General features: G+C 33.0%; 14 protein-coding genes, 1 long non-coding RNA gene and 2 other non-coding genes across 33 annotated transcripts in view; 8 read left to right on the top strand and 9 right to left on the bottom strand.

The window, feature by feature from the left end:
* Positions 1–18,667: 18,667 nt before the first annotated feature.
* LOC113393842 (uncharacterized) lies at positions 18,668–53,419 on the bottom strand. 2 transcript variants are annotated; one of them, XM_026630931.2, is made up of 21 exons: positions 53,140–53,419; positions 31,741–32,493; positions 30,967–31,146; positions 30,110–30,261; positions 29,692–29,799; positions 28,001–28,155; positions 27,669–27,772; positions 27,310–27,493; positions 27,046–27,155; positions 26,745–26,931; positions 26,231–26,403; positions 25,696–25,859; positions 25,432–25,572; positions 24,955–25,121; positions 24,230–24,796; positions 23,923–24,034; positions 23,645–23,777; positions 23,247–23,404; positions 22,080–22,963; positions 21,303–21,631; positions 18,668–21,060 (listed from the first exon to the last, which is right to left on the bottom strand). In XM_026630931.2, the coding sequence occupies exons 1-20, from the start codon at positions 53,237–53,239 to the stop codon at positions 21,307–21,309; spliced, it is 4,857 nt and encodes a 1,618-aa protein (XP_026486716.2). In that variant the 5' UTR covers positions 53,240–53,419; the 3' UTR covers positions 18,668–21,060; positions 21,303–21,306. The 2 variants fall into 2 exon arrangements, with proteins under 2 accessions (XP_026486716.2, XP_026486725.2); XM_026630940.2 differs by having other exon boundaries at positions 27,310–27,490.
* A 1,060-nt stretch (positions 53,420–54,479) lies between these two features.
* LOC113393855 (tyrosine-protein phosphatase 69D) lies at positions 54,480–74,024 on the top strand. The gene is made up of 26 exons (XM_026630951.2): positions 54,480–54,744; positions 55,439–55,580; positions 58,311–58,582; positions 58,889–59,631; positions 60,667–60,846; positions 61,244–61,350; positions 61,796–61,940; positions 62,547–62,626; positions 62,760–62,897; positions 64,361–64,621; positions 65,040–65,164; positions 65,538–65,647; positions 65,755–65,876; positions 66,171–66,315; positions 66,820–67,005; positions 67,858–68,069; positions 68,350–68,453; positions 68,962–69,104; positions 69,266–69,457; positions 69,609–69,758; positions 70,163–70,340; positions 70,673–70,788; positions 70,900–71,031; positions 71,273–71,433; positions 71,821–71,956; positions 72,349–74,024. Exons 1-26 carry the CDS (start codon positions 54,642–54,644, stop codon positions 72,418–72,420), a joined length of 4,455 nt encoding a protein of 1,484 aa, XP_026486736.2. The 5' UTR covers positions 54,480–54,641; the 3' UTR covers positions 72,421–74,024.
* Positions 74,025–78,662: 4,638 nt separating this feature from the next.
* Positions 78,663–79,463, bottom strand: LOC113393877 (protein lethal(2)essential for life-like). Its single transcript, XM_026630988.2, has one exon. It carries the CDS (start codon positions 79,349–79,351, stop codon positions 78,812–78,814), a length of 540 nt encoding a protein of 179 aa, XP_026486773.1. The 5' UTR covers positions 79,352–79,463; the 3' UTR covers positions 78,663–78,811.
* A 1,558-nt stretch (positions 79,464–81,021) lies between these two features.
* On the top strand, positions 81,022–81,746 carry LOC113393867 (protein lethal(2)essential for life-like). The gene has a single exon (XM_026630976.2). The coding sequence runs from the start codon at positions 81,086–81,088 to the stop codon at positions 81,674–81,676; it is 591 nt and encodes a 196-aa protein (XP_026486761.2). The 5' UTR covers positions 81,022–81,085; the 3' UTR covers positions 81,677–81,746.
* Positions 81,747–83,268: 1,522 nt separating this feature from the next.
* Positions 83,269–88,934, bottom strand: LOC113393860 (protein ref(2)P-like). Its single transcript, XM_026630966.2, has 5 exons — positions 88,751–88,934; positions 88,392–88,567; positions 86,370–86,551; positions 83,690–84,095; positions 83,269–83,431 (listed from the first exon to the last, which is right to left on the bottom strand). The coding sequence occupies exons 1-5, from the start codon at positions 88,840–88,842 to the stop codon at positions 83,343–83,345; spliced, it is 945 nt and encodes a 314-aa protein (XP_026486751.2). The 5' UTR covers positions 88,843–88,934; the 3' UTR covers positions 83,269–83,342.
* Positions 88,935–89,859: 925 nt separating this feature from the next.
* LOC113393529 (titin-like) lies at positions 89,860–104,149 on the top strand. The gene is made up of 20 exons (XM_064219163.1): positions 89,860–90,088; positions 90,204–90,369; positions 91,083–91,202; positions 92,909–93,073; positions 94,897–96,112; positions 96,841–96,978; positions 97,695–97,889; positions 98,244–98,444; positions 98,877–99,006; positions 99,154–99,277; positions 99,488–100,029; positions 100,578–100,706; positions 101,368–101,592; positions 101,910–102,069; positions 102,141–102,267; positions 102,481–102,698; positions 102,789–102,864; positions 103,021–103,117; positions 103,423–103,645; positions 104,005–104,149. Exons 1-20 carry the CDS (start codon positions 90,011–90,013, stop codon positions 104,070–104,072), a joined length of 4,398 nt encoding a protein of 1,465 aa, XP_064075233.1. The 5' UTR covers positions 89,860–90,010; the 3' UTR covers positions 104,073–104,149.
* A 3,357-nt stretch (positions 104,150–107,506) lies between these two features.
* Pmca (plasma membrane calcium ATPase) lies at positions 107,507–279,665 on the bottom strand. Of its 11 annotated transcripts, none has more exons than XM_064219169.1 (25): positions 279,476–279,665; positions 229,023–229,473; positions 179,481–179,548; positions 169,258–169,465; positions 137,492–137,692; positions 135,151–135,271; positions 134,650–134,815; positions 132,184–132,277; positions 131,779–131,895; positions 130,327–130,371; positions 129,275–129,432; positions 128,698–128,913; positions 128,170–128,412; positions 127,844–128,082; positions 127,456–127,618; positions 127,011–127,112; positions 126,715–126,894; positions 126,383–126,577; positions 125,882–126,088; positions 125,429–125,627; positions 124,661–124,872; positions 124,216–124,367; positions 123,250–123,376; positions 111,786–111,854; positions 107,507–109,671 (listed from the first exon to the last, which is right to left on the bottom strand). In XM_064219169.1, exons 4-25 carry the CDS (start codon positions 169,412–169,414, stop codon positions 109,453–109,455), a joined length of 3,582 nt encoding a protein of 1,193 aa, XP_064075239.1. In that variant the 5' UTR covers positions 169,415–169,465; positions 179,481–179,548; positions 229,023–229,473; positions 279,476–279,665; the 3' UTR covers positions 107,507–109,452. The 11 variants fall into 11 exon arrangements, with proteins under 11 accessions (XP_064075239.1, XP_064075240.1, XP_064075241.1 ...); XM_064219170.1 differs by having other exon boundaries at positions 279,197–279,616; XM_064219171.1 differs by having other exon boundaries at positions 279,201–279,616.
* A 12,139-nt stretch (positions 279,666–291,804) lies between these two features.
* Positions 291,805–399,352, bottom strand: LOC113398395 (solute carrier family 41 member 1). 5 transcript variants are annotated; one of them, XM_026637121.2, is made up of 13 exons: positions 399,092–399,351; positions 362,196–362,486; positions 326,154–326,246; positions 313,484–313,614; positions 304,542–304,646; positions 301,351–301,417; positions 297,833–297,945; positions 297,176–297,320; positions 296,423–296,569; positions 295,974–296,121; positions 295,589–295,794; positions 295,183–295,331; positions 291,805–294,509 (listed from the first exon to the last, which is right to left on the bottom strand). In XM_026637121.2, exons 3-13 carry the CDS (start codon positions 326,242–326,244, stop codon positions 294,321–294,323), a joined length of 1,491 nt encoding a protein of 496 aa, XP_026492906.1. In that variant the 5' UTR covers positions 326,245–326,246; positions 362,196–362,486; positions 399,092–399,351; the 3' UTR covers positions 291,805–294,320. The 5 variants fall into 5 exon arrangements, with proteins under 5 accessions (XP_026492906.1, XP_064075250.1, XP_026492907.1 ...); XM_064219180.1 differs by having other exon boundaries at positions 362,196–362,449; positions 399,092–399,109; XM_026637122.2 differs by lacking the exon at positions 362,196–362,486 and having other exon boundaries at positions 399,092–399,352.
* Positions 394,060–394,141, top strand: Trnal-aag (transfer RNA leucine (anticodon AAG)). The gene has a single exon. It is a non-coding gene; the product is annotated as a tRNA-Leu (tRNA).
* A 5,982-nt stretch (positions 399,353–405,334) lies between the features above and the next one.
* On the top strand, positions 405,335–410,411 carry LOC113398411 (uncharacterized). Its single transcript, XM_026637145.2, has 8 exons — positions 405,335–405,472; positions 405,546–405,658; positions 405,897–406,001; positions 406,999–407,680; positions 407,987–408,164; positions 408,533–408,724; positions 409,183–409,290; positions 409,516–410,411. The coding sequence occupies exons 1-8, from the start codon at positions 405,436–405,438 to the stop codon at positions 409,805–409,807; spliced, it is 1,707 nt and encodes a 568-aa protein (XP_026492930.2). The 5' UTR covers positions 405,335–405,435; the 3' UTR covers positions 409,808–410,411.
* A 3,021-nt stretch (positions 410,412–413,432) lies between these two features.
* LOC113398380 (uncharacterized) lies at positions 413,433–1,033,319 on the bottom strand. 2 transcript variants are annotated; one of them, XM_026637094.2, is made up of 7 exons: positions 1,032,998–1,033,319; positions 830,168–830,412; positions 431,585–431,720; positions 418,696–418,835; positions 418,175–418,275; positions 417,709–417,813; positions 413,433–417,483 (listed from the first exon to the last, which is right to left on the bottom strand). In XM_026637094.2, the coding sequence occupies exons 2-7, from the start codon at positions 830,361–830,363 to the stop codon at positions 414,964–414,966; spliced, it is 3,198 nt and encodes a 1,065-aa protein (XP_026492879.2). In that variant the 5' UTR covers positions 830,364–830,412; positions 1,032,998–1,033,319; the 3' UTR covers positions 413,433–414,963. The 2 variants fall into 2 exon arrangements, with proteins under 2 accessions (XP_026492879.2, XP_026492881.2); XM_026637096.2 differs by lacking the exons at positions 830,168–830,412; positions 1,032,998–1,033,319 and adding an exon at positions 447,073–447,546.
* LOC135194162 (serine protease snake-like) lies at positions 553,089–554,384 on the top strand. The gene has a single exon (XM_064219109.1). It carries the CDS (start codon positions 553,142–553,144, stop codon positions 554,114–554,116), a length of 975 nt encoding a protein of 324 aa, XP_064075179.1. The 5' UTR covers positions 553,089–553,141; the 3' UTR covers positions 554,117–554,384.
* Positions 574,198–785,489, top strand: LOC135194169 (uncharacterized). The gene is made up of 2 exons (XR_010309691.1): positions 574,198–574,285; positions 785,357–785,489. It is a non-coding gene; the product is annotated as an uncharacterized LOC135194169 (long non-coding RNA).
* Positions 1,019,502–1,019,572, top strand: Trnag-gcc (transfer RNA glycine (anticodon GCC)). The gene has a single exon. It is a non-coding gene; the product is annotated as a tRNA-Gly (tRNA).
* Positions 1,033,320–1,049,686: 16,367 nt separating the features above from the next.
* On the bottom strand, positions 1,049,687–1,051,027 carry LOC113398403 (acetylcholine receptor subunit alpha-like 2). Its single transcript, XM_026637137.2, has one exon. The coding sequence runs from the start codon at positions 1,050,977–1,050,979 to the stop codon at positions 1,049,717–1,049,719; it is 1,263 nt and encodes a 420-aa protein (XP_026492922.2). The 5' UTR covers positions 1,050,980–1,051,027; the 3' UTR covers positions 1,049,687–1,049,716.
* Positions 1,051,028–1,054,589: 3,562 nt separating this feature from the next.
* Positions 1,054,590–1,055,841, bottom strand: LOC113398404 (acetylcholine receptor subunit beta-type lev-1-like). Its single transcript, XM_026637139.2, has one exon. The coding sequence runs from the start codon at positions 1,055,805–1,055,807 to the stop codon at positions 1,054,620–1,054,622; it is 1,188 nt and encodes a 395-aa protein (XP_026492924.2). The 5' UTR covers positions 1,055,808–1,055,841; the 3' UTR covers positions 1,054,590–1,054,619.
* A 5,799-nt stretch (positions 1,055,842–1,061,640) lies between these two features.
* The window catches only part of LOC135194166 (facilitated trehalose transporter Tret1-like), a 3,430-nt gene continuing 1,833 nt past the window's right edge, over positions 1,061,641–1,063,237 (bottom strand). Inside the window, exon 3 of the mRNA XM_064219120.1 lies at positions 1,061,641–1,063,089. Coding sequence (XP_064075190.1) covers positions 1,061,837–1,063,089 — 1,253 coding nt within the window. The 3' untranslated portion in view covers positions 1,061,641–1,061,836. The remainder of the gene's footprint in view (positions 1,063,090–1,063,237) is intronic.

The raw sequence follows: 1,063,237 nt of genomic DNA, 5'->3' as shown, positions 1-1,063,237 counted from the left end.
ATTTTCAATTTCGCGGTCACTTTCTAACTTCCTGTTAACTTCCTTGGTCCCTTTGAATTTTTTAAACAATTTAAACTATATCTTTTCAATATTATGTATAAATGTTAATCTTGAAAATTGATAATAATTGTTGCTATATTATACGCTGAATTATACAATTATATTAACCACGTAGATTGAATGTCTATACATTTGTATAACTGTCGTTGTGATTAGAGGCTAAGTTCTGTAATATACCTATTCCAAAAGCCTAAGGGACGGCTGAGTCGGATTCGGCTGGGCGATGAGAGACTTTATGACATAAAACATTCGGAAGATAATTGCTCAACCGAACCGACAAATAAATGCTTTAACTACAATTAAATGTTTCAGGTTAGTTACTTAATTGTAAATTAGTGAAGCGCCCCGCGCTCTTTCATATTATTCATGTATTGGATTTAGTAATATGTGAGGCAGGACATAAGGATTAAGGAAAGGCTTTGAATTGTATAAAATATTGTCTACGGAAATTTCTGGAAACTTCTCGCGGGAGAGTTCAATGTATGCGATTGCCACCATCTTTGACAGATCGAAGGGTTAAAAGTTTTTAAGAATGTTAACTATTTATGTGCTAGATATACATATAATCGTGTCTCTATCTATTGAATATAAGATACGACGGAGATCGTCAACATAACCTCACAGACTATGATATTGGCTTTAACTTATATAACATATGTATAACGGCTTTAAGCTAGTCAAATTCATTAAACTTGTATTTATTAACGGACGTACAGTCCTATCCTACGATTTAGCAAGATATATATATATATATTTATTTACATATTAATTTCGATATATATTCCGTAGTTGAAACGAATTATTTTGTAATTATTTCTAGTTATATTTAGTAGCGATGAATGCGTATTGCAGTTTAAAATAGGTGTTTTAATTGATAAATTAAATTTTGATTACATTTACCTGCATAGATTGTTCGCGTTTACATATCTTGGAATCTATTATAAATGTGTCTGTTACATATTAAAATAATCATATCAAAATAATATATTATTAATATCTTGTGAGGTATACCAAGTAATCGATTTGAAAATGCAATCTTCAATATATATGCAGTCAGATAAATTAGTTTCGTAACGATACTAAATTCGAAGATACCGAATAATTTTCTGCCCTGCAATCTTAGTTTTTCGTCCAGATAAGCGTAAACGTGTTACGAGTGGGGAAAATAATCCAACTGTGTAAACCCGAAACTATGACATCACCTTATGACACCCTATTGGTCTATAGATCCTTACATTTAATATATATACATATATATATAAATTAATAAAAATCATGCCGATTATTTGGAATACCTCAAAGCAACTTCTTATCATAAATAATTAGCTAAGATTAATTATATATGAATGTTACGCGGTATGGTGAATTTGACAATAATGAGACAATACACGGGATGTGTCGAATAAATTTCGACCTTATCCGTTAGGATATAGAGTTTACGAATGCGCCAGGCCGCGTTGGTATGAGTAATATACAAATAACCTAACCATAATAATTAATTAACGTTTTAAAATGTATTTTAATTGGTGTTTTTTTTTGTGAAATAAAGATAGTTTACTCCGAGCAGATTGATTTTTTATTATTACCCTTCTACCAAAATTTCACCTAGCAAAATCAAATACCTATTTGCTCTGCTATGAACGTACTTGGTATTGAACTCAGACGTAAAACGTTATTTTTCGTCGATGTATAATTTTGTTCGACACAAATACCATTTTATTATAAAAACCAACGCCGTTTGAAAAGAAACGTCAAAGTGAATCAATTTCCCGCCATAATGAGTATCTGTCAATGTCAAAGTTAACAGCTTAAAAATGTAAAATATTTATATTTGTCAAAGTCACGCATCAGTATAATAATTATATATAGACATTTTGTTACCAATATCAGGATTATTCATAATCAATGGGCTTATATTCAAATATATATATATATATATAAATATTCAAATATTATTAGATCATAAATAATTATTTATGATAAAATTTTCCTTCTACTGAGAACTATCCTAATCGATCAGCAGCATGGCTTTGTAAATAAAAAATCGACAGAAACCAATCTCTGCGAATTCGTTCATCGATTGATTACATCCATGAACAGTGGGCACCAGGTAGATGTCCTGTATACTGATTACTCCAAAGCTTTTGACAAGATCTCCCATACGCTATTAATAAAAAAAATTGAAGGGGTCGGTATACACGGCGATCTTCTACGTTGGCTGTCTTCTTATCTCTGCAACCGTAGCCAGGCTGTGACGATAAAGGGTTTTTGTTCGTCGTTTGTACCTGTAACTTCTGGTGTTCCCCAAGGTTCTCACCTCGGACCACTGCTGTTTAATGTGTTCATCAATGATATCGACGATATTATAAAACATTCTTCTTTCTTGTTATATGCAGACGATATGAAATTTTTTAGATCGGTCACGTCTTCACGTGACTGTTTATTGTTACAGGAAGATCTTGATCGGCTCTGTACATATTGCAAGGACAACTTTCTTAGTGTAAATGTGTCTAAATGTAGTATTATCGTACGAAAATTAAATCCAATCACCTACAATTATTACTTTGATTGTAATTCTTTGAATAGAGTGACCGAGTTGAGGGATCTGGGAATTTATTTAGACAATAAGCTTACATATGGGTTACATTTAACTGAAATAGCAGCTAAAGCCTATCTATCGTATGCTAGGTTTTGTTCTGAGAGTCAGCAAAGATTTTAAGTGCAACTCAACGTTTGTTCTTTTATATAATACATTGGTTCGATCTGTTTTGGAATATGGATCTATTGTTTGGACTCCACACTACAATTTATTTATTGAGATGTTAGAAAATATTCAAAGAAAATTTATAAAATACCTTAATGTTAAATGTCGTGCAACAAATGAAATTTTTACAATTACCTCACTTGGTCATCGCGTCAAACACTTAGAGATCAATTATTTTTGTTTAAATTAATAAGGAATTATATATAGATTCACCCTACCTTCTAAATTGCTTAAGATTCAAGTGTCCTAATATATGAACACGACATAAGGTTTTGTTTAGTTTGCCCTTAATAAAGTTAAATTATGCACGAAATTCTTTTATATATAGAGTCTGTAATTAAATAACACAAAATTTTCCAGTATTGATATATTTACAGAATCAGTTGCTAACTTCAGGCAATTTGTGTTAGAACCATAAAGCCTAGGTCTTTTATTTATTTATTTTAAATTTGCCTTTCTTTCATGGTTTTGTTTTTTCTTATTATTATTATATTAGATATTATAATTAATTTGTTCTGCTCGTATTATGTTTTTGTGTTATAAGTGGAAACTTTACTGGTATATGTGCTAATTTTTATGTTATAGCTTTAAGAATGACTTGTACTGTTTGTTTCCCTAATAAAGTAAAACAAAATAAAAATAAATAAATTATTCACAATTTCAATAAGTCTTTAATTTAACGAAACAATTACACTGATAAATTCACAATACAAAAACATGTAAATTACTTAATCAAATCCTTGGTGCGCGAGAAACCATTTAATGTAACCGTCGATCAAAGATGGCCGCCCGGCTACCCTAGAACGCTGACAAAATCCCATAGACCCTTTCCGACAAGTATAAAATATAAACAAGATGGGGTACCATGCGCGGTCATCTTTAATAATAATTTGTACATTTACAATTGATTGTATCAGAATACAATAATTTAGCTGTAGTTAATGTGATGTAAATTCTTGGTACGTTCTATCTCTTATACTGAAGTGGGGCTATATCTGATGGATTACATAATAATTTTTAAGTGTTCAACAATCATACTAATTTGTAAGACAAATAGTACGATGGCTTCACAAGGATTGTGTCTGTCACTCCCAATGAATCACAGTCATCTGTCTGGACTTTGAGTTTAGAAAATAAAACGTCCTTTCGCATAATTTAATAAGTAAAAAGTTTTTAAACATTAGATTTGTATTTATTTATTGTAATTAGAATAATTATCCTATTTTCACAAATAACTGTTTCCTATTTAATTGGAGATTAGTTAATATAACTCTTGGAAAATCTGTCAAAGTTGACACTTCGGCGTTGAGTTACCGTCCAATTAGTACTTGTCCATGTTCAATATAATTAACATTATCTGAGACCATATTTTTTGTTATTTAAAATTGTACGGCAACGAAGTACATAAAATAATATGGCAATATTTTTTTTTACGAAAATATGGCATAATACTTATTAGGATTAAGACAAAAAAGTGATGATGATGACCAGCCTATTTCCCCTATAGAAATATTTAATGTTTTTTTTTGACATCTTTATTACATGCGGAAAAAAAAAGATACGAGTATGTATGTATGAGAAAAAAAAAAGTTAAATGTTGTATTTAATGTTCTGTCGTACATCCTAGCGAATTAAAAATTATTATTTTTATAATAATGTTATCAATCAATTCGAAATGTTTACCATAATATTGAATCAATATTTAATTTCAGGTTTATGAATATATTCATGATATTGAATGGATTTGCGTGATTCCTTCTTTTATATTATTTTAGTACGCGACGGTATGATATTATTAATCCGTAATTCAAACGTGCGGTATTCGTTCGACGCTATATTAATATCTTATATATGTTGTGAACATGTGGTTTATCTATTTATATTCAAAAGATTTTCGAGAAATTTATTTGTTTAATTATTATTACAAAACTTAATATTAAAAAAAAATTGAATTATACGAAATTGATTTACGTGGATAGTGACATAAATTGTTTATGAGGTTAAAGAACTTTTATTACTCATAAAGAACCTTACAATTCATTTGTGCAGTGAGCAATACATATAACTTATTTACAAAGTTGGTTTCAATGGTAGAATCTATGGCAGTACATGTCAACAATGAATAATTACATTACATTACATTAACAGCCTGTAAATTACCAACTCCTGTGCTAAGGCCTCCTCTCCCTTTGAGGAGAAGGTTTGGAGCATATTCCACCACGCTGCTCCACTGCGGGTTGGTGGAATACACATGTGGCAGAATTTCGTTGAAATTAGACACATGCACGTTTCCTCACGATGTTTTCCTTCACCGCCGAGGACGAGATGAATTATAAACATAAATTAAGCAGGTGAAAATTCAGTGGTGCTTGCCTGGGATTGAACCCGAAATCATCGGTTAAGATGCACGCGTTCTAACCACTGGGCCATCTCGGCCGGTCACCAAAAAATAATAATATATCCGGGACATATCTCGATCATAAGCCCAGCGGCAGTGTTTAATTTGGATCTGCGACAGATGGACACTGCATATGGAAATGGACACGATTGCTATCGTTAAGTCAATATCGTTCTCGTCAGAGGACGGATATTGACAAATGAAACGAAGATTGTTCGAACTTTAGATTTAGGTAGTCTTATTTTTGGTGAAAGTATTTTAATTAAGACAATTTGTTGACCTTACCTAGTTACCGGCTTAATGGTCTTTTGAAGTGTCTCACTCACTCACTCACCCTTCAAACCGGAACACAACAACACTGATTTACTGGTGTTTGGCGATAAAATATCTGATGAATGGGTAGTACCTACCCGACGGCCTTGCACAAAGCCCCACCACCAAATAATTTTCGTGTAGCTATCGCGTAGCGTGTTCCTCTTCTCTTCTACTTAATAATCCTTAATAATTGTACAGCTGAAGTAATCAGGATTAGTTACTCGAAGTAAATTACATATCTATTGTTGCTATTTACTTCACTGTAACTTCCAATTTAAAGCAATCTGTATTATATGAGTTATAAAGTATTATTTATGAAGAAATTATAGTATTATATTAGAGGCAGGAAATCTTTAATAATTGCGCTGTTGAGGAACTTCGGATATCTAGGAGTCGCGGATGAAACTTGGAATTGTGGCGCGCTGTTCGAAGTGATAGAGCAGCCGAGATTAACCGGGGTGACGTGAATAGTTTTTGGCGACGGAAGAGGCAAAATTATATTCATATCTGAATGCGCTGGCATTTCCATCACTAAACACCGGCATTAGGCCTAGGATTGGTAGCGTTCGGGCTTTAGTTGTGACGCCGTTTTGCATAGCGAGCAAACCATGGCTGGGACTTGCCACCGATAGCCACTGTAGAAATGGAAATGAAGAGCACTGTATTCCGGACGAGACAGTGTTCCGATGAGCCATCCGGGGGAGAAGGTGAAAGTGAACGGCTTTCAAGTTGGAGTTCAACTTATGCTGAAGTCCACAGCGAAGGTGGAAGGAGTTGCCTTATGATGCCTGCCGCTTGCCCCGAATAGTGATGACCGCAAAATTATTACAAATAACTTCCTTATTGGATCATGGAACACTGCGTTATTAAAAAAAATTTTAAGATGATATACATATAATTTAAATGACAGTGCACTTTATATGTACAAAATGAACACACGAAATATTACCTTATTTTATTTATCCACTACTCAAACAAAATATGCTGAAATTGTATTTATTTTATATAACTAACTTAGTTTATTAATTAACTAATTTAGTTGCTCATGATACAACTGAACATGTACAAATTAATAAATATTTAAATGCATGTGACTGTTTGTTTAATAAAACTGATTCAATCTTACCATAAAGTTTTTTTTTTTTAATATAATATAATGACAATTTTCATATGTACAAATAGCGTTAGATATCATTTCAAAGTTGCAAAATTCGGCACGTTGTTTACAATTACAAAACTTTAGTTTGTTACTGAAATTGTTTGTGATTTGACGAAATATTGCTTTAATTTCAACATGATCTTGTTTCACTTGAGAATTCTTAAAAAGTTGTCAACTTATTGTACAGTTAGAAAAACATATTACATCAATTAATTACGACATTGTGAAAATATACTATATAATATCCTACCAGAGAAATTGCAGGAGACACGAAGTAGCAGGAGAATGTAAAACTGAAAACTGTCTTCGGCCTCCTTAACACGAAAACCCTTTAATTTTAACTATTACAATTTACACTCACGAGGCAGAGGTAGAAATGTTTACGACTTCTTAAGTCGTTATTATATTTCATCATTTATTAAAGTTTTAAACAAATTTTAACGAAGTAGAGCGAAACAAACGTAAAAGTTGAAGTCTTGTTAATTTGATACCAACGAAAACAAACGTATTTGTTTGGAACTTTAACTTTAGGGGAACTTTACAATCGCATGCATTTAAAAATACTTCATAATTTATAAGAGATGTGGGACAAAATTTTTTTCAATTTGACCATTTCGCAACAATATTCCAACGACAGGATCAGGAAGAGTGAAGGCAAATAAAACACATCAAATTGAAGCGACATCTTGAATAATCTATGACACTCATTTTGGATTCGCGAATAAATGTAATTTTTAACGTCAATTTGTTATCGGATCTTATCGATATTAAAGTAGTTCACATAGATTTATTAACATAAGAATTAATAACATTAAGTGATTAAATATATACAAATATGAATTAAAAATAATTACTGTATAAATCTTGACCGCGTGGAATGGTGGCAGGAATGCTAGCAGCATTACCCCGTTGAATCGCAATTCCGATCCTCTGGGCTAAAAACGAACCAGCCCTCCTCCTGTCACCAGTGGTGGTAACAAAGCGAGGTGTTATACTCTTGATGAAGCTTTAATATAAATAAAGATATTTTAATCAAGAACTGTTTGTAGTGTATAATATAACAATACTATTGGAAAATTGTTTTCAAATCAAATCAAAATATACTTTATTCAAGTAGGCTTTTACAAGCATTTTTGAATCGTCATTTAACAAACTATTTAAAGTAAAGCTACCACGAATGTAGATTCTACCGAGCAGAAACGGCAAGAAATTCAGTAGTTACTCTTTTTCAATATCTAAAAATACAGTTATGTTAGTTAAATACAACTATATATGTATGTTATGTCTCCTGTCTGCAAGTCAACACGCATTAACTCCACGCTTTTTTTTTCATCAATATACTCTTGTATCGAATAATAGGCCTTCTTTACCAATGTATTTATTACAATTGACTTGAATCTATGAAACGGCAAAGTTAAAAATGTCTGCGGAATTTTAGGTATTATAGAAGCGATACCTTGCCCCAAGAATGATTTATTGACTTTGCGGAGTCGGAAACTTGGCGTTCTAATCTTATCCTTACTTCTTTTGCACATACAATGATTATCACTGATTTTATTTTGATTTTAAAATAATCCTAATCCCATGATAATATTTTTTTGTAAATTAAATATAAAAATAATACTGTCCATACTATATTTGTGCTGCAGAAGAGGGCTATTCGCGCAATCTATAGATAACCTAGGAGCCAAGAAATCATTAGGGTATAAATTTAAAGAAATTAAGATATTAACTGTTTCTTCTCAATATATATTCTGTAATGTTTTGTATGTACGGAAAAATATTAATGTTTTTATAAGAAAATGTGATTCTCATACCATTAGTACAAGGAACAAACACAATCTTGTTACTCCTGTTACTCGACTGCATAGTCAGTAACTCTTTTGTGGGGCAGTGTATACGCTTCTACAACAGGATCCCAGAAAGCGTTCAAAATGCCTCTGTTGCCAAATTTAAAAAAATTGTTAAGGAACGCTTGTGTGCGAAAGGTTACAATACAATTAGTGAGTTTATGTTTGATAGCACACCTTGGGAATGAAACGATCGCCTCCTGGCTGTTTCTATTAATATACAATTATGTATCTAATTAATTTAACAAAAAAAAAAAAAAGACCCGCTGAGTTTCTTTCGCCGGTTCTTCTCAGGTCAGGGTGTTCCTTTTTCCGAACCGGTGGTAGTGTTTAATTTGGCCATCAATAAGTAAGTGTAATGCTTCTATGTTGGATAAAGAAATTTTGAGTTTGAGTTTGAATTATTTAAATAATTAAATAACAATTCGAAATATACCTGTATTTTTTTAAATAAAATATGAACATCATGGTTTTGAACTGAAATCTTGTACGGTAAATGATGCACCGATTTGAAAACCAGAGCGATGTAAATGATTTTAATTAAAACATTAGGAAATTTAAAATTTTAATACTAGTTTTCACTTGTTTCGGCAGCCCCTATAACTGCCAATATTTTATTTTGTCTACAAAACCACTTTAATTTAATGTTTAATTTCGAAAAATCGAAAACAATCTATTCGAAATATTTTAATTATTTTATATGAAATTATTATAAATAATAAAATTACTACGCAACATTATATTTTGGATCACGCAACGAAAGTGGCGAAAATCACAAACAGTTTACAACTGAAGTTTACCTGGTTATTTTAATCCAATACCTACATTGGATTCCGGGACCAGATATAGAGGCACAATATTTTTTTTTGTGGCTTTAATTTGTGCCAAGAAGCTACAGATTTTTTCGCCAAAGCCAAAATATCAATGAGGTACATAATATTTTGGCTCAATCGCTATGGAAAACGTCTGTCTACTGTCATAATGATTTTATTCCTCTAACTGATCTCGAATCATTAACTAAAATTAATAACGTAATGAAGTCCCAAAAAGAAAAGAAAATTGTAGTATAATAAATAATAAACTCTGTTTTTCAATGCTGTTAATTTGTATTACATAAAAAAAAAAAATCATAATCAGCCTGCAAATTTCCCACTGCTGGGCTAAGGCCTCCTCTCCCGTTGAGGAGAAGGTATGGAGCATATTCCACCACGCTGCTCAAATGCGGGTTGGTGGAATACACATGTGGCAGAATTTCGTTGAAATTAGACACATGTAGGTTTCCTCACGATGTTTTCCTTCACCGCCGAGCACGAGATGAATTATAAACACAAATTAAGCACATGAAAATTCAGTGGTGCCTGCCTGGGTTTGAACCCGAAATCATCGGTTAAGATGCACGCGTTCTAACCACTGGGCCATCTCGGCTCTATACAATTTGTATTGGATAAACTTAAATGAATGATTACAATCTGTTCATAATTCATTATGAATAAATATTTTACTTACATAGTTCATCGTTTTCGTGAGGATTTTTTTTTTTTATAAATAAATATACGACGTTGTTGTTATGTTAAAGTATTTTTAATGTTTGTAACAAATTAAATTATAATTTGAATACGTCTTCCGTGCAATAATGATATTCATTCATCTTTCGACTGTCTTTCACGTTCGTAAACAAGTCTTTTAATTTCGCCCATCTACCATACGCCCGAAAATGTTCCTTCAATGAAGTGCGCCCAATTACACATTCATTCAAAATACCTGCATACATTCAACGTGAAACGATGCTGAAGAGCGTCACGTCGCGTTACGTGAAGGTTGCGCCCACAACACCACAACCGTTCATTATGAATACTAAATATAGCAAGTAAATGTGGCTTAACTGAATATTGTTTCTAGAATTTTGTAATATCCAACTAAAGAGAATGTAGTTATAGCGAATAATACGCCAATGAATCAATGAATTGTACTTTTATGGAAAAATTAGCTAAACCCGATTTATTCGCTAAATTTATTGAACTTTATAGCAGACAAACGTCCTATTTTACCTCCTCGAAGGGTGAATTGAAAAAAAGTTAAAGATTTGTTTGGTTTTGATGACTAAGGGTTCGACATTTTTAGTGAGAACGGACATGACCAGATATGATATGACCTGGATATGGGGCTGGTACGTAATTTCTTTAAAAAAATTCGTTGAGATATTTCTAACTGCAAAATATTTAGTCTCATTCGTATTTACAGATAATAAAACAAACAATAGTATTTTCGTTATTGTAATCCTAACACAAATTCCGATCATTGACTCCGACAAGAAGTTTTTTCAAACTCTTAATTGGAGTCACCCGAAATCTGTATAAACAAAATTGTGGTCGCGCGATATCCTAATGTTGTTCGTTGGGACTATTAACGCGTCATCTCGTGACCTTTATCGCCCACGTTTGTGCCTAAAACAGCTGATTGTTGATAAAAATGATTGTAGACAAAATCTATACTAATATTATAAATGCGAAAGTAGCTCTGTCTGTCTGTGACTCTTTCACGGCCAAACCACTGAATCGAATTTGATAAAATTTTGTATGAAGCAAGCTTTAAGGACATAGGCTTTTATGTGCCTGACGGCAAACGCCTAAAACGTGAGTAACACTGCAGGTAACTATTATAGTATCTATAAATAAAATTCCATAAGCAAATAATATTACTGTGGTTTTGCGTAACATGGTATATTTTAGCATTACAGAATCATTGAGGTATAAATTTAAAGAAATCAAGTTTGTAACTGTTGCTTCTCAATATATATTCTGTAATGTTATGTATGTACGGAATAATATTAATGATTTTATGAGAAAATATGATACTTATAGCATTAGTACAAGGACCATATACCAACTTGTTACTTCTGTTCCTCGACTGCATAGAGTCAATAACTCTTTTGTGGGGCAATGTATACGGTTCTACAACAGGATCAGAAACTATACAATTAATATACAATTAATGAGTTTATGTTTGATAGCACACCTTAGAAATGAAACGATCGCCTCCTGGATATTTCTTTCCATATTGAATACATGTAAAAATTAAAATTGACAAATAAAAAACCCGTTGAGTTTCTGTCGCCGGTTCTTCTCAGGTTTCCGAACCGGTAGTAGTGTTTAATTTTAAAATCAATAAGTAATCGTAATGCTTCTATATTAAATAAAGGAATTTCAGTTTGAGTTTGAGTTCAGCGCTTTTTATGGTTCACGGTTTGGCAAAAACAAGTGATTTAAATATTAGCTTAGCAGAAACCAAGCGATTAGTAATATATTAGAGAAACAAACGACCAAGTAACGAAAAAAATGACTTTTTAACAAAGTATGAAATTTTTACCTTTCAGCGAGAGCTTTAACGGTCAAACCTTTCAACCAAAAAATACATTTGAGGTGTGCTTTTGTAGAAAATTCATTGAACTTTATTTTTTGTAAAATTCCGCACTTTTCGAGGTAAAACAATCGGGTTGACCCCCAAAGCGCATTGTTTTATATATATTTGACAAAAACCTCGAAAATTATGAGGTTTTTTACAATTTACGCTAATTTTGGTAAATTGAATTGAATTCAGTATCCCAAAAACCATAAATATAATGAGAAAAACAAATAAAGCTTGACTAAAACAAGGTTTGACGAGACTAAATGATATTTAATCAATACGGAATGGTTTAAAATAACAAGAGCGTAGTTACACGAAAAGTAGGAACGAAACAGCGACGCGATGCGCACAGCGTCAATTCCCGGTTCACTAGGTGACCGTAGGCGGGATAACCTTTGTAGGAATGAACACGAAAACGAGATGACAGACGTTCATGCTGTTGTCATATCGACACTTAAAGTTTTTATCAATTTTATTTTCGTAACATTGTATTGTCTTTTTATCGTCTTACAGGAATTGTATAGTATTTTAAACTGTACAATCTATTCTATCTATTATTCTAATACTCATAATTTTAATCCGAATTATTTGTAATACGATTGGAACCATGGTTTAACACTAGAAAGACGGCAAAATACTCTTACCAAGAAAAACGGCTAGGGGTCAAATGACCCCACGTCATAATAACAACGTATTTAATATGTGCAATGAGCATTTGATTGCAAATATGTTTGTGATCTTTAGAAAAGGCGGGATTATCATTCAAACATTAATTTGTTACGTAATAATATAGTTTTTAATAGTCGCGTTAATGACGCTTCAGAAACAGATGCGATTTTGATATTATTTTTATTTATATAAATCAAAATCAGAAAATAATTATTTATATTGTTTAAACAATACGGATGATTATTATAAGTAAGACAAATTTTTCGCTTGATTACTTTATATTAAGAATAAAAAAATACAAAAAAAATTAATAGGTTTCTGATTATAATTAATATAAAAAATAACGTAAAAAAAAGTGATCAAAATCGGAGCTGCTTCAAAAAAAAGTGATGAAAATCGGTCTTGTTTGTCTGAGAACTTTCGAAGATTGCCTGTTTTACGGCTTCATTGACGCGAATATAAAGGAAGTCTATGATTTAAATGTCATCCTGTTCGCAACTTAGGCTTACGGCAAAAATGAAGTTGAAAGTTAAGTGTGGTTAAGTGCTGCGGTGAGTTTACGTGAGGAAAGTAAAGGAGGAGCGGACTTCTAAAAGTTGACAAATTGTTTCCGAATTGTGCGAACTTGTTAGCGTAAATGACATTTGCATTTTAAACAACATAATAGAATAATTGAATAAATGACTTATATTGTTTAAATGACACATTACTAAAGTTTTTGCTCTTTTGACTCGTTTCAGTATAGCATAACTTAACAATCCAGCCAAATTATTTATTCATTTTCTTCAAGTTCACGGTTGAATAAAAATTAAAAGAACACAGAGTAGATAATTTCTTATATATTTTTACATTTCAAATAATACAGGCGGTTACATAAAAAATAAATAGGTCTTCGTATGATTTACACAGACGTGGTGTTCAAGTCTTATAATTAAAATACATTCGATAGTATACTGTACACAAACGTTATAAAGTAAAAAGAAACGTACCACTGCAGACCGACTGTCGCCAGATTTGTATCAATCACAATCGCATTCATTGAAAACGATTACAAGAACCAAAACAAGTTTAACATTTGATTTAATCTTACAATTGGTTTTCCAGAATAAGTATTGCTATTGACCAGAATAAGTCTGTTCGTCTTGATATAATTTGTGTTGTATAAAATAATATTTTAAAATTAGCTGCGCGTTTTTCGTTTACAACATTTAACGATAAATGTCGTTACAAGTAAACGTGTTCTATATCTATCTATCTATGTAATATGCGTCATTTTTCTATGCGTTGGATTAAAACATTCTTAGCATTGGATTTTCATAATTCTTCCAAGATCTAACAAAAAAAATGTTAGTAATTAGATTAAATTAATATTTAGTAACATGTTCCAAACTGTTGTAGACCAAGTTAGCTCAATTAAGTATTGAAATTAAATATATATATATTTAATAAAGACATAAATACATCAGACACGAGTGCACCATTTTCGATCATAATACGATCATATTAAAGTACATTTTTGAACTGTCATACAGAGACAACAAAATGAAAACTATGTACGATATAAAGATCTATTTATAAACCTGATATAAATGATATATTTCTATTCGTACGGTTTAATTATTTTCATTATCTGAATGTATATGACGTCATTATTTTATTGTATGAAAAGTTTAAAACATTTATCAAAGAGAGTCAGCCTTACTTCCGCGTTTATCATAAATGTAAACATTGAAATTCAATTAAACATAATTTGAAATACTATACCAATACAAAATTTCCTTAAATACTTTTATTCAACGAAAAAAAAATGGAATTGTATAATATATTACAATTATTATTAAAAAACTTCTATTGTGCTTTAAATTTGTTTTTTTTTTATGGCCTCTTATTGCGGTAAACGTAGTTGTAATTTATCTCAAATGAAATTAAATCGATAACGTATTCAAAAACAAATGTTTTTAATTAATATTTTATCAATAAAACATCATAAGTAATATTTTTGGAACGAAGTTCTTTTGCTCGGCTTACAGTAGAGTGAACTGTCAGAAATCGTCCCCTAAGGAAAAGAGTTACGTCCCCAACCCTCTTTCTAAATTTTAAATAACAATTCTTTCAATATTATTAAATTATCCTCAAAATAATATTTATTTTATTTTGTCTGGTATTATGCAAAGTATACTGCGAAAGCAACTTCGTTCCAACCGAGTCCGATTTTTAATACAATGTTTTGTATTACGAAATACAGTGTATTATACAAGACAATATAAAATATTTCTAGTTTTATTTATCAGACATAATATAAAAAGAAAGGGAACCTTTAACTACACGTTACAAAAAATATTTTTTTAAATAATGATGTCACTTTTTTTCATTTATCTATGATATATGAGCAAAGACAATATTACTTTAGTCTAGCTATGTTGTATGTGGTTGTTTAAGATATATTCGAACTAAGGTATTTTAGTTAACTTTGAAAGTTGTTCATAGTTTAGTTTCAATAAGTTGCACTATTTTGTTTTAATTTAATTTTAGTTAGTATAAAGGACACGTTATTATGAAAAAGATATTGGGGTATAGAAGAGTTAAGGGAACTGAAAATCTCTATCAAAATTTTAAAGGCTTAGTTTTACTTATATAGAAATTGGAATGTCGGATGTTAGGTAGGTTGGTTGGCACTAAATGGTAGTTTTAGTAAATAATACTAATTAATTAATAAATGCAATTGTTATACGATAAACTAAATTTTGTACTGGATAGCTGCATTTTGCGTTTTGCCTTAGAACTAATACATTCAAAATTTATAATTTTGAAGAAAAAAAAAAGAAACTGCAATTTTTTTTTTAATTTGAAAATTGAGCCAATTTTTTTTTAGGTTATATTTTTGATATTCACTAAATCTAAACACGTATTAGGTTATAACCACAACCTTTACATAATAATAAAATTCTTTGGTTATTCAAACACACGTATTTAAAAAATTATAATCGTACCATTAGATGCTTTAAATATAAGGATATTTTATAATAATAACATACATACAAGAGTTTATATTACAAATAAAAAAATGTTGTCCAACATTATTTTCACATGTCCATTACAATTATAAATTTTAAAGAACACGCATCAAAATTACGTATCACCGTAAGTCGAGTTCAATATTACACGAGTGAGTTACAAAGTCAATTATTTCAGAATAACTCTGCTGACTTCGAATATGGACACGAACGGACAGACGAGACGACAAGTCATAAATAAATAGGAATTAAAGTATAGCGATCAATATTAATACATTTCTATAAATAAATATTACCAAACTTTTTTTAATAATAAAAAAAAAAGACGTGAAACACGTTATTGAAACGACATTATAATAACGTAGCATAAGTTCGTGTTGATGTGCATTTATAATTAAAATCTTAAATTTATCAAAAAAAAAAAAAATACAAATGTGCATGACGTGTAAAAATAAATTAATTAAAAAAAAAGTGAATATGTCTAAAAATAAAATACAAAAGTATAAAAATCTTAAGTATACAAATATATTATAATTTTTAAAATCGTATCGAACGGGATTAAGACCCGTATCGATACCCTCCATCGCAACCAACGTTCCAAAGGAGCATAGTTAATATACCAATGTACACCAATACAGTTTACACTAAATAATATTCAATGCAATTCATAAATATCATACTAATGACACCATCCACAAGGCTGACTCTAAAAATTTCGAAAGATCCTTTTAACTTTTAATTAGTAATCTTATCAAATTCCCTTTACATTTAATCCTAATAATAAACAGTCGTCCGCAATACAATCTGTAGTGTGGAATATATTGTATAGGATGTAAAAAAGTAAGAAAAAATTTGCTAAGCGAAAAACACCTATATTGTATACGAAATAGAATTCAAACTAACTACGCGATTATACTTAACTAAGCCTAAAATGGCACATACAAGAGCTTCCAGCGCACAAACAGTCCGCTCATATCCATCTATATTATATGTGAGGCTACAGTCGTACCACGATAACATAGCTATGATAAGCTATACATCTATAAACTAAACACTCTTTTTATACTAAAAAATAAACTAAATTTTAAAACATATGACATTACATATAATCCATTAATAATGTAATAAGAGATAAAACAATAAAATTAAGCTCTTATTTATAGTACTTCTAAATCAGTCTAATTAGTTTGATATTCTATGCTAGCAAATTAAATGAATTGTTCCTGTTACAATTGTCGAAGGATGAAAGATAAACAAACCTTACATTTAAATACACCTTGCGATTTGCTAATAGCTCTCCTATATTATGCACTACAAACATATTTTTTATTTATAACACAACACTATTTTAACGTTTTACATCCAATTTAATTTTTTAAGTTCCAAATACAAAACTGCTTTTTTTCATGAAACCATAATGAATATTTATACATTATTATAGATCTCGACCAATGATATTCAATGTCAATTCAATGGCAATGTTTATTTATCTTTAATCCACCTACCATTGAAACAGACCGAGTCTACATCCTCGCTAAGCTGACGGTACGACTTGAGCCTAATCTCCTGTAATCGCAATATGAATGTATTATTATTGACATATTCACGATAAAAAATAAAATTTGTGCTCAACGGACTATTCGTTTAGTTTATTATGTAGATTAACTATTGCACTGGATACTTATGAATCGGTTGTAATCCAAGAGATAAACGTGTCGATTCTGTACACGGTCTCGAAGGTAAACTAAGACAACTTAAACTTTCAAGGTTATCTGTTAAAAGAGATAGAAAATATTAATGAGCTGCCACACTGTAGTCAATGTTAATAGTTTTAATCTGTGTGAAAAATTCTAACGAATCGTAACGAATCGTAACGAATCTAATTTATATCTGTATATACATATCTGTGTTAGTAAACGTCTGATAATGTTTAAAGAATTCTACAACTGAAGTGTGGGAGCATCATTATTATCAAATTAGTTTATTAAAGAGATTGTGTGCAAAAGTATCGACACCGATAAATTAATTGTTTTTCATTTCAACAGTAATGAAAATATCTGGCTTGGCGAGAAACGAATTCAAAAGTAACCTCATCGATTTTAAAGCAATTATAATATTTATATACAATCCTCCATCGTATTACGAACACTTCGCAAAGTAACATCAAGGGCAATATGTGAAGTTATATTTCATTAATTTACTGTTATTTATCTGATAAAATAAATCTCGAATTATACATAATAATGACTCAATAATATATATCAAATGATGAAACCAATAATATTTGGTTAAATATTAACAAAAAACAGAAAACTTATTCTTGAGTTGCTTCACAAGAACAATTTTTTTTTTTTTTTTGAAAAAAGAATACATTAATTTGACCCTGATGAACTAAAAAACATTCCAAAATATCTTCACAAGAATTGCCCACTGTACACCGAACATAACCTCACATCATAATTGACGGACCACTATTAAGCAGTCTTCACATTAATATATCATTAAAATACTAGATTATAATAAAAAATACTGGACCATTAAAGTGATTTAGTAGGAATTACGAATAATTTAAGAATGTGTTATTATTTAGACTCGTGGAAAATGTTCAAACGATTAAATCGTCTCACTGTTTCTATAACATAAAACAAAAAAAAAAAAATTACAAGTATAGCCAAATAAAACGAATATACTTAAAGATATAATTGCTAAAAAAATGTGTTTAGCAAAAATTTCAGCTCAATCGGTGATAAGTAGCAAGATTCCACCCGAACAAACATACATTGAAAATTAAACAAAAGTTTTTAAAAAATTGAGAAATTCCTTTTGTATATTTCAAAGTTAGAATTCTTGTAACGATGTAAATGAACACCATCTCCACCATCACAATTTAAAAAGAAAAAGATAAGTTAGTGCTTCGTTCATATTAATATTATTAAATTTTTGTACGACTACCTGAATAGGGGGTGATTTCATGGCTTCCATTACGATGAGTGCCACGTATTCCCAAAACAAAAAAAAATCATTATTTCTAACTTGAATATGAACATTTTCCACTTACTAACCATAGATACATTATATAATTAGGTATAAGATAACCGATGTCGTATAATTCATACGATATTTATTGGTTCAGTATAATTGAACTTTTTGATGGCGTATAAAATCCAGCAAGATGACGGCACTGTAAGCGGACCGCTAATGCTCGCGCATGCGCACGAAGAACGTCCGTTTCTCATGCGAGCGTGCACCCGCGCACGTTTTAGCGGACGCCCTAGACATTCATCTGATTCGGTAAGGTTGCATATTATTATTATGTAAAAATATTTGACTTATATATTTAATGTACTTCGAGGGATAAAATATATAATATTGGACTTCTGATTGAGATTGATAGACTGCGACACAGTTTAACCGATTAACATAAAATATTTCAGTATTTTTTATGGACAAAAATAGTATTAAGTCTGTTGTGACAGACAGCACAACAACGTTAAACGTCCAACTAATCACCACGCCACGAGATGGCTGTCAAAGTTGATCTAATTTTACAATAATAATAATTTTGTAATTATTGTGAAATATTTAAAAGAAACATAGATCCTCTTTTAATGGAAATTCAAAACCTTTAAGTATTATGCAAATATATATTTTTAAATAATAAATCATGACATATCAGTAATATTTTAGACACAAGTATTGAAATATAAGTTTAAAAGTAGTATATTTCCTTGTCCATTAATTTGATTCAAAAACTCATATTGCCTGGCTCATATTAAGCCTTGAAATCGAGTAGCCATATTTTAAAACCGACGAATTTAAAAATTTGCAACCTTAGAACATACCATTGAATCAGTTCATGCCCTATTTAATAACGCACACAACCACGTATTACTTCATAAGAGACAAAGACATACATTCAATATAACCTGACTCTATACAACGTCCTTTTAAATTTCAATGAATTTCATCGATTACTCAATAGAATGTAGCATTTTTTTGAATATTCATCAGCCGATATAGAGAATAGCTCTATGTTTTGTTCGCATAACCGGTGAGTATATAGGCATAAGAGGCATGCCAACGTTGGCCCAACGTTTGATATTGCATTGGCAAATACATATCTAACAATATAGTATCGGTACAACTGTTCTCCAACTACTTTGAAATCAAATCGTTACAACTCATCGATGACCGCTCACAATGTCGCTCCAAAGTCCAGCGAGTGCGAATAGATTTAAAAAAAAAATCTATAACCGGAAGACTCAGATAAAGTCGGCACTATTAAAGACAATGACAATTTAATTATAGACCCTTTTATACAAGGAAGACAAGACGACGGCAAATAAAGATAATTTTAATATCTGACAAAAAAAAGAAGAGAAAAAGTATGAAATTATCATATAATTTGATATATAACGTAATTAGTATTAACTTAAGGAAAAATAAATTAGCGTCGATCGTCAATGCTTTAAAGAAATTGCTTAAATAAAAATTCAGACTATGACACTAAGTCTATGACCACAGGATTAATTTATGTATAGAGAATTCTATGTATGTACCGGGAGAAAGTTACGTAGCCAATGATTAAGTTTTGTCAAACGATACTAGCACCTATTTCAAGGCATTACGACTTATCCACTGTCAAAACTGTCACAATTTTTACATCCTCTTTAAGCATATGATGGAAATAATGGTACCATATTGTGTATATTACGATAAAGTACCAAGTTTCAAGTATTCTTAAACTAAGCACCTATACTTGAATAGTCGAACCTTCGACTGAGCCGCTAAATCACGCGTAACATTGGCAATGCCCTTTGCCTACACTCACTTTTTAATTATATTTCCAAAATTACCAAGACCATTATATTATAATAACAATTTTGAATACATGTTTCTTACAAATTATGTAATACCATTTTACGTCTACATTATACATCGAGTCACCAAATTATTACAATATATCTACAGCCAACTTTCTATTCCCCCAAATAATTTCGGAAACAAGCTGATACGGATGCATTTATCTCACTTGTATCCTAGAAAAATCCGTCTAATCAATGTTTACATCTCCTTCTTACATTATTGTGTAGAAAAAGGCAGCTATACGTCCAAAAATTGAGTTCGTCTCGGTTACATTGAGACAAACTTTACACCAACATTGGACAAAACGGTTGATATTGGTCTGATATATTGGCCACTGCAAATTTTCGTACCAACATTATCAAAATTGTGTATTAGTTAAAGCTATTACAGAATATGGCGGTTTCTGTCGAAACTGTATCAAAGTTGGTTAGCTAATAGGAAATATGCACCAAAGTTAAAGGGTCTCTTCATAGTTACCGCACAACGCACTGAGTATTATGTTCGTAACAATTAACAATTATGCATTCTTTTATACGAGTCCGCTTGGTGTCGGCGGCGTCCTGTAAGGATACAAACATATAATTAGTGTCATAAGTTTACTGGTTCTTGATAATTTATTTAGTGGTTTTCTTTTATATTTTCAAATAGAAAAATACTGTAGTCCACATATTTATATCAAGTTTATGATATTGTTACAAATTTGACACCTACTTTTTAGACATTAGCATGAACAAATCCGTGTTTAACATACTCAGCTGACACGACCTGCAGCCTATCTACAAGAGAGCAATAAAAAGCTAACCGGTTCAGCTGGCGGGCGGCGCGGGCGCTTGCGGGGCGGGCAGAGCGTGCGCGTAGGACGCCAGCGCGCAGTAGGCGGCCAGCAGCGCGTGCGGCGCGTGCGCGGCGGCGGCGGGGGCGGCGGGGGCGGCGGGGGCGGCGGTTGCTGCGGGCGCGGGGGGCGCGGGCGGCGCAGCGCGCGCGTGCGCGTTGAGCGCGCTGCTGCAGTACAGGTCGGCGGCGCACACGCGCGGCGCGCACTCGGCGCCCGGCTCGCTCACGCGCGGGTTGCGCACGCCGCCGCACGCCGCGCTCAGCGAGCAGAACGTCAGCGCTCGCCATCCGCCGTACCTGGATGTTCGATGCGATATAGACCACCAACCCGCGGGGTAGTCGAATAGGTTCTAAGCCTTTTGCTCAGCAATGGGTCGTTTACGGGCTTTGTAGGTCTAATATGTCATATTATTCATTTATTAAATCGAAGCTTCGATTTTATGACAACAAAACATATTTCGAGTCGATTTCTTAGCCCACGTCGTTTGCCTTGAGACATATTATTTCAAAGATATGAAAAGTAAGTCCTAAATAATCAATTACACAAAATGGCAAATAACGGATTCGTTTTATTTTATGAAATAGGAGGCGGACGGGCAAGGCTTAGGTGGCCACCTAAGTTACTATGTATGCTTAGATTCACCACTCACCATTCAAACCGGAACACAATACCTGCTTGGCAAGACGGGCTTGCCTACCAACAAGCAAAAAGTTCAAAGAAAATCAAAATCGAATGAATGCTTACTTGTCAATGACTACGACTGGACCATTCTTGTATTCCATCTGACAGCCGGCTACAAATTCTATTAACGCAAACGAGTCCCTATAGGGTGCTATGAGCCTATCCAAGGCCCCTTCCCTCTCACTCTCACAGCTAGCTTGCCGCACTGCTCTAACATATTCATTGTCATCGGGCCTGCCCGCACAGTACTCAGTCGTATCACCGTGTAACCAGCCACTGCACTTAATAAACTTAACACTTAGTTGATAATCGTCCTGTAACGAATGAACACTGACATTGGTAACTTCTATAATTCTATCGGAGGGGACTTTCGGAACACTTTTAACTTTTTCAAACATATACACTGGTCTCCTTAACTCCGCTTCCTCTTCGACGGATAAGGATGGCGCGATGGGAGGTGGGGGTGGTGCCGTGTCTGGGGGAGAACCGGCGGTCCTTGATCCCCATTCAGGAAATTTGAATTTGGTTGGCGAACTGAGTTTGAAGTTTTTCAATGACATTTTGGATGGACTTCTTGGAGATTTTGGTCCATTCTTCTTTTCAGACAAAGATGAGAATAAATCTCCATTCGCTATCGATTTCCGAGCTGATAGATCTCTGCTTCCACTGAGACGTTCTAATCTCAATTCCGTTCTATCGAAGCGGTACGCTGGTTCCGATTCGTTGATTGGAGAACAATTTTCTGGTATAAGACATTCGTCGTCTGCGCACTCACTGCCCTCCTGCCTCCTGTAGCCGTTCGTCTCTGGCGTTGGTGGTGAATGGTTTTGAACTTTTCTTTCCGATCTTCTATAGGCTACATATGTGTCTTTCGAAACAAAACTCGCTCTAAAGTTCGCAACAAATAATTCCTTTTCATCTTCTGTTGGCCAGAACACGTCGCATTCCTGATAAAAATACAGTGACCTTCAGTTGCAACTCTTAAAAGTAGTCATTCATTATATGCTCACTGCTCAGTCTTAACCCTTAATTAATTCACATTGATGATAATCAGAAGAAAATAAGCAATTTATATAGACATGTTTTGTTATAAAAAAAATATATAGACAAATGAATTCTTCTGAATAGAAAGATTTCGAACCGGTGGTAGGTTTACATTTAATTTTAAAATGCCGATATAAAAATACTCGTAAGGGCATGGTCAAACGAAGGACGAGCAGGTGGACTCACGGGGTCGGGCGGCTCGTCGGCCAGCAGCAGCACGAGCTGCGCCGTGTGGTCCCACAGCAGGCGCCACAGCTCGGGCGCGCGCGCGGGGTGCTGCGCCACCGCGTACTCGCGCATGCGCCGCCGCCCGCACACCCAGCTCGCGTTCACGTACTCACTGCCTGCGCACACACACTCGTCACAGGACCTGGAGCTTGTTCACTCCAGGGAACGTAGAAAATGTTACGTACGAAGAAAATTTAAAAAAAGGTAATATTTGAAAGCAAAATCTTCATGTTTTCACTTTTGCCGACTTTTTAAGTATATTAAGTCGATATCAATTACATAAGTAATTTTATTATCACATAGAAAAAGTATACACGAACGAACTTGAAAAATAAATAATTAATAAACCAATCTACCTTCGACTCCAGGCTTAGGAACCAGCATGACTCTGGCTGAGTCTGACGGCAAGATACCACCGGGACGATTCTTCTCAGCGTTGTGAGCTGCGCGTGCGCACACACTAGACTCCACACATGATCTCGTTATCAACTGAAATGCACAAATATGATTAAATCAGAAACATGGAGCTTAAAAAACATTACAAATATAAAATAAAAACAATTTATCTTAGAACCTACAAAATCGATCAAAATCGTAAAGTTAATAATAAAGTACATATATCAAAGCAACTTACCTGGAATTGTTTCTCTAACAAGTTAACGGGAGGCGGGCCTTGGTATACCTGATGCCTGTTAGATAATGACCGCATTCGTTCCAACAACGCGTAGTTCTCAGCTCTATTTACCCTTTAAATTAAAATAAATACCAGTTTATTTGATCTATCAATTTTAAGCAAAGTTTTCGCTTCTACAAATTATAGGAGAATTTACCCTACACAGGATGTTTTAAATTAGCACCGAGGATAAGTCAATATTTCAAAACATCAATAAATCAACGGTCACTTAAACTCATAACAGCCTGTATATTCATTTAAATCTCACCTGCGCATTTCCTCTTTTTCCTGTTCGTTCATATTATTGTATGCTTGCATTTTCTTATTGTACGTGTCAGTCGTACGAGGCGCCAGATCGTACACGCCTTCCATTTCCTCCCCGTTAACCAACCCGTCTTTTTCCTGATTCAACTCACTACTCAACTCATCAGTTTTTATAGAGAGTTGACTTCCATTTTCAACTATTTGATTTTCGCTGCAGTCATTCGATCTAACGCTCGTGACGTCATTATCGAAGCCGTTCCTCAGGTCGCTCAAGCTCTTTTGTTTCGGTGGGTTAAGATCCATTACCGCGAGTTCCTCCTCCGAGATAGGCTCCAAAAGTTTCACTAGATATTCTCTAGCTTTAGCGAATTCAACTTCCGTATTGCCAGACCGTACATATTCCAGGAGGGCATCGTGTACGAAGACGTATTGCTCCTCTGTCTGTACAAGGTGATTCCTCTGTGTGCGCGCTCGGCACAGGAAGCCGAGAGGGGACAGTGTGCCTGTCAATTTTAATTGGTTCAATTGTGCGTCTATAACTATATATGTACCCGTTCGCCCCACGCCAGCACTGCAAAGATAAAAACCGAGATTACAAATCGTCTTTTTTATATTCAATTATTTATTGCCAATTTTAAAAACTGGTGTTCTTTTCAAATGTTAGTGTTCCATTATAGTTCCTCAGAGGAAGAATCTAGATAGACGTATAGAGTAGCGCGGGCGCAGCACCTGCAGTGCACGAGCACGGTGCCCGGGTCGGCGGCGGCGCGCACGAAGGGCAGCACGGCCAGCGGGTGGCGCGGCGTGCCGTGGTCGGGCCACACCGTGTAGTGGTACTGCACCACGTGCCGGCCCTCGCCGCTCGCCGCGCTCGACTCGCTGCTCAACTCGCTCCCCTGCTGGTAGCGTACAATGTTAACCTCAGTTCGACCCGGCGAAAACTCCCGGTGGTGAGTGATCACCGTAACTATTGCATACGTGCACTAGGGGACGTAAAAATCACTCCTTACGCCGCCGATGTGCTTGCAGCATAATAAGATCTAAGATGTTATATCCCACGTGCCTGATATTAGACTGGTTCACACACCCTTCGACTGCAACACATAATTACATAGTATTGATATGTGATGATTATTGGACGATAACCACATTTTAAGGCTTTCCTAGGAGACGTTCCCAGTATCTCTAGTTATAATTACGCCTCACCGATTGCGCTGCACTGCGTACGCGTAGATGTCGTACGGTGTACGCTGCCCGCACATCCTCGTACAAAAGTGTCACATGTATTCCGCCGAATTCGGCGGAACTTCCTCGCCCGCCTGCAGGCCAGTACATGTCACATTTCCGCTGAAAGAAAAATAAAATAGTATATTACAGCTATTTCCTTCTACAAAGGGGGCCAAATTAATATATAGATTACTATAGATACTTGTATAGACACAATACTAAACAAGACTGAACGACACTCACCCGTCCCCTCTCGACGAGGTTCGTGATCATAACGAGTGTGTGTACACGATGCTGCCAGATCATCCGCCAGAAGGCGTCCAAGGTGGCTGGGGTCGGTCCCTGCGTAGCGATGTATCTGCGACGCCACACTGCCCATTCCAGTTTGATTTGCCGAGGGACACCATCTGATGATGCATATTAATATATTTAATTTGTTACATTATTTAACAAAACAACAAGTCTAAAACCAAGTTGCATACTATATGATGATGTTTGTGTACTTGTATATGAAAATACAATGTTGAACTTAAGTTGTAGTTTAAGGAAAAAACCTTGGAGATTGAATGAGATACAAATAAATTGAAATAGATACAAATGAGCTAAATTTTCATCCGATACATGCTTATGACGGATGCATCCTTTATGACGGAGAACGAGATTAATTATTGTTCATCTTTCAACACAAACAAGCACACAAAAACACAAGTTATGCTTGTTCTATTTTAAGCCCACAATCTTCAATTAATATTGACGTATTCTAACCAATTAAACTCACTTATGTCCACATATACATCGTCTAGCTCCGAGTCGTCATCGCTGCGTTCGCTATCGGAGTCATCGGCCTGATCTTCCGACTCTACGATGCCGGAGAACTCGATGTTCAGGAAAGCCGATTCGATGCCCTCGGCAAGATTTGGCGGTGGTTTTGTTACTTTTACTGAGGGTTGTCTATGGAATAAAAAAAAATTTATTTATTTATTACTACACAGTTACTGATGTATCATCATCTATCTTTATTGAGAATTAGCATTTTATACGACTATTTGCTGCCCGCGGGTTCGCATTTGCATAAGGGTTTTTTTAAGTTATACTACACCCGGGGGCTCACAGTAGCCCGCGCCTATTTTCTCTTTAAAGTTTTAGTTAGGTGTGACGGTTTAGAATTTTACTTGTTTACTAAACGTGTTTTAGGGGTTAGTCGCCAGGAGTTAGGTATAAAATTTTAATGTCGCTCCTTGGAGGTCAAGCTTGCAGCGGGGAGACGGGGAGGCGGGGAGACGGGGAGGTACCTGGCGGGCTTGGCGCGGCGCTCGAGGCGGCGCTCGATGCGGCGCGCGGCGTGCGGCGACAGCGCGGGCAGCATGCCGTCGATGAAGTTGGCGTTGACGTAGTCGCAGGCGGCGCCGCGCCCCGCGCCCACGCAGCCCGCCGCGCCGCAGCGCGCGCCCGCCGACACGCACACGCGCGAGTGGTCGTCTGCGGGTCATTTTATGGTAGAGTGGATTTATTTTTCATATGATTATTGAATGTAACTTTGCTCATCACGTCAGAAACTAAAAAATAATTTTTACTCTGTGGCGATATACGTACATGCGGTGATATTCAAATATCGATTCTTAAGCCTGTTCTCCGGTCGGTAACTATGATGGCTGGTGTGTCCCAGTGCGGCCGACTTCGCTACTACGATTTCATATTCCTTGCTGCAAATAAACATTTAAACATTAACTTCCCCGACTCCGAGCAGGACAAATACCCGAAAAATATGTCTCATCTCAGACCATATTGTACAGGTTTAAAAATATATCATGAGCTGACGCAGCAGCCGAATTATGCGACTCTGCTACCAAGACCGACCTGAATCCGATATCTCCGTCTGCATGCAGCGACGCGACGTGCGCGGGAAAGTGTCGCGCGCGTACCAGCGGATGTGCTCCGCCGGCCATACGCGGAGGTCTCGCCGCACCTCCCTCCACCGCGCCCGCACCACCCGCTCCCCCCGCGCCGCCCGCGCACGTCACGAGCGGCGAACAGTTCACTACTGAGAACGAGGAAATATATCAATCTATAACTTAATGTCTTTAATAAAATTTTCTACATATTAAAATATCGACACTTAAAAATGTTATCATTTAAAATTATTAATCTGATATAAGGAAACAATCAAATTAAACATTTTTTTATATATTAAATTAGCATATAAAAAACTAACATACCAGGTTTCTTGTACGTATTGAGAGGTGCTCTGGCGGCCCTCTCACCTCCTTCTTCCAGGTAATTGTACGCCGCACTAATGCATTTACTGACTCGTGATCGACATCTGAAAAGAGTACAAATTATAAGTCCCTCCACGTATGTCCGGTAACTGTATTCAAGAATCCATTCGTATTGCTTACGTATGGTAGGTTGAGGAAAAAAATATCAATATTTTTTACCAGTCTACAGATGCTATCAGTCACTTATCGCTAGATATGACATTTGCTCCCTAATATAAATTAAAAAAAAATAGACAGCTTAATAAATAGACGTTAGTTATGTTCATTCTGACCTCCAATAAACCAAAGCAGCGCTGACAGCAGCCAGCGTAGTTAGTAAAGCGGCTGCAAGCAGCGCTACGAGAGAGTTGCCAGCTCGCTTCACTTGAGACACGTCCGCTGGTGACATCGCTTCAGAATGCGCCGCACATAGTTCGCTTGACACTTCCTGATGAGAAGAATCATTATTTTCCGGTCAAAATATTTTATTCTAAACACCATATAAAATCATTTAACTAATTAACATACAAGTCATCTTCTGTACATCTTATCAGGAGATTTACGTAACGAAATAATTAACAAACTCGTTAGTCGAAAATGCTCATCGACTAAGAACGGACTTTACTGAAAAAAACCCTCAATGTAGTCATTGTAATGTAAACGTAATATTATTTGTTACTTTTAATTAGTAGTCTTACGTCGATACAGATTATAAACCGGAGAGAAAACGCTACACCGAAAAAATGCACTAGAGCAGAACCCCAGTTAAAATTAATCAAACACAACTAAAATCCCCACCACACTCGACGACCTCTTTTTCGATATAAAACAACAAAACAAGATTTCTCTTGTTGTCTGAACAATTTATTTGTTGCAGAAAAAACGTATGTTTTAAAAAATACGACATAACAAGTGTTTAAAAATGGAAACAACTTATTTATACATATACTCGCAGGCAAACGTAAACGTATATACAGCCAAGAACTGTTTTATAAAATACACCTTTATGATCGTGCGTAACAGATTTGGAAAGCATAACGCCAATGAAAGTATTTATCATGTTATGAAACAGTTTATATTTAAAGCACATTAAGTGGTGGATCTTGTGCCTGAACCCTCGTTATTGAATCCAATCCTACTCATCAGCAAACGCTGTTCCGTCAGATTATAAGAGTGAAGGATTAGAAATATCATCTATATCCTATTCCAATGGAAGTAGGAAAAAAAAATAAACGAATCTTAAATTTACGTATATCATTCGTTTATGATTAATATATATTTATTTATAATACAACACTATTACACTTTACTACTTATTTCCACTTTAATTAACCTACTTTTAGGACTAAATCACATAAATACTATACACGAAATATACATAAATTACAAATACCTAAGTCTAGAACTAAACATTATGGTAACAAAACTATACAATTTGAGGGAGCGCTAATGTACAATAATCTACCGAGAGAAATATTTAACGAAAAATCTTTTTTGAAATTTAAGGCTAAATTAAAAATATACTGTCAAACTTTATAATTATATTTGAATGTTTGTATAAATAAGGTTACCATTAACTATATATATGTTTATTATTATGTTACTAGTTTAAGTTTCCCATGTAAGTGAACTTTGTTCTTAATGGGAAATAAATCATCTCTAATCTCAATCTCAATTTTACTTTTAATATTCCTATAACAGTTTCGTATACGTTCAAAACGCCATTTTTACGCAAATCCATAGTGAATTTCATAGATTAATCAAGCTCTCGACCAATGTTATCGCGTCAATTTGCTGTCAAATGTCGTTTATTTAGCTTTTTTCCTGTTACGGTTGGAATAGACTATATGTTAGTGCAGATACTTGTCCAATATAATATATTTTGTGTCATTTCCTAGTTTCATTTCAAGAACAGCCGTGTCCGATAACACTCAGGCCGTCATCACCGTTGTCTTTATTATATTTAGATAAACAATTAAATTACCTTCGGTGGAGACTCGGAACCATTTATAAGCGTATTCGGTCGCGTCACGGACAATGTGACGGCGTATATCTTCACTTCGTAACTCGTTACATTCCATAACTCGACTTTCTGCAAAAACAAAAAAGATGGTATTCAAATAAACAATTAGCCAATATATAATTTGTACGTACAGGAACGCGCCTCCCCACGTTTATGTTTTTGGCTACTAAAGGTACGTACACTTAAATTTCAAATTAGACCAATTGTGTCGGACTACGCGGTTGATAAACTGAATACAAATAAAGTAGTCCCAGAGTCGTATTGGAGCAGGGCTGTAGCAGTACGGCATGAACGAGCTCAAACTGAGCGATCGAAGTCCCGAGCGACGACTAGTTATCTCTAAATCTATAATAACATATTCTAATTTAAATTAACTTACAACACTGATTGTGGTTTCGATATCATCTTTGACCGTCGGCAATGTGAGTCGAGTCCTTGGCTGCTGTTCTGGTATTTTCCTCAAGGTCACAACGTATTGGTCGAGCGAGTTGTTATATTCGAGTGGTTGGCGCCACTGGAGGTATAGGATTCCTGAAAGAGACGTTTATATAATTAATCGCAAAGCCCGACAGATATTGTCCTGTATGTGTAAAGATACTAATTATCATGGCAATCGGTTGAATCGTATAGAAGTCGATGTGATACAGCGCCATCTAGCGACGAATTGCAACAAAATCTATTACCGATGAGTTATTCGTCACACCATATGAAAATCACAAAATACACTTATTTCTATTTAGTGATTGATAAATAATCCAACATATTATTTATAAGTATAAAATTATTAAGAATGCGTGCGTGGGTGCGTTTGGTTGTGTTATACTTTACAATAAAGCATTTTAGAAGAGACAAAGTTTCACGTCGATTTTTGACTCTACCGCCGTTTCAGAAAGCAGCCTCTAGCGAGAGGAAAAAGCAAGACTCTTGCATTGTTACTCAAATACAAAACAGATTTACAAAGAGGATAGTATATACAAGTTAAATAAATTTGTTTATTACGGTATATAATCTGTGATTATTATACTTGGTATTTCTTTTACTTCGTCTTTATTCATACCTAAATATTTTCAAAATTAACTGAGCAACTCATAAATTATAACATTAAAGAAATAAATTCTAATATTAAAGAAAAATTGACAAAAATAATTTAAATAGACAAGGTTTTAAACAACGACTTACATTTATCCTTGTTATTATACCGTTATTGTCGTTGAATTAATAATTTTAATTAATTACCATTTGGTTGATCACACGTCAGGTTAAGTATAATGGGTGGAGAAGGCGGTCTGACGTCAGTCAACACGTAGAGAGACTCGGATTGGGGACCGAGACGTTCTATCAGATCGGATGACATCACACCGTCCAACGGGAAGTTGTAGAATGAACGCACCCATATCTTATAGGGGGTGAACGGTTCTGTAATAAAAATATATATAATGAATACACCAATCAAAACAAAAAACAGATAATCATTAAATATAATTCAATCGAAAATATATTAGTATTTTTTAATATAATCTTTAAGTACTTTACACGTGACGATTTCACTTGATCGATTGCTTAAAGCGATTTAAAACCGTCTGAAGAGACTTGTAATCAAATTGAATATGACCATTTTACAATTTTGTATATTTAATGACAACATATTTTTTTAATTCGATTTTTTTATATAATTATGAGCCGAGATGGCCCAGTGGTTAGAACGCGTGCATCTTAACCGATGATTTCGGGTTCAAACCCAGGCAGGCACCACTGAATTTACATGTGCTTAATTTGTTTATAATTCATCTCGTGCTCGGCGGTGAAGGAAAACATCGTGAGGAAACCTGCATGTGTCTAATTTCAACGAAATTCTGCCACATGTGTATTCCACCAACGCGCATTGGAGCAGCGTGGTGGAATATGCTCCATACCTTCTCCTCAACGGGAGAGGAGGCCTTAGCCCAGCAGTGGGAAATTTACAGGCTGATTATGTTATGTTTTTATTATATAATTATAATTTCAACTTACTTAAACTTCGCAATCTAAAACCGACAACTTTAATCTGTTGCACACCGGAGGTGTTTAACAGTGTCAAATTTTTAGTCGCGTTCATGTTATCCTGCATGCCCCAATCGCTCTTGAACACGTTTCTCTTCTTTATATCATCCGACGTTGGTATCTCAGTCATCTTCGACAGATCACTGGACGCTTTCTTTATTGGAAAACCTTCTTCGTAATACAATACATATGCTATCTGTGCTACTTTCTTTGGTACGACGGGTACAGACTTCTTGTCTACTCTTATTGGGAATTCGAATACACGATGCGTCTCCGTTCCATCGATATCTCTCTCTAAACTAATCTTACCCTCGGTCACATTATCCTGCCTTCGCTTCCTGTGCCGCCGAGACCTCGTATCTCTTTTCGTTCTATAGGAATCATCGGTCAATATATAGGAATCTGAAAATTCGTCGTTATATTTCTGTTTGTCATTCTTGTACAAATTATACGAGTACTCTACGTCTTTTAATCTATCTTGTTTCACTGGTGCATCTATTATTAGACGATCATCTGTAATACCGTCAGTGATCGGTTCGTCTGCTTGCGTTTCTTTCTTAGCAACCGTTAGGTCCGGTTCTAATTTTATTGTATCCTTTTCAATATTCGTATCTATTGTTTTTCGTAGTTGAATTGTCGTGTACGTGGCTGGCGGGGCCCATAATAAATGTATCTCGTCAGCTGTCACCCTGTCTGCAGTGAGGTTTTGCGGGGCGGACGGAACTGTAACAGAATGAAATATTTATAAATAACACTTTTATTTAAAACTAATTTTTCTTACGCATAATTAAAATAGTAATGTCTTCTAAATACTATGTATTATGGTATCACTTGAGTCCGAGCCATATTTTTATAATCCGTAAGTTATAATCTATACTAATATTAGAGACGCCAAATTAACTCTGTCTATACGTTTTTAACGCTCCCACGGCTAAACCACTTAGCCGAATTTGTAAAATTTAGTATGAAGCAAACTTGAACCCTTGAAACTTGAAAAAAAGACCTAGGCTACATTTTTTAAACTTAAAACCTAAAACGAAGGCAAAGCCGCGGGCGAAAACTTGTATCTCATATTTAATAAGAACTTGTTTTTGTTCGTATTTGTACATTATAAAGATATTGGCACTCACGTTATGATCCTACCATTGGACCATAAACATTAGGTGGCGTAAATCATATTAGAAACTTATAAAAAATATATTAGAGGTATTATTGTGTACGACAGTGTTAATAGTTAATAAAAAATACTTTAGCAGTCTTGTAAGACCTCAAATTGGTGCGTGTCGTATCGAATAATTTGCAAAAAAAAAAACATACTGTAATGCAATCCGCGCATTAGCTAGCAGTTAAAGATACATTAGCAGTCTCCTTGTAAAACATCGAAACTCATCTCATAATAATCAACTAATATTATTGTAAACGGGTTTTTTTTAATAGGTACCATTTCTTGCCCCTGTCATTTTTCTTGATAAAATTGACAGCTATAGAATCCATACAGCTGTAGGAGTATGATTGCATTGATGTGTTAACTAGCAAAACCAGACAGACGTTGGTCCTATGATGTGTTTATATATCAAGTATCGATCGGAAGATGATGTGATACTGTCTCCATACGTGAGCGAACTGGCAAGGGGTCATCTGATGGCTAATAAGAACCACTTTTTGTTACATCGCCTTCGGGCACCACTTATACAAACAATAATACTACGTATGCGTGATGATTTGTGATTAGTACCCAACCAAGCCTACAAACAAAAGGGCCACCTTGTGGTGAGTGCCATCGTCTATGACCACCATAGAACCAATGCTCCACCGATCTTAGGAACTAAGATGTTGTGCCTGTATTGACACTGGCTCACCCTTCTCACCCACCCTTCGAGGCGGAACACAACAATACTACTACTGCGGTAGAATAAGTATCTGTGGAAACCGATGGTACCTACTAAGATGGGATCGCAAAGCCCTAACACCAAGTGAATATACTAAGCTTTGTATAAATCGCATACGTATGAAAAGTATAGGTAAGAGCGGTATTATTGAGAGAGATGTGTACACAAAACTGGCTATACTTGACCTAGCCCATAATCGCCTAGATAGACAGACAATGTCAACTAGACGACTTGCATCCTATCTAGGGCTCTTAAATCCGACTTGTGTCAGCATTTTAGCAGAGACTATTTCCACTGCGGTGTTTAGCGTATCCACTTAACATGACTGTGTTATTGAGTATACAATAACTTAGCAACATAACACGATTGAGTAATCTAATTAGTAGTAAAAGAGTTCTTGCCGGTTCTTATTAGCAGAATCTTCATTCCGACCGGTGGTTGATTAGTAGTTTAAATTTCGATTCAAATAAGTAAATACTTACTCTCATAAAGTATATAAATATATAAGATCAACTACGAGTTTGAATTTAATGTTGATTATTTATATAGGTTATACTTATATTGACTATTGCTAGAGGCTTCGCTCACGTTTAAGGTATTAGTCGTCAAGTTTTGGGCACAAAAAGTAGCGCATGTCTTCCATTGGAGTTCAAGCTTGTTTCAAAGCAAATTTCATTCAATTCGGTACAGTAGTTTGGCTGTGAGAGAGCAACAGACAGACATGCAGAGTTACTATCGCATTTATAATATTAGTATAGATATATACTTCAGTAGATAATAACTATATTTTATGATCTAGTGTTTCAAACATGACTAACACTCTGAGGAAACTTCATAAATGAAATATACGTTAGTCGAGTAGACTCTTTTTAATTTACATTATACTAAGCTACCAAGGTTAAGCTTCAGAACCTATCGAGACCCGGCCAGAAAAACTCAGTATACTATGTAGGAATTGTACATCCAACGAGAGTTGGTGTGGTGTCATGACCTTCCAAATGTCTTAAAATTAACATATTACGAGATAGTGCTTTTAATTTTTTTGAAATATTTACAATAATAAAATAATCATTAAACTTATATCTTATACACGGGTAAAATAAGGGACTCTATACATCTGTCGTGTTGATCAAACGAATTAAAAAAAAAAAACTTGCTTTTTCCGGCTAGTTTGTAATTCTCGGCTTTTCTCTGCTATAATATCACTCTTTTTATTGATGAAATCTACATTTAAAATCCGTTGAGTAGATTAAAAGATCTAATCGTACAAATGGTACGGAGATTGAGGCGACTATATTTTAAATATGTAGAAATAAGTTTTAGGCAAAATTTGAAAATGAATTCATTACAATTATTAGTAAATAATAACATGAGTTTCGATTTTTTTTTTTTTTTTCAATTTGTAAACTTGGACTTATTTTGATAAGCAACGACCAAACTTTTAAAGACGTAGTCTTAAATATGTTTACAAATATAAAGGAAAATTATACCATACTATCAAACCATAATATATATTATTTTATTATTGTAAACAATATAAGGAAAAAATCACCCAAGAAAAGACCATATCTCAAGACACGAACAAAGAACAAATAATGGCAGCCATTGCATATAAGAACTAATAAAATACCAACCTTATTTACTTTTAACCGAGTGTTTTATTAAACACTGATCTCTCTTTCCTTCATCATAGATTTGACATACGAAAGAACAAGACGTCGTATTGTTAAGTCCCCCTTTAAACGGTATTTATAGGTAAAGCCGTAACTATCTTACAGTAAGTTTCAGTACGCGCTAAAAACCAGCAAAGACATAGACATAGACACAGAAAGACTAGAGAGAAGAAACAGGAAGGCCAACGACAGAGAAAGACGCGAACACGTCTAGGGACAGTCATTAAAACATAATTGCCGAGGCGATTTATTTTATTCTCGATGCGTATGCTCTTCAACCTTCGCAAATACTTCGCGAAACTTCGTGTTTTTAGTACAGATTTAGGAATTTCTAAACCTATGACAGGTTTTGTTTTGTTTGAATTTCATTGTAAACTGACAACGTCTGTTCGCATCTTTTAAATATATATTTTTTTAATAAAGTCATAGCGCCGCTCTTTGACCGGCCAGTAACTTATTTCCGCTCTATAAAATTAATTATTTTTTAAATCGTAACAATTTAGTAAATTACAAGTACCCTTTTTATATGCAGCTATACCCATAATCACTGGGACAAAAATCGACTTACGCTATTAATATATAGAATATTTTTTAAATAACGGTTAAATTGTTTGCAATAACATATCTTATCTATTGCTTACATTAGCAAACACTGAACATCGATTTCATCGTTCGCTGATGCGATTGTAAATCATCCGGGAACTTAAATTTCGAATGAATTTAAAACTATTTAAAAATAGAATGACCTTAAAAATGTCTTAATTAAGAAGACAATAGTATACATAAATCACAGTTCTAATTACGTTTTTAAGCGGCCAACCTTATTATTGTTTTTGTGGTGTATAAAAACTTTTTACAATAAATATTAGATTAAGTGCCAGATAATATTAATTACCTCATCGCCAAAGGCCATTGAAGTTTTATATTATTATTAGGTAATGCCCGCCTGACGTTGCATTGCCTCTTTCATTATGTATCTGATACGATTTGCGTTAAAATATTCTCCCTGCTTATATGTATACAAGTTTTCATGGCGATTGATAAACGAAATAGAATATTATATGCTACATATGGTGACGAATTACAACAAATCAAGGCTTCCCTCACGAAGTCGTTATTTTAAAAGTAATTAATTTTAATAAAATAAACTCAACAAATAAAATCTCATTGCATTTTTTGCTGTCTGTACGTCCGTCTATCCGTCTATATATATCACGCACACAAAGACATCTTTTAAGTACGAGCGAAACTCACTCATTCGAAAACGCGGGCGACAACGATTTAACGTAACGATTTATAAAATATAGTCCCATCTTTCGCGGTATTCGGTCAAACTATGGCCGAGATGGCCCAATGGTTAAAACGCGTGCATCTTAACCGATGATTACGGGTTCAAGCCGAGGTAAGCACTACTGAATTTTCATATGCTTAATTTGTGTCTATAGTTCACGTCGTGCTCGGCGGTGAAGGAAAACATCGTGAGGAAACTCGCATGTGTCTAATTTCAACGAAATTCTGCCAAATGTGTATCCACCAACCCGCATTGGAGCAGTGTGGCGGAATAAGCTGCTAACCTTCTCCTCAAATTTACAGGCTGTTACTTTTGTACTCTATTAATCTCAATCAGTTACTTGATATGATATGATATGATGATTGAATAGGAAAAGTAATACAAACATCCATTTTAAATATGTATTATTGCAGTTTTAGATGACTGATGACGAATCTGTTGTTATACAACAAGACAGAGTCTAAAAATAAACTAATTCAAAGTAATATTATTCAAATAGACTATTAAAAATTCTTTTGATTCGTCAAGAGCTCGACACTACCGACACGAAAATATAATTTAATTTCGAAATAAATTTTATACAAAGAAAAGCCGGCACGCAGTTCAATCGTGGTAATTATAACAATTCATTTTAATAAAAAATACTTTCCGTTCTAAAAGTAATACCTCAATATTTAAAATACCTAACCAAATTATTTTGAGAGCCGGTATTAACCAACTCAAAACAAATCAAATGCAATCAATTTTATTCAAGTAAACTTCACAAGGAAGCGTTTCTGAATCGTCGATATTTAAATACTACCACCGTTTCGGAAAGCAACTTACAGCGCGAAGAAACGGCATAAAAATAGTTGCTATTTTCAAATAAAGTCAGTGTAGATACTACAAGTTACATACTTTCTTAGTTTCCAGTATATCCGATAAGGTCGGAAGCAAATTTGCATTGACGGAGCAAGGGATGGTTAAAATTTATCGCAGTGCCCGTGTCCAATATGACGACTTACGACTCCGTTTGCCAAAACGTATCGTTTCTTGATTAACCGTACATTATTAAAACAATTAGAGTCAACATATTAACAACGCCTCAATAACAACACTTAAGTCGAAAAAATAAGCAAAACTTTTATTAATATTAAAATAAAGACCTAAGAGCATAAGGCGGTAATAGACATGATAGATGTTACGAGTTTATTTTATATGTTTTAATTAAATTATAGATTAAGTTATTACGTCCTTTGTAATTAAGAGGAATTGATATTAAAGAGGCGCATAATTAATGTGTGGGTGGCAGCTACTCAAACGGACCACTTTGTCTGTTATTAAATTACTAAGTACCTGTCATTGCATGCCTTGCTTTGACTTTAAAGTACTTCTAAAATATCTCCTGTGCGCATGAAGTAGAACTATGTAATAGCCAAAAAAATAATAAATATTGTTTGAGAAAGGATTTTGTATGAATTAAATATATTCAGATTTTAATCACTTGGACCATTAATTACGATTAATTGAACTATTGTAACATTACATTAGCACCCTGTAAATTTCTCACTGCTGCGCTAAGGCCCCCTCACCATTTGAGGAGATTTGGAGCATACTCCACCACGCTGCTGAAGCTGAAGAATTTCGTTGAAATTAGACACATGTAGGTTTCCTCACGATGTTTTCCTTCACAGCTGAGCACGAGATGAATTAATGTAAACAAAAATTAAGCACATGAAAATTCAGTGGTGCCTGCCTGGGTTTGAACCCGAAATCATCGGTTAAGATGCACGCGTTCTAACCACTGGACCATCTCGGCTCAATAGTAATGTCTATTACACGTACAATGATACAAAGCGGAATAAGCGATTTGACATCGAATTGACGCAATATTATTTGTCCAAAGCTCGACTAATCTATGGTATTAGTTAAGGAAATTCGAAACAACGACATTTTAAACGTTACCGGAGCCGAAATTATCTATTATATATTATTATCGAAACTTTGGAATTAAAATTAAAGCGGATACAAGTTGAGCTGATTAGTATTGTATTATAAATCATATTAATCAAGAACTGTTAGTTGCTCACAATAAACCTGTGCCATTATCAAATCGCATGGAATACGTAAATCGAAGGCTTGTTTTAATAAATAAATAAATAAATAAATAAATAAATAAATAAATAAATAAATAAATATAAATAAATATTGGACATCACATACATTACTCTGACCCCAATGTAAGTAGCTAAAGCACTTGTGTTATGGAAAATCAGAAGTAACGACGGTATCACATACACCCAGACCCAAGACAACATAGAAAACTAATGAACTTTTTCTACATCGACTCGGCCGGGAATGGAACCCGAGACCTCGGAGCGGCGTACCCATGAAAACCGGTGTACACACTACTCGACCACGGAGGTCGTCAAAGTCGTCGGAGGTGTTTATAATAATAAATAATAATAATTTATTGGCACAAAAAGTAAATATCACAAAAGAAGCTTATATACATGACCATTAATAAATATTACTATTAGCTAATACTCTATTTAAACGTAGTTTGGCACTTTAAAAAGAGTGAAACTTATCATCCTTTATGGGTTACATAACCTGTGTTAAGGATAATTATCTTCAGCCCTTTTTGATTGGAATAGGCTATAGGTATATGTCATAAAATATAAAACATAAGAAAATGCGACATACGTCTTCAAACATCCATATGCGTAAGTATGTACTCCAGTGCATAAGTATGTACGGAAACAATAATGCACTCTTTCCCTCACTTGCATAGTCCAATGGGACAGCAATCGAACAAAAATGAGAAAAAATCAAGTACAGAACTAAAGGCGTCACGTCTTTTACGAAGGACATCACATCCAACGTCCCGACTTCGTACTGACACTGAAATAATATTTGAACAAACTTTTCTTTTTTAGCTTCTGAATTACGCCTAGTTAACAAGAAATCAGGCATTAAAAAGATACACGCATAAGTAAAGCAAAATGTATAGTATCTCCGTAAATCGATTTTCAATATTTCACGAGTGATATACGAAGCGAGTTACAGAATAGCATTTCTGATAGCGATTTAAGTGACACAACATATATATTACATTATCAACAATTCCCTCAACCTCAGGCACGCCGTCTAGATAGCCCGACGATTTAATAATAGTCATAACTAACGGAGGAAATTACATATTATCATTTCCGTTATCGATTCGTTTTATAAAACTAACACATCGATTTCCTTTAGTTTCGCCGTTCCTTTATACAATTAACGCCCAATTTTACAATAATCTTTGATTTATATTATACGATTACATATTAGAGAATCGTAGAAAACTTGTTGAACAAACGAAGGTTAGAGGTGTGAGTTGGAACTTAGAATCGTGTTTGGGACAAATGCTCAAATGGTCAAATAATTGTAACAGTATTTATAGTTTTAGAATGAATACATAAGTTACAATTCAATTCAATTCAAGTATTTCAAACCGATATTATACGATAACACAAAAAAAAAGAGTCTCAACTTTCTGACGATTATCATACTGTATTTAAATTAACAATAAATCGTTTTGAATCGTCAATATTTAAACACTGCTACCTTTTCAGAAAGCAGTATTTAGCGAGAAAAAACGGCAATAAACTCTCATTGAGATCGTACCTAATGCTATATTTATACAAGATAACTAAGTGAGACAATCCCCTTGTATATATGTATTAGTATTGTGTTTGTCTTCTAAACGTTCAGAATCCATTAACAATTGTATTAAAACTTTGTACATCTGTTTGAAAATGACTGATGTTTTTTTACATAGTACAGTGACGTATGAGTCAAAAACAATTGCAAAAAAATACCAATAAATAGCTACTTCATTAAAAAATCTTGCAATGCACATTTAAACAATTAACTGCTACTTATAACCTTTAATCTATAAGGTTATAGGTCTAAGATCGTCTCAATGTAGGATTTTTCTTGTCTGAATGAAAAGAAGATTTTGAATATTACCCTACAGCTTTAAAATACCCTAAAGCTTTAAACTCATGGGAAACTCATTTTCCCGGGATAAAAACTGTATCCTTCACGACTATCCTATAAACTATCTCGATTCGAAAACGAGGTTAATCCATTGCTGCCTAAGAGTACCCATAAAAAAATGCATTTTCACATTTATATTTTAGGAAAACCCTTCAAAGAGCTGATTTAGCATGCTCGCTGATCATATTAGAGGCTGTGTCGTATATACGCCTTTACAAACGAACCCAAATGTTCAGATCTTTTTTTAGAAACTACTCGGCCGACCGCCCGGAGCGCCACTCCAACAGAACCCTTCTTTTCCATTTATTTATGCGGTCATAAGTTGCAAAAATGTTAGCACAATACTCCATTTCAGAAAAATATATTCGAAATTCAAACTCAAACTCCATTTAAATGCGACATTAAAACCTTAATTACATTAAAGTCGTTTAAATATGGAAAGAGAGAGAAATATTTGTTTTACAGAAAACCTTTATGTTTGTTCGTATAACTAACAAAACTATAAAAAAATAAAACATTATTTACAGTATATAAATAAACTCTTTTAAATGTTATAAAAGAATAAATTTTATTCAAATTCAGAATCAAACTTGTGACCCCTTTAGTGATATCACGAATTACTTGAAGTGCACTTGAATATAGAACGAATGCGGGCTCTGCTTCAGGTGATTGAGAAGGCAACATTACGCACACAAATATACATATAGGTCTATTTACTCACGAAGACGTGCCCCTCTATTCTCTATTCCCACCATAACAGGACAAAGGCAAATAAACAACATTTGACAGCACATTGACATGCGTTTTGAACGTCGACGAAACTGTTATCGGAATTTTGGAAGTAAAATTTAAATGGAAATAAGTAGTTAAGTGTAATAGTGTTGTATTATAAATAAGGATATATTAATCATAAACTCTTAGTAGTGCACAATATAGCTGAGTTATTACAAATCTCATAAAATACGTGTATCTAAGTTTATTTACCTTTTTTCCTACTTCCATTGGAATAGGCTAAACGTTAAATTATCGGCGTTCATTGGTATGTGTGACGCCCGTGCTTATAAGATATCTTAGTGTGCGTGTGACGATTAACATAAGAGTAAAGACGCCAAAATATATATGAATCAGATCATATAGGTAAATTTGTTTTTATGTTTAACAAGGTGGAGTGGCCCTTTATGAATGTACCTACCTACCTACCTTCGTGGTGCCAATTTTACTAACAAATTGTCACTTAATCGCAATCGAATCTAAATACGTTATCATAAACGATATAAATAAGTAGAATTTGCCCTCAGCTACGATTAAGCAGATTTATATTAGAATAGAATCGGGAACGTATCAAAACGGTTGTATGTTAGTGGAGTTTAGCCCCCGGTCTTTGCCTGTTAGCCCTGGTCTATATACTAGCCTTGTATAAAGTAATACCATATAAGTGTTGGGCTAAGACCTCCTCTCTCTATAGGTTAAATAATTGGAGCTTACTCCACCACGCTGCATCAATACGAGTTGGTGAATACACATGTGGCAGAATTTCATAAAAAATAATTCACATGCAAGTTTCCTAACGATGTTTTCCTTCACCGCCGAGCACGACATGAATTATAAACACAAATTAAGCACATGAAAATTCAATAGTGCGTGCCTGGTTTTGATCCCGCAATCGTCGGTTAAGATGCACGCGTTCTAACCTCTAGACCGTCTCGGCCCTATGCCGTGTATTTACAACGTTTAAATTTGGAACTCAAAATACGCTTATTAAAGTGCTACATATACGATGTACGTATTTACTATGTACAGCGTGTCACAGCTTCCGGCTACTCCTACCAAAACTTCATACAAATAACCTTCTTTTTAAAACTCATGATTACTATTGTAACCAAATATTATTTCTGTCATACTTATTATTTACTGAACTAAAATACAACATTTCTTTATATTAGGATATATTTCGATCGTTTAAAAGTTGCTATGTTGTGACGTCACTATAACGACAAAAACTTTTTTTTTATTAAAAAAGGATGAACTCTCTTTCTAGTTGTTTTGGAAACAGAATTAACCTTATACTAAAATTGTGCAAGTCGTTTGTTCATTAATACAATGTTATAATACGTTATATAATTTTATATACGGAAACGTTTAAATTTAGAATATACATAACATACATATACGATAAGTACCTGACTAAAATGTTAATTTTAGCGTTTTTAAAATCTTAAAAAGTCGTAACATAAACTTGAATTAATACAAAATGTAACTTTTTGTAAACGTGCGATCATCGACCACAGAGATATTACATCAAATAGAAACCGCAGTTCTTGAGATTAACGCGTTCGAACATAAAAAAGGAAAAAAAATCTTTATACTGGTATAGATTATGAAATATCTTTTGTAACTGTTTCTTAGAATATCATTCGTGAAATACCTTCTAGACAGATTTATATCAACTTATAGTATTGTTACTTCACTATAAATTACTGCGAAGGAAAAAAAAACATAAGTTAAAAATAATGATAAACCAATAGTACTTCAATTATTAAACAATTATCAGTACAGATATTACAACTGCTTATTTTGATCATTTATAAAAAGAGGCACAGCTTCGCCCACATATGTTCGGTATTAAATAAAAAAAGGGAAGAAGGGAGTCTCATACATCAGTATGTGTATATATACGTTTGTTAGTATTTAAATTATTGAGGCACAGATAAAAAAAAAACATTATTCATACATAGAATATTTACTTCAGGTAACATAAGGTTTTTTTTAATCTATTTCTACTTACAAACTTCTATATTGAAGGGAGACATTGGAAACGTTGACAAATGCTCTGAGGGTCATCGATTACATTAAATCCTAGATTAACGTCCTTACTTTAAGCGTTCTTCTTTTAGTTAAACCTACTTACTTGATGGTAGGTCTTTGTGCAAGCCCGTCTAGGTAGGATACACAGTCATCATTTATTCTATCGCCTAGCAATAATATTTAGCATTATTTAAATAATTATTCCCTAAACATTTTTAGATGTATATTTTTCAAACAGATCACAATCTACAACAAAAAAATAATAATAATCTTTTTACTTGTTTTTCTAACTTAAATGAGTTGTTTGCGAGTTATACAACGAACTTACGCCAGTCCATTATCAGACTTATTACATATGGAATAAGACTACAAACAGAAAACGCATTTATCCTAAAAAAAAACATAATTATTCTTACGGATTCTATGAATCAATTAATTAAATACATTACAAACTACGTTTATAATACGTACAATACAAAAAAATATAAAATTATAAAAATTACAATATATACAGACGACCTCCGTGGTCGAGTAGTGTGTACAACGGTTTTCATGGGTACGCCACTCCGAGGCCCCGAGTTCGATTCTCGGCAGATACAATATAGAAAAAGTTCATTTTGTCTGGGTGTTTGTGGTACCGTCGTTACTTCTGATTTCCATAACACAAGTGCTTTAGCTACTTACATTGGGATCAGAGTAATGTATGTGATGTTGTCCAATATTTATTTATATATTATATATAATAAACTTAGCCGTTTTTTAATAATGTTATCTATTGATATTTCAAATATTCAAAAATGTTTCCAACATATATAATGTTGTTAACATTCAACACCAACGCTGATGTCCAATTGCAATTCTATTGCAATCTCTCGAGGGACGAATTAAAAAAAGTAGCCTATGTCCTTTCCCGGGACTCAAACTATCACCCTTACCAAAATCCATCTCAATCTATTCGTCAGTTTAAGCGTGTAGACGTTAAAGTCAGAGTTACTTTCGCATTTAAAATATTAGTATAGATTACATCAAGAAATTAATTATTTCAAATGTGATTTCTTGTTCGCTCTAATATCAATTTAGTGATACATTAATTAGCTATTTATCGTTTGCAATCTTTGTCTTGTTTTTGCATACTATATATTATGTAATCATTACATAGTATAAAACAAAGTCGTTTACCGCTGTCTGTTCCTCTGTATGCTTCGATCTTAAAATTACACAACGGATTTTGATGCGTTTTTTTAATAGATACATTCAAGAGGAAGGTTTTTATTTATAATACATGCCCAATATAGTAGAGAAACTTTGATAATTTTAGAGGTTTCTGAAGTGATGTCGTATATAAACACATTTTTTGCGCTCACATTGCAAATGCTCGCTGAACCCTACGAGATAGATCAAAATAATGTACCTACTACAGTTTTGTACACCTTAAAAAGGTCTTCCAAAAAGTCCGCGATGGTATATGTCTATCTCTTAGGATAGCCCACAACAACCATTTTTTATCCTTTACTTTTTACGAAAAATAATGACTTATTTTCGAAGCCATTTTAAGCAATACAGCATTAATCCTTATCCAATTAAGTACGTTAAATACATTGTGCATTTAATATAGATCAAAATGGCCCTTTACAGCATGTAATTTAAATGAATATTTTTGAAGATATTACAGATTTAAAACGCAGGGACGTAGCGGTTTGTATTGTCTAATGACCGAAAAACTGTGAACGTTGTTAGACATTCTGTAGTATATTTAGTATCAGCATTACAACCGTGACAAGCCGGGACGGGTCGCTAGTTAAATTCTATATTATTAGGTATATACTATGCATATGTTAGTTTTAAGTGGAAACTTGATTGGGTTATTAAAAATTGAATATAATCAATATTTTAATGAATGATAACACCTATATAGTTTCCTTCTTCGTAAATTTAATACATCCTTCTTACGGATACGGATCCTACGTACGGGTCACGGTATTCGTATCTATAATAAGATTCCACGGATCTTTCTAACTTAGCCTATTAAAAAAAATTGAAGTTCATGTTTAAATAACATTGATAAATAAGGCATATTACTCAATACAAGATTATAATGATAAAAAGCGTGGACAATTTAATAGTATTTGCCGATTACTCGGCAGGATTATAAATTTAATTGTACTCAATTGACATACACTATAATTAAAATGGTGGAAAGGGGTAACTACTGAATTTCTTGCCGATTTTTCTCAGTAGAATCTACTTTCCGAATCGGTGGTAGCTTTACACGCTATGACACGACGATTTAAAAAGGCTTTTATGTGCAGATATTCTTTAAATAAATAATATTTTTATTTTTTAATTATGTACAATTAACTGTTTGTTCCGCTAATATAATAAAAATTAGACTTTAATAATCAAAATCAATCAAAATAACACTTTATTTAAGTAGGCGTTTACAAGCACTTTTGAATCGTCATTTAACATGCTATATTAAGTGAAGCTACGGATATTAGCACCGCATAATAGGAAATAAGAGCTCAATTCAGATATATTTTGTTTTTAAATATAATACAAACTAAAATACTTAATAAACACAGATTACCAGACCCAATGAGACAATCGAATCATCGAAGAATCAAAAAAAAGTATTGGGCACTTCAGAAAAGATCTCACACGTAAACGAACAGGAACACAGACAGACTTTCCTACATTATTATACCTTCAAATTTGGAACATAACATACCAACATACAAGACAAAAAATAACGGTAAGGAAAACTTAATCCCTGAGCCAATCTTCGACCATAAAATTTGGTCGCTCCATTATTTCTTATCGCATTGCATTGTAAATAAATTCACACGAAAACGATTCTTAATCCAAACAATATACGGTTGTATATTGTTCGAATGATCCGGCAGCTATATGCAGTATCCCACCGGTACAATGAGTCAGTAATGGAAATGACCTTCCTCTCACGTAACTATACCCACATCGTCTTGACAGTTTTCGTTTTATTTATTACACCAGTGCAATGGCCGCCGGCTCTACGTTTAGGGATTACCTAAATATTTGATGTCGATCATGTTGTGATCGATTTCGACCACGGCTATTCTCTCGGGAGCCTAGCCATTTGCGCAGGACATATTATAATGCACAGATATGTGCGCTAACACAAATTGCACTCTCATATTATGCGACGGGAAATCAGATACGTCAGGAAATAATTCAGGAGCAAGACCGTGCTTACACGAGCATGAGATTTTCGATACAACGCTCCGAGACTTCAGCGTGCTACAAAGAAATTCTGAACCGAAAAATTCCATAGTATTTTATCGACCCGATTTGGTGTGAACCGCAGATCAGCGGTCTAACAAGCAGTCGAATATCTTCATTATGCCAAAATATTTGCTCGGGAAAATACTATATGCAGAATGCTACATTTTTATTTTCTTTTATAATTAACTTTATTAAAGTAACGCAAGGGCGGTGCAAGGGCTACGAAGCAAAACGACTGTGGAAGATCAACACAAACATTTATCATATTTGACGCGCCTGCTTATTGTGAATTGAAACACGTATTTTTCTGCGTTATCTAAACTAATATTATAAATGCGAAAGTAACTGTGTCTGTCTGTTGCTCTTGCTCGCCAAACCAATAGACCGAATTTGATAAAATTGGTACGAAGCACACTTGAACTCTAACAAAAATTGGCAACTTTTTTGTGGAAGACTTTACGACCACCCTCCAAATCGCGAGCAAAGCCACAAACGACAACTAGTTTTATATATTTGTGCAAATTAAACAAATATTATTAAATGGTGATGATGATGATGCTCTAAAAATTTCGATTGATTAATATGCGAACTCCTACGCCAAGCGCAATGCCGAATTAACAATGAATTCGCCATTAGTAATACATTATTAATAACTTTATTAATACACAGTTATTGTTCGTTAATAATATAGATGTTATTGACGAGAATATTTACCACACAAATATCATACAGAGATTTAATTGAAAAGTGATTCATGTTATGATGATTTGTGATGAGCAAACTATTCTTAGGACATCACAACGAATCTCAATCTCAATTTTTTTTTGTTATCGTTGACTGTCGATCACCTAAGGGCAAGTTTTAAGAAATATTTACAATTTCTTATATCGTCAATTTGTCACCTAACTTAGGAACTAAGATGTTATGTCCCTTGTGCCGGTAATTACACTGGCTCATTCACCCTCCTAACCGGAACACGAGTACTGATGTCTGGACGAAGAATATCTGAAGAGTGGGTGGTACCTACGCAGACGGGCTTGCAGGAATCCCTACCACCAAATTAAATCAGTTTCACTATTTATTGAGATTAGCGAATTCAAACGAAACATCTACCGTTTCGTATGATAGTGTACATCTCTGTGCATAAATAAAAACCGGTTGGAGGCGATAACAGCTAGCATGTCCGGAGTTCTGTAGAATTTCCCAACACGTAACATTGCATATAATAATAAATTACATTTAAAAAAACCACATTTTAATCTTATTTACATCCCGGATCCGCTAGGATATCGTCATCATTTATTTTATTATATTGAATTTCATTCTATAATAAGTATCTAATAAAAGGCATCTCGTTTTTCCCCGAACTTGAATATGTATTAGTTAACGGTGTCTATATGCATAATATCGTAACCGCAATCTTTATAGCGAAATATCCGTCTGCGTGGTTTTTAAATGTATAATATCTATTGGCTCGCCTTGGGTGAGACCGACTCGTATATCGTGGATAACGGAATGATGCTCTTTTATACCTCCTTGCCTCCTCTCTGCTGCCGATCTGTATTCCCTTGCGTGGGTATATTAAATATATTGTTGTTGTTTTTTTTATTATTTTTATTATTTTTATATTTAGAATAATATAGCACGAGGATGCAAATCACTGACTTCTTTACGATATAAAAAGTAGGATTTAATTAAATTTATTAACAAATTATTTTTTTATTTAATTTACTAAAGACTTTCATTAACCACCAATTTTATTGTTTCAAATCTGCCGAACGTAATGGCGAGATTTATTTAGAGATGTTCTGTAAAAACAAACTCTGTATCTTACTTGTAAAATTATGAAAACTTTCTTGCATTATAATACGCTATTTATATTGTGTATCCTTTTTTTACTGTTTAAATAAAAATATACTTAGATAAAATATATGAGCATTTCTTTTCGAAATGTATGAATTAAGAATAAAATTACAGCTACATTACGGGTTCAAATATTTTAAGGAATACGCTGGTGAATACTTTTTGTTGCTTACAATTGAATTTGAAGCCCCTGTATAAGAATCATCATCATCAACATCATAGGTAAACATAATTAGAACGTTTTTATTTCATATCTTATCTAGTAATGAGACCTAATAATCTAACATATATTAACAGTAGATTATCAGGATAATATATTACTCAACGCGGATTCCATAGAGTTGGTGGCTTATTTGCGCAAAGCGCAAATCTATGGGCGGTGACGATAACTTACCATCAGGTGGCTCATTTGCCCGTCTGCCAAACAATATCATAAAAAAAATATATATCCATAGGCCCATGTATTTCGACATATTGTACTTTTAATTGGCGTAATGTTTGTTTAAAACAACTGTTTCGATATTTATGCTAATTAAATATATTTGTTTAGACCAGAGACGTGGAAACAGAACCTGTCGTAGTTTTATTATATATATATATATTATATATATAGAAACTATTAATCATTAAGTAAGCCGGACTGTTGAAACCGTTAATGCGGTACCGCTGAGCACAGGATTACTCTCCTAATAAGAGAAAATCTTGGGCTTATTCCACCACAATGCCACTACGGATTTGTGAAGATACGTGCATCGTTTCATTCGATACGTGCTGGTTTTATTAAGTTTTTTTTTTAAATAATAAACACAATTTAAACATGGAAATATGAAATCTCATTGGTCAGACCTGTATCGAAAATCTTCGATTATACATCCATCTCAGCTCATTTAAATATCACATTATTAGTAATAATTCTGTGGACAGTGTGCCTGGCAACTTATACGTAAAAGCTGTCACCCTTTGATTCTGTCACTCTTCGTATGGTTATTTGGGAGTTGTTATCTGTGTATCTAGAAGAATTATATCGGTGGTATTTGTGGATGATTTTGATCCCATATATAATGTCGTTTAATCTGTAATTTTGTGATTATTCGTAAAAGTATAACTTTAATGATATTTTAATTGATATTTTAATTTCTACAAAGAGCTTCATCGTACTCATGCAAAATATGAGGGTATATAGTTGAAGAGGGAATTTTAACTCACGATACAATCCTAAAACAACACGGACCAAGCTGCAGATTAATTAAACATAATAAACTTAATCCTTACAGACATATGAAAAGATTCGGAAGTGATTAATTATTTAATTTTAAAGCTTTCGCTCAAAAAATATATAATTTTTTTATGATATCGGTAGGCGGACGAGCAAATAGGTCAGCTGATGGTAAATGGTCACTACCGCCCATAATTTAAACTTGACCAAAATACTGTAAATTACAAATTTAAATAAATATTATTTTATAAAAATAAAAACTTTATTCATACATACGGACTTTGAATACAACGTTGAATTTAATTTAATCACCACAACACCAATAGTTTAACGGCAAGAAACTCAGGATATCCTATTTTTCGACAATAAAATTACATAGTATATATAACTACATATGTAAATTAAACGATTATTTACAGTGTACGATAAGTTAACCAGCTCTCTGTCCCGGCTTCTCTTGCTTTAAAGTTCGATATAATACATATGTATTTAATTATCTTTGTGCGCTAAATATTGCACAATATCCTTGTGCAAAACAAATAAACTTCATTCAAAACATTAGTCTTCTCCAAATTTTACGTTTTTATTTTATAGTTTGGGCTTAGTGCTTTGTTAATTACTATAATTTATTTATTATTTAATATTACATAAAAAGCACCTGACTATATTAATATTATTGGTATGAGCAAGCCGTGTACATATGCTATCATGCAAATGAATGTAATCAAGTTCAAAATTGTGTAAGTCCGTAATTTTAATGTATGGTCTGATTGTATTATGCTTTTGTAACTATGAATAAATAAAGAAATAATTATCGTTCATATTATCTTTATAGAATATTTCTGTACGTCTGTATGTCACTCGTATGAATGTATGAGGTATGAACTCGTATTACTGGACCGATTTTGGTTGATGCGTGTGTGTTTGAAATTGTCCGTGGATGGTTTAGATTGTCCCGAAATGCGTATCTAAACAACCATCGTAGCGCCACCGCACTGATTTGATCGAGATCGAGAAGTAAATAAATTCCTTATTTTGCACGTATCAGGCAGCTACTACAGATTATAAATATAAGATAAACTACGTTAAGAAAATAGATACATACAAATATATATATATGCAAATGTACAAATTTTCCTATTAGACTCTTTGTATAGAAAAACCACAAGACTTAAACAAATTATATAAAAACAAGTATTATACACTTAGTGACAGTTTGATTGACACTCAGACATCATCCTATAAAAAAATAAATAATAAAAGCTAATCCTAAGTGACATTGGCGAAATAATCTGTGCCCTGTGGCACAACTAAAAGCCATTAAACTAAGCATTGAATTGAATAAAAGCTAAGACTAGACAATAATAAGACCTACTGTCTTTGAGAAAATTTGAAGTTACTTTATCCTTCACAATCACGACCATGATTTATATCATGCTATATTAGTCTGAATTCGAACCTGCAATCTCTACTTAAGATTCACATCACTAACCAATGGGCTAACTCACTCATAAAAACCAATCATTTAGAATCTTAATAACCATAACAGAAGAGCAACACCATCTATTATATCAAGTCACGCTTCAATGTTCTAACTTATTTTTACTAACCATAATAAAACTTTCGCTTTTACGAAAGTTGTTTTAATTTAATCAAGCATGAATCTGCTGTTTTCCATTCAAGCGGAAGAACAAAAGCGAAAAAAAAAACTGAAATGCATCCTTTTGTTGTCTTATGGCCTACTTACAATACAAAGAAAGAGCATGGATCGTAATAAATGGGACAATGAATATATATCCTAGAATTAAATGTGTTTTTGAGAGTATTTTTTTAAATTTGACTAATATTAATCATGTAATATTGATATATATTTTTTTATATTAAATCGGCTATTCTACCCTTAAACTGACTTGGACAGATGTATGTGATGTGATAGGTCATTGATTTAGTTTTCTGCTAATCAATTGATTAAATATATAATGTTGAAGAAAAATTTATAACGGAGAAAACATGTTTTCCTTCAAAGCAGAGTATGAAATTAATTTTAAACACAATCAATGAAAATTCAAAGGTACTTGCTCCCTTCAGGGGCTTCCCACAAACTTCGGTAAAGATTCATGAGTACAAACCACTGTACTATACAATATGAGAGTATATAATATCTCCCACCATGATTAACAATATTAAATATGCCACATTATAAGATAGACAAATAATAATAACATAAAGATATTTTAATTTATAAGCAAGAGACACCACATTACATCATTTTATCATTTACTTGTCATTTCATTCATCCACTCACCGAACGCATATTGTATGATAAAAGAATGAAATGGAATCGGAAAAATTTTATTCCGATTACAAAAAATGTTATCCAAGGATTTCTCGACCCTTGTCACATTTAAATCAAAATAAAGAGTAAATGTTATAAAGGAAAGGTATATCAAATTTTTGTTTATCATGATGTAATTGTTAGATTGCAATTTTAGGATGAGAAGAGAACAAAATTTAAAAAATATATACATTATGTCATAAATTAATTACCGAACCACCTTTCTATGAATAATTGAGGGTTTAATGTAATATGAATGTATGAGTAAGAATGATTCAATGTATTATTTCGAATTGTACTAACAACGCTGCACACAGTCCACAGAGAAACCGATTGTTGTTGTTTTTTCTGCATTAATTATATAAACACTCATAATTATGCTAATTGAAAAGAATGTTCAGGCAATGCAACTTAAATATATGAATACATTTTCATTACGAGGAATGATTTATGCTTTTTAGAGTTCAAATGTATTTGTGTCGAGGTAATCACTGAAAATTGGGTGAATCCTTTAATTAAGTGTTTTCTGCCCAATTTTTTTTTCAATTTGCCTATAATTCATTTTAAATTAAACAAAATGATAGCAGTACTTAACAAAAAAAAAAAACATTTTTTTTTTTAATACCTTTTGTCATCAAGGTATGTGCAAGTGGTGCAAACTATGTATATATAAACTAAACTACACTTAAATAATTGTTGATCAATCGGTACCTCGTAATTTTAAAGATCAGGATGTAAGGCTCTTGAAAAAAATATATAAATAAAAATTATATGGTCGTATCGATGTTTTTATTGATATATAGGTAATTTAAATTACTTAATAAATAACATTTACTGAAATACAAAATACGCGCGCAAATTCGACACAAAACTCCCCTGCCGTATATTATAGACATATTAAGATTGACAGGTCAGAAATATATAGGCGTGATCTTTTCAAAACGAATATAAACCTGATATAGGTAAATGATAGACATCACACAATAAAAGCGATGATAAATATTATTGCTTACCGTATATTTCCAAGATTTCGTTGTTAGTACCAGCATTATCACAATGAACGCACAAAATAAATACAATAAAAATGGCTCCTAACGTGTAGTGAATATACATCTTTACAGTACAATATACACGAATTTTCGTGTGAAAACAGTTCAAATAATATATAAACACCACATTTTCACATCAACTGTATGTACATGTAATCTAAGCTCATTAACTAGTCATTTATTTTTTCTAAACTATTTCAATTAATCTGCCATCGAACTAGGACCCCGCCGTCTGTCATTTGCCTTGTCAATAAACAATCAATGTTGCCAATTGCAAATTATCTTTACTTCCAAGAATTATTAGAGGGCTAAAATAGTAATATGATTTATTAAGTTTAACTTTATTTTGAAAATATTTATTACTTGTGTAGCAAATTTTAATAGACACTTTAGTATTAAATATTTTTAACTTGAACAAAGCGTTAAATGTCCTGCTATAAAAAAGATAAGAATAGGCAGGAACCCTAACTCTAGATAAATATTTTTTTATTGGATTACTTTTTTATTTATATTAGGGAGTTCAAATTTAATCGTTACAACCTTTTCTATCAATAATTGTATTCATCATCAGAAATATAACTCTAAAATTTGAGAAAGGGGTCGTATAATTAGAGATTTACAGAAAAACAATTTCATTTATTTACTGAATTTACATTAAACATTATTCATATAGTTGTCACTTAATGTTTTTCTTCAAAAGTAGTTATTACCAATATTAAAATGTGTGTAATGACTCCAAGAAAATTTGAGTACTAATAAATTCTTAATTGTTTTGAAATTAGTAGAAGAATATGACGATTTGTAATGAAGTCGTAGGAAGATATATAACAATTATAAGTCTAAATTATAAGATATATATCAGATGCTATAATAATGTACTATGACCTAGGTGAGTTTACTACTACTTAATTATCATACTTCGGCAAAGTTGCAGTACATTTCAGGTTAAAAAGTTTATTTATTTGAAAAATAATATAAGCCTGATAGATAAATAACAAAGCAAAAGAGAATTTAATTAATATTTAACAAGATAAAAGATTGTTACAAAGTCATCCTAAATTAAATGTCAAAACTTTATTTTTTCACCACCATCATAAAAGAGTGGCGAGGGTTAAGGGACTGTACTTTTTCCCTTACCAAGCCGAGATGGATAGATTTTGTAAAACATTCAAGTTTCATGATAATTTTCAAGGATTGAATAACAATTTTAGTAGCTACTCTACTACTAATTTTGTTAAGTTACACATATTGTTTGTATATAGTTACAAAAAACTACGGTTATACATGGCAACTGGCAACACTTTTCAGTGGGATTGTTTGTTCGGCTTTGGGTGTCAGCCGCTTTGTAATTTTTTATTGTGATAATTTTAGAAATAATCAGTGATATCCCTGTGTAAGTGAACTGAAGATGGTGTAGTTACCGTGCGATGAGTTTTATGTGACAAAATATAGTGTACTGTACGTAAATGGCACCGTCTGCCGCCATGACGATGGTTCACTTGGTCAGGAAGTACTTCGTAACACTTGCGCTTTATTTTGGGTGTATCGCATCGTGTTATCCAGTTTTTGGTAAGTAATAAACAATAAATGTAAATAAGACCTATAATGACTAAATGTTTACATGCACATAGTTCATTTAAAAAGTACAATTTGCGTGAAAATTACAGGAACGTATTTTTTTTTTATAAACATTTACGGTCGATCTTGCGTTGTGTAGAAAAACTTTACTGAGCAACTAAACTTACTTAAACTGATTTATAGCACTGTATTAAATATATAAGAAAATAAATATTAAGAGGTCTTCTCGCCTGTACGTCCTCTGTTCTATCTATGAAAGCTAATAAGATATAATTTTAAAATTCACATGAATTTATTCTCCTTAGGAAAAATAACTGGTTTTATCCATAGAATTTATGCCAGGTGGTTAATACCTTACCCTTGGGTAAATAACAATTTTAAATGAATTTTTACTTACAATTTAAATTATTCAAAAACATTATTAAGGACAACTTTATTGTTTACGTAAATAATAAATGTCGCTATAAAATATATTTTTTATAAATATATATATTTCAGTATTTAAATAGTATATGAATATACTATTTAAATTTATTTATTATTTTTATTTTCATGCCGTCTGATATATTTTCATTATTTTTTTTGTTAAAAATGTTTTTTATTATTAAGTAATTTAATTAATAATGTCGAATTTATTTTGGTATTATTAAATAAAATGTCAGAAAAAAATAAAAATTGTTTACAGCTCAAGATACAGCCCAGATTTTAGATCTACAATTATACAAAATAGATGTTGGTAAGGATACAAATGTCAGCTGCAGTGTTTCACCCTCTGAAGCTTCTGTGGAGTGGCTATATAACAATGAACCTATTGCAATATCTGATCGGTGAGTTGAAATTAATCTTCATTGTAAAGGCTTCTGAATTAATCAGATATAGCTGAATGATATTGCACAGTCATTTTGTATACACTTTGAAAAATAACAGCTCATAAATTTCCCTCTGCTGGGTTAAGGCATTCTCTCTCTTTGAGAAAGAGGTTTGGAGATAATTCCACCATGCTGTTCCAATGTTGGATATAGATGTGATTGAATTTAGACACATGCAGGTGTCCTTCACCACTGAGCATGAGATGAATTTTAAATGTTAATTATTCACATGGTAAATGACAGCTGCTTGACTGGGCTTGAACCCGCAATCTTTGGATAAGATGCGTGTGTTCTAATCATTCGAGGAGTGGCTTTACACAAATTAATCATCGTTTATTTATTTTGTGTATTATAAATGTGCACAATTCTATAATAAGATGTGTTTATTTATTATATATAGCATATATTGATGGTAACTAATATTTGGAAACTACCAATGTTGGTCAGTACATTTAAAAAACTTGTTTCTTTCCTCTAATTAATATATTTTTTTACTGATCTGATGTAACAGGAATTTTTCATACAAAATGGCAATATGTTAGTGCATTTTTTAATACCCTAAAAGATTAGCATAACTATTAATAACATATTTATCTAATATATATAATTGGTATTTGGCTAAATTCAATTAACATGTAGAAAATTTATTTGTGGATAGTATTTTTTAATGATAATATATTGACTTGGATGATTAATTATTGAATTACTGTTATTGATGAGAACAAGTTTTATACTAAATTGGAGTTTAGGCAGTAAGTTTTTTTCTTAATATTGTCATAATTAATATTCCATTAATCATACAGTTTATTATATCAAAAGTTAAAATCACTCTTTACAAGTAGAAATATAACAAATAAAATCATAAGGGTGTTGCGTAGCTTGTATAGGAAGGTAAAACCCACTCATCAGTTATTCTATTAGTTATTCCAAACCATAATTACAAGTTTGCCTGTATTTTGTTTTGAAGGGTGAGTGAAGGATAAGGAATGGCTTTTTTGTACGTTTTTGTAATCCCATAATTGATGTTAGACAGAACATTGACCTTTGTGTTCTGAAATTTAAAAATTAATGAAGAATCGGTTAATTAAGATACAGTATATAAAAATGATTCAACCCTTTGTAACTTAAAAGTTGCTTTAATATTTATATTGATCAAATTTAATATGGAAATACTCAAAGTTCATTATCTACGTACAAACAAACTTACGTTATCATTACAATGAAATTTAAAAATTAAATAAATTAGATGATAAAGTTTATTTTTGTAATAAGTACTGTGTTCACTACTAAGGATGTGTTGTAATCAATATTTTGTTGTAAATATTATGACTGTTAGCACCATAGTTTGGAGACATTTCAATGCATAAATATCAGTTGGACTCAAATACACCGGGACACCTCTAAATTGCATGTTATACCATGATACTCCACCATGGGTGTGGAAAGAAACTTATGCAAACTCATTACTCCCTTTGCTCATGATAGTATGAGATGAATAATAAACACAAATTTCTCAAACATTAAACCAGCTTGGAATGAACTCCGACCATTCAAGTAAATGTAAAGTTACAAGAAAAATTTAATGGTTTATCTTTGTAATTGTGAATATGATGATATAACTTACTACCTATGTAGTTTACCTGTACTAATGTTATAAAGATAAAAGCTGTTTGTTTGTATGTAGCGGTTAATCTGCGGGAACACTTGATCCAATTATAAAATTGTTTTCACTGGTAGAAAGCTATATTATACCTGAGTCCTGTAGGGTATATATGTTTATATCGTATCATTTTTTTTTTATTAATAAATTGCACCCGTGCAAAGTCGGATTGGGTCGCTAGTTGCAATTATAACATTAAGGTATGTTTTATAACCATATAGAGTTACATTAACTTTACCATACAGCTTGTGTAACATGATAGATGCTATCAGACAGACAATGTTTTTGGCTTCTTTCATTTTAAACTCTTTAGAAACCTGAAAAATTTTAAGCCAGAAAATCTTTACATCATGTAAAGATGTTTGATGTTTTTTTGTGTGAAGATTGCCTAAATGTTTGTAAGTATTTTTTTAAGCTGGTATACAAGGGTGTCATGTACTCTGGATTGTTTTGAAGTGGCAAGGGGAGTGAGTTTCTTTTGAAATTCAGAGATTTGACGAGGCGCGATTGCGTGTACACCCCTCATGTCGCTACTCAAGAATTGCCCTTGCATTTTCGATTGTAATCCAGCCCTCTCCCGACCTTTTGTTTTAAAGTACTTTGTCCGAAATATAAATCCTAAAACTACAAAAGAATAACACAGAGGTAGTTAAAATAATTACTATCAAACAAATTATTATAATCAAATAACCACAAATAACTTAATAGTTTGCAATTAAAATTCTTACTTTATTAGTCCACGTCATATTTTTCACACTAAATTTTCATATAATTTGTCGGCACTTAAGTTTGCAGAATACTTAAAACGCGCTTTACTTTTAACCACACAGTGAGTGCACTCAACATTCGAAAAGCTTAACAAGATAACAATTTTGTTGATCTATTTTAAACCTTATCAGAAACAAAACAAAGTTGAATATTTTGCTAACTAAATATGAATTAATTCTTAGGGGTGAAGAGTAATTAACCATGTGAAAGCGACTTGGCGTTATAACATCTTTCCTAATTAAAAAAATTTTTGGTCACAGATTAAAACAAGAATTTGAAGAGCGGCTGTTACAAAAAAAAGATCTAGATGGAAACCCCCAGAAGTACAAGGTTTATAATTTGACAATTGCAAATGCCACTTCCAGTGATGACGGAAATTACACATGTGTAGTTAAACTCGGCGAAATGAGGTCTGATAAAACGGTCGTTTTAGATCTCAGCTTTCCAGGAAAACTAGTCAACAAGACCATGGGACCTATCAAGCAAAACGTCACCGATCAAAATAACGTTTCTATGAAGTGTATTTTTCAGCGTAAGTGTGACTGAATTATTATTAATGTATTTTTAAATACATTAAATTGAAACGAATACATTCGGTAGATGTGTTTTGTTTTATTTATTTAAAATGGTTAGTTCACATTAAAAAAGGCGGGTTTAATGATAATGCATTTTCTACCAAAAAAGGGAGCAAATTAAAATGTATTTGTACAAAGTCACTCACAGTTTCAGTATCACTTGAGTTCGTTAATTGATTGAGTACTATAATTCCAAAGTACTGTTTTTAGAATTATATATTTTTATTGATGTTGTCGTAATCAAATTTGTTACATTATTTCAGTATACAAACCCAGCGAAGTCAGATGGTGGAAGCAAGGTAAAGACGACGAAATAATAGATTTCTCACAAAAATCAGGAAAACGTATCGATCTCAAACATATTGAGAGCGAATTCGATCTACACATCCGGAGCCCAGAAGATAACGGTACATACATTTGCGAAGTTTGGGATTCGGTTACATCGACGAATATAACCGGTGAAATTGATATCATCGTGTTCGCTGCGCCACAAGTCGTTATCGATACGGTCATACCGATCAGTGCTTCTCAACTTTTCCTCAATTGGACAATCCGTTCGTACAATTCGCCGATAAAAACGTACAGCCTCATGTACCGTCGGCTACCGTCGAACGACTTCAGTTTATACACTCGGGAAAAAATCGGTATTAAAAATATATCGTTCGTCATGGAAGGTTTAGAAAATTCCACGAAATATCAACTTAAACTTGAAGTTGCAACCACATATGGACCTAGCAAGCCGCACATATACGAATCGACAGTACGTACGTTGGATAAGGATCCAATATTTGTACCAAATATTTCGATTAACGGCTTCTCGGCAACATCAGTGACGATCGGATGGGCTCCACCACCGGAAGATATAGCGGAATTGATACATTACTATCTCTTGGAAGCGAGGAAAATGGATGAGGTGGCACCGCGAAGCGCATATCATTCTAGAGATAGTAGGAATCTACCGTACATGTTTGACAATTTGGAACCGCATAGCACATATGTGTTCAGGGTAAGTTTTAAACTGCTTCCTTACTTACTCTTGCTTTACCCCAAAAAAATCGTAAACGTCCAAATTTGAAAATCTTCTAAAAATAGTCAAATAACGTTTTTTTTTAATGAATGTATAAAGAATTGATTAATTTTTCGTTTACTCGCCAAAAAACATTTTTTTTTTAATGAATGTATAAAGATTTTTTTAATTTTTCGTTTAGTCGCCAAAAAACTTGGTTAAGAGCAAAAAAAATAGCCACAGATGTCTTAAATATCAAATTGCCAATAACAAAAGAAGATTTCTATTTGAACCCCTTACCCATAATAAAATATGACAAAGTCTTTAGTTGCAACAGCTTTTGAGCCGAATCATGCTCAGCTTAGTCTGAAAATATACTAAAGCGTAGTAGTTTCGGATTTAATCTGTACCTACTTGAACAAAGTTATTTTTTAATCTTAAAATCTCATTCTTGAGGTATGTATCTTTTGTCAATTGTTCAAGGTTGAATGTTAATACAATTTGAATATGTTTTTTTTTTTCATATTTCGAGATACGATTTGCAGCTTCATGCTTGATTTACAAAGATTGGAGATGGAATTTGTTTTTTTTTTATTACCTGTTTAAATATAATTATATTTTTTAGTTGTTTCTGCTTTTATATATTTTATGGGGGGTATTGAACCTTTTCATTTATATTTTTTACCCCAAGTATGCTCTGGTTCTCGTTTTTGTTAATTTATATAGAAGATTACTTTGTTTTTGTATAATTTAGTCTTTGTTTGTTAAAGTTTATCTACATTAAAACATTATTTTTATTTTTTGAATCTATAGCGTTAATCAATATTATAATACCATTTAATGTTAATAAATATGCATTGTTAATGTTATAATCACTTTCTATTTACATAAATTACAGGAAAAAATAATAATGCATAGCTTATTCATACATTTGCATCAGACATACACAATTAAAATTTGTTCAAATATGCAGGATATTTGTTATAATTTATTTTACAATTATAAACTATGTTTTTTTTTTCCTTGTTGTCATAGGTTTGCGCATGCTCAGACTTCACAAAGCAGTGTGGGAACTGGTCAGCGGAGATGCAAGCGGCTACATTGGACGGTATCCCGGGTCGGCCCAGCAATGTAACAGTCCATTGTGCCAGCAGTTGGATCAATCTTACATGGCAACCTCCGCTGAAACCAAATGCTGAGATTAAGGGTTATACGGTGAGCTGTTTTTGTATGTATGTGTCAGTTTAGTAACTAGTTGATTGAATTTGTATGGTGTTAATTCGTATGTTATGGTCACTGGTGAAGGGTTCTTGATTGAAACTATGTTTCAGACGAAATTTTATACAGGATAGTTTAAGAAAATATTTAATTCACATCTATACTAAAATTATAAAAGCGAATGTAACTCTGTTTGTCTGTATGTTGCTCTAACAAAACCAAACTGCTGAAACGAATTTGATGAAATTCGTTATGAACCAAACTTGAACTCTAAGAAAGTCCTTGCGAGTTCAAGCTTGGTTCCATAGATTTCTTCATACGCGATTAAAGCCGCGGGCGACAGTTAGTATTTTTTAATGTATAGTTCCTTGCCCTAAGAATGAAGTATTTTTAGATGGAGTTAACTGGAAATGCAACCTACCGAGACCGATATGGTACAGTCAAGGAAGACATGTGGGGACCTCTTACAAAGTTTAAAACGAATGATTCGAGAAGTGTGAGGTGAGTTCAATAATATCAATCATATTCAGTAAAATCTTTAGAAAAGTTGACCTCAGGCGGGTAACCGTAGAACTAATAACTAAAAACTTACAAAATATATTACATAATATTCGTTTTGTTACGAGCTCTTGAAAATAAGATAATATATTAAAATAAATTTACTACCACAGGACATCAAATACAATAATTCGTTATAAGAATAGAATTATACAAAAGAAATAATTAAATTTTCAATCCATTTCCAACGGTCATTGAACATAAACGAACTACACAATGAATATTAGAGTTTTAATGGTGACGTGGTACCACACATATAGCCTTAAAAACAACATCGGTCCAAAAGAAAATCGACTTTACGATACGCGAAATAAGGTCTAGTTTAGTCCGCACCAACGGTCACAAAGTACCCGTCGAATGTAGCTCCAATGGCGTGTGCCGGTCCCAGGTTCGAGGAGCTGCAGCCGAACATGAACTACACGGTGCGGCTGAGCGCCATGACGCGCACGCGGCGGCGCGGCGACGAGGAGCTGCGCCACTGCGCCACCGCGCCCGCGCCGCCCGACGCGCCGCCGCGCCCGCGCTGGCGGAAGGTACCGGGCCCTCTGCTGCCGGCTCCCTTACTCTTTCCACTTATTATTATGTCGATAAACTCTCTAATCCGGGGATAAAATGTAGGCATGCATCTTCGACGACTTACTTTTGTGCACTCTTTACTATCCTATACTATTGGTACTATTTGGTACCCGTGTACCAGGAGGAAGGGGTACCAAATAGTGCCTTCTCTAACCACTTTTTTATGCCATACCGTGCAACCTCTTATGCTTAATATGTGTAATTTACCTACTGCACAATTTTTAGAGCTAAACCAAAATCTCAAGTACCGATTCAAGACGGTAAAAAGTTAAGTGATTTCGTTTAAAAAAAAACAACAACGGCTCAGATTAAAAAAATTACTACTTTTTTTCTTATTCTTCTGTCGTCCAATAATTCTATACTTTTTTTCACACCTAACAATATACCTGTCATCACAAGAAAAGAAAATATTAATCGATTTCTTTTTTAACTCTACTAACGTATTTATTTATCTCGCCTGTCTAGTCTCTCGCAGGGTTTATCATTAATTCTTACTCGGAGCCCTATCGCCTCTGCATTTACAATTGTACGTATATGTACTTACGTACAATTAATGTTTTTAGGTTCGTGAAAATGATAAATACGTATTCGCCATGTACCTACCGCGAATATCGGAGCGAAATGGACCTATTTGTTGCTACAGGTAAATATTATTAAAGTCGCCAGTTCTGTTCGACAGATTTTCTTGGTTCTAAGTATTTTCTTTACCGGATCGTTGATAGTTTCTTTGACTATATATGATCCTTGATAAATAAATAAATATATTTGTAAAACAGGGTATACATGGTGCGTTTGTTACCGCATTTCGACTGGAATAACCTACCACGACCCAAGGATATAGGTATCGTTGAATATGAGGAAGCGCATGGAGTTATACCAGTTTTGGGAGCGTATATCACTGATGTTTTCTCCAAGTATGTATACATGTTTATAATAATAGTCTAAGATTATATTTGTAACGCCCACATTAAATTATTTATTCTACTGACAAATATTATTAATTTATTCTTTCAAAATTATCATTTGAATACTTTATTGAAAAGTAGATATCGCTCGCGTGTAAGGGGGAGGGGGGAGTTCGGGTGGTTGTAGGTGTTAGTTGTAAATTTGTCCATAATTTGAATTCCATTAAATTCTGTTGATTAGTGTAGCCGTGAATGCGTAACAGACATACTGTCACATTCATAATATTAGTATAGATACACATAATCAGCCTGTAAATTTCCCACTGCTGGGCTAAGGGCTCCTCTCCCGTTGAGGAGAAGTTATGGAGCATATTTCACCACGCTGCTCCAATGCGGGTTGGTGGAATACACAAGTGGCAGAATTTCGTTGAAATTAGACACATGTAGGTTTCCTCACGATGTTTTCCTTCACCGCCGAGCACGAGATGAATTATAAACACAAATTAAGCACATGAAAATTCAGTGGTGCCTGCCTGGGTTTGAACCCGAAATCATCGGTTAAGATGCACGCGTTCTAACCACTGGGCCATCTCGGCACACACATACACATGGTGTAATAATTTTATCAGTATATGGAACGGTGCTGGGCTCTACGATACGACTTTCGCCTCATATAGTCCTTACCTTGTAATCTATTCCAATCGAAGACAGAATAAAGATAAACAGATCTTAGATTTACGTGTTCCTCGCAATTTGCTAATATCTCAGCTATATTGTACCTCACTAACAGTTCCTGATTAATATCTTTATTATATTTGTAAAGCAACATTATTCCACTTCACTACTTATATCCACTTATATTTTACTTCCAAACTTACAACAACAGCTTCGTCGACATTTTTTTCAAATTCATTTTGAATATCATAGATTATTCAAGACTTCGACCAATGTTTTCGCGTCAATTAAATGTCAAATGTTATTTATTTCGCCTTTGTCCTCTTGTGATTGCAATAGGCTATAGTTTATAATGCCAGGTTATCTTTGAATATGTACCAAAATCCTTTAGTGTTTAACGTTTACCAGATCACAAACCTCTTCGTGCATCTTGTTCAGATATGAAAAACCACCATAGACAGTTTATCAATATCTCATTTAATGATTGTAGTACTTCACGAAACGAAAACGAATGCCTTTCGTGAGATCAGAGTGAGAGTCTATCCGTCTTCACCTAACTGACTTAATCGACATTGTAACCCAACATAACAATGACAACCACAGAAAAGCAACCAGCAATGACATTGACGTTTTGTGAGTTTGACAATTGACAAGCTACACGTTCTCATGAGTGACATTGACATTAAGGTTTCGCGACCTTGACAACTAACATCTAACTGTCAGTTTAGGTAACATCTTGGTTACACGCTACGAAGTATATATTATGCCAAAAATAATTCTTGACAATTCTATTACAGCGACAACTTCCCATCGGAATCTGAACTGATAATTGGGGATGGTAAAACCTACTTCAATCCAGAGGATCCAGGTCTTAACCGAGAGCCGTGTAAACGATGCCTTACGAAACCGAGACGAGCTTACGAGATCTCCCCTCCTCCTCGACTGCCCGTAACTACCACCCCAACTACAACCAGGGACGAATTCTTTGAGGACGAGATTGATACTACAGCCGAGCCGGAAGAAGAGAAGAGGGACAAAAGGTCTCCAGAATTAGAGAGGTACTTTTTTCGTATATACATAACATAAACTTATGTACAATCTTAAGGTTTAATGTCTTTGGGTATACATATGTATGTATATTTATTTTTGTGATAATTGAAGATTTGATGTATCAAACTAGTTTGGCATTTCTTATCATTGACTTATGCATTTAGTTTTTATTAATGTTTGCTTATAGTGTTACCATGAAAATCAAATTGAAACTCAAATCATATATTTTATCCAAGTAATTTCTTACAAGTTTTTTAGTATTGTTCTTTACAAGAATACTTAAGCGCCAATCTATTATCATATTCTTAACTCACTTGGAAGAATCAACATAAAAGTCTATATGTTTTGCACATATTATAAAAGATAAACATAAAGAAAACATCCGTTAAAGAAATGCATTTTGTGTAAAATTAATGATTTTTGTAGGGATTACATGAAGAATCCGATGATGATGGATAGACAGGTGGAGATTGAAATAAAAGAAGAGCTGCTAGTCAAAGATGGTCTTCTGGATCCGTCTGCTAATTACACCTTGTTCATTGAACTAATACGTATGTATTAAACTAACTCATTCAAATGGATAATTATGTTTTTCAAATTTAATTAAAAAAAAAAAAACCAGTTATTTAAATTATTTCAATAACAGTATCAGTAAACTACTCGCGAATGCCTAACCTTGCAAGGACTGTATAATTATTTTTGTTATCGGTTTTGTTGACGGTACTATGGTCCAAATCTTCAACTAAGTGTCAAGAACATAATCCAAAGTTTCATTTCAATCGAATGAATGATGTTGAAACAAAAAATCTCACTCAAAAGAATTGCAGTTTGAGTCTCGAATAAAATAAATTTTAGTTTTTTTTTTTTTTCATTAATATATTTAAAAAATCGTACATAAAGTAATGATGTTACATTTTATTTTAGCTGGTTCAGAGGAAGACGAGCCTTTATATAGCGAGTACTTGAACGTGTTAATGGCGGCTGCTACTCCAGTTGCTCCACCACCCACTACGACATTGGAGATAGCCTTACTGGTAAGTCACCATGTAAATAAACAATAGTCACGAAATCTATGTAAAAAATATCCTTCGGCTGGGAGTGGTCGAGTCATACAACAGTCGCTCAAGGTGTCGGTCCGCAGGTGACGTGTGTTGTGGCGGCGCTGGTCGTGGTGGGCGCGGCGGCGCTGTGCGTGCGGCAGGCGCGCCGCTCGCGCAAGCACCACCACCACCACGACCGCAACCCGCTGCAGGCCGCCTTCAGGTACGCGACACAAATACATAAACACACATAAATAATGCCAGTCTCTATTTCTAGTAAATATTATTTCATAAATTTAATTTTATATACAAATAATGTATTTATTATAATAATAAGGATGTAGAGTTCAGTCATTTAATTTAAAAATATAGAATTATACACTTAAAGAAAAACAAGTTTGTTATTTTTTTGCCGTACCATCTAAAATATTAACCCATTTTTTAAATTTTTTTTGAGACTACGGTTTTTTAATGCCTTAAATCATTATTGAAACTACTAACACTGTCGATGTTTCAGATATGTGGTAGACCATATTGGTGGTAGACAACAGCTGATAAGTGCAGTTCCACCTGACATGCCGCCAATCGCAAAGGAGGACCTCGCAGCTGCTTATGCTGAAAGACAAGCAGACTCTGATTACGGATTCCAGAAAGAATTTGAAGTAAATATTAATATAATAAGCTTGCTTAGATGTGTGTATGTCTATAGACGGTGGTGACTATTTACCATCAGGTGGCGCATTTGTCCGTCCGCCTACCTATATCATAAAAAAGGTTAATTATTAAAAACAAACCCTTTAAATAAAATAAAAAGCTAAAAATGTTTGTGCAAACCAAGCAATTCTATAACTCATATATTCCAAATAACTCAAATAACTAAATCACTGTTCTAACCCAGCATATTAACCCATCTTTAGTCTTTTCGAATGGAAGAAGGAATAAAATAAACAAACCTTAGATTTACGTATGCTATGCGATTCAAATCAATTCAACATATAGTTTATAAGTAGGCTCATAAAAGCACTTTTGAATCGCCATGTTAGTGTTGAATTCATGTAAAAATCACGCAAACATTTTGTTACGAAGAAATATATATTAAGAAATAAACTGCGTTTATATTTTAAAAAAACGTATATTAATATATTAATTACGAAAGCAAAATCTAGTTGTTGCAGATGCTACCCGAATGCTTCCCTGACCGAACCACGCACGCTTCAGAAGCCAGAGAGAACCAACCGAAGAACAGATATCCTGACATCAAAGCATACGACCAGACTAGAGTCAAGTTAACACAGATCGACGGAATCTCTGGATCCGACTATATTAACGCTAACTACGTCATGGGTTACAAGGTATGATATAAAACTATTTTTGAGCCAAAGCCTTTTTACTCGGCTCACAGTAGAGTGAACTGGTAGAAAATGTCACCTAAGGAAAAACCGTTGCCCCCTCCTGGTGACCTTTCTATCTCTTTCTCTATATCTCTGTCTATTAAATTATTTGGTTAAGGATTATTAAAACTTTTATTTTGTTATTGTTTTAATTCACACAATATTTAATATAATTTTTTTTCTTGACATTTAATTATTTTTAACTGCTGACATATTCCATTGAGTCTGTTTATTAAATACTTTTTTTTTACATCTAACATTTAAAACAACTGCCCTGAATAAATTAATTTGTAGCCAGTGTCTGTATATCGAAATTTGTTTAGGCATTTAAAAGTTATGGTAGAATAAAAAAAACTCACAAACACACGAGTCCTGAATATGTTTCCATTGTCCAAAAGGAGTGCTCTTTTGGACAGTTGTGTATTAAGAATATCTATATATTTACCCATATTTTAATAGTTAGGATATATATTTTAATATTATACAGGAATATTATATTCGTTTTTTTTTTTGGCTTTCTTAACAATCTCTAAATCTATTTTGCATATAGCAAATTCATAAAGGATATTATTGTTAAGGAAACGATTATGTTTTCCTTATTAAAAAAGAAATTTATCTTTAATTTTTTTCTATTAAAATACTTTTTTCTTTCCTGTCTAATCTATTTTGTCTGTCCTATTGCTAACAAAGGACCCTTCGGAACTTAGCCAGGTATTGCATGTATTCTAGCTTTATTAAATTACGGTCTCTGCTCATCTAAGAAACCTCTCGCGTGTTTCCATGATGAATAAAAATAATAAATTAATTTCACAGGAACGCAAACAGTTCATATGCGCCCAAGGTCCAACCGATACAACCGTGAATGACTTCTGGCGAATGATCTGGGAACATGGCTTGGAGCTTATCGTGATGCTGACGAACCTCGAGGAGTACTCCAAAGTGAAGTGCAGCAAATATTGGCCCGATGAAGTGAGGGGCGTCCGCGCGTTTGGCAACATCACGGTGCATCACGTGTCTGAGAAACGGTTAGTGGTGGTCGAATCGTTAAGTTTTTTCTGTGATTTTGTTTCTGTAATATAAAATTAATTTCTGAGAATATAAAATCTGAGAAGTACAAACTATATGGTTATAGGATTTTCATTTGTTATTTGATTAAACATTATTTTAAGAGCGAAATATAATTTACAATAGTCTTGTTGTGGAACTTATATTTATTTCGAGACTTCGAGGTCGGGTCTAAGGGAATCGTAGTGAAAATTAAATTCATAAATCAATGACAATTAATACTTGATCCTTTCCTAACAGCTACTCGGACTATATAGTAAGAGAGCTCAAAATCTCCAAACAACCTTTGAATGCCGACGGACAGCCTATAGTGGAAAATAACGGAATTGCGAAGAGGAATGGTGGTTTGTATTTATTTTACATAATTTTATTGTAAACATTAACTAAACATAACTAGTTTGACAGGATTAAAACCTTTTTTGCATTAGTATTACTATGACTAGCATATAAGGTTGCAGATCCAGAGATTGGGGTTCAATTTTCGTTACAGTCCCTTGACAGGAAGAAGTTATTGGGACTTTCTGTGATGATTAAATACTTAATAGCAGACTGGAGATTTGACAATGGCAGTGGCAGCACTGTCGTGTCACGGAAAGCGTAACGGATTACCGTTTGGCTTTAGGATTTTAAGAATTCAGGGAAAAGATAGGCTTGTATTTGTTTAATATACTTGTGGTCTATAATACCTCATATGGCTAATAGCCATTAAAATGGAAAATTGTTATAAGAAATAGATAGCAACATTTTTAAGTCCTGGCAATAAGCTTTTTCAAAGTTTTAAAAAGCCATATTGTTACTGAATAAAAAAAAACAACAGGATTTAATATAAGAAGAATATTAACATTATTGTAGATTGTGGTATCGGTGATGCCAGTGCTCCAACATCGCCGAGGGAGCTGAAGGGCGAGACACGACTAGTTCGACAGTACCACTTCCTCATGTGGAAGGACTTCGCGGCTCCTGAACATCCACATTCCATACTTAAATTTATCAAGGTATATGAAACGTGACGTGAGCGTGGACGTGAACTTATTACGTAAAAGCTTACTTAAAAATAGCTTACTTTACTTATTTTAATAAGTTACGTAATTTTTTTTGGATCTAATTAATTAATTATTTTCTTATATTCCCAATTTACGGATAACTGTCTATACAGAGGGTCAACGAAGCGTGGTCCAACATGGTTGGTCGGCCGGTGGTGGTCCACTGCTCGGCTGGAGTCGGACGGACTGGTACGCTGGTGGCGCTGGACTGTCTCCTGGAGCAGCTGCGTGCCACGGGTCACGCCGCCGTGTTCAACACCGTGGCCGAGCTGCGTCGCCAGCGGAACTTCCTCGTGCAATCGCTGGTAAGTAAGTGAACGAGCGAATGATTGAGTGCGTATTCACTGCCTTCCGAAGCAAATCGTGCATCCGTTGACCTTGAAAATATCACAAGAAATTACATTATATTAATGTTATAATGTTTATTCGTATGTATTTATCTTTATTTTTATGTAGAAACAATACGTCTTCGTGTATCGGGCCCTCGTTGAATACGCGCACTACGGCGACACCGAAATACCAGCGTCAAGACTGAAGAGTTCCATCGATCGTCTCCGGAACACACCAGAGGGTGCTGACAAGTGCCTAATGGAGCACGAATTCGAGGTACAAATATTATCTATATCTATTCAAATTCACCAAATATTATAAATTCTAAAACGTGTTTCTAAATGTCATACTATGTACATACATAGCAAGGGAAGCAGTACATATATTTTGTATTGACATAGTATAGATTTATTCACTTAGGCCGGTGCGCTGCTCCACGTTCAACTAAAGGTGCTACCAAAAATAAAATAAGATTGGATGTCTTGCTGTCTTTACTTCTAGTCGTCTCACGCACGTCCAAGAAATCTTTGAAGCGCGAGTATCAAAGGCACATAGTAATGCACGCCGACAATAATAGAATGTGCAGGAGAACGCCTTCGTGATTGAATATATCTATATATGAGCGAGTTTCCGAAATAGGAAAATGTCCCTGCATACTATTAACCTCTTTTCGTTTTTAGAAAATGATGGAGCCGCCCGTGGCCGAGCCCGCCAAGTCGTGCGCGGCGGGCGGCGCGGAGGAGCTGCGCGCGCGCAACCGCAGCGCCGAGTGCCTGCCCTACGACCGCAACCGCGTTATCCTGGCGCCGCTGCCCGGCCGCGACTACTCCACCTACGTCAACGCCTCCTTCATCGAAGGTCAGCGGCCTGCTGTACTGTAGTTTAACTTTTAACTGCCGATTCATAAATTCAAAATATGGCATATTATTTAACGCAAGATTATATAGATGATAACAAAGCGTGAAGCTAATACTTGTTGGCTTTCAGGCAGAATATTTTATATAATATATATAATTGTATTTAAATGACATAACTTAGTTTTTTCAAATGTTGCAAAAGAGTAACTACTGATTCTAAACCAGTGCTAACTTTGCTTTTAATACAGTTCTGTGAAATCTATGATTAAAAGGTCCTCTTAACAGCCTACTAGAATAAATCATATATGATTTTGATTGTTGTTTCTATTTCAGCTTATGACAATACAGAAGGGTTTATTATTACGCAAGATCCTCTACCCGGTACAATTATGGACTTTTGGCGAATGGTGTCCGAGCACAATGTTTCGACCATCGTTATGTTAAGCGAGGTAATTCTACTACATAAAAAGTATTTAAATACGATTCTAGAATAAAATAACTTATGTCAGTGTTCAATGTAGTGTAAATTGTTTTTTAAATAAAAATGTGGGTACTTTCAGTTGGGCGATGGCAAATGTCCACGATACTGGGATGATGGTACGGTGCAGTACGAACATATCTCTGTCGAGTACGAGGAAAGCGAATCCTGTCCGTATTACACGAGGCGTCAGTTCAGAGTTACAAACAATAAGGTGATTATTTACAATTTATTTGTTAAATAAATTAAATAACTCACAAAAGAAAAAGTTAGGTATTATTGTAGGTATGTTCTATATTCAAAAATATCTATCTAATATTTTTTGTCTAAATTACTAAATCTAAATACTAACAGTGAGCATAGTGTTCTTTATACTGCATATGATGACGTGTAGTCGGAGGTCTAGTGACCGGAGCTAAGTCGAGGTGACGGTTGTCGTGACGTGTGCGTTCCAGAGCGGCGAGTGGCGCTGCGTGCGGCACCTGCAGTACCAGGGCTGGCCCACGGCGGCGGGCCACGTGCCCGAGGTGACGCGCGGGCTGGCCGAGCTGGCGGAGCTGGCGGCGCCGCTGGAGCGCGACGAGCACTCGCACACGCCGCTGCTCGTGCACTGCCAGTCCGTACACCCTCACGCTACTACTGGCATTCACGTGCCAGATTAAACATTTCGTCAAAACATTTATATTCATATAATAACTGATTTTTATGAATAATTTAACTCAACTGCTTTATATTCAGTGTATATAAGGAGTTGATTTCTAATAGATCAACTTTTTAAAAAGCTAGAGCATCATAATATCCTAGCCTAAAATTTGCTAGTAATCAGTAAAAGCATTAAAATGTCAACACCGATTTGTAGTGGTCTCATTGCAGTTGTTGTCATCTAGTTCTTACCGAACCAGATTGCATAGATTATCCTATACTAAAAGTGATAATAATATCCCAGCGCTTAAATTAATGAAGTCTTGACGCGAGTATAAAAGAGGTTTTCGATCGTGTGCAGACTGGGCACGGAGCGCTCGTCGCTGTTCGTGGCGCTGTGCGTGCTGATCTGGCAGCTGCGCGTGGAGCGGCGCGTGGACGTGGCGTGCGTGGCGCGCAAGGTGCGATCGCAGCGGGCGCGCACCATCGACACCTTCGTGAGTACCGCACGACAATACTCTTCCTTATTCACTCGATTATGCAACGACGAGCTAATAGACCAAGCGGTGACCTGACCTGACCAAGCTGTATCCTGACCTGTGAAACTGACTGAAATACAAAAAACGAGACGGCCGTTTCGAATGATGTACCTTTCGCTATTTATAATGTATTAAAAATAAACACTAAAATAAATTAACAACAATTGAGATTATTTAAATGAAGATATGGGAAAGAAATAAAAGGGAAAGGTTATAACACTTTCTTTACGTGATGATATCTGCTTGTTCACTCTAGTGTTAACCGCGTAAGAGAACTTCGTTCCAAAAATATTATTATTTATATTTGATCTCATATAATACTGATATTTTGTAAATATATTTCTTTACAGTTGCAGTACGAATTCCTACATCGCGCCATATTAAATTATGCGGAACTACACAATCTTTTGGAGGACAGTTAAACTATTTATTAAGTGTGCTGACTATATTTTTAAATTCTGTCCTTAAATACTCTTGGAAAAAGAGTAAAGGTTCTTTGACTCACCAAAAATTGAGGCTAGCTGCCATTTTGTGCGTACATTTTTAAATACTACGCGCTATCAAGCTAAATTAAACTTTCATAATATTAATTATGGTTTAAAATTGCCTAAAAAGTAGACTTACTTGAAGCAAATACTTACAATATTTTGTTTATAAACTTATTTCATCGTGAAAATTTATTGTCCTAGTTATAAGCAATAGTAAACAGATAATTCATAAAATTTTACTAGAATAAATATAGCAATTTTGAACTCTAATTTATATGACATAAGAAATATAATCGGTTGTACGTTAATGATAAGTGTTGCCAGAACTGAATGTAGTGTAGGTGCTTGTTTATATTTCTTACGTTTACACTGCTAATGACATCCTGAATAATATATAATTTGACTTTTTTTTATTTTAAGAATATTTAATGCTTACGTAAATGACGTCATATTTGAGACAAAAAACCAAGAAACTATTATTATTATATAAGATTTACGAACGATTTTTTTAAATCATATACACGCTGTTCGCATATTCGAAAATCAATATTAAAAATTTTTGTCCTCAAATTATTGAAGTAGCGCTTAGGTAGCTAATGTTATTACCGAATTAACTTCCCAGTAGCTTTTATTGTTTGCCATAAATATTTCGTATTAAAAATGTTTTTTTTTGTAAAAGATTTAGGTAGGACTATATTTAGTTCAAGGACGACTTAGATCTGACAGCAATAAGTTGTGCTTATATAAAATTATATTCCATCGTCGACCTTTTAATATAAGTATCGATTATGTTATTATTTTGTTGGTGTGTAAGCATACCAAATAAAAAAATATGTCCAAAGAGTGTCGGAGTGTTACTGAGTTATAGTATGTATTTATTTTTAAAATCTATACGCCATATAAGCATTTTGTAATCTTTTAGTTGATATTACATTAAATACGTATAAAAATTAGGTTTTTTGAAAACCTCCGATATATTTAAGGCCCCAAAAATTATAAAATTATACAATATTCGAGCGCAAATTGAGCGGCTCGTTTGTGTGACTGTGTAAATTAATATAAAAAAAAAGATCTTAAAAAAAAATCACCCTGTAAATAGTCCATCACATACATAGGGATATATAGGGTTATCTGATATTATTGAGAATCGTCACGAAACACAGTCTCGAGGAATTTTTCGATGTATTTTCGATGTGTTTAAAATTTTTTATTTTGTTAAGTGACGGCGTTAAAGAAACTTCTTGACGCCGTACGACTATCTTGTATTTTGTAGTTAGGCTAAGTTATCAACTTAGATTTTGTATGACCTAATATAAATATACACTAAATTGGTATGTCCGTGTGAATATTATCAACTGCGATGTTTAAAATTATAAATACTAAAGTAATAATGATGATAGTTCGTTCTGATCCAAATTTGTACAAATAATTAATTAATGACAACAAAAAATATATTTTAATACCTTCTACATACTATTGTAGTTCGAAATTTTACGTGAATTTCAATAATGAATGTTATATTACGACCTAAAAAAATGTATTGTAAATGTATGTAAGATTAATGTTGCCAAAATTTTAATGAATAAGTATTCGTTTCGATATTTAAATGCAATACAGAACCAAAACTAATGTAAACAAAAATGTAACGTCACTTCACTCATTTGACCTGGATATTTCACATTAAGTGTGCCCGGAGACGTTTCTCTTTAAACTTTGTACAAATTCTGTAATGAACTTACACATATCGTCGCTGAAGTAATTTATGAAAAGTTATAATTCAGAATGTACCAGTATTATGTTTCATATGCCAACTTTCATTGTTTATACTCAAACAAACAAGATTTGATACTTGTTTGAAATTATATTGAACATCGCAGTTTTCTGATTGATAGTCGACATTTTTAGACAGTGAATTGTTTTTTTTATAAAAGTGATAACTAGTATCAAAGATTCTCTGCCCGTAGTCTTATAAAATATGATTTATCGCACTTTCTGTCCGTTGTGGACCGCTAAAGTGACGTTTAACTCTCGTAGTATATGATAAAGAACGCATCTAAGGTATATAAAAATCAATGTACAAATAATAAAAAATAAAGGAGAAAGAGAGACTCAGATCGTCTGAAACGCCTTTACATTGCGTGACGTATTCTGCCAGTTCACTCTACTGTAAGCTGCGTAAAAAGAGCAAAAAGAGAATAGACGGCATTGACTTTTCTGTAACATTGCGGACACCGAATCTTTAATACTATAATATATTTAACAATGATATAATTATAAATGAAAATGTATTACAACATTCCAGAACTTTCTCGTATTGAAACGAAGTTGTTTCCATTTTAAACTTCTAAGTTGTAACAGTTGTTATTGTAAAAGGTCGTATGTAAAATTTAAAATTCAAAACGTATTTCATACTTGGAACTATTGTAGAGTTTTCAATAAATACGACATGACACATCAAAGAAACATTTATATAAGGATAAATTTAATTCATTAATTTTTATACATGAGAAAATAGGACCAAATTATTACGTGGAGTACTGAACTCTTGTAAAATACCAAGTTTTTACATACGCCCTTTTCAAATAACATAAACGATAAAAAACTTATACGAAAAGTATTGTGTTATGTACTTTGGAGTTTTCTATAAAGTCATATGTATAAAGAAATTGTATAAATTGAATAGTTTGTATTATAAAAATAAATATACTGCTGACTCTTCCCATTGCAATTGTATACAATATTTTATATAAGTTTTAAATAGTGGCCTAGCCTAGACCTGATCAGGTCTCGGGTAAGTTTCTACGGCTAGACCAAATGTTGATAGTCGTGGTAACGAATGTCTAAGACATCCTTAATCTTTTTTGACTTTAAGTTTCACTATGCAAGATTTCAGCTAGCATTATTTAGAAGTATGTTGTGTATTATACCTCTTGAATCAGTGATTGAACTTCAGATAAACCATTGTTAAAACTGATATATATATTTTAAGATTATATATATTTTCCATACAGTAACCAGTTAAAATTTCTTTATATAACTTTCCTTTAAGTCTTTTTTTTTAATATTGAATGTTGAGTATTCTTGGTTCAGTTCAATTAAATTATTAAAGCATAATAGAGTCCCTGTTATGCTTTAATAATTTTCCTTTTATGTTTAATATCTTGAACTAATTTGACAGCACTAAAAATATCGCTGTACCCTTCTTATGTGTGGGAATAAAAAAGGATAGAAAGCTTTTTGATTCGTAGTGACTATCGTTTAGAATATATATATGACATATTTAAATCAATGTATTTAATGTAATTTATTAAACTTTTATTTTGATATCACACGATGACCAAATTTATATAAAATATTGTGTACGATATAAAAGGTATTATTTGCTATGGGATGTTATTAATTTTCTTAATATATTTTTTTATCTGTATTTATCTATCTATTGTCTAAATTTTACGTCGACTATAGACTGTCTTGATATGTATGATAAGTCCTAGGTAATGTATATAGGGGCGTGCGTGTTACTTCCTTATATGAGGCTCGGTTATTATGTATTTGATGCGAAATTTAATATATAGTTAAAAAAAAACTCGTAAATGTATTAAAAAATTGAGTTCCTTTCACACCGTGACCGAAGGATCTCTAAACGATTGTGTTCAGTATGATTTAGTATATTTTTTAAGGAATAGCACGCAGCCCTCCCGAGCGACTGATGAGTGTTTTAGCTTTTATGGATAAGATGTAGGAGGTTACGATTTTTTATATAAAATTAGTTTATAGGTTAGGTTACAAAATGTCCGGTAAAGAGATTCCTTGTAAAGATTGTTTGGTGTGCTTTCGAGTTTATATTTTTTTTTGGTTTAAATTTGTGGTTGTGCTTTTTTCGAAATTAAAGAGACGCACAAAAGGTTCTAAATTTTTTAATTCAATCTTTTTTTATACTAGAATGGTTTCAAACAATCTTTACATTAAATTGAATTCCAATATGGAGAGCGAAATTGATGTTTTTAACTGCTTTTGTATCTGAAATGCGCTTTTGTATTGAAAGGTGTTTCTAGTCTTCTGCTCATGCCTAAACAACCCTTTGTTACAAAAGTCATTATTGTCACTCGATGACTGTCATTTATTACGTAAGAAGGTATTTATGTTTTTTCTTTTTTAATATTCAAATTTATTCATATTGTATGTCCTGGGTGATAAGTTTCCAATCTTCCCAAGCTTCTTAGTACTATTTTGTGAGCTGGAAGTGAGCTGCAACACAATAAAATTTAATCACAATCGGATTAATGTTATAGGAAACGAATACAGGATGAGAAACATATGTTATATAATAATTATTAATGAAGATAAATTTACGCAAATTTGTACCGAATAAAAAATATTAGGCGACAAATTATGTTCTTACGTAATACCTGATCGGTCTATATACATCGCTTATCTTCAGCCCATTTATAAGAATCAAACCGCGGTGTTTACTCCTCAAAATACATTTATTTGAGTATTTAGGATTAGTTATTTACATAGCATCAAAATATACTTTATTCAAGTATCTTGCGAGCACATTTTGAAACGTCATTTTACAAAATTAAATCATAAGTAAATCAGCTGGGCTTGATAATCAGTATTATTTTTCTTTTGTTTTTGTAACATTAAGTATTATATCTGTCTTGGTAGATTCCCTCATTGCGGTTGGTCGTGTCTTTGAAAGTGCTTCAAATGATTTGTTAGCTGTTTTCATTTTTGAATGATCATGACATTTTTTTTAATTTGATTATTAATTCCGGACATTACATACAAACAAACACATTTTACCTATTTATAATGTAATAGTAGTATAGATAGTAAATTATCAAAGTGACATAATTTTTTCTTTAGTACAAGTATGGCATTATAAAAACTCCTTTGATTCTGCATTTTAAATATTTTCGGGAGTAAATATGGCGTTTCAACGAACAATATAACTGGGTTGAACGTAATACATATTATTTAATATACGTATGAATTATGTATGGAAGGTTAGGTCTTTTGTAACGTATTTTGCTACATAAGCAGATTTATAGTGATGATGAATTGTATGAAATTTTTATATGGTATATATCAAGTAAATGTCGAAGCGCTTGCATGCTTATTATGTAAATATTATATAAATTAAGCAATATGTATCACGCGCAAACCCCTCTACTGTAGTGATCTTATAAAATTTTTCTACCTAAGCATTGGCAATTATTAAACACCTGATAATATTATTTTAATTATGTTTTTATTTTTGTAAATAGATAATGCAGGTCATGTAATACGATATTTTTGAAAATATACCAATATTTAGAAATGTGTGCTGTTTTATTTTATACTAAAATAAATTAATCCAAATTTACACCAATTTGACATCATAGGCTGACAAAAGAGCTAAATAACAAAGCAGGAATTTAAAGAAGTATAGGCGTTCCTGCTTTTTTTATTGAGCTTCATGGAATTGGTTGGAATGGTGTCAAAAAATCTGATGTACTTGATCTCCAGCAACAGCAACGGGGCCTTCATTGCTACATGTGTTAACAGCTTGGTCTCGTCTCATATCACGGAATTACAGGCCGCTGCCGCGGAAGACTAAAGCGAACAGACTTACAAAATGATTTAAAAAATTTGACAACACGCTGCTGCTGGTTCATTTATTTTGCAGAGAATCAAAATTCCGTTTTAACAAGAAAATACTGATAGCGTTCATCCACGTCATCATTTATATAGTAGTTATTTTTTATTTTGATTTATATACTTACGTCAATTTAAATAAATGTGTATTGTTATTTGTAAATTATAGCGTGTAACCAGAACCAAAGGCACCACCACCAAAATCAATAGTTGCGTTGAGGTGCTCTAAGGCGAGGTCCTTCGTTGACGATTGAAGGCATCGCAGACAAGTGACCGGGATATGAGATCTCTGGAATAGCTTTAATTGTGTATCGATTTAAAGAAACTTAGATAAAGTGTTAAGAATCCCAGTTAATATTTTTTTATGACATAGAAGTATTAAAACTATTTTTTAAATAATATTAAAAGTAAGCTTAGAAGGACGCGGTCGCGATTTTCTATGACCAATTCATCTTAAAATTCTGATGCAATTTTACTAAATGATAAGTCCGAAACTTATGACAACTTATAATGCAATAATTGAAAGAAATATAATCCATGAATTTAAATTTATTACATTATGACTTAAAAATTATATTTAAACAATATAAATAATTAAAGCTTCAAATTAAACACATTAATAGTTTTATAAATTACAAAGAAAAGTATACACTACACAAGACTATATGACTATATGTTTAAATTATTCTCCGTTAGCACTAGCTTGAGAATCTTGATCCTTGATCTCCTTTCTGACAGGACCAGTCTGAGCAATGGGAATAACGCGTTCATTATTCGATACCGCTGGCTTTCTTGGTGCAATTACAGTGAGAACTCCGTCAGAAGACAGTTTCGACTGTACCGTTTCGGGATCACAGCCTTCAGGAAGCACGTATCGTCTCGTAAATTGTCGGGAAATAAAGCCATGTTCATCTTTTCTCTCCTCGTGCTTCCCTTCGATGACAATATAACCGTCGACCGTCTTCACTGTAATATCCTCTGGTGCGAAGTGCTGCACGTCTAGATTAACTTGGAATTTGTCCTTATCGCTTCTGATGGTGGAGCCGACGTCTCTAGTGGCAGCAGTTTGTTGACGCCACGGCCTGTAATAATCGCGAGAGAACAAGGGTGCGACGGCGGCCATTAGTAAGTCATCTGGTGTTAGCGCCAAACCGAAATCCTGGTCTACGATCCGGTGAGGGTGTTGAAAGTCGTAGCCGAGCAGGAAAGGTGGTAGAGACATTTTGAATTTTTTTAATATTCAATTAAGAGATTGCAGAGAATAATAGTTTAAAGATAGAGTGAATATTGCGTACACAAATTCTTTAACGTGTTCGCTCTGTATTGACTGACCGGTCGCCGGCCGGCTGAGTTTATATATCGTAATGGATGCGACATCTAGTGAGGACTAGAACAATCGACTACACTGCCGACGTATGTACTGAAACTTAATGCATACAGAGTCTGCGCAGCGCTAGAGATTTCTAGTCATTTCTCGATGTATCTAGGTTAAGTGCCAGGAATTTTATAGGCCACAATCGCTATTATTACGCAAGCAGTTATCAAAAAAATATTACAAATAATAACAAATTTATTCATTCCAAATCAAGGTATCTGCTACGAATTTAACCTATAACATGTCGTTTCAATATATGCAAGCATTAATTTTTAATAATAAGGTATGTTTTTGTAATTATATTGCAAAAAATCCAAATATCTTATCAATGAAACATTCCTTTTTGAAGCACTTACATATCACATACTATTATGCTAAGTATCTAGTCTCGTATATCTCTTAATATATGTATGACGTATTGTAAAATTATAAATATATTATAATAAAAACGACATTACTTTACCATGTAATGTATTTTTTATTCGCTACATACCGCCCTCGGGCTTATAGTCATGATTTTATGAATATAATTCGCGCGTTATAAAAATAGATCGGAATATTGTGAAAGTATATCGAAAATTAATGAAATAATGAAAATGACAGTTTTTGGGCGAAGGATCGTCGGAAGAGAATTTCTTAAAAATATTAATATTGGGTTAAGGCCTCTGTTCCAATCTGGGTGGGATACATGTGCCAGATATTCATCCAGAACATGCAGGTTTCCTCAGGATGTTTTCTTTATCGCCGATTTCGATATGAATTATAAACACAAATTAAGCACATGACAATCAAGTAATACTTTTCTAGGATTTTCGATTAAGATTCACGACTTATAATCACTGGACCATAACAGTCTTATATATTTGCAATGTAAAACAGTTTTATTAAAACAAAATGATTCAAGATTTTTATTGCCATCTTTTTAATGAATTCCTTCCAAGTCAAACAAAGAAAATACGCCAATTCTAACATGAATTGTAGTTTAATTGTATGAAAGAACTATTATTATGAAAAACATCATTAAAGTCAACTATAATTATTAAGGCCAATGTTATTTTCATCATCATTCGAACACAACTCGTATCGCAGTAGGTATTCTTATAAATAAAAATGGAAGATAGTGCGTTTTTCTGTCTTTATCAGCCTGGAAAAGTCTGGAAATCTGGAACATATTGATCGGACTTATACCTACCCTAACATTGTACGATGTATCTATTAATATTAAGGTCAGTGACATAGAGGAATGACCTATTTACCAATAGATGTCTCTTATTAAATTATGGCTATGAAGAAAATATTAAATTACATAATAAAATTGATTAGATTCATTGCACAAAAATTCTTTAAATCTCTTATCAGATATATAAAACCTGATAATTAAAATATAGGTACGTGGGCCGCTGGCAATGAACGATAACGGCCACGTCAGTTTGTCGAGAAATTTCTACCGGCCGCTAGATGGCAGGACGAATATATAAACCAAGCCGCGCTTTTCAACGGACGAGTATTTTATGTGGATTCGTAGAGTCGAGACTTTAAAGTGAACAAAGCTTTGCTTAAATAAACAAAAGAGACGTAAACATGAGTAAGTTGTTCTATTTAATTAGCTTGGCGATTGTTTTTGCCGTCGGTCGTGGCGAAGAAGAATGTCCACAAAAACAAAAAAGCGAACTTTTTGACCAAGACTTCGGACTGGCTTTAACGCCTGATGATTTACTTACTTCAATGATGTCACCGTGGATGATGAGAGATTACTACCGACCTTGGAGATACCTGGAATCGTTCACTCATGACTTGGGTTCTACTATCAAGACCGAGAAAGATATGTTTACAATTAACTTGGATGTTCAGCATTTCTCACCAAATGAGTTAACTGTTAAGACATCCGATGGTTACGTGGTCGTTGAAGCTAAGCATGAAGAAAAGAAGGATCAGCACGGATTCGTTTCCCGACAGTTTGTAAGGAAATATGCTTTGCCTGAAGGTACTGAATCCGACAACGTGGTGTCCAAACTTTCCAGCGATGGTATTCTAACAATCACAGCACCAAGAAAGGAAGTAGATGCTAAAGGAGAGAGGGTGGTGCCAATAACCCAGACGGGTCCAGTTCGCAAAGAAGCCAAGGAAAACAAAGAAGGTTCATGTTCTGCTGAAAATAAGTGTAACCACTAGTTAGATCTTTTCATAGCATTTTTGTATTCATAATTTGTTCATGTGAGTAGTATGTTACAATATATGTATGTGTTTAATATGATAAGACTGATTATTTACTACTTTCAAAATAAAGTTTTATCTGGGTAATTCATTGTTTTTTTTTTATCAATTTAAATCTTATTAACAACTAAGTAATTGAATGAAACTTAAAATAGCATTAAAAAAAATTATATATATATATATATATATATTCGTTCTTAGCTGACAACATAGTAAGCTTTCAAACTCAAACTCAAATTCCTTTATTCAATATAGAAGCATTACACTTACTTATTGATAGTCAAATTAAACACTACCACCGGTTCGGAAATAGAAACACCCTGACCTGGAGACGACGAGGAGAACCAGCGAAAGAAACTCAGCGGGTCCTCTTTTTTTGTCAATCTAATTAAATACATATATTGAATGTGAATAGAAATAGCCAATTCTTTATGGATAGATACCACACATTCATCAGACCGCCAAACAAGTACTCAGGATTGTTGTGTGCCGGTTTAAAGGGTGAATGCGCCAGTGTATGTACTGCACAAAAAAACTAAATATTTTAACTAGAAATAACTAAATGCTGGTGTGTTTTTAGTAATTGGTTGTTTAATAATTATCACACTGAGATTCTAGTCCCAACTACGTAATAATAACTCTAATATTTAACATTAAGCGGGTGTCCGTATAGATCCACGCGGATGCATATATAGATTTTCAGAAAATATATTAAGCCATTTTTTAATAAGGTTGCAAAAATACTTGACCATTTTTTGCTGTCATTTTTAATGTTGTTCGATACCATTTATATAAAAGTGAAACAATTTTGAACCGAAAAGACTTCCTTGCGGGGCACTATACAGAATATAAAATTTTGTATCAGCGTTTCAGAAACTGGAGGTAAGACAAGTAATCTGTCCATATTGACAAAAATACCCTTTCAGAGATTTCAGTTTTTTTTTATTTATAAAAAACAGCACAATATATTACGTTTCTATATTATTATAGGTCTTTAGGTTAGCCAATAGAGATCAGGCACTTCATAACAAATAAACGGAAATAGGATTTTTTTGATACTGAGTATAATTATATACATAATGTATATTTAGAAATTAAGATAAAACGCACCCCTCCTTGCAACAGATTTTTTCTGATATTTTTTTTATACGGAGTTATTAAGGTACATACTTTGTTTTAAAACTAATATTGTATCTCCACAGATACAATACAAGTTTTAATTTGCCTGAATCATCAATTATTTTTGTATTGCCAGGCATCAAAATCTAAATGTTTCCTTTGCAAATTGACGATAAGAAGTTTGCATATAAATCTAAGACCACGACTTGTTTATTTATACTGGGGGACTCTGCAGTAATAAGATCAGTATACAGTATATAATGTGTATAGTAACTAAACAAGAGTGAGAACTCAGTACTGATAATTGTAAAATATTCAATGGGTACTGTTTGTTAGTTTTGCTATCATAATTTAGACCAATCATTATGACAAAGATTAACTTGAGACAGAGACAAACATGATTAATATATATTTAAAAAAAAAAAGAAATATTTTAAGTTACTAATGTTTATTAACTATTTTACATAGAAGTAAAATAAAATTAATTCAAGCTTAAAATTATAAATTATCCATCTTTATTGGTCTGAGTCAACTCCATCATTAATTCTGATAAATCTCCACTCAACTTCATGTAGTACAGCGGTTGCGTTTGGCCTGTAATGAAATATAAGTTAAAAACATTGATTTGGTCAACGTGTTTGGTTTTGGTTATATATATTTAGTTGGATATGACAACCTTGCTTGTCACGATTTATTTTCAAGAATATAATTAGGAATTATTAAATTTTTAATGTTGTCTGATATGTATTCGCTTTTGTTGTCTCATTGTAATGTTCCACGCGCTCCATCTGCCTTTTGTTTGATTTTGAATCTGAGTGTTAAAATATTTAAAGTGATTGTTTCCGTTCTTACCCTGTGTCGCTAAAGGAGCAGACGAAGTTCCCTCAGTCTTGACATCATTCTGATCATAATCATTAACATCAGCAAAAGCTAACTCAGGAGTACTCGATACTGGTTTTGCTATTTCAATCGTCATTTCATTATCTAATTTAATCTTTTTGCTTGGAACCTCATCAGAAGTGGCCGTCGACTTTTGTTTTTTCTTTTCCTCAATCGATTTAAGAGCTCGATCAACTTCACATCTGATATCTCTCTTTACATCTTCTGAGAGATCAATACCACTATCATAGTTCCTTACTCGGATGTATTTCGTAACTGGTTCATCATCGCTGGATAAATCATTAATATTAGAATCCGGTATGACATGTTCAGCTTTGAAAAATTCTCTCCATTTACTTAGTAGATCATCTGCAACTTGCTAGAAATCAAAATCAAAATATTCTTTATTGTAGTAGGCTCATAAAATCACTTTTGAATCACGTTACAGTGTTGAATTAAATGTAAAGCTACCACCGGTTCAAAAAGTAAATTCTAACGAGAAGAACCGACCAAAAACTCAGTAATTACTTTTTTTCAATATTTTATTGAAGAGCATATCGGTAAAGAACAATTACATTTTTATACATCCCACCTTGAAATCAATAAATACTCAGAGTCCACGCTTTTTTATATATAATATAATCTTGTATTGATTATTATGCCTTATTTATCAATGTTTTTTGACATGAGCTTTAATTTTTTTAATAGGCCAAAAAATAACTGTGGAATCTTATTATAGAAACGAATACCGCTCCCCAGGAAAGATGTATTAACTTTGCGAAGATTGTCACCGTTTCTTTCGAAAAGATCTATATTATTGTTATAAACATATTGTGAAGCAAATGTATATATACCCAATCAATAAAAAGCATCCCGAAGGGAGTCTCGAGCTCCAAGATTGTAAATAGACCTAACAGCTCTTTTTTGTAGAATGAAAACAGTTTCAATATCCGCAGCGTTACCCCAAAGCAAAATGCCGTAAGACATAATGCTATGAAAGTAACCAAAGAATACTCATCGAGCAGTATCTACATCAGTTACTTGTCTAACTTTTCTAACCGCATATGGTGAGGAGCTGAGTCTCCCTGTCAGGGACGATATATGACGATTCTACTGAAGTTTTGAACATAAAGTGATTTCTAGAAATACTGTAGAGTCAGTTACATTTAGATCATAATTGTTAAATTTCAAGTTAACTACTTGAAATTTTGCTTTCTTACATTAGCTAAGGCAAACAGTACACATTTTGTCTTTTTAGTAAATAGAACTAAATTATTACTTGTAAGTCAATTTCGTATTCGTAATAATACATTGTTTACATCGTCATAATTAGGTTGTTCCCTGTCAACTTTATCATTATATATAACAAAAATAGAAAAGGGTCCAAAATGATCCTTGTGGAACGCTCATTCTTAGTACAGATCCAGACTTTATTCTATTAATAGACACCTGTTGTATTTTTTGATTCAAATATGAAGCAGTGAAATCAAGTGCTTTACCGTTAACACCGTAATGTATATGTAGCTTGTACAAATGCATTTCATGCTCTACACAATCAAACGCTTTGGATAAATCACAGAACACGCCAATAGTATTCTGTGATTTCTCCCATGTATATATGACTAAATTGTCATTCCAGCATCAGTTGGTGAGTAAAGTAAAAAACCCTAGTAAAGCCAAATTGGTTGCTATGAAAAATAGTATTTACACTTAAGTGAACAAGTTAATTTGACATATTTTTTTCAAATATTTTGTTAGTAAATAATTTTTAACTTAAGAACAATCATAAAAATCATAAAATTTTAATACAATAATGAGCAAATAAATGTCTGCAATGAGATTTCTAAATAAACTAAAACATACAATATGTTTCAAATATAATATGTATGTTTGCACATACATATACAACACTGGATTAAGTCTGGGCCTCTTTTAGATTGATTAAGCTAGTTACTGATATTCATATAAAATCTCTTGTATTATATTTAGTTATTAGTTTAATTCAATTACAGTCAATTCGGGTAACATTGAATACGTTTTGTGATTTATTTTATATTATCAGTAAGAGTTGTATGTGTACACATCCATTTTTTGGTTTAATTAGTGTTCTCATTATCTTTTTTATCACACACTAGAGAAAAAAATCATAAAAAGGATGATTAACTTCCGAAAATTGAATCTCAAATCGGGGTTCAAAGTTATCACGAATTTTGGGTAACATTGAATCATCAATTTTTGGAGACGAAAAACCTTATTTTTATAGCTTTAAGGTGGATTTTTGCTGTGTTAGACATGTTTAATTAGATAATAAATGTATGAGCTGTCAAATATGAGCTATTTCCATCAGCTTTTTTTAATATTTTGTTAAGTGCTGCCACATTCGATTTTTTTACCGTTGTAGGAGACAAAAAAAAAATAAAAATAAATCTGACGTACATAATATTTTTTTACCATAGATTTGTAAACATATTATCGGTCGTTCATCGTATTTTACGCATTCAAGGAGGAAAAATTACAAAAAAAAGCTTAGAAAAAAATTATTAAACAGTCAAATTCAAAGTTACCCGAAATTACTGTACCTGAACATTTAATTATTCTAATTATGAATAAAAATTGTTATTATAACTATATATATATTTATTCTGTTACTTACAAATTTAATTGACTTAGGTATCCTTAACATGTAATGCTGCGGATGTGAACCAAGCATTTCACACTTCTGACAGAGATCATAGTTGTCACATGTCACACATTTGTAACGAAAGCCGCAAATGGGCTCGGAGCAACTGTCACACACAACTCCTTCATGCTTCTCTGGTTCTGTATCTGTTTCATCTGTAATTTAGTTTTTTAATATTATTTTTAAGGGACATTATAAATTGTAATAAGGGGAAGTATCATACATCATCATTATAATATTTGGTGGTGTGGCTTTGTGCAAGGACATTTGGGTAGGTACAACCCACTCATCAGGTATAATACCATCAAACAGTAATACTCACTACTATTGTGTTCTGGTCTAAAGAGCAGAGCAAGAGCCAGTGTAAACTACAGCCACAGGGGACTTAACATCATAGTTTCCAAGGTTGGTGGTGCATTGGTATGTAGGGAATGTCTATAGGAGGTGGCCACCACAAACCATAAGATAACTCCATCGTACAGTCGCCTACCAGTATTATAAAAAAAAATCCAAAAAAGTTTCTACTAAATTTATAAATACTACATAAATTTTAAGAATGGCACAACTACAACTGGCAAATGGTATTGACATTTAACATTTATGCATTTATTAATAGAATAATTTAAAAATAGTGCTATTTGAGGACAAATGTCTAACTTTTCCTATAATTCCATTTTAATAATAATTAAGGTTAATATTAAGGCTGTTTTTTTATTATATGGGATTAAAGTTATTTCATAGCATATTTGAATTTTTTTTAATTCTTGAGAACAACCTAGTTTTACTGTGTTGAGTAAAATCATTATTTTAAGGTTTTCCTAATTATATAAGTTAATGTCAGTATCATTTTCAAACATATTAAAATGGTATTAAATTACTAACACAAAAAATAAAACAAATTGTTAACAAACTTTTTCCCTTCATGATCGCTACGCATTACTGACCCACAACTTCCCTGACTTTTCCAGGTTTCCACACAGATTTTAAATATAGAACAATTTGTTTTTGATAAAACTCTACTCCAGAAATAGCAATATGAGAGAATATTTGATCCTTTGATTAATGATTGATTTGATTTGCCGTGAGGAGCCGGCTACGAATAGCACCACCCCATCTCTTCCTGCGGTTGTCGTAAAAAGCGACTAAGGGATTTTATACCAGAGGATAGGCAGCAGCATCCATCTGAGTACTATAACATCATACTGATTATGGCAAAACCCCTCAATGGTTGTTGCACCAAGGTATTGGCCCCTAGTCCCCGGCGGCCCGCTATTCCTGGTTACGGTAGCGGCCATGGTAACGGCGGGATAGGAGGTGCTAAGAATCCCCGGCAGAGATCCGGCTATCACAACCGACGACAGCTGGCCCTGGCAACATATAACACGCGCACACTGCGGACTGACGAGAAGATCGTTGAACTGGAGGAAGTATTAAGCAAGTTGCATTGGGATATTATAGGATTATCTGAAGTACCAAGAGAGGGAGAGGACTCGATAATTCTCAAATCCGGTAACTTGTTTTATTTCCGGGAAGGCGACCATCTGTCACAAGTCCCTCGTGAACAACGTGGTCAAGATCGAGAGTGTGTCTACAAGGGTAGCGTACCTTATACTCAGAATTACCAAACAGTACTCGTTGAAGGTCATACAGGTTTACGTTCCGACTTCAACACACTCCGATGATGTGGTGGATTGTATGTATGAGGATATCAGCCGAGCCATGTATACCTCCAAAACTCACTACACCATTGTCATGGGAGATTTTAACGCTAAACTAGGCAAATGAAGCGGTGATGAGCTACGAGTGAATACGAGTGAAAATCTCGATTTTTTTTTAATTCACTGTTTTTTCCCAGTTTTCCCTTATTCATACATCTCACAACCATGACTTGATCAGTGATCTCTATTAACTATCAAGAGTTATCTATATTTTTCTATGAATAGGTTAATAACAGTTCAGAACATCAAAATGTTAATTAAAAAAATATATACTAACCTTGACTCATTGATCCTGGAAGACTTTTGCTAGGCACAGCATCATTACTTAGGAATCTGTTTTTGATACAATTCGGTTGAAAATGACGAGAACAGAACCTAAGTGACTTCCGAAGTCTTTCCAGGTCTTGATCCAGCAAATCATCCCTGCCAGCTAGTTTTAGCCACTGTTTCTGACTTAAAATATATATATTTTTTTTAATTTTTTGTTTAAAGAAATTGAAAATAAAAAAACAAACTTTAATGTGTTATGTTCGTCATCCTTTTATTATATTTCTTTACTTTCGAATTAGTAATCAAAACATTACTAATAAGTATTTAAATCCTTGAAATATAAAATGTTTGAAAAATATAACTTACCGGTATTTTTCTTTTGGCAAACTATAAAAATTGAGGTGTTTGTTAGCTCGGCTGTTGCGGTTACAACCTTGAACACAGCAATAGTTTACCATGTTTAAGTATGTTAATTGTCTATAAAAATATTATCTCTTCAGGTGCAAATTGGAGTAAATAATTATTTATTGAAATATCTACGTAATGCACTTTACAAAAGTTTAACTTGAATTGACGTTTGTCATTTCTGCTTATAAATATAAATAAAAAATACAAATTATCAGTGCTGCCAGATTAAACAAAATATTCTGCCTTAACAAGTATATAACAACAATGCAAATATAGCTTTGTTTTAATAAAGATTTTATGAAATCAGAAGCAACGACGATATATAATATTTATATTTTTGGTAGTAGGGCTTTGTATAATCCCGCCTGGTTAGGTACCTCATATAGGTAGGTTGAGTATACCTATATGAATTCTAACACCAAAAATTAATATTTAATATTGTCGAGTTCTGTTGTTCCGTCGATAAAATATTATTGTAGGTATGTGATATGTGATGAGCTTTAATATAGTATTGAATATTTAAATTTACTTTTTATAGGAAGTTGTTATGTACTTTGAGTATGTAATGGCGAGTAATTTAAAGCGTTTTTTATTGACAGACCGAGACAGACAAAGTTAACAAGTACCAAATTATTCGATAATAGCGATCATTTTTATTCATTTTGTTAGCAATCTAAATCCAACGATTAAAAAAAATTAGTCAATAACCAATAATTTGGTAGCACAGAAATAATAACAAATGTGTAATTATCTTTATATAGTACAAATTTATTAGAATCTTTGATTAAATTAAATTTATAAACCTATCCGATAAACAAAATAAACACAAATAAATATTTTGTTTATAATACATGGATAGCCTAATTCTAAAATATTATAATAATGTTGTTAGCTTGTTTTTCGTTACAGATTAAATAATGAAACAGGTTCAACATTAGTTTTCCTACATCTGTCACCAGCTCTATCATAATTTATAAAATAGTTTGTGATTTGTGACATTTAACATTTAATATTGTTAGTTTGTATTTTGTTAATATTCGTTTACGAAGTATGAAACTTCATAATTTTCAACTTTGTTGAAATGATTTTAGGCTTACGGTATATTGAATATATTAAAATGGGAATTCTGAATTATATTTTAAAAAAAAACTTTATTTTAAGCGATACTTTATGAGGTTATAACAAGAATACTTGTACGCAAGTGTGAAAATAGTGCAAATGGATTCCGACAAAGGTAAAAATAATGTTGCTCGGAAGGACGAGGAACCTGCACCTCCAGGAACTGAAATACCACTGGTAAGATAAAATATTTGTATTTTATTCTTTGTTTATGAATTTAAAAAAATATATTTTATATTACACTGGACGTTCTCATTATATTTAGCTCAAAAAACGATAAATTATTTTCCAGCCATTAGATCAAGAACCACCAACGCCGATTTCAACTCCAAAGACACCAAAAGTTATTTCATCAGCTAAAGGGGTAGAAAATGCGAAAAAAAGACTCAGGGCATTTTCAATTCAGAAAAAAACTCCAATCACTCCTATCTTGGTACCAAAATCGTCAGGAAGTGGAAGTAAGTAAAACTGTTGTTGTTTCTCATTATTATTGTATGTATCATTAGACACCTCATTATCTACAAATTACCTCAATTGTCTACTGACTTGATTATATGGCTACAGAAATCTTGGAAAGGATTAATCAAATCAGGCTTGGTTGGCTTGAAGGGTCAGTGAGCCAGTGTAACTACAGGCACAAGGGATATAACATCTTAGTTCCCAAGGTTGGTGGCGCATTGGTGATGTAAGGAATGATTGATATTTCTTAAAGTTCAATTGTCTAAGGGTGGCGGTGACCACTTACCATCAGGTGGCCCATTTGCTTGTCCACCTACCGATTTCATAAAAAAATAAATTGATATTATTAAGTTTAATCAAGTATTACTAGTGGACTAGAGCTATGTTTCAGTATTTACAATTTAGTGTGTCCTGGCATAGGATAGGAGTCTTCTAACTATTTTCATTGGTGTCTATCAACTGTGTGTTTTAGATTACTTATCTATATTTTGGATTGTCTTGCTTTCTCTTTATTTTTTCTTGACAATTATACAGAGTCAAGTAAATACAATAATAATCTACATTATTTGATATATTTTTTTAATTTAAAATGCCTTTTAATAATTGAACAGTTTCTCCCTTATCCCTCATAATAAACTGTACTTTTAATCAAATTTAATAAACCTACTGTTGTTGTTTAGTAATAAATTAATTTTATATATTTTTTAAAAAGGTACAACAGTATTGATTGGTAAATTGAGTAGTGTCAAAGTTACCCCAAAAGTAGAAGACCCGGAGCAGAAAAAACTACCAAAACCTCCGAAACCAGGAACTTCCAGGAAGTCCTTTCAAGGTATGTGATTTAGAATATGAAATTATATTCTAAAATGAAATGTAAACAGTTCTATCGAGAGAAATTTCTTGATGTTGTGTTTTAAATTAAGGTTTATTTTTGCCAATTTATCCTATAATTTTCCTGAAAACGGTGTTTAATGTTTTATTCATACAGAGTGTTTCTACTATCAGTGACAACTTAGTTGATGTATGTATTAGGGTATATATATTATTATGCTATAAGTATCAAGTCAAGTTTGGTACCCTAAAATATAGCAGCAGCTTCTATTGTCTCAAATAAAATAATCAGTATGTTAGTTTTAATTCATCTTTTAAAAAAAATACTATTTACATTTTACATTTTAATTGTGTTTTACGTTTTAATTTACATTTTAAATGGTGTTGAGGTTAGCTCAGGCACTAGCTGTTTATTGGAATAAGGCGAATTTGTGTTTCCGAAGTGGTTTCCTACAATATAATGTAACGTAATTTTGGCGCACGTTACATGTTTACATTCTTTTAAAGTAAATTCAACAAAATTATTGAATTTCTAAGATAAAATATAGGATGTCATCTGTCAATTGACTTTGACAACAATTTCTATTAATTTAACCATGCAATATTTAATTAGAAATTTATTTACATTTATAAAAAATTTGTCATTCAAACTTTATTCAAACCTTATTCAAACTTTATTCAAACCTTATTCTAACCTTATTCAAACTTTATTTAAACAATATTTTTCACTACTTATTTGAATTTACTGTTTAAATTAATTTATAATTATTTAGACATTTGGTTTAATCAAGTTGATAAACTTGACTTGTTTGTAACTTTAAGTAACTTAGATGTCAATTTTGAATAATTTTACCTAAAGTTGAAATTTGACACGTATTCAAATATTTTTGTTGAACTTTAAATTTTTTTTGTATATTTAGTAAATATTTGTTTAAGCTTAATTTAAACGAATGTAAACATCATGGCGCCCGATTATGTTAGCAATTAAATTTAGAATATTATAAGAAAATTAGTTTTTCATTTTTTTTGAATAAAATATTTTTGAACATAGATTTGCTGTTTTTGTAAATCTGTTTGTAATGTTAAAATAATTTATCTGACATCCGGAGCACTTTCTTTTGAGGATTTTAGTTTAAAAACTTTTCAACTCTACTGTTTTTATTTTTTTTTTGCCTCAAAGAAATTTAAATATTTTTTTATTGACAGTTCACTCGTCAATACCCACACCCAATTTTAACGTTACAATAAGTACAATAACGAGAGCCTTGATTCTATTAGAGGCTTTAAATCATTGATTGTCCATATAACTTTTATAAGGCATTTGATATATTCACATACACTTAAACACACACACCCATACAATCACTAATACATGTGCAAAATAACACTGTAACTGCACTACCATTCACACCTAACAACAAAGTCTTTGTCTCCTAATTTGTATAAATTTTTTTTTTGTTCTTCTTTTTAAATTCATTGTTTTGTTACTTTTAAATTTTATCTATCAAAACTGTGATTTGCTACTGCTGTTAACTAATATTAAGTTTGCACAAGTCAATGGAAAACAGTAATAGGTTCTATTGTCTTTGTATTGTATTTTTAATATTTATATTTGGTATTATAATGCTGTTGTTTTTCAGAAACAAATAAATAGCAGATGGACATCCTAGTCTCTTTAATACTAAAGTGAATAATAAATTATTTCAGATTCATACACAGACCTCCAAAAGAGAACTCTCGCTGAAATAGAAGATATGAAACGTAAAATGGAATTGGTTGAATTAGGCATACCCCTCGGTCTCATCTGCCCATCGTCAACCAGTGAGAAGGCTATGCCGACCAAAGCTATGCCACCTATCAAGTCATTCTTGGGTATGTTATATTTATAGTTAAATATTAATACTTGCGCTAATGTTTGCATTGAAAATTTTACTATACTTTCCCTACTACTTTAGTAGTTTTCATTCATAGCATTCATATCAAGTTTATATTGTAAAAAAAAAACTTATATTGAATGCTTCAACCCATCTGACAATTTATGTTGCAATGTTGTCTTCAGGCAAAGGAAATAATAAATTCATTTCAGTTTATTCAAATACACTTATTTTTGTACATATATATAATGTATAATAACATATTTTTTATAGTGCTATGAAAATTTACTTCCTTGTTTTTTTTGTGTCGCCTTTGCTAAATTGTTTGATGAAATATATTAAGATTTTATATCGTGTAATGCATGTAGACCGTCGCTTTCGAGTTTATAGCACGCAAAGATCACGTGCCTCCATACGACGTATCAAGCAAAATCGAACTTTTAGTAAGTTAAGCATGGCTCAAAAATGTACCATATTTGCTCATAGAATTAATGTATATAGTCAAGTCAGGGCCAGCCCTAGGAACCAATACAATCATTTATGTTCCTTAGCATTGTGATTTTCAATATGGTTCAAATTGGTGAACATTGCTCCACTAATATTTCGCGACAAAATTATGCACACAATTGAAATGTATTTTTATGTTGTACTTAAATTAAAATTTTACAATTCATCAATAAGAGTAGAATAAGTAGTAGTTGGGGCAGAGGTAAAAGTAGGTAGAACCTAATTTCAACTGAGTTTTCCATAATGGACTTATTTTCTTGCATACAGTCATTTTTTTTATCTGTGTTCTTTGATTTAAATAATATAAAAACATGATTAATATAAATAACTTTTGCTCTATCGTCTTTGTTGTCGTCTTTGAAGTTACTTTACATTCAAGTAAACAAAAAATAATAATTCGTTAAGCCTAGTCTAGACTTTCGCCGATTTTTTTTCGAAACCTTTTAAGTATTGCCCTACTCATTGTAGGAGACAATAGGAATATTTGCAATCTTTTATAAATTGTCTACGTTGGTTTTTAAAATAATTATATGATCACTATGACTATTGAAATTTTTACATTAATCCAATTTATTAGATTGGATATTATTATTGCAATATTTTGTTGAAAATTCAATGAAATTATTAATAAATATTTAATGTGAAATCTGTTTAACATAATTGCTTCTTTAATTCAATTTTATTATATATAAAATCTCTATTCGATAATGGCTAGGGCTGGTACTGATTGAAGTATAAAGTAAATTATATTATATTAGTTCATATGAGTAATTTGTAATAGAGTAGAGTTTATTTTATTCGTCTAAATAGTGCAGATTACTAAGACAAGTCTTTTTTTATTTAATCGTTTGGTATTTTTATTTCTAACATTGTGTGTGCTTTTATTGTTGATGAATATTTGTATATTTTTTGCTGTTTGTGATTGTTTTTCTTTTTGTAAAATTACTGATGCAAAAAAGTAATCCTCTTTGTTGTTTACAATTAGTTGCTTTAAATTTATATTAAGTTTTGTATTAGATGATTTGATTTGGCATTGAATAAGATTATTTATTTATTATATATTATATTAGAAGATTATTACTTTAATTATCGAGGGATGCTCGATGCGTTTCGGGAAGACTACGGTTCGTTACATTTCTCGATAAATATCGTAAGGAGAACCGGAAAAGTAATATTGATAGTAAATATCGTAGTGTATCGATATATTGTTGTTGGTACTTGTGTAATTTTAATTTGCTTTTATTACATAATTGGTTATTTTCTTTATAATATAATTGACAATATTTCTAATTATTCAAATGATATTTTCTACAGATCCAGCAAAAGTTGACGATCTAATTCGTGAAGCAAAAAAGGCAAAGCTTGAAGGAAAAGAGTTTAAGTTTGACTATCATAAGTTATTGCCTGATTACGATAATCCGTTTCAAAGGAAGAGAGATGAAGCGTCTTCTCATGACAAGGACCGTAAATCTGATCGCCGTAAAGGTGAATCAGATAAGGATAGGAGGAAAAGTGATAAATATGATTCAAGAAGACATGATTATAGGAAAGATGACATGAAATATAAGGAGAGAGATAGAGATAAACAAAAAGACAAGAGTAAAAGTAAAGAAGAAAAGACCGAAGAATCAAGAAAAATAGAGAAATCAACAGAAAAGGAAACTGACGTGAATCTCAATGATTATTTGGTATGTGACAGCTGGTCTCTAGATAACGATGACAAAAATAGTAGCTCAAGTCCTAAGGTTCAAGAGAAACCATCTAACTTCGTTGCATCGTTCACTCCTTCCACGGATATCAAGGTTACGGAACCGTCTGAACAACTGAAACTGAGTATATCCAAGAATAAAGAAATATTAAGGAATATCACACTAGATAAACCAGTTAATATGCCCGTTAAGATGGAAAAATTGCAGCCGGTAATAGATTCATTTAAATTCGAGATAGATCCAAACGATGATGAAATTCTAGATATATTTGATGAAGATTCAGGATTAGAAAAATATGCTCAGACTAAATCGAAGAAGCAATTGTTACTATATGATCCGTCTGATAAAAATGTAGATTACGGGGCAGACATATCCAAGGACACGTCTTTAGACGGTTTAAACGACGATACCTTTTTGGAATCCGTCATAAATGAAATAAAACAAGAGGATATGACCGAGGATGGCAGTCAAGATAAGGGACTCGTTGAGTACGAAATATCACCGAATAGAGAAGAAGTAAGTCCAAGGAAAACAAAAGCCGGCTCCGTGACACCAGAAATAATCGATAAATCTCGTGCTCAAAGTCAAAGGAGTGATTTTTCTGAAGGTTACAGATCATCAGACAGTTTTAATACCACTGATACGAACGAAAGTGGATACAAATCAATGGAAAATTATAGATTGTCAATAGAGAAAGAGTTGGACGAGGCACTGGATTCGAAGATGTCTAAATCAACTGTCGATTCGCTGGAAACGTGGAATTTTGTGCTCAAAATTTGCCAGCCACTTTTGTTTAGACACGATAAGAAGAAATGTTACAAGTGAGCGCCTCTTTATTATTATATATTCCTAGCTATTTATAAGAATGCTAAAAGCCGTTCGTAGAAGCTTCGGTGGATAATCAGGTATCAATTTAGAGCAAGTACCACTGGATCATTATGAGCTTATTTTTTATATATAATTGTTATTTCAAACATTATGAGATTGTAAAGTTGTTTGCATAGTCTTTGCACAGTCACAGAACATTTACAAGTTTCTTATTCATTAACTATTCTTCCGTCATGTGTTCTACTTTGGAATGCGAGCGAATCTGTGTTCAACAAGCGCCAGAGATATAACATATTAGTTCTCAAAGTTGGTCCATTTCGTTATAGCACCCTAGCGACCACAGCACTTCATATATGGAAGTGTTTGTATTTCTTACGGCGCCAATGTCTTGGGCGACGATGAGCACATCCACATACCTTTTTTTATTAAAAATTAATACAAATACTTGGTGGTAAGGCTATGTACAATCCCATCTAGTAGGTGCCACCCACACAGACTGCCAAATAGCAATCCTTAGTATTGTTTGGATACCAGGATCTTAGATTCTATAGTTAGCAGCGTATTGACTATGGATTACAATTCTTGCAGTGACGGTTGATGGTCACAGTTGACAGTTGAAGGTGACCATGTATTATGGAATATGTAATTTTTGTTTTAATCGGAATTTTTTAGCTTTTATTGCGAATCAATCAGAAAAAAATGTTTTATTTCATATTTTTAGAGAAACTCGGGCAACTCCCAAGATATGGTACACTGAGAGTCCGAAAGCATGTGCATGTGTAAAAGACCGTAGTGCTGTTTATGAGGAGCTGGAAATGTCTAAAATGAATCTAGTGGACCGAGTGTACGGATGTGATCAGTAAGTATGGATAACATAACAGTTCCCTTCATTAATATTATATTTAATTTAATAATAATAATTAATTTGCATGACATTAAGTTTTTGTACCGATGTTATTTTATATAAAATCAAATCGATTTTATTCAAGTAAACTTCACAATGAAGCGTTTTTGAATCGTCGATATTTAAATACTACTACCGTTTCGAAAAACAGTTTCCATCGAGAAGAAACGGCAAGAAACTCGCATAGTTGCTCTTTTCAAAGAAACAGATTTACAATGCTGTTATTTACAATAATTACTGTCCTGTGATGGAACCGGAGCCTATATCTAGGCGTTATAGTATATCCGTGTATATATTTCAACACTTGTACAGTCGGGGTAAGAAAAGGTTCGTCACCTTAAGATCTATTTTCGTGTGCTCAGTATGAGCGATAATCTACTCTACCGATTGAGTATGACATATTGCGTCGCAATGTACACTATTTTGAACCAAGTTATCATACTATGTTAGTTTAATTTTATGTGCAGTTTTCTGTTTAATGCTTTAATTTCAAAATCTAAGAGTTTACGACTTGATAAAGGAATGAATTTGAAAACTGACGAAGGTTTTCTTACTCTGACTGTAGCCAAGCAAATTTATCTACTTAATAAAATGTTTATGTGTACAATATTATATTGCTTCATCACGTTACAGTTACGGTCAGAAAAATAATTTTGAAATCATTTTTTAAGGATTGCTGATTCGCCATTTTCATCTGCACGCGGTTGGTATCCTCGTCACAGCTTATGTCCCACTGAGAGCAACGTTGTCCCTCTTGCCAATGAGTGGGAAGCTGAGGATAGCTTACAGGCGCACAGGACCGAGGAAAGAAGGTCGGCGACTCCTCTAAGAAACGACGAACTCTCACTCGACAGGGAGTATCAGAGGTACGTATAAAGGGTTGTTGAAGAGACGATAAATTTCTTTCAATAGTTTTTATTAATAAGTAATTTAAAAAGAAGGGAAAACTTCAAGAAATATAGTTAGTTATAGACATATAGTTCAAAAGTGACAGCAGAATGAAGCAGAATGCTTGCTAGCGTCGGTTTTGTTGCAATATAAATATATAAGACTGCACTTATGTTTGTTAAAATATATGTACATTAATATTTTATAATCATATGCGTCTAGGCATCTGCCCTGCGTAGTTAGCTAGTCCCTCTTGAATATGTCTACAATGACAGAAATCAGTCAGGAGGACAGCATCCCCATTTATTAATACTACAAATTGTTATTCGAAGGTTTATGGAAGCGGTATGGCCAGACGCCGTCGATTCCAAAATAGAAACATCAAGAAGCACGACACCGGTGAGACAGGAATCTAGGAAGAAGAAGAAAGAGGATTTAGAAAAAGAAACAGACGATAAAAAGTCTAAGAAGATAAAGTTAAGCAGCGAGGGTTGGAGCCAAGAGTCTGATATAGACGAGGAACAAGATAAAAGGTTCGACACCGATAAGTATTTTTTATTTGTAACATACTAAATCAATAGTCGCTTGCAATTTTATCATTTCTTTTGGTTCGGCACAGACTGCAAACTGTATTGAAATTAAACGGCCCTTTTACGATTTTTTTTGAAAGGTTGCCTGCCTGATAGCCCTTCTTTATTCCTCTCTATACAGCGTCCGTGCCTTTCATTACGCTTTTTTTATTATTTTTACATATTTGATCCGATTTTGAAATTTGTAGTCAGTAGTTGTGTAATGTATGTATTCAAATATACATATCTACATGGGGTATTATTTCATCTGACACATAACATTTTTTTTCGATGTTGCATCGACCATGTTTCTTTCTTCAAAGCAAGCGAATCCAATCAGACTAAACCAACCTAACCACCTCGGAATCGTATACAAAAATTGTTCTTAATTTTTAGTAACAAAGCTAAAGTAGAAAAGGAAAAGCCCAGACCTCGTAAACGAAAACATTCTACTTCGTCGATGTCCTCGTCGTTGTCAGACAGCGACGAAAACTCCGTAAAGAAAAGGAAATTGCTCAAGAAAAAGGTAACGCTACGATGGAACTTAAGACTATAATGTTAAATATCTCGATATAGTTATCTGTTAAATTTCTGATAAAATACTTTCATTAGTTTGTCTTTGAACAATTTTAGTGAAGATTCCATAAATTATATGATATGAAATGAATTTCAGGCGATGAAGAAAACAAAATCGAAGTCGGCTAAGCGTCGTCGCATAGGACGCAAAATACTTAAAAAGTTGAAACAAAAACAGAATACGCGTAAACAAAACAAGTCTTCTGAAGACGAAGATTCAGGTAAAGTATCTGAAAAGTCTGGGCGGGTATCATTCGTTTTTCTGTTTATCTGTCTCCCGCCAAATATCTACCCTATATAATGCTCTGGTTAAATTTGAATGATGAGTACGTGTAATTACGACGGGCAATGTTAAGTCCTATGACCAGCCCATTTGTTTCTCAATAAATTTTAATAAGAAAAATATTTTACGATCATTATTAACTTTGTAGATAGGAAAAAAGATAAGAAAATAAAAAAGAGGAAGCAAGAAAAGTTAAAGAAGAAGGCGCAAAAGAAAAAGAAGGTTGTTCAAACGAGTTCTTCCAGTTCATCTTCAAGTAGCGACAGCAGCAGCGAATCAGATTCGGCCAGTGAAAGGAGAGCGAAGAAGGCGAAAAAGCGAAACCAGGAGAGGAGGAAGAAAGTCAAAAAGCAACGAAAACCGTCTTCGTCAGATTCGACGCAAAGCGAAGACTTGTTTGATGTCAACATTCTTAATAATATTAAAACAGAACGTTTAACAGATGACGAGAAAGGGCAAAAGTTAATGGAGTTTTCACCTCGTCGTCAAAAACCTAGAGAGATTATAAACGTCAAAGAACTACAGAATGATTTTGTAGAGAACATACATATTAAAAAGGAAGTAGAAGAAGATCTATGTAAAGAAGTACGTAAAGAAGATACGGTTAAAACACAAACTGATCGCTTCGATGTTGATAATTTGGAACCGATTACAGAAATAAGTGCTATTGAAGAGATAGAACTGCCCGAGGTAAGGGTTTTTAATTATCTCGTAGGTGTAATTTATAAAAATAAATAAATGATCTCTCGGTATAGATATAGGCGCGGCTAAGACGTTTTGATCTGAAATATTTATATATCTATTTAAGATTACATAATCTTCAATGTTGTTTTATAATGAAATCTTTTGACCGTTGGCTTATTACTTTCAATTATCTTTATACTTTTGGAGTTCGTTTCAATTCGTTCTTTTCATCGTTTAATATTTTTTTCATATAATAATTAATCTATAAATGAGTAACTATTGAGTTTCACGCCATTTTTTGCTGAGTATAAATCTGATAGTTAATTTTTCTGAAAGGACTACTATTTGATTGTAATTTTAATGACTATGTCGTATGACTAGTAATTTTGTTTTTTTCTTTTCAATTAGACCTTAACAAGCAAGCAACAAAACGAATAGATTTGATCACCCTGGTTTTTATAAATTACTATAATATATTGGAAGTTTTTAGAATATCAGTTCTTTCAGACACTTAGTTTTTTATTGTTATTCAAAATTGGTTCGATATTTTACAGGATCCTCCGGTAGAAAACACACTCCCCAAGCCAGTCCTCGCCCCTCCCACCGTGGTTCCCGAGGCCCCCCCACCAGACGAGTCCAACATGTCTCAGTGTTCATCCCAAGAATCAGTGTGCAGTGTGAAGGTAACCTATTATTTCTAGTTTTTAATTAAGTGTTTTTTTTTAATTAACACTATCTGTTAAGAAGTTAAATCAAGTTCTAATTAGAATATATGTATTTATGTATTAATATCTCTTTTGCACATATTTGTTGATAAATGTTCTATAATTATTAAATAAAAAAAATATTTTTAGAAATAGCTTTAGATTAAGAGATATTTGTTATTTTAAATTAGTATTTAAATACTTTTACAAGGCTCTATAAGTTAACGTGTGTGATGTTATTTTTAGATTTGTAAGCATACTTGTCGATCAGTTTTAATTGTATTTATCATAAGTCATCAATTTTCTATGTTGTCTTGGGTCTGGGTGTTTGTGGTACCGCCGTTACTTCTGATTTGCCATAACACAAGTGTTTTAGCTACTTACATTGGGATCAGAGTAATGTATGTGATGTTGTCCAATATTTATTTATTTATTTATTGTTACAATAAAGTAAAACTCATTATTAAATATATTATTATTACAAATATATTGTTATACAAACATAAAATATAGGCAAGGGAAATTTGCAAGACGGTGGCTCTTCGCTGAGTTAGAGATCTCATAATATATGTATCTATTAATATATGTAAAATTACTCCGTCTACTATTGTACAATTATTATTTTTTTTTTCGAAAACAGGATGTACCGTCATACGAAAAAGACGAAAGCCATCTCCGTCCGTCATCTCAAAATTCTAACTACAGTTTCAACGATGTCATTAGTGCGAGTCAAAACGTGCTCTATCAGAAGGGAATAGAGACGGTCGCCGAGTGCGAGGACAAGTATACGGAGAGCTACGAGACCGCCAACTACGAGATGTACGAGCAACTCGCAATGGCCTACCAGAGCGACGTCGCGAGTCAGGTCAGTGGACATACTTTGTTTATTATATACAGTGTGCTCTTTATTCGTTACATCGAATGTGTTGGAAAATGTAACGAGTGAAAAATACTGGCACGTTTGAAAGCGCCTTAGAATCACGCCACCTTTCTGAACAACTATTCATTACCCCCCCCCACTTCCACATGGGCGAAAAGCGTCATGCGTTTTTTCAGCCAAAAAAAAAATGTCTGCTTACTAGCGATATTTTGGCTCACTCGCTACAGACCGAAAGATATGTTACAGAAGAGATGAGAATATATATGAGAATTTACTAATGAATGTTTTACGTGTTCCCGCAGCGCACGTGCTCGGGTGCGGAGGGGGCGGAGGGCGCGGAGGGCGCGGGCGGCTCGCGGCGCATCGAGACGGTGGTGCGCGCGCGCTGCGGCGAGATCAAGTGCGACTGGCGGCCGGGGGGTGCCCCCGCGCCGCCGCCCGCGCCCCGGCCGTCGCGCTGGGGTACGCAGCTCGCCACTCTCGCTTTGTTCTGTTTTGTATGCCCTGATTGTGACACGTCTTCCCGCTTGCAGGGCTGAAACCGGGAGAGGTGAACATCGTGTTGACCGGCGAGGGAACTCACTTTCCGGTGGAGGAGGCGCAGCCGATCTATCAGATTCAGAGCATCGCCAATCGCACAGACTCTAACACTAATACGGGGTACTAAATTTTTTAATATGAACGCTACACTAAAATTTGGTCTGCCAGCCTGCCGAGATTTTCACACGCTTAATCGCTGTTTCAGTTTGAACGATGAAATCACAAAAGTTTTTAGAGATACAACGGGTCTAACTTAATTATCAAAGTTGGCAGCGCATTGACGGTTACAGTAATAGTCGATGTCACGTTTATAATTAGTATATTTGTTTTCAGCTACGATGAAGCTTATATGGACATGTATGGAGCCTCCGATCGCTTGCAGTACGGCGATTGTTTCGCCCCCGACTTCGATACAAACACGGTTTCCGCAAACATCGCAGTCACTGCCATTGATAATATTTCTCTGACTACAAATGTCTCAGTGAAAGCGAATGTGGAAACTAGGACTAGTTCACTAGACGATAGGATTAACAAAGCATTAAGAGAAACAGGTATTAAACATTTGTTAACTAAATATAAATATGGTCCTTCGAGCCGGAATATAGAGATATTTTTCTAAGATGATTTCTGTTTTAATTCAGTACTCGGGGAAGTGGCTAATGAAGTAGAAAGCGTCGATGCTGATAAGGACGTACCTGAAAAGGGAATTTTGATCACGTAAGTTATATATGTACACGTAGAAACACTTGGACTTGGAGTTTTGTACTTTTTAGTAAATTTGTGAATTTATTATTAATGTTTTAATATTGTAAATTTGAACTGTAAATGTATATAATTTCATCATTGACGTTTATAGTATATTTATTTGAACAGCAATATATCGGAGTCTCGCAGCTCAAAGCGAGTGAGTTTCGCCGACGGATACAAGCCGGGACAGGACTCCGACGTCGAGGAACCGCCCGTGAAGAAGGTAAGCGTTTCTGTTTCATCCTTTGTTTAACTTAATGAACATTTTAATGCTACACTTTCCTTAAAAAAAATATATTTGTGTTAGTCTTGACGGACTATAGGTATAGACCGAATGGGTCGATTGGATAAAATTTAGGATAGTTGAGTTACAGCGCCACCCCAAAATACACTTTGTGCCAAAACCTTACTTAGTGCGTTCGCACGTCACAACACAAACAACAAAGGTCCATTTAAGTCTGTACGCGTCGTCGTGCAGGCCGTGGGCGCCATCATTCAGCAGCAATGATTTATCCGTGTATTCCGCAGCGCAAGAAGGCTCGGCGCTACGGCTGCGCGTGGCCGTGCCCCGCCGCGCACGCCGACCACGTGCCGCTGTGGGACGCGCTGCCGCCCCCGCCGCCGCCGCCGGGCTCGCCGCCCCCGCCGCTGCACGCCGCGCCCCCCGCGCACCTGCTGCGCGCCGCGCGCCGCCGCGCCCCACTCGCCGCCGCGCTGCCCGCGCTGCCCGCGCTGCCCGCCGGCAAGTTCGGTGAGCGACCATGCCCACCGGGGATACCGCATGCGACCGCATATTATAGTTTTTCCGCAATCATACTTTGTTTATACCGAGTATTTTTCTCTGTTTGTTTATTTTATTTATGTATCTTTAGATTTTGATCTTACAAACTATGTTATATTTACAGCTTCAATAAAGTAGTCTTATATGTTGTATAATTACTTTTGCTCTCTTTTTTACATTCTTATATGATTTTTGTTTTATTATTTGGTTTTTTATAGTGTGTCCAAAATAAGGTCGATTTTTAAATTATTTCTTTGTTAGTTAAAATATAATATTACATACACACACTTACATTTACATACAAACAAATAAAGTTTATTAATTTACAGATCCATCGATTCCGTTGCCTGGGTTCATGCCTCCGGAGCCGCCGCCCGGCCTCATTACCTTGCAGTAGTTTAAATAACATTTGATTGTTATTAATTTTAATGTTTGTATTTAAGGTATTGTAAATAAACTTACGCTTACAATTTATTCATTTTTTACAAATCCTCCCTCACCCCCTTCCTTGTATAGAGCTAACATTAGTTTTCAAGGGTGCTTGTCCCAGAATACCTTTATTTAATCTGTTTTCTAATAATTTAATCGGTTATGCGCCCTGCTCTCTGTTATCAAAATGTAAATATCAGTAAATATGGGAAATCAATCATAAATCCAAATAATATAAATTAATCAATCAATCAAATCAATATTAAAAAGGGATTCAAAATATAGCCACGTGGGACACCCATTGGACATAAACTAAACTTTCAGAATATTTTAAGAGCGCTTATTCCAATTGCCGCTTCAGTTTCTGACATTTTTAAGCTCGTGTGCGTGTAACTGCGTATGTGGGTATTAGTAGTCTTCTGTAGTCAAGCCAAGCGATATCAAGCATCGTGGTGCTATTACATTATTTATTCTGTATACATTTTCTATGGGTTTTATTTTCAATTAGTAATTTATTAGTAAAGAAAATAAAATGGCATACTCCCACAACAATCTATTTAAATTAATTAAAAACAAGTCCAATGCCATATTCACTTCTAAATCATTTGATACACAAAACTTTTAAACTTCAATGATTGGGCGACTATTGGTTTTCATAAAAGTAGGCAACGAATGTACGAGCTTTATAATGAAAGGACGTACAATAATAGTGCCACTTTTGCCAATTATGTAACTATTCAAAGATATTTAGAAATGTGCGCATTTAAAAAAAAAATTTAGAATGCACATGACAATATAAAAATGACTTGGAAAATTATTAATTGTGAAACTGGTAGGTCGGCAGTCGCAGCTCCGAATTGACCTTGAATTATAATAATAAAGTAAATAGTCAATAGGAAGTTGTCTCAATTTTTGAAAAATTTTTTGCTCAAATACCAGTTTTGACAACTAAATTACTTATTTCTTCTCCAGCTTTTGCCGAGTTATTGATCAAAGAAAGTGGAAGAGAAAACAAACTTAAATTTGACCCCTGTAAACACCAATGACATAATATGTACGTTTAAGTCATTAGACATCAAGAAAACTGCTGATCTGTGGGGTATTTCTGTAAAGGTGATAAATTCAATTATCGATGTGATTGTACCTTATCTTGCAATAATATTTAATAGTTGTGTCCAACGTGGTATATTTCCCGACCTGATGAAACACAGCAAAGTAATTCCAATATTTAAATCTGGTAGTTCTTCAGACCCCAACAACTATAGGTCAATCTCAATACTACCTACCCTCAGCAAATAGTTGAAAACATATTCTAAATCAATTATTAGCATGCTTCAACAGACATAATCTGCTTCTTAGAAAACAATTTGGAGTTGTGAGGGGTCGCTCGACTACCGAGGCAGGTTATAATAATCATAGATATTCCTTATAATCGAGCTTATAAGGAATAGTTATGAAGCCTGGTAGGAGTCACAGGATGCTTTAGGGATTTTCTGTGCCTTATCCAAAGCCTTTGATTGTGTTCAACATGAAACTCTGGTCAGTAAACTTTATCAATATGGAATTATAGATTTCGTTCGTTCGTTCGACCTTACCATTTCTTATATTCTTAAGATAAGAAGTGGGAAGGTCGTAGAAATCAGAGGGTTAACATTAAAGGAAATAGGTCTCCTGTAGTTTCAGTTGGTTTGCCCCCATAGTCCCTCCAGGATCAATCCTTGAACCTTTTATATTCCACATATACATAAATGACTTTCCCATTCTTGTTGGAATCAACATGATATAGTATTGTTTGCAATGCAATGTTACAAATGTGCAAAATGTGAAAGCTGATGTACTTATCACTGGGGAATCGATGGATCCGGTTAAGTCAGCTGAATTTATTGGCCTTACTGTTGATGCCAAGTTGCAATGGATCCCCCATTTTAACGGATTGGCGAGTAGAGTGAGTTCTGCGGCATTTGCGGTCAAAAAAATTTGATTTTTTACCGATGTTGATACGGCTCGCTTAGTATATTTCAGTTACTTTCACAGTATAATGTCTTACGGTATTATGCTTTGGGATAAAGCAACCGCTATCCATAGTATATTTGTGCTACAGAAAAAGGCTATTCGCGCAATCTATAACCTAGGAGCTAAAGAGTTATTAAGGTATACATTTAAAGAAACCAAGATATTATCTGTTGCTTCTCAATATATATTCTGTAATGTTATATATGTACGGAAATATATTAATGATTTTATGAGAAAATGTGATACTCATAGTATTGGTACAAGGAACAAACACAAACTAGTTACTCCTGTTACTCGACTGCATAGTCAGTGACTCTTTTGTGGGGCAATGTAGGTATACGATTCTATTACAGGATCCCAGAAAGCGTTCAAAATGCCAAATTTAAAAAAATGTTAATGAATGCTTGTGTGCGAAAGATTATTATACAATTAGTGAGTTTATGATTGATACGATATGAAATGATCGCCTTCTGGCTATTTCTATTCATATTCAATGTATGTAAATAATAAAATTGACAAAATAAGACTCGCTGAGTTTCTTTCGCCGTTCCGTCTCAGGTCAGGGTAGTGTTTAATTTGACAATCAATAACTCAGTGTAATGCTTCAATACCGAATAAAGGAATTTGATTTTGATGTTTTCATTTATGGAATGTTGGAAGGATAAATATGTTTGTGTATTAAGTATTGAAACGAAAGGAAATAACAACAACTATGTTATATATATTTTTTATTATTAATCTTTTATATTTTCTCAACTCCGTTATATTTTATCGCCTGGTTGCTATTGCGGCCCAATCTTTTCTTTTCTCTGTTATATCGGTTGCCATGGGCGACAGTCTCTTTTGCATAACTAATGAGTAACGTTCGGAAAAGAATGGGTCGGCTATTCAATTTTAAGGCTTGACTTGGCTTGTTTTTCATAGATGGCGCTGCTGAACTAGAGGGTGAAATTTGAAGGATGGTGCTAATTTCATCAGTAAAAACGGAATCAAAAAGTAAGACAGCCGCCTGCAAGTCGCTATTTTCAAATAACTCTGTTGATTAAATTAAGAAATCCCAATTATTAAACGCATAAACGTTAATTTCAGGTAATACCTTCTAGCTACAGTAGCACCAGTTTCGTAGTTTATGGAAAACATGTCTTGGAAAACATTTTTCGGTTGACACTTAAGGCTGAAGAAGCCATTCATACTTTGATGTGTATTCTAATTTTTATTACTGACAAGTTCCACCTTTACGTCGTAGAAGTTTTGCAGGTATTATGAAATATTATGTGTTAATGATTGTATTCCAGCAGTAATTTTTGTGATGATGTTTTTTTTCATTTGTGATGTTGTTGGTTGGTTGGATGGTTTAGTGAAAAGGTTGTGTAAATAAAACGATCGCAATAAAAACAATAAAATAGATTTTCATTTATTGTGAGACGAAAAATACAACAATGGGACTTATCACCTAAAATGGTTAGTGGCAGACTGTCATGTCAAAACAATCGGTTGTTAGGTAGGAGGCGGGCAGCCCCGCGCCCTACTACACAGTAGACTCCTAATTTTATGTCTTTCATCGGAAAACTCGTGGTACATAACGAATATCAACGAAAATATAGCAACGTTATACACAAAACTTTACCATGACCTCTCTAGTCACTGAAACCGTAACTAATATTATTATTAAACATGTGAAGTTTCAATAGTTTTCATTTTTTAACTAAGTTTTTTTAAAAAGGCTTTATTGATTCGAAGCTAATACTTGATTACTTACAAGATTGTTTAATAGTTTAGTAGTGATCGCGCCACCCGTCCGTCCGTCCGTCGCGGCCAGACGAGGGCGACGACGTCCGTCGCTCTACGCTCTAGTCGAGGCACAGCTCACGTGCAACGGAACGCGCCTACATACCTCACAAAATAAAACGTAACAACTCTCAATACCGCTACTATGAAACGTTCTATACAAAATTGAACATTGCTGATTCTCTAAGTCGCTCGATCATCATTTATTATTATTTTATATATTACTAATAAAAACAAGTGGGCTGCGAGCGGTCGGCCGCTGTCGTGCGACTGTCGGTTTAACTCGTCACTAGGTCCATTAAGTACATGTCTTACTTTATAAGTCGAAAATGCCACTGCTGCGATCCTACGTCGCCTATGTCTGCGCGGACGCGCCGCCGGCCCCGGGCGCCGTCGGCCGCGGACTGTCGTCTCAGGGACAGTGTCGGTCGCGTTCGTCGGTCAGTGTTCCGTCGTCACGCATTTCGTCGGTCGCGCGTTATATATTCGACGTTCGCGACACGGGGCCGGTGCGACGCGTCGCTATTGCTCGTAGAGAAAAAAATCCAAAACCAATTCTTTACATCGTAGACTATATTTTGTTTAATAAACTTGAAGTATTTATCAATAATCAATAAGTACATTATAATAATTGAATAATTAGTTTTTGTTTCATAAGAGACTAGCATTACAAATAAATACCTTCAGCTATACAATTTAATGTTTATTTCTATTTAAACATTTCGAAGATGTTTAAAGTGGACTACGTCGGTTTTTACACAAGAAAGCGCAAATCGGTTCTTGTATAGAAACTTTTCTGTTGATGCGTCTACGCTTCGAGATATGACTTAAATGTATACTTAGACTTAGGGGAAAAGGTTGTAAAAACAAAAAGTTATTGAAATTTATAACAAACACCTTAACTAATACTTCAATAATTTAGTTAAGTATACAAGGCGCGCGGGTGGGGCGGGGGCCGGGGAGCGCGCCGCTAATATCACTCGGCGTACGTACAAACGATGATGCTGCGCTACAAATGAAATAACTTTATACAAAAGGATGAGTCGAGGCGGCCGTGCGGACCCGCCCCCTCCCCGAGGCGCACCACAACATGTCTTTGACAAAAGCAATATAAAACATTTCATTCCGTGTAAGAGATGACACGATGCTACGCGAAAATTTTATTTTATTTTCAAAAAACACACGCCCATTCGCTCGTCCTCGCGCTTAAATCTAAAATTAATAATTAGACAATATTTTTATTTGTTCAACAGACGCGCGCGACTCGGCGCACGCGTATAATAATAAAATATTTTCAAAACAATCGAATAATTAAACACACTAGTTAACAATAACTCATGCTCAACACCGGCGGCGGCGAGCGGTCGGTCCGCGCGGGCCCGCCGGCGCCCGCCGCGGTCGAAACGAATACGCGCATGCTCGTTTTAAAAAATATCATCCTATACACGATCGTAGTCGTCGGCGCGACGGGGCAGTCGAGGCGACGGTCGAGGCGACGGTCGGAGCGGCGGGCGGCGGCGGGCGGCGGGCGTGGGCGGCGGGGGCGGTTACACGGCGGTCTCGGTGTGGCTGTGGCTCGACAGGCGCTCCACGTCCAGGTCGTGCGGCGCCAGCTGCTCGCGCGGCGCGTCCGCGTACTCCACGCTGGACGAGTGCGAGTAGCGCTTGGACAGCGCCGTCTGCTTGCGCAGCGCCTCGGCCAGCGCCGCGTCCGCCAGCGAGCCGCGCGAGTCCAGCCCCTGCCGGAACGCGTTCACCACGCGGATCTGCGCACCCAACCCACCGCTTATTCGCATCTCACACGCGAGGATATCGCGCTCTGGCTCACTTAAAAACTCACTCTTGATACACGATACTTGCATTGAGTGACAGACATTCAACTGGAGTTTGAGTGATAGAGTTGGAAAATCCAAAAACCAGACAGACTTGAAATATTTAAAAGCATCATGTATCAATCATTTTTATACTGACTCGCTCATGGACGATTTGCGTTCAATACATTATGAACGATTATGAAAATTAATATATTTCCAGGAAAAAATTTACGCACTCGTCCATCGACGAGGTAGTATGTGGAAAGACAAAAACAGAATTGCAGTCACACGTGGGTTCAATTTGGATTTTTTACAGGATGTGCCAATGGTGTGCTGCGCAACACGTAGAACGGTGAACATTTACTGGACTGAATCCGTTCCATTGGTTTTATATTTAAAAAAACATATACATTGGAACGTTTCATAAAATTAAATTTGAAATAGTGAGCCAGAGCTATACAGTTATAACAGAGTAGCGACGCCTTTTGATTCACCACAACGATATTTTCATGGCGAAAACAACAACAAAATATGCATTATTGAAAATCCAATATTTGACTGATCTCGTTAAAATTAGCTTGTTTTTGCCATGGAAACGGAAAAGAGTAAATCAGAAGGGAGCGCTCTCACATAAATGAAAAAATGTACATTGTTTGGAAAACATAAATAGAAGCACACCGAGCCATTAAAAGAAAGGCGTGAAGCGGTAGGTAATTCAAAATTCCAGTCACAGATAATCCACGCGCAGGTCCAGAGAAGGGGTTAAAAGGGCCCCCAAAAAAGGTGACTCAATGATTCTTCAATTATCGTACAGATCTTTTGACCCCCTCTCCAAATATTGTGTAAGTCCGCCATTGCAGGTCGAGGTGCCGGCGAGGCCACCCGCTTCCTCGCATGCCATGCAGTGAAATATGACCTACTTGCCCTCGTCAGTCTCTGTTCAGACATCGTCGCAATCGTTAAAAGTGGCGTGTCGGTGTCAGTGGTTCCATGCATTTATGCTCTGTGACTGCATTTCATCGACCTTCTCTATGTGAGCTACTCGCGAAGCTTACGCTACGCACATATGAAGCAACATTGACCACGTATCTGTTTGTCCCGGACATTAAGCAAAGCTATTACACCCGACGATTTAAATCTTCCCAAACCACGCGCTCTATGATGTGTCTCAGAAGCGTTATGCTACCCTTAAGGATTTTAAATCTAAAAGCCTGTATCACGATGGAGTCCAATGTTTATTTGATGAAAGCTTCCATGTCGAATCCTTGACGCGTTATGCATTTTTTATGGAGCTCTGATTTTGTTTATTTATGTGCAAAAATGAGGCAAAATAATATATACATACATCTACTTCAGCTGCTACGAATGATGATGATTTTTTTTTACATTTCGTTAAGATTATCAAAATTTATACCGAAAAAAATCTAAAAGTGCCCCAAAATCTAGTTTCATTTTTCATTCAAATAAAGTGAGAAAAATTTATATTATATATATATGAAAATATAAAACAACTAGTCTTTGATCTACAAAAGCGTTATGGTATCAGCGAATATTCGATATCAATAATTATATTCTTGAAATTCTTAAACAATATGATATCATCTTTTTGTAAAAAATACTTTATACAAAGTTAAGATAAAATGTTCACATACTTTGATTAAATCTTAAATTCAATTCCATAATATTACTCTAAATCTTTAACCATGAAAACATTGTGATCGGTGTTGGGCGGTGAATGGATGAGACATGTCGACATCAAACACATAACTTGTTCCGGAACCCTTTCGTATAACGTGGAACATGCACTTGTATCCATGCTCGTAATGAGTAGCATGCAAGCTGAACACTGACCGATTAATTTCAAATAAAGCAATAATACAATTATATATAATATACATGTTATAGATAAGAGAGAAGTTAAAGGGTCAGTGTGGAAAGAAAACGGAACAATAACGGATGAAACATTTGTAAGTAGAGTACAGTAAATAGTAAAACGAAACAGTAAGGACAAAGTAAAAACAAACGTAGTTGTGAGTGAAAGAGCAGGCTTTGTTTTATAATCTTACAGCTTGATCGGTAGAAGTCTTGCTGTAGGGCACAGGAATCAAGCGCTCTTGTAACTCGCCACCTATGACCTTCCGTGTGCAATGGGGATTCATGGAAAAGAAAACGAAAACAAGAACATGAAGTAAAAAGATATACGACACGAAGAGTGGCGGAACGCGCCTTGCGCTGAGATAACTGTGGTGCTTACGATCGAACGCTATGCAAAAATTAAAAATTTAAAAGGGTATATTTACAAATATTACAAAAAAAAAGAAAACAAGATTAAAAAATAAGAAATTAAATTATATGCACATAAAATCAAGTAAAATAAAAACTAAAGTTACTTAAAAATAAATCGATAAAAAAAATGGTCATAATAAAAAAATTAAGGTAAAAATAGCGTCCGATAGAATAGCAGTGAAAGATATTGCAGAGAGCGTTATTGAGTCGTACAAACTCGGGGACTGTCGGAAGCAGTGCCTCGCGAAGCGATATACAGGTCTCAGGGAGAAGATAAATTAAAAAATAGAGTAGGTTAACTAAAATAACGCAGGGTCTTCCTATAACCTTAAGAAGCACATTCATGGGTTGTGCACTTAATAACTATGTCTATACAATTCCATCCAGGGCTCCGTTACATCCATATTTCTTTATAAATAATAATAATAAACATAATAAAATCATAAATACAATATAAAAACATTGATCGAAATTTACATAAATAGCTCTCGATCGAAATAAATGCGAATTGAAGCTTAGCACTGATTTCAATTAAACAAATCATTTTGTTGTTCTGTGCGTGTGTGTCCGTGTTCGGTGTGTTTGCACACACAATCGTGTGTTCCATATCGATTATCTTCATGCGATACGATCTAATAAGCACACACATTTTATTGACGGAGTCGCTCACATACCAGATATCTATTATAATTGTAAAACATTTTATAACTACGTATAAATTAAAATATATAAGCACTATGAATAGGGTGATGGCAAATGAATGAACAACCTATTCTATACCGATTTTCGTCACAGATCATTTTTTCGTCCCCACATTTCTATGAATCTAACAACAAAATATACTTCGTGATACTAAATCTAAGATCAAAGCTGAGCATCTACTTCGAAACATAATTGAACAGCAAACGAAGTGTCCTCGTATTGTTGGTGAAATTTTATTAAGACTGTTAATAACTTACGTATAAATATTTTACAAATAAATAACTTATTCGTAAACGAATCAATTGCTTAATAATTTTTCACCGGCATTTCTAAGAGATCATGCTGTGTCGCTAACACTAGACAAGCTAAGCGGTCTCTAACATTGAGCTATCGTACAACAAACATTCTGGCCAATGTTGGACGAGAACATCTAACACTTGGCCAACATTAAGGACACAGTACACTTCCGTAGACGGCCAGTTACCTTATAATGCAGCTCCCAACGAGGCACGGGGTGAAATGAAAGTTACTTTGGAGTAGAGATACTTTATTACTAAGGTTTAATAAGAGACAAGAAGCAGTAGAACAGCAGAGTACCAGTTTATACCAAGTTCGTTGGTTCTGTAGCAGAAAATCATGCTCTGCTATTTTATTTTAAAGTGTTTTAATCTATTGGCGTGAAGAAAACCACTATAAGCGTAATATTAATTTTTTTTTGATAAAAGTTTAACTTTTATAACTATCACTTGGTGTACACCAAAACACGCATTAGATTTTTTTTCCATATATTTTAGCATAATATTTTCATTATTGTACCTAATCTTAATATTTTATAGCAGGCGATTATTTCACTACACAAAGTGCATTTACAGAGTTAAAAAAACGATATATTAACAACATATGTATATCATATTCAAATTGTTATATAAGTCACATCACACTTTCGAGATATTTAAATTTGCTTGAGACGGTTCCTGTTGTGGGCAAAGGGCTGGAAAATAAACAAAATAACCAAAAGAAATCGATAGACCAGGTAAGAATGATGTATAGTGTCATAGACAAACTAACTACTTTTAAATCATAGAAGATTCTATTTCTAATAAATATCTACTTCATGCATTTAATAGTAGTTTATTGAAATATTACATCGAGATATACACCGAGAAGGCTTCATTCAACTAACAGGAAAATATAGAATTACTAAAAATTCAGAGCAGCACAGCCCATACCGCAAACATTAAAGACGATTTTCTCTATATTAAACTATGTAACAATTATACACAAATTGATCGAAAACATCTAATAATGCATTCAATAAATAATAAAATAATAATAATATCAAGCAAATTTGAATATCACTTATTATTTAAAAGTTCAAAGCACTCGGTAGCAGAAAAATGTATTAATTCATAAATATGGCACATGAATTATTCGTTAGAAAATTAATATTTTCATTATAAAAATTTTTACATATGCACAACACACAACAACGTCATAGAACATCCATTAAAAACTAAAAGGAAAATGTTATTTAGAATATTTACAAAAAAGTTATTTATATAACCATTTCGTAAAAAAATAAACATAAGTGCATATAAATCACTTTTTAGCTATAAATGATTGTTTTTTTTTATTAATTTTATAGCTAAGTATTCCAATCTAAAACAGTGCACCATAAGTTTTAAATCTATATTTTATATTTTGCAAATTTTCTAATATTTTTCCTTATTCTAGTATTTTTAGTAAACATTTTCAAGTCATAATTAATTATACTACATTTACAGTTTAATAGATATTTACGGAAAAGTGAAAGATTTCTTTACGGAGATTATATTTTTAGAGAAAGATTAAAAATGTTTAAAGGCTTCGTTTATTTAATTTTTATTGGCAGTTAATATTTGATCACTTCGATACGATTATATTAAGCTTCAGCTCATTTTATTCAAAAATGTTTTTAGATTATAACTTTTTTTGGTAAACACGTTTAAATAAGTCTTCCATAATTTTGTAAAAAATTGTATAATTTTAGTGTAAAACTTTTGATGTTTTAGTCGATTTTAGTTTAGTGTTTAGTTAGTTTTAGTCATCGCTCTGATGCGACACCGGGCTGAGTGCTGGCAAGGAGCTGCCGCCGGATTGGACGCTGATCCTCCTGTGCTCCGCCAAATAATTATTGACAAATATCCTGCGGCCGGCCAATATGTCCGCTTTTTGCTGCAAAACAACATGACGCAGGCGTCAGTGAGCCGCAGCACACGGGCCTCCGCAGCTACACTACTTGTAACCAAACTGCTCGGTGTTGCCAATACGAAAAAAGAAAAAGGGTTCGCGGCATTCCAAAACCAAATATTTTAAAGAAAAACGATTATTATTATTTTTGTATTATGGTATTTTGGCGTAGAATTATAGCGTATTCTGTAAGGTTAGTAGAAAAAATTTAGTATGTTGGTTTTAGAATTCCAAAACTACTTGAAGTGAGGAATTTTAATAGCTGTTAATAGAAAATGTATTAAAAAAATTTAGGTAGCAGTTTCGTTACTAATTAAGTGCCTAAATTTAACTAGGATAGGGGCATTCACACTAGCTTGGGGGAGGGCAGTCCAGGGCATCCAGTAGCAATGAAAATATATAAAATATATTGTTTAAAGAAAAATACCGTGTTGGAAAGCTACTACTACGTAATAAGTTAACAGAATCCGGTATGTGAGCTAGAACACGACGCAGTATACTCAGTGCGGTATCGCCCCAGGTACTGTCAAATGAAATATCGGTACAATTGAAATAAATACTTTTATTAAAATGAGTTTTAATATTAAGATGATTGTATATATGCCGGTTAAGTATATAAGTATATTTAACACTAAAAGTAGTTACATGTAACTCAAAAATAAGATAATGAAATCAACTTATTAAATAAGTACTTACACAACCGAGTCAACGATAAAAATTAGAAAAAAAAAATAATAATAAATGAAAAAAAATCTACAGGTCTCCTTTTTGAGTTTTGAAATGATAAATTGTATTTAATACTTAATTTCTAGTTTTGGTGTAATAGTGGAGATATTAAATTAACGATATTTTTTTTTTGTATTTTTTTTAGCTGCTTATAAACTAAACTTAGAGGTTTGGTAGTTATTGTGATGAGAAAAGTACAATTAATTTAAGAAAAAAAAAATGAACATTGACGTTCTATGCGTATAAAGTATGTTAAAATTGAGACTCAGTTTACGCAATGTAAATAATAAATAAAATTAATATATAGCATTTATAAACTATATAATCAAATAGTCTACCAAACATCTAATTTAAATTAAAAAAAAAAAACTTGTGCATACTCACAGACATCTGTATACATGCAAAATGCTGTAACATAAGCATGATCACACTTTAAATGCGAAGCAAAAATTAATTAAGAATTACAAAAAAAAGAAAACAACATTTGTACCAAATTTAAAATAAAACATCTTCAATAGATACTCTGTACTTACAAGCTAAGAGGCAGCCATTTTGTTGACGCGCAAGTCACAAAATGGCGGCTTGCGTTATTTACCTCCGACACGAGGTGTCGGTTAGTTAAACCTACTACTGAGCGATTTCGTGTTTTGTACGTAGAAGTTAAGATCGTAAATTCATAAGCCAGAGCGTGTATGTACCGAAGACGTCAGAGAACGTGCAACACGGGCGTCATGCGTCACTACTACTGTACAGTACTTTGATTACTGACGAGTACCTACTTCGTGGTCGGGCGGCGGCTTGCAGCGAAGCCTACTCGACTCAGACCTAAACTTACCGTTAACATCTGAAATAGAGCGTTCTTTCTAAAACTGGGCGGCCCCCACCATAACAAATACTATTGAAAGAAAATGCTATGGAATTTGCTTGAAAATTTATTAATTGTAAATAGTTCTCGTAACATTTCGCATACGTTCTACAGGTTTTCGTTCAGTTCACACATCGTTCGTTAGCTCTCTCAGTCGGAAAGCGTCGTGTCCCATTCATATTAAACTTCAGGTAGGCGTATACAAGGTCAATATAGTTATTATAGATTACATAGTGATCTTCTATAAGTATAATCTGATTAAAATAACATATAGTTATTGATATATTAATTGTAGATCTAATTGTATCCCAGTTTTAGGCAGAAACAGGGTATAAGTGGTCCCAAAATTTACTATGAAACAAAACACCAAGGCTGCCGATCGGAGCTCCTCGAGGTCGTCCCACGGTCGAGGGAGCTCCTCGTACACACGTTACTACTCACACAAAAAGCTCGTGAGAATCTCATTAAGTATTATTAGTTATTTAGTAAAATTTTAAGAGTCAAAAGTTAAGATACATTTTTACTTTAAGGAGTTAAGATTAAGTTCTCGATTTTTCGTAACAGCTATACAAAATATCACTGCTCTGATATACATATAAAGACGTTCGAGAAAATTACAAACTTATTTACATACAGTATCGTCTCTAGAGTAGCAGTGTTCGTTAATTCGTCCGAGTCGGAGCGCCTCGGCGGAGTCGTTCGACCTACGCGGGCTCGGGCCGGCAGAGGCTACCTCCGAATCCTAAATACTCTCCGCGCTATGGAAACTTTAACATTACGAAACTTCAACAGGTCACAAAATAATACAAATCGAAAACGTACAGGAGCGCTCCGGCGCGGTAACAGGCACGATCGGTCTAGGAGCCTAACGACGTCGGGCCTCGCCTATCCGTACGGTTTATTGCTATCGGCTACCTAGATCTAAATTTTCAACACTTAACAAAAATCTTATCGCACTAGATCGAGACGGGTCGCGGGTCGCGAGCGCGTTAAGTACGGGCGGCTCAGAATATGGTGGTCTCGGTGCGCGGCGCGGCCGGCACGTCGTCCGCGTCGATGTAGGCGATGTCCGGCGGCGCGGCGCGCAGGCGCGAGCGCAGGCCGGCCGCCGAGTGCGCCGACAGCCGCTCCTCCAGGTCCTCGAGCGTCGACTTGAACGCGCGCACCACGCGCAGCTGCAACCAACACACGGGTGACGGCCTCCGACACACCCTCGCCCGCCACCCGCCGCGCCTACTCGCCGACTCGCCGACTCGCCACCGATACGCAAGAGTGTGGTGTGGATGTTCCGCCCGCTCGCGCCGACCGGTCGGCTCCTTCCGCGACCGCGACCGTACGGGTGCCGGCGACCGCCGCGAGATACGAGTGGCCTCGATGAGGGGAGAACTCTACATGAGATAAGAAGCGGGGAGGGGAGTGCTCGGAGTGCCAAGTATCGATAGCGCGAGTGGAGACAGGGTGCGCGGGGCGACGGTGCCAGATGAGGGCGACATCTACAGCCAGAGACGTGGGAGATGCAAACAGACGAACAGAACAGATCTATAAGGGTGCTTCCGGTGAGTCTCCGACACTGCCATCGATCACCGTTACCGACGACGTGACACATCTCGTGGTATTTAAAGCTTTAAACGAAAATAGAATATAAAGCCGTGATATTTTCGGATTTGAGTGTTTTTAAATTTTCGAAAGAGTGATCTTTTAGAAGAAGAGAACAAAAAAAACAAACAAAACGAAAAAAAAAATCAACTTAAAACGAAACAGAAAAGCCAATTATGATAGTGATTGCAGTTGCTTTAGAAAAAACCTAAAAGGTCCGTGGTCACACGTTTCTGAAAAATTTGTTTGAAATGCTTTTAACGCAAATTTAAGCGAAACTCTAAGATTACAAAACGATCGCAAACGTGACAGTGTCGAGTGACTCGCCGCAAGCGTGCCGTGTGGGAGTCAGGCACGCTAGGCGCTAACCGCTAGAGCGCTAGGGCTAGACTAGGGCTAGGCTAGGCTAGGGCTAGGGCTAGGGGTGGGTGTACCGTGAGCGTCCGTCGCACGCAGCGCGCCGCCAGCCGCCGCGCCCGCCACTACACCTCCGTCTCCAACACCGGCCGGGGCTGCCAACAACATCTCTCTACGACGCGCGGCTCGCCCCATTCGACACCGTCCTACGCCACGCAGCCCTAGCTTTACAACCGCTCGCCCAGATATGGGACAACACTCACTCTTTCCCCCCTCTTTACAAAAACCGAAGACGACTATGAGATCGATATGCCCACTGGACATATCGTCACCCTTTTTCGTCTGAACATAGTACGAGGATTTGCTCGTCCGACGTCATCTATGTAGTTGAAAATCATTGCAAGGTAAAACCATTCTGGAGTAGTTGACTTTCAACTACTTTCACATAATTTGAGCACATAGTGCAGAAAAATCAATGAAGTGATGAGACGAAGATATATTGCTCAGAGAGGAAGAATCCTGTAAATTCATAGACGGACCCGAAAGTTCTTGCTTTTAATTCGCTTGTAAGTAATGCATTGGATTTGGATACTAAGAAAACATTAATGAAATCTAATTTCTAAGTTTTAATAAATAATATCATTCCAAATAAATACTTTGTTTCAAAATTAATTTGTTGAAAGAAAAATCAATGATCGGTCAAATAAATGTTCGTATTAAACAAAAAAAAAAAACCTCGAATTCGATCTTGAAAACATGCCATCGTATGTAAAAAGGTAAAATAATTATTTAAGATGAAACAGATGACGTCGGGACGATCAAAAAATTTGTGTCCCAAAAGTATTATTAAAGAACAAAATTGTCCCCATATCTGTCGTAGCTACAAGCAGGCCAACACGGAAAAACAGACTGTTTATAGAGTATACATATAATAAAATTGTGAACAATTGGTGTCTGTACATGGAAAATTATGGGACAATTAGTGTTTGGCGATGATGTTAACGACGATGTTATAAAATTTATAAGTCGTGTCCTGTCCGCTCGTCAAAATGGCACTAATGAAGATTTGGTGAGGCGAAGAATTAATTTCAACCGGCTTTTCACAGTTTAATTTCACAGATAATACCATGTCTAGGGTCAGAGAATCGGCCAGGGAGTTGAGAGATACATTGAGTTTTTTATAATCTTGTATATACATATACATGCACACGAAAGAACGCGGGCCCAGCTGGTAACCAAACAAAAAGAGAATTGTGTCGGTGTAAAATGAGGCATGTTCGCGGCCGGTCGGCCAGTGTCACGTGATAGATATATGACTTGAAGTGCCAACGTAAACAAAAATAAACATAAAATAAACTTAATAAGAATGAGGAACTGAAAATTATAAGAGAGGAGTCGAATCGAGGCCTCAGCTACCCTGTAGATCAACTGCTACACTACGCCTAAACAACGCAGGGGAATGACACCTAGAGATGCTTGGACCAGGGTTCACTACCAATCAGTCGCCGTGATAACACCTAAAATATGCCAAAGTACAATGGCTTTAACGTCATTCACGTATTTACCATGGTTGCATTATTTATATGTGAATTTTATAGCATATTTTAAATTTTAATCTATTTCAAATTCCATACGTCTCTATGGTGGTGGCTCGCGTTTACTATCTCGCACGTTTTAGTATGGATCTTTGATGTTAACACACACACTTAAATTACTAGCATGCCATTTTTTATTTTAGTATTAAACATCCAATTTCGGGAGCCAAGGAGGAACTTGCCTACATGTTTAGTTTTTGACGATGTTAATGCTGTTCATCGACTTTATATTTTATATTTTATTTATATATTTATATTTATTTATATTTTATGCTGACGTAGTGTAGTTAATGATACAGCTATAACATCGACACAAAAAGTTAGGAAGCTACACAAAGTCACTGTTTTGGTTATATTTCCTTTTTATTCGGAACGTGTTATTTTCTACGTGTTACTCACCAAACGCCGACTCGGCAAGATGATCTTCTATATACACAATACATACGGACACTACAACAAGCCTAACAAAATACGGCAAAATAACACAATGAAGGCATCTTTCCAACGGCAAGGCAAGGCAAAACTACAGACATAAAACTCTTCGCCGTCCAGTTTGACGCTTACACCCCTGACTGACGACATACCCCCGAGACACGGCTCAAAAGGACATACACATACAAAAAGAAAAACAAAACAAAAATAAAATAAAAACAAATAAAAACACATAAAAACATTGACAATACAACGGCAAAGGAAAGAGACGGGTTCGACCGAGACGGTTAACTTGGTTAGTACGGCGAGCAATCACGGCATGCTCCAATTGGTATAAAACTAATCATTTCTTGTTCAAGAAAAATCCACGCCACACTCAAGTAAATTAACGTACTTTTAACGGCAGTAACCGAATACGATCAGATATAAAAATAATACATTTAAAATAATCAAAAAATTTGAGAAATAATTTAAATTAACAAGTTACTGCTCATTTATATCGGTAACGTATGTTAGTGGTACGGTACGCCGTGCGGACCGACAGCGGGATCGTAAACGAACGGCGTTTCAACTCATTCATTCAAACAGAGCTGGGTTGCTTTGGATCAGTAGCGAGGATGTATCGGGTTGGCGTTTCACAAGCAAAAAAAAACACTATTCATTATAATAATAAATTAAAAAACATACAAAAAATAGTAAAAAAAAAATTAAAAAAAAATCAAACAGTCAGTATGACTAAATAAAAGATAGAGAGAAAAGAAACAGTCATATTCATATCGCGATGTGGTTGATGTTGAGTGATAGTATCTATCGGGGTATAGTCATAGTAACTGTTTGAGGATACGCAATGAGGGATAAGTAACATCGTCACAGCCTACATAAATCGCATGCCAATAGGGTGAAGTGGGGGGAGGCGGTACAGTCAACACGGGTTATATAAATGATAAAAGAAATAACTATCGGGAAGCGTCAGACTGTATTTCGGTACTGCGGAACATGCATGGCCGTAACTCGCGATGTTTAGACAAACTAGTGTACTTCTAACTGGGCTGGGCCCGGTTTCATGACGTCCAGAAAGAGACAGTAATACGTGAGAGCGAGAGCTATAGACTGAAAGGTATAGTCGAGTTGAGATATTGAAAAAGCACGTAAGAGTCAAGAAACAGGATGTCATGAAACCAGGTTCGAAATTAATAGTTTTAAGATAAAATCTATTTAACATTGTTCGGTTGCCAATTTCTTATCATTCTAATTAATATTTATTTACTAATATATCAAAAATCATATCAATAAAATTAGCGATCGAACAATTTTCCACTACGTTAATGGGCCAAAATAATAGCGTAACTACTCATTACTCTGTAAAGTGTTTCTCTGTGGGCTTGGAAATAATAACTATCGTAATAGAACAGAAGTATAGGAGAGTGAGAAAAAAAATAAAAAAAAATAAACGACTTGTGAAAGTAAAACAAAAAAGAAAAACATAATTAAAATGTAACAAAATGAAAACGTACGTTAAGTCTGAAAGTTTGAATTCATTATCGATTACTTTTAACTCGAGTCGTTATACGACTGACATTACGGAACTGTGAATAATCCGGCTTACTGATTACTGTAACCAATAAATCAAATAATGTGTAACAAAATGAATTAGCGTTCTATATAATCAATTGTTCTATGACGGTCTCTATATATGATAATATGCATAGTATTGAAAAATGGTGGTTAATCGATTTGTATGCAAAAGTATTAAAATAATATATATATATATATATATAAATGGACAATAATATCGACTTAGCGTAGGATGCCCACGGTATCCGCAGTGTTGACCTGTTGATACTTGATACTGCTAGATTTAAACAGTACTGCTGTAACCTCAAAACTTATCCCTCTTTCATCTACACGATCACTTTCTGCCACTTCTATCATTGTTATTTATTCAAAATTATTTAATCATACATCGTAACTGCAATTAGTCTACTTTATAATTAATTATTTTTAATACTGACACGATTATAAAGTTAATTATTTACAGTTACGATGAATGACAAATCTCGAAATTAATTGTTCAATTAAATTTCTGTTTTTTTTTTTTTTTTTTTAATTTTATATAACCATAATTTGCAAAAGTTAATAATTAATCTTACATAGTTATGAATATTTAAAATATATTAATATAAAAAATTGCAAGATATGGTTATAAAAAAATCCTAACAATAGTTATTTAATCGTTCTTTAAAGAAGAGCTGTATAAATAACTATATAGTGTAACCTTTAGAAAATATTGCGAACAAATATAGTACCCACATAATTTCTTTTGCATTTCAGCACAATTTAAGCTCAATATAACTTTTCGGTAAAGCAAATTTTCCCACATTAACCCGGTGACCATATCAGACGCCATTTTGCTGAGAATGGCGTTTAATACGATAGACTAATTTTGCCAGAAAAGCTTTCTCGAAACGGGCGACTATGTGACGACGTTTATGTGTTAAAAATGTTCTAAAATTGTAAAGATTTTGAAGAAAAATAACAGTTTATTTTTTTTTATCTGAGACTAAATGTGAATTTTAATTTTACAAATAAATAATTATTTTATATTATCACTTAATGGACTTTGAACTGTTTTCAATGAAATTGAACCTGACGTTAAACATGTTAGGTATAGTATGCGTGCACAGAGTCGCCACACAGCCGCCGCACGCCCCCCACACGCCCCCCTCCCGCCGCGGCTCGTACCTGTGTCTGCAGGCGCGTGAGGCCGCGTATCCACAGGATCTGCCCGGCGCGGGGCTTCTTGTCGAGGTCGGCGTCGTAGTCCGGTCCGGGCTGGATGGTCTCCGGGTCGGGCTGGCCGCGGCCCCAGCTGCCGGCGGATGTAAGATTAATGGGCCGGTAGACATGTCCCGGAGGGTAAGAGACGCCTGCTTATTTCTGTGTATTCCATCACACGCTCATCGATGCCCTAAGATTGGCAAGAAATCTATTCCAAGAGAGAAGTATTCCAAGAGGCCTACCTCTATCCCTAGTTCGACAGATAACTATTGCAAATAGACATCTAAAAATTAAATTCTAGATCTAATATATATCAATCTCAGATGGGGTTCGAGCTACATTTAGAAAATTTACATAAATGATAGTCTTATAATAATTAATATATATTTACAAAGATATACTGTACGACTAACTAATTTTTACACTATATACTCTGTGGATGGCGTCTCGTGTTGAAACGTGACGTCATCAGTGTAAGGCACGTTCACTCACGCAGTCTCGCGCCTCATTTTTGTGTTCTTAGAGGAAACTTCGGTAAGAGACGTCCGCGGGGTTGGAGAGTGACTTCGACTTTTAAAGTTTATGCACCACTCACAACATCTTGGAGTTAATGGGTGTGTTAATTTACAATACATTTTATTCACTGGTAACTCTGGTATTATATCAATTACTTAATTTAACAAGAAATAGTAACAGGTCATTTTAAAAGTAACATTTTATAATATTTTGTAATACGACGGAACACCTAAGAAAAGTATATAATATATATTTTCTTTAAATTAAAATACAGAAAGCAAAGTACTTGTTTTATAAAGAAAAAAGATCGTTATAAACCGATATTGATTCAATCATTAAGTATTCTTAAAGTTTTTTAAAAGAATCGAAATATATCTTACTATATTTTCTAGTAACCACCGGTAGCTCACTCACCTGAGCTTCTTGGGTATCTTCCTAGTGGGCACTGTGGTGACGAGCTGTCCCCACACCAGCGTGCCGGCTCCGAAGAACAGGCACCACAACCACTGGTCTATCGTGAGCCCCGCCGTGCTGAACGCCATGCCGCCGAACTGGATTATTATCACCTGGAATTTGGACAGCGGTGGAATTACATTGAGTGGCGGTTACGGCGTTTCGTAACTGCAAGTTTATTACACAATACATAAATAGTACTTAAATTTGAGAATCGGTTTTATATTGTGAAGCTTAATAAATTCTAAGTGGTGTTTTAAGGATAGTTTTATAGTTCGTATCGTTGTCAATTTTATAATTTTTAGGTAAAATAACTTACCACTTGAAGTTCGAACATCTGCACCGTGTTTAATAAATCTCTTCATAGATAATCTAACTAGAAAAAACGAAATATGTCGAATGTTACCTGAGATAAAGCGGTTCCGATCCAAATAGAGTAAAAGATGGGGTTGGTAAAAAGCCCCTCGAACACATTTCTCTGGCCGTGGATCTTTCGCGCGTTGATTTCGTTGAAGAGGGTCATCATCACGAACGTGTTGAATATGATTGTGAAGTGTTGGGAGGGTTCCGAGCTGAGTTGCTGGCCACGGCCCGATGGGATGTTTAACATTCTATCGCCTGTTCCGATGAAAGTTATTTCAACCAAACTATTAAACAGTTACACTAAGTGAACTTTTTTCAAATTCTAGTCGCTATAAATTATAAATCTTGATTAATACAATAGTATTATTGTCTAATTATTAGATGGACTGACAAATGGGCTACCTGATGGTGAGTGGTCACCATCGCGCATAGACACTGGCGCCGTATGAAATATTAACCTTTCCATACGACTCCAATGCGACCAACTTTGGGAACAAAGATCACTCACCCTTCAAACGGGAAAACAAAAATATTAAGTATTGCTGTTTGGATATGGAATAGACGATGAGCGGTCGGTCCCTTGCACAAAGCCCTACCACCAAGTAATAATATGTATTATATATTTTTTGTTTTATTAATAGTTTGAAACATCTCGAGACTGCTATGAAAATTACCTACGAAAATCGGTTTTGGGTTTGGGAACCCAACTTAGAGGCTGATTATGCAGAGCTGGTACACATCACTATTAAGTTCTTGTATTTAATATTATTCTTACTCGTGAACATATTATTTGTGTTCGCGTGATACTGACCTACGAAAAGCAACATGAATATGATGAAAAGCTGGTAGAGGGCCTGTCCTAGGATGTTCTTCATCATCGTCCGGCTGATGAGCGGCTTGGTCCGTCCGTAGGGTTTGCGTTGCAACAGGTCCGGTGTCGGCATCTCGGTGGCCAGCGCGAGTGACGCCAGCGTGTCCATGATTAAGTTCACCCACAACATTTGTACGGCCTTGGGGAAACATGTATCAAGTTCTTTAACGGTTTTCATCATTACTTATAAACAATAAAATATGTTCACTTGTTAAAAAAATGTCTAAGGAATGTTCTTTTTGTTTTTAATGTGTGTTAACCATTCACTCGTATGCGAACCAACAATGTATTTACAAGGAGAGTTGGTATTAGGCATATAATAAGTTGTACATAATTTTTTTTCCTCCCCCTACAAATGGTGGTCCCATTGGGCGAACGAGTGATAGGACTCACCTTGAGCGGGCTGTCCTGGATGGCGCAGGCACCGATGAAGGCGACAATGACAGCCACCACGTTGACGGTGAGCTGGAACTGCAAGAACTTGGCGATGGAGTCGTACACGTTGCGGCCCCACATCACCGCCTTCACGATGGACGAGAAGTTGTCGTCCGTCAGGATGATGTCCGACGCCTCCTTGGCCACGTCCGTGCCGGCGATGCCCTGCGATAGAGAGCGGCGTTACTCAGATCGCTGACAATTTGACGATTTTTAACCGACTTAAAAAGTAAGGTTTTTAATGTTTCTTTGAGTCTTATTTAACTAATACGATTATGTATTAGCTGGATAACATTTAACAGGTTATAATAAATATATATCTTGACGCAAACATCAAAGCTTCAAATATTTCAACACTGTCATGAAATAACGAATTTAAAAATATCATGTAAATATCTGAAATGTACTGAAGAAATTCACTACTAATATTTACACATCATCTAATACGTGAGTACGTACCATAGCGAAGCCGACATCGGCCTTCTTCAAGGCGGGTCCGTCGTTGGTGCCGTCCCCGGTGACGGCGACCACCTCCCGCTTGTCGAACGCCTTGGACTCGATCATTCCCTTCACGAGTGTATATTTGTCGGTGGGAGACGATCGAGCCAACACACGCAACTTCGGCCACACCCTGTCCAGTAGATGTTGCTGAACCTGAGGACAAACAAGCAACAATTTAATCATAAATTAAAAAAATAACTAGCACGGACCCTTTTTGCCCACTAGTGGGACATATACTGTCTCCTTACTTATCATCGTACCACAGTGAACCAGTAGATAACGCAACTCACCTCGCCATTAGCATCTCTGATCCGCTTGTTGAACTCTTTGCCTTCCAATATGAGGAAATCATCGGTGGGTTTCAGAATACCGCACTTGACGGCTATGGAGCGGGCAGTGTTCACGTTGTCTCCGGTCACCATCCGGACAGTTATACCGGCCTTCTGGCACTTCCTGATCGCTTCTGGCACCTGAATCGAGGATAAAACGACTATTAAATAACTCACTGTACGGAAGATACTCTGATCGTCTTTGATCTGACTTATTTATTAATCATATATGTAATTCTGTGCCGATCAATACTCACCTCTGGTCTGACAGGATCCTCAATACCGACTACACACAAGCAAGTCAGGTTATTCACGATGTTGTCTTCGTCGTCCCAATTCGGTTCTTGGTCTATGTGCACCTGATAAAAAAAAAACAGTTATTTGAAACTTTGAGGCGAGCGAGATACTTGGCGTAAGACTACTCTCTAGCCTTACACCGAGTATACAGAATTGAAACTCTTGACAGTCCGATGGGATGATTCATCCCAAGCGAGAGGAAATAATTCAACTAACAGCATGTTTTAAGCACAGAAAATGCATAAAGTTATCTTCTGTTCATAGTGACAGGTACTTAGTATAATTTAAAAAAGGGTTATGTAAATTTAGATATTAACAAAAAAAATTGAGTAGGTATTGTAAGATTATTTGTCTATCTATAGGTCTATCTATGTGATGATAATATGCTGCGACTTTTCCACTGACCTGGTTGATATCCGCCTTTCCTGGCACGAAGTCCCTGTAGGCCACTGAGATGGTCCTGAGACCGTCGCAGGCCATGGGTTCGATGACCTGCTTCACGAGCCGATCTTGCATGTCGCGAGTGAACTTCTCTAGCCTGCCTTCATGACCGTAGACGAATGCACATCTGAAGACGATGGAATAGGTTAGATTAGATAAATGTATCTAAAGCAGAGGCGATCAAGTTAAAATCCGAGCAAGCACCATGAGGCGAAGGGAGTGTAATTTATTATAATTCATCTCCTGTGTCTCTTCCCTTACTCCAACTTCATAATATCAAACAATTTAATGTAAAATTGATTCAGCTTCGTTCATTATATAAATTAGATTATTTCAGTAGCAGCGAACTCACTTCTTCAAAACGATTTCCGAGGCACCCTTAGTGTAGAGGCGGTAGCCGCCCTTGTAGGGGATGACGGTGGACATGCTCTTGCGCACGGAGTTGAAGGTGTAGACGCGCGTGAAGGACTCCTCGGTGTGCCGCTCGCGCACGGCCTCGTAGCTCTGGCCCAGCGCCACCACGAACCCGAGCAGCGCGCACTCCGTCTTGTTGCCCACTTGCATCGGAGGCCCGGTCGGGTCTTGCGACGGCTGACACGTTTCAAACCAGCCAGTTAGCTCTCTAGACTATTTGTATTAAGACACGAGACAGTAGCGACGAAAACGTCTAACACTCACCATAATCCTGGAGGTGAACGCGCTGTTTACGGATATACCTTCGATCATCGTTTCCGCAACTTCCTGGGGTATATCCCTGTAGTTGGGCGTGACTTTGCAGAGCCTCTCGCAGATGTACGACTGTACGACCGTCATACGGTTAGTGGTGAGAGTACCAGTCTTGTCGGAGCAGATGGCGGTCGCGTTACCCATAGTTTCGCAGGCGTCTAAATGCCGTACCAAATTGTTGTCTTTCATCATTTTCTGAAATAGATGACATCGTTTAATACTTACCCAAATACATTTTTAATATTATTTTAATTGAAATATAATATTTATTCATTTATATTAAATATATTTATACTAACCATTAAAATAATTTACTTGACATTATTCGATTTGACCATAATATTCGACAAAAGTGGCAAAAATATTACGATGTACAATTCTCAAGATTAATAAAAGTTTTTAAGACTTCTACACTATACTTGTTATTTATAATGTATATCGTTCTTCGTCATTTTAGAAGTCTATCATTTCCTTACTAACCTTAACAGAATAAGCCAAGGATAGAGTCACAGCCAATGGTAGACCTTCCGGCACCGCCACAACCAGTACAGTCACACCGATGATAAGATGCTTCACGAGGTTGTTGATGTAAGTCGCTTTCCATTCCTTATTCTCAATCACGAAGGTATGTACGCAGAATTGGATGACTAGGATGATTACTGTTAGCACCGCGATCGTTGAACCGGCGTAACCGATCTGTTTGGAGATGGGATAAATTATAATAAAAAATTCACAACTGATCATATAGATCGCCTTTGAGTAGACTTAACAGTTTACGAGATATCGCACTCAAGACACACAAGACCCGAGCTTTCGGCACCGGAGCTTTGTGCGATATCATAGACACGAGAGTGTGTCATAGACACTACCGAGTTGCATACCGCTGGGCTGTTTTACTTGGCAGTAAAACGGTATAACTTTTTAAAAGCCCGACCGGACGATCGGACCACGAGGCAGTTGCAAATCAAGAAACTTCTGATACTTTATGAAAATAGAGTGCGTTAATGATAAAGATATTTGAGTTTAGTATATCTGAGACCTATTTCAGTAAACTCACCTGAATGGCTAGTTTGGTTAGCTTGGCCTGCAACACCGACTTCTCCTTCTTGTGCGACTCCGGAGCGGGCTTATCCGCCGCCGGAGCGGGCACGTGGTTGTCGTCTGGTCTCGCGTGGTTACCGTGACTGTTGCCCGATGCTGGTAGGTCGTCATCACCTAGTGTTGTTGCACATTTCGTCAACGAATTTATACGGATATTGCTACCGTTTGGTATTTAATTGTATGTGTTTCTGTTGTTAGGAATTTTGGGTGACTTTAATTCCAGAAACTGTTATCAAGTCGGTTGAATTTGTTTTGTGTGTATGAGATCTTATTTTTTGTTTTCTGTTTTGTACTAAGTGATTCTCTGTATTGATTATTGTGCGTTTGTATTTCTAAAACATTTATATATTGAAAAATAATACTCGCACAATATATTTAGCTAAATTTAGAACAGGCCAATTTATATCTAATACAATAAGCTCTAAATTAAGGCGAAACAATTATCACAGATTAAGCAAATTTTAATCGTTTTAATAATTATTAATTATATTAAAGCCATAATACGAAAATTACAAAATATTTACTCGAAGCCAATTTGCAAATAATTTATACCAAACAATAACAAGTACATACATTATTTTGAATTAAAATTATTTTGTTAAAATAATAATTATTATATATAATTATATAACAAAACATGCGTAAGATAGTTACATCGGTGTAAACTTTACTTACGTCCTGTAATTCTAGAGATTACATAGAAAATCTCTATCAAACATTTTAACTACATAAATCTACTAATCGTTACTAAATACAAAATGCAGTGTGTGTTCGGTGTGAAATGATTATGTTTCAATAAACAGGTAATATGCAATAAAATGTTATAAAATTAAATAAATATAATTTTTATAGCATAAGTTTATTAAGTTTTTAATTGTTGTTTTTAATTATATTAACATCAGGGACAAAAAACGATATTATTTTTTAAAGTTTATGTTTAATCTTTTTTTTTGTCCCGTGATGTGTATAAGGACTAAAAAGCGGGGCTTAGCATAGGATGTTACTTACCTGTGAGGCTCTTGCGTTGCGACTTCCGCTGCTGCTTTTTAGCTTCTACTCGGGCCAATATCACGTCCAGTCGGATTTTGTATATCCAACATTATTATACAAGCATACACATTTATGACAACGATATCATTGTTTGTACATCATGCAGTCAACACGACAGATACACGATGCAATTTAAAATGTGTATGTTTTTTTTATTAATTTTATTTCATTTAATTTTTCATCGTCGTCATGAAGGTGGGTGTGCGGCAGGCCGGGGTCAGGGGTGGAGAAAAAAAAATTTGGATGTCATTGATTGGGTCACACTATATGTCTGGTGGCGCTAAATCTATAGGGTCATTGCGCCCAAGCATTTGTGACTTGCTACTCTTGATGGTATACTCTTTTTTCGGCCTCAAATGCTCAAGCGTTGCGACTAATGCGTTTTACAGATGTATGCATTTAGGGTACAATTTTATATTTATTGTCTTTTAAACTGAAACGAGATTATTTTATATGACATATTTTAGGGTTTACAACATTCATAGGGCAGGGCCCCAGTGGGGACTAGGGATAATAAAATAGTAAAACTTATGATAACATGCTCTGACAAGACTTATTCAGGCTATTAGTCAAACACAACACGAACAACGTTCAACATGCCCGTACATTGGATATCGTTTAGAAAAAAGTGGAATATTCGTATTTAACAAATAAAATAATCTCATGACAGAAACAAAATTGATGACTTTGGGTGCAGTTATAGTGATACGATAAAACGTGGTTTGTGAATTAATTGATTTGAAATTTTTTGGATAATTTTCATCAATTTTGTTCAGAAAACATTCCATTGGGACGGGAGTGCGTTGTCAATGGTAACCATGTCGTTCGTGATGCAACTACACTCGGGTCGATGATGGAGAAGATATTTAAAAAAAGTTTCAAGAATAAATCTAAATGAATAATCCGTTTTAAGATTTAGATTTAGTTCTTCCACCATCATCGACATTGCCCTAATCAAGCATAACAGTACACTGCTCATTTAGAATTCGCTTAGCTGATAGCTATATATTAATGTTCTATTAATTTCAGCTCTATTACAAAGACATAAGGTCTTCTTTTGGTCACTAGGAAAGCAAGCACCCGTACCTCAAGCATATGTTTCATCAAGCTACATTATATAATTAAACTAAATGAGCAATGTATTTATAATAATGCTAACTATATCTGGCTGGATATTTTTGGAGGCGTTTTTCTGATTCAAGACAAATTCCATAAGTTAGTCGTTTAAAAAAATATCAAATAAATCTTCATACTAAACTTAGGAACAGTCTATAAAATGAGTTTATTCGATAGTACTTTTCAAGAAGAAACGAATTATAACGCCAAAATAATTAGTCAAAGCGGAAACAGAAAATGCCTCCGATTATCCTCTAAATCTAGGAATATACTAGCACCAGTGCGGACACTGACCTTTCTTCATCTGTTTGATCTCTTTCTCCTGCTTGTCGACCGCCGCGCCCAACAGTGTGAAGATGATACCCGCCTGCGAATTGACACCGACCGCCGTGACGAGCATTTTACCGGAGCCTGGAATTGATCAATGAGCGAATCTCTCCTAAATCTTTGAAACCTTGGAACTGTCAAACAGGTATGAGCATATTTACCATATAAGGAGATTTTTGAGTATCTGTCGGAGAACTTACTAAGTTTACCCATTTAAGGTGTTAAATGTTCCATAGAATGAAAAAAAGATGCGAGATTTAACCCAGTCAGAAGATCAGGAAAGAATGCAGAGCAATGTTTTTGAAATAATTAATCGCTCAACGATTTTTTTTCACGGTCTTTTTTACATATGTAATTGTTTACAATACATACCCTCCATAACGTGAGTACCGGATAGCACCATGGGATCAAATGATTCTCCCTTCTTAACATGGTCCGATTCACCCGTCAGGGAAGACTCGTCAATCTAAAACGAAAACGTACATTTAAATTTTCCTATCTAACAAAGGTTCATTGGCTAGTCTGGTTATGTCACATGTGTTACTGAATAAAGTTTCTGACACTTAAGTTGTTTTAATAACTTTTCTGCAGAATTTACAAAACAAGAAATTTCTAACGCTTTCAGACTTCGCAAAGAGAAAACATGCTTCCTGGAGCAAGGTACTTATTTCTATAGTAAAATTTCGCAGACATAAAACAAAAATATACTATATGGTAAAAAGGGTTGGAGTAGGTATTCATGTGTTTATGTCTTTTTAATTTCATTTGAGAGCAAGAGTATCAATTCCTTTTTATCATTTTTAATAAGCATAAATCAACAAAACTATCTAAAACTACATTTGTATGTTAAGATTATTATTTATAATATTATTTTCTGACTGGAGAATAAGTAAAGTACACAAATGATTTGTAATTATAGTATTTATCATAGAGCACACAAAGCTTATGTACATATATGGAATATGTGCCACTTCATTGGAATATATAAATTATGTTACTAGATCATTATTCAGATAAGATATACAAATAAAAGGATATAAAAATCTTGTCAACTTTGATAATAATTAAATAAAGATACTTAGATAAAAATACCGCATTCCCTTGACTCTTATCAAATAACTGTATTGTTATCAGTACGCACGTACTTTATCAGACACCTGGTCTTGAAATTGACGCAAAGTAAGTTAGTCTGATAAACAAGCAAACAGGTACAGAGATACCACTTCTAAAATTGTTACTATTAATAAACTAAAAGTAAAGTAAACAGCCTTTAAATTGCCTTTAAACGTCATACTAATAATAACTAAGCCTTTCTGTGCTCTTGTTGGTTTGCAGTTTATTCTATCACGCTGCTTTTATGTTGGTGGATACACATGTAGTACAGTTTGATTCGATACGCACAGTCATCCTTGATGTTATCCTTTACCTCAGAACGAGAGATGAGTTATAAAAACGTGCTCTTGAAAACTCAGTGCTTTGCTATCAAAGCTGGAATTTTATTCATATAATTTAGCTTTACGTTTTATTTAAGCACTTAGATATGATATAAGTTGCTTTTTGATAATAATTGATCGATAGTTTTTATTTGATAAATTTAGATAAACATTTATTCGTGATAAATAAATATATATCCATCCGCCCCGACTTCGTATAGATATAATTTATACAACGTTGGTGCACCTTAAAGTTGAAATTTCCAAAAAAACCTAGCCGATTCTTGCGTTATAAAATGCAGCTCGTGAGACTCAGTTATTTGTCTGTGCGTCGATAGTTACTCAGGACAAACCATAATATGATAAAAATAACCATAATATAAGTGAAAATATTACACGAATAATTTAACATATATCAGTATGTCAAGTGCTTTATACGGGTGTGATGTGATATGACGTCATAGCTGTGTTTAGGGAGCAATTTCGCAAGGTTACTACTAAAGTCGATACAGCAAACACTCGAGCCTCCGTCGATAACCCAATAACCCGACTTATCTGCTAATACATCGATACTGTAATACAATCTAAGGGACGTTACCAATGCGAAAAGATAAGCTGCGCGCTGAATAAGTATAATGAGGCCGATTTTTTTTTTATTATGTATTTTATAAAGTACCAAAATAACCAGACACAGTTTGCAAGTCTCAAATCAAAATACTCTTTATATATGATACGCCAATAAACACATAGTTTAGTCACGTTCAAGAAAGACCCACAAGAGGCGACCTTATCGCTAAAACAGCGATCTCTTCCAGACAACCTTAAGGAGAGAAACAGAGACAGAAAGAACTCTCCTTTCCCCTTAAACAAAAGGTTTCTGAACGATGTTATCCCTTACCGCGCAATTGCTGAATACGTATCTATAATTCAAGATGCAAATTACCCACTTAAAAATTCAGTGTACTTGCAACCTATGTTTGCATTATATATTATATACGTTTCTTATATGTATTATATCTGAAGGGCCAGCTCTGCTCATTAGGCAGGTAAGATAGCCTGCCTTGGTTTGACGTAATACAATTTATGCATTAAAATGTTATAGTCGTATTGTTCCATTCAGTTGCTATTGTATGTATGTATTTGGAGAGTTTGACAGTGTAACTACAGATGCAAGCAGGTTCGGATTTGGGGGAGTGCAACACGGGCTCTACCTATGGGGACTCCACATTATAAAAAGAATCCCATCCGTTCTTTCATAAAAGTTTAATATTCACAAAGCCCTTTATCAGATGATTATAAATTTCTCATTGTTAATTCGTATAAATAATTAGTAGGCTCGTAGTCTGATACGCCATTATATGCAGCTACAAAAATACGTCATACTATCTAGGTAACCAGTGCTCACCTTAAGATCGTTGCTCTGCAGCAGTAACCCGTCAGCGGGCAGAAGGTCGCCGTACTTGATCTGACAAATATCACCCACGACTATTTCGCTTATCGGCACCTGATTGACCTCGCCACTTCTGATCACTGCGAACTTATGTTCACCTTCTATCCGTGATTGGAGCCCTCTGAAAGTAGTGAAGGACAAATTAAAAAAAAAAGTCCTCAATAGCAATAGTTATTATCATTAATACATCTAATAAAATTATTTTGATGATGTTATGGATATAATTAGTACAGTAATGAATTAATGCCAAGGCTTTACTTATTACGTTAATACTCGCCTATCGATTGATATTCTGTGAACTGAAATCAAGTTTATTTAAAAAAAACCGGTATTGCTAACGAAGATATTCTAAAAATATAAATTAATACTTATTAACGATTTTCTGGGACGACTAGTATTTGATGGCTCGTGTCGAAACCATGATCGGAAAATAAAAAGAAAGGGACATGTACTCACCGAAATTGCCTCTCTTTCGTGTAATCATTGAACGCTGTGACTATGACGACTACTATGACAGATATTAAGATCGCCAGACCTTCGATCCATTGGTAATGACCTTCTTCTTCATCCAGATGTGCTGAAACATACCACTCAACTGTGAATACATTATTTATTTGTTGCTACAGATCTTGCAGCTCGGTGATATTAACTATTTATGAATTCTTGTTGCATTTTTTTTTTTCAAGGAAATAAGAAAGTACATTTAACAACAACAACGCTGTCATCTAAATTACAAGTACCAGAAAAAAGTTGCTCTACTTTCGAAACTTTTCAACTTTATCAACGATTCTAAAGGTTCGTCGACGACGTAAAAAAGTCCAGAGACCAAAATAATTAAAGCTGAGTGAATCGTGATTTTCATTTTACTCAGATGATAGAGTATCTACCAAGCTCGCGTTCGAGGTGTGCGAGAATTTTTAACGCGAGAATAGCATCGGAATATTTGTACGATACTTAAAAAATGTAAACAAATCTAACATTAATAATTGTCGTTCATTAAAAAAAAAAACTCGCATAACGCCCCAATGAACGTACAAACGCGGTTTTCAAATTATTATCATAAATTTAAATATAAGATTTATAAGCTGTGCGAGTTTAATTTATATTATCGGATTAATCCAGATCAGTGAATTACAATATCGGATAGTAATCTGTTCAACCAAATGATCAACTGATTGCAGTAACAATGATAATATCAACCCCATACACTTAACGAAATAGCTAAAACAAAAAAGTTTATTGTTGTAACTTCACTAAAAAAAAAAAATTGTCTTTATGTTTATTTAAATATAGAACATTAATTATTACTAATTCACATTCATGCGAATAACAGAAATAACTAGACAGAAAAAGTTTGTCTGTAAGTCGAATTAGGAAAAACATTTATTTTATCACGTACTCTACTGTAACTGTGAACGTGAACAATTAGCCATAACTTTAATCTTATTAAAAAAGCCTTGAAAATGTTATATTACTATTTGTTTATTTCATATAACATTGAGAACGATGTTTTAATACGTACGTGTCGAGCTTAGAACTGTGATAGTCACGTACAAACTAACAAAGGATCGCAATTCACGATCGAACAGCTTAATACTAGCAAAAGCGGACAGGATGATTTCGGAACGGACAGAGCCGGGGTGCATTCTACTAAAACGTGAACTACTTCTTAAAGCAAATAAAAACAAAACATGCCCTAGAAACACCATGGTATCTCGAATCGAAAAACCAGAACGAAAATTATATTATTTCAATGACATCTAATATTAAAAACGGCAACATATATACGTGACTTTGTATATTCATATTGTAAATTCGAGATAATAGACCATGGTTGGAAATTCAAGGAGGACAGATACCGATAGAATACGTAGACGCTACAACTGAACACACACTGGTTGCAGTCACTGACAGTTTGTTTTTTATCCGATGGATAAATGCGCACACATTAGGAAACGAGCAAAGTGCAGGATTTACAAAAAAACCATTATTTACATGTTCTTACCAGGGTCGTCTAATGATTCCATATTGTTATTGAAAAGAGAAAATACACTTATTAATTACAATTATTTACACTGCATCCTCTGCGCAAACTTCTCTGTTTAAACAAAACTCATTTTTTGGAAAAAGAACACCCTGACATTTTTCCATGTAATTTTCATTTTTGTCATAACCAAAATATGAACATCGCAAACAAATGCAAATTATCCTTTGATATTCAAATCGATTTGATCAAACTAAGGGCAGATATAGTATTTGGGTAAAGTTTGATGAGTTTTCAAACAACGCATTGTATTAACGTCAAATAATCATAACAATTAAGAAAGTTACGTTGGTTTTGATCAGGCTGCCAACTAGACTGCCTTTCATCCTCCCGAGACAGCCTATGAAGTTCTTTAGCTTGGTTTCACAAGTGTGGGTCGTAAAATTTTAGCCAACCGACAAAATGTCATGCCCATTCAACGGATAACATAAAAGCAATCGATGGAAAATATTTGTGGGTTCATTAAAAAAACGTTGGATCGTATTCGTTGAATTTCGAGACATATTCCTTTGTATTGCTGTGTAAATGACCCAAATTATTCTCTCTCCGATTAAACGAAATTGGAAACGAGGAATTGGACGTCTGCCCTTGGGAATATTAATAGAATGCAGATAGATTCTTTTGCAGACATTTGTTAGTTATCTCGCTGAATAACATAATCATGTTTACGGAAAATCGTCTTTATGTCGTCTTCTGAAAAGTCGTTATAGAGTTGATGTTAATGTCTTGGATAATATTTATGAATAAACTTACCAATATCGGTCTCGTCTTCGGACGGTTTGTAAAAACTCAACCCTAGCGATACCACGGCAGCTACTTCCAATATAATAAGGGTAACGTCCTGCAACGCCTCCCAGACAAGGGTTAGGAAGGTTTTGGGAGGTTTCGGCGGGATCAGGTTCGACCCGAACACTTCGCGCCTGTGTTGCAGGTCCGCTTTCGACCCGCTAAGACCTGGGGACAAAGAGAAAAAATAAATCAATTTAATTATACAAGACAACAAAATTTTTATTACACACAAGATTCATATTTTAAAATTTTGTACAATGGCATTATTTTTACTGTCCATATGTACATAAGTTAAATAAATAACTAGTAAACTACTTCGTAATGTCGACGACCCTAATCTCAGCACCAACAGTTCAATTTGAATAATTATTAGATCGTTAGACAGTTAATCTATTGCAGAAGATTATAGGCATATCGAAAACCGTGAAACGGACTAACATATACATATAACCATTATTATAATACTTTGAAGATATATATTCATATATACGAAATACACGAGTATATCATTGCACAGTGTACGTATAGAACATAGATACTTAGAAATCCTGATACGATGGTTCTCTGTTTTACGATTATTGAACTATTTTGATACATCCGTTATCGTCTACGATATTTTTAGGGCTCGTGTGGGTAAATATTTGTATTATACAATAATAATAATATTCATAGTGAAGAAAAATAAAGTTTTATTAAAAGCTGAGTTAAATTAAGATTTTTTCGCCTTTCGCCGGAGACGGTTTGCAGAATACTGCTATTACGCAGGTCGGTGTACACAAACATGACAGAACGTTTTGTCGTCCGGTTAAGATTCATATGTTCTAACGAATGAACTATCCCGAACTAAACCTAACGAAACATTTTGATAATCAATAACGTATTCAGCATGTTTCCATTGAAATTTAAAGCCTTTATGATAAAAATATTACTGAAAAATTCACAATCGCAAAGGAATATACGTAGAAATGTTGAAACAATATTTTGGCTTCAGACCAGAATAGTCACAATGCGGAATATTAATAAGTTGTCGAGATACGAAACGGAAATATGTTTGCTCTATTAAAAGCACGTTTTCAAAGACACCTTATTGCAATATATGTACATGCTATGTACGTTCGAACTTGTATCAACCCCTTTATGTAGGTACATTAATACCAATATTTTTAAACAATAGCTCAGTCCCTTCTTTATTCAAAGTATAGGGATGGTGACTGCGGCATCTTAATATTTTTCAAGAGATTGCCAAAATACAGCTAGCACCCGGGCGCTTGTTGTGCTTAAATCAGTACTGGAACAGTTTATAAGTATCCATTTAGGACGTGTTGGATGACACTCCCTTCCATCACTCTACTACGATTCACAGAAGTTACGAGCGAAAAGAGAATAAAAAGAATCCCTCAAAGTCCTTGAGCGCGATTTATTGCTACACATCAACGATTGAATGACACGTGGGTAAAAACATACTTTAACATTATATTATTATATGTGTATCAGTAGGACGATCGTGAAGAAACGGAAGAACCTATAATATTATTGATGAAACATCCTCCTCTTTATATTAAATTTTTTGCTCCAATTAATGCAATACAACATTATCTCTAAAGAAACGTCGAAAAGGTACGTTCACACTGAAATAGATCTCAATGTCTGGAAATGGCAATTGTTTTGAATCAGCCCGAGAGCAACTTTTCAATCCATTTTGTCAATACCTAATTAAATTCAATCATAATTAAGCATGCACACAGAGGAAAACGCGTATGCCTTCGTAATCTCTCGCTGTTTACCACCGTTCTCGTCAAAATTGTTTACAATTTTTGATAACTTAAAGCAATTAAAATAACCAACGCGTACTGTCAACACAAAATTTACCAATTATCCGTGGAGGCTCAGTTTAACGATTAAATAATTTAAATTTACCAACAAGTTAAAATAACGAATTGAGTTGGGGATATGAACAATTATGAATGTAACGTCAACGGATGGTGATTACGATGAACACTCAATTAATTTGCGTCACAAGTTAACAAATTTGTTATTGACGGTATAACACCAATTTTTAGACTGGATGTTAATCCGTCGTTATTAATATTACTATATTAGTCTAATTTATGTCCAAAACCACGAAGTTAGGGGGTTTCGTTGTCAGATAGAATACGACGATAATGATGATGACGTCAGCGGTCGGAGCACACACTTAACAAGTGAGTTCTCCGAACGCCTATCTTCTACCGCCAAACAGTAATTCATTGTATTTTTTGCTAAGTTTAAATAGTCAGCGAAACAGTGTACAATTTCAGTGTCTATCGACGAAGGCCTTTTCCTAGACCGCATTCCAAATATAAATAAAAAAAAAAAGTCACTAATTAACACGTAAACGCAACGAAATTATTAATTTGTGTTCCATATTAAATACGAGGCTATTGGTATATTTACGTAATATTTTACTTATAATACACTAAGTACTGACCGCGGCTTATCTTGCAACATATTTTTTTAATAATTAAAAATTTAACACCTATATAACATCTATATGTATAATAATTTTGCACATTTTTTCTAGCCCCTGGCTTCGTGGATAGTCTTAAGATGGCCGTATCCTTACTGTCTCTCCCAAGACGCATGTTTATTAAAATTAATAAGAACTAAAGGATTTTTTTTAATTTATCAATTACCTAAAAAAATAATTCGGTATAATGATATCTAATTAGGACAAACATTATCAATTGATTGAAGCTTAGCTTGGTGATCAATAACGTAATATCGATAGATTGAAATCGTCGATGACGCAATGCGAAATAATTGACTTTACTTTGATTCACGATAAATTAGAATTTAGGGCATCAAATCTATTGCCTTGAAAAAAATAATGTTATCGCTTTAATTGAAGGCAAATATTCTAATAGCTTCCTGTCGTGAACTTAATGTATTAGATTTAAATATCGTGCTGGTAAATGTAGGCACTTTCTTATGAACACATGCGATAAAATTGTAATAAAATATCGCTAAATTCGAGATACAATCTGATAGGGTTAGAGTACGTCAGCTATGTTTAAAAAAAAGCCATCGACCCGTAAGAGATTATGAGTTCATACAAGAAAATGGTACTAAAATATTGTATACTAGCTGTGCCCGCGACTTCGCTCGCGTTTGAATTTAACACTTAAAAACTTAAAATAATAACTTTATTATTTTTTTATATATAATTCTAAAATTAAATTAGCCAAGTTACTCCTTATTACATCAGATATCTTCCAGTAAAAATCCCGTCGTAATCGGTCCAGCCGTTCCAGAACTTCCAGAGATTAGCCGAAACGAACAGACAGCCAGTCAGACAAAAAAATTTATTTTGGTATATTTACCGTGCATACATTTAGTAAACGATTATTTTAATGTTACAAACAGACACTCCAATTTTAATATATGTATAGATTTCGAGATGTAATCTAGTAGATAAACGTCAGCCATCTAAAAAATACGTCAATACGTTCAATGTACATCGTAGCTAAAAAATTGTGAAACAATTTCGATCACTCCATACTCTTGACTGTCTTGTATACTGTTGTATTTCTTTTAAGATAAAATAGATTATAAATTCATTTCGAATTTAAAGAAATTAGGATCGAGTTAAATTTGTTTATATCCAGGAGTGGCTGACACGGGCTGACAATGATGATGAGGGTTGATTTTCTTTACAAATATTTGTGATCGTGTTGATATAATTTAACTCATTATAAATTTACAATTAATTATCGAAAATATTTTTATATATTACTTGGTTGTAGAGCTTTTTTCCGCGTGAGTAAATATCATCCATTCATGAAATATTCTTAGTATTGTGGTCGGTTTGAAGGGTGAGTGAGTCAGTGTAATTACCGGCACAGGGGAACATCTTAGTTCCCAAGATTTGTGGCACCTACGCGATGTAAGGAATGAAATTAATATTTCTTACAGCGTCAATGTTTTTCGTCGGTGGTTACCATTTACTCAAACTCCTTTATTCAATATACACGCATTACACTTTCTTATTGATGGTCAAATTAAACACTACCACCGGTTCGGAAAAAGGAACACCCTGACCTGAGAAGAACCGGCGAAAGAAACTCAGCGGGTCTTTTTTTTTCTTTTTGTCAAATTAATTACATACATAATTGTATATGAATAGAAACAGCCAGGAGGCGATCGTTTCATTCCCAAGGTGAAATACTATCAGGTGGTCCATTTGCTCGTCCACCTGCCTACATCATTTTTATATATTTATTACATATTACAAATACAATGCTCAAACACTTTTTTCCTTCGTCCATTATAACAATAAGTTAATAATTTAAAAGTTATCACATCTCGTTTGTTCCATTTATCTCTGAAGTTTTTAAGCGAAACTCAAATGGATACTCTTTAAGAAAGTGAGATTTAATTAATGTTTTTTTTTTTTTTACTAATTAAACTTCTCCGTAGCCAACCAGTTCACGGCCTAATAATTAACCTTCAACGTTAAAACCGTTCCGATCTGTTAACTCGAAGATTCACATTTACTTTCGTATAATATGAATTACATAAAGATAGTATTTTTTCTACTCACTTCTGTAAGCACGTCCCTCCAAGACAAGTTATCGTTTAGTGACGTTCGTGTTAAGATGTCTTAGTGTGCGTGAGACGATTAACATAAGAGTAGAGACAGCAAAAAAAAATACAAATTAGATTATATGATTACTTATTTTTAGTTTTAGGAGTAGTTTTATGTTGACGGTTTGGCCTCCCTGACTGAATGTCTATAGTTTCGTTGTATGGAATTTATTTTGATTGAAAACCCGCATGTAGGGGGTGAGTATAGGCGGTAGAGTAGGTAGTTAAGAATTGAAAGAGTAACACACAAACACTTTCGCATTTATAAAACATTATAAATGTACTGTAAATTCAAAACTTAATAAGTTAGAATTATTCTGTTATAATAATCATTCTTAACATATTTGACGCGCTTTCTTCAACATTTTCTACACATACATATAAGAGCCGAGATGGCCCAGTGGTACGTACATCTTAACCGATGATTTCGGGTTCAAACCAAGGCAAGCGCCACTGAATTTTTACGTGCTTAATTTGTGTTTATAATTCATCTCGTGATCAGCGGTGAAGAAAAACATCGTGAGGAAACCTGCACTGTCTAATTTCAACGAAATTTTGTCATATGTGAATCCACCAACCCGCCTTAGAGCAGCGTAGTGGAATATGCTCGTAACCTTCTTCTCAAAGACAGAGGAGGCCTTAACCCAGCAGTGAGAAATTTACAGGCTGTTACTATATATACTGTGTATATAAATATATAGAAAACAAAATTATAAATCGCTTATGGCGTATTCATGACCGAGTTTTCATTGACGCTACCAGGCGGAAAAACAGCTAACACTGAAAAACTCACGAGAAATTTTAATAAATACTTCGGTTCAATTTTGTTTACAGATAAAAAATACGTATCCGTAAATACCAAGTCATAATTCTCCCTTAAAATGTTCAAAATCGTGACGTCATACGCCTTTTACACGAATACCGAGATTTTATGAGGCAAATCCTGAATCAAATTAAGGAAAAACGAGTTACATATCTCACGAACACATTAACCCAAAACAATTAACGGTAAGCACGGGAAGATGAAATGGCCATAAACACGGGTATAATGACATTATCTTACTAATATTATAAATGCGGAAGTTTGGAAGAGCCGAGACGGCCCAGTGGTTAGAACGCGTGCATCTTAAATACTGGGGACGGATCCTCCGTGAATGGACGTCAAAAATTAAAACCAAGAAATAGCATATAAGACATAGTAGAACAATATGTTTACACGATCTTTCTTGGTTTGACGTTTGTTGATCTCTGATCTGATGTTGACTGATCTCTATAATTTTTTTGCCGTTATCGTATTTTTGTAAACTGGTAACAAAACAGCGCTTCAAACTGCGCAGACTGTTCCAGTTTACAGTTTACGGATATTATTTGTACAGATATGTGCGCTGGTGAGGGGAAACGTTTGGCCGAAATATTTCAAGCCACCGCCACCACTATCATCAAATTGTATCATAAAAAAAAAACAAATAGTAAATCCACGGTGGTCGAAACATACATAGCTTCACGTAATCGTATATATATTGATTTGACACAAGACAAAGGTGAAGTAAGGCTGAGGAACATAGAGGTTATAAAACGCAAATAGGACGAGAACCAAAGTTTCCACAGAGCACTTAAATATATGACGTTAGTAGATAACTTTACGTAATGGTGCAGTAGGGCATTGAACCGACGTATTTTTGTTATTAAGTTTATGATTGCTTGACAAAGTATCAGTAAGACGATGATTCAGAACGAAACAAGATTTTACATGTAATTGGTGCCTACGTCTGAAGTGTAGATTGGAATTGAGTGTTATGTGTTATAAAGTTAGATTTTCTATGATTTATTTATATAAATAACAAAAAAACTATAGAAGAAACGTGGCTTCTATCGAATTTGATAACCTTTATCCTAAGACCGAGTCCTTCCATAGATATCGGTATTGGAATAAAAATATAAACCATTACGTAGAACCCCAATACGTCACCAAGCACGGGATCCAAGATGGCTAATACATACATCTCGTATTCGTAAACTGATCATGTATCAAATTCTAAATCGTTAATAAGTGCAAAGTCATTCCAATACGTACCAGATGAATATAATAACAACGGACGAAAGAGCAAGGAATATATTCTTACCATAGAGTAAACTAAATAAAAACGTACAAAGAGTTTGTTACGAGAAAATTCTTAAGACGGCAAATGAACAATATCCGTTTGACAGGCTAAACATCATTAAAGTCGGTGGAAAGGAAAACGATCGCGCTGTCTTTATGACTTGAAATAAATATCTAAAATAAGAAACGTTACAGCGTTAGGTACGAGCTTAAATTAACTCGAAGATAATACATTACATTTGAGATGGTTCTAACGGCAACATAGTAAATGTTTCCACACACACACACACACACACAAGGGACCTTCTCTTTACTTTCTGTTACAAATAAGTAAGGAACCCATCGATCCGCTAACAACAGTTTCAGGGCGTTACTAGTACTTTATCAATTGAATGAATCAAAGTATATTATATTTCGGTTACAGTTACGTAAATAATCGTTTATGTCGTGTTTTTAATGATTACTAGTTCCAGTTTCCTTTTGTTGCTTCTATAGTAGAATCTCAAAATTATTGGACATAACTTCAGGATATGCTATCTTTTTTTATTTCCGCATAAAAGAACAAGACAGATATAGTAACGACAAACTAGTGTTGTTAATAATAATGCAAATAATACAAATGTACCATTCAAGTCAACGTTAGCTTGATAGCTCGGCGCTCTTGCAAATAGCAAGAATAGCGCTCGAAACAAGAGTACTAACTACTACGTACTACGTAACGTACTAACTAAGAACAAAAAAATAAATACTATGTTTCTTTTTGGTAATAGCATTTTTTAAACTCAAGGCGCTCAGGATGTTGCCTACTTGCCTATGAAGACGGTCCTCGCATCTATTTCAGTTTAAATTTATATTTCATCTAGCAATTAATTCAATGTAGTTCGTTACAAACTAAATTGAATTACTAGCTTACTAAGGCAGTACCTACTCAGAAGGAACAATTTAAAACTAAATGAAGGAATAGCGTAGAATATTTTAATAACGTAACATTGTTTTAAAAATATTATAATTAAACAAAATTAATTATGTTAAGATATTGACGTGAATACCTTTGGTTCTAAGTCATTTCTACAACGACTGGGGCGATACAAAACACTCAAATAACTCAGCGAAAATATGCGATGATTTAACTATCATACTGAACGATTTAGTCACATTCCTCTGACTCTAAGTCACTTAGCCCCAGTACCAGAAACAAATTTAAATTTAGAACGTATTAACGCTGAGGAGATTGATGGTACTGTTGTGAACATCTCTAGTTATAAGTAAAAACGTTTCATTGCTGATTGATATATGAGCTACAACTTCACTAACATCTCAAACTTTACTAAACAACACACACAACATTCCATCACCCTGTGCAAAAGACCAATTATATACCAAGTAATGATTTCACGAACTTGAATACAAAATATTCGACGAAGATCTACATATTATAACCAATGGCTTTAGAAGTTAAATTAAACTTTAAAACAGTTCTTCTACATAAAATGTGCATAGTAAGCTTAAAGCTCCGACGTAAACGAACACCAATAGTCATTTTCTATCTGAAGCGTCGTATTCCCAGTGGCAATATGAAATGCTGAAAGCAATTAACGGGGCAGAGAATTTATTGTTTTTATTTTCGAATCGTAAATTGTTCATTTCGCGTTCGCGACGTAAATTTTTAATCGCCTTACGTTGTACAGTTATACACAATGCTTTCTCCTTCTTTCAAATGTCAATTTACTGATGATTGAAAGAGATAAATCGTTCTATAGCCGTTCACCCGTTCTTTGATGTTTATTAGTAAGTCCGTAAGGAATCGTGTGGAGATCGCGAACGTGAGATATGACGTCCTCAGGCTACGTGGAGTTACGATATATTCCGTAAATATAAGCCGATGATTGTGTTCATTGGCGTGTCCTAGGGAAGAGGGTTAAGTACAGCAGACTGATGATAATGATGATGATGAAAGTAGTGAAACTAATAAAGCTACTGACGTACCATTGTTAAAGAACGCTTGTATGCGAAAGTTTATTATACATTCACTGAGTTAATGTTTGATAGCTCTCTTTGGGAAAGAATTGATCGCCTCCTGGCTATTTATTTTTGATACTGAACATAATAGCAGAGTTTCTTTCGCCGGTTCTTATCAAGTCAGGGTACTTCCTTTTCCGAACCGATATTAGTGTTTAATTTGACAATAAATAAGTTAGTTTCATGCTTCTATTAACATCGAATAAAGGAATTCGATTTGATTTGAACAATTTTTATGGTGTAAGTATAGAACGTACACTAATGTTATGTGTCAAAGGGTGTTTGTTGTTGCCGCTTTGATGTCGTAACGTCTCAAATGATGATAGATTGAATACAAAGCCCGAGACGGGGATATTTTCATCATAACTCAAGCGCAATCGTAGTAGTATAAGTACAAATCGAACGAGGCGCGGTCAAATGTTAATTTCATGTACATATTTTTAGCATCACCGTTAGGTTAGGTTACAAAAACTATCATTGCACACTAAATATTTGACATAGTGTATATTTTTAATATATTTCTGTTATGAATATTTAAGCAACGTACAGTCAATTCTCATTTACTTTTTTAATAACGTTGCTATCTGATAAATATTACTTAGCAATTCTGCAAGGTTACAAAATACAACATGCTTGATATTATTATTTTTTATCATAAATGTGATAGGTTTATGTATGTATATTTTATTATTAAATAATAATTAATTTGAATACGTTTTTCATGAGAGAACTGCAGCATTTTAACGTCCCACTGTTTGGCAAAATTATCTGGTACAAATTTTATGGGAATGTTGGGTACTCATGGTTGAATTTTATCCGACGCAATGTTTGAACACAAGGAAATTAATAATGAGAATTATAAACATTTGCATTATATATTAAAAAAAAAGTTTATATAAATAAAAAATCGTAAAAATTATTGTTTATTTTTATTATTTATTCGGTCATAAACAGTTCAACGAAACTTAAAAATATTTAATTTAATGACCTGTTAATATATATGTTTTACAATAGCTACCTATATGCTATAAAGATAATTTAATTGCACGTGACACGTGGGTACGATAATTAATTACTATAGTATTAAGATATGTTAAAAGATTGTAATTATTAAAAAAATTTAAATATCGAAAACTGAAATGTGTCGAATGCCGGCTTTCTGGTTGGTTTATTGTTCATTTACAGGTTCGCTCCCGGGAATTCGGTACGGATTATACAATTTCCGTCGTTTCCAGTGTTTAATACAGTTAAAACTTTGACCCGCTTATCGGACTGCGAGTGCTCGACTCGCGGTCTGGAATAATGCAGATTATGCTCAGATGTTGATGATTTATGAAGAAAATCCAACCAAAACATCCAACGTTAAATTAAATATAACTAATTAATTTTTATTTCAAAATACCTACGGATTCTCTCCTCGAAATTTATAAAGCACACTAATGTTCACCCATATTTTAAGCCCTTGAGCGTTGTATTAAAGAAAGTAGCCATGTCTTTACCCGGGAATCAAACTATCGTCATATCATTTCAACGGTTTAAGCGTGAAGATCTAACAGAGTTACTTTCGCATTTATAATATTAATAAAGATTATTATTGGCCACTTACACATATGTTGTTATGAAATATTAAAAAAAAAAAACTTGTCTTTTTTTGTTCTGTATTATAACCGCAGTCAAAATCAATGGTCCTAAAATTTCTTCTAGTGGAGATAAACAAAATGTTAATCTTTGTATGTGTGTGTGTACCATACAAGTACATAAAGACTTAACGCACACTCGTGAATAAGCTACCCTCGAACATATAAAACACCTCAGTTTCATAATTATCAAATAAGAGATACGAGTTAATCCGCATACAAAAACTAGTTAATAAGTCTTAGGAAGAGGATGTGTACACTCGAAATGAAATCGACTGTAGCTTGATAAATGTAAAATCCAGTCAATACGGTTTTAATATCGTAATGCAATTTCAACTCAAACACCATGCCATTAAGTTCAATGTTCTTTGAACGATACTGGATTGCGGAAGCATAGGCTCTGTACCAAATATATCTTTTACGCGAGATATATGGACGTCGACTGAAATACGTTATTGGAGAAGAAATTTCATTCATAACAGGATGCAATTGATATTTACGTTCATAAAATGATATTATGTAAATAGATAAGAGTTTAAAAGTCAAGTATAAATATAAGTTTGTTTATAATTCGTCTCGTGATCAACGGTGAAATATCGCGGGGTTCGCAGGTGGTATCCTGCATGTGAATCTATAAATCCACATTGAAGCAACGTGATGGAATTTATTTCAAAATATTGTTCTCAAGAAAAAAGGGGTTCCTAGCCCAGCAGGAGGTTACTTTAAGCTTAAGTGAAATGTATAATTTGATTATACAACGCCATACTTACTACTTATAATTAAGATTAATACGGAAATTGAATACGTAATAATTCTCGTATCACATTTATTTGGACGCGGCATTTTATGTGCATTTTATGCTGCGGTAATGCTTCTATTGATGACTTGGTATTCCACAAACATACGGATCGTCGAGTGCTGGATATTAATGGATTCGGTTAACCAATATATTATTATTATTAACATTACATTATGACGACCTACTGATGATAAATCTTGACGGTAAATTGTACTTTACTAGCTATCCGTCCCGTCTTCACACGGGCTTTATATACAAGAACAAACATAAAACGGAAACGATGTTATTTTGCGGCTAGGAAATTTGAAATTTTCCGCTTTTCTCTTCCATATAATATACATGTTTTATACATATAAACCTTCTTCTTGAATCACTTTATTTGATGACGAAAATTGCATTAAAATTTGCGTAGTTTAAAAGAACAAAGCATACAGACAGCGGTAAGCGACTTTGTTTTTATACTATGTAGAGATACAAAAGTTCTCGTAGGCAACATGTACATGTACATTTAAAAAATAACTTATAGTTTATTTTCGTGGATATTATTAAAAAAAGTACTCAGATATACATGATGTATAAAAATCGACGAGGTCGAGATCATGAAGTCGATGCCAATACTTTTGTGTCCTTAACACAGTCTCGTATAGAATAATATATTTAATCTTCCCAGCGTTTGCTTTACTATATATGGGCGTCGAGCAATGTGAAAGTCGTATGTCCGTATTTGACCGAATCGTTCTCAAGTCCTCCTAAACCGAAATCGAGACTTGTACTAATGTCAAGACATTCACCTTCATTACTGTATCAACGAGTTTCAATAGTAGCATCAAAGTTCGCGTACAGACAAGGCCAATAAGTTATTAATGATATTAGTAAAATAACGTTATCAATCAAATCATCAGAAACGAATAAATAGGAAATGTAATCTTTAATGTTGATTTCATACGATATCAAATGTATGTTCGTAAAATTATTCCGTAACAGTGTATATTCGGTGAGAACAAACTGACCGCAGATCACGACCGTGAATGAAATGAAGAGACAAGCGAAATCCTATACAATAGATTAATAGGTAAAACCAATTAAAAGCGTAACGTCCCAAAGCAAGCTCTTGAAGATAACAATGCCATTAGACGGTACGAAACGTCATACGTATAAAATCCAACGACTGTAAGGTTATGATATCAGCACAGTCCGAACGCATTAAGTTAAATCCTCTATATGTCCTATAACTGAAACAAATCCTTCAGTAACCACACACGAAACGGTTTACAGAACTAAATTGCTTTTCGAGAACTCCACGTTCATTAAATACTTGCGGTGAAATTAAATACAAATTTTCAATTGTTGCTTTATTAATATTTGGTTTTAAGCGAAGTGCATTTATTGACGATAAGGCATTTTTTTTTAGATATTCATATCGTCATGTCGTATATTTGTAATATATAGAAGAATTTAAAGTTTCTCGTTATTATTTTATTTATTTTAATATACATATGTTAAGAATATTTTATGTTGTAATAGACAAATATATACATCGCATCGATATTTGTTTTTAATTTCAGTATAATGTATATAACTTGCAATTTTAAAATTTGATAAATCGTTAGAAAATTTGTTTATAAAAATGTAATAAAAACAATACTAATATTTATTATAAGGATCTGGATTGTTGTGTGATTGTTTAATATATACGCCAATAAGAAGTCTAGTAATCTCGATTTTGCGTACATAGGACGCAAATCAATACAATAAATGTAAAGAAAAAAAAAACGTGACCACTGAAATGGACTGTACATAAATACACTTCATGTTACAAAAAAAACTACAGCAGACAAACTAAAAATGAAGACAGATGAAAGTAGGCTGACGTCACAGACTGAACGACTTACATTTTATAATTATTATTGTATGAGATGTCAACATAAAAGTTTTATATATATATATATGTACGCCTGGAACAAATATAACGTCACATTGACGTCTGCGAAACGTCGGACGGAAAAGACGTCACGTTACAAGATGAATATTGAATTTATATCGCACGATAACTCTCGAAGGGCTGTGATCTCAAATTGGATAAGATATTTTTAAACGGCACGTGCATGTCGTATTCATAGTACTTCCTACGACATAATATTTATGTTAATTCAGCTTCAAATATTTTTAATAATATTACCTTTATTTATATCCGTACTAATAGAGAATACTAGATATTTTATGACATCGTTATCATCACATGACCAAATTTCAAAGATTCCTATTTAAAAGTACAACTGGGATATTTGGCACGAAACCCGTAGTGAATGATAAATAGCCACAATCATTTACCAATACGTATAAAGAATAGGTACGTTCGGTTAGAAAAGCGTGTTGTACAAAACATTAATCGAGGCGGACTAGGATAAGCTTGCCAACTTTATATCAACCAAGTTGTTTGAACCGCCCCGCTTCCTCCTGCCTTTAATCAAAACATTTATATAACTGCGCACCGACGAACTGTCAGGGGTCTTGTTAGCTGGCTTTATTGCACTGGCAACAACGCCTGCCAAAGGGCTATGTAAGCAACTAACATGTGAGCGTCTTGTATACATGTATATCACGATGAAATCGAAGTTTGGCAACGCATTGAGACATGACTCTTTGGGCTTAGTGTCGAAACGTAGATATTAATCGTGTACAAAATAAACTATATAATAGAATTATGTCACACACTAAGACGTGGGATTGACGAATATAGTCGAAATGGAAATAGAATCGTTTCGACAATTTGAAATGACAAGATGCTAAGAATAAACGAATCGTGATGATGTTCACGTGAGGGGCTACTTAAGAACACGATCGTTATAACTTGCCAAATATTGCTTGATAATGACATAACTATTTATCTGATATTTCAAAAACAATCCATGATTGCGAAAAAGTACAAATAACACTACATCAAAGCAAATGATTGCTCACCTATAAAAAGAGGATTTAAGCACTTCATACACTTATGTATATAAAGCGCTTAAATGACGGTGGGAAAACTACCAGCCAAACGAATCCATACGAGGGTAGACGTCAGGCAGGCGACTGGCCTTAAATGTCTGCCAAATCCTATTTCGTGCTAGAAACGCACACAAACAAATCCAAATAAATGAAATGAGAGCAAGAGAATGTTGAAAATCAAATATTACATTACAATGCGAATTCTGCTTCATTGTACATTATCCACGAAGAATCAAAAATTTAGGTATATGGTAATATTTCTTTGGTCGTTGAATGCGTAAAGCAAATTTGAAAACTAGCTCGAAAGGTAAATCTTATCAAATGAAATCTGACGTAACTCGTCGCTCATAGCAGAGCCTAAAGCTACCGTTCTTTGCAAAAAAGCAAAGACATTTCACTTCCTATTCGAACCGAAGGTCAAGCTAAACTTACTTCAATTAACAAGTTTCTGAAGATAACGAGATTATTATCGCGAATTGAATAAGACGACATCAAGGTATTACAGACAAATCGATTTTTATTGGCCTTGTAATTAGAAAAATACTTTATGAAATCTAAAAATTTTCATAAATTTTCGATTCTGTTTCACATTATGAATGATAAATCTCTCTGTCGAAGAACTTTACAAAGAATAAGATATAATTTAAATGTTTATTATTTAATCTATGTTTGACTAAATACGACGTAAATGAAAGCAATTACAGTACCAATCGAAATAACTGTTAGTAAGCGGTTATAAAAGGCAATACAATTTCTGTTATGGAAACAATAACCAAATTGCTTAATGCAGCCCTAAGTAATACAATACGAAATGTTATTACTGTTCGAATGTTACGTTATAATTAGTTTAACGTACGGATAGGTCCACCGTTACCCGAATATAACGGCGGATTTGTATGTTCTTATTGCATTTCTGTAAATAAATCCGATACCAATCGACTATCAAGAAAAAAATTAAATCGATTTTAGACTTTTAATCAGTTATGACTTTAGATTTTTCTGTCCTTTTTTTTCAATATTCATTTAAAGTTTTCCGGCAGTGACCTCGTGATAGCTTTCGATATCATGAACCGACTGCTTCGGACGCTCCCGACCTATTTCAGTCCGCCGGCAGCGGAGCTACGTTTTAAAACAATGAACTGAGTGCGCAAGAACAGGAAAGGTATATTTCCAGGTTGTAAGTCAGAGTGGGACGAAAGCTTGGGCGGGCGTCACGCAGGGAGATCACATAGTACCCGCTGAGTTCTATTTCTGCCCGTCGCAAAACATGTCTCGGAATTCGTTTCTATGTGTCTGGGAACATTAGAAATCATGTGACTAATGACCCACAAGTTAAAAAAAAGTATTGATCAACGTGTGCAGTACACTGTAAGAGTATATTTAGAAATTTAAATAAAAAAAAAACTTTTTTTAGACATTTAATCAGATTATGATGTATTTTCATAATCATAAAATTTAAATATGATGCATCATAATGAATTCTGTAATATATTGCCTTGAGTGACATCATGAGATTACGTAAGTTATGTTAAAACAATTGCCGCCTGCCAAAATTCGTGTATAAATCAATCAGTTTGTCATCGATTGTAGCTTTGATTATAATCTTATACATCATCAATGTACTAAAAAAAAACACTCATATCGTGATCGGTAAAATGCTTGAAAAGTTCAAACAGATGTTTTTATAGAAATAAAGGAATATGTTTAAGATAAAATTTGAGAATATATACTTCTATAATGTTGCTCCGAATCTTCCACCGCGTATAAACAGAGTTAAAAATAACCGATTGTTTCCTTCAGTTTACTGTTCCCACCGCATTAACCTGTAACAGCGGTAAATAATATGATGTAGTACCTCAATAACGGGCTTGTGTAACGTATGTTGAGAACATTTTGGTTATTTGTTTTAGCCGAACGCCGGTGAGCCGGTCGTCCGTCTTTCGTTACTGTAAAGCTGCGTCTCCACCAAACGAAAATAGGCAACTTTTGTGTTGTCAAAATGCGTCGGTGACAATGTTTCTTTGAGGTGTATTAATAAACGTAACTCAACTAAAATTTACACAATATTTCCGAAGAATTACCGAAAGTTGCAAACAGTTTACAAATATTTTAATGAAATTTTACCATAAGATATAATAATACACCGTTTCACATTAATAAATTAAGATATTAACTGCTAGGTACAAGCGGTAACAATTGCAGTTCATTGTAAAGGTAGAATAATTCCGATACATTTCATTAATTTAAAATATAATAGGAACAAAAAAAATTCGAAACAAGTCTGTTGTCTGATAGTTTAAAGCGAAAAAAATAAAAAATAGATGACATTAATGAAAAACGTTCGCAAGAAAATTAAACGAAAGATCGTATTGCGGAAATGCGAGCAACAAATTTTGATGTAGCGCTGATGTGCAAGATGCTTACGATATATTTTAATCTCGGAATTAATATGAGATACGAAATACCTGCGAGCTTTCAATCATAAAGCGTTTATGCCTGGTTTGTTTCTGGTGTGCATGGTTTTAGTTACGTTCTAGGTATACATACTTTATACGCGCATGTTTCCGCTTGGTCGCTCGGCTGTCTAATGGATGTGTGCCTAACCGTAACTGTCCGCGCTTTGGGCTTCGCTAATTAGTGTTTCCTTATAAAACATTTGTACTCTAAACTATGAGATCATATCGATCAAAGGATTTCAGATTGTTTAGACAATTGATTGGTTCAGTTATTGTCACGGACATTCGGGAGTTCTATTCTATTTCGTTGCTGCAAGTTTTGTCTGCACTAGTGTTATATTTTTTATAGTTTTTTCATGGAAAATATAATCATAATTATTTTTATTCTCTCTAGATAATAGGTCGTACGACACGAGTTGGACATTAATTCTGCCGATGTAACTATTCACTCCATGAAGTCGGTGATAACATATCATTTAAAATAGTCAAACGTTAAAGTTGTAACATTTTTCTTATCTCGGTTTATCCCTCAAGACTTTGCAGACGTACAACTTGAGCACTCTTTGAAAATTACTTTTTAATAGGTTTTTAACTTCAACAATTTGCATTTATATTGAATATTTATATTTACGGTACCGTAAATAGTAGACGTTTATAATAGAATAATTATATTCATTGATTTAACTTGTTTTCCCACACATTACTACCATATAACGGTATCATAAAATCGTACTATTAATCGTTCAAATATTATTATTTTCGATGTTGATTTCTCAAATAATGCTCACCCCGTGTTAGAAAGTCAAGACTTATTTCCTTTTAACGTAACGAAATGTTACTCACGGTGGGAACATGCTGGATGTTGGGGAAATGGATGTATCCTTGTTGTGGAGTGGGGTGGAGGATCAGGGAGGTGACGTCACTGGAAATTGATCGGGAACGAAAAACGGGGCCACAACTAAGCCGGCGCCGTCGGCGAAATAAGACTATTTGTTCAACGAGTTTGCCCATATCTTTTAGTTTTGATCTGTTCACATATTTTCAGTTACAAGTTTATCTACCGATCGTAATCTATCAGATTTCTAGATACAAATAGACGTCAGTTGTTTTGTTCTATTTCTTAAATATTTCATTGATTTATTTCGTTAAAAATGTAATACTATAATACTCCTATTTATATATATTTTTAATTGTCGTTCATTTAGTTTTAATCAACGCTAATTTAAGCGACACTTGATGAAAAACTCGTTTACCGTTTTAATGATAACATATAGAAATTAACAATTATACCGTTCATATAATTTGTCAAGTATTAGAAACATAAAATATACGTTTATCCAACGAAAAACGTATATCAGACCAAAATCTGACAAAATAATTTCTGTCTGAAAAAGTAATGTTTATTGTAGTCTTTTAATAACAATAAAGGAAGTTGAATATCATGTGTTAAAAAAGTCTTTATAATAATTTTGACTTATAAAAGAAGTCGTTTTTAAAACTTGTCTACAAATAAAATCTTATTTGTTTTAATGTTATTGAAATAAATATCCAACGTGAATCATATTACAAGATTCAACAACCTCCAGTGGAAAGGTTATTTATAAAATTTAGGATGTACAAGATTAAAAAACTACTTACCTCTCAAAGACAAGGATAAAAATGAATGATTCAAGATTATATTAGTGTTTTTAAGAGCTAATTTAAAAATATTGGAATTTTATAAGTTCAGAAACCGTGAAATTAATACGTTACATTCTTAGTGGGTTGTTGTGCTTGATTATGTACTAGCATTACATTAATTATATTCGGTTTATTTGCACATAATGCTCAATTTGCTGGTAATATGGATATCGACAACTCTATCTACGTATTTGCTTTTACATATCTACGATTCTACCCGCATTCAATTTGTTATAGATTATGTGTATAATAGAGTAATAAAAAAAATATAAAATTAAGGCTGATTCACACTATGAACATATTGATACTCCGTTATGACAAAGATTCCAACACATTCATGTTAAGTATGTTTTTCTCGTATCATGGACTGTCTGATACCTTATCTATGGTCTACATTTATACTTACTAGTATTGCACCGATTGCACGTGGTTGAAATTCATTCAATTTTTATTTTACTAAAAAATCACGTTTGTTTTTGTTCGTATTATATGCATTCTCGTTCATCAGATTGAGTTAAAACATTATTCATTTGTTGGCACTCGCGTGAAGGTTCCTGGCATAGTACCATCAACGTACAATAGGTGGCGGGCGCGGCGTATCGAAGTCAAAATATAAAGACGCATTGAAAATATACTCCATAACTAGTAAAAACCAAAAATTGTATTTTACGAAATGTATTTACTTCTGTCCCTATTGGTCTCGACAGCATATCGGTTGTTAGGTCGAGTACTGAGACCCAAGTCAGATCCCAAAAGTCGACTGAAGGGTTTAAGACAGGTTCTAATCGAGTCTCCTGCAAGGTCCTCGGCTTAGGACGTGGTCGACGTCGAGAGAGCGGGACAATTTTCAATTAATATACTGATTTGGTCTTAACATAAACTCTGTCTTTGAAATCTACTCCCTTTTCAGGTCTAAGTTCTTAATAAGTTATGTATTTGTTTGCCTGCCATTTTTAAGCAATCAGTGCACTGCCATAGTTATAGGTTTGACGAGACATATCGATCCTTTAAATTGTCTTACTATTTATTGCAAATACAGACAGTATTATTAATAAATCTCTCGGCTCTGTTTGAAGGCCACAAGACTAAGGCTGATGTGATCATTCAAGAATTTATATCTAGGTTTAGTAGGTATAAATACAGCCTAAGTGGTGACGTGTCGATTACGCATAACTTAAGCGCCATTTTATGTACGACTTGTCCTTATTATGGTGCTGTTGAGATGATGTCATCCTTCGTAAATACTTCCTCGGAATGACGTCACTGTTCTTAGCACTCTTTAATTCCTTTTACGTGTGATTGGTCTTATCTATGTATTGTTCTTAGATCAAGGGCATAAAAAAGATTGCTTATTCAGAAATGGGGTCGGTTTTATTGATATTTTCTTTTATTGTGCTTGGATGTAGCGAATTATAAATATTACTCTAGATACATCAGGTGGTGGTATCAGTTTATTTATGACAAAGGTAGGCAGACGGGCTAATAGGCCACCTGATTGTATGTGGTCACCACCGCCATAGACAATGGTGCTGTAAGAAAAAATAACTATTCCATACAACTCCAATGCGCCACGAAACTTGGTAACTAAGATGGTCCCTTGTGCTTGTACTAAAACTGGCCCACTCATCCTTCAAACTGGAACACTAGTACTGAGTAATGCTGTTTGGTGAGTTACAACAAAGAGGAGACTATATATATGTATATATGGAAACTCTTATGGTAATCAGCCGAACGGAGTCGAAGTCTTACATTTACAAACAGTTATACCAAGATCCATTTATTATATTAAAGATTTTATAGAGTAATACTATTAAATCAAACAAAATGATTATCCAAATCAACTATGTTTATCAAAAACGATATACATATCCATATTTACGATTTGGAAGTAAGAGTTTTACTATCTGGCTAACTAAATTAATTTAATGATAGTGAACAATATTTGAAAGAACAATTAAACTTTTGCGTTCAAAGTATTCCAGCACGAAATGGCTATGATAGTCATTGTTTACCCTCAAAAGGAACAATGCTGCATTTCACAAAGGCGTTACTAATGAATACAAGCCTTAATATATATGAATAGTATGGTTAGTTTATATGTATGTTGCGGGTTTTGATGAAAACTTAAATGTTGCTTTCGTTGGCTCTTATATCTAAACATACAGACACACACTAAATACTAGCACGTAAACTTTTAAATAAGAAGTGTGACGAGTTTATGCGATTTTGATATATATTTAAAACAGTTAGACAGACTGGCAAATGTGTCCCTTGTTAGTAAGCGGTCACTTTCGCCCATTTAAATTGGCACTATCAAAAATATTAACAATCCCTTACGTCACCAAAGTATTGGGATCCATGTTATATCACATGGATTGTTATTCCTTTACACTGGCCCACTCACCATTCAAATCGGAACACAACAATGCTAGATATTTGTGGTAGAATACTCAGGCAGGTTTACACATATCTCCGGTACCAATCAATATCAAGTTTCCACGATTTAATATTTGTCTTCTACAGTTGTTATTACTAAAACATGTCTAGACGTGTAAGGGAGACAAACTTTCATTTTAGTTAAAGTTATAACACAAAGCGTAAACAATGGATCGCGTCCTTTATTTAAAACTCTGTAAAATATTTTATCGTTCAATTATCTTTTAGCTCTATTTAAATATCGAACGAAATTTATATTATTACTCTTAAAATTTATTAAAAATCTTTTTCAGTCAGAGTTCGTTCGCGCCATGTTAACATTATATAAGATTTTCCTTATACTTTTTGCTAATCGAAAAACAGGTCACGTGTAGGGCGGGCCTGACGTAGGACCATCTATATAACTTGTCAAACACATGCGGCAAGCAGAGTTACATAATATATATGTTTTTTTGTTACAACTCTTTTAAGTTGTTTCATGCACGATATAGGTATATAATTAAAGCCACCATGCGTAACATAACGTACCGTCTCGGGTTCGGTACAGAATTTTAGATAGCTGTGGTGGATGTAGGCCTCTGTTTCTTTTGGGGAGATTATTGGAACTTAATCCATATCACTCATCACTGCTCCAATAGAAAATTGGTGTAAGTTTACTCACAATGTATACTTTTATACTAACATATTAAGCAAATGAAACTCAAGCGGTGCTTGCTATTACTAGCTCATCTCGATGTTATATCAGATGATTGAAGTTGATATTTAATATTTCCACGCTTAATATTAACAAACTGTATACCGAACACATATTCAATTAATTGAACTTTAAACACTTTTCAGTTTGTAGGATGTATGAACTCTACACCTGAATGACGTCATCAAGAACACACACAGACATAGCGCACTCGAAGTTAATAGAGAATGACGTTTAGTTTTTTTTTGTAGTACGTTTCTTTTTATTACATAGATATATTTTTACATGTCCGTTCCATTTACAGATTGATATTTTTTTTTTCGAAACAGACATAGACAATATATATTTTTTTAATTTATATTTCCAATAATCTTATAATAACAAATTCGTGGTTAATCTTAATACTATATTAAATAAATTAAATTATTCGATTATCATGTTAGCAACATGATCAGATTCGTCGTTGAATGAAGACGGTAAACTTACCTTTTTGTGTAAATCAAACTAACTCATTCAAGTAGGTTACGAGCACTATTGAAATGTCTTTTTCAAGGATGTATTTAGATTCTACCGATAACAATCTCAGTATTTACCATTTCTGATAGTTAAATGCAATTGAATTATTATTTATTATATTATATAGACGTAATTGTCGCTTTCGTCCCCAGCCGACCTTCGATAAGATCGCGTTTCTATTCTAAGCGCTTCTGTTTGTTCTGACAATAATTTCAAGTGGATTGAAATTTTCGATGTTCAAAAATTGATTGGAATCGTACTGATTCTTCAAAAACTTGAACCGATTCAAAGATGATCGTAGAATTACTGCCATTTTCATGACATTTACAATATTGAGACGAAGATTCGTTTTGCTGTATACATTGCTATGATTTGAAATGTTAAATTCAAATGTCTAAATAAATAAACTTTAGTATATCATAATTACAGCCGTGGCTGACATTCTCAAAGGAGTCTAGCTATCTCTCTGACTCTTACCATCTGGTAGGACCGCAAATCTGACACAATCGAAAAGACTCTAAGCAAAGGGTTGGCTTTACGTATTTTTAAGGCACAGGAATTTCTCATGAAACATTAAATTCAATAACGTATAATAACACTAGTCTGTCACGATCGTGATCGGTAAACGTAGCGTTTATTAATTTAATTTATATATATATATAACCAATGAAACGTAATGAATCACCGTTGATGTAATCAAATCGACTAAGACACGTCCAACGACTGGAATCCCTTATTGTAAAAGCTTCGACTATATCAAGTGCTAGTGGAATGGAAGTAATAAAACCGAGAATAGCCGTGTGCATCGATTACCAGCTAATGCGATTTGACCAGCCTTGATATCTGGATCTATTCCGGTTAAGTCAAGTTGCGCTGGCTTGCTTTGGGATGCATTAGGAAGTCATATTTTTTATAATTGAATTGTTCTTTTGTACGAATTCATTCAAATATTACTACGATACGATTAATTCATGATTCTTGTGATATATTAAAAACAGACTGAATATGAGTTATTGATTGATTGAGAAATAATTCGTTTGCTATCTATCTATATTTATAATTTCGTTCAAGTCTGCGATAGACCCGAACCCTATCCAAAATTATAGATCGTTAAAAAAATTATGATTTTTTTTAATACACAGACAACACACATCCGCAAAATTCGTACAATCGAGATATTTCGATATTAAATCCATAAAATTCTACGAAGTTCAACGGGCGGCCATGTTTGACATTTACGGGTGCGTTCAGTATGTGTGTTCCAAATAATAATTTCGTGCAGGAGTACGGTAAATTCAATGGAAACTTATCCACAATAAAATATTAATAAATTATAAACTGTAATTGGCATTATTAATCTAATAAATATATCTTCTAACAGATTAAGTCACGAAGAATATTATCATATTGACATTGCCAGTTTGACATTTAGTTTAATCCTGTGACCTGATTCCACAAAGTTATAGGCTCTATACAAAACTCTAGTAACGAAAAAAATATTGAACAAAAATTTGAAGCTTAGGATATTACAAATGATAACGACACTGAATAAATTAATCCGATGACCACATAAAAACCGTATTACATTTCGCTTGGAGCATTACTTATTTCAATTATAGTACAAGGTCCGCATAATTTGATACGTGACAGCGTTTAGTGACGACAGTAAGTGGTGTGGACTATAGATACTGTAGTTATTATATATATTTTACTCTGGCTACTAGCGGTTACACCCGACCTACACGTCACTACTGCGTCCCCTCGGGTTGTAGCGTTTTGTTTATGTGACCTATAACCTTTCTCAATAAACAGGTTGTCCAATTCAAGAAGATCCTTTTAAATCAGCTTTATATTTACTTTTAAAAGGTTTGTGTCAGTCATCAATTTATTGTAGTATTTTATTTTTGCAATTTCTATGTAAAATACATTACAATGTAATTTTATGGACGATGGTATTTTTAATTTTGGTGTATTTATGTGTTCGTGAATACTAATCAACATCCCAAATTCACCTGCCGTCTGATCGAAAACTTTCTTACGCACAGTCATTAAAGCGTAATGGACGATTTGGCACGGTGCCATACCTTTTAAAATTTGCACCGGAGTTTTAATCTAGGTGAATGAGTGTTCCGAGCCTGGAGAAAAGATCAGTAATAAGACATTTTACGTTAGATAAAGACGTTATTTCGGAGGAAGGCGACGGAGATCATTTTTCGTTTGCTGAGAACATTTTACGACGAACAGTTGACAGGAACGATCTATCACCGGCAAAGAATAAGCAAACAAACGTCAAGGAAACAACGTCTTTATGACCAAACACAAAGGGAGCGAAACCGCTTGAAAATGAATTCACTTTAATTACAATATCATTTACAAAAGCGGACGCGAAGTTCGTGTGCATCTTTCTGACTAATTTTCATTTTATAGTTCTGTTGATAATGACATCATATTTTAAAAACACTTGTGCAAATGATTATCTGCAAATATATTTATATTCATTAAACTTTATATAATAATACACACAGCCCTGGTAAACAAGTAGAAAACATAAAAAAATTCAGAAACATTTTCGACCCGACGTTTTGAACACTATAAATACTCTATGAGTTAATTCGACGAATTTATAAAATAGTATATTAGGGTTTAAAAGAAACCGAGGAACCACTCGGCTCCCTTTCAATTATTTACTATCGCTGTTGACGTTCGGATGAACATCGCTCGCAGATTTTATTACGGATTAACGTTTATTACTACAATCGTTGTAAATGTTGATAGCAATTGTTATTACGATTTATAAAAGCACCGATAAAGCAATAATATTTATGTTTCGGAGTCGTATCGCGTGACTGGTTAAAATTATTCCGGATAAACTCATGATTACATATTTACGATACAACACATTTTATTCTATAATTGAATATTCTATTTCAGTACACGCAACTTTAGAAAGATATTTTTTTCTTATGCATATTGAAATTTAAATACATTTTGTTTATGCAATTTAAAATATTTCATCATATTAGAAGCTCATTTTTTTAATTTAAATCATGCCCAAAGTTCATATCCCTTTGTCGTTCACATATACAACAACTTTTACAAGCACTTTTGAATCGTCATTTAACAAACTATTTAAAGTAAAGCTACCACCGGTTCGGAATGTAGATTCTACCGAAAAGAACCGGCAAGAAACTCAGTAGTTACTCTAACATCTAAAAATACAGTCATGTTAGTTAAATACAATTATGATAACAATGAAAAGCGAAACATTGAAATCGGATTAATGAATATGAATTCAGTCAACGTTTCACCTTGTAAAATGAAAATAGAGCGTGATGTATATGATAGCTACCTACCCTTTCACTCATCCCTTAGCATCGAACTTGACCCAGATAATCGATGCATGTTTGATCGAAGCTGATTAAGAAATGAGGTTACTGTGTGTACTTATGTAAGCCCGTTAACCTGAGACCTAGGTCTTCGTCATGTAAAAAAAAAATCATGAATATTATAAGAACAATAGTTGTTTCATTAAGAACAGCCAATATGAGGCGGATTAGCTTCTGTCACATGAACATGGTATTATGAAAATAAATTAAGCGCATGAAAATTCTGTAGTGCCTACATGGTGTGATCCCGTCTTCTTCGGTTAAAATTGTAGTATCTCGGCTCACAAATAGAAACTAATTATCTATACTTCTATACTAATATTTTAAATTTGAAAGTCTCTGTATGTCTGTCTGTCTGTCGCTCTTTCACTACCAAACGAATGAACCGAATTTGATGAAATTTGATACGAAGGAAACTTGAACTCCAAGGAAGGACATAGACTACTTTTTTGTCTAACACATGACAACCGACTCCCTTAAACGCGAGCGAAGCCGCGGGCGACAACTATTTAAGTTATATATTAATCTAGAGCAGAAAAACAAAATAATCATTCGGAGAATAAAGTTTAAACTGTTCTAAGTTTCTCTTCTCTAAATACTGAGACTCAAGCGTTTCTAAGATAATAATTAATACAAGAAAGACGCGCGCATCGAAAACGACATTTAAATTTACATTATATTTACGGCTGCCAATATATCTCGGAAGTTAATTTATAACCATTTGGAATTATATGATAAGTAAATGAACATTATTACAGACATCGTTTTCTTTTTTTTTTAATTTTATATACATAACTGTAATACGAATAATAATTCAAGGACCCCATAGTGAAGAATGTATATATCTAGATACAATTGGATTATTAATTTATTACAACTTTTTTTCCAAACAAATAGACATCGAACGTATTGTATAAAACGATTATCCAATATCTTGAAATAGTAAATATTTATTCACGAGTTAATTTATTTGATGGGAGATCAAAACGATCGAATTCGTTGCTATGTACATAACCCAGTTCGGTAAAGTCAACGTTCTGTACATAGTATCACTCAGGCTTTAAAAAGACCTTCCGTATCGATCTGGGTTCGATGAACCGAGCTTAGCGCTTTATTCGGCAACGACAGAGAATTACCAGCGCTGACACGAAAATTAAATTGATCAGGAACAACGGCTGTAATAAATGACGCGCTATTCACGTAAGCCAGTAACGTCGCTTTTAGTTAGCCCCATTTTCGGAAACGAATGTACGTATTGTATGAGTGTATACAGGTAACTACTTGAATAAAAATGTGGCCATCACAGGACAGTTAATCAAATGACGTTTATTAATTTTTTTTTTTTTTTTTTTTTTTATTTATTTATTTATTTGATCACCAACAAAGTACACACTGATACATGACAGCACACAGTTCATAAAATAAAAAAATAAAAGAAGTGGTACCTCAATTACAGGTGATAACTGCATGAACAGTAAGGCAACATATACATTAAAGCACAAAAAAAAAAAACAAATAAAAGACTAATCAAAATTTCAAGTTACAAAACAAAAAAAACAAAAAAAAACAAAACCATGAATAAAAAATTAATAAACTAAAATAAAATAAACTAAAATAAAATATAACTAAGAAATATATATATTCTATTAATGAAGCAATTAAAGAAGTAAATAAAAATAAAGTAAATGAAATATGTAAAAATACACATAGCAACGAAGTATGTGGTGTCACGCTTACGTGTCACGTTCACACGTCAGGAGACATGAAGGCATAAGAGTGTCATCCCGTCTGCCTTCACGGCATACGAGTTGGTGTTACCAGGCGCGGCAGTAGATGTTCCTCGAAAAGTATTACCTCGAAGCTTTATTTAAATAGAAACGTTTTTTTTTTTTAAAAAGAATGAACTGATTAAAAAATTGGGTATCGAATCGATTGAAAACTCTTTATTTCATCTAATATATAACAATTTATTAAGATATCCAAACAACGGAATAATAAATTATTTAGTGCAAATATAAATAATCATGGCGATTGTTTCCAATGTGTACTAAGAAGTTTTATGAGGTCATCCGGTATCGGAAAATTTAATAATGTCGTAAAGCTCCTAATCCTGGAAAGTTATTTGTTTTGTCTTCAAATAAAGACGGCGCCTGACTCACTGTGTAAGAGTATTTGAGTTGTCGCTAATTACTTTTTGATGAGCAACGTGTGAGTAACAGAGATAATTACTTCGCCATTAAAACTACATAGCAGGTTTCCGGAGTAATTAAAACTGTAACAGAAGATTGTGCACAAGCAGATAACATGGGGAACATTAGAAGATATATTAATGTCACTGGTGCCAATTCGGCCATTCATTCGTTCAACGTATACGATATGTAAACTAAATTAATTAGACAGAACTAAATGTATTAACTAACATTTTTCTTTTAGACGACTTCGCAAAAATATGATGCAATTCGTCTTTTAAGTATATTCCTACAACTCTATCGTTTATTATCCTATATAATATTAATAATTGGGTTTGTGTCAGGTTCTATATAGTTCCAAAATGTTCACATCTTAATATCAATATTTACTTCGTGGTAGGGCTATGTGCAAGCCTATCTGGGTAATTACCACCCATCAGATATTCTACCGCCAAATAACAGTACTCTTTCAGCGCCTTTGTCTATGGGCGGTGGTGACCACTTACCATCAGGTGGCCCATATGCTCGTCCGCCAACCAATGCCATAAATATATATATATATTCAAGTTTCCCTTTGGCGTAGTACGTGGCATAGAAGTACAAGCTAATTTTTAAACTTTCCTAACTCCTGCTATATCAAACAGAATCAACAGCGTTATCAAAAAATAAAAACGACAAATTATCGATGTGGTATTATCTAATAAACAAATTATAATATGAAAGACTACTTCGTAAGTTAAGCATGTCTCTAATGCTAATAGCATAGTAACAAGTTTCTATAAATGTAAGTAGGAGAAATCAATAAATAAGCTCTGCCCATCGCGATACCGATCGTAACATTTTCCGCGCGTTGACTACGACTCACTGATAATGTCACATCGATAGCGTATCTTGGAAAGCTACTCTAAACCAAATAAGGCTATTGAGGGTGCTCTTGAGGCGAAGCTGGCAAATTTACAATTTTTCACTTTATCAATACATCATTAATTACCAATTCTGAAAAGGTCTTAAGGTCAAGTGATAAGTATAAAACTAGTTACTTTTTGATCTGTATAGATTGGTAAGTGCAGTTGAATGTCAGAAAGGTTTTTTGTACTTTAATTGCATGACAATAACTCCATCAAGGAGAACAGTATTCAAATAGCAATAAAAGGCAGAGACTCAGCGGCAGGTAGATGTTTTTTACGCTTTAGCAAAGCGAGCTACGAAATATGTAGCCGAGTTAGTATAATCCTAGTAAATATAATTATATACTACTTCATCACTGTATACGACGATGTTATAACGTTATGTTTTAGTTTTTAATTAATACATACGTAGCAATAATGGTGTAAAATATGCCCAGGATACTAACAAAAGTGTCTAGATAAAATCTTCTCTGTGGTTCGTTTATTAAGATTATTTCTCCCAAAAGAAAACTTTCTACCAAAAATTGCGAGACTCTGAATATTTAATTAATTTCTAGAATGCAGGTCGATGTACGAGACAATATATTATTTTTATATTTGAAACATGCGGGATCAGCTCTAGGGAATTACCCGTATCACTTCGCCGACTATTTTGATTAATTCTTTTAGTTGACTGGTTCAATTATGACGTCAAAATCAAAATATACTTCATTCAAGTTGGCTTTTACAAGCACTTTTAAATCGTTTAACAAACTATATTAAGTGAAGCTACCATCGGTACGGAATGCAGATTCTACCGAGAGTAACTCTTTTTCAACATTTAAAAATACAAAGTCATGTTAGTTAAACACAATTATATACCTAGTATATAAATACAAGTATATAATTCATTCTACCTGGAAGTCAACAAGTATTAGCTCCACGCTTTTTTATCATCTATATAATATTGTATTGAATAATACGCCTTCTGTACCGATGTATTTTTTACAATTTTTTTGAATTTATGAATCGGCAAAGTTAAAATATCAGCGGAATTTTATTATAGAAACGGATACCTTGCCCCAAGAATGAAAGAAGGAGTCTTAGGTCATTATAATAAAGTAGTTTTTAATCTTTATAATAATTGGATTTAATTCAAATGAGGATTGTCCTAATTTATTAATTAATAATGTACATGTCATGTCTTGATCTTTTTCCTATTTAATGTAAAAATATATAATAAATAGTTGATATCCTTGATGGGGAGCCAGGAGACTCCTAGTACAGGGCAACCTAGTTTGGGCTCCTGTCTCCCACTCACAATTCTACTTATTATCAAGACGCATTTAAACTGTAATGTCTGTAATGTGGGATAGAATAAATTATTATTATTATTTAGGGCACCATTCTCAAGGGAGACAAGCTAGGAAGAGCATACTAAATTGCACAAGTATGTGCACTATCAATTGAATTCTTATAATCCATCAAGACCAAAAATAGTTCAGGTGGAGGACCAGCGACTTTACGTACTTTCCGAGAAAAGATTGTTAACACTTTTTTCGGAAAGTTATCACTTAAGTCTGGCCCAACACGAGGTTGAACCTATGACCATTAGACGAACAACGCAAGCAATTCATACCCTGAATCTAGAGTTATATTCTCCAATTAAATGTTAAAATTGCAATGAATATATTGTTTATTCAAAATGGCTACCGACGAAAGGCTTCATAAATTGAATTAACGTTAATTCGTGTCGCATTTAAATATTCTTAGGTATGGCGTGATTATTTCGCTGACATCAAAATTTACAATTATTATTAATAATTTAGCACATTTCAATAAATAATATTTATCCTCTAGTATTACAAATGCGAAATTCAGTTTGATAGGTTTTCACGTCCAAATTACTTGATCGACCACCATGAAATTTTGCATACACGTACGGTAGAGAAAAACAATATTAACAGTCTGTAAATTTCCCACTGCTGGGCTAAGGCCTCTCCCTTTGAGGAGAAAGTTTTGGGGCATATTCCACCACGCTTCTCCAAAGCTTGTTGGTGGATACACATGTGGCCGAATTTCATTGAAATTAGACACATGCAGGTTTCCTCACAATGTTTTCCTTCACCGCCAAGCACGAGATGAATTATAAACACAAATTAAGCACATGAAAATTCAGTGGTGTTTGCCTGGATTCGAACCCGCAATCGTCAGTTAAGATGCACGCGTTCTTACCACTGGGCCATCTCGGCTCTTAAAAGAAATAAAAACCTAACCTCAAACGCGGGCGGAGCCTTGAGCGGAAACTATTACACAAGAAATGCTTTCGTTGATCGAAACTCTTGACAGTTTTTTTATTATTTCAGTCAACACCTCGAACCTTAGAAGTTGCATGAATAAATGACTAATAGATAACTGTACAATGACGGCGTCTTAAATAGGTTTATTGTTTTAGTATTCCTTTTGGTGTCTATGTAATGCTTAAACAATGCGGTCACGTGGGCATGTGTCGGATTGGTATCTAACCAATCATAATACCGTTTGAATAATAACGAAGGATTTAATTCAAATATTAATTAAAGTGCCTCGAACATGTGAATCTTACCAGAAAATAGTGGAATCAAACTCAGGCCGACATCGGTTAATTTTAGTGTTATTAATTTGTTTGTATGAAGTAATTTACTCATACAAGTTGGGGAACATTCATGAGGAATTTTGAGGTTTTGGATGAGAATCTGCTACATGTGTATCAACCAACCATCATTTGAGCAGCTTCACGCTGGCAGAACAAACACCAAAGCCATCTTCATAAGGGATTAGGAAACCTTTGACAAGCAATGTGACATTTCAATGCTGTATACTATATTTTATTATTTTAATAAAATATTGGTATATCGTTGACCTTATTCTGGGGCAAGCTTATTCTGGGGAAACTGAGTAGGTAATGTCACGCGAAGGCCGTATGCGAAGTACGCACGTCATATTTACATGAACTTTTACTACTTTTCCAATACGTGTTAACAAAAAATATTAAACAGTCTTTAATCATGGAGCGTTTTTAATATTATTTTATTTAAATTATTAAGGACTACAATATAATTGTAATAACAGACTTTAAATGGTGAATTAATAAATAAATGAATAATTACTGTTTTTTGTAATTAAATAGTTTGTCGTTGCTATTGAACAGCATATAAAGGAGACGACCATTTACGTCTGGTGTCTTTTACTTATATATAAGGTTTTGGGACTGCGTTTAGATTTATTTGAGTGCGTCTTCGAAAAATGCGGCTAGATTATATAAAGTGGTACAAACCATCTGTGGGCGATGTGTAGAGCTTTTTGCACAAATCCTGAGGTCCGCCGAGCGCGTTGATCTTGGCTAGCCCCTCGGCTCCGCGAGTTTCCATCAGCTCGCGCAGCTGCCGAAGGGTGACGCCATATTGCGCCGGCCGCCCCTCCACCGTAGCCATGGTGCCGGGCTCGCGGCCGCCGCCCGCACCACGCCCGACCACCCACTAGATCTGAAACAAAGTTTATTTTAACATAGTCAAGTATTCTTTAGAGTTTATAACAATATTTTACTTCTAATTTTTGTAACCTAGCAAACAATCTATTTTTAGAAAAATATATTACTAAGTCCGATTTATTTGGTCACGTTGATAAAATTTTCGTTCAATATTTGTCGGGTAGGTTGAAGAAACTATAGGTATAAAATATACCTAGGGAATTTTCGGATTAAAATGTCATATTCTATATTTAAATCCGTAACTACCCGTTGTAATTAAACCACCCCAGAGAGATCTGATTAACACAGATTTATGCGGTATCCAAACTGTTTTTAGAAGTGGATTCTCTGCATAATTCAAGAGCTCTTTAATTACGGTAGCATCTAACAATTCACTGTTGTTTTCTCTATCACCTCGATTGCATTTTACTGTCACGCAGTGAATAATTAAACAGGGGGAGGGAGGGAGAAAGGGAGATAGTGTGACATCCAATAGAGATAAGAGATGCGTCGCCCTACATAGTACACCAGACCGTTCAGAGGAAATTATTGACATTTTACGTCATCACATAGCGCTGAGTTGCAATAATTCTTTAGCTGTGTTATTTCTACATTTATATCAAATAATTTATTATATAAACAGGAAAAGATTAATTAGTTCAGTATCTTTTCGACGAGTTTTGAATTCACGACGATTGTATTCAATTTCATAAAAAAAAAATGGGAAGAGTAAAGAAAAAATGTTCAAGACATGAATTTTTTAGCCATAAAAATCGTATCAATTGTAATTCAATTGATTACTCGCACAACCATCCATCCAACCATAAATCTTCAAATACTAGATACTGAAACTGGATAGTGGGAAACGCAATCACTTATTAAGTAGCGTCACCATTAACCAGTCACAAAGGCATATTTCACCTATCCTCTTGATGGATCTCATAAATCTTCGAAAATACGCTTTTGGTAATTTATTGAATATTTACATTACTTGTTATATCAATGACTGACGGCCTAACCTATAAATGTTATTAAAAGGTAGTAAAGCAGTGCTATGTCTCTTTCAAATCTATGATGACAGAAAGAGACACGTCTATAATTAAAGTCATAAATGTTAAAATGCTATGTACAGCAATGAGGGAAATTATATTTTTTTCATACATCGATTCCTTATTTAATTGAAAAATATCCACCGGCAAAATTTCAATCACTGTGCGTTTTATATTCGCGTTCGAGCCAGCCAACTCAGAGGAAACGCTTTGAAGTCACGACACAGAGCAATCTAATTCCATTATAAATACAAACAGACTACAATACACGTAGCTGTTAATTAAACAGACAAAAAAAAAAAATTAAACAGAACACACCTGTAGCCTGTTAGCGGTCTTTACGACCCATAAACAGAACTGACGGATATTTGTTGCAGTACCCTGCATATTTTAGGAGAGTTAATAAAAAGCCTGTTCTCGTACGCTTTTACACGAAAAAGGGACAAACGTTACTATTGTGTGCAATAAATTTAAAAGACAACTTGCAAAATATATCGTAACTCTCTCTTTTGGCGTATTTTTAAATGGTTCAAATAAAACTTATGTTATATTTAAAATCAACTAAACGTATGGAATGGCAGGAATCGCATTTGAATGATTGAAACTTTTTAAAGAGAAGTCAAAATATAGACACGAAGAAGTTCCACTACCTTTTATGAATACACAAACGTTTCGAGAGGAAGTTTAGAATTCTCAGCTAATGGCGAAGTATAGAAATATACGCAACGTATAAACTACTTTTTAAAGTATAAAGTTAGATATGATACTCGTTGTGAAACACATTTAACGTTTCGACAGAAATTAAATGTATAAATATACATATTTTTATTATTTTCTCTCTCGATTTAAAGATAATTTTGAAAATAGAGATGAATGTAATTTTTTTGTAATTGATGTTATATTTTCATTAAATAATAATATTTACATTATAAACTGACAACAATCTAGAGAAACTAAACTACCATTGAACTTTTGGTGTGACAAACAAATTTGTAGTTTTTCTTTGTCTTTCTTTTGTTTCTTCGTATAATTACTATTAAATAAAAAAAATTTTTTAGAGATCTTATTATATAGTTATTGTGCTATTAAACTAAACACTACTAGTGGGGAGGTGACAAGTGGCACCCGCTAGTACAGCATCGAGGTTGAGTGTCTTTGAACAGCCGGCAATTAGGTCGGTTGAGTGCCTATCTTTGTTAGATTTTGCACGCTTAGTACTTCGAGTCAAGATCCTTTGAAATTCACTGATTTCTAACATTCAATGCATATAAGTAATGTAAATACAAAATTTACGTTTCCCTTAACAAGTCAGCATAATGAAGTGCTTTTCAAAATAGCGTTATTACGAACGACTTCATAGTAGAAAATATTGCGATCTACTATAAATAGTTAAGGGTTTTCAATAATCTCAGTTGCATTGGGTGTTTTGTGATTTTTTGAAAACTGTAGCTAAAGTTTGAGACTGTATTACTCTGCTGAAACAAACTTTGAGCAATTCAATAACTCGAACTTTATTTGACTTTCCTTGAAATAAACTGTTTAAGTACAGTCAGAGAATATATTGTATCTGCCAGGGGAATGGATAAAGTAATTTTAAATAAACTTATTCAAAACATCACGGTTGCTGTATCTCTTGAGATGGTTATCGAATTAATACAATAGCTAATTCAGGTGTTAATATCGCAGCATGTGTAGAATTCTGGTCAAATGGGTCAATCATCGTGTTCCAGCAAACTTGGCACGATCGGGCAAACAAACTTGATTGAAAGCGCCCCAAATCAATCTGCACTAATCGATGTTAGATCAGGTTTAAAAGAAGAATTGATACCTAAAGGTCATGTTAAAGTTTAACAAGGTGGTATTACCGTACCTGTAAGATCGATAACAGTTAAGATTAATTGAAAGATAGTACTGCAGATTTGAGAGTTAGGTTTGATTATATAATACAAAGTATTTCTATAAATAGATAGCCATGTACTGATAAATGTTTTAAATTCAAATGAAACAAAATAAATGTTCTAAAAATAAAGACTAACAATGGGACTTTTAAAGGTACAACCATTGGTCTACGGTTTCCTCCCCTTTTGATGGAAAAGTTTCTGGAGCTTATTCTAACCCGATAAAGGTTTTTATCTGACAAAAGCAGGTTAATAAATAAATAATGAGGAATTATATTATCCTTCATCAAATTCTATAATTAATAGAAGTTTAAATCTTAAAGTGAAAAGGGTAACAGAATGTAACAAATTAACGTTACATTATCCAACGCTGTGTTCTGAAACATTAATATCGCTTGCTCAATTACATTTATATACGAAAGAAGAACAAGGACAGACTTCCACTATTGTACGAATAAACAATAAATCTACAATAGATACCGAAATTACAGTTCGCATCCAGAAATACATTTGAAACACATCAATGACGCAACCGTCCAGTGAACTCTTAAAACAAAGGTAAAACTTTTCTTGAATAACAAATTCAGTTTATATTATCTGTTTTATTGTTAGACTCAGATTCCACGTAAGCCACAAATCACGGGATCTCGATTACTTTTATTCTAACTTATCCAGTTTTACTATTGTTCAAGAATAACATTGCAAATATTTTCTAAGCGTTGTTTCATTTTAATAAAATAAAACGTCTACAGTTTCTGTATTATTCAGCAAGATGTCGTAATGGCTTTCTATATTATTTTTTAAAGGATATAAAATCCCAATATTAAAGTAATGAAAATCCTTTAAAATTATTTGTTAGACAAGGTTATTAAACGAATATATATTCTACATTTTATATGATTACTTTAAACAATAACAGACGTACTGTCTGTTAATGTTTCAAAGTTGGGCTTAGGCTTTGTTTTTAGCGGCAAAACACAAAAGCACATTTAAAGCACAATTTCACTAAATTCTATCACCCATTCTAAGCACTGGATCATCTCGGCTAAAACACTATTAATTCTGAAACCTCCATATTCCTAACCAAACTAATATAAGAACCTATCGCATAAATAACATCCAAGTCATGATTTCCAATTGGAAAAACGTTACCGTTTAAAACTGGATTCCAATGAGAAAAGTCGGTAAACAACATGGCCGTTACTCTACTTGACAGAGTACTTTTGTAAATGTTGCTGTGAATTTATTGTCCTATACGAGAAACAACAAAGAGCCTACAACACATTATTGGATTAGAGAAATGACAATTTATAGCGAGTGCTATTTACTAAGTTATATAAACACGATATTTAAAAAATAAAAGGCAAGAACTATCACAAACCAAAATCTCTTTTTACCCTTAATATGTTAGCTTCATTCAAAAGAATATGGTTCGATATATTAATTAGCTCAAAAGTAGCGGAAAACATTAAATTGGTCTTACTAATGGCCTTAACCGCGAAAACCTACAATAGATGTGATGTAGAGGCGAATCGCGTGATTTCGCCGCCTTATCACGGCCACACCTGGCTTTTCGCAAATAGTCGATTGCTTTAGGCAAATTGCTAGTAAGCCTAATATAAATCTTTAGCATGACAGCAATTAATCGTAATTTGAAAATAGAATTTCATCTTGGCCAATAATTTGGAAATTCAATTAAGAATCGAAATACGATGAACCAACGAAGAAAATAAAGATGAATGGATTAAAATAGAAGTAAAGTGAGATATAGAAACAGTAATATTCTTCGATAATGTTTCCGGTGGATTGGTCCCATATGACCATATGGGTGGTTGAGGCTCTTACGTGTTTGATTTCATGCACTTTACAAAAATAACGTCTCTTAAAACAACACTATAATATGCGAACCATATTTACAAAGAAAAAATAAACTATTTTTCTTGTAACGTGAATTTACAATAAAAACTATCGAACCAATTAACAACGTTTCCTTCTTTCTTAAATAAGATTTACGAATTTACAGGCTTTTAGAATTACAAATGTTTTCAATCACACTTGTCAAAGCAAGTTAACAATTTCTTCAAGCTGCACAAGCGTGCTAGTGTGCTATAGGTACTTAAACATCATTAAGCTAACTAAACTCGGCTTGCCAACTGTGACGGTCGTTACAACAATCTTGTTATAAGTTCAAGACTTCAAGAGCGATTTAATTGAAATAGACTGAGCGAGTGTGACTATCGTGAGATCTGGCGCTTGAAGCGGTCCAAACACGAGTCAAAATAAACAGGAAGCTGAATTATCGTGGTACAGTTTATTGTTATCTGGATATTTTAGTACTTGCGGGAATCTGATAGCGAAACTAGTAATGAACTCTAGGCTAGCGCAGACAATCATTACAACAACAACGCTACAACACTAGAGGATTTAGAGGAATCATTAACAGTTGTTTAATTTGTAAATTATCTATTTCAAACTTTATTAGAATTTACTGTAAATTATCTTTTTGATTATTGCTGCTTCAATTATACTGAAGTCTAAAATACTGTTCTACCGTCATTTTTTGATTCATCGCTTAAAAAATATAATTTTTATATTAAAAATTTTTAAAGACACAATCTGTGTCTGTGTTTAATGCGGTTGTCATGGGATCCAAGATTCAAATATTAAAAATTGAAATATACATTTTCATTAGACAGCTCAGATATTGACCTATAAAGGAGATATTTGATAAAAGCTTCCAGTGGGAGTAATATCGACTTCTGAAACGATTTGATTATAAGGTAAGAAGTGTGAAAAACGAAAATAACATTTTAAAGGAAATTGCAATATCGACAAAGATGTTTGATGCATAACTGCAGGCGAAGAGACGTCTTGAACTCTAGAATTTTCTGCCTGCCATAAAGATGACTAAGCCAACTTTAATTTCTATTAAAAAAAATTCATTACAAAAAAAGTCTTCTATAGACTGAACTGAAGTAATAAGATAGCTGGTTTAATTTTGGATGACGAGCATAATGATTTTCAAGGGCTGATTTGAATTACAAACGCTCAGAATCTCTTACTTTTGATAGTTAAGAAAAATATTGTGAAAAAATATATATGCAATATTTACTTTTTCCATTTCTTTATCGTTACAGCTTCGAAAGCAAAGTGATGAAAAGCACCATCGTATTCAGGTTAGGGGAAAACGAAACCCGTTAAGAAGGTTCATTCGGAATACGCATTACGAATTTACGACTTTTGAAAAGAATATTTGTTAGTTCAGTTTTCACTGATAGATTTCTTACCTTCGTAGTTGGAAATAATAGGTTCGAATTTAAGTCTTTATTATCCCATTTAATAAATACTGTAACCGAAATGAAACCTGTTTTCTTATGTAAGACCTTTTTAAAACGGGTAATATTCCAATAATCTTTATATTTCACATGGATCAAAAGGATCTTAAAATTCAAACAGCGTTGGAGCGCGAGTCGTCCCATTGCAGCCCAACGTAACAGCATTGAACACTTTGTACGATAACATTTTCCGAACACTTTTCATATAAATTGGATACGGATGCCAACTTATTGAAGTTTATTTTCTGCTAAAATTATCGAATGAATGAGCGTTTTATAAGAAATCAAATAACATTCATAAAATTGTTTCTCTATTATTTTTTAGAAGAATTAATTTTAAATTTAATCCATGGATTTATATAATCTCATCTAAATCTCTTGAATCGGTGAATTTGATGATCATAATGTTCTAAACTATATTATTTAGCATTTAGCACACAGTAGTTTTCGTCTGTATTATACTAGAACATTGGATATTGTATTTGCAAGTTGTTTCGAGACGATCTAATATACAAATCGAAATTGCTTCAGAATGTAAAAGAAAACCAAAGTAATCAAGGGTAAGACGACCAGGCAAGCATATACTGAAAAAGGTTGATCGGTATTCAGTGCACGACCGTCGCCCCAACGGTATCACCGCTAATCACACTATCTCGTGACCTGCGGCTCCAGTACGCCTAGTAGCCAGGCATAGGCGGTAAATAGCTTAAATGTTAGATACTGAGTTCGACTGAAGCGATTTACCTTATTGGCATGAGGATCTATTTGAAGTTGTGTTAAGTCAATATGGCAACTAATTGCCATGATTTCCATCAACCATCGCAACATTTCATAATATAAATTTCTTAATTTTGAACTATTTTGCAAAATACACAAGTATACGTGATTGATGAAGTTTTCAGTTTAATCTTAAGGGTTAAAAACTTTATAAGGGTAGACAGGGTTCCCTATTTATAAGATAGAGAGCTTCATTAAAAGTTACACCATCGTTTCGACGCGTGGCTCACGGAATTGTGTTCCGTAATGCGAATAACTTTTATCCAGTGGAGGATCGATTAATTAACTGGATGAACAAAAAAAACCTCAGTAATTATATGATCGATCCGATAAACCATTTTTAAATGAGAACTTTGAGTGGCTTTCAAAGGAAAATAAGTGAAAATTTTGCTTATTCGTATCGATAACTTTTGCAGAGATTTTCGTTGGATAATGAGAGAATTTAATTTAGGATCTCAGTCAACGTTTTCATGTATATAATCAAGTTGAATATCGCTTGATTCGATATGTTTGAATTTAGCAATATTTTTATGAGACGAATTAATTTAGCGTCCTTACAAAACGAGGCCCAAGTTCTTGCTGCACAAAGCCTCCTGGAGTCAAAAAGTAAAAATTTTGGTTTTCTACCCGTTGCTGCCGTAATAAATACGAGATTATGTTATTTGTAATGAATACAAGATATATATTGAAACTCACAATATAAATTATGGTTTAAAAGAATAATTTAAAGAAACCGAATACAAATTATATAAAATTTAAACGAATAATTTGTGATAAGGAAAGGAATTCACAATTTTATTTACTAAAAAAGTTTACATTTTTGTTATATCCCTAGGGAGCCATTTACTGAAGGCTCGGTAATAATCAGGAATAAATTTTGCAACATCGTATATAATCATAAAATTATGAAAAAAAATATATTTATACTTGATGATACATTTATAGGTAATTTAGGATACTTTAGTAAAGATGCGAAATTTATTTTAAACGTGAGAATAAAGCTATTCCACCTTACAAGATAATGCGTTTGTCAATTACATAACACTTTATGAGTTCACTGACCAGGATTTAATGTAGCGTAACGTACACCGTCTAATGTCGCAGCCCTGATTACAGTTTCTTCTCATTCGTAGTTTGTACCTATTGTGTGTCGTTAAACATTTTTGTTGAAGCGTAAACGATGAAAAAGAGAAACAATAATGGCCATTCTCTTTGTTTAAGTTCTAGGTCATTATAGTTTCGTGTCCATTCTAAATAAAAGGCTTGAATCGACCTTTGTTATAAAAGAAATTGCTTCAAAATTAACGTTAAGATTAAATTAGAGATTATTAAAATTATTGTTGAGCACTTGAATATTTGCCAAATAGATTTATCCTTATATTGCGTAACAGCTTTATGTGGTAACAGTTTGCAGTTCGAATACATTATTATTTCTGCGATCATCGGTCATATTAGACATTCAAAGCGTGTGCTCTGGTAGAAATGTATGAGCGTATTTCACTGCTCAAAGTTGCATTATTCTCCCACAATATACCAATGACACCACTATTGGTAATTCACTAGAGAAAAGCTAAAATAAAACTATAGAAATGAGGAGGTAAAAGATGATAAGACAGAAGTAACAGCGAAGCCGTAAAAGAAACAATACCCGCATCAGAAATGTTGGGTCTTGCATTTGCAGAAAATGATATTATGATAAAAGATTTATCTGCTATTATTCTACAGCAAGGGATTCCATTCTTATAAATAAGTTGTAGCATTACTTAGATCCCGTTTAGCAAAGTATATTTTTTTCTTTTGTTAAACGTATCGTTCGTTTTAGTTAAAAAAAAAAGTAGTAATGGATTAGAATTTGGTATAAAATATTTTTTAAATGTTAATAAATATGATTTTTTATATTTCTAGTCATTTCTTAAAGCAAATATTTTTTTGTATGATTAATTAGCATTTCCGTCTGTTTTATAAGATGTGGCCAACGTGAACATATTTTCGAAATATCTCGACTTAAAAATGGAACCATCAAACGGCAACATACTCGAAACAGCGCCTCTATTTAGGAGCCCTAATACTAAATTCAATTTACGTATACTTCGTCCGGCAGCAAAGACGTGACAAGCATGGTCCCTGACTAACATAATTGATTAAAAGGGTCCACATTCTAATTGTCGCTAGGAGAACTGTTATCGTTAAAAGTTGTCAGACCTTCTAAAATTTACAGTGCTACATTTCCTAAAATAAATCCTTAAATTTTTATGAATACAATTTAAGCAATATTTAATATAATGAACACAAAAGAGGTATTATTCATTTATAGGTTTACTGATTTAGTGACGAAAATAGAGGCCTTTGATAAATGTCGATGTCTGGTAATCGGATATTGTATAGAAATAGTAGTGGCATGTCTAACATTAGCAGTCGAAAAGCGAGTAATATACAAACGGAATTGTTTAACCGAAAAAGTAAAATACAATAGAAGGCTAATTTTATCTCTCACTTATATAAGAACTAAACGAGGACGAGTAGTTTATTTAAAGGCTTAATATGAAATCTTTTCTTTATTTAAGATTTGAAGTGAGATAAAAGTATCATATAACAGGTAATTTTAAAAATAAATTTTCGTTTTTAGAAATAATTAATAAAACTTCAAGCATCGAATCATGATCAATATCTTATAAATGCGCAAGTGGGATGGACGGATGTTTGTAACTTACTCATGCCAGAACAGCTAAACTGGCACTAAGATCGATTATGGTCTGGAGTAGCGAATAGGTTACTTTTTTATCCCTAACACGTGTACACTCCACATCCACTAACACGCCGCGGTCAGAAACTAGTTTTCCACAAATGTAACAACGATTATTATAATCATAAGGTCAAGGCTTAACAAATTGTTCGTGGATATCGCTTATAATTTTCTTAATAGAAAGTAAATTGAAGGCACGAAAATATTCGTTCACAATGTTTATACATACCACGAGTGCGTGTCGCACCCGTCTTTCCGCCGAGGCGTATGGCTCCCTATTATGCTGCAGGTGGCGACCTGAAAAGAACAAATAAAACTTTTACATTATGTACGAAAACATCGATAAATTTCAGTTAATTTAGCGAACTACTTTGTATAAAACGTATATGACGAATATTACACGCTACGTTTTATTATTAAATCACCAGAATTCTATCGATTTAATGTTCAACGTTATGTAACTTGCGTAGGAATCGTGTGCTTATTGGATTGTGAAAATTGTCCGTGTGAATTTTCCGTTGTATTCGGCGTTTTCGGTTACATTTTGAAATCAAGACGATCAATGCAATAGCGAAGATTATTGGTTATTTATTAATCGATTTTATTGAATATATCGCTTTAAACAATATTACGTTCCATTACACGCATTAGCACGATAACAGGGAATGGTTAACAAGAAGACTTCAAAAACAGAGTAAGTTGAATACAAATTCCTGGTATTTGGATATAGATGGAATCTTTAAGTATGAGCCATGATTATGCAATGTATTTAAAGGAAATACAGTATTCCGCAGTATGTTTGAAAGGCGTTGAATAAAGAAAACACGAAGATATTGGAAACAATTGGAATAAAACCGTCTTCAGTATATTTTTCATACAGTTCAATGTTTGAATTGAAAGTACAAAAAAACAGTTCAAATTATCAATTACGGTTAACGTCTTAGGACCCGGGCAACACAAATATTTGCCTGACGCTGAGTAAAGCATTAGTTAAATATATGTACATAGGTATGTATTTTCGGAGGCTTCACTGTTCACTACGTTTAAATAATTATCTTACGTGTTTTATCCTATCGATAGGACCAATTTTTCTTTATAACATCGAGAACACATTATACACCAGGCCGGCTCGTTTAGTGGTTTTTTCAAACCATTTACAGTTTATTTAGAGTTATTTCATTTATTTTTATGTTTATGGTAAATATTGTCGGACGACCATTTGAACCCATCTGATGGTAAGTGGTCACGACCACCCATAGACAATGGCACTGTAAGAAATATTAACCATTCCTTACATCGCCAATGCGTCACCAACCTTGGGAACTAAGATGTTATGTCCCTTGTGCCTGTAGTTACACTGGCTCACTAACCCTTCAAACCAGAACACAACAATACTGAGTACTGTTGTTCGGCGATAGAATATCTGATGAGTATATTTCGTAATTTATGATTAGTATGATCCCTCACTTCAATACGTATTTAGTATAGTATTTAATAAACTGTTTTATTATTAATATCCTTCGGTTGCACTTCTATAAAATACGTTCGTTGCTATTATACAATTCAAGAATAAAAACGCTTGACAGATCACTCGCACATATTAAATTTAAAAAAAAATACCTATGACACGACCAACTTGAGTAGGAGCTTCAGCTAAAATGACTTCAATCTCCTCTTTTTCTTAGATACGATTATTTACAAGTTATCAAGATATTTCAGAGATATGACACTACTGAAAACATATTTCCACATGACATTGAATGAAAGTCACGAAATAATCACAGTGCAAATAATTAAATAGGCTGTATTTCAGTTATCAGTATACTGGTTTGTATTATAAAGTCTGAAGCAGATGCTTGTGATAATTTTAAAACATACAGGATGTACCTGATAGATAGTGTTTTATTAGCCTTGATTAGTAATCTAGTAATCATGAAAAATGTCATAGGAATGAGGTTACCAAATCACTGACAACGTTCACTATTTAAAATCTGTCTTCATTTATATAGATATATATTTTGTATTATGTTGTCAAGGCAGCAACACATTTAATACTAACAGCAGCGAAGGTCGTATTCATATAAGGGTCTTAATAATGTAGAAACCGAATATCCGTAGGATATTTTTCAATTTGCTCACGGCCTATGAATAAAAACCTTGCTATCGCGTAACCATTGATTTTTTTTTTATTAAACAAAAGCAAATATAAAACAAACAATAGTAATTATTACTAATATAAAAACGCTAGTATTGTAAGAATATTTACAACGGTCATAAAACGATCCCAGGGTTTCTGCCTTAACGACCACAGTTCCGGACATAGATGTACTAAATTGCCAAAAATTTGGCACACGGAACAGACATTCCAAATGATGCATAGAGAGACGAAACATTTTATGTAAATGGCAATACATAAACGTAAGCACAGCGGTCGAAGCCTACATTATTAAATCGTTACATCGAATTTTTAATATGCGACAAAAAAAAAATCATTTAATTCAGCTCCATTCGTTTCATAGGTTTTAAAATAAAGTTTTAATTACAGTCGTTAACTTTCATCCGTCAGAATTTATTTCTGGGTCATTTAAATTTCCGCAGAACTTCGAACTTAAACCATGATTGTAACTGATGCGAGAGTTTAACAAAAATGACGGTTCCACCTTTCCTTTGCAGATTGCCTTATTTAACTTACATTACATTAAACCAAAGAACATTTAAAACATACGCGATCTGAAGTAGACGTTTTATTCCGTAGCCCGTTTAGATCATGTTTATGATGATACTGTTGCTAGAAACGTTGCTTGCGTTATGCAGCGTGAATCAGTTCTCGACGATAGTGGAGGCGATGATGTCATTTAAAATGTCACAGTTTAGCCTCAATTTATGATGCATAGCGACATATTTACTTGTAATCGAAAACGATGCGTGTATTATTCGAAATATAACAGGAACCGATACGTTAGCAGCGTGCATTAGATTTATTATGTTAAGAGGTATATTTCGTCGAAACAAAATCGATAGATCTAGAACAACGTTCGTTTATTTTAGTGATATTATGTTTCTATAAATTACGTTGAAGATCAAAGAGCTAATCGAGGTTGTGATTTCGATACAACTCTATCCATAGACTTAAATGTTTATAGCCTTATTGTTTTTGACATAATTGAAGAAGGCTTGCAAACACAATCCCTTTACTACAATATTAAGTTACTGAAACCAACCAGTTACATAAGCATAACATACAAACAGCATCTATCTATTAATGGAGTTAGTCTCTTCCATTGTAAGCCTACCCAGTTTTGACCGACTATAAAAGTTATGTAACTTGAAATTTTTATTCGAAATTACTTTTATGCAAATTACGCAATGCTGAGTCTCTTTTAAGTTATGATAAAAGCTGAAACGAATGAATGAAACAAAAATGAACATTGAAAACTTTTTGACGAATAAAACGAAAATATTCGACAATTCACGACAGTTTTGACTCCTTAAATCTGTACCGCTACCTTTACAAATCGAGGTCTTTTAGTTTTTATTATAAATATGATGCCACCTCAGAGGAATTGATTCCTCGAAGTGGTTTCGAGCAAATCGCAAAATAGAGGAATCAATACGATGATATGAAAAGCCCCGTATCGTATTCTACAGCTTTCAAAGCAAACATTAGACCGTATTCGATTACTCTCTGACCTTTCTCGACAAATGGACGTGATATAGATCGATCCTGAGACAAATTTGGATGACTCACATCTCCTAAACCCGCCTCTCTTGGCTCGGTATATAATTATTACGCGTCTAGACAACTGGCGTCGACCAGGCGGCCTCTATGGAAATATAATGATACTGCAGTGACATTTCTCTGCAAAAATACAGCACTTTTATCCTATACAATCAATACGAATCCTAGCAACGAATATAAATTCTAATTCCGTATATTCAATAGTCACTCAAAGATCAAATATATCTAGAACGAAATAAATAATCAACGTGTATTAGATAACTACAATTCTCTGATGCATTGTATTACACGACACGCCCTTTATTCAAATTACGGTAGACTTCACGTGTTTGAAGAAATTTATTGAATATTTTGCATGTAAAAAAATTATTTTATAATAAAACTAGAATTATGGTATCCTCCGTTATCATTTTACGTAAATAATATATGAGTTTGGATTTTTTAACCGAAAACAAATCCAAAAGCAATGCGAATTAGTTTAAAGGTAGAGGTTACTAAAGAGGTTTTTTACTAAATTTATTTAAAAAAAATAATTGTCACCAAAAATCGTATGAATTAAAGAAACCACGAAAATATTAACGCTACGCACTTATTTTTTCCTTTTAATCGTAAAAGGTCTATAATATTTATAATAATTTAACATACCTGAGAGCACGTTGAGAGCACGTTGAGAGCAGTAGTAAGGCAAGAGAGTGAGGACGGAAAATGCAAAGTGCTGATGTTCCCTGACACGTCTCTTATCTCCATATCACTACACGGTTAACTAATTGTCCACTACAGCAAAGCGTATTCATGGCTTGAAGCTCTACAATCCTTTCACGCAACAAATTGGTCACCTAATTCATCAGGCACTTGAGTCATAATTGCTTGTGAATTTTCGCGCGGCACCAGGGGGACACACATTATATTATGAAATAGTAACGGGGACACGTGCTATCGCGGCAGAGAGGGACGGATTCACTGAACGTCCTTGGCGAGGGGGCGCGCGGGGCGCCTGCGGCATCAGACGATTCAATCATCCCCAGAGGGAACGAGACGGAGATATCCGATGTAGTAGCGAACGAGCGAGATGGAAGACATCGTGCTATTGACCGGCCTGAAGACTACGCCCACCCGGGCGAGAGGGGCGCGCTGATGCTCCAAGTGAAAATCGAACGTCGGCCCGGGCAGACGCGGCCGCCTGCTGCATCAAGGTTACCCCAAACCACTTATGCACTTCCTACATTCCAACGAGTCCCTTGTACTCATTACTGCTATATATTCATAAATAACGAATTATGGTGATCTTATTCGGATTAATTTTACATATTAAATTATGCAAACGTATATTCATGTATCTTTTAACGAAGTGGAGCAAATAAAAATAAATTACCTTTTATTTTTTAATTTCAAGTAAATTAACTTTTTAAAATGACCATTTTTACTCTACATTTGAACTAATAACAAGGAAACATCGCTATGAATATACTTAAAACATTACGTAATTTCTCAATAAACGTATATAAAATAGCGAGTGAGTAGATCGACAAAAACATTGACAGTTGACGCAAATTTGGGATCGGTTAGTAACCTTCGCATAAAATACTTACGTAACTGCGACCTACCTTACCGCAATGAAATCTTGCGAGGATAAATCTGACGATAATGTTGCAAGAATATTTATCAAATGCCAATGCCAGTGATCGAATGTACGATGAATGAGTAATTATTTTTATTAAAAGAAAATTTTGAATGTCATTATTGCAATTTTGGACATATATATATTTAAATATATATGTCCCAATTGTATTTTGTTAAATCAATTTAGTATTATATTATTTATACTTCATTTGCGAGTCGCACAAATATTTGACCTGAAAAAACTGATCCCATTAAATAAATCCAATTTGTTTCATCGTATTCTATGGCAATGTGGGCTTAAAAATAAATTGTGCATATATTATATTTTAGTTAGAACTAGGTCTCAAGTATTATAAAAACCAAATTTAAGGATTAAATAAAAGCAAAGCTAGGAAAACGAATACAACTGAGACGGAATTTGGTAATGTACTAAGGAATTCCTTTAAGAACAGCTATTTCCCACTGGAAGCCGGTAAAAGTCCTAGCAGTTTCTCATAAAAGGCTTAAGTATGCAAAGATGGCCGAGCCCGTCTCGTAAAAGGCAACTAGCGTTGGAGTACGCCTTGACCCGGTAATTTGGGCGTAGCTTAGATCCAAATTTGCAACCTTAATGAATAAAAATTAATACCAGACAAGAATGAATTCAAAGTACTATAAATACGCAGGATAAACATGAAGAAAAGTAAGAAGTATTAAATATAATCGTGAGAATCAAGCGAAGAGCAGGTCTAAACGAATAATAACACCATTAACGCAAGTTCACTATATTTTCCAAGAAGTACTAACTTATTAAGCTGTAGATACAACACTGTAAAATATTATATGGAATACGCTTTGAATTGTTTGTAAATATATTTCGTAATTGTAAACTTGGCACAGAATTTGCAACTATGGTGTTTACTGAATTATATATTGTTTATTCCTTAAGTCATTCCATTAAATTATAATCTCATGGGTCATTTTGTTTTCCACTTTAAAATTGTATCAAGGTTTACAAGTAGCCTTATATATATTTTCTAAAACTTTCGTATTTCGTTTTACGCAAATCAATTTATAGATGTATATAAAACCTTTTTAACGAAACGTTTAATTAAACGACACTTAATTTTTAATAGGGCATGGATAATGAATAACCACAAATATGAAAGAAAAAGGTAAAATCGTTTCATGGTGAGGCTGAGGAAAACTCTTAAATTTGGGCACCTTTTTCAAGTGGCGAACATTTATCATGTAAGCTGACGCAACACCTCCCCGACCACTCCCCAGGGAGAAATACTAAGTTTATTTCATTTCGTTTGCAGTTTGGGATATTTAGCTGGCAAACATATTTATACGTTATAATTTATCTGACATGTAGGTTTTCATATAGTAAAAGTATACAGTATATGGACATGGACCAAATATTATTTCGTTACCCAAATCCTGGTTAGCAACACTAGTTTGAATGTTTATAGTTAATCTTGGTACACGAAAACATCGCAGAAAATACAGCGAGGCATTTTCGAATCTTATTTTGATAATAATAGACGATGTTCTTGTCAGCGAGGGAGAAATTACAGCAATACTATATTTGTAACGCATAGTTAAATTAAATATTATGAAAATAAATAATAGTTTTCATAAAAAAGATCTTACAGGCACCGAGAAAGGTATATTAACATTCTGTTTATATATGTATGTTATATATGTCGTAGCAATTCTAGCTATAAAACAGTACCATTGACTGAAGCTGTTTTGATAATGCATGAATTAGTTATTTCTAATTTTATAACGAGGTTGATGAGCTCGAACATCGGTATGACAGCACACAATGAGTACTCTTTACACCTGCCAAAAACTACTTCGAGGAACCGTAGTGCTTCGTTACAAGCCGATTTATTTTCATAGAACGCGCAAAAGTAAATTTAGTTATACATTGCGGTTTAATATGTAAAGAGTGTCTTTATAAATTTCAACCAGTAGGTTGTTGAAATATTGTATAGTAAATAATTGCATGCTCATCAGTTACATTCTTAACTTCATTCTTTGGCTCGTAGCGTTACGTAATCCAACATTTTTTTTCTTTTAGAATATTTGCGCAGACGTTTTATTCGAATTAATTATATATTTCTTATTCTAATTAAAGTATCAAAGAAAATATTTTTGTAATTTTAAATATAGCTTGATTTTAAATACTCTTTTGAATATTATTCTTCAAAACATTTACTCAATATAGAAGCATTTCACTTACTTCTTGAATGTCGCTTTCAAAACTACCAGCGGTTCGGAAAAGAAAATATCCAGACTTGAGAAGAACCGGCAAATGAAACTCAGATGATGATGAGGTGCTCTTTTAAAAGCGCACAAGTGTGCGCTCACTCTTACGCAACGGAAAAGTTGTCAAGACTAGATTCGACCTGGACCCTTCAGGTTCAGGAGAAACGGCTCACTCGATTTCGAGGAACGGAACCGTTAACACTGGCGACTTCCTCTTTTGACTTGTGCTGTGAAATTATTGACAGAAAAACCAGTAGTTCCAAATATATATATACACTACATACTTGAACTATACTTGATGTAGAATTATTAAGACTTAATAACGCATCGACATGCACGATCGTAAAATCGAAGCATGTAATCTACCTATTATTGCGTAATTAATCAGTGTTACAAGTTTCAAACAATGTTATCGTTAAATACAATACTAAATATGGAACCATTTAGTTCAAGGAAGGTTATACGTTTTGTATTACCCAAAGCAATATTTATACATTTTCATCATTAACGGTTTGTTTTAGTCCTATTTATTTGAGGTCATCGTTGTATGTAAACTACATCGGAATTGGTAGATTTTTTACGGTCGGGGAAAGTCAATTCTCCTGGGTAATGCTTTTTCTGGTGGGTTGATTCAACGCCACCGTCCAAATAATAGAAAATGATGGGCTTAATAAAAAAATGCTTTAATGTTTGATCTATAAGAAAACTAGAACACAACTAATCGTAAAAATATTTTTCAAAAAAGGGCGCATATAATCTAATTTTTATAAAGCCTTTTTAATGAAAATTTTCAATTATCAAATTCATATACAGCCTTAGCCTTTTTCCAACACGTTTTTATACTTTAATATACGAAGATAAGGACACGAACTCATTGACCTTTATGTATTTTAGTACTAATGTACGTTTGAAGTGTTCATTTATTTCCGAGCATCGTTTAATATTTGGCAAAGGCTGCAATAAAGAGAACATAAAAATTAAATCACGTATAATATTTATGCTTAAAATAAAAAATATATATATAAAGATTTCGTTTCCAAAAAAATCTAAATCAGTTTTATTGACGCGATTTAAACATCTTAATTCTGACATTGACGTTTTAAGTTTTTTTACGAGTAGGCTAAGTGGGTTTAATAGGTATCTGTGAATGTCTCCCCTCGAACGTTAACTGGATATGAATGGACTGAGCGGATTGTGGTGTTGCTTATTGAATTGTGTGACACGCGAAGTCGCACAACAATGTACAACTTACCTTGTTTACAATGAAACAGTTTCCTCGCTGATATTATGTTGACCTTATTCTACCTGTTATTGAGACATCAAGATTGGTAAATAAATTAAAAATTACAAAACATAAAACGGCATCTTATTATGAAAACTAGACGAAACCGCGGCTTTACTTAAGGGAAGACTTTCGTGATAAAAGCTAACCTATATCCTATTCCGGGCCCCAAACTATTTCGATACCAAATTTTATCTAAATCGGTACAGCGGTTTAAGTGTGAAGAGGTAACAGACAGTTAGTTTCGCATTATGTTAGTAGGGATTATCCAGTTTAAACAAAAAATATATTTATGTCGCAAAAATAGAAGTAGGTATAAAATCCAGGAGCTATACTGAATTCAACGCAAAAATACATAGAAAAATTTAGAGTAGCTATTCTCATTTTTTTTAATTCGAATATTTCCAAGTAAGCCTTACTAAGAGGGTTGTCTGCGTAATAGCAAACGTTGGTACGTTGTAGTTGGACATCATCTACATCAATTAATAACGATACTCTTCCAGGGTTAATTGTAGACTGAAAATATACCGTAAGACTTTGAACACCTAGATATTTTTGGTATGTGAATGTTCTCGCGTTGATCTTAGCTGTACTAAATTTCGGTGGATTTTGTAAAATAATAGTCTTTAATTTCAAATATAATCAGTAGAAATTACATACTATTCATTTGCATATCGTAATAAAATAGAGTGCTTTTTACCTAAACCTTGCGTGATTACTAAAGAAATATTCAAGCAATGCGGTAAATTAGACCGTAAAATATTTCATACAAATACTATATTACATAAACACTGGTCGCACTTAATTAATATATTTTTTTATGTTATTGGTTGGCGGACGAGCAAATGGGCCACCTGATAGTAAGTGGTCACCACCGCCCATAGACAAAGGCGCTGTAAGAAATATTAACCATTCCTTACATCACCTATGCGCCACCAACTTTGGGAATTAAGATGTTATGTCCCTTGTGCTTGTGATTACACTGGCTCACTCATCGTTCTAACCGGAACACAACAATACATAGTACTGTTGTTTGGCGGTAGAAAATTTGATGAGTGGGTGGTACCTACCCAGACGGGATTGCACAAAGCCCTACCACCAAGAAAATCAATCATAACTATTTCGAAATCAATATGGACGCTCTTGTATCTCTAACATATCATAAACGAAAAAATCTTGAAGTATTTCGGAGCCTTTCAAAACCATTTTCATTTATAACGTTACAACCATATACGAATGCAGCAGACGCAGGTGCAGTTTGCATCATTTAAACTTTCAAGTTTCGTTTATTACAAAATCTATTATACCCACCTGCGCTAACTGCTGCAATCCGACGCCCGATTTCTCAATTCATCATCGCTGAAAATTTGTGTTGGCTCCGAATAACTTGTTTTACCAAACTCTTGTGTTTGGACAAGCTGACTGATGTAGAACGCGGATGCTTTTGAAATGTTTACGATTTTTACCATCGGCTTGGTAGCTAGATTAGACACCACTGTTAGTATCCCCTGTCTACGTCACTGATGATATTCAAAAATATCGCTGGATAAAATTTCCATTGAATTTACAATTGATAATAGCTTAACCATAAATATCATCGACGAAAATGAATTGAAGTGTGTTTAATGCTTTTGTACTAATGATAATTCCTATCGAAGAGCACACTAAACCGTATCGTGCAAATGGAATAATAACGTAGTATTTAATATTAGTATGAATATTAATTAAGTTTCAAATAATATCATCGTATTAAATTATATCCTTTCCGACGTAATCTAATGGTTTAAGGGCAGATGCTACGTCACGTTGCGAATAATGACTTGGTATCGTGTATAATTACACTACTGTGTTGTGTACTGTAATTACATTTACAACGAATTATACCCTCAAGTCAGTATTATACATCACAAACAATTTACACGTTATATTATTTATGACATTTTTGATAACATTAACATAGCAAGGTAGATCTTTAATATGTCTATTATTAGATTGTTATAATATTGAAATAATTTTCAAAAATTTTATAAAATTCTACTATACGACAATTTATAACAATAACGTATTATTTTAACCGCATTGGGCTACATAATTTAATTACTACTCACCTGCTAAATAACGATATTTGTGTGTATAGCTAACTTATATAATGGTATTTATAATAAATAAAGTAGGTTTGATCGAAAGTCAATGTTTTTTTCTATTACACATTAATAGCTCTTGAAAAAGAATAAATACATAACCATATATACTTTTCGACTAGAATTATTTTAACTAATGCTTAAAATAAGATGCTATTTCATTCCTGTGTTGCATACATGTTCTTAGCGTCTACAATTTCATGCGTGTTAAGCAATCCGAATGAAGTTTTTTCTCAGAATCACAACGTCGCTGCAGCCCATAACGTTTATATTTTTAACTTCAGAAAATTTAATTTACTTCTAACTTCCTTAAAAATAATTTATGACTTCGAAATTTGAAAAAGATTCTCAGTAACTATTTTTTCAAATTATATACAGATAAGAAATTTATTATGGTAACTACAATATAAGAAATTTAATAAACAAATAACTTATAAAATAAACAGCTTATACAAAATTCTCTTACGAGGCTTGTTTGAATTAAAGCACCAATATTAAATTTCAAACATTCGAGATAACTAAGTTGTGATCATAGTTTAAAGTTTAGTTGTGAAACAAAATTAAGTACATTTAATATATTCGCCCAAAGAGCCGTGAAGTGATTAATATTTTGATGTCTTAAAATATGTCCGGTTGTATATTATTAGTATAATCAAGATCAAACACGTATTTAGATCATTGACCTTTTATATTTCAATAAAATTACACACGCATATCGTATCCAAACGTTTGGGTATGACTTTTTTAAGAATCTATTAATAAAATTGTAACTAAGAATGATCAGTTACAATGAATAAAGAAAACCGATCAAAGATTGGTTAGTGTAAAATTATTGAATTTAAAACGTTCATAAGAAACGATGTTAGATTTTAAGGGTCTTGTGGGGTATTACACTATCATAATTCACACTCCAAACCAGAACACAGCTTTAAAAAGTTATCCTGGTTGGCGATAAAGTCACCTCCTTACCCATGAAAAATCATCGCTTGCCCAGAATTCTTCATGGGTAAGTATGTGTTTTTATTTAGATCTAGAAATTCATAACTCCGAGATGGCACCTGGTGGTCTGTATTTAAAATATTAAAAGTGATAATGTTTTCTTTATTTTTTCATTGAGGTACATGATATTATAATTTTTTAAGTATATTGTTATCAGACATAGCTGTTATCCAGATCCTCCTATCCATATGAAAGCTCTCATCGACCCATTTTCACCGAGTCACGACCTGTTCGTTTGCTCACACTCGACCCCAATATAACGTCAATTCATCAATATTCCGTCATCATTTTTTGCACCAGAAACACTTAGTCATACGTACATGGGTTTTATTTTAGAATGGTTCCACCGAAATTTGTTAATTCAGCTTCAGCATAATTTGGCTCACTTAATACAGAACGCAGAACTTTACACAATCGATTAAGTCTTTTTAGATTTCGGTATAAAAATACATGGTGTTTTTTTTTTTCATTGTGAATCTTTGAACAATATTGCAATATGGAATACGTAGTGAGAACAATTGCTTTGTTTGTATGGCACAAAATAGAACAGGGAATTGGATCAAACTAAAAAAAACCCTAGGCACAATGCCTTCGGCTTGTTGGTGAACCTTAGAAATAAGTTGTCTGGTGCCGTTTATTGTGTTCTGACAGTGATAGATTATGACAAGCGTGTTATCATGACATACTTTTACATAATTTAAATCAAATCATTTAACGAACTACCTTCGTCTTCATGGAAAATTATTTACTATTTTCTTTTATTTGGATTATTTATTGATAGAAAGAATGCAGAAAAAAATATACCGTTATTTTTTTCCTTACGATATGTAAGTTCTTGTAACGTGTCCTGAAATTTACGTGCCTGTTTTGTTCTGTATTTTTGGAGGGATGTAATGATATGCATTAAACCTGAATATTGCGGGTTCAAACTCCTGGTAGGAACCATTGAGTTTTCATGTTCTTGAATCGTGTTTCAATTCATCTCGTGCTCGGCTGTGAAGGGAAACATCGTAAAGATACATGCATTTAAGTATCTAAAGAAAGAAAAGAAAGAAATAAATGTTTATCTGATTAAGTTCTGTCAAATGTGTAAAATATGAATGACGTAGAGGACGAAATGCGATACACAAATCAATTTTATTCGTGATGAATTGCATTATAAAGGCTAAATTAAATTTTACTTTGAATTTTAAAATGCATTCGTCAAATGGGAACTTGATTGTGTTGCCAGACAAAATCACAACTAGATAAATTATTTTATTACTGATAACAGAACAACCATTCAAAAAATTAAAATCCACAAAACAAAAAAATAATCACGATCTTTTTTATATTTAAGTAAGCGAGCATTATGTAAATCTCGAAACTTGATATATTACGAAATAGCATGCTTATAAACTATGAATGAAGTTAACATAATACTTTTATTTTTACACGAAGTCGAATTTAATTAAGGACTTCTGCACGGTACACGAGGTAGAGGAGCAAGTTAAAAAAAAAAAAAATCGCATGATGTAATGGCCGGCGACCTCGAGCCAGTACCTCTTATTATATTACCGAACACGTGGGACGTCGAGACATAAAAAAATTATCTCATCGCAAGACCGGCACGCGATATTGACACATGGTGCGAGTCGAATCAGCAAGGTGGTCACTAGCGATCCTTGCAACACGTTTTCTTAAATAAGTCATTGAAATGCATTTACGCTACGCTTTATAAACAACCGATGTTGCTTGTTATAATTAAATTAAATGTCAAGTAACGATCAAATTGGAACGACAAGATTATCTTGTGTTACAGAATATAATAGTTTAATAAATATTTCGCTTTCAATTAATTTTTTTTATAATCATTATCATTAAATGGTACCGTGAGATATTTAACAACGTATTAAGGGCGATAGTTATTTAAGTTGGTTACAAGTTACTAAGACGTTAACGATTCCTATCAAGTCTGTGGCAATAACCGAGACCATTTACTTCGTCGTGACGTTGGTGATGGTAATAACAGCCACAAATAGTTCTACCTAAACTACCTTACAATTTGGTTCCCAAGTACGTTTAATACTAAATATTGATTTAATATTTATCATCTTTAAAATTTTAAACGTATCTAAATCCTTGAGAATTTTTATGTGCTAATTTACCGATTAATTCTATTCTTATGGTAAGTCGTGTTAAAATAGACGACAGTGTTTATATTTTTTTTTTACAATTCACAATGAGATATTAGCTATTTAATAAGCATTCGTGAATCATCCGACGAATAGATAGAAATGTTGTTCATCTCGAAATAATCATGATACTACACCGTTTAATCACTTTAAGTAAGATTAATGGAACACTTCCTCTTCTTTACTGTGTAAACGTATTGAATCGCTCAATACTTTGTAGTGCGTTCATGTAATAATTTAGGCATCGAAAATTTTAAATCTATATTAATGTCTGATTATTAATTAAGACTGTTACGCTTACAAAAATTTAAGTTGGAATGCGTAACTATAAAGTAGACTAAAAAATATATTATCACGGGAAGTGAACGTCCATTGTATAAAAAAAAGATAATATATACGGCCAGTACAACAAACAGACGCTGTTGCCGATAATTACCAATTGTTCGCGGCCATCTTTGCGCGTGAGTCATGCGCCCACGCTTATCAAACGAACGTAAACTATCTACTTTGAAATTTATATAAAAAACCGAGGTTTCGTGCAACGGTGTGATAGATCACTATATTAGGAACGAATCGTTCAATTTTGATATTTGTGTATTTTAACTGTCATTAAAAAAAAGGGGGTAGTTATCAATTCGGTTGTATTTTCTTTTTTATGTATGTTATCTCAAAACGCCGTCATTTATTTGCATTTGGATTTATTTTCGGATGGAAAGTTGAAAACTTCTGATTATATTCCATTTTAACTTGAAGTTTTTTTTTTAAGTTGATTATTTTTTTTTACTTTCCTTTTGATTCACAATAATGATACTTTATATTTTTTAATACAAATCATTCAGAAAAAAATGTTTTACTTTAATAAATTATGAACAATATTATTGTTAATTTCCTTATTCCAATTCGAATTATGGATAAACAACATTGTTTGACATCCTTCCTAATATAATCTTGTCATTACTCAAATTAAATATTTAAAACACAAATAATAAACAATTCCAATAATCAATATTAAGTAACTATAAAAAAATACGTTTTAAAGATTTAAGTTGTTATCGGAAACGAAAAAATTAAATCCGCACTTGCAATTAACCGTATTTCATGCCCACTTTGATGACAGCATTATTCCTTTAAATAAACAATTCCGCTGTGAAAAAATCGGTAATCTATTGAGATTAATTTCCCTTTGAAATTTAAAATTAGCTTTTGTTTAAAAAATCTTTAGACGTCATTTAATAAATGATATAAATATCCAATCTCATTCTCGGTAATGAGTTTATTTATATATACAAAAGATTACTATAAATACATTTATGGAAATCCCTTTTCGGTTCTCGTTAGAGCCCTCATGACGAAAGTTGTAGCTTTGCATTTAATTGAAACACAATTATCAATATGTTTAGTATACCGTTGATTTAGAGATTTTAATTACATTCTTCTGATACTATATGAATTAATGACATCCATAGTAATAATCAAAATATTCAACTCTGTCCGTCTGATCCGTTTTCACTTCATAGTAGCGAAATCAATATTAATTTCACATCAACTCTTTTTATAACCAATTTTTTCGTTAAATTAAATAAAGTTTCTCTCTAGTCTCAGTGTATTTAGATAATTAAGTATAATAATGATTGAAATGTTTAATATCACAATACGAAATCGGTTGAGTGCAATCCGCACTTACTTTCTTCAGTTTCTAGACGAGTTATTTCAACGAGAATCTATGTGGGTGCTTTCATATTGCACTACTTTCATTGCTTATTGCAAGTTTAATAGCAAAAAACGAAATGTAGGTAATTTATTTCCTTTTGAAGCTTAAACATATGACATTTATAATATTTTAGACTTTTATTTTTATTTTTTCATAATACATTAGCAATCAAGCAAAACCCCGCAGACATTCTATATAGAGTCTATGTATCAATAATAAAAAAATACATTTATTTATTCTTTATATATATAAAAACTACCTACCCTAGCTAGAAAAACAAAGATAAATAAAAATACTCTTGTTTTTAATCGGCTTGGATTGGAAAATTCTCGACCGTTCTCTAATATAACATGCATAAATTATACATATAAACCTTCCTCTTGAATCACTCTATTATTTGGTGAAAACTGCATTAAAATCCGTTGCACAGTTTAAAGATCTAAACGTACAACCACCGGGTAGCAAATTTGTTTTTTTTTTTAAAGTGATTATTTACATTAGTTATAACAAAATAAACCATTTATATAAAAAAAGGAATGTCATTCGCCTTTAAACAAAAAAATAATAGAAAATATTTTCGTGGTCAAATAGCACGGTGATCAGATGGTATAGAAGTTGATATGCAGCAGCGCCATCTAGCGGCGAGTTGCAACAAAGGGGGATAGAAGAAACGAGAGGAGTCGCGCGACACCTGGTTGGAGCAACAAATAATAAGAGACAGTAAAATAAATCGACAACATTTGACAATAAATAAATGTCAAAAAATTAAATTGTTATTAAAAATTCCGTGTGAATTAAAATAGTACCAAAAATAATTTTAAACCGTTCATAGAAAAGAGACAAAGAGAAAGAGAGGGAAGTTTCGCCTGGAAGAGGGATGACGATTTTTCCGTACGTCAAAATTTCTGCCAGTACATTCTTCTGTAATTCGCATAAAAGAACATCGTTCCAAAAAAACCCGTTTCCATTAAAAATGTGCCAATTTTCATCGTTATCGATCAAACTGTTTCGAAGTCTATTAATCTCGAAATATATACACCTAAATCTATTTAAAAGAATATTTCATTGATTATTTATAAACAGATGTCATCAATCAATGTGCCACAATATTGAGAATAGAAGGTTATTGTTTCGGACTCGTATTCTGCGGGTTACGTATAAGCGTCAATCAACATATCTATCAATTTTGAATAAACACGTATTTGCGTGTGCGTGTGCCTGTTGTTTGTAAGTGAAATTTACGTTTCGTAAAGACAATCAAACAAGGTTACATAGTTACACTAACACGAATTGCAGTTCGGCGTTTTAATCAATTAAGCCGTCGATCGGTCTGCCAAGAACTATGCGGGAGCCATTGCCAAACTATTTGCAGTGTCCCTCGTTAAACTTCCTCAAAACTGCCATTGTTACTTGAATTATTCAAGGATCTTTGCTTATACTTTTTCCAGGTCAAGCTGAGTCGTGGACAATATTGGAAATAAATCTGCAAACTGCTTGGGTTGACTGGAACATTGTTAGTTAAATCTTTGGGCCCAATTCTCAAGATTTAGATGATTTTAGAACTATGTTTCTAATTGTCCTAATTTGCTTTATTTGGTTCAATTATGGATCCCATTAAGCAAATATTAGACGGGTTCTTGACCTTCGTAATTGTTTCAAATAGTGATACCATTCCTTAAGCTGCGGCCTTATAAACTCGTTAAAATGACGCTAGCAATGATGTCAGATTGATTCCTAACTCTTGACCTCTTGGTAACGTGACTCATTTTAAGTGTCTGTGAAGCTGTGATAACTTGTACCCATATAAAATACTAACGAATAAAGTCCAGTCTATATCAATAATTATTCGTTATCAGAACTTTTCTTGAAGATCTTAAATAATTAAGTACTTGCACTATTTTAGATTGTGTGACTATTTGTGATTCGTGTAAATAGAACGATTGTCCCAGTTTTTTTCCTAAATTAGAACACATTTTCTAGTGTCATCTTTATATGCTGCAACTTTAAAACGTCTGTCATCGGATAACTGATTAGTACAACAATTGCGCTCATCTTGTCACGGTACTACGAGTAAGGCGAGCCTGGCCGTCACGCATACTGGGTGACGTCACCCCCCCTGAGGGTCACCCGTTTTCTATTCGCGTTATAGAGTGACGCACGCGCCGGTGACGACGCGAATGGCCCGCGCTCGCTTTTTAAAGTGTATTTATACCTCACCCCTTACCGATCGCGTAATTAATAGCATCTGGAACATCGTCACGGCGGGGTAACGGCCGTCTAGTCGCCATATTTCTGTCGAAATCGTCGCATACTCCCGGCGCCCCTCTCTCCAATACATGCACTATCCGTGCCAAAGCGTTTGCAGTGTTATTGCAAAACCGAGACATGTCGGTTTCCACATTTTTACTTTAGGCTGCATTGGTAAAAAATGCAAATTTGAAATAATTTCATAAGACTATAAATATTCTTGGAGCAGTCTTTAAAATGAAGTTCTCGGCGAAAAATATATTTTAACAACAAGCTATAAAACTGAAGCCATTTTATATGTAACATTTTAATTTCAAAGATCAAACAGATACATTATATTTTGATACATGTATAGTTAGGATTGTTGTCAGCTTGTGAACTATTATTATGACATCATAAAAAAAATTACACATACAGTTTTATTAAGATTAAATCGTGTCCAAAATTTATATGCAATTTTTGAAACAGATGTCAGGGGAGGAATTCACTGTTCACACGAAACTGATATCCGAACTGTTGCTATTTAGATTATTATTTGTATGTCATACAAATAAGAAAACTACAGCTATATGTTTAAAAAAGTTCAACTTAAATATATAATAATTTCATTTTTTAGTCCGTAACATTAAATTTAAGCATGTGCACGTATGATTTTCTCAAGGCTTATCGTCTATATGTATCCATTGCCAAAACATACCTATCAAACACAGCACTGAATATGTTGAGTGTTTTATGAGGAAATACAAAGTATGTATTCAATAATACCACGATAATAAAAATATTTCCAATCATATGTCAATATGTAACACAATGTAATAAAAACATATGCTAAGATAATATTTAAATATCAATTATTTATTTATGAAATAATTAATAATGTATACCTTAGGTAAATAGGTTGCAATGTATTACAAGCAAGATAAATTGTATGAATTAAATAATAGATTTTATGGTTATTAATCAGTCAAATTGATTGGTAACTCTGCCAGTGGCTCGCTAGTTGTATGCTTCTAATTGATATAATTTGACTTTGGAATCACAGGATTTACACTTTAATTGAATATAATATAGTTGAAAACTTAGATAAAAAATAGATTTTTATATTTATTTTAGTATCTAATTCATAAAAGATTTCGATTTTTCACTTGTGCCAATTTTAAGCTAAGATTTGAAGAACATTTTTGGTTTGGAAAATTAGTTTAAAATCAGATAATTATTGAAAATAAACTAAGAATTATATTCTAATATATATAATTATAAATTATCTATAATTTAACAATAAAAATATCCTTTATATCTAAAAATATTTATTTGAATCACATACATAATAAAGATTTAAATCCATTCAATATCACATTCTAGGAACATTATAATTTAAGGAAAAATTCTATAAAAAGAACTGGTTTAGATATACATACATATAGTGACGTAAACAGTAAATACTTGATAGTAATAATTACTAGTCTAAACGCAATTAGTTTAATGCCATCTCTGTTTAAATTTATGCTACTCGATAAAGATACAAACATATCATGTTTGTTCTGAGTCATTTATGTTATATAATAAAATATATCGACTTACAAATTTTGTAAGGCTTTTTTATAGAATTGATTATGAATTTTTCCTAATTCAATTGACATACATTCCAATAAGAAACAAAAATATATAATGATGCCATTTAGACTATTGCTTAAATATTTTCTACCAAATCTCTTAAAATAGTAAACTCTAATTAATTAGTACCTCTTTTCTTAACCCAGTTTTATAATCTGTTTCAAATATCTTAAATATAAAATCATATTACAAATTAGTTCATACATTTAACTATTACTGAATAATATAATTAACTACTTTGTGAGGGAGTGCCTTAACTTCCATTGACATTAATAATTCAAAAATGGATTGTTAATATTTGTTATATCTAAATATAGTTTATATAGTATATGTGATATGACATTATATCATATAAAATTTATTATTTGGTCTTACTTTTAAAGCATTATAAGTCACTAGTAAAAACTATTTATTAATCAGATATATGTTATTTATAGAGATACTTGTACTGTGTAAATGTGATATATATTTTTATATAATTTTTATTATTATAGTTTGTATAGTTCTTAGAAATGACCAGTATAGAAAATGCCACAATGACTAAATTTATTATTAATAATTTGATGTGTTATATGAATAATCAAATTGTTCTAGAAGTTTTTTTTCTAGTTTATATATCAATGCTGCCAAGGTGCAAAATATTCTGCCATTTTTTCAGGTTTTATAGAGATAGGTTATGTAATTAATTATTATTTTATGTTCTATGCAACTCAATATTGACATAATTGGATGAAAAAAGTAGTGTGGTTTAATGTTTCAAGTATTCGATCAATTTTAATCAAGCTTTAGTAACATAATAAAACTTATAATCTGAATATCTAATGAGTAAAATTTTGCCAGTAATGTGTATTAAATTTGCTTTGATAATGCATTATGTTTATATTATATGGAATAATTATATAACTAGTTATTTGTGGTAACATTAATACTACACATTACATACTATGATGTTTTTCTTAAAAGGGGGTAATTGGAAAATGTTTATATCATTACAAACTACTGGAATGCAATTCATGTTAAATAATATGATTAAATCAATACATCAATTGATTGTGCAAATTACATATAAATAGATATCTACTGATTATATTGTTAATTATGAAGTGATTTATTTTAAGTAAAGTGTCCCACTAACCTAACCTAACAATTATAGCAGATATTGTATAATATGCACTAATGATACGTTGTCCACGAAGCCGGTTTGTCTAGCTACGTATAATGTTCGAGTATTTATTTTTACCCGTTACGTATGTACAGCTGTCTCGATCGTCTCGCCCGGCCACCAAGGGATAAAGTAATTTTCAATAATCATACACATTCTCCCTTGAAATAACTATGAATAACTCGACATAACATCCAGTTTTGCTATATTTGGGACATGTTTTGCAGGTCCGTGAGAGAAACCGGCTGCCCTAAATAGAATATCCTATAACCCACGATATACTTGAACGGAATATGTAAATACGAGACGATAACCTACCTTTGTCGTTCCCAGCAGCACGTCACACGTTCACAAAACTATTTTCCAGCGAAAAAAAACACAAAATCCTGCACTTTACACGGCGAGAGTACACAGGGCGTGCAATCACTCAATTCACAGCCGGCAATGAATTACTCACAAATGACTAGTCGAACACTTAAGGTAAACAGAAAATACACAGATTACACTAACTTAAAATCTATGCTTTCCACAAAATACCTAATTTAACAGAAACGAAAAACGCGCCAACTGTCAAACTAAAAAACTACAAGCACCGACGCGCCGCGCTACCGCGCGGTCCGAGTCCGCTTTTCTGACTGGCGAGGCCACCGTGCCATACACGTTCCGACTCGAAACCCGTCCGTCCGTCACCACACTCTCGATGACAATCCGGCCGCTACGGCATGCTTTTGTCGCAATTTACTTTTCATTTATATAATAAAACAGCAGCAATTTCCTTATCGCATAATTGACAAAATATTTTACTAACGTTGACGTTATCTATATCTCTGTGCGACAAAATGAGATAACTGCTCAAACGTAAATTCTAGCGATAAAGTAACACGACCACGTTTAAAAGATCACGATGGACTACGAAAAAACTTGTACGCGAGTAGTCATCTGTATCTGTGCGGGATAGACGATTGCCAGACGCGCATGCGTCAGTCGAGCCGCGGGTACGACGTCAGTGAATGACAAACCCTGCGCTTGTATTAGCCGATCGATTTTAAAAGAAATGTGGTATCTTGAGCGGAACAGCGCTGATACCGCTTTTATATTTAGTACGGTAACCGTAAAGTGCACAGCGCATGCGAAAAGCTTGCCGTTTACAATTTTACTTGTACAAAACTAAATGGGTTTGTACTTCGTACAAGCAACCTAGGCACATAATATTGTATAGAAATGGAAACTGTTTAATTATTTAGAGTAGGTACACAACTAACTAGCTCGCGTGAAGCGTTGCTTTTTTAGGTATTCTTTACATAATTATGTAATTTGTTTTACTATTAATATTTGTAATTAAGCTTACCAGAATAATTATATACATACACTGTACCTACATGATCAAAAAAAAACATAAAATACTTAAAATGTACTCAAAGAATGAATACTTATGAACTGACCTTTATTTTATCTGAAACGTTAATTTACTAATACTAAGGCTTTAAAATCGATTTCTAATTTTATACATTCATATAAATTTTGATAATATTTAAGAAATAAATATAATGTTATATTATTATATTTAGTAATTTATATTTCTTACCTAGTACTGTTAACAAAAAAAATCCTTAGTAATTTCGTAAACTACGTTCTGTATTTTATATTTAAATTGAGTGAATGATGGAACATTACAGGAAAAAGATTTCTTATATAAGTTATTAAATTAAATTAATTTAAATATTCTTTGCATTAAAACTAATAATCAGTATAATTTATTTGCTTATTCATAACGTGTCGGCGGTTTGCATACCTCAGAATACAATATTAATATTTATGTATATTTGCGTGTGCTTTAATTAAATGCCTACCATTCTAAGCTCTCATAATAAATGATATAGTTATGTTTGGGTCTTCTAAGTTCTAACTACGTCTTCGTGAGAAGAAGTAGTTCTTGATTCTTTAAAGTCTTACTATAAATTGTAAAAACGGCGACCCGAAACCAAATTTCAATTTAAGTATTTGAAATTATAATGCAAATGGAACTATTAACTTGGTAAGGCTATATAATTTAAATAGTACTGGAAAAATAATAATCACTTTGAGTCTGGTTGTTCTAGTAACCAAAGCCAAAACGGTGGGTCTTTTAACTAAACATTCTATTAACTTTTCCCATTCCAAGTCCTAAAAAAGTATCTCATAATATAAAAAAGGTTTATTATCTACATTTAAAAATTATATCAATTAATTTCTAACATTTGATTTTTATGGACAGATTAAATATAAATGAATAAGTAGTTTAAGTAAAAGTATTCTGGCTATATTATAATGCCAGTATCTACACGCGAGTCACATTATGTTATTTTTTTGCATTATACGTTACGTACACTTTTTACCTCATAGAAATATTCCGTTCCATTTTTCCGAGACGAAAAAATGCACAGAGACGTATACTTCTAAACCTTTTAAACCAAGTCATACTTCAAATGGAGTCCCTTACTTTATATTTGCTACATTTTCTTTTAAAGCATTTCTTTTAGCAGTGAGCGTATTCTTACGTAAGAATAATATGAATTCGTCTTTGTACTTCAGAATAAAAATTTGTTAACAAGATCGTTTTAATAATATTTATATAAACGGTAAAATCAATTTACACAATAGGTGAATTTTATCGTTTTCGTCTTATATTATATCATAATTACTTACCTATATTTAAGCTGCAAATAATAAAACAAATTACGTGATTTTTATTAAAACGAATTAATCTATTTGGTTAGGCATCTTGGCCATTTAAATATATGTAATATTGTTACAAATATTATATTATATAATATTTGTAATTTTAATTTAATATAAAGTCCTTATCGTAATTGTATATAATATCGCGAGTTTATGAACGCGACTGTACGCGATTTATATAATTGCTTTAATTTTGAGGTACGTGATCAAATGTATTATGTATTTGTGTGTCGATGCTTGTGTACATGACTTCTAAAGTAACCGGGGCACGTGCCCCATGTGCCCTATGGTAAAGACGGTAATACGCACTGTATCGGTATTAATGCGAAATTCTACACATTTATGAATTTTAAATCCCTGTTTCTGTCACATTTATAATATTAGTATATATATATTTGGGAAGATTTTTATTTATTAATTATAATTAAAGCTAAGTCGAGATAGCCAGTTGAATAAGGTAAATTAAATCTAAGCATTATTGAATTATAAAACTTAGATTGTGCCCATTTTTTTTTCTTGTTTGGTAATGAAAAACAAATTTTAACGCAACTGTATATAACAACTCGCCGTAGAATTGCGCATCGGTATAAGTTCCAAATTCTTCACGATACAAGTAGACATGGAGGTCTTTGTGTACGAGTGACATTTATGGGCTGTTAAACAGCCTACACACCTGCCTGCAATCGGTGGCAATTTAGTGAGAGTGGTGTTGGGTGTAAAATTGGCGTCTTTTCTACAGACAATGTAGTACAATCATTTATTCGAAAATATCCACGACCATGTTTCTAATAGAAATTATACAGACGTCGGTAGTGATGAGACTATCGATTTATATTATATCGACATTTTTAAAATACTTTTTCTTTAAATTTAAATTAACAAGTAAAATCAAAAGACAGAATTGTTGCCAATAATATGTTGCAGTTATTTAAGTCTTTAAATTAAAATAAACCTTAAACAATTGTGAGCCCGTTTCTTTGACACACAGGTATTGAACGTTAAGAGAAATTTATGAGAAAAATAATAATTATTAAACATTACCTAATTCGTTATCTATTTTTAGAGTCAGTGCCTTATAACAAAACAACTATTATACCTTAATTTGCTAATATATTCAATAAATACATATACAATAAATAAAATTAGTTCACAATCAGCGTAGACATTGTTGAACATAACTTAATTTAATTATCTATAATTAAAATAATACGAGTGCCCTGCACAATACCGAAAAAATAAAAAACTTGGCCAGTATCGAACTGTGTGATGTAAGGACTCCAACGTATCAAAATCGAATACTTTATTCAAGGAGACTTTCACACTTTTGAATCGTTATTTTATAAATTATATTTTCCACCATATATCCATATCTATAAAATATTTAAAAGTTATGATGGTATAGAAAGAATCTTACATACATACATGTATGACCCTAAAAATATAACCTATTTTCGTCATGTAAAAAACTTTCATAACAGAAATCGTAGTAAAGATTTGCTTTTTTCAATAACAATCAAATACTTTTTGAGTTCCATGTCAAAAATATAACACCTACAAGTATCTATTCTTTAAGTACGAAAACAAAATTATAAAAAAATATCAATATTCTAAGAGAGATATATTTTAATAATATATATATAAAGTTTATAAAATATCTATATACTTTCTTTTTAGAAGCTTTTGCGTAGGTATTAAACAAGGTATCTATAAGTTACCGATGAAGAAAGGACAATCTTAAAACATAATAGGTATTACGGAGCTTGGAATTCAATTCTGCGTTTTATGTTATTAGACCGCATCGGGAAATCCAGAAATCCGATATTCAAACCCATAAACGTGACATTATTTTTTTTACATTCATTCTTCTTAGCAATGGCATTGGTATTATATAATACAGCCTGGAGAAGATATGTTTTGTTTTTTAACGCTATAGATCCTGAGGTACTGGATTCAAACCCCGAGTCACTCTCAGCAGTGTTTGAAAGTTCGCAGTTAAATTCTTATAACGGGGAAACAAGTAAAGTTGTATGTTCTGTGCCCAAATCCTATTGAGTCGGATTTGCCATTCCATCGAATTATGTGTCTGCACTCCTGCACCTGCGCTGCTGGTTAGTCTCTCTTAAGAATAACTTGTCCGGACAAATTGATTTAGAAGGTCTGTGGTTCGGGGAGGTTGAGTATCATATAGATTATAAAACCTGTCCAAGCTCGAGCTGGTCTCGCGCACGAAGGGTTCCTTACCATGATCTATAAAAACGGCATAAAAATCGCTTTTTTGTATGGGAACCCCCTTAAATATTTTTTAGTTTGTTGTTATAGCGGCAACAGAAATACATTGTCTGAGAAAATTTTAACTGTCTGCCAATCACGGTTCATAAGATATAGACTGATGATAAACGGAAAGGTTTAGTAATATGGTTCTGTTTCACCCTTTGGGTGCGGAACCCTAAAAAGCGTTACTACTATATAATGAGTTTCATATACATATATACTGAATTGTAAATACAATCAATACGATATTCAGCAAGCGCATGAGACTAAATTCAATCCCCAAAAATCCTTGTCAATATTTTCGTGACTCTTTAGAATAATAAATACATAATGATTATGTAATATACACGACGCCACGTGATTTTCACGCTTGGCATTTATTCAAATAAGAATCGACATAAAGTATGAGTCCACTCATTCAGTTAAGATCTTACAAATCAATAAAATTAAATATTAGTATCGATTTTCGTGTAACTTCAAAAATTAATTAGACACCAACGTAATTCATAATGAATAAAGCATTATTAAATGATTTATTTACAAACTATATAACAATTCTATTAATGGTAGGTCATTATAATACGAAAGTCTATATGCAAAGTTTACGTACCATTAGATAGCAAACTAATTATTTGTCGACCTTATTTGTATTCACAGAATTATGTATTATTATTTATTATTTAAAGAGGTAGGCCGTTGCAAATGAGCCTCGGGATAGTATTGGGTATATAAATTGACCCTGTAAGAAATATTAACCGTCTTTTCATCGTCAATGAGTATTTTCAATGAGTGTGTCATGTTTATGCACGGGCAAATTATTTAAAGAAAATTTATATATAGCATTTGAAATGCACTAAATAAAATCGAATACGCTAAGGTGGATTACAGTCCTAAGAACATAAATCCCTTTGCACACTAGTCACGTAATTAGCACTGTATTTTTATCACGCTCAAAATTAAATTAAACACTAGTAAAAATGCTGTTAAATAAAAATGACGTGATCTAAACAACTTAAGTGAGTGCAAGACCTAATTATATTGAATACTGAATTATATTCCTTATTTATAGTGTTCTAAAGTTGTTTTTATCGTATAAGATAACCAACGTCGATGTACACATGTGTTGATGTTCGTACAGTTGTCGCATAATCTATTAACGACGGGCCTTGAAGCGATTAGTGATCAAACATCACTATCTAAGCGTTGTTTCAGGTAATACTGTATTTAAGGATGGCATTTAATAAAATTATATCAATTAAATGTAAAATACTAGCTGAACCTGCGGCTTTACCCAAGCGAAATTTATAAAACACAAGCGGAAATCCTTTGGTTAATTTCTGAGGTGCGGGCTCGTATCTTAGCGTGTCGCAATTTTTTATTGAATCATTAAAATAGTCAAGTGTATGATTTCGTTATTTACACCCTGAAAGCACGGTGCGTTTCCAGAGGTCGTTTATTCCTCCCATTTTAAAATTATGGAATGATCTTCCCTCCTCAGTTCCTTCAGATCTACAATATGGCCGTCTTTAAGGGATACTAAAGAATAGTATTTTTTTTTTATATTAATAGTATACCTCGATCGGCAGTAAATAAAATCATTTATTATTATATTAACAAATAAGGAGAACAGTCGCAATGAGTTAGTCTCATTCTTGATGAAATTTGGTTGAGGGTTGGTTTTCATTGGCAGATTTTCGTCCAACATATGTGTTGCACGAGCACATGAAAATTGCTCGTCTAGGTTTGAATGCGCGTTCAAATTTTAAGATTCACGAATAATATTCCAAGATCAGGTGAAGTATTTTGTATTATAATTATAAAAATAAGTCAAACCCTATTTACAACCTTAATAAACAAAAAAAATACAACACGCACATGAAATTAACAATACATCGAAGGCCACTAAAAATATCACAATCAAGTTGTAATTTGTCAATGTCAAAGAGTTTTGATACGAAAGTTAGTTTACTAATTTCTCTAAATTTGTGTCCCCAAAATAAAACAATGCCAGCCCTATTCATCGAATACCTTGCGGAGATAGTGACGTGCGTCAGTGCTTATCACAATGAAATTAAATTACAGCAACGTAGATCTAATCAAGTGTCATTGTACAATCGTTGCATGACACTATGAAATATATTTGTCCAAACAACCTCGCTTTTTTGAAAATGGAAGAATAAAAGTCATTAAGACACGCCAAATTCGGATCGAATTTCTAAATTGAGAGGAGAAATTATACTACTTTTAAAAAATTGCGTATTTCATAAGGAACACGTGATTTAATTTTCCTGGTGAAATTTATAAAAGAAGTTTGTTTTAGTAATAAAAAATATGATGATAATATCGTCTTGACTGATTGCTGTCATGGAGGCCATTGTTAGCAGAGAGTAGACAGCTGTTCAGGATATATTGTAGCGCACAGCATAGATGCACTCTCTTGCTAATGACTTTTATGGGGATCAGATAAGTCCTAATTATATACGGACTAGATACTAGAAAAGCGCATAGATAAATTGCACCATGACCAATCTTAATTTTATATATTATTACTTCTTGAAATTTATACAATCAAATTGTGATATTTATGAGCGATATAAGGCTTCTTTTAAACTTCTAGAAACATAAAAAAGTTTTAATTCTCAAGTAAAACTTAAAACCCTAAGTATTTACAAACTTGCAATTGAATAAAAGACTTCGTCTACGGAAACCCCTTTTAAAATTAAGTCTGCAACATACATTTTCCACAGGAAATGCATACTTAAAACGTTAAAAAATGTAACCTAACCTTGTTATATAAAAATAAAGTTTTATTGAGCATAAATTTTGGTCATGAATAAAATAAATTATAAGTTTATACAGTTCAAAATAATTATTTAAGATATTGCTGACCTCTGTAACAAAGGTTTATACCTAGGTAGGAGTAGGGTACCTTTAAATCGATAAATAGGTGATCTATATAAGTAAGTGATAACGGAGATGATATTAGTCAAGCAACTATCCGTATTCATAGCAATAGTTGAATCAGCCTAAGAAGAATTTCTATATTCGAATAGGAATCGCCTGTGAACAGTTAATAATAATCGATATTTTGGTGATATGTTGAATCGATTATTTCATCATATATTTAGCATGTTTATCATTATAATTTTATTCTAGCTATTTAATCAATCGATTATTGTTAGAGTTATTGATACGATAAGTCGACTTTTGAGTTGACAATAAAGGTACAGTCACAGTACAGGTGTGAGTGGTGAAGGCCCCTCTTTTTTGGAAGAACGTTTGTAATTCCTCCGCATTGCTGTAGAACGGGTTGATGGATCCATTAAGCTGATATTTATCTGACCAATCAGATCCTTACACTGTTTTTCTTCCCATAGAGCGTTAGATGAATTAAAAACTAATTAAGAATGTGAAACTCAGTGATGTTAACCCAGATATAAAACATGGTTTTTGGTTTTAATATTATCCTAGTAGGTTCGAAAAGATTTAAGCGACGTCCGGTATTCGTTGATTAACTTGTATATGAGTAATGTGTATGTTATACCGCTATGATGATATTCAATTAAGTCGTCTTAATAAATCTGTTTAATTTTTTGGCATTCATAATGATTTTTTAGTGTCATTAAATCGATAGTATTTTTTTATGCTATAGGTGGTAAACGATTGTTACTATTCGATTCATTTAAAATAACTGTGTCTGAAATCGAGTCTTCATTAAACAAAGTCTCGAACTGTACTAAACCTAGTCCATTTCAATCCCAAAAAGACACAAGTTTGCGCGTCAACCGCCAAAAAACACACCATTCGTCGTATCTCCACGATTTGAGAACATTCTGTTAGTCGCCACAGCTAGTATCTCTCATATCAAAAAATCAATTAATCTGCACAATTTTTACTGTGCATATCACATATTATAAAGTAATTTAGTATATATGTGTATAACTAATCATATATAACTATTTGAGACCCGCTGTCTTCCAATAAACGTGAAAAGTGCCGGTTACTAAGTTTAAGAAACGTTAAACTAATAATAGATTTACATTGTAGTTATATAAATACTAAACACATTGAAACGGGAACATGAGGACGGCAGAGACGATATAGCCCCTAAATGAATTAAAGTCACTATTTTAAGCTGAGCCTTGTATAATATAACTGGTGAGCAAAAAATATGCATATATACTGACTAGCTATGTCCGTGGCTTTGTCGACGTGAAATTCAGTAGATGTCTGTAAAAGTATATACATTTATATACTCTATTTCAACCATAACAGGAAAAAAGTAAAAAAAAACAACATTTGACAGCAAATTGACGCGATATCATTGGTCGAGAGATAGATTAATCTATGATATTCACTATGGATTTACGAAAAAAATGGCGTTTTGAACGTCAACGAAACTGTTATCGGAATTTTGGAAGTAAAATTATAGTGGAAATAAGTGATTAAGAGCAATAGTGTTGTATTATAAATAAATATATATTAATCATAAACTCTTAATAGTGCACAATGTAGCTGATTAGCAAATCGCATGAATTATATTAATAAGTTCGCAGACTAATTGTGAGCAAGGCGTTATAACGCTCCCCTGCATTATAATCTATTATTATTTTCCCTTAGGTTTTGGTTCAATGTTTATAATATTAATTAAAACTATTATAATAAAATGTTGAAAATAACACTGCATCATTTTAATTAATAATTTTGAGTTCGTCTTGATAAAACAAAAGATGAATTGTTTATAAAAATCACAAAGCATGACCTCAAATCTAAAAAATATTTAAACTACAAACTCTAAAATTAAAAATATTTCAGAAACAATATGGCAGTCTTATATAACACAGTTTTATCATTATTCTTAATCATAACTCTGATAAAATAATCAATATACGTTTGCGTTACCCACATAATATACGTATATACGAGTATTTTATCAATAATTAGTTTTAATTTTTTTTTTTTAGTATATATAAATTTGATTTAATATGATAATTACTTGTTAACATATTTGATTGATGAAACAAAGTAATAGAATACATTGTTCGTGGGTAAATCGGTGGTTATTTTACTTTAACCTTGCGAAATGACGATTCGTAAGTGTTCGTAGAGTCTAGTTTAATAATAATTTGTTTTTAGATAAATATATATATAATACTAAGGATAAGAGTTTCATTGTAGACTAGCTGGTGCCCGCGACTCCGTTCGCGTGACTTTAAACCTCAAAAGTAGGAGTACTATATGGTTGACTTATTTGTGTATATTTGTGTCTGTCGTGGCATTGTATTTCCCAAATGGATTTTTTTTGAAGATTTATTTGAGTGCATTTACATCGATAAAAATGAAAACACAAACAACCGAACATTTTAAATTTACAACGTAATATTAAAATATTATGATGTATTTGTCTAACTGTATATTACACGATATTACACGTAGTGCTGTCGGGGATGAAAGCATAGATTTTTATGCAGTTGCGAACACGCAACAGAGCCGCACTAGGCTAGCCGTGTGCACTGGAAACTGGACTCCGTTAAAAGTAAACGCAAAGTTTTTTGGAAAGAAGGAATCGGGGTGTAAATATAAAATCGTCTGCGCCGTACCTATTTATATTTATTTTCAATTTATTGTATTTATTATATTGTAATATATTTCAATATTCAAATACAAAGGGATGATGTAACACCACTGGAACTTTTTAATAAGGTTTTAACCTCTTCAGCCCTGGTTGGTGGCAATGGTGAAAACTTCCGAAAAAAAAATTCCGAAATTAGCAGTAACAATCGAACAGATAAACAGACAAACATACATTAATTCCAAAAATCATATTTTTGTGATCTATTGCGGTAATAAATACAATTTTTTCTCAAATCTCTGTCATGTACAGATTTCGATCAGTTACGATTTTATTATATGTATAGATAGATAGATTCTAAAGCGTAGAGCACAAATCATAAAATTGAACTAATCTATGAAAGTATTTTACGTTAGAACTTTTGATATACGCATGCATATTTATTGCGTTTCAGTAAAATAAAAAATAAAAAAACCATTTAGCAGCTTTATAATGAAGCTAGAAAGCAGCATTCTAAGCCATAAAATATTATCTGTGGGGTATTGCGCGTAATTAAACTTCCAAGGGTATGTGTATAGTGAACGAAGTCGCCTCGATTCAAAATAGACTTTGAAACAATGCACAGACTAAACACAGAAGTCGATCTGTCTGTCTGTTTAATATATATTAACTGTTCACAGGCGTTGTGCGTTTGGTAACGGATTTAGATGACATTGGACTGTTACGACTCGATTTGATAGAGGCGAACAATTTTTATTGTTACTTATAAAACTAACCGCGTCAAATTAATTTATTGCCACTGTTATTATATAAAAATGCAAATATACATTATATATTCATTTGTCGTTAGGGAAGCTATAAAAAAGATATATATTAAAACTTTCTCTATGTCGTTTTGCAATAATTTTTTATATTATATATATTTTATGACCATCTGCGGCAAAATGTTAATTATTATAATTATTACAAATAACTTAGTCAAATATACATATTTTCGTAATTTATATACGTATTTTCGTAAATTTCCCACTGCTGGGCTTAGGCCTCTTCTCTCTTTGAGGAGAAGGTTAGGACCATATTCCACCACGCTGCTCCAATGCAGTTTGGTGAATTCACATGTGACAGAATTTCGTTGACATTACACACATGCATGTTCCCTCACGATGTTTTCCTTTACCGCCGAGCTCGAGATGAATTATAAACACAAATTACGAACATGAAATATCAATGGTGCTTGCATGTTCGTTCTAACCACTGGGCCATCTCGGTAAATACTGCAAACGGTGTTTCAAGAAACATTCTGGTGCCTCAACCATGGTCCAAGACTTGACTATCATGAATGAGACAACCGGGTTTATTGCACACCATCAACCATGGTTTAAGTCGGACCTGGTTGTTGTTGCTTGTTCGATTTTAATGAATATTTAGAAAGTTTGCTATCTATTTTGTATTAAGTATAACTAATTATGATATTGTAATTAAAATTTGTGATATTGTAATTTTATATCGATAAATAGCTCACAGATTATAAAAACATACAATACACCGTTGTATTGAGTACAGCAATGAGCGCGAGTCCAATAATAAAGTACGTATTCTATGCATAAAACATAAACATTTTAAAGTCTATGTGAAATTGTATTTTATATAAAATTACAGTTTTACATTATAACGAATCTAACTAACGCAATATAATATTTTTTCTTTATGTTTTCATGCGAGATTCAATGCAGCCAACATAAAGGACGTACATAAATAATTGCTGAGTTTTGAAAGAAATATTTCCGAATGGAAACGTAAAATTAAGCCTTTTTATAAAACAGCGTATGATGTACTCATTCTTTCTCTTATTTTTACGTTAAGATTTCAAAAGAAAAATAGATTTTCTGCTGTGTTAATAAAGTGTGATATGTTTTTTTTTATTTTTCCTTTTAATTAAGATACATTCATACGTTCATGTTTAAAAAATAGTTCGATATTGACAGTGTTACGAAGTAAATTACAACAACATTTATGAAATTAGATCTCAATAAATACTATTTGTGGATCGTATTTTTTTTTAAAACTCCGCTTGTTTTTGAGTTACCTTTTATATATCCAGTGAAAGATAATCTATATTTTAATAAAATAAATTTAATGAAATGTACATTAGCTAAGTAGCGAGCGACTTTTGATGCACGCATTCAATAAATAAAGTTCGAACGTCAGTTTATTAATTATAACTTTTAGATTCAACCGTTCGAAACAGTTGTCTCAATGTCTTGTTTTATTTATGTGGTAGTAGGAATTTTCATCCTGCCTTGTCACAGTCGGAATTAAAGTCGGAACATATTTTTTTTATTCATAAATGTTAACGTAGAACCAAAGCAATTTTGGTAATATTTTAAATGGGAGAAGTTCCTTCTTGGAGTCAATTATTATAACATTAAATTTGTTAATATGTAAAATGAAATAATTTGTACACAAAACAATAAAAATAGAAAGTTATGCAATCTCGTTGGTAAATAGTTGGTCTTGGAATTCCATGTAAATAATTAAATACATATACGATACCTACCGATTTCATAGTTCACCTGAGATCTTGCTAAAGGCGCGGATAGTACCGATAATTTACTATACACCTATTCATTACATATGTAGGAAAAAAAACCGAAATTAAATTAATGAACATAAAAGCGGGCTTTGTTCCAGTCGCATATTATATAATATCGTACATCTCACGTTGGTAAAAAGCAATATTAACATTATATCTTCTCCATAATGTGTTCTAACTGATAATTCTATCAACGCGCGCGCGCTTCCCCGGTTTACTGTTACACACTTCCGTCCCTTTTCACGAAATCACTCCCACGGATCGCAGGAAAGTCGGAGGAAAGATCACACATCAATAACTACCTACTTTCTAGTTCAATATAAATTTTTACTAAAGTTGCCGCTTTTTTTTGTTGTTAAAATATTTTCGTCCTTGCCATATTGACATGATCACCGATGAATTAAATACTGTGACAATTAAATATTTTCGATATTTTCCTATAGATTATTGTCAAGATATTATTACTTTAATCTGCCTCATTCGTTTTGCACCAATCGATTCTTAGAGATTAGATAATAATAACACGGCCTAGTATATTACTTAATATGTGTATATTTAAAAGTAAATAACCTATTAAAACAATTATTAAGCTTTCGTTAGTGATTTATTTAGTTCTACAGATATGTTGTCCGCGCTTTTGTGTCTTATTTTTAATTTGTATTTTTTTTAATTTTAATGTGTCTGCATGTTTTTATTACCAGACAGCATCATTTGTAACCTTATTTCTTAGTTGTTGCCGTATAGATGTCTGTTTAGATCGACTATTAGGTACAATACAACAAAAAAATTAAATACCCAAAATCAATTGTAATAGTATGCATGTTGTCCTTCATTTTGTTTTGTGAACCAATAAACAAAATATTATGTTAAAAATAATTGATATAATTGTAATTTATACTCTGTGGTAAAATATTATACAAACTAACATAACACTCGAATGAATTTTCGGACGAAATAATGAAAATAATCTTGTAATAATGTTCAGTGTCATTTACGTCAATTTTAAGAAAGAAATAAATAAGTATTACTATGATCGATAATAATAGTAATCCTGGATCAGTTGATAACTTATTCAGTGTTCTGACGCATTCGATCGGTTTTGACGCACTTCTTCGACTTTGATAACTTGATAAACATTTCAGTAGTGCCGCATTGTCGTTACACTTAAAATTAGTGACTTGTTTAGATATGAGATAACTGTTCAAACGTATTTGTATTATCTTTATGAGGTGTTGGTGATGTTTCAATATTTGTTTAAGCTCTTTTTTGGACGTGAGAGGTTACCGGACTGCAGCAAAACTCATTTCGAAATATGATTTGAAAATAGAACGAATAATGCTGCTTCATTGGGTTTAACTTATTCGAAACATTAAAAATTACTTTTATAATCTATTTTAGTAGTTTATTTAAAAATATATGAATGTCGTACGTGTATTTATTATATAACAAAAAATAATGTCTTCTATGAATGAATAAGTTAGATACAATTATAAAACTTTAAATATAACTTTAAACGAGATATTCGTTGATAATCTTAAGTTTCTATCATTATAAATTATAAATGTTGCATTACTTTAATTGATTAATAGAATAAGTACTTTTCGAAACGATGAAAATTATAATTATTGTGCATATATTTTGATTCTGAAACAATCATTTTTACAGTATATTTTATACAAAATAATTTAAGAAGTTAACTATGAATAAAAAAATGGAAAAGTACTTTTTTGGACGAGCGTGTTACTATTTATTGTATTTGATTATTATTATTTTTTTCACTAAACTTTTAATTAAGAGGTTATATATAATAGCATTTTGTTGCTATTTATTATTTAATAAATTATAAGTACCCGTATGAAATATTTTTGCATTTCAATATTTAATGCAATAAGTATTTTTTTATAATTCCATCGAAAAAACCAAACGTTGTATCGTTCCCTCGATAAAAAAATATTTTAAAATAATATTCCTAATCGACCAACTGCAACTATGGCATAGTATGTAATGTTATGTATTTTTAATATACATGTGATATTTTTTTATTAGGTACAGTTTATAAGGACAAAACATAATCAGTTACTTTTGGACTCGTGATTTGATACAGGCTGTTGCTTTTACTTTATACTTTAACATTATTATTATTATGATTTAACAATGTTTATGTTTAACGAAACATTTTTTTTTGCTTTGAAAATGATATTAATAAAGGAATGAATTAATGTACATTTCTCAATCGATATCGCCGTCGAGTTTGAATGCTATTTACCTACATAGTAACCTTGTTCTGTTGTTTTCTTTCGCGGAATACGTTAATATTATTCCATCGTAAGTGTGGAATACACTCTCATCCGTCAGTCATTACACTCATTTGTTTTACAGTCGATCTGAAAGCTGATCAACACAGTTCTGACTCAGCCTTTAATCAACGATAGCAAGTATTCGTATTGTGTGGATTGTAGATCATTTCTGATTAATAAGAAAATGAAATTAAGGAATTTGTTGGAAGAATTGTATAGTGTTTAGGATTTTTGATAAGTTATTGGCCTTATTCTCAATAGAATAAACTCGTGTATAAATAAATACATTACTCATTTTTTTTTAGCTAAAGTTACGGAATAGTTGTATGTACTCTATTTATGTTGATACCAGTTAAAACTTTCATATATCATCAGTTCTAAGTTTGACAATATATTTGTTTGGAAATGCGTCTGATTTTTTGTGTACGTACGCACGTATACGCAATTACGTAGCATCACACAGTTTTATTTAAAGAATATTTGCAATGCCTCAAATTAATTGAGAAATTTCTAATATTCCTATTTACCCCCCCTTTTAAGCTTATAGCTTGTGTTAGGAGTGGGTACGACAATAGCGATTTTTACATCGCCAGGCGGCCCGTAAACCATCACATCGCAGTTAGATAATTATTATATTATATTATTTATAATGAATAGTTACTTATTATCTATGAAAAATTGTTTAAATTAAACTCATTAATGTAACAGTCAATAACCGAATCACTATGAAATATTAAGCTCAATATTACAATCTCGTTTAAATGGTATTAGTATCGTAATTCGTAGTAGGTACGAGTAGTAATATACATATATTGTTAGTAGGTATTGCGTTAAATGAACTATATCTATATCTATTCTACGGACAATATTTTAGAAAAGAATTCATATTTAAATTAACTTTATAGCCATGAAACTTGATCCTTGTTTACAGATTGGACACCTAGAGCGAATTAACTTGAATACCTATAAACTTATACATGTACTTACTTGATGAGTTTAATTCGCTTTCTCATCAATATATTTGTATAAGTACTTAATAAATCCATCGAGAAAAGTCTATTGTGAAATAAAATAAATCGCTTTCAAGTAAAATGTGCTAAGATTTTATTACTATGTACCATCTACTTTATATAAATTATTGTATTTGTCGATGGTTGAAGTTGAAAGCAACCTCAGCGGCCCGGCGACGGTGACGTCATCACAGGCGCGCGCATCTGATCGATCCTACTCGCACTTTCTATCGCTGTAGCGCTGATACGTAAAAGCTAACCAAAACCCTCCAACACTTGAAGCGCTGTAAAGAAAATTTTCGACAAAAGCGGTATTTTCAAATTAGAGGAAATCGATATTTTAATTTCGACTGTATCCTTAACGCTATTAGGTACAAAATCATTTGTTTTTCTCATGAGTAGCGCTATTTCAAACGATTACGCTTACGAATTACAAACGATGTATAATTTACTAGAGTGATGTAATTAATGAACTAGCGGTGGATTTGAGTGAAAAATAAATATGACTATACTACTAAGTATAATGGTTACATAAATCTATTAGGTACTTAGTTATTAAAAATAGAATATTATAAGTATATTAAATATCAAAATTACGTCTAGTTTAAAGCATAAATTATACAAAAATTGGCGAATTTGAAATAAACAACAGACAAATATTTAGATTTATTGTGCTGTGTTACAGTCTTTACAGTGGAAGAGACTCTTGAATTCACAACTGATTTTTTATTAAACAATAAAATTATATTTACGTTTTCAAAATATCGATATAATTTTATAAATTATTAACATATTAATTTAATGTTTAAATGAAGGATTCATGTATATATATTTAAAATGCAGCTTACTTCGCTCTCAGAACTCTTGTTACGACAAAATGTTTACGCGCTTTATGAAAATTCAATATGGCGGACAAGACGGCGAACCTTCTGTGTTAATTAGGTTAGAAAATTTTGTGAATATTTTATATACTTACAATAGTAATATAATGCATAGCATTTTTTATATCATAATTATTAATTTGTCGAAATTCTAAACTGGACAGAATTTAGTTATATTTTTTCTTTCTCTTATGTGTTTTCATTGAATTCTATTTTATCGACGAATTTATTTGATATTTAAATAGTTTCCATCTTTCAACTACAGGAAACTTGAAATGAATGAATTCAGGCCGGAATTCGTATTAGTATTATTTTGATGATAAGTATTGATAGATATTTTATTCTCTAAAAAACCTTTACGAAAAAGACGATTTGACGTTTCAATAAGTAAATATTTGTTTCAACAGATTTTTTAAAATCATATGAAACCTTTTTAGTTTTTAAATGGCTGTTGGCGTTTTTCATTTTGACACTTTTGTGAAATTGTAAAGATTTTATCGTACTATTTGAACGTTTTAATAAAATAAACTTTGTATTTTTTACCCACCAGTAAGAAATTTAACTGCCTGCTTAAAAATTACGAATATTTAATTATACTTTGAAACGTCGGTTAATATTCTTTACAAGATCAGACGATTATGGAACATAGGATTAGTAAACAAAAAAAAAAAAAGTAAACTAACGTAACTAGGTACTTAAATAGGTGTCGGGGGCTCGCAAAGGCGGGCCGTCCGTCAGGGCGTCACGGTAACATGCGATCCCGTGGCGCCCGCCGAAGAGACGGAGAGGGTACCGCTGGTTTTTTGGTGGGTATTCCGGTGTACCGGGGCGCAATCGGCGTCCAGGACACCGGCGAGTCTCACATACCCCCCTCCCACTTCCACGTGGGGAGAAATGTGTAACGCGTATATGCAGCGGGTTCAAAAAAAAAAAAAAAGGTACTTAAATAGTAATAGACCGAAGTGTCTAAAAGTTAGCGTGTTGTTGCAACTCCAGCTTTCTATTTAAATAAAGTAATATGAATTTGTACACATTTATAAAAGCGTTATTAAAATGGTGAATATCTACAACGCAGTAACAATAAACTTTGAATATAATAACGGTCACACTTCCCCTTAGTCACCCATTGACCTGGATACCAAACAATTCAGTTACGACAAAACGCTAACTTTTTCTTTTTTTTATATGTATTTGTCACCCCCTTACAAATCTTAACCGTGTTAAAGTGCCTACAATTAATTTACATCACAGTTAAGCAAATAAATTTTTAACAAACAAACAATATGAAAAAAAAAACATATATTTAACGTAGAGTTTTAAATAAAGAATTTCTCATTGAATGCGTTCCTTTCATGTAGAATCATCAATATAATCTGTATCTTAACTAATCAGTATAGATATTAAAAATAAGTAGTTTTAAAAACTAATAAAACAGGAATAAAATTTACTTACATCAGGTGGTGGTACGTAGGCAAACTAATATCAGTGTTTTTTATTTGTATTTTTTATCCTGGCAATATTTTTCGGGATACTAGGAAAAAAATATTGTATTGTCATTGGTCAATTAATACGAGTATGTGTGTAAATCACATACATGCATACATTTTAAAGCGTTTTAACGAAGCGGTTATTATTATAAATATATAAGTACCTATTTAAAAAATAATGTTTAACCAAAACGATAAGTATTTTATAATCGCACATATAAACGGTCTTCATAATGATATATTCTATTTCAATGGCAGGAGGAGCTGAGATAATCAAACCTTAATTTTGCGTATTACGATTTTTTCTAAATAATGGCTCTTCTACAAACATTTCTTGATTAATATATAAATTTGTATTTATAATACAACACTATTCCTCCTAACTTTTCATAGCCACTTAAATAATACGTCCAAAGTTGCGATAACAACTTCGCGAACATTCGAAACGCAATTTTTTCAAGAATGCAATAATAAATATCCTCTACATTGTTCAAGACCCCAATGATATCACGTTATTTAAATGTCAAAGCTGTTTGTCTTTACTCCAACTGTGATTGGAACAGGCTATAGTTAATAAAGTCGTCTGTTTGCAGTTTTGTTGATAGGGGAATACGGTACAGTGGTCCCAAGGTCCGAACTCCCGAAGTGATTAGGTAGTTAACCGACAAGCGATGTCAAATCAGGCTTAATGAGACTTAGCCAATGTAATTATAGGAACAAGGAACGATGTATTTGATCAATGTCAATGAATCACAGAATGTCTCATTGCTTTGCTTTGCAAAAATATGTACTTATTTATATGCGATATTTAATATAATGTGCTTAGATGTTACACGTGAAATAATATTTTCTTATAAACAAGAAATCATTTTGTTTGATGTCAAATTAATATGGCGCTAAGGCGATAAAGCGGTCTTTGTATATGTATATATGTATACAACTACAATACAGATACTTGTAAAAAAAAATATATTATTTATAGTATAAATAAGGTCGTTGTATATTTACCTTGTATTTTTACATCATTTCGATTGTATTAACCAGCCTTAATAGGAGTAATTTAGAAAACAATAATATATTTAAAATGATACCAGCCGTCCCGTTTTCTGGAGTTTCGAACATGAGATAAATTATCATAAACAATTATTATGGTTCTATACAGCAACCTTCAATGAAACTCTTAAGTGTTCCACGCATTCGCCCATCTTGTATCTCGTTATATAACGGATCTTTTTTTAAATCTCTTTCTTGATGTCTTCGCTGTCGTACACAATCGAAATTACGACACAACAGGGAAACATCGTATATAATGCTTCCCACCATTATAAAATTGTTTCGCAAGTCTTTTTAATATTTTCTTACAAATTTCAAATATTTGTTAATACAATTTTGTACGCAGATTATGTCATTGATGGGAAGATTGCTGCTTGGCTGGTTCGTCTTTTTGCCCAGAGGATCGGATCGGAATTGCGATCCAACGAAAAAATTCTACTAACATTCTTGCCACCGTTCCACGTCCGGTCATGATGTGTACAGTGACTATTTTTAATTTTTATTTGAATACAATTAAAGCCTTAATTTTTTTTTTTTATATAAATAAAAGTAACAATTGATGTTGATTGAGGGAATGTTAATTGTATTAACAATATAGTATAGTACAACAAAACTTAGACGTAGCATCGGCAAAATTCGTAAAACCGATCACATCCGAATTAAGTACGCCTTCCCAAAACATCAACATTTATTTATTTCTTATGTGAATATGATCTTTACGCATACGTAACAACTAGTGATGTCATATAACCAAATATATTCGTCAAATTGACGCGAAAATTTACGTACAGTTGATAGCAAAATAAATGGTCACATTATTAAATTTTTATTTGTTTTTAACTGACTTCAAAAAGGTAAGTTATTTACATTTGATGGGAATGGTAGAGTACATAGCTAGTATTCAAAAATTCCAATATCCTCATTGCCAATAGCACCACTAAAATCGTCGAAAGATGAATCGCTTTTCATCGTCTTTTTAAATAACTCTTCATCAGATAATGATTCATCACTATCTGATGAAAAGTCATTCAGGTTGGTGATAAATTGATCCACATATTGATCTGTTTTATCCTCGTGTTTCATATGTTCTTTTTCACATTTTATCGCGTGATTGACTACTTTTTCCCATTCGGATACGCCAATAGATTCAAATTTCTCCATTAATAGTTCTTTGACTTTTGTTAAATTCATCGAGACATTTTTCGAACTAACGTGACCTTTAACTTGGGCCCAAATATTTTCTATTGGGTTAAATTCTGGATGATAAGAAGGTAACCGTAAAACAGAATGGCCATGTTCCGACAATATTTGATTAATTGAGTATTGAATATGATTTGCTTTGTGACGTTTAATAATTTCATACAATTCCGGTTTCAATAGATTTGATGAAAAGGGTATATTTTTAGATAAAAGCCATGATTGCATGGTTGCTTTTAGAGTACTGGAATTCGGTGAATTGTCTGTTCTTGTGTTATGGTAAGGAGCGTTACCTACGACCACTACTGTTTTAGGTCGTAAAATCGGAATGAGGTGTTGTTTTAACCATTTTTCGTAATTTTTTTTATTAATTTCGTGATGGTAATCGCCAGTACTTTGGGATGATTTGTATACTAAGAGAGCACCAGGTACAAAGCCTCTTGAGCTGCCAGCGTGCACAATGATTAATCGATCACCCTTTGAGATCGGTTTTTTTAAACCTTTCTTAGACCTATCCATCCAACTAAATTCCTTTGTATGGGTGGTGTATGTAAGTCTCATCAGTATAACTATGTTCCGACCTTCACTTTGTATCTGTCGAAGATACTTAATCCGCTGAAGTTGTACTTCATCTTTCTCAGCTAAAAGAGATCTATTATTTTCTATTTTTTTTAATTTAAAACCTAGTTCATGCAATATTCTTCTCAAAGTTTCTCGACAGCCCGTGAAATTTATGTCTTCCTTTAATTTGTTTAATAATTATTTTATTGTAGGCAACCTTTTTTCGGTAAGATGAAACTCATATATCTTCCTTCTAATGACATTATAATCAAAATCATCTAAATTTACTCGATGTACTTTATTTTTTCTACACTTTTGGGGTGAATTAAAAGGTATATGGGAGGGACCACGACTTGAACTAGTCGAAGCCGTGGCATTATAAGAAGCAGAATCAACAGCTGAACTAGTAGAAGTCAAGGCATCGTCATGCTCCTTTAAAACAGTGCTTATTGTTCTACGCGACATACCAGTTGCTTTCGCAGTTCGTTCTTGGATGTTTTGAAAGTGATCTTTTCATTTATCATGTAAATCGGCAGTAATCGGTTTTATTGAATTTGCCGATGCTACATCTAAGTTGTGTCGTACTATATTCATTTATTCTTTAACGTTTCTGATTCGCCGCCATGTTTAATTAAAATCATGTTATAACATTTATGTTATTACCTCTATAATAACGTTAAGTCTTAGATACCATATATCAGATCAGATAAAAATATACAAGGAACACTAAATTTTAATCCTCTTTGAAAAGTTTTTACTATTGCTCTTTTTAAAATTTTAAGATTGCAATAAATTATTATACAACATATAACCTTATTTGAAATATTTATATGTTAAACTATCAATAAAACAAAATGCCTTATAAGAGTGTTGAAAAAAGATAGTATAAAACCCAGAACCAGTATGGAACGCCCTTATCATAAAGCCCTTACTTTGTGAAATGTTATCAGATCATCGCCAGCTCCTCAGCCGCGCTCTTTAATTTTAAGAGCTTGTAGTAGCGAGATAAACTATACGAAGCAAGAAAGACCTTCGGTAAAATAGTTTTTGTTTTAATTCTTTTTTGCACGATGCTTTTAAACTTGTCTTTTTTACTTATAAAGAACACTTTCCTAAGATTATGATTTAGGTAACTTAACGTAAGTTTATACGTACGATAGCAGACGTCAGAGTCGGGTTTAAAGGTCTGGAGGCCCTGGGACCAACAGAGGCGTGGAGAAACTAGTAATTATATTATGAATTAATTCGAATGTTTTAATTTCAATCAGTAAGCTATAATTTATTTACGTTTAAAACAGTAATTAGTAACATTATTATAATTTGACTATATCTAGATTTGTTAACTCGTCGGAATTTCTGTTGTGGGGCCCCTCTCATGTGGAGGCCTCAAGGCAGTTGCCCCAGTTGCCCTCCCCTAAATCCGGCCCGCTAGACGTACCTATATAGTTTATAAAAATATTTTGATGTTTTTAGTTGAAATATTGACGTAGGAAATTTACTGAAATTTTATTTCTTGATTCAAAACAACTACAGCACGTGTTTAACGTCGAAATAACAATAAAGACTTCGTTTATTTTGAACATAAACATTTCCGTAAGTAAATAAATATTAACTTCATAAAAAAATAATAAAATAGAATAAGTGTATATAAATTCACAAGGTTATCGACCTCGTTCAGCTAGAGCTTGTAAAGATCAAAGTGGTGACGTTCTCAGCGTGATTATCGTTGAACAATTTAATCGGTAATAAAACTGTTGTAGACATACCCTAATCTCACGAGTACGTCCGGGGTACACGGCCCACACAGAGCACATAATGCCTGTACTAAACTTTCGTGCCCTCGAATACACGACGGAAAAAGTTAATTGAAAAAACGGAATTGTACATTTTTGCATAGAAAATCTCAAAGGAGACCAATATTTTTACAGAAACTTTTAAATAAATAACATACTCTTTATTAGCTTTTTCAGAAAACAAAACTCTAACCGTATAATTGACCGCTGGTCATCATAATCAACCTGTATCAGTCCACTGCTGGACATAGGCCTCCCCCAAGGCCCACTTGTCATAAGATATCTAATTTAAAACATTTGCAATAGTGTAATCGTACAATTCCTGTACAATAACCTATGCTTAGTCAGTGCGATGTGCTTGACTTTTTTTTATTTTTATACGTAGGTGGACGGGCAAATGGAATACCTGATGCTAAGCGGTCACCACCGTCTATAGTCATCGATGCTGTAAAAAATATTAACCATTCAGTGCATTACACCAAGCTCGGACGTGATACAAGCAAGCTTGTGATTGTAGTTACACTGGCTCACTCACCTTTAAAACCGGAATATAACAATAATAAGTATTGCTGTGTGGCGGTAGAATATCTTAACAATGGGTGGTTTAACAGCCTACCCAGAGGAGTTTGCACTAAGCCCTACCAAGTGATTAATTTAATCAATTATATCAAATATCAATCTATCGTCTTTAAACACAAAATACTGATCCATAACAAAAAGAGGAATCACGTAAAACTTCACTCTATCCAAAGAATCGGGGCACATTGTTCTTTATGTTCTGGTCCAAGTTATAAAAGTTTCATTATAATTGGAAATTTGGTTTTAATCACAATTAGCTATTTAAGGTCTTATTTAGTTCAAATATAAGAATTATATATTGTGTATTTTAATATAAACAAATAAAAATTAAAAAAAAAACTACTATATAATTCATGATTGTATTCAAAACTAAACATTATTTAAGAAGCATTAGTCAATTGTTACTGGAATGCTATGGTAAGAATATTTTCTATTTTAACATTTCAGTATTAGCGAATAATGTCGCTTTTATCTTTCCGCTTATCGCTCATACTTTAAGCCCTAACCTTATTGTTTGACGTTCCTTTGATTTATAGCTGCAACCTCGCCTTTATTTCAGTTCTCTGAAAGTCATCACAATTCTTTACGATCGCCTCGATTTTGTTTGTATGTATCGTACGCGTAGGTTAATTTGGACGGTTACGAATCGAAGTATACATAATATAATATGTAAGAGCAAATTCGCATGTTGAGTTATTTTGTGGTTATTCGAACGAAGGCGCGGCCTTACGCGGCCCACAGTAGAGTGAACGGGCGGAAATCGTCACATAAGGAAAAGGCGTTATGCCCAGGCGATTTTTCCCTCTCCCTCTTTTTCTCTATCTCATCCTATTGTATACGGTTTTATATAATGTTGTTTAAACTTGGTTATTGTTATTGGTTCAATTAAAATGGGATTTTAATAAAAAAATATTTCTTGTCACTTCTGTCACACGTTATTCTCGAACATTGTTAATTTATTTAATTGTGTATGTTATTTAATAAATAAAATATACATCCTTATTTTTTCAAAAGTATTGCTATTTATTTTATTTATATGAAGCATGTAGGTTTTGAAAATATATGTCTTTTTGTGATTTCATTGAAGCATAGACTATAACTGGAGTTCTTCTGTAAACACTCAGTAGTGCAGTGCGTAAGAAAAATTCACTTTGCTAATGGACTACACTTACTCACGATTCAAAGAGCTTTTGTTAGCATTGAGATCTTGCTCACATTTAGGCCTTGGTCGTGAAGAGAACAAAATACTAGAAGGACTTATGTTGTTTTCTTCGGTTCGGTAAAGTGGATACACCACAACGGCTGTTTATTTCGACTGATCTTGATAATTTATATATAAAGAAGAATGAAAACTCCACGCTTTTTATTATCTATGTAAACATATATAGGTACTTAGGTATTTATTATTTAATAGATAGAACTAATTGTGTTTGTTGTCGCATGTAAATATAATATACAATTCTAAATTGAATGAGCTAAAGCTGTCATAATAAGATATATGTATGCATGTAATTAAAAATTTTAAAATCGGGTTGTATTTTAGTGGATCGCTTAATAGCCTAAACTTGAGAATCAATAAAAAATTTAATGTGCCATATTGCGGCAATCATGGAAATCTATTAAACCCACATTAAAAAGTTACGGTACCTATTAGATTACTGATATAGCTATACTTATTTTTATTTTCATAAAAAAGTAACGGCTAATGTCCACTGCTGGGCTAAGGCTCTCCACTTGACGACAAGATTATACCACCAGAGAATGAGATAAATTATACACTCGAACTAAACAGTTGTTCAGTCAATGGTACAATCATCGATCAAGACTTACAAAGTTTAATATTTCTTATAACTAAATGACAGTTCTGTACAAAGATCAATATTTCGTATCGCTGTATTCCGGCTCACAGAGTGAGTAAGCCGGTTACAGATACGGGACAAAACATGTAGATATAGATTTATAATTGCTAGTCAGCATTCTAAATAATAACAAAAAGTATTTAATAAAAGATGTAAGGTGTAGCAATATAATACATGAATAAAAATTATATACTTTATAATTATTAATGGATTTAATTTAGGATATTTAGATATATATTATCTTTAGGTACTTCTGTATCAATAAAAGTTTTCCTACCCCTTTTAACTCCTACAATTGTGAAAGAGATAGCGTTATTTAAATCCTCTCAAATTAAATTTAGAATTTATGCAGAATACAATGTTCAATCTAAATCCTTCGGATATATTTATTACACGTGTGTGCACTACAAACACAAAACCACATTAGCTCAGCGTTATGGAAAAGTTCTAAGTCTTATAGTTTCTGTCTATTAGGTTGCTATTAAGAGGAGGCTTTAGTGCTACAGTCGGAAATACACGCTCTGCTTTTTCGTGTAACTCATTACAGATTTACGAGACACAGATAAAGCGAGTTTTTATACTTTTATCGCGCCCAAAAAAAAAAGTATGCAGATAGACTTCTAGGTTATGGATAATGTTTAAGCAGCATACTCTGTGGTCACTGCGCTGGCGTGCTTTATCTATACAATCAGATGTCAATGTCAAGAATATCTTTATCAGTTTGGGAGATCGATGAAAGTTTTTCCTAAAATAAGTTAAGTTGCTAAGCTAATACTTATCTAAAAATAGATAGGATATATTCATGTTAAAGTTTGCTTGTTTGAAGATAATTCGATGTTCATTTTCGAAATAAAACACATCCAAATTTTAAATCTATCACAATAAAAGACGTTTTAATTAATGTTCAAAAATCTACTAAAACGAATATATATAAAACTTTAAACATAAGATCCAGCGCGTTTTGAATAAAGTTTTAGTATTTAGTATTGATTTATTCTACTCGGTGGTAGGGCTTTGTGCAAGCCCGTCTGGGTAGGTACCACCCACTCAGATTTTCTACCGCCAAACAGCAGTATTCAGTATTGTTGTGTTACGGTTTGAAGGGTGAGTGAGCCAGTGTAACTACAGGCACAAGGGACGTATCATCTTGGTTCCCAAGGTTGGTGGCGCATTGGTGATGTAAGGAATGGTTAACTTTTCTTACAACGCCATTGTCTATGGGCGGTGGTGACCGCTTACCATCAGGTAGCCCATTTGCTCGTACGCGTACCGATACCATAAAAAAAAAAATTTTTTTGAAAAAATACATGGCAAACAACCCCTGTCGATGGTTTGCTCGTCCTGTATAAATATGGTCGTTGGTTGACTTATCATGGAAGTCCATTTAGGTATGTATTATTTGACAAATAAGGTTTTAGTAGTTAAAGGCTTACAGTAGAGTGAACTGACAGAAATCATTACGTAAGGAAAAAACGTGAAGATTTCTCTCTGTGTCGTTCTCTTATACAGTATCATATAATACTATTTTATTTTATTTTAGTCATTGTGTAATTCACACGAGATTTTAATATCATTTAATTATTATTATGTTTTTTTTTATGTCATAGGTGGCAAACGAGCAGGAGGCTCACCTGATGGAAAGTGACTACCACCGCCCATGGACATCTGCAACACCGGGGGGCTTGCAGTTGCGTTGCCGGCCTTTCAGGAAAGAGTACGCTCTTTTCTTGAAGGTTCCCAAGTCGTATCGGTTCGGAAAAACCGTCGTCGAAAGCTATTAAATTATTCTCGAACGTTTTAATTCATTTAAATTCCCCTGTTATTTAATACATAATATACATATATCGAAAGCAACTCCATTTTTACCGTTCCACGACTGACGACACCTCTGGTTTTTTTATATACTTTTTCGTAACTCGCTACTAGATGGCGCTGCCGCAAAACTTTCCCGTTCAACCGATTGCCAAGACCGAAGCATATAAAAAGCGAGTGTCTAGTTATAGTCGAGGTTATAGAATAAAACGTGAAATACAAAGGTAAAAAATACAAATTACACCAAACAAGCTTATTTTAAGTTAAATATGAAAATATAAAAGTATTTATTTAAAAAATGAAACTCGAAAGGCTTATATCGAAATATCCAAAATCCGATTTAAACTGTATATCAGATTGAATAAATCACGTTAATAAAAATATTTTTCAATACGTCCAGTTTACGTCAAGTGTGAAATTACCAAGGATAGACATTGAAATTGATGAACGGGACTGACCTAGATATCATATTGGGTTGCGAGTGACCGAGATGGATGAGTGCATTACTGCATTATGATAAACCAATTTTAATAGGTCGTTTTTGGTCATGAATACATGTAAATATTATAATACGTATATAAACAGTACCTATTGCTTTTCTTGCTCATTCTTCTTGGTAAATTTCGAACTGACGGTAGTTCTACGTTTAATTGACTGTAATTTGAAGATTCAAAGTGCATTGAGATCGTGCGTTTGTCATTGTTTGTGGTATTAGATTTAGATGAAGATGTCAATCTGGGAGTTGCAAATATCCAATTCTAAATATTTCAGTGATAATGCATTTAAGATTACTTAAATGAACTTGTTATTGATTAGTATGAGTATTCGAGTAATTGATAAAACAAGGATAAAGCACGTCATGGTTTCAGTTACCAAGATCATAAATATCATTTTATTTCCTTCCGTATATGCCGTTTCAAGAGCCGTAATTCTGACGTCGGTGTTAATTGATTATCATTCACGATTGCGATCTTGATAAAATCTGTGCTTACAAATACCATTACCTGGTTGGATATAAGATCAAGTCTGACTGTAATTTAGTATTAAAGATGACTTTTCTAACAGCAATAAAGCCGTAATATTTTGTAAACATTTTTTGGCATTATGTCAAATTGAATTTTTATAAATAATGATATTTCTTACCTTGTCGGTTTCGTCAGACCAGCGTATAATGCTGTATCTCTGGTACCCCTCCGATGCGTCGCCGCTGCCGCCGGCGCATCACACAAACCAACCTCACAGAAACACACCCCACGGTCCAACTCTTAATTATTTCAATTCCTAAGACACCTACGCTTAATGGCAGTGTTAACTATACAGCAAAACACATTTTGATAAATAAATTTAAGGCAAGTCCATTACAAATAAAGCACCCAAATGTCCTCCTAGGGAGTCCGATAGACTGTTAGGCGAATTAGGAATACGATTGGCTGGTTCTTGTCCGTCCCTGTAGCGCTATTACCTATATTCGAGATGTTCATGTGTTTTAATACGCGGCGAAGCACGCGCTCTGCACTCGCTCTGATCCATATAAGGCGTTTAAATGGTTAGGTTTGATCGTCGGTCACTTCTACATGAACCGCGGCGTGTTAATCTGAAACAATAGAAGAGAATCTTTTATATAAAAGGCTTCATAGTCTGTGCGCTAGTTAGATACAACTATTGGATATATTGTAAAGTGGAAGATACGGATTTAAATATGGTTAAGTAAATGGAAATTATCAATTGCGCTTTTTCGTTTTATATGTAAAGGATTGCAAATGTCACTTTATGATAAGAGGCCACCTCCCAGCATTGTCAAAAATGATGACCCGACCGATGTTGATCACGGCGACCATTTTCAATGGAGAAAAACAAACTGCGCAAGAGATATTGCACACAAGGGTATATTCTATGTTCCCAGTATTCAGACAGACAGGCAGATAACGAAGTGATCCCATAAGGGTTCCTTGTTTCCTTTAGAGGTTAACCCTAAAAACTACCTGAATTTCTATATCTATATAAATATCTAAACGTTAGTAGTTTCGGCATTTATGGATTTAATAAGAATGCAGCTGAAAGTACATAGAAGATTATTTGATATAGTTATTCATTGCAAACAACCGAGTAAGTTACTTGTAATAGCAAGACTGTTGTTGTTCCATGGTCTTCATAATTTTTTATGGTAATTTAATGGAATGGCTAAACTATACGAGGATTTCTGGTAAAGTATGTGGTTTTTATAATATCTATGAGAATAAGAGTTAAGATGGCCAAGTGGTTAGAACGCGTGCATCTTACAGATGATTGAAGCAGCGTGGTGGAGTCGGCTTCCAACCATCTCCTGATAAGTGGGAGGAGGCCAACCCAGCCCAGCAGTGGGGCATATACAGGCTGTTGCCATAGCAGCCTAAAGGGCTGTTATATTAAATATTATTATTTACAGTAGGCTTATTCGAAACCAGTAGTTCCCAAACTTATTTTTCTCGTGGACCGCCTATTGGCATGTGTCCATAACCACAGTTTGAAAGAAACACTAAAATATGAACTAAATTTAAATTTGTTTAATATTGGTGCTTTTTCTATCCTCAGTAACCCTACGAGTATTTCAGCAATTAAAATCTATGAATTTGTTAGTGATTCTCTTAAACTGATGAAGAAAAAAAAATTACATTTTTGCTCTTTACTATCAAAAGCAGATAAATTTTCGTGGACCCCCATTAACATCTTATGGACCCCCATTTTTTATTCACGCCTACGCAGACCCACAGCAAGTCTCCTGTGGACCCCTGGGGGTCCACCTTGGGACCACTTTGGGAAACACTGTGCTAAACTATAGAGGGTAAAAGGTTTCAATAGTAATTTGTATTTCATTTTATTGCAGTCCACTTTTTAGTATATAATAAATTTTCATGGTAATTTCATTAAAATTACTATCAATCAATAAGTCAACAAATATTTCATTCAAATAGGCTTCTATAAGCACTTTAGATATTAATTTAATGTTCACTTCGCGATATAAATTATATCGAAAAGGTTAGTAATTCAGTAGGTACTATTTTGCGAGGGCTATATTAAACAGGTGTGTTTATTATATATAGCTAGTTATCGCCCGCAGCTTCGCTCGAACATGGCATGAAAATATAATTATATAATATTGAATTTACGAGCAATTTATTTTCGATGTCGGTATTCGTTAAAGATCCACTTGCTAACTATACTAAGCCATCCCTGTGGCGCTATTATGTTTATAGCATAGTAACTGTGGTTATCAAATATTTGTTGCAGTCAATAAATCAGTATTATGCTACTGCATAGGTCCATGATACTGATTTATATAACTGTAATAGCACCTCTGATGCTGTATGACCCTATAAGTTACACTAATGTACATTGTATGTGTATGTCAAAAATGTATTTTAATTTTTTTTTTTCTAAAAATCGAACGCGTTCACATAATATCACAAGCAATGCAGGCTTTTTGGCAGTAAGGCTACGCAAATACACAACTTCGAGTAATGAAGTGAACGACCTGGAAGGAACAGAGATTTAAATATTTCGTTTGTGTGTATAAGTTAGTGTTTGACCCATCTGGTCGTACATATTTCCTTAGGTATACATAGAATACATGATAACAAAATCCTTTATAGAATTCAGTCTTATCTACACTACGTGATTTTTGCGAGGCGTTTGTGTGTTATGTGTCATTTTTCCACTCATCGTGGCGTCAAAGCGAAAAGATACCAGAGTACAGCACACCTTGGGAATGAAATGATCGCATCCAGGCTGTTTCAAATAGCTAAAATATAATAATTATTGTACATATAACAAAAAATATATCCCGCTGAGTTTCTTTCGCCGGTTCTTCTCAGGTCAGAGGTGTTAATTTCCGAACCGGTGGTAGATTTTTGACTATCAATAAGCAAGTGTAAACACTTCTATATTGAATAAAGATTTTTGACTTTGACTTTGACTATAGTTGGGATACAACACGATATAGTCGAGCTAAGTCTAAGACGAAATCCTTATACGTTATACAGGTAAACCTTGTTCATTGAATGTCGGAGGTTCGGAAAGAATCAGAAAAAAATCTGCGTAAAAAATTTACTATATTTTTATATTCCGAATATATTAATAAAACCGAGCAAGATTTTTGTTTTATTTCGAAAATGTTAATAAATATCAAGTAATAAATCGTTACTTTTATAAGATCAAAATATTTTTTTATTCAAGTAAATTCATAGCAAATTCACTTTTGAAACGTTATATGCTTCAGTGTTGAATTAAATGTGAATCTACCCCCGATTCGAAAAGTAGATTCTACCGAGGAGACACGGCGAGAAACTCAATAGTTGTTCTCTTCCACCACTTTAATTACTGAGTATGTCATTAAAGAACAATTAAATCTATCTATATCCTGCTTCGAACTTAACAAACACTAAGTCTATACTTTTTTATATTTAACATAATCTTGTATTGAATCTATGTACACTAGTAAATATTAGCTTACAAACGTATTTTCATTTCTATTAATTTAAATAAATAACAGTGATTCAAGGTATTTTGGAATAAGAACCCTATTACAATACCTGTAGAATCGTTCATTTATTTAAGTACCTGTCTAATAAGAAACAAACAGAAATATATTAAAGTTTTTGCCGACTAGTAAGGACAACAGATTATAATTTTATATGTGCATGTGTGCGATCGTATGTAATTATCTGTGTTGATGTGATAAACAGAATTCAACGAGCGAAGCCGCTGGTTCAGATACTATTGCAAATACGAGATTGCAACTTTGCTCATCAATCTTGCACGCACCACTTAACAACGCTGAATTAGCATAATTAAGAAAATTGCTTAATTTGGCTTATCGTATATTACGATAATATTTTTAGTACCTATATTCATGGATAAAATAATTAAAAGAATTTATCATAGTTTAAATTGGATGTGCATCCAAAACTATACTGAACCTTTACACTTTAATAAAATTGCATATATACTGTACATATGCAATTTTATATAATAATAGATCTATTCCCTTCCGAAGGCGCCTTTCACGCGAAATTAATTATTTTGTAATAAATATAATTTAATTTGTTTTGCCGACATTACTCTAAATCGTCTCACGCACACTAAGACGTATTTTAAGAACGAGCGTCATACACTCTTACAAATGTGCGACGATAATATTTTTACGTGAAGGGCCTCGCCTTTTTAAATTAATAGATCTATATTGGTAATCCCAAATTAATATCATTTTAAAAATATTGTGCTATAAAACTTATATTAAAAAAAAAATTATTCTAAATTTGAATTTCAAAATGAAGAAAACATTGTTATTGAGGGTAGGTGTAAATAAAAACTCACTAACAAGTTGAGTTGATAAACGAGTAACTTTAAATAACAGCAAAACATTGTTGATATAACATTTGTGCTGCCTTACTTTAAGTAACTAAGTATATTACTTTAACTTTATTTACAGGTGCAGTTGAATGAAATTTTATAATGTACCTCCTCGTAGAGGTGAAATGGCGCAGTGTCGCTTTCTATACACGTCAATTGTAACCAACTAACTGGAGTTCAATCCCGGGCTAGATCGTTTTCAATATTTTTTGATGTTACAAATTGGATTATATTTCTTAATATATAATATGAAGTAACATTTGAAAGTGTTATTACGTAAATACTAAATACATATTTATATTTTAAAAAAATGATATGACGTGGAAAATATAATTTATTTTTATAGAAATAAAATAATTGAAAACCCAAATAAAAATTACCCGAATAAATATATACTTCGTATAATTTTAACTAACTTTAAAAAAATATTCCATTCTAAGTCTAAGTAATTTTAAATTGTAATTGATAAACTTAACTAAAAGTTTACAGTGGTTAATTAACTCACAGTTCTAAATCACGCTATTAGAGTTTTTAAGTCATTTTACAACTTAACTAATATTTTGCATTGCTTTAGCGGGTGGTCCATTTCTACGCAGTAAGCCAGTACATCGAGGGGCTGGTCCGAGTCCTCGACGCCTTGTAACTGCCAACACTATCTCTTACTATATGTGTTCGTAACCATCCAAATTTAAAAAAAAAACCTGGCACTTGACCGTTTAGAGATGCTCTCAACACCACTGATGTAGAAACCATGATCACTTTTTTAAAGATTATTTTTTTTTAATTATCTCTTTTTTTTTTTAATTAATTGTTACACAAGCATTTGCATGTTCTGCTTAAGTAATTTGCATTTAAAAGTTTGATTTAGTTATCTGAGTTGACATTAAAATTATAATTAATGAATATTATTCTTAAATTTAACGATTATAAAAAAAAAACAATCTGTAATATAATTGTTTATTGGAAGTCATTATAATACGGTCATTTAAATTACGACCTTATTTTATGAGCCGGAAGTTATTATTTCAAACGTCGCCGATGGATCGTAAAATGCTGATTATTTACACAATAATAATGAATACACATATCCAGTAAGTGATTGAGTTATATTGCTCGTTGTGAGGCGCCAGGGATATAGACATTGCAAAAAAATCAATGATTTGTTTTTTTTTTTATTTGAAGTGTTCGAAGGTAAGTGCAAATCCGAGTTTTTGTCTGGGACGAGGAAAAACGAGGAAAACAGCGTAATCCAAGATGGCAGTGTTAACTACGTTTTTGCAAATATCTCTTAAAGTGTGCATCGTGTGAAAAAAAATATAGCAACGTTTGTAGAAAATTAAATTATCCCGTTCATTTAAAACTGTTTTCATTCTCAGCTGTAGTTGTAGTTTTTTTAAGGTGAGCCCCGTGAATAATTCAACTTGCGAGTTTCGTTATGCATTACGATAAAACAAAGAAGAAAATGTTAATCATCCATTTAATATTAAAAAGTTAGAGAAAGATAAATAAACTAAAATGTCCAAAAAATATGTTGATTACCAGGACTTCATTATAAAATAAATCTTTTGATCTGCGGTACCTAATAACATGACGTACTAAATAGTATCATCGATACGACTCCCCGTACTAATATTATACTAAGCCGGAATACTAATCAAATTCATAAATATAGATATAGAAAAACGTATATTTCTTTGTTTGTCTCAAACGAGTTCGTTTTCGCAAAAAATAAACAAAAGAAGTAACCAGATTCAGTTGCAGAGTCCGATTTAAAAGTCTTTTATTTAAAGGATTTTACTGTTACTTTACTTGCATGAATATAAAAATATATGTATATAAAATGTTTACAAAAACTCCCTGTTTTTGGCGGGCTTGAACCCAGAATCTTGAGATTTGCGGCCGACAAACGAAACAGTCAAATCTCGTTATTATAGTTCCGCGGTAAACGTTAGACTATGAACGCCGAAAGGTCAAGCAAACTCGAATTACATTTGAATGAATTTGAGCAGATTTCGCTATAGAATGCACAGAGGTTTCTTGCATACTGAGGGAGTTTAATATATAATTCCTTATTCAAAGCCTTGTTTCTATGATAAAAGATACAGCTTAAGACAATAATACCTGAACTAACAACTTCAATACCTTCAAACAGTAAATTAAATAAATGTTAATAATATTTAATAACAAAAATCCGATTTAAAATGTCACTTAAATAGTTTTTAACTTTTTAATTTTGAATGTTTTGTACGATTTTAAATGTTTCTTAAAATTATGATTGTTTTATATTAAGCGATTGTAAATGTTTTTTTAAGGTTTTGTTCGTTTTATATTAAAAAAAATCTTTTGGTTTTTTTCTTACATTGCTTATCCAAAGTTCGATTGTTAATTTATTCGGGTCAAATTTTGCATACTGATGAGTCTATGGAGTTAAAATTTTGAAACATGTTCGTTTATTTCCAGAGATAATAATCCATTTTTATGGTAAGCATGACCTGATTGGCCAGATGTAGGAATATTTCAGAGATAGCATAGACAAAATAAATATAAACAAAAAACGATTTTAAAAGTGATTTTATTAAATTGTTTTATAATTATTTTTAGTATTGTTTTTATTAAATGACGATTTGAAGTTAAACATTTAGTTGCAATAATTCATCACATTTATATATAGATATAGAAGTCAAGTTAAGATAAAGCTAGAAATAAAAATAAATATTCCGTCATTCGAGTGCAACAACTTATTCCTCGGCGTGTCTGTCGAGTGACTTGGTCTGACGTCACCGGGACCACGCCTACGAGCCAAGTTACGATCAAATCTCTCCGTAATATTATAAAATCTAAGAAAATGTTCATGATCATTATAAAATTGCTTTTGTACATATTCTATTGTGTGTAGTATTTGAACTATTATATAAGAACGAATATTGTATTAAATAGCGGTGTAAAAAAATGTCGAGTAAATTACTTTGTGGTACGGCTACCGACCACTCTTCAAATATTCTACCGCGAAACAGTAATACTTAGTATTGTTATGTTCCGGTTTGCGTGAGTGAGCCAGTGAAACTACAGGAACAAGATTTTAGCTCCCAAGCGTAATGGCGTATTCGCGATGTAGGAATGAATAATATTTCTAAGAGCGGCAATGTAGGGGCGTTTATGTTCACTTACCATCAGGTAGTCCCTTTGGTGCCTACCTATAATACATTTAAAAAGGCCTGGATAGTAAAATGTGGCATTTTGCGCAAATATTCGGATAAATAATAAAATAAAGGTGTGCTCACACATGGTACATGCGATAAAATAATTATAAAAAAAAAATAGTTTGTGTATTTGTTGTGATGTATTTTAGTTCCATGTTTGTAATCGCAACGACTCTTCAAATATTACCAATCTTAAATGTCTGGGTTCACCTACCCTACTATTTGTATAAAATGTAAATAAATAATAAAAGCATTCGCTTGGAGTGTTTGGTGTTAGTCCAAGTAACTGAAACGTCAGGTAAATGCTTTAGATCAAGTTTTGAATATAATTTATGCAGGAACCAAGGCGAGCATATCACTCACTCACCGGGTGAGCCATGTTACCTAATTTCCAAAATTAAAGTAAACAAAAGTATCGAGAAAAAAAATGTAAGAAAACACGCATCTGTCGGATGATATTGTGTCACATTGACATTTACAACCCGCACTAGAACAGCACATAGATATATGCTCTAAACTTTCTCCTGAAGAGGTGAGTAGGCCACGGCCCAGTAGTGATACTCACTAGCTAGTATTTAGCTAGTGAAAAATAAAACTTTTACAAGTATGGGAAATATTACACAGGAGGTCGAGAGGTGTGTTCTGACGTCACTAAGGCACCTCACTCGCGCCAAGTGTTGCAAGCACCGTCATAATTACGAGGTTAATTAAAAAAATACAGCGTAAGTATAAACCGCGGTAAGTGGTGTTTATTGTCTTGCACGACTGGTTACGTAAAAAAATTAAAACATATGTGTATAATATAAAAGAGAACTTAAAATCTAAAAGATTTTTGACGGTTAATATCTTTTTTCTTGCTTTCCTGCGACCAGCGGGATTGATTTCATGAGAACGGACGGAAGTGTGAAACGCGAAGCCGGGTGAGCTGTTTGGTTTGACCAATCAGCGCGCGCGCCAAAGCTTTGGCCGTCAGATGGTACCAACCCATTTATAAGGGGATATAACGGGAATGTTGCTTAATATCAATGTGAGACGCCACTGGTTACATCATATGCGGCTTCTGTAAGATTCATTTTTATTTTTGTTTCATTAATCCTAGATGCGTCTGTGCTACGCGGAGTTCAGAGAAATGCATCGATTCGAGTCGGAATTATTTTTATTGCCCTTCGTACGTCAATATTTGTCTTTATTATATATTATACTTTTCTATGTTTTCTATAAGCAGGCCTATGATAAAAATACATCCGGACTGTATAATTGTTTTTTTTTTTCAAAAGAATTTGCAATGCCCCAAGTCAATTTAGGAATTACTAATAGTCCTTCTTTCCTACTTACTTCCTTTTAAGTTTATCACTTGTGTTATCAGTGAGGACCTAAAAGTTTTTACGTTGCTAGGCGGTCCTAAAGCACTAGTCCTAAAACTCGAAGTCCAAGCACAGAGGAACCACGCTTCAGTCCCATTAATCAATTAAAATCCTCAATAAGCGAATTGTTGGATGTAAATTATTGCGGTACCTTACCTATAAAATTTCATTCATTTGTCATTACGAGTCATATCACGCCCTACGCAGGGTTACTTTAACGTTATTGAGGTGTCTTACTAAGCGGCTGGTTGCTCTGTAATATTTTATATATGTACTAGCCACCTGTACCGGCTTCGCTCTGGTAAAATGGTCTATGGTTATGTCGTTTTACATATAACTGTATCGGTTTACGTGGCGCGCGTCAGTAATGAGCCGAGATGGCCCAGTGGTTAGTACGCGTACATCTTAACTGATGATTGGGGGTTCAAAGGTAATCACCGCTGATTTTTAATGTGCTTAATTTTGTTTATAATCTCGGGCTCGGCGGTGAAAAAAAGACAGTAAGGAAACCTGTGTCTAATTTCATCGAAATTCTGTAACATGGGAATTCGCCAATCCGCATTAGAACAGCGTGGTCGATATGTTCCTAACCTTCTCCTCAAAGGGAGACTAGGCCTTAGCCCAGCTACGGGAAATTTATAAGCTGTTCATGTGTGTGTGTATGTCAGTTAAGCTCCCAATAAAGTCCACATGTATTTTTCCGCCATCTTTAATATAATTATCGTCATATTTACACAATATTTTATTGAATTATGCACTTAAACCTTCCTCACAGAAAAGCCTAACCATTGGTGAAAATGGTATGAAAATCCAACCGAGGTTATGGAGGTTATCACATGCAGAAAGATAGACAGACGGGGTGGGGGGAATTTGTTTCATTATATGAAGTGATTACATATTTTTATGTCTCTCTTATAATTTATTCGGGCTTAAATCTGCTATATTTATGTAACTTTAAAAGCTATATATGTGCAGCCACTAAATATGGTACTACGTTGCCTACACATTCGAGCAGGTAGTATTAACTTGGAAATTTATGTAGCTCCGTAACCGTAACCGAAACCGATATAATTTATTATAATTTCGTTTTTGCAAATCATACTTAAAGAGAATAGCTAGGTTTTATTATGTAATTATACCTAATACTAAATAATAGCTTACAAATTAATGTCTTGTAATTTATCTTTCACAATTTTTAATTAATTAATATCCGTAACCAATAATATTAAAATATCCGAAATAATTTCGTATCCGTATCCGTACCCAGATTCGAAATGACATATCAATGACATAACATCCCTGGCTGTAAACTTCCACTAAAATGAAAGATTCAAAATCTAAATCTATATTAATAATTTATATTATAAAGAGGTAAAATTTTATTATTTGTATGTAGGGGGTAATCTCGGGAACTAACGATTTTCACTAATTATGTGGCTACATTATTCCTGAGTGCAAAAGGATACTCCAGTATCGAATAAATAGAAGCCGAGCATACCGCAGTACAGATACCCGGCTCCAGTCACATATAAATCGAATACTCTAAAAAAATAATAGATTTTATTAAATATAACTTCATGCACCACACAAATACACAAAATAACTTTATATTTCATATGATGAATATTTCCATTTGCAAAATATTCAGTCTTATGAAAAATCCCTATTGTAAAATATTTCACTAATCAACCCTGGTCTAATAGGTCTTTGATAAAAACTTTGTCTCAGCGCCAGCGAGGCGGCAGTTCGGCCTTGACCCTACCCCCCACCCTCCAACAATGACCTATCCATGATCCTTGACTTAAATCTTAAGCTAACCATAATGGCGTCACCGTTTATTTACTTTCTTTTATAACGTTTTGTTTAAAGTTTTATCTCGATTAGTATACAAATAATTTCACAGCTAGGTCATTTAACATTGAGTTTATATTACATATATAAACTTTATTAGTAATTGGTATTTTAATATATCACTAGAACTTGAGCAACGTATTGGAGTTTAAATGTACCATAAACGTGCCTTAAAGTATCATATCGTCATCCATTAGACGATATATTTTGCTGTCAGTTCTCGTATCTTTGATTGATGAATATTCAGATTAATAATTAAATATAGGTACTTGTCTTTGATTTTAGCCCATATGTATACACTGTATATTGTGAAGCAAAGTACTAAGATCTAAGGCTGTTTTGTACCTGATAACGATTCAATAAATGAGCTCCTATGAAATAATAATTATACTCTTGTGAGTTATATTTGACCAATAAATTTATATGGGTATAGAAATGAATCCCTTTTTAGTAATTAATCTTTTAGTTATCGCTTCCCACTTGAGAGTTTTCCTCAATATTAAAATTACATCACTAGATTTTCTTTCATGGATTTTCCCTTTTTCTTCTGTATCCTCTGTAAAATATTGCTTTGGATTGACAATCAAATAACGAACGTCTAATGTCTGATTGATGGAATTACATGAGCATTTAATTCTTGCCTATTTTATGCATGTTCATAGATTGATTGATTGTGCATGTTTATACATGTTGATGATTGATGACAATACAAAGTATTGCTGCTTAGGTAAGCAGTTTGAAGGACGCGTGAGCCAGTGTAACTAATAGTATGGCACATGACAATTTAGTTTTCAGGGTTGGTCACATTGGCGATGTAAGGAATTATTTCAATTCACTAACCACTTTGTTTTGGCCTATGGGCGGTCCATCTACCCGTCCGTCTAATCACATTAAAAATACCAAAAGTACTCGCTAAGAAAATCGATAGAGAATAAGTTATTGACATTAAAAATCTGAACTTCAATAAATAAGAGGATCATATCATTTAACATTGCAATTGCGTAACTCAAAGATACATTTATTTGGCTTTACTTCGAAGAAACGTTGTTTGGTTAAAATAATGATTTTTCTCTTTTACGTTTGATTTGACATAAGCCATATCCCGACAGAAGGTGACACAGCACAGTCATAGTTCAACTAATTAACACCAAAGCAACATTAATATCTAAAGTTGATGATTATTAAAAAATATTATATGGACTATAATAATTATTTCAGACTTTTTAAGATAAAACTGCTTTAATTATGTTTTGTTTAAAATATGGACAAGTTTTTTAAGGAAAAGGTAAAAGTGTTCAAAAATAATAAAAAAGTTTTTATGAATTGTTATAATTCTTATTATCGAAATGAATACTGCGCAAGAAGGTATGTATTGTAATGTATTAACTTTGCGAAGTCGGAAACTAAGTATTATTAGTTTACCTTTAATATCAACATAATGTGGTATTTTGTTTTAGTCATTTCTTCTTAATAAAGTCAAGGTAGCCAAGTATAATAATAATTTAAGTATTGAAATTATTATTAGTATTACAAAAATAAATGTTGATACGTCAAGCAATCTTCTGGATCGTTATTGTAGAAATTATCATTTTAAATTTAAACATCAACGAATTTCAAATAAAATTTTATTAATCGAAATTGTTATTTTAGCGATATTAATTATTATTATTGTTTAATTTCAAGAAACGAAGAATTTTACGAGTAGAATAATTTAAATGGTTCATAAAAAGGCTTAATTTCACTTGGTTAATTTTTATGATGAAATATCAACGTCAAATAAACTTTTATATTAATAGGTAGCTATTATTAACAATGGTGATCTAGATACGACAGTACGGAGATACTCTACGCTAAAACTTACTAGATAACCTGACTTTGAATGGGAAAAATAGTGGATACCCAAGTAACATTTATTTAAAGGCTCTGATAAGCCCCGAAATCTTCTTCTTGAAGAGAAAAGAAGTCTTAGCCCAGGAATGGGACATTTGCAGGCAGTTTACTTTCGAGCCATAGATTTATTCGCGGAACCGTCTTTAATTTAATAAGTCCAAACAAGGTAAAGTTGAATAAATTCAATATAAATACATAGTCAGAATTCACTCACCCACACTCAGCTAGTCAGGTCACAGACCTCCTTTTAAGCCTCTTTTTGTTTCTGCCTATCATATAGTAATGTGATTATTCATTCAAATTTTGTCTAAAAAAATATTTATCAAAATCATGAGTCAACCATTTTTGATAACGACATAAAATTTAACTAGAATTAATTCCTAAAATATTCATAATCGGTAACGAAAAAAAATCTTCAAAATGAATGTTTTTTTTTTAACATACTTTAGAACTTGGCGTTTCACACCCGTGCGCTCGTATGAAATACATCAACTATTTTGTACGTCACATATATGACGACGGGTAAATATTAATGTGCTCTGTTTATTTCTTTTGGCCCAAATATCGACAACTTGGCGGACTTTCAATAACGTGCTACTAGACCAGACGATATGACCTCTAAATCAGAATATTTTTCTGTACCATTCATTTAAATAACGACGTTTTTAGGATCTAATTATGATGGACGAATTCTCGATACACGGGTTTTAATACATTTTGTTAAAGGTTTATATTATTTTGTTACAAAATCAGATGTTTTTGACATTGTAGCTATATTTGTAGCTATATATTATCGGTATAATATATCTATACAAATTCATGAGGAGACGTTTTTATTTGTAAAAACTATATAACCTTTACTTAAAACTTTAACTAGAAAATTCAGGGTGTTTAAGAGAAGGTTTAAGTAGGTTTATAGTATTATGCAATAAGCTACGATTCACTGTTTCACTAGCTTTATTTTTTATAGTATAGTTTTTGCCTGTGCCACCAACCTTGGGAGCTAAGCTATTATGTCTCTTGTGCCTGTAGTTACACTGGCTCACTCACCCTTCAAACTGGAACAAAATAATAATATAAAAATAAAAAAATAATACCTAGAGGGGCTTGCATAAAGCCCTACCACAGAGTAAAATTTAGATTATTGTTTTTATTTTTATTTATTCATAGGTGAACAGACACACAATACAAATACATTACCGTGCATGTGTACACGGCTAAAATGCGGACACATATTGATTCGCTCATGTGTTTTATTCACTGAGTCATCACGCTTTCGATTAACGTTTCGTTCAATACTAAAAACTTGATAACTCGAAATATTACGAACGTAGTTTGTATAAAATAATGTAACTTTGAAACACAACACCACGGATATAATACTTGCGTTCTATCCACTGAACCAAGAGGTTCAGTGCAGGAAATGGCACGCGCTAATCCAGTGATTGCTCGCTTCCCGGGACGCGGCGCATTTATTGCAGGTCTGTTTCCACTATCGTACGATACGAGATTTATTGTGAAAACTGCACATAATTGACATCTTAATCAGTATAGATAAATGAAGTGCGATTCGTCGGGGAAACGCTGCTGCATTCATGCCACCATTCCACGCGGTCATTATTTGTTCATAGCTCGTAGCTATCTTCATTTCAATTTCTTATTCGAGTCCGCAATGTGAATAATTTTTATGTTAATTAAATTAACGTGCCTCAATAAAATATAATTAGATCAAACAAACTGCAATCATTTTAAATGTTATATCTGCTAATATTTTATTTTATTATTATTCTCTGGGATCTGTATGTTATAACGTTAAAATTGAAAATAGATCTATTTTAACTATTAAAAAACACATGTCCGCCGGCTTTCGCCTGTTGAATTTTTCAAACCGATCATTTGGGAACTTTTTATGAAAAGAGCTTATACGTTCCTTAAGGCTGGCAACGCATCCGATGCTGTAGATGTCCATGGGTGGGGGTAGTCACCATCAGGTGAGTTTCTTGATGACATGTTATTGAACTTCATATTGACGAAATATAAGTAACGCTGAGATCTTTTAACGACAAACATATATATTATATAAAAATAAGATCAACAAATATAATTAAAAATTTTCAAAAAATTCTTACGCTAGGCAACGTTACTGAATTATTTAATGAATGTCGTTGTGTAATGGACATGTGCCCTTAATGTGCGTAATCTCGTAGCACAATAGCGGTGTTGTGGTCGAAGTTATAACGCTATCGGCCGTAATAGATTAGAGCGGAACGGGTCAATCGTGTCGGCGCATATTAAATTCAGATAACTCGAATTTACGATTGCTTTTATTAAACAGATGTAGTTGAAATTAAAAAAAAAAACATCAAATATATTTGACATAACAATGAAATTAATACCGAACATTACGACGTCATTTGTAGCAAGTGTTTTGGTATGTATAATATATTTAATTAACAGTTTTCAATTCTTAATTTAATATTTAATACTTTAATGAAATGATGATATTGACCGCCTCTTTGGAGCAGTGTCTTATAAGGTTCGCGCTGCTTGCACTAGCGAGGAATGCGGGTCCCTGAAATCACTTTTGCTCCACGAGTAGAGCTTCATCGAACCACGAGCGGAGCTTCACGGGAGAGACCGCGCTTGCGTTATATCTACACGATCCTGCAGCCTCATCAATCCGTGACGTAGACGGCCGTATCAGTTAGTACCCACAATCAGGTCAAAGGGTACTTTTCAGACGGTTCCCATTGCGGTATAAAAGTATCTTGTATCACGATCACGAGTTATCGGGTGCTTGGGTCGGGCCTTTATAAAATTATTGAGTTTCTTTTGCAAAAAAATTCTCAATAACGAGTTGGAAGTGTTGACAATCGCATACTTTGGAAAAATTCATTAATTTTCGTACACACACACACACTTGTGCACATTTATTAACCATGGTATAAAGTAACGATCTGTTGGTATCTCACTGTTGGGCTAACGCCTCCTTTATTTCCTTATATATACATATATAATACTACGATTAAGTTTGTATATGTATACGCTAGCATGTGTAAAATGAGCGGCGTTTGATGTCGAACCCGCACTCGTTGATTAAAATGCATGCGTTCTAACCATTGAGCCATTTTGTTCCTATAGGTTTCTGTGAATTTTCATGTGTTTATTCGTTTTATGCTCGGCGGTAAACGAAAACATCGCAAGGGAACATGTATTGTCTAATTTCATTGACGTATGTGTAACAAACTTGCATTGGAGCAGCGTGGTGGAATAAGCTCCGGACCTGCTCCTTACGAGAAGGGGAGGCCTTAACCCAGTAGGTATTTTTCCAGGCTATCTATTTTCTATTTAAAACATTTATAATGTTAGTATAGTGAATTCACGATATCGATTGGATTCTAAGCTTGCAAACCGAAATTCTAAATCAGGCTTATTCCATATTTATCTTGAAATAGCGACTCTTATTGGGGTTTATTCTGGAACTTCTATTTCTGTCGTCCACTGTATCTGTTATAAATAAATTTTAGAAAGAGCAGCCTTTCGGTACCTATTTTATGAAATCACAGACAGTTATTACTTTGTGAGCCGAGATGGCCCAGTGGTTAGGACGCGTGCATCATAACCGATGATTGCGGGTTCAGCACCAATGAATTTTCATGTGCTTAATTAGTGTTTATAATTCATCTCGTGCTCGGCGGTGAAGGAAAACATCGTGAGGAAACCTGCATGTGTCTAATTTCAACGAAATTCTGCCACATGTGTATTCCACCAACCCGCATTGGGGCAGCGTGGTGGATGACACAAACTTTCTCCTCAAGGGAGAGGAGGCCTTAGCCCAGCAGTGGGAAATTTACAGGCTGCTAATGTAATGTAATATAAATGTATTACTTTGTTATATTTTTTCATAGAGAAGGCATTTTATCTAATCTATCGCATTGACAATGTATATATGTATTTATGTATATATATATGTGTGTGTAAATATATATATGTCATGAACATGTTTGTACATAGATTGTATACAGGCAGGACAAGGTCTGCTGGATTTTAATAATATATTATAAAGATACTAAACCTGTTAAGACTGTCTGTATGTATGCACGTACTTATCTCAGGAACTACTGTGTTAATGTTCATTACGACGATAACGATATTTTCATAAAGCCGAGCATGACATGATTTATAAACACATATTAAGCACACGAAGCCTCAGTGGCGCTTGTCGGTATTTGAATCCAAAACTTGCGGTTAAATTTACATATTTTAGCCACTCTGCCATCCCAGATCTCGAGATAGTATATTATAAAATTACCTTTAGGGAAGAATTTTATAGAAAGGGCGGAAATAGAACCATTATTGGGGATGAAGGCAACGATGAGAGGTTCATCGTTTTATTATAAATAGGAACGCTTTCAGTTGAAAAAAAAAAACATAACACTTATTTGATTTTGAGAGAAAAGCTGCAATTTTATAACAGGAAATATATGAACTATATTATAATAGTAATATAAGGGATAGGGGGACTCTTAACACCCTTGCAACTACCCCTCCCCTCCAAGTCATACATGGGCGAAACCATTTGCAATAAAAAGTACCTATAAATAAAAGTCACTCACAGATATAAGATTCGATTAAGTTTTATTAAATGCAGATTTACTCAAGATATTTTCACTTAAACCACGAGATTTGATCCTTATCAAGTACTTTTTTCCAGTATTTATCATCAGTCCTGACGCATCTTTTTTTATAGCTGTTGGTAAGTGGTAACCACCTCCCATAGATATTAACACTGTAACAATTACCCATTTCTTATATCACCAAACACTAACCATGGTCCCTTGTGCACTGGCTCACTCACCTAAGAAACCGAAATACTTAGAATTGCTGCTTGGCGGGCTCGCATAAAACCCTACCAACAAGTAAATATAATACATAAAAACCTTATAATTTATTTTTTTTGAAAAAAATATTATTGTATTTAACAGCTTTCGTTAAATTTGATTAGTCTGCATTAGTAATTTATTGTAACATACAAAACGAATTTCCATTCGTTTGATCACTCAACTTGTAGCTTTGCAAATAATTCCGTAGCAGCCACATCCGCTTTGTGTCTACGTAGGTGTGGTCCCAATGTTAGCGATATTAAGTCTAATAATTATAACACGCGTTTATTAACTCGCTTTGTGCAATGTTGTCAAGGTGATTTTTTCATTTATGTATAATTTCTTGATGAGTTAGAGACTTGAAGTCTATACTAATATAAAAAAGGTAAAATTTGTTTGTTTGTATTAGGGGGGTAATCATCGGAACTAATGATCTTATTCTAAAAAGATTTTCACTGGTAGTTAAGCTAAGCTACATGATTTTTGGGGACAATTTATATTTATATTATACTTGTTTCAAATTTTCTTTGTTAATAATTAGTAATCGTGCGAAGCCGGACAGGATCATATCAAATATACCTACTAGCAGTATTGTTTTTTTTTTTAAACAAACTAAAAATGTATTATTGTTACGTCCAAATATTACTTCATAAACAAAAAATGCTTGAAATTTAGGTGTGCTATTTTTGTCTCTTAGGGTATATATATATATAGGCATTGGTTGGAGACGAGCGTATAGGGCACCTGATGGTAAGTGGTCACCAAAGCCCATAGACAATGGCGCTGTAAGAAATATTAACCATTCCTTACATCGCCAATGCGCCAGCAACCTCGGGAACTAAGATGTTATGTCCCTTGTGCCTGTAGTTACACTGGCTCACTCACCTTTCAAACCGGAACACAACAATACTAAGTACTGTTGTTTGGCGGTAGAATATCTGATGAGTGGGTGGTACCTACCCAGACGGGCTTGCACAAAGACCTACCACCAAGTATATGAGATAGCGAAGTCAAGACAAAGATTTTTTTTAAATAAAAATTTCAAAGGTTTCGTTTTAATTATTTTATAATAAAATATCTTTTCGGAATACATCACTCATATACAAAAGTTTCGTATGTATAATATTCATCAGCGTTCAAAAATTTCCTTAGGGCGTGTTTACACTAGCCGGTAATAAAACACTCCACGGCTGTAAGTTTTACTGCACTTTTATTGTATCGAACAGTGTGATATTTTTACACGGTTCTGGTTAATAACAAATGAATCATATGCTTATGTTTAAGACAATTTCGTATATTCAGTCATAAAAATTAACATATTATTTTTGGATTAATTACGTAATAATTATTTATCTTTGTACAAGCACTGAAATTACCACCAAACAGCAATTCAATGTTGTGTTCCGGTTTGAATGGTGAGTGAGTGAGTGTAATTACAGACACAAGGGGCATAACATCTCACTTTCCAATTCGAGAAATGGTTAAAATCTCTCTCGGCGTTAATGTCTATGACCACAAGCCATGAAAAAAAATGAAGTCAGCAAAAACCCTCTGAAAACCTCCACATGCTGAGAAAAATGCGTGGGTATCCGTTGGTATACTATTTTTGTACAGCAAAAATAGAAATCTATCATAAAGTCACGGTAATAATTCCTCATTGGCTATCGTAGTATCATATACTGAGCTCTGACGTGATGCAGGAGCGTGCCAAATGACGTCACGATGTACGCGTCATGCACGTGAGTGAATTTTCGTTTAAATGCAGGTGCATTACGATTGATGTTGACCTGGTAATATTGATTTTCCTTCGTGGTAAGGCTTTGTACATGCTCGTTTGGGTAGGTACCACCCACTCCACACTTATACAACTAGACAGCAATACTTAGTAATGTTTTGGTTCGAGTAGGACCATAATATTTTAGTTCCTAAGGTTGGTTGTGAATTGGCTGTGTAAGATACGGTATTAGGTTGCCCATTTGCCCGTCTGCCCTCTATTAAGGGACTCTATTTATCCCTAATGGATAGGAATCCCACATAATCCCACATAATATTTGAGTAAACACATTTGAAGGAAAGCGATCACTTAGCTCGATACTGTCAACTAATCAATCTTTGCTTGGATATAAGGGCGCAGAAATTGAGGGTCCAGGACAAGTTCAGAGCCCAGGTCCGCTTCATAATAGGTTAGATTTTTGTGTCAAAATAAGTAGCAGCCCAGAGTCTAGAAGTTGGGAGTGTGTACATTCCTGTGCAATTCGTTTAATCTTTGGTCGTGCGTTTGAACTCTTTCCGTTCGTATCGTATTTGTCGTTCCATCGGATTATGAGGGCGAGAGAATACAGAGTATACCTGTTTTCACACCCTGCGTAGTTAGTTAGTTCGCCCCCCTGACCGAAATCGATCAGCAGGACATCACACATTGACATGACTGTAACACACGATCGTGAAATGTCAGAAACTGATATGACTTATAACATTTAAAGGACTCGTGAAAATACCCTATCACCGTACGTCAGTTTTCAATACGTCACGAGTGAGAAATGAAGTGAATACGTATAGAATAATATCGCAATATATTATTTCTTAACAGTTTTATTTTAATATATTATATGGAACATCTCCATTTGAAAAGAGAGAAGGAGAAGTTAATTATTATTATCGAAAATAAACTCACTATTAATCACTCTTTAAAACATGTCGAAAACAAAACAAAGTTTGAAATTAACCACGACTTGAAAGCAACTTTGAACAAACACGACTTAACCACACCTAACTTAATTGAAAAGAACTTAAAAGATTTAGTACAAAATTTAACTTTTCATTCGTGACTAAATGAATAAGGATTTCAACACGAAACAACTTAATAAAATGGGGTATTTTAAATTATGTCATTAAAGATTATTTATATGTCAAGACTGACGACCTCCCTGGTCGAGTAGTGTGTATACCTGTTTTCATGGGTACGCCACTCCGAGGTCCTGGGTTCGATTTCCGGCCGAGTCGATGTAGAAAAAGTTCTTTAGTTTTCTGTGTTGTCTTGGGTCTGGGTGTTTGTGGTACCGTCGTTACTTCTGATTTGCCATAACACAAGTGCTTTAGCTACTTACATTGGGATCAGAGTAATGTATGTGATGTTTGTCCAATACTTATTTATTATCAATATTTACTGTCAAATCTGAGGACACGTAAAAATATTGGACAATATGTACGTATACTTAATACGTACACTTGGGTGAGTGTCAGGCGTAGCTGTCACGCACAACAATATAATTAAATTGGCTCGTTTGTTTTAGTTCGTTTGTAGTGCGACACTCTTATAAATAATTGGGTTAGATATTATGGAGATAAAAACAGACAGATCGACTGAAGCATAAATAGAAAAAAAAAGTACTAATAAAAATATACATTTTGCAACAAGCGTTTTTTTGGTCGGCCATTTTGAAATAAATTAAGTAGTATTTCATGACAATACTAGCCACTAGAATGATTCGGTACAAAATTTAATTTTGTTGGGTAGAATGGTTTAAAATTCTGAGCCAAGATCCTAAATAATATATAATTATAAATAGACAAAGACCAAACGCTTCAATACGTTTTTATTCTATGTTTGTCAATTTTTATATGAAGCGCTTAAAAATAAATTAACAAGGATTTATTAGACCTTAACGAACCTGAAGGATACCTATTAAGGTGATTATCATTTCGCGATTCCTCAGACGAGGTGCTAGATTTGCACAGGTAATATAACCATACTCATACATTTCATCCTAACACAGATACTAGTCCTTACTAGTAACTTATTAAGTTTTGGTTCCAAGCCTGTTACAGATTAAGTATTGTATGTAACACGATAAACATTTTTTTTTAATTGGTCTGGAGTGTTTAAAATTAAAGATTACGAAATCGCCCTTTAAATCAAAACTTCGTAAAGTTTAGGCTGTCTTGAAATTAAGAAAACGTTGCTTGTTCATATCTCGTGTAACGCGTATCTAGATGAGCGCAAAATAATCTGACTCTATACAAATAGCTCTAACATATTCCAATTGAAAAACCTATTATTGGAACTTTTTGTTACAAGGTTTTTTTTTCTTTCGTGGACATTCGTATACAAAGGAATAGAGAATAGAGCTTCAGAATTTAGAATTCAAAGTTTGCGAAGTCACTAGAACGAACTACTTTTATGAATATAGTAAAGTAAATTTCTGGAGGCGTTAGATATGTCGGCGAAAATTTGTTTTCACATCGTAATGGCAAGTAAGTTATAAGGAAGGTATGCATTCTCAATATTATATAAATATCACTATTGTGATGTCTGGTTCGTTTGATATTTATATTAAAATTTACGTACTGAATATTAGTACTGAGTAGACTTTACTCTAATATATCCTTCTGGCGTACTGTGAAATATTCAAAGACAATGGGATTTAGACATAGACAATTTTACTAATATGTATATAGGTATGTGTATATATTTAAAACTCGATTAAACAGAAAGGTAATATGTCAACTGAACACGCTGTACTTTTACTATATGTATGAAATACTATTTTAGGTCAATCAGTTTAATATATAAAATCTAGCTAGTCTCGGCTTCAGGGACACTAACGGTCTATATATAAATCATGTATCGTAAGACAAACATACAAAGAAAATAAAATCTTGTTTTTTTGGGGGCGTAATCTTCGCGGGCGTACTTGGAACAATTTATCAAAGCTTCATCATAATCGGACGAAAGGCTAGTAAAACATATGGTTCATTTCATGGCGAAGGTTTCTTTTTAACTATCCGCTTTGTTGTACCTCACCGCTAGATGGCGCTGTAACACATATTTTTATTCAAGTGATCGCCAAAATAAGAGACGTATTATACAGGCCGGATCTCAGCCCGTTAAAATATATAAAAAAATACAAGAACCATTTTCAGTGATGGAAATTATACAATTTATTATTGTCCCCAATTCCTATTGAGGCCCAAGATAATAGACCGGGAGATGATGACACTAAATACTAGGTCATTTGTACCAGTATGGCGGTTCTTCAGGGGTCTAACTACGTAAAGGCAAAAAGGAAAATGATGGTCATAGCGCTCGCACCGGCGGCCCAATCGCGTGGGCGTTAATCGAACGCGTCGGATAAATAACGAGTGTCGAACGATTTGTTCCACAAAAATGCTTGTATTTTCAGATAGTCGAAAAAAAAGAAGTAGCCGGTAGCGTAATGCCACACTTCTCAGGTGTGACTTACAGCCCGCCATATCGTCGCAAATACATTCATTTAAATAAAACAATTCAACCATTTGTACCAGGCTAATTTTTGCATTGCTAATCATCGTCGAGTAGCCATTCACGAAAATCACCTTGCCATACTTTTCCGACAGTTCCCAATGGCCGCCATACCACTGCAAAGGAGTAATTTTTTTTTTCGCCAAGCGATTTGTACCAGTATTGCATTTGAATTTTTGGAAAGTATTTGGCAAAATGTGACCGTTATTATTTTTCCCATACTTCTAGTAGGGGGAAAAAGTGCTGCCATACTTGAAATACTTATTTATTTGACACGTTTAAAAATACGACTGTAAAATACGTAAAATCATTTTTTACATCATTGCATCATTGTATTCTCGTCATTTGGATGCAATTGTACGAAAAAAAAATTATTACAGATTGTAAACATGGGGCGGATGACTATCGGACTTGAGCTAAAAGGTGAAACAGAAAAAAAAAATTGATGGCTTTTACCAGTATGGCATTTGGATTTTTGGAAATTATACGACACAATGTGACCATTATTATATTTGCCATACTTGTAGAGTGAAAAAGTGGCGCCATACCTGAAAAACCTGATTTTTCGACACGTTTTCAAGGTACAAGACATAAAATCATTTGTTACAGTATGGCATCATTGTATTCGGTTCATTTGGATAAAATTCAACCTAAAAAAGATAATCCAATACTATAACTATTGGGCGGAAGACTGTTACACTCGAACAAGATATGAAAAAAAAAAATTGGAGCGAATTGTAACAATATGGCATTTTCAATCATTTCCAAACTTGAAAAAAACAACTATGCTTTGGGAAAATTACACCATACTTATGGTGAAGTGCCAAAGTGGACAAATACTCGAAAAAATAAAATATTTTCGTTTATTCGTTAAACCTCAAACTTACAGGAAAAAATAGTGCCATGCTGGTACAAATCGTTCGAATTACGAATAAAATCTTAGGATTTTGAAAAAAATATTGTTCACATTCGCGACCTTCCACAGGTATGGCATTATCAGACTTCTTTTTATGATCATACAGGGAACTATTAAAAAAGTTTCAGGGTGGCACAAATCGTTTGGCGAAAAAAAAAAAAAAAATTACTCCTTTGCAGTGTTATGGCGGCCATTGGGAAAGTATGGCAAGGTGATTTTCGTGAATGGCTACTCGACGATGATTAGCAATGCAAAAATTAGCCTGGTACAAATGGTTGAATTGTTTTATTTAAATGAATGTATTTGCGACGGTATGGCGGGCTGTAAGTCACACCCGAGAAGTATGGCATTACGCTACCGCCTACTTCTTTTTTTTGGACTATCTGAAAATACAAGCATTTTTGTGGAACAAATCGTTCGACACTCGTTATTTATCCGACGCGTTCGATTAACGCCCACGCGATTGGACCGCCGGTGCGAGCGCTATGACCATAATTTTCCTTTTTGCCTTTACGTAATTAGACCCCTGAAGAACCGCCATACTGATACAAATAACCTAGTATTTTGTGTCATCATCTCCCGGTCTATAAGGCACAGATAGATCAAGTTTACTGATGCAAGTTTAAAGGATTTACATAATATATTTTTGTACGATTTACTATCAAATGGATTGGTTTTTTTTTTTGCATTAAACTATTCGATGAAATATTTCGACATTTAATACACGCAAGTATTGAGTAAAAAAAGTAATTTAACAAACAAAAACGCCTTTCTATAAAATCTAAGGAATATTACTCAAATCCGTTTCTTTCTTCTAACGAAATATTGAACGATCGTTAAAGACACGTAAATAGCAAATCGATCTATTTCAACCTAATTGCTATTTTCGTAACAAAGGCGCTCTGGAACATCTCAGCAAGTTTTATGCGACCAGTAAAAGAAATTTAAACAAAAAGCAGACATGAGCAAAATTAGATTACACAATAATTGACGCCATAGAACGGGTTTAGATATAACACATTAAAAAAAAAAAAAAAGTGTGGCATTTAGAAATGACTGATATTTTGTATTTGATAAAGGATCCGTCAATATTTTTAAAGGAAAATCTATATTATATCTGTTTATTTATAATAAAGTCAGTAAATTATAATTTTAATAATTTAATAAAAAAACTAAAAGTTTCCATAAATGGAAGAGAAAAGAAATACTAAGTATTTATTCTGTACATTTTGGAATTGCATAATTATTAACGTTATCGCGATTTTGTCTATGCGGAAACCTATGAGACTAACATCTAGATCGTTGCAAAATACTAGTCGAATAGGGTTGTCAAACTACCTTAAAAATATCTTTTAATCGAGTTTTCGTCCGGTTTATTGACGTGAAACTTATTGGCGCGCCTTGGGTGTAGGACTGACTCTTGTCGTATGCCGTGACGGCAAGCGGCCGCTCTATTATGCCATCATGCCTACCAGGAGTAGAGACAGCAAAAATTAGATAACATTTTGTTAAATTTATTTCATAAAAAAATATTTAATTGACGTGGAGGAGCGTTCGTGAGTGAATAGATCTATATCTGAACATAATTGTCGATAACTGGCAGTTAAAATATTATATTTAGTCTAGTTATAACCATAAAATATATTAAATAATAGCAATATTATACTTAAAATAAAATATTCATTTACATAATACTCTAAATGTAACTTTGCATCATTATGCAATTTACGTACGTTTAAACTTTATATACATTTTTTTTCTATGTGGTAGGACTTTGTGCAAGCCCGCCTGGGTAAGTTCACTCATCAGATATTATATCACCAATCAGCAATAATTAGTTTTATTGCGTTCTGATTTGACAGGTGACTGAGCCATTGTAACTGTAGGCACATGGGATACAGCATCTTAGCTCCCAAGGGTGGTCGCATTGGTGTGATGTAAGGAATTGTTAATATTACTTACACCGCCAATGTCTATGGATAGTGTTGACCACTTACCATAAGGTAGACCATTTGCCTACCTATTAAATAATAAAAATAATAATGTTGTTATTTTGTAACATGTTTATTTTGTTGTGGCAAAAATATAATTTAACTGTAAAGGTTTATTGTCGTACATTTTAGGTGGACAAGGGCCCCGGTGCATAGGAAAATAATCGGGCCCTCACCGCCTCTTTTCATCCCTTTAACTTAAAGCTTAGGTTAGAGGTCCCCCTGAGCTCCGAGGCCCTGGTGGACTGCACCACCTGGCCCTACGATAGCTACGCCACGGCTTATTAAACATTAATTTCATTTGCACTCACGTGTTATTTATGTTAAATGTAAAGGTCGTTTAGTCCATTTATCGATACACACAACCTGACCTTGAATGAAGGTTCATCAGATTCAGTATCATCAATCCTAACTCATTCAAATGTTCAAGCAATTTAATTGTAATCTTCATACATGATAATATTAAAAGGCAATCTTTTCTTAGGTAAATAAATGATTAGTCTTGTGTTAACCAATACATATATATTAATATTAAATCACGGTTAAGCGTCTGTAGCTTGGTTAAATATTTACTCAAACAGCTTTTTACATTTTTAAACGGTTGATTAAATTTTGGTGAGCACGGAGCTTTGAACGTATGTTCTTCTATAACAGTTGTTTGAGACAAAAAAACAACGCTTAAATAGGTGTTCGTGTTAGCTGCTTATTACTGTTCCGAGTTGCAATTAGAATTTGTATGGAGTTGATATATTTTTTTATAAAATAACAAACTTTATGTGCATTTATATATTCTTAAAGTTATTTTTAGAACGATTTTGAAAGATATAACTAAGTAGAGACACCCCCCCCCCACCGGTGCCATTTATTAATAAGGAAATATCAACATTTTATAGTTACGCCAGTTATGCGATCGCCCATTTCGTAGGGAACGATTTTTTGGTTGCACATAATTTGGAATCGGTGATATATTCTGGATATATTTTGTTTTAAGAGGCATTTTTTTCCGACTTATAGACAAAAAATGTGATAGCTCGGCTAATATGCATGATATCAAAATATACTTTATTCAAGTGGGCTTTTACAAGTACTTTTGAATCGTCATTTAACAAACTTAAGTAAAGCTACCACCGGTTCGGAATGTAGATTCTACCGAGAAGAACCAGCAAGAAACTCAGTAGTTACTCTTTTTCAACATATAAAAATACAGTAATGTTAGCTAAATACAATTATATATGTATGTATATCCTGCCTGGAAGTGAACAAGCATTAACTCCACGATTTTTTAACATCTATATAATCTTGTATCGAATAATATGCCTTCTTTACCAATGTATTTTTTACAAATGATTTGAGTTTATGAAACGGCAAAGTTAAAAATGTCTGTAAAATAAAAATAATTTGTACCCTATATGTAAGCTTGCTACCCCGATTCCCAAAGTTCTACCGAAAATTAGGATTTGATCTGTAGTTTTGTAGCTTAACCCAATATGAAAACAAACAAATGTTAAACATTGTATAAAAATAGTATAAAAAATTACAAATGTTTAAGTTATCATAATAAAGAATGTTCCAAATATTGAATTATAATAAACTAGGTATTATAGGAGCTTAAATTAGTTGAATCGATCTGGATTACCGAAAACCTTTAGGTGTACATTAAAAGATACCGTAATATATGTAGTAAAGAGAAAATACTTTTAAATAAGTGCTACTTTTTTAGCGTGATTACACCCGCGATTAGTTTTATAGATCTGTTCGATACTGATACTGCTCGGTCCTAATTTTTTCTGACTACGTGGGTCAGAAAACTTTTATTTATACTTTGCATAGAAAAATAATATGGTAAGTTAATTAAATACTTGTCTATTATATATACATACTATACGTTGGTCATGGTATTGACCAGTTAAACAATGCTCTGTCTTCTTTTTTCGTTTATGACAAAAAGAGATAAATCTATGTTTAACAAAACACCCTGTAAAGAACGTTTTCAACGTTGTTGTCAACGTTCGGAATATTCGTGTTCAAAGACGAAATTGTTTGTCCAATCAAAGTGGACGAGCAGAACGCTGACAGAGTACTTCATTTACATAATTTAAGGAGATTTTTTTGAACTTAAATTTGCATATTTTACTGTAGTATATAAATATAACGAATTAATTTAATCGGACATAAAACGAAAAAATATTGTAAGTAGTTCCATTTAAAATGGATTTCGCAGAAATGTTAATGAAATAACATATTGAGACTACTAAATTAATATGAATAAATAATACAAAAAGATAGAATATTAAATAACATTCATAACACATCGACAGGGAACGAGGGTGGTAGACATAGCTCAGAGGATTGGCCAGCTGAAATGGCAGTGGGCCGGTCCCATCTGTCAATGAAGGTTTTAGAGTGGAGATCGCGAATTGACAAGCGTAGTGTAGGACGCCCTGTGGTACGGTGGAGCGACGATGTACGGAAGGTGGCTGGCAGAAAGTGGATGAGAAGGGCCGACGATTGGCTCAGTAGCGCGCCTTGGGGGTAGGCCTATGTCCAGCAGTGGACTAATTCAGGCTGATTAATGATGATGATTGTTACGAACATAATGTTTGTCCTTCTTTTTCGTAGTATCGGACGACATGCCTTAGGTTTTTAACCCGAAAATATGTACATTACCTGGGGAACAGGCCTGTTAATGACACCGCCTTCTCTTATTGAGGATTCTTACCAAGTTGATGGTTTTGTTTTGCGTGCGGCAAAGTTTCATCTACTTAGGTAATTACAAGATGAACTATTTATAAATAAATTAATTACAACACTAAGTGGTCTGGTTTTATGAAAATGTCTTGATTTTGGTATAACTGGGTTTCTGTTAGGCTCATTGTTTTGTGCAAACTCTGTCATTTCCTGGACCAAAAACCAGTATATACTGAAAAAAATGATGAATGTTTTATACATTTTGAAAATGTACAACCCTAATACATTCTGTCGTCTGTAGTCCGCTGGCGGAGTTCCAGCGCGCGCGCAGAAATAGTTCTACCGACACTCGTCGCGTTTAATTGCCCATACTAACATTAAGATACAGTTTTTTTTTGTGATGAACATAAACAACATTATATTTCAAAACCTTAAACGTATATTATTGATATAATATAAGACACACATCATAACATGACAATACGCTTTTGAAATACAATAATGGAATTACATATTTTTGGAGTATATACATTTTGTGGAAAAGGGTAATTATAAAGTTTCTTAACGACTAGGTCGAATCTACGTTCCAATCCAGTGTCAACTTTAAATCATAAACCTGTTAAATAACAGTACAGTGGTAGTGTTTGCGAGAGGCTTCTTGGTTAAAGTATATTTAGATTTTGACTATCATAGTATATATAAAATATGCATATGTATATAGGGGCTACGATAAGGAAGTTTAAACATTAAAGTACATAAATAAAAAATTGAATATACGCCTTTGTTTCAGATATTTTGTAAAAATGAAAAATATTTTCTCATTTTTTTCGACGAATGTAGTACCCAAATACTTTTTTTGATGGTAAAACTTCGAAAGATGTATAATATTTCAACAATAACACTGTGATTGTGTATGCGGAATCTTTATGGCGAGAGATTAGGTGCAGGAGGTTTTACATGATATGTAAAAGTCGGGGATAACTCTGTCCACTTCCTTACTGCGAATTACTGAAAATTTCTTTAAAGCATAATTTGGGAATTTTTCGACATATTTTGACATAATTAAATGCAGAACCACGAGAACTTTGAAACCGGCTACTAGGCCAAAGGCGCAGTTAATGTAATCATGATAATGTGCTTCCATGGCATGGCTCTAATTACTGAAAACATGTTTAATTACTTAAATATTACTGAGTATATTAGGGATATATATGGTATAAACTGCATACTGTTCTATAGTGTGGGTTGTGGGCTTAGCGTATACCCCTACAGATGGTTTTGAGGAAGAAGACAACCTGTGTGAGAATGTGCTGGCTGAGATCGCTTTTGTACCCCCTAAAGAGAGTTACACCCACAAGCAGAGCACCACATGGAAAGGAACTTGGATGCGTTTTATATAACGGTCGGTTTTTGTGGGAAAAAGGCACACAAACAGGGTACCGGATTATTCTGATAGGAAAAACAATATGTCGGTTAGATTATTATAGGTCAGTAACTTTTTCCGACATTTGTCCTCGCTTTATTTGTATTCACTGCCGAACACGAGATGAATTATTTCGTGCAAATTTATCACTTGAATAGAAATACCTTGAAAGGATTACGGTTTCTGCTCACTGATTCGGTTAAAGTCAATTTAAAATTATGTATGTATTTGGACTTTGAATTAGTCTCATTACCTAATTTATTTAAAAAATCAATCTTCAATACGACTTCCATATTTGATTTGAAAATTAAAACGTACCCAAGCCCCTAATGGACATACCACTTTAATAAATCATATTATAGCAAATTACTCAGTAACAGAGTAAGCATCGTGTGAAGCTGTGCTGATGGTAGAGGGTGACGTAATCATATTAATTTTGTGTAACGAAGTTATTACGTTCACTTTGTACGTGTTATGTGCATACGTAGATGTGAAACTGCAGGAAATTGGTTGAAATGATTATATTATAAGTACAATATTTTGGAAATTAGTATCAAAGAACTTCTGATCTGGTCTGATCGAGCCATCTAGGTCATTACCTAGATGGCCCAAGCTTACGTACTCATTAATACGAAAGCTCGGTTATATATGTGTTAAATCAATTTGTAATGTGCTCAAGCTAAGGAGCCTCTGTCGGCCGATTTAATCACAATTTTAGCCAATAGCTCTAATTTAGATATAAACGTTTGATTTACTGGATTATGATCACTACAATGGCTCTAAGCACAATTAATTCGTCTTCGAAAAACACAAGATGCTACGTGGGATGTTCCTCATGACTGAATGAGGATTTTGTAATACCCCGCATCATTTACCCCAGTTTCCCCTAATATGGGTCAATGATATATACCCAAGATTCCATAAATATAGATTTATTTTAATCTTTTAAACCGTGATTTCCTTTCACATAGTAATCCTCGACCCAAAGATTCCGAGTTCATTCATTAAGTATAAGGTAGTTCTTTATAAAATTTTCTTTTAATACTCATATTCCTTGTAAGTTGTAACGTAGAATGAGGTACCAATATGTAAAATGAAGATCTTTTAGTATTCAATAACATTAAGGCGAAGTTATTGTATCAAGGTATTTAATGAAGTTCGTTTGCGGTTTTCAATTAAAAATTGTCTTGACCTTAACGATTCTTGTAAATGTTCGTTTGGAATTCTCCTCTTTTGGTTTTCACTTTAGTACTTTTAAAAGAAAAATCCGCAATGAACCTTCGTTAACCTCTTTTTCATTAATAATATTATATACCAGCTGAGCCCGCGACTTCGGGCGCGTTTGAATTTAATAGAAAAGCGTGACTTTATTATTATTTTACATATAATTCTAAAATAAAAGTAGCCTAAGTTACTCCTTATTACATCAGCTATTTGCCAGTGAAAATCCTGTCAAAATCGGTCCAGCCGCTCCAGAGACAGACAGACAAACAAAAATTGTAAAAAATGTTATTTAGGTATATGTACCGTGTATACATACATAAGCATTTAATAAAACGCGGTTCTTTCAATATTACAAACAGACACTCCAATTTTATTATATGTATAGATTATAATGGATATCATACGAACATTTTTATGCATTTTTGTTTTTCTAGAAATCGTTGGAATTCGGTAATCAGATTAATTGTATTTTAGTATTCGTTTGGAAACAAAACAAATACACCGAATACCGAATAGCTGAATATTCGTAATATCGAATATTCGTAATATACTCACAAACAATTTTTCCTAAACATAGAAATAGCATTCGAACATATCATGGTATAGTCTTTTTTTACAATAAAAGTAGATTTAGGAAGCGTAGTCCCATATACTTGGTAAATAATGGTAAAAGGTACCACTTACCACATGGTTCACCGCCAAACAGAAATACTTAGTATTGTTGTTTTGCGGTTTGAAGGGTGGTTGATCTGTGTAATTTTGAAGGGACATAACATTTGAGTTTCCAAAGATTGTAACGCATTGACGATGTAAGCTGTATGTATTTCTTTCTATATCTATCTATATATGTAAATCTATCTATCTTATATTTATTTATTTTACCAATTAATAATAAAGTAATTTTTGTAAAAAAATTTATTCATAAATAATAATTTTCATTTAAAGACGATAAAAAGTTTGGTTTAGTATTTTTTTAATTGAATTGTACCTATATACATATTTATATGTATGTCATTCAATTTGGATTGGGTTTAAAGTACTTTATTCTCTTAGAACTTATTAGAACATTACAGTTCTCTTCAATGAGATTACATAACGTTTAACAAATTTTTTATAACAAATTCTTAACCAAAACTGTAAGTTTGCATAATTCATTAAATTTTAGCTTTCTTGAACACTGACATACTTTTCTGGTATTTTTCTGACCTTAATTTAATGTTCTTGAATATTAAACTTAATAATATCACACGAACCAAGACTGCTCGTAAGAGCCACTTCGAATGAAGCTTATATATTTAAATGCAAAGTAAATAGCTCATTTACTTTGCATATAAATATTTAAGCTTCATTCGAATGTATTTTAACATAACAATGAATGGCGTATAATTATTCATACATTATTTACTCCTGTGAAGAGTAAACTCAATCCTCCCCTCGGATATGCGTTTCGACGCGAGATATACTGATGGACGAACGTCAGTTTAATTAAAACATGCTGAATATTTAAGAGCGTGCCTGTAGCGACATTTCAGATACACAACAAAAATGTACCTAATGTCAGCCCTAAATTATTTGTGTATATAAGTAATTGTTCAGTTTTTGTATTAATAGGCAATACGAGTATAAATAAATATATGTATGCTTAAATACAGCTCGGGCTATGGGTTAGAGTGAGAGAGGAGGAGCCTGCCTATTACTGCCGTATGCGTAAGAGAAAGGGAAGCCACACTGACTCCGTAACGCGTTACGTAACGATGCGGTTTACTCTCCCATAAGAAGTCATCATCATCATCAAACGTTACTCACTAATTCTTTGATATGTTACAACCCTTGTAATTATAATGAAGTTATATGTAATACATCTTATTAAATTTTAAATTGGATTTATTACGAAATCAAGTATAATATTAGGAATTTGCTCTTAAGGTAAATTTATAAGTTACCTTCTGGTTCAGGATAACGTAGTTCCAATATCACTTACCTGAAAGAGAAATATTACATATTAGAAATATACTAATTATAATTTAATTATATATATTGTTTAGAGGGTGGTTATTTAAACAATGCTGTACTTTTCTTTCAAATGTCAAATCAATGGTGACAGAGAGAGATGAATATATTTAAATATACACCCGCTAAACAACGTAATCGATATCATTAAATTTATCAATAATATGAAAAACAAAACAATCTTCACAGGAACTGTTTTATTTTGAATGCTCAGGCCATGATATAGAGAGCGCAATAGAGCTAGTTTCAGTAATAAAACCTCTTTTCTCATAATTTCTGAAACACAAAAATTGTTAAAAGTTTACATCAGTTAAGTCGTCACAAAAACAAATGACTGCAGTCAATATAGGACCAAGCAGTTGACAGTTTCAAACTTGATACAACCAATCAGAAAACAGTGATTTTGTTAATAACTCATTATGTCAATTTAACGTTGATTATATTATTGATTTGAGATATATTTTTATGTCGTATAGTGATTTACTATCACCGATAGTGCTTTAATTTTTTGAATTCAGTGAGTTCTAGACGCTTGCTCTATCATGGCCTCAATATGTAGAAAGTTAGACTAAAATGAAATTACGAAATTTGTCTCTCCTTGTCTAAAGAGGTTTAACTTCAAATTAAATAGGTCAACATGAATAGTTAATCTATTTAAAACGTACTTCAAATAGCTATTGTGCATGGAATACGTTATTCAAAATTCCCACTCTCCGATAGGATGTCGGATGGATTTAACGGATGTAACCTAACCTAACGACGGGTCCTGCACTCATGTTTATATAAATATTCCAAAGTTTACATTATGGTGGTGCCTTGTAATACAAAATGCAGTAAAGTAGCTAATCTATACTTCTATACAAATATTATAAATGTGAAAGTAACTCTGTTTGTCTGTCTGTCTGTCGCTCTTTCACTATCAAACCAATGAACCGAATTAAATGAAATGTGGTTTGAAGCAAACTTGAACTCTAAGGAAGGACACTTTTTTGTCTAAGACATGACAACCAATCCCCTAAAACACGAGCGAAGCCGCGGACGACAACTAATACAAAATAAAGAGAGGATATAACAAACGCAAGGAAATATAACAATAAAAGCGGCCAAGTGTGAGTCGGACTCGCCCATGAAGGGTTCCGTAGCAGCATGTAACAAGTTCTATGTTTATGAAAGTAAGAAAAGGAAACTAAAAAAATTGGAGGAGAATAATGCTTTTTCCTCTAGAACACGTTTTCCCCAACGGTTATCTGTTCTAGAGTGGAGACCGCGTCTTGGCAAGCGTAGTGTAGGACGTCCTCAAGTACGGTGGAGTGGCGATTTGCGCAAGACGGCTGGCAGGAGCTGGATGCGAATTGCCGAGGAAAGACCACATTTGACCGCATTTGGAGAGGCCTATGTCCAGCAGTGGACGAATGTGGGCTGATGATGAATGCTTTTTCCTTACGTGACGATTTCTGCCGGCTAACCTTACGATAAGCCGCGTACAAGAACTTCATTACAAAAAAGCTCACCGTAACCTTATATATTAAGTATTAGCAAAACCTGGCAGATTTTGTATAGGTTACATTGATATGGACTGTATGAAAGCTCTCTCAATGAAAAAGTACATACAGATATAATTATGTTGGTTGTTGTAAATAATTTCAATGTATCTCAATGATACAAATATTATACGAATCTATTCTAATATTATAAATGCGAAAGTAACTTTGTCCGTCTGTCTGTCTGTTGCTCTTTCACGGCCAAACAAATGAACCGAATTGGATGAAATTTGGTTTAAAGCAAGCCTGAATTCCAAGGAAAGAATTTCACTTTTTTATATCTAAAACCTGACGAACAATCCATAAAACTCGACTAAAGTCGCGGGCTAGTGGTAATTGTATAAATTTTTGTTAATAATGAAGTATGTATTATACGTGCACCACACGAGGGAATAGAGAGGGGGTTAGGCATGACAGTCGGGTTATGAGTGTCGTGCCGTTAACCGTCACGGCTTACAAGTCAGTGTTACCCCAAAGACATGCGATGAATCCGAAGCTAATACCAAATAAAAATATTACGAATAGCAATTTTGATCATACAATACACGCTCTCTTGGCAGCGATCACGCTTCATAGAAAGGATGATCTAGTCTAGATAAAATGCGCTTGTCTCGAATGGAACGTTAATGGTTTTGGAGAAGTAAATTAACGCCATATTTTGGTTCAATGGAAAAATGGTGTAACAGCCCATGTATCAATGTCAATAAGTGTTCCTCTTGTAGGGGAGATTTCGAGTTTATGGCTAAGTCAACAAGTGTTTTCCTTCACTGTCAAGCAAGAAACGAATTTTGTGTTTAAAATTAAATATGAAAATTCAATGGTGTTCACTCCGACTTCTCGGTCATCGATGGGATGATGGGATTGTACATTGGACAATGATAGTTCTGTGGAAGCTGGTGTCTGTTTCCAGCACCAATTTATTATCTTGCTGTCAAACATCAAAACTTAATACACCTGTATTTAGCTAGGAACAGTAAAGAAGTTTAGTGTAATAGTTATATTTTCCTCAGTACAGTATTTTATATTTATTGTCTTAATTTAGATTATTATTTAGTTAATACAATTTGATTTTATATTTTATACAGTTTAGTTTGCTTTATATAAACTATATCAAAAATATTTTTGAAGGTCAATGTTGTATACACCATTAAAGACGTATCACTTTGAATGTTACCCACATCAGATATTAATTTTAAGTGCTTAGAGATAAGTTGATGATGTAACTTTTTAATAAATATTCATTATGATTAATCTAATGTGAACTAGAATCGGAATTGCGATTTAATGGGGAAATGACGGCTAGTACACTTGCCACCAAACCACACGGTCATTATTTTTACAGTAATTACTTTTAATTCATATTTGTGCAGGTAATAGTGTCCTCGCTTACCCTACATCAGAACCGGTGCAAGTTATCAACAAATTAGTCGATGGTCTTTTTAAGGATAGATCAAATTAAGCAATGTACTAAGTTTAATGTTCTGTAAACACTATGAGGGTTTACATTATCTTGAAGAATAAACTCTCTTTATGTATTTAAGGAATTCATGTTAATAATTCATATGTAAATAAACAAATGTTATCTAATGTGTATTGTTATAATTATCGAATATGTTTATCTAAAGTATCTAACTAATATGAAAATCAATTAAACTAATGTCTTGTTTAAGGATATTAAGCGAGAAAATATAAAAGTATTAAAAATAACCAAGAGTCATAATATCCTTTAAGATATCATCTCGCGGCGGTTTGACGTTATAATAAAAGGCTTACTTTATATATATGTATATGGGAGGGTAGCCACTTTATCATGTCTGTGCTATGTTTATTGGTCCATTTATTGGCCAGCTTAAATAAAAATAAAATGGTTGTTAAACGATCGAATGAAATTTTATATTAGGTACTAGTGTTCGCCTTATGTTCGAAATTCGATAACATTTTTTATTTTTTTATTTTAGTTAAACATAATTATGTTCCCGACTACACTTGCATGGAATTACTACTACGTCTATGTAGTAGTGCTGTTGGCCCTTCTGGTCTTGGTCTTTACAGCGTCACTGGACGTTGGGGCAAGTACTAGACTCAGCCGTTTGAACTTTGAGCCCTTTCGAACTCGAAAGTGACGATCGTCCTGAGGGTGTCTCCTACGGGATCGCTCCTCGGCTCAGAACGTAGTCGGTGGGGGAACTACTACGAGTAGCCATTTTTTTATACGAGCTTAAAGAATGAGTTCCATCATTAAAACTATTGTATGTCCTTCTCAGGGACTTAACCGATTTAGCAGATTAAGCGTGAAGAGGTAGCATATAGAGTTACTTTCGGTGCTTTTTATTAGAGAAAAATTAAAACACCTTACGGAGGGGTCCCTTACTAACGAGTATATAATCTTTATATAAATAATTATTCTGTTAGTGTATAGCTGAGCTCCGAAACGGTTGAACCGGTTTCAATATATTTTTTTTTTTTTTTTTTATGTTAGAGGTGGCAAACGAGCTGGAGGCTCACCTGATGGAAAGTGACTACCACCGCCCATGGACATCTGCAACACCGGGGGGCTTGCAGGTGCGTTGCCGGCCTTTCAGGAAAGAGATATATTTTGTGTTTGTATGATTCTGGATGGCTTAGATTGGATCCGGTAGATAGTAAGAAAAATACTAATTTCAACCCGGTGAATTCGCCACCTGCAGCTAGTATAAGTATCAGATCAGATCAGAAGTGTGATTCTGTAAGAATTAATATCGTATCATACTTAAATTGATGTGAAACTTTTGACAACCGACTTACATACGCCATTTTGATATATATATATCGTAAAAAATATATAATTATTATATTATTTATTATTAGTAGTCAATGTCGCATATGTATAATTTAGACATTTGACTTTCGTTTTCTGCGGTGTGTTTTTCTTACAGAATTCTTTTACAGAGTAAAATGTTTTATGACATATCCATGAGCCTTATATGAATATATATAAATATTTAAAAGGAAATATTATAAAAAAGGTAATTATTTGTAAGATGCTACTAGAAGTGCATACTAAAGCTTATATACTTAACGTTACTCTTGAAATTATGTTAAGTTATTCAACGTAAATATAAGGTTAAAACTTCAACTTACTATTTACGTGGGTGTTATTAATGTGGGCGAAGCATAACTTCGTTACTTTTAAATATTTGCGGAAGTAAAATTTAATGAATTTATTTTTATCTTTACTGTGATAATGCATTGTTGTAAAATTAAAATTTTTATTAAGTTGATATATTTGCTTACTTATAATTAGCGACGTGTATTAAAAACTACATTTTATGCAAATAAATAATTATTATTAACAATATTATTCGGTCTCATCTTGACATATAAGAAAATTGGAATGTCTGTTTGTAATATTAAAATAACCGCTTTTTACTAAATGCATATGTATATATACCAAAATAACTTTTATTGAAATTTTTGTTTGTCTGTTTTTTTCGGCTAATCTCCAGAAAGGCTGTACCGCTTTTGACGGGACTTTCACTGGCAGATAGCTGATGTAATAAGGAGGAACTTAGGCTATAAGGATAACGTTTTACTTAAATTCAAATGCGCACGAAGTCGCGGGCACAGCTATATGTTATATCATCTTTTTCACTCAATGAGCTATCTAATTCAAAATTATATCGACACGATCTCGCAGCTTCTGCGATCAGTGCGCAAAGACGGCAAAGCAGTGGGCGAGAATCTCACATAACCCGGTCCTCCCCGAGGGATATTTCTGAAGGTTTCCAATGAAATGAAGGTAATGTCAAATGTGAATATGGCATTTTCACACGAAGCTTGGACTTGACAACAACACGCTGGTTAAAGAGATTTTGACGGTCTTCTACATATTCACATACGATTTAAACGTGACTTTTAACTATCAAAATTGAAATGATTATTTTCTTCGAGTCGTTTTCTAAAGACGATATTAATATTTCGAGGTACGGTACACCTAGATACAATGAGTGATTGTTATGACGTCTATACGCGTTTCTTGTCCAGAAATTGTTGATGTTGTGGAATATTGCGTAATATAGTATTATATGTGATATGCTGCTACGGCATATAGCCTTTGTTACAATAGAACAGGTTAGGATTGTTTTTATTATTACTATAAAACATAAAAGTGATCGTCTAAATTAAAAACGGTTTATGTACATACTTTTTATTTACGTTTATGAAAAACTTTATTCGACATAAATAAATAAAGATTAATCTACTTCGATTCTTAAATCTTACCACGATTTTTTAAAAGAAATAGTCTACATTAAAAAGGAAGAAGTCGATACCTAAAAATGTACTCTGAAACACCTATAATAGTCGGCAAACTAAATTAAAAACTTATTTTTGTAAGTAAATAGATATTTTTTATTCAAGGTTTAAAAGTGAACGTGTTAAATATTTATACTGAGTTTTTAACCAAATAAGTAGAAATCTAATGATAAATAGGTATTATATATATACCAAATATCACGACCGTGATTAATGGCAGCAAGAACGCTAGCAGAATTTCCCCAATGAATCGTAATTCCGATTGTCTTTGAGAGAAATGAGCCACCTATCGCAAATAAGACGTTTTTATAACGAGTTTTAAGTGCTTCAATCGCAACTAATACGGATACTTGTCTAATTTGCTGTAAGAAATTTTAACTTATTATGCCGACATGAATTACTTGGTGGTACGGCTTTGTGCAAGCCTGGGTAGATATCACTCATCGGATATTCTACCGCCAAACAGTTGTGGTCAGTATTGTCGTGTTCCGGTTTGCAGGGTGAGTGAGCCAGTGTAACTACAGGCACAAGGGACATAACATTTTAGTTCTCAAGGTGCTTATGGGTGTTGGTGACTTACCATCAGGTTGCCTATTTGCTCGCACGCATACCAATTTAAATTCCATTCTTGAGCATTGAATACTGCTGAAATCTAAGTTATACCCCTTGTGCCTGTATACTGATTTATTCAAAATCAAAATATTCTTTATTCAAATAGACTCATAACGGCAATTTTGAATCGTCATGTTGCAGTGTTCTATTAAATGTGAATCCACCGCTGGTTAGGAAAGTTGACTCTACCGAGAAGAATCGGCAAGAAACTCAGTAGTTACTTTTAGTTAAACTACAACATTCTTTAGATAAACATATACCAAACATTACTAACTTAAGATTTCTTGATTACCGAATGGTGACAAGTTTGATTGTTTAGACAAAAGTAATCCTTAATGCAAATTAAAATGACGTAAAATGCAAAGTACGTAATATCAGTAATACATAACAATATTAAAATATTAGACGTTATGGTTCTGAACGTTTAAATGACAAACTAAGGCATATATATTCAACTAATACATATCCGTTCAAACTAGTTAGATATCGCTAGTGTATGATAAACCATTGTGATGTTCCTATTGTAGTTTCAACCAACTACAGTCACCTGTCCAGTTCAGTTTTATATGGAAAATAGCAATAGTTCCTCTAAAGGTAGCAATGACGATGGATCTCGGTAAAATGGACGCTGGTTAATGGAATACCGTAGCCGGTATCGTTGTGTTCGAATCGAAATGCCAAAGGTTATGAAGTATGAGATTGATCTAGTTCTAGATTATAATAGATTTAATACGAATGTTTTAAATTATCTTCTATAAATACACCAAGAATTCGATATCCTTAAACATAGATAAATTTTATTACATAATATAATATGATTGCTTTGTAATAAATTTCTGAAAACCTTGTATTTTTTTTCGTGTGACTGATTTACAATTATATTGATTGAGTAAATAAGGTATCTTAGTTTAGTTATGTATTAACAGGGATCTACATCAAGCGGGCGTGCAAATGGGCCACCTGATGGTAAATGTTCAGCACTGCCCATAGATGGCGCTGTAAGAAATACTAACCATACCTTACATCGACAATAGGCCACCAACCTTAGGAACTATATTATGTCGATTGCACCTTTAGTTACAATGGCTTTCTCTCCATTCGAATCGGAACACAACAGTACTGTTTGGCGGTAGAATATCTGATGAGGGCACATAGCTCTACATAACATAAACATAATCAGCCTGTAAATTTCCCACTGCTGGGCTAAGGCCTCCTCTCCCGTTGAGGAGAAGGTATGGAGCATATTCCACCATGCTGCTCCAATGCGGGTTGGTGGAATACACATGTGGCAGAATTTCGTTGAAATTAGACACATGTAGGTTTCCTCACGATGTTTTCCTTCACCGCCGAGCACGAGATGAATTATAAACACAAATTAAGCACATGAAAATTCAGTGGTGCCTGCCGGGTTTGAACCCGAAATCATCGGTTAAGATGCACGCGTTCTAACCACTGGGCCATCTCGGCTGTTAGCATATAGCTCTACCACCAAGTATTTCATGTAGAAATAATAAGTTATAATTCCTAACAGCAAATTAGACAAAAATAATCTCTGTACCATTTGCAGTTGAAGCGCTTAAAACTCGTAATAAAAACGTCTCATTCGGGATAGGCGGCTAATTTTTCTTATCATTAAACCAATTCATAATTTGTTAAGATGATGATAAATTATATATTATTATGAAATTAAGAGTTGATTATATGTAGGGGAGGCACGAGGTAAGGGAGGGGTTCTATCTACGACTATCGTTCCCTAGGGGCAGCTAAAATACTGAACCTTGAAAGATCAAATGAATGAATTTAAGCATTGATCGTCGATGCCTAAGATAACAACGTGAATGATTTCAACTGTTTTCATTCACAAATGTATCTTTGAACCAAGGTTAGATGTTTAATTACAAGATCACACATACGGGACGATGTTTATGAGTTACGAGTTTTATTTGAATTGTGTCAGAGATGACTGCATGATGTCATTATCATGTAATTATCAATTAATGTTTACTGCGTTTTATTGAACTGGCGGTTAAAGCAGATTATCAAAATATAATTTATTCTATTAGACTCATACAAGCGTTTTCGAAACGTCACCTGCGGCTTCGCTTGCGTTTTAGGGATTGTTCATAAGGTGTGTGGCGTAAAAGTAGCCACGTTCCTTGAAGTTCAAGCTTGCTTCACCAAATACGGTTCAGTGACGGTTCTTGTCGGTTTGTAGAATCTACATTCCGAACCGATGGCAGTTTTATTTATACTAATATTATAAACGCAATTGAGTCTATCTGTCTGTCTATTTGTTATGCTTTTATTACTTTAATTTTGCCGTAAACCATCAAACTGAATTCGATGTAAATTGCTATGAAGTAAGATTGGACTTGGATTTGGCTGAAGAGGAAGGACTAGGCTACTTTTTTATGGCTAAGCCCTACGCCCAGACAAAAACCAGACGTACGAAGCCGTTGGTGAAAAACAGTCATCTATACAATATTTTATTTTAATTAATTAATTTATTTATTTATTTGTTTATTCATAGGTACACAAACATAATACAATCAGAACATACATTTAAAATTACGGATTTACACAATTTTCAGTTAGATTACATTCCTAAGCATGGGTACACGGCATGCTCGTAACAATTATATATTAACACAGTCAGGTGCTCTTTTATATAATAATCAAAAATTAATACATTACAGTAAATATATAAATTAAATTGAAATTATGTAACATTTTTATACTATTTAGGATTTAAGAAACGGAGTGATACAAAAGTACGTCTAGTATCGACCGTCGCGCGCGGGGTGTTTTAATTATTTAAGTGCAAATATCTCAATTAAAATTAACATGAACGCTGATATTACATGAGTATATAAATTGATTAATTGTTCGTCTTATGCATACACTAATCAAAAAGCTTTTGTCACATTACATGATTGGAAATACGAACATTCCATTTATGTTTCAACCACTGTTATTAACAGTCATGTTCACAAAAGCCCGTTAACGACATATTGATTACGGGCTGATTAAAATTATTTTCCGAACATTTGTGTTAAAATTAGCTCAAATAATCAACGTGATTGATTTTTCATGTAAAGGTTTCCTAAAAGATTTTAAATCTGGGTCTAATCTAGGTAGGTCTGAAATCAGAATCAAAATATAATATTTTTTTCATATAGTTGGCATTATTGGGCCACCTGATGGTGTGTCACCACCACCAATAGACAATGGTGCTGTAAGAAATATTAACCATTCCTTACATCACCAATGTATCACTAACCTTGGGAACTAAGATGTTATGTCCCTTGTGCCTGTAGTTACACTAGCTCACTCACCCTTAAAACCGGAACACAAGAATGCTGAGAACTGCTGTTTGGTGGTATAATATCTGATGAGTGGGTATCTACTCAGACGGGCTCGCAAAAAGCCCTACCGCCCAGCATAGTACGTTATACCTATATAAATATAAGTATACCGCATAAATATTCTTAATACATGATTTTATTTCGATGATTTTTTTTGTGTGCGTTTGAGTATTATAATATGGACGAGATAGATTAGATTGGACCCTGGAGTTGGTATTTGGATCAGGATGTAAATAAAATTCTTACGACATCGGGACGAAGTCGGGACGTGCAGCAAAAAGCTGTGTAGTTCATCTCGTGCGATGCAATGAACATGAGATGAAGACACAAAGGGTGCATTTATCAGATGAAAGCTGCACGTATCCACCGACTCGTATTGGAACAGCAAGGTGGAATATACTTCAAATCTACTCCTCAAACGCCCTAACGCGGCAGTGAGAAATTAACAGACTGTTCCTTTATATGTCCGAGTGTGTTTTTATTCTTGGTAAGTAACTTAAAGTAGATAAATTTAGTGGTAGTTTAACTTAATATGGTTTTGTAAAATGACGATTCGAAAGTGCTCATACAAGCCTACTTGGATAAAGTATGTTTTGAGTTTGAACGTTATTTAAGTATTTGGTTTGATATCATTTGTAACGTTTATGCGGAACTGCAATAACAAGTTTTAGAATTAAGTTTAAAGATTAGAAACTTATCTGTTTTTGGTCTTTGATCGGGAAGAGAGACAGGTTTAAGTACAAAATCATATTATGCCAATGATTACAACGATAATAGTACTAGCACAATGATTGGTATTTAATTAATCGTTGATCTACTTGAGTATTGTTATTAGCGCCGAAATGGCCACATTGATCTCAACCGAAGATCATAGGTTCAATCCGGGTAAGTAGCTCTGATTTTTATGTGCTTAATATTTTTATAATTAACCTCTTATTGGATGAGGAAAAACGTCATGAGAAAATCAATATCAATCAACAGGCGAGGTCATTACCCTGCTGTGAAATATGTACAAGGATTTTTTTTTTATTATTATCATTTAATCTTTTTTTTTCAAGTTGGTTTAAAGTTACTCGTGCTTCGATTATACGTCCATCCGCAATTTTTACCTCAGAGGCCAATTAAATTCTTTTTGAAAATTGCAAACCTTTTTAATTAGCGACGGAAAGGTTGCGCGACCTCTGACATTTCGCGAGGTCATGAGGTCGGCGATCGAGGTTACTCTAGAGGGATGGAGGAAAGAGGGAGTCAAGTATTTCCTTGAAAATCGATAGTTATAGTATGACGATTATTTATTCCATTTTTATTTGACATTTGCTTTAATAAAAGCCCCGTTAGTGTTGTGTTAAGGAAAAAACAATGTGAGCCCCTTTATTAATATCGTTAATACCAACAAGTTGTAGTAATATGTTGCCCCATAGGAACTCCCTAACTTTAGGACCATACACAGTATAATCGAATATATTCGGCCTTTCGGAGCCCCCGTGAATTAAGACCCGTTGTTGGCGCATTGGTTTTGTAAGAAATTGTTAAACTTGCCACTATGATGTATGTTATGGTAAGCAGCCAGTGGTAAACACTTACCATTTTAAGTCTACGATGTCATAAAAAAATCACCAGTTTCAAGCAGATTATATCATATTAAAATTTAACAATATTCATTATCATCCTAATACTAATATCCGAAATGTCGGTGAGTTTCTCATAATATTTACGAGATAATTCTACACTTTATCATTCCGTTAGTTCGAAGCATCCTTAGGTATATCCCGAAATATCGAAATTCAATTGATCGTTGGAATCGGACCCTGAAACGCACTTCCTGTTCAATAATTTATGGTTGATATCTCTCTGTGCAACATACTTCCGGAGTTAGAGGAAGGCTAAACTTTAACTTCGCGAAGGGAATTTCGCAATCTACACGGATAAATAACAATTTAATTGTATTTCATGAATATATCAATGTTATCTAATTTTTGATTCCCTATGGTTCTATATCACCAAACGAGAGGGAAAGAGAGAGATAGAGCAGGAGAGTCTACACGAATAAAGAAAATTATAATTTCGTTTGATTATTTTTTTTCAAAGACTTTCAGATATTTTTTTAAAGCCCAGATTGAAAATGGGCCTTATTTAGAACACGTGCATCTTAATTGATGATTGCGGGTTCAAATTCAGGCAAGCTCACTGAATTTTCGTGTGCTTAATTTGTGTTTATAATTATTTTCGTGCTCGGCTAAGGAAAACATCTCGAGAAAACCTGCATGTGTTGCAATGAAATTTTGCCACGTGTGTATGCAAACTACAAGAAACCCGCATTGGTGTAGTGGAACCAGTTTCAAACCTTCCCTTTAAAGGGAGAGGAGGCCTTAATCCAGCAGTGAGATATTTAAAGGCTGTTATTACTTTATAAAATATAATGCAATATATATAGTTTTTAAATAATCCTAATCAGTTTTAGATCTAAGATTTAAATGTAAACTATTTTTAGCCATAATTTGACGCGGCACATTTCCATTTTCAAAATCACAATCTTATATTTTTCTTCCCAGCTACGGAAAGTTAAATATCATGAGTATAATATATAATAATACATTTTTTTCTGTTCTCGGGTTCTCTTAGGGAATTATTTACTAATCATCGCATGATAAATGAGGTATCGTTAACTTCGGCTTTGATTCGACTACGCCTTTGATGATACACCAAATGGGAAAATAAAAATTTGATAAATGTTTCAAGTATCGAAACAAAGCAATGGCTTACTCTCCGAAATTATATAATCCCCACTAATATCATAAGGAGGTAAAATTCGTTTTTTGACATGTAGGAGCTTACTCAACAAATTGCTGTTAGATAGCTACATTATTACTTTATACAAATATGAATTTAAAATAATTATAGTATAAATCTTGACCGCGTGGAATGGTGGCAAGAATGCTAGCAGCATTTTCCCGTTGAATAGCAACGATTCTTTGGGCAAGAAACGAACCAGCCCTCCTGTCACCAGTGGAGGCAATAAGGCCAGGTGTATTTCTATATCATATCATTTTTTTTATTACAAAAATTGCACCCGTGCGACGCCGGGGCGGGTGTCAGTCTTATATAATACCATCGAATTCGGTTTTTAGTTTTGGTACTTTATGAAACATTACAAGTAGCAATTCTAGCTGTGGTAGAAAAGTCTGCATGTTCTTTTATAACTAATGTGTAGAGCACATCCTCATCGAATATTACATTATCACATCTGAATAAGAATCACTGAGTTTTTGATTCTTGTCGACGGTTAAGGAAAACGTCGTTGGGAATTCCATTTGTTGGATGAAAATCTGGCACATATGCACCCAGTTTTAAAGCATATTCTGTCACGTTGCTTTAACGCTTTCTTATCTCCTTGTGCTTTTAATTACATTAGGGTTATCACTTTCCATATTGAAATAGTAAAACTGTATTGAAACATTTCCGTATTTATGTTACCCTTCTACTTGGTAATAAAACTTTGAAGGAACCTACATGGACGACATAACCCTAGCTTTATGAACCACTACATTGTACATTTTTAATCTACTTGATGGCTTATAGAGCTAATAAGCTTAACGAAAACTTTTTAAAGGACACTTTATTTTTTAAGAGTGTTGCGAGGTTTTTCGAATACATTGTATTATATGCTCTATAATGCTGGTCGGCCAAAAGAAAAAAGCCAGGCTGTTTTGGACAAGTTAAGATAACAACTAGGCGTTTAACAATATGCTACCGAAAAAATATACAATATTTCGGTCACATTGCTCGTCAACCAGTTAACCTGGAGAAGTTGGTTGTGATGGGCAAAGTGGAAGGTAAAAGACCCCGCAGCTGATCACCTAGCCGTCGGTGTGACCAGGTAACGATTCTCAATGACTTCGCAATAATAATAACTGCGCGAAGGGAAGCTGATAACTGAACGAGATGGAAAGATATTACAACTAATACATCGCAGGATATTCAGTAATCAAGAAGTATGACCACGAGGAATACTATTCAAGCAAAAGCAAATCTTATCTCGTTCTATCCGTGGAAGTATTATCATGACAATCGGTTGAACGGTATATAATTTCATGTATTGAAGCGCCATCTAGTTGCGAGTTACAACAAAGTAGGAAGTATGAAAAACGTCACCATAAAAAAGTAAATTATTATGAACACTTTTATGGTAAACGGCGAAACGGTCGAAGTAACTCCTGACGCTCAACCTCTAAAACGCGAGCAAACGTTGACATCAAGTTTTTATATATACAGACATTTATAATAAATTATTATTGTTACACTTTAATCTTTAACGGTGTATTTTATTGACTATTGAAGATCATACCGTTTTTTATTATTTTGTTCGTCGTTCGAACGTTCTCGGGATCCGATTGCGCTAGTGTAGTGGGCTTACATGCATTACAACATAAATAAAGAAAATAAAATATAATAGACGTGGACGAATAAAAGGCGTGCAAAGCGCCCAAACAGTTCGTGACGATAGACAACTCAAATAAACGTCGGATGAAATAATAAAAAAGGTATGATCGTGGTTAAAACCGGAATATAACATACGACCTTTTACAATAAGAGTATAAGGCATTCATGATCAGCATCAGCTTTAAGACAAGAGGAAGAATTATATGGTATGAGGGCTTAAATAAATCAAAAAAGGGGAAACTATTTTATTGCGGGATTCTTTTTATATTATATTAGTTTTTATTTTCTAATTTTAATATTTTATTCTTCCGTATAATATTCGTTCGTGATAATATTTATTTTTTTTTGGAACACAACGGATTCGTTCATGTTAAGCTAAAAAGATTTAATATCTTTCGTTTTTTGATGATTAGCAATGTGTATAACTATAGCTTCCTAATTAGTGAACTGCTTTCTGTAATCGCTAATAAACGGAAATCTAGATATGTGCTTTTGTACCAATATATTATTATGTACGTCATTAAAATGAGTTAAATATTTAAATATATATTTCTATCTATTTAACATTTACAAAATCAATCAAAATCAGAATATTCTTTATTCAAATAGGTTCATAAAAGAACTTTTGAATCGTCATTTCACGTTGTATTAAATGTAAATCTACTACTGGTCAGATTATCTTTAATAAGGCTTTTTTATCTTTAATGTAATCTTTTTGAAATTTTGAAATAATTTTGATTTTTTGAAATAAGCATATAAGTGGTTGAATTAGACTTAAAAGTATAAATAAAGACATCATAATTTTTTATGATATATAATAATTAAAATAATAATAAATAATATAAATATTTTGTCATTTTTTTTTAAATTATAACTATGCAAAACATCTACCATCGTTTCAAAATGACTATTCGAAGAGAACCAGCTAAAAGATAATATAATATATTTTTTTACTATTAATAAATATGCATAAAAATTATACCAAAATATGGAGGGCGATTCTGTTCATATTTTAGTGTATAATATTATATAATAAAACCTACTCCGTACTCGGTAATGGGTATTTTCGTTTCGAAGTTTCAATCGCTTTGAATTGAGACTAATACCCACTTTAATATAAGTCAATTATCAGTTTCCTTAAAATAAATAGGTATATTCAATATTTACAATTACATTTATGCAAATTGTGTACAAATCAACGAATATTTTTAGCAACCTTTGTGAAAAGAAATAGATTTTACAGTTCAGTACAAAAAAGTACTGTTTTACATAGGGTACATTTGGAATAGGTAGCCAGCTTTAAATTTCCACAGACTAAAAATTCTAAAAACATGAGTAATACCCATGGGAACCATTTGTTCAAGCGAGTACGAAAACATGGCCGCGTTTAAAAAAAATATTTTGATTCCAGATTTTTCGAGAATATGTTTTTTAGATAGCAATATTGATTTTTATTATTTTTGATTAAATTGACAATGAAAATCATAAACTCTTGTCGCCCAGATTTCAAAGACCATACTGGTCTAACTAACTTATCAAAATTTAATACTTACAAACTAGAGAGAGTACTTACTTGCCTTCCTAGTAATGTAAATTAGATGTTTTACTAATTGTTCGGATTATAATTATTATTAATATAATTTTGATTATACATATCGAAAAGATAGATTCTAAGATAATATTTTTTTTGGTATTGGTTTATTTTACAGTTTAATTTTTAGTTTGACATATAATTTTTTTTTATCGTTTTGAAATATGATGACGTCATATTAAATGTTTTTGAAGAATATATATGTCGTGTACTATATTTATTACGAGTGATTTGTGCTATGACCTACTTTCGTTTGGCATATATTAAAGATTATCCTTAAAAAGAACATTCTATTTTTTTTTGATTTTGGGAATAAGATTGTGAATTATTCATTTATTGATTTTTTTTATCTGTTCTAAATTTAAAACAGAAGTAAAAAGGTTTCATTTGATTATATCTTATGTCACTAAATATTTTTAGCTAAAAAAAATATATGAAAGTAATTAGAACGGCGAAATCGAAATTTTGGATTTTTATAGCTTTTGTACAGATTAAAATATCATTAATATTATTTTCATATAATTAAAATGCATTTAATAAATAAATAGGTCTGAATCAGTATAAATAAAAAAAAACACAGTAAATAATAAAGATATGAACGTTTTATGATTCGATATTTTAATGATACGCTAGTAATTATACTATAGAATATAAAGATTATGAAAACTACCTTATTAATGAGTGCATATGGTTGAAATTGAATTGCAAGATAATAAAACACCTACAAATGAAAAAGGGGAGTAAACCAAGCATTAAATCGAGTAATTAACGTTACATAGAAAATTATTTTATTAACGACTTACGTACCAAAAAAATAATGAGGCCGTTATATGTCATTTTCAAGGAAAATTATAAATAAGTTGATACAATATATGAATTCTATTATGTCTATAGTAACCTTCGCGTAGACGTACGAACTTCCACGTTTCTAGTCTTGCCTTGAAAAAAGTCAATAGCCAATAGACAAGTGGTGACATCTAACGGAAATTTTCCGAACTAAAATTTTATTTTCGTGAAGAAAAAAGAAACTAAATATATTAAAATTGATTATATTACACATAATGCTATTCTTATTAATTTTTTTTCATTAATAATATAATATAATTTTTGTTAGGGTTTGAATTGTGCTATAAATAGTGATTCAAAGTCACGGGTAGTCAAATGTCACATAGCTGCAGAGGTTATTTACGACCAGGACAGAAATGAATGAATATAATATAGTGAATTAAACACTCTAGGAATGTTTGTGGGAGGGTAAAGAAAAATGTATGCGAAAAGATCACATACCAGGCAAACGCTTGGTATTCAGCGAGGGAACATTTAGCTCGATTTAAATATATCTTATTAGCGAAACGTTGGCGCTTACCGACCGGTATCCGGAGACACTCCCAAGAACCGAGAAGGCACCGTCACACGCGTTTTATCGACCGAAACAATAGACGGGCTGGCCCTAACGCGGAATCAATCCCGAGCGAAACAATAACGCACGATTCTTACATAATTTCTATCCGCCATTATGGAGACGGCACGGGAATCGCGCCCCTAAGCGGCGGACGCTACGCGATGAAGATATCCATTTTTCCATGCACAATAGCTATTTCAGTGCTGCGCCGGCGGCGATTGCAACCTTGAATTCGGAACGCACCTTTAATTTTAGCCGGTTAACCTAGATACGGGTACCATTTCGAGTGCGACGGATCGATATTCGCATGCGCGATGTCTCGTTTCTTTTTATATATGCGGTGTTGGGCCGTGTCCGGGCGGGTGTGTAAGGAGCCCGCCTGCGAGCGACTGCTGGCCGTCGGGCGTGCTCCGCCGCGCACGCGTCTTCTCTTCGTAACGATCGCCGGGAACCGTCACCCGTCGCCCGTCGGACGATCACTTGTCGGCCGAAACAGGTGTGACCGCAGCTTCAGCTCTAGCGACCCGTCGTACGACTACCAGGCCACTGGGAGACTAAGCATTGAATTTTCGACAATGCAATCGGAAAGACTAAGAGTTTAGGCGGATTTAGGTCGTAATGTTGGGTCATTTCCAGTGCCGATGGAAGGCGAATTCCGCCATTGTGCTCTACAAACACGATTTTAAGTGGCATGAATAAACGGGGGCGGGTTAACCCCATCCCCTTTATGTTTAGCGATATATTGGCGCCTACATTGTAGCAGACTTCAATTCGCTGTCGGCTGGCGATGAGAGGCAATATTTCTAAAAGAATTCCATGTGTCAAGTTATTTGGATGAAAAATTGTAAGTGGGTTATACATAAAGTATAAATATTCGATATTTGTGTGAATAAATGTCAATTATTATGCTGTAAATACTATAAAAGTAGTAATGTAGTGTGGAACATATTCTTGTAAATATTTTTGAAATCGAAGCACTTACCTTCCTTGAAGATCAAATGTAGATTACAAGTTTTATAGCAATTGTATAAGTTTAGAATGTGTTTGTAAATGTCGACTTCGCGTCTTTAGATTCCACTGGGATGTTTCCTTTGCATAAGAGTTTAAGAATTCATTGTTTGAATCTAAAACGGAATCACAGCGCGCTTGCTCCAATCTAAACCAGTGACCCCAATGATTTGTCTCTGTAAAATCTGTAACCAATATTAATATTATAAGATTAATCATTTTATGTATTTTTTTCATAAATGTTCTACTTGCACTCTAGTTCTTTTAAGTCCGGTTACTGTATTCAAAAAACGGTTCGCGCTTCAACTAATCATTATTCTAGTTGTTCTACCGAAGGCTACGGCCAAATCAAATTATTTTATTCAATATAGCAGAATTACATTTACTTATTGATTGTCAAATTAAACGCTACCATCGGTTCGGAAAAGAAAACACCCTGACCTTAAAAGAACTGGCGAAAGAAACTCAGCGTTTTTTTTGACAGTTTGTGATTATTTTAAATAGCTAGGGTAAATAGCCAGGAGGTGATCGTTTCATTCCCAAAGTGTAATGTAAATGTATAATAACCTCTTGCACACAAGCGTTCTTTAAAATGTTTTATTTTTAATTTGGCAACATTGGCATTTTGAACGCTTTCTACGATCCTGCTGTAGAACCGTACACATTTCCTGACAAAAGAGTTGTGACTCTATATAGTCGAGTAACAGGAGTACCAAGTTAGTGTTTGTTCTTTGCACAAATAGTATGATTTCTTTGGTTGAGTAATCTATATGAAGAAACTCGAAACTCAATGTATGTAAAATATCTGACTGTGATATATGACATTGTAACTACTGAGTTTCTTGCCGGTTCTTCTCGGTAGAATCTGCATTCCAATTCGGTGTTGGCTTCACTTAATATAGAAATAGATACCTTTGATCTGAGAAGTATCGGCGAAAAACATCACCTGAATTTTTGTAAACTCATATTTAAAAGTTTCCATTACAATGATAAAACATATTTTATTAACTTGAAGTAGCTTAAGATTGGTCATTTCAATAATCGTATTGATTTGTTCGTGATTTGATCGTCCTTTAGACATACCCTCAGCGATTCCCTTTTTTGAAAATATTATAATAAATACAGTCCATCCAAGAAGAAGATTATTCATACAATTATCACTCCACCTTTTAAATTTAGTCATTAATTTATAAAATATGGATATGCCAAGTGTTTCCGTTCTAATCTTTATTATATATATAAAATAACAAGTCCTGACTGACTGATTCATCATCGCCGAGCGTAAACTATTAAAGTTAGGGCCTTGAAATTTGGTGAGAAGGATCGTTTTATTGAGTAGACACCCACTAAGAAAGGAATTTTGGAAATTCAACCCCTAAGAGGGTGAAATGGGGGTTGAACATTTGTATGGAAGTCCGTCATTTTTTAAGTTAGAAACATGGAACTTCATTTTTGAGATACTGATTAAAAATGAGTAGATGCATATTTAAGCGTTTCTGGATATTCTAACCCTAAGGGGTGAAATAGGAGTAGCTATTTCGTAGATAGGTTAGTCTGGATGTCCGCCATTTTTTAAGTTAGAAACATGAAACATTACTTTTGGGATACTGATTAGAAATCAGTAGATATGTATATAAGCGTTTCTGCATATTCTACCCCTAAGGGGGTGAAATAAGGGTTAAAAGTTAGTATGGAAGACCGTCATTTTTTAAGGTAGACGAAACTTTATTTTTGGTCTACTAATTAGAAATGAGTAGATATGTATTTAAGCGTTTCTGCATATTCTTCCCCTAGGGGTTGATATTTCTTCTGTAGGTTAGTCTGGAAATCCGTCATTTTTGAAGTTATAAGCATTAATCTTTATATTTGGGCAATATGTATTTAAGCGTTTCTGGATATTCTACCCCTAAGGGTTGAAATAGTGGTTGAAATTTCGTATATAAGGTAGTCTTGAAGCCCGTCATTTTTATGTTAGGAGATTGGCGCGCCTATAATGTTACTGATTAATTTAAGACCCCATAAATTATGCAACGGCACCAGACTAATAGTAAGGGTTCTCTATCGTAATAACATAGGTTACAGTTATCACTGGATGTACTAAAAGAGAAATAGTGTATATTCCACCGTGTATATCTTAGATACCATCAGAGTACCCCTTTAATTTCAAGAGAGTACAGTTCGCGCTTAAAGTATGCTTCGCCATGACAATTAATAAAGCACAAGGTCAAATTTCTAAACTGGTCGGAGCAGATATAAGAGAAGACTGTTTCTCGTATGGACAGCTCTAAATAGTCTGTTCGAGAGTGAGCTCTGTAAGCAGTCTGGTGTATCTAGCCCACGAAAGTCGAACCACAAATGAGGTCTTAAATTAACGTTATATTTTAAATTATTCTGTAATATAATCAATTCCACGTGAGCAAAGCTACGGGCAACAGCTAGTATATTATATTTTTAGGGCTTCACTTCTAATTCTTCATCCTTCCTCTTTTTGTACAAACGAAGTTAAAAATAGCTTTAATCCATATAAATAATAAGTAGAGACAAAAATTGTTCTGCAGATTGTTCTTCTCTGTGTGTCTACTGAATTCCTTTTTTTTGGGCCAACAATTGCCGTCAATAAATCCATTTGGAAATAAAATGTTATTTATACATTTATTTAAATATTATTTTCTTAAAATTTTCAAAAATGAATTTTGAATTTCGACCGTACAATGAACTCTGGTTCTATTTATTTTTCGCCTCCTGTCGTAGCATTAATGTATAAACCGATTCTATGAATAATATACTTTCATCCAGTCAATCTGCATTTCGTTGCCCACCGCGCAAGCCAAACCTCATCCTCGAATGTTGCCTTAGCCCAGTCGTGGGTCATTTGTAGAATGTTACTTTTATTTAAATAGCAAAAGTGTTAGTGCAATTTCGTATTATTTCAAGACTTCTCAAGGAAAATTTTGTTCCACACACTTTTGGCTCGGGCGCCGTTTAAGTCGAAGCTATATTTGGCAAGTTACCAGATTCAACAAAGATCGACTCTCTGACCTCTGGAGGGGTGAAAAAACACATTAAGTTAGATTGCCTGCAGACAGAAATTGTTATAAAGATCATAATAAAAAAATATTATAAGCAGGCTACTTGTTTAATTGTTCAATAAAATATTTAAATTGTTCGACAAAATATTTTTACCGTCTATGAACTTTCATTCTTATACAATACTATTTAGACTTAATTTGAATGATTTTTTATCATATATTTAGATTTATTCTGGGTAACTCTTAAATTATCAAGAAAAAAATATAAATTGTTCCAAGTGTTCCAAGTCTTTGTTTTTTTTTGATCTCGCTAGAAAAACGCGTTACGCGATTCCCCCACGTGGCAGTGGGGGGCGGGGGGTACATCTCCGTCTCGGGGGCGGGCGATACGGGATCGTTTTCGCATACTACCGTGACGCCACGTGTTCCAGGCCTGAAGTAATCAAGTTAAATGACGTATGAAGCAAAATAAGACGTTCCCCGCTGTTCTTAAAAGTGAAAAAAAAAAAAAAAAATAAAAATATCCCGCTGAGTTTCATTCGCCGGTTCTCCTCAGGTCCGAGGTGTTAAATTCCGAACCGGTGGTAGATTTTTGACTATCAATAAGCAAGTGTAAACACTTCTATTAAATATTGAATAAAGATTTTTGACTTTTGACTTTTTTTTTGCATAAACAATGTTAACTATACTAATACTTAGAGCTAAACATCATCTCAGGGCTATTCAGAATCTATTACACATGTATTTCGTTGTAAAAAAAGTTGTAAGCACGATACTAACTGTTTAAAGTCATTGCCGTGAAATGGCAGTGGAGTCTGACTCAGAAATTGGATTGAATTATTTTTTTTATGGACATGCCAAATTTCCAAGGTTTTTTAACTTCATTTTTTTTAAAACAAATTCGATAGTCCTCTTTATATATAACCATGAAAAGATTTTTTTATGCTTATATGTTAGACAAGCATTGCTCAGATTTCATGAGCTGATAATTAATTTCTGGCGCAACGCTTAAGGAAAACATCGTGAGGAAACCTGGCATATGTGTATCTACCAATCCGAGTAGAGCAGCGGTAAGGTCTATAGCTGTTCTTTCACCTTAAGAAGAAAGGAGACTTTTGCCATATTCAGAAAATATGGGCTGTTTCAGTTTCAATTTAACACTAAAACTAATAGATTATTTTTGTCAGCTGTCCAGTAATAACCAAGTTTTTTTTTTCAAATCAGATACTTCCAAGACGATTCAAGTTTCCGTATGACATCTCATAGAAAGTATAATTTGATTTTAGAATTATATAATATGTAACGTGGTAGAAATTGATTCTGTAGTATTCGTATTCTGTAGTGACCTCTGACCTATGTACAAACATAGTAAATTACATGTCGTTACAGTTTTATTACGTGTAATGATTATTTATATAATGTAGTTCTTGAATGCTTCCATTGGATATTCGTCCTTGGGACAGTCTTGTTTTCTTTAACAATAATAGTTACATAACTTTTTGTATATCGTATAGCATCTTCAACCTTGGTGAGGACATATTTTGTATATATGTCAATGTATTATTATGATTGATATATTTATATTGAATGTCCGTTCGTTTATTATATAAAAGACTAGCTGAGTCTGCGGTTTTACCCGAAATTTATAATACATAAACTTCCAACTCCCGTTTTACTTCTATAGGGGTGGAGTTTTGTAAAATCCGTTCTTGGCGGATGTCTACAGCGGATAAGAAAAAACATATTTATAGGTGCTATAGTTTCTAAGATTTCGTAATTAATCAGTGAGTTTTATTTCGCTTTTATGTATGTATAAGATTGTCTGTCGAAAAATTATGAACGAAACAATGAATTTACTATAAATTAGTTGGTGTGAAATTATTGGTAATGTTTCTTACAGTTTTAATGCCATTTGCCAGCTTACATTAATCTTACATTAAAAAATATTTTTATAATTTTAACCTTTTTTAAATTATATAAAACGTCACAAAAGTGACAATTCGCTAAAATCCGTGCCGTTAGCCCATTTCCCACTTCCCATATATCGGTATTGCTAGCTCAATACATAATTTTGGCATTTTCTTTGAATTTAAATAATAAAATAAATTATATTTATTTTATCAGTGCAGTGAAATAATTAGTACAATTGGATTTTATTATCTAATTCGTTTGCTATATTTGTCTAGAAGTCATTTCGCATCGTTTCAGATTAATTTATTAGCTGTCATCCAATAAAGGGTTATTATTTGTATGGAAATGTCGGAAATTTATTATGACAGATTTATTTTGCCTTATAATTGGCTTTTATTAAATAAAATAATTATTTCTTTGATTTAAATATGGATATAATTCCTATTTAATTTTGGTGGTGATGCTGGCCACACTGCCGCACCTTTCAAAGTTTCAAGAACTTTCGATTTCGTTCTTTTTGCATTTTTACATCTTCGGTTTAACACCGAATTCAAACTTCAAATTCGATATACTGAATACATCGAATATATTTATAATGGAGTTTTGAAGTTAGATAAAAAATGTATACAACATATTTCTACCGACCTTTAAAAATTTGATTTTTGACCCATTGGAATGATTCTCCGGAGTTGAAATCGTCATTTAAAGTAAGCAGGACTTAAAAGGAGGTTTATTTTTTTTTACCCATCACATGGATTTGAAATATTAAGCGTGGACGGCTGCAGTTTCCTGGTTGAGTGTGTCCAGATAGCTGCTGGTGCAACTCCAAGGATGGCATGCCTGTTCTCTTAGATATAAACAATATCCACATGTAGCTGGAAATTTGGTGATGTACCCACTTTAATTTTTTATACAAACTTAGTTACACCGGCCTGGCGAACGGTGTATTAAACAATTAAATATACAATTTTTAAATCGTCAGTGGCGCCTAAATTTTAATATTTAATAAGATAAATTACAAAGCATTGAATTTTAAAACATTCCTTTTATCCCAAGTGACCCACGCTGAGTCTAGCTGGCACATTTTTTTTTAAATTATCTATAGTACAAAAGCTGTAACTAAACTTATTGTAAGATTTATAAATTTTGGTTTCTACAATTAAATAATTATATAACAAAACTGTTTTCTTCAAATCCATACCCGTAGAAAAAGGTGACATTACATTACATAACACCCTGTAAATTTCCCACTGCTGGGCTAAGGCCTCCTCTCCCTTTGAGGAGAAGGTTTGGAGCATATTCCACCACGCTGCTCCAATGCGGGTTGGTGGAATACACATGTGGCAGAATTTCGTTGAAATTAGACACATGCAGGTTTCCTCACGATGTTTTCCTTCACCGCCAGCTTATCTCCATGAAATAAAAAAATATAAAATTTTCGAGTCTATGATTTTTTGGTTATGTTAGTATATTTATAATTGAACTGAAATTGGCCGGTTATATTAAAAGCAGTTTCATGACGAATGGTAACATTCAACGCTAACATATTTTACACCGACGAGAGCGAAGACGCGTTTAGGGACGCTGGTAAAGAGGACACATATTGCGATCACTAAACTGATTCTGGATAACAAACTTAAAATGGCGATTGATAATAGAGTTGACCCGATTATGAACAAACTGGCCGAATACCATTCAGACCAGCTGAGGAATCAGGAATTCCACGAGGATTAAAAACATCAAAAAGACAACTGAAGACACTTTTCGAGTCAATAAAGAAGTCGTCCTCGAAGAATTCAATGCAAGCTTTTAATCATCATTTTGTCTAAAATTTTGATAAATCTTATGCTTGAATTCTTTCCAGTCTTGTCAAATAGTCATGCAATCACTGGAAGATTTTATCTTGTTCGAGGACTCTGTAGTACTAGTTCAGTATATAGTGAATAAAAAGTTAAATAAGACTCAATAATTCAATAGTCATACAATCAGATAATAAAATTTAAATAAAATATATAATTATTTGCTAATTTAGTTATGTAATAATTCACATTAAGGACTTACGTACACAAAAATTTTATATAAGTTTTCTAACTAATACAGTTGTTATCATTATTTAAATCTTAAGATATCTGCTGTAAAGAAATATTATTAATAAAATATATATTTGTCGGAGATGTCAACAATACGGAAGTTGATTTGACGAGTCGCAAGTGTTAGATAACGCTTCGATGGAGTCTAGATGGGGCGGTGCGAGTCGGCGACACTTCACTTCACTGCTAGCCGCCGTACCGACAACACGTCTAGGAACTGTCTTAAGACTCGTCGTTATTATCGTGTTTAAGAGTGAAATAAGGAAATCGTTTGAGTGATTACGGAATTGTTATTATTTACCCATACCACACATAATTCTCACACATAATGCCCGATGAAGAGGACATCCTTTTGATATATTATAATATAAATCATTTCGATTTTCTTACTTTATTTTATATTATATTAGTATATAATATTAATATTTATTTTATATTGAAAAGGGCTCTAGCGATCATCGGCGTTCCTGCTGTTGTTGAGCCCCGTGGAATTAGTAGTGATGGTGACGAGACCTGATGGACCGACAATTGTTTCCTGGGAGCGAGGGTAGGCCCTAGTGTGGGACGCTCCATGCGTTGATACCATGTCCCCGTCTTGTATCACGGATGTGTAGCAGCACATCTGTTTGTCGTTACGACGCTAGCCACTAGATAGCCACTCCAAGCGTATACAACATCTGCACGCCATCATTTCATCGTAAATAACTCCACAGGCTACTCCAAGCGCATACCACATTTATGCACAAAAAAACTGCGTATTTGAAACATTAGACTCTGGAAGGCGTCGTTTTGCTACCGAAACTTTTGTATATATACCCGAAACATTTATCTAAATAAAATACTCATTTTCATTCATTCAACCATTGCATTCCACAATACTGCTCTCTACAAATCAGTCGTTTTATTATAATGCCACACTTCCTTTAAAGAAGCAATATTAAGAGCAGGAGCCGCCGTGGAAAAGTGAACATACGATCCAAATATTTGCCTCTTATTCCAAATGTTATCTTTGTTCCATTTGCGATTGCAACCCTTGGTGTAATAGTGCAAAAATATTTAATAAAAGTATAGTACCTCACCTTATTGCCTCCACTGGTGACGGGATGGCTAGTTCATTTTTTGCCAAAGAATCGGAATTGCGACACAACGGGGAAATGTTGCTAGCATTCCTGCCACCATTCCGTGCCTTCATTATTTGTATAGTAACTATTTTTATGAAGCCGTAACCTTAATGTTAATAATTGTTATGGAAATAATTATAATAAACGAACAAATAAAACCACATGTACTACTGGTTAGATTACAGGAGAAATTATTCCACGTTGTTCTATTTCATCGCCAAGCAGGAGATGAATTATACATACAAATGAAGAACATGAAAATTCAGTGGCGTTTGCTTTGTGTGTGTGTTATAGACACTGGGCCATTTTAACCCGACCTGTGTCTGTGTGCGAGTGCAATTTATTAATAAAGAAAATTGTATTATATAAATATAATTTGTAACACTCAGGAGTTACGTAGCTTTGTATCAGTAAAAAAACTGATGGTGTCTCGTGGGACACCCGGTTGGCTCGAAGTTGCTTTCATTATACTTTGTGTATTAAATAACGTATACAAAAAACTACAGAATAATTATGATAAGAAATAAAATTATTACATAGACTTTGCTTAGAGAGAGAGAAAGAGAAGTAAAGGTCACCTGGAGGGCATCTGGAGAGCATATAGCTTTTTCCTTTCGTGACGAGTTATGCCAGTTACTGGAAACCGCGTAAAATAACTTCGTTCCTAATTTTAGAATTGGATCATTAGTTCCAGACATTACCCCAACATACAAACAAACAAATTTTACCTCCATAATATTAGTATTGATTAATTCATGTTGACGTTTATACTCTATGCGTACACGCATCGGTTATGCGATCGAGTTGATACTTTGCGCAGTTATTGTTGGCACTATGTGAAGGTTTCTGGCGTGTTATGCCAACGTACAATAAGCGCGCGAGTCGTAACGGATAATTATTTAATCTATATTCTATACATATAATAAAATAGGAGTGTCTGTTTGTAATATTAAAATAATCGTTTTTTACTAAATGCATATACACGACACATATACCAAAATAGCATTTATTTAAATTTTTGTCTGTCTGTCTGATTGTTCCGGCTAATCTCTGGAAGGGCTGGACCGATTTTGAAACTTAGGCTACAACAATAACTTTTTTGTTAAATTCAAACGCGTACGAAGTCACGGGCACAGCTAGTTTAAAATATAATTGCAACAAATGTAGGCATTGGTTCTGAGTGTATTATAATGTTTATGATAGAAAAATTAATTATACAATCGAAGTATTACAGGTCTACAGTAATAGAATGCGGAAACGAGCGTCATTCAAAGACTTCGCAAATATATCAATCGTACGTTAATTTTACTCCTCTCTCTGTATAAAATAAATTTAAAATTATCCATTTTTTTTTTTAATAATTTAAGTACTGAATTTTTAAATAATTATAATACAATTTCTATTTATTGACAACAATATTACTTATAACTGTTGCTTAATAATAATTAATTAAATTATAAACTTGCAACCAAGCTTTCGAATTCACGATGTTAGTACATTTCCCAGTACAGGATTCGATTCTATGATAAAAAAAATGCAGAACATTTTACATTTTCCTATATCTAAATTTAAAATTCATGTTCTTTTAACAAACAATGATTATATAACTATTGAATGAATTTATAAATGATTATTGAGCTTGTATTTAATAAAGGTTGATATTCATTCAGGGTACATAAATATATATTTTTTCCTATTATAACATGTACTTTGATGTACTGAAAAAGTACAACGAATGATTTTCGAATCGGTAGGTACTTCTTGGTAGAAAAAAAAAATCCGAACGAAGTTAGTATACTATAACTAAATTGCTTGTATAATTTGTTTTTAATTTTCAATGTTGCGTTTTCTTTTGAATGTCAAATTATATCTCAAACCAATTAAAGAAAGATTTGCTCGCTTGAGAGTTCAAATTAACTCCCGCTAAACAATTTTATAACTAAGATCATGTATAAGTAAATATTTATAATAGAGACATTCTTATTCAATTATTTTGCGCCCGAAAGGTGTCAACCACGTAGCATATTCCAATGAAAGTAGGAATAAAGATAAACAAACCTTAGATTTACGTATATGCGATTTGCTAATAACTCAGCTATATTGTGCACTACTAAGAGTTTATGATAAATATATCTTTATTTTGTCAGAAAACCAAAGTCATCGACAAACCCCATCGGAATAGTAAGCTGAAGTGGCATTGGGCCGGCCATATTTGTCGTAGAACCGATAACCGTTGAGGAAAACGTGTTCTAGAGTGGAGACCGCGTCTCGGCAAACGTAGCGTAGGACGTCCTCAGGCACGGTGTCATGACTTGCGCAAGACGGCTGGCAGGAGCTGGATGCGAATAGCCGAAGAAAGACCACAGTGGTGTGCAATTGGAGAGACATATGTCCAGCATTGGACGAATATGGGCTGATGATGATGATGATATCTTTATTTATAATACAACACTATTACACTTAACTACTTATTTCCACTATTCGTCGACGTTCAAAACGCCAAATCCATAGTGTTTATCATTGATTAATCAAGCTCTCGAACAATGATATCGCGTCAATTTGCAGTCAAATGTTGTTTATTTGGCTTTTCTCCTCTTATGGTTGGAATAGAGTTATCGTACACTCTATTCCGAAACACGTACACGCATATGATTTAATGTAGAGGAGCGCGCCTGTACAATAAATTGACTTTTTTTTTTTTATATTCTTGCCTGATATTTATTGTTATATTAATGTTTAAAATATTCAGCCGCATTTGGAGGTTAATAAAAAACGTTTTTTTTATCAATCATTTTTATATTTCAATAAAAATAGCACAGTACATTAAATTATATGACATAAAAATAATGTTCTATTTCTTGAAATAAAAATGTAATAAATATATATTCGTACAAATTAACCAAAGCGTTTATTAGACGCACAGTTCCATTTAACCAATGATCGATTTAAGTCCATTTACTTTAATAAGAAGATTCGTTCTGCTTACGGATAGTATGATCATCAAATTGGTGTTTACAATTTTGTTTTGGTGCACTCTTCTATTATACGTAATTCGAAATACTCTGCAGTGACATTCTGTATGAACTCGTTTCGTATCTCACTTGAGTTTTCTGCAACTGACTAATGCTGATACCGCATGTTATTTTCTTGCTATTCTACTGTTCTGTAAGTGAGCCAATGGCAACTTCATAATTACGCCTCGTAGACAAAATAAACAAAACGAATCGTATTCGCATTCAAAATCAAATTCAAAAACCCAATGTTTGTTTGTATTCTGATTTCGATGATCGAAATAAACATTGTATCAAAACTATTCGATTATGGCTCGAGGCGCTGTATTCATATAAATAATATCAGTCAAGTCTCAAAATTATCCAATTCAATGAGCTTTCGTTACAATTAAAAACACATAATAATTTCGTAGTGTTTTTATTAAAATAAAAATTTCCTAATTAAAAAATACCAATACATTTCATGAAACAATTAAACATTACTCTTTGCAATTAAAAATACTGTCTTTTTCTATAACAACTCTCCACGTCTAAAATACGTCTTAATTTAACGCCATGTATTGTCAGATAAGAGATTCATATGAAAATTTTATTATCACATACATACGTTATATATTCAAAACATTTAAATCCAATTTGTACAAATAATTAACTGGTTTGATCTTAAAATGATCGCAACAACGCATTTGACACAACTTTTTTTAATTATATATCATTATAATCACACTGGCTAATCATATCACCAATATGCCAACGCAAACGCCAACCTTGGGAGTCAAGATGTTATGTCCATTGCGCCTGCAGTTACACACGATTCAAACCTACATCGGGTTTAATTTTTATAAATATTTAATAAAATTTCATTTGAAACGTGTAATCCTTTTTTATTACGAAGATAGCCTGCTAACTATGCTGAATAACTGTATACCGTTTTAATATTAAACATATCTTTAAGTCGTTCAAAGCACCAAATATATAACAACGAACAGAAATACAACATAATACGCATGAAACCTCCTTGCGTCAGAAACGTTACTTGAAATCATATTTTGTGAAAATATTCTTTTCAATCTCAATCTGACAATAATATGGGCTTATGAAGAAAAACGTCAGCGGCGATTATTTGGCCTACGTACTACATAACAATCAACTATATATACATATTAAAATCTCAGTTGTATCACATCATTCATTCAAATATATACCTTAAAACCTACGTTGTACCGTCACTATTGCCTTGTGACATTACAAACAATAACAACGCTTCGACCTGAATTAAAATATTATTTTATATTAAAACTGCATTGGAATCATTTCGTTTATATAAAAATAAATTTATATGTGGATTAAATTATTAAACATTAAGTCCAAAAATTTAAGAGTTGAATCCGCGTCTGCCTTTGATCAATTAAAAATAAAAAAGTTGTTTTTATAGCAAGCAAAAGGAAGACAGATAAAAAAAAATTTCGTCTAGTATTTTGAAATACACAATATACATAATACGTCGAGCAAACTTACAACCATTTTCATTCAATCGGTTATTAATTTACAACTATTTATAAATTATCTTTAGGTATCTTAATACTATACATTGCTTTATTGTACTCATTCTTCTAAAATAACAGCTAACTAAGCTATCAAAGTCTATTGAGATATTTATCTCTGTCTATCGGAATGATATTGTATATAATGAAAAGAGATAACAATATGTCCACATTGGCGTAACTAGGAACTGTCTACCGTGTATAGGTCGTACTTAACGTTTAAGGATATTTCTCAAATATGCGCGGTAATACTAAAATTATATTCGAAAAAAGAATACGCAAAATATAATTTTATTTCCGGGCTGCATAGAAATGAAAACTATAATGAATTTTAAAAAAAGAAACGTTCTAGAAAAGGACCTTATTCGCTTCTACGTTTTTGTTTTTGAATCAGGTCTTCTTAAAAGGACTGTCACAAGGCACATCGTCCAGTTACCTTTGCCCGAATAGAGGACGGATGAAAAAAATTGTAGGCAATTTGGATTATATTCTAGTTACGCCTCTGTAACTCAATTTATTTTAATAAGAATTTTAAACAATTTCGATATAAGAGATACATGAAAATTACACGATTGGCAAAGATTTCTATTTAAATATTTTTTATTTTAATATTTGAAGATCATAGATTTACGAATATGAATTTAATAAATGCAATATATTATATACTGAATGAAATGAATGCTTACAATCATACACTTTCCGAATTTCATTAAAAAAAAAAACATCATTGACATATCGCGTCAAAAACGAATAAAACTGTCAATCGATGTTTATCAAGCGAAATTATCTGTAGTATTTTAGCAGCGCTAATGTCACGTTGACATTTAACAAGTGTCATCAAATTATTGTCCATCGCGAGATGAATTAATACATTTATTTAAACATTATAATTGCATTTAATCACATTTTTTGGAACATATCACAGTTTGAACCACTACGAAAGCGGGTCACTTTTTGTATTATTATTCTTTATGATACTCGTTTAAACGTTTAGAAACATTTACGATACATTGCATCAAACCTCGCAATAGTATACAATCCCGAAATTAATTGGCACTACATAGTTTAAGTATTTGTCCTTTCATGCCCATAATACTGTTCCGACAAATCCGTAAAATAATTCATACAAATCTTACAAACCTTTGACGGACGAAATAGCGCAAACGCTCAATTTGGATTCGATTAAATTACTAAGACTGAACTCGTGACCGATTCCCAACATATACGATGAACGTGACAATGTTTATGAAGTTATTCGCTTTGTGCTAAGGCGCCACTATCACCTACGCATAGCAGTAGCATTAATAGATCGGTGTAAGATTCAGATTAAAAGTTTTATTTATATTTTTTTGGTTTTCAGCCACATTTAATTGTCTAGGTCGGAACATTGTTACCGTATTCCAGACCGAATAAAGACAGAATAACGAACGCTAGACCGAGAAAAACTGAGCCCAGGAGATCGCCCAAAGCCGTCAGGTAAGGGATAGCTGCGTTGTCCGGATCCTTCTTCTTCTTCCACATGAAGTGAATCAAGATGTATGAAAGATACAAAAGCACCATGACCTGAAATATAGGAAAATATTTGTTATTGGAATTATCATGTACTGAGATTCTTAAGTTATGAATATTAGAATTATTAGTAAAAAGGTTCAATACAGATTGCTATGTATGACATTAACTGTCTTGATAGTCGAAAAAAATTGACATTCACTTTAAATTTATTTTGTTAGAAAACATTTTTAATCAAAATCAAGTTACCCAAACTTGAACAAAATGTGGACCAAATGTCCGAAGGCATTTTCCACAAGCCAACCTTAAGGCTAATCAGAAATATTCGCAGAATTTAATATATCGTTTGTGTTTTTCTGATAAAATCATGTATCAAAATATTAATAGTAATAATTTATATAAGTACAGGATTTCAATATTATCTTAAACTACAAATAAGTTATATAAGACATACATAAACGTAATATAAATATTTTTATATAAAGAGACGAATATACCACATCGAAACTAAGTAAATGATAATAACATTAAAAAAAATCTGAATTCATAAAATGAGAAGACAAAATAAAAGTAGTCAGAGATTGAAATAAACAGAATTAAAAGATAATTTTGCGAGCTTGGTATATGCCTTTCTGATGTCCATAAAATTACCAGTTAAAACTAACAACACTAACAATTTTATATAGCGAATTAAATAAATAAATCACATAATATAAGTATAAATTACCTGTATTAATGAGCATAATACGTAAGTGATTCCAAATGCGAACTGGAGGGAGACGAATCCTTGGTACACGAAGTCAGCGACCACCATGAATATGATCTGACCGCAGACCGCGAGGATGAGCAACATTCGAGCAACCTTCGAAGCGGTAGCTGTGAACATAATAAAGGGACCTTAGTATCTATTTCTATCCTTAATGACAATAAGGTTTATTTGTAAATGATCTAAAAAAAAAATTCGGAAATACTTAAAAGATCAGTTTGTCAAAAGTCCTCTAAATGTATCAAAATTGTAACGGCTTTTTAAATGCGGGATCAGTATCAAGCATCCTAACAATTTAAAGAGCTAAGATGATTTAACTTTTCTTAAAATTGAAATAATTTCTTTTGTCACTGTTGTCGTCACTCACTTCCATAGAACAAAGTCTTCCACGGCCATTCGATAATCCTCGTGTTCTCAGGAAGAACCCCAGGGATTGCAGTCTGATGGAGATTTGTAGCCAGTCTCGAAGACTGTACGCAGACCAGATTACCACCAATACCATTAACTATAGGTTGGAAGACCTCGTAGCCTTGATATTGTTCAACCGCTTGGTCAAGGACAATACCTCCGATACTGAAAAATAAGATAAGACCAAAGATTAATACTTAATCATTAATTTATCATTCAATTGTATTATACTAATACGATATGTTTGAAACGGATTATGTCTTTAGCTGTTGCTATGTAAAATAAATTTATAATTAATTTAAAAGGCAATACTCAAAATGTTATATTGAAAATTTGCATCTTACCCGCTGATGAAGAGAGCTGAAATAACTGGCGTCCAACCAGTCGTGAGCACGGTCTTGGTGTATTTGTTCTTCCAAACAATAAACACCCAGATCGGAAGAAGGCTGTAGTAGACACAAAGGAGAGCAATGGGCTGCCATAAAGAGATTTCTGGAAATCAAACATAAATAAATTATGTATCGGTCTAATTGTATTAAAGCACTTTAAAAGGATTGAATCCGTCGAGCCAAACAGAAATAAAAAACTCGAAAATCACAGCAGAGAAATTTCAGAAAGCGTTGTGATATCGATTTGATTGAAGTAGTAACGGTTTCATTTTATTAATATTTCTACTAAGAAGATAATCTACCAAAAGTTGTCAAGAAATTAAGCGCCGCGTATATATTTTCCCAATACAAATAAAATCATACATATTACATTTTTAAAAATATCCAAATATAACAACACTTACTTATTTGTTCAAACATGTATTGAGCAGTGACTGCAAGCACAGAGTTGCTGACGATGTCTCCGATGGAAGCTGCCAGGGGCGTCGCGACGTTATCCGGATTTACTTTAAATTTCTGCGACCCGAATATCACCATCACCATAACGAAATCTGTGAAAATTTTAATAATAAATTATGCGTGTTTTGAAATCATATATAAATATTTGAAATATAAGAGCCGAGATGGCCCAGTGGTTAGAACGCGTGCATCTTAACCGATGATTTCGGGTTCAAACCCAGGCAGGCACCACTGAATTTTCATGTGCTTAATTTGTGTTTATAATTCATCTCGTGCTCGGCGGTGAAGGAAAACATCGTGAGGAAACCTGCATGTGTCTAATTTCAACGAAATTCTGCCACATGTGTATTCCACCAACCCGCATTGGAGCAGCGTGGTGGAACATGCTCCATACCTTCTCCTCAACGGGAGAGGAGGCCTTAGCCCAGCAGTGGGAAATTTACAGGCTGATTATGTTTATGTTATGTATGTTTTGAAATCAACTAAAACCATACTTATTATCATCAGAATACACTAGATGGTAATTATACATATTCTACTGCTAAACGGCAATACAAGTATGAGTGCGTCACAGGCACAAAGGACGTAACATATTCGTTCCAAATTACGGTGGAGCATTGACAAATATCTGCCTATTAAAACTTTTTTTAGAAAGAAATCTAATTATACGTTTTAATCAAAAAAAAATAATGACTTACCCAAAACAAAACAAGTCGTAGTAGCGGTAAAGATAGCAGATGCTATCAGCAACAGTACATAGTCACCGTTGAAAGCCTTATCGACGATTGTGTTCACTATCACTGCAAACATTGATACCACTGTCGCAGCTACTATTGCTTGAACCTAAAACCATTGGGATTTAATGACGTCATCATATTGATTTATTGATTCGAATTTTCATGACGTAGAAATGGAATCCATTGGCGCCTTATAGGAGACAAAAGATAATTTGATATGATATTGAGACAATTTTTCTGTTGCATTGTCATATTAAGGCTGGTTTATAGCAAATAGATTCCATTTCGAAATTTATTTAATTCTTTAATGATGCAAAACTTGATAATAAAATTCATTGATTCCAAATTAACTATTTTATCTGTATATATATTACTTGTAATTCCTATATACCGAGTATTTTTACATAAGAAATCCCTTTCTTATGTTGATATTCTTGATTGGCCAAAAAATTCGATTCTTGAAACCATTTAGTTTTAATACTCAAGTGGCATATAAATTGTAAACTTGATCTAGTAAATGTTTTGCTATAAAACTCTTCTTTTTTCTTGTAGCACATCATAGCGTTCGATTTTTGAAACTTATTTACTAATTCAAAGATATTAAATGAGATTATTTACCTGAACTAATGATATGTTTCCGACCACCATCGATATAACTTCTCGCGGCGATACCATGTTCCCCAAGTTCGCTTGAGTTGAAAGACGGGACGCAAGGCACATGTCGAGATTTCCTGTAACATTTATCCTATTAGTCAAATACAAGCCGCAATAGGTCCAGTGGCTAGATACACTTGATCTGATTAAGCATCACAAAGTTTTCATATTAATCTCGTGCTCGACGGTGAAGGAAAACACAGTAAGGAGACTGTAAAAAAACTACCACATGTGTGTATCCGTTAATATTGTAATAAATTTGTATAATTCTAATTTAAGTAAGTTAAACATATGCCGGACAAAATTCAATAGATCGATGTAGGTAAAAATATGTTACGAGAACCATTTCTTACTAGAGTTCGATTTTCGAAAAATGTAACGGACTTAAATATTTTTCTGTTTTTGTATTTGCATAACCAGCCAAGTATTCGACGCAGCGAAGAAACATTAAAATAATTACGCAACGCAACCCTCGGTTTCAGTCAATATTATACAATAGGTTAAACATTCCCAATATTAAAATTTGCAAGTGCTTTGGTAAAAGTAAATTTTTGGTTCGGGGTTTTACCTACTTATACTATACCTTCGTTCAATGGATGATTCATTTATTCCTTCGCCTCACTTCTCGCTATAAGAACACGTATTATGTTATCTTATCATTCAACAATAGTTCTTAGTTTGGTATTTTGTCATTATTTCTTACGAAACTATTATAGAACCCACATTGTTATAAAGTTTTGTTATTTACAGGACATTGTAACGGTAAATAGAATTTCAAGTATTTATTTATCTATTTCGAAACAATTTTATCGCGTTCTAGAAAACACGTTAAGTGCATCTTGATCATTGTTAACTTAGTAAAACAATACATTCGACTTCAAATAAACGAAAACGAATCTAAAATATTCGTTACAATCAATAGGATAAAATGGCTACATCTCAAAGACTAGACTTGAGTTTAAATAATTATCATAATTAAGCATAAACTTGAAAACTTCCTTCTTTGTTGCTCAGGGCTTGATATAATTGGGATTACGTTTTAAAAAAAGGTCAAGTTATTGACTTAATTATTCATTAAATATAATAACAGAGGGAAGTATAATATTGCTCTACACTAGTGTTCAGAGGTTGAAATACCACTGTAATAATAATTATTGGTAACTTGAGTAAGCATAATATATGAATTTACATGATTCGAATATATTTTTTCTACTCTCCTGTCAGAATCGACGACAATAAATCTCGTGAGTAGGTACTAATTACAAAAAGATAGATATAGTATTTGTCTTTACCTATTTTCATATAGATGTTTGATATATCAATGTTAGTAACATCAAGGTCCTTAATTGACGAGTAAGAAATTCAGGTAATTTTTAATATCAATAGCTTCACTGATTTACCTGGCGAGGATTTTTGGTATTATTTATGTAATCGGTTAGCGAATGGACAAATGGGCCACTTGATTGAGTCACCACCGTCTCTGGACATTGGCAAATATAAACCTATACATTTTTATCCATTATATGGCCAATGTGCCACCAAGTTTGATAAAGAAGATCCCTTGAGCTTGTAATTATAATAGCTCAATCAGCTTTAAGTCGAATCCGAATAATATTGGTATTGATGTTTGGCGGTAAAATCACCGAGAAATATACAAACTTATTTAAAAAATATAATTTCAATTTTAAAATAGCTAAGAGTCACAACAAACTATCACCACCAACGCCCATTAAACTCTAGAACTTGCAATGATCACGTAAAGACAACACAACGATTATCCATAATGACAGATTCGTCAGCATGAGAAACTATCAGCGTGAAATATAAAGGCTAATTTTATGGCAACTATTACGGTCATGTCTCATGTAAAGTTTATGTTAAAACAAATAATTAGTACTAGAACGGATGTAATATTTTTAATTTTATCTTATAATGGACATATTATCTTGTTTGAAGATATTTTATTGTTTAAAACATAACAATTCGTTTTTTAAACCGCTACAAAATCTTATATTATTTATTTCTCATCAAGAAAGGCTGTTTAGATAAGAATTGGGAAAATTTAAACTCCCACTAAGTTAGGTGGATAAAGGTCTTATATTACTCGAGAAAACTTGGAAAGGAACCGCTTTCCCAATTTCACGTGGTTTAAACTTATCCATCTCAAACGTTTAGTTATTAGGCATTAAAGGTAGCCTGCCTGTATCATAACCAATTTCGATGACGCTTTGATTTTCAATAAAAGGTAATATACAAACTTTAATACAACAACGAAACAGCCTAAAAGCTATCGTTTCCTCTAAATATGGGCCATCATGTACCTACTCAATAATTGTACTATAATTGCACTCAAACGATCCCTTAGAAATTTTGCAGTGCGACAAAGTTTCACATAATATGTCACAATTAACTCGCTTTGTATTAGCGTGTTGTAATGAGCTCCAAGAAATTTTCTCCTCGGGAAAGGAGAAACTTTACCTAGCAGTGGGACAGAGTTTTTGGAGTTACTTTAATCACGTGAAATGTTGCGTTATTTAAACTTTTGTCACGGTTTTAATTGCAAATATCAAAAACCAGATATTTGATTAATTGAACATAATTTTTATTACTGAAACACGTTTTGTTAAATACTAAACGGATTTTTTTTTTATGATATCGGTAGGCGGACGAGCCAATGGGCCACCTGGTGATAAGTTGTCACCACCACCCATAGACAATGGCGTTGTAAGAAATATTAACCATTCCTTACATCACCAATGCGCCACTAACCTCGGGAACTAAGATGTTACGTCCCTTGTGCCTGTAGTTACACTGGCTCACTCACCCTTCAAACCGGAATACAAAAATACTGAGTACAGCTGTTTGGCGGTAAAATATCTGATGAGTGGATGGTACCTACCCAGACGGGCTTGCACAAAGCGCTACCACCAAGTATATAAAGTAATAACCTATGAAACATTGTTTTGTGAGTAACAACTGTTTTTTACATGTTAGTTTTAATCCTAAGAATTTAAATAAACGCAGTGACAATATATTTTTATCAAATAATCTCTTTATGATGATCGATATACCTTTCAGCGACTTCCACAGATAATGAATAATAATCATCGAGTTTATCTACTAATGTCAAATAGCTATTGTAATATTTGGAATATATATACGTACATATATAAACATTACGCGAGTTGTTTGTTTAAAAGATCCAAAAAAAAGTTAATATATTTTATAATAGTAAAATTTATTGTAGCAATACTCAACAAGACCAAATTAATTTCGTCTATTTTGTAAAAAAATTCATTATATTTTTAAACAAGCAACATTTCAAGAAGTAATTTTTAAGTATTTACTCAGTCCGTTTAAGAGATATCAATGTATTTATGATATTATTAAATATTTGTATAACATAACACGTATTTTATACCGAAACGGGTTGTTGAGATGATTTATAAAGTTAAACGTTTAAAATAATTATTATTACGTACCTTTTAAACCCGATAGAGATGGCACTAAGACGAATATAGCCTTCACGACTTGGAACACCTCCCAATTCTGAAAAAGATGATTTTTAAGTCATTATTGATATCACTAAAGATATAAACCGAAGAATTCAACGCAAACGTAACTTTACCGACAAAATAATATCTGAACTACCATTAACAGTATTAATAAAAATTTTATATAAAAAAAAAACTATATTTATTTAACGATAATTTATCTTTCCAGCCATAAATATACATAATTAGGTACTTTGTTCGATAAATAACATCAAAACAAAAGACAAGACGGATATCTGATTAAAGATACACATTAGATGAGCGTGTTTAATTATTATATTTTATCAAATTCTTATCTATCTGTATAGGAATTTCAAGAAAAAGTTCGACGATTATCGTAATTATTTTTTTTATTCCGTGAAATTTGTATCTTGTAGATTCAGCCAAAACGTTTACGAAAAGATAAAATATTGCGAATTTAAATTAATTTAATTTTTTATTTGATCATCTAACAAACAGAAACAGAACAGAACGGAATTGTTGTTTACCACAAATTGATAAGTCATTTTTTTAATATTAAATGAGCAATTCTGGTGTATGTATATCTTCTACATATATAAAAGCGAAAAACAACTCACTGATTAATCGCAAAATCTCAAAACTATACAACCTACAAACTTGAAATTCGTCAGGTAGGTTCCTCATAGGGTGTCTTGTTTCGTATTTTATGAAACTCGACCCCTGTGGGGGTAAAAGGGGGGCTAGAAGTTTGTGTTTTATAAATTTGTCGCGGGTAGAGTATAAGTATAAATTTATTTCACTCCAAAAAATTATATATGCGCAAGTAACTCTGGTTGTCTGATTGTTCGTCTGTTTGATGCTCTTTTACGGCCAATCCATTGAACCGAATTTTCCACTACTAATTATATTTTAGGCCTAATACCTGACGGATAACCCCTAAAACGGAAACGAGACCACGGGTGACAACTAAACAAATATATAAAATTAAAAAAAAAAAAACTTGCTACAATATAAGAAACGGACTAAGTGATTTTTTTGCAAGCTTAAAAAACTACAGCTTCAATGTAGTCACTTGAACGATCAACACGTCAACGTGAAACGCATGGCATGCGCGCGCGCCACTTCATTATACTCTCACCTCCGAGGTCCTTACAAATCACAGTACAATTACATAGAAAATCCACAAGTACTCATTGTTCTTCAAGTGCTATTAAGATTAAGTGACGTTTGTGGTTTATTTGTATCGCATCGACCTCAATTTTGTATACTATTAGATTCATATTTCATAAGAACATATACTACTTTATTACACGGGCTATCCCTTTTGATAGAGAAATGAGGTATGTATATTTGTATTGCGTCGAATCTTATGCCTGGTTTACACAACGCGAGCAAACGCGCGAGGCAGCCTACGCATTATCTGCAGCAATACGCACTGTGTGGACGTATCATATTAACTACTCGCACTTGCGAGTTGGACAGTAGCTCGTGATCCTGTAACTTCAACAATTTTCGTTTTCACGCGCTTGCTCACCTACCCTCACCACCAGCATGACAGTAGCTCGCATAACGTTACCCGATCCTAGTACTACTCCGGCACTCAACTCGTAATACTTTTAACATCATAAAAACTGCCGAGGCCAGCCAAGTACGCAACGAATACACAATACGAGTAGCTGTCAACTTCTGTCAACTGGCTTTCAGCAGCTCGCACTTTGTAAACCAGACTTTAGAATGAGTGAGATTCGATATTATCTTTTACACATTTTTATATATTGATATCTAATAATATATTTATTAGTGGTCGCAGCCACCACCAGACTACGCCCAAAAACAGTTGCTAATATACTTTCCCAACTCTATCGTAGTACTGAGATTTATTTCTAACACGAGGGTGCTTTAGTCCAGGATCCTTATGATAAGCACGCCACTTGATTGTCAATATGACAGCTATTATATGAATAGGGTGCAAAGAAGCAGTAACATCAAGTCTCCTCTCCATTTTGAGGAGAAGTTTCGGAGCTAATTCTACTACTGCCATAAACTGCGGATTGGTAGACACGACGTATCAGATTATCGTCCATCATATATAGGTCCCCACCACATTATCATTTGATAAATATTAATATGTCATCTTAACCTGTGCAATTGTGTCGAGCTTGGCGTTGAAGGAAAACATCGTGAGGAAACCTGCATGGGTATAATTTTGTTTAAATCACGTGTATCCACTAACCCCAACAATACTAACCCCTATTGGAGCAGCGTTGCAGAATAACGTCCTATAATTCTTCTCAAAAAGAAAAGAAGGCCCTAACACCGCAGTGGAACATTAACTTTTACTTAAAGAAATTAAATTTTAAAATTATTGTTCTTCACTTAGAGATAGTAATTATGAAGGAGGGAGATTATATAAGCCGTTTTGATATGATATGACGTTTAATCGATACAAATGATATGCGATGTACCTACATGACTAATCGCTATACGTAACGAGTCGCTCGGATTATTAATTACAATAAACACGAGATAATTATCTCTATGTTGCATGTTCCCATCCAGGCAAGCACTCCTGTGATATTCACTTTTTTGTGAAATACTAGGGCATTCAAATAGACAATTTAATGGTTAGCGTAACGCTCCCTAGACGTTGCCGCTTCGCCGAAGAAAACCGGGGAGAAGGCGTCTTCGCTATGGACACCTTCTCCTCCCTCCATAAGTGTCGCCGGAGCTAGGGGATCTCTGTACCCCGAGAACCCCCTAGGAATTGGAGGCCCGCAGAGTTTGACCTACCGCCAGGACGTCACGGTAGTATCCGCATGGATCCCGTGACGTCTCCCGAATAGACGAAGTGGGTACCATTGGTTTTTTAGTGGGTATTCCGGCGCCTTCAGCGCCCGCAAGCCCCACATACGCCCCCCACATCATGTGGGGGAAACGCGTTATGCGTGGTATGTGGGACTCACCGGTGTCCAGACGACTAGCACACCGGAATACACACTAAAAAACCAGTAGTACCCTCTCCGTCTCTTCGGCGGGCGCCGCAGGATAGTTTTTGCATATGTATGTATGTGTAGAAAAAGATATTGCGGTTTATTAGAACCTTTACACTACTTAATTATTACACTAAATTAACTTTTACTACTTAAAAGTTTACTTACCCTCACACTCCCTAAAACCAGTCCAGCGCCGATGGTACCACAGCCAGCTATGAAGAACGGCACCGCCACTTGCATCAACGTGTTCCACCATCTTTCTTCTTTTTTCTGTAACATACAAAATTTAAATTTTATTTTTTACAAAAAAACCTCTTTTTTAAAAAAACACGACATACATCGGTGCGCGGTTTTATATATTACAATTTATCTTTTATTTATTTGTTGCAAACAATTATTCCATCGGCCTCAATTGTACGCTGCTAAAACAATGAAATTAATGAAATATCCCAACAAACAAACAAACAAACAAACAAACATAATAATTATATTTAACTGGCGCAAAAAAGATATATTACAAAAATAAGCGTATATATATGAATTTAAATGACTTTGCTATGCATGTATTTAATGTTAGTTTTAATTTTCCATTGGGGGATGGGCTAATTATCCTTAGCACAGATTATTTAAATAACCCATAAAACAATTGAGTACTTAGCTAATAGTAATATTTAATTATAGTCATACTTATTTTGTAAACTTATTGTATCAATATTTCTTTTTTACGCCAATACATTATTATTAAACATTCAGATAAAAAAAAAAAAACACGTAGACATATGAATTAGAATAACCATCGAAATCATTTATATGTTTTTTTTTTTTAAGTATATTAGACAGAGACTTATGCCATAGACACTTATAGCCGTATGCATTCGGAGTCAAGGCTAAGTAGTTCAAAATAATAATCCAAGTCCGACTTTAATGATGTTATTTAATCCTTTGCAAATAGTTCTATATACGTAACAGGAAATGTAAACCAAACAAGCGTAACTTAACATTAACAGATCGATTGTTTTATTCAAAATCGAATGAAAATAATACAATTATGTATTCTGTACTCATTTAATTTTAAATAACGATATAAATAACATAATTAGTGATAACAATATGTCTTATCCGTTTTTCAATCGACATTGAAACGTTTGAATGAATCAGTGATTATTTGGTTCTTCGTACAAATCACATGGACTCAAAACGTAATATCATTTAAGTATGAAATTTTATGAATGAAAACGGGTAATTAAATATATACATTACGTAACAGCGACATAAAAAAAAAACAATTCGAATTTCGAATTTTGTTTGAAATATACATTTCTCCAACCTTATTGTACTAAGACAATATGTGTAAATAATTCTTGAAGTCCTGTATAAGATATATTACAATCAGTGGGAATTACAATTTTATTAATATTTAACAGTAATAAGTACTAGCACCCTAGCACCTGGTTATGGACGACGGCTACACACGCAAGTCGAAACAAGAATGACATTCGTGCAGAGCGTTTCCTTGGGTGGCGTTATAAATTACAGTCATTGCTGTGTATTCTTTAAAAAAAAAAAAATATATTTTGTAAAACCTATTCATTATTTGCCAAACATTTAAAAATCATTGCTACATAATCTACATCTAATTAAAGTAAATATCACACATACACATAATCGAAATTCAAAAATATACATAACAATATTATGATTACACATTTTTTTTTTTAAATAGATGTCCAAATTGTGAGGAAAATTGTTATTATCTTCTTATAGATTAAAAAAATTAAACGTGACTAATTACGATTATTTCTATTTTTACTAAGTATTCAAAAAAAAAAAACGATTGCAATTACGATAATCTTAGCTTAACAATTACATTATCATGAGTTAATTACAAAATACATAAAAGCCGTATTAGTCACTATATATATTTTTTTAATATTTAATCAGATCAGATTTAAATAACGCTATCAGATGAGTTAATGAGATCAATCATAAAATGGCGTCGAATTAATCATAATTGTGATAACAGAAAAAAAATCTTGTATAGAGAAATAACCGCGGCAATTTTTTTTTTATTATTTGAAATATATATATGTATTGTTTGTCTGTCTGCTGTCTATATTAAAGAATGACTAACATTGCTTCATTCCAAGTATTACACTAATACTTAAATAATACAATTTTTTAAATAAAATCTTAACATAGATCTATTAGACAATTCAACTGGAATTTGGACCGTAATTATTATTCAAAATTGTTGTAAAAAAATTAATTAAAAAAAAATCGTTTGGCGAAGGTAGGAACTGTTTTGTCTTTGTCTATCGCATTTGATGATCGCATTTTAGCGAGGGGTGTCGATTCCTAAGTTTTAGGTATAAAGAATATTCTTCCTTTGGGTTCAAGCATGCTACATTTCAAATTTAATTAATTTCAGTTCAATTGTTTAGCTGTAAAAGCGAAACAACCAGACAGACATACGATGTTACTTTCATAATTATAATATTAGTATGGATATATTGTACATAGTATTAGTTTTACAATTTTTAGTATTACAAAAAAAAACAATGAGTTCATAATTAAAGTATATAAATACCTATGACTAATAGCACATTGTTTTCAATTTACTATAGATCTATCTATCAAGTTTCTAATAATTATATGATATCGAAGCCATAAAGCTTTCGATATCACATATTAGAAACTAGATAATCATTTATTTAGAATGTGTGCAAAATTGTTATCAATTTGTGAGAAAGAAATGACAATTATTTGGCGAGTACAAAACGAGTACGTTTAGAATCGATATCTAGGGATGTTTAAAAACGCACGTTTTATTCACGCTATGGGTCGTGATGTTGCGTTATCGGTCGCGATAGGTTTCGCAAGTATTAAAATTATTTGAGCGCAGTGTAATGTTCATGTGTACGGTAGTTTTACACACACATACACACACTCTTCACAACGCGCCAATTTATATTTTTTTATTTTCCCGCGCATCGCGACATCTGTCACTCGCGATGACAGATGCATAAATACACAGATAATATATATTATAATACTAATGAATATGTTATTATAGAACTGTACACTACACTCAATATCGGTCATCACTAAGAGCGACGTTTGTAAACCTCCCTAGATCTATCGATGAAATAATAATCTCTCGAAGAGGTATTATGCTGCGTTTTCTGAAAACAAAGGTAGACAATTTTTTTGTTGTCAACCCTGTAAGATGCCAAATCTAAAATTGATACAATGCTGAGTAACTTTTCAATCATTTTTTTTTTCAGGAAACACACCATTGTGATAATAAATATTTTTTTATACGTTCTGTACAGAATAAATTATTGTTAAAAGAATAAAAAAACTTACGTAAAAGTTGATTATAAGACAACTACGATTGTACAAAATTGTATAAAAATTATAAAATTGTTTTTTTTTTTTTAATATACTTCACTAGTACGGTAGGATGTAGAAACAAATAGATTGAGATGAAATTAATAGCAATTAATTCCAACGTCAATTTTAATATTAATTAATATTTATAGACTTATTGTTTTATCTTGAAAATGTTTAATTAACATAATATTTTCTGACTTTCCTCACTCTCTGATCGCACTATAGATTTCACTACAAATTGACTTGAATCCAAAATAACGCTGAAACAATATTGTACATTAATTTATCTCGTTTTAAATTTATTGAAAATGTTACGTCAAATGTCAAGTTATTCTGATATGGTATTTGAGTTATTTTTAATTGTACATTGTCAAAAACACTTATTCGTCACCTGTCAGGTTTATTTGATGCAAACTATTTTAATACCTCATTTATAATTCACAGATAGAACGACAGAGAAGGAGTTTGACTTTGAAGAAGTATGTAGATAAATGTCGGATTCAATGTGCAGAGTGTATCGGTCCAGGTGTGGACTTTTAAAGACTGATTGATGGGAAGTTTGAAAGTGCCACCGATAGAAGTTATGTGGAAGCCAGCTGTCGTGGTATAGGCATGTTATGCGCAGGAACGAGGACCATGTTATGAGGAAGGTCTTGAGCATGGACGTGGATGGATACAGAGGAAGGATACGTCTAAAGAAACGATGGATGGATTCTGTGAAAGACGATATGGCTGGAAAAAATGTTACTTGTGAGATGACGTCTGACAGAGAAGTATGGAAGAAGAAGATACGCTGCGCCGACCCCAAATAAAATTGAGATAAGGGCAGAAGGGTGTTGATGAATTCGAAATATTTTGTACAAATTACGTAAAGACATGGTATTCATGATTACAAGATTATATTGATGATAAAAAAGCGTGGAGTTAATGCTTGTTGACTTCCAGGCAGGAGACATAACATCAATATATAATTGTATTTAACTAACATGACTGTATTTTTAGATGTTGAAAAGGAGTAACTACTGAGTTTCTTGCCGGTTCTTCTCGGTAGAATCTACATTCCGAACCGGTGGTAGCTTTACTTTAAATAGTTTGTTAAATGACGATTCAAAAGTGCTTGTACATGAATAAAGTGCTTGCCTACATGAATAAAGTATATTTTGATTTGGTTTGATTTGATTCTATTTTTGGCACATACATCTATAAATAATAAGCCAATGTTATCGTTTTTTTTATCTGTTCATTGTAAATCAACAAATTTACATATGTATATGAAGCGACTAAGGTGTTAACGTTTGCTGTATCAAGTAATAGGAGACGTCGTAGCTTCGCCCGTAGACAATAAGATATAACAGAATATTTCAGCCCTACACCTTTATTGGTGACATCGGTGACTTCCATTGCTCACCGGTGGTTCAGTTATCGCTACGAGAATCAAAGTAGAAGTCAAAAATCTTTATTCAATATGGAAGTCTCAGTTCTTACTTATTGGTAGTCAAAAATTTACCATCGGTTCGGAAATTAAGACCTCGGACCTGAGAAGAACCGGCGTAAGAAACTCAGCAAGTTTTTTTTTTTTTTATTTCATAACAACAAGTATTGATTTCATGTTTTCATGTACGTAAACGAAATCGCCAACGGGAAATGTTTTTAGCCTTATTATATTCTCATTACCACTAAACGGCGTCATGATTTGCACAGTTGCATATTTAATTTTAATAATTATTTTATCTTGGCGTGATTAAAATTAATATTACTTTGAATGGGACAATTATAAGAGATTAAAAATGTGTTTGAGTTCTGAGTCGGAGAGTCTATTTAATATTCGAATTTTGTAAATTTTTTTTCGTACGTTACGAAATAAAATTTCCTTTCGCGTTTCGAATCTTATAATTCCAGGTGTACCTTTGTAGTCAGTAATTTATAATCAATAAAAGTGTGTATTTAATTGATTTTTACGTTATTTAAAAAAAAATCAAAATATACTCTATTCAAGTAGGCTTTTACAAACACTTTTGAATCGTCGTTTAACAAGCTATATTAAGTGAGGCTACCCATAGTAGCATGGCATTTAGGCTTGTACTTTAAAAAAAAGGTCAGTCATTAAAGCACTCACGAAAATTCATCCTTAAGGGATTAAGGGAAGAAGATTCTCCTGTTAATACTCACAAATTGCAATCATTAGGCCATCTTTGTTTTTCAAGAAAATGTTACACTAACCGGTTTAATTTTTAACGCTTAATAGAAATAAATAATTAATTACGTGACTGTGTGATTTCCTTTAAGCACGCATTAAATTCATCATGCATCACAGTCCTGATACAGATAAAAAAGTCACGGGCATGACGTTGGAATAATATCATTATTTTGGACACATTACGAGTTACGAAGATGTAGATTACGTACAGACTCGTGACTTAGCTTTTTTGGACGTTATCTAGTATTACGTCTAAGCAGCGATTAATTTTGATTTAATGTTATTTAAAATAATTCTAATTTTATGGAAGGTTTGGTTTTAAGTTTGAAAGGTGAGTGAGCCAGAGTAACTACAGGCAGAAGGGATATAACATCTTAGTTTCCAAATTTAGTGGCGCATTAGCGATGTAAGGGATGGTTAATATTTAATACTTTACCACTTAACATCAGATGGCCCATTTGCCAGTCCGCCTACCTACTACATAAAATAAATAAATAATCGACATTCAAGACAGTCAACAATCAAATCGAGACACACCATTAAATTAAGTTTTCTGCGTACAAAGAAACGAAAAATGATGCTATATTGTTATACCATATGTTTCATTGCGGTTGTTCTCAGATTTACAGAATTCTATTCGACACATGCGGATTTCTTTACGATGTACCAAACTAGACGTTTCTGGTAACTATGTACCTACGCGTCAAATTTATTTTCCCGATCCTATTATTATTTTGGTTATATCCTGTAATTTATAACTAAGCCCATATGTGCTAAGCTAATCCATACCATATTTCCTTACGTTTGCTTCTTGTTTTACTGATGATAATATAACAAAAAGACAGACACTTGGTAAATACTTGTTTTCGTACCGACCACAGAGAGTATACCACTTACAAGCAATACTAAGTATTATTCTTGGCGTGAGTTGTTGGAGTGAGATCTTATGTCACAAGATTGATAAATGTGAGGGATGGTAAATATTTCGTGTGTTGACTAATTCTTTCCATCAGGTGTCCCGATTTCCAAACTAACAGAAACAGATCCATATACTATATTCCAACCATAACAGGAAAAAGCCAAATAAATGACTTTTGATAGCAAATTAACACGATATCATTCGTTGAGAGATATTCACTATTGATTAGCGGAAAAAATAGCGTTTTGAACGTCGACGAAACTGTAATTTTGGACGTAAAATTTAAGTGGAAATAAGTAGTTAATTGTAATAGTGTTGTATTATAAATGAAGATATATTAATCACAAACTTTTGGTAGTGCACAATATAGCTGAGTTATTAGCATGAAATATGTAAATCTAAGGTTTGTTTATTTTTATTCCTACTCCCATAGGATTTGACTAAACGTTATATTCAGGGCGTCAATTCTATAAGCAAATTGACACTTTATTTCGATCTAATTGAAATGAAATCGTTGCCGTTCAGACTTTCCTGTTCTACGGATCCAGCTACAGTTCGGTCGAAGTTGGATCGAAATATAATTGGGATCGTATCATAACCCGTATAAGTAAAAATTGGCCGTCTGTTATGATTTATTAAGGTTAATTTTTGGGGAGTATTTCGATCGAAATATGTAACGTATATATTAATAATCGTTATATTAATAAAATTGTACCTAATCTTAAAACCATGTATTAAATAACTGAAATTCATACGTAATTTGATTGATTAAATAAATTGGTTGATAAAATTGATAACATATATAATCTGATACGAGATATTGATAAACGTTGGTATATTTATTTAATAGGTTGTAGTTCTTTGTGCAAGTCAGTCTGGGTAGGTACCAGCCACTGATCGTATATGCCGTCGGAATACAGCGATACAAAGTTGTATTGATGTGTGCCGGTTTTAAGAGTGAGTAAGCTAGAACTACAGGCATAAGAGACATAACATCCTAGTTCCCATAATGGTGATTGGCGATCGAAGGATTGGTTACAATTTCTTACTTTTTCTGCCCACCAACAATTTTATAAAAAAAATGGTTTGTGACAATAATGGACGTTCGCACACGCTCGCATATGCACACACACACGTGTCTAAACGGACGCACAAATTTATGTACGCACGCACACATGATGAAAAGCAAAGCTCTTACACTATAATATGATTAAAGAGTTCGTAGCTTGTCCTTATGCATTTGAGGGCATGTAACATATATAAAAAAATATATTTAAAAAACAATTGTTTTTCAAATTACTTGTTTTTTTATCTATTCGAATCATGTAATTTTAATGTTCGTTTGAAACTGTAAGAGGTTATTTATCAAAATTACTATTATTATTATAACAGCAATCATGAACATATTACTAGCATATATGTTATGTTTAAATATAAATATGTTTTCACTATGAGGACTTAAATGTAATATCTGAAATATTCGTCGTTCCTCAAACTTTTCGTAAACGTCACATACATGACTTCGGAAATAACGAAACCATTTTTTTACGGACGCTTTTAAATTACATATATTTTTTTTGTCATATGTATGACGTCACAGTGAATATTTAAGATTAAAGATAAAGTTTTCTAGCGAAGGCGTTAAAGCCTTTTGTATGAATTAATTTGTTATCTGTATAATGTTTATTTAAACGCTTATTTGTTTTTATAATACAGGTAGCTGGTAAATTATGTCACCTGGTGTTAAGTTGTCACTACCGCCCATGGAAATTGGCACCGTTTATAAATTTAGCCGTGATGCACCAGCAACGTTGGAAACTGTTATGTTATGTCTACTGTGCCTATAGCTGCACTGGCTCACTTACCATTCAAACAATTCTAAGTATTACTTTTTGGCGGTAGATTATATGATGTGGATACTGCTCAATGGGGCTTACACCAAGAACTCATGAACGCTTGGCAAGCGTTGCAATGAAGCACTTAAATTTGTTTGTGAAAAAAATATCTAATAAGACTAGAGTTTTAATATTCTCCGAGTTCAAATCTAAACCAATTGTCATGCCATGGATTGGTTGAACTTTATAGAATTGTTTATCTATACTTATTTTTATATATGTATAATTAGCCAAAGACCCAACAGACCTGAAGTCTGAGACCCTGTCTTGATTTTGAACACTGAATTCGATTGGTTTATATAAAAAATATTCCAAAATATATTTTTTTAGTATTCTAATACTTTATGAGAAAAGTTAACACTGTCGTTAAGTTTTCATATGTTCCGTCCAACTTTCTTGATTTTTTTCTTTCATATGAACCTTCTCCTCACAATAATAAACACAACAGAAAAGAATAAACGAAAGTTACGAAACTCCATCCCTAAGGGGGTGAAACGGAGGTTGGAAGATTGTGGTTTATGAATTTCGCGCGAGTAAAGCCGCAGGTTTAGCTAATAATATATATATATAATTAAAACTCGTTTAAGTCCGTCCACGTGGAAAAAGTAAAAATGTTTTGCGTCAACAAAGTTTCACTTAACTACGACCTTGGAATTCGAAACGTCAGACGGTTAAAAAAATAAATTAAAAAAAAACAACTTACGCCAGATAAAGGTTGTTTTTCCGCATCTGCTTCAGTGATCTTCTTATCCGGGGGACTTCCTGGGCTCTTTAGATCCCCGTTTGAATTTATCGAAGCCATTGTAAAACCGCTGTCCGGACTGCTAATCTCATCTGTAACAAATGACAATCATAAACTAAGGGAGGTATTTATAACCATATGTTAATTATAATAAGATTCATTCATTATATAGAATTTAAAAAAATACCTAAATATACGAAGTGTGAACGTGTATCTAAGTGTTTTGTATTAGTAGTTACGATGAGCAAGAATTATTAATTTTCCATACATCTCTCTAAGTGTAAATATATGTTACGGAACCCACGGCAGATGTGATACAAAGAAACTCTGATTATAACAAAATTATCAGATAGAGCGCGTGGAACATTGTAGTGTGTCAATAAAACCGAATACCAAATCAAAAACGAATCACTCCTTGTCCAATAGGTTATTATAGTAAAGTCATGTATTTATAATACTACGTCAGCAGATGAATTTAAAAAAAAACTTGTACAAATATAGATAATACGTACGTGATATTATTACGGCTGAACTCTATACTATGAGCCGAGATGGCCTAGTGGCTAAACATGTACATCTTAACCGATGGTTGTGGGTTCAGACCTAGTCAAGCACCACTGTTTTTTTATGTGCTTCGTTTATGTTTATGATTAATTTCGTGCTCAGTTTCAATGTAATTCACTTGTGTATGGAGCAACCCTCATTGGAGGAGGATGGTGAAATTAGCTTTAAACCTTCTTCTAAAATGGGGGGAGGTCTTAACCCAGCAGTGGAACATTTAGAGATTGTTAGTTACCTTTAAAATAACTGTACTAAAATATGAACATACTTTTATAATATAAGTAGTTAAAAACCCTGCTTCGCTAAACTAAAACTAAACAGACACGGTTTATACTTTACATTACATATAATTTTTTCATAAACATTGATCTATAATTTACTGTGGATAAGTTTTCATCGAGTCTACCGGAACCCTGCATGAATATTTTATTTAGAACACACTTTCTGAACGCACCAGTAAACGTCAAATATGGCCGCCCGTTGAACTGTCAAAATGTCAAAAAAATAATAATTTTTTAGTCGACAACATATATTTCGTTTTAATCTATAATTGTTGATAGAATTCGATCGGGTCTGTCGTAGACATGCGCGAATTATTTTGTATTTAATACGCAAGTGAATTTGGTTTGTGTATCTTGCTTCTCGGTTCAGGGATTCATAAACGATCTGTATCTTGACTTACGGTCAGCTCTAACGTACACAGATAAGACAATAACTATATTGATTAGCTGTTCTATAGAATTTAATGACCTCCTGACTGATTTCGGTCAAGGCGGCTATTTTAACCGATTACGCAGAAGATATATTCGAGTTCGTTCGACAACCCAGGTGCACAATACCGTTATTTTCATAATCCAATGGGAGGGCATTTCGCCTAGACAGAGTATAGGTCCTCGACTGTCTTTACGTCCTCTCCGAGGTTTCGAATTTCGAATTGATCGTGAAGATTTTCTTTACAGAAAAACCCAAACAATGTTTAAATTAAACGTATTCGAAATGAGAAAATGCTTGTTATATAGTAATTTGAATAGACTAGAATAAAATCTACCAAAATTACAGATATGGTACAACTAGCTAGTGTAACCAGGTGTCAGGCTTTAGACTGGATTGGCGTTTTACGATCGTGTCCGGCCGGTTCGTTTTATTACGCTTTTTATCTGCATATAGAAGGGCTTAGTGAGGATGTCCGAGTAGGTATTTATGTATTCAAACTTTATTGACCGAACACAATCGCTACAAACAGGCTAGACGCCATCGGCTTTGTCTGCCAGACAGCGTTTATGTTCTGACAGCGTCACTTACGGCATATGTATACATTTCATACAATTACAAACATATTATGTAGATAGATATGCCAAGCAATACTTAGTATTTTAATGATCCAATTTAAAAGGAGAATTTGACGACCTCCGTGGTCGAGTAGTGTGTACACCGGTTTTCATGGGTACGCCACTCCGAGGTCTCGGGTTCGATTCCCAGCCGAGTCGATGTAGAAAAAGTCTTGGGTCTGGGTGTTTGTGGTACCGTCGTTACTTCTGATTTTCCATAACACAAGTGCTTTAGCTACTTACATTGGGGTCAGAGTAATGTATGTGATGTTGTCCAATATTTATATTTATTTATTTATTTATAAAAAGGCGAGTCAGCCAGTATAAATACAGACGCAAGGGGCGTTTTTTCAGTAACCATGGTCTTTGGTGTATTGGCGGTGTAAAGAATGGTTAATATGTTTTTAGGCACCAATGTCTATGCGTAGTGGAGACCACTTACCATCAGGTATTTTTGTGTTCCGGTTTGAAGGGTTCGTATGTTAGTGTAACTACAGGCACAAGGGACGACCATTGACGATGGACTGATTAAAGTTTCTTTAAATGTACCAATATCTATGTGATGACCGTTATGCCAGACTGCCTATTTTTTAAAGAAAATAAAAAAATACACTGCGTTTAACATAGCCGGGGATCCTTAACCGTTACAGAGCGAATCAATTTCGTTGTAAGTCAATAATATTAAAAACACACATTAAAAGTCGTAGGTGCTGGTCCGGATTTAAATCGGCTATCTTTTTCTATCTGCTGAGTCATCTCGGCTTTATATAATAGTTATCTATTATCTATTTTATATAACTATAACTATTACGATACTTCTTTTAGAGTTGTCCAAATGTAGTAAAGCCAAGTGGTTGTATTGTTGAATTCTTGCAAAACAAACGTATATATAAGTCATAAAGTGAACGGTACATTAATAGTCTACCACGATTGCATATTACTCAGAATGTCGTAATTTCCGACCGATGACGTCACAACAATTGCTCGCCTTCAGTCAATTGTTGTAAGATTTTTTTCCATCAAGCTGTCCGACCGATTTCGAAATAATCATACACTACTTAAATTTTGTTAAGCAATGTGATCAATTTCAACAAGAGAACTCTCATTGTGTTAAGATTTTATGTGTATGTAGACTAACGAATAATGTCGAAGCCGTTGAGGGACGTATCACGAGATTAAAGTGGCCAAAACACATAGCCAGCCTTGGGAAGATGGAGGATGGACCAAAGTGGCATCCGTCAGATGTCAGATGACTTTCGATAAATCTCAAGTATTCAATGGATGCGCTTAGTACAAGACGGTAAAAAAAGGTGTTTAACCAGCAGTACGACTCATGTGGACTCAATATGATTATGTGTGCTTGGGTATGAATACATTGCAAATTATAAAATGTACCAATATTGTGTGGAGCGTAATAGTGTAATGATCACTCTCAAACCGGTAGCATTTTTATAACCAATAAGTAAGTTTGATGTATATTCAATAAAGATTTTGACTTTGACCTTGAATTGTCTTCTATTCATTTGCTCCTATAAGCCTTTTTTAACACTCACGGCTTTGCTTGTAAAGAAACAAGTCACTGTAATTGGTTCATAATTAGCGAAGATGTCAAGAAGATAAACAACAAATATCTATTTTCCTAGTATTCATGGGGTTGCTATGTTTAAATAATAATTATTTTGTAAATAGTTTATTCATTTATTAATAATCTAATTGAGAAATGATTAAATTTGCAATTAGAGAATTAGGGATATTTGAATCGTAATTTAAACATAATCATAAATCGGAACGGATATATACCGATAATATACCTATTATAATCTTAACGGTTCCTCTGTTTTTATCAAACTTATACATTTCATGTAATTTGTATAAATTAGAAAACAGCCGAATGAATACTTTTTTTTTCGTCGACTAACATGTTGTCCCAATATAAACACGATTGTTCCTGTTTTAAAATATATATTAACAGTACTATGTAATAACTGACAAGGGTCAAGGTCTGACTAATTTAATACGACCCTATTGGCTTTCGAACATTTCGAAGGTCTCGACAGAAAAACCATATCGTCAAAAGAAAGGAGCTCTTCTATACTAATTTAACTTTAAGACTCATTTTCCAAAAGTACAATTTTAGTGCTTAAACGTTTTGTCTTATTCACTGACAATAAAACTTTATATCAGCGCGATCCGAGCTTTGAACCCCGTCCTAAAGCCTTATAAACCATCTATATAACCAACGAGTCATGAACTTTTTACTAAAGATAAAGGGTTTTTTTACTAGAACATTCTTAAAGGATAATAACATATGCAACAAACAAACATTTGAGGATAACATCTAAGAAATAATCATTGCGTAATATTACTGACTATATGAATACGTAAATAAATGAAGATGCTTGATCATCATTTATTTTATTGATAAAAATGTAATATTTAATTTATCCCGGTTACATCTATATTTGCCTGCATCGTATTTTTTATACCGTAAACATATTTACTTACAATGCGAAACCACGACTGTAAAGTATACGTTCATAATGATTAAATATGTAAATTAAAATAACAATGTTTATAATTAAACAATTTTCTTTATTAATTGGGTTATCATTTAAAGAGAAACGGCAGAAATCGTCACGTAAGGAAAAAGTTTTATGCCCACTCCAGGCGACATTTTAATTTTTCGTCAGTCAGTATTCACACGGGACCTTTATAAAAAAAAAAAACTTGTGATTTACTTAGTCTGAAACATTACTAATTTATATAATTGTATCTGTTATTACATATATAATACAAAGCCAAAGCAACTTCTTTCTTAAAGTGTGTCCCACGACAATTCTCGTTCTTTTTTTTAATGTTAGTTATTAGTGGCATTTTAAATTTATAAGTAATTCAATTTCTTTACTCTGCCCCTTTAGAACATACTATATATTTTTTTACAATTGGTCCCCTGCCTACAGATTGCTTGGAAGAGATAGCTGCTTTAACGATAAGGATATTGCACCTCATGCAACTTTGTACACTCAATCATTTATTGTATATATATTTTGTTAATTGGATTGTAAGAACTATAAATAAATAAATACATTTCTTTACGTTATTTCTCTGTCTATATACCTTAAAGAGTCATTGAATAATTAAATATATTCAACAGTGAATTTTACACACAATTTAAACTATACAAAATATGTACTTTTACATCTCGAGACATATAGAACATTGAAGTACATAATATTCGTAGAAAATGGGCTCGATAGCCAATTCTTTCGATTTCCTTTCCCGCCCCGTACATATATTAACACTTGCGTATAGAATCCTTAAATTAATAAATAATATAAACATTACCTAGCATCGTGTATCCGTTCATTTTTCTCAAATATTTTCTGACCGCCATCTCTATAACATCCGTACCGATATAATGTGACATTTCATCAAATATTTATCACTGCACGGAACAAACGCACTATCTCCGACATCACTAAACCAGAACTGCCGGTCGCTACACAAATGATTAAATAAGGAAACTAATTATTTCCTATATAAAAACACATTGCCTTATAGACGTACAAATGACATCGATTAATTGTATAAAAACTATATAATTTTATCGCATAGCTTAAATACATAATATTTTCGACTGCACGTAAATAATGCTATGTTTGTACGCGGGTATTTCACGAATGAACATAATTCAGAATGTATTTTATATTTCAAGCTGCATTCACTTTGACATTCAAAATGAGTGACGTTCGTCGTTCACAAACATTGTTTACAGTTGATATACGTAACGAGTTTGTTTATAAATTGTTTATATTTCGATTTATTAATTAGTTATGATTAGAGTAAGTAAATTGTTTTTATTGATAGATATCATAAAGTCGACGATAATTGTTGGGTATATTTTTTTAACGTCTCGGGTAATCTGCCTTTATTTTTAAGGAAAAGATAAGTGTGTTCTTAAATACATTATCTTTAAAATAATTCCACCGTGTCGTACATTCGCTTAGGATAATCGAAGAGATCGAAACGTTATTTGAATCAACTTAAAATTAGAATTTCAATGTAACTTGGAAAATAAATTGTAGATAAATAGATATGTCAACGTCTCACACTAAAAACTTCGTTCCATTCTTATTTTAAATATTATAAAAAAGGTTTATTGTAAAAAAAAACCAAATAAGGAACAGTACAATGTAACCCCAGCTCTTAAACTAGAAAACTGTGTAATTATTTAATAATAATAAATGAATGTGTGCACATACATGTGTGCGTGCGTAAGTGAACGTGAGTATGTATTTTATTTTAAAATTTAAAAATGTATATTTATTTAAAAATTTTAGGGAAACATACAGCATAGTTTAAAACATACAATTAATATCAAAATAATTCTAAAATATGCCAACAAAGTTAAACGACAAGTAATAAAAGTAACATATTATCAAAGTATATGAAATAAGTTTATCAAACATGAATTGCAAAATGAACAAAATTAACAAAAACAAAAGAAACAAAACAATAAGCTCCAAATAATATTATGATAAATAGTTATTTTTAAGACTCGTAAGAACTTAAACAGATTAACGTTAAATATATCTACATTACAATAATATTTATTATAATTAGCACATGCTCTTACCAAAAAACGATTTATGGAATATTTTTATCGTATTATTAGTATTTAATATGGTGTCATATACAAATATAGATTCGGATTTAATTTTTTAATTTACTATCTAAGCTATTTATATATCATTATTTGATAAGGCTGGAATGTTGTTAAGTGGATGTAGAATTCAATGAAAAAATAAGAACGCCTGACGTTTCTACAGTCGCACACTGCAACATTTCGTATAACAGCATTCAGCAACAAGCAGCTATTCAAGAACTCACATCCCTTCTCACTAGTGAAATGTTGTTAATTTATTAGCAGTGTTACGCTATTTTGATCCGTATATCCTTAAAATGTTATGATTATTAAAACAAATGTCGCATATCATCCCATGCTATTTTCGTTTATTTAATTAGTATGGGATGATTTCAATCATAACATATGCCTTAAATGATATTAATATAGTTGTGTTTCCCACTGCTGAGCTAAGGCCTCCTCTCCATTTTGAGGAGAACGTTAATCTTGAAATATTATATTAGGCTCACATATTTCGATTTTAGTCGAGTAATATTTATTGATGAGCAAAAAGACAGTTGTACGATGATCTTGACGCGCGTTTTATAAATTTATTTATCAAACTTCATATTTTATCTTGTTCGATTCGTAAGATGTATACGATTAATATTGACTTCAACAAATTGATTCGACTGTTTAAATAGCCGATAAACACTTTTATATTTAATACATTTTTGTTACTTCCGTTTATTTAAAGTCTGTTCAGTTGATTTAGGATTTCGTTTAGTCGATTTCGCAAATGGCCTTGCTTGCACGTCAATATTTATTTTATTTAAATTATTTAGAAAGACTGGTAAAAGGCACCTTATGTTATTGTATAAGTGGAATCTTTAGTGGTTTATGTAATTAATATTTAGTTTTGTTTCCCAATAAAAATATAACCGATACGGACAGTGTATATTGACATTGACACTAAGAAATATTTAATGCCGCCTATATCGTCAGTAAGTCATCAAGCTTTGAAGCAAGATGTTACGTCCTGTGTTTATTTCACTGGTTATGTAATAATTAAGTAAGTTAAATAAGTGTTATTACACTGGTTCTCTCATCCTTTAAGCCGAAACACAACAATATGTGATGACTTATATACCCAGATAAGCTTGCACACAAAAAATTAAAAGTTCAAATTAAAATATATTTATTCAAGATTATTACAGTTTCATATTGATTGTACAAAATGCTACCATAGTTCCGTCTTAAGCACAACAAGCGCCAGGTAATCGTTGAACTGAAGCAATTCAAAACGGCCCGTGATGTATTATGGCGGATTTTACAATCCGACTGTAACATGTATATGTAATGATTCTTAATTCTTGGGTGCCTTGCCAATGACTTAAGACTTGACCATCACGGCGCCATTGCATCTCTTGGACCCAGGATTGCTCAAACACTATCGCGGAGTCCCCATGCCTCGGAAAATACGCTAAGTTGCTGATGTACACGTGAATTAGTTCGTTTGTGTCAAAATGCTGTCCTAGGTCCTATGATAGTGAGATTGCACTTGGGTTTGCATGCACTTGTGTAACACAATCATATTTTATAAAGGTTAATCATCAATATTCGAAAAAAAAAAATGAATCCTATGTGAAATGATTTAATTGAGAAAAATTGTCATCGAAAAATTTTAATCGACGTTTTTTGCAAAACAACCATAGTTACACCTAAATTTTGTAATATGTAATTACTATCTATTAAATACTCTTTATAAAAATGACGTTTTATTGTGTTGCCTAACTAAAAAAAACACTGAAACAAAATATTATGTAACAACAACATCTGTCGACAGTTTTATTGTATATAATACTAGCGACCCGCCCCGGCTTCTCACGGGTGTAATGCTCATACTAAATATACTAGAGTATGTGTTTATATACGTTTACAGTTTTTCAGTTATTAGACAATACAAACCGCTATGTCTGAAGCTGTAATATCTTCGAAAATATTTATTTAAATTACATGCTGTAAATGTATATTGATCTATGTTAAATGCACAATGTATTTAAGTTACTTAATTGGACAAGGAATTATGCTGTATTGCTTAAAATCGCTTCGAAGATAAGCCATGATTTCTCGTAAAAGTAAAGAATAACGGACTAGGGTTTGCGATGTAAGCGCAAAAAAATGTGTTTATTTTCGACGACACATTAGAAACCTGTAAAATTATCAGTGTTTCTCTATTACATTGTTCATGTATTATACATATAAACTTCCTCTTCGATCAATTAATCTATTAAAAAAATCGCATCAATATTTTAAAGCTCTAAGCATACACAGGGACACTACTATGTAATGACAGTTTTATGTATCTATCGTGACAAACATAAAAATGAAACAGCGCAATACATACAAGTTTATAATGTTAATAGCTGTATCTTATCATATTTTTGTAAATAAGAAAGATAGAAGATTAACGCTGAATAAAGAAATGTTGTTGTTAAAAAGAGACGCATATATATTTCTCAATACAATGTTGCACCGAGAGATTGTTTTTGAGTATCTAAGGTACTTATCGATAAAATATCGGTTGTATTTTATTTGACTTGCTACTTTGAAAGGTCTAACAATACCATCGGGACAATGAGATCTGTTTTTCCCAGAACTTTCACAGTTATTATTGTATTTTCTAATACATAAAACATTATAAATTATACGTTTATATTAAAGCGACTTCAACTGACACGCAATAATAATATTTACTTTTATTACGAATTTAATATTTAAAAGAAATTTTATAGTAATTTTAATACAAAACAATGTGATTCTTTCACGAAATATTGTTGTTGTTTAAATAAAATATTATGTTTTTTTTTAATGTAGCAACAATACAAAATATATATTTTTATTTCTTTGTTTTTATATGAAGTTATTTATGAATCAGCCAACTACGAACTAAGTGATTAGTTTAGTGGTAGGTTATTGCACTTGTAAATCCCAGAGTGCTATTATGTTGATATAAATAATAATAATTTAATGTTTATACGTACTTAAGTCCGGAGTTATGATTGTTACACGCGCACGACAACGCGTTCCAGAAAAACGTAAAAATATTTTTTCTAAATCTTTTATAGAAAACATACAAGTTATATTTTATAGTATATAATAATATATCTTAACTAAATTATTTTATAATATAAAATAAACCTCGAGTTAATAAGAATGTTGAATGGAATTAAAATACTTTATTATTGTAAAGTATAGTAATTTAATTGTAAAGTGTAATTTTGGAGAAATGAATAAATAGAGGAATATACGCTTATAAAATTATTTTATAAACTATACAATATATAATAGACTAACATACGAAACGAAATGATACAACAAGTAAAATTTGTATTCGTTGATTTTTATACAATAAATATTGTAAAAAAAGAAATAGCAAAAACGGAACGCTCAAAGTCCTTATATTATATTTTTTATAAAATACGACGTAAAATATTGTTAATTTTTTTCCATAGTATTTTTGAAATTATTGTTTACAACTCTTTGATTTTTTTAATTTAATTTTTATGTTATTTAATGGCAACTTTTGTAGTTTCTATACATTAAAGTTGCCATACTAAAAAAATATGTATGGAGTAATTTTTGTTGTTATCGTTAGTAAATAATAAGTTTTTGTGGTTCCACCCAATATATTATATGTATGTCTAATATAATCTACTTTATTTATTGTTACCATTTTTTTTTAAATACAAAAAATTCAAAATACAAAAAATAAAAACAAAAACATATAAAATAAATATATTTCGAATAAAATTTATTTTTTTAAATTTATAATATAATAATTATTAAATTTAGTCAATAAAAAAAAAAAAAAAAAAAACTCACTCAAATTCGAATCCATAATAATGAATCGTTCGCGTTCGCTTCTTGTCACAATCTGTTCCAAGAGACGCCTCAACAATTAGTGAATTTGTCAATTTAGTTTCTTCAATTAAGTCGATTTTTGCGAGATACATATTATATTTATCGTATATCTATGTATCTGGGGATCGATTAATTATATCTTTATCTAGACATAATTATAACGAATCAAAGCTATTAACAATTACAAACGATAAATATAAAACAGATTGATTAATTAATTTTTAAAAATATTTTACTTAAATCGATGTAATCTTTTTAATATAAATATCAAATTACGTTTGATAATTTTTAAATTGTATAAAAATGGTATGTGGGAGTTTACGTTTGTATGTTTGTTTCAAATGAATGCAATACTTAATCCGGTTGATTCACGTTATGATAGGTTATAGTTTTAAGAACAACAAAGGTTACATGAATATGAGCCGCATAGCCTTGACAACATCCCACATCCTCAGTGGGTAGGAATCCTACATAACCCCTTACAGAAAGCGGCTCGGATTCTAAATCAATTCAAAAGAGAATAACGCTTGGTTGATTGTAATATATATTTTTAATTGATAAGTTATATCTGATGGGTATTTCCAATACATGGTTGGAATTTTTTTAAACATAAGACCTAAACCAAAACCTGAGACCTGATTAAAGGTAGAAATATGGTGGATTTGTTACTTGAGCTGTTTGTATAATATACCTTTGCCTATTGGCTTCAATTTTAAATGATACTGAATTATATTAGTTATGGTTATGTTAGTTCGACAAATGAGTAGTGTTTTGTAATAATTATATAGTTAATTTTGTTACTACCATTAAAAAATAAACTATGTATTTATATAAACAGTTGATACTATATCAATTTCAATGTATGGATTTGAGATAAATATTATTCTTAATTAAAATGATAATTAAATAAATACTTCCATTATATAAATTATAATTATTAAAAATATCAAAATGAAAATTTATTATTATTGAGTTAAATAATATATTTAATAAAAATGAAAATTAAACAGGTAATAAAAGCAATATAATTATTCATAGTCAGAATATTTACCTACCTTTAATTATCTATCTAATCATAAATAATTCATTAGGTATTTAATAATAGAAAAGTGACCTATATTCGTTTGAAGTTACATTGTTTGGGCTAGTATGTTACATTCGTTTGAAGTTTCATTGTTTGGGAAGATACTGATTTTCCATCTATTTAATGGTATCACTACCGGTCACAACCTTCGCAATAACTTCGATAAGCAGACAATTATGACCCATATGACATAAACGTTGATCTAATATGATCCTCGTGATCTATCCACGGCATTAAGTGTCTAACTAACTAACTAAAGTCGCATTATAATAGTTATTATAAATAATTAATTATATTTTACAGAAAGAAATTAAATACATTATATAAATTGTAAAATAAACACGCTGTCCAGAAGATTATGCTGTGGCACTGTACCAAAATATAATAGCCAAATCATCGCAAAGCAAAGTATTGCAGTTAGAGAGACTGCTTAATGGGGTGATATCCTAGGTGAGATTCTGTAAAGCTTTCTGACTAGTGTAAATTAGTGTTGCATATCGATAATCCCCTATCGATTGACTATCGATAGTTAAGGTGTTAACGATGGTATCGATATTCTATCGATAGTGTTGTCACGTGTCAATAGTCAAACTGTCGATAGTTCTGCAACGCTCGTGTAAATTTTACGTGTTTTCATTCGTAATTTATATAAATTTAGCTACCTCTTCCGGCTTCGTACGTTTAGAATAAGTGAAAAACTAGCTCACTCGATCCTAAAGATGCTGTACGATATTCATGTTTACGAATATATTATTATTATTTATTTATTTCGATCTTTCCATACTGCTACATAAAACAAATAGCGAATCACGCCATCGCGATGTAGAAATGTCTACGATTTGACGTAACGCGATCTAGTATTCATGAGTTAAAATATATACATTAATTACATGTACAATAACCGTCCACATAAACTCTCGCTAGTCCATCCCATCGTACTCAGAATAACTCCAAAGTTCCAATATAATTTAAAAAAAAAAAAAAACGAAAGACAAAGTGTTCTTGGGCTAGGAACTCTCTGTTTTTAACTTTTAAAGTTCTATCACAATAGTAACTCTGTGTCGATTGTTTCGAAACATATAGGGAACAAACAAATAGATTAATAATTACCGCTGATAGTAAAAATCGGGTTTCCGTTGACGTGCGGTGAGTAGGCTTCGACCTTATCTGATGGCTTGACAACATCGGGTGCTCCAACCATGCCTAGAACAAGAAAACGATACATTTATAACAACATATATAAACGTATATAATATTATTGCTGGAATATATAATAAAATATCAGACAGAACATCTTAACAACTTCAATGGTGAGTTCAATTTGAATTCAAGTTCAATTGAATCAAAATCTTATATATTTTTTGACCCAGTGATTATGGGACGATAGCTGCACATAAAAAATCCGTTATGGTCTCATTTTGAAGAGCTCCCGCTGTAAATATGCAGAAAAATAATGAGGATTTTTGATTGCAATTTACTAAATTGTTAAGATTTAACAAAGAATTAATTATAGCGAGCGGAAAAAGTTACTAGGTGGTTAGAGAGCGGTACTACGACTGTATAAAAAAAAAATGAACAACGTAAACAAAATTAAAGTAAATTGTTATCAACAAACTCCAGTTCTACCTTAACTAATGTATACTATCTGACATTAAAGGTTTCATTTAAAATCGTTTTAATCATTTTGTCGCCAAATATAGATGAGTGACTTGCAGTTTACAATGAAATGAACTCAGACAAAACCTGTCATAGGTTTCGAAATCATAAAAAATCTTTTGAATAATTGCGTAGTTTCGCGGGAGACCCACAAGTATTCTTTATTCAAGTAGGCTCTTACAAGCACTTTTAAATCGACATTGTAGAATATCCATATCAAGCTACCACCGTTTGGAAATGTTTTCTTGATGAATGATTCTACAGAGATTCTACAACGATGAACCGGAAAGAAATTCAATAGTTACTCTTATTAAAAAAAAAAGTAATTGTTAAATATAATTGTATTTTTAATATGTTTGAAATTTAGCTATAAACAAATGTATTCTGCGGAATTTTATTATATAATCGAATACTCCCCTTCAGGAAGGATGTAGTATCGATATCTTGCTATCAGAGAATCAGAAAATCGGATAATCAGATCAACTCGAGGCAGATTATGTTAGAATATCACATCGGTTTTTTTTTTCATACACATTTATTCTCAAAGTAAATAATTCTCATTATTAATAAATAATTCAAGTAATGCAACTCCGTAATGAAGCAGTTGAACATGAATAACTCTTCCGGTACAAGTGTCGTAAGTTACATCCTTATTTTATGAAACTTTATTTCGGATGTCATCGCGCGCTTCCGAGAGGAAATATTATAACTACACTTAGTAAAGTATACGAAACGGTAGTAGTACTGAACGTAATCATTTTATATGGCCCAGTGGTTAGAATATACATCTTAACCGAAGGCTACAGTTTCAAATCGGTGTAAGCTACTCAATTTTCAAGTGTATTGTACAGGATGAAAGAAAACATCGTGAGAATATTTGTTTATGTTGGAAATGAGAATTTTTCGTATCAATTTAATCGGTAATACCATTCGCCCCATCTTCACCCCCTTATTTATTTAATAGCATATTTAGGACTTCCCATTGTACGAAATTTTAATAATTCCTTACACCGCCAATACACCATCAATATTGGGAACTAAGATGTTATGTCTCTTGCGCCTGTAGTTACACTGGCTGACTTTAGTTAAACTGGAACGCAACAACAATATTGGTGCTTGATGGTAGGATATACGATGAGTGGACATTATAAATATCACAATAAAATCAAATAAAACCATTAAATAAATTTTCAACACGTAACTCAAGATTAGCGCGTTCACGCGTACAAATACCCCAGTTTTATAATATTAGTACAGACATGCTTAGTATTTTATTATCCGTCAATAAAAGGGTATTAAATTAATCTTTTAAAATATTATTGCATTTCCAAGTCTGTGTTTAATAAACAATAACAAGGAACGACAAATCGTATCAAAAATGGCCTTCAAGATAAAACGAAACAGTTCGTACGTCACACCTTTAAAGGCAATAAATTAACTCAGGAAGGGTAAAATACGTCAATACCATAAGCCAATAAGCATGTGTAACGATTTTATATTGAACTAGCTAAACCTGCGGACTTACTGCTGCGGGTATTTACGAATCTTTACCGATAGCGCACAAATCGTCACCCCCATCAGCCTATGTCCATCCCTGCGACTGATCATACCATATTTTATCTAACAGACAGAATTATTTTCGAATATATATCTACTAGCTGTGCCCGCGTCTGCGTGTGCGTTTGAATTTAACAATTCAGTTATTGTTGTAGCCTAAGTTACTCCTTATTACATCAGCTATCTGCCGGTGAAAGTCTCGTCAAAACCGGTCCAGCCGTTCCAGAGATTCGCCGGAACAAACAGACAGATAGAGACACAGACAAAAATTCTAAAAAATATTATTAATATGCATTTAGTAAAAAATTACTTTAATATTACAAACAGACACTCCAATTTCATCATCATATATAATATTCGGATTTTAAAACCATCTCGTCTTAGTGTGACGGGAGAGTCAGTTCATTTTTCGCCAAGTGGATCGACATTAAGATTCAACGGGGAAATGCTGCTACCATGCAGCATATATTTTTATTTACTTTTTTCTGTGCGACTACTTAAAGCCTAATGTAAGTAATTCTTATGTGAAATAAGTTTTTTGAAAGTAAACGAAGTCAGGTACATTTCTTTAATATTTATTATTAAAACATTTATTTATAACCAGAAATATAAGTGCAATATTTAAAACGCACCTTAAATTCTTACGCAGTTCCTTATCGTGTGTTTTGTCTCCTAACCAGACAGTCCTTTATTTAATTTTATTGCGTGTCATAAATACATAATAATATTATTTAAATTGCTTTCTATCTTAATATGTTTATCTAACAGTTTGATTATAACATTTATAACTTAAGATAAGCATATTGTTTGTTTGATGTTTGTCGGTCAAGCTATTTCAAGTTCATCTCGGGAACGAACAGAGCAGTCTATTGTTAAAATATCATCTCATCAAATGTAAGATTAAAAAAAAATGGTATCGAATTGATTGCTTAGCTTAATCATGATGACGCTGAAGCACTACTTTAGTCTTTATTCATATGCACACATAGACCACAACCCCCCACACACACAAAGATAGATATATAGAAACATACAGTACACTTCATTTTTAACGTGTTGTTATTTCTCCACAAATGTGCTATCCGTGTCATTTTTATATCATATTGTTTATAATTGTTATATCAAATTGTGTTTATTAACGTAGCTATTTTAATGCTGATCAAAATCTGAATCAAAGTAAAAAGACGTATAAAGTATTACGTTTTAAATAATAAGTGTAGTAAAATTGTATCAAATAATAGTTTTGTGCTATGCAATAATAAAAATAAATTCACATCGTCATCAAAATCAACCAATCACGATCCACTGCTGGGTATAGGCCGATGTTTTTGGCTTACGTTAGAGTGAACTAGCAGTAATCCTCACGTATGGAGAAAACGTTCTTTCTCTTTTCCTCCATCTCTTACTATTGTATGTTTCTGTTATTGTTATAATTCACACGGATTTTTTATTAACATTTTTGTCACTATAATTTTTGTATCTCTTTTGGGGCCGCCGATAAATATGCCGCACGCAGGCTGTTCATCAAATCGTCTCGGCCTTCCATGTGCCGTTTGGTAATGTAGTTGTATGTAAGTTATTAATTATATTAAAGCTCCGTGGTCGAGTGGTATGTACACCGGTTTTCATGGGTACGCCACTCCGAGGTCCCGGGTTCGATTCCCGGCCGAGTCGATGTAGAAAAAGCTCATTAGTTTTCTATGTTGTGTCGGGTCTGGGTGTTTGTGGTACCGTCGTTACTTCTGATTTTCCATAACACAAGTGCTTCAGCTACTTACATTGGGATCAGAGTAATGTATGTGATGTTGTCCAATATTTATTTATTATTATTATTTATTAAAGCTCAGTACATTTCTGGGAGACTAAAGATCACAATCGAACATATACTTAAAATAATGTCGCTGACGTATTGGGTAATATTGACACACAAGAACGATAACAACTCATTTAGTAATAAAAAAATTATATGTCTAGTAATTTCACTTATAATTAATGCTATTGTGGTAGTATTTAAGTGGTCTCGATAATTATCCCGCTAATTATTCTAAAGGCTCAGTTTTGTAATTAGATTTAAATAAAACAATAGATTGTAAATCAAGTAAATTATTTGCTTAATTAAAAACTTTCCTTTTCTTGATTGTATTGATTTTATTAGACTTAATTAACCCCTTCTCTTCCATCTTTGTTTCCTATTTCAGCCGTGACCTTTTCGTACGAGGATTTAGGTAACAGAAAACGAAATACAAACATCATGACCTCCAATTCAATTTCCCCTGTTAACTGAGCTGGAAAGACAATACTATGAGAATTCTTCTTATCCTGTACAAGACTCATGACGTGTTAAATGAACGTTACTATTATAGGACTCGAATGCCAGACAGCCATAAAGGAATGCGTCGGTATTATTAATAACATTGTTTCTGTATCAATATATTCATCACAAATTTTAAATGTTTTACATTGTAATCAGCGATGATTTGCGAAATTTTCGTATTCCGTTCCTAAAGACTGTGTTTTAAGGTTTATTTTTCTAGCTACCGTGGTTTGGTCTAGTAATATGTTAGTCAATGTTCAGTAAGAGCTTTAAATGAGTCTCTAGAAGGTTAAAATAAACTGTAATGCGGGTCAGATTGGTATAAAAACTAGTTGGAATAATTAGAATATCGATATTTTTTTTATCAGCTAGTTATTTCACTATGCCAAATATGCTTATTGGCGTGCCAAGTGATTGGCACGTCATTTTATACGCTGTGAACGCGATTTATCATCGTAATAATAACTACTGTTTTGCAATTATTCTATTTTAAATATAGTAAGAAAAATTGCTATATTGATAAACACATATTTTGGTCTAGAAATTATTGCTGACAACACGTGCCGATTTTTGCCACAAATGTTATTATTGTTATATAATAATTAAAATTGTAAGGTTTGAGAATATATAATTATTAATTTTATTAATGTATCATTAAAAGTTGGGATCCCACAGGGTACTATTCTATGTCATATTTTCTAAATAATTTATATCAGTGACAAAATTAACAATATTAATAAACAAAAACTTATTTTGTCGGAGTTCATTAATGGTAGGAAAAATATTATGTTTAATCATCATTTATGCAGTGAAACTGTAACAAATCAGTTACAGCTAACCATGAGATCACGGCTGATGAGTTCTTTCATAAAATGTAAATTAGACGTTAGCCTCAAGTCACATAATATGTTGACTTAATTTATAAAATATTACATCGTACGCAGAATATTATTGTATGATGATTTCGTAAGGTATTCACTTTCTTTCTGTTTACGTATAAACTCGAGACGTAACGTCGAGTTTTCGTTGGCCTATCAGATGTTCGAAATTTTGAATTAATCAGTGTATGGTACTGATGTGTTGTGCTTCAACTAATTAATAATGTCATGCCTTGACCTCAGTTCCTTTAACTGTCTGTCATGTTATTAGAGAGTATTTCTATCTATGCATATCTAGCCTCATGGCCACTATAAGCAAAATCGGTTAGAAAGTCGCGATCAACATTAAAACCTTGGTTTGTTTTGGAAATATTGAAAATATAAACATATATATATATATTATATGATATTAAGTTTATTAAATTCATTTCATTCGATAAGAAATGAAAAATAAAGTATGGATCATTGCATTACCGTGAATGCTATATTTAAAAAATGTTAATGTTATGGAAGGAGGTGAGCTTAACATTTTGGGGGAGGAGGTCCCATATGACAAAAGTGCCCCAAAAAAACGTAAGATTAGAAATTGCTCCTCAGTTCATTAAATAACGATCGGTACCTAAGCTACAATAACGTTTCGTTAAATAGTAACCGAACGATATCTCAGAATGGTTGCGATTGTGCAGGCAAATTTCTTCGCTTTGGTTTTAAATCTTTGATACAATATAACCTCATTTAACTTTTAAGAATTAAGAAGATTAAATTTATAATTGTCACGTCAAAATTATACATTTGAAGTAATTGTAACTCCGAAACGCGTGTATCTTCTGGTATAAATTTTATGCAGGTTACAAAACTAGGCATCTGCTCTTTTATTAGAATATTTCAGTAAAAGAGAAAAAAAATTGAAAAGTTTTGAAATTATTTTTTATTGATTTAATAAAGAATTAATTTTAGAGAGCGGAAGAAAAAACATACTGGCCACGTAGAGAGCGGCGCTATGGCTGTATAAAAAAAAAACAAAAGAGACGTCGTCAGTTAAAAATTTAATTAAATAAAAAAAAAAACCTGTCATAGTTTTCGAAATCTGTTGAATAAACGAGAAGTTTCGCGTGCGACCCACTAGTTATATAATATAATAAAAAGGCATATTTATTTTACTATTCCATTATTTAATAATAAAAAGTATTTTTACAGCCGATATATTTCATTAAAGTTAATAATTTAAACTAAAGAAGATGACCTTGAAATTACAAGATAATTACAAGTAATATTGTAGAAAAGCATTTAAGATAAAATGAATTCAACGATAAATTCTTAGCTGTCGCAAAGTTTAACGGTCGATTGAATATTTTCGTAATAATTGCTTTCTCAACAAATACTTGTGTTTTGAAATAAGGGCGATTTTTTTGTTTACGAACCATTAAACAGAAATGATTCTAGTTTGGGACGATTTCTCATAGAATCTACGTGTTTTGTAAATACCATATAAGCGTAAAGCGTTGCAGACAGTTGATCGAAATTGTCATTTGAATAAAAAAACTAATTACAATATTTATTTTGCCTAATTACACAACTGGTTTTACGCAATTGAGTAAAAATAAAACAATACGTTGAGCTATTCAAGTTGATGATTCATTGTCTTTTGTTTTATTTAATAATGCTCCGTATTTATTTATACTTTGTCTAATTCATGATTTAGTTTATGATTCTAATTTCGATTTCGTATATTCGTCAAGTCAGTGACAAAAGATTTGACAATTATATTACTTACTAGGGAACCTGCCCGGCTTATAATGGTCTTTATATCAGTGAAAAATGTATAGTATTGAACATAGGTTCCGGAGATTTAATTTTCTTTTGTTAATATAATAAAGTATCAAATATACACATTTGACGTGGAATTTTCTGTTAAAGAACAATTGATTATAATTTTAGGTATTCTATGAGTTCTATTCTACGTCATACCTACTTATTATTTTCATTAAAATTTACAACTCTTGTAATACAATGAATAATATATGTAGTTTACATGTATACTATCTTTTTTCTCATTAATATATCTATGTACGTACGTATCAGTCTTAAAACCGGACCATAACATTACTATATTGTTGTACTGTATTGCTGTTTAGCGATAGAATATCTGATGAATGGGTGGTACTAACCCAGACGGGCTTGCACAAAACCACTATGAACTATATCTACAATAATAAACATAGATATTGGTATATCTGTGTGAGATCAATAGAGATCACATGCAAAATGGAAAAAAAAAATAGCCCGCTGAGTTTCTTTCGCCGGTTCTTCTCAGGTCCGAGGTGTTAAATTCCGAACCGGTGGTAGATTTTTGACTATCAATAAGCAAGTAACTCATCGCTTATGATGCTGGCGTTGTAGCACAATACACCAACTGTCATAAGAATTGGTATACACAGTCAAGATGACGTTTGCCGATACTCAAATGTACACCTAAAATTGAAAAATAAAACGCTTTAATCCAAATCCAATAAAATCAACAAACCGGTTCTTTAAGAGAACAGAAATGATATAATATATTTTTTTTATCTGTGGTGATAACAGTTCTCGGCGGATCGTTTATTTCATTCGGCTGTCACTAAACACCAGTTTTGCTGATCGTTAATAAAACTTAGTGTATAATTGTTTATATATATACTAATATTATAAATCTGAAAGTAACTCTTGCCTGTCTATTTGTCTGTTGCTCTTTCGCGGCCAAACAAGACGATCTACCCCTAACATGTGAGAATTATCCCTTTCACCCCACTGAATAGTTTATTCGAACAACGATAACCTTGAAACGACCTTTACAATCTTGAAAGCCATTTCCATACAAGTCGCGACCCCGTTATTTCAAACAGCATTAGGCCAGATTTGGCTGAGTGCCATGCCAATAAATATGCGTGTACTAGGTGTAGTGGTTGACTCTAACCTAGGTCTGATGTTTAAATTATTGTAAGGTCATTTAAGTATAAATTAGAATTGAATGAAAACGATTTTAATTTTGCGAGATAAAAATGTAATAAAACAAAAAAATCTAATTGATAAAAGAAGCATTATGAAAAATAAATTCTAAGTAAAAATAATAAATCCAACGAAACCTTCTTTTAAATTTGACAAAGTTGAAATAACATTAAAAAAAAAAACTAAACAATATCCTTTTAAAGCCATACAAAATCACTTTATATCATTTATATCAATTTAGAATACAGTTAAAAGTCGAAAATAGTTTTTGATATAGCATTGTTCGCCCAATGGTAAAAAAATGTTTATTTATATATGTAATAAATTTCATATTTTGAATATTTATTTCTACTCATAAATCAAGTTTAATTAATCTACGCTGTACACAGTCGGCGCCTACTGAAACAGAGCGTCAGACGAGTAATCGTAAAACTTCGAGTGTTAGATGCCGTCATCGTATGTCTTGTTTAAACATCAATTCTCATGAGCACTATGGCACGCACAAACAAAAAAAGTTGAACACAAATATATTCTGAACTGTACGGTCTTTGACTATTCATGTATAAATAACTAATTCTGGTATCGTGTGAATGGTGAGTGGGCCAGTGTAATTACAGGCTCAAGAACTTCTTAGAAAAAATGATGGCCATTGCATTGCATTGCAGTGCAAATTGGTAAATTTGTTTTAGTGCAAATGCCCTTGGGTGAAATTTGGTCTGGTTACCATTTATTTTGTCGTTTTATTACCCTTCTTACCATCAGGTGGAACATTTGCCTAACATGTGCATGTAGCTAGTCTTATAACAAAACAAAATAATAAGCCCAATTGTTTGTAATTTAATTTTCGTGAAATAAATGATTAAATAAATAAAAACCTGTTTAATAATTACGCTGAAATTAAATATGAATATAATGTTTTGAATGCATCACGGATACGCCATACAGAAAGTTAGGTAAAAATGGGCGGTCAGTAGGTATTCGATAAAAAGTGTAATCAACTAATTATTAGTTATTTTGATACACAAAGATATAATATTATAATAAAAACAAACAAGAAACTGTACGTGACGTATGTTGCGTATCAATACTGTAATTCAACGTTCGCTGAGGGTGGCGATTATAATCCAAAATACTGCATTTAATATCAATAGTTTATTTTTTTTTAATTACAACATACAAAATCCCTTCACATTAGTAACATAACCAGATCACTTATTTGAATATAATCATAAAACACTTATACACTAATTAACTAATGATAACACGATTTGGCACGTAATAATTGCGTCCAAGCTAGCGTTTGCTTCGAGCAGCATAAAGGCGAACTGTGTCAGGCTATCTTGGAGGCCCCTTTTTATACCATTTCTGTTAATTGTAAAATGTGGGTACCTCGTATTTTCTTAAAGCTCGACAGTCCTGCAAACAAACACGACCTCGTGTTTCCAAAAACATATAGAAGTAGTTCGTGAGTAGTCGTGCGACCCGCAACCAGGGCAATCTGCCCGCGACCATGGCTATATTACAATTTTATTTTACAATTGTATATTACAATTTTATTATTGGACACATTTCATTCGTTTTTCTTTTATAATATGGAAACAAAAAAAAAGAAACTGAACTGTCTTATACAACAAAAATATATACTATATAATACAAAACAGAGTAACTAAAATTAATAATTAATTAACTCATATGCCATGTATATAAATACATATCTCTTTTTTTATTTATTATCATTATTATTTTTTGTTTTTTTTTTATTATTATTATATATATATTTTTTTTGTTTATTTTTTTTTGTTAATTTTTTTTTTTTACCGGCTCATGTTATGCTTATATTCTAATATATTAATTATTTGATATTTATATAGAAACGAATCCATCATCACTGAGTTTCATTATCAGTATCTTCAGATTGATAGATAGATTCAAATAGATAGATAGATTCAGATTGACTATTGTTTTTATCACTTTCATCAGAAAGGTCATCAAATATTACCCATGGTTGAATTTTATCTATAGCAACAACTGCTCTATAGGTTCCTTTACTTTTTTTTGTGATTGGGGTATCTTCAATTTCATACCTATCGTGGTCAAATATTTTTGTTACTTTGTATGGACCCTGAAACTTAGGCAGAAGTTTTTTACTTTGACCTGTTGACGGTTGGTTGCGAAGGATACGGACGAGGTCCCCAATTTTATATTTATGGGGTTCCTTCAGATGTTTATCAAACTGATGTTTTTGAGATTCCTGAGTTTTAGATATGTGATCTACTACTTCGTTACGAATTGATTTCCTATTTTCAGGTAGAATTTCTATAATACGTTTTAATTTTGGGTCAGTATTTTGAATCGTAGCCAACCAGTCATTGGAATTGATTGTAAATACTGAGTCTATTCTTTTTTTATTTTGACAATCATTAGTAACGGGATTGCGACTCAAAGCATCTGCGTGATTCATTTTACAACGTTGTAAGGCACAGATTACGGTTAGAGTCTCTAGATCACAAGACGTAAACATTTGCTCATCGCGAGAAGTTTGACGACTAAAATAAGCTACAGCAGAAAACGGTCCCGAATCAGATCGTTGAAGTTAAAAAGCGCCGATTCCTATTTTACTTGCATCTGTGTGTACCTCCGTTTCAGCATTTTGATTATACAACGCCATAGTTGGTCTTCGTATTAATTCGGATTTTAATTGATCAAAAATTTTTTCTTGATTTTCAGTCCAAACAAATTTGCAATCCTTTTTGAGAAGAGAGTTAGGGGTCTCGCGATAATTGAAAAACTTTTAATAAACCGCCTAAAAAAACTGGCTAGTCCCAAAAATTGGCGTACATTATTTTGTGATGTGGGACGAGGAAATTGTGCTACTGCATCTGTCTTTCTTGACCTAGGTTTGATTCCCTTTTCGGAAAGTTCAAAACCTAAGTAATCTACGGAAGTCATAAGAAAGTTGCATTTTGATAATTTGAGTGTTAAACCGGAATGTCTTAATAATTCTAAAATTACTGTCAATTTTTTTAACCCTTCCTCAATTGTTTTTGATGGGATCATTATATCATCCATGTAGGCTATAGCCGTACCCGGATCCGATTTACTTAATACCTTATTTATAATTTTTTGAAAGACAGCTGGAGCATTTGCTAGGCCGAAAGGCATACGTTTGAACTCGTATTGCCCCTCTGGTGTAACGAAAGCTGTTTTATGTTTACTTTCTTCGCATAAAGGCACCTGATAATAACCAGAAGCGAGGTGAAGAGTTGTAAAATATTTAAAGCCTGACAAATTGTCCAGCTGGTCTTCTATTCGCGGCAAGGGATAATATTCTTCATGTTCATCATCATCATTATTTTTCGAATATCGATTCCGGCAACGGTAATTCCGTCCATGGGATGTGTCACAAGAGCTACTTGATACACTAGTGCTGTCCACTTCGTCTTGTTTTGCGACGTTTATTACTGTTACGTAAGGATCTATTCTTGGATCGCCGACTCTCGGTTTCTTTAGGCGTAGGTGTATCACCGGACATTTTTTTTTGTTTTTTTTTTCCAGTTTTATCCCACTTCTGAAATTTGTAACTCAACGTTCGCTGAGGGTGACGATTATCCAAAATACTGCATTTAATATCAATAGTTTATTTTTTTTAAATTAGAACATACAAAATCCCTTCACATTAGTAACATAACCAGATCACTTATTTGAATATAATCATAAAACACTTATACACTAATTAACTAATGATAACACGATTTGGCAAGTAGTAATTGCGTCAAAGCTAGCGTTTGCTTCGAGCAGCATAACGGCGAAATGTGTCGGGCTATCTTGGAGGCCCCTTTTTATACCATTTCTGTTAATTGTAAAATGTAGGTACCTCGTATTTTCTTACAATACACACAGAAATTAAATATCGATTAAACAATTTGATGTATATTTCAACTAGTCTGATGTAATCAACGCGATTAAAATATTGATACATATCATTCTTATGTTGGATTTGATATTGATAGCAAATCTCTTTCCGGCAGTTTCTGAAATAATTTAAGTCACATAAATACTGAACGCTCATTGGTCGACTGTTACGTCATCAGATGGAATCGACCAACGGATATTCAGATTAAATTCAAATCACTTAATCTGAATTTGATCAGCGTTTATAGAACAGTTTTGTTTTAAGATTGTGTAGTATCACTAATGTAATAATTTAGCTGCAAAATTACACATTACAAATAATTACATTTCTCACCACCAGTATCTTAAGTACGATTTTTGGGCCTTTAGTAGTGTTAGTGTTAATGGGTGGTGACCACTGAGCATCGCTTTTGCTCTACTTTCCGTTATTAATAATTATTTTTTATCTGTGATCGCCTTGTGGATATCATGAGCTCATGTATGACTGTATGTGCAAGTACAATCCCGTGGTCGGTACTGAAAATGATATCAAGGTAAGTGACGCCATTTCTGGTTTGAAAACTGCTGTTGTTGTTTTTTTGCTACATTGTTGTTCATTAATAAATATTTTATATTGTTTGAGTCTCAAGATTTAGTAAATAAAATACGAATCTTGTTAAATTTATTCGTTATTATTGTCGGTCAATTTTCAATACTTCCTGTGTAAATTAAAAAGACTATATATAAAAATAATGTATGAAAGAGTTGCTTCATACAATGTCTCTATATAGATATAGTTATATTTATATAGAGACATTATACTATATACATATAACCGTATTTAAAACAGGATATTTACCATGTTTTTATTTTTATTTGGTGGAGCTCGATATTTCGTAGTCCGATATGGACACTTCTAATGCCGTCAACGTCTACCCGCAAACGTCAGTCTCGTGAACAAGACATTCGTAGATAATGTCGAAATATCGAGCTCCACCAAATAAAAATAAAAAACATGGGAAATATCCCGTTTTAAATACTGTTAGTAATAAAAATAACCATGTTAATTTAAAATCTTATATACATATAGTTCTAAAAAAATGTCCGAGACAAAAATTCTACTCCTGCGAACTCAAAAGGTGGCATTGGGTAATTATATAAGTAAATCCTATTTAAAACTTATATAGCCAGATAATACACTAACTCGTAACGACAAGATACAGGTGCAAAACTTAATTAGCAAAGCAACTTGAGCGCGATATCTGAAGAGCGCAAGTCATCGAGTCGTTTCAAGTCCTGCTAAGTTGCAAGTTTTAACATGGTATTAAAATTAAGTTCATTGAGGTAAAGTTTTTGAGATATTCGAGTATCATGTAAGAGAAGTAAAGACCGCATTAACCGATTCGTTTATATGGATTTACTCACGAAGGCGCGCCCCTCCAAATTTCGTTTAATTATCGGCGTGCATCAGTATGAGTGAGTGACACCCGTACTTAAATATATCTTAGTGTGCGTGAGATTAAGAGGAAAACACCAAAACAATACAAATTAGATTTTTTTAATTATTAATTTGACGCGGAGAAGCGCTTCTTTGTGTGTGTGAATGTTGAATATTACATACTCTATAAATTGGACTCATAAATATGAGCCATTAATAGTTAGAACCGCCATAAATAAGTATAATCGTGGACTTGATTACTTTTCATCTTGGACATGAAATTTTCATTTTTTGTTTGTGTTGTAATTGTTTTAATCCATCAATTGTTAGTTTTAATGGCGTTTTAATTGTTATAATATAATTACATGAACTTAATATTTTAAAATGGGCTTTTCGCGCAATCTATAACCTGGGAGCCAAAGAATCATTTAGTTATAAATTTAAAGATATCAAGATATTAACTGTTGCTTCTCAATATATATTCTGTAATGTTTTGTATGTACGGAAAAATATTAATGATTTTATGAGAAAATGTGATACTCATAGTATTGGTACAAGGAACAAACACAATCTTGTTACTCCTGTTACTCGACTGCATAGAGTCAGTAACTCTTTTGTGGTGCAATGTATACGGTTCTACAACAAGATCCCAGAAAGCGTTCAAAATGCTTCTGTTGCTAAATTTAAAAAAATTGTTTAGTAACGTTTATGTGCGAAAGGTTACTATACAATCAGTGAGTTTATGATTGATAGCACACCTTGGGAATGAAACGATCGCCTCCTGGATATTTCTATTCATATTCAACATATGTATTTAATAAAATTGTCAAAAGAAAGACCCGCTGAGTTTCTTTCGCCGGTTCTCCTCAGGTCAGGTTGTTTCCTTTTCCGAACCGGTGGTAGTGTTTAATTTGACTATCAATAAGTAAGTGTAATGCTTCTATATTGAATAAAGGAATTTGAGTTTGAGTTTGAAAAAAAAAATGAAGTTTTTGGTTAAACACTATCGTACAATGTAATTCAACATATCACGTAACCATAGCAACGCGTGGCCGTAAACCTAAGAACATAGACTAAAAAAAAACAAACAAATTAAACTGTATTTGTTAGTGCACGCCGATAATTGTAATAATACCGCCGATAACTGAGTAAACAGCTCTATACCAACCAATGAACTTAGTTTAAGTTCAGGTTTCTTTTTTATATCTGTCATTATATTGACACGCAATATATATTTAATAAAAAATCAACAATAATAATCGCTGATTAGCTGTTGACTAATTGGTAACAGTAGTAAGTGATTGTTATCTCGATCGAACCAGTTATAACTAGTTTTACATATTCGATATACATGACAGAAACCATCACATAAAGAGAAATAATATAAGACAAGAGAAAAATTATATTATGCAACAATAGCGTAGTTAGAATTCATTTTTATTATTATGTTGGGTTGTAATGGTAAAATGCCAAGATGGCCCATTGGTTAGAACATGAACTCTTAACCGATGATTGCCGGTTTAAACCGGGGATTAATCACTGAATTGCTTAATTAGCGTTTAGAAATCATATCGCGGTCCGATGGTGATCGTACGTATTGAATGAAAATCTGACACATATGTTATCGATATAAATGAAGAGGTGGTCTCACGATTAGCCCAGCGCTGGGAGAGTTACAGGCTGTTTCTACAGATATTTTATTATTTTGGTACACTATGTAAATAATGAGAAATGTCAAATGCATTAATCTGATTAAGCTCTGAACGCTGATTGATTGCCGATTACGTCATCAAATTCGTCGACCAATGACCGTTTAGGTTAAAATCAACTGGGTAATCTAACTTTGATCACCGTTTCGGAAATCGAACATTAAATCATATATATTCGAAATTTGAAATTAAATCACACTTGCATATTATAATAGGTAGTAGATGAATATATACATACTTACTAATGGTAGGTCATGATCTTGAATTATTGTTAACAAAAGTAAAACACAATATCTGGGGTTTGAATCCAGAACCTCGGGATATGTGCCGGGATATATGCCGACGAGGCAAACTGAAATTATACTACACTTTTGGGCAGTCGTCTAAAAATTTATATATTCAGTGTTCCGTATAAAAGGTTTTGATCCATGCATGACGGAACCCAAATAGATCCATCATGATTAATATTTATCAAAATCGATAACTCTATTTATAGAAACGATTTCGATCGTATCGCCTTAATTATTAAGCAATCGATGGATTGTTACATTTTATTGATAAATCATTAGAAACTTTCCCAATTGCGACGTAATAATAACTCAAAGATAACTTCTGATATGGACACTGTTATTTTATAAATATGTATATATGTTACTGTAAAAGCTCGAACTAAGGTAAATCTTAAGAGTTTCCAGTAAAACCTAAGATTTACCGGCATGAGTCGGTAAATGTAAGTATTTATTATAAAGGGACGACTTTTTCAGACTTTTACCATTTCAACCTAACCTAACCTCACATGTAAATCCTAAGATTTACCAAGTGAATGTTGGTAAAAGTTCGAATCCCAAAGTTTCATGGACATTTACCATTCATAATCGGTAAATCTTAGGTTTTACTGGAAAATCTTTAGATTTACCGTAGTTCGAGCTTTTACAGTAACATATATAATTATATTTTTATAACAGCGAGTTATTTTACGGGGTTTGCAAATGTGAAATAGCAGATATCGTCTTGTGAGGAAAAAGAGTTATGCTCCTTACAGACGACCCATATCTCTCTCGTTTCATTATATACTGTTATAAATAATATTATTAATAATGTTATATACATTTTCTTTGTTTCCATTAAATAATAGATACATAATGAATAGCGAACGCGACTTCGTCCACTTCGACACACATACATACACCTTTAGTGGCTTTTGATGATATATACATATATATCGATGGGTTTCCTTGTGTGTATGTGTGTGTGTAATCGAAAATGAGAGGAGTTGTAAACATAAATAAAGACAAAATGAAAGTATACGTAATGAGGAAACCTGTACGTGTCGAATTAAACTCAGACACACGTGTAGTGGAATATTTATGAAATCCACGTGTCCCTATATTATTTATTTCTTATATATTTATAACAGGTGATGTAGAAAGTAGTAGCTTAGCAAAAAATCATGTTATACACAGGTAAAATTTTGGATAGATTGGTGCCATTTGCAAAAGTAACTGAAAAAAAGGTGCATGTACTTATGTGCGAGCGTGAGATGTTCTACTTCTAAGGAATTACTAAGAAATAGTTTCTAATTACAAAATAATTCATTACAATAAAATATTATTTTTTATTGTGATCAATCTAATTAACTATTTTTTCACCAATATTATAATTAACCCACAATTTTAAACATTCACAGTTTAAATTCGTAATAAAATAAGACAAAGTGTTCATACGTCTCGCTGCGCGCGCGCATCATGATCAAATCACTCATATATTTTTCATAACACGTCATAAAATGTATAAATTCAAAAACATAACCGGCACTGGAATCCTTTTCTTCCAATCTTTCCAATAATTGTAAAGGCCTACATAACCTCATTGTCTAACTTTGATAACAATCAATACTTTACGTGCGTACTTACGTATACGCTTTGCTTTGAAAACAATGATTTCTCATTGCGTTCGAGTTTCATAACAAATGACGGTAGTTTCGTATAAGTACAAGATTACTTTTATTTCCTACGTCACATTGACATTATAATATTTGAAAATACGAATACAAATATACTTATAACTATAAATATATAGGTATAACATTGGAGTGTCTGTTTGTAATATTAAAATAATCGCTTTTTACTAAATGTACCTGTGTATATGTATGTATACGCGGTATGTCTGTCTGTTTGTTCCGGCTAATCTCTGGAACGGCTGGACCGATTTTGACGGGACTTTCACTGGCAGATAGCCGATGTAATAAGGAGTAACTTATGCTACAACAATAACATTATTAAATTCAAAAGTCGCGGGCACAGTTAGGCTAGTTATTTATATTTCTAGATAGTCTGTCAAAACTGAGAACGGGTCGAAAGAAATTGTATTCAACAACTGACCACTAAGCACACGCACACTAGTAAAGTAGTATGACGTTCGGCGAGTGTCGAGCGTAACTGTCACGCACACAAAGATAGTAAAGTTGGCCTGTTTTCCAGTTCTTTTGCAGTACAACTGTGTATTTGTACTTTGTGTATTATAAATAATGTAAGCTTTCGTGCATGAAATAATAAAATTGTATACATGTTAATTATGTATAATAATAATGTTAATTAAATAAATTTACAAAATGATAATTTAATATTTAATTAAAATCTTAATTGATATAATAAATGCGAAAGTGTTTGTTTGTTTCTATACCCCGTGTTAACGTTTTCATATACTATTTTTTAAGTAACTAACACCTGAAATACAGAACCCCCCCTAAACGTACACATGTGGGCGAAGTCTAGAAAAACTAGAAGCACGAGTGTAGTATGAACTTTAAAGGTGACCAGATCGTGCGTCTTTCAACAAATCCTATGCGCTCAAACCTAGTAAATTGAATCAAGTAAATTGTTGAAATTTCCAGTTGCGAAACTTCGCGGAATAAAGATGATCGAATGGAATTTAACCATACCGAAATCGTGACGTCTCAACCAGACATTATATTGATTCCTAGAATTATACAATTTGTTATTAAAATTATTTCTTATCGCTTAAAGAATGTACGTGAAAATTCAAACATGTTCGATGTTATCGTGTCAATAGTTGTGCGATTCGCTTAAGCAAGGGGCCAACTGATGGTAAGTGGTTACCACCGTCCATAGACTCAGCGCTGTAAGAAAAATTAACCATTCCCAGCATCGCCAATGCAAAACCAACCTTGGGAGCTAAGATGTTATGTCCCTTGTGTCTGTAACAACATTGGCGGACTCACCCTTCAAACCAGAACACAACAATAGTGAGTACTGCTGTTTGGCGGTAGAATATCTGATCAGTGGGTGGTACCTACCGGGACGGGCTTGCACAAAACTCTACCACCAAATGAATACTATCTAGATCTATCAGTATAAGATATTTTACGATATACTGTTAATGATGTCCTTCTGACCGATATCGGTCGTGGCGGTTATGCTTATAGAAGAACCCGTTGGGTTAGCCTCAAGCCTTCTCAGAGGTGTTTAGACTTATTCCAATTGAGTAACATATGACTGTCAATATTTATTATTTTACAAAGAACGTGAAGCCAGGGATTTGAAATACCTATAAATAAATAACGTGAAATCAATTCGTCATATTGATAGCGCAAAACGAATAATTACCTTGATAATGAACATATACCTATATATTTTTTATTATATTTAGTTGCGAAAAAAATTGGTCTAACCTTCATAATGCGTTACGGGTATTAGTATTATATATAAATATAATCTAGTAGTTTTATTATTGAAATAAAAAATATAGTAATGGGATTAAAAATCAATTAAAAATATAAACAAACTATCCATTCCAATCTATAACGTTTATAGCCCGAGCGAAGATCAAGTCTAAAACTATTAATTAAACACTATTTTTAAATCAATGTAAAGAGTTGCGAACGTTAAGACTGTAATGTATATATTTGAAAATATCCTAATTATGTTCTTATATTTGATATCCAACGATATTTTTTTAAGCAACACTTAATGTCATCTATAGGGCGCTGTAATCAATTTGAACCGACGATCAAGACGTGACTAACGATAATGATAGAAGAGAAAATATGTTTCGAAACAATTGAACATCTAATCCAAAGATGTGATGAGGCTCCGTAACCGAAAACTTCGGATATCCGAAATAAATATCTATCCGAAACAGTAACCGAATCAGATGAAAAAAATTTCTTTATTATAATTTTGTTTTTAAATTTCAGTTCAAATAATAACCTACCAAATTAAATTGTTACCTTGTAATATTTTCTTTTACAATTTCTAGATATTCGAAAATTTCGTACCTGAACCGGTAAAATATTATTCATATATTCTTAGTTCTCACTCATAATTATCTAGATCCGAAATTACTCCATAACATCACTGATTCACACATATAATCTAAGTGTACTACGCCGAGTCGGCTGAAAACATCCTTCTTTAGAATCTTTTACTTTTGTAGCTTTTTTTTTTGCTCTTTCTCATACAAAAGATTACGAGGAAATTTTATATGGATTTTATTATACTTCTATTGGGCATCTCAGAGTGCTCTATTACTTTGTTATTTGTTGATAACAATGTTATCTATACGAACTTTGGGAACATTTTGAAAGATTAAAGCATCAAGGTCCTTCTTAATGTGTAATTCAGCGATTTAAATTGACGGTAAGTGGTCACAAGATTACATGCACAAATTATCACATGTGGCATGCCATATGTCTGCCATATGGTACTGTGGTAAGAGCATATCATGTTTCTGTGTTGCATATACCAACACAAAAAGAGGTAAAACTTTTCGTTCTTGTTTTTAACATTATTTATTATATAAATGAAAGTCAAAACGACCCAACGGTTAAAATACGCGAATTGAAAAAGATAACGGGCTCAAGGCCGGGTAAACAACCGCGACTATGAAAATTCAGAGTTGTGCCTAATCTATATTTTTATTTCATAGTATGTTTGACGGTGAAGAAAAACATCTTAAGGATACAGGTTGTATATTACGTATAAAAGGCAGCCACATGTGTCCACCAATCCGCATTTAAAGAGCTCAGTGGAATAATCTCAAGGAAAACTTCCATTTAATATCAAAAGTTATACAATGTCTATTAGAATGGTTATTATCATAAACCGTAAAATCTTAAACCTAAACTGTTGTTTCAAATTTTGATAGCGGTATTTTGGGTGAGATAGAGAGTCTCTCGCCTCCTCTTAAAAGCATCTCAGTTCTTCCGTGAAATATCTTAAAGTAAACTCAATAATTATTATTCCAATTAAAACGTATAACAAGCATTACAATAAGAGAAGTCCTACCGACAGCGGGGTCAAGCTCCTCCCAAACGACAATCCTATATCCACCACTTATTACAAATATAAAAATTTTTGTTTATATATAGATTTACACCAACGCATGTCTGATTGCCTCCACTGGTGATAGGGCTGGTAGATTTGAGAGAACAGAGGATTGGAATTACAATTCAATGGAGTAATGCTGCTCTTGTCACCATTACACGCCGTCGTGATTTGTAACGTAACTATTTTGATTTTATATTTGTACATATATATTAAAAGCCGCAATGGTAATGTTTCTTATGCGGATATATTTATAAAAAAAATATCTCTTACAACCATATAGATATCAAATACCACATTAAATAATTACACACTAAATAAATTCACGCTCACACGCTCGACTCGAATGAAATATTATGCTTGTCTCTAATTAATGTCGCATATTTAACTCTGGCGTTTCATGATCGAATCGTACATCGCCAATACGTACCAACCTTGGAAATGAAGATAGCATGAGACTGATACTTTGACTCACTCGCCCTTCAAACCGGAACAGAACAAACAATACTTAGTGTATTGGCGTTGGCTGTTGGCGGACGATTATGTTATGAGTTTGTGACTAATAATACTTACAGTTCTATCATAATCGATATTATTCTTGTTAAAAAGGATGGGATTAAATTAATCGATTTGATCAATGACGAGTAATCAAAACAAATAATGCACCTGCACACGTGTCTGTGAAGTCATTTCATAGATAACTTTATATCTCTTGAATTATTAGATTATGATAAAAGTAAACCTGAAAATTCCATCTGCTGGTTTAAAGCTATCACTCTTTAAGGATATTTTGGAGCTTATTCTACCATGTTACCACGTGTGTTAGTGAATACACATGTGACCCACACGTGTCAGGATGTTTTCCGTTATCAACGAGCACGGAATGAATTCTAAACACAAATTAAGCACATGAAAATTCAGCTGTTTGAACACGCAATCAACGCTTATGATGCACGCGTTCTATCTCGCATCTTAAACCATTTCTTCTAACCACGATTAAGATATTTTGATAAGAAATATATAATACAAATAATAGCTAGGCAGACATTGCGCGAAGGTCATTACCGCCCATAGACACTGACATTGTAAGAAATAATTAACGTCCCTTGAATATTCTCAATGCGTTAACCTTGGGAACTGAGATGTTATGTTACTTGTATTGATAGTTACACTGGCTCACACACCCTTCAAACCGGAACACAATAGTACTAATTAGAAGTGTTTGCCAGTTCAATTTGAGTGTATTAATACCGAGTTCATTAAATATTTGTCAATCTTTTGTAAGTTTAAACTGCATTAAAAGTAAGTATCTCCAGGGAAGTTGTGATTTCGTCGACCGTCTGTTATTTTGTCTGAATTTCAGCTACGGAAACCAACGTCTTAACACTAGCTAGGTATATAGGGCGTATATTTTGTAGTTCACAAGTGTGTGCAAAAATACATATGCACTTACCTCAGCAACGCACAAGAGTGTAGTTAGACACCGGCCTAATATTAAATGCGGCTAAACCCACGTGGCTTATCTAGTATATCGATAAAAACAGTTATGTAAGAACAATTTGCGTACAAAATTAATGTATGTACATAATTGCCCTTATTGTAATCTTGTACAGTAGGTACAAAGTATAACTTTTCTTTAAACATTTGTTTAACTTTTTTGTTTTAAATTAAATGACAACTGTTACAATATTTGCTGAAGATTGGCGAGAATTGATTACGGATACGAAAACCTTGGCCCATAAAAATTGTTTTGACTCTCCGTAGTCGAAAACTTAGTTAATAATAGGTATTCGTTTATTATTTTTCCTTTTTTAAAATAGATAGGCGGACTGGCAAATGGGCTGGACAGACATATGTCATTACTGTAACCATGTATATATTTATGAGACTAAATTCTTACTAATATTATAAATGAGAAAGGACGGATGTTTGTTAGTCAATTACGTCAGATCGGCTGTACGAATCTGAATGAAATTTAGCACAGAGATAGATTATAGTCTAGAATAGCACGTAGGTTTTTATCCCTGGCACGTGGACATACATACCTATATACATACGGGTATATAGACGTTTGATTTTAAAAAGAAAAAAAACCACTAATTTCTAAATGTACATTGGATAATTTAAAATATATTGTACCAATTTATCATTACGGGCTGTCTGAATGTGTTGTGTATTTAATCAATGTTGGCGAGAGTTTGCAAATTTATAAATAGTTCATATGAGCTATGTCCATTCCGCTTTCGTGGACTTTGAGATTAGATTTAGAGATAAGAGATATTAAACCGTTATAATTACTTGTCTGTTAATTATTTACAACATTATTCTGTGTTTAATACAATATCTATATATTTAATTTCATGTGTCTTATGTATAAAAATATATTTATAATTTATACATTAACACATGAGGTTTAAACCAATACAGTGGGCGCATGCACCAATATTTTTCATTTATTTTAGTTTAGTTTATAATTTATTAGCATTCAGTGGTACGAAACACGAGTGATCAGCATAACCAGCATGTGTCGGACGAAAATCTACCACACCTGTGTCAACCCAGAATAGAAGCAACGTTGTGGAATAAGCTACCATATTTACATGCCGTTACTTTTCTATTAAAATTTTACGATTAGGAGGTATTCCATTACACGCACAAGTAGAAAATATGTTTATATATAAAAAAGATTAAATAAAAGTTCTATTTATATCTATTGGACTATTAGTACTGATTATAGTGTCCAGTAAAAATATATATACAAGATATGTCAAAGAGAACTTAGTTTAATATACATGCTCATCCCTTGAATAGATTTCTTATATTATATAGGTATATAGCGCTATAGCTGCTGTGCCGGACGATGATATGAGAAAGAGACGGCAATATTGTCATGTCACGTCATTTAAACAATAATTAAAGCTAAAGACTTCGTTTGTTTGAACGCAATAGCCTCACGATCTACTAGTCTGATTTAAAAATATCTTTTCGCTTTAGATAGCCCATCCGTTGATGAAACTTATGGACTAAGTCACGCTATGACTCGAGCAGTAACTTTTAATGGGTTTGAAACCACTCGAAATAGCTAATTAATCATTTGAAAGATTAGTATGAGAATATATATCTAATTGTGTTATTTAACGAGCCAAATTTTGTTTTTTCTTTTTTAAAGCAATGTTGTTTACGTACTGTTTATTGATAATAATTATTTATCTAGTATTTATCAATACATTTTATTGAATCCACTTTATGTATTTATTATATGTTTAAAGTACATTTGTATCGTTATATAGTAATTATTAGATATGACCTAATTCCAATTCTTTTGTAGCCCAAAGGTTGCCTGGAATTAATCTCAAGTATAAAATTCTGGACTATTTTTTTCATGTTTTACATTTATGTATCAGGATCGTTTTGCCCCGATGATGTTCACGTAGGAGACTAAGGATTTACGCCTCACCTTAACCAAGGCCCCTATTTCTCAACAGAATATTAGTAAGCAATAGCAATAAACTTCAATGAGTAAGAAAATAAACAACTCTTTCATAAATAAATGGTTTGTTAAAGATTACGTACAAAGGAACGAAGGCATATCAATTTCCAGTGCAAGTTTATCGCTAATATACGAAATACGAAAATTACTAATGATTAAAGATATAATATATATCTTCGTATCTGTTGAGTGATTTGCGAAATCATAATGCAATTTACCGGTGAGCTCAGTATAGGGCTTTGTGTATCTGTGTGTGTCAAGGCAGGAGACATAACATACACTTATAATTGTATTTGACTAACATGACTGTATTTTCAGATGTTGAAAAAGAGTAACTACTGAGTTTCTTGCCGGTTCTTGTCGGTAGAATCTACATTCCGAAACGGTGGTAGCTTTACTTTAAATAGTTTGTTAAATGACGATTCAAAAGTGCTTGTAAAAGCCTACTTGAATAAAGTATATTTTCATTTGATTTGATTTCGAAACGATTTCATGGCCTATCCATGCCTTAAATGGCATTTTTTTTGCAATTGTACTACGGTAATGGTATCTTTACGAAGGATGTTGGTGCCCATAGGTGAAAAAAGGGATCAGTGTATTTAAAACGTAAGATCGAGACTATAGTCATAATTACGTTCAATTGCGCGTGTTTTTTTTTTTTTTAAATAATAAAACTGTTCCAGTACCTATGATGCTCAAGAAACTGGCTGTATAATTTTTAAACATATATTTAGTTTCTATTATATATCAATAGATGTCGTGGTTCATTTTATTCGTGTTTCTGAATCACGCTATTCTTTGTCAAAGGAAATTATATAAGACTAGGAATGCAAATTAATAAACTGTACTTGTATCGGGAACGAGTGGTGTTTTATTCACTGGCAACTCCATTATATCGTAGAAATTCAGAAAACTAACGCTGAATCAAAATTTATATATTTTCAATCGATAAAATGAACTTTGTAATCAAAATTTCAACTTGATATTGGCATTCTATACCATAAATATTTTAGTCTATCTACCCTTCGACTGATAAAGATATCAGGTATAATCTTGTAGCCGTTATTTTAATCTGAACTAGCAGGTATTAATTGTTTTACGACCTTCGCGATATATCATTATTTTACAATTAGAATAATAAAAGCATATTTTACACTATATCTAAAGACATGGCTAGTTTTTACCATTAATATTACGGATATGTCGTTTCGGATATGGATACGGATATATGAATATTTCATCGGTTTCAGATGCGGTTACGGGTACGAAAATGTTTTAAAAAAATACAAGATATTTATTTGACTTTATTCGTAAGCTTAGTAATCACAGAAAAAATAACTAATGTCATTAAAATACAATTATTTAGAGAGTAGCTAATAACGTAAAACAATATGAAAAAATGTATACATTTATTCGGTTACGGTTAAGAAGCTCAATAACATTAATTGTTCGATCCTTCTATATCTGAATCAAAATATCTTGATTGTATATGTATATATTGAAATATATACTTTACCCGAGTAAGTCCTTTCAATCGATTTTGAATCGTTTTACTACAGAATTAAATTGATCGCAAAGCAACTATCGGTTCGAAATATATATTCTACCGGAAAAGTTATATACAGAAATACATATCATCATAGAATCTAAACCAGACAGATAAACACAAATTATGCGCATTTAAATCCTAATAAAAAACTGTAAAAAGTAACTAATATATGAAAGAAACATATGGATCACAAATAAAAACTCTTCGAAAGTGTATTTTGTATGACGTCTAACTATACTTACTTGGAATGAAAACCTAGGACTGTCATTCGAACCATTAACATCAATCAAGTAATCAAGTTATCAACATTCGGATTCCTAACTTCTAAACCTCAGAACATTAAATTATTTCAGGTTATACACGAGGTCATGACGTACATTATGTCTGCAGGATAAATAATGAATACATTGGATTAAGTCTTCACAAGGTCAACCTAACCTACAAAACTCAGACTTGGCATGGAGCAAAATTTATAACACATTTATTGTTAACAAACGAGAACATAAAAATAACTACAAACAATAAACACGAGAAGTGCTTTAATTTGTGTTTAGTATTTATCACGTGTTCAGTGGTCAAGGAACACATCGTGATCAGATTCAAAAAATTAGCTTAGCAGTGACCTGCTTATTATAAAGCTATTTACTGTTACGATTAAAATGTATATAAATAATTAATTAATATCACAATTTATTATCTATATTTAATTATCAGTAGTAATCTAATATTAGTATTGTTTCAGAAAGGAAACATTGACATGGTGCATTCAGAATATTAGTGTTATCAATTAAGTACATTTGTTAAACATTTAAATTATGGATGAAAAAAAAACTCGTTTAATGATACGTTCCGACATATTTTTCTTTTTTTAATTACGAAACCGGAAGAACTTCACCTTCCTCATGAATTACTTATTTTAATTATAGGAAACATTCGAATGTGTACTGACTACAATACGATCAACGGTTCTTGTAATTTTCACTTCATCCTCATTTTTACGGAATCTAGCCGTCTGAGTTATACAATCGTTTATTAAAAATAGGTAATATACTGGCAAATCGGCTATCTGTAAGTGGCCATGACTACCCATACATTGGCACTGAGTGTGGTTAACCAACTCTGACTTAGTCAATGCGTCGCCAACCTTGGGAACTAAATTTTTTGGGTAGTTTACTCATCCTTTACACCGCCAACTAGCGAGGGGGTTACCTACCCAGATGGAATTGCACTAAGCCCTATTACCTAGACCACATGACTAAAAATGGCATTCGGTGAAAGAACCAATGACGAAAGCGCTTATCATTTGCAGCGACCTCTCCACCAATCAGAAGAAAAAAACTTATGAATATATTGCTTCCTTGATAGTATCCTTGTCACATCACGTTTATTATATTTACGTAGAAAACATTTTTTAGGTTAGACCACCATATAAAAGGAACAATTGTTACATGGTGAATGAACCAATGACAGAAACGCTTATCATTTGCAGTGACCTCTGCACCAATCAGAAAAAACCTTACGACAGGAATGCGTTCTTGAGAGCATCCTTGTACTGGATATCCGTGGATGATCCGCAAACACTTATCAATCTTTTATCGCTAGACTCAAGGTTCTGCAAATTTACTCCATACAGATAATTATCTTTCGTCGAAATAACTAGAATTAAATCAAATTTGTAAACAACTAGTTAGTTAATAAATTACGGTTATATTACAAGATTAATAGTTGAATGTTGTAGAATAAACATTTTCTGGTAATTTGCGTGTAACGATCTTCATCGTTGAGTTAGTGCCTTGTTTATATTATGTTGGGCCATTAAAGATACTGATTTTTTCTGATGATTCTTAGTACCAGTAACAATATCTATTACTACTATTACAGTTTACTTTTTACTGCCTGCTGATCCTTCTCCGGTCGTGTCATATTGATCTCGTCTTCCCAGAGCCATCCAATTGTATCAAGAGTGTGTTTGCGCAAACATTTATGCCCAGCAATATTTCCTGCGCAGTTGGCTGTCAAGACTAATCGTGGATTAATGAATTTCTTTTCAATTTAATATCAAGCATCATTCGCTAATCCAAAAGTAATATTAATTATTTCGTGCGTAGCAGATTAGAATATTGTTGCTTAATTTGGTCACCGTGTCAAAAATTGCACATCAATAGAGTCGAGAATATACAAAAAAAAGTTTCTTCGTCAACTATCATATAGATTTAGGATAAATTCAAAGTCTTATAATGGAAGATGCAATCTGTACAATATACAAACTCTGGAGATTTAATTTATTTAATAATAATATTGACTGTCCGGTTCTTTTATCAAAATTCTATTTAAACGTGTCTCACATTAATTCCCGTAATATGAGCCATTTCTTTTATACCAGATTATATAAAACGCAACTAGGTAGGAATTTCATCATATCGAGATTATCATTGTTGTACATCACCATCAGTATTAAAGTAAAAGATTTAGACATATGTCAGGATAGTCGACCTCAATTCAATCGAAAAATAAAGAATTTCATTTGTGCTCAATTCTAATCATATGGTTTATCTTATTAATTATTATTTATTATATAATAGTTTAAAAAGTGAATTGTATTTCTTATTTTTAATTATTATGCTTATGTTTAATTCATATTTTCAATAATTACATTGTGTAATATGATAATGCATGATGAGACTACTTGTAAGTAGTAGATCTTTTGCCTTGATAATTTTGAAATGTAATTTTTTATTTTTTATTTTGGATGTGATGATCTACTGTTGGTTGTCCCAATGAAAATAAAATAAAATAAAATATCAACGTTGATTAGTCGTAAGTATAACAAAAGATAGATAGGAAAATATTCTAGAGTCGGTTAAAAATTTATTAGGGTGTTTAATTTCTATTTCTAGCGGAAAAAAATTCGTAACGGATTGATTTAAAATTTTGCATTTGATCTGTTGATAAAATAACAATACGGTTACATTGCGCATATGCGTTCTTAACGAGCTTAAAAACCTTATTCACTCGAATAATCCAACAAGCCAATGTTATAAAGGTACAACGGAGACTCCGCTGGCCGTCCGTCACCAGGCTGTACCTCATGAACCGTGACAGTTAGACACTTAAAATATTTGCAGATGATGTTTTTCTTTTGCCTCTATAACAACAAATACTAAAAACAGAATAAAAGAAATATTTAATGATTCTTGTGCCGTTTTTATAGATAATTGTAAGGAACCCTTCATGCAGAAAATTGTGAGAAATATTAACCATCCCTTACTTCGTCAATGCGCCACAAGCCTCGGAAACTGAGATGTTATGTTCCTTTTTCCTGTAGATTGTACATTGACTCACCTTCAAGCGGAACACAGTAATACTAAGAACTGCTGTTTGGCGGTAGGAAAAAAAATACGCCTCAACATAATAAATGTAGCAATTTGGAATGCGGACGCTCTGAATACGCTTCACACGTTTAGTTGAACTGTACACATCATTATGTGCGTATTTATATATATATATATAATTTACGCAAAATTGCTTTAAAAGCTATCGCTAAAGACCTAATTATTTATCACGCCATTATGACGTCAAAAGGACAATTGCGTGGTCGTTAATAACATCGCTATTGTGATACTTCGAAGTAAATGTTTTCACGAATGACAATTTTGTTTAATGATATTTTTGATATACATTATTTACGTGCCCATGTGTCAACTCGTATTTAGGTCTCTGACAGGTGACTTTTATATGTGTGCGTGGATATCGAAATCTGTTACTAATTATAAGTACACACTACTCGACCTCCGTGATCGAGTAGTGTGTACGGTTTTCATGGGTACGCCATACCCGGGACGGATTCGATTCCCGGCCGAGTCGATGTAGAAAAAGTTCATTAGTTTTCTATGTTGTTTTGGGTCTGGGTGTTTGTGGTATTGCCGTTACTTCTGATTTTCCATAACACAAGTGCTTTAGCTACTTACATTGGGAACACAGTAATGTATGTGATGATGTTCGCTAATAAATTTATATATGAATATAAACAATTTCTATATTTAGTTTATATTGACTTTGTTTATATTTGAAGTACATTACACTGTGACTGTTTTGTTGATATATGTAGTGCCTATTGTGTAGGCTGCGGGCCTTAGGCTCCTTTACTTATAGTTCTTGTAGTCAGATCGATTTGCTCTCATATTGATTTTTGAGAATGTGCAAATAGCGCATGATAATTTGAGCACACACTATAATTATAATTTCCTGCACAGATAGCTAGCCTCCCCCTTGAATGGCCAGATCAGGCAGCAGGAGATCAAACACATCACACTTATTCAAGAAATTGCAGTGGATTTTATTAAGTAACGACTTTAGCTATAAATTTGTTCATATGGTTAACAGTTATTGCATCTTCACTCAAATGTCAAATCAATGACAACGGAGAAAAACAGCTTAAGTACACACCCACAGCATTTGCAAGCATACGTTGAACCTATTTATATTAAAAGGCGTCCAAACATATTTAGTATTACAATGTCTATCCATAAAATAAGTATAAAAATTTCTATTTTCAAAATACGAGTAACAATATAATAGTAACAAACATACCTACCAATTTACTTTTACAAAGTAAACTATATTTACTATTTTAACGTTATTTGGAATACAAGAAGTAAAACGTATGACCCTAACAGAAATTGTACCTACTATTAATAACTAGACTAGAAAAACTCTTCTAAATGAACAAAACACTGGAAACATGATTCTTTTTTTTGTTTCATTTAAAGTTATTCATTAATCTGACAATTCAAGAATCAGATTTTAAATAGCACTCGTCATGGTAATTCTTTTTTTACTTTTAAATGTAATTTTTTAATTAGTGTGCATATGCACTACGCTTTAATAAGTCTTTATCTGTCAACTGTCAACTGTCAAATGTCAAAATAAACCAAATGCGCGGACATTAATAACTAGGCGATAAATTGTTTTACGAAAAACTCTTCTAAGTGAACAAAACACTGGAAACATGATTCTGTAAAACACTTACATAGACACCGATTTTAACGCTCACAGTCATTGTAATCATGCGCCTGCGCAATAATGACATATGTGACCGGAAAATGTAGCGTCCTTCCTAATAGTGCATTAGTTTACTGACCACGAATACGGAAGTTCCAAGAATTATGGTCATCCTATTATTTGACAACATCAATGTAACGAATATAATCAGACATTGTATTTATATATGAACATCATTCAGATAAGATTTTTTATAGTTTAGACATGAGTAATTAAAATTTACAAAATCTTTTATCTTTACTTATAATGTTTGTAGGATTTACGTCAAATCTTGCATTACAAATTGATATTTTTACGCATTGGTTCATTTCCATGACAATGCATTTTTGAGGTTGGTAAGAACTGATTCTATACTCAGGCTAGGCTTCTCAAAGGTCGACAGCTTAAACACGATTTTTTTTTTCTGAGCTAGTTTTAAATAATTAATATTATAGTTTTTTTTTTTAATTTATATGTTTTTTTCTGGGTTGATATCAGTCGCTTATCATATATTATACCGCAAAATAGCAATACTTAGTATTGTTGTGTTCCGGTTCGAAAGGTGAGTGAGCTAGGGTAACTGCCGGCAAGGGACAGATCATCCTACTTCCCAAGGTAGGTGGCGCATTGGTGATGTATTTCTTACAGCGCCAATGGTTCACCAACTTAATACATAATTTCCCATCCGTCAAACTGGAAATTTTGATACTAAGCTTCACTTACGCCAAGACGTCCAATCAAAAAAAAAATATGATTTGTTACTGGGTTTTTTAATATTTTATTACCTATTTATCGGTCATGCATTTGTATCATTAATTAATAATCTTTATTGTTTAAAGGACAAACAGTACAGTTATCATTTGATTTATCACAGAGCAATTTTATTAGGAATTTATAGGCCATGACATACACGTGTATTTCTGTATTTGCGTGTGTAGTGTACACGTGGCTACGGGGCATTGGATTGCAGTTGACATTAATAGAGATCTCATTGAGGATGACGTATTAAGACACTGATATCGATTGTTGGACAGATTTCAACGATATTGTCGTTAATTCCTTATTTTTTGGAGAAAATATTCCGTGAAGGACTTAAGCTATTGGTTTTGGATTATTGGATAAGTAACTATCTGGCGTGTAATAATCAAGTTTTTAAAATTTTCGCATTTATAGTTAACGAAATAATATGAATCAATAATATATTATTTCTGTTGTCTGCTTTTTTTAGTCTAGGTACCCCGTTTTTGTTTCGTCAATGGAATTATTAATCTTTAATAAAACGATATTTACAATTAAAAGTTTACTAACGACGTCTCAGTATTTTTTTTAATCGCATGTATCTGTATTGGTTATGCATAAAATATTCTACCAAAGCAAAACTCTGCCAACCGAACATAAATCATTTTACTTATGTCTCATAGATTCCTGCTTATTTTTTGCTTCATTTAAAGTCATTCATTGATCTGACAATTCAAGCATCAGATTTTAAATAACACTCGTCGTGGCTTTTTTAATTAGTGTGCATCTGCACTATGCTTTAAATAAATCTTTATCTGTCAACTGTCAAATGTCAAATGTCAAAATCAATCAAATTTTAAATGCGCGGGCACGCGGACGTTTATGAAAGGTTACCGAGTTCGTTTGCCTGAACCAACATACTTTATCCTCACATTAGTAAATACGTCATGTGTATTTTACATAGCTTAATACACGAACAAATAATATTATAATAAAATAATTGTAAATTAATTATCTACTCGTACATGTAATGTTAAACTAAACACGCCGGTAGCATTCTATTCGGTTGTAATGATAACGCGTTTTCAATGTTAGATAACAGATAATGAATATTAGGGATAATAAATAAACGTTTTAAAAAAAAAATGCCATTCTGGGATTTTAAAAATTAACACATTAATTTTCACTTTTATGTTTAAGTAGAACAGTAGATTCTTACGTGATTATTTTTTTTTTTTTTTGTGTTCGTGGCAAACTAGCCGAAGGCTCGCTTTATGGAAAATAACTACCACCGCCCATGGACATATACAACTCCTTGGAGCTTGCAGGTGCGTTGCGGGCCTTAAATTAACTGGATATTAAGTCTCTCGAGCACGTGTCGACTGAAATTCTGTCACGAAATGGACTAATATATAGAGCAACCAATGTTTATGGGCAGTGCATTAGTGCATGCTTCATGTATTAATTTAAAATTATTCAACGTAATTTCTTATACGAATGGTGTAACAGATTACATTTATTAAATAAGCTAATCAAATAACAATCCGATTGTTTGCCTGACCAAATATTTGTATATTATACGATTCTCATTCATCATAATATTATAGTATATGACGTTTATATTTGCCAAGTGATACACTTAAAGCGTTACATATAGGCTGAGACTGGTTTCAACGCGTGTTAAGATGCACCGATGATTGCGGGTTCAAAACCAGACGCCACTGATTATCGATTTGCTTAATTCGTGTTTATAATTCATCTCGTGCTCGGCGGTGAAAGAAAACATCGCGAGGAAACCTGCACCTGTCTAATTTAAATGAAATCCTATCACATGTGTATCCACCAACCCGCATTGGAGCAGCGTGGTGGAATAAGCTCCAAATCTTCTCCTCAAATGGAAGCTCTTAGGCTAGTTTATTTTCGAAATGTCTTAATGAGTTTTACTTGTATGAATACATAACAGGTTAAAATAATCATTAAAAATAAACTAAGTAATTCCCTCACTCTTAGTATGCCACACTACCGGATAGAGTTCAGGCACAGACTCAACTGGTTTACGTACACTATGAGGCACGAGAGTTCACATTTCGGACATGAAATCATAAATTCTTAGGAAAGGAACAATTATCTTAAACGTCAACAAATATGACAAATATCAGTTTATCAGCATTCCCTTTGAATCTTACTCGTGAAATGTTGTTAGTACTACGATGATACTCTATTTTAAGTCATAAATCCTTTAAATGTTATAATCACACAAATATACACGGGTAAAATTTTCTGAAATGAAATATTTTCTTAAGGACTTCGCGGTGCTGATTAACGGATAAATAAGGAAAAAAATCAACGTAAAGTTTTTAGAAGAATCAACACGGGAGAATTTCAAAATAAGCTTTAGTAACAAGCGGAAGAGATATTACACGACAAGGATTTATAATTATTTTATTTTGTAAGGTTGAAATCTTACTGATTTCAAATATATTTTTAATTATTATAAAAATAAAACTTTATGTGATAAACCCGATAGCAAGTTCGCATTCAGGAGCCCAAAACTAGACACCTTATAAGCAAACAATTTTCAAAAAGGTCAATATGGCTATCCTGTGCTATTATTAAAATTAAACATAATTTTCTGACATTTCATGACGCTGTTCAGCGGTGAGTTTCGAGTTCGTTATTACAGAATATCTCTACAGTACCGGTATTTATTTAATGAAATGTTTAGACCTAGGATTGAATATTGTAAAATTCTACGCGTGTTAAATCGGTGACAAATACTAAATCATATATTTTAAATATAATCAAAGCATTCATATATATGTTGTACATATAAGGTCGTGGTCGTTGACATGCTTTGTCTAGTACATAAATGTATATGTTATTTACATAAGAAACTAACTATTATGCATAGCCCCTACATATAGTACATATTGTTTATATATATAGTATATAAGAGCCGAGATGGCCCAGTGGCTAGAACGCGTGCGTCTTAACCGATGATTTCGGGTTCAAACCCAGGCAGGCACCACTGAATTTTCATGTGCTTAATTTGTGTTTATAATTCATCTCGTGCTCGGCGGGGAAGGAAAACATCATGAGGAAACCTGCATGTGTCTAATTTCAACGAAATTCTGCCACATGTGTATTCCACCAACCCGCATTGGAGCAGCGTGGTGGAATATGCTCCAAACCTTCTCCTTAAGGGAGAGGAAGCCTTAGTCCAGCAGTGGGAAATTTACAGGGTGTCAATGTAATAGTATATATTATTTACATACGATTAATATTTTATTCAAGAGTTCTAATACTAAATCCTTATTGTCCAAATGATCGTAGTGGATTCCACCATAGAAAATGTAGTTACACTGCCATAAATAACTTTCAAACCGGAAAACTATACAAAATATTGCTATTTGGAGGTGAAATGAAAAGAATAGGTAATGACTGGGTGGTACCTACATACCTACCTATAAGTAGACTTGCACAAAGCCATACCACTAAATAAACATACGAATCTATGACACTACGAATATCATACACGATAAGTATAAACAATAATTTTAATTTTAATTTCAGCGTGCCTGTATTTATCAATATTATGATATAGAATCTTTTTTCATTGTTATTCGATAAATATTTCAATTGCATAGTGATGTGATGAAACTTATCGTGTCATACGATAAGTGGAGAAATTATACCGAGTGATTTGTTGAATGATAAAATTAATTGAAATATTGCATTAATATATTGAAATCATAGTAAGAATAAATGATAAGAATTATCGTAAATTACAACTTAAAGTAAAATATCACATGTGTAAGTAAGTTTAAGTGATGTTAAGACTAACTAGAGATATAGATGAATAAAATATTCAAAGAAAGGGCAAGGGAACGACGTATACGTATTACTTTTTATAGTAATTCCATTAGGCTGCATTTAAATAATTGATATTTTTGTACATTTAAGCTGATAATAAGGACATTATTTATAGAGGCAAAATTTATTATTAATTATTTGATTTGCATAGTTTCATTTAATTTTAGTTTCGCTTCGTGTCATACATTATTAATATTTACAAAAAAATATGTCAATACGTTATCTGTCGAAATCTGTAAAAATTTATCGAAGTTTTGTTTTTAAAAAAATATTTACATTACAGTAGATTTTTATTATCATAATCATAGCTGTACGTAAAATGAACTTCGATTTATAAATTTATAATTATAATTTCGAATTTAATGATTTAATTTCACTTCTTTAATAATAATGGAAATAATAAATATTAATTATACAAAAAAAAACAGTTAACAGTTATCGATATATATATTGTTAAACTGTACATCACTACTATACATTAGAATTTGACAACTAAATAAACGCGAACGAAACGCATAATAAAATGGAAGGTATAGTTTTTTCTTTAAGAAGAAATGTATGTCGTTTCTTATTCCTTTATGGTGTTCATATAAAAGAGAGGCCACTGGCCTTTGTTATACATTTTACCTGCACATTCCATTGATATAAATTAAAGAAAAAAAAAAAAAGAAACATGCAATAATACTCACTTGCGGTCGTATTTTCTCCAGCTCTCTTAATTACTAATATCACAGGATTTTATAATTTTAAAATTAAATATATTTACACTTAAAAAAAAAAAACACTTTATTTACAGATAATATATACACTGCCCAGTCTATAATTTTTTTTTTACCCCATGCAGTCTTTAATCTGTGGTTCTAATTTCGGAATGCAATTACATTTTTCGCGGATTTGCGCGGGAACGTGTGACGGAGAGTAACAGGTGCGTTTCGTGCGGCGTCTGCGAGTGTACTGTCATGGAGGTGTCCGTCCTTTGCCTTAATATCAGGTGTAGAACTCAATCAGTGATAATGATAAGAATACAAAGCGGCGTCTCGTCGGCTGTACGAGGGGATTTCTCGAACTCAGCCGGCGTTGGACCGGTTTAAAAAAAAATACCGGTCAACGATCGAAGTGCGTGTGAAACTGTGAACTTGACGGGTTTAGGGGTTAGGGCTGCCTTTACGTATTTATACATGAATGAAATTAATTTACATATACATATTGTTTTTTTTTTAAAATATCGTACTTTACTTTAATATTTCATAGTTTTATGTAACTTTACGTTTCGCAAATTATGGAGAAAAATTTTATAATTCTTTTTGAAATAAAAAAATACTTAATTTGTTGAAATGATTTCTTCAAAATATTTAAATAAGAATGTGTTATTAGACTTGTCCGACCTTTTTGAACATTATTCTAATAAAAAAAAAATAGAATTCATTTAATTCTACTGTAATATATCATTGTAACCTTCGCGGTAGATATAAATTAACATTTTATCAAAATAATTAAATACTCTTTGGAGTAAGCCGTAACAAAAAAACTCTGTCATATATAAAATGAGCCGGCTGTCACGACTTCCCCTTTAAGGACGGAATTTTCAAAATTAAATAACCATCGGTTATAAATTTTCTAGACTTGTAACGAGTCGTGGCTTTGCGAGTTTGTGTTCAGTCAGTTAGGACAAATGATTTTGTATATATATGTATATATAGGGGTTGGTTGTAATGTGTTAGGCAAAAAAGTAGCCCATGTCCTCCCTTGGAGTTCAAGTTGGCTTAATACCAAATTTCATCAAATTCGGTTCATTGGATTGGCAGTGAAAGAGCGACAGACAGACAGACATATTTACTTTCACATTTAAAATATTAGTATAGATAGTATAGATTATATTTTAGATTTGACTTCAATCACGACGGCTGTTCTCCACGGACGAATAGTCGGCGCAGAATATATTATAAGTAATCTACTGTGTGCAGAGGCAGTGTGACTCTATCTCTTAGTCAATGGGCGCAGGAACAATGGCTGTACGTACTTTCCGTGATATGGAACTACTGAAACTATTAACTCCCAAACTTCAGTCTACAAGTGAATTAAGTAAAATTATTTAAGTTCTAATTATATATTAATTATTGCAAAGATTATTATTGGTACGAGTCAAAGACAATGAGATTTAGACATAGACGAATTAACAACTTTTTTTTATGCTGAAGAATCACTAAATCTGCAGTCTCACTTGACCATCGATGCAAGTGTTAATGTAAATTTATAATAACAATTACTCAAACGTTTAATATGTTTTGAATAAATTATCATTAGTTATGGGGAGGGTAATGTTTTTCCGAAGAAGTCGTTTGTGTAAAACAAAAGACTATAAAACTGAAATTATATGAGTTATATAAATCAATAATAAAAAACAACAGGCTGATGGAGCAAGAGCACATTATAGTGAAGCAAGAAAAGCGAATACAAAATTAAAAGTGTTAAAATATTTAAAGTTACAATACTTTCGACGTATTAACATAAACGCGTCGTTTCTTACTAACGAATTTTTAATTGCTTCGGATTTTTTATTCGCCTTTTTTCTTCGTATTCGTCTTATGTGTCATATTCTGAGTAAATCATATTTTTAATTTCGTACGTCATTTCGTATTTGTCATTAAAGTCAAATAAATAATAGTAAATAGAAGATAACTAATTGTTAGTACAATAAGTATCGTAAAAAGAGCGCGTCATTTTATACTTTTATACGGGAGTTTGTATTTGCTTTGGTAGCCGCACTATTATGTACGGTACACGCCTTTTGTTTTATAATCCTAGGTTTCAAATCTATCATTTTATATAGTAAGGGATGTGGCTAGCATTTATATTTTATTATATATATATTTAATTATGTACTAAGTAGGCAGACGAGCACCACCGCCCAGAGACATTGGCGCTGCAAGAAATATTAAAAAAATCCTAACATCACACCAATGTGCCACCAGCCTCTAAACTAAAATGTTATAACCCTTTGCCCTGTAGTTACACTGGCTCACCCACCCTTTAAAATGGAACACAACGATACTAAGTATTGCTGTTTGGCGGTAGAACATCTGATGAGTCACCCACTCATACCTGCGCCTAAGCAGACGGGTTTGCACAAAGCCCTACCACCAAGAGACCATCTATATGTTTATATCGATATGAATTAAAGGTCAAATTAATAACGAACGATTTATTCAATTCAATTTGAACATTTTGTAAGTTAGCATAACGTACGTAAAGTAAAAAATAGCAGTTCATCGACACGCACGCAGATTTCCTCATATTTTTTCTTTCACGGGTGAGCGTAGGATTGATTATTGAAAACGCTAAAGCACTAGAAACTCGGCGATGCTTGCTCGGCCTTGAACCTACAATCTTCAGGTAAGATTCGCGTGTTCTAGCCTCCTGACCATTTCGAATCACCAATAAAAATATATTTAATAATGAATAAATTCAGACAGACAGAGATATGAACAAAATTAAACACCTATTCAAAACTCATCATTACAAAACGAAGGTTCCCTTAAGATGTTTTTCCTTCAAGTCGTTTCTAAACATATGAAAAACTTATAAGTGTTCGCTTGGATTGTAACCCTCGACCTTGTTCTCTGATCCACTTATATTAACTAGGCCATTAGCTCTAACAAAAGTCCAGTCAACATTATAAATAGCGCGAGCCCAATTATAAAAAAAAAAACCGAGATCAAAAGAACTATGTACAGTTTTGTTTAGTTAAAGATAACGGGGTGTCAAGTGTCACAGTGACACGCGACACGGCACAGATAACATAAGGTCCAATTTAAAGACAGGGACCACACATGTGTACTCGCAGCTAGTAACAAGTGGACAGCTTGTTTTATAATAATAATTAACACTTACTGTTGCCATGACAGATTTAATAATTAATTTTATTTATTTCATAAGTTATCAGTTTAATATACTTATACTTTTTTTATTTGCTGGTGGTTTCATTAAAGCTAGTCTGGGTAGGATATGCACTGATCATATATATTACTGCCTAAAAACACTACTTGATATTGTTGTGTCTCGGTTTGGAGGGTGAGTAAACCAGTGTAACCAAAGGTACAAGGGATATAACATCTTAGTTCCCAAGGTTGGTGGCGCATTGTAAAGAATGATTAATATTTCTTATAGTGCCAATGTATATGGGCGGTGAAGCCTACCTCGAAATAAAAAAATATTTTATTTTCAACAATAGTCCTTGGATGGATAAATTGATACCTTTGCAAATAAACAGTGACACAGAAAAAATATTGTTTAAAACGCTTTTACGTGACCAACGACTATTATGAGACTTCGATTTTCAAATGTCATATTTCAGATGTTAAACTAAACATAATTTCTACCCTCCCGATAACACGATACTCATAGAGATATCTAAAAGGTATAATCGTTCTTGTATCTGAATAGTTAAAGTTCAAATTATCTTTATGTGTTGATATAACAATCGTAATTTAATCCGCTAGTAACAAAGGTCTTTTGTGAGTGATCAGAGGTTGTCTTAGTTTATATTTACCTTAAGTATAAATAGAACGAAGATATTGTATTATACGACCTTTTATGATCAATAGAATAATATTATATTCAAATCACATTATCGTAAAAAAATCGAAAAAATAATTAAAAAAATGATATAAATAATTATCATAGATTGAATTTGGTTTACCTAAATTGAGGGGTCATACTTTGATGGCGTTCGAAATTCAAAATATGCTTTTGTATTGCCTTAGTTAGGGATTATTTGAAAATATATTTATTCAATATTGCAGCATTACAATTACTTATAGTCAAAGTATTAGGTTCTGCAACTAAAAATAACTGCGTATATAAGAAATACAGCTATTGTTTTTTGTCAACGTTCAGGCTAATCAACTTTGTAAAATATTTATTATTTTAATACATATACCAAAAAATATATACTTTATTATACATTATGTGTATATAAGTATAGTTACTTTCAAACTTCACAAATTGAAATGATTTATCGTATAATATATACAAATATTAAATAGTTCATAATGAACTGGTTTTATTATAATTATGATTAATCAAGGTAATTATGATTGGTTTATTTAAATAAATGCATTTATACAAATCGTGATAACCCTGCTTTGATCTCACGGAAGATCCGATCTGTTCCCCTAACCGGTTTAGTAGCTATGCGAATATAAACAATACAAAACGTCTGACAAACTAGCAGACATATTTTGCCACTGTCGCTATGCCTACAAACTTTAGTGTTGTTAGTATTGCCTGATTTAATTTAAGTTATTAATGCGACTTTTAATTTAAATGAATTATGAAATTAGATAATAAAAGAAAGAAATGAAATGTCTTTAAACCGAAACCGAAACCGAAACCGAAAAGAAAGAAAAAGAAAACGCGTTTAAGTGCATATACGCATCGACCTTGGTAGTTGGGGGGGGGAGTGTAACTCCTAGTGACAGACAACCTAATTAAAACCAACGGTAACCATTTCCGTTTTGGTGGGACGGCACGGGATTACTCACGAATACATCCAACAAAATACTGTAAAACATATAGTTATATATATCATAATTCAAGATAAACAAAATTAAGGTACATTATGTGTATGCCACTCGGTGAATTTTTATATATGTTGATTTAAAAATTTCATTATAATAATTTTAATTTAATGCATGTTTTTATTAATACAACACATAAACTGTTTATTATGGTTCAGATTAAAAATGTTGAATCGGTGTGTGTTAAACTAGATCCGTATAATTGGTTTATGCATTAGCCTATAATTACGATGGTAAACGTCTCAATATTTAAATCGTTTCTTTTTTAGGACAGACATGAAACAATATATGCCTCTATTTCGTTCAAGGAAAATGTATCGAATTTAATCTATCATAGATTTAAATTCGACTCGTTTCCCTATCCACATACACGCTGGATTTGCCGATGAGTGTCTCTGTAATACTCTATGATATGTTTGACGTTGAACTCGAGCGGAATCGTAATTAGTTCACTGCCGCAAAACTTTAAGTCTCTGCTCGAATTTGAAGGCAGAACGATGCAATTTGATACGGTATTCTAATGGACTTTTTGACCTCATATTAAGTGTTATTATGATTTTCATATATTCATAATTATTGTACATTTAAAGTGTTAATATGCACACTCAGTAGACACTGTTTAAAATGAAGATAAAACGAAAAATCCTGTCGAGTGGATTGCGAGATAATTTTTCTGGTGACAATAAGAGTCCACCTCGCCTAGGGCTTCGCGTTTGAGATGTGTAATAATAAGAAAAGTAAAAAACGACCTTAAATGTTGTATGATAGCAGTTCTTAGCGCTTCGTTTAAAATATGGTAAGAGTTTTTTTAATAACTACCTAAATGCCCTTCATGACTAGTCTTTTTCAAATTCTTCCATAATCTTTCTTATACGACTACCACACGTATCAGAATATGATGTGAATCGTCAAGTTATTTAAAAGACGGTTTTTCCTTACAATTGTAACTTTAAAAAATATTTAGATTTCAATATAGAATAGGAGAAATTCCATTCGCTTTCCCTTAAATTAAAAATGCTTGTATCATATTTGGTATGGTACGTATGCAAAAATTGTAATTTTTGCGATTTAAATATTCTACATAAATTGTATTAATAAAGACTGCATTCATAAGATAGTCTTCATAAAATACTTTGTATATATATCCAAGTATCATATGACACAGATATATATGTATATGAGAAACCTTTAAATTTAAATAATTATCAAAAACAATTGTAAACATTTTGATCTTTATCGAAAACATTGTTTAGAAACGTTTAAAATTCAAATGTAATAAACATATATTTATATGTATATTAAATACATATCTACGGACGGTCAACTGAATATCTTATAAAGCAAAAGATACGTTTTAAATGTATTTGCTTTAAATAATGTGAAATTCAAAATTTTCAGTAGCTCCGAGTCTGGACCACACTCGCGCCTCGGAAAGTACGTAAAGTTGTGCTGCGGTACCTGCCTACTCTTTTCGAACGTGTTTAATTGCCTTACCATGGAATTAAGAAACTAGTGCTACTTGTATTGGCGCACACATTTATGGACTATAATGCGTTCCAAAAAGTAGGCTATACTCCCCTGAGAATGGGTGCAGTGGCCAAAATTGGTTACGAGGAAGGGTATTGACATACCAACTGATTGCAAAGGTAACGCTTGCATAGTAGCCTGATATTCCAACATTCATTTTTACATACAGACACAAGACGATTGTTCTACCATTACGATTAAATAATTTAATGTCTATTTAAACGTAATGCTTACGCGCACGATTCACGAGATTCACACAAACGTCAACCGAAAACTAGTTGAATTAATTATAAACGACACGCGATGGTACTTAACCTGGTATCCTTGACCTCAGCTTAGAAAACGAAACATCGTAATGCAATTTACTTTTATTTAAAGCGTTTGTTGTGATGTCTAAAATTGTACAAATTATTGGAATACTTTTACGTAACATTGGCGGCATTAGCAGCCTGTAAATTTCCCACTGCTGGGCTAAGGCCTCCTCTCCCTTCGAGGAGAAGGTTTTTTTTGGAGCATATTCCACCACGCTGCTCCAATGCGGGGTGGAATACACATGTGGCAGAATTTCGTTGAAATTAGACACATGCAGGTTTCCTCACGATGTTTTCCTTCACCGCCGAGCACGAGATGAATTATAAAGACAAATTAAGCACATGAAAATTCAGTGGTGCCTGCCTTGGTTTGAACCCGAAATCATCGGTTAAGATGCACGCGTTCTAACCACTGGGCCATCTCGGCTCATTGGCGGCTTCAACTTTTTTACTATCATGTCTTGGAATTTAAAATACATTTAAAAAACCTTTTGTGAAGCAAGTTTTTGTGTGCTGTATTGTTGTGTTTCGGTTTGGAGGGTGAGTGAGCCAGTGTAACTGTAGGCAGAAGGGACATAGCATCTTAGCTCCCAAAGTTATCCTTATTATGTGATGTAAGGAATGGTTAATATTTAATATATATAATTCTAACAATCCCAATGTTTATGTCACCAATGGTAGTCACCATTGCCATCAGATGTCTTACTTTGCCGTCTATTTTACCTATTAAAAATAAAAAAGAATCTAATCATGCTTGAACCTCTCAAATTTGCGCCCAATCGAACGAATCATTTGAGGGTAATGGATAGCTTGATAATTGACTTTAAATATCACACGGCTTTTGAAGAATATTTTTGAGACTAAACCACCCCACAGCTCCAATCAAAATTGGTAGAAAAATATGCTGCAGATATTACCAGTCAGTAGCAAGTTCCCTCACGATATTTCTATTTACATAAAAAACTTTTATTTGTAGTTCCCAAGCTTGAACGCACATTATTCAGTTAAGATAAGGCCTCGAACAGAGCTGGTGAACATTGGAATACAAGATTTGAAATCATTTGCTAAATTTGGTCAACACAACAAACAGATTAAATAAAAGCTTGTGAAACGGGAACAGTTGTAATACGGTGATCAGTCATAAATTTGGAACCAAATTTGGAACCATCACAGTACAAATACATGGAAAGGAATTAGAAGGAATTTACGAAAGCGTTTTTTTTTTTCGACTAAGGAATGAAACAAAAAGTACAGTTTAAAAAAAAAGCTAAAAAAACGTGCTAGAAATGCATTCTCTCATATACTCACAATATAATGCATCTAAATTGAACAGACCGAGATGGTGATACAAAATCCCAAGAGTCGAAGTATAATTAACATGGAACCTGCATAGGCACGGGGGCCGTCGGGTCTGATGCGGATGAAAATCCACAACAGTGCGATTTTTAAGATACTTTCTCCCTCGCACAACCACTCTGTGGAACCAGCTTTCGCCGGCGGTTTTTCCGAACCGATACGACTTAGGAACCTTCAAGAAAAGAGCGTACTCCTTCCTGAAAGGCCGGCAACGCACCTGCAAGCCCCCCGGTGTTGCAGATGTCCATGGGCGGTGGTAGTCACTTTCCATCAGGTGAGCCTCCTGCTCGTTTGCCACCTCTATTATAAAAAAAAAAAAAAAATGATATAATATACGTACGCGATTTTTGGACACACATACCACCCTACTTTATGTGGGAAATCCGTAAATGTGTTCTTAAATCAAGCCTAAATTACATAATTAATAAAGCGAAGATAAAGTCACAGCATTCTCTGTAAGGACACGATCGTAGGACGAGTTGATCAAACTTGTCGGAATTCACTTGTTCCAAATGATTTATTATACAATTATTCTTGCAATACTTTCCGCTAATAGATAAATATAAAACTGGCGTTAGCGAGATGCAATACTTTTCCGGCTGGGTTTTACCCCGCTTAACCAACAAGAACTTTACGCCAGTTCATTTATTTCAAAACTTTATTTAACTGTCGCGTTAAATAACGGCACGGAATTGGTTGAATGATTAATGTATGGAATTTATAATGATGGAAAGACGTATTTTCGCGTTCTGTCACAAGAGAAGGGTGTATAGTGGACAACCCGACGCTAACTGTGCTGGAATACCCACTAATAAAACCAGCGATAACCACTCTATCTCTTCGGGGAGCATCAAGGGAACGCTTCCGTATACTACCGTGATGAACCAACGGTCGCCACACCTATGTGTGCCCCCAAGCTAGAGAGGTTCCCAGGGTTTCCTTGAATACCCTACCGCATATTAAGTAATTGGTTAGGTGATATAGAAGAAACTATCTCTTTTAGATGACCACGAACCAAGATCAAAATGGGGAACTTTTGGTGGCGTTTCTTTATGAATTGATTAATTTTGCTAATGCGTACTTGCAATTAAAAAATGATTCGATCCTCAGAGACCTTTAAATCCTTCGAATAAAACGTCTGTAAAGTATTTGTAATACTAGTCGTTTCCCGCGGTTTCGCTCGCGTTATCGTGGTTAATCGTCGGACGTTAGGCATAAAAAGTATTCTATGTCCTTCCTTGGGATTCAAGCTTGTTTCATTCAAACTATCATCGTATTCAGTACAGTGACTTGGTCATGAATTTTACATTTATAATGTTAGTTTATAGTTCATAATATAGAATACGTATATTCTATCTAAAAATAGTTCTATACTAATATAATATTATTCGCTTTCATATTTTTCTGTATTGTAAATATATTATAATCATGAAAGTATGAAATTTGAGATTCGAGACCTTATCCTAAGCAAAGATTAAAGATTCGTGCTTCACCATCGAACCTCTGAATTTTCAAGTGAATTCTATAATGAAATAAGCCCATATAAAATTCGGGCTAATCTAAGAAATCCTCAGCGTATTTTGATAACATTTTACACACGGAAAATGTTAATCAAAATCTTTGCGTCGTATTTTTATTATTTTTTTTTTTTGTTTTAATTTATATCCATCATATAATTTTATCAAACACGATATCAGACTTTTGTTGTCAACTTCACAATAAATAATATCGTAATCCACCGAAATATACACAGAAATCCTTCTATAAGTACACATAATTAAAATCAAGAAGTGCCAAGTTTCGTACACGAGTGACAAGTTCATAAAGAAGGCTCTCTCTCTCTCTCTCTCGCTCTCTCGCTCTCTCTCTCGCACACACACACACTCACACAATATATTAAATAATCCATTTTTCTATCACAAACACTGTAATCAACAACAATTCAATTCAAACTAATACTACATATAATAAAATACATTCTGAATCACGGTAACCACAGGTTGCCGTCATCACATAATTTTATCATATTTTCTAACTTTTGTTATCTAACGACGAATTGACTTTTAAATATTTTTTTCCTTATTATATAGGATCAAAAAAGGTGGTAGTTAGGTCTATCTGTAAATTCGCCTATTTCGGTAACAATTCACTCGCATACTTTGTATTCCTGATTATATTCCACCAATCAGCAATAGTTAGTATTTTTGTGTTCCAATTTGAAGGGTGAGCGGACCAATGATGCTACAATAATTTACTAAATTGTTACCATTTAACAAATAATTAATTTTAGAGAGCGGAAAAAAGTTACTGGCCGGTTAGAGAAAGGCTAAATAAAATATTAAAAAAAAAAACAAGTGTAAAACGTGCGAACAGACGTCATCAGTTTAATAAATTAAAACAATACAAACCTGTCATAGGTTTCGAAATTTGTTAAAATCTGTTGAATAATCGCGATGTTTGCGACCCACTAGTGACCTATTTAAAAAATAAATATTCAACAAATATTATTATGATGAATCTTAGATCACTTATGAGTGTATACTACTGAACAACTAAAACAAACCAGTCAACTGTATTATCTTGCTGTACGTGACAGCTACGCATGGAACTCGCCAAACGTCGTTTCTAGTATGCGTGTACTTAGTGGCCAACTTTTTGAAATATAATATTTGTAATATTGACTGTCTGCAGTCTTGCACTATAAAATGGATATAATTACTTTGGTTATTTTTAATCCTAGTGTTCTTTAAGTTTCGCTTTTGTCGCCAAAGAATTATACCTCCAATAAGTCTATAAAGCCTTTCAGCTGTACGGAGTCGGATTTAAAGGTAGGGAGGCCACAAAGCTGTGAAAGCTCTACACCAACAGAGGCGTGGGGACCCTAATAATTATATTATGAATTAATTCGAATATTTTAATTTCAATCAGTAAGTTATAATTTATTTACTTGTATCGATAACTTTTAAAACAGTAATTAGTAACATTGTTATAATTTGACTATATTTAACTCGTCAGAATCTCTATTGTGGGTTCCCCTCTCGTGTGGAGGCCCCAGAGCAGTTGTCCTGGTTGCCCTCCCCTAAATACGACCCTGCAACTGTAATCATATCTATTCATAAAAGATAATTAGGGAAAATAATTTAACGTTGATAGTATATCTCACTATATAATAATACGGACCTATTTTATATGAAATTATCAACAATAAACTTTAATGTATAATTTAAGATATATTTAAATCTTTATCTATATAAAGTTTTTTTTTTTTTTTACTGCAAATCACGCAAAAACCTCTGAATAATCTGACATGAAATTTGTATCATTATATTTACCGTGTTTCAGAGAAGGTTATATATTATCACAAAGTATAATTAAACGTATATCGTACACAGCAACGCGTGACCGGGTCTGCTAGTGAGATATAGAACTATGTTATTTACATATTCCAAGATATAATAAAGACTATAAATTTAAAATTACATTGAAATAACACCATAAGGTAAATTGTAAAACATTGGCAACCCGTTCCGACTTACGTAAAGCTGAAGTTTTACCTCATGTATATTTTTATATTGATAATGTCTATTAATTTCCAATATTGATAATTGTCAGCCTTGCAATTCGAAAATGAAAATTTCCCGCCGATTTTCTTCAATACTTTTCAAGCGATATTAAATTCAAATCAAAAATGGAATAATAATATATATTATATTAAACAGTTGAAATATTTCAATAAACTATAATGTTTCTATATTTAATAAAGAAATGAAAATGTCAGCCGTTACAAGAGTTTATCTCGTGCAGGTAAACTTAGTCGCATATAAAAGAGCTTATATTTATTTCGCCTTCTGAAATTATAATAATTCTTTTATCTTGTTCTTCCATTATTAAAAAAAACAAGAGAATATTACGCAAACCTTTATTCATTTTTATTCAATACTTTCCGCATAATGCGTTCATAATTAGATATGCTATATTAAAATATCAGCGACGAAACAAAACTAAAATAAAAAAAAAACCAAAATTATTTAAAATATAGGCAAAGACAACAGTTCATAGACATATTGAAAAAAAAAACATCAATCTCAATAGGAAATTATTTATTTTCATAGCCGAAGTTAACTAAATCCGTTTCTTTTATTTTAATCATAGAAAATTATTGATGTGCACGGTTTCATAACCGTACAAGTAAAAAATACGTGTGCCTCTTGGGACACCCGACAGAAGTGACAACTTAAGCTGTCCGAAATACGCCTAGCGCTGTGGGTTAGAGTGAGAGAGGAGCATGCCTACTGCTACCGTATATGCCGTAAGAGAAAGGAGAGCCAGACTGGGGCCGTAACGCGTTACGTAACGAAGCGATTTACCCTCCCATAAGAAGTTATCACGTCAAAAATAACGCAATAATTATGTTAAATAATGTAAAGCGATAGATTTGCTACACTCTGCTTGACATTGATAACACAACGCAGATTTTCAGTGTCTGTCACATACCAGACGTAGCATTGTGATTAGAACACGTACATAAATATCAATCAAAGACTGTGGGTTCAAATTCAAATTCGGAACAAGTACGATAGAATTTTCTTCAATTGTTTTTTATCGCATTTCACCCTCGACGCTCAAAGGAAACATCGTGAGGAAACCTGCATATGTCACATATTGGTGCGCCACATCATATCTACCAAACCACAAAGGGACCTTACAAACCCTCCAATTTTACGGTCGCTTTGACGCAGTATAATTGCAATAGCCCTAACGTTTTCATTGCAAAGACGGATCAAAAGAGAAATATCGATTCATAACTAATAATAGAAGAACATTTTGAAGTAGTTAATCTTTATCACAGCTGTTATCAGTTGAAACGGTTACAAAGGAACCAGTTAATTACAGCGATAAGACGTCGTTAATCAGAAATCGAAGTAATACAATCGTCTTAGAGGCGTAATCGTCTCGTTTAGAAATTATTGGAACGAATTCTCATTCGATAGACAAATGAATAAAATTAAAGTGTCTATTTTTTTTTTATGTGATAGCTGGAAAACGAGCAGGAGGCTAACTTGTTGGAAAGTGACTACCACCGCTCATGGATATCTGTAACACCGGGGGGCTTGCAGATGCGTTGCCGGCCTTTAAGGAAGGAATACGCTCTTTCTTTGAAAGTTCCCAAGTCGTATCGGTTCGGAATAACCGCCGGCGAAAGCTGTTCCACAGAGTGGTTGTGCGAGGCAGAAAATGTCTTAAAAGTCGCGCTAAATGCATAAGTAAGTACTTATAACAAAAAATAAATTCCTAAAATTTTTCTCTTTCGGTCTGTTTTTTTTGTTCAGGTTAATCTTGAAAATGTCTGAATCGAGCAGATAGCTGATTTCATGAGAGGCAACTTAGGCTAATTTAGTTGTAGAAAAAATATTTTACTGAATAAATTTTAATATTATTGTAACATTTTTTTATATTTATTTTACACTTTTCTCAAACTCATGCTTCAAGGGGCATCAATGTTGCTGAAACTAATTACTTCGACTCGGCAGAATCGCTGCAGATTTAGTCTGAGCTGAGCATAATACACGTAATAGATTACGACTCAATTTTAACTGGAGAATAACTGAGAATATGTTTTTTTTTTAATTAGTAAGAATTACTAACATTCCTTAAATCATCAAGAGTAATTTGACGACCTCCGTGGTCGAGTAGTGCGTACACCGGTTTTCATGGGTACGCCACTCCGAGGTCCCAGTCTTGATCCGCGGCCTAGTCGATGTATAAAAAATTCATTAGTTTTCTATGTTGTCTTAGGTTTGCGTGCTTGTAGTACCGTCGTTACTTCTGATATTCCATAACACAAGTGCTTTAACTACTTACGTTGAGATCAGAGTAATGTAGGTGATGTTGTCCAATATTTATTTATTTTTTTATTTATAGTAATTACAAGTTATTAATCTGGCATTCGCCCTTCAAACCGGAACACAAAAATTGACAGTTTTTTGTTTAGAACTGATGAGTGGGTATTGACTACCCAGACGGGCTTGCAGAGAGCTCAACACCCAGCAATATGATGATAAACAAAACATTTTTCTCATACAACTAAATCATTTATAAATCAACCTTTTAAGCCAATTATTTTCAGAGTATTTATGTAATATAAGCAAAATTTATAAGCATTTAATCTTTAATGAAAATCGCCATAGACTTAGTAATTTATATAAAACTTTACAAACAATTACTAAAGTACATGCATATACGTTTTCTAAGCTACAAAATCTAATAAAATTTTCTATGCGGCTTTAATTGCAGCCATATTTTAGCGAAATCATACATAAAGAAGTCTATAGTCGAAGATATACAGTTGTCAAAGTTAACTACATATAATCTTAATAAATTCCCATTATACATCTGTGGTCCAGGAGGTAGCATTAAAAATGACAATCTTTTCATTCTGCTTAATGATATGATTATTTTAAATTCACTTGGGTAATTATTTTAGAAGTTTCGCAGTTTATTCAGGTTATTTAATGTAAAATAAATATAAGATGAAATTATCAACAAAAATGCATTTCCACCTCCCGGACTATAAGATTAAATGGTCGTCAAAAAACGCCGTGCGTATCTCACAGAAGCTCTTAAGCACTGCAAACATAATTGTAATATACCTATTTAATAAGTAATCAAGAAAACCAAAAATAACCACAATGGTTGCCTACATCGCTGAAATAGGTGACTATTTCTTCCGGCTTATATTAATTTTGGAGTACGATCCGTATTATAAGCGCGAATTTAAATGTTACTAACACGGGTCAGATTCTTCACGACCTGCGACCTATCGGCTGGATAAGTATGATCTACTCATTTTTGGCAGAACGGAACTAAAACCTTAATTCAAATTTCAATTTCATCTAAAAGTATGATCAAATATATAATCAAAATGGCAACACGTGGCAATTATACTCAACTTTCCTACTTGTCCTGGCTAGACATCGGTACCATAAGGTTAAATTCAATTATCAAATTGAAAAATAAAAAGAAAAATATTCTGTTTGGAAATCTAAAGTTCTCGACATTTCTGTACAATATGCATGTTTCATAAATACCTACGCGTATATTCATAAACCTTCCTCTCGAATTACTCTGTTTATTGATAAAAACCGCATTGAAATCCGCGTACGTACAGACTTTAGTATTATACTATGTAGAGATGCTTACAAACTACTGTTAAATTTTTACATAGTTATTAGCAACCGGATTAATTTAAATATGCAATTCAAAAACTCCATTTACTCCCTGGCAATGAAATGGAGGCACATAAAAATAAAACAATATAATATATCAAAAATATGACATAACAACGGCACGGATAGCAGGAAATTATATTACATTTAAAAAAAACCTACGGACGATTAATCTGTGGATATTAAATAACAACAAATCTTAGAAAATCTTAATAGAAAATTCTATGGATATCTTAGTTTGTATTTCTTATAGCGCCAATTCCTTCCTTAATCTGATGGGCGGCGGTGACCACTTGCCACCAGGTAATCCATTAGTAAGCCTTCCTCCTATAATTAAAAAGAAACCTCGCTTAGTAACTAGCTCGGTTAATAGCTACCAATATTAAGAACGACCTATTTTGGCGTGTATGGCTTTAAATTTAGATTCCATTACAGATAATCAAGATTAAGGCGCGTGTTGAAATTTTCAATTGCAGACGTTCGGATACATCATTGCGTTCAAATTAAATATTAATTTATTATATCATTGGAAAGATAATAAAAAAAAAATTCTTGAGCTATTAAAAAAACTTTTTTTTTTTAATTCTATTGTTAGTGAGGAATTATTGAAAAACGCTGCAAAAAGTATAAGGTTTTAATTAATTTCTTTGTCCTTTTCGTCCTTAACCATGAGATAGCACTCGGCTTAGGAAAAGGTATTAATATCAATCATTATAATTATACCAAGGCTTATTATTATATATCGTGTGATAATAAGTAACTGATATATAATTAGATAATAAAGCGTGGATTTGTACATTTTATTTGTATTCAATTCGAACACAATTGAATTTCAAATTTATTCAATGTGGAACCATTATATTGATCCATTTATAGTCAAATTAAAAACTAACACCGTTTCGGGAAATAAAAATACCCGTATAGAAACGGCATACGAAAGCGGTATTTTAGTTTAGACGTTATTAAATATATACATATCAAAATTATAGTACTGGTCAAAGGAGGCTTTTATGCTTGTATATATACTTTTTAAGTTTTCAATATTGAAAATTATTATGTAGAACATTTTTGACTGATGGTAAGTGGTCACCACCGCCCATATACATTGGCGCTGTAAGAAATATTAACGATACCTTACATCACCAATGCACCACCAACTTTGGAAACCAAGTTATTATGTCCCCTGTGCCTGTAATTACACTGGCTCACTCACCCTTCAAACCGGAACACCAAATAAAAAATGGTGTTATGTTTCTAATAATAATTATATTGTGCGTCTGATTGATCACATTTTTTGTCAAAAAACAACTTTAACATTGAATTAACGCGATATCATTGGTGTGTTCGTCATGGATTCGTGAAAAAATGGCGTTCTGAATGTCGGGTACATTGTTATTGAAACTGTATTATAAATAAATGTCATTATTAGAAACTCTTTCTAGTTCATAGTATAGGTGACCTATTAGCAAATCGCACGGAATATGTAAATCTAAGGTTCGTTTATCTTTTGTCCTTCCATTGAAAGATATTATATAAATTACGGGCTACGTAAAACAGAAAAGTTTTAGTTTTAGTTACTAATAAATATTAAATAAAAATACACACACTAACTGGTAGTATGTGTGACCGGTACAAATATTAATGGTAAGTATAAACTCGAAAGTAACTCTGTCTGTTACCTCATCAGGCGTAAACTGCTGAAACGATTTTGATGAAATTTGGTATGTAGGTAGTCAGGGGAAAGGATATAGGCTACCTTTTTTTAATTTACCCTTCGAGGGGGTAAAATAGGAGTGACGGTTTGTGTGCTATACGTAAAGTTTAAATAAAAATCCGTGGGGAAATCCGCCGGCTCGGCTAGTATTTCATATTTCATGAAAGCAATTAGCAACAAAATTTCTTTTGTTAATGGTGATTGTATTTTAATTGGACGGGGAATTTTTTAAACACATTCATAACCCAAGGTGAAATTTAAAACACGACTCATTTTGTAATGCGCGACGCATCTTCAGTTTTCCTTGTTGGATGTCGGGACTTTACCTCTAAGAGGCTTTTGTTACGCAGCCTTATTAAGTAAGGTAGTCACATTAAGCAAGCGCCATACCTTTGTGATTCATTGAACATAATTATTATATTTATATAGTATATTTTTATTTGTCTCTCAAGCGATATCAAATCAAATTATTATTTATTCAAGTTACCTCTTTCAGTTCAGAATTACAGTAGGTTCTACCGACTGCGACTACCTCGTTGGCTTAGTGGCTAAATATAAGATCACAGACGCTGAGGATCTGGCTATAAAGCCCAGTTCGGGCCGCTTAAAAAATACTGGGTTATTCTGTTAAAAATTCTGACCTGACCTTAATCGTGTCGCCGTTTCGTATTTCCGACCCATCGACAACATCATAATCTACCGAATAGAACCGATAAGTAACTCAGTTACTTTATGTAACAACGCATGGTGGTCATTAAGTTTAGTTATATGATGGTAGAGCGTATTGAAAGCTAGTCTCAATATTAGTTGTAGGGTTATTCAATAATTACCACCATTAACTATTACTATACCTACTATCTGAGCCGAGATGGCTCAGTGGTTAGAACGCGTGCATCTTAACCGATGATTTCGGGTTCAAACACAGGCAAGCACCACTGAATTTTCATGTGCTTAATTTGTGTTTATAACTCATCTCATGCTCGGTGAAGGAAAACATCGTGAGGAAACCTACATGTGTCTAATTTCAACGAAATTCTGCCACATGTGTATTCCACCAAAACGCATTGGAGCAGCGGTGGAATATGCTCCAAACCTTCTCCTCAAAGGGAGAGGAGGCCTTAGCCCAGCAGTGGGAAATTTACAGGCTGAAAATGTAAAAAAAATAAAAATCTACTATTGTTTAGGTCTTTTCTGTATATAGGTAATTGCTATTTTATAATTACTTCTTTAAATATTTATTATGTTTGTACGACACGTATGTTAATTTTATAAATATTTTAATTCTAAGTATATTTAAATATACGGAAATTACAGAATTTTGTTTAATTTACGTATAAATTATTACAATGACAGATTAAATAAATATATACAAATCAAAAGTAAAAGGTTACTGCACAAATTTCAGATTATAAAAAAAATGGTAGATGGAGCGCAAGGAACATTAAAGTGAAGCAACAAAAGCGAATACAAATTCCTGGCAATACGAAACGATGCATCTTTTTGTTAATTGCCAAAAGAGCTAACTTAACTTTGACTTTGATTATTATTAATTGTTGCGATTATTAAAATCATAGCATGGCATGGAATGGTAACTAAAAAGAACCACCTACCACAATTGGAGGCAATAAAACAGATTGCTGGCCGGTTAGAGAGCGATACTAAGACTGTATAAAGAACAAAATAAAAATCGTAAACAAAATTAAAGTAAATTGTTATCGAAAAACTCCAATTCTAACTGAACTAATGTAATCCATATCATAATTTTGGCGCTGAATGTAGATGAGTAACTGGCACTTTAAAATGAAACGAAATCAAAACAAAACCTGTTATAGATCTAGAAATTCCGAAAAAATATTTTCAATAAACACGAACTTGTCATTTTTTAAACAGGTAGACGGACGGGAAATTTAATCACGTGATGGTTAGTGATTACCACCCATTGTGGCTGTGAATACCATCATTGGGGCTGTAAGAAATATTAAGTATTCCTCACACCGCCAATGTATCACCAACATTGGTAACTAAGATATTATGTCCCTTATGCCTGAAGTTACACTAGGTCACACAATTTTATTTTTGTATATATTACGCACCTCTTTTAAACTCATACTGAAGTTTCAAGCCCATGAATTTGTCCGGAAGAGATCTATAGTTACCGATAGGTCTTTTGCGTGCATGTTGTGGTGTACATCAAAAGACATTACTATCTATGCTAAATGTTACGACTAATAAAACTAACTTTATAGATTATAATTTGCCTTGGGATAGAAAGGCCGTTTAAAAACAAAATAGATAATTTTACCATTTTTTTTTTGTTTGGATAAAACACCCAACGTAGTTTAGAAATGTAGTCTTTCGGTTTCATCTCAGATCGGTGTTTTTCCGAACCAGTTATTATGCAATGAGTTATCCGGATTAAACTTTTTGGATTTCCGTAGCATTTTATTAAATTCATGGATAACGAGTTTCTTAGATTTTTTCATGTATCACCCGTGATCTCATGGTCGTGACATTTGAATTGAATCGAATATTCTCTTCATCGTTCATCAACATTTAAATATCTGAGAGAAAAACAATCAATATGAGGGTTTACTAAACGTAATTAAAGTAAGAGATAATATCTCTTCAAGTAGAGCTGTTCTGAAAAAAGAAACATGCGATATTGACTATAATTATTACAAACATATAGGATACACGTATCAAAATGGAGTATCAACGTAAGTCGGTTGTTAAAATTTCACGAATGAAAAACGAAGTGAATTCTTTCAGAATCACTGCTATTCCATAGAAGCGCTAATAATTCGAACTCATTCAATGTCATTGTCACGGCTATCAAGACAAAGACGCAAAAAATGTCTCAAAAAATATTATTGTTTATGATATTCTGTAAAACATACAAACAAAAACGGGCCAAGTGCGAGTCGGACTCGTACACAAAGGGCTCCGTACCATTATTATTATTGTTCAATTTTTATTTATTTTTATTTTGTTATTTATTATTAAAGTAAATATACAATTTAGTATTTTGTGAATATTTTAAGTGCCTGCATGTTGCCATTTATTGATATCGAGCAAAAATAGACAAAAAATGACGACTGTGTATGGGCTTAAATATGTATTTAATTTTGTTTTTAGTATTTGTTGTTATAGCGGCAACAGAAATACATAATTTGTGAAAATTTAATTGTTTAGCTAACGCGGTGCTTGTGATACAGCCTGGTGACATACAGACGGACGGGCGGACGGACAGACAGCGAAGTCTTAGTAATAGTGTCCCGTTTCTTCCCTTTGGGTACGGAACCCTAATAATCAGCACTCAGATTATCAGAAAAATGAGCAATATATCCAAAGTGACAGGACACCAATAAAGTATGTACTAATTCTAACTATATTAATAAGTAACGCCTGGCGGCTCTATATTTCAATATAGATACCAAACATTATTTCAATATCAAATTTAATAACGGTATTTAAATATGAGAAACACATTAGTTGTAGTTATATAGATATGTAATTGTAGATATATGTATGTATACATTGTATTACCATAAAATTCATAGTAATTCGATAAATAGCATAGACAAAAGTCTATGGAATTACAACGACAAACTATTATCAGATACGAAATTATCGGATATCCGGAATATTACAAATTATTTCGGATATCCGATAATTTTGTATCTGCTAACGGAGCTTCATTACATCCCTGAACTCAAATCAAATTACAATCAATCTTTTACAAAATCAATTAAGCCTAATTAATTATCATCGACTAAAAAAGAAAAAAAATGTAAATATAAATATCTGCCGAGAGGAATTAGCGAGAGATTTTCTTTAGGCGATAATTTCCGTTCGAATGACCATTAAAAAAAAAGTAAATGCCTGATAACGTCCCACTGCTGGGCAAGGCCTGCTCTCTTTTGAAGAGATGGTTTGGGGCTTCCTCCAAGATGCTACTCCAATGCAAGTCGGTGTACATACCACATGAAATACCATGTAAACAATACAAATATATTAGAATCTGCCTCATTCACTGAACCCTCACGATGTTTTCCTCCACCGCCGAGCACGAGATGAATTATAAATAAAAAATTAAGCACATTAATTCATTGGTGCTTGCCCTGAGTTTGAACTCAGAAACATCGGTTCAGATATCTGTCTTGTAATCACTGTTCCATCACGGCCCATTTGGATCATCGGAATTACCATTGACACATGTAAATTAGGTAGTTTTCCGGGTTTTTTATGAAATTGAACTCTTGGGTTTTCCATGCGATATCAATGTGATTGAACATTAGGTATTTGATATCACGTTGCATTGTTAGTTAGATTAGGTTAGTAATTGCATAATTGATTGAATTAATTAGAATTATATAAAACCACTAAAAAGCTTTATAGGTACGTGACAATTCAAGTACATTTAATATCCTGTACCCCAATGGATACAGGATATTAAATTTGTTAAATGTTGAAAAGGCTGTACTGACTACTGGTCCAGAGCAAAATATGGATTGAGTCAACGCAACGCTATTTGATTCATCCATCAAGAAATTCAATACTAGCTGGAAGTTCGGCAGAAATAAGAAGATTAATGTAGATAAAGACGAATGGCCAGACCGAAATCGGTCTGAAAATAAACAACTTTTTGACTTAAAGTTAAGTAAGCATCATTAGAAAACGACTGACGCCAGATGTTCTTCAACAAGCTATTCATCTCAAATGGAAATAGGCTGAGTTCATCAAGATACATAGATACATTTTGGTCACTAGAAACGACGAAGTGGTGACCAAACGCCAAATTAGCGATGGGCTGATGATATCATTGAAGCTGTGGGAAAAATCGGACCAATAATACCAAGGTTAGAGAGAAATGGTAAAAGATCGAGGATATCTTTACCCAGATGTGATCCTGATGATATCAAATACTTTCAAAAACGATTACTAAAATTGATGTAAGAACATCTACTGACATTAATAACACTATATTTGCTTTTTTTTACTAAAGATCTATACTAATATTATAAATGCGAAAGTAACTCTGTCTGTCTGTCTGTTGATTTTTCAAAGCCAAGCCACTAAATCGAATTTGATGAAATTTGGTATGAAGCAATCTTGAACTCCAAGGAAGGATATTGTATGCTTTTTATGTCTAACACCTGACGAATAATCCCTAAAACGAGAGCAAATCCGCCGGAAACTACTAGTATGGAATAAATATAACTTTCTCATTATAATACCACACAATTAAGATTTAAATCGAAATAAATATGTATGGCACAAAAACACTGTGACTTTTAATTTGAGCAAACACTTTTCAGATTTTAAAATCTGTGCTCTTTCGAGATAGCCACAAGTCTTGGTTCGCCTGTTACTTTTGGGTTAGTTTGTGTGTTTTGTAACCTCAATATCCCACTCTGCTATTTTCCGGTTCTTTTGATTTTATTTTTATTTCGAAAGGGTGATAGATTTTACTTTTTATTAATTTTAAATTTTATTCATTATTAAGTTTAAGACATTTGTAAATTTGTAAATTTTGATTCTTATCATGTTTAATTTATATCCATGCAATTTGCCGCATATAATTAATAAACACATTTTTTTTATAGATAGGCTGGCTAGCAAATTGTCCACCTGATGGAAAGTGGTCACCACCTACATAGATAATATATGAAATATTAACCATTCCTTATATCATGAATGTGCTATCAACCATGTGAAACAAAAAGTCCCTACATTTGGTCACTGGCTTTAAATCTCCACACAATATTACGAAGTTTTACTGTTTGGCAGTAAAATATGTGAAGAGTAGGTGGTACCCAGACTGCCTTGCACAACCTATCGCCAACTAAGATTAAAGATAGTTTTAATCTAATAAATGTTATATTATATGTTAAAGCCATCGGGGGAGACCTACAGTTGTGGTTTTCATTATGTTTTCGCACGACTCTGGGTAGTATGTAATATATATTATTACAATAATACAGTAGTATACAGTATGCTGATCACGTTTTGAGGAAAACAGATAATAAAGGTACGTTTACATTTAGTAAATACGAGAAAAAGTAAGGTCATGGTTACATGTTTTCGTTTAAAAACACTTTATATATATATATCATTTTAAAATGACAGATGAAATTTTATGTATTAATAATTCAATAGCTAGATATTAGCTCCATTCCGATACAATAATTTTACACGAATAACACAAATTCACGTTTTAAGGAGAAAGTTTTGAACGATTTCCAACACACTTATCCCTTGTGTCCAAAAGAACCCCATTTTGATGTCCTTCCAAATGGTAGTAACGCTATTTATATTTTTTATCAAAAAAATCAATAAGTCGTTTGACGTAAAAACTAATTTTAAGTATGAGTGTACTTTACCGTTTAAAGTCATTATCATCTTGTCGCAATGTAAACGGGTTTCAGCATAAGCTGAACATGAACGAAGTAAATACCCTGGTTTAATACGTCTTAAGATATTCATATCATGTAACATCCACTTTTGTATCAATGTTTCCTTAACAAAATATTAGGTACCAAATACATTTTTCTTTTTTTGTTATTTCTACATTTTTTCGTAAAGGTCTAGCAAATGAACCATTTGATGTAAGTGCTCACCACTGCCAGATATGTAAAATATCGCTTATATCATCAATGCCCTTTGTGTCTAAAGTTAAACGGAGACAATCACTCCTTAATAAAATTGAATTACACTAACAATATCTCACTGTTGGGCGAAGACCACATCTCTTCTGAAATAAGGTATAGAGCTAATTCTACCACACTTGATGAAATTTTCAATCCTCAGGGGTGTCTTTTACCACTAAGTTTATATATTTTTCATATATATAATATATTTGTAAACGGACAAATTGACCACCTGAAAGTTAGTGGTCACAACTCCCCATAGACATTGGTGCCGTAAGAAATTTTAACCCCTTCTCACATCGCCAATGCGCCAACTTGGGACCCAAGATTGTATATCGCTTGTGCGTGTAGTTACTGGCTCACAGACTCTTCAAACTAGAACACAGCAGTACTAATTATTGCTTAGTGGTTGGTACCTACCCTGACGGGCCAACAAAGCCAGCCTGACCTTGCTTCTATAAATAGCTGACTTAGTTAGTTTTTCTGTTGCGAAATTCTCAGTTTCAGATTGGAATTTGGTAGGTAGTTGGGTTCACACTCACGTGAAACACTCGGAAAGTACATAAAACCATACAGTACCTGAAATAATTGGTTTATGAGTGTGCTCTATGTGTTTGCACATATACACTAAAACATGTTCCGCGCAAATAGCAAGTCTCCCTTTATATTACAATTGATTTTTTTTATATTTTTTATTAGTAAATGTATATTAAAAAAAACCTCATTTTCGCAATACTTTATTTATTAGAGAGCCGAGATAGCCCAGTGGTTAGAACGCGTGTATCTTAACCGATGATTTCGGGTTCAAACCCAGACAGGCACCACTGAATTTTCATGTGCTTAATTTGTGTTTATAATTCATCTCGTGCTCGGCGGTGAAGGAAAACATGGTGAGGAAACCTGCATGTGTCTAATTTCAACGAAATTCAGCCACATGTGTATTCCGCCAACCCGCATTGGAGCAGCGTGGTGGAATATGCTCCAAACCTTCTCCTCAAAGAGAGAGGAGGCCTTTAGCCCAGCAGTGGGAAATTTACAGGCTGCTAATGCTAAAAAAAAATGCTTATTTATTAATATATTTATTATTGAAGTCATAAAAACATGACGTAACAGTAGTTTTTACTACTCATAATTAGCATGTTATACATTTAACCAGACACGATTTGCGTGCTTCCGTCCGTTGATATTTCTGGCATAGTGTGATACCTTCACGCAAATACTTATCACCTAATCCCGCATATTTAGATAAAAAAATATTATCGAATTAATTATTATACTTTGCTAGAAATTAGTCAATCCAAGACACCGTTTACCTTAGGTTAATATTTTACATATTTTTTGGGTCAGAAAACGTCGCTGAAGTTTTTTTACAATCTGTTAAATGGTCAAGGAAATCATACCGAGCTCAAACATTAAAAATAATCACATTTTTTTTTATTTAAAAAAATGATAGAGATCTTTTATAGACAGATAGATGACTATTGGCACTTCACGTACCCAATTCAGCCAAAGAATTTCAAGATAAAGCGAACTCCGCCGAACCACCAGCGAAACATGGCACAGGAGGACACGACTAACTGGATGCATATAAAACGATTCCACGGTGTCTCCGATTCGACGCCCAAGTTTTTAGTGGGCATCCAGCATGAAGATTTCATCTACATAAAAAATGTCTTTACTAAGAAGTTGTATGGGATACTACCGAACATTTTACAAGAGTTCCATTCAATTGATTGAACGATGAGTGAACGCAAAGAAAACGAACAAAAACAAACACTTGTCTTTAAATATATAATTACTCATATATAGTATTCTATTTATATAACTAATTGACGTAAATAAAAACAATAATTAAAATCTTAATGTTAAGTGCTGTTAAGTATGTACTTATTTTTAATATGATACCTTTTCTATTTCCATCTTTACGTACATACATATTTATAAAATTTATTGTAAATTATATTTATAGAGCTATTATGTTATACATATGTGAAACATTTACCGCATTGGTTTTTTATGATGCTGTAAATATTAAACTTTATGGATTTATTTTATATTGCTTACATAAGTACAATTAGAGGTAAATATATAGGTTCTAAACTTGGTATAAGATTCGTATCCTAGGTAGATAGGTGGGCTAGGATATGGATTAATGTTTTAATATATTTTTCAATCGGAAATGTGGCCTCTTAACTGTAAGACTTAAACACTATACAGTGTGAGGAAACAGAGAGTGGACCTTTGTTTGCACACAACCGTGCCCTATAATATCTCAGTCAGCCAGTCTCCCTTATGATTGGCTGTTGGAGCTGACGTCGGTTGCAGGACATCATTACATTTCTATATTTGAATTTAAAGCTTGAGTGTAACAATATAAGTAAAGGTAGATGGGGCATTATATCTTGAATACGCCATCCATGCCCCGCCAACTATATATTAGTTGGCGCATCATTTGTAGTCATAATCCGATGAGTATAAATACAATTTGACGGCAAATCAAACACGACCGGAAAGAGTTCAGTTGTAGGGCTTACATGCTCCCCGAGTCACTGGAGTTCCAGATTCCGGCCTGCCAAAACCCAATAACTTTTTATCGGCCTCATATCGGGATCTGTGGCCTCATATCGAAACACTAGACCAATAAGGCAGTCCAATATATAGAAAAACAAATCAAATCAAATCAAATGTATTTTATTCAAGTAAACTTCACAATGAAGAGTTTTTGAATCGTCAATATTATAAACACTACCACCGTTTCGGAAAGCAGTGTCCAACGAGAAGAAAAGGCAAGAAACTCGCATAGTTGATCTTTTTAAATAAACAGATTTACAATGATGTTTTTCACAATTAGTAAAAGCACCTAAGTATCTAAAAGCATCAAATCCCACTACCTAATATAAAGTACCAATAATGGTATAATAAATAATGTACGGGATATAGGTAGGATCCTCCACAAAGTAAAACCAATAAAATGATATACTAAAATGCTATTGCCTCCGCTGGTAAGAGGACGACCGGTTTATTTCTAGCCTAGAGAATCGAAATTACGATTCGACGAGAAAACGCTGCGAACATCCTTGCTACGATTCCACGCGGTCGTAGATTGTACTGTATTTATATATTTTTATTTCATTGTCATCTTAAATTATGTAATATTTAGTATTTTTTGTACTTATGTAATTGAAAGAGTTCGTGTAACACAGAAATTTATAACTTATTATTAAAGATCTTATTTGGTGGTACGATTTTGCACAAGACAAGGTAAGTGGTCACCACCGCCCATTAACATTGACACTATAAGATATACTAAACATCTCTTACCGCCAAAGCACTACTAACAATGGGAACTAAAGTCCCTTATGCCTGTAAATTCACTAGTTCCTTCAAACACAACAGTACTAAGTATTGCTTTTTGCCTTCCTAATCTATACTAATATTATAAATGCGAAAGTATCTGTGTCTGTATGTCTGTTGCTATTTCACGAAAACCACTGAATCCAATTGGATGAAATTTGGCACGAAGCAATACGTAACACCTGAAGAAACCCCTAAAACGCAAGCGAAGCCCCGGACTATTTTTTCACATTCACATTAGCAGCCTGTAAATTTCCCACTGCTGGGCTAAGGCCTCCTCTCCCTTTGAGGAGAAGGTTTGGAGCATATTCCACCACGCTGCTCCAATGCGGGTTGGTGGAATATACATGTGGCAGAATTTCGTTGAAATTAGACACATGCAGGTTTCCTCGCGATGTTTTCCTTCACCGCCGAGCACGAGATGAATTATAAACACAAATTAAGCACATGAATATTCAGTGGTGCTTGCCTGGGTTTGAACCCGTAATCATCGTTTAAGATGCACGCGTTCTAACCACTAGGCTATAGGCTATAATTATTCGTAGGCGTGTTAAAAATGTTTAGCTTATTTATATATTTATTTAACATAATAGCGATTAAACTTGCGTTATTATACTTTTGTACTTGCAAAATCTTGGTATCAAAATTTATCACAATCGACGAATTAATGCTTGATAATTACGAGACAGTTGGGTTATAAATATTGAAATTAATGTATCAGACGAGCTTACTTAGATATGTAGTATATAAAATTCGTAATCATACGGTTATTTTACTTTTTAATGACTTACAGATGCGATTTTATTGATTTTTCAAGAACTATCGAATGTCTGGCATGCGCTGTCTTTAATTTTTTACAAACATGAGAGGGGGGGCTCTGTGAGACCTTTCCCTCTCTTTCGCTCCGACTCTTTCTATTGTTAGTTCTATATAAAAATATTTATAATTATTTTTTGTTATTGTTTTAATTCAAACGGGGTTTTTAATAACAATTTTGTTACTTGTAATTGAATTATTTTCAAACAGAACGCGTGCATCTTAAACGATGATTTCGGGTTCAAACCCAGGCGATCACGACTGAATTTTCATGTGCTTAATTTGTTTTTATAATTAATCTCGTGCTCGGTGAAGGAAAACATCGTGAGGAAACCTGCATGAGTCTAATTTCAACGAAATTCTGCCACATTTGTATTCCACCAACCCGCATTGGAGCAGCGTGGTGGAATATGCTCCATACCTTCTCCTCAAGGGGAGGGGAGGCCTTAGCCCAGCACTGGGAAATTTACAGGCTGTTAATGTAACGCAATGTAATGTCTGTCATTTAACAAATAATATATAGAAAAAGCAACTTCGTTCCGACCTGATCCCAAGAAACATCTCTTGTTATTAAATTGCAATGTTTGTTAGTTTGTTACGGCAATATTTGCGAGATGAATTACAATCATTTCCTCTTATTCTACGGACCTAACTTTTTTTGTATGAGTCGAAATTTTTGTAAGACACCTAGGAAAAATAAAATATCTATATCTTTTTAAAATAAATATTTTTGAATGGCTTGAGTTTCTTACATTTGTGGGCATTCTTCTTTGATTTTATTTAAGAAATACGATCATTTGCAAGAAGCCATACAGAACAGGTAATTTAATTAAGGAAGGTTAACTATCGAATCTATGTCACTATGCCAAATTGTATACATATCAATAGTAGCTCGTCGATTCATTTCTAGACAATAATCACATAAAAACAAAGAATTATATTTAAACAGCAATATATAAAATAAATAGTTTTATTATACATATTATAAATTGTTTAATAATGGAATTGTTAACCGAGGATTACAGATTTGAATAACCACATATTCAGCTCCGGTGAGTTTTTATATGATTAATTTGCGTTTATTAAAAGCATCTCGATCTTAGTGGTGAAAATTCTGTCACGTCATGTACATCAACTAACCCGCATTGGAACAGCGTGATAAAATTCTAATCCCTCCTTAATAGAGTACGTCGCTGACCTTGCTCGATTGCGCGTTACTAATACTATGCCCCGCGCAGAACTCACACCTTCTATGCCCTGTGTTTGCAGAGATAAGTGTCGCAGATCTGAGCCCCAATTCGTTTTCCTATTTGACAAACGCAAGGATCCAGTTCGGTCAAAGTCGGATCGGAATATAATCGGGATCGTATCGTAACCGATATAAATAAAAAGTATCGGTGCTCAATCACGATTAGGCTGAGGGCCGGCCGTTTAGGCGCCCCGGGCTGGACATGCATTCGGCGCCCTTTTATATGACCAGAGTCGAACTGGGATGGTCGAAGACGGCCTTCGAAAAAAACATGGGACGACCTATTTTTTCTTCCGTACCGAGCGTAATAGCAGTGTGATCGAGGACCGACTCTAAAAATATGCGTATGGTATTGAGGGTATGTAGGACTGGTGCAAGAGCGTCCAGATCTCGGCGGCCCCCAAATTTGACGCCCTGGGCCGTCACCCTATTGCGCCTCTCCCTAACGCCGGTACTGATTAAGTTGATGTTATTTTTTTATAAGGAATAGTCGAATTTGGATCGGAATTGAATCGGAAAAGTATCATTACCGTTATAAGTTAGTAGAATCGGCCCCAGCACAGCTCAAAATCTTTCCTCACACTGTTTTCATAGAGAAGACAGAAGACAGAAAGGTAGCATAGTAATTGACGAACATAAATTACGTAAAATAATCTGTACTAAATAGTAAGAGAAATATTATAAAAATAACCCGAAGATGCCCTTGGTGTTATGTTATTTAATATGCTGATTTCAATTTAAATAACTTGTCATAGATAATTTAGGAGAAAAAAACGAATAATTATGTAAACATTGCACTTTCCTTATTTATTTCTATTACTTCTAAATGTTTTAAAAAATTCTGAAAGACTAAATAGTATTAATGCCGTAAATAATAAACTTTAAAAAAAATATATATATATTTTTATTACCGTCTAAAACATTTTATTATAACTCAAATAAACACAAGCGTTATAATTAAAATATTTTACAACAAAAATATAATCGCGAATGAGTCGTGTCAAACAAATGTTGAATGTTTCTCATAAAAGATCTCATTTTTTCTTTTTCTGGATCATTCAGAATTATGTAAACACTGAGACAGCTTTAACAACTCGTTAACAATACAAGAACGTCCATGTGCTTTTAAAGAAATCTTATATCTTATCTATATACAGTACCTCGGTAGTGTTATTAATCAGGAATGTTAGGGATAAAGTTTTTTATCGTTTTCGATTAAGATTAGGTACGGATGGATATTTATTTCGGATATCCAATAGATTCGGTCACGGATACGGAGCTCTATAATTACTTTAAAAAATCAAAAAACGACTAATCTTTACTTATATTATATTTATACAATAAACCTTTAGGTATACAATAACGTTAGAACAACATTCTTCATTCTTCACATCTTGGTAAATAAACGGTCGCCAGACCTTCTATAAAAAAATATTGAACAGAAAACTCTCTCTCTAGAATCTCATTTAGTTTATTTCATCAATTCTTCTCAGGTCTGAGGTATTTCTTTCGGAACCGATAATACACTTTTGACAGTCAATATATCAAATGCAATGCTTCTTTAAAAATATAATCTAGCAAGCCGCCTTTTTTCTCGCTCGCAAAACGCGCTCTCTCACGCGTAAACCCCACGTAACCCCCCCCCCCCCACCCACCTGAAGTGAGGGGGGTTACGAGGGGCTCGCCGGCGCTGACGGCGCCGGAATACACACTAAAAAGTCGCGCTACCCACTCCTTTTTTTCAGGAGGGCATCATGGGATCGCTTGCGCATGCTACCGTGACGCCCCGACGGTTCCGGAAATCCATAAAAAAATAACATAGATTAATCAAGCTCTCGACCAATGATATCGGGTCAATTTGCAGGCAAATTTTGTTTATTTGGCTTTTCTCTTCTTATGATTGGAATAGAGTATACGGGTAACATACAGGGGAACTGTTCGGCAACTAATTGTAAAACAATCGTGAACTTGTCGTTACCGTTTTATATTAGTTGAATTGATCCCCAGAGCAATGTAAGGGATTCCTTTTGAAGATACACAACTCTAAAAATATCTAGAACGAGTAAAACATTAAACGTTAAGAAATTCTTTGACGGGTAAACCAGAATACAAACGCCGTAGCGTTTCAGAACGTCTTTGATAAGTCTTAATGACGGTGAAACTCTTTAAAAACGTAAAAGAGAGTGCTGTTATTGTTTTCGTATTTTTTGCTATATGAAACATTAACATACAACTATAAATATCATTCCTTTTTATAATATTCAGGAGATATTTACTTCAACGTTATAAATTTATTGTTCGCTCACGAATGTATACAAATCGACATTTAAAAAAATCTAGTATTACCATATAAAAAATCTACCAAACTTTTTATTGTATTTTGAAAAATAAAACCTTTTCTATGGACTATATATATCAAATCGATTTATATTTTTTTTTTTATTTATTTTTAAAATTCTTCACTAATAAAATATATAACATTTTTTCTTTTTAAATACAGATTATACTATGAAATAAAGAAAGCTTTCATGGTAAATAAATATAACTCGTGTACGTTAAACAACAATTGAATACTTGTCAGAAAAGTAACAATAATTTTTAAATTTTTATGATTTTATTTCGTAAGTAACTTTGGATGTATTTTATTAAACGTATTCAATCGTTTAATAAATTACATCCAAAGTTACTTACGAAATAAAATCATAAAAATTAAGACACCTATAAAAAGTGTGTTTAAATAACATACAGCAATTTCGAAACATCCAATAAGTGGTAGCGTGGCCGAGCGGTCTAAGGCGCTGGTTTAAGGCACCAGTCTCTTCGGAGGCGTGGGTTCGAATCCCACCGCTGCCAATAAACTTTTTTTTACATCTGATTATTATTTTTTAATTCACTTTATTCAAATACATTACAAAAATATTATGTTCTTAATGTAGTTCTAATAAAATATATAAAACATTTGGTTAACATTTATAAGCGCCTGATATTTTTGAAAAGCAAATATGCAAATTTGCTTTTTCACATATAACGTTTTTGTAAGGGTTCTTTTATAAAGTCAACATTATTTACTCTCACTAATAATAGTAAGTCATACTTATCTAGATGCTTTAATTACATTAATTTTCAGGGATTAAAAACGGCTTTCAGGTTGTAATTTACTATCATAGAATATAATGATTTGATCATGTCATTGACGTATTTTTGTTAAAATCTACTGACTGACTGCTGTTCGAATATGATCTAAATCCAATTTAATATCGATCGCTTTTTGCACAAAAAACTGTGTAACCTTTATATGTTTATGAGAATTTAATCGACACCGATATATTTAGAAATAAGTGTTTTCGTTGAAATTGAAAAAAATTGTATTTAACAGAATATTTTTCAGGATCGACATTTGCTACATTATAAAACGACAATTGCGTTTTAGAGTTAGGCTGTAATTTCAACTAATGGCCAAAATATATTCTGACAATAGAATAAAAGCCTTAATGATTAATGTAATGTTAAGGAAATGGTCAATGTAATTCGATAATTTTCTGAAAAATAAACTATTGTAGAATCCTTTACAAATTAAGATTATTTTTTTTATTTTCACAGTTCTTCGACCAATATATATGTATAATCTCTCCCTTATACTATTATTTGCACTAGACTCTCCTTAACATGATACTTATATCTATTTCCTTTTATACAACGACGTAAAAGGATTTTTTCTTGTTACTTATATTAATATAATACGATAAATTCATAATTAGTGCTTTACGTGAACTGTTTCAAAGAAGTACACATTAATAAGCTATTAACTGAATTAATTCGTTATCAATATCCGTCATCTGTTAATTGTATAATTTACCGTTAAATTTGAACTAAATAATTAAAAGATTGTAGCTTTAATATAATTATACTGGATACATTTTATTTAACCATAAGTACCTAACATTACATTAAAAATTAAAAAAAATAAGAGATTAATTACTGTTGATGATGATGAGATATTTGGTGGTACTTATATTCCAATAAAGTTTATGCTTCAAGCACTCTCCTTAAAAGAGTGGAGTGAAACCTTAGCCCAGCAGTGCGAAGTTTACAATTTAGTAATTTACTGTAAGTCTAATTTACCGGACGCAATATAAATACGAAATTGATTCCGTCTAATTGTGACCTCATGATGACTAAGCCGCTGAGCTGATTGTAATGAAATTTAACGTGGAGGGAGCCCGGATACCTAATAAGGATTAAAGCGCCCAATGAGGGAGAAGAAATAGAAATACTGAACCAAGGGATTATATTATAACACTGTCCAAAAGAGCGCTAGGTACATATATATAGAAAAAAAGAATCGTGGAAATTCATATTAAGACTTTCCTTTTTGAATTAAGATTCATGCGTCCTCGACAATATTTAATTTATTTATTTATTTACTTAGTATAGTCAGCCCTAGTTTTTGTTTGATCCATTTATCGTTGGACAATATTAAAGATAATGTGCTTCAAAATATTACATTAATTTAATCTAAATAAGTCATTTAAAAAAAAACTATAATCGTTGTATAATTATATTCCATTGAAAACTCTTAATTGATTTTGATAAACGTAAGAAAATCACTTGGAAATCATTGATAGAAATGTATTCAAGTAAGTTGGAGTAATTAATAGGTAAACCTCCTCAAAACCCTAAAAAATCTTCTCAAAATTATTTTAATAGTGTTCGTATCTATAGTAGTGACCACTTCCATGTGTCCAATTGCCCAATACTAAATAACAAAAAAAAATAGAGTTCTGTAACCCCGAGTAACGGACAAATGACTTCTACCGTTACTCCTTTGAAATCAATATTGATTGTATCTAATCTACCGTAACACGTGTGCCAGTGAACAGATTGATAGACGGACTAAAACCGTATGCACTAATTAAAGCGTTCGATTTTTTATGTTACCATATCATACAATACCAATAAATCAAATATTAAAATACTAATTTTCGGCTGTGGATGTATACAGATTTGATCAAAATGTTATAAAATAAGCCTTGGAATTTGTAGAAAATTTTACCTACAACATCTTCTATTATTGTTATATCAACGAAATTCTTCCACATGCGTATCCACCAACCCGCATTGGAGTATCGTGGTGGAATATACTCCAAACCTTCTCCTCAATTGGAGAGGAGGCCTTAGCCCAGCAATGGGAAATTTACAGGATGTTAATGTATATTTAAGACAATTAATTATTATTTAAGCTGAACACATAATTTGAATGCCTATATGAAACTGTTCAGTACCTTTTTCTTCCCGAAGCGTCAATAGCGAGCCGCCTAGCGATTTAAAAAGTCGCATGATCGATCCCGACCCCTTGAGCGATTGTTGTCCCCACTCCTAACACAAGTGATAAGCTTAAAAGTAGGTAAATAGGAAAAATAGTAATTCCTTAATAAATTTGGGGCCTTGCTTACTTATAAAAAAAAATAAGGCAATCTGCTCCTGTTTGTAGTGTTTACATAATTTTTAAATAACTTACTCATTTTTATGGGTAAAATAGCATTAAAATGACGCTGAATTATACAATTTTTGAATCCGTCATAAATGCTCTTAATAAGGATATTCATAGTATTCTTTCTCTTTTAAAAAAATAATTTTCCTCCTAAGAGAAAACATCAGTTTATCTTTTTTTTTTTCCTGTTGAGTAGATTTTGACGATCTTCAGTTTGTTATCAATACAAAAAATAAAATAATATATTATTTCCCAAAATTTTCAATAATGATAATGATCGAAGCTAACCATACAATAACACTAATTTTATATAAATACCGATTTCCTGACTCACATATAGGTATAAAGTGTGTCAAAATATAGGCATTATTTTAAGGGAAACCCAAAAGCACCAAAGAACGGGGCAGATCCTACGGGGCAGGTAATCTAACTACACGAATGCCAGTGAGAAAACAAGCAAAAACAATTTGAGCAGAGCTGATATTACGACCACGACCAATTACGACCATTGCACCTAAAAAGATATATCTCCAAATCTCCAAATCATAATATTTCATTATTTCAATGGAATAAAAAATAAGTTAATTATCCTTGGAATCTTACTTACTTTAAAGATATTGATGTAATAACTAACTTAGACGCAATGTTTTTGATTTAAATATTTCACGGTTGTTCCGCGGGGAAATATTGTTCTAGATTTTTCTAAGTGTTCGAGGCACAACTTGATATGGCTGGTAATGAGCATACGTGCGTGTTTGTTTAATAATATCACAAATAATACACCGACATCTGTTTATATAGTAAAACCATTTAAAAAATGTATGATATATCATTACATATTATAAAATAAAGTCCTCCCGCCGCGTCTGTACGTGATAACCTGAATAGCTACTACACGAATTATTAAATTGTTTTCACTAATGGACAGAGTGCTTCATTAGAAAGGTTTAGGTACATAATTCATTAAGATTTTGTGTATGTTAGCGGAAATATGATTGTTTAAGTTTTCAGGAAAAAATATGCCGACCAATATTATAGAGATCTTATGATATAAATGGAGCCGAGATGGCCCAGTGGTTAGAACGCGTGCATCTTAACCGATGATTTCGGGTTCAAACCCAGGCAGGCACCACTGAATTTTCATGTGCTTAATTTGTGTTTATAATTCATTCCGTGCTCGACGGTGAAGGAAAACATCGTGAGGAAACCTGCATGTGTCTAATTTCAAAGAAATTCAGCCACATGTGTATTCCACCAACCCGCATTGGAGCAGCGTGGTGGAATATGCTCCATACCTTCTCCTCAAAAATGAGAGGATGCCTTAGCCCAGCAGTGGGAAATTTACAGGCTGTTTATGTTATGTTATGTATGATATAAATGTTTTGCGAAGCCATGTCTGGTAACTTATCAAGTTGTAAATATAAAAATATTTCTTCCGAACCGTAAGTAAGTGAATTTTTTTTTTTTGCATTTTGCACACAATTCATAGACTAAACTATTTTAATGCTACTAAAAATCTATCTTATTTTTCATCTTTGCACTAAGCATTGCAAGTATTTAGTTCAAGGGAATCTGGACCATGAAGTTATTGAAATAAGTTGTATTTTACTATAATCTTTTATGAGATAATTTTTTAACAAGTATTTTTATAGTTGTCATTCGTTTAACTATATTAAAATATTATTGATAATTTATAGAATATAAGGAAAATTATAATATATAAAGTTTTAATAGCAAATGGATTAAATGTAAAATTTTCCTTTGATTTTAATTAATAACATAATTTAATAAAAAAAAAACAAATATTGACCTACATAGATAAATAAAATTCGTATAGTTCGAGCGGTTAGTTTTATGTCTAATATTTATTATCGACAAAAATTGATTTAATACATAGAAAGGGGTCACGGTAAATAAAAAAAATAAAATTAATATTTGATAAATTTGTTACGTTAAGAATAAAATGATCGCGTATATTTAACTGTATCGATATTCAAATCAGTAACAGTTCAGTTAAAACGTTTAACCTAAATTAATCGATATTTAAAACGAGTCACACCACATTGTATTCGATCATTAATCACTGAGCCAGACACCCGACTGCTGTATATCCCCATTTAAAAACAAAAACACGTGGGGAAAAGTTATTTGAACATAAAAATCACTAGACTTTTTCCAACAGATAACATAACCTAAGTGCATACAATAAGAAAAATTTAAACTACACACAACATTCACTAAACGAAGCACACTTTGGCATTCCTTAATAAATGCACTATGATCATCTACATTGCACTATCACCAACACTCACCATTACATAGCTGGTTTTATGTATTCACTTCGTCCGCACTGTTTAAGAGCTGACGTCAAACTGCCGGCCCGAATGAAAATTCGTATTAGACATTCGATTTTTCGAAAACAGCTGATGCCAGCATAACATGACCCTTTCACGACGTAGACAAGACACTTTTTAACACGGTCGAATCGGTCTCTAACAACTGGACGTGATATATTTTTTTTATTAATCAATTTGTTGCACTGGAAAAACGTATTATGCTCCACTGAATGGTCGCGTATTATGTCATAATACTAGTTAAATTGGTATCATTGTGGAATAAGACCATTATCATTTTATGGTATTTGACGCCATTTTACGTGGGCGTTTCAGTGCGCATGCGCGGTGAGAAGGGCAAGGGTGAATGGAAAATTTAAAAGCAAGGACCCGACACCCTTGAAATCTACATGGAGCTCACAATTGAAAGGTTAATCTGTGATATATGCATTATAATATAAAGATCAGCCATCATTTTGTCTATATAATCTGGAAAGTCCAATAAAAATCTTTCATTGAATTTTCGTGACATAACGTTAAACAATTTTTATGTATATTTTGATCCGATGCAAATCAACCGTACTGAGATTCATTCGATTTCAGCATTATGCGTGAAAAAACGGATTAAAATTCTTGTAGTATTATTGAAAGGTACAATTGAATATTGACTGGTGACTAACTTGTCCAACAAAATGTGTTGCAATGTTGTCACTATTTGAGGAATTGAAAAAATATATAAATTGACAAAAATGTCATGGTGTTTATCATACCATACCACTAATTATATTCGAAAAAGTACAAACGAAAAAAAAAAAAAAATTGTCCTAATGTATTATTATTCTTATTTCTAATCATTGATTAATTTATATTTTTAATACATATTGTGCAATGTAATACATATGGTACATGGTAAGACTACCTGTAGATAGCAGAACATTTGCCAAGGAAATTTTGAAATGTATTTTTATTTTTATTTTGATGTGATATTGTATCTACTGTTCGTTGGCCTATTGAAAATAAAATAAAATATTAAAAATACATTTTTTTTAAATGTTAAACTGACTTTTGATCTTTGTGCATAGAAATCTAGCAGTCTACTAAATTTTGCCTGTTAAATCGATTATTGTATTGAGATTTTGTACCTACAGTTTTTATATCAGATAAATGTACAGGATTGAAATTTATACTTGGTTGAGAATATAAGGTCAAGCTTAACGGTTTACGGGCTGCCTAGTGATGTGGAAGTTGCAGTGTTGACCCTAACCCCCGGGGCTATTTCTGTCTCCAGTCCTAATACAGGCTTATATCGATCTTTCTTGTACTGCGCTAACTCACGCACGCAGCGAGGACTTTTTCACGTGCGTTTATTAAATATATATAACTACTGGAAACATTTCAGAATTTTTTTTTACAATTTCGTTTTTTATTGGATAATCATTCTTCTGATGAGGATTTATTGCACCTGAAAAGTAACTAGGTTATTGTTAATGTTTATTTTTAGACTCAAAATCGTTACCCAGTGGTTAAATCACTTACCTAAACCTTAACCGGAGATTGCGGGTTCAAGCACAGGAGAGACAGGTTGAATGTGCAATTGTAATTCATCTTATACTCAGCGGTAAAGAATCGAAATCTGCTAAACGTGTATCCGCTAAACTTTATTGAAATAAAGTAAATTTTCATTAAATAAGCAACCCAAAGCAAGTTACGAAAAGCTTAAGTGTATGATTATGATAAATTGAGCATTTAGACGAAGTAAGCGAACAAACGAATAAATGCGAAAGTAACTTTTTTTTTTATGTTAGAGGTGGCAAACGAGCAGGAGGCTCACCTGATGGAAAGTGACTACCACCGCCCATGGACATCTGCAACACCGGGTGGCTTGCAGGTGCGTTGCCGGCCTTTCAGGAAGGAGTACGCTCTTTTCTTGGAGGTTCCCAAGTCGTATCGGTTCGGAAAAACCGCCGGCGAAAGCTGGTTCCACAGAGTGGTTGTGCGAGGCAGAAAATGTCTTAAAAATCGCGCTGTTGTGGATTTTCGGACATTTAGGTGGTGTGGGTGATATTTTGAATTTTGACCATATGTCCGAAGGTGAAATTCAGCAGCCGGGATTAATCCGTACAATTCCTCGGAACATTCCCCGTGATAAATTCTGTAGAAGATGCAGAGCGATCCAACATCTCTACGCAAAGCCATAGGATCAAGCAGATCGGAAAGGGCTTGATCGTCGATAATTCGAGCCGCTGTACGTTGGATACGGTCGAATGGAAAGAGCTGGTACTGGGGAGCACCCGCTCAGAGGTGAGAGCAGTACTCCATGTGTAGCCGAATTTGTGCCTTGTAGAGTCTTAGACGATGGGCCGACGTGAAATACTGTCTTGCCTTGCTGAGTACACCGAGCTTTTTTGATGCCAATTTGGCTTTGCCTTCCAATTTACCGCGGAACTGAACGAGGCTTGAAATATCTACGCCAAGTATTCCAATACCAGCTGTGGCGGCTAATGGACGACAAATGGTGTTTTTTTTTAGCAGTTAACGCGCAAACTTGCGTCTTTTTGGAGTTAAAATTGACTAGGTTTAGCCGGCCCCAGTTCGAGACTTTGTTTAACGAAGACTCGATTTCAGACACAAGTTTGTTCCGGTTTTCTTCAACGTTTTCCGGGACGGGACCATAAGGTGTCTACGGTGCTATCGTCTGCATAGCAGTGAATGTTACTGATTTTCAACAAGTCATTGATATGCAGAAGAAACAGAGTGGGTGATAGAACGCAGCCTTGTGGAACACCAGCATTGACGAATTTTAAGTCACTCAGATTTATGTTTTTTAACATTATGATACATCATATACATTAAGAGTCGAGATAGCCCAGTGGTTAGAACGCGTGCATCTTAACCGATGATTGCGGGCTCATATCCAGGCAAGCACCACTGAATTTTCATGTGCTTAATTTGTGTTTGTAATTCATCTCGTGCTCGGCCGTGAAGGAAAACATCGTGAGGAAACCTTCGCGTGTCTAATTTCAACGAAATTCTACATGTGTTTTCCACCAACCCGCATTGGAGCAGTGTGGTCGAATATGCTTCAAACCTTCTCCTCAAAGGGAGAGGAGGCCTTAGCCTAGCAGTGGGAAATTTACAGGCTGTTAATGTAATGTAATCTAATATTCAATTATACACAAACATTAATGGATATATAATCGATTATACGAAACGAATGTTTCAACTTACTAATGAAACAAAATTACTTGGTGGTAGGACTTTGTGCAAATCCGTCTGGGCAGGTACCACCCACTCATCAGATATTTTATCGCCAAACAACTGTACTCAGTATTGTTGTGTTCTGGTGTGAAGGGTGAGTGAGCCAGTGTAACTACAGGCACAAGGGACATAACATCTTATATCCTAAGGTTGGCGGCACATTAGCGATGTACGATTAAGCGATATATAACTCTATACCTGTTATCCATATTTTCTTCGTTGAAGGCAAACCCTCTTTAAGCAATAATTGCTAGATTTCTTCTATTTGCTGCTTTAAAAATCTCGTAATAATTATTTAGAACGACAGTTGATAGATCCGTTTAATGTAATTCATTGATGATAATGGTAGCCTTGGAACGAACGACGAAAATTTTGATTTAAACATCGTATAATACGTGATCAGCGATGGCTTCGTTTGTAATTGAATTTAAGAAAAAACTGTTTTGCTTCCTGTAACATTATGTTGTATGCAATTCTGAAGTTTTACACTGCAGGGCAATCTAAGATATGACCTTTTATTATGCAATCAGTATGCACCAAATGGCAAACAGGCAATTCTGTATATTTTGGCGATTATGTAAACAAGCATTGAATTGAATTACGTAAACACATAAAAAGATTTTGCAAGCGAAATATAATGATAGTACATAAGATCGCCATAGCCTGTGGTTTATAAATGCATGCATGCATATAAATATATATGGGGTTGCATGCAGGTTTCCTTACTGTTTTCCTTCACCGCCATTATCATGATACCAACCTTACAAATTAAGAAAAAAAAAATCCGTACAAATTGATTGTACACAGTATATTCATCATTTTTAAGTAAAACTTTGAGGTATTAGGTACACTAATTTTCATGAACCAGAGAACAACACTTAACATCGTTACGGTTGAATTCAAAAAGCTAGAAATACTTGTGTTTGTTTTCTTTAAAACCACAAAATAATAATTTCTAGGTTCCAAAAGTTCGACTGTTATTTCATACTATGCACCATTTTTTTTTAATTTGCAAATATATGCCTTTCGGTGTAGATATTAAAGCTTACCCCTCCCAAGATATTTAAGCCTCACTACACATTCAAATGGAATAAAATGATTATTAAGATTGCAGATAGCTCCAGTGCCTGTCGCTAAAGACGACGAATAAGGCTGTATTTTTGCTTTTTTTGTTTTTAATTTTTTATGATATCGGTAGGCGGACGAGCAAATGGGCCACCTGATGGTAAATGGTCACCACCGCCCATAGACAATGGCGTTGTAAGAAATATTAACCATTCCTTACATCACCAATGCGCCACCGACCTTGGGAACTAAGATGTTACGTCCCATATGCCTATAGTTACACTGGCTCACTCACCCTTCAAACCGGAACACAACAATACTGAGTACTGCTGTTTGGCGGCAGAATATCTAACTAGGATAGTTAGAAAAACAAGACCTTTTATAAAGAACTAGCTACTAATTTTGCCCGTGACTTTCGTGAGGAAGATGAAATTATTTGTAAAGTCTAAGTACATTCAGAAGATGTTATAGTTACATAACGCTATCATCAGTAACACTGAAACATTAGAACGTTAGGTTAGATTACTCGATCATTCGATCGAGTAGTCTAACCTGACTCGATATTTTGCTATGGATTTTTTTTAATCCTTAATATCTCCTAAAATATTTTATCGAAATCAAATGATCTCAAATGATATTTGTATTCGCGATTACAACTTTACCAAACTCTAGTGACACGCATTCGATTGATGAATGCAAAGTTCAAAGCGTTTAAATTACAAAAAACGCTTTCAAATATTACTCAATACTGTTATTGTATTGATCATTGACTCTCTATTATTAAAATATTATAAAATACGCAATAGTCAACATTGTTATAACACATTAACGAGCAGATATGTATTGCAACAATGTATATTCGGATTAAGTAAAAGTGTTTATGGTGTAAGATAAGACGTTACTTGTTTAAGATTGTGTTTTGTTTTTTTGCTAGTTAAGTAAATATCCTTATTTACTATATTATACAGTTATAAATGTCTTATGTAACTTCTTTGATAGTCGAGTGGTTTTTGCTGAGGATCCATTCCGAAATTAGGGCTAGATTACAGGCCTCGGGCAGTCTTAATTATTTAATTCAATTATAGGTTGAACTTATATGTTTAGGTTGTGCATTATAAAATGTCATTCAGTTATTTCAAAATGTTATTAAGTACATGGACATCTCATTCCGTTAAATTTTGCATTTAATAATGAATTAAAAATGAAAATGATCTGCCTAATATTATTAAGCATATTTCAAGAATTAAAATTTAATTTACTAACAAAACAATGAACTAATCTTGACCTAATTGTGTGTCGGAGCTCTACTTGCGTAAACTAAAATGAAAGGCATAATTTTGTGTGCGAAGGTTCGTGGTTTTGAACACATAATCAAAATATAATTTAATAATACTCATGATGTTTATTTTAACTTTAAATATTAAATAATAGCATCCTACGCGCTTAATTATGCTAATTACAGAACTTATTCGAGAACGATAAATAATAATACTAGTTGCATATCCTAATTAGAAATTTTAAAATAATTTAAATGTGTAATATATATATATTTTAATTTACTACTACAATCGCATGTTAATCATAATCACATAAATCATATTATTTATTTCGAGTTAATTATTTGGTTTCAGTAAGTGTAGGGTAATATCACAATTTACAATGTATGCTGTTAGTTTTATCAACATCACAGTTTTAATGGTAAGCTACATTTAAAAAATTAAAATTAAATGATTAACTACAGTTTTAGTAATCATTCATTAAAATTAGAAACAAGTACATAACTTTTATATTTACTGTAGGTAACATTATTGTACAAAAGTATTGGCAATAATTTAATTTTGCTGTTGCCTCCTTGTTAAATGTCATGAATCAAGATTGTCTAACATCTAATGACAAATGTCAAATACTACGTAACGGTTTACAATTTTTTAAAAAGACGTTCTGACTAAATATGATTTTTTTAGAATAATTATAAATATTTAGTAACAATAAATCAAACAATGGAATTAAAAATGGCCCAAGCTAATCAACGAAACCGTATGTATTAAACGCACTTCGTTAATAATTATTTTTATGAAACACTGAAGTTGAATGATTCTTAACTTTTCAGGATTTTTCAAGCTCTCTCTGAAGAAAAATAGAATGAAAACATCCAATCGTGAATCCGATGTCGTAGTTCTCGACGAATCATTTGATAATCTACGCTCTGAATATATGATAAATGTAAGTTTCGTGTGATTTATTTGATCATTATATCGGTATTAATAAACTACACAATCTTGGTAGTTATCACCAGATAACATACAAAAATAAAGAAAACGTATTAATTTTTCTCACTTATAACTACACTTAATAATAAACAACCCAAATTTTTTAAAATATCTTGATATATATTTTCTGATTTCCACTAAATATGAATCAATTATTAATTTATTGATTTATTTATAACATAAAATTTTAGGGTCACTCCAAACCTCAGAAATATTCTCCAATTGTAATCAACGATTCCTCTGACAACTTATTCGATCAATTATTATTGGATAAAAAACCGAGTAAATCAGGCAACGTAAGTGGTTTTATTTAACTAATCTTAAAATTTATATATAAAAAGGGTTAGTGGTGTATCTGCTTGGGATTCATAGATTTTTATACTAACTACTGTATTGTCTATATATCTCATCACTAGCTGTAACATATTGGTTTCTATGTAGTTCAACCACGAGCAAAGACAATTGTTAAAAGCAGATATTGCTGCAACAACATTAGTATTTGTATTAACATGCAACCTTAAAACTGTTAATTAAAGTAACCTATGATAGTTCAGTATTGCTCATTTGAATAGCTTGTAATTACGAGCTTATCCTGTATAAGCTAACATTACTTCTCTAAAAGATTACTCTGTCAGAGATTTGCTCTTCTAATAATTTTAAATTATGATTGTAATTTATTGAAAAGAGAATAATACCAACAAATATCATTTAAAAAAAATTCTTGTCTGAAATAAAAATAAATAAATTTTCAATATTTTGTGAAAAACTTTTTATAAAATGTAGTTTATTTTTATGTATGCCGAGTTGGCCTTTAACTGCAATATGCAAAGTTGTATTATGAAAATGACTATTGACATTTTTAGTATGAAAATATGTTTTCACAAGCTTTCTATTTTTAATAAATATTAGATAAGAACAAATATATAAATAACTTTCACCCAAATATGACAAATACCTTATTCTAATCAAAAAAGTAGTGAAATAAATATTACTTTTATATATTTTATGACATTTGCTAATAGCTCTTCTATTTTATGCACTAGAAACATAATTTATTATACAATATTATTCTTTTTAATATCCACAACAAATATTCATTTTAACAATATTCTTCAGATCTCAACCAATGATATCATATCAATATAATATCAAAGTACAAAGAAATATTAATTTATATTTATATGTGTTTATATATATGTGTGTGTATGTATACAAATGATTAATATGATTAGAATATCGCACTTGATAGATTTTTTTATTATTATTTTATGAAAACAAATTCGTTGATTCCAGGTTTCTCTTAACTTGACGAATGATTTCACATCACCTGTTAAGAAAGACTCCAGACCCAGTATAGGAGGCTGGTCGCCTGCTCAGAACATTATATGTGCTACTCCTAAACATGACACAATTCCTTCCACACCATTGGACAAAGCTAATGTGACATCAGAGCATTGCTCTATTAAGAAAATACAAGATTCACATCATAAGCTGCTAAGCGATCTATATGGAGAATCTTGGAAATCAATACCGTCATTATTCAAAAATTTACAACAAAATCATGACAATTTAGATGGTATATCTAAGAAACTATATTTTAACGATGAAGAGGACAGTGACAAAGAGAACATACGATCTGATTTAAAAAGGAATAAAGCTCTATATTTAACGGACTCAGAGATTAAAAAGAAAAATGATTTGGTTGACTTTGAAAGAAGATCTAAAAAGAAATTATACACAGAAAAGATTCCTAGTATCCCTGACCCTGATCCTGAACCCGAAACACCTAAGATTAAATCGATCAAAAATAAAAATATAAATAGTTCAACAAAGAAAACCAAGGCTTTATCAGTTACTGAACTAGTAAAGGTAATGAGGAATGATGTTGATTTAATAACAAAGAAAGTTCAAACTGTAACAGTTACCCCTCAGAAGGCTGAAATAAAGAGGCTTAGTTTCGTTGGATCATTAGCAGGTATGTTTTTTTATCTCATATCATAATTATAATCCAAGAAAGTTGGAGTTATCCCACTAAAGAATATATGTGTGCTATAGTTAATGTTCAGACCAATTCCGGTCAATGCTGTCATATCCAATTGAGAATATTCAATTGTGCAGGAGATTTAATTCCACAAGTGATTATGAGTGAATTTGTGTTTGTACTAAAACTTTTGTCGGCAAGTCTCTTTAAGTGTTAGTGAGGAGGAAATGATCATTTTATAAGTAAAAGTACTTGAAGTTTTAATTAACTATTGTTCATACCAATATTAATGAATTTCAGATAATGTTCCATCTTGGAGGTGTCATGTTGAAGCATTGCAGTATCATGATAACTATAAAAAATTACGAGAACAACTCGCTAGACGTCTGTATGTTGAATTTAATAAAACAGTATTTGATGATGCGTTAGACGCCGATATGCCAATTATATGGGATACAAAATTGAGAAGTACTGCTGGGTGAGTGTTTATTTGTAAGCATAATATATGCCTCCTTGGTTTAGAGACTTCCAAAGCAACAAGATTATAAAGGCCTACGTTGAAATCCTGATTTGAGCTACTTTATTTGGTTTTCCTGACAAAGAATTCCCGATTGTCAGCATTTACATGTCTCATTATGTTTTTGTTTTTTATAATATTGCTAAATGATGATAAAGTCACTGATTTGACGGCCACAGCAGCTTATCTCGAGAGAAAAAAAAGCCGGGATGAGCAGCTATGCCATTATTTAATGTATAGATTCTGAAAATAAAATGTTCTTTTGTTTAGAATACTATACTTTATGCTATGTATTCATAGAAATCTAATAATATATTTTTTGATTTCAGGACAACAACCAATAGACTGATAAAAACAGCAAGAGGTGACAGAATACGTACTTCAAGTATAAAACTATCAACGAAAGTAATCGACGCAGTGCAAAGATTACGTGACACGCTCATACATGAACTCTGTCACGCTGCAACATGGCTCATAGACGGCGAGCTGAGAGCGGGACACGGGCCATTATGGAAGAAATGGTTTGTGGTCTTTTTTTTAAATTATAATTACAATGCAGATAAGCAAACGGCGATATGACGACCTCCGTGGTCGAGTAGTGTGTACACCGGTTTTCATGGGTACCCCACTCCGAGGTCCCGGGTTCGAATCCCGGCCAAGTCGATGTAGAAAAAAGTTCATTAGTTTTCTATGTTGTCTTGGGTCTGGGTGTTTGTGGTACCGTCGTTACTTCTGATTTTCCATAACACAAGTGCTTTAGCTACTTACATTGGGATCAGAGTAATGTATGTGATGTTGTACAATATTTATTTATTTAAACGGACTACTCAATGGTAAGTGGTCTATCGGGTGTATCAGGAAGATATCACAGAATCATCAATTCTCTTTAAGCAATGGGATAATATTATAATGTTTTTGTTGACTAAGCTATAGTTGTTATCAGTATTTATTATCAGGGTATATTTTGTCTTATTATCAGGGCAACACGAGCGCTTAAAGAGTTTCCAGAGCTTGGTGAAATATCAAGATGTCACACCATGGAAATACATTATAAATATGCATATAAGTGTACTAAATGCGGCTACAGGTATAATGTTTTATAAATATTTTTATTTAAACACGTATAACTAAACACTCAGAGGCGCATGAATGCACAAACACACGCATGCATCACAACACACACGTATACACGCACGTCGACAAGCACCATGAACGAACACACTCAAACGCACGCATAAACCGTCATCACTCACACACACAAGATTCTACACTATCGTAAGATAACTAATACTGACTAAAAAAAATATTTCAGCGTTAAAAGACATTCAAAATCAATAGACATAACGAAAAAGTGTTGCGGTTATTGCCGGGGAACATTTGAAATTATAGTCAATAAGAAGAACAAGGATGGCGTTATTGTCTCTACGCCGGCTAGAAAAGGAGGTCCGAATGATTTCGCGTTATTTGTCAAACAGAACTATGGTACCCTAAAAGATGGTACGAAAACTCACGCTCAAGTTATGAAATTGTTAGGAGAACAGTTTTCAGCTAAAAAGAGTAAAAATCAAGAAAAAGAGGAAATTTGTGATTTTAATAGTGATTGATAGAAAAAATCCTTGCCAGTAACAAAATATTATTCAGATAATATTTAGTCAATGTATAAAGTCTGTTTGCATAATATTTGTATAGAAATTTAGACGAATTCAGGTCAGAAAAATTGAAAAGACTCGGATTATATTTTTAAAACTATCTTATCTTAAAAAAATATGTAATGAAATTGTTCTCACAATGTTCTAGCGTAACCGGCCAGAAGAAATTGTTTCTTTTATCATATATATTATTTGAACAGATGTACTTACTAGTACATTCCCACAACAAAAAGTACCTTTAAATGACAACTATACGTTATACCATTCATATTAGAATTAAAAGTAATATTAAGGGTATAATCCTACTATAAAAATGGGATGGAACCTTATTAAAATTAAAATGACAGTTCTCAACCGAGTACCGTTAGCAAAGAAGTCCTGTAAAATTATTATCCGACTCTAGTAAAGCAAGTTATGGTCTAAGAAAAATTTTGATTATGTATGATGTTTGTATGTGTGTATATCTTCAACTGAAAATTATTTAATTTTCTTCAAATTTGCTTCACTGACTCTTTCCACTCATTATTAATCTTATAACTAGAATATTTTACAATTATATATCTGCGAGGAATAATCCAGTCGAACATAAATATAACAACTCATAACGTCTCGAGCACATCGACGCGAGTTTGCTGACACTACCGCCAGTGAACGGAGCGTGAGTGTCTCGCGCAATATATTTATAATCAACTAAAAACTATTGTATATTTTGTATTTAAAAATAAAGATCTATAAATGGTTGTCCATCTTGTGCGATCACAGTAGACTATATCGCTCTGAACATATACGTTTAGAAAAAAGTTAACCATCATAAATCACTGGATTTGCATTTCAAGTGCATAAATTGATATCGTAATGTTTGAGATTATTAAAATGTTAAAGTTGTGTAAAGACAATATAAATTAATTGAATATATATAACACATTATGTGAATAACTTATTCAATTTCAAGCGTAACCCCATTAAATAAACCAAAGAGTCATAAATATAAGAAAACTTTTCCCGCCATTTATTATTGTTTGCACAGACGAAAAAAAAAAGTTAAGTCTGATAAATACTTTGCTCAAGAATATTTTATACGTTGACAGTAAACTTATATTTACGCAATTTTTATAAGGTAAGTAGTATACACGAATTTATGAATCCGATGTTTTTTTTTTTAATTGTAATTAAATAAGGTACTAATTAAAATGAAGTCTGGACTTTGTGATTAATTTTAATTTATAATTGTATATTATAGCATAATTTATTAAAAATATATTTAATTATTATTGTTTTTGTATATTGTTAACCGTGTTCTTTAGATTTTTAATTAGTGCCACATGCACACTGAAGACGAACTAAACTTATTTTTAGATATTTTAAATTAAATAGGAAAATTTACAAACGTTGTTTTTGTTTTTTTTATCCTTTAATAATGCTTTTCAAAATTTATTTAGATAAGTTGGACGTATTTCCTATTGTAACAGTCAAATTTATTGCTATATTTAATAAATTGTTATTGTAGTTTACGTAATTTTAAGACAGTTCAGTGATGATTTGTCTTTAACGGTGCCTATACTTACTTTTGGTACTTACGTCGCCACTGTTCCTTCGAATATTGATTTATCCTTAGAAAATTAAACGTTATAATGGCAGATTTTTAATTATATTAGACACAAACTGAATTCCTCGCTGGCGAAGCCGCGGATTCAGTTAGTTAATAATTGGTTGATATGTCCGGTTTGTTAATTGATATAACGATCCCTAATTAATATGTTAGAAAACGTAACAATAGAATTATTCGATACGACTATTTGTTAGTATCACGAATGACGTCATATAGCCTCGCGCTCGAAAAGTACCAGGGCGCCATAGAGTAGTAGGTGCCTTGTGTAAAGTACTCTCTTGTAAGTAGAGTCCGCGTAATGGTGAGTAGGCGGTGCTTGCGTGTGTCGATGTACTTTTTATCTCATGTACTACTCTACATTCCTAGTACTTCATAGTTCCGCATACTACTTATCCATACATTTGTATTGTAATTTATTATAGAGGTAAGTAACGTGTGTGTTGTAACTTTTGTACTTCTTGTCATTCCTACTTTCCTAGTACCGGTTCTTATTTTCGCGACCTCCCTTAATCTATTATACATATATAATATTTCAATTTTCCCTTCTTTTGTTTTATGTTTAAAATGTTAAGTCTCATTTTCACAGCGCGTACTGCGATGCGGTGATGCAATCGGTTCTGAATTTTAAAACTTTAAGTATAAAAATAAAATCTGCTTTCTGAACCGAAACTTAAATTTAATTATCACATGAAAATTAAAAAAGTACTTTTATTATATAATATTTTGATTTTATTTAAATAAATTATTTGGAAAATGTTCCAAGACATTGCGCTGGGATAACATTGTACCGGTAAAAAAATGTCGGTAATTAAATACAATTGTGAATTTTAGCAGACCTCAAGTGGTCTCAAGGAAAGAAAATAAATACATTTTTCATCACTTCCCTTCTGAATGTGTAAAACAGGACTTGTGTTATTTTTTCTGTCACTATCGAACAGTTCCAACCTATATCTGTATTTATTATCTTTGCGGAGAAACAGTTTAATAAGAAAGGATTAAATGATCGTTTATGTGATACGATTGCTATTGTCACAACACTTTTAATTCGTATTTTCTCAGAATCTTGCCAAAAATTTGTAAATACATCGACATTATCTACGAATGTCTCGTGAACAAGACATTCGTAGATAATGTCGAAATATCGAGCTCCACCAAATAAAAATAAAAAACATGGTAAATGTCCCGTTTTAAATACTGTTAGTAATAAAAATAACCATGTTAATTTAAAATCTTATATCTAATTCTATATATACATTAAAGTCTTAGAAATATTACAATGAAGGAACATCATTCTTATAGGCTAACTGATCATATAATAACACTGTTAAAGAAGAAATTAATTCATTAAAAAAAAAACAATTAAAATTTCAAATTATGATATATAATATATAAGAGAAAAACAAAAAGATAATATAAAAAAATACATAATAAAAAATATTATATAATAAATCTCTTGACATACGTAAAAGTGTTAAGAAAACAGTGTTATGTTAAAAAATATTCATTTAATTTTTAAAATTCAATTCAGCGGTAAATATATCAAAATCAGCTTTTTTAAAAATGGAATTATAGATTTTTATAACACTGTATAAAGAAGCAGATTTGTTTAAATTAGTCTTAGTAGTTTCTATTTAAAGATTTATTTAAGCTTTTTTGCGTTCTTGCATTATTCTGAGGTACGTTTGACAATATTGAGTAAAAACTTAAGTACCAAAAACAATCTATACGTTCATTTGAACGTTTTTGTAATAAACAAAGTCTATGTCCATGTTTCTGCAATTGTATAGTGAAAGGGTCTTATAAAAGTCTAACCGATCATTGTAAATTTAGTGCAGTTTAATTTATTACTCTTAAAAGACCAATGTTTATTAATTAGAGTTTCTAAGAAAAGATGAGTTGACGACTTTGTAAGTATGAAACTGTTTTTGATTTAAATAAAATCGGTAAATAAGTATAAAATAAAACAACACATTTTCAATACTTTTTTTTATTTATTTATACATAGTAAATGTATGACATTTCTGTCGTTTTGTTAAATGATAATAGGTACAGTCTTGAAATTATTAAAAAAAAAAGTATAATTTACAACAGAAAAAACGCAATTTTTCAAAAGGGTATTCAACAACCCATTTTTGTAATTTTATGTACAAAATTCTTAAAAATTAAAAGCGAGTAAGTTGCACACAATACAATACACTTATGTGCCGTGATATATTTGAATTATTTACATAGGAATTATAATAGTATGAGCACTGCATATTTACGTATCGAAATTAACACCGAATATAAAAAAAAAATTTTTTTTTCGATTATAAATATTACTTCTTTTCTATTTTACACAATTATTTATTACCTATCTATTTTAGTGCCAACATTATTTTTTTCTAAATGTATAAATATGTTCATACATTTTTATAAATGTTGTTCATTTAACAATTATATCTTAAGTGATCTGTTTTCCCGCTAAAATTGTGAATTCAAAAAAGGAATCGTACATAACCGTTCGAAAGGTAATTATGACATTTTATAATTGATCACGTGACTAGTCCTTCTAAGAATGTGTCAAAATAATTAAACAAATAATTTTATATGGTAACACTAAATAGAAAACACTGTATTTGCATATGGCAATGTTTATAAGGGACATTTAGAATTGAATTTATGTCATGATGATGCATAAAATTATAACACTGTAAAATTGACTGGAAACACAACATTCCTAAATCTATTGATATAAAATTCAATGTTATTTTTAAAACAGTATTTTAAATGGACATTAATCTACTTGCCTATAAACTTACCAAAAACGTACCGTCGAAGTTTATTCAAGTGTCAATGTTGCAAATTACAAATAATTGGCAAGTCTATAGAAACAATTATATTATTTGATATATTCCTTACAATAATTATGGACAGACTTATTAAAAACAAAATTCTATTCGATATCACATATATTTAATTTGTCATTTTACAACAACTGATAGCTTACGACATATCTTATGTCTAAAACAGATCGTTCAACATTTTCGAATAATAATATAAATTACATGTAGTGCGTTCTTGTTTACATTTTTTGAGATGAAAAAGAAAAAGAACTATTTGAAAAATAAATGCTTTAGACATAAGTATAATATTGATAAAATGGCAACACTTAATGAATATTCCTTTAAGTTGTCATCGGCATAATACGATGATTTTAAAATGATACCATCATTGATTCATTATTTAATAATGAAAACGTTCATCATGATCAAGAATAAAAAAACAATGGCGTTTGTCTCGTTCGAGATTTTATAAAACTTATATAATTACACGAGGCTTAAAAATAAATGATAAAAGCTATTTACAAGAGGCCGTCACGGTTCTTAAATACCGTTTATTCTAACTATACATTTATAATATACAATGAAATGATGAACATCAATAAGCTGGTCTCGTGTTAAAATGTTCTCGAACATTAGAAGCTAAGATTATCTGCCGCAGACGACAGATTAATGGTAAATCAGGTTTGCGAAGGACCATCTTCTAAAGGTCTAAATCGTACAAACCCGTCCTGAGCTACCAGCATGCTTGCACCAGTATCGTTCGGATTAATCTCATCCTGGGGTTGGGAATACGACGCTTCGTAACTACAATTTCTAGGAGCTGGTTGGGGCGTCCCCATAGCGCAATGATAGTTCCTTTCATTAGGATCCTCGGAGAAACCGTATAAGTCAGTTGACTTCGGCCTGTCCGGGAAACCGTTACCCTTGCCGCGCTTCTGACTACCGCTCGAGTTTACCATCGAAGTGGAGGGAGAATTGCGACGCTGTGAGTTCCTTATCTGCGGACAAGGACCCTCATAGCTTCTGTTGGGGTTAAGGGTTTGTATACCGGATGCGTGGTAAGAGGCATTCTCGGCATTGTAATTGCCATATTCATCTGGCATATGTGGTTGGTGATAATGATGACTCATAGAAGGATCGTAACCCATCGTCATGCAGTTCTGGACGTTTTTATTCTTTGCTCTGTGCTTTTTCCGCGGATTGCTATTCGTTCTAGACGAAACCCTATCATAGGACATGTGTTTGAAGTTATGGGAACTACGATTTGAACCGCCGTTGTAGTTTTGGTTTTTGATATCTCGAATAAAATCACTATTGCTACCGTATTGGATGACATTGTATTCGTGGTCTAATGGATCGTCACCTTGTAACGATTGCATTGCGGGATCGCAGTTGGAATAATGGTCGTCGGAGGCGGACTCTATACCGCTGTAACCAGCCATGTTTGGATGGGGTTTGATCAAATGATTGGTAACACCTTGGCTAGAGGTGGCATTGCTCGATTCTGTCGAACTGCTATGGCCGGCATTTGCAATGGAACTGTGTCCAGAATAGTTTTCCGTGCCAGAATTGTTATCGCAATTACCGACTAATGTATTTAATGGGAATCTCTGGTGGTCTACTGGACCGCAGCATTGGTCTGGCAAGTTGGTATGATGACCTGCGGTTTCATAAATAGGCTTACCCGTTCTCAAAGTATACGTGTGTAAGTTCGTATTTGTATTACAAATAGCGGGAAAGTCAGATTCAAATTGTTCATTACTGGACCCTGCCGTGCAAGGGAATAGTCCAAGTCCTGGTATTTTTTGACCGTCAGCCTTCTCGTGTTGCAGAGAAGTGACTACGCCTACTTTAAGACTTATTACCCAGGAAATAAGAGCTACTATGCTGATTTCGATCAGTCGCAATGAAAACTGATAGCCCCATTGCAACCAATCAAATTTAGTCATATTTACTTGATTTATACCAATTATGCCGTAAATTTGAAGCGTTGCCATCAAAATAAATAGCATTGCTGTAGCCAGGTTTATGTGTATCGCTTGGTGCAGGTTTTGAAAACCATGAATATATGTGTGACTTTTCTTTTGTAATATCTGTTTAAGCATTTTGTACACATATAGGTAGCAAAGCCCGATAGTGAGGCAGACCATAATAAATATAATTTGACAAGTTAGACCTAGTACCCTTTTTTCGACCCCCTGTGGGGACCTAATAATCGTTTTACTATTTTCAAGGATATGCAACATTATACAGGACAAAAGATGCAGACCTCCGCCAATAATAATCGTCCTGGGGCGGTAGAGGAACGCGCAGCAAGTAGTCTTAAAATTAATACTATTCGTTAAAAGGAACAGAATGGTTGACGCAAATGCTAGACTCAAGAATATCTCCGGAACGTGAAGGAGAATTTCGCTCGTGAAAACTGGCAATGAATTGTTAATATTATACGGATCATACAACATATAGAATATTCTCAGAACACAAACAAACACCAATATCAAATGTAGAATTATAAAATAGTATTGAGTGAAGAGATGCGTGAATTTATTGTAATATATGATCGAATATATGGAATATCCGGCGAGAAATGTGAAAATAACGGCTGCTCCATAGATGTGAATGTTCCAAGCGACCGGCCATGTCACTCCCAGTCTTTGCACTGGGCCGTTGGTCTTCGAATCGTGTTTTAGTATTTTCTTATCTGAATTAACGTTTGCTAGGTTATGATATCTCTCCGTTGACATTTCAGGATCGCTCAATTCGAAGCCGATTGTCGTCGCAGGTGTGAAGGTACCGTCTTTTCTGCTATCGTTTCGTTCTGGTTGTTTGTTTGTCGCATATTGGAGATTCCTTCTAGTGTTCGTTTCTCCATTCTGTTCTACAATAAGTGGCCTATCTAAATTATTCATATCGGGGTCTAGTACAGCTAAAACGCCTTCCGTTGAAGTGTCTCTATTAGAATCACTAAGTGTCACACCAGCGTCCTTTGTGACATATATGTCACTTTTTGAAGTCTTCTCTTGATTATGTTGGGGTTTCGCGGTGACTGTTCTGAGAAGAACATCTGGAATATCTTCTTTCCTTCCATTGGAACCGGAAAGGATCCTCGATATTGTTGGGATGTTAAGCGAATTCGGCACAAAGTCTGTGAAATTTGCTTGATCCGACCCATGCTTGTCGCCATCTAATTCTTCCGGCTGAAAACAATAATAAAGATATTTTATAAGTAAATTAAAAAAAGAAATCTTAAATCATTATTATCAACAAGTGGTTCCGTAACTATGCATTGAACGATATTGATTTTCAATTCAAACAAATACTGTCGCTGTAACGTTGTTTTAAAACTACATTCAGCTTGTTCCGTGACAAGTTGGTGATAGTTGGCAATAGTTACGATTTCAAGAGGTCAGGGAAATGTGTACCTTATGACTGGGAGTGTTAAGGGCCTTTTTCTTCTGCGGTTCCAGTCCAACTGGCGGCAAAGGCGGTGCGGGCGGAGGCGCCGGCACTTGTGGGGAGGACGTTTCCTGAAAATTGGGAAATTTGCTATTTGAGTGGATTTCGGAAAGGCAATTGGACATGTCTGTGGCGTTAGTTTTATTTTCTTGGAGTTGAATTGTTTTAAAGTGGCATCCGATGGACTATTTCATGCTGCTTATGCAGGATTTAGCTTTTCCGCGATAGCTGATAAAGAATTCTCAAACCGGATTATCCTTGTGTCAATAATATCTACGATTAAATATTTGTAATCAAAATCATTTTAGTTTTCCAAAACATTGGCAAGATTTTGACCATATAATATTTATATATATACTTAGAGAAGTTTTTTTTAATAGTATTGCTACTTAATATACATATAAGTTATATTATAAATATATTGCTTGTTACCTGTCCTGGTGGTCTGATGGGTATGCGTTCATGCCCAGGCCCAAGGGAAGGAGGAGGGATGGGCCGCCGATTAAGGTAACTGTTCCCATCTGTGTTCGTGCCTGAAAGTAATAATATTTACATTACAATATATGTAGATTAGTTACATATAATTTATACTTTGTTACCTAAAAGAAATATTTATATATTAACAAATTTGTTACAATCCAAACATGACGGTTATAAGTTTTTGAATTTCGAATTTAATTTCAAATATAGATTCAATACGAAGGCGCGAAGTGACGCTCGTGTTTATAAGACGTCTTAGTGTGCGGGTGATGACTAATATAATAACAGAGAAATCAAAAAGAATATAAACTCGATTATATTCTTTTAATGATTGATCAATAACTTAACAAAAAGTTTCATGTAAAATAGTTTTTTATACACAGATTGGCCATAACCATTTGTCACAGAAATATTTATAATCGAGTGGGCAGTTCGTGACCATATAAAACCTGAGGTGTTTTATAACATATTACCTCTAAGTGTTGGCTTATCAGCAAACGGGTTTCGGTACTCCGGCGGCAACGGCGGAGTGAAGAACGCGCGGCCTGGCGGCGCGTACGAGGGTACCGCGCCGACGCCAGCCAGCAGGGCCGCGCCGTGGTGGGCGGGTGGCCTGATGAATAATATTTATGTAAGTTTACATCAGGATAGTTTAGGTAGCTTCTAGTAATAAATCTCCTGGGCTATGTACCAGTTTATATAGCCCTAAAACTGATAGCGTATTGCCAAAATATAATATGCATCATGACTCTTAAGGCGAGGTCCGTCGTTGACTAGGACTCGCGGCCAACTGACCGGCATATCAGACCTCTGAAATTGCTCAGCTCGTATTATAAGTTCTTATTAACTGAAATTCTGATTCCTTAAGCACCTCTTTAGTAAATACGATATTATCATTTTCAATAAAATATTCTAATTTAAAACGAATTCTAGTCGTCAAAGTCTCAAATATGACGATTTTCTTGGACGTGTGCTATTTTATTTCAAAGTTTCAATTTCAAAAAGCTTATGTAAACGTCAAGAATTCCATTGAATTTTCTGTACCATAAAAGCATTTAAACTATCTTTGAAAATTAAAATACAAAGTAAGTTTAAACGGAGCGTAAGTCTTTTGTAATACGTAGGGTTATTGGTGATGTTCTCCTAAACAATTCCAACTGCACAATAGAAATGCGCGCGAAAACAAAGGAGCACATATCATTCCCTCTCCCTCACGGCTTCATATGATTTTCAAGGCACACAACACACACACAAGTACCTATGTAAGAGATATCAACTACCAAATTCCCTGACTGGTACTAAGAATCACGTAAAACAAAAAAAAAATGTCTCGGAAAGACGACCCAATTTTAAATTAACACCCTGTATATATAAAAGTATTTAAATATATTCTAAATCAATAAAAACATTACAAACGATAAAGATCCCGAGATAAATACGAAGATATTTATCACACAATACGATAACGCACACATACGTAAAATATACGAATAAATAATAAACAATAAACGCTAAACGCTAAATCGCAGGCAATATATTCAGTTTAACAATGAAACGTTCGAACGTAAATCTGCGCGGTCGCAGTGAATGCAAACTCGAAATTTCAATAAACGCTCACATACCGCGGTTAGTGTGAAACGACACGTGCGGAATTTTAAAGTTTTACCTCTTTTGAGAAATCCTGATCGTGAACAGATAGCGTAATCTTTACATATAGTTAAAATGTCTGTCCGTTCGTGAGATTTTTTTTAATAGTAAGCTCAGCAAGAATGTTTCGTCGGCGCTTGTGAAAGCCTGTTTATACAAAGTGTCATTTTAATTTTATTTGATATGTTTTCATCATTAGATTTGGCTGCAGGAACAAACCGTTAAAATCGCACAGCTGGGCTTTTAACGCGAATATTTTATGTTAATTCCAACACGCAACTACTTCACAGTTCCGTTACGACCTATCAAAAGTAAATGGCACTCGTGAAAAATCATCATGACAATTGACTTGACCCGCGATCTTAGGTTGAAACTGGGAGGTCTCGGAAAATGCCATTTTAGCAATAAGACCAATTTTATTCTGTGACAACGGAAGTATAAAGACCTCAGATTATAAAATAAAAGTCGAATGCAATTTCCCGGTAGCCCGAAACACCACGTCACTTCAAATATTAATTAGTGACGTAATAAAAACACGTTAATTACTACGTACACTTCGGTATTTTGTATTCGATATTAATTCCATATTCGGTTTTGTTGCTTCACTATAATGTTCCGAGCGCTCCACCTGGCTTTTGTTTCATAATCTAAGGTAAACACTACCTTCTAAACTCCGGTTATAAATCGGGATATCTTGACAGAATTATTGCTCTTTTTTACTGGTTCCATCCGGAAATTGAATCTAGTGTCTCAGAGTCTACAGCCTTACAAGTCAGGCATGAGGAAATAGTACCTTAACACAATAATTCAATATACGTAATTATATTAATTATAGCGACTAAATTAACAAAATTAAAACCACTCAATTATTTCTATAACTAGCTGGTCCACGCGGTTTCGGCTGTATTAAACGATCCTACTTCACACTGGTGGGCTTTATGTCAAATTTTACATACAAGCCAGCGAAATATGTATATATATAAATAATTGAGGTCATTGAAATTTGCATTAATATTTAGGTAATCTAGTCTCCATTATCTAAACCAGATCGAACGATTCCACAGACAAATAGTAGTACAAAACAGATTTCACATCAGCGTACAAGTTTAGCGAAATGTCAGTGACCCGTTGCCGACCAGTATAACTTGAACGTTTCACCAATATTCTGTATATGGTGATGTGGGTTTTCATAAACGGTGTGGGAACTAAAAATTGGCGTGGTGCCCGAACGATCGTACTATTTCGCCGTTCTCACCACGATAACCGTATTTTAATGAATCCTGTTGGAATGTATTATAAATATTATTATTTGTTGCGGCAACACATATTAGAGTATACGAACCGTACGATTTGTTATCTTCTTCGTTCTTAATTTGAATTTTGTTTTTAAACGACTTAAATTCAAAATTAAAGGCATTCCATACGTTGCAAATGGGCAATTATATTTCTATTTAATTCTTAATTCGAATTTGTATTTTTATTCTAGACTTTTTTTTTTAAAATAAGATTATTGAAATGGTATCGAAGAACATTGTTATACATCCATTAAATATCTCTCCATACACTCCAACCATGTCTTCTTAGGTCGTCTTTCCCTCCATCCCTCTACGCTCATGCTCAATATTTTTAATTATAAAATCATTTACTGCTTCACCTAGAAATATTGTTTAAGGCGTGACTAGTTAAACAAAACCGCCTTTTTGCTTCGAAAGTCAAATTAAGTATTACGGAAAAAAGATCCCTAAACGGTTATGATTAAGGCCGTTTTTAGAAATTCGTTTAATCATCATATACTCGTACATATAGGGGATGATAAATATGATCCCACGCGGTCATGATTCGTACAGAAGCTATTTGGAATTTTAATTGCTGTATATTTATTTGATTCCTCAATATAAATATTTGTATTTAAGTACTCAATAAAGTCTTGTCCATATTGTATTAAATATTTAATTAAATTAATTTACTTAAATATTGTAGTTACAAATATTCCGTAGTTTTGTCTGTGCGTTGATGTTAAGTTACAACCGTTTTTCCATACATATATAGGTGTTCTGTATAGTGTTTAAAAACAAACAAAAATAATAAACCGTAATGGTGAAATTTTGAATGAATGGAATGAATGAAAACCGAATGCATTGACTCAATTAATTTATTAAAAGTATACAAAGTACAGTTTTACAATGCGTTCACGGTCCGCTGTTTTTGTTGTTAACGCATGCTTGCACTTTTGTTAGGTAATTATAAGGTTATCATTTTGTAATGATTCTACGAATAGAAAGTTTTACTATGTCAAGTTTCCGGCACATTTTTTTCAACATTTATGTCATTGAAGTTGTAGTATTAAAATAACCGCTTTTTACGAAATGCATATGTATTTATACACGGTACATATACAAAAATAACATTTTTTTAAATTTTTGTCTGTATGTCTGTGTTTGTTCCGGCAAATTTTCGGCTGGACCGGTTTCGACGAGACTTTCACTGGCAGATAGCTGATGTAATAAGGAGTAACTTACGATAATACACACAACGATAATAAACGATAACTTTTTTTTGTTAAATTCAAATGCACACGAAGTCGCGGGCACAGCTAGTACTATATATAATAATGAATATATAATTTGCATGACGCACACAGGGTGACATGAAGGTGCTCGCTAAGCCGCCAATCGCTCGAAACAACTTCACAGCTCATAAGTTTATTTTATTACAAATTAAAATTGCGAATATTTAAATTTGGAAGTGATTGTTGAAAAAGGAAGGCATTGCATTTATCATTTTTTTTTTATTGTTAAAAATAGGTTCATTGTGTAACATGCCTTATTTTAAATTCGAAGTTCAATATAAGTAAGAGCATAAACTTTATTATTAATATAACTCGTAGCAGAAGGTATACAATTTTGAAATTCATAAATTCCATACAAAGATACTAAATAATGGAAGGGTTTGATTAACGTCTCGGGTGTCGTGAAACAAAATCTAAAGTTAAGTACTTCGAGAAGTTTCCATACCTATGTTACACGTAGTTCGTAAACATTATAACTTTACGAGGTCAATGACCGTCGGCGTTGTAACATATGACAATAATATCGAAATGAAAATATTTTCTTCTACAAGTTTCATGTATAGACGATATATTAGACGTATCTTTATCGAAGGGAAGGTTTACTTCAGTTTATGACTTGGCTACTCGACGCTAGATGGCGATAGTAGCTTATTAATATCGCACGCGACACTTTTGCAAGACATTCGATCTTTCATGTTTTTTTTTTTATTTACAGCTGTGTAAAATATAGTAATTGTGACTTATTTACATATTATTATATACATGTTTACACTACTTAACGCTAGATGGCGTAGACTTCAATAAATTAGTTTTATTCCTTATCCGTTAGCGTTATTCGAAATTTAAATTTTGTTAAGGAATGTAAATTCTGAAAAGAATTTCTTCTTAATTCATATTTTTATATGAACAATATATATACAATTTTTATATAATATCCTTTTAAAAAATGATCGAATACTGACTTAAAGCCCTTTTATCGTTATATAATTTAACGTTAATATAATTTTAAACGAACGAAAACTGCATCATGTACAGCTACGATATCAAATTTCATTAGAACCGGTGCAGGAATTCGAGCGTATTTGTTTAACGAACAATCAAACCGACAGGGAGATTATTTAATTGACAACGGAACCCTAAAACCGTCGGATACAAAGTCTGAATTTCAATATAATAAATGAACGAGTGCAGTTGAATGCAAGTTTAGTTGAAAACAATAGCGGTTACACTAATGATGGTCGCGTTGAGCCGTCGAAGAATACTTTCGGAAAATATCCGGTTCGAGATGTGGGTTAAGAGAAGAGCGAATCGCTTAATAACTGATAGGCAGAACCGATGTTAACACGACTCTCTCATTTAACAGTATAATATCTAAAAAACACGACTACCCTGAATTATAGGATGAATTAATTTATAGCCAGTGCATTTGGGCCTCATACAGCTTTATCTGTTCAGCCATTTAAAAGTTATTGACATGCATACAGTAATCTTGAAAACATAACACAAAATTTTTGGGCAGTCAGTAAAACCACAGCTTCATAAAAATCTTCATAGAGTACGAGAAGAATAACACTAATTATTTTAAATGTAAAGAAATTTATTATATATTTTTATCGAGTTGCAATAATGGAATGTCTATAATTTATAAAGTCTGTGGTCAGAACATAATGGCCCAATAATGAAATAATCACCGCAAAAATAATTATTATCGTCACGTCGAAATTCGAATGTCATTTAAAATAACATGTAATTAATTTAATTAATCTTACCGCTGTGATGGTAATGCTACAAATATATTCCTAAACAATTGGTACAGTACATTAATATATAAACATAGTGTTATATAGATACAGATCTGGCTGGGGCTAAATATATTTGTGTTTTTATTTGTTGAAACTTATGTTACAGTACCACGTAACCTCATTATTATTAAAGTACAATTTTTTTTTTAAATTTTATAGTATAAGCAATTTTTATTGTACCATACAAGTTTGATACAAGTTTCAATTGTTTAAATGAAACTGAAGTAAGTAAGTAAGTTTCACATACACTTCATTCTTAGCTTCACGCAAAGGTTTTAAATTAATGACGCTACAAGCGCACTCTTGATGTTGCAACTAACTGTCACTAGATAGCGCTGAATGGTTAGGTTAGATAATTGTTTATCTACCAGCTACCCGTCTTAACCCAGGATACAGGGGATGCAAGAACCTGGGTGGCCCACATTATGGGCCTTACGGATATGGCCAAGTCTTGGATCATCAGTGGGGCGCCCCAGAAGGTATGTTACAAAATTTTTTTTGGGGGGAGTGAAGCTCTCTGAAACACTTGCGCTAGCTTGTTGTGCTTAAGATTAGTGCACACTTATTTTCATCCGATATCATCCGATGCGAGCAGATTTCATCACGACGTTCATCACTTCCGCCGAACATGAGCCGAATTTTAAACACATTTAAATACAGTGAGGTACTCGCACGGAGGTTTATGGGCATTGGGTCTTGATTTTTTTATACAGAAACGATTTTAATCTTAGCTTGCAACGAAGCACTGCTTCTTATTTATTTACAAGCTTATATTCAACTTTACTTCGTTAGTATTTATGGTTTAAAACTTGCAAATGAATTTTTGAGTCACTTCCACTGTACCGACGGACGTGAAACGTTTATTCTGAAAATAAAAACTAATAAGTAAAAATTTGATTTATTCATATGCACTGATTTATAATTTATTTATTCATACATATTTTTTTTATTCATATGAATCAAATAAAACAGTTTATTTTTAAAATAAATGTTTATTAAAATAGTCAATTAAAAAACGCTCATACCTCATAAAAAGCTATAATATCGAGATTTATTTACTTTGACAACGAGATATTACCATTTAAATCGTGAGACGGGTTTAAAACTGTCTACTTGCCGATCTAAAAACCCAACGATTGATACGAACGCTTCGTAATTATTCATTGTTTATATTTCTACATAGAATGTCAGAGACAGACTAGTAAAAATAAATTGTGGCCATAATTGACCAGCAAGTACGCGCTCACTAGTCAAGTAATGACGAATTTGGCGAGTGTCAAATGTAGCAGTAAGGTCGCTTATGAAATTTGAAAAAGGAATAAATTTATATGAGGTTGGAAAATGTAACAGTATTTTGGCTTTTCCTCAATCGGAGGAGGCACAAATGTTGTATAAACTTGTTTTATTAGCTATTAAGCGTAGATAATTATGTATGATGTGATAAGACTGTGTATGTTCCAATGAGGGTGGCGTATTACAAGTATAAAAAAAAAAAAAACGTAGCAGTCACGCATACCAAGATCAATCAAGTTTGCTCGTTTGTTTTAGTTGTGTTGTAGTATAACACTCTAGGTATATAAATAATCAGAGTTCCTACATAAAAACCAGCATGTCTATCTGTAATCGGTACTACTGTTATAAATGCGAGAGTACTTCTGTCCGTTCGTTATTTGAAGTGGACTCCTACCTGAATAGTGATCCACCCTGACTTCACATTGATGCAATTTATTAATATATAAAAAGACATAATAAAAACAATTTTATACCATATAGCACTCAGAATGTGTAACTTTAAACCACAATTTTTTTTTTTTAAATTGGACCAATATTTGCGGAGATTACCTCTTATGTACAGACAAAAGACAAATAACCGCTTTATAATATTTGTATAGATAAATAGAACAAATGTAATAATATTCAAAACAAATAATATTATTTATATATTAAAACGACCTCTAATCTAAAATATATGCTTATATAATTTAAGTGTGCCTGTCTTGGAGTTAATTGTAAGTGCGCTCTGTGCCCGATATTGTCCTTCTATTCAAATAGAGAAGCCTGGAAAAGATCACTGTAAACGATAAAGAGGCATTTGCATGATTTACGCTTTATGATATAAGCTATATTTGTGGCATAATAATTTTGTACCATGTGCTAAAAAAAAAAAAAATTAAGTAAATCATGCTTTAGATTGTCACCAGTATGAAATATTGATGTTTAACATTCATAATACATTTAATAAAATTTATTTATAAATATAATTCAAAAAACAGTTGAAGAAATAAATGCTTTTAAAATTTAATGTCCGCACGCTTGTTGAAACTTCGAATAATTGTATGCATATTCGTGGAAATTTCTGGCAAAATAATGGTAAGCCTTCGCTCCGGTATTGATTACAAAAAAAATTAAACATAGTACAATTGTATGCACTTATGAGAATATTTCTGGCATAGTAGCGTAGGACATTCGATTCCGTTATTAAAAAAAATAAAAGTCAAACAGTACAATAATTGTACGGACTTTCGTGAATATTTCAGTAAGTATCTTTAATCCTTTCGTTTCAGAATTAATAAAAAAATATATTACGTACTTTATTAAGCAAAGTATACACAATTTTTTCACATTTTTTTTAATTAAAAATGATAATATTAATAATTATAAAGCATAGCGTAGGACTCAATTCTATTTTTAAATTTTAATATTTTCTTCTGATTTACATCGGATAACCGCCTACGCAACAGTTCTATCTAGATTGGTCAAGCTCGCATAGCATTCGATATATTTTCAATAATGAGATAAGTTTTTAGTACATATATATATTTGAAATGTAATAATACATTTTATAGTAAATTTAAAGATAATATTTAATTACAACTGAAAGCTAAAGATACTCATATATTTGAAGCATGAATGAATTTAATGAAGCCGACTTAGGTATTGATAACAATTTAAAACGAAAACAAAAGAAAAATGCAAATCAAGAAACACAAATCCAAGTAACGACGACTTACGTAATCCTTTCCGAGGGGATTACTTTCATATTTGCATAGTTTTTTAATTAAGCAACGTTCCGCCACGACGGCTCGCCACGGCATCGTGGGTCGTGCTGCGATGTGCAATTTTATTTGCATAATCGCTACCAATGAAAGAAAAGTGGTCACGATATGAATTACACTTGTAACGTCGTCACGATTTTTTTTTTTTAACTCTGTTAGTCTGGTCGTCTGGTCTTTTTGAGAACTTATTCCGATCTCCACGAAAATTTAAACACACAATGTTTCCCTTGTATATCTTTTTGGTACCTATATTTATTATAGATGTAATACAGTAACAGCTAAGGCCTCCTCTCTTTTTGAGGACAAGGTTTAGGGCGTATTCCACCACGCTGCTCCAATGCGGGTTGGTGGTGTGGCAGAATTTCGTTGAAAGTAGACAAATGCAAGTTGCCTCGCGATGTTTTGCTTCTCCGCCGAGCATAGATAAATTATAAACACAAATTAAGCACATGAAAATTAAAACTTCAAATCACACCTTTATTAAGGTAGAGGGGTTTCAACTTGGGGTGCATGTCAGTCACCTCCTCGTGGTGTACCCTGGGCAACGGGGCCGGCTTGAGCTTGCTCGTCGGCCACGGCTAAGACTGGCGGGAGGGATGCAGCGGAGCCGCTCCTGGTACGTCCCTGATCGGCGTCAGGGCGGACCATGTGAGTGGCCTCGTTGGCTAGGAGGGAGTGGGAGGGATCGCTACTCGAGCCTCCCAGGTGTTTTACACCGGCGGTCAGCGGCGGAGCCTTATCCGCCGCAGGGCGTAAGCTTCGTTGACGCCCAGTGACGGACTCGGGGGAGTTCGCCACATTCCCACGTGGAGGATGGGGGAAGGCGCGCACTAGGCGCGCTTTCCATGAATATTCAGCCGCTGGAGGGATCGCGGTTGCATGCCCTTGGCGATCCCTTGGCCTCACCACTCGGCGGCATGGTGGAAACCCGAGGTTGATTTTAGTGGGTAGGACAGGGCATTAGCATCAGCGTGTCCTGGCACGGGGCATTAGGCCTCGGTTGAGTCCCACATACCCGTCCCGCGGCATGCGTGAATGCATTTCCTCCTTGTTAAACAAAAAAAAAAGAGGGATTTCAACTGAGCCATCTGGACCCAGACAGACGAAATATAAACTCATAAATAAATATAGAATTATAAATTCTACTGTAATATCTAATGGTATTACCGGTTCGAGTCCAACGAAGCGATTTTAATTATCTTAACCGCAATTGCTTAATACAAACCGCAGTTAATACGATTTTAATATAAATTATATTATTTATTAATTAACCTCACTAATAATATAAATGATAATGTTTTGGATGGATGGATGTTACTCGATTACACCGGAATCGCTGAACGGATTTAAGTGGATTTTGGTTCGGAGATAGATTATAATCTGGATACACTCTCTCGAAATCATCGGTTAAGATGCACGCGTTCTAACCACTGGGCCATCTCGGCTCATTAATTAATTATATAATTTTAATCAAAACATTCCTTGAAGATATCAATAAATACTCAATTAGCGAATGAATCAAAATATAATTACAAAATAACGAATTCATCAAAATATCTTTTGAACCGATGCCTTTGTTAAAATACTCATATGTTCAATAATAAGCAGTTAATTAATTTAAAGAACGTGATCAATGAACGATGAACGAATGATATTTCAAGTATTAAGAAATGATACGATGCGAAAATATTCATTCGACTCACTAGAAAGTATTTTAAACAATGTAGAGCGTTCGATATTGCCGTGCCGAACTTGGACCGTGATTGATAGAACGAATGAATGATTAAACGGGAATGATAACGCTTTTTATTCAATGAGCATGTGGAATGTTTTAGGAAACTGGAATATCTACATAGATATAAGAAGGGTTACATAAGAATCGTTTTTATAAATGTAAATAAGGGATACAATAGTACAACGAAAAACATTTATTTATACGTTTTTTATAAACACTATCATAAACGAGACGATTTTTTTTTGTTCTATGTTGGCCATAGACAGTGGCGCTGTAAGGAATATTAACCATTTCTTCCATAGCACATGTTCCACCAACCTTGTTAGCTAAGATGTTATGTCTCTAGTGTATGTAGTTACACTGGCTCCCTCGAAACCGGAACACGACATTACAAAAGTATTGCTGTTCGGCGGTTCTTATTGTAAATTAGTAAATTGTTCCATTCAAAATATATTACGATCTTTTTAAATAATATATATGTTTACAAAAAATATAGAGACTAAATAAAATATTTCTCACGTCCAAACTTGGTGCGTGGGTGAATTCCTACATATTATATCTTGATAAGTTATTATCATCCGTGATATCAAGGACATACAGTATATTATTCCCTAGTATAAATGACAATTTTAATATGGTCCTTTGAAAATATGTATACAAGGTTACTGACTTTTGGGTCTGTCTGTGCGTATGTTTATCTTAGAAAAAATTATGGAATTATTAGCCAGTTTTCATGTGATCAAAATTAAAATTGGTGTGTTCTAATTAACATGGTGACCCAGTGGAATCATAACATAGAGGAAGTGTACGCGTTGACGACGTCAGGTAAACAGATCCAGTGTCTACCGGCAAAGGTGACTCACTAAGTATTCAATGTGTTCCAATGGTATCTATGCTATGTTGTAAAAAAAAATTGAAGCTAAGTATTAAGCAATTATTTTATCGAAAAAAAAAGTGGTTTAAAATTCGAATAGTTTTTTTAAGCCGTTACAAAATATTTATTCAGCCTGACTGCGAACAAATTGAATTCGGAGTTAGACTCGATCGCAGTTTCACTATCGAATGGAGTCGTTAAAACAATAACCGTACGAGTACGAGTACGATTAACAATTATTATAGTGGGCAATTGTTTAGATAGAAAAGGTATTATCCCTTTTCGACTTTTTAGTATCGTAGAAAAATTTCTAATTATAAATCAGACAGACTGGTACGGATAGGTACGGACTTGGATGGTAGCTTTATGACGTCACCGAGCGTGAATGCCGTGTTTGTAATGTAATAATAAATTGCAAACTCTAATATCATTAATATGATTCTCCTAAATTTCATTCACACAACACTAAAATAGTCACTAGTTTATAAATCAATAAAGTCTAGAATTAAACAAGCTTCATATATTTCATAATGACATAATACGTTTTAGAAATTAAAAAACAATTTGATTAAGCGTCTTTAATTCCGCTAACTTTATGGCAAATAAATCGAATTGCCCCATAACTCGATTTCAGTTTCACTTTCAAATGATTTAATTCGATAAAACAATTAACAGTTATCGTTGCCAATCGTTGAAACGAGTCTCGGTGTATTCCCTTTACGCTTTCTTGACTTTTGTTGGCTGTGTAACTTGCATCAATTCGAGGAAACTTTTCTTTTGTTAAGTTCGTTTATTCAATTATATATATAATATTTATCAAGTAAAGATTGTATGTTTTATCGAATCAATCTATAGAATTATCTTGTTTGTTTGTAAACGCTAAACTCAGGATATCTCAGTTGAATTTGAAAAAAAAAATTATATAGATCTTTTTGACAAATTATTTACATTAACTTACAACCAACAGAGATTTCAGTACCGCTTGTCAAGGGTGAAATCGATCAAATTAAATCAAAATAGTTATGAAATATTCACAATGTGCACAAACAATGAATAGTTAAATTTGTATAATAAACATGTTATCAGATTCATCCAGTATCAAAAGTTAGATCCACAAGCCGAGTGGGGAATAGTCCGTTTTTACGTCGAAACGGATTAAACTACTCGGAAGGGATCAAACTTTTACGCCTCGTAAACGATATTTAACTTTAAGAGAGCACTAACTAGAATTTACGGTAATGATTTCATTATTTACAAAATTACATTACAAGCTATTACGCGAACTACTCTTTGTGAAGCAGTACTTGAATATTTGGAAGTGTCCTAAATATGAGCCGTGATGCCCCAGAAGAATGAAATTTCAAAGCTGAACACGCAATTGATTTCAATTAAAATAAAAAAAGCATTTTGCTTAAATACTCTAAATAGCACATGCGACCTTTTTAAAATGAATAATTATTTTTGTTTAAAGATTGTTTCGCTATTTGCGTATGATTTTCGAAATAATATTTTTTAACGAGTCATCATTTTTATGAAATGAAGTCTAATTTATTATTTTAAATTTACTACTGCTCACAATGAGTCACAACAGTAAATAACACTGGACAGAAATTTGAATTCATTTGTTTCAATAAGAAACAAATTTACGTCTGCGTTTAAAATTGGAACACCGAGCTTACCTGGGCTTGTGATAGGTTGGATTGCTGTTAGTCTTGAGTATGTCAGCGTTGGGGACGGACGTCGGCAGCGCGTGTTCTCGCTCCAGCTCGCTCTCATAGCTCTCAAGTGGTACGTGCTTGCCGGGCAAAGGGTCCGCTATAACAAAAATAAACCTGTCATTAGATAATCTTTTTATAAATTAAATAGCCTCTGTAGATAATAGTAAGACAAAGGGAGACCATTATATGAAGAAACCAGAATTGGTTTGTCAATATATATAATAATCTGTTATATATTCTGTTTATGTAAAAGTAGCACTTCCTAAATGTCCCACAGGTGGGCTAAGAGATCATTCTAAAAGTATCCTTCTGTTCCACCGTATATCATCAGACATTTTATAACCATATGAAACTAAACAGAAGGCAATCTCGGCTCTTGATAACACTAAAAATAAAAATCTACTATAAAATAATAAACTAAAGTATTACAAAAAAGGCAAGTAAATTTCATTTGTTTTATTTTAGTACATGAATTCAACTATGGATTCAATTTTGAAATTCTCAAAACAAACTTCAAATTAACATGTAACAACAAAGAGCTCCTGGGCCCGATTTCGTTCCTAGAACTTTATTTAATAAACAAAAACCATAAATGCAAGCGCGCAAATATATACGGAACATATCATATTATATTTCTCACGAGTTATCAAATTCGGGGTTCAGTGGAACGATAAAGACCATTGTTAAAACTTAAGGTCAAATAGTATTTTGTTACGGAGCTAGTAGTCGCTTTGTTCGACGACCTACTTGTAGTTTATTCTGTATAAGGACTGTGTTCTAAAGTATGATAAGATATACACTGCGAAAGATTTAACTTAGCGAGGATATTAACTTTAAGCCTAGCGTTTACCTTTAGCCACGGAATTACTATCGGTCGTTTAATCTCTTTCAAAGTTAAGAAGATTTCTCTTTCGATTTTTTATTTATGATATTAACCTTGAGTACTTATAAAAAAAACATTTTTGCGTCAGAAACGTAACAAGTGAACGTTATAATATATAGACATTAACGTTACAAAGGAACGTTGCAATAAAACTTTACTCTAATTAATTTTCAAAATCAACGGAACACCGCGTTGGGTTGGGACTACATTGAAAACTTTAATAAAATAATCATGTTATTTCCTTAATTTCTACTAATACATTTATTACGTTAAGTTTTTGTAAATTATGATTAATTTTTTGAAATATCCATCAGTAGATTTAATAGAACGTCCGATATCACCGTAGCTAATTTTGTAACGTAGTTTTTGTTCACGAAGATAATTTAATTTCCTCTTGCTTAATGCGGCAGCATCCTAATCTTTGTGTAGCGTTAGCGTGATTGAATTTCATACGAAATTAGCCCTTATATCAACACGTTAAGGTCTATCGTTTGTGAGGCTAATCATTGGTTTACTTTGAATAATTTAATTTTTTTTTTACCTTAATTACGTTTCGATGAGTGATTTCAATATCATATTATTAACGTTACAAAATTTGTTATTTACAAAGCCATTTGCCGTTATTTTAATTATAAAGTTTGATGGTTTTTAGGCGGTACAAAAGATTACTGAGTTTCTCTTATAATATACTTTGTTATCTGTGACAATGTATGTATATTGTATTACGGTATGTATGATGCTACCATCAGGTGGCACATTTATCACCTAACATTTATCCGTCTGCCTATAAAAACACAGCGGTGCTTGCCCGGGTCTGATTCTCTGGACCATCTCAGCTGTTGTGAGTTTGAATGTTTTTCACTCAATCAATGTCTTTCAGAGAGTGTTATCTCTTTCTATCACCATTGATTTGACGTTGGAAAGAAGAAGAGAGCATTGTTTTACTCGACACCAATTAAACGACGTTTTAAATAAAGTTAGGATTTGAAAATACGCCTCAATATAACGTTATTTGTAACGATATATAACGTTATATAATTTGTAATATTATATACGTTTAAATTACCCAATATCTTTTTATGTTCGTCTGTATGCAAAATTTAATGACGGTCGGTGAAGTAGTTAAGACGTGAAACGAACAAGCAAACAAACTTTCTCATTTATAATTTAAGTTAGGTTTTTGATCCATTCTAAGGCGGGAATGAATAAATAACAAAGTTTTCCTCATAACACAATTTGTAACGAGCGAATTGAAGAAATTTTTTTTTATACTTTCTCGTGTTATTTTTATTGCATTCCATATTACCGTTTCGATTTAATTTCGTTTGTGTTGTAATTTCCGTTATGTTTTCTTTAACTTAGCATGAAATTCTATTTAATATTACATTTCATTACATTAGCAGCCTGTATTTCCTACTGCTGGGCTGAGGCCTCCTCTCCCTTTGAGGAGAAGGTTTTGGAGCACTTTCCATCACGCTGCTCTAATGAGGGTTGGTGGAATACACATGTGGTTTAATTTCGTTGAAATTAGACACATGCAGGTTTCCTCACGGTGTTTTCCTTCACAGCCGAGCACGAGATGAATTATAAACACAAATTAAGCACATGAAAATTCAGTGGTGCCTGCCTGGGTTTGAACCCGAAATCATCGGTTAAGATGCACGCGTTCTAACCACTGGGCCATCTCGGCTCTCACCTATTTAATATGGCATCGTTAAATTCGTTTCTAAATTATATCGTTATGTTAAGAGAATAGTTATTTTATATTTAGCGGACTCTACCTTTATAAACAGCCTCATGATGAATCTAATGTTTTTGGCTCGACCTAGTAATAAATATATTACCCGAGTAGGCCGTAAATATGAACTTAAATAAATTTAATTTATACACTTGAGATCGAGGCCAGCGAGCATCAAAATAGCGTCGCGAATCTCCTAAAATATTAAATCTCATTACTATAAACATAGTCCAGGAGATTAACTTTAATAACTAAGGTTATTTTGTTCGTTGAATAATTATTTTTTTATTTATTAATTAGTCGGCCACACGAATTCCAAGCGAGTTTATCAGTTAAGTTTCTCAGAGAAATGAAGTGGGACAGAACCGTAAGTCATTACAGAAATCGTGTTGTGTTAATTTCTAAAGTCATAATGAATGTAAATCAACAAATCAACAGTTCAGAGAAGTAACGCCCCGAGAATCGGAATTGCATGTCGACGAGTAAACGGTGTTAGCATTGCAACCATTCCGAGCTGCCATGATTTGTAATTGTAACTTTATTTTTATTATGACCTCGATCTGACTTATTAATAAGTAATTAAATTAAATTAAATTTTCTTGGTGGTAGGGCGTCTGGGTAGGTACCACCCACTCATCAGATATTCTACCGCCAAACAGCAGTACTCAGTATTGTTATGTTCCAGTTTGAAGGGTGAGTGAGCCATTGTAACCACAGGCAAAAGGGACGTAACATCTTGGTTCCCAAGGTCGGTGGCGCATTGGTGATGTAAGGAATGGTTAACATTTCTTACAACGCCATTGTCTATGGGCGGTGGTGACCACTTACCATCAGGCGGCCCATTTGCTCGTCCGCCTACCGATAGCATAAAAAAAAATGAAATATTAGAGTTTGTTAAGGAATATGGGAAGCGTAGTTTTCCTATAACGCGACGAGCTTTATTTTATTTTATTAGGAAAGCAAACAGTGACATTAAAAAATTTTAAATGACAAATATATACAACAAACCACCATTTAGATGCTCTCGTATATAAACATTATGTTAAATTATAAAAAATACATGCCACGCTGGTTTATTTACTAGGTCGATAGATACAAAATAAACAAGATAAAAAAACAGATACATTATGAGGAAAAAAGAAAAACAAAAGTTAGAGCTGCTCATCAAACCAGTTCATTGTCATTTTGCGCTTAAGTGCTGATACAGTCATGTTGAACAAGTCAAAATCGGGGATGTCATTGAATGTATTTATAAAATTGGCTGAACGAATACTGAATGAGTTTTGTCTATATTTAGTCAAACAATGAGGGGGGTAAAGATAGTTATAAGGATGTCTTACACATGATCTTGTTGGTACTTTCAAATTTATCATATGTAGCAAGTAAGAGGAGTCTAGTTGACCCTGCGCAATCTTCAATAAGAGACCCACATCTGCGATTTTACGTCTTACATATAAAGGTAGGATATGATGTCTTATAACTTAATTGATACGAAAAATGTATCGATATGTTCTCATTAAAATAGTTAGGAATGAAATTTCGCACATGATATTTTATAGTGCACAATTGAGTACGCCAGCACAGGTGCACTATCTCTCTCTTATAACGATGTTACGGCTATCCGTCAGGACAGGAGACATCAGGTGCGGCACCAGCCAAATTGTCATGTAACATCCCTAACTTTCTAATATCGATGTACTGCTAAGAATTGTTGAATAGAAACCTACGATCTCCGGCTCTGCAAACTTTATAAGACACTTAATTAACTGCATGGTTAATCTAGTTGATTTTTTTTTAAATAAATGTACTGCATATTCTATTAATAAAACATATATAAAATAAGTCAAGTAAGTAATTTAAAATGAACTAAATATAAGGAGCATTATATAATAAATTGAAATAGAAAGTTCAAAAAGTCGTGAATATAAAATACTTATTAATAAATGGTATTATATCATTCAACTTAAAAGGCATTGCAGCCTTAATTGAATTTCATTGAAGTCTAGAAGCGAATAGCTAAAACGGTTTCCCTGTAAATAATAAAGCGAAACGTCGGAATATCACTGCTTTTAAAAGCGATCGATCAACTGTTATATTAAGGGTTTTAACGGTCGCCTCTTAGACTATATTTATTTATATCTGTCTGTTGCATCAATAGTTCTCGAGGTTAGTGGTAACGTACAGGCAAACAATTGCAATATAAAGTGACATAGATTTTTATCGACTTTTTCAGTTCATATATATCTGAGTCACCTTCGAGGCTAAAGAAATCTGTAGAGACGAATGGGGGTTGAACAGATGTATACGTACATTGGCGGTCCACCAGGGTGGTGAACGAGAGGTCTGGTATTTGACTAGGAGTCCGAGTGGATCATTCATAGAGAAATATAACAGGTAGATATAGTATATATAATTATATTTTTTATTAACCTATATTTAATATAGGTATTAAAAACAGACTCACCTAAAATTAATTCTGCTAAATTAAACCACACAATACGATCAAACAATCCAACAATTTCAAACCCTCATTATTCGAATTAAAAAACCTGCCATTCATCAAATTATCGTAAAAAAAAAAATAACAAAGGAATTAAAGCTATTGGTGATTCAATGGTCCCTCTGCGCTTGCGCCTGAGTCACCGCAATGATGAATCAATCATACCATTGTGGTTTTGTAAATTATCTTACAAATAATAATTTCAAAGTTAAGATAAGATATAACTAATGAATTACATTAACAGCCTGTAAATTTCCCACTACTGGGCTAAGGCCTCCTCTCCCTTTGAGGAGAAGGTATCATATTCCACCACGCTGCTCCAATAGGGGTTGGTGGATACACATGTGGCAGAATTTTGTTGAAATTAGACATGCAGGTTTCCTCATGATGTTTTCCTTCGCCGCCGAGCAGAAGATGAATTATAAACACAAATTAAGCACATGAAAATTCAGTGGTACTTGCCTGGGCTTGAACCCGAAATCATCGGTTAAGATGCACGCGTTCTAATCACTGGGCCATCTCGGCTCTATAGCCAATTAATATAATAGAAACATTTAAGTGTATATTATAGGTAATACTATAGCTAATGTGGTGGTAGTCTCTATTTAAGGCTGTCGTTGTAAGCACCAAATAGCATTTTTTAGCTTAGTAATTTTATTTAATAAAAAAAAGTTTAACAGAGTCATTCTACAAAAATGACGTCACTGTATAGATAAGTAATAATAATTATTTAACCTAGTTACAATATAAGCAAATGTAACGTTGTTTCATAATTAATTTGCATTGCTCCGCGTCGAACCCGCACCGTTTCTCCGGAACACTTCAATTATGAATCAGACTGTATCCTTCTGAGTAATCTGAGTTGTGTTTATGAAGTTGTATCTTGCTGATGTACAAACGTTGATGCAATATTAATGATGTTACTACGAAAGATTAAAGATTAAGTTACATTATATACTAATATCATTATACATTATATACATACTTATATATAGTGGTATTATAAAGATGAAAAGTTTGTTTGTTGAATACTTTATTAAAGTAGGCATTTATAAAATGGTATCTACGTAATCTTGTGTTGAATATGCCTTATTTATGTATCATTTTTTTTTTTTTTAACAACTGATTTGAATTCACGAATCGGTAAAGTTAAAAATATCTCCCGGAAGTACTAGACCGATTTTGAAAAAACGTTTTGTATTAGTTAGCCTATTTACTGCTACTTTCTGCCTGCGACTTCGGTGGTGTTGAGGAAGGTCAGTTTTCTATACTGTATCCCTAACAGCCTGTTTGTACTATTTTATGATAATCGCAGCAGTAATCAACGCGACTGTAACCGCACGGAGCAACTAGCACATATTTAACGGTGCTTTCGGATATCTTGTGCGATATTATCAACTGACAAGGACGAAACTATACGAATCGTATGAGTAAGAACGAGAGGGAATGTTTCAACGTGATGAAAAGATATTTCAATTTCTATTTACTGTAAATAATATAATTCGACGACAAGAAATGTTCTCTTCATATTACAATAATATATAAACATATCGACTATTTACGATTTATTTAAAAATGCGTAATCTTACGTCGTACGTAACTACGTCGTATTTGTATACGTATATTTTTCGTTTAACATCAATTCTTTCTACTTCGTCCTTGGGATTTGAGCTTGCTTCGTTACAAGTTTCATCAAATTCGGTTCAGATTTTTGGCTGCGAAAGAGTCAGACAGAGTTACTTTCGCATATATAACTATACACATCATATAACAAAAACATATCTTCGACTTTCTTCAAAGTCAAAATTACGGTATATTTAAATAAGATAACATTTAATAAGTTTATAAAAAACATTTGAATAACTAAACACGCCATATTAATATTAAAAAGACGAATGATAATTCTCGAGTAAAATACTTGACACGATTCACAAATGCAAATTCGTTGTAACCTTGAAGTTAGGGTTGCAAATGCGGGACGGGAAAGTAGGGACGTACATTTAACATCGGAACAAAAAAAAACGGGACATCGTTTATTACAATAATATCTTAGTCATTATTATTTAATATTAAATATTTTAATAATATTAAGTACTTAAGTATATACAAATATGAATTAAAAATAGTTACGGTAGAAATCTTGACCGCGTGGAATGGTGGCATTAAATAATTTATCGGGTTACTTATGATGTGTCATATATTGTGACGAAATTAACATATATAATATATATATCTATATATATATATATATATATATATATATATATATATATATATATATATATATATATATATATATATGTTAATCGCATTAGTACTTATTATTCATTGATTATTGAATAATTTAAAACACTATGAAATAACTTCTATTAATGAAACAAAAAAATAATAATGATCAAAGAATTTACCGCGCGAAGTTCATATACCGGGACAGTTTTTATCGGGACGTGTAACTACGGTCTAATGAAATATTCGTGAACTATTTGGTTCAGTGAGTGGATGAAATAAATTATTAGTGACTTCAGGACCTAAGTAAATAGGAGCCGTCCTCTTAGGACGACCCGAATGTCTTCAGAACATCGCTGTTATTAAATATTGATAAACTAGTTTTTTGTAAATAAACTTGTACAGCTTATAATTTACTTGTCGCCAGCGGCTTCGTTCGCGTTTTAGGGGTAGGTCGTGATGTGTTAGGCCAAAAATAGAATACCATGTCCTTGAAGTTCAAGCTAGCTTCATATCGAATTCGATTCAATGTTTTATCCGTGAAAGAACAACAGACAGACGGACCGATATAGTTACTTTCACATTTATAATATTATATATAGATAAAACTATGTTGACATGATCGTGGTATAACGACGATCTGCAGTACTTTACTTAAATAACGATTTTTTTTATTTTTTTATTTTGTTGGTGGCTTTCGATGTCCAAAATACTAGCCAAACTATATGATACGCAAGTGGACTCCCAACCTTACTCTCATATTTCGATAGGACGAGAAATCCGATACCAACGGAAATAGCTTAGACGCACCAACGGATTACAGAAAATAATCTATCGAAGGAAAAACTTAATATTTTTTGTGATGCCCGAGTTTTTTTGTGCTTGACCCTAAGACCTCGGGATCCTCAGGCTTATATGCCAATAAAGCAACGAAGCAACTTTTATTGTTACATTCTGACTGACTTTCAGACAAATACTAATACAGTTTTAGCAGACAGCTGAAATGTTTATTGATTTCTACGTCAACACGGATAAATTATTTCGAGTACCATCACGCGGATGGAACACATGTTTCCGACAAATGCAGGTATCCTGACGCTTTTTTATCTTCGAGTGTCATTTGAAGTGTAAGCTAGAAGGATGAACAAAATTTGATCATTAGTAACCTTTTTAAACAGCTTCAAATCTTGGCAAACACGAGGTTCTCTGGAAATGTCATAATTAGATATGATGATGATATCGTCTGACTGATTTCGGACAGTGGTCCATCTCGTGGAAGACCACCAAAAATACACATGACATATCATAGTGGACAAGTGTGTGCGCAAAACCTGGTACGCTCTCAATACCGTCAGCAAATCCAACACGACCATAAAGAATCCGAGGAATGGGATCGTACACACTTCCAACTTCCAGACTTCGGGTTTCGACAATTTTTCGTCAGAAAAACTTTTTTTTTGGCTTTTGGCCCAAAACCTCGAGATCCACTAGACCGAGGCGATTAGATATACCAAATCACGTTTAAGCATCCCTCAGCCAATGGGATAGCTACAAGTCGCTGTAATACAAAATTAATTGTAAATATCATAAATATTTAAAACGACCTGAATTTCCTTACGAAGAAATAATCCGTGACTATATGATCGCTCGACACGGTCATACAATATTCTTGACATTTGATTGATTAATACTGACTCTACTCTTATTTTTGCGATTACTTTACGAAAATATGCGAATACTATTTATAATATTGTATTAAACGCCCATGTCCATGAACTTTCCCAGAAGTAATAAGATAATAAAAAATATCGCCTTCATTATGTATAAAAATCTAGTAATCGAGCTGAGCTGACTGAGTGAGTTGAGTCTCTAATTGCGTTCTCTTCGGAAGAGACACCTACGTAGAGAATCCGCAGAAGTAAAACCTTATCCAAATACAAATTTTAAGGCAGATCACAGGCAATAAGGGTCTCTATAAAACTTTCGGAGAGCCGAGATGGCCCAGTGGTTAGAACGCGTGCATCTTAACCGATGATTTTGGGTTCAAACCCAGGCAGGCACCACTTAATCTTCATGAGCTTAATTTGTGTTTAGAATTCATCTCGTGCACGGCGGTGAAGGAAAACATCGCGAGGAAACCTGCATGTGTCTAATTTCAACGAAATTCTGTCACATGTGTATTCCACCAACCCGCTTTCGAGCAGCGTGGTAGAATATGCTCCAAACCTTCTCCTCAAAGAGAGAGGAGGCCTTAGCGCAGCAGTTGGAAATTTACAGGCTGCTAATGTAATGTAATACAACTTTCAGATTGAAGAACAAAATTTTAAAGAATAATTCGTGTTATATCCAATCTCTACATTGATCAATTAATACGATTTTTTCTTTATGTTTTTTATCATTTATTCTATAACGACGAAAACAGTTTTCTGAAATAAAGGTATCTGACACAAATAGACATGGTACCTGGTAAGCCAGATAGGTAATTACGTATTCGGTAATGAATTATCAGTGAATGTACCAAAGTTAAGGCTTGAGGTATGTTCACTTAAGGGTGATGGTATTTTGATTTCTATTGGTAGATTAAACTGTTGACAGAGTCTATTTATCTTCATGATGTTTTTCAGTACTGTCAACAGAAATTATGTATTAATATCAGCGGATTTTTTTTGTCAGGGATTGAACCCGGAACCATTGTTATATTCACCTGTTTAACCCCAAACCCATCGAGACTCCGTATTAATATTTTTATTAGAAATTGTTCTCGTTAAATGTTCGTTATTTTTCTTCTAATATGAATAAACAATTGGTTTGTTTTCGTTGAGCGTTTATTTTCTTTTCTTATATAAGTTATTCTGGTCTTAAGAGGCTTTTGCTGTTCTTATCATTGAAAACAAACTATCATTAATAAGATAATAAGATAGAAGTATTGTTTGATATGATTTTTGTCTTTCAAACGACCCAGAATGGACGAATTATAATGAATTAAAGCATATTCGTGGAATAATATTATTTCAATATGACAAAGGTGACCCTCAATTAGTACCAACACTACATTTTCCGACAAAAATGATGATTGTATCTGTTTGAGGTTAATCGACTTCCGTAATCGTTTGACGAACCATAAAAGTTGCCTGACGGTAAGAGGTAGCACCGCTCATAGACATTGGTACTGTAAAAAATACTAAGCATCCCTTACATTGTCAATGTGTAGTTGTAGTTACACTGGCTCACCCTTCAAACCGGAACATGACAATACTGAGCATAGCCTGGCAGTTGAATATGTTATGACTGGGTGACTAACCTAACTTACTAAGGCGGGCTAACATACAGACAAATCACAAAGTAATTTAATATATATATTTACTTATCCCAGCGACACGAAACATCCTGCTCGTCGTTCATGTATCAAAAACTTAACTTATCCCCGGGTAATGTAACCCCGGATGTACGTAAATTATGGGTAGCTATTTTTGGACCACGGGGATACGACTTCTTAGCGTGTTGTGACTTTAGGCGTTTCAAGTGACACTTATATTCCTTTAAGTGTATTTATTAAGCGGACTTCTAAAAAGACGTAGTCGAAGTGTTAACCATTTGGTATATAAGTTCAAATACCGGTATTTTTTTTAAATAAATTTATGTTTATTTAAATTGTTTGTTATCGAGGAAGACATTTGCAGGCAGTTGTCATAAAATATATAATTTAAACATTTAAAAGATACAAAAAGCCAATCAAGTATTAAAATATTATTGAAATAAAAGCAGACTTAGACTGAAACAATACATCGAATTACTTTAAAAGTTATCGATTCCTAGGCAGGATATATAAAAAAATATTGTACTTTAATGACTCTGTAATTAAAACTGTGGAAAATAGGCTTTACATTAAATTTAATTCAACACTCTAACATGACTCAAAAATGCTTATGAGTCTACTTGAATAGAAAGAATATTTTGAAGTTGAATTTTAATAAAGAAGATGAATTTTTAAATTAATAATACATAATTCTAAAACAATAATGATAAATGAGAGGATAAAGGAGGTGCAACTTGGTGAAGCAGAGAAATAAACAGGACACGAAACTCATGGAAGACGCGTATGCCCCGTGTCGATAAATTGATAACTAAGACGGTAGATCTTTTTGATAGAAAGTCAGAAATAGTTTATACAACTGATCCTTATTAATATATACATATATATGGACATAAATAACGCATTCGATTTCGAGCAGGAAGACATTATCGATTTTAATATTGATACTTCATTCGCATCGCACGAGATGAATTATAAAAAAACTCATTGTCCTCTCGTCATTAACACCGGAAAATCAAGCTAAGATTCCAGATTCAAACCAAACGTAGAACATTTAAAAAGTTAACTTTTTAAACATACTAAAATAATCAAAGAACATCAAAAAAATGTAAATCTATCATTAACAATATTTACTTTTGAATGAGTGATATATAAAACATTGAACGACGAATGAATGAATGGTTCGTTTTATACCAAAAGGTGTTTAAACATTTCAAGCGTAGACTTATTTCCTTTTTATAGATACCGCCGTAAATTTCTTTACGATAGCAAAAGGGTGCTTGTTAAATAATACTTTCGAGTAACATATAGGGATTGTTTCTCACTAGTATTATTGAGCTATACAAAGCGATACAATATTTAAAGTGTCATGTTTCATATAACTTTTCTATGTGTCTATCTAATCGCGTTTATGAATATATATGACATTAAAATTATTTAAAACACTTTCATGCTCAAGAGTCAGATTCAGAATGTCAAATCGGATCAAGAATCAAGAATATATTAGAAATATTATGGGCACAAATTAGGAAACATCCCATTTTGCGTGTTTAATTTGTTCAACGTTTCGTGCGATGGAAACCTTTCGGATTGAAATATGTTAATCAAGAAACTTGACCAGCGTGGTGGATCAAGCTCCAATCGTCCTTCAAAAACTGATCTATGCAATGGTACATAGACGTACTGTCAATAAAACAATTACCCATACAGGAAAGTTAATATAATCTTACAATCGCAAGGCGTGACGGGACAAGAGCTGCCCTAAAGGGTTAATTTTAAACTAGAAGATTAACTACGAGTTAAACACGTGTCGGTTGTTTTAAACGGCCATTACGTACTGTTTACCGATGGATAAAAATTTATTACTTCACTAGAAAAAAGAATACATATATCTTATTAAAATGGTTAATGAAAATTGAATTTTCAGAGCAAATTAAAAAAAAAACACTTCTTTATGGTTTTCTAATAAATAGGTTTGTGCAGCATGACTACCATCAGTGTATAGCGCTGTATAGTTTTATAGCCTATTCCATCTGAGGAATGATTGAAGATAAACATACCTTAGAGTACACTACTAAAAGTTCTTGATAAATATATCTTTATTTATAATACAGCATAATTCAATTTAACCTGCTATCTATATACGAGGCGAGATGGCCCAGTGGTTAGAACGCGTGCATCTTAACCGATGATTTCGGGTTCAAACCCAGGCAGGCACCACTGAATTTTCATGTGCTTAATTTGTGTTTATAATTCATCTCGTGCTCGGCGGTGAAGGAAAACATCGTGAGGAAACCTGCATGTGTCTAATTTCAACGAAATTCTGCCACATGTGTATTCCACCAACCCGCATTGGAGCAGCGTGGTGGAATATGCTCCAAAACCTTCTCCTCAAAGGGAGAGGAGGCCTTTAGCCCAGCATATAACCCTAATAAATAAAAAAGTACTCAAGGGAATGATAATTATTTTATCGTAATAATTATACAATCGCTTTAATTTTGTGCACTGTAGTTAAATCAGGTTTAATAAGCAACTGTGTGATCAAAGAATTTTATATTATTTTGCAAAAAAAACTAATGATATAAACGGCAATTTTTAACTTTATAAAAAAGCAGATATATATTTTTAAAATGGTCTTATATTAAATGTTAAAATAAAAGGGAGTTGAACTTCACGATACAAGTCACGTACACCTACTCGACAACAGATGGCGCTAGTCGTGTTCAGAATCATGACGTGACTATTTACGAGATACGAATTTTCTTTAAAATACTGTTATATATTTGTAACTTTATTTTTTTCAAGTTTTATTTTAAAATAGATTTACTTTTTATATACGGAATAACTAATAGAATATACTTTTTTTAGCTACAAAATTTAATACATTTATAATTCGTAGAATTTATTCGAAACAGGATTTCTATGTGTGTTTGTTTGAGGACTTTGTTTTACGAAATATTGTAGATATTCGTAATATTAAGTCCAATACTGGAGCTATAATAGGCGGATTAAAGGTAAAATTACTCTCGGAAATGCTCATTCAAAATTTTAGACATTTAGCGGACAATAATTATGATGGGAATATTTTAATATTTTAATATAGCTAACCCAATTATATTCCTTATTATATATATATAAAGCTTCCATTAAATATATGATGTTTTATAAGAATTAATTAAAAATCTCTAAAGTGATTAATGGTATTATTATTAAACATAAATACAATAAAAAGTAATTAAATAAAAAATAATAAATACATAAAAAAACAATCTATAACAACAATATTTACGACAGTGAATATATATTAAAGATAGATAAAGATAGATCACAGGTCCAAAAACGGTAGTGTAATTATGATGTGAACATCGCATAATCGCACCGTTATTTTAATGAAGCAACAAAATTAAAATAGATAGATGATCTCAAAAAGATCGTAAAAGATATGCAAATTTTTATAACATCGATGATATAAATTGCTTTATTACGTAAAATTAATTAACTCCAAAATGCGATAGAAATTTATTTCCATAATTTATGATCGATCCAAACATTTGATCGTTTGCTAAATTGAACGTTTCATAAGTGCGTTTTTATGCTTAATTAGTTTTATATAAATTTGTGGTCGTTTTAACATTCTTCGTTAACTACATCATCAAAACCGGTGGCAACAGAATGTTCACTTGGCTATGAGAATTTTGGTATAGAGTTTGGCATTTTTAATTTAATCGTTTTATGTCTCATCATCATTGTAGATAGTTATCTAAAATTTGAGCACCGTAATGCTCTTCAAATAAATCTCTTCCATAGATATTATTAAAGCAACGTCCCTAATCCTAAGCCAACCCAATACGCCTCTTGAGGCTAGTTCCTAACAAATTAGGGAAAAAATAACCAAAAGTTAAATTCATAATCTATAAAAATCGTTCAATATTTTTTAGAAAGTGGACAGACAAACCGTAGCAAACGAAATTATTTGTACGTGACCACGTCGCACGATTTCAGTTCCTTTTAAGATGTCTTTTTTATTATATCGAGCGACGTGTTCAGAGTATTAGTCGATTCCAGACTTACTCCAGTTATTTTTTGTTCTAATAACTTATTGCATTCGTGGTCTTATTTCTGGAAATTTTCAATCAACTTAAATACAAAAAACATCACATTTTTTTTCGTTTTCTTTTTAATTTATCTTTGGTGCAACGATAGTAACCAGTGTGGTCTTTTTTATCTGTTAAATGGTCCTCTAATTGATAATACATAAATGGTCAGTCACTAAATTTAGATTCATTCGAGATGTTATGTTTGTTTATTCAATCGTTTGAAACTATGCGGGTTCGAACTCTAGGTGAGTGTTTTGTTATTTTATTTATCTTCCTAATTAATTGATTTAATTTAATGATTGAATTTATTTCTCTCTATAGATAGTTTTTTTTTTCGTCTAAGTCTAAGATATAATTGTAGACATCTTAGTCTTATGATTTGAGTATCGTCTGAGAATTTGATAATTATAACGATCTGATTGAACATTAAATTTTTTTGGAACACTTTTTAGCAATTAATATTCCGACGGCGTTGTGAATTTATTAAAGCTTATGAATTGATCATTCATTGGAATTAACAGTAACATCACTGTCAACGAGAATAAACTTTACTTATGCGGTTGATGCGACGTTAATTTGTAATAAATAATAAAGTTATCACTACACTGGGGAACTATTAAATCAAGCATTTGTCAATTAAAAGATAAATTATATAATAAATCATTTTGTAATATAACAATAATTGGACTCACCTAAAACTACCAATATGAAGCACAGACTAATGTACAAGATCATCAGGAATCTTTGGTAACTAATAAACTAATATTATCACACACAAAATGGACAATCATTTAAGCGATCGCCTATAATTTATATCACAGCACACATCACTAACTACACGATTTCGGCCGCACTGCGATCCCATCAAACCATCACTATAATCAGCACATAATTTTTTTCGTAGCCGAGTGCATTCGGACCACAACTTTTTACCCAACTTAAACTTTCGGTCATCGTATGCGATATATAGTGTACCGTTCGTCGGTTGCGATTCCCATCACTACGTATAATAAAACTCAGTCAATAATATAATTTAAAATGTTAATAAAGTCACTTTGAATTGTTTAAGTGTTGTATTGTACGATAGTTTCGACGAGACGAGCGACACAGGTCCGTCGTCTGTGACGGTCGGGACGTAACTGGCATGAAGTTGGTCGGGATTGGTGAAGAATCAAGAATGCGCGGCGCATGGTTGCCTCACCGGCCACGCTCGGATAGTTAGCCGTCCAAAATAGAGAGTTGTTTGTTGCGGAGTCGATAGGAACAATCCCATGAACCCTGAACGTTGTCGGGTATTATAACCAGATAGACAGTCGTGCATTGTCAGTGGCGTCGCCCTCGCTCTTGGCCGCTTTCGTTCCCTGGGTAGGTAAGAACACATTGTCGAAATGCATTCAGTATACAATAATTCGAGTCGTCCGTCTCTTTCTAGCAAACGACGGGAGAAAAAAACAGGTAAACGCAGCGATACCCAACACTTCGATATAAGAGTATTTTAAAAATCAAAATCGATGTTTAGAAATGATAGTTTAACATTAATTCGGCGAAAAACGTGTGTCCGAGTAAATATTAAAATCGATATATCAATGGTTATGACTTTAAATAATATATATGTTTGATTCTGTCATCGGTCGCAATAAATTTCGATAATTAGCACATCGCTTATTGAAACACCAATTTGTATTGTGTACATTGGACGGCCGCTATCGTAGAGTAAATAATTTCGTGTGAAATATAATTGTTATATTATATTTCATATTAAAGTAAATTAAAATTTCTTTGTCCGGTGACATGATTCTCGAAACCAAATATTGACGTTTGTAAACAAAAATCATTCCATTTCATCTTTATTTACGAATAGTTGAAACAAGCACGCTTTGGCTCGCAATGATTAAATTCCAGTAATTATTTTAAGAGTGAAACCTCTTTGGGCTCGCTGAGGCATTATTTCAAGGAATCGTTGATCGCAACGTTTTTGTCTAACGTAAATTATAATATTCTTATACATAACTAATAAATGCCCGGCGTGCGTTGTATAGACTTCATGCTTTTAATAAAATTGTTCGTTATGACTCGACTCGAACGTATCGTACTTGATGAAACTGTGCCAGAAATATTCACACAAGTATTGAACAACTGTTAGAAGTTTCAACTCAATCAGATAAACTCTTTAGGAACGCTTATGACCCTTTTTTATAATGTAGAGAAGCTGCAGAATGACATTGCGTTGTACTGCGTCTTAAAATTTGTCAGTAAAATATTTTTAGTAACGAGTAGTCCTGAAACATTAACCATAATAGACTACAAAAACATGGTAGTTGTCATGCCTGTGTGGGCTGTGTGTATGGCAATTGTCCTATCGAACGATATAGAAGTTTATGTATTGCAGTGCAGTCTAGTGATGAACTACACTGGCTGACGAGCTTCAGCAACGTGGATATTTAAAAAAAAAAAAAACATAAAAGAAATATGTTTTCCAATTTGTATACTGATCGGTCTTAAAGGCTAATCCCAAACAGATAAACCGAAATCCATGTATAACAAGGACATAAAATTTAAGCTTGGCATGAACCGTCGGTACTAACCTACTCGTAACAATATTACATTACTAAAACCTTCGACGAAACTCGCTGCCTCTTCTCGTATAAAATACGCAAAAAAAAAAAACTCCTCATTTCAATCAAGTAGACAAATATTGATTTAAAGTATAAAAATATTCTTTATTCATATAGGCTCATTAGAGGACTTTTGAATCATGTTCCAAGTGTTGAATTATAAGTAAAGCTACTACGGTTCGGAAAGTAAATTCTCCCGAGAAGAACCGAGTTACTATCGTCCACCTTTATTTTACTATTTGAATTGTTATTTTTTCATAAGTAAACCACGCAAATAAAAACTGTTGCTTTTATAATATTGGAAAGTTCAATGAAAGTCTTATTTTTAAAAGAGATTCTTCGTTTTGTCACGACCCGACACAGCCATTGTTAGTATTGGGTTAGTATAACTTATAAGTTCAATGGTACCTTTTCGAGATATATAGTTTAAAGACAGACATATAATACATGTATATATATATTTTACAATTACTTTTTCATTTAATCTTGTCCAAACTTTTCGTTAATCCAAACTGAAAATTATTCAAACTCAGTAAATTTCCTTATACTTAGTATTAACATTGTTTTCGTCGGTATTTTATATAAATGTCTATTTCTGATGTCCTGTTTTTTACCGTGACCTGGGTGACGTCATCAACCCACCGCAAATTGAAGTTTATTAAATTGTTTCTTATTTAATATTTGTTTTTAATATAATTATGTTTGAGCCGTGATGGACCAGTCATTACAAGTCGTGAATCTTAACCAATAATTCTGAGTTTAAAATTGGGTAAACACGACTAAATTCATGGGTTTGCACGTGGTGTATGCCCAATCGCATAGACATCTACCAACGCTTCAAAAAGTGGGAGGAGGACTTTGCCCAGCAATGGGATGTTCACAGGCTGTATCTTTACAATTAAGTTTAAGTTTTTGTACGCGGTTTCACCAGTGATCTATAAACAAATAAATAAATACACTTATACCATTTATAATAAATAAGAATGTATGTATGTATGTATGTATGTATGTATTTTGACGACCTCCGTGGTCGAGTAGTGTGTACACCGGTTTTCATGGGTACGCCACTCCGAGGTCCCGGGTTCGATTCCCGGCCGAGTCGATGTAGAAAAACTTCATTAGTTTTCTATGTTGTCTTGGGTCTGGGTGTTTGTGGTACCGTCGTTACTTCTGATGTCCATAACACAAGTGCTTTAGCTACTTACATTGGGATCAGAGTAATGTATGTGATGTTGTCCAATATTTATTTATTTATTTAATTATTTAATGTATGTATGTATGTAATAATGTAATGCGTGTATGTGATTTCAACACATGTTTTTCTTAAATAAGCTTTCTATTATTCAACTGTAAAACTGTTTTCAACAGAAGTCCTAAAAGCTTTACATCTCTTACAGAGAAAAAAAAAAGCTTAAAAAAAGGCTCGTTATAGGCGAACATTAAGGTTTCGACCGTTTAAACAAAAAAAGATTCCTATAATTTACGTCAAGCAAAAATGAATTTTAACCGCTAACAATTAAAGCTTATAACTTACATTGTAATGATTACTAGAATGGAGATTGTTATAGATAGTTTTGACACAAATAGGGTTGTATCAGTGTCGATAAATTTGCCCAAGGGATGACCCGTTCCGATTGAATGCAATATATTAAATCCTAGGAATGAAGAGATTTGTAAATAGCTGTTCAACTCTTGGCTTGTTTTAGAATACTTTGTTTTTTATTCGATGGTATTGATCTAATGTCATTCTATTTTAAGTGGTAATGACTAAGAATATTGGGTCGATTATAATGTAACATAATATTAATAATAGGGGTTTTGTACAAGCTCGACGGCATATGTACCACCCACTCATCATATTTTCATGTGCAAAACAGCAAAACGTATTAGGACGTGTGAGCCTAAAAACTTCAAGAATAAGGGTCATTTAGGTTCCAATGTTGGTGGCGCATTGGCAATGTGTGCAATGGCCAATATTTCTTACAGCGCCAATGACTATTTAACCGTCCGCACGTCAATCGAAAAGCGAATCGTTTCTGTCCCATTGTCTTTTTTAATTTAATAGGTTAAATAATTTAAATAATGACGTCACGGTTGTTGAGTTAATGCGTCTGCCGCATCTCTCTATATAAAGAACAAAGATTGTAACTAATTCCACAAGGCAGTAGGAGTTTGAATGTGTGGCGTCGGTCTTAAATACCGAAGCGTTTCTATAAAAAGCGCGGATAGTAAACGTCACGAACACTGTGGAACAACAGAATACGCTCCTTTATTATTAATAGATATACAAGAACAAAATATTGGTTATATCAATAATGTTTTTAACCTTTAAAAACAGAAACAAAAATTGGAGTTAAAATATCGAGTCTGTCATCCGCCATGTTACATTATTGTGACGTCACAAAGCATGCGTCGTCATACTCTATGACAGCAACGTCGACTATTTGTAAATTAATATTTTTTTACAGATTAAAAATGTTTGTGCAGAACTCACATTGAAAATTTAAATATATCTTACAAATGGATAGTTTTTAATAAATTGTTATGTTATGTCTCGAATAATAAAATATCGCCAGAGCCACCAACCTTGGGAACTAAGATGTTATATCCCTTGTGCCTGTTTACACCGGCACCTGTTTGCACCCTCTTAGCCGGAACATTATAATACTGCCCAGTATATACTGTTTGGGGGTAGAATAGCTGATGAGTGGATGTTACCCACCCAGACGGCAGCACAAAGCCCTACCACCAAGTAAACTTGTGTTTCATACACTTGCGTTTAAAACATGATCATCGTACCTGGATCTTTTCAAATCGAATCAAAATATACTTTATTCGAGTAGGCTTTTAGAAGCACTTTTGAAACATAATTTAACAAACTATTTAAAGTAAAGCTACCACCGGTTTGGAATGTAACGGTTTCAACATCTAAAAATACATTTAGTTAAATTCATAAATAGTTAATATATATTATGTTACATTACAATACTTCGTTGAACTATAAAAAACGTACAATAAAAACTTCAAAATATATATTTAAACACGCAATTACAAATTAATATTCTTGAGTAATGATATAATTAATTAGTATTAAAATTAATAAGATTAATACGTTAAAAGTAATTTAAATGTCAAACCTGTCTTTACATATTTAACGACTCAAATTATTACAAAGTAAGACATTACGAAAAACATCGCTTCGATTTGAAATAAGGTCAATTTCGATAAAAACAGATGGTCATTATAAATAACACCTTTTTTTTGGTAGTAGGGTTACGTGCAAGGTCATTTGGGTACCACCTATAATTATTGAGCCAGAGTGACCACGAGCATGGAAAAATGATACACACTTTTATACGATATATTTCATCCGAGAGTTCCATATATCGCCGATTTATACTGTACTAGCGCCCCGTCCAACCAGCACTGAAGCAGCATTGAAGCAGCATCGGGCAAGTCGGACATTAGTAGTAAGTAAATGATATTTATAAAAAAAAATCAAGAAAGTTTACTAACACACAAAACGTAAGAAAAACGCAACGCGAATCGTTAAGTGACTTTTTCCGCCAAATGATTTGAATGATATCTTCGAGCAAAACAATTTTCAACAATTACGCTACGGTTCAAACTCGCCCGCTTACGTTTTGAAATAGAAACATCATTCGTTATGCTTTTTCATCGTACAATTTCGGAAAGGGCGAGCGTGTTGAGACTTATTACTGGTTCCATACAATTATGAAACAATATAAGAAACAGTGGTATTCATTATCTCAATTATTATATATAAAGTAAATATGGCGACCTCCGTGGTCGAGTAGAGTGTACACCGGTTTTCATAAGTACGCTACTCTGAGGTCCCGGGTTCGATTCCCGGTCGAGTCGATCTAGAAAAAGTTCATTAGTTTTCTATGTTGTCTTGTGTCTGGGTGTATGTGGTACCGTCGTTACTTCCGATTTTCCACAACACAAGTGCTTTAGCTACTTACATTGGGATCAGAGTAATGTATGTGATGTTGTCCAATATTTATTTATTTATAATTTATGATTTATTTATAAATAAATAAATATTTATATATATATGGAGTGTATTATATATGCTTATAACTTTTTTATCCTAAAAATAAATTTGTTTTTCAATCAATCAAAAAGTTGTATATACGTAGGTTTTATTGTCAAGCCGGAACGGTTAGTTAACTATTATAAGGAAATATGAACGTATACTCCTAAAATTATTTCATATAATTCATAAAAATACAAAGAAATAAATCATATAAACGATTTTTACAAAACAATGTTTTTGTATCCGTTAAATAGCAATACTGTATTACTGTATTCCGTTTTAAATTATTCTTGTGTGAGTCAGTATATGTACAAGGGACATAACACTATCTGTGTATGTGTAAGATGAGTCATCATTTGGTGACACATTTTTTGTCTCTTCATAAAAAAAATTTGTAAAAATAATTTTCAGTCTGCCTAAAATAACACAATATTAAAATTGAAGCTAATTGAAACAAAACTAAAATACCCTTCATTCCAGTAGACTCTTACAAGCAATATTGCATCGTGATTTTACAAGATTATATTAAATGCAAAACTTATCACCTTTTCGGAGTGTATTATCGGCCGAAACCGGCAAAATCTCAATAACATTCACGTGTTATAAATTATAATTCTATACACATATTACAAATAATTTTCAATCAGCACTCACAATAAGCCGCTCAATACGTAATTGTATTATTATTAACAAAATACGACGTTCGTAGCGTCGAACCCTAAAACATAAAAAAAACAATGGCAGGCAGGTAGCTGGCCCGAGCCGCAGACACAGTAATCGAGTATCTATCATCTTCTATTTCTAACGCGTAAAATTAGCTTCTGTCACGGTAAATGTTAAATTCATAATTTTTCAATCTATTTATTGCGATGTATTATATCTGTGGTGAAATTTCGTTTTAATAATAGCATGCTTTTTATAACGAATAGTTTGGAGATTTTATAATCCGTATTTAGAAAGCTTTTTGCCCGCGTTAAAGATAAGAAGGTTATCAGTTCGGCTCTTGGCAAAGTAACATACGACTTATTTGTTTTGATATAAAAATAACTCCTAATTAAACATTTGTTGGAGTCATTAATTGACGATTAAATTTTATGCGAAACAGTCCGAATGTTAGAAAATTATAAATAAAAATGTAATGTATAGTTTTCATTTTTTAATCAACGATAACAAAAATTAAATTAAATAATTGTGTGGAAGCTCGTCTGGATAGGTACCACCCACTGATATTCTACCACCATACATCAATACTGACGATCGTTGTGTTCCAATGAGAGAGAAAGCCAGTGTAACTACAGGCTCAAGGTAGACTCTACTAACTTAGATCCCAAGGTTTGCAGCGCCTTGATGTAAATAATGGTTAATATTTTTTACAGTACCATCGTCTATGGACAGTGGTGACCACTTACCATCAGATGGCCCATTTGTCCATCTACCTATATCACAAAAATAAATAAAAATGTTTATCTGTCTAATGAGTTTATGTGGAAATATAGATGCTTAAGTCATTAGTGCCATCGCCAGGGGCGCACTTAATGATTCTTAAACGTCGCTTCAAAACTCCACTAATCACCGCACCATAACATAATACAAAGGATTGTAAAGCGATCTGTCTATAAGCGGATGGTACCACGAAACATGTGGTACCATACAAGATATAAATATACGTGAAAACGAAAAGATAATTGCATGTTGTTTCTTAAAATAGAGGAAGTCCTTCGTAGGGTAATGTTCTTGGTATACATATGACCTAATTTAATCACACACGTTAAGACAAAACCACTTTGACATTGAGCTGACGTGATATCATTGGTTGAGATATTAAATAATCTAAGGTGTTCATATGGTTTCGTGAAAAAATGACGTTTTAAACGTCGATGGTGTTTCCGGCACTTTGGAAGTTAAATTAATGAAATGTAATTGAATGGAGGTGGATGTTAGTTGTATTTCAAAGAAGATATATTAAACAAGAATTGTTTGCAGAGCTTTATATAGCAGATAAGTTTGAGTAAAATCTAAGGTATTCCAGAAAATAGCCTTTAATTAGCATAACGGTAGGCGGGCAAATGGGCCATCTGATGATAAGTGGGCACCACCGCTCATAGAAAATGTAAGAAATATTAACCATTCCTTACATCGCCGATGCGCTATAAACCTTGAGAACTAAGATGTTATGTTCCTTGTGCCTGTAGTAACACTGCTCAACCACCCTTCACAACGGAACACAAAGATACTGAGTACTTCTGTTTGGCGGTAGAATATCTAATGAGTGGGTGGTACCTACCCAGTTGGGCTTGCATTAAGCCTACCACCAAGAAAACTCAAAGTCAATTGAAAAAAAAAAGTATAAGTATTTTTTTTAAATTGTAATTTAATTTATTTAAAACAAACGAAGTCGCAAGGCACAGTGCGTATGTAAATGCTAATGATCTCAGCCAATATCGTGTAATAAAACAAATATACCAGAAACAGTAGCTTCTGAGACTTCGAATGTTCGAAAACTGGTGCGAAGTTTAATTTAATTTTACACATAAAGTAAACAAGTTAGCGCAGTTGTTCCATAGCTAAATGTAACAGTAATACAATTAGACATACACACAATCTCAGAATTAAAATTTTGTTCAAATTTATATTTGTATTACTTTATACAATGTTATTGTTTCGATGAGGAACCGTTCTTGGCGCTCCGTGGGTGTAAATCCAGCTGTGTCGTGACGGCAATGACGCTCTCTTAACAAGTTCTCCGTCAAGCCTCGTTTCAAATCAAATCAAATCAAATCGAACCGCTTTACTCAATATAGAAGCATTACACTTTCTGATTCGGAAAAGAACATACGAGGGAGCGTTTTGAACCCAAGTTTCGTCTCCAGTAACAATTCGACTCAATACACAATCCTTGCCTTCGTTGCAGAGGTCCAAAAATGTACATGAAAACTCACGCGCTGTTGTTTTTGTGGCGGCTTCAGCATTTTCGGCACCCAACTTGCACTAACCTTAGTCGTACCAAGATGATCATGTAGGATTTTAAAAATGGTTGTATCGGATACTCCAACCTTTTCTGCGAGTTGTTTTTTTTTAATCCAGCATCGTCGAGCACAATTTTCTCAACTTTTTGGATAACTTCTGGCATGGTTACCTCTATGCTTCTGCCCGGTCTCGGGTCGCCTTTAAGTGATTTCCTTCCTTGTTTAAATAAATTGTGCCACTTGTACACCTTGGTTTTTCCTGGGCATAAGCTGATGACATCACATTCAGTATGGTCGAAACAGATCTTCCTTGTTTGGTCAGGAACTTTATAACGGCACGATATTCGATATTTTCCATATTTTACTTTTCACTCCCGTTTTTATTGCTTGATTGACGAAAGCTCAAAGAATAATTATTTAATAACAATGAAACCTCGTTTTAATCGTACCCTGACTTGAGAAAAATCGGCGAAAGGAACTCAGCGGTATTTTTTTGGCAATTTGTGATTGTTTACATGTATTCAATATCACAAAGAAATAGCCAGGAGGCGTTACATTAACAAGATGTGCTATTAATCATGATCTCACTAATTGTACAACCTTTATAATTGTATATAGCAACGAAGTATACAGTATATGCATCACACACAAGGGAGTATCCCAAAAAGCGTTCTAAACTCCTTTGTTGCTTGTTTGTTACATTGCACAAGGGTTCTAAAGCAATTTTTTTTAATTTGACAACAGTGGCATATTGAACTGCAATTTTGTGATGCATATAATATATACTTTGTTGCTATATACAATTATAATATTAAGTAAAGTATATTTATTTAACACCACATTCGCACGTAACAGACATATTATTTCTTTTTTTTTATTATAAACTTTTCAATAGTCATCGGTTTAAAAATTTCACATCAGCCGGGCGTACCGTGACCGGTACATTTTTTTATAAGACAAGATTATATTGATGATAAAAAAGCATGGAGTTAATGCTAGTTGACTTCCAGGCAGGAGACATAACATACATATATAATTGTATTTAACTAACATGACTGTATTTTTAGATGTTGATTAAAAGAGTAACTACTGAATTTCTCGCTGGTTCTTCGCGGTAGAATATACATTCCGAACCGGTGGTAGCTTTACTTTAAATACTTTGTTAAATGACGATTCAAAAGTGCTTGTAAAAGCCTACTTGTATAAAGTATATTTTGATTTGATTTAATTAATTTTCTTTTGACCTGTTATGCATAGAGAATATAATTGAATACTCTGTAATTAAAATGGTGGAAGAGAGTGACAGAGTTTCTAGCCAGTTCTTATTAGTAGAATCTATTTGTGAACCGGTGGTAACTTTTCATTTAATTGTATAAATAACACTGTAGCATGACGATTCAAAAGTTCTTTTATGAGCCTACTTGGATAAAGAATATTTTGATTTTAACACGCTTATATATAGCTTTACTTGTAACTATGTATGTAAGAAAATTTTAATTTGAAAAGGTTTGAGAGGGTTTGCTGTCGACGAATGCGAAAAAAATAGTCATGTGACTTTAATCCAACATGGCGGACATCCAAGATGGCATTAGCATTAGCATTTTTTTTTTTGGCGTTAAAAACATTTTTAAACTATTATTTTTGGACAAAACGCTCCATTTGTAATTTTTAGTGCGTGCTAAAAGCGTGTTTTTTTAGTTTTTTAAACTATTATTATTTATTTAAATATCGACTTTTACATTGTAGGTCAGATACCGTTTATGTCAAGATTCATATTACTGTATATTTAATATAATGGCATACAATATGTGTGTAGTAGAATATGAGTTATGGGCCTCTCATAGAGTCCCTTCAAAACCAGAACATAATCATTCATAGGACTGTTGGAGCTGAGATCGCACAGAGGTTGGAACACGTGAATCGTAACCAAAGATGCAGGTTAAAATTTTGACCAATAAAGTTTAATTTTCATTTGTTATTTGGGGAAGTAAAACATCACGAGGAACTATAATAACCAACATTGGAACAGCGTGGTAGACGAAGCAGCAATCTTTTAAATAGAGAGGTCATACCAGCAACGGAACATTTACAGGTACCTCATACAGCGGAATTCTCAGCATCTTCGTCGTTTAACCTTTCAAATATATTAGCATCTGAAACATTACGCGATTACGTTGCGCAACTCCAAGTAACCAGTAACCGGGACATTGTTTTACAAATAGATAACCTACGAACCGAATGATAACCCTTGTCATAAGGTTAACATTGTGTATTTTAATTTGCATAGATTTTAACATAGTTTGTTATTATAGAAAACATTTAAATTGAAATAGAAACTGATAACGCTTAGGAGCGGTCTAGTCTTTCATCAGGCGGACGATCACATAGGTCACCTGATGGTAGATGATGCAGTCACCAACCTTGGAAACTAATATGTTATGGTACCCTGGCTCTCTTACCGTTCAAATCCGAATACAACAATACCAATTACTATTTAGCGGTAACATAAGTGGATGGTACCTACCCAGACTCGATCAAAGGCAAAACAAGTAAGGTACCAATTATATTTAAGCCTGGTCGAATCTTTGCCGTACTTCTGCTACTTCCTTTATGATACCTCTGTTTCTGTTATGATGTACGAGTACGTACTGATCGTAATTTTTGTGCTGTCATCCACACGATAGCTGTGATCGATGTGCCCCAGAAATTACAACAATACTATTGGAATTTGTGGCTATATACGTTGTACACTATGCATAGTATAGCCATTTCAATATTGTTAGAAAACATAGACAAATGTTGTATATATGCCAATGTATGTGAGCGGTGGTGACCATTTACCATCAGCAGTGCCATTATGTAAGAATTCACTTACCATCCCACTCGTGAAAAGTTGACAACCGAATTACTGCGATACGCGATTTTGATACTTGCATCCTATACATTTTATAATTATTGGAGTCAATATCGCATTCATTAAATTAACATTTTCTCGCTCGTGATCTGCGGTGAGTGAGATTCGTCTTACAGAATAACTCTACAGGTAGTATGAGTACAGTCCACTTATCATTTACAAATAATTGAAAAAAACTTACCTAAAAGGATTGTAGTAACTCTAATAATTAATAAAATATTTTATGTAAACTATAGTGTGACAATAGCTTTATTTTGTGGAGTTTTTGTTTGTCGTGTGTTCGATGCTTTATATCACACTTAACCTTTAAATTATAAAACAAAAAAGTACATTACTTATTTGTCGATATTTTTTTTTATAATACGCAATACATTGCATATGAATATCATTTATATAAGAAAATAAATGAGTTTTATTTTATACGGCTATTGCTATTCAAGAACAGATATCAAATCAATTTTTTATTGTATCTGTAGCGTAAAATTTATTTCGTTATTTCAATATTATGGAATGTTTTCTTAATTTTCGTTATTTTAGCTTCAATATTGGAACATTTCAAGGACAAAAATAATATAATTGTATGTCTAGCTTTACATTAAAGGGCAATGACCCGAATATGGTGGTAGGCCTTTTTGCATCCACTCATCATATATTCTACCGGTAAACAGCAATACTTAGTACTGTTGTGTTCCGGTTTGGAGGGTGAGTGAGCCAGTGTAACTACAGGCACAAGGGATATATCAGATCCCAACGTTGGTGGCGCATTAGTGCTATGAAGAATATTTATAATTCTTACAGTAAGCAACGTCTATAAGCAGTGGTGACCACTTACATCAGGTGTGTGTTAGGGAACGAATGTATTTTATATACATCATGATGCATATTATTTTTTTATTACTATTATTATTATTATTTAACAACATCCACGCTAACAGTTGCCCGTGCTTTTTTTACATTCTACTTTAATATCTTTTGGTGTAATATATTTTGTATTATTACTGAACAACAGCAGATCTTCGCTGGACTTCGAGCCAGTCGTCCACGGCTCATACTCACTTATAACATATATTTTTATGTCTTTCATACATTATTATTAATAATGTATTAATTAATACTGGTTACAGTATATACATATACAATATATCTTACAGATATACTTAATTTTATATTAATTTTATTGATCAAAATTATTAAATTATTTTTCCAATTACCAAAAATAAATAAAGGGTAAATTGATCGTAATGTTACGTATTCTATAACACGAAAATAATTATACTGTTTGCCCAAACATAATAAAAACAAATGAGCGTTGATTAACACGCCGATGTAACTTGACGTCATTAAGAAGTTAACGAGAATAAATCCCCGCAAGCGCTGTACAGCGATATATAACGCTTTATTTATCAAGATTAATGATACGCTTATTAAATTCACCCTGTTTCGATACACCTGCGAAACAAACGAAATGCTTTGTCTATTATTTAAATAAGTTGGAAACACACGCGGCGGTGGAAACGACGCGTTTATTTAGGCGACGCGTTTTACTTGTTCAGTCTTTAAAATAAATTATTTGAAAAATTAAATTTCAATATTATACTTAAACGTTCTCCTGGATAAAAAAATAACCAGTCAGTCAATAATATCGACTTGTTTAAGTCACTTTAATTAACTTTGTTATATAAAACAAGCGCATGTAGAGCGATTGTCTCAATACATAAAATATTAGAATTATATGATTCCTTTTTGTGAAAGTGTTTATTTGTACATATATAAATACGACTATTAACTATATTAAATGAATATTTTGCTTATTATAGCTTATATAATCAAAAACGGAAACATTAGTCGTTCAATTCTTAACCTTAATACCTCTCAATATCGTCGAGTGTGTCTTTAAAATACAGATATATCGTATTTTAAAGACATACAATTAAATAAAAAAACATTAATTTAAATATCGAAACACCTCACCAAAAAAAAACCCAATTTTAAAAAATTACGTTCATGAAATTCGAGACCTCTCACGTAGATTTTGTGTTTTTTTTTTTTTTTATTTACCACATAATCTAAATTACATTTTTTACGGCTACGTGCTCTTGTGTAATTTACACCCGTGCATTTCGGCTTCTATCAGCCCCCACAATCAGCCTACGTTCTCATTACGCAATTTCACACTTTGTGCGTCAATTTTGACAGCTGCATGCAAATTCGCCCTACGTTATTAGCGTTTTTTAAACCGACTATGAGTTATATGTAATGATATAGCGAGATGAAAAACTGTCAATCATAATACCTTTTCTGGTAGATGAAGATTATTTTTCAAAATTATCGCTTTTTTTTAATAAAAACGAGTGATTATAGTTTATTAAATTTATATATGTACTGGAAAAACTCAACAGACTGTCCTGCCAGTGTACATAACGTTCGTAAAATTTTATAAACGCGAAAGTTTGTGAGGATGTATGATTGTTTGTTAGTTTTTCACGTAAAAACTACTGAGTGGATTTGAATGAAACTTTTCAATAATATAACTTATTTATCAGAATAACACATGGTCTAGAATATAACCACATTGCGTAGATTTCGTTATTGAAATAAACCATGTTAAAATATTGCCTGGGTATGCAGTGTCGTTTTATCAGTATTGAATGCATGCCACTGAAATGTATGTACAGCTAAAACTGATTTAGATGATATTTGGCATCGTAATCATAAATAGTTTTTATCACATAAATTATCCCTAAGAAGATAAAAAGGACTGGAATTTAGTTACCACGAATTAGAAGTATTTATACTAATATTAAAAATGGGAAAGTAACTCTGTCTGATACCTCTTCACGCTTAAGCCAGATTCAAATTTAATTTGTTACGAAAATAGTCCCGGGAAAGGACATGGGCTATTTTTTTTAATTCAACCGTCGAGTGGGTAAACTTAGGGCTGACCGTTTGCGTGCTATAGGTAAAGCAAACGAGCAGAGGGAGGAAAGAAGGTTAATTCTTAACTATGTTCGTTGTATGACTGCTTTAGTTCTATCCGTTGATGAAAATATACCAATATATATATCAATATACTATAAAAGATACGCTAAGGGCTATAACGAAATTACAAAATATTTAATCAACTAAAAACCAATTGCATAAATATTTAAAAAAATTTTATCGAAAAACGAGTTTTTAAAATCGTCCATTAAACGATTCAATTTTACAAGAACGAAATCTTAACGATACTTTTTATTGGGCATGTCGTGACAAGCGTACATATATCGATATCGATAAATAACATCTCTACCGTATTTCTCTCTCGACGTCTCGCGATGAAGATTTCGAAGTAATCTGAGAACGTTCTGGTGAACACAATCATTAAGTGCCGGTTAAAACTAAATTCGAAACTATTTATACCCTGTGACATTGCTTGCTTTATTTTAAAGTTTACAGTTCGTTTTTCAAATTTAAAAATTTTTAATTCTACGCTTGACAAAAATAGATCTATATATTTTAAGTGAGGTATAAACGACCCCTTTTGTATTCAGGGGCCAATACCAGCCAAGTGCGCTGGGCATATTATAGTAGTGCAAAACTATCTGCTGTGCTTGCACAGGTGCACAATATATTAAGTTCCATCATCATCATCGGACAGAAAATCAGACATGACAGGATTTTTTGCGCACGACAAACGGTTTTACGTGCTTTCCAAAGCAAGGGAGTATACACACTCTAAACTTGCAGAATCTAGGTTGCTGATGAGGACTATTCGATAGAAAACCCAAGAACTTTTATCAGTCCTGGATCTGCCTTATATGCATGTCACAAGACTAACGAGGCGGTTAAGTACATAAGGGTTAACAATTCAACATAACATTTATACCAATATAATGGTCACCACAAATCATCACCATCATCCTTCCCTTATCCCAATTTTATTTTGAGTCGGCGCAGCATGTCTACTTCTTACTGATACCATACTTCTCTATCTGACGTCATCTCACAAGTAACATTCTTTCCAGCCATATCGTCTTTCACACAATCCATCCATCGTTTCTTCGGTCGCCCCCTTCCTCTATATCCATCGACATCCATGCTCAAGACCTTCATCATCCACCATTCACCATCATTTTACTGATTTCTAAGCAGGATATATACAAATGTAATTACTCTTTACTGACATACTTACTAAATAAAACGGTGGAAAAGAGTAACTATTGAGTTTCTTGCCGGTTCTTCTCGATTCAACTTCAACAATAAAATCAACACTCCAACATTACGATTCAAATGTGCTTTCATGAGACTACTTGAATAAAGAATATTTTTATTTTGTTTCGATTCGTTCAAGTTCCAGTTGAAACTTTCTGAAGGTACTTATTACTTAAGCCTAAAAATTCTCGCATAGTATCAACAGCAATAACTGTTTAATTTTTATATTAAGCAGATGATTCATTAATTTATGTTTATTTAACAATAAAATATCGTAATTGTGTAATGCTTGTCGGTTCTTCTCGATTGAACTTTCCGAATATCTTTCTATTTGATTCAACATTATAACATGACGATTCGTAAGTGATTTTATTGGACTGCTTGAATAAAGAATATTTTTATTTTGAACACGGAATATATCGATTCTAGGTATCAAGATAAAGTTAAGTTTAAACAACGGTTAAGTATTACGTTACTTTGTTTCTTTATTTCCAGACACCGACAGACAGTCGTATACATTTAAATGTAAATTCTTATCTTTATCTATATTTGTATTCGATATTGACACATCACGTTGAAGGTATTTCGAAGATTAATAAAAAATAATCTTTCTTTAAAGTTATATAGTACTAGCTGAAGCTGAGCGAGATAGAGTGGCTAGAACGTGTGCATCGTAACTGATGATTGCGGGTTCAAACCCAGGCAAGCACCACTGAATTTTCATGTGCTTTATTTGTGTTTATAATTCATCTCGCGCTCGACGGTGAAGGAAAACATCGTGAGGAAACCTGCATGTGTCTAATTTCAACGAAATTCTGCCACATGTGTATCCACCAACCGCAGCAATGAGCAGCATGGTGGAATATGCTCCAAACCTTCTCCTCAAAGGGAGAGGAGGCCTTAGCCCAGTAGTGGGAAATTTACAGGCTGTTAATGTATAGCTGAACCTGCGGCTTCATCCGCACTAAATTTATAAAACACAAACTTCAAACCCCCGTTTTACTTCCTTAGGGGTAGTGAAATGGTGGTTTCGTAAAATCCGGATGTCTACACCATACAAGTTTGGACATGCTATAGTTTCGGAGATTTCGTGATCAATCAGTGAGTGGTATTTCGTTTTTATATATATAGGTTGTTTTTTTTTTTTAAATATTAGGATGGTGAATTTTTTAATATCATAATAGAATTAAGCACTGCAAGATCCTCCGACCGACCATAGGACCCAAGATATTATATCTGTGTCTTTAATGATACAACAGACTTCAGATTGTGGTATGTGATATATATGTGATCCATTATATTAATATTTGGCGATTGATGATTTGATATATGGATGGTACCTTCTCGGGCAGACCGAGCACTACCCATCGGTATAAATTTTTCACTATAAACCAAGCTTTGATTACTTATAAATATCAAGCCTTTTCCCTTATATTCATCTCATAATTTACATATATAATAATACTTTAAAAATAATATATATAATACTTTAAAAATACGAAAAATGATCAAGTTTCGAGGTATTTAATGTTGCCACATTTAATTCCAATCTATGCCCAATTTTTTACCAACTCTATTGCAGTAATGTTTTTTTGTACAAAATCGGTGAATGAAAAAAAAAACTCAGCCTCTAGTTTTTATGTAATTTGTATGACTTACGACAGATTACGCGAGAGCCAAGGTCTGATAAATGTCTTTGGCGTTGGTACACTTTATAATGGTCGGTTAGTTATTATGAACGCAATTTTATTTTAGAGTAATCTTAGGCATTTTTTTTAGCATTGGTTGGCGGTTGAGCATATGGGCCACCTGATGGTAAGTGGTCACCACCGCCCATAGACAAAGGCGCTGTAAGAAATATTAACCATTCCTCACGTCACCTATGCGCCACCAACCCTGGGAACTAAGATGTTATGACATGCTTGTGATTACACCGGCTCACTCACCCTTCTAACCGGAACACAACAATACAGAGTACTGTTATTTGACGGTAGAATATCTGATGAGTGGGTGGTACCTACCCAGACGGGCTTGCACGAAGCCCTACCACCAAGTAATTACTATATAATAATAATAACTATTAACATGTTGTCTCCCTTAACGCCAACATTGGCTCAAGTGTATCGAATGTTGGCTCAAATATTAACCGCCAGTTATTGTCTCACTGCTGAGCTATATGTTTCCCTTCTTATGGTTTGGAGTTTAAGGTTTGTATATACGTTAAATTGTTTATCGGTTATTGTTATCAATCTACATATAGCTTTTCCTTTTCTTCTCCAAAAATGTTAAGAAGTAAACGAAATAGATATGCAAAGTACACTCTGAATTTTTTATTATTATTGTGTCTCCTGCGCTAGTTCCACTGGCTCACTCACCCTTCAAACCGGACCCACAATGTTGAGTATCGTTTTTATTATACTTAAAATTGATATTAAATAAATTTATATTAAAAGAGTATGAGCCTTTTATAAAATTTGTAACATCTTGAGTTTTGTTTTTTTTTTTTTTTTAATTTTTTATACATTATTTTGTATAATTGTTTCGTGTTCTAAATAAACATTTCTTTCTTTCTCATTTCTTTCTCACCCTTCAAATCGGACACACAATATTAAAACAGTTTTTTTGGCGTTAGAATATCTGATGAGTGGGTGGTACCTACCCAGACTTACCTACCCTACTGCCGACTAAATGTACATACATATGTTTTGAATAAAATCTGTCTAGTAATTCTTAGTCATCGAAAAAATACAAAGTATGATTATTTCATATAAATTTACACGTGAGTTGCATGTTAATAATTTTAGAAAAAATATATAAATATATTAAAATTCAAACAGCGTTCAATTTTAAATCAGCAGTGCCCTTTGGATTTATAAACCTTACCCCTATAAGTTTTAAAATGACATTATGTATATTTGCATTGTATATCTATCCCATTCACTCGTATTGATATTTGTAACGTAAGAATGAGATAGCAACAAATACGTCTGTTCGGATAAGATTGAATTGAGTTAGCCCTATCTCTTTTTATTCGAGCAAGTGTAAAAGGAACAACATTATTAATTCGTTTGCAATGAGTTTTAATATACAATGGTTGTATTCGAACCTGTAAGCTCCGGTTAAATTGAACGTATTTTAGCCACTGATCAAACTCGGCTCGGTGTTATTAATCTATGTAGTCGAAAAGTTCTCGCAAAGTCAATGACCCGTTCAAATCAATATAACAATATACAGATACTAAATTATCATTGAAGATACTATTTGAAGATACTTATTAATATTATGTTAATGTATTTCGTGAAATCTTTAAGTAAATACACACAATTTTCTTTTTGTATGTGAATATTTAAGAGTTTGTAAATTCCCACCGGTGGGCAAAAGGCAGTGCATAATGGTTGATAAACATGTCGCAGAATTACGAAAGTACGAGATGGATTACTGATGCCCATGAAAACTCAGTGATCCAGGATTCGAACCTGCAGTGTTTGTTTAATATCCACACGTTCTATCCACTGGGCTATGTGGACTTTCACCTATTCTCATTTGCCTAGATACAACGAAATATCGTCTACAACAATATTAATTCTGCTAACTTAATACTTAGTCACAAAACACACACACTCATAAAAGTACTACATAACAAAGGCACGAAGTAATTTACAATATTTCGGACTATAGAATAATCTAGAACCGGGAAGTTACTTAATAACAAATATAGTTGTATTGATAATAAATTATACTTGATTAAGGTATCGTTCAATTAATTATTTAGACGCTTTAAATCATTTTCCCACGCCGACATTTATTATGGACACCCTACGAGATTGCAATTTGCGGACGCTCGGTAACCATTAAGCACACGCAAGCCGGACAAATAAGGCTGATTCATACTGTTCAGTGTGTTCAATTTTTTTTTTATAATTATATATAGAGTCCTGTTCTTGAATATGTTTTTTTAATATTGGTTTATTGTTACTATTATAGATTATAAACATTTTTTTTTATATATTTAAGTAATCATAAAAAAAGGTATTATATTAAAATCAAAGAGCTTTAAACATTTTAAATATCGACTGTCATAATTTTCATTTATTATTTAATTAATTTTCGATATTATATTGAGTATGAAGGTTACTTTGTGGTAGGGCCTTGTGCGTATCAATCTGGGAAGTCCCAATCCTGTCATTGCTATTCTACCGCCAAATACCAATACTTAGTAAACTTAGAATTGTGAATAGTGAGTTGGCGTGACAGGCCCACATGAGATCTTGGCTCCCGAGGTCGTTGGAGCATTGGCAATGGCAAAATCATGATTGGTGTAAATGTGGTTAAAAAAGCAATCCTTTAAACCTTTCACAAGTTATGGGACATCTACGAGCAATATATGACTTTAAATATACATACAAAAAAAAATTACACAAAATATCAACTTAAAAGATTAAATTATACACAGTATTTAAAATAACCATACTGTTAGTAAAACAACGGTATTACTCTAACTATAAAAATCTCACAGTAGTCAATATGCATAATTTAAAAGTTTAAAACGCGTAAAAACACAGACCACTGAACTCTAGAGCTATTAGTGTAAAATAAACTTACGCATAAAATCGACGGATGCGCTGTTTTAAAAATAAAATTTAAGCGACTTTTTCGCTTGCGATATCTTACGATTATGTATCATATCATTTATATGGTGATTTAAATTAAGAACGCTTCTTAAATATATAGCCAATATGGCACAGCGGCAAGAAGGCGTACCTTAACTGTAGAATACGGTTTGAAATCCAGACGCACCAATTAATCTTCATGTAAATTTTGATTTATAAAATTCATCTCTTGCTCGGCATTCGAAATTTAAAAACGGAATTTGTTCAAACCATTTGTCCCTGTAGAATACAGAAAAAAATGAAAGAGATATAATTTTATAATATTTAAATTGTAATTGCGAAATTTATTGTAATAGCTATAAAAATCACAGAATGTTACGTTGCATTAAATATATTTGAAAATAGAACACGTCGGAGTCCGCAGTTGCTAATATATTACAAAAATGTCCCCCGCCGGGTTCGTCTCCTAGTAAATCTCGTAAACTACTAAACGATTTTTTTTTCACATAACATTGAATCTTGAGAAATTATAAATGACTGCATATCATTCGACTTTTCAATTAGTTATATAATTTACTGACTAAAGCCTAGATAACTCAATAATTACTATATATTATAAACGGTTTTTGTTCTCTTTGTCTGTCTAAACGCGATAAAGTCGAAAATACCCAACAGATTTTCATAGATTTTTGTAAAAAATATCACAAAGATTGTTTAAGATGTCGGAAATATCATCTCGTACGTAAAAGGTAAGTTATACGTAATATGTATTCACAATAGTAACGCTTTATGTAAACCCTTTTTCTTCCCGTGCGAAGCCGGTACGTTCTGCTAAGCAATCAATTAGACTGACTCAAATCAGCTCAATTTTTTTAAATATCTTTTTTTACCCTTAAAATAGCTTATTTTCGTTAGCATAAGCTGTCTGAACATTTTACAAGCCAATCAAAAACGCAAATCCAAGAGAAAACATTTTCATTCGAAATTCGAATCTCTTTAAAATCAGAACGCGAATAAACAATTCCTTGCATTTCATTTCATTCTATTCGATTCAAAAGATTTTACGGCGAGCGAAACTTAGGCTCTCCGGATGAATTTCTGCTAATACAAGGACACAAGGTTTGATTTGTTACAAAAAGTTTCATTACTTACGTTGCCCACTGTATCAAGAGAATGAAATCGAATGAACAGGTTTATCTTACAGTTTTAAATCCCGTGTGTTTTAAAACTCGAATATCCGAAATGTATTGGTTTATTTTCAGTAAAATCTGATTGCGTAGGCGATGGTCAAAAGAGATTTTTTTATTTTAGCCTTTAATTAAAAAAAAAATACATTGTGCATAAATTGCAACGTTTGACATTTATAAAGAAATGAGAAAATATAGGTACCTATATATTTTTAAATAAAACTGTCTTTATTTTATATAGCTATGATAACTTATAAAATCTTGACTTTGGTTAGACAGGCAAAATCTTTCAAAGATTAAAAAAAAAACATTATACACTGATACTGTTACTTACTTCGAAGAAATACAATAAAGCGATTTTATATATTATAAAACTGTAGGTTGTAGCCAATTAAACTTTAAACAAATTATTTGATATCAAATTTACATATTGCTGTTCTTAATTTGAAAATAAACGAGTCATTAAGAAAAAAAAAAGTAGATATACATTTTAACGTAATTGAATATTTAATTTAATTAAAAAAATACACAAATAAGTTTTACATACACATACGAAATCCACGCGAAGGAATTCGCGGGCAACGCTCGTTCGTATGTTAATTTTAAAGTAAAGAAAAACATGTGATTTTCGTTTGAAAACGTTCTAAAAAGTTCTTTCGTTACTCGTTCAAAAACCCGTCTAAGTATAATTTCAAAAGTTTCGAAGGGGCTACGGGACACGAACCTTTTTGCTCTTATAAACTTTTTTGTTATATTTCAACATTTTCATATTTCAAAAAGTCAGGCGTAATTAGGCTTCTGTGACGAATATAAAAAAAAATTATCTTCTTTGTATATACATATTTTTTTCCTGACTGACGCATAAACTACATAGGAATTTTAACTTTTTCGCAAAACTTCGTTTTGCAGTATAATAGGGTCACGTGAATGCACTTTCAGAGGTGTGTGTTAATATTTATTTCTAAATAAAAATATATAAATTTATTTATCCTCATAATAGTAAGTCATATTAAAAAATAGTCATCATTGATTGGTGGTACCACCTAGGTTGTTGTCGGTTAGGCTACCGCTTCAACTGGTAAAATATACTCACGATATCTATTTTTTATTCAATCTTTCTAGTAATTTACTTAGGAGTAGGGGTTTGCGCGACCCCGCCTGGGTACCACCCACTCATCACATATTCTACCGTCAAGCAAGAATAGTAAATATTGTTGTGTTCCGGTTTGAAGGATGAGTGAGTCAGCGTAACAAAAGACACAAGGGACATACCATCTCAGTTCCCAAGGTCGCCGGTGGTAAGGGGTAGGTAATATTTCTTACAGTACTAATGACTACGTTAGTGACCACTTACCACCAGGTAGCCCATTTGCCGGTGTATCTATCTATAGACGTTAAAAATATACAATATAGTAATTTTGAACCAAAACGACATATGGTACGTTATGATGCTGTCATTTAACATAGAATGCTGAATCATTGCACGAATAACTATTACTGATTCCCGTGCGTTCAGTCTGCGGTATGATTCATGATTTTTAACCCTGATTCAATTATAAAATCAGAGGGTACGCGTAGATAAAGTTAATTATATTAACATATAGAAACGAAACATTTCCTAACGAATCATATTTTTTTCGAATTTCCCTTCCGACAATATTATATAAATAACGCAAATTGTAATAAAAATTCTGTACTATTTTATTTAGAAGGTAACCAAATCTGTACTATCATTGTAAATGCAAAAGTAACTCTGTCTGTCTGTCTGTCGCTCTTGTCAAATCACCGAACCCGAATTTGATATGAAGCAAACTTGAATTCCAAGGAACATGTGCTATTTTTATACACAACAGCTCACGACTACCAACTCAACTACTTACCAACGACTGGTCACCAATAATTTCATGGGTCAATGATCAGTCACTGATTATGATTTACAAACACACACACACACAAATTCACAAAAACCATAGAAAACTGGTAGGGGAACCAATTCCACGAGTCAGTATATAATATGTATGTACAATAAATAACGATATTTAAACAAAGGAGTTTCATTCGCTTATTTCATAATTTTCCGTTACGATTTTTCTTATATGATATTCTGTCATAATGGTTTTATTTACATATATAAAAACTTACCTTTTAATCCTTTGGTGAGACATGTAAAAACAAGTAACATATATATTAAATATTACTTAACTTATCATTATTTAGTTACACAAAAAATATAACATTTCAGTTTCAACTAAAAATATATTATATATTGTACATATACAGAATATCTTTTTCAATTTCGAAAGTATGAAAATAAAAAATAAAAAAAATAACTACAAAATAATTTCGGGATTTTGATGAAAATTAAAACATACAATACATACATTTAAAAAAACCAACTACCCATCCAGGAATCGAACCCGTTAATTTAAAAAAAGGTACCCTATTATTACAACATTCGATAGTGACGCAAAAACGAATCAAATTCTTGGAAATAATGACATATGTCAAATACAAGGAAAACGTTGAAATTTAATGAGATGTCTTTAATTCACAGATACCCGTAATATGGTCGAAACAATGATCTGTTTTTTTTTCTTCTTCAACTCAAGCCCGCTGCGCAATATTTATAACAGCATTATGTTCTAAGTTTTTTTGTGTATCCCTTCGCAGTGAGAGGAAATCCGTGGCCCAGACTATATAGTGTATCCTACCTATTCATCGATCTCTACCTTAAACTAAGTTTAAGTTATATTTAGTATTATATTTATTTAATAAATCCTTCTTGTGGCAAGGTATCCGTTTCTATGATAAAATTCCGCAAATATTTTGCCGTTTTATAAATTCAAATAATTTGTAAAAAGTACATTGATAAAGAGAAGGCATATTATTCAATACAAGATTGTATAGATGATAAAAAAACATGGAGCTAATACTTGTAATAATACTTGCTAATACTTCCAGGCAGGATGTACACATATGTAATTGAATTTAACTAACATGACTTTGTATTTTTAAATGTTGAAAAAGAGTAATTCCGAACCGGTGGTAGATTCCCTTAATGTAGTTTGTTAAATGACGATTCAAAAGTGCTTGTAAAATCCTACTTGAATGAAGTATATTTTGATTTTGTTGTTTTTTTTTTTTTATTTGATATATAATTTTAAATGAGTCAAAACATTTTCGCGTCAAAAACGTTACATCAAAACGTCGCACCAATTTTAATGCCATCGCTCGAATAAGTTTCGTTTCAAGTTTCCAAAGTTATACGAACATAGTTGGGGCCGAGGTATTATCAAATACACTAGGTATATATTAATATAGACTGACATTTGACTTTCACGTAAGAGGGTCATAAGATCAATCTGTTAGTTACGCACTTTGTAGAAACTTCTAGAATCCAGCTTAGTCTTACCTGAGTGCGTTTAGTTTAAGGCAATTGATCAATATTAACTTTTCATTTTGAAATTCTCTTCGGATTTGATAAAACTTCAAGGTCAAATTTAGATATAACTTGTCATTCATATGATGTATTTTCATAGCCAGTGTTAATCCTAACTAATATTATAATTGCGTGTGAGTTTGTTTGTTACGCTGACACGTCTTAACTACACAACCGATTATTGTGAGATACAGAAAATGACATAGGGTGGGTACCTAGCACCTGTCCCGATCAAACACGGGGGTAAAACCGCGGGCGTAAATAAGTTACATGTTTATCGACAACCGATTCCGGATGCAAATCATAACGATTAGAAACGACAAGAAACTTCCAGAATCAATTAAATATATTTAACAAATCATAGTCGTTTGAAATTACAGTTTTTTTTTAAATGTATACTTTTAAACTCAGCACGAAGACGCTAACTTCAAAGCAACCTAGCGTTCGTTTAAATATTTGCCTTGATACGCTTAAACGGAGAGATTGTTTCAAAATGGGACGAACTTTTTAGTTCTTTATACGTACAAAACACGCCGTATTAAAGTCTTCACTTCAATTGTGGAAGGTAGTCATATATTTTGACCGACCCGGTGTTAAATTACAAGGCTTTACGTGGGCCAACAAGGTAGACCATTTTAAGCTGGCTTATATGTAAAAATAAAATTGATATCAATCATATCTTTTTAATAATTTGTGCATGTACTTATGTATGTTTATAAATATATAGATCTATTAATTTACGAAAGCGAACCCCTCCACGTATATTTTATCGGTTTGCATTAGATACATACTTGTGCTTACAAGATGACATAGTGTGCGTGATATTAATGTATATCTATACATATGTAAAATTGGAGTGTTTGTTTGTAATATTAAAATAACCGCTTTTTACTAAATGCATCTGTATGTATACACGGTACATATATCAAAATATTTTTTTTGTCATTTTTTTGTACGTCTGTCCATCTGTCTGTATGTTTGTTCCGGCTCATTTCTCTAGAATGGCTTTCACTGGCAGATAGCTGATGTAATGAGGGGTAACCTAGGCTACAACAATAACTTTTTTGTTAAATTTAAACACGCACGAAGTCGCGGGCACGGCTTGGATTAGAATATTTACTTAATACTGGCCGATAATTCAAAACGAAGACTCGCGCGTTTGTCAGTGAACAGATCTATACACTCAAATTAAGTACGTATTCGTACGATTATAAAACACCAATAACAAAACGCAGCAACATCGATACCTTAAACAATAAGTGTTCAAAAGTGTTAAAAATAATTTATATACAATTATACTCGTATAATACATATTATACATATACCAATAATAAAACGCATCTGTGTCGACCAAAATGTGGATCATAGGTAATTATGTAAACAATAATAAAGCTACATGAAAGGTGCGTGTACTTTTGTAAGCGCATTTAATATTATATTTTTTCGTTTTTCATATTAAACTACAGAATAATTTATATGTAAATATCAAGCACCCGTGCATATTAATACGTCTTTCAGTGGACGTAATGTGTCTAAGTAAATATTTTCGAAATTAATTTCGTATCATTATGTCAGTTCCAGTGTAAAATTTTACTTTCACCGCGCGTAAAAAGTAAATTAAAACTTTTAAAAAGTTAGAATAATCTTACAGCTATTATGAATAAAAAAAAATCACATGTACAAATTATAATCGGATAAAAAATATGGAATATACCAAAAACAAAACGCACTTATATCGACAGACACTACACAACTCTATAACATTGGTCAATAATTCAGTGTCGAAATCTTGATCTTAAATCATTCAGAATTCTCAATTGACCGCAGAATTCTGAACTTCACATCGCCGCAGTGACGTATCCGAACTATGTCATTTTGAGCTTGATTACTTCCTGACACTGACACGAAATCGTGACTCAGGTACGCGCATAAACACAAGTGCTTCGTAACGAGTACACTCGTGTTCAATATCAAATTTAATGTTTTATTATCATAATGTTAATTATATTATGTAAATTAGAAACACTTCCCTAATTCTGACTTCTAAATTCAAACCTAACACGAACGAACAACTGACCGCAGCGTACTGACAAACACAAACTGTGACTTTGTGTTTGACTAGCGATGGGATGAAGTCACGACGTGACTCCGGTACATTCATCATCTCAAGTGGTTATGTTTGCTTTTCAAAGTACGGTTGCCATAACAAAATATATTTGAACCGTAATTTAATTTTAAATTTCAATTTTCATAATATGATTTGTCTCTAGTAACTTAATTATTTCAAATTAATTTTAGTATCTAAACGAATGAGCGGTATAGTGACGTAGGCATATAAATGAGTTTTTTAATAGTTTCTGCGGTTAAGTAATGACTGGTACAGTCAGAAAATTAAATAGAATTCATTTTTTTTTAAATATCGAATTAAAATCTATACTGATCTTGGACTTTTTCTTTGTCATGTCTAAATGAAAAATCTACTAAAACAATTAGGAACTGGGTTTAGCATATACTATAATTACATACTAATTACCCCTACCGGCTTCACATGGATACAATAAAAGTCTATATAGTACTTTTAGATTAAAGAACAAACACACAAAGTTTTTTTTCCGGGCAGGAAAGTTTAAATTCTCGGCTTTTCTCGACTATAATACAGATGTATTACACATATAAACCTTCCTCTTTAATCACTCTGTTCATTAAAGAAAACCGCATTTAAACCGCGTTTCGTAGTTTAAAAGTATAAGCGTACAGAAGAAGAAGCGTACTAGAATTTGCGTCCGCTTTAAATATAGAATATTATCGTGACAAAAGTTTCGAACAAAACAATTTTTTTTTTTTTAAAGAAATACTTGTATAATTCTCATGCCTATACTGCAAAAGAACAATCGCAAACGTTTGACCAAGGGCGCTTAATTTAAGGCATTTTCGTACAAAACAAAAAAAGTATATCGTATTCTGAATGAGTTTGGTAATCGGCGCATTTATTTATTCCGTTCGAAAAGTTGAATTTAAAAACTGCATTAATAACGTATAAAGAAATAAAAAAATCTATTAAAAGTGCATTCGGCACTTAAATGGTTTAAAATGGGAATTATTTATAAACTTTAAATGCATCCATTTCGGGATATTGAGATTTTATTTTTTGGTTCAATGGTGATTACATAAGTCGGCACCACCTTACCAACTTAGTTTATTAACAAATGCAGTTTAATACTTAATATTATTGTGTTCTGATTTGAAGGGTAAGTGAGCTCCAAATTGGCCGTATGTTTGGTACCAAAGTTGGCGGCGTATTGGCGATGTAAGGAGTTTTAATAACGCTAATATCTATGGGCGGTGCGGTGGTGACCTCTTACTATCCGATGACCGTCCGCAAATATCCATATCATAAGAAAACCATACCAAATGTTTTAATAAAACATTGGCTATTTAGACAAATTATTATTATTAAACGCAATAATTTATTAGCCATACAAAATATTTATTCACCTACTAATCATAATCAAACGATCAACATAAACATCTACCTGATTCTGACTCAATATCTTAAAAGAAAAAAAAAAACATTATAATTTTGCCTAAATATTATAATTTATCTAGGAAATAAATAATATTTTACGTGGACGTAAAAACCAGAATATACTACAAAGGTCATAAGTGTATTTCATGTCTTATGACGTCACAACGAAATCAAAATGGCGGACGTATGTTTACATCGTCCAATTTAATATTCCTTTTAATAATTTTAATTTTAAAACCGAAATCCGAGCTAATGTTATCTTATTCTTTATTTTTTATCTACATTAGCAAAATGCTTTTAATTCTAGTAAGCGGATTAGCGTTGCTCCCTACAGAATTACCCCACATTAATATCGGTTACGGTTACGGGTGTATTATGTTTTTTAATGGTTTTTTTTTATTTTAAATGTGGATAAAACATTTTGAAAAAGGAATTAGAACACAAAATAATGTTTTTTTCTATTTACAAGGTTGTTTTATAAATTAGAGGAGTATCTATATTCTTCCAATAAACATCGTAGTTTGTTTATTTTTGTATCGTAAAACAAAGTTTCTTCTTTACAGAAGATTGTAGTTACCGTTAGTAAATCTTTGTCTGGATAAGTACCATCTACTCATTATTTATTCTACCAAACATCAATCCTCTATATGCTGTGTCCCGGATCGAAAATTACGCCGGAGTAATTATTATAAGAAGTAGTATCAATAATCAATTCAAGCTCAAAGTTATGCCCTCCTTATCTTTACCCCCCATGATATTGAAGGACTATATGTATCAGGGATGTTATGAAGCTGTCTCCGTAACCGTAACATAATCCGAAAAAATATATTTATTATAATTTAGTTTTTGCATAGTGTTATACTTAAAGAGTTGCTAATTCTATTTTAAGGATATTTGTTTTTTTTATGTGGCTATACCTAATAACAAATAGTATCCAAAAAATAAATTCAAACTGTTACCTTGTCAATTTTTTTTTTCTTTTAAATTGTTTAAATAATCTAATATCTCTAACTGAAACTGATTTATTTATTATTTAATTTGTGATCAATACTGAACTAAACTGTTAGATTTACTGAATCAAATGTTAAATCAAACGTTACAACTCCCACCAGACGACTCATTTATTCTGCATTTTTGATATAAATAAAAAAAAAACTCCGCTGAGTAATGATTTGTACTCGTATCAAAAGAAATAATAAAAGAGGAATTTATTTTCACATATTTTATTATTAGTGTGTTTATCGCAAGTATTGATTCAGTAAGGGTCCGCAGCCTATTGAGGTGCAGGTATGGGAGTAGACCGGGACACATGTCCCGGGAATTTAGTTAGGGGGATCGTTATTAAGGAATTCCATCGTCCATTCATAATTTTACTTTACGTTTTGGTGCAAACGAAACTACAGTCGATATTTTGATTTTAATCGATTTTTAATAATTATAAAATATAATTTTAAAATTAAATCTTTTAAATGATAAGTTTAATTACTTTTTCTTATCTTATAAATAATAAAATGATAACAGACTTCCTTTCAAATTCAATTTAATGAAAAAGGTCCGAGACAAACGCTGACAATTAAAACGTATTTTTTTCAAGAAGACCATAGATTATTAATATCGGCCAATGTCATATCCATTTAAAGTCATATTGGTTTATCCCTACTAATCTTTAGCTCCGATTGGAAGACTATATCTATATGAATCTTATATATGTATATAAATACGATTCGACATTAGCAAAGTGCTTTTGATTCTAGCAAGCGGATTAGCGTTGCTCAAATTTTTATATTATATTTTATAAACATGCATATACTTTAGAAATTGTTGATTAGTACAGATAAATTTAATTAATTATTTGTTATCTAACTGCATATCGGAGAGAGAAACAAATATTTCTTTACCGTAATTATTGACATGAAGTATGTTTAAATAATTACTAAGAAAATCTTAACAAACAATATTTTATAAAAAACTCTTCAAAATAAATCTCGGACACTATTTCGCATATTAAAAAAATATATAATCATAAAACACAATAACATTTTTAAAAAGGCTGAGTTAATCGCGTTTTAAATTTTCTAGCGATAATAGAGCTCACCGCTTTGCGTTCGGAGTGTGCAAAATCAGACATTAACATATTCAGGAATACATTACGTAAATTAAAAAATATTGTACGTGACGTCATAAAAGACTAGTTAATCGTCGTTGTTTAATAATTTGTCATTTATATGTTAAGAGGAAATTGTTTACGAATGGTATTTTTTTTATATATCATAGGTATTTTTGCCTATTTTATTAGGTTGCTCACTTAGCATATATTCTACCATCAAAAGTAATTCCTGTGTTCCAGTTTGACGCGTGAGTGAGTCAATGTTACATGGACAACATGTTAGGACTAAACGTATTCATTAAAGTATAAAGTGTCTATGGTGTTTTAAAAAAAAAGTGTCTATGGGCAGTAGCCCACTTACCATCAGGTGGTCATTATATTGGTACATTTGCCAGTTCGCCTACTTATATGAGAAAAAAATACTAATATTCGAGTGAAGTATGAAATTTGGAAATTGAAATATTTTTTGTATTTATTTATTTATTGAACGAAAAAGAAAGTAGACATTTCGAAAAACATGTCTAGCAGTGCAACAAAATTGAATAAATGGTAAAAGCTGCACTATAATAAAAAGCGGGCAACACTATGAGCTCAAGACTTTAAGTATGATTTACATCAAAATGATTAATATATTAATTTATTGGTACCGGTCCTCATCGTAACACGAATACGAACCGATTATATTTTTATCATACATCAGTTAGTTTCGACTTAACGATGTTAACAAATTAATCGCCTTGATGATTTTATCAATACCTTAACAAAAATTTAAATAATTCTCTCATTACAATTTAAACTTTATCGATACGATTTAAAGTTTAAATTCGATTGGTTTCATCCTGTATAAGTTTGTATGAATATTTTACTCAGGTAGATTTTTTTGAAGTTTCAAGAATAATACGCCTTCGATGCATCGCTTTTGAAAAAATGTAATAAAAATTAATTTAAAGATAGATAACAGACGTTATAGAGGATAAGTAAATTACTAGTTGAACCTGCGGCTTTACCTGCACGAAATTTATAAAACCTTACCTACCGTCACCCGCATTTAACCCTTCGAGGGGTGAATTAACCAAAGCGGCCTGTGCCTTCCCCGGGACTCGAACTATCTCCATAGCAAATATCATCTAAATCGGTTCGCGGCTAAGCGTGAAGGGGTAATAGACGGAGTTATTTTCGCATTTATAATAGTAGTTCAGTTGACATTCGCTTCAAGCGCATAAGTAGCATTTCAAAAATGACGATCGCAGTATGTATTCTGTTTTAAGCGTTGGGAAGTGGCGGTGACCACTCAGCTGTCACATTTGTCCGTTCAAGTATATCACTAAAAAATAGTACTGATCCAATAAAAACTTATATGGTTGCACGTATACGGGGTACATAGTTATACGACAACTGTATAAAGGGGACGATCTCTAAATACATTTGCAATTAAACGCACCCCTTTTTTATTACAAGCTTTTATTTGACTTGCAATGTTTGTTAGTTTGATTGCGCCGAATATTACTTAAATTTGAACCTACGGTGTTGTAATTTTACTTGTTCTGTTTCGATTACTGTGCATTATTACGATACACGGTTACTTGGTGTGCAGGCCCGTCTGGGTAGGTACCATCCACTCATCAGATATTCTACCGCCAAACAACAGTACTCAGTATTGTTGTGTTCCGGTTTGAAGGGTAAGTGAGCCAGTGTAACTACAGGCACAAGGGACATAACATCTTAGTTCCCAAAATTGGTGGCGCATTGGCGATTTAAGGAACGGTTAATAATAATTCTTACATCCACTACCACCACCACTTACCATCAGGTGGTCCATATGCTCGTCCGCCAATCTATGCAATAAAAAAAAACACGCGACCTAACATCCAGAATTGGCTTCAGACGAAGAACAATCAAAAGTTTATATCATAGACAATTTTTTTGTACGTAAATCCTTTTTGGAACGAAGTTCTTTTACGCAGCTTACGGTAGAGTGAACTGGCAGGAATCATCACGTAAAGAAAAAGGGTTATGCCATCAGGCGACCTCTCTTTCCCTTTTCATTTTATACGGTTTTATATATTGGAGTACTATTTTAACTTTTTTTTTTTTTTAAATAAATATTGGACAACATCACATACATTACTCTGATCCCAATGTAAGTAGCTAAAGCACTTGTGTTGTGGAAAATCAGAAGTAACGACGGTACCACAAACACTCAGACCCAAGACAACATAGAAAACTAAACTCTTTCTACATCGACTCGGCCGGGAATCGAACCCGGAACCTCGGAGTGGCGTACCCATGAAAACCGGTGTACACACTACTCGACCACGGAGGTCATCAATTAATTTTTGTTAATAAAAACTATTCATACGGAATTTTCAATAAACAAAAATGTCATTTACATTTAGTTATTCTCAAATTTTGTTTATTTATTTCATTGTGATTGTTATCTTAAATATATAATATATTGCGAAAGTAACATCATTCCAATCGGGTGCCCCAGGATACCTCTCGTTTTTTTCTAGATATTATTTAGTATATTTTATCAAAGTAAGACAAACTGTTTTAACTCACTATCAGCGGCACGCCCGTCATCGGTAGGGGCTTCTGGTACAGGGTTCATGGCGTAGGTCTCAGGCAATTAACCACAACGATACAATATGACAATTCTTGTACTTTATGTAGGTAATCAGTCAAATTATAAAGTAGGTATATTATAACTATCCGAGATGCGTGAAACAACGGTCCCGTTTGGAAGGCCCGAACTGGATCGCTCTCTACAATAATATCCGACTCACCGCTCTCGAAAGAATTAAAAATGTGACAGTTGTCCCTTCAAACGATTCCGGTCACGTGACTCATAACGTCACGGCGTTCATACCTCACAGATACAATAAACTGAATTACTAATTATTCGTAATCGAAGACATATATATTTTTTTGGTATTTTAAGTAAGGCGTTTGCGGGTAGATCCGATATGATGCACGTTTGTCTTCGAGCCCAACATTAGCCGTATCGATTCTCAGAGTTAAGATAATATTGACGAGACCACACCTAGTGTTTTTTTTTTTTTCAACCCTAGCTATAAAGAGATGAACGTTGTTTATGATACGGAATTTAAGTCCAAGTATCCTGATATTTGATATTATTTGTATGTATACGTGCATGTGTGGATGTGTGCGTGCAAGAGTGTATTTTGAAAGTATTTCTATTTAATGTTTTATAATAATTATTGAAACATTTTTCTGCAAAAAAATTATGCATTTTTTTTTAGATTAAAATACTTAGATTGTCGATTTTTGAGCTTTAATATTTCACAATCGTAATGTTCAATGCATTCATTGAGTATCGTTACATTTCTCAATTTTGGGACGTAATAAGTAACTTGGCAAACGTTGGCAAGTAACTTGAGCAATATGTCAAGTTTCGCAGTTTCCAATATATCCAGTTTAATGCTGTTGTTTTAGAGATATGCCATATTTGGATGAAGTAACTATTACATTACCAATGACTTAATCTATCTTAGAAACAGCTAAAACGCATATTATTATTTTAATGTTTTTTGAATTTACCAAGTGAACTGTACGATCAGCAAAAAATGCTCAGGAAAAGTAGACAGTTAACTAATTTACCAATTCATAAAGTTTGTAATGTTTGCAACACTAAATACAACAGAGACGATTAATTTTGAATATTTCTTACAGAAATATATTCCAGTTTCACATAAATACCCAAACGGGCTTAACATAGAAATTCTCCAAAAACCCTTGTCCCGTAATGATCTAGGTTAATTGTCCACTGAATTAAAATTTTAAAGCGCTATAACGCCCGACGGGTTTACAATTATTTATAAAATATATATACATATATTGAGCAGGATTATTTAACGAAAATATATAGATCTATATATTGAACAGGCTTGGAGTACTTTAGCACTAAACCCGAACGCCGAATATAGGAGCCAACGATTTTAGCCGTTCCGTTGCCGTTTTTTTTTAATTATTATTATTATTTGTATACATTTTAAAAAAATATTTGTTATTTATATATAAAAAAAAAACGGAATCGATTTTAACACACTCACATGAATTATAAACAAATTATATATAGAAATAATTTTCGGAACGAAGTTTTGGAACGGATTTCTTATACGCGGCTTACGTTAGAGTGAACCGGGAAAAATCTTCACGTAAGAAAAAAGTTAACCAGGATACAATAATTGTATTTCTAGTCATTTAATTATTCTCAAGCGTTGTTAATTATTTCAATGCGTCTATTATTATTTAATACATATTATTAACATAGCGAAAGCAAATTCTTTCTAACCGTGTGTCCCACGATATATATATTTTTTTTGATTTTTTTTTCTACAATTACCAATTTAAATTGAGTTTAGTTTAATTATAATTGTATTGATGTAAATGTCTTCAATAGTGTACACATAGCCTAGTGTTTTATTATCTGTGCATTTTATTTATTATACATTATGTGGTACGGCTTAACTGGAGATATAAACTAAAACGAACGAATAAACATCCCCGAAACCAGTGGAGGATGAGCTTTAGGTAATATTTGTGACGTTTCTTACGCTCGAATTCTCTTGTAATTTACGCAGAATTTTAATTATGCTATTTTAAGAAGTGGGGACGCTTTAAATTTGTCTAGAATTTGAAACATTTAAGATGGTCGTTAGTTTTCAAATACCTCATGGGTTTGTTTATTATATACGGTAGTAATTCGCTACAAATTCAATTAATTTCTTAGACATATATAAGATCATGGGTTTTTCTTCTTTAAAGCATAGCACAACGTGATTCATCTAAAAACAGTTTCATTTGTTAAGAACAAATGAGTTTTACATTATTAATATTAACTGATGATTAATACTAATCTAAACACAGAGAATCGACACTCAAATTTTCAAGCTTTACTTTTCATATTTGAAAAAAAAAACCGGAATTGTCCTTAACACGTTTATATTAAACTAGTTAATTAAAAGATTCACGTATATAACTGACTTTTAATTACATGATTAAACTACAACTTCAAAAAGTACGATACGTTTTGACGTTTACCTCACCTCTCTCCCTCTTACGACTCAACTGCGTACACTCTAATGTCAATGTCAACACAGAGCTATATATACGTATTATGTACAGTATTTTGCTTACAAATCATTAACTTTAATTGGTTAAATAAATTTGAATGCAGGCCCTGAACCTATGCTATCAATTCCTTACATCGGCAAAGCACTGCCAATTTGAGGAACTAAGTTGCATGACAACCCTTGCAGTTACTCAACTTCGAAACCAGAACACAGCTAAATGATTGAGTGGTACCTACTCCGACGGATTGCAAAAAGCCCTATCACCAAATAATACATATATATATATATAAATATGTATGTATGTATGTATGTATACGATATAACGTCAAATTAATTTAAATAAAACATAAAATTCTAATCAAAAGAAGTAATCGTTGGTTGATTTTTCGTTACTTTTGAAACATCGCCAAATTACCTGAAACAAAAAAAAAAAAATTAAAAAATGTCATAAATTTTTCCTAACATCATAAATGTGAACGTGAGTTTGTTTGAATGTTCGTCACGTCTTTCCTACTCATCCTATCATCATGAAATTGCATACAGAAAAGGACATAGGACACGTAACACCGCTCTCCCCTCCCGCACAGTCGAAGTGGAAAACTGTCTATACGCATCAGCGACCTTCCACGATTTTCTTTTAATATCATTTATCCTACTCTCAATTTCAAATGAATAAGCAACGTTATTGAAATAGTCCTCATCACAGTCCTTCGTAATCAATCCCGTAGCGTTCATGGTAATTTTTCAAATATATTTACACAACTGTCAATGATAACTGTAGAAAAATAGATAATCTTTATGTCATTACCCAGGATGCTTAACTTTTTACCCCCGAAGGGGAAATGGGAAATAGTATTTTAGCTGAGATAGCTTACAGCTTACTAAAATGTTACTGTTCATCCGTGGAAGAGAGGAAATTACTTTCGCATTTATAATATTAACTAGCAACCCGTCCGGGCTTTGCACGGATAGAGTAACTAGCAAAAAATTTCTATTGCAAAACATACATATAAAGAAAAATCCTGTGTTTTGTTCTTGTTTGAATATTCTTGGGCGTACATTCGAACGATTCTCTAAGGATTCACTTCGTTTCTCTTCCGTGAAATATTGACAGCCGACTATTTTTTTAATTATTATAGTTAATGTTCCATACTCACATTATGAAATTTCACATTCGTATTTTGCGGCGAGTTTCGAGTTCTGCAGAATGTCTGTACAGAATCATAGAGTTCAAACAGAAAGACACATTCATTTTTATGTATTAAGTATATAATATATAAAAGTGTCAAAACTCATATTTTAAATTGTTGTATTTCATTAACCGGAATTTATCAGTTTGTACGAGTATATTCCGCAATAAACTGGTTCGAACTGGATTGTATTTTGGATAAATTTCGCTTGGATACCTTAGTTGTACCCATGTAGTATTTACTATCGGAATAAATTAAAGAGTTCGAAGTAGATTAACAAAATCTGTTAATCTATACTACGATGTACCTACCGCCGCAAGTTCCAAGCATTATTTAATATTAAGGACGAATATAAGCTTGCGTTATAAGGCTTCCAATCAAAACCGGCTTAAAGCCGTGTATCGCATAAATTGTCAAATTATGTTTGGCTTCATAGATAATGCGATATTATAGATTGATCCGTCTTTATTAATTGCCCAAAGTAATATCGATAATCTTACTGTAGTATTTAATTTGGCCGTTTTATACAACAATTTTCTGAGTTTAATTTAGAATTAGTAATAATTGTTTTAATATACATATTTGTGGTAGCCTAGTAGTATGTGACGTAGTTTAGAAGCGTTACGGTAAAGCTTAATAAAAAAGAGTATTTTATAGTTTTTTTTTTTAAACAATGACTTGCTTATACAGGCACAGGTTTGTAAATTTTAATTTTGATTTTTACGTTACATTCACGATGAGAAGAACATTTCAATATTGCATAACGTTATTATATGTAACATTTTTGCAACGTTTCTGAGGCATTTTTATATTTCTTATGCTGTACGAGTGAGATCTGTGCCTTTTTAAAATTATATATAAATAAAACTACCCAAGAATTATGTTAGTAAAGTTTATCAGGTAGTCGAATACTTTTTCCTTCCCACGTGCTAATTATTATGATTAATGCTTTTCCTCGAATATATCAAGTGACCCGTATTACTGGGCGATAAGAATGCTCTTTTATTTGAGTTATTCCAGATATCAGAGGGAATTCAATTGAAATGAGTGTATTGTTTTGGTAAGATAACCTTAATAGATAGAGCTAGTGATAAAAGGGTCGTAAGTAACATTTAAAAAAAAAGTAGCAGTGTTAACTATAACATAATCAGCCTGTAAATTTCCCACTGCTGGGCTAAGGCCTCCTCTCCCGTTGAGGAGAAGGTATGGAGCATATTACACCACGCTACTCCAATGCGGGTTGGTGGAATACACATGTGGCAGAATTTCGTTGAAATTAGACACATGCAGGTTTCCTCACGATGTTTTCCTTCACCGCCGAGCACGAGATGAATTATAAACACAAATTAAGCACATGAAAATTTAGTGGTGCCTGCCTGGGTTTGAACCCGAAATCATCGGTTAAGATGCACGCGTTCTAACCACTGGGCCATCTCGGTTAACTATAAGGAATTAACTAATGCTTATGTTACGAGTGGGGACGACAGAAGCCCAAGGCGTCAGTTGAAACTGCGTTTTTTCATCGCTGGTCTTCATCCCTTGAACCATTACGGTATTGACGTTGAAATAATTGTTTGTATAGTCTGTGGTGGTGACAAAATTCGAAATGGAATTAATATTTTTCTCAATTATTGGACACATCAGTTATATACGAAGACTATGTACGCAGGAGTTTTTTTTTTTTATTTAAAATAGGCAGGCAATGGGCCACCTGATGACACTTGACCACAACCTATAAGCAATATGAATTATCCTAAGCCACCTTTTTGGAAACTAATACGCTATGTCCCTTGTCATAAGGATATTTCAAAACATACAAGTGGTTGTGCAATTAAGATCTCTAACACGGCGATCCGATGGGACGTTAATCTGTCACGACCAAAGAGATCAGCTAGACTTAGTGCGTTCCGAACAGGTGATCACATCACTACAATTTTCCACCGCGCAAGGAATTTCTACTTAAACTCTATAACTTTAATTTACCTCGAATTCAAGCCCAGACTCTGAATACGGCAGAGCTAAGCAATTCAGAAAGTAGCACAAATGTGGCCGAACTTACCAAATAATCAAATTCCATTCTCAACGTACATAAAAACATAAGCTCAAAATTTGGACCAATGAAATTACGTCATTACGTATTCATTTAAAAAATTAACCAATAAACAACACTTTTAATATGCACATACGTAATTTTATCAACACAAAACATACCGTCGGCGTGTTATATTCTAATTAGCTATATTGTTTTAAATACTGAGTAATTATTAGTTTCACACTGTTATTATACGGTGGATTTATTCACGGCCGTTTCCAAATCTGTAGCGATAATATAATTTACATAATAAAATATTTGGAGACCAGATACCTTTATTATGGGAATTCTATTTAAACATACGTTTATTTACGACTTCGCTTGTGAAATTCTTATTAGTTATCAATGTTTGGTGGTACCACCTAGGTCTAGGTTGTTGTCGGTTACCTTAATCTAGTTATCTATTCAGTCTGTTAAACATATATTTTTATTTATTTAATTTTTCTAGTCCTTTACTTGGTGGTAGAGCTTTGGGCAAGCCCGTCTGGGTAGGTACCATCCACTCATCGTATGTTCTACTGCTAAACAGCTATACTAAATATTATTGTGTTCCAGTTTGACGGGTGAGTGAGCCAGTGTAACTACAGGCATAATACACATCAGCTCCCAAGGTCGGCGGAGCATTGGTGTTGTGTAAGGGATTTTTAATATGTCTATGGATGGTGAACACACACCATCAGGTGTACTTTACCATTTGGCCACAAAAGGCCATCTTTGGTGTATATTTCTATTATTCCGGTATGTTAAAGGATTACAATTTTTATTTAAATAAATAAATATTGGACAACATAACATACATTACTCTGATTCCAATGTAAGTAGCTAAAGCAATTGTGTTATGGAAAATCAGAAGTAACGACGGTACCACAAACACCCAGACCCAAGACAACATAGAAAACTAATAAACTATTTCTACATGGACTCGGCCGGGAATCGAACAATTTCACAACAACGGGCGGTCGTCAAATTTATTATTTATAATATTCTCGTATTAGTTCTATTCCGTCTGTAATTGACCTGAGATCTAGATTCCTTGGCTGTCTGGATGGAATCCAGCCAGCCTGTTAATATATATTTATGTAGCTCACATGCACTTAATAATTATTTAGCTTATTAATATAAAACAATCCAAAGCCTAACTATGAAGCGCGTATCGATTATTAAAATCGATTAAAACTTCGAGATTTATCGATGCTCTTAATTAACACGAATAGTTCAAACTGAGTATTATGAATTCAATTTGTTAAGTCATTCACGCCTCGCTAATGTAGTGGTTAGGATTTAAATTACTGATCAGAAAGTCCTGGATTCATATGTTCTGATAATTTGGCAAAATAAACAATCAATAAATAATCGAATCGATTAATCTCATGAATAATTAATTGATGTATGACTAGCTTCGCGTCCCGGTTTCACACGGGTACGGTATACAACTTATTAAAGGACAAACGTTAAAAAAAGCGTCCATGTTAGTCGAAATTTTTGTCTTTTCTCTAGAATAATATGCATGTATTATACGAGTACATATAAATATTCCTCTTGAATCACACTGTTTATTGCTGAAAACCGCATTAAAATCCGTTGCGTAGTTTAAAAGATATAAGCGAACAGACGGCGGGAAGAGACTTTGTTTTATACCATGCAGGGATCTTGGAATGTTTCGATAAATATTTTAGTAATTATTGATTGCGAGCAAATAAAAATAAAAAAAACTCAATTAAAAAATCATCACTTATCAACTTTATTGTTTCAAGTCGGTTAAAAATATTTTCGAGCACACATTACATTAAAAACAGTGTCGTTTGTATTTCTGTGTAAAAAATACTGAATGATAAATGACTTGTTTACTCCGTCTGAGTTGAGATCTAGCAATCACTTAACGGTATCCAGGGATCTCGCTCAGGGGTAAGGTCTAAACGGAGGCTGATACTAAGGCGGTCTGCACACAGTTAAACTATATACAACAAATTAGCATATTTATTTTATTTTAAGTGAATAAACATTTTATTTATATTGTACTGTATTAAAAACGATGTAACAAAAACCCTATTGGATTTATCCGTACATCGGTATTCGTTGTCAACAAAAATATAAAAGAAACAAAAAGCAGGTACATAGCAAATAAATAATGTTACAATTAGTTGTTTTTTTTTTATTTATTTTTTTTTTTTTCATAAATTAGCGATATGTGAATTTTCGCTGTGACTATTCATTAACCGGCTTAGAACAACATCGTTTAGTATAGCGTAAATAAATAAAGTGTTTATTTAGTGTGTTATAATGTTTGTGTAAAAATATATCATACATATAATTTTAATGAAAAATAACTTCTGAATTCAACTTCTTAAAATCGGCCATTGAAAATTGCATTTAAACACTCGTAGACCTGATAATTTGTTCCTTTTTCAAAACTAAAAGTCACAGATAAAATATCAACTGTCCAACATAACAGTTTTACGTTCGAAAACATCCTTACATATTTTTTTATATACACGTATGAATCTCAATAAAATAAAAAAAAGAAGTCGGTAAGCAATAGCGGTTCGACATAATATGTTCTCGTTAGTGTTAACCCTTATATCACCGTGGGAACGGCAAAGACCTGTCTCGCCACAAAGCCTGACTGAAGGAAATCTTTTCCTAACGCAGATAAAATAGCACAATAGTGTTACCTCAGATTACCGTACACGCTTGACAGTTAGAAACAACGGATTTACGTATTTTTAAACATACACGAATTTATTTTATCTTTTTTCGTACGGAAATGTAGATTTATTTTCTTTTATTTATTACTTACGGAAGGTAATTTTGTTCAATTCTACACATTGAATTACATTAAATTTGTACTTCAATTTTCATTAATTGAATTAGACAGTTCTAGAACCTCTATTATGAACAGACTAATGAGCTGTTCGTTATACGAATAATAACAAGGTCGAGATGGCTTAGTGCATAGAATACGCGGGTCTCAATCGAAGATTCTTGGTTCAAATCCGGGAATAAAGAATTTGTAATCCTTTGTAACCTTGCACACACCTTGTGTGTGCTTATGGTAGTATTGCTATGAAAAATAATTTTAATACATATTCTTATTTAATTATAAAGAAGACCCTTTGTGGTAGGGCTTTGTGCAGGCTCGTCTGAGTAGGTACCACCCAATCATCGTATTCTATCGCTAAACAGTACTAAGTATTGTGGTGTTCCGGTTTGAAGGGTGAGCGAGCTAGTGTTAATACAGACACAAGGTACAATAGCTTCTTAGTTAACAAGGTGGTAATGTCTATGAGTAGTGGTGACCACTAACCATCGCGTACCCCATTAGCCCGATCACTAACCTATTGAAAATAAATATGAATTGTAGAAATCGAAGACTTGATGAATTTAGTTTGGAATCGTAGACGCGATCTTCGTTTAAATTCCACGCGCTATGTCCGCTGAGCCACCTCGGCTTTTATTCGTCTTTATGGCGAAGTAATCGAGTTTTATAGATACCATGATTATCATTTATAAAGAAAATAGCATATAATATTCTCGATAGTGCCAGTTCGTGTTATGCGACGTGTTTATTTATTTAATAGCGACTTATAATAAACACATTTGCGCCGCATTTTATAACTATGGGTATTAAACACATAGTTTTATGTTCAATTTAACGTCGTATACGCTATGTGTTGCATACGAAAATCATATAGTAAATTCTTTAATAGATAATCAGTTAATTTCCCTGACTTCCCCCCCCCCATTTCAATCAATTACAACTAAATCAATAGACTAATGTAAATCACTCGAGTTAATATTCAAGGTTGAATAATTTCTCTAATATCTATTCGATATCAATATAACGGGAACCTGTAATATAACGAAGCAATTTGTAATACAGGCCTCCTGCCTCAGCCTGCGGTCATATTTGAACAGTCGCCCTCTACTTATACATGGTTGATTTGAAATAAGAACGAAACCTTACAAATTATGCATACATTGCTTGTTTTTATTGAGACTTATTTATAGATACAAAATTGAAAAACGCAATGTATATCGGAATTGTAATTCGATCGTGGTTTGTAGTTTACTTTTGGATAAGTTTTGTTTCATATTATGGGAAGGGTTAAGCTATCCGCAAATGATCTAAAGGCGTTCGATGTTCGGTCTATTGATTGAAGATTATACTGTGAATATGGATTCTTGTTGATTGATACTTTCGTCATAAGACCGTCATTTGTACACGTATCCAGTATTGAGAATCTTCCCCGGTTTATAACATTTCTGATGATTTTAAGCCACAGTGCTTTTGATATATTTTTAAAGTATTATCGAATTCCGGCTATTTAGTAGGTACGTATAATATATACAACATAGAATTGGGAGAATATGATATATGCCTTAAAAGCTGGTTTTAGTATTTCTTTAATAAAGTAAAAAAAAGAAAATGACCGCCTGTCCCTCTGCTGATAGATCAGCAGGTGATCAGTTTTCTTAGTTTTGAGAAGTTTTAGAGCTTTCTCCACCACGCTACGTGTGAATTAAAACAATGACGAATAAATATATTTAAATAATATCATATTAAACCGAATACAATAGAAAGAGACAGAGCGAGAGAAAAAGAGATGAAAACGTTCGAGGCGACGTATGCCGCTTTTTCCTCACGTGATGATTTCTGTCGTAAAAGAACTTCGTTTCGTAAAACTCATAAAATTACTAAGTTTTATACGAACGAACTTATAAAGGTCGTTTAAAATAAATCACGGAATCCTAATATTAAGAATAAACCTATCTAACAGCGAAGTCTTATCGGTTTCCCCATATGTAACTCGTATTAAATTTGATCAGACTGTTATATTCGACGTAAATTCATCTTCGTCCGCATCGCGAATCACAAATACGAAATATTTAACAGATGGATACTATTATGAAAATACATTTTGATTTACATCCATAATAATGTAGATTCTAGAACATTCCATAAAATAAATTAATAAGAATATATTATAAATAAATAAATAATAAAAGTTATAAAAAAATATAAGAAGTGATTAAGTTAAACAAGGGAAGTTAGGGGATGAAAATCTGACATCATGGACGCAAAGGAGAGAAGGGGCATTTCAGTCAATTTAGTGTTACTCAACCGACTATCGTGAAATTGCTTTGCATTGCATACGTGTTGCTAGGGGTTCATACAAGAACAAGGGGTACCTAATTCCTCACATCAATCCTAGTTTTAGGAAGAAACTAGTTAGTGTGGCCGTGATGAATATTAAAATAATGTTTTTAATCCGCCAACCGTATACATCTGATCCAAGCACGAGAAGTTCTTTAGAAATTCATATTCAATAATAAGATTTTTCTCCAAATTTTATAACGCGAGCCACTCGGAATTACTCTAGCGATGTAAATAAAAATTGTATAATATGCCTTTGACGTCTAATGGGCTTTCCTTTTACAAGATTTCTGTGCCTCGACCAAATGGTATAATTAAAATATACCAATCTAATTCAAATTGCATATTTTAAATATAAAACTAACATGACAAACGACTTCGAACCTTAAGGTAAGTTACATTGCCAGTCTGAGATCAAGCTGGCTTAATAAAAGACCAGGAAAATTTTGTCTGCATAAAATATCAACGTTTTTCCTCGACACCGTTTATTAAAGAGAATTCCGAATTCAAAATTTGTTTAACTTCCGAATAGCGCGCTAAAGAGCTGTGATTGGCAGGCGCGCGTACGTGGAGGGGGAAGTACAAAAGACGGTGTAATGCATGTTTCATTATCACTATTGTGCGAGCCGAGTCGCCGCGCAGACGTCTAGGCGGCGTTTTATTGGATACTGGAAACGGGGGCGATTTAAAATGGGAATATGCAATGAGGTATCGATTGATAGAGACGGGTTCCGTCGAGTTTCTGAATAATTTGTGTTAAGATTCGAGAACGGAGGAGGTGTTGGTAATGATTTATATGTTCGCGCTGCATGGAATCGAATTTAATTTTAGTTTAGTATGTTGAATACTGTTACAATACTGTTCCTTACCTTGAGCGTTTCATTTACACTGCGCTAGACGAAAATATTAAAATAATATTACATTAATATTTTAATTTGTAAAGATTATAATTATTTTAAACAATATATGTTTAACATACTTATATAGATGATTTACACTTGGATGTTTCATGTTAATTATAGATCGTTTCTGTTAAAATCAGGCATTGTTACACTATATATATTTTTAAACTTTAAATCCTCTCTAATGACAGTGAGCGATGGCGATTAGAATGACGGATGTCCAATATTTCCTATAATACCAATTAGCCGCCAACCTTGGATCCAATGTCCTCTGTTACATTAACTACAACGCTTTATAAGCTCTTCAAATAGCACTGTTGCATGTTGCATGGAATAAGCCTTACAATTAAAAAAGCATGTTCAAATATAATTATGTTATGAGTAGAAATGTCGATAAAATTTTGTCGACTTATATTTCATAAATCATTTCACATAAATTCTAATATCAAAACTCGGTTATGTCACGGTATAAAACTGGGAATAGATGCAATGTATGAGAGAATACTAATAAAACTTCTCTAATGCGATGCATAACTAGTTTTGGATTGTTCCGTAGTTTATAACACGAGAACTAATGAAACTACGTACACGAGCCAATAAGTTCAATACTTTGTGTTTTTGATATACATATATACATTTAGAGGTGTATGTATTGAAGCGTATATGTGATACATACTTTTGTGTCAAGTACACACATTTAAACATTATTAGTAATAATCTATATTAATAATGTAAATTCGAAAATAACTTTGTCTGTCTTTTGCTCTGTTAGTCTTGCATGGCCAAACTACTGAACGGAATTTGATGAAATTTTGTTTGAAGCAAGATTGAACTCCCCAGAATGGAGACTTATAATGGCTAACACGTTACGACCGACCCCTAAAAAGCGAGCGACGCCGCGGATGACAAATAGTAACTAAATTTATACTTTAAAAAAATGGAAACATCAGAATAATGTTGATTTAATATGTAAAAGTAAACTTTTTTATGATATCAAATTGGCCACATGACGGTAAGTGGTGACCACCACCCATGGACAAAGGCGCTTTGAGAAAAATTTATAACCTAAGAATAGATAGGCCACTCAGCGTTATGACTGTCGCAGATTCGATTGACAATTATAATAATAATTTAATTACCTTGATATAATTTTATAATTAAACATCCATTATGATATAAACATATACGAGTTATATATATCCCATAAACATTATCCATGTTATATATACATCTTATCGATAGAAATCAAATTAGATCACGAGATGAATTTTAAACGAACTCCGCGTGGTCTCTCCCATATTGTGAATGAACGTATATAAGATATTATTATTCCTGGAAAATAAATGCTCATAAAAATCGGTCGCATTTAATATAGTATGTTCACTCTTTAACTTACCCCGGTTATATATTGCTTCGATAGCCACTATCGAGAACATCGATCGATAGTCGAATGATTTGATACAATATAATTAGTTTGGTTTTAGATAAACTAAAATGTACATAAATTAAATTCCTGCACTATCCAATTTCACGATCAATTTGCTATTCGGGACGCCATTAAATTCTAAATATTCGTATCTAGGCCGAAACACGAATAGAATTAAATAGTTTGTCGCTTGTTAACGCTAATTATCCGGCTCGAAGGACCAGTTGTCGTTCCCATATATAATTTCATTACGAATGCAAATCGTTTTATTTTAATCGTTGAACAAATATTTAATCAATCGAATTCTGCATCCGATGGAGTCGGGACTTATAAATTATTTAATAAAATTATCATCTCTTCTTCGTACTTTTCGCTGAAATATTGGCCTGTTTCGAATTTAAGCTGTTTTACTATTTATTTTATTCAAAATTAATCATATTATATCTTAAATATTTGTCGTAGTGTAGAGTATTGAAAAGTAATTAGTAAATCAGTCGTTGAATATAATTTCTGCTATTACAGACCGTAAATGTACCATATCTATACTATGGGCTACCTTTTGTGGAGATGAATTGATGCTTATTCCACCACGCTAATCCAATGCTGAATGGTAGATACAGTAGATTTGAATTCGGAGAAATCAGGTATCCTAATGATGTTTTCCTTCAACGACGATAAATTAAAAACCCAAAAAAAACGCATGAAAATTCACTGGTATTAGCTGGTTTGAACCAGAAATCTTCGGTTAACATTCAAGTATTCTAACTGGACTATGTAGGCTCCAATTCAGCAATTATTCTACTGTAAATAGCGATCCGGTCACTTCAGTTCGCATCCAGAATCATATCAAGAAATTAGACGCCGTAGTAATTCGGACGCATAGATTAATTGGCTCAAATTTGTCATCACGACCATCCAATGGAGGATAAAACTACGTTGAAATTATTAATGTGTTTTCCAGAATAATAAAATCTTTATTGCAAACAATAATATAGACATGAATTTAACTTAGAAAATAAATTTATGTAGTAAGGTAGTAAGGTTTGGGTTTTGAATCTATACGAATGAAAATTGAATTTTTGTAGTTTCATGTAAATATCATTGCTAGTATAATTAAAAACAAATCCTAAGTAAGTAGATTCGTTAGGAGTGTTGGTAAAAAAACAACAACATTCAACTTGGATGTTTGAATTTCAGAAAGATATTTAATTATGAAGTCTTATTTTCATCTATGATGAGGCTCGAGTGAGTTCGCTGTGAAAATCACACGAAATTAAATGATTTAAAATTTAAAGGCTCGTCAACTCGATCGTGGGACGTCTCGTGTTCAAAATTTTCCTTATTTAACGAAAAAGCTTATCAATTTATATACCGTGTCACCATAATATATAATACTGTACCTGCTTTTAATTACGTGCAATTAAGCTGTTTTAATATAAATCAAAAAACTTTTTAAAAAATAATTTTACCGTCTGTAAGTTATCTACAGTTAGACAAAGGCTATCTCCTCATACTTTTGCGTTATACGTAATTGCATTTACGATTCAATATAGAAGAATTGTTATACTTGCTTATTGATTTATTGATTAACAAAGGGGGGTTTTTGTCAGATTATATGTATGTACAATTTTTAATACAAATAATAAATAACCAAGAGGCGATCGTTTAATTCCCAAGATGTGCTATTTAGGAACTCACTAATTTTATAATAACCTATTGCAGTTATTCCTCGCCACGCTACTTCACCGGGGGTTTGTGGACATATATATATATTTTATTTTGGTAGGCGAACGAGCAATTGGGCTATTTGATTTTAGTGGTCACCACCGACCATAGATATTAGCGCTGTATAGAAATATTAACCAATCCTTAGATCGTCAAAGCGCCACTAACCTTGGGAGTTGATAAAGATGAAGACCCTTATGCCTGTAGTTACAGAATATATGTCCATATTAATATAATAGTCGAGTGTCTAGCTTTGCCCTACAATCAAATAGTAATATTTAAAATCCCCATGATCTATCCAAATCCAACCGGTTCACTAAGATTAATTACAAAAACTAATCGAATATAAAAATTATTAACAAAAGTCAAATCATAACCGCTAGTTATAAACAGAGTTACAAAAAGTACACACGAGCTGACAAACCCAACATAAAAAAATATTATATTGTTGTCTACGCGATTGTATTCAAAACGTTGATGATATATTTTAGACTACTTTTTGTTAAATATCTTTACAGAATTCTAGACATAATCACACGTGACATAAGAACCATAGTTGTATCACAGTATAGATGTTATTAATATGTAAACATATGCATTTATATTTAAATTTTAGAGAAGTTTAAATTGGAACAAATTGTATACTTTTGAAGGGCAATGTTTACACAGGTGAATGATATGACTCACTATTTCGTATAACACATAAACATGATACTACCTTCTTAAATTTGTCACATAACAGGAACGAAACAACATCTTAAATCAAATCTCAGACACAAGTTGCATACAAAACCACGATCGTGACGTCAGCAAACAACTTGTAGATGCACGATTCATATGACAAACCTCAAATTAATATTACGATTGACGCCTTAAAATACAAGTTATTAAAGTCAGGGCCTGTAAATGTACCACTAGTGGGCTAAGACCCCCTTTTGAGGAAAAGATTTGGAGTTTATTTCACCATGATGAAGAACTCGATATGAATTACAAACTCAAATTCAGCACATGAAATTTAAGTGGTTCTTGCTTGGGTTTGAACCCGAGATCATCGGTCAAGACCGTTCAAGTCCATAGGCCAACTTGGCTCCTTAAAATATCCTTAGTATATATCATGATCCTAATCTAAGTGGGGGTTAAGTTATTGGTTTACATACCGCTTGGGTTCTATGTACTCACCATTTGTTGTACCGGTAAACAATAATTATTTCTGTGGCTGTGCTCTGTTTTGAATGAGTGAGCTAGTGTAATTACCGGCACAGGGGACATCTTAAATCCTGTGGTAGGCGGAGCATGACGGTGTTGAGTGGGGTATATAACTGTTAATGTGCCAGTCTATGGACGACAGTCTAAGATACGGGTGAAGATTTTAAAATAAGAACAAAACGATACTTTATTCAGTAAATTTAATTTTAGCGTCTGAATGTGTCTCTATTATCTAACAATTTCATTTAATATAATGACAAGATTTTGTTTTAAATTTATTTATTCGATTTACTCACAGCAAAACAAATGCCGAGATGGCCCAGTGATTAGAACGCGTGTATATTAATTGATGATTTCGGGTTCAAACCCAGGCAAACACCACTGAATTTTCATGTGCTTAATTTGTATTTATAATTCATCTCGTGCTAGATGATGAAGGAAAACATCGTGAAGAAACCTGCATGTGACCAATTTCAACTAAATTCTGTCCCATGTTTATTCCACCAACCAAAGGGAATATGCTCCAAAACTTCTCCTCAAAGGGAGAGGAAGCCTTAGCCCAGCAGTGGGAAATTCACAGGCTGTTAATGTAAAAACAAATGCAAAAATAAAATAAGAGAGAATCGGTCGTGGGACACTCGGTCGTAACGAAGTTGCTTTCGTTATATAGTATGTATTTAATAACAGACACAATGAAATAAATAAATAAAGTTTGAGAATAATTAAATGATAAGGTATATAATTGTTATGGAAATAATAATAAAAAGGCGTACATTAATATAGAGAAAGAGAAGAGGGGGAAGTTCACCCGGTCCCATAGTGAGTCTTATATACTGGTCCTTACGTGACGATTTCTGCCAATAGTAAATAGTTACACTAAAACCTATCATGAATATAACAATAAAACATATTGAAGTTAAACACAAATAATGGCTCAATTCTAAAGGGTTAAATAAAAAATCATTTCTTATATTAATTTATGACAATACTTTTTTTTTTTTTAATAAAATTAAAATGCGTGTGGTTTTCTAGGAATTTCAAAAATACTATAACGGTAAGTATTTAATATTTCTAAAATAAATTATTTTTCTACGATGATTTCTATGTGAATTTTGTATTTAAAAAATTATTTAAGAATAAAAACGCACACCGCATGCTTAACATATTTAACACAAACGAAAAATTTATCAGCAAACCAATCTTAATACTTTAATACTCATTTAATGCCTATTTAAACATTTACACCGATCATAAACAATATTATTAATGGTATTAGGATGATTCTCCTAATACTTCGCCGCCAAAACGCGATAGAAAAACCAAAAAATTGAATATATTTTATTCATAAGAGCCAGCGTCTAAATGATTTGGGGACGTTTTTTGTTAAAACCTTATAATTTTAAAGGTATCCCAAATAAAGGTAACTATATAAACAAAGGTTGGGGTCGGATGGAATGTCTATGGGTTGTCGCGAGGTATAAAAAAATAATAAATAGATTAAATATAATCATAAGATTTGAGTTCGACTGTGAGCGAAGAGATAGCTAGTTGAAAGCGATGTTTTCTTACTGTGTAATTATGAAAGTTGAAACGTCACCGGTCTTTCAAAAGAATATTTTCTATACTTATAAAATTGTTTGTCCTGACTGAATATCAATGCACAAACGCATAGACAAAACTACTGTTATAAATCTGACATTTGTAGGATTTTTATAACGTAAGAACTTTCTAAGAATATTTAATTTTTATATTGAAAAATATGTGGAATTAACTTTGTTTGAACTTCACCCCGAAAAAAAAACACTTATAATTATACAAAATTATGCATGGCTAGTTTTAGATACAAATAATATCGAGATTCATTGAAATAAAATTATACTCAAGTAAGCATAGGCAAAGGTCCAATACAGGATTTAAAAAAATCATTTATGAATGCCTTTTAATACTGATAACGATGTTTAAAACTACGCAAAAATTATGTATGAACTACGTACATTCAGTTTATACCAATCGACATTAAAAATAGTTGCTGCACAAATCATGACCGAGTGGAATGTTAGCAAGTATGTTAGCAGCACGTTTTTAAATAGGTATTTAAAATTACCGTTAGTATTTGTAGTTACTTACCAACCCTCGATACGAATATAATAATATGAAAAATAATTCTAAATATTTTTATTTTTATAGTATAGGAAGGTGGACTGGCAAATTGGCCACCTGGTGGTAAGTAGTCTAAGCCGCTCATAGACATTGGCGCTGTAAGAATTATTAATCATTCCTTACATAGCCAATGCGTCACCAACTTTTGGAGCTAAGATGTATGTCCCTTGTGCTTGTTCTGATACTTACTTACTCAGCCTTAAAACCGGAACACAACAATACCAAGCATTTATATTCTATGATGAGTGAGTGGTACCTACACAGACGGGCTTGCACAGAACCCTACCACCAAGTAAGTAGTTTACGTTTGTAATTAGTGTACATTCGACAATTTAGTGCAAACCCTCGAACGTATGAAAGTCCCAATTAGCGTCAAAACTAGTTCATAGCTTGCGTTCCTTCATGCAATCTCGTAACAAAAATATTTATAGCTTCGCAATTAAAGAACTAAGAGCATATAATTCAAATTTTTCCTTTTGTTTTATTCAAGGGCATGCATTCTTGCTACCTCAAAGTTTTGTAGAATTAATTAGTAAAATTATGCTGGCATATTTATGTGCACGCTGAAACAAAGATAGAAATCTTACATAAGGCTAGCTACATACGTGGCAGCTTATAGTTGGGAATCGTTGAAATTAAAAATTGGAACTGCACGAATCTCGCTGGACCATCATTGTGAAATAAGCTAATTTTTTTCCTCCTGTAAAGAAAATGAGGCCCAGCAGTGAGAAAACAGACTGTTACTATACTTTAGCCTGAAGGAAAATGTTGTAACAACTTTTGACGTATAAAATACTTCTAATCATCTATTGAGATGAAGTAAGTAATTGAGAATAGATTAGCAGAAGAAAATTAATATTAATATTTTAAATATTTATAAATAAATAATTAAGGCAACTTTTCCAACGGTGATTTATTTAAAATTTAATAAAAGATAATATTTTTAGATATATCTTTTCATAAAAAAATCAATAAAAAAGAAAACACCTATCATCCCTCCCATATAAATTATTTTAATTGTCGACAACCACCAATCACCCACAATCGAAAAAATATATTTATATACGGTCGATAAACTAAAATGAAACTCGCGTCACATAAACGCTGCGATTATCATCTCTGTGTGAACCGCCTTATGTTATGCGGTTCATTTTTGTATGAGTAAAAACATTAAAGGGTTCGATGCCTATCTGACTAATTATAATTATCTTTGTTGTCATCTCTTATTTAAAAACCGAAGGAATTGAATTGCATCGACATCTTCTATTGCCACGAGCGTTTAATACTAATAAACTTTAAGCAATATTTATTTCGAAGGACATTTTTTTTGGTTGCATATTATGAGGGCGGTTCCTTTTTGATTTTTTTTAAATATTTATCTTGATACAAGGTAGATAATGTTAAGTATGTTTATAATTTCGATGTCGTTCGAGAGATCCGTGGATAACGTGGTTGTTAAGCGATGGGTTGAAATAAGGTTAAACCAGTCCAAAGAGTTTTTAAGTATTTTAAACGAACTAACCGAAACAGATAGAAAATCCGTGTTTATAAAATTATACAAATTAATTTAATATATTACAGAGGTAAAATTTGTTTGTTTATAGGGGGGCTATCTCCAGAAATAATGAATCTCCAATACTAAAAAAATCCTTGGTAGAAAATACATTATTTTTGAGTGGTACAGAACATAACTAACATTAGTATAATATAATTTTCTTAATTAATAACGACTTGTTATTAAGTAGCAACGAGCTCGTAATGTGAGTTATGCATTACAATGCATTTTTTTATTTTTAACCTATTATAAGATATGACTGACTTTTCGCCTAATTAATTTCGATCGTGATATACCAGAAACTGTCACGCAGTACTAGGTATTAGCCATTAAAGGCTAGAATCAGTAAAAGAATAATAACTTGAAAAAAAGGAAGAGTGAAAATGTCTGAGTAGTAGTAGATTTTCACTAACGGACGCAGTCAGGCATAAGCAGAAGTGTGTTTAATTCATGAAAGTTTTCCACAAATTGGCTGAAACATCTAGGTTTTCTAGGTCAAAACAAATTGACCAGGCAGCTGGAACTATCTTTACGAACATGTCCGGGTAGGAAGGGGATCCTTGACGCATTACCCAGTCTGACCTAGGCTGGACTTGAAAACTGAACCCACTGACTGAAATTTGATAACGGTTATTGAAGATGTTGGCACGTTTGTAAAAAACGAATGCAACAAATAAAGATTTAATCTCACATTTGCATAAGTCCATAACAAGAATGAACATTCAGATGGAATGTTTGGCGGTAATGCATATAGAATGAGGTGTTACTTATGTTCACGTCATACTAACGCTTTGTGTTAACAATTCACTTAGAGGTACCAATCCTGCAAAATGTCGCTTAATACCTAAATGTCATGGGATTTGAAATCAAAATCCCTCACACTGCCTAACGAATGGAAGCGCCTTTATTACCATCCGAATAGAGTCTAATGTTCAACAAAAAAACATGTGGCCTACCGTATATAATTAGAGCGTCTAGCTACGAGGTAGGGCGATTACAAACTACAAAACTTATATTTTAATTAAGATTAGTTTATTTTTTAAAAAACTTACATACATTAATATTTATTACGATCGAACTAACTTTTTTTAAATTAAAAATAATACTTAATAATAAACCCATTTTATTGAAATATGCTTGGTTTTTTAATATTAACCTCACTAAATTTACATATACTTTATAGTAATAAAATAACTTTTATATAGTTTTAAACGATCTATCAAAATATTTGGATAAAAAACATTGTGATTTATTAATTTAATATGGTGACCCACGAGCTGGCGCTTACTGAGACTAACCTAAGTACCTTCTGTATATAATTAATTTGTTATAATAAATTATATAAATTAATTATATAATGTATAATAATGACATCAAATGTTTAATGTAATAAATAAATAAACAATGTAATATATAAATAATAATTATTGCAAGTAAGTTGATAATAATTTTATATTTACTTCAAGTTTATATACCTATTGTCTATATTTTTCTATAAAAATTATATTTAGTTTTAAAATTATTTTCATAGACTCCTAACTCGTTCGGATACAATGAACATGTGATTGAAACAACACGTGATTGGTTAATATTTGATATTCAATCAAGTTTCTTTGTTATCGTTTGTACATTGCCTTATTGCCTTCGGGCGGACGAGCAGTAATTGGGCACGTAGGGGGTCATTTGCATTAACTAGAGGACTGTTTTGACCCCAGTATTGATTTCTAACCGGCACTACACGTGGTCGCTAGTTTTTGATTAAAATTTGCACCCCCTGGGCTTTTGCATCGGCGCTCTTAGGGTTACGTTACGGTGTAAAATAAAAATGAAAAATGTTGCGACTATTGTATTTTGTAAAGCAGAAAAATACATTTTGTGCGTTGGAATTGTAGTCGATAACTATATTTTTTTGAGATAGAAAACCTGTTTTGTTTTTTATCATGAAGAGATTTCAATTTAAATAAACAAATATTTTAATACTTGAATCAAATCAGTTTAATTAATAATATCTGACTTACATCTAATGTGCCTTTAATTTTGAGATGCACAAGTTTTAAAGTAATTATAAGTGTAAAATACCGGATAATCCCCCTCGAAATTTTACATTGAAAATCAGAATGGTATGTCCACACTAGCAACTTAGAATGTCCACACTAACAACATCAACACGCTTAATAATCCCCATTTACTTTTAATGCTTTATTATAAGAAAAAAAATAAACGAATCGAATTTAAATACCACTTAATCAGCTGTCCATTATGTGTGTATGACTTGACTGTATGAACGTACATATTTTATACACACAGATAGTCAAACACTGGGGTTCGAAAACAATAACTTTAAAGTAAATAAAAAATAATGTTTGTTTATTTGAACAAATATTGGCGCCAATGTGCACAATAACTAATTCAACAGTACTAAAATACACGCTAACCTTTTTAACACAAGACATTAAAAAGGGATAGCAATAAGTAAATTTATTTATTTTCAGATCACACGCAAATGAGCTACTATCTGAGATATAAAATGTTTTATCCCTGGTGCCTGTCACGCTGTCTCACTTAACATTCAAAGTAATACACAACAGAATTTGGTGTTGTTGTTGTTGATCAATTGGCAAATGGGTGGTACCTATTTAGCCCGACATGTTCAAAGCCCGACCACTGGTTTTAAATTTGATAAAATACTTTGGCGACTGTAAAACAGAACGGCAACCATTAAAGTAAAAGATTCACTGAAAATATCGTTATTCAAATAAAATTTCTAAGACAATTATGTTTATTCAATAAACGTCTTTATTTTATAACACTTAAATATTGTTTGTCAAGTTCCTCAGATCTTGTCGAATAAAAATTTGACCAATAGTTGGCGACCAACTATGCGTATCATTGGTCGCTATTCGTAAAGCAGTATGACGTTTGGCGAGTGTCAAAGCGCGCACATCAACATAATAAAGTCTGCTTGTTTGTTTTAGTTATTTTTTAGTGCGATGCCCTATTTAGATATATTCAATCTGAGTATTCGTGTTTGCAACTTCGCCGGGTCATTGGTATGTCATAATTGGACATAGCATGATTGAGTAACCTCGGGGTTACTATGTTGTATAAATTGAATCATATTTCCCTATATATATAAAACAAAGAGCCGAGATAGCCCAGTGTTTAGAACGCGTGCATCTTAACCGATGATTGCGGGTTCAAACCCCCCAGGCAAGCACCACTGAATTTTCATGTGCTTAATTTGTGTTTATAATTAATCTCGTGCTCGGCGGTGAAGGAAAACATCGTGAGGAAACCTGCATGTGTCTAATTTCAACGAAATTCTGCCACATGTGTATCCACCAACCCGAATTGGAGCGTGGTGGAATATGCTCCAAACCTTTTCCTCAAAGGGAGACGAGGCCTCAGCCCAGCAGTGGGAATTTAACAGGCTGTTAATGTAATGTAATATATATATATATGTATATAACAAATTTATAGGATTAATAGATCATTATTCGGCTTCAAGCTTTTAAACAATGCTTTTATAATTTACACAAATGATATTCGAGTTTCGACCGCGAACTCGTGTAGTTGACCATAATGAATTAAATCAAAATATGCGATGCGCAACACTAAAATCAACAAGAAAAATGTTTTATTAAAATGTCAAAATAGTATTATTGAACGCAAACCATATATTTTTGAAATTATTTTCTTTATGAAAAGCTTTTAATAAATCTATCTATCCATCTTTGATTAATCCTTCATTTCGTCTTACGATAAATTCAATTAAAATATCAAATTCAATATTGTAATTATAATTAGATATGTCAGTGTTCAATGATTAAGACTTCAAGCGATAATGTCGTTGACCTGCCGTGACGTCACGCGTGACCTATTTGTTACTTATCAAATAATTCATAAGGTTAAGTAACGCTGACCAGGGACATATGTAACGATTTTATTTTAAATAGTTTTGCGAATATGATTGTTCAATTCGAGTGTCGGTATTTCTATTAAATTGAAAATACGGATGAATTTATATGAAAAATTCCAACTGATTAATTTGTTTTGCTGCGTTTTCTTGTTAGAGTATGTTAGTGTATTTTTTTTAATTCGATATTTTGCAAAAAAATAAGTTTAGCTTAAACTTTATCTGTGCTTCGATTTAGGCGTGAATTTTACCCGAAAATTCGGAGTTCGAAACGTTCTCGTTCTTGGCTGTTCAGGTAAATATCGCGAGGAAACTTGCAAGTGTCGGATGAAAATCTGCCTTGTTTACACACCATGCCACATTGCGACAGCACGGTGGAGATCCAAACCTTCTCCTAAAAACGGAGGGAAAGCATTTACACTATTGCTTTTTAGGTATAAAAATTATAAAAAGATCGGCGAGTTTCTTTGACCGTTTCTTATCAGGTCTAATTATTTCCGAACCGGTAGTAATTTCAACCGTAACTATCAATAAGTATGTGAACGTGTATTGATACAATATTTAATAATGCTTCAAGCTTAACAAATATTATAAACGCGTTAGAGAATTCAACTCAATCAAAATCAAAATATTCAGTATTCGAGTAGGCTCATGAATCGACTTTTGAATCGTCATGTTCCGGTCAAAGTAGATTTTACCGAGAAGTATCGCCGAAGAAAGACCACAGTGGCGTGCATTTGGGGAGGCCTATGTCCAGCAGTGGACAAATATGGGCTGATGATGATGATGATCGCCAAGAATCTCATTATCTACCACACAGTTTTCACACCATTTAAATTACATATTAATTTGTTTATACGTTCGTTTGTTACGCTTAAACGTCTTAACTACATAACCAACCAATGTGATATTGTATATACACGTTACCAGGGGCACAGAAAATGTCGAAGTAAAAATGCTCCCCTGAAAACGCGAGCGAACTCGCAGGTGGAAACTAATATTGAATGTACAACATTGAATTTATATTTGAAAACTAACGCTGGTGACTTTACGCCATCAGGTGCGTCACGTGACTATCTGCTATCAACAGACGTAACCTTTACATTCTGAGATTCGATTTCACAAATTAATTCCCGATCTTTCATATATTTAGTTTTCTTTAGGTATTTAGAAAATTGGTTTTCCTTTTAGTTAGATTAAATATCTAAATCTAGAATACTGTGCTTCAAATAAATATTATTAGCAGTCTTGCAATCCGAACAGCAATGTTACCTGTAACAAAAGAAAGTACACATTAAATATTTAATAAGGAAGTAAATTTAAAATTGTATTCAAGCATCAAACAACGGGGAATCCCCCGTATTATAATATAATTTTATTGGTTCGTACGCTTATGGTCGTAGATTGTGTTTCCTAATTAACTGTTGGAACGTTGACTGGCAAATTTGTCTCTAAAACATTTTCATTGTCATTGATTATATTGTTAATATGTATTTGGGCCTGGTATTACACTGGCTCACTTGCCAAACCAGCTTGATAGAATAGTTTGGTAGAGGAAACTCAGGTAATCCATCCAATAATCTTTCTATTTATTGTAAATAAAAGATATGAGGCTAAATGTACTAAGCTATCGAATTTATATAAGAAATTAAATTGCATATATACCGTACAAGGATTATATAAAATATTTTTTCATGCGAGATTTGTATTCAAGATGTCTGTCTCCACAAGCGTCGAGTAACTTTAATAATAATTATAAGAAACACATTAATGGTACAGTCATAAAAACAATTACTAACAGGCGTAAAATTCTCAATACGACAACATTATCTTCAACAGATCCAAAAAAAAGACATTAAAATTTGTATTCTATTTCATTGGAATAAGGTTTATATTTAATTAAAAAAATATTTCATTCATAAATAGTAAGCGATATTTTGTAAACAATAAGACCGCAAGAACAAAACACTTTTGTAGAACAGTGTTCTAGGAAGGTACATTCGCGAACAACAATACTTAGGTTACTTCTTTTGTATACTGACATTGATTTTCTTGTCCTGTCGACACTAGAAAAGGGCCATCTGATATATTGTTCGATAATGGTAAAACAATCGGCTATTCGGTATTATACTCTTAATTTATGATGACATGTTTTTACTTTAAAAGAGTATTGTTCAGAATAACATCTTAAATTATCGTGGAATACGAGCTATAATGAGGGCATTGTTTTTATAAGTATTTTTCTTTTGGCATTATATTTCGCTTGACATATGTCAAGTGATTACGTGTAGGTAAGAGATTGGTTAATATTTTGAAACACATTCTATATTTAAATTTCGTTTTGGAATTTAAAAAAATACGGACGGTGATCATGCATGATGGTTTTATGAAACGTAATATATTTGTTAACATGAAAAATATATGCATAATTTTGAAATTAAAAAAAAAATGTTATTGTGATGAAATCCATAATTGTTAATTTTAAGGTAAAAAGAAATCCGCTGTGTATCTTTCGCTGTATTTTCTCAGGTTTGAGATGTTTATTTCCGAACCGGTAGTGGAATTTTAGCAATCTATAACCAAGTGAAAAAAAGGCTCAAGGTATGTATGTTACATGTTATGTTAAAAATGCTATCATAATAAATACACTTTATCGGAGAGTACAAATCTCTCAAGTCTGCATTTTACTATACTAACTTGTAACTGTTAAAAGCAATCATTTGTTTAATATAAAACTTTTTTTTCAAATTTGGAACAAAACTATTATTATTACTTACAGTTATATATATATGTTATATATTAGAAAAAAATTGGGTAGCCAGTCAATACATACGAATCACACTTTTAAAATTCAACATAAATTAATTTTGTAGAATATTTGGATTGTAGCAATTGTATTAATTAGAACGACATATGAATATCGTACAATTGTATTCACTCTTAAACCATACGTTTTCATTCAATCATACATTCGCATGAAGACACTAATAAACTGCATTTACGTCACCAAGAAGCTCGGTCCCCGGTGAATATTATTTAGATTCTTTAGATTTGATGTAAGGTTGGCACAAATTGAAAATATTGTTTTTAAATTTAAATTGATTTTTATGTTAAAAATAAATATTTAGCTACAATTTTTATATTCGATTTTTATTTTGAATGTCAAACGTAAATGTGCATATCTAACATTTACGAAAGTACTGTTCGAACTATTCTAAAAAGGTACCAAAATTGTCTTAGAATTTTTAGCAGAATGTACCTTGTTCAGTATCTTTATTAATCGACTGATCATTCTAATTAAAAAATAATTATGCATTCGAGTGTACTATACATTTCACTGAACAGCACGACTGTGCAATAAAATTGCTTAATTCAAATTTGGAATAATTTATAGATTTTATTAGAAATGTATCATCTGCATCTGCAGTGTACTGCATTAAAAAAAGGTTTGTACGCGAGTGTCTCTCAATCACTTTCCACCGAACTGTACAATATTGCTACTTTGTTGGCAATCCTGCTCTCGTCACTTGTAAGTGAAAATCATGCGGTGAAAAATATTTTCTCACGCGACTGTACGTGTAGCAACATACGGATGTGGTATCCGAGATTTTTTATACATGACCGCTTCCTTTAATTACCTGATTATATACCTATAGATTCGCCACCCATGAATAATCCTAAAAACGAAAAAGAGACCCTGTATAGTCCTAAAAACAATTCTGTCTTCAGAACTTAGAAATTTCTATCAATAGTTCGACAGTGATAATAGAAATATTTACTTCAAGAGGTCCTCATCAACATTAATCGGTAAAACTGAAACATAATCAACATTTAAATATCGAAGAGGGTTCTGACCTTACTCACTAAGGCACATAATATCGCTTTACGTGTTTAGAATCCTTATTTCATTATAAGGTTGAATTTCTTTACTAATTTTATAATTTTATCTCTCTTATGGCATAAAATGTGAAATATCTGTAACGTAGAATAAGCGATACAAGTACTTTACTTTAAAAAATAAACAATAGGTTAGGAGATACGCCTTTTTAGTCTTCAAATCACACACAAATACTTTATCGACCGAATAAACCAAAGACAATATTTAAGTTAATCATAAATAAATCGTGTCAATTAAGTATAATTTGTACAAATAAAGATAACATATACAAATACCGAATGTAAGTAAAAAAATATATTATTATCCGATGCATTTTTTTTTTATTATTATAATAGTACCACGAGCACCAAATATTCTAAGCGGTTCATCGGAGTCACCAGTACTAGCTGCTGAAACTAAATAAAAGCTTATAAGGATCTCTGGCAGAACCACAAACCTATTTAAATTATTTAAATATAAACGCTTTTTTATAATTTGTTATAAATTCCGTTGAATTGATACGACATTTGGAACAACGAAGTATCCTATTCCAAAAAAAAAAAACGTTAAAAGACTTAACATTTCATTCCTTACAAATAAATCGTAATAACATTGAAAAACTGCCCTAATCCCCCTTAAAAAGGTCTAAATTACATCAAACGATATATTTATTGCTGTGTTACAAAGATTATAAAAAAAATTAGGGTTCGGTTTTTTTTGTAAGCAAAAAATCTGTCGTCGGCACAATAAATTAAAATATTTTCTTCCTATATTCATTTATAAATAATTTTGTAAAATAAACTCTAAACATAGACTATTAAGGTTTATTCGGGCTTACCATTAAATAACACATAAATTAGATATTAATAAACCGTTTCCCGTTACGTAAACTAATAATAACGGCCCGCGACTCCGCCTGCTTAGTTAATAAGACGAAGTCATTGTTAAGACGTTGGGAGATGATGAAATATTTATATTAATATCATATACAGAAGTCACTCACCCCGTACTTCATTTCGTATCTCACTCATGACATAAAAACTCACTTATATGTGATATGTGTGATGTGATATGTGATATGTGTATCCTTTATTTTGTACGTAGGCGGGTGGGCAAATAGGCATCCGATGGTAAGTGGTCACCACCGTCCGTAGACATTGGCGCTGTAAGAAATATTCCTTACACCGCCAATGCGCAAACAATTTGAGGAACTAAGACATTATGTCCATTGTGCCTATAGTTACACTGGCCCACTCACCATTCCAACTGGACGGGCTTGCACAACGCCCTACCACCGAGTAAGTTATCATTTTTACCGTCAATGGCTTCACTTTTTGACATTTCAAGATGTCAAGTATTGAGATGAGTTTCGAGTATAAATTAGCTCCTAAAATAAATGAACCATTAAAAATACCATTAATTATTTTAATCGATTACAAATAAGTTCTAGTTTAATCTAAGAACAAATTATTGATACTGACTTTTGATGAAATAAATACTTTTTTAAACAAAATAAAAAATAAAGCACGTGTTACTTGATATCAAAATATTTTCACGGTAGGAATAATACGGAACCCAGGTATCTAATTCGATATCAAAATATCACTTGCTCCCATGCTGCCTTTAAAAAAGACCTTATTTTTTGTTATATTTATTAAAACAGCAAAGCTACGCTCGTGGGTAATGCAAGAAATATATATGTAATATTATAAATTCGAAAGTAACTCTGTCTGTCTGTTGTTCTTTCACGATTCAGCCACTGAACCGAATTTAATGAAATTTAATTATTATTATATTTATAATAATAATCAAATACGATATTATTAAGTATTGTTGTGTTCCGGTTTGAACGGTGAGTGAGCCAGTGTAACTACAGCAAAGGGACATAACATCTTAGTTCCCTAGGTTGGTGGGGCATTGGCGATGTAAGGAATGGTTAATATTTCTTAAAGCGCCATTGTCTGTGGGACCACCACCCATCATCACCTTAAAGCGCCATTGTCTATGGGTGGTGGTGATCACTTACCATCAGGTGGCCCAAATGTTCGTCGCCAACCAATGGCATAAAAAGCAAGCTTGAACATCAATAAAGTACATAGGCTACTTTTTGATACCTAAAACTTGATGACAAGACCCTTATCGAATACGAGTACTTTATTTTTCTGAAGTGAAGTTCTTATATTTGGCGGCGCACTGAGTAAGACATGTTTAGTATTTCCTACAGTGCCAGGAGATGGGGGAAAGGGGTAGTTTTTCTTTGCTTAATTAGTGTCAAATTAAATTTTAGTTTTTATTTCATAGTTAATTTATTTTTAATGTGGAGTAATTTTTTATTAGTTTTATTTCTCCCATATTGTGGTCCATATTTTTGTTTTTATTTTAAAGATATATGAATGTAGGTATAGAGCCGAGATGGCCCAGTGGTTAGAACGCGTGCATCTTAACCGATGATTTCGGGTTCAAACCCAGGCAGGCACCACTGAATTTTCATGTGCTTAATTTGTGTTTATAATTCATCTCGTGCTCGGCGGTGAAGGAAAACATCGTGAGGAAACCTGCATGTGTCTAATTTCAACGAAATTCTGCCACATGTGTATTCGACCAACCCGCATTGGAGCAGCGTGGTGGAATATGCTCCATACCTTCTCCTCAACGGGAGAGGAGGCCTTAGCCCAGCAGTGGGAAATTTACAGGCTGATTATGTTTATGAATGTAGGGGTGTACTTAATGTCTAGTTATGTTGCTATTCAAAATGTATAATATAAACGCCTACTTTTGCTCAAAAAATTGTGAATATGTCGATATGTTTCGAAAATATATAATTAAATAAACTATAATCTCAATACTCTAGAGTTTAACCTTACCTTACTATAGTGAGCAAAGATAAAAAAAAAACACTTTAAGAATTAAAAGAATTTATATGAATATTTCATCATTAAATAAGATCGTTTGAACAATAGAAATTTATCAATTCAATATTAAATGAAAGAAACCTTAATTGAAGCTGAGGGAATTCATAAAATGCATTCCCCTTTTATCGGACAAATCGGTTAATCTTAGTTAATTTAAAATGCGAAATCTCGAACTCCCGTAACGAACGGACAAAGTTCTTAATTAACATGTTCTTTGTCTTTATTTTGTTTTACGAAAATTGTTTTAACGAAACTAAGCGTTCAATAACGGTAATAGAGTTAAATAATATGGAAAATTGCTTTGTGCTAGAAGAAGAATGTCGCAAAAGCGTTGTTCTCTTCCTTGAAGAATGTCTTTTTTGATTGCGGGTTCATGGATGTCTCTGATTTTTAATTGATACTTCAGCATTTTTCATTAATAAAATGAACACATGAATATCATTCGCGACTGTATTTTTAGATGTTGAGAAAGAGTAACTACTGAGTTTCTTGCCGGTTCTTCTCGGTAGAATCTACATTCCGAACCGGTGGTAGCTTTACTTAAAATAGTTTGTTAAATGACGATTCAAAAGTGCTTGTAAAAGCCTACTTGAATAAAGTATATTTTGATTTTGATATATAACATACTAGTTGAATCTGTACTAGCCGCGCGAAATTTCAATAAAATAAAAAAATATGTAACCTATTGCCAAAAACCATCACCCCCATTTTATCACCTCGATGAATTAAAAAAAGTAACCTATGTTTTTTTCCGGGGACACAAACTATCTCCATATGAAATTTCATCTAAATCGGTTCAGCGGTTTTCGCGTTAAGAGGTAACAGACAGAGTTACTTTCGCATTTGTAATATTAGTAGAGATCCCATGTTTATTGTTATATATGTCGTAAAGATATATTTATTCAATGACATATTAATTTTTTTTTACTTGCTTTTATAAGAAGCAAATCATGATTATAAAAAAAAAACAATTCTTACTAAAAGTACATACAATGCAACATAAAATGTAAAATTTGCAACAGACGCATAGTCATTGAACTATAAGGAGCAAGCTATGCGTAAAAAGCTTATCCGGGGAATCGAACCCGTGCCGCGGCAGGTTGCGCGACAGAGAACCCTGTGAAGTGCTGTAACTTTATACGGAAGCCGGGCAGGTGTTAGCGGGATCGACAGTTGCAATGTGAAATTTTTTTTTTATTGTTTAAAGTCAAAAAAATTAGGTTTAAGAGTAACATTTGGTTCAAGGTTGAGTATTAATATACCTTTAGCGTCTGTTTTATTACGCGAGTGAGTAATTAAGGAGGCTAATGTTCTAACTTTGTTTGTATAAGATACTTTTATGTGTTGCGCTAATACTATACTAGTTGTTAGCCTGTAAATTTCCCACTGCTGGGCTAAGACCTCCTCTCCCGTTGAGGAGAAGGTATGGAGCATATTCCACCACGTTGCTCCAATGCGGGTTGGTGGAATAAACATGTAGCAGAATTTCGTTGAAATTAGACACATGCAGGTTTCCTCACGAAGTTTTCCTTCACCGCCGAGCACGAGATGAATTATAAACACAAATTAAGCACATGAAAATTCAGTGGTGCCTGCCTGGGTTTGAACCCGAAATCATCGGTTAAGATGCACGCGTTCTAACAACTGGGCCATCTCGGCTCTCAGTTGTGAGCTGAGGCTGATTATGTTTATGTTATGTATACTAGTTGTTGCCTTCAGCGTCGCTCATGTTTTAGGGATCGATCGTCATGTGTTAAGCAAAAAAAAACTAGGATCTCCTTTTTTATGTTTTCGGTTGGCGGGCGAGCAAATGAGCAACCTGATGGTAAGTGGTCACGATCGCCCATAGACGATGGCGCTATAAGAAATATTAACCATTCCTTACATCGCCAATGCGCCACCAACCTTGGGAACTAAGATGTCCTGTCCCTTGTGCCTGTAGTTACACTGGCTCACTCACCCTTCAAACCGGAACACAACAATACTGAGTACTGCTGTTTGGCGGTAGAATATCTGATGAGTGGATGGTACCTACCCAGAAAGGCTTGCACAAACCCTACCACAAAGTTCCTTGGAATTCGATTCATAAATTAGCAGTGAAATTATAACAAACAGACAGACAGAGTTACTTTCGCATATACGATATTAGTATAGATTAATCATTAAAGATTATAAAGTAGGTACATTAATAAAAATAATAAACAATATTATATTTTCTTTCAAAGCAAAGCTCGTTGATTATGTACTAAGTTAAAACATTACGCGTTCATTTTACATAATGCATGATTAAACTGAAGGCATATATTATGAGGTATGAACCGATCGTGGTTAACATTGTACGCCTTTGTAGGCCAACTAGGACTGACGTGTTCATTGTTTAAGTTCTTGAGAAATATCGTGTTTTTTAAATAATTATAAGGACATTTTAAATGTAAACCCAGCAGACACAGAATGCCTACTTAATGCCTTATGGAGGTTTTGAACTTATAAATATAGTTTTAGTAGAATCTACATACATTCCGAATCGGTGGTAGTTTTACGTTTAATACAAATCTGTAAAATGAAGATTTCAACGTTCTTTTAAAAGCCTACTTAAATGTTTCGATTTTAATTTATTAAAGGTTGCCCTCACGATGTGTTACCGAAGAGCAATATAAGTTATGATCATAAGCACAAAAGATTAGATGTTTGCTCAGATTTGAGCCTGTGGATGTTGGTTAAGATCTATGCTTTTTTCCCCAATGGTCCATCTCGGTCTTTTTTGTGTTGTACCTTATTTTAATTTTAATACGCTTCTCTAAAGCGTAACTTCTTAAATATAAATCAGTTGAATTATTTAATTTTTTACTGTTTGAGTATTAAATTTATTTTAATTTAATAATTTTAAGAATATTGAGACACTTTTTTTTCTCATATATATAATAGGTTGCGGACTATACTGCCTATATACATTGGCTCTGTTAGAAATATTAACCATTGACAACTAAGATGTTATGCCCCTTGCGCCTGTAGTTACTGTAGTCACCTTTCAACCCGGAACACAGCAATACTAATTTTTGTTCGGCGGCAGAATACCTGATGGGCTTGCACAAAGCCCTACCAACAACTAAATGAAATATTTATTCATATAAATTAATATGAAAAAACATTAAAAAGAAAATACATATGCTGTCATACGTGTCATAGTGTATGAAAGTTTTCGAAGATCGCATAGTTTAGTCGATCGTGTGGAAGTCACGCTTCGTCGCTTCGGTATGCGGGTTCGACGCGCGTTATTCAAATACTTTATCCGAGCGAAGTATGTAGCTGTAAGTTGTGTTACTGAAAATACTTTAATATAGAATTTCACTTACAGTCTATCTGTTAAAACTTTCATACTTTTTTATTTGATTTTTTTATGAGAAATAAGATTTTAAATAACAAAGTAGTTAATTATAAACTTATATAATAAATAATTAATATACGGCACGGTGAGGACCGTAGAAGGAGGCATAGGACGAGGACGAACTAAGAAAACAATGATGTGTGTGGCTGATATGAGACAGATAGATGTGAACGATCAGATGACGGAAAGAGAAGGCATGCTGCGCTGATCCCAAATAGATTGGAACACAGGCAGGGAAAAGAAGATACGTCACTGTGATCTTTCGACGTTTCACAATCACGCGATTAAGTCCTTATAGTTAGATGTCAACATTTATGAGATATAACTAGAATGGACGTGAACAGTTCAAGAGTTTCAAACCCAATGTCCGAATTTAAGCAGTTTGCTGACGATAAATCAAAATGGTCGCTGCATTTGATCGGATCGCATTAAGACGTGTAAATATACCCAGGTGATCGATCTCGACTGACCTACTTCTGTCGAATGTCCTTTTAACATTTTTTGTTGATAAGATTAATGTACAGACGGCACACAACAAATATTTAACGATTTAGATAAAAAAAAAAATTGGAACGAACATCTGCGGGAAATAATTGCATCATGGCTTCACTTGGAAGATATCATCTCGTATGATATGTTTACAAAACAAGTATGTGCCCTTTTATAGGTGCGTTATTTATCAATTCCCTCTCATAATCTAATGGCACAGCTATTAAAAAGAACCGAAGAGATATTAGATGCATTACAATTTACAAAAGAGGAGTAAAAGAACTGTCAATTTTCAAACTTGGGGCTGCTATTAAAAAATCTAGCATTAAATTATTTATCGGACAGAGAGTGCGCTGATAATAGGATCAAATTTTAAAATTTTCAAGTATTTTCCGGAGCTCTTTTACAAGTAATACAATAAAATTTCACAGACTGTATTCATTGCATAAAATATTATAAAGAGCATATCAAAATACGTAGATCTCTGTGGAAAATTTCGTCGTTTCAAGTAAAACTTCGTGAGTTTTCTCTGGACGAAATCACTGGGTCGAAAACGGTAATGTGGCGACTTGAATAATTTATCTTCTTTAAATAATATTCAGATATTCTATTCAAAGACTAGTTATACACCCGGAGTCGAAGGTATATCTCCCAAATAACGTCTACATCATGAAGACCCAGCTTAAAGTAAATAGGAACGTCAAATAATTAACAATATTTAATATAGTTTACAATATTTATTTTTCCAGTTTTTGTTACAATCATCCATTATCTTCCGCTTTTCAACCCAGATTAACAATTCCCATGTCAAATTCAAAAATATTCTTCCTCTACTTTTATTATAAAAATGTCAAACCAAAAAGTATTCATCACATTTATATAATTCTGTGATTGAATATAACTCAATAGCTAAAAGCTATACAACCTTAAATGATATTTTATAGGCTTACAATCATAACCATCCTCCTGCTCTTACGTCACTTTTTTTTGGGGTCGGCGCAGTATGTCTTCTTCGTCCATACTTCTCAATCTGACGTCATCTCACAAGTAACATTCTTTCCAGCCATATCGTCTTTCACACAATCCATCCATCGTTTCTTTGGTCGAAATAAATGCTTTCCTAAATAACGTCTACATAATGGAAAAAAAACTATCAAAGTATATTCAAAATGAAAAGTTTCTTTGGTGCTATTATTTGCTAATATTATAACAATATCTAAATTCTTGTTTCAGGAGAACAAGGTTGTTCCACCACACTGCGCCAATAGAAAATACACATGTGTCAATGTACATGTCCACATGTTACACACGCGTGTTTGCTAACGACATTTTCCCCCACCGCCCCACACGAGATGATTCAGAAAAATATATATCTTCGGTTAAAATTAGTATTTTCTAGGTCGTTGTTTTATTAAAAAATGCAATTTCAAGAGAAGACCTAAGTATTTATCTCTTGGTTTAAGAATAGTTTTTTTTGCATAATACACATATATATAACTAATTGTGTTCCTTTAACAACCTTAGAAGCAAAATTGTAATTAAAAACAGAACAAGATACCCCGTTTTAGACGTACAAGATCTTCCTGAGCTGGCCCCTAAAATGCCACATAAATTATAATCACAATGTAAAAACAAACAGCTAAAGCTTAGTGACCCGAGAAATAGTTAAAGGATCACATAAAATTGTAAGAAATGTTAATAGCTGGATTATGTTCGTCCAAACGATATGTACGGTCACACTCTCGCGCGAGGCATTCATTGCCCTCTATTAGAAAAAAAGGCATACAAATATTTTCATTCTCAATGCATATGCGACAAAATGCTAAACACAAGCTAGGGTAACTTAATAGATAGAACGATGGGTAACTGGTTTAATTCCGCTACGCAAAAATATTTTATATATATTATTTTTTTTTATACATATTTTATATATAAAAATAATATATAAGGCTGATCTCGCTAAAGTTATGCCTACAAATGATCACCTATTCTGCCTATTCTTTAACCCTCATACGCGATCACCACGCTATAAAAATAGCCTTAATTCTTTTAAAAAAAACAACAAAATTTAACGAAATATCTCTAAACATACTACTATCAAGGATTTATAATATGGAGTTTAAATGTATATGAGTCACTTTAAACGAATGTCTTATTTAATTCAAACGAGAATGTAAGCTTACATAATAAGTTACATCTAGTTTTAGCTGCCCCCCGTGGCCAAGGATTGATAACGGACATTCTCTCTGGTACTATCACGGTTTGAAAGTACCCACAGCTTATAATGCGTTGAGAGCCTCGTCATTTCGCACTGTAATATATTTTCATTATCAAATCTATAATATATATTTATAAAATCGTTTGCACAGTCAAAACTACTGAGTATAAAAAGCTAATATAATATTTAGTCGTCTATTGCACTCTGATAATGGCAGAATACTGATAAAATTTAATATTGAATATCTATTTATTATCAACGGAATAAAAACTGTTGGTTTCACAAGTTCGTTATAATTAAATTCACAATCAAACGCCTTAACGATTACCAAATTGTTAACAAAAACTGCATATAAATTAAAGTCATCAATTAAAATTTATGACAAGTCACCTCCCTTACGATTAAGAAAGCATCAATGTGTGAGTTTTTTAAAAACAGCGCGTTGCATGTGTGCGTGTAACAACCTTGATATATGAATTAATGTAGCTGTTCGGATATTATAAGTTATGTTCGATCAGCTTGAGAGAACATTAGTTTAAGCATACGTTTAAAATAATAAATAAGTTGAAAGTTGAGTGTTGCATGACAATTAGGTAACAATATTTCATTACGGTACTTTGGGTACTAAGGATTCGTTTACGGAAACGTCGAAGATGAAAGATTCCCTTATTATACACAAACATGTCTTTGATAGTAACCAATATAGATACAGATATAGTCGTTAAAGCGTTCTTTGTAAATAATAATATTTTTATCACACAATGTATGTAGAAAACTAAATATACATTACACTGAAATTAGATATATAATATTTGAAACGAAACGGATTCATAGTGAAAGTGTTTCAAAGTTTACTCATGTAAATTAAAATTAATATTATATTTTTTATTAACGTGTAAAACAAACCAATCAGTGCATATATTAATATAATATAATTAATAATTAAAAGTACAAAAAATCGGGAAATTCGATGATAATCAGCAGCACTTTAAAGCGCTTATTTAAAAATAATTCATAGACATAAAAAAAGCTGGAAAGCGCACTTCTGTATGCAGACTCGCCCGGCTCGGAAATGTTTCATTTTATATCAACGTTACAATAAACTTGTAGTTTCGAAACTTTCAAAGTTATCGAGCGTTTAAAGCCAACTCTCAACAAAGCGTTCAGCTACTGATTTCACTTTCTGAAGTGAGCTCGCGCTATTGTTTAGTTCGACTGGAATAAAACATTCACACCTTACCTGTTTGAAGCTCAGATTTCAGGAGAGAATATAAAAGATTTTATTGTAAAAATGAGTTACGGAACAAATTTGCCACGGCATTCATTTGAATTTCACTTTAGAGAAATTTATAAAATATAATAATTTATAGAAAAACTTAGATTTAATTTGAATTGATTTTCTTTCGAATAAATCAATTTAATTTGTAGAATTCTTTATACATGGTCCCAATTTATATATATACTTATTTTATCAATTTGTGAACTAACCGTCACATATGTAGTACATACGAGTACATTGTCAGTACAGTTAGTTTTGGGTTGTACAACTTTTCTATAGAAAGAATTTATGTTATGTCTCTTATAGTTAAGGTAGCGCTCGTACGAAACTATCGCTTTTCCGTTTCTTCGTGGACTGACGTTAAAAAATTGGTTTTCTCGAAAACGCTTTCATTTTAACGAGACATATTGGCGTAACCTTGGTTTTTTTAATATTATTAGCATTCGATGAGTAGTTTTGGAGATTACATTAAAACTTAAGAAATTTAAAGGTATAAAATATCCACTTCTTGCTGGTTCTGTTCGACCGAATTTATATTTAGAATCGGCGGTAATCTTTAATTTATATATTTTATTACAAGACGACCCAAAAGGGTGTAAGATTATATATATATATATTATATAGATAATAAAAGCAAAAACACATTTAAATATATTTGTTAAATGAACTTAAGAAATAAATGTTTAAATCAGCTTCGAATAGAAGGAACCCGAGAAATGTGACTCGCGAACAGAAACAAAGTACCCAACAATTACATTATTTCGTCCAATCTTTATGGCAACATAAATATCTTAATAACAGAAGCGAACCCGTAACGAGACGGGACATGCAACTAAACAAAGTTAGCTTGTTACGAAATACGAGACGTATTTACCTAACAATTTCATAAAATCACTAATTATACGGTACGCCTAGCACTCACAAAGGGTAAGACCTTATTTCTTCTTTGTACACCATTTCACACTCAAACTAATTTCGACTTTGACTTGCTGACATAAAACTTAAAATCCATTAATAATTACCTACATATGACGTTGTTGGTATGACAATACGTACAATGAATAAGGTTTGTAAGGGATGCTCTGATGCAACCGTTCGCATCGGTCGCGAACTTTATAATCTTCACGTCGAATTTTGATTTTGAACTTTATTTTTTACGCTCCAAAGTTGATTGTTCTTTAAACGATTGTGTATGTTTGGGACGTTGAAGACAGTCGTATGTGCCTTTAGGATACGACTCCATTGAACTCTGTTTGGTATATCCGCCCATTTTTTCGTAACACCAGATGTATAAAAGGGCATTGTGAGCGCGCTGCGAACGAGTGCCCAATTATATTGTTAATTTTCAAAATATTAAAGCTTTGAAATATTACACGCTGGTACGAATAATAAGCTATTATATTGAGCGTTCGTTTTGCAAATTGTGAGATTTCGGACTGTAAAGATCGTGTTTCGTCTCGTTTATGAGGTGTGGCGGAATTCAAAATGGTGGTTGATTTCTATTTGAAAGGGGTCGATTGTGAGGAGCTGTAAGGAAAAAAGGATTGAGATCGGATGGCAGATGACACTATAAAGCTGGTCAATAGAAATAATTATTTAATTGGGGTATTTAATATATTTTCGAATGACGTCCTAGTCATGTGTATTTAATTTGGATTTGAGTTCTAATTATATATGATAAATATTAGATAAATCTACTTATATATTATAAATGTATGTTGATATATCTCTAAGGGATTAATAGACTTTCATAATAAAACGATTACTATGAATTTTGGTACATTCTTTTTATTGCACGCATAAGTTTGTTATACTCGCTTTGTTGAAACTCGACGCTAGATGGCATTGCAACACACCAGCTTTATACCGTTCGACCTATCGCTAGGACAATTGGTACTTATGCATTATACACATATATTAGTCCGTCCATATCGTCCAAATCGTTGAGCAGCAGTTGCCCCCTAAATCCGGCCCTGACCAACGCCTGTCAAGCTCCTACATTATAAGACCGGAGAATTTGTATGGTTGAACGGGCTCATCTCAAGAAATACCGGTCAATTTGAGCTTTCTTTTTGTGTTTGATAGATTGTTTATTGAGATAGATTAACTCCTCGCTTTAACCTTAAATGTATGAGTACTGTTTGAAAGAAAAAAAATATAATCTGTGGTATACAGAGACTGTTACTTACACAGACATAAAATGACATCACGATACATGTTGTAATATTTTGTATATAGTAAATTAATAAATGAAAACAACATTTAAATAAAAACAAAGCAAATAGTTAAAGTAAAATATTTCGCAGCGTATTCGAGTGTTTTATTTTGTTTGATGAGGGTTCGTTAGTTTAAAATACGTTATATTTACCGCTTCTATTTTGCAAAAGGTAATATGTACAAATTTCAATATTAACTTGTAAATCTTTTGTTCCCGTTGTATCTTTTTTCATTATTCACCATTATAGTAAACAAATATATTATAAGGAGTATGGGTTCATTTCCTATTGCATTTCAATGAAGCGTTATATCAAAGATAACAGTACTATTTCTAATTAAAATTCTTATAAGATTTATCGAATAAGGATAGATACAAAATAATATATTTCAGTTCTAGATCATAATACTTCTTCTCGCGTTAAATCCTACCCTATTTATTACTGAGACACATCTATTATTTCTACGTACACCTTTTTCTTTCTAGATTCACCGTGAAAAATAACAGGAGAAGTGTGCTTGCTTATTCTAGAATTTAACGATATTTATTTAAACGTGAAACTAAATTTACTTTATATAACCAATACGAAAGTATTTACAAATACATTGCATGAATATACATAAATTATATTGAAATAGGTAAATATGAATTGTGTCGGATTCAAAACATCAAAGGCGCCTCAGGCTTTCCTAAAGAGTATGAAATGTAAGAAACCTTTCATAACAATAAAATTACAACACAAAAGAGCATTTACTTCAATGTAAATAAAATATAATTGAAATTGTATAATATTATAATTATCTGTCAAAACGATTAAAAATTGGCGCCCAATGTGGGGCCCAATAAGTAGCCCAATGCAAAATGATGAAATAAATATTTTATTAACATCATTTTAACACCCAGAATATGGCTTAAAAGAACCGTTTCTCTCGTGATACTGCAATTCCCTGGAACATTAGTCACTTTAGAAGAGTCGCGTCAGACGAGTTTTTCTTTAGAAAATTAGCTGTTTTTCTGCTATTACGTAGAAGTAATGAATTGCTTGAATTGAAACACTTGTTTTCGAGTTAAAGATATCTCTGTGTTGCATGAATTTAATCTCTACTTGAAATAAGCGGAGAATATTAATTATAACTCAGAGGGTTAAAATTAGGTTAAATATAAACTTCTTTGTGCAAAACGTATACTCAAATTTTAAGTTATGAATGTAACCGTCTCAGCATCTCAAATGAATTAAATCTTTTTACTGACCTAACAAGTGTTTAATTTTATTTGACTTAGATTATTATCAATAGAATACACATCAGATATTTCACCACTAACCCAACATTCTACCACAAAATAAAATACAAGACCTTTGAGCATTTTTTCCTACATACCTATATTATGTCTATTTAAATAAACGAAATGTTATATTCCCCTTTATTATAAATCGTTACAAAGGGTAAATTCAATGAAAAAATGCTTAACAATCCAATAAGATGAAACCTTATGTTTGACGGTTCTATGTTAGCGGGTGAAGGCTGGATTGTTATATCAACTACATGGAACTGCGACTTTGTTCGTATAGAGATTGGAGTAGATTACTTGGTATAAGTTTTGTAAAGGTCTTATTGCAAGCCAGTCGGGTAAATACCACCGAGGTCACCTACATGTTTTCTATACGATGACTACTAATACTAAAGCCCAATGTTGGTATACATATAATTTTATATCTTAATAGCAGTTCCAGGTTAGGAATGGGTAGTAAAGCCATTTGATGCCTGATGTATGTCTAGTTGTGTCGGATTTTTAGCAGAAAAATCATTTTCCAATGGATTTAAAAACGCATGATATTTGTTATCATCATGTATATATATATATATATAGTCCGTCCGTCCGTATCGTCCGAATCTCTTATGGATGAGTTGCCCCGGCTGTACTCACCGAATAAAATAATCTATAATAATTTATTCAAAATTAGATGTTGCCCGCAACTTCACTTACGTTATAGGGAGTTAGCCAGGTAGGCATAAAAAGTAGCCTATGTCCTTCCGAGTTCAAGCTTGCTTTTTACAAAATATCATCAAATTCGATTCAGTAGTTTGGCCGTAAAAGAGCGCCAGACATACAGTTACTTTCAAATTTATAATATATAATATAATATATATAATAGTATATATATACATAAGTATAGTTGACTAAATAGAAAATTATGAACAGACAATTATTAAAAAATAATTTATATATATACATATACTGATTATCTATCCAGAATCTTAAACCTTGTTCAAGTTATAAAATTGTAGGTTTTCCGACTTTGTTACGTCTGCCAGAGACTTTATTGAATAAGGGGAATAAATTACGCCGTTAATCCATATTCTAATATGATTAAGAGGTAAAATTTGTTGTTTGTATGTAGGGTAATCCCCGTACCTTATGATCCAATTCTAAAAGGGTTTTCATTGGCCCCATTTTACCTGAACGCTATATAGTATAAATTATATTGATGTCATTTAATTTACTTTATTAATAAATAACACCAGTGTAAAGATGGCGCCTGTGTCTAGTTCTCAATATTCTGGCAATCATTGGAACTTAGAAATGCTCTGACAATCGCCCTTTTAGCGGAAACAAATTAAATTAAAATTTTCATAAATTTAAAAAATAGAACGATAAAAAAAATCAATTCAAACCCAGAGTAAAGGGTTTTCAAACTAACCGGTGCAAACTGACCCGTCACTCACTAATCGCTGTGTTTGTTTCTGATCTCGTGGGACGGACAGACACACGTCAGGTTTAACAAGCGCTGGTTACTGGGGACAGGTGATTGGCTGGCCTAGATGCGGATCATTTGCTTTGGTAAATAGAATAAAGCCATCATTATAAATGATTGGCGATTTATTAACATATATTAATAATTTAATAAAGAGTAAATATCAAATTATGATAATGCAATAATAGAATAATTGAACTGAAATCTTCGCTGCGTATTACACATATGTAGGAGCTTACGTTCATTTGATCGATAACACTTCTCTACTAGTAATAGTTAAGTTTGGGGTTACACTCGACCCCATAATTCCCTGAGAGTAAATCGTGATATGTCTCCACTTTAACCCAAGTCAATACTTGACCCAAGATACTATATTGTGAAAAGAAAATATAATATTAGATCCAAGATCCGCTGGGACCAGTGGGTTGAGCAGTATGGATCTTAAACAAAGTTACCCGAAATTATAATATTTCACATTTCTCTTTTGTACAATTCCACAAGGAACACGGGGTGGGGTAGAGGATGTGTTATTTCTAAAGTCGACATTAAAGATACGCGAGTATGGAATAAATAAATTCAGTCTTCTAATATTGCACATACACTGAATACCTACTCGGGCACAAATCGAAACACTAAGCGGTAATCGAATGCGGTTAGAACGCTAACGACTGCTGCACTGACCGCAGAACAGTTTCCCAGCTAGTGCTGTCTATCTGTTGCATACACTAGTACAGGAAAGACCTTTATATTGCGATCGTTTTGATATTGAACGTTTTATGAACCGATTATTTCCTTAATGGGAAACTGATGTTCTAATTTTAAATTTACCAATCGACATACTCATAAGTAACGGCCTGTAAATTTCCCACTGCTGGGCAATGGCCTCTCATCCCTTTGAGGTTTGAAGGTTTGAAGCTTATTCCTATGCTATGCTGCTTGAATGCGGCTTGGTGGATTCACATGTGAGACTTCGTTAAAATTGGTCACATGGTTTCCTCGCGATGTATTCCTTTACCGCTTAACATGATAAACACAAATTGGGCACATGAAAATTCAGTCGTTCTTGCCTCGGTTAAGATGCACGCGTTCTAGCCACTGAGCCATCGGCTCTATAGGCGACACATTCATACACAATTTCAAATGAGATAAATATATATATTGACGTTTTAAAATTAGGTTAATCATCACAAACGATGTCTAGTATACCAGAATATTAACCGAAGATTGCGGTTCAAGCCACTGAATATTCTATGCTTAACTTGTGTTTATAATTCATCTCAATCGTGAGGAAACCTATATATCGAATGATCATCTTCCACATGTGTGCGCGAGCCAATTTTAGCCAGCCTAGTGGAATATGCTGAAAAAGTAATTTTGACGAATCCTCTCTTCAGAGATCTTTGCCCAGCAGTGATCTACTATTTACTTTTGATTTGAATAGAGCCCTTAATTTGTTTGCATTTGGGAGAGGACCGGTTGACCTTAATATTAGCACCGTGAAGGTTTCCATTTTCTCAGCTCCCTCGCATTTCGAAGCAAAGTTTATAAAAAGATGCGGTTTTTGACAATGAATTCGGATCGTGTTCGTCAGAAAAAACTTACATACTCTTTATGTATCTAAATTATTTTCTTAGATCGGGATGATCACAAATTCAAGTGCCTTTATTCAAGCTCACCTTAGTTAAAAGTTTTAAATCAATAATGTGATTTAAAAAAAAAAACTCTTTCATTTTATTTCAAAATAATTTTAATTGGTTGATAGATTTGCGTTTGACGACTATCATTTTTAAAAAACTTAGTCCTATATTGGAGACCTATTCATTGACTGTTTTAAGGGACTCAACTCGAAGGTCATGTATGGCAAGAAACACAGAAGCGGTTAAATTTTTCCAACAGGCAGAATATGCTCAGTCATAAATATTATTATAATTATATTTGCTGCGACTACAACATTCGTTAAAATAATATCGGAGAGCAAGAAAATATCCTTGTTAGCACATATATCTTAAATGAGCAAACAGCGTTCGAAGACTCCAAGCAATAAATTAGAATTAGAGAACAGTTCAACATGAAGCCGGGATACTTAATAATTACTAACGAGTATCAAAATTAGGGCGAATACTGATTATAAAATTCTAAGATATTTTCTTATATGGAATTTGGGAACAATTTAATGTTTATTTTATTGGCAAGGAAATAAAGGAATATTATTTTAATTTAATTTTTTTTATGGCATAGGTTGGCGGATGAGCATATGAGTCACCTGATGGTCACCAACGTCCATAGACATTGGCGCAGTAAGAAACATTAACCATTCCTTAAATCGCCAATGCGCCAACCTTGGGAACTAATGGTAAGTCCCTTGTGCCTGTAGATACACTGGCTCACTCACCCTTTAAACCGGAACACAACAATATTGAGTACTGTATAGCGGTAGAATATCAGATGAGTGGGTGGTACCTACCTAGACGGGCTTGCACAATGCCCTACCACTGAGTCTATTATTTAAGGCATCAATTTCTTTAACATCTACTTTGATATTACATATTGTTTTTATCTTAGATTATTTATATCTCTGGATAGTGTTGTACTACAAAAGTAAAACAAACGAGCCAACTTTATTATCTTAGTGTGCGTGACAGCTACGACTGACACTAGCCGACGTCGTTCTACTTACTAGTGTGTGCGTACTTATTACCAGCGTTGCAGAACTATCGATATTTTGACTATCGATAGTTGACTTCGAAAACTATTCAGGATATCGATAGTACTATCGATAGTATTGCTCATGAGGAGCTATCGATACTATCTCTAACACCTTAACTATTGATAGTCTATCGATAGTCTATCGATAGTGGACTATCGATATGCAACACTACTTATTACTATTACTTGCTACTATTATTTTCAATGCATTGTCATCTTTGATATATAACTTACTTGGTAGTGGGGCTTTGTGCAAGCCCTGGGTAGGTAGAGCTCAATCATGATATATTCTACCGCCAAGCAGCTCAAAGATTGGTACTGTTGTGTTCCACAAGGTACATAACATCTTAGCTCGCAAAGTTGGAAGCGCATTGGCGATGTAAGAATTGCTTAAGATTTTAAACAGCGCCAATGTCTACGAGCGATAGTCACCACCATAACGCGGCCCAACCCACCTAACTATTTAAATTGAAAAAAAAAATATTAGACGTCACAACGAGCAATATACAAATATAATACAATTAAGGCATTATATCCATATTATGTCAGTTACCTTATTTATTATACTACAAATATGTAATTAATAGTTTCCTAAAAACTTAAATCCGTTTTGTGCCTCAACTACGATGGGTTTGCAGATCATTCCAAGCCCAAGAGAAGTACAACTTGTACTGTGGAGGGCGTTAATACTGCTTATTACGAATCTATTACGGGAAAGACTGCGTAGAAGTGCACATAACATCGGCAAATATCAGACATTGCTGACAAGTAACAACCTTCTCAACACCACCCTCAGAACAATATTATATCAACACGCAGGGCACTAAATGTCCGCTGTGTATAGTCCATCCAATGACTGCACGAATATTAACAGCAATATAACTTAATTTGGATAGCTTGATTTATTAAATCAAGCTAAGAATACATCATATTATCTTAACAAACCTGCTTCACCACCTTTCCCGTGGGCAACGTGATATTAAACCTCAAATCTTCCTCGAGAATAAGGCTATCAAATGAATATATTTTTAAATTAGACGGTACTTGCGGTGATTAGCGCTTTCAAATAAACTATTCACCTTACTATAGACAGCGACGAAAATAATATTGGGGTAAACCGCAGTGTCGTATTAACGAGGAACGTTAGGAATGTTAAAATCTGTATTCGATTACATAACATCCGACAATTTAATTATAATTATCTGTATTGAATGAATGAATGTGTGAATGGGTATTTATAGAACAAGATTCGAACGGCAACAATGTAAAAATACATATGCCATAAATTTATATTGATATTATGAATCGAAATGAAAAATCAAAATATTGTTAAGCAGATATATTATTTAATATGAAAGAATAATATTATAAATGATACACAGGTTAATAAATTAAAAATTCTTAATTATAAAAATATTTATCTATAATAATACAAATTAAAGTTAGTAGAAAATCACTTCAAGTTTGAATGATCTTGTCAAAAAACATTCTGAAATGTTGAATACAGTTTATTTTATTGATGATGTTTCTCTGACCTATTGTGGCCATTAGGTGGACTAACCAGCCAGCCAACTGTGTCATGTATCCCTAAAAGGATGGCATATTCAACAAGACCACAACGAATTCCGAAGCGTATCCTTCCACACTACGAGGTCCTGACTGACTGACTCCTACAATTTACGGACTAAAATACCCAATATATTTTCATTGGTCCAGCTCAAAGCCAAATTATTAATTCAGACAAAATATAAATCTACTATTCAAGTAGACTTTTAGTAGCAATTTTGAATTGACATTTTACATTATTTTATTGAACGTAATGTAGATTCTACCGAGAAGAACCGGCGAAACGCAATAAAAACCCTTATTCAACATATGTATAATCTCGTGGTGAATAATATGCCTTATTTACAAAATTATTCATGTATTTAACGTTCCATTTAAATCAGTCAAGTATCAATACACCATACTAAAATTAACATCGTCTCTATTGAACGAATGAATAGATGAACGAATGAATGTATGATGAGACAACGTGAATTTATTTGCTTATCGCGAGTGACGAAAATAACATCAGAGCAAGTGACAATTCCGTGGTCCACAGCTCATTAACGCGCAAACAATACTCAATCGTACGGCGACGGGGCACTAAATTAGAATGAGCTTCGGTCGCACCAGTTGGAAATCACGTTCGATTCCTGGCGGACATTTTGGGGCCTCGTTTATGTTCACTTTCTAGGTTAGCGGGTTACGATTCGTTTGCGAGGGAAATGCTAATTTGTAACTTGAAAATGTTACATCGTCTTTTTAGAGTTCTAAATTCAAATGAATGCAATGTATTTTTTTTTTTAAATACGCTTAATTTTACTGGAAGTAGAATGTACTTGTAAGTATTATTTAAAAAGCTTAAAATGTTGATATATATCTTTTCATGATATGAAATGATTAATAATTATGTATGTACGTTTTCTTTTTCAATAACGTATACTACACTTGATTTATGAGGGTTTTGGAGGTTATTTTTGGGAATACATTAATTTAGTATAGTATCATAAATATAAGAAAAAAAAATAAAAAAGACATTTTATTTATATTAAAAAAAATAATGATATATTTCAAAGTTTGAAGACCTAAAATATTTGACTGTTAAATATTTAAATTTTTGTATACCCAAATACTGATGACAGTGTATGGATTATTAAAGATTTTATTTTAATTTTAATTTGGTGTAATGTATAAAGTTAAATAAATAAATAAATAACAGGACTAAACGAAGCACAATATTATGACAATATTTAGCTTTCAAGTTAAATGCCATGCATTAAACGGAGCACGGTGATGGAACATCATAGGGCAGTCATTCGGACGGACATTTTGAAACGCATCGCAATATACGCGATTAGCTTCAATACATGATTGCGCGATTTTCGCGTCTATAGCCGATTTTAGTTCCAGAATAGGCACTACTGTCTCGTATGCTCAGAGATTCATATTTAGAACTTTGCGGAATTGTATTTGAGATATCCTGAACTGTCTATTCGTTAGCATCTCGATTTGAACTGTCTATATTGTTCACTAGCAGCACTCTACCTTCGCCTTAAATAAAAAAAAAAAGTTTATAAACAAAGTTTCATCGTCTGAAGTCAATTGTGTGTGTAGGTTATTCTTATCATTATAATAATTCGACCTGAATCAACTCCATTTGGAAATATTTCTAACTAAGCAAAATTTTATCGAAACAAACATCGTGAGTTAAATAAAAGCATGTAAAAATATACATAAATCATGAAGTACATATTTATTGCAATACTTTTAAATGGAGCCTGGTTGAATGGTTTAATGGACGTTTACAATTTTTCATTAAATAAGACGGATTATAACGGGCGTTCTGACCGATTATTGGGGGTGCCAGCCCAAAGAAGAACCAATGAATTTTCATGTGCATAGTTTGTGTTTATAATTCATCTCGTGCTCGGTTGAAAATATCGTGAGGAAACCTACATGTGTTAAATTTCAATGAAATTCGTATATCCGCATTGGAGCGGCGTGGCGGAGTCAGTTCCAAACTTTCTCCTCAAAGATAGATGAGGCCTTGTTCCAGCGAGGCATTAATGACTTGTTATTTTACTATAACACGAGTTTACTTATAATAACGTATATAAAATAGTCAAGAGAGAATGCTAAGCCGCTTAGTGCCTGCAATTTTAAATAGAATCTCATTATCTTAGCTAGGTTAATTTGATAACCTATGCGCATAGGCTTTTAATAACAGTTTAAAATGTTGATAAACTTAACGATTTAAAAAAAAAACATTACAAATTTAACAAGATTGTCACGCTTAAAATAAAATTTTATATAATATAAAATAATTACATATGTATTTATATGCAAAAAAGAAAACATTTTGTCCGATGTTTCGACAAAGTTGCACGTGTCGGTCGCAAGCTGACGCCAAGTAATGAAAGAAAAAAGGGAACTTTTGCGGTTGACACCCGAATATCTAATAAATGAAGTCGTTTTAATGCCTTACTAGAAATACTCCTACACCAATAAACACAAAAAATATACCAAACGATGATGTATTTAAAAAAAAAAAAATTCTATTAGTCCGCAACGGTACTCAAAATATACCTCGGCAACTATACGGACGAGATAGTAAAACGGCACACATGATTTGTAAGAAAGATTTTTTATGGTATGAGGCGAGCAAATGGGCACTTATGGTGACTCACCACCGCCCATAGACATTAGCGCTGTAAGAAATATTAACCATTCCTAACATCGCCAATGCGCCACCAACTTTGGGAGCTAAGATGTTTTGTCTCTCGTGCCTGTAGTTACAGTGCCTATCACCCTTCAAACTGGAACACGACAATACCACGTATTTCTGCTTGACGGTAGAATATATTGTGCGTGGGTGGTACCTTCCCCGACAGGCGTGGACAAAACTCTTCAATCAATTGACCCCAACAAGTTATTATTATTGTCTATCTAGCTTATCATCTATAATAATAAAATACATTTTGTAACGCCTAACTGAATAACCTACACATTAAATTGATACCAGATAAAATCTAAAATCTCCTAAAACCGCACTGGTTTTAGAAGGTTTTTAGAATGTAATATGTATTATTAGAAACCGCGCGTCACAGTTTCACTTTGAAATTAGACTATTTACGTCACAAATGCAAATGTCATGTTCTGATAAAAAAAAGCGTTAAACGTATTTCAATAACATCTGCATAGTATTCAAGTTTTTTCTGTATAGTATTTAATATATGAAATCAGAAATTACAAAAAAGTTTATCCAATTTGGACGGAGGTTTATATAAGATGGTTTATTGATGACTTATTTTAATATATACCTACTCATTAAATTGTGAGTAGAGCGAGATGGTCTTTGTAAGAAAGCAGTGGTTGAACCTTTTTCTAAAGAGAAGAGGAACTCTAGAACAAATACAATCTGCTTTACTTTTTTTAAATATTCTATAAAATAATAATTTTATGATAAGTCAACTAATCTGGAAGAATCGGTTCGAGATATACATTGTATCAAGGCTAACAAGAATTGCTGTAATTGCTGCTCTACATTTAAAATTTTATGCACCCAACATAAAAACCAACTAATATCAAAAAAAAAAAAATGCATTTTTTAAAACAACCCCTAAGTTTATATATTCGATTATTTAAGCATTATGTATAAGATCGAAGCATAATATACAACTATGATTGGATTATGATTGCATTCGTGCCAAATGGCCCACTGGCCGCAGGATGGCACATAAATACAACGGATAAAACGCCGTGCCATTGTTGTTTAAAATATCCTACGATAACTTGTTACTCACAACATTGGTTGGATGCCCCTTTGTTGTGGAATATGCTTTAATAATATTTTATCGAGATTCTAAAGTTAAAATTTTAATTATATTGTCGTTAAGATATTTTCGCAATTAAAGTTACAGCTCGTACATGTCCCAGTGCTGGGCAAATATCTTCAGTGAATACCTATATGTTGATTGGTGGACAAAAGTGTCTGATACACGCATTATGTTGTTTTGCTTTCATTCCATTTTAATGTGTGTGGGGGGGGGGGGGGGTGCCGTATTATAAGGAAGGATAGCTTTAGACTACGAAGTCGAGACGAGTAGGCAGTAATCTATATTTTTAATCAGATTGCGTCATACAGCAGAGCGACTACCGTTACAAGTTTACGAGATGAATTCCTCTAAACCGCACCAGATATGATTGACAATCTCTAGAATTGATCTCGACTTGATTTGATACAACCGCAGATGCTGGATAGAACATTTTGTACGTGACTCATGTGTAATGGCGTAGAAATTAATTTGCTTCGAATGTGATCATTTATTGTACATGTCCTAAGATACGGTAATGTTATTATGCTTTCGAATATAGATAAGTGTACGTGGATATAGATAAACAGATAGAAAAGATAGATAGGTTCATTGATAATTAAATGAATGATCGTGAAGCGTTGAATGGGATATATTGATAATGGTTTTTTCATCGCATTTTCACGCGGAATGTTCCGAGGAATTGTTTGGATTAATCCCTGCTGTTTTTTACCTTCGGACATCTCGTCAAAATTCCAAGTTCCCTCGAACCACCTAGAGTCTGAAAATCCACAACAGCGCGATTTCTAAGGTATTTTCTATCTCGCACAACCAGAGTGGTTACTGCAAGTGGGTGATGAGCTAATCGTTGTGGGGTTGTTTCCAGCTCAATATTACCAAGGCTGTTTACTGTGCATACATTACGTCATTATTATGGCGAGTTACTTTTTCTTACACAATATGTTACAGCAATTTTTTATGCCATTGACTGGCAAATGGGATTCCTGATAGTAATTGATCAGCACTGCCCAATGCTATAGGCATTGGTACTGCAAGAAATATTAATCATTTCCTTATGACACCAATGTGCCACCAGCTTCGGGAACTGAGATATTACTTTCCTTGTATCTTTAGTTAAACTAACGTTTCAACCCGGAATACATCAGTGCTAAGAATTAGTGTTTTGCGGCACCCAGATAAGCTAACACAAAGCCCTAATACCAAAAAATGGTTTTGGAATTAAATTAGTACACTAGATATGCTTATTGGATGTTTATTTATTTTGAACATCCAATAAGAACTAAACACTAATATATACAGGGTTATTGGCAATTCGACGTATTCCCGTTTGGAGGTGATAGGGGTGACTATTTGCGATAATTTTAACCCCCATATGCATGATGCAAAAGTGAACCATTTTTGAGTTATCGCGTTTTTTAGATTTTTTCAAAATGAGTCAATAATGCAACTTCAAAAATTTATTTAAAAAAAAGTATCAATTTAAATCTCCTTTTTTCTTCTGATTTATAAAAACGATTAAACATTAAAAAAAAAAAAAAAAATGCCTTCAACTTAACTTGACATTTAAGCAGAATCCAGCAATTATGTTAGGAACAATTCTTCTTTAATTAACGAAACCGTTGAGAGGAGATTGACTTTTCAGTTTTGAGGTCACGTGGTTTCTCAAAAGGAAGCTCGTAAAGTTTGAAATTGGTCCCACGATCCTGAATATCAACCGCAAAATCCCAAATCTCTTTTTATTACTTTAAACCGATAAGGATTTTCTTGCCCAAGCTAATACTAATTCTACCGATACAACTAATATCATAATCCTAAAATCAAATAATTCTGTGACCTGATACTAAAAGGGCGAATATCAATAATCCTTACTTTTGGTAAACAGAATAAAAACATTGAACACGTGTTAGTTGTTTTATATAACATATGCCTTTTTGTATATCATAATGTAGTTTTCTTGATGTTTATTCTATGAGATCCTTTATAAAAATCTGCTAGGATGCTGCTGGAATTCTATTTAATGGCTATTAATAATAAATAATGTTTAAAGAAAAGGAAGAAGGGACAAAGGGACTGACGTAGCTGAGTAGGACAAACATCCCAAAATTAAATAAATAATAATAATAATGAAGTTGGTTTTGTTTTTTTTGTCGGACGAGCAAACAGGCCACCTGATAGTGTATGTTCACCACTGCCCATAGTAATTCACGCCGGAAGCAATATTAACCACTCCTTACATCCCTAGTACGCTAGTACTTAAGAACTAAGATGTTATGTCCCTTGTGCTTGTTAAACTTACTCGCCCTTCAAACTGGAAGGCAATAATAGTAAGTATTGCTGTTTGGCGGTAGAATATGTGATGAGCGGGTGGTACCTTCCGAGACGGGCTCGCACAGAGCCCTACTAAGTCAAATTAAATGTTAATCTTATACCGTTTTAGCATAAATAAATTTATTACTGCTTAAATGAATTGGCCGATGACAAATTTAAGTCAAAAATTTACTTCAGCCCTTTTTACACGAAGCCACAGATTAAAACCATAAAATCGATTGCACTACCAAGACAAATCCAGCGTAACGCAATTTATCAAGAGCTGTTAAAACCCCCTCAAGGTCAACAAAGCCCCCTCTATATGCACCGATTTCTATTATAGTTTGTACCCTCTCTACTTCTATACGAGATTATTCGAGTTTTGTTTATTTTTCATTACGATGCGGTAGCTATATGATATTCTATTGTTCGTCGTTTTCAAATGCCAGATGTAGGTCACGTGTTATAGTTTATTATTTAACGAAAACACATTCCTTATATTTATGATGGAGACTGGTGTAAAATATTATTTATATATGAGTTTAAAAAAAAAAAATAACGCAAAAGAAATTTAGATAAAATTATAATATATTTTTTTTATTTTAAAATAGTTATATAGATATAGATTTAAAAAAACATTGCAATTTACAAACAAAAACATTGAAGCCACTAGCCGACATTAAAGCGAATATTATAATAAAATGAACTACACGATAGGAATAATCAATTATATTAACGGGAATACGCTCCATATAATTCGGCACCATTACCGATGGTATACACAACCGGAAGCACCCTGTATCATGTAAAACAAGATGGCGTCATTGATCGAATTACGGAACGTGGCCATTTTTGGTTTATTATGCAATTAATTTAGTAAAAACGATATCCATTTGAGTAATTCGTATTATTTTTCATATGAAAATATAAAGGGATGTACACAATGGTCTTATCGAATTAATTCATAATAAGTTTTAGCAGCTCTAGGAGGGTACAATGTTATTAATTGATTGTATAGTGTTGACAGATCATTATGGTAAGTTTATTGAATAATTTTGATCATTGAATAAGATTTTATATAATAAAATTAATAGTTGTTTCTGTTCGAAATCTATGCGTGTTTCTTTTGTTATTTAGTATTGGTGGGCGGTCGGACAAATTGGCCAGCTGATGATGAGTGGTCACACATTGGCATTGAGTGGATATTGGCACTGGAAGAAACGTAAACCGTTCCCAGTGTCGCCAATGCGCCACCAACCTTGGAAATTAAGGCGTTATGTCCCTTGTGACTGTAATTACATTGGCTTACTCACCATTCAATCTGGAACACAATAATAGTAAGTATTGCTAAGGACAGGACATCTAATGCCCACTGCGTTACCTACCCGGACGGGTTTGCACAAAGCCCTTTACAAATATATATTAATTTAAATAACATAACTTTTAAATTTGATTGGTGGGAAAGCTCTAGTAGTATCTGATGATGGTTTTACATTTATTATGGTCTTGTAAAATGACGCGTCAAAGTGCTTTCAGTAGCCTAGTTTAATTTCGATGTGATTTAGCATCTTATATATTCTCATAACGCTTATAAACTATTGCAAATCCCATTACGTACGCACAATACACTTAAAAAGGAGTAACTTTTCTTTTATTTGTATTTTTAAATGTTGAAACAGAGTAACCACTAAGTTTCTTGCCGGTTCTTCTCGTTAGAATCTGCATTCCGAACCGGTGGTAGATTCACTTGATATAATTTGTTAAATGACGATTCAAAAGTGCTTGTAAGATCCTACTTGAATAAAGTATATTTTGATACAGATACGAATGATTACATTAACATTAACAGCCTGTAAATTTCCCACTGCTGGGCCAAGGCCTCCTCTCACTTTAAGGAGAAGGCTTTAGAGCATATTCCACCACCCTGCTCCAATGCGGGTTGGTGGAATACACATGTGGCAGAATTTCGTTGAAATTAGACATAGACATGCAGGTTTCCTCACGATGTTTTCCTTCACCGCCGAGCACGAGATGAATTATAAACACAAATTAAGCACATGAAAATTCACTGGTACTTACCTGGGTTTGAACCCGAAATTATCGGTTAAGATGCACGCGTTCTAACCACTGGGCCATCTCGGCTCATATGATTAAATTACAGCGGCTACAGATTATTAAATAATAAAGTATAATTTAATAATTAACACCATTGCATATATTATGTATATATGCAAAAAATATATTTTAGTCGTGTAATAAAAGTTAAATAATTTTAGCTAGAGGGAATCATCATTGTGTCAAAAACATTCAATTACGTTGAAATTACGAAGGAAAACTTAAACTTGATGATAAACATGATATTACGTATGACCCTAATGACTGCCTGTTGTCAGTCAGATGTCATTACTACAGTCAGTTAGTGTCACTAAATAACATCTCGATAGCTATTATAAGAGCGTTTAAAATGTAATTGTGTGTGTATGAATTATTTTAAACTAGTTGTCGCCTGCGGTTTCGCTCGCGTTTTAAGTGTTGATCGACAGGTATGAGACATAAAAATTGTCCTATGTCCTTCCTCGGAGTTCAAGTTCTCTTTATGACAAATTTCATTAAATTCGTTCTCGTGGTTTGGCCTTGAACAGAGTTACTTTCGCATTTATAATATCAGTACAAATATGGATAACGAAATATATATTTTTTTTAGTGAGAATCTAAGATCTTGAGATCGAGCTAATAAAAAAAAAACTGATACCGAAGACCGAGGCTTGGAAGTATACAATGCTAACTGAGAGTTAGCAGTGTTTACTTCCAGGCCTAGGAAAGCACGGAAAACTTAGTCAACAATCTCTCTTGAAAACACCCGCCGTGACCGTGACTCAATATATGAAAACTTCAATACAAAATGGAAGGTAAAAAATAGTCCTCGGGATGGGGAGGTTGGCTTTCTCTAAACAAAGCTATGATAATGATACCGTCGCACGTCATAACCGCGAAAGTAGAAACAAGAAATCTTCAAGTCTTCCAACCAATAACTGGTTCAATAGGACCCACGTGGGTTTCATACATAGATCAGTATATGACTAGATACGACTGTTATAAACTATTCATTATTTTTAATAAGTTAAAGGTCAAAAGGTTTAAGTTGTAAAATATACATTGTACATTGTACGTTTATTGATGTACGACATAAAAATAAGACAAAAAGAACATTAACTTACACACACAGAAATACACTTACACATATGAAAACAGTGTAGATATGTTACATACAAGTTTAGGTATAATTTTATAATACAAAATTTATTTTTAAACGTAGTACGTACATACATTCGGGGAACTATTCACGCACTTATATTTATTAAAATAGTAATCATTTTACTTGTAAATTGATAAACGGCAGTCGCTAAAAATATGATTCAATTGTTATTAGTTCAAATTAATTAAAAAAACCATATTGAATATTAAATTCAACATCACAATACAATCCAGACGAACATACAAATCTGTTGTATTTTACATGCTATTATTTATTTTAATCTGTCCCGTATTATACAATACATACATAGAATTTTTTTTAATATATGTTTATCGTAACATTAAATGCGAAATTAATTGAAAGAAGACGCATCTAGTTAATTTTATCTTCGTCACCGTAGGATCGCGCGAAGTTTTGATAGCAGATGTTCCAATATTTGAACGGCTGGCGGCCCAATTTTATTTAGTTTTCATTTTCCGCGTCGGAGCACAGCGCGTTACTGATAACGCGTTTTTTTTCGATAAAAACTTGCTTTCGTACCGCTTTCACAGCTGAGCTTAGCCTTTTCGTGTATGTTAACATATTTAATTGAAATTGAACACAATACATACTTTTATATAAATATTAGTAGGACTTCTTTAAAAGGTTTTAGTGACATTTATTTGCTTACTTGGCTTTACTAATCTTATTATTATTATTTTTAATATAGGACAGGAAATTAATTGATGGTAAGTGGTGGATGGTAAAAAACATTAGCCACTGATTACATTGCCAGTGCACGGCCAACCTTAGGAGCTGAGATGTTATGTCCCTTGTGCCTGTAGTTGCTTGCTCACTGACCATCCAAACCGGAACACAAAATACTAAATATTACTGTTCGGTTGAGAATATCTAACGAGTGGGTGGTAGCTTTATAACTATTTCATTAAATAAACAAACTCATTACATTTACAAACTACATAACCACACTATAATAATTCTAATATTAAATGCTTTGTAACATTAGACCATTAAGTTCGACCACCATGACCACAGGACAGCTGTTTCTCACCGATTACTAACAAAATGTCAAATTTAACTACATATTAGACAAATAACCGTTTCGTCACGGGTTCGCGTGATTGTAATCGTTTGTTTTAACCATATTAGTACAATAGTGGTTAATTTTATACATCGAGGACAATAACATATACATAAATTATAGGAACATAGTATACTTATTACATATATTCCTTTATAGTTTTAACTATAGTATAAAATTGGGAAATGTATCTACTTGTATAATTCTTGGGGCAAGGTAATGGTTTCTATAATAAAAATCTCTTTTTTTTATTTTGGCGTTATTTATATTAAAATAACTTGTTAAAAACAAAGCATATTATTCAATACAACAATTTATAGACGATAAAAAAGCGTTGAGCTAATACTTGTTGATTTTCTAAGGATATATTACGTACAATTGTATTTAAATAATCTGTTGCAAAATGTTGGAAAAGAGTAACTACTAAGTTTCTTGCCGGTTCTGTTCGGTAGAATCTACATTCAGAACCGATGATTTTTTACTTGGAATATAGGTTCAAAAAATGACGACTCAAAAGTGCTTGTAGAAGTGTACTTGAATAAAGTATATTGTGATTTTAATATATAATAATATTAAATACAAAAACCTTTTCCGAAACAGGCTGCATTATCTAAGTTTTATGTCTGTTGGTTTCGAGGTTTTTTCACTTAGTCATTTCAAATAAACTTCATTTCTTAGCTCAGATAAAAAAAAAATTACATCAGCTTAACGATTATATTCATAAAGTTTAAACAGATCAACGCAATTTCGATTCTATAGATTTTTTTAATTCTATAGAATCGACATTGCGTTGAATTCAAAGGTAATTTGAAGCTAAAAGAATATTTTGATTTTAATAATAAGGGAACTTAATATCATACTTGGGTCTCATTGACGATACAAGGAATGACTTGTATTGCTTACAATATCAATATGGGTCGACTATAGGAAAAAAAAATTAAATTGAAAGTAGGTAGACAGACTGACAAATGGATGACCTGATGGTAAGTGGTCAAGTGACCTTAAATCTCCAATAAGACATCGATCTTGGAAAGTGAGATGTTATGTCTTGTGCCTTTAGATAGAATGGCCGGCTCACTCTTCAAACCATAACACAATAGTCCTAAGCAATTGTATATGGCGGTAGAATATCTGATGTGCGAATGGTTAACCAGCCCAGACGGTCTTGCACATCATAAACATAACATAATAACATAATCAGCCTGTAAATTTCCCACTGCTGGGCTAAGGCCTCCTCTCCCGTTGAGGAGAAGGTATGGAGCATATTCCACCACGCTGCTCCAATGCGGGTTGGCGGAATACACATGTGGCAGAATTTCGTTGAAATTAGACACATGCAGGTTTCCTCACGATGTTTTCCTTCACCGCCGAGCACGAGATGAATTATAAACACAAATTAAGCACATGAAAATTCAGTGGTGCCTGCCTGGGTTTGAACCCGAAATCATCGGTTAAGATGCACGCGTTCTAACCACTGGGCCATCTCGGCTCTTGCACATCGCCAAAGTGGAAAACTAAGGAATTCGCCATTTGTTTCTCTACGCGACTTTCTTAATGCGCATCTTATTTAAATCGTTTTATTTTATAATTCAAACAAACGTTTTAATTAACGTGTTAAGTTATTAGTTTAATTTAAGATATAATTGAATAAAACATAATATATAACAATTCATTACGAATTTTATCAACATAACATTCGGGTAAAATAATATAATTATACCTCACTGTGTCACAGCGACGTTGTTAATTTAACGTAATTACGTGTCCCATAATATTTTTTTTTAAATAGAGAACTTGACAAAGACCGAGGCGGACGACATACGGTCGCCATAAATAAAAAATGTATTAATTTGTAGACACCGTACCTTAAATGACTGCATCGATTAGACATCTGTCTTATTTCACACGTTAAATTATAGTGACAGACTTTGAACAGAGATGAATATGGAAATGGTAAACGGCTTTCAGAAAAGAGGATAATATACATATTTGGGTCAGCTGATTGTTGGTGGTCACCATTGCCTACAGTGCCGTAAGAATTATTAACGATTCGTTACATCGTAACATCGCCCACGCTATCCTCCCTTGTGCTTCTTCCTTCAAACCAGGATACAACAATCCTCAGTTTTACTGGTTGGTGGTAGAGTATATGATGAGTGGGTGGAAAACCCAGATGGGCTTGCACAGACCCCTAACAACAAGTGAACCAGTACACATATGCTCTAGAGATTTGAACGAATTAAATTTTTCTTAATATGTCTCCTACAGATGTTCTGAGGAAGGTATTTCATTCAAAATATACAACGTTGTATTAAAATTATTTAATATACATACGTTAAAACATAGGTGAAAAAAATACTGAGTTCCTTTCAATATATATATATATCTAAAATTAATGCTGTATATAATATATTATTTATTTTAGTTACCCAAAAAAAGGATTGAGTTTCAAGACAGCCCCCTTCTTAACTCCTCCCCTCTAGCATAGTTCGAAGAGGAAACGAGATTTCTCTATTCTATATTCATATAAATATTTTGTACAACATAGTTATACTAAACTGGTGAAATCCTCCAGCCAGTATGTACCAATTGTTATAGCACAGTTGAACGGTTCAGGCGCAGGACCAAAGATTTTTGGGCAGATTTCCAACTTACAGACTTCGGGCTGGTACTGAGAAGTTTTCGACAAGAAAACACAATACCTTTTTATTGGACCAACCTGGGGCTAGAACCCAAAACCTCTGCATCTGTGGCCTAACATCAAGCCTTTATTCCAACGGGAGAGTCATAATATACATATTATATGTTTCAACTTTCACGTTGACCATACAAACGAAGATGAAATCAGACAGGCAACATATGGATAAACAATTATAACATATAAAATAAATATATTCACATATAATAGACTGTTATCTATAATATAATATTTTTTAATATCCCTATATATATTGATATGTAATCAATGTACAATATATGTTGAAATTATGTAAAGTACATCGGATATTACAGACCCGACGACAGTTGTATGAAATTATCTTCTGTAATAAATATTATATCAGTCAAACCGCTGCAATTTCCCACGTTTGTGTTTGTTTGAATATGCTTAGGTCACATTATGAGAAATAGCGGAAACGTTAGCAATTATCATAAAAAAATTGGTATAATATTTCAATTATCAAATGTATTTTATTGCAAAAACTGTAATAGGTATGGATGCAGGAGGATAGTACTTTTAGTACACAATTGACTAAAATAGTCTAGAAAGAATAATATTGCTATGATTTTGATTCTTCCATTAAGGGACACGTACTTTATACTTTGATATAATTAAATAAATTGACTTCCAAAACGTTTCACTGATTACCATTTACTTTGGTCCACACATTTATTACTACAGAATTGCACGGTCTTTTAATTTATTATTGATAATTATCTATATCTATATATTGAATATTATATATAATAAAGTCATCTGAGTCAGTACAAATTGCTTGACAGTTGAAACTGTACGATTTGAAATGTGAGTAAGGCCAAATAAAGAAATGGTTAATATTATTTGCTGTGCCGATGCCTGTCGATGTTAACCACTTACCATAAGATATTCCATTTGGCAGCCAAAAAAACGCTTACGTTTCCGCTCCCGCTACCGCTCCTACCAAAGTCGCATGTTTATAGAATACCCCAGGACTTGCATTTATGATATGAATATCTACTTCTGGAGTTATTTGCTTTGCGAAATATGCAACATTTTATTTCATACCCATATGAAAGGCTTCGTGAATTTAAAAAAATATAACTCATGATTAAATGCCATTTTATCTTGCATTTTTCCATTGTAAATATAAGCTTTGTTCTTTTCATTTACGTATTATGTATTTTCACCTGAATATTAACAGGACTTAAGTCCGTGAGGTCGTTTTAATTACGTATTCAAAATTTAATTTAATTAAAAAATCCACACGTATTACATATATGATACCAAATTAATGGTCGGTTACCAAATTTATCACAAACTGTGATTGGCATCGTACGTGTTTGCGATTCTGTAAGAATTCGCTTCGTATCTCACTCGAGAGAATTTGACAATCGACTGACGGTGATACGCCATTTTTATATATGTATGTATATCATATGAACTTTATAATTATTATGGTATTGATATATTACGCTTGTTTTCCACGGTGAGTTTCGAGTTTATTCTTTTAGATTAACTCAAGAGTTCAAAAGATGAGTTAGGATATTTTCGGTATTGCTCTTGTCGAACTCACTATTACGGTTTCACACTGGTATATTATTTATGTACATCCACATTCGTTGAATATGTAAGTCTCGTCGTATTCCGATTACTATATGAATTATAGTCAAATTGTCTATTGTAATTTAAAAGCTACCGTTGGTTTCCCATTTGGATCAAAATGAGGCTTTAGTCATTTACTGCTAGGTCTTACCAGTATACCGCAAAATATGAATTTGTTAAACTGCTGTATTCCGTTTTAAATGGTAAGAGATGAAGTGTCACCGTCACAACAGTCATGATTACTTTGATCTTACCATGGAGTGGTTTTGACTTCATGGCAATATATTATGGGAAAAATGAAGATCATCATTTAATACAAAAGAAAAAAATTCTAAACCTAAAAGTTTAGACGACTGACTCTCGCAATGAAAGAAGCTTACTTGATTCGGAAATTTCAGAAAATACCTGATTGAATTAAACAAACAGGTAAACTAGTGTACCATTTTTTTGTATATCAAATTATATTTTGTAGCAATGACACTATAAAATATAATTTAAATCAAAGATTTACAGTCACTTGTTATGTCCAAATCAATGTCATCTAACTATTGACAGGATGTCTTTAAAGATTCATATCCTGTCCGACAACCGGGTAACGCCATTAAACAATGGGGCGATACTAAATAATAAAGATGTTTACAAACTGAGCGCTTAAAACGATCACTTTTTATAGGAAGAGAAATCAGCCATTAATGTTCCAGACTATAGGACCCAAGATGTTCCATTGATTCGAGCACTTCACTTGGTGGTGCTCTACCAGCACTAGTACCTTATGTTGTGTTCGGTTGAGACTGAGCTAATGTAATTACAGACATAAGGGGCGTAATTTTTTAGATACCAAGGTTGGTGGCGCTTTAGCGATTTAAGGTAGATGTATACCAATAGGTTTACATTTGCCAATCTTATCTATCACGAATAAAAAATATACATATATAAAGTTTTCAAATCTTCTTCATCAAATTGATTTTTCAGACTTTCAATTAACATAACAAATTGACATTTTCATCTGTCAAGTTCATAATTTAATATTTATAAATAATCTTTTTACTATTGGAACCAAAAAAAGAACGTTCCTAATTCAAATAAAGAACGTTTAATAAATTATTAACATTTAATATTATACTATTGTATTAATCGAGTCTTACATTTTACCGCTCAGTATGCAGTTGCCTTTATTTCCGTCGAAGTCTTGATAAATTAACTGGGTGTAACAAATTTGATTGCTATTGTATTCCATCATAATTGCTTTTTTTAATAACAGTATCACGACTCTTTATATGGTCTCCATTCATTTTATCATTGGTATGAAATTAACGCGTCCATTTAATATTCTGTACTTTTAATACGTTTCAGTTGCTGTTTGTTACATTATAGCTTCGTAATAAATTAATTTTCAACAAAATAATATTCGTACTCGACGTTTTGATGTTCATTATTTGATTTTCTTATATTAGAGAGATGTATTTGTGTGTGTGTGTGTATATAAACTGGCTCGTTGGTTGAGAGTTTATAGGGCTATAGAATTGAAGGTCATGAGTTCAGTTCGGGTCAGACTAATAATTGTTTCCTTTCTTCCCGAACACGCTGAAAGCATATCCACATACTATTTACTAGTAAATTGTAACTTATATAAGTAAAACAACACATAAACGTGAAATTCACGTCACGGCATTGCAGCTGCGAAGCATTTTACACACACAATCATCCGTCATCCCGAATTTACAGGTGACGGGTGAAAAAAGATCAATAAAGAAAAAGTAGCACATGTCCTTCGCCGGGACTCAAACTCCGTACCAAATTTAATCTAAATCGGTTTAAGCGTGAACTAGTAACGGAGCTACTTTCGTATTTATAACATTATTAAAAAATACATACTCAAACCTTCTTCGAAACGCGATGCAACTTATGATATAAGTGTTACCTATATTAGATTAGTAGTTTTCACTCAGTTTAAACATTACAAAAAAAAAATCACCTCCTTTTCACAAGTATCGAAGTGACATAACATTCCAAGCAATAGTGTTACTTTGATTATAATATTAATCTTATAACGTAAATATGAAACGAATGAAATTATTATGTGCAATTATCGCTTAATTTAAACCATGTACTACGTAATTATCTGTCCGTTTATAATAAGTATAATTAAATTAAACACCGTACACATCAATTACTTAATTAGTATGATATTATTCAGAATAATCATTATGGAGATTAACGTGTTATTATTCATAATAATAAATAATAAATCGTTAATTTTGCGTGATTGTCGCGAAGTTAAATTATAAATTACAATAATTGCAATTTCGAAAGATTTTACGTGAAACGGTTCCGTTTCGTAATTAAATTTTTATTATGTAAGATCCACTGCTGGGATAAGGTTTCCTTTTTTTGTGTAGTTTATTGTTATTGGATGACGAAATGATAATTATAATAATGTACTCATCCGTATCGATATGGATAAGAAAAGTAGGTATATCAAAAAAAATGTCTGCAATCGTGTCTCAATTGTGCGACATTCTGATTTTAAGTTGGGTTTCAATACTCCCACACGTTACATTAGCAGCCTGTAAATTTCCCACTGCTGGACTAAGACCCCTCTCCTTTTGAGAAGAAGGTTCGCAGCATATACCACCACGCTTCTATAATGGGGGTTGGTGGATAAACATGTGGCAGAATTTCATTAAAGTTAGACAAATGCAGGTTTCCTCACGATGTTTTCCTTCACCGCCGAGCACGAGATGAATCAAAAAACACAAATTAAGCACATGAAAATTCAGTGCTGCTGGGTTTGAACCCGCGATCATCGGTTAAGATACATGCGTTCTAACCATTGGGCCATCTCGGCTCTGTCAATACCAACGCTGATGTACAACCGAGCGTAGTGGGGTCGAATGAGGCGTGTCTGGCAATGTGTCCGTATAACAAAGATTAAAAAACATTAAATAAAAAAATAATTAAAAATTAATTGATTGTAGCTGTTGACTAAAGTGGCCTCTACAGCGTCACCGAATCTTACAATACTCAGAAAAACATAGTGCATGTGTGTGTGCTCGCAAACACTGATGCAATCGAATTCAGTGTCAAAGACAGATCATGCATACCACACATTAAATGCTTTCCAAGACATTGGATTGTACTAGTTAGCTAGCTTCTCCCTCCTGAGACAGAATTATATTGTAGGAACCAATTTGAAAATAATTCGAAAACTCTTCGAGTATAAATCTATCACGCCTAGATATTATCTGTGGCAAAGATATGTAACACATGAACTGTATTAAAATATTAGTCCTAAATCTAAACACAAAAAGATAGTATGATATACAATTGTATATGTTCCAAAAAAAAACCGATTATAAAACATCGACATCAGCAACGTTAAACAAAATATATAAAATTGTAAAAATATTATGACAAACAAAATTTCAGCTCTAAAATCGCTCGGAAAATAACATTGTCTGCCCACAGATAGCAACCACAAAAGATGGTTTATTCAAATGCAACCCTTTAGAAATAAAACTTGTTTAGTGAGCTATCTCGGCATTGTTATGTTGATTCGACTCGAGCGTGGTTAGCGAGGTTAGCGACGACGGAATCCGACAAAAAAGACGTATGACATTATAAAATAATTCAATTGTTTATCTGTCGCTACTTTGACAGATACTTTTGACAGCAAACAGGTTTTAATTATACCAATAGTAAAAAAATAAAATATTGGTGTCATAAGCAATATAAATAATGATTGGGACAGAACACTTAACAAAACATCGCAGGTTCAAATCCAGAAGAAGACCTCTGTTATTTTTTTACCAAAAGGATACGTACTCTTACGTCTCAAGAGTCATAGAGCGTGTACTCAAAACGCATAATCCGAACCGAATTTCCGTCGTACAGTCAGCATGTAAAGTAGTTGCTTGACCTCGTTTCCTTATTCCATCCTTAATAGTACAGTTCGATACAAGAATGTTTGAGGATAATACTATGCGAGTATCCGAAGATAGGCGTAAGAAAGCAAGGCGTGATCTGATCACTTCAGATTATACTGACCCTTCGAAGATTTAAGAAAAAACATTCACACATAATAATATTAATATTGATGTTTAATTTCTTGTTCTTTATTTAAAAAGTTAATTAATTTTACAGTGCAAAGAACCTTTAAGCGTTGGGTTAAGTAAAAGGTTTAATGTTTATGTCCCTGATCCGGTGCCCTCGAGCTACAGAAGTATTATTAAAAAAATAAGGTTAATTGGAAAAAAAAACACGAGTTTATTCCTAACCTAAAACCTTATAGAATGTTGAGAATAAAACTACACTTTAATAGATGGTATAAAATAAATTTCATCCAATACTTGGAAGAATAAATATAAACTACGTACTATATAATATTGTATTACTTGAATAAAAGTTTGTTTAAATATATTCCTAAACGTATGCTAATGTCTGTCGAGCCCAATCCACAATCCTAGGTAACTTCACTCCAAGTTACAAAACTTCTACAATTGACATGTGACGGGTCGATTTGTCCACAGGCTTCATTTAATCGTATCGTATCAAGTGATTTCCAGAAATTTTCGTGGTTATCGGTTTTGCTAATTAAACGTCGTCCCTCCCATTTTTTTGTTATCATCGGTTCTCAGTTACAACCCAGTTTCTTGTGTTTTCGATAGAATCTACATTTCGAGGAGATTATGTTATTACATTTAATATGATCCTCTCTAATGGCGATTCAAATGTTCTTGTAAAAGTATTGAATGAAGTGTATATTGATTTGGTCAAGAAGTGTTCCAAATTCAAATCTTCAGTGATTTTTTTTAGTAGTAGTTTCAGTTCTTGTCAAACGTCATTTTATGATTTAACTTGGTGATTGATTTTGTGTAAATCCTATATAGTCAATTCATCAATAGCCCTCTTCAACGTGAAATGTTTTATTTTGCTGTGTTCCGGTTGGAAGATGAGTGAGGCAGTTTGAACCAGTGTAATTACAAGCGCAAGGGACATTCTAGTTCCCATGGTTTGCGCAATTGCGTTATAAGGTATGATTAATGTTTCTTACACTAATGCCTAGCGTTGGTGACCATTTACCATCGGGTGGCCCATTTGCTCTCCAGTCTTCCTTTACGTAATACTAAAAGCTAAGTCTAGAACTAACTTTTATATAAAAAGTGTTATATAATTACTAGCTGAATCTACTGTTTACTTTTTTAGCCGAACTTAATTTATAAAACTACCTATAGCACACAAACCATCTCCCATAACTTCACCGAATGGTGAATTAAAAAAGACTATGTCCAGTCCCAGGCGTCAAACTATCTCCATACTAAATCTAAATCAGTCCAGCATTTTAAGAGGTAACAGAAATAGTGACTTTCGCATTTTAAATATTAAATATTAGAATTATATGAGAATTTGAATGTTTCTTGTAATGGGAACTTAAAGTCTCAAATGATTCATTGAAATGTGAATAGAAAAAAACCTGAATGCCATTCATAGAATAAGGACATGCATATGAGACATTTCTAAAATTGTTATATATTACTTGTATAAGGTTTAGGATAAAAGTATTATTATATAAAATGCTGTTACATATTTGGTACGGAATAGATAAAAATAGAGGTCAACAGTATCAACTCGACCGTGTGCGTATCTCAAAAAGCATATTCGGACAGTCCCCAAATACAGTCGGTACCGTCAGCATAACAATAAAAAAATACACAAAATATACTCATAAAAAGAAAAAAAATCTTTTGTCATTTCGTGGCATGTCTGTATATGCTTTGAGGTACGATCATGCCTTTTATTTCTTCGACGTTTCTAAGCAGTCAGAGTGGTACATAAAGATGCTTGGAAATCATGTTTTTTTTTTTCTAACCGTAGTAATTTAAATGTCGATTTATCAATCGAATCATTAAATTTTATTTATTATTTATTCAAATTATTCAATATACACTTCGAGGATAACTTAGCGAATTTAATTATTCCCCTTCGCCGGATACGAATTTGTACTGAATATTTTTCGCTGATTATTTTCGCCGCACGAATTTTCTTTGCGAATTGTTTAGAATTTGTTTGTAAGCAATTTGATCTTTAAAGAGAAATGTTCTGACAAGTTTAATCTGAAACGTGAGCTATTATTAACTTTATTTTGTTCTTTTCTTATAACGAGTTCTTTGATGTAATATACTTACAGTACGGAAAAATACAAAATTATATGAAATTTCCATCGTGTTTAATTAGACCACTCAAACTTGCGAATTTTTTAAAGATTTTAATCCTTTGTGTTTGATCTGAAAAATTCTGTTAAATTTACTTAGGAACAAGAATATCTATTCTTTTTAAAGATAAATATACTGTTTAATTATATTATTAATAATTAATAAATTAAATAACATGAAATAATACCATGTTATTTTAATTTTTCTGCTAACGCTACCGTTCAGTATTAACTCTGTAACAGTGCAGTTTGGCCACATGCCTAATACAGCCTGCGTGCTATCTGCACCAGATAGCCTAGTCTAGGTTCACATTATACTTATTTATTATTTTTTAACAATACACAAGACAATGGATGGGTTTTTTAATCTATAAAAGTTATAAAAAAAAAATCAATATAAAACGATGAATGATCATTTTATACTTCCATTAATCACACCTTTTACCCTAATAATGGTGTTATCATTATAAGAATTGTTAACTAAAAAAAATAATTGTAATCCAATTTTGAAGTCTCTATGTATGAAGAGAACGTGGGCTAGATAAGGTAAATGTAACAAGTTCGGTCCTGACTAATTGGGCTTTTGACCCCCAAACTTATCTTGTAGCTGGAGAGGCCAAAAAAAAAAGAATAAGGCCTCGTTTGTATTTCTTGTTAAAAATGGGGTCTCACGCATTTATGGTTAGAGATCTATATAGAACTTGTTTATCTTTCAGATTTGGCAGAAATGCAAAGAAGAATAATGAGAAAATATTATATAATTATAATGGTATTACCACGAGCAGTTCAAACGTTGTATCTAGCCTTCATATTGTATGTGTATTTTAGACGATACGACAAAAATCAGTACGATTTTTCAACAAGATATAGTAATAAATCTGTCGGGTCAACAAAGATTGTCATTAAAGCGGTTTTTAATGTCTTGGTGGTAGGGCTTTGTGAAAGCCCGTCTGAGTAGGTACCACCTACTCATCACATATTCTATCACAATACTCAGTATTGTTGAGTACCGGTTTGAAGAATGAGTGAGCCAGTATATATATAATATATACTATATATAAATATATATTATATATATAATATATAATATTATACTATAAGGCATAAAGGACATAGCATCTTAGTTCCAAAGGTTGGTGGTGCCTTGGCGATGTAAGAAATGGTTAATATTTCTTAAAGTGGCATTGTCTATGGGCGATGGTAACCACATACCATCAGGCCCACTTGCTCGTCCGCCTAACTTTATCATAAAATTGAGTTAAGTTGCAGGTAATAAAATTAAATAGTACCCTAAGTGCTATTCGGCGCAGGTGATAGAATTTAAATGTAGCCTTTGTACTTTTCCAGATCTATCAAAATTGCCAAATTTCATACAGATCAGCCGTTCTGGCGTGATTCAGTAACAAACAACCATCCAAACGCCGTTATAATATCAGTAAGATGCTTGATATAGCTCACTAAATCTATCATACACAACGAAACAATAAACTAAAAGATAACATTATTGCATAGTTTTCGTTATAAAATTGTTAATAGTATTCGTTTTACGATTCGAGAATATTTTATACGAAATTATTCAATATCGTATCGCAATCGTTTCGTATAAAAAGCATCTATTGTGTCTTAGTCATAGCTATTGTTTCTTGAGCTATTAATTAAATTCGAAATATAATAAATGGTGTCTTGTTACGATATAACACAATAGAATACATATGTATTGTTAATTATATTATTGTAAATGTTTAGCTGATATAAATAGACTTGCTATTGTGAAATTAAATAAATAAATGTGGCGAAATTTGTTTTAGACTGATAGGTGAACATACTGTTTATAATAGCATGTATATTTAATTAATAATGTATATTCTAGCGATAATGCCGCTTCTTGTGCGTCATGAACGTGACTAAAGTATGTGTTTATTGGTGTACAATAAACAGTATTTTTATTTGATTTTGATAAATAATCACTTAGTGATTCAATGGAACCTAATGGTATTACTCGAGTCTCATTGGCAGAGTGATTAGACGACGTGTATCTTAACCGATGATTCTGAGTTCGAGCCCTAATAATTAATGAATTTGCAAGTTATGTTTTAATGAAAAAATATAAGTGTGTATTTTTATGATGCGCGTGCACAGGGCGACTTGAAAACTAGATGATTAAGTTTCTCGCTTAACCGCCAATTAAGTTTCAAGTTGCTGGAAATAGACAACTTCACACCAATGCTAATTTTATTCAAATTTAAAATAGGATTCCCTATTAATGTTTAAATTTGTACGTGTAAACTTATTGGTGTAAACAGGAGAATTTCATTCATCACAATAAAAAAATAATATGTGCACGCATTTTACGTCGAATAAATAGAACATCCCACTCTCGTACAAGTGTAACAGCTATTTCTTAAAAAGAGCTAACAATCCGCCTTATTTATTGAGTAATTTTATATTGAAAATATAACATGACTACGAACATGGGGCGGTGTAGTAACGTCACCGCGGGTTAAATCGCGCGTAGAAGCTAGTTATGAAATATTTGGCTCAGAGCTGTTTAATAGCAGAGCAGCATTTAGCAGTAATGTTTTATGTTTTAAAGTTATAATGAAATATTTATGAATCTAATTTATTTACTGGTATGAATTAAAATCTGTATCATTTTTAGGCTTAAGACTGCTCTTTCTTTGTCTTTCAAAAAAATTTTGACTCTAAACAAACTTATTTTAATAAAAAGTAAATTAAAAAAAAATATAGCTGGTGCCTGGCGTACATGAATATCTGTTCAGGTATTTAAAAGTTAACGTGGAATAAAAATACTAACACACATACATGAACCCCGGAGACAAAGCACTCCTTTTTTGGGCAGTCGTGTAAAAATATTAATAAATACATAATAAGAATACTTAAATCACCAAAGACTTACTCTGTAGTAGGCCAATTTTTCCTTTAGATGAGGTGCAGCTTAAGGATCTCGAATAAAATATTTATTCATCATCTGTTTTCAAAAGGTACACTAATTTCACATCACACGAAGTATTCGTTATGTCGAAATGCATATTGAAACTGTGTGAATTTCTAAATTTGAACTCTTTATTTGAAAGCTTGCATTTCATGGATACGTAATACGTAGGGAGACCATAATTTTCAATATATATCGGATATTTAAATACATTTTCTTAGACTATAAATTTGTAAACGTGATGCTTCAATAATGAAGTAAATAATATGACTTTTTTTATAAATCACGGTATTTTTTTTACATCAATCCTATATAGAAAATTTTGGGACTTACCGATCATAGTGAGGTAAAAAGGGAAGGTCATCTGCTACAAGGTATTTGATACTACCGTCCCCATTCCAATTCAAATTCATTCAAATTGTATTTAACTAACATGACTTTGTATTTTTAAATGTTGAAAAAAAGTAACTACTGAGTTTCTTACCGGTTTTTCTTATGACGATTCAAAAGTGCTTGTTAAAGCCTACTTGTATAAAGTATATTTTGATTCTGATTCAATCATCGTATTAACTTTGGAAAATTATTTCCGGCTTAAAATAATTCAAATCTTTTGAGTCCCATTACACTAAACATATATCCTGAATTTCGCAAAATTTTCTAGACAAATGGTATGTACCAGGATCCCAGAAATATCTTTGAAGTCATCTCGTCTAGTCACCCTAAATTTAAAAGTATTTTCGGGTCAAATTGCAAGACGCTGACGGAACAGCAAACAGAAATACGTTCTATTAGTTTTACTTCGTTCACTTCAACAAATTTTAGCGGAATAAGATTTTTCCTTTCTAAATCACGGTATTGATTCAACAGGATTATCATTAAATAACTCGCAGTTTTCGGAACTTATCAAAACTATGTTGGAATTCGCTGATTCGAATGTCTCGTAGATGTAGACATCTTATTTGAGAAAACAATTAACGTCAAATACTAATAAGCAGATAAAATTATGCATCGACGTAAATCTGGTTGCTAACCGAAAGTGTGTTTATCGAGAATATGTTTATGTACTTCTACATACGTTAAGTCCTAACTATTACAAAGGAGTATTTATTTAAAGATTTTAAACAATAATCTAAATTCGTAAATTAATATTTTTTATTCTAAATCCTTAACGATTTAATAAAAGAAAAAAAAACAATTTGAAAACAAGTCATGGGCACAGGGCGAAATGCAATAATACAACCATAGCATAATATCGATTTGAAACGCTAAGATTACTTTTACGGTAAATTTTCACGTACCATTAAGTTACCGAAACGAATTAGTGATAATACCAGCATTCGCTGATGACTGTCAGGAAACGAGCGAAAAAATATACTCTAGTCATAAGTTACTTTATGGGAAATGTTTCTTTATGCAAAAAGATACGCTATAGTTATATCATTACTGGCGTTAAGGGCAGCGTCAGTCGGGGAAAGGGCTTTTAATGCTTGCAAGAAATATGCTCAATCTATGTTAGAATGTCACAATATTTTAAATCCAAGTTTTAGAGTTCGAGTGCCCGTTGACTTGCTGTTGTATCCTCACATGGCTTTGATTGGGTTTCGAAGGCATGTTCAAGATCTGCCGATCTGGAAATGCGGTGGATCACTTATAAGTGAAAAGTGGATTTTAACTGCTGCACATTGTGTTGAAGACCCTTCAGATGGAATAGCAAGTATTATTAGAATTGGTACTGCCACTTTCGAATTCGATGAAGTCGAAGAATTAGCTCAAGAAAGAGAAATCGATGAGATAATTTCTCATCCAGGATATAAACCACCATCTAAATATCATGATATTGCTTTGATGAAAGGTAAACCAGACTTTGTTCTGAGTAGAAATATACGATTGGCATGCTTAAATCTTAATTACACAGACAATATGAAACTGACTGTTATCGGCTTTGGTAAAACGGTATCCAACGCTCAAACTGGAAGTGAAACATTGATGAAGGTAGATGTAGACATCGTTAATAGTAAAATTTGTAACAGATCTATGCGATATATGATAAAGAGAAAAGTTTTGGCTCAGGGCATAACTGAAAATCAACTTTGCGCGGGCGATTATGAACACGGGGGTAAAGATACTTGTCAAGGGGATTCAGGTGGACCTTTGCAAGTGATGGATGAGAGAGTTGATTGCATTAATACTTTTCCTCTACACAGGATAGTTGGAGTCACATCGTTTGGAAGAGATTGTGGACGAAGAATGGCACCAGGTGTTTATACGAGAGTTTCAAAATATATTGAATGGATTGAAAATATTGTATGGCCTGATTATTCAGTATCGCTAAAAGTAACAAAGGATACTATGATAAATGAGACTGAATGTAGTTAAAATTTTACATGCAACTATAAATCTTGAAAACGATTTTCGCACTAGTAAGTACTTAATAGCCAATGCTTACAAAGATCAAAATCTGAACATCGCCATTGAGATACTCCATTGAACCTTTGGGACATTACCACTGAACAGTTTAATGGTAGACGCATTTTTTAATGGAACTAATCCAGAACGTATACCTTAAATATGAAATTATTTGATACGCAGCTTCATTTATGAAATACTAGTATAGCTATAAAACAAATATATTTTGTGAATTCTATAATTCGCGATAACTTCTATAATTATTATTAGAAGATACACGATCTCGTCTATATAACAAAATAAACTAACTTATAATTAAAAGTTTGCATAATCACAATAATCTCCATATAAAATACTCCAGCCTCTTTCATATAGTTCTCTTTGAATATTTTAGTTATGATATATATTGAAGGATAAGGTCTCACCTGAAACAAAAGGAGTGTTCTTCGAAAAAAACCGTCAAGATTGAAGCCGCAAGGGACAGGTGCGGAATAAAAAATATATATGTAAGTGTTACGTTTGGGAGCAAACGGGTGTGGAATGAACATGGTGTTCATAGCAAATGGGGAAGTGTGTCAGTTGAAAAATATATTTTCTTTGTTTTTTCGTTGAATTCAGATTCGGTATTAGATTGGTTTTGGATACAATGTCAATTTGACACCGACTTAGATTTGTATTCTATCAGTAGAACGTGATCTTTGATTTTTGTGATTTTCGTTTTATTTATATTAAACATTTTTATGTTAAAAGTTAGCTCTCCAGTTCGTAACTAAGGTAATTCGCCCGGCTGATGTAACGTTCAAAAATAGACAATTAAAGTTAGAGAAAGTTAGAAGGTCGTTTTATTACGAAAAATACAATTCGTAACTAATTTTCTGTTTAGAAAATTGTCTGATTGAAGTTTTTTATTAAAGACAAAAAATACTTTTTAATCTAGAAATTGTTCTGATTGACTATCATAAAAGCCAGATTTTATTTTATTCTCTAATGCTAGTTCGCTCACTTTTTAAATTTGAACATAATAATACCATGTAATACTGTTTGAAAAGTAATTTTTTTCAGCCCACAGAAACAAATAGATATTGTTAAATGTTTTTGTTATTAAAGAAATGCCTCGTGATTAATTTGTTTTTTTTTTTTAATTTCATGGTTAAGGCCGTGACTAAAACTAGACTATATTATACATCATCATCATCAGGATATATCATGTTTTTTTATGTATCTAATATTACTTCAATATTAATTCAGATTTTACGCCATAGCTCCGTAACTAATATACTTATTAAATCGAAAAAAACAACGTGAGGAAACTTGAATGTGTGGAATGAAAATCTGCCAAGTGTATCCTTACCCACACTGAAGCAGCATGGTTCAAACTCCCCACTCAAAAGGAGGAGTCCTTATTCCAGACATTTACAGACTGAGATTTCTCAAAAAGATATTTCATTTGTGTTAGAGCAGAAATAAGTTATTAAAATAATCCAAGATATAATATCAATACCGTTTAAGATTAAAATAATATGGATGCTATATTTCAAAGGAGATGAACTTTCTTTCTGAGAATCGTTTTATATTTCACCATTAATAAGTTCAGTTTAAATTGAAATATTCATTGATATTATATCAGACATAAGTATTTTATTACAAAATTATTACCATTTTTTTTTTGGATATAATTTATTTTGTTAACGATAACAACATGTCCTGTGACTTCACCTGTGAGGAATTAAGATTATTTAAGCGTGTGTAATTTTGACACAAATTGTTTTCAATTTTGTCATATTTATTTCTTAATGTATTAAATTTTATGGTAGAACTTACTAGGTGACCCAAATAGTTATATGTTTAACTGAAATAAATATATATATTTTTTGTTTTATCATGATCGGCCTCGTAGTGGACACCGTTAAGACGTGAAAAAAACAATCAAACATTTGTAAAGTTTATCGGATATGTTGACGTATATAGTCGTCTACTTTTCGACTTCGTAGCGTGAACTTGTATTCCTTCCTTCCTTCCTCAATAACAGGCCTATTTTACGCAATAAGATTCTTCATACAATATATCCAGCTTTATACAATACTATATAGATAGCTTACGTATGAATGTTTTTTTAATAAAATGAATGTAGGACTTTGTGCAAGCCCATTTGGGTACATCATACTTACTTATCATAAGTAATACTTAGTATAGATGTGTTCCGGTTTAAAGGGACCTAACATCATAGTTCACAAAGTTAGTAGATCATTGGTTGTGCAAGAAATAGTTAAAATTTCAGACAATGGTGTCCAAGTCCGTCCGCCTATTGATGCCAAACAAAATAATGCAAATATTAATAATATAATTATAATGCAAATTGGGACTACGAATTTTCATTAAAGTATTGAAGAGTTTGGACATTAATATAAAGTTTGCCTTAGAAATTTTCTTAGTAGGTTGTAATTTTATTTTTCTTTTCGTGTTTTATTTCAATTATATAAATGTATTCGTATCTGTGATGAATTGCTAATCGTAATAGTTCCCCGGCTGTTAGGATAATTCAATGAAATTTTAAAGCAACTCTGTAATAGGAACTTCCCGAAGAATCTTAATCTTATCTTTGTGGTAAACAAATTCCTTTAAAACTGTTTTTCTTTAAGCTTCCGCCGGAAGTCGTTTCTCTATTAACGTCGCTTCTTTATTCCGCAAATAGCTTTTGCTACTTAGTTCAGTTTTTTGCAATTTTTTTGAAAAACAATCTCTCCAATGGCCGACTTGACGATAGGAATTTTATTACATTTTTCCGAAAAGTACTGGTTGAAATAGTATCGTCTCATCTCACCGGTAGCAACAACATTAATAGCGTGTAAATTTCCCACTGCTGGGCTAAGCCTCCTCTCCCTTTGAGGAGAAGGTTTGGAGCATAGTCCACCACGATGCTCCAATGCGGGTTGATGGATACACGTGTGGCAGAATTTCGTTGAAATTAGGCACATGCAGGTTTCCTCACGATGTTTTCCTTCACCGCCGAGCACGAGATGAATAATAAATACAAATTAAGCACATGAAAAGTCAGTTATGCTTGCCTGGCCTTGGACCCGAAATCATCGGTTAAGATGGACGCGTTCTAACGACTGGGCCATCTCAGCTCTGAGATCGTCTCATCTCACCGGTAGAAATCTTATTATAAATATAATCAATTATTTATTATTTGGTTTATGACTGCCTCGATGATCTTGTGTCTAGGTCATAAGGCCGCAGAGGGTCTGGTTTCGATTGGACGGGGTCGGTCCATTAGAAGATTAGAAGAACTTCCTGTTTAAAAATTAACAAACAAATAAATTTTACTTCTTCATACTATTTAAAGGTAACTTTGTCCAGCGGTTTTGGGTAGATCCGAAATATTTTTCCGCGTGAACATCACAAGTTTGATCAGATTCCTGGAATATCCTGAAGATCGGCAGTTAATGAAATAACTCGGTTTAATCAAGCGACCGTTGTCCGTGTATCCGAATCTATTTAGACCCTAATCTTGGGTCTTAATTGAATATTTTAATTGGGTCGAACCTTTGACATATTTTAATTAAGTGTTTTTTTTTACTGCGATATGTAGACGACCATTAATCGTGATCTATACCACCCAATAACTTTTTATCGATGATGAGGTTTGAACCTCTGATCTCGGGATTTATCGAGACATTTAGCCAGTAGACCAACGAGGCAGTAAATTATATATAACACCCTAAAATAAATTCTATGTATATAATTGTATGTAAATTATGACCTTCAATCATAAAATCGCATGAACTTTCGAAATTCAATTTTCATCAGGCGGTTATCAAATTGAAAGTGTCTTATTGAAACTTTTCCAATCATTGAGATTCAAGACACTTATGTTTGGATTCATTGAATAGACCGCGTTTTTAAATCCCGCCTTTTCAAACCCGTCTGTTGGCCCGTGTTATCGATTTTCATATTGGAGTCATTTCAAGACTTAATCTTTGAACTGATTAATTTCGTACCCTGGTTTTAGCGTCAGGGTTTTATACGTCAGATAATGTCGGGGTCACGAGATATAACGTAAACGGGGTATCAATTAGAGATATAAAATTAACTGCAGACGAATGATTTTTACGTTCATTTATTTGCTGAACACAATTTTTAAATTATTTAAACTTTTAGATACAAAATTGTTCCAAATAAGGATGGTTACACACAAGTTACAACTTTATCTGTTTCTCATACAGTATTCGTATTATTTCACTTACGATTTTAATTTTTTATTTAATATGATGTTTAAAATTTGCTTGCTAAGAATGTGCATAATTTCATTTTAGTCATATATTACTTTTAGTTAAACAAAATATTCTTTGTTTAAATAAGCTCTTATAAGCTTTTATATATATATACATATATAAATATATATTTTATGTTAGAGGTGGCAAACGAGCAGGAGCTTCACCTGATGGAAAGTTACTACCACCGCCCATGGACATCTGCAACACCGGGGGGCTTGCAGGTGCGTTGCCGGCCTTTCAGGAGGGAGTACGCTCTTTTCTTGAAGGTTCCCAAGTCGTATCGGTTCGGAAAAACCGCCGGCGAAAGCTGGTTCCACAGAGTGGTTGTGCGAGGCAGAAAGTGTCTTAAAAATCGCGCTGTTGTGGATTTTCGGACATCTAGGTGGTGCGGGTGATATTTGGAATTTTGACGAGATGTCCGAAGGTGAAATTCAGCAGCCGGGATTAATCATCTTTCTTTTTTAGTCTTAGACGATGGGCCGACGTGAAATAATGTCTTGCCTTGCTGAGCACACCGAACTTTATTAATGCCAATTTGGCTTTGCCTTCCAATTGACCGCGGAAAACCTTGGCAACTAAGATGTTTTACCGTTGTATCTGTAGTTACACTGGCTCACTCAACCTTCAAACCAGAACACAAATTGTTGTGTACAGCAACAGTACTTAGTATTGACTAAGTACTGTTGCTTGGCGGTAGAATATATGACGAGTGGGTGGTACCTAACTAGACTAGACTGGACATTAGAGCCAATGATGGGTATCACTTTCGAGTTTGTACTTACAAAAAAGTTCTATTAAACGCGTACTGATAAACATTGTGAGGGAACTGCATGTGTCTGATTTTAATGAAGTTCTGGCACATGTGCATCCAACGACTCTCATTGGTACAGCGTGATGGAGTAGGTTCCCAACCTTCTCCTCAATATGGAGAGAAGGCCCAAGCCCAGCAGTGGGACACTTACAGGCTGTAACTTTAGTATAGACAGACGAGGTCAGTAAAATATTGTTTTTGTAAGTTTAAGACTAATTATTGTAGAGCAGAGATAATTTCTGATATTTAAGATAACTTTGTTTTAACTAAAACTTTAATATTTTTTTTTATTTACACACGAAGTCAGCAAGTTTCCAATAGTCCAGAAGTTGTTTTCGATCGAGTTCCTTTACTTTTTCTTTGAAATAAATTAAGTTACAGTTCACTGCGTATTTTGCGGCGAGATATACCTATATATCAACTTTAAGTTTTTGAACAGAAATAGAGTTTGAAACATTTCATATTAATCTGAGAATCTATTCTATCACAAACTTATGTCTGTGAAAATCTATAAAAATATATTTTTCTTTTTATTGTCTTCTTGACATCAACAAATATATCTAAAAGTTTAAACATTGAGTATTTCTTCTGCAAATGCTCTCGTACTTATGGTATTCTTTATGGTGTAATATACTAGTTTCCATCCCAGCTTTGCCCGCGTGTTAATGAAAGAGGGGAAGGGGTTGGTAGATTTTAGGTGTCCTATTTTCTCTTCTATAGCCCTCACAGCGTGTATGCAGAACTTCATGCTGATCGATAGAGAAGTTAAGACGTAAAATCATAACAATCATACTTACTTATTATATCGTTGATGATATTTAATATATATACAGGCACAAGGGAAATAACATCCCAGTTCCCAAGGTTGGAGGCGCATTGGTGATGTAAGGAATGGTTAACAATTTTTAAGGCGCCAACGTCTATCCACCGTGCACCAACATATAATATTAAAAAAAAAAGTGTCGTGGGACACTTGACCGAAACGAAGTTGCTTACGTTATATATTATTAATCAATTACCAATATTTGAAATTGATTAAATGACAAAAAAAAAATTGTTTTTAAAATCCCGTGTGAAATAAAACAATACCAAAAATAAGTTTAAATATTCTTCCATAAAACGGTTTGAAATAGAAAGAGACAAAGACAAAAAAAAGAAAGAGACAGTGGAGGCTCTACATACGTTCCAAAGGAGTTAATTTCTCGTGACCAGGTCAGAGATTGGCGGTAAATATTCACCTCTTTTCATTGATATAACCGTTTTAAGAAGCCCTTCTATTGCTCGTTCCATATTTAATTGAGATTGCCACCTAGATTAAGGTCCGACTTCATTACAGTCACGATAGAACAAACGGAGTGAAGTTCATAAGATCAACATTGGGCGTCCTTGCATTGCTAATATCAGATGTAACTGTCAAAAGGTCAACAAACCTAAAACAACAGAGAAGTGGAAATATGCAAATGTTACTAAATACGAAGACTTTGACTTGGTCTAAGATTAGTTGAGAGGAATTTCGAAGTTACTTCGTAGGTTAATCAGGTATGAGAATATAAAGAGATAAACTTCGACTTTTAAGGGTTACGGCGTTATGTACAATGTTATAAATAAATATTGGACAACATCACATACATTACTCTGATCCCAATGTAAGTAGCTAAAGCACTTGTGTTATGGAAATCAGAAGTAACGACCGTACCACAAACACCCAGACCCAAGACAATATAGAAAACTAATGAACTTTTTCTACATCGACTCGGCCGGGAATCGAACCCAGGACCTCGGAGTGGCGTACCCTTGAAAACCGGTGTACACACTACTCGACCACGGAGGTCGTAGCTTTTTTATTTTTGAAGTCGGCTTATATATGTATGTTTTCTAGTCTAATAGTTGATTATATACAAATTTTGGTAATTACCATAATTAGTGGCAGGAAGATCCTTCGACGAAACTTGAACTAAAACTTGTATAGGTCCAACCGTAGGCCTCCTAATCTTAAACTTTAAGATTAAACTTTAAACCTTCGTCATGCTTAAAGTTAACCTACCACGCTGTTCCGATGCAAATTGGTTGATACATATGTGGCAGAAAATCATACAAAACGTACGTTCCTCATACTTTTCAGTGCGAGACTGAATTAAAAAAAAACAAACTTAATAACATATAGGTATGTATATATTATATTACTTTGACTTCATCTCGAGTCCTTCGGTTAAGTAAGATGCCAATATGACAAAGCGCTTGGTAGAAAAAAAAGTACTTCAATAAAATTAATAATCATATGTATTAATTTATTACTGTAATTGTATCTCCACAGACATATTTTTCGGTGCCCTTGGTGTATCTTTAATTTGATTTTATTTTAATTTTTGTGTGCGTGCATATTTTTATGACCAGACAGCATCAATACTTAAGTATGACTGATATAATTAATATTAGATTTTAAATTAACATGGTTATTTTTATTACTAACAGTATTTAAAACGGGATATTTACCATGTTTTTTATTTTTATTTGGTGGAGCTCGATATTTCCTAATAATAATACGAGAAAGGAGGTAGTCCGATATGGACACTTCTAATGCCGTCAACATCTACCCGCAAACGTCAGTCTCGTGAACAAGACATTCGTAGATAATGTCGAAATATCGAGCTCCACCAAATAAAAATAAAAAACATGGTAAATATCCCGTTTTAAATACTGTTAGTAATAATTAATATTATTCTATTTTTATCGATATATGTTATTTATAATAATCAATATAAATAAATATTTAAAATATTTGCTATAGAATTGCAAATATTGTCGATCGATCGATCGATGTTCTATTCATAAAGTACACTTAATTCTGACTACGATCGATCGTGTTCAGCATATGCATAATAATAACACGCAACCGACGAGCAACGCCAAGCGGCGTGTATGTATATCACGTGCATTACCAAATACGAATATATGAATTGTGATGACTGTTTGTAGGGTTGCCATATCATCTGAATTTAATATTATTAACTTTATTAAATAGTCCCTTTATATTTATGATTTTCTAGACTATACTACAAGCTGTCTGTCCCGACTTCGTACGCCTTAATTTCTTATAAAGCGACAATTTTAAGGGGGAGTCCATTGTTGGTGATTGGTGATTGGACATTTCTCCCACTTAAAGTTGTCACGAGAACACCTATACTTTAGGTATTTTACTCATAAATATATCGATTATAATAAAAAAGACACGGTTTTATTTTTAATCAATATTTTGACGAGATTATTGATTTTTAAATAAAGAACTCAGAACGCGGAATACCCATTTGAGCCCACTGTTTGTTTGTTGAATTAATTTTAGACACCATTTTTTTTGTTAAAAATTCCAGATCATTTAAAAATTTGATCGTCGTTCAGCCCTGTCGCAAATAGTTTCCCCATAATAGCTCGATGCGATTGCGCGTGTAACAGACGGCTTAAAACTTTAATGCTTAATCGTCATTGGACGTTAGTAAATTAATAGTGATTAAGGGATGGTTTTATTGTTAGCCGGATTTATAACTATGCTTTGATGCGGTTTATAAATGGAATTGTTATTTTTATTTTACATTTAGTAATGTTATGCGATATTTTTTGTAAATATGTGTAAAATAAATAGTGGGACGAGCTAAAGGACCACGTCATGGTAAGTGGTGACCATCCCCGTAAGAAATATTAACCATTCCTTAAAACACCATTGCGTAACCAACCTTGGGAACTGAATAAACTCAACAAGTGGGCGGAACCTAAGCAGATGGGACTGGCCAAAGCCACTACCACTACCGAAAAACGTTTTTAATTTTAATTTATTAAGGTTTTTATTTATACAAATAAAAGTTAATTGCACTTCTAATAATAATAGACCATATCAGAAGAATTACAATTTATTCTAAGTTTACTTGAAAGGAATAATTAAGTTAAACATATACATTTAATAAGTTAGGATCAAAAATAAATACTTTAACAACAAGAAAACTACTATAAATACATAACCTAAAAAACTATACGCTTATAAAAACAATATCAAACAAAAACCAAAATCAAAATATACTTTATTCAAGTAGACTTTTACAAGCACTTTTGAATTGTCATTTAACAAACTGTTTTTAGTAAAGATACCACCGGTTCGGAATGTAGATTCTACCGAGAAGAACCGGCAAGAAACTCAATAGTTATTCTTTTTTAACATCTAAAAATACAGTCATGTTAGTTAAATACAATTATATATGTATGTTATGTCTCCTGCCTGGAGTCAACATATATTAAATCAAGATGGGATAATCTTGAAGCTGTATTAAATTCAATAAATATCAGTAATAAAAAAAAATTATACCCGAACATAAACATACATAGAAACGAATCAAATAGTAAATTTAAATACTGATAATCCAATGTAATAAAATATTTTTCACAAATATAAACGCAGTATTAAGGACGTGACGTCACCGGTCAGACGAAATGGCGTTAGTTAGGTAGTGGCATCTATTTTGTTTTGTTATATTCCATTCCTTTCATTCTATAATCGATTTTTTGTATATAACTAAAACTTAGTCAATAAGTGTCTGTCAATATATTTAAAAATGTTTAAATCAATTGTTGTTTATAGTATATATACACAGATGTGTTTTAAGATAAAAATCACCAACACAAAATCTATTGTAAATAATTCCTACATACATATAAACTTAATATTTTTTTATTTTAACCAATAAGAATTCAATAATCGCTCAAGGTTTTATATAAGCCAGCGAACAAGTCAAGAAATCCTCGCCTCTGATTGGTTCGTTCAGACTTATGCTCAATTAGCGAGATGCATTCGCATTCCGACATATCATTTAGCCTGCAGTAATCCTGCAATCTATTGACACATAGGTTTTAATTCATAAAACGTTTTCCAAATTAAGTCGCTGTTTCAATTCAATTTAAAATCAATGCAAACAAAATTCCTTTATACGTTCGGCCAATTAAAATATACATCTAAAATAATATTGTAAATGCAGAAGTAACTCTGTCTTTCAAATCCAAATAACTGAACGAATATGATGGAATTTGGTATGAAGCAAGCTTGAATTCTAAGGAAGGATATAATTTTTTATTCATAAAACCTAACAACCAACCCCTAAAGAACGAGCGAAGCCGCGCTTGCCAACACAAGTAGTTCTAAATAAACAACATGAAAAAGGATTATGATTATTTTCATTGCTTAAAAAAAATATAACTTAATTTTTTTTTATATTTTGGATATTTATTTCTAAAACAAACCTCTCAGTAACTGTATATAAAAATCCTAATAATTTGTATTCGACATGAAGAATGAGTTAATCAGTGTAATAAAAGACCCAGGAGATACGGCAATCAGGATCCACTTAATAACAGCAGTTTCCAGGAGATACATCGATCAGAATCCACTCGCTAGCAGCAGTTTCCGGCGTATTTGCAATGTAGCGAACAAATACTGTCATGTTAATTATGTCAGAAATACCTTAGTAAGTGTTACAAGCTCTTAGGACAATATTGTTTGGTGATAAAGTATGGAAAATCAAATAAAATCAAATTCCTTTATTAAATATATAATAGCATTAAACTTACTTATTGATTGTCAAATTAAACACTACCACCGGTTCGGAAAAGAAAATACCCTGACCTGAGAAGAACCGGCGAAAGAAACTCAGCGGGTCTTTTTTTTGGCAATTTGTTATGATTTACAAATATTCAATATAAACAGAAAGAACCAGGAGGCGATCCTTTCATTCCCAAGGTGCTCAACAATGAACTCACTAACTGTATATAACATTTCGCACACAAGCGTTTTTTAATATATTTTTTTTATTTGGAAACAGAGGCATTACAACCGCTTTCTGGGATTTATATTACTTAAAATTATAAGTGGTCCTTGCCCATAAACATCGGCGTTGTAAGAAATATTAACCATTTCTTACATCAACCTTGGGAACTAAGTAGTATCCCTTATGCTTGTAATTATACTAACTTAATCACCTTTCAAACTAGAACACAATAGTACTAAATAGTGCAGTTTAAAGGTACAATATGTGACGAGTGGTACTTAGCCAGAAGGGCTTGCCTAAATAAATATTTCAATTTCAAATTTCATTACAATAACAATATTACTGATTTCAAAGGTATTCGACGGATTCTATTGAATTTTTCACGCAACGCATTCAAGTGAATTAATATCATGACCTAGTTTGAAGTGATTTTGACGTTTTGCCAGCCAATAACCACAGCTGCTGCAATTCGAACAAAAAGCAGATAGCATATCGGTCCAACGACATGTTCTTTATATTTATAGCTAACATAAAATAATATAACGTTATCAATTATATTTAGAGTTTATTATGTAATAATAATATAATTAATTAATTTTCGACCGTAATTCGACCGTAAAACGAAATTCGACCGTAATTCATTGCTAATAAAGTATAAGATGCGTTGATTCGTAAGATACGGAGGAAAAATTAGGTTCAACAATATCTTATCACTACTACAACAAAAAAACCAAATATAAAAAGAAATGTCGCTGATTTTCATCTTTGACCCTCACAGGCAAGCTAATCTTTGGGTCACCACAACTATCTGCCGCTTACGACTTGGACATGCATGCACTGCCATACATCTTTGTAAAATTAAGAGATTACTTTGTGTGAATGTGGCCTAGACGAAGGTTCCTTATCCCATATACTGTTCTTCTGCTCCAAACTCCTCCATCCCATATACGACGTTCTCCCTCCTAAAGTTCTTCGTCATATTAATGTTGAATGTTTGTGTTTAGTCCACTTGGAATTTTTTATGTAAAAACATTGAGCGTAGTAAAATTAAGTTGTAAATATTTATGTGATTGTTCTTATATGTTATCTTATATATTATAATAATTTACGTTTATCTGATTATTTATTATTGTGTTGTTTTAGGTTATGGGTTAACAAAGAGTCTAATACTACCATGCCTTCAAAATTAAATTGAGCCTGTAATCTCGACCGTACCGTTCAATCTCCATCGTGTCTTCTCCATTGCACGTGACAATGGCGAAATAATCGGCGCCTTTTTCAAATAAAAGACAAAAAAAAAAAAAACAAGAAAAATCATCTTTGACATGACGTGTGTTGTCAATGTTTCATATTAAATATTATGCAGATAAACTAAGATATCGTGTATGTGTTAAACGTATCGTAGTGTGTGTAATGATTTTTTTTTTAAATTATTTTAATGTATTTCTAATGCATATCAGGGGTACAAAGTCATTGCTTCACGTATTGATATATAGATTTAACGTTGACATTATATAATATTTGTTTTAAATTTGTCGTATATTTGCTAAACTTGCTAGAAGTCATGTCATGACCCCAGACCCCAGATTGACTCGAAAAATATATTGCGCCGAAGTTAGAATCAAGATATTACTTCTGGCTCCGACTGAGGAGTATAATATTTTAAATAGCACATTTGTACTGTACAGGAAAAGTAACACTTTGTTAGCTGTAATATCTAGCTGCTAGAAGCACAATGTACTCACGCGAGTTGCGGCCGAATTCACCTAACACATACAGTTCTCGATGGATTCCTCACCACCGACCAAGAGTGAATTATAACAACGATATTTGAACCAGTGACCATCACTTAAGATCGCCACATTCTGTCCACAGGGTCACATTGGTTCTTTTCTCCCGTTAGAAACGAAATTGATAATTCATTGAATCTCTATTTTCTTTATTACATGATGAGCTTCAAAATAATAAATCAACGGGAATTCATGCACAGGGGTAGGTTTAAGGGAGAGTAACATTAACTAGTACTATTTATTTAAGAAAATTATTTACTTTACAATTACACGAACGGGAAGTCCCACTTAAAGACAAAAACAAAAAAAAAAGTATTTAAATGAAAATAACTCTATATGTTTTCATGATCGCAAGTGTATAACAAAATTCACTCATACAGTAATCCGACGGCCGTGATGCAGCATAGCTTTTCAATGGGAACCTACCGATTACTTCTCGTGTACACTCCATACAGTAAACCCATTGTTTGTTACACGATTTCCAACAGATATTCATTGTTATGCGCTAAATATTATATAGAAAAAAGCGTCCATCTCAATAAACGTGCCGAGGAATTTTGACGTAAGTGTTGCCTCAAATGTTACACGCGAATAAGTTTAAAGCTTGAACCATTCAAATCGTCGATATCAAAATCAAAATATACTTTATTCAAGTAGGCCTTTACAAGCACTTTTGAATCGTCATTTAACAAACTATATTAAGTGAAGCTACCATCGGTTCGGGATGTAGATTCTACCGATAAGAATCGGTAAGAAACTCAGTAGTTACTCTTTTCTAACATCTAAAGATACAGTCATGTTAGTTAAATACAATGATATACGTATATTATATATCCTGCCTGGAAGTCAACAAGAATTAACTTCACGATTTTTTTTTCGTCACGTTAAGAAACTCGGACATCGAAGATTCCATCCAAACTCCATAATTTATGCGATATAGAAAGGTAACAAGTTTAAGCGCCAATAACTCAATGGTTTACGGGCCGTTTTGCGATGTAAAAAGTCGCAGGATCAATCCAGACTCCTTGGGCTATTGTCATCCCCGCTCTTAACACAAGTGATAAGCTTAATTTAGGGCATTGCTACTATTCTATTTAAAAAAAAAAAAGTAATACTTGTTTAATTAGACAGTCAACAATGACAAGGTTCTATCGACACCTAAGAGCTAAGAAAGAAAACTGAAAAACAGGTAGAATTCAACAAGGCCAATAAAATTATATTTTTATTTTGAACAAGCGGCTTCGCTCGGCGTTGGTTAATAGTTCTTATGCATACATTTCTTGGAGTTTAAGCTTGCATCATAACAATTTAATTGAATTCCGTTCCAATAGTTTGGCCGTTAAAGAGCAACAGACAGACAGAGTTACTTTCGCATTTATAATATTGGTATATATGACCTGAAGGCCAAGGCCAAGGCCAGTTTGGTTGATCGTTGCAAAGCAACGTGCCTGTCGGTCTTCTACCGTTATTCTTCGGAGAGTGTCCATGCCTTAATACCTCTTTCACCTTCACCTGCCGAGCAGAGCAGAGATATTCCAGTGATAAAAACGTGTTAATCTTAACTGCCGTGCAATTAAGCAAGTTCAGTGGTGCTTGCCCGAATTCGCACCAGCATTATCTGTTAAGATCGCCGTACTTTAACCACTGAGCTTACACGTTAAAAATGCTCGTTCGAAATTCGAAAATCGAAAATTAAATACACATTAGTAAAAAAAAACATAAAATATACCTTGAATATTCAGATGAAATATATATTGAAATAAAACTATTAGACAAAATTGTCACAGCGCTTGTTGGTAAGTAAGTATTTTATATATCTAATGCTAAAACAAGAGTTTCTCAACAGTAAACATGGTCACATGTGATTGAAGTGTGTCCGGCACGTGGTTTACGGTTCCGTAGTTGGCGCTGACGGCTGTCGTTGTTAGTTAAGTAGTTGTACCTAGTTAACCGGACTGAGTCTACGCGACTGATTCCACTATGTGACACGAATTTTGAATCTCCATTAAGATTCTTCAAAACTTTACAATGTATGTTATATAAAGTTTAGCTTGAAAGTTTTTCTGCTCTCACTCGTCCTGTGAGATTTTATTGCTTTTTTTTTTCAAACATATCATGTCAAATGTCTAAATTATAAATAATTATTATAGCGAGTGATAAACTACTAAAACCTTCTCCGAAACGCGTTGCATCTTCTCGTATAAGTTTTATGTATATTGGTTTAGTAGATTTTCAGTTAGTCCTCTAATATACTAGTATAGATATTTTGTTTCTGTGCATTGATTTAATTATATTATTAATATTTTATTCATATAATTGATTTGTTTGTTTATTTAGTTTTAGTATATTTTAGACTGGATGTTGCTGGTAGATAATATCTTCAGACTTTAAGTCATATATATTTATGGCTTTATGGCATATTGAAATAAAATAATATTTTGAGATTATTTTTTTAAATAAAGTTAAGATAAACGTAAAGGATCACAGCTAGTTTCTTTAGGGGAAAAAGACGACGTCTCGTCTAAGGGCCTCATGCCACGCTTGAACAATGGAATGTATTCTACTAACATTATTTATTTACATGTCAATTATTTCGTGGTTTTTTTTTACGTAGTGGTAAGACTTTGTGCATCACATCACCGCTGAACCGTAATTCCTTGTATTACTGCGTTCCGGTTTGAATGGTGAATGAGCCAGATCTTCCCGGGGTTGCTGCTTTGAAAGTGTAAGGAATGATTAATATTTCTTTCTCTTTCTTTCTTCGACAGTGCCAGTCAGTTCACTTTAAATAAAAACGAAATGGAATTAGGAACACGCATAAATTAATTATTAAAAAAAAAAAAAATGTTACAAAAATTTCAATTGAATCAAGCGAGTAGGTCATAAATAGCTTTTGTATAATATTACTTACAATAATACATTTTTATTGTATGCATATTATACCATTACAATTCAATAAGACACAGGGCGTTGTAAGCGATCGTTTCATTCGTATAGAAAACCGTTTCAAATACGTACGTACGATAAATCAAACGCCTTGTGTGACTGATGATCGGGCTGACTTCGTATAGTCCGCAATAAGGCTGATTGCACGTTTAGTGGTTAAGCGGTTGTGGGCGCGGGAGCGGGTTTTAATAACAATAAGAACAATTATATCAATAAATTAATATATTTTAAATAAAATTCCAAAATTGCATTCACCAGTTCTAAATAATACTTAAGATAAAAACACTCGTTAACTTCAATATATGAGAAAAGATAACGAAAAAGAAACGTAAAAAAAACGAGAACGTGTTTCTGAAACGTTTTGTAGAATTTAATATTATTACAATAACCTAAAATTAAATCTTCATATTTTATGCGCAATAACAATACGCTCAAATCGTACGAGTGATTTTTTTTTATATACATATATGTACTTACTTATATTATAAATGCGAAATGAAAACTGTCTTCCTGTCTGTTGCTCTTTCACGGGCAAACCACTGAACCGATATTGATAAAATTTGATATGAAGTAAGTTTATACATCAGGAAACGACAAAGGCTACTTTTTATGCTAAAAACCTGATGACCAACCCCGAAAACGCAAGCAAAGCCGCTGTCGAGAACTAGTAATGTACATATATATATAAAATAAAATAACGATTACAAAACTCGCTACCGCTTCAGCTCTTGAACATGTCAGAGCCTTAATTCAGCAATGGGTCGTAGCACAATAAAAATAGAGCTCCTAATACAAAGGGCTCCCTCTATGGTGGTCTTTGGTAGCGAGTGATGTTTGAACGTCACTTAGTTATAGACAAGGAATTGCGGAATGCATTCTTCATATAAAGAGCCGTCAAACGGAGTCCTTCGTTAATTGGCATTTGTATTGTCAACTAGCTGTACCCGCGACATTGTGCGCATTGAATTTAATAAAAAAGTTATCGTTCAGTTATCTTAAGTCGTTAGTAGGAGGCACCCGGCGTGACGCTGGAGTGGTGGCATGCGCGAGGGCTGCGCGCGGTACTGGACATTGCAGCGTGACTTTATATATGCATAATTCCAAAATAAAAGTAGCCTAAGTTACTCCTTATCACATCAGTTATCTACCATTGATAGTCCCGTCAAAATCGGTACAGCCGTTCCAGTGATTAGCCGGAATAAACAGACAGACAGACAAAAATTGTAAAAAATATTATTTTGGTATATATACCGTGTTATATATATGCGTTTAGTAAAAATCGGTTATTTTAATATTACAAACAGTCACTCAAATTTTATTATATACTATATAGATGCGATTCCAAGTTTGGATACTAAAATGTACTTTAATAAAATTTACTTTTCAATATTCTATTAGAGTTAGTATACGTATATAATGAATAGAAATCACATTGATAGTTAATGATTGTTCAATTATTTCTGTCACTCAAACATACACACAAGTATCCCAAATAGTTAGAAAATGTGAATCTTCACCATCATTATCAGCCCGTGTCAGAATTGGAAACATTCGATTTTAAGCACTCTTCATGTCTCCATGTACAGAGTGCCCCGCACTGGCGACATACGGTCTGTTCCAACGAAGGTTCTGTCGTACATGTGACCTGCCCTGCCACGTCAATCGTAGCCGAAGATTTTTGGTTCAGATCCAGCCAAGCATGAGTGTCCATGTGTCTATAATCATAGTGACAAACATCGTGAGAAAACCCGTGGCCGTTGAAATACTACAACCTCCAGAAATTATTCTTATTTATTCAAATAAAGAATATTCTGGCTATAAACTATACTATATATACATATATACTGTATGTTTAATAAAGATCCTCTCATTTTTTTTTTATTTTGCTATCAATACAGTTTAATTTGAAATCCGTCAAATTAAATGATCAAATCTCAGCTCCCCAAATATTTGCATAAGACAGCTGTCACAGAGAGAACTCGTTAGATATTTTTTATCTGTATTTCAATTTGATTGAATTATTTTCCTCGTCAAGTACCAACATATTATATTTAATGAAAAACTTTAACCTTATTTTGAATAAAAATTTACTCAAATATTACGTAAAAATATTATAATATTAAATTATTACGTAATTGTAAAAATAAATGCTCCCAATTTTAATTTTTATGTCTCTCTGTCAAAGTTCATTCGAGTATTTTGTTTAATATAAATATGTATTAGTTATATAATTATATATCATATATAATTGTATTTAACTAACTAGACTGTATTTTAAGATGTTGAAAAAGAGTAACTACTGAGTTCCTTGCCGGTTCTTCTCGTTAGAATCTACATTCCGAAAACCGTGATAGCTTCACTTAATATGATCAGAAAGGACGCTGGTGGAAATTCGTATTCGAACATGACCGAATTCGTACTAAAGGTCGCTCTTTAAAATTCCCACAAAATTGATTTAAAATAATAACCAATGTAAAAAAACTTACTTATTTACTTAACTTACTTACTTAATACAAATTTAAAATAAAATTTAGATACATAAACAGTTCAGTAGCTAAGTTACAATTAAGATATTTTGTAATTTAGCCTAGTTCTTACTCGAAGTGAATTCCCCTATTGCGAACGCGAAGTCGCATTATTTTTTTCGGTAGTTAAGTTGTAACTTAACTACCGAACTAGTCAAATTATTATGCATATGGGGGTTAAAATTATCGCAAATAGTCACCCCTATCGCCTCCTAACGGGAATACGTCGAATTACCAATAACCCTGTATATATAAATAAAATAATAGCAATTCTCAACAGCTATCATTCTCACTTCGAAAATCGAAGTCGTAATCACGACTGGCCAACGCCAGGAATCCCGGCAAATCCGGCGCCGGGATAGCGCAATATAACTTCTCATAACACCAACTAAACTGGAAAACGAAAATTGAACGATGAGTGGAATCGCACTAAGACATTTATTTCCGACGCCATTCTCGCGAGATATTCTCCGGGATTGCAGTCGGGATTGTGCAGTCTAGGACGCATAGGTTTATTCCGTACTCGACTGAAAATATATACAAATTATATATATTTATTTATTAACATGAAATGATTTTGAGAGACCGTTTATGATATTAAAAAAAAAGAAAACTCAGATAATTAATTTTGTAAACAAATCAAAGGCAAATGAAAGCGTATCTTATTAATAATACTGAACTAATACTTTGATAAATAGTGTTATATATGCATATGTATATAAAATAAAAACATCAAAAGCGGTCTAGCCGTTTAGGAGGAGTTCATTTACATACGCGTATGTAAAATTTAAATATATATTGATAAAACTAAATTTGCAAGTTTATTGCTTATCAGGGTATAGAAAAATACAATACATTATCGGTATAGGTTTTAAAACATGAAAGAGTACTTAAATGTACTTTATGCATGCAACAAATAAGGCATATTATTCTGTACAAAAGTTTACAGATTTTATAGATTGAAATTAGTATTCGTTGGTTAAAGAATAAAGATTATTATTTTTAATATTATTATTAATTTTTACACAAGATCAATTTAAATTTTATATGATTATTACGTGTACGTATTACTATTAAAGAGTACATCATTATTAAATTTCTCACTGGTTCTTCTCGGTAGAATCTACAATTCGAACCGGTAGCTTTTCATTATATATAAACTTTACAAATAATACAAAAATCTTATTAAAAGACCCTCAAATAAAGTATATTCTTATTTTGAATAAAAAATAATAAAGTCAGGACGAGAGCGGAATACACCGGTAGGTAGGATTGCCGGGCTCGGCTATTTGTGTCGTAATTGACAGCTCCAGTCAACTCGAGCTTTGTGAGGAGTCGATTTTATCCGTAGAGTGGCTCCGGTCAGTAATACCCATCTGTCCGGGACTATATTTATTATAATACAGGATGTTGTTATTTAATTAAGATATTTGATTTTACAGTTTTTGCTAAATTTTTTTGTCGACTATACAGAACTAAATTCTTTATATATTTGAGGTCTTTCTTTTTTAATATGTTGCTGTGAATCAATTAAAGTAGGTACACTATAAAAAAGGCAACATCATGTACATCCTGTTTTCAAATTATGAATGTTATTTCAAAAGAATTTATGGTTAAACTGTTCCTAAGCAAGAAAGAATTACAGGTCACTAGGCTGTAAATACTTATCGCTACATTTTCAAAGCCGGTGCGGTAGTAAAACATAAATATATAGGTAACTAGTTGTCGCCCGCTGCTTCGCTCACGTTTTATGGGTTGGTCGTCGGGTGGTAGGCGAAAAGGTGTCCTTCCTAATACCATACCTAATTTCATTGAGTTTGGTTCCGTGGTTTGGTCGTGAAAAATCAACGGACAGGCAGACAAAATTACTTTTTTTATAATATTAGTATAGATAGAGTGACGACCTCCGTGGTCGGGTAGTGTGTACACCGGTTTTCATGGGTACGCCACTCCGAGGTCCCGGGTTCGATTCCCGGCCGAGCCGATGTAGAAAAAGTTCATTAGTTTTCTATGTTGTCTTGGGTCTGAGTGTATGTGGTACCGTCGTTACTTCTGATTTTCCATAACACAAGTGCTTTAGCTACTTACATTGGGATCAGAGTAATGTATGTGATGTTGTCCAATATTTAATTTATTTAATATTTAATATACTAGTATTTTGTCATAGTAGATTTTTAGTAATTTATTCGAATTTCATTACTATCTGAAATGCAATCATAACCCGAGAAAAAGAACACTAATGCTTGTCTGATTTGATTAGGTATACATATTTTGTTAACAAGTTATGTAACAAATAAATAATCAAAGTTTCTGCGTTCAAAAATCTTATAAAGATATGAATCTTATCTAATTAAATATATACCAAATGGTCTACTCTGTGGCACAAAAATCTACTAGAAACTTAATACAACACATGATTGTGAAATGTCAGAAGGCGCAGAATGAGCATTTGACTATAACAAAAAAAAGTCAAGGAAATTTTAGACATAAATATTATATCTGAGATAAGAAACGAATTCTACTTAAAATAGCAGTGCAGATGTGAATTCTTGGTTTATCAAATTGAAATATAAATAATTAAATTGATTCACTTCGACCTCTTCGACAATCGAATATAAAAAAAGCCAGATGGAGCGCGCGGAACATAATAGTGTAGCAACAAAAGCGAATATAAATAGACAATGCAGTCAAAGGATATTGGCAGTGTAAAGAATAGTAACCATTCCAATTCGCCAAAGCTCCAACTTTGGAAACTAAGTTGTTACGTCCCTTGTGCCTGAAGTTTTACTGGCTCACTCACCTTTGAAACCGGAACAAAACTATACTAAATATTGCTGTTTGGCGATAGAATATCTGATGAGTGGACGGTACCTACCCACGAGCTTGCACAAAGTCCTCCCACCAAGTTGCAGTCTCAACTAAATTATACAGCCTTAAATTTCAATTAAAAAAAAACGACTCATATCGATTTAAAACCTGATTAAGATAACGAAAAAGACGTGTCAATAATTCCATTATTAAAAAAAAAAAAAACAAACCAAAAAACGCCCATACCAAAGCCGAGATAACGAAATTGCTACAATCCGCCACTAATTACGGCTATAAAAAGCGCATACGTTAATTATTATTCATTATTTATAAGATTAAAGACGGCGGTAGCTTTGACGATGATGGGATTCCTTAATGACAAGATATCTTCAGTACAGATTATGACATATAGTCGGTTAATTATATTCCTACCGCTGAAGCGAGTAGTATTTATATGTAATTATTTTTATCAATTCCATTTGGAGTTTAACAACGTGGTCGCTCGCTTCTCTTTTGTTTATTTGGCGTTGATGCCGTAAGTATTTAAGTAGGACTTTGAAATTCAGCGGAATTGAAATGTGATATAATTGGAGATACTATGATCAACGCCATTTGGAGGCCAAGCAAGATCATATTAATGCAGACTAATGTTGTCCCCTGTGACAGGGTAGCTAAAGGCACAAGGGTCATAAATTCTTAGCTCCCAAGGTTGATGGCGCATTGGTGTGATATAAGGAATTAATATTTTTTCTTACAGCGCCAATATCGATGGGCAGTGGTGACCACTTACCATCAGGTGGCCCATTAACCCGCCTACCTATTACATAAAAATAAGACTATTACTCGGTCCCTCGCTCGCTGCCGCTGTAAAGGCGAGTAGGACTAAAAGTTTTTACACAATCGGAAAAAAAGCACTTTTGAACCGTCACTTCCCGAGATTAAATAAACTTAAAGCTTCCATCGGTCTGGAATTTAGATTCTGCTGAGAATCGGCAAGAAGCTAATACATAAAACTAATAAATAAAAGGCCTTGTTCGGCGTTTGAGCTCTCTCCAGTACACCTTGCGCACACACTTTTTCTTCGTCTTTGATATTGAACGCTGTGGTTGAAATTCCAATTAAATAAAACATAAGTATTCCGTATATTTCTTTTAAATATCCGAATGTTTTGTTAATATTGAATTCAAGGTCAATTGTTACATCTGCAAGTGTTATTTTTATTGCTATAATAAAATAAAAGATATACACTTGTACTTAGTACCTCAACCTTTTTAAATTGGTCGAAACCCTTGTTAATACAATTAGGCTTAAAAGCCTTTCTCTTTGCTACTTAAAAAACGCCAATATTGGTCGAAGATGAAGTGAAGATCAAGGAATCCACCGCTAGGAGACTTGCATGTGTCTATTTTCAATGAAATTCTCCTACATGTGTATCCATCAACTCATTAAAGAAGCGTGGTGGAATAAGCTGGCAACCTACACCTCAAATAGACAAAGGCCTAAGCCCAACAGAGGGACATATACAAGCATTTACGAGTATATGTCTATAAATCCGAAATTAATTCAGTCTGTCTGCCTGTCTGTTATGTTTTCATGGCCAAACTACTGAACCGAATTTGATGAAATTTGCTATAAACTAACCTTGAATATCTAGGAAGAACATAGGCTACTTTTTTATATCCAATCCCTGATGATCGACCAAGCAAGCGTAACCGCGGAAGGCAATTAATAAATTATAAATATTCTCGTATTGAAAATATATTTATGTGATTTCTCTGAAAATATTTTTGGTCATGAAACATAATCCACTAAAGTAGGTTAAGTCATAAAATACAATACTCCGATACGTCTCGTCTGAAACGTCAATTCAACGTTTTTTTCGCTAAATGACATTTTGATATGGGTCAAGCGGCTATGGAAATAAATACATATATATCTTTTTTCCTCACTCAACCCTATAACATGTTGATAAAATATTGTCGATGGTAATAAATTATGTATTAGATCTATTTAATGTTACAAGTTTTTACTCGGTGGTAGGGCTGTGCAAGCCCGTCTGGGTAGGTACCACCCACTCGTCAGATATACCGACAAACAGTGTTGTTGTGCCGGTTTGAAGGATGAGTGATCTAGTGCAACTACAGGAACAAGGGACATAATATCTTAATTCCTAAGGTTGGTGGTGCTTTAGCGATCTAAGGAATTGTTAATATTTCTGACAGCACAAATGTATATTGGCGGTGGTGACCACTTAACATCCGGTCCATTGGTCCATTTGCTGGTGCGCCAACGATTACATAAAAAAGCGGGTAGTACGGCTTGTGCCAAGCCCTACCAAGTTAACCAGATTAAAAGATTCACGTCTTCTACGTTTACTGTGAGCTCACTTGAAACATAACTTAACTTAAGATATTAGAAACTTCTTCATGTAAGACTTAAAGCTAAAAAAGTGTTGTATCCTACAGAACGGGAATGTATTCAAATAGAACTTTCACCATTAAGCAGATGTATTCAACCGCATTCAGTTTTTAATCAGAACGATTGCTATCTACAATTTGTAGATACGGGCATTGAAGTCACGATCTCAATTTCGACAGGTGAACTGAACCCTTAAGCACTAGTCTCGTAAATTCGGAATAAGAGTTAATAAATAATTATATAAAATTTATTTCTTTGAGTAGACCGACGGAAAGTACACTTGCAGTTCTCCACCTGCTGGTATCTCTGCATGTAGATATTTTCAATGTAGGCATATTGACCAGTTCCTATACCAATAAAACGCCATAAATCTTGAAATCAATTTTATGTCTTTTGTGTCTGTAATTACACTACACTTGCCTTTTAAAACAGCACAACCAACAGGAAATATAGTAGTTGGTTTTGGAATAACTGATGAGTGGATGTTAAGCTCACATACAATGGCTCCCATCGATCTACGCAAAATCGAAGCAAGCCCAAACAAAATCAAAACGTGTCTATTATTACTGGGCATTGAAGGTTGGCGGATAAGTAACTTTATTTATTTCACCAGTGGAACCCTGATCGAGATCAACATGGATGAATAATTGCTTAGAAAAATAATGACAATACTAATATTAGTATCATAATTTGGTCACACATTGACTAGAGAAAGGAATAGAAATTTATTAACATTTCAAATTAAAACCCCAGTTTCGAAGTGGGCAGCGTAATAATTTCGAGGAACAGCTCCAGCGGCACGTGTAAGTTTCATTCAGTTTTCGGTCTCACGTTTTTAATATAGGTAGGCAGACGTGTAAATGGGCCGCCCGATGGTAAATGCCACAACCTCCATAGACATTGGCGCTATATGAAATATTAACCATTCTTTACATCGCCTATGCGCCACAGACCTTAGGAACTAAGATGTTATGTCCATGTGCTCATTACACTCAATCACCCTCTACACCGGAACAGAACGATACTAAGTATTACTGTTTGTCAAAATAGCAAATCACAAGAAATAAACGAGTTCCGTAAGAGTTAGGAGCAATATTTTTATAGAAAATTTATAATAAAGAAAATCGTATTGACAGAAAAATAAGTCCAATAGAAACAGAACTGTGCCAGTTCGACTTACCTTTCGCCTCGCTTCAGATTCCATCCACGGACTCCAAATACAATTTGATTGCGCCAACTTGATTGTTTCAATGAAATTGACAAGAAAAACACGATTTTCACGACAAGAAATCCCGTCGATATTACTTGAAAAACAACTTTTAAGATATATTTTTTATACTACTTTTGACCTCGAATTTATATTTCATAACGTTAAAAGATAAGACGGTATTCTCATAATGTTATACGAATAATATGTTATACTTCTAACGTTATTGTTTTGATTTCATCAAGAAATCTTCAATGTATTAAGTTGGTCACTAATATATTGAACTTAGCACGATTCATGCAGGCTTTAGTTATCGACGGCAGATGCGAGATTACTTTTTGGACGTGAAGTCCAAATTTCAAGTTTAATTCAAAGGCTAAATTAAACGATTCAAATGCAAGAAACTACTTGAAAATTGAAAGCATATATTTTCAATTTTCTTAATTTAATTTAATTTTTATTCAAATAAGATTTAAATAATAAATACTTTTGCGGGACATTTTACAATTATTTTTTTGAGTTTAGACAACCCACCATTTTATTGCTAAAGAGAAAACCTTTTGTACTATCGGTGGGGGGTGTGAGTCATCATAACTATTTAAACCAACGTAATGATGAACGGCATCTCTATAAGCAGAGATGACAAGGAAGCTAATACCATGCTATCTGACAAATCCATGATATCAGAAAAGGAATTTCCGTCTAACTAAACACCCACTAAAGAACTTTCATTAATAAAACAGTAACAGTTGAAATATTTTTAATCAAACTTTATCGTACTATAAAAAAATATTAAAGAAACAAGATTTTAATTGAAACATTTATATTTAAAAAAAAAATGTTGAAGTTCAACGGAAAAGATGTTATGGAAGTAATGAAAACTTTAGACATGTTCTCATTTCAATGTTGTCTGCGAATTATTCATCTCAAAGAAACCTAGCTGGAGTTCTGCATATAATAGGAGTATATCTTTTCAGTTTAAAGCATTTCATGGTTTACGCTATGAAACCATGAGACGCTTAGTAAAAGAAATATGGACAAATCACTACTGGAGATTAAAGTAATAGACGCTAAGGATATAGTGAAATTTATAATATATTTTTGTACGGTTTCTTCAGGTGTAAAATGCTACATTGTTTCTACCTACAGGGTATAAAGCATTATCATAATGTTTTTCATTAATAAATTGCACTCGTGCGAAGTCGAAGCAGGTCCCTCCGAATCCAAGCATCTATCATATCGTATCAAGCTAGAAAACCGCCATCGATCCGGCTCGAAGGACTTATAAGAGATTATACCTATACTTTTAATAGATTGAGGTTTAATTAGCGCAGCGGTTATTGTAACGGCGGCTGCGTTAACGGTCGCAGGTTCTATATCTGTTTTGACAAAAAATATGTACATATTTTTTTTATTATACATGTCTTTGGAAACTCTTGATGCATTATAGCTGCTTTGAAACTAAGAACCTATATCTGAATAAAAGGGATGCTCAAACCAACTTAATACACACAACACCTTAACTAAAACACTACCCCGAATCCATCTAGATTTGACGATATCTGTAATCCGATTTCCTAGACACTATCACGTACCGTCCTTATTGCGTAAACCATTAAGAACATAATGGCTTAACGAGTTTTATCCAGTTAACGTGCGTATATTTACCATACCTGATATTATTCTGAGGACAGTTTTTTATTATCAAGCTGGACGAAATAAAGCAAGATAGTATATAAATACTTTTTTTATTTTCTCCTTACATTCTTCATTGACCAGTGGATGGATCAAGTGGAACTTTATCAATGAGTTTTTTTATGAAGTTTTTTTTTATATATTAATATAACTTATCCGTAGATTTTCTGTACCGTTGTACCGTCGCTATATAACTCTATATTTCTAAATTGAATCCTGTTATTTTATTGTGTTGCCAGGAAGCATCACTGTCTATTTCTTATGAAGTTTATTTTGTTTACAATTTATTTTATTTTGGTGAAATTATTTATATTCAATAATTACCTATATTTACAAAATCAGACTGTTTTCTTACTTTTGTGCAGCATTAGGTCATTTAAAACTGTTGAGTAACAAGAGCATTTGTAGCCACTTTGATTCCCGGAAACACTTAATTTTTTTTTATCTAAAATTACTTTTCCATGTTAAATAGTAGTAAGTTCATGTCAAGAAAAATATGTATATAATTTTCCAAATGATATGGTAACCCTAGCATTCCATATATAAACCGATAACCGTCTGAGTAACGAAAGAGCATTGAGGCTGAACGTTTCCGTAGGCCTAACCTAGGCTTTGCGAGCTAGCTAGGCTAGTGATATGTCGCTAGAGACGTAACAAGATACATACTGGTTGGCATTGTATCAATGGTTGATAATATTGAACTAAATGTTCTCTTTGCATGTCAGTCAAACTGGAAATATTAGTGACATTTAAAAAGAGTTAACCCAACCCTAATAGACTTTAAAGAGAAAAAACTAAAGTGGTTTATAAAAATATAACGCATATAAAATTATAGTCACACATAAAATAACATAAATTAAATTTATTTATATAAGAACTCTTTCATTATAAACAAATAAAATTAAAAATAATTATTTTACAAATCTTGACCGCGTGGAATGCTGGCAACACTGGCAGCATTTCAAAAAAGGAATCAACCCTCCTGTCACCCGTGGAGCCAATAAGATGAGATGATATACTGTTAATAAAGGTTTGCACTATTACTCCAAGGTTCAAAGTGTTTTGCTGCTGATGGATGAAAAACATATTTTGGAATAAGATTAAATCCCCATTCATAAAATTTTGGTATATATAGCAAAAATTTGTAACAACTTTTACTGTACTAAAACAAAATGGTAAATGTTACAGTAAAAACAATAAATTCGTATCCTGCTGGAATGGCTGTAAAAACTGCTAACTCGCAATGGCCGATTTGTAGGGTTGTCACTTGTTAAAAAGTCAAAATATTTAAACTAGGGCAACTGTTTAGTATTTCGACATTTCGATACAGATTTTTCGATTGTGATATTTATTGTTAATCTGGTTTACAATTTTTCATTCATAATTACAGCAGACGATCATAAACAAACTCAGACAGACACTATAAAAAATATATTCTGTATTTTGGTCTTTATATCAACAATGACGTTTATAAAGCTGATTCCAAACACTATTCAGCAATAACTTTTTAAAATGTTATACGTACTATTATAAATGTGAAAGTAACGCTGTCTATATGTCTATATGTCTGTCTAAATTTCTGTTCCTCTTACACGGCCAAACCTCTGCATTGAATGTGATGACAGTTGGTCTGACGCAACTCGCAAGGTTGAACTACTTTTTTATATGTAACACCGGACAAACCTTAAAACACGAGTGAAACCGCGGGCACTAACTCGCTTTTATATATGATGATGAAGATATTAATGATCATGATCAGTAACGAGATGGCCCAGTGGTTAGAACGCGTGCATCTTAACCGATGATTTCGGGTTCAAACCCAGGCAGGCACCACTGAATCTACATGTGCTTAATTTGTTTATAATTCATCTCGTGCTCGGCGGTGAAGGAAAACATCGTGAGGAAACCTGCATGTGTCTAATTTCAACGAAATTCTGCCACATGTGTATTCCACCAACCCGCATTGGAGCAGCGTGGTGGAATATGCTCCATACCTTCTCCTCAACGAGAGAGGAGGCCTTAGCCCAGCAGTGGGAAATTTACAGGCTGATTATATCAGTAACGTAAATGAAAACCGATGTCATCCTCAATAATAATAATAATAATAATATTTTCTTGCGACTTTCACCATACGGAAGACCTTCTTCGTCTTTAGCAAAAAAAAAAAGTTTAATGTGAAAAAAAATTAAATGTTTTTGACACGAAAGATCTAGTGTTGCAACCCTAAATTTTAATACGAAAGAGATACAAGTAAGCCCGTCCCACGATTTGCTTCTCGCCCTGGCGTTGCGCGGAGACAAACGGATTTCAAAACAGACTACCCTTGCATTTGTATGCGATCCTGGTACTTGGGAAATGGTTCGAAATATATTTCATTAACAAAAATAACTTTTACTTGCTTTACTAAGATGATTATTATTAATTAATTCAGACATAAATTCCTAGTTTAACTATCCTAAGATTCTCTAACCTTAGCTTAGGACCAATTCTGATTCTAATTACTTAATGATATAAATTTTGTAGATAAGATTAATTATATGAAAATAAATGACACATTTTATTAACTCAAGTATCATAAACCATGAACAATGAAAAAGTCCTAACCTTCTTGGTTGTAAAAACTTTTCTAATGATACATAAAAGTATAAAATTTAAGTAATCGTAAAAAACACATTTTATATTTTACAATTTAGACTCAACAATACAGGTCTATGATGTCGTCCAGTTCGATTTCGGCTACGGCAACCAATTTCAAGAGAGACCACACAACTACTCAGGACATATTGTAGAGTACAAGTGTGTGCACGCACTCTACTTCTCACTCTCATAATCCGAGACGGCAAATCCAACACGATCGGAAAGACTGACACAGATCCAACGGCTTTACGTGCTATCCCAATAAAGTTTGCTTTGAATCCAGGACCTTGGGATCTCACTCTCATAATCCGAGACGGCAAATCCATCACGACCGGAAAGACAGGCGCAGGATCAACGGCTTTACGTGCTATCCGAGGCAGGGATATTTAGACACTTCAGACTCCAGGCTGTTATTGAAAATTTTTCGACCGAAAACCCATATACCATAGAGGGTGAGTGAGCCAGTGTAGCTAGAGGCACAGGTGACATAATCTCATAGTTCCCAAAACCGGTGACGCAATGACGATGTTTGGAATGGTTATTATTTTTCACAGCGACAAGGTCTATGGGCAGTGGAGGCCATTTAACACCAGGTAGCCTACATTCACGATACCATAAAAAAGCTATATAAATTACAGCTATAAATTAATTTACAAACATAAAGGTATTTCCATTAAATTAATTTAATATTTGTATTTGGTAAAATGAAAATTGTAAATCAGCGATATTGAATTTCAGAATATACCTCAGATTCTTTTCCACTTAATATTTTCATAAACCCATCTCTGAGCTTCGGAACTTGTTTTTTTCGAGTGAAATATCGAAAAGAATTTTACCAAATAGCTAATAGTGATTTGACCTATATAAAGATCAAAGGACGAAACCGTGAAGTTATTCTATTATTTATATATATTTATTTTTCTAGAAACATCCTTATTGAAATAAAAGTAAACTAATATTCTGCAAATGTCCAACTTTCGGACAAAGATCTCTCTTCTTGAGAAGATGTAGAGATTGACACTAATCTGATGAATATTTTAATGTCGAGCAATAGATTTTCAAACACAAATGAAGCACATGAAAACTGATGAGCTTGTCCTGGTTTAAACCCCGCAATCGATGGTAAGGTTAACGTGTTCTAGCCTCTGGCCGATCTCGGCTGTTTTTTTTTTCTGTTATATTATTTGTGATACAACCAACGGGCGACCTAATGGTCACTACTGCCTATAGTTTGCACTGTAAGAAATAATTTTGTGAGATTTTAAGGACTCCCTTCAACTTCCAAAATAACAGCTAGCAACAGCAGTTTCCCGTTTATTTATGAATCATCGTAATAATATAAAAACTGATTTTAATTTTTGAACTTAATTCAATTAATATAATAATATGTCAAATTTTATTTCCATAAACATCTATTTTTCCCATTTCTCTCTCCCAAAGAGGACAACAAGTACCACTTTTAAAATGAGCATTTACAATGCCAACAAACTCATTGTATTTTAATAATTGAATAACCACAACTATATATTCATTATTTAGATGCTTTACCCGCAAAATAATTCAGCCATTTGTAATTCAACGTATGATTATAATACAAATATTTACACGCATTATTCGACGGACAAATGTAGGTCATTTTAAACACCGCTAATAACCAAACCCAATCCGTTAGTCGGGTTATTTCCGATCTATTTGATTTGCCGAAATGCAATTGACTCGGTTAATAAATTCTTGTATTGACGAGCGGGCTGTTCTGACACCGTTACGGGCGCAGATTATAAAACAATAGGTAGATGGAGCGCTCGGAACATTATACGAAAGCAAATACATTTCCCGGTAGTGTGAACCAACTCGTCTCTTTTGTTAAGACAAAAGTGCTGTAACTTTAATTATTAATTTCAATAATGTATTAAATTTTTTATTTTATTACCTGAGGTTATGTAGTTGGACTGGCACCTGATGGTAAGCGGTGGGGCCCAGAGACTATAGCGTTGTAAAAATAATTAACGTTCTTACATCGGCTTTGTACCACCTTGGTAGCTGTCTACCGAACTTGCACAAAGCCCTGCCACCAAATTTCAATTGAATTATTCGTATTATTAGACAAATAAATTAAAATCTTTTTCTATAAATCAATGAAATAGTACGTGCACAATTACGTAACTTGTCTTCACTAAACAGTATAGGAAACAAAGTTATTTGAACGATACATTCTTCAAAAAATATTATAGATTTGAATAGAATAATTTTATATAGAGTTTAAAATCAAATTTACTATGAAACATTGCACAAATGAATAACAAAAAAAATAATTATCGAGCGTGCCTTACAATACTCGCATAATATGACGTGTAACATCTGACATCGCACTTCGGTAATAAGGAAAATTAACATTATATCCTCCCGGAAAATGAATTCGTTACGACCTAACGGCCAACTTCAACACGCACGCACGCTCATTGGTTAAATCAAATAGCGCGTGCTTTGTGTTACACACTTCCGTCCCTTTTCGCAAAATATAGATACACATCAAAAATATTCATCTTTACATAAGACACATTAATTATAACGGATAACGATTAATTAGTGCTCATAAAAATTACTTGACTACAATTTATTTCGATCATTTTAATTAAAATATTAATTTACCAAAACAATAATAATTTCACATCCGGTGTGATGGGCGGTATGATTTATTGAGGCGGTATTAGTTCTATTCGTCTAATTTTGATTTTGGGTTTCCTGCAGAATTTCAATTCGATTTGATGAGAGTTATTAATAAACTTCGAAGTTTTCATTTTGATAACACCGCAGATGTTAATTAGATTTTATTATATTTGTATACTATCGCCCGCGGCTTTGTTCGCGTTTTAGGAGGTTGTTCATCAGGTTCTAGTTATATAAGTTTGGAATGAAAGCAAGCTTTTGCCCTAAACGAGTAACAAACAGATATACAGTGTTACTTATTCATTTATATTAATATATAATATAAGTATATATATATATATATATATTAATTACGCATCTAACATCAGTCTGTAATGTAAGTTTAGGATGACAATATTTTTGTTTTAATAAAAAAAAAAAAAAATTATTTTGGAAGAAATAATTCGAAAAATATAAAATTTCTTTTAAAACACGTTAAATTTCAAAGTTTCAACTATCTCTTAATTCTAATTTTATTCGACTACAATTAGCACTATGATTTAAAATAGATTCTAATAAAAATATTGATTTTTCCATATAATATTTCCTCGATTCATTCGCTGAGAAAATTAAAGATTAAATTTTAGCATTAAAATGTAAGGTATATATATACTTTTTTAAATTCGAACAAGACTGCGTCCTGAAACAGAATCCAATTTATTTATTACTCCAACAACATGTTATTGTTACGAGTCCTCATTCAGCACTGTACACACGTTCGAACTAAGCGAATGACTATCTATTTTCTGTCATTATTACCGCTTATTTTGTATGCAGGAAGGACTAGACTCGCGTGCACTTTAGAACAAATATAACACTTTTATGTCGTCGGTGAAATTGAATTTAGGTTCAACGAGTTGCCTAACGAACGACCTCACTGTTTGAACTCCGAACTGTACACGAAAGAAGTGCTGAAGATGGAGTGTGCAATTCGAACGTAAAATAGGTTCGGGGGAGACAGAGACAACGTTATGATCTGCACTGGAGGAAAGAGATAGAATATTCGCTTAGATAAAACAAATGAAATTTTAAATTTAGATTATATTTAACAATTATTGTTTTCAGAATTTTTTAAAGAGATTGATGCGTTATTAACTTCGTATGAGCGTATATTAATTTAAAAATTTTACAATATTCTTGGGTACAGAGAAACAATCTTAACCAATCAGAACCATTTTGCGCGTCATTTTAGGCGTCGTTGATTGGCTCCCGATGGCGACAAACATTTTCACAGATAGCCTTGCCATAGACAACCCACACATTATACAGAAGTTGTGCGAAACAATTAATATACGTTATTGTTTAGTAAATATTCATATTAATGAAAACTTTATAAACAAAAAAAAAAAAATTAAGTTCGTGTAATATAACGAATATGCTTATGAAAGTTATTTCAACCTATTCTATTACAATTATAAACGATCAATATGGCCCGTTACAGCATATAATTTAAATGAATATTTTCGAAGATATTACAGATTTAAAACGCAGGGACATAGCGATTTGTATTGTACGACATTTTGTAGTATATTTAGTATCAGCAGTGCACCCGTGCGAAACCGGGGCGGGTCGCTAGCAAATAAATAAAAACGAAAGGGTTACGGTAATTAAATAATCATATTAAAAAATAGCAACGACATTTGATACCCATAAAGAATGAAGAAATGAAGATAAAATATTTACTGCACACAAAAAAACATTAAAGTTAAGTACACATTCATTTATTTGATTTGGGATGTACAAAGGCGGCATTTATTGCTTTGAGTAATCTCGTAGAGTCAATCTTCCCTTTGATTCCTTTATTCTCGGTAATCATTAGCGGGAAAATTTAAAAAAAAACATATGTTTATCTACATCATATAAAAACAATTAGAAGTTACGGAAATTACGAGTTCAGTACCCTCTGAATTTGTTATCATTAGCTTGTTTTTCAATAAATCCCAAGAAATACAATTTACATTGGAATATTAGGTAATATAATATTCAGGTAGCCTTGGGTTTGTTTTGCAGAATAAATTGTGATTTATTAAAAAAAATATATATACGTGATCGATACGCGAAAATCACGATGCTTCTCTGTCGCCCTAAACGAGAGTGCGAGACGACGCGTTATTCTGACCAGACCTGTGCAACGTTTTTCCACAAGCACGAGGCACAGGTGTGAAGTTTCTGCGCCGCATATTTATCGATAACGTCCAATCAAGCATGATCATGTGTGTCCACCTCTTCATCATCATCATCATGATCAGCCTGTGTCATTCCACTGCTGGACGTATTCCTCCCCCAAGGCGCGCCACTGAGCCCGACCTTCGGCCCTTCTCATCCATGTTCTACCGACCATCTTCCGTATATCACCAATATTCCTTATATATACCCCCCCCCCAATTATAAGTCCACCTCTTAACATAAGAAAATATATGTAAGAAATCAAAGGAAAATTAAGGATATAGTAAAGCTGACACGCAGAGTCGTGTACTAGAAAGCGGCGATGGAGCCCCCTCTCCATGACAGTATAATAGCCGCTTTTTGCCGTCATGGCATAAGAGTCGTTTTTACTCCCAAAGCACGACAATCGATGTTTCACATTTAAATGGAATAATCACGTGATGGAATCATAAAGATGTCGAAACACTTAGCTGATTTGCATCCCAGAAGCCGTTGAAAGCCTCATTCCATATTTTCTATATTAATAATTCATTTCGAGAAAAAAATTACCCTCATAAATCGAAAATTGTCTAAATATGAGCCGGGATGCTTGAAACCGAATATTGCGGTTTCAAATCCGAACATTCGGACTCGAACATAGTGATGAAAAACGCATTAGATCGTGGTGGAATATGCTCCAAGTCTTCTCAAGACGAACCTTTGTCTAACAGCGAGACATTAACTGACTGTTACTAAATGAACATAGTCATTATACATATTTTTTAACTTAAACTATATTTAATAATATGATATCAAATACAAAATATGACGACCTCCGTGGTCGAGTAGTGTGTACACCGGTTTTCATGGACACGCCATTCCGAGGCTCGATTCCCGGCCAAGTCGATGTAGAAATAGTTCATTAGTTTTCTATGTTGTCTTGGGTCTGGGTGTTTGTGGTACCGTCGTTACTTCTGATTTTTCATAACACAAGTACTTTAGCTACTTACAATGGGATCAGAGTAATGTATGTCATGTTATAAATGTCAAATATATCATGTCAAATATATAATATTTATTATATATTTATTTATATTTTATTTATAAACATATAATAAATGAGGTTCTATTTCGTCTTCAAAGACTCTTGGACTTAATTATATGAAGCTAATAATGAAAAAAATGTAAGTTTGAAGATTCGCATTAAAATCAAAGTAAATTAGGAACGAATCTTATATGGTTAACTTCGTTATAGTCAGTGTTATGTAAATCAATGTAATGTAAATAGTATTTACGAGATTATGAAATTCGCACTGGTCACGTCAGTAGTATAAATTTAAAGCGAGTAAAACTGCGAAGCAGAGCTTCTTATGTAACAATATGATATACTAGAACCTCGTCCGATAAACGAAGACCTTTTTAGTTAGGCATTACAAGAAAAACATCTCCTTATTGATACATAAACATTAAATATGTGCGTACATTCAATTATTCAATTATGAAAAAAAAATATATCAATCAGAAGATTAAAAATTATGTTTAAAAATAAAGAATTTTCTAATTGAAACGGCAGTTTTGACTAAAGACGGTCCTGATTTGTGTTGACTATCGGCAATTATGAGATGCACCACAAATTATTTACAGCCTGTTAATACCCACTGCTGGGCTATGGACAAAGATTTTCAACACACACATATTTCCCAAGATATTTTCCTTCACCCTGCACGAGATGTCTGTCTTAGAACTGCAATATTTGATTAAAATTCAGGTGATCTAGTTGTTCCGTACCGTATCGGCTATAATATATATTTAACAAAGATTTCCGCTGATGATTTCACTTTTATTCGACAATATAAATCAGCCGATGCTGCAAAGACCGATTGCAGAAAAGAAAACATGCCAAAACAAATGGCGAACTTCACTAGATTGCGACAAATAAAACGCCTATTCTTTCAAACTTGGCACAAGAATATAGGGGAATCTGTATTATTTGTAAGAAAAAAATTAAGATTTTTAGAATTTAGGAGCCAATACTAATTCATTTTAGTTTTATTGCGAGTTCAAGCCATCGTATTACAAGCTGTACGAAAATATATCTTAGTCTTTAGAAAATATGGTGGAGTAAAACTTTCGTAAGCTTAATTTCTACTCTTAAAATATTCAGTTTATAGAATATATTAATGTTAATTTGAAATACTTTATTCTAGTAGGTTCTTAAAAGAACTTTTAAATATTCTTATAAAAATACCAACTATTAATTAGAACAGAAAATATATTCAAAATATATTTGTTCTTTAAATATCATATGTTCATATGGTACCACTCATCATATACCACAAAGCAGTAATATTTAGTATAGTTGTGTCTCTAGTCTCTTCAAGAGTGACCAGGCACAAATTCCCAAGATTACTAGCACATTACGGATATAAGGAGTGATTATTCTTACAGTGCCAGTGTCTATGGGTGGTGGTAACAGAGGTTACCAACATGTAGCCCATTTGCCAGCCATATATAATATAATAAAATGAAATAAAAACAAGATAAATATTATAAAATTTCATATAAATCACAAGATATCTTTTCCTCGAAACGTCGATCTAAGATATGTTGAACAACATCCAAAGGTAATTGTGACTATGAATCAATCCTATCGGAATATTCGATTCGGTACAGAGCAACTTAAATATTTTACGTTCCAAAGACATTCATTGCTGGCTGCCTGAGATGACATTACTACACAACCTTAAACAAAACCAGCAATGGATAGGTGATTACATAATGAAATAGTTCGATTTAAGAGTAATAGTACAAGATACAGGACATAGTATCGGTAAACGATAGTTTAGGGTGTAATATACGGAATTCCGGCCAATTTCGTTGTAGGCTTTATGGGTTGCGAATTATACTGATAATGTTTCGTCGTGATTTATTCGAGATATTAAGCATTAATTGACAATACGGTATTAATACGGATGATGTATGTATTATAGTATTTAACAATTAATTCCAGTGTAAATTGCGCCTCGGAGATATTTTTATTTATATTATCCATTATATTTACACGATTTAATAATTTATTTTAGTTGTTAAAACCGGGTTTCGAAAGGTCTTACGATTATTTTATTAGAAAAATATTTTAAAGTAAACCTTGCTGTAATTATTATTTAAAGCACTATTTTTAAGATGATTTACAAGTGAATCCATGCTATCTTCAGCGGTTGCGTCACAAACTACTGAATAAGGTAATGTTAGAAGAAAATTAAGTACTATTGACTGCGCTGGGCAAACACAATCTAGTCCGGAAAGATGCTCGCCTACCACGACTTCTCTAACTCATCTATTTTCACGAACATCGCATCACGTACAATCCAATGCTGATTATGTTCCCAAACACTCTAAAAATCTTGATACTGAATCAGCAATGTAAATAGATAGTAACAATACGATAGCAGATATAGGAATTAAGGAGGATGAAATAGTGAAAGCTCTAATAAGTGTAGGTGAAGGAACAATGTTCAAGAAAATTCTAAGTGCCAATGTGCTCGTTGGAACCAATATAAATGAAGGTAATTTTGTAAATACTTAACCAACGTTTGCAAACGTCTGACCTAGATTGTGTTGTAATTAAAACTGTGTCTTTATAAGTTGGTGAAATATTTCGCTTCATATCTGGAGCATAACCGGCGAGTTGACGTATTAGGTGTAGAATACTCACAAATATCAAACGCTAGTCATACATGGCCAATGCTGTTTCCAATTTCGACAATTACCTGTAAAAAAGATAATTTTATTAAATTTATTTATCTTACTTTTGGATATGGTATGCGTGTTATTTTACGCTGTCATTTTGTATAATATTATACAAAAACTAAAATTGTCGATTCAAGAAATCTAGTGTTGTAATACTGATAAAAACCTAGTACTATGAAACATTTTTTTTCGTAAAATGCAATCACGACTAAAAAATAATTTATGGAAGGCAAAATTGAAATGTGAAGTATGTTGTAAAAGTAATTTTACTATTAAATATTGAATAAAAATAGCTACTTTATTAAGTTGCTACGAATTAATTAATTCGACGAGAGCGATGGAGCGCAAATTTAATTTTCCTAATGGCATTATTTTAATAAAAAAAAAATCGTAAAAATAAATTTACAACCCATCGAAGAAATACCACATCGACGTATTTAACAATCACATCGGACAGCGCCAATAAATTTTATTATCATTGAAATCGTTAATAAAGCAATAAAAATGTATCATTTTCATATAAAATGATAACGTTTCTGTCTGTGATCATGAATTATAATTATTATGGTGACTTCGATCTATGTAAATTATTATGATTTGAATAATTTTGATATTTAGACAAAAAAAAAATGTTCGAGTTTTTTATTCGACTAAGAGTTTTCATTTCGTAATCTTTTCTGTTTGTTCGTTAAATTGTACGTCGATTACGATTCAAAAGTGCTTTTATGAATCGATTTGAATCAAGAATATTTGTACTTCGATTCACATTCTGTATTAAATAAAAGTATAATCTAGGTACATACATATTTGAATCATTTAAAAATATTAAATTTAATAGGAATCTACCACCGTTTCGGAATGTAGATTCTACCTAGAAGAGCCAGCACTAAACTAGATATACTTTTTTATCAATCATAAGTACATCTAATATTAATATACTCTAGGTATTTTTATCTATACTAATATTGGAAAAGCGAAAGTAACTCTTTCTGTCCGTCTATCTAAATGCTTCATTTAATCGTATTCGATAAAATTTGGTACGAAGCAAGCTTGAACCCTAAGGCATGACATAATGCCATAGGCTTAAACTTATACATAACACCCACGTAAAAATAGAAGAAACAAGTTTAGCCAATCTAGGTGTATTAAATGATTTTATACAATTTAGTCACATGGCTAATCGACTGAATGCAGGAGGGAGCTGCCGAGAGCATCGCAAGGGAGGGGCCGTGGGTGCCTTAAAACAATCCCGTAGCCTCTCCGATCCGAGCAGAGGACGCTGAAATTTTACTGGGGAAGATGCCGCATAGCGTATTTTCGTCCTATTATATTTAATACACCGAACAATCCTTTACTTCTTAGACAGTTTTCGGATGATGGCCTCGAAGATCAGATACAGTCAGTAACAATATTTGCATTATTACGTAAAAGGGGGTTTTCCCAAAATACATTATATTTACTATAAGTGATAAGTTGAAGATCCGATCAGATGAAGTGGACATATTACGTCGATATTAACCAAAAACGCTATGGGTTTGAATTCGAGCAATTCCTCTTACAAGGCGTTTAAATTATACTTATGGTTCGTATTTCGATCGTGAAAAGACATCGTTGGGAAACCGGACTGTGTCGGATGTAATAATGACACACATGTAACCAGAAACCAGTATTAGAGCAGGGGTGATGAATAAGCTCCAGGAGATTACCTCAGTCATAGGCCTTTGTCCAGAAGCAAATTACTTATAACCATTAGTTAAATGAGTAAAGCAACGCCTTCACACCCAGTCCAACTCGGAGCTCGAACCATTATAGTAATTTTCAAACTAATTTCATGCAAAAAAAATAATGAAATAGTTTTAAATAACGAGACGGAAACAATTTTAATTGTATTATACGAAACACGTTTAAGTCCTTTGATAAAATACTAAGAATTTCATAATGACTTACTTACCGAGGAAGGACGTTGTTTAAAGAGAAAAATGCTCCTTCAGACGTTGAAAGAGAGAAGTTCTTATCAAGATTGTAATTATGGTAATATAAATAACTACAGGTCTTATTTAAGTATTATAATATAACTAGTTGCTCGTCCCGACTTCGCTTAGCTATATAACAAAATCTATCATACATGATTTTTGGGAAACTAATCGTTTACGCAGCACACGCAACGGAAGTACTCAAAATAATTCATTTTCCCCGTGTTTGCAACATTTTTTATTGATACTTCGCCCTTGATTGTAGCGTGATGGTATATAACCTATGGCCTTTCTCGATAAATGGGGTACCTAACACTCAAAATTTTTCAAATTCGACCAGTAGTTCATGCGATTATCGCGTTCAACCAAATAAACTCTGTAGCTTTATAATATGTTTATATGTGTAGGTATATAATATTATAATCTTGGGATTAATTAATGTCATAATGATTGTATTTTAATTTATATATATAATATATAATTTTGTAGAATATTTTTTTTGGAGTAATAAATCGTTGAAGTTCAATTCCTAAAATAAATTACTGGTTTTCTTATATAAGTTTTAATACTTAGCTGGTATTTGAAAGATCGTTGTTACACTTCAAACACAACAGTTCATTATGATCTGACAACATTGCAGATTGAAATTATTAAAAATAATTTATTCGGAATAAAAGCGGATTCGCTCGCGTGTTCCCTCGTCAGGTGTAAGGCGTAAAAAAGTAGCCAAAAAAAGTAGTAGATTGAACTCCAATGTATGTTTGTGTCCTTGGAGTTTCATACGAAATTTTATCAAATTTAGTTCAGTGGTTTTGACATGAAATAGTAATAGACAGACAGACAGGAGGTTCGACTTCAAAGAAGGTGTTCTGAATTCAAAATTCAAAATTTTATTTTTTTAAGATTGGTTATCTCGGAAATCCATCAATAATTAACCGTTGTTTGGGTACTTGACGTTTCGTACCATTTAAATTTAAAGAAAAACAAAAAAAATACTAGCCATAGTGTAATGAAGTGAAAAATACGTATTTATAATTTATTTGCAATCAGAGTATTATCGTCGGTTTTTGTTAGATTTTATTTATATTATAAATATAAGTGTTGTTTTATAACTTACAACGGACGTCACGAGGTCAAATTACAAACGGACTGCTACTGAGATTTGTCCCATTGCAACACCACCCACCCCATTTTAATTACCTGACCTTGGGTTTGGGATGAGATCTCAGGATCTCTGGCTGTCCCTTTAAAATCAAGCTACTAGATTACACTAGACATCAGGACACTTTAAGTGACACCGTTTTATAGTTATCTAATTAAGCGCCATTAAGTTAATTTGAGCCGAGATGGCCCAATGGTTAGAACGCGTGCATCTTAACCGATGATTTCGGGTTCAAACCCAGGCAAGCACCACTGAATTTTCATGAGCTTAATTTGTGTTTATAATTCATCTCGTGTTCGGCGGTGAAGGAAAACATCGTGAGGAAACCTGCATGTGTCTAATTTCAACGAAATTCTGTGTATTCCACCAACCCGCAATGGTCGAATATGCTCCAAACCTTCTCCTCAATGGGAGATGAAGCCTTAGCCCAGCAGTGGGAAATTTACAGGCTGTTCATTTATTGTAATGTAAGTTAATTTAGACAAATCTATCCGTAAAACGTATACATTATACAAATTTCATTAGAGTTGATCCTATTTATAAATAATACGGTGATGTTCGCGTGTGGGCAATATTTATTGCAGCGGTTTCGAACTCACGATACTCGACGAATAATGAATCACTTTGCACGCGATATTTATTTTTATGTCTAACTAAATTCGGGTGATTTGTAAGAAGATTTTTATTTTAGGCTTAATAGATCTTCCAATGCGAATTTAATTTTTAAAATTGGTGGTATGTGGTCAGCATTGTATGCAAAGGGAATTATTTCATACGTGATGATTAGAATATGTAATATCGTATGCCTGAATGTTTAAATTAAATGGTAGAATAAGGAATAAGCTGGTAGTCCTATCCTGATGGGTTTGCATAAAGCCACCAATGAGCACCGGTAGCTTTTTTTATTATAATAGGTAGGCAGTCAGACAAATGGGACATTTGATGGCCCATGGACAAAATCACTAAGAAATATAAACCATTCATCGCCAATGCTCGATCAACATCTAGGTTCAACCAAAACCTAAAAACCTTTATCGAATATTAATACTCCATGAGAAATAGTTAATTTTGTCAAAAGTAATAATGAAAAAAATATTATAATATAGAATTCAATAATGCATTAATTCTCCCATCAATTCTGCAACTAGTTCTGGTAAAGTTGACTCGTTTGCAACCGAACGATCTTATTTGTTGACATTCAATAGGGTTCCGCATACTCCGAATTTAACATTCATAACATTTATATCTTGATTAATAGTAGTAATAACGATTATTGATCTATTCACTAATGACGTCGTCCAACTCCACATCACACTCAACGTAAATTAATACATTTTTAATAAAATCAACTTACATTTAAACAAATATAAATTTACATTTTTTTGCTGTCTGTACTCTTAGTCTTCTCACGCACACTAAGACGCATTATAAGCACGGGTGTATGTCACTCATTATAATGCACGCCGTTAATAATTTGAAGTGGAAGGGCGCGCCTTCGTTAGTAAAAAGATCTTTAATAGAATACGTTAATGTTGGTAGTTTAGATCATTTATTGGTGTTTTCTTTTTCTAATGTAACATTTCTGACGCAAAGGCAAAGTTAAAGCAAGATACAAATGAAAGTAAATAATAAAATTGTATAACATATATTTCGTATACCTATATACATATAATACACGTGTAATCTAGTAAAAAATAAAAAAAATGTGCGTGGTTTAAATGGTTATTGTTAATTACATCTAGCTTCTATTAATATTTCTGTGTCACAATGACGATGATACAATAGCTAACCCTTTTTAACTCTATAAGTGAAAAAGAGATAGCAATTTTCGTCCCTATTAGTATATAAATAGTTATTAAAAATATATATATTTACATATTGAATACTAAATAGCGATATTTAATTAATACGGAACTCTATAGCTAGATATTCAACCGTGCTTGACTAGTTTTTCCATCTGTAAATTGTGTAGCGAACTGTGTACAACTTTGTAGACTAACTCTAACATAGATACTGAGTGCGTTTCTGTGTTATAATAGTATTGATCTGTTTGTCTGTTACATGCATATATTTTAATATATAATTGATTGGCCATATTATACGTAGGATAAATATACATTTGGAATACGTAACGAGAGAAATATATATTTCCATATTGATTTTAAAATAATTTTAATATGTATAAAATACTACACATGCGAATGTGTACCTTTTAATAAAGAAATGCAAACGCAATAATACATATTATAGGCTAAAATAACTCATCAACAGAATCTTAACCGGAAGGTTGCAAGTTCGAAGCGAGGGAAACCAGCCATGTTTCATGACCGCTTTTAATATGTTTTTGTAATCCCTTATTCAGGGGTGAAGATGAACATCGTAAGAAAACTCTGTCGTATATGGTCCATCAACCCGTATTTGAGTAGCGTGTCAAAAATCTTTTGATTCTTGTCAACATTTTTATAGAAGCAACAAGAAGTTCGAAAATTGTTTACGCTCCCGTGCCTCAGAAGGCACCCAAAGTCGCGCGCCTCAACTCTATACTGTAGTATCGTGTCATGTTGTGTGTTCATTTATTTATAAAACATTTATTTAATAAGCTAGTTCGAACCACGTCGAACAGTGAACCCCAAAATTTTAAAAATTAGTAAATTTTTGAATGAGGAATTGCGGGAAATTGTAAATCAACCCTTTCAATTAAATTATGGGATTGATTACACTGTTAATTATTTTCGAATATCGATAATTCAACTTTGAGCTGATGATTGTACCGAATTATTTGGTAATAGGACCAGAGAACAGTTAAGCTATTTGTAGGTAGAGTGTAAGCTGCATTAAAAAGCCAGACCTTTGAGACCATCCACCTTACTGGCAGCAATCACCCTTGGGAATTCATTTGCTGGTTAGTTAGGTAAGCAGCTGGTATCAGTTAGTTTTCCTACTTTTCTTACGGCACTTATTAGTTACGATGAGGTTCAATTCAATTGCAAAATTCTAAAAATTCATTAAGGAATGTTCGTGGCGCATTGGCGCTTAGGTGGCCCAAGGTTGGAGCTGCATTGGTAATTGGTGAGTTGAAAATATTTCTTACAGGACTAATGTCTAACACTGGTCATCACATAACATCAGGTGTGGCCCATATATAAGTCTGCCTACTTATTAGACATAGAAAAATGATATTATGCAATCAAAGACACCATCTTCGCTTCAACATTAACAAATTGACAATTTCCCATAGTTGGGCTAAGGCCTCCTCTTCCTTTGAGGAGAAGGTTTTGGAGCATATTCCACGCTGCCCCAATGCGGTGGATGCGCATGTAGCAGAATTTCGTTGAAATTATACACATGCAGGTTTCCTCACGATGTTATCCTTCACCGCCGAGCACGACATGAATCACAAACACAAATTAACCACATCGCAATCATCGGTTAAGATGCACGCATTCTAACCTCTGGACCATCTCGGCTCTGGCTCTGGATCTCCGCTTATATAATACTAATTTGTGTGTTATAAATTAAACAAAACAATAGACACAAACAGAGACATTGTTCAAAAAACATGACCTCTAGGAATCTCCAACAACTGTCTAAAATGTCTTTGAAAAATTGGATTCCATGCTATAAATACATACATTTCTAAAAATTCAAATATGTTCTTTGTTTTGCAGTTTTTCATGCAAAAGTATATTTGCATACAATTGTTTGAGCTGTTTTATACTTCACTATAAGTTGAATGTTTAGCGAGGATAGCTACAAACAAGAGTTTTATTGTCTCATACATAGTTGTTTGATAAAACCGCTTGTTTTACTTTTTTTTATAAATAACTGTTGAAAATGTTGAAATTTTTTATCAGTGTTAATATAAACAAAGGATACATTTCTATGCTAAAGGATTGCAGGCATATAGCAATAATGATTATATTGTTATGTATGACATTATTATGTTTATATATGATACTGTAAAAGCTCGAACTACGGTAAATCCTAAGATTTTCCAGTAGAACCTAAGATTTACCCATTCTCAATGGTAAATGTCCAAAAAGGTTTGCGATTCGAACTTATACCACCATCCACTCATGTCGGTAAATCCTAAAACTTATTCTTAAGTCTTAAGATTGACTGTAGTTCAAGCTCTTACAGTATCATATAAATCAATGGAAATATTTTATTTTATTATAATTACATAGAAAACTTTTCACCTCTTAAGAAAATTTGATTGCTTTAATTCACTACTAATTAAATGCGGATTGGTGGATACAAAAGTGGCAGATGTTCATGCGACACATGCAGGTTGCCTGTCAATGTTTTACGTCACCCCTGACCATAAGAAGAATTAAAAAAAAATGTTTTTGTACAATGAGGATACAATTTAAGCAATACCAAATTATCTTTTTAACAAAACGAGTTCTATTTTTAAATAACTTCATTATCAATGCACAAAAGCAAACAAAATCATATCCAGACGCAGCATCCAATCTTAATTTGAAAGCCGGAACAGGATGGAGCTCAGACGAAATGGAAATGCGGAAGTTGCATCAGGCATTCAACAAACGTCAACTGTATTTGAAATACCGAACTATTTTGCAGATGTGTTATTTTATCTTATATAACAAGAGATTGAACACAATTGGGTGCCAACACAGGTTCTCATTCTATTCCCTCCTCCCTTATAATTCGATGGGAAGACCTGCCTGTAAATATGCCACTGCAAAGGACACTCCTCTGAAGGAGCCAGTTTGATTCCACCCTCCCTAATAGGGACAACTCGTAACAGATATGTTTGGGTAGGTTTACAAACGGTATTTTCCTTCAACGCTGAAAGCGAATTTAACCATAAAAACAAATTAAGACTGTTAAAACTCATGGTACTTCCCCGGTTTAAGCGCACAATATTCCGTTTTGATTGGTGTATGATATTATTATCATCACAAATTCTACCGTCCAACAGCAAGACTTAGTATTGTTGTGTTACGATTTGAAGGGTGAGTAAGCCAGTGTAACTGGTACGAGGGTAATATTAGGATTAATTAATATTTCTTGCAGTACCAATGTCTATGGGCAGTGATTACTATTTACCATCAAGTGGCCCATATAAATACGACCTAAATAATTTAAAAAAAAAATGTACATAAAGTAATTATCGAATTTCTTGAGCCAGTTCTTCTCTATTTAATATATATTCCGAACAGGTGGTAGCAATAAATTTAACTTATCTTATAAAATAACGATTCAAACAGGTTTATGAGGGTTTATTTAAATTAAGTTAATTTTTGGTTTTGAATATTTCCTACAGTACTCTCTACGGACGGTGGTGATCTTACTATCAGGTTACCTTTCCCATTTGTGTGCCTGCATTATATTAAAAAAAAAATAACGACGCTCAATTTGAATTTGGAATAATATCTTAAAACGCCAATTCCTATTAGAACCGGAGACGATTTATCATCAGACGAATAGCATCAGGTGCTTGATTCTTCTTAAAAAATAGAAATCGAAGACAAAACGACAATTCTTAAACGATTCAATATTTTCAATAATCTATTATATACGAGAGATGAAATATTGGATCGTCAAATGCCTTGGAAAATTAGCCAAGTCTTCAAATAAGTGGAAAGATGGTCTGATAGAGTGAACTCGTGGGCTTTGTGAGGATTATGTCCTTATGGTAAAAGAAATAGAGGCTGAATTTCCTTGAAGTTTAAATCATGTTAGAAATACGTTCATTGGATTCTTTATAGACATGGAATTTATATTTAAATGGGTTTTACAATGTCAAAGGCATTTGACAACTATGCGGAAAGTATGTTTTGTGCATCTAGATTTTTTATTCAATCTTTAAGTTTCTTGATACGCGACAAAAATTCAGAATAATTAAAAAATATTTTAACACAAAAACTAAAAATACTAACGTTCTCGAAGTGCTTATTCAAAATGTCTAAAACAAAATGAGTTTCTACCCCCCTACGTTTCTTTGAAAAACGAAAAAAGAAATCACTTTTAATATGACAAATGTAGCCAGTTGGGTAGGGATTTAGTGTTTCTGCTGAATTTATGCCAGGACTCGTGCATAAATTGCAACTTCCTGTTAAATGTATCCATTACACGTTGACACTTTATAAGGTGGGGCCTCTCTGCGGCGACGAACTTAAATATACTTATTACGGAGAATTCATTGTTTTACGAACTCTATTTTTTTAATTTTTTCATAGTGCGCATTGTATTTTTTGAATAAAAACGAACAAGATATACACAACAAACAATCTTTATTTTACAAAAACATATTACAGATATACAAGCTAAAGTTAAATGCTTAGCGTTATTAAAAATGCCGTAAGATAAATTCGTCAAAGACAGTCTCAAGGCTGTCGGTTATTGTTGAAGAGGTTAGACATTAACATCTCCGAGCTGGCGATGGTCCAACCCGCGAGTGGCCGCAGATGACGAGCCCAAGTCGTTATCGCGGACGACTTGAGCCTGATCTCAAACAAGCCTTAATTTGGTTTAAGTGAAGAAAATATTATTAAATGACTATTGCTATTATAAAACTCACAAGACTAAGCGAAGAATTGGCGTAATAAAAAACATTCAAATTATCTTTATTTATATACGGATGGACAACCAAATTATCCTTATTTATATGGATAAGCACTTAGAGAAAAAATCATGCTACAAATCTGTTTTGCCAGTCTGCGATATTCTTACCCAATCGTTGATAAATTTTATCAACTATTGTTTAAATATGTATATTTAGCTTTTCAATTCAAATCATTTCCACCCATAAAAATCGGCAAGGAATATGAACTACTAGTTGTCGCCCGCGGATTCGCTCGCTTCAGGGGTTATTTGTTAATCGTTAGGCGAAAAACCTATGTCGTTCCTTGTAGTTCAAGCTTGCTCCATACTTACAAAATTCATCAAATTCGATTCAGTGGTTAGACCATGAAAGATAAACGAACAGACAGACAGAGTTACTTTCGCATTTACAATATTAACATAGAATGCTCACATATAAGTCAGATATATGGAATTCTTTTTAGCATTGTAATGACTTATGGTACCCAGACATCAGCACAGCACAGCTTTATAACCAAATTCTGAAAATGTTTCGTCGTAAGACTACAGTTATTACCAAATATTAATTTCTCATATTGTATCTGAGTTACATAATTAACAAGCATATTATAACTCATACGACTGGCAGTGTATCAGCAACTTGGGAATTTATGTAAACCTTTCTTTTTTTTTTCAATTCAATTTTATTTTGGGTACGAAAAAAATCATTCGAAGTGTACTCTCGTGTCGAGGAGGCTATCTTGAGCATCGTTTTCCAGGTCACGTAAATTTTCATATTTATTATGACGATATTATATTTCAGTGTAAAAGCATATTTTTCGCAAACATTTCTACATTTTATGAACATGACATACAACTTATTTGAATACATATAACATTGAATATCATCGGTAAACGTAGTCCCTAGTGATGTAGTCGCAGGTTTGATTCCGACCCCTTGTGTTACGGTCCTACTTCTAACATATAAACCTTAATTAGAGGTATTAATGACTCCTAGAATATAATAGTCAATACAATTTGTAACAAACAGAAAATATAAGAAGTTATCCGTATCCGTAAATCTGCAAGTTTCCTTCGATTTTCTGTAATTTGTAGGCGAACGGGCAAATGGGCCACCTGATGGTAAGTGGTCACCACCGCCAATTGACATTGACGCTGTAAGAAATAATAATCATTCCTTACATCACACTAATACGCCACCAACTCAGCTAAGGAGCTAAGATGTCCCTTGTGCCTGTAGCTAAACTAGCTTACTCACCCTTCAAACCGGAACAGAACAATACAAAGCATTGCTGTTTGATGGTAGAATATCTGACGAGTGGGTGGTACCGACCCAGACGGGTTTGCACAAAGCCCTATATATAAGATAGATTAAGCACGTGAATACTCAGTTCTCGTCCAGCCTTGAACCCTCAACCTTCTGTCAAGTTAATCCAACCAACAAATCAATCCTACTGATAGGATCGAGCAAAAACGATGACTTTCTGATTAATTCATTTGATTCATATATTTTTTTAAATATCATACATTGAACCAATAACAGAAAGTATTCATATTTAGTCGACGATCTCCGTGGTCGAGTTGTGTGTACGTCGGTTTTCATGGGTACGCCACTCCGAGGTCCCGGGTTCGATTCCCGGCCGAGTCGATGTAGAAAAAGTTCATTAGTTTTCTATGTTGTCTGGGGTCTGGTTGTTTGTGGTACCGTCGTTACTTCTTATTTTCCATGACACAAGTGCTTTAGCTACTTACATTGGGATCAGAGTAATGTACGTGTTGTTGTCAAATATTTATTATTTATTATAGTCACCGTTATGAAAAGCAAAGTGATTGAAAAGGTTATTAAATTCGCTTTTCATTCAATTTGATATTAAATATTTCTACTGAAACTCTTTATCAGATCAAATAGTATAAAAATTAAAAATATAAATATACAAAAAACTTTCAAATGTATGAATAGAATATATTGTTTTTGTACCTAAAGGACCAAGTTTTGTCCATACACGTTGTCGGTATATCTGTATGTCGCACAACGAATGCCCTGTCAATAACATATAAAGACAATATTTTTTTCGGTTTACACGAACAACCTTGAGAAAACTCCGCGGACCGCTTTAGGATCAGATTAAATGGAATTCTTACCCACTAAACCTGACACTATATGGCTGCCTTCGACATGGACCGCCTACAGGATTATTTCAACATATTGTTATATATCTTATCTTGTAATATGCTTCTGTTGAAATTTAAAAAAAATGTTAAGGAACCCTTGTGTACGAAAGGTGAGTTTACGATCGCCTCCTGGCTATTTCTATAAATATATATATTTAATTAGATTGACAAAAAAAAAAAGACCCGCTGAGTTTCTTTCGCCAGTTTTCTTCAGGTCAGGGTGTTTCCTTTTCCGAACCGGTGGTAGTGTTTAATTTGACTATCAATAAGTAAGTGTAATGCTTCTATATTGAATAAAGGAATTTGACTTTGAGTTTGAGCGAAACAGTAATCTTGACCCTTCACCCCCCCCCCCTCCCCAACTCCTCCTAGTGCGTGCTAACCTTATGTTAATAGTCCGTTAGTAGTGCATTTGTCCGGTAAAAAGCAACTAGACTTATATTGTCGGTATGTACAACATATATATTTATAATAAGGCAGTGTCTTCACAATTACTAGAACCTTTATACAAAGCTAAACTTAATTAAATAATATATATATGTCGCAGCAAACTGGTTAAATCAGACATTCATTGCAACGCCTAGCCACTTTACTGAACTGGCAACTCTATTTAGTCTCGTCGGTTTTACCCCTAGTTTTTTTAAGAAACCAAAGGATCGATGGAAGCCCAGCACTTTTTTGACGCGTGTTTCCCGTAGCGCCAAAGGCTACAAAGTTTCGAATCTATTGATAAACAACCTTTTTTCAGAAGCGTCTCTATATTATAAACGGAAGACGAATTGGCTAAAATCATTCGAGCCGCTGTTTGAACAGCACCGTTCAGTAAAGTGGCTAGGCGTTTCATTAAATGGCTAATTTAACCAGTTGGCTGCGGCATATATACAATTACGAAATGTTTGTACACTTTAATGGAGAAAGAGGTACATGAAATAGTAATTAGGGATCATTATGGAAATCGGGCAAGTCCAATTCCGGTAGAAAACTGGCAGTATTATTTAAAACAATGGTATTTATAAATGTGCTGAACCCTCGATCGGAGGCTGTAAGTTAAGATAGAATCAAAAGACAATACGAACCGCACGTAATTTATTATATTGAGCAAAAACGTTTGAAAGCAACGGTTACAGGCTAAACTGGGCGACACACAGTCAGTAAGAATTATTTATTTCTAGAAAAACGCACGAAACTACAAATTTCAGGTTAAATAATTTAATATTTATATGCGTTAAGTTTATCAAAATTATCATCTATTTTTAAGAGACGATCAATATTTTCACGATGCAGGTGTCTATGTGGGCGTGTCAATTTGCCAGCCTGCCTTCCTATTTAAATAATTTAATATATGTTGGTAAAATTACACTAATCGCTCCTTTTCAAATTATTTAACTTATAACGCTTAACATTTAGTAATAATTCACTCAGACTCAAGTCATTTAGTTATATTAAAAGCGCCATGTGTCACGTTAGCAAACTAAATAACTCCAAGCCCCTTGTCATGTGTCAGAGAGACCGCGAAGGGTCAACTATGCCCCAAAAAATTGGTTTTGCCGTGGTATACGTTCATTTGTTTTTATTAACCCTTAGTAGGTTAACCCTATGATGATATTTGAGATATGAAATTTCCTTCTATAAAATACGAAAATATTTATTGAATAAATGAAGAAATGACGAAAAGATTTTTGTAAATATTCTTCAGTTTATTGTGCTCATAAAAAATGTTTACCAATGTTTGTTTACTTTCATATATTTAATTATTACTTGATGGAGCTTTGTGCAAGCCCGGCTGGGAAGGTACCATCCACTCATCGGATATTCTACCGCCGAACTAAGTATTAGTAAACCAGTACTAAGTATAAGTAAACCAGTATAACTGCAGGCACAAGGGACATAACATCCAAAGTTGGCGGCGCATCGGTTATGTATTTAAAAACTTAGAATTGATAGATTGTATATACATTTTTTTTATATATGATATAGCTGGGCCACCTGACACAAGTACTAGTCCTTATTAGTAACTTACTGAGCTTTAGTTCCTAACCTGTTATACATTAAGCTCTTTGTATGTAACACAAAAAAAAAAAAAAAGTAAAAACCCTCTGGCGCCCATTCGCCTACCGATGTCACAAAAAATATATATTATTGGTGAACCTTTAAGTGGTATTAAATGATAATCCATTAATACGAAAGTTTGGGACTGTTTGACTTAAAACCGAATTTTGCGTATATTTTGTTTGAGATGTTTAGGTATATATGTCTGTACATACAAATAATTTAAGTTTATCTATAAGGTGTCCTCTTGTTCGATTTAAAAGATATATTATAAAACGAGTGTATGCGCGTGTGTGTGTGAGTTTTCCCTCACGCTCATAATAAGGTGGAACGACAAGGACACGATGAGAAATCAGAGATCAGAGTTCAACCGCAGTAAGAACGGCTTTACTTGCTTACCGAGGCACTAAAGAATAAGAAAACTTATTATTTCCGGACCGATTCTGAGAACTTCTAACCAAATAACCCATTAATTTCTTACTCGAACGATTTGCATTTTTAACTTATAACATATAAGTTAAATACAAAACCGAAATAGTCGATATACACAAAACAATGTTTAAGTTTAAATATTCACGATTCTATTTAAAGATAAGATTATTATCATCGCCGCAGCGAAAATTTAATTCGAAACAGCGACTAAAGCAGCGATCTAAAACTGAAATGTATATAAAGAGCGGATCCGGAAACTCATTGTGGCTCAACTAAAACAAAGGACCAAGACGCTTAACCACTGAAAGTGACAGAGATATCATTAAAAATTAAATACGAAATCCAATTCCAAACACATCAAACTTTTATTGTCAACTGTATAATTGATCACGTTTGAACCGGTTCAAACTGGATCGATACGATATTTCAAAACTGTTTTTGTAACCTCTGTTGTACGTAAAACGGTTTGATTTAATTACCAACATATTTAAGGCAAATTAATAACTAGCACTATAGGATTATTGGATTAAATAAAAGTTTATTATCTATGTTGAAACTATAAAGAGGTACAATGTACAGGTTGTTTGTATGTAATATCCGGAATTTATGATCCAATTCTAAACATATTTTCACTGGTAGTAAGCTACGTTGTACCTGAATGCTATAAGGGAATAGATTAAATTTATATCATATAATTTTCTTAATTAATAAATTGCAAAGAGCCGAGATGGCCCAGTGGTTAGAACGCGTGCATCTTAACCGATGATTTCGGGTTCAAACCCAGGCAGGCACCACTGAATTTTCATGTGCTTAATTTGTGTTTATAATTCATCTCGTGCTCGGCGGTGAAGGAAAACATCGTGAGGAAACCTGCATGTGTCTAATTTCAACGAAATTCTGCCACATGTGTATTCCACTAACCCGCATTGGAGCAGCGTGGTGGAATATGCTCCATACCTTCTCAAAAAAAAGGGAGAGGAGGCCTTAGCCCAGCAGTGGGAAATTTACAGGCTGATTATGTTTATGTTATATGTAATAAATTGCCCGGGGCGGATCGCTAGTAATGTTATAATTGTATATTTCGTTATACCGACTTTTGACTATTTAAATACTTACGAACACACACGGCAGAGTTCACAGCGTAACACAGAGTAACACAGCGGAACTCTAATTAATAATTCCAAAGGAATTTAATTATAGATTGATATGAAACCGAGTAATAATATCGGACTGGGTAATACAGTTATATACTATATATAGTATGTATATACATTTTTTTATGCTAAAGCAAACGGGGGCTCACCTGATGGAAAGCGACTACCACATGGACATCTGCAACACCGGAATCATGCAGGTGCGTTGCCAGCCCTTAAGAAATGTGTAGACTCTTTTCTAGAAGGTTCCCAAGTCGTATCGGTTCGGCTAAGCCGTCGGCGAAAACTGAATCCATAGAGTGGTTGCGCGAGGCTAAAAAGCCTCAAAAAACGCGCTGTTCTTTATGTAATAAGGGACCGTTCTGATTTAAAATTTTTATTTAAGGCATATACATACATTTTGAGAAAATATTTCTAGATCCTTCTAGAAATATCTAAATCCTAGTCGAAGATGTTATTATCGCGTAGTTTGAGTGAAACGAGTGATACTGCAAACACAGTGCAGTTTTAAACCCGTTAGGGAAATCACGAATACGGTAGGTATAAAAGAAAACAGTTCTATTATTTCATCTTTCATAAATATAATATTCATTGTTCTATTTTTTGTAAGTATATATCGGTGATTTAAGATCGGATATTTTATTTAAAAAAATATTTGTGTTGCGGTCGGATGATATAATGTAGTACTCGTTAGTGGGGCGTTGTGCAAGTACATATTCTACCGTCAAACAATAATACTTAGTACTGTTGTGCTCTGGTTTAAAAGGTGATTGTATAAGAATCATAGCTTAAGCTTGGAAACTAAAATGTTATGTCGCTTGGGATATACGCCTGAACATAGGTTGCAGTTGTTTTAAGTATTGCTGTTTGGCGGTGGAATGCGAGTATATTACGACGTCTCGATACCTACTCGGTCGGTCTGGAAACATATTTAAGATATAACTATCGCACGTGACATTGGCTAAATAATCTCTGCCTTTTTGGCACAAATAAAAGCCACAAATTTAAAAGAAGATATAACTAGGCATAGTTGCGGCTCATTGATCATATTTTGTTCTGGAAATTCTATAATTTATATAATAATAAATTCGTTTCAAATAAGTATTTATAGATATACTTAATCTAGACAAGAAACAAAAAAACTAAGTAATTCAGAGAAGAATAAACTGTAAGGTACTTTTTTTTTTTTAAATGTTGGACTACATCACATACATTACTCTAATCCCAATGTAAGTAGTTAAAGCACTTGTGCTATGGAAGATATCAGAAGTAACGACGGTACCACAAATACCCAGACCCAAGACAACATAGAAAACTAATGAACTTTTTCTACATCGACTCGGCCGAGAATCGAACCCGGGACCACGGAGTGGCGTATCCATGGAAACCGGTGTACACACTACTCGACCACGGAGGTCGTCAAATTTATTTATATTAATCCTCGTAAATCGTGAGTTAACAAACAAACTGATATACTTGCAAACATATATATTAGACATCAATGAATTCAGTATTATTATGACTTATATACAAAAAAAAAAACGAACGAAATAGCCATCAAAATGAACATTTCCATTTTAAGATGTATCAAAAGATCTCTTTCACAGTTTGCTATTCATTGCACCCGAAATTAAAGTTTAAAACGCGTTCATATTTAAGATAGAAAATTCATTATAAACCAGACGGCAAGACAATCGCGACGTCGGATGGGTAAACACGGTGTGAATAATAAAGAGAGCCTTAAATTTGTTTCAGATTGTTCTCAGCATCGAGAATTTTAAGTCTCTCTCAAGTCCTATTCGTATACCGTGGAGATACTCTTTACGAACAAACTCCTAACTCCTCGCAGGACACGATCGTGAAATCGTCGGAAAGTTACATGCGACATTATCGTAAATAAAGAATTATTTCAGAAATATTTGACGACCTCCGTGGTCGAGTAGTGTGTACACCGGTTTTCATGGGTACGCCACTCCGAGGTCCCGGGTTCGATTCCCGGCCGAGGCGATGTAGAAAAAGTTCATTAGTTTTCTATGTTGTCTTAAGTCTGGGTGTATGTGGTGCCGTCGTTACTTCTGATTTTCCATAACACAAGTGCTTTGGCTACTTACATTGGGATCAGAGTAATATATGTGATGTTGTCCAATATTTATTTATATTTATTTATTTATTTCACTTAAAGTATACACGCGTCAAATCTCGTATCATCGTAGAAGTAAATTTTCAACGTTTCACGAGCGATACAAATTAGTTTTAACATAATACCAAAGTACTTACCTGGGTTGCCACCTGATGGTAAGTGCACTGGCCGCTCACATTGGTGCTGTAAGAAATATTAACCATTCCTTACATCGCCAACGCATGACCAACCTCGAGAGCTAAGATGTCAAGTTACTTGTGTTTATAGTTACACTGTCTCAGTCACACTTCAAACCGGAACACAACAATACTATTTAAACTACTTGCGGTATTGATATAATGTATTTCTTCTTGTCGGTAGAATAGTTAGCTACCCAGACAGGCTAGCACAACACCCTACCACCAAATTCTAACTCGAACGAATGTATATTTTTTTGTGTCAATTAATTCGTTTCTATTAAACAATCCTGTATATTCTTAACACTTGCTGACTCATTTTAGTCTTTTGCATAAATAAATTATTTCAATAATGATGTCTTCCGTAGGTATTACTAATTATGTCTTAATTGGATTAATTGTGTCTTAATTGGATTTGAACCGACTCCGATACACGTATTTTATTTACTCGACCATCTCGACTGAAATTAGAACAACTTAGTAACTTATAAAATAACTTATTCAGTAACGAAAGTAATTGGTCCAGAGTATCAAAACTGTTCCGTCGCAGTAAGTTGTAATCGTCTGGCACACTGCTTAGCTAATCCGTTTTTTAGACATGACAAAAAACAAACGGCCATTGATATTGATTTGTACGTAAATTTAGCATTTTGATTTGAAACAGAAGCGTAATGTTATCATTTTCTTATGCACTTAAATAAGAAACATATACCTAATAAGGCTATAAGCGACGGTGACCCAGTAAGTGAGCCAGTGAGAAGTAAATGAGACGAGGTGGCGCATGGACGATATCAGTAGTGGTTAATATTTGTTACAGCGCTAATGTCTCTGATTGGTGGTGACCACTCTTGTTGCCTTATTATAGTCAGCTTAACAATTTTAAACGAATTAATTTTATCAATCATTAATGTAAAAACAAGCCAGACGTTGTTATCCCTAAAGGAATACGTATACCACAGTTACAAGTTTTAAGTTCAATTATTTTTATTAATTAACTTTACTCAAATATCCTATAATAACCACGTTTACAACATTTTTTTTATAATAATCACTTAAATAAAAAATATATAAGGTCGGTATTTTCCTTAGTTACTGAATAAACTAATCAATTGTCAGGTGTTACTTCTTCTCCTTCCTTGGAGTTTAAGCTTGCTTCTTATTCAACCAAAATTCATCAAATTCGGTTCAGTGTTTTGTCCATGAAAGCAAAACAGACGGAGTTACTTTCGCATATATAATATTATTACATATAGTCATTGTTCTTTACTCAGATTCAAATCCGGGACTCCGCTTCCACAACGACGTGGCCATCACAGCTCAGACTCTAGTTTGGAAGTATATTATATGGGTACATTAGTTAAACGTCAAGTACAGGAAAGTAGCTATCTAAGCGATTTGTTCTAGGACATTAAGCAGGCGCTAAGAAGCGGTTTCGGGGGGCTATATCATACAGCTTAAGTAAACACAAGGTAACTTCATTTAATACAACATTTTATATAATTACATGCGACTTCGAATCTTACGAAACGCTTCCTTAATAACGCTTCTAAAAACGAATTGTTTCTTGAAAATAGTAAGCGTTCGTTAATTAATTGAATGATTCTATCAATTACTGTCACTGATTCATTCGTTAAGCCCATGTTCCGTCATGTTCTATGGAGGATGTGGTCGGATTATGCGGTGTCCAGTTAACAGGGAAGCCCAGAAATATTTAACGATAATCCCTTGCGCGGAATAGATTCGGATTAACTCGACTTTCTGTCTGGGGTTCGATTACCCTAATCTAATTGTTTGTTGGTAACATTTTTATGCATTTAGTCAATATTTTAAAACCTTTTTCACTAAAAAACTCAATTTAAAAAATCTTTAATTTGATTTCACTAGATAAAATCGATTGTTTAGCTGTTTCACTGTTTTAAGCGGACGAGCAAATGGGGCAACTGAATAGTAAGTGGTCACTACCGCCCATAGACAAATATCACGAGTGAGATTCGAAGTCATTTCCTACATAATTATGTTAGTAAATGACAAGAAATTTATAATATTATAATTCAGGAAAGAGCCACGTCTGGGGTCTTAACGGGGCTGCGCCGGGTAAACCAAGAGTTAGATGGACTACGATATAAATGGTTTATCTACATCCGAATTTAGACATTTTCTATTTAAAAGCAACTTAATTATTGCCCAGTTTTGTAATTCGGTATCCTATTTGAAATTTCCCAAAATATTCGTACATGTCCAATGACAGGGAAGAAGGAAAATCAACAATGGACATCTTAAAGGTTTATTTCGGTAACACATCAGGTATATTTTTTACAGATTTTTTACGTATGTTACCTCAGTAATACACAAATTAACCTGTCAAATCTGTCGCCCTAGTAGGCCCTCTTGGGGGGCTTTATGCAAGCCCGTGTGGGTTACCTAGTGTAACTACTGGCACAAGGGACATAACATCTTAGTTCCCAAGGTTGGTGGCGCAGTGGTGATGTAAGGAATGGTTAATATTCTTACAGCGCCATTGTCTATGGGCTGTATTGACCACTTACCTATTTGCACGTCCGCCTACCGATATCATAAAAAAAAACAAAAACTCAAAATCATAATATACTTTATTCAAGTCATTTTACATGATTAAATTAAATTTAAAGCTACCAGTCAACGTCGTGTATCACTTTATAACATTTAAGATTATCCATCAAGCCGCTTTGAAGCAACACGGTGCAATAAGCACCAAACAGACTCACCTGTATAAGAAATCCCTTACATTTACGGAGGACCGAGGTCGAGGCCCCTCATTAATACACTTACACGCTATTACTTTACTTTTACTCGAAACAACCGAAACTTAAAGAACGTTATTATAATATACAAGAACCCCCCCCCCCCTCCGATAATAACTATCATTAAATCAATAACGAAACATTAAGTTACACAACTAATTAGGGAGTTAGATAACATAAGCTAATTAAAGGGCAATTTGTAATAAAAATCCCAAAACAACTATTACATGTTAATAGGCAGGCTATCAGACTATTACCGAGTTTAATGGACACCAAATAAAACACCATACGGAACGAGTTCAGTGGGTCGAATGTCACACCGTTCTTGTACGGACATTGTTTAATATGATTACAACATTTTTTTTTTTCTACATTAGCAGCCTGTAAATTTCCCACTGCTGGGCTAAGGCCTCCTCTCCCTTTAAGGTTTGGAGCATATTCCACCACGCTGCTTCAATGCGGGTTGGTGGAATACACATGTGGCAGAATTTCGTTGAAATTAGACACATGCATGTTACCTCACGATGTTTTCCTTCACCGCCACGAGCACGAGATGAATTATAAACACAAATTAAGCACCCGAAATCATTATCATCAAATGGTTAAGATGCACGCGTTCTAACCACTGGGCCATTTCGGCTCTTCCACTGGGCCATCTCGGCTCTTGATTACAACAAGAGGTTCTCAATTCGTATATACATGTATTTATTTATATATGTTCGGGAATAATTCCACCATGAATAGACGGATTTGAAAAATTCTTTGTTTTTTGTTTGACGAATATTTTTTGCATACCACATAAATTGCGTACGGATCTGATGATGAGTTCCGGAGAACGACACCGGAACTCTTTAATATTTGCCAGCAAATCAATCGTAAATGTTGCTACATTATTTATATACACGACACTTTTTTTACTACACACCATATTGTAAATTCCCGCTAGATGGTCGACGCAGCTGCATAACATATAACACGCGCACACACGCACGCACACGCACCCACACGCACACACACGCACACATACGCACCCACACGCACCTACACGCACACACACGCACATACAGATATTTCTAATGCATTTTAATTATTTCTAAAAACTTTCGGGGAGAGGACTGCTTATCCTTAACACAGGTTATTTAATTAGCCTAGCTAGGACAGCCAGTACTTGATCTGTGTTTCGTTTGGTGACCATGTTATTATACAGTTATATTATGGAACCTTAGCAAATAGTTAAATAGTACATAATAATAAATATATAATAGTTCAACTAGAATTGGAGACTGTCGATGACAATTTACTTTAATTTTGTTACGTTTTTCATTTTTTTTTTCTTATACAGCTGTAGTGCCGCTTTCTAAGCCAGTAACTAATTTCCGTTTTTTAAAATTTATTCTTTGTTAAATCGTAACAATTTAGTGAATTGCAATCAAGATAACTCTTTAATTTCACTTTAAAATTTCTTTAAAATCACTGTTATTTATTTTGGTTAGGATAACGTGACGCATACATTCAATTAAATATATCCTCCATTTCTAATATTAAAAGATAGATTTATAATGTTACGTATATATAAAATATAATAAAAAAAATTAAAAAAGATTTAAAGATATTACGCGACGGTGTAACGGACGCCGTGTTAAAACGTTTCACCATTAACCTGTGAACAAATCGAGGGACCTCACGTGCGACCCTTGTCGTCACTTAGCAAGATATACACATACAACTATATATGTATATGATATGCATCAAAACGTTCAAAGTATACTCGTATTCGTACAGTTAATCCAAAAATGAAAAAAATATATATTGCAAATTTCATATTGATATACGTTTTCCTCAAATTTTCAATAATAATTGAAAATCACTTGGAACTTCGGGGGAGGGTGTGCAAGTTCGTCCTACCAATTTTAACTCACCAATAAAATTCATAATATATTCAAAGTCAAAGTCAAAGTCAAAAATCTTTATTCAATATAGAAGTGTTTACACTTGCTTATCGATTGTCAAAAATCTACCACCGGTTCGGAATTTAGCACCTCGGACCTGAGAAGAACCGGCGAAAGAAACTCAGCGGGATATATATATTTTACCATTATTATGTACAATGATAATTATAATTCTATAATATAATAATTAATATATAATTATAAGATAATTCTACCGCCAAATATCGTTGTGTTCCGGTTTCAAGCCGGAACAATATTAATAATACCATCTTAGTTCCCAAGATTGGTGGTGCATTGGCGATGTAAGGAATGGTTAATATTTTTCACAGAGCCAATTTATATGGCCTTGGTGCATTTACCATCAAGTCGTCCATCACTCCGTCGGCCTATTTATACCAAAACTGTGCACATTCATATATATAAAAAGTCTTAGTAAAATAATTCAAATGTATCTTTATCTTTACATAGTATAAAACAAAGTCACTTTCTCTGTCCCTATGTCCCTTTGTACGCTTAAATCTTTAAAACTACGCAACGGATTTTGATGCGGTTTTTTTTAATAGATAGAGTGATTCGAGAGGAAGGTTTTTGTATATAATACATAGACAATATAGTTAAGTAACACTGATAATTTTAAAAGTTTCTAATGTAATGTCGTAAATTTATATATTTTTTACGCTTACATTGTAAACGCTGGCTGAATCCTACTATATAGATCAAAATAATGTGTTAGGTAACTTAAATAAATTGTGCATTCAATATAGATCATTATGGCCCTTTACAGCATGTATATTATATAAATATATAAATGATTATTATTATTGATTATGATTATTATATTAAATATATATATAAATGAATATTTTCGAAGATATTACAGATTTAAAAATTGCGGAACGTAGCGTTTGCGGTGCTACCGGCCGGCCGGGCCGGCGGGAGCGTGCTATAGGCGCGTCGGAGGCCGCGGTTCTCACTCTAGCACTTTGAATTTAGCAGCGATCGGACGCGGTTATTATCGGAGCTCTCTAGCGAGGGAAATAACGATCCATACTTCCATACTAATATTATAAATGCGAAGGTAACTCTGTCTGTCTGTCTCGCTTTCACGCCAAAACTACTGAACCGATTTAAATGAAATTTGGTACACAAATAGTCTAGAGCGTAGGACATAGGTGCTTTAAAGGGTTGAAAAGGGGGATGAAAGGTTGTAAGTTGTTGAAAGTATTGTCATGTTTAGAATTATTAGAACTAGAAGCACAAAACTTATATTTTAGGTTGTACACTTATAAAATAACATATCATGATACCCACTCCGGAGGGAATTTTGGATATTGTACCCCTAAATGGGTGAAATAGGGGTTGAACGTTCGTATGGATTTTTTTAAGTTAGAACCATGAAACTTTAATTTTGGGATACTGATTAAAAAGGAGTAGATACTTATTTAAGTGTTTCTGCATATTCTACCCCTACGGGGGTGATATAAGGGTTGAAAGTTTGTATAGAAGTCCATCATGTTTAAGATAGAAACATGAAACTTTACTTATGGGCTACTGATTAAAAATGAGTAGATACGTATTTAAGCGTTTCTGGATATTTTACACCTAAGGGGAGAAATAGGATTAACATTCCGTATACAGGTTAGTTTGGAAGTCTATAATCTGTAGTGTCTGAATTTCTCTCAATATGAAATATATTAAAACGAAACATATAATTATTATATTAAATATATCAAAAACGTTTATAACGTCGTGCACTGAGGGTTATGGAGCGTCGCGGCGGGGGACTGGGTTAATTAAACTCATCGCTCCAACTACGAACAATTTTAGTTAGAAAGAACCGCCTGACAATATACATTTAGGTAAACAGAATATACTGTTAGAATAGTATACTATAAGAAGACCCAATAGTTAACCGATGATTGTGCAATCCCAGGCAAACACCACTGACTGACTGACTGGACGACTGACTGACTGACTGACTACTGCCACCGCTGTTTAGTTAAGTTTGTAATTAATCTCTTGCTAGATTATAGAAAAACATCGTGGGTAAACCTACATGTGTCATATTTCAATTTGTTAACAAACCGCCATGGAGCAGCGCGTTGGAATTATCAACAAACTCCTCAAAGGGAGAGGCCTAAGCCGAGTAGTGTGTCATTTAGAGGATGTTACAAATGAAAATGCAAGCCCGTCTGGGTACCACGCACTAATAAGATATACTAACAAACAAACAGCAGTACTGAGTGTACTGTTGTCTTCCGGCGCAAGGAACATAACATGATAGTTCCCAAGGCTGGTGGCGCAATGGTGACGTAAGTAATGGTAAAAAATTCTTACAGCTCCATTGTCTATGGGCGGTGGTGACCACTTAGCAGGTGGCCCATTTGTTTGTCCACCTACCTACAAAATATATATATACTATAAGAAAATATAAATGCATATATGGATTATTTTAAAGCTAAACTATATTAACTATGATACGTTCGTACTATAAGACTAATATTTAATTTATAGAAACTTGCACAAAGCCCTACCCCCGAGTCGATAAGTGATTATAATTAAGACTATTATAAATAAAATACTCACTAACAAAACGTACAATGTATCATCGTTCAAGGATAAAAAACATTCTTTTCTTTACTAACATTATCTAAAACGGGATATTTACCATGTTTTTTATTTTTATTTGGTGGAGCTCGATATTTCGACATTATCTACGAATGTCTTGTTCACGAGACTGACGTTTGCGGGTAGATGTTGAGGGCATTAGAAGTGTCCATATCGGACTACCTCCTTTCTCGTACGTTTGCTGCGTAAACACTGGTTACCACTACCACTGTCACTTTCACCCCTACTATTTGTTTTATTTACACTCGAAACTCGATCCCGTGTTTTACAAACGAAACTCACCGTATCGATTCGCGAATTTTTTATATTGTTATTCAAGGGTTTGCATAATTTTATCACTGGATTCCATACTTTTGACAGTTGAAACCCATCTTCCCTATTGAAATTACTATATTTAGTAATTTCAATGGCTTCTCGTACCAGTCGGGGTATGTAATGGCGTTCTGTCGCGAGTATCTGAGCATTATGAAACTCGATCCAATGGTTCGGCCCGGCTTCCAGAAGATGTTCCGCGATGGCTGATTTCTTGGTATCATTGTTTTTTACCGCCTTGATATGTTCGTTGATACGACAAGATACCGTACGTTTCGTCTGTCCAACATAGGATTTACCACAACTACAGTCGATTTTGTAAACTCCGGGTTTTTCCAGGGGAAAGCTATCTTTAGGTGAACGCAACATTTGCCCTATCTTCTTGAAAGGAGTGAAGATAGTCTTCACCGCATATTTGCCCAGGACTCTAGCTATCTTATCTGTCACTCCTTTAACATATGGCATAAATGCTGGTTGTCTTTCAACCCTGTACTGTCGCAGTAACTTATGATCCCGTGTAGCTGTGTTTCCCACTTTATATCCATTCCGCTGTAGGACCTTTTCAACGTGTGCTAGCTCAGATTGTAGGTGGTCTTCATCACAAAGGTCATATGCGCGATTGGTCAAAGATGCTACTACAGCGTTTAAGTGTCGAGGATGGTGGTGTGAGTTAGCATGAAGATATCGGTCGGTATGCGTTGTTTTCCTGTAGACAGTATGGCTCACAGAGCCGTCCATACGTACTCCAATTTCAACATCAAGGAATGCCATTTTTCTGTTCTTCTCCATTTCACAGGTGAATTTAATTTTTCTGTGGATGCTGTTCAAATGATTTAAGAAATTCGTTGCACTATCACTGTCCCCCTTTATGATGGCAAATACGTCATCTACATACCAAAAAAAAAAAAATTCTTTTCTTTGATATAATAAACGAAAGAAAATAAAAATACCGAAGCTATAGAGTGCAAAGTACAAGAATGGCTATAATCCCACTACCCAAAGCTCACGACCAATAAAAGCTCGCGTGTAGGCGCCACAAATGTTATAAGCTAAGATTTAGAAACACTAGAAGCGGCCCATCCAATAGATAATCGTAATAAATGTTATATATTTATTTTTAATTCTTTTATAAAAATGAAAATATATTTAAAAAAAATATATGAAAAATAATTATTATTATTAACACAAAGATAAAAATGGCAAATATTTAATAATATTGTGTGTTGTTTTTTAATCGTACCAAGTTAAATATACTTTTTGGATTTTAGTTAAACTTAACTTATGGTAAGTTTATGACGTTTATGCTTTTGGTTACCATATCGTTTATTTATCAACCCGGTATAATAAAATATGATCAGGATATAAGGAAAATCGGTAGCTACGCACAGTCAATAAAACATTAGTCGTATTTGTTTTAAAGCAATTCCGATTGAGTATATGTCAATTATTTATAATATTCAAGACTTATGTCTACGGTTATTTCTATAACCGCACATTAAGACAGTCAATTAAAGTAATTACACCCGAACTTGTTTACGTCAAAGACTTTTTTAAATATTTAATGATACAGTTTTACTTTTATCGCAATGATAAAATCTCGCTTAAAAAGTAATAATTTATTACGATTTAGTAACTTCAAATCTGATGGCTCTTGGTCTATAATATAAGCTTTAAATTTGCTAAACATAAATAGCAAACTTTTATTTGATACTCGAAGAGTCTCAAAATCTCCAAACAAATATAAAGATTTCAATATTTCCCTTCCAGTATTGTACAACCGAGTACACGAGTGAGCCTGATATTAAAAAAGAGCCAGAACAATCATTCGGGCCCCGACTCGCTCATTCTAGCCCCATATCCAATTACGAGGCGCTGACTCGGGGCATAAGTACACTCGCGCACAGTTCATGATGAAACATAGTGAAATTATTTTAGTCACAACTAGTTAACGAGCTAACAACGCTTTTGTGTGTGGCTTAAAAATATATATTTTTTTAATATTATATGATTATATTTCTCGTGTATCGTGTTGAATGTGTGCATAGGTTTGATGTGTGTATTTATAATTTAAATGGAAAAACTAGGTTTCACAAACATAAATCCACAATGTTTTAATTAATGTTACAAATTTGTATTTAATTTTATCGACTTTTAGCTTCTATTTTACATGAAATATATTTTATTTGTGACATTTAAATTAAAAAAAAATATCCCGCCGAGTTTCATTCGCCGGTTCTTCTCAGGTCCGAGGTGTTAAATTCCGAACCGGTGGTAGATTTTTGACTATCAATAAGCAAGTGTAAACACTTCTATATTGAATAAAGATCTTCGACTTCGACTTTGACTAGGCATATAAAATACTCCTAAGCTTTCTATACTAATATATATTAATATATATATTAGTCATTATCGACACAACTCATAACATCTTAATTCCCAAAGTTGGTATCACATTGAGGATGAAAGGAATGATCAATATTTCTTTCATCGCCAATATCTATTTGGTGGTGACCACTTCTGGTGACCATCAGGCGGCCCATTAGTTCGTCCTCCTACCTAAATTATAAAAAAAGGGTCTGAGAAAAATATCATCTATCATACATATATACAAGTAAATATTACCGTACAAGGTATTATTTAAATAACATTAGTGGTAATACCTTGAGTTACGATGGATACTCAAGTAAATGGCTACCTTTGCTATAAATATTGACGTTGAACAATATAAGGTCACGAACACAAACACATAACATCTAGGTATATTATTCTACAAAATAATTTAAAAATCTCTGCAATATGTTAAGCACGGTATTCGAATTCATAAGCTCTGCCATTATGTAGCCAAGGCATAATATACATTTTTGTGATTAACACTTAATCTTATACAGTATATAATACGATTTCATTTGAAATCAAAAGTATGTCCCGTTAAAATTACTATAAATATAAACAGCTCGAAATTGTTGTGTAATGAATTTCTCAAATAAATAGCAATATAACTCCCAGCGTAAGAGACGGGCCATTTGGACGAGATGGAACTTGGTACATTTCTTCCGCATCATTTGTTAGCCGGCAATTTCGCAGAGTCACCGGTTAATGGTCGCACAAAAACGTGATGAAATTTGACGCGCTTTTAAAAAATGAACTTTGTAATTTTTACCGTAAATTCGATGTCAGACTCGGGCTATAACTGTTCGAGATTTTTTCGACGAAAATCCGAGACAAGGTCACGATTAATTGAGTATTATTTATCATTTATTTAAAACATTTTATCCTTAAGAGCTTTTTTGTGCGTGCCTTTTTGAGTTTCCCTATTGAGAAACATCTTTATCGTCGGTTTAATCCCCACCACGAAACGGGTTAAGACACACATTGCTAATTGTATTGATGGATACGTTCAAATCATTTCTGAGTCGTCTTTACACCACCTACTGTTTCGAATGTGGTAACTTTATACCACTTGGCTGGAACTCCTTGAAATAAATAACGTTATAGTATGTCTATGGATAAACATAAATTCTAATAAATATAATTTCCCGATATATAAATGAAATATATTCACCCTTTTAACAAAAAAAAGCAAATCTTTTGCACGGTAAAGCGTGAAACAGCTTACGTGATTGAGACAAAAAAAAAACCAGTATACATAATAAATGAGAATCGAGTTCAAATGTATTCTTTTGATATTTAAATCATTGCCTAATGAAAGGTGCCTGGGATGTTTCAAAATGTATATTTCTTTCGGTGAATTGATTTTCCAACTGCAAAGATAGATCGAGATTGTCCAGCTGATAAATCGGAGCTTCAAATCCGGGTGACGATTTTTCATGTGCTTATTTTTACATTTGTAATTTCATCTCATGCTTGATATTGATAAATTAACAACAAAAAAACTCATTTATTATTTATGTTTAGATAGATTATCATTATGAGCCAAGATGGCCTAGTGGTTAGAACGCTTGCATCTTAACCGATGTTTCACCTGAATTTTCATGTGCTTAATTTGTGTTTATAATTCATCTCGTGCTCGGCGGTGAAGGAAAACATCGTGAGGAAACCTGCATGTGTCTAATATAACAAAATTCTGCCACATGTGTATTGCACCAACCCGCATTGAAGCAGCGTGGTGGAATGTGCTCCAAACTTCTCAAAGGGAGAGGAGGCCTTAGCCCAGCAGTGGGAAATTTACAGGCTGTTAATGTAAATGTAAAGATTATCAAAGATGACGACGTGTCGAAAAAAAATGTTGCCCAACAGTTGGGCATTAGTAAAGTAGTACGACGTTAGGCGAGTGTCGAGCGTAGTTTCCAAACATACCAAGTTTTAGTTAGATTTAGTATATTAAGTTAGTTTGTAGTGCGACATTCTATCTAAATATATAAATGATTCAAAAAAAAAAACATTGTGTTGAAAAATAAATTGCGATCTATAAAATATTAATGACGATAAAACTGCTAGTCAAAATTTCAAAGCTGATATTCGTGAATGCTTTGGAAGATCTATAAATTGCGCTAGAAGGCCTAAGGTTATAAGATATCAATCTTACTGCTTTACTAGAAAACAGTCTTTTTCGTCAGAGAGACTGACTAATATTATAAAGAGGTAAAATTTGTTTGTTTGTATGTAGGGGGAATCTCCGGAACTAATGATCTACTTTAATATTTTTTCACCAGATAAATAGATAGAAAGATAGTTTCTACATTACTGCTATAGCATATAAATTGTATATCTATCATATCATTTTTTATTATGAAATTGTACCCGTGCGAAGCCGGTGCGAATTACTAGTATCATTTAGAATTTATACTCACTAAACTGTTGTCACTGACCGACTATCAACACACAGTCAAAAATGAATCTAGAAAGCTGAACATTAGGACCATTGGTTTATTTTGTAGAATAAACATCCGCTATGAAATTTCAACTTGAAAAGGGGGGGAAATGGCCCGCCCATTTAGTTCTTTAATGTTGAACGATTCAAGACGAAGTGGGAACGGAGAGCCAGTATCTATAACAATGTTATAAATAACTCTGTCTGTCTGTATGTTGCTATTTCACGGCCAAGCCATTGAACCCATTTTGATGGCATAGGTTACTTTTTCATGCCTGATGAAAAACCCCTAAAACGCGAGCTAAGCCGCAGGCGACAACTCGTGTAGTATAAATCGACCTTAACTATACGCCCCCCATAATCCTCTATTAAATTTTTTTATGTATATTTAGTAAAACAAACGAACGAACTTTTTATAATATTAAAGTATCTGTTATTGTTTTGATATAAAAGCTATTAGGAACGTAAAAACCAAAACAATATCTTGCAACATATACGAAATTTTATACAAAATATTTTTAAATGTGTGCAGAAACAGATTAAATATTATCTTTTACAGTACGCGCATTTGTTTAATCCACGGTCCCTGACAATTCCTTTGGTCCTTTGAATTGGATTCATTTCAAAATGAACCTGAGGCTTAATAGAATTGAAAATAAATTAATAATTCACTTTAAAACACTTCAATCACGAAGACACTAGACAGAATTTTTAATTAAAAAAGGTGTTGTCATCAGCGGAATGGTTCTTTGCTAATAAAAATGATCGAATATATTTTATAAATTGCATTCGAATCGTTTTTAAAAACAGTTTTCTTTTAAGGAATATTTTTTTTCATCATTAATATTTAAACTAATAGTTCAATAAAGGGATAACCATTTCAGCCTTCGCCATACTCCGCTACTGAATGTCGGTGAATACTTCTAGAGAAAGAAGAATAACAAGAGAATGATCTGTAATAAATTATTTACTTATTTATTCTCTAACTGGTAATAACTAGTTATATATCTTTATATTGTTTGCTCTATATCCGGCGACCCGGGTATTGCCCGGGGCATCAGGGTCTAAAGGAAGCCCCCTTTGAGTCAGTGTGTGAAGACCTGATTCATGTATGAATTAAAATATTTCAGTATGAATCACTTAAATTGAATTCAATACTACAGTCTGAAGTTTAGCCTCATGGGGCTTATATGATGAGTTGACTATTGATTCGTAATTCAAATCCGAAAGCCGATCAAATCACAGCTTCTTGATTTTCTTGATTTCATACTTTGCTATGCTGTAAAATTGACTTACTTTACTAAGACGTAAATATTTACTTACATTACATTACATTACTTTAACAGCCTGTAAATTTCCCACTGCTGGGCTAAAGCCTCCTCTCCCTTTGAGGAGAAGGTTTGGCGCATATTCCACCACGCTGCTCTAATGCGGGTTGGTGGAAAACACACGTGGCAGAAATTAGACACATGCAGGTTTCCTCACGATGTTTTCCTTCACCACCGAGCACGAGATGAATTATACACATGAATTATTCACAAATTAAGCACATGAAAATTCAGTGGTGCTTGTCTGGGTTTGAACCCGAAATCATCGGTTAAGATGCACGCGTTCTAACCACTGGGCCATCTCGGCTCGAATATTTACTTAACACTTTAAAATAAAACTCACAAATTTTTGATTTTATTAATTAACGTTGATCCAAAAATGCGACCACCGAAGTTCCACATCTAATAGACACTTTCATGATAATTGCGAATAAGGAGCGAGGAACAATAAAGATCAACCAATATTTAAAAAAAAAACAAATACGTAAATTCTAATTAAAAATGTACAATTTTTAATAAAAGTCAACACAAATGAACAAAACGCGAATAAATAGTGTAATGTCAATAGAACTCTGTCATATGCAAATGTAGGACGTGTGGTCCGACATTAATGTACGCTGTGAGACTTCGGACATGTTGCTATGGAAACGGCGGGTAATATTAATAATAATAATATTATATGCATATCGCATTTTCTCAGCGAACGGACGGAAACCAAATATACACAGAAGTATTTTTTTATGTTATTTATTGCTGGTTCGGAATGTCACCAAGGAGAAAAGACGAGAGAGAGATTTCAATATTCGTTTTCAAGGCTGTTTGTTGTATCCATCGGTGCGTAATGAAACTGAAAAAAACTGAGGGCCAATGAGTTAATACATAATGTCTCAACACAACACTTTAAATAATAATCTAAATAGTACGAATCTATATAATTCCAACTATTATTGTTTCATCCTTATGGGTAGGTCATCTTTCAGTTCAAAACCCGGGCAAGCAGCATTGAATTAATGTGCTTAATTTTGTTTATAATTATCTCGTGCCCGAAATATCGCGAGAAAACCTGCACGCTGTGGATGAGAATCTGACACGTGTATCCTTCGACCTGCATTGGAATAGCGCGGTGGAAGCTCCAAGCTCAGCAGTGGGACGTTAACATGCTCTTATCATCATCATCCTCCTGCCCTTATCCCAATTTTACTTGGGGTCGGCGCAGCATGTCTTCTTCTTCCATACTTCTCTGTCGGACGTCATCTCACGAGTAACATTCTTTCTAACCACATCGTCTTTCACACAATCCATCCATCGCTTCTTGGGTCTTCCCCTACCTCTATATCCATCCACATCCATTTTCAAAACCTTTCTCACAACATGGTCCTCATTCCTCCGCATAACATGCCCATACCAAGACAGCCGGTTTCCAGATAGCTTCTCGGTTACCGGTGCCACTTTCAAACTGCCTCTTATGTACTCATATATGTAACAGGCTATTAATTTTTACATTTTAAAAGTATTTCAAAAACCAGATAAATTATATATATCTGGTAAATCGCTCAAAAATATACTATTTTACGTTTTGCTTGTATTTTGTACTGATATGAATGACAATTTAAAATGTGTTGTTAAGATGAATGTTTTAAACACGTTTCTAATTACAGTAATGAAATCTCGCTCCGCTTATCGATACCCGCTCAGCATATGCATGATATCATGCTAATACCAGGGTTTCAATGCATGAGATCGGATTTAAATTTCAAAGGCAGTCTGTAACTAGAGCAATGCTTATTCAGAAATCTTGATATATTAGTTTTTCAAATAATTGAGATGTTTACAATTATTTATATGAGATCTGTGATCATATTGACAAACTTATTTGATATACTTACGTAAGGACTATATGTACGAACATAGGAGTCACTTAATATATAATTATATATAACATGTCACCACTCAATGACAAGGGTATACGACGTAAATTGAATAACCCATAATTTCATTGTGTGTCCCATGGGATAGTTCAAGTTTGAACTTTAATTTAATAAGACAAAGATTTACTCAATTATGTATTAAGGTTTAACTTAACGCGCGTGGGATTTGTGACGGGTAAAGTTGTGATCGCTTTTAAAACAAAGTGCTAGGTATGAGGTACTTTAAATATTTGTAGCATTTTATCCAGATCACTTGGACTGGCTTGACTGGTTAAGTACCACCACATCAGATATTCTAACAGCAATGCTTAGTATCGTTGTGTTCTGTTTTGAACGGTGAGTGAGTCAGTAACTACAGGTACAGGAGACATAACATCTTGTTTCCTAAGGTTAGTGGCGCATTGGCGATGTAAGGGATGACCACTTACCACCAGGATACCATTTACCCGTCCACAATCAAAGAAATAATAAAAACATTTTATAAAATATCAACTCGATGGCACCAATAACCGTTTGCCTTTCAAACATAAATAAAAAGATACTCAAAATAGAAAATTAGTAAACACCTAGAGATTACAATCACAAGATTACTTGTATCATAATACTTTATTTGCCATTATTGTATTACACAAGATTAATTTACATTAAGACCTTAATTATAAACAAATAAATATTAAAAACAGTTAAAGTACAAATCACGACCGCGTGGAATGGTGACAAGGATACTAGCAGAATTTGAATCGAAATTCCGATCCTCTGGGCAAAAAGTGAACCCGCCTGTCGAAATTGTTTAATTATGTACATATTTATTTCAGAGTTTTCTTTTGTTATAATAATTAATTATTATTATTGCAAAAGCATCAACTGTCTTAAGTCTATGAAGTAAAACAATATATAAGACAATTCATCGCTGCGTTAGTAATATTGTGATCTAGTTGGTAAGGCGGTGAACCAAGCGCGTGGTTCTTGCGGTTGGGGCGTCGATCTTGTAGGTGGCCCGTGCTTTAACGAGCCCCATAAGTCTATATCATCAACGATCAATGATTATTGTTCAATATATATCAAATTAATGGTTAATTTGTATTATACCATATCGTAATAGCATTACTATAATGTGTCTATGTGTGTGTTTATCTTCGTTACTGAGTTTCAACCGCCGTGCATTTAAAGTGTCAGTATTACTTTTAACTAACGTAATTTTTAATATTAATTAGTGAATTTGCTTTTATTTCAAAGCTGTGCTGTTTATATACATTAATGTATATAAAAGTAGCACTGCTGGGCAAATACCTGCTTTTCCTTCGAGGAGAAGATTTGGCGCTTATTCCACCACGCTTCAATGCGTGTTGGATACACGTGTGGCAGAATTCCGTTGACACATGCAGGTTTACTCAAGTTGTTCTCCTCTACCGTCGAAGACGAGTTGAATTATAAGCACAATATGGTACTTTAAAAGTTCTTACCTAGGTTTCAATCCGCAATCATCGGTTAAGATGCACGTATTTTAACCAAAGAGCCATCTCAGCTCTATTTATAAAGTAAACAAATTTAATTTATCATAAAATATTTTAGCTAATACTAGTTTATTTCTTATTGTACTAAGAAAACTAAAGTTTCAATGTAACTGTAAGTTATTTTTTAATTAATTAGTATATCCAAATACTATATTTCATAATAATAATTATGTTGATCTTAAAAATAATAAATACAAAAACAAGATAATTTGCAACTCCTAGACATCGGGTTCGAGGTTACATAATGTGCGAGACAGTGCGGAGGGTCATACGCGCCAAATAGCTATAACGCTTTAGCCGCCATTTTGAAGTGCATGGCGCCCGCACTCCTCAGTCTTCATTCGACATTTGAAAAGAGTGTTCGTGTGCAGTACTGGTAATTCTTAGCAGGTAAAACTTTACTGTGTTATTATTATTAATGCTAACTTCATTATTTTATTGTATGATATACAGAAACTTTAGGCACAGCATAGCGTCCTTAAAAATTTACAATTTCTTATAGCGGGAGGTTATGATTAGTGGATTCTGTACCTTGGAAAAGTTCTGATCAATGATTGAATAACAGATTACAAGGGAAAGAAATCACTCAAACTAAAACCGCGGTTATTTCAAGTGTGACTAAAACAGTTTGTCTATATGTACTTAAATTCTTTTTAGCAGCAATATTGAAACCTTACCACGACCTGCTCTTACCTTGTTTAATAGAATTCAGTAGACGCTTGTAAAATAAATTTACTTTATGTATAGTCAATTGATTAATTTTAATTAAGCTTATTAGTTAAATTATTAATATCAAAATGAAAAATTTTTGTTTCGATGAAAAAATATTTGCAGGCACCTTGTAATGAAATTTGATAAAGCAGTTGATTATATTGTGAATTAGGGACATTGGATCTTTGACTTATTTTTTTTAAATTAAGAAAAAACTAGTTATATAGTAAAAAAAGGGTAGGTAGGTAATATATTCTATCTCTTATATTAAAAAAAAAAGGTTTGGCTATCAAGTTGACGTGCCTGGTACGAGGTATCACAACAACAAACGAATTATTTTAAGCAATTTATTGTTTGTTTTCAGACATGTCTTTATCACCGAATACGCCGCTTCTAAAAACGAAAAATAAAACAGTAGAAGAACTTAAGCTGTATGATGTTCGAATGAAAATGAATCTAGCCAAACATATTGTCACGGCGTGTATGAACAAAACTATTAATAGAACTAATATAAGTGATAATGATTTTTATATAGAAGCACACAATTACATAACAGCTTCGACCTTATTGATGTCAACAATTCTAGCTAAGATAGATAATAAGGATAAGCCCAAAACATTTGGTGATTGGTTTGAACAACTGTCATGGGAAAGGTCGGACGACTTATGCAGCGATACTCAGTTTTTAGATATACCACTTAGAGAATGTATTATCAATCATTATATATCCATGCAAAGCATACCGACTAATGTTTCTATATATGATTATTTAAAAAATAAAGGGATAAACATGACAATACCACAGATTAAAAAGATTTTAAAAATAAAAGGTTATAAGACGCAACGCCTTCCAAGAAACAATGCAACTATTATTATAGAAAATCCAGAACAACGTTTCAATAGAATGAAGTATTTATATAACCTTTTACAGTTTCGTGAACTTGAACTTCATATAGTTTATATTGAAGAAAAAATAAACAAAGAATCTGATAACTCAATGACCTTGAGTTTTGTAGCAGTATCTAGTCTAATGGGTGTCATAAGTAGAAGAATTCAAAATATTTCAGTAGCAACAAATTGTATTCAAATAATGAAATCAAGAGACGATTGGATTTTGAACAACGTATTAGAACATTTATCTATAAAAAGCGTTATCATTTTCGAAAATAGCACAATCGATACAAACGATCGGGTCCCAAAGATTAGCAGTAATAAAAGTGAAATGATTAAATTGTTACAAAAGTATGAAATACCACATTCCTCTGAAATGCATTCAGCAGAACTTTTCGAATTGATAAAAAGATCTAAACGTACCATTTCATCCGAGAAGCACAAACTCGACGAGATTTTAGCCGCGTATGGACATAAAGCATTAAGACAACCACGTGGTGCTCAATACTTAAAAATTTTCGAAAGATTTTCGAATTCAAACGATTTAGAAGAGATTAACACGAATAGTTGGAAAAACTTGGAATTGAATTTGATTGAAAGAGAAAAGAAGGTTTATCGTGAAGATGCTGCTGTAGACGAAATTATAGACAAAGTATTGACGTATGCAAAATATGGGACGATACCTTATTTTTATATATACAAATGTGATGAAGATATTGACGAAATAAAGATGGCCGAAATAGTGCAAGATTAAACCATTCAAAAATGAAAATGAAATATTGTTTTATTTTTCTATTCACAGTAAAAACACAATCCTTCCATGAATCACATAAGGTGTAAATTTTTGTAGCAATACAAATTTAAAACACCTAAACAAGGTTGTACCTCAAAGAATTAGCAATTTTTCTATATAATACGTATTTTGTTAAAAATATTTTATCAAAAAAACTACGGGACTAAATAGTGTTCCCATGTAAAATTCTGTCCTTTGAATGGGATGTTTTCACATACAACGGACGGGGCTTTCATTTCATGAATTGGGAAAGTAATTAAACCAAATAAAATTTGTAGAAAAGAAAAGGCTATTAGGAATTTTTAGATTGAAATATTTTTCGACTAAGATTCATATTTACGAAATCTGTAAGTAGTATTTATCTAAACATTGCTTAGTCAAATACGAACCATTTTTCATTCATATTTTTTTATAAACAGGTCCCCGATATTCATTTCCGTTTTCCTTTGAGAGTAAACATATTGGAAATTGAACAGTACAATTAAACCGGGGCACTTCCTCATAAGTTCCAAGAAATACAATTCATAATCATGTTACGTACATGTATAATGGAAATCAAGAGTCGGCCTTGTATTTCAAATATAATTTAGGTATTTAAAAGAAACCGCTGAAAACCAAAAATGATCATAAAATACAACTTCTCCCTCTTTTGTGAACCCTGGCCTTTATGTCCTTCCCTATGTCCTATGTTCTACAGATAACAACGTATATACTAAGTTCCACGACGATCAGTACAGTCAATTTTTAATCGTAAAGTTGTCTCGTAGTTTTTACGCAACTTTTGTATAATATGCATACAACGTGCCTTTTAAATATATATATATATATATATATATATTTGATATTTAAAACGATATCGAATCCTTAAAATATATACATGAGCAATAAAAAAATAATTCATTACAAAATGAAAAAGAAACTATAGTCGTTTATTATATACTTGAAACATTTTTTATAATTAATTATTCAGAATCACTCAGAGATGGCAAATGTGTATCCAGTTCTGAATCTGTAGAAGGTGATAAATTATCTATGACATTGTCTAATTTCAAATCTAAATCGAGAAGTCTCGCTTCCTCAGCAACAAGAGAAGACTCAATCTCATTTAAATCCTTCTCACCTATCGCTGTTACCACGTCTTCGAGATGCTTGATTACAATTTTCATATTAACAATATCTCTGTTGAGGTTCATCTGAATAATATCATGAATAAATGATGCTGGTGTTAGATTATTTATACAATCTGGCAATCTTAACACTTTGTGTCCAAATTGATTTAACAAATTATCTACTTTGTATAAATTGGAATTTAGGTCCGTGTATTTTTCTATTAACATCCAAAGTTCCAATCTATTCATGGTTTCTTTTAAATGTGGTACTTGGTGATATTCAAGCCATTCTATCATGTCACATTTCAAGCTATTTCGATTTGGCGTTTTGGAAAATTGTTCACAATACTGTTTAAAGTTATCAATAATAATAACACTATTGTTATCTAAATTGACAGCGGTGTCTAATATCCACTTCTCGAAACTGAAACCATCAGGTGCGTGTTTGAAACTCTTAATTTCCTTCGAAGAGACGGCATAAATAAACTGATACAGCCATGCTTTATGCTGATGTCGTTCGCATTCATCAACGTTCAGAATTTTATCAGCTGTCAGACCTCCTTGACATATGTAGTAAATAGATCTTTTTTCTTCACGATAACGCATTACATTTTTCAAATACATAAACCTCTGGAATCTTACATCTGGATTTTCAATTACAACAGTATTCGAATCCGCTTTCTTAAATATATATCCCATTTTGACGAGTTTTTTTCGAAACGATTTTATATCTAGATAAGGAGGCAAGTAGTTTTGTAAACTGTTGAAGAGATCTGTCGTTGTTGGCAAGACATTCTGTTCCAGGTTATACCTCATGACTTCATCGTGTATAGCTCTCCTGTCGACCTCTTCGATACAATCAATTGTTACAGACTCCTTCCAGAGCTTATATAAAACATGTTTATGTAAGCCTGTATATCTTTGAGCTTGTTCAAGGCATCGTTCTTCGTTACATTCTTCGAGGTCATCTTCTTTTCCATGTTTAATTTCTAAGCAAACTCGTTCGAGTAAATCATATGTTTCTTTTCCGTATGTATCAATAGTGCTGTGACTTCTAGACACGGTTAATTGGACGTCATTTGCAAGACCCCTAGCATTAGACTGCAGATGTCCATTGTCTAAAAGTTATAAAATAATCATTCACACATAAAACAAAAAAAACTGTATTTAAATTAATTTCATAAATTGTTTTATGAAATGCTATTCATTATTCAACTAGTAACAAATACAATTTTAGCATTTTACATACTCTAGCTAAATCATAATTAAATTATTACACTAAAAAAAGGACAACAAGCAAATATTATTAAAATTACCTTCTTCGGTCAAATCGTTAAAGGATGCGTCCATGACGATCGAAATGTATGACACAACTGCGTGGTAGACACGAAATCGAAAGAGATAGAAACTTTGTTTGCCACGTGATAGAAAGAGACAACGGCCAGCCCCTCTTCATTCCTCAGCCAGACACTATAAATACTTATGCGCGTAATGAGAGGGATCCTTTTTTATTTAAAAAAAAAAAAATGTTTTTTAATTTAATTTTGAAATTTCTCTAATATGAAAAATAATAAATATAGCAAAATGTATTGTATTGTATTTATTGACTAATATCAAAAGACAAAATCATTACGAATTTTTAATGAATTTCTAAATGTATATTGTTAAATATAACCCACCCACCCAAACAAATACTTAGTACTGATCTGTTTGGGTTTGAAGGGCGAGTGAGGCAGTATAACTATAGAAAACCAGGAGCATAACATCTTAGTTGCCAAGCTTGGTGGCCCATTGGCTTCATCGTCCGCCAACCTATGTTATAAAAAAATGTACATAAGAGTTGATTCCGCAACACACTTTAGCGTGTAAAGTAGATAATACGAATTGAATGGCAAGAAGACATCGTGCATTGGTTCAAGGTCATCATTCGGTCAAGGTCGTTTATCGCGACCATGGTTATCCGTCAAATTCACATTTTTAACAAGTTTTGTACACATGGAAATGTTATTTTTTTTACTTTTTGTTGATCATATAATGTAAAATGTTAGTAATTATTATAATTCACGCGAAAGTTTGTGTTACAGATGTTTTTTACTTAAAGGATTGGTCGGATTCTTAAGTTTGGAAGATTTTTATAAGTATTGTTTGTTGTTGTGTCTTTATGTTTAAAATATTTTCCGTAAATATAATGTAACTAACATTCGTCAACGTCAATAGAGCAATGATTACACTGCTTAGCGATGTAAAAAGTCTCAGGTTCGATGCTGACTTCTTGGAATTAAGCTGAATTAGAGGGGTAAATAGGAATATTAAATATATATATAATCATCTCAATCCATGTTTAAATAATCATGACCTAATTATCTGTCATTGGTTGAAAAACATGTCGGAATAAAATAATTATTGAACACGTACGAAGTCGGGATGCGCAGCTAGTGAGGATATAAGTTTTAATTAACAGGAGCCAATAATTTGTTTACAAAATAAGTGTTTTTTGTCACAGAGTATTAAGCCGAGCCCATGAGCAGAGGTGGTCCAGTGGTAAAAGACGTTAATCATAAGCGAAGATTACGGGCTCAAATCCGGACAAATATAACAAAATTTTGCAAGTGCTTAAGAAATGACCAGATATACATATTTAGGTATGCACTATGATTTACACAGAACATACTTTAAAAATAGTATAGTAAAAACATAATTTGATAACACTTGTTAAAAAAGAGCCGAGGTGGTGGTTATCTGAACGTCTGATGTAATTCGACAACTCGCATATAGCAGCGTGATGGAATACGCTCCGAATTTTTTACTCCTATGTACGTGTGATCCTACAGCACTTTATTTTTTAAACAACCCTAACCGAATCATTTAAATAAAGTTACAACTGAACTCTTTGCTATTGAGTCATAAGACTCCGTCACCAGAATACAGGAATGCGAAATTTGGCGAGCCAGTGGTAGTGTCTCCCACGTTACCATATATATATTTAAGATGAAACTAAATTAAAAAAAAATAAAGGCTACCATTTTCTCTGGCATTAGAACCCGTGTCTGCGAAATTGAAAATTTTATCTATTTATTTTCAAACGATATTAGACTCTATTTCTGAGGTTTAAACATTAAAATCGCTTAGCAATTATCAAACAATTCTATACACCTTTTACTAATCCATATGCAATATAAAATGTATTCTATTACTATAACCGTAACGTAGGAAATCGTTTGAGACAATTAAATATACTCTGTACACATGAAGTGCGAATCAACACAAGGCGTAAATGAACTCTATTGTCTAAGCTTAAGATTAAAAATAGCTTGCCGATGTTAATTCCTTAATAAGCTTTATTTTTAATTAGCCGCAGGCGCCCGTAGCGATACGGGTTCGATTCCCGGTCGCACTCCGGTTCAAATGTGTTTCATCGGTTAAATGTTAACTGGGTGCTTGTTAAACCTTAATTAGCGTGATCTTAAGTCGATTCTGTTTTCATCTGATCGGTGAGAACCATCTTTGTTCCTTAGACTTGTTAGTGAAAAAGTATATACATATATTTATAGATCTATCTTTAAATACAGCTTAAATAATACCAGCCGTTATCACAGTCGAGATGAACTTGGATTAAGTTGCATCTGAATTAATTAAATATACTGTTATAATAAATCAAATCAAATCAAATCAAAAATCTTTATTCAATATAGAAGTGTTTACACTTGCTTATTGATTGTCAAAAATCTACCACCGGTTCGGAATTTAGCACCTCGGACCTGAGAAGAACCGGCGAAAGAAACTCAGCGGGATATATATATATATATATTTTTTTAACCATTATTATATACAATGATAATTATATTTTAGTTATTTGAAGCAGCCTGGAGGCTTAATAACTTATAAAAATCTGCGAATTAAAAAATTTTTTTACATACATTTACATTTTTATATTAGCAGCCTGTAAATTTCCCACTGCTGGGCTAAGGCCTCCTCTCCCTTTGAGGAGAGGGTTTGGAGCATATTCCACCACGCTGCTCCAATGCGAGGTTGGTGGAATACACATGTGGCAGAATTTCGTTGAAATTAGACACATGCAGGTTTTCCTTCACCGCCGAGCACGAGATGAATTATAAACACAAATTAAGCACATGAAAAGCCTACCTGGGTTTAAACCCGAAATCATCGGTTAAGATGCACGCGTTCTAACTCCGCCATCTCGGCTCTCAAAACTTCTGATAAAGTATATCTATTGGTATATATATGTACTGTGTTTTAAACTATACAGGGGGTTGCCATATTCAAATCTAAACTTTATTAGTAACGAAATAATCTAGATCAATATAAAGCAAATGACGGTTATTCTTACCTTTTGCTTGGCAGGACATTGTGCGAATCTTAGTGACTTAGTTTTGTTGGGTTCCGTTTGAAGGACAATTGACCTAGTATACATGTAGTGACTATAGGTACAAGGGGCATAACATCTTAGCTCTTAAGCTCGGTGGCGCATTGGCGATGTAAATAATGATTATTATTTCTTACAGCGCGAATGTCTATAAACGGTTTGTGACCACTTGCCATCTGGTAGCTATTTACAACAATAGTATAAAAAAACTGTTTCAATTTTGATCAAATTTCTAAGGGATATAGATTAAACTGGATAAGCGTGGCGACAGATTTAAATAAATTCGTGAATTAAAATAAACATATATAAATTAGAAAGAGTATATGTTACATATTCAAAACAAAATGGCAGACAAGCTTCTTGTAACCTATAACATTGACTATCAATGGCTAGGCCGTTTATTCAAAAGCTAATTTAACTGTTTGACTACGACATATTTATTAAAAGATATTTGATTGAACGCATGATATGACAATAATTGTGTCACGCGTATAGATAAATCAATATTGGACAACATCACATACATTACTCTCATCCCAATGTAAGTAGCTAAAGCACTTATGTTATGGAAAATCAGAAGTAACGACGGTACCACAAACACCCAGACCCAAGACAACATAGAAAATTAATAAACTTTTTCTACATCGACTCGGCCGGGAATCGAACCCGGCACCTCAGAGTAGCGTACCCATGAAAACCGGTGTACACACTACTCGACCACGGAGGTCGTCAAAATAGACGAAGGAAAATGGTTTGACTCGATATTCGATATTGTTAATATTTGTCGTTATGTAAAAAAACCATCATAATACTAATTTCCCAGACACGAAATTGGGATAGACCAGTATTTCAACAATATTTATACACGATAAGTAATTTATAACGAACATAAGTACTGACAAATAACTAATATTAATAATCAGATTATGTAAGACTAGCGGCCAGCCCCGGCTTCGCACGAGTGCAATGCTGATACTAAATATACTACAGAATGTCTTTATATAAAACGTTCACAGATTTTTCATGTCATTAGACACTACAAACCGCTATGTCCCTGCATTTTAAATATGTAATATCTTCGAAAATATTCATTTAAATACAGCATGAATGAAGCTGTAAAGGGCCATATTGATCTGTATTAAATGCACAATGTATTTAAGTTACTATTGGATAAAGATTAATGCTGTATTGTTTAAAATATTTTCGTAAATAAGCCATTATTTATCGTAAAAAGTAAAATATAATTGATCATTATCTCTCTACTATATTATGCATGTATTATACACATAAACCTTCCTCTTGAATCATCTATCTATTAAAAAAACTGCATCAAAATCTGTTGCGTAGTTTTAAAGATCTAAGCATACATAGGGACAGACAGCGGGAAGCGACTTTGTTTTATACTATGTAGTAAGCTAAAGTACTAATCTATACTAATATTATAAATGCTATCTCTGTCTGTCTGTCTGTTGCTTCACGGCTAAAACTTAACCGAATACGACGAAATTTATTATGAAGCAAGCTTCACCTCCCAGGCGACCAAACCCTAAAACACGATTAAAGCCGCGGGTGGCAACTACTTTTTTAGAGTTTAAGATAGTTAATCCGTAATTAGTCGAAGAAAATCGTTAGATTATAACAATTGTCAATACATCAATACAATGAAATCAATTACCAAGTTTGAGACACCTCACATGGGAGCCGAGGCTTACTAATTTGTTAACACAATCAGAGGCACAGCTGGGCTATACTGACTTACTCAAATCGAGGGTGAGTTAGTAAACTAATTAAGTGTTTAGTTTAACTTAGATAGGACACCGTTGATTCGTTTTTAGTATCGCTTTAGTGAAAACGTGTTCCTTTATAAGTATTTATAAATCGTCTACGTCTTTTCGTTTCGATGAGCCATTGGGATGTTTTTATGGCATAGGTAGGCGGACAGGTAAATGATAATCAACCTTGAAGATATGTTAAGTCCCTAGTACCTGAAATTACACTGGCTCACTCACCCTTCCAAACGGAAAACAACAATACGAAATATTGCTGCTTGGCGGTAGAATATATAATGAGTACCTACCCAGACGGGTTTGAACACCACACCATGGGTTATACCACCAAATAAAGTGTAGAAAATGATTAGTTTTTTATACAGCGCCAAGGTCTATAATCAATGGTGACTACTCACCATTTACTGGCAGACTTGCACATCGTATTAAATAAAATAATAATACATAAGATTTTATACAAAAATCACCGCTTAAAATACTTAAACCGTTATATTTACAAGCACATTTTAGCATCACAACACATTAAACACATTTCAGCGATTCTCCGAGGCTTTAATACGCATTATAAATATTTGCTGAGCCCGAAATAATAAACATTATTATCGCGGAACACAAAACATGCTACATTGGGTTTCCCGCCCTTTGTCTTACAGGCGTCGTTATTACTTTGCACCTGCTTCTTTAATAAGTAACAACGCAAATAATATGCGTAATACAAAATCGAAATATGATTTATACTATTATAGAAAAATAAATATAATTGTATATTATCTAAACCGTTAGTGACCATGTATGATGAGATGGCCCAGTGGTTAGAACGCGTACATCTTAGCCGATGATTTCGGGTTCAAACCCAGGCAGGCACCACTGAATTTTCACGTGCTTAATTTGTGTTTATAATTCATCTCGTGCTCGGCGGTGAAGGAAAACATCGTGAGGAAACCTGCATGTGTCTAATTTCAACGAAATTCTGCCACATGTGTATTCCACTAACCCGCATTGGAGCAGCGTGGTGGAATATGCTCCATACCTTCTCCTCAAAGGGAGAGGAGGCCTTAGCCCAGCAGTGGGAAATTTACAGGCTGCTTATGTTATGTTAGTGACCATGCAAGGATTAGTAGTTCCGCGTACGCTAAATATTCCTGGATATTAATACGTTTCATGTTACCTAACTTTTGTTTTATTTTATAATCTCACGTATTTTATTAACAAAGATCTCAGCTTTACAGCCATAAAAACATAATCTTTTTAATAGTAAGTAAATAATTTGTTCAATAGAACTACGGCTTATGCGTTGCGGTAGGAAGACTTCGCAATTATTCTTATAATTATAGTTATATATATATCGAACACTCGTATAATTCATTTTATGTTGAGTTTATTAAAAAAATTAATATATGTTTACAACGTATAATTAATACGTCTATATACATATGTATATATGTATACACAAATTGTGTATATACAATATTACGAGTGTTCGAAATTGTAACAAATAAGTTACAAAGGAATATAAATTATAAATACGTATTGAAAGTTTGAACTTGTAATAAATTATTAAAAATATTTACTTTACTAAATTCGCTTTACTTTAAATACATTGAATATTCACGAAGACTAATTAAAATATATTAAGCCAAGTAGCTCAATGGAAGGATCCGTGACATGCAGTCGCAGGGTCGATTTCGACTGACGCTTAATTGGATGAGAGACGGGATTTCAAAACTGTTGCAATTACTTTCTTCACAAATACTTATAACTATATTCCATTAAAGGTTTGTATATTTATTTAAACTTTATTAACCGAATTTAACGTCATCAAGAAATTATTGCCAGTCAAGCTATGAAACCTGCTTGCTTGCTATGAAGCTAAGAAGCTTAGTATGAACTAAGGAGGTATTTCTTATCTGTAGAATTACAGTAATATAAGCGTCAATGGCGCAATGGTTTACGGGCTGCCTAGCGATGTAAAAAGTCGCAGGATCGATTCTGAACCCTTGGGCTATTGTCGTCCCCACTCCTAACACAAGTGATAAGCTTAAAAGGAGGGGTAAATAGGAATATTAGTAATTCCTTAATTAATTTCGGACAATCAGAGAAAACTCCCTTTACCTCAGACTTAAAATAAAAAGGGTAACTACTGATACTAATTTCTTGTCGGTTCTTCTCGATAGAATTTACATTCCGAGTCTGTGTTTTTGATTGGAGTTTCTGTTAAATGACGATTCAAAAGTACTCATAAAAGTCTATTTTTGAATAAAGTATATTTTGATTTCACTTTAATACTAACCAATATTAAATCTATTTTAAAGCAAAACCATCGAGATTTTTCCAAAATATTTCAACTATTTATATTAAGATAGATAACATATAAAGGCCGTGTATTCAAATGACAAACTAATTCTCAAAAATGTATCACAACGGTTCGAAATGAAATTATTCACATTCGAGAGAAATTTCCAAAAAAATTCAATTCGATTATTTTTTATTCTACACTACAAACCATAGATAAAATTATCTGAATCGTATAATATTACATCAGAAAACGTTTCATGAGGATTATGCTTGTAATTAAAATATATATTCCACGTAAACTACACAGATTAATATAATATCACTTTTCGTATACCTAATTAGTTGATATATATGTACACAGTTCAATCAAATCAACAAAGTCTAAAATCAGAAAAAAATATATACGATATGTAAAGAAGGAACACCCTGTATAAGTATCCCAATGAAGAGAAGAAGACTTTGGAGCTGCCCTATATGAGGTCAGAATTTCATCCGACGCATGCGACCTTCATGATATTTTCCGTCACCAAGCACGAGATGAACAACACAATTAAACTTTTTCCAAAAAGAGAAAAAATATATGTTCAGCTAAATACATGTTTCATATCATGCAGATGTAAAAAAAAAACATGCAAAATTTACAATCAGAGATACGTTTGCGGGATTTTATTTGAATAATTTAAGAGGCATCTTGCCTCGAGCCGAGGTGATGCTATCAGTTAAATTGTGCACACACCCTCTTATTACTGCTGTTGAAGATCATTGCTTGGATGCGGTACCTGAATAGAAATTACAGAAAACGTTTTACGTATCAATAACGTTTTATCGTGTTTCGTTTGCAGTTGAAACACTTGGCCATCAGTAATCGTGCAGAAACATTTACTAAACATATAACGCCTCGACTTATTTCTCTAATGTTTATAGACGGGCTGGTTCATTTTTCGCCAAGACGATCGTAGTTGCTATTCAACAGAATAGTGCTGCTAACATTCTTGCCAGTATTACACGAGGTCGGGATTTATTATTGTATTTTTTAATTTCAAGTGTATATTTCTTATGTAAACAATATGGGATTCGAATTAAAATCGTTGTTTTAAGTATAAAAAGTGGAGTTACTAAATGTTATGCTTGATACGCTCAGGAGGATGTTTGTAGCTTATGCTTTGACGGTAAGATCGGCCTTAGCCCAATTGTGGGACATTTTTATAGAATTATTGATTTAAACTTATCTTGATATGCTTGATAATTGTTGTCAACTATAAGTATAATAAGTAGAACATGGAGTCCAATTTTAGGTCTCCATACTAAATTTAACAATTAAAAAATGCCATATTCAAATAAAATTCGTAGATCCTTACTAAATTCTACGAGCGAAGATAAAAATTTCGTAAGGTGTTGAAGTCAACAGCGAAGGGAGTAATGCCGGGGGCGTGTTGTAGATTCGAGATAACCGTGCACAATGTTACAGGATGTAATGAGTATACTGATGGGACAAGAATGTATAATGGCCAAAAAACATTCGAGTTGTCTTTGGAGTGAAAAAAAATATCAAATATTATTTTGAAGTTTTTATTCAGAGAGACTGTGATGTGTGCTGAGATTTGACTTGTTAACGTAATAATAGAGACTATGATATTGCTATAGCCTTCGCTTTGTTTTGAGTACGAAAAAAAAATATTTTGACTATTCTATGGGAATGGCAATACCCTATAAAGTTTGGTCATGCCTACGGATGGATAAATCCATATGAAATTTGACATGAGTAGATTAAAATTAAAACTCGGACAGGTGTGATTCGTACTCGCTCACTAAGGGTTCCGTACCAGATAGAGAAATAGACGCTGATGTAACACCAATTTTACGTTTTTAAGATTTTTTTCTATACTGCACAAATAGGAGATATTGTTTTTTGCCAAATATCATTATTCAAGGTCAACAGGAAGTACCCTATAGGTTTTGATTCCCTTTGCGAATGTATGGAAAATGCTTAGACTAAAAAATTTTTTTCAATCCAAATGTATTTGGTATTAAATTTAACTACATAGCTCTAAGAGTTCCTAAGAGGGTCTTAACGTCAGACACTCATCCAGTCTGACAGACAGGCGGACAAAAAGTGAACTTATATGGGTTCTTTTTTTCTAGGCAGGTTTAGAACTTTAAGAGGTACGGAACTCTAAAAACTTATAATAAGTTTAGTTTCACGTAGCGAAACTATTATATTTTATTATTATTATACTTTAATTCACTATGACGTATTGTTTTTGGAAAACGTTAAATACACCTTAAAAAATGTGCAAATAATGATTAATACATTAAATAAAAAACCCATATCAGGTATTCCTAATCCACAATCCCAAATAAGGTATAAATATTATTATATTTATAAATATAAATTTTCTCTAAACAACTGGTCTGGTTGAGATCATATTCGTAATATATTTCGTCGAGACGACAGCTCCTTGCTAATATTGCACAGCGAAGAGACCGCACGCCAACATTGCAGATCAGTTATTAAATCAAATTAAATCTATATTTACCTGCAACAACTAAAATTTATCTATACACTAGCTATCTGTCCCGGCTTCACATGAGTACAAAAATCTACATCTAACTTTTACATTGAACAAAAATTTAAAGGAATTTTTTTGATATTTTTCTTGCTAGAAAAATTAAATGCTTGACTTTTCTCTAGTACAATATGAATGTTTTATACATATAAAACTTTCTCTTAAATTACATGTTTATTGATGAAAACCGCAGTAAAATCAGTAGATTAAAAGATCTAATCGTACAGGCGTCGCCTTTGTTTTAATAATAATAATTTATGACGTAACTATGAAAAGAAAACCAAAAGAAGTAAAATTCTGTACCAAAAAATATCCTTTAAAAATAGATACGAACCGAGTGTCGAGACAGATTCCCCTGCACTCCTAAATTTCATTGTTTCGTATACAATTCCATGAATAGGAATGACATCGCTTACCTGAAAAAGAAAAAAAAACTTTTAGAAATTGTCTCAAGTTGGGGGCCTTGATTACAAAGGCGACGAATACGTTACGAAGATGAGTTAGTACAGGTTATGTAAATAAATAATCATTATAGCGCTTAAAAATATGAGGAAATATTATATCAGACCAAAATACTTAATAGCTAAATAAGAACTAATTTTTAATAAATATTTAATACTTTAATAAAAATCTCGAAATAAAAGCATTTACTGTAATTGTTCAAAAATTGGGTTATTTGGAACAAATATCAGGATGCTTCCTAATATTAGGTGGAACGATCGATTAAAGACTGATGTGTTTTCTTTCAAGCAATAATAACAAAAAAAAATGTACTAATATATCTATGACAAATGTCGTACTATTAAGGGCAATATCTCGAAACACGGAGTATTATTTTTAAAACGTCCTTAATAGATTGTAACGGCGCAATATATCGCGTGGCTCGTGACGTTAACAAATACGCTCAAAAACGAGCCGTGAGACGTTATGAGTTATATCGTGGTGTAAATTTAATTCTGTTTGGTGTAAACGTTAAGTAATCATGGCTCTCTGAGATAATTAAAACGGTGGTTTGAAAATGTTACGTTTTGAATTTTAATAAAATTGCTTCAGTTTTTCTACGTCGAAAGTAATTTGTAAGTTATGTATATTGTATCGTTCATTTGTTCGAAATAAGTTAAATATTTGTTAATTAATTTAAAACGTAATTTAACAATATTATTTCAATTTGCACGACATTACGATATAGTAGGAAACTCAATAAATTCTCCGATAATTTAATTTATATTTCTCTATGTATAATATATATTTCGCAAAATAATAATTGTATGTGTATGCATATATATAACAACGAATATAATCCAATTTAAAAATCACTGTAAATATTTTAAACGCACGATTGCGTAATTAATCTATCCAATTAATAAACTGCATCGGCTATAAGATTGACCAAAGTAATCACCATTAAATTCCTCACTCCACCCATCGCTAAACTCGAAGGCTGCACCCTAATTGGGTGTGCATTAAGCGCTTATGCTCATATAAAATGATTTATTCATGCTTCGTGTCGACTTTATATAGCATAGGACCCAATGACCAACCTTGTGGGACACCAAACGACAAAATATCTTAGGCAACGTACATTGCTGTATTTGAAGAAATTTTGTTTACCACCGCTATCACAGTAACAGCAATGTATTTTAAATTATACAATATAGTCGAGACGTTGTCTTTCTTGTTTAAGTGTTTTAGTCTGAGAGTGTCACAGCTTAGCCATAAAACATTTATTCAGTAACAGCCCCACAGTTCCTGTTAGACTAACGTACTGTTTTAATAGCATAAAAGTGAGTTATTTTTATGATATAATAAGTTTACAATTATTTTTATAAGCAGATGTTTAATTAAATTTATGAATATTAATTTAAATAAAATTCTGACTAACACTTTTATGAAAGAAAATTTGTCATTCCACAAAATGATGTTGAGTGTCTCTTTATACTTGAGCTTAAAACTACTTAAAGTAGTACAATTGATTAATGTTACAACACTTATTTATAACCAACGAGGGAGACATAACTTTAAATGTTACTTTTGAGCTTATTTCAAAAGTTTACTAATTTAGATCTTAAATACTTAGTGTACATTCTAAGCTGTAACGTCTAGAGTCACGTCCTAATTAGGCTTAAGTTATTGCCTTAATTATGACTTAGTGTAGACGTAATACATGACCCGAATCTGACAGAGAGATTAACTAGCATGGATTAAGGCACAAATTAACTAAATCTTTAATATTTTTATTATAAATGACTCATGTATAGTTTGAGTGTAACTTTAGATAGAAAATACAATAATTCGAATGTACGCGGACCATCAGCGATGTAAGAGTCGCAGAATCGATCTTCACCCTTTAGTTGATGGTATCCTAAATCATAACAAGGTAAGAAAAAATATTATACAAGTTATTTCCTAATAAAAATAAGTTATATTTGAAGAAAAAAATCAATGTCATTATTCAATGAGTTTTCCGATGAATTTACGGAAGAGACTTTCATTAACGAACCTATTTAAATATAACGGGCAAATAACAAATTGCTTCGATGTTTTTTAACCATCTTATAATTGAATCCATGTACTGAGGCGAATAAAAGTTATAGTAGTGGATTTTATTATCAAGCACGTGCAAGTGGAGTCAAACAAGACCTTTTAAAAAGTTATAATAGAGATAAAAGTAGGGGGGGGGGTGTTCGGTGATATTAAATTCAATTCCAGATATTAAAAGATACGATTCTAGTAAAACATACGGGTGAGGTTTGAACCCGCAATCGTTAACACAGCTGCCGTTTATAGTGTCAATAACACTAACCAAAGATAAAAAATTTTGATAGAATAAAAGTTATCATTTTCTAAAAATAAAACGCAACTATTAAAAATTTAATGGGCTCGATATAATTCGTACAAAGTTATCCCTTCCCTTTAAGGTAGGAATTTAAAAAAACATTAGCCTTAATTTAGGTATTTTCCTAATTTCATAATTCTAGTCTCAGTAGTTGTGTCTGTGATAGTCAGTCAGACACGATTTTATAAGTAAAGCTGAAATTAATCTTTATTGCAGTCCAATTTTTAAAGGTAGGGCTCTGTGCAAGCTTTTCTGGGTACCATCCACTCATCGCATATCCTACAATCAAATAAAAATACTAAGTATTTGGCGGTACTATATAAGAAATTCTTGGAATATACAAAGTTGCATGACACGTAGTGATATCGCTTAAGCTTTCGCGTCCAGGTAAATTTGGGCAGAGTACCAATTGAAAAAAAAATGTAGGAAGGGGTACAATACATAACCTTTTGAGCATTGATATTCAACATGTTTTTATAAACAACAAAAAATGTGACAAAGAAATTACTTAACAAACTTTTTAATCGTCGCCAATACCATAAAACTTTTACTTATTTTTAACTTTTACTTATATGGATATCCTGAGAAGATACTATTTGATTTTGTGACTTTCATTTAGGATACTTCAATATTCACAAATTATATAACCGAACCGTCCTCGGAATCAATATTTCTATTGCTGAAAACACAAGGAAAATTAATGGAATATTTTAAAAAGTTATTGTAAATATACGTATTAGCGGCGCAGTATGCCTTCCTTCCGTTCTCCTCTATTATTCATCATCTAAACGTTCATTTCCACCACTCTCATCCCACTCTATCCATCTCTATCCCTCTACACTCATACTAATCACTATTTTAGTAATATGAATAGAACTATTATTTGATTAAGATTTTTGAAACTTTGATTTTGTCTCTTGATTATAAATCTATACGTATAATAAAATTGGAGGAGAAAAAATTGGACAGGTAGCTAATGTAACAAGGAGTTACATAGGCTACGACAATAACTTTTTGTTAAATTGAAATGCACACGAAGTCGCGGGCCAGTCATCTTATAAACTATTTAGTTACTCAGATATTCGTCACTTTTTATTTAATTATTAAATAATTGTACGAGAATAACATACTGCTTATTAACATTTCAAAGAAAGTTAGAGTCTAGATTTTAACTTGGCTCGAACTTTAAACAGCTCCTTAAAGGCTCTAAGTAAGTCGAGGCATACGCCTTGAACTCGTCACCTCATCCATGAAAATTTTAATTATTTGCTATGCTTGAAAATCTTGCTAATTTTACATTTTAATCCGAACAGAGTGAGGTGCTAATAAGTTTTTAATAATCCGTAAACTTCATATATACCTACTTTTAATAACCATTAAGTTTATGTCTCATAACTTCATCGTAACTAAAGTTTTTTTTTTTTTTAAGCAACACGGCAATGCCCCTTTGTAAGAAATTATTAATAGTCATAGTAACCCCTCTAATTAAGCTAAAATCTTGTTCTTAGAGAGAGAACGACTATACCCCATGGGATCAGGATCGAACCTGAGACTTTTTACATCGCGAGGCAGCCCTTAAACCATTGCGCTATTGACGCTTATAGTATCAAAATAAAAATTTGTTTGATTATAATGCTTTCAAATATTAACTAATCAACCGATCATCCTGTTATTCAAACGCCGCGGAGAAACCGCGAGCGTAAATTTACTTCTTCAAACATATATGTTATTAAAAAAAACGAGAGTTTTCTTTATATTTATATTGTAAAGTTTCAATCATCATCATCATCCTCCTGCCCTTATCCCATTTGGGGTCAGCGTAGCATGTCTCTTCTTCCATACTTCTCTGTCTGACGTCATCTCACAAGTAACATTATTTCCAGAAATATCGTCTTCCACACAAACCATCCATTGTTATTAAAGTTACAATCAATACCCAATAATATTACTGTTATTAAACGTTCCAGTTTCATTTACATTAAGTAAAAAAAAGGGAAGGATTAAAATAATTCAAAATAATATTGTTATATTCCTAGAAAAGAGCCTATACGGATGATTCCGCATCGATCTCATACCGGTACATACATATATTGGAAATTAGTATAATTTAACTTTACCTTTTCATAAATTCAAATCATTTGTAAAAAATACATTGGTAAAGAAAGCATATTATTCGATACAAGACTATATAGATAAAAAAGCGTGGAGTTAATTCTTGTTGATTTCCAGGCAGGATATATAACATACATATGTATATAACTGTATTTAACTAACATAACTGTATTTTTAGATGCTGAAAAAGAGTAACTATTGAGTTTCTTGCCGGTTCTTCTCGGTAGAATCTACATTCCGAATCGATGGTAGCTTTACTTAATATAGTCTATTAAATGACGATTCAAAAGTGCTTGTAAAAGCCTACTCGAATAAAGTACATATTGATTTTGATTTTGAATTAATATTATGAATACATACTTACGTCCCGATCAGTCACCGAAATGTACGAATAAAACATTAAAAGCGATTCATATAAAAACATAATCAAACCATATCAAAATATATCGATTTACTTTAAATAAATTTAATACAACGAAATTTAAAAATCAATCATGTTGAAATACACGTAAACCTCACAGATTTCACATGTCTGGATATTTTAATACAATTTTCCAATAAAACTTAATTTAAGTATTGGCTATAAGAAAATAAAGACACGAAGGTGTCATTCGCAGCCACGAGCCGAGGTCGACGACCTGATGCTATGAGGTTTTTAAATCTAATATCAAGACAAGTCCCTTTTGCAATATTGCCACTAAATTCAATACTAAATTTTATTTGAAATGTAATATTAAATTCTGATTATAAACAATTCGTAGACAAATATTACTATTATTTGATATTCGCTTCGCTTAACTCTCTTTGAATTAAAACTAGTTGCTCGTCCCGACTTCGCTCGCCAAATAAGTGATTCTGTCATTGTGATTTACCTATGCGAAAATTTAACCCTTACGCAGCGCAACGCAACGCAAGCTCTTAGAAAGGAATAATATTTTCCGTTTTGCAAGATTTTTCATTGATACTTCACTCCTGTTAGTCGAAGCGTGATGGTATTAAACCTATCTTTGAAAAATAGGTTATCTAACACTGAAATACTTTTTCAAATTGGACCACTGAGATAAGCGCGTTTAAACAAACAAACAAACTCTTCAACAAGCTTAATACAATTATTATAGGTTATACAATATATATACCGGAATACGTTTGTGGTATAAATATTAGGATACTGAAGTTACATAGCCTAGAAGAACAATAAAACATCATATCAGAGAAAGGTCTGTTGACGCCCCTGGGTCACCTCATATGCCGAGACGGCATATGATATTACGTTATCTTCAGCTCGTCACAACTCTTTACTAACTTGCTAGTTCATGGCGCGCGTATATGCGTATATAGATAGTTCATTTTTATATAATATTAATGTAGTAAGGAAAATATATTTTTTTAATTTGAAATATTTATTATTTATTAAATAGGAAGCCAACACAATGTATAATATTAATATATATAACAATATTATAAAAGATGACATTTTTTTTTTTAAATTGTTGCATTTGATGATATAATACATCACAATTATGACTCAACATGCACGATTCCAGTCCAAATTAACATTTTTTTTTTAAATACTATCTATTTCTTGTTATAGTTTCAATAATATAAATATTAGAATACATAGTACATATACAAGTATTTACATAAAAATTATAAACATTAAGTCCTTAAGTATATACAAATATAAATTAAAAATAGTTACTGCATAAATCATGACCGCGTGGAATGATGGCAGGAATGCTAACAGCATTTCCCCGTTGATTCGCAATTCCGAGCCTCTGGGCAAAAAACCAACCAGCCCTCCTGTCACCGATGGAGGCAATAAGGCGAGAATAACTTTTAATGAAGCCTTTTGCACTGCTACTCCAAATTTATTTAATTATTATAATTAATTAATTGGTGTTCCTTAATTAAAAATTCACTCAATGACCATATATTCTAAAAGTGGTGGGCGTCCCTTGACTGTCGAATTTTTGTTTTTAAATCCAGTTTTAGTTCATACAAGTAACTCTCCAGCTTTATAACATTAAGTACAGCGTAAATTCAAGTTTAGAGTGAAAATTGAATCAAAATCAAAGAAAATGAATAGGGAATATTATAAGTTTCGAAAGAAATTTCAATTAAGTTAATGATTAAATTAGTTTTGACTTTATTAAGTTTTCATTCGAAGCATTTGTGTAAAATATTAAGTAGTCTTTATGTTTTTTATCAACAATAAATTGAAAAAAAAAACGTGTGCTTCTCGGGAGGCCCGACAGAAATGAGAACTTAAACTGTCCGAAATACAGCTAGCGCTGGGGGTTAGAGTGAAAGAGAAGGAGCCTGCCTAGCACTGCCATATGCGTAATAGAAAGGGAATCCAGACAGACTGGTGCTGTAACGCGTTACGTTACGAAGCGCTTTACCCTCCCTTAATAAGTTATCACATCAAAAAAGTAAAAATCTAATACAAGCCCCACTGTAAATATATTAATTTAAATGTTGTGCGGCTGTGCACCGGCCTCCATCGTAAGGAGAAGGTTTGGAGTTTAATGCAACACGCTACACCAATGTGGATCGGTAGCTTAGCAGAAGTTTATCCGAATACTGCACATTTTTGTAATAACCATCAAGCTAAAGATTAATTATAAACATGAAAACAGTGATACTTGTCTTGATTTGAACTCACAATCTTTGGTTACGGTTTTTTTTATGATATCGGTAGGCGGACTTGCAAATGGACCACCTGATGGTAAGTGGTCACCACCACCCATAGACAATGGCGCTGTAAGAAATATTAACCATCCCTTACATCACCTATGCGCCACCAACCTTGGGAACTAAGATGTTATGTCCCTTGTGCCTGTAGTTACACTGGCTGATCTTATAATCCACGGTTTACTTAATGGTAGGGCTTTATGCAAGCCCGTCTGAGTACTCTGACCACCCACTCATCAGCTATTCTACTGCCAAACAACATAGTTCAATTGTGATCCGGTTTGGAGGGTGAGAGAACCAGTGTAAATACAAACACAAGGGACACAATCTCTTAGTATCCAAGGTTGGTGGCACATTGAGGATATAACGAATGGTTAATATTTCTAAACCTTACCTCCTGGTGACCCATATGCCCGTACCAATATAAAAAAAAAACAACTTGATACTGCATGATGAATTTTTCCTAGATTTTATGGACATTTTTCTTTCATAAAACCTATGTGTAGAATGGCGTCTAGGTGGGAGGATGAAAATGGTTTATTATACGGGACAGGACGCTTCGCCTTGTTTGTGAAGCTTTATAAAGCTTGGATACGGTATTTAGGCTGACATTTTTATATTACTTAGTAAATAAAACATACGGTATTACTCTGTGGGATTGTAATCATATTTTATTCAGTACAACTGTATCTCCTCCTTTATTTTACAGGATAACACTTTTTATTTATACTAATAGACTATTCGTAAAGTTAATTAACTCGTGTTATAGATTATATGAACAAGTCAAAGAGTCTTTAATGTGAACGAATTTATGTTACGTCGTCGGCCTATTGGCTAAGTTTTTCCTCGGGTCAGGATCCTGAGTGGTGCGAATTAAAATAATTAGGTTCTGTTATAAAATTATTAGTAAGAGTCCAGAGTTTGGAAGTCAGCAGTGCTCAATCCCGTGCCTCTCATGACTAGAGGATCAGACATGATTGACAGTACACACTTGACGCGTAACTACTTTTACGGTAATATTACATATTAAACTTTCCTCTAAGCGCGCTGCATCGTCTGAAATAAGCTTCGTGTAAAATGGTATAATAGTTTTTTGATTACGTATAACAGAAAAAAAAGTTAATTAGTAGAGAATTACACATTTTTACATGTATTTCATCAATTTTGCGGTGTCCCAGAAAAATGGGCCACGTGGCTATCACCGTCCATAAATACTGTGCCTGTTGTTGCACTGGCACACCCTTCAAACAGGAACACAACGATACTAAGTAATGTTGTTTGGCGGTAGAATATCTGATCAGAGGGTGGTATATACCCAGACAGGCTTGCACACGCCCTACCACCGAGTAAATTAATAAATAATTGTCTATTATTGTGTGCCGCTCTACGAGTGAGCTGAGATGGCCCAGTGGTTAGAACGCGTGCATCTTAACCGATGCTTTCGGGTTCAAACCCAGGCAGGCACCACTGAATTTTCATGTGCTTAATTTGTGTTTATAATTCATCTCGTGCTCGGCGGTGAAGGAAAACATCGTGAGGAAACCTGCATGTGTCTAATTTCAACGAAATTCTGCCACATGTTTATTCCACTAACCCGCATCGGAGCACCGTGGTGGAATATGCTCCAAGCCTTCTCCTCAAAGGGAGAGGAGACCTTAGCCCAGCAGTGGGAAATCTACAGGCTGTTAAAGTAAAAAAAAATACTCTAAGAGTTACTCATGATAGTTAATTACATGCATAAGGGACATCACGACTTGAATTCTAAGGTCGTCGGCACATTAACAATGTATGGAATGCCTTCTTATAGACGGACCACTTATCATTTAAGTGCACAACTTGCTTGTATAATGTGAAGGAACAAGCAGTTCTCACTGCTCTTAAATATCATTTTTCACGTGGTTTGGAACGTATCCTGCCACGCTGCTTTCACGCTTGGTGGATATACATACATTTTATCCGGTGTCTGTAGATTGATGATTATATATTATGTTTATCTCTGCTATATACACCACTAACTCTTTCTACCTCTCTTTCTCTTCTCTGCCTTAAGGTTGCAAGCTTAAGGTTGGCAGAGATCACTGTTAGCTGTTTAGCGATCTAATATCGTGATGTAAGGCCGCCTCTTGCGCATTTTTCTTGAACGTGATTAAAGTATGTGTTTATTGTTGTACTATTGTAACAGTATTTTTATTTTGATGTTGTTTCCCCTCATCGCGTTAATCACATGAATAATGTCTTATTTAAGGTGCTACTTAATTTATTTGATTCTTCTTATGTAATAAGTAACTTTATATTTCGATATCCCTTTAATAAACATTATATCCCTTTTTTTAAACATCAAAAACTAAAATCAAATACGCCCACAACTATTTTATTCTCAGATCTCGTAAAATGTATAATAAATACATTATTTCCTATTTACTTGATTTTAATTTTTTTTTGTTGACTTTTTAATGTATTGTTTATTATTCGAAACTTGATTGGTTTATGTATTTGTGGTCTAAATTTAATTTATGACGACCTCCGTGGTCGAGTAGTGTGTACACCGGTTTTCATGGGTAAGCCACTCCGAGGTCCCGGGTTCGATTCCCGGCCGAGTCCATGTAGAAAAAGTTCATTAGTTTTCTATATTGTCTTGGGTCTGGGTGTTTGTGGTACCGTCGTTACTTCTGATTTTCATAACACGAGTGCTTTAGCTACTTACATTGGAATCAGAGTAATGTATGTGATGTTGTTCAATATTTTTATATTTATTTATTGTTATGTGTTATTGTACTGTTTGTTTCCTAAATTATAAATAAATAAATATAAATGAAAATACCAGTAGCTTGCATAACTTAGAACTCACTTCAAATTTAAATAAAACCGCTGAGTCATTTCAGTTATTAATTAAATAATGTAAAGATGAACTCTATTTTTATATTTTTTCTAACAATTTATAAGGAAATCCGACTCAAGTAATAATGACTTATCCAAAAATTTTCATTACTACACGACAACGGCACCCTTTTTAATATCCCTTCACGACAAGGGAGGAAGGTGCCCTTTAAGGGTGAACTGGCATTTCGGAACTATATTTAGGAGTATCTAACTGAATATTACTATGTAAGAAGCACTCAAAATTAATATAAGGTGTCATATTACGCCTAAAGGCAACCGTAGTACATATGCTTTAACAAAAGTAAATTGTCTGTTTAAATATCAACATATTTATATATAATATATTATTAAATATAATATGAACAGCGAAATACCAAAATAAAAAAATAGAAATGTATTTAAAATGCAGTAAAGAAAATCGTCGTAAGGAGCACTCCTTTGAAGATTTATCCGTCAACTATTAGATCAGATGCTGTACACCTCACAAGAGAAATCTATATCCGTCCTGAACTTATATTATCAATATAGTCAGGCATTCGAGTTGATCTGTTCGATTCCTTTAGTTCGATTCGTTAACGACTGAATAATCATCAAACGATAAGAAAATACTGAGCTGACATCAGATTAACTAGTGTCTAACCTGATTGTGCATAACGCGAACATCTTCACGAGTGACATAAATAGAGCCTAGATGGTTCAGAGATTACAATTTTAGCTGAAGATTACGAGTTCAAATTCGAAAAGCATGAGTATAATATGCTTAATTTTTGTATATGTGTGCATAAATAATTACGTAATCTGTGGCGAAGAAAAACATTATGGAAAAAATGGAACAGATTGGAGTAGCGTGGTAGAATAAAGTCCAGACTGACTTTTTTTATGGAATATGTAGCAAGCGAGCCGGAGGCTCACCTGATGGAAAGTGAATACCACCGCTCATGGAAATCTGCAACACCTGAGCTCACAAGTGCGGTGCCGGCCTTTAAAATTGTGTAGATTCTGATTGGATATTTACAGAGTGTAATTATTACTATATAATAAACCTACTGATCTATTGTTCATTGTTCCATATTTTAACAAAACTTGGTATTTGTCTATGGGATGTATCTACGTTGCATCATGATAATGATGATGTTCCCGAATATGATCACAACAAAATAGATCAGCTGTATTGTGCACTACTAACAGTTCTTGATTGATTTATCTTTATTTATAATACAAAACTATCCCACTTAACTACTTTTATCTATTTTTATTTTACTTCCAAAAAATCAATAAAAGTTTCCTCGACCTCCAAAATGTCAGTTTTGGCAAATACATAATATACATCTTAGATTATTTAAGCTCTCGATCAATGTTATCACGTCATCATAAATATTATTTTTTCGGATTTTGTCCTCATTTGGATGGAATAGACTATATAAACATTGCAGCAATAAACGAAACCAATCCGTCACAAATTTTGACATTTAAAATGTATCCAAAATCACAATTCATTATTCGAGTCACATTTCCTTCTCATTTGTTAGAAAAAATATACAAAAATGGCGTTCATCGTTATATTATTTTTTTAGGAGCTGAAGTGACTCTGCGATTAAATTTAAATTTAACCTGAGGACCAATTCCACGCAAGCCACTGAATTCTAATGCGATTAATTAACAACGTCAGTCTACAGGTACCGATTAAAAATCAGTCAAATGTATATCCACCAAGCGTGAAAGCAGCTAGGTGGAATACATTCCAAACCTTCTCGTCACATATATTAAACAGTACTGCCAATTTTGTTGCAAGTTTCAAACAGTTTAAAACTGATCAACTTTAGTCAAAGCGAAACCATATTAAAAAGCGAATAAAAACATAACTTAGCTCTTTGATATCTAACTCTATCAAGGATCTACTAGCGACTTTGTCAAAAGGGGTTATTCTGACATTCGCTATAAAGTTATACAGCAGTGACAATCGTTGAAGGTATTTGAGACTCTCTTTAGAGCTTAATGAATTATTCAAAGCGTGATTCATCATTTTTCTATGTGACGTCTCCGTGAAATGTGCGTTATTGTTGGATGAGGAGGCATTGTGTTTTTGAAGTTTCTTTGTGTTGATAAAGTGAGCTTTTATCGACTTATTTGACTTAAAGTTTTGACTTATAATTGCTATGAAATAACATATTTTAAATACTTTAATAGTCATATAGAGTTCGATTCGCGGCATTTGAGACAAAATTATTATGATATAGATAGGACGGGCAAATGGGACACCTGTTAGTAAGTGGTCACCACCTATAGACAATGGCGCTGTAAGAAATATTAACCATTCCTTACATCGCTAATGCGCCACCAATCTAGAGAGCTAAAATGTCCCTCGTGCCTGAAGTTAAACAGCCTACATATGTCACTATTCAACTCAAAAACTATCTTTTTAAGTCAACATACATAATTTCAATATACATCCGATAGTAATATATAGCATTACTTACTAACGTATTTGTAAGGTTTTATTTCTCGTGTAATTTAAACATTTTGGAGATCCAGGTTTTCGAATAATATATTTATAACTCTGGTTATAAACTGAACTAATACTAAACTTATTTTATAATTTGAGTAAAACCACAGTATATAGTCACTTCCATTTTTTTTTAATTAATAGAATGGTTCTCGGTTGGAATATTTTGACTTTTTTATATACACCGAGTATAACTTAACACTAGGTGATGTTATTTTTAATAGTACTGCCATGAAGTCGGATATTTTAAGCAGACTACACCCTCGAGACATTTTTTTCGTTTCGCCATGTATGATTTTAGTCTGAATAAGTACTTTTTATACTGACTTTAGTTTTAGTGATTTGAGCCGAGGTGCATCCAGTAATAAGAACGTCTGAATCCTAACCAAGAATTGCAGGTTCAAACCTGAGAAAGCATTACTGAATCTTAAAGCGCTTAATTCATGTATCATATTGTGCTCGAAGATGAAAGAAAACATCCTGAGGATTGTCTTTGTAGTGGAATAAGTTTGTAATTTTCAACACAAAACGGAAGAAGCCTTCGTTATGAAAAAACGAATGTGTCGCGGGACACCTGGTTGGAACGGAGCTGTCGATATATATTATATAACAAACACTAATTAAAGTTTAAATAATATTATACAAAACCGTATATTATCGAAAGAGATACAGAAGGAAAGGTCGCCTGGAGGGGGCTTACCGCTCTTTCCTTATGTGACGACTTCTCGCAGTTCACTCTACTGTAAGCTGCATAAAAGACCGTCATAAAATTTTAAAAATAAAACTTAAATATATTATTTGTAAGGTATGAGATCGAACAATGAGATCTTTGGAATGTTTAACAAAGAACAAATAATATCAAATATTATTATAACACTATCTATTTATTATTTCTCATTAATTAAACATTTTCAATAAGACCTCAGACTTTTTAGTCGCAACGGACCCAGTATTTAACGAAAACGTTCATGTGTGAACGCCCTTTTTACAGCCATCTGGGAAATTACAGTTCGACATCAAGTACTTGAAAATTTAATTTTACTATAATATCTTAATTGTAACTTAGCTACTGAACTGTTTATGTATCTAAATTTTATTTTAAATTTGTATTAAGTAAGTAAGTTAAGTAAATAAGTAAGTTTTTTTACATTGGTTATTATTTTAAATCAATTTTGTGGGAATTTTAAAGAGCGAATTTCCACCAGCGTCTTTTCTGATCATTTTATTTCGGTTGCTTTGAAATAAATTTCTAGTTTTTATACATTTTCGGAAAGCTAAGTAAACGATTATGTTTTTAAAATAATCTGCAGAACAAGTTTCATAATGATTTGTTTTGTTGTTTGATGGAAAAAAATATTAAAATAATATCGTTTTCCGTCTCGCATTTTTAAATTTGGACCGATAATTATTGTTTAAATATTGAAAAATATCCACTGTTTAATCGTTTTTATAAATCGGAAGAAAAAAGTAGATTTTAATTGATACTTTTTTTTAAATAAATTTTTGAAGTTGCATTTTTGACTTATTTTAAAAAAAACTAAATTTGCGATAACTCAAAAATGGTTCACTTTTGCATCATGCATATGGGGGTTAAAGTTATCGCAAATAGTCACCCCTATCACCTCCTAACGTGAATACGTCGAATTACCAATAACCTGTATATGTACTGTGGTTACAATATTTTTAAGTGAAATTAATTTTTAACTTGGTCATAGCGAGAGGTGATGGCTCCGTTCAGAGTCAAAATAACTTTCATGGAATGTGTTTTTATATTAAATTTTCAAATACCCAAAGAAGCTATAGAGTTGTCAGTGGGATTAAAACAAATGCAAAAATATAGTAATCGAGTATAAATAATTCGTACGAATTATTGTAAATAATGATTCAGGGTTAATTTTTTTTTTTTTTTCTAGAAATAAAAATATATATAAATTTAAATTCTTGCACTTAAGTTCATACTGATTTAATTTAAATTTTAAAACAATCTTTCGAATATTGTCTAAATATTAAAACCATAGTATATACTTAACCACACGCATGGTGGTCACGACCCTCAGTAATGAGGAAACGACTAGGAAGAATATACTCACTGGCATTGTAAGTTTTTTTTTTTAATTAATAGAGTGGTTCTCGGTTGGAATATTTTAAGGCATTTTTAACGACGAGAGGGATCAATGGATGTAACGTATCGTATACATTACATTCTTAATATTTTTTTTGTAGTTAAAATATTATTTCTTTCGGCGAAAATGTGTGTCCAACGACGTTTAGTTTAATTATATAATCTGTCCCAGTAAAAATGATTTTACTATATACAGACGTGTAAAGTAAAATAAAACGGTACGATTGTCTAAAATCTACATAAAAATTAAGTTATATTTTAACTCCATCTTATACACAAAGTAAGTATTACTATATAAAAGTAATGCCCGAGTTTGAACGGTCGACCGGGGTGCTATTACAGTAATAACCGTGGAAGGGACATTACACCACTAAAACATTAGTTATTCTCCTGAAGATGGTGTGAACTGTGAAGTGATAACGATATTACTTAATATTTTACTATTTAACTAATGCATCCTTTATCCAGTAGCTTATCAGACGGATCCTGAGGTTCTAGATTCAAAGTCCGGGGTATCTATCGAGTAAATCTTCCTTGCTGCTCGAACTTTCAAACTTGGTAGTATTCACACTTCCCTGCTTTGGAAAACACGTTACGTTACTGAACATTCTTTGATCATATCGATATACAGTGCCGTTGGATTTTGAAGGACACTCTCAAAAGTACGTAAGGCAACTTGCATCTATAGTGTCCTCGGATTCAGAGTGAGGGAAAAGGGACCAATTTAATTACATAAAATAAAATATCGATGACAATATAAACATTGCTTAATTTAACATGAAAATTGCTTGAATTAATACTTCTTCGAAATGTAAACTCGACCAATAACAACATTTTTTGGATATCTAGATTGTCTTTTTCAAGAGGAATTCGAACTCATTACCGGCGTTACCGGCATTAATGGCGTTTTAATTTACTACGTCGGAGTGAAATCAAGAAATATTTCTTAAGTGAAAGTAAAATTTATTTTCATGATGAGAATTTCGATGTCGATTTTGAGTGCAACGTTTTATGTAACGTTTGAGTATTTCTGACGATTGCAATTTTATAACGTATACTGAGTTCTATGCTTTATTTTCTTTTATTTAAAACCTTTTACCCGACTTGACTTCAACAAATAAAATTCATATAACATTTTTCCTCTGCCTTTATTATTTTGAAAATTCACAAACTTTTTTATCATCTAGTCAAAACAAATCTACCAGTACGAAAAAATCACCTATTTTGTTTGTCCACTTAGTATGTTTGGTGTATTTTAAAAGATCTAAGGCCCGCAGACAGCGGGACGCGACTTTTTTATGTACAATACAATGTAGAAAATAATACCGTAATTATGAATAAAAACCATTGAGGGACACATTTTAAGAAATTAGAAATGGTAAAGGTTACCTGAAACTTGCACTGCCTAGTACCGACGACATGGTTAATCCGGTCCTGGTCCTTAGGGTATACAATCCTACAACATCCCATTCCGAAGACAATTCCCTAAGTCCTATCCCGTGTAAATTATCCGACAAGTTGTAAATAAAAATGCACACGTTTTCGTCGTGTAGCCTATAGTCAAGGGTGAGCGGAGCATAACCGGCTAATTTTCGCAGACAACGGACCGTGGACACATCCGCGTGCTCATATGACCCGTTTGTTTTTTGTCTGGACTTGCCTACCTGCTTGCCTGTGTTTTTTTTACGTTAATACAAAATTGATTTGTCGTAGTAACATATCTTTCTTAACAAATTAGTATGAGCTATATGTATATGTATGTATTATATGAATATGTTTAATATTCCAGTTATTGTTCAAAATTTAGACTTAATTGAATATTTTCGATCCTTGGGCTATTATTATGTACAGCCCTTCTGGAGCTAGACCTCCGTTTAATTGGAGAGGAAAATTATTATTAGTAACTCATTAAAAACAGGAATTATATTTGTCAAATACATATACGTAAAAATAATAAGCCTAAAATGAAACAAATCTTTAAGATTAGTCCCTTGTGGCTCCAGCAGAACTGAATGTCCGGTAGCATTAATTATGGGAATCTTACAGACACGCCTACACCACCAGGAGAAACTATCTACAATTATGTTAATAAGTTTAGAGTCCCAGTGTCGACATTATTCATGCAATTCACACCCAGCATCAAACCCACATAAATTGAATAAGGCAAGTAAATAATGATGATGGTGGATAAATAAACAATGTATATAATATTAATTTAAATAATTCTAATCGGGATTCATATTGACGAAATTAATTTAAATTAATGTTTGTGTAACTTGAGCAACTGAAATAGTTAGTTCAAATGGTCCATAGAGGCGTATTAGAAGACGGCAATTCAGCCCATGCCGCAGATAAGTATTGTTACCGTAATTGTTGTTACAATTACTTCAGGTACTTTCGAATACATATTATAATTGCTAGAGTCGCATGCAGACGGATGTGTTATTTTTTTTCTAACCTAAAATTCTGAAACTTTTTTCCACAACTGTACCTAATTTAGATAAATTTAATTAAAATTAAAAAGTATTAATTCTATCTGGGTCTGTTGATAAAAACATTGGCCCATTTGATAATGAATCGGATTGTAAGAAAACTTAATCGTCAGTCGATATTATTATTAATTTCTAAGATATGCTAGAGGATTACCATAAACACGCAAACACACCTACAATCGGAGAGGAAAATAAATATTATATAAACAAGGAATTTAGCTCGCAGATGGAAATTGCAAATTTGAACCTGGCATTTCAAGTTCAGTCTGAATTTATTGACAGCATCACCAGGGTTGACTAGTACTGAGACTCAACCCACATCGAGAACCTACTTAAGGGCTCAAAATACGTACGTCATATTGAAAATAATTTAAGCGAACGAACTCAGCGAATCTTTGCTAATGCGAATTTGTTTTATGTCACATTTTTTTTTCTTTTTTATTGAAAAGGAATGAGAACGTGCTGACTTTCGACTTGCTTAAGACCTCTTCACATTTAGCCCCGGCAATGAAATGTAATAATATCCATATTACACATTGTATTCCGGTTTTAACTGCGATCATTCCTTTTTTATTTCGCCTCACGTCTCGACGGAGTGAGTCATCAACTTTTACATCTGTCTGATTATAAGTTGACTGAAGAATGATTATTATTTAAAATAAGTATTTACCTATATAGACATAATATACCTATACCCTTCTGCAAGGAAATATAAAAATACTACTATTTTATATGAAAAATATGCCACACTGAATCAATCATATATGTACAATTCGTCGATTGATTGAAATTGAATCTTGTGTACATAACAATAACGTTTTTATTAATTTAATACAGGGACGCAGACTTGGGCTATATTATGATGAACTGTTATCATCAGCGATATATGTACATTGCTACTGCAAGGATACTTACACAAGCGACTGACACTTTCAGGCTGGCAATCTTCAATGATAACTGAATTTATTTAAAGTAATTATTATGTCTTAACAGTATTGTATCTGAATTGAAATAAAACAATTATATTTGAAGTTCTTAAGTTGAAAAAGTTTCTTGTCTCATAAGAGTAGAGAAACAAGCGGTACTAGTTTATGTGTCTAGTTTTTTGTTTGAACGACAAACTATTACTGTATCTATTCGAAGAAAGTTTGACTTTTATTGATTGTAGAAAATATCGGTGGAAAGTTTTTTATAAATTTAATGTATTTGTTTTCGGTTAATTCAGTTTACATTCCTAAACTATTAATGTTGAGGCTTGATTAAAGTTATAATAGCATTAAATAACAATATGTGGTTTAGATGTCCGAAAATCCACAACAGCGCGATTTTTAAGACATTTTCTGCCACGCACAACCACTCTGTGGAACCAGCTTTCGCCGGCGGTTTTTACAAACCGATACGACTTGGGAACCTTCAAGAAAAGAGCGTACTCCTTTCTGAAAGGCCGGCAACGTACCTGCAAGCCCCCCGGTTTTGCAGATGTCCATGGGCGGTGGTAGTCACTTTCCATCAGATGAGGCTCCTGCTCGTTTGCCACCTCTAGCATAAAAAAAACAACTCATAACGAATTATATTATACAAAAAACAATAATTATTTACGGAAGTAAGAAGTAAAAAGAAACCGCCAGTAAACGTCCCACTGTTAGCAAAGAACTCATGTCTATGCTATTCAGTCACAAATACACTTGAGCCAGATTTCATTCAAAACATGTATTTGCTTCTCGATGTGTGCCTTCACTGCAGAGCACGAGATGAATTATAAATCCAAATGAAGCAGGTGACAACGATGTGTTCCAACAATCAGCAATCAAGAGTCACGTCTTTTAACCACTAGACTATCTATATCAAAAATATATACTTGAATCTAAATGCCGAATATTATGTAATATCATTATACACAGTAATAGCCTGTAAATTTCCCACTGCTGGGCTAAGGCCTCCTCTCCCTTTGAGGAGAAGGTTTGGAGCTTATTCCACCACGCTGCTCGAATGTGGTGGATACACATGTGACAGGATTTCGCTGAAATTAGTCACATGCACTTTTCCTCACGATGTTTTCCTTCATCACCGAGTATGAGATGAATTATAAACACAAATTAAGCACATGGACATTCAGTGGTGCTTGCCTGGGTTTGAACTCGCAATCATCGGTTAAGATGCACGCGTTCTAACCACTGTATAATTAAACTTATGAGTGAAATTGGCAAAACAGTGTACGTGTAATTTCTCGACAAATCTTTGTTCAAAGGATTAAGTTGTGCAAAACTGAGTTTTACTTTTAAACTCAATTTCATTTCGTTATTAATGAAACCGCTACTATTTCGAATTCCACTATGCATTAGCGTATTCCAATTTCAAAGAGAATTATTTAAAATATGATGGGACAATTAACCCGTCGGCTGCAAACAGGAAATTATAAATTGTACGTTTATTTTTATTTATTTGAATTATTTATGACGATATAAATATTTATTGCATAATTTATTGTTTCAATAATAAAATTATGTTTAATGGATGCCCGTGTGTCCAGATATTCATTCCAATGGATAAATAACTTTACTAATATAATCGAGAGGAATAATCATGAACAAGGGTACCGAATTCTTAGTTTTAAGAAGCCCAGGAGTAAGACGATCACAGTAATTAGTTAAAAAATAGAACACTATTATCATAGGGGCAAATACGAATATGCTATTATTAATTTCAGATGTAGGTCAATGACCGTTGTAAATACACACACAATGATATACTACAAAGAACTAGCAAGAAATTCAGTAGTTTATATTTTACGTAATTTAAAGATCTTTAAACTCCATTCTTAATAACATAATCTTGTACAGAATAATAAGATTCCCTTATTTATTTATTTATTGGTATTTTAAATTTATTCATTGGTCAGTATAAAATTAAAAATATATATTAGTATGAATTATTAACTCAAAACCACCATTAGAATCAAAACAAATGCAATCATTGCACGTGGGAAACTAAGGTTCCATTATGAACAAATTGTGCGTATTCGTCACGCTGATGATTATGATTATAGAGTCATTATGAATGAAGGTTGTATCCAAAAATGTTCATTATTTTTATTGTTCTAATCATTTCAATATGTTGATTACCTTCTCCTTATCTTCCTTAGTCTGGTATTAAATTTTAAACATATTTAAAAAATCTACCAGTTGAGTTTTTGATTAAATCTGTTTTGTGTTTTTAGTATTTTGTCAAGTTTGTTACATATCTTATACTAGCTTAACCTTTACTTGACACAACATATTATTGCTTAGAGTAATTATCATCAGGCGTAATATTACGGATTGGTGTTTTCTCATCGGGTTGAACTGAAATTTTACACATCCATCAATCGAAAATCAAACCATACTTAAGTATGAAAAGCATAAAAAAATATATATATTTTCAACGTAATAGTATTACTAATATTGAATTAGATGAGTGTATTTTGTTCGATCACCTAAAATATGTCAGAAAATATTTCAATTTGTGACGTGACATGATATGTGTGGCTGTTACATTTGACTTGACGGACGGACGACTGAAACAGGCAAACAAATTAAATTTCAATATATTGATATATTCTAATTTATAGCCAAAATGTTGTATTTTTCATTTCATTGCATTAAGTTTGTTAATTGTTATTATACAATTGTAAAAGCATATTGCTTACTAATAAATATTTATTTAAATATAATTATATAAAATTCTAGCGATTAGGTTGAACAAGGGACGGACGCTTACTCTGCGGAGAATTAATTATAAACAATTAAAAATATGTTAGTGAGTTGATTACGCAGTCTGAAGCATATACAATGATACCAGGGCTTGACGCAATAGATTTTTGGGTAGAGTTTTGATAATCACGTATATTTTGATCGCATCATCCAATGCTACACTGCGGATTACACCGAGCAATCTTTTAAAATCCGAAATACTATCGCGAAGAAGGAAATGTTACTAGTTCTAAAATTTATAACAAAAAATTGTTTTTAAATAATAAAATGAACATTTAAAACTCATTTACGGTCTGTGCACATTAAAAATGTATCATAACATGTGAAACATTTATCTTTATTAAGAATTTCCCATGTCACTTCATAGTGTAGGAAAAATCCTGTAACAATATCGAAAAATAGACCAACAACGACCGACAGGCGTTTCTAGTGCTTTTTATTTTTTCGCTCGCCTGCATTTGACGTCGCTCGGGCCTCTGCGACCCACATTTATCATTGTGGGGTTGTTCGAACGGGTGATTTCTAATTTTAATATTTTTTTAAAATACCTTTTATAGTTTAAAAGGTGCGAATTGGTAATAATGTGTTTTTGACAATTGCTATAATTTTTAGAATATGAAATATATTTATTTTTTCAAATAAATTTTTAATATGATTAAATTGTGTTTTTATAGTAATACTATTTGTGTACGTATGTGTGAGTAGGCTGAATGTTATAATAGAATACAATGTAAAACTAACTAAAGTACCAACTTTAGTTTTTCTTCAAATTTAAATGGAACTTAAACCCTCAAACCATCTCCAAAACTCGGTGAATTTTCTAGTATAAATTTCAAATAAAAAAAAAATCCTTATTAAATCGGATAGATTACTAAGGAGTCATACGAGTTATTAAGACGAATAATATATTTTTTTAATTAACTTATCAAACATATAATATATCTCATAATGAATATGATTGACCCAAGTAAAAAATACATACAAAATTAATTTCAAACCGCACAATAATGTCTGAATTTATGAAAATTCTATATTTTTCAATAGCGAGTGAACTGGATAAATTCACGTGCCTATATTATTAATTATTTCAGTCGCCACAACTTAACAAGGCGAAACATGTTGATATTTTTATGTTTCAACGGGATCACCGCAGGCGTATTGTGCTTCATTCGTATTTAGACATTATCCTATTGCAATAAGGACTGTATTCGCTTAACGTATATCCGATTCTGTTATAATGAACAGGCCGTGTTCGAAATGTTATTGAACATTGAAAACTGACAGCTCTGATAATGTTGATTCGGAATTCAAAAGGTTAGTTCATTATTTTGACAGTTATTACAAATTTGAGGTATTTTAGTAGTTGGTTTTATTTGGTGGTACCACCCACTCATCAGATATTCTACCACCAAACAGTAATACTCAGTATTGTTGTATTCCGGTTCGAAGAGTGTAAGAACTGCAGGCATAAGGGATATGAGATCTTAGCTCGCAAAGTTGGTGACGCATTGATTATGATGGTGATATGTGTTATGGTTTATATTTCTTTTATCGCCAATCTCTATGGGCGGTTGTGACCTTTTATCATCACATAGCCTTTTGCTACCTACAATTAAATTAGAAAAAAAAAAACAATCTTTAGGTCGTTATGTAACATTTTAATCAGTTAATCCTTTAGAAAAGTATTCTCCTACTAGCTTTTTTCTCTATATTAAACACTATAGTCGCCATATTTGATAAAGTCGCTCTATTAATCATTCGTAACAATTTTATTATTATAACGAAAAGTCTTGATTTTAATAAAAATTCCAGTCACAAAAATACAAAACCGATCGTTACCTAAGGTAAGTGAAGATAAATCTTTTCCATTTCCGCATGACGGGTAAAAAAAATTGCAAAACGACAATTCCTCGGAGGCTTTTGTGGGTTATTTCTCAAAATTTTGGCTTACTGCCAGCCCTGTGTACTGAGCGGGAGATGGATTTAAACATTGAAGGCGCATATATTATCATTGGCTTATATTTTTTAAGGTAAAAATGTTTTGTTTCCTTATCAAAAAGGTAGAAGTGAAAAGAGTTTTTACGTAAAATCCTTTTAAGAATATTATCTCACCGGCACAATGACGTGTGTTTTTGGAATGTATTTATTTATTATTTTTTCTTTTGTATTTTGTTTCATTTGCGACTTCATTTGGCTTCATTCACTTTATATATGACTACAGTCGACCCGTTTGATATCGTACGAGTAAAACAAAGTGCAACCACCATTTCCAGTGGAAAAATCGGTACAAGACCAACGGCACTAAATGCTTTCGGAGAAACGGAAATATCACTGGCAACTTCAAGAAATGCTCCTGAGAATTGTCAGAAAACCTACCTCGTCTAGCCCCATGATCTAGTATCTAGACCAAAGAATTTATAAAAAAAATCACATATATAAACGACATTAGTGCCGCAGACTTTTCTTAACAACTTTTTGGTACGAAAAATTTTCATAAAAGTTTATCCATTTAAGCATCACATGTTCTGGGAACTCTCGACGGGCGAGAGTTATTCAAACTTCATCAAAAAAACATTACATTTTGTAGGTGTGTATACATGTATGTACTATATATTAACTCAGATATTATATACCAGTTGTCAACCGCGACTTCGCTTGCGTTTTAGGGGTTTGATAGGCATAGGCCTATATCTTTAGCGTTCAAGCTTGCTTCATATCAAATTTCATCAAATTCGGTTCAGTGAATTAGTTGTGAAATCGTAACAGACAGACAATTTTTTTTTCGCATTTATAATATTAGTAAAGAAGTTATGAATCGTATTTGTTATTGTAGTCACCTCATAAGTGCACACTGCTATTGATATCCGTCATAACATCTAAAAAGGTTTTACCTGGAAGAGATCGGCGTATTTACTTATTCTAGCTTAAATTTTTTGTAAATTGTTTGTAATAAATATATAAACACATAAACATCACTGTAAATAATTCGCACAAAAATTTAAATTACATAATTAATCTCTCATCTTAAATTATTTTGTCTCCTGGAGACACAATTATAATCTTAAATTTAATTTTTTAGTCCTAAATTAATATAGACACGAAGCAGGACATTCACATATGCATACAAAAATAATCTACATTTTGAGTCAAGAAAAAAATACTTTATTAAATTTGTCCATCCGTTACAAGATCATATCAAAGGGCGGATATCTTTCAAACTAAAACATATCCGCGTCACGTCGTGTGCGGTCTCTTGTATAACCATCAAAGATATTGTTTGATCTTAAAATATTAAGACGTACGATATGTTTGGTTAAATAACTTAGAATTAGATCAGATTATAAAAAGGCGTGAAATTTGTATTCGTTTATTTTAATGCAGGATATAAGACCTTTATATTATATGATGTCGTCCAGACCGATTTCGACTACGGCGGAAAATCTCAATGGACACCACCCGACTACGCAGGACAAGTGTACGCAAATACAGGTGATCTCTTAACCATCGCTCTCATAATTCGTTGGGACGGCAATTCTGAAACGACCGGAAAGAGTTCAGACGCAAGACTAACGGCTTTACGTGCTATCCGAGGCACGTGAGCACTTCAGACTCCGGGCTGTTACTGAGAATTTTTCGACAGAAAAACCAAATAACTTTTATGGGGTCGACTTGGAGTAAACTCAGGATTTTGGAATCTGCGGCCTTACCCGCTAGACCATAGAGGCAGTCAATTTTATTATACAAAGAACAAAAATTCTTGACGGTTCTTGGTGGAATGTAAAATGTACAGCTTAAAATGTTAGAGCTTTGAGTTTATTTAAAATTGTAATAATCTATGAAGCCGCATTGTAGCAGACGAGCACAGTACAATGAGCTGCGATTATCCTAGTTCTTTCAGTCCAGTAGCAGGCTGATACTATAATCTTGTAAAATGATTCATATTTGCTCGAATAAAGTTTATTCTGATTCGATTAAAGTTTCTGTAAAACGATGAGTTTTAAAAGTAATAATATAACAACAAAACTAACTAACAAAAATACATTGACAATAACCAACGGATGACTGAATAAACGAATAATCGAAAATTAAAATCGAGATCCGATAAATGATCAATACACAAAATGGCGTCCTTAATTCGTATGTTTTGAACCGTGAAATTAGCGACACAAGATGGCCGCGGACTTTGAATGTCGGACTAACGATCCGTAGCTACGAAGCCATGTAACTAAATTATAATCGAATAAGCTATTTGATATTATTTTATCTAATACTCAATTTGTTTCAAGAATTTCGTATTATGACTTGTATACGTATGCCTATTTGGACAGCGTGGATACCCACTGGGGGGTTCCCATTCATCATTTATTTTAGAGACATAGAGCAATATTTCATTTGCTGTGTTTTAGGTTGAAGGGCAAGGGCGTGTTTATATGTGTGTAGTAATCTTGCTAAAAGACCAGTAAGTGCCTTACCAATATAAGGATTTGGTTACACTCTTGTAAGTCTATAAGCAAACCAAGTTTTAACCAAAAAAAAAGTTATCTGTGACATTATCGAAATTGTGACAGAGTATCTAATAATCTAGACTAAATAATTGCTGTCAAATCTTACCAAGCAATTCTCAATACACGTGCTAAGTTTTTATATAAAATTAATTTCATACTCAGCATTTTCGAACGTAAATCTGCCGAGTTCCAAATATTCTTAAAAACAGAATAGATTTTACAGCAGTACAGAAGTAGGACGTAGGATATACGGTCAGTTTCTTCACTTTAATTTTATCGGTTACGGCATTTGAATAATCTTACTTGGAACGCCAAGATAATTTTTAAATGAGATCGAAAGAAATGACTATATAATAATCTATGTATTGAATTTTGTCGAAACATCTCACTAGTTTCTCCTTTCAGCCATTTAGAATCGTCCTCTCAATACAAATTCCAAGTGTTATTTCACACTAAACTATCTAACGAACGCTTGAAAAATAAAACTGTATCGAGAACGGTCGAAGGTATGGTTCGATTTCCCACGGGATCCTGTAAACGAATTTCGCACAACGTTCATGTACCTACTGTATTAATATTTTGGGGGAAATATGAACGAATGAAAAATTGTGAGTAATTTATTTTGGAAGTAATTCGAAATTGTTTAAAGTTAATGAGCAATCAAGCTCATACGTTTGTCTAAAGGGTACTTCCCTCTTAATTAAGTAGATATCTGAAATTTATAAATTACCAACATTGTATTATTAGAAATATTGTTACTTACTGTCTACCTTATTGTTCTAGTGACTATATATAAGGACGTAGATCGCGAGATCCTGGGTTCGAATCCTGATCTAGTCGAAAAGTTATTGCCTTATCTATCGAAAAATTCTCAGTAACAGTCCAGGGTCTTGGAAGTTGGAAGTTGGAAGTGTGTACAACCCCGTGCCTCGGAAAGCACGTAAACCAGTTGGTTTTGCACCTGAAGTCTTTCCGGCCGTGTCGGATTTGAATGCATTTACGACAAACATTTTACAAACTAAATGTTAAGTCGCACCGGTAGGAATGTAGATTTTATCAAGACAATTCTTTGTCTTGATAAAATCTATCACTCAGTTTTCATTTAAGAAATTTAATTCTATTCAGTCAAATGTATTCCATACAATTCAACAAATACTAACATTACGCTTACATAATCTTGTACATAATTTACGCCTAATTAATATTTAACAAACGCTTTACGTAAATAAACTCTTAATGAACAGCTAAACATCAAAGTTAATTAGCTTTATTAGTTTTTGTCTGCAAACGAAAAGTATTCGATAAATAAAACAGTCGGAAGTGGAAACAATTTCGCTAACTACCCGCAAAATGCCGATATTGAATGTGATCATCGTAAAATTTTATCTGCGGGCATAACTTTACTAACAAGAGAAAGGTAGAAACGACACAGGTAAAATTTCCATACCGAACTTATGTTCCGTACGAATATATTATATGATTAATCCATTTTTTTTTCCTTCAATCATCATCTCCGAAATAATGATATAAAAAAAAACAAATTAAATTATATTAAAATTAGCGTTTACAATTCAATCACAACGCAACCAAAAAATATATTAAAAAAGTAACAGCCTGTACTTATACCACTGTTGGGCAAAGAACTCCCCTTGTGGGAAGGGAAAAAGCTTTTTTCAACAAGCTACTCCAAGCGGATACACCTGTGACAGACTCACATACAAGTCTCAAGAATTATAAACACAAATTAAGCACATGAATATTCAGTGGTGCTTTCCTAGATTTGAACCCGCAAACTTTCTTTAAGATTGACGTATTCTAGCCACCGCTCTTAAAAATGACCTACATCTCGGAATATTCAGTAAATTAAGGACATTGTAATATTAGATGAATATCATGTAATTATGGACTTTTCTAAGAATAAAACACAAAGGGACTCACTGATAACAATCCTATATTGTAATTTAGGTGGGCACAAAATGTTCTCTGGATTCCTACTTCAAAAGCGAGCAAGCCAACCAATATTAATACCAATTTAGTCAAGGTGAATTGCACGCCAACATTGGTCCAAAAATTGTGCTCAAGAAAAAAGGAGACTTCAAAGCATACCCTCTAATTGGATATATCACAACCAAACTATATTAGTATGAGTTTTTATTTTGATATAACTAGGCGGGCATTTGAGCCAATTGATGATTAGTGGTAACCACCGCTCATAGACATTGGCAAAGTATGATTTCTATCATCCCTTACATCTCCAGTGCACCAACTTAGGCAACTATGTCATTATGACCTTTGTGCTTGTAGGTACACTGGTGCACTCACCCTTCAAACCAGTATACTAAGTATTGCTATTTGGCCGTGGAATATATGAATGTACCACAAATGAGCTTACACAAAGACCTACCAAGTAAAACTAAATCAAGTAATTTTTAATTTATAAAAGTTAATTATTTTAAAAACGACACATTACTTTTGAAAATAAATATTCTTTTAGGCTCTTATGTTCCTCAGTTGTTCAAGAAAATTATCAATTTATATAATCAACAAATACCCTTTGCAGTTTCCATATCTGGCCACAATATCTACGGAACCTTGATAGAAGCGTCTGCAACGGCATAAATTTAGTTAGAACACCTTTTTGCACTTATTGTGCTGACGTTACTGAGTTATTGACATTTACTCGCACACTGTTTTGTTTTCATTACCTGTATCGGATATGTACTAGTTTTACTGCTATACTTGTTGACTTTCAGATAGGATATATTGTATATATATAATTGTATTTAACTAACATAACTTTGTATTTTAAATGTTGGATAACTAACTACTGAGTTTCTTGCTGGTTCTCCTCGGTAGAACCTACATTCCAAGCCGGTGGTAACTTTATTTAATCTAAAAAATCTATTAAGCGAAGAACGCCGAACAATTAGATTGAATATTCTGTAAGAGGCGATTAACCTTTTAAACGCGACAAATATATTAGCTATTATTTGAACAAATATTTATTACAAACATTAATATTATTTCCTTAGTCAGGAGAACAAAAAACAAAAAAAACCTCTCGCTTTGAGTCAGACAAACGGTATTATTTGAACTCTTTGTATTTTCGGATACAAAATACGAAATATCGCTTTATTTGCGAAGGTAAAGGATTTGTTCGCGAGCGAGATAGTTTTGCATAAAAAAATGTTTCTAGTTTTTTAACCAACGTTGGATATGGAGATACGGTTTTTCGACTATTCCCCCGGTATCCATTCATATTCTGAGTTCAACAATGTACTATATTTTTCGATAAAGTACGAACTATTATCATGTCGAATTTTATGAAAACCCGTCTAGGCAACGATGGGCTCTTTTACTGGGGCCAGACATCCAATAGGACGACATTTCGTCTGGTCATTATCATATGACATTAGTGGGCCCATATAATTATATAAGGCCTGAGCGAGCCGGATTATTTTATCATACATTTTTGGGCCTCATTTTCATCTTAGCTCAAGTGACGCCGAAGAATTTGTGCTGATCTCTGCTCAAGCACCTTTGGAACATTTTATGACGCAATTAACTTTATAAAAACATCTTCAAAGAAGTGGTATGAAATAAATGAAATAAAAATACTATAATATTTAATAACTCTAGGCTTATTTTGAAATAGCTTTGAAAGACGATAATAACACAATGAGAAAAAAAACATTTATTAATTATTAAAATGATTAAATTCTTAATTAAAAAAAATGTATACGAATGAAAGATTTGATTAAACATCTGAATAAATATTTTTTTAAAACATATGTGTAAAGAAACGGCTATTAATCAATATTTTAATTAAAAACAAAAATGTATTACTTTAACGGTTTTTATTTTATTCATAATAACTTAAATCAGTCTATTTAAAAATATCACGAAACGCCAGCAAAGGTTTTACCGAGAATTCGATGAATTTGATTAAAAATCGACATTCGAATCGCAAACACCCGTGATATTATTTTATTTTTTTGATTCAATCCGATATTTTAATAATAATATTGAATTCCACGACTGAACAAACCGAAAACGGAATTGCCACAGTTACAAAAAATACTATATATTAAGCTATTCTTAATATTATATATACATATGTATATAATCATATCATATTTGTTCGCCATGTTGATGTAAAAAAAGAACCAGCAAGAAATTCACCAGTTTCTTTAAAGAAACAGATTCAGAACATATATATTTAGAGAGTTAACTTTCGTTTTCAATGATCATTGTGTTTTTTTGAGCGACGAATGTTGATTAACGAAACAATTTGAAACCGCTATAAGATTATTCTGGGATTATAATGTCATTCTAATTTTTAAACAATACGAAGAAAGTTCCAGAATAGTTTCTACTAAAAGTTTCCACATAATAGAATTATTTGTTGAAGTCATGGAGTTTGAGTAAAAAAGTTACTTAAATTGAAATCACTGAGTGAAAAAGGCTACTAAAGTACTAACTAATACGAATGATTAATGATACAAAAATATTGGTGTTAATAAATAAAAGTTGAATATAAATTATAATTTTCACATCGTCCTTAACCCAGATGTAGAGGAAAATGTCCAAGTCATTGGGGATCGGGCCGCAAAAACAAAGTTTTCCGTTCCTTATAGTCATGGCCATTTCCCCGACCCGGAACGTGGTTTCTATCACACCGTATCATTTTAAATGTTACATTTATTATAACATAAAAATTTATTTTTTTGGTATTATAATATTTTTGGGATATAATACTTTGAGGAGTACAAAATCGTTTTTTAATGTAATATTGTTTTTATGAAATAATGATATTTATTAATTAAAAGTTACTTATGGCAGTCAAACGCTGGATATAAAGTAATATCTTATCCTCTACTAAGAGCCAAAAAGTAACAGCCTAAACATGTCCCACTTTTGGGCTTAGGCCTCTCCAATTTGAGGGGCAGGTTCAACACCAGCCCCTCAAATTGGAGTTCTCTCCACATACTCCACCACACTGCTGCAATGTGTGGCAACAACACACGTGGCAGATTTGATCCGCCACCTGCAGGATTTTTAATTTCTTACCACTTAACAGACCATCACGGCTTTACGCTCTAACCATTCACTTAATTAAACTTTTATTACTGTACAAATATAATTTATATTGACTTAGCTGTAAATCAGGCTTTGATATTACCGTCTATAGCTCTGTCACAATCTAAATGAAATATATCACACATTATAATGTATTCACAGTTAAGTAACAAAACATTGGCAATTACCAGCTTGTTCAATTTGTAAGCAATTAACATTTTACTTCATGGTAGGTATTTGTACAAGTCGGTCTCGGACCTACTCATCAGATATTCTACCGCCAAACAGAAATACTTAACCCTAGAGCCAGTGTAACTACGAGCACAGGGGCAATGACATATTAGCCCCCAAGGTTATTCACGCATTGACCATGCAAGAAATGGTTAATATTTCTTACAGCGCCTACGTCGGTGGTGCCCACTTACCATGATTTGCCCTATCTACCTATGCTATAAGAAAAGATTAAGAGGTTTCTTCCGTAAATGTGTCCATCTTCAAATTCCAAGACATACGTTTATGTCAATTCAAGTGCACCAGTGGATTGCGTACCATATTATTATTACCATCATAGCTACGAGGAAAACTATGTCACTAAACAAAACATATTTTTGGACAGAATATTGTAATTAATTATATTAATTGTCAGATAAATTTTAATATTTTACACGGCCGGTGTAACGTACATCCACCCTCCCTTATATTCCGCCGCCAAATAAACAGTTCAATGAAAATTCTTATCGTTGTCTCTTAAGATAATATCTGTTCGAGACAGCAGCGTTTTATCGAAATGGGAACCGCTTCGTAAACCATTTACTTTTGCGGTTTCAAAATAATCTATTTTCAAATTAGATATTTTATTACAACATTTTTTTTACCTGTTAAAATGTTTTCATTGAATACGAAAAAGCTATCCTTTTAAAAGTCTATTATTCGCGTTAGATTAAATTTTTATCTCGTGAACAGTCACACGGTCAACATAATGTTGTGGGTGATATGCAATTTTAGATACAATAATTATTACGATTAAAGCAAATAAGTGTTAATATAGCGTGTCAATATAAATTTGATAATATGTAACGCAGTAATCTCATTATTTGACAACTACTAAGATTTTAAATTGTCTTTCTAGATACTAAGTTTTTCAGAATACAAAAGGTTTCCATTGATAAAATAATTTAATAAAAACACTAGTCTGTCGTGATAGGTATATAAAAGTATACCCATGCCCAAATTTCATCAAATTCGGTCGTGTCAGAACAACAGACAGACATATAGATAGTACCTAACATTTCACGATAGTGTTCTGAGTTCATTGTCATAGAAGACAAGCGGGCCCGCCACGGCTTCATACAGGAGTAATTTATTGAAAAGAAATTGATATGTCAATCAGGAATAATTTATACCAGTGAAAGATTTTTTAGAATTGGATCATTAGTTTCGAAGATTACCCCCCATAAACAAACTAACAAATTTTACCCCTTTGTAATATTACTATAGTTCTACTGTACTAGATATACAAATAGCAAAACTTCACTACCAAAAGTAGTACGGTCAGATGCAAATATACAAAATATGATATATATCAAATATATTAATTTAAATACCCACACAAACAAAACTTATGATCAAAGATTATACGGGTCTATTTCAGCACAAACAATATCAAACTATCAAAACTTCCCACAAACTACTTAGTATTAATCCTTATTACTATAACAATAAGGACTACAATCCAAGCTAAATATAACATATTTCATACTGGCAATGCAATCTGTAATTAATCCTAAGACCCTGATAACATTCTAAGGGTTTATTGAGACATCAGAACCAGTGGCGTCTTATACCTGTCACATTCATGGGCCCATCATGTACAGACATACCTCGTTAAGCTGTTATGAATCGTATCAGAATTGAATAGAGTTGATTTTACAAAATCCCCTTTAATACGACAAACTCTTAAGGCCATCAAAGTGATGACAAGAGATTTGATACCTTAATCCTTTAAGAATGGGTATAAATTTGTGTGAATTTATTTTTAAATGCTTGTAGATTTATTAAGTACTTAGTATAATATTTTGAATTTTTCTTATAAAGCGGGCGTGTGTATATTTTTGTTACGCGTCACGTCTGAAACTTCAAAATTTCTAATTTAATATACGTGTTATTCATGTGAAGTTTAGACTATAGAGTATGACGTCACAAGTTATGAAGCACTTACACACGGATGATAAATATTAAGCTATTACCTACATAAGTACGGCATTAATCATTAAAATATTATAAGCGCGAAATTAAATGTCTGTCTGTCTGCCTGTAACACTGTCACGGTCAAACTACTGAAACGAATTTGATAAAATTTTGTATGAAGCAAGCTTGAACACCCAAGGAGGAGATAGGCTACATTTATACCTAAACCTATCGTCCAATCCCAAGAGCGCGAGCTAAGCCGCGGGAGACAACCATTTGTATAACAATAGCTTCTGTTAATTAAAACCAAACCGGCAACCCATCAGTGTAATGAGGACACTTAAAATATTAAGACACTTAAGCCATTGGTACCTGTAACAAAAGAAATGAATATATTTAGTAAAATGATTAACAATTAGAAATTAAAACTTTAATTTGTTTCATTACTTAGTACTTAGTTGTTAAACATAAGTTAGTACTTAAACATAAGTAACCTTTACTGTCGATGTTATATAGTTAGTTGAAGCTTATTAACATAGAAGCGACTTAAAAATATTCAATTTTAAATTAAAAATGGATACTCAATTGGTAAAACGTGTATAGTTTAAAACTGTATTATTAATTTCGTTTATAAAATATACTGTCCGTAAATCTATGTACATCTGGGCCGGAGAAAGGTTTAAAGCTTATTCCGCCACGTTGCTCCAATGCGGATTAGTGGATACATGAGCCAGATTATCATTCGACATGCAGTCGAAACCGCACGTGATGAATTATAAACACAATTTAAACACAACGAGACGCTTGCCCGGATTTGAACCGGCTTCGGTTAATCTACACGTGGTCCACAATACCATAGGCTCGTCATAATAATAGCGAAGGTTAAAATTGTGTTCTATTTCATGCTCAGTCGTGAAGAAATTCTAGCACCAACACCAATAAATAGTGGATCATCGTAGCGGATTAACCTTCAAATAATTCTCGTTAGAAGCACTTGCGCAGCACTGGGACGCTTATAGCTTTTATTAACTGAGGAAAATTGTTGGTTGAATACTGTTTTCACCGGATATCCGCTCCGTGAGTACGGTTGGAAGAAAAATGTATAACATTTTACAGAAACTGTATTATAATGGTATTTGTATCGAACCCACGTCAATTTTAGGATAACTGTAAATAACTCGCCCGTAAATAATAAGCCCGACTGAATTAAATTACATTATATTCTTAGATATTATTTAAATAGCAAATATTTAAGCATTAACAAAAATTTACTTATAAATATTCGATACAGATTTTCGTTGTTTTAAATAGAGATGTTATTACAAAAAACATCCATTTGTTTCTAACGCTACTTAGAAGCGGATAGTTCATACATCTTGCTAAAATTCAGTAATTTGTTAGGAGATGAGGAGAGACACATGGACCCCGTGCAGCCGCAGTAATCCACTCCTACATACTACGTATCCCACATGCACGAAGTTTAACTAAATAACGTACATAAACTACATACATAGACGTTACTACGATACCGTTAGCACAAATAATTCCAAATATTTTAAAACAACACAAAAAAAAATAGAAATTTTAAAATTGTTTATAGATAGATAGTGTTTAACGATAAATGTTTTATTGCTTGTAGAGCGATCTCTACTAGGACACATACATCAGTTTGAACAAGAATTCAACATTATCTAATACTAATATAAAAAAGTAACTCTGTCTGTTGCTCTTTCGCAGTTAAACTACTGAACTGAATTTGTTGGGATTTCGTATGAAGCAAGCTTGAACCTTAAAGTAGGACATATCCAATTTTTATGCATAGCACCTGAAGACCAACCCCTTAAGGCGAGTTAAGCCGCGAGCAATACCTGGTATATAATATTTGTGGAGTAAATTAGTTTTGAGTAGTGTGTATGCAGTCCACTATAAATTGTTATATGGTTCTTTTCTACTAGACGGAAACTGCAAGCTGCTAATCTGTTCTAAATTCAAACATAATGTCGATCCATATCAAATCAATTTTATTCAAGTGAACTTCACAACGAAGCGTTTTTGAATCGTCGATATTAAAAAACTACCACCGTATCGGAAAGCAGCCTCAAGCGAGAAGAAACGGCAAGAAACTCGCATAGTTGCTCTTTTCAAATAAACAGATTTACAATGCCGTTTAACAATAATTAGTGTCCTGTGATGGAACCCGAGCCTAAATCCAGGCGTGTTTTTCTAAAAAGTACTCTTTTAATGAATAATAAGACTTATTTATTAATTTAGTTTTAATAAACTTTTTAAATTTCATATATGGTGAATTGGTTACATTTCCCGGTATCTTATTATATAAATATATTAATTGTTGGGTTACAGTGTCAAAAAACACTCAATCATAGGCTGAAAATAGATTAGTCCGTTTTCACTCTAAAATTTTAAGACGTAGAGTTGTTGTTTGTATGTGTGCAGTCAAGTCGAATCATCGATATAAGTAAAAATAATAGATTAGAACGCACCTATGTTTGAGCACAGACTTGTCTAGTACAATAAGTTCTGTATAACTCTACTCAATTGTGACCAGCTAACCATCCAGTGCCGTTTGAGAGACGCCGTTGTGGTCGATATCGATCTTAACTTTAATCTACCGACGCAGTCAGTTAGTCAGTGAAACGAATACCTACAAAATATTGTTATTTGGTCTATTTGATGGTAGATTAACCTACCAGTTAAATAAATAAAATTATCATATAATTAAAAATATAATATCGATTCACATTTTACTGAAAATTAAAAGAGCCTTGAGAAAACATTGTACAACCAAAAATAATCAATTCGTTACAGGCGAACAATAAGCGTGATTTCATAAGTGTTGTAGAATACGTCAAATTATTCAAATATTATATTTAGTTAAATCTTACAACACTGACCCCAATGGACCGTGAGATAGAGATCTGTAATAGAGTCTGACACGTAGCTGGTTCATGTCAACGCGTGTCAGCTATCGTGCGTGTCAGTCATTGCAAAAATGTAGTCACATGTTTATCTTATGACCTAAACATGACACGTGAAAACATTTAAATATATATAGTTTCGACATAATATTAGAGAGAGAATAAATAACTTCCTATGTTTAATAAATGAAAATGTTAGTACACAGCGGGGCTTGCACAACCAACCTGTGTGGTTAGGTAGATCTCATCATATACCTATTCTATTTCCAAGCAGTAATATTTTATTTTGTTTAATTTTTTTTAAATTTATTTAGTTGTGTTATATTTAAAAATGAGTAATGAAGTCTAACTATAAGCAGTAAGGAGCATAACAATAACCTCTAATCCTCCAAGGTGAGTGCCCCATTGGCCATGAAAGAGTGCTATCTATAACAAATTTCCTTGCTAAGCCTTCCTTGCTTCCAAACTATCTACACCAAAATATACTTATAAGTAATTACACTTGGATAATTTTACCATTAAAATTTTCACTAATTACTAAATCTAGAAAACAGCAACACCGACGTTCTTTGTTCACACGTTCGAATCAATTTATTTTCCAAAACCAGAATACTAAAAAACAATCTCAAACTTCAAAATCCGATCCCGGAGGTGCTGTATCCAAAGAAATTAAACTTCGAGATATATTGTTCATAGTTGCATCTTCTATCACTTGGGGAGACTGAGCCACAATATCCTGTAAAGTTGGTGATATTTATCTGTCTGCCAACATTTTTCATTTGCAACTTCCGCTTCGGCGCAACTCGAGCAATAATGCCGATAAAACTAAGAAAATGTTACGTGATAACTATTGGAAATGAGCTTGGAAATTGTTCTTTGTATATTCTTTTGTAAACATAAATTAATTTCCTTGGCGGTTTATTGCAAACCCATCTATGTGGGTACCAGCCACTCAAATATTCTACCGCCAAATGCAATACATAGTATTGTTGTATACCAGCTTAAAATGTGAGTGAGCCAGTGTAACTGAAAGCACAAGGGACACCTTAGTTTCCAAGGATCGTGGCGCAACCAATTTGCTATATCAAGAATGGTTAATATATCTTACAACGTCAATGGATTTGGGCGGTGGTGACATCTTACCATCAGTTGGTTCGTTTACCCGTATCATAAAAAAGAAATAGAAAAAAAAACACTTTTATTTTTTTCGAACTTTATAATTCAAGAATCGTGACACAAATTAATAGCTGTCGACCGAGGGCAGTTTTTATATTGTGTACTAAAGATGGATAAAAACATTTAATTCTATTCTATAAAATGAAGATTTAAAAGTGCTTGTAATTTAAAAAAAAAAAAAATTACTTAAAAAATGTATATTTATATTTAGATTGTGATTTTTTACGTTACTGCTTTCCGTTTCAAAGGACGAGTGAGCCAGTGTAATTACACGCATATGGAAGGTATCACCTTAGATCTCAGGTTTAGCGGATTTAGGATAAGTTCGTACTTCTTACCGAAGCTTCTATGTGATCTTCTTCTATGTCATCTTTAGGCTGTGCTAATTGCTCGTTTAATGATAGCATAAATAAAAAAAATAGTATTAAGTTTATTACTATGATCAATTGGACAGTGAAATTCAATCCGACCACATAAATTAATAAAATACTATCAAAAACAAACTAATCTATCCATCAGAACATTATCCTGTTCACCCCTAAACACGATAGGCCGGGGCGAGGTCCATTATAGGAAAACATACGTTTGAGAAATATGACGCGTGTATCGACGTCAATACGGCACTTTGTCGGGGAAATTGATTGTCCCTTGAAGCTTACATATTTTTTTATTAAAACTAAATTCAAGGGTTCGATAGGATAAAGCTAATCGAGCATAGCTTACCCAATGTTTTTCGCTGACATATTATGTTTTTGGAGAATTGTTGAAAATTGAATTTTAGATTTATGTCATAAATATTATAAATGCGAAAGTTATATTAGTTGTTTGTTACGCTTTAGCATGAAATTTTGACCCTCTCCCCGTTTCCTACGCATTACTCCAAAACTCCTTTCCTCTTAAAGACGATTTGAAGTTTACTGCTGATTCGATCTACTCTGCCAGTCTATTGGTTTATATACATGTGGCAGATTTTCATAACATACACAGGTTTATTTATATGGGAGAGGTGGCGAACGAGCAGGAGACTCTCCTGATGAAAGAGTAAAATGATATGTTTACATTATAAATATATCATATGAATTATTATCGTTGTATTGTAATTTACATGATTATTTTAAATACAATTTAACGCGATACAATAAATATTCCAACGTTTCGAATATTTAACCGCATTTACGTATAATAAACGAAATATATTTTTACAATGCGGTACCTCATAATATACGTGAAAACAAAATACATTTCCTTGGTATCGTATCATATTATAAATACATTTTCAGTTCGACGTATTTCCTCTTAAACTCAACAGACCACCAAATAATACTCAATACATTTCCAGAACGGTAGCCGTTTGCATTAGTGACGTCACTGTTAACGTCATCCCCCAATCTTACCCGCGCAGGCGAGCAATGAGCAACGAAATTCAAAATAACATTCCAATTTTGAAATTGTCGTGAATCAACGTTTCGACGCTGATATATTTAAAGTATAAAACAAGACTGTACAAGACTTTGGAGAAACGTCTGCAAAAAACGGGAGTTCTGTCACGACAGATTGTCATTTTTTAAACAGTTTAATAAAAATATATAAATCATTGAATTTTTGTATAACTAAGATTCTATGTATAATTTATTTAATTAATAAATACCATACAAATGTTTTGACAAACAATTGATTTGAACAATTGAATTTCGCAAAGAAAACATTTGCGAATTACGTCTTCGTCAAAATTATCTCTACTAATATTATAAAAGGGTAAAAATTTGTTGTTTTTATATATGAGGTAATCTAGAGAACTGATATAAAATATATATATATATACGAAACCGGGGCGGGCCAGTCTATAAAAAAATAATTGTTTTATTTCGGAGGAGAGGTGGATTAGAGAGGTGAGTTAAGATACTCAAGCCCAGTGTAGCACTTAAGATTTCACAGTACGCACGTCCCGTATCTCCCGTGAGGCCGGACCTTGGCCCGGGGCTTCGTCGGGAGAGAAGAATATGTTTGCGGAATTCTTTATACTCATCTAAAGAATTTCTAAAACTTACTTTGTAAATCATTATCATTATTTATGTGAAGTAAATCGTAATTTGATAGGAAACCCGTAATATTAAATAATAACATTGAAATTTAATGTTAATTTGATATATTTTTGACCGAAATTGTTTGGTATAAACACAGATTAAAATAACTACGATTGAATTGCAAGCGCTTTATTTTGTTTAAAATAAATCGTTAGTAAATATGTATTTATATTTAAATATCTAAAGAGTGCTTTAATAAAATATAAACATACATTCGCTAACCGAAGTAATTCGGGACACATAAATAGTGATCTTGTAAGGCCACACATGCCGAGGTTCTAGGTTCCAACCTGGGTTTGACATCGAAAAATCTCAGTAACAGTCCGAAGTCTGGAAGTTAAAGTATAAACACTAAAGCCGTTGGTCCTGTGTCTAAACTCTTTCAGGTCATGTTGGTCACACTATATGTCTTGCGTAAAGCCATGGCTGCTACGCCTGAACTCCTTCCCATTGGATTATAAGAGTGAGGGAACAGAGAGTGCACCTGAGTTCTCGCTGTTATGTTTGCGTGTTTTTATATAAAATTGGTAGGCGTTTGGTCACCATTGTTCACAGAGATTGGCGCCAATAGATCGCCAATCTACTACCAACCTCTAGAAATAAGTTGTTACGTCTCTTGTGCCTGTAATGATACAGGCTCAAATACAAGTGCACTCTCTATTCCCCCACTCTCACGATCCGTTAAAACAACAATCGGTGATGACCAGAGATAATCTACAAACATCCCCAACGTGTGTGGGTCTGTAAATGATGGTCACTGTATTACTCTGCGCTGTTATTGAGCTATTGAATGTTTACAAAATATGTCTAACTTTTAGCTCGACACGAGGATCGAACTCAGATCGACGTCATGTCGTCTAAGTGGAGTGTAGTCGAAGTTCGTCACTACTTAGGGGACGTAATATCTTAATGCCAATTATTGAAACTTATAATTATTAGAATATTGACATAGTTTGTACTGAACGGAAGTAACCCTAGTCTCTTACTAATAATCCAAATATATTTATTTGGACCCTGAGATTTTAACTGTGAACTTCGTGATTATTAGCCTTATAAAGTATCCACTAGACCATCGAGGCAAGTCAAATAAATCATAAAATTCTTGACTAGATTAAACGAGACGTCAATCGTTAAGTCTATAATGAAAAATCTCATTTCTAGACGCGATTTTGGACTATCTTTAGATTATAAGTATCGCAAAATGAAACATTTCATTACAAAAATAACCTGTCGGATTTTTAAAACGTAGGATTCTTTTATAAATCGGACTTCTTTTAATAATGCAATTTATATACAAATTAAATTTTATATTAGTATAAACTACCTTTGAAGTTCGTAAGATCTTTGTTAATCTCTGCTCTTTTTAAATAATATATAAGTTAGCTTTATTTAAATATTTGGAAGAAGAAAATAATTTTCAATTATTAATATTTATGTTTGAAGTAACAACTAAATATATTATACAAGAATAATAAGTAAATCAAAAGAATTTATTTCTAATTTTATTTAGGGCAAGTGCTAAACTTATTATTAAGAATTGAAAGTAAAATTTTACTTGGTGCTAGAGCTGTGTGCAACCTCGTCGGGGTAGGTGGAGGTCGTATTGTTGTGTTACGGGTTGATGGGTGAGCCAGTTGAACTACGGTATCCATTCAAAATTTTAAGAATTTCTTACATCTCCAATGCGTCACCAACTTTTGAAATTAAGTTGTCTGTTTTCCCATGCTACCGTTTGCTGTAAACAATGTATCTTCGGTAGAATGCCTTACGAGGCTTTTAATAATGTAATAGCAATCTTGTTTTGAATAATGTGCCTTGTTTATTAATGATTTTTTTAACAATTTATTTGAATTTATGAATCGGAAAAGTTTAAAATATCTGCGGAATTTTATTGTACAAAGATAGAAAATGTTTGGAAATATTGTCTAGCTGAAAGCATCATACAAATACGTTTATTTTTAGTGGAAATTCGTCAATTGAATATTTTTCTAATAGGGGATGGCCCCGGGCGTCAGGGCTCAGCGAGTTTTCATTGGTCTACTCATACATTTTTTTTTACCAATGTATACAACGTTCGTCCAAATATCATTGATTTTTTTAACGGAAACTTGGTACCGGTAACAGGGCTTTGTTCTGGTTCTGTATTCTCTTACCAAGTAAAAGGAAATACTGATAACGAGCCGACAATTTTCAAGTCGGTCGTGCAAATTAAATTGGATTTTCATGAATCCTTGATTTTTAAATACCATATGTTTCATCAATTTGACATTAATTTTGATACTGTTCTCTACATAACCACGATTAATAAACATGCCTTTATAAAAGAAATAGTTGAAGTATTTAGTTCATAATTAAATTGACACTGTTTGTTGATATTTCGCCTGAAATAAATATAATTGATAAAATCAATTCATTTATTTTTATTTATTTACAACACGATAGATAAGGGTCAAAATGATTTTATAGTTTCAAAAACATTTTAACTGTGTTTGATCTTTTTACATTGTACATAAAAAAGATAAATAAATAATTATTTGCTTATTTCGATTTTATTTGCGGTTTCGAAAATAATATCCGTCTGCTGTGTAAAGCCTCCTTTCTTTTGTTTTAAAGCATCGTGAGGAAACCTGCATATGTAATCAACCTCCTAAACAGGGAAGCCTTTGTTATTTTATCTCTTGATTACGAGTTAAGCGACTCTGTGAGAAGTCGACTGTAGGTAGTTCGTATTAAGTTAGTCTTCTCAAGTTTTTTATTAGTCGGCTTAGTTTGCTTGGACTACTTTTGCGTTATATTTAAGATTAAACTTCGTATCAAAATGATGAGCGGCATCTCTTTTTAAATTTAGTCATTTGGAAATAGTGAGGTGTCGTGGGACACGTGGTTGGAACCACATTGCTTACGGTTTATATTATGTATTAAATAATACCCACAATTAAATAAATAAAAAATTGAGAACAATTAAATGACAATATATACAATTATTATTAAAAATAGTTAAAATTAAGTAATTAAAAAAAAATGAACATCTTTCGGAAGAATACTTTAAATTGAAAACAAATCGTAATCACCAATCAAATTATAGAAAAATGGTTGTATACCAATAAGGGTGTTATTTGACATTATGTATTGTTTTTTAAAGTCAATAATATTATAAATATGAAAGTTTGGACGGATGTTTGTTAGTCAATCACGCCAGAACGACTGAACGGATCTGAATGAAATTTAGCACAGAGACAAACTAGTCTGGAATAGCACAGTTGTCGAAATAACTAACCTTACTTAAATCAGTATAAACCAGAAAAGAGTAAATTCTAAATCGGTTGAAAGTAATATATCAAGTAAAATTTTAATAATTAAAAAATGCTTGCGTTCTTAAAAAAAACCGATCTCACCAAAATAATAATACTAAACTAAATTAATTAACAATTATTCGAATTCTACTTCATTCAAGTAGGTTCTCTGAAGCATATTTAAATCGCCATTTTACAATATTAATTAATCTTAAAGTTAACAAGAATTCTACTAAGATGAAGAGCCGAGATGGCCCAGTGGTTAGAACGCGTGCATCTTAACCGATGATTTCGGGTTCAAATCCAGGCAGGCACCACTGAATTTTCATGTGCTAATTTGTGTTTATAATTCATCTCGTGCTCGGCGGTGAAGGAAAACATCGTGAGGAAACCTGCATGTGTCTAATTTCAACGAAATTTTGCCACATGTGTATTCCGCCAACCCGCATTGGAGCAGCGTGATGGAATATGCTCCAAACCTTCTCCTCAAAGGGAGAGGAGGCCTTTAGCCCAGCAGTGGGAAATTTACAGGCTGCTAATGCTAATGCTACTAAGATGAATCAACGAGGAACTCGGTAGGTTAGATCCTTGGTTGCTTCGACAAGGGATTATAAATGAATTGATTATTTACAAATAATTTTTGTGCACACAGCATGTATGAAAGCAACAAAATATTCTAATGCGTATAATTTTATTTTTTAATTACGTCAATTTTATAAAAAAAAATACTTTGTCTATTTATAATTGTATAACGGGTTTCTCCATTCGAAATTCACTTTGTGGTAAATTTGTATTTAAAATGTTGAAAAAGAGTAACTGAGTCTTGCAGGTTCTTCTCGGTAGAATCTACATTCCGAACCGGTGGTAGCTTCACTTAATATAGTTTGTAAAATTACGATTCAAAAGTGATTGTAAAAGCCTACTTGAATAAAGTATATTTTGATTTGATTTCATTGTTGCATGCCCCTCTGTAACAATTCTTAGTATGGTTATATTGCGATTTAATTTATGTTTTTATTTACAGGATTAGTGACCTACACAAGGGATATACTAACTTAGTTCCAAAGGTTTGTGTCATATTGATGGTACGAGGAAAGATTATTTCTTGCAGTATAAATGTATTTTGACAGCGATGACCACAACCGTTTAGCAGCAAAAGGCAGTTCACCTAGTCAAAAAAAAAATACCAGGATCATTATTTAAAATCGAGACTAACATATATGAATTAGTAAGATTCGAACTTTTTTAATTCCAATCTCAGTTTTTCTTTAACTAACTATACGGAACAATTTTTTTTTCTATTTATTTATATATAACGGACAATGTCACAATACTTTCCGTATACTAACATTTATTTCTTTCACAATACGAATGTTTCCGTTCAAAACACCTGTCTGATCACTCACAAACCGCAATTAACGCAATAACATACCATTAAGAATATTTAGCAATTCAGAATTTATTAAGCAATAGGTCATAGGTCTGAAAGCGGCCTGAAGACACTGCCTCGCCTTTAAACAGCGACAAGCTAATATCATCTCAAAAGTCTAGGCACAAAGTTTAATTTCCTTTAACCAAATCTATTGGTCATCTTGATGTACCCAATAGCTGTGATATAGGAATATGAATTGTATATTTGAATGTTAAGGTGTGTTTTTGTATGTGGGTTATCAAACAAGTAACCTTTCACACATGTATTCCGGGTTAGGTAATTTCGTCTGCGCGAATATAATTATATGATTTATTCTGACCATTAGCGCTTAAAATATGCTAAATTCCTCAAGTATGGTATCCTGTGTGAATCTCTGACCTGTGTCTTTGTTAGGCTTTATATAATCCCGTGAGTATTTTAAGTGTGACGTAAATGAAAAATTCTTTCGGAGCTCTTGGACTTGGACTGTTTGTATAAAAGTTAAATGTTGTATAGGCGAAGATTTCTATTTGATGTGAAGTAGATTGGATGCCCTTTCTCTCGCTGGAAAAACGCTTTTACTCGTTGCGTTTCTTTAGATGTGTGACTCGGCGGTCCCTAGAACGCCTGGTACATCGCTGCCCATTAAAAAAACAGCGGTACCTACTCCGCCTCTTAGGACATCACGGGATCGGTTGTGCACGCTACCGTTAGATGCGTGCTTAATTTCAAAAATAAATTTAATATACATTATACGCAGTGGTAGGGCTTTATACAAGACATTCTAGATGGGCACCGTCCACTCATAAATTATATGAAATATATATGATATATCCAGTCGGCTCGTACACACACTGCTGAATCATTATTTTACAAAATTAATTTTAATTTAAAGCTACTACCTGTTTCAAATGTATATAATAATCAAATCATTAATATAATCACTGATGAGGCTACGACGATATATGTATGTCGTCTTAGAACGCAGTTGGTAACACTTTGACGATGTAAGTAGTTCTTGCTGGGACTGTATCGAGCATAAACCACTGCAATGTCTAGGGGGGGGAGTTAACACTAACGTGGTAGCCTATTGGCTTCCCAACATAAATCTATCGATGAAAATACTAAAACATCCCAAGATATCGCAGATATATATTTCTTCTTTAAACAAATCTCAGAACGTAACGGTCTAAGTAGTGAAGGAATCACGCTCTTGAACTATACGAGCTTTACAATCGAAATCGTTCGGGTGCGATCTTGTTCTTGCGCTGAGCGGGCAGCGGGGATGCTAGCGGAGCGTTTCATAATACGTAGCCCAGTTGAACACGTGACCAACTAGTGTGGAAATACCAATTACGTGGATAACAAATGAGTATTGAACTTGTATTTCTAATTAACAATTAACAAAATGGCGACAGAAGAAATGTGTGAGCCACGGTTTGCTGATATTTGAACAGCGTGGGAAAATGAGCTCCTAACCTACATATATGGGTAGAAAACCTTTGCTATTTAATTAATTTCTAATACTTAAAATTTGTATTGTTTTCAAAGTTCAAAGACAAACCATGTTTGTTGTTATTACGAATGTTCGATATATGTATATTATTAATTGTTTTTCGAATTACCACTCACATGAGACTTGGGCGGCATATTAGTGCTGTTACATTTGAACAACCGTGAAATATTGAAGAAGATTCTTGTAAAGGCTTCGTATTGTTATCTCCATTGCTAACGAGGTCGATTTTATCATCATTTGCACGATAAAAATTAAATCTTTTATCATTAACAAACACATTAATTAAAAAAAAACACTATTGGTATAATCGTGGATCAACTTAGTTACTACAGTTAAATAGTAATACTAATATTGTGAGCCAGTGGTGAGTGAGCCGGTTTATCGGCGTAACATTTTTGTCCCCATGGTTGTTGGCGTACCAGTGTCTATAGATAGTGTTGCCCATTACTATGAGGTGGTTCAATAATATGAAGTGGTTCATTTGCTAGTCCGACTACATGAATTTACAAAAAAAAGTAAGACCGTCATATATTTCAACGTCGTCCCTTATGCAATATGTCAGCTACCTTATTCAAAGACTTGATTCAGAACTACGAAGTTCAACCTTTTCTTCTTACCTGTGCTTCTAGTTTCCTAACATCACTTCGAAACACTTTAGTTTGTCTGTTAAAGTAACCTTAACTATATTTAAAAAATAATTTATACCTAAAGGTTGATGACTTTTGCCAATTATATAAGGTTGTTAAGGATATAAGGTGACTTCCATTAATTAATCTTGCGTTAAGTGCTAATTAAGTAATTGTCATTACCCGCTTATTCCATTATCCCGATTATTTGAGCCTGCGGAAGTTTTTACACATCTGCCTCGGTAAGCACGCGAACATACATGGCCTGGCAAGAAATCAAAAGGTCATTTCAGCTTATGATTACATCAAATCATAATTACTTTGTATTTTACATAAACATTTCTCCAAGCATCGTATCCACGAATCCTAATCGTGCATCATGGATTGAAATCCAAGCAATCGCCTGTTTATCTATGTTTATAACTCTTGTGTTCGGCGTTTTAGGAAAAGATCACAAGAAGACGCATGTTTTATGAAGTACTTCAGTCATGTGTATACCCAAAATAGCGATCTTGAGACGCGTCATGGAATTAACTTCCAGTTTTCTTAAAAGGTTGGGACCCCGGGTTGTCATCTTGCCTAATACTAACTAATATTGTTAATGTGAAAGGAATTTTGTTACGCTTTACCATCTTAACTACTCAACCGATCGTCATTAATATTTCCATACACCTTGTCAATACGACCTCCGTGGTCGAGGAGAGGTCGGTTTTCATGGGTACGCCACTCCGAGGTCCCACATTCGATTCCCGGCCGAGTCGATGTAGAAAAAGTTCATTAATTTTCTATATTGTCTTGGGTCTGGGTGTTTGTGGTACCGTCGTTACTTCTGATTTTCCATAACACAAGTGCTTTAGCTACTTACATTGGAATGAGAGTAATATATGTGATGTTGCCCAATATATATTAATTAAAAAAAAAAAACTAAGTACTAGGGTATTAGGTAACCACACCTGAACCATTCCTACACACGGGCGACGCCGCAGGCAGGCATTAATGATGCCAATTTCATTGGAGACCAGCCAATTACGCAGGACATCTTATAAAGCAGAAGTGTGTGCACAAACACAGGTACATCCTATTCCGTCACTCTCAAAAGCCGATGGGACGCCAAATCCAACGCGACCGGAAAGAGTTCAAGTGCAGGCCAACAGCTTTATCTGATTTCTGAAGCACGGGAACGTTCACACTTCTAATTTCCATACTTCGTGCTGTTACTAAGAATTTTTTCGAGTGAAAACTTTTTATCGGCCCGACCTGGGGTTTGAATGCAGAAACTCGAGATCTGTGGCCATATATCCGTCCAATAGACCAACAAAGCAACTGCAAATTTTATACATTAGACACAGAGCTCATTGCTTAATATGATCATAATCACTGATAATAATGGCAGTCATTGTGTAATACAGAAATGTTTCGATGATTGCTTTTAACGTAATTTATCTTAAGATCTATCTTTAGAAAAGGTTACATTAGTGAATGTTAGATTATCTTTTAGGTGTTAAAGATAAGTTTACACTTTAGCGATATTGTAATAGGTTAAAAAAATACCATTTGGGACATTGCTTATCCGTATAAAATAACGTATATTGTAGAATTTGACACTTTTATTATGTATACTAATATTATAAAGAGGTACGATTTGTTTGTATGTAGGGGTTATCTGGGGTGGATGTTCTCTTTGGAACTAAAAATAAATAAACTATTTTTTTTCACTGACAGCTCCATTATTCCTGAGTTATATAGCATATACAAAAAAATATATATCGGATATTATCTTTTTTATTAAATAGCAACCGTGCGAAGCCGGGGCGGGTTGCTAGTAAAATATAAAACGAATGAGTAAGAACCCTCGAAATAAATTCCTTCCACCAGAGAAAAGACGTAGGCACTAGCAATCTTGTCTTCACAATTGAACAAAACTCAAAAGTTATTTCCAGGATATGAAACAACTTTAACATCCATTAATATATAACTCGACACACGTGTGATTCAGGTTACTCTTGCCACGCTCGAGTACAACCATTTAAAAAAACTAAATAGTACTTTTGTCTTTTGTTTTTTCTTTTAGGATTCGAAAACAACTCTAACATCAATATAATCATAGAGCCAATCCGAGTCACTCCACACGTCTGATTCAGAATACTCTCAACACACTTAACCACAACCAAATCTAATTATAACGACGAATCCTAAAATTTCTCGTGAAATATCTGACTTTATTTACCCAAGTTATATACCTACGTCACTAAGGCATATTAATTACTGATATTAGAGGATATCAGTGTAACGACTAATAATTCCAATTGCTTCGTATCATTAATCAAAACCTGCGTCATTAAAACTTTGGCAAACCGACCGTTATAATAGATCGGCTAACAAGTTATGTTTAGCACAGGATAAAAGGGTGTTGTATTGAAATGATTCAGGGTTCCTTATTTATGTAAAAAAAACGTCTAGAAACGTGAGTGTGACTTGAGCAGAAAAGGGTTCCGTATCGTTTGGGTTTTTATACACATTTCAGATTTTGTTTTTATTATTTACACGTATTATAATGGTTTAGTATTTCATTTGAGAAAAGCAATGAATATGTATTTTTTCCGGATTCGTTCGATATGATCTAGACTGTGAACCGGTGTTAACCGGAAATATAAAAACATAATTTGACTTTAATCAAGCATTTTTTTAGAGGTAAGACTATGTGCAAATTTGTCTATAAAGGTACCATCCACGTGATACATATTTTACAACCAGATAGTATTTCCTTAATATTAATGTGTTCTGGTTTCCTGGTTAAGTGAGCTAGTGTACCATCAGGTGGTCCGTTCTCCAATCTGTCTATCTATACCAATAATAAAATTGAAGTGTCTGTTTGTAATATTAAAATAACCGCCTTTTACTAAATGCATATATATGTATACACTATTTTTTTACAATTTTTGTCTGTCTGTCTGTCTGTTTATTTAATCTAATCTCTCGAACGGCTGGACCGATTTTGACGGGACTTACAGTAGCAGATAGCTGATGTAATAAGGTGTCACTTAGGCTACAACAATAACTTTTTTTGTCAAATTCAAACGCGCACGAAGTCGCGGGCACAACTTGTCAATAATATAAATGAAATCGGTTAAAAAAATCCAGGTTGTCGTTACCGGAAACCAGAAAGCTTTAAGAAACTGTTCCTGAGTAATCAAGTAAAGTAAGTAACTTAGCCAGCTTCTCAGCAACGGCCTCGATTCTTAGTAAGCAAAAAAATTTACAGCTTATTCTACGGCACTGCAAATTTTGTAAGAATTTCTTTCAACACATGTACGTTTTCTTAGCCGAGCATAAGATGAATTGTAAACAAATTTAGCACAAGAAAGTCTTAGTAGTTCTCGCCTGAATTTAAACCACAAAAACCTGTGGTTAAGGTACGTGTAACCTATTCACAGTTCTTACATAAATGTAAAATTCACAATTTGTGAGGTCAGATTCAAGTATGTGTAGATTTTCTAATCATTTCTGAAAACATATACAATTATATTTATGTATCATATTAACACAAATAATACCTCCAAATTCTATACAGTACAATAAACCTTATCAATAGTAATATTACAAATACGAGAGTAACTCTGTCTGTTACCACTTAACGCCTAAGCCGCTGAACTGATTTAGATGAATTTTGCTGTTGAGATAGTTTGAGTCCTGTGGGAGGGCATGGGTTACTTTTTTAATTCACCCCTCTAGGGGGTACAATTGGGCGGTTTGGGTGCTATAGGTAAACCCACGGTTCAGCTAGTTAGTAGTTAAAAAAATGAATTCTTATTTAATCAAATACAAAGCCATCGCTAATTTTCATTGAATGAATTTCACACGAAAAGGCTCTATAAATATCAGCATTTAATGGTAAGTCTGATAAAAGTCCACGTATCACACTAGACTTAATAATCTTAATAAGAACTAGAAACTTGATAGCAGTTTCTAGGAAAGCTATACAGAGGTTCAATAGAGCTTTCATCTCGTGTCGAAAAATACCTTCAGAATAAATTGAAAATGAAAGAGCGAAATAATTCTTTAAAAGCTTATTTATACACACCCTGTATATGTGACTTTTTTTTTCTCAATGCTAATGTCATGGTAATGTAAGGCTGGTTTGTTTTTCTTTGTACACAATAGCTTAGTGACTGAATACGTTTATCAACTTGGATCTCGGATTCTAACCTGGATGCGTTCTATGATTTTATACTTTAATTAATATTTGTTACCTGCAGTCATACGATTCCGATACGCATCGAAACGACGCGTCTATTTATTACCACGACAAAAGTGCTGCCAATTTAAATATTAGTTATTGGCGGACGAACCGTTAATCACTACATACACGAAACAAATTCGGTTTTATTCTGTATTCGCTTTTGTTGCTCCACTATAGTGTTCTGAGAGATCTATCTACCCTTTGTTTTATGAACTGGGCTTCGCACATGGACAGTTAGATACAATGCATTTCTGCGTTTAAACGTAAAATGTGTACATATAATATAGGTACATATTTACATTGAATACAATTCTAAATAATTCTTTGGATATGGTATATTTTGATTTAGTTATTTAAAAGAGCTAAAACATGAAATATCTAACGGATCGGTTAAAAAAAAACGTAACAGCCTCCTAGGCTAAGGGCTCCCCTCCTTTGTAAGTAGAAGGTTTGGAGTTTATTCCACCACGCTTATCTAATGCGGATTGGTGGATACACATGTGGGAGAATTTCGTTGAAATTAGGCCCATGCAGGTTTCATCACGATGTTTTCCTTCATTGCTCGAGATGAAGTTTAAACATAAATTCAGCACTCTAGGATTAAGAAGATGCATTCCAAATAACGGACCATCTCGACCCCGCCCTCGGATTATTTAGATTAGTCAAAAAGAAAAATGACTTAAAACTTCATTACGATAAAGTTCCGGTAAATTTCAGTCTAATAGATTACGCTATGCGTTGAATAGTTAGTCAGTCACGACATTGCCATTTATATACAAGTACATCGATTACGTACGACAATGAAAAACTCAATATTTTACTGGAAATTCTAACATTTTCAAAACTCAAGTTAAAAACAGAAACTTTTGTGGTAGAGCATAAACTTGGTTGTAGAGTTCAGTGCAGGCTTTGTGGGTAGGTGCCACTGACTAATTATAAATTCTACCACTAAGCAGCAAAACGTGCGGTTTAAAAGTCTAACTACAGGCACAGGGGACATCTTATCTCAGTTTCCAAGATTTATGACGATGTAAGGAATCGTTATAATATCTTACGGCTCCAATGTCTATGGACAACGGTGACCACTCATCAGGTGGCTTATGCTATATAGAAAAAGAAAAATTCAGCCCAACAGTAAGACGTTCAGCGTGCATCGTATTGTTACAAATAACTACATATAAAATACTAGTTGTCGCCCGCGGCTTTGCTCGCGTTTTAGGGGGTTGGTTGTCATGTGTTAGGCAAAAATATAGCCTATATCATTCTTCTTGGATTTCAAGTTTGCTTCATATCAAATTTCGTCAAATTCGAATCATTGGTTTGGCAGTGAAAGAGCGACAGACAGACACAGTTACTTTCAAATTTACAATATCAGTATAGATATGTTAATTAACTAAGAGATTAATTTTTTAAGTTAAAGCGCGAACTTTTGTTTTAAACTATCAACATAACATTGCATACTGTTGGTTGAGATGTTAATATATACGAGTAGAATACGCAAAGTTTTCACAAAAGATAACGAAACTTAACAAAAAATTATCAAACTGCTTTTAACCCAAATTCCCAAGAACATTATTACTATTCCGAACTTAAACAAGAAATTTAAATTCTCTGGCAGAATATTACAAGTAATTAAAACAAATGGAATAAAAACGAATATCCAAAACGCCTTACAAAGACGTTGTTTGAACTGAATTCAGAGGCAGGCTTCCTGCCAACGAGAATTTGGTGTTCACACTCCGGCGCACTTCAAAAGGCATCTCGTAAATGCTCGAATGTGAAGTACATTGTAAATGATCAAATATCTAAATATTTCTTAATATTAATATCACGCGTAACTACGAACTGATTACTTTTTCGTTTGAACCAATTTTATTTTATTAAATATACAATTGTATTTAATTTGGTCTGTCTAAGCTTCCGTGCTCTTAATATTATTTCATATAGGTGCAAATGGATCATCTGATGGTAAGTGGTCACCACTGATACCACCATATAGACATGCGTACCAAACTTGGGAACTCAACAACAAACGTTATGTCCCTTGTGCCTGTAGTTACACTGACTCACACAACCTTCAAACCGAAACACAACAATGCTAAGTATTTTGTTTGACAGTAGAATTTGTGATGAGCGGATGGTACCTAAACTAAAAATAAATTTTAAATTGAAACTATTTATTTATAAATAACTACTTAAACATTCGATGCTGTTGTTTCGAATGTTTCTACCACCTGTATTGTTGTGTTACCGTTTACAGGTACCGATATAATTACATACTTCATTCAAATTCTGACATTTTATTTGGAGATGACATTACACTAATGCAAAAAAATAATATTTATGTTATATGAAACCGAAATCAAAAATTCTTCTCTCAAAACAAGTCCACTTTAAGTCCAAATTCTCCACTTTATGATTCAGTTTGAATATTAATATTGAGCCGAGATGGCCCAGTGGTTAGAACGCGTGCATCTTAACCGATGATTTCGGGTTCAAACCCAGGCAGGCACCACTGAGTTTTCATGTGCTTAATTTGTGTTTATAATTCATCTCGTGCTCGGCGGTGAAGGAAAACATCGTGAGGAAACCTACATGTGTCTAATTTCAACGAAAATTCTGCCACATGTGTATTCCACCAACCCGCATTGGAGCAGCGTGGAGGAATATGCTCCATACCTTCTCCTCAACGGGAGAGGAGGCCTTAGCCCAGCAGTGGGAAATTTACAGGATGATTATGTATTAATATTGAGTGTGTATGTGAGTTTTCCTATTTATATTTTGTTTTACTTTGTAATAATCGCACCATATACTGTCTGTGTATAGTTGACTAGAAACTGCCCTTTGGCGTTACGTCTTTGTACCTTTGCATAATTTGTGAAAAAAAAAACAACAAGATTCTGTCGGAATTCTACGAAAAACCCTTCGAGTTTATGTTTGAATAAAACATTACAGATCTTTTAAATTCCACTCGAACTCTTAAACTCGAATTATAGAAATACCGACATTCTTTTCACATTTGCGAATTCACACCGTATTCAAAATACGCTGCGGTTACAAGAGCGGGTTAAATTAAGCGTGAAACGCGACAATTCCTCGCAACTTTGCAGCTACGTGTGTAGGCGACTTTATTTCGAGGAGTTTAAATATATTATAAGACTCGCTGTACTCGCGATTGCTTTACGTGGACGCCGAAAGTATGTGACGTCATATAAAAGTAAAAAATTAACGTCTAGACTTTTTGCAAGTCAATCTGTGACGGTACCATCCACTGATCAATAATACAATCAAACATCGATACTTTGTTTCGATGTGATTTAACTAAGGCTTACCACGGCCGTTTATTACACTGGTTTGAGGAGTTTGAAGTCAATTCAGCGTCTTTTTTATTTTATTTATTTTTATTTAAGCGATAATGGGGATAGACATTGACACTGTAAGAAATGTACATTACGCGCCTTGTGTTTCCAATAACATGGACTAAGCCTTTATATCGAAACCCAACCATACCATGTATTGCTGCTTGGCGGAAGGATCTGACCACTACCACCAAGCGACTTACAGTTACCATCAGCTTAGGTATTATCCCGCCTGCATTATTGTTACAAAAAAAACACAATCGAAAACAAGACAGACAGAAATTGCAAATTACGTGCCATCAAAAAAGGAGATCGGCGAATGTGGCTAGATATAATAAATTAGAGGGGGATTCAAGACACCATGAAATTTGAGTGATGTTATTTATGAATAGCCCCTTATCTTCAGAGCCCGTAAGGCCCTACTTAAATTATTATCTGCGATAATCATACAAATACCATTATATATATATTTTTCCATATGTAGATTATTTATATGGTAGACTTAAATAAAGAAAAAACAAATTAAAGGAACCGAATAAAATATAGGTATGTTAATCTTTATTTACTTGGTGGTAGGGCTTTGTGCAAGCCCGTCTGCGATACTTACCCACCCGAACAGTACTCAGTATTGTTGTGTTCCGGTTTGAAGGATGAGTGAGCCAGTGTAACTACAGGCACAAGGGACGTAACACCTTAGTTCCCGAGGTTGGTGGCGCATTGGTGATTTAAGGAATGGTTAATATTTCTTACAGCGCCATTGTCTAAGGGCGGTAGTGACCACTTACCATCAGGTGACCTATTCGCTCGTCCGCCTACCGATATCATAAAAAAGAACCTAGTACTGTTGTGGTCCGGTTTAAAGGGCGATTAAGCAAGTATAACGCAGATAAAACATCTTAGCTCAATAGGTTAGTGGCGCATTGGTGTCATGTATGGTTGGTTATTTTACAGCGCCAATGTCTATAGGCGGTGGTAACCACTTACCATCGGGTGGCCCATTTACACACCCTCATATACCTATTAAATATATATATATTGGTTTTGTATATAGGCGGTAATCTCAACTCTGGATCGGGGCGAGTCGATAGCGTAGTATAAAACTGCATATTAGAAATATTGAATGTGTCTCATAATGAATAGCATTACTAAGCTGTTTCTTTCTTTTAAGTACCGAGTATGACGTGAATTGAACACAAATTTAGCACAAGAAAGACTAAATGGTAAATCAAATCACTTATATATATATAAGAGCTCTATTGTTGTAATTATAAAAACATGTTATTTACTAAAACATTATATAAACTTACTTGCTGCAAAATACGACATGTCTAGATAAGTAATAGAAAATATAAAATCACGAAGATTTTTTAAATTGACTTCACAGAAAATCGAAGTTAATTTCAAGACAGTCCGGCCTTGAACGGACTCAGTGGACATCACACGCTCGAATGGTTCAACGGACTCGTGGGATAAGGTTTTGTTCCACTTTGAAATAATTTAAAAACTAGAAATATTATAAAATATAATATTCAGAACTAATTAACCTTAGGATACCAAGCAGTTTTAATGAAAAGCGGGAAACGACGTCATTGGTAAACCCCTAAAATTAGGTCGAGCAGAATCGAGAGATTAGTGGAAAACATACATACGGACAAACTATTGCGTGCATACATACTTAACATAATACGTGGAAGATATTATGGAGAATAAAAGGATATATAAAATACCCTTTATTCGACTATATATGATATCTATCTTTTGCTATAGTTAAAAAACCTAAAATACAGCATTAGTTCGATTTCCTTCCAATTTAATTACAAATTTGCATGAACTTAAATTTTTGACTAAAGTTAAGTTATTATTTATAAATAAATCGTACGTACAAAATTTATTCCCATATACTTTCGAATACTATTTAAAATGCCCACGCAATATAAACTTGATACAAATCTATAAACGCTACTAACCATATTAGAAAACTTTACTCATTTTATATCATATTATTAAGATCACATATTGATAAGATTATTTTCATTCTGTGGAAGGTATTTTTATAAACAACAGTTTTAAATTACTTATTAATATACTAAATAGATTTGAAATATCACATGAATTCACTGACTAAACAGAAAAAAAATACATATTCATTTTAGTTACCAACAAAGCACAAAGTGACACAATTGTTTTAGAAAAAAAAAACATTTGAGAAGCTACATTGTACATAAATGGCGTCCAAATGACTACAGACCAATATTTTAGTTTATAATAACAAGTTAAATGATTCTAATTACACAAATAAAAAAGAAACATATAACTGAGTTTTCGATAAGTGAAAGCAGACAATTCAAAAGCAAAAAAAAACACACTACGTGACTTGACGGGACGTGTCAAATGAATAAATGATACAATATTCAAATTCGGCTTGAGATTCACCAAAAATTTTAAATCAGCTTTTATTTTATACATACACTCATAAGATCTTGTTAGCCTGCTGGGTGTGTTGTACCCTAGATTCGAACTACATCTCTCACTATGAAATATCGGCTAATTCATAGATATAGATGGATATTCTATCTTAATTGGTGGTTAAATTTACTGCTGATATTGTTGAACTTGAGGGAAAATTAACTAAATTATATTTGATTATTATAGTTTAGCCACGAAAATGTGTTTAAATAATATTTAAAATCCTAATAAAATAATTTAATTACTAAATTTAAGTAACATTTTATTTACGAATATAATATTTAAAGAAAAGTTAAATTCAGATAATAAAATACATTGTTTTATGTATACGAGTACAGTTATAAATTTTTTATCGAACATTTTATTTCGTGTAAATTTAATATCGGCACCAAGTGGAACGTACCAAGAACCCATTCCAAGATATCGGATTACAGCACAAGTGGCGACGTGAGGATCCCCATTTTTCAAGACTTGTCCTGATTTAGAGCACGATGTATCTTAGTCTTTTCCCTTGAATAAAATTTTAAACTGAGGAAATGTTGCGAAATCTTTCACAAAGGAAAATTTGAAATGACAGCGAAACTAAATGGTTCAGATGGAAAACGAAATCTTTCTTACATATTAAAATAAGATAACAGTCTATACATCCCACAGCTGGGCTAAGAGCTCTCAATTTAAGGTGGAGTTTTTGAGCTTTGTCCACGAAGCTGGTCCACTGGGGGATGGTGGAAATACGGGTGGCAGATTGTTATCTAATACATGTTTTATTTCACCACTGAGAACGGGATTAATTATAACCACAGAACAACACATGTTAGTTTGTTGATTTTCCACTGGTTTGAACCAGTAATCGTTGATTTACTGTGCCTGTTGTTGCACTGGCACACCCTTCAAACAGGAACACAACGATACTATGTTGTTTGGCGGTAGAATATCTGATCAGAGGGTGGTATATACCCAGACAGGCTTGCACACGCCCTACCACCGAGTAAATTAATAAATAATTGTCTATTATTGTATTCCGCTCTAAGAGTGAGCTGAGATGGCCCAGTGGTTAGAACGCGTGCATATTAACCTATGATTGCGGGTTCAAACCCAGGCAGGCACCACTGAATTTTCATGTGCTTAATTTGTGTTTATAATTTATCTCGTTCTTGGCGGTGAAGGAAAACATCGTGAGGAAACCTGCATGTGTATAATTTCAACTAAATTCTGCCACATGTGTATTCCACCAACCCGCATTGGAGCAGCGTGGTGTGATATGCTCCAAACCTTCTCCTCAAAAGGAGACGAGGCCTTATCCCAGCATTAGGAAATTTACTGACTGCTAATGTATAAAATGTATAATATATATAAACATAATTGAAAAACTTCATATTAATGGCTGATGGTCGGGTTTCCGTTGTAAATAAATCGCACGTATATTCTCATAAAAGAATGACCGATTTTCTATATTCGAGCGACAGGCGTAACATATTTTTGTCCCTTTTGTTAAAACGCCTTGTATACACAATCCATAGCCTTCTATTGTCATATATCTGACACAAGTCTTTGTATTTTACTACAAGAAAATCTTAGCAAATCAGATTTTTGGTATAAAAATAACAAGATTTAACTTAAATAGGAAAGGTAAAACATTCTTGCCACCGACTCATTATACATCCTACCAAGCAGTTAGTCAGTATAATCGGTTTCCAGTTTGAGGGGTGAGTGTGAAGAATTACGGGCACGAGGGACATAACATTTCTGTTCCCAAGGAATTGTTAAAATTTCTTACAACGCCAATTTTAATAGGCAGCGGTGACCACTTAGCATCAAGTAACCCATTGGCCCGTCCGCCTAACAAAATAATTAAAAAAAAAAAAAATTGAAAATTTGAATATAGAGCCCATTATTTTTTTAACATAATTATAAAGTCAAATATCATACTATCAAGCCTTTCTTTCCCGCATCTAAAAGTATTAAAAAACGCAGCTGACACGTAAACGACATTTTATCACTCACACGAATAACCGTTTCCGGGAATTTAGAGTGCTTTGACATATAAAATAATATCTGTCATCAGTACAGTTGACGTATACTTAACTTAAAAGCAACCATTGAAAAATCTGGAACCACAGTGGCGCCATCTTGTAGCGATAATAATTAACGCTATGTCTCATCGCCATATATTCCTTTTCCCACTTTTTTTTATTATGCGACAGTTGGTTTTGACCGCTTGCTCGTTTGCTTGTGAGACATACAACATGCAGTATACTGTCCACTTTGCTTTTTTAACGCAGCTGTTTTCTCGTCGTCCTCGTCAAAATAACACACAGAAAAAAATAAGGCACACATACACAATTATATATTCAACACATTATAGGTTAAAAGTGAGAAAAAAAAAACCTGAATTTGTGCAGCCCAAAAGATCTTATCGTTCACTAGAGGTTTCTTCCAGACACATAAAGTCCGTAAACCACACACTTATAATAATACTGAAAATATAAAAAAATATATATTAAAGAAGTAATACGACCGCCGTGGTCGAGTAGTGTGTACACCGGTTTTCATGGGTACACACCGAGGTTCCGGGTTCGATTCCCGGCCGAGTCGATGTTGAAAAAGTTCATTAGTTTTCTATGTTGTCTTGGGTCTGGGTGTTTGTGGTACCGTCGTTACTTCTGATTTTCATAACACAAGTGCTTTAGCTACTTACATTGGGATCAGAGTAATGTATGTGATGTTGTCCAATATTTATTTATTTATTTATATTAGATAAATATATGTACCTGCTACATATAATTAATACGTGGTATGATACAGGATTATTTTAAACAAAAACTAATGTCGTTCCAGATTAAAAACTTGATTCTTAATAAAAAGCAAATAATGTCTTAATATGATTATATTAAGACATTAAAGCAAAACAAGTTAATAAAAAAATAAAACAGGAGGCTAAGATTTAAAGTTAAAAAAAAAACACCTAGACGGAACACGAATGGAACGAAAAAGAACTTGAACAGATGTGACAATGACCTAGGCCAGTCTATTTACAATTCTTGATTAAAGGCAATCAAGTAATTCCAAGCAATGAATCTTTCCGAGACTGAAACATCAAACGGATAAATCGTCAAGAGACAGACAAATGTGACCACACCCCCGCTAACAGCTGTTACTAACAAAGTGAGAATAAAGGAGGTGTTATTTATTACCGTACCTTTATATGTGATGAAACATATATTGATTTAACACTTTGACAGATCAAAATCATTAATTTTGTAAACAATGATTGTATTTGCTTACTGAATTATTTTAGCTACGATTTAACGTAAGTATCGAATTTCGTTGCAAATTTACAAGACTTAAGATTTTTGTGGAACAAAAAAGTAATTATTGTATGTTAGTAAAAGTACTAAAAGATTACGTATTTATTGCAATAGATTCAAAGGTATACAACTTCAAGCTAATTACAGCAATGAAGATTAGACTTGTTGCGGTTTGAAGAAGCTCTTTATAGCCAAAATTATTAACCTTCTCATATCACCAAAACCTCGATGGTCTTCAAAGCAAGTTAGCAATTTCAATTGTGTAGAAAGATCTAGAATTTTACTTATGACATTTCTTAACTAATTAACATCGTTATTATATTAAAAAAAACGCTTAAAATATTTCAGTATAAAAATACTTGGATAAGTGACAATTATACATATTATTATCGATCGATCACTAAAACAATATATTACCCTTCGTTTTAGTTCGAAATTATTATCTTAAAAAAATAAACTGACACTACCATCAAAGCAATTTCTCAACACTTCTCTTTTCTCAGCACATGACTAATGGCAGTGCAAAATACACAAGACACGCCCTCGAATTGTTCAGCAAAGTGACGATGCTACAAACAAAACGAGGATTGACGTAAAAGTGGGTGATTAACTGACACCTCAGTAGGGGGAATGGTAGGGTTTATTCATTATTGCTCTTAGGATGTTTGTTCACCTTTTCTCTTGAACAATATTTATTGAAAATCCTTATGGTATTGTTGATAACAATGTTTCGTGATGATAAAATTGGTCGTGACAGTAACATCACGGTTGTGGTCAAAATACACAGATTTTGTAATATTGAAGAGAAGTGGCTTAATAGTAATTTAAGTATTTCGAAAGCCACCACAGTTTTTCTTACGATTTACGTAATTTTGCCTGTAAAATAATGACTTGATTTAATAGTAATTATAAAATATTCAATTAGGGAATAAAAAGTGATTTTAGAGTCAATTTAAAAGTTCTAACCACAAGCATTTTCTTTTTCATTTCAACCCCATAAAAAAGAAATTAAAAGACCGAATCGTACAAAATTTGGCACTCCATATGCTAACCTAACCCTTCGCTGGATCCCCTAAATCCCGACACGGTCTCTTGTACCTCACGCACCACTGCGTGCGAATTCAGATCTCCCGGGGTCTGAAGGGCCCTCAAGGTGTCTATGGGTGGGATAGGGTTACCATTTCTTGTTCCGAAATTCTATTTTTTGTGTTAATTGAAACTTATATTACAGAGAGCTAAGATGAAAATGAAAAAAAAGGTTTCTATTATGAAATAGTACGCAGCATTAACGGAAATATAATTCAAGGCAATTGTTTGATGTTAAGATTAAATGGAAAAGGTAATTAATTTTAAATGTTTAATTAACAGAGTTTATTGAGCGAAAGTTTTCAACGAGCACACTTTTTCACAATAATTAGACTGTTAGTAATTATGAAAGGATAAAAATGTACACAATACATAATATTTTGAAGAATTTTGGAGTGAAGCTTTAAACATGGGCGCTATGGGAATTCATCAAGGTCGAACTTTAGATCAACATTTCTAAATGTAACTTAGATATGAATTTTCAATTTTTGAAACATAAAGGAGGTACTTTCCATCCGTGTGTTATATGTTAGATGAAGTTGCGGAAATTTCAATTGTTATGCTGCAAGGGAATTAAACATTTATGGACATGAAACTGCTATACTCAAAATCTAAATAATAGGATAACTGAATATAAATAAATAAATAAATAAATATTGGACAACATCACATACATTACTCTGATCCCAATGTAAGTAGCTAAAGCACTTGTGTTATGGAAAATCAGAAGCAACGACGGTACCACAAACACCCAGACCCGTGACAACATAGAAAACTAATGAACTTTTTCTACATCGACTCGGCCGGGAATCGAACCCGGGACCTCGGAGTGGCGTACCCATGAAAACCGGTGTACACATAACTCGACCACGGAGGTCGTCGATAAATGTAAAGATATATCTTAGAAAATAAATTAGTAGCAGTTTAGCAGTTAAAAGCTGATCAAAGGAATATTCCAGAAGGTTCATAAATGATATTTCAAAATAGCCTGTGTCCACATCTCACGTATGGTAACCCTGGACGGTGGGTGGCATATATTGTGAAATGAAACAGATGTATCGAGTTGAGTGTTGGCACTCCACGCAGATTGCTCTGGGGGTACTTAATGCGCGACGAATCTTGAAAAGGCTCCTGTTTGAAATTTCCTTTTGATAGGTCTCCACTGCTACGTCTAGACAAAGAAATAACGAACGCTGTGTATAAACATATTAGATTTTTTTTAATTATTTCGAATGTTTTCTACGTAATTCTTATTAGCAAACGTATAATTATCCTTTACAAAGATATTTTGCTTTCAATAGAATTTTTGAAAATGGATTTTTTTTTTTACCCTTGACCAACTATGTATCAGGGAAAAATTATATAATAAGTACGTTATCGAATTTTGATTGTACATATATATTAATGTTAAATCCTTTTAAGTTTTGCGATTGTTCATTATTTCATATTTACTACAATTACGATTATTTTCGACTGTAATGACACAAAATATTCCAAATATAACGTATAATACAATTACTAGTTTAAATTAGTTAATTGAATATCAAATTATATATGCACGTATCATTTCTAGGTTACGTAATTTTAATGTTGTATTAATAAACTGTGTTATGTAAGGTTTATATATCATTTTTGATAATTATTAAGCCTCTAGTATTACTATTCGTTTTTTCGTTTCAATATTATGATCGTTTACAGGCCGTATGGAATGGTAAGCCAGTGTAAAGCTAGACGCAAGGGATCTGATGTATAAGTCACGGTGTAAAAAGTTAATGTAGTTTATTAAGATTGTTAAAATGAACTTTTATTTTTCTATGATATTGGCAGGCGGTCGAGCAAATGGGCCACCAGGTGGTAAGTGGTCACCATCGCCCATAGACAATGGCGCTATGAGAAATATTAACCATTCCTTACATCGCCAATGCGACGCCAACCTTAGTGATTAAGAAGTTATCTCCCTTGTGTTTGTAGTGATACTGGCTTACTCACACTTCAAACCGGAACACAACAATACTCGGTTAGGCGATATAATATCTGATGAGTGGGTGGTGCCTACCCAGACGGGCTAGCACACAGCCCTACCACCAAGCAAACATGTATTAGATGTAGTTTTTTAATTTATCTAATTCATCTGTGTTAGTACAGAAAAGTAAATTTAGTTGGTCTGTTTCAGTGAATAGATATTCTTAGTGAGAAAAATATCTTGAAACCAGAAAACATATATTTGACATATTTTTGACCACTAAGCACCAGAATGTTTATTAAAAAAAAATCCATTCATTATGATTAATAAATAATTTACAAAAAAATAAAGCAAACATATGTTATATGACATAAATGCCACTGCACATACATTAACACGCGATTGGCATCGTGACTGACTTCACTGACAATACGTTTTATAATATATTTATTTATTTTATATTACCTACTCTTCAAAACTATTCGTCAAATTCTCATCTAAACGAAATTGTTGTTATTTCGCGGAAGGTAATTGAACATTAAAAATACAACGCCATATTATTTATGCCCTAAAGGTGTTGAAGTAAAAGGCATTTAATGCTACTTGAAGCGTAGATAATGAAAATATACCATTCTATCAGGAGCGATTAAACATTATTTATATTGAAATTTTAGTATCTGTTATATTTACCAGATATTTCAAGGGATCGCATTTTATACTAATATTATCAACGCGAAAGTCTGTTTCCTGTTCTTTCACAGCCAAACCACTACATAACATACATACATACATAAACAGCCTGTAAATTTCCCACTGCTGGGCTAAGGCCTCCTCTCCGTTTTGGGGAGAAGGTATGGAGCATATTCCACCACGATGATCTAATGCGGGTTGGTGGAATACACATGTGGACGAATTTCGTTGAAATTAGACACATGCAGGTTTCCTCACGATGTTTTCCTTCACCGCCGAGCACGAGATGAATTATAAACACAAATTAAACACATGAAAATTCAGTGGTGCCTGCCTGGGTTTGAACACGAAATCATCGGTTAAGATGCACGCGTTGTTACCACTGGGCCATCTCGGCTCCACTAAGCCGAATATGATGGAATGAAGCAAAGCTTGAACCTCAATGAAATACATAGGGATTTTTTATAACTAACCTAACCACCTGACGAACATGACTAGAACGATGATGACCAGAAAAAGGACCAAGTGACACAAAAAGTTTACTGGAAAGTGAACCTTAATAAATCTAAATGTTAGGAATAAAAATAAATATTAAATTAAATTGATTCAGTACTTAAGTTTAATTAATACTATGAGAAAAAAATTGATGACCGATATATTTCCACTCACCAGTTTCTTGCTAAAATACTTTATTATTGAAATCAGAATCTTACCTGAAATAAAAATAAATATATATTAAAACTTCTATTATCTTAATATAGAATCTAAAATAATCTTCAATCTTAATACTTATAATCAGAATGATCTTTTAAATAGAATTATTTAATACGAATTCCAAGTTAAATTATCTGTATAAAACATTTTCTATCAAAAGGAAATTCATTACTGTATAAGATATTTATGTAATGTAATCAACTACATATTTTTCAGAATTCATTATAAAGAAAGAACTAAAATTATAATTAAAATATTAAGACAAAGACTGTTTATTTAATAAAAAATGACATATTAATAATATATCGTAAGATATTCAGATTTATTTACATAAACTAAAACACCACATAAGTATTTGCTTTAGGCGATAGAATATTTGATGAGTAGATGGTACCCAGACGAGCTTGCACACCGCCGTACCACCAAGTAGATTATATCTTATATTAGGACAGATAGTCGATAATAATAATAAAAGAAACAGCCTGTTAACGTGCCATTGCTGGACGAAGGCACTTTCTTTTGAGGAGACAGGACCTTACTCCAAAACGCTCTAATGCGGGTTGGTGGATGCATGCTGATTCTCATCCACCACGTAGAGGTTTCCTCACGATGTTTTCCTTCACCACCGAGCACGAGATGAATTATAAATATTAACTGCCTTGCTTGCCCCGGGTTTGAACTCGGAATCTGTTAAAATTCACGTGGTCTGAGCTGCGTCGCTGGGCCATCACGGCTATAAAACTTAAATATTATCTCTGTAACTATTATTTGTTACATTTATTTATTTCAATCAGCCTTGATAATTACAATCAATGCAAAGGTGTGATCGTTAATGAATGTCACTAGCATAATATCATTGTCAGTGAACGCACGTTGCATCGAATACACGTTTAAACTTTTGCCTAGCTTCATGTATCGTACTCGTATTAATTGCGTAAGCCGAATTTTGTCCCAGTTAGTCAGTCAGATTATGGGACAAGGGCTGCATTTAAAAAAATGTTTATAGTCCCATTTTAAAGAGCTCTTGCCGTAGATGTGCAGAAAATTAAAGAGCATTCCTGATTGCAACTTACGATTTAACAACGAATTGATTTTAGAGAGCGGAAATAAGTTCCTGGCCGATTAGAGAGCGGTACTACGACTGTATAAGAAAAAAAATAATGAAAAAGTGAACATTCTAAATAAACTAATGTATACTATTTGATATAAAAAAAATAATTTAAAAGAGGTTTCATCATTTTGCCGCCAAATGTAGACGAGTGACTTACAGTTTACAATGAAATGAACTCAAAACAAAACCTGTCATAGGTTTCGAACTTCCTATAAAATCTTTTGAATAAGCGCGAAGTTTCGCGGGAGACAGTGGGTCTCTGTTTCTGTTTAATGTAAAATAGTGCTTAACTATTAACATTGAGACTATTAACTATATATACAAATAAAAAATAAAACTTGTTACTATAAAAATCATGACGTGGAATGTTGGAAAGAGGGCTAATTACTTTTTTAATTCTAAGAACTTTCCTAATGATACTTGTACTATTCGTCGTATCAAAACTGTAAACAAATTATGCTTGCACCCGGATGCTTTACGAACCTCGTCTGAAGTGCGCTGCCCTTAAAGTAAATAATTCTAATATCTAAATAATTATTAGTTCTTTTCCCGCAATGAGAGTTAACTTGTAAGATCAAATATCAGCGCAACAATTTTATCTCATATATCTCGGCTCCCAATGGCCCAGTGGTTAGAACGCGTGCATCTTAACCGATGATTTCGGGTTCAAACCCAGGCAGGCACCACTGAACTTACATGTGCTTAATTTGTGTTTATAATTCATCTCGTGCTAGGCGGTGAAGGAAAACATCGTGAGGAAACCTGCATGTGTCTAATTTCAACGAAATCTGCCACATGTGTATTCCACCAACCCGCATTGGAGCAGCGTGGTGGAATATGCTCCATACCTTCTCCTCAAAGGGAGAGGAGGCCTTAGCCCAGCCGTGGGAAATTTACAGGCTGCTAAGGCAAAAAAAAAAAAACTTATCAACTAAACCACCAACTATCATATCTAATAGACGTTTATACTTAAAATATCCATTCACCAAGACAAAAGGACGTAATTAAACTCACAACAGTAAGATTAATATTTTGCCAAACATTAAATATAATAAATAATCTAGCCTCGATCAACCATCGGACAGTATTCAAAGCCTACCTCGAGAAAGCGTCAACAAATTATTAATATACATAAAACCGGTACAACATAAAAGAAAACGTAACCTTTGGTCCTTCTAATTCCGATCGTAATCGTAAAACCGTACAATCTATACAATATCAATCGCAGCACTCGACCGAATCGTACCAGTTCCCGTACCGTAATTCAGGGTTAGCGATCGTCAATAGAATTACAAACCTCAATCTTGAATGGTCGAACCGTCTCTTTTGATTTCGGCTGGTGGCACAATGAGCAAAGAACATAATGTATCTATTTTATTATACAGTAAAAAATATATTATGGCATAGTAGACTAGACAGTAAGCGGTCGTCATCGGCGATAGACATTGGCGCCGTTAAACAAAACCTTATGCCAATGCATCACTGACTTTGGGAACTAAGTTGTTACGTCCCTTGTCCTGTAGTTAAACGGTGTACGAGCCTCTTTGTAATGTGAAATTCGCAAAACAAAATATAACAGTTTTGATTAAAGAATACAATAATATATATAATTTTAAAGGTTTATTTAGTTCAATATTATTTCATTCAATTTAAAAATAACGTATTTCGAGAAACAAGAAACTGAAAGTGTACATATATACATAGTTTTTTATATGAATTAATATATATGGAAATATTACTTCACTAATTCAAATGATTTCAGGAGTTGATTGTGAAATAAAAATGTATATAATTAATCTATATCGACGTACTTATCGAGACTAATAGGTACATATATTTTTATATTTTATCAGAATAGACCTAGAGTCCTGCCTCTCAGTGTACCCCGAGCTTAAACCTCGAACGGCCAGTTAACCCTCACTTACTGCGTCGTTCCGAATGGAACACAACCAGTGTTTTTACGCCACCTGATGGTGGAATTAGTGCGCTATTTGCGGGTTAACTCCGCCCATTTCGATTTAATTAGGGCATAAAAGACCGTACCGATATATAGGCAATACGAAAGTGATTTACGGGTTAAGTTTCACGATGCATCACATACTATCTGTTTTGGAGAATATATCGAAATTTCGAGACCAAAAAGAATAACAATTTAAATTTCGTTACTTTAAACATGGAATAAAGAAAATGCATTGAAAAAAGTGATTGAATTGTCATTGATAAGCCGTTAGAGTGCAGCAGGCGGGCAAATGGGCCACCTGATGGTAAGTGATTACGGTCCATAGACATTAGCACTGTCAGAAAGATTGAAGATACCTTTCATCGCCGATGCGCCGCCAACGTTGGGAGTTAAGATGTAATGTCTCTTGTGCCTGTAGTTACATCGGTTCTCTCCCTCACTCTTCAAACCGGAACACAACAATATTAACTATTAATGTTTAGCGGGAGGATATTTTAAACACTAATTCCCGGCGAGCATTAACAAATATTCTTAAATTAGTTTCACGCACACTAAAACATTGTGTAAGCACGAATGTCACTCATACTAATGCACGCTGATAATTTAACAAGGAGTGAAAATAGTTTATTCCAATCACAAGAAGACAAAAGCCAAAATAAACAATCTGACATGGAATTGAAGCGATAGCATTGGTCAAGAGCTTGAAACGATATCGTTTTGAACGACGACGAAGCTGTTATCTAAACTTTGGAACTAAATATAAAGCGTATATAAGTATTTTATTGGAATTGTGTTGTATTAAAAATAAAATAATATTAATCAAGAACTGGTATTAGCGCACGATATGGCCGTGCATAGCAAATAGCATAGAATACATAGATCTAAGTTTTGTTTATATTCATAACTTCTCCAATTCCAATAGACTACAAGTCTATACAAGATCGGAATACTGCTCTGATTTCAAAAGTACTATTTTACAATTAATATATATGTGATCAATATACCAATTTATCTTACTAAACACAATATCCATTCATCATTAAACTTTCATATTCACACACAAACATTTGAAATATTCGCACACAAACACAATGTTGATATTTGTATATTTATCTTAACATTAACGTAGGTACGTACAGTCGATTTATGAAGCCACAAATTACGAACAAGCTTGTATTAAATGTGTGTGTGTGTGTGTATTACTACATTTATCACGCTCCGCTTAACAATACTTGCTATTATAATAAAAAACCGGCCCCAGATGTAATTTGTTTTAGCCTAAGATTAAAAAGTTTAATGGAAGTGACGTGTAACCATATGCCTTGATGGTCATATATCTTGTCGTTGAAAGATACTTTTATGATTGATAAATTGCTACGAGTGGGTATGAGGGAGGAGGTCGTCACGTTAGCACGTGAAAGCGATCGTGTGGCGCCCGCCGAAAAGACGGAGAGGGTACCGCTGGTTTTTTAGTGGGTATTCCGGTGTACTAGGGCGCACTAGGCGTCCTGGGCACCAGCAAGTACAGCATACGCCCTCAATTCATGTAGGAGACACGCGTAATGCGTTTTTACAACGAGAAAAAAGGGTATGGTAGGTACTTTTCCCTAAATATCACACCATTGAAACCGTTTGTGCAGAATCGGTTTGCCAGTTTCCTTCGTTGTGGTAGTGTCCCAGGGCATTGTAAATACCTTTAACAAGCTTTCAGCGGCACAAAAGTTTGGTAACTTTTGTATTAGCTTGACTAGAATAATAAACAAAGTACAGATGTAACGATTCATAATTGTTTTAAAAGAAGATTGATGAAAAAATATAATGTATGTACTCATTTCAAAAACGTCCCTTGACAAGTTTGCTTAAAAATATTTATATATATGTCGGAGGAGCAGGATGCCGAAACAGTTGGGTTCGGGGATTGATCCGACATTTGGAAGAATCATAATAATATCAAAAGATTACAATAATTCATCTCGATTAAGAGCAAATGGGTTTGCAAGCAACCATCGCATTCGAGTCGCTTGTCAAAACATAACGACTCGCGTTGCCATGACACACAACTCCATTCGGGGTGACCCGCTCTTAAAAGTAAATCAGCCATCAAACATTAATGCCAACTATTCATTAATTATCCAAATCAACAATCAAAGTAATCTCGCCCCGTTATATATATTTATATATGTATAAAAAGATTAGTATCTTCGAAACTGTTGATATGACAAAAACATCAAACACATCGATCATCATTTCAATAGTATAATAAAACATGTATCTGGCATACTTTCTTTGACAACGTATCGTTTTACTTCTGTGAACTTCGGGAACCAGAAAACCATTTCAGACACAATATTGAATGATCATTATTGTGCATATAATGACACTCTTCGCTCAAACTTTAAATCAGAACACAACAATTATAAGTATTATTATTTATCCGTAATAAGTGGGGTATACCAATCTATCTGGGTACCACCTAACTCAGTAATTAATTTCGTTATAAATTTACTAAAAATATATTCCTTAATTACAAACATTCGATACCATTTCCAACACAAACATCTCGGGCATAATAAGCGCCCAACAAAATTAGAAGGGCGAAAAAATACGGATTCCATCAAAATTAGCATAAGACAAGCTTTGCGAAACTTTTCCGACAATTCAATCTACGCATGCTAATTTACGCAGAGCTTGAGAATTCCTTCCATCAAGCTAAATGGATAAAGTGTGATTTGTAGGAAGAAAGTTTGCAATTTTTCTCGGTAGTTTGAATATATTACGGTGGCGATGTCGTTTAATTTCCTTTTTTAAATTTATTTTGTTCAATGAAATATTTCACGATTTGCAAAAAAATAATACGAATTTAAAAGCGAATATATGATATAGGTAGGCGGATGAGCAAATGGACCACCTGATGGTTAGTGGTCACCGCAGCCCATAGACAACGGCGCTGTAAGAAATATTAACCATTCCTTACACCGAGAATCCTACAACAACCTTGTGGACTAAGATGTTACCTTGTCCACCCTTTAAACAGAAACGCAACACTATTGATAACTGATGTTTGGCGGTAGAATATACTGATGTTGTTCAATAGGTGGTACCTACCTAGACGCTTGCACAAAACCCAATCATAAACTTGTATTATAAGATATATTGTGCTGATTGTGCTTTTCGCATACTAAGAATTCAAACAGAAAAAATAATTTATGTATGAGCAATACCAATAAATTCGGACGCGAAAATTATAATGAGTGAGATCTACCTAGGTGTATCCTTGTTAGTATTTGTGGAACGTTTCGTTTGGAGCTTATTGCACCAGGCTGCCCCAACGCAACACGTACAGGCAGATGAGTTGTAAACAAAAAGTAAGCAAATGAAAAGGCGGTGCCTGCACGTGTTCGACAGCAACCTTCGGTTATTGAAGCCCCTGCAACTCGTACCCATGTTCAAAACATTTCGACAAATAAAATTAATAAATTTCAATTATACCGACTCAATATTTCAAAGTTATAACACTTCGAACAAAACAAATTCGGAGATTTAATATACTTGCCAAATTAGTTGGGTTTTTTTCCATTTCCAAGACAGAACATTAATCTCTTTCTCGTTACAACTTGTTATTTATATACTCCACGATTTTGTTTACTTGGCGACCTCTGGTCGTGGGATTAAGGAGTCGATAGTACTGGATATGGCTTGGTGTATAGAACTACGATTACTCATAAATTCATCGCAATCGGCCGCGTGAAACAGTCATAATTATGTTCTTGTAGGAATTAAAATTATATGTATGTTAGTTGTTAGTATGATTATTATTGTATTTATTTTAAGTTTGATCATCTATCTGTGCTAGCCAGTCTGGGTAGGAACCACCCACTGTTACAGGTATTTATGTGATCCGGTTTAATGGTCGAGTGAGCCAGTGTAACTTCTGGCACAAGGGGCATAACACCTTAGTTCCAAAAGTTAGTAGGGAGCCAATTTCATAGGAGACTACGTAGAGCATATTATGCGCACACAGGTACAAATCCGACACGACCGGAAAACGAACCGGAAACGACTTTAAGTGCTTCCTGAGGAATGGGAGTATAAATTTCAAACTTTCAGACAACGGGGAGTCCGTTGTGATATTTTTGAAAGAAAAACTCTTTAACAATATTGGTCCGATTCGGTTATGAACTCAGGACCTCGGGCTCTGCGGCCTTATAAACTAGCCACTATCCCAGGGAGACAGTAACAAGAAATCGGAAATCATTTCAACAAATTAAATATCACACCAACGAAACACAATTAACAGATAATTTTCGAATATCCGTTTCACTTATATTTTTTTAGTAATTAATATATTATAAACTAATTCAAATTTCGGATAGTCTTTATAAAAAAAATGAATAAGCTCATCTAGTTATGCTAGATCACAGATAAGATGCTAGGAACGGGTTAAACTGATTAGCCCTTAATCCCTGCGGCCCTCGAAAAGGTTGACAATGTCTGCTGCTTAACGTTGACAGATTAAAGAATTAAAGAGCGCCTAAAGTTTAAAGTCCCCGGCTTCTTGATTTCGTGTCCCCCTTTTTTAATTATCCAAGTCTAAAAATTCAATAGAAGAAACTTTTAATTATTAGGAATTAACGAAGGGGATTATACTAGTATCTTGCATTTAGAGATTAAATACTTCCGATTTTGTTTAAAACTTTGTACAATTAATTCTTATTAACAACTATCAACCCGCCCCGGGGACAATTAATTAATAAAGTAAATTATATTTATATATTGTTATATTACACCGGAATAGTTTAGCATATGTAACAGTGAAAATGTTTTTAGAAATGGGTCATTAGTTCAGGAGATAACCCCTTACGAACAAACAAATGTGACCCCTACATTAGTGTAGATTTATTTGGATACCTAACATCTGATAAGTTATCATAAGTAAGATATTTCGGAACAATAAAATAAAATTTCATGTATAATACAAAGCAATATTGCGTGCGTACAAATGTTAGAAGTAAAACTCACTTACACTTATAATTGTTGCAATGAATTCAACTTCCTTACTTTGGTCTACATCACGAGAAATGTAATCATATGTATTTTTTGATTGTCTTTTTTTTTTTTTGTAGACCTTTGAACACTAAAAAATAAGATTCTAAATTCAACTTCCATCGAACAATCCCCTACTACGAAATCATTTCTCATCAATAATTCAAAGAACTTTTTTTTTGTAGTAATGCCAAACTGACAAAAAATACTTTTTTTTAAATTGGCTTCTTCATATACGCGATCATGCCATGGCTGAGGATACAAAAATTAAATATATTAAACTTAAAACTATCTTAATTAATTATAGGTCTGTGACTTAATTTGGACAACATTTTTGCGAGATTCGATATTGGATCTGAGTTTAGTTCTGAGCACATTCCAACAATACGTGCCAGAGATCATCTGATACATTACGAGTTGTGCAGTTCGGGGATGTTGTTTTCCGCATCAGAAATACAAACTTATTGCATGGGATGTGCCCAGACCGAAGCCGAAGAATTTTGTGAAAAAAAAATTACTTAACCAATATAAACCAAACTTATACCAGAAGATAATTATAATTACATAAGCTAAGCTTCAGTTTCATCCGGTTTCAATTTTGTATATTGTCGTAACACGCGTTTCGTGTTCTTGTTTTAACGTAACCATAATCGTATCATTAAAAATTTAAAACAAATTCATAATAAAAGCACTTTTAATATTACTTTATGTTAGGTAAAAAAATCTTTTTTTCGAAACGCAATGCAAACTACATACTGAGATAGGCTCGTAAAGGTTTATGAATCGTAAAAAAACGTTATTATCATTCGTTTTTATATATTTTTGTATTAATATTTTTAACATATTATATAACTTTGAACAACTCAGCTGATGGTAGAGCATTATGATAGATCCTGTCAGTACAAATATTCTATTCTTGTGATCCAGTTTGAAGGATTCGTGACGTTGTAACAGACACAAGGGGCATGACACCTTAGTTCCCAAGGTTGGTGGCACAATGGAGATGTAAGGAGTGTTTAATGTTTATGGGTGGTGATCACTGGCTGACATTGACTCAGGGGGGCAATTTGTCAGACTCACAAACAATCATAATGAAACAGTATTTTTTTATGGCATAGCTTGGCGGACGAGCATATGGGCCACCTGTTGTCAAGAGGTCACCACCACCCATAGATAATGGCGCTGTAAGAAATATTAACCATTCCATACACCACCAATGCGCCAACCTTAGGAACTAAGATGTTATGTGCCTTGTGTCTATAGTTACACTGGCTCACTCACCCTTCAAACCGGAACACAACAATACTAAGTACTGTTGTTTGGCGGTAGAATATCCGATGAGTGGGACCACCCACTCATCAGATGTAAGCCCGTATGGGTAGGTATCAACCTAAAAAACGAGCTTGCACAAAGCCCTACCTCCAAGTAAATATTAGAATGAATCCAGATATACACTAATATAATAAATGTGAGTGTAACTTTTTCTGTCCGCCTATCTGTATGTGTGTTGCTCTTTCATGGCCAAACCACTGAACTTAATTTGATTGAAATTGATACTAAGCAAGCTTGAACACCAAGGAAGGACATACGCTACTTTTTATGCCTAACACTGACGACTAACCCCTAAAACCCGAGCGTCTAAAAAGCCTTGGACGACAATTACTTACATATACGTATATGCATTAAATTAAAGGTAATATATATCCATTCATAGGACCTAAATTGTTAGTAGCCCAAAAATAAATTCACACATCAAGAGGATTTCTCTACGTCTTAGAAATAAAACATTAGCACGAATCAAAGAGACGTTTTTCAAGAAACTGCCGTCGACAGTGTTAAATTGCGGGGTTGTTTCGACCCCCGAACTCGATTTAAGCTAAGCGTTCCGTTTTACGGAACTGATGTGTGTTATAGCGTCGTGTTTGTCTTTATTACTTAAATTGAATTTAAAATATTGAGCAGGAATTCTTTTTACAATACCTGTGTTCGATCAATTGGAATTTTTAATGGCTGTCTGTTCATTACTATATTGTTATATCGAATAACATGGTCGTTAACCAAATTATTTTTATTAACCATTGAGAAGTTTGATACAAATCACTTTAGTAAAGTTTATCTTTGGCCATATGAGAAGTAAGTCCCTCTTAGTAAAAAGTTTAAATTATATATTTACGCTACTAATAAAATATCTTCAAATAATATCATTTAAAATCTTATTCAATGATAGTTCCTAAAACTTTAAAAAAAATCCGACATTTAAATGTCTATGATAAACTAATTACTCATGTGAAATTTAAGCCTATATAATATGTTATACGATATTTTATTACAACTCTTTCCAAATAGTAAAAGGTAAAACAACCAACTAGAATAAATACGTAATTCCGTAATAATAAAGTCACTATGCCTCTATTATTTGAATAGAAGCATATTATATTCAGGGAAATAAACATTTCGTTATCTAAATAGGTCATAACACAAGCGGGAACGCGAAATACGTATGAGGAAACGCTCTGGAGATGGATAGCGGCAATATTATTAAGGTCCTTTGTAACACGCTGGAGTAACGTTTGTAAGTATATATAATGGCAGAATATAAAAATATACGCTTTGAGTAAATAAAAAATAAATAAAAAAACATCCGGCTCGAAGGACCACTTTTTATTACAAGATTGAAATGCTCATTACATGATAAATTTACTTTTACTTGCCAATGGATAGGCTACAAAAACTGGTGGGGAATGGTTGATAGTCTTAATTTCTGAAATTATATCGAGTCTCTTCACGTGTTAAGTTAGTTTGAGTTAGTTCGGAGTCATTTACAATGAGAAAATTACTATATGTTGTTTTCGTAAAACCACACTTATATTTATTTTATAACTCCTATATACACATCGGTATTTATAGATGCATTACATAGTCAGGTATTTTCGTTGGTACCCGTAATTCCACTCGCCCACTCATCACTAACATTGAAACACCGCAATACAAACATTGCTGGTCGATGGTAGAATAACAAAGCGTACTGTTACCTAGACGGACTCGAGTCCTTTTACCAGTAGATAAATATACAAGCCCCAATAACGACTATACCAAGCAGGTATGAACGTAGGCTACGTGATCCAAATTCGTAACATTAACAGAATTAATTTTACCCATAGGGAAGCTTGGAAACTTTGGTCGTATCCAATATCGTGGTTTAGTTAACGCTTCGGTTACATTCATAGCATAATTATTTCAAACTATGGCATGATTGGCCTTCCCCGTAAGTGTGGTCGAATTAAGAAGTTTCGAGCAATTTAAATTATAATAAGGGTTTGGAACGAATTCGCTAATACATACAATATATTTATATTGTAGTAGGTTTTTAGGAGAACTTTTAATGCGTCAGTATAGAGGGGTAAATTCAATAGGAAGCTCGCACCATTTCTAAGAAGATTTGGCAAGATTGTAGTTATAATTTTGCTTATTAAATATAATGCAAAAATTTAATTCTATATGAAATATAAAATAAAAAAATATAAATCAGAACACAGTCCTATACGATAAGATTGGAATACACTCGTATGAATCATTTATAAAAAAATAAACACATTTTAATTTTTCGTTTCGGTTCGTGTTAACAACTAGAAAATCACAAATTTGACCAAAATTAAAACCAATTTTCAAATACAAAAAAATACGTACGTAATTATTTGTTTCAGCATATTCAGATTTCAATTTCATTACGATTGGGAATCCAAGTGCTTGACAAATAAAATTAAACAGAAATCAAAAACACAGCGCAAAAACAGATCTCGTAATCAATTTCTGACAACACACGTCAAAGAAGATTATTACCGACACGAAAACATTCGTACTTTGGGTCGATAATTAAAAAGTCAAATATCTTATAAAAATAGTAAAAATTCCCCTTTAGAAACTAGGTATCAGTTTTTAAGATAGTTCTTAAAGTATTTCCCGATGGGGTTATTTAAGAGCATTAAACGTCAGGCAACGCCGCGATAGCTCGTTAGTCTATAACAAACGACTTATAAGTTATGTCCTAATGGACTGCTTGAACGTATTATACGGTAACTTTTTAAACTTTCCGAATTATCTTTCATATAACGAAGGGATTTTTTCCGTGACTTCGATGACGAAGCCGATATGCATCGACTCTTTCTTATAATGTTCTAAGATGCACATCTTCCTACTCACTCGCATTCCCATTTATAATATGAACTTTGTACTTGAGGATATTCTGAATATTCCCTGGAAGCGTTTGCCCTTGTGAGGATAATCTTATCTAGTAAATAAGGAGATAAGCAGGCCACGCATACGAGGAAGGTGACATTTTTATTTTAAGTACATGAACCGTAAACAATTCAATAAATATAAAAATACATCGATGATAACAGTCCTTTCGTGCTGCTAAGAGATCACCAACTGGTGGTCTGGAGTAACAGCCTGTTAATGTCCCACTGATGGGCTAAGGCCGCCTCTCCCACTCACAAACACGTGCAGATTTTCTCATATTTTCCGTCGGTGCAACCCGCAATCATTGGTTAAAATGCACGCGTTCTAACCACTGGCCCATCTCAGTTTATGAAAACGTGTTCTAAATATAGCAATTAGTGACTGATAAACATTTTAAGCATCTATAACATACCGGTAATATTAAGTAAAAGGTACAGTTTTCCTAAGGTTATGTTCATAATATTGATCAAGATAAAAGTATTTATATCACTAATGTATTATTTATAAGAATATTGCTTAAAAAGTTTTCGAAAAACGAATTCATTGCAATCAAATTGAACATCAAAATCATATCGATTTAATTTTGTGATATTTATCTAAAACTACGAACGAATTTTAATTAAATTAATGAAAGCAAAAATACATACACACACATTCTTGCAATACTTTATATATGTATGTGTGTATTTATACATATATAGGTACGACGACACAAACAAAAACAAACACTTGTAGCTGTTTTCAACTAAATGCCTGTAGTTTAGTAAAAGCGGATGTAGTTACTAAATTTTTATTGATAGAAGACGAATAAGCGAATAGGCCACTTTATGGTGATTGGTATCATTTGATCATAAACAGATTATCAGCGCTGCGGTCGCACGGTGCGCACGCTTAAATGGTTTTCGTTTATGTCTTGCGAATTGTTTAATAAAAATCAAAGCGACTAAGTACAGACGACAGGGGGATTTTTTCTGTCAAATTTCTTTCACGCAAACATACAGTAACGTTTGCTTGTTGATAGAGCTTAGGAAAAATCCGTCTATGTTGATACCATGTTTTCTATCGTCAAACAGTAATTTCTGTGACGCATTGATGACAGAAGAGTTAATGTCTCTTACAGTGCCAATGGTTAAGAGCGATTGTGTTCAACATCTGTTAGTTCATATTCCAGCCTGCTTACTCATATTGAAATAAAAAAATAAACTTGGCTCTAAAATTCGTTTAAATAAAAAAAAAAAATTTAACGTTTCAAATAATACGCTAAAGACCAACTCAAACATCACTCGATTTCCCCTCCCGTCTTGTTTCTCAGTTAAAGGAAAAACAATTGAATTTTAACAGTTAAGAGAACTCCGTGACAAATATTTACGCCGAACGAAGTTTTAGTAACAAAACGAGAATAAACTCATTATTGTAACTTCTCTGACGACTTCAGTTTGTATTTACGAGGGTTCTAGAAATCGCAAATCATTACAAGTCTCTTTCTTTCTTTGACAAAACGAAAGAGATGGCGAGTCTAAATGTCGCTATGGTCGATTACACAAATTAAACATACTTTGACTTATGACTTAAAGTGGTGCTCGTTTTCGAATTATTTAGTTATGGGCCACACAACACAACGTCACTCTACAATTAAACAACAATTCCTTGTAGTCCTATGTCTCGTTTGAAGGCTAACCAGTATAATCACAGGCACAAGGGACATAACATCTTAGTTCCCAAGTTTGGTGGCGCATAGGTGATGTAAGGAACGGTTAATACTTCTTACAACTCCTTTGTATATGGCCATATGCTCGTCCGTCAAACAATGCCATAAAAAAAACACAATATCTTAGATCTTAATTAGAATCATTTTGTCAATGCGAAAAAACGCGACACTATTTTAGTTGTTTAAAATTTTCTCTGAAACAAAATATACATCGTAGTATAGTTTACTTATTGTATAACTCCTTATAACAATTTGTTAGCAAAGTTTGAATTTAATCACAAATACTAAAAAGTTTTTATATAAAAATTAGGAAAGTTACCTCTCGCTAATTAGTAATATAATGTTTTTATGTAAATATTATTATTTATAAAATTTTTTAAATGTTTTTTGTGTATTTTTTTTTTTATTTTAATTTAAAAAAATAATAGTGGCAATGCCCCAAAATAAGGAATTACTAATATTCCTATTTACCCCTCCATTTAAGCTTATCACTTGAGTTAAGATTGGGGACGAAATAGCCCACGGAGTCAGGATCGATCCTGCGAATTTTTACATCGCTAGGCGGCCCTTAAACCATTGAGCTATTGACGCTTTACCTTAAATAAGTAATATAATTATATTATAATTCTTGGACTGAACTATCAATTATGAATGAAGTTTATTATGCCAAATAAAGAACCACCGATGGTTCGATACTCTACAGTACCACTTACGGACAGTTTAATCAACAGTATCACATATAACATAATTTAGATATAAACAAACATAATAAATATATATATGACATAAATATAATTAACCTTTTAAAAGGTTAAACATATTTAATTTGTGTCGATAATTTATTAATTAAAGATTTCTAGGTCAACGAGAATTAAAGTTCATTCCTTAGCTTATTCGCTTAGAATACATTCATATACGACCTTTCCAACTCCTTTATATATCTCGGCATTTATAATTCTGCTGGACGTAAATAGAATTTATAAAATCTACATTTTTAATTAAAAAAAAAAAACAAAGCAATTATATATTCAATTCCGCACTAGAAACAACATGGAAGTAGTCTCCGCCGATTAGAACTGGAAAGAAAATCTACCAATTAAATAACATAGATACTCGTATATAAATAAAATAGACAACCTCATTTATCTGGTGTACAGATGTAAGGTTACCGATCCAGAGGTCCTGGATTCAAACCCCAGGCCGGATCCAAAAAATGGCAGATTTTGGGTGTTTGCGTCTGAAAATTCTCAGCAGCTGCTCACAGTCTGGAAGTTGTAAGTGTGTGCACTCCTTTGACTGTTAAATTACGTAAAGCCATTCATTCAGCAAGTCCTGCTCCTTAATTCCTTACAGTCATGTCGGATTTGCTGTCGAATCGAGATATGAAAGTGAGGATGAGTGCACCTGTGTTTGCGAGTACGTATGTATACTTTAATATCACCCTCGCGATTGACCTGCGTGTCCGTAATCCGTCAAGAGGACTTCAATAACTAAGTATCATTTTTATTAATATATCCTGAATGGAGGTCAACGTACCATAGGCCGTATCTTTTGTTTGCGTAGACTTAGAGATTTGACTATTTTCAATGCTCTAAGGGACGGTATGCATCAGTATTTGGTATGGTAATTTAAACTTAATACCTGAACGCGTTCCCGAGAAAAAAGATTTTGACGGAGACAGTCGGACAGAGGGCCAACGAAGAGATCGTATAAATAAATAAATAAATATAAATATTGGACAACATCACATACATTACTCTGACCCCAATGTAAGTAACTAAAGCACTTGTGTTATGGAAAATCAGAAGTAACGACGGTACCACAAACACCCAGACCCAAGACAACATAGAAAACTAATGAACTTTTTCTACATCCACTCGGCCGGGAATCGAACCCGAGACCTCGGAGTGGCGTACCCATGAAAACCGGTGTACACACTACTCGACCACGGAGGTCGTCGTCATCGTATAAGAATTCCTTTTTTCGTTTAAAATGATATTTTATAACAAAATATCGTATATGTATTTCTCAAATTTTTAACAATGTTTACAGCCGAATTTCGACCAATGAGCGAATACTATTCGTTTTAATTATGTAACCATTCCATAACGATGTTATATATTCCGTTGTTGAACATTAAATTTTATCAGCAACCCCGATTTCAAACGACCCAAAGTTGAAATTTCATCTCAAACTTTGTCACGTCGTAACTCTTCATTTTACTTATACAGGGTTCCTTATATATAATGAGTCGTTATTGTACTCCAATAACCGATCATTCTTTAAATTACGAATAAAGGATTTCTTATAAAAGAAAAGATAGATAAATGAATAATATACGTCCTTTGCTTAGAATTTTATGAAACAGTTTTTATGGTAAGGCTTTTGCGTGACACTTCGTAGACAATTCTACCATCCGTAACCTTAACGTAATCGTTATTTAATTATAGTAACTCGGCAGGATTAAATTTTTACTTAAATTTAGTTTTAATTTAGTTAACCAATAATCTTATAACATTACATTATACCCATTCACAACACCCCATGAACAGTATACTTAAAGCGTATTCCACCACATTTCTCTATTACGGAGTGGTGGAAAAATCATAAAAGTATTTTTTTTAATTATTAAACAAAATAACCAATAATAAGTTGATTTATAATATATAATAATAATAAAGGTAGAAATAAATATAAATATTACCTATACTTCTTAAGCCCGTCTGGGTAGGTACCACCCACTCATCAGATATTCTACCGCCAAACAGCAGTACTCAGTATTGTTGTGTTCTGGTTTGAAGGGTGAGTGAGCCAGTGTAACTACAGGCACAAGGTACGTAACATCTTAGTTCCGAAGGTTGGTGGCGCATTGGTGTTGTAAGGAATGGTTAATATTTCTTACAACGCCATTGTCTATGGGCGGTGGTGACCACTTACCATCAAGTGGCCCATTTGCTGCATTATACAATAATCAATCCAAGAAAATGTAGATAATAAAAAAAAAAACATATTTTAAAAACAAAGTAGACAATCTGAATCAATTCATGAATGATTTTTAAATGCCCTGAGAGCACTTACCGAGGCATCTGTAAGTGACGATCGTCCCGATCGCAAAATATCAGCCAATTGTCCCGCGAGACAGCGCTCGTCAAACTTTAGAGGATATTACGATAAAATATTGACATTTTATTGAATATTTATCGGTATTATTTGAAGCGTTCTATTTGTTCTTGCACACAATTAACTTGTATTACACATACTAATATGGATGCCCTGAATTAGTATTAAATTGTACAATCTTGTATTCTTATTCCAAATTGTAGCTTCGCTTATTTACTTGTTTAATTGGCTCATCCAGTTTATGAGTTAACATAAAATAAAGTGTTTTTTATTGTTAATATTTACTAGCTTTTATACTGATTATGATAATACAATTTTCACATTTAATAAACGGAAAAATTTTACATTCTATATTTGAAAAATAATTCAAGCGCTCAAAGACCACTTAAAAATAGTTTAGGAACTGAACTATATACCGATACTTTATTTGGTCGTAGTAAGTTCGGGAACCAATTGGCTGTCTCGTGAGACAGCGCTTGTCAAACTTTCATCGAGTTTGTAAATCTAATGGCGTGAACTTGACGTAAGGGTTTTATTGGATACAAAGATTTATGAAAATAAAAATTGAATAAGTCTATAAAATATTGACAGAGGACAATAACATTAACTATTATTACCTACTTCCTGAGTAATATTATATAAGTACAAATAACGCTATATTGGGGATACATTAACTGCCTGTAAATTTGCCAAGCTGGGCTGAGGCCTCCTCTCCCTTTGTGACGAAGGTTTGGAGCATATTCCACCACGCAGTTCCAGTCGGGTTGGGGATATCATATTGTGGAAATAAGGGTTAATTTGTAATAAACCAAAATAAAGGAGTATAATTTTAACAACAAAGGTAATACGAACAATAAAGGGCAAAGACATGTATATTCAGAATATTGCCCATGCGTCTGAAAGCTCTGATTTTTTTATGAAGATAGCATCATTATCATGATATTAGTTAGGAATATCCTAAGATAGTTTTAAAAATCACACCAAACATTCAAACTTAAGTATTCATCTCCGCCATTATTAGTAATCTCAAAATATAACCTAACAATTATATCGAACTACCAAATGCAGTAAGTGACTGTATACAAATATTTTTAGCTGCACTAAGTATAGCAACAAACAAGTATCCGTTAGCTGGTAATTTGTCTGAAATGTCTGCGTATCTTCAGTCATACGTGTAAATCTAAACCAATTAGGCACTGCATATATTACACGGTGTGACTAATGTTATATTCTAAAATAGAACTAGCATAAGCATTACAATGATTGAAATTCGTTTATTTAAAGATACCTCCTTTTAGATATTATTTATACGGTACCTACCAACTATGGCACGACGGTTGACGGCTTATTCCCAACTGTGAAAAAACTGAAGATGGTTAAAGATATGAGTCATTTTTTGTCAAGAATAAAGAACCTTTCAAAATCGGATTTGTATAGAGACTAGAATGTAACATTTCAGCCACGGCGGTTATGCTTAAGGCAACTTGTGCTTGAATATGTGTCTAAGCATAAATATACATACAATTGTGCATTATCATAATCAGATACGACCGGAAAGAAGTCAGGTGCAGGACCAAGGCTTTCCGATGCACGGGAATATAATCTTTCCGTCTCCATATTGCTTGTGATAATTTATCGATCTAAAAACTGAATATTATTTTCAATTGCTCAACCGAGGTTAGACCTTGGACCTAGCGGTGCTTATATTTATGAGTTAACCTCTAGACCAAACAGTCAACAGGCAGTCACAGCTAAATATAAGGATAGACTGAAAATGGCAAACTTGTAACGATTTTCATTTGCGACGCGAGTTTAAACCGATTAGCACTAGAATTCACTCGAACTATTCCTGAGTGGAACTATTATCATTCTAGTTTCAGATACAATTCTATTAGATTTTGTACCATAATATTAAGCTGAGTAATTGGATTTTATTGAATATTGAAAACGATATTTTGAAATTGCCATTTTAAATAAATGTATATGAATATTATTTTCAAGTATACTTGAGTAGGTCAGTAAGAGCTCATATTTGAATAAAAAAAGTAGTCAACCCTATAAATATCGAGCATTCCTCGACAAATAAATTGAAAATGGAACGATAATGGAAATAATTATCATATTAAAATAAGCGGCTCTTTTAGTAATACATGAGTATTTATGATGAACAAAATTTCGAATAATAAGTAGAAAAACAAAACTTTGAGGTAATGTGGATTTTTAGTATAGGTCAAATTAAATTTATATAAGACGGATGACAAAGTTACATAAACCTTTGAGAAAACCATTAAGATTGGAAATTCATTTATATTTATTGTTTTTTTATTAATTACAAATGACTTTTAAATTGAGAACGATTCCTGGTAAACAAAAAACCAGTGATATATAAAACTTCTATTCAACAATACTTTACTTATCATTGTGTTATTAACAATTGCTAAAGATATAAATATAAATTAAACCAAACTCCAAAGGTTTTTCGAAAATATATCGCTTGTTAATAAAATTTATTGTCCAAATATTTGTAACCAATTTGATCGTTTCGAACGAAAACCGCAAACAGTCTGATTTAGTTCGTTAAACTACGATGAATAGCTGTCAGAAAATATTCAGCCAATCAGGCACAATCTAAATAGCAAACAGAACAATTGAATTTAGTTACGTTCTATGTTTTTTAAACGAACTAGATCTTCCTTTAAATTTTAGTCACTATTTGTTTTTATAAGTTTAAACACAATTTTTAGGGTAATTAGACAATCGTTTTATTAGGACGAGACAGAAAAAATAATTTAATTCTTACTTGTAATTAATTTTAGCAAGAAATATAAAATGTGTTCATAATTATTAAATTTATTAGAATCAAAATCGAAATATTCTTAATTCAAGTAGGCTCATAAAAGCACTTTTAAATCGTCACGTTAAAGTACTGAATTAAATTTAAAGCTATCACCGGTTCCAAAAGTAGATAAATAGAACCGACAAGTAGTCAGTAGTTAGTCTTTTCTACCATTTTAATCACAGAGCATGTCAGTAAAATACAATTAAAGTTTTATATATCCTGCCTAGAAATCATTTAATGTAATATGTTTTATTTATCAGTTATTTTTAACATGAGCTTTAATTTTTTAATAAAGTATAATTTAATTTTAATTTAAATCAAATTCAAATCAAATTTATTATTAACATTGTAATAGATTGTGCTTAAAACACAAAATAGGTATAATATATCATATACGATGCATAAAAATATTTGTCCAAAAGATATGTTTAAAATATAACCGTAATGAAATGATCATATTTCGGAATAACATCGCGAATTGTTAGGAAATTGTTTGTATCGGACGAAATCAGCGGGATAAGCCTTAAAGCATCTCCTTAATAAGGGTTTTGCTCTGTAGTTGACATTTTACGAGATGTTATAATTGTTATAACAACGAACATTTTTATCAAACAAATAACACAGAAACCGGCTTATTACTAACGCGATAACAATAATAATTCGGATATACATTTCTCTTAAGGCTTACATATTTTTATTTGAATACCTATTTCTTAACTTGTCCGTTAACCCTTATGGGTACCCAGTCATCGCCAAACAGCAATATTATTATTGTGTTCTAGTTTAAGCCAGTGTAAGCCAACAATAGCCAGTAGGGACACTAATTTTTGGTTCCTTAGATTAGTGGTACGTGTATGTATGACGACTAACGAGATTGCTAATATTTCTTCTAAAAGTCAATCTGAATGCACGATCACTAATTTTAATACTTTTGAAATAATAATAAAATAACATCCTTTTTCATCTTTAGTAAAATATAAGGTAACTCATATATTATATCAACCTTATAAACTAAAAACAAGCTTAGGTAGTCGCTATATTATTTTAATTTCCTCACACCGCTTAACGATATTAATTATACTTATACGCTTCCCTGAAAGCTTTAATCTGCTAAACTATATTACGGCACCTTGGCACCTTCAGCGGAGTGCATTTAACTAAGGAACGCTTTTATTGATTTAATGCGGTTAAAAGTTCACTTGAAGCAATGTATAGAGGTATCATTTATTACATTGACGTCGTATTACGTTGATTAACTATTTCCTAAATAAATATATATAATTATAAATAATTAATATTTATTACAAAAAAAATATCCAAAAAAAATTAGTTTAAATTAACCAAAACTTTGAGGACCAGCGGCACGACATGTGCGTTCTGATTGACCGGAATTGGCCACCGTCGATCCTTGTCAATCGACGATACTCAGCTAGCCACTTACTCAAGTGAGCACACTTACTGCAACGTATACATTCATTTGACACTATCAATCATTACAACTAGGTTTTGATTTACTTTCCCGATCCCGACTTCGTATGAATAAAATTCATACAAAGCTATCCCTCCTTTTTCTTTCTCTTCATATCGAAATCTCCAAAAAATCCCTACATAGCGGATAGCTTACGATATATTATTATATAAGCTATGTAATATGTACCTACGGTCTAAATTTCAACTGTCTAGACTCAGTAGTTTTGCTTCTGCGACAGACAGTCAGGAAGGACGATTTTATAAGTAAAGATGATGCATTATAACTTAGATACAATTAAAAAGGAAACGATAAAAGGTCAACCACCTAATGTAACCGTTTGTTTATATTTTTATTTAAGAGCTAAATGCAACTGATACGATCTTTCAAGGAGAAGGACGTCAACATCTAAAACATTATTTCTAAAAAATATTTGCGTCAATTCTTAGATTGATTTTATTTGCACAATACATACCTATATTTTTCTTTCTTTTTTTATGGAATAGGTTAGTTGAGCATATATGCCACCTGATACGTGAATATTACTGCCCATGGATCATGGCACTGTAAGAAATATTAACCATTCTTTACATCCCCAATGCGCCACTAGCCTTGAGAACTAAGATGTTAAGTCCCTTGTGCCTGTAGTTACATTGGCTTTTAATTCCTTTCAATGGTTTTTTCTTCGAAATGTTGTATCAACTAAAATCGACTCGTGTCAACTAAATAACGAATTATATTTAAAAAACGAATCATAAAAAACGTTACAGCCGAGTAATGATTTCTAATAGCGTCATTATAAGTTAATAGTAATCAATATCTCATAAGTATAGTTTATGAGATATTAACTTTCTAAAGCGTAGGCAGACGAACACAGAGACCGATATATTAGAAACATGATACTCAATATTTTACGACGTTTTTATGTTTGTTTAAAAAGTAATAAGTATTTTTTTATTGTTAGTCATTTTAAATTTTAAGTTTATCGTGTCTTGGAACCATTGATTCGAATTTATGTCAAAACAAAAAGTGTTTGAAAACATTCTTTTATGAAAGTTTAGGATAATGATCGGCTTAAAAACAAAACAGTTCGTTTAAGATTTCAATAAAATCGTGATTGTGACTGAACTGTGTATGATACGCATTTGTAAGAAAAATTAACAATGACCTTGAAATAACGCGATAGCATTGGTCGAAATCACTATCATTACATAGTATAAAACAAAGTCGCTTACCGCTGTCTGTCCTTGTGTATGCTTAGATCTTTAAAATAAAACAACGGATATTGATGCGGTTTGTTTTAATAGATAGATTGATTCAAGAGGAAGAGGTTTATACGTGTAATACATGCTCAATATAGTAGAGAAACACTAATCATTGTAGAGGTTTCTGAAGTGATGTCGTGAATAAACACATTTTTGCGTTACATTGCAAACGCTAGCTGAACCCTACCAGATAGATCAAAATAATGTACTACAGTATTGTACACCTTAAAAACGTCTTCAAAAAAGTCCTCGATGGTATATTTCTATCTCTTATGGATAGCCCACAACAACCATTTTTTATCCTTTATTTTTACGAGAAATAATGCCTTGGTTTCGAAGCGATTTTAAGCAATACAGAATTAATCCTTATCCAATTAAGTACCTTAAATACATTGCGCATTTAATATAGATCAATATGGCCTTTACGGCATGAAATTTAAATGATTTTTTTCGAAAATATTACAGATTTAAGGCGCACGCATATAGCGGTTTGTACTGTCTAATGACTGAAAAACTGTAACTGTTGTAAGATATTCTGTAGTATATTTAGTATCAGCATTGCACCCGTGCGAAGCCGGGCGGGTCGCTAGTTATGTTATAAAGAATGGATTTGAAAAAAAACTTGCACTTCGAATTTTAAAGACGTTGTTAAATTTTGGAATAACTTTGTATAAATAAATATATATATTAATTAAGAATTGTTTGTCGTGCATAATATAGTAGAGCTGTTATTAGCAAATCGATTGGAATATGTTAATCTAAGGTTTGTTTATCTTCACTACTCCTGCGAATGGAATATAGTATACGTTAAGTCAGATGGCGCGCTAACATATATTAATCTAACTCAATATATGTAGGTATTTAGGTATAGACATGCTGCGCCGACCCCAAGTAGAATTGGGATAAGGGCAGGAGGATGATGATGATTTAGGTATAAGTATTTTTGACGGTTAAAACTAGTTTGAACTGGTTTAGAGTTATGAACGTGTCGGTCGCGGCTTCGCTTGCATGTTAAGGTTGACCGTAAAGTGTTAGGCATAAAAAGTCCGTCCTTCCTTCGTGCTTGCTTCATACAATATTTCATCATATTTGGTTCAGTAGTTTGACCGTGAAAGAGATAAAAAATGTAAAATGATCTATAATTTAAATAAAAAACCTTATACATAAGGACATTCGACGTATTTTAAAAACAGATTAAAAAAGCCATCTCATTTAAAATTCGAATAACTATTCTATTAACGAATAGACAATTTATCTAAAAGAGACAACGATTATAAAATATAAAAAGATATATTGTATCACCGTAAAAACCAATATTTTAAACGTGTCTCGACGATAAACTTAAATTCAAATGGTAAATCTGTGTTACGAAATTCTTGGTGAAATTAATTCCATAATATTAGAAAACGATTTAGTGTTGTGTATATAATCGATTAAATTTATCGATAAGTTTTCTGTCACATATTTTTTATTTTTATTTTACAATATTATTCAGGCGATTTCTAATTTGATTACAATCTCGGAATAACGAATACAATGCGATTGTTATAAAAAAGACTTGCAATGGTCACGTAAATGGGTATAAAGTAATCATTCAAATTACCGGAATTCCAAAAATTAGATTGTAACAATAGACAAACCCCGCGTGTTCTGTTGAAAATATTATTTATATTTGCTAGTCAGAGGGAACACCAATTAGGCACTTTGATATAAGTGGTCGTCATTCACGAAGCCAGAAGCACAGGAAATCTCAAAAATTCTTGACCAATTTTACAATATACTTTATCCGAGTAGGATCTTGCAGGCCCCTGTAGATAGTCATTTTACAAAAAAATACTGGTGTAATTTATTCAAAGTGACCGTATCGCACTTGTATCTTGAAACTGTAAACAATTATAAAACAAGCAAAATGCTATTAGTAGAAGAAAAATGTTTATTAGTCATACTTCTTTTTAAATAGAGAAGACTGATTTTTTTTTTAATAAGTAAGCGGACGGGCTCATTCGACCTGATGGTATGTGGTCACCGCCCATAGACATTGGGCCGTAAGAAATTTTAATAATTCCTTACATCTCTAATACACCACCGCCCTTGGAAACTAAGTTATTATGTCCCTTGTGCCTGTAGTGACATTGGGTCACACACTCTTCAAACCGGAACACAACAATACAGAGTATTGTAGCTTGGCGGTAGAACATATAATGAGTGGGTGCTACCTACCTAGACAGACCAAGAACTACCTAAACTATTTGCCTGAATATGTGATTCAAATGAAATTTTAATTGTTTCCAAAAACAACGAAACAAATACGGGACTGTCTTGGAGCCATTGAAAATAATAGTAAAAAATAATCATCGAAAACCGTTCGAAAACAAAACGATAAAAATATAATACGGACAAATTGAAAGACCATATTTTTTGGGATGTTGGTTGAAAAATAGGACACCTTAAATTATATTAGTGTCAAAGCGTTTAAAAACCTGTTGGCATTTAAAACGTCAGAGTGGAATACTTTAGCGGGGAATGATTTTATCATTTCCCGGAACTTTTGCGTTTTATGCGGGAATTTCAAATTCAATTATTTATCAAGTTTCGTAATTAATAGTGAAAGTCTTTTTACTACCATCCTCCGGGCTAGTATAATTTACATAAAATCGAATTACTACTCTCTATTCAATGTCGTTTTGTAAATATCGTATGGACAAAATTAATGGTTTTTCGTTATTTATGGAGCGTACATTCATATTCATGTATTATTTGATACATTTAGCTCCGTTGTTAGAGCACGTGTATCTTAACCGATTATTTTGGGTACAAGTCTGGACAATTTCTTGTTTACGTTTAAGTATCGCGTGATTGGTGGTTAAGAAAAACATTGTGAATATAACTGTATGTTTCGTATGTAATCTGCTATATATGTATGAGATGTAATCTAAGCCCAGCAATGGGATTGTCCAGTGGTTTTACACCGATGATGGTTTAATCCCATATGAGCTCCGTAGCCATCGATTAAACAAGAAACATTATTTTTCCATTTCGTTTTAAATATTTTTAAATTCATATGAACAAAATCGTTATATAAGACTTAGGTAATTGGTATTTAACACTTAAGTCGTATACTAATACTCTGTAGTTACTCTTTTCCACCTCTTCAAACAAAACGTTATGTCTGTCAAATCCAATCTGTATATAAATCCCGCCTAAAAGTGAAAATTACTAAATCCACACTATTTTATCAATATAAATATGATATTGTTTTGAGAAGTATGCGTTATTAATTAAAAGTTTTAATTTATTAATTGGCAAAGAAAATAAAATTAATTAGCAATGATTTACAAAATATTTTATTCGGGAAACGTACCTTATACCGTACTGTAGTTGCCTTATATTAGGCAAAATTAATTATACAAGCGTTTTCAACGCTAGCTCAGGTTAATAATTGAAATGTTATTTTGGACTGAAGCCAAATGAAATCAGTAAATACGATAAGCACTGATTTAATAAAAAAAAAAAAATAAACAACACTCCAACCTCCTTATCCATAAAAATGATCATGGTTCGAAAACATTCGTATTAAGAACAATTAAGAACCCGTTCATCGAATTCAAATACATCACTTACGATTTTAACCGAAAACGTTTAAAACCCAGCAAAAATATATAAAATGATTTAATAAACACCACAATTAAGTCAAAGGCAAAAAGTATGCAGATTTTCAGAGCGGTCACGAAATTATGCCGCAAATTTGCCATTCAAATTGAAATGGGATGTCGCCACACGCCATGCGGACCCGTAAAACAATTATTCACTCATCCACACATCTAAAAAGTTTTATTTAAAAAAAAAAAAACGAAAATGTTCGAAACACCAATGAAATCACAGTTGAAAAATAATACACTCACAAAAATAATCACACGATTCAAATGCTTCTATGAGCCAACTTGAATAAAGAATATTTTGATTTTACTTTATCAAATCTCGCCTTGAATTATACTGAGTACTTACAGATTCCCTCTTTATAAAAATCTTTAGTGGGTAACATAATTTATCTTTAGTACCTAATATAATATTCCCAGAACTTTGTAGAATTTGTAGAAAAGTAATGTGCAATTTTAAAATCGATAAACCAGCACCAATTGCCCTTTTATTATAGTTAATATTAATAATTTTAATATAATTTAACGTTTATCAAAGGAAATAGGTAAATAAGTCTAAATACATGCCGGCTAAAATATTGTTTTTCGCAATATGAAAAGGACACATGTACATACATATATTAAGGCAATTACACAGTCAAGCGGACCACCCAGCGAAAGCATTTACCAAAGCACAGTAATGAATATTACCAAAGATGTTACGTCTTGTGTACTGAATACTAACCATTTTTACTGCAGTGAATAAAATGAATTAAAAATGAAAATTCAGTTTGGATAATTACCTATAAATACTACTAATACTCTATAAAATGTAGATCCGGGAACTCCACTTCAGGTCCCACAAATGTCTTTGCTATCTTGACCTCTCTTGTGATGTAAATCAATGAAACTTGACCGGTTTTTATGAGGACGTTTAGCACTAAGGCCAAGTTATATTTTAGCACTCACTCTAAACGTAAAACTCTCGCCTTTTTTATACTTCAACTATTCAACTCGTGAAGATTCTAAACTAACAAATAAACACACATTTAAAGGTCTGTAAGAAGGAACTCGAAACTCACCTCTGAAAACGATTATGAATTGTTATATTGTTATTGTTATTTATATAATAATTATAAAATTTATAGGATGCACTTATAAGGTGACTAATCATCGTAAGTCGGTTGCCAATATTTGACGAGGAGAAGTGAAATCTTACAGAATCGCAATATTATAGTCTTTATCAAAACTCATGATGATCATCGTACAATACATGTGTGACCAATTAATAATACTGTTAAAGTATTAATTACTTACTTTTTCATAACAAAAAATTAAAATTTTCCAGTAACATATATTAAAAAAAAAATGACATTCATCTTATCAAATATCAAATATATTTTCATAAAATAAATTGTAACTTCCACTTAAATATATTTGTACTAAATCAATGTATTTCAACATCAATCATCGAAGTATAAATTATCAGTGAAATAATATCTGTAGCACATCTTGATATTGATACTTTATCGATATCGATATACATCGACTCTCATCACTAGCGTCCCGGAATCGAGCCAATATGCTAATAAAACAGCAATTGATTTGCATGAAACAAATCGGCCCACCAATTATTGTTATAGCCGATTAATTAGAATAAGCGACGTCGTGTTGGGTCTTATCTTTTAGGAATCCTTAGGAAAATAATAAAACCTTAAAATAATCTCTTCAACGCCTTAAAGTGACATAAATAAATTCTCCTTCGCAAACCGAAGTGATGGTATTTCTATTTTTTTTATTATGCTGCTAATAGTACATAAATAAACTAATATTATATATTTTATTTAAAATATATAACATTAGTAATCTGAACGTGACGTTTTTTAAATTATACTATGACATTCTTTGCTCTAAATCTAAAATAATCTATACTAATATTATAAACGCAAAAGTAATTATGTCTGTCTGTTACGATTTCACGAGTAAACCAATGAATCGAATTTGATGATATTTTATATGGAGAAAACCCAATGGAAGGACATATTTTTTATACTAAAACCTACGGCAGCTCTTCTAATAAGTGGCCAATTACACGAGTAAAAACTATTAAAATATATAATCTTGGTGGTAGGGCTATGCGCAAGCCAGACGGTCTGGGTAGGTCGCACCCACTCATAAGATATTCTACCGCCAAACAGCAATACTCAGACTTGTTGAGTTTCGCTTTGAAGCGCGAGTTAGGCAGTGTAACACGCACAAGCGACATAACGTCTCAAGGGTGGTTCTCGGCACATTGTCGATGTGAGGAATGCTCAATATTTGTTACAACGCCAAAGTTTATAGGCGGTGGTGACTACTTACTATTAGATGACCCATTTTCCCAACCGCGTAGTTAAATTAATATTTTGTTGGCCGTGCTGCTACTGGTCATCAACCAGTGACGCTGGTAAGGGCAGCCGGGCCGACCAAAACGTGAGAATCGGACGAGAACGTGTGCACACAGTCTCTTAAGACAATTCATGATTTTAAATTGCAATCGTCACGACAGTACATGAGCCGTCACAAGTCGAATCGCCTCGCCTCGTTTTCGCGGCAGACATCTAACTTGGTTATGCGTGGATTATTTGAAGCCTTTTACTAATATTTACATTAACTTAATGTTTATCGAAACGAAACCATTACGTTTTTTGTAATGAAAGGATTTCATGTGTTTCATCGTTTAATTAATCCTTCTATTTATTTTGAAACGGATTAATATTTGTCATAATATTATTAATCGTTAGTTAATATTTACATAATATTATGTGAAAGCGTTTAAATTATTATTATATTTGACGACCTCCGTGGTCGAGTAGTGTGTACACCGGTTTTCATGGGTACTCCACTCCGAGGTCCCGGGTTCGATTCCCGGCCGAGTCGATGTAGAAAAATTTCATTAGTTTTCTATGTTGTCTCGGGTCTGGGTGTTTGTGGTACCGTCGTTACTTCTGATTCTCCATAACACAAGTGCCTTAGCTACTTACATTGGGATCAGAGTAATGTAAGTGATGTTGTCCAATATTTATTATTATTATATAAATTATTAAAAAATCAATCAAAATGAAATAAATAATTATAATAATATATCGTGACGCCGCATATAGTACACGCGCCAAGCTTACACATGTGAGCTAAGAGCGGGAGCAGAGTCATGATGGCATAATGTGTCGACATGCCATTTGTCGTCACGATATACAAGTAGGTGGTACCCCCAGCCCCGTTTTAACCACAACAAGCAGTGTTCTAGCAATCCCCTCTCCCACACATATTTTTAAGGGACTTTTGGGACTCCTCAAATTGACCCAAAACTACCACCATCGGCGAGACCAACCCCTCCCTGGATTAAGCTGGGCCTGCGTATCCCAAAAGCCCGTCAATAGTAGTTCAAATCAAAATATGTATACGGAACCATTGCTATTGCGATTTTTTTAAACTTCAACTTACACCTCCTTAAAAACAAGTTTATAAACAACTAATGCCTATACAATAAATTACGCGTGTCAAAATAACAGCCTCGTAATTTCCGAACGAAAACCGTTTTTTTGTGAGCTTTAAGATTTTTGTTATTCATATATTTTTATTGAGCTATCATTTATACTTATATTTAAATGTTCGTAAATGTGATATTCGATATGAAGCTATTAAGACGAAGTGTTGATAGGAGATTGGGCAAATCCATATGTCCGAAAGTCGGTAGAATAACCGAGGCTACCCATATCTCCCGTACCTGTTAATGTTATACGGTATAACATAATCAGCCTGTAAATTTCCCACTGCTGGGTTAAGGCCTCCTCTCCCGTTGAGGAGAAGGTATGGAGCATATTCCACCACGCTGCTCCAATGCGGGTTGGTGGAATACACATGTGGCAGAATTTCGTTGAAATTAGACACATGTAGGTTTCCTCACGATGTTTTCCTTCACCGCCGAGCACGAGATGAATTATAAACACAAATTAAGCACATGAAAACTCAGTGGTGCCTGCCTGGGTTTGAACCCGAAATCATCGGTTAAGATGCACGCGTTCTAACCACTGGGCCATCTCGGCTATGGTTGGCTCGGGTATGGTTATACGGTATAATAATTTATTTTTCCACATGGAGCCTTTATCTAGGAGCACCGATTTTGTTTTTCTAATATAGTCAAAGGCAAAGTCAAAGTCAAGTCATCTTTATTCAATATGGAAGAGTTACACTTGCTTATTGATAGTCAAAAATCTACCACCGATTCGAAAATTAACACCTCGGACCTGAGAAGAACCGGCGAAATAAACTAAGCGGAATTTATTTAATTTTTTTAATTTCATTTTAACAAGTATTGATTACATGTGCAATAACAATAAACATATTTTCGTTATTTGAAACAGCCTGGAGGCGATCATCTCATTCTCAAGGTGTGCAATCAAATAAAAAGTCATTAGTGTTGTAATATCCTTTAGCACAGAAACGCTCTTTAACGATTCTTTTAAATTTTACAATATTTAAGCGCTTGACTGTTATCACACCTGATGTGAAAGTGCTGATGCAGCCTAAGGCGGAGCACACTTGCCTAGAAGATGCCTATTCACTCTAGACATATATATTGTCAGTAGTGGGGAATACGAAGGTCGGGAGGATATTCCAGATCTTCGCGGTGCGTATAAAAACGTAACGTCATGTTAAAATATTGAGGCTGTGTATTCCAGTTTGAGGAGTGAGTAAGCCAATCACAAGATTCTGATATGCAGCTGATTGGCAATATAAAATAAAATTCTTATTCTTTTGCTTTCTTGATATAGCTCCTCAATATATTAGGTACTAATTATCACGTCATGGTAGCATGCGCAAGCGATCTCATAATGCCCTGAAGAAATAGAGAGGGTACCGCTGTTTGATTTATGGGTATTTTGGCGCACCCAGAGTCAACGAGGCTCTCGTACCTCCCAAATCATGTGGGGTAAATGTTTAAATCCATTTTTGCAGCGAGAACTTAAAATAAATACTTATTATCGAGCCAGAGACCCATAAAAATGGCAATACCTCATTGTGACAAATTATAATGATAACTATTTAATTTGGTTGCTATCGCAGTTGACACTTCAAAAAATTATCGGTCTGGATTTGAACCCGCACCCTTCCATTACGAATCACATTATTCATTAGACCATTTTGACCTTTTACTATACTTACAATTACTAAACTAAGTATAAAATTTCCATATCCAGCATTATTCCAAAAACGCGATGGTGTGCGTTTACAAACACAAACGTATAAACCAATCACGTTGCTATCTCCCTGCTTATCTCGCTAGTGTATCTATAAAACAGGGATTATCTCAAGAACCCATCGCATTAGTCAGATAATGAACAGGGAATTCACATTACCCTTGATAGTTTGCAAGAACTTACAATATCGCAGATGTTAAAGATAATTTTTATCGAAGATTTCGCAATACGAAAGCAGGTTGTATATTTGTTTATCTGGAGAGATAAATCGATGACAACTGTGTCACTAAGTTGCAATCACAATCCAGTTCGAAATAAAATAATAAAATAAAATGTGGTCTTTCCGAATTGATATGACTTGGGAACCTTTACAAGAAGATCCTACTCGTTTTATACTACACCTGAATTATGTTGCAGATGTCTATGGACGGTGGGAGTCACTTTCCACTAGGTGAACGTCCTTCTCGTGTGCCATATATGCCATCATAAAAAAAGAACCAAAGTACTTTATGGTATGTTTTCACAATTACCACAGACACAACTTTTCACTGTAAATACAACAATAATAAATTAAATCAAATGGTCAAGGATCATAGGATTTTTATGCTTTTAATTACACTGGCTCACTACAGGCCGCTCTCCTCTGGGATATGATCTCGCCCACTCTTATCGTATCTCGAGCACGGCAGTGCGAGGTCATCCCGTCTGCAATATTCTTCAGAGCCGTCTGAGACACGTCCGGTCAGGCGAGGTCTCCACCTCACGCATCCACGGAGGTACTTACGCCTACATGCACCTATCACTGAGTACGATACAGGTACGAAACCACACATCTAAATACCTATAATAATTATTATTTAGATAAGACTAATCGTGCTGTCTCACTCGCACACTATTCGCATCTTTATTGCACCTTGGACGGTTAGAAGAAGAATGTGAATGTAAATTTGATCGTCTCGTATTATCGGTTATTATCGTAGTTAATAGGTATCGTAAGTATTCAAAACATCTCATAAAGGAACAAAGATTTCGTTGCCTTAGCCCAAATATTTACAATGTCATACGAACTTTGAAAGAGAGGAAATATTTAGCCATTTCAATACCTTATACATTACTTACAATTGACTAAACTTGTAACCCCTACTTTCCGTTTGCATATACATTTTATTTGTCTTGCTATCCATTCAAGCAAAATAAATCAAGAACAGATATTTTTTTAATTCTGAGAATAACTTAAACAGTATATATGTATATGGGCAGAGGCGAATGAAATCAAAATATTTTTTAACCGAAATCAGTATAAGGATAATTACGACAGCAAATAATCATAATTCCATCTTAGAATCTTGACTACGATTTATCTTTCGTCTATAATTTTCCGATATTCCGATTCCGATCACATTTGGACCAAACATGTAATTTGGCCGAGCGTTCACGCATAAATTAAACATTTAATTATTGGACCGCGGTCCATGGTGGAGTTAGTAAATTGAATTGTGTTTGTATGAGGTATGATAATTTATACATAAATATATTTAATTAAAAATAATTGCGGTTCAGTGTATGTTTTATTTTATGACGTCACTTTGGTGGAATGATAATCCTTCAACGTTTAGTAATTTTAAATGACAACCGAAATTAGTTACTTAATTCTTTGTAAATGTTATACTGGTCAAATTTCGGCTTAATTCCCATGATCATATAAAGCACATAATTGAATGTTGGTCACATAGTATAAAATAAAAAAGCTTCCCTGTTTCGGTCTATCCCTATGTAAGCTTAGACCTTTAAAATTACGCAACGGATTTTGATGCGTTTTTTTTAATAGATAAATTGATTCTAGAGGAAAGTTTTTACGTATAAAACATGCATATAGTATAGAAACACTTATAAAGAGATTGATAGAGAAGATAATTCTAATTTGAAGTTTTTATATGATTAAATTGTAAAATATAGTATTGTAGTATATCCTGAACTAATGTTCCAATTCTAAAATAAATCACTGATAGAAAGTTACCTTATTATAAATTACATTATTAATATATTTGTTTCTTTATCAATAAAATTGTATCAGTGCGAAGCTTGGGAAGGGTGCTTGCTAATTATACAATAATTATTAACCGAAAAAACGAAACAGTTCAGTAACTTTTTGGCGCTTGTTCGTCAAATAATTTATTTGTTTTTTTTTTGTGTAAAGACAGCTATTCAGAAACATTAGTATTATCAATAAAAAAAATGGGGAAGAAGGTAAAAAATATATGTACTGAACATTCACATTATTCTCAAATTTTTAATAAAAAATATTTTCGAATTTCGAACATAGGGCGAACATTGGTAAACAGTAATATACTATAATTATATAATAAATTATTATAAAATAAACATTGAATGTTATTCACAAACACGAAATGATAATTAATATTTTTTATAATTAACATAACATCTTTATATCGTTTTACGATTATCATATATCTTATTAAATGATGACAAATGCTCTCTCACTAATGTATTATGGATGAAAATTAAATAATTTATTTTTCTGATCACAAAGAATAAATTATCTCCGTATAAATAAAATAATTGAAAAATATTTTAGAAACGACGGAATTCATAAAACAATTTGGAATACTTATAACATTTTTATTCATAAGCTCGAAAATAGTTCGTCTCCTTCTAACACATAAGAAATGTCTACGAAGAGACAAAGATGGAATAATCACGGAGGAAATGAGATATGCAAATGTATTTACATATGTATTTACATATTAATCATAAAACATTAAAAATATTTATTGATAGCGAGAAACTTAAGTGTATGTTTGAGAGGAGGTTGGGGTTAAAAGTAACAGTGGATTTATCTCGTGTAGCCTCAGTAATATTGGGTTACAAAATCGACTTATTGTCACCATATTTGTACCGGAAGGTCTAAAATGGAACCAAATTCCCCACCTGCACCTACCCCCATATACCCCCTATAGAGATTGAGTGTATTGGCCTATTACTTAACTTGCGGGGCCATTTTCAACTGTTGACTCGAGAAATGGTTCCCGCGTATCGGGAGCGGGTACATAAAACAGTTTTATTGCCTATTTCAAAAGAAATATTTGGTCATTTGATTTTTATTTTGTCACGTATGATTTTCTATCTTTATCATAATTCTTTCATTGGCCTTTCGGAATATTTGTCATGGAGTTAAGATACAATATAGCTGTAATTACTAGACATAGACTGTCTAATTAGGCTAGTTGCTAGGTACAAAACCACAAATCCCGAGATTCTGGATTCTAACTCTAACCCCGGTTTGGGACGATAAAAAGTTTGGATTTTCTGTCAGAAAATTTTCTCAGTAACAGCACCGGTTCTGGAAGTCGGAAGAGTGTCGCTCTCGTGCCTCGTAAAGTACGTAAAACCGTTGTTCCTGCGCCTGAACTCTGTCGGATTTGCCGTAACATCGGATTATGAGAATGAGGAAATAGAGAGTGCACCTGAGTTTGCACAAACTTTTGCACTAAAATACCTATGTCCTGTGTAGTTGGCTCTCAGTTTGGTTCCAAGAGATTGGCCGCTGTGACGAAAACCGTCCAGGTCGACGTCATCATCAATAACAACCACGGATAAATTCTACGAAGTCGTAAGAGATCTGTGGCCACAATGAACGGACAATTATTTACTTATTATACAATACCATTAAATTTTAGATTTAAATCATATATATTCACGAGTATTCGCGTGTCAAACTGGACGATCGTGTGGTTCGATTTTTAAATACCTGTGTTTTTTTTAAATTATTATTTTTTATATTATATTTTCATACCACAATACCTGTTACAAATATCGTACTTTTTATGATATAGGTAGGCACGTGCAAATGGGCTACCTGATGGTAAATGGTCACCACCGCTCATAGATATTGGCGCTTTAGGAAATATTAATATGTAAAAAATAGTTAATAAAGTATTCACGACATCGCCAATATTCCGCCAATCTTGGGAACTAAGATGTTATGACCCTTGTATTATTTAAGTATTGTTGCTTAACGGTAGAATACTTTACTATACCTAGTGGGTATTTACTTATTATATATAAGTTTAAATAGGTATTTAGGGTAAAGAAATTTCACTTCTTATATTGTACATATCTGTATCTTTGGTAAACAAACACTATAACAAAAAAAAAAAGTTAGTATTCAGGATCTACAAATCAGATTTGAAGTTTTTTTAGATTGGCAATGTATGTAAATGTAATATCGAACGGATAACAGAATAAAAAAAAGATAAATGATAATATTTCAAAGTAAAAATTAATTAATAATAGTAAATAAAACTACTACAAATACACATATATATATATATAATATAGGAAACGACTATATACATATATTAAACTTTATGCGTAAGCATTATTTCACTACATTAGCAACAGAAAGAACAGCCGATCAAATAAAACAATTCAATAAATTCAGTAAGTATTCGCCTAATAAAAGAATTAGTTCGCTTTGACAAACGTGGACACCATTTCATTTGACCTTCCATAACCGTATACCTCAAGGGGTCGACACGACCGTTACGGTTCTGGATAAACTGGTCGTTTTTCAACACAATACTGGCTCCCCAGTTTGATATATGAGAGGGAATTTTATTTAATATCGGATTATTGATTTATTGCTCGAGTACGCTTGGCCCACATATCCCGCGCCTCCCCTTAAATTGTATTTAGTGACGTGTCGCCATGAATGCCATATAATTCACGAGTATTGTTGTTTAGGTATTGTTGTTGATATACGGACCAAGAGCTGACAAGGAAAAGCCGTAGAGTGTAATAAAAAAAAGAATCGGCCTCTCAATGTCTCAAACTAGTCTATCGTCTGGTTCGATTTTTAAATCCCTGTTTTTTTTTTAAATTATTTAGTACAAATTAGTCTTCTCTTGGGAAGTAAGTACCTTCACCGAAAAATACTCGTGCCTCAGGAATCTAACATGATAAGTTCCCTGTGACTGTAATTTCACTTACATAGCCGGACCACCTTTTCAAACTTAGTGTTACTACTTTGCTATATAATATTTGATGAGACTTCAATTCCACGCTTTACTGAACCACACATAGATACATATATAAACCCACACAAACAAACAGATCCGTTTCAAAGCTACAATTATTGGTAATAACGAAATCCTTCCCCGCTAACAGATTAATAAGTACATCGCTATTTTTAATAAATAAATATTGGACAACATCACATACATTACTCTGATCCCAATGTAAGTAGCTAAAGCACTTGTGTTATGGAAAATCAGACGTAACGACGGTACCACAAACACCCAGACCCAAGACAACATAGAAAACTAATGAACTTTTTCTACATCGACTCGGCCGGGAATCGAACCCGGGACCTCGGAGCGTACCCATGAAAACCGGTGTATACACAACTCGACTACAGAGGTCGTCACTCGAATTCATTAAAATCAGAAGTATTCGCTAAATAGCAATTAGAACGATCAAAATAAAAAATTACAGCCACCCAGCGCCCCTCCATCGCTAAGCACCGAAGTTCCTTCGAAATTCGTGTAATTAATACATAATTCACAATACTTTACTTAAGTTTTAACAACTTGCGTAATTTTGTTGTTATCTTTGACTTAGTAAGTTTCTATACTTAATACGTATAATATGCACCTTTTTTTTTAACAGTTCTTACTTGGTAGCAGGGCTTTGTGCGAGCCTGTCTGGCTCGTTAGATATTCTTCCGCCAAACAACAGTACTCAGTATTGTTGTATTGCGGTTTGAACCTGAATGAGCCAGTGTAACTACAGACACAAGGACTTAGTTCCCAAGGTTGGTTGCGCATTGGCGATGTAAGGAATGGTTAATATTTCTTACAGCGACATTGTCTATGGGGGGTGGTAAGCACTTACCATCAGGTGGCCAAGTTGCTCATCCGCCAACTATACAAAAAAAAATGAAAATCACTTGTTTGGTTGTAAGACTTTAAGCAAGACCTGATCAGGGGGCAACCAATCGTCACTGAACTAATCAAGTACAAATTCTTTATTTGATATCAAATATTCTATCGCGAAACAACAATTATCCTTAGTATTGTTCTGTTCCGGTTTGAAAAGACAGTATAACTACTACAAGGGACATACCAACTTAATTCCCAAGGTTGGTGAATCAAGGTTGGTGGTTGGCTAATATTTCTAACAGTGTCAATTTCTATGGGCGATGTTGGTTACCAACACGCCTATTTGCTAATCCCGTTAATTTAGTGTTGGTAAAGTAACTCTGTTGACATTCCAAAAAATAAATCATTAAATTAACTTTATAATTTTATTTATAAACAAAAACTACATTAAAAAAAATTGTAAGTATGCCAGCCACAGATGTAACCTTGATTGTATTTACAGTGGATTGTGAAACTAAGCTTGGCTGTAAATCTTTCCCCCTAACATTAAAGGGGGAGCGGTCACAATATATTACTGAATTTAATATACTATTATTTATTTTAAATTTCGAAGCGTAATTGGTATCATCTGCGGTTGGTTCCTCCTAACCCTTAAGTGGATCCCTTCGCGTCAAATCGACACGATTATTTAATTTCTAAATTCCGCATACTTATCCAAGTGGGGATTTGACTGATTAAAGATATCCCTTTAAATTTCTTATATGGAATTGCATATCTATACTAATATTATAAATTCGAAAGTAACTCTGGATGTCTACTTACTTTTTCAAGACTAAACCGTATTTGATGGAATTTTGGTATGAAGCAAACTTGAACTCCAAGAAACGACACAAATCACAAGAGCAAAGCTGGGGCGACAACTAGTCATTAATAATAATAATAGCATTAATTTTTTAAATGCAATATTTTAGATGTATATAAGGTAGGTAGGATCGGTATTGAATCAATACGGTAAACACTATCACTGTGTCATGAAATACATAATTAATTAATTTATAAGGTGGCATGTAAACCTCACCATAGGACGACGACGACCTCTGTGGTCGAGTAGTGTGTACACCGGTTTTCATGGGTACGCCACTCCGAGGTCCCGGGTTCGATTCCCGGCCGAGTCGATGTAGAAAAAGTTCATTAATTTTCTATATTGTCTTGGGTCTGGATGTATGTGGTACCGTCGTTACTTCTGATTTGCCATAACACAAGTGCTTTAGCTACTTACATTGGGATCAGAGTAATGTATGTGATGTTGTCCAATATTTATTTATATTTATTTATTTATTATATATGAAAAAAAATATTTTTAAAAACCGAAGCCTTTTTTATTCTATATTGCATAGTGTAGTGTGCAAAATTTTAACAATTATATAAAAAAAGTACAGTCATGTAACAGTCGAATTTTTTCACTACTAGGATAAATCTCACTTTTTGTGGAAAAGGATCGGATTTTATTCCACACGCTGCTCTAAAACGTTTTGGATACACGTGTGTAAAGTACATTCCGACACGTGCAGATTTCCTTACATATTTTCCTTCACGAGTTGGTTTATAAGCGCATACAAGACACATGAAAATCTTTAGATGCTTACCCGGTTTTCTACCAATGTCGGCATAGTAGTTATATACAAATATTTAAAATACCCATAGTTTTACTCCTTGAAGATAATGATTGAAGACCACATCAATCAAATTAGTTAATGTTATTTAATTCAAGCCTTTATAATCATTTCTGTCGTAAAAACGACGATCAATTGTGATTAATTTAAGCAAAAACTCTTTTAGTTAAATAGTCTTTCTTTTTGGGTAGATTTGCCGTGAAAAACGAGTGAATTAAGGAGAGATGAGAGATGGTTTTTAAGACTGATTACGTATTTCCCTAGAGTCGATAAAGGATTTATTTGGTAAATAGATTTTTTTTTTATGATATCGGTAGGCGGACGAGCAAATGGGCCACCTGATGGTAAGTGGTCACCATCGCCGGCGGACAATGGCGTTGTAAGAAATGCAACCTTGGGAACTAAGATGTTATGTCCCTTGTGCCTGTAGTTACACTGGCTCACTCACCCTTCAAACTGGAACACAACAATAATGAGTACTGCTGTTTGACGGTATAATATCTGATGAATGGGTTGTAGCACCCAAACGGGCTTGCACAAAGTCCTACCACCAAGTAAAGTGTGTTTTTTGTTGATATTTCTCACAGTGCCATTGTCTGCGGTGGTGACTGCTTCCTTAAAGTGATCTTTTTGCCCGTCTGGAGCCTTATTATCATTTAGTGTCAGTAAACAAAGTTTGTTGATTTTTTATGATAATTTTTTTATATAAAAATAGTATCATTAAAAAATAGAATCATTTGTAGAGGAGACTGGGGCTGATTATGTCATTTTTATAACAAAGTTTCATATTTTTTTATTGGTTTCAATGTTTTACTTAAACATATGTTCGTTTGATTAAGTAACTACTCAGAACTTTAACTTTTAATATAATTAAAAGAATCAGAGTAATAAAAATAACATAATCGAATTAATTATTAAAAACGTCACGTGTAACTTTCAAACCCGTACCATGAGCTGGTTGTAACACTCCAAGACCAAAATGTTACAACAAAATGCAATCGTTATAAAACCTTTTTATTAAGATCAAAGATCACAATTAGTTATTTTTCGTAATTGAATTCGTAAATGAATATTTAATAATTATTGATCTCATCTACATCAGCCTACCCTGTGTCTGTGAATCGAAATGTTAGCTGTTGGTACAATATTTAAACGAGGTCGAAGATTAACTTATACAAACTTACAAAAGTGTTAGAGTAAGTACAAACAAAAGTTGCGAGCTTGGTAATATCAGCGGCTTACAAGTAAATATTTTACGAATTCCGCAGACTAACCGATGTGTAGACATATGTTTCCTGAAAATATGAATTTAATAAAACTTTTATGCACTTAATTTACGTGAAATTTTATCATGTGTGATCTTGTCTATCAGTAGGCATATACAATCCTAAGAGATTAAATTACTTAATGGATTTTGATGAAATTTGCCGTTATATTGGAGCAAATCCTGGGTCATCACAAAGCGTCCATCTCCAGGCTAACAAAATAATTTTCAAGATATTGTAAAACAAAGCTGATTTTGACAGATAACTACAACTTTAAAGCACTGTCCGTAGTAATGCATGCAATCTATCCAGCACGTAAGTGCCTCAAAGATCAACAACACTCTTGCAAGGACCCCGGTGTTGCAAGCATGTGTGATGGTAGTCACTTTTCATCAGATGAGCCTCCTTCTCGTTTGCCGACTATTGTAAGCACAGTAAAAGCATTTCTGAGGAGTCAGTTTTAAGAAAAACTAAAATATAAAGGTCATTCAATGTTATAGAAAAATTATCTATGCAAAGGTTACTCTGTATTTCAATGTTTATATACAAAACATTGTCTACACTCAAGGAAATTACAATGTACACAATATTTTTTACGGATTTTTTGATCTCGATCTCGGATATCAGACGAATTCTGTTTTGTACAATCTCTTAAATATACGTTTTGATAAACGACACCGTACTTTATTTCAATGTCAATAGCACAATGATTTTCTGGCCGTGTAGTGATAGAAAATTCACCTGTCAATCCGATACCTTGGGCTATTTTCGTCCCTATTCCTAGCACAAATTTACTTTGCCCTTTAGACTTAATTTAAGAAGTCATTTTTCATCAAGTTGTAATTTTATTAATTCCTTTTAAGGGACTTTCAGTAACCATGGAGTTATATATAAGTAACATACACAATAAAGTAAGATATGTAACATTTTATACACTGTCAAAGCGCCGCCAACTACAGGCACTAAGATGTCCGTTTTACCTGGAAATACTTTGACCCCTTCTACAAATTAAAATTACATAGAGCTACATCCCGATCTCGGAAGTAACAGTTTAAATAAAGCCCATTGGGAAGGCCTATATGGTACCTTCACCTAGTTTTTGTATGATGAATTTTGATGTCATATTTGGAACAATTTCTATATCGACATATAACCAATCGAATCTGACGCGTAATAAACACATCAGAGGTTTCTAGAAAATTCGATTCAACAGTATTGCCTTATGAAGCGTCAAATAGATATACGGTTGGCAAAATAAATAAATCGAATTCAGGTAAACAGAGTGTGTGATGTTTTAAAATATATAGGACACTAAAATGTTTGTATCGAATATAATCTAATTTAATATCTGCTTCAAGAAGACATTTTATAATCGAAAAAAGAATCCTCAAACCGGTCCATGTCGACGACAAAAAATAAAACTCAATTTAACATCTGACACACCCTTAATAAGTTTTCGATATCGCGTAACGGAAACGCCTTTTTATCTATGAATGAAGTTCTTCAATCAAATTTAAATCTTATTACAAAGATATAGAGTCAATATGGAAATTTATTCGAAGTTTGGATTTGCAAACTATAGTCTGAAATTATTAAATTTGATTTTGAACTCTATCACAAGGGCTTAAGGGTGGTATTGACTGTAAAATACAGTTGTAAAGGTCAAGGCCTACTTCAGGTGTCTTTGGGACAGGGTTGTATGTTAATCAGGTGATAAATATACGAGATACTTTCGTTTGAAATAACTCTGGGATTTACGGCTGTTGGGACACTGGTTTAAAGATAAACTGAGTAATGAATACTAAAAATTTTTATCTTAATAATCGTATGAGGTATTTTCTCCCGAATTTTACTATTGGTATATAAGTCATGCAATTGGGTATTCGCTTAGATTTAGTTACATTTAATTTTAACCCATACATTTGTTTAGAATAGTTTTTGGTAGCGATTTAAAGACTTTTGATATTTGTAGTTTTCTATTCGTTTTTTTTTTGTTTTTTGTTTTAGTGGGACGAAATGACCCTATGGGTAGATAAGGGTTGAAAAGGCTATAAGCGTTCTGCTGAGCAATGGCTTCTGTCATGTTAAAGGCAATTAAGAGCTTATTCCTCCACGCTGTTCTATTGTGGTCGGTGATTAAATATAAAAAATGTCAAGATTTCATGAAAACAATAACATTTTCCTTATTTAAGTTCCACGTAATATTTTCCCTCCGAACACGAGATGAATTAAATAAACCTCTTGAAATATTACATTACACTTCGACTCGCAGCATGAGCATCGAGAAGCAAATCTGTAGGTTTTAAATTTTATACACTTAAGTTAAGACTTTGAAATATATGGAAAATATTTCCTCCTGTAGATTAATTGAACGAAGAAATTCAATGTTTCTAGAATATCTTAACTAACTACTGTCGTCGATTTATTGCATCAAAGTGTCAACTGGATAACCGATTCAGATCTCACATACCCTCCCTGCAGCTTCTACCATTGGAATCCAACACCTCCATATCTAACACGATCGCTTCCCTTGGGGAGTCACCTTATAGTGTAAGCTAATTTTTTTTGCAGCCTTTCCTTGCAGCCTTTTATTCGAAATATGTAGAATTGACTTGATGGAATACACAGAAATGTAATTACTTTAAAACTGACTCTAGGCCGTGTCTATACATTATTGATTTTCCTTTTGAAGTGACACCTTATTAAGCGCGATGAAAGTAAAATTTCAAGGTCAAACTTGATTGCATCTCTCTGAACGAAAACTTCGAAAAATTCGAATTCGTTAGACTTTCAGATTTTAACTAACTGTCCTGTTGGTCTCGTGGCAAGAATGTAATACTGCTGATTCCGCAGTCTTGGGTTGAAATTTAAGAATTATCGCATTTTTTTGAAACATCAAATTATCTGTCTTACAGAGAGCCTAAAGTTAGGAAGCTGTACACTCTCACGGCTCAAAATTCAAGTAAAGTTATTTGTTGTGGTATTGTTCTTTCTTTGGTTGTGTTGGAATAGATATATAGACTATATATATATATATATAAATATAGTAATTTATCCTAATAATGTCCAGTAAGATTAGTTAGGTAATCCTTGAAGTAAATGCTGTGTGATTTGGTCTGGATAACTTTCATATAGTGATTTCTATCTTCATTTCCGTTTTTTATCATAGCTTATGCAAGCTACGCCAATGTGTACTGGTATGGTAGACCGTTTGACATCAGATGGCACAACAGATCGCTAACCTCCATAAGAAAAAAAAATTTATCTCATTCATTTCTTATAGCCACGAATCCCATTTCACGTTTCACGCCTTACAGTTCGCTCTCTTTCGTTGTTTTTTCCGGATAAGGGTCTTGTTGTTCAATTGTGTGATTGCTCAAAACATTTCACCTGTACATTTCAGTGCGCAAACATCTCGTAGCTTGAAAACGCATTTTCATCTATTTGCGAACGGCTTTTAACAGGAATGTTTGTTTTTGTTACAGAATACGAGCATGTTTCTGACTTAAGCATTTATTTGTATGGAAAATCTGTTTTAAGTTTCTTTGTATTTTTGTTTAAGCTTAACATCTATGAATGGAAGCCATTTTGTTCTTGGGACTTAATCCAATGCTTTGTATTAGTATGTCTGATAATTATTTTTTCTAAATTTTAATTGTCTTCCTAAAGTTCTTTTAGTATAGATATTATTTTGACTCTAATTTTTTTAATGATTAGGTATACATTGAATATTTTAAAGTTACCATTTAATTCCAAAATCTTTTTTTTATCTATGTAAATAACATACTAGGTTCGAGTAACTGAAGATACTAAAAAAATCCTCCAACATAATACAAAATCGACCTGAATACAAGATATATGAAACGCATTAAACAGTCATAGGGCCTGCGTTGAGTTGTACATCGGCGGTCAAATCGCTCATTTTAATACTGATTACGTCAACAACATCAGTTTACATTTCATTATTAAAATAGTGCGAAATACTCAGAAAATGGCAAATTTATTATAGGAGCCGGTTATTAATAAACATCATATGAGCCATGGATAAAATTACCATTTAGTCCACTTGGAAGTTCATGTATTTCTATTAGATTATTCAGTTTCCATCAAATTAAACGAGACAAACACGGGATAACAAAACGCACTATTGGAATAACAGTAGGAAATAAAATAGATGGGGACTCGGAACAAGAGCTCTATGGAAGTGGTACGTATACGAATTAATTATATCTACATAGTATAAAACGAAGTCGCTTCCCATCGTCCGTACGCTTAGATCATTTAAATTACGCAATAGATTATAATGCGGTTTACACCAATAAACAGATTGATTCAAGAGGAAGGTTTATATGTATATGCATGTTATAGTAGAGAAAAGCCGAGTATTTTAACATTTCTAGCCGTAAAACAAAAAGGTTTTTTTCTATTATTTTTTTTTTTCAATCTTTAATTAGTTATTGTATCCGTGTATAGTAAGGACGGGGAGCTTGTTGTAAATAAAATATGAGGAAAGTGACCTTTAATGAAAATAATAATTTCAAATTCCTTCTTTATTGAAATGTTTGAAATCATGTAATCCATATTTATTCGATAAAGTAGAAATCTTATCCCATAATCTCGATAACATTTCTATAATTCTTGTTGTTCTTAGATAATAATTATTCTGAAGAATATATCAAGTTCTAGTTTTTCTTAAGTTTGTTTGTAAGACGTTCTATTTGCGGAGTCCATAGACATGTATTTGGGTCAATTATTACTTCTACAATAATATTTACTGTAACCAATTTGATCAGAGATGGTTCAGTAGTCAAAAAAACTTAAGTTTGCGGGTTCCAGTCTGTGCTCGAACTGCTGAATTTTCATGTGCTTGAATTGTTTATGATTGTGCTCTGTGGCGAATGAAAATATCGTGAAAAGTGCGGAGTCCTAAGTCCGGCAACAAGAAAAAGTTTCACCTTACTTATCAGGTTATATACTTCTGTATATTAGTGTGTATACATCGTACAAATAAAAATATTTATTGTATGTCACTCTGTCTGTACTGTGAATTCTTTGGTACAGTTGTGTACCAAAGAATTTATACTCTAGTATATTAATAGATTATAACATGGAATACATAACTTTTGCTTTAACTAAAATAACTAAAAATAAAGGTTAATTTGATTATATTCTGACAGACGAGAAGCGAAAATAAAAATAAAAATCAACTTAAATGACTCAGAAATGATACGTCCTCAACACCTAAACAGCGTGCCAAAAGTAAACCCAAGCCTCTATGAAAGGCGATCGCACGCTTTTTTTAATGTTTTATGTTACAATGGATTAAGCATTAAGAACATATTTATTTAATTAAACTCACGTGGCCTGTTTGAAGTATCCGTGATATAAACAAATAGTAGGTACTGACCTGAAACAAAAAATAAACAAAATTACTAAAATGAAACATGGAGTCTATAATAACAAACTTAGTCGAAATCGGCTAGTAGAACATTATCAATCATTTAAATTAGTTTGAAAACAATAAAACGGCAGAACGACGAAATGTATACAATTTTATTAATAATAAAATCATAAAATTGCAAGAAAATAAATGTTTTTTATATTAACCATAACAGACAAACCAACATTTTAAGCTGGACACAATTATTAACATCCACCTAGTACTTAGCATTAAATTAAAACTTACATAACAGTTCTTTATTATGCAGTCGACGAATTTAAACCCGCTCGCGACAAAGGAAAATTGAACATTAAACTGTTGTCTTAAAGTTTAAAATCGGTCGGTGTTCTATCAGAAATATAAAGAAAATTTACAACTACCCTCATAAGTGAAACGTCTTATCCGGATGATGTATGAGGTCAATCTTTATTCATACGGTGTCTGGACCGGACCGTACATTCTAAACTGGACGTATTATTTGTCTAAATAAAATTTATATTTGCTATGCACCGTTTAATTTCACACTGATATATTTATATATATTTTAATATTGAAATTGACTTTTATTTATTTCATCAGCATCATCTTAGTCGGAGGACGTCCACTGCTCCACAAGGATGTCCACAGCGGCCGGTCTTTCGCTACCCACATCCCACACCCAGCGGCTTCGCGCGCCCCCTACCATATCATCAGTCCACCTTCTGCATCTTCCAGTTCGTTGTCACCAGACAACAATTATTCTGCCACGGTGTCGGTTCTACGAGCTATGTTCCCGGCCACTAATATTAAAATATGTATTTACAAATAAATTATTTAAACTCTTAAATTGTATATATTATACATAAAACTAGCGACATACCCAGGCTTCGCACGGGTGCAATGCTGATACTACATATACTACAGAATGACTTTATATAAAACATTCACAGCGTTTTTGTCATTAGTCAATACAAACCGCTATATCCCTTTTTAAATCTGTAATATCTTTGAATATATTCAATTAAATTACCTACTGTAAAGGGTCAAATTGATCTATATTAATTGCACAATGTATTTGAGATACATAATTGGATATTGATTAATGCTGTATTGCTTAAACTCGTTTCGTAAATAAGCCATTATTTCTCGTAAAAAGTATTGATGGTATATTCAAAATACATTAGGTACTAAATTAATTTCATTAACAACTTAATGAATTCCAACAACATGGAAATATATAAAATGCACCATTCAGATAAACTTAAAATTAAAAAATATATAAAACAGCACAACTCAATGCTCAGATTTTGGATAACGTCATTAGATGGTAATTATCATATCCTATTAAATGAGTTAATCTGTCGAAATCAGCGATCTGGACCACTTACAATATTAGTGACAATGGGGGCAGTGCTTCGAAAAATCACCTTTAGACATGTTAATTTGGATACTATTCCAATATCATTCAAGGTCGTTTATAATATATATTATAATAAATAATTGTATTGAATCGCATATATACATATTTTATTAATTATACGACCAAACTTCTAATATAAATCATCTATCAATACATATAATAAAATTGGAGTGTCTGTTTGTAATATTAAAATAACCGCTTTTTACTAAATGCATATGTACATATACCAAAATAACATTTTTTAATTTTTTTGTCTGTCTGTTTGTTCCGGCTAATCTCTGAAACTTTTATGTTAAGTTTTCTACTTTACCTAATGTATACTAACGCACAGTACCTTTGATACCACACTGATATGATATTGTTGACTGCCTGTTGGCCCAGTGGTTAGTTTATAAAGCCAAAGAGGTTAGGTAGGTTTTGGGTTCAAATACCGAGTTAAACCAGTAAATAGAAAGGTTATTCTATCCAAAAATTAAGAGTATTCCGGAATCTTCACACTCTCGTTTCTATCTCGTTAAAGATACAATAGGTCACGTGGGCATTATCATCATCATGATATATCATGATATAAAAAGAAAAACTTAAGCGCCAAAATTGTACTTTTGGATAATGAGTATTAAATTTAAAACTTTAAGCCTCATTCCCGAATATACTGAAGATATACCTCAATACAGCTACAATATTTGTAAACATACCTATGTATATATATATATATATATTTAACAGGAACTCCATATTTCAAATACAATATTAACTTGATATTACGAATGATATTGAAATAGTAACATTTGAACTTTGTTAATTATAAAGCATATATGTCAGTAAGGAATCTATATCGGGCGAAATCGTTGCTAAATAAATACAAATTTAATTTTGAATTATTTACAACATTTACTGAGATATTATTTAAATCGTATCCAATATCAAAATGGCATACTGGCCGTCTTTCGATATGAAAGTCGTAGGTTCAATACAGAATCCTTGGTACTCCCTGATACACAATATGCTTAATTGAACACATTACTAACGTTAAAAAGGGGTAGAATTCGTAACACATGGATTCCGAGATTCTCGTGGGTTTTTTAAATAAACTAGACGCTCTAAGTTCGTATTTACGGTAATCAATTTCGTGTAACCACGAACATACCAACTCATAAGAGCCTTATTTTAATTTAAAAATGAATTCACACGCATACATTGAAAAATTGTTATTGAAAGTATGTTTACGACTTTGAAACGCAACAACAACAATACAATCATATTGTTTGTAGCGGTAATACGTAATTTACATTTCATGCAACAAAGACTTCCCTTTACAATTAACTTTATTCAATTACAACAAAATCGGCTTTTATGATTATACCTAGTCGTCTTTTTGTATGGCCGGCAAATGGGCCACCTGATAAGTGGTCACCACCGCCCATAGACATTGGCGCTGTTAGAAATATTAATCATCCCTTATATCGCCAATGCGCTATCAACCTTGGGAACTAACATGTTATGTCCCTTGCGCCTGTAGTTTAACTGGCTCACTCACCCTTCAAACCGAACACAACAATACTGAGTACTGCTGTTTAGCGGTAAAATATCTGATGATGGTACCAACCCGTGCTTGCACAAAGCTCTATCACCTTGTAAACATCACTTGCCTTTGTTCACTTACTAATTGGTATTTAAGGTATCACAGGCACGTTACGGGCATATGAGTTACGATACGTTTAAAAATTGAAATAAAAAAATTATAAATTCCTAGTCATTTGGTGTCAGTATATTGTGTTCATACTGTGCACGTTCCTTCCCGGACAAGAGACATTTTTGTATGTTACATGCTACGGAGCGGATAGTTTTATAAACGTTACAAGCGTGGAGCTAATAATTGTTGACTTCCAGGCAGGATTTATTATATACATAGTATATAAGAACATAATTGTACTTAACTAACATGATTTTGTATTTTTAAATGTTGAATAGTAACTATTCAGTTTCTTACCGGTTCTTCTCGGTAGAATCTGCATTCCAAGCCGGTGGTAGCTTCCCTTAACATAGTTTCTTAAACGACGATTCAAAAGTACTTGTAAAAGCCTACTTGAATAAAGTATATTTTGATTTTGTATTAATACAGTATCAAATACTTTGAAATCGTACTTGACTGTGTTTTTGTGACTATAGAACGATGCTTGTACAAATATTATTTTACAATCGAAGGATATTTTATTTGTTAGCCAAAAGTTTTGTAATGTTTTCCGGATACATGTATGTATGTGAGTTTCTTTATTCCGCCCTATATGCATATATAATAATATCCCAGCTATAATTTTGTAGAGCAGTTTTTTAGTATAATTTATTTTCACGTATATTACATTACGTCAAAAGACGTAACACAGGGATCGTCTAACAACACGCGTAAATATGGATGCGCCGTCAACATGGGCCACATGTGCCGTCGCAGGAACCTTAACAATCTTGGGGCAAAAATATTGGGGTTTTGAGCCAACATTTTTTTGTTTAATAGTACGGACCTTTGGAAATTGACAGTGTTATCACGCCTACAACTAACGTACTACTTCTTTCGTATCTTATTTAATACTTTGTACCTTGGGAACTTGGACCAACTTGGCTTTACTGTTGGTCCAACGTTTGACTTCTCCAATCAGTTTGGATAGTTGTCCCATGGAATTGTAAGAGTGCCAACAGGCTGCACATGTTTGTGAACATACTTGAGGACACACACACACTTCTCCGGCTCAATTATCTCTATTGAGTATAATAATATAGTACCAAGCAATTGTGAAAGTGAACCAACTGAGTTGGACATAACTCGTGATAATAAATTTATACCTCTAAAATAAAAATCCACTATTTTTCAATGTAGTCACTTTCGAAATTTATGATCATTTCCTTTTAACGGTAACAGCCATTTCATGTTTGTGTCCTTCACGAATATTTTTGGCCTTTTTATTCGTATGAAAGATTGAGATCAAATTAGAATTTTTATTCCAAAAGTAAACGGAACATAAACGACATTGAGCGAGGTTTGTCCACTTTATGCCGCGCCGGCACGTCTATTGGTAGTCGCTCGAAATCGCCGACCTACGTCCGCTCGCGGAGGGCCTACGTCCGCTGTCGAAGGCGCAACGGCCTCGACACGGATCTGGAGGGACAGACGCTGGACGCTTATCGCCAGTTGAAAAAAGATCTGCAGCTGGCAATAAGCAAGGCCAAGGAGAAGGCCAGGGAGGAGCTTCTGGCGGATCTCAATCGAGACCGTACCTCGGTCGAATACGCCCTGGACACCCTGAAGACTCGGACGACGGAAGCGGTGGCCCGGGGGCAAGTCGTCCTAGCGGTGTAGCTCGACGTGGCGAACGCCTTCAACGATCTCCCTTTTGAGAAGATACGGGAGGCACTCCGATACCATGGGGTGCCGACCTATCTCAGGAGGCTGCTGGAGGCGTACCTCCAGGATAGGGAGGTCCTCTGGGCGGGGGTCGATTGGAGGTTGGTTCGGCGTCGGGTGTGCTGCGGTGTTCCACAGGGGTCGATTCTCCGCCCAATTCTGTGGAACGTCGGTTTCGTCTGGCTCCTGCGAGCTCTCGTCCTTCCCGGGATGGGGGTGTTGTGTTACACTGACGACACCCTCGTCACGGCGATTGGGCGGGACTTTCGGGAGGCGGCTCGCCTCGCCGAGGTCGGAACGGCTCTCACCGTGGACTGTATGGGAATGCTGGGCTTGACGGTCTCCATATCCAAAACGGAGGCCCTCCTATTCCACGGTCCACGGAAAGGACCCCCACGAGGGGCGAGTATCACCGTCCGGACGGTGATCAAGGTGCAGGCCCTGATGAAGTATCTGGGCCTCATCCTGGACGGTCGATGGAGCTTCGGGCAGCATTTCGTCCATCTCGGCCCGAGACTCATCAACGCCGCCGCCGCTCTCGGCCGCCTTCTTCCGAATGTGGGGGGGCCGGGATCGCTATGCCGGCGTCTTTATTCCGGCGTAGTGAGATCGATGGCGCTGTACGGTGCCCCGATCTGGATCGACGCCCTCACCGCTGACAATCGGGCCCTGCTGCGGAAGTCGCAGAGGGTCATAGCGGTGAGAGGCATCAGAGGGTACCGTATGGTGTCGTGGACTGCGGCGACACTTCTCGCAGGCGATCCGCCCTGGGAGCTCCAGGCGGAGGTGCTCGCGGAGGTGTACCGGTTCCGGGTCGAGGCGAGGAACCGCGGCGACCGTCCAGGGTCGGCGGAGGTCGGGCGGATCAGGGCTCTAGCCCAGCAAGCCCTGATCGCCCGATGGCAGGAGGATCTGGTGTCACCCACGGCGGGCCTGGCGACAGTGGAGGCGATCCGTCCCCACTTGAGTCGTTGGGTCGAAAGGAAGAAGGGCACACTCACCTTCAGGATGACACAGTTAATTACCGGGCACGGATGCTTAGGTAAGTACCTGCACGGAATAGCGCGGCGGGAGGTGTCACTCCTGCCACGAGTGTGGTGCGCCAGTCGACACGGCGCCCCACACCCTGAGTGAGTGTGCTGCGTGGGGGCCCCAGAGGCACACCCTGGCGGCGACTATGGGAGGAGACCTCTCGCTGCCGAGCATCGTCAACGAAATGCTCGGTAGCGAGACGTGCTGGTCGGAGATGCGCTCCTTCTGCGAAAATGTGATGTCGCAGAAGGAAGCCGCGGAGCGGGAGCGGGAAAAGCATGCCGCTGCAGATCCGCTCCGCCGAAGACGACCGGGGAGGAGGAAGAAGCGCTACGCGCACCTTCTCCCCTCGCCTCAATAGGCGTCGCAGGGACCAGGGGGGTCTCAGTACCCCAAGAACCCCCTCTAGGTGTTGGAGGCCCGCATAGGCGGGCCGACCGTCTGAGCGTCACGGTAGCATGCGCAAGCGATCCCGTGGCTCCCGCCGAAAGACGGAGAGGGTACCGCTGGTTTTTTAGTGGGTAAACCCGGCGTACCTGGGCGCACTCGGCGTCCAGGGCTCCAGGGAGTCCCACACCCCCCCCACTTTCCATCACGTGGGGGAAGCGCGTAATTTTACCAGCGAGAAAAAAAAAAAGGTTTGTCCACTTTAAGTTATGTATATTCATGTAAAATTATTACATTCGTATTTCGTATACATTACTTTGGGACAACGTTTCAGATATTGAATCTGTTTTCATTTTCAAAGAAGTTTTCTGCGCTATTTATCTTGGAGCTAGACTCTCTCTTCGAAACGTTTTTAACGAACCAATAATTCAGTTGCGTCACAGTATATTTATATCAACGTTATGTATAGTCACAATAACATTGATCACTTAACGTTTAATACAATTATGTAAAATGACGACTCAAACAAACATAGATTTTGAAGTTTAGAAAGTAAGCAATAGCTTACAAACACTGTGGAATCGTTATTTTACAAGTTTAATTTTAATATCAAGCAAGATGATATTAACTCCAAGCTCTTCTTTAATTTATATACTCCTGTACAATATAAGATGCCTCATTAGTTACTTTTTTAACATAAGTTTTAAATTCAGCAATAGGGAAATATAATATGTTCTAAGGAACTTTATTATATACGAATATTCCTACCCTGGATGTCTAACCTTGTCGAGTTGAAATCTTCGTGGTTAAAAAAATTCCTACAGAGCAAATACATTGATAGCAATAACGTTCTTATTGGTCAAATATTTGCACTGTTAGATAGGCGCTCGAGTAAAGTTAAGCCAATAGACAAACAGATCTCGATGCAACCTGATCAAAATTAAATTTTGATTAATATTGGCAACGGTGTAAGATTACCCGATATTTGATCAGCTATCCAGAAATCACTAACAAGATTTGTTATTGGTAACGAACATGGATTCAATATTGATTTCACAATAGTCAATTTAGAAGTTACTTAAACATCTACGTAACTAAACATAAGTCATAAAATAATATCCTTATAATTAATTCAACTGACTAAATGATAAAATCAGTGATTAATAATGGACACCTTAAAATTCCATACAGCGTTACGCAGCATCGATAAATCATCGACATATGTACGCATCTCGTACAAAGAGATGACGAAACTGCAAAAGTGAAAGGAACACGACCTTCGACCTCAGTCTTTGGTTCAAACCACTCGCCACCGCAAAGAATCTATCTTGTGTCATCATTGAACAAAATATATACATACGTATGTTCTTAAGAAATTGATTAAGAACACATATTTAGCAGATCTTTTAGAAATCTGAATACGCGGTTCATCAATTTGAAAACAATATCAAAACTGAAAACTGATCATCAAATTTCATTTTCATCAACTAATCACTTTGTGGTAGGGCTCTGTACAAGCCCTTTCGGGTAGATACCACTAATTAGATAGAATACCGCGGTAGAATACCGCCAAATAGCTATTCTTAGTATTGTTGTGTTCCAGTTGCGGGGCGACTAAGCAAGTGTAACAACAGGCACAGATAACATAACATCTTAGTTTCCAAGGTTGGTTGGATTGGTTGGGTTGGTTAAGGAATGGTTAATATTTCTTACAGCACCAATGTATATGTCTGCTGGTGACCAGTTACCGTCAGATTCCCCATTTGCCCAACTAATACCATAAAAAATAATTAAGAGACTATTCTAAATATTTCAGTAATAGATATAGAACTTAACCTTAATGTTATCTTCATATTAGTCCGAATAAGAAAATTTAATCTTAATTTATACGTAACAAAGAAGATTATTTGTTGCGAAATGTGCTCAGAAATTGTTAATTTAAATAATAGCATTATCCGAATAATAGAATAAGCAGTTAAACATTTGTTTCAAAATGTATTATTTAAACATAAAATTACATAATCTAATCTATAAACCGACTTTTATACGTTTACTTCTGACCGTGATTCTCAAATTGCAAAATCAAAGAGTTCAAAGGTCGAATGCTGCAATCATTTGTCACGACGTAAGAGCGATTTACCACGGTTTAAAAGAAAGGCTTTGTTTTGTAATGGTTTTTGGATAAAGGTTAAGATAATTAAGAACAGATAATTTAATAATAACTGATCTTGTTTGAGATAACAAACACTTTATTAAATACTATACAAAGACAGAGAATCGTTGTGAGGTCTTTTTCATTTTTATTTGTAAACAATTTCAGTTTACCTCTAATTCATGTTGGTAGAACTACGGGTATACTTGGTAGTAGAGTTTAGTATAAGCACGTCTGGGTAGATACCTACTAACTACAGTTGAATACCGCCAAACAGCAAGACTTAGTATTATTGATTTCCAGTTTGAAGGGTGAGTAATTACAGGCACGAAACGTAGCATCTCATCTTCCAAGGTTGATAGCATATTGGTATTTAGAATGGTTATTATTTCCTAAAACGTCAAAGTCAATGATGACTTACCATCAGGTGACCTTAAACTGTAAACCTTTACTCTATCAATAGCAATAAGATTCGTTCAAATCCGTCAGGTTGATCCTTAGATGAACGTGTTCAAACAAACTCTTCAGCTTTAAAATATTCGTATACATATATACCTACTCGTATGTGGACAATGCCATTTTAGTTTTATATTTTCATATACTTCGAAGATTAAATGAATTTAATCACGCTAAAACAGTGAACGCAACGTTTGTTTGTTTTTGTTTTTCGGAATTTACACAAAACATTAATCCAATTAGTTGGAATTTGCATATGGACAATTAAAACCAAAAGTTTTGAATAGATGATTAATTACTTCTAGCCGCACGTGAGCACAAAAAACGCTGATTGGGTTATTAACAAGAGAAACTTGGTTCTAAAGTTTTATAATAGATATTTTTAGATACTCTTTCACCATCAATGCAGTTAGGATCTTATTGTGTTAGGAATTCGTATTTCAGATGTAAAAAGGCGAATACCGACAAGCTTTGCTACGCTGTTTTGATAAATTTACCCTTTAGATGTTATAATCATTATGTCCAATATTGCATATCACTTCCTGACATTTGAATATGTAATGATTTCAAATTATCCAATTGTTTCGATTAGTTTCACTTAAAAATATTATTTTTTTATATTTATCAATAATAGTTCTCGTACAATTTTGTAATTTTGATATTAGGTATAATTACAAAAAAAACCTAATAGCTGTTTAATTATAAGACTTTGAAACAATTAGATATTTATACATATTAAGCATTTTTTTATCGGATCCGATTTTGGTTTGGGATAGATTTTTATTTTGGATATCTGATTCTTTCGGTTACGGTTACAGAGCTTCAAAACACCCAAGCCAAGATTTTTTTAACCCCTGCACATCACAATTGTGTTCATCAATCAGTATCAAGTTTATCCATACAGAGCAACTCTACTGCTAAAACATTTAAAAAATTAAAATTTTACATCGTACACAGTACAAGCATATTAGAAATCAAATTTCCGTACAGTAACTAAGTCTGAAAAATCTTTCATAAAACGTTATTAAATATTCACAAGCCTTCGTCAATATCGGCGCTTAAGCGTACAAAGTCACGGGAGTTTGACAGTGGAACTGAGGTATTTCTACGAAATTTAATAACACGAGGTCCGGGTACATACCCTTGACAAAGCGCCCGTTGCTTTGCGATCCGATGCACGTATTTAGTAATTTTAGAGTTTAATGATCGTATAATACTTGGATACGGTAATTTGGTCAGAAGCATACTAATATTTATTTTGGTTGGATTATTTATTAATATTCTCATTTAACTTTTCATATAACTATATTAATATCATAATTAGGTAAACTGTGTGTTGAATGTTTGAATGTAGAGGCTAAGCTCCGGGACTAATGATTAAAAAAAAATGACATGTTCCTGATAGAAAGCGACATTGTTCCATTGTATTATTACTATGTATTTTTTATTAAATAAATGCACCAGTGTGATGTGGTCGCTAGTATCCCAAGAAATGATTCACATTGTGACTGTTTTTGCTAAAAATTCATCAAAAAGTCAAGAAATTACAGAGAAACATGTATGTGGTTAAAACAATTGTTGACGTTTGTACTTAAATTTGTTGTCAACTTTTGATAACTGATTTTTGATATCTTTTTTTTTTTTTAAATTACAGAAATATTAATTTCAAAACATCACAAATATCAAAATGTAAACATTAAATTAATCTTTCAACATCTGAGCAACTAGATCTCGTAGCTAGTCTAAGCATTGCGATAAATTAAATAAAAGCATAACAATAAAAAATGCCGCATCCATTAAAATAAATATTTATAAGATTAAGTTATTCGAGTGCTGAAAACCTTTACAGTGCGAATTAGATATTAATATTTAATGACCGTTTCATCTCTTAATCTATTTCATCCTGTTGATTGTATGATTTAATTATTGAAATTTAACTTAGAATAATATTCATAATAGTATTTACCTGGTGGTATGGCTTTGTCCAAGCCCGACTGGGAAGGTACCACACACTCATCAAATATTCTACCGCCAAATAACAGTACTCAGTATTGTTGTGTTCCGGTTTGAAGGGTGAGTGAGCCAGTGTGACTACCGGCACATGGGACATAACATCTTAGTTCCCAAGCTTGGTGTCGCATTGGTGATGTAAGGAATTGTTACTATTTCTTCCAGCGCCATGTGGACGATGGTGACCACTTACCATCAGGTGACCAATTTGCTCGTCCGTCAACTTATATCATAAAATTTAAAAAAAATCGTCTTCTTCATTCAAATGTCAAATTGCTAATGACGGAAAGAGGTAAATTATGTGGCTATTCACTAGAAGTTTTCACTTTTAAATTTAGGAATACTTTGCAACTCCCAATAGTAAGTAAGGGCATATCAGTAATATTAAAAAATAATAGTCATTAATAAATTATATTTAAGTGAATTTGTATTATTTTGTTTGTACTTTATTTTTAATAATAAGGGCTTTCTTTATATATATATTTATATTATATATATATTTTATAAAGGCTTTTCTACGCTTACGATTTTGAGTCTTCTGTTAAAGTACTACAAACATTACGTTTACATTAGCAGCCTGTAAATTTCCCACTGCTGGGCTAAGGCCTCCTCTCCCTTTGAGGAGAAGGTTTGGAGCATATTCCACCACGCTGCTCCAATGCGGGTTGGTGGTATACACATGTGGCAGAATTTCGTTGAAATTAGACACATGCAGGTATCCTCACGATGTTTTCCTTCACCGCCGAGCACGAGATGAATTATAAACACAAATTAAGCACATGAAAATTCAGTGGTGCCTGCCTGGGTTTGAACCCGAAATCATCGGTTAAGATGCACGCGTTCTAACCACTGGGCCATCTCGGCTCGTCAACTACTACAAACAATTTAAATTAAAAATTATGATTTTGTACATATTGTTATATGACATTATATAACTGACTGAGCTAAGGCCTCCTCACCCTTTTACGTTACGAAGGTGGACATGAACATGTAGGAGAAATTTCATTGAAGTCAGACACATACAGGTTTCCTCACGATGTTTTCATTCACTGCCATGAATTATAAACACGTATTAATCACATGAAAATTCAGTGATGCTTGAATACGTTTGATCCCATCATCATCGGTTAAGATGCACGCCTTCTAACCACTCGACAAGCTCGGCTCTTAGTATAACTAACACATTACAATGACTCGAATTGTTCCTGTGATATGATCACGATCAAATGCGCGTAATGAGCTTTGAAAAGGTCAATTGCATTAAGTAACGCCTACTTGTCTATTGATATAAAATTATTTAACCGTGGGAACAGAGTTGATTTTAAATTTATATATATATAACAGTTGTCGACCGCGGCTTCGCTCGCATCGTTGGTCGCAGGTGTTCAGGTGGTCCTTTCTTGGAATTCAACCTTGTTTCATACCAAATATCATCAAATTCGGTTCAGTGGCTTGGCTATGAAAGAGCAACAAACAGACAGACACAGTTACTTTTGCATTAGTATAGATAACCTTTTATAGTAGTCACCTATGTATAACATCTGAAACCTCACCTTGGTAATGAGGAACATCAACATTAGGTATATCTTCAGAAAATGAGTTAGTACCCTGTCGCGCCAAATCTCGCACCAAGCGCGCTCATTGGTCAAATCAAATCGCGCGCGCATCCCCGGCTTCCTGTTACACACTTCCGTCCCTTTTCACGTAACCCCATACATTGCAGGAACGCGAAAGTAAAGATATTACCCATAAAAAATTCAGCATATTCCACCAAACTATTTACTTCAATGCGTATTGGTAGACTTTCATCCGACGCATTCCGAGTCGGCTCTTTAAAAGCGTATTTATGTATGAAAAACTTAGTCATGTATTACAAATTATATAAATAAAGAGTTAAATAAGTTGCTTCAAACATAAATAAGAAATATTAAAGAAAAAAATATTCACGTCGATAACAGGACATTATTGGCAACATGTTTTACCGGATGATATACAAAGACCACGTAATAAATCATATGACTTACAAAACATAAGAAAGAATTGCCATTTAATTTCCTGTCTCCAACTCGTTCTGACATGCATCTGACTTTATAACATGTGGAAATTAATCCGATTGAGATTCCATATTCAATTCACTTAAACTGGATTGACAGAGGCTTCGTCTGATGTATTGATCCTTCTTGGATACATGTATTACTAATAATTCACCAAAGACACTTAAATATATATGTATTAATAAATTCTAATGTTTATTAAAAATCTACATCAGGGCTAACTGATGGTAAGTGGTCACCACCGCTCACAAACATTGGCTCTGTAACAAATGATATAAGTTCCTTACATGACTAATTCGTCAGGTGACATTTTGGCTACCTAATTTGAATAATTAAAAAAATAGTTGTATATTTTTTATCTGTTATTTGACATTTATATAGGAAAATATTTATTTGTATTTATGTTTTTGGTTTATGTATTAATTATATTTGTTTGTATATAAATTTAAGTTTTTTTACGGTACAACAAACATTAATACTAAATATTGCTGTTTGACGATAGAATTTGTTTTGTTTTGTTTGGAGGTATCTGATTAGTATATCTATTTATAAATAAGTATAGTTTTCTTATAGTGTTAATAATAGTTGATTTTTATGTATGATAAAGAGTAACTCTCTATGAGTTCCTTTCGGATACTTTTAGACGATATCTACATTCTAACCAGGAAGAGTTCAGATGCGAGACCAATGGCTTAACGTACTTTTTAACACGCGAGTGTTAACACTGCTAACTTCCTAACTTCGGGATTTTACTGAGAATTGTTCAACAGAAAAAATCCAATTACATCCATTGATTCGACACGGAGTTCGAACCCTCGACATTGAAATTTAAAACCATATAATCTAGACCAAGGAGACTTTCAAGGTTAGTTACGGTTCTTTCACTAGTATAATAATTACGAATTCATAGAATAAACAACCGCACAGAGTCACGGGGAACAACTAGTAAAATATAATGTTAAAATATTTACCAAGTCAACACTTCTCCATTGCCCTTAAGTCGAAACTATGAACAATGGCGTTTTAAACTTGTTGATGCCCACTCGTAATACTTAAATGTTAAGTGTAATATACTTAGTATATGTTAAGTATATTCTTAACTATGGGCGGATACGGACAAGTGTGTCGATGGCTTTTGTTTATTGTATACGGTCGATGGGACTTGCAATGTATTCAACCGACTTAATAAAGAGGGATTCTGTGTTTGTAAGTTAAGTTAAGTAAGTTTGTACGTGCGGATGTGTCTAAAAACTATGCGACAGATTGATGTAATTTTTTGAATTGGAATAATTAAATTCACACCCTGTAAATGAACCAGTGCTGAGCTAAGGCCTGCCCTCTTTTTGAGGAGATGACTTGGAATTCGTTCCAACACAGAAATTTTCGTCGTAATGATTAATAAAATAAAGCACATTGATAGTTTGTTTCCGGGGTACGAATCTTCAACCTGCAGTTAAGGTTATCGTTTTCTAACCATTGAGCCCTTGCTTAGATACTATAAATGCAGTTTTAATTTGTGATAAAGTGGTTTCAAAAACCGCTGTTTACTGCTGTACCTATGACTAACAAGACAATATATTCATGACTAATACAGTCAACGATTTCTCCTTTACAATTCGAAACATGTTAAACATGTTAATTTATATAAATGTGTATTTGTACACGTACGGTATTTGCAATTCGACCGCGTAATAAAAACTGATGAGTAATTGGAAAAAATGATGCTACTTTCGAATATTCTTAGAAACAGTATTTCCTTAATACTAGGTACTTTGAGTAACTAAATTTCTTTAAAACCGCTTGAGTCACTTGGTGGTTGTTTTATGGAAAAACGTCTGGGCAGGTCCCACCCACTCATCAGATATTCTACCACCAAACAGAAATAATCAGTATTGTTATGTGCTGGTTTGAAGTAACTACAGGCACGAGGGACATAACATTTTAGTTCCCAAGGTTGGTGGCGCATTAACGACGTAGACAATGCTTAATATTTCTTACAGCGTCAATGTCTATGGGCGGTGATGACCACATAACATAAGGTGGCTTCTTTGCCCGTCCCCTCACCTATACCGAAAAAAACTAACTTGATTTTTTATGCAAACTTAATAATTAATACAATTTTGTTTTATACAAAAAAAAACCAAATAAATATTTGTGTATATTGATCGAAATTACAAATTAAAAAAAAAAATATTTCATAGAAAACACAAAAACATATCAGTATTCGAATTAATTTGGTAGACTGGCAAATAGGTCACCTGTTGGTAAATTCACAAGAAAGAGACGGTGACCACTCTCCATAATGTGGCCCATTTGTCTGCCTACGTAATTAATAAAAAAAATTAACCTTATGCCGGTAGTGACACTGGGTCAATCACCTTTTAAACTGTAACCTAATATTAAGTATTTAAGCGTCAATAGCGGAATGGTTTACGGGCCGCCTAGCGATATAAAAAGCCGCAAGATCGATCCTGACCCCTTGGGCTATTGTGGTCTCCACTCCTAAAAAAAAAGTATTGACATTTGTTGATAGAATCGGTTACTGGTATCAGACACACTTCCCATCAACCAAGGAACACAAAATAATACATTACTAAATCAAGATCCATGTGAACTGAATTTCAAAGAATTGCTAAGAACATTATTTGACACAGATGTGACGTATTATAGAGACTAATGAAATGCATTCGCCGCAAAAATAACATAATAACGTGTGCTGAATAATTAATAAACAAGGAATACTGTATGTTTCGCGTGTTACTGCTATAAAAACTAGATGGCTCATTAGGCGGCACGTTTCTACAACAAAGGCTTGCTAAAAGACAGCGCAGACATGCTCTCAAAAAAAAAAGTGTTCCATATTTAAAAATATTTTCTTAATTGTGCTAAGGTTGCAATTAAACAGCCACTGCGTGAATAAAATTTCTTAAATAGCTCGTTTTCTATCTAAAGCTATTATTAAAAGTTTTCATAGCTGAACGGTATATATGTACCTATTTGCGATTTGAAAGTCTCAGGTTCGATGCTTCATGAGATATTTCTATACTATAGTCGTCCCCATTCCTGACAGAGATCTTCGGTTAACTAGGCAAAGTAGGATTAAGTAATTGTTTAAAATATGATACTGCTGATATTTATACTGACGCACTTTTCCCATACCTGGCACAAATCAAGACAAAGTACAAACGCTATACCCAGAAGGGATGAGATACAAAATCATTTTCCAAATTCAAACTTATTTGTTCAATAGAGAAGCATTAAAACTATCGATACTCAAAGTGACTACGACAATATTGAAACGAATTTGTTAAATAAAATATTAAAAAAATTAGATCATAGTATGTCAAATTATTGTCGTTAGTCTACGCTGCGTTCATAGACACAAAATATAAGTACAATTAGAAGCAATGTTTGAGGCTGTATGTTAAAGTTAGACAACTACTGTTAGCACTTTTACACACTGATTTAGGTCATATTTGGGACTAGATGGAGTCTACGCTTATGTGCGAATATATGATCTCACCTTTATAATTATATGTATTGTTTATTGTTTAATATTGAAAGTATATTTTGTGTATGTATTTTTCGCATAGATAAGCGGATGGGCTAATGGGCCATCAGATGGTAAGTGGTCACCACTGCGCCGCTAGACATTGGCGTCGTATGAAAGTTCCTTAACAAACCAATACGTCACCAACCTTGAGAACTAGGCTAGTGAATTATGTCCTCTATGCTTGTGCCAGCTTGTTCGAGTTTGAACTCGTGACCTTTGGGTAACATGGGTCGTCTCAGCCCGATAAATCAACATTTATAGCAAAACTATCGTTACCTTTTAAATCTTCTAAACCACTCAAGCTACCCTTATGTAACAAGTCAAACCTAAGTAAACACTAAGCCTTGTTCACACTAAATCTTCAACCCCCAACGTGGATTTACCGAGGGTGATAAGGCACGATCCACCCCTTATTTAATTAGCTGCCCCTAAAAGGGGGAAAAATTGCGGAGTGGGTACGTGACCTAACGCTGTACGGTAAGTCAATTTTTTGTGACCTAGTTTAGTGGTATTGTTCATAGGAAAATTATAAATTCTCATTTTTAATATTTTTCTTAATAAAGTAAACCGACATGTATGCAATGACCCAGTGCAGTGACAGTATATGACTCAAAGACCCTCTATGAGAAAATAAGGCACTTGTTACTCTATCAATGTGTCGTCAAACATAAGACGTCTTTTTTTTATGGCATTGGTTGGCGGACGAGCATATGGGCCACCTGATGGTAAGTGGGCACCACCGCCTATTGACAAAAGCGCTGTAAGAAATATTAACCATTCCTTACATCACCTATGCGCCACCAACCTTGGGAACTAAGATGTTATGTCCCTTGTGCCTGTGATTACATTGGCTCACTCACCCTTCTAACCGGAACACAACAATACAGAGTACTGTTATTTGACGGTAGAATATCTGGTGAGTGGGTGGTACCTACCCAGACGGACTTACACAAACCCCTACCACCAAGTAAAAACCGCTGTGGCTAAATACTTGGAAACATCACACGTAAAAACAAACCAATTGTTTGATTTATTTTACCAGATAAAGCCTAAACCTGCTATTCGATAATAAACCTTATCGATTCATGAAAAACTACGGACTCGGAAAATTACAGCTTAAACATCAATACGTAGATTTATATTCTATACGATGAGAAAATGTTCTACTATATTCAAGCAATGATGCGTTTTGCTTATAGACAGTAAAATTGTCTGCGAGCCGTAATTCAGACGTTACCATGGTTTGCTACTTATGGATCAGAAAATTACGAATAATGGATAGTAGGATACATCTACAAAAATATATCAGATAGCATTTCAATACAATATGAAAACCTCAATCAGACAAAACCTAATTCTTAACAACTTTTTCTGATAAACTATTTGAATAAAAAATTTAATTGCACATAATTTTATTTGAAAACTGGCCTTATTTAAAACCAAATCGACTACTAAGTAGTATAATGTCACGAATTAACTAAAGAAGCATAATTATACTTATTAATCAAACATCAGAATGATACGCATAACTTGTATTTAGTACCTTGTAAATGTATGTTGCACACCCTGTATAACTTAACTGAAATAGATCGGGTTGTATCGTCCGATGTTACCAAATTCTATTGTGTGTTCCATACCTTTAGAATTTAATTAAACGTAAACTGTTATGTGTACAGCCATCATTAGCAATGTTGATTTGATATCTATAATAGATTGTACATTTTATCTATATCTATATGTATAATAAAGAATATTAATATTGGTGTTTATTAACGCAATAGATCACAAAAATATGATTTTTAGAATTTTTGACTGTTGATCTGTTCAAGTTATTTATAAAAAAAAAATCATAATCCGTCCATCCATATGGAAACTACAATGCCACGACAGACGCACTACTTTTAAGGCTTAAAATCACGCGAATGGAGTCGCAAGCCCCGGCTAGTTTGATATAAATTTACTTGTACTAGTACCTGTAATCATTGAAATCTTTACAATCATCAAACAGCTTGGGATCATGACAATTGATACTGATATTAAAAAAACATGAGCAAAACCACCTTTAATCTTACGCAACATACATTTTCAAACTCTATCATTTTTTTATGTTACCTCACTGAAGACAAGACTAAACCAGCGATGACATGAGCGTGGAGGGAGTGAGGGGAAGAGGACGACCTAAGAAAACATGGATGGAGTGAGTGAGGATATGAGAGAGATGGATGTGAACGATCGGATGACGAATAATAGAGGAGCTGCGCCAACCCCAAATAGATTGGGTCACGGGCAGGGAAAAGAAGACTGAAGAGCTGTTAAAGCAATTTACATAAACCTACAACCACAAGATGCGTAAGTTTAAAGAAATCTGTCCACGGTTTTGCTGGTCATATAAAAAATTTTAAAAATTGACGAAGTCTTTCTAAGGATATTATTAAGGTTTTATCCAAATTTTTAGTAATTCTGGTGTGTTTTATTTCAAACTAGAGCATTGTCCCGACATCGTATGTCTATAATACAGATTCTGTCATACATGATTTGTAACTTTAACCGTTTACGCAGTTCACGCAACGGAAGCTCTCAAAAGGAAAATGTAAATTTTTATTGAATTAAAAATTATTTTCTTTATAAAATAAATATATATGAAAAACATACCTGTTATTTTATTTCAATAATATATTATTTGAATCAATTATTTGTTTGTTTAGCTCTATCGTTAATAAAACACGATCGTGTGGGCGAAATAAATTACGTTCTCAAAGCAACATGACACGCCGAGCTGAGACAATTATTTTGAAATCTTGAAATAAATATAAATCAAAATGTATTATTTTTGTATTTAATTATATCAGATATATTTTAGAGAAACTACTGAGTTTCGATTATTAACGGTAGAATCTACTATCCGAATCGATGGTAACTTTAAATTTAAACTAAATAAAGTTGTTTTATTTGGATTTGTTTAAGATATATTTTACGTAACTAAGTATTTTATTTTGAATCTTAATGTGGATTGAATTTGTGTGGCCTTAGCAACGTTTACAGGAATTGAGCGGCGTATTCACCCTTATTGCATTCCAAACGAGGGATTTTGAAGTTATACTTCTTTCGACGCGTTATTAATTGATAAGAGTGAATTTTATTATTCGCGTTCATCGTATTTGCTTGCTAAAATAAAAAATATAAGTCGCTCGAATTAGAGAACTATATCAATAGCCTGTAAATTTCCCATTGCTGGGCTAAGGCCTCCTCTCCCTTTGAGGAGATGCGGGTTGTTGGATACCCATGCGTCAAAATTTCGTTAAAATTAGACAAATGCAGTTTCCTCACGATGTTATCCGTCACTGCCGAGCACGAGATTAATTATAACACAAATTAAGCACATGAAAATTCAGTAGTGGTTTGAACCCATAATCATCGGTTTAGATGCACGCGTTCTAAGCCATCTGGGCTCTCACATACTAGACAACTAGATGTGAATCTATTCGAACACAAGATTAATACACAAATTTAGCACATGAGAAAGAAAATTAACTGGTGTTTTCCCAGGAATTAACTAGGCATCATCGGTTAAGATTTAAGTATCGCAATCGCTGGGTCACGATAAATATACGTCATTAATACAAATATTCATAGCAATTTGGGCTTACAATTAATCTAAAATTACATAATTTCTTTTAACATTGTATCATACGGGTATTATAAATTATATATGTCCATACAAACGAACAATTCTTAGGCAATTGTACGAAAATGACAGACAGTAACGGTTCAATGGACAATTTATCTCAAACAATTGGGTAATTCTGCTACTTTTTATGGATACGTAAGTTCAAATGTAACTCATTAAAATTTCACATATTATTTTTATTATATCTTTAAGTAAATGCCAACTGGTGGTAAGTGGTCACCACCATCCATAGACATCGGCGCGACATTTGGCGGTTAGAAATATTCACCATTCCTAACATTACCAATGCGCCACCAACCTTGGAGAGAGATATGTCATATTCCTTGTTTCACTGCCTCACTTATCTCGAATGGGAACACAACGATACTAAGTATTGCTGTTTGGCGGTCGAATATATGAGTAGTTGGCCCATACGGAGTACATACATATATAAATAACCATCTTCGCAACTGTGGATATGACAAAAACATCAAAGGCATTAGTCATAATGCCAAGACTAAAATAAAAAATATATCTGACATACTTTCTTTGATAAGGTATCGTTCTACTCCCGTGAACATTGGAAACGAGTAAAACACTTAAGATATATTATTGAATCTATATTTCGTCGAGTCATTCATTTCGTGATTATAAGTACTGAGATTCGTAGAAAGTAGAAGTGGAGTTCATGGAGTGGACTATGGAGCTTCTATGATTAGCTCATTCATACATTGTGTTTGATCGTAAAAGTGACTCTGTCTATCTGGGTAAACCCCTGAACCAAATTAGATGAAATTTGTTCTGAATAAGCTTGAAATCTAAGGCAGGACATAGTTTTTATGTAATAAATATATTGACATATACATTATATATGATATCACATTTCAGTGATATAAGAGTGACTGCCTTTAAATAACCCACAGGTAGGGAAAGGTCTCCTCTCTCTATGAGGAGAAGGTTAGGAGCATAATCTATTACGCTTCTAAAATTCTAGCTGTGTCAAAATTGGCGACATTTTAATAAAATTAGACACACAGATTAAAACAAAAACACAATTTAATCACATAAAACCTCAATGGTGCTCACCTGGGTTTGAACCCGCAATCTTCACTTAAGATTCATCTGTACTTATGTATTTATAATAAATAACATATGTATATAATGTAACATTATTAAATTGTAGGTACAGTATGCAAGTTAGACATTTTATTATAATAAATATAAAAAAATAAAACGTAAAACACTAATCGACATTTACGAAGATAATCTCAACAATGTGGCAATATAAAACAGGATTTTCCACGGTTAAATAGAAACAAGGGGTAAGTTGTAAAGTTACTTATCTCAGCCGTGAATCGAACCCGGAATCCTCAGGTAAGTTAGGACGCGCATGGGCCAAGTTAGAAGACATTTTGCTCACAGATAAGATAGGATGAATTGGGCAACAAAATGTTGTTTTTTCGTAACATAATATATAACATATGAACACTATTCTCCATAGGAAAATATATAATAAAATAATATTTAATATATGTATGACCGTATTATTTCTTCAAGGAAAAAAGTTAAGCATTTAAACAACTGTTACTTTAATTAAAGAATAGAATAATATTTATTACTTTAATTAAATCATAAAAATCAATAATAAATCAAAAAAAACTTATTTTCAATTGTTAAAGAATAACCCGACGAGTAACAAGCGATGCCGCAATGCGCCGGCGCACGGACAGCTAACACGTAGATCGCGATACGCAGCTGCTGCCCAACGAGATATCGGTGATTAATAATTGCGTGTTTTCCGTCAACTAGTCAGAGATTCGAATAGGAACTTGAATAAAGAAAAATTTATTTTATTTTAAATAACTTTGACTTAAATATAATTGTTATTTATTTTCGCATGGTATTAAATTAAATAAATTACGATTTAATATTGTTTAAATTTTGCGATACTGCGTTTATTGATCGCGGTGCCACTTTGTGTCCCGTGGAATAAGATTCCAAATATTTCCGAGAAAGGAGATTTATAGGAAGTCACTTTATTTTTCATATTGTTCTAAATTTGAAATTATTTAAAAAAAATGACTGATCACTTGAACGTATCTTTTAAAAAAAAAAGAAAGTATTATATAAAGAGTGATGAAAAAGTGTTTATAGTGCGTGGCTACTTTACGGGTATGAGTTATACATAAAGTCGACTTCCAACGACTTGCAACGAGACAGACAGACATGCGTGATTAACGACTACTGGGTGAAGATTACGAGATTAGTTACCAGTTGGGCTCCGTTGACATCGATAATTGATTTGCAACGTATACCTGTAACATTTATCTGTTCATTTTAAGTAACTATTATTGTATTACCATTATGCACGTGTTATCCCACGTGTGGGGGGAGGACGGGGACGGGGGGAAGTCAGATGTCTATTAATTTATTATATATGTAAAATTATGATCAGTTCAGTAGTTAAGACGTGACAGCGTAACAAACCAACACATAAAATCACTGTCGTATCTGTAATATTAGAAAAGTCGATGCCTCGTTAGTCTAACGGTGGGTTATAACGTTGCGGATCTCGAGGTTCTGGGTTCAAATCTCTTTGACATGCGCAGCTAGCCCATTGCTAATTCATTCTGGTCGTTTTCGATAAACGTAACTAAATCTCGTTCAACTCCATCTAATTTACGATTTTATAGTTTAAACTGCGCTCACGTACTCGTAATGATATAGTCACATCGAATGGCAGCGATTGACAATCTAGGAGATTGCTACGTATTGATTGGATGGATGACTCTATTTATTGTTAAATATCGTCATAGTGTATAATTTAGACTTTACCGTCAATAAAAATTACCGTTGTTATATGAATTGTATGTAAAGGTAATTTTATTTATAATCATGTGTCCAAAAAAAATTAACTCGCACTAAGACACAGTTCATATTATAATCAAATTGTATGTGTTAATAGATTTTGACCTTTTGTATAAAAAGCGACCTTAAATATAAGCATTATGTACCAACGAACTTTCGTAAGTACGATAAACATATGTATGTGTGCAAAAAATTTAACACACACTAGGACACCATAGATATTTTGTGTTGTTGTACGTACCAGAGTTAGTGGCTTTTGAGCTATTGGACAAAAAAGGAACGAAATACAATGTGCATTAGCGACCAACCAGGAAGTACAGGAGTAAATATTTGTATGTGTGCAAAAAGATTAACTCACACTAAGACACTTTTCATATTCAGAATTATCTGCCAACGAACCTTTGAAAGTACAACAATAAACATTTGTATGTGTGCAAAAAAATAACACACACTAAGACACTACACATACAACCAACTTATATGTGTTAATAAATAGCGAGCGGAGTTTATAAATAGAACTTCCGATCCCCGATTAAAAGGTAGATAAATTATCTGAGCAAGACAATCTTTTAAATAGCAAAACAGTTATTCCACGATATAGTCTTATCGATACCAAGGACAATGGCATAGGCTTGTAATAAATAAAAATTACAACGGCTACCCATTGTTTTGGGTACAAGATAATCGCATTAGGCGACTTACGGAGCCTGGTTATGCAATTAATCTTCATCTAGCCGGACCGGGTGAGTGGCTCAAGTTAAAAAAGGACTTACTAGAATGATTAAAAACGCGTGGAGTTTCGTTGAAGCATTCGTTGGTTCTCATGCAGTAACTTAATAGAGAAGAGTAACTACTGAGTTTCGGTGGTAACTTTAAAAGTAAGAGCCTACTTGAAAAAAGGGATTGCTTTTGCCGAGACACACGCGTCACGTAAGGAAAAACCGCTATGTCTCCGCGACCCTTCCATATTTTTCTCTTCTACTCTTTCTATTGTATACATTACATACATACAGTAACAGCCTGTAAATTTCCCACTGCTGGGCTAAGGCCTCCTCTCCCTTTGAGGAGAAGGTTTGTAGTATATTCCACCACGCTGCTGCAATGCGGGTTGGTGGAATACACATGTGGCATAATTTCGTTGAAATTAGACACATGCAGGTTTTTTCAGGATGTTTTCCTTCACCGCCGAGCACGAGATGAATTATAAAAACAAATTTAGCACATTAAAATTCAGTGGTGCTTGCCTGGGTTTGAACCCGCAATCGTCGGTTAAGATGCACGCGTTCTAACCACTGGGCCCACTCGACTCAGTACTATTGTATATGGTATAACCATTTTAATTCTTGTCATCTAATTATCACTGATAGACAAAAATGACCTTAATGAAAGTTAAATTAATTTGAATGGGATATTTTGTATCTACAACTAGCCTGTTAATAATCTGCATTTTTAAAAAGTTTTCTTGTAACTGCAATGCACTTTTTTTTTGTAAATATGGTTGAAAATTTAATTTAATCAAGAAAACAACTGACATTTGACTTTTATTCAGGATTTTCGGGAATATTTAGCTTCAGGTGTATTTCTTTTGAGTGTCCAACAGTAATCAACCAACATGTTCGGAGTCCACTTGCCTTGGTACCGTTTTTCCATGTCGGATATATCCTGATGGAATCGCTCGCCGTGTTCATCGCTAACGGCTCCCAAATTTTGAGGAAAAAAATCCAAAAGTGTAAGAAGTGTATCTTGAGCGACATATTGCATCCCATATTCTTGTGAGCTGATAAGAGGTTGTTAACCTACTCTTCATAGTTTTCGGCCTTGTGGTTTCCAAGAAAATTACAAACAATATTTCGAAAACATGTCCATGCCGATTTTTCGATCGGATTAACTTTTTGATCAAATTCTTTATCAGACAGTAGATGTCTAATTTGTGGTCTTACAAATATTCCCTCTTTTATTTTAGCATCGCTGATTTTTGGAAATTCCTGCTTCAAGTAACAAAAACCATCTCCATTTATGTCCATAACTTTGAAGAAGTTTTTTATAAGTCCGAGTTTGATGTGCAATGGAGGTAGCAATACATCTTTAGGGATATGTCTTTGAGCAGATTTTAAATTCGGATAGTTCACGGTGTGTCTAGATTTGTGATTGATACCTTTGATAGAAGTTTGGCAGAAATAACAATCTGATACATGGTCTTTCTGTTCAGACCATATCATTGGAACTGCAAACGGCATATGACGAGATACTTTAGCCCATGATGTTAATAAACTAACACACTGTGCAGAACAAACACTAGGAGTCCAGGTTTTGTCCAAATTTCCCACCGGAAAGCCATAATAATTAAAATAACAGTTTTTAACTAATAATGTCAAATTACGACGTTGACTTTTAATAGTAAGTTGACCGCAGATGTAACAAAAGTTATTGGGATGGTTTACACACACTCTGGACATCTTATTACGATGTACAGAAACGACAATCACAAAGAAAACCGTTACAATTTCAATAATTTAATATTAATTTATCGGAAACATACGTCGGTAAGCAAAATTCGCGTAATCAATTTAGTTTATGTTTAACGAAAACTGAGGGTGATTGAACAAAACTAAGTATGAGGTTCATATGCGGGTAGGTAGTAGTGTTTAAAAAACCGACTTGATTTTGTTTAACAAAAATACCGTTTACCAGTGTTATTCTCAATACTTGTCAATTTATACTATGGCGTATGTTATTTAACTCATAATATACAGCGGAAGTAATTTCGTTCTAAACGGAAGTCCCAAGATTCCTCTCGTTTTTTTTAATAATTAAATTTTTAAATATTTTAGCAATCCGTTGCCATTAAAGGAAGTAAAGTGAAGTGACATCCTGTATATCACAGCCAGGCAAAAGCAGCTTTCTTTTGAGGGGAAAGATTGAAGCTTAATCCACCATGATTTTATGTCATGTAGGTAGTTGACAATGATGTTGAGGTATAAAAATTGGTGCTGTAAGAAATATTAAACATTCCCTACATCACCAATACGCTAACTTTGGGAACTAAAATGTAACGTCCCTTGTGCATAAAGTTACACTGGCTCGCTCAAACTTCAAACCGGAACACAAGTATACTAAGTATTTCTGTTTGGTGGTAGAATATCTGATGAGTAGGTGACACCTGCCCAGAAACCTACTCCAACGCCATTCACGTTACATATGTAGCTAATTTTCATCTCACTCAGGCAAGTTTCCTTACTTTATTTAACCGCTGGGCACGAGATAAACGATAACCACAAATTAAGTATATAAAAATGAATTTGTGCATGCACGAGTTTGAAACTGCATTCTGCGATTAAGAATCACGCTTTCATACTACTGAGCCATCTCGTCGTTGTGCCGACATTGACCACTGACTGTAATGATTACTTTTAAAAATGACTCATTAATCAATAAAAGTAGATTTTTTTCTAAGACAATTAAAAATATAACTACGCAACGGTCATTGCATCCAAAGAATTCCATTAAAAAAAATATGTAACAGTAAAACACTTAAAATTTACTTATTTGCTATCGAGTTCGTAACTTGTACCCAAAAAAATATATAATCTCGGGACAAATGGATGACTCGCAATATACTCAGCTGGAGTCTGTCCTTGATAATTTAGGATTAATGGTCGCGCTAGGGCGCAGGTTGTTAAATTAATCATTGTCCTTATTTTTCACACTAATCTGTCATTCTGATAAATTCGACACATTGGCATAAAATTTTCACCCACACATATTCTAATGCCAAACAAAAAGCTTAGTATTGTTGTAATATGGCTTGAAGAGTAAGTGAGCCAGTGTAGCTATAAGCACAAGGGACATAACATCTATTTCAAGGAATGATTAAACCTTTCTTACAGCGCCAATGTCTATGGGCGGTGGTGACCACTTACTATCAGGTGGCGCTTTAGTTAATCTGTCTTTATATGAAATAAAAAAAGAAATCCATACAATTGAGCTTATTCATCAGGCTATCGGGTATATTTCAATTATTTTCCTTGAGTGAAATAAAATGCCTATCAAAAATCATAATTGCACAACAGTCACTTGCCTTGAATATTTTTGTCTATTCCAATCGAAAAAGTAATAAAGATGAACAAACCTTAGAGTATTTATCAATAGCTCGACTATTGTATACTAAGATTTTATATTCATATGTAATTATTTGTAAAACTCCAACTTAACGACTTAATTTAACTCCCAAAATTCCGATACAAGCTTCGTCGACGTTCAAAACTATTTTTTTTTCGAAAATCCATAATGAATATCACAGATTAATCAAGCTCTCGACCAATATCGCATCAATTCGCTGTCAAATGTTGTTTATTTGGCTGTTGTACTCTTGTGGTTGGTACAGGCGATACGTTAATCGATGCCCAATAAACAAACAAACTTACTCACTCACGAAATAATTCCAATTTTATCCAAGAAAAACCATTCTATTAAATGTAAACATTAAAGGGAAGGGACGTACATTAATTTACTGCGGTGTCACGGTTTGTGTGAAAAATTCATAAAACAGGTGTCAGTTCGAGTGAATATAAAATTATTATATATTCTAAAATGTTTACTAAATACATTTTTTAAAACAGTTTATTTATATTCTCGCCTGTTTCCTCTACGCAAGGGTGGACTTAGAATTTTATTCACTTCCCGTTCGCAGCGCCATTAACGGGTCCAATCTAAACCAAACCTACCTACTCGAACACACACAAAAAAGAAACATCAAAATCGACCCAGCCGTTTTGGAGGAACTCAATCACATAAACATGTACAAAAGAACTGTATTGTTTTCAAAATTGTACTTTAAAAAAAAATTCAAGAAAAATTCATTAGCCAGTCTGCCTACATATTAAAAATAATATAAAGATCTATAAATAATTAAAGTTATTACTACCATGAACACGATACTAAACAAACTCCAAAATTAGGTAATGAACGAGATTTCCAACTTCACTTTAATTAATTCATCGTAAAATTAATCACCGAATACTAGTCGAAAATTTGTTTGACAGAAACCCTTAACCCGACCCGAGACTCGAACCGTGTACTCGCTAACTCGTTCAACTTAATAGCACGTTTCATTTAAAATCCAAAAAGGTAGAGTGTGTTTCAGTCAAAAGTAGGTTGGATTGATTTCAGTTATGATGCTGGGAGCAGTTAATGTAAAATACAAGAGCATATTATTTCAAGTGATACTTCTTTGCGATTTTTTTAAGAGTCAAATTTGAACATACGAAACATTACTGCCGCAAAAATATTTCACTTTTTTCAAGTATAATGAGTTGCCTTCATATATTATTTATTTTAAAACAAAAATCCTCTTCGCCATCCTATGATGATTACGGTTTGAAGAATGTTGCAGTCGATTAATCACTATTATGGAGTATTATTACTGCATCGGTCTATAATAGTGATTCTTGAGTGAGGTCTGCATCTTAACCGATGATTGCGGGTTCAAACCCAGGCAAGCACCACTGAATTTTCATGTGCTTAATTTGTGTTTATAATTCATTTCGTGCTCGGCGGTGAAGGAAAACATCGTGAGAAAATCTTGTGTCTAATTTCAACGAAATTCTGCCACATGTGTGCCAAACCGCACTGGAGCAGCGTGGTGGAATATGCTCCAAACCTTCTTAAAAAGAGAGGAGGCCTTAGCTCAGCAGTGGGAAATTTACAGGCTGTTAATGTAAATAGGTCCATAATACTGATTTAAAATATTTTGATTTGATATCAATCCGCAACAAATATTTGATAGCAACAGTTGCTATACTCTAACCTTAACAGCACCATAGGAGATATATCAGAGCATAATTGTGTGCTCAATGCTCAACAGGTATTTTCTTTCTCTCCTAAACTCCTGAGCTGCTGAAACTACTGAGAATTTATGGACACAAAATCCAAGCCGAGATAAGAACTCAAGATATATGTAGTTAGATAAACTATTCACTTGATTGGTTGGGTACTACCATTCATCGGATATTCTACCGCCAAATAACAATAACTATTTGTGTTCCGGTTTAAAGGGAGCCAGTGCAACTCTAGGCTCAAGGCTTATAGCATCAAGTCTAAGTTTGGTGGTGCATTGGTCTGATGTATGGAATGGTTAATATTTCTTACAGCGCCATTATAAATTTATATATAAAAAAAAACTACACAGACAAATGATATACAACATTTACAAATGTTAATATAATAATTAAGAAATATATAGCTAATTATTACGCCATATTCGTGTTAAATATTTCGATAGTGTGTCAAGGGACTAATAAACTTTATTTACGGCTGACCCATATATTTAGTACTCTTGTTTCTTATGATGTATTTATAGGAATTTGATGGTATTGGGTAAACACGCCGTGATAAAAGAACGAGACCTGACTTTCGACTTTAGTATGAAAAAATATTTGTTTCAAATTTAATTTACTTTGAAAATACAGGGATATTATGTAGTTTCGGATATCTGAGGATACCGAGATTATTTCGGATAATCCAACTGTTTCGGACAGTTACAGTTACGTACAGTTACAGTTACAAATATATAATTATTAGATTGTAAAAAAGAAAAATAAAATTACATTTTGTCTTTGTATATAGACTACTATTTGGTATCAGGTATAAGTACAAAAAAAATACTAAATAGCCTTTTAAAAGTACCCTATTTAATTACAACACTATGCAAAAACTAAATTCGTTTACGGTTTCGAATAGATTTTTATTTCGGATAACCGATAGTTTCGGTTACGGTTACATAGCTCTATAGCATCTCTGTTTTAACGTAAATATAAGATGTAAAATTGAATAACTGAACTATAGACAGCGTTTTTAAATTTGAGGCGTCTATAGTTTTTTTTTTTTTATTTAACTCGATGTTAAAGGAAAACAACGTAAGGCCCACATGTGTTGCGTGATAATGCCATATGTGTATCTACGGACCTCTAATGGTTCCAAACTTTCTCTTAAACGAAGGCTTTTATGAGCAATAAGATATAACGATACAATTACGAACCCTTACTTTTTATGTACTACAATACGTATAGTCCTAATTTTTTTTTTTATTTAAAAATTGTAGGCAGCCTGACAAAGGAGTCGCCCTGATTAAAACCACAACCTATAAGAAGTAGGTACGGTAAGTTATTTTAACCATTTTTACACAACAGATGCAACACCAACTATAGGACCGAAGATGTTATATGTCTCTTAATTAGTAGTTACACTGGCTCACTCACCCTTCAAACCGAAACACAAAAATACCAACTTTTGTTTGACGGTCGAATATGCGAGGACTGGTACCTACCCAGAGGCTTGCATAAAGCCCTACCTTCCAATAATATTATTATTATTTCATCAATATATTAAGTTGTTTAGACAACCTTTTAATATGCTCTAGATACGGAACCCATAAGTATTATCGTTATTATGATAACCTAGATAAAACTAAAACTTCCAATGTGAGTGTGTGAGAAACCGTACAAAATATATTAGGTTCGTCAACAAATAATTTTCTCGTTTAATCTCAAGGCATTTTGAACTCTATTTTCTATAAATCAAGAATCAAAACTAACTGCCTGTAAATCTTACGCTATTTTAAATATTAGTGTACGAAGAAAAAACCAAATTATAAATATTGCACATATGTTTTGAACTTTATCTTCAAAGGGAGAAGTAATAAAATTAAATAAATCATACAAATATTGAACTGTTAGAAAATTTCTATCAATAAACCTAATTAGAAAAGTATTTTAAACCACACTGAATTCAGTTAGACAATTACTGGGCAACTTATCACACTGTAACTGTTGCATCAGTCATTATCTTTCCTCATACAACACACAGACACGCATAGATTGGCTGGCTTTAAGAAATTCAGCAAAAACAAAAGACATTTGGCTACTACGTGTTGGGTCTCTAAAACGGGGCATGAATTTGACCCCCATGAGCCCTTAGGGAAGTAGCGGAATGATTAAGTTCATAAAAATTCAAATGATAACATTTAAACCGCTTTAAATACGCAGGGCTCTAAGGGGGCGTTTATAAACTATAGTCTAATCCAATCGAAGAACGAATAAAGGTAAGTAAACAAACCTCAGATTTACGTATTTCACGCGGTTTTCTAATAGCTCTTCTATATTGTGTACTACTAACAAATCTTTAATAATATGTCTTTATTTATATTACAACATATTCAATTTAACTTTCAGTGTTATTAAACTTTAGTTCCAATAACAGCTTCATCGAAGATCAAACCGCATTATTTTGAAAATTATAAATTAATCTCATAGATTATATTCAAGGTTTCGACCAAAGATATGGCATCATTTTTCGATGTCAAATTTTGTTTATTTTGCTTTTACCCTCGTGTTGTTAGAGTTGACTATATGTTTATCAAAAGAAATGTGTGATGTATGGTAGAATGCTACATATGACTAACTAGGTTTACGTGGGCAGAGGAGGGTTTGGTAGAATTATGATCCAAAATTAAAAAAAGGTCAAGACAAAGTATACCTTACGAAACACAAACCCCCCTTGGGTTCAAGACACTTGAATGTATCAACGTGGTTTATGGACGCACCCTTACGACGATATATTCGCCTGTAAAATGCCAGCGTAACCCAACGTAATCTCTATCACTCGGTATTCGAGCGTCCAATCCTGTTTCCGTACGGTGCCGTCACGTGATCGCATTACGTTCAAATGCGTGTAAAATTGAGGAGAGATTGCTTCTTACGAACGGAGCCGTGTAACTTGTATCGTTAGATTTTTGTTACGGGCTGCAGGTGAATGCTGTAATTTTTTTACGAGTGTCGCTGATTTCAGTTTATTTTAACAATTTTACTGTATAATGACGTATTTCGAATAAAAAAAAAACCTTTTTTAAATATTTTTTGTAATGATTTTGTCGTGTAAAGGTTATGCAAAATTGTTACTTTTTTCATTTAAATGGGATCAAACAGGAAGTAATTTTCCAAGAAAAAATACTAAGGAATTGAAAACTTCCTTTATTTTGAAGTCAGTTAATCAAAACAATGGTGGAAAGGAAATATTAAAAATAATGCGTCATCTCGCTAATTGCGTTAATATATATATATATATATCTTGTAGAATTTACAATTGTCACAATGTTTTACGCTAAAGTAACTCAAAGGTGTTCTAATGTTGAAATTGAATCCGCCACTTTTAATTAAGATCAAGTTGGTCCATATCTCTTTCAATACGACACTGTAAATTGTTATATAAAATATTTTTTGAGCCGAGATGGCCCAGTGGTTAGAACGCGTGCATCTTAACCGATGATTGCGGGTTCAAACCCAGACAAGCACCACTGAATTATTATGAGCTTAATTTGCGTTTATAATTCATCTCGTACTCGGCGGTGAAGGAAAACATCGTGAGTTAACCTGCATGTGTCTAATTTCAACGAAATTCGGCCACGTGTGTATTTCACCAACGCGCATTGGAGCAGCGTGGTATATGCTGCAAACCTTCTCCTCAAAGGAAGAGGAGGCCTTAGCCCAGCAGTGGGAAATTTACAGGCTGGTTACGTTATGTTACGTAATAATTTTTTTGACTACATTATTTTAGTAAACCTTTTCTCGAGACATTCAAGACATTACACTACGGTGTGAACGGCGGCTCTGTTAACGCATTTTATTATCTGTAAACGAAAATTTAATACATCATTCGCGTGTAAACCGTGACGTGCTTCATATACACCAGATGAATAGAAACGCCGGTTTAATAGAAAAATTATAGCCAATTTAGTTTCCAATTGCGTAGGAGCGATCCATTTGTGGGGTAACGGAGGTGGCTGGTAATGAGCCTAGATTTTTACCCGACATAAGTTCAGATATATGATCGATTTAAACACAAATCCAACCATCATGTTCGCAAATCTCGTAAAATTCTTTTTTTTATACTATATAGTTAGGCATGGGCCACCTGATGGTAAGCGGTCAACACCGCCCATAGACAATGGCCTACCGTCCGCATACCTATATCATGAAAAGAAAAAAAATAGTAACAAGAGTACCAAAGGAATTTCTCACTGGTCCTCTCGGTAGAATTTACCTTAGGATCGCACGGAATCAAAGGTAAATAAAGAAATGTCATACTTGATTGATACTGTTATAGATATGTTAGGTATTTTTCATTACGGCCAGTAAACATTTATAAAAAAAAAACAAATAAATCTATATTATGCTTTGATCAACTAATGTTTTAATAAAATTGAAAACCCGTATTGCGAATAGAGCATTCGAAAACGTATTGTATTTTATGAACTATTCAGCACTTTAATGAAAACAAATATTATTTATTAAACGAGCGAGGAACTTTATTAATTTAGCTTCGAAAAATATGCTTGGATTAATATGTTAGTGTTTAAGTTAGGGTCTCCAGACACTGTGAGTCTGAAAATATTTAGATAAATTTATGTGTTTCGTCGTTGATCTTAACATTCAAACCCGCGAAGAAAACCCCTAAACATTCAAGTGTTTAATTTGTGTTTATAATTCATCATAAAAAAAATCCATAATATAAACTTACACATCAATCTATCAAATACCAGTAGTATCCACTTACCTGATTTGGAGCATGGTGTGATATCCGAACCTTCTCCCATAGGTCCCTTCAATAAGACATTTACTCTATTTACTTTCATAAATAAAATTTAACACATATAAATACGATCAAGTCCTATGTGTGCGGAAGCAAACACAAATAGAAAGGCATTCATAAATTCCCAATGCGCTTTATAGAACTTCAAAGAAATATAACACAATAGCGTTGCACTTAAAATAGGTAGATCGGCTCTATCTCTGGGTATCCCGAACTCTTTGTTGGGATTTCTTTTGATTCTCATTTGTCACATTGTGTCGATACTTGCTCTGTATTTCTTCGGTTTCTTTTAAACATACTTTTAATACTTTCTTATGTGAGCCTTGTGAATAATACAATAATACTCGATTTGAGGAATTTGTAACGTATAGCGGTTTCCAGATTATACAAATTATACTAAAAATGTATATGACGACCTCCGTGGTTGAGTAGTGTGTACACCGGTTTTCATGGGTACGCCACTCCGAGGTCCCGGGTTCGATTCCCGGCCGAGTCGATGTAGAAAAAAGTTCATTAGTTTTCTATGTTGTCTTGGGTCTGGGTGTTTGTGGTGCCGTCGTTACTTCTGATTTTCATAACACAAGTGCTTTAGCTACTTACATTGGGATCAGAGTAATGTATGTGATGTTGTCCAATATTTATATTTATTTATATTTATATTTATAACTGCTAGCATCGGCTAGAAACAATGTAACAAATATTGACTATGCCTTACATTGCTAAAGTGCCACCAACTTTGGGAATTTCTTGGCGTTACGTTCTTTATACCTGTAATAATAATACTAATTGCAGTTTGTCAGTAGAATATATGATGAATCTGTGGTACCAACTTGTGGGTTTGCACTAACCGAGGTGGTAGTTAGAAGCCTGCAAGTATTACAAACAAGTAAAGATTATCCCATAACCTTACGCGCTACCTTTTGGACCGTAATGCGGCCAGTTTATCATCCCTTGTGAGTGATTTACTAAATCACTAACTGAGGAAACTATAACTCTATATTTAACCAAATATTTATATTTTCTCGATCTGCTATATTTTGGTAAAATGGAATCCATATAAGCGAAGCATTTTCATAGAAACACACACACCACATCATCACACAACATCAAAAACTTTCAAAAATCAAGATGATCCATAGGTGAAAACCGTGTGTCTTATTATTAAGATTTCGGGTTCGAACTCGGACAAGTATCACTGAGTTTTCATGAGCTAAATTTATTTCGTGCTAGGCGGTGAATGCATTTATCTGAAAGTAGGATTTTACAGGACGTTTACAGGATGTTACTTTTATTGTCATTCTTAAGCCCATATAACCATTAAAGATTCAACACATCCACCGTCCATCTGTATGTAGTGCAAAGTTCATACATATATAACCCCCATAGGGGGGCATTTAATAATCTAAAATTAAATCTCATATAAGGTGCTCTTTTTGTGAAAAAAATCTCTTTTTATCAAATAAACTCTATTTTCTAGTAAAAAGTTTCATCAAAATAACAATAATGAAGATTATCTATATTATAAAACTGCATACAGAATAATATTTAGAATGTAAATTGAGAACAGTGTGTTTGAATATTTGTTACATAGTATGTCATACAGCAGAACAAATTACGAATAAGGGACTAATCCAGGCCCTGAAACAAGTCATAGGGTACTTTTGTGTTTATTATTAAGGCATACAGATTTACCAACATTTTAATTTACGCCCATCAAAGCGGGCAACAGCTAGTTTTACTAATAAAGTATTTTCTTCAACATTTTTATTTAAAATCTAATTATATTAATTAATTAGCTTCTCTTGGAACTTTGTTAACATAGAAAGTAAAGAAAAATTCTCTTTGTATTTTATCTTTTATTAAACATTTCAAGCACAGGTGAGCATAGCTTTAGCAGTTATAATACAAATAATAATATACCTCATCTTAAGTAACAAGATGTATCTGTATAGTACTGTAAGGGATAAAAAATAACAGTGAATTATTTTAGTTTTCAAAAATATATTAAAGTTAAATTGTTAATTTTTTACCTCTGAACTCCGTTATTTATGAACTAAATTCGAAATTATTTTTTTGTTTGAGAGATGTACTTTCCATTTGATCTTATTTAAATTGGAACGAAACTTACCAAACATAAGGGTGAGAAAAAAAAATTGATGTAATATTTTATTAATCAATATTTTTTATTATAACTCAGATTAGAACTTATTAGTATGTCAGAATTGTTCATACTAATGTCCTCTTGTCATTGATATATATTTGTATATGTAAGTATGTGTCTTCAACTTTTGTTGAGTTGTTGACTTGTAATCGTAAAGAGCCGAGATGGCCCAGTGGTTAGAACGCGTACGTCTTAACCGATGATTTCGGGTTCAAGCCACTGAATTTTCATGTGCTTAATTTGTGTTTATAGTTCATCTCGTGCTCGGCGTTTAAGGAAAACATCGTGGGGTAACCTGCATGTGCCTAATTTCAACGAAATTCAGCCACATGTGTATTCCACCAACTCGCATTGGAGCAGCGTGGTGCAATATGCTCCAAACCTTCTCCTCAAAGGGAGAGGAGGGCTTAACCCAACAGTGGGAAATTTACTGGTTGTAAAAAAAATGTAATCGTTTTTGAGGAAACATTCTAGAACAATGACTTAATTAAACTATTTAACTAAGCTTTACCAGTTCAAGAAAATATCCTACAAGCTGTCAGAAGATATGTTTTCTAACTTTATCGACAAATGTCATAATAATACTAACCAATTTACACAAAATATGTATCTAAACCCTTCTTGTGAAATGCAAATCACTGTTCTGTTTCTGAAATGTACCCAGACAGACACACCAGGTGACCTCAATTAGTTATATATATGTAGATATAATATTTAAGCTGCTGCTAATTGCATTCAAAACGATATTCCACAATTGGAAACGTGCATTATGTATTCAAACATTTTTAGCTTTTACGTAATTGAATTATAATCCAATTTCGTTTGCTTATTTAACAGAAATACAGCTAACGTGTATTGACGTCACATTATGAAGGAACTATCTAAAATTTATAACTTAATTCTGATCGTGACGACGTTAATACACACTACTATCGAAACTCGAACGATTCTCGAATAAATCCTCGTAAATTTTTCACTTATAAAAAATACTAAGTACATTTTTATCTGTATGAATTTACGATTTTATATTTAACTGTCTTACAGTATTTAAAAAAGGAACAAACGTTTCAGCACGCATCATACGAATAAATATCATATTTTGTAATTATTTTTGTAAATATTTCAATACTGATATATACTTTTCAGAATAACTTATATCCCATTTAATATACTAATAAATTAGTTTTTTATAGTTTACTAGTGTTCTTGTGTATAACAAGGAGCTGCGCTTCGCAATTCACTCACTTTAAATTTCGACTATTGACGTGACAAAAGTGAATTTCATCTTGTTGTAAATAAATAAAACGAGACAATGGTAGGATATGTTATGATGTTCAAATTCGAAAATAAATTTAGCGCCGAGTGCACTAACTCGCGCCGATAATAAAATGCAATTTACCTCCATTATTATATCCACGAAATTTTCAATTTCAGTCTTAATAAATTCAAGATGGCGTGAGATTTAATAATCCGCATTATCTTTCAAGCTTTAATTTGTATACCATATATTTTAGACATTAATTTTAATTTTTTATGCATGATACGTTTTATATACTATTATTTATATATTTAACGATAATTAATACATTATTGATATATTATATGTGAGATATCTGAACAATCTTGTCTTTACATTAATATCGATTCGTCGATTTATGTGGAGAACACGGACATATAATATAATATATATATATATATATACGGACACGGATATTTAAAACAATTCGAAGATCTTTAGCACACTTTTTAAACGCCACAGGTGGGCAAAAACTTACTCCTCTATAAGATAAGTTACGTTATGACATATTTTTTCATCATTAAAAACTTTAAAACACAAATTATGAAAGTAAAATCTCAGATATGCTTGTTTGAATTTAAATTATTTATCGGCAGGCAGCAGTATAAAGGCAGTTGATAAAATTGGTAGACAGATGGTAAGTGATCAACCTCGAAATATAAGCAACATTGGAAAAATCATTCGAAGAGCAAAAAGTATGAACCACCTACACTACCGACCAAAAAAATACACCGGCAAATTTTAACTCACCCTTCAAACTGGAAAACATCCAGACAAATTATTGGGCGGTAGAATGATAATCAACGAGCAGGAGGTACTTACTCAGACTAGCCTACCCGCAAGCATACTCATACGTCATATATCCTTACTTACCAAATCAAATCAAATCAAAATACTCTTTATTGTACACCAGTAAACACATAGTTTAGTCACGTTCAAGAATGATGCACAAGAGGCGGCCTTATCGCTAAAAATTGCTATCAATCACGAAATCTCAGAAATTATAACACCTACAAACTTGAAATTTGGCAGGTAGGTTCCCTATAGGGTGTAGACATCCGCTAAGAACGGATTTTATGTAACTCCACCCCTGAAAAGTTAAAACGGGGGGTTGGAACGTGGGCGATCTCTTCCAAGCAACCTTAGAAAGAGGTAGGGGTGTACAAAGCAGATATAAACATAATATATAAATAAATTACAGTGAAATAATAATATATTTATCTACCTGATATCGAACATGCATACATATATGTATGTATCTAATTAGATATACATTTTCAGTAATATACTAATAATAGTTTCTATTAAACCTCTGAACTGATTTAGATGAAATTTGGTACTAGGATAGTATAAACCCAGAGAAGGACATAGACTATTTTTAGCCTAAATTCACCTTACGAGTAGGTATGGAGGATGACGGTTTGTGCTTTAGGTTACATTTTATAAATTACGCGCGAATAAAGCCGCAGTTTTAACTAGTAGATAACATATATAATACTAAAAATCACAATTTATAATCAGGAATTTTAAAGCGAACGAGAAATGAAAGTTTAAGAGTTTAAAAAATCGTTACTGGTCGAGTTCTACATATGTATTTTTCGTAAAACATTCGTAGCATATGTGAAACCGGGCCCGTCAATACAAATGGCGGATCGGAATGACATGTTAACTGAAAAATGAAATGTGTACAGAATTCGAAAAAGCGAAAACGAAAACAAAATTATAACTCGACTGTTTTAGATTTTTCAGAAAAATATAAGGTTTATGCACCATTACATCGGATATTTTTGCTCGACACTTTGATATAGAAAGAATATCCTCATGACCTGGCACAAGTGCGTAAATATATCACTTCTCTAGTTGATAATCACATAATATAAACACATACGACTGGAGTATGAGAAATTGCAAAGTCAACAAAACCACATTTTAAGAGTCCTATTTAAGATTTGAAACCAGGACCTAGACCGACTTAAACTACACGAGCCAATCTTTATTTAATCTTTAAATTAACATGATGTATGATGACATATTTCTCGGTCAGGTCAGGTCACATCATAAGAAATCGAGGAAACCAATCAGTTACTTGGATTTTATTTGTGTAATATACTTTTTCATCTTTTTTTCAATGATAAATTTCAAAGCAATGATCAATGAAAAGTGATTACAGCGCAATTACAGCTTTTCGATATTTTAAAATTGAACTAATTTGAGTTCACGATCGTTTGTGTCAAAATTATTTTACTAATAATTAAATTCAATTATGATATTTTAAGATCATAATTGAAGCATAACACATAGATACCTATATCAATTCAAATGTTACATATGTAATAGGTCACATGTGTAACATTTGAATTGAATGAATTTTCAAAATAAATGTTTAAGTTCTTGTGACATCTCGGCCTAAATATCTCATAAGCGGTAAAATATAATATTTAAATTAAAGTTAAATGACCTTACAAAAGCGAAGACATCTTACACTTTACTTTCGTTTTGAGTTAGCGATAAAATATACATTATATTTCATTACTATATTCGCTCGATCGCTCAGAGAGTTAACATTGTTCTATTACGCTCCCCAAATTTTTAACGTTAATTATTAGTTTAAAATCGACTGTTATCATTTTTAACTAAAGCCTTGTGTAGTGGTGGATACTGTTATCAATTAAGTGAGATATCTCAGTGAAAAAACATATTATTCGCAAGATAAAACGAAGATAACATATAACATAATCAGCCTGTAAATTTCCCACTGCTGGGCTAAGGCCTCCTCTCCCGTTGAGGAGAAGGTATGGAGCATATTCCACCACGCTGCTCCAATGCGGGTTGGTGGAATACACATGTGGCAGAATTTCGTTGAAATTAGACACATGCAGGTTTCCTCACGATGTTTTCCTTCACCGCCGAGCACGAGATGAATTATAAACAAATTAAGCACATGTAAATTCAGTGGTGCCTGCCTGGGTTTGAACCCGAAATCATCGGTTAAGATGCACGCGTTCTAACCACTGGGCCATCTCGGCTCATGAATTTCAACGAAATTCTGCCACATGTGTATTCCACCAACCCGCATTGGAGCAGCGTGGTGGAATATGCTCCATACCTTCTCCTCAACGGGAGAGGAGGCCTTAGCCCAGCAGTGGGAAATTTACAGGCTGATTATAAAACGAAGAACATCTTTAAATTATTTCGCGCCCTGACCAACGACAATAAGTTACACCGCAGTCGCATCTATGACCACTCGGCCAGGTCAGTGACCCTTGCGCTGCTGATAAGACATCGCTCGCTTGTTTTTTACTATACTTATAATTGCTGCATTGAAATAAAAATGAATACGAATAAATGCGCCGGTTGTCCGAATGAAATAAAATCGTCTTTACATTGTATGCGCTGTAAAAAATTGTTATCATGTTATCTGCACAAGACATTCGATGACAGAGTATAATAGCATGAACCCAGATTTATTGAATGCTTGGATCTGTGATTTATGTCGTTGCAAAGAACCAAAGAAGGGCAACAACACTAATACTCCTGTACGCACGTCATCACTTAACGTACAACAGGATTATGTGACCCAACGTAATAAAAAATCACCATGCAACTGCCTATCTGCTGACGCGATCCGTAACATCTTAGGAGAAGAATTTCGTCAGGTGCTAACGACCGAATTCAATTCCAAACTCCAAGACATTCTCAGAGTAGTTTCTTCGCTTGAGACATCGCTGACATCGTTTCACCAAGAGTTGGAAGTGGTAAAGAAGCAATTATCCACTCAAGTAAATACTCTAGAGATAGTTCGCGCAGAAAATAATTCACTTCGTCCCGCTAATAAACTACTAAGCTCCCGCCTAACACAACTAGAGCAACACTCTCGTGCATGTAACATTGAGATTCATTGTGTACCGGAAAACAAATCTGAAAATTTTATGAACACAGTACAGCAGCTGGCTAAGGTCATAAAATGCCCATTCTACACGAATAATATACAGTTTTGTGCTTCTCCCTAAAAAAAAAAATTATTACATCTGAAGCAACTAAAGGCACAGATATATCTAATCTTTTTCCTGACTACTTTTCATCTGTTTACACTAACGTCTCTTCTCTAGCATCATCACAGCCATTTCCTTTGGCATCATACCCAAAGAGCTGTCTAAGCTTAAAATCCTTTACACCAGAACAAATCCTTAGGGTCTTTGTTACAAGTTGTCCTGAAGAGTTAGCAAAGCCGCTTACGTATATTATAAACTGTTCTCTGAGCACAGGCATCTATCCATCACAATGGAAAGACGCTCTGGTTATTCCTGTTTATAAATGGAGATCGTAGTCTCATTAGTAATTATAGACCAATATCAATCATTTCTGTGTTCGCCAAATTATTCGAACTAGCTGTCTATCCAATTTTCTTCTCACAATTTAAGGCAAACGTTGCCCCGGAACAGCACGGACTCTTGAAAGCGAGATCTACTACAACCAATCTTACATCTTTTGTCGAAGATCTTGTTGAGGTGATGGAAGCAGGTAACTCTGTTGACGCTATCTACACTGATTTCAGTAAGGCCTTCGACACAGTTAGTCACACCTTACTGCTACAAAAGCTTGAGATGATTGGTGTGACTGGCAATATGCTAACCTGGTGTAAATCCTATCTTCAATCTAGAAAATCTATAGTTGTTATTAATGGTTACTCTTCAAAATCATTTATTTCTTTTTCTGGAGTACCTCATGGATCTCACTTGGGGCCTCTATTCTTCAATATCTTCATTAATGACATCTGCTCCTGCTTCTGCAGCTCTAAATGCCTTTTATACGCCGATGATCTTAAGCTTTAGAACGGTTCGCACTGAATTGGATGCCATCTGTCTTCAGAATGATCTAAACAACTTAGTGCAATGGTGTAGGGCAAATTGCATGAGTCTCAATACTTCGAAGTGCTATGTAATAAAGTTTAGTAGGAAGAGGACATCTTTTGAAAGAAATTACTCAATCGATGGAAATACGCTATCGGAAGTTGAACACATTCGAGATCTAGGTATCATATTGGATACTAAATTGAGATTTCATTTACATATTGACGACATAGTAAGTAGGTCTTTCAAGATCTTGGGATTTGTATTGCGCAACTGCAAGAGTTTCAAAAACGCTGAGACGAAAATATCGCTCTTTACTGCATTGGTTCGTAGCGTTTTGGAGTATGGTAGTATAGTTTGGAACCCTTACTTTGATGTATATAAAAATAGGTTAGAAAGTGTACAAAAAAGATTTCTCGGGCATTTAACCTACAGTCTCAATTCAGCTAAAAAACTACAAAACTATGAAGAGAGGTTATCATTTTTCAAACTCCTTTCGCTTCAAAACCGTAGACGCGTTCTAGACAACTCATTTATGTTCGAATTAGTCAATGGGTCAATTGAATCATCTTATCTGCTGTCTAAAATAATGTTTCGAGCTCCTTCTAGATCCTTCAGAGCATCTACTTACACAGCTTTTGTCGAAAGTTTTGCTCATTCACGTTATTGTCGTCTATCCCCAATGAACAGATTAATTATTAACTACAACAGCATATATAAAATAGCAAATTCCTTACATTATAATAATTAGAACGAAAACAATTCAACGGTTTATCCAGACATTGACATTTTTAATGATAATATACGTTATTTTAAGTAAAAAACAATAGTGTATATACATTATAATTCATAGCCTGTAATAATCCAGTAACTCCAAATGGTTATCCCGGTTTTAAGATGTTACATACAAACTGATAATTAATATTCCTATGTATAATTCAAACTTTATATTTTCATTATGACATTTTACAAATTCTAACATTGTATTTAAACTCACAAATGATAATTTTGCTTAAATTAATTTATTTTTAACATTTTGACATAAAACCGTATTTAGACTGTTTTCCTATTGTCTCTTTATTTTTATTAATTTTATAATGATTTATTTTATCAATTAGCTTTTTAGAATGTTGACATATATTTCAATTTCCAAGTAATCTTAGAACACCTGTAAACAAGTAGGCAATTACCCATTTACTTATTATGACTTTTGGTTTACCGTGTATTTTTGTTGTACTACTTGTTGGTGTTGTCAAATAAATAAATAAATAAATTACTATATCTTTCACTATTACTATATACTATATAAGATATATAAGATCAACCAACGACACTTTCAAATGACTAATAATTCCCAAAGCGCTTCTGTTTACGCCAGCGACAAATTGTAACTCAAAGGGAACTGCAAGCCTAAAGACAGCAAAAATGTAGAAATTCTTATTTATTTTTATTTAAATGTATTATATAATATTTTTTTATTAAAATTCATCACGTTTAAAACGAAAAAATTCCATCTAACGAAATATATACTTGTACTTGTCAAATACTACCAAATATATTGATGTCCTTCTGGCCGATCATTTCGCAAAAAAGACCAGTCAACTGTGCAGTATTCCCTTATTATTACGGAATATGAAATCCGATAGGACCAAATAAAATTCTGGAGCTGGACCAACACCTATACGTACTTACTGATTGCACTCCCAGACTGGAAGACAATGGTACCTCGGCTCAATATTTTTTACTGGACCAAAAATTTAGAACTCTCAAATTTTTCGGTATCTGCGGCAATATAAGCTAACCATTAGTACAACTATCTTTCAACTGATTCCGTAATTGTTTTTGTATTATGTACAGTACAAACATACCGCTTCGTCGGTCTAGGGCGATATAAGGCAAGATCCCGAGATTCTGGTTTCAGACCCCAGCCCGGAGTCTAGAAATTAGAGTGTGTTTACCCCCGTGTCTTGGAAAACAGTTTGGACTCTTTCTGTCGGATTTGCCGTCCCATCGGATTATTAGAGTGAGGGAATATGCAGCAACCGTGGGACATACATATGTATGTCCCGCATAGTTAGTTAGTAGGCTAGTCACCCTTGAGATTAGGCGCCGCGACCCTTTAGGACGAAATCTCAAACATACTCTTCAGTGTATAACGGACCTAATTTGACGGAATATCGGTTTTCCATGGGCCATGGCATACGCATGACGTTTTCAAGCCTGAGCTTGAAATCAATTAAAACTTAGTGAGGCTGCCCGTCCAGTAAATGTAAAGCTTTATAGTATAGTATTTTACTAATAACGTATTTGATAAAATTTCTTTAGCGCTAGCGACTACAAAAATTAAAACTTTAGTATATTTTCCATCAAAATATGTTCACTCAAATATAAGACATATCAAAGAACTTTAAACTTTAAAAATTGTCAAAATATTTCTATTACTATAAACAAGCAGAGATAATTATAAAGTAACAGCAGTTAAATCTCTCACTGGTGAACTTATTTATTTAGTATTCATAGATAATCTTACGATATACAATATACATATTAAACATACACGGTATTATATAATGTTAAGGGTGATGTACTCACTGATATGTGAATCAATGGCAAGTACTCAACATTAACGAGCAATACTCAATATTACGTAGCTGCAGTCTAGGTAGCCTAATTTTAATTCACTTACAGAGAGGTTTTTACTTTAAAATCACAGACAGATACTCCAATTTTATTATTCGTACAGATTGTACATATTTATAAATTATAAATACATTAAAAAATAAACAGGTAATTTGTGAAAGTATATATTTCAGACACTGTATTCAATAGCAAAGATATAAATCCCCCAAAGGACAAATATTAAGATAAAACATCGCGGAAAATACATAAATTAATTTTATTGTGCGCTCCGCCATTTCATACGCGTTAAATTTGGATTATACCTGCCTGTTTCGCCCACACGATGAATGCTTGCCTACAATCTGGCCGATTGATTGATGTTTATAGTAGATATAGTTAATTAAGTAATATAGCCTTTAAGCTCATCAATAGTCGAGCTATATACCAGCGAACCACAGGTGCAATTTATTTATGAAAAATGATGGTCATTATTTTTATTGTTCCAGCCAGTCATCCGACCGCGTACTTCGCAGCGAACGATTTTTTCGTTGCACATAATTTGGAATTGGTGATATCTTCTGATGGTAAGCGGTCACCACCGAGTGGTCATATATACGAATAATAAAATTAGACGTCGCCATAAGAAATTTTAATCAACTAAAGACACAAGGGACATAAATTACCCAAGGTTGGTGGTAAATTTTCGATGTGAGGAATGGCTCATATTTCTTACCATCAGGTGGCCCAATAACCGCCTATCTAAACCTACCATAAAAAAATACAAACCAACTGTTTGCATTTCTTAGCTAAAGTCAAATATTAAAGAAAATCTTATACGATATATAAAAGCGTTTATTATTGCACTGTTAGCTACAATCCATTGGATATCCAGTCTTAGATAGAGGGCAACTCCCGCCCTATCTGTGTTCTATCTGTGTTAACACATCAGTTCGTGTATTATGTAATGTTTCTAAATCTTCGATTGTGTAATTATCCGTTCATCTCTTCTCATATCTTGTGTAAACGTATTTGTTCAAATTTATTTTATTAATATAGTTAGTTCACTTTGTTGTTAATAGATGGCGTTAATAGTTCTTTAAATCGCGCTATAATTGTCTCCAGTCATTATTTTAAGTACGTCGTCAATCAAAATAATAATTAAGTTCTCTGGATAGGTTATACAATTGATAATTTCAATCATTTAAATCTTCATTCATTTTTCATTTATCAGCATCGTTTTCTAATACAATATTTTTAATATTTATTTATTCAAATAGGCTAATAAAGTACTTTTGAATCGTCATGTTATAGTTTTAATTTAAATGTAAAGTTACCACCGATTCACAAACAGATTCTACAGAGAAAAACCGGCAAGAAACTCGGTAGTCACTCTTTTTATTATCCTCCAATCTAATGAGTTTACCTTCGAAGCTCAAATTAAACACTATTCGTTAAGATTTTTTTCTTCATAATTTATTAATAAAATATTGATATCATATATCAGTTATACTCTACCACAAGCTACACTTTAAACAGTCGTTTTTTTATACATGAATGCAGATGTGTAGTTGACTGCACACCTTGGGAATGAAATGATCGCCTCCAGGCTGTTTCAAATAACTAAAATATAATTATTATTGTACATGCAAAATGGAAAAAAAAAAAAATATCCCGCTGAGTTTCTTTCGCCGGTTCTTCTCAGGTCCGAGGTGCTAAATTCCGAACCGGTGGTAGATTTTTGACAATCAATAAGCAAGTGTAAACACTTCTATATTGAATAAAGATTTTTGATTTGATTTGATTTGATGCATCATATATATATATATATATATATATAAAAAATATCATAAAAACTGCAGCCCCATCCACCCCAAAGTATCTGCTTAGTAACGGTAATCTACGAAATACAAAAAGTGGAAAAATCCCTAAAAAAAACAATTTCCATGTAAGATTAATCTTTCATACGACGTCAACGGTTCCTTTCACCCCTTACGCGTTACTAGTGTAGAGCGATGTTTTAGGGTGTGGTACAAGTTAATAATATTTAATTTACTATGTGATGAGTGAATACGAGAATACATGAAACTTAACTGAAGATTGCGGGCTCAAATCCTTGTATTTTCATGCACTTTATTTATGTTGATGAAAATGTAGTTTGGTAACGCGAATAAAAAAACTGTCATTTATAATATATCCATCGACCCGCATTGCAGCAGCGTCGTGTGTTATGGCTCAAGATGTCTGAATCCAGCAGTGGGAAATCGACATGCTATTATTGTACTTTACTGACGGGGTATATGACTTAAATTAAAAACATAACTACTAAATGTTGTAGCGGTTATTTAAGAACCTGAAATTTATAAAACACAAACTTCCAACCCCCGTTTTAACCCTTCAGGGGTGGAGTTTCGTAAAATCCATTCTTAGTTGTCTACACCCTATAAGGAACCTACCTGCCAAATTTCAAGTTTGTAGGTGTGTGTGTAGATTTCGTGATTGATAGCTGTTTTAGCGATAAGGCCGCCTCTTGTGGTATCTTCCTTAAGCGTGACTAAACTATGTTTACTGGTGTACAATAAAGAGTATTTTGATTTGATTAATCAGTGAGTGGTATTTCGCTTTCGTATGTAGATAGAATATCTATTTCTTCATTAGTAACTCTACGTTTAAATAAAACTTATCCCGTATTGTTACTAGAATTAATTCTATTTTGATTTTAATTTCGTGTAATGAAACTTAATATTTACAACAGCCGAAGTTTATAACTTGCGCCGCGCGTAATCCAACGCGGGTCGTTAAGTATTCAGCTATCTCCACCTGGAAGTGACTCTGGGAGGACTTGAAGGGTCTATTGTGCAGGCCAGACAGACGCACCGGCTTTATGTAGATACGTCTAAGCGCTATACTTCAGTTCGACATCGGCTACACAAATATACGCAACCATCCGCAGATACTCAGTCCTTGTTAATTGTATTACTGACTTTTTAAACGAGTAAATCTCCCTTTCATTTTTAGTAATAGATTTATTTTTCTTCGTGCATCTTAACTGATGAATACAAGGCCAGCACCAATGAATTTTCATGTGCTTAATTTGGATTTGTAATTCTACTTCTAGTATATAGCGGTGAAGGAATACATCGGGAGGAAACCTGCACGAGTCTAATTTCAACGAAATTCTGCCACATATGTATCCTCTTATTATATAGGTACATTATATAGCTCAAAAATGATTCACTTTTGCATAATGCACATGGGGGTTAAAATTATCGCAAATAGACAACCCTGTCGACGCTTAACATTTAAGTTTTGTTTTTTCTTTTTTATTTTATAAATCTTCTAATTTGCTTTTATATTCCTCAGTACGGTATTTTTTCTTTGTTATCTTAAGTTCAATTATTATTTAGTTTTTAAAATTTAATTTTATATTTTATATAGGTTAGTTTGGCTTATATAGTTTCCTATCAAAAATATTTTTGAAGGTCAATGTTGTTTACACCTTTAAAGACGTATCACTTTGTATGTTACCCGACAGATATTAATTTTAAGTGCTTAGTGATAAGTTGATAGTGTAACGTTTCCAATAAATAAAAATAAATAAATAAAATAAATTAACGGGAACACGTCGAATTACCAATATCCCTGTATAATGTTTTTGAGAACTTAGAAAGGATTTTTGAAAATTTATCCGCTAAAATAGTTACATCTATGACACTGGAAATACTTCAGGAATTTGTGTTTTGGATCACCGATCGATATTCATACCCTGAGGAAAAGTTTTTCAAACAATACAATCAACTGAATTTTAATGAAACACTTCTCGTATCGTGATCTTACACAGAATATTATTAAAGGTACCGTGAACAAAACTACGACAAGGTGCTTTTTTAATAATTAAATTCATATCGATTTAATTTACATGGATTTACGTAGCACCTGCTTTTAATAACTAATAAATATTTGTCATGACGATCGTTTCAAAACTCGATTACCGTTCGTGTTGATACTGCGACCATTACCAGGTAAAATCGATTTACGGTCATGATAAGCTGTGTAAGCAGCCGTTATATTTGCATAAAAAACTCGTGGTTTCCTAGAACCACGTGGGCGGGTAACGTCAGCAGAAACCTTAAAAAAACATATATTTTTTTTAAATATTTTTTCTTTATTGTACAAAACGTAAAGAAGAGATGACATAAAAATTACAATAACTGATATCTACACTGATATATAATATATATATATATATATAACTCATATATTTTTTATTGATAGTAAAATCTCGTCATACAAAATAGGGGAAAAAAACATTTGACGATTAGAGAAGAAGGTGGTACAGAACTATTTACACTTATTTTTTATTTATTTTTTTAAATATTGGACAACATCACATACATTACTCTGATCCCAATGTAAGTAGCTAAAGCACTTGTGTTATGGAAATCAGAAGTAACGACGGTACCACAAACACCCAGATCCACGACAACATAGAAAACTAATGAACTTTTTCTACATCGACTCGGCCGGGGATCGAACCCGGGACCTCGGAGTGGCATACCCATGAAAACCGGTGTACACACTACTCGACCACGGAGGTCGTCAAACCTTATATATTCTTTCAATTATTATTACTATTCATAATCATCATTCATTATTAATACATTATACTTATGTAATTATAATTAGGAAATATATATGTGGTATGAATTATTACGAAAGAGGATTCGTAGTATCATTCGTGATTGCTATAAGTATATGAGAGATGGTTGACGTAAAAATCACAATAAATCTATAAAAATATTTCAAAAGCGATAACTCCGTTACGCTTTCACGGCAAAACACTGAACCGATTTTAGTGAAAATTGGAACGAAATAAGCTTGAACCCCAATCGATATATGGTATTTTTTAACCATTCAAATTAGTTAAGGATTTTCGTCAATGCGGACAAAATCACGGTTTCTTCTAGTTCAAAATAAATCAATAAATAATAAAAATATCATTTACCTACCTACCTACCATAAAAACAAATTCGTAGATGAATATACTTGACGATTAAATCATGAATCTTTTTTTGTGCTGACGCTACATACGAATGTTAAACATAATAATATTTATCGACGTTAAGTGATGTTTCATCGATACTTACAGCTGAATCATGTATGTGTGTTCAATGAACGCCATTATTTAATATAAGCTGTCTGCTATCTGTTTTCAATGGACTTACTGGGGTAAATTGTCTTATCTGCAAGTATTAGCCTAGATTATAAAACAACATTATTTATACATCTTCTGTGTTTAGTATCTACGTATATAGTATGAATGTATCTGTGTGTGTCACTTAATCTATCAATGTGTGTTTTACTTGGTGATAGAGCTTTATACGAGTTAAATACCACTAAATTATAATCTTCTATATATGTACAAAAAGCGATATACAACCATATACCACTCACTGATTAATCACGAAATCCCAAAAACTATAAAACCAATTTGAAATTTGGCAGGTAGATTCTTTATAGGGCTTTTAAGAAACTCTACCCCTGTGTTCTATAAATTACGCGCGATCAAAGCCGCAGTTTCAGCTAGTGAGTGTATATATGTTTTACCACCAATCAGTTATACTTAGTATTGTTGTGTTTTGGTTCGAAGGTGATTGAATACAGCGTAACTTCAGACACGAGATACAAAAACAACTTACTTAGGTGGTAACAACTTACCATCGGGTGTCCCATTTGTCAGTCTGTCAATCCTTTTTAATAATCCTATTTCAAGAATACATTATAGGAGTTCAATAATTATGTATCTGCAAAAACGCCTTAAATATATAAGAATTAAAAATCCGTGTACGACGATATGGATTTATACCTATGACATTCGATACAAAATTGAACAATAATTGCCTTTCAGTATATTGATCGAAACCAATAAAAATGTCACAACAAAACTTGCCACTCCGTACATTCGCAGCTAAACACGAAATTGAAAAATATAGGATCATATTTTCGTTCATCCATGCGTGTCGTCCTGAAACACCTATACCTGAACATTCTAGAATCGAACCCGCACTGTCCTAAAGAGAAAAAATCAAAACAGACCGCGACCGCAAATGAAAGTTCTCGTCGGGGACAAAAAATGCAGCGGTGGGTGGGTACCCGTATTTTAGGGTTGCTTGTGAAATTGGAAAAATGGTCTTGGTCTTTTTAATCTGTAACTTGTATGACACTACAAGTCTAATATAAAATTTAAAATAAATGTGTGTTATGTTTAAATAAAACCTTTTTGTAAAATGATTTTACACTAAACTTGTGTAGATTTGTGCTATTCACTTAATATTTTTTTTCAACCTGGTATACATACGTCTTTATTTTATAGTCAAAATAAAAGCTCCAACAGTTTAGTTTGAAATGCCTTACGAATCCCAATAGAATCAATTGGTTAAAAAGGTCATCTATAGTCTTAGGTTATTTTATCTCGATAGAGTGTCGCACTACAATAGGACTACTTCCAATTCAATGTTTATTATCTTGATGTGATGACAGCTTGACAGTTGACAAACGTCATACTACTTTACTAGTGTGCGTGTACTTTTCGACACGCTTTGACATTCTATCTAAACATATAACAATCAAAAAAGTAATAACAAAAATTAAAAGGATCTAAGGTCACAATATAAGTAGTGACCTTGGATCCTTTTAAAATTGTTTCTATTATGTATTAAACAAAGTCACTGGCTTATGTTAGTTTCTATACGAACTAACCTTTGCAACAATCCAAATCCAAGAACTATTTCGACCATCAAATGCTACACAGGCCTTCTCAAAAAATGTCTAGAACCACTCGGATATACAAAGTTTCTGTTTAAAAAAAATTCAGTCCATACGCGAAACTTTCGCAATCAACTCTGTCGCCATTTGTTAAAATAAAACCCGAGTCGAAGCTAAAATAAACCCTGTTCTACGGAACCGTGTATACGGGGATATTTTTGTTCCTTTTAGGAGGACGCTTATTTTTTTCTATTAAAAACAAAGCATGTGAATTATTTTTTAGTTGTGTAATAAAATCTACTTCATCTTTGACGTTCAATATATAAAAAAATAATGTTTCTTTATTTTGGTTCGTATGCGTTCCTAAGCAATTCATCCTATTCAGATTAAACTTCGTACACTGTTGACTGGCTTGAAGATTTCTATTATAGTAGGTACCATTAAAGAACTTAGGTAGCGTACGAGTCAGTGGTATAAATATGGACAGATAAATAAGTAATTCCTCAGACTTATTTTTCAAGTCAAGCCAGTCAAGTCCGGCATATAACTATGCAGTAGAATATAATAGACCATTTCACAGATCACCTATACTGATGAAGATATACATATGGATCAATATTTTTTATTCTTGAATCACGCTTCTCACGTCAATAGTCTAAATTAAAAGCGTGTCAAATTGCAAAGTGCAGCTTCTTGTATAATAAAATGGTGTACTAAAGACTTCCGAAACGCGTTGCATTTTCTATTATAAGCTTTATGTATATTGGTTTATGGATTTTACCAGATAAGCATTACAATAAAAACCTTACCTCATTTATAAGTATAGATTTTTTACATTAACAGCCTGTAAATTTCCCACTGCTGAGCATATTCCACCACGCTACTCCAATGCGGGTTGGTGGAATACACATGTGGCAGAATTTCGTTGAAATTAGACACATGCAGGTTTCCTCGCGATGTTTTCCTTCACCGCCCAGCACGAGATGAATTACAAACACAAATTAAGCACTTGAAAATTCAGTGGTGCTTGCCTGGGTTTGAACCCAAAATCATCGGATAAGATGCACGCGTTCTAACCACTGGGCCATCTCGGCTCAAGTATAGATATAAATAAAAAACCACAGAGCCGAGATGGTCCAGTGGTAAAAACGTGCAATTTGCTGATGACCACTGAATTTTCATGTGTTTAATTTGTGTTTGTAAAGTAAAACATCGTGAGAAAAACTGCATATATCTAATTTCAATTAAATTCTACCGCATCTGTATCCACTAACTCACATTGGAGCTTTGTGGAGCAAGCTCAAAACTTCTTTAAAGAGAAGAGGCCTAGGCCCAGCAGTGGGAAATTACTTTCTGTTTATTCTTCTTTATAAATAAAACATAAAAGCTAATAGTTTCAATTTAATTTTGAAGAGAAAATACGATCAGAAAAGGCAATTTTCAACAGAGAATAGTCAACAGGTGAACGCAGGTGCACCCCCTGTTACCTAACTCTCGTTAAGCAATGGGCTATCGTAATCCGATCCAGGACGACCGGAATGCAGGTTGACGGCGGATTGACGTGATTTCTGTGGGACAGGAGTGTTGACATTGACACTTTTAAACTTCGAAGCACTCTTAGTTTTGGGTTTTTTCACAATCTTTTGCCTCAAAATCTCAAAAACTTTTTATTCGGCTTACCAAAGGTTTGAACCTAGGATATATCCAAAACAACAACCTTGTAAATGACCCTATAGACAAAACGCAATCGTATCCAAATATATATAACCAATATGCTAGACGATGTTACCGAATTTTATTTACGAACCATGTTCACATTTTTTTATTTTTGAGGACGTTATATGAAGCCCACAAACAAACAAATATTTTTCTTTTTTAATATTTATGTTTTGACTGAAATCCACTAGTGCGTTTTGACATGGAAAGAGCTTGCGTCAAACGGCTTGGGGCTGCGCCATGCTTTTTCAGATGTATATCTAAATTAATAGTCCCCATGATAACATTGACTCAGTAGTAGTTACACAATGATTTTCCCTGTTTGTTAGAATGAGACATCACTGATGTTAGAAAGAGAGAAATATATGTGTGTAGCTATTTACTCGCTATTATACAACGTTTATTAAGGCCGTAATAAATCCGCAACCAAAAATCTTTACCCAATGAAGTAACAAGCGTTGAAAACCGAAGTGGTTGTAACCGTAACTTAGACAAGCATCCACACCTCGGGTATCGGCGTTCAATTAACGATGTCAACGCGTGGAATTTTCCAGAAGTTTCTATAATGACTCTGCGAACGGGAAAACTTACGAAATCTTTGAAAACGTAATCTCGGAAAGTGAACGCTTCTTAAGTATGTTAAACTTTTTATGTTACAATTTTATGTTCGTCTAAGTTACATTGTTACTTTATCGATTCTGTTTTTTTTACTGAAACTACGTTATAATTTAGTTCTTATGTATATTTTTATAGCAATACAATAATTATTTTGATTCGTCAGATATTCTAGCGCTGAATAATTGTTGTGTTTCAGTGTGAGCATGTGTAACTACAGGCACAAGGGACATAACATCTTAGTTCCCAAGGTCGGAGGCGTATGGGCGATGTAAGGAATGGTTAATGTTTCTTACAGCGTCATTGTCTATTTTCACTTGCTATCGGGTGTCCTACTTGACCGTTCGCCTACCTATATAATAAAAATTAACGCTCGTCTGTATTCATTTAAAGTGCGACTCGTATTTACAAACTGAAATAAAAAAATTAAAATTTGTAAATAATAAAATTTGATAAAATTTAGACATCGTATATTTGATCTCGTTAATCACAAGAACTTGTTGTAGTCTTACTTGAATAGTAAGCAGTAGTAGAATTGTCTAGTATATATTTGTCACTAGCTACGCGTCCAGTCTTCGCACGTGTAGAATAAGTGTCTTTGTAGAACGTAACGCTAGTAAAACTCCCAGTCCGCATGAATTTTATCGGCAAATTCAAAAATTATATTTCTATCAACGTATTCAAAACTGGGCCGAGATGGCCCAGTGGTTAGAACGCGTGCATCTTAACCGATGATTTCGGGTTCAAACCCAGGCAGGCACCACTGAATTTACATGTGCTTAATTTGTTTATAATTCATCTCGTGCTCGGCGGTGAAGGAAAACATCGTGAGGAAACCTGCATGTGTCTAATTTCAACGAAATTCTGCCACATGTGTATTCCACCAACCCGCATTGGAGCAGCGTGGTGGAATATGCTCCATACCTTCTCCTCAACGGGAGAGGAGGCCTTAGCCCAGCAGTGGGAAATTTACAGGCTGATTATGTTATTCAAAACTTTGATAAATACTTAATACATCTAAGCCTTGATCAATTTGTCGTTCGATAGTTTTTGGATTTATCACAATGGTATAGTTTGACTTCTGGCAGATCAGAAGTCAAACTTTGTTTTATAATATTTTGGTTTAATATGTCATTTCTGAAGTTAAAACATAATAAATAATAATTATCCAAACTTCTCCATTTATGATATTTTTTTAACGAACGAATTTACGAACTTGTGGGGACACAATATACAAGATGTCCCAGGAAACCTGTACCAGCGGAGGCCTGTGGTCAAATCAAACTTTCACCTTAAGAAATCGACGCTCAGCGCGACTCACCAGTCACATTTATTTATTTATTTTCAAGGATTAACATATGTTTGATCATCTTCCGCTCAAGTAAAGTCGGTTCACGTTTTGATATTTTATTGTTTCCAACCCTACAGACATTGAACACGCATATAGTAGGGCCTAACCTTAAAGAACTCAATCTGAAAGAGAGCTAAATTTTATATTTATATATATGTGCACTTGTTTGCATCGTGATATAACTGCAACTAAGTTGTTGACAACATATAAAGGCAGTGGTTTCGAGTGTACGGCGGTTTTTATGTCACGTGCCTTCAAGTGTATGTTAACAAACATATGAGAATAATTAGTCTCTATATTCCAGTGAAAACAAACTGTTTCAGTTAATGACGTCACAATTGCGTCTCTAAAAAGAGTTTTTATATCAATTTATATTATATTATAATTGAAAATAAAAATATTTTTTATTTCAGTAGGCTCAGAAAAGCATCTGATTCACGTTACAGTATTGAATCAAACGTAAAGCTAACACCGATTCTGAACGTAGATCGTAACAAGAAAAACTTGCCAGCAACTCAATATTTACTCTTTTCCAATAATTTACATAGGCCCATTAAGACTACTTGATGGTAGGTAGGGATTGCAATCCGGAAAAACGGATCCGGTAATCCGGCGGATCCGGCATCATTATACGTCTACCGGATCCGGTACCAATATACAGAATCCGGAGACCGGATCCGGTGCTAGCAATTTTGGCAAAATGATAGAACTGTTGCATGAGTAGACACTTTAAATGCGCTTAATTGTAAAAACTCTTTAATTTAGACTTGATTAAATTACATCGTTAATGTACTGCAGAGCATACTATCAGCACTGCTTAAAAATCTTCGGTTTTGATACTGAGCTGATATTATTGGCATGAGCAAGAGTCATGGTCAAAGTAGGTAAGCTTATGAATTGTTATGAACAGCTGTGCTTCGCACATTAGCTATGATTAGCTATGGTCGATATTTTATACAAAAATAATGAAGAGAAGGCAGATGACCGCCTGGCAACAACGCCAACAACATCAAATGAATCAGATACAGATGATGAAGACACAACGAATGATGATGAACAAGGAGTTACAGTTACAATAACTGACCCTCGTCATCCTTATCTTTCTAAGGCAGAAGTAATTCTTAGATACAATGAGTTTCTTCAATAACTGCGAAACGTGGTAAAGCTTTTCAAAAGATTGTCTACTAAAAACGATATGTAACTGCAAACGTGGCAGACGAAACACGTAAAGAATAACGTCTTACTTTGGATTACCGCTAAAAACCTATTTTTTTTTTTTACCTTAACTTGTTGAAACTATTTTTTTTTAAATTATAATACAAACTCATTATCGTGGTAATTGTGCCACTCATTAGACAGATTTATCAAATCGTTCTTACCGGATCCGGCCGGTTCGATGGGAATCCGGTCGAATCCGGCCGGACTGAAAATTACGCCGGATTGCAATCCCTAATGGCAGGGCTTTGTGCAAGCCCGCCTGGATAGGTACCAACCTCCAATCAGATATTCGACCACCAAACAACAATATTTAAGCGTGTTGTATTTCGGTTTGAAGGGGGAATGAGCCAGTGAAAATAAAGACGAAAGGGGTATATAACATCTTAGTTCCCAAGGTTGGTGGCGCATTGATCTGTAAGGAATTTTTAATATTTCTCACAGTGCCAATGTTTATTGGCCGTGGTGAGTTCTTTTAAGTGGCCTATTTGGCCGTCCTATATTATATAAAAATAATAATAACATAAATATATTTATATTATTAACATGACTCAGTTTATTAATACATGTTTATTTATTGGACCTTAATTTTAAACAGCTTCAATATATTGAAACGGCACAGGTTGTTCGTAAATATTACAAAAATGGAACACTATTCTCCTCCTGTTAGTTACATCCAGAAGGTTCCTATTTAACGACGTATTGAACGTAAATTATCACGACCGGACCACGCGCCACATCTTATTAAAAACCATTGAATCCCAATTCATTTCCCATCTGACAAATGACTAACTTAATTATCTTTACAATGGATGTCCAATACAACACTATAGACGGATAAATAGGGTTCCCGGGGGAATAAAAGCAAAGGGTTCTGTATAGAAAGGGTGCAATCTAATTTCGCAAAAAAGGCACCTTTACGATACACACGACCTCGGGCGATGGATTTCTAAGCCCTTTGCGATATCAATTATGAATTTAATTATATATACACAAAGTTAGGAACATATTCGTATTATTGGATTTGGACAGTTATCCGCCGTGTTTTATATTTAATGTTGCGTTAACTACGGAAGATGGAATTATTTTAATTAATTTTGATAAATTAAATATATATCTATATTAATATTTTACAAAAAAAAATATCTGTAAACTCTTTTAGGCGGAGTAAAACTTTATTTGCCTAGAGTAAAACACTGAATGAGTGCAATTAGTACATGTATGTATTTGTTACACGTATATATATTTTTATATGCTTATGGTATATTTACACCATCAAGTGCATTATACATAAAAATCATAATCATAAATTTATTCAAGTAGACTATTACAAGCACTTTTGAATCGTCATTTTACAAAACTATTTTAAGTAAAGCTACCACCGGTTCGGAATGAAGATGCTTCAAGAACCGGCAAGAAACTCAGTAGTTACTCTTTTCCAACATATTAAATACAAAGGTATGTTAGTTATACGGGTTAAATACAGCAGTATTGTACAAGCTTGCCGCCTGTATGTCCGAGGGAATTATATAGACGATGAGCGGCCAACCGTGACTCGTCGCGCTGAATGGCGATCGTCGAAGTTGCTTTTTCAGAAAAACCACCCTGTGAATCCCTTCACGCTTTATTTCGATGTGAGAAAATTCTATTGGGAAAAATAATTTCTATTCGTGAACCTTTTATCCCATTTACGGGCACTTCGAGGCTTAAAACGTTCGAAATTGCTTACGTTATTATTAAGAAACAAAGATAAACTTTGTTAATGAATTTTTTTTTCGTTGTAATTTCGATTTTTTCAGAAATAAAAGATTGCTCGATACGTGATGTTCCATAGCACTAATTAAAGCTGTAGCTGGACTAGTGGAAGACTTGACAGGAAATGAAAACTAGTTCAGCTTGAGACGTGACACTGAACTAATACTGACTACATTGACTTATTTTTCAGTAGTTTAAATTTATTAAAAATCAATAATATTTATGATCATTATTCCTTATTATTATTAAATTAAAGAGCCCACTTCAATAAAGAACAGTTTACTGTGAAATATTTTAAATGTGTTGTCTTGCTGAAACGAATCGTAGATACGAAGCTTAGTAAAAATCGATTTTCGAAAACTTTATTATTGAAATGTATATAAATGACATTTTTTTTTCCTTCTTCAAATTCTCTTAAGGTCATCGGGTCACATTGTTTCATTGAAAGCTTGAGGTCGATCAAACTATAACATTTGATAGTATAAAGTAATTTGATTGAGTAATTAAAACGTCTTATATATAATACTAGTCTTTGTTCATCTACGTTTCAATGTTCTTAATAAATAATAATCACAAGATAAATTAATTAATTGGCATAATCTTGAAATTGTATCGAAACAACGGTTCTCTATGAATTGCAAAACCTTTTATAAGAAAGGGGATACCGTATGTAACAACATTTTTGTTTATAATATTTAATTCAGAAAATTGACGGAAGAATAATAATATGAAGCTTTTATCATTTCAATGTAAACCCAGATATGAAGAAACAACACCTGAAAACTTTTTCCATTTCAAGCATATATGTTCTCGACTGGATACGGAATGAAACAGCAGCAGTCCAGTATTGGATTGTGTATGACTGATCATGATGATGTATAGTGTTACATATGCTAACATAATATTTAAGAAAAAGAACCGACTTCAAATGATACTCTGTGAAAATAAAAGTCTATACAAAATTTCATCTCGAATTTAATAACTGAAAAACCAAACCAACCGAATCGAAAAGCTCTTCATATTGATTTTATTAGTGTCAACAAAATGTCTGTTTCCCGGTGAACCCGTGACCAAATATAGAGAATGATCTGAGCCTAATCTTTAACAATTATCATTGCCCACTCTTCCTGCCAAGTATTAATATTATTATTCCTGCCCTTAAGTTGTATATTAAAACAAAGGTTCGGCCTTGTTCAAGTGCTTGTACTCATAGGATAAGTACGTAAAAATTGAATTATTATTCATAAGTTATGATACAAGCATTCTGGTTTTGGGTTCTAATAAATAAATTAGAAAAAAATACAATATTTGTAATTCTTCAAAGACAGGCATTGTAAAAAACCATAAAGAAATTTAAGTAAACCTCAAGAAATTCGAGAAAAAAAGTCATATACGCGGTTTCAATTTAGACGCTAAAACATAATTTGATATAGAATTATCAGAACATGTTCAAGCAAGAGCGTTTAATATTCATTCGAGTACTATAATTGGATTATCAACAGGCTGTAGAACACTATACAATTCCGCTCCAATGCCTGATTTAGGACATTTCAAGTCGCCTTAATGTCAAATCTCTTTGTTCAAAGTCATAATACAAATTATTGATTTCAAAACCGTTTTGTTAATTATTAATTATTTAACAATGGCTATATATGACTAATCTCGAAGTTTGAAACCCTGAATCGAGCCTATGTAAAGATGTTGGTAGTGTGAAATTCTTAGTAATATCTCGAAACTTCAATGGAATCAGAGTTAATACTTCCGTGTTATGAAATGCAAGTAAAATTGGTCCTGCACCTGAACTGTCTCCAGTCGTATCGGGTTATCGTCTCATCATTTATTATTAGAGGGAGGGATTTCAGAGTGCACCTGTGAACGAGCACAGACTGCACTGGACGAGTATTATGATACGTATAAACGTCTTCATTCTGGGTCATGTATTCTCCGTTGAGATTGGCTGCCTAAATCGGTCAAGAAGATATAACCACACATAATTGATAACAGAACCTGCATCTAACATTCAAATCACCATCATGTCATCAAGATCAAAGAGCATAATGAAAATGAGAATAAAATCAATTTCGGAAGAAACTTTCTGTATATTGAAATATTCTTGACTTTAACTAATATTTTTATAAAGACTCAATTACGTGCTCCTCCGAGTTTTTTTATCGGTGGATAGATTGAAACTATTCTTAGAAAATGTACCTTTATAGCTGCAATTACAACTATTTCTTGAAATAGTTGTAATAATATTAAATCACAGTAATCAAGTTTTATTTAATTCGGTAGACAAGAGTAACGTCTAAATATTTCGCTGGTTTGGTTCGATTAAACATACGAACCGATGTTTAATTTACAGTCGACTTCATCCTGTAACTTGACGAACGAATTTGTTGATTTACGTCTTGTCTTCCTGGAATAATTGGACAACATCACATCCATTACTCTGATCCCAATTTAAGTAGCTAAAGCACTTGTGTTATGGAAATCAGAAGTAACGACGGTACCACAAACACCCAGACCCAAGGCAACATAGAAAACTAATGAACTTTTTTCTACATCGACTCGGCCGGGAATCGAACAAGGGACCTCGGAGTGGCGTACCCATGAAAACCGGTGTACACAGTATTCGACCACGGAGGTCGTCATACACAATAATCATCTTAAAGAAATGTTATATTTTCTTGTAAAATTTTATCCAGATTAAAAACATCTAGTGGTCCATTACGGAACATTTCCAACACAATCCCTACCTAATGCGCATCCTCCTTGGATAATCTACAACGGGGCTTCAGAATAAATTAGACATTCATGATATATGACCTATTGTGTCTGGGTCTAGACGAGACGTTTAATGGTAATTTTATCACTGAATAATTCTAGACTGAACTTATATGTATGTTGTTATGTAAGAAATTTAATAATAAAATCTCCACACCGCAATGTGGTAGACGAGCTTTTAATCTTCTCCTCAAGAGGGAACTTTGCCCAGCAGTGGGCCATTGACAAGTTATCACTTTACTCGATACATTTTGGAGGATTCCCGATTATGGGGAGAGACGGTAAATTAATATATGTTTTTTATACCGATAATTATTGGAACCTACATTCGATACCATCACATACATATACAAATTAAAACGAAATAAAAGAAATGGATTATAACTAAAAAAAAACATCTACAGAACAATTTAACGTTCCTGAACAAGACAAATGTCGGTACGGCTTATCCGCGTCGTGGATTAATTAATCATCCAATTACAACTTTCTGGTTAAAATATTTAACGAAGACTAATTATTGTTCAGGTTCAATTCGTGGAAATTTTATACAAAATTAATGTTGAGATTGATCTAGATGAAGCTGTATTAATTTAATGTTATGCAAACGGTATACTCAACTAAAGTAATCTCTATCATCTCACTCTAATACCAATTGAAACTAAAAAATAATATTGATGTTTAATGAGTAAAGAAGCTTTTGAGTTTCTTTAAATAATTATAAAACTACTGATATTTCGACCGACTCTTAATAGTTTCAAATCGTCGGTAGATTAAAATTTAATTCTTTTTGAAAAATGATCCAATCGTGCATGTTATAGCGTACCTTTAGGTTACCATTGTTTACTGATGTGGATGTCAGTGTTATTAAAAGAACATGGGACGTCTTAACATATCTCATAATAAAATTTGGTCACTACACCATGAAAGAAAAGAAATGTTAGGTAATTGTGACCACTAACCGTCTGTTCAATATCATAGTTTGACCTTTCGAAAATATAATAAAATGTCACGGAAATAAACATGATCATATATAAAGCACATTATCAACAGACACAATAGAGATAGGGCTTTAAATTTTAGTATTAAAATTAAGACCTATATATGAAATAAAACTATGGACCTGAAAACATTTGGAATTATATCGGGGTGGCACCACATTCATGTGGGACGTAAACTTATTCACACGTTCTAAATCCAAAGTCGTATAGTTTATTGTAGGGAGAAATAACAACCTAATATTCAGGACAAATGGACTTTGTACCGTTTTCATTGATAGTTAAATCATCACATTTGAACTTTAATTTCTCAGTAAATAGAATGAAAATTATTGTTAATAAAAAAAAAACTAGATCTTATTGTTTCTATGACTAGAGATTTCCAATTAAAATTTTGCTAGAATTCATCCAGTATCAGCAAACATACAAAAACATCCTTCGCAATTATAACCTTATCAAGATTTCTCAAGAACGCGAAATGAATTGCAAATATCGATAAACGTTTATAGCACGAACGACGTTATTAAGCGTTCCAATATTGTCAAAAAGTTGACAAAAACAGCCTCACCAGCCGTGGAGGCAATAGAAACTTCAGCCAAGTTCCAAGTTTCGATACCGTGTCTTCCAAGAGCAGATGTGTCGTGACTACTTCGTACAAGTTTTGGCGACTTCGCGACACGCGGCGACATGTGAAAAACTAAAGGAAGTTACGAAGTTTATCGTTTTTCCGTTGTTTCATTTGGTAATGTACAAGTTTTGGGTAAACGCATTATTTATCTTTTATTCCTCTTGCGTTTTTATTTGAGGTCGGCGGTATTTTGTTAACTTGGAACTTTTTTAGAATAACTCGATTCGATCATTTTAGAATTTCTTTTATTAATGGATCCAGGAAAATAAACTAATTAATAATTTTCATCTCCATATATAATTACATATTTAATGAGATAACGGAAATTAAAAGAATAATAATTTAACAAATTTATATATATATATATATTTTTTTTTTTATGTTAGAGGTGGCAAACGAGCAGGAGGATCACCTGATGGAAAGTGACTACCACCGCCCATGGACATCTGCAACACCGGGAGGCTTGCAGGTGCGTTGCCGGCCTTTCAGGAAGGAGTACGCGCTTTTCTTGAAGGTTCCCAAGTCGTATCGGTTCGGAAAAACCGCCGGCGAAAGTTGATTCCACAGAGTGGTTGTGCGAGGCAGAAAATGTCTTAAAAATCGCGCTGTTGTGGATTTTCGGACATCTAGATGGTGCGGGTGATATTTTGAATTTTGACGAGATGTCCGAAGGTGAAATTCAGCAGCCGGGATTAATCCGAACAATTCCTCGGAACATTCCCCGTGATAAATTCTGAAGAAGATACAGAGCGATCCAACATCTCTACGCAAAGACAAATATTATAAATTTTATTTAAACCAAATTAATCAATAAATCTTACGATTTTGAAAAGAATACTTTTTGATAAAAATGCCTGGTTATAGGTTCGGATTCCAACACAAGACGGAATATTAACATCACCAAAAGAGCAACTACGCTCTTCGCTACGCTTCTCGCTAGAGGCTCTTTACGAAAAAATATTAACGATTCAAAAATGCTTTATTGTAAACTTTACTTGAATAAAATAGATGTAATTTGAATTTGGATAAGTAGTATTTAATAATAAAGATGGCACCTTCTTGTCTTACAAACTAACACAGTGAGGGTATTTTTTTTAACACTTAAAGTAAAATAAGTTCCACTACAGAACCTGCATGACGTTTTCTTGCATAGCTAAACACGAAATGAATTAAGCTCAAATTAAGCAAATGAAATGTAAGTTTTGGTTGTTGGAATTAAAAGTAGAGAAGTTGAATTTTACTTATGATAGAAATATATATGATTAATAGGAAATTTTAGGGATTTAGGTACATTTTTTTGGCAAACATATATACATAACAACTTTTTTATTGAAGGCAAGAACCCTGATAAAGCCACTATACCAATGAACCAAGCAACTTAGGCATTACTTTTGTAAAATACTGTGTCTATTTATGTAAAAAAAAAAAAACTCATTTTCATTGGTTTTTATTCAATATTCGTATTTATTCTGGTAAACAAATATAATACTCAGATTTATATTTCAAAGCGATGCCACGAAACCGCTTTGTCTATTACGGTATTCGAAACTTCAAGACAGTTTCAACTTGAAAAGACACGGTTGTCATCCCACAAAGAGAAAAAAGTTGGGTAAGTCATAGAAATATAATCGTGGCCACGGAATGCGATCACTGAACTGCGAAATCGCTGTACAGTCGTCAGCTAAAGTTTTTAATGCGCAATACTTTGACTAAACTCATTACTTTGAAACTAAGCACAGACCACACGAATGGTTATATTCTATAAGCCGTACTTGGAGCATAAGTGCATATTTAACTATTAAAACCGAAAAGCTTTACTTGTGCTTTCCCATATACAAATAAGATCTAAAATTAATTGATTGTGTCTATGTACTGTATCATATCTTAAACCATTGATATTATAGTGATGAAAATTTTGAATGTTGTTATACACACGTCCCAGGGAAGCTTCTTGGCCCAGGATATCAAATTTTTAATTTTACGTTTGTCCTTCAATATAAACATTGAACCCTTGCGAAACCGGGATGAAAAAAACATATATTAAAAAAAAAAACAATTCATTGCACATTGATTTAGTATACAGTATAACGTTTCCAATTGTATATTATATACAACGACCTCCAGTAAACATATTATGCAGAATAAATTGGTTGTGCAGTTGTTTTTAAACATGCGAAGTACATATATATACCTACAGAAAGATACAAAGCAAGTATGTATATTAAATAAGTTATAGAAAATTGATAAATATCTATCTATACAGGTTTTAAATGTCATCAATGTACAGACCTATACAGCTATCTATCCTTTATATATTTAAATTAAAATATATACAGTAAAACAAGATCATATATACTTATATACATATACATAACTTCAACAAATAGATGAGAAACAAGAATAGGAATGAAGAAAAATATTTTATACATAGCTATATCGATTAAGAAACTTTTCTGCCGTCCGTACGTATGAAATCGAAACGCTCGGGGAGGATACGAACTAAGGAGATAAATCACGCGAATCGTGACTTGATCCTAATGCATACTAGCTACATGCCCGGACTCGACTTGTGAAGGCAGATGTTACTTTGGGGGTCAAATATTCCGCTTCTAACATTTCAGAATTTTTATATTCATTGTTTTCTAAGATAACATGCATTTTCAAATACAAATAAATGCTTGTTACTTAATTTATTTTTTATGCTATATTATAGATAGCCTATTTAGTGTATTGAATATTCAGATATACATCATCTTATTTCACTTTCATAAAATATGTTCAGTAGAAATTACGACGGGCGGGTCGGGGGCACGAGCACTAGCACGATTGTTTTTTAATAAATACATTTAATAAATGAGCCGAAAGACGCATATTTGAGCGTCTCTCGTAGCTCTTGACGATCCTTTTGATATATTAATAACAATTTCAAATAGAAAGCTATCAATCCACGTGCGCATAAACTAAAGTTATCTAAATAATAAATTTTAATAGAAAATATGTTTATTTTTATATTTCGCGCGATGTCGGTAATCAAATGAATAATGGTTCGTTTGTTTTCATTGTGACTATTCAAATTAGAATAGCCTTTACACGTTTATATTTATTAAGTTAATATATAAATCGCAACATTATGTAACGATCTTTTATTGTTTCGTTTCGATTAATTTATCATCATCGAATATATATTATAAAATTTGATCGTTTGTATCTTCGGAGCTAATAATCCAAATCTAATATTTTTTTTACTGGTATATAGCTTATTCCTTAGTGCTATTTGGTATAAATAGTAACAATCTGTAAATTTCCCACTGCTGGGCTAAGGCCTCCTCTGCCTTTTTTGAGAAGAAGGCTAGGAGCATACTACCACCACTCTGCTCCAATGCGGTTTAGTGGAATTCACATGTGGAGTCAAAGAATTTCATAGAAATTAGACACATGCAGGTTTTTAATTGCATGTCAAATTCAGTGGTGCTTGCCCGGGTTTGAACCCGCCATCATCGATTAAGATGTACGCGTTCTAACCACTGAGCTATCTCGGCTCACTAGGATATAAATTATAGTTATATTATATTATTGTCTTTAAAAATAAATTGCATTGGGGCGTGTCGTTAGTCATTTAATGTCAAGTGATGAGATCACTTAATGTGGTAAGATCTATATTTAAAAAATTGTCTTGACTGACTGTAAACAGTCAAAACTTCTGATCTTAGAAAACTAGAAGTTAGAATATAGATTCATTTTATAATGTAAGCAACAGTTAAAAAAAAATTGGGACAAAGGATGCGTATTTTGTAAAAGTAGATATGCCATATATGCCAAAATCATAACAGAGAAATAAAGACAATACTGAGAATAATAAAATATTATTAAAAATAAAAAAATAACGAAAACATGTATAGACACACACATGCCCATAATATGTACACTATGACTACATACAACTTATATTACCTTTTATTTTTAGTTCACCTGAATTCTAGGTCAAATTATATGATTGTACTATCATCGGTCCTTAGTACGTGTGCCAATTTTCAATTTAATCGGACGTCACGAAATCACGTTGAATCGTTTATTTACAGAGAGACATACATACAAGCGTGGGATACGTCTCATAATGAAACTTTCAAAGAGAAAGAATTACATAAATATATCACACTATTTGTTGCCCGCGGCTTCACTCGCGTTTTAGGGTTGGTCGTCTGGTGTTGGTCATAATAAAGAAGATTATGAACTTCCTTGAAGTACAAGCTAACTTTATACCAAATTTTATCAACATCGGTTCAGTGGTTTGGCTGTGAATGAGCAACAGACAGACAGAGATGTACTCGCATTTATAATAGTAGAATATGTATATAAAAATGTACAAAGTCTAATTAAAAATAAATGGTAAGTCATTCTAAATTCGAAAAACATTTAACATTTGCTGAACATTTAGAGTCCATTAAAGGAACAAATTCCATTAAATCACAATGAAACGCGGCAGACGAAACACTCATTCGAAATTGAAATATGTAACAACAAACACTTCATAATGCAGGAATAGCAGTGTTGTTTTGTGAAGCTATTTGTGTTTGTAAATGCTGTACAGAGTACAAGTATTTCATAGCTATACGATTCGCTTCTATTAAAAAAAAATTAAAACGGAACTTGTAGGTTCTATATGTATTCACTACTCGCAATGTAAGATGTATCAAAACGAGTGTACTTTTAAACGGGGCAGCATTAGATGTTTTAGAATCAACAGAGTTCCTTGGTATGACAATAGACTCTAAGCTCCAATGGGGCCCCCATACAAATAAATTGGCGAATAGACTCAGCTCTGCAGTCTATGCGGTAAAAAAAATTAGACTTTTGACTGATGTGGATACGGCTCGCCTTGTGTACTTCAGTTATTTCCACAGTATAATGTCGTATACCATCCTACTCTGGGGTAATGCAGCCGACATTAATACCATTTTTGTACTGCAGAAGAGGGCTATTCGTGCAATTTATAACCTGGGCCCAAAAGATTCGTTAAGAGGTAAATTTAAAGAAATTAAAATAATGACTGTCGCTTCTCAATTTGTTTTTGATAATGTTATGTATATACGCAAAAACATAAATGATTTTCCCAGAAATTGTGACGTACATTCTATTAACACTAGGAACAAGAATAAACTTGTTACCCCAAGTACCCGATTCCACAGGGTTAGTAACTCTTTTTTGGGGCAATGTATACGTTTTTACAACAGGATCCCAGAAAACGTTCAAAATTATTCAATTATAAAATTGAAAAGAATCGTTTAAGAGCGTTTGTGTGCTAAAGGATATTAGAAAACTAATGGCTTTTTAGTTAACTGCACACCTTGGGAATAAAATGATCGCCTCCAGGCTGTTTCAAATAGCTAAAATATAATTATTATTGTACATGCAAAACGGAAAAAAAAAAAATATCCCGCTGAGTTTCTTTCGCCGGTTCTTCTCAAGTCCGAGGTGTTAAATTCCGAACCGGTGGTAGATTTTTGACTATCAATAAGCAAGTGGAAACACTTGTATATTGAATAAAGAATTTTGACGGCTTTGACTATTCGTCAAAATTTAAAAAAAATTGGTAAAGACGGCATATTATTCGATACAAGATTAAACAGATGATAAAAAAGTGTGGAGTTAATGCTTGTTGACTTCCAGGGAGGATATGTAACATACATAATATGTAATTGTATTTAACTAACATGACTGTATTTTTATATGCTGAAAAAGAGTAACTACTGAGTTTCTTGCCGATTCTTCTCAGTAGAATCTACATTCCGAACCGGTGGTAGCTTCACTTGTAAAGGCCTATTTGAATAAAGTATATTTTGATTTGGTATTTTTGAATAAATAATATCTAAAATTGTGAGACCTTGAGTCAAGTAACTTGGGCATTTTGTTAATGTGACATATTTGTGGGCGGATTTGCTAATGGGCTATTTGATGATTAGTAGGCACCACTACCCATACATAACGGTACTTTAAGAAATATTAATGATTGAATGAGTGTAAGAAACTAAGCTCCATGACATAAAGATAATAGATGATTTATCTGCATAAATATTGCTGTATGGTTGCAAAATATGTGATAACTGAGTGGTTGCTCAAAGCCCTATCGGCAAGTAAAAAAATACAGTTACATTAGAAATCTTTTATTTTTAAATAGAGGTCAATACAAAATATGTCAAAAGGAACCGATAATCCAATAAAAAAAATGGTAAAAAAATATAATTAAAGATAATGTAGGAGACACAAATACTAAAACAAAAAATAAATATTACTTCGTAATAATTATCAGTATTTTAATTAATGATCAGCAACGTTGCAATCCACGTACAATTTTGTAATAACTTTTGCTCATAAAAGTAGATTTATGACTCAGAAAAAAAGATAAAACTCATTGTTGTACACAAATTACGTATATTTTCGCAATTGCAGCGCTGAAACACGGCATTAAAGACTCAAGATTAGTTTTCTCCTAATTGCACAGACGTAAAATCTACAAAGTTTCCAACTTCTTCGGTTTCGTTCAAGTCTGTACGGAACTCAGTCCGCGTTTTAATACCGGCTTGCGATTCGCGCGCTTTCTCGCGAACACTTTATTGGTCCTTCGAGCCGGATTTATGACTCAACTATAATACTAGAAGTAAACACTTGCAATCCAATCTTAATTATACTTCAGGGCGGCTTCAAGTATTTAATTAAATTTAATGTTGATAAGTTTACATAGCACTTTTAATTTAACTCGGTTAAGTGTTGTATTTTATCTTTTATTTAGTACTAACTACCCGACCCATCTGCGCACGGGTAGAATAAGGGTTACATAAAACGTTTATACTAGAGTACAAATACAAAAATAATTAATTAGATATGGGCCTACCGATTTCTTTTTATCTTTTTCATAATAAGTAATTCGCTTTAAATTATATACATTATTTTTATCCTATTCTGGGATTAGGCTTTCACTTCAAATCAAATCAGGATAATTCGTTAATCCTATCACAATATACGTGTAATTTGTAAAGATACAAATGAATCTACTACTATTATTATAATATATAAAAAGGAATAAAATATATATTGTTTTAATAGCCACCTAACAAATTTTAAGTTTGAACTGAACTACATGAAATAGGCAACCCTTACACCGTATACGTTTAACAGTTCACACACACACACACACACACACACACACACTCAGGTACACTTCTATCTATGAACCCACAAAACAATAAAGAAAACTTTTATTCAAGCATTACATTTATTTAGTAAAAATAAATTAGAAGCGAATCTTTTATAGCAAACAAGATCAGTTCAAACAGCCTTCAATACAGGAAGCTGCAGAATTTTTAATACTATTCCCTCAGCAAACAGTTGCAGCCAATCGAAAATGCATTAAGATTTCCTCTCAGTAAACCCATTTGCTGGCCCATTGTTCAGGCCAAGTTACTCGAGTGCCGCTTGTTTTAAGAAAATCAAGACACGGAATTGTGTTCACTCATTTTAGTTTTCTTCTTTGGGATTTCGCTAATTGTGATGTTTTGGTTTACGACTGCTCGAATGAAACTGTATTGCGAAAGGTCGTAAATAAAATTAGGTTACATTTTAAGGGTGAAAAAAGTTGATGAAATTTTAAATAAATTAATCCTATGCTCTTCAATTTAATCCGCGTGCTAGAGTAGATGAAAGTCATATTGAATTGCCTTTGAACGAAAATAATTTGTTAATCTCAAAAAATTGTTCAATCAGAAGTCAAAAAGTATCACGTCATCACCTGTGATGGAATTGTACCATCCGATTTTTCCTAAATCGCATTGACCAGATTGACCTTTCAACGTAGACGTATCGCATACTTTATTCGATGCTCCACACGTTTCGGTCGTTCCGTGCCGATAGCTGATGAATGGTACCCATAATTAAGGTTCTGGGGGCATATTTCATTCATTATTCCTTTCCCAGAATACAGGGCTTTTAACATAGAGTATATGCTTGTATAACTGTTTAGTAAATGCGACTGTAGTTTCTTGTATCTTAAATATAATTTTCGTTATCTCCAATTATAATCTGAAGGCGGATGAAAACTTGAAAACAACGGATAGTGTTATTTTGTTAAATATTCAGACATGATATTCCGACTCTCGTGCAATTATTTATAAATGAACCCAAAAAGCTCTTCTCCAATCTGTCACAAATTATTAATTTCTGACGTGGCTATAACGGAAATTGTAGGCCAAAATTATTTCCAAGAACGTAAGACAAATGATCCGATGGCTGCCCCGAGGCACATCGATCGCTCAACCGCATCAAGCCAAGATCTCGTGAAAAATTTCCCCTCGTCTGATGTAGTGTCGCATTAGGTGTCGCAAACTAGAATTTGAATGAGATAAATGATGGCCACGAACTCCACACTGTGTAAGGAATAGATTATATTTGTTAAGAACAAGCGGAAAAAATTAAATTTCTTTTATGCGATATTTTTTTGTTTTTTTATTCGATTTGATTGAATTTAAAGAATTATATATTTGATAGAAAATATATCTGGATTAAGGTTTTAAGATATTACATATCTGAAGAACGAAAAACGAAGGAACAAAGTATGGCATACTTTGTATATATTTGTATATGTATTTAATGAAATAATGTAAGTAATTATGGTCGAAATTTTGCTAGAAATATACCCAGATAATTTTGATATAATTAAAATAAATATATTATTTAGATTATTCTCTCAAAAATCACAAAATCAGATTTATTGTTAGAACGCTATCCACCATTTCAACAAGCGTCAGCTAACAGCCGTTTGCTTTGAAAACTTGTTTGTTTCAACTTCAGTCGAGAGGCGTCTATATTTTGAGGCACTCTACAATGCCGACACTCTACGACACGCATATCGTGTACGTTGAATGAAAGTAGCACGAGATGGGACTAGTTGTTTCATCGCTTGAAAACTTTCTGCTATTCCGTGTCGTTTAAATGGCTTTAAAGTGGATTTTTCCTGAAGTGACACGAAAAGCGTTTAACCTAAAAATACAATTTACTGGAAAATATTTTAAACAATAAACCTTAGATGATTTAAAATTATATCGTTTACTGACAACATTATGAAATTTAAATTTTAGGAATATGATTTCCAGAAACGATAATGCATGAGCTATGTTACTGTGAACTACGACAATGGCTTTTTGTCAAATAATTAGTCGAGAATCGGTCATTTTAGTCCCCCTTAAATTCATTTTATTTCTCACTCTCAACGTGGCAACGTTACTAATTGATTTGTTGAACATTAATTGGATCCAGGGCACAACATTGTTCCAACATATTGGAGCAGGTATAAACTGAGATCGAGATAAACGGTTTGCTTGTAATTGTAGTTTAGGTATTACTTAATAAGATGCTACAACTACAACAAACGAGAACTAAGCAGATTCTTATGATGCTTACTTACATATAGTACATGTATACATACCGTTACCATGTCATATAGGTAACATTATTTAAGCATAGAACCTGTTACTGTGAACTATCTTTAATGGATATACTGCCAATGACTTTTCTGAATACATTTTGGAGACCTGAAATCTGTCGTGTAAAGGTTTTGTGTACCGTTATAGTTATGGTAGCGTTCGCTTCGAAAGCGTCTGGACGGGCAATTTTCTGTCCGACTTCGTCGGCTTATGAAGCTTTATCTTAAAATGATAACAAAATATGTAACATATTCACATTCTATAGCTCTGTTTTGTATAATGTTGTCTGAAACTATAAATTTAATATGAAAGTTCTACACCGATCGGATTAGTAGTTTTTGGTTGAGAAGAGAACTTAAAACTATCGTACAAAACTTATATGTTTATAAAATTGGTAAAATGTATCTATATTATCATCGACCATTCACTAAAACATTTAAAATAAAAATCGACGGACACTGATTATCTAAGTCTCAGTTATATATCAACAAAATATGAAATTCATTGAGAACGCAACTGATAGTTACAAACTTGTTACCGCCATGACAACCCAAGATGGATGGTGACGTCACTTCCTTGACCACGTCAATCAGTCTTCGTTCTACAACAATATAATAATTCTTACACCACCAATCATAATGGGCGGTAGTGACTTAAGGTGACCCAAATATACGGCAAAAAAAGTTAATTAAAATCATTAATATAATCTAAAATATAAAGCAAGATACAAACATTTAAAACAAAAAAAGATTATACTGTACAACTGAAACTTTGTTTAACGTTTTTGTAAAGGTCCTTTAATGAAAGGGGTTCTCGTTTTCTTTTTCGCTTCTTCCCTTTGTTTTATAATTTTTCATGGAGTTGTAAGCGTAGGAACGAGTGTTGCTGTCTCTAGCCTTGGGGCGAGTAAAGTTTAAGAATTTTTTAAGTGTTTTCAGCTTTAATATTTGCCTGACTACTTCGCTGTAATTTTAAATGATCATTCAATTGTTTTAGTTTAGCGCTATACGTAAATTTATATAATTGATACTTGCTGAATAATTTTTAGATTACTATTTACACAGTTCTAGATTTCCAATACACCTGATAAGTTCGTATACAGATAACGTCCAAAGAACTGACATGGGATTAAATTTAAAATAACATACAGTAATCATGTTAGTGAAGTTGTTATCAAACCGATTGTTCATTTTATAATTATTGAAAACTGATCAGATATTATAGCTAAACAAGTTGATTTTGATACAATATTTTAAACTTTAGACGATTCAGTTGTAACTGGAGCAAATGAAAAAAATATACATTCAATAGCAAATATTTAAAAATGTCGAAATCGAAACATTTTCCACCACTTAACCGCCGACGTTTAATGTACCGATGTTTACGTATGGAGTGAAGTGTTGAATGATAAACATAACATTCGGGAAACTGTAGGTGTCAACAAACTGCCCGACGCTGTTTACATACATTTTAAGATAGGTTTACATTGAGCTTAATTTCAAATTCAACTATTTACGTTATTATATTGAAGGAAGTTTTCAAACACAAATAGTGGTAAGAACTTAATTACATTGCAGTCAAGCTATTATAAATGGGAAAGTAAATTATTATCACAATAAACTACCGGACACGTCGTTCGAGAACCTTACCTTAGCCTGGCGTACAAATGTACTGAAATTACGATCAACTGGGAGAATAAACTAAATTCGCATGAAGTCTCGTGGATCAGCTAATATTCGAAATAAATGTCATTCGACTAAACTTTATGTACATGGTATGTATTATTGTATCCTTCTGTGTTTTCTTCTGATTTATTTATTGGTTTGTTTGTCTGGTCATGTTAACTTATTATTTATTTTAAACATCCTAAATCTGAATACAAAATATGCGTTGGACTTTTTTTAAACTACCTCGTTGATGACTATGTATTAGAAACTTTAAAAAGTTTAAAGAAGTGATAACGAAGTTTCAGTTCAATCTCACCAACAAATACGTTAAATAATTTTAATATACATATGATATATTAATTACTCCTAGATATGCTCTTAGTTTACGTTTGGATACTATTGTTTTTTAAGCTAAATATAATTTAATATTGTAATTTCAATTTGAAATAAAAATTATATTACTAATTAAAGCAAAATAAAACTGCCATGGAATACAAACACACTAGCAGAATTAATATATTTTTTTGAATCGATTAGACATAAGCAGGTGTTCAGCGTTCGTTCATCTGATTTATTGGCAACCTACCTACATTAAGCACTAACCTAGCAATGCTTTCATGCATCCAAAACCCGGCGTGATAACATTAAACATTTCAAATTATAAATAAAACTGTGATAAACCCGTGATACAAAACTAAGATAAGCAACTAAGGAACAAAATACATAAACACAAGTAACGTTACAAATAAACACAGTGTAATACAAGCCTTAAAACATGCTCTGGTATCTATCACATCGTAGCGTGTTTGTGTCTTGTACTTTAACACTTCACAAAACACCGGAAGTAATTAAACCGACCAAAGAACATAGTATTAACATGATGTTACTAATTACTGTCTCACGATAGTTTCTACACTGTTTAAATGCAGATTGTTTCGAAGTACAAGTTAACTAAGTATCTCTTATAGATTCACCCGTATGAGCATGTATGTTTTTTTCAAAATCAATTAATATCGTCAGTAAATGTAAGCTTTAAATAAATAGTCCTCTTGAGTTTCAACGTCGTGTCCGTCTGTAATAATTTATGAAATTATTGAAACATTTTCTAGTGATCGTATTATTGTTGATGAGACGAAAATATTCCTGAATCATCGTGAGTTTTTACCAAGAAACACTGGCATGCAGCTCAGTAGATTTTTCCACTAATTAAACGGTACGGTTATGTTATTTAATATAAAATAAACTATAGAGATGAAAATCAAAACATTGTTCTACGTTTTCATAAAATTGCTTCTGCTAGAAATTAATTAAATCCGAGTCCACCAGATAGCATCGTTGCCATAACTATTTTAACAATTAAAATTTAAGAATATTATTTAGTTACAACGATTTTATAAGAAGAAGTAAGTTGAAATGAATTTGATTAGCATATATACCAAGTGCATTGATCTATGCTAATGTCAAATATGGATCTTTTAATAATGGAATCCTTATTAAAAAATCGGGAACTGGTAATCGGGACAACAACAATGCTGTTGTGGTTGAATAAAAAAAATGGGAAATCGCAACAAAATTGTACTTCAGATATGATTCATGATACTGACCGAGTTAGCACATTAACTCGACCCAATTTTTCACTTTTCTTTGTACAGTATATCATCGATCACGTGTAACAAACGAACATTTATCAAAACGAAACAATTGTTGAGACAATATTGGAGGAAGCACCGAAAACGCACATATATATATTTAATATAAGCGTACAAGCAAAATTACACTCTTCAAGCACGTAACATAGGTCATTTTCCTCTAAAAAGGGCAAACAACTGGTCACTACAGTTCTCACGATAGAAAATTGAATGAAAACATCCATTTCGTTTGTAGAGTACGATTGGAGACGTTGAACAAAGACCATTGAGACCATTATAAAATTCTGTTAAAGGAATTTAAGCTTTAATGCAATTGAAAATAGTTTTATAATATATGCAATACGGTTATGGTAAGTGTAAAGTTTTAACTAATTTCATTAGAATAACTCAATTTCATTATTTTAAAATAGAGATAAAAACATAACTATGAAGTAAAAGCCGAATAATAAAATATTTGCATTTGAAACCAAAAACGTTCAAGGTCAATTGAAGAACATTCGATACGAAATATGAAAAAATAAAGTTATAAAAATACTACTTACAATATAAAAAGAGAAAGAATTAAACACTATAGAGCATTTGAGGTGGTAGGTACAAAACATTGGACTAGACAGCTCTCGGCGCTGGGAAAGCTAGAACAATTTCAGGTATTAAATATTTCATCAGGCGAAGTTCTAAGCAGGGAATTCCGCTCACGCTCGCAGACCAAACAAAATGCGCTGCGAACTAGACTTAACCGTGAAACCTAACTTAGCTAACTTTTAAGCGGAGTGTAGAATTCAGAAACAATGCTATGGTATGGTCGAGTAAAATAATTTGCGAGTTATTCAAATGCGCTGGTAACTATGCACTGTGTCGTCGCTTGCTTTCCTTAGAACACACGGTCGGAATTGATGATGACTAAAAAAAATTACACCGACACAAATAGCCTGATATGTAAAAAAGAGGAAGCCGGTGAGAAAAAGCGTTAATAAATATATTAAATAATGTATGCGTTCTTAAAATAATTTGTAGATTACTTGAAAGAGCAACATTGGAACATGCATTTCGTTGTCACGATTATGGAGATACGCCCAACGACTTAAACATTATTACCACACAATGAAAAATCACCAATAGTACAAACTACTACTAAACCTAAATTTTTGGATTTTTCTGTAAAAATACATTTTAATTTAGAAAAATGCAAACCCAAGAGTGCGACGGATTTGGCCGTGTGTCACCTAACCTAACCAGAAGAAGGTAGAATTTTAAGCGCAATTCAAGATAGATCATTGTACCATTCGCACTCCTTAGTAAGACATTACAGTTCACGGAATGAAACTGCGATGTAATCCGACCGAACGGCTATTATATGTCTTATCATTTAAATGCAAAACGGTAGTTTTAGCCCCGTGGAGTAGTATCGTTCGTCTTCAACTTATGCAGATTTGCGGGCGAATCTCATGGAAATGAAATTGTCCAAGTTACGACAGCTGCGTTAGAAATATTTGCCAGTTTCAGTGCTTGAACATCGCTTTTGGGATTTCGCTAAAATCTTCCAAATGACATTAACGAGCTAAATTTAGGCACGATTGCTTCCTGGCGTCACTTGCTTTTGAAGACTTTGCTTTTGTATACTATATTTTCAATTGTATACTTATTTATATTTCAAATAATATTAATAGAGGTGTTTCAACGATTATTTTTGTTGTTATTCTAAAATAAAAGATAATTGTATAAGTATAGTCAATATAAAACCTGCATGTGAATGGTTTGCCATACTTCACGTTCAATAATTAATTTAAGGATTGAAACAAATCGTTGTTGTACATGTAAAATGCTTGTATTCATATTAACTTACTTTCAGCTAAATATAATGACTTCTTTATAAATAATCACGTTATAAATCCCTGGAAATAAATCCAAAGATTGATCTACAAACTAATCCGTTCTCGCCAGTCATGCCAATCCTTGGCGCAACTTTGATGAGACTACGTGACGCCATTATCCAGTTAATGGGACAGGTTTCGTTAGATTTGACTTGAATGTAGGAGTCTAAAGCGTTAATGGAATCTAGAATCTAAATTGTACAGGTAGCAATTCATTAGGAAGTGAAACCACTGGAAACGATTTTGGTCAATTTGGAGAAATGGTAAACAAAAATGAAAGCACTTTCGATAAAAGTAATACCCTTATATTGGAACCTATAGTAACATACGTTATAAATAATATTGAAATGTATATATATAATTACGGTGCATAATACTTTAGCACATAAATAGATTAACTAACGTTTTATATACTGTTAAATTACCGTCAAAACTAAGACGATATTTTATTAGTATAACCTTTTTTTTAAATTCAGCAATTTAAGCTTTAAAAGAAGTATAAATCGTACTTCTATCTGCACATTAAGAGTAACTGTACTAAATCTGGGGAAACTGAGTAGAAAAAAAAATCGCTGACTAATTCATGGCAATCAGTCTTGCACGATAAAAGGATTCAGTGTGCCCTTACTCCCGCTTTCCGGAACACTGTGACGTAATAAACATACCATTCACAATTATCTTAATTTAAATATTCTACAAGTGATGTATTTTTATCATATTCTATATTTAAAGTCAAATTTGTTCAAAGTCAGAAGATTGTTTTTATTAGTTTTGTTTGTTTTAAAATTTCAAGCGTTTTGTTTTCAAGTTATGATAAACTCATTTAACTTTATTTGATATTATGCTGAAAATGTTTCAAGATAATGTAATACTACCCACACTTTTAGTACTAGTGACTATATGATCGAAACTAGAACAAAATACAAATGTTAACGTATCAGTTTTAGTATCTGATTAAAATACCTAAATGGCTGCTTCAGGATCTTAGTACCGTTTTTGTTATAATTAAACTTAAAAGGAAAATCTATTTCAAAAAGTTAAAAGTAATCAAACATCATCTAAAACGGTTAAAGTACGCTATATACTAGCAAAACACCTGAGGCCAGAATTAAGGGACTACATTAATTAATAAGGAACTCCAACGTTCCAGTTTACTAGGGATGGCAGCCCCAAGTTCTCATGATACTAAGACATCGTCAAAGTTAAAGGTCCTTTAACAACGGCGTCCCAAAGTTTTTGGATAATTAAACATCGCCCTTTTTCACAATCATTGTCGCTGAATGAAAGTTTCGTTGAGATTTCTGGTCTTGACCTGATAAATTAAGTTGGACAAATTGGATGGACTATTCTTTTTAAGATGGAACTTTTTAACGGATGAAGTAATGAGATATTAGTGGAACTCGTTAGTCTAAAGAGGAATTGTTGTTATTATAAGGTAGAAACGAAACAGAAACCATTTAACGCGACTGTAAAGGAAATAATATTTGGTATCCCATTATAATATTAATTAATTACTTATATTTGATAGCAAAATTTAATTTATAGTGATTCAAAATAATTTAATATTCTGTTTAATAGTTTATTAATTAAACAATCCTGTAATTAGTTAGGGATTCGTGGCTTCCAATATACTGGATAGAGTAAGAAATGACAAAGGGTTTTTCGGAAAGCGTATCTAACAATACTACCAGAACTTCGCGACTCAATAATCTCAAAAAAAAAATCTATTAGCAACGGCAATCTCAAGGAGAATTAGGATGAGAAAGGCTCAAAAAAGTCTTAAAGTTTTTCCACGATCATTTCTCTTGGAGTATTATATATTTAAGTAATCCGTGATCTAAAAAAACGGTACAGGTGTAAATGATTGATGAATAATAATAAATAAAAACATTAGTTTAAACTCACCTCCATCCTCAGGAATATTGAGCAGCTTCTTTGCCCCAGGACTCGGTCCACGGACCGCTGACAGCGCCCTTTGCAGCGTCTCACTCATTTGCTTACCACTGACACTATCACATAACACTATCACACACACAAATACACTGAAGACTCTCCGCCAGCTGGAATCCTGTTTTCCCATCACCCTTCGCCGTATGCTCATGATGACCAAATTAAAGAGGCCAAGCTACATTTTATGCTGACGGCGCCATCTGAAAAAGATATTAATATTTTTTGATTTAATAAATTATTATCTCAATTGTAAAAGAAATAAAGAAAAACACAGTAACATTAATATTTAAACTAATATATTAACATAAATCTTAATATCATTCATCTAAGATGATCTTAAGATACCCGAGAAGTCACTCGGATGCTGGGCTTGATTGGAAAATAACTTAAAGAGCTGGAGAGCAGCTTCAGTTCTAACCATGTTGACTTTTTTGTAAGATTTATAATAAAAAATATATTTAATTGAAATATGTCTTTTAACTTCGATTTTATATAACTTAATATCCGCTTACATATAAAATAAATAAAGATATACAAAATACAATACGAACAATACACAATGAAAATAACAACACAAACGAAGGAATCATTCAACAAATGTTTACAACAAATTTTCAAATAAAACCAACGGATCAGTCCAGAAAAGTATGTATAACAATAAAATCGAGTACCATTCTGCTATGACATTTATGACATTCTAGGCAAAAACGACATTTATCTACGAAACTAAATTTAATTTTTTATAAGATCATGTTTGTAGAATTTTTTTTCTACTGGAAACAGAATCGTTATTTCTGTTCAGCGCAGTCGAGGCGCTATAATGAGGATCGAGTTTGTACTTGTCTATTTTTGTTCGGCTGTTCGCTGTTAAGCCTTCTTGAGATTCTTACGACTATAAGAAACATCTGTTTTAAATTATTTTATTGAAAATTTACTATAATTAAAATATAAGTTATTGCGAAACTTGTTTCGAAATTTGTTCCGAGAATTCTTGTCGGTTTAAAATCTGAGATCTAGTTATTAAGGCTAAATTATTTATTTACTCGTTCGACTTTGTTTACAAAAGTTTATTTATTTCAAATCTATATTTCATAAAACTTCAAAGTTTACATTAAAATATTTAATAGAAGGTGAGAAACTTACAAAATGTCATATTAAATAAATATCAATGATCCAATAAATGAAAAAACCATAAAACTACATAGAAAAACTATTTAAATAGATTTCTAAATAGTACTTACATAGTTCTAAGATCAATCAACCGGTAATATTACGTATGATCAAACCATAACTAGTTTACTACAAAAACGCAACGCCAATCTATTAACGTCAACATAACCTCTAAAACCAAACAATACATTCCAGGCGTTCAAGGTCAAAAACCGATACAAACCTACAAAACACCGGTCACACGACATTCAGACACTATTACAACAGCATCACAACACTTTAGAACACTAAAACACTAATTAAAACACTAAAAACGAGAGCAGCATGGTCCCTTTTCGAGAACGAAACGAAACTAACCTAATATTTTAGGCTTACGTTTACTGATACCTATAAAAATTTGACCGCCAATACGCGTTCATTTCAAAAGAACTCTGACTCGATTCCTGAGCCGCAATATTTGCATTTCTTAAATAGATTTTTATTGAATAATCAACTCTATTTCCTGGTCATTAACGTTGATAAAAAGTTTTGAGGACGGTTGAATTAATTTTGTGAAGCGGCGCGAACGAACGCATCTTTTGTATACAGTTTTCTACCTGAGTCTTGTCCCTTTTTTCTTAAGCTACATGCTCTTTAGACTATTAAGGTGGCTCGTTCTTATACCCTTACAATAGAGTTCAAAATCGATTGCTGAATAGTGATGTGTTGAGAAGTGAAACAGTCGATGATTGCAAGCGCCTTACTTTTTCTGTAATAGGAAAGCTCCATCAGGAGATACGGGACTTTAGTATAATGGTTCATACATTCATTCGTTTCTTAGAATGTATAAAATAGGTGGTTTTAATTATTATAATACTGCAAAATAAAAAATACGAATATAAGTTCATGTGAGTTTTATTTATGTATAAAATGACCTGGCGGACTATCAAATGGATCATCCCCAGTAATAACCATATACATATACAATGGGGCCATAAAAAATATTAAACATTCTTTAGATGACCAATGCGCCACCAATCTTACGAACTGAGATGTTTGAGCTTGTAGTTATACTAGCTCACTCAACCTTCAAGGTGGAACACAACAATACTAAGTATTATTGCTTAGCGGTAGAATATATGATGAGAGTTTGGTACCTACCCAGATATGCACAAAGCCCTACCACCAAGTAAACCCAATTGATCATCATTTTCTATGTATATATATATATGTTAAAGGAAATGTATGAAATCTAGGCATTGTATACAATGCCTAGGAAATGTAAGTAATTCCTAAAATCGCACGGACATGTGTAAAATAAATTATATTAGACACATTTCCTAGGAAATCTATACATTTCCTAAATACCAATCGGAAATGTAAAACATTTGAGATATCAATGGGTACGCGGGGAAAGCGGGGCGAGGGGAGGGTAACGTTAATGAAAGTTTGACTTTATAAGAACAATATAAGTCGATGTTGTGATAAATACATTTTAAAAAGTTAGTAGATCGTTGATTTTCGAAGCTTTAATTAGTAAGATAATATGAAGATTATTATACTTTACGATGAGATTGTTACCCGAACGTTGTTGTCTCAACGAGTGCTTTAATAAAAAATATTACTTTCATTTTAACAACGTGTTTTATCAGAAAGTATTATTTCTATTTATTTCCTAATACGATATTGGAGTTATATACAATTCCTAGGAATCGTAAACATTTCCCGGGACATTTACGTATTAAATAGTATTTAAAACAATATTTTATACATTTCCTAAATAGCTTCGAAAATGTCTAAATTTCCTAGGATTTGTATACAAATCCTAGATTTCATTTCATTTCACCGATAACATATATATAAGCGAAATACCACTCACTGATTAATCACGAAATCTCAGAAACTATAATAGCTACAAACTTGAAATTTGCCAGATAGGTTCCTTATAGGGTGTAAACATTCGCTAAGAACGGATTTTACAAAACTCGACCCCTAAGGGGATGAAACAGGGGTTGGAATTTTGTGTTTTATAAAATTCACGCGGGTAAAGCCGCAGGTTCAGCTATTAAATTATATGATCGAAAACAAAAAAAAACAATATATGTTTGGTTCTATTTTAGCCATACATAAAGAAGAAATGTATAACACACACACTTAATATTATAAAGAGGAAAAATTGTTTGTTTTGTGTAAGGGGTAATCTCCTGAACTAATTTAAATATTTCCATCTTTAATTTAAACATGCATTATTATTAAATATTTATTTTTTAGTAGGATTTTCGGCACAAACGAAGTGATATGCAGGCGAAACCGCGGATTCAGCTAGAGAACATATAAATTTAATTGAAATAATATTCGTCATCACCATTCACCAAGCTTATACTGTTACCTGAATTAACTACCAAACTTTGATAACTAATCTTGTACGTGGCCTCTTGGCAGGAAAATGTATGGAATTTGAATCTGCTGCCGAAACCCTTGAGATTGTATGTTGAATTATTATTCAGTACCTACATCATATATTTTATGTTTATTTATTATTTTATTATAAACTTTCATTAAAGGTAAATAAGTACTCATGTACAGCCTGTAAATTTCCCACTGCTGGGCTAAGGCCGCCTCTCCCTTTGAGGAGAAGGTTAGGAGCATATTCCATACAAACATTCATTTTCATTCATTACGAAAAAGGTCCAAAAGCTGAATTGTTTGTTTGTTTGAATGCGTTTATCCCATTATTTAGATCATTTATTGAGAATGGTTAGGGTTTGAGTGAAGGTTCTAGAGTGGAGACCGCGAATCATGGCCGATAGACATGGATGAGAAGGGCCGAAGATCGGGCTCAGTGGCGCGCCTTGGGAGAGGCCTACGTCCAGCAGTGGAGTAATACAGGCTGATCATGATGATAAGGTTTGAGTGAAAGGTTTAGAACTTATTATACTGCGTTGCTCCAATACGGGTTGGAAGATACACATATGGGAAATTATCTTCCGAGACTAAGAGATTTACATACGACGGTTTTCTTCAGTTTAGCACGAGATACAAACAAAATAAACACATTCGTACTCCGGTTTCAATGTACTAATTCTGATTAAGATTTACGTAACCACTGGACCATCGCGGCTCATATTCGTTAGTGAAATTAAAAAGTATATCTTAATAAACGTGTAAAATATGAATGAAATTTGTCAACATCGCAGACCGAAAACTAAAAGCCGCAGTCTAGACACAGCCTAATGAAATAACGACCCTCCGTACTTCGGCGACAAGCCGCTGTATTTATTAATCTATGGTATTAATATTAACACATTGTTACAGACTATTGAATGTTTGAATAAATTGGTTAAACGTGGTCACGTGATGATTGAATTAAATTAATACGGATTTTTTTTATTTTTAATTAGTAATAAAATTAACAGCATCTTTCTTTACGAAAATAATTAATTATTAATTTAAATGTATTAATAGGAAGGCTTGTAAGCTCGATTGGAGTGACCCTTAATACCGAACTAAGTTTGTGTAGCTAAAGGCTGTGTAATTTATTCCTACTAATTAATTCTAATAACTTAAAACGCTTACATACTTAAAAAAAGAGACGCGTGGGCTGTTTATAAACTAGACGATGCCTTTTGATCCAGGTGGAATGTTTTTAAAATTAAAAAAAAATTGCAATAATAGTCTGTCTATTTAAGAGAATGTTATAGGCAAAAATCACTTCAAGCTTCGACTGTTAGAATAAAAAAAAAAACCATAAATGTAATTCAATCTGACATACCGTAGTAATATTCTATTTTGTATTCTATATTAATACACAGAAGATTTATATATGTTTTTTTTTATGTGCGTCATTCATATGAAAACTACGGAACGCATCGATATGAGATTTTGACTTTCGACGCGAAACCGTCCTCAGATATAGATTATTATTATTTTTTTACTTCCATTGCACCCTTTCTGGGTAAGCGGATAGCGGCTGGTCAGCATACAAAAGGCATCTTCTGGCAAGTAACCAGTAATTCTTCAGTGTGGTGAAGTAAGTACCAAGCGTTATCCTTCTGAATCTTTTGTCCAGCTAAGAGGCATGTAGGAAACATATACGTTGACGTGTGCATGTACTATTAATGTCATTCGAATTTAAAACGAAAAAAAAAAACATTTAAAAGAAATCTACAAGATTTTTATACGTGTTTCAATACATATGTATTATCATTGTTGTAAATACATCGTATTATCATATGTTCACGAAAAATACAAAAACAAAATAATATTTCTTATCGAAACACTTAACAACGTTAATATTGATAAAATTCAATAGCCGAAGCCGATAATTTCGCAGAAAATGAAATAACAATTTGAAAGCAACTTAATTAAATTTAACAAAAAAATATTTATATACTTATAACGAGTCAGAGACGGAAATTGATATTGCTTTCATAATTACCACTAGCGTTTCGCTTCGACTTCGTATATATTTTTTCCAAAAATATAGAAACATCTCATCATCAAATCAGCTCGTTAGTGTTATTAGAAGTAGTAAAGTAACGTAACAGCTGAAAAGTGGGCTAGGACCTCCTCTCCGTTTGGGGAGAAAGTATGGAGCTGTAAGTAGTATCCACTATGCTGCTCCAATGCGGTTGGTAAATTAGACTCATGCAGTTTTCCTTCAATACACACACAGCATTACTCAGTATTGTTGTGTTCCGGTTTGAAGGGTGAGTGAGCCAGTGTAACTACACACACACACATTAGCACATTAAAGTTCAGTGGTGCTAGCCCGGGTTTGAACCCGCAATCTTCGGTTAAGACGCACGGGTACTAACCACTGGGCCATCTCGGCCGTTAGAAGTAGATTAAAATCAATTTTCTTATTGTAAAATTTGAATAAAATACATTTGATTTGATTATAAATGTCACGCTTTCAGTTTCGGCATACTTTCGTTTAAATTGGTCACGTGATGGGAAGCCATAGGCGCTGGCGGTGCTAGATATAATGATGGCGCTATTAACAAAGTTAAAGCGAAGCCAGTCATAGAATACAACATATGTGCCTTGTGAGACCCTATTGCGGCTCTCTGATGATTCGATTCATGAATCGTGCAATTGTCTTTTAGTGTAAAAGACAATTGCATTCGAATGCACAAATTATTCGCAAATAAAATCGTTCGATGCGAAATTGTTGGTCGGACTAACAAGGAATTTTGAACATGGCTGTTAAAATTGAATCTTTAAGCCGTGGGCAAATTGTGATCAACTCAAATATGTTTGACAAAAAAAAAATTACGGCTCAAAGTAGTTTTTATAAACGATATAAAATAAAAGTACTCATTTTCTTGTTAAGTACACTTCAAATATCCTTTATATATAGATTTTAGTCGCTATTTATATCATATATACGTTTGAAAAAATCTTAAGTTGCATTAACAGGAATAACATTTTGCATTTTTCGTAATAAACTTTTCGACGAACACTTTTCCTAGAAATGATATTTTAAAGTATCTTTCTCACTTAAATAAAATGCTATATTACAATTCGTCGAAACTCATATAGTTTACATGGATGAAGTAAGCTTCACGTAATGAGAATCTAAATTCTAATTAAGTTCCATTCTAATGACTTGTGCGTACCGCATTGGGAATAAATAGATACAGTTTCAAATACCTATCAACATACACCTGTTAATCCTTTACAGTGAAACAATAAACCGTACGATCGGACTTTCAGTGTATCGTTTCCGGAATTTGAAGACATTTTAATGTAGCTGTTTCCGTTGACAAAATGTTAATTCATATATTGAAGGAAAATATTATTCAAGATTTTTTTTCCTAGATAAGTCTAACAACATCGATATTATCCGGATCCCTGATGCAGACTTATATTTGTATTGGACATAAAAATACCACATATAGAAAAACAAAATAAAAAATCCTGAAACTTAACATCGAAATGCTGCCTGGAAATAAAAGGCACGGACAGACATGTTGTCCGTGCCTTTTATTTCTATATATTTATTTATTTATGAAGATAAAAATATTGTAATCAAAAATAGAGGACAACATAAGTTGGTACTAACATTATAGAACCATTATAAAACGGTGTTTTTCCGATCACACCTCGACAATTAAGAGTAATTAATACCAGAAATTATATAGTCTTTAAGATTATTCAAATAAAATCAAACATTCAAAAACGCCACAAGAGATCCGTCGATTCAAATAATTTGTTTATTTAACAATAAAAATGATCTACTGAAACAGCTTTAAATACATAGCTTTTGTAAATGTAAATCTATGTATTTAATTGGAAACTCAATTAAATACATAGCTTTTGTATATAATCTATGTTCCTGACGTGCTAATGACGGAATACATCAGTGGATATTTAAAAAGTAAGACATTTACATTTTTTACCTCTTAACGACACTTATAGTCCAGTTAATGGTCAATAAATCTAGATTTTCGTGTAAGAATAGCAATTTGGACCTCTTACCCACTGCATATTTATGAGGGGTAACGCTTGGCGCCCGATGTGGGACCGGCCGTAATAATCTCCTATGATTATTGGTCAAGCATTAAACAATTAGTCTTTGAGCACTGTTTTCGTTGACATAATACTAAATCATTCTATAATTTCTACCCGGTTATTGCAATATGACATGTGTAATTCTTGTTATTCAATATACTTCTATATTACGTTACACTTGTTTATTAATTGTCAAAAATCTACCATCGGTTCGGAAATAAACACCTCGGACCTGAGAGGAACCGGCGAAAGAAACTCGCGGTTTTGTTAATTCTCCAATTTTGACAATCATGGATTCCATTATGATAGCAAACTAAAAAAGATTGTATCTTATTTTATTGGAGTATATTTGTAACGAACGGACAAGGGGTATATTGTTGTAAGTGGTCACAATTCTCATGACGTAAATATACACCATTGCAGATATATAATTTGTGATAGAAAGTTAACTTATTCAGTACACAGCTTTTTATTTATATATCTTTAAACATATAGTTTATGGTTTTATAAAAAAAAAACCGAGATAAATGCGAGTCGGACTCGTGCACTCAGTGTTCCGTACCACCAGACAGATAGACAAACGGACACTAATGTAGCACAAAATGCTTAAAGATATTGCTTCATGTCTAATTTCATGACTCTAGGTCAACAGGACATTATCTATATATACTACGGCCATATATTTGTATTAAGCTGTGTAACATTTTTCACAGCTCCAAATTACTACAGTTTTAATTTCAACTCTATACCTTTATGCATTCCTGAGAAAAAGGCACTTTACAGACGAACAGACAGACTTACATCAAAATGCTCTTAAAAAAAAAATATTTTTTCGTTTAGAGGTACAGACCGCAAAAAAATATGATTGCTTCAATGTTAACGTCATTGAATGTAATATTAAAATAAAAGCGTTCTAACACAATCGGATATGAAGAAGATAATCGGATAAGCAAAGTTTTTTTTTATTGTATCCCGTAAGGAGTCGATTTGCATATAACATCGATATTCAATTAGGGGTTAAAGTAATTGTTGGTGCAATGCAAACGAGGTCTAAGCTCCGCATTTATCGATTATGTTAATCGATTTCCAATTAACATAATTAAATGTGGTTACATATGGTATAAACCTCACAAGGTACGCGCAGCTAATTTCAAACGAATTGAGATTTTATTTCTAAGTACGGACCACACGCATTTCAATTAAAGAAATTAAATTCTGAGAACTCATCGGTAAAGAATATATTGAACACTTTAAACTATTACTTCTGTAAATTCATAAATATATACTGTTTAGGTACCTACAGTAAAGTAACCGTAGGTGAATGCTTCCTATATTGTTAAGGAGAAGGTTTGGAGATTTCCCACCTCGCTATTTCAATGCGGTTTGTGCCACATTTTTATCCAGCACATACCTATTTTCTTACGATGTTTTGTTTTACCACCGAGCTCGAGACAGGTTTAAACCCACAATCTTGGTTAAGTTTGACATGTTCTTACCACTGGCCCATCTTGACTTATGAAACAATTTTTGAAAACATCTTTAAATCCTGATTAATTATTTCATTGTATATCAATTTTATATAATTGAAGTTCAATTATTTAATACAGTTCGACTAGTATGTCTTGCGTTGTATTTTGAAATGGAAAGATGTTTGTATCTTGCTTATAATTTAAATATTTCATGGTATGAAATATATTACAAACCAAATGTTTAAATAAACGATTACCATACATACAAGGGTTCCGGACACTAAATTGCAGACAGAAGCATTCCAGTTGTCACGAAGAAAAAACATATTAAGCTTAGTATTTATTTGAAGAAAAATAAAACATCGACAGAATTAGTTTATTTCAAACTCTATCAGAAAAAACAAAACAACCCATGTAAAAAAAAAACAAGAATGAAGGCTAAGAATATCTTTAACACGAAACATGTAAAAAAGTAAATAAAAGTAACTTGTAAAAGTCCCACGATTGGCCAAAGTCTAATCTTCTTTGAGGCGAAATTTTAAAGCTGGTGGCAAATATTCATCCGATATTCACTTGGTGGTAGGGCTTTGTGCAAGCCCGTCTGGGTAGGTACCACCCACTCATCAGATATTCTACCGCCAAATAACAGTATTGTTGTGTTCCGGTTAGAAGGGTGAGTGAGCCAGTGTAATCACAGGCACAAGGGACATAACATCTTAGTTCCCAGTGTTGGTGGCGCATAGGTGATGTAAGGAATGGTTAATATTTCTTACAGCGCCTTTGTCTATGGGCGGTGGTGACCACTTACCATCAGGTGGCCCATATGCTCGTCCGCCAATCAATGCCATAAAAAAAAAAAGATACATGCATACATTTCACGATATCTCCGTTACTACGAGCACGAGATGAATTTTATAATTCATAATTCACACAAACGAAGCACATGAAGATTTAGTGTTGGTAACCAGGATTCGTATCCGCAATTAAGATTCACTTGCACCCATTGGACCATTTCGGCTCCGAGTGTGTCCAACGAAAATCAAAATTCGTCACATCACCAAAAGCCGGCTTGCGTCCGGTAGCTGATAAATATTCAGGAAGGGTGGGCAGAACCAGAGGTTCAACAATTTGAATCTTGGGACAACCGCGTATTAATTATACGAGCGGGTTCGGTAGGAACAAAATATGAAAATTTTCTAATTAATTCAACTGTCTGAACACGAATTGGCGGAAAATTAACAAAAGGAAAATTTACCGCTTAGTTCCCGTTTCTGCATTGAATCGTCCCCGCATTATTTTACTACATTTAAAATAGTAATTACAAAGAGACGACGCAAATTTGTATACAATGTTATTTGTGATAAAGTTTTAATTAGTTTTGCTTTGCCAAGCTTAAATCTTCTACCGACACATCTGATAAATATTTGGCAAATTTATAAAAGATTAGGTTTAAAAATTTCCTTTAAAACTCAACTGAACACATTTCAAACTAGGACTCGAAGAAAGAAAAAAAAACCAGTGCCAACACAAAAGTTCCTCAAGCATCTAATTCTGAACTCGAAGCTCGGAACTAAAGAGCATCAACTGCAAAACCCAAGGGCACAGTTCCGAGACGATAAAGTTCAAGCAGGTTAAGTACTAACTTAGCGCGAACTCGCAACGGCAAGCAACTGATAGAGGAAATATAGACGCTGGATAATATGAATTTGTTTGCGATTAGAAGAGATTAATAAAACTAATAATATAAATTAAGAAAATTACATCATAAATTATCGTGTCTTTATAAATGAAAAGAATGAGAGAGGGAGAAAGAGTGAGTGAGCAAAAAAATTAACTTTAGCAGCAAATATGCCATCAGTACGCTGATTTAGAATATTTATGGATTTCATCTGATATATTTTTAAGCAACATACCAAAAATCGACTCAAAAAGATGACACATTCTTTACCCAATCACAGTGTTCGTTTCAAATGTACAACATTACAAATATCATCGTCGAACCCAACCTTAACATGGGACATTCAGGATACGAAATCAATTTAATTAGTTTTTTATAATGTCTATACAAATCAATGATGTTCCCGAAGATCAAATTTAACAATTTATTTAAGACGCTATTGTTTTTACTTTTGAATATTATTTCTTAATAATCTTTATATTGTTCTTATTAATTGGTAAGTCAATATATTCGAAGTAAGTTTATCACGAATACTAGTACCATATTTTTCTTTAACGATAATTATTACATCCTTGGAGAATTTTAGATTAGGATTCTCTTCCATCGCCACTAATTCTTCGTCAACGATTGCAGCAACTTATAATTATATAATTGATTTAGAAAGTTTGCCCTCTCGTGGTCGAGTTTGCTGAATTACAGAATTTGTTGTCAGTTCTTTTGTTGGAACAAATACGGGGACGGGTTTATTTATATTATAGTCATTGTTTACAATCATTCCCTTTCTTGATATGGTTCTTAGATGTACTTAGTTGTAGAACATGAAAGTCTTGTCTATCTACTTAGTATCACCTCAAAATTATTTTATCACCAAACTGAATTCCTACGCTCCGTCTTGTATGATGAGTGAGTCATTGACAAGCACGGACAAGAAACGCAGTAGTTGTTTTTTGTCATCAAATATATAAATGTATTAATCATATTTAATTAAAATAAAAAATTAAACAAAATAATAACATTACCATCGTTCATACTTTAGAGCAGTGATTCCCAAAGTGGTCCAGGTGGACCCCCAGGGGTCCACGGAAGACGTGCTGGGGGTCTACGTAGGCGTGAATAAAAAAATGGGGGTCCATAAGATGTTAAATCAAGCGACTGTTACTTGTCCAAACTTGCGTATTCGATATTACGTACAATTTCGTGTACAGACTTGCAAAGCGCTATCCACCCGACAATGCTTAATGCTTGTTCAGACATGAACTTGACCACCACTATAAATACTTGATGCCAAAGGTACCTACCTTTTTTTTTTTCGTCATCAGTTTGAGAGAATCACTAACAAATTCATAGATTTGATTTGTTAAAATACTCGTAGGGTTACTAAGGATAGAATTAAAAGCACCAATATTAAACAAATTTATTCATATTTTAGTGTTTCTCTCAAACTGTGATTACAGGCACATGCCAATAAGTGGTCCACGAGAAAAATAAGTTTGGGAACTACTGCTTTAGAGCATATCTTAATTTTAATATTCCAGTTATACGAAATGAAATAAAAAATTAAGCGCCATTCAAAAGGACGCCCGACGCATTATCATATTAACTCCTTGTCCCTAAATCAATTATCATAAAGGTTGATTTCGCGAAGCATGTTAATAGCGCTATCTTCGTATTCACATATGGTATTAGGTAAGATGACAAAGAAGAAGGAATATCTTAAAGGTGGTATATTGGAAAATATATATAGCAGACGTTCAATTAAAAACTGCTTTATCTCTTTCTGTCATCATTGATGTGACATACGGAAGAAGAAGACAGTATTATTTAACAATTAACTACTGAAAACATAAGTAAAGCCGCTTAAGATGGAATTGTGTAAACAATATTGAACTTAATATAATTTGGACGCGATTTTCACAAAACGTCTTTTATATTCAAACAGAATTTTTCTTCTATCACGTGTGTGTAAAAAGTTATAGAATATTTCTTTATTGTTATTTTGCTAATATTTTCGACTGAGACAATGAACACAGATATAAAGTATATCTACATTATTACACATTATGATAAATATGTCTCGTGATGTCATTTCTAATTTTATATTCTGTGACCGGCACTGATCAATCAATGTCAGGCTAAGTCTCGTGTACTCTCGATCAAGTGTACAGGTAACGCGGCGTGTGCTTTGAGTATGGTTTTATTTGACCTTTTAAAATCTTTGAAGAGTTGTTTTCTGATATTACAGGTTTATTAGCTTTAAAGTAAATTTAATTATAAGAATATTTTGGTAATGGGAAATTGGGAAGTAAGAAATTATGTCTCTTGAGCTTGTTATCACTTTAAAAACTGAAACAAAACAATATTAAGCAGGATCTAATGGTAGAATATGTTATGATTGGGTGGTACCCAAATCTAAAACATCAATAGCCTTTTCTAACAATACAAGTAACGACTATACACTTATTATCTCTGTTACACGTCTACACAATATTAATAATTCTTTTGTGAGATACACTTACGCAACAGACACAAGAAGACATAAAAAAAACAATTGTTCAATTCAAAAACATTGCTTAGAAACATTTGTCTGGCAAAAGTTACAACAGAAGTAATGACTTTATGGATTTTATATATACATATATAATGATTCGGGCACAATACAACCATTTTGAAGCCGTTTCTATTAAATAAAAAAATATATAGAATATATTGAAAGTCAAGTATTTTGCATAAAATAATAATGAAGCCTTTAAGTTTCTTTCGCGGTTCTTAGGGCTAAGGTATTACTTTCGAGTTGTTATCGTCGTGTGGGTCAGTCATTAATTATACTATGTTCTGCTTTGAAAAAGAGTTAGCAAAATTAATTACATAAACAGTGGATATAACCATTTTAGATACTATTGTTAGTGCAACATTAACTGTTTTTTTGGCATAGGTAGCAAACGAAAAGGTAGCTCACCTGATGAAAAGTGACTACCGTCGCTCACGGATATCTGCAACATCGGAAGGCTTGCTGGTGCGTTGCCGGCATTTTGTAAACTTGATTTAAATTTTTGCATTACTAATGTCCATAGACAAATAAGATGATCTTTCAATACGAGGTGTAGTTGCTTAAAATTCACTTCTATCTTGTTCAAGTTACGGGTCCTATTTAGTAGATTTTTCCGCAATAAACAAAAATCAAGTTAAAAATTTACTTGAAATAACGGTTCAAATTAAAAATTAAAAATTCCAGATACCGATTAAATTTAGATGGGACTTTGGAAATATTCGAGTCGAATCGAAAAATAATCATTAAAATTGATTCATAAACATACTTAAATGACAAACAAATAGAGAATCTAATTCTTTAATTTTTTGAGTAACTTAAAAATAGCTAATTACTAAATAAATAAAAAACAAAACTCAAGTGAAATAGGAAAGTCGCCATTAAAACATCAGATAGCATGCACTCAGAACACAATCAATAGTCAATGTCTTGCTCAGAAACCTATGCCATCGCGTATTGTGTTTCGCCCTCAAGGCCTAGACGCATCAGAACGGCCATTGGACTCTGGCCAAGTACATTTGGCACGGTTTACGCAAATTATGTTTACAATATACCATCACGTATGTCGTGTTTATTTGTTAAGCCGTAAACATGTAAAAAGCTGACGTTAGTTGTTTTGTACGTTGAATATATAAATATTTTAAAATGCGATTTCGTTATTTCGCTGTTGGTTTTAATTTTTGAATTTGCTGTTTTTCTTTGACAAATGCAATATGTTTTTGCGAGTGGGTTGAGCTGCACAAGCAAGCTTTGATTGGCATATTTTATTCGTCACTTAATCACCGTTTAAAAGTATTAGACACATGGATATAATTTCCTTGAACATAGGAATTAATTAATCATGCATTGGTGTCTACTTCTTGCAATGTATCTAACGACTATGAGGACAGAATCTTATAAACGACTTTAATTTGCCAGTCGATACATTATTTGATTGGTGGAAAATTGTAGTCACTGAGTTTCTTGCATAGCATGTTCTTATTTTAGGGTAGGTGATAACTTTATCAATTTAATCGCTATGATGAAAATTTCAGCTAATTCCAAACTTACGGATCCCATTTAAACGTTACCAAGTTCGCTGGATCAGAAACTATTAGACAAGTTTTTGGGAACTAAATTAAGATTATTCACAATTCCGCTATTCCCAACTTGCTTTACAGCAAGCGTAGTGTTCAGCAAACATTGCGATGTAAATTGCTAACGTTAATCTTGCGATTTCCTCTCCTGAATTTAATTCCGGTAACGATAAAATCTAAATAGCTCGAGACGATCGCGGGATAGCTTGGACGTCGGCCAAATGTATGTTATTTTGCGATTATTGTAAGGAAAACCTCCGTGGTGATGGACAGTGTCTGAACGTATTATACAGTTTTAATAAATAAATCACTAACTTATTGATCTAATTGACTGTCACGCAACATATACTACACATATATAGTTAGAGTCTAGAGGAAACTGCTTTTGTTTATCTTACCTATTAGAATTCATGCTAATGTCCCGATATTGTCTCAGACGGTCCCAAATACATACGTTTTTGGGATTAGACAAACAAATGAGTCTAGACGAGACAGTATGTATTATTGATATAGAATATCAAAATTATGTACTCCAACCTGCACGATACAGACTAATAACATGAAAAAAATACAGAATTTAAGGGCAGAAAAACCAAAAGTATTTATTTGAAATTCAAATCTGAACAAAATATAATATTAATAATTCAATAACGCGATTCGCGTGATCGTATTTATAAAATAAGACGGTTAATATTTCATCAAGTCACAGCGCAATATGTTGGAATTCATTTAAGGCGCCGTGCTGTTTATCTTTTTAAGGGCGTAATTTGTTTTTCAAATTGATTGGAACCTCGAAAGCCGCGTCGGGGTTATTTACGTATATATAATCTGTCAAAACCACGCACACTGTTACGTGTTTGGTGTTTAAGACATTTTTAATAATGTAAACGATTAAGAGGTATGGAGAACTAATACGAATGATTATATAAATATAACTTTAGAGGTACAACATTAGTGAGAGCATTTTTTTATAATAAAAAGCGAAGTTGTCCTAGTAGACGGAAATCGTGTATCTTAAACGAGACACGCGGGTTTAAGCCCGGACAAGAAATGTCTAACGTCTTTTATAATTCATGGATGTACTTGTTAGTGGATACTAATGCGCTCTGCAGCAGAATTGAGGAATAAACTCTACACTCTCACATTTACGAGAAAGAGGACTTTACTCAAAAGGACATAATTTTACTATTTCTGCATTATTTTGTTTTTAATAATAATAAGCAACTTACACAATAACCCCTATTATTTTGATTTTATTTAAATATTTAATAGTAATAAAATTTTACAAAATTAGAAATTAATTTTTAATTCTTTAAATGCCGTATATATTTGAAACTACGTACGGTTGGTACCACCCACTGATCACATTTTCTAACGCCGAACTACAATACAGTATTGTTGTGTTCTGGTTTGAAGCGTGAGTCAGCCATTATAACTACACACACGCACGACATTACATATTAGTTCTCAAGGTTGGTTACTAGTTCTTACAATGCCTATGGGCAGTGGTGACCACCTACCATCAGGCGGCCCGTTATCCGCCTATCTACATTATATTTAAAAAAAAATACAATGATGACTTTACCATAATTCGGTACCATCAAACCCAATAGAACCAAATATCAGAACTCTTCATTGATTAACAATAAACCGTCCAAAATTAAAATCATTTGGTATGTTTTAACAGTAAGTAGTTTGACAGACAATTCGTTTTTCATTCATCATACCTTGGGGAGTAGTGTCGTGGTTTCCATTATCAAACAGCTGATAGGACACGTTAACACGTACATACTATTAATCATAGTATTCATACCTAATGTACCGATGCGTTCTCTTTGTGCAGCTGATATTTGATGCTAATCATGTTTGTGTCCAATCCTTGTGTTCAAACTTGGGAGAAACATTAATGAGGAAGTCAATTTATAAACAACTAGTGACCCGCGGTTTCGCTCGCGTTTTAGGAGCTGATTCTGAACGCAAGGACTATGTCCCTTTGAGTTAAAGCATCGTACCAAATTTTAACAATTAAGGTCAGGGGTCTGGTCGTGAAAGAGCAACTGCAACAAACAGCCACACGGACAGAGTTTTTTAGCATCTCATTCAGATTGGTTTGTCTGGAAGAGATGGTTTATTAGCCATAAGTCCGCCCGGTGTACACCACATCATATATTTGTATATATTTTTGTTTTTATTTTTAGTAATATTTCTTTTTTTTTTGTTTTTTGTATTTAGTCTGAATTTTTGATGTTTGTGATTTACAATAAAGTATATTAACATTAACATCAGTATAGATTAGCTGAACCGTGGCTAGGCCTATTAATTTAAAATGTATATAGATCTATAATATATCTTTGAATTATTAATTTATTTTAGGAAGGCAGAGATGCGAATTCGTAGGTGACATCAAAATATAAGCCACTTTAATTACAACGGGATCTTAGATGTTACGTCCCTTGTGCCTGTAATTACACTCTCTCACACAGAATACTAACACGCACACACACAGCATTGCAAAGTATTGTTAATTGACAGTGACTTGAAAGCGGATGCTATCAACCCAGGTTGACTAGAACAAAGCACTATTACCGGTTAAAGGTAGTAAAAATATTGACTGACACAAGAAATATAACAATTAGGATTTTGTAGTTGGGAAATAAGTTGGCCTTTGGTAATATAGAATCAAATCAAGTACCAAGCATAAGTTAAAGTTTTGATACCCAAAATCAAAGACCATAAGAAACTTTACCAAATACTGTTTACCAAAAAGCATAATCACGTCAGACAACATTGATATCTTTACCGCAAAATAATATAATTCTTGTAGCCGAGCCCAACTCAGACATTTCTGATCCAAAGATACGGCTGAAGTTTTAAGCCTTTTGAGGATCACGGTCGGGAGCAAATGCCGAACTAAAGTTGTGCAAAAGTTTGTATCCAACGGAAAGACAAAAGATCTCGGAATACTTGTATTAACAATTTGTATAAATGCAAGAATTTTACTTAAAGCATATTTTTGTGTGATGATTTGAAAGAAATATTTTCATTGAAACTTTGCTGAATATTATCGTTTGATCTCAGAGAATTTAATATAGAAATATAAATGGAAATGCCTTTAATTAAGCAAAACACCCGTTTATTGGTCAGTCTCAAAACAACCATTGGTTTAAAAAAAGGAAACATTCAAACTAGATACAATCATAGATTTACAAACAAACTAGAGATAATCTATCGAAAGAAACTTAGCAGGTTTTTTTGCGTAGGTAGAATGAAGTAAGCAGTTCAACTAATTCTGGTCGAAATATTCTTAATGTTAGACGTTTAGGATTACGAAAAAGCCAAAACCAGTACAGTATGAAACGTAGGTACATTTGAATCATTAACTAAAAACAAAGCAAATTTACATAAATGGCTACAAACATCAGGACCCCGGTCCCATTGAAATAAACCATTGAAAATAAAAAAGGTACCACATACGGACGGCTGTCAGCGGTTGTCGAGATACGTATGCGCAGACAGACAGACAGGCTTGTCAATTAACCGCTGAATTATTATATCGTTGCACGCGATCCGGGATTCAATGCCCGGACAGGGACATATGCAAATCGATTGTTTGTTAAAGAACCTCTTTCTTGGTATTGTTTTTGCGTTTTTTGCACAATGTTAAGATTGTTTCGTAATGTTAAATTAATTTTCATATTTAATATTTTCTGTGCACTGACAACTTGACAAGTTAATGAAATGTGGGAGCATTTTGCACGTTTTGAATGATAATTAATTAATATTAAAACATGCTTCGTACTTTTATTCAGAGAATATTTGTTTGATCGCGATAATGTCAGAATTACAATACGTTCTGACTCAAGGATCATTTGAATATTCGTTTATGCGAAATGTTATTGTTTCTCTTCGAAGTGAAACCTCTTTAGTGCGATAAGTGTAAAAGTTCAAGGTTATATTTGAGTGCAATGGTCTTTTTTCCATTTCAAATAAGTATTTTAAGAACAGGTGGATTAGTAAATGAACTACCTGGTGATTAGTGGTCAGAAATAATATAATGTGCGTCGTACTCTTCAAACCGGATGATTGCTGTGTGGCGGTAGAATATATGATGAGGTTCCATTGTAACATAACATCTTAGTACCTCAGGGGTAGCGCATTTTTGATGTAATGAATGATCACAATGGCTTACGGCACCAACGGCGATGGGCAGTATTGATTACTTACCATCAAAGCGCCCATTTGCCAGACCGCCAGACATATAGAAGAATAAAAATTACGGAAATCTTTAATTCCTATCACATGCTAATAAATGAATAATTGTGGAAAATCAAATTTAAATTAATCTTGAAATACCCAACATGGATTTGACAAAATCGGCCATTCTACTCTATTATGTTTACAGCGTAGATATAACACCAGCTCTTGTTTACTTAGTAAATTATTAGCTAAGCCAACCTTGCGTGAGTACTGTGACCAAATACACGATGAAATAAGACGGGTGGTAGCTTCGCCGTAATTGAATTGGAGAAGTAGTGCACAAAGGGTTCATAAGTGCGTTATTATCGAAGCCAATATTGTGTGAGTATTCTATGACGTCAGACAATTGACGAGAATGAAAATTAAATACCACGTTTTTTAGACAAAGTTAAGTATTCTTGTTTATCTGATGTCCATACAGAATTCTTGTCCATCATCATCCTCATCCTCCTGCCATTATCCCAATTTTATTTGGAGTCGGCGCAGCATGTCTTCTTTCACACAATTCTTACCAATTTTTATCCGACGATCAGACTAGACCAAAGAGAGATCAGCATTAATTTGCATAAAAAATATACTATCGGATATAAATGATATTATATTAAAATAAAACAGCTTTACGCGCTTTCCAAGTCACTCGATGGGAAGTGGTCACCACCGACAATTGGCATTGGCTTTGTAAAAAATAGCAACCGTTCCTTACATCAAACCGATGCGCAACCAACCTTGGCAGCTGTTGTGTTACGTCTCTTGTGCCTGTAGTTACATTGGCTCACTCACCCTTTAAATTGGAACACAGCCATACTGAGCACTGCTGTATTACCTACGGTAGACTATCTGATAAGTGGGTGGTACCTACTCAGGCGGGCTTGCTCAACATCCAATAAATATTACTATTCCGATTCGAAATTTGAATCTTAGAATCTAAAGTTTTAAAAGCAAGCCACTTGGCCAATGGGCCAATATGTAACATATATACCTACTATATGATTTATTCCAGTCTTTCCTTAGTACTTTTCTTTACTCAATAGTTTACGAAACAAAGTTATACGTATTTCTTTATGTAAGTTGTTTTTAAAATACAACAGTAATACCACGTGTTCAAACTCGCCGTTCATCATATTCGTACTCAATCGTATAACGGAGTAAACGTAGCGAGATTTGATGGGCGGGATGCGTATTTACAACTACACTATTTTCATAAATAAAAATATTAACATAACATAACATAATCAGCCTGTAAATTTCCCACTGCTTGGCTAAGGCCTCCTCTCCCGTTGAGGAGAAGGTATGGAGCATATTCCACCACGCTGCTCCAATGCGGGTTCGTGGAATACACATGTGGCAGAATTTCGTTGAAATTAGACACATGCAGGTTTCCTTACGATGTTTTCCTTCACCGCCGAGCACGAGATGAATTATAAACACAAATTAAGCACATGAAAATTCAGTGGTGCCTGCCTAGGTTTGAACCCGAAATCATCGGTTAAGATGCACGCGTTCTAACCACTGGGCCATCTCGGCTCATTAAAATCAATAAAAATATTACTATTTGGAAATTCAATCAAGAAATGTGATGCAAGTATTTAATTTAGAGGCCTATCCGCACATTATCTACTAAGTAAATTAATATCTCGTTTGTATCAAATCGTTGGACAAAGGTGATCATTTACCTCCTCTCATTAAAGCTGATCATTTACTCTTTACCACGCTCCTTCTTTGCTGATACACGACGCACAAGAGATATAACAAATACAAATTAAGCACAAAATCATAGTATTTCCCGATATTTATAACCGCGACTGTCGGTTCAGATCACATGCGAATCTTGTATACGTTTTTTCATTACGGAGCAGTGGTTGCTTTACGTTCGACTAATCTTGTAAAATAGGTATATATTGAAATAACGTCTTTAAATCGTATCGAAACGTTCCAGGTTTATTAGCGGAACTTTATCTGAATTATCTGTATGATATTTAAACTACACCACGTGTTAAATCTTTCTCCAGGATTAAAGAAATTAATCTTTATTAATATTTTAAATAATTTATTATAAAAAATGTGTTTGTTTGGTTACATGGTAATCTTCGGACTAATGATCAAATTCTAAATTTGTATTGCACAGGTACAAAGCTACATTACTTTTGCTATTGGTATAAATTATATTTATATCACGCATATTAGCCGAGCTATAACAACTTTGTCTTAAAGAAATACCGCTTAGAACAGAATATATCTAGAAGATATCATTGATACAAAATTATGTGATATGTGAATATCAAATATTTTTTTTGGTTCGCTGTGAAATGTGCGGTCGGAAAGCTGAAACAATAAAATTTTGTCCTTTCTTTTATAAATTGCGTCCGAACGAAGTCGACACGGGTCGCCATTAAAAAATAAAACACTTTCAATTACTATTTTGAATGCAAATGCAAAATTGTAATGATTTATTACGTAATACATAAATAGTTTTTTCTTAATGATATTGGTAGGCAGCGATATACCTGATGGTAAGTGGTCACCACCGAATTCACATTTGCGAAGCAAGAAAGTCTATGTTATATCCCTTATGCCTATAGTAACAATGGTTCACTCACGCTTCAAACCAGAACACAACAATACTTATATATACTTAAGTACTGCTTGATGGTAGAATATTTGATATTTGAACCTACCCAGACATTCTTGCACAAAGCCCTACCACCAATTAAATGAAATATAAGTTAATTTCAAACAAGACATCGGTGATACGCATCCCAGCGGCTTATTAAACGCGCTGACATATTTATGCTAATGTCAGACTTACCGGCCTTACGATATAGCACGGGTAATACCCGAAGTGTATTATCTAAAGTTTATGAACAATTAGGTATAAGACTGACGTATGTCTGTGTTGAGAGACTTAGATCGAATTCGGAGTAATTCGCTATGAAATAATCCTTAGTTATATGGATAATTAATTAATTGTTGATTTTTATTTCTTAGCTAAGTATTTTTTTTTTTTATAATTTGATATTAAACAAAAATATTATACACTAGCTGAATCTATTTTACCGCCGCGAAATTTATAAAACTTTACGTATAGCACACTAACCGTCATCTCCCATTTACCCTCGTATATTAAATAATGCATATGTCCTTCCCTGGGCTTCAAACTCTCTCCGTACCGAATTTCATCAAAATCGGTTCAGCGGTTTAGAAGTGTATAGGTAACAGACGGAGTTACTTTTTCATTTACAATATTAGTATAGATTATTTATAGAGCCAAGATATATACCAGCTTGTACTTCTTTTCAAACAAATATCTTGTATATCTGGAATTATAAATCTAAAACTACTTATCGAAATTAAACTATAGTTTAACATGAAATTATTTTTGTTAAGGATTTACGCTCTGAGAGCATTATAATATATTTTGATTAATCAAAAAAATGTTGCTTTATATAAATAAACTGTAAATGTATTGTATACATCCTATATACGTCTTAAAACTATAACATACAATAAAAAGTAAATATCGCGTAAATACTTAAGAAACAGACAGACGATAGATTGTCAGATTTATTAAATTTGTATTTTACAAACACTTTTGTATCTTCTCATTCAATTATGAACTTACCAAATAGAAATTATGCTATTTGATTGGTGGAGTTTCTTGAACGCGATTGGTTGTACCTGACCTTGATAATACTTTTCATTCGAAATTTGAATTTTCGTAATTAACTGTTAACGGTTGTTACTTCTTAGTACATTTCAACATTTGTTCCAGTTTCTAAATATACACCAGTTCGACTCCCGGGTTTACTAGCTATCCGCGTTCTCTATAAATATTTACAAGACTTAATTGAGGTTAATCGCTTTTGTGAACATTACGATGTTGCATCTTTTTTACTCGTCAAGTTTTATAAGGAAGGAAAAGGACAGCATGATTTTGTACGAGTATAAAATTAATTATCTTTGTTTATCGAAACTTGATACAATTAAAGTATATATTTTTAAAAATGGCAATAAACTGCACACAGTAAATAATAATTATAGTTCATTATACCATTTATTTTTGTAACTTGAAACAAGATGGCGCTGTAGTACTTCAACTTCTATGTCTTTCAAGCGATCGCCATGTTATAATGACCTTGATATCGGGCACCGCAGCCGTTCTTAAGGGAGACTGCTCATCTGTGCGGGACTACAGTGCACAAGCGTTGAACACAAGTGAAGTCTTTATTCCCACACTCTAATCTTATATATTAAAAGCGTAAGCCGATTTTTGTCCCAGTGATTATGGGACGATAGCTGCGCTTAAGAAATCGGTTACGGTTTCATTTTGAAGAGCTCCCGCCGTAGATGTGCAGAAAATAAAGAGGATTCGTGGTTGCAATTTACTAAATTCTCTAGCATTCATTCTTTGTAAAATTCGATTTTACAAAGAATTAATGTTAGAGAACGAAGAAAAGACTGGACGGATAGAGCGGTACATTAAAGTAAATTGTTTTCGACAAACTCCAATGCTAACTGAACTAATGTATTCTATTTGATATTTAAAAAAAACAATTAAAAGAGGTTTCATCAATTTGAAGAATTGACAACTTTCAGACTCCAGGCTGTTACTGTGAATAAACCTAATAACTTTTAAAACCACGATTTGGGGATTGAACCCAGGATTGCTGGATCTGCAACCTTACAAGCCAAACCAAAGTGGCAGTCACAACATCAACATCGCCCTAATAATTGGTATTTATACTAAGGGAGGACAACAACTGCCTTTGCTCGTAATATATGAATTAATAGATATGTAGTCTTTAATCCATTATATTAAAAACTAGTTGTTGCATGCGGCTTCGCTCGCGTTTTAGACCGACGGCAAAGTTAAAACTTCCTTGGAGTTCAAGCTTGCTTCATACCCAATTTTATTTTATTCGGTTCAGAGTTTTGAACGTGAAGGACATACCGACAGACAGAGGCACTATATGTAGCATTTCTAATGTTAGTATAACTTAGTGTAGATTTTTACAGATTAAAAATACTTAACACAACCTTTGTTCATATTTTCTTAACTGTGGCATATTAATGAAGCTCATGTCAGCGCCTTCCGTGAGGTACTCGTATGTGGAATAGTTGATCAAGACGCACTATAACGAGTAATTACTCGACGAGAATGAGATGCGCTGTCGTCAGCAGCTTTATTGATGTATCTACATTGTTGTTACGGTTTAGATTATAGATTATAATTATATGTCCTTTAATAAACAATGGAATAAAAAATGGAATAATAAGGAGCCGAGATGGCCCAGTGGTTAGAACGCGTGCATCTTAACCGATGATTTCGGGTTCAAACCCAGGCAGGCACCACTGAATTTACATGTGCTTAATTTGTTTATAATTCATCTCGTGCTCGGCGGTGAAGGAAAACATCGTGAGGAAACCTGCATGTGTCTAATTTCAACGATATCTGCCACATGTGTATTCCACCAACCCGCATTGGAGCAGCGTGGTGGAATATGCTCCATACCTTCTCCTCAACGGGAGAGGAGGCCTTAGCCCAGCAGTGGGAAATTTACAGGCTGATTATGTTATGTTAATAAACAATGCACCACACATTTTCATTTACTTGGTACAATTTTGTGAAGGCACGTCTCACGTCTGGGTGAGTACCCCATGCTCGTCAGATATTCTACCGCCAAACAGCAATATTTCGTATTGTTATGTTCGAAGGGTGAGTGAATCAATGTTACTACGAGCGCACAAGGGACATAACATTTTAGCTCTCAAGATAAGGAATGGTTGGTGGTGCGTTTGCACGTCCGCCTACCTACTACATTAAAAAAACATTGCAGAAACACAAACATTTTAAATTGTAAAGAAAATTTAATTATTAAAATTAAAATTAAATATGCGACTCGGGATATCCACAAACACACTTTTTTATTAGGAAGTAACAATGGAAACCTGCAACATGCACATACCTATATGAGTTCACATAACAAGATAAAAAAATACATAAAATTAAATAAATTCATTAATAAAACAAAAAAAATAATTAGTAATACTTATAAATATCAATATGTATACAAAATGAGAAAAGAACGGTCACATTTGATTAATAAAGTAAAATCATGTAATAATAAGTTGCAAAATAATAAATTGATATATGACAATAACATTGAACATCTGCAACTAGAAATTTCTAGCCTCCAGAGATCATTAGAATTTGTGAATAAAAAATATGACTTGGCTCAAAAACAGATAGAGGAACATATACATGCAGCCAACAATCTTCTTGAGCTATGCACCTCGAACTTGGAAAAATTTGAGTCCTTATCAAAGGAATCCATGTGTAACTGTTTGCATGCTCAAGAAAATGAGTTGGCCTCTGCTAATACTAATATTAACACAGTGTCCCAACCTCTCAAGTTGAGTCAATGTTCACCAGGGTTCCACAACCACAATAAACTGGGGTTAGAAACAAATATAAATAAAAATGTTAAAAATGTTATAGTAGTATCTGACAAGTTAGGTCAGGGCTTTGGCTCAATACTAAAAAGTGAGATAAAAAATGTAGTCAATACATGCTCGCCCGGGGCAACCTATCAGTACCAAATAAATAAGATAAGTTCTATGCATCTGGATTCCAATAATATAGTTGTATTAATGCATGGAGACAGCTTGTCTCTGAACAAAAATAATCTAATTAAGAATATAAAATTATTATGTGAAATTCAAAATCAAAAGAAATGCAAATTTATAATTAGTACATTTCCATATTCACATACCTTGACAGATGCACAGAATTTACATATTTATGACTTAAATGTATGTTTATACAATTTGACCCGACATTGTAGCAATGATTTTATGTTATTTGACATTAATAAATTCATATATAGATTTAAGTTGACAGGAGGTACTACGTACCTACCAATAAAATCCAGAAGACAAATTGGTAACCTAATTGCTTACAATATTAATAATTATTTTATGCCTAATGTTACCAAGGATCATATGCATAATAAAAATAACAATTTAATTTATATTAACACTGACAAAAGTAATTTAAATTGAATTTTAGGACAAAAGAGGTAGTCTCTGGCTCAAGTATTATTAATACTAATATTAATTTACCTAATAGTAATTTAACTTTGGATAAATTCCTAAATTTTAAAATTAGAAATAATCAAAACAATAATAATAGTAAACTTGTAAACCTGGTGCACCAAAACATTCAAGGAATGGCTGGAAAAGATTTAGAAATTGAGTTATTCATAAACAGTAATGCCATTGATATTTTATGTATAACAGAACATTGGCTTGTAAATTATCAGTTTATGTTTAATTTCAGTGATCACCAGATGGCTAGTATGTTCAGTAGAAAAAAAGCTATATGTGGTGGCTCATTAATACTTATTAACAAAAATCTAAAATTTAAAGAACGTAAGGATGTTGTGAGCCTTTCTATTGAGCAGACTATTGAAATAGCCTGTGCAGAGCTTGAGCATGTCATTGTTGTATGCGTATACAGACCTCCTAGCGGGTTATATGAAGCATTTGAGAAAATATTGGAAAGTGCATTATTGAAATTATCTGGATCAAGTAAATATATTTTTATTTGTGGTGACTTTAACATAAACTTATTAGAAAACTATAGCACAAGTATTAGATTCAGATCATTATTATATTCATATAACCTCATTAACTTATTCTTAGAGCCAACTAGAATCACTGAATCCACTGCAACATGTATTGACAACATATTTACCAACTGTGTACCTAATCATAAATGTATTATAAATATGTTAAGTTCTGATCATTGTGGACAGTTGGCTTCATTTAATTCGCAAATAAAAAATAATGCTAAGGATTTAAAACAGACATTTGTTCCAATCAATTTGTATCGAATTGAGAAGTTCAGAAGTAATATCATGGCAAAGCTCTCATATTTACAATTAAATGATAATTCTAATGAGCTTTATAACAATTTTTTTAAATTAATTAAAACAGAATTTAATGCCACATTTACTTCCAAGACAGTCTATTCTAGGAATTTTCTTAAATTTAATGATTGGGCGACTGTCGGAATTCACAAGAGTAGGCAGAGGTTGTATGAACTTTATAGTGAAAGATCATACAACCGGTCTTTTTCATTTATTAGTTATGTTAGTGCCTACTCTAAACTGTTCAAACGTGTATGTCATACAGCTAAATCATTGCATATAAAAAAAAAAATTATTGACGCACCTGATAAAATTAAAATGACATGGAAAATTATTAATTGTGAAACTGGAAGAGTCAAAAATAACATCTCCGACTTTAGCTTATCTATTGACAACAATTTATTTTCCTCAGATCGGGATGTTGCAACTGTTTTTGAAAAATTTTTTGCTGACATTCCATTTTCGACTACTAACTCATTAAATTCCTCTCCTACCGTTGCTGAATCATTATTAAAAAACCACGTGGAAAAATGTAATATTAGCTTTAAATTTAATACAGTAAGTGTAAGTGATGTAATAAGTTCCTTCAGATCACTAGATATTAAGAAAACGGCCGATCTGTGGGGGATCTCTGTCAAGGTAGTCAATTCAATAATTGATGTAATCGCACCCTACCTTGTCACTATATTTAATAAATGTGTCCTTAGTGGCGTGTTTCCTGACCTCATGAAACATAGTAGAGTATTACCAATATTTAAGTCAGGTAGTACATCAGACCCCAACAACTATAGGCCCATCTCTGTACTACCAACTCTTAGCAAGATCTTTGAAAAGTTATTACTAAATCAAATGCTAGTACATTTTAACAATAACAAGTTGCTACACAAGAAACAATTTGGATTTACAAGGGGTCGCTCGACAACTGACGCTGGTGTTGAGCTCGTTAAAAATATTTACAGGGCCTGGGAGGAGTCACAGGATGCCTTAGGGATATTTTGTGATTTATCTAAGGCCTTTGATTGCGTGCAACACGAAACTTTGGTCAGGAAGCTACGTCATTATGGAATTAGGGACACTGCACTCAGTCTTCTGATTTCGTATCTGAGCAATCGGATTCAGAGGGTTGATGTAAATGGAAAGAGATCTCCCGGGTCTCCAGTTACTGTGGGGGTCCCTCAAGGATCAATTCTTGGACCATTCCTCTTCCTTGTTTATATAAATGACCTGCCACATCTCCTAGGTGATAAACTCGAGATAGTATTGTTTGCTGATGATACTTCTTTAATTTTTAAAATAAAAAGACGTCTTTCAATATATGACGATGTGAACAATACTCTCTCTGAAATAGTAAATTGGTTTAGTGTTAATAATTTAATGTTAAATAGTAAAAAGACTAAATGTATTAAATTCACTACTCCCAATGTAAGATGTGTCAAAACGAGTGTATGCTTAAACGGGGAAGCATTAGATGTTTTAGAATCAACAGAGTTCCTTGGTATGACAATAGACTCTAAGCTCCAATGGGGCCCCCATATAAATAAGTTGGCGAATAGACTCAGCTCTGCAGCCTATGCGGTAAAAAAAATTAGACTTTTGACTGATGTGGATACGGCTCGCCTTGTGTACTTCAGTTATTTCCACAGTATAATGTCGTATGGCATCCTACTCTGGGGTAATGCAGCTGACATTAATACTATTTTTGTACTGCAGAAGAGGGCTATTCGTGCAATTTATAACCTGGGCCCAAAAGATTCGTTAAGAGATAAATTTAAAGAAATTAAAATAATGACTGTCGCTTCTCAATTTGTTTTTGATAATGTTATGTATGTACGCAAAAACATAAACGATTTTCCCAGAAATTGTGACGTACATTCTATTAACACTAGGAACAAGAATAAACTTGTTACTCCAAGTACCCGATTACACAGGGTTAGTAACTCTTTTTTGGGGCAATGTATACGTTTTTACAACAGGATCCCAGAAAACGTTCAAAATTATTCAATTATAAAATTCAAAAGAATCGTTAAAGAGCGTTTGTGTGCTAAAGGATATTACAACACTAATGACTTTTTAGTTGACTGCACACCTTGGGAATGAAATGATCGCCTCCAGGCTGTTTCAAATAACTAAAATATAATAATTATTGTACATGCAAAATGAAAAAAAAAAAAAAAAAAAAAAAAAAAAATATCCCGCTGAGTTTCTTTCGCCGGTTCTTCTCAGGTCCGAGGTGCTAAATTCCGAACCGGTGGTAGATTTTTGACAATCAATAAGCAAGTGTAAACACTTCTATATTGAATAAAGATTTTTGATTTGATTTGATTTGACATGACGTGGAGAGTAAATAAAGAGTCGGATGAGGTTCATTATTATTATTATTAACAGTATTCGACTTTAGGTTCTTTGAGTACTACTATTAGGCAGTTTGGAGCCTATTCCACGTTTATTAATAATTAAGATAGTCATTAAATAGTATACAATTAATGCATATACGAATATTATTTAAATAAGATGTAAGGGAGTCATAAAAAACGAAACTCATAATTATTAGAAGGGGCCTAAAAAGGGCACGGACGTTAGCATCTGTAGAACGGAACGTCTGGCTATTTCTGCTGCTATTTGCCCGGGTTTAAAACCATTACCAATTAACTAATAATTAATTTAACTTTATTTTAAAATAATACATATATATATATGAATTCGTATATATAAACATCTATAGGTTTAACCTTCATTAAACAACATTGTCAGTTCACAACGCTTAAGTATTACACAAATAGTATTTTTAGACATTTTACTAATAAAGAGATGAACTAGTTGGTACTTTTAGGTTATAACAGAAGCGGATTGTAATCTGATCACAACTAGAATTATTTTAGTTCTTGATGAAGCGATCGTGTGAAAGCCTGCAAGTATCGAATAATTATATAGTCACTATATATCCAAAGAAATTTGTATGTGTTCCGTGAATCATGCTACAGATTTGGATAATCCCAACTCTCCCCTTGCCTGACACAGGCGCTAGGGCCTTGATGAGTAATAAATTCTAAAACCTCTTCATAATCCGCGAAATATTCTGCTGGATTAAATATCATATTATTTTTAGCAGTCTTTACTCAGTAATAAAGCATATATATACTAATTCTTTGTTTACTTTCGGATACAGTTCAAAAAACAAAATAATTCCTAGCAGTCGTTAGGTTAGGTTAAAATGGTCAATCGTAATAATAATATAAATCAAGTAATAAGGCTTGTCCTTTTGAGGAGGTTTGGAGCTCATTCCACCACGCTGCTCGAATGCGGGTTCTTGGTTACACATGTGGGAGAATTTCATTGAAATTAGATATCAGCAGCTTTCCTCAGAATGTTTTTCTTCATCACGCAGCACGAGATGAATTATAGACACAAATTAATATCATTAAATTTTAATGGCGCTTGCCCGGATGTGAACCCGGACTCATGAATCATCATTGGGCTACCTCGTAATAAATAAATATAATAATAGATTATTTACAAACATTATCATCGTAGTATTGTCTTAGTTAACTTAGTAAACAGAATTATATAAGTTATTAATACGATCAATCAAATTATACTTTATTAAAAGTATAACACCTCGCCTTATTGCGTCCACTGACGATAGGAGGTTCAGTTTTTGCCTAGAGGATCGGAATTGCGATTCAAAGGGAAATGCTGCTAGCATTCTTGGGACCATTCCATGCGGTCATGATTTCTACAGTAACGATTTTTGTTTTCATTCGTATAGAATTAAGGCATGTTAACAATTATTTTAAGCTTCATTGATATTTAATTTAACTATATTTAATAAAATTATTTCTCTTAAATAAGGTGTAGCAAAATAAACTATTATTAAAACTGTTAAATAGAAAATAGTTAAAATCCGTTGATCACGACATAGTTTATACTTTATACACTAATTAGACACCTACAGTGAGGTGCCGTGCAAGTTAGTACGCCCGACTAGTGATGTAATTAAAATATTATAATATCGATAAATATAAAAAAAAAACTTATTAAACCACAATTTGCTATATACGATTTAAGTTTATGTTAAAATAATAAATAAATTATTATATTCGACAAATATATTTTTTGTTGAATTTAATAATTATAATACTTATTAAATATTTCATTGTAATAATTAGTCATATTAATGTGTCTGAGTACTAATCTCTAATTACTCATTCGAATCTACATTCCGAACCGGTGGAAGCTTTGCGCTTAACTAATCTGGGAACATGACGTTTCAAAAGTGCTTTTATAAACGTACTAGAATCAAGTAAGTGCTTTTATTACAAAACAGAACTTGGACTTCAATTCAATTTTGTTTCATTTTTACGCTGAGTGATAACACTAAAGATAATTTTAATATTACTTACCCAATTCCAATTAAAAATAATTGTATCATAAAACAGCTAACGACGTTAAAACATCACTAAAATTTATGATAATTACACTTCAATTATCACCAAATCCATTAAAGCTTTCTTCATTAAACTCATTATAAAGTAAAATTCCATAATACATAATAGTTAATTAAAAACCCTTTAAACTAAATTCAATATCGATAAAAAATTCTAGACTATAATAAATAAATTAAAAGCTAGACAATAAGCCGCAAGGTGCACGATGAAGTCGGATGCGACGTAGTGATGTGCATATTAAAACATCGATTATGAGGGTAGACAAAGGAAGCACACGCCAAAGAATGTTGAACGATTTGTTCGTGTCGTGCACATGGCGCACGCTTTGATGTAATTTTTAGGGATGGGACGATAAGCTTCCCGATATCGATGTAATTAAATACAACACATTTTAAACACGTAGGATTTGACTGAGTGCAATATTGTATGGATAATTCCCGATAAGATTAATCTACAATTAGAATCAAAAATATCTTTTATAATATGTTTATTAAAGACTAAAATCAATTTCTATGAAGTTATATTATACTAATAACACAATTACAAATAGAAAGGTACTAATAATATTATTTAAATCATTTATGAAATATGGAAAAACGAGATTCACATGTGAATTGTAACGGACATGTGCAAATAAACATAATATAGGATCAACATTAATTTATTTTAAAATATGAAATAATATTATAATAAAAAAATATTATATTCGTAATTAAAATATATTTATCGACACAACCCCATCACTAATGAAGTGTAAACGTAAAATAAAAGTACCGTAGCTGCAACAAGCGGTTAATATTTTAAGTTTATTTTTAACATCGCGGGTGAACCATGATCTTAAGCTTTGGCGAGCTGAGAATTAGTATAGATTTTATGGGAATACTTAATAACTGACTCGGTTGAATCATCATTGAATCTGTAACGGGTATGAGGGATACGTAAAATATATATTAAAACCTTATGACTAGTAATGGGTCTGGTCGAGCAGGCACCGTTGAATTTTCAAGTATTCAATTTGTATTTATTATTCATGTAATGCTCGGCTGTACAGGAAAACATCGTGAGGAAACTTGCCGTTTCGGAATAAAATCTACCACGTGTGTATCCATAAATTGAAATTTTCTATTCTTAATTAGAGACTAGCCTAGAAGAATATTAACATGTTGTTTTCTCTACTAAATGATTTGATATGATATGGATTTCAGAAGAAACTTACCGTATTTTAAATTTACCATCCACTCTTCAGATATCCTACGGCCAAACAGTCTCCAGTATTGTTGTGTTCCTGTTTGAAGAGTGAGCGAGGCAGTTTAACTACAAGCACACGGGACATCTATGTTCCCAAGGTTGGTGGCGCATTGGCGATGTAAGGAATGGTTAATATTTTTACAGCGCCATTATAAAAAAATTATAAAAAAAGATATCCAGAATTCGAAGAGTAGCTGAAAATGTCACCACACAAGAGATAAGAATAGAGATATTAGAATTAGAAGATTTAGAAGAAGAATACAAAGAAAAATACTAAACGAAATGTATTCCTTGGTGGAAGGGCTTTGAAGTTTTTATAATTTAACTGAAATGAAACATATATATACTATCGAAATTGTATTTTTGTATACGTTCTACTGTAAGTTTGATCACCGTTTCCAACCTTTCGACAGTATACAATCTCGCGAGATAGATTATAATATAACGGTATTTACAGTTATAGGATGATAGTTATGAAAATAATTGTGATTTTTTTTCATCTTGTGTCATTATTTACTATTAAAGATGTAGTTAATTTATAAGGTTAAATAACTTGTTGAAAATCTTGTGATTTACTGAATTCTTTGATTAATATCGTAATTTTTTTGACTTAGACAAAACTTTTTGCCCCCGAGGCAGTAATCAGGCTAGCGAAAGTCGTGTTTCTAATTAAAAGTTTTAATTTAGTAAGCATTACCAAAGGACCATGAAATAAGGAAAATAAAAAAAGGGTTCATCAAAGTTACATTTACAAAAGACCGAATTTTCTTGTACATTTCAAATACATAAATCACCTTCGGGTAAGAGGTCTCGTAATTAAAATTCACGTAAACCTACAAATGTTTTAGACATGACAACGGTTTTTTTGGAATCGATTGAAATTTAAAAAAAATTAAAAACTAAAATTTTATGATGAAAGAAAACGTTTACCTGTGTAACGTTATAAAATGTTTAACGTAGAAAGGATGAAAAAAGTTTTGATAAATTTAATTTTCGCCCTTTATAGTATAAAAAATCAATTAATACAAAAATATGTGTTAGTATTCTCAAGAAATGATTCAAATACGAATTTCAAGATTTATCATTTAGTAGTAAGTAAATTAATTTCGCAATACAAAAGTCTGAAAGGTTGAAGGACTTATTTTTGCTCCTTATACAAGTGCAGATCTCGATATTCTGGATTCGATTACCGGTTCGGACCACCAGGCCTGTCTTCTCTCTATACTGTCTACTTTCATCACATTTGGTTAGTCATTAACTTACTGCACGTATTAAATTATTAATAAATTTATTTGCCTCTGTCTAACATATTCATAGATCTATAAGAGTGCGTGAGCCCTGAACGTTTAAAGATATCTCCTCAAGAGAGTGCTTCTGTAATTATTTTAGGCAGTTAATTTCACGCTACACCTAAATCAATTACATTAGCCTTAAATGCTGATTGTAGAAAATGTATTGTACACGTAAATTTAAGTAATTTAAAGCATTTAACGATTGAAAAATAATTACGGATAACACGAAGCTTGACGTGATTTATATAAGGTTGCAATAGAATTAACGATGTAAATGATATAGACTGGAAATGTTCCATCGGTGGTCGAAAATGGCTTCATCCGTTGCGAAGGATTCTGATTTCAATTCTCAAGACTGTTCCAGTTCAAGTTGACAAATTTACGAGTAATTACCAGGATTTAATTTCGCTTTGCAACTTCAATTTATTGATTTTTCATTTAATTCGAATGTGTCCGATAAATATCAAATAAAAATAAAATCTAAATCGGTTCATAAATGACGAACTTGTGAAGTAACAAACATACAATCGAATTGATAATTTTTTTTGAAATATATTAACTTATTAACTTTGGCTCAGCTATGTTTTATCCACTGGTATATTAGCTCCAGTCAATTTTGCATAGACCGATTTCCAAGTTATGGTCTATTTGACCAATACGTGACTTATCAATAGCCAACTTATGATCTATTTGAACAATACCTGGCTTACCAATGTCTCTGGGTCCATTATGTTTATCAATCAAAGACGTATTTGTTGATGCATTACCAATATGCTCTACCAATGATGTTATCCCTTGCGTCTTAATCAAATTACAGTATCATTTACCTTTGAACACCAATACTATAATGTATCCACATTTGGCGAGTGGTATTGGTGTTCAAAGGTGGTATCAACAAAAACATCACTGTTACGAAATGTGAGTAAATTCTTCACAGAATATTTTCCAGTATATCAAAATCATAATTTGACAAACTATTTTAAGTAAAGCTACCTCCGGTTCGGATTATAGATTCTATCGAGAAGAACCGGCAAGAAACTCAGTAGTTACTCTTTTTCAACATCTAAAAATACGGTCATGTTAGTTAAATACAATTATATATGTATGTTATATATCCTGCCTGGAAGTCAACAAGCATTAACTCCACGCTTTTTTATCATCTATATAATCTTGTATCGCATAATATACCCTCTTTACCAATGATTTTTTTACAAATTATTTGAATTTATGAAACGGCAAAGTTAGAAATGTCTATATATCCCACTGCTGAGCAGATGCCTGTTGCATTGAAGATGCTTAGGATTTGTTCAGGCCCATCTGAATAGGTACCACCCACGTATCATGTATTCAATAGCCAAACAGTAATACTTAGTATTTTTGTGTTCACAAAACGTCTTAGTTTCTAAAATATTAATATGTTTGAGTACCTTTGTCTATGGGCAGTCTTTACCAGTTAACTTAAAAAAATCCTTTTTCCTTAATCGTCTAATATTGGGCTAACTTATTTACAACTAAATATTGTTAAAAAGGTATATTACTCAATACATGACTATATTAATGATAAAAAATATATAAATGTAATTGTACTTTATTGACATACTCTGTAATAAAAACGGTTGTAAAGGTTTCTTGACGGTTCTTCTCAGTGGAATCTACTTTCCGAATGAACGATTTTTACATGTTGTTCAAAACTGTAATATTACCATTCAAAGGGCTTTTATAAGCCTACTTGAATAAATAATATTTTTATTTTGATTGATTTTGACATTAATTTGTAAAGTTACCTTCTTGTTAAGTTAGTAAACGACCATTCACCAGATCCAGTAAAGAAGAATATAATACCTGAAACAAATAAAGAAATATTAATATGATTGTGATAGTTTTTATTCAGAAGTTTATATCAACATTAGTATAAACCTATCAGATTAAGATGTCATTCAATATAGTTGCTTAGTTAAAAAGGTTAATATCATTTACATTTTTGTCTTATAATATTAAATAAGACAAATTTAATATAGTGTAGAAGATGGAAGAAGAGTGGGGAAAACATATAAAAAGCAGCGCCAGCACCCGGCGCGATCTCTTGGCTGTTCGGCTGTTATCGAGTCAACATCTCGGCAACGTCATTCTGTCCGTTGGGTTTTTCGTTAGATTGTTCCGTAATTGTTGTAATAGTTTCAGAGGTCTTACATTTTTAGTTTTTGTTTAATTTAATTTTGGTTTGTTAAATTTAATTGTTTTCAAAGTAGATTCGTTTTCTAAATTGTTTTCTTGAGGGTAGTAATAAATTTGTATTTAAAAAATATAACTTCTGGTCTTATTTCTAAGAATAGTTAAATTTAAATTTTACTTAATTGTGAGTGCTGTTATTTATAAAAGAGATTACTTTGTTAATTAAAATGAATGATTAATGAAATCTATCCTAAGTAAAGATATAAATGCGAAAGTGAGTTTGTTTGTCTGTTACACCTCGTTTTATCTACTCAACCGATAATCGTGCTAATTTTATACACGTCATCAGGGTACTGAAAAGATAGAGTATCTACCGCCCTCGCATCTCCCACGCGAATCCGCAGGCAGACGCTAGTATTCTAAAACTATACGAGGCATATCTTAGCGAAGCGTAAATCTATAGAATTTTAAGACAACAGAGTTAATTCCTTGAAAATGTCGTAAGTTATTTTAAGACCTTGCTAAAGATTAATTAAAAACCGTGACGTAGACGGAGACATCCGAAAAGAGCATATTTAAAATACTCGTGTCTCAAGGCCCCAAACCGTATCAGCTTGTTACGTGCCACTGTTGTGCAAGCCTCCTGTGTTTTTGAGGAGAAGATTTAGAGTTTAAGCACGATGCTTTAACGCGAGTTTGTGGAATTAGATGAGGCAGAATGTCGAGTGATACATGCTGGGTTACGTTAACAATAACTACATAAAAACCTTTACCAAAACGCTCTGCATCTTCTGGAATAAATATTTTTGTATTTGTTTAGCAATTTCTTATACATAACAAAAAACCTTCTCATTGATTACAATAAATTGAACTTGTAATATAATCTGAACCAAATCTAGAATACTAATCGTAGTTTATATACAATATCTAAACGCACTTTATGTAGTAAATAATAATTTGATATAAGCTCAAAATATATGGTATAATGATGGCTAATTTTGAATACAAAATTCGATTGAATCGAAACAACGGGACAGGCAGCGTTAAATTTTACAGTTAAATGCTCAATTAATATCTAATGAAGTCAAAATATCGTCCACAATCGAATCAGCGATTCCGATACGATTTATATCTGCCTCGAATAATTGCTAATTCTCTACATCGGAACAATTTCGCTATAAATTTCTCGTAGACGATTAATTTGAATTTAGATATGTCACATCGATTGTCATTTACGATAATATCCTTCGTTTTCAGTAAATTAGCTTTTATTTGCATGTATTTTTTTTTCTAATAAATTGATTATTACTGTCAATATATAGGTAATAGTTGTCGCCCGCGACTTTGTTCGCGTTTTAGAGATGACCAACCTCAAGTCAGTCAGTTGTTAGGCATAAAAACCCGATCCTTAAATGTATTAATGTAATGAAATTAGGTTCAGTAGCCGTGAAAGAGCAACAGACAGACAAACAGAGTTACTTTCGCATTTATAATATTGGTATAGATATCCTTCTCTAATAAATAAATATAAATATTGGACAACATCGCATACATTATTTTGATCCCAATGTAAGTAGCTAAAGCACTTGTGTTATGGAAAATCAGAAGTAACGACGGTACCACAAACACCCAGACCCAAGACAACATAGAAAACCCACAATAGCCATTAAACCCAATATAGAATACCCATGAAAACCGCTGTACACACTGCTCGACTACGGAGGTCGTTCTCTAGATCCTACATCCATTTTAAATTTCATTACAATCGGTCCAGCTTTGTATACACTTGTGTGATTTAACAAACCTAATATTAGTCTAATAGCTAAAATGATATCAGCAAAAAATGTTTTAATATAAATACAAAACAGTATTGGACTCCGGACATTTGAAAATGGGCGTGTTATCGCCAAATCCGCAAAGAAGCGCGTTAGTCAAACACGAGGGTGCGGATATGCAAAGTGCTGCTCTGCATTTGATACGCTTGTGCCCGTTTATGTGACCCCATGTCACACCGTAGTGTAACAATAAATTTGGATACAACGTTGAATCTTACTAATATTAAAACTGTGAAAGTTTGGATGGAACTTTGGCATGGAGATATAGTCAGAAATAGAACATGTGTTTAACCCAGAAAAATGTAGCAACACCAACAACACCAACAACACCAACGCCTCCTATCCACGAGGGCGAAGCCACGAGCGGTAACGAGTTTAAAATTAAATAAAAAAATAAACAAATGGCTGTGCTTGCACACCTCGAAACAGAGCGGCTTGATCGTGCTCTATTTTATCAGTATAAATATTAAAATGATTATTATTCAAACACATAATTGTATCAAAGCATGTTGTCAATCTCTCACGAGTAAGACTTCTTCCATTGAAGTTAACATTCGGAACATATTCGTCCTTGTTTATGGCTGGATTTTGATTGGTTGATTTGTATTTGTGACAGGTTGAGCTTAGTCACGATGTTTTCCTTAACAAAACAAATTATGCACCAATTTATAAATATAACTTATTACTCTAAGGCAAATTATAATCAAGATAAAAAGAGCGTGAAGTTGTTATTTGTTTGTTTATATTCATAATTAATAATTAAGTAAATTAAATGTGTAAAGTTAATTATTTAGCAAATCAGAGTAAGAATTTCTTGTGAGTTCTAATCGGTGGTATCTTTAGACTTAATTTAACCTTTTCAAATTACGGTTTAAAACTACGTGGAAAAGGCTACTTGATTAAAGTATATTTTGATTATTGATTACAAAACGGTGTAAGAGAGATTCAAAAGTTTAATATTCATGCGACGGCTTATCTCGCAAACGCGCGCATGTTATATGCGCATGTGTTAACGCAGGGCTAAGACAGATCACGGCCTCGTCGATCCAGTGGCTAGATATAAGGCCGCACATTCCGAGATCATGGGTTCAAATCCACTAAAAAGTGATTGTGTATTTTTGTCGATTTTTTTTCCATTTACTGTCCGAAGTTTGGCAGTTGATACTGTATGTACACTCCCGAACTCTTACCGGTTGTGTCGGATTCGCCGTCTCATCGGATTACGAAAGAGGGAAAGAGAGGTCAACTATTATATGTCCTGTGTAGTTGTCTGGTTTCCCGTGAGACTGGGCGCCATCAATTCCGTAAGAAAGACATCAAGACCAGCTGGATGAGTGACAATATTTTTTATTACGTTATCAATTTATAATCAAAATCAGAAAACACAAAAAAAGCTACAATGTTGAACCCGCAATCATCGGTTGGAATTAACGTGTTCATACATTTAGTACACGTAAACATACGAACAGATATATTAAAATGATTTACGTCCAAAGACAATATTCTAAATAGATTACGTAACGATGCAAGTCCCATCGGCTTTTAATATTCATGAGATAGCGTAACCAGTGAATGCATGTTGCGCAACATGCACATGTATTCATGTAGACGTCTGGACAAGACTTTACTTGTTAGGTGCCAACCAGATATAATATAATAATTGCCTCGAACATTTTCGTTAGCAAAATAGGATCTTCTATACTAATAAAGAGACGATTTTATTGTAATTCCTAACACATAAAGTTACTAAACCAATATACAGATTTGATAGATTACATTAAATTTACTTGGTGGTACCACCTACACATCAGATATTCTACCGCCAAAAATTTTGACTTGTTGTGTTCCGGCAGGCTCGAGAAACGTAACATTGGTTTGAGTAAGACGTGAGGAATGGTTAATATTTCTTACAGCGTCAGTATCTATGGGCGATGGTGTCCGCTTATCACCGTGGCTCATGTGTCCGTCCACCAACATATTTAATAAAAATAATAAAATATTATTAAGCAAGTAGTTACGATTCGTAGTTCATCCGCTTCAAATCTGGTATCCCATTATAAAAATAGTAAATAATACTCATATATAGAAACAACTTCACATGGTTTACAATAAAACTAAAAAAAAACAATTATCTCCAAACAATTAAATTACTAATGTAGTACCTATTAGTTAATTAACAGTTATATAAGACTGAACAGAGCGACACTAAACTGTGTGAATTTGTCAACTTGCCTAAGGCTAACCGCACACTTTGCACGTCAACCGCATTCGTACAAGGCGGATTAATTCACTAGACTCAACGCCGTATATTGTATTTAAATAAACTAAGATGCTCAACATTAGCGTTATAAACAATCAATGTAAGTTATTTCGTTAATTATTCAGTGTTGCTATATGTAACTACACGAAGATTTAAAGGATTTGTAATTAAATAAAAGCTTGTTAGTTTTAAAGCGGGCAACCCTAATGAGAGATTTATGTTGACTGTTGATATAATTGTAATATCATTGATGTTGTGAGTTGTTTGTCAAACTCAAATCATATATATTAATAGCGTAACCCGATTTTTGTCCCAGTGATTATGGAGCGATGGCTGCACATAAAAAATGGTCATGGCCTTCGGTTATGGTGTCATTTTGAAGTGCTGCAGTCGTAGATGTGCAGAAAATTAAAAAGGATTCGTGTTTGCTTACTAAATTGTTGTACTTTGTACATTGTACTAAATTGAGCCGAGATGGCCCAGTGGTTAGAACGCGTGCATCTTAACCGATGATTTCGGGTTCAAACCCAGGCAGGCACCACTGAATTTACATGTGCTTAATTTGTTTATAATTCATCTCGTGCTCGGCGGTGAAGGAAAACATCGTGAGGAAACCTGCATGTGTCTAATTTCAACGAAATTCTGCCACATGTGTATTCCACCAACCCGCATTGGAGCAGCGTGGTGGAATATGCTCCATACTTTCTCCACAACGGGAGAGGAGGCCTTAGCCCAGCAGTGGGAAATTTACAGGCTGATTATGTTTATGTTATACTAAATTGTTCCAATTTAACAAAGTATTAATTTTAGAAAGCGGAAACAAAATTTACTGGCCGGTTACAGAGCGGTGCTACGGCTATATAAGAAAAAAAAATTAAATAAGGTTTCATCATTTTGATATTGACTGGCAGCTTACAATGAAATGTCGAAACAACCTGTCATAGGTTTGGAGATTCCTAATAATTATTTAAAATAAACGCGAAGTTTCGCGGGCGAGTTAGTTATACTTTATTCAAGATGACTCTTGCAAACACTTTCGAAACACATTTCACAAGTTGAAACTTAATGTAAATCTACCACGGGTTCGGAAAGCAGATTTGACATTTAAGAAGTAGAAATAAAGTGACGTCATCGTATTTTAATTTGTAGACAGTAGGTAGGACTTCCTGCAAGCCCATCTGGGTAGATACAACCACATGACCAGTTATCGTGCCGCCAAACCGCAATACTTTGATTTGTTGTGATCCGGTTTTAAAGGTGTCTGAGCCAATGTAACTGGCACAGGAGACATTGGAATCCAAGATTGGTGGCGCATTGGCCATAAAAGGAATGATTAAAATTGCTTACGGCTCCAATGGTTATATAGGCAATGGTGACCAGCTATCAGGTGGCCCATTATTACCGAAACTCGGCTAACGTTATCCCGCGTATAGACTAATTGACATGACGGCCTAAATAAATATATAAACGTTACAGAAGTTGAAGTATTACAGTACAATAAATTTTATAACATCACAATAAGAATATATTGAAGTATGTGTGAGAAAACACATTTTTAATATTTATATATAAATCAATACGGATATATTATTTGTATCCTTTTTAGAATTACGATATCCGATAATCAACGAATACTTGGACCAATACGTGGTAAGATTTTCTGAATTAAATTATCAAATACGTTTAAGTAAACCGAGCGTGACTGTACCGCGAGGTACAGTCGCGATTGGATTAATATTAATACTTGCTAAATCCAAACTGAATTAGTTAGGTTACTCCTGAGAAGACATTAAATAATTGTATAATCATCTAAAAAGTATTGTAGTTAAGAATTTAATACCCAATTTATTCAAATGTTGGTTTAATGCACTTGGAGGACTTACCTGATTGTAAAAGGTACGTGGGAAGGGGTACAATTTTAAATTGCGAATATGTTACATACAATACACACATAACTATAAATATGAATAAACAAATACACTAATTTTATAAAAGTAACTCTGTCGGTATGTCTGATGCTTTATCAAGGCCGAACCACTGAACCAAAATTGATAAAATTGAGACTTGACGACCAATCACTAAAATGCGAGCGTAGTCGCGGGCGACGAATAGTTAGTAATAGAACATAAATGTCCCATTCCGGCCAATCTAAATAGAAGAGGAGTCGTTTCCCTAGATGGGTTACCTCATCAACGAGCAAGAGATTTATTATAGACACAAGTTAATTGCCTAAAACGAACGAATTGACAGACTTGAAATAGCAATCTTCGATATATATCCAGATACGTATTTGATTCTCTGAGATATTTCGGGTCATGTTATTCAAAGTGGATAAACTTATCCAAAAACAAATACTCTTGATAAACAATGAAATAAACGAAGTTCAATACAATTCACCAAAATGAATTTTGTTGTAGCGTTACACCGTTTAATTCGTTTCGATAAAAATTAAAAGTTATACCTAATAAATCATAAAAAAAAAATTAAAAGAGCAAACTTTTATTGAACCGATTTTTGTTGCTTCAATTTAAGTCAGATCAGCCAGTGAACGAACACATGTAGACGCGGTTTTACAGCAAAGCAATTAGCGACTTGATTCACAGCATCAATTTGAAAATTAAGTTTATAAAACAGAGTAAAAAATTTATGAATCATAAATGGAATTTAATTTGCAATGAATCGACGACATTCCCCGCCAATTACACGCCAATATTTCGATGAAGCTGAAAAACAACGAACAGGTGAACCTGTTACGCTGTGACTAATCTTGAATTCTCGTCAGTTTTTGTTAGTTAATTTATTCCTAACATTATATCGACATTTTACTTCGCCGATTCATTTTTTACATTACATTAACAGCCTGTAAATTTCCCACTGCTGGGCTAAGGACTCCTCTGCCTTTGAGGAGAAGGTTTGGAGCATATTCCACCACGCTGCTCCAATGAGGATTGGTGGAATACAAATGTGACTGAATTTCGTTGCAATTAGACAAATGCAGGTTTCCTCACGATGTTTTCCTTCACCACCGAGCACGAGATGAATTATAAACACAAATTAAGCACATGAAAATTGTGCTTGCCTGGGTTTGAACCCGAAATCATCGGTTAAGATGTACGCGTTCTAACCACTGGGCCATCTCGGCCGATTTGCCAATTTGAATTAATTTAAATCATTTGTTTAAAAAAAAGAAGGTATATTATTCAACACAAGATTATATATACGATAAAAAAGCGTGGAGCTAATACTTGTTGACTTTCAGGCAATAAATATTATACATATATAATTTTATTTAACTAACATCTATTTCAAATGTTTTAAGAGACTACTGAGTTTCTTTCCAGTTCTTGTAGGTATCGACATTCCGAACAGGATTAATATAGTTCTGTTCAAGTCTTGTAAAAACCTCCTTGAATAAAGTATATTTTGATTTGATTTCATTTGTCACTGGTCGCCGAGTAAGGTATGAATTATGTTACGAGTGATAATTTTGATATAGGTACGCAAAATTGTTTATGTATTGGTAGTTATTTAGAAATATGTAAGTACTAAGCCACTATATATAACTAGTAAGCCAGTGTAATTAGAGATGTAACCGGCATCTTAGTTGCCATCGCAGTAATGAATGGTTAATATTTTTTACTGCCTTTGGTTTATTTGTTTTGTATATCAATGGACCGTCGCCGAGCTTTTGAAGATAATTTATGTTGCACTCGTTCAGTGTGTTATTATGAATTTGATTCGATCAATCGAGAGAATTAAGTGACTTTTATTTAAATAAATGGATTGAAAAGTATTACATTATCTTAATATTTTAGATGCATAGTAATTATTTGTTAAATAAATAATACATGTACGTTGATTTCGATTGATTTTGGTCTTTTTCTCAGTTTTTTGGTCAAACTCTCAGTTTCCTGCGGCTTTCCTTTGGTCACAAATCGAAAACTTTAAAATATTTTGACTGTTCCAATTAACGTAGACTTAAATATGTTGTATAGATATTTCTGTTTTAGTTGTAATATAAGTAACAGCTTATAAGTGCCCTACTGCTGGGATAAGACCTCCTCATTAAGGGAATTTTAGAACTTATTCCACAAGAGTGGCATAATTTCACTGAAATTAAACACATGAAGATTTTCCTTCAACGCTGAGCACGAGATTGACACAAACTAAGCAGATGAAATTTCAGTGGTGCTTGCCTGGGTATGAACCCACAATCATCGGTTAAGATGCACGCGTAAAAAACATTTTGGTTGTAAGCCAACGATGTTCAATGAAATTTTATATTATTTATTATATTAAAATATATATATATATATTAACAATGCATATTCGCAGTACTATTGTGCCATTTTACATAAATATATAAGCTTTAAAGTACAAACGTTTGAAGAATAGGCATTATCTGACGGTATTGGCCATAAAACTTCCCTTTATGCCGCAAACGATGAGAAAAAAGGCGTAACTTTTGAATTTGCGCATCGCGTATTGAAGCTATTTTGAATATTAAGGTTTTGGTAGAATTTAGTGGTTGAAAAAATTTATCGTGCTAGCGGTCGAGCTTGTGCTGGCATTAAAATTTTACAAATGTCAATTGTACAAAATAGAAAAAAATATTTATGTTATTAGTTTTATGATTAGCTAGTTGACTTACCTAATCGCTCGCATTTTAGGGATTAGACGTCAGGTGTTAGGTATAAAATGCCTTTGTCCTTAATTGGAGTTCAAGCTTGCTTCATATCAAAATTCATCGAATTCGGTTCAGTGCAAACGTTCAGTCCGTAAAAACGTAACAGACATTTTTTTTATTAATTTCTTCATTTACTTATGCTAGTATTGAAATATGGAATAGCAATATTCGAAATTCAAATAATTTTGATATTGACATATCTCTATTAAAACCTTTCCAAACAGCCAATATCATTCCCGACGGAAAAAAAACAAATAGCATTTTCAAAAATCGAAAAATATGAATACAGAAATTCTCTCAAATTATTATGAAATGAAAAGAAAGAATTCACATCTGAACTAAACAAAGCAATAATCAATAATAGTGTACACTAATATAACAAAAACTCGCGGGGCCCACTGTAGCTATTACAAAGGATTCCGCGCTCACAATACGAAAGCCCCCATCCATTGAATATCATATTTTTACGACGAATACTTTAAGGGTTCTGATTAATCATCGGGTCTCATACAAATATACCATTAATATCATTGAAATGATTTTAAACTTTAGTCCCATAGTTATAAAGATGTTTATGACGTATTTAAAATATGTTATCGATTTGAGGAACATGATACGATCGTTTGTTTAACAGCTTATTTTAAACTATTAAATGGTTCGTATTGAGTTTTTTATTAACAATGGACGTACCTATAGATGTGTAGTCTAATTGCAGTCATTAGAGACTAGAATTGTGGCTTAAAACTGGATAATAGACATTTTTTTAAAGCAATCCATACAATTTATAAGGGTGAATATTTAAGGAATTTAAATTTTAAGTTATATACATTTTAGGTATATATGTTTGTTGTGGTTCATTGTTGTATATTGTATTTTTGTTATCGTATACGTGTTGAAAGTTTATAAAATTGTTGGCATTTGGGTGTAGGTTTACACAGTACTAGTAACCGATTTTTTACAATGAAATCAAAAAATCAGCGTATGTTGAGTAAAAGTGAGTTAATCTTTTTTAAATACTTTATACATACTATTGAACTCAATTTTATTCGAATATTGATTTTATATAAAGATTATTTTTAACAAAACTGACTTTTTTTACAACCTTTTAAATTTTTTTGTTAATATGGACTTTTAAGCTACTTCCACTCAACTAATTGATCTAAAATTTAGATGTCGACGACAATACAATTAAGTGTATGATATGAGCCGAGATGGCCCAGTGGTTAGAACGCGTGTATCTTAACCGATGATTGCGGGTTAAAACCCAGGCAAGCACCATTTAATTTTCATGTGCTTAAGCACATGAAATATGTGTTTATGATTAATATGTGTTTATAAATACACCAATCACATCTAGTTTCTGTGTTTTAATTTATATTACAAATTAAATAGACAATTAACTTAGAAAAACATAACGTTAAATGTCGAGATATCAGATTAGTACAGGTCTTAATTATTACGGAGGTTCAAAGAGAAATAACCTTGATCTATTCATTTACCTAATTTTAAAATGTAAATTTAATTTAAAATTGGAAAAGAAAATAATTACTACAAGCAGCTCAAAGAAACCCACTTTGAATCCGGTAAGACCCTCCAGTTTTTCATACTTTATAACTGTGCCATAAAACATACGTGGTCTAAAATCATATTATCAAACCAAGTCAAGTGTGCTCAGTAATTAATTTCAAAGCCAGAATTCATTTCGTCATAATTTTCCCGCTTTTAAAATCTTAATATGAACCATTTAGTTGACGGCCAGGAATAAAAAAATTTAAATAGAAAAACTGGAAAATATTTCACACGCGAAATTGTTCCCTCCGTAGCATTGCGTTCAATTAAATATAGCGGAATATAAAATGGCGGTGGAGTTTTCTCTTTTTATTTCTACTGTGAGAAGAGTTTTAAAATTCGAGTGCTTTTTCGTTGCGATTTCGTACGGCTATTCTGGAAGACAGACAAAATTACTCGACGTTGAGTCTCGATTGTCAAATATTTAGAATCTATTTATTTACTGATAAGTCGAAAGTAAATAGACTTCATTTAACAGACACATCGTTGAAATTCGCACAAAAATGACCTCTAGAAATATATATAAATCTTTTTCGATATTTCAATATTTGTAGTATTGGTTATACATACTTTTTAGTTGTTCAATTTTCGTTTTAAATTCAGTTTTTTAGTTTTATTTTCAGTTCAGTTTAATAAATTAAATGTATGAAACCTGAATCCTGGATGGAACAAAGTTGTTTTATCTACGTATTAGGTATTAAACACACGAAACGACGAGAAATTAAATTGTTATTATAAAATTCCGTGTGAATTAAAACAATATAAAAAAATAAGTTTAATAATATAAAACCGTATATAATAGAAAGAGTCAGGGAGAAACAGAAAGAGAGGGATGTATTGGCTGGAGGAGGCATAACTCTTTTTTCTTACGTGACGATTTCTGCCAGTTCACGCTACTGTAAGCCGAGTAAAATAACTTCGATTCAATAATAAAAGATCTCGTTATTATTTCATTCCTATATAGTTGTTTAGCGACACCGATAAGACGTTATAGATTATGAGGCTTAAAGCTTGAACCTCGGGCTTAAAATCCCGGGTGAGTTTTTATTTCAAGGAATTATCAGTTGCAACCTTAATAATGATGATATTACACAACCCAGCCGCGAAATGAACGTAAGGCCTGTTGATTGAACTTAAGACCTCGAAGTCTGTAATTAACTCATCAATGAGGCAGTTAGTTATACAAGTAAATCTCGTAAAAAGCTTTTATAACATATAAATTGTGTCAAATGTGCAATGACGTTAAGTTAACAGTAAAAATTAGTTTTTTATTGTTTTTAGCGCATCTAAATAAATTCTTGTTTTTAAAGAAGGTTTTTTACTCTTAATTTATTATCAATAGAAGACTATAAAATTATTTAGAATTTCATTAATTCCATTCATAGCACAATACAAACGATGCCACAATTAAAACATTAACCCTTATCCAAATGCGGTGGTATCAAATAGAAACATCACTCTCTTAGTGTTCTTCAAAGGGTTGAGGAGTACTTCCAGTTGTGAAGTATCAAATAGGATAGAGCCGGGATGTCGAAGTGGATGGAACACTCGACTATAAACCGGAGAAAGCTTCATTGAAACAAACATTCCAAGATTTTTGAGTGATATATTACTGTGCATTTACAAAGGACTGGTGTTAAATACAAAACAAACTCAGTATTTTGTATTATTAAAACTCTTTTAAAAAATTTGGTATTCGTGTGTTTAAAACAACAATTCATTTTAACAGCACTATAACAGGACCAAGTCTGTACGTGAAATGTGTATCAATTATCTTGAACGTTGTAATCCTGGTTATTTCAAAGGAAGAGAGTCACAAGAGATTAAGATTGTAGAGGCTAAAATCACAAATTTATCAAAGCGATAATATTTTACCCGGAAAAAGATTCATCGACGCAAACATTTCAAGATTTTTAAATTATTTATTACATTTTGCGCTTATAAGGGAAAACTCTTAGGAAAAATATTTCTTACGTCATTTAGGAGATTATAATTAACTCGCTACACGTCCCGTATTCACACGGGTACAATAAAAATATGCAAATTTAAGATTGAAGAACAAACATAAATTATTATATTATTAACAAAACAAATTTACTATTAATAAATTTACTACATGAATATAAAATAATAATTAATTAATAACAAAATACTTTAATCAATTTCTGGTTTGCTAATATTATTACATATTATTACAATGATACGTCTGACCGTATATCGCGCTGCTTCCCGCCAAAACGTGAATGAATTTAAAAGACGTCTGACAGCTTGACGCAAGACGTTCGGAAAGTCACACTAATTCTCCTTATAATATATAAAAACCTCCTTCTTGAATAACTCTGTTTAATGATGCAAACCGCATTAAAATCCGTTGTGTAATCTAAAAGATCTCAGCGTATTGACGGCGGGCTGTGACATGGTTTTATATGTAGAGATATTAAAAAAGCAATGGACATCTACATTGACCTAATGATCCACGAATAGTGTGCAAGTTAAAAAAATAAAAGCATATATGAAGCCGAGTTTGGTATCAGAATAAACCTATTAAAATAACATAGTTTATGTACACACTACTATTCTTAGATATAGCCTTTGAGATTACATTTATAACTGTTAAAGTCATTACCATTTTAGCGGCTCGGTTGTCGGTTAAAACACAGAGACAATCTAACCGTAAAAAGCAATAAGCCTTCCGAGCCACAACAATGTATGTCTTCCATCAAAATGTAACTACTATATGTAAACTACGCACATGGAATACAAGATATGAATACATGAATACAAAAACAATCGTTCCTCAACAAGAATAACAAATCCCATAATCCAGTCACAGGTTCTTGGGATGACATACGTCCGACTCGTGGTGTAAATTCGCCAAGTTACGGGTGTGATCACATTGTACTTAACGTTCTATGTAAATTATAATTTTAATATTAAAATTACGTCGGACGTTACGGGATGGGGATAAATTTTCAAGGTCGTTTCTGTATATTCCGATGTAAGAAAGTTTGACTTCTGTTACACGTATTAGCTTGAAAGAGTTTTAATTTGTCTTTGCGATGAACCGACGCCAAATTATTTTATAAGGGTATTACGTCATAGTATGTTAAAGGGTTACGTTTTATGAAAAACCATCGAAATATAATTGCACGATTCGTGTAGAAACGAAGTGCTTAAGAGAAGACGTGTCACGCTGGAATTAATTTGATTACTTGGTACGAGTTCGATCAAGTATATACCCATGTAGCCTAACAATTATAATATAAATTGTTATTCTACCATCAAATATGAAATAATAATTGATATTGTCTTCCGGCTTCAAGAGCGAGCGGACCAGTGTAACTAATTCTTTAAAAAAGCTATTGGCGTATAACATATCAACATAACTAAACATAAATAGAAGAGGCATATCTGAGATCTCGTGGTTTGCGGCGAGCTGCCGGCGCGGGGAGGGATGATTTTTCTTACAATGTTTATTGGTGGATGTGACCAGTAATCAAATCAATTTGTCTGTGCGTGTCTTTGTGCGAGTTATTTCATCTATAACTATAAAAATATCGCTTTTTTATACGGCCATCCGGGAAATTCGCTGAATATTTTGACATGAAATTTGTATTCAGCGTTTTCAGAGATAGTTCTGACTAATCATTACGACAACGAAATAACGTCGCCATAGCAACGCGTGGCCGGGTCTGCTAGCCATATAGTAAAATAAAGATATTAAGTTTATCACCAATTTGCTCGTACTTATTTTTGTTTTGTTAGTATTTTAATTAGCAATTGGACTTAAAGCAATCGTTATAGATTCTTAAACATCTTTACATAAACAAAATATATTGTATGGTGTTTGTATTTTTAAATTAAATCGCTGCCGCTCCGCTTGTCACTGAAGCCTCGATTTGAGTCTAGACCGAGCATTCCTAAGCCGAACACGCACGAAACAAAGCGAACATCTACATTACCTATTACCCTACAAACGCGGTATTCACAATGCACTAACTAAACGCTTCACCATCTCACAGATAGCTCATATGGACCACCCATGATTTCAAATGCATATTTGGGAAATAATTATCAAAGTAGATAACAGCTCCTCCTTATCATCACTCATCACATGTACGATAATTTTATCCACAATAATTTTGAAAGTTTGTATAGAAGTCCATCATTTTTTAAGGTAGACTCATGAAACTTTATTTTTGGGATACTTATTAGAAATGAGTAAATATGTATTTAAGCGTTTCTGGATATTATACCCCTAAGGGTTGAAATAGGGGTTGAAATTTTGTAAATAGGTTAGTCTTGGAATCCGTAATTTTTTAAGTTAGAAGATTGCCGCGCCAATAATGTTTCTGAGTAATTTAAGATCTAGAAGAGTATCTTTGATACCATCAGAACATCGCATAAAACAGCGCTTAAAGTCTGCTTCGTCATAACAATTAATAAAGCAATAAGTCAAAAAAATGGCCGGAGAAGATTTTTTTCGCATGGACAGTTTTAAATAGTTTTAAGTAGCCTAGGATCTAGCCCACGAAAGTCGAACCACAAATATGGTATTGCGGTATACAAAGAGGTCTTAAATTAACGTCATATTTTAAATGATTCTGTAGATAATATAGTCAATTTCCTCGCTAGCCTGTGGCTTTACAGGCAACAGCTAATAATTTAATTAAATATGATTATTACATGCGCATTTTGATAAAAAAATTATAACTACTGAGGTTTTTGTCTCCACATTCAATATACGGAACCGGTGGTAGCTAAATATTTTGTTTTTTAATGACTAATTATTATTATCGTTTCGATTGACTAAAGGATAACCTCATATCCACTAGCTGTGTGCTATGTTTGTTTGGAAAATCGTAATATTTAAAATCTAATTAAAAAAAAAAAAATAAACTTCAGTAACCTCAAGATAAATCTCATTGTTAGGGATGAAAGATATTTCGAAATACATGCAAACGTAATCGAGTCGAGATTCGATTTAAAATAATCGAATCCAATCTAAACGTATTGTTAAGCGGGAATATATATAAAAACTATACTTCATAACAAAACAGTACCCCTCTAAGATGGTCACTTATTATTCCACTGGCGTCTCACCACCCTCGATATCGCCTGTATCACAAACGAGCAAACATTGTGATACAACAAATATCGGTTTTGGGGGTTGATTGACGTCATACAAGCGAGACGAAAATACTTTCATTAGTATTATATTGCTATATGTAAATATTTGTTATATATAAAAATATTATATGACGGAATGAACGATGGTTTATTATTAATGAACATAATATGACAATGAGAGTCAATATGGTTCAGTAGATAAAACACGTTCATCTTAACAGAAGATTGCGGATTCAATCTAAGCAAGCTCCATTGAGTTTTTAAGAGTTAATTTAAAAAAAAAATCATATCGTGCTCGATTGGAGCAGAATGGTGGAATAATCTCCAACGCTTATTATACACGTATGGGATAAGCAATGGTAGCCATGTAGATAATGAACCGTACAGCTTCATTTTATGACGTTACATAAAAACGCCATTTTTTTCCAATTTTCCTCGTGCCTAAAACTTCCTAAGATTGTTTTCATTTCATACTTTATTAAAAAAGTAGCGACCCGCCCCGTCTTCGCACGGCTGCAATATACTATGCTATGCAAGATACTAAATATACTACAGAATGACTTACAACGTTTACAGCTTTTTTGTCATTGGACAATAAAAACCGCTATGTCCCTGCGTTTTAAATCCGTTATATCTTCGAAAATACTCATTTAAATTACATGCTATAAAGGGCCATATTGATCTATATTAAATCCACAATGTATTGAAGGTACTTAATTAGATAAGGATTAATGTTGTATTGCTTAAAATCGTTTCGAAAATAAGCCATTATTTCTCGTAAAAAGTAAAGGATAAAAAATTGTTATTGTGGGTCATACCTAAGAGACCTTTTTAAGATGTACAATACTGTAGTACATTATTTTGATTTATCTCTTAGGGTTCAGCTAGCGTTTGCAATGTAAGCGCCAAAAAATGTATTTATTTACGGCATCACTTTCGAATTTTTGTGTTTCTCTACTACTGCGCGTGTATTATACATATAAACCGTCCTCCTGAATCAATCTATCTATTAAAAAAAAAGCATCAAAATCCGTTGAGTAATTTTAAAGATCTAAGCATACACAGGGGAAGACAGCGGAAAGAGACTTTATTTTATACTATGTAGGTTATGATATATTTAGAATGGCAAAGTTAGTATTCTAAGACAGAAGACCGAAGAGTTTATGTCATTCATTTAATGAATTGTATAATTACAAAAGTTGTATGAAAACTTAAAGAACATCCCAAAATCGAAGGCAGAGATGAATAACAAAAGGTATATTTACGTACAAAATACTTAAGTTTTATTGTACTTTTCTCGAAAACCGCTAACTGTTCCGTATAAGGTTACACTCAGTAAATAATGATCGGAATTCGAGCCTCGCTCGTAAAAGTAATGACTTCAATTTATTAGGTGCAGCGCTGTGAGCGATTGTACGTGATAATTAAATATTTGTCATTTTAAATTGGATATTATTTTAATTTATAAAGTAAAATATACAGGTTTTCTTATTCAAATATATATTTATTTATTAATGAGCCGTGATGACCCAGCGATTAAAAGATATGCATCTCAAACGATAATTGTCCGTTTAAACCCAGATAAGCAACGTTAAATTTCCATGTCCTTAATTTGCATCTTTTAGGCTCAAAACGACGAGCGTAAGGCCCAGCAGTAGGTTATCGACAGCATGTTACTTTTTGTGTGAAAAAAAAACCTAATAAAACTTTAAATACTAATATATAACGGCAAATAGTATAATTATCAGCTTTACACTTTAGGGTGATAGTTCGTAGGTCACTCAGAGATATTAGTTAACTTAATTTATTCAAACGTCACGTTATCTAAGCAATGCCAATCAAATCTAAGAAATGCCAACAGTAAAAGTGATGCAGTGATTCAAAAATGATGTGATGGTACGCGGATGGTACGCGTACCATCACTTGTTGGAACGCTTGTTACTAGCGCACTTGTCCTTTACTGTAACTAAAAATCAATTGAATCGGTTATTTAATAAAACAATTGATTTGTTACAGTTCATTGCCCTCGTACCCCATTGAGATGGAAAAGGGCAATGAACTCTGAAACAATAGTTCTCCAATTTTAAATGTGTTTAACGTAAAACTTATACATATATATGGTGCTCAAAATAAACATATTTGTGTGTGTTGCTAAATTATTTATTTTACTTGGTGATACCACCACCAACTCATCATATATTTTACTGCTGAACAGCAATACTTAGTATTCCTGCGAGAGTGGAATTATCTTAGTTCTCAAAGTTGGTGACGCTTTGGCGATGTCAGAAATGATGGTGGTGAATCTGGTGACCCACATTTGCCTATACATATATACAGTTACCAGAACCATTCTAAGTTAGTTGAACAATTTTTTTATAATTATCCAAAAAAAATCATTTACTTTTAAAATATATAGAACGAAATAAATTGATCTCTCATCTTACAAACACAGTAGAGGTAGTGTTGTTCGCCTTAAAAGCTTATCCCGGATAAAGGTAGCGGCGGGACTGTTCACGTGGGATCCGTTATTAAAGCTCTCATTGTATGTGGCTTTGCCTTTAACAACAGAGATTCCGGGATTCACCTATTACTGTCCAGAAAGATGATGTATAATTCAGATTTGGAATTAAAAAAGAAAAAATAGTGTTCTTTTTAAAGCAAGCTCAAAAAGTATCCAAAGTTCCATTTATAGAGACAGTATTATGGGTAGATATCACTTACCTACATGCGAGAAGCTAATTAAATTACTAATAACTATTCGTCCAATGGTCCAAATTCAACCATAAACATTATTAAAAAATTGAGAATACGTATATGAAATTGGCCGTTTCGAAAATAAATAATTTATCATTGTAATCTCGAAAATCTATCAAAAAAAAGATATCCCGCTGAGTTTCTTTCGCCGGTTCTGGTAGATCTGGGGTGTTTATTTTCGAAACAGTAACAGAATTTTGACAACCAATAAGAAATTTAAATTAAAACTTTTGCACGTTTCAAACATTTTTCATTAATTCTAATTTCCAAATTGTATCGATAAAATTTAAAGCAAAAAGAAATATGGCTTACAAACAGAGGACAAAAGGTTATTGAACTGTTATTCTTACCTATTAATACATAGAGATACTATAATTGTTACTTTCATACAAGCGAAGATAGTTATCGAAAATAAGGTAAATGACCTTTATTAACAACAAACGAAGGTGTATATTTCGAAATCACAACGCTTTTCGAGAATAAAAACACAAGTACGATGTCTCTAAATCGTGACATTTTTGTTTGAATAAGGCGATAATACTTGATTTCCATTTATGGTCCTACTAAGTGTTTGGGGCGAGTTACGTTCGAGGTATTTCATATTTATAGCATAGGAGTTGGACATAAAAGGGCCGAGATGATAATGTATGCGAATATATTATATTATATATTTTCGTGTTTTAATTTGATATTTCATTTCATTTCATACTAGCCGTCGTCCGCGGTTTCTCTCGCATTTTAGAGGGTCCATTCACGTCACACAATATCTTCAGACGGAGTAATTATCGCATTTATAATAATATATAATATAAATAAAAGTCAATAGTCTAAGCTAAAAGGATGAAATTACGAAGCACAGCTTCTTATAAAGTAACATCATGTTCTAAAACCTTTTTAGAAACGCACGGCATTTACTGGTATTCGTTTTATATAGATAGATTAGTTTATTAGTTTTTTCAATTGCGCATCAATAAAAATATGCCTTTTCATTTATTAGTATAATCATTCATTTGGGTATAAAAAATGCCTAAATTCGAAACTTTCATGGTATATTGCTGTTTATATGTTAAATTAAATCAAAATATACCTTATTCGAATTCACTTGGCACAAACACACTCAGCTGTGTTTCAGTGTGAAGGGTGAGTGCGCCATTGTAACTACAGGCACAAGGGATATAACATCTTAGTTCCAAAAATTGGTGGTGTATTGTCGACGTAAGAAGTGGGTAAACATTCTTAATAAAATCTACAACAGCACGATTTTTAAGACATTTTCTGCTTCGCACAACCACTTTGTGTAACCAGCTTTCACCGGCGGTTTTTCCGAACCGATACGACTTGGGTACCTTCAAGAAAAGAGCGTACTCCTTCCTTAAAGGCCGGTAACGCATTTCCAAGCCCCCCGGTGTTGAAGATGTTCATGGGCGGTGGTAGTAACTTTCCATCACGTGAGCCTCCTGCTCGTTTGCCACCTATCATATAAAAAAAACAGCATCTATGGGCAGTGGTGACCACTCAGGTGGCCGATCTGACAACCGGCCAGCTGGGGTGAATTCCTTTTATATAAATATAAAAAATACTTATTAAAAAAGGCTCTTTTGTAATCAAATGCGTACTCTATTGCGTACTACATTTTAAAATAAACATAAAAGCAAGAGAAGATGAACAAAGACCGTCTCTTCACCAAAAAAGCGATCACGGAGAACCTTTGAATAAGAGAATCGGAGAAGAAAAAAAATTCTGAGAAGTTACTGTCACGATACTAATAACAATTTACTTATGGTATATGAATTTATTGTAATTAAATATGGAAGATAGGGATGATAACAAACATATAGGTATATAGGTTTATAAATATCGTATTCCCAAGCGTCCGGAATATTATATTTCACAGATTTTAAAATGTTCTTTATATATTTCATTTTATACCGGAGCGGAAAAATAACACGTAGGACACTTATCCGGATATATATATCGGATGTTGAATATGATCGCTCTACGCTGAGACTAAGCACCCTATATGCGGTTTCGTAGAATTTTACCACTAAAAGACTGAATCATAACAATGTTGGAAGATCATACCACACCAGTAATTATCCTTACAATGGGCAAATATCTTTCATACTGTTATGATCTGTTAAGTTCTGGGTTGACCAGTTTAAAATGAATCTGTCGATAACATTTTCTGTATAATTCTGGAGTATGATATTAGACGGTGTTCGAGTCAATCATATTGTAAATTTTTATACAAAAAAGTAATAAAAATCAAACATCAACAATAAGTTCACGGATAAGGATAGAAAAGCAGAGATGCAATCTCTGTTACCTCATTTTGATTTTTGGTGGGGTGGTAATCCGTCACGATCGGACACAAACAACCGTAGATGTTCTATTTAGCTTTTTGACACAAGGGAGTATAACACCGCAAACTTGATGATGTCATCATAGCTGATATCGGGTCAAGGGAGACCAGCCGAATACGCAGGGAAGATTATAGTGCATAAGTGTGCAAAACAGGTACATTCTCTATTCCCTCCGGCAAATCCAACACTACCCATAAATAATTTAGGCGCAGGCAAACGTGCTTTCTGAGGCGCGGCAGTTTATACATTTCCAACTGCAGACTCATTACTGCAACTGATAATATTTTATCGCTCCAACCTGGTTTTTGAACACAAAACCTCGGTTTCTTTAGCCTTATTTTTAGTCACTAGTTCTTATAAAACTTACCTAACAACCCAGCATCGGACTGATACTGAGACTCGGACAAAAACCTCTCGGTCAATAACTCTTTGTTACCTCTAAATCTGCAGCCTAATAAGCCAACCAAAAAACCTAGACAAATAAATTAGAACTGTACTATTACCTGCAAATGCCTTATAAATCTAATTTAATATCAAATATATCCAACGTATTGAGTTAGCATCTACAAATGACAATTAATCTTATAATGGGATTAGTGACGTAATGTAACATACTGATAATAATCAAAGTGACAATTAACGACGAGATGAGGTCCAGTGGTAGTGGTTTCCGTTATGAACTAGTGATGTAATTATCTATATTAAATACTCCAGCATCTATGTCCAACTTTTTATGTCTAATTGAATCTAAATGAAAATGCATTAACGCAACGCTCCAGGTGAGGCAGGGAGTTCATATCCCCTGAAACAATGGCACTGATTGTACCAGAATATCACCATCTGTAGGTGGAAGAAATATGGACGCGAGCTGTTTTAAATTAATGAAGAAAATACTGTATTGTCGTTTAATGGCTAATGCTCCGACTTAGGATTATTTTCTGCTCCATCGTTTTGTACAGTTTTAAAGCATGGACCATCAATGAAGACACCAGGAAACGACTCAAGGTTGTCATGCTACTTTCGCGTGCTTCATATCAGTTGGATGGAGAAAGGAACGAAACTGCTTTACAGCGCGTCAAGATGAACCGGAAACTAATGCATGATTTGAAAAGACGCAACACCTACATTATGTAATCGAGTGCGGTCACGTGCTTAGGCACTAAAGGGCCATTGCTGCAACTGGTCATGATTAGCAAGCTTGAAAAGAAGTGGACGTAGGATAAAATTCGAAACTAGACCGGGGTCACCTCCGTAGAATAACAGTTTCAACTGGCAATATATAGGAATGCATTCAAACAGCTAACGGCGAACCTTCAGGGCGGGCAACTTAAAGAATAAGTGCCAAAAATATGACCTTTAAAATGAAAGCATGCTCACAAGAGTTAGTGTAAGATTAAATTTATTATCTTAATTATGCAAATAAATATAAATTAATACGATTGGCAGACTTGCAAATGGGATAGTATGGTATTAATTCCAACATAATCAGTTCGAGGAATTTCTACGCAGAAGACATATTATGTTTTAGTTTTGATATAGGTTATAAATAATAATGTATGATAAGTATTTAAGCGTTTCGTCGAACGTATTAGCAACATATATGTATATTTAAATTAAAAGCTAAATGTAAATACTAATGAATGTATCTTTTAACATTTGATTTTTAATTTAATAAGATAGACATACAGGCGAATAACCTGCTGGTAAGTCACTGTATATGTTTAAAAAAACACTTCATTAGCAGAGCTGGTACAATAATTGTCATCTAAGCAATACTGCGTTGGATATGCTAAATTAGTAGTAGTATTTTTTATTTTGTTCAATGGAAACAAAAATAGTCACCTAATTTTAACTTTAAGGACCGTATTAGCTAGAAAAACAATTTGTCCATAGCTGGGATATTGCAAATTACACCTGTAGCTAAACTAAAAATAAAGGCCGCTGTATCCCCTGTTCTTAAAACACCAATCAATGTCATATTATCTAACTTAACTTCAATCTAAGTGGGCATTGGTCGATGGTAGCCGATGACGCAATTGGCGACCAATGAGCTTTGAGTATTTAGTCGTTAATCAAAGTAACTTTGGTCATCATACCAGAATCAGGCTTTTACGTCAATCTTTGTTTACCTCTAGACATGTTTTTATTTGAGATTTACACAACTTTTTCACAAAACAATGGATAATGTTTTAAGTACTATTATCGCAAAATGAACTTTCTAACTCTGTCTCAGAGTCTAAAATTGTATGTCAGTAACTTTATAAGAAAAATCACCTTTTGTTGAAGTAAATAGACAAAAATAAACTTTACGTATGTGAGTAAGTACCAGATATATACAGAAACGGACACATTGACATGTGCCATTATGAGACTTCAGGGACGAATTTCTCGTATTAAGGGATAGTTCACCTTATTTATATTACTAACCTCGTATAAATTTATGTGTATGACATCCTTTTGATCGGTTTTGACAACTAAGGTAACTAACTCAAGGATGACTAGCCATCTGAACTGGACATTTTATATATGTGCACGCAAATACAAGTACAACCTGTATTTCCTCACGGACGTGAAATCTGATCCGTCCTGATAAAGTTTAGACTTACTAACTTTCAGACTTCGACCTCCAGGCTGTTATTGAGTATTTTTCGATAGAAATACCCTAGATCTAGGGGCAGCCTTATGCCTTATAAACTAGTCACTATACCAACGAGGCAATTTTGTTTATATCTGCCTAGAAAATAATAGCCTGTTTATATTACACAGCTGGGCCCGGTCTACTGCCTTTTTAACGGAAAGTGTATTAAAATTACACAAGTACTGTTCTTGTTAACTAAGCTAGGGATATGTTTTTTAAAGCATGCTAGGTTTACATCCAGAAGACTGCAACTTAATAACACTCTTTTTAGCTTAGATTTTATTTTGTATGCACTAGTTGTAAGCTTAAATAAAAAAAAAAAAAAAAAAGTGATCCCGTATAGCCCGCCGAAGAGACGGAGAAGGTACCGCTGGTTTTAAGCGGGTATTCCGGTGTACTAGGACGCACTAGGCGTTCTAGACACCAGCGAGTCACACATACTAATCCTACCTCATGTAGAGGAAACGCGTAATGCGTTTTTCCAACGAGAAAAAATATTTCGGCCCTGATTATGATTGGTGGATTTATTTACATGAAGATGATAATGATTGGAAATAAAATATATAATTTAGTATTCGTTGATTTCCATAAAATATATACATTCAAAATTGTTTACACTTAATAATGTTCAAACTGTGTTGGGTTTTCTCTTCAATTTTTTCATTAATGTGTGTGTGTGTGTGAAAGAGAGAGAGAGAGGAACGATCAATAAGAATGACTTACATACCGCCTCACACATAGGTACTCATTATTTATTTATATTATTATATTATAACATATATTATTACAATTAAATGTTAATAGCTTAAAGTCATATGACCATTTCGCTTCGCTTTAATATATACTTAATGTCCACGGTAACCTTTGCCGAGGAAGCTTCATAAAATATGTCTGTATAATACAAATATTACAAAGTTTAAACGCATGGAATATTTTCAAAGCAGTCATTTCATTGTCTTTTAGACCACTGAACTATTTATATATTAATACGTGAAGAGAAAGCCACGTACCACTTTTTAAGCATATTGCGCGCCCGATGAACCGTGTGTTTTGAGTGAAAATGAAACTGAAAGTGAAAAATGTATAAATCCATACTAATATTATAAACCCGAAAGTAACTCTATCTGTTATGATTCCATGGCTAAATCACAAAACTGAATTTTATGCAATTTGCTATGCAACAATCTTGAACACCAAGGAAAGACAATAGGCTACGGTTTTATACCTAAAACCTACAACAGTTCCCAATAATATGCAGACGAAGCTGCGGGCAAAAACTAGTGAAATATAACGTTCAATTTGCATTCATACTGCCAATGAAAACACACATCATGTCAAGCTTAAAAATCAATAATGCTTTGACATATCTTTGGGATTTTTGTTTCAATAATGACTATTGTATCGTCCAGCCGAACCTCAATTTTCGTATCTTTCGAATCACTTTTTACTTTTATTGGCAATTAATAACGGAATTTCGTCCAATAGGCGACCGCTAGTAAACTTTATTTTATCCAATACAAACATTTAAAAAGTACAAAAGTAAATGTTTTTTTAACGGTGATAAGGGGCTGGGCTACAAATATCTATGTAGATACCATCAACACGTAAATTAATGTACTTCTAGTCACTAATACTTTGTTATTACTGTGTTAATGTTAAAAGCGCGAGCTAGTGAAGGGCCATAACATCTAAATGCACATGATTTGCGACAACAACAAGAAGTCCTTTATACTTTTTAAAACCGACATATGTCACCAACCAGTAACATTAAAATATATACATTAAATATAATTTTTACTATTTTTTATATCTGTTCTATGCTTCATTTTCCGTGTTTTTGTTACAAAGATAATTATTATTACAATTTAAAACGTGTTCAGTAGTAACTTTCAAATCCAGTGAATTAGTGTTTTTATTTGATTTCGTACTTTTATGAAATAAACGATCACATTTATGCACAAAATAAATATGAATTTAAAATTCTCGGTAACTGGCGAACGGGAAAAAATGTAATTGCGTAGCGAGCGAATATATATTGGTTATATTTTATTTAACAGCAAGTAAAACTCCTGGCAAGCAACTAGTTATTATACATAAACGGAAGCGAATATTATGGAATTTACAAAGTATGTACATGACCTAAAAAATTTAAACGATGTATGCTTATAAAATGTTTACAAAACCGCAGCGTTCTTCGTGGTTATTTAAGTAATCCTGCATAATACTGAAATTTAGAGACTTGTTTGTTCAGTCAAAAATAATAATATGTTAAGAAAGAATAATGTTTTAAGGTACAATTATACTGTGATCTGCCCTGGGTCGAGTGACTAGATGAAAAGGTCACACACCTGGAGGTGGGATTATACCCTTGACGGTGCGACAAAAACTTATTGGGTTTTTCTGGCGACTAATTTAAATAGTTAACTCACACATTACATTAGCAGCCTGTAAATTTCTCACTGCTGGGCTAAGGCCTCATCTACCTTTGAGGAGAAGGTTTGGAACATATTCCACCACGTTGCTCCAATGCGGGCTGGTGGAATACACATGTGGCAGAATTTCGTTGAAATTAGTCACATACAGGTTTCCTCACGATGTTTTCCTTCACCGCCGAGCACGAGATTAATTATAAACACAAATTAAGCACATGAAATTCAGTGGTGCTTGTCCGGGTTTGAACCCGAAATCATTGGTTGAGATGCACGCGTTCTAACCACTGGGCCACAACAAATGCATATACATTATTATACAGTAATTGATTCTTTATGAAAATCAACGGAAATTAACTCTAATTTTGTTATCATCTACGCCGTCCTTAATCGAGTAAATGTTTGAGTAAATGATTACTATAAACGTTTAAATAAACTGAGATTTAAATATGGTGACAGAACCAAAAGCATTCACGAAATGAAAATTTTATTAGATTTATTATATATGATATACCTATACAGGCTCATATAAAACGTCTATGTCCTTCCTCTAGTTTCAAGCATGACTAATACCAAATTTCATCAAATACGGTTCAGTTTATCCGTGACAGCGTAACAGACAGAGTTACTTTCGCATTTATAATATATATAAATATAAAAGCAAAATACCACTCACTGATTAATCACGAAATCACAGAAACTATAACACATACAAAATTGAAATTTGGGGGGTATGTTCCCCTATAAGGATTAAGAACGGATTTTACGAAACTCGATCCTTGAGGGAGTAAAAAGGAGGTTCGAAGTTTGTATGAACGACCTATGTTTCTGAAGTAAGAGACTTGAAATTTAAAATGCATGCTCTATAGATGGTGTAACGATAAATTATTAGTACACCTCGAACTAATAACGTTTCGTTTGAAATCAAACCCCTTTTGGGGTCAAAACAAGGGAAGGGAGTTTTTATGAAAGTCCAATGTTATTGAAGTTAAAGTAATTATAGAAGAAGGATTTTAAATGGTATTTAAGTATAACAATTATTGAAAACATCTACTTAATATTACTATAAGGAGGGGTGTTTTATTTTAACAATAAAAAGTATTTAAGCGTGAACAGTGCGGACCGAATCGTACATAATAAAATTTAGGAATAAAGATTTATTTGATTGTAATATGATAAAATCTGAATCTGTTGAACCGATTATCCAGTAATAACATTTTATTTTATTTCAGTAACAATAAGATTCTTACAGTTACCTGAAATATATCTCTTCTAGATTTCTCTTATTCTAAAAAAAAAACTACCCACAATTTATCTCGTCGAAATAAACTTTTCTCTATTCTATTTAGGAAAGTAATTATTTAGAACATTGTTCATACTACTGACGTAGTATGTAGACTTTGAAAATACAATAGCATGTTTGTTATCGGATACTTCTAGGCTTCCTTTGTTTAGCTTGATAACATGTAGCTGTCATCTATTTTGTTACCATCTCGATTCAAATTATCGATGTCGATTTTAGAACATATTTAGTATTTAGATAGTGAAATTGTAAAAGGTAACAACTAACAGATTATTATTATGAGCTCGTTCTAAACATAATACGTTTTAGAACGAAGAGGCATTTGACGAATCAGATCCAGGCAGATGTAAATATTACTTTCTGGTATAGAATTATACAAACTCGCCTGGGTAGTTATTAAACATTAATCATATATTCTATTGCCAAACAGCAGTATATCGTATTGTGGTGTTCCGGTTCGAAGGGTGAGTAAGCCAGTGTAAATACAGATACAAGGTATATTATAATATATTAGTTCCCAAGATTGGTGGCGCATTCTAAGGTATGGTGATTTCTTATAGGGATGTTGTCTACGTGGGTGGAGTGGTGACCATTTACTATCAAATAGTTGTCCGATCGCTAAACTATATTAAATAAAAATTAAGTGTAAGATTTCAACCGTTATGAATTTTTTGCTCAAATATTTAACTGTAGTTAAGAGTCCGTCTTACATAATTTGTTGTAACTTTAAAACAATGAAAATATCCTAACATTAAGAGCTCCTATTTATTAGGCATGTGTATATTTATTAGGCATTACTACATAAATATCCAAAATACCGCATCCAAGGAAAGATGTATCGATTTCAACTTCACACGGTTAATACAGGCTTCCTGGGCCCTGCCCCTGCTGTTTGATTCTTTTCTAGAACATTTTTTATTTAGCGATAACTATATTTAAAACTCATGTATTTTTTTCTTATTGAACTGTTCAGTATTATATAGATGTAGTACATATACTTTGGGTTAGTACTCGTTGACTACATATGTATGTATATGTTTTTTTTTTTATAAAAAGCGACTCATATTCCAAATTCAAATATCTTTATTAAACATAGAAGTATAACACTTTCTTATTAATGGCCAAATTCTACCACCCCTTAGGAAACAAACACCTCAGGCTTGAGAAGAACCGGCAAAAGAAACATCATTATTTATTTTTGTCTTAAATTTTAGTTACCAGATAAATTATTTATTTTTGCTATCATATATGTCGTGTTAATTTTATAACAACCTTTATTGATTTTTTTAACCTTTCAAAAGCAAAATTATGAACGTTTTCCACAAAAGAATTACTAACCCAGTGTAGTCGGATAACAGTAGTAACAAGTTAATGTTTGTTCCTTGTATTAATAGCACACTATCACAGAGTTTCCGTTTCGGGTCTTCCCGGTGGTGTACATTCCGAACATTTTATTAAAATAATAGCAAAATGTTTATTTAATAGTTTATATAAGAGCCTAATTAAATAAAACATTTCGATTGTGATGTTTTATTCAAATGAAAACTTCAAAGTAAATATGTGTTACGGTTAGTTAAAAACATTTTGGTTATATTGCTCGTATAACCTTTCAATTTGATAGCGAACGAAGAGTATTCACGCTACCTGATAACTGATTGGTGGCTTAATGGCTGATTTACATACGCGCGATTTTCAGCCAATAGTTCTTGAACAAATTTATATTTCACATGCGAAATTCGAATATCAAAATATACGGAATAATATAGAATAGATTGTATGGAGTGAGCCGAGATGGCCCAGTGGTTAGAACGCGTGCATCTTAACCGATGATTTCGGGTTCAAACCCAGGCAGGCACCACTGAATTTTCATGTGCTTAATTTGTGTTTATAATTCATATCGTGCTCGGCGGTGAAGGAAAACATCGTGAGGAAACCTGCATGTGTCTAATTTCAACGAAATTCTGCCACATGTGTATTCCGCCAACCCGCATTGGAGCAGCGTGATGGAATATGCTCCAAACCTTCTCCTCAAAGGGAGAGGAGGCCTTTAGCCCAGCAGTGGGAAATTTACAGGCTGCTAATGCTAAATGATTGTATGGAAACATTTTTTTTATGGTAATGGAAAAATACATGTTATACTTCGTAGAAAAACATTTACATATGTAAGTTATATCAAAACTCATTTTTATTATTGCTTGATAATGTACCAGTATTCCTTTACATTTTATTTCCTTATCTGTTATTATAATGCTGATGCCGAGATGGTCGAGATTTTAACAAATGATCGTAGGTTTACATAAAGACAAACAACACTGAAATTTCTTGTGCTTTATTTGTTATAAAAGTACATTTCGTGTGACTAATTTTGATGAAATTCGGCCACATGTACAACCACCAACCTGCATTGGAGTAGCGTGGTGGTACTTTTTCTGTCATTGTACACAATAAAGGATTTTAATATGTGTCTACGTTATTCGTATTTGGGCATTCTTTCTCTGATACGTGATGTTAATAGGATTTAATTTCATACAAAATAGATATAGAATAAATAAATAGATAGATAGTAGACAAGCTAGTATAGAATAGCAATAGGGCTGTTCGCGGGACTTTCCGGGTAGATAACACGCACACTCCAATTATTTCACAGCATCCAGTTTGAATCATCTATTTTATTTTCGCTAGGAAGCATTTACGTGTTTCCCCGTTGTATGTGGAACTGAATTCCATCTGCACCGGAATACTATTAAAAAGCAGCGGTTCCTACTCCGTCTTCTATCATTACGGTAACAGATTCCGCAGTGGCCGAGATGGCCCAGTGGTTGGAACGCGTGCATCTTAACCGATGATTGCGGGTTCAAACCCAGGCAAGCACTACTGAATTTTCATGTGCTAAATTTGTGTTTATAATTCATATCGTGCTTGGCGTTGAAGGAAAACATTGGGAGGAAACTTGCATGTGTCTAATTTCAACAAAATTTCAAAAAAACCTGATGGAATATGCAGTTCTGCTAAAATTAATTAATAAAAACGCGTATTATTCTGTGCAAGGTTCTTTTCCCTTCTCTTGTCCCAAACTATTTTGGGGGGCGCAGAATGTCTTTCCCCTCCATTCTGATCTATTATTCGTAATCTCACATTCATCTTTCCCATACCCCCTTACACACTACATCCATGTCTTCTTTAGGTTGTCCTCTTCCCCTCCAACCCTCTTTTTTATATTATATAGGTGGGCCACCTGATGGTAGGCGCTCACCATACATTGGCGCTGTAAGAAATATTAATCATTCCTTACATCGCTAATACTCCGCCAAAACTGAGTACTGCTGTTTGGCGGTAGAATATATGAGAGGTACCCAGACGGGATTAAATACTTCATAAATTTAAAGGATATTAAAAAAGAAAGTTATTATTACTCGTATGATGTTTCATTGAGACCAATATTCGTTTATTGTGGTTTTTCGATATCAGCTCGCATGACCTAAATGAAACTTGATGTGGAAACTCTTCGTGGAAAATCTCATTATTTTTTAAATATATATATTTTAGACTTTAGAGTTTATGTTTAAAGAGGACAATGTTTTACAAAATGGTTGAATGCATTAAAACCACTAGAAAAAAAATATTTAAACGGTATGGTATTGTTATTTGAAATTTACACTACACGTTACTTAGACAAAGCGTCTTGACGGACAGACAGACCGAGAAACGGACGACGAAGTTATCTTATAAGGATTCCTTTTTTCCTTTAGAGGTGTGGAACCTTAAAAAGTGTTGGAAATTGAGTCGATTCATATCAAGTAATTATCAACATTAAAGTCAAGAATTTCCCACTACAGCTTTAAAACGATGAAGAGTCATAAAGATTTCTCCCGTCAAAATATTGATATGTTTAAAATTTTTAAACTACTCAAAATAGGGTTAACGCCTTGTATAATTTTTAATGTTGTTTGTTTATTTTTCATATTATACATTAAAATATATTTTTTCCAGTTAGCTCTTATTGTAATTGAATCTAAAGCTTCGAGCAGTTCGAAATGCAAAGAAACTCAGTAGTTCCTCTTATTCTCAAATGAAAGTCATACAACTATATTATATCAGCAAGATTAGAGTGAGTGTTAATGGGAAATTTGTAAACCGATTTTATTGTATCGTACTCATTTTTTGTATCATGTGTAAAAAAATCCAATTAAAAATTAAATTAAAGTTTAATTAGAGTAATTCTATTTGATTTTATTACATTTATATTGTAAAACTTTACAGATACTTTAGCATAGAAAACTTCGAACAACTTTCCAGACGTTTTTAACTTTGAAATAAATCGAGAAATACATAAGTCGTGGCAACCCTGAGAAACTAAATGTATTAAGAGTATATTTTAACCGTAAAAATCACAACTGGTCATCAAGTCTTCCATAAAATTACTCGCCATATATTTATATCTTTGATCGATATCCCAATTTAAAAGATTTTATCAGCGTCTGAATTTCGGACGAAAAAAGGAAAATTTGCATTTTGTCGGCTAATCGATTCTCGTTGCGTCGCTATCGAGATTAAGGAACCGAGTTTTTCGCTCGGACCTTGGACAGGGATGGCTTGTTACACCGACACGAATAAAACTAAATATCCGTACAATTAATTTTAATCATATATTTAACCTAATTCTGCTACAAAAAAATACCTTTGAATCAGTTTCAAATCGTGTATATTCTGCGTTCAAATAATTAAATTGTTCTGTAAGAAGAAACTCGAAACTCAAAGCAGAACACGAGCGTGAAATCTTCCAATATACGACATTAACTAAAATAATTATAAAATTAATTGGGTCGGTGAAATTTTGACAAATTCATGAGCGAGATACGAAGCTTCTCAGAGAATTACACTGATGTTCAGAGAAATGCATCACTGTACAGTATACAAATTTGCCAAGCGTAAAAGAAAGAAACTATCTGACAAGTTGAGTATCCCTATGTGTCCAAACATCTTGGACAATAAAAAATTTGCATGATCCAGCCTAGCTTCTTTTATATCTTAATAAATATTTGATATTTTGCTACGGTGTGAGCACCGGTTGAGCCGCTTTACGTCCTTTAATACGGGTTCTTACGGAACTTTTTTCGCCCTAAAATCGCTGATGGCCATTTTGATGTTGTTTACGGGACTTCCACTTTTGTTATCTTTGCATATCTGGCCTTGTTTTTTCTAGATCAATTGATTTTGTTTCAAAGGATTTTTTCTTGTGAATGACTAGACCCTAATGTTATTTTGAAAGAACAATATTATCTTAATAATAATAGAATAAGGCTCCTTTTATTTTAGATACGAGGAAGATGAATTTTGGCCAATGATCTATTGTACAAGGGGTTTGCTTTAACCAGTGATACGGTGAAAAAAACAAACAGCCTGTTAATGTGTCACTGCTCTATAAGGCCTTCACTCTTCTTGATGAGTAGCTATTGCATATTCAACCACACTGCTCTAATACTGGCTTTACATATATGGCAGATGTTAATTTCTCATGTTGTTCTTAAAGATGTTTTTACCGCCGTTAACGAGGTGAAACGTAAACATAATCAGTATCGTTAACATTATAAAAAAACTCACTCCGTCTGCCCATCATACCTTAGTCTTATAATATACATCTCTGATCTTTAGTCGACATTATACAATACGAAATTCACGTTTGCCACGTCAATAGTCTAATTTTGAAGCGGGAAAAACAGAGAAGCGAATCTACTTACCTACATAATGATACCATACACTATAACCTTATCGTGGTCTAAATTAATAGCTAGTATTTACTTGGTGGTAGGGCTTTGTGCTAGCCCGTCCAGGTAGGTACCATTCGCTCATCAGATATTCTACCGCCAAATAACAGTACTCTGTATTGTCGTGTTCCGGTTAGAAGGGTGAGTGAGCCAGTGTAATCACAGGCACAATGGACATAACATCTTAGTTCCCAAGGTTGGTGGCGCATAGGTGATGTAAGGAATGGTTAATATTTCTTACAGCGCCTGTCTATGGGCGGTGGTGACCACTTACCATCAGGTGGCCCATACGCTCGTCCGCCAACCAATGCCATAAAAAAAATCAATGTTATATATACATATCGGTTTCGTTTTTTTATATAGGACGAGTAAATGGGCCACGTAACAGTAAGTCACCACCGCCCATAGACAATGGTGTTGTCAGAAATATTAACCATTCCTTACATCTCCAATGCACCACCTTGGGAACTAAGATGTGTCCCTTGTGCCTGTAGTTATACTCTCTTACTCACCCTTCAAACTGACAAACAAAACTGAGTACTGTTGTTTGACGATAGAATATCTGATGAGCGGATTGCTTTGCACAAAGCCTACTACCGAGTAAAATTTTTCAGTCTGGCAACACAAAAAAATTTTATCGTTATTACTAATACAGTTTATAATATTACAAATGTCTTCACAGAATATTTTAAATAGATAACTTAAACATTCAATTTATACACATTCTTAATCATATTATAAATATATACGGTCTTCTTCGAAATGTTTATTAAGCATCAGTCAAAACATGTTAGATTATGTATGAACATAATTGAATTACGAGATGCGTGCTCAATTTGCATCGTCGAAACTTGACGCATATGCGATTAGAGCATGCATAAATTGTTTATTACTTAGCATATTAAGCCTTTGATCCAGCGTTACCAGTATACAACATGATAAATCAGCTGATCGAGCTCTGGATTTGAGTGGATTGTACGTAAATATATATCTATTAAAATACATTTCAAGACTATTAAATAACGTAAATCTTAATTATAAAGTTACAACAAAATCGAGCTGAACAACAAACGTCTGTAAATAGTGAATATTGCCTCTAATATGTAAATTATTTCGTTGGAAAAAGTTCCAACTCATATGGGCTAGTATCAATATAAATTCTTTGACCGTCAACAGCAATACAGATCCTGATTGAATGGGGACTGAACGAGTATAATTACAGGCACAAGACATATGTAATCTAATACTCGTACACCTAAATATATATATGGGTATGGGCAATACTGACAGTGACAGTACTTTATCGAGTTCCAGTTCGAATGATGCCTGATAGTCTTATAACATACACAAATGCAATAACAAAAGTTAGAAAAGCCCACAAATATCTCACATCTGGGTAAAGACGCTTTCCTCTCGTGGTTCGGAGTTTATTTCACCCTCTGCTCTTATGCAGGTCAAGGATACAATGTCTTACTCAAATTAAGCCCAAACAAACACCGTGATTGAGGATTAAGACGGAAAGCTTCTTAATCCCCAATTTGAATTTTATAAGCGTCAGATGTTCTCAACTCTCTCATATAGAATCTTTTAAACTTAACTAAATACTTACATATACATCAAGACAGTGCTTTTACATATAAATAAGTATGTACAATAATTATTATACATAGCTCATTCTATATAGTACCCGATATTTAATCTTTATAACGTCAAAGGAATAGGTTAGACAGTATTAATGCCTCAGCCAGTCGAAGCAAGTGATCCAAGTCATTGCCATAAGGCAAGATCTCATCACTAGGATCTTCGATGTCAGATCGGTCTCATCGGTAAAGTAATCGCCATTCGTTCCCAGCGGCCTCTTAATTTAGCTACGAAGATTAATAAATAAACTTAACCCGATAAAGCCATGACAATACGCCTTCGAAATATATATACGATAATTTTATTTAGCGAACAAATAAAATTCTTACATCGTTTAATTCACGTCAGCGTATCCCATATACATCGAGATCGTATATTGTATTTAAAGCCGGGAATCGAACCGGCGCATTAATCCAATCGGCCCCTTTTGTTTTGTCTCGGCCTTATTTATGTCGGAGTGCCCATTCGATACCGATTCTTGCCTCTTACGTGGGCACAGGGACGTATTTGAGAGGTAATTTTTTATATTTTAATAAAACGTAACTATTACTCTGAAGTGATGAAAATAATATTAATTGTATGTATTCTATAAAATTAGTTGATTTAAAAATACATAAATATAAATTAAATTATGATTTTATATGAGTAATTACATGCATTCATAAATGTTTTTTTTCGATTTACTCCCTTACATTCTATTAGATGATACTTTATATTAATATGTTATAAAATATATTCACTTTTAATTTATGTTATTGAATAATCTACTATAAGAGAAATGAAGAAAACGTTAATTTAAACTTAAATCACAATTTATACATATTATTAAACATATATATGCAAAACACATAACGTCGAATACAAAGCAAATATAGGTAATCAGTATTAATTAAAATGTGATGAAATTTGATCGTACTAGATCAATTTTTTTTTTCTTTGTCTGTTAGTTCTTTAACGGTTAATATAACTCTATCCATACCAGAACAGGTATATTATAATTGACATACATTATAAAATGACATACAACGTACGCCAAACATACTCTCAAAGTTAACGACGATATAAAGAAATAAAACAAAGTTATGTTAAATTTTTTGTCCAAATCCCTAAAAGTATAGCTCGATTTTCCACCAAAAAAATGAAACATACTATCGTTTCCATGAACGGATTTCCACACAAAAAGTTATACCCAAATACGGCCCTGTATAAATTCAATTTATAAATTGTCATTCTGCGTTATTTATGCTTTATTTCTACTAGATATTTTTTTATTGAACATCAACATTATTTTGTACGAAATAGTTGCCATATTTAAAGTCTTTACATATTTATTGCGTCGGTTATTCGAAGATTTTCATGTTATAGTTAGTTTTGTTTGTAGCTGTAACTTGTTTATTAAGAATATTACTTACTAGAGTATATTAATAAATAGAACAGGTATTTTTTTATTAAATTCGTCCAACGATATTTGTATTTCGTTTTTTGGAGCAGGCGGCAAACCAGCTGGAGGCTCACCTGATGAATATCAACGAATACTTCATTCAAGTAGGATCATAAAATCACTTTTGAATCGTCATGTTAGTGTTGAATTTGTAAAGTTACTACCGGCACAGAAAGTAAAAGTTTCATAGAAACAAAATATAAATAAATTAAAATAAAATTATACTTTGCATCTGTTTAATAAACATCATCAATAGACAAATAGGTTACAATTTAAAGTAATTTCTAATTATCCTAACTAATATAATAAATGCTGAAGTGAGTTTGTTTATTTTTTTGTTACGCTATCACGTCGTAAAAGTTCGACCATTTATCGTCAAATTTTGTGTACGTGCAAGCCCGCCTGCGTAGGTACTCATCAGATATTCTACCACCATACAGCACTACTTGGTATTGTTATTTTTGAAAGAAGTTTGAAAGGTGAGTAAGCCAGTGTAACTGCAGGCGAGGTATTGGCTAGTGTCTATGAGTGGTGGCCCATTTTCCCACCTATCTATAACGTTGAAAAATAAAATAAATACTATGTCAATTTGACAAGCGGTTGAAGGGACAGTCCCGGGCTGAAATTAGTCTATTCTAATAATATTATAAAGCGGTAAAATTTGTTTGTTTGTATGTAGGAGATGTAATCTATGGAACACATGATCCAATTCCAATGTTTTTTCTTTGGTTAGTGAGTGTTATCCCTACAGTACTCAGAAATAATAAATAAATTATAAATATATCATATGATATTATTTATTAATAAAACGCACCCGTGCAAAACTGAAGCGAATCGCTAGTTATCTAAATAACTTTATTAATTTATATTTGTCAAAAATGGCCTTTAAATTTAAATCAACTACGAGACCATAGACATTTAATTTCCCGTTGAAATAAACCCGCGTCTCGAGCAGTTGTCAAAGACTAAACAGAAACACGATAAAGAGCATAGACATTTAAGAAGATCTGTCATTTATGTTGTTAAGAGGCTGGAATTATGATGTACGAGAAAATCTTCTAAGTTCTTACAACTACAACGATGTCGTGCAACTTGACTTAGATTTGATTCATCTTTGTTTTTTTATTTTTGGCAGTGGTCACAGTAAGTGGTCAATCAAGTTGGCCTGAATATAGACAACTTTTTGGCTGACTTACTAAAATTATCTTTAAGATCGATTTCTTTAACAGTGCGTCAGTAACATAATGACAAGACATTATTTTCCAAAAACCACGCAAATTGTAGGATTCCGTAATTATGGATAATCTCCGAAATAGTTTGTTATTTTAGTCAGACTTATTATTGTATACGCGTCATTGTCTTATAACTTGATCACATTATTTAAAATAACTTGAATAAATTTAGCTTCCTAGTCTTACCTATAGATACCTAGCTTTTATTATTTTTGGTTTATGTAACCCATAAAAAAGTAGGCAACTAAATCTGGCAAACATTGTTCTGCCTATGTACACATCTTTACGGGGAGCAGATGAACGGTACAGAATTTGATGCTTCAGCGCAATCCAATGGTAAGTGTCAAAAATGTGAGTTGTATAAAACCGTTCTCCATAAAAAATACATGTATATGCAAATTTTCATAAAGATGGGTGAAACTATGTCGAAATATATTAATCATACATGAGATATAACAATAAAAATGATATTAAAAAAGAATAAAACGCTGTCGTGAAATAAACCATAAAATACTAAACACTGCATCAGTTTAAAGTTATAGTAAACAAGATAGAAGACATCACGCTTAAACTCGGAACTGTAGTTAAAGTTTGCGAATAAACCGCACCGGATAAAGTTTGTATAATGCCTGTTTCTTGGATAAATAGAGATTTCATTTGGTTTTAGAGAACAGATATAACTACCTATAAACTTATTTCGAATCAAGAACAAGAAAAAGTATTGTGATTGGCCACACTGTCATCTAATAAAGAATATTTACACATGTGTAGCGACGAGTGCATTCATAGACATACGTTTATACAAAACATATGTGAAACGCAGATATGCTTAAATATATTTGCGTTTACATGAAACTAGAGATCGTTTAAATAACAAGGTAACAAATAATTGAGAATCAAGAAATTTAGACAAATGTTTATAGATTCATTAGGTTGAAGAAGAATTTTTTTTTTTACAATAACAGTACGAAGTTGTGATATATGAAGTGGTCAACTTTAAAACTTATAACTATGAAGAAGAGCGATGAAGCAGAAAGTTGCAGGAAAAAATAAGTTTACTATAATATAATAAAATTCGTGGTGAAAATATCTCCTTAAAATTAGTCACGAATCTTCGAGCAAAATAATTCCCGAAACAACGACTACAAAGATTACAAATGCTCTGTACCTTAATATTCTTTTTTTAAAATATATTTGTTTTCTAAAATATCGAAGAATCCTTTTAATTTCTTCCAACTATCAATTTATCACCAATTTTCTCCTATTTATAATCAAGTCGCAGAATCCTTAGTAAAAAATTACTCAATATTTTGAATTTATGGACGTCACTTGGAGGAGATAAAAATTCAAATGGCACAGCGTTAAACCGTCATCATTTTACCAGAAGACTACGTATATACAGATATTTTATTCATATTTACGTATATAAAGATGTCGTCGTTTTTGTCTGTTTTTAAATCCGATAAAACTGACAATTCACGTTTTTAAATATGGAATACTTTCGAAAATACTACTACGACCAAATTTTACCACACATAATGCCGAAATGCTCCTCCAGTTAGCACAATTGGTAAAATTTATGGGAAAATTTGACCCACTTATCATCGGGTGGTCCATTTGCCGCTTGCGTTATATCCACATATACATATATTGAAATAATGTTATAAAATAGCACTATCTCATCTTCAACAGGCATCACTTCCTTCTAATATAATTGAATTTTATTCTACATTTAAAATAATATATGTACCCATCGATTTAAGGGTATATCCCTTAGCTAAACATAACATGTATTTTTGCTTATTTTCTGTAACAAACAAACAATCAAGATCGTCATGAAGCAGATTTGTTTGATTATTTTTAAGGAAAACCAAATCTGATTCTAGTCTTGAAAACAAAGCCGTTGAACCGTATTAAAATTCAAAACGTCACGACGACTTGCAAAGTAATCCGATCTCATAGTTCGGAGCGCTCAACTTTATTAGTATACTTACTTAATTTACTTTTTAAATTAAACTTTGATCGATTATTATAATAAAAATCAAAGTGAAATTGTAATTGTATGATCAAGATTTTTACAATAATTTTACTAAATAAGATTTTTTTACCACCATACAATATTGACAATTTCTTAAAAAAATATCATATTATTAAGCAAATTGTAATTCAGAGCTATACTTTGTAAAAACAACCCCTGAGTTCCTTTAGCTGATTCTTTTCAGTTCTGATATATTTCTTTCCGAACTATAGATACGATTTTTAACACTAAATAAGCGAGTTTAATTAAAAATTCTCATCACCTGTTCGGAAAATAAAATACCATGACTTGAGAAGAAACAGCGAAAGAAATCGAACAGGTGTTTTTTTGTTAATTTGTGATGTTTTTATATATATTCAATATAGGGATAAAATAGCAAGCGTTTCATATCCAAGGTGCCCTCAACCATGAACTCATCAATTGTAAAAGAACCTTTCGCACACAAGCAATGATTCTGCGAAACTTTATACATCCAAAATCATTATTCAAACATTTCTCTCACGTTACAAGAAATTCCTATTCACAATTCGTACGAGGTACACGTTATATGTAATCCTTTACACATTTGATAAAACATTTCCGATACGAAAGACATCGAGACACAAAATACGAGTATGCAGTCCATTTGACTACGCCACTTTGTGTAGCTACGATGCTTGACGTATAAGGGACAACAGGAAAGAGGAAAAAGAGGGGAGATAAAATGAGGGAAAGAGATATACATAGGTATATCCACATATTCTATCTGACAGAAAATTGTTGAAGCAATTTTATATTTGGTTTGTGGTGACGATGTAAGAATGGTTAATATTTCTTACAGTACCATTTGGGTTGTGGTGACCACTTAGCACCAGATGACCAGTCTGCCTACCTATTTTACCTAAAAAGAAATAAAATATTAATATCATAAAATTGAAGTATTTTTTTGTTCGCTGATCTCACTTGCAACTTTCTCTCGAGTGGATAAGATATACAAATATACAATTATGTATACAAAAATCCAACCCCATAATACACTTTATTGACTTTCACGAGTACTTTTGAAACATTTTATAGGATTAAATTGAATTTAAAGATACCACCGAACCGAAAAACTAACTAGCAATAAACTCAACAGCCACTCACCCCAAATTAGTGACTTTGTATTTACACAATACAATTTCGATATATAAAGTTAATATGTATGTAATAAAATGCAAATATTTAAAATAATCCAACGCGTTCGAAAAGGTTTGGAGTGTTCATCGTCTGTAACTTGGATCGCATCCAGAGCAAATATTGTTGGAAAATTGCTAATTTATATTTTGTAGTCTCCATGAGTGGGATTCTCCATGAGTGGATTCAATAAGGAACAAATGTTGAAAGAGAAGTGATACCAAAACAGAATGCTTCAAATATTAAATAAATATATCGTTAAGTAAGCAACTAAAAACATTTTTATATTTCAAAGGATTAACAAACATTGAAAGCGAATTTATACAATTTCAGCTACATTTTCTCTTTAGTTGAACTTGATGGTAAGGCTTTGCAAGTCAGTCCGGATAGATGCCATCCACTTGTAATTGTAATGTATTCTACATTTAGTTCTGTAAAAGGTTTTTGTTCAAGGTTTGTAGTGACGATGTAAGAATGGTTGATATTTCTTACAGTACCAACTGGTATTGGCGTCGGTGACCTCTTACCATCGGATGGCCCAGTCTGCCTACCTATTTTACCTAAAAAGAAAAAAAATATATAAATGTTGTAAAATAGAAAGATTTGTTTTTTTAAATGCGCTAAGGTCATCTATCTGCAATTTTCTGTCCGTCTACTTTGGGCAAACGTCTTAATCCTCCTATAACATAGTTATCTCTTACGATTGTTCTATCAATGGAAACTACCCTTAAATCAAAACAACGTTTCTCTTCACCAAATGAGCCTCTGCTGCAATTTTATTAAACACCCTAAATCCTTGAGGGCGCAATCAGGATGGGTCCGGAAAGGCCTTCAAATTTAGAAGGAGGGATCGAGAGGCAAGTCTCGAAACATTGTTATAATGTTTTGAGTTCGTTCTTGTGACAATTTGATATTACTACAACATATTATTGACAAATGTACTTGCCAATTTTACAGCAACAGTCTGCTGTTAAAACATCCATAATACAACAGAAAAGAATACGACTTATTATTTAATTCTAATTTATTTATTTATTGACAATTGACAATTCTATTTTTTGTTCCAAAATTAAGATGTCTGATTTATTTCTTTTAATGGTTAGAGTAAAGTACAGATTTAGTAATTTTTGTTGTTAGTTGAATATTGTAATTTGCCTGCACACATTGTACCTTAATGTTTGTTTTTTATTTTCTGTTTTTAGATCATTTTTGTCAGGTTTCGCATGCGACTTTAGTAATGCTATTGAGAAATGATGATGACGATATTTATGAAATGCACTCTTAGGTATTTGCACGTGATGCATGTAGCCATACTGAGATCTACAAAGTAGAACATTTAGACATATTTAGCTTAACTAATCAAATCAATTAAAACTTGGTGAATGGAGCTTGACAGATAAAAATTTTCATTTCTAATTTAAATTGTTTTCACGATTGTTTTATATTTATTTGTATCAAGTTCATTGTTTCAATTTTATCCACACCCTGAGCCCTTAGGGGACAATCAGATAGGACCGGAAACACTCCTGAGACGGCAATCAAGAGGGACATATCCGAAAACAAAGTTATGGGTTGTTTTGCTACACAGGTTCAGACTAAATTATTTTTGAGGAAATATTTTAAGTCAAAAATTACAAAAAAAATTGAATTTCTAGTCAAATGAAGAATGAAATGCTTATTAGTATATTAAACCTTTAGAATCCATTTGAAACGAATTCGACCATAAAAAAACAATGAAAACCTTTTTAGACTTAGTAAAATAGTAAAAAAAAAGTTGTACTAGTATTCACGGAGTTTACAGATTGATGAAAAATTGACCTACATTTTTTATTGTTTGGATTTTGAACAAAATTGTAACGCCCTACACTTTTAAAACAAGCTATAAATCTACAGAAGCCAATTGCTTGGTCAAGTTTATAATGAATTAGAAATTATTATGATATTAATTTAACTCCAAGTTGTTACTTGGACAAGATGGGCAGCCTTAAGCTGTGTGCGTCATCTTTTTGACCGTGATCAGCCACAGCCGGCCAATAGAGACTAGCCCGCCACGCCGGACATATTATAGTGCACAAATATGTGCGCAAGCACTGGTGAATTCTCTATTCCTCTAACTCTCATAATCAGATGCGACGGCAAATCCGACTCGATCGAAAAGAGTTCAGCTTTACCTGCTTTCTGAGGCACGGGAAATATTTTAATTTTTAGACGGAAAAATCCATTAACTTTTATCAGCCCGACCAGGGGTTTGATCTCAGGACCTAGGGTTCAGCAGTCTCATTTCTAGCTACTAGATCAATGAGGCAGCGTTGAGATGGCATGACGGCGTAAGAGAGCGTCAAGCCGTTTGCCGTCACGGTATACGAGTCGATTTTACCCCCAAGGCGCGTCAAAATATGTTCCACGTCAATAATAACTAAGCTACACAAAGCACAGTATTAAACGTATTCACACAAAAGTAATAAAGTGAATTAATTACAATTGAAATACAATGTTACAAAACACAAACCGTAATAAACCATTATTAATCTCGTATCAGTTTTAATAAAAATATATGATATACACAGAAAGTATAATTTGTATGTTAAAAGTTCTTTGCCGGCATAATATAGTTTATTGAGCAAGAATTCTTTGATTAAAAATGCTGTAACATTTAATGTCCTGTCTTAAAACTGGTTGTTTGTTGTACATTTTAGATGCAATTTTAAAGACTAAGGCCTTAAGATACCTGATAGATATATAATAGCCATATATATGATTAGCCTTGTAATAACACGTCGATTCCAATCTACAGACTATATATTATTAACGTTGAATTTAAAATATACAATATGCATATTAATTCGAAATCACAAAGTTTCCAATGTTTTCCAATGTTTTCCAAATTATCTTAAATATACAAATAACGTTAGAACTTCGAGATAAACTTCAACTAAAACTAAATAGATAAGATATCGAATACACGAAAGTTGAGATCAATCAATTGATTAGAAAATGCTCTCAGGAGTTTGATGAGATTCGCTCATTAGAGAACGCCGACTTCCGTACAAGTATAATTACTGGGCTAATTTCAATAATGGCATCTACGGAAAGAATTGAGCAATATCAATTTGTTTAATACTAGCTGTGCTCACGGCTTCGGTCGCGTGGATCATTTAACTTTATTACTGGAATAAGATAGGTATAATCTATTCTGCTTTTGGATACGGGGTAGCTTTTATGGTACAAGAATTATAAAAATTGATTCAGTAAACTCGCGAACTTGCGACTTTAGAATCATGACCTGTAAACTTGTGAGCTATTAAGGCTCCATATACTATTTATTATTTACATGTATAGCGGTTTGTGTTTGAATTTCTTCGCTTATTTAGTTTAATTGATCTTATTTATCTTAATCACTTTTTAGAAATTTCAGACCACGTTGCGACATTTTAAAATGTATGCATTTCACCGTGTGTTTTGTAATTAATAAAAAAATATAATATCAGCAACTAGTGCTAAAGGAGTAAGTAAGTAGAGCAGAGCTCTTTTGGCAAATAAATATAGCAAAAATTAATCACGTCGAAGATGTTAACGGTGGCAGTAGGTTACAAATTATTATTAAATTGAATATGAGTAATGGATACCTAACACTTGCTTGGAGGCTCTATTTCTCTTGGGAGTTTCACTCTAGTGCTAGTAGTCGTTTCAAACTCAAACAAGGTAGCGGCTTAAAAACCCTACATTTCAGTTTTCCTGTATGTGTCACATTTTAATATCGCATAGTAAATTTTCAAGCTTCCTTCTCGGAAAGATAATTTTCTTTATTGTCTAGAGATGTCATTTCTATGATTTTCAGAAAAGAACTGTACATTTCTCAAACAATGATAGACGATTGCGTTGCTCTAAAAACGTATTCACCCTTTCTTCTATTTATTGAGATACGTTTAATGTTATGCTATTTATGATGATGGTTTTTGATTTGAAGAATCAGTCAATACCTGATCTGCGCAAATTTAACATTTCGCACTTAAACAATATGTATGGTTTAGTTACATTTTTACATTAACAGCCTGTAAGTTTCCCACTAACATTCATTTATGTTAATTCAATATATTGAATTTAATTATTTGTTTCTATATTTCTGTCCATAGAATCATCATCCTTAGACGTATTCTGTAAGAAACTCGAAATTCACACAGCCTGTAAATTTCCCATTGCTGGGCTAAGGCCTCCTCTCCCTTTGAGGAAAAGGTTTGGAGCATATTCCACCACGCTACTCCAATGCAGTTTGGTGGAATACACATGTGGCAGAATTTCGTTGAAATTAGACACATGCGGGTTTCCTCAAGATGTTTTCCTTCACCGCCGAGCACGAGATGAATTATAATCACAAATTAAGCACATGAAATTCAGTGGTGCTTGCCTGGGTTTGAACCCGAAATCATCGGTGCACGCGTTCCAACCACTCTCAAGCCATCTAGGCTCTCTCATTTACCAAATGTCTGATTTATATTGACAATATTTATGGCATTTATCATATTCCACTTAGAATTAAGAACAAATATATTTTCAACAGAGAAAAACACTTGTAGCTCTTAAAAAAATACATACACTATAAAATTTCAAACAGTAGTGCAATGAGCTCGCAACAGCTAAACTACCACCGAAGTTATAGTTTTAATTGTTCTCATTGTACAAAGTTATAATTCATACTGAAAGTTAAATGTATCGCACTGAAATTGTTTGCACAAGTGTTCCGCGTCTCGACTGACGTCTTTTATGTGACGTTGAGGAGATACGTGTGTTTATCGCGTGCGTTTTGGATTTCTTACATTTATTGTAGCAGGAGCAATTGTTTTTGTGATCATTGTGGAATATTTGTTTATTATGCATGAGTGACGGACGTGAAGCTTTGTTTATAGTAACGAAGAGGGACAGGTTCAGGCACATGACAAATATGATTTATGAGAAGTTTTAAAGACTGACAAATTTTAAACAGTATTTTTAACAAAAAATCAATATTTTTTTATTGAGTCCACTCATAAATGAATCCGAATCATACGCAGCCTTATTACCAGTAGAGTAAGTAATAGTTTCGTTGGCAATACAAGATCTAAATTCACTTATATAGTAAACGTTCAATAGTAGCTTTACTTAGCTCGCTTGAAATAACTTTATCTTAATTTAATATTTTTATAAAATTTTAAAGTGATTATTTATATTCCAAAACAATAGTACAAATTCATTTGGTGTTCTCATAGTTTAATCGAAAACATTAAAATACAAACTTTAGATGTTATTCGAACCTATCTGACTAATTTTAGTAAAGATCAAGTCTTAAAATAGTTACATAGTCAGATAAAGGCCAGCTTAAATACCTAGGTAGTACGAAAACCAATGAATAGTCTATTGCGTATTGATGAAATCCGAAGGCTCTATTGACAAATATGTGTAGGGCATAGTCTGAATGTGTTTGTGAATTATTGTGCCCAGGCTTCTGACATGACATAATATCACGCTTTACACTCGTGAACGTAAACCGTGATTGGGATCCATGGTTATAAATATGGAAGAGCTTCGTAGAACAGAATTTTTATCCATATAAATGGGGAACATCCAGCGCGATCGTGCATATCCTTCCGTTTCGTTAACTCGATCACTTTTCATTGATATTTTTGGACTTATCGTGCGTTTTATTTTTTAATTTAATTCTCTAAGCTGATATACATAGCTTAGTGTATTGGGTGGGACATTGATGCCGGGTTAGTTAAATAAGCTGAGTTTTCACGAGCTTAATTTTTGTTTATAATTTAATTGCTCTTCGTCGAAGGATCACATCGTGAGGAACACGTGTCGAGTCAAAGACGACATGCGTATCCAGTATCCACCAATCAAAATGAAAGACATCTTGTATAGAAGTGCTATATATTTTTTACAATATTATAATTATAATTTGACAAAAAAAAAGACCCGCTGAGTTTCTTTCGCCGGTTCTTCTCAGGTCAGGGTGTTTTCTTTTCCGAACCGGTGGTAGTGTTTAATTTGACCATCAATAAGAAAGTGTAATGCTTCTATGTTGAATAAAGGAATTTGAGTAAAGTTGAGTTGAGTTATAGTTACTATTTAAACTATATATATATATATAGGTTTAGACAACCGCTAAGGATTTACTATTAAATATCAAATATAATTTATATAATCTTGTTAGGTCACGAATAAACACATTCAATTAGGGAATCGGCTAGCCACGAAAATGACGCTATCCGGAGAATAGCAGAAAATCCAGGACTTAGCTTTAATCCCCGATAAGATTGATCGCGGTCAAAGTTCCGGTAATTCCCGAAATTACACTAAGCACCTGCGAATTATTTAATTTGCCAAATAGTTGTTATTTGTTTATCATTTTAGGCGAAAAACATCTTAATGTTTATTGTAACTAAATTCATTTTGGCATTCAATTACTGTATTAATATAGTCTTTTTCATCTTAATAATATGTTCGAATATTTAATAAAATCTTTATTATTACATATGAATGAAACTTCCTTCTAAGCATATTTACACATATAATATAAAATTATCGCGACGCTCGAAGTCTTACACGTATTTTAGTCTTAGTTCCATTGTCGCGTGTAAAGTGTAACGCGCGTTAAGAAACATCTAATGTATTAAATAGCATCTTTAAAAAAAACAGAAATTATTAATCAAAAAAAAAAAAAACGTTAAATTTTCTTTTTTTTTGAAAATCGAACACTGTGTTTGTATACATTATTTTATGACATGCATAATAGAACCTAAGCTAAAAATATATATAGCGTTCTGTTAGGAGGCCGACCCGAATTATCTTTTATAAAAAAAATAATTACGTTGTTATATGCACAACCCTTTATTCTACAAAACGTGTTATTTGTACAATTTATTATTCTGTAACCGACTTCTGATATCCCGGTAGCGTACAAGCGCTCAACGCGGCAGGCAAGATCGGACTGCTTTTTAATTTTTTTGAATAAATAAAGAAATACAAATATGATGATCTAAGGATTTTGAAAACAATGGAATATTCTAGTAAAATTGTAATTGCTGACTAAAGAATATGATCATATTGTCGTCGGGTGTAACAGTTCGAGTTTTGAAAAAAGAATAACATTTTTTTTTCAGCAAGTATTAATCCCATCGTACCACCCGTTAGGGGTCTCAGAATCAAAGACTATCATAATAATATAGACGGATAGGTTTACGCGACAAGAATAAATCATTTACGACAGCAATCGTTTTTACTTATCATTCGCAATACATCTTGATTTATTCAGCTGTCGAGAAAGAATACTGAATGAGTTTTCAAATTGTAATTACTGAGTGAATATTATTTCTTATTTGCAGAAGTTTCGTTTGTATTTTTGATTGTAGGAGTTACCTTTATTAGAACGTTGAATTGAGTTATAGTAGTATCAAGCTATATTATATACATATATAATTGTATTTAACTAACATGACTTTGTATTTTTAAATGTTGCATAAGATTAACTACTGATTTTTTGCCGGTACTTCTCGTTAGAATCTGCATTCCGAATCGGTGGTAGCTCCACTGTGCTTGTAAAAGCCTTTAATAAAGTACATTTTGATTTTGATAATAATTTATAAACAAAAAAAAGATGTTTTGCATCGCACGCTGGATATTAGGGAATATATCAAAATATAGGTTTAAATATATATTATATGACTCGGGTCGCGATACGAGATCAATGTCGGGGAATAATTCCATATTGTGGGAACATCTCGTGCGGCCATGATAATACAGATGGATGGCTTTACACCACACTGAATTATTTATTTAGGATTTGACATCCGAAATATTTAGTATATTATATTTAAAATATTAGGTTCATTTATAGAATAATATATATTCAGTACATAATGCAGCTAAATGAAACATCACTGAAGTAAAAAAAGGAGGTATGTAAAGGTTCGAACACATTATTCCGTAGTTTGAGTCTATTTAAAATGTTCTTATTTTACTGAAATCGTAGAAATATTATTGTTACAGTCAGATTGAACCTAGATTTTTTTTTTCATCGTACTTTAATAATGCTATGAAAGATATTGTATGTCCAAATATCTATGTTTGTCTCATCGGGTCCACACCACTCGTCCTAATTGAGTCGAAACTTTGTATCATTGTTGTTTATTTTTGCTCAAAGGCTCTTGAAAAAATACACCCAAGGACAATTATATTTGAATATTTTTAATGTATTATATATATATATATATTGTAAATTTACTAACTTACACGAAACATGATATTCACGCTTGACACGTCAAACTGAACTTAAAGTGGGTGAAATTGCGCAGGACAGATAATGACATAAATATATATATTAATATGCTATAATAAAAACTTTTTCGAAACGATCATTTTATATACATGTAAGCGAAGGAGAAAATGTGCCACTTAGATGAGCGGTCACCAACGCCCACAGACATTTGCACTGTACGAAATGTTAAACAACCCCTACATCGCCAAGCGCCTCCAACTTTGGGATCTGATATGTTGATATCCCTTGTTGTAGTTACACTGGCTCAATATTTTTTCAAACCGGAACACAACAATACGTAGAATATGTGAGGAGTAGGTGGTACCTACCAAGTTGGAATTACTCAAGGGCATACCAGTAACAAAAAAAAGAGCTGCCATTACTTTAAAAATAATCAAACCAATATGCACCGAACTTTAAATAAGCAACTCAATGTTTTTTTTTAAACTCTAAAGTCATAAAGTCAGCAAGGCCTAAAGTTACAATAGTTTCACTCAAAATATTTTTACATATTTAAGTAAGAAACACCCCGTATATTTTTAACATCTTAATTCCCAAGGTTGGTGGCAAATTGGCATATGAGGATTAATGTGAACAAGTATTATCAGGTGACCCTTATGCCAGTCCAGGTGGTCTACTCATGACAAAAAAATATCACTAATGGTAAAATGCTCGCTCTTCTCTAAACCAGGGTTGGAGCTTATTTTACCACACTACACAAGTTCGTGGACATGTGAAATCTTCGTATTTGAACCAGCAGTTGTCGATTGAAATCCACGTGTTACGTCCTGGGTCATCTTTACAAATTGTTGCACTGAAATAATTCTACCTGAAAAGACTCTTTGCAAAGTTTCCCTAAAAAAATCCGAGATAACGGCCAAGACTTTGGTGACGCGAGTGGCTTACAAACCGGCCTTATTAACGTGTTGTTTAACGAATAAATAGCAATATGTATAATTTATTTCTTTGAAAATTAACTCGAATTCTTTCTTATATATAAAGGAACTACTATCCCTTATACAAGTGGAAAAAGGGGGGACTTTATGTACGTCAGTTTTGATAATATATGAATGCAGGATTTAACTTGATGTGATATTTTATGAATTTTGTAAATAGCTTATCGAGTATTGATAATAATTACTCATTTATTTAATTCGTAATGATATTACTTACGCTTGTTTTTATATGGATAAACAGACCTGAAACAAATAGAAGGAATGATTACATATTTTATTATAATATATGTAGGTATATTGTATGTATATAAAGTAAATAAAAAAAGTAGCATCCTATTTCTGGGCTAAAGCCTCTCTCTTTGAGAAAAAGGTTTGATGAATCCACCACGTTTCATACAAATGTGACAGAATTTTATTGAAATAAGACTAGAAAGAAGAAATAAGAATACGCATGCAGGTTTCCTCACGATGTTTTCCTTTACCGCCACGCACACAAAATCAGTGGTGCTTGAACCCCCAACCCACAATCATCGATTAGCACGGGTTCTAACCACTTGGCTATCTCAGCTTTTACATACTTACTCATATATACATATATATTTAAATTATATATAATAATAATATATATTTTTTGTAATAAATGTTAATATAAACTTTGTCGACTGCTTCGATGGTGTAATGGTTAGATTACCATAGATACCGAAGTTCTGAGTTCAAATCCTTATTAAAAGAATACCTGTATGTAAACCTGTACCAAACCGAGGGGGGCGGTGCCCATTGCCTAACAGTGAATTTTGTTAAACACATTTAGTATTTAACAAAATCACTGCCATTGTTAAGAGGAAAATTAAATAAACAACGCAGAAAAAACAAGACAGTCTAGTTTCAAATGTCAAATCAAGGATGACAGAAAGAGACACAACTACGTTTAACAATACACCCGTTAAATAACATTTATGAAAGGCCGTAAGTCATTACACTGAGAAGTATGATGACTTGTAGTATGCAAGTCGAACCATGTAATTCACTATTCGTTTGACCACCAACAGCGGTAGGGAAGACTTTAAAAACGATTTCTACAATTGGTACATGGCCTTATTAAGTGTACAAGCGTTATGACTATTTGTTAAATTCAATTACGTTTGATAATATAAGTAACGATGTGAAAAGTGTTGGTTTGTTTACTAATGGCGGTTGTATCGGACGATTTTCGAGGCGCGTGACTCAATGTTATATGAATAATTGAAATATCTAACGCGAAATCACTTTTTCAAATCAGATTGGTAAATTATGAGACAAGCACGTTCAAACACAAATAAAAACATAACACCAGCCAAGGGTTCCGTGCCATTATCTATAAAAACGGTCAAAAATATCGTGTCTGTTGTATGGGAGCCTCTTTAAATATTTATACTATTTTTAAGTATTTTTTATTATAGCGGTAACAGAAGTGCATCATTTGTGAACATATCAAGTGACAACTATCACGGTTCATGAGATACAGCCTGATGACAGACGGACAGACGGAAGGACAGCGGAGTCTTGGTAATAGGGTCCGTTTAACCATTTGGGTACGGAACCCTAAAAACTCTTCAGCTTTATACGATAGTATAGCTTAGAAGTTACATCCGGTTAAGGTCTCATCGTTAAACAAAAGGTAAATCATCCCATTCGTTTTAAATAGTGGGTTTTAAGCTGGTATTAACGCACTGCTTCAGGTTCAGGTTTGAGATAAACGTGATACAATTCGTTTCGTCGTGAATGTAGGTTTCCTGACGATGTTTCCCTGAACATATGAATTACAAACTTAAAATTAACGTCAGTGTCCTAGTTTAAGCTCGCAATCATCGGCTTAGATCTACAAGTTTTTATACTTTTTTTTGGTAACGGATAAGGCCGACCTGATAAGTGGTCACCACCGCTCATAGACAATGGCACTGTAAGAAATATTAACTATTCCTTGGGAACTAAGATGTTATGTTTTATGCCTGTAGTTCCACTGGGTCACTCACCCTTCAAACCGCATACTAAGTATTGCTGTTTGGCGGAAAAATATCTAATGAGTTGGTCAAAGCACCACCACCAAGTATAAATTCTATCCACTGGACTTTCTCGAATCTTAGCTTATTATAATCTAATTAATTATTTTCACTTATTAAATTTAAAGTTTTAATAAAAATTAAGATTAATTACCTTTTTAAATATATAGATCTCACGAGAATTTCTTAAGTAAATTTAACAGAACAGTTGAGGGAAATTACATACAAACGTACATTTAGCATGAAGTAGGTTTGAACATATTACAGACATCCGTCTGGTGTCATGGAGTAATGCTCCGGGATACGGGATCGTTAGCCCGTGATAGCCCGGGATTTTAATCGCATAGCTGAGAAATGGTAACTTAACTTGACTTTATTTTGAGTAACTTCTATTTTATAACAAAACTTTGTAGCATATTTTGAATAATAAAAATATTTGTATTGAGCACTTGGGTATAATTTTAATTTTCAGGTCACACGGCACAAAATTAAAATAACTATACAATTACATATTCTACATCTTATCGATAGAAAGTACTACCAGTAAGTAACTTTCAAGGTTCGGAAAATAAAACATCCGGAGAAGTAAAAAAAAAAACTTTAATTTTCTTAATAATTTGTTCGTATAATGAACATTCTGCATACAGAAATCCTTTTCAGTGACATAAAACAACTTTATCTATGCAGGCTTAAACACCAATATTATCAATTTCATAACATCATGATGCCCCGGACAGAAAATTCGTAATAATAAAAAAATTGCGTTTGATTAAAAAATAAATATATAACATTCGTTTAAAGATCCAAAACTTTTTTTTTTTAAATAAAGAATCATGGGAAAAGACCTTATTAAAAAATTACTAATATTCTTATTTACCCCTCTAATCAAGCGTAAAGCTAGAGTGGGGATGAAAATCGTGCAAGGGGCCAGATTCGAATGTTCGACATTACATCGCCAGGCGGTTGCGTTTTGACATCAATTGGTAATTTCATTTAACAATATATAAATAAATATTCTATGTTTTCACAACTTGAACGCAAAGCGACGTCTATCTGCTATGAAAGACTACCTTATGTGAAAGGATCGTGAAGTATATATCCATTATGTTATGTTTATCACAGCCCATAGACATTACCATCGTAAGAAATTTTAATCACTTCTTACACTTCCAATGCGCCACCAATTTTTGGAACTATGTTATTATATCCTGTAGTTACACTGGCTCTCTCACTTCCAACCGCAACAGTAGAATATATAATGAGTGGGTGGTACCCAGACATGCTTGCACAAAGCTCTACCAAAAGTATATATCTCAATTATCAACCCGATACGAATATACCTGAAGCTCAATTCCAATCTCCTATTTCTGAACTGTTGGAACTATTTATAGTGAATAATAAAAATACGCTTTCAATGCTCATCCTATGATTAAACCTATTCAAGAATTCTCAATAGATTACTTTGAAGTTCGAAATAGGGTCCACATTATGGGGTGAAAGATAATTACGAAATTTATTTCAATCCAACAAATTAAGCTACAATTGATACTAAAATATAATTGGCAATGATTATGTAACTTGTTTTGATAAAGATAATTACGAATTTAGGGTCTTGACTTTTCTGTTCACTAGCCTTAACATTTTGTACATACCTTTGTAATTATTTTTTATTTTTTTATTTTTACAGACATTTTTTTTTACATTTCAATACCAGCCCTGAATTCCAAACTAGAGAAACTTTAGAGATAATATTTTAAAAATATCAACTATAATCTGTGCTGTTTGGTTTTAAACGATTTATATTATTTTATTGTATTGTTAAATCCTGTCCTATTAACGCGGTGAGAACTTGCCCATAGTTTGCAGCACTGGTTGACTTTTATGATTATACCGCTTCTGAGGGTGGAAGCGTTAAGTTATATGGCCCATAAACTTCTTCAATATACGGGATATCTATCCCTATAAGATATTTTCTGTTTTTTTATGATACAGGTAGGCGCACGAGCAAATGGGCCACTTGATTAGTTGTCACCACCAATAATCAACAATACTGGGTACTGCTGTTTAGCGGTAGAATATCTGATGAGTGGGCGGTACCTACTCAGGCGGGCTAGCATAAAGCTCTACCACCAAGTTTATTTTTAAATCATAGTCATTCCTGTATTTAATTCATACAAACAGACAAACTTTTCTGCTTTCCTTCTTATATAGAATATTATTTTTTATTGTGTTAAAATAATTTAATAAAACACAATTCACATTTAATACTCTAGGATACAAAAATACGACTTCAAATCTGTTGGAACTCGACGTGAACTTTTGGAATAAAGTTGTCATAAACAAAATTTGTATCAAGCAATTTATATTGTATACAACTTCAACCTAACAAGCTTATGCGTAATTAAAATATATTAACTGAATATGAGAAGCCTCGATCAGCATTTAAAAGGGAACCAGTTTGTTAATTACCCTACAATGATATCAAGCAACGCCGCGTCAGATCGTTAGTAGTAATAAATTCAGAGTTCAAGTTACACCCACTTCAAAAATCAACTATGAAAGTATTATCATAAATCAAAACACACATGCATCTACAAGCACACACACATAGGCATATATGCGTACATTTGAGTGTAACCCTCTTTAAAAATCAAGAAATAACGTATTTTCATATATCGAAACGCACACAAATGTGTAATGATATGGATTGTTCGCTGTGTGTAACCGGTTCGTCGAAGGTGCGCTTGCGGCGTCTGCTGAGATTAAGCGTTGGGATACAGCGTTATAAGAAAGGCGGAAACATTGGTAGAATAAACAAAATAAATGAGTATTACAGTTCGCTAATAAAAAATAATATTTAACCTATTTCAAATTATAGTATACTATATTTCGCATGTGGCGTCACCTGCGCATTATAGGGTCATAGGTTATAGTTGTAAAAATACCATTTCCTTGTGATTCGAGTAATGGTTAAACATGAAAGCGTAACAAACAGACTGATAGATAATAATTGTCTATAGTGTCATAAAAATATGTTTAGTGTTTGTTGGTGGCATATAAGCATTTGATGACATAACATGATGACACAAAATTATTATTTGATATGCGTCAATATTTTATTAGCATAATAAGCAACATCGACTAATATGTATGTATGTATGCATGTATGTATGTATGTATTTAAGGATTTTTTTTAAAACTCAACAGAAAAATTGCTAAGTTTATTTTGTGATATTTTACGTTGAATATAGAATTTTGTTTTAAATAATATCATTCCGTTTAAAGAGAAAGTGACGCGTAATAATAGTTTTAGCAACGTTTTAGTCTAGACGGCATAAGAATTGTAAATAGGATTTAGTAAAATGTTCGGCTCACTGATTAAATCATGTACGACTTGAAGGAGACGGAAGGAAGATTTATTAAGAATGAAGACAGTTATTAAGAAGAGAATGAAAAAAAGTGTATTAACTTATGCGATGACTAGATTTATTTGCAGTTGAAACACTTGATCTTGGAGTAGTAGTGTAAAAAGCTTCATTAAAAGTATAACACCTCGCCTTATTGTCTCCACTGGTGACAGGAGGGCTGGTTCGTTTTTTGCCCAGAGGATCGGTATTGCGTTTCAATGTGGAAATGCTGCTCGCGTCAAGATTGATACAGTAAATATTTTAAATTTATATTTGTATATATTTAAGGCATAATGTTAATAATTCTTATATAAATGAAAATCTGAAAAACAAAATGTAAATGATTCTAAAGTGTACTCATAAGATATTCTTGCTATTTTTTATATTTTGGTAGTACGTTCTTAAATTTATACATATGTAATTTTAGTCACGCTTAAATTAATAAATGTTTGTGTGTATATAATACATATACATACAACTATACTATAAATAGAAAATATTATAAACGATAGCCTATAAGCATTCGTCCCAAAGATAATTCTCAAATAAAGTTTATTAATCAATTATTTCCAAAGAAAGGAATAATAAAATCGCCACCTCCTACAAACAAAACCTAGCCCTAACAGAGGCGGTGTCACTGACACGGCGCCCGCGCAGCCTTAGATAAACGTGCTCCCTCGCTGAACTATTCCAAGCCTTTCGGTTAAATATTTGTATACTACACTAAGATTACTCCCATTAATCAGTATTATAGAACGCATTCTAACTTATCTCCACAAATAAACATGACAAAAATATTTACTACTAAAAAAATCGTATAACATTGGGCAAATACACATCTTAAGAAGTTGTTTTGGAGCTAGTGGGTGGTATATTTTTTGCAAGCCTGTCTTAGTGGATACCATACACTCATATGTTACACTGCCAAACAGAAATACTTAGTATTCTTTCTAAGGCCGGTGGGTTATTGATGATGTAAGAGATGGTCAATATTTCTTACAGTACTAATGTTAATAGGCGGTGGTGACCACTTACCATTAGTTGGCCTATTCGTCAATCTGTCCACCCGTTTTAAATAAAAAGCTGATGTATATACACGTCTCAGATTTTTATTCGACTAATGTTAATTATTTCACCATTATTTTACCCTGGATTAAGTTCAAACTCATGAAATCATGGGACTGTGGTAAATGAACCCATCATTTGCCATTGTCACATTTGAGCCCGTGATCTTCAATTAGATACGTGTTTCATCCACTGATTAATTACGGTTTTATGAGATACACAAACTTGATTTATAATATATAACTGCAATAAAATAAAAATACAGATTCAGAAACTTTCAACGTCACGCTGAATAATTTCATTTCGAAAATCTTCAAATCCTAAAATTGAAGATATGTCAAAATTCAAACAAGTATCTATTATCATATTACGTATAGACGTTTGGTTCGGAAAGGCATCCATTTGTCTAGACTTTATCCTATTGGCCGATATATTATTCCTCAAAGCCCGAAACCCTCTCGGAGACTTGCGATGCATCAAATGTCTATGTATGGACAATTGCATTTTCCTTTATATGCCCATCAAGTATTTTGCTGTATATGCAAATTTAGTCATTATATGTATATATATTGTGCACAATTTCATAAAGCTAGTATTGCAGTAAGGCCTTTGATTCGAGTCGAACTGAAGGTCTTTGTATCGGCAATTTTTATTCAAAGTGTAAATCTTCATTCAATATAGAGCATAACTCAGCTCATTGACAGTCGGAAATGTACCATATTTTCGGAACGAAATATCTCATTACTGTATTTTCTTAAAAGTAATTATTAAATCGGTATATAAAATATTAATTAATGATTTAAATGTAATTCTCATTGTTGTTTTTGGGATGAGATCAGAGCAATACTGGAACACTGAGGTCATAAAACTAAGCACTTTTTTTAAAACTTACATTACTTTAAAATTGGAATAAAAGCATAAGCTGGTTATGATCAAAATAATACTTACTGAAAAACATTACTCAACACGAAATCAAATTATTGGTGTACTGTAATACTCGAATACTAAACGGAAAAACGGTATAGGGTATATAAGTCGTGAATTTCCTGCGCCAGACTTGACCACAAAATAAATTTCACTTAACAACAAAAGGAATCTGCCAATATTGAACGCAATACCTAAATCTAGATCCCGCTAGGATAATCTGTGCCTCGGAGCTAGGTCTGAACTTTCTGGTATAGCGGTTCATGATATAACACGCTAAGCTCGTCTGTTTTTCTTTTTAGGTACCTACTTTTATATTATATACTGCTTGGATATATTTGATTTAAAATTATTTATGACTTCTAGTAGATTTTTCTTTTGCTATGAAAAATATAATATTCTATTTTAATTTGCATTAAATGCTTATAATAAAAATTGTATAGCTAATGTGAAATACGTCGTAGAGTATTTGGGTTTTATGCATATATTGAAACGACAATAATTTTCTCATGGTCACACGTCACGTACTTCCCTTCCCGTGTGGGCCGCGGTAACGTGTGCATTGTGTACCGGAATATTATCCTTCTCCTATAACATCACCCATCCCGTGGCTGTGTTCTTCGAGTGCGTGAAGACCAAGGGAGCGCTCCCAAGAAGAAAGTGTCTTCAAAAGTAAGAGCTCAGATTTCGAGGTAACAACTTCCCGTTTTACTCAACTAAATACATTCCATTTATCTCTCGCGTGTACATATATATTATGATATAATATCATCATCCTCCTGCCCTTATCCCAATTTTACTTGGGGTCGGCGCAGCATGTCTTCTTCTTCCATACTTCTCTGTCGGACGTAATTAATATAAAATAAATAAAATATTAGTATAATTAATATATACCGCTTAAATTATAATATTTACATAATAATGAGATTTATTATCAAAGCCCTTAATGTTAATATTAATTTTCATACAGGATATACGTTCAACTGTAGGATGAATGTTTAAATATATTTAAGGTTTTTATTTAATCTTAATTAATATTGTAGAGGTAAAAAATATTTGTATGTTTGTACGAAACCATTGCTCCAATTAAAAAAAAATCACGGGAAAGGTATATAAATCTTGAGTGTTATACGTAGTTATAAATTATATTTAAATAATATCATTTTCTTTATTGCACCTGTACGAGGCTGGGGTGGGTTACTGGTCAGCAATATCGGAATAACTATACTCTATTCCAATGGGAATAGGAAAGAACCAGAACAAACCGTACTTTTCAATATCACGAGTGTTTTGTTGATAAGTTTTACGCTTTATGATTTACTACAAACAGTTCTTGATTAATATATCTTCACTTTTAACACAACAATATTTCACTTAACTACGTAAATCCACTCAAATTTGTATTTCAAAGTAACGAAAACAGTTTTGCTGACATTCAAAACGCCATTTTTCGATGAACGAACAATTAAAATGGAGGCCTCACTAAGGATGTTCGCTAAACGAATGGAGAATGAATAAATTTATAAAGATAAAAAATATATTATTTTAGTTTTAAGATACAGTTTAGATTTTTTTTTAAATATATATTTATTTAATTGGTTATAATATGGATTATAATATAATATATAAAGTTACATATTGTTCGATAAAAATGTTATTATTTTATATAGTAAGGTATAGTCAAAAAAATTAAAAGAATTAATTAATTTTACAGATATAAAAAATCTTAAAATATAGATCAGTTTTATGCAAAGCAACACTTAATTTATAGTTTTGAAAATAATACAAAAGTAAGATATTATTCGGAATTATCAAAAGTTTTTTTCTTACGACCTGGCTTTGTTTAAGCGAACTGTAATTGTAACCGATTTAGTATTTACGACCTTTCGCTTTTGCCTACTGCCTTTTGATTTACCATCAACGCGGCCTACGCTGATTGAACATTACTTTTTCGGTTTGAAGATTAAGATAAGATGTTATTTTTAATTACATTTTGTTAAAAAATTAATTCTAAGAAATGTATTTCAAGGTCAAAGTCGTTTTAGATATAAGATAAAGTCAGAGTTTCTTTGAAAGATATATAAAATGTTATTTATTCAAAACCTTAGTATTATACAATACGTCATATGTCTTGAAAATGCCACTTCATTATTGAAACATACAATGTTTCTGTTTATTAATGAGGGAATAAAAATCTATTCATTTAAATGAAATTGTGAGTGTGTTTCTATGACTTATCACTGAAAATAACTACCTCTTTATAAGTTAATAAGGCTATTTGCGAAATACCACGTCATATCCAAATCAAAACTAACGACCTAATTTTTATTTAAGCCTAAAAATGCAGCTATCTAAAAATTTTAATATGTACCTTTCTTGTAATTTATATAAAATTTATTTAAAAAATTACGTAAAACCAATAAAATATATCGTTCCTTGGCATTCTTTACCCATTCACTCAATAATTTTCTCCTCACTAGTGTAATTAAAATGTCATGTCAATTCAAGGTCAAAGTTGTTCATTTCTCTTTTCTCCTATTCCCATTGGAATAGAGTATACTGAGTTCTAGCTTAGCATTAAGCTTAGTAAGGTAGCTTTAATTTTTGAAATATAATGAATAATCTTAAGTTATTCTAAGAGCATACTTGAATAAAGTAACATTTTAACCTTAATGTATTTTTAATAAGGGGCACATTAATGACACATACCCTTATCATATGGGACTATATGATAATGTTACATTTTGCATAATTAAGTAACAAACAATCAATCATACGAGAATGTCATATTTTCAATAAGATAACTTACAAGGCGCTGGGCAGTAGGTTATTTTTGTGAATAATTTAATTTAGTTGGATTCTTTTTAATTTTCACATAGAAAAGCAGTGCGTTAAATAATTATACTCGTATCTACAGTCTTAGGTAATAGAAAATTTAGTTAGAAAATTATATATAAATATATATTAACGTTTAAAGTATATCTCCCTTCGCTTATATACATATTTATAGAGCGTATTTCTTCAAGCAGTATCATATCTTAATTGCGTGCGACACACGATCCTTCTCCAAGGAGGTTGTATGTCATTCAATCTGACGGTAAGATGAGGAATGACGTCATAATCGTCTCACATTTTCTTATTGAATTATAGAATAAATAGAGAGTATTTTTTGAGACTTTTCCTTACATTTATTTAATTACTATTCTTTTTTAAACGTGAACACTGAGCTTGTTCGGGAAGGAGCTCAAATTACCGATTTTATTAATATTTATTTAAGTCAGAGAGCTCAGTGAATACATTATGTTTTTAACTGAAGATTGCGGGTTCATATCTGGGTAAGATAAACTGATTTTTCATATACTTAATTTCTGTTTATAATTCTTTTCCTGTCGAGATTTAAAAGTAAACTATATGACGAAATCTACTATTGTCTGATGAAATTCTACATCGTGTCCACCAACCCGTAGTGGAGCAGTAGTGCATATGCAACAAAACTTGTCTTTTGCCCAACAGTGGGACGATTGAATGACATTACTTATTTCCTAACTGTCATTTAATTCAAATTGGCGACCTGGCGACCTAGCGACTAACCCCTAAAACGCGTGCGAAGGCGAGAGCAACATCTAATCTTCTTTTACAGTAAAATGCTTTTCAATAATCTTATCTCCGTTTCAAATTAAATTCCGTTCAAGACTTAATTATTAAGCCATTGATTTTAAAACGAAGCACATCAATCATAGTTAAAACCAAGTAGCGAGACCATATCTCCTCGACACAACCACGTCCATTCCGTTATCAACTGGATGTCTTTTCATGACAGTTGTCCAAATTATATTTAATACTAGCCGTGCCCGCGACTTCGTGCGCGTTTGAATTTAACAAAAAAGTTATTGTATAGTTCGCAGTTTTTACTATAACTTATTAATTCTGTATTAGGCAGCTTTTGTGACATTAAGGCACCCGACGTGACGGCGGAGTGGTGGCTGCGCGCGGTACTGGACAGTATTTGGACATTGCTGCGTGACTTTATATATAAAAACAAAAGTAGCCAAGTTACTCCTTATTACATCAGCTATCTGTCAGTGAAAGTTCCGTCAAAATCGGTCCAACCGTTCCAGTGATAGACAAAAATTGAAAAAAATATATATTTCGGTATATGTACCGTGTATACATACATATGCATTTAGTAAAAAGCGGTTATTTTAATATTACAAACAGACACTCCAATTTAATTATATGTGTGTATAGATTACTTATCTTCATTTAAAAATATCAACTCTGCGGCTATTGCAATAAGACATGCGTGTGGTTGTGTTATTTGGTCGCATCGATTGAATATTACAATCGTAACATTACATTTGACTGACATGAAAGGGATCTTAAATTGATAGATTTAAGGTCGAATTTTAAGTGATGTTGAATTCAAGGATTGTATTTTAAAATTGTTTTTTTTTTTTATTATTGATATAATTACGAAGATGAAATATGTCGTATGGCATTGTCATATTTTTAACGATTAGGTCACTTCGTTATTGGGTCTCATTGAAGACCAATTTAGAATGTATTTGTGGTTGAAAGATTGATAGTATTTTAAGATAAAGTACAGTTTAATAACATTAATGAACAAACAAGCTTACATAGATTTAATTTACTAAAATTAATACGAGGTGTTGTTCAGTACCTTTGATTGCAGTGTCTAATATCTCAAGTGTGCACATGTGTGCAAACAGTTATGTAGAAAATATCAAACTTAATATCTGTATTGTCGTCCTTACCTTTTATTCATCGTATTTATTATACGACTGCTTGTGCAGAAGAGTAAATTTTTTTGAGGCAATTGTTTGAATGGTATAGTTGATGTAGTGCCATCTGGTGACGAGTTATACATACATACAAAATGTTTAGTATAAAAAGTTTTACGACATTTTTATATACGTGCCAACAATGACAATCGGTCAAACGGTATTGAAATATCCAATCCGACTGAAAAAAGGAGAGTAATGTTTTCATAGTTTATGTATGTATGTGAGGTTCTTTATTCCACCGCAACTTTTAAATGCCTGAATAGATTTGGATGTATGGCATAACATCACGAGTCACATTAGCTTTAAAAAATAAGCAAATCAATATAGGAGATCAGTCGTGATTTCGTTTCCAAATTCTATTTATTATATGCATAAGATTACTCTAGACAATTTATGTGTTAAATTTAAGTCATAGTCTCTTATAAGCAATGACAAAATTTCACTTAAAACAAAAATGTACTAGCATTTCGAGCACCTTTATTTAGACAATAATATTATCACATTTTAAATTCACATAACAATTTTATGGTTAAGTTTAAAAGCATTTCACTATTTCGTGTTTTATTCTAACAAAATATTCTGCTTTCGTACTATTTTATCTGTGAAAATTTTACGATTACCGACGTATAAAGATATTTCGTGAATAGCACAAGCAGACGTACTTTGTAACTCGACGATACTCTTGAAATACACAATCGTGGAGTGTCTGACAATAAAATGTTTAAGTTTGATGTAATTTACATTAGCGTTATAAGATTCTCGAAAGAAATGTAACCATTTGAATGTATACTTTTTACTCAAACGTTTTTCTGTTTATTTTCAAACTTTATGCGATAAAAATGCATTTGTTTTGTCTTTGTCTCGCTTGATATGAGTGAGTGAAATGAATTATTTAAACTTTAAAATTTGGATATAATAGACGTCGACATTATTTTTTTGTAAAATATTATGCTATATATTTACATAGAACTTACAAAATAAATTCCATTCGAGCCATTTACGCGTATGACGTATTTCACCTGTACCGTCGTTATATGAAAAACAATTGCTAAATTAAAAAACAAATAGTATCAGAAACATTCAATTTCTTGTTTTAAACTTTCTATAATTAAAAAAAATTGATGTAAATAAATAGTCAACTTCAACACTAAATTTTATAGGGAGTCATCTCAGGAACTATATTCACTGGTCGAAAGCTACATAATTCCTGAGCGCTATAGGCTGAGCGCTATATCATATAAATTGAACCTGTGCGAAGCCGAGACCAGTCGCTAGTTGGCTATAAATACGAACTACTCCTTGATTCGTTTTATATTAAATACAAGCGTTAACATAATTACATGCCAATTAAAATAGTATCATAATCGACTTTAGTATCACCAATTCAAAAGCCTATTAACTTTCGAAATAAATACAAGTATGACGAAATAATTTTGATACTAAGAACGTCAAAAGTATACCCGGCTAAGCTTGGAGTATCAGCTTATAAAGTTCCGCATAAATTCCCAGATGCGATGTACCGGTGTAATGGGAGGAGCCGATTATTTATCGCTTGAGCGTGGGGCTCGGCGACGTGACACCATAGTGATAGACGAGAGCGAGTAATTAACTCCGAAATAGAAAATACAAATTTCGTATTCGGTAATCAGAAATTCCCGTTTCTTTCGTGAGAAATGTAAATTTCCGAATTATTCGAAAGATACGTAACTTAATTAAAAAAGTGACTTTAAATCAAATTTAATCCATATACAATTGTTTTTTTCCTAAAATTAGTATTGTTATTTCCATTGCCTATAAAAATGACGGTTAAATACAAAAATGTGTTTATAAAACAAATTAAAATATTATTTATTCGAATAGTCTTATAAACGCAACTCATATAACAGGATTAAATTAAAAGTAGAGTTCCATCAGTTCAAAATGTAGATTCTACCAAGAAAAACCTGCTAGAAATTAAGTACTTAATGTTTTTAATCACTCGTATAATATATTTGTTTATAACTAATTAAGAATAACTATTTTGCTTGGAGGTAGGGCTTTTTACAATTGTGTCTGGGAAGGTACCATCGCATATTCTATCGCCAAACAGCAATAGATAAGGGACAATCTTAATTCCTTCTTTCTTCAAATTCAATCTTAGTTCCCAAGATTTGTGGCGCAGTAGGGTTGCAGGGAATGGTTTACATTTCTAACGGTGTCAGAGCCTATGGGTAATGGTGACCACTTACCATTCGGTTGCTTATTTAGCCGTTAACATATCTATTTATAAAAAAAAGAACAGTCTCACGAATTAAATAGGCACACATGAAAAGATAAATCAAAATATTTAAGAAAAATTTAATTTAATTATTACGATCCTTTAAATACATTCAAAATATATATTTTTCTTGAAATACATAATAATAAACATAAGACACTTACAAATCCAAATACATTATTAAATAAACTATATAACGTGACTGAAGTAAAAAGTTGCATCGAAAACTCATTCAAACTCAAACTGAATCTCGCCCAAAGTTTTACTTCAAAACTGAGCGCGTGCAACAACTGAGTTGTAAGTATACGTTCACGACAATACAATAAACTATTATAAGAATTATTTAATTTTAAGCCGTTACACGTAAATGTTACAAATAAATATCGCTTAAAATCGCTCAGTCGAGGACACGGTCTCTACCCTTAAATAGCTTTTAGCGCGCCACACTAAGAGCGTTCGTAATGACAATATTGATGTGCATTAATTATTTCGTACGAATATACCAGAGAAAGTTGACCGCTATAACCTTTGAAATAAACCGCATTACAACACGATTCATCTATAAGCTATAACATAACGTGTTATGGTTATAAAATCGACTGTAGATTATTGTTAACACCGCACGTTTAAATATTTTATCTTCGCAAAGCAAAATATTGTTGTACGCCGGTTTATATTGTACGTTATGAATGCCGCATGCATATAATAAACTTTGAACAACGATGTCTGTGTATCATAAAAAAAACAGCCTTAAGAAGTTTCGCAGCTTATTACGGATCGGGGGATGTTTGACGGATGGATTAAAATTTCCGAAAATACAAACTGTATTCTTGGTTGATTTATCGTTGATGCCTGATTGACCAATATGAATTATTTGATTTATAAAACTATACATATAGAACACAAAACGTCACCCCCCGTTTTGTTACATTGAGGGATGAATTAAAAAAAGTAACCTGTCTCCTTAACCGGGACTCAACTATCTACATATCAAATTTTATGTAAATCGGTTTTTGCATTTATAATATTTAATTAGTATATATTGATATCGGCTCTTTTGATAAACGGTTTTGATTCATAATTTTATTAAATCAAGTTCCGTCTTCTCTTTATTTATTTAGATAGCTTATTCCGAACTCCAGTGCAAATGTAAATCAAATGCTATCGTGTTGGTCTGTTGAATCATAAAACATAAATAATAGTGATATATTTATATATCATATAACCACCCATCAGATCTGCCGCGAAACAGCAGCGCATACTCAGTATTGTTGTGTTCCAAATTGAAGGGCGATTGAGCCATCGTACCCACAACACAAGGGACATGACATCTTGTTCCCAAGGTTGGTGGCGCATTACCGATGTTAGTAATCGTTAATATTTCTTACAGCGCCTTTTTTTACCGGTAGTATCAGGTGGCTCGGCTACAATTTACTGGTCCACCTTTTTATAGTATGAAAAAAAATACTGTCGTCACTATATACTAATATTATAAATGCGAAAATAACTCCGTCTGTCTGTCACTTTTTCAGGCCTAAATCACTGAACCGAATTTGATGAAATTTAGTACGAAGCAGTCCCTAAAATGGAAGCGAATCAGGCATGAGATCTTACTTTCCGAGGCTGGTGCTGTAAGGGACAGTTGATATTTCTTACAGCGGTGGTGACCACTCTCAATGTCACCCATATGTCGTCCATCTTTTTAAAAATAATATTTTTATTAAATAATAACAAAATTTCCATTATTTCCAACGATATTAAATTTCATTTGAAATTGTGTTCAATCTTGTATCTCTGTGGATTTCATATACAATAATACATGAGAATCCGTTTATAATAGAACAAGATACTTTCTAAATTGTTTATGGATGTAGCCGGGTTTTATACTGGAAGAGCCTTTAAGTTTCCTAGCCATAGCTAAGTCTTTAGGCACACGTAAAAGGACGTATCACGTAAGCAATATTCAGATTTACAATACATTAGTCACCTCACGCACACTAAGACGTCTTGTATGCACGAGCGTTACTTACACTAAAGTACGCTGTACTAACTTGCGTGGAGGGGCGCGCCTTCGTGAGTGAATAGATCTATACGAATATATGACGAGGCGTTTTTTGTAAAAACGAAAATTGCACTAAACCAATAATTATAAATAAAACTTACAACGCGAAGAAGCGCGTTTTGAATAAGTTTTTCAAGTCGAATTGTCTATAAGAGTTATTTGATCAAAGCATATTTGTTCAAATTAAGTATTTGTATAAATAACATGTTCCTACCCTAAATAAAAGCGGAAAATTTTAATACATATTTCTATTATTTAGAGCACATTTATCTCCAGTGATATACTTAGTTGAAAGTTTGTACAATTGTTAAAAGTTTTTAGGTGACCTAATTGAAGACAGATCCACTTTTAAGAACAACTTAAAACAAGTTCAAACCCACCAAGGCTTTAGAAATTTTCTTTCCGAAGTTAGGGAAACTAATATTAAATTTTCAATGGGCAAACTTTCTTTTAGTGATGACTAATTTTAAAGTCATGAAATTAAAAGTAAAATAGATAAGTATGTCTCTAGAGAGAAGATGTTTGAAGGTTATTCCAGCACATTGCGTCAAAGTTCTGTCTTTATAGTATAATTAGTCTGACGAGCAAATGGCCGACCTGACCGAGCATTGGTAAATATTAACCATTTCTTCATTCGCCAATTTGCGAGCTAAGATGTTACGTAATTTGTGTCTGTAGTGATACTGATTCACTCACCCTTCAAATCGGACCACAACAATACTAAGAATTTCTTTTTAGCGGTAGAATTTCTGATGAGTGAGTCGTAACCAGACGAGCTTGCACATGGCCTCCCTGCCAGTGAATTACAAACTTTAATTATAATTAGTTTAGAATTGATTTTCGCATCGCACTTTTAAAATGGTACAAACCGTCGAACGGTGTTGCACTATTTTGATTCGTATGTCCTTTGAGTAGAATAATTATTACAATCCATCACATACCACTATTTAACATATCGCGATTACGTTATGCGATTTTCGAATTATTTCTCGCAGAATAGCTCCCCAATTATGAAGACAACCACTGTGATATTTATACTCTTATTTCCTCAGTGCTCTATTATGTTAAATATATCAGAATGTTTTGTCTCAATTGGACACGGAAGTTCTTTATCATACAAATATGTGATTTTGGGAACAATGAGCAAATTTTACTAATATTCTTGCTATATGAAATATACCCCCTCATGGCCTCGGCGTTTTATTTATTTGTTATTTCGGTGTAATAACCGCTGACAAGCGTCTTGTATCTGAGATCTTAGATAAAGATAGGCATTACGTCGTCAATGTAATTAGTAAATATGGCTTCGTCTGAATTCCGATTACGGCTACTTAATACTCCGAATCCTCAGAGGATATCGGAGTGCATAAGTAAACGCGCAAACTCAGGTGCATTCCATAATCACTTACTGTAATAGTTCGATGGAACGAGAATCCGAGGCGACCGGCGAGAGATTGGGCGACTTAACGCAGTTCCAAACTTCTGCTGCTTCTAACAACAAACACTTACTCTCTGCTGATGCTTTTTATTCGGAAATATACGAATCCTATATCACACATATACTGCGGCATTCAATATCAAAACTAAAACAAAAATGTAAAATATTTAAAACTAAGTATCAACACGATACGGTCGCATTATACACAGACGCACACACATATACCTATACTTGTGATTTAATGCAATCCAAAAATTAATCGCTACTATGTTTACATTTTGTCAGAGGAAATAATTTATTATTATTATTTCGAACATATATCTCAATTTGGTAGAAATGAGCTGGAGACGTCTTCAGATGTGAAGGTGAAAGAAGTGGGGTCCACTCAATCTCCACGGTGTGCAAACGAAGTAGCCAGTGGCCAGACCCGTCCAATGGTCACGTATTAAGGCAGCGCCGTAAAAAATGTCGCGCCAGAGAAGATGCGTACGTCCAACAGTGGATTAATGTGAGCCGAATACAATGATCATCATATTTAGTGCACCTAGAAGATAATAAAAGTCAGGAACTGATAGTTAAAGTTCTTGTCATTGTTTATATTAATATATTCCAACAGACACATCCAGTGGACATTAATTTCATAACATATACAAAGTTGTAAGAGAAGTAATAATAGCAAAAGCAAATTATATTCGAAGGATCGAAAACATATTTATTACTGGGCTACGAATATTGTATCATTATGCGATACAATATACATACATTATATGCATAACAGAAATTGTATACAATATTTCATATTTATATAAAGTAAAGTAAAATAAGGTAAAATGTTCTACTGCTGGGATTTGGCCCTTAATCCTGTCTTTGACAAAAGTTAGGAGGTTATTCCATCACTTATTGAAATGGCCCAGCTGCCATTTCGACTATCAAAGGAGATCTTATGTCTAATTATAAATTAACATATAGCTTTATCACTTTGTCTTTGTCACTCGCCATCAGGTGAGCTGGTCAACCTCTTTACTCATTAAATTGCCTACATACCGATTTCCATATTTTTAACATCATATATGACGAATTCAACTGAGATTTTCATCTCCCCTTTTAACCCTTTTAGAAGACGAATTTTGAAAATTTCCTTCCTTACAGCTTACTTGCATTCCATAAGGTCGTAAATTACGTTATGTTGTAATCGAGTCAGTAATTATAAAATTTGATTAAGTAAATCAAATATATTTAAAGATTTAAATGCTCTAACACGATATTAAAACAGAAATATTTTATAAAAAACAAAAAATATAAGTAACTATATTTGTACATTAAATTAATATAAAAAAATATATAACAAAATAAAAACAAATATTGTACACGAACGAAACACGATAAGGAATGTTCTGTACGATAACGATCAATTATAATTTACAAGCTTTTCCAAATACAATGCGGTACATGTATTTACTTACATACAAACATATTTTATATGTGTATAACATTCAATTGGATATTATATATTATACGTACCAAAACAAAATTCATACGGCTTCGTTATATCATTATGTCGATATGGTTGCGATGTTATCGATATGATAATTTTATCGATATTATACAAAAACTATTAATCCAGATTCGATTGATGGTTAATGGTCACCACTATCAATAAACAGTAGCAGTACAAATAATAAAAAATTTAGGAAATTGAGGATTTTTTGTCAATTGTGCCTGTAGTTATGTTGGCTCACTCATCCTTAATGCCGAAACACAACAGTGGGTGGTACCTACTCAGACGATCTTGCACAAAGCCATACCACCAATTTATAGTTTACGTCATACACTATATTTTAGTGATTATCATACAAACAATAATTTATTAAATGCTAGTAATATTTTATAACAGTTTTTAATGCACCAGGACAGCTCAGTGGTTGGGAGACGAATCTTAATCCGAAGAATGACAGTTCTAACCAAGGCCCCACTGAATTTTCAGTTCTTGAAATTTATGTTTCTTCTCTTATAATTTATGTTGAAAAAATATATATACATGCTATATTTAAAACCACTAACGCCTTGTTAACATTGTTACAAATATACTCCTCGACAGAAGAAGAGGCCAGTAATACAGTAACTTAGGCCAGTAAAAAGCCATTAATAGGCTGCTACTTACTTTAGTCTTTAAATATTTAATTAAATAATATTTTGTTCTGACCACAGACTTAAGAAAAATAATTATTGAGACTGAATTTTATAGGTGGTCATTGATGACCATGATCATTTCTAAGTATATAGAATACTAAATAACAATAATTTTAATGATAAATACAAAAGTATCATTACTACATATATATATATACTATGTATATACACGATGGCAAGTTCAAATATGCCATGCACTCATATCTTCAGTAATAACACTTTCACTTAAATGAACTCACTAAGTATATTCCAATAGTGCCCATAATATAATATAGTTCAAAATTCCATTAATGCAATTTTATTAAGTGCTGTGATAAGTACTGTCGTAGACAAAGTATGGGCCATATTTTATTATTTATCGCTCTGTTGATGGACCATCTAACGTTTATCGATAATAAATCTAATCCCTAGTTATGATATTGGTTTCATAAACTAATCAAATTCAATTACACGTAGTTCGTATTACTGTTTCAAGGGCATAGAAATGTATTAATAAATATTGGTAAGAAGCACTTGAACATACCTCGGGCTTCTTTTTATTTATGGAATGTTCTCGACGATTGAATTATTATATCTGATATTGAATGTCACACTGCTAAAAATAAGGATATTTCGAATTTATAACAGTTAATATGATATTTTTTAAATATTTGTATTTTACTGAAGTTAGTATTTCATTGGTCACTTATAAACCATGATAATAACATTTAAACCCAAGGGAACACAATAAATGAAGATAAATCACATTTCCATAAATACTGCATCAATTTATTCATTTAGCATTCATCACTACAATTACAATCGACCGTGCAGTGGTCTGTAACAGTATAAACAATAAACAACGAACAAACAGAAATAAATTCCACTTAACGCATTAACAATTTTATACACTCAGTACTAGGGTCGGTCAATTTAACGGTTCGAGCAAAAACTACAATTAAAGCGGTCCCACGTCGGGCGCCACTTTCTGCCGCTTTATATAACTTTTATAACCGTTAGTGGCTCTGAACTAATCTATTTTTATTTTATTGTCGGTTCGAGTTTTAAAATATCCGCATCGAAATTAAATGCACAATTGTAACGAAGTTTTCACTAACTAGCATTTTTCATAGTTTTAATTTGCATTTATTTTAAATGAATATTTGTTTTTTATGAGATATATTTGTAGTGTAACCTCTACAGCTGTAGCAGTTTGTACAGTTGTAGGCATTTAAAGTTGTAAAAGTTGTAAATCTCAGGGTTAAGATTATTGTTTGTTGTTTGACCACCTGGGCGTGCAAAATTTACAGTACCATAAAAAGAGTAATGTCGACTCTTAACTTACTGATTTTTTTACTGAAATAAATTAGAGTTTTAGCTTCATAATAAGAAAGTTGAGCAAAATAGGGCAAATAAAACATTTACAAAAGCCCGTACATAAGAGCGTATGACGTCGCAAGTACATAATAAATTTATTTTCTAGACTATCTTTAAGAAACAAACGAAATTAGAGTTGAGCGTGGCGCTGAAATACATTGTTACGCTTATTTTCTCATTTTCATTAAGATTTAGAGCGTTACTAAAACGTTCATTGTTTGGGCACATGTGTGTGCTATGCTTGAAACATAAGTGCTTATTGCACTCGCGGAATTTCAAATGAAACAAATAGCACTAAATTCTGCGAAAATCTTTCATGACATTAAATATTTGGAAACTTATAATTTTTACCGCGAATTTATTATGAGTATGTTCGTAAGACTAGACTCAGAGAATGGTTGTAAAATTGGATTTTCGGCTGCAGAATAGTAAGAACGTAAGAACTGTTATCTCTAGATTATATTATATTATCTAGTGTTTTATAATATCATTATATGTATATGAACATGCGAATATTCATAGTAGTTAGAAAGTGATTTTTAAAATAATAAATTCAATTTTTTTTTGGGTATTTAACTGTACAGCTTGTTTCTGGAATTACAATCCGGTAAATTGGGCTCAAAAAAAAAAACTAAGATGTATATAAAATAAATGTTAAAAATATTACGTGTTTCGAAGCTAGAAGTGACCATTGTATCAGCAATTCTTATAACTCCTGTACTAAAAAGATCTAAACAATATTTTAAAAAAATCTGCAAATAGTACGATCAGTATTTCTCCTTCAAAGATGACTTAATGATTTGCCGTTGCTTTTGACCATTGTGGAGACTCTGTTTTGACAAATCCTGTATGCAAATTAAGATGCAAATTTTAAATAGAATCACCTTTAAGACATAAAATACTAACGTATAATTAGGGATCGAGGTTAAAACTGATAAACCCTTGTCGCAAATTGAAAACGTGCGGGGATATAACGCCGCAGTGCGGTCTGACGCGTCTATTGACTGATCATAGAAAGGTGTTAGATTTATGAGTTAATATTGCTTGGGTAACGATAAATTTATATCTAACATCGTCGGATTTTCTTCAGAAAAAATAGTAATATCATTACACCTAAAGCTTAAATCTTGCTCTAAATGTCGGCTACTAAAACTGGTGTATTAAGTGTAACATTCATTTATGTTAATTCGATATATTAAATTTAATTATTTGTTTCTATATTTCTGTCCATAGAACCATCATCCTAAGACGTATTCTGTAAGAAACTCGAAATTCACCGCAGAATTCGAGCATGAAATGTGAGATTGGAAAATGCTACAACATGCACAGCCTGTAAATTTCCCATTGCTGGGCTAAGGTCTCCTCTCCCTTTGAGAAGAAGGTTAGGATCATATTCCACCACACTGATCCAATGCGGGTTGGTGAATTCACGTGGCAGAATGTCTTTGAAATTAGACACGTTTAGGTTTCCTCACGATGTTTACCTTCACCACCGAGCACGACATGAATTATAAATACAAATTAAGAACATGAAAATTCAGTGGTGCTTACCCGGGTTTGAACCCACAATCATCGGTTAAGATGTACGCGTTCCAACCACTGGTCCATCTCGGCATCCCATGCTGCTAGATGCAGGATTGACGTCTACATTTCGAACCGGTGGTAGCTTTACTTTAAATAGTTTGTTAAATGACAATTCAAAAGTACTTGTAAAAGCCTACTTGAATAAAGTATATTTTGATTTGATTTGGTTTGTAAGATAATTATAAAATTTATAGGATACGCGGTTCCAAATGTATCACCGCAAGTCAATTGTGACCATTTACGAGTGGGTTGTGAAAAGTGAAGTGAATTTTCACAGAATCGAACTGACGGTAAAAAGTAACGTTAAATTTATATCGAACTTCTTCGAAATTTCTTCAGGAAGAATAGTAATATAATTTCAGTAAAATTCTACTAACTACTAAAACTTTGTTGGTCAGTCAAATGTAAATTAATTTACGTATAACCATTTCAGCGAGGGGTGTTATTTGTGAGAGAAATCGCTTGTCAATTATGTTTATGGCTGAGCGAAGTTCGCGTATCGAATTGAAACTGAATTTAACGTGAAACGACTATATAGCGATGATTTTTTAACGGTTTTAAATGTCTCTTACTCGGCAGTATTCGATTTTCAAATGTTTTTTGGGTTCGATTTTAGCACTGCGAGCCATTGCGTTTGGTGAATATAATTTACTTTCTAGTTCTCTTACCTAGAAAAGGGATTAAAAATAATATAAATAACGTATAATTAAAAAAAAAAAACCATTTAAGTAACGAAGACTTAAATATAATTAAACGTAAATCTACTGACACAATATAAATCCTCTGGTTCGGAGTGTAGATTCCACTGAGAAGAAACGTCAAGGACCTTAATACTCGAATCAACCCAGCTGGCGATAGAGCTTTGTTAACAAGGAATCGCCCATTTACCATATATTCTACCACCAAAAACCAATACTTAGTCTTGTTATGTTCGGGTTTGAACTATGAGTAAACCAGTATAACTTTAGGCACAGGGAACATAATAACTTAGTTTCCAAAGTTGGTGATGCCTTGGACATGTAAAGAATAATTAAAATTTCCTACGGTACCAATGGCATGGTATTAAATAAAAAAAAAACAAAACATCAGATTTGATACATTCATGTACAGGTGAGGTCACTAGTATAGTATACTGCGTGTAAAATAAATATTTTTATCAATCAGTAAGTAACATTTTGTCGTCCGTGCAAAAATTAATAGATTTAAACTAATCAAAATATAAATTAAATTATTTCCATAATTTCACTTTCAGAGACCCCTTTCACTCTATAAATTAATATTTAGCTCAACTTTCTAATAAAACTTGTATTATTAAGGTTTCGTCTTTTACAATAAATTGGATTGAACGAAAACAGTTTTTAATTTTAGCTTGATGTTGGAACATAAAATATTCCGAGTTTAGAGTCCTCGAGCTGAAAAGCGTATAAACATGTTGTCATATTTAAATAATACAGACAGACCATAAGGTTATACATATATAAATACCATATGTATTCTATAATATAATAATGGAAACTAAGAAAATAATCCTTTAATTAATATAATTTTATCTATCACCCACACATACGTATGGTCGTAAATAAAGTTTCAGTTGAGCGGTTTGTTTATTTTTCACTGGCTACATTATTACCTAAAAATGTGTATCGCCTTTGAATTCCTGAATACATGCATATTTGCATATACATTGATGAATTCAGTTCTATTAAGCTATCACTTTGTTAAGCCGAATAATCCCAAATGGCAGCTAATAATAGCTAAAGCAAGCCGCATGGGTTGCGGAAATTCGGCTAGATAGGCTTAGGCACTTAGCCAGATATTGCAGACGAATTTGGCTAATGCATCTACGGTTATGGTGTTTGCTCTCTTACTTGATTAAAGTTTTTGAAAACCATATTTTTATCAAGTTATGTTTCTTTATTTCGAGCGAAATATTTAAGTAATGACTTCTCACTAATGACTGACTATTTAAGCAGATTTAAATCGTATCAATAATAATAACATTGGAATTCGAAGTTTAAAAATAATACGTTAAGTCAAATTATATCGCGATTTAATATAACGGCACATACTAAGAAAGTTTTGAAGTGATAACTTCTTATGGGACGGTAAACCGCTTCGTTACGTAACGCGTTATGCGGCATTCTATCTGGATCCAAATTTGAATTTCAATATGAAATAGTTCAACTTGATTATTTTAAGTTATCAATTCTATCGGGTGTCCCGAGACGCACGCGTTTTCTTTTGTTTTGAAATTTTAAAATAATTATTGCAGATTGTCTTGAATTAGTATATTACTAATTATGCATTCATCTAAAGGTAATCTAACGGTTACTTTACAATGGGACATTTGCTGTTGCTGTTACGTTTATTACGATCTAGAAAATAGCAAAAGTCATCTGCTTGTTACAATTAACCATAAATACAGTAGTTTTGGGCACCGTCTCCTACACTAGTGTGAGCTACAATAGGAACAAGACAACTTTAATAGAGGTTATACATTATAGAAACTAGAAAGCATATAACTATTGATATTAAAAATGATTATGAAGAGATTCTGTTAAACTTTCTACTCGTAGTAGGAATAGCTTTGTCTGTATATAGATTACATTTATACTTTATTTATTAAGAACATCAACAATCACGTAAAAACAATGCTTATGTTATACAGTGATGCATATATTAAAATAATATTATCTTTGATTTTCGACGTTTGCCCCCAATTAAACTGGGTTACTTATCCGTTCAGCTGGAATATACAAATATAAGTAACGGATTTTCAGTGGTAGAAAAACTGATGAGTGGGTGGTGATGCAAAAGATGTTAACATATAATCTAACTCAGAACAATGGCTTGTTATCAATCAAAGTTCGACTTTAATAGGGTTCGTAAATATCCGATATTTATGATAAATATCGAAACAACCGACGTTTGGTAACTTATATTATTAATCACAGATACTTACTATAAGACACCTTCATACATGTACAAACATACAACCAACCAACCAACAGTTTCCCGTAACACAACAGTATAAACATTTCTAAATAGTAGCTATAGTATATAGTAGTTTCTACTAAGAATTTCTTGATAGAAAAACCACATACATTTTTATTGGATTCGAACTCACAATTCATACTAGATAAATTGGACACTGGGCTAGAGAAATACCCTGATCTGATACTACCACACAGATCCCTAACACCAGTACATCTTCAAGATTAATTTCAGTCGAAATAATTATTATCATATTTATGTTTTCCAAATTAATTCCCAGCATCAGCATCTCTGACATCATCTGTAATAATATCAATTACATCGTATCAATGATTGGATGCTGTATAAACATCGATTTTGATTCGTACTACACAATAGATTTGTCAGTGAGCTAATCATCTCTGTACAATTTACTTAGAGATAATAAAGGATTACGATATTGTATTACGCAGTCATTTAAACTATATTGCGGCATAAGAGACATCCGCTCTGGTAATGAATACTAATTGGAATGAGTCTGTATTGAAATCGTGTGTTGGAAAATATTGTTTCATGGTTCGGAATTTGAGATTATTTCGGTGTTATTAGTTAATGTAAATTTTAGGATATCAAAGTGCTAGCATTGTTCACACGTCTGTTTATATTTTGTATCGATTCAAACATCAACACTTCGACATTAAAAACTTAAACGAAATGTTATCTATATATTAATACTTGAAACAAAAACTTTGTTAACTTACCCTTTTTACGAAAATTGTACGTATGCGTATGAGGAATACGAAATTCGGCACAGTTAAACTTTATACCGAGAAAGATAACAGAAAGCATATATTTTTACATGAAGAATAAATAAATTTAGAAAAATTACACACACTACCATGCGTTCGTTACACATATACCAACATATCATATCACACACACACACGTAGTTATCTCTTATGTGATCATACTTAATATAATTGCAATTTTGCCAAGTTTAAAATGATTAAAATATATATTTTTTTTAATGATTATGCAGTGCGTATCATGTTTGAGCGAGACAGAGAGAGATCATTATCCTCATAACCTATGCAAAAGTGCAATATTCTCTGAACTATGAAGTACATTACAACTATTTAAAGCCCTCATCATCAAGACATGCGAGGGCAAATTGCACCAATTAAATGAGTTTACGTTTTAGTCACAATACCAGAATAAACTACACTAGAAATGGCATGTAGCTTAAGACCGTTTAAATACCAGAACGAATTTTTGTTTTTCTAACAGCCCAACCACTATGTTGTAAATGTCTCTGGGCGACGCTGATTGCTTGACATTAGGTGGCTCGTCTGCTCGTTGGACCACCTGTAATTATGATGGTGACCTTCTGACTTGGGAGACTAGCCAAATACACAGGATATGTGTGTGCACACTATCTTCCCTCACTTTCATATTCCGACCGGAACGAGTTTAGGCGGATTTACACGCTTTTCGAGACATGGGAATGTAAACACTCAATACTTACTACTCCAGCAACAACGACTCCAGGCTGCTACTGTGAATGTTTCAATATAAAAACCCAAGGGTATGAACCCAGTACCTCGCTATCTCCGACCTTGAACAAACCAACGAGGCAGTACATTTAGAAACTAGGCGCTTTGTCTATACAAAAAATATTAAAGACATTTTAGACAATTTACTAAAAAAAAAAAAAAATAGTTTGTTCTCTCGTTCGCTTTGTAGTCAATAAAATCAAGAAATAAACATGATTACAACAAACGCCTATCACTTCCAGTATTTACGTTGCTTTGACAGTGTAAATATCTCTGCTACAGAGAACAGCTTATTTTAATGATGCGGGTAACGAAAATTTGTCGAAACGAAAGAAGAAAATTACGTATCTCTTTTATTTTATTTATCGAAGATAAAACTGAGCGCAGGAATGTGATAAAGAGAGCTAAGATACAGTTAACTTTGAACAAACAAAAGTCGAGTCCTTGAGCATTCTGCTACCGACGAAATGAAATAACGATCCAAAAGGGAAAAGACGTCTCGGTAGGGGTTTGTGCAAACCAATACCAAACAGCAATACTTAGTACCGCTGTATTCCGGGTCCAGACAGCCAGTGACATCATTCGTTCCAAGGTTATTGGCGCGTTGAGGATGTAAGGGATGGTGCTAATAACCCCCATGTTTTCAGTCTCCTAGCGTATTTGAAATAAAAAATTAAATTTGAAAATAAGTGATTCAAAAAATATAAATATATTTTACTAAAGTTGACAAGCACTTATGTCATAAATGGGACAGACGACAAGGTTATACAAATATATGTAGAATTTAAAGAATTTTATAAATTAAATTCAAAATTTTTTGTCCATACTTCTACTTATTAATATTATAAATGTGAAAGTAACTCTGTCTGTCTGTCTGCCCGTCGCTCTTTCACTGCCAAACCAATGAACCAAATTTGACGAAATTTGTTACGAAGCAAACTTGAACCCCAAGGAAGGACATAATCTACTTTTTTTGCCTAACACATGACAACCAACCCCTAAAACACGAGTGAAGCCGCGGACGACAACTAGTCATCTATACATACATTATTGCATAGTGTGATATTAATACTAATAAAAGATGATATTTTATTTGTAATGCCTAACTGAAAAAACTACTAAACAAATCTTATAGCAAACGGTTTCAGAAAAGGTTTTATTGTATAAAATTATTAAAGGTATAAACGCTCGACAATTAATTCGCTTTAAATTGAAACTATCAAGGCGATATGCGTGATTTTCTAGTTTTCGTAATTAAATAATAGAGAAAGTTAAATTGAATGTTGACCGTATAAAATTCCTACACCGTTCGCATGGCAAGATTCCCCGCTGACTGAGCTAGAACCAAAGTGACTTGTTCATATTTAGTAGCTTCGTTATTTATGGTAGAATAAAATGTACATATTAAAACATTATGTTTATAACATAAAGTCGACTTATAAGCTAGTTTTTTATTCTGTGGAGCTTTTAGTTAATTTTTTTAAAGAAATTTGTAACGAGCTTACAATTATAAATACGTTTTTTCTTACTATTTAATAATAATTATACTTAGGCATCTGGATCGTTGGTGTTTTGTGACTAGTTTATACGGATTTTGATTGTGGTTCTAAATTCGAAACCAGAGTTATGTGAATAAAATATATTTGTTTTTCTGTTAAGACATTCTCAGTAGCAGCACGAAGATCGAATGTGGACAATTTTACATTCCTGTACAGAGAGCACCTAAGCCCACGGGTCCTTGCGTTTGATATTTTATCGTGTTGAATTCTTGACGCGATTATTATAATCAGTGTCGTGGTAGTTAAAGGACGTAAACCTCAACGTATGATTCTAAGTTCAAACCAAGACAAGCACAACTGCATTTGAATATACTTAATTTATGTTTATAATTCATTCTGCTCGACGATAAAGGAAAACATCGTGAGGCAACCAGGAGTGGGGTAAGTAAGGTTTTTTTGTAAGTCAACTCTTCCAATAGATAATGAGGATGTTTTGTATATGTTACCGGAAATGTATGAAGTCTAGGCATTGTATACAATGCCTAGGAAATGTATGTAATTCCTAAAATCGCAAGTAAATGTATGAAATAAATTATATTAGACACATTTCCTAAATAGCAATCGGAAATGTAAAACATTTGAGATATCAATGGGTACGCGGGGAAAGCGGGGCGAGGGGAGGGAATCGTTAATGAAAGTTTGACTTTATAAGAACAATATAAGTCGATGTTGTGATAAATACATTTTAAAAGTTACTAGATCGTTGGTTTTCGAAGCTTTAATTAGTAAGATAATACGAAGATTACTATACTTTACGATAGGATTGTTACCTGAACGTTGTTGTCTCAACGAGTGCTTTAATAAAAAATATTATTCTCATTGTCAATCTCAATATTTTATCATATACGTGTTTTATTACAGAAAGCATTATTTTTATTTATTGCCTAATACGACATTGGAATTATATACAATTCCTAGGAATCGTACACATTTCCTGGGACATTTACGTATCAAAATAGTATTTAAAACAATATTTTATACATTTCCTAAATAGCTTCGGAATTGTATAAATTTCCTAGGATTTGTATACAATTATTAGATTTCATACATCACCGATACAATATACTATATACTAATTATCATACATTATTACACAGACTGAGAACACGACGTAAAATAAATTTAGAAATTTTAGCAAATTGACGTCATCATTCAAAGCCTTTACGCGTACACGTAAAATTAACGTTTTTAAACAATTTTCAATTCAATGTTTCAAGACATAAGGACTATTTACAATACCTATGTCGTTGCGTTAACAATTCGCGAGGGAGCGTGTTCAACCATCCCAATTTAAGCTGTAACTCCTAAACTTTGTGTTACGTTGTTTTTATTGTTGCCAAAGTTCTTAATTTATGTGTTTTTTGTTAATCTACGAGCCGTCTGATTTATTTATGTTTTAATTAACATATTAAAAGTCTGTATAAAACGTTTTATAAATGCGATATTTCTTTAAAAGAAACTGATCCAGAATCGTGTGAACAGTTGAAATTAACTTAGCTCAAAAACAGCCTAAAAACTAGTCCTAGCTACTGAGCCACAGGATAATCTATAGGGCGGCGTGGACTTTCTATAACTTGTATACGTTAACGTGTATTTGAATTCATCATAAATACACATTTACTTTACTTGAAACTTAAGTTTTACGTTACTAATGTTACTACTGTTACGTTTCGCTTGTTTATATATCGGTCACATAGTGATGACCTCACTTATACCTACTTATTATTTAATGGAATTCGGATGGTCATTAAGGGAAAATAATAATGGAATTAATTGAAGTAAATATATTTTTTAAATTAAAAAAAAAAGGAAAAACTATTTGTGTTAAAAGACTAAGACATATACCTATCATAAACAAGAGGATTGAATCCACGACATTAATTGGAATAGAAATTAAAGACCAAGCACGTATATATATTATATATATTATAGCAAAGATAGCGCATCAGTATTTACGTACCTTTTTTTGTATTCACGGTTTTTTTTTTCTTTATAAAAAAATAAAAGAATTTATTAATTTTATTATTCTTAAAGATAATTCTCTTTAACCTAAAACATACCATCGACTAGTATTTACTCGAATACGCCATAAATTAGTAGATCCATGACGACGATAAATTTCCGGGGATTCCCGTAATAAAAACAAACTGTTTAATGGCGTGAGTTATGGTATCGGGGTGTGACTGAGGGCGTTGCTGATAATGTGATTTAATGTGATATTTAAAGGGTTGTTTTTTATATTTTCATAACCCGATCAAAGTAGGTTTGTTAGGCAAACATATCAAAACTAAAATAACCGATAACGTGAATCTTACTTTGTACTTTACTGAAAAACTACTTAATTAAAATGGTTTAGAAGAGTTACCACATACGTACATTTTTAATGAAAATACTTATTGATTTCTCCCCAGATCTTATACATAGCAGATTTTGTGATAATTGTCAAACAAATATCTATAGCCTATTCTAATCGAAATAGTAATAAAGATAAACAGATTTTATGTGATTTGCTAATAACTCAGCTATATTGTGCACGGCTAAGAGTTTACGATTAATATATCTTTATTTATAATACAACACTATTACACTTAACTACTTATATCCACTTTAATTTTACTTCCAAAATTTCGATAACATTGTCGCTGACGTTCAAAACGTCATTTTTTCGCAAATCCATAGTGAATATCATAGATCATAGATTAATCAAGCTCTCGACCATGATATCGCGTCAATTTGCTATCAAATGATGTTTATTTGGCTTTTCTCCTCTTATGGTTGGAATAGAGTATATATCCTTTTAACTTATTGCATATCAGTATAATATCAGCGTATCATACGTTGGAAACCATTACGTCATAAAGTTTTTAAACGGAACACATTTAACAATCAATTGATTCATTTTTGGTTCATAATTTCCTAAATACTGACCAAAATCAAAACAACAGAAACTTACCCACGACGTACTTAATATTCGTTAGTTTAATTGCTATCATCTTAATCAACGTATTGCGTTAACTGGTTATCTATATCTGAAGAGTCGAAAATAAATTGAGCATTTCAAATTACATATATTAATAAAAAAAATCCTGAAACTGATGATAAAAAGTGTTAGTTTGTACCAGAAATGATCGGTTAAAATTTACATCACTTACTTTGTGCAAGTCCGTCTGGGTTGGTACCACCATCATATATGCCGACTACGAACATTAATAATTACTATTGTGTTCAGTAACCACAAGCACAAGGGACATAACATCTCATTTCCCGTTATGTCAATAATGGTTACAATTTCAGTTGTGACCACTTAACAAAAGGTAACCCAGTTACCCGTCTACCTGGCTCAGGCAAATATATAAAAAAAATCAACTATATGTTATTTACTGCCAAAAATCGATAATTTTTTTTTTTATGGCATTGGTTGGCGGACGAGCATATGGGCCACCTGATGGTAAGTGGTCACCACCGCCCATAGACAAAGGCGCTGTAAAAAATATTAACCATTCCTTACATCACCTATGCGCCACCAACCTTGGGAACTAAGATGTTATGTCCCTTGTGCCTGTAGTTACACTGGCTCACTCACCCTTCTAACCGGAACACAAAAACTAATGTACTCAATTATGGCTGTTGACATTCTTATATCTAAATATTAAAAACTGAATACTTATTTTATCTTTTACAAAAGGATACATTAAAACAAAAAAAAAAAACAAATGTCTGTCAAAACTCTCAAACTTTCGTTCTAAAAACCGAAAACCTCCAAAAACAAGACACATACGAGTCATTTAAAATAACTGAAATGGATTATTTTTTTAATAGCAACACTCTTTAAACTTATTCAATATTAGAACACGGCGTGTAAAAGAAGTTAGTGTAATTACAGACATGTTCTCACAGATCATAAATTAGATTTAAGGATGGCAGCTTGGCACCGCCTTCAGTACCAAGCCAGTGGCCGCGTGCCAACAGGTGGAACTTCCATCTATTTAACTTATTTATACACGAATACGAGTAAAAATGTAATTTATACAAAAACCAACTCTCATTGAGGAAGATATTTTGTTAATAAATATTTTCGCCGTTGATTTCATTTCAAAAACGAACCATCACAATTATTTTAAGAACTTTTAATGAGTAATCGTTGGTACAGTATTTTGATTCGAAGCTATTTCTATTCATATTCAATTGTGTAAATAATAAAATAGACAGAAAAGACCCGATGAGTTTCTTTCGCCGGTTCTTCTCAGGTCAGGGTGTTTTCTTTTCCGAACCGGTAGTAGTGTTTAATTTGACTATCAATAAGTAAGTAATATTTCTTTCAAAACTTCTTATTGAATAAAGGAATTTGAGTTTGAGTTTGATACATATTGGCCGTTTATTCGATCTTCTTATAAAACACACCGACAAAAAAGTTATTGAGTTCACGAAAAACAAACTAAATTCAATTAGTAGCCAATGTTGGTCATTAATGTATCATAAGCGTTTACACGTTCGCCCAATGTTTGGATCCAAAGTGTCAGCTTTGAAACGGCTCAAGCCTTAATAAAATAATGTCGGTATCGTCTCGTTTACGAATGCTTACCCAAATATAAATTACACATTTAAACTTTAAAGTCGCTAAAACAACTCACTGCGTTCAAAAGTTAAGCTTAAAATACACTTTTAGGAGGCTTTTACAAATATTTTGTTTCGTCATTAAAGGCAATAAAGATTGTGACTAAGCAAATGCTTGTGATAATAAAATTTATAGAACACGTGATCTCAGCTTATAAAATGTCAAATTACATTCGATAGTGTTTACCTATGGTATTTCTCCATCCACAAATATAGTACCTCATTCTAAATAACATTCTTTTTTTATAAAAACTTTTTCGAGAGTGTAGTTACACCATAACTTTATATCAACAACCATTTTATGCTGTTAAAAAATATATTTTATTTTCTTAGTATTCATTTTCAAAAATATAAAGCGTTATACATTTAAATACAGTCATATTTAATATTTATTGTAAGAAATATTAAATAACATGATATCCGTGCCGGCTTCACACAGTTACTATACGTACCGGTGTAGTCTGAGTCGACACACAACTTTTAGATTTAAGTACAAACATAAAAAGAAATACACTACCATTTTTCCGCCTCGTAATTTTGAAATTCTCGGCTCTTCTCTACAATAATATGCATGTATTATACGTATAAAGGTTACTCTTGAATCGCTCTGTTTATTGATGAAAACCGTATCAAAATCCGTTGCGTATTTCAAAAGATCTAAGCGTACAGACGGCGGGCAGCGACTTTGTTTGTTTTATGTAGAGATTAACTAAGCTAAGTAAATATGGTTTTCATTCTAAAAATAATTTAATTTAAATTGTAGCTATTTTTTTGTTATTAAGGTAAAGCTTAATTGCGTACTACTTAACTGTGACAGTAAGTGGTGACCTCTGTTCAGTCAATGGTATTGTTAAAAGCAATTACCATGTCCGTTGCTGTCAACCATGGGAACATCGTTACAGTAATACCCTGACTTCATCATCGTATCATAGCGTAAAGGTATCAAAGAATAGTTACTAAGCAAGAGAACAATTTTGAAATGATTGCTAACTACATATTTAAACACAGTTTCAACAATCGTGTCTCGGCCCTTTTTAACACGTGACACTTAACCAAAATAACTCCATGATAACATGGAAAATAACCTGCCTATCATATTAATTACTGCCGCCATTGTATCAGAATAGGAAATAGGGTTTTGCCCAAGAGTGGTAAATTTATAGGCTTATTATCAACTTTTCAAAAATATATTTAAATTAATTTTTAAAAATAATCTGAATAAAATCACAATAATAGACATCAATTTAGAACAAATCACACTCGTAAAAATATCAAGACAAATAGATTCGGTATCTATTTCTGGTCTTGACATTTCACTATACAACATTAATAAATTATAAAATCAATACGGGAAGATCTACACTTTTTTATTAATTGTCTTAATAATATATTAATAATTTACAATGTGGCCGAACATTGATATACTTAAAACGTGTTTTTTCGCGTACTATTCATAACTTAAAAATATACTAATAAAATAACTTAAATATCCAAAGTATACGATTCATAACGGTTGTGGAATATTCGTCTTTTGGTTTAATATTAATTATAATGAACCGATATTTAGTTATAAGGCCATTCGAAATAGGACCTACAATTACCTACTGAAACGAAATTATTAAAAACAAAAATGTTGTCGTTTTTTCTTCCCAATTTATTTGAATTGGATAAATATTGTACTAATTAGATGTTTTCATTTTATTTTTCTACCACACTACAGAATTGATCTACATTATATGATCTTTACGACGGTGTGCAAACTATCTTGATTTCCGTGAACTTATTTTATTTTATAATAAAAATATTTGGCCGAATGAGCCGCAAAAATCTTTCAATCATGAAGCACTCTGATGTTTCGCTTCATGAGTCGTGCAATTATTTATTCTGTATAAACTTTGGTTTTCCGCAAAATCCAGCCATTATAATATTATTTATTAATTTCGTATATTCCTAAACGCCGCAAAATTGTTTACACCAAGCCGCCATTTATTAATTTTTCTATAATTGTTTACCGCGTTCCTCGTTCGAAATATTAACATATATTTTTTTTAATATTTTATATTTGTGTAATGTGCGTGTATTACGAGCCCGTATTTTAACAAATAAACTTTATTACGAATACCAAACAAAGGCTTTTTATTTATGAAATAGGTAGGCGTAGGGGAAAATAGGCCACCTGATGGTAAGTGGACATTAGCGCTGAGAGAAATATACAGCAGACATTACATTGGCGATCCATCCAACCTTGGGAATTAGGATATTATGCCCGATGTGCCTGTAGTTACGCAAACAGTCACACACTTCAAACCGGGGCACAACACTAAGAATAACATTTTGGCGGTAGAATGTTAAACGAGTGGATGGTACACCAAGTGGCTAATTATTTTGAACATCAGATTGATATAAAACGGTTAAAAAAAATAAGAATCAAGTCTACAAATCGCTTGAAAATTCCATAATAAAGAAATTTGCTGAACCGAGTTCTAGTAAAAAAATATATACAGAAATTGTGTTTTCTTAATATAATGGTATTATTCTCTGAGGTTGAAAGAAAATTAAATGTAAACAAGAGATATTATTGTTGTAAAACAAAGGGAACACAAACTTTGCTCAGAAAAATCTGACATTATTATTTGGGCTTTAAATGAGTCCACTGTTTGGGAGTAGAATTAAATAGTTAATGTTATTTGTAATTAATAGCTATTCTTTACCTGTTACACGTGGACGAGCTTGGCTGGCTTTAGAGAATACTATAATGAAACACATTTTTTGTAGGAGAAATCTTTTAAAGATAAGTAAAACCTTAGGGAATATCGGTTATGTAGGATTATTATAACTTTATGTGGATTTGATTTGTAGTAGGGCTTCGTTATTAGTGGTATTCAGTCAAGTACCATCGACTCATCATAAATTCTACCGCTTAACTGCAAAACTTTGTATTGTTGTGTTCCGGTTTTAATGATGAGTGAGTGTGTACCAGTACAGTACCAGTGTACTTACAGGCATAAGGTACATAGCATCTTAGATCCCACGGTTTGTGGCGTATTGATGTAAGGCATACATAATATTTCTTACAATGTCAATGTCTACGGCTCGTGTCGAACAGCTCCCATCGGAAGGTAATCCTGGTCGCCCTACCTAATTGCAATAATAAATTAATTACACAAATAATGTTTTTTTTCTATTAATAAAATGGAATACCTTACGACATATTTAAGATTTAAGCTAATTTGTTGGGTCTGGCTGGAGTCGATCATAAATGTATGTATAAATACAAGTTGTTCGACCGATAACGAACAGATGTATCCTAAGAAACTCAATTTGACAGAGTAATTGAACGGACTGATCGAATCGGACACAATCGATATATCATTCGAACAATTCGAATAATCAACGGCGATCCATTTCGTTCAATCTCAGTAAATTTCGAATCGATTTAAATGAGTGTAGACTTATTAAAATATCGATTTTAACATATATTTTCTAAGGTTATGTCAATTGAAATATCGTTAAGTTTTGGTCTCTTATGATATAAACTTTATTAGAACGCTAAAAAAATTGATGCGGATGTTTTAGCGCTTGAAGTCTGAGTGAGCCAATGTAATTAAAGACACAAGATTCGAAACATCTTAGAACTCCTGGTTGTTTTTTTTTAATAAAGATTGGTCGCGATTCCCGATAATATGCCTAAAGCTTAGCCTGCGAACCTGCGAGTTTTTTTATCGCTAGGCGGCTCGTAAGCCATTGCGCTATTCTCGCGTTGATTTAGTAAGAATTGGTCTATGCTTCCCAAAGTGTCTATGTTGATGTGCAAGGAGGACACAGTCCATCAGGTTATACTTACATTCTAAGCTGCTTTGTATGATACACATTGCGTATAAGCGCGATTGATGCTAACTTTTGTCCCCACGATAATAGTTGTGAAGTATAACATTCAATACGATACAAATTTTACAGGCTTAACAAACGTATCATTGCATTATATGATAACGACAAATGGAGAATAAATGATATCATATTCCATATGCTACTATGATGTTTGGAATCAGCAATTTAAAAGAGCATCTTTAATGTCTGACAAACTCAGGTAGTTTTGGTTGAGCCTTAACGCAGAATATTCAATGTTGCAGCGAATCTCATTAACTAATTCTTGCTCAATAAACTATATTATACCGGTAAAGAACTTTTAACATACAAATTATACTTTCTGTGTATATCATATCTTTCTATTAAAACTGATACGAGATTAATAATGGTTTATTACGGTTTGTGTTTTGTAACATTGTATTTCAATTGTAATTAATTCACTTTATTACTTTTGTGTGAATACGTTTAATACTGTGCTTTGTTTAGCTTAGTTATTATTGACGTGGAACATATTTTACGCGCTTATGGGATAAAACTGACTCGTATACCTTGACGGCAAACGGCTTGACGTTCTCTTATTCCTAATGGTCTAATGTCTCGATATAAGGGGGCAAATCTCAAAGTCGAATGTTAGAATCCCAGAGCGAAGCGATAAAAGTTATAGCGAAAAATCTTCAACAACAGCCGGAGTCTGGAATTGGAATTGTGTACACTCCCGTGCCTCGGAAAGCAGATAAATCTTTCCGGTCGTGTCGGATTTGCCGTCCCAACGAATAATAAGAGTATAGAGTTCAAATATGTATGTGTTAAACATGTGCTTGCCCGGCCTTCTCTTATTAAGAAGTTGTACAGTTGATTCACAGACAATATAAAATAAGGAACATGCCAACTAGGGGCACTCTCTTGTCAGCGCTCGAACGGAGCACATGTTGCATCGTGACCACCGAATTTACTGTGATTTTGATTAAATCAAGTGTCAATCCGAAAGTGTTTTTTTGTCGGACATCGAGCCGATATACTTCTATGGAGGATAATAATGTGGTAAACATTTCTTTACCAACATTACTTTACAATCTGCTATATACAAACAGCAGATAATTTCATTAAATATATTTAAATAGCTATTGACTTTTTTCTGCTCTAGAATCGTTATTTCACTGCTCTGCGCATGTTAATGCAATGCTAAATAGCTTTCCTAGAATATGTAATTAATGAAGAACTTGAGAGATTCTTGCTAGTTTTTCTCGATAGCATCTACGTTCCGAAACGACGGTAGCTTTACATTTAAATTGAACTCATAAGATGACAATTTAAAAGTACTTAAAAGAGCTCACTAGAATAAAATACGTTCAGATTGTATACTTTTGAAATTAATTTATAACTAGCAATAGCAAGCAAGTCCCCACGGCTGCAGTTTATTGATAAGAACATACATTCTATAAATAAAATTTATACCCCATAGGACTCAGGAATAATGTAGCTTACTACCAGTAAAAATATAATTAGAATTGAAGGATAAGGGCAACAGGCTCACCTGACGGAAAGTGATCACCACCGCCCATGGACATCTGCAACACTGGGAGGCTTGCAAGTGATTTTCCAGGTTCCCAAGTCGTATCGGTTCAGAAAAACGACCGTCGAAAGCTGCTTCCGCAAACTGGTTGTGCGAAAACAATATTATTCCAGAGACTAACCCTCTACGTATAAACAAGTTTTACTTCTTTACAATATTAATATACATTGCATTTAGTTACCTGTTTTGACAATTGAAGTTAGACAACACTTCGAAACCACCAGTAATATAACGATAATGACTAGTTATATTATCGTGACATTCACAAAATCATTTTAAATCCTTACTGGCTATCACCACACAGCCACAACGGATATTTGGAACGTTTAATTTATAACGTAAGCAACTTCTAAGAAAGGTCTTTTGGAAATTTCAATTTTAACAAAATACAGAAAACTGTATGAATTTTACTCGTACAAAGTCAGGACGAGCAACTAGCAGTACGATACGTTCAATGCCAGGTTTTAAGCATATTATAATATTTCACATTTTCAAATGGACACGAACTATCACAAATGGGTCACAGGTGGCGTGATCTTAAGTGTAATATGTTTGAAAGCTTCTACGAAAATATGTTAATCTTTAAAACATTCATTATATTTGTCGTTTTAAATTCAATTGTTTTATTGGTCTTGATATAAATTCAGTTATTATCCAATCTAATATTTAAAAATCGAATATTACATTGTTACGTTTAATAGCTAAATGGCTGAATTAGATTATATCATACAAAATAATTAGGAAAATATAAATACTTGTATATACTATCGTGTGATTATCATAATGAATATGAAAGTTAAGTTATTCCTACCAACGCTCTGCTCATATTAAGAATAAAAAAGGACTTCTGAAAAAGATAAATTTAAAAGTGTGTGTGATTCACACATGATAAAATTGAAAATAAATAATTAAATTACACTTTTCTTGTTCGTCTGAAATCATAACGATTCTTAAGAAGTTTCACTTCAAAAAAGTGAACTGCCTTCAATGTTCCACTGAAAGAAGTCAAGCTGCTCCAATTCGGGCCGGACTATATACGACTGGTAGATTATCATCTGATTCATGCTGGCTTTACGAACATACAGGCGAACATAAAATGAATTATAAACACGAATTCTATAACAAATGGGCCTTTATCAACATTTTACGTAATTCTAATAACATATCGGCAACACAATGCCTACATATACTAGCTCTGGTGTCTATGCATTCACTGTATCTTCAAGCCCAACAAGACAATGACGCCAAGATCACTGTAGCGATACTCCCTTCATACCAAAGGTACCTAAACTTCCCACAAACCGGTAGGTATAACAGTAACGAGTTCTATTCTAAGTTTATTTTTTAAATCTTAAAATTCAAGCATACATTTATTATTTACCTCATTGAAACTTATATGAAAAGTTTTATTAAGAAATATATTCTACCTTAAGACCTCTGCTAGAAATCATACCTGAAATAAGAAAGAAAACATTTAATAATCATTCAAACAAATAATGTAAACTATTTGAACGATGGTGCGCTGACTGGGCCCCGTTTACAATATTCATATAACATTACGTGTTTGTGTTGATGAGTGTAAACCGACGCTTTGGGTGACTAAGGAAATATATTTTGAACTAATTTCCTGCGATGCTGCCTGCGGTTTCGCTTGCATATGACGGAGAGAAGGCGGTAGCTCTAAGAACCCTTTGTTGCGTGTACGAAAAAAAATTCCAGGTCATCGGGTTAGTATAGACGTGAAATAATCACAAACGAACTCACATTCAAATTTACATTATTAAGATTAGAATACGTTACGTGAAAAATTGTTTATTCTAACAAGATTATTTCATGCTAAATTTATAAAGGTAATTGAAAACCCACAAAATCAATTAAACGTTAATTAAACAAACCACGAAAGCTACAAAGTTTAAGATCAAATTAATTCAAATAGTCATTCCGCAGACCATCCGAGCAGAACCGGCCACTTTTCACTTTACCCAATTTCACATTCTTCTCAACAGTAAATTAGTGAGGGTTTCGTCCCAAGGGGGAGTCGGGTGGAGGGATCTGTTTTATGAGATCGCTTTCGTGTCCTAAGATATATGTTCATGAGTGTTTACTTATATTGATTATAATTTTTTAAATATAGTATGGAACTCGGTCTAAGATTTCTTGTTCTATTCTTCTTCCCGCGTTTTCCTGTTTATGTTTAAAACATTAAGCTTTTAAAAATACTATTCTAATTTATGTAACAACTTTACTAAACAAAGTGAAATATTACTATTAAAATTGAGACAAAAAACATTTAACTAAATAATATTAAAGTTTATGCAAACAAATCGGATATTTAACGCTATAATTTTAGTTGCTGTCAACCACTCGTAGATCACGCTAGATGGCGTTAGCGTCCAAACAAACAAATCACGTCAGTCGGGTGGCGACCTCGCCTGCGGGCGCACGTTATTTATGTGTCACGCAAGTGGTTTTATTGGGAATTTGTAGCCGTGTCACCATTTGGTTTAGCGCTGGATAATGCAACATAAATTTATTGCACTTTTACAGTTGAAACATTTAACGATATATAGCATGTTTGTACAAATACATAAAATGTTTATTTGTCTATTAAATGTATAAGTTTTTGTATTATTTTTAATGATTAAATGTTACTCGTTTCTCAAATGAATAACTTTATTAAGAAAGTTTCAATTATAAAATACATAGCCAAGCGTTCTTTTAATATTTCATTTATTAAAACATTCATAGCCAATCCTCCACTGCAGACACGAGGTACTTTAGACCCGAGTCTACCTTAAAGTATCAAAACAACCACATCCAATACTCGAACGCTCATTAACGAAATGGGCCGTTGTAGAAATGAAATATTTTATTTGGCGTGAATTTAACGTTGGAAACGAACTCAATGATGCGTTAACGTTTGAACGTATAAAGTGAAAAGCAGCTGTAATTATACAATGTTTACAGCTTAATCATAGTTGGCGATATCGGTATTTAATATAATTTTATTTCAAACACGATTTTGAGACATTTGTAAGTATTTTTTGGCTTTACCGTTGATATTCAAAATTTTTATATTTTTTTATTTTATGTTTCTGTAGATAATATGAGATGGGATATTACATTCCTTAGAAAATATACACAATAAAGTAAAACCTAATAATAAAGGAACTTAGATGCGAAAAAAATGTTGATTACCTTTTTTTATTAAAAAGTTATTATATGTGATTCTTTTTATTTAATTTAACACGTACAAAATACATATGTTACTGTCAGTGGTAACTTAATCTTAATGGTAAATTGTACAAAAAAGGGAAAAAAATACTAGCCTACTAACCTAAAATACTAGAACTTTTGTCGTACATAAAACAACATTACTTTCTACACCTTAATGCCGTTTTGACGTTTTATTGAAGTCGGTTTAATCGATTTTCTTTCATATTAAATAAGGCAAATGAGTACTCGATTATAATCGTGCGGGCTAAACCTTCGGTTAAGAATCGATTGTTCCAGCCATCTGTCTAACTCGACTCGTTAAATACTCGTTATTAACGTTTCTGTTGATTAAAAGGATTACGTATTTACTGTCCAAAAAACATTCGTTTAAAACTATAAATGCTTTATGTACCGTCCAACTACTAAAACATAAAACAAACAAAATTGAACATTTGTAATAGTAATAACTATAAATCAGAAAAAATATTAACCCTGGCAACCCTATAGACATTAAAAAAATAAAGTCATCAGTGTAATGACCAGGGTAATGGAGCGTGCAGTGCGTGCGGCGTTTGAGGGTTGATCTCTGTTCAATGGACATGCGACAAAAACATGTGTTACTTAACGGTTATTCGTAATTAATTCTTTTTCAATTTATTATAATTTGCATATTACAGTAATTTATGAATTTTGTTAAGCTATTTCTAAGTTTTCCTTATTTGAACCTATTCAATTAACCGTCAACAAATATACATTTTTTTTTTTGTATCAAAACATGAACGAGATATGAAAATAATATTCAATAATAATCTCTGATAAATATTTTCTACTGTATTAAATTACTGGATTTAATCGGGGAATTATACACTTGATCGTATTTATATTATAAATGCGAAAATTTCGATGGAAGAATGTCATAACGGCTGAACGGATCTGAATGAAATTGGGCACGGATATAGATTTTAGTCTCATAGGTTCCTTTTAATTCCTAACATCTCCCTAACCTGAGTGAACATTGATACAAAGCTGTTTTTTTCTTTAAATTTTTATACAATAGGCTAATCAAAATTAAAGTAATATTTCATGTACACACACTCAAGCCATTAGTTTTTTAATTTTTGTTACCATTACTTAAATATAAAAGAAAATTTAAAAACTCGAGTCATGCATCGAGGGATATTTGCAAAGCCACCAATAAAGTACATTTCAGTTGATTGTTCATAAAATGGAATCCTGTACTATAAGAGTCCTTCACCCCGCTTCAATAGACATTCGTCATAGTTAACACTATAATAACGCAGTCTGGGATATATAACGCTTATACTAAGGCGCATTACAAGCCTGCGTATCATTTTACGAATTCAATATACAACACTTGAAACTTTTTGGGCGCCATGTGAGTCAAATTTCGAGGTCATATTTGATAACAAAATCTACTCAATTACCTCTGTAAAATTTGCTAAGTCGCAAGCACCTTATTTATTTTTTTTGTAACTGCTGACAGAGTTAAGATTATCCAACACGACTATCTCAATCAGAAGCTCAATGAGATAAAGCATCCATAACAAGAGGCTTTTGAGAGAAGTATTTTTTAAGCTATTACTCAACCATTGACAAATCCTTAAATCATGGGTAACCGTATAAGAAATTCAGAAGTATAATACAATGAGATAGGATCCAGATATGGTGGGGTCGTACGATCTAATATGAGGAGGCTTACCCTGCAGGATAAACAAGGCGAGCTACAGTGATAAGCTAATAGTAGGAAAATGAACCCTGATATTTTACTTAGAACGAGATAAATCCGTAATATTCTTATTATCACTAACCGGTCTACCCAGCTACGCGTCATAACGTTTTGTCTTATTATATATATAACTTTATCGATAACTCGTTTTAACAAATAAAATATCTCTGATTTTATTGTTTATATTATTTATATATCGACTGTTACTTTGATCTTAATGTTAGTATGATTACGTTTTTCGCTATACTGTTCACTGCTAAGAGAAGTAAGACACTGTGAGAATCCCACCGCTGGATATGAAAATTAGTTCACCACACTGCTCTAATGAGGGTAGCTCTATACACATGTGACGAAATATCAACACATGGTTTCACATGATTGCTTCTTTCACTGGACGATCACGCCAAGATTGTATTTAAACATAAAAAAAACTCTGTCCGCCTTTGAATCTGCCAAAGATTTCGGTTTACGTGTTCTCACTAATAGAAACATAAATGCGACTGAACTCATTTAAATATGGATCTTTTATGTTAAGGAAAAGTCGTGGATATCAAGTGCATTGATATATTCATATTGATATTGTATATTGTCTCCTTTTTACTTTTATAATTATATTAAATTATTTAAGCTTACCACCTTCTATATATACGTATATTAATATATACGATAAAACATAACAATAATTTATAAAACTAGCTCGACTCGCATTAGGAACATGTATTTTACAATTTATCCGCATATAACTTGCAGCTTTCATATAAAATTCGTTTCGATACGATTCAAAGAGAATTTAATTTGAATATATTGAAAAATTATATGTAAATCTAAGCAAAATATAAATGAGAACTCGATCTTAATACTCTTAAGTAAATTAAAGTAGTAACTTGAAATATAAAAACGCATATATTTTTAATAGTTGTAGACGAAATAGTTTTACGCGATAATCTTAGAAGCTGTTATTTGGGAAGCGAAAAACGTACAATTCGTTTTCTTTGTGGTGACTTCAATTAAACTTTTAGTATATTTTCTTAACTATCTATAAAGATAGTGATTAAATAAATTGTTTGTCAAGTTATATTTAAATGATGGCAAAATTTGTTCGCGCGATAACGATTCGTAGCAGATTGGCATTTGTTTTTTTCTCTCTAATGACCGGACCTCAAAGGACAAGAAATCATTCAGTGTCGAAAATTCAAACAAAATATCCGTGTACACGTACAAACACCTAGATCATTTGGCTCGTTTCTAAGTTCCGAGTAGATAAAACTCGCTTGGCTGAATATATCCTTGGACAGCATCCATGGCATACTATACGCGAGCCAACTTAACTAACTTTAACAGATGTTAAATATATGTAGGCATTCATGACTTGATTAGCAATTTAACGTTATATTTAAGCTCCCTGCAATTCGACCAAAACCATTCTGAAGGATTGAAAATCCAATAAATGACAAAAAGAATTTTGGTGACAAGTTCTTGAGCAAATCTTGCAAGTTTCCTGAGATTTTAGTACTCAATAATAAAACATATGAATCAAGCGAAATGACCACAAATTATAGCTTTCGCGTCCAATTAAACCAACTTGTATAAACCGGAATAATTATAGAGCTTTTACTTCATTAATAAGAAGACTGGAACATCCTAATGACGTGACCAATTACGTAATAATTGCACCAATTAGGACAATTATGTTTCAATTGCAGGTTTTTTCGAAGAGGAAGCTGTTAGCCAATAGGAAAATTTAATGGTAAGTGGTCACAGTTTAATATGCCTTGGCATTGTAAGATGCATAAGCCAGACTTTTATTTCCAATGCCAAATAAACCTAATATAGATTATTCTAATCTTGTTGACATATAATAAATTCAAAGCAGCGCAAAGATTTTTCATTACCTTAATTTGTGCTTAGCTTATACTTGACAGAGTTAAAAAGAAACCTACATATTTCACAGATGTATTGGATATATATATATTTCCATTATACCGTTTATATTTATAGATTTAGTATGATAGTGGCCAACATATTTAAAAATATATTATGTCATACTAATATTATAAATGCGAAAGTAACTCTGTCTGTTACCTCTTCAAGATTAAACCGCTAAGCCGATTTATATGAAATTTGGTGTGCAGGTAGTTTCAGTCTCGGAAAATAGTGTAGGCCACTTTAATTTTAATTCACCCCTCCAGGAGGTAAATCGAGGGTGACGGTTTTTGTGCTATAGGTAAAGATTCAGCGAGTAGTTTAATAATTCTTAGATAGCAAAATATACACTATCGAAAGAAATTTCTCGCGACAATATTTATTTACAAGTCCTTTCACATGTTTTTATATCTAATGGCAGCAAACATAACTAAAATCGTTTCATATTTATTTCAATTTTATGTAGACTCCATAAAAGTGAAGGTACAGAATCTCGAGTCGAGAAGAATCAATTTATGGGACGTTAAATCTCGTCGTCTATTTCAAGTTTTTATGTCAATACAAGGTCATTTATTTGAACTTATAACTTCATGTTCTACAAACTGCTAGTCCCTGATTAGTGTAGTAGTCGATTCAATATTTACTCATCAGATATCCAACCGTCAAACAACAATAGTATTGTTGTGTTCCGGTTTGAAGGGTGATTTGTCCAATGTAACAGGCACAAGGGATATAACATCTTAGCTCCCAAGGCTAGTGGCGTATTGATTATGTAAGGTATGCTTAATATTTCTTACAGCGCCAATGTCTAAGAGCGGTGGTGACCATTTAACCTCCGGAGGTACATTTGCCTACCTAAACCATAAAAAGAAACAATATTTTGTTTGGATTTGTGTTACGTAATATTTTTGAAACATATCATACTCCCTTTAGCAAAAAGTAATATCTTCGCTGTTATCACGAAACACTTGAAAATCATGTATAGACACGACCCGTTACAATTTTATTATAGATATAAAATATGTTGGTAATAAAGGTGTTCACAAACATATTTATATGTTCCACGCTGAATGGTCTCTTTAATATTATCTCTATGGAAAATATATACAGCCAATGGTAATTTTATTTTTATTATAAGAACGTAGAGGGACACGACTACTTGACAGTGAATGGATATTTCTGTTACGATCATTGTCATTGTATGAATTAGAAAAAAAATTAAGTTCATTGAACTCAGATGGTACAGAATAGCTTCTGCGTCGGAAACGTGACATGTAGAAGCGTTGTATTAAGGTTCGACCTTGAACGGTCGTCAACTTACTCAAATATATTAGATCACTAACTACAGCTTTCTCAGTTATGAACTGGCAGATATAAAAAAATAAGGTACATTTTTTTTTATTATATTGGTACTATAGAATTATTAAATAAAGACCTCAGTGGTCGAGTAGTGTGTACGCCGGTTTTCATGGGTACGCCAGAGGTCCCGGGTTCGATTTCCGGCCGAGTCTATGTAGAAAAAGTTCATTAGTTTTCTATGTTGTCTTGGGTCTGCGTGTATGTGGTACCGTCGTTACTTCTGATTTTCCATAACACAAGTGCTTTAGCTACTTACATTGGGATCAGAGTAATGTATGTGATGTTGTCCAATATTTATTATAATTTTCTTATTTGCATATGTAAGTAGATATATTTGTCAAATATTAGCTATTAATCCAATGCTCGAAACACTTTGTATAGACAATGCGTAATATATGTTTGAACATAGTTATATATTATATCAACGTTGTCGTCAGTTAATATTAGTTCGTTGTGACGTGTTAAACGAGGCTTTATCACCAAGCGTTGAAAGCACTCAGAACCTTAGAACAAATAGATGAAAAGAAGTAATACCTACACGCTATTTTGTTTAACATCATTTATATTTGATTACTGTTTTGTTTATTAATATTTTTTCCAATTATTATATTTATTATGAGCTGCATGTTATTGATTAAGCTGTGATGACCCTGTGGTTAGACGACGTGTATCATAGAATTTTCATGTAGGTACGACCTCCGTGGTCGAGTAGTGTGTACGCCGGTTTTCATGGGTACGCCAGAGGTCCCGGGTTCGATTTCCGGCCGAGTCGATGTAGAAAAAGTTTATTAGTTTTCTATGTTGTCTTGGGTCTGGGTGTTTGTGGTACCGTCGTTACTTCTGATTTTTCATAACACATGTTTTAGCTACTTAGGTACATTGGGATCAGAGTAATGTATGTGATGTTGTCCAATATTTATTTATTATTTATTTCATTAATTTGTGTTTATAATTCATCTTGCAATTTTGAAATGCTTAATTTATGTTTATAAATAATCATGCGTGGCGGTGAAGGAAAATATCGTGAAACCTGCTCGTGGCGGATGACAATGTGCCACGTGTATCCATCAACCCTCATTGGAGCAGCGTGGTGCTTTAGATCGCCCCAAAAAGGAGTGGAGCCCTTAGCTGAGCCCAAGGACATAAACAAGCTGTAACTATTTTTAATTTATCTGATAATTATGAAAGAGCAAAATAAACTGAAAATTTGATTTTTATTTATTACATTTAATAATAATAAAACTTACAACTAACAGCAAGAGTTAAATCAAGTAATGAAAATTGTACAGGGGGACATAAGGTATCATATAATCTTTATTAATTACTAGATTTGACCCCTATTATTGCCTAAGTACCTAGGTAATTGGTCCGAGACGATTATTGGAATTTGTTTATTATAAACCATATCCTTATCATCGAAACAATTACCACCATTAACTTTAAGAACCAACTAGGTACTAGTATAGACGAGAAATAATTAAACAAATCCACGAACCATTTCCAATATTTTTTGTTCTTTGATAAAATCCATCAACGCCGCCTAAAGATAAAAGGAAGTGTACAATATCATTTCCACTCATAAGTATGATTAAATAACGAATAACACAGACGTTAGTAACTCGAACGATAACATTAATAATAATTAATTCAATTTTATCAATCAAAAGTTATCTCCCGTGGTTGGTCGTTCGTGGAGTTCATGCTTGCTTCATAAAAAAAATCTTTCATATTCGGTATAAAGAGCAACAGACAGAGCAACATACAGTATTTATAATATTAACATATATTGGCTAATGCGATGTTTAAATATATATATAATTTTATAAATGTGAAAGTAACTCTGTCTGTCTGTCGCACTTTCACTACCAAACCAATGAACTGAATTTGATGAAATTTGTTATGAAGCAAACTTGAACACCGAGGAAGGACATTACTACTGCTACTCTTTTGCCTAGCACATAACAACCAACCCCTAAAACGCAAGCGAAGCCGCGGGCAACGAATAGTATCTTTATATTTCCGATACGAATAGCTCGCCACCTTTTTTACATTTATAGTTACATAGTTACATTTATAGCTACAGTTTGAAGATTATATGTTCAGACAAACAAATCTACAAACAAGTCTTTAAAACACTATCAATTCTTACTAGAATTATAATTGCAAGTGACACACGTTTCTAATGTTTAAACGATTGTCACTCACCTGCCGTAGAAATTTTAATGAACCTTTAAGCATAGATAGAACATAGATAGTAACTTCTCTTGTTACATATATATTTTAAAAACATACATTCAAAAACGAATATATTCTAATTCACTAGTAAATTAATACTAGGGACAAGAATAAACTCGTTACTATAAGTACCCGATTACACAGTGTTAAGCACTCTTTTGTGGGGCAATGCATACGTTTTTACAAAAGGATCCCAGAAAACATTCAAAAATATTCAATTGTAAAAATAAAAGGAATCGTTACAGAGCGTTTGTGTGCTAAAGGATATTACAATACTATTGACTTCTTAGTTCATTGCACACCTTGGGAATGAACGAAAATATATTTATTGTTGAAGTATATGAAATCATGTAAAATGAAATTTAAAAAAAATCTCGCGGAGTTTCTTTCGCCGGTTCTTCTCAGGTCCGAGGTATTTCCGAGCCGGTGATAGATTTTTGACTATCAATAAGCAAGTGTAACACTTCTAAATTAATGAAAGATTTTTGACTTTGATTTTGAGTATCAATTTAAGAAAGATGTAAATCACCAAATAAAAAATAGTTTACTTCATAATAAAATGTTAATGTAGGAAATCTCAGATAATAAAAATTCATATTACGTCGACCCTAAAAAATCATTGGACTGTTATATTACGAACGAGGCATTGACCCTCCAGTAACAAGTTATAATGGAGGCCTCCCTTCCACTTAAGAACCTATCACATAAATTTGTCAAAACACCCTAACAAAAGAAATTTAGCTGTAAGCAGCTACAATGAAATATTTTTTGGACATTGGGCTAGATTAGCGAACCGAGTTACGCATCTTGGTTAGGTTAATAATTATGTTATTGATAAAATGTAGATTCAATTTCTTTCAGAGTTTATAGATTACAAACAAACCAATCTTTCCTTTGTATAATATTAGTATAAATGATAAGATGAAGGAATTTATGAAAAGGTTAGTCATTCTTTGTATAGTTATGTTTATTATCTTTATGTATACTTTTATAACTTTTTGTATGTATTTATTTTCATTGGTCTATCAGCTAGCTTGTTATGCGCCATATTTTAAAGTTCTGGGTTCGAATCCCGGGACGAAATAGCCTACCAAGCTATTAACACAATATATTATTTAAAAAAGGTAAAGAATAATAATATCACATCAAGAAAAAAATTACAATGCACTGCACGTAGCCAAGGAAATACGATGGCGTAACATCATCAGGGAGATGAGCTCAAGATATTCGTATAAGTAGCACAGTTCAAGCTATAAAAGCTGTTTAGGAGGTAATTAGTTGAACAATACAGCGTCTTCATCTTTCGAATGTCAATTTAATGACTGAATGAGATAATACAGTTTAAATAAACAAGCGTAGCCGTTACTTTCTGAAATGAGTTTCTGGACATTAAATTTTCATATCTCGTAAAACCTCAACAGAACTATCCGAATAAAGCTATTAAAACACAACGAAGGAAACCACTCAAACAAAAACTGAAAAAAAGAACAGAAAACAACATTGTTATTCCTACACGGAATACGCATTCAACAATTACCATACTATATTTCCATTATGAGCGTTGGATTAAAATAACAGTTTCCCTTTGTACGACTTACTCGACTAAAACTCGACTAATCCACTTGGAAAATATTCTGCGTTAATGGATGAAGTCATCCGAGCAGAAGAGCCAAAGAGTCTGGTAGTCCACTGAATATAGTATCTCATCGCGCTATATATTTTGCGGTGTTTTCGAACTGACTCGAGATCCTTCAATAAATGACCCTACTCATTTCGTAAGGCTGCCAAAGCACCTGCATGCTTTCGTATGTTGTTAATGTCCATGCGCGGTGGTAGTCACTTTATATCGTGTGATTCTCCTATACCATAAAAAAGCCACTTAAAACTAAGGATTGCATTGACTTTGGTGTCCTTTAGTTATAAGATTACTGTAGGTATTATCAAAATACAAAATCTGTTTTTATATGATTTATTTTATTTCTCCTATTAGTATGTGTGAGTCAAATCTTACAAAATAATTTTAAGAGTCAACTTTTTTTGAAAGAATGCTGGTGACACTTTAATGTGTTTAATAATTTAAAAATAATAAATGTTTCGTCAAAGCAAAACTTTCAGTTCTATTTCAATCAAATAGATTTTAGCAAGTAATTTTAAATGGTTCTCTCAATTTCAACGAAAAACCAAAAAAAAAAGTATCAATTACTCGCGCTAGCATTCACTGGAGAGTTAACCTGCTTTTTCTCTAATGAACAACTCAGCGGGTTCATTATAACAGCGGATTAAAAACTGATTCCTGTTGGGGAGTGAAACAATTTACTCTTATCGGAGATTAAGGTCCTTAAGATCATGCTTTGTTACGTAATTCCGTGTATGCAGTGGACGGTTGGTGACTTACGGGACGAGAAATGCACCAACATTTTGAAGCACAACTTTTCTTAACTAAAAATAACAAAAGTTTATAGTAAACTTTCATCTCTGTATATATTCCTATTGGAATTTTATCTTTCTTATTTTTTTTTATTCAGACTGAAATGAATTAACGGTGATTTGAAAATTACTTTAAGATGACGACATTCAAGTTAAGTTTCAAGAATGAAAATCTGACACTCGGTGGACTGTCTCATGATACGATCAAAGCAATTGTCCAGTAATAAAACTGGATAGTAATGAGCTAATATTAAACATTGGATTACAATGAAGATACATTATTATTATATATTAGTATCAACTTTTTTGGTTCATAAGACTCAAAGAGTATGAAACTGTGTTCACCAAATTTCAAAAGAGTATATACATATGTATATATATAGATAGCCTGGTAAGCTGTCGTAATTACAAGTCTCCTTAAAATTAATCATTGCATGGCGATTCATTTTGAAACGTCAGACACATAAAACGAGTTACTTTTCAAAGGGTCTTTGAAGTTAGAACAGACTGAAGTATGTAGTTTCCAATTTTCATAATAAAGAATGGATTTATTTTAAAATGTTATTACATTAAAGTGAATAATATATATTTTAAAATTAAATTTGCAAAAATATATTGCATTTAAATTGTTTAAATAAAAACGTACATAATTTAGGTAGGTTCTTTTATTCATCACTTCACAAGATATTTTTTTGTGTACTAAAACATTTTACACAAATCAAACGGTTATCCTGTTAAATTATCGGATCAAAATTGGTAAACGCGCGAATGATGCGTTCTCGTTCCATTTCGATAGTCAAGTTCCCGATCGACGGATGTTAATCTGCCGAAACGTCGATGAAGATGAAGGAGGGATACGAGTAAGATTTAAGTTCTCGGCACTTGGAAATCACTTGATGGATAAACAGAAAAAATTTAAATGACTATAAGAATTTAGGCAAAAAACACACATGATATTGCTTAAAGTATTGAATTGTTCTGTAATAACATTCGTGTCTCACTTTTGTAATGACGAAGACCGACTTTTAATATTATATTATTAAAGTACATGAATACATACTTTCTGTCATTTCACGATTGTATGACACAATTTTCGAATTTGGTCTTACAGAATAACTACAGTCATATTTGATTCGTATAGAAAATCTGTTGTTTGGGTAAAAGCACAGGTACCACTTTCTATTGCCAACATCATATTTGGTTTTGATTTGTAGATCCAGTCTTTTGTACAATAATAATGATTCATACACCAGCATATATTGTTTAAAAAAATGTAGTGTTTATCAAAAAATAGTAAAGCACAAATTGAATTAAAAAAAAACACTGAAGCTGCGAACAAATGTTAAGATAAACGTACATTAAACGTTTCCAAAGTAATTGATACTATATTTCCAAAGAAATTGGTAATTTAATAATTACAGCTTGAAGAAAAGAAAAAAATAATATAAAGATATATTTTAAGTAACAAGCAGAACAATTGATAAGACGAAGTTATTGAGCTGGACAATTTAAATGAGTTGCTTGTAATTCACTAATTAAGCACAGCGCCGATAGCGATACTGATTCATCTTTATTTTATAAAAGATAAATTCTTGGAAGTGTGACGAACGGACAAATTGCAATTACACTTTCTTTTATCGTCGAGAAAGGCATCAATTTTAGAGTTCCATAGTCGACTCTTCGATGAATAGGTTAAAGCTTGCCAAGAACAAAGGGTTCTCTTAAAAGCTTTTCGGGCCAACGGCCTGACCAGACATTTGATTTGTTATAGTTAGTTAGTTATTGCCAATATTGTATTCGTACTTGTATATAAAATTTTAAATATTTTTTTATTATCATTTTATTTATTAAACTCACGTTTTGTTTAAGTATCAATGTTTCTGACGGCTCTGGAAACATTATCGTTCGAAACCTTATAATTGACGCACCTACAATAATATCATTAAATTATACAAATATTGTTATATTCCATTTCTTGAGTTTGATTTTATAGATATATATAGTAGTATATCAATATATTATGTAGTAATTATATAAATTCATAAAACGAATTCAAGTCAAACATACTTTCTGCGCAGATTTTAGAATGTGTATAAAATAAAAATGTAAAATGATTAATCTTTGCTAAAATACTAAGCAACAATACAAATTTAATTATAGATGAAATCAATGATCAAAGAAATTCAATACCAAAATCTGTTATATTGAATTCCATTGAGTTATCAATCAGTGAACCAAACAATCATCGAGGCACACCAACGATTTAAGCGAAGCGATTGTTTAAGATACTTCTAAAGAGGGTTCCATTACGAGAGGCAGTTGATACGAAACATTAGCTTAAACACAGAAATTTAGACTCAAAACATTTATAATAAAGACTGTAATTGAATATCATGATACCGCCAGAACGTTTTATGTTCTACAAAAGAGCAAGGGAAATAAGTCATTAATAGAAAATAACATATCAGTTGGGGGATCAGAAACAAGATGACTGTTCAGATAAGGGGTGAATAGAATTGTGTTTCACTCCCCCATTGTTGCATTCCAGGATTGGGGAGTGGCTCAAAATATATGTTAATGACGTAAAATTCTACAACATTGAAACCGATTTGATAATTACATTTAATTACAGATTCCTTATCAAGATTCTAATGTGTTATAATAATCGTCTAATTAGTTAATGCAGGAGGAAGTTGATGAATGGGAAACTGACGTAAGTTTTAGAATATTTCGACTTTATAACGAGCTTCTATCGAATGTTTTGTAGTTAGTCTGTAATTACAGTAGGATGGGAAACCTTCTAAGTTTAATGCTTGACATCACATTTACAATCCGAGAAACTTGCCAAAGGCTTTCGGAATTGTTTATGGGCAGATAAGATGACCATTGATCATCTATTCACGGCTCTGCTATTAATTGATCTAATTGCTGTCATTATTGTATAAACTAACCACCAAAACGATCGATCGCTTCAAGTGACCTGTCATTTTATTTCCTTAAACGGCTTGTATATTAAATTTTAAATTAATCCTTTTATAATATGCGCAAAAAATTTGTAGAAAATAAACACCAACATTTCGCAATTATATCGCAAAAAAGTTCCGAAAGATCTCTTAATCAATAAAACCACTTCGTCATGTCAGTATTGAATTAAATGTTAAGCAATACAACTGTATCTTCTGTCTAAATTCCGTAGTTTCTATAGTAGAAAACTACTAAACCAGGAAATCATAATCATTATAAACCGTATAAGTGAATCGTACAAAATGCAAACTTCTAATATTATGTCTCAATAATTTTCACACTTGCCTGGTTAAGGCAAAACTTTCGTAAATAAAGCCTCCATTACCCTCGACCGGTTTGATGTTCATAATTTCACATTAATTCCATATGGGGTGTTTAAATTTATATAGTCCTTTGAAGCCGAGATGGCCCGGTGACTAGAACACCTGATTTATAAACAGAAGGTGCAGGATACATCTTGGCAAGCACTGAATTTTTAGTTTTAGTCTTAAATTTTTATGTATAAATTATTTCGTTTGACGGCTTTGGACGAAAACATTGTATAGTAATCTAAATGAGTCGAACGAAATTCTGCCACATGTGTATCTATCAACCACATTGGAACATCAACGTGGAATTATCTCCAAATCTCCTCCACAAGAGAAATGGCCATTACAGATGAATGAGATTTTAATACATTTTTACTTAAACATATAAAAAGGTCGAATTAGAAATGTATATTTAAATTTTGACAAGAAAAAGTTAACATAGGAAATATACGAATAGAAAAATATATATATAAATATAATATATAGTATGTACTGACCTGAACTCTGACCTATATAATTCATATACCAATATGTTTGGAAGAAAATATAAGCCGTAGTTCTATGAAAATATGCGAAGAAGCCGTCTCGACTAGGTATACGACGTTTCATGCAAGCTTACTTTTATATTGCAAATGAATACCATACTTCCATCAGTTTTTGATTAATTAATTAATTAATTAATTTATTTATTTATTTATTTATTTATTTATTTATTTATTTATTGGAAAAGTTACACCATCAACTTATTACTAAGCACTTAAAATTAATATCTGTTGGGTAACATACAAAGTGATAAGTCTTTAAAGGTGTAAACAACATTGACCTTCAAAAATATTTTTGATAGGAAACTATATAAGCCAAACTAACCTATATAAAATATAAAATTAAATTTTAAAAACTAAATAATAATTGAAATTAACATAACAAAGAAAAAATACCGTACTGACGAATATAAAAGCAAATTAGAAGATTTATAAAATAAAAAAGAAAAACCAAATACGCTGTTTCGTAGTAAAAACACTCGCAGGTTAAAACAAATTAAAGATAAGATATACCTAAGTCGCAGACAAAACGTCTTTTGAGATACAATAAAAATAAAACTATAGTACTTAGGTAATTGCCTTTTAATATCATCAATACGTCGTGATATTTAATTCAAGACGTACGGAATCCACGAGTGCGCCTCATTTTTTCTTAAACTTCTGAACCCTCCGTCGGGGTGACAAGTTTAATCTAAAGTTGGTGGGTCGAATAGGCCCCGGGTCGACTTTGAACGATTATAAGTTTGAAGTGTTATTTTTAATGAGTTTTTGTGGATTTTAATATTAATACCATGGATTCGAGTGTCAAAACTTGAGTTTATATTACAAAGTACCCATTTCATTTTCAAAACATAAACTCGGAAAGTACGTGTGGTTAAGTACCACTTTGGCAATAAAATAAAGTTCATTTATTTTTTATATATATTGTCTATTATAAACGAAGAATGTCAATATTTAAATGAACTACTGCCCTGGATTCGTTTTGCTTCGTAAAATTTTAATATCTCGTACCAAACAAGAGATCGACTTATGTAACATACGGCAGATGGCCAGCGTATATTACTCCAGCGTTTCGCACGCCATTATCATCTAAAAAATAAGGTTTATATTCGTTTGAAGCGAATAATAACACAGAAAATATTTCCCCAATGGCAGTAGATCAAAATATCATTGAAGTGTGTGTCGTTGATATTATATTCAAAATATATGAAATCCCTTCTCAAGTGTTTGGGGATTATATTATTAAATGTATTTTTTGTCGCAGATGTTTTACAATCTTTATACGGATTGGGGGGGGGATCAGCTGAATGGCTTCTGAAGTGTCTATTTTACAATCAACATCGGCTGACAGTACTTGGCATCTGATGAACATTCAATTTGCTTGTATGGATCTAAATTAGAAATGTTGACTCATCAGTATTAAATAGATTTTAATCACAATGTAATTACTAATAAAAAAAATTCAATATTTTTTTTGTATTTACAAAATTAATAAGTAAATATATTCAAATTCATAAAACGTAAACCTCGACAATTATGGAAGGATATCTTCTATAATATAACCAAAGAACCGCAACTTTTCTCAACAAACACAGCGCGTATTTACATTTCAAAACAGCATAAGGTCGAAACAAAGAAACTTTGCCCTACTTGGCTCACGTAAGTAAAATAAGACACAAATAATACGAAGATCCCGAAATAAAACCACAAAGTGCCAACAAAGTCTTGCGTTCAGGAACAGATAAAATCGAGGAGTCGAAATGTTCAGTTGAAAACAAAAAGCAGTTGGTACTAAAAGTTAAACGCCAGTTCATTTGGAGTAAACTTGTGAATTAAAGACAAAACTGTACAAAAGACGATCTGAGGCGTTAAACGATTGCGGGACAATGCTTTAAAATAAGCTTCATTGAGGCCATATCCCTTATCTAAATGGCCGCGTTTATGGTTATGGATCTGCAATAAAAATAACGATGTTAAGCTAATTTTTGGACTTGTAAATTATGATCATCGCTTTGATATTTATATATAAAGTAGATTTGATAACTCCTTTAAAAAGATAGAAGGATAAGACAAACGACCTCCTGAATGTTTATTCAAATGTAAACGACATTACGGCTGAATCCAAGGACTTGTACAATCTAAGTCAGAGTCGAAAACGCTGTTACGGATATTTACTATGGAAACTTCTGTCGTCATGTTAGATGTGAAATTTATTATTTAAAAGAAGCGTGTATGTTTTTGTAACATAAAATTAATCTTTTTTCAAATTAATAGTTGTATTTTTTAATTCGGTTCCATTTATAAACATGCAATATGTTTTTATTGATAGTCAGAAAAAGATAGAAATACGCATTTAATTTGAGTTTAGTGTTTTTTTTTTAAAGATTCACTATGTCATCGCGATTGCGTGTTGCTACTTCTGTTTACGATTTATGTGTATAAATCAATGGAAAACTGTAATTGACTCTATTTCTTTACTGTTTTTTCAATGTCGTTTTCCTGAAATAAATAAATAAAAAGTTAAAACAAAATAACTTCGTTGACTAATAACAGAAATCTTTTTAATATATTTTTTATGAGTATAGCTAAAAATGTTGTAATCATAGTTCAGAAAAACCGTAACATAATCACCTCGGTACCAGCAAATGTCACTTTAATTTCGGATAAACCCAATCGCAAGTCAACATCTTGCCCAATCTTAAAGTTAAATGAATACTAAGTATACTTTAATAATCTGGAAGTTTCGATATCACAAGATGAGAATTTAATGAAAAAACTCTGCCTATTTCATGATTCAAATTATTATTTACATACCAAGATTTTAAGTTATTTATTGATATTTCTAGGCTGTTTTTAATATATCAAACATATATATCCTGTACATGAAGATGATGATAATAGATATGTTCTCGCGACCGATTTTTTATTTTTATGATATAGGTAAGGTGACAGGCATAGGGGCCACTTGATGCTAAGTGGTCCGCACCGCTCATAGAGATGAGCACTGTAAGAAATATTAACCATTAATTACGTCACTATTACGATGTTATGTCCCTTGTGCTTGTAGTTACACTGACTCACTTAACCTTCAAACCGGAACACAAAAATACTGAGTATTGCTACTTGGCTGTAGAATGTATGATGATCGGGTGGTACCTACCCAAGCGAGCTTACACTAAACACTACCACCAAGTGAAAACCAAGTGATTTCGACCACCGTTACTATTCTCATAAATTATAGTCCTTACAGAAATATATCATTATTCGTAAACACAACTGCATGCTTTCCATTCCCTAACTGTGATAATCCGATGGGACGGGTAAATCGGACTCGAGTGGGAAAAGTGTCAGTTGCAGGACCAACGGCTTCACTGGACGGCTCTGTCAAACTCCGACATGTTACTGAAAATTTCTTAATACACCAACAAAAAATGTTAAATATAAGTTTGAGACCAGTATCTGAGGATTATTAGCCTTATAAGCAAACCAGCCAACCAACAAACAACCGTCAAACTATATCAGAGACATATATACACAATAAAAGTACACAAAAATTGGACCGATTTCATAACTAATATATACAATATTTAATCAAATCAAATCAAATCAAAAATCTTTATTCAATATAGAAGTGTTTACACTTGCTTATTGATTGTCAAAAATCTACCACCGGTTCGGAATTTAGCACCTCGGACCTGAGAAGAACCGGCGAAAGAAACTCAGCGGGATATTTTTTTTAATAATTATATTTTAGTTATTTGAAACAGCCTGGAGGCGATCATTTCATTCCCAAGGTGTGCAGTCAACTAAAAAGTCATTAGTGTTATAATATCCTTTAGCACACAAACGCTCTTTAACGATTCTTTTGAATTTTATAATTGAATAATTTTGAACGTTTTCTGGGATCCTGTTGTAAAAACGTATACATTGCCCCAAAAATGAGTTACTAACCCTGTGTAATCGGGTACTTGGAGTAACAAGTTTATTCTTGTTACTAGTGTTAATAGAATGTACGTCACAATTTCTGGGAAAATCGTTTATGTTTTTGCGTACATACATAACATTATCAAAAACAAATTGAGAAGCGACAGTCATTATTTTAATTTCTTTAAATTTATCTCTTAACGAATCTTTTGGGCCCAGGTTATAAATTGCACGAATGGCCCTCTTCTGCAGTACAAAAATAGTATTAATGTCAGCTGCATTACCCCAGAGTAGGATGCCATACGACATTATACTGTGGAAATAACTGAAGTACACAAGGCGAGCCGTATCCACATCAGTCAAAAGTCTAATTTTTTTTACCGCATAGGCTGCAGAGCTGAGTCTATTCGCCAACTTATTTATATGGGGGCCCCATTGGAGCTTAGAGTCTATTGTCATACCAAGGAACTCTGTTGATTCTAAAACATCTAATGCTTCCCCGTTTAAGCGTACACTCGTTTTGACACATCTTATATTGGGAGTAGTGAATTTAATACATTTAGTCTTTTTACTATTTAACATTAAATTATTAATTGTATGAAAGTAATATAAATCAAAATTTAACTTAGTTTTTTAATGAAATCTCGGCGATTTATCAAACTTTCCGCTGTTATATTTCTTGGCGTGATTCTTCATATAATTTTAGCGCTCTCTACTTTGAGTGTTTTGTTTTCCGAAGAGTCGAAAAGTCGAGCATTCTTCGCTCTAAGTCAGTGTTTTAGATATAAATAGAACACGAAAACAGTTTTAGAAAAATTGTGACAGAATTTCAAAGTCATTGTGAAAAGGGTTGATTAAACTTATCAGTCTTTGATGTTTTAATTATATGATGCTAAAGTAATATCCGTATCTAATTGTTACTGTACAGCTAATTTATTGTTTTGTTTTTTTTTAATTTATTATAAGCGAGTGCAGTGCAGAATATCAACTAATGTTTCCCATTCTACTTATGGCTTACCGATTGGGTTCACTTATTTACTTAGTGCAATAACTTGGCGGTAGCTCTTTGTGAAAGCCTGTCTGGATCGAATCATCATAAATTCTACCGCCATACAGCAATACTTAGTATTATCGTGTTCCAATTGGAGGGTAAATAAGCCAGCGCAACTTCAGAAAAAAGGGATACTTCGCCAGTGTGCCACCAACATTGGGAAGATTTGTAGGGCATTGGTGATATGAGGAATGATTAATATTTCTTGATGTACCAAAGTCTATTGGCAATGGTGACCACTTACTATCAGGTGGCCTATTTGTCAGACCATTACTCTATATATAAACAAATTTGTAATAATGTTAATGATAATGAAAGTACGATTAAATGTATCGTATCAAGATTCAATCAAATATTTACTGAAATTATTCACGCCTAGGACATTAATAAATACATTCGAAACAAACCTGACCAATATTTTAAATTTATATATTTTATTAAATTATAATAACGTATCCACAAAACAATAACTAAACTACGACGCAATAACAAGTTCCTGAACTCATTGACTCAATGAGCTCATTTATTAAATCGCTCGCACTTAAATTTAATAGCTGAAGTCATGCTGGAGTTCACTGAAGAACTATCCGTAGCCCACACAGCAACATGTTTATATGGAAACATCAAACGATTTTATAATATGTTGATCGTTAAACCATATTTCAGTATTAACGCCAAAACTTGTCTAGTGTACGTTTCCGGTCTTTGACGTCTTTTTTAATTTTGAAGACGTTTAAAATTGAGTGCGAGCTTCGTTAATATCTTGTTTATAAATGAAGTGGAAGAGGAGGAAATGAATCTGATGGGAAGTTGTTACGTCTTGCATATTTATGTATGAATAAAATAAACTTTAAAGTTTTTTTTTTTATACCATGACTAAAAAGTCGTTTGTTAAAAGAACGTCTAATACAGTGACGCTAGAATTAAATTCTGATTAAAATTAGTGTGATTTAAGTTTACATCTAGAACCAGCATAAATAATGCATGTTTAAGAAAAAATATCCGTTGATAATTTAAGGACAGTGACAGAATCGTGTCAATTTAAATTACCTCGTGTCTTGAAACTTATATTTAAAATCGAAAGTAAATCTGAATACAAATAATTTAGTCAAATATTAACATAATAATTGACAAAGTTGGATACAAGTTACCGAGTTCGTTGATACAAATTTCGTATTGTGCCTGATTACGTAAATTACTTGAAAGATCGAGAAAAGGGATCACAATTTTCGACATGCAAATGAAAATAGATCGGAGATGAAACTCGATGATCGTGATTCAATGAAATACGTTGTTATATGTAGAATGTTCAAAATCATATATTTGTATCTTTGAATTTTGATATTTTATACATGCCGGAATTTATTAAATATGAGTTTCTTTTTAGCAAACATTTAATGGATACACAAGAATAATCACAAATTAAAAGCAATAGAAAGATTACTTTAATTTACATTAAAGTATTAACTAAAATAAATGAAATCAGATCATTGCCAAATATAGCTGGTAATTCAGATTGCGCAATAAAATATAGGGAATACATCAATGATTATCCAGATGATTTAAAAGTTTGACTAAGTTTTATTAAAAGTTTTTGTTTAATGGCATTATTATATTATAATAGGATCCTGACCTAAACAATGAATATAACACGAAGTCTATCTTCTAAATTAATTTAAGGCAATATCCATGTTAAAAATCTTTCTAGTTTTATTAAGGTATCGACATTCGAATTCGAATATAAATTCACTGTTAAATACAAAAACAATCTTCAGACAATATTACTTCTAATTAATCATTATCTATCTTAAACATTTCCAACAATAAACAAAATTGAAACTGCTTCCCTGGGGGCATAACTTTATCATAATAAAGCCGAACTTTCCAACTTCCTCGTAGTAACTACTTTATTCGTTCATTTTTCACCGAGTTAATAGTAAACTAGTTAGGCGATCTTTGCGACCCGAGTTAGGTTAGCTAGTCTTTGTAACATCTATCCAAATCGAATTACACGCTGGGTCGGCAGGCCTCGAGGCGAACCCTCTGCTACGGCTTAATATAAAAGATTTCATACATATTAGCTAATATATTCATATTTAGATATTTTGTCACCAATTTAAGAAATTACTAGATTTGACTGTGACGATGTTAATAAGTTTAGGTTGTTAAGAGATTTTCACTTTTAAAAACAGATATTAATATTAGCACTAAACGATTCAACACTTTACTTAATATTCAGGTGACATAGTGCGTTATGATTTAGTACAGTTGCGATTATATTTTCATTATAAACATTAATCGCTCATGTCTTTCACCACAGACTTAATGTTTGTACTAACACTTGTAATGCTATTTTCATTATATCTTTGGCAAGTGCTTAGTGAATTTCCGTATGCTTAGCCCTTTGTGCACGGAGCGTGTTTCAGATTTCAGGTAATTAGTACGGACTGCCGGATACGACCCTCGGACTTGTTTACCGAATAATTCTCGTATTTGCTGTATTGTCTGTATGAGTTTATTTTGGGTATTATTATCAAACGTTAATTTATTGTTTTGGTTGTCTTCGTTGAGTCGATATGGCGTAGGGACACGATAATCTTAAACAAAGATAACAGGTTCAAACCCAGACAGATGTTTTTTTTGTGTGTCGAATGAAATTCTATCTTACGTGTTTCCTTGTGGATCTTGGAGTGCGGTTGGCACTCCAAGATCAAAGAGCATTCACAAGAAGAAAGGAGTCCTTTTCTGCGAAACTCCTCAGGTTATCTTGTTGAACTTCTATGTCTTGGTTCGCATTGAATCGTCAAAATCAACAAAGTTAGATTAAACGTTGAATCAACTGCTGATATAATTTACCAAACAACAATAAAACATCAATTCGTAATACCATTACAATCGTATCAAAATTCAACATGGAGGCATTTTTATTGAAATAACTCAATAAAACATTACAATCATCAAAATTCCGAATCATTTTATTATCATATCGTACGATTTGAAATCAATGAACCCTCTCCGTCGTTCGTATAACACGAATTTTACGTTAATTGGTATTTTATACTTCCGTACTCGAAGGGTCGGGACCTTATTAGATTCTTCGTACCTTGGGTTGTTCAACCACCGGCACCTTAGGGTATTAAACATCTTGGCCATGGGCAATTGTTTTCACTTCACTAAATTTAAATCATGTAACATGCATGAATATAATGTTTTAGTTTTAAATTTTGAATCAAAACTAGATTCTTTTTTTGGAATTGCAATTATATTATTTCACTGAACCTCTTATTTGATGAGTGTGCTCGAGTAAATCTCTTAAAGACATAAGCGGACTTATTATACTTAGTCCTATTTAGCATATTATAAATATAGGTATTGGATACAGTCAATATGCGAGCTAATTATTTAAAAAACAGGATTTATTGAATATATTTTAATCATAAATCAAATCAAATCAATTTTATTCAAGTAAACTTCACAGTGAAGCGTTTTTGAATCGTCGACATTAAAATACTACCATTTCGGAAAGCAGCCTCCAGCGAGAGGAAACGGCAAGAAACTAATCACTATAATAATCCCTTATGTTATATGTTACACTTTTATCATATATATATATTTTCCTAAAGTTTTAATAATTTAAGTACAACCATAGGCGACATTTCAAGAGCTTACAAACTGTATAATCCATACTGAGCCAACTATCATTCGACTTTACTTAGCCGGTTTGGAACTGTCAAAACGGCTAATCACGTCCACGATCGAGATACCACTTACCGCTTCAGATTAAACCGATATGAAGTTGACTGTGATAAGGTATCTTCACATAAACCCCGACAGGTTATGTAGTACTGTTATTCTCGCTTAGATTTTGGTATTCGGTATTCAGTAAACTATTGTATTAAATATAAAATGTTGTTACGGTAGCATATCGGTGGTAATATGTTTTTTTTAAACCTTTTATAATTTATAAATTTATCGCAAGCTCGTCTAGGTTGTTCATATATTGTTCCGCCAAGTAGTAATACTTAGCATTGTTGTGTTTTGGTTTGAAGTGAGTGAACTAGTATATACTAGTATATACAGACACAAGCATTTCAGTTCCCAAGATTGGTGGCGAATAGGCGATGTAAGGAAAAGTAAATTTTTATACGACGCCAATATCTTTAGGCATTGTGACTACTTACTTAAGTGGCCCATTAGTTCGCCCACCTATCATTGCCATAAAAATAAAACAGTATCAGCTTCGCTCGCATGTGAGGAAAGGGTGGATGTTACTGAACCTATGTACTTTTCTGTACCCTAATGTAAAATTGCATGAAGATCAGTTGAGTAGTTAAGACGTGAAAACAAAAAAACATGGTCACTTTCGTATTTATAATATTAGTAAGATGTTTATTTAATTGGTACTAAAGAGTATCTACTGAAATTACTTGACGGTCCTCTCGTTAAAAACGAGATTCCACACTGTTGACGGTACATGTACATTAATTTAATCTCATAAAATGACGATTCAAAAGTTCTGGTACGACAACTACTTGAATGAAGTACTTATATTCTTATTTCGACAAAGTATAGATGAGGTTCGCCTGTCAATATATCTGTTTCTGCGATGGAGTTTAACGAGATTTATGGTAATAACTTCAATATTAGATTAACGAGTTTATTTACTTGGAAATAGGACGGTTGTCAGCGAATAAATAAGAAATTCTAGAAGGTTAAGAGGGTTCAGAAAAAAACATATATCAAAGAAAGCATCATAAGCAATCAAATTCATGAGATAAATTGTAGTAAAAACTTATTTAGTATACCTTACTAGAATAGGAAGTTCACCTGAATAAGGAAGTGATTACCGAAAATCATACCTGTCCTATAGTTATTTATTGACTTATATGAGGTAATTTTTCATATTTAACACTACCTACCAGACCCGACTATTTCGCGGGTAGAATAAGAGTCTACATAAAACGTTCGTATTATAATGTAGAGCCTGTTCCAATGAAAGTTGGAAAAAAGATAAACAAACCTTAGATTTACCTATTTCATACGATTTGCTAATAACTCAGCTAAATTGTGCACTACTAAGAGTTTATGATTAATATATATTTATTTATAATACAATACTATTTCACTTAATCACTTATTTCCACTTTAATTTTAATTCCAAAATAACAATAACAGTTTCGTCGACGTTCAAAACACCATTTTTTCGCACATCCATAGAATATATAATTGATTAATCAAGCTCTCAACCAATGATATCGCGTCAATTTGCTGTGATATGTTGTTTATTTGGCTTTTTCTCTTATGGTTGGAATAGAGTATACATCTCTATTGGTCGGCATAATTATTTCCGAGATCAACAAACATCAATATATTTCAGGCAATTTACACAAAGCTTATTAAATGATATACCTAAACCTTTCTCATGAATCACTCCGTCGATTAGTAAAAACCGTATAAGATTACTTTCGGTAGTTTTTGAGTTTATCGACGCGGCAGGACATTATTTTATGTTGTGTAGTGATTAATTGAATATAAGCTGATGTAGTGGTAGAAATTAGGTTTTTATGTTTATTATTTGTAATGATGTTCTAAAGACTTAATATCTAATATTATTTCTCGATAAAGCAATTCTCCTCTTCAAAGCTTTTGTACCCAAAAAAAAAATCCTTTGTATTTGGTTGTTAGCGAAAATACTATTAAGAAATTTATTCCGAATCTTGGTAATTGAATATTAATATAATTGTGAATGTTCTTTTTGGTGTGAGGACATAATTTTGATATAATAGCCTTTAGAATTTTTATTAGTAATATAAAAATTATCAGAAACGATCACAAAAACCAGAGGATTTGAAGAATCACAAAAAATCCGCTTTCCGTTTCTTGGATTTCTGACAGAAACTTTTTAACAAAGACGTGCGACTATAAAACGATAGAATCACTTATTACGTGATGGAATACAACGGGTTACTTATATGCAGTAAATGATCCTTATTTATATAACACAAGAGCTTATAATCCTTTGCAACTACGAGTGGATGATTTCGTATTCCTTTCGTCAAGATGTAACTTTTTTCGGTAATCATAAAATTCAAACATCCATAAAAATGGCGATAGCTTGAACAAACAAACTATACTTATGGTATTCTCAAGGTGATAAGGAAAACATATTGAATTTTAGAGTCAAGTCAAATATAACTAAGGGATGAATTATTAATTGAAGTATGAATAAATAAGGTAACATAGGTCTATATCGGGAACTTCACAACCTTCACACAAACAAACTTAACATAATATATATCGACTCGCGAATACATCAATATTGTAGTATCGGAATAAATATGTTAAAATAATTTTCTTGACCATACACACGTCAGTTTATTGTACAGTAAAACAATATTTCAAGTTTAATATAGGACGTGGAGGGGGGTCAAGTTTGTTTGGTTCGGTGTCACCATCTTCGGCATATATATTCACGAAATAATACAACAAATCGATAGCTGGATTATCGTATATCGATTTTTACAATATTTCATAGACCGCGACAACATCAGTCATATCCTTCTTGACAACTGACATTCCATGTTTTTCTAACGTGACAAAGAGCGATTGACCTCAGTGACACTCAGAATCAAATCTCAAGACTAAGAACGCGTGCATCTTAACCGATGATTTCGAGTTCAAACCCAGGCAGGCACCACTGAATTCGAAATTCTGCCACATGTTTACTCCACCAACTGAAATTTGCAGGCTGCTAATGTAATAATGTAAAAATTGTAACATGAAATGCATGTTATGGCTGTCTTAGACTCGCACACTTTATATTAAGTATAAATATGTTTTTTTTTTTTTTATAAAACGTGTAAGTGTAGTGACTGCTGACGGTCCTTAATAAATAAAATAGTTTGAGTTCCGGCCAAGGACATAGACTACTTTTTTTCAGCCCTATAGGTGTTAAACAGAAAGTTTTCGTACTATAAGTTTTTTTCTTTTATTTTATTTATTTACAAAAAACTTATTTAACATTACAGTAATTCAGCGCTTTAGTTAAGTTGACTACCAAAATATTATTGTAAAAACTGCTCAGCTTACATTTAAATTTAACATTATAAACCAATTTATAAAATCCCATAACTAATTAAAAATTATATCAATAATTCAATGTCAAAATAATAAAATAATCCAAAATTAAAAATACACTTTTTATAAATTTCGCGCGGATAAAACCGCAGCTTCCGCTTGTGTACAATACAAAACACAGTTACTGATTTAGCTGAATTAAATATTGATAAAAGAACAGATTTCCCAGTTTATATTAATTTCGGTTTTGAATATTGGGTTACATATTATTTAAAAGTCGTACCTACCAATTATATTTAACTAACTTAAATATTGACAGAAATATTGATGGCAACACAATAAATTCAAACGATTACCATACTTTATATCAGAAATATAATACGAGCTCCATTTCTATAAAAAAAATACTCGTGTGATTAATACGAGATTTTTTTTATTGTTGTGAAATTATACAATTGATCTATTAATATATAAAAAAAAAAATTCGAATTCCGAAGACTAAGAAAACTAAGAAGCAAATGTCACCCGATACACCAAACCTTCTATCAATAAACATTTGTTTAGTTCAGTCACACTAAAAATAGATTGCTATATCAGAAAGTACACACAGACGAAATTCCTTAAACCGATTTCTTGCATCCTTAACATTTATGACCGTACATTAGCATCTGACAGTCAATAAACGACCTCGCATAGATACATATAAAACATACGCAACGCTATCAGTATCCGCTGAGCTGTTATTTACATGGGTACGCTTGTATACGAAACCCAGTTTTTCCTCCATAAACATTGACCGAGGACGATTTGGAAATGGTCTAAGATAAAAGAGTTTTATTCTATATTTGTAAATTTTATTTAAATAAAATCCAAGTGAGTTTGTGTTATTATTTCTCGTAATCAAAACAAAATTGATCTTTAACATTTTTATTTATGATTTAGTAACGATTCGTTTTACTTACGCATAGTAGAATTGTCTCCGAGATGTTATTCAGAATCTCACATACGCTTACTACATACGGATCAGAAGACTTATATAGTAGGGGGATATATATGAAGATAAATGAAACTAGTTTGTGGATAAAAATTGTAAAAATTTAGAATATATTGGTTAATTGCTTAATCAAGAATAAAGATACAGTCTCCTCTTTTAATAAAGTGTCAATAGCGCAATGGCTAACGGGCCGCTTAGCGATGTATAAAGTCATAGGTTCGAGCCTGACCCCTAAGGCTATCGTCGTCCCCACTACCTTAAGCTTAATTGGATGGACAAATAGGAGTATTATCAAATTTATTTATACAAACAACAGTGTTTATTATATAACAACTCATGTTTATACCTGTATTTCTTAAAATTATGACCAAAGGGATACGCCCTTTCTGATAATTCACCATCATCATGATGATGATCAGCCTTTATTATTCCAGTGCTGGACGTAGGTCTCACCCTCCGCCAGTGAGCCTGATCTTCGCCCCTTCTCATCCACGTTCTACCGATTATGGTTATACACTACTAAGAGTTTCTGTTATTTCAAGGTATTTTATTGCGATGAATTTTGAGTTCTCACTGAGCCGAGAGACAATACGTTTTACCGAGATTATGCTATGATATTGGACTATGTAATAGCATTCTTGTTTCTCCTCTACCAGAGAGCCAGAATGACATATAGTATATTTAAATGTTCTATAAACAGTCGATGTATATATAATTAACTAATTATATAATTTATGCATAAAATTACGGGAGTCGCTCCCGTAGTCATAGTCACTGAGTGACAAAACTCCGTCTATTAAAATAGATATAAAAATAAAATAAAATTGTTCTTACTGAGTAGGTCCATCCCGTACATCAGAAGCTCCAGTCGTCCTAAACTTGTGCCACATTGTTGTATTAGAAAGGGAGGCAGCGTTGAATGTAAAAAAAACAGCGGAAAACCCGACAGTAAGGCGAATACAAATCTAAGTATCGGATTTTTGTCTTCTTTATGTCTCCTTTCTCCAGATCTTAGGTCAAAGAACAATTCGTGTAAATAACAATACCGTTGACATTACTATGAAAATGAATTCTTTTGTGTTGAGTAATATTTTTCACAGCTTTTCATGGGTTTTTTTTAAATTCTTGACCTATATTGATTGCATTCTCTTTACAATACTTTTAACGGTGAGTTTTTAATTTTTTAAGATTTTTATATTTTAATGAAATGTTTTTTGTTTGAAATATATATAATACTAGCTGTTCCACGTGGCTTCCTCGACGTTTTATAGATGATAAAAAAGCGTGGAGTTACCATTTGTTGATATGATTTTATGCAGAAATAATAACTATTACTTTACACGAGTTTTACCTTCAACGCAACACTAAAGTTGAGTTCTAAACGCTACTTAACTATTTATTACGCAAATTATCGGCAATCATTTTGCTCCATATTCTTCTGTACCAATTTTATATTAAAATACATCTCAACTTCTAAATAAAATATATATTAGCGAACCAATAACAACTAAAGGCAAATGTACAAGATTTTAAAAAAAATGCTCTACTTAAAACAGACGAGACGAAAAAAGTATACTCTACTCATGTTCAGTCCAACGAACATCAGCGTATCTTCCACGCACACCCGTCACAATCAATCCTATTCAATAATATCTGTCAGTCTCACTGTATACGAGTATTTCACTGGATACGTACTTAGATTTAATGCAATATAAACAAATATATTATATCATACATAAATAATAAATAGTTGTTAAAAAAAATGAATAAAGTATATTATTCGGTATAAAAGTACTTGATACTTGCTGATTTTCCGGCAGGGGATCTTTACTAATATTATAAATGCAAAAGTAACTCTGTCTATCGGTTGCGCTTTTAACGCCAAACCGTATTTAATAAAATTTGATATGAAGCTTGATGATGAAGATGAAGATCATGATTGAAGGCTACTTTTTAATGTCCTAAATCGCGAACAAAGCCGCGGACAACAACTAATATTATATATATTTAATTGACAAAACTTTGTATTTCGAACATTGGAAAAGTGTAAGTTTTGATTTTCTTTTCGGTTATTTTCAGTAGAATCTACATTCCGTACCGATGATAAATTTACGTTTAATACAATTCTGTAAAATAACTATTCAAATGTACTCGTAAAAGGCTGTTCGATTAAAGTATATATGTACATAAATTGATTGTATTCGTTGTTTTTTTTTTACAGGATATATAATATGTCATTGTATGTGATACAAAATTTATGATAATTTACTCTTAACTCAAACCAGAACGCAACAATAAGTATAGCTGTTTGGAATATACGATACCTACCCAGACTCTATTGCACAAAGCCTCATCACAAAGTTTAGATTTAAATATTATAAAATATCCTTTTCGACGGCAAAATATCCCAAAACCTTAGCTATATTCAGGCGTGGTTGAGCATTTCTCTTTATTCAATTCTTATTTACATACTCAAGCCTTTATAAATTTAGCATTTTTTTTTAGCATTAGCAGCCTGTAAATTTCCCACTGCTGGACTAAGGCCTCCTCTCCCTCTGAGGAGAAGCTTTGGAGCATTTTCCACCACGGTGCACCAGTGCGGGTTGGTGGAATACACATGTGGCAGAATTTCGTTGAAATTAGACACATGCAGGATTCCTCGCTATGTTTTCCTTCACCGCCGAGCACGAGATGAATTATAAACACAAATTAAGCACATGAAAATTCAATGGTGCTTGCCTGGGTTTGAACCCTAACTCATCGATTAAGATGCACGCGTTCTAACCACTGGGCCACCTCGGCTCTCTCTTTATAAATATCATTGTTCATTTCCTAAAGTAATCAACGAAACCAATATATTAATAACAACATAAAGTGAGGTTCACAAAGGTCTGCAACGCCTAATGCATGTTCTGTTATCAGTCGTGTTTGATTAAATAGCTGCGATAATGTTAGAACAACTACAGCTTAATGGGATATTTCATGCTGGACTATGTACTAAAATAAAGCTATTTACGCTGAACTATACTACTGATATGGTACGAGCTGACAGGCCCAGTGGATAAACCACCCGAACACAATTTAGAGTTTTTTCAATCCTTATTAAACGTGAAAGTTTATATAATAAATAAAAAAATTAATACTTTTTTAAAAATGTATCCAATTTACAAACAAATGTTATTAGACCCCACGTGGGTTTTCTATTGCAGCAAAATTCAGATCTCTTCATTGATAACATATTTGCGTTGGTGTTCTGAACGGTTAGCCATATTTATTGGAGTTCAACGGAAAATAGTCCTTATTTAAACATTATAAGGACGTAGATTTGATTTTTCTAAAAATTATCTGATAATAAAAAACACTTTAGGTCCCGTGTAAAGCATTTTACGTCGAAATGTAATTACTGTTTACGATATAAAGTGATGATTTCGTCCTGACCGATTTCGGCACCGCGGCCAATCTCAAGAGAGGCCAGCCAACTATATATGGACATATTATAGGACATATATAGACACAAGTTTTGGCGCAAACACAGATAGTAATGTGGTGTACCAATAAATGTTATTAATAAAAAAGATATCTATATACTAGCTGTGAAATTAGAATTTTATTTACGTACACTATACAGTTCGTATACGGGTCAAATCTAAACCAACCATCTAACTCAATACAAAAAAAAGTCGCCGATATCGGTCCAATCGTTCAGAAGTTCAGTTACACACACGTACAGCAGATTTATGTATATAAAGATATACGTATTTATAATTTCACACATTTTATCTATCTCCGATAAGATTTAATAAACAAGTACCTACAACACGACTGACCACAGAGCAAACAAAACAAATGGAATACAGGTCTGGCAGCAAATTACACAATGCTGTCGTTCGGTCACTGTTACCACATTCTAATATACACCCGATGACCACAAGCTGACCGCGCTCCGCCAATGAGCTAAGAGCGGTTTGTGGTCCAAGTTAATTATAATTGAATCATTTTATAATTACGATTTCAAACTTAAAAGGCATAGCTGTGCTATGGCCAAATTCTGTTAATACTTGTACATATTTAACGCGTTATAATTTTTTCGTTTTAATTGGATTTTTTTTTGTACTGTAATTTATGCAAAAATTTTAATATACTGTGGGTTCTTCTTTATACCATTAACTTCCCTTAACGTTTAATTAACATAATAGTTTGATAAAAGGCGAATCAAAGGTGCTCAAAAGAGACTACTGCAATAAAATATATGTAGATTAAATTTCATTAATTGCTGCTATTATTACACAGGAAGTAACGAATTCGAACATATTTTTGAAGCTGCTTTACTAAATTAAAATAGAAACACTTTGACACAGAGTAATCAGGATACATTGTGGTCAATATTTCATGGGTTTCGATACCATGACGTCCGATACCGTATTAATACTTGGTATCGATACCCGGGGCCGATACGTTGAATGCTAAGCTTCGACTTGTTTATTGATAATGGACAGTACCATGTGCAATTGAATTTATAAAATCGACCAAGTTCAAAACTACAATATTTTTTTATCTATTCTTAGTCCAATAATAATTTTTTGTCGCATATTTTACTGATCTAATAGTGCATTGCTGTAAGCTATTTGACCGATTGAGTTGATACTTCGTACTTGATAGTGTAATATAAAATAAAAAATCAGAATTGTAACACAATGTTGAATTAAATGTACAGCTAACACCGATACAGAAATTAGATACTACCGAGAAGAACCGGCAAGTAACTCAGCAGGTACTCTTTCCACCATTTTAATAGAATTATACTAAAATATATTGATGGTTCTAGAGTGGAGACCGCGACCGCACGGTGGAGCGATGATGTACGGAAGGTTGCTGGTAGAAAATTGATGAAAAAGGCCGAAGATCGAGCTCAGTGGAGCGACTTGGGGGAGGCCTATGTCCAGCAGTGAATTTGCTGATTATGATGATATTAAATGTTAATCTGATAACATTTAATATCTCAGAATACCATGTATTCATATAAAAAATTAGCAGCAAATAAAACTACTCATTTGACTCAAATGGTTTAATGAACTATTACGCCATAGAGTCAAATTAAACCGAACTTTCTCAAACCCAATTAACTCGAACAAGCGACATTTCCACAAAGTATTTCGTTAATAAAAATGAATAAAATGAAAGCCCAAAAATAACATCCCAATAAGTCGATTGCATCGTAATAAATTTATTTTCAATCGAGCCGCAGCACCCGTTATCGATATAACGAATTCCACGGCTACCATAAAAGCCAAGATCTAAAAGCAACAATGGAGATTAAAAAATAAAAACTGTAGAAATCTAATCAAAACCGACATTAACTCCACGCCTCCAACTCTAGAACGCGTTAAGCTCCACCCACATCAAAACATCATACATGTCATGGGATGTTGCGTTTAAATGCTATAGGTTATCATCGAGAGCCAAGCATTTCCGAACAAGACATTCTATTCTTAGTAGCTTCTAGGAATTAGTTGTTAATTAGTGTTACTCTCACTTGGCTTAAAGAGCACGTAACACCTTTAACACATTTAAAACCTTTGGTCCTGTGTCGTGTCTCTCCGGTCGGCCTATGAACTAACAGTGCACCTTTTTCAGACCTACATTCTAATATTCTAGACATCTGGGTTAGTCTTTGATTGAACGCCGAGGGCGTAATTCTCGATCGGAAAAATAACTATGAATATAACAGGCATCTTAAACAAGGATATATATTTGTATAATGATTTATGGATTTATATTCCTGAAAATGTAAATTGTACAAATTAAAAAGACGAAATCGTTAAATCCTGTAACTTATACCACACCACCGATCACTGTACCATAAAATATGGTCGAAAACTGTAACCGACGGTAATTACAAGCAAGACATGTGAACCCATTATATATAGATTAGGGAAGAGTAAGCTTATTAACGAAAAAGATGATTTCTTGAGATAAAAACTATAAATGCTATTAAACGAAGATTTATATGGACTATATAATATGAAATGGTGTGACGCAGGATGTGAATTAATTTAACATTAAATTTACAGAAATCGCAACAAAAAAGTATATTATAAAATTTATTTAATCTAAATTATATTTATTTAAAAATCTGTAATAAATAATATAACCATTTAAAAAAAAATCGCCCTTTAATAATTGGTTATCCCAGTCACTTAAGGTAATTTAAATTATATCTAGGTGATATATTTTTTGAATAATAATATTATGTAATGATAACCAAAACATTATAATAAGCAGATCTATTAAAAGTAGATCTCCACCACTTGTAGTAATTTATGTTGATCTTATCATCTCGTGATGATGACTCATCATCATCAATAATTCTACCGCCACACCAAACTCCTGTCTAGTTAATGGTTCTGATCTCCGATCAGAAGTGCTTACGTTATTACAGTGTATGGTAAATGGTCGCCAATATTTTAAAGATTATATGCTGACCTGTTCTCTTTCAAAAAATACACGTGCTGATTACCTCACGATGATTTCCTTTATAGCCAAACATGAGATAAATTATAAATTTATTACATCAAAATTCAGCGGTTCTTCCCCGGGATTGCAACCCGCAACCATTGGTTAAGATTCGTGTGCTCTAGCTATCTCCGCTCTTATTACTTAGAAAGTCAATATTGTAATAGTATGCATATATTGCCTTGAAGTTTTTAATGTCACGTCATAAAACTGAATAGCACTTAACTATTCCAGATCATCAGTTTCCCCTTGACACGGCTAACATAGAGATATTTTTTCTAGTGCAATATGTATGTCTAATCTAGCCGATCTATGTTCGTCTTGACGCGAAGATCAGATAGAAAATGTTAAGTTTATTAAAGTTCCGAGAGTCTGTTACAAATTTAATATATATAATATCCTACTCCCATGACTGTATTATTAGCTGACTGTCTAATTGATCTAGTGGCTAGATATAAGGCCACAGATCTCGAGGTTCTGGGCTCAAATACAAAGTCCGGCCGATAAAAAGTTCTCAGTAACAGCCCGGGGTCTGGAAGTTGGTACATTCCCGTGACTCAAAAAGCACCTTACGCCCTTGGTGAATTATTTCCGGTCATGTCGGATTTGCCGTTCTATCGGCACTGAAGTATATATTTAATTAGCGGAAGAGCTTTGTGCAAGCCCGCCTGGGTAGGTGCCACCTACTCATCATATTCTACCGTCACGCCAACAATAATTAAGATGTTTTCCAGTTCGAAGCACGTGTGAGCCGGTGTAACTACAGTCACAAGGGACATAATAACTTCCCAAGCTTGGTGGCGCATTGGCGATGTAAGGAATCGTTAAAACTTCTTATGGGGCCAATGTCTATAAGCAGTTGGGATCACTTAACATCATATAACACATTTGGAAGTCCGCTTGCCTAAGCGATGAAAAAAACAATTAATTATTTGTCAACCCAAACTTGTAACTGAGAACTGTTGTTTTCAGACAAATAACTAAATGTTTCTTACAGAGTAAATTAAGCAATTTACTGATGTCAGCTTGGAAGATTTATTTGTATATCATAGAAACATTGTATGCCTTTGCCAAATTAACTCTCTCATTATTTTTCTTGGAACATCTAGAGAGCAGGGGTTATTGAACTCTTTATTTATTTCATACTTATCTTCAATTAGAATGAAGCTGGAATTACAGACAATTCTCCGACTACAATTAGGACGATAGACAAAACACAAAAAAAATGTAAATTTGCACAATTACTAATTAGAAAATATTGTTACAATATTTTTTGTGGTTTTGAGCAAAACATAGAAGTGACTACAGCAATTATAAACTAGGTTACACTAGTGACACGCTCTGGTTTCGCACGGGTGCTAATAATAACCCTATTTATTATACCTATTATATACGAACGCTAGAACTTTTATTATCTACATAATCTTGTACATAATGACATGAACTATTAATAATTTTAAATATAGACGTTAAATTTATAAAAGTATTTGATATTTAATAGAATAATATATGTTTATAGTTCCCAAACAATCCAATCCGATGTTATTTCGCTAGTATTGTTCTAAATAATATAATATCAATGGAGACTATCTATCGATACGTATTCACGGTCGTCAATTTAATATAGACGGACAGATATATTCTGGAATTTTCCATTTAAAACGAATAAACAGAGGAAAATATAACATACATAAATATAATATGATTATACCGAAACGTTTTCTGTGTATATATTATATTATATATTCGGTGGTAGAGTTTTATACAAGTCTGTTGGCTACGTATCAACCTCTCATCACATATTCTACCACCACGCAGTCATACTTAGTATCGTTGTGTTCCGGTTTGAAGAGGGAGTGAGCCAGTGTAACTACAGGCACAAGATCTTAGTTCCCAAGGTTGGTGGCATAAGCGATTCTAATGGTTAGTTGTTCTTAAGGCGCCAATGTGTATGTGCAAGTTACCACTTACCATCTGTAGGCCCATTTGCACGCTCACATTTCAAACCGGAACACAACAACAATTAGTAGGTACTGTTGTTTGGTAGAATATCTGATGAGTGGGTGCTACCTATCCAGGCGGGCTTGCACAAGGCCCTACCGCCAATAAATGATATGTAAGTGGGCATCATCGTCCCAAGCTACTAGTATTAATCGTATAATGATTATATGTACCATAGTGATGCTTCAGATACACCATTAATGTGCAATCTACCATGGAAACTAAGATATTATGTCTCTTGTACTTATAAATAATTACTCGTTAATTATCTCCGTAATTGTTGTCATTAATCACCTGTAATTTAATACTAGTTTAGTTATCCTTCTAACTAGAATACAATATTTCGAAGCTAGGTACTTGTATTTGGTACTTATAAAAAATAACACTTGAATATTATAGTTCTGTTATATATAAATAAATAAGGGGAGGAGACGTTTGAATAAAGAATTATATTTATTTCCTGATCGCAGCGCCACATACCGGGACCATTCTAATAAAAATCATAAAAAAATCATCGAAATCAACACCGTTTAGGAGTTCGGTTACATACACGCGTACAGAAGATTTATATATATATACATAAAAACTTTTCTTTCTTTTTTAATTTAAAAAATAAATATTACCTTCTTGCATAATGTCGTCCCGACCAATTTTTTTAACGGCAATTAACAGTAGCAGTCATACAAATGTTATTTGTAAAACCACACAAAACATAATTATTCGGACACCTCCTATTCTCACAATTTGCCTTTCAAACCGAGGGTTTGACCTTCAAATGTCATCAACTCTATGTATTAGCAATAAGGGCCATTTTATCTTGACAATATCTGGATGATAGACAATGGGTATCAAATAATTGCGTCTGTATAACAGGTTATGACAGTGACAGATCTGATAAGTTATTCGATGTGAGATCTAGTTTTTGTTGGTGATTTTATTTTTAATCATAATTGGATTTTTATTGCAACGGGTTTATTTTATAATTCAGAAATTCTAGGAACATGGTTTTATAAATAACGCTGATTAATTTAGTTTGAGTCATTGAATAGCACAAACAATGCAATGTTATTAGTTTTTATTATTTGAAAACGAAAACGTTCTTAGAATTTGTTGTTGTAATTGTTTACCAATGTTAATATCAACTTATGGACTCAGCTTATCAAAGTACTGGACCTCTTTCAAGATGCACCAAAGCTCCCATTCTTCCGCCGTCTGCATCTAGTCTGATACCGCCATCTTGTTCAGCCCATGGCTACACTAAGTGACTTGTCAGAGATTGTTCACGACATTTGGTTACTAGCTCACCGCCACTTCAATCTGTTATTCTATTTTTAAAATTTCTAACTTAAAGACCTAGCAAATTGTATGCCAAATCTTTTTCAGCACGAGAAAATGCTTTGTTGATACCAAGACACTATCCTCAAAAAACATTTTTAGCAATATTTCTGAATTGTCATAACAAATATCTCGTTATAGTTCTACATGAAGCATCGGTTCAGGACATAAATTCTACTAAAAAGAATCGTAAAAAATGAACAGTTGCTGTTTTACTCGTGAACAAGACATTCGTAGATAATGTCGAAATATCGCATGGTAAATATCCCGTTTCAAATACTTACAGTAATCTTTATACAAGTTTTTTTTCGATAATTAACTTTTCCGAATATAAATTGATTATTAACCAATGCTGTCAAATCAAAAAGCAACTATCCGTAAGCATATCACAAAGGGCTAACGAACAGTTTAATCACACAAAGACACATGACAATTATGATCCCGTTATTATAACGATATGGTAATATCAGAGCCATACTTTACCAGACCAATATAAAGGCAAGGCTGGATATATAGACAGTTTAATTATATATTCATAGTCGTCAAATTTGTAAATTAACTGATACGGATTCCGGTAAAATATTCTACGTTCTCGATTGTAGCAATAGTCGTGGCGATCAGTTGCTAGTTAAAGAAGTTGATGTGCTGTAACGCCACGTAATGACCTCCTCCTGCACCTCGAAAATGATAGTATGAAAACCGTCACCAAGAAAAAATACGTGCATAACTTTCATGATGCTCGACCAAATTATGTCGAAATTCACTCACGGTGGTAGAAGTTTGTTTTACTGCCAAAAATCAATACCAAACAAAAATACTATTGTGTGCTGATTTGAAAGGTGAATGTGACTAAGTTCCAATTGATGATGTAAAGAATCGTTGATGAAAAAAATTGTGTGGTGTGATTCAACAATGAGATATATTGTTGCGGATTTTCCTTTAGAACTGTTTGAAAGGGACGATGTCACGATACAATATTTTTATATAACTTCATCCATTTCCACAACCCGCGCCAAGCTACCTGTTAAGTAACACGATCTTTCCCGACATAGCTGAAAAACATCGTAATTAAGTTACAGTTTACATACATACAAACATACAAATAAAAAAGGAATATTATTTATAATATATACTTATATGTACAAATCAATAACTTGACTAAAAATTGCTAAAATTCAAAATACAATTTTCTAATAAATTGATGGACGTTGAATTTGATCAAAAATGTTATCAAAAGGATTTAGACTTAGCAAGTGATGGTCTAAAATAGATAAATGTAAAGGCAGCAATACATATGTATGTACAAAAATAAGCACGATTCTAATAAAAGCATGCTAATACAATAAACCCCAAAACTGTGACGAAAACATTATAACATAACATAAATTAATACCCCTAACAATAGTTGTCAAATATAACACGACGTTCGAGTTAGTTACCTAACAAGGAGAGTTACATAACGCTTGAATTATAGTAAACGTTCAGACAGAATCTTCAATGTTACATGCTCTAGTGAGTAAGGCGTAAATGGAGCTAGGTGTTGACGCAGTGTTAAGGCAAGTTCAGTACACAGGCGCATATCACTATAATAAATTACAATACGTACTTACAATTTTTCAAAGAATGTTACCAAAGCCCTTTTAATGCGTTAGGATTAGGGACGACAATAGCAATATTTGTTATTAAATTTAACGTCACTCGCTAAAATTAATCAGTATTTTGCCATGTTTAAATTTTTAATCGAACCATGAAAATAAATTCGTATCGTACCTTTGAAAACACTCTTCAGCGACGATATTTCATAATGATTCGGTGAATTCCATTAAGGAAATCCTTTATTCCGAATTAATTGATAAGAAAAACCCGTTTAACACAAAGCTTTTCACTTCAAACACCACGAATTTATTGTGAATTATCACAATCGCTCCGGCTATCAGATTTAAATCGTTCAATCGGTTTTTTGGCGAACGCAAATAACGCTTTATTGGTAAATAAGAACAACAGAGATGCAAATCGATTTTTTAATTAAAACCTCGGACAAGTGCATGCGATTCAAACATCGTTCTGCGGTCGAATAAAAAACAGAATGCTGACAGAAATTTGCAATTCCACAAAAAGAGCCGAATATTTCACCAGTTTTTAAAAAGAATAAAATTCCTTCGACTTCGGTTGACCCTCGTAAAACTAAAATCCTCCGTTGTTTTACATATGGTTTAGAATATATATCCTATGATAGTATCGTTTTCGTGAATTTGAATATAAAGCAGTTTAATATTGGCGACGTTTTGTCCATTCAATTTGATTCGTTCTTTATTTTATATAAAAATACAGATTTCAGCGTATTTTATAATTTGCTGAAACCTATATATATTTTTTCTGTATTTAAAATTAAAATAGTATTGTAACCTTTGGCTAAATCGTTATATTCAATTTAAATAATTAATTCTTTAGACGAATAAGTGTCCAAAAGCAGACAGACGTGGTTTTGTTGTGTTGGTTAATCTAGTGGACTTGTCTCCTTTCAAAGGTTTTCATCGAATTCCGAGGATACTATACATATTCTGGCTGTCTTGGTTTGGGCTTTCAGAGCATCAGCTGCAGCAGCAAATTTATCTAGATGCAGAGATTGTTATGAAGTTTTTAACTGATCGTACCTTCCGTTTTTTTGACAAGCATTCCGAAAGGACTTGCATCGGTGAATATTATTTCAGCACTTTCTAACTAAAATCTTCTTAGACTCTAATTTTGTATCTTGTTTAATCCTTCAAGCGATGCGTATGTTTTTTTTTATTGTATGGCTAGAGTCAACCTTGCCTAGAATAGGCAAAGGTTGACTCCGACTCAGACTCAGAGATCCCGCTGAGTTTCATTCGACGGGTTTTTTTAGGTCCGAGGCGGTTATTTCCGAACCAGTGGTAGAAACAAGTGTAACATCTATATTGAATAAAGATTTTCGACTTTGACTATGTCTTGTCGATATTTACCTACTTTTTATTTTTAGCTTCTTTTCTTTATTATCTACTTTGCCTTCTAAATCAAAGTAAAATCAATCATCATTTATAAGCCAATCATACTTAGCAAAAGTGTCTGCAAACGACGCCTTTGTCGAATGTTATTAACCGTTACACGTATTTTGAAGTTGTAGGCTTTTCTTGCTGATAAATTGTACGAAAAATCAAGTTATTTATCATTCATTTGCATTGTACTAGTCCTATAGTAGCTGTATCACTTAGTTTTAATAAATACCAATTTAACACATTGCCGCTGTCCACGTGAATTTTAGAAAATAGCCCTTTGAAAACGCCCCGGCACACCGCAAACGTGCATTCGCAAAAGATAAGGGCAGGCGTCTACCACTTAGTCGTTTAAGGTTAAACATAAAAGAAATAAAAAAAAATAAACATAACTTTATAAAAAAAATCGAAATAATCGCAAGTAAAGATAAAACCTATTAAGTTCTTAAATTAAATATAAAACGTGATCCACGCGTGTCGACCTCGTAAAGAACCCGTGTCAGTTTTATTAGCGTTTTACTCGTTTTACAGCCAAGTGAAGTGTTAAGTATTTCAGTATTACTTGCCTTTAGATATTTGATATTAACTCATCTTTTATTAAATAAAATATTCGTTTCTTTGAAAATTTTAATACATTAGCTTTGAAAATTATATAAGAATTGTATAAGACTAAATTAAATATATAAAGATAAAAATTTACATATAATAATATTAGTGTATAAATCATGTCTGTGCGAAATAGCTGGAAGAATTGCAGCAATTTTTTAATTATATTTTTCGCGGACGCTTACTTTAAAGTTATACATACATTTGAACAATATTTGTGTGACTCTGTAATAAGCGTTTATATATTATTAAATAAGAGTGTAAATTATCAAAAATAAACCTGACGCTATAATATAAAATATGTATTTATTTCCTTTTTTATATTTTCTGTAATTGATTTCAACTGTCCTATTAGGTAAATTGACCTCACGCCCGATAGTCGAAAATAAACTAAATCCAGCGTTCGGATAGACACTACTAAATGCGGATTAGGCAGCCATTACAAATTAATTAGTTTCGACGTGGTATAAATTTAAATAAACTGACACAAGCAACAGTATCGACTTTATAAATTAATTAAATTCAGATAAAAGCAGTTTATTATAAGACACTAAAATACTGTGGGTCTAAAGCTGGTCTTAGTACCTATGTGTAGCTAAAGTAAATAGAGTCATAACATTTTTGGAAAGGCCGCCATTACGTTGGAGTATAGATCTATTCACGAAGGCGCGCCCCTCCAGGCTTAATTATCGGCGTGCATAAGTGACTCTCGTGCTGACAAGATGTGTTAGTGTGTGTGACTAATGTAAGCAGAAATAAAAGAAATAAATACGAATTAAATTATAATTGTTAATAAACACCGATAACTTAACGAGGAGGAGTGCGCCTTTGTCATTGAACAGGTAGGTATATTACATGTACAAGAATTTCCAAGCTTTGATGAACATAATTAGTTTTATATTAAATATTATATATTAAATAAATCTATTTCGTATTTCGTAGTGATTATAAGTTTGCCTCGGACTAGTTTCATTGGACTAGGTAAGCTAGGCATTTTTTATCATTCTTAAGTAAGATTAAAAACTTTTAAATTCATTGACACGTTTAGAAAGATATACCAAACATAATTATCGAACAATTTATTAATAAATGAACGTTTGAATATTTTAGCGAAGTAATTGTCAACTCAGCTTATGTACACTTAGTATGAGTTGAATCTACGTCTGTTTGAATTCAACTAAAAGGAATAGAATTCCTTAATCCAAAACTATTTCGTGTCATAGTCGTAAACGCTTTATGGGTCTTTTACTGACAATTCCTCATTTTACTGAGCGAGTTGGCTAAACAATTTGTACGTACGAATTGTTTATTTATTTACGTTTCACTTCGTTGAAATCGAGATTTGCTTTTTAAATGTACATTATTATATGGTACATGTATCTTTCATTTTTTCTTTTAATATTCATGACGTGATTCTCGGAAGTGGTAGTTTGCTTCTATGACTTTTGGATTTATTTATTTTTGAATCTCGCTTACCTTTCCCCAAATAGTACCTTTCTGTGTTAGAATGATATTTTGATTAATATACATATCATTTAATATGATCAGTACATCAGTCTCTAAAGTTCTTGTCACAGGGTTAGAATGAGAACGCGATCCTGTGAGGCTCGACGAAGAGACGCAGAGGGTACCGCTGGGTTTTTAGTTTTTTTTTTTTTTTTTATCGCTAGGCTTCCTGGACACCGGCGTTTCCAGCTAGACAAAAGGGGTTCAAGCAACTGCGCAAAACAGTTACAAGCACCGAGACAATGACACATATAAGCCCATACAAATGTTTGTCATAAATGTGGATCGAACTCCATTCAAAGGCCAATCAGTTGCAATGACGCTTAAACATGACTCAAAAATGGTTCATCAACAAAGGCGATTTCCAATTTTTAATGTTCTGGTTATGATACCGATTTTTAATCTTCTGTTTATTATACCAATTTTACTGCGCGTAAAATGCGTTATGTACACACGGACTAATAATTTTTATGATCATCCATATCTCATTGCTTCCAATTTTCTATTGTCATATATATGGGCTATCACATGCCATAACCCACTTTAGTTATTTGACAATATAAAATTATTTAGCTGACAACGTCCTTACTTCTCAAAAACGAAATTTGAGGCCTGATTAACAAAATTTTACTTGGTTGTAGGGCTTTCAGCAAGCCCGTCTGGATAGGTACCACTCATCAGATGTTGAGTGTCTGAGACATTGTAACTACAGGCATAAGGCACATAATGATGACTATGACATCACAAATGATTAGCTATGTAAGGAATGCTTAATATTTCTTATAGTGCCATTGCCTATGGGCGATGGTGACCGCTTTCCATCAGGTGGACCGTCCGCCTACCTATATAAGAAAAGTTATTGAAGATAAATTATATTAAAATTAATGTACTCAGCTCACCTTATACTACCAGAGATAATTATATACCACTGGTATTACTTATATTACTAGTGTATTAAGTAAAAAGCAACATCATTAAAATATCCCACAGATAAAACATCAGCCACGGTCTCTCTGAAAAGTATTTTCTGCTAATGAGAAGATTTTAAAACTCATTTAACAAACCCGGTGCTCCAAAAAAATCAAATATAGTATATGTAATTGTGTGCGTGCGTTATGTCAGTGTTCTGTCTTATATACTCACAATTTACATTTTTGAGGCGGCAACATTGTAAGCAATTATATTACCTGAAAAAAAAAATAAAAATCAGACAACATCAGTACATCACAGATAGATTGTAATAAATCAAATTTTATAATTTGTTTGGCCACTAAATATTTATTGATTGGAAACAGGATCCTTGAACTCATTATCCCTTGATTAAATCTTGAACCAAATGGATTCTAACCTTTCACAAATTTAATTTTCCCTTGGACCTTCGTTAGTCCGAAGGTTCGTATCGAACAATTAACTATATGTTGCTTGAATTATGGATGAAAAAAATATAGAAACTCACAAAAGTATACCTTAGACATATACTATAATTGTATTCCAAATTAATTACAAAAATTCTTAATTTACACAAGAAGGTGTTTTAGTTTTACGCCAACCCACGGTCTCTAACTTCTAAAAAATGAACACCCAGCTAATATCATACTGCTAAGGGTTTCTTTAGCGGAGAGGATTTGGCGCTGATTCCACCACGGTGCACCAATGCGGGTTGGTGAATTCACATGTGGCAGAATTTTACTGAAATTAAACATATGCAGCTTTCCTCGCAACGTTTTCCTTCACCGCCGAGCATGAGATGAATTATAAACACAAACAAAGCACAAAAAATATCAATAGTGATTGGTAAAGATTAACGCTAACCAGTGGGCAATCTCGGCAATTTTCTATAAACAAAAGTGTTTCTAACGTCATCTATCTACATTTCAGAATAAACTTAGAAGTAACCATAAACCAAGAAACGAACACCGCAGTTTATTTGTCCAAATTGACTTTATATTTAAGGTTCTACGTAATAACCAATTACACTTATAACATTTGACAGGTGACTTTAAAAGATAGCACTCTCAAACGCCTCGTAATCAAATTAAAAATTGACACGACGTAAATTACACAAAATAGTCAGACTTGACTTTTTAAATTTAGAATATCTTATCGACGACTTTGTTCGTGTAATTAATTTTCCCGTAAATCTTAACACTCCTCTATCCTTCTTCTTCGCATATTCTTCTAAATATTATTTATCCTATATGAGCTAAGTCACAGGGTATCATGATATCAATCGAATTACGATAGGTTGAATGATTTGGTATAATAGATTTTGTGGTAACAAAAGGACAGTTTTGCATTGATTTATTATATTAATATAGATTTAAATGAAAACGTATTATATCATATCTGATTTTCTAGAATCGTAATTAAACGCTTGATCACTGGGTTTTATTTAATTTGTTCTTCATAAAATTGTAACGAGGGTTGTGACAGTTTAAGGACAGCCATTCTGTTGTTTATTAAAGGATTCTGTCCAGGTTTTTCAATTTTGCTGAATGTTATTAATATCATATTCCTGATTTGACTCGAAAGTCAAATGCTCTTCGGATATAAAACGTTTTCGAGAATCTATATTATAAGTTTTCTAGAAACAGCATTTAAGTGACGAGAACACACAAGTTGGTAAATTTTCAACACCGCTCATAGACATTGGCGCTGTAAGAATTATTAACCATTCCTGACATCCTAAATGCCCCAGCAACCTTGATGTTGTCCCTTGTGCCTGTATTTACACTGGCTCACTCACCCTTCAAACTGGAACACAGCAGCACTGGGTACTGCTGTTTGGCGGTAGACTATCTGATGAGTGGCCTGTTTGGCGGTATAAAGCCATACCACCAAGAACACTGTGTTTAATAAAAACAAATCTGTGCTCTTCAGAAGTTGTATCTTCTTATCTGCGCGTTACTGAATATGCCAGTTCGGTTAAGATGTTTATCTTGAACGCCGAAACAAGATCCATTATAAATAGCGTACGTTAAAAGCATAATGATGAAGTTTCGCCTAATCTATTGAGCCAGATCGTCTTTTAGTAAAGTAATATGTGTATAATTATAATATGTGTGAAAATAATTATAAAAATTCATCTAATTATTCCTTCAGTTGTAGGGGAAATAAAAGACATTACAAATCTTATATACGGAATAGCTAAACAAAAAAATACAAGCAAAATTAGCATTTAACCCGACGAACGAAGTCAATATTACAATCGACTTCTAATATATAATTGGTGAGCAAAACTACTGACTAATGTATTCGAAGGAAATCATTTCCTCGAACGAGAAATTGCTAGAATTAATTTGACTATTACAAGTGCATTTGCATAAAATAATTGCAACTTGACTAACTTTTCAACACTATCGAAAGGAATATTATCATGATTGCCATATTTCCGATGCATGGAAATTATTCACATAACATTTAATGCACTGCGCATATGTACTTAAAATTCTAATTCATGTTTCAAGTATCATCATAGGAAATAAGGCAATTTTAGTTGTTCTTGGTTATAAGTTTGTTTATCTCTGTAAAAGTAATCTAAAATGTGAGGTGAATATAAGGCTACAACAAAATCTCTGCACGTGATTGTACCCAAGATAACTTGTTATGAACTAGTTTTATTTCATTTTAATATAAAACTTATGCCAAGTGGTCAACACTGACGTCATTTAGATTGGCGACGAAACTAAGACTCTCTTTTGGTAGTTAAGACTCTCTCACCTCACCCATAAACCAGAATACAACAATATTGCTGCTTGTCGTTAGAAAAATTGAGTGGGAAGTAGCAAGTAGGAAGTAGCGTGCACAAAACCCTATCACTAAGCGATGCCATCTTTCTGTTACACTGAAAAATATACTATAACCTCATTAATGTTAGGATCATCCTTTAAGTATTGTTGCAACTTGACTCCATAAACCGGAAACCTCGAGTGAAAAAATCGTGGTATAAAAGCACTTTGATTTTCTGTAATACAATGGAGCATAAATCTATTTTTAAAACTTACTTTGAGGATAATTTAATAAATAAATAAATCAATTCAACGAAATATTTAAAATAAAAAATAGGCATCGGTACTTCTTCAAGTTACAATATTAAGGAAACATCTGTAAATACAATATTACATAATATAAGAGATGCAAAAGATATTTGTAGAACAGTTTTAATATAACCAAAGTGATGCTATAAAATTCACAAAGTAATACATTTGTATGTGCTCCGATAAATGTAGGCATCAAATTTGCCGAATTGGTAAAAGCCGAGATGATTCTGCCTAAAACTCTGTCAGAGAGGGATAAAACAAAAACCACATTTTACAAGATTTTAAGCCGATTAATCCGCGCTGATCGCATTTATGACAGACTAAAGGATTTAAACGCTCAAAAATCCGCTTGTCGAATAAACCTAAAAATATAACTCAAAGAGATGTAACATATCATGCTGCTTTTTAAATTCTTGTTTCATCATTTGTTTGTGTACGTGTTAAGGATTTACGTAAATGATACAGTTCATAATCTCACTAGAGGCTCTAAAAAGATTTTCGCTAGAAATACTAGTTATAGTGGCAATATCGGATCAAAGATAGATAAAGATATGCCATAATTTTCAAAGCGTTGTTAATTATTACTGATATAATCCACGTCGTCTAAAGGCCACGTGGAATTTCAATTTCCAGTCAAAGACCATGTAAAGCTCCTTCAACATTAAAACTAAGCCGCAAAACGCTATTATCTTGGCAGGAAAGGCGCAATAAATATTAAATCATACCTTCATCCACACAGGTTTATGAAAATTTGATACACATCCCCTTTTCAATTACCCGCTTTGTAACCCCACAAAGAACAAATATTGTGCGAACATTCTATACTCAAACTTACGCTGTCAGTTCTAGACCAGAATCCTTAAAAGCGTTCATTGTGTTTTTACGACAGCACAGGAAACTTGAGTTTTAGTAATGTGCATATCCTTAAGCTGTTCAAGTACCTCTTTATCCACTTGAAAGAAACTTTGGCACATGTCGTACCGTTGTAAGTTTAGCGAAAGCTTTGCTAAGATTTTCAAAAGAACCAAGTAAAGTGTAAACCTGTGTGATAAATAAATTTGTGATCATAGTGAACATTATGGTATTATACATGGAACTTTGTCAAATTTTATTATGATGACCAATTTTTTGTACTTTATATTCTTTAAAGTTTACAAACCACATAAAACAAACCTAAACTCTAGCTTATAGAAGATGTTATTATAGGCACCAACAAGATGTCTTAAGTCTCTGTTTTTGATCAGATAACCGATTGCTTTTCCGTCTTATAAAGCCAACCCTTCAAAGTCTTACGACAGATTAGTTTAATGCAGTGCCTTATCTTAATATGTATATGTATATATCATATATAAAAATATCAATTTTTAAAGATTATTGAGTAATAAAATCCTCTTTCGATTTACGATTTAAGGTACGAATCTTAATATACATATATATACGTATAAAAACGAAACATAAATATTGACACATTTTTAATATCATATAGAAAATCGCTTAACAACATTTTCGAGGGTATAAAAAAACACAATAAAAATATATTCAATAGTTCATAAACAATAACAGCAAATTTCACAGCATTAAAAAGTCAAGACAAAAATCCAGAACATAAAACATAAAATCCTGTAGAAGTAAAACAATTTTCTTGTACATTCGAGTTGGGAGTATTTTTCAATACAATTTCTATAGTATAGGCTATGTATGCCGTAAGGATGAACCCTTAAAGAAGCTATCCCATATTCTTTTCCTAATGCGCATACGTGCCCTGTTGGACCCATTTCAACGGGAAAAGCCCCGCTCCACTAATTCCACGATTCAGTGGAACCGAATTAATTTCTGAATTCGAAATTCGAAACACGTCTCAGCTTCACCTCGGTATTTTTAAAAGCACTAAGTGGTGCTTGTTCCGGAGTTAGTGGATCACATTTGGATTATTGGACTATTATTTGGATGAAATAGCTTTATTTCAGTTTATATAAATATTATGTAGTTGTTTACGTTTAATTAATAAGAAAAGTTAGTTAAAAGTGGAGTTCATATGTAGATCTAAGTTTATTTTTTTGGGAAACAGGCAAGTAAATTAATGCTCATATGATTTTGTTTTTGATCATACTGTATGTAATCTGTCTGTATAAATTGATTGTATTTAATAACATTTACCTTTAAAGTCTACCTTTAAAGTTAGCTCACATTTTTATAATCAACTAAATCCTAATTACTATATAAATAAATCCTAATTAGTATATTAAAACAGAAGCTGTTATATATTATTAAATAATCATTTACTAATAACAGCAAATTGCCCCCCTGATGGTAAGTGGTCACCGCCGCCCATAGATAATGGCGTTGTAAGAACTATTAATCAATCCTTACATCGCCAATGTGCCACCAACCTTGGGAACTAAGATGTTATGTCCCTTGTGCCAGTAGTTACACTGGCTGGCGGGCTGGCACCATTCAAACCGGAACAGAATAACAGAAGATACTACTGTTGGGCGGTAAAATACCTGATGAGTGGGCGGTACCTACCCAGACGGGCGAGCACAAAGCCCTACCACCAAGTAACAAACAAAGTAAAGTAATTCTGTTGTAATATATAAGGCAAGCCAGTATAACATTAATTGTTGCATTCAAATAATTCCTTCAGTATAAATTCTATCAGATATTCAATTGATTTTTGCATTTAATATTGAGATCACGTTTCTATAAATGTAACATGCAACAAAACAAAACTTCAAAGGAAATCATCAAACCGTCTCATTCGTTAATAATACTATCATTTCGTTCCATTTACATTGTAATATGTTTGTGTAGAAAAAACTTTTTATATAATACGAGCCAGCGACTCAGTGAAATGAAATATAACTCCCGTAAGGACAGAATATTATTATACATTTCTGACGTGTATGAATATGTAATCTGTACCGCTATGATACAACAATATATATATATATGACTTTCAGATAAATATGTTATGCTAGGAAACGAATTTTGCAATGACTTTTGTACATACTGTATTGTTGTGTTCCGGTTAGAAGGGTGAATGAGCCAGTGTAATCACAGGCACAAGGGACATAACATCTTAGTTCCCAAGGTCGGTGGCGCATAGGTGATGTACGGATTGGTTAATATTTCTTACAGCGCCTTTGTCTTTGGGCGGTGGTGACCACTTACCATCAGGTGGCCCATATGCTCGTCCGCCAACCAATGCCATAAAAAAAAACATACACTGCAATCCCATGTATTAGGAGGTCAGATTTTGACAGCTTGCTTATGTAAAAATTAGTTTTTTCATATGACGCAGGCACATTAACCAATGTATACGTTTACTTGGTATATTTAACATATATAATATATAATAGTCTCTATACCTTTTTTTGCCGACAAGCCATTTCGTCACGGCAATAATATGGCAAAGACGTTGAACTTTTATATTAAATATGTAATGAAAAATAAGTATGTACTTAATATTCATACCTACTATTATTTGTTCAAAATTTCTTTCATTAAAGTTCACTGTAAAACGATATCAGACGAACCACTCCTATTTGTGGCTTGAATAAGAGGGCTTGTATATTGTGATCTTTATACTCAATCTTAGCTTTGACGACCTCCGTGGTCGAGTAGTGTGTACACCGGTTTTCATGGGTACGCCACTCTGAGGCCCCGGGTTCGATTCCCGGCCGAGTCGATGTAGAAAAAAGTTAATTAGTTTTCTATGTTGTCTTGGGTCTGGGTGTATGTGGTACCGTCGTTACTTCTGATTTTCCATAACACAAGTGCTTTAGCTACTTACATTGGGATCAGAGTAATGTATGTGATGTTGTCCAATATTTATTATATTTATTTATTATTATTAGCTGGTATGTCGCACGTCAGAGACAAACGTTTTAATGTCTTATTTGAGTAAAAATGCAAAACAGTAATTTAATTAGGCAAACACAATCTACCCTTTATTCAAAAGTAATTCTGTAATATTTTGTATGTAACTCCGTTCATAACTTCCTCTAACTTGCTAATCAACCGAGTAACGCTCGGGATGGCTCGGAGTAGTGGGAGGAATTCTACTAGCTTATAACGATTTTGATACGTTCCCGATTCTATTCCGATACAACATTTTATATTCCTCACGAAAATAAACCTTAGCTTAATCGTAACTAGGGCCAATTCTGCGTATTCATATATGTTACATATACGATCGATTATGATAAAGCGACAATTTGTTAGAATTAACGCTCTGGTTCATAACATATAATGAAACGATTTATTGGTTATGAGGTATATAAAAATAATTTAGATTATTATAGTTAATTTAGTACTTCAAGTCGAATATATAAATAATATTGAAGGTAGTTGAGTAACATCCACGTGTTTTGCTAATAAATCATCTCGGCAGCAAAAGGTACAAAACTTTCGTGATAAAGATCAGCAAGATAAGACTTACAAATTTCAATCAAGACTCGAATCATTAATTAATCTTGATTAATCAAACGATACCCCCATAGTTTATATATTAGTCTTAGATAGTCTGCACGTTGCTTTACTATAAGGGCAAGTGCATATAAACGACAATTATCTACGAATTTCAAGCTTCAATCGATCAAAGGTATATGCCGCCTAGCGATGTAGATTCGAATCAAGCTTACAACTTAGTTGGCTATGAAATTGAAATATTTATACCATATAATATGTACATTTTACGTATTGACATATTATTCGTTTAAAAATATATGCAAAGTTATACTGAAAATCCCACAAAATGTCTTGTCTATGTATATATATATTTATTAATAATGGTGATCGGTTTTATCGGTATATATGATGAGATTTAACAAATTTAATAGTATAAATAGCTTCTCCATGAAAAAGAAACATAATATATGTGCCAATTTTCATGATTTGAATAAACATAGCATGATTACAAACTTTCTACTTCATTTAAATATTTTTTTGTGTTCCGTTCTTAATTAATGAAGGTGGAAAAGTTTGTCGCACGTCTGTCACTAGCTTTAGGGCATGTCAAATTGACGTGATAACACAATATCAGGGAGACATGTTGTACACCCATGGGGGACAGTTACAGCGTTGTGTGACTTAATATACTTGTACGAGTGAACGCATTAATCTTCTACGTGTCGAGGGATGTCTTACGTGTATCGCATTTGGTGATTAAAATGTTCTTAAATCATGAAGCTAAATCTAAATAAAAGCACCAATATGGAAAAGAATATAATAATGATGTCATTAAAAATCTGCTGATGACGCTATTAAAATTATGTTATTTACAAACTTACTGAGTGTGTTTTGTGTTTATGGTCCATCTCGGGCTCTCATAAAGGGAAACATCGTTGGGAAACCTTCATGTTTCGGATGAAAATCTACCACATGACTATCCAATTATGCGATTTACATTCCAGCATCTACTTAAAGATGTCTTTACCCAGATACATTTATTATAATAGTTATGACGTATTCCTCGTAAGAGCAATTCCAAATGTCAATTTACTTTATTCTCATTTCCCATCCTAATATATATTAAAATAATTTATTTATATATCTTATCATATCTATCGTCTAATGACCTCACCAAAGACTTTCACCATCAAAGGAAAAAAAACGTTTAGCAGAACTTTTCTAAATTCATTTAAGGTGACCAAAATTTTTTACGAACGGCGTAGCAAAACGGCCAATCGCATTAAGCGCCCGCAGAAAGAACATAATCAAATTGAAGCCAAAACTCGGCGTTAAACTCAATTGTCGCAATAATATAACGTAATTACGCGTCAAACACATTTTCAGCTGGTAATTGCGAGACTTTTAACGCGATTACGAGTATTTTGCATAATCATGGGATATTGACGCGACAGCTCCGCTAATTCCTTGATATTTCACTTCTAACTCTCGTAAACTTTCCTCGCAGTGAAGATTTAAATACGTATCAGTTTATTTGTATATAATAAATAATATATTTCCTTGAATCACGACTGAAACTATATTTCATACTTCAGTTTTCTACTACGGTTTATTGATATACTTATTTATTTATTTAATTGGAGAACATACAGCCGTTGATAAACAAAAATAACAAATACTTAATAACTATTAGGCCAATAACAGTTCTCACATATAACATTAAAGAGACATAATAGGAAAATAAAATAAAAAATAAACAAAAATGATATTAACAATACATATAAATCTAAGTGTCTGTAATAAGAAAAAGCCAGTGAGACCACAAGTTAAAAAGTTAAAAAATTACTATGTCTGCAAACATTTCTGTCATGTATCGCTTAACATTATTATGCTTTCTGTAGAAAACATCAAAATCTTCACAAACTTCGACAAGCTCATTAAGACTAGCAGACGCTCTTATCAGAAAATAATACTGCTTATAATTTGTCTTAGCCGTTAGGACATGCAGTAGGGGCTGACGACGTCGATTTATGGTTTTAGGTGTTATCAAATTAAGCTTGCCCAAAAGATCTGTGCAGTCAATGCGGCTATTTAATATATTTACAAGGAACGTAATATCAGCGGTCCTTCGACGGACATTTAGTGGGAGCAGATGAATCCGTTTACACGTTTGTTCATATGTTTCAATAGGTAGGTGAAATTGATATCAAATAAAATTCACAATATTTTTTCTGAATCGTCTCCAGTCTATTCACATAATCCTGGTAACGTAGGTTCCATACCTGTGACGCATACTCTAGGTGGGTCCGAACGTATGAGCAATATAGGATTTTTATTGATTTCATATGATGGAAAGGTTTGGACTTGCGCATAATGAATCCCAAAGCCTTATAAGCTTTAGTGACTATGGAATCAATATGCTCACTGAATAAAAGTTTAAAGTCATGAATAACTCCCAAATCTCGCATAGAATTCGTTCTTTGTATGTTAGTTGATAACAAATAATAAGATGATATATACTTATTCGTTTTTCGTGTATAAGAGGTAAAAAAACATTTTGACACATTCAAATTTAACTTGTTCAAAGTGCAATAATCCTCTAGCCTTGACAAATCCGATTGAAGCTGTGACTGATGGATAGGATCGTTGACAACACGGAAAATCTTCAAATCATCAGCAAATAGAAGATGGTGTGAATTTAAGAAGCAACACTCAATGTCGTTGATAAAAATAATAAATAATATAGGACCCTATATTGATCCTTGGGGAACTCCAGAAGGAATAAGACACGGGGAAGATTCATAACCATTCAACACAACAGTTAGTGTTCTTTTGTCCACATAAGATATATGAAGTCACGTAACAACAATGGTTTATTAGTAATTTTATCCGGCACATGCAGGTTTCTTCATGTTTTTCTTTAACCTCAACAAAAAGCATAATTCATCACGAATTATAATCACAAATGAAGCATATGTTAACTAAGTGGTTCTTGACAAGAGATGAACCCGTGTTCATCGGTTAAAATCCAAGTATTCCATCCACACATTTCACTGGTCCATCTCGAAATCAGATCAGGCACATTTTACGTCAATTATGACATTTAAACATGGGGTGTTCTAATCTTTTCATTGCAACCCATTAAAAATGATTCATCGCGCTTATCACGACCGCGAAGGTACGCCAAATGATTAAAAAATATTTAGGACTAAAAAGGGATGACGGTAAAATATATGAAGTTATATGTAATTCATACTTAAACAATATAATTATTGACAGATTTCTTCTAAAATTTGTTTTCACACTATTTCAATGAATTATTATAGGATTACTAATATCTTGTTAACGTGTTTTATGGTAGAAAATAAAAGTTTCTAAAGTAAAGCGTATCTACGTGAGAAAGTCCTTACGAAGACGCGGAACGGCTATCATATCTACATAACTACGTCACTAACAGATTGTCTTTTTGATTTCAGCTTCATAAATGACATCATAAAGGTTATTTTATTACCTTCCCTGATATGTCTCCTAAGAACAATCATAGCCAGAAATATTGTATAGTCGTTTCATTTCAAGATAATCAAGATTTTATTGTCTTGACAAGCTCGTGGATGAGTGACCTATTTATTTTATTACGTTGTTGACTTCGTTAAATATTGAAACGTTTTGTGGACCACAAACGAAACAACTACGAGACGATCGTAGTTTTAACGTCTTGGAAATTTCAGAACTACTGCTAAAGCCATTAACTTTTCGCATCGATGTAGAACTATTTTAGTAATCAATAGAGTTTATTTTTATCGTTATAAGAATGGGCATTTTTTTATATCTCACAAATTCAAGATTTTCAAAACAAGTTCTAGAAAACTGTCAGAACTAAAACTGGAAACAATTCAAGTATGCTTCAAAATAAGATATCAGAACAAATCCTCTTTAGAAAATTCTCCACTGGAACAGATAGCCAAGGCTAAATGCATAAATAGACCGGTGCTAAACCTAGTCTCTCAACGCGAGAGCCCTGGACATGCAAAGCTAGTATAATTGGAGTTGAACCACTTATTTGAGCTGACAACTTGACAGAACGTGCTCGTAGTGTTTGTTTGAGATTACGTTTCAGCAAAATGTGCTGATGACTAAATGCAATTGTAGATAATATTATATTAAATTCAGGGAATATATTAACGTGTGACTCAAGACTTTGGAATCTTTTGGAATTTTTGGAAAATATTGTTAATCTCTCAAGATTTTTAGTTTCGTTAAGGTCATGACAAAAATATCGCTAATATTTTATTCTCAATAGATGTCTATTACAGTAAGCCACGTATAAAGTGCTTCCTTAACCTCACAAATATGTTTTCTAGGAAAAATATGATAATCTTTGAAAACATAATTTAAGCTAATATCTTAATTATATTGTATTGATTAAATTTATATCGATCGATGAGAAATAAATGAGTATCACGATCCACTCTTGTATTAATGTATTTAAAAAATTATGTAAATTATTAGTTAGTTAAGATAAGAATAAAAAGAATAACATTAACATTAGTATTCATTATGTATCTTTATTATCATTAGGTCTGTTTTCTATTACATTATTAGTATAAACAGTAATAAAGCACATCCAACTATTTAAGAAATTCCTCAATATGAAATGTATCCCATATAATTATTAAAATATTTTAATGCACCGGATGTTTTCTACGTTACGTGATACGCACCTGATAGCTCTTTAATTAATTCTTCGCACGGTTTTTTCTACTTATTTTATCAAAAAAATATATATTAAAACGGAAGCATTTAACGATAAATTATTGCGTCAAATTTCACGATTTGTCAAGACGTTGAAGCGTGAAAGTGTAACACACAAAAACATTTTACGGATTACAAGGTCTTGGTGGAGTTCAAATCCAGCGAGCAGGACTTAAGTTCTTACAATGCTAAGTATATTGTTATTTATTTTTTTCTTACGAGACGAAGAAGTAATACAAAGTAAGAAAACTATAGAGCCATTATTATATTCTGCAATAAGTGTATCCGCTAATTCGCTATTTAATAGTAGATTTATATCTATATCTTATTATTACATACATAGACAAAACCCTTAAACACGGTAATAGTACTTGTCTGGCTAATATTACCGTTAAGAGTTATTATTATGTAATGTAGCACCTGAAAACATCCCACAAATGGTAAAACTCCCTTCTCGGTATTGTGTGTGTGTGTGTGTGTGCCAATGTGCCATAATTGCAACCAACACATGCATGGTTCTCAAACAAACTCAGTACTTTCCCGGTCTTAAACCCACAATCTACGGTTGCGATTCAAGTGCTCTAGCTACTGGATCACCAGGGCTCTTATTATTATGACGCTCATATAAAACAGCTTGTTTGTATCTGACAGTGGTTTAAGGAGAATAGCGTATAGCGGTTGAACCCGGTATTACAATGTAAATCAAGATGTCAAGAAGATTTGTTGTGTGTAGACATTCCTGTTGTGGGATGCGCTCAGAATGTTAATATCGTGACTATATTTAGGGTTTGTGTGAATTATTCTAGAAATAAACAACATTTGAGCACGCTAACCGCTGAATTTCTTTGTAACCCTTCGAGACAGGCATTAAGACAGTCATTAATAAACTAGTAACACAGTGCTAAGTTAATTAACTCATTTATCTTGCTTATTTATACTCCATTGCGCATAATTTAAAAATCAGACATCAAGGTAACAGGAAATAATATATACATAGAAGGATTAAACAAAAAAACTTTATTTGTCATACTCGAATTTAATATAGCATTTTTATAGACATCATTTAATACGCTAAGAATATTATAATTATACGAAATCGATCATAACTTAGGTTTAGTTACGCTTATTATATTGAGATAACAATGTTCACATATTAGATTATCTTTTGTAAATAAAGGCTTTACACGACGTAAGTAAAGGAATTCGGAGCGCAACTTCGTTATACAATAATTTAAAATATGTATAAATATAAAAATTATATATACAACAGCATTAGGTAGATTCAATCATCATAATTTATCAGATCGTTTTTTATTTACAATTTAATAATTAAGTGCAAAACGACGGTAAACAAAAAACAAAATCAAAATATTCTTTATTCAAAAGAGCTCATAAACGCACCTTTGAATCGTCATGTTAGCGTTGAATTAAATGTAGATCTACCAACGGTTCTGAAAGTAGATTCTACCGAGAAGAACCGGAAAGAAACTCAGTAGTTACTCTTTTTCACCATCTTAATTACAGAGTATGTCAGTAAACAACAACTTAACATCCAAACTTGGTACCTCCGTTGACAACATGGTTCGTTTTTCAGTAGGAGAAGAATATGGCAGAAATATATCGGTATATGACGGCGTTTTTAAGAGAAGTGTTGACTTTCATTAGGCCTTACATAATTTGCCAGATCAAAATATTAACAATCCTGTCATTAATAGTGTGCATTTAAAAAAAAGCAATCAAGCCATCCATGGTAAGGTGTCCAATGGTGCAACCAAGTAAAACCACCCACTCGCCTGCACACCACCAATTAAACGATCTAAGACATTTTGTACTTTGTGCCTTTGATCACACTCGCTCTTGACGTACAAATCAAAACCCATCGATCGTAGAACAACACCCAGCCGTGTACACAAGCTACTTGTAAAACGCAATCAAGTTTAAGTATTTTTATCGAAATAATAAAACGCTTCATCAATAATACGTAATATGATGTATTGACTGAACAACAATTTTAACTGAAAACCATTGCCTATTCAATCATTAAGGCCATTACGCGTCCACCTCAATGAGGTTTAAACGCTTACTAAACAAAATCGTTAAATTGACGCGTCATTGATGCCGTTCAAACTGAAATCGTGACTGACCAAACAGTTCATATAATTGAATGATCAATTGACTGTAATTGCTGAGGATTCCTTTTTCAATTTTATATTATTATAAGTATAAGTATTTGATTAAATTACTTTTAATTTTAATATGTAGGAATACTGGCAAATAGCCACAATCACAGCGCGATTTTTAAGGCATTTTCTACTTCGCACAACCACTCTGCGGAACCAGATTTTGCCGGTAGTTTTTCCTTTTTTTTAACCTTCTCCAACACACCTACACATTTCTCCCACAAGGCTAGTAACGCAACTTCAAGCCCCTGGTAGATGTCCTTGAGCGGCGGTTGTTGCTTTCCATCAGGTGAGCCTCCCGTTTGCCACATATATCATAAAAAAATAGACGTGATGCCCATAGATGTGAATAATTGTGTAATCTGTCGGAAATATGACGATAACGTCGAAAAAAACATACCAGCTATACTGGCGTGCGCCGTATATACTATGAACATTATATATATATATATATATATATATTATAATATAATTACTACAACGTGTTATGACATAGACGTTTTATGTAGAACATATATTATACCTATGCAAAATATATTATATTTTATGTACATATTTCCATATGTATATTCCATTAATTTACCCATGGATGCGATGTTCATGTACTAAATCATCTTGGCTTCCAGCAATTAATTTGGATGTACGAATTAACATACTACAGCATCTGAACGGTTATTGAGAGTTTGAATAGTTTATTATTAATTGACTGTCTTGTGCCTCGCTACGACAGCGAGAGGGAATTGCAATGTTAAAAATTAAATATAATAAAACATTGCATTGGGTTCACTTGTTAAATTTCAACCGGTTCACAAAGACTCAGACATCAAAAGAACCATCGGTTTTTTTGCACGAATTTGTTTTTATATTTCGTTACGTATTACTTAAAGTTCAGTACTTTTTGTCAATAGATTTTCTTTTACTTTAATTTTGTAGCCATTTTATCAATAAAAAACATTTTGGATATAAAAGTAGAAAAAAAGCAAAAAAGGCGAACTTGTATGAATTTATACAAGTTTTAAAAAATAAACATTTGTTTTTAATAAACTGCTTAAATAATGTGTGTACTATTACTAAGTAGGTTTATCTAACTAGGTTAAAAAAAATATTAAACCTAACATGCCTCACTTAACTCCTTAAGTCGTTGGCTGTGCACCAAGCGCTAAGAAAAAAAAAGTACTTACGAAGTGTCAATTAAGATGCGAAGAACAGATAATGTATGACATGTTTTAAGATAGTGTCTTTTTTGGCTTTTAACGGGTTTATTTTAAATTTAAATTTCGAATGCAATTTTAAACACACGAAATAAAATAACGGACGAAAGAGGATTACAGATTAAAAATTGTAATCTTTATCTGTTCTTGTGTCACATTGACAGATTTCAATAAAAGGAGATGTTTTTTCCTTTTGTGTTTAAAAATAAAAAAATTATAAAACTTAAACAGACAGTAACAGCTAGTAAATGTTCCCACTGCTGGACAAAGACCTCTTCTTTTGAGGACATAGTATTTATTTGCAATTTTATATATATTTATATGGTTTAATATCGAATGTTATTTTTTTATAACATAAAATATAACTATTGTGCAATTTATAACCTTGTGAAAAGTTGGCAAGAATACCAACAGCTCTCCTGTCACCAATTTAGATATAATACGATTTTCTATTATATTTTTTGCACTATTTCTCAAAGTTAATTTTGTGTCAGATTTTCTTAACTACAACTTAAAATATTTACTGTCACGTACGAGCTACCTGCCTGCCTACAGTTTACAAATTGTACCGGTCGATAACATTCCTTTTTTAATTTATAGCAAAATGGTAGACAGGCAAAACCGCCTGCTGATAAGTCTGCTTATTAAGATCTTTGCCATTAGATATAGGCAGAAAGAAGCACAAACGCGTAATATCTTACTAGCTATTAATAATATATAACCTTTTTTGTTTGTCGTCGAATTCGTGTCATTGTTAGTCGATATTATCACGAATGATCTATTCAAAGCGATATGATAAATGAGATGACAGAATGTCCATCGTAAACTTGTTGAGACGTGCCAATTGATACATCGCTTATGCCTTCAAACAATTTGTAATCAATTGTTTGTCAAAACTCCATTCGTGTATTACCAGTAAAGAAATAGTCAATTATTTAACGTTTATTGCGATCCACTGCCCAACTATAATTACTTTCAAAGTGTTGTCATCACAAGAAATGTTTTCAGATTGTATTTTGAAGATGGGAATTTGAATCTTTTTTGTATGACTATATACTTAATAAATGTATGTTTGTTGAATTAAAAATAATATCGACTCATTTCACCTGACTCGTCGATGACGAGAAGATGTTCAGGGAGTCTCAGGAGTTTATTAAATTAATTCGTTTTTATTTAGAACAACATCAGAATATATTTTATTGCCAACAATAATTGCCACGTCTGTGAATCGGTTTAATTAATGTATGTGTCATATTAAACGATGTCTGCCTGACGAATGTTTGGTCGCAGCAGCTGTTTTCAATATAAGCTAGCCAACTTGTGCAAAAACACAGATGCACTCAATATTCCCTCGTCCTCATAGCCCAATGGAAAAACAAATTTATACGACTGGAAATGCATTTGATACCGAGATTATACAGAACCACTCACGGCTTTAGGTGTACTTTGAGGAATGGGTATGTAACAATACTATAATCTTAAGTCAGGGCTCCTATAACTTATGTTATCCTTCTCAGGGATTTGAACCCAATACATTTGCTTGAAGAGCTGAGATGGCCCAATGGTTAGAAAGCGTACATCTTAACCGATGATTCCGGGTTCAAACCCAGGCAAGCACCACTGAATTTTCATGTGCATCTCATGCTCGGCGGTGAAAGAAAACATCGTGAGGAAACCTGTATGTATCTAAATTCAATAAAATTCTACCACATGCATATCCCCCAACCCGCATTGGAGCCGTGTGGTGGAATATACTCCAAACCATCTCCTCAAAGGGTGAGGAGGCCTTAGCCCAGCATTGGGAAATTTACAGGCTATTAATGTAAAAACATCTGCTTGTTCATATGCTTCATGTTCTTCTTGGTCTAGTAGTTTGAAAATACCAAAGAAAAATTCAAGTGTGTTGGGAATAATAAAACATAAGACAGACGAGACGTGAGTTAATGTTTCAGTAGTTACCGATTATCATTACGAGCCATGCATTACGACGCGTGTCACTTTGAACATGGCGATAAACTTGTCCGAGATATCGCGATTACTCGATGAGTTAATTTATCAATCGATACATCACTATAATCGATTTGCTTTTAATTAAATTGATAAGATAATATTCATTAATAAGTTTTGTTTATTATAAGTAACACAATAAAATGAAGGTAAAAATAAATTCGTTATCTTCACCTCTATGATAAAACTTGAACTCGGATGAGTCGGTATTTTAGTAATTTAGCATAATATATTATTTTATTTGTACTCATACTAAGATATAATAAGATAGAATGGAATAGTACTTGTTGAAAGGTATTTATGCGCCGTCATATATTGTACCGTCAAAATCAAAATATACTTTATTCAAGTAGGCTTTTACAAGCACTTTTGAATCGTCGTTTAACAAACTATTCTAACGAGTAGAATCGGCAAGAAACTTACTAGTTACTCTTTTTCAACATATAAATTTCAGCAATACTTAGTATTGCTGTGTTCCGGTTTAAAGTGTGAGGCACAAGGGCACATGACATCGTAGTTCCCGAAGTTACCATCAGTTGACCTATTTACCCAGCATATAACTTAAAAAAAAGCCAAAATATGATAGCTGTCATCATAAAAATGGTTACCTCTTAAATGCTCAATAACTTTTATCAGTGTTTCTGTGGGTTTGTACATTTCTGCACAATATTGTCCAATTACTCATAATTATAAACATACAATATATTATTGCTCCAACAGCGGAATTCTCAGACATGCAAACTTCGACGTTATTATGATTCAATATACCAAAATAATTTAAAACCTTTAGTAATTTCGTTTAGATTCTAGTGGTAAGTCACAAATACGACGCGCTATTTTAACACATAAGTTGTAAGCATCGGTGGTTCAGTGGTAGAATGCTCGCCTGCCACGCGGGCGGCCCGGGTTCGATTCCCGGCCGATGCATCCTTTTTAATTTTTAAGTATATATGTGTATTTATTATTACCGTATATATTATATATTACATATTTTTACGAAATAATAAAGAATTTTCTTATTTTTTTGTAAATAATATTATTAAACGATTATTATGAAATGTCTGGTCAGATATCACAAAGAAAAGCGATATGAATTTAAGATCAAAGAAATATTTTAAACGTGAACTCTGACCACAAAACCATAATTGCCTCTGGGCTATTTTCTCGAACTTCAAAAGATACCGGTAGACGATCCATTGTGTACAATTAAGAAAAACTCTTGGTTCCGTAGCAAAAATACTTATTAAAAGCAATATTTACGTTATTGCAATTACTTTTTATTGCGATAGCAATAGTGTTTTGTATTTTTTCAACTGATTGATATCTTGTATTGCTTTTTCTCTCTGTAATATCAATCGTATCACAATCGGAATGTTGTAGATTATATCTTACGTTAAAATATAGCACATTAATTAATTTAAAAAAAAAGTATATTTAAACCTTATCTCTCAAAGAGATATGAATAAATACGATAAATTGAATTTTATATAAAAAAAAATATTTACACTTTATACATATATTACATGTATATGAAAAAAATAATTTATTTACATATATAAAGTTTAAAGAAAAAAATATCAGGTATCAATAACATTGTATACAGTTTATCCTTTTATCGAATTTTGCTTTAAAATAAATCATACCATAACAGAAATAAGCAATTTTACTGCGGTATTCCGAAAAAACCTCAACCTGTTCCCTATTATTAACAACATGTGTTCAAGACTTGTAATTTCGACGCTGATACTCGTCATTAGTCCGTCATTTTACGCCATTGTAGAAGCGATAATAACTTTACAAAGAATGACGTTATACTTTACGTTCTTTTTAAAAATTCCCACAGATAAAAATATGCAGTGAAATTTGCGATTAAAAACTATTTTAAAATTATTCGAATAAAATGGAAATATAATATTTTAAATACAATAACATTTTTCATTGTTATATCCTGTTACCAAAAACATTATTTTGTCTCCATATATTTCTACGGTATTTTTATACGTATAAAAGAAACCCAGCTAAACGAAACAAAGAAACCAAAGCTGTTCATCGTTCAGGTTAATATACAGCGAACATAATACTTTACATATTGTCCATAATATTGAGAACAAAGTTGAGTCTATATTCCATCCAGAAATACCTCGAAGCAAATAACCTTAACAGTCATTATTAAGAGTAATGAACGTTTATTACTTTTCTTTAAAATTGCCTGCTTTGACAGGGCTCATATAAGTTTATGAAAATAAGAGTTGCTAAACGGGTAATAACACGGACTTCAACTTAGACGTAAACATACAAGACTTAATCTTAGTAAGAAACGTTCGTTTAATAAAAACTTTTCTAAGTTCAAAAAAATTTCATACAAAATAATCTTTCAAGTTTTAAATCAAGCCAAATTCCATTATCAATTGTATTGAAACGTCTTCGGGTAGTCTTTAAATACTAATTACCCAACTAGAACAATAATGTTTATACCCACAACATCAACGTAACTAAAAGTCATATAAAAATTTGAGCATGTTTGTACGTTGCAATAACCCACCCCTGTACAGCCATTAGTCGCTCTAAATTCAGTGAATACTCGAATAAGTTGAGTCGATTCGTATTCATAAAGTGGGAAACCCAGAAACTAATATGAAACGTAAGCGAAGCTTATTACTTAAAACTTGTGAACATTTGAAACGTTAAATAAATTGCGGCAAGTTTGTTTCCTGAAAACTATTTGTACAGCTTCAGCTGCTTTCAAGGTGTTTTGTCGGTTGAAAGTTTTTACACTCTTATAACGTATTTAATATAATTTGAAACGATCATACGAGAAAAATCTTTTTTTCAAATCCGGAACAAGATGACAGACACTAAGATGTTTCCGTTTTTGTCATTTTTAGGCTATTACAGCAAATTTTTACTAAACTTCACAATAACAGAATATCATATAGTTGTGATATTCGATACAGATTCTTACGATATTATGGTTTTTAATTTTTTATAATTATAACTATTACAGTTGGAAATTTGATTTTAAAATAATCCATCAAAAATGCAAGCGAATTAAGTAATCACGAAAGAATATATTTTTATGTTACAAATTAAGTTTACGTCGTATCTTAATATTTTGACAGCAGAAAAAAGATGGTGTAGTGATCTCTGTTAAAACAATATGGGAATCCTAGCAGAAGGCGTCGACGCAAGAAGCTTATTAGATAATTTTACAAATCATGTTGGTCTATTTGTAACTGTAAAAACACTATTAACTATCCAATCATAAAAAATATATTAACGTTAAGTGTTTACGCTATAAATTCACGTCAAATTTACCAAATTAGTCCCATCAAAGGCCAAATACCAAGAGCTACGATATTGCATAAAAAGCGAATAGTCATTGTTCAAACCAATATAGTATCTTGAGCGCGTGCCTGTCCCTTCAGAGCCATGACGTGACTCCAAACTTGAAGTGTCACTCGCTTGCTTTGACAGATGTCAAATAAAACTGTAGATACGGTCGACGTCGCTTGACGGTTCCGGCTCATGTGAAATTGGTGGTATTTTTTTTTTTTTCAAAAATGAAACCTGTTTATCGTAATTCATCTCCAGCCTCAGACGAATATATTTCAAATGTATAGTTTAGAGACGATCATATCTTTGTAGTTTATATTTTATTGTTTATCGACCTAATTAATAAAATTAATTATAAAATATAATTTATTTATTTATTCATACGTATACAAACAGAACATATGTACATTAAAATTACGGATTTACACAATTTTGAGCTTGTACAATTAATATGCCATATGTGGTAAATCAATGAATATTAATAAATTTAATTAATTAAAGCCGAGATGGCCCAGTGGTTACAACGCGTGCAACTTAACCGGTGATTTCGGGCTCAAACCCCGTCAAGCACCACTGTTGATATGTATAACGTAAAATTAATTAGCTTTTAGTTGCTACATTAAACTTGCAAATATATTTCATTTTTGGTTTTTCCTAGACATCTTCATTCTTCTTCTTCTTCTTTCATCACATTCAAAATTATTATCAAAGATTTATTAAATTTGAATACTATAAATAATTGTTCTATTCTAGTTATGAAGTACAAGTTACGTACTATATTACAATTAGTTTACCAAATAAAAAAAAATTACGTCAAGGTTTTAAAATATGAACATAGATTTTTCTACTTATTTGAGGATAACTTCAAAATGTGAAATAAACAAAAGCACTTGAGATGATAAAATCATAGCATTTGAGGGCCACTTAACACCTACATTCTTGGTCACTAAACTTTTACTATACCTTAAGTATTATTTATTTTGAGATAACGCGGTGTATAATGTTAGCGTTAAGTTATAAATAACTCTGTTCCAACATTACCATACCCCAACAAAAGATTACTTCACAGTATATATAGATAAAAGTATCTTGTATACAGTTCTTCTTTTTTATAGAGTTAGTCTCCATATACATACACAAATAACATGAATAATTTCCCAAAAAAAACCAATCGTTTACTCTTCCAGTCACGTTTATTAATAGGACTGTCTATCGTAATGTTGTTACTGAACTATTAAAATTTAAACATCCGTATAATTAATGACTAAATGCTTCTGTTCTTAAGTTCAATCTCTAAGTAAAAACAAGAAATCATTCAATGTAACAAATGTGACAGCGATATTTAAGCCAGCTCCACTCCAAATCCTAAACTTACCGCACAAAAAACATCACTATTCCGAAATCCCTACAAAATATTCCCACAAATAAACATTAGCTGTCAGAGTACATCGTTCCGTTATATTTAGAATCAGAGGGGCGTTCAAATCAGATATTTTAATGGACCAAATACATTATTCAGCGATACGAGACGGTCGCGTCAGATACGAGATTAAAAATGTAAAACACACTTCGACACTAAAGATTGACTTATTTCAGCCTGATGATCTATTTAATGTTTTACCAAATCTCACCTTTCATCTTTGTGCATACTCGATTTGCACTTATTCAGAATAAGTTTTATTCCTTATGATCAGACAATCCGTATGGCGTCACACAACCAACAAAAGCGGACTGTTCGTTTTTAATTTTATCTTAATGGCTGCCGAAAAAGTGCCTCTAACAAAAATGAAATCGTGTTCCAAAGATATTATGCAAAGGAGAGCACAAAGCTGGATAAGGGACCAGGCTAATTGTATGGACAACCGGATGTGAGGGACCGGAAAATGGTAAGGAAATACTCGACAGCTAGAGGAAGCCAAATATTTAATCCCCGAATTATTTTATCAATAGCTGGTACATAGGCCATGGTGTATTGTGTATCGATAGACTTTTTAAGGTTTCTTGTATTCGTAGACCATATCGAAATAACAATTTATTATTATAAATACTAAATTCAAACAGTATACTTCTCTGTCACTATAAATCTTCCCTCCATGTCTTATTTATATTTGAGTTCTTAGTTATATAAAATAATGTTAACATAACTGGACGGTACACTCCTCAGGTATCGGGGATTTGGCAAAGATTTTTTACGACAAAGGGACTGACGTTTTTTATTGGTTATCTTTTTTTTCATATTGATACTCCTCCGATATCGAAATAAAAGATGATTAACAAATGGCTCTGTTGGTATATAATTATATTTTTGTCTCGGTAATGGCCAGTTTGAGATGCTATTCGTCTTTAAATGTTTTGTAAACAATTATCCAATACGAGTTAAGACTTGCCCACCACCTATCATTCGTTGATCGTACTATAAAACAAAACCTTAACGTGCACATGCCAATAAAATGTACAGTTTTAACAGAATACAATAACAAGAATTCACTTTATTTATAAAATATGATTTTGTGGTTCGTAAAAATTGCGGAAGTCAGATGGTGTTTGCTATGGTAAAACTAACAAGAGAATTAGATTATATCAATACCAACCGCGTCAATGTGCCAGAGAATCTTGGTAAAAATAGCAACGTTAGAATTTTAAAATGATTGTTTAGGTTTCAATTTCTAAAAGCATCAAAACAAGAAACAGCTAACAGCTGTGAAAGTAGCCAGGAAAGAATCAACAAAATTCTTGAGATTTTCGTGTAAAGTGAAGAAATAACAATCAGAGAACTCGTAAGACCCAGAGTACTCATGCGTAATAAGGTTGAAAAATTCACGAACAAATTCAATCAAACGCTTCAATAATAAAATGAGAGGGACCATCTATCACGTTCGGAAATAGGTCGATCCACACGGAGTTCTTTAAAACGGTCTCTTCAACGAAATGTAGATCGGTTTTAACTACATTACCGTTTGAAAATGGAGGTCACGGGAAAATTGGCTTTACGCTGTTGAAACGAAATTTTACTATCGCTTGGGTTGGCAGAGCGCTTACGGTATCTCCCGACCTACGACTCGAGATAGCAAATGTATAGATTAGGGAAGCACTTCAGTTGAGCGACATCTGTACATCTGATGCCTGAGATAGACGCTGCTTTAGATTGGCGCCTTAAAATCGTTTGATTATAAGCCCTGCTCTTGTACAAGTTATAAATAGACATTCTATGTACTTTATAGGTATATTTTTTCAAATTTGACATTTGTAAATGTCAGAAAATGTCGTGTCCCAATTTTGTGGAGAAATTGAAAATAGGTTACTAGCGACTCATCAAAGAGCTATCATAAAGAACGTCCGACACATGTCGGAATAGAGAATTAAGCTCGGAATCCTCTTATTAGTAAAGGCCTTTGGTAGGATTTGGATCTCCCGGCTTTGGCTCTCAGCTATTACGTATCTATGTAACTGTAGACATAACATCCCCTAATTGCAAGATGAAACCGAAATTAATTATTTATATAAAGGACAAATAAAAATAGTTTTATTCTATTTTATATGTTATTTTAAGCCGATCGCAACTTTATTTATTTTGTAATTTTTTTCAAACTGGTGTGGCAGTATAGATAGAATGTTGAAACGAATATTTTTGCACGATTCAGTGGTTTTTGTGTATACAGTGACTCGATACGTTACTGTCAAATAAAATCTATACATACAATCCTAAAAACTACGCAGGCTACAAAACTATCAATATGTTAACAGCGGTATACGTTCCACTGGTTTTTAATATTACGCCATCAATATAAAGAATAACTGTTGACGCTATTTCACGTACATACAAAGAATAGGGACCAATTTATCGCCACATGCAAACCTAAGTAGATAATTTACGATCTTGATGAAAAAGGGGTTGCGGAAAAAACCACGGCAAATAGTTTTTAGACCGTTAGATATAAAGTTGCAAATGGTATTAGTTATTCGTTGTGTGTTCATTTCACGCATATGAAATGTAATAAGCACCATAAATCTGGGGTGCAAAGACATTTTTTGCAGAGAGACAGAAAAATATACTTTAATATTTCAGTTGTTAAGTTTGAAATTGTTTGCATATTCTTTTCGATACAATATGAATAGAAACGATACAAGCCCCTTTTCGGTAGCATGGGGTGAACTTAGCAAACAGTTACCCCATAGCATGCAATATTTATTGCAGCTACTAACCTCGGGGATGAAGATTATGAAAATGCAGATGTTGATTCGAAATTTATTTGACATTATAAATTATGCAACATAAAACTTGAAATTTCTTTTCTCTTTATGAAATATCGGGAGTTGTTGACACTTTAATTAAAATACTTTCCGAGCAAACTTATTTCGAGTCGTAATCAATTTTATTGGTAACAAAATAAAATATTAACAAGATTATATTTCGGTTGTGTTAAAACAAGGGCAAATACCATCTTGTAATTACTTGTATCAAGGAAATAAATTATACGGATTGATCGATACATTAAAGTCATTGTTAGTACTGGTTTGCATTTAGTATCATTTTTATGCATGGAGTCTAAGCGAAATTAAACATCTTTTGTGGAAACTATGCAAATTAATTGACAGGCAATTGTTGCTTTTTAACGGGTCCCGTAATTTAATATTTCTAGAGCAGTTAAATACAAATTAATCCTTGCTAAAATCATAAAACTTAGCAAACTTTTAACACACACACATTAAGTTCAACACTTAAGCAGAATACCTAGACAAGACAATAGTTTTTATCAACTTTTAAGACAGGTTGTTTAAACTTTAGAAATTTTCAGACAATACTTAACGCCTCGTTGTAGAACCCGATTATCTAAGGAGCGAAGTTCAAATCCCAGGTCGAGCGCATGTTTGCTTTCTAAACATGACTCTGGGTAGTGATAACAATTGTTTAATATTGGCAACGATGCAAATGTTCGGCCTTTGCACTGATGTGGAACAATAATTGACTTTATGTTAGTGAAAGAGATAGCTAAACAAGAACGTGGAGAATGTCTGTGGGAACGGTTGACATTTCCAAAGTTCTCAACACTGTACTGATAAATTTAAAACTTTTTGCATTTGAAACATACGAGGAAAAAATAAATTTACATAGGGTTTCTGTATAATAATTTACATGCTAATATGTTTTGTCTAAAAAGAAATACGCGTATTAATAAAAATAAACGCCTTACGATAAAATTTTAAAGCTAATAAAAATATATGTGAATAGAAATAATAAAATAAATAAAACAGTGTTTTGCAGTTATTAAAAGACAAATTTATTGACAAGTTTGAAGACGCCTACAAAGTTTCGTAAGCCGTATTAAGGTTCCCTGCAAAGTTATTGATGGTGTTTTTTTAACTCGAGTAGTTATTGTCTAAGTTTGCAAGTTATGAATGTGATGATGGAAGAACGAAAGCTGATGTTTCATTCTCGGAAACTTTGCCCTGTTCACGCGATAAATAGGAAGTTTTATTTCGCTTACAGCAGTTTGTTATTCGAAACGAATCATTAAACTGACGTTATTTCTTTCGTGATTTGTTTCGATATTTGGTATGGTAATATGAAATCATGATTTATTATTTATACTTCTTACAATATCGTGAATTTACTTGTAAATTTCCACAAATAATTCAAGATCTTAAAACTACGAAATTTAAATTTAATCAAGTTTTTTAAGATAAGACCGCAAACAACATTAACCATCACGAAAACAAATTTCACTACTAATAACATTAGCAGTTACTCGAGTTTTAATTCTAAATTTTGATTCCCTTTAAATGAGAGCGAATGAGTCTCAAACTCGTCCTATTAAAACTTATTACATCCTGTAATAGATCCTCCGGAATCAACTGAGCCGTTGACACAAGCCAGATGTAAGGACCACTCGGGAAGTTGCTTAAAGTTGGTAACAAACTGATTTCAACTAAGAAACTTCTTGAGAGCTTATAAGTAAAATCTGAAATATATGTTAAATTTGACTTACAAGTATGCACTGAGTCTATATTTCGGGTCCAACGAGTCCACTTCAAAAGTTGTATTTCGAATAATCTCGACATAATTTTAGATAAACCAATTGTTAGATAGCTGGTTTGAGTTTATTCATCATTATATTTTACATTGGTATATCATTTACTAAAGATAAATATTAACAGCTCGGTGATCACGTCTATATTAAAGTCTCTAGAATTAATCTCAACATTACCAACTCCGACAAAGCTTTAGAAAATAAAGTCGAGCTGTAATGAGTGTAGGATGCACGGCAACCGACCGCACTGTTGACAGAGAGACAAACAACCTCTTGTAAATACCACTTCGTTGCGTTTAATGGTTTTTCTAGACCCACTTTTATGATTAGCTCATCCGTGCACTAAGCTATTGAAGGCGAAATATGTTAGCTAAGCTAAGTTCTATTTGAGATAATATTCAACAAAAGCCTCATTTCTGTGTTGATTTTTATAAATGTATACTTAGTTTAATACATATATAAAAACTTCTGGATACATTCATAAATGTCTAAAGAATAGATGTGTTAATTTTTTTGTATGTATTATTAATTGTGTTATATGAAATATAATTGTGATAAATTGTTAAAATACGAGTTAATTTCTGAAACTGCTAAGAGTAGAATTGACGTAACGTTTTGTAACACAGTATGATCATATGAATACTCTTTCTAGCTTTATAAGAGTTAATAGTGAAGTGTGTACCTAGTGAAGATTCTTCAACATTTTCGCATTAACGTTTTTTAAACATAATAAGTAGTTCAAAAAGTAAAAGACGAACTGAGAGCAACTAAAACAAACAGACGGAATGCCAAAGTCAGCAAATGTTGATAGAGCTACGCAAACACGCCTTTTGTGGCTCCACCGTGCAACCTACCCGTTTTATTTTTTAACTTCTTTTTCATTAATAAAGTGCATAATAAATAAGAAATTTTCAATTTAATAATCAGAATTAAACGACTAACTCAGATGGAATTTATAGAGAAATGAATAATAAGCAATAAGATGGGATATCCCCAAAAAAATGTCCTATTAGTAAGACTTCTTGCTCAAGTTTTATTGTAAGGGAGAAAATGAAACATATAAAGGAAAGTAATAAAAATAAATTGATACGTTGATGTTTATTCTTACAATCTACTTCATTAATGTTCATAATTGGACACTGCAAAACGTAATTAACCCCTTAATCTACCCCGCAATGAACAATGTCCAATTTTACTTAATTGGAAGAGGCGATTGCTGTAGTCATTATCATTAATTAAAATTTGTATAGAGTTGTTAAAACGAACACTTCTTTGGGGACGATTTCGATAAAATCACCATTATGATAAAGATCGATTTCTGATTGGTCTAACAATCGCTTTTTCATGATAAATATTTACAGCAACAACTAAATGTTGCAATTAATTTGCTCATTAAGAGGAAATAACCCATACTGCTTATTTAAAATAACTTCCTCAAATGAGAGGGCGTAATTAAATTCAATTGCGAAATGATTAAAAGCGTAGCGCATTATCGAAATGATATCGTCACATACGTGGAAGAAGATATCTGTCAGATTGACGAAAATCATTTGAGGGCTGAGTGTCCCGCTATCCACACCCGAAGCCATTTGGGTAAATAAGATAAACATAGATAAGTGTTCTGTTGATGCAAACAAAGCGTCGACAAACAAACGTTAGTGGTCAAACAATGAGTCATTGGAATTTAAGTCAGCATACACAATGTTATGCTTCTAAGTTTGTCGTTTAAATGTTTTGCTAACTTATAGATGTTTTGTAATACCAAGCTGATACGTTTTGAAAGATGTTCTACGCAATAAGTTACTACAATGAACCGACATTAGAATACCAAAAAGAAGCCTGAATATATTAATTTATTTCATGCCAATTTGTAATATAACATAGTTTGTAATGTAAGCCTGTAAATGTCTCATTCTTGAGCTAAGACCTCGTCTCCCGTTAAGGAGAAGTTTTGGACCACCCTGCTCTAATGCTGGTTGGTGGATATACATGTGGCAGAATTTCACTAAAATGAAACACATACAAATTTCCTCGCGATGTTTCTCTTCACCGCCAAACACGAAATGAATTATAAACACAAATTAAGCACTTGATAATGGAAATAAAAGATAACTAAGGAAAGATCGAGCATTGATTAAACAATAAAACAAATAGATATCCGACCAACCGAAACCAGCAAGCCACTTTTTATCGAATACTTCACCAAAGAACTCTTAGAATTGGAAGCATGGCCAAACTTTTTTTGAAAATCATTCACAATACCTTGCGTGATATTTAGTCCGTCGGAAAGTCTATCACGGCGTATCAAATCGTGATTAGACGGTAATCAAACAATTATAGACCAACGCCTCTAGTCCAATGCGAATGGGCCCTCCATTTGCATCGGCCTGTAATTCAATTAATTGAATTAAATAGAAACCCTAATGGCGGTACCTCTGATGACGAATTGTACTTTAATACCTGGGTATTTTTATTGAGTAATAAAATTTATTTATTACCAAGTCGCGTGTCTGATATATCATTGGAGTTCACAAACCGTCAATGAGAAAAGTTATGTTTGCTGAGATTTTTTGGCTACCATAATAAATCATTATGAATAATATTACAACTTTGATTTATACTAATGTAGATTAAGCTAGTATCTTTATAATACAGACATTAAACTTGTACATTGTAAAATTACATATTACCATTTGAACCAATACATCAAATTTTTTACGAAAATAAATAGATTAGCTAACAGACAAGCAATGCATACATAATCTAATATTATAGTGTTTTGCTTTTGTTTTATCCACTGATTATCAGTTATATTTATCAGTGTTCTGTAAATTGTAATTTATAAACAAATGTTATCATATACATCATATGTATTTAAGTATTACACTTTTTTATTTTTTATTTTAGGTAGGCAGACGGCTTTCGTTGGCACTGCTACGAATATAAATCACACCCTACAACGTCAATGCGTCGCCAACCATGGCATCTATGATGTTATATCCACTGCCTGTAATTACTGTAATAACTCTGGCCTACTCAACATTCAAACCAAACAGCACTTCAAAGTAATGATGTTTGGTGGAAAGAAGTACAATAATTACTATGCGGGTGGTATGTCAGCCCCCACAAAGCAATCCCAACATAAACAAATAAATATAAAGTATTTATTGAATGGTAGCATATACAGAAAAAATCACACAATCCGAAAATCTCTTGTTAAAATAAATACCAAAATAAATGTTTACATTTTCAAGCGTAAATTCAAACACGCAATTGATATGAAAAAGGCAATGGTCGGTGAATTTCAAAAGTTAACCAACGAACAACATTGTCATCAATAATTTATGAAACACGAATTGAAAATGATATGAAATTTCAGAATACATAATTGGCATTGCTTAATTATTCATGCTTATTATCAATTAATATTTATTTGTCAATGATTAAATTAATTTTATTCTCGCTGAATTTATTTTTACAAAATTTTAGTGATAAATAGTATTATCTACATAATATAGAACAATTTATAAGAGAATTAATATTATATTATAAGTTATTTCGTCACATGATGATGATAATTATATTGAAAATATAGTGACTTAGATAATTTATCTATAAAAAATTGTGATGACTATTAATTAAACGTCAAATGGTCTTATGTTAGAATATTAATGAAAAATATATTCTAAATAATAAATGACTTGACTTGGATTGGCTTCACAAATAAATTTATTTACAAAACTATTTATAGTTGTAACATTACAATAGTATATTAAATATTAATTCTTTTATGCATGTTTAAAGAGAAATGTACTCTAGATAACCTTCGATGAGAATACTTTTCATAATAAATTTATCATCCGCATATTAAAAAGATATAATTACTCATACAACAATAATCAGTTTGTTATTATAGTGCGTATATAAAATCACCAAAACAGAATTGAACATAATTATAATGTCAAAAATGAATGGTTGTTTGTGATTCATTTGTTTTATTTGAAAATGTTTGTAACATAAATAATGTAATTACATTATATAGCTCTATATGTTTTAAATCATCCTAATATTAACCCATTTTCAAATTCATTCTTTTTCATGAAGAACTTCAAAATTGTATGTTTTGTTTACTGGTTTTCCTGAGTTAAAAAATCTAGAATGAGGTAAATATTCTTACATATTATTTTAATTATTTTCAACATTCATTTAAATTTTTTTTTTTTATTTCAAGAGACTCATTATTATTAATTTTCAATATAAAATACAACAATTGTTAAAGAAATTGTTTAAAAATAGTATAATAGCATAACTTACGAAAATTAATAAAATCTAGCATTAGCAAATGTTACTTACAATTTACTCTTTAAATTAATTCTTGATATACCCCCTTTTATTTTTTGTATTGACTGTAGTAAATAAGAGCATAAACATATGTTTACTATCATAAATTAAAATTCTATCAAAACTGGCAATTGAACGTCACAAAATCGAGATGAATATTCGTAATATGGAAGATGATACCTTAATAAATAGTTACCTTTTACTTTTCAAGTTCAACAAGAAAGCAGCCCGAGAGGCTGTATGGAACGGTCGCGGACAAGTTGAATGACCGTGAAAAATAGTACAAATATTTTATCATTACTTCGAATCTAGATTACACTGGTTACATATCAAACTCATCTCGCCGCAATACAATGTCTAGCTGTATACAAATACGCGGAATAATAATAGAGCTACAATTATACCTATCGATCTTATGATAGAATGAATCTTAAAAATAGATGACGAATTCGTTTCTCGTTTAGTTAAATCATATTACTCAAATGTGTAATCTATTAATTCCACAAAAAGTACGCTACAAAGTTTAAAAAGTTGAACTTATATTATTAAAACTTTATTATCAACTGTACATGCGCAATCGAGTTAAAAAGTAAACAAACTAAGTTTACGAAAGTTAACTATATTTCACAGTAACTTGAAAAGAACATACCTTTAAGAATATTTGTAGGTAATCCTAAACGAAACTTGAGCTTAAACACAATATCCAATCGGAATATTATCACAACATTCCACTGTAAAACCACTCTTAGAAAACTGGTAGCTTCATTCACACCAAAGTTGTAGCACTTTTTGAGAGAAAAACTGAATAAAACAACTTTTAAATTCACTTGGCACCACCTAATCAATTCACTAAACAACTTTTTATTAAAGTTCACAGTCAATAATAACGTTTTAATAGTTAAAAACTTTTTAAATCGTCGTAAACAATCAGAGCAACAATCGGCACGCGACGGCCATCTTCCGCCAAAGCGGGGTTATATTTTGTATCCACTAGAGGGAGCTAGACTTAGGAGTTGAGAAAGACTAGCCGGGGAAATTATAAAACAGTACCTAAACATAATATGAAGCTTTATACCACTAAAGCTAAAAATAATTCGATTTAATATAAATCTATTTTTCTACATTTACACAATTTTAACTTTTAAATTGTACAGTTTTATACACACTTAATATACACATTTAATTCAATTACATTTTGTTAGAATCAAGAACGGAAGAAATTTTAAATTGCGGAAAATTGAATATATAGATATATCTTCTCTATAAACATCTCATACATATATTCCTATTAAAAAGTTAAATATCAGACTTAAGAGTGTGAATGTAATGATTTTTGAGTAACTTTTTACACTAAATGCTATGAATTTTTTTGTGATCATGTCTAAATAGTGGATAATTATTTTTAGCTGTAAAGATGTTTAAAATGAACTATTTTTTAAAAAAATAATTACAAATATCAGTTAAAATAGGTATTTTCATTGTTATTTTTAGTTTGTTCATATTATCACTTTACATTCAATTGAAATGTTATAATAATTAAATGAATATTAGATTAAGTTTAAAATAAAAGTTTACCAGGTCATTACGAAGTAAATAGTATTATTATTTAATTTACTTATTATTATCTTAAATGACATGGTATAAGTGTATATGCCTAAAATATTTAACGCGCCTGGCAATATTAGCATGTAACGTCAACTGGAAAGTAAATATTGTTTGACATTTGCAAAAGCTAAAAAAGCTCTATTGCTTGTATTATTTTGAAACTGAACGCAATAGTCATATATTATATAGGATAATTAAAGACGCTATAATATGGTTAGTGCTTGATAAATCGAACCGGTTTTAAAATTAGAATGCAAATTTTATAGACTACTAAAAAAACAAGGTATTTTCGTTCACTCTGTCTGATATTTAATATCAATTAAACTGTGTATTGAAACAAGTGCTTGAAGTTAGACTAAATTCAATTCAAATCTTCTTTATATATAACAAATTATATAATCATCTTATCGATTAATAACATAATATCGAATTTATATTAAGTATATCTAATATTGTTATACAATTTTATATTATCTATTTATATCTCACTCAATCTTACAAATATTGAAATAATTTATAAAGCAAGTACGACATTAAATAAAGCATCAATTAAAAACTCTGAACACACCATTTTATGTTCGGGATTCCTGTCTCAATAGCCAGCTCAATAGTCGAACAAGCATGTTGATACACAGGAAAGGGGTTTAATCAAAATTCTTTATTTATAAGTAGGATCATACAAGCACTTTAAAAGTGAAACAATTTAAATTGTCATGTTATAGTATTGATTTAAATGTAAAGTTACCACTGATTCAGAAAGTAGATTCTACCGAGAAGAACCTTACTCAGTGCACATTAATACATATGTTTTTTTTTAAAATATAAGTTGGTTAAGATTTTGCTACAGTCCACTATAATATTCATACTAATTGTTATGTATATTCATATATTATGCTTTTTTTAAATACTTTGGTAGTATTAAATAATGTTGGGTACATTATTTAACTTTTGTAATAAAAGTAATGTTATACTACATACTGTTCACTAAGTACATTCTTTATGAAAACTTCGGAGATTTCAATCATTAATGTTCTTTTAATATAAAATCATAACTTAAATTAGTATAACTTACTCATGAGGGTTAGGGTTAGGTTTTTCAAATCTAAATACCAGGAACATATAAATGTATTTATATTATACTCTTAGTAAATTTATAACCAATATGTAGTTTAAATGCAAAACTGCTTTGGTCTCATATTATAACACTATTAACTCAATGATTACAATTTATAGTTTCTGGTAACCTACTTCTGTGTAGTTTTATGAGTTCCTGGTACTACATGTTGTAATATAACCGGTTTAGGTCTGTTTAATCTGATAATCAATTTCATCCTCATACATATTAAAGTACTTCTTAAAGTACAACTTAAATTTAATTATATGCAAATTTATTACAACTGGATACATTGGAGATGCATTTGCCATCGAGGTGTAGTGGGTACCACTTATTCAGCAGTTTTTCTACTACCAAATACAAATATTTTGTATTGCTGAGTTTTAATTCAAAGAGTGAGTGTACCAATATAATTGGTATTGGCAATTACCATCCACAATCCACATTGCCACTGTACAAAACTGGCTTTACCAATTACATCTGTAATTTTATCTTTAACACACTGCGTGTTAATGTTGTGCCAAAGTTTCTGGAAGGTGATTTCTTTTTTCTGATTGTGAGCAAAACTCATTTTCAAGAAAGTAGTATTTCGAGATGCTTCTGTTTAAATATTAATTTCGACATTGATTTCTTTGGATAGTTATTAAATTCTCTTTTACACAATTCATTGCTCCTTGATCGGATTTGAAGTTGTGACCTTCAATTTAAATTGACGTGCGTTGTAGGCCAGGAGGCATTAACGGAAATGATGAAGACAATATTTCCCCTATTTTATTAGGTAGGTTAGAAGAAACGGCAAGAAACTGGCATAGTTGCTCTTTTCAAATAAAAAGGTTTACAATACTGTTATTCACAATTAGTGTTCAAACAGTCCTGTGATGGAACCCGAGCCTAAATCTAGGCGTTTTTTTCTAAAAAGTATTATTTTAATGAATAATAAGTTTTAATGATTAATTTAGTCTTAATATACTTTTTAAATTTGTGAAATGGTAAATTAATTATTTTTTCCGGTATTATAATATATGTGGTATGGTACGGTACAGAGAACATTTTTGGGCAATGGCATATGCCCAAAAATGTTCTCTGTACCGTATGCAAACGGAAGGTAGGGGTTACATGTTTATTCATATTAATTCATATTATTAATAAACATTGTCATTATTAATACATTTGTGTTGTCTTAGAAAAGAAATATGAAGAAACGTATGGAAAATAAGAAGTTAAAAAAGGTCCGCCCTCAAGAAGGGTATTGTCTAAGTCTACTAATACAATATTTAATATTTTGTTATTTATACATTAAAATGAAACATTAACACCCTGTAAATTTTCCACTCCTGGGCTAAGTGGCAGAGTTACACATGTGGCAGAATTTCGTTGGAATTAGACACATGCAGGGATGTTTTCCCTCACCGCCGAGCACGTGATGAATTATAAACACAAATTAAGCATATGAAAATTCAGTGGTGCCTGCCTGGGTTTGAACCCGAAATTATCGGTTAAAATGCACGCGTTCTAACCACCGGGCCATCTCGACTTTTTGTTATACATTACTTTTTAAATTACGTAAGTACTTATTTTCATCATGCTAAAGCATGTTTTTATGTAACATGTAAGCACAATCAATAAATTCGAATTGGAAAATACATTAAAATTCAAAAGGCGTCGGTAAAAATTTGTCGACCTGACATTTAAATTTCCTACTTTCGGCTACTCTGTAAAATTGCCTTAATTTGTATAACTGTCGCGTCCGCGAGAGTTAAAATCTTAATTCGCTTATACCAGTTTTCTCCATTCGTCCAAACCCAATGGAAAACTATTTTCTCGCATTCATTTGAGTTGAATGTTTGGTGCAAGTCTGAGGCTAGAAAATTATAAGTCTTGATACTTGTTTAACAAATTTAATATTACGTGAAGCTTTTATGTAGTTTAATATTAATATACGTAGTCGATAAAATTACGCTTTGGACGGTGTATTTAATAAAAGCAATTTGTAAGGTAAAAAGCCTAAAGAGGACGCATTATATATATATATGTAGCAAGTACTTACGAATTGTTCCGAGATTGCTAACATGACATCATCAATCGATGGCGACCTATTGTAATGCCATTACATACTCAGTTTAGTAGTATTTTTATTTGTGTTTTTTTTATTTTGTCTCTTCAATATATACTTATAAGTTTTCTAGGTGTTTTTGGCAAGCCCGTCTGAGTATCATCTACTAATTAGGTATTCTAAGGACAAACAGCAATGGTTAGTATTGTTGTATTTTGAAGGGTAAGTGAGCCAATTTAACTAGAGGCACAAAGAATATAACATCTTCGTTCCCAAGACTGCACATGTTAGCGATGTAAGGAATCGTTGAAATTTCTTAAGGCAACAATCTCTATTGATGAATACTGGGTCTATATGCTGGTTCGCCTACGTAGATGATAAAAATAAGCATATGCACATCTCTCCCATACGCTGGCAATACCCTTGCTCTGTTATACCGTAAGCAACTAAAATGACTTAAGCGAATGTTTGCATTCGAAGTACTTTAAAAAAAAGTACATTATTGCATGCAAAATATATATAAAAGTTTAGGTTATGATCCAAATCTTAATCCTTTGGGGGTGGGTTGATATAGTTGTACATCATACAACATAATAGATATTCAGACATTTAGTGTAATTTATATATTTTAAATTGCATAAGACAATTAAAATTTCGGTAGTAAATATATTCTAAATATAAGCATCTAGTCTAATATCCGCTTCCGAAAATTTGCCGCCGTAGGCGAAACAGCCGTTGACTATAAGTTTTATACTTGAACCAAAAACATAATCTAATTGAGTATAGTGAGGAGCGGTCAGAGAGGCACAAATGAGATTTATCTGTTGAGTCACTCAAGCATGTTTACTTCGGACGGAACTACTGCACTGGCTTTTGACTAAAGTTTACGGGCAAATAAACATTTATATCACTGTCTTCATTAATACGTCGGAGGATACATTCAAATAAATGTTACGATAAAATTGACAAGCTCTTGCGAAGTGTGCGATTATCTTTTGAGCTTTTTATGTATACTAATTACTAGTATTGTTACTATATAGTAGTCGAATGATTATCTCTACTATATAAACTGCTTCTTTCTAAAATTTGGCATAAAGAGTAGGGTACTCTAAGATAGACTTTTCGCGCGATCTAATCAAATCGAATGAGATTTAGATATAGACAATTTTACTACTTTCTATAATTAGGGTATACTACATTCCTAACAGTAGAATATTAACTACGGGATATACTATATTATTTTCCCCTTCTTTGGCTATGGTACTGGTCCTTGGAGTTTGAAGCCACTCATATAAAAAAAAGATTCGTGTTTCTATTTTTTTGTTTATTCACCGTCTCTCATTCACATAGATAAACTATCACCAACCCTGAGAACTTAAGTAGTATGTCCCTTTGGACGGTAATTGCACTAGTTTACTTACCCTTCAAACCGGACAGCAATACTTTGCTATTTGACATAATTAGATATAATCGGAGATACTAGTTTATAATTATTCGAAACATGCATATTTAAATACATGCATTTGGTTTGGTACTGACGTGAGAAACAAAGCCAAAGTCCTCGTTACCCATGATAACGTTTCTATAGACTTTTGTCCATATTCATTGTATTATTATAAGATTCTTATTTTCCTTGTAGACGTTGTCTAATTTTTCCGATGACTTTTCTAAGCTGGACGTGCTATCATAAGTTTTTTTTATCATTGTTGTTATAGAAATTGTATGAATTAATCCCGATAATTTTCAACGTATGAAAGTATAGCAACTGCAAAACCAACAATTAATGAAATAAACGTTTTAAAAACAATTTTTTCACTTCTATTTTGAAACTAAAAGAAACGCAGAGGCAAAGCCGATCGCTGAAACCGTTTCTGACAGTTTTCATATGCGCAATAAAACTAATAAAAATGCGGGAAAAACAAACGGTAGAACGAACAATAAAAATATTAAAGCTGAAAAAACGCAATAACTCGAAACGAATCGGCTTTAAATGGAAGCCGATTGTTAGTGCACTGTTTGATCTAGGTTTTAATTAGTGGGAATACGCTTTGAAGGGAAAATGAAATTGTTAGAATTTAATTATGAAACTATAAACTTCAACTTAAATTGCGTATCTAATAACTATATTTTATTTATATCACTGGATTTATATAAGCCCGTCTGGGTAGGTACCACTCACTCGTCTCATTTCCCAGCAGGCAGCAATTCTAGCTTTTTTCTGTCTGTTTGTAGTTTTGCTGTTGGCATTACTGGCCTTTACTGAGCCACCGGGTGTGGGGTACTAGGTTCAGCCTTGAAGTTTGAACCCCTTCGGGTTCCGAGTGAGGTTCGCCCTGAGGGTGTCTCCTATGAGATCGCACGTCGGCTCAGAACGTAGTCGGTGGGGTGGGAGCACTTCTGTTCGTAGGGCTGATTGTTTGGTTGACTTCAAGACCGCTTTCGTGAAGTCAATAATCTGGGACCTCGTTTCCACCAGCGGCAACGCTTTAGGTGTGAGATCTGCAGTTTTTTCCCTATGAATGTGGTGTGATATTGAGATTATAATGATATCGTCTAGCTAGCTGGGACGCCTGAGTCTTTTTGGAGTTTCTTGGGTGTTTTACTCAGTTCCCATTGTTGGTGGCGCATTAGTTAGGTAAGAAATGGTAAAAATTGTATACTGCTATGGGCAATGGTGACCATTTACTATTAGGTGTCCTATTTGCCCGTCCGAAGTTAGAAAGAAGAAGAAGAAGAAGAAGTAAAGAAAAGTGATAATAATTGTGAAAATTGCAATATCTTTGCTTTTTCAAAGAGACACAAACTTGGTTAAACTTAGAAAAGTATAAATATAACCAAATTTATATACTTAATTTAACGAATAAAAAAAAAGAACCACGTACGTTTTGAAGGCAAATTGTAGTCGCTTGATATAATCTAATCGCAAATAGCCAATTATGATCGTTTTAAAATAATTGAAGCTGAGTGCATCGTGATTTTCATTCTCTGGCGATAATTTCACGCCCATCCTCCGCTTCGAGGTCAAAAGGAGGATTTTTGTTTCTGCTTTAATCTTTGCAGCGGTGGTGACGTGTTACTAAAACATGGAACCCCAAACATTAAAATTGTTTTCCATTCATTAAATCTAGATTTTAAATAAACATTTATTTTTTTTGTTTATTTATTCTTTATTGTACCACACAAAGTGAAAATAAATAAATTAAATATGAATAGAGCCCAAATAAAAGAAGCGTACATTTTTGGCGACCTTGTCGCTACATAGCGATGTCTTCCTGGCAACCAACGGTGAAGGTTAGGTTAGCTCATAGAACATGATATGGATCGTGCTGAAATAATTAATAAATTACATTAACCATGTGAGCACGGTCCAAAGTATGTATAACATAATTTTTTTTTACATTATATGTAGCTTATGCAGGCAGACGGGGAACTGGGCCACCTGATGGTAAGTGGTCACCATCGCCCATTGACGTTGGCAGTGTAGGAAATATTAACAATGCCTTATATATCCAACGCATCACCAACCTTGGGAACTAAGATGTAATGTATTGTGAGTGAGCACAATTCAAACCGGATTACAACAATACTAAGTATTACTGTTTGGCGGTAGTATATCTGATGAGAGGATGGTAACTACCCAGTCGGGCTTACACAAAGCTCTACCACTAAGTAAATGTTACATTAAATCTATTTATGAAATATCCGTAGATCTCCAAAATGATAATTTTACACGCGCGAAGTTCGGACTCCTCGCTAATGCATATATAAAATGAATTTGAAGGAATATAGTCGACTTGAAGTTGATGTAACTTGTTCTCTGCTATTTTAGTATCCCGAGACATATCGCGTAGTTGTATGCTTTCCATTAGAACTTTCCACAGTCTTGTTTCCTTGTCTTGTTTCAAGAGATTACATGTAGTTGTTCGCCAACAATCCACACGAAGAATGTAAAGTTGAAGGAATTGTTTCAATTGCACATAAATAACACTTCTAGTGTCCATATAGCGTTGTTTAAATGTGTAATTACTTAAATAACACGAGTTAATATAACTTAAGTTCGATTGCATAGTTCAAAAGTGATGATTTTTTTTTCCTTCTTTTGCTCTTATTGAGGATGTTGAGTTGATTAACCACTTATGATCAGTCAGAACTCTGAGTTTGCGAGAGTATTAATGCGATTCTAAAATCATAGCACGTGTTTTTGATATATTTCGACTTTCGAGAACTTTCTCTAATATTTTTTTATACACAGGAAATTCTCTGAACTTATGTAATCTTGGTCTTATTATGTATTAACATGTAAATGTACTGTAATGCGATCGGACAATCTTTGTGTATTCAACAAAATATATAAGGTTCTTTAAAAAGAATGCTTTAATCGAGGTGATTGTGGAAATAATTTAGACGATTGAATTATTCCAAATACACTTAAAATATTATTTCACAAATAAATCAATACTTACAGAGTGTCTGTGCTGTTGAGAATCTAATTCGTTTCTTTCCCCTGTGCAGTCTCGAATACATTTTGTAATTGCCTTATATTTAACGTTCCACTTAATAATGGTTTAAATTAGAAGTAATCATTAGATTACTTAAATCATTTTGGTCCTGAGGATCATACCGATATTTTTTACTTCTTAGTAATTCATTCTTCATTTACGTTATCCACTCTACATTTTCGAAAAGCAGCGGAGCATAATTCAACTAATTAATAAGTGCTACCATAAGTTTCCGATTCTATTCCGAACCAACTTCGATTGAACTGCATCTGGGTCGTTGTGGTAAAAACGGTTAAATAGCGACGATTACGTTTATATTCGGGATAAAATGGCAATTAGAAGTTTAAATTGACCGCCCGTTTTTCATATATGTATTATAATACGTGTTACGATGATTATCCTGATGCAACACTTTAAAACTTTTGTTCGGTATGACTGTTTATCGCTGACCTCAACCGCTACCATCTACCACACTTAACAATTATTTTTTAACGCCTATTTGTGTTTATATATTTGTGTCTCATACATATTAATATAAATCATAACAATCTTCTATATTTAGGTATCACTATATAGTAGTTGAACCAAATATATATTATAACTCCAAAAAATCATCATAATTTTTTTTTTTTTATTTTGGTTTGGCAAATCTCTCTGGTTCGTCAATAAGACACGGTTTTCTCCAGAAAATGTGGAGCTGTGTTCAGAGGAATAGGTCTAACATTAAAATATTCTATATGTACGTTAAAAATATAAGGCAGAGCGAAAATAAATATATATAAGTTTTAGAGCTGAGATAAGTGTTCTTTCCAATCTGTTCCCAAGCAGGCCAGAGGATGTATATGTATCGTTGTACACATATATGTGATAAACGCATTCAACGCCTGCTGTAGATTTCCTCCCAATGTTACATTGCCATACACAATATTACATAACACAAATCAATTACTTCAAATAAATGAATATTGTAAAGTATAAGAAAATTATGGATGTACTAAATTTTTTTCGATCTCAAATCTCTCACCAAAATTAAGTCCTGCGTCAATAGCTTGCTTTCATTTACTCAGCGTTTATACAAAGTAGTACCTTGTGTTCAAAAATTAAATATTCTATCATTCTGAAATGCCATCTATAAGTGCAATAAGATATAAACCAAGAAGTTTTGCCAACAACTTATTTTAATGGACTATTCCTTACTTTTATAACTTGAACAGTTTAATTCCAAAGTTATAGGTATTGCTACGGACATAATTTGCGGTTGAAACTTGCGAAATAGCTTTAAAAACAACGAAGTGTGGCAATTTACGTTCACGTAGATTTAATTGCTTTATTCGTGATTTTACTACTTTTCTTTTTCGTCCTCAGTAATTGAAAGATTTCATACTTTTAATGTTTCAATTCAAAAACGCCAACAACAAAACTTTATTCTAAAGATTTGTGCAATATCTCTTCACCTCAAAGGTTCGACGTGTCTATGGCCGAAAATACATGTGCGACATTGTATAGGCCTGTCTGTTTCCTGATATTTTTTTAACCAGTCAGTTTCTCTGCATCCAGTTCGCGTTTTACCTTCCCGTAGATTCCCTTCTGTCAGTTGGTGCAGATTATATATTTAGTCCATATTTACATAAGACTTTGTGGCTGTATTTGTGCAAGCCCGTCTGGGTAGGTACCACCCCACTCAGATCAGTGAAACTACAGGCACATAACATCTTAGTTTCCAAGGTTGGTGGTGCTTTAGCGATGTAAGGAATAAATAAAAAAATCTAATGGCGGGATAAAGTTTCTTATGGCAATAATCTCAATGGGTAGTGGTGTTCCTTTGCCATCAGGTCGACATTTGCACGTCCGCTTAACTATGTTATAAAAAAAAGAACTGTCGTGTCGTTGCGAGGCGCTATGGAACGTTTTCATTGTAGACTTAATGTGTTCATTGGATGCGATTTTGGTTTAAATTGTCATAAAAGAGTTATTCATAAATCAACCAAAGTTCATAAACATTTACGACGAAGTTATTAAAAAAATAATCTTAATACATTTATTATTATATACGCTATAAGCTATTCATTTTATTATTTCAAAGCGAATGAAAGTAAATAAAAATTTATGGTCACGATTTATGGTCACAAAACAAAATATAATATATAAAATGAAAAATAGCAAAATTTTCTTTGCTCTGATTAATTTATTATGCGATCCGACGTCTGCATTGCTGTATGTTGATGGTAACGTGATGATATCTCCACGAATGTGCGAATAAAAGACTAACTAACGCCTATTAAACCACTAGGGAAAAAAGCATATATACAACATTTGACATCTAATTGACGTGATATCATTGGTCAGCTTGGATACCTAATCTATGATATTCATTATGGATTTATGGTTATCGAAATTTTAGACGTGAAATTAAAGTATATATAAGTATTATAGAATAGTGTTATATTATAAATGAATATATATTAATCAAGAACTGTTTGTAGTTCATACAATAGCAGAGTTCAAAGTAGGTCGCGTGGAATAACTAAATCGAAGATTATCTTTATTGCTTCTTTGATTGCATTAGGCTATACCTTAACTGCGCGAGTCGTGCGAAAAAGTAACACCATGACATCAACAGTACATTAACGTATATAAGATGTATAAATATAATCACAAAGATAAGCAGTGGCAGTGACGTTACACATATGCTTGTGATAGCTAATTTAAGAAAATTTTAATTTGTATTATAAATTTGAATTCGAAAAGAATACTAATTTTATGAATAGCTTATTTGCATACAGCAGTTTGCAACATCGAATTTAATTTAAGGAGATTTTATTAAACTTAGAAACAAAGTTATTCGCAAAGAGATATAATTTATTACACAAATTAGTAATCGGCTGACAGCTGTTTGACAGCTCTTTGACAGATCTCGCAAGATTTATCCGAATACAGATGAATCATTGTTATTCTGAAAATTAATTATGTAACTGACAAATGTCCGTAATCTCTGCTGAAGATAATATTAAAATATGCCAAATATTTTTACTTGTTCATATCGGAATATCTATTTTTTTTTAATTGTTGTTATTGTTAATTAACAACAATTTAGGCCCTATACATTTATGTTGAATTACAATAGTTGCAAAATCTTTCTCTCCATTATTATTTTTAACATTATTTTTGAGTAACATCAATATCCAATATTGTATAGATTTAATAACATTTTTCTAGGTATGCTTGGCGCCTGATAATTTATTGAAAGCAATTTTTCTTTAAGTCGTTACTGCTATTTAGTTTTAAAACATCGGAATCAACATTAAATTGTATAGGATGATGCTATGTTAAGAGGTAAATTGTAAATTATATCACATTGTCAAATCATTAGAAATTAACTTTTTATATTAGTTATAATACTTTCAACACTCTGGTTATAACCTCAGAGACTACTAAATAAACTCAGAAAATAAAACTAAAATATAGAAATATTTATGTTGCATATTAATTAGTTGGCATATTAATAATTTCATATTTTGCTTTATTTATTATAAATACTATTTACGTTAAGAGAGTACTCGAAAATATTTGCAATTCATATAATATTCATGACTTACCGCCTGTCTGGCGTCGCAATTAAGCTAACTTGATTTAAAGTTAACCAAACTGGGAACTATTTTGAGTTTTAACATCTACAGCTAATGTACAGTAAACGAGTGCATAGAGATTACTTTTTATTATAATTGATAAGTGACTGTATAAGCAATGTAAAATGTTTTTAAATAAAAGAGTCGCTGGGAGACCGAAGCAGACAGTTCAATAGTTCGGTTTTATCTGAATTTTGGATATTTAATAATATATATTTCTTTTTTGAAAAAATAATATTATATTTTATTAAATGATGATTTTTGCTTCCCTTTTAATAATAAATATATGTATATATATTTTATGTTATAGGTTAAGTGATAACCACCACCCATAGACAGTAGCGCTGTAAGGAATATCAACCATTCCTCGTCGTAAATGTCAATGCACCACCAACCTTGGGAACTAAGATGTTATGTCTCTTGTGCCTGTAGTTACACTGACCCACTGACCCTTCAAACAACAACAAAACAATACCGAGTACTGCTGTTTGGCTGTAGAATATCTGATGAGAGGGTGGTACCCAGACGGGCTTGCACAAAGCCCTAACACCAAGGATATAGTTTTTACTAATGAGTAGCAAGGATAAAATATTTAAAATTCAAAGAAAATACATAAAAAAATCGTCATACACAAGGTAAAACGACAGCCTCTTTCATTTGTTTCAATGTACTAAATATATTAGAGATAGTATCATTTCCAAAACATAAAGTGATTGTTCGTTTGAAAAACTGTTTTATAGAAAAACCGAGTCGCTGTCTAAGAAGTTAATTTTATACAAGATCTTTGTGTAAGATCTATGAAGTTGGTATCTACTTTTAGAAACAAAAGTAGCGTATGGGTGGTCCCCTCACTTTACCGCCAAATATTTAATACGTTTTTATTGCTGTGTTAACGTTCAAACAGTTCTGGTATAATTACAGACAAAATATCTCCCGACCTTATTTTTACATTTATTTAGCGATTGTTTCTAATCCAGTGATAGCACTGGTTTCTCAGTTTCCGCCTTCTTGGATTTGCCATTTGGAAGACAAGGACACAGTTTTACTAATCGCCTCTTAAACAACATTGAATTCCAACTTTGGCGAAATATATTAGAACTATTCGCAAACAAATTGTATTATTTTATTAAAACGCCGGTAATTTCACCTTAACTTAGTTGAATATTCAATTTTATTGAAAGAAACCATTATTATTTTATTAAACTCAACAGATTAATAAATAATAAACAATTTGAATAAAACTAATACAAAAACAGAGGTTCTGAAAATATCCGGAATTTCTGTTTAATTCACGCTTGTCTGTCCGTTTGTCTGGCGTAACAATTAACCGATCTCGACTCAGCGACAATCGAGTTAGCAAAAAGTTTTGACGCGACGAATTTGTACACAGGTTTGCACTTTGCTTAATATCAATGGTTTAAATTTAACTTAAAATGATTGTTCATTATTTATTGTACGTATCATAAAATTATTGTTTAAATGTCTTTGAGCTTTCATGTAATATCATAATTTAAACAACTGGTTTGTTTAAGCATAACTCGATAACTGTCTATCATCTTTAAGAGTAACAGGTTGCAAATGTGACCTTCAGAGCTAGTCTATGAGAACTCGTGCATACGTCACTGTGCTTATTTCACTGGTAAATTGTTGAAAACTGACTCACTCATGCTATTTGATCGCATATCCCTTTCTGATATTATAAGATCGTGGTCACGTTCGCCGACAAGACCCGTAAGCCTTGTTTCGCCGGAGACGGAGTAAGTGCGGTGTTAACATCGTGACCCCATCGCCATCGTAATTCACGGCTTGTGTAGGTCAGCTGAACCAGTCTGGTGATTCCGGTCAGTACGATAGTGGGTTCGGGTAAAATTTGAATCACTGAATGAATTTTTATTTTCTATGTATGTACAACACTAGGCAATACGTAAATGTAAGAGTTTTTTTTTGTAGGACGGCAATACGTACGTAGCTTCTTCTTCTCTCGTGCGTGCCACTCTATAGCACAATTTCCATTCGAGGAGTGAGCGGAGGAAAGACTGTTGTTCTGCTACTGATGGGACTGTCATAGTCTGAGAAATTCAGCCGAATAAGCACAGAGAATATTTGAGGGTCGCATATCCATGCCGAGGAAGCTCTTTGCAGGGGTTTTGTGTGTGGGCAAAGTGCCTCGCTATCCGGTCTTTCAAGCCAGTAATCCAGTTATGGGTACCGACATACATGGTACAGTTTATGCATTTACGTAAGTTTGAAACTGGACTAAGAAACTCTCTACTTTAATCATCTCAATAAAGTAATTATATATTTCCTATTAAAATAGCAACGAAATATACAGTATACGCGTAACACAGACGCAAGAGGAGGCATAACGAGAGCATACTGTTTGCCGTCATGGCATACAAATCGGTAGTTCCCCTACGGCACCCCAATAATATGATTTACACCAAAATTCAACGAGTCATATCATACGAAATTATCTTTCAAATTTTCATGAATGAAATATGAATGTAAATATAAAAACGGTAAACACGAAACCAGTTTTATTAAATTTCAAATTTTTGAACTGTTCAAATTTTGGCAGAATTCACTTAAAATTCTACGAACGGAAGTGAATCGATTTCCGGCCAATTTCCGGTGTACATCGTTATTGGATTTCAATTATTCATTTCTTTTTCATTCAAATTTACGATTGGAATAGTTTTCAGTTACGTTTTAGAATTCCCGTGTGTTTACGATTTCTATAGAACTTATATTCTATAAACAAGACCCGTATTTATCTGTTGCGAAATTCTGTATATGAATATGGAACATCTAGATAATTACTATCATACTGATTCATAGTCTTTCTACTATACTATTGTTTGAGCGCATGCGCAATAAGCGTTAGGAACGAATAACATCCATCACTTGACAACGATAAAAAAAAAATTTTTGCATGTCAATAATCTGCCATTCTTCTTTTTTCTTCAATATTAAAATGTATACCAACAATAGCATTATTTCAATATATTGAAAAATATTTATATCAACTTTACTCACTCAAAACAAATACAGTTCGCCACCCACTAATAAGACGTATTTAAAATGGTATCTCACCAAGATACCTTTCCGCAATAGAGGCGTCAAGCTAGCTCGTACCCTACTAATGTGGCTTAGAAAAAAAGAAAGTAAATATGTCCTGTTTTTGTCACCGCACCTGAGACGTCACGTCGTCCCGGCGGAGAGCTGATAAATGGCCTCGCGGAAAAAATATCATTAGTTACCCCCACCTGTCTCTGGTGTTTATGTGTAACAGACAGTCAAACTTGACCCTTAGTAAGTTGTCACGTTTGAAATGTACAAATTTTGAGAAAGGAAATTTAGTTAACAAGGGTTTTTTGGCAAGTTGATGTTTTAAGAGTGTATGTTTCATTTAAGTTTATTAACATCTTGTAAATGTACAACATGATCCTCTAATTCGACTTGGTACATACGCATTGGTCTGATTCACATTCAGCAACTGTATGTTTCCTCACTTGGGCATCAGTTTTTGTACCGCCAATCAGTATATATTTAGGATTGCTATTTCGTTTCGTATTGTTCCAGTTTGATAGTTGAGTAAGCCAGTGTAACTACAAGCAAAAGGGATATAGCACCTGAGTTTCCATGGTTGGTGCACCATTGGTTACGTAAGAAATGGTTAAAATTCCTTACGCCGCCAATGTCTACGAGCAGTAGTGACCACTGTCTATTGGGTAGCCCATTTGAACGTACGCCAAACTAGATAAAAAAAAAAAAACGAAATTAGATACGTGGATATTTAGTAAAGTAGCAAAAACTCTCAATAGTACATTAATATTCATTTGCACTTAGCCATCTCGGTTTTAATAAAATAAAATATATTAGTAAATAATAATACTAATATTTATATTTAAAATATACAACATTAAAAAAATAACAGCCCGTAAAATTCCCACTGCTGGCCTAAGGCCTCCTCTCCTTATGAGAAGAAGGTTTGGAGCATATTCCACGACGCTGCTCCGATGCGGGTTAATGGATACACAAGTTGCAGAATTTCGTTGAAATTAGACACATGCTTTTTTCACGATGTTTTCCTTCACCGCCGAGCAAGAGATGAATTATAAACACAAATTAAGCACATGAAAATTCAGTGGTGCTTGTTTGAACCCGTAATCATCGGTTAAGATGCTCGCGTTCTAACCACTGGGCTATCTCGGCTCTTAAAAAAAACGCTATTTAAAATATTATTATTATAAAAAATAGCTAAAATCAGACTTAAGTACATGTACTTAGATTAAGTTTTTGCTTGATTATTATGTTTTAAATTGATCGACGTATGTATGTATATATAAAGGTAAAAAAAAAACCCTTAAACTTCAACTTATATATAAACGTATAAAACTATAATAAGTTTACAAAACTGATGAACTGACAGATAAAAAAATATAATATTTTGTAATTTTTAATCTATATTTCAATATGTTATTATTGGTTGAGGTATATACAATAGAAATAATATTAAATATATTATAAAATTAACAAAGAACAATAAACTATTTATAATAAAAGTAAAGTCCGTCCATTTGTTGATGTAATCTGCTTCATCTGAAGATGAACGCGACGGTTCCATCCATTTTGCAACGAAATATTTAATGATACGATTATTTAACACACAATCATTAAAGTGAATAATCCACGGGTGAGGGGGATCCCCTTTGCGTGTCAACGAGCTTAATATTAACATTATACCAATATCGCACGCTGTAATGTATATTGAGAAATTAATGAAATATAATATTGATGGAGTATCAAAGCCACGATGAGGAATAATTTCGCTGATATTTTTCAATAAACAAAAATTACAAAACAAGTTAAAAATAGATAGACCAAAACGAATATTGTTATTGAACTCTAAAAACATTGACGCCATAGACAAAACAGCAATCGTTATTGTTGGAACGACGACCATTGCAGCACAACCGAGCGCTTGCCTTTCGACGACGAAATTCAAATATAATTTCGTTTCTCCTGTAGCATTTTCACCAGTTTCATAATCAATAATGTCCCAGCCCGATCCGTATTCCGCTCCAAATGCTGATAAACCACGACTTGCGTTAAAAGTGAATACAACTTTGCCTTCATTTTCATTTTTGACATAGAAATTAAATGGACATTTTTGGGTATCATACGGCCAGTTGCGTAAATCGGAACTGCACGTAGTTGTGTGGGTGACGCGCGGTATGCAGACAACTCGACCGGTATACCTGACCTGACAGTTTGAAGTATAGTATTTGAAGTTACTCCATTTGTCTACATCCTTTGTTTGATGTATGTATGTGAAAGGTGTCCATACAAATACAGAATGAGTTATCATGTCGACCACGCCACCGTAATCATCTGGATTCCACTTTAGTCTCGGATCGTCCCAAGAGAAAAAAATCAAAGTATGTATAGTAAATAGCACTTCATCGCCGTCAAAGTAGAAATTTTTTAAGTTGAATTTAATCGCTACAGTAGTCGAATTTTCGTTGGGTGGTACGTTTTCCTTAGAATTGCATTTGAAATGATTCGAAAGTTTCTCCTCCCAATGTGTACTTGGAGATCTGTTGTTGATAACACATTCTAAGCTCACATATTTTGCCAAAAATGTTAGTAGAATTGTTGCTACTAACATGATTGTTGTATAAACGATTACTGATTTAATAATGTCAAAGGAATTTAATAACGATACGCCCATAGAGATAAAAAGACAATATGTTCATAATTAAAACGATGCCAGATGATCCCATCACGTCATGAGAGATTAAATTATTTCAATTAATAATAATTGTTATCTTAAACGATTTTACATAAATAAAATATTCATAATTATTTTTAACTAGCTGAATCCGCGTTTTCACGCGTGAAATTCTGACATTTGACATCATGCTTTTTTAACGTTTAGGTATTTTTTTTAATAAATATGCATATTAGTTATTTATTAAAGTGTTTTCTTTAAATAAAAAAATAAATAAAAAGACAAACTTAGTAAAGATAGATAGAAGAATTATTAACATTGAGGCCTTGACTATATATACAAATAAAAATTAAAAATAATTACTGTACATATCATGACCGCGTGGAATGGTGGCAAGCATTTCTCCATTTAATCGCTGTTCTGATCCTCAATCCTTTTGATTCTGGTCCTCAAGCCACAGCCGTCCTGTCAACACTGAAGGCAATAAGGCGAGGTGTTATAATTTTAATTAAGTTTCAATATTATGCATATTTCAAATATAAATAATAGAAATGATTAGGAAGGTGTCAGTCTGTCATCATGTGGAGATTGTTAGACTTCAAGAATCAAGACACAAGAATTTCATCCCACAGCACGCACTTTCGAAGTTTATCTTGTATTCAACGAGCATTGCGAATATGTTGGCAGCTGAAAGTGGTCTAGAGGCCTGGGTATGGGTTAGAAGATTAGTGGCAAAGACTGTAGAGAGTGTAGACTTGAAAATTGAAAAATGCAGAACCCATAACCAGCGATCTCGCATAACCCTAGTGGGAGTACTTTTACCAACCCGCTCCGACTTCACTTACCTTGGATTATTCACGCAAGGTGACGGCGATATTTACAGGGACATTACAATCCGGATCAATTCGATCTGAGTGAAATGGCGACAAGTCCCTGCAACACCAACCCACGGTTGCCGCTCTTGTTGAAGGACAAACTTTATAAATCCGTAATTAGACCTGTCGTCATGTACTAGTATGGATAGGAATGTGGAGCCGTGAAAAAAAAGGGTGAAAAAAATTGCATGTAGCTGAGATGAGAATTTTGAGATGAATGTGTGGAGTAACAAGAATGGATAATATAAGTGACGAGTCTATAAGAGGAAGCTTGAAAATAGCGTCAGTATATAAAGTGAAAGGGAATTGTTTGAGTTGGTATGGTTATGTAAGGTGCACAGAAGCACATGTAATTAAAAGAGTGATAAGCATGAGCGTAGAGGGATGGTGGGGAAGAGAACCTAAGAAGACATGGAAGGAGTATGTGAGGTGGGATTTAAGAGAGATGTATGTGAGCATGACAAATAATAGAGGAGAATGGAATGAAAAGTCGTGCAGCACCGACCCCAAATATTTTGGGACAAGGGTAGGAAAAAAGTTGCACGTTTTTTTCATTTTCTTGCATTGTCATCTGATTATGATCTACATACATATATTCAAATACAAGTTTCCGTATATCCAGAGCATTTGAAGTCTAACTCATCAAGAATTAATTATAAAATTCATCATACATAGATTCTCATATTCTCGTAATTATATATCTCATAATATAATAATTATAATTATAATCTAATAATTATATATCTCATAATATTCTCATATACATTGACCATAGCGTATTAATAAAAACACGCTGAAAACTGTGCGTGTGATGAATGATAAAAATATTTGCTAAATGCCCAGTTATTTTATTCAAAAACAATTTATTTCGTGGACGAATAGAAGAACTGTCCAATAGACGCTCACCGTTTATTTAATTCAAACATTAATCGTTTTCATACATTTATCCTACAACCCGATATTCGTAGCGTTCTCATCCGTAAGAAGCAAGCAGGTTTGCAGCAACAGCTTCTTAATAACGACAAGCATTGCTATAATCACTACTGCGGTTCTATTACTATAAACAAGCTCTAAAAGTACAAATATGAACTGATCGGAAAAGTGGTCTGAACATTTATCAATCTAGTGAAACAAAACCAGGGGATCACGTGTTTACCTTCGTAACGTTGTAATGAAGCAAGAAAAAGCAAAACCTGTCCACCACTAGTTCTTACTTAACTACAGATTTATTTATCTACAATGTTCCATTTGAGACTTACATTTTGTTAAAGGACGCGCCAATGGAATTAATATTTATGCTCGACCAAAACTTCTAATTTTAAACTGTGTCAGACATGCATCCTCTATATTTTTTTTTATTTAATGAACACTTAACCTAGGTCAATTGGATCACATCAATCACACAATTTTTTTTCGTCTTTTGCCAGAAATTTTCACAGAAAAAAGGGACACGCCAGGGGTAAAAATTTTTAAAGTTTTGGATTTTTTTTTCGACTATAAGTACTCAAATAAGAAAAAGAAAATAATACAAATACTATCATGCCTCAGTTGATGTGGACTTCAGATTTAACACTACATGTAGTTTTTTCCCTGGACATCCTCAAATATCTGTCTCAAATTTCATCCATAAAAAAAAATATATATAAACAAGTTTCAGAGCATAAACAACCTTGCTGGTCCAATGCGGGTTTCTGGATACATGTCGGGATTTTATTCGACGTAGTTTTCCTGACGATGTTTTATTTCAATGACAAGCACGAAATGTATTTTGAACATACATTAAACACATTGACATTAGCGGGATTTGCTCCGGTTTTCTGTATTTGAATAAGATTAAGATTTTACCCAGTGAGCAATATATGTATTCAACAAATGCATGAAAATCTGTTATATTACAATATACAGGGTTATTGGTAATTCGACGTATTCCCGTTAGGAGGTGATAGGGGTGATTATTTGCGATAATTTTAACCTCTATATGCATAATGCAAAAGTGAACCATTTTTGAGTTATAACGTTTTTTAGATTTTTTCAAAATAAGTCAAAAATGTAACTTCAAAAATTTATTTAAAAAAAAGTATCAATTAAAATCTATTTTTTTCTTCTGATTTATAAAAACGAATAAACACTGGTTATTTGTCAATATTAAAACAATAATTATCGGTCCAAATTTAAAAATGCGAGACGGAAAAAGATATTATTTCAATATTTTTTTGTTTTTTTTCTCACAAAAATGTCTTGAAAACAAAAAAAGTCGTTATGAAACTAGTCCTGCAGATTATTTTAAAAACATAACTGTTTTATCAGCTCTCCAAGTCCAACATAGATGAATAGATACATAGATAAATTTATGTTTCTGTGCCAATAAAGAATCTGACATAATGTATCGAAAATTCTAAATAACAATGTGAAAACTACAAATAATGTTATGAGTATTCGAATTACCAGATGTAGTAGTAGTAGTTCGTCCATTGGGTTCTGATTAATCAATTATTGTGAAAGATAAGCGCATAGACCAATATTAAGATATCAGAATAGAATCTTTGAAAGTCGTCTTGGATAAAGAAGTAGGTATATATTTATTAGCAATTAAAATACATTTGTATTTTTATTTATAATTTTATATAAAAAAAAAAACTTTTAATCACAATTTTTTAATTTTAATTTAAAAACAAATTATCATTTTGATATGCCAGAAGACAAAGCAAAAAAAAAATTAAAATCGTTAGTTTTTGTCAATATTGTATTGTTAATAATTATTAAGGTTATTGTGGTCGAGGTATATAAACAATAAATAAGATTAAATATATAACTAGAATAATGAAAATAAAAACATTATTAATAATATAAGTAAAAACAGACCATTCCTGACGCTTTTCTGCTTCAAGATCAGACGATAAGTCTGATGATGGTTCGTATTGTAAAAACAATAAAAAATTTAGACGAGTTTTAGATACATAATTATTAAGGGAAATGATCCATCGATGCGGTCGTCTCCTCCTCCCTCGTAGTGATCTTAAAATTAAACATAAACATATAGAACAAGTGGAAATAAAAATCGAAGATCGAATGAACAATAAAATCGTTGGAGAGTCCGACCCATGATGAGGTAATATCTCTGCGATAATATCTAACAACTGAAAACTGCTAAGCAGACTGAAAGTAGCAAGAGCCAGCCGAACATTATTCTTAACATCTAAAACCAGTGAGGACATAGTCAATACCGCCGAAGTAATCGATGGAGTGATTACCATTGCTGCAATTCCGAGTGCTTGTCTTTCAGTGATGAATGTCAGAGAAAGCTTAATGTTCCCTGTAAGATTATCCATGATTTCTAAATCGACAATATTCCAACCAGTGGTGTTGTATGATCCAAAAATATATTCTCCACTCGTCATGGATACAAAGGTCATGTTATCTTTTACGCCGTCTCTGATACTAAATTTAATTGTGCAATTATGTGCATCAAATGGCCAATTGTCCAATGTAGTCTTGCAAAGAACAGTATGGGTGTTACGAGGTATGCATGTTACATTGCCAGCACTAATAATACTACATCGTACGGGATAGTAAAGTGATTCATATTCATAGAAATCTTCTTTATGATACAAGAATGGCTGTGGCGTCCATATGTGCATTGAGTTAATGCTGATTCTATCTATTCCGTCGTAATCTTCCGGATTCCACTTAAGTCTTGGATCATTCCATAACATATACATCCAAGTGACTATCGTAAAAAGTTCTTCTTTGTCGTCAAAGTTAAAATATTTTAAAACAACTCTAACATCGACTCGTGTTAATATTTTGTCGGGTGGTTCAAAACTTTTATAATTACACTGAAGATCCTTATGAAGTTCGTCTTCGAAGTAATTATTTGGAGTTCTGTTATCAATGATACATTCCAAGGTCGCGTATTTGATCAGGGACAAAGTAATGATTGTAACTAGTAACATGACTGTCGCATAAATGTTAACTGACAGAAAATCAAATCGGTAACTCACGCCCACAGCGATAAGGTGACAATGCCAGACCATCCATTTATCTAAACGTTTGCACGTATATATTATAGAATTATGTCATGTGCATTCGCCCGTGCAATGTGTGCAATGCAGAGCCAACCGAATCTTCGCGATTTTAAAAACCATTACATCAAAGTTTTATGTATCATTTTCCTCGAGATATTTTCGCGAATATCCCGTCGTTTTTTCCCTTGCAAAAACATTCCTAAATATAAACAGCCTTCATAAATGTTAATGCCATAACCAAGGTGTCTGTGTCGTAAAATTTGAATTTTAGGCGTCGCATGCAGAATTACTTTGCCGAAAATTCGATGAGATTATCTGGTTTTTCTGCTATGGATAAATAAGCTTTAAACTTTTTCTTTAAAAAGTCTATTATTGCTTGAATTTGCCGATTATAACCAAGAAATGGTTAGAGCACCGGGTTAGAATATGAAATCTTCAATTTAGATTCCAGATTGAAACCCGGGCAAGCACAATTAATTTTCATATGATTAATTTGTGATTATATAGTATCAAGTCGATGTAGTGTGGTCTGGACGTGGCGAATGACACAGCATGTGCCAATGCCGGTGCTTTGGAGCAGCGTGGTGGAATATGCTTGAAACCATCATATCAAAAGAAAGAAGGTCTTAGACCAGTAATGAAATATTTACATGACCTTACTTTTTAAGCTTAATAATAAAAGCCTTTTTTTTATTTAAATACCTAAAAACACTACAGCAAAATTAAGTTAGTAACAATAAAAAAGTTGTAATAAAAAAAAGTTAATAAAAATAATAAAGTCTTCTATTATGATTTTGGAACAAATTGTTGATTCAATTTTGGGCAAAACTGCCAATAAATATTCAGGATTCGAGGAATAAGGATCCGGAAAAATATTATCAAAGATCACGAAAAAGACAAGATAAATATTTTGGCTGACTAGGATCCGCCACCACTATAATTAGAAACGTGGTTTCCTTCAACATAGGATGATATATGTGTATAAATAAACTAGGCCCGATTTAGCGCGAGTGAAAAAGGATTTCATACCGTGCTATTTTTCAAACAATGAGACATAAATATTCGCTAACCGATTTATTCGCCCGTGCTGCATCGTACACACACCGGGCATTTTTTTCGCGCTTTTATTTAAATGTGTCGTAATATTTCTAAAACTATTGGTTTGAATTGCAGAGGCTTTTTCTTTTAAAAATCACTTGTTCATTTGTTTTCCATCTATTCGATTTTCCTTTGATATTTGTCTTTGAGTTTCAGCAACATGCAAATGTTTAAAATGCCCGTTATTTTGGGATACGAGTGTCGCCTGTGTATGGACCAAATTATAAACGATGTGAACAATGACTATAATAATATTATATCATGACTAAAAAAGTTTATAGGCTTATTTTATTTTTACGGCATCAACCCTTTAACAACAAATTCTTGATTTATTTTTGTAAGTATATTATAAATATTTTTTATACCTTTGGGTATTGAGATTTCAATATTTGTCCCTCTTAATGTTTCTTCTATTTAGAGAAATATGACGCTCTTTTTTATGATGTATGAAATTGATTTTTTTGTTATGCCAGTTGTGTAACAGAAAAATTTGCAAAGTGCAAAGGTAAAGCATCGGTACCAAATATATATATGTAATGTATTGGCGGACGGGCAAATGGGCCACCTGATGGTAAGTGGTCACCACCGCCCATAGATATTGACGCTGTAAGAAATAATAACCATTCAGCCTGTAGTTACACTGTCTCACTCACCCTTCAAACCAAAACATAACAATACTAAGTATTGCTGTTTGGCGGTAGAATATCTGATGAGTGTGGTACGTGCACAAAGCCTTGCCACCATTTAAAAAAGTCCGGTAGTTTTAAAATTATGGAAGATAAACGATGGAGTAAAGTAAATATAAATGTAGAGTTTTGTTAATAATATACTTTTCTTATTTTATATTATTACTATATTACTCTACATGCGCACACACTGATGAAAATGGAATGGAAATACTCGACTTTCATTCCAAATTATTTTTTCCATTTGCTGTTAAAACACTAAGATCCTGGAGTTATGAGCTAAAATCTTTATTAAAACTGTAACACCTCGCCTTATTGCCGCTACTAGTGACAGATTCAAAGGGGGAAATGCTCTAAGCATTCTTGCCGCCAATCAGATCAGATTTAAAAATATTGTACAACAATGAAGTACCACTATATACAAGTATAGCGATATGCGCTCGCTCATACAAGGGAGTTACTAAAGAGGTCATTACTGCATAAAAGACTCGTTTGGGGTGATCAAGGTGCCCAATAAATGATTCAAATAAAAAAATTAATAAAACTCATGTACGTTCGTCCTTGGTGTTATAATTTCGATAATACTTTTATTATATCAGGTGAATTTTATAAATGAGATCAAGTATCTTGAAAACACCCATTAATCGTTATGGTCACGGTCAAACGAATAAGGTGGAGACAAAGCCATTCACAGCTAGTTTTAGATTATTAATCGGGGAATGGAGGACTAGAGCACAGTCTTTGCTAATTAAATGTATTTTATATTACTTAATGTTTTATATAAAATGTAACTTCTAAAATATAATTTCGTGTACTTCGAATTAGACCGTTTGTTTTTGACTATTGTCAAAATTCATATTTAATATAGTTTCTTATTGACTACTTTTTTGTAGGGCTTTGAGCAAGCCTGTCTGCGTAGAGACCAACAGCTCATATATTCTACCACCAAGCAGCAATATTCAGAATTGTTGTATTCCGGTTTGAAGGGGTTATTATTCATGGAAACGTACTAATTGGCACTTAAACTACTCCAAGTATGTTGTACTAAAACCACGTATAAGGGTTTAAAGTCACACGGAACCCTTATAACTAGAAAAACAATAATTGTGGAACGGAAACGCTGGTCTCTCAGAAGAATGTAATAAAGGCAAGATTTTTAATTGTCAACATTTTATCGTGTGGGATGTTATATTAAAAATGTCACACACTATTGTATTGGTAGCTACGAGCTGAGTATTCCTGAAATAATTTTAGTTATGTCAATACTTAAATTAAAAACTCATGTGATAAAAATAATTTGTAATTACTATGAGACTTAATAAAATGATGATAAAAATCATTGACGTAACTTAAATATAAATGGTGAGCTTCATCATTAAATAATCAAATTTTGTTAACCGTGAATGCCGCAGAGCTGAGTGCAATTAATTTTTAAAAGTATATTTGTGTTAACGGCATTCGTTTGATGCAAATTATTGTACTGTTTATGTTCTCATATGTACATAATTGATGAAATTTCATTTTAAAAATAATAAAGTGTCATAAACAATGTCGTCTTAGTTACATAAAAGACAAGTACAGTCATTTATATAAATGAGGAATAGAAATGGACCAGGAATACACCCCTGTGAGACCCCGTACATTTACTAAAACACCGGGAGATCTCTTTCTTTCTTTTAGCACATAAAATAAAAAGTTGATAATGAAGGCAAACCAATGTAAACACATCAATTATTTAGAGTATTGATACTATTTTAGTAATAAAATTAAAGTAAAATAATTTAATAAATAAATGCCTCACTTTTAGCCGCCATCAACCCTAATCAAACTCGATAAAAATAAAATAACGAGGGATATTTTCCAATTAAAAAGTTTTTACCAAATCCGACGACGTGTCCCTCGACACGAACAATCTAAAACTCTCGTCATGATGACATTTTTTAGGATTGAATGGAGAATATAAAATGTATTTAATAACATATAAAATATATATTAATCAATGAAAAGACTTTTGTATTTAATTAAACTAACTAAATAAAACTACTATTCCAACTACTATACGAACAACTTATATCAGAAGTTGCAGCGAGTTTCGGAGAAAGTTTTAGTATTTAAAGGTCTATCGAATGATAAATTACTACATAGCAAGAATTATTATGATTGCGAAATTTTGTGAATTAAACATTTTATATTTCTTTTTTTAATATATATATGCGAACGAGTGGACGACAATTTAACTCATAATAAAAACATAATAAAATTACAGTCGAAGTTAATTCTGTTCTTGACGCGAGGACGTTAAAATTATATAAAAAAAAGCCAATTTATGTCGAAACAAGCCTGTGTGTAGCCTTCAGTTACCTATACATTAGAATTAAAGTTTATTAAGTTTCTAATATACTAGCCAGCTAACAAAGGTTGTATATACGTATATCATTTTGTCATGGCTGGTAGCGATCGAATGGCATAGAAGTTGATATTTTGTTGCGTCTTCTAGTTATGGACAAAATGAAAATGAAAAGTACGTACAATATATCCCCAAGAAGAGGCTTAATTTATCGTACAACTAATAATACAGCCGAAATCATTGTTAATTCTCCAAATCGAATTTTAATTTGATCAAAACCTTTTAACGCAAATATTGTATCCGCATTTTCTTTATAAATTAAAAAAAGAATGTTTAATTATCTTAACTAATTAATCGTAAGCGCTAACAGCCGCTGGAAAAAGAAAGATTAGTTTATCTAAGAAATAAGTAAGACCTTTGAACTCTTTGTGAATAATTAAGACTGCTTAACAAAAGACTAGACTCATTGATTCGGGTACCGTTCTTTTCAGGGCCTAGAGTAACTGATATAATATTTTATTTTAAAAATTGTCTGACCGGAATAACTTTATTATACACAAATGCAGAAAGCTCTCATGTCAATAACAAATTTTAAAAACAAAAAAAAACAGCACTTTATTTTTTTTTTTATTTATATAGTACTCAGTAAACTTAAGTTCGGTGGAAGGGCTGTTAAGTGTGGGTATATGCTTGCGACTGATGTTCAATCGGCGGCTTTTCATATCCAACTTACCAAGCGATGGATTACGAAACACAAATAATAAAATAGATAAAATAAGCTCATGAGAATACAGCGGTACTCGTGCAATTTCAACCGATTCGATCTTTTCATATAGGTAATAGGTAAACACAAAATAAAGGAATATTTTATAAGTCAACAGTGTTTATTACTACAGTATATTTCATTCATCTTAACGTATTACAATAATCCTAGGTGATTATCATTTATATTTCTTAAAAAAATCATACATAAAAAAACAATATATTCGATACGTATAATATTGTACCCAACGAAATCGTATAAACATTATATCATGTCAGATTACACAAATAAAACATATTTTTGTTTATATAAAATGTGTTAGGACTTTGTGCAAGCCCTGTCTGGGTAGGTAGCACCAGATACTACTTATACACCTTATAATACATATTTCTGTACCGTTTTCAATGATTAGTGATTAATCACGAAACATATCAAGTGATTAGCAAATCACTAAAGATGACTTAAAATTAAATCGTTATAACTGATAGTCAACATCTTGCTATAACTAAAGACTGATTTCGAAATATATCTTAGATCAGTTTTACTAGTAGATAAATAAGATAAAAGATCAAAACATAATAAATATATAATTAAAATAAAATATTATGATAATGTCTTGATCGGCTTCTGTCACGGTGTAAATATTCCACTCAGAATTTCCAAACGAGCAGATGACATGTGATATGACGTCATCAAGTGTAGCGGCACTTTACTTATCTTCTGTACTTCCATGTGACGGCAAATTTAGTTCAGACGTAGTACCCCATTTTCTTTCTAAGTCACGGAGTTGCTATCATTGCGAACTTTTTATTAGCCTGATTCGGGGCTTGAACGAAGGACCTTAGTATTTGTACCCTTATACGCTAGCAAACAGATCAACGAGCTAGTCAAATATATATTTACATATTAAAACAAATGCTATAAATAAATGACCATGATAAGATGTTACGTATGTTACGTAAGAGACGAAGGAGATCTTTTGAAAAAATTGTAACTTTCCGTTCTTTTAATATATTTCTAGAGTTTAACCTTTTTATATTCAGCCTAAACTATTTATCATTACTCATGACATCAAAGGCTCATCTTTTAAAAATACAGAAGACTTATTTCCCTTAATTTCATTTTCTATTTCTTGCAAAGTCTTATCTTTAGTTTCATTTAGAACAAAATATAAAATAACCAAACCAGCTATCACACATATGCCGTAAATGCCAAACGTACCCACAATACCTGTTTTGTCCATCATCAATGGAGTTAATTTCATGACAAGGGCATACAGAATCGTAAAAACTATGCCAGTCGTACATGCTCCGGTACCTTTATGTTCTAATGGTAATATTTCCCCGATTATTGCAAAACAAACTGGAACAACACCAGCATTAACAATGAAAACATTCAAAAGTATTATAAAAGGTGTTAACCAGAAATAAATATAAATATTGTAGTTTGATTCCAAAAATGTGAGAAAACTTGTTAGAAACATTAAAAATACTGATAATATTCCTGCTGTAAACAGTATTGTTCTTCTTTTAAAACATCTTATAATGAAACAAGAAGTTGATAGCGCGACCAATGTTAAAACGTCAGCGCCAATAGTACAGTACACAGCGATAGACTTATCTCTAGTTATTTCTATCAAAATTTCGACAATATAAGCAAGCATGTAATATCTACCACACGCATCAATAATCATCGTTAGAACGGATACGATTAAGAAAGATCTGAGAAAATCCCTTTGCATGAGTTTCTTAAAAAACGCTACCAATTTGTCCTTTTTGGTATTTTTATCCTTCTGCCGTCTATCATGTTGCGCTGCTATTATTTCTTCCAAATCTTTCCTATTCTTCGGAGTGTCACCATGCAACCAATTGTAGGATGCACTGCACTCTTCATACCTCCCCTTCATCGCCAGAAAAGCTGGACTTTCAGGCCATAAACAGGTTAATATAATTGAAACGATTTGAGGTATGATCGCAAATACCGCAATTTGTCTCCAAGTCCAATATGAAGCCATGGAGTGACACATGAGCGAACCTATCGCAACCGAAGCTTTTTTTAGTGTTATGAAATATCCTCTTCTTTTTGGGTGAGAATACTCTCCAAGTACAATAGCTGTTATATAAACTCCGCATAATGACATTCCTTGAATAATTCTGGCAGCGTATAGTGCAGATATACTGTTCGCGAGGGCAAACACGAAAAAACCAATACTAACTAAGATGTTCATGCTGAAGAAGGCGAATTTACGCCCAAATATTTGCATAAGTGGTGGAATTATACAAAATCCGATGACTCCGGAAAATCCATGACTCGCGGCTGTAAGAAATAAAAAATATTGTATGTGTCTGAATAAAAACATATCGGGGGAGTGGTTTTAGATTTTAAGTTACAAATTAAATGTAAAGTGGACCATGTATACTTTATACATAAGACTTATTTCGGCTTGGTGTTATTTGTATATCGT

The sequence above is a fragment of the Vanessa tameamea genome, chromosome 26 (genome assembly GCF_037043105.1).
Source record: "Vanessa tameamea isolate UH-Manoa-2023 chromosome 26, ilVanTame1 primary haplotype, whole genome shotgun sequence".
NCBI lineage: Eukaryota > Metazoa > Arthropoda > Insecta > Lepidoptera > Nymphalidae > Vanessa > Vanessa tameamea.
This window is presented reverse-complemented; position numbering and strand designations above follow the sequence as displayed.

Excerpts from the sequence above, each read along its gene's own strand:
- LOC113393842 (XM_026630931.2), bottom strand. The coding sequence starts at position 53,239 with ATGTATATTCACTACACGTTAGGAGCCATTTTTATTGTATTTATTTTG. Across the intron at positions 26,932-27,045 it reads ATATTTGAATATCACCGCAT|ACGACCACTCGCGCGTGTGC; the intron begins GTACGTATATCG and ends AATGACCCGCAG. Across the intron at positions 24,035-24,229 it reads GAAAAAGAGGAAATGCGCAG|GGTAAATAGAGCTGAGAACT; the intron begins GTGAGATTTAAA and ends TTTAATTTAAAG.
- LOC113393855 (XM_026630951.2), top strand. The coding sequence starts at position 54,642 with ATGGCACCGTCTGCCGCCATGACGATGGTTCACTTGGTCAGGAAGTAC. Across the intron at positions 62,898-64,360 it reads ATCACTGATGTTTTCTCCAA|CGACAACTTCCCATCGGAAT; the intron begins GTATGTATACAT and ends ATTCTATTACAG. Across the intron at positions 70,341-70,672 it reads CAACGCCTCCTTCATCGAAG|CTTATGACAATACAGAAGGG; the intron begins GTCAGCGGCCTG and ends TTTCTATTTCAG.
- LOC113393877 (XM_026630988.2), bottom strand. The coding sequence starts at position 79,351 with ATGTCTCTACCACCTTTCCTGCTCGGCTACGACTTTCAACACCCTCAC.
- LOC113393867 (XM_026630976.2), top strand. The coding sequence starts at position 81,086 with ATGAGTAAGTTGTTCTATTTAATTAGCTTGGCGATTGTTTTTGCCGTC.
- LOC113393860 (XM_026630966.2), bottom strand. The coding sequence starts at position 88,842 with ATGGTAAACTATTGCTGTGTTCAAGGTTGTAACCGCAACAGCCGAGCT. Across the intron at positions 84,096-86,369 it reads TACCTAAGTCAATTAAATTT|CAAGTTGCAGATGATCTACT; the intron begins GTAAGTAACAGA and ends TTTGATTTCTAG. Across the intron at positions 83,432-83,689 it reads TGCTCCTTTAGCGACACAGG|GCCAAACGCAACCGCTGTAC; the intron begins GTAAGAACGGAA and ends ATTTCATTACAG.
- LOC113393529 (XM_064219163.1), top strand. The coding sequence starts at position 90,011 with ATGGATTCCGACAAAGGTAAAAATAATGTTGCTCGGAAGGACGAGGAA. Across the intron at positions 97,890-98,243 it reads CTCGACAGGGAGTATCAGAG|GTTTATGGAAGCGGTATGGC; the intron begins GTACGTATAAAG and ends TGTTATTCGAAG. Across the intron at positions 99,007-99,153 it reads GGAAATTGCTCAAGAAAAAG|GCGATGAAGAAAACAAAATC; the intron begins GTAACGCTACGA and ends AATGAATTTCAG.
- Pmca (XM_064219169.1), bottom strand. The coding sequence starts at position 169,414 with ATGGCTACGGTGGAGGGGCGGCCGGCGCAATATGGCGTCACCCTTCGG. Across the intron at positions 127,113-127,455 it reads GAAAGGCGGATATCAACCAG|GTGCACATAGACCAAGAACC; the intron begins GTCAGTGGAAAA and ends TTTTTTTATCAG. Across the intron at positions 126,578-126,714 it reads TCAGAGATGCTAATGGCGAG|GTTCAGCAACATCTACTGGA; the intron begins GTGAGTTGCGTT and ends GTTTGTCCTCAG.
- LOC113398395 (XM_026637122.2), bottom strand. The coding sequence starts at position 326,244 with ATGGTTGGAGCACCCGATGTTGTCAAGCCATCAGATAAGGTCGAAGCC. Across the intron at positions 304,647-313,483 it reads AAAAACAACCTTTATCTGGC|AAAAAAGAAGAAAGATGGTG; the intron begins GTAAGTTGTTTT and ends TGTATGTTACAG. Across the intron at positions 296,122-296,422 it reads ATACATGTTTGAACAAATAA|AAATCTCTTTATGGCAGCCC; the intron begins GTAAGTGTTGTT and ends TTTGATTTCCAG.
- LOC113398411 (XM_026637145.2), top strand. The coding sequence starts at position 405,436 with ATGGAATTAAAAATGGCCCAAGCTAATCAACGAAACC. Across the intron at positions 405,473-405,545 it reads CCAAGCTAATCAACGAAACC|GATTTTTCAAGCTCTCTCTG; the intron begins GTATGTATTAAA and ends TTAACTTTTCAG. Across the intron at positions 406,002-406,998 it reads AACCGAGTAAATCAGGCAAC|GTTTCTCTTAACTTGACGAA; the intron begins GTAAGTGGTTTT and ends CGTTGATTCCAG.
- LOC135194162 (XM_064219109.1), top strand. The coding sequence starts at position 553,142 with ATGTTTCTTTATGCAAAAAGATACGCTATAGTTATATCATTACTGGCG.
- LOC113398380 (XM_026637094.2), bottom strand. The coding sequence starts at position 830,363 with ATGAGCATACGGCGAAGGGTGATGGGAAAACAGGATTCCAGCTGGCGG. Across the intron at positions 431,721-830,167 it reads CAATATTCCTGAGGATGGAG|CGGACCCTTTGCCCGGCAAG; the intron begins GTGAGTTTAAAC and ends TTTTTGTTATAG. Across the intron at positions 418,276-418,695 it reads TGATAAGCCAACACTTAGAG|GCACGAACACAGATGGGAAC; the intron begins GTAATATGTTAT and ends TATTACTTTCAG.
- LOC113398403 (XM_026637137.2), bottom strand. The coding sequence starts at position 1,050,979 with ATGGGCGTATCGTTATTAAATTCCTTTGACATTATTAAATCAGTAATC.
- LOC113398404 (XM_026637139.2), bottom strand. The coding sequence starts at position 1,055,807 with ATGTTACTAGTTACAATCATTACTTTGTCCCTGATCAAATACGCGACC.